A 922626-nucleotide genomic window follows, 5' to 3' on the forward strand; every position below is an offset into this window, starting at 1 on the left:
AAGTGTTCTTCTGGTCATTTCTCTGAAGACAGAAGTGCTCATTACCCAAGCTGTCACTGGAGGTGAAGGGGATGGAGAATCTGGCCTGCGTCTGAGCAATTCGTTTTGGCCTTTCTTTTCTTTTTTACCAGGAGTTTGATAACATTATTTTCTTGTGATTTGTGTCAGACCTAAATTTGAGTGATGAAAAAAAATTCTATTTACCAGGAATTGTGTTGGGTTCCAGTTAATAGAGTTTTTACTATGCTGATACTCACCAGTGGCCTGAGTCAGCCATGCAAGGAGACATGTGAGAATAAAAAGAAACTGTTTACCACATTCTTTCCCAGAACTAGACAACAGAAGGACCTGGTCCAGAGGTGGGTTTGAACTACCCGAGGACTCAAGATTAGGGGCTCAATTTGGCTGACAGTAAGAAGGCCAGTGATGGATTCCTTGCCCCCGTCCAAAGTTCTGCAGTCCTTTTGTAGGTAAAGACCTTGTTCTGAATGTTCACAAGGGCTTCCCTGGTGGCTCAGATGGTGCAGAGCCCACCTGCAATGCAGGAGATCTGGGTTTGATCCCTGGGTCGGGAAGATTCCCTGGAGAAGGGAATGGCTACCCACACCACTCCAGTATTCTTGCCTGGGAAATCCCATGGACAGGGGTGCCTGGTGGGCTGCAGTCCATAGGGTCACAAAGAGTTGGACACTACTGAGAGACTAACACACACTCCCTGCCAGCTCTGACTCTTCAACAAGGCCATAAACTCCTTGAGACAGGGACTGGGACTGTTGGTACAGTTACCCATATCCACTTCAATACCCTACACACAGGAGATGCTTGAAGATGGTCATGGAATCAAATAATAATAACAATACAATTAAGAGATAGGCCCTTGCTGTGGAAAACTCATTATCCCACAGTGAACTTGTTGGATGGTAGCAGGTCTCTTTTCTGCTTTTAACAGAAGGATGCGCTGTAACAGGGATCAGAGCGAGCATCGGCGGTTGTTTGTCCAGGAGAACGGGCCAGGTGGAGAAGGAGAGAGGACGGATGGGAGAAAGAACACGTGGGTTCTGCAGAAACCTCTAAACAATCAAAGCCACAAATGCCTCCTCTTATAAACACACGGTGCGAGGCAGATGTTTACCCGGACAATCTGGAAAGAAAAAGCCAGCCAAAGCCAGAGAGATTCACGCTCCACAAACAAGGGATTTCCTGGGAGACGGAGCGGCAGGTAATGGGTTCTTCAAATTTCTCCTCCTGATAACTAATACATCACAGACCACGTCCGAGGAGACTTGTCTTCCTATTGAAACCTTATTTAAATCCGGCCGTCTGTTTCAGGTGGGATCGCTGCTGTATTGGCTGGTGGAGGCTATTCTCTCAAACCTTTATGAGATGCGGGAAGGAGCAGGCTGCCCGTGTCTCTGTGGAACCAGGGACCGTCATGTGGGGAATTGTCTTCCTGAATGGCTTCAGGAATCAGCCTTTCCAGATCCTGACTAGTGGCCGTCATATGAGCAAAACTGTAGAGAAAGCAACAGCCATGCCTGCTTCAAAACAGCAAAATGTCTTACCTTTGTACAGTGTGGATATTTTCCCAATCATCCGCCACTGAATTATTTTAGAAAGCAATCATCTCAGCACCCTGATGCTCTTTGCAATGAAGCTGCTGTGCATAGCCCTCCCTCACTGTGTTCTCTCCCCAGGTTCTTAGCAGGCAGAGCAAAGGTCCTGGGGCTAGAAGTTGAGGCTCTCAAGTGCTGGCCCCCACCTGGCCAAAATTTCCTATGTGTTGTGGAAAAACTAACTCCCCTTTTCTGGGCCTTGATGTCCCCATCTCTCAGGAGGAGATGGAATTAGACGAAGTGATCTCTGACACCTGGCAGCCCTGGAAGGCTGAATGTGGGCTCTGGTCCAGGAGGGGGCCTGGGCCTGTGTCTGGCTCTTTATTCTGGGTCACTCTCTGATCAATACCATTGTTTCTTCGGGAGGCAGTACTGTGAGACCCTGAAACCAAGCCAAGTCTGCTGGCTCATTTTCCTCAACCGATGGAGTTAGGTATTCCCAAGTCCGTACGGCTGTATGGAACTGGCAAACCCCACCCAGTTTTTGCCTCCAGGCAGGAGCTGCCAACTGGGACCAGAGCACTCCTCGGAAAGCTGAGGCCGGTTCTAGCCCAGACGTGGTGTCCAGGCTGCTCTTTGCATCCGCTCCACAGGCCTGCACGTTCTCATCCTGGATTTATTGAGCAGTTATTACGTGCCAGCGCTGAGCTCAGCGAGGGTAATAGAGCATCGGGTCTGGTCTCAGGCTTCACTGAGCTTACCGTCTCGTGGGGAAACAAGACTCCAAACCAGAGAGTCATCCCAGTAAAGGGATGACACCATGTGATACAGAGTTGAGAGCCCAGGGAAGCTATTTTAAGAAAATCCCAAGAAAAGTTGCAAGTCCTTACCTCTCACCAGCTTTCTCTGAGGGCTTCCCTGGTGGCTCAGACAGTAAAGAAACCGCCTGCCATGCGGGATACCTGGGTTCGATCCCTGGGTTGGGAAGATCCCCTGGAGGAGGGCATGGCAACTCACTCCGGTATTCTTGCCTGGAGAAATCCAAGGACAGAGGAGCCTGGTGGGCTACAGTCCATGGGGTCACAAGGAGTTGGACACAACTGAGTGACTAAGCACAGCACAGCTTTCTCTGAAGGAGAGGCTGGTGGAAATGGCTAGGAGCTCAACAGGAGTCTTTCCCAGAATCCACCAGACTTTCCTTCATCACTTCCTGGGGTCTTTCCCACTTTCTTACCAGATCTGGAAGCATCCAAGACCCTGCCATGAGGGAGGTAAAGGCCTAGAGGAAACAGCAGTGGTCTCAATATTTCTGGTGTTTTCCGTGTGGTTAGAGGCCAAGTGTGGTGTATGGTTGGAGTGGGAGGACTGGGGACCATGCGCAGTGCTTGGACCCTGGTGGCTGTCTGGGGAAGACGGGAGGATGGCTTTGCTCTGGGTGGGAACTGGCCCCAGGACAGAGCCTAATTTATTCACTGTCTGGGCTTGGTCCCAGTCGGTCACTTGCTCAAGCTTGGTAAATCCTCCAGTCTTGTAGTCATTTTTATTAGCAATTGCCTTTTTTTTTTTCACCCTTTGAAAATGTGTTTCGACGAAAAATGAAATTTCAGATGTGTGTGTCTCAGCATTGATTTTTCTATTTGTAATAACACACCCCGGCATATCTCCTTTGATATCAAGAGGATAAAATGTCCCTAACACCATGCTCTCCATTCTGGGGTAATGGATAAAGCCTGTTTATGAGATGTCATTTATTCCACAATAGACAGTAAATAAAAGCCATTTCAAGCTTGGGTTAAATCAAAGCTTGTTCAGGATTTCAGCAGATTTGCAAATCACCTCGGGGACCTTCATCCGCTGCACTTGCTGTTTTCCTTCTCACTATTGACTCTCTCCCGCTCTCGGCCGAGCCTCCCACTCTCCCCCGCTGCCCTGAGCCCCGGACTGATTTGGAAAGACAACTGGCCTGGCTAAGGACCAGACATGACACTAAAAGCTCCTCCCTTCCACTTGGGGAATGAAAGCTTTGAAAGGCAGTGAGAAATGGAGGTTACACCCACAAAAACCGGAGTGGCGAAGGGAAGGAAAAAAACATTCGCAGGAAAATAAGATGCAAACCTGAAACGAGGAAAGGATATGAAAGGTGGCAGCGGCTCCTTTCAGTCTTATGCACGTTGTGGTTCTTTTACTACCGAGAGGCCCTTGTGCTGGAGGGAAGGGGGAGATAAGGAAGGGAGTGCGGGGCCTCCAGCACCCCTGCCCTGCAACCTACCTCTCTGAACCCCAACTCTTATATACCATCCTGGTCTTTTGCATCCTTTGAGATCCAGTTGGGGTCTCAACATCTTCAGGGAGCCCTCATCCTGTGTCCTCCTGAAGCTCACAACACGTATTTTAGAATCTTTAACAAATTGTGTCTTATCTTATTCCTGCTTATTTTGGAATGTGAGTACTGGGGCCATAGTGTTAGTCATTCAGTCGTGTTTGACTCTTTGTGGTCTCATGGACTGTAGTCCGCCAGTCTTCTCTCTGTCCGTGGAATTCTCCAGGGAAGAATACTGGAGTGGGTAGCCATTGCCTTCTCCAGGGGATCTTTCTGACCCAGAGATCAGACCCAGATCTCCTGCATTGAAGGCAGTTTCTTTAACATCTGAGCCTTGTAACTGACATGGATATCCTTTTGAGGTTTGTGACAGGTGTTTAAAGCTGGAAGAATCAGTCCTGAGTCTCTAGTCCAACTTTCTATCCATTGCAGAAATCCCCTTTCCAGCCTCCCCAAAGACAGTCCACTTCTGCTTTCATATCACTGGCAGGGACCACAGCCTCATCCTAGTGATGGAGACTCTAGGTCTGGGGGTGTTTTCTTCTCTGAAGGCAAGTCTATATCCTAGAATTCCCACCCCTTCTTTGGATCCTAGCCCTGCCTTCCAGAGTGACTGTGAATACCTATAATCCAACTTCTCCACAGGAGCATTTCTACAACTGAACTATAGGACCTCTTCTAGTTTGGTTCCACCATATTCAAGCTAGGGACTTGAGTTGGTTTAAGTTTCTTACTGACTATAAGACTCAGTACCTCAGCTTTTAGTTAGCTGGTTTAGATTTAACAACCATGCCAAAATGATATGTTCAAATACTTGTCTAATGATATTTGGCTCATCATCCCTATTAAATATTTACTGAGTAGCAACAGCTTTGTAGAAAATACTATTCTAGGTCTGTGATCAATTGTATTGTTCAAAATATTTGGTGTCCCTCCCTGAGAGCCCTGACTTAATTTTGGAGGACTCTATATTGTGCCCTGAGGACCACGTGACCTGCTCTGGCCAGTAAAACGTAAGCAAAAATGGTATGGAGCAGATGATAACCGACCATCCAGGGATTGAATGTTTTATGAGAAAGTCGCCAGATCATCACAATTAGACTAAACTGATAAAGGAAGATCTAGGAAATTTTAAGAAGTTGTGCATATGCTCTGTGCTCATAGGAAGCAGATAGTCTATTTCAGGAGATTGCTGTCTCTGTCTAATGCTAAGTAAGCAGTTCAGTTCAGTTCAGTTCAGTAGTTCAGTCGTGTCCAACTCTGCGACCCCATGAACTGCAGCACACCAGGCCTCCCTGTCCATCACCAACTCCTGGAGTCCACCCAAACCCATGTCCATTGAGTGGGTGATGCCATCCAACCATCTCATCCTCTGTCGTCCCCTTCTTCTCCTGCCCTCAAGTAAGCAGTAAAATTAGCAAAATCTCCAGGAACGTTAAGGAGGGAGAAAGGAGTATCCACTGGGGGATTCAGGGAAGGATGGGATTTTATTTCCATTGAGTCAGTGGTTTGGGGATTGACTCACTAGACAAGGTTTCGCAACTTCATCTGCCTGTTGAAGGACAAAACTGCTGTCATCTTACAAGGAGGAATTAGGAACATGGGGCATTTCTCTCCTTGGGTGATCAAGTGAGTCTATGCTCCATCCACTAGGCATCACACCAAGCTGTGGATGACTTTTAATCAGGTAACTTACGGGGAAATGAATGGTGATGACTTAGTCAAAGTCAGTTAAAAATCAAAATGGAGCAACTATGGTCCAGGCAGCCAAAATGGAGCCAGCTAGCTGCTGTGGATGTGGTTTCAGATACATTCCTGTATCACTGAGTACTTAAATTTTCAGAATTGTATCAAACACAAGAATACTACTTGCCATTTGCAAACCAATGTCTGCTAGCGGCTGCTAGCTGCCACCTTGTAGTTGCAAATTTCCCCTCCTTTGCAACTACAAAATCATTTCAAATCCCAACCAATCTTTGTTTAATAAGCACCCTCACTTCTTGCCAGCTTCAGCGCTTATTCCTGAACAAACAACTTGTCTAACCTTGTGGTTTGGGACCTTATAGGCCTCCCTCATTTTGAGGTCCAGCAGAACACAGTTCAAGTGTTTCTTATATTTTTGTCTCCAGACCTCAGATCTAATAATCCCTAAAATAAATGATTATTTATCTCAGTCAGGCCTCAGTTTCTGAAAGTTTAGTTCTCAATGGCATCAAAGGTAAAGATACTGGGGATATGTATGCCCTTTGTAGTATCTCTTATAGCAAAGCTTGGGAGTAACTATCTATGGAGATTTCCATGCTGTGGCTGTTTAGTTGCTAAGTGGTGTCTGACTCTTTTACGACCCCACAGATTGTAACCTGACAGGCTCCTCTGTCCATGGGATTTCCCAGGCAAGAACGCTGGATTGGGTTGCCATTTCCTTCTCCAGGGGGTCTTCCTGACCCAGGGATCGAATCCAGGTCTCCTGTGCTGGCAGGCGGTCTTCTGCATTGCAGGTGGATTCTTTACTGACTGAGCCACCAGGGATAAAACCAGAGCTCATGGGAGTGCTGGGCCATGGGGGTCACCAGAAAGGTTCTCAACAACTTGAGCTTCTGCTGGCCCTTTGCTTCCTTCACTCCTGGGGCAGCACTGTTCACCCAGCATCCATCTCATTCAGTCCCCTTAACAGCCTCTCAAAAGAGGGCTTCCCTAGTACCTCAGATGGCAAAGAATCTTCCTGCGATGCAGGAGACTCGGGTTTGATCCCTGGGTCAGGAAGATCACCTGGAGAAGGGAATGGCTACCCACTCCAGTATTCTTGCCTGGAGAATTCCATGGACAGAGGAGCCTGGCGGGCTACAGTCCATGGGTTAGCGAAGTCGGGCACAACTGAGCGACTAATACTTTCACTTTCAAGAGAGGTGTGGTTATCTCCATTGTACAGATACAAGCACTGAGCCTCAGAGAGGTTAAGACCTCACCTAGGTCATGTAGTCATGAAGCAGCCAACCCAGGACTGGAACAGTGCCCCGGGAGAACCCAGGGCTTTGCCTTCACCATCCTCTGCTACCTGGAGCAGTGCAGTTCTGTGCCAGTGCTCTGAGAGGTGGCCTGCAGAGAGCCAGTCAGGGGGTCTTCCTGGGTGGCTGGGTGGCAGGGGCTGCAGCTTAGCCATGAGGCTATTCCTGAAGAAGCTGCAGAATGGGGCAGTAGTGAAAGATTTCTGTAGAAATTAGAAAAGAAAAGGGGAGCAAGGGTGCAAGAGAGGAGGAGAGAAAGAAAGAGGTGGAGAGAGGAAGGGGAGGGGGGAGGCCAGGCAGAGAGGCAGCCCCCAGGTGCCTGGTCCCTTGAATGCGGGCTCTGTGCCTCTAATTTCTCATAAGTGGTGCCTGGGTGCACACTGTTACAGTTAAAGGGTGTCAGCAGTTTCATTAGAACCCAGGCTTTGATTTATAACCCTCCCTGCAAAATTGTGCTCCTGGCTGAAAACTGGCATCAAGGTCTTGGCCAACAGAGCCATTTCTCTAGAAACCTCACAAGGCAGCATCCCGGAGGGAGAGCCCTCTCCAGGGTCCGGCTTTCCAGTCCGAGAAAAAGAGAAGGGACTTTTTGTAATCTTAAAGAATCAGCTTCGATTTCAGAACAGGTGCTCCAAGGGGCAGTTTTTTTCTTCATCATAGGCACATGTAGATTTTTGTGAAAGGATATGAAAACTGTTCATGGACACGGAGTTTTGGAGTCATTCCATGTTGCAAACACCATTATGAATAATAATTAATAATAATGAAGTAGATAATTATTGTGGTGCTAATATTCCCTTGTGCAATGATGCTTTAATCTCCTCACACAGCTTCCACATACATGGTCTCACTGAGTTGTCAGCTTTGAGAGTCAGGAAGCATAATTACCCCTATTTTGTAAATGACAAAACTGAGACCCCCAAAGACCTCAAAGGCTAAGTGCTATGCTTAGAGAGGGCAAGCACAGTTCCATGCCCCACCTCCACCCCCAACCCAGCCAGCAAGTCATCTGAACCAAGACCTTAGTGAACAAAAAAAGCAAAGTCAGTCTGTGTCAATTGTTTATTTTGATTTTTTTCCCACTTTTGTTTTAGAAGAATATGCATCATTGGAAGCAGGTCCCATTTTGAGCCACATGAGGCTTGAGAAAAATAAACGTGAAAATAAAAGTGCTATTTAATACACGCATCATTATTACTATTATTATTGCAAAGAGCCTATTTGGAACTGCCTAAAACCCTAAAAACTGATTAATATTTTAGAAAATCAGAAGGTATATTTTCTTCAAATATAAATTGTTCTCTCCCAAATGGTTGAATAATCATAATCATTATGCCATCATTAATTTATTGTTTTGAACACAATTTCCCATGAATGAGCACATTTGCTGTTCAATGTCCCCATTCAACGGCTGAAGAAACGGAGGCTCAAACTCAGATCCCTCTTCCTCACCGCTCCACCCCTCTGCCTCCGCAGCGCTTGGCTGGATGAATGCTTTGAAGCCCTAGATCGCACTCCATCCGAGATGAGAAAATAGTTCTCCAAGAGGGATGGCGTGAATGCGGTGGAGCCGTCTGGACAGACGTGTTGGTGACAGGTCCCCGCGCGTCTCAGCAGCACTTCACTGTGCAGGGGTCCGAGGCCCTCCTGCTGGAGCCCCGTCCCATAAAGGGCTTGCCCCAGGGGCCGGGAGGCGGCCGGAGCTCCGTCCCTCCCACTGAGCAAGACTCCGGCTGTCACTGCGCTGTTATTTATGAGTCCCCCTTGCCCAATGAGTGGCTTTGAAGGGGCCCAGCCTGGGCCTGCTGTCTGGCCGCACTTGTCACACGTCATTAGATGTTTGGTTGCTGCTGACCCTTCTGCCATCTGGCTGAGTGGCCTCGGGGCGAGGGGGAGGTGGCTGCTCCCTTTGCAGCCCCTGCATCTCTGCGCTGTTCAGGAAATGGAGGCTTTCTGAGCTCTGGTGCTGAAGACACTGAGGGGAAGACAGAGCCCTGGAAAACCCTAGAGAGTGCTTAGAGAGGGGGGCTTTCCTGACTTGGTACTGCTGCCTTTTGGAGCTAAACAGCTCTTTGTTGTGGGGACTGTCCTGTGTGTCTTAGGACGTCCAGCAGCATCCCTGACCTCCCCCCAACACCACCGCCCCCATGTCAGTAGCACCTGCCCCACCACTGTGACAACCCAAAATGACTCCAGGCTTTACTGAATTGTTACCTGGAGGAGAAGGAAAATCCCCCTGTCCCCCACTGAAAGCTGCTGTAACTGTGAGATAAACTGGGCGGTGGGCAACTTCAGCTACGACTATGGCACATCTGCCAATCCCCCAAATGATAACCACTTACTGAACATCATACATAGATGGCAGATGTTTTATGAACAACATTTTGCTTAATCTTCAAGACCATCCATGGTGTGGCTGGAATTCCCGACCCCACTTTGTAGATGAAGAAACTGCAGCTCAGAGAGGGGAAGTGATTTGCTCAAGGTCACTCAGCTAGGAAGTAGCAGAGCTGGGTTTGCAATCAGCTTGTCTGATGTCCGATCTGGGGTCTTAACCCCATGGCTTTCTGTTTCCCATGGAAGGGCTTCGCAAATCCAGTGTGATGGCCCCTGAATGCCTCTAGGACTGCACACCCTTGGCCAGGGCAAAGGAGGCTCATAACACCCCCTGCCCCTATTTCCACTGCCCTACGCAGGCTGCCTTGTCTCCATAGACCACCTTCCCCAGGTTCCCCGTTTGGTGTCCTGGAGCCCGATCCCCGTACAGACACACAGGACCCAGGGTGTGTGTGGGGGGGGCTACTTAGGACCCCTCCCAGGGATGGAGATGCTGTACAAGGACCTTGAAGGAGATAAATGCATCTCAGTCACATTACCAGGTGGTGCAGAACTCTCAGGGTACTGCATTATATTTATTTATTTATCTGTCATGCCGCACAGCTTGCAGGATCTTAAGTTCCCCGACCAGAGATTGAACCCAGGCTCACAGTAGTGAAAGCACCGAATCCTAACCACTGGATCGCCAGAGAATTCCCATCAGACAGGGTATTTTACAACCTCTTAAATCACAGTGAACACGCTTGTGAATTCACAGTAAAAAGTAAAATCAAACCAGTCAATCCTAAAGGAAATCAATCCTGAATATTCATTGGAAGGACTAATGCTGAAGCTGAAACTTCAATACTTTGGCCACCTCATGAGAAGAACTGACTCATTTGAAAAGATCCTGATGCTGGGAAAGATTGAAGGCGGGAGGAGAAAGGGACGAGAGAGGATGAGATGGTTGGATGGCATCACCGCCTCTGTGGACATGAGTTTGAGCAAGTTCCGGGAGATGGTGAAGGACAGGGAAGCCTGGCGTGCTGCAGTCCATGAAGTTGCAAAGAGTCAGACACAACTGAGTGACTGAACAACAACAAAAAGTAAAATATTTATATTAAAAAACAAGAACTTGATCAAGTGATTGCCATTTTTAACAGGTATATGTTAAGTTTTTAATTATAAATTACCTCAAACTCTCTAAGTAAGTGGCAGATTTATGAACACCTTTTGCATTTGTTATGCAAAACAACCTGTCTCCCGAGTGCTTGTTCCCAGAAGTGTGTCATGGATTCCAGAGTAAGCAATAGGTTACACACAAGCCAGTGAAACAGTGCCACCTCCCATACAAACTGCAAGACCGACCCTGAACTCTTCTCAACCCTTCTCTCAACTGTGTGTTCTACTTACTGTCTCTCAGGCTGGGGGTGCAGGTCGTGGCTAAAAGCCCGGTTCATGGACTCATCCAGGTCCTTGGTCTTCTTCCCTTTAACCCCCGTGGCTGGCTGGGTTTCAGGAGACCCCAGGAACTCTTGTCTCTCTGATTTTTGTTGAAGAGATAACCTCCTTTGTCAAATAGCCGACTCCTACTTAGCCTCCCTTCAGGACACGCAGACTTCATTTCATGACCACCTCTCTCTGCTGCAGAAACACAGGCCATGATCCTCATAAAAATTGGAGAGCCAGGACTGGACAGGCTTTTGCTGGAGGGATGCAAAGAAATGCAGGAAGCTGGCAGCCTTCACAGCTTTCCCCACACCAGACTATTCAAGAAAAGGTTTTTTTTTTTATTTCAAATTTGAGGTGAAAATTGAATAATAAAATTAAAATATTAAAAATTTTATAAATAGATTAAAAAAAAAAGTGCTGAATGCACCTTCCAAAGCCAAATAGAAAGAACTAGTCAGGTAATCCTGGGGTCCTGTGGGCTGGAGGATCAGGGCTGGAGGGAAGGAGGACGTGATATGTCACAGGTTGGGGGCGTGGGAGAGGTTGCCCACAGGTACCAATGGGGAATAGAAGGGCCAGCCAGGTTTCAGGGATGGTATTTGGCTGTTAGACTTGAACCCTGACCACCAGACAAGGTGGTGTGGATTCCACCTGTCTTTCATCTGTAAAAAGCAAAAGGTAGACTTCTAAGAATCAGAAAGTTCTTTCAGTCCCTTCCCCTCCCATGCCTCTGCTTGCCATCAAGCCCCAGGTTGATGCAACAATCTAAGGGGCTTTGGGGTCAACAAGTAAACACACAATGTAACTCAGTGGAATTTTGTGATTAGAAAATTGTACTACTTTGAAAACATGGATATTGTAGTATACTATGTTGTATACAAAACACATCTGTCTCCACTGCCCGATTTATTTGGATGTGAAATGGGAAAGGATGTGTGAGTGCATATGGATGGGGCAGGAAGTGGGGGTGGGGGGTAACTGAGGTCCAGAGAGGTGACACCACCTGCCTGAGACCGCAAGGAGACTCACCAGGGGGTCTCTGGGTCCTGTAATAGTTGTCTGTTACCAGAATACTGGGCTTAGGAGGACAGCCCCAGGCTTTACTGGAAAACAGAATCCAGGAAGGGTCGGGCCCTGGCAACTGCCACCACCCACAGCCTTCAGCCCAGCTTCCCTGCAAGATAAAAACTGTGGGCACCCCCAGCACCCCAGAGTGGGGTGGGGCAGGGTGCGGGAACAGAAAGTGGTCACTAGGTCACCAGGGCTGAAACCCCATCCACAGAAGCAGGCCACATAAAAAGAGCCAGGGCTGCCAATTTCCATTTTCACTGGAGTGCCTGGCGCTTAGTAATCCAGGAGCTTTATTTAAGGGCTGACCTCCGACCGGGCCTGTCACTCCAGTGGTGGGCGCCTGATAGCCACTGGAAATCAATAGCCGGCATGAAGGTCACTTCCTAGAAAAACTGAGGCTATCAACGTGTCAGTTTCAATGAAAGATTATAACCAACCAGCAGAGAAGTTTATCTGTGGCTGAGAGCTCATCTGAGTGGGGCTTGTGGGCTCTACATGGGCGTGTATGAGGATCCATATGTGAGTGGGCCTGTGTGCGTGCATATGTAAATACGTGCTTTTATGAGACAAAGCACATGCATGCACGAGAGAGTGTATGTGTATGTGCTTTTGTGTGTCTATAAGAATAGGCATCTGCATTTGTGTGTGCATGGGTGTGTGCTTGAATAGACATGTGACAGTATGCCGTCAGGGAGTTGTGCAGATGTGCTTTGGGTATATGTGAATGTGTATATGTGTAAGGGTATATATGTTCATGTATATGTGTAAGTGGTGTGTGGACATGTTAAGCACGTGTGTGCATGTATGTGCATGAATAAGGCACAGTTATGTGTGTGTGTGAACGGCCACATGTTTGAGTATATGTGAGCAAAGTGCATTTGATTGCATTCAGGCATCTTACCCCAGCCTGGAAGGCCTGGAATAAGCTGGGCCCTGTCTCACCTTTAGTCCCTTCTCTTTCCACACTGGACCCTCACTGGCCTTCGTTCACTTCTGTGAGGATGCCCACCACTTGCCTCTTCAGGGCACTTGCTCTGCCCTCAGGAGCTTCCTCCCATCACTCTTCCCGTACCTGGCTCTTTCCCACCCTTTGGTTCTCATTTTAAACGCCAGCTCCTTAGAGATTCCTCTATGGCAGCTCTAACTTCATGTGCGAGTTTCAACACCTTGTTCAGTTAACTGTTTGCCATCTGCCTCCTCCCAGGCCCTGCCTCCAGCTCTGTGTAGCTGAGTCCTCACTGTCTCTAGGGTGTTCAGCAAATGTCTGACACATGCCAGGTGCTTACTCCTCGACCTCTCTTCTGAGAAGGCAAATTCCACCTGCTGAGCAATTCCACATAGCCCTGTGATCTTCACCTTCTGGGCCTCAGTTTCCCCAGCTATACATGGCAATCCCTGCCCTATCTACTGGGCAGGATCAGATGAAACAAATGAGTAGAAACCTCTTGAAAAGCACAAGCTGCCAGAAATATGTAACATATTATTGTTTGATTAAGGGCTTTTACCGGAGGCTTCCCTCATAGCTCAGTTGGTAAAGAATCTGCCTGCAATGCAGGAGACCTGGGTTCGATTCCTAGGTTGGGAAGATCCCCTGGAGAAGGAAATGGCAACCCACTCCAGCATTCTTGCCTGGAGAATCCCAAGGACAGAGGAGCCTGGCAGGCTATACAGTCCCTGGGGTCACAGAGTCAGACACAACTTAGCGACTAAACCACCACCATTACACCCAAAGAGATATACAGAGAAGGGTAGCAAAGAGAAGCCAAAGAATTCCAAACCAAGATTCCAGATGGTTTTCTCCAAGTCATTAATCCGTTTTAGATACACTCCCAAATCTAGAGGTCTCCCCAGCCCTTCATCAGGCAGCATCTCCATTTCCTGCCTGGATACCTATTTTCTGAAAGGTGTCTTACTCTCCTTTCATGAACAGGTCCATTTGGGAAGAGTGAAAGTATGCAAATGTATTTTCCCTTAAAGAAAAAAAAAATGTATATAAAGAATGAGTCAGTCTTACCCAAAGAGGATGGTTTGTTCTGCATGGTTACCATGGGAACCTGGAGCAGGGTAACAGGGCTGCTTGAGCTCCAGGACTGTTATGTAGCTCTGGAATCTGATTTGGGAGCTTCATTCTTGATTCTGCCCCACCACTGTTGAGCTGTGGGACCTTACACCATCATCATCACCCTCCTTGGGTAGCAATTTCCTCTTCTATAACATTAAGGAATCTAAAATATGACAGGGGACAGCTGATCTCCTCCTGCTTTGCATATGTAAAATTTTAACTCACAACTCTTCTCTGGGTCTCAGTTTTTCCATCTGTTAAGTGGGAGTTGTCTCTTGTAAATGGTTGAAGGGAAGGGGTGGGAAATGAGAGACAGATTAGATGTCAGTTCCAAGTCTTTCAGATCCCAGAATGGCATCTCCTTGCTCTTAAGAGAGAACCTTATAGCATTCATCCTGAGAAGTGCAAATTTTAGGAATTTTTGTTCATTCATTCCACAAACCTGTAATCAGCAACGACAGCATGACCGGGCCGGGCATGATGGAAGGAGCTGAAGGTTTGGAGGTGACGAAAACTCAGCCTCTGATTTCAGAAAATTTCCTCTCTCCTGCAAGAGACAGACAGGGAGGGAGCTGATTTCAGAGCAGGGAGGGACTGGCTCTGAGGTCAGTACTGAGTGAGTGACAGCATTTCTGAATCTCTCCTTTGGTGTCATCCCTAGTGAGGGATGAAGAGGTGGCCTGCTCTCCCACCCCCAGTGCCATTCTCACTGTGTCTGAGAGTCTTTTGAAGGCCCTGCGAAGACCCTTACCTGTGAGATGAGCACAATACTAGTGCTAATACATGGAATCATAGGGTTACTGCTGAAGGAACCCGTTGACTTCATTCGAGAGGACACTGGGGTCCAGCGTGGGGGAAAGATCTGCCCCAAAGTCACTGCCCAGAACTCCTGGCTACTGAGCCATGGCTCTTCCCTCTGATCCACATTGTGAATTTGGTCCACAAATTCCCCATTCCTAGTTCCACTGGGTGGGGAGCCAATGCCCCTGACTCTCTCTCTGACCTGGGATCGTGGGCAGAAGTCCCCTCACAGTCACAGAGAGAGGTTAGCGGAAGTGTGCTTTGCTCCTGGTCGTGACCGTCTCGCTCTCCGGGATGCAGCCTCTCCATGCCCTCAGGACCCGGCATGGCCTGTCTTCGTCCCAGCGTTGTCCCCCAGTCCAGTATTATGCCTCCTGTCTCTCACCCTCATTAACCAAAATCCCCTTCTCTAAGTACGTGGATGCTGAACAATTGTCAGGGAGGAAATTTTTTTTATTCACAGTAAGATGTAAGTAAGTGACAACCCACTCTCCAGTTCTACTAATATTGTCAAAGAGCATGCCTCAAGGTACAAAACACATGCAATACCTTTATTTCTTTGATCATTCTAGTTTTAAACGTTTTACTCAAACCTAGGTTTAGTCACTTAGCAGCTTTGACTTTATTAAAGTTGCTTAACCTCTCTGAGCCTCATTTACCTCCCTGTGAAAATGAAGATCATAATTAGACCCCAAAATATCAGGGGAGAATTAACTGGGCTCACAGCATTGTCTTCAACTGATTGCGTGCTACTAAATTGCTTCAGTCATGTCTGACTCTTTGCCACCCCATGGACCACAGCCTGCCAGGCTCCTCTGTCCATGGGATTCTCCAGGCAAGAATACTACAGTGGGATGCTATTCCCACCTCCAGGAGATCTTCCCAACCCAGGGATTGAACCTGTGTCTCTTACATCTCCTTCATTGGCAGGTGGGTTCTTTGCCAGTAGCACCACCTGGGAAGCCCCCAACTGATAAAAGGTGCTAAAAATAAATGCTAGTTCCTTCTGAAAGAAGGAAATTGCCACCCATGGAGATTTCAGAACTGCTCAAGAGCACTGCCCAGTGGGAGGCAGGTGGGAACCAGGAGCTCATCCTGTGCTAGTGGAGCTGAAAAGCCCCTCCTCACAGGGCAATGGCTTAGACCTCATCCAATGGCCTATGTGTGCAGCAAGTGGTACTGGGATTTCAGGCAGGAAGAAGAGACAGGGTGGCCACTCGGACATGGTCACAGAAAATCACTGCTCTGCAGGGCTTCGGGAGTAGCAGCCTCTGTCACTGTGGCCAGGCTGGGAAGACCAGAGTGGCCCAAAGGAGCCCTTGGTGTGGGTCACCTCTATGGAGCGGGGAGAGGTGTGGAGATGCTGATGTGTCAGATCAGCTTGGCAGGGTCTCTTGGCCCTCATCTCTCCTGGGGGCTCTGAGGGTCGGGCTTATGGAATGAGCTGGACCATCAGGATGTGTTCCTGCAGGTGGTGAGAGGTAGCCAAGGGCCCCAGCATCTTCTGCCAGGCTCCATACCTGAAGAGGCTGAAGGAGAAGGCCGACTCACTCTTGAGGAGGAATCATCTCCTTCTAAGCCACGAAGGGAGTCTTGACACCACCTCGCACCAGCCACAGGGGTCTCTTTATTATGGCTGGCCGTTGAAGGCAGTACTGCTGGGAACCTTCTGTAAAACCAAGGCTCCTTTCATGGACTCAAAGTTTGTCTCTGCTTTTAAGTACTAGACTTTTTAGTACTCTGCTGAAAATGACACCTGTTGTTTCTTTAACAGAAATCTGGGGTGAGGACTCACAGCAGAAAAAGAAATTTTCTTCATTTTAAAAGTAAAATGCATCTATTGCAAAGGATACAGAAAATATAGGAAGGTAGAAATGTTAAAACCATTCATACTGCCACTGTCTCCAAACTGTGCTATGTAGGAGATTCCGTGTATCTCCTACTATTTTCCATACCCATTTTTGCAGCTGTAATCACAGTTCGTTATCTGCTCTTTTCCTCCACATGCATTAATGTCTCCATATTATAATCTGTTTATACTCTTCCCTCAGCTATTCTTTTTTGCACCAACATTTTACTATGAACATTTTCAAACAGGCAGCAAAGATGAGAAATTCTACCGGCAACACTGTACATCATCATCTAGACTTGGCCATTATCATCTCTTCTTTCTGTGGATATTCATCAAGGGCCCAGCAGAAGGTAATCCCTTGTTAAGTGTAGGATTCAGGGAGTGGATAACACGAGAGTCCCCACCCTCAGTAATCAGATTACCTAGTGAGGAGGCTAACAGAGAGCCTTTGTTAAAATGGAACAATGCATGGGTGGGTGAGGCCTGGGAGAAGGGCCATCTTAGACTGACAGGTGTTCACAGTGAGGCTTGGACACCTTTTTGCTGGCAGGTAAGCTTTCTTTCTCCTCCTATTAAAAGGATGCTGTGAAGAGCGTCTTCCTACTATGTGGTCTTGATTTTCACTGTTTTGCTCCATGGTGTATGATTCTTTGAGACCCCATGGACTGCAGCACGCCAGGCTTCCCTGTCCTTCACCATCTCTTGGAGTTGCTCAAACTCATGTCCATTGAGTTGATGATGCCATCTAACCATCTCGTCCTGTGTCGTCCCATTCTCCTTCTGCCTTCAGTTTTTCCTAGCAGTTTCTTTAAGATAGAGTCCCAAAATCATGTCAAAGGAAATGAACTCTTAAAAAACCATCATTCATACTCTTTGCCAGGATATCTTCCAAAAGAGATTGGGCCAAAGTGGTGTGTTCTATTCAAAAGGTGACTGAAGGAAGCTGCAGCCTTGCTTTTCTTTAGGCTTCCAACAACCAGGTCCTCTGTGCTAGAGCCAGACTGCCTGGGCTAGAATCCAGCTTCCCCTGCCTATTACCTGGGTGACCTTGGGGAAGTGACAAAAGCCCTGAGGGTCTCTTTTCTAATCTATAAAATGGGGCTAAATAGCACCCACCTTCTCAGAGTTCTGGTGAGGGTGAGATGAGTTGATTTACAGTAAGAGCTTAGAGCAGAGCTCAGGGCAAAGGCACACTCTCTCAGGACTGGCCATTGTTGTCCTGCAGAGGACAGGGCATTGCGTTCATCAGTTCTTCGCGTTCATCAGTTCTTCTTCCATGGCCATGGAACCTGCTTAGATGATAATCACCTCAAAAGAGGACCCAGCTGCCTCCCTGACCTGGGAGAACTGCTTCCTATGAAACAGAAGTGGAACTCATATTATTGAAAGTGAAGTCACTTCCCCCAGCCATGTGCAGAGGCATCTCTAGGAGGACATGGGACACACATGTAACTGGGCCATGACTGCAGAAGGCAGCATTGCAGCAACCCAAGGCCCCACACTCACATTAATCCTCCATCCCTACTCCTGCCCCCATCCCAGCTATGGCGGGAACTGAGGGAAGGAAGGAGGAAAGAAAGGCAAGAGAGAGGGTTTACTGAATGTTTCCTTCCTGCCAGACCCTGTAACATGTTTTCTGTTCCTGAATTCTCTCCAAGAGCCTCTGAGGATGCTAATAACAGATGAGGAAACTGAGACTCAGGAGGGCAACACAATAGTAAACCGGAGGATGCTCAGAAGGTGCTCCCCAGTGCCAATAGGAGAGAAGGGGAAAAAGAAAGTGGCTTGTCCTGCCCTGCAAGAAGCCGTATCACAGCAGGACACCCAGAAACACAAGGGAGAGATGGGGAATCTGCTGTAGGAGACCCCACAGAGAAGAGAAGCCAAAACCTGGGATCCTTAAACATTCAAAAGAGGATTGGCTGCTCCAAATCCCCAAGACACCCAAGGCTTGGGCAAGTGCTAGGGCAAGAAGCTACTCTTGGGAAACTTTGGTGCTGAAAGCTCTGGATCCCCTGGGAATGTAGGGGGTGGGGTGGGGGCTGCAGAGACAATGCCCCGACCAACCCAGACTTTCCTGCAAGGAAAGAATCAGTGAGATGAGATAGCACCGTGTTTCCTATCCTAGACAAATTTGTACCAATGCAACACTCAAGCAGGGCTTTACAAACCTTTCTAAACTGAGGCTCAGGTTAAGACACATATTTCACATTGTGATCCAACACACACACACACCACACACACATTTCCTACAACCATACTTCACTTCGCTTTGCATGATGTCTTAGCATTTTCTACCCTGTTTGCTTCTCTTCCTCTCCCCCTCCCCTCCCCTGCCTTCCCGGTCGAAGCCCACTAAATTGTTTTCGCAACCTGCAGCTTGATGGAGAAAACAGGTGCAGTTGGGGGAGACTTGAGTGCTCTGTGATGCGTTGCAGATTGTGTGAGCTATGCGGAGAGGACACAGATTAGAGGGGCTGCAGCAACCCAGGAAGGCAACCTGCTGAGGAAGCATCTAGAGTTGACTTGGAAGGGTGGCTGATTATGTTCCATTTAACAAACTTTTATGGATCTGCTATGTGCCAGGCTCAGCACTTGGCCCCGGGATACCAGCTGGGGAGGCATGAATTGGACATCCAAGCCTGGGGCGGATGAGTCAAATTGTGGGGGCGGAGGTGCTGTGGGGTCTGGGGGCCAGTAGTTATGCGCATCGTGTGGGAGGCGGGTAGCAAAGCTGCTTTCTAACAATAACTCCTGTTGTTCACACAGACCCAGGGACTTTTAGACCCAGACACATAATAGCAGCATTTCTCTGCCACTCCCAGAAAAACAGTGAGGTGTCTCAAGTTGTTATGTCTACTATTCAGTGTGACCTGGGGACTTGGCACAACACCACTGATATAATGCAGAACCAGGCCCGAATGTTACATCTTCCAGCTCCAAATTCTAAACTCTTTCTAGACTTGAGATCCAGCCAGCCTGGTTTGAATCTTGGTAAGCTGTTTCACTCCCCGGGCCTCCATTTCCTCATTTGTGAAATAATAATAATAGAACCAGCCACGGAAAGTTCTTGTGAGATTTGGTGAGTAACATTTGTAAACCACTTAGGCTGGTGTCTGCCGCTGAACAGTGCTGTATAAATGTGAGCCACTGTTACCGAGGAAGGATCTATTCAGGACAGGGCAGGTGTGGGGGTAGAGAAGGAGGGACACTGAACATAAAATTATGCAAATAATTGTAATTGTGGTAAATAGCGAAGAGGAAAAGTACAAGATGTTATGAAACAGAAGAACAAGGGTCCCTAAGGTAACCTCAGAGATCAGAGGAGACTTTCCAGAGGAAGCAGCATTTAAGCTTCCTAAGGATGAGTAGGAGTGAGCCAGACTCGGAAGGCAGGCACGAGCTTTCTGGGCAGAGGGGCCAGAGTCTTCAGGCGCCGGTTTCAGGAGATTCTCAGCATTCGGAGGAGTGTTTACTCCCTTCTGCTCCAGCAGCCAAATCAAATGCCAGAAAGTTTCATCTCCCTATCCTATGTCTCTATTACCTAGACGGGGCTCAGGCAATGCGTGTTGAATGCATCACTTTCAGGGCATGGGGAGAGAGTCCCTGTAGCTCACATACATCAGTGGGATGCCCAGCACAGCAACAGCAAATGTTTGTAAACACAGAGGTGGATCCAGCTGGCGAGATGCCTTAAGTATTGTCATCAGGCTAGTCGGGTCTGAAGGCAGGTCTTCAGCAAAGCATTCAATGTTCTCCTTTACCTGGATAGGGGGAGCACCCCGCCTCGTTTGCTCTGGACAGTCCCGGGTTACTCCTGTGGCACCAGCGGGATTATTCAGCGTGACTCCATTCCATTCCCAAAGCGTCCCAGTTTGGACGATACATTCTGTGTGTGTCTTAACTCTGGGGCACATAGAAATACAGCAGTAGCCTGACTGATGTATCCAGCGATGACATTTTGTAATCTGATACTCCGTTTAAAGAGGTCTCAGTTCCTTGGGGGTGTTCAGTCTCTCAGTTACTACCGTAGTGTCCCTCCCTTCCCAGAGTCATTCCAGTTCTTTCAAGGGCAACTCACACTTACTTCCCCCTCAGTACCCTTCAGCCAAGCTACAGGACTCTTCTTCTCCAGTACTCTACTCTTGGGCGGCAGGGTAGAGGAGGAAGAGGACAGAGGGGGTCCACTCCTCTCAGAGTGGAGATCTGAGTAACTTAGCCACGGTTCTGCTGTGCCTGGGTCACTGGCTTTAGGCAGGTCACTCTGTCCTGACTTGGGGCTTCCCTTTGTTAAGGGGACAGTTAACACCCTGCCCTGTTCCCCTGTGTTATGAGGTTGAGATGCTCCATACACAGGCAGGGGTGAAATGCTCCTCGGAGAGTGAAACCCTTGGCTAGAGTTTGGGATAACTAGCCCACTAATCAGGATGATAATAATGTTTTAAAATACCAGGACTGCCTCCCTGGGTGCTGTTCTCTGAGCTGGAGCCTGCACCTTCCCACTCGCCCCCATGACCACCAGAGCCAGGATGAAGCCAAACCGTCAGCAAAGAAGAGGCAACCCCGTGTGCCCATAGAGCTGGGCTGTGTGGGCAGCCAAGAGAAGGTTACTCCAGCCGCCGCAGAAGGCATCAAAGATTCAGATTCCTGGTTGCCTCTGACATTTTATTTTTTCTTCTTGGAAGCTGGAGATCCCCGTGCCAAGCCCTCCAAGCAGCCCCGACTTTCCGTGCAATAAAGCAGCAGTGAGAAAGGCTCAGAGTAATTAAGTGGCTGACGCACAGAAGAAGCCGTTACAAAGAATTGACTAAATTGCCCATTCATTAGCAGCTCGGCATGGAAGGAGAATTACAAATAGACGGCGGAGCCCGCAGTAATTCAATCTAACCTTGTACTTACAGAAAACAATGAGATAATGAACAGAAAAATTACCAGGCACATATTGTATTTTGTTAAAGGAGCGGGAGGGGGGCCGGGGGAGGTGGGGGGCGGGGGGAGCGCAGGGACGGACTGGCACATGCAATGCTAATGGCCTCGCTCAAGCTGAGCAAACGTTTCTCCAACACAATCATAGTTCTCAGTCTAAGGGCCTCTGGGGAGCTGAGATGAGGCAAGATCGCGAACAAAAAAATGTAATTTATAAGGCGTCTGTGGACTGGAATTTATCATCGGATCCGCTCGCCGCCGCTCAATTGATATGTAGTTGATTTCAAACAACACCCCCCGGGCGCCCAGAGGGAACATTTTTTAGATTTTACGCTTGGATATATCTGTTTAACTCGCCATTTACCAAAACAACGGCTGATGACAGCACAAACCAGTCACTCTGGAGAAAACACGCGCACGCTCTCATACACACGCGGGCGCGCGCGCGCGCACAAACACACACACACACACACACACACAGAGGCATTCAAGAGCAGCGGCAGCCATAATAACAGCAGACAGACCTGCTCAGCCCAGAGAAGACTGCCTTGGATCTGCGAAGGGAGAGGGAAGAAAACAATAAATCCAGAAGATCAAGCATGTCTCTCTGGCTTCGCAGGACTGGGCGCATACAGTTGGTGTTTATAGCTCATGCATTGGTTTTCACGCCTGATACCTCCCAGGCTTTGGGGTTGAGAAGCTTGGAAAGACTCGATAATGTTCCACCTCAGCTGTTTCAGGGTCTTGGGCACTTGCCAGTCCCTGTGGAGACAAGATCTGGCCTCACTTGGGACTCATGAGACCCTGGACCCAGTAGGTGGAAAAGAGTGGGGTTCCTATAGAGGGGTGTGGGGAGGGGAAAAAGAGGTTTCAGGCTGAAGCACAGCTGGCCTCTTCCTGGGGCTCCGGGAACCTCCAGATGTAGTGTTGGCAAAGGATGGATTAGAAGGATGTGAATCAGTGACTCATCACTCCAAGATGTGATTCACAGGTTGGGTCAACAAGTCATCCAGTTCTGAGGACAACAATATGACTGTCCCTTTGTGCTCAAATTCAGTACAGAAGGTAGAGCATCAGGTACATTTCTGGTGTTAAAGAAAAATAACTCAGAATCACTTGTCAAAAACTAGAAGAAAATTTTTGTTCGAGACTGTTGCAATAGGCAAGAGAGACTAAGAGAGTGAAGTTGCCCAATCGTGTCCGACTTTTTGCGACCCCATGGACTGTAGCCTGCCAGGCTCCTCTATCCTTGGGATTTTCCAGGCAAGATTACTGGAGCGGGTTACCATTTCCTTTTCCAGGGGATCTTCCTGACCCAGGGATTGAACCCGGATCTCCCGCATTGCAGGCAGGCTCTTTACCATCCTAGCCACCACAACAACTCCAAAAAGCACAGGGGCCAGTGAAGATTTCCAACTAGGGGAAGGGTGAGGATGGAGAGAGAACCTGACCGAAGAGTAACCTGGTCAGGGATCAAGGGCGGAGGGGAGGTCCAGACAGATTGGCTCAGCAGGATTCTTTGCTAAAACTGGGCTCTGCAGACCCAGGACAAGAGCTAGAGGAGAAGAGGGCTCAAAGGACCCTGACTGAAGTTTGGCCGAGGAGGGCTTGTTGCTGGCCCAGGGAAGCTGTGCAGGTGACAGGTTAGCTACAGGCTGAGGCCTCTTTTCCCAAAGAGCGCCTGCAGCTTAGACCAAGCACCTAGCACAGCACTTAGTGAGAGAGGAGGGGCAGGTGGGGCAGTTCCCACCAACAGAACCTGATAAACGTCACAGCTGCCAGAGTGGGAACCTGCTCCCAGACTACACACCTTCCGCCGAAACCAGTGGATGCCCCGCAGCACTGGCTGCCAAAGGATGCTTGTGACACTGAGCTATGTGGGTAGCTTTGCAACTTGTTACCAGCCCAAGCTGGGGTGAGGGTGGGGTGGGGTGGGGGGTGGTGCTCTACTGGCCGTGACTGACTGGCCAGTAGGGGGCAGTCCAGCCCAATGGAAACAACACTGAAATGGACACCCCCCCCCCCAAATCTTGATTTTATTTCCATTTGACCCCTGATTCACTGTGAGTCCCTCAGTTCATCATGACTTCCAGTCTCTGGGCCCTCTTCTGTGCATTTATAAAATAATCCCAGTACCGCCTGATCTTACGTCCACAGGGATGTTGTGAAATATCCAGGAAGTACTCAAGCTAAGAGAAGTCTACCTAAATATGAACTGTATCAGGGATTACACCAGGAGACTCAGACCAGTGGGCTTTCCAGGTAGCTCAGTGGTAAAGAGTCCGCCTGCAATGCAGGAGACACAGTTTCGATTTCTGGGTCTGGAAGATCCCCTGGAGAAGGAAATGGCAGCCCACTCCAGTATGCTTGCCTGGAAAATCCCATAGGCAGAGGAGCCTGTTGGTCTACTGTCCATGGGGTTGCAAAAGAGTCAGACATGATTTAGCAACTAAAACAATGACAAGTTGGACCAGTAGTTCTCAAAGTGTAGTCTAGCACCAGTAGCATCACCTGGGAACTTAGAAATGCAAACTCTCAGGACCCACCACCACCTAACCTACTGAAGGAAACTCTGAGCTTAGCAGGGACAATCTATTTTAACAAGCTCTCCAGATTCTAATGCACGATCAAGTTTTAGAACCACTGACCTAGGGAATACAAACTGTATAACGTGATGAGAGGACAAAGGACAGCTAAGAAAAATGATTTGGGGACTGGCAAATCTTTGTAGTCAATCAAAAACTACTCCAGAGATTATCATTCACCTTATTAATAAAATATTAATGTTTTCATTTGAATAGTGTTGTGGACATTTAAAAGCACTTTCAAGTACCCAGCTTCACTTGAGTCTCTAATTCATTCTTCTGGGTAGGCAGGGCACATCATATTGTCCCAAGAAACACAATGATTCAACAAAGGGTACTCAGTAACAGTTGTGGGTGTGGCAATGACGCGGCAAATAAACTCAGGACTTTGCATTAACCCACACTGCCTTTTCATCACAGCATCATGGACCTTTAAATCAAGAAAGAACTTTCTAATTGATCCATCTTTACAGAGACCCTGAAGGATGGGATGGGGAGGGAGGTGGGAGGGAGGTTCTGGATGGGGAACACATGTATACCCATGGCTGATTCATGTCAATGTATGGCAAAACCCAGTACAATATTGTAAAGTAATTAGCCTCCAATTAAAATAAATAAATTTAAAAAATAAATAAATAAAAGAAAAATGGTATTGAGGTATCTGAGGTTGTTTATCCCTGCATTGTTAACATTTTGGTGTTTTTGGATATGAACTTAGTGATTCTTTCTTTACTTGCTGTCAGACTTTCACCTGTTACTTTTTACTGTTATGAAGAGATACAGTGAAGCAAAAAGGGTGTTTACCTAGTGCCTACTTTAGTGCTTGGGACACAGTAGGTGATCAGTAATTAGCTAAAGAATAAGTGACTTACTTTCTAATACCTGGCTTTACTGCTTCCTAGTTGCATCACTTTGGGCCTGAGCCTCAGTTTCCAAGTCTGCAAAATGGAAATAATATTTACATCTTATTTTTCAGGACTCTTGCAAGGATCAAATTTATTAAATAAAGCATTGATATGAGAGTGTTTGTGGACAGTAACTTTGGCTTCCCCAATGGCTCAGCAGGTAAAGAATCTGTCTGAAATGCAGGAGACACAGGAGATGCAGATTCCATCTCTGGGTTGGGAAGATCCCCTGGAAAAGGAAATGGCTACCCACTCCAGTATTCTTGCCTGGGAAATCCAATGGACAGAGGAGCCTGGCAGGCTACAGTCCATGGGGTCACAAAGAGTTGGACACACCTGAAGCTACTGAGCACGCACTGAGCATATGGACAGTAAAGTGCTAAACAGAGCCCCTGTTTCATACCTAACAAAATTGTGATTGCATTATGTAGCACAGGTTTCTGGGGAGTGAGCTGCTCCTCTGGGAGCTGGTCTGGTATCAGCCCTCATTGATCTAGGTTGAGATTAAGGTCCAGCTGGCTTCATTATGGATGTAATGTGTGTTGTGTGGTCCAGCTCTCTCTCAAGCAGCTCACCTTGGCTGGTGACATGTGTCCCCAACAACTCCTCCCCTTCCCCTGAGGTCTGATCTCACTTCACCACTGGTTTCTCTTTCCAGGTCCCCCACGTGTTCCATCCTTTCAATTTCACTGGATGCAAAGAACCCATCCAGGGCAAGGTGGGTGGGACTTCGTCTACAGTCTCTGGAGATCTGGAGTAGGATTGCTAAAACTAGAGGTGTTTAGACCTCCTTCCTAATCAGCATTGACATGAATTTTAATCATGGACAGAGCACTTACTAGAAGCTCCTCAGTACCATCAATTCCCCTAAAGAATGTTCAAGAGTAGGGAATGTACATTTTAAATAGGGAAAATGAAATGCTTCACCACCTTAAGTGAGTAGCTAACAGCGGAATTTCCAGGAAGCATCAGGAGATAGAGAATATAGGCCAATGGATGGGCCAGACTCAGGAGCCAGGGATCTTGCACATCACTTCTCGAATCCCTCAGTGAAAGGGGCCACTTATCTGGCCAGACCTTATGCACAAAGGTCTAGGAGCCCTGAGTTCCTACAGAATCACATATCAAATGCCCAGCCTATCTAGTTCACCTGGATCTCAGAGCAAGCTCAGATTCTTCCAGTTCAGTTCAGGGTGAGTTCCCTGCTCACCCTAAGAAGCCAGTGCAAGAGGCTAATGCTAGTAGACTGGGCACCTTACAACTAACTACGTCAAAGCCCTTATTGACATTGTCTTCCAGGGGTCTTCAGGAAGATTCAGATGTTAGCTACAACCACTGTCAGCATGAACATCACCACCAAAACCACCATGACCAACTACTCAACCAACACCAACACCACAGTTGTCAACACTGACACAATTATCATTCACACTGCCAACACAATCATCAATGATCCCAATATGGCTAACACAGTCATGGGTACAAACACCAATACCACAGTCATCACCAGCACCACCACCAACACAGCACACAATCACTGACACCATCATCACTACCACCACAAGCTCCAGGACTGGGTTTGAATTGGAGCCCAGGCAGTTCTTAGACTTGTGACCTTCTGAAATTTATTTAAACTGTCTCAGTGTCCTGGTGACAGTAACTTCTGGAGTCATGAGAATTTGAAGCAACCCATGCCCAGTAGCACAGGCAGCCACCACAGATGTGGTCATTACTGTTAGGAGGGTTGCATGTATCAAGAGAAGATGGCATTGTTTAACAGTTAATTATTTCAGAGGAAAAAGGGAAGTTCTCACCACAGAGCTTAGAGGCTTTTGGCCAATTTGAGCAAAGAATATATGTCTGGTAGGGTCTGGCCCTTGGTCCTGCCCTGTCCTGCCAGAGTGCTGACTCTATTGTTCCCTCTGTTGGTTCTGATCCTCCAGCCCTGGGGGACACACTGTTAGGGAAATAGTGAATTTGCTGGAGGAGATACCTCAATTCTTCTTGCATCGCTTGTTATAACGAATATGTACAAGATGACAGCCAGATCTACCCTGCCAAATTCCTGGAGCTCCGGGGCATTTTGAACAGAGAGATGCCAAAAGTGAGAGTCCTGTCCAGCTTCCTCGAACTCTTGTACCATCTTGGGAACTTGCTGGACAGCACTGGCCTGAGAGTGATGAGGCACAGTCAAGCACTCTTGCTGAGTAGCTTTCTGCCCACCCTCTCCCTCCTTACCCCCCTCTTCTCCCTCCTCCTCCTCCTCTCTTCCTTCCTGCCTTGTCATTAGTCCACAGTGGCCTGTCCATACGCTCCCTCTCCACCCTTACGATGGCACCTCTGCCCCTCAGCCCACCCCTGCCCTCTGGGAGGGCACAGCTCTCTGCAGATGACCCGTTGCGACCTGCCGGAGGCGCCACCCCGCATCTGTGCCAAACACCCTCTCCTCCCCCTCCCGGCGTGCCAGGCTCCTCTGACAAGGAAGGGTAAAGACCCTCCAGGGTTCTCAGGAACATCAATATGTTTTGTATTTAATGCGCTGGCTCTGTTACAGCAAATTAAAGCGAGGGGGCCTGGAAGAAGGAAACGCGCGCAGCCCGCCGCTCCTCCGTCCCTCGTTGGGCGGGGGGCTCTGGAAACGGCCCTCCAGTGCGGGAAGGGGTGCCCATTACATCGCCCCCCCTGCAGGAACAGAGCAGACATTAGACAAAGCCCTGAGCCTTAATGGGACGCATCCGGCAAACATCTGAGCTTGGGCCTTCAATCACAAACGCTGCAGGATTTAAAAATGAATAAACTTCACATTGTGTTTCTCTTATTTATCCTTTATGCAAATTGTCCCTGGGAGGACCCATTATGCGCTCTGCGTAGGGACAGCAGAGGCCGGCTCCAGGCTTGGAGGACCACTTGCAAGCAATTCCTGGAACACCAGGCCCGCCCTAGTGCTGTACAGAGGGAGAGAGAGTGATCATAAAAAGGAAATAAACAGATTCGGAGTGGTTGGCTCAGGCAGAAAGCACAGGCGAGCGCACACACAGTAACACGCCACGCACACGAGCATGCATGGACCACGTTCAAACCACACTGCTGACATGAGCAAGGCCTCTGTGTGGACGGCGGCCATCATCTCCCCAGTTATTTGCTTTTCCTGCAGATGGGGGATGAGGGGCCTTTTGTGAGGCTGAGTGAAGAGGTGAGGGACAGTGAGCCGCTTCCACAGGGTGAAGTGCTGGTGACGTGCAGTGAGCTGGGCACTGCCCAAGAGCCACCCCAGCCCCTATGATGGCCCATGGGGCCGGTGGGGAGCTTCTTCGTTGAGGGGGAGCCAAGGCTCAGGAATTTGGGTCTATGAGCCTGGACCAGGGAAGCCAAGAGTAACTGAAGTCAGGCCAGGACAGCCCTGGTCCAAAAGGTAGAGGGCCAAGTTCATGGACACTATGGGGCTCTTGGAAGCAGGTCAGAAGGAAGTGAAGAAAACAGACCACAGCGGAAGATACCCTTCACTCCCTGTTCTAATGGGAGCCTGCTCAGTCCGGGCCCCATTTTCAGGCATCTGTAAGTTCGAGAACTCATCCCACTGGCATCTCGTGATCCAGGAAAGGCAGTGGCCAGTGTTTGCCCAGGGTCAGTTCTGTGGCCTCTGGGTCTAGACGGCCCAGTACTGTTGTCTGATGGATGCTTGTCCACTGAGTGAACGTCAGGTGAGCCCCGGGCTCTCTAACGGTCAAGCCAGCCAAGGAAGCTGACTGTGGAAACAGTCTGCTGGTCTGGCGAAAGGGACTCCAAGCACTCAAGACAGCTCTGGAAACAGACAGCGTGAGCTGAGATGGGTCACCTGGTACCCAGGACCTCGCCTGGGCGGCGCGCCTCACATCTGCTGGGATCACGTGGCTCTCAGGGGTCCTGCTCCTCCTTGTGCCTCTTCGGTCTGCTTCGAGCCTGGGGGGTGTTTTCTCCTCTTTAAAGAGCATTGTGTACAGATGGTGGAATGCGCCTCGCCCCTCCGCCATTCCCAGCTTCACCCTCTTCCACAAGCCATTGCTCTTCTCTGTCCTGGGGTCAGAAGAGCCATCACACTTTCAGGGTCCAAGATCAGGAAGCCACAAACTACGTTTCCCATTTCTCCTGCTCTCCCACCCCACCCCCATGCCCCCGCACCCCGTTCTAAGCAGTTGCCAAATTCACCAATGCTTTTTCCACAGGGTCCCTGGGCTCACACTTTATCTTCCCATCCTCACTTCCACTGCCACTGCCAGCCCCTTGTCACCCACCCACCTCCACTCAGCCTGGCTCTGGTGCCGCCTGCAGCCTGCCCCCAGCAGAGCTTCCTCACTGAGACCCTGCTTTGTCTGTAAGTCCCCTTCCCAGGGTCCACCTGCCTCCCTGGGCTTATCGTGTCCAGCCAGCGCCCCTGCCTGCTTCTTGAGAGTCTTCGTAATTCCCTGTCACTATCTACACAGACCAGATCCCAAACCAACCGCCTACCCAATAAATTAAATTCCTCTCTTCAGTCACTCAAGAAACATTTATTGAGGGATGCCCTGGGTGGCTCCGATGGTAAAGAATCTGCCTGCAGTGCAGGAGACTCAGGTTCTATCCCTGGGTTGGGAAGATCCCATGGAGAAGGGAATGACAACACACTCTAGTATTCTTGCCTGGAGAATTCCAGGACAGAAGAGCCTGGTGGGCTACAGTCCATGGGGTCGCAAAGAGTTGGACATGACTGAGCAACTAACACTCTCACTTTCACACTGCTTGCCAAGCTGTGTTCATCTGAAGAAATCCATAGATGAAAAAAGCCCAATACGTCCTGAAAATGAGCACAAAAGGAACTTCCTTGGTGGCCCAGTGGTGAAAATTCCACGCTTCTGCTGCAGGGGCCACAGGTCCAGACCCTGGTTGGGGAAACCAAAATTCCACATGCCACGTGGGATGGCCAAGAAGTGAATCAACTCTAATGAGATCAACTCTAATGAGATAACATGAGCCTTTAAATTCTCAAGATGGTGGGAGGAGAGTTGAGAGAGGAAAAAAAGGCAAAGGAGATGGAGGGAAAAAATGGCTCCCAGGTTACTACACTTTGAGGATAATGTTTTTTAAATATATATATATATATATATGTATAATTTCTTTTAAAGGCACAGTATGATTTCCTATGACAGGGTGAATGTACATTAAGACTAAAGTAAGCACAGATGAGAAGAAAAGGAAGGCAGAAATTTAAATTCTTTTGACTTACCTGCCTTGTCACAGACACCACACGGAGAACTTTATGAACTGATTTCATTGGTATAGAATTCCAGGAAGTTGGTGCTGAAAGGATTTGATAGTAGTAATAGTAGTACTCCTGGGTGATTATACAGGACAGGGCAGCATCACGATTAAGATCTTGAGTTCTGGCACCAGACTGCTAGATTCAAGTCCTATTCTGTCCCTTGCTGGCATCGCTTCTCAGGCTTTTGGCTAAGATCAAGTGTCTCTTATTGGCTATGGGACTGGTGGAGAATGACTTAACTTCTGATCTACCATTCCCTGTCGGTTCAATAAGGATGTCAGCTGCACCTGAATCAGGGCTGTTGTGAGGTTCACCTGAGATATTATAAGTAAAGCACAGTGCCTGGCACAGAGCTAGTGATAGTGTTCTAAGTGCTTTCAATGTCTGAATTCACTTAATCTTTACAATAATATTTTGAAGTATATATATGCCTATTTCACAGGTGGGGAAACTAAGGGGCAGAGAGCTTAATCACCCTTTCCAAGCTTATACAGTCGATAAATGGAGAATGTTCAACTACAACTTGAACCCAGGCAGTCTGCCTTCAAAGGCCACCACTAAGTTCTCACATAGGCAGGGGGCACCCATAGAAGTACCAAAGGCTCTGGACATGGGCACCACTATCTAAGAAAAGGTCTGATTTAATATTAGTCATTTATTGGCTTTCTTTGTTTATTTTTTTTAAAAGCATTTATTGAAATAATTATGAAAACGATACTAACAAAGATTTGGAAATCACTGATCACAGTCTAGCTCACATTTCAGGCATGGATAGAGGTTGAGTGATGGGGAGCAGTTCACACCAGATGGCAGACTTGGTACAGGACCGTGATCACACAGTCACCTCTGGTCTTTCCTCTGGGCCATCTCCACACCAATAGCTTCAAGAGCTCTTAGGCAGGTTAAAAATCTCCCTAAGTGTATAAAAAAATCCCCCAAAGAATGTTCAAACTACCATACAATTTCACTCATTTCACATGCTAGCCAGGTAATGCTCAAAATCCTTCAAATTAGGCTTCAGCAGTAAGTAAAACAAGAACTTCCAGATATAAAGCTGGATTTGTAAAAGTCAGAGGAAGTAGAGATCAAATTGCCAACATTCACTGGACCATAGAGAAAGCAAGGGAATTCCAGAAAAACATCTACTTCTGCTTCACTAACTACACTAAAGCCTTTGACTGTGTGGATCACAAAAGAATGTGGAAAATTCTTAAAGAGATGGGAATAGCAGACCACATTACCTGCCTCCTGAGAAACCTGTATGCAGGTCAAGAAGCAACAGTTAAAACTGGACATGGAACAACAGACTGGTTCAGAATTGGGAAAGGAGTACATCAAGGCTCTATATTGTCACCCTGCTTATTTAACTTGTATGCAGACTACATCATGCAAAATGTTGGACTGGATGAATCACAAGCTGGAATCAAGGTTGCTGGGAGAAATATTAACAATCTCAGATATGCAGGTGATAACACTCTAATGGCAGAAACTAAAGAAGAACTAAAGAGCCTCTTGATAAGAGTGAAAGAGGAGAGTGAAAAAGCTCAGAAAAACTAAGATCATGGCATCCAGTCCCATTACTTCACAGCAAACAGATGGGGAAGAAACGGAAACAGTGACAGATTTGATTTTCTTGGGCTCCAAAATCACTGCAGACAGTGACTGCAGCCATGAAATTAAAAGATACTTGCTCCTTGTAAGGAAAGCTATTACAAATCTAGACAGCATATTAAAAAGCAGAAATATTGTTTTGCCAACAAACGTCCATACAGTCAAACCTATGGTTTTTCCAGTAGTTGTGTATGGATGTGAGAGTTAGAAGAAGGCTGAGTGCCAAAGAATTGATGCTTTCGAATGCTGGTACTGAAGAAGACTCTTAAGAGTCCCTTGGACAACAAGGAAGTCAAATCAGTCGATCCTAAAGGAAATCAACCCAGAATACTCATTGGAAGGACTGATGCTGAAGTTCTAACACTTTGGCCACCTGATGTGAAGAGCTGAGTCATTGTAAAAGACTGATGCTGGGAAAGATTGAGGGCAGGAGGAGAAGGAGGCATCAGAGGATGAGATGTTTGGATGGCATCACTGACGCAATGAACATAAGTTTGAGCAAACTCCAGGAGATAATGAAGGACAGCGAAGACTGTGGTGCTGCAGTCCACGTGGTTGCAAAGAGTTGGACACAACTTAGTGGCTGAGCAACAAAGTGTACAAGTCCACCACAGATGTTAGGGCCACATTGGGCTGGGCAGCTGTTGCTGCTACTTGGAAACCAGACCTCCCCCAAAGGAGTCAAGAGGAAGGCCAATGGAATTGGACTCGGACTTGGAGTGAGCCTGCAGAGGCTGCCAAGGTGGCTGGGCCGCTACTGACTTGACTATGCAAATTCAGGGGAGCAATTTGCATAGGGAAAATGTAATTACCCAAATTGGAAAAGGGCCAGGACCTCAAGGCCTGGACTGGGTAAATGGTGGAGGATTCTTCAGAATATAAAAGCTGCCTCCTTCTTCTCTCCCCACTCCCAATCCCTCCTGGGACAGGTCAGAGCAGCCTCTGAAATGAGAATATTCTGAGTGAGACCCTGTGGACTGGTCCCCACCTCCCCCTGCTGATAGCCTCAGGGCTGGGACAGCAGGAGCCTGGAGTCTCTCTATAGAGACAGGAAAGCTAGATTTCTCTGTCCTTACACTCCTGCCTCTATTACTTTACAGTGACAGTATTTGAGCTCTCAACATGTTTGTTTTGTTTTGCTTTATAAGTTGTCATTATACTGAAGACTCTCTGCTGCCTTCACTGGCAAGAGCTTTAAACAACTGACTTTGACCAAAAGAAAGAGTCAACAAACCCCAGTCCTGGAAGGCAGGCAATAATCACCAGAGAAATAAGTCTCTGGGAGAGGAACCTCAAACTGCCCTGGACACATCCCTTCATCTTGATGGTTCCATTCACAAATTGTTCACAAATTGAGGGAGTTGAACATCATTACCCCCCTGCTAGCATTCTACTCTTCCTGAGTGAAGAACACCTCCTGAGCATTCCCCAGCAGACTCATGAATGAATGACCTACACAAACACCTGTATGCCACATGATGAAGACCATCTCAGTCACACCTCCACCAGCAGAAGATGAATTGGACATCCCAAGAAGCTGTAACCCAATCACTCTGTGCCAAAAGACACAGAAGTGCATTCATCTAACTTCTCGTCCATCCCTCCACTCAGTCATTCCATCCCTGGAGTCAGAAATTCAGTGAGCACACACTTGACTTCTTGGGTATGGGTGAGGAGATACTGGCCAAGAAACTGCAAATACAAATGTAATTAAGACCTACCTCTCCTGGAGGGTTCACCTTGAGTGGGGCGGATGAGGTTTCCTACGGCTGCCATTAGCATAACATTCTTGCAGGTGTTGTCCTGGGGTAAGCCAGCCCATAGCTATTCCTTTGCTGGTGGGAGAGTATTTTGTTTAAGTATTTTATTTAATCCTGTTTGATTTCCAAAGCCAGCACAGGCTCTTACCAGGAAACAGTGGGGGACTACTCCATGCATGGAGAAGTGCTTTTGCTCAGGGCAAAATATGCTATTTGGTGAACTCTGCCTTGCCTTCCTGTCAGTATGATTTGAGGGAACCACTAAGCTTTAACAATGCAGAAAATAAATCCCCATTAAAATATATGCACCTTAAAGGAGCCAAATTCTCAACCCAACCTGTCCTCTCCATCTCTGCCTGTCACTAGCCTGACTACCCTTCAAGGCCAAGTTAGAAGACCTCATATTCCAAGAAGCCACCCCCTGATTCTTCCCAGCTGGGAACGATCTCTCAACCACTCAAAGACATTTATTTATCAAACACCTATGTAGAATTTAATCTGAATCTTAACCAGATTGGATGGCAATATGGGCTACACAGGATTGCTATCTGTGGCCTTCAGCTTTGTGTTCCTGTTTTATATTACCGTGCCCCATTCCTGGACATAGTAGGATCTCCCTAAATGCTCATTGACTGAATAAATGAATTTCTTTGTTTGCAGAATCAGATACCTTCTTTCTTTCCTGGTCCTGCCTTGAAATCCATAGCACTCAAAATCTCTACAATGGCAACCTCCACTGAGCCCCCAGGAAAACTTGGCCAGCCCCAGCTTCGGTCTGCTATACTACTCAAGGATCCCAGCCCTCAGAAGGCCCTGCCTGGAATCCTATCAAGGTGCCTTAGACTCCCATTTGACCCCTACCTATATCTTTTTGACCTCCAAGGTCATTTACCTCCTACTCTGTCACGTATTTGTCATCAGGTTATCATCTGTCTTTCTAGCTGGGGAATAAAGTCACTAAGAAATTTTATCTCACTGTCCTTTGTGGACAAAGAATGTTGCTTGCCATATCAGTAAACAAAGGATGTTGCAGCCATCAAGCCACTGAGGGGATACAGGATGGAAAAAAAAGGTTGCTGACCCTAGATAGTTAGATGACTATTAAATGAATGATTTCAATGAGTCCAGACTCTTGCATCTTCCTATACACAGAAAGGTGCTAAATTCATTAACTTGGGATATCTGATTTTTCTTTAATTAACAGTAACATTTTGATGTTCCAACTACCTGGTTTTTGTTGCAAAAACTCCTACATATCCTGGCTCCTCTCTTAGCTCTTTGGCATAGTCCCTCATATCTATCTGAGAGGCTGTCTTGCAGGGTGAAGTCTTCAGTGTGTCCACTGAATAAAATATAGTTCTCAAATTTTAGGTTGTATATTTTTTTCAGTCCATACCCTTTTAGAGACTAGAACTGTGCCAAATACAGATGAGTGCTTAACACACTATTGTCAATGAATTGACCACCTCAGCTCACGATTTGGTCTAAACATCTTCACAACAAGTAGGCAGAGACTAACATTTTAGAGCTGAGACATTTCTTCAGTTATCCAAAGAGAAAAAGATATGGGATGAGGAAGGCATTGGGAGACATGCAGGAAGACCTGGCCACAAAGGTGTTTACAGAGGATTCCATTTCTCTTGAGTCAATCTATGGTGACAAGACCTGACCATGCCTCTGATCCTAGCAACCTCTAACCAGCTGTGGCTCCTTGGGCAAGTCATAACCTCACTTGGCCTATTTTCTCTTACGTCATTCCTCCTTTTCACATTAAATACCGGGTTCTGTCTTAGTTCCTGGAAAAACAAAAACAAACCAGAGACAATCCAACCCTAATAAACAAGTTTCTAGTTAATGGCAGAGATATATATCGAACCAGAAAAATTACAGTGCAGTATGGTGCTGCATAAGGCAATATATGGATACTCTTTTGAGGTCACAGTCGCTCACTCTGCCTGTGGTGGGAATTTAAGAAGTGTTTCAGAATAGGTGGCATTGAACTTGAGGCAACCGAGGAAGGGCCTTCCAAGCAGACAGTATGACAAGTATATGGGCATACCTGAGAGATATTGCAGGTTTAGTTCCAGACCATTTTTGTTATTCAGTCACTAAGATGTGTCCAACTCTTTGCCACCCCATGGACTGCAGCACACCAGGCTTCCCTGTCCTTCACTGTCTCCCAAAATTTCCTCAAACTCATGTCCTTGACTTGGTGATGCCATCCAACCTGACTCTTTGTGACCTCGTGGACTGTAGCCCACCAGGCTCCTCTGTCCATGGAATTCTCTAGGCAAAAGTACTGGAGTAGGTAGCCATTCCCTTCTCCAGGGGATCTTCCTAACCCAGGGATGGAACCTGAGTCTCCTGCATTGCAAACAGATTCTTTACTGTCTGAGCCACCAGGCAAACCCGCTTGCAAGAAAGCAAATACTGCAATAAAGAGAGTCAGGTTGAGTTTTTTTGGTTTCTCAGTGCATATAAAAACAATGTTTGCACTGTACTGTAGTCTGTTAAATGTGTGATAGCGTTATGTGTGAAAAATGTACATACTTTAAATAAAAAATGCTTTATTGCTAGAAGTGCTAACCATCATCTGAGCCTTCAGTGAGTCCAGGTAGTGACATCAAAAATCACTGATCATACATCACCACAACAAATATAATAATAAAGAAAAAGTTTGAAATACTATGGGAATAAACAAAATGTCACACAGGAACTTGAAATGAGCAAATGGTGTTGGAAAAAATGGTGCCATTAGACTTCCTTGATGCTGGATTGTCACAAACCTTCAATTTGTAAAAAACACAATATCTGCAAAGTGCAATATACAAGGTATACACCTGTATTAGTTTTCTATTGCTGCTGTAATAAGTGGCTATACATTCAGTGGTTTAAAACAATAGCAGACATTGTTTTACAGTTCTGTAAGTCAGAAGTCTGACGTGGGTCTCACTGGGCTAAAGTCAAGGTGTCTTCAGGGCTACATTCCTTTCTGGAGGCTCTAAGGGAGTATATCTGGAAGTTGTCTGAATTACTTGACTTGTAGTCCCTTCCTCCATCCTCAAAGCCAGCAGCAGTGGGTTGAATTTCTCACAAACTGCATCCCTCTGGCCTCCTAGTCTGCCTGCCTCTTCCAAATTCAAGGACACTTGTGATTATATTGGACCTACCCAGATAATCCAGTTGATTTCCCTGTTGCATGGTCAACTGATTGGTAACCTTAATTCCATTTTGTCATGTAGAGTAACATATTCACAGATCCCAGGAATTAGAACATGAACATCATTAGGGGGTTATTATTCTACCTGTCACAGAAGAAGCAAACGCACAAAGATGTGCGAGGACCTGTTCTGTCTGGGGAGAGAGAAGGGTTCAGAAGTTAGTTTGGAGTTGTTGATGGGGAAGGAACCAGATTATAAAGGTTCCCACATACTGAGCACAGTATTTATTTATTATTTTATCCACTGTGATTTGGAAGCAGGAAATGACCTTGTGTCATGTTTTCTGATTAGCAATGGGGTGGCAAAACACTAGAGAGAAGCAGGCAGGGAGATTGGTTAAGAAGGTCCTGGAGCAGTTCCCTTGGGAGATAAAGTCTGAACTAAGGCAGCGGCAGGAGGATGAATAGAAGGGGATGAGTTTGAAGCTATTTGAGGAATAACTGCCAGGATTTGAAGAATGCTAGGAGAAGGCAATGGCACCCCACTCCAGTACTCTTGCCTGGGAAACCCCATGGATGGAGGAGCCTGGTAGGCTGCAGTCCATGAGGTCGCGAAGTGTCGGACACGACTGAGCGACTTCACTTTCACTTTTCACTTTCATGCACTGGAGGAGGAAATGGCAACCCACTCCAGTGTTCTCGCCTAGAGAATCCCAGGGACGGAGGAGCCTGGTGGGCTGCCGTCTATGGGGTCGCACAGAGTTGGACACGACTGACGCGACTTAGCAGCAGCAGCAGCTGTGGAATATAACAGAGAAGGTGGGTCCAGGGATGGCTGAGGTGTCTAGCTCCTGGCCCCAGGTGGATGGTGGATCAGGTAACTATAAAGAAAGTATACACTGGGCACAGGTGATAAAGTAGACTTCTAGATTCTATGGGACATTCAGGTGAGGATATCCCGTAGGCAGGTCATAACCTTAGGGAAGAGAGAACCTCCCGCCCAGGTCACAAGAACATCGTAAAGACTGACTGAGAAAGCATTCCCACCAGCACAAAAACATGGGTAAACCTATCGTCAGTCATCAGTTCATCACAGGCAAGGGCACACATGGTCTCCTCCTCTGAAGACACCGTTGTGAGGCTCATCAACCAATGTTTTACTGGCCTCTTCCCTGTGTGTGCACCAGTCTAGGTTCTACATAGAACCAAAGGTGTTCCTGCCCTTGAGAGGAACTGAGTATCACTGGGAAGACAGGACACATAAGTCAGTAAGTCAAGAGAAATGTAATAACAGAAACACCCAGGGAGCTGTCAGTTTGGCCCAAGCCTGGCTATGGTGTAGACGCCTCCTTATCTCTTATGATGCCTCCTCGACTCTTATCCTTCATGTCCAAAGATCATCAAGCTCTTTTATCTTCTAAACACTTCTTGAGTCTGCTCCCCCTTCTGCTTTAAGCCCAAGCCTTTTTCATCCCTCATTTGAATTAGTAAAAATCCTCTGAAGTAGACCCCTTGCCTCTAGCCTTGTTCCCCTCCCATTTTTTCTCTAAATAACAGTCGAGAATGATTTTTCTAACTTCAATCTTAACAAGACTCAACTTGAAATAATTCGATTGAACATAGGGAGAAAAATTAAAATATACAAATAGGTTAGGTCTTTCTAAATAGGACACAAAATAGGCAATCCATAAAAGAAAAGAATGACAAATTTGAATACTCAAAATTAAAATTTTCTGCTTGGAAAAAAGACATAAAGTTAAAAGACAAACAACAAATTAAGGAAAAAATATTCGCAATATAAATGACAAGGCACTGATGGCCTGACTATATAAATGATGTCTACAAATCAATAAAAGTAAAACCTAACTATTCAATAAAAAATTGGCAAGAGAATGTGAACAAAAATAAAATATAGATGGATTTCAAATATATGAAAAGTAGCTCAAATTCACCAAAAGAAAAACACCAATTTCCCTAAAATTAGATACTATCAGGTTTGCCATGTTAAAAATTCAATAATACACTGCATTGATGAGTTTGAGGAAAGAGCCACTTCAAGCACTATTGGTGGGAAACTACTATCATTCAGAAACCTTAAATATCTGTCAATTATTCAAATGCATACGTTCTTTGAAATAATACATCTACAAAATTATTCTATAAGCTCTGACAAAGTTTTGTTGTTGTTCAGTCACTGTCATGTCCAACTCTTTGCAACTTCATGGACTGCAGCACGTCAGGCTCCTGTCCTCCCCCATCTCCCAGAGTTTGCTCAAATTCATGTTCACTGAGTCAGTGATGCCATCCAACCATCTCATCCTCTGTCGCCCCCTTCTCCTCCTGCCCTCAATCTTTCCCAGCATCAGGGTTTTTTCCAATGAGTTGGCTCTTCATATCAGGTAGCCAAAGGGTTGGAGCTTCAGCTTCAACAACAGACCATCCAATGAATATTCAGGGTTGATTTCCTTTAGAATTGAGTGGTTTGAGCTCCTTGCAATTAAATGGACTCTCAAGAGTCTTCTCCAGGACCACAATTCAAAAGCATCAGTGCTTCAGTGCTCAGCCTTCTTTATGATCCAACTCTCTATGGGATTTTCCAGGGAAGAACACTGGAGTAGGTTGCCATTTCCTTCTCCAGGGATCTTCCTGACTCAGGAATCAAACCCAGTTCTCCTGCACTGCAGGCAGATTTCTTACTGTCTGAGCCATCATTATATATATATATATATATATTTCTGTGCCTTTTTCTTTGTGTTTTAATGTGAATATTTACATCTACTATATTTTCCAGTTTCTTAATTTTTCTCTTCAGTCAGTAAATATGATTTATTGAGTTCTTAATTTTAATTAATGTGAGTTTTTCCCCAGTTTGAGAATTTCCATTTCTTTAATTCTCTATTAAAACTGTTGATCTTTTCTTTTAACTCTTTGAACCCATTAATCACAGTGATTTTAATGTCCAAGTGATATTGTACTTCCTGGGTCTATTTCTAGTGTCTGTTGTTCACCTTGGTTTTTCAGTTACGTCTGTCATCTTCTATACATGCTTATGTTTGATAAGCATAAGACTATACATGAAATATATGAAATATATGAAAATTATGGCGATACATGGGTCCTCTAGATGATCTTGCTTTCTTCTAGAGAAGATTTACTTTTTCAGGGCCGCTAGGCAAGAAGCATAGCAATCTCAAATAAACTTTTTTCCAATCAGATATTGAGATAAATCAAGTCGTTCCTCAGTTTTTGTTAGAACTGGTCTATTTGTGATTCATTCCTCCTCCTGAGGTTTAGCCCTTTGGAGTCCTTACTCAAAGCCTGGGTATACCTTAGGATCCTCTTTCTTAACGAGATCTGAACTTTCTTTTTTTTTTCATAGTTTTATGAGTCTAATGAAAGCTCTGTTCAGCCTCTTGGACTCTGAGTCACTTCCTTAGAAACATTCATTAGCCTTGAGGTAGAAACTGGCTTCATCTACTGGACTTACAGTCTTATCTCTCTGGTGTTCCCTTCTCCCCTAACTCTTGGCCTTGGAATTTCTCAGAACCTTGAAAACACTCCAGTACCTTCAAAGAGGTTTTTTGCTTTTGTTATTTTTAATCTTTGATTTTTGTTATTTAAAATACATATACTTCCTTTGACTTTTCTGGTTGTTCTCAGAGAAAGGGTTGGTTGAAAACAACTCAGCAGTCAACCATTAGATACATTTTTAAGTGGGGGATAAAAAGAACAAAATAGAATTCAGTCAGGAAACCTTCCCAACCCAGACAGTTCAATAGAGGAAATAGAGGAAAGTCGTTTTAAATGAGTTGAATGTGCTGGAAGAGCAAATAGATGACCTGGAGATGAAAGATATGCGCTGGAGGAGCAGAAGGACGTGAAATTATTGAGGCTCAGGAACCACACCACCTGTCCAGAGTTGGGACAATGGCCTGCCCAGTGGAAGCTGGTACCACAGAGGCATAGAGGGCCAGGGACCCTGCTCAGTGGTGAGGAGGTAGAGAGGAACCAGTCCCCTGAATATCTCCTCTTCCTGCCTTTGAATTGCTTGCCAGTGACTCTTTTTTGTGTGTGAGTATGTGAAAAAATTGTAATCTGAAAGAGAGTTGGTGCCAAATAAACTCCTCTAGATATTCTGGATCAACATGTGTCTAGAAACAAACAGCTTGGTAGAGAGAAAGCAAGTTTCTTGGCAGAAGGGCATAGGGTTGGAGTGTTTGACAGTTGGATGATAAAGTAAAGTGACTAGCTCTAAAAAAATCAAGGGTTACAGGATGGAGAAGTTACCTGACTTTTATTTAATACAAGAGAAGTCTCTAGCTAAAGAGACCCAGTCCTTCATTTTGAGAGGACCCAGACTAAAACTTTTAAGGGTGACATAGTTTTCTCTATGGTGATGAAAGGCAATACGTAAACTACTATGTATGAAATAGACAACTAGGAGAATCCAGTGCCTCTTACTGACCAAACTTCACAAAAGGCAGTGGCCAGAGCAGCTTGGGAAAAACAGAGGAAGACAGGGTGTGAATCTGAAACCAAGTAGGCAAATGACAGGCCACCATGCCCTCCTGGAAAGACTCTTAAGAAACTAGTAACGGTGGTTGCTTCTGGGGTGGGGGAGGAGGGAGAATTGGTGGGCAGGGGAAACGGGGTTGAGAGACACTTACCACACGCATGTATTGCATATTAAAGGTAAACACATAACCGTGAAAAGTCAGATCAAACCCTTCGGTGGCTCCCATCCGCCACAGCAGCATGTCTCAAACTTCGGGGTGCACTAAAATTACCCATTGTCCTGGAGAGAATGCAGATCCTGTGAACCAGTGGCTCTGGATCTGGGTCTCAGAAAACTGCATTTAAACAACCCTCTCAGGGGGTGTGATTCTGATGTGGTTGGTCCACATCAGAGAAATGAGAAACAGTGGCCAGCAGGACAGAATTCGGGCTCCTTCAGAATGACCATGAGTCCTTCATGACATGCATGACCGCTCCCTCTTTGAACCTTTCCCTATCTGCCAGGGCAGAGGCTGGCCGCCTCTTGTCTCCTGCCTCCTGCCCTTGGTCATCCAAGTCCTCCCTGCATTTGGTTCTGATAATGAGTTTGTGTGTCTGCTTTCTTCATTAGCAACCAAGGGCAGAGGACTTTTCTTATTTATATTAAATCCTAGAAATGAGTGCATTGTACTTGGCACATAGGGCGTTCCCAATGTGTGTAGGTTACACGGACTGACTGACAGTTCTCGGAGAAAGGCGGAATCTGGGTCTGCTGAGGTGCCCAGAAATGGTTTCCTCAGAGGACAGGTTGCCTTAGACAACAGAGTGGAAGGGAAAATGCATTCCAGGCTGGGGAAAGGGAATACACGCAGGCACCAAAGGCGCGCAGGCTCATTTCTATTAGTGAGCAACCCTGGCGATGAATATCAAGTGCTTTGGTATGTTTCTTTTTTTTTAGACAAATTCCCTAAAACCACACTCGGTAGGTCGCGTATCCCCCCTATCTGGGGCTATAACTTCCCCAGATGTTAATGAGTACTTCCAGCATTGATCAAGGGGAGAGAGACCCCTACGGGTTTATAAAACATGCAGATGACTGGTTTTTAACGAATGCAAAATGTCAAACAAAAGCAGCAGCACAAGCCAGTTACTCATGCATAGTGAAGTTCCCAGGGAAAAAGGAGCAAATAAATACGAAAAAAATACCTTGGCTGGAACCGTTCCTAATAGGCAATGGACAATTGGGAACAGCAGGGGGATGCAGGGACACAGGAGCAAATAGCAAATACAGTTGGAAGATATCTGCGCACGTGAGATCAAGGCAGCACCAAATGGCCCTCCGGCTTTTGTTTCTCCGAGGAGATGGGGCTGTGTTCAGCACGCCCTGATATAAATGTATAGGGCGAAGCTTCTGTCTATTGGGGGGAGGGTGGGGGAGGTGATGAAACAAGAAGACTTGGGCGAACCTATAACAAGAAGACAGCAATTCTAGACCTGGGGGTGTTCCAATGGGACTTTCACGTGTCCCGTTTGGAGCTAGAAGTCCGTTTGGACCTGGACTTTGCCTTCCTTTTATGTGGATAGGACTTGGCCTGATCCAGATCTTGTATTTTCACATAAACCAAATGTAAGCTTTTTGCAATATTTCCAAATGTGATCCTACGTATACAGTTACGGTATTTGTGTATGTAGGAGTGTGTATTCAAGGGGATAATCTGTAACGTGTAAACAGTTTTGTAACCTTGTTTTAGCATGCCTTCATTTTTTTAATATACCCAGAGTTTCAAACCGAATGTAGCCTGGGCCTCTTTCAACACTTCTCTGTCTGCTGGAGCAGTTTTCTGCTCGGGTGGTGCAGATGGCATGATCTCAGAAGCACTGGGAGGGCGCCTGACCCCCTCCAGCCCCTACAACCCTCACACACCTGCTTAATGATGCTTGGAATCCCTTTGTCAGGGCGCACTGTCTCTTTCCAAACTAGGAAATGAGCCTGAAGTTGCAAACTCCCCAGGGAGAGAAGCCCCAAGGCCTTAGGTTCGCTTGGAGGTGTCCGTGGTGTCTCCGACCCTGCTCTGGGGAGCAGGTTTCCTTGGGGCAGCTCTCCTCACACACTTCACCAAAGCGTCCCTCGAGGTAGTGACAGGGAAGGTAGAGCCTGTCTGCAGGCTTCTGCAGGGAGGACACAATAGGTGAGAAATGTCTGTGAAGTCTCATGTTTTATCTTAAAATTTCCTGCACAGGTTGAACTCATCCTCATAAACTCATGTTTCTTTGAATATGAACCGGTGTCTGTAGGGCACACGTTGATGCTTCCCCTAAATCCTCTAGTGAAGACAGACGTATTCACTGTCCAGCTGTCAGCAGCATCAGCTGTTGACAGTTCACAGCTGTGTGGCTTGCTGGGCATTGAACTAGGCTGCAGCGACCTGCCATGCTCACGGTTATCCCCCTCTCAAGGGGTGGTCCATTGCTAATGGCTGGCTGATTGGAAATACAAAAGCCCAGCCCTCTGGCCTCAACTTGGGACAACTCTGAAGGGCCATTCTAGAGGATCAGCTGACACTTTCCTTCTTTGCCACCACTTTGAGCACCAGCTGCTCCCTTTAGGTGATCCTGCCTTCCTCACTTCTCCTGAGAGCATTCCCCAATCAGATACCAGCATGCCACTCCCCATCTCAGTCTGGTTCCAGGGAACCCATCCTACAACAAGCGCACCAGCTGCAATCCTCAAAATCAGACTCCAAGATAGGGATTTGGAGGTGATTGGCTGGCAATGAGAACCCCCACCCCTGCTGGTCAGTGGAGTACAGATATCCCCAGGCATGCTGTTGGCTTAGTTGCTCTGTCATGTCTGACTCTTTGCCACACCATGAACTGTAGCTCACCAGGCTCCTTTGTCCATGGGGATTCTCCAGGCAAAGATACTGAAGTGGGTTTCCATGCCCTCCTCCAGGGGATCTTCCCAACCTAGGGGTCGAACCCAGGTCTCCCACTTTGCAGGCGGGTTCTTTGCCATCTGAGCCACCAGGGAAGCAGGGCAACAGCTGAGACATGTAACAGTGGTGAACTGGTACAGGATCCCGATGGTAGAGGAAAGATGGACCAGTGTAAAAGCTGATGCTAGAGAAGGATAAGTAAAAGTAACCACAAGGACTACGGAAGAGGGTGGCTGTTGCTAAGAACCATTAGCCTATCGATGAGGCTCGGGGTGATTGATCACCTATCCTAAGTGAAGTGTGAAGACCACAGGGCCTTGGCAGCATTAAGGAATCCACGAACTCCTGCAGCCAGAGCAGAGGTTACAGCACAGCCCTGAATTGTAAGAGTAAGAGAGCTTCAGAGAAGGTGGAACGCTCAGCCCGACAAGCCTACATCCTGGTCAGGGTCCCAAATCGTAAGGAGTGGGACCCTGAGACTTGGAACAGGGACATCTAGGCTGATGTCACTAAGAACCTTGAATTTGCAGACTCCGCTGAACTGCAGGCCCTGCCGCAGTTTCTTACTCCTCTCCTTTTACAAAATCTAGGAGATAGTGGTTTTCCGCACCTGCTCAGGCTGAAGTTTCAAATGACACAGGTGTCCCATGAAACGTTTGTCCTCATTAGGTCTAACCTCCTCTGTTCCTGTAACCAGACCAGTCACAAGGGCCACATCCTGACCCAGCTAGACTGGGTATACACTGGACCTATGACAGCAGGAGGTAGGCAATCACGCTAATAAATACCATCAGAAACAGGGAAAATGCTGGGCCCTGGGGTGATGGGCAGTGGGCCACAGAGTTGGATGAAGGAGAGTTTATCAACAGGGGAATACTCTCTTATTTGTTATCCAGGAGTTAACACCCTAGCAAGAACCCAGGAGACAATGCTCACAGGCAGCCAGGATGGTTCTTGAAGCGTAGAAAAAGTGATGGCCCACAGCTGGCTCTGCCAGAACTCCCACGTCAGATGGTAGAGGAAGGGGTCAAAATACTCAAATGAATGAGCATGTGTATTCATCTGCTAGGGCTGCCATAGCAAAATATCAGACACCGGGTGACTTACAACAGAAATGTATTGTCTCACAGTTTAGAAGGTCATAGTCTGAAATCAGCATCTTGGCAGGGCCATGCTCCCTCTGAAAGCTCCAGGGAGGGTCTGCCCCAGCCTCTCTCATGCTTCTGTCAGTTCGCTAACTTGTGGCAGCATAACTCCAGCCTTCACATGACTTTCTCCCTCTGTCTTCACGTCATCCTCTCTCTGTTCGTGTCTGTCTCTAGATCCAGATTTCTTGTCTTTATAAAGATACCAGTTGTATTGCATTAGGGTCCATCATAATGACCTCAACTCAATCTCATCATCTTCAAAAACCCTGTTTGAAGGGTCTCCTTATGTCTTCTGCATTGGCAGGTGGGTTTGGGAAGGTAGCAAAAGGAAAAAGCTAATACTTCCCTTGTGGCTCAGTATAAAGAATCCACCTGCCAATGCAGGGGGCATGAATTCGATCCCTGAGTTGGAAAGATCCCTTAGAGAAGGAAGTGGCTATCCACTCTAGTATTCTTGCCTGGGTAATCCCATGGACAGAGGAGCCTGGTAGGCTACAGTCCATGGAGTTGCAAAAGAATCAGACATGACTTAGCAACAAAACACCACAAACAACAATACCAACAAACTGCAGGAAGATGTATACCACTTTTATCAGTGACATCACAGGCTCCATATGGGTCTACTGCCCCACATCTCCAATGTTATACAGAGAAGGACCCTGGGCATCTTCAGGTTATGTGTATATCAGGGGACAGCCATGTGGCTTAGACATTGCTTAACAAGTGTTGATGAAAAAAACTGATGTCAATCTAAGAAAGAAATGGAAAATTTTATTCGAGCCAAATTGAGGATTATAACCTGGGGAGCAGTCTTTCAGAAAGCTCTAAGGATTACTCTGCCTGTTAGAAGTCAAAGCACGGGTACCTGTTTTTGAGACAGATGGTTGTACATTAAATGACGTTTTATTGACAGTTTACATGATCCAGGTTTACACAAACAACACAGATGGTGGGTCATCGTGGTCCCCGACAAGATTAAGAAAGAAAGTTGTCTCCTAAGGAGGTCTGGTTAAAGCAGAAGCACAACTCACATGAATGAGGAGGATGGAGGCCCAAAGAGGCAAAGAAAAATGTTGTTTCAGTTTTTCTCATCTTGCCATAAAATATGACTTTCATTTCGTTTAGAGGAAGGAGTTGAATGGAGTGACTTGGACCCTAGCTGACAAAAGAACATTTTCCTGAGAAAACGCTGCTGCACATATGTCTTCGTGGCTTTCTTCCCTCTTTTGTTAGGTTGACATGGATGTGAAGGCCACAGGGCTGGGGCGGACAAGATGCCCGGGAGGAAAGCAGTGCAGGGCATGAGGACGCTTATCTGGGAGCAGCTGGATTAACAAGAAGAGACAAAGTGAGGTCAGTGCTCAGATAGTTAGAGAAAGCACCGCATTATAAAGGCTGTTGAAGTCAAAATGGGAGTGAAGAAGCACACTAAAGTGGCTTTTTTTGTTTTCACTCGAAATTGTTACAACCTGGTCCAGGCTTATAGAGCAGTTTCTGGTTTGGGCCTCACCACTTAGTGATTGCTTCCCTTGTAGCTCAGTCAGTAAAGAATCTGCCTGCAATGCAGGAGACCTGGGTTCAATTCCTGGGTCAGGAAGATCCCCTGGAAAAGGAAATGGCAACCCACTCCAGTATTCTTGCCTGGAAAATCTCATGGACACAGGAGCCTGGAAGATTACAGTCTATGGGGTCGCAAGAGTTGGACACGACTGAGCGACTAAGCACATATACACACTTAGTGATTATAAGCTCAAAGTTCCTAATGGCAAACAATCCATAGGTGTTTTTCAAGCCCTGCACTCAAGGCGCTAAGCACTTCATTGCCCTTATAGATGTCCCTGCCTTTCCTGAGCCCTCTGCTTTGCTTCACACAGGAGGGCATCTCTCCTCTGGGATCGTCCTTCTGCACTGGGGAATTGGTCAGAGCAAGCTCAAGATGAGACAGGAGGAAATAGGCTCAAGGGTTCAGCACCTGCAACCTGCCTGGTGTTGCCAAGGCTGGGGTCTGCCCCAGGCCTGCTCTCCCTGTCACGTTTCACTCTGCTGCCTTGAGGGGTCTGTTCCATCTGTGTCACTCAACCATGTACACTTCTTAGCAGCAGAGAAACTCCAGATGCAATTGGCAGACAGTGGCTGTGCAGCCTACCTGAGGGAGCTGCAGGAAGTGGGCGAGGCCTGGCACACAGCAATGTTCATCTTCTCCTGGTCATCCTTGACTGGGCCACAGGTTCTAGTCTCCAGGGCAGTTAAGAGTGGTGGCCAGGTGATTGGTCCCAACCAATGGAATGTGGCAGAAGTTGTAAGGCGCCACTTCTGTGATCGGCCCATTAGAACACCCTACCCACACCCTCATCCCCACCTCCATCCCTGCTCCAAGATACTTGTTCTATTTCCTGTTTAGTAGCCTGGAGCCAGGTGGTGGATGACCTGGTGGAGATTCTTATCCACAAGATGAAGGGAATAGAGTCCCTGAAGGACCCCTCTGCAGAGTAAAGAAATGTCCCCTCCCAACATCCCCCCCACCTGCTGACACCCTCTGACCAGAACAAATGAACTTATTATCTTAAGCCATCGACTTTTGTGCTTGTGAGACCTGTGAGCCAGTCTTGACTAGAGTCGAAGCTAGAGGGAGAGAGGGCAGGGCCGGTGTGCTTAGGGGGCTGAAATAGGTGATTAAGGAATTTGATGTTTTCCTATGAGAAAAATGGATCTTGAAGGCTTTCAAGCAAAGGAGAAACCTATGTGCCATCAAATCTCCACCCTGGCCTGAAGGAGGGATGAGAAGGAGCCAGGCTGGAGGCAAGAGGTGCTAAAATAGTGGGACGCTAGAGTGGTCCTGCAGGGGAAGATGAGCCCTGTTCCAAAGCTGAGGCAGGAGAAATGGGCTTGGAAGCAAGAAAACCAAGAGGCGAAGCAGGAAGGATCTGCAGGACCCGGGATCTGATGCATGTAGCATCAAGGGAAGTTTGGGGGGCCTTGAGGAGAACTGAGCATCTCAGGAGAAGCCAGCTTGGGAGAAAGAGGATGACTTTATGTTTGAACAGATGGACTTGAGTGGGTCAACACCATGGGAGGAGATGTCCAGCTCCTATAAGGAATGTCACTGTGAAGCTGAGGACAGGGTCAGAAGTGACACTGTCTGAAATGGAGGCATCTCTAAGACCCCTTAGGAGGAAACAAACTGAATATTCTGACTCCAGGCCCTGGCCTGCACTCCAGTGTAAATCCAACTTCATTGTTCAACATTCTCAGAGGTAGAAATGTGCCAAAAGACAATCAATGTCGCCATGAAGATGTTTGATTGTGATCGTGGAGGTGGCTCTCATCCAACACTGAACAAAACCTGGGCTCGGTGCTCACGTTTCCCACAGGAACGAGGGACTGGAGGGGAGAGGCTGGAGGGTAGACCCGTCCCAGCACGTAGTTACTGCAGGGTGGTGGTGATTCACCAATAGAGGGGAGTGTGATCCTGGCCCTGAGAAGAACAGCGAAAATTTCTCGATTCTGGACGAAGCAAGACATGAAAACGAAGCCCTGTGTAAATGCCATTAGTGCTTTCACAGTGATAAAATAAAATACAACTTTTAAAATAAATGGTGCTACTAAATAAACAAATCACTTGAAAATGTACATGTGGGATAGCTAAGATAAATTAAAAACCAGATTAACGTAACATCTGTATATTAACATCATCATAAAATGGAATAGTAATGGCGGGAGTGTGCGAGGTAGTATAAAACAATAATCAGAAACATTATGTCAATTATTGAAAACCCCATCACTGGCTGCGAGGTATTACTTAGTCTGCAGCACTTTTATTCCCCCAACTGGTTCTGCAGGAAAGGCCTATTCAATGCCTGATGAACGTGAAAGTGTGAAAGTGAAGTCGCTCAGTCGTGTCTGACTCTTTGCGACCCCATGGACTGTAGCCTACCAGGCTCCTCAGTCCATGGAATTTTCCAGGCAAGAGTACTGGAGTGGGTTGTCATTTCCTTCTCCAGGGATCTTCCTGACCCAGGGATCGAACCTGGGTCTCCCGCATTGCGGGCAGATGCTTTACCGTCTGAGCCGCCAGGGAAGCCCAGTGCCTGATAAACACTTTCAAATGCCATCACAGTATAATCCAACCTCAGGTATACCACGGGTTTAATTGATTCTTACTGCCATCAGTAATAACGGATCACATGATCTGACAGCCATATAACAGTTAAATACACGTGTTCAACATGGCCAAAACCATTACGAGACAGTATCCACTTTCTTGCAATATAAATTTCAAAATTAGCACTTATCAATTTCACATCTTACAGACCAATGTTTTGAAAGATCTTTGAACCCACTTTCCCATCTGAACCTCATGGGAGACCTGGGAAGTTGGAGAAAACAAGCATACAGGGACAGAAAAGATCAGTGGTTGCCAGGTGGGGAGGGGTTGACTCCAAAGGGAATTTTTGGAGGTGTGAGGGACCTGGTCTGTATGTTGATTGTGGTTACCCAAGCTCTAGGCATTTGTGAAAACTCAGAACTGTATATCAACAGAACGAATTTTACTTTAGGCAAAGCAAAAACAAATAAAATTTTAATAGCGCATGGAAATAAACTAACTTCTATTATTGAAATGTACCAAATTAAAAAGCAAAAACAAACAAAAAAATTGACCACATAGAAAGTCAGTGTTTATTAATAGTTGCTTGGGAGAGCTATATATTATCTTATTTAACAACATTAATTCCTTAGTTGACAACTCGTTAATCATATGACTAAAAAGATGAGCAGGTCCTTAAGGGACGGGGACAGTGGATAGATGAGGTTCAGTGAGGCAGAGTAAAGGTGAGGCAGTCGGAACAAACAGCACTTCTATTTAGGAAAGACCTGGATATTTTCAACTCTCCTGAGGATCTAACATTTCATCTACTATTCCCTTCCAGATCCTGGGTTCCTTTCTTTCTTTTTAAGCATTTGTCAAAAACAAAAGGACCCCAATGACACATTCACTGTTGTAGGTATTATTATTACCATTTCACAGATAGGAAAACTAAAGCCAGAAAGACTGACAAGAATCAATGCCTTGAAGCTCATAAGGGCTAATCTTTGCTAAGAACCTAGTCCACTAACACCAAAGTCCATGCAGCTGGAACAAGGCAGGAGGCGTTCCAAGAGTCCAGAAGAGCTCTTTCACTTTCCAGTTTGCCTGTTAATCGGGATAGCTGTGTGAACAGAACTGAACTTCTGAATTCAACAAGAAGCTGGGCATAGACTGTAAGAGAGGACATTGGAGACAAAGACCATCTTGGCTTTCTTTGAGTTGTTGTAGAGAATCATTCAGCCTTGGGCAGGCAGAGGTGGGAAATGTAGAATTAGACAAAATACAAGGTACAGCGCACTCCTATCATTATATTGTTTCTATTTCCTCCTTCCCAGAGCCCTGCCTGCCTACTCAAGCGAAGATGAGAATTAATGAAATGGCAAGAATTTAAGCCTCTGTGATTGACTAGTGGAGGTGTCATATGGCATCTCTAAAATAAATCATACAAATTAGAAACATCCAGAACACAGGTATTCAGTCTCTGAAGACCCCTAAGTGGGCGGCATCTGACAAGCCTCTTAGGCCTCTCACTCATTTAGTTAGTCAGCCAGTGTTTTAGTTGATCCACCAGCAAACTTATTAAGTGCCTAATACTTGCCACTCTTAGCCCAGAGAACCACAGAAACCAGGCTCCACTATTAATATTGGAGGGGATACACTGGCAGTGACTGTGGGCAGGATAAGCCAGTGACAACAGTTTATCACCTACCTCCTTGATTATTAATAAACTAGGTATTTCTTGAAAAGGAATTCTAATTCTTACATACCTCACAGACATGTCAGGAGGATCAATTAGCTGATGTTCATTTGAGACTGAACAAAGAAATGGAAAAATGAGACGCTCTATAAATGAGCCTCTTCTCTGTTATTAACAATGTTATCAAATGCTATCATCATCATCACCATCATCATTATTTCTGCTGAGTTACTGCTTCATAAAACTATTCTTACATTTTCAATCAGGGGAGAATCAGCCTGAGTAGAGCCTGTAAATTAAGGAATTAGGAGATACTCATCTAAGTGTGGGGAGTTTCTTGGTTAACCATCAAATCACCCCTAAAACTTCACATTTCTGTCACTGAGTCTATTTGACCCTGAGAGCGGCCTAACATGAAAGTGAAATTTGAGATAAATTTTTGCGATCTATCCCCCTTCCTGTAATCCACCTCCAAATCTTCAAACAGATACACTGATGCTATCTTTTCTCCTTCTATGTCTTTAAATTCTCTACTCATTCATGAAATTTTCCACCAAAGCCCCATCATCAGAGACTGCAGCTGAAATGGTCAAGGATTAAGTGAAAGTACCTATGCCCTCTGCCCTGTTGGCACAAATGTCAAAAGGTACCAAAAGTCTGCACCAGGAAGATGTTGAAGGAAAAGGATGACCCAGAGTGTGATGATGGCAATGAGGTTGAATGACACTTGGGAGAGCTGTCCAAGGTACCACACAGTGGCTCAGCTGGGAAAGTGTGCTAGGTGATGAAGCTTGGGAGAAGGCTGTAGGATGGGGGCCCTCAGGAGGAAAGATCTCATTGTCTCTTTGCTCTGGGACAGTGACATCCTATAATCGTCACAGCCACAATGTGTCAAGAGGAGACCTGAGAGGGCACAAAGTCCAATCCTGGTGTTAAAGGGTCAGGTGAAAGAGTGATTGCCCAAGGACACAGAAGATAGGACTCTGAAAGTGTCCCCAAGCCCTTCCTCTTCCAAGAAGCCTCTCCTGACTGGATTACTCCCTCTTCTTCACACCTGGAGTTACTTATTCAGAGACTATCTTCCATTAAAGTTGGTAAGCTCCGTAGGGCAGGTATGGTGTCTATTGGTTTAGCATATATTCCCAGTGCCTAAAGCAGGGAGTGCCTCTGTGTGTATGTGTGTGTGTTTTGTGTGTCTCTGAATGGGTGCAAAGGTGGTGCATGTACCATCAACTTTCATGTGTTCGTGCCTTGTCTCTTTTCTTGGAAAACACAGCAGCCTTCCCCCCTCCCTCCCTTTGTCCTCAGTACAGCATTTTGTTCAGAGTGATCATTTGCTCTACACGTGATGACAATTTGTTGATTTCAAAAGAATTTGTTGATTTCAAAAGAATTTACAACAAAGCAGTGATAATCATACCTACATCAGTCTAGTACTATTTAATTTTAAATGCCTTTGCATGAGTGAAAATTAATTGTGCATTTTTACCACATTACACATTTCAAAGCTCTCTTAAATGCACATTAGTTAGCACATAAATTAAGTTGGCAGGCATTTTTGTCTCTTATAGGAAAACAGGAAGACAATGCACTTAGTGGAGAAGGCCTTTTCATCGGGCTCAATCTGAGGAGGTCCATCACGCCTCCTTCTAACAGGGTACAAGAGAAAGACAGAGTTGAGATAGAATTTAAGAATTGTCGCCTACTCACTGGCTCCCTGAAGAAGCTTCATAAATTCTCTCTATCTCAGATTCCTTATCCAGCAAAGTAGCATAATAATACCACTTTCCTACAGCTGGTGGTGAAAATTAGGGAGACAACCTGGGCTGGTCTAGCACACAGAAGCCATTCAGCAAACGTCCGTTCTCTTCTTGGCTGGGAAAAGCTTCTTGGAAGAGCCAAGGCTTAAAACTCTTCTGAGTGCTGAGACCAGATCGAGACATTGGCCTAGTGCTTACCCACTGGATGTAGATCCCCTTTGCCTGACTTCCTACTCTTGGGAAGGTTAAACAACACCAAGGCCAGCTTTGTACCAACTTTGTGCAGCACACTGGCTTGTTCCCCCTCTGCCTTCCCATTTCCCCCATTTTAAACTCTTGAAAAAAATAATCCCTCCATCTGTCTCTATTTACGTCTGTTTTTCTAAAATACCTCTTGTGAGATGCAAAGTTTTCATAACAGGAAAATGATCATTTGGTGGCTTACAGAGCAGTAAAATCTAGGTGGGAAGTTGCACAGACACCAAAATACTGGGCTCATTTTACTCTTACAGTGGAGAAATGAAATATTTAATAAACAAAAACTTCAGGAAATGTAAATTAGGTTTTCCCTTCCCTTCCTTCTCCGACAGAAATTAAACCACTTTTACGCACCGTGTAGTCTTCAGTCGAGGAAGCTAATGATGTCCCCGATGCCCTCTTCATCTGATCAAACTTTATTGTCTGTGTCAGGTTGCCAATTAAGGCATGGCTCTCTTATCGCACAAACTACCCAAGCCACCCTAAAGGTTAATTGAATCACGTACAGGCGACGCTCTGGTGGACAGAAGGTTTTAGAATCCCCTTCAGTAACTGGACCAGTTGGAAAAACAAATGAGAAAATACTGTGATTGCTGTGCAGCCAAAGAGGAAGCTCCTGGTAGAGAAGAAAGTGACAGAATCTGTCTTCCCGCCTCAGCCCTTGTGCCTCTCCTGTTCAGCTTTTTCCTGCCACTTCTTTCAAGATCTCAGGAGCCTCTTCCGTTTCTACTCCTCTCTATGTAATGTTGTTTGCTGAGAAAGAAATTGTTTGAGGCAGCTCCATCCCGGGGGTTGGTTCTGACCCAGAGGGCCACCTGTAGCCTGGCTTCCAGAGCAAGCCTTCACCAAAAACTTGCCATTTCCAATGCACTTTCTTAAAATGAACATCATACCGCATGGAGGATCATCTCTAAGATAATATATTTATGTGTTTGTGGACCTCCTTTAGGCTAGAAATTATGATCTGGACACAGAACAAACTGCAGTTTTCAGGATTTGCTGAATAAGTAACTAGATCATAGAATCATGGTCTCTTGGAGCTGGGAAGGTCCCTAGAGATCTTTCACTCTGTCCTCAGACCACAGATGAGGACCCTGGGGTCAGAGAGGAAGCATAGCTCTCCTAAGTGCATAAGGACATGAAGGAAAATAAACTGTTGTAGAAGCCTGGTCTCCTGAATGAGGTAAATTCTACTGACAGGACTAGATTATTCAAGCCTTCTTGTGAGTATGCTTTAAGCTCAGTCACCTCGGGGACATCTATCTGTATACAAACACTGAATGTACTATGGAGAACTTTATGAATACATTAAATCAGATCCCTAAGAGCCTCCCCTCAATGGCATCTTTAGTCCCCAGTAACGTCTTATAAAACAATTTGCTCTTTTGGATTTTGTTCAGACTGCTGTTTCCCACAATTCATCTAAATGGATAATGTCCAGTGGTTAACAAGACTGACAATTTAGATGAGGCTTAAATAATGGCTGCTCTCAAGAAGACAGCTTTCTGGAGGGTATGCTGAGAAGACTGTGGTAAGGAGATTCAAAATGGAGACTACATTATAGGCTCAGAGTCAGCGATCTCAGCAATGAATGGTCCTTAAAGGCTGGAGTGGGTTGTCGTTTTCTTCTCAGGGGATCTTCCTGACCCAAGGATCAAACTCTGGTCTCCCTCATTGCAGGCAGACTCTTAACTGTCTGAGCCACCAGGGAAGGCCCCTCAAAGTCCACCTCATCCAACTAACACTCAGCAGAGTTCCTGGGCCTCAATGGATAACTGGTGAAAACAAACAAAAATGGATGGCCAACCTGGTCTCTTTGACAGAAATCACTGGCTGTTGATCAACAACCACTGTCCCTGTTTTCTATTCAGGTTCATGGCTGACTCTGTTTCCCAACCTTTTTCTGCAGTTAGATATGGCCACATGGAAGTTTTATCCAATGAAATATGATAGGATGTTGATATATTTCACTTCTAAGTTTTTAAGAGAGGAGATATCATTTCTCTCCTCCATGCCTTCTGCTATCAGCTGTTACAGATGATGACCTAAGTTCTTAGGATTTGACAGGCTCTCAAGAGGTAAGATGCCTGAATCCCTGAGTCACCATGGGGAGCAGAGCTGCCCAGTGGCCAGTAACATCAAACTTGCACTGTTACTTATCCAAGAATAAACTTCCATTGTGGTTAATGCCTTGATGTAGGTGCGGTCATCTTAAAACCCTAAAAGTATGGCATTGTCTTAAGGGTCTGGGGATGAACACTAGAGAAGCAAACACTGGAGGCAGGAAAGAAGAAGATCTATGCTAAGCAGTTGCAAAATATATGATAGAACTGTCACATTCAGTAACTTGGAAGTCAGATAAAGTACTCATAAGACCTGCAGCAAGAAGGAAAGAACTTGAAAAAGAGCTTGAAGGATGGGCTTCGTATATCTAAATAATAAAATAAAGGCATGAGTTCTGGCATTTAAGATCAGGGATGGAAGGGAATATAAAGAGCTCAGAAATCTGAGAGTTCACATCATTTGAAAAATCAACTGCTCCTGAATCAGAAACTGCAAGAGATAGGCTTCTGCCTTCCACTGAAGCCTGTTGTTGAGATGTCTTTGATATAGCCCCCATTAATCTGGGAAAAAGAAGCACAGAAACAGGTCTAAGAACTCTGTCCAGTGTAGAAGTTTGGTTGTGATTCCAAAGTTGGTTGGTCTGCAAAGTTGAATGGAAGTAAGCAGACCAGAAGTTTTAAAGGAAACAGTACTGTCCCAAAAGCCACTGACTGCATGAATTCCATAACAGGATCTCCAAACTGGCATTATCAGAAAGAGGGCTATGAAAGTTGGGTAGCATCAGAGGGATGCATTCATACCACGTCCAATTCATAAGTGGTCATGGGGCATAATGGACAAGAAGGAAAACCTTAGAAAGCACAGTCAGGGACCACAGAAAACACTGGACAAAGAGGAAAAATCAACCCAGTCAGGGAAATTCCTCTAGGACAAAGGCCCTTCTCCAGGCCCACCTCGTAGGGCGCCCCCCCACCATTGCCACAGATGAGGCACTGCCTGAGAAGCAGAATGCTGCCAATTTTCCTCTTACCAAATGGAAGTTTCTATCGTACTCTGCTCTTTATTGTATATTGTGAGTTTGTAAGTGAGGAGTAGAGGTGACTTGTTATCAGCCTAAAACAATCACATCCAGACATGTGGCAGGGACTATCCATTACAAAAAGGTGCTAGTCTTCAGTCTGGATTCAATAATTGGACAGGATTTGGGGTTGTCTCACCAGGAGAGGGTGGTGCTTATATGTGGGAAAAGGAATATCCAAAGATAACTGGTGGCCAGAAAGGCAGACCGCTATGTAGCCTGGCCTCCACTGGGCCATACGAGGTCATTCTCCTTTGAACCTGTGCACGTCTGTAAATCTTCCTGGACAAAGATGCAACACTTTCCATGTGGTCTGACCAAGGCCCTGAACTTGCTATTTCCACTCTTGTGGAAGCTCAATGAAACTGCTCACAGGCCTCCCTTCCTCTATTTGGAGATGATTTCCAGCCACAGAAATGACCAAGCCCACCTATTTCCATGTCCCACCTAAGGCACCTGGGACATAGCTATGTCCACACCAGTTTAGGTCCCTTTCCCTTCCAGTGGATATGGAGGTCCAGTGGCTGTACATCCTCATCAATACTTGGTACTGTCAGTCTTTTTAATTTAGCCATCTATAGGTTCACAGTGGTATTTTACACTTTTAATTTGAATTTCTAAGCGACTTTTGATTCTTTTGGAAAAATCACAGCCACCTTAAAAGATAAGAAAACTGAAGATATTTGGTGACTTTGCCCCAGTCTGATAGGAATTCCCAAAGCAGATTCTAGTCACACAGAGCCAAGTCCACACAGTGGGAACATGCATAAAGCCTTCCAATGGGCCACTTCGAAGAGCAACATCCATTTGAACTACAGTATTTTGGATTAATTGTTTTAAAAATTTGACTCTGTTATTATTACTTCATAGCAGAATCTCTGGCCATAGAACATGGTGATTCATAGCAGACTCTAGGGTCAGATGGCCAGAGTTCATGCCAGACTTTGACCTCAGCTTCCTCATCTGTAAGAATTACAGAATTAGTAAATGTAAAAACATATAAAGTGCCTGGCATACATTAAGTATTGGGTTTAGACAAGACAGAAGCACCAGAGATCAAATTGCCAGCATCCATTGGATCATAGAGAAGGCAAGGGAATTTCAGAAAAACATCTACTTCTGCTTCATTGACTACACTAAAGCCTTTGACTGTGTGGATCACAAAAGAATGTGGAAAATTCTTAAAGAGATGGGAATAGCAGACCAAATTACCTGCATCCTGAAAAAACTGTATGCAGGACAAGAAGCAACAGTTAAAACTGGACATGGAACAACGAATTGGTTCAAAATTGGTAAAGGAGTACATCAAGGCTGAATACTGTCACCCTGCTTGCTTAACTTCTATGCAGAGTACATCATGTGAAATGCAAGGCTGGATGTGAAGAGGGAATTCACAGGGCCTGGACTCCATCTTAGGCCTGTTTATGCTGATCATGCTTGGCCACCTCTCTAATGGGCTCTAAACTCTGTGCTTAGTGCCTATGGAAACAACAATATAAGGATAAGACCCCCTCTGGACAGGGGAACCTTGAAGGTCGTATCCAGGTTACTCATCGCCTAAGAGAAAACATACACTAATCACCCCTGTCTCCGGACAAGCCATAAATTTTTCCGTACCTATCAGAGTGTAACCTTGGGCTTATTGATTATTGGCCAATTGTTTAACTGTTTGAACACATAACACATGAATGATGGGATTATTGTGATTGTATTTACCCTTCCTTTGTTTATGTAAGTCTCAAGGAATTTGGGGTGGTGACTTTGTACACGTACACATGGGGTATAAAAGATTTTCACAAATGCTGGTCGGGGTCCTTGGCTAAGAGAAGACTCGGCCTTGGGCCCGCCAGTGTAATAAACTGTACTCCACTACCTGCATTGTCCTTCTGAGTGAGTTTGTTTCCCAGAACGCGTGGCTACAACAGATGAAGTACAAGCTGGAATCAGCCAAGCCAGGAGAAATATCAACAACTTTAGATATGCAGATGATACCACTCTAATGGCAGAAACTGAAGAGAAACTAAAGAGCCTCTTGATGAGGCTGAAAGAGGAGAGTGAAAAAGCTGGCTTAAAACACAGCATTCAAAAAACTAAGATCACCGCATTTGGTTCCATCACTTCATGGCAAATAGATGGGGAACAAGTGGAAACAGTGGCAGGTTTTATTTTCTTGGGCTCCAACATCACTGTGGACAGTGACTGCAGCACAAAATTAAAACATGCTTGCTCCTTGGAAGAAAAGCTATAACAAACCTAGACAACATATTAAAAAGCAGAGGTGTCAACAAAGGCATGTATAGTCAAAGCTATGTTTTTTCCGGTAGTCATATATGGATGTAAGAGTCGGACCATAAAGAAAGTTGAGTGCCAAAGAATTGATGCTTTCGAACTATGGTGTTGGAGAAGACTCTTGAGAGTTCCTTGGACAGCAAGGAGATCAAACCAGTCAACCCTAAAGGAAATCAACTCTGAATATTCATTGGAAGGACTGATGCTAAAGCTGAAGCTCCAATAGTTTGGCCAACTGCTTTGAAGAGCCAACTCATTTGCAAAGACCCTGATGCTGGGAAAGATTGAAGGCAGGAGGAGAAGGGGGTGACAGAGGATGAGATGGTTAGATGGCATCATTGACATAATGGGAATGAGCCTAAGCAAAGTCCAGGAGATAGTGAAGGACAGGGAGGTCTAGTGTGCTGTAGTCCATGGGGTCGCAAAGAGTCAGACACAACTTAGTGACTGAACAGCAACTTCAACAACAACAATGGTGACAGCATCATTTATCCTCCAAAACAGGATACTTTTGAGGTTAAAAGAAAGCCTTTTAATTAAGGCAGCAGGTGTAAACCAATTGTCCCAGATAAACCAGAATGTATAATCTCCCGTAAAAATGTGCCAGAATTTTAAGAATAAAATTCTTAAATATTTTATTTAATTAATGAATTGACCATATCCATATAAGAGTAATGTCATTATTCTTATTTCACATCTGGGAAAATCAGATTCATGAGAGGTTAATTAATTTGCCCCTCAAATCACATCCCAGTTGGTAAGCAGGAGAGCTGGGATTAAGACACAGGTTTCTGATTGCGAGGCATCTGCCCTCACCGTTGACCTTTCTGCTGTCAAACCCTCAAGACATCTCCCCATATGAATATCTTTTGCTTCTTTGCTTCTCTTTCTTTTTAAAAAAAGTATTAATAAAAATTTTCAGGCCTCAAAAAGTTATAGAGGTCATGAAGGCTCATACACCACCATCCAACTTGGAAATAAAACATGGCAAAACGATTTGCAATTCCCTATATGTTGCTCTTAAACCTCATTTCCCTCTGTCCTCCAGAGAAGCAGGACTTATCCTAAACTAGGCTTTATAATTCCCATGCGAATCTTTATACTATTAATGCATGTGCCCACAAGGGCATACAGTTCAGTTTTGCAGGTTTTGAACTCGTATAAATGGCGATATGTTGTTCCGATCTCCTGCAACTCTTTTCCCTAACTCAACAGTGGTAAAGCACTGATTCATCTGTGTTTGGTGTCTTGTAGGATTTCACTAAGTGAATACACAACAGTTTATTCCCTCTTGATGAATTAGATTTCTGGTCTTTCACTATTATAATCAGTGCTCCCAAGAAGCTTCTTGTACATTTGACCTCATGTACAATCTGCAATATGTTCTGTAGAGAGTAGACCTGGGAATGGGGTTACTGGGTATAAGTATTTGCATATCTTCAACTTTACTGAGTATTTCCAGATTGTTCTCCAGAGTGGTGCTGGCAATTTACCCTCTCACTGTTGCAGAGAAGGAGCCAATTCTGACTCTATGTTGGAAACTGTTTCTTTGACTTGTTTTTAATTACTTCTGTTAGTATAATCATACATAATGGCTTGCTTAAAAGGACTTTGACCCTCTGCCCGACTGTTAAACTGAAGTGCCTTTGTTCAGAACCCTGTCCACCTGTAGATGGCAGGAAGGAAGAAATTAACACATCCCTTGCCTGAGGCTTGCCATTCTAGGAGATGTTTGCAAGATTGATGTCCTTTTTATTTGCTTCCTCACCTCCCCCCACCTCTCATCTATAAAAGAACCTGGCATCCAGACCCCTATAAGCTGGTTATTTTGAGGCACTAGCGTGCCATCTTCTCTATCAGCTGCTTTCCGAATAAAGTCGTTTTCCTTGCCTCAACACCTCGTCTCTCAGATTCATTGGCCTATCATGGGGCGAGCCGAGCGAGCTTGGACTCATTAACACCACTAGCCATGTATTAATGAGCTAGTATTGCTTCACAGTCTCATCAAACACTGTGATGAGACTTCTCTCTTTCTGAAATAATATATTCTGAAAAATAATATTCTGAAATAGTGTCAAAATAGTTTTAATTTTAATTCCCAGCATTTCTCTGATTACTAAAAAGATCAATTTTTTTTTTTTCACAGGTTTCCTCCTCTATATAGTAGCAACTTTCCCTTTTCATCTCACAGGACCTCTATCCCCCTGAGCTTGTCTTCTCTTAAGAAGGCTGCCTTTGCAGAAGAAAGCCATTATTCCTTCTCCCCACCCCACTGCAAGAGCCATGTCCTCTTTCAGCTTAAGAGTTGTATGTCATTGCTCTGGAGAAAGTAGCAAGAGATGATATAAGTAACAGAGGGATTGTGAATTTCCCATAATCTTACAAAATTCTTACTTTCAAAATCTTTACCTCTGGAAAAGATTTCCCATCCTGAGGTCTTTAGACTAGGACTGTGGACATACACACAAAAACTCCTAAACTTCTCTAGGAGAAAAATGGAAATTCGTGTCTTCATTTTGTTCATAGTCTTAAAATTGCATTAACATAAGAATTTTCTGGGCCAGTTTTTTGATACTGGTATGTGATTAGAGTGCCTGCCTTTCTGATTTTATAAATATCTTGGTGCCAAGTGAGACAACTGAACAGATGTAGACCTACAGTTAAGATAATAAGGCTCACAAACTATGATTCTGTTATAGATACATAACAATGGCTTAAAAAAAAAAAGACATTTACTCTCTTATGTCAAACTGGAAATAGGTGGTTTCAGGGATGGCTCAGAGATTCAAGGATATTGTCAAGGTTCCATGTTCTTCCTCTCTTTCTGCTCTGCTGTCTGGTGCGTAGGGGCTTTCCAACCCCATTTTATTGCCTTATAGTCTCAAGAGACGGAGAAGGCAATGGCACCCCACTCAAGTACTCTTGCCTGGAAAATCCCATGGATGGAGGAGCCCTGTAGGCTGCAGCCCATGGGGTCGCTAAGAGTCGGACACGACTGAGCAACTTCACTTTCACTTTACACTTTCATGCATTGGAGAAGGAAATGGCAGCCCACTCCAGCGTTCTTGCCTGGAGAATCCCAGGGATGAGGGAGCCTGGTGGGCTCCCGTCTATGGGGTCGCACAGAGTCGGACATGACTGAAGCGACTTAGCAGCAGCAGCAGCAGCCGGAGTCTCAAGAGGATTGCTCCAAGCCCCAGGCATCTCATCTTCATATACCAAGCCAAAGGGCAAAAGTCAACATGGTGTTCATCAGGAGGAAAAGAGAAAACTGTTTCCCTCAAAGTCTTCCAAAAGTCTTTTCTTTATATTCAAACTGATTGCAAGACCACTCCTCACTGCAAGGGAAGCTAGAAAAGCAAATATCTAACATCCTAGCCTCTGTCAGGGATTCCGTTGTGACTCAGCTGGTAAAGAATCTGCTTGCAATGTGGGAGACCTGGGTTCGATCCCTGGGTTAGGAAGATCCACTAGAGAAGGGACAGGTTACCCACTCCAGTATTCTGGCCTAGAGAATTCCATGGACTGTATAGTCCATGGGGTTGCAAAGAGTCGGACACGACTGAGCAACTTTCACTTTCATTTCAGCCTCTGTCAATCTTATAGAAAGAGAGGAGGATGGCTCTGGGTAAGTAAACTTGTACCAAGTTAAAGCTACATTCTGTCAACACACACTGTGAAAACAAGTTTTGCAGTGAAACAAGTAGAGAAAACTATGAACAGAATTCAGTCATCACTCAGGAATTGCTGCCACAGACAGTTCAGTACAGTTCAGTTGCTCAGTTGTGTTCGACTTTTTGCAATCCCATGGACTGAAGCACGCCAGGCTTCCCTGTCCATCACCAACTTCTGGAGCTTGCTCAAACTCATGTCCATCGAGTCGTGATGCCATCCAACGATCTCATCCTTTGTCGTCCCCTTCTCCTCCTGCCTTCAATCTTTCACAGCGTCAGGGTCTTTTTCTCAGTCAGTTCTTCCCATCAAGTGGCTTCAGCATCAATTCAAAACACTGTGCATACATTCAATTAAGCAGCATTTTCTCTTGTTTCTCAGTTCTCCCACCTGTACACACATTTACCCTTTGTAGCATATAAAATCTGGTATGCTTATGCAGTCCAAGTTTGTGCCTTGAATACTTTAAAAAAATATATTGTTACTGCCTCTTTCCTCCTATCTTTCCTGAGGCCCCTCGGCTTAATTCCCTGAACTCTTCATCCCTGGTTTGTTACTGAACACAAACATGAACTTTCTTCCAGCAAACCTGGCTTTCACCTGGCTTTCAATTGCTTTTAAGGTATTTCTTCCTGAGGATTTCATAAATGAAAGTCCCAGGAAGACTAAATTTCGTTACAAGAATAGGATTGCACAGGAGAAAGAGCATAAACTTTGGAGTCAAATAGAACCGTGTTAAAATTCTGGCTCCGCTATTATAGACATCAATAGAATAATAGGAAGATGTTAAGAGTAGCTTGGTGCCAATAAATTCAACAGCTTAGATAGAATAGACAAATTATTTGAAAGACATAAATGATTAAAACTTACTGAAAAATGATAAAAATGAACTTACACACAGAACAGAAATAGGCCCACTGACATAGAAAACAAACTATGATCAGCAAAAGGGAAAGGTAGGGGAGGGATAAGTTAGGAGTTTGAGATTAACATATACACACTACTATATATAAAATAGGTAACCAACAAGGACCTACTGTAAAGCACAGGGAACTATATTCAATATTTTGTAATAACCTATGAGGGAAAAGAGACTGAGAAAAATAAATATGTATATCTGTATGTGTGACCGAATCACTTTGGTGTATACCTGAAACTAACACAACACTGTAAATCAACTATATGTCAATAAAAAATTAAAAGTTAAATTTTAAAAAGCTTACTGTAGAAGAAATAGAAAATCTAAAAATTCTTATATCTATTAAAGAGATCGAATTACTAATATAAAAATAATAACTTTCTTACAAAGAAAATAGCAGGAAGAAATAATACCAATCCTCCATAAACTCTTTCAGAAAATAAGGAGGAAAAAATACTTTTCAAATCATTTTATGAAGAGAGAATTATTCTGACACCAAAACTAAAGACATTACAAAAAAAGAGAATACAACAGGCTATAACTCATGAACATAGTCATAAAAACCCTTAGCACACTGTTAGTACATTCCATACAACAGCATAACACAAAAAACCTTTTAAAAAAAGGATAGTACATAAAGACCAAGTGGGATTTTTACCAGAAAGTATGGCCATTTTAACATCCAAAAACAAATCAATATAATTCATCATATTAACAGAATAAAGACAGAATACCATATGTTTATCTAAGCAGATGTAGAAAATACATATGATAAAATTCAATTCACCCATTCATGATTTGAAAAAAAAACTCTTAGCAAACTATAAATGAAAGGGAGATCCTTAATCTGATAAAGGATATCTATGAAAAATTTATAGTTAACATTATACTTAACCCTAAAATATTGAATAGTTTTCTCCTAATATTGTAAACATTGCAAACAACCATTCACATCATCCCTATTCAACACTATATGGGAGGTCTTGGATAGTGCAATAAAGCAAGAAAAAAAAATAAAAGGAAGAGGGATCAAGAGAGCAGAGTAGGAAGACCCTGAACTCACTTCCTCCAACAAGCACACCAAATTACAAGAACACACAGAAAAACTGTTTATGAAAATGACCTGAAGGCAAGTGGAAAACATTTTCTCAACTGAAAGATATAAAGAAGGAGCCACAGGTAGGAGGAGAGGAGATGCAATAGAGTTAGGACCCACATTCCCAAGTGAGACTCATGAACAGGAGGGATATCATAACTGCAGAGGTCCTTACTGAGGAGTGAGGTGTGAGGAGTGAGATTTTGCAAAGTGAGAGAAACCATCAACATAAAAAAAAAAAAAAAAGGCAGCCTAATGAATGGGAGAGGATATTTGCAAATGACATATCCAAAAGATGTTAATATCCAAAATATAAGAAGAACACCTCAGTATAAAAAAATATTAATGTACAGAGGATATAACTAGATCTTTTCCAAAGAAGGCACACAAATGGTTAACAAATATATGAAAAGGTGCTCAAAGTCATTAATCATGAGGGAAATGCAAATGAAAACCGCAATGAGATGTCACCTCTCAGCTGTCAGAATGAGTACCATCAAAAAGACAAGTAACAAGTGTTGCCAAAGGTGTGAAGAAAAAGAGAACTCTCATGTACTGTTTAGTGGGATCGTAAATTGGTACGAACACTATGGAAAACAATATGGAGTTTCCTTAGAAATTAAAAATAGAACCACCATATGATTCAGCAATTTCATTTCTGAGTATTTACCCAAAGAAATCAAAAACACTAATTCAAAAAGATATATGCACCCCCACATTTACTGCAGAATTATTTACAACAGCCAAGATAGTGAATCAACCCAAGTGTCCATTCCATGGATAGATAAATGGATAAAGAAGATGGAATATCACTCAGACATAAAAAAGAATGAAATCTTTTCATCTGTGACAACACAGATGGATATAGAGGGTATTATGTTAAGTGAATGGAGAAGGAAACGGCAACCCACTCCAGTACTCTTGCCTGGAAAATCCCATGGACAGAGGAGGCTGGTAGGCTACAGTCCATGGGGTGGCAAAAAGTCGGACACGACTGAGCGATTTCACTTTCACTTTCACCTGAGAGATAGGCTACAGGTCTGTCTCACATTTCCACAGTCTGAGTTAACAGTCTGATGTTAAGTGAAATAACTCAGACAGGGAAAAACAGATATACACCATATGATTTCACTTATATGTGGAACCTCAAAAAACAAACAAACAAGCAAAGCAAAGTGTTAAGAGACTCATAGATACAGAGAACAAATGAGTGGCTGCCAGAGTGGAAAAGGTGGGGGAATGGGTAAAATCGGCGAAGGGAATTAAGATGTACACGCTTCCAGTTATAAAATAAATTAGTCACAAGAATGGAATATACATTGATAATACTCTAATAACTTTGTACGGAGGCAGACAGTTACTAGACTTATCACGGTGATCATTTTGCAATGTTTAAATGTTGAATCACTATGTTGTACACCTGAAACTAACATAATATTATATATCAACTACATTTCAAATTTAAAAAAGAAATAAAAGTTTGTTATGATTATGTAAGTGTGATGGTGATCAATCTAAGTATGCTATTTGGGACAGAGTGAGTGAATGCTTGGTAAGCACTAACTTATCAATAAGTGATATCTGAAGACTCAGAGAAATAAATCTCTAATGGTGGAATTTCAGATATGACATGAAGTGTGGCAGATACTTTAAGACAGGAACTCTTGGTCAGTGCTCCTCACAGTAGCCATTTTTTTTCCCTAATTTCTCCCAGATCTGGAATTTAAATGATATGATCTTATATTTTAAAGCAACTTGATTTCATTTGACTCCCGAAACCATCTTTGGAAGTAGATCATGAACCACAAGACTCTAGAGTGTGGAGAAGTGAAGGGACTTGCCCAAGGTCACCCAGCTCACCCAAACCTAAAGCCCAGTGACTGAAAGTAGCCCAACAGATCATCCAGGGAAGGCCAAGGAGAAGGATGAGGAGGGGAGGTCTATTTTTGCAGAACCCCAGAGGAATCACTCTGTTTAAAACACTTGACTTCAGAGATGAAGTGGCATGCCCAGGGTCATAAAGAAAATTAGCAGCAGATTAGACATTCCCTGAATCTCAGCCTGGGGTTTTCTTCCTGGATCCCCTGGCTCGCCCTCTCCCTTGGAAACAGCGATAGACCTGGTCTTTTCTCTTGATCAAACAAGGCTGAGCTGCGCAAGATGCTCTCCTCCCACGTATTTGTACCCTTGCCTTTTCTGGCAGTGTGGTCTTGTCTCCTCTATATACTTTTGCCAGGACAAATAGCTAGAAACGATGAAGGTCAGTGTCCTGTCGGCCCAGCTCTTCTGGCCTAGGACCATGCCCCACTTCTGGCTGCCAGGGAGCAGGAGGGATGGAGTAATTAATTTCTATGCATATCATTGCCAGGATCACTTACTGATCCGAGGAGGGAGATTAGAGATGTCACTCTGTAAATTGAGTCAGAGCCTTCACCTCGGTGCTTGGCTGGCAATTTTACACAGTGCTTGACATGGTAACAAACACAGGGTACTAAAAGGCAGCAACTCCCCTGGGTGATGGACGGGGGGAATTGGCCCAATAAATTGTTCCCTGTAAAAAGCCATGTTTCCCTCATTAAAAGGCAGTGAATTCTCTATTGCTTTTCATTAGCTCTGGCCTTGCTAGACATGAGGTGTAATTGACAGTGTGGTTACAGGAGGTGGGCCCCGAGGTGAGGAAGACAAAGAAGCTGAAAAGAGATTCTTATTTATTAAGGTAGAGGTGACAGGCGGCTGCTTAATAAGTTTTTGGCGAGGGGGGCAGGAGGTAGGAGAGTGGTAGGAACCTCTGAGGGTTGCTCCAAGGGCATTGCACCCAGGAGAGTCAAGAGCTGGCCAGACTCGGGAGAGAAGAAGGGGCTGCCCTGCCAGGGCAGAGGCATACCAAGGAGTGGGTGGGTGAAGGCCCCTTGTGGTCTTCCGCCCAGCCTGGGGAGTCCTGAGCACTGGCCCGGGGCCTGGTCCTGGGTGAGTCAGGAACTAGACCCAGTCAGCCTCTTAGGAAAGTCACTCCATCTTTCCAGTCTCAGTGTCGTCATCTGACAAATGGGCAGAATGGGATCAAGTGAGAGATCCTGTCTGTGAAAGCAGTCGAGGGAAAAGTTGAAAATATTACAGACTTATCTCTGATTTCTGCAGCTGCCTCTCTTCTTAGTTAGTATAACCATGGATGCAACGATTCTTTTTTCCTTCCATGGATTTTAATTTGTCCCTTTCACTACTCATTGTGATGTGCACATGAAAGCCCCGGGAGCCTTCACCCTGTCTCCTGTGTCTTCTCATGTGTGGCTTTCATTCTTAGAGACTTTCCCCATCTTCTGGCACAGCCTGAGGCTCCAGACTCATCTTAACAGTATTCGCCTTCCCATACCCTTGGTCACTCAGTCATGTCCGACTCTGTGCGACCCCATGGGCTGTAGCCCACCAGGCTGCTCTGTCCATAGGGATTCTCCAGGCAAGAATACTGGAGTGGGTTGCCATGCCCTCCTCCAGGGGATCCTCCCAACACAGGGATCAAACCCAGGTCTCCTGCATTGTAGGCAGATTCTTTACCATCTGAAACACCAGGGAAGCCCCAAGCCCCTTTTAGTGGGAAAAAAAAAAAACAAAACAAACTGAACGGGAGCTATTCTTCCATACTGAAAAGTGAGGTGCAGACTAACCATGTGGTATTTAGCCTAACACACTTCAAGTGTTTTAAAGGGCTGAAGGCAAAGTCACGAAGCATTTTTGGCAAAGAGGGCTGTGGCTGGGAAAGGCAGGAGGTAGCCTTCCCTTCACCACTGGTCCATTGGGAGGGGACTTGGGAAAGACGCCAGAGAACATGCTGGGTGCCTAGGAGCTGGAGGCAATCTTGGCTGGGTGTGACAGGGCCTGAGGAACCACAAAGCCAGCGCCTCTGGCTCCTGGCCTGAGGGAACAGAGGTGAGGAGGCCGTCTTGCCGCACTGGTGCCCCTTTGAGGCAAAGCAAGCCCAAAGAAGAGCGGACCCTGGAGACCTAGTGCCACCCAGAAGGTATTCACGGCTCACCTCACCACCTTCACCACCTCAGCAAATGCGCTACCCTTTGCAGGAAGTGCCGTCAAGAGTTCCCTGTAGAAACCTTCAGGGAAGTGTCCCTGAGGAGAATAATCAGTTCAGAACTTCAGCCAACTCAGAGAAAGTCAGTATGAATTATCAGTTTCCAGATGGGAGAAAATCAAAGTCAGGCTGTGTAAGACCCTCCCTTCTCTCTCCATTCTTATAAGGGATCGGTCCCTGCCTCTGGGGCCAGGGGCAGAGGCAGGGAGGAGAAATGGAGAAAAAGCTGATTTTAACCCACTCGGCCCCCAGCCCCGCCGATCCAGGCTGCCAGAGAATCCTGGGCTATGGGAGGGGCAAAGATTTACAGTATTTAGACATTATTTTATCAGACATTTAATTACTAATGTGAGGTTATTCTTCTGGCTGGATGGGACTTGAAGACCATTCATTATCTGAGGGCCAAATAGATAGGCTATGAGTTTCCTCCCATATGGGCAGCTGAGGCTCAAGTCCCAAGGAGTGGGTTTGTGCCTGCGAGGGGGTGAAGGTGGGATGGAGAATTGTTTCCTAATTGAAACCTAGTGAATTTGTTTCCTTGGACTGCTTTGAAAAGTACCACAGGTTGGGTGGCTTAAACAAGAAAAATGTATTCTCTCACAATTTTAGAGGCTGGAAGTTCAAAATCAAGGTGCTGGCAGAGCTGTGTTCTCTGAGAAGTTGCCAGCAAAGATCTTTTCAGGCTTCTCTCCTAGCTTCTGGTGGTTGTCGTATTCAGCCACTGAGTCGTGTCTGACTCTTTGCGACCCCATGGACTGCAGCACACCAGGCTTCCCTGTCCTTCACCAGCTCTTGGAGCTTGCTCAAACTCCTGTCCAATGGGTCAGTGATGCCATCCAACCATCTCATCCTCTCAGTTCAAAAGCATCAATTCTTCTATTGGTTTCTTCTTTCTTTGCATTGTTCACTTAGGAAGGCTTTCTTATCTCTCCTTGCTATTCTTTGGAACTTTGCATTCAGATGGGTATATCTTCCTTTTCTCCTCTGCCTTTCATGTCTCTTCTTTTATCAGTCATCTGTATGGCCTCCTGAGACAACCATTTTGCCTTTTTTCATTTCTTTTTCTTGGGGATGGTTTTGATCACCCGCTCCCATACAATGTTATGAACCTCCGTCCATAGTTCTTCACGCACTCTGCCTATCAGATCTAATCCCTGGAATCTAGCTTCCGGTAGCCTTAGGTGTTCCTAGATGGCCACTTCTCTCAATGTCTCTTCACATCACCTTTGTTCTGTGCATCTCTGTATCCAGATTTCTCCCTTTTTATAAGGATTCCAGTTGTTTTGGATGAGGGTCCACCCTAATGACCTCATTTCAACTGGATCATCGGCAGAGACCTTATCTCCAGATAAGGTCACATTCACAAGTTAGGACTTCAACATCTTTTGGGGGGCATAACCCAACTCATAACACCTAGGATCCCTGCTTGTTTGATGGATCCTTCTTTCCGGAGTGCCCCCGTGTGTCCAACGCTGTGCTGAGCACTGAGGATGTTTAGCGCATCACCTGAAGAGAACCACAGTTGGGGGAGCACAGGACAGTAGTGTCCACCCTGGCAGAGGGGACCTCTCCTGCACCCAGGAGGGGATGTCTCTCTAGAGGAAGTCTTGAACTTCAAGTTAACAGCAGCTTGGCAGACTTGGGATGGGTGAGCCAGGCTAGGGGATGGGTTAGGGTGACCTGGTTTGCCCAGGACCAAGACAGTTTCTGAGATTTGGGATTTTCAGTGCCAAAGTCAGGAGCAACTCAGGCGAAACGGAAAGAGTTGGCCACCCTAGAAGGGGAGACACCTGACTGCACAACAGAGACAGGCAATCAGACAGAATGAAATCAAAGGTGAGACGCAGTAAAGCTTGTGTGAAGGCTCTCTGTGCACTTCTGGCTGGAATGTCTTGGGAAGACTGTGAAGGGAAAGTGGAGTTGAAGTTGAGCTCTAGAGGATGGAAGGTTTGGACATGGGGTATAGCACCTCTTCAAGTGGAAGAATCAGAGGAGCAAGGTACACGGGAGGTGGGAGTTGTACCTGTAAGGACTTCAGATGAAAGAGGAAGTACAGTTCCTGCCCCGGGAGCTTCGAAGCTTGTGGAAGGAAGACAGAATCATGTCCATGTGTAGAGGCACTGTGAGGAAGGCCAGTGGTCAAGCCAGACCAGCCAGCAGGGACCCCAGGAAGCCAGACTTTCACAGGGAAATGCTGGAAATGACAGGCCACCAAAGGAGCAGTCCTCACTCTCCCAGACTCCTCCTGGGGGAAACTCTGCTCATTCCAGGATTCTGACGAGGGTGGGTCTCAAGGGCTAAAAACACTTCGGCAAATGAGAAAGGCCCTTTTCTTCCCTTCCTTTCTATTGACTTCATTCATTTTTCCTTCCATCCATCCAATAAATACTAAGTGCCCATTCCATTCCTTCCATGTCCTGGAGGCTAGGTGGGTGACCTTCACAACAGTGAGTGAAAAGAGAAATGGCCTCTATGCTCATGGAAACTACAGTTCAGAGGGAGGAGACAGACATTTATTAAATAGACAGGAAATCGCAACTAGGATCAGTGCAATGAAGATGAGAACCGAGCATCCTCTGAGTGTCGTGACAGGGCTGAGAAGACCTGGAAAGCCAGGCAGCAGAGAGAGGTCTGACCATTCACCAGAACTCCCCAGGATGGCACAGAGGAGGAGCTCAATCAATGAAAAAAATTAAGCAGTGAATCTGAGATCTGGTGAGGAGTTGGGAGAAGGTGCAGGATGGTAAGAGCCCAGGTCTTGCCTGTTCAGGAAAAGAATTTTAGCAGGTAAAGCCTGAGGACTCTTGAGACAGAATAACTTGTAATTCATCAGATTTTTTTCCTTATCTATTTGACCTGCTCCCACTTTGCTACCCAGATAACTGGGTATCTGAATAAACTGAAGAAATTGTATCAAAGTTCTTTTCCCCATAGTAAAGAGCATGGTTCTCTCTACTTACATTCTTCCTTGAGTTTTTAATTCTCCTCCTTTCCTTCCTCATTCTCCCTCTCAGGGATACTCAAGGAGGACCAGCCTAGATGCCTGGCACTGCACGCCTTGTTGTCCTCAGAAGAAATACTGGCAAAATGGGAGCCTTAAAATTAAATAGCATGGAGTGTCCAATAATTAATTTGATTTTATACCCATTGTTTATTTAATACAACTTTAAGACTACATTAAGAAGGCAGAACTGCGCAGCGTAGCATGAAAACGAGCTGGAAGCTTTCCAAGTGGAGGCCAGGAATTAGCAAACTGGTCAGACGTGCAGGATGGCTCCATATAAGATGTAATCAAGAAGCCACACTTCTGATGTTTCTTCAGCAAGCAATACTATCCAAAAGCACTCAAAGTCCTGATCCCCCGGCTGTAGAATGGCCTGGGGCTGCCTAACCAGACCAAGTGGAGTCAGTATCAGCTATAAGTCTCCAAGGAGACTGTGCTGAGCTTCTCCAAACCCTAGGATCTGTGCTGCTCCCCCGTGAGATGGTCCATTTTAAGTGTCAACTTGAGTGGATGGGGGGTGCCCGGGTATTGATTAAATGGTATTCTGGATGTGTCTGTGAGGGTGTTTCCAGGAGAGATTAGTGTTTGAATCAGAGGACTGAATGAAGTAGAGTGTCCTCCCTAATATGGGTGGTCCCCATCGAATCCACTGAGGGGCTGAATGGAATAAAAATGTAGCAGAAGGAAGGACTTGCTCCAGCTCTGTCTGACTGAGCTAGGACATCAGCTTCCTGCTCTTGTTCCTCCTGGTTCTCAGAGCTTCGGACTTCAATAGGAATCTGTACCATTGGCTGTTCACTTGCAGGCCTTCAAACGATATCCCTGGCCTTCCTGGGTCTCCAGCTTGAGAAGGCGGATCATGAGACAGCTCAGCCTCCAAAATCAAGTAAGCCAGTTTCTTAGAGTAAATCTTTTTCTACTGGTTGTTTCTCTGGAGAAGCCTGACTAATACAGCTCCCATCCAGATGCCGTTTGCTTCAGGTTGCTTCCTGCTATCTGAAAGAAGGACCTTAAAAAGCCTCCCTTGGCTTGGTTTCTGCCACCTTGAAAGGGAAATTGGATAAATTGGATAAATGAGAAGCACAGCCATCTCAGTTAGCACAGGCTATCTGGACCTTGGCACCTATTCCTGGCCCATTTTCTGACACTCTCTTACCTGCTTGGTTTTTGAGGCTTCCTTGGGTTTGACCATCCACTAAGCTTACTGATCACTCTCTCACTTGAACCATAAATAGAGCCTTTGCTTGCCTCCAGGACTTTAGGGAGCCTGACTACAAACCCAGGTCTTAGTTCCATCCTACCCAGTCTTCTTCAGATGTCCAATCACCATCTATGGTTCCTTGACCTTCGACTCTCACTCTACCATTTTTGCCTACCGTGGGTGTTAGCACCTGGCTTGGCTGCATGGAATCTGACTCACTGCCCACCCATCCAATTCAAAGCCCTCAGCTCCACCTCTGCCCCCAGCCTCCAGCCTCTCCCAGCCCCATCTTGAGCTCATGTTCTGGCCTTTCACCTTCCCCCATCTCCTTTCTGATGGTTTCTCCTCTGTTTTCACAACTCAAGGCCCCTTGGACCTGCTGCGGTCAGCATCTGCCCAGAGCGGTCACACCTTTCTCCATCCTCTAACTGGGTCATTTGATGACGTGCCTCCTTTCTTGCCACATGCAACCTCGAGCCAGGCTGTCTTTAGTCCAAAATGCATTAACCCAGGAGTCCAGATGACCTGGCCCAGGTTAGCCCAGCTGTTGGTGTCTGGAAGACCTTGGGGGTAATGGAACACACTTTATTCCTGAAGCTCAGTCTCATTTTGTGCCCCAGTTTGGGTAACTGGGCCCTTTTTTTATTCTCCTGACTCAGTCCCAATAACTGACCAGAACCTTAGTTTTTCTAGTTCTGCCTTGGTCCTACCAGCCCCACTCTGGGACCTAGATCCAGCTGAATGCTTGCTCAGGGCCCCACCATTTGCCAACAGGGCTTCTTGCAGCTGCATCTTCTGTTGCTCAGCAACCAGGTAAGACACCTCCAATATCCCATCCACTCCTGGACTTCTCTGACACAGACTAGCCTATGACTCTTCCATACGCACTTTTGATGCTGCCTTCTTCACACTGGCTGCAATTGGTGCCATTCCTAAATCAGAGTCCCTCTCCAGGGTGGGGGGTGGTGATATGCCTCAATGTTCACAGGCTTGATTCACTCTTGACCACCAACCTGGCCACCAAAGTCAAATAGCCTTTTCTAACAATGAATTTCTACCCCATCAACTAATAAGGCCCTAGTGTTGACCTAAACCAATGGAAAATATCATCGCAAACACTCGGTCAATTGATTTTTCTATCTGTGTTACAGAAAGCTATAGAAACTCACATAGTGCCCAAGGCTAGATGGTGTGTTAAGGGCTCTGACTGCAAAAGAGTTAAAGGAAGGAAGGGAGACACCAGCGCAGGCTGGATGAGACAGAGGCCGTTTAAGAGATCTTTGGAGCTTTCACTTGCTGTGCAATTAGAGGCAGGAGACCTAGTCTATATTTTTTCACACCTAAAATAAGACTAACAATATTGACTCACACAAGGATATGAAACTAAGGAAATTTCATTCAAGTTTATTTATCAGTTCATCAATCATTTAAACATTTATTGAATGCTCTCTAGGTCTCAGGCAGGGTATTGAGCACTGGGGATATAAGATGAGTAAGACACAGTAGCTCAAAGAACTCACCATCTAGAGAGGAAGAGAGCTACTTGAACAAACATTATTTGTATTCAGTGTTGTGATACAGACATACCAGCGAGTAGTTGTGAGTGAGAGAGTAGGGAACAGAGATGAGACAGGAGGGCTTCCTGGAGGTGACAATGATGAGTCAAAAGAAGTGTGGGCACTTCCTGGGCTGTCCAGTGGTTAAGACTCCACACTTCCAATGCCTGAGGTGTGGGTTCAATCCCTAGTCAGGGAACTGAGATCTCACATGCTGTGTGGTACAGCAAAAATAAATAAATACTGATTAAAAAATAATACATTGAAAATATTAAAAAAAAAAAAAAAAAGGATAAGTGTGGCTCCATCAGACAGAGGGGATAGAAGAGCTTTCCAGACAGAAAGAGCAGCATAAACAAAGATATGTGGTAGAAGATCAACTTGGGGAGCGTGTGTGTGTGTGTGTGTGTGTGTGTTGAGGGACATGGGAGAACCAGAAACTGATCAAGGTTCTTAGAGCACAAGGCAGAACTGTAGAGGCTTAAATCCCATGTTAGGAAGCTGGAATATATCTACCTATAGGAAACAGGAAATCACTCAATATTTTAAACAGAGGGGAGGGAGAGTCAGATTTGGCACCTGAAGGCTCATGAGGCTAGAGAATGGAGGAATGGATTAGAGAAGAGCGAGCCTTGGAGCAGGAAGACTAGCACAAGGGCTTAGTTAGCAGGGATGCACATGAGGGGTCATGAAGGCCTGGGGGCCTGGTTATAGGTTAGACACTAGCTTGGGAAGGTGAAAGGATGAGAAATACAGGGAGGAGCCCAGGAGCCATTTGGCACAGGGAGACAAAATTGCCTTCACTGGAGCTGGTGTACCAGAGCTGAGAAAATCTATAAAGCAGCAGGAGGAAAAAGAAGTATTACCTTCAAAGAGCAAGAGTAAGACTTATAGCCAACGTAGAGCCAACTTCTCAACAGAAATCATGGAAGCCAGAAGACAGGGACCAATATATTCAAAGTCCTAAAGAAAACAACTGCCCACATAAAATTCCTACAACAAATATATCCTTCAAAAGCAAAGATGGAAAGAATGTCTGCTTCCTGGTGGGATACAGTAGCTTAAGGCAGACCAGCACTCCTGCCAAGAACAAGTAGAAGAGCCAGATAAATAGAGAAATCATTCATTTGAAGTCACTGGAGGTCCATGAGGAAATGTGAACTGGAGGGACTGAGACTCTGGCAAGGAAGCAAACAGAGAGGTGAGCTGACTTCTGCAGCCATAAGGAGTCTGAGGATGGGGCTTTGCACCAATGAAAGGCTGTTGATGGGGACCAGAGAAACCAGCAGAGCTTTTGGTGAAAATGTGAGGATGCTGGATCTCATGGCTTAGTTTTCTTTCAAGTAAATCCCTTTAACCAATCACTGACTTGGCTTCCTTATTCTTATCATGATGCCAGATGTCATGGCCCAGGTAAGAATGGGGCTGGATTCTGTCCTCTGTCCTGGCCACTTTCCATGGAGCTCAAGTGGGTAGCATTAGTCCTGGAAAGCCTTCGAGGTAGCAGAGCTATTCTGTTGAATGAGAAAGTAAGGGTCAGAGTCAAGACTGGGAGGCCAAGAGGATAGTTCAGTGCAGAAATGGGCACCTGGGCCAGGTATTGGATGCCTTGATTAAGAAAAATCTAGGACTGCGTTCCTCTTGACTTCCCTCATAGGCATGAGAGTTTCCATTCTGTTTCTTCCTGCCCGGACTATCCTCCAAATGGCTCTACCCTTCTCTGGTTACCCATCATTTCTCCCATGGGCCCTACTTCCAACCTGAGGCCATCCGCATCCTATCCAGGGCCCTCCCCGCTCAACACCCTCAGATCACTTAACACTGGCCACAGTCCCCCTCATATGGTGGCTATTCAAACATTCCATGGACAGCTCCCAGCTACTCTCTAGCCTTAGGTTCTTTGTTGCCCAGGAACTGGTAGAACCACCTCACTCTTGCTACCAAGTGTCTAGGCTGAATAATGCCCCTCAAAGATATCCAGGCCCTAATTTCTAGAACCTGCTCATGTTACCCTATATGACAAAACGTACTTTGTAGGTGTGATTAAGGGTCTTTACTCTAAAGATGTTTAAGATGTGATTATCACAAATTTAGGGGCTTCAAACAACACAAATACATCACTTTGCCGTGCTGTAGGTCAGAAAGTCAACATGGGTCTCCCTGGGTAAGATTCAGGTGTTTTCAGGTCCAAGTTCCTTCTGGAGGTTCTGAGAGAATCTGTTTCCTTGCCTTTTCCAGCTTCTAAAGGCCGCCTGCTTTCCTTGACTGGTGGCCCTAGCATTCAACCAGCACTGTTGGCCCAAGTCCTTCTCGAGCTGCCATTTCTCTAATTCTCCTTCTGATTCCCTCTTCCACTTTTAAGGATCTTTGTGATTACCCTGGGTTCAAAGAGATATCGCAGGATATTCTCCCTGTCTTAAGGTCAGCTTTAGCAACCTTAATTCCCCTTTGCTACCTAATCTAACTTTCATAGGTTCTGGGGATTAGAACAGAGACATCTTGGGTCAGGGGGTGGGGATTATTCTGCCTACAACAGAAGGAGATGACAAGAAGAAACTTCCAGGTGGGATGGAAAAGTATAAGCTAATGTCTGGAAGAAGGAATGTGTAATGTAGGTTTGAGGGACAATGAGGGACTCGTGGGCAAAGAAACTAGGGTTCCAGAGGTAATTTGTGAGAATAAGACTAAAGAGCTAGTTTGAAGCTAGATGGTGGGTGAAAGCGTTTGAATGCCAGGGTGGTGAAGAGCTTTGCTGTGCAAACAAGAGGGAGCAGGGGATATCTTGATGGAAGTGTGGTTTACTAGTTATTATCAGGATGTGGTAAGAGGTAAGACCACAGAGAGGTTTAGGCATTCATTTCCTTAACCTTATTTCCATCATGATCCTGAGAATTGAGGAGAAGGGGTGATCCTGGGCACAACATGGCCTAGAGGTAAGAGTAATACAACCAAAACAGTAGGACACGAAAACAGAGAGAAAGTGGGAAGAGAGAAGGAAAAGACAGGGTGGAGAACAGGGTAGAGTTTAACCCATTCATAACCTGCCCCCACATTTTAATTCCCATTGAATAGGCCTGATTCTGTTTTGATAGAAAACCCACCCAGCGCATGGTTCAGAAGGCTACAGAATTGAGAGCTATTAAATACTAAAAAGACAAGGTGAGAAACAATTTGCAAAATCTCCTCTTTTTATAGACTGCAGCGATTGAGAAAAATTGAGTAAATTCCCCAGCTGCCTCAACTGCAGTCTGTTTCAAGATTCCATCAATTTTTTACGGTACAATCAATATTTATGAATCCCCAAAGAAATGTCTCAAAGAGAAACCCAGCGCAACATTTTCTCAGTGGTTTGCAGAGACGTAACAGGGGGACCTAAATAACTTTTAAAATAATCTCAATGACAATCAAAGACTCTTCCATAGCCAATATGGTTTAATGTCGGTGTTTATATTAGCGCTGTTCTGCCCAGGGTGGGGGTGGGGGAGGGAGAGCACTTGGAGTTTAATCTGTCCAAAAGATGACACGTGGCAATAATAAGTCCACCGTAATATGGTACTTAAAAATTCAAAGGAAGTGCTATATTAAAATGTCCCTGGGTTTTTTTTTTAAAATGCATTAAAATATCCTCCATTGGTTAAGCAATGGATTTTTTCAGTCAGCTGGAAAAAAAAGATTTCTGGGGGAAAAAAAAAACAGACAAACAAATCCACACTGCTTTAATGGCTACTTTAGGTTTAATATCTAAACTTATTTAAATAACTCTGAGCCCTCCTGCTGAGAAATATTGAAACTAATGGATTCCTTTGTGCGTAATCTCCATTTAAATGTAGAGTTTAATTTCCCTTTCGGCTAAACCTGTGTGAAACTAGTCTAGAAATGTCCCTCTAAAAAAAGAGAAAGCCCCATATAGAATATTTAGGGGGATTCCTTTATTTTATTTAAAATTGGTTTTGGGCATTAAAAGTAAATAGCCAGCCAACAGTGAGCCCACAGACCGCCTGAGTTTATACCTGGGGCTCCAGAAGGTGGGGGCGGGGGCGGGGCTGCAGAGGCCTGGGGCCCAGATGTCCACGTGAGCAATGGAACACCTCGGCCTGGCACCGACCAAGCACCACCACCCATGTGATATGCTTTCAGGGCCACCTGGCAGACGTTGGCACAGGGCCATCTGTGCCAACAGCACGCTGTCCGCCTCCTTCCCATATTGAGAAAGCCAGAAATTCCCCTACCGGAGCTTCATCTCTGTGGCTTATGGCTTCGATTTCTGTTCCATGCAAATCGCCTCAGCCAGGGTCGCACTTCCCGTGTGGCTGAGGGCCATTTTGTGTGCATGAATATTCATAGCGTCCTGTGAGGTCAGAGTACAAACCGGGACCGAGAAATTGATCTATGGTGCCCTTTTATCCAACAGGTAGCGAAACCATGGCCTAGAGAGAGTAAGGTCTCCCTGGTCAGTGCCAGAGGCGGAACGAGAGCCCAGGTGTCCTGATTTTCAAGTCACCAGCCTCCCTCTGGAGGGGTACACTCTACATGGACAGACTCTGGGGGCCCATGTCTTCTACATCCTGGTGTTAATCCACGTGCTTTTTCATCCTTGCCACATAACTGAGAACTTAAACAGCACGTGTGAATGGGTCTAAAATTGAGTGTAGGGGTTTAAGTCCAGTGTGTTTCCTATAACCACTCCAAACTGTATGGCATGAGAATATTAGAGTTCTCACCAAAGGATTCCTTTAGCCATCTTCTCTTAGCTGTATAAGCAAAACCAGGTTATAAAGATACAATTTATATATAACTCTTTTCATGACACCCACTGTGTAAAACAAGCTACACTGGCCAGGACAACTCATAGGCAAGGGCAGGTACTAATGGTTTAAATCTGAGAGTGAGAATGAGATGCAAGTCTTTAACACAATATCTCTGTGACAGAGAAGAGTCCTGCCACAGAAGCAAGGTTCTGGATTCTGGTCCTAATGTCTTCTCTTAAGAGCTGTGAGAATGAGGCAGTCCTGCATGCCTGCTGAGCACCACTTGCCCCATCTTTCTAATGGGGATGATGAGAACAATAACTTAGCAGCCCAAAGGCAGGACCCTGGACCATATGATTTTGGGGGATTCTTCAAGCTATGGGATTTGATTATATTGCATTACAACACTGCCAGCAAGTATAAGACAAAGAATGTTGAGGTACATACACACACACACACACACACACACCAGCTCTGACGTCAAAATCCGCTTCACAGACTTGCATCTTATAAGATGACTTAGAAAATATGAGGGTCAACCGTGAAACACAGCCTAAGGTGGTTGTGCTGGTATAAAGCTGTGTGTCTGTCCTATCTCTTGGCCTCTCCAAGACCGCTTGCAGAACATCCTTGTATGTCAAATGGCTAGGCAGTGTGATTTGAGGGACACCAAGCTATGACAAATCCAGACAGCATATTAAAAAGCAGAGACATCACTTTGCCGACAAAGGTCTACTGTCCATATAGTTAAAGCTTTGGTTTTTCCAGTAGTCATGTATGAATGTGAGAGGTGGACCATAAAGAAAGCTGAGCGCTCAAGAAATGATGCTTTTTAACTGTGGTGCTGGAGAAGACTCTTGAGAGTCCCTTGGACAGCAAGGAGATCAAACCAGTCAATTCCAAAAGAAATCAACCCTGAATGTTCATTGGAAGGACTGATGCTGAAACTGAGGGTACAACACTTTGGCCACCTGATGCGAAGAACTGACTGATTGGAAAAAAACACTGATACTAGGAAAGATTGAGGGCAGAGGGAGAAAGGGGAGACAAAGATTGGACGGCATCATTGACTCAATGGACATGAGTTTCAGCAAACTCTGGGAGATAGTGAAGGACAGGGAAGCCTGGCGTGCTGCAGTCCGTGGGGTTGCAAAGAATCAGACACGACTGAGGGACTGAACAACAATGAAGTCCATGCTCTAAAAATAGTATACCCAGCAGCCTGTGTCAGGGATCACCATGCCTCGTCACTCCTGTGGATGAGAACATTGAAAACTTTGGTTCAAATGCAGAATTAGACCAGGGGGAGACATTGCTGTTATTAGCCATTAACATGTTAGCTAGAGATCAATTCTTCTGTCACCTAATAGGGCTGTGAAGATTGCAGAAATTTACATCAGAAGAGAGGAAAGCATAGGACAGATCTCAGCTACCATCTAGGAAAGCAAGCCTGGTCCAGATGACAGCTGGGGTCAGTAGAAGACAGGGCAGTGGGCAGGGTGCTCAACAGTGTGGAAAGAAAGCCTGAAGGTGAGCTGCTCACGTCAGAGTGTCTGCGGGCAGCCCTAGTACCACGACTGCCTGGGCACCATGCCCAGCTTCTGTGCTGACGCCTGAGCAACAGAAGAAACAGCTCCTGCTCTTAAGGAACTTCTAGTCCAGCTGGGGAGGCAAAACATTATAGAATCCAGCACACAACTAGAAGCAGATGGAGACTCAGAGCACTGTGCAGAATTATAGGAGAGACTTGGCTGCTTGGGCAGGTGGGGAAGTCTTCAGAGAGAAGAGGACAGCAAGAAAAAAAGCCATCAAGGATTGGTCAGACAGAGGTGGGCAGGAGGAAAAGCCAGGGGGACAATGGAGAAGATGTTGAGCTCATGAGCGTAGCTCCAGAAAGTGGCACCAGTCACAGGGCCTCACTTTGCGCTGTAGGGCTATGTGGGTCATAGGTCAAGACTCAGACTCCACCCACAGGAGGAGTCCAAACCGTAGGCCAGGAGATGGGAAGCTTATCTATCTGACCCAGCCCTCAGGGCCCATGACTGCATCTAATGCCAAGTGGTGGGACTCACTTGCCTGATGAGAGTGTGCTACAGGGTATATGGAAAACGAGGTGGCTGCAGGAAAAGGGGAAGAACTGGAAGAATCATTGCAACCTACCACTCATGGCTTATCTCCCTCAAAGCTATTACCTGCTACCCAGGGCTGTATCCCATTCATCTCTGTAACCTAATCCTTACCATGGTGCCTGGTATAGAGGAAGTGGCCGAATTGGTTGACGTGCATGCTCAGTAGAAATGCCCAATCTCACTAAACTGCAAGGCAGAGTCAGGCTGAGTTCCTGTGTTTCAGCCCTGCCAGGGAACCAACTGATCATGGGCAATGATTCATCAAGGGGGGCAGAACTGACTCAAATAAATTTCCAGATGCTACGCTTTCCTATGGCACCTTCCTTCAGTGTGCCTCTAGCCTTCTGATGGTGCCGCTGGACCCCTCCTACAGGGTGGTCCTGCTGTGCCTGAACTGTGAACATTTCCCTCCATCCACGTGCTGCTCTAGCCCATTCCCACCTAGTTCTGTCAGACCCAAAACGACCCGTGTCTTTACTACAGAACTGCTGGTTCGCTCGGCACAAAATGTTAGGGGAGCAATCTAATTAACCTGTTTGTGTATACTTGAACATTATTTTCTTATCTTGGCAGCTCTGTGTTTACCCTCACCCCCATCCACCTACCAGGCTGTGCCCACATCCATGCACACCCTTCCCTGTTTCTGTTCCCCTGCTCCAGTCATTTCTGACCTCCTGGGGTGGACTTTTCTATTTCTACTTAGCCCTTCAGAGAGGAATGCTACTTCTTTAAAAAAATAAATTGAGGGTTAATTTATAATATTGTGTTAGTTTCAAGTATATAGCAAAGTGATTCAGATATATATACATTTTCCATTATATTTTATTGTAAGATATTGAATATAATTCCCTATGCTATACACTGGGCTTCCCAGATGGTGCCATGGTAAAGAATCCACCTGCCAATGCAGGAGACACAAGAGACTCTGGTTCAATCCCTGGATCAGGGAGATCCTCTACAGTAGAAAATGGCAACCCACTCCAATATTCTTGCCTGGAAAATTCCAGGGACAGAGGATCCTGGTGGGCTATCATCCAGGGGGTTGCAAAGAATTGGACGCTACTGAGCAAGTGATCACATCCACTATTCAGTAGGACCTTGTTGTCTATGTTGTATCCAATAACTCGTAACTGCTAATTCCAAACTCCTAATTTATCCCTCTGCATCCTTTCCCCTTTGGTAGTGATAAGTTTGGAGATTCCTTAAAAAACTAAAAATGGAGTTATCATATGATCCAGCAATCCCACTCTTGGGCATATATCTGAAGGAAATTCTAATTCAAAAAAGCACATGCATCCCTATGTTCATAGCAGCACTATTCACAACAGCAAAGACATGGAAGCAACCTAAGTGTCCATTGACTGATGAATGGATAAATAAAATGTGGTATATATATATCTCATTGACCCAACAGCTTCCCCCAGGGAATGGGGCTGGAAATTATCAAGGACAAATTAAAGGAGGGGCTTTAGCTCATACATACACGGTTACCTTCAAGGAAGGTGGCCATCCACTCTCTTTGTCGCAAAACAAGATATTAGGAGAACTCCTACAGCTCAACAATGGGTAAACCGCCCTTACTACTCTAATCATAGCTAAGCTGATTCAGGTCCAGGGCACTGCCTGGAGCAGCCACGTAAGATGAGGCATTCGGTAACCCTAGGGTAGACTGACTTATATTCTGCCATGTAGAATGCTGCAAATCAACCCACCCAAATCCTATTTGGGGGAAGAGTGAATATTGACTGAACAAAGAAAAGACAGATGGCAGAATGTGTGATTGCCTTCCTGAGGGATATTGAACTTTTTCATTTCTCCATAAAGCATGATGCACAACATCTACGTCTTAGAAGAGCTACTGAGTCTTGGGAGACTAAGCATGGCTACTAAGGATGTATCTGGAGAAATTCCACATTCCAGGATATCCTGCAACACACGGCTCCAAAACACACATCTGTTCCCTAGTAGCACTAAGGAATCTGATGGTAGAGAAAGGGAAGGGTCACAAAATGTTGTTTCTACCCTAGATCTATGTCCACCCACAGGTAATTTCATAAATCTGATATTGACTACATTAAAAAAACAAAAGTTAATTCATTTTATTGATGTCACTGATTAGCTTACCATTGGTTCTTAATTATTGCAGTTCAGTAACAGTACCTTCAGGTTAACTCAGTTTGTGTTTTATGTAATTGTAACATCAAACTCCTCTCTTGAGTCTTCTGCTTTTCCAGCTGGTTGGCCAGAACCAACCATAACACGGTCGTCGCCCATAACACAGAGCACTCAGAGGGCACTCAAAATGAGGGTAAGTGGCTCATCTCATTATCCTTGTTGATCTGTCCCAGAGTTAGAATCCCTGCTGGTGATATTACTTTTCAATATATGGGGCCTGGGTTCATGCTGTTGGAATATCTCTTAATTAAGAATCTTTTTTTGTCTTATGCATAAATTAATCAAGGTAATTATTGCAGCATTATTATTATTACATTGTACTTATAGAGCACTTACCTCCAAGGTGCTCAAAGCAGTTTATAGATTTTTTTTAATCTAATGAACTCCAGCAGCCTCTAGGCAAGATGGAGAGCAGAGCAGGGATTATTAGAGCCACATTCTAGTTGGAGAAAATGGGTCAGGCCAGAAGTAGGGGTGGTTGCTGGTTGCTGCAAAAATAACTCCCTTAGATTCGCTTATATGCTTGTGTCCATGTTCCCCCTGTCGATGGAGGTATGGGGTGGGGGGATGCCTGCTGTGGGCTGTGGTAGGTGTTTCTTCTTTATCTGCAGAAGCTATATTCAGACAGCACCTCTGGATCCCAGAGAGCCCCTCAAGTAGGGCTTGGCTTAGAAAGCAAACCAGAAATATTAGTTTCCCCTCCCCCTCTTCCCCTTTTTTGTGGAGCTGGAAGCAAAGGGTGCAAGGAGAGAGGAGGAAACTTCTTCAGTGCCTGGCATCAGCACACCTCCATTTACCGTGACCCTGACTTCAACTATCATGATTTCTTATCTTCCTCTGAGGATCCTAGCTCCTTGGGAATGGCAAAGAACTGGGATGGCACAGAGCAGAGCCCGAAGGGGTCTGGGGGAGATCCAAGTGCTGATGTAGATAGGGGGGCGGTATTTCCAGTCCACTTGTCCCTGTCTAGGGGGCAGCATCGTGTAAGAACTCTGAGCTCTAAGTTCCTATATTCAGTACTGTAGATAATAGTAACAACAAATAATATCAAGGAGGCAACCATGCAGATGTATTTCCAGGTACAGATAATAGGTTTTTCTCCTCTCTCACAAGATTACTGGGCCATACTTGGCTGTCAGCATCCACTTTGTTTTAACCCAGCAGAATATAGTGGCTACTCATCAGAATGTAAGGAAATCATGGCGCCCACAGGGTAAACAATCGGTAACTGACAATGAGCAAAGAACATCTAGTGACGTATTCAGTAACTGTGGAGTCTCTGCCTCCAGGAGACCCTCATTCATTTCATTAAGCAGATGTAATTCACAGCAATCCACGTGTTCCCTCAACAGAGAAAATTTCTTCCCTTTCTTCTCCTCTGTCTGGCTTAGTCAAGACTCAAATCAGATAGCACTTGTTCATTTCACAATTATTTTTGACAGTAATCCATTTAGCTTAAGGATCAGGCACTGTTCTGGGCACTGGGATAGAGAAGTGATAAAACAGATTTTTAAAAAATCCTTGTTCTCACAGGGCAGGGAAGTAGGGAGGACAGAAAATAAAGAAATAACAAATTACCCAACAAGTTAGAAAGCTGTAAGTGCCATGTATAAACATTAAAGCAGAGAAAAGTTAATAGGGCATTCTGATATATGTTGTTCGGTCGCTCAGTTGTGTCCAACTCTTTGCGGTCCCATGAACTGCAGCACGCCAGGCTTCCCTGTCCTTCACCATCTCCCAGAGCTTGCTCAAACTCAGGTCCATTGAGTCAGTGATGCCATCCAACCATTTCGTCCTCTGTTGTCCCCTTCTCCTCCTGCTTTCAATCTTCCCCAGCATCAAGGTCTTTTCTAATAAGTTGGTTCTTCACATCAGGTGGCCAAAGTATTGGAGCTTCAGCTTCAGCATCAATCCTTCCAATGAATATTCAGGGTTGATTTCCTTTAGGATTGACTGGTTTGATCTCCTTGCAGTCCAAAGGACTCTCAAAAGTCTTCTCCAACACCACAGTTGAACAATTTTAATAGAATATTTATTGAAGAATTTTGAGAAAAAATTTGAAGGAGATGGAAAAGTGAACCTTGCAGATGTAAGAAAATATTGCAACTAAAGGGAACGGGAGGCGCAAGGCACCATGACCAGAGGATGACTGACTCCTCCAAGGAAAAACAAGAAGTGGAGTGACTGTCAAAAATAAATATTTAACAAGTGTTGGCAAGGATGTGGAGAAATTGGAATCCTTGTTTGTAGTTGGTGGGAATGCAAAATGGTACTGTTGCTATGGAAAACATTTTGATAATTCCTCAAAAGTTAAACATAAACTTAACATATGAACCATCAATTCCACTCTTAGGGACATACCCAAAGGAACTGAAAGCAGTAACTTGAACAGATACCTGTATGCCAATGTTTATTGGTGGAAACAACCCAAATGCCCATCAATAGATGAATTTTACAACAAATGTGGTCTATCCATATGGTGGAATATTATGCAACAGATCTCTATAAGGACTTTGGCTTGGACTCTAGGATGGTAGTCATGTGGGAGAAGGGGGAAGAACTGAGGAGTAACCTGATTAGACCATTTTAGTAGGTTTCTATGTTAAGAGTCAATAAAAGAGGAACAAAGATGGAAGCAGAAATACAAATGAAGAGGAGGCCATTGCCATACTCTGGGTAAGAGTTGGTATGGTTTGGTGGTGGCAGTGGAGGTGATAGGAAGAGACGACATTCTAGATGTAATTTTCAGGTGAGCATAAATATAGTAGCTGATGAATATTGGATATGAGAGAAAGAGAAGAGCTACGATAGTCCAAAAGCTTTTTGACCTGAGCAACTGGAAGGATGGTGTTAGTTACCATTAACTGAATAAAAAGGATATCGTCCAGCTATGTGGGTTGGGGGATTAGGAGATCAATAACTCATACAGGACGTGGAAAGTTTGAAATGGAAACTTTCCGAGTAGAGATATCTAGAAGGTAGATGAATATATAAACCTTGAATTGGGAGAGAAGTTCAGACTAGACTTAAAATTTTTAGAGACCTCAGCATATAGTTAAGTCCACCAAAGGAGGGAGTGTAGATAGAGAATGAGAGCTCCAAGAACTGAGCCCCAGAGGGCCCAAGGTCAAGTGGTCAATGCGATGAGAAGGCTGAGAAGCAGCAGCCGGTACAAAGGGAGAAAAACAGAAGCATGGGGTCCCCTGGCAACCGAGAGTAGAAAGTGTTTTTTGGAGAAAGAGTCATCAACTGTGTTCAATACTGCTGAGTGTTTGAATAAATGAAGGCTGAGAACTGGCTATTAGATCCAGAAATATTACAGCTTGACAAGAATACTTTCAGGGGAGAGGAGGAGGTAAAGGCTTAAGTGGGGCAAGTTCAAGTGAGAATGGAAGGAGAGGAATTGGAGACAGCGAGTAGAGAGAAGACTTTTGAAGAGTTTTGCTAAAAAGAGGGCCAGAGAAATGGGGCAGTAGATGGAGGGAGACGTGGAGGGGCCTCATTCTTTCTAGTTCGTCCAATACCCCTCTTTGAGTTCACACTCCTACCTCCCCAAATAGACTGTGAGCTCCTCGAGGGCAGGAAGTGTATCTCATTCCTCTCTGCATCCCTATCAGCAAATGTTTGCTAAATTGAAATACAGACTTGAGTATAGTCAGCTTGGTTTACCGAGGAGTAAAATTTGGCAGGGAAACAAGGAATGTATAGCAGGTTGTCTGTTCTGTGCCATGTTCTGTACTAAAACCTTCACCATGTATTAACTCATTTAACCCTCTCAATACCTTTATGAAATGTATTCTGTGGCTGACCCCATTTTCCAGATGAGAAAAATTAAAGGACTTAGAATTTAGGTTAATTGGTAAGACTATGGAGCATATGAGGAGCCATGGGGCTCTGAACCCCATGCTGACACTGCTTCCTCCTCCTCTAAAAGAGTCTCGGGATTTTAGGAAAAGGCAACAAAACTTGCTTTTACTCCCGTTTGATGTGCTGGTGTTCTCTGCGTAAGGATCCACTCAGCAGGAAGGAAAGAACCAGTTCTTGGTTCCACCTATGAAACTAAAGAACTATTCTTCAGGAGGTTAAACAGCCATCACATGTGTGTCCTTTGACGAGTCGTTAACACAACAATGTACACTTTGGTTGCAGTGCATGCACTCTCTAGTTGTAGCATACAGGCTCCAGAGCGGGCTCAGTAGTTGGTGCGTGGGCTCAGTTGTCCCACTGTTGTGGGATCCTAGTTCCCCAACCAGGGATCAAGCCTGAGTCCCCTGCATTGGAAGGTGGATTCTTAACCACTGGAGCACCAGGGAACTCCCACAACTGCCCAAGGGCTTGCTTTGTGACCATGTCATCCTGGGAGATTCTCACTTATCTGTCCAGGAGGCTCCACCAAACTGCCCAAGGGCTTGCTTTGTGACCATGTCATCCTGGGAGATTCTCACTTATCTGTCCAGGAGGCTCCCACTATGACCTGTACTCTAATCCCAGGGTAGGAAGTAGCTTACTCAGCCTTTACTCTTTCATGTGCCCATAGACATATACAGTCATGCTTCATTTCCTGCCTCTCTGGAAGGTGAGGGTCCCAGACAGGCACCAACATCTCTTTGGTTATAGCCATCAAATGAAATCGACCCAAAACAGTTTAGGCCTCCCTGCCTTCTTTAGAGAGTGAACTGAATGTGAGCTGGGCTTTTAATTCTGCGGTACCTGCAAATAGACTTGAGAATGTAGAGTGCCCAGTGTGGACATTCCATGTGATCTTCCATGCTCAATCAATACTGATGCAACAATAAAGCCAGAACACCATAGATTGTTCCTAACTTAGTGTCCCATTTTCTCACAGTAGGCTTATTTGGTACTTAAACGTTCTTTGAATGAAAGAATAAAGAGATGAATCTGTCCTGAGCTGCAGTGCACTAATTCCCTCAAAAGCCAAGAAAGTACTTAGGGTTCCTTGCCTATCTCTTCATACACATGAGCACCCTTCACTCTCAGTTCATGTCTGCTTTCTGAAGTCTCCAGTCCCTTCCCTCCTTCAGGGGTTTCACTGTCATGTTTCACCACGGTCTGTGCCTACCTCTGGCAGCAGCTTCCCATCTCACTTCAGCAGTTCTGATCTATTAATCATCCAAAAACCAGACAATTGATCTCCCTTCAGCAGTATCCAGCTAAAGGAAAGGTGCCTGGACTCTGAGATGGAGCCTCAGAAGCTCTCCCACTGATAAAAGGCTTGAGTCTCTGTGTATCAATAGGTGAAACCTACTTTGGCTAGGACTTACCATTTACTTATTCATTAATTCAAAACATATTTGGTTCCAAACATTTGGGACCACTGGATAGCCAAGTTTCAAAAAAAAAAAAAAAAAAGAAATGTCACCCTAAAAGTGATGTAGGTGCTGTACTAGTCTAAAAACACCAGTACCGACATCCTTGCTGTGATATGAATGGATTTTAAGAGGCACTCTTAATTCAAGCCTTTTCTATTGTCAGTTCTAATGTCCAAACGGGGAGGTGGGGAAGATGATCATTTTTCAGCTCCAGAATTATAATTTTGAGTTTTCAGTCCTTGGAATTTCTTTAATGCTAATAGCTTCTGAGGAGTAAATCGAACCTGCCCTTGGATTTTCCTCATCTGGTACATCAAGGAAGGACTGAGGCTTAATTAACATTTCTTGGTATCGATACTTCTAATCAAGGCACAGCACATGACTCAAGCCAACAGCATGTGTTCTCCACACACCAATTGTTAACAAGGCCTAGGTTGGAGGATTTTCTTCCCCAGGTCTTTCAACCTGAGCTTCTGATGGCATGTGTCCCCAAGTTACCGAGGAAGCCACTCTCATCACTTAGAGTCAGTTGTCCTCTGCTTTGGGGTCTGCTGGCCCTCTGTGACACCCTGATGTCTAAATATATAAATGTGCAAAGACAGTTAACTAGGACTTATTTGCGCCTTGGGAATTAAAAAAAAGTAATTAACTGGTATTTTTAACGCATTTTCTCTTTACAGGGTGATCTAGTTAAATGGTTCAGTTATAAGATCAGGGAATTTGGTACCTTTTGAAATAGCCCATCCAAAGTTACCTTAATGGGCTGGTAGCTTGTGCTTCGTCTCCTGGAGAAGCTAAAGGGGAGAGCAGACCTGATCTGAGGAGCAAGCGGAGGCAGATCCAAGTGCACCCGGTACGGGAGGGTCACAGTCAACATCCCCGTGGCCAAGCTAAAGGAAGCAACTCACTCCCTGAACTCAAGAAGATATTTATAATATTATTGCAGACTGAGAAAATGCTTTCTTCCTATCACCAAAGTATTTAAAACACTCACTGCCATATTTAAGAAACAGAATTCTCTCTAATCTCTTTAGACATCAAGCTCCAAATTCTACATTTGGATCTATTGGTCAGAACACATTGTTGGCTTAGAGGGCAGAAAAATTGAGTTGTGGCTAAAGTGTGCTGCCCACCACTTATAGAAAAATGTGCCTGTTAGCACCACTCTGGCAAAAAATAGAAAGCACTACGTGGTAGAGACTGGCTACCAAAGGTGGTCCCCAGTGACCCTGCTTCCCATATTCACTCTCATGTAGTCAATCCCCGCCTTTATTATACCAGGGGTTGGTCCTTATCATCAATAGAATATGGCAGAAGTGATGATATGGAGCTCCTCCAGATTCGTTTACAAAAAACTCTATAACTTGTCTTGTGCTCTCTCTCTCTTCATCTCTGTCTCTCTCCCTGTCTCTCTTTCTCTCTGTGTCTCTTCCTGCCAACAACCATGTGAGTGAACTTAGATGTGGATCTTCTGGGGATTTCCCTGGTGGTCCAGGGATTAAGACTTTGCCTTCTAGGGGGATGAGGGTTCAAACTCTAGTCGGGAAGCTAAGATGCCACATGCCTCAGGGCCAAAAAACCAAAACATAAAGCAGAAGCAATACTGTATCAAGTTCAATAAAAACTTTTTAAAATGGTCCACATGAAAAAACAAACAAAAAAAGTGAATCTTCCATCCGTGCCAAGCCTTCAGATGAGGGGGGCACCTCCACCAGCATCCTGACTGCACCCACCCTGATCCAAAACCACCCAGGGAACCTGCTTCCAGATTTTCTGACCCTCAGAAACTGTGTGCTATTATAAATGCCTGTTATATTAAGCCAGTACATCTGGGATATTGACTTACACAACAATATGTAAATAATTCAAATATGAAAATATGTCAAACTCTGAATTAGAACACAATTGCGTAGACATGGTATTAAGTGTCATGGTCTCTGTGGGTCATTTCTGCCCTCTTATAGCCTACAGTGATAATACCCTTAAGGCCTCTACTTCCTTCCCCTCCCTGAAAATTTTGCTTAGGGCATGGCCTTCCACAAAGCTTATCACAGCGCTTTGCTTTCCAGTGGCTTTTTTTATGGGGTCCAGTGTTTGGCAGTTTTGGATATCAGTTCTCTGGACAGAGGAAACCCTGGGGCTTAAAGGACCTCTCATTTTCTAGCACATGGTGGTTGCTGGGCCTTTGACTTTGTGCACATGTGTATGAAGAATTATAATTGTTTGGGACAATATGGGACAGAAACTGTTTACTAAAGAAGCAACCGTAACCAGGATCCCAACCCCACCCACTGCCCTCTCCTGCTGCTGTTTTGGGATCATATGTTGGTTCTGACACATGTGAGCTGTCACAAAGAGTGAAGCAACACCCCATAGATGGGAGAGGCAGTGCTCTGAAGATGACAAACATTTCCTGGGCTGGATACAGGAGACAAGGGATCTAAGACAGGGAAGTAGGTTTTAGGCAAGGACACAGGAGCATCAGCTGAAGTTCACATGGGAAACAAAAGTCATTCCTTTTGTATTAAGCAGCAAATGATTTAACACGAGAAACTGGTCCTTACAAAGTGAGTGGGAAGGCTGAAGGAGTATGCTGCAGCCTGGCCCTCTAAGAATGACACTCTAGGCATGCACAACCAAGCCAAACTGACCAGACCGAAGAAGGTGAGAATCGTGAGCCCCCCAGGGACCTATTGAATTGAAGAGGCTCCTCCCACAGTGTGATCCGGAGACGAGGAGGCCATTGCTGCTCTCATCACAGCTGCCCCTCAGCACCCTCAGAAATAGTGTTTGTACCCAAAACTCTGCTGCAGAAACCCAAGGTGTTTACACCAAGCTTCTCTGCTGCTGCTGCTAAGTCGCTTCAGTCGTGTCCAACTCTGTGCGACCCCATAGTCGGCAGCCCACCAGGCTCCTCCGTCCCTGGGATTCTCCAGGCAAGAACGCTGGAGTAGGTTGCCATTTCCTTCTCCAATGCATGACAGTGAAAAGTGAAAGTGAAGCTGCTCAGTCATGTCCAACTCTTCACGACCCCATCGACTGCAGCCAACCAGGCTCCTCCTGCAGCACTAGCCAAATTCTCATGAAAATTGCCCTGGCCTCATCTCTCCCATTCAAATCTTACACAAAGTATCTAGTATATCCAGTGGAAATAATTTAATTCTCTGCCAGAGCTTTAGCTGCAAGGAAGTTTTAAAAGTATGGGTTTTATTAAAAATAGAGTTGCCATATGATCCAGTAATCCCACTCCTGGGTACATATGCAGACAAAACTGTAATTCAAAAAAGATATGTGCACCCCAATATTCATAGCAGCACTGGTCATGATAGCCAAGACATGGAAACAACTAAATGTCCATCAACAGATGAACAGACAAAGAAGATGTTGTGTATTTATTCAATGGAATATTAGTCAGCCATTAAAAAGAATGAATAATGCCATTTGCAGCAACATAGTTAGATCTAGAGATGATCATACTAAGTGAAGTAAGTCAGAAAGAGAAAGACAAATACAATATGATATTACTTATATGCAGAATCTAAAATACGACACAAATGAACATATCTATGAAACAAAACCAGACTCACAGACATAGAGAACAGACTTGTGGTTGTCAAGGGGGAGGGGGAGGTGGGAAGGGAAGGGCTGGAAGTTTGGGATTAGCAGACACAAACTATTATATACAGGATGGGTAAACAGCAAGATCCTACTGTATAGCACAGGAAACTACATTCAGTATCCTGTGATAAACCACAATAAAAATATGAAAAAGAATATATATACGTATAACTGAGTCACTTTGCTCTACAGAAGAAATTAAATCCAACATTGCAAATCAACTATACTCAAATAAAAACGATTTTTAAGTGTAGATTTTAGCTTTCCAAGACTCCAAAATTCCAATTGGCCCATTACAAGGGGATCCCGAGTGAAGATGAATGAGCTGAGCCTTTGTATCTACAAGATTTTATTTTTGTTTTCTTCTTTCCGTTTTGTTACCCACATGCCTTTAGTAAAGTTTCATCTAAATATTCCAACTGGACTCACCTGGAATTTAGAAAAGATTTGTGTGACTGAACTAGGAGCAAAGCCTAAAAAGACAAACAGAGTGGTGGCAACAGTGACTATAGTGACAGCTTCTCAAAGGGAAGTGAGCGTTGCTGAACAAGGGCGGCCACATCCATCTTATAGAGACCCTTCCTCTATGCCAGTGGGGCTCCTGACAGCAGGAGACCACAGCTGGAACTCTGCCCCTCGCCCTTATTCTGGTGTAGGAAGTTAAGTGAGTTTCTTAATATGGCTGAGCCCCAGCTGCCCTGTCCCCAGAGGTCCTGGATTGGACCAGAGTTGCTCTTGTGTTCTTCTCGCCTCTACCACCCATGAGTCCAGGCTCTATGCTCTTATTTGTGGAATAACCAGCTTAAGGCTGGCGGGCACTGATGCCTCTACCACCTCCCTTGGTGCTGAATGGCCACGGCCAGGATTAGGGTGACTGAGTAAGGAGCCTAGGGCACAAGTTGAAGGTGGAGCTCACTCTCAGGGTCCTGCAAAGGCTGACCTGGGACTTTCTTCAGTTTGGCACCCCCAGTACCTCACTCTCCTCACACCAGACCCAGCTGATACAGGGGTAATTGGAGACGTAGGGCTGCCATTTTGAATAAATAAAATAGGATCACAGAGAATGGGGTGTGAATTGAAGGGTGAAGGCCCACTTGTCCAAACATTACTCCCACCTCCCCGACTGCCACACTACAGCGGAGGAGCTGGCCACCCACTTGGGCTTGATGTGTTTGGCTAGTGCCAGCTCTTGAATCTTCAGCTCCCTGTGAACACTGGCAGCCACCAGCCAGCACTTAGTGGAGAGTAGTTATCTGAGTGCTGAGCAGTAGGGCATCCTTGAGCTCCTTAGGGGAGTCCTGTGGGGTAAGAGAGATTCTGAAAGGGATCAAAGACCAAACATGATGCTCCACAGTTAGGGCCATGTCAATGGTCACCTCCCCTCAGTACGGGTTGCCCAGTGGGTATGTCCCGATCTAGGACGAGAGAGCAGAAGGCGGCAGATCTCACACAGTCACTGGGAGGACTTCTGACCCTGCATCGCAGGGCAAGGCCAGTGGGCCCAGCAACAGACACTTTTCAGAGTTAAGTTCACCCCTGCCACTCCCAGTGGAGGAGAAGCCCTCTGGGGACAGGGCCTTACTCGGCTCTTTTTGAGCTCTGTCTCCAAGGACAAAGTCAGTGCTCCACACTCAGAGCATGAAAGAGAAAATCCCAGACTGCCTCCAACCCTCTCTGCAAAGACATCCACTGGTGTATAACATCAGTTTAAATAGGGAAAGGGAGAAGGGGAGAAAAGTTAATTTAAGGGGAAAATTATTTCTCTTCTCTGTTAATGGAACCTGTAAATTAGGGCATTTAATTACCTAAGACAATTTGTTCATTTCGGATGCTAATATTTACATTAGCAACTGCTTTGAAAGCATGAAATCTGATGAATTGGCAAAACACTTTTACTTTCTCCCCAAATTAATCAAATAAGCTGTGATCAGGCTATTTATAAGTCTAGTTAAGTATATCTCCCTAGTGAGGGCTTTTTTTTTTCTTCCCACCTCCTTCACATTTTTGAGCCTCTCACAGATATTCAGCTTTTCACCTAGATACTTGGTACCAGAGGATCTCAGTGGGAAGGTGTTTGATCTATTTCTATATTTAATGACACATTTCATCATAGCAGAACAGAGCATTGTGCCACCTTTGTTGAAATTATATTTCAATGATGATCCCTTCCATTTGTATAACCCTGAGTGACTTCCAAGGGGCTCTTACGGAGATGAGCTCACCTCGAATACCCACTGATGAAAGACCCCCTTCAGATTCTGATATTGATGGCTGGTATATTTAATGGGCCATCCCCCTAAAAGAAAAGAAGTAGGTAAGAAAGGGAGAGGAAGAGGCAGATGGATGGATCCAGGATGGACACCTGACACCATCTCCTCTGATGCTGGTCATTTTGGTCTTAGAAGAGCCTCTCACCCCAGCTATTGACTTTGATGCCAGCCTACATTATTCTGACCACTACTCTGGCTCATTCAATCCTCAAAAGAGCCCCCTCCTCAGTCCAGTAGCACCAAGGGGGATGGCAGAGACATTAGCCCCATTGTCCTCTCATCTGACTAGTTATTCTGCTACTATAAACACTGAGCTTGAAATGAATCTTCCAGCTGGGAGGAAACTGGGGTGATCATCTGGTTCAGCCCCTTGATGTTTGAAGACAAGGCAGCCAGAGCCAAAGATGTTAAGTCTAGAGGGGTATCATGAAGGAGCATGGAGGGAATTCGATCTGGGCTTGGTGATAGAGCTCTTTGACCTTTACAACCCTTCCTCCAGCCCTAAGAAGACCCACCTCGAGGCAAGACTGTTCATTGTTCTCCCTGGTCCCCAGCACATGGATATAGGGAAAGACTACAGAGGTTGGCTTTGAGAGGAGACTGAATGTTAAGAGCGGTGATGAGGGATGGAAGCAGGGTCACTAGAGTCCCTGACCTGGCCACATGGGATCTCAGTAAAATGTCCTCATTGATTAAAAACAAAAACAAACTGAAACCCCCCCTCCCAATGATCAAAAACTCAAGAGATATACATGTACTGAGAACCTACCATGTATGTAGACTGTTCTAGGTGTGAGTAAGGTGAAGGAAGCAGACACATGGCTTGTCCTTAAAACATGACAGTCCCCTCAGGGAGAAGAGAGAAGTGTGACAAGTTAGCTAACCAAGTGGGCCCAGACATGGCAAGAGGTAAAGAGGGTACATTCTGGGCCAGGGGCCTGGGATGGATTGAGATTCCTTGGGGAAGCAGGTGTATCAGTCAGGATAGGCTGAGTTCTGCTAAGGTCACAAATGACCCTGAACTGTTTATGTCTCACAATAGCAACAGTTTCTGACTTGTTTCTCTCTCCACATTGCCAGCTGCACTGCTCCATGGCATCTTCATTCTGAAACCCAGGCTGGGGCAGCAGTCTCTGTCTAGGACATTTCTGTTCATGATGGCAGCTAGAAAGGAGGGAACTAGCTGATAAAGATTCTGCTTGGATGTGATACTTGTCATTTCCATTCACATATCATAAAGTTCTACACTGAACATCATTCCGTTCACATTATGACCAAAGCCAACCACATGGCCATCAGTTCAGTTCAGTTCAGTTGGTCAGTCATGTCTGACTCTTTGCGACCCCATGGACTGCAGCACGCCAGGACTCCCTGTCCATCACCAACCCCCGGAGTTTATTCAAACTCATATCCACTGAGTTGGTGAGGCCATCCAACCATCTCATCCTCTGTTGTCTCCTTCTCCTCCCGCCTTCGATCTTTCCCAGCATCAGGGTCTTTTCCAATGAGTCAGTTCTTCGCATCAGGTGGACAAAGTATTGGAGTTTCAGCTTCAGCATCAGTCCTTCCAATGAATATTCAGGACTGATCTCTTTAAGATGGACTGGTTGGATCTCCTTGCAGTCCAAGGGACTCTCAAGAGTCTTCTCCAACACCACAGTTCAAAAGCATCAATTCTTCGGCGCTCAGCTTTCTTTATAGTCCAACTCTCACATCCATACATGACTACTGGAAAAACCATAGCTTTGACTAGATGGACCTTTGTTGGCAAAGTAATGTCTCTGCTTTTTAATATGCTGTCTAGGTTGGTCATAACTTTTCTTCCAAGGAGGAAGCATCTTTTAATTTCATAGCTGCAGTCACCATCTGCAATGATCTTGGAGCCCCCAAAAATAAAGTCTCTCACTGTTTCCACTGTTTCCCCATCTATTTGCCATGAAGTGATGGGGCCGGATGCCATGATCTTAGTTTTCTGAATGTTGAATTTTAAGCCAACTTTTTCACTCTCCTCTTTCACACATGGTCATGGCCCCCAACAAATGAGACAGAGTGATACAACCCTGCCCAGGGAGACAGAAGGTATTTATGAATAATAATATGATCTCCTACAGCAGAGAAATCTTCCTGGCAAAGAGACAATGGATGTGGGTCTTGAAAGACAAATATAATTTAAAGAAGAAGGAAAAGAAAACATTAATTCAGAAAGGCAGTGTATTCTAAGTAAGAGTAGGCTCAGGAGGCAGACTTCCCTGTATTAAGCTGCCTTTGCCTCAATTTCTTCATCAGTGATATTAGGACAGACTTGAAGCTAAATTGCTGTGAAGCTAAATGAATTCAAACAAATAAATTGAGGGGAAGGACCTAGAACATAGTAAATGCAGCTGCTGCTGCTGCTAAGTCGCTTCAGTCGTGTCCGACTCTGTGCGACCCCATAGACGGCAGCCCACCAGGCTCCCCCGTCCCTGGGATTCTCCAGGCAAGCGTACTGGAGTGGGTTGCCATTGCCTTCTCCAAGAACATAGTAAATAAATACCATTAAATATATACTAAATAACTATTATTCTTATTATTTCAGATTTTATATTAGCCCAAAGGAATGAAGATTCAAGATGTGTTTGGAGAACAATGCAGTGGAAAAATATATTTATAGATGTAAAGGAGTTATGGTAAGATGACACTAGCAGACAAGCCTAAAAAGAGGGTACAGTGGAGCCCAATTGTGGAGAACCATGGATGCCAAGTTGGGAGGCTTGGACTTGATTCTGATCTATGAATGTATGCATCGAAGAGCCCTTCTCAGTGGTTACTTGGAAAAAATATGGTGGCTCCCATTAAAGTCAGACCAACCCTTCTGTTGCCACAAGAAAATGGCAATCTCAAGTCGCAGTGGCATGGTGCCATACTGTGTCCCAACTCATTCTCAGTCTGACTGGCTGACCCTGGACAAGTTCCTTCACATCTCTGAGTCCTAAATCTCCTCTCCACTGAAGGGAGAGGTGGACTCGAGGGTCTGCAGGGACACTTCTGGTTCCCTATCAGCTATCCCATCAGTCATCTGACCTTAATGCTCCACTCTTCCTCCCAATCCACACTGGGCCTGGGGTTTTCAAATGCTCCCTAACATCTCAACCTTTCCCCACTCCCTCCCAACCCCTCAGACAACCCAGTCTCCTTGTTTCCCAGGAAACCTCACTTTGCCAATGGCGCCCAGAGCTCAAAAATGCAACCCAAGCAGTCCAAGTGAGCCGCATCCCCCGTCTCCACCCAGCAGAGCACAGAGGAGCCGGCCAGTATTTAATTAGTTTGCAATATTACATATCTTTTAAATCTTTTAATCCATTTAATAAAAAAAGTTAAAACACACACACACGACTAACCAACTAACAATGGCCTCAATTTGTGTTTTGTCTGACGGGGAGTAATATTCATGTCTACATGAGGATGGCATGTAATTAACATGTCATAATCAAAATGACTAAGTTTGACACATTATAATCACTGCATGGAGATTATAGCATAGCCAGGGGCGATCTACACAGCCTATCTTAATATCATTTGCATAATGAAAGCATGGTGGCAGTAATAGCTTTTTTCTCTTGTTATCATAATTTCACCCAGGGCTGCAAGGGGCTCCCGCACTGTCAGATGTTGCCTGTTTAAAGTCACTGTGACTTGGAGGAAGGCAGCAAAAGTGACCCAGAGGCTTCCTCTTGGAACAATAACTCAATGGCTTGCTCCTGATGAGCAGAGTGGGGTAATACAGGGGATGCGCCCCCAGAAAAGTTTCATGTGAACCCACACCCAGCAGACATCTGGACAATCTGCTCTCCCCAGGCGCCTTGCTTGCAGTGGATTTGAGATAACCTTCTGATGGACGGCAAGCGTGAGATAACCTTCTGATGGACGGCAAGCACTGAAATCCTTAGACTCCAGGCAAATGTGACCAGATGTGCATGTCACCCAAAACAGATCCGTTGCAGATTGACAGTTGCCTAAATGGGGTGCCTGGCCACTGGGGCCATGATGTTGACCATGGGGTCAAAGTCATGGATTGAAGAGTCACATAAGCCAACCAACCAGCCTCCCTTTCATGGCCACAGACTGCACCCCCAACCTGGGTGAATGTCTCATGGAACCAGGTGGCAGGAGAGAGTAAGGGGATGTTCATTCACATGGTATCCTCTCTTCCCTTAATTTGCACAGGTCCCAGTTAAACCTACTATCCTTAACTTCCCAAAGTACTTTGAACAATGATTATAGTTTAATCTCAGAGACTCATATTCCATAGGACAGGAAGAATTTTTTTGACTAGAATCTAGATTTGGAAATCATAAACCCCCAAAAAGTTACAGCATAAAAAGGAAAGCACACTCACCTCTAACAAACAAAAGGTGGAAAATAGTAACTTTCCAGTGGACAAACCTGGCAGATATCACCCCATCTGAGTGATGAAGGTTATCATCATCAGTGATAACGCATGTTGATATTATATACCCCCGATGTCATATTATGAAAAAGGTGTTTCACCTCTGTGATACTTTTTCCCAAACCCAAACCCCAGGCTGATTATGAGAAAACATCAGAAAAATCCACATTGAGGGGCATTCCTCAAATTATATGACCAGAACCATTCAAAAGCATCAAAGTCATGGAAGAAAAAAAGACAGGAATTGTCATAGACCAGTGTGGATCACAATAAACTGTGGAAAATTCTGAAAGAGATGGGAATACCAGACCATCTGACCTGTCTCTTGAGAAACCTGTATGCAAGTCAGGAAGCAACAGTTAGAACTGGACATGGAACAACAGACTGGTTCCAAAGAGGAAAAGGAGTCCGTCAAGGCTGTATATTGTCACCCTGCTTATTTAACTTATATGCAGAATACATTGTGAGAAACGCTGGGCTGGAAGAAACACAAGCTGGAATCAAGATTGCCGGGAGAAATATCAATAACCTCAGATATGTGGATGACACCACCCTTATGGCAGAAAGTGAAGAAGAACTAAAGAGCCTCTTGATGAAGGTGAAAGAGGAGAATGAAAAAGTTGGCTTAAAGCTCAACATTCAGAAAACTAAGATTATGGCATCTGGTCCCATCATTCCATGGGAAATAGATGGGGAAACAGTGTCAGACTTTATTTTTTGGGGCTCCAAAATCACTGCTGATGGTGATTGCAGCCATGAAATTAAAAGATGCTTACTCCTTGGAAGGAAGGTTATGGCCAACCTAGATAGCATATTTAAAAGCAGAGACATTACTTTGCCAACAAAAGTTCGTCTAGTCAAGGCTATGGTTTTTCCAGTGGTCATGTATGGATGTGAGAGTTGGACGGTGAAGAAAGCTGAGCGCCGCAGAATTGATGCTTTTGAACTGTGGTGTTGGAGAAGACTCTTGAGAGTCCCTTGGACTGCAAGGAGATCCAATCAATCCATCCTAAAAGAGATCAATCCTGGGTGTTCATTGGAAGGTCTGATGTTGAAATTGAAACTCCAATACTTTGGCCACCTCATGAGAAGGGTTGACTCATTGGAAAAGACCCTAATGCTGGGTAGGATTCGGGGCAGGAGGAGAAGGGGACAACAGAGGATGAGATGGTTGGATGGCATAACCGACTCGATGGACATGGGTTTGGGTGGACTCTGGGAGTTGGTGATGGACAGAGAGGCCTGGCGTGCTGCAATTCATGGGGTCGCAAAGAGTCAGACATGACTGAGTTACTGAACTGAACTGAGAGGACACCAAGAGGACAGAATGATTACATATACCATAGTATCCTGGTTGAGTCCTATATTCAAGAAAGACTGTACAAAAACTAGGGAAATTCAGATGAAACCTATAGTTTATAATATCAGACAAATGTTAATTTCTCAGTTTCGATAAGTGTACCATAGTTACATAAAATGTCAACATTAGGTCACACTTGGATGAAGGGTATCAGGGAGCTCTATGTACTCTCTTGCCAACATTTTAAATTATTTAGACTTTATTAAAATAAAAGGTTTTAAAAACACATTTGCAAAATTTCACAAAAACTTCTGAAACCACAGAATTCTCACAAGCTTTTGGCAAATAGCCACAGAATCCCATCATTCTTCCCTAACTCAGTTGCCCATGATTTGGCAAATTCTGCCCTCTGGGCTGAAAAGATGCTTGTGATGCCAATTCCAAGTACATCTTGGGCTGTATATGAGATTGTGAGAAAAAATCTGAATGTGTTGTTGTCAACCACCCCAAAATATGGAGGTTTCTCTTTCCGTGGAAGCCTGTTAACCAAACAGCAAACGATCTTGTTTCCCACCTGTCTTGCTGATCCAGTTCACAGCCCCAATTGTCTGACTGTATCTCACCGCACACTGTTCGCTGGACCCACGGTAGGAGAGGTGCCAGCTAGGAGTCTGGAAGAAAGTGTGAGGAGCCATAGGAACTGCAGTTGTGCTTATTCTGTGCTGGCTAGCACAGGAGCTGTAGCAGCTGACATAACATAACAACCCGCACACAACCCACAGGGCTTTTCCTGGTGGGGCTTATATATAGTTACGGAAGGAAAGTAGCCCGTTGCCAAGCAAGTACCTTGTGATGCGTGTGTGCAGAGCTATAAGTGATCTCAACTGTTACATGACCATGCAACGTCATTGTTTACAGGAACATGGGGCGAGAGAGCCTGACTGGTGCCATCTTGTTAATTTCCCCACACCATCTCATCTGTTATGTCATAAAGCCACGATGAAGAAACTCTTTAACAAGATATCACAACAGAGCAGGAAGGCACTCTGGAGCTCATAGAGCTAAATCTCCAGTTTTGGATAAGGATACTGGGGTTTAGAGAGCTCGGGCATTGCCTGGTGTCCCACAGCATGTCAGCACAGAGTTGGGACCAGGATACATCTTTTCAAATTCCCAGCCTAGGTGTCAGAGTAAAAACTCATGTCCACTCATAGGGACTGCAGGGTGGTGTCCTGGCCATCCCTCTGGCTCCTGAGAGGCAGGGGCCAACAGCCCAGCTAGGAAGCCATCAGGACACCCATGCCAGTCTCGTTCTTTCTTGTGCCCCTTGTGAGCTCCTCTGCACACTAACAGCCTCTTCCACTGACTCCATTTTCCCTGGGATCTGCAAGTGGATCCCCTGCACCTGCCCAGAGATGTGCTTTCTGGATGTGGCTAGATGCTATTCACATGGCCCCAGAGCTAAGAGCTTTGTTGCCAAGTCAGGGCTGTTTGTGCCCTGCCAACCCCCTTCTCTTATTTTCAGAGCTTGTCATTCACAGCTGCCTGCCAGTCATCCGGGTCCTGGGAAGGAAATGAGGCTGAGGAACTCAGGCGCAGAGCCCCCCACTGCGAGGGAAATGTTGACTCACAGCCAATGCATTTTAACACAGGGAAACTCCCAGGAAAGCCAGGGGGCTATGTCTGGGCTCCTGAGAGCGCTGTTTTCCATTCTTCTGCAGGCCTGGAATTAATGCCTTGGTTCCCTCCTGGGCCAGGAGACTGCAGGAACCTCCCCACTACACTGGGCAGCCCTTCCACCAACCACCAACCACAGGACCACTGCTCCCTGGTTAAATTTCACAAGTATCTTCTAAATCAGGAAGTCCTTAGAGTTGGCAATATTATTTGAAAATCATTAAAAAGGCCCCTCCCCTCAAAAATATCTCCCACCACCCTTTTTCCCGGTGCCTGAGATTCCTTCATTTGATGTGGATTTCTCTGAGTTCAGAAGAGGTTTTGTTTTTTGATCGTCTCTCTAGCATTGGTTGCCAGGGTCAGAATCCTCTCAAATTTCCCTAAGTAAGACGGAAATGGAGCGCTAACTTCTGAAGGAGGCAGACACCAAGAGCTGCATGGCCCCATAAAGACCAACACTTTCTCTCCAAGCTTTGCCAAACCCTAGACTAAACTGGTGCATCCTTTATTCATTCCCAACTCTATTTAACTTCTCCTCGCCTACCTTCATTGGTAAAGAATCAGCCTACAATGTAGGAGACCCCAGTTCTATTCCTGGGCGAGGAAGATCCGCTGGAGAAGGGATAGGCTACACACTCCAGTAGCCTGTGGCTCAGCTGGTAAAGAATCCTCCTGCCATGCAGGAGACCTGGGTTGGAAACATCCCCTGGAGAAGGGAAAGGCTACCCACTCCAGTATTCTGGCCTGGAGAATTCCACGGACTATATAGTCCATGGGATCACAAAAAGTCAGACACGACGGAGTAACTTTCACACATATCTTAGCGCAACTAATAATTACGGAGTAACTTTCACACATACCTTAGGGCAGCTAATAATTACTATACACTGATTCTTGGGAATATTTGCTTCTTTTCTCTCTTCCCATGAGAATGTGGCCTCCCAAAGGTCAGGGGCGGATGAGCTTTGGCTCATCAGCGTGTTCTTGAAACTAGCCAGTAAGAAGCCCAACGAATGTTGCAGAAAGAAGGAATGAATGAACAAGAGTTGGCGGGCTTTGCAGAGACAATAACAGATAGAGGAAGAACAGGAGTGGCCAGGATCAACCATCTCCTGCCGGGATACACATAGCTAACAAGAGATCGAGCTATGCAGCCCAGTGTAGCCACGTGGCCTGTTCTCTAGAAGCAGCTCCAGTGGGTCACTCGATTCTCAGCATTGTGAGATGAAAAGCAATGTACCTAAAATCAAACTGAATTCTTCTATATTAGAATTGTTTTCAACTTTGATTATCATAAAAGTCAACTTCCCCACAAGGAAATTCTTCCTCTGATTAACGTTTGCAAAGGCATGCTAAACAAATGATCAGTAAGTAGAGCCACCTTGGGAGAGAGAGCCCATGTGCCCTGAACTGCTATGGTGGTGATTTAGTCCCTCAGTCGTGTCCCACTCTTGCGACCCCATGGACTGTCGCCTGCCAGGCTCCTCTGTCCATGGGATTCTTCAGGCAAGAATACTGGAGTGGGTTGCCATTTCCTTCTCCAGGGGATCCTCCTGACCCAGGGATCAAACCCAGGTCTCCTGCATTGCAGGCAGATTGTTTATATCGTCTGAGCTACAAACTGCTCTGGGATCCACCCAAATGAAATCAAAGATTTGGTGGCGTGGAGTCTGTCAATGGGTTTTACTTTTGTACTGCTTTTCCCCAAGATCTCTATCTAACACCACCACCTCTATCTAAGAACACCTTTCTCTATGAAAACAAGAAACATGGGCTTGAGTTAATCTGCAAGTAACAGAAAACCTGTTTAATGAGGCTTACACATCTATATGTTTATCTCACAAGAAGTCAAACGCAACTGCCTACCTAGCACATGTGACAACTGCAATGAATCATTTTCTAAGTCTCCTCTTTACAACAAAATTGTCTTCAAATTAGCATATTTTGTTATGTATTTTTGATGAACATCATACTCAGCATAGAAGTTAATTCAGGGAAACCCTGATAAGTTGGTAACAGAATCATCTTGTTTTGCTTTGAGTGTGCTCTGTGTCTCCTAGCCTTGTACTTATCTGTGTTTAAACAGCAGATTCCAAGTAAAAAATGGCAGCACGATGACTGTAAAAGTAGAGAATCTGAGCTTGAGTTACTTTAGTTCTGTCATTCTATATTCAATTCAGTTACTGATTGTAACTTACATATACGTTATTAAAATGCCACAGTAACTGGAGCAATTGTCCAGAACTTAAATTAATAAAAGACTTATTTGGGAGGGGAGGAGTATTTTGTCCATGGCATTGTTTACAACTGCTGACAGGAAAATCAGACTGACTTCCAGTTGGTTTTATTATTGTTTTAAATTTTCTACAGATGATGCAGCCCCTTATTGCCTGCATGCTGTGTGGATACCTTCCACCCTTGGTGAGTCACTAGTCAGGAGGAATATTGCCCCAGGTTCAGCAATGCATTAAAAGACCAAGATTCTGTCTGAAGCTCTCCATCAGCCCTGAATTTTTGGCATGTATCTTCAAGTTTCTCCCTTTAGTCACCAAAAGGCAGCTGAACCTCCAGCCATTAACTCCACAGTCCAGTCAGGACAAAGTAGGAAGCCATGGGGGGGTGCTGAGGTAAAAGAGAGTAAAAGACAAATTGGCCCCTTTTGGTAATTTTTTTTTAATTACAAAGAGTAAAATGCACTTTTTAGTAGTGGCACAATTTTGTGAGTTTTGACAAATGCGCTAAATTGTGCAATCACCACCACAATTAGGATACAGAACTGTTCACGCCCCCAAATTCCCTGCTGCTGCCCCTTCATAGTCACACCTCTGCCCCAGTCCTTTGCTGTCATGCAGTCGCTGACTCGTGTCTGACTCTTCAAGCCCATGAACTGCCTCCCGGAGTTTGCTCAAACTCATGTCCAATGTGTCAATGATGCCATCCAACCATTGCATCCTCTGTCACCCACTTCTCCTCCTGCCCTCAATCTTTCCCATCATCAGGGTCTTTTACAATGAGTCAGCTCTTAACATCATGTGGTCAAAGTATTGGAGCTTCAGCTTCGGCATCAGTCCTTCTAGTGAATGTTCAGGGTTGATTTCCTTTAGGGTTGACAGGTTTGATCTCCTTGCAGTCCAAAAGATGCTCAAGAGTCTTCTCCAGCACCACAATTCAAAAGCATGAATTCTTCGGGACTCAGCCTTCTTTATCACCCAGCTCTCACATCCTTACATGACTACTGGAAAAACCATAGCTTTGACTATACAGACCATTGTTGGTAAAGTGATGCCTCTGCTTTTTAATACACTGCCTAGGTTTGTCATAGCTTTTCTTCCAAGGAACAAGTGTCTTTTAATTTCATGGTTGCAGTCACCATCCATAGTGATTTTGGAGCCCAAGAAAAAATCTGCCACTGTTTCCTTTTCCCCATCTATTTGCCATGAAGTGATGGGCCTGGGTGCCACCATCTTAGTTTTTTGAATGTTGAGTTTTAATGCCAGCTTTTTCACTCTCCTCCTTCACCTTCATCAATAGGCTCTTTAGTTCCTTTTCACTTTCTGCCATTAGGGTGGTATCATCTGTATATCTGAGGTTGTTGATATCTCTCCTGGCCCCAGCCATAAACCCAGACAAATAAAGATCTGTTCTCCTTCATGGTAATTTTGCTGTTTCTTGAGTGTCATATGAATGCAGTCAAACAGTGGGAAACATTTTGAGTCTGGTTCCTCTCACTCAGTAGAATGCATTCAAGTTGCTGTACATAATAGTTCATTCCTACATGTATTTAATATTATTCCATTGTATGGATGAGCCATAGCTTGTTTATTCAAGCACCTGTTGAAAGGCATTTGGGCCATTTCCAGTTTTTGGCAATCATTAAGTCTGCTGTATACATTCACATGCAGACTTTTGTGTGAACAAACGTTTTCATTTCTCTAGGATAAATACGAGTAGGATAGCTGAGTCATATGATTAGAGTATGTTTAATTTGATAAACTATCAAATTGTTTTCCAGAAAGACTGTGCCATTTTATATTCCCACCAACAATGTGTGTGAATCCCAAATGCTCTGTATACTCACCAGCATTTGGTATATTGTCAGTATTTTGGTTTTATTTTTTTAATACTTTAGTCATTCTAACAGATTCATAGTGTTATTTCATTGTGGCTTTAATTTGCATTTTGTTAATAACAAATGATGTTTAAGCATATTTTCACTGTATATCTTCTTTGGTGAAGGATCCATTCAAAACTTTTCTTATTTTTAATTAGGTTTTTTGTCTTATTATTGAATTTTGAGGTACTTCATATATTCTCTCAGATAAGTGATTTGCAAATATCTTCTCTCAGTCTGTAACTTAAATTTTATTCTCTTTTACAGAGCAAACTTTTCATTATTGTAAATCCAATTTACCAACTCCTCTTTTATGGATCATACTTTTGGTGTTTAGCTGCCTAACCCAAAGTCACAAAGATTTTCTCCTATGTTTTCCCCTTAAAGTTTTATAGTTTTACATTTTACTTTTAGATCTATGATCTGTTTTGAGCTAATTTTTGTATAAGATCTGAGAGATAGGTCAAAGTTCAATTTTTTTTGCATATGGATGTCCAATGTTCCACCATCATTCATTGAAAAGTCTATTTTCAATCGAGTTACTTGTGGATCTGTGTCAAAAATCAATTGTTCTTATTTGTGTGGATTTATTTCTACGCTTTCTTCTGTGTTCCATTCATCTATGTGTTTACCTTGACACCAGCACTACATTGATGTGGTTACTGTACGTCTACAGTGTGTCTTACATTGAGATACTGTGAGTCTTCCAGCTTTCCTATTTTTCAAAAATTGTTTTGGCTACTGTAGTTCCTTTGAATTTCCATGAAAACTTCACAATCAGCTGGGGAATAGCCACAAAACATTCTGCTAGTGTTTTTATTGGCATTGTGTTATAACTACTTACTGAATTTGTAGAGAATTGATATTATAAACAATATTGAGTCTTCTAAGCCATGAACTAGGATATCTCTCCAAATATTTGACCTTTAATTTCTTTTATCAGAGTTTTCTCTTTTTGAGCACATGTTTTGTTGGATTCCCATCTATTTTCTAAGTTATTGTAAATTGTGCTCTAAAATTAGGGGATAAGGGGGGCATGGTTTCCAAGTGTTCGTTGCTATTATATAAAAATATGCTTGGATTTTTTTGAATATTGACTTTGTACTCTGTGACCTTGCTAAAGTCACCAATTCCAGAAACTTTTTGTGCATTCCTTGAGATTTTCTGTAGAGACAATCACATCATCTGAAAATAGTGCCAATCCTCTTTCTTCTTTGCCAGGCTATATGCATTTTATTTCTTTTTCTTGCCTTATTACACATGATAAAAATTCCAGTACAATATTGCAGAAGGAGGACTGGTGAGAGTGAATATCACTGTCCTGTTCTTGATCTTAGTGGAAAACCATTCATCTTCCATCATTAAGTGTAATGTTAGCTCTAGTTTTGTTTGGGTGAAAGAGGTCCCCTTCTATCACTAGTTTGCTGAAAGTCTTTGTCATGAAGAAATGTTGAAGTTTGTCAAATGCTTTTTTTGCACCCGTTGATATAATAATGCAGTTTTTCATACTTAGTCTGTTCATATTATGGGTTATTTTGAGTGACTTTCTAATGTTAAACCAGCCTTGCATTCCCTAAATAAACCCCACCTGTTTATGATGTAACATTCTTTTACTATATTACCAGATTCAGTTAGCTGATATTTTGATTTTTATGTTTTTGTTCATAGGAACATTCGTTTCTAGTTTTCTTCTACTATTCTGAGTTTATCCAGCTCATGTTTACTAATTCTTTCCTCTGTCATATCCATTCTCTTATTAAGCCTCTCCAATGAATTTTCAAATATTAAAATTGTCATTTCTAAAATTTTCATTTGTCTCTTTTTTACATGCTCTATTTCTTTGCTGACAAATTTTCTTCTTCTCATTCTTTTCAATAGTGTTTGATCAGTTTCCGATCTAACTTCAAGGAGCACGGTTATAATAGTTGTTTTAAGTCTTTGTCTGATAATTCTACATCTGTATCATCTCAGGTTTGGTGTTTCTCTGTTATGCTTTCCCTTGAGAACTGTTCAGATTTTCCTCGTCTTTTGTATATCAAGTAATTGTGTCCTAGATATCTTGAGTATTATGAGACTTTTGGTCCCATTAATATGCTTTGAAGAATGTTGGTGGTAATTTAACAGAAAATTAACCCAGCTAGGTTCAGAATGAAAGTCCTGACCTTCCTTCTTTGGGGTGCGTATCCAATGTTAGTCTTCTTTTCCAGCCTTTGTGGTGCTTAACTGGTCCATCTACCATAATCACTTAAAACCTTTGTTTTTTTGCTTTGTGTCAGTTTCATACATGAACAACTCAAAGATGATGCCAAGGCTTTGTACACATATTTAAAAGATCCCTTTTTAAAGTTTCTTCTCTTTATGATTTCCCTCTACTTTCAGGCTCTAGAGGTCCCTTTTCCCGAGCACTGTGGCTAGAAAGCCAGAGATTTAGCTAATCACATACTTACCATGACTAAATCCACCTTGGGATGAAGCAGCAAGAGGAAAGAAAGGGAAGAAATGGGCATTGCTTCTCATGTGCAGTCTTCAGACTTTGGGAGTCCTTTTTCCAGTTTCTCTGATTAGAAAGAAAGATTTTCTCTCAGAGTTTTAGATGCATGTGAGGTTAGTCCTGTCATCATTTCTGATGCTACTATGACAGGGGTGCATTTTGTGACATGTTTGTCTTAGGGCAGGACCAGAAGATTAATGAGAGAAAGAAAAATAAATGGAAACAACCACTGTCACCCTACTTTCTATCTTGCAGGATCATCCTTCCTAGCCCATTAGCTAGAAAGAAAGAGTTTTTCTTGGAACGTTTTGTGTCTGTGCCACTTTGGGATTAGGGTTGTGCCAGAATATATGCCAAGATCCTATGAGAGAATAAAGGGTGGGGGGATTCAACATGGTATGAATCATTCTTTGAGTTTTTATTTCTCTCTTCAGTTCACCTACTCTTATTATATTATTTACTTTTCAGAGTCTTCAGACAGTTTTGTGTATTCTGTCCAGAGACTTTTTTGTTATATTATGTGAGAGAGTGGAGTATGCTTACCCCATCTTAGTTGGATCCAGAAGTGCCCAATCCGTCTCTTTGGAAAGGAGATGCAAGATGTTTCTTTTCTAGAAACTCAAGAGAATGAACAAAATCTCTTTAACATGATTATGTCCCATGCCCCTGGTCACCCTTGGCTAGCAGGAGGCTAGAGAAGGGGAAGTTGAAGTTGGATCAGCCAGCAACAGAGCCAGTTCCACCCAGTAACGCCTGGTCCGAGTTGTTGTTGTTGTCATGTCAGACTCTGAGATCCCCGTGAACAGCAGCACTCCAGGCTTCCCTGTCCTTCATCATCTTCCTGAGTTTGCTCAAACTTATGTCCATCATGAGTCCATCAAACTCATGTCCAAATACCAAATTGGTGTTTCCAGTTCTCCACTGGAGTGGGTTGCCATTTCCTCCTCCAGGGGATCTTCCTGACCCAGGGATTGAACCCGGGTCTCCTGCAGTGCAGGCAGATTCTTTACCATCTGAGCCACCAGGGACTGTTTCATCATTTTCTAGTTTGTGGTTTGATTTGTCCATCCCTCCCCAAAATGATATGCTATTAGAGATAAGGACTAACTGCAATCTGGTTACTTGAAGGCTCTGTTTAGTGAAGTTTTATTGGTAAAATAATATTCAATATTGCAGACACTTGTTAGATATTTTGGTTGGTTGGTTATAGGTATTTCATGGAATAAAGATTTTTGTGCTTAGACAATTGAGGAGTTCCTCTACTGAAAGTATTCAGAATTTCCTTACTTGAAGTGTAGAGTGGGGCTGGAGGAAGGAGGAAGATTTTTAGTTATGGATATTTGAGACTAAATAAACTTCCACCTGTCCATGGCCTTGTGCAGCCTTGAGTGGCAGCGAGCAGAGAGCTTGGGGCTTCAGCTCATGAGAGCAGGGGAACTTGGCAACCCTCTACTCTATCCCCAGCTGACAGCCAGGGAGGAAGTCTACCTTCAGATATATTAGAGGTGGCCAATATTGAAACCCATTTCTGACACAATCCCAATTGCTGGTGTGTGTGTCTTTTACACCATTGTTATGTTGTCAAAGTTGAGAGGACAGGAGCAGACAGTGTGTGTGTGTGCATATGTACACACACACACACACACACACACAGTTGGTGCTGATTAAAGGTTTATGAGAAGCAAGAAAATCTGATAGGATTTGGGCAGAATCCTACCAGTTTTAAGTTTTCCATCCTTAAGCTGTTAAGTCCTCACAAGCCATTATTTTTGTCCTTGATGTAGAAGGGAGACTAAGTTGCAGAATGTAAATGGAAAGGCCCGGAGTTTTGTGAGACGATTATCAGATTTGTATAAGATTTACTCTGCTCTTTAATAAAGATTATACTCACACACATACACATGTACACTGGTGTTCTACAACTGCAACGCATAGATTACATTACCAAATTCTACTTTCAAATGCGAACTGTGAGCAGGAATGCTGAAGATCTCCACACTCGGACAGATGAACTGAATGGTCAGAGAAGAAACTTCCAGGGGTCTTCTGGACCTCTCAGGGGCAGCCCTGCTCACAGAAAGTCAAACAGCTCTGTCTCTCCAAAGAGAAACTTTCCAGTTTGCCTAAAATTTCACTCTTAAGTGACGTTTCATTCGTGTCTGGGACCTTTGGATCCTTCAGTTCGGTTCAGTTCAGTAGTTCCGACTCTTTGAGACCCCATGGACTGCAGCACACCAGGCTTCCCTGTCCATTACCAATTCCTAGAGCTTGCTCAAACTCATGTCCATTGAGTCGATGATGCCATCCAACCATCTCATCCTCTTTTATCCCTTCTCCTATGGTCTTCAGTCTTTCTCAGCATCAGGGTCTTTCCCAATGAGTCAGTTCTTCACATTCAGTGGCCAAAGTATTGGAGCTTCAGCTTCAACATCAGTCCTTCCAATGAATATTCAGGACTAATTTCCTTTAGGATTAACTTGTTTGATCTCCTTGCAGTCCAAGGGACTCTCAAGAGTCTTCTTCACAGTTCAAAAACATCAATTCTTCAGAGCTCAGCTTTCTTTATGGTGCAGCTCTCACATCCATACATGACTACTGAAAAAACCATAGCTTTGACTAGACGGATCTTTGTTGGCAAAGTAATGTCTCTGCTTTTTAATATGCTGTCTAGGTTGGTCATAGCTTTTCTTCCAAGGAGCAAGTGTCTTTTAATTTCATGACTGGGTCCTTCAGAGCTACCTAAAAGGCAAAGCCCCATGCATAGTGTATTTCTGAGGACCAGCCTGAAAGCCAGCTGGTGGTCATAGTTACCGTATTTTAGCACTGGGTGTAGGTAAATTGCTAAGTGCTGTCTCCTATCATCCAGCCCCTCCAGCTATAGCCCCAATTTGCCAGTTCCCTTTCCCAGCAAACTTGTGGGCAAGCTAACTTGTCATCACTGTCACCACATGCTCACCTCAGGCTATGTCAGCAATCCACTTTGCTAGAGAGCCAGCAGCGCATCGCCAAAACCAAAACTTCTCAGCGTCACCAAAAGCTTCCCTGTTGCAGTATACAAGGGTCAATTGTTCTGTCTCCTGTGCTTAACCTCCCTCCTGGAAATATTGCAGGAGGGAGATTTGGTTTTGGCTTCCACGGTGACACCAGTCCAGGATCTCCCCCTTCCTTGCTGGCTGGTCCTGCTCACAAGCTCACCCACTCCCTTTCCCTTTGATCTCACTGCTAAGTGTTGCTGTAACCCAGTGTTCAGACTTGGGTTTCATTATTTTCTCCATCTATATATCCTCCCCTGGTAAAATTACATAGTCCCGTGGTTTCCATACCATCCACTTATTGATGCCCTCATCTATTTCTCCCATTCTAACTTCCCTCCTGAGCTCAGTCCAGCTGACTGCCTGACAGCCACATGTGGATTTATTACAGGCTTAAGGGACTTGCCCCAGGTCATACAGCCAGTAAGTGGTAGGGGCAGAATCTAAACTCAGGTAGATCTGGTCTCAGTGCCTGCATTCTTAACCATTCCTGGACTAGTACCCAAGCATATGGCTGTAAATCCTCAGAAAGAAGAGCATCTCCATTCCAAAGATCTCCCAATGGCCTAGGGGATAATTAGTTCATCATTTCTCACTCCAGGGACCATGTCCCCTAAGTCTAACTCTGCAATTTCAAACAGGGAAGATGGGTCAGAGGAAACATGGAGCCACCATAGAGATTCGGGTACGTCTTCCTGGAGCATGAAATCCACTCAAAGATTAACACAGAATGGTGAGCAGCAAGAGTGGAAGGAGAAATCATTTTCCTAGAAAAGAAGACGGTTACATCTCGAGGAGCAAACAAGATCCATCATTTTATAAGTTGAAAATGAGACTTCAAGGAGACTTCGGACCTAAAACGGGCAGCTTTGTCCTGCCCCTCCATCTGAAGGGTAAGTCTCAGGAGAACCAGTCACAGACCACTGGGAAGTGGAAGAGAAGGCACGCCCATGAGACACACAATCTTGACCTCCGCAGAGCTCAAGTCCCACTTCCAAGAAGCTTGTTTCTGATACCTCCTTTTGTCAGCCTTCTTTTAAAGCAGCTGGGCAGTACAAACATCCAAACAAACAAATGTACTTTGGAAAGGAGCTGATAAGCACAGAGACTCCTGCCAGGTCTCTGATGTCTTCACCTGAACAGAATAAATCTAGAAAGAAAAACAGAATATTCCCCCAAAACTTTATACAGGAAGAAAATAGAAAGCCTTTCAGAGGTTCCCAGAGAAACAAAATTATTTTCAAAACAGAGTTTGATTAGAAACTTTAGGAAGCTAAAGATAACTTTGAAAACCAGTGGAGGTGGTCTTCGGCTTAGCAAATCAGTGATAGAAACACAAATCTGAGATTAACTTGGCCAGCAGAATAAAACCTAGAGGTGGAATCCATTTTTTCCCTCAGATGAAAACAGCAGCTTCTCTAGGTTGAATGCAGAGACATAAAGTCAAAGGCTTCAGAAAGTTTTGGAAAATGACAAGTCAAAATCTCATTAAATAATCCAGAGGCAACTCCAGATGCTCATTTCTGCCCCTACCTCTCTAAGTCTGAGGACTTTAACAAGCACTTTCTAATCTTGCCTTGCTAACTCCAACCTGCCAAGGCTTTCGGTGGATAAGCACTTATTAAACCTACAGACTCCACTCCTCTGTCATCTCCCTCATCCTGAGTTTCCAAAGCAACTGGAAGGTGAACACACTTAGCCCTCCTGTAGTCCACATCCTGTGGACGGTTTCTGATAATATCAGCTACCCTCCTCAAAGGGTTATGCTATGTTAGGAGTGGGCTTCTGCTATCAGTCATTCTGAGTCTTCATTCCACTACTTACTATTTAGGTTGTTACAAAAGTAATTGCAGTTTTGGACCATGAACTTCAAATCATTATAACTAGGCTCAAACACATTTTTATTAATCAAAATAGGAACCATTACAAGCAACACATTTTTGCCAACGAGAAATAAGTTTGTTTATTCCTGTAGTGTAAAAATCCATGCTTGGGGATTTGACAAACTCTTGGAAAATATTTTCTGCTTCCTGTGGAAGCATTTTGGCTGCAAAAAGTTGTTGAGATGCTTGAAGAGGTGGTAGTCAGTTGGCGAGAGATCTGGTGAATATGGCAAATGGGGCAAAATTTCGTAGCCCAATTCGCTCAACTTTTGAAGCGTTGGTTGTGTGACGTGGAGCTAGGCATTGTCATAGAGAAGAATTGGGCTTTTTCTGTTGACCAATGCTGGTTGCAGGCTTTGCAGTTTTTGGTGTATCTCATCGATTTGCTGAGAATACTTCTTAGCTGTAATAATTTCACTGAGATTCAAAAAGCTGTCACAGATCAGACGGGCAGCAGACCACCAAACAGTGGCCATGACCTTTTTCTGATGCAAGTTTGGCTTTGGGAAGTGCTTTGGAGCTTCTTCTCAGTCCAACCACCAAGCTGGTCATCTCAGTCCAACCACTGAGCTGGTCAGTTGTCATATAAAATACACTTTTCATTGCATGTCATAATCTGATCAAGAAATGGTTCATTGTTTTTGTGTAGAATAAGAGAAAGCATTTTAAAACGACAATTTTTTTGATTTGCGGTCAGTTCATAAAGCACCCACATATTTAGTTTTTTCACTTTTTCAATTTGCTTCAAATGCAGAATGACCACACAGTGGTCAACATTGAGTTCTTCAGCAACTTCTCGTGTAGTTGTAAGAGGATCGGCTTCGATGACTGCTCTCCATTTATCGTTGTCAACTTCCAATGGCTGGCTACTATGCTCCTCAACGTCAAGGTGCTCGTCCCCTTTGCAAAACTTCCTGAACCACCCCTGCACTGTACGTTCATTAGCAGTTCCTGAGCCAAATGCTTTGCTGATGTTGCAAGTTGTCTCTGCTATTTTATGACCCATTTTGAACTCGAACAAAAGAACCATTGGAATTTGGTTTTTGTCTAACATTATTTCTATAGTCTAAAATAAATATAAAATAAACAGCAAGTAATAAGTCACTTGCAAAAAAAATAAACCAAGAAATGTCCATTAAAATGATGTATAGCATAACCACATTTATTTAAGAATGTATTCCATACCAAACAGCAAATTTTAACAATGCAAAACCACAATTACTTTTGCACCAACCTATCACTGGAAAAGTTATTTATTTGCTGTGAGCCTCAATTTTCTCATCTGTAAAGTGATAATAATGCTTCCTACCTGATAAGGTTGCTGAGAGGATGACCTAAGAGCAGGAAGTTACTAGCACAGTGTCTGGGGCACAGAAAGTATTCAATAAACAGACATCAGTATTGTTACTAGGGGTTTCTGACCCAGTCGTAGCAATCCTTTAATCCATGAGGTTTCATTCATGCCTTATATGTACAAACTGCTGGCCAGGAACACTGAGTGACGTCTATACACTTCGGACCTCACCTGTACCCTCGTAGGTTGTTGGCATCCCTTCCCCCCTCAAATTCCTGCTCACAGAGAAGACTAGGCCCTTCTTCCAGAGACATGGGAATTGTGACACTTTCAAAGAACCCACAGCTAGAAACTGGGGTGTCAGATTCCAGACCAGGTGGCAAATTATGGCCCAGGGGACAAATCCCTCTAGCCAGCCACTTCTATAAGTAAAGTTTCACTGGAACGTTCACATCCGGTTGGCTATAGCTGCTTTCATGCCATGAGGGCAGAACTGAATAGTTGCCTCACAGGCTATATGACCTGCAAAGCCTAAAATGTTCAGTCTCTGGCCCTTTATGGACAAAGCTTGTCAACCCTGGCGTTAGACCCTCCTTCTCAGCTGTAGCATCACGTTACTTGTGGAAGGCCCCTTCCTATGTCTTCTGGTGTAGAAGTGGTTGCTGAGAAAGGCTTCTTACCTTCTGTGTAAAGAGATGACTGGTGTATGATGACAGGGACAGTTTGATCTGTTCCTCCACCATCTACCCCTGTTTCTTGTCTAGACAGTTGATCTCAAGTTAGCCTTATAGGACTGACTGACTGTGACCTCTTAGCTGCCTTTCTTAATGTGCTGTCTGGAACTTCCTTCACCAGAATCACCTGGGATGCTTATTACACGTGCTGATTCCGAGTCCTGTCCCAGACTTTCAGAATCTAAACCCCGAAAGTGGGGCCCAGGAAACTCTGTTACAATGAAAACAATAATAATACTCCCCAAAAGTGTTAGTCACTCAGTTGTGTCCGACTCTTTGCAACCCCATGGACTGTAGCCCACCAGGTTCCTCTGTTCATGGGATTTTCCAGGCAAGAATACTGTAGTGGGTAGCCATTCTGCTCTCCAGGGAATCTTACCTGACCCAGGGATTGAACCCAGATCTCCCACATTGCAGGCAGATTCTTTACCATCTGAGCCACCTGGTGGGTCTTAAATCCATTTAAGTTTGAAAATCTCTGTTCTTGAATTCTGAGGTTATATATTATTCCAGTATAAATCTTTGTACACAATGTCAGACACCCAATAGGTATTCAAGAAATATCTGCTTGTTAAATTTTGAAAAAGCTGATTACTGAGTATGTGCTTTTGCAGTGGGTTGTGCAACCAGAGCTGGTAAATGGAGCCCACTTTGCCCCTTGACTTACATTATTATATCAGAGACGCTTTGTTTTTGTTTTCATTGATTTACATGGTCAGTAGCTCCTAATCTTTCAGTTTTAGGTTTTCTGCCTCCAAGACCTTAGTCAATTGCTGCTTATCTATAAGAATGCTCATCTGAAAGGTTCTTCTGTACAATGAACAGTTCCCTTCCAACCTGTCACTTGAATTAAAGAAGTTTTTTTCTATGTGGGGTGTCTAAAGGCACAAACTCCTTAAGACAATGACCCTTGATGATGAGGCTCTAAAAGGAGACCTTCAGCCACATTTGAGTCCTCATTCAGCACCCAGCCCCACTTTGCTCAGGATCACCTCCCTCTTAGATCTGGAGACCCAGAAAGGGGATGTGATTCAGCCTAGGTCACCTGAAGAATTTCAAAGTCAGAACAAGAATAGAAGTCTAGGTAGGCACTTCTGGAGCCTGGTCCTCTTTAGACACCCATACCACGACTTCCTGAAAAGACTGTGTTCTCCAGAAAACCTAGTTAGTTTGCTTGTACCATCAGACCACATGGCCCAATGTCTTACTTGTAACTAATGGTCACATGGTTCTGGGCAAAGAAAGTCCGAAATTTTTCTCTCTCTCTCTAACACACACACACACACACACACACCTGCATTCACACTCAGCTTTACCTAAGAAAGAAAGAAAAGTGTTAGTCACTCAGTCCTGTCTGACTCTTTACAACCCTACGGACTCTAGTCTGTCGGACTCCTCTGTCCATAGAATTACCTAAGACTCACCTCTTAGAAAGAAGAACCCATTTTTCTCCCAAGACCCTTCCATCCATTTGAGTTCTGGACACCTGTAAGAACCATGTCTTATATTTTCCATACTATGATGGCCTTTATATCTTGTTTGGGGCTCTGCTGACTGCCCTCCTCCTTCCCAGACAGGGTGAGCTAATTCCTAGAGATAATAAACAACTCGCTCATGAGCACCTTTTCAAATACAAACAAGTCAGTCCAGAGTCTATACCCACGACCAGGCCACCAGCCTCCTTGTCCTAACCACTCTAGGGCCATGTTCCAGACAAACAGGGAGAGTCCTCTACCCAGAATCACCTGAAATTATTCAAAGTAGTCAATCCAGAGCTTACTACTGGCCTCATTGGTTCCTTTCCACAAAAACTACCATAAAGGTCCACATCTTCCCCTCACTCCTGCCTCCTGATTGAAACTGGTGTTTCCCTGTGTGCCCCCTACCTGGCCAAGGCCCTGTGTGACCCTCCTCTCAGGAACTGTGCAAAACTATATAGCTTTGTTACATCCACATTTGTTAAGTGGAACAGGATGATGAGTCCCTCAGTTCAACAATAGACCACATGATAAATCAAAATAAGAAGCTTATTATTCACAGGTCCTGGCACACTTCACACCCTTCAAGGAACCACATGGGGAAGTCAAGGCAGGGTGCAGGCAGAGAGAAAGGCAGACCCTGGAGTTCGTATCTTTATTAGGGTCTGTGGATGGAGTGCCCAGGGGGTTCCTGGGTGAGGTCCAGCTTGGCCGTTTCAAACCAAAAGAGTGGGGTTTGGTGAGCCCCACAGGGTCTTATCTAAGGGGTGCCTAAGGCATACAAGCGCCAGAGGCAAGGGAGAGTATTGGGAAAGTCATACCAGGAACTCCCGTGTACTTGTGACTCTGGGGCTGCTACCTCAGGCTGTGCTTATGTGAGTGGGCTGGTTTCAGGTTAGGATCCCTACAGGCAATTTGGCCAAATTGGATGTCAAGGCAGCAGTATTAGCTAAATTCTTGAATATAAAAAATTATATTTTCAAGGACAATCGTCTCCTGAACTGTTGGCTTTACAGTACCTCAAATTCCTATGAATGTACTGCATGAATATTTTAAAACAATGACATCTCTCCTCATCTACCAGACATCTTCATCCATGAAGCATCTTCTCTCAGTGTGTACCATCCTCTCTTCTTGTATTGGTTCTTTCTCCTCAGGAATCAAACATGCTCAAGTTACTCCTGCACGTTCAGGATGTGAAAGCTCCTCCTCTCTCCTCCACTGCTTTCCAATCAAGTTTCTCACAGGTCTGTGTGTGTTCTCCTTCTTTCTCCCTCCATTCAATCTCCCCGCCCCTCCAAAGGCCACCCTTCTGGAACGAGTCTGGCAAAAGTCACCTGTCCTTTATGACTAAACCACGGGGGCTGGTTTCCACTTGCTGGACCAGCCTGCTGCACTGGTTATCACCGGTCTCTTGGTGCTCCAACCCCACCCTCTCACCCGTTCCCTCCTCCCCACTCCCATAGCCATCTGCGGGGCCTCCACCTCTTCCTTAGAAATGTCACTGCTCCCAGGACTCTGTTCAACCTTCTTTCCTCTCAAATGTCCATAGACCATTTGGAAAACCCAAGGAGAGCTGAGGACCCTCTTCCCAGAAAAATACACTAAACACATTCAAGCAAATGTTTGCATAAATTCTGAGGGATTCATCGACTCCCTCAGGTTCATCCTTTGGCCTTTAGGGAATCAACAACATCTTGTCTCTACATATACCAGCCCTAATTCCTCTCTTAGTCTCTAGATGTCCATACCCTACAGTTTACTGGACAGCATCTCCCAGTTACCCCACAGGCACCTAAATTTACAATGTCCAAGGTTGACGCTATCAGCCTCCCCGCAAAACCTGCTTTTCTTCTAGGATCTTTTCTTGTAATGGCAGCATTACCTACTTGTCCTCCAAGACAAACACCTGGAAATTGTTCTCCATTTCTCCTTCTCCCTCAGCCCTTACGTTTGGTGGGTCCCCAACTCTTATCCACCTTGCCTCCTCAACACCTCTCAGTCTGACCCTCTTTTCCCATCCCCACTCCACTGCCTAGGTCTACACACTTATCATCACTCACTGGATTAGTGCTCATTCTTATCTCTTAATTAACCACCCAGTAGAGCAATCATTCCAGCATACAAAGATTTGTTATCAGTAGACTAATAGATGAGTAGACACTGGGTGGCAAGAACAAAAGCAGAAATGTATTACAGAAAGATTTTTGGCAGATTGTTTGACTTTGTTGTTAGATTTGTAATTAAAGACAAACCGTCAAACAAGCCCACAATGTTGTGGCAATGGGGAGAGAGGGGGTGGGGACATACTGCAAACAGGAAGCACAGTAAGAGGCCCCTGAAGTGACAAAATGAGAAGGCAGCGTAAGTAGAATGGAGACAAGTGATACTCAGAGGTAGAACTAATAGGACACAGACACCTACTCGTGGAGGCTTAAAGGAGTAGTGTCAGTCAAGGGGAGGAGAGATGAATTCTGTTTAGGTAATACGGAGTTTGAGAGGCGCAAGGAAACTGCCTGTGGGAAGATCCAGAATTGGTTGTATAAACTGGATCTGGGGCTCAGGAGAGTAACATGAGCTGGAGATACAGATTTGGGTCATGAGGACACAAAGTTAAAGATGTATGTAGGCTCTTCCAGGCAGAAAGAAACAGAGAAAAGTGCTGACTCATGGTAAAGACCAACACCCGAGCAGAGGAAGAGGAGTCAGAGGAGAGGGGAGGCAGAGTGACAAGAAATGAAGAGAAATGAAGTCATGGCTTCGCCAGGGAAGAGAGGGCTGCAGGAAGGTGTCAGGGTCAGCAGGACCAGATGCTGCCAAGAGGTCAAACAAGATGTACTGAAAATGGGGCCATTGGATGTATTTGTAAGGAGGTCACCTTACTCTTGGGAAAACCAGTTCCAATGAAGTGAAAGGTGAACTGAAGAGTGAGTGGAAAATGAGGTTTCTTTTCTTAGAAGTTGAATTCTGAAGAGAAGAGAAACACAGCAAAGACTGGTGAGGGAAGTTGGGGGCACCGTGTTCAAGACAGGAGGCTGGACACATCTGAGCCTTCTCCCTTGTACAGCTGGGAAGTGCTAGAGGTTGGACACCCCGCCTCTAGCTTATCTTCAGAAGCATATCCTTCATCTCCCTTTATTCTTATGGGGGAAAAAAAACTAAAGCAGAAAAAAAATGTTTAGAAGTCATTCTAATCCAATGCTTTGTTTCTACAGATGAGAAAACTGGGTCTAGAGTGATTAAACAACTTGTTCAAGGTTTTGTAGCAAATTAGCTGTAGAACCCAGGACTTCTGACTTCCGGGTAGACATTCTCTCTTCTTCTCCCTGTGTGTCTGAGACCCCCTTGCACAGGACTCCACAAGACCCGCCCCAGCCTGTCCAGCTGGGCCTTTGGCTTGGATGGCTATGTTCTAGCTGAATTCTTCCAGATGCTTATTCTGCATCTTGACCCCTCAAGGTCCTGTTCACTACAAAATTCATGAATTTTGTATCAGTGGATCCCAGGGTCTGCTGCATTGTAACTGCAATGTCCATGATTTCACCATTAACCTGATGGCAGTTTCTAAGGGCTGGGTGAAATAGACATTTAGGGAAAAGTAAGGCACTTTAGTCTTTCTTAATCCTGCTGGGAGGGGTGTGTGTGTGTGCGTGTGTGTGTGCGCATGTGCACACACAAGCATTATGTACTGTGCTTGAGGAGAACAAGGGTGTTCAAAGCCACACCCCAAACAAGAGTGTATATTTTGTCACTCAAAGAGCTTTCCTACCTGTGGCATGCTCAAGCGCTTGCCACACCAGGTTTCAAAGCAGATGGGTATTTACTGTGTGCAAATGTTACATTGACTTTGGAATGTTCTCACATGAGCTCTTGTAGATTAATGAGCTCCTAATATTGTGAATAATCATTTTCCATAAATATGCATAGTCAGCTTTTAAAAGTGTCATGTGGGATAATTATTATTTGTCTGGGTGCTAATCGCTTGGGGAAAATATTTACTTGCATGTGAAACAGAACCTGTGTTTGTTTTGTTAAGTGCACTGCCTAGCAGCAAGCCCAGAGCAATTACCAGCCTGATTTAAAGGGACTTGGATGCCAAGGAGCCGGGATTGAGAGATGGGTCTCTGCCAGTTATCTGGAGCCTGATCTAGCTTCAACACTTCATTCATGAGGACTTGTAAAGTGTTTGGCTGGATATCATTTAATAAAAATATGCTGAGAACTTGCTATGTGTAAGGTCTTTTAGAAAGAGCACCAACTTTGAAGCTAGAAAGTGAGCTTAAATACCAGCACTTCATGACTTTAGGTAAGTTATTCAACTTCTGTGTACCTCAGTTTGGTCACCTGAAGAAAGGGGTAATATTTACCTCCTAAAGTTGTTGGGAAGGATTGAATAACATACATAAAGCATCTAACACGAAGTCTAACATATGTCAGACCTTTATCAAATGTTAGATCTCTCTCCCTTCTCACAACACACACCATGGAAGACACGAGGATAATGAACACACAGCCCCCCACCCCTTTCCTGGATCTTTCCAAGTCAAGTGCCTTTAGGACTGAATCCAAAGAGAGCTTGATGAAAGAGTCTCTACTGATTGGTAGAGGATATCATTACTTAGGGGAAAATCAAGGATGGGTTCCAGTCTCCCAGGGGACCTAGCATTGCACACAGACAGAGGGCATGGCATGACCTGGGGAGGCACCTGCACCCACATTACCCTCCCTCACTGGTGCTTGAGAATCTTCCCTTTATACACTCATTTCTGTAAGATGGTGCACTCTCCTTGCATACCTTCCAGGGGGTGAGATAGTAAGACCCCAACACTTCAAGGTAAATCAGTGCCTTCCGGTTATAAAAGATAAAGGGGGCTGGGATTCATGAAAGGAAGCTTTAGAAGGCATTGAAGGAAGGAGGTGAGGGGAAGAAAGACCATCTCTCTACGTTGGCTAGCTCTACTTTTCCTTCTCCTCCTTCCTGGCCTGGAGTGGGAAGTCTCTGTCCTACAGACCACAGCAAACCCACCTTCTTCTTGCCTTGCTAACTTTAGGAAGCCCTAAACAGGCAAAACAACACATTTTGTTGCCTGTTAACAAACAGGCAAAAATAACACATGTCCACACTCATCCTTTGGAAGTCTGTGACCAATAGCTTGTGTTCAGCCATGCTCAGGAAATGGAATAAGTAAGATTGCATGGGGTAGGCTTACCTGACCCAAGAAAATGAAGTACTTTGAAAGACATTAAAAGCCTTCATTTACCTGTAAAAAAAAAATGCATAGTTGCTCATTCCAAACTATTCTGGATTTTAGAAGTTTACTTTACGGAAACCCCCCAAAGAATCTGAACACTTAATTATTTGAACTAACGTGTACTTGAAAATAGTCCTACTGTATTTTCTTCCAACTTGCTTTCTAATTTAAATTTTCCCTTATCCAGACCATTTTCTCCATTTGCCATGAACCCTAGCCCCAAGAGATGAGAATTCCAGATAGAAAGCAGAGGTGTGACCCCAACAATTCAATCCCTTGGCCTCCATTTTCTCTCCTTTAAAGCAAGGAGTTTGGTGATTACTCAGGCTCTTTTGGTTACAAGAAAAGACCCCCTGTGTTACCTCACATAAGAAAATGTTTTACTTCTGATTGAAGATGGCAGCCTGAGCAAATATATTCATTCTTCTGCCCTTTTGGAATTTCACAAAATTAAAGTACAGAAAGATAAAAAGAAACAAACCATAACAGTGAAGAAACTGGTAGAGAGCTACTGACAGAATGACAAATGAATGAGATAGACTTCTAGAAGACAGAAGGTAGATGTAAGCTTGCTGCTGGCACCCCACCTCTACATATTCCACATCCACATCCATTTACCTCCTCAGTGTGGATGCCCAGCAAGTATCTCTATGCTAAAAAATGTACGGGCTCAGTTGATAAAGAAATGTAAATCAAAACCACAATGAGGTATCATCGCTCAAGAGTCAGAATGGCTATCATCAAAAAGCATACAAATAATAAATTCTGCAGAAAGTGTAAAGAAAAGGGGAACCTTCCTATGTTGTTAATAGGAACGTAAATTGGTATAGCTATTATGGAAAACAGTATATAGTTTCCTTAAAAAACTAAAAATATAGCTACCATATGATCCTGCAATCTCATTCCTAGGCATATAGCCAAAACAGATGAAAACTCTATTTTGAAAAGGTACATGCACTCCAATGTTAGTAACAGGACTATTAATAAAAGCAAAGACACAGAAATAACCTAAATGCTCATCAACAGACAGTTGGTTTAAGAGGATGTGGTATGTGTGTGTGTGTATATATATATATATGTATATATATATATATACGTGTATATATATATATACATATATATATATATATATATATAGAGAGAGAGAGAGAGAGAGAGGAATATTATTCAGCCATAAACTTAAAAAAATGAAATTTTGTCATTTGTATGTCCATTTGGAGCACTTCTCTGGTGGCTCAGATGGTAAAAAATACCTGCAATGAGGGAGATCTGGGTTTGAACCCTGGGTCAGGAAGTTCCCCTGGAGAAGGGAATGACTATGCACTCCAGTATTCTTGCCTAGAGAATCCCATGGACAGAGAAGCCTGGCAGGCATGGTCCATAGAGTCACAAAGAGTCAGACACAACTGAAGCAACTAAAAATAAAAATATATTAAAATATCACTTATATCTAGAATCTTTAAAAAAAAAAAAAAAAAAAGATACAAATGAATGTATTTAGAAAACAGAAACAGTCACCCAGACAGAGAAAGCAAACTTAAGGTCACCGAAGAAGAAAGGGGTGGCGTATAATTAGACATATTTAACAAATTAGCAGATACAAACTACTACACATCTAAGAGATAAACAACAAGGGTTTACTGTATAGCACAGGGAATGAGGTTAAATTTCTTTAATAACATATATAATAATCTGAATATATATATAACTGAATCACTTTGCTGTACACCTGCAAATAACTCAATATTGTAAATCAACTGTACTTCAAACTTTTTTTTAATGTAGCAGTTCTTTTCTATGGGAATTGAATTAACTGATAGGAAGCAACCAAGATTCTAGGCAGGCCTGTGGGGACCATAGAGTAAGATCATTCTGCCACTATGTATGTGGTATCACCACCATACCACTGTGTGGTATCGAGGACTGGGTGCCCTGACTAACGTGCTCCAGCTCATGCCTTTTAAATTAAAATGTGTTAGCCAAGCAGCCACACTGAGGAGCTTCAAGTCACATGTCTCTTTCAAGGGAGATGTTTTGAGCACAAGAGGAAAAGCCTTGCTCCCATGAAAAGATACTCAGACCAGTCTTTCTTCCATATGGACAACTGCCCACAGTCACCCAGCCCATGGGAACAATCACGAGTGCAGAGGAAGAGACAAGCAGAAACAGTGACTCCCCAGGAAAACTGCAAACATTCAGAAAATTCTTAACTTTTTCAAATTAAAAAATTATAACAGAGATTTCAGAGCACATTTTATCAACTTAAAAAGAACAGAGTGCTATTAAAAGGAGGGTTTTTTTAAATCATAAAGAAACAAGCTCTTAGAAATGTAAATTGTATCATTTCTTTTTAAAAAAATAGAAAGACACACAAAAATAAAGTTACGGAAATTTCTCAGAGTATAGACTACCCCTAACCAAACTAGAGAAAGAGGAAATATGAGTGAAATGGTAAGAAATTTAGAGCACTAAGCCAGGAGCGACAAGATTTGATTAGTAGGTTCCCAGAAAGACAGAATGGAGAATATGGAGGAGAAGAAATTATCAGAGACATAATACAAGACAACTTTCAGAGCAGAAGCAGGAGACTGGTTTTCAGACCACAGGCTCCACACAATGAATGAAAAGAATCCCACCTAGATACACCTTCTTGGAATTCCAGAACACCAAAGACAAGAGAAGATCCTGAAAGCTGACAAAAAAAAGAACAAATGAAGGAAGAAAGCTCAAGCACCTCTGTGCACTGAGAGACAATAGAGCAATGCTGCAAAGTCTGAAAGAAAATCAGTCAGAATCTAAAGATCTGACTTTAAAGTTCTAAACATCTATCAATCCATAGTTAACAATAGAATAAAAACATTTTCAGCAAGTAAGGACTGAGAAAGCCTACCTCCCAAATACTCTTTCTAAAGAGCTTATGCAAAAAAACAAAAAACAAAAAAAACTGTAACTTGAAGACGTATCCAACAAAAGAGTGAAACAAAACTAGAAAGAGAAAAAGGTAGGGTCCAGGAAAGACTGATTGGAACTCCCTAGATGATGGCTGAATATCAGCCAAGAGGACACGTCTCAGAGCAGGGGATGGTCCTGGGAGGGGAAACTGTGAAGTGGAGTTAAGGACTAGATTGCAACAGATTATGGAAATAAGAATATTTTTGAAAAGCTGAGACTATGATAAAGCTATATTTTACAAGAAAAATTAGACAGCAATTAGAAACTTCAAGGGATCAGAGGGGAGCTCTACAAGAAAGTAATGCTCCAAATGAGAAGTAAGCTAACCTGTAGCACAGTTTTCATGCATTGTTGGAGAATCCATGTGAGTTCAACGCCAGCCAGGAGGGATGTAATCATGGTCTTTGTTTGACTCAGCAGAGTACATGGTCATAAAGTGGTAAAAGCTGTTTCTCACTTCAGTGCCAGCTTTCAGTTACGTGAAAGACTCTGTTGGGTCTGCAGGGCAGGATGGAAACGTAAACACCCTTGATTCTGTGTTATTCAGGACAGTCTAATCATTTCATTAAACAACCTTTAAATCTCAGTGACTTACCACCATAAATGTTGATTTCTTGCTCATGTCGCAGTGAATGAGGTGAATGGTAATGAAAAAGTAGAGGTGACTTTCTGCTCTATGAAGTGACCCAAGGATCTAGGGTCCTTCCATCTAATAACGATACTTTGATTTTAAGATCTCCAAGTCCTCCACCAAATTGTCCACACCATCCTGCAGACTAGAAAAGAGAATGTGTGGAGGCCCACATATGAATTTTCAGAGGCCAGACTCAGAAGTGGCATACATATGCCATTGGTCAGACTCAGACACTTGGCTTCAGCCAACTGCAGGGAGGCTGGAAAATGCAATGTAGTTGTGTATCCAGGAGGAAAAAGAAGTGGGGTTTGGTCTCACTTTGCCACATGATACAAAAAGTACAAATACCAGGAGAAGAGAATTGGAGGGACGAGTAAAGGTCTAATTCCAGATCTGACAAAGACTGGAAGAGTCTTCATCAAGACTCTGATGAACATCAGGGAAACAAGAAACAGGTGTTTAACTATATTATTTAAAGTTATGACGGGTGCTAACACTAGAACAAAGAGTATCCTGTAATTTCAGATATCTGTCAACAAAAGGTCTTGTTCTAGGTTACAGTGAACCCTCCAGAAAGACATGTTGATATCTTAACCCCTGGTATCTGTGAATATGACCTCATTAGGAGGTAGGGTTTTTGCACATATAAAGTTAATATGAGATATAGAGTAGGACCCAGTTCAACATGACTGGTGTGTGCTTATAAGAGGAGAAGACAAAGACATATGGGAAAGTGATGGCCATGTGACAATGGAAGCAGAGATTGGAGTGCTGGGTCTAAAAGCCAGAAGATGCCAGGGATTGCCAGCCCACACCAAAGAAAGGATTCTCCCCTACAGATTTTAGAGGGAGAATGGCCCTGCTGACACCTTGATTTTGAACTGCTGGCATACAGAACTGGGAGACAATATATTTCTGTTGTGTTAAGCTGCCCAGTTTGTGCAACTTTCTCAAGACAGCCTCAGGATGCTACTCAGGCCCATTCTCACCTGCCCAGAGTTGAGGTGAGTTGGCAGGAATGGAGTCCAGGAAAGCTCCTGGACCAGGTGGAGCAGAATGGGGTCTTGGTTGGAGTATTTAGAAGAAGACATTTAATGGGGAAGAGGGAGCTAGCCAAGGAGAGATTTGAACTTGATCTTGCCCAGAGTGTAGAATCACCAGGAGGCTCTTCCCAAGGCAGACCTAGTATCTACCACAGCCCACACCTCTCCTGCCTGTTTCCGTATGACCTGGGGAGCTCCCTTACCTTAAAGGGGGTACTGACATTAAAGACTTAAAAAGATGAAAGTTGACTCTTTCTTCTCTGGCATTCAACAGCCAGAATTGCTAACTTCTAGAAAATAGAGGAGCCCCAGGGAAATCTAATAACAGCCCTACTTAAGAGCACACGACAATTATTACCTCCAACTGTGAGGGAGGCTGAGTAATTAAAAAGGGTTCTTTATTTTGATTAAAAAGATTCCTTTTAGTGTTTCTGAATCTTTAGTGAAAGCCCAGAACTCTATTTTTAGACACAAAACAAGCTACGTGGCCGGGGGCAGGGGTGTAATTTAAAACATGGGATGAGCGTCTGTAACCTGAAAAATGAGCACGCGCCCCCAGTGGCCCCCAGATCAAGCCCATCCCCACCCAACGGCTTTTAGAAGGCACAGCATCATCGCAGCCCCAACCCCGCTGCCTGGATTAATAGGAGACCCAAATTAATTGGTTTTAATCACTATAAATTTCCTTCCCAATAAAATTTCAAGAATTTCCAATCATGCTGATTTATATGTGTAATTAGAAATCCATTCACAGATGTCACACTGCTAGGTGGTGGGAAATATAAGCCCCGGCTTCACTCCAGCATGAGGCCTGAGCCGTGAAAAATGGTGGAGCACTTGGCAGGAAACTGGGAGAAGAAAGCATGCCCCTACCCCTGCGAGCTCCACCCCCAAGGTCACATGGGGGCTATTGACCACCAAGCACAGAGTTTTGCCTTCTCAGGCCCCCGTCCCTTTCTGCTCTGTAAACCCCAAGCGTAAGCTGGAGCAGACCGAGGGGCTTGGCAGGCACCAAACATAGGCAGTCACTGAAACTACACCACGGCACCCAGGCCTCCTTCTGTCCACAGCAGCAAGGAGCATAATAACTGTGGGACGACAGAGTCACAGGAAGAGGGGACTCAGCCTGCCAACTTCCCGCATCCATCAGGCAGATCATTGCCCTTGCAAACTGTCTACATTTCGGATGATCCAAAGGCAGGCTTGTCTGTACAAGAGGCCAAGGCACTGGCAGCCCAATGTCATAGCAGGAAATAACAGAAAAGAAAGGACAGCAAAGGCCACATTTCAGGGCCTGAGCAGATTGCAGTTCAGCCACCAAAGGAGTTGCAATCCTTTCTGAACAGTGACTAGAAGGAACAGGAAAGTCTACGGATGCAGAAAGATGCCCAAAGAGTTTTAGGTCTGAACTTTAACAATATCAATACCCGGCAGGGAGAAGAAAGGAAAGGAAGACAGAAACTGAGACTCAGGGTGGCCATGAGACTTTTCAAGGTCACTCAGCAAAGAAAAGGGCAGGGAAGGAAATTAACATTTATGGCAGGGCTTCCCTTGTGGCTCAGACAGTAATGAATCTATCTGCAATGCAGGAGACCTGGTTTGATCCCTGGGTCAGGAAGACCCCCTGGAGAAGTGAAAGACAACTCACTCCAGTATTCTTGTCTGGAGAATTCCATGGACAGAGGAGCCTGGCAGGCTACAGTCCATGGGGTCGCAAAGAGTCAGGCACAACTGAGCGACTAACACTTACTTATCTATGATATGCCAGGTGTTCTCTGTGGATTATCTTCACTAGAATTCTAGTGAATCCAAGAATCAGAAAGCGACCAAAAAATGAGGCTCAGATAAATTATGTATTAAATCTTTTGCTTGCTGTTGTTCAGTCACCCAGTTGTGTCCAACTCTTCGTGACCTACTCTTCATGACCCTATGGATTGCAGCACACCAGGCCTCCCTGTCCTTTTGCTTACAGCCTTTTGCATAACTGGGAAAGATTGAAGGCAGGAGGAGAAGGGGATGACAGAGGAAGAGATGGTTGGATGGCATCACCGACTCAAATGGACATGAGTTTGAGTAAACTCTGGGAGTTGGTGATGGACAGGGAGGCCTGGCATGCTGCAGTCCATGGGGTCGCAAAGAGTCGGACATGACTGAGCAACTGAACTGAACTGAACATAACCGGTTGAAGGTAGAGCCATGGGGTCCCTCCTCTGAGAATAAGAGTACCGGCTCAGGTCCCAGCTTCTGTCTCCCTAGCACCCACCTGCGTGAGCTGAGTGGTGAAGGTGGTCAGTATGCTGGTGATAAATGTGGAGGCAATGGAAGGATAAACACAGGACTGAACCTGGAGATACTGCATCAGCTTAGCTCTGAGTTTAGGGTCCAGGGGAAGGAGTGAGAAAGCATTGGGTGTTTTGAGTGTGTCAGAAGACTCAAGGCTCTAAGCGGAAAGATGCAAAAGGCCATTCAGTGGGAGCTGGACCATTAGACCCTAGGAAGGTATGGCAAGATCAAGGGGTTAAATAGAAACCCCTTCCTCTTCCATGCCATTTCTGCGTCAACTGAGAGATAAGTTAGGCAGAGGGCATCCAAAACCATAGCATCTTTGGTGAAGCAGATTTGGAAATATGATCTGAACCACCAGCTCCCTGATTCTTGACTTCTGAATTAGACAAGTATCCTCTCATCCCAGGGAAAGCGATGGGACTTTCCCCACTCCGGGCTGGACCTGCCTCTAAAAACTGACCATGCAGGGCAAAGGGTGAGACCACACACATCAACTGAGCCTGCCCCTCCCCCGGCCCCCCGTGGAGGCCACTCTCTCCAACATTCCAAACGCTGGGGGCGCCTGTCCTCTGGGCCCAGGTGGAAACTCCAGAATGGCTCCCTTACATCACCTTGCTGACGAAGGTCCATATAGTCAAAGCTATGATTTTTCTAGTAGTCATGTATGGACATGAGAGTTGGACCATAAAGAAGGCCGAGTGCCGAAGAATTGATGCTTTTGAACTGTGGTGCTGGGGAAGCCTCTTGAGAGTCCCTTGGACAGCAAGGAGATCAAACCAGTCAATTGTAAAGGAAATCAACCCTGAATATTCATTAGGAGGACTGAAGCTGAAGCTCCAATACTTTGGCCACCTGGTGTGAAGGGCCGATTCATTAGAAAAGACTCCAATGCTGGGAAAGACTGAGTCCGGCAGGAAGAGAAGAGGGCAACAGAGGATGAGATGGTTGAATGGCATTGCGGACTCAATGGACAGGAGTCTGAGCAAACTCCGGGACAGAGTGAAGGACAGGGAAGCCTGGCGTGCTGCCGCTCATGGGGTCACAAAGAGTTGGACACAAATGAGCTACTGAACAACAACAACTCAGTGCACAGCACGCTGACAAAAGGGAGGAGGGCAATGGTGACACTAAGGTCAGACCTTGCCTCCTGCCTGGACTCAACCCTGCCTGCTGTCCATGGAGAGCCCCCAGGCCCTTCAGAGGCCACAGAGCAGCTTCCTGGGTGTCAGCATGCTAGCTCTGTACTATTCCCCACCCCACCCTACCCTAGACAAGAGCAACACACAAATTTATGGTCAACGCTGCTCTGTCCTCAAAAGTGATTGGTCAGCTTGCCTGCTCAGCCTGCCTCCCCGGGAAGAGAGAAGAAGATCATCTTTGCTCAGCCTGATCCTTTAATGCGCTTGAAAGCTGCTGCCCTGGTGTAAAGCAGACCCCCAGCCTCAAGCCGGGAATAGGTGGAGAGGTCTTAATGGGGAGATTAGTGTCTGCCTGGGCCATACCGGAGTGGGGTCCTAAGAGGAGATTTTAGAGGTTGGGCAATTTTTAAGGGCTTAAATGTTTGATAATGCAGGCTCAGTTGAGTTTATGCATGTTGGGCTTCAGCAGCAATGTACCATTCAGGGCATAATGGATGTTGCAAGATTTGATTTTAGTAGTTTAAAAATATCCAAGTAGTCTGCAGCCTAATGGCCATTGGACAGACTCATTAGTATATCAATAATCATTCAGCATTCTAAAATCCTTTTAATGCTCTGGGACAACAAGGAGCAGGGCTGAGGTGGGGGAAGAAGATCCTGGGGGACTTGGGGGCCAGGTAAAGAAGTAAAGATGATGAATGACCTGGGGCATATTCTCTGCTACCAGCCACAGCCTGGTTTAAACAGTGCATCCAATGGGGCCTCGTTGTAACAGAAGGGGGAAGGGAGGTTTCTGGAAAAGCTTAAACAAAGTCTCCTGAAGCCCCTGACAGACCACAGTTGAATCAGATTCTGCCTAAACCTTGCTCCAGCTAACCCATTCTCCACAACCTCATGGCTTATACATTCTCTCGCTTATACATTCTCTTCGCCTTGGCTCGGACCTTGCCTAGTGAAGTCATGGCCTCCCAGCAGCTGACTTCCCATCCATTCTTCAAGCCCCCATCTCTGGCCAAGCCTTCCCCTGCTCCCCGAGCCACAGGCCGTGTGTTCTCTTGGAGGCATCACCCCCACTGAACCGTGAGCTCCTGGAGAGGAGAGGTAACTGCCACGTGGTAGATACTCTGTTAGGCTTGAGATGACAGTTCTCAATCTCTGTTGTTGCTTTGGCCGCTGAAGCCCTTTGGTGTTGGGCACAGCTCCAGACCACTGCACGTGTGCACAGAAGCCCACAGACAGGCAAAGGAGCACAGGGGTTCAGACGGTAGGCCCATCCACGGTCCCTTCTCAGAGCCCCAGGGGTCAATTTCTGAAGGGAGGAGGAGGGCTTTGCAGCCTTCAGGGTTAGTCATGAAGCTCTGCCATTTGAACTGGAGCTAGCGAATTCCTGGAGCCAATGAGTTACACCCCAGGGAGCAGAGCATGTGGTCAGTTTCTGATTTTGCACTTTAGTGGCCACAGAATAGACCTCAGAAGGAAGGAGCTTTGAATAGCCTTGCAGAGAGAATACCCAATGGTCAAAGATGCTCTCAAATTCCTTTTGGAGGAAGGCCCTCTCTCCATGGAGCACTGAGGGGTAGGAACCAGCAAGGTCTAGCTGTGGCCAGAAGGGACCCATTTGTTCCCCCTGACATCCTGCTCACTGCCACCAGGAGTGGCAGCCCAGCTGGGGTCAAAGCCCTCAGAGGAGCTGGGTAGGCCATGGAGGAGAGGAGAGAGGCTGGGAGAGAGTGGGGAAGTGCTCTGGACAGAGTCCCTGGCCTAGTGGCCCTGCTGAGGAGATGCTTTCGGAAGCCTCAGAGCACTAGGAAGGAGCTTTGTCCATTTGGCCCCCACCATGGTGCTGCCTGGTTCACCGCTGGGTGGAAGGACGACCTCGAGACCTGCCTCTGCATCGCATCACCCATTCTGACAGCTGGCCCTGCTCTATACTCCAGTGCACGGCAATCCCACTGGGCTTGCCTGTCTGAGAGCTTGCCTTCTGTGGGTTAGGAAACTGAGGCACTGACTGAGGACAGAGAGCGGTCAGGAGGCAAACCTGCAGCCCCAATATTGCTCTGGGGGAAATGGTGCGTTAGCTGGATGGCTTGATTTCCCCTCTTGTAAGTCTTGCCCCATTCCTCCCTTAAAACCTGACTGAAACTTCCTCCAAGAAAACCATTCCTGGAGGTTTTACCTGGCCCTCACTGATCCGTCAATTCACCTGCTCATTCAATCCTTCTTGGGCACCTTCTGCATCCTGCTCAGCCCCTGTCTTCACTGTATACCTGTGAGCACTACTGCATTTCCGCCCGAGTTCTGGTCCCCAGGTTTCTGGGGGTGCCCTGGCCCCTCTTAGATTGTAGAATTCCTGAGGAGGCAGTCTCAACTTCAGGCACTGACTTGGACACTAAGTCGTGTCTGACTCTTTGCAACCCCATGGACTGTAGCCTGCCAGGCTCCTCTGTCCATGGGATTCTCCAGGCAAGAGTACTGGAGTGGGTTGCCATGCCCTCCTCCAGGGGATCTTCCCAACCCAGGGACCAAACTCGGGTCTCCTGCACTGCAGGCAGATTCTTTACCAATTGAGCCACCAGTGAAGCCCTGATTGCATCTAAATTTCACTTGATTAACTTTGAATACCTGCTATGTTGCAAAGATAAAGCACAAGGCCCTCCCATAAGGAACACAGAGGCTGGTGGGGTAATGGAGACATGGAGTTACCCAGGAGGGGACTTCGGGGGCGGGAGAGGGTGGCCACCAAGACAGGGGCTCTCAGGGAGGCTCTCTGGAGGAGGGGACACCTGAGCTGAGTCTTCAAGGATGGATTGTGATTCCCCAGGCATAAGGGCTGGGCATGGGGGGAGTGGCAGAGTATTTCCAGGCAGTGGAAGCAGTACAGGAGCAAAGGCAGGAAGATGGAAACACACTGGGCTCTTGGAGTCCACTGACTGGGGTCTTCTAGGCAGAGAGTGATGAGGGCTGAAATGAAGGTAGAAAGCAGGGTCAGGTCTTTTCTCCACTGAGTTTGTCAATTAATCTACAAATATATACCGAGCCAGGAATCACTCTAGGTGCCAAGTACACAGCAGTGCCCAAAACAGATAGCGCCTGCTCTCCTGGAACCTTCATTCTAGTGGATGGAGGAAGTCTGCTAAAACACACACACACACACACACACACACAAATAAATAACATTTGTCAGGGGGCAGTACATTTAAGAGTCATCAGTGCAGGAGTCTTATAGACGAGCATTTTCAATGCATCAGTCTGGGGTTCAGCCTGCTGTCCTCACCATACTGGTGAGACGGGGACACAGCCAGCCCTCTCCAACCAGAAGGTGCTCCTTGCTTTTGGGAAGGGGGAAAGGATTGCTACCTCCTTGTTTCCAACTGACACTGCACCTCTCTCTGAGCAGCTCCCACTGCAGTTCAGTTCAGTTCAGTCACTCAGTCGTGTCCGACTCTTTGCAACCCCATGGACTGCAGCACTCCAGGCTTCCCTGTCCATCACCAAGGAAAACTAATAAGGCCAGCCCTTTATGATTCCCCGACCTCCGATGACAAGAGGCAATTTGAAGTCAATAAAAGGTGTGCTGCACAAGGGTGTTTTACGGCTCATCAAACGGTAAAACCCTGTGGCCATGTGACCACAGCACCAGAAAGGGGCCATGGCATGGATTCATCAGCGCTCCGTGTAGCAGGGCTTCCAAATTAAGACAGCAATCGATCAATTACAAGAGGCGGGGAGCTCTGTGAAGGAGGCCCCCTGAGCATGCTGGCTGCTGGGCCCAAGCTTTGAGGGCCCCCCCAACAGACAGAACACTCCAGATACTATTATCAGAGCCCTTGGGAACTTCTCCCCACATACCCTTGCCCCTAAAGCACCCTTCATCCTATCCTGCGGATGTTTAAAATCTCTTTCCCATGGGCCCAGCTTTCCAACCACACTAAGGCCTGTGGCCTAGGGCAGTAGCTGCTTTTAGGTCGAAAACATTCCCAACACCCACTGCCCCTGTGACCTTTGGCAAACTCTTCCTCTTGTTGGATCTTGGTTTTCTCGTTTTTAAAGCAGGGATAATGATGTCTACATGACTGGCTTGTTTAGAGGCTGAGAAAATGCTCAAGACTGAAAATCTGTTAGGAGAGAGGAACAACTTCTCCTAAAAGAGAGAATTCAAGCCCTCACCTCCATACCTGTGGTGCCAACAGCCCTTGGGACATTTTCTAAACCATCCACCCACCCATCCACCCATCCATCCACCCACCCATCCACTCAGCCACCCGTCCATTCAGCCACCCATCCATCCACTCACCCATCCACCCATCCATCCACTCATCCACCCACCCACCCATCTATCCACCCACCCATCCATTCAGCCACCCACCCATCCACCCATCCACCCACCCACCCACCACCCATCCACCCACCCATCCACTCACCCACCCACCCATCCATCCATCCACCCACCCAGCCAGCCAGCCAGCTACCCAGCCACCCAGCCTCCCACCCACCCACCCATCCACTCAGCCACCCATCCACCCACCCACCCATCCACCCACCCATCCACCCATCCACCCATCCACCCATCCACCCACCCACCCATCCATTCACCCACCCATCCACCCATTCACCAATATACATCATGGCCCCCTCTGTGCCAGGCACTGTGCAGGAGCACAGAACTGAGCTCTTGCTTGATGGAGCTGAAAGAGGACAAGTGCTGTGAAGAAAGATAGAGCAGAGTCAGTACAGCATAATGAGAACATCCTGCTTTCAGGGGACTTGCATGCTAATGACAAGAAATAGATAATAAACCACGAGAAGATCAAATGTGTGTGTTGGGGGGTGTAAATAAGGTGTCTTGACAGAAAATAGAATGGGAATGACAGAGGGCAGTGACATTTAGGGCGAAGACCAGCGTTTAAGAACGAGCCAGATACACAAACAGTCAAGGGACTGTTGCCCCAGGCAGCGTCAGTCCCCTGCAGTGGGGAGAGTTCACGGGTCAGAGGCACTGAGGAGGGTCCCGGATGTTTGGAGAGGACTGTGCGGCGGTGGGAGGGAACCTGTCTGGGAGAATGACTGTTTGTGCCCAAACAGCACGCAGCTCCCACCTGAGCTTTGTGTTGTGGCAGTTTCCTGTTGTTGCTGTAATGAATACCATGAACTTAGTGGTTTAAAACCTCACGAGTTTATTCTCTAGTAGTTCTGGAGGTCCGAAGCCCAAAACGAGTCTTACAAGGTTAAAATCAAAGTATTGGCATGGCTAGTTCCTTCTGGAAATGCTAGGGGAGAACTTCTTCCAGCCTCTAGAGGCTGCTAGCGTTCCTTGGCTCCTGGTCACATCCCTCCAATCCATGCTTCCACCATGACATTCTGCTCTGATTCTGGCCCTCTGCCTGCCTCTGATTGGGGCCCTTGTGATGGCCCTGGGCCCACCCAGATAATTCAGAATAATATCCCATTTAAAGAGCCTTAACTTCATCCTGTTGCAAAACCCCTTCTGCCATGTAAGGTGACATATTCACAGGTTCTAGAAATGGAGACATGGACATCTTTGGAAGCCAATCTTCTTTCTACCAAGGTGGCCGGCAGGGGCTGACAAGGGTCTGCTGGTTCCAGGGCTCTCTGGGGAAAATTAGAGGGCTAATACTCCAAGTCAGATTTCCCTTATTTACTGGGGGGTGTTGTTCCCACCTTGACTGAAGTCCCCTGCTCAGCTGTGGAGCAAAGAATTCTCAGGCTTGGACCTGCCATCCCCTCAACCTCCACACCATCCACCTTCACAGGCCCGGCTGTCTCCTCCCTCAAGATCCCTCCTAGCTCACAACAGAGGGAGACCCCCGCAGACCGTCTGACCCCAGTATTGTCTGGCACAGGCCTATAGGAGATTCCCCCAAATCCCCAGGGAACACATCTGGCTCTGGCTCAGGGGCAGCCCTCTCACAGCCGTGCACCAAACACAGCTCAGGGCACTACCGAGCCACCTCACCCTCCACTCCTTACCCAGGTCTCACCTCCGGGCACCCTTCCTCACCATTTGCTTGTTTAATTCACAAAGGATGTTCAGCAGCAGGATGCAGGGACCGAGGCTCACAAAGGAGGACCTTCTCCCACAGTGGGAGGAGGATGTCAGGCAATTTTTCAGGAAAGGATGAGGGGGTGGCTATGGGAGTTCACAGGAAGTTCACGCAGCTGGACCAGGGACTGGGAGCATTTCAGGGCAAGGGGCAGCTGGGATGAGGATGATTCCAGCCCCCAGTGACCCTCTCTGCTGACCATCCAGGTGGACCCTTTGAAGGAGGAGTCCTGGCATCACTTCTACTGCACAGGGCACGGTGCAGAGCAGGTGTCTGCCCAACCTCAGTACCTGTCTGCTCGGAGCCAGAATGGTCTGGAAAGACAGATATAAAGAGGCAGAGGGGGTGGGCAAGGAGCCAGTCAGCTTCCTCCCTTGGCTAAATTTGACTCCCCGTCCTGCCCCATCCAGTCCTCATTGATTTTGTAATCAGCACTGTCCCTGGCTTCTTCTCATCCTAGCTATGTAAGCTGGGGCCAGGAGGCCTTGGCAGCTGCTCCATCAGGCATTAGGTACAGGCATTAGCTGCCTGGTGACTCTACGGGGAACGTTAATGCACCTGTTCTTTCTGAAGCCAGTTCCCCTGGCCCTCCTCTACCACCTCCCTGACCCTACCCCCACACTGGGCCCCTGATGCTGAATGAGTTCCTGAAATGATGGACCAGTCCATCTCTCTTGCTTCCCACCTTGCAAAGGCTAGGACACATGTCCATTCAGCTGCCCCAGCCTTTCCCATTGGTGAATCGGAATCAGTGGTGAGCTGGGAGGGAAAGCTCTGGTTTATAGTGTTTGCCAGTTTCCATGGTGTTACTCCCCCTGCACCTTGGCTGACTGCAGGTTACCAGCTGACTAAATGCAGAGTTGGGAGGAGATGTCATATGAACCAGCTCTAGCACAGCCCTGACCACACAGCCTCAAAGTGACCCAGCTGCCCCTACAGCCTGGCACAGTGCTCTCCATCGGGGTCACTCCTGTCCAGGAAGGTGGGGCCCTCTCCCAAACTCAGGTGAGGGGGTTAGGGGTATGGCCTTTGAGTCAACCTGATCTCAGGTTATCCCCTCCAACTCAACTATTTAATAAGGTGGATAGATTTGGCCAAGTTTCTAAACCTCGTCAGGCCTCAGTTTCCTTATCAGTAAAATAAGGTTAAAATCATTTGTATCAGACACATGTGGGGGTTAGATGAGTACACAGTGCCTGCATAGTAAGCACTCGATAAACGCAGCCAGTATTGAGGCAGTGAGATCCACGAGCAGGCGGCTGTTTGAGGATTCAACCAGCAAGGCCAGTGCCTGGCATAGACCCTGGTGGATTGTCCCTGTCCATATAACTCTTGAGATTATACCAGGGTGGTTTCTGTTTTACCATCAGAAAGATGTTGCTGCTAGATGTCTACTGCTAGATGTCTAGAGTCTAATCTTAAATATGAAATATCAGCCCCCCCCATAAAGATTGTGTCTCCTGTTCTTTGTGATTTCAAGAGCACCAAGATCTCCTGCCCCAAACAATAACTTTTATACTGGCCCAATGACACCGAAAATCCCACTATGGCAGCTTCATTCTAATGCTGATCTGTTCTCGTACAACTAATTCCCTCGGCGTAGGTGAGCATCAGGATGAAAGCATTCGATCGGAGATCCTGGGGTCACCTAAGATGTGTGGGCCAGGGGAGAGCAGTGGGTGTAGGGGACAGCGTGCAGAAAAAAGTGAGGCCAGGGAGGGGGGCCTCTAGACCCATATGACAATGCCCCCTTTTGCTCACAAAAGCAGCTTCCAGCATCTCTGTTAATTTGGGGGAGATACTCAGTCCGGGGCGATAGAGGGCAGGGGATCTGAAAACAGGGAGACCCACATAGCTGGGAGCCAGGCCAAGGCCCGCAGGGGCTGTGTGGGCATGGAGGTTTGGTGTGATCCCCGAGGTGCAGAGAGGCTGAGAATTTGCTAAGAATAAACAAGGTTAGTTTGAATTTCTTAGACTTACTCCATCACTTCCAAGATCTTTTCAGTGACTTCTATGGGGCTGAGGAGAGGTAAGAGAGGGGGAAGTGAAAACTGAGAATAAAAGCATCGCTGAAGTAGTTTGGTTTGAAATAAAAAATCTTCCCCACATAACACTTGAGTGGGGGAGTGACAAGGAGAAGGGGCCCTGAATTACAGAAAACACTGGATGGAAGGAGGGGCGTAGGAGGAAGAGGAAGGAAGGGCGGGAATAGAGGAAAGAAGAGAAAGACAAAGGAAGCTACCCGAACAAGCGAATAAAGGAGAGAAGAGGGAAGAAAAGAGGCAGGAGAAGGGGCACAACGGGGGGGAAGGAGGAAAGCGGGGGATGAAGGCAGAGGGAGGAAGGGGCGCCCGGGAGGGGTGAGGGCAGCAGGGGGGAGGGGAGGAGGAGAGCGAAGATGGAAGACCTTGAGAGTCTTACATCTTGATCAAGGCATGACTGATAACATTCCAGCAGACCATCCTTCAGCCCCCTTGTTTGATGACAAAGCTCATCCCCCATCCACCATCCATTATCGGCTCTCCCTCCCCGAGGCGAGAGCATCAATAATGCTTGCTCCCTCTTCAAGATGCTGTGTCTCCTGCACGCGGCTCGTAAGCCGGGCCATCGCTGGTGGGCATTCCTGGGCAGCACATCATTACTGCCCTCCCATCCTTCCCCCACCTGCCGGGCAGCTGACCACCTCCCCCATTGCCCCACTCCCCTCTTGCGGGGTGGGGGTCCCTCTTCGGAGGGCTGGGCCCCGACACCCCGACAGGCGGTCACAGTCTCTACCGTTGCCGGTGGGTGACCCCTGACATCTTGGCACCAGGGCCTGATTTTTAAAAATGATTGTTTAGCCTTGTTTGGTTTTAATTAAGAGAGAGAGCGAACTTCCCCATTCTGGTTGGCTCTTCCAAGAGACCTAACAGTTTGAATTTGAATGCAAACATCTTCAAACATCTGTTGCCGTAATTTGGTTGGATTAACTGTCTAGTTTGTTGGGCCATCTGCCGTTCTCCCCAGACCCCCTCACTGCCTCTTCCCTGCCTTGGCCAGCTGCCTCACCTGGTGGAAGAGAGTCCCAGAAGGTCATCCCAGGTCAAAGCCATGGGTCTTCTCCCAGAAAATCCTGAAGACAGGTGGGTTGCAGGAGCCCATGTCAGCTTAGGGCCTGAGAACATCTCCAGGGCAGAGTGGGTGTATGGAGGCAGGAGCTGGGAGAGCCTCTCTTGGGTGGAGGCCCTTGTCACGTTGGCTTGACCCCGGGACAGAAGAAAACCCCGGTTTTCCTTGGCTCACCTGCCTTTGTCCTGTAGGAGAGTGAGCAGAAAAGGGAGGGCAGGTTGTCAGGGACGAGAGCAGGGCAGCCTCCTACAGCCTCACGGGTGTCCACTGCCCAACTGCAGGGAGGACTTGCACGTAGAACATATCTTCGTGGGTGGGGTGGCAGCCTGGCATTCTTGCACGGCCTGGGGCAGACCTTGCCGGCCTGGGAGAGGAGGGCTCGGGTAGTCCCGGAGGAAAGGCCTCTTTGAGGGCATACAGCTCCAAGGAGCAGCCTCACCAGCTGCCCAGACATGCCCTCTCTTCTTGCTCAGGTTCCTCTTGTTGGCATTTGAAATCTGGGGGCCCGCCTGTCTCCAGGTTTTTCTAGGAGAAGACCCCATGGCTTTGACCTGGGATAACCTTCTGGGACCCTCTTCCACCAGATGAGGCAGGGAAGAGGGAGTGAGGGGGTTGGGGAGAGGGGGCACACCCTAGAGCTCCCAGCCACCTGTAGAGAGAACTGCCTTCCAAACAGGATTCCAAATTATGGAGAGCCCTGGGTCCTGCTTTAGAGGCTCAGCTCGTGGACCCGGGTGTTCCCCAGGGTGACGGCAGAGAATCCATCACTCAGCAGTGTTCAGGTAGGGCGGAGCAGCAGAATAAGCAGAAGAGAACAGGTATTCGGAGCTTTGGACTGGCTCCGCCTCCCCAGCCTCCTCACCAAACCTGTCTTCCTCTCCCTCCTCCACGTGTCCCTTCACCCAGGTCACTATACGTTTACTGTCCCCTTGGCTGGACTGCCCCCCATCCCTCCTCACTCAGTCCATCTCTGCCCATCTTCCAACGTGCAGCTCAAAGGCTTCCTCTCCCAAGGAGGCCCCAAAACAATCCTCCTGTTTCAGACTCCCACGACATTTGTCAGTGACACAGGAGTGACAGTCTTATCTACTTCCTTATATTAATGAATTACCTGTTTTCATCTGCCCACACACATGCTCATGCAGCCTGGTGGCTCTACTGGTAAAGAATCTGTATGCCGATGCAGAAGACATAGAGATGCATGTTCAGTCCCTGAGTCAGGAAGATCCCCTGCAGGAGGGCATGGCAACCCACTCCAGTATTCTTGCTGGGAGAATCTCGTGGACAGAGGAGCCTGGTGGGCTACAGTCCATGGGGTTGCAGAGAGTCCGATACGACTGCAGCAACTTAGCACGCAGCACATAGTTGAATGAATGAATGAATGAAACCACCTGCTGCCAGCATTATAACTAAGGCCCAGTACCCTTGCAAAAACCACGTGGAGGTTCAACATACAGATGTCAGACCTACAACCCCTTAACACCTGGCACTGACTGTGGGGTGTGCAGGGGTTGGCAGATACCACTGAGAAAGTGGTCCACTTCACTAGTAGCTGCGAACAAAGTCAGCCAGTTAATAGAAACCAATTTCTAATTGCTGCCATATAATAGATACACCTCCAACCAGCTGAGACCGCCGGATCCCATTCAAAGCCCTGCTTTCCAACTTACACCTAAGCCTTTCATGTTTTATTAGAGCTCTACACATTTCATTTCCTTTTATGTGGGGAAGAAAATGGACCCTTGGTTCTAGGAGGGGACGTTCACAGGCGTCTTTTACTTGTCGAAGGGCAGCTTTGTAGAAAACAAACCCCGGGCCTCAGATTTGTGAATCCAGGTTTAGTGAAAGTAGCCAAGACAGTGGTCACTCTCTGTCCCCCAGTATCATCCAGCCCAATCACAATGGCACAGGGTCAGGCCCTGTGGACCCCTGCTCCCCAAGAGCACAACAACACACTGCAACATCTCAGCGGGGTAGGGAAATCAGCAAATAAGTCACACACCAGCTCTCCAGGAGGCCCCTGCTTCACCCAACCCCTCCCAGCCTGGACACTGAGCCCACACACAGCTACAGCAGCAAACCACCAGCTCTGTGACCCTCCAGCCTGCAGAGGCCTGGAATCATCATCCTGCTAAAGCCGGTGCACTTGTGAAGAGGCCTCAGCTCCTGAGGGTCCTGGGGGTGGCAGGACCCCAACCTTCACCTGTTCTGCTCCAGGCAGAGCAGCAGGAGGGGCGTGTGTCCCCCATTCCCCACCATGTCCCCCACTCCCCACCATGTCCCCCCATCCCTGTGGGACAAGAACCTGGCAGGGTACCCCAGGCCCAACTCCTCTCCTGCCTCCCCAAACCACAACCCTAGTCACAACCACTATCCAGGTTCCTGCCACTAATAGCTCACTCCTCAAATCCTGGCTTAAGAATCGCCTCCAACAAGAACCTTCTCCTACACCCCAGCCTCCATAAGCCGAAGGACACCAGCAAGCAGTTCCACGTGGCTGGTATCACCTATGATCAGTTTCAAGAGCCTCTGAAATTCACCCTTGACTCTCCCGTATGGTCCATAACCTGTCCCAATCACACAGTCACCACATGGCCAAGATGAGTTTTGACCCCAGTGTCAAAAGTCTGGCCTCTTTCCACCTTGCCCCGAATACAAGGAGGGGGATGTCATAGGACTCTGTGATCAGCCCCACTGACCTCCCCGTGGGCCCCCCAGGCCTCACTGCTCCACATCGGTGCTTCTGGAAGCTCTGAGAGTGGACAAAGCAGTGACCTTCCCCATCCAATAGGGTCGTGTTCCCATCAAGGGTTAATGAAGACCAGGACTTGCTTGAGAGAGCCTCCAAAACTAGCAGCTGTAGCTAAAACATTTTAGAGACAGGGGACAAGGATAAGTGTAGTACTGGACCCAGATCAAGGGCAGCAGCACCACTGGTTCTAGGGAGAAGCCAGAGAAGCCGTGAGCTCTGGCCCCTCACTTCAGGCTGCACGAGCTTGCAGGAAGCAAAGTGAGTCCCATCGTCTGCCTGCTCAAAACCCTTCCAGGGGTCCCGGGGCTCTTACAATAAAGACCTAAACCCTGGATGGCCTGGCTCTGCCCCTTCAGCCTCCTCAGAGCATGAAATCTGACTCAGTGCACCCCAGCCCCGCCCAGCACTCTCCAGCTCCTCCCACCCCAGCTCTGATCAGTCCCCAGATGCCCCGCTCTCTGCTCCTGGGCATCTCCTAAGCTTTCACACTGCTCATTGCAGCTCTGGTCCGCATCCCTGGGGGAAGCCTTCTCTGAGCCCCAGAATAGACCTGGCCATTCCTTCTGCATCATTGGACTCTTGGGACCTCCTCCTTCTCCCCTGTAACCATCACAACCACTCTAATCTGGCTTTGGTTGTTTTTTTTTTTTTTTTGGTTTTTTGGTTCAGTCTGCCCTCCTATGGACAGTAAACCCCACGAGGGCAAGGACTGTGTACTTCCCTCCTCATGTTACCTTCTGCATCTAGCGTAGTGCCTGACACATGATAGATGCTCAAACTCGGTTTTTTTTTCCCAAGTGAATGAATCTGAGGAGCCTTATTTAAAAAGGAAGGTTCTGGAACTGGTGAAAGATGGAGTGGGATAGACCTGCCTGGCAAACTGGAGGGGTGGAGAGAACATGACTTTGGAAATGTGCCTGTCCCTTCCCATCCCCCACTACTCAAAATCTCTGACCTATTCCAGCCCTGCCCTACCTCTGCACACTACTGTAGTTTACAGCCCTCATATCTGACAAAGCACCCTCATGTACAACACCCCAGTCCCACGGAGGCAGAGCTTATCAAATAGTCTCATTTTTCAGATTAGAAAATGCAGGATTGGAGAGACTGACTGACAAACACAGTGAACCTGGAGTTAAGCGGCTAAGTCAGGACCTCCCTGGAGGTCCAGCGGCTAAGGCTCCCAGTACAGGGGGTACAAGTTTGATCCCTGGTAGGGGAAGATCCTAAATGCTGCAAGGTCAAAAACAAACAGAAAAAAGAGGCAAAATCAGATGCAGGCCGAGGGTTTTTCCCCACCCATCTGGGCTGTTTCCATGAGCACCCAACATGGATGTGACTCAGACAAGTGTGGGTATGAGGGGAGAAGCTGGGGCTTGGTACCAGGTCTTTCACAGAATCTCCCTGCATTTAGCTAAATGGTTTACACACCCTCGAATGGCCTGGTGTCAAGTATAGAGGCTCTTTGTCCAGAAAATAAAACACAAAGGAGGTGAAGAGGACAGAAGGGGAGGTCTGCTTGCACAGGCAAGGGAGGCATCCTAGAGATTCCCACTGTTTTTAAACAGACTTTCCACCAATCCCCTATCTGCAGCCTCATTCCTCATTCTCACTTTCTGGGGTATCCTGGGTCTCTGCATGAGCCCCTCTGAGGTCCTTCGGGGCACATTCACTTCTCCTAGACTTCTTCTCTGCAGACTTCTAGGCTGTAATACCATCTACTCCTACATCTAAGGCAGGTGCCTTTGTCTGCTTAGCAACCCCCTACATATCATTAAAACCCTCTGTGCGCTGTCATCCCGTCTCCTGTTTTATGTGTAATTGTGTGACTTAATACCTTTCTATATTTCCCTACTAACATTTAGTGAATATTTTAAGGCAGAGAAGATAAGTGTAATTTATTGGAATAAATATTTATTGAATAAAGCCCAAAATGCGGATTCTAAGAGATTCCACTCTAATCAATAACTAGTTGGTAACTGTCAAGCTATTGTCACCATCAGTTCTATCCCATCATAACTCCAGCTTCTGGATGAATATTTCCATTGGAAACATGACAAAAAGCAGAGGTTCCTGTAATATTGCCTTTCTTGGTCTACAGCTCCATCATTTTCCAAGATTTTCCACCTTAAAACATGTGAAGTCCTTTTATCCATCTCTCCATTATCCTGTTAGTGATCATATTGGGTAGAACAGTGGCAAGCCCTAAACCAGTGACTTGTGTTCTTACAAGAGCAAGAATTTGAACACAGAGAAAAGGCTTGTGATGATGGAGACAGAGATTGGAGGACTGCCAAGAGTTGCCAGGAACCACCAGAAACTGAAAGAAGCAAGGAAAGACCCTGTTCCAGAGCCTTCAGAGAGGGCACAGCCCTCCCAACACCTTGATTTTGGACTTCCAGCCTCAGAATTGTAAAGGATAAATTCCTATTGTTTTAAGGTACTTTGTTACCACAACCCTGGGAAATTCATACAGTGACCACGTGCATCTTTTTCTGTTTTATCCCATTTTTTTCATAAGCATTATTGAACTCCTACTATATGCAAAACATCGGGCCAGGCCCTAGGGAGGAAAAGACGACCAAGGTCAGTAAGTACAAATCAACACCCCCAAGAGGTTTAGGATTCAACCTAACTAGAAGATACATAGGAAATTGGCCCAGTACAAAGCAGTGTGTAATAAGGCCCTCCAAGGGACAAAACATTTGCTAGGAGAGTTCAGAGGATAGGGGAGTACATCTAAGAAGAGGGTGATATCCTCAGACAAAGGGAGATTGAAGGGAAATCTTTAAGGATAGTATTGATTTTGCTGAGTAAAGCTGAGAAGGACAATCTGCAGCTGCAGAAGCATCACATTTGGGGAATATCTGGGGAATGGCCAGACTGGCTGAGGTGGTGAGTAGTGTCAGAGAAGGATGGACAGATGGACTAAGCCTGGATCGTTGGCTAAGGGTCAGGGCTGGCCCCTGTAGGCTGAGAGGGAGAAGGATGCTGAAAGGTTTCCCTGGTGGGATGACATCATGCAAACTGTGTTTTAGGATGCTGACCCAGCAGCAGCCGTTACGGATGTTTTAAAGTCTTGTTGAAGAAACCAATAGAAATGGCTGTAGTTATGCACTAGAGCCACGCACCTCCATTCTACTGTTGGAGTAACCGGGCACACAGTCCACTGAACTGCTCCTTTCCAGACAGTTCTCACCCTGACTCTTAGCTGGGGACAGGCTGGGCAGGAAGAAGGACTCTGAGAGTCCCTGGGGTCTGGGGCCCTACTGGAGATCAATCAAAACCAGGAGAAAAGAGCCCCGTGTCACTGTGAAAATGGGATTCCAGCGACCAAAATGCAATGTGCACCTCACTTGTACCTAGCAGGCGGCTCCAGGGGAGCTGAAAGGATGGACTTGAGAGAACACGGTACACGGTTCTTCCAGGCACCAAGACAAACCTTAGGCAGCCCAGGAGCCCTCTCATTTGGCTTTTGCACAAGTTCAGCACTGGTGTTTAACTTTTTTCCTTTTTTTTTTTTCTTGCTCCCTGTTATTTAAATGGTTTTAAACATGAAACTAGGCCAGAAAAAGGGGGTAGCATTGTTTTAATAATTAGCAATTATGATCGCTGCAATATTAATTGCATATTTCCATAGCAAACACTTCCCCAGAGGGCGGAAGGGAGTGGTGGTTAGAGACTGCCAGAGCCTAAAACTGGAATTCCTAAGAACAGAAAAAGGAGAGAAAATCAACTTCTTCCATTTAAGCAAATTACCACGGGGACCACAGGCCCCTCTAATTAGCCCAGCTCGCAGTAGCTGGTGAGCGGGCGGGGGCAGAGGCTCTCTCTCGGTACCACCGGGCCTGCTGGCACAGACCCTTTCCCCGTGATTTCTTTTTGTCATTTGGGCAAGACAGCAGCTTTTTTCCAGAGGGCTGTGGGCTGGCCTGGAAGTCGACACTCCAGATCTCGGTACCCCAGACCCCCAGGCTGGGGCCAGGAGTTCAACTGTGCAAATCTTGACCCCAGAAGGGCAAAATGGGACAGGACCGTAGGCAATTCCTTGTGGTGGCGCTTGGGAAAGGCCACCGGCAGGAAAGGACACCGAGCTGCCTTCTCAACACTGTGACACAGATTAAGGGGTTCATGGTGGAATTGGGGGAATGAAAAAGCAGGAGTGGGAGAAGAACAGGAAGGAAGGAGGAGGAGGAAGGGAGGGAAACCCAAGAGAAAGTACTGGAATAGAAGGAAGAAGCAAATAGAGGACAGAAAGAAGGAAATGAACCAGCAAGCAGAGGAAAGAGATCAGAGGGAAGAGTGTGGGGATTAAAAAGAAAAGGCCATGGCACCCTCAGGGCAGAGGAGAGACCAATCAGAGAGGACTTCTTGGAAGTGGAGTCCTTCACAACTGCTTTGCACTCAGCCCAGGAAGGACTTTTATGAGAATAAGGTGCTCCCACTGTAGCCCCAGCTTCAAGGATGCTAACAGATGAGTCTGGAAAAGCAGGACATTGGCAAAACCAATCACTTGGCAAAACCAATTCCCTGGGCGCTGTCAAGGAAGAGAAGAGATAATAAGACAGTGACCTCAGAGTCCCAACAGTATCTTGTGTTTGCAGATCTCATGCCTGACACAACATCTCATTTCTTCTTCATAGCAACAAGTAAGACAGGAATTGTTGTACCCATTTTACAGGTGGGAAGACTGAGGAAACCTGTTCAAGATCACATAGAGACAAGTTGAACTCTTTCAGACACATCACCTTATCTCCCCAGCATCACCTTGCATTAGCCCCTGAGTTCTTGAAAACAAATTTCCCAACAGAAGCAAGCCTGCCTGGCTGCATCCATGCTGGGACCTTCTCACTGCATTTGGAAAAATCTCATCCACCCAGCTCCTGGTCAGCTTTCCAGGACACACTGGCTCCATTTTAAAGTAATTTGCTGAGCAAAACTTCTAAATTCCTGAATAGAGACATTACAGGGCAATAATTCTCATTGTAAAAAGAGTTCCCCCTAAGGTGCCTTTAAATGGGGGCGCTCCCCTGTGCATGGAAGCGTTTGTTTACAGATCATCGACTCCTCGATGGAGAAGCTGGGAGGCTTGACAGAGAAAACTTGCAAAATGTCTCTAGCTGCTTTCAGTGGAAAAAGATAAACAATGAAAATAAAGGGAATGTCGTTCGGAGAGAAGGGAATCCAATTGTGCAAGGATAATGAGGGGATCATACTTCACACACACAAGCACCCATCATCTCCCACGCTCTCCACCCCTCCCGCCCCTGCCCCCAACCCCTGGTCGGGACAACCTAGGTGCTGCTATCATCTGATACAGGAGCAACCCCATAAGGAAGGGCAGGTGAGGAAAATGAGGTCCCAGTGCCCGTCTGAGATCCCTAGCTTGTGCGTGACTCCAAACCGCTCCCCACCTTTGATGTTTCTACAACTATTTTAGCCCCCCTGCCCCCCTGGTGATGAGGGAGGGATTCCTGCCCTAGGGTTGGGGGGATGGTCTGGTACACAACATCCAACACTGAACAGGTAAGATAGGCAGCAGTTTCTTAGTCTCAGATGCTCAAAGCCCAGGGGAGGAACCCAGGGTGCACCCCACAGAGCCTTGAATGACCAGGGCTGGTGGGCGCCGGGCTGCAGGAACAAGAGGGTCAGGTGGCCTCTGGTTCCCACTGGAAGGTGTGACTGGCTTGGTTGAATAATTCTGAGGCTGACAGGGGAACTGAAATCCACTTACAGGAAAAGCAGAAACTGTGCAGAACTCCCCCCCCCAACCTCGATGAGGGTTGTCTGGGTGGGGAACCCTATCCGTGGGAGCAGAGTGGGGGAAAGGAACACGCACCAGGGCATTTGGGGGCCTCCAAGATCACAGCTGTCCAGGCAGCACATGGTTCAGTTCAGTTGCTCAGTCATGTCTGACTCTGCACCCCCATGAACCGCAGCAAGCCAGGCCTCCCTGTCCATCACCAACTCCCAGAGTCCACCCAAACCCATGGCCATCGAGTCGATGATGTCATCCAGCCATCTCAACCTCCATCATCCCCTTCTCCTCCTGCCCTCAATCTTTCCCAGCATCAGGGTCTTTTCCAATGAGTCAGCTCTTTGCATCAGGTGGCCAAAGTATTGGAGTTTCAGCTTCAACATCAGTCCTTCCAATGAACACCCAGGACTGATCTCCTTCTGGATGGACTGGTTGGATCTCCTTGCAGTCCAAGGGACTCTCAAGAGTCTTCAACACCACAGTTCAAAAGCATCAATTCTTCGGCGCTCAGCTTTCTTTATAGTCCAACTCTCACATCCATTCATGACCACTGGAAAAACCATAGCCTTGACTAGATGGACCTTTGTTGGCAAAGTAATATCTCTGCTTTTTAATATGCTTTCTAGGTTGGTCGTAACTTTCCTTCCAAGGAGTAAGCATCTTTTAATTTCATTGCTGCAATCACCATCTTCAGTGATTTTGGAGCCTAGAAAAATAAAATTAGCCACTGTTTCCACTGTTTCCCCATCTATTTCCCATGAAGTGATGGGACCAGATGCCATGATCCTAGTTTTCTGAATGTTGAGCTTTAAGCCAACTTTTTCACTCTCCTGTTTCACTTTGATCAAGAGGCTCTTTAGTTCTTCTTCACTTTCTGCCATAAGGGTGGTGCCATCTGCATATCTGAGGTTATTGATATTTCTCCCAGCAATTTTGATTCCAGTTTGTGCTTTCTCTAGCCCAGCGTTTCTCATGATATATTCTGCATAGAAGTTAAATAAGCAGGGTGACAATATACAGCTTTGACGTACTCCTTTTCCTATTTGGAACCAGTCTGTTGTTCCATGTCCAGTTCTAACTGTTGCTTCCTGACCTGCATACAGGTTTCTCAAGAGGCAGATCAGGTTGTCTGGTATGCCCATCTCTTTCAGAATTTTCCACAGTTTATTGTGATCCATACAGTCAAAGGCTTTGGCATAGTCAATAAAGCAGAAATAGATGTTTTTCTGGAACTCTCTTGCTTTTTCGATGATCCAGCGGATGTTGGCAATTTGATCTCTGGTTCCTCTGCCTTTTCTAAAACCAGCTTGAACATCTGGAACTTCATGGTTCACATATTGCTGAAGCCTGGCTTGGTGAATTTTGAGCATTACTTTACTAGCGTGTGAGATGAGTGCAATTGTGCGGTAGTTCAAGCATTCTTTGGCATTGCCTTTCTTTGGGATTGGAATGAAAACTGACCTTTTCCAGTCCTGTAGCCACTGCTGAGTTTCCCAGATTTGCTGGCATATGGAGTGCAGCACTGTCACAGCGTAATCTTTCAGGATTTGAAACAGCTCAACTGAAATTCCATCATCTCCACTAGCTTTGTTCGTAGTGATGCTTCCTAAGGCCCACTTGACTTCACATTCCAGGATGTCTGGCTCTAGATGAGTGATCACACCATTGTGATTATCTGGGTCGTGAAGATCTTTTTTGTACAATTCTTCTGTGTATTCTTGCCACCTCTTCTTAATATCTTCTGTTTCTGTTAGGTCCCTACCATTTCTGTCCTTTATTGAGCCCATCTTTGCATGAAATGTTCCCTTGGTATCTCTAATTTTCTTGAAGAGATCTCTAGGTCTTTCCCAGTCTATTGTTTTCCTCTATTTCTTTGCATTGATCGCTGAGGAAAGCTTTCTTATCTCTCCTTGCTATTCTTTGGAACTCTGCATTCAAATGGGTATATCTTTCCTTTTCTCCTTTGCTTTTCACTTCTCTTCTTTTCACCGCTATTTGTAAGGCCTCCTCAGACAGCCATTTTGCTTTTTTGCATTTCTTTTTCTTGGGGATGGTCTTGATTCCTGTCTCCTATACAATGTCACGAACCTCCATCCATAGTTCATCAGGCATTCTATCAGATCTAGTCCTTTAAATCTATTTCTCACTTCCACTGTATAGTCATAAGGGATTTGATTTAGGTCATATCTGAATGGTCTAGTGGTTTTCTCCACTTTCTTTAATTTCAGTCTGAATTTGGCAATAAGCACATGGTATCAGACCCTAATCTTAGGCCTTACACCACAGAGGTCCTCTTGCTGGTGAGGCCCAGCTTCCCCAGAGTCCATTTCCAGTAACACAGCCACAGGCTCCTAAGAAACAATGCTAGCCAACAACCAAACCAGGTCAGGAAGGGCCGTGTCCTGAAGGAGGCCCCAGGGCCAGCATCTCCCCCCTACCCAGAGCAGCTTCCCCCTTTCTGGGCTAGGGTAGAGACTGGCTGGGCTTCCCTCGTGGCTCAGCTGGTAAAGAATCCGCCTGAAATGTGGGAGACCTGGGTTCAATCCCTGCATTGGGAAGATCCCCTGGAGAAGGGAAAGGCTACCCACTCCAGTATTCTGGCCTGGAGAAGTCCATAGACTGTATAGTCCATGGGGTTGCAAAGAGTAGGACATGACTGAGCGACTTTCACTTCACTAGAGACTGGCTGATCCAACTCCAGTTGAGAAAATGCACTTCCCCCACCCTCCCCATTAACAAGTCTACAAGGCTTTGTTCACTCTGTGTGCGTACAAATATTACCTGCTGTATTTTTTTTTTTATCTTACTTACTTACTTATCCCTGGGAATCTATCTCAAAGCTGCCTTTGGAAACTCCTAAGTAGGATATAATGCGTGGATTTCAGCATCTGCTGGATAGTTTGCCATGTAGTTATTCCCCAGTCTTTAGAATGCGGGAAGAAAGAGCCAAAGCAGAAACATGTTTAACCCAGCAGCAGCCTATGGAGGGGGGTGGGGAACGCGGGGATGGGGAGGAGGGAAGGGACAGAGGGAGACACAGAGTAGGGGGACCCAGGGCAGTCTTCGTGCCCGCTTCTTTCAAATATTTGCTGAATGAGCTCTGTCCACATATCCCCAACAACTTTATTTACCGTGGCCAGGAATGCCAGGCACTGTGGGCGGGGTAGGGGGGAGTGTGGAGTGGGGGTCCCCAATCTCCGAGATCGATTGTCAGATGATTGATCTGAAGTGAAACTGATATAATAATAATAGAAATAAAATGCACAATAAACATATTGCTCTTGAATCATCCCAAAACCATCCCCCAGCCACTGGTCCGTGGAAAAACTGTCTTCCATGAAAACAGTCCCTGGTACCAAAAATGTTGGGGACAGCTGATATCGAGGGAAGTCCAGAGGTAACTATTTTGTGCATGTGTGCTAAATCACTTCAGTCATGTCTGACTCTTTGTGACTCTACGGACCATAACCTGCCAGGTTTCTCTGCCCATGGGATTCTCCAGACAAGAATCCAGGAGTGGATGTCCATTTCCTCCTCCAGGGGATCTTCCCCACCCAGGGATCAAACCTGTGCTTCTTAATTCTGCTGCACTGGGAGATGGGTTCTTTACCACTAGTGCCACATGATGTCAAAAATGTTCTCAATACAATGTTTAAAGAGTATTTCAAAGAGAAGAACATAAAACTTATTTTATAATTCTAACTATGAGTAAGGGTAAAAATTAAATGATAACCTAGAAAACTGGAAGCCCTTAGTAATAACTCTGTAGTGGGTGGGACTGTTTGATTTTTCCTTTTGAAAGCAAACAAGTTATAATAATAGTGTTTGGATAACTGTAAAATTTTGGTATAACTATAGTTTGGGGGTAACTGGTAAGAATCAGAAACGATAAAACATGTGTTCTCACCCTCTGAATACTAATGGTTCAGTTAAGATATAGCTTGAATCCATCACCAAAATACCTCTTCACTGAAGGAAGATGAAGGGAGTGCTGGCTTAGCTTGAAATTCAGGACTTTTCTGGAACCTGAGATGGCTGCCGGACGGAGGAAGTGCTGGAAATAGACACAGATCCTCCTCCAACTCACCTTCTGATCAGGCCAGGTCTCCAGAGGTGATGGGCTTGTCCCTACTATCTTTTCTTCCTTCATGGAAGACCACCCGCACCCCCATCATTAAAGAGCCAGAAATTGCATCACTGGACCCAAAGCACCCCAGGCAGGACCCTGCAGGAGGACCAACCAGCTGCAACCAGGGGCCTCCCAAGTGGCTCTGGGAACCTTTGGGGAACGGAATGAGGTTCAAAATGTTCTCCTGAGCTCTGCTGAGCTCTGCCCTCTTGGCACATTTTTTTCAAAACACACCCACACCTTGTCACCATGCAGCGAGGTTTCTTGAGAACCCAGGATCGGGGAGAAGTGGCAGGAAGCTCAGGGTTGTATCATCTCTGTTCTCACGCCTCTGGTAATGCCACAGAGAGGGTTACCAACTGTAACTGGGAGGAAGCAAGTGCATGAGGACACGGCCCTGGGGTCTGCAGAGCATTGTGGCTCAACAGTCGAGCACAGATGCGGGGCCAGGCCGGCCCCACAGCTCTAAGCCCTGAGGTCTCCTCCGGTTTCCCCTAAGCCTCCAGCCCAGCTTCCATGACCCGAGTCAACACCACTTCCCTGCCCGGCTCCCTTCCCCAAAGCCCACCACTTCCTGCCCCGGGATTAGTAGGTACTAGCACACACTGGGGCTTCCCAAGAGGAGACCCTCCACGATGCATCTGGGCAGAGTATTTTATCCTACATTATGTTATGTTATAGTCTCCAATAATATATTCCACAGTACTATTATTAGCACCAATGTTATCTCTATTAGCTTTACTGTGGCTAGCACTATTATTATTTCTAATAGTATTATCCTCTCTAATATTACAATGCTCTCCATCATTATTTTTATTATCTCCAATATTATTATCATCTTCAATATTACAGTTCTCTCCAATATTATTATCTACAATGAGTGGGGTAGTGGCTGTAATAAAAGATTTCTGGGTGTATATGGCTGCAAAGGTCAACCAAGGACAAGTCTACGCTTGAGGGGGCAAGTACATTTGGATGGACAGGTCAGAGGTCAGGGAAGTTCAGGGTTGAGTGTGGACTGTGAAGCTGTGAGCCATGGGCAGGAATCAGCAGTGTGGCTTGACAAGTACAGGGACTCTGGGCAGGAGGCCATTGCAGGGACATGAGCGGGCCTGGATGAGGGGACAGCTGAGGTCCATGGCTGTCATTACCACTTCTGCCCAATGCCAGTTCCCCTGTGATCCTGGGAGACACTGTGTGCCATGGAGGAAAAGTGTTGGAGATGGGCAACTGCCTCAAACTGTTCTGGGAATGAGAAAGAGTAGAAATAAGTAATGAACAGGCAAAATACAAGATAAATTTTAGAAGACAGAAATGTTAGAGCTAGGAAGGAATATTGTGTGATTCCAGTTAAGGCTTGAGTCCACAGATAGAGATACCAAGTCTCATGAAACTGCAGGATTTCCTAAACTTCGTAATGGATCCAGGATTCAAAACCAAGATCTGTGAATCCCCAGACCGTGTCTGTCCATGCCCCTTGCTGCCCCTGGTGTGGTCCCAGGTCCAAGGCATGCTGCTGATTGCCATCCGTCTCCTCCACAGGAATATGAGCCCCGTAAGAGCAGACATTGTGTCAGTTTGTCTCTCCAGCACCTAGAACACTGCCTGGCACATAGCAGATGCTCCTCTAATGGAACAGAATCCAGTGGGTGGAACGGAATGGAAAAGAAGAGGTGAAATGGATGGACTGGAGGGAATGGAATGGAATAGAGTTAGTAAAGCTGGAATTAGAATTCTGGAGTCCTGACCCCCACATAATGGTACAGGCAACAAAGAAGCCCAAACCTCCTCTCTCCCACCCTCCCACCTGAGGGATATACCACTTCTGTCTCCAGCCAACCAATCTCTACCCCCAAGCAAGTAAGGACAGGGTCTCTGACACCGGTTGGGGTGCAAGGAAGAAGGAGCCAGTCTCTTGCCTCGGGGCTGGAGGACAGAGAATGAAGTCTGTGTCCTCTGCAAGACCAGCTTTGGGACGTGAAGCGCAGTTGGTTAACCACAGGTGGAGAGACAGACCCTGATCCAAGTTGAATCTTTCGCCATAGTAGCCCAGAGAGCAGAAGGAAGGCTCAGGAAGTGGAACTGAGGGCTATCCCCTGAGCCTGTAGTACAAAAGTTGTCATGGGTTTCCAGCCATACTAGGAGACACCTGCAGAGAGGCCTGCAGCAGGTTTAGGTGAGAGCTCTCCAGTTCACTAAACTCTATTTCAATCCAGCAATCCCACAATATCTACTAGACAGCCTGGAGGAAATCGGATCCTCGGGTTTGCACGTAATTCAGATGAAGAGCAGAGACATTCACCGCAACCACAGTACAAGCCCTGGGCCTCCCTTGCGCTGGGAGCACACCTTCGCAGCACCCACATATTGGACCACTGTATTCTCCTGACACGGGATCTCTGACCGCTGCTGCTCCTGCCCCCGTTGTGATCTGCCCCAATTCCGTCACCATTCACAAGCTGTTAAGTCTTTATTACCTTAAACCTGTTCCCACTTGAAGACCCCAAGCTAGACATGCCATTGATGTGAGTCTTGTCAGCAACAGAATTCCATCAGAGCCTTTGAGGTTGAGATAGACAAGGGCTCACTGTCTAGTCTTCACAGCCCTGATCTTTTAGGGCGGTAGTGGGGACTGCCTGCCCTGACTCTAGGAGTCTGTGTGCTCTCTACTATTTACCACGGGCCTTGTCTCACGTGTCCATTCATCTCTCCCTTACAACCAGCTGCACCAGCACGCACCACCATCACACTGCTCCCAAGCAATCCTGTGATCTCTCACTGCTGTGTGCCCACTGGTCCCATCGGCCCTCCTTGGCCTCAGAGCATCTATCTGCCCATGACTTGGCTATTGGCTTTCAGGTCCTTGTCCCTCCAGCCTTGCTCCCAACTACACCAGCTCTGACTCCCCAGCCAGTTGCCCACAGCCCACCATCCAATATGGTACCCCTCTCCATGTACCATGGAGAAACTAGCCCATCAACCTCCACTTGCTCTGGCAGGAGGGGTTTGGGGTGAGAGAAAAAGAGCCAGCAGGACAACGGGATCTTGACTACGAATTCCATTTCTCCTCCCAGCTCTGGCTATTTAAACAGTTAGAAGACAGGCTTTGTTGACTATGTGTGTGTACACATATTAGCACACTGTCATCTAGCCTACTTATCCTCGGGAATTTGTTTCAAAGCCGCCTTTTGGAAACTCCTAAGTAGGATGTAATTAGGAGGATTTTATGTTCTGCTCACTGTCTGGTAAAGTAGTTTATTCCACAAACCCCTGGCAGATCAGAGAAAAAGAAGATGCATGAAAAACAAGGCTGCTCTCTGCTCACTGTCCCAGCCTCGGCTGAGGAAGCCGCCTTGCCTAGGCAGCGTCTGTGTGAAGTTTCTTAATGTCTAAAGTTTATGTTCTCAACTCGGGTTGTTAGTATGAAAGAAACAGTCTGTAAATGGCATTTAAAAGCAAATTGGATTTTCTTCCCCCAGCTGATACAGCCCTCGGTTCTGCTTGCCAGAGGACGCAGTTTACTTCTCATCTGAAACAGCCATTTGTCATGTGTCAAAGGATCTGAAATAAAATTCCTTTGTGTACGACTGTCTAATAAAGAGGTTCTTAACGTTAATAATTTACTCTAAATGCTGTTCACACATTGTCTCCCTCATACCTTCAATCTGAGTCATGGAAGCTGGAGGGTGTACGAGGATTTCTGAAGATCCCGAATATGTGTTCTGGAATAACATTCACACCAAACACCCACCTTCTTGCTATGCGAGACCAGTGACTCCATTTGCAGATGTTAATCTGGGTCAGGAAAGCTTCTCCCTTGGAGGGCAGGAAGCCTAAACCCTTGGAATGCAGGAAGGGAGAGAGCAGGAGCCTGGTCTGGAACAGCAGACGGAAGGGCAGGAAAGAGGCGCCTGGACACTGGACACTCAGCAGTGTTGACTGGGGGATGTCATGTGCTAGGCACTCTGCTTACCAGTGGAGCCACAAGCACAAACCCAAAAGATGCTTCACCTTCCAAGCCTTTCTGGAATGAGATGGGGAACAAATCAATGGATTAATTGACAAATGTAGTCAGACCTGTTCAACTTTGTAAACACAGTGTATACATCACCTGTCTGGCCCTCCTCACCCCCATGGATCCCTTTCCCCGGGCTGCTGTTGCTCCTTGGGCACATTCCCTTTAGTGGGTGTCCTGGTCTGGAGGGCTATAAAAGATTAGACCACGAACAGTTCCAGAGCCTGGGAAGTCCAAGACCAAGGTGCCAGCAGATCCAGTGTCTGGTGAGAGCCTGCTTCCTGGCTTAAGGGTATTCTCTCATCACATCCTCACAGGGCAAGAGCAGAGAGATGGAGAGCAAGTGCTCATGTGTCTCCTTAGGAGGGCACTAATCCCATTCACAAGGACTCCATCCTCATGACCTTGGTGGTGGTTTAGTCGCTAAGTCGTGTCCAACTCCTGGGACCCCATGGACTATAGCTCACCAGGCTCCTCTGTCCATGGGATTTCCCAGGCAAGAATACTGGAGTGAGTTGCCATTTCCTCCTCCAGGGGATCTTCCTGACCCAGGGATTGAACCTGTGTCTTCTGCATTATAGATGGTCTCCTGCATTGTAGGCGGATGCTTTACCGCTGAGCCACCAGGGAAGCCCTCTCATGAACTTACCATCTCCAAAAGGTCCACCCCTTAATACTAATACTTAATACTATCACAATGAATTTTGGGGACCCAGGCATTCTGGACGTAACAGACTGAACAATTCAAAGTTAAGAACTTACCTTTCTGTCTCTGCATCCCCAAGGTCTAGCACAGTGCTTATCAACTAGTCTTTGAGCAGACGGAAGGCCCAGCACCTGCTCTCAAGTCTAGTGCAGGATGCAGAAACCAATGGGAGATCACAGAGCAGGAGCTCAGGCTAAGGAGATTGCAGGGATAAGTCATCTCAAACCTCAGGCTTCCAGCAGCAAAGATTTACCCCTTACCCATAGTCATGAGCATTGCAGATTGGCTGTGACCTTCACATCAGCACCAAGGAGGAAGGAGCAGCCGCCATCCCAGACAAGGAGGCCCCATGTCAGGGGGAAGAGAAATAGCAGAGTAACAAGAGGGTTTGGGAAGCCTCTGCTCTGAAGTGACCCATGTCACTCCTACCCACATTTCATTGTCCCAGGTCTCACCCAGCCTGACATCAGATGACCAGGAATGTCCTTCTCCCTAGGATGGCCTGGGAGGTAGAGGGCAAACATCCAACCACAGTATGAACCACCTTAGACACTGTGACAGCAAGACACCATGGGCCTTAGTGATCCGTCAGGGCCACAGCACTTCAGCTAAGTGGAGTATAAGGAGTCACTTGCTTCAGAGCCCAGAAGAGTGTCCTTGGGTGACGACTGCCTGTGCTGGGTCCTCACCACAGGGAAGTGTCCCCAAGAGGCTGAGTGGAGACCTATGCGAGTTCCATGTTTCCAAGGATGGAAGAAGCAGCATCTTCTGGACCCAGTCAGATGCTGGAGAGTCACTGGGTTCATTCCAGCCTAAGTGTGCCCAGTCTCAGAAGACGGCAGGCCATTGTCACACGGCACTCACATTCTGAGAGGCTCAGTGCTCACGTCCCTCTCCCAGAGGTTGGGAGGGGACAGCCAAGGCTGGAGCCCAGCAGGGAGGCAGAGACACAGACCCTCTGCATGACCTGCTGGGAGACCATGGTTGTGCTCCTCCCAGGCAAGTGTATCGGTCACACCAGACACCTCCGTGCCCCCTTCCAAGGAGAACTGGCCAACGCAGAGCCCCCGCTGACCACGCTGCCTGCTCTGTGCTGTGGGACTTCTGTTCCTGCCTGACGGGACCAGTGGTGGGCACCCTGCCTGAGGGCAGACCTGTCTTTGCAGGGACAGTGACCTGTGAAGAGCTGGTGTGAGATGAGAGGGACTCTCTCTTAGGGTTTTGAACCAGAGACTAGTGAGAAGTGGCCCGTGAGGGAGGTGGAGCAAGGCAGACTCGCATTAAGCTGGCAGCATGAGGGAGCACTGCGACAAGAAAGGCTGTTGGTGGAGAGCGAAGACTGGAGAGGGTTCAGAGATGCAGAGAGAGAGACTGAAGACCACCCCTGGCCAGGCCGTGACAGATTTCAGTTCTCAATCCGGTTCAAACGTGACTCGACAAAGACCTTTTGCTCCTGGGTCAGGCTCTGCCTCTTACAACCAAAAGAGTCTAGCGTGGACACACCGACCACATATCCAGGGTGTGAATCAGTTGGGAGTGGCACCGAGCAGCATAAGAAGTGCCAGTTGACATACGACCTTTCCCAAATAGATGAATCCACAGGGGGAGGGGACCTTTAAAAGAAGAAAAATGAAAACTTTGACATACATGCAAAATACAATGGCACCCTTTATAAATCTAAAGATACATAAGTAAGGAACATTAAAGTGGACCATTAAATTTTACTAACAAAGTAACCACTTTATTTAGGTATTTATAACCTACTGTAGACATGAAAAAGCTGAGGGTGGCAGTGGGACTATTAATGTGAATACTTTTTCCCAAATCATAATTTATTTTTCTATCTTCCTTTTGTTGTAATTAGATCCATTTTTAGTTCCTACTCTTACTTATTTGTATCAGTCTTCATTTTTCATCAATCTTGAAAAAGGATTGTCTATTATAATGGCCTTCAAAAAAGAAAATAAGCTTTTGGTTTTATGAATTAACTGTTTTTTGTTTTCTATTCAATTCATTTGAGCTTTCATGTTTATTAATTCCTTCTGTTTATTGTCTTTGGTTTTCTATTGTTACTCTCTATTGAATTTCTTGAGTTGAAATCTCAAGTTATTTATTTTCAGACTTGGTGTTTTCTAATTAATGGATCTAAGGCTTTAAATTATCTTCTGAATACCCACACTCTGTGTGTTTTGATATATTATGTTCTTGTATTTATTCTAATAATGTGTGATTCTCCTTGTGATCAACTCTTTAACAGGGCAATTATTTAGAGGGCTCCATTATTTAAATGTCAGATGCACAGATTTTATTTTTGCTATCATTTTGCTGATGATTTCTCATTTTATTGCATTATGATTAGTGAATATGACCTTTAGGTATCGTAGTCCTATTTTAAAATGTATTGATATTTTACTTGTGACCTAACACATGGCCAATTCTGTGACTGTTTCATGTTTGGAAGGGGTTTGCATCCTCTATTTGTTCAGTTCACAGCATACATTTTATATTTCATCAGCTTTGTTAATCATGTTATTTGTATCCTCTACACCTTTACTTAGTTGTCTTATTGCTCTAGTTTATTGATCTGTCAAGAAGCAAGTTAGTCTCTATGATACTGTATTTATCTATTTCTCCTAGTGGTGGTGGTGGTGGTCTAGTCGCTAAGTCATGTCCAACTCTTGCGATCCCATGGACTGTAACCCACCAGGATCCTCTGTCCATGGGATTCTCCAGGCAAGAATATCGGAGTGGGTTGCCATTCCCCTTTCCAGGGAATCTTCTCAACACAGGGATCAAACCTGAGTCTCCTTCATTGCAGGCAGATGATTTACCAACTGAGCTATGAGGGAAGCCCATTTCTCCTAGTAGTAGTATCAATTTTTGCTTTATTTATTTTCAATCTTTTCTGTAATGTGCATGATGGTTCATGATTGTTTGATATCATCTTAATAGGGAGTTCCTTTCAACAATATGAAACATATCTCTTTATTTTGTTTGCTGTTAATATTGCTTTTCCTGTTTCCATTCTATGAGACTTCCTTGATACACATCTTCACATCTTTCCTTTTGTTTTTAATGTTTCCATTAGCTTTATATGTGTATCTTTCTGTAAAAATTCATGAAACTAGATTTTTAAACAATCAGTTTGAGAGTTTAACTCATTCACAAGTGTTATGATTGCTGATATATTTAGAGCTATTTATATAATGCCTCTATGAATATTCTATTTATCATGTTTCTCATTTGGTTTGTACCTATTTTTCTGCCTTTTGGTAATTTGAGCAATCTTCATTTAATTCTATTTTTTCTAATATGTTTAAAGTTATACTGTTTCTAATTTCCTAGTGCTTATCCTTAACATTCTGTCAGTAATACCCTGTATTTACATAATACTTACAAATGTTCGTATCTATATTCACCCCTAACGCAAACTAAGAACAAATTAGCTGCCTCCCCCTCTGTTCTTCCCTCATCATCTCCACCCTATATTCCACTTTTGATAGTACGTGAAATGTTTGTTCTGTTTTTTTCTTTTTAAGCATTTTTTAGAATAAGCCACAAGTTTTATTAACTTCTTTTCACTTTTTCGTGTCTTCCCTATAGATTCATTATTTGGTATTTGGTTGCATGTGTGATATTCAGTAATGGGGACCCATCTCAATTTTATTCAGATATATTTTGAGGAAAAATAATTACATGCTCTCATCCTACACACATTGACAGTTATTTGAAAGAGTTTAGAAAGTGATTCCATGAAGGAAAATATATTATTTTGTCCACTTTATCATCTAGGAAAGTTTGGCTTTGTTTCACAAAAAGTTCACTAAACCATTAAAATGTATTTTTCTCTCAGGTAAAAGAAAGCCCAAGGAGAATCAGTCCAGGTCTAGCATGGCTACTGCATGGTGTCAGGAACTTAGCCTTTTTCTATCTTGTTGCTTCACAGAACATGGCCTCTGTTCCCAAAACTACCTCCTGGTTTAATATGGCTGCTAGGACTTCAACCATTACCTCTCCATCAAGGCAGCAGGAAAGAAGGCAGATAATGAAGCGTACCCCATTCTTTCAAGGAGACTTCCCAGAATATACTAAATCTATTTATGTCTATAAATTATGCCTAGCTGCCAAGGAGGTTAAGAAATGAGGTGCTTTGTTTTTTTCTTTTTAAGTGGATGACTATGTGCCTACATTAGGGCATATCATAGTGAAATTTAAGAATATTAGGAATCAATAGAAGGTCCTAAAATGTTGTAGAGAATAGAATAAGATCACATTAAAAATAAAGGGTCACATTCAAGTGACTTGGAATTAAATATCTACAGCAATACTGGAAGTTAAAAGAAACAGAAGTAATACCTTTAAAAGCCTGTGGGGATGAGTACCTATCATACAACATTGAGAACTATATTTAATGTCTTCTACAGAGTCGGACATGACTTAGCAATTTAGCAATAACCTATAATGGAAAAGACTCTGAGAAGAATATATATACATATCATATGCGTGCTAAGTCATTTAAATCGTGTACAACTCTTTGCACCCTATGGACTGTAGCCCACCAGTCTCCTCTGTCCATGGGATTCTCCAGGCGAGAATGCTGGGTGGGCTGCCATGCCCTATATATATATATATATATATATATATATGTTTATATATATTTATATTTATATATATATATTTATATATATATATCTGAATCTCTTTGCTGAAACTAACAGAACATTGTATATCAATTATAATTTTTAAAAAAATCTGTGAGAAAATGCTCTTCGAATGAGAATTCTTTATCCAATCATACCCTCCGGTGAGAGGTTTTTGTTGTTATCGTTTTTTTTTCATCTTTCATAGGAGGCTACTGAATGATGTAGTTCACCAAAATGAAGAAGTAAACCAAGGAAAAGAGAGACATGGGACCCAGGAAACAGGAACCCGACCAAGGAAAGAAGTGAAAAAAGCTTTCAGGGTAATAGCTGATACAATAGTTAGCACATTTGAACATACTGAGAAGAGATTTTCATGCTTGTAGGAGAATTTGAATATGGGCTAACAATTTTGTGCTAACAGGTATACAAAACTAAGGAAATAGAAATGAAAACCAGCATGAATCCAGAGGGAAGAAAAAAGAATTATAATCATAACACACTACATGTCTTAGCTGTGAATAATATTATATAGTCATACTAACATAAGCACCCAATAGTGATTTTCACCAGAATTTGTGATAGAACTATATTGGAGGATGGGGGAAGGATAAGTGTATGTTTGTGAGGGAGGAAATATGCAGAGAGACCTAAAAGCTAATTTTCCATAGTCGAAAGTCAGTAGATAATTCCTAAAACTGAGAAATCAAGAAATAGCTGCATATACAAGAAACTGAGAAATATAGACATAAATAGCAGAAGAAATAGCCAGAACCATTGAGAGTTTTGTCATTTTGGGGAGTAAGAATTTAGAATGGAGAGAGACAGAGTAAGCAAACTGGCCTTTTATTTCTAGTAATACTTTTTGTCTATATAAATATAACAATATAAATCAAATATATTTAGATAAATATATTAACACCAGGCAATTTGGGGTTACTTTTCCTTTGTTGGCAGGGGAGGTAATGGGGAAAGGAAGGCATCTTACACACTAGCCAAATACAATAATTCTTCTGAAGAAGAATTGGAAGGCTGGTAAATGTTCTGAGTCCGTACTTGTCTAATATGGCTTCATTTTACCTCACACTTGAATGATAATTTATGTTCAAAGCCATTTCCCCTCAGAGCTTGGAAAATATTGCTTCATTATTTTCTTGTATCCAATTTTGCTGATGAGGAGTATGGTGTCAATCCAGTTCTTATTTCTACATGTAGTGAGTTGAATAGCGTCCCCCCCACCCCACAAAAAAAAATATGTCCATGTCGTAACCCCCGGCACCTGTGAATGTGATCTTCTTTGGAAAAAGAATGTGTGCAGATACAATTAAGAATCTTGAGATCTTTCGGGATGGACCTACCCAGAGACTAGCATCCTTACAAGAAAGAGAGAGAACACAGAGAAGAAAGCCATGTGAAGATGGGAGCCGAGGCTGGAGGGAGGCAGCCGCAAGCCGAGAATGCCAAGGGTCTCTGGGAGCCGTGAGAGCCAGGAGACAGGCATGGACGGGATTCTCCCACAGAAAACCCAAAAGGAACCAAGGCTGCCAACACCTTGCTTCCCGACTTCTGATTTCCAGAACTGTGATCATTACACTTCTGCTGTCCTAAGACATCCAGGGTGTCACACTTTGTTATAGCAACCCTTAGAAACTCATACACATCGTATGTCATTCTTTTCCTCTCTGTAGGTTTTTAGGACTTCCCCCGCATCTTCAGTGTTCTAAAATCTCATTGTAACATGGCTATGTTTGTGGCGTTTAAAATTATGCTGGCCATGCAACAGCCCTTTAAATCTTAGGACCTATGTCTTTCTTTGATTCTGGAAAATATTCCTTCTATAGAATTTCCTCTCCCTCATTACATCTACTTTTTCCTTTTGGTACTCCTCACTTATATGTTATCTGTGTTGATGAGCTTTTCTTTCATACTTTCTACCTCCTTACCTTTTATACTGCATCCCTAGAGAAACACTTGCCTTGATGTTTCAGCAGTTTTTCTTCCTTCATTTGTGCTCATTTTGCAATTCTGTCCAACAATTTTGAGATTTTTAAAATTTCAACTAACAAAATTTTAATGTCCATGATCTCTAGTTTTCTGATTATATAAATCCAGAAGCCCTTCACGTTTTAGATAATATTTTTGGTGGGAAGAAAGTTACATGTGTCCTCAAAATGTCTTCATCTGGTACCTTCTTTGCATGCATGCTAAGTTGCTTCAGTCGTGTCCGACTCTGTGATCCTACGGACTGTAGACCTCCAGGCTCCTCTGTCCATAGGATTCTCCAGGCAAGAATACTGAAGTGGATTGCCATCCGCTCCTCCAGGGGATCTTCCCAATCCAGGGATTGAACCCACATCTCTTCCAACTCTTGGATTGGTGGGTGAGTTCTTTATCACTAGCGCCACCTGGGAAGCCCAGTACCTTCTTTAGACCTTCATATTTCTAATCAGGAGAAGAGTCCAGAACTTATCTTCTGATTCTGATATTTGTTGCTAACTGCACCCTTGCAAGGATCCAGGGAATTTGCTGAGCACTTAATTATCTTATTGAATATCCACAGCAACCCATAGGATGTAAATATTAATAACCCCATTTAATAGATGTGCAAGCTAAGGCAGGTAAGAGTTACTTGCCTCTGATCTTAACAGCGCTAGCCAGCAGTCAGATGGAATTTGAATCCAGGTATGGCTGACTCCAGAATCCAAGCCCTCTTAAGTCATGTTTCAGATCCCATTTCTAGATATCAGTTTGGCATTTGTTAAAGGAGTAGTGCAGAGCAGGAGTTCCAACTGGGCTTCTCACAGGTGCCCACAGAAGCCTGGAGAGGACACGCTGGAGGCATGGTCCTGGGGCCCTGGGACTGGGGGAGGGGTCAAGAGGCGGGTGGGAGTACCCACCACGCTCAGGGTCAGAGGCAGTAGCTGGAGTACCCCTCTACCCTGTCTGAACCACTCGCCAGGCAGGCACAGGAAAAGCACGAAAAGGCAGAGCAGGAAGACTGAGAGCAGAGTGGGGAGGGGGCGGTAGCCCCCCGAGGCCTGGGCAACCCCAGAGCTGGAGCCCTGGGGGTAGGCCTGTTCTTCACCCTCTGGCATCTGGAGACTTGTTTAAAACTACTGGCCTGCCCCCTCTTTCAGCCCCACCAGAGAATCTTGATCTTATTCAAATGAATGAAGCACAGGCAGAGGGTGGGAAGCAGAGAAGGCCCTTCGGAGCGCGTCCACAGCCCTGTTCAACCAGACAGTAGTGGGGAGGTGAGCCAGGCCGAATATCTCCTCCACCCCCCCTTACTAGTGAGGAGCCAAGGCCAGAAGGAAGGCCACCAAGGCTCACCAGGTCCCCTTCGGGCTCCACCCCTGAATCAAATCCCTAGGAGGGTGCCTTCGCTCTAGTGGGTATCGCTCTGTGCAGAGACAAATGGGGGAGTGAAATCTCAGCTTATCAGACCCTGTTTTTCAAACTCAAGTCCCATTTCCCTATTGACCCACAGGAACATCTTGGAGATTGTTAATCTTCATTTCTGATTGATTTTCTGTCAATATTTCCCTGACTCCTCCCCACCCCAGCCTTTCCATCAAGTGGTTAATGAGCTGTAAACAAACACTTGGATGTGGGAGGCGGGTGGTTTTCCAAGAAGTCTTTTGAATAGTGGCTCAACCTCCACGACTCCAACACACAAGCGGTACCCTCTGGTTCTGCTATAGGTGGGTGGGCGTGTTTAGTTTTTCTCACTGGGGGTCCCCAAGACTAATGAAGTGAGGACAGTCCCTCCTCTTCCTGGGGAGGGAGGTAAGTGGCAACTACCCAAGTTGAAGGCAGTGCATTGAACAAGCCGAAATCGCTCGTCTAGGCCTCTAACCTCCCCATAGCTGCTTCTCCCAGTTAGGGGTTCCAGAAGAATTAACTATACAGGATGTGGCTGAATCCAGGATCACAGGATAGGCAAGTTTGCCTCCTGGCACCCAGGTTTAGCTGGGATTGAGCCCAGAAGTAGGAGGAGGGCAGGACAGAAGATGAGATGGTTGGATGGCATCACCAACTGGATGGACATGAGTTTGAGTAAGCTCCAGGAGTTGGTGATGGACAGGGAAGCCTGGTGTGCTGCAGTCCATGGGGTCGCAAAGAGTCAGACACGACTGTGCAACAGAACTAAACTGAACTGACTGAGCCCAGAAAGTTTCAACCTGCTCTTTCCCAGGGGTGGGGAGGCCTGGGTGGGGCATCTCGGGGGTGTCCCAGGTACCAGAGGTTTTGGAGGTCCCCAAAGATGACAGTGGACTGGGGAAGACGAGCCTGACTCCACAGTCTGGCCTCAGGTCACCCTGAGGATGTCACTCAAGATCGCTCACCTGGGGAGGGGGTCTCAGATTTCTCACCCATCAGATGGGGTGAATCATTCCTTCCCTGCTTACCTCCGAGGTGTGTTCTGGGCACCCTGGAACACAAGGTTTGGGAGAAGTCTAGAGGAGTTACAGATGTCACAGAGGTGACCGTCCTTCCCTCGGCCCCGGGGGTCCCCATCTGTCCACCCCACCCGCCAAAGCCCAGGAGTTTTTCCGCAGCCCGCCTGAACGTTAACACGCAGGGAAAACTTCAAGGAAAACATACAGCTGATAAAAATTTAATGCTATATGTAACAAAGCAGAATGAATATTTAATTCGTGCTTTTATGCGAAACCACATAACCAACCGGCCCCACGCGGCGGCGAGGGCGGTGCGGCCCCTCCCAGCTCGCGGCTCCCCGCGCCGGCAGCGAAGCAGTTAAGCTGCTGGCAACAAGCAGCTCCTAATAAACACTCGGCTAATTCTGTAGGAAAAGCACTAATTAGAAAAGCAATAATAATCGGTGTAATTGCTCTAAATTACCCTCCTAACAGAGAAACTGCGCTCGGAGCCGGGAACGCAGCTGCCGCCGCCCAGCCCAACCCGGCGCCCGGCACCGGCACTCACGGCCCCGCGCCGTGCTGCCCTCTGGTGGCCGCCGCGCGCCGCGCCAGCCGGGCCGGGAGGCACCGCCCCCGCCAACCCCGGCGCTCGGGCGCCCCCTGGTGTCCGCGTCGCCGCGCGGCCCTGCGTGTACGCGGCTGGAGGCCCGGGAACCGGAAGAGCGCTTCTCTCTCAACTTTCTCCGCTCTCAGCTCTCGCGTGAGACGGCTGACAGGGAGCAGCGTCACACGGGCCTCGCTCGAGGAAGAAGAGAATGAAGTCAAACTGATACCGGAATGAGGAGGCCTCTGAAGAGGCCTCAGGATGCTGTAGATTTGGGGGGAATGGGGTTGGAACAGACAAGTTCGAAGAATGGGCACGTTCCTCAAAGTGCGAGCGTAGGATTCCAGGGAGAGACGGAAGGACGGCCTCTGAGAGCCCAGCCTCCCTGGAGCCTTCAGCGAACCCTGGATGGGCGGGCCGGCTTTTTGATCTGGCCTGAAATGAACAAGGGTGCGGCAGGGGCCTTCTGCTGGGTTTGTGGAGCCCTGACAGGGTTGCCTCAGAAATCACGCCGCTCCTGAGGAAAGCGCTCCCGGGTCGGCCATAGTGTTCCGGAGTGAGGCGGGGCTCGGCCTGTGCGTCTCCCAGCCCTCCTCAGGCCAAAGCCCGCGCCCTGTCCTGTGGTCAGGCTCTCTGCTCGGTCCCCTCTTCGCCCCACTCCCCACACACGGGGCTGCCAGACGGCGGGCTTACCTCAGCGACGCTCCATGAACATGCCAGAAGCCAGCATGGAGGGGAACAGAGCACCCTCTGGGTGTAACCCCGTAACCGAAGGTGCCCGCAAGAAGCAGGGGCCTCCAAAGCTTAGGGGACGAGGACGCTGCTGGCTGGGGGTCAGGGAAGACGTCGGGAGGAGGCCCCAGTGTGGATGGATTCTGGTAGCGGCTTCCCCCTCAGCACGGGCACAGGAGGGGTGTGCACCAAAGAAACCCAAAACACCGCTCCCCTGGCCCAGCCCTCACTCACCACCGGAGCCCATCCCACTGTCTTCGGTTTTTAAAGCGAGCCACGGGGGGACGAGTGAAGGCGGGAGGAGAAGGGGACGACGGAGGATGAGATGGTTGGATGGCACCGACTCAATGGACATGAGTTTGAGTCAACTCGGGGACTGGTGATGGACAGGGAGGCCTGGCTGCTGCAGTCCATGGGGTCACCGAGAGTCGGACACGACTGAGCGACTGAACTGGACTGAAGGGGGAGGCAGTGTGAAGGGGGCCGTCCCTCCCTCCCGCCTCACAGCTGACCCCACCCAGCTGCTTTGGCTCTGACCTCTAGTCCCTGAGGGTCTTGCCGCTCCTGCCTCCTCCCCTCCAGCTTGGCACGAGCAGTACTTCCGTCTCAAAGGAAACTTGAGGGCCGAGGAGAGAGGGGGCCCGCCTGCCGACCTTCACGCACCGTCTCACCTCCAGGCCTCGCATCTGAAGTTCTCCCCCGACACCCTCTCCGCTCCTCTGTCCAGCAAACTCCTCCTCGTCCTTGGTCTCACTGGGACAGTTCCCACTCCAGGAAGCTTCCTTTCCCTCCTGCAGGCAGAGGCGGTCTGACACCCCCTCCCCACAGGCTCCCAGCTGAGTTCATAACGCTCTCTTCCCGTGGTCATCTGTCTGCTTGTCTCTCCTGCAGGAGCCGCGGGCACCAGGAGAGCATGGGGCTCTCTCTCACTTCCCCAGCACGTGGCCTCATTATGTCGATGTGCTGATTTTACAGATGAGCAAACTGAGGCTCCAAGCCAATGGCTAGAAACAGCCAGTGAGTCAGAGCCAGAGGAGAAATCTGGGCTCCCCGGCTGGCTCTGTGGCTTTCTCTCTCAAAGGGCCTCACCACCTCCAGTCCAGGGCAGGCTGGGGGGCAGCCAGGTGGCCACATCTCCACTGAAGATTGCTGAGAAGGGCCCCCGATGAGGGACCCCTGTATACACATGTACACACTCACATACAGAGGTACACAGAAACACACAGATACACTGACACACACACAGGCACACATACACAGATACAACAGATAGACACACAGACACAGATAGACACTAAGATACACAGACACACACACACAGATACACAGACACCCACACAGAGACACACATACACACAGACACACTCACAGGCACACATACACAGATACACATAGACACACACACAGAGAGATACACATACACACAGATACACACAGGCACACATACACAGATACACACAGAGACACAGACACACAGACACACACAGATACACAGACACCCACACAGAGACACACATACACACAGATACACACACAGAGGCACACATACACAGATACACAAAGAGATAGACACATACACAGAGACACAGACACACACAGATACATACATACACACAGATACACACATGCACACAGAGATACACAGACACACACAGGCAGTGACGTTTCCAAGGAGGTCTGTGGGCACAGCTCACCTCTGGACCATTGCAGGAGCTTCCAATTGGCCTGCCTGCCCCCATCTGAGCCCTCTCTCCTAGCACACCCTCCACAGAGCAGTCAGTGTCCTGGTAAAGCGGGAGTCACATCATGTCATTCCTCACTCAAAATCCCGATGGCCCTTCTCATTCAGAGTTAAAGCCAAGTCCTTCCTTCCAATGACCCCAAAGGCACTGCATGCTAGGACCTCAACCTCTTCCTCGCACCTTTGTTCCTGCAAAGAGTGCAGAAAGTTGGCCCGCTTGATATTCACAGACACCAAGCACAGTCCTACCTGGGCCCTCCCCTCTGCCCTCAGTGCCCTTTCCCCCGATAGCCACGTGGCTGACTCCATCCCAGCTTTTCGATGGCATTTGCCCCTCCTTAGAGGGGCCTGTCCTGACCACTGTATCTAAAATAACATCCTCATCACGCCTCATTCACTTACCCATCTTAGTTTTCCTTCATAGGACTTTGTCATTTGACATGAAAAAAAGAGGGAAAATGAAAGTTGCTCAGCTGTCAGACTCTTTGCAACCCCATGAACCGTAGCCCGCCAGGTTCCTCTGTCCATGGAATTCTCTAGGCAAGAACACTGGAGTGGGTAGCCATTCCCTTCTCCAGGGCATCTTCCCGACCCAGGGATCAAACCCAGATCTGCATTGCAGGCAGATTCTTCACCGTCTGAGCCACCAATACAAATCTATTTATTTTTATCTCCCTCACTGGACTGCAGGAACCATAAAAGCAGGCATTTTGCCTTTTGTTCACTCACGTATCCTCACATCTGAAATAGTCCCAGGCATAAAAGGTGAGTTCAGTTAATGCTTAATAAATGCTCAGTAAATTAAACAGTCGTAAAATCACAATGAAATGAATTTCTAATAGTGGAATTTCAGACAGCACATGAATTGCTATTGGACACAACACATTATGGGGCACATAGGAGGTACTAGAAACAATTTGCAGAATAATGGGCCTTCTTGATGTTCCTGTAAGTGCCCTTTGTGTCCATTTTAAGGCAAGTGGTTGGCTTATCCCTTCATCATTAGAAAAGTATTCAATGTATTGCACGATTACCATTTTTTGTTATTAGATGATTCGTTTGGTTGTTTGTCTGACTGGTCCTGACAGTGAGTACCTATGGGGCACTTCTCTGTTTTGTTTCCCATGTGAGGTTCAAGGAAGCACACACGGTTGGCATCACCCCTCCCCCAGTGGTCTCTCCTGACTTTAGGGGCCCACCCCGATTGTTCCTGGACCAGTCAAATGGAAAATTTAATTTCCAGCTAATTAACCCTGAATCTGGTGACCCTCCTCAAGTTATGGGACTGCCTCACTCCCAAGAGAGGCAGGCTCCCCACCCACACGTGGCCAACATTTGACACTGCCTCTGCAGGGAGGGAGACAAAGGCCGCCAGCCCCTCCATTGTCCGTGCTCGGGGTTCACAGGCAGGCAGACACAAAAGCCTGATGAATTCTTCATGATCCTCTGAAAGGGCAGTTCCCCCAAGCCCTTCCTATCACTGGCCACAGGTAAGCCCCTGAATGGAGGAGAAGGACATTATCTCCTGAACCAACCAGTTTCCTTTCTTGAGTGTGAACAGGGCTCCCTGAATCTCTTCTCCTTGGTGATGCCAACCCTGCAGTTTGACTGAAACCAGAGTCCCCACCATCAGGTCAAGGCAAGGTCACCTCAGCTTCCAAAGGAACTCCCCTTCCTTCCACACCAGCGCACCAGAGGGTGACTGAAGCTTCTGGGGTTCGTGGGGTGAGACCCTGGTTCTTGGCAAGGCTGTTCCCTCCCCCGCTCCAGAAAGAGTCTCTAGAAAGAGATCTGCCTCTCCTTCCACAGGAAGAGTCCTGAGGATGAGGCATCCACTCCCAGGCTTCCTCTCCACCCCTAGGAGTCCTGCAGGACCGGGCCTGAACTGAACAGGCAGCCCTCTGACTTGGCGCCCTCTGCTGGTGGATCCCAGGCCTTGCGAGGACTGCAGGTTTCATGCCCTGTCCTGACTCTTGTGTCCTAACCACACTGTCTTCTGCCCTCATGTTTCTCCCCCGCCTAAGAAGATCCTTGAAGGAAAGAGGCAGAGGTTCTCTGGCCAAGTCCCTTCTCCAGAAATAAGTGATGGGAGGAAGGATGATGGGCGGGGCTGGATTTGAATTAATGAGCTATATACTTTCCTTACCCTCCAACCCACAGCATTTGATGCCGCAGCCAATTTAACTTAGCCGTGGGATAATTTGTCATGAGGTTGTTAGGATGGCAAAGCTGGGGTGGGGAGAGGAAGGCAGAGCAAGGCAGGGCCAGAGAGAACAGAAGACTTTCCTAAGTCCCCCCTAGAAATCCTCTGAGGGGAGTCCATTCCACATACCAAGAGCCTGAGGGAGAGAGTGTGGACAGGGCAGTGCTCCTGCTGTGCAGAGCTAGCATAGGATCAGAGAGTGGGGGCCAAGGCTCCATGCATCAGAGCACCCCGGCCAGGCAGAGGGAGCCTCGCCTCTCCTCTGAGGACAGGAGTCTGTGTGTTACTCTCCAAGGACTGGGGCCCAAATGGAGTTATTGGATCTGTATAATCCAGGGATTGATGATGGGATGAACTGATTGATTGGATTCAGGGATCGATAAGTGAGCTCCACCCAAAGCTTCTGTGCATCTCACAGTGAGAGAACCTGGGCATCTGGCCTCATTTCTGTCCCAGCCTCGTGCTTCCCTCAGAGGGAAACTCGTCTTCAGATAGCTGGATGATCACAGGTCCTGCTCTGCCCAGGGAGCTGCCCCAGTTTCCCCTGTTGTCCCAGGGAAATTGTTAATAATACTCCCTTTTACATAGAAGACTGTCCTGGTATGGACAGTACACCGCATGGTCACCAACAGAAGAGGAGGTAGGAGAGATGCAGTCGGCGCCCACAGCTCATCCATGGTCATGATCCGGTCTCTGGAAGTCCTAGGTTCTTCACTAAACTGAAGCATCTAAGCACCAAGGCCTGGCACTCAGCATCACAGAATCAGACCTTACCTACCCTCTGAGACCTTCCTCCTCCAGGAAGCCCTCCCTGACCAGGGCAGCCTGCAGGGACCTGCCCACATCTGAGCTTCGCCATCCCAACCCTGGACACTGACTGTGTTTCTCCACCAAAACATGACTGGACCAGAGCAGAGATTTTGCTCTGAAGGAGGGGTGTAGGAGAGGAGCTGAGAAGGGCAGCAGGGGCCAGACGGCCAGGATCTAGGATCAACCACTGCACATTTCTCTCCTGGGACCTGACACTCAACAGTATCCTGAAAGCCCAGCTGGAAAGACAAGTATTCACACATCTGTGGGTGCAATGCTAAGTCACTTCAGTTGTGTCCAACTCTGTACAACCCCATGGGCTCTAGTCCGACAAGCTCCTCTGTCCATGGGATTCTCCAGGCAAGAATACTGGAGTGGGTTGCCATGCCCTCCTCCAAGAGATCTTCCCAACCCAGGGATCGAACCAGCATCTCTTATGTCTCCTGCATTGGCAGGCGAGTTCTTTACCACTAGCACCACCTGGGATGGTACTGGAATTCACAGGATGATTGGGCCTTTTGCATTCCGTAGTCCTGGGGGTGGAGGGTGGGTGGGGAAGGCAGAGGGGGTAGGGAGTGGCAGGTCCTCTCTTAAGAGTGCTATACATCGCTTTTCTGATAACATGTGGTCCTGACTTGTTTCCCCCACTCTCTGGTCATCCCCTTCTGACTACCTCCTTTCTGGTGGGCAGCATCAAACACAAGCTAGGGTGGTGAATTTTTTCTCCTCCCCTCTCTTATCAGAAGGTTTGGAGTCCCCCTCCTCACCTGCCCCAGCCTTTCCACTTCTTTCCCACTGCCATGAGTTGCAGGAAGCCTGCTTCTTGCAAGCTGAACTGGCCTCTGCCGCCCTGCCGTCCACTCTCTGGAATGTAGCACCACCTAGTGGCAGCCTGTGGCCTGACAATGCTAAGGTGAAAATTCCAAGTCAATAAGTCTTTATGGAAAGTCAACCATATAAAGGCATTATGCCAGGCCATCAGGGGTGGGCAAAGGATCAAAAAGAAAAGCAAAGACACACAAACAAAACAAACACCTAAGCTGTTCTCCCTGTACATGAAGGGGCCTGCCTCACAGTGAGGAACTGAGCCTAATACATGGTGCAGGAGAAGCAGTACAACATGATGGTTCTGAGTGCAAGCTTCTGAACCAGGCATCTGGGGCTCAGAGCATGGCTCCGGCACTCACTGCTTAGCCCCTGTGCCCTGGCTTCCTCTTTTGTAGCACGAGAATAATAAAAATCTCTCTCTCAAAGGGACATTGTAAAGATGAACCAAGTGGAAGGATGAGAGCACTTAGCACAGTGCTTGGCAGACAGCACATGATTTTTTAAGTGGATGCTATTATTATTGAGATGATAAAATGATTAATTCAGGCTAAGTGTTGTAAGAATTCAGGGAAAGGTCAACCCAATTAAGAACTGGAATTATGACAAAATTAATGGACAAGATAGAGCATTGCATTTGCCTGCAGGAAATGCAGGGCCTGGGGCCATGGGCGAGTTGGTTAACCTCTTTCGGCCTCATCTTTAAGAGGGGATAAGACAAATACCTGGAGGTAGAGAATGCAGACAATCCTTGGGGTAACATCCTTCAGCCGTTAACACATATGGCACAGCTAGTGTGTGCCAGGCTTTGGGAGTTCAGAAGTGAAAAGACAGTCGCTGGCTTCACAATCACAGTCTGGTTCGTGTCACAGAGAGAAGAGGTGGTGGGCTTCCTTGCGCCATGCTCTTACCCCAACCCAAGACCTACACCAAACTCCGAAGACCAGGGTGAGGCCCCTTTGTCAGCGCTATGCCCTCAGCAGGCAACACCTCCAGGGTCCCAGCCCCGAGAAGGGGCCAGGTGTTGGTGGAAATCAGATGGCAACTCATCACCAGGTCGCAGACCTGGCTCCTCCCTCTCAGGCTGCTCCCCTGCAGGGCCTCCCCAGCCTGGCACCCTCCTCCTCCCCACTCTGGTCCATAAACTGCCTGAAATGTAAAGTTCCAACTTGTTCACCAGTGGGCCAGGCACATCATTCAGTGCCTGGGATATTCAAAACAATGTGTCAAGTGGATGAATGAATGAATTATGCTTTAAGAAAATAACTCATTGTAGGACCCCTTCTTCCACAGCCATTCCAGCCCTTAGAGTCTTCATCTAGAAAGCCAAGTCCACTCAGAACCTGTGTTTCATCACTAGCCTCCAACTGCATACTTTTAATATGATCTGCTAATCACTTCCTTTGGGTTCTTTTGTCCCCCAAGTTAGATAATAAGTTTTCCTTGATAGGGAGGAGCTTTTTCTTATATGCTGAATTTACAGTTCATGGATTTTCCACCATGGCTGCCCCATTCCTAGATTCCATGCTAAATTTATTTTTCAGAGTTTGTGACAGAAGAGAATAAAGTTGACAGTTGGTTGAGTCAGGGTTCTTTTTCCAGATCTCCTGACCTCCTTATACAATGACAGGTCAAGTGATGATTGCAAAAGACCTGAAAATTTTAGAATGATGAGCAAAAACTAACTAAATAAAATACTAAATATATGTTTGATATGCTTTATATTCAGAATATTAATAGCATAAGGACAGTGTGGTAGAGAACACAGTTTCCAGTAATTCAAGGGGAAGACAAGAATGCTTTTATTGTTCAGTAAGGTAGATACAAGATTTAGGACTTCATAAAAAAATAACAAAAATATTTTAAAATTTTAAAATAAAAAATTCTAGAAATGAAAAGTAAAATAACCCAAATTAAGAATTTAATGGATGAGTTTAACAACTGACTGATAAAGGTAAAAGAAGAATTAGTTAAAAGAAACAAAGTTCAAAAAAATTAACCAGAAGAAATCATAGAGAGACAAAAAGGATGGAATACACTTAAGAGTGTAAGAGAAATAAGGAATACAATGAGAAAGTCAACCACACACGCGAGTAGAATCCCTGAGAAAAGAGAACAGAAGAGAAGCAATATTTGAAATCTCAGATGATTGAGATTTTTCAAAAACCAGTGAAAGATTTAAAGCCACATAGTAAAACTGATTAAAAAAAAAAAAAACTAAGGATAAAATCTTTAAAAGGTGCCAGAAAGAAGAGGAAGATTATCTTTGAAGGATCTCTTGATAGAAAGATGGCAGCCAGGAGACAATAGGAAGATATTTACTAAGTGTTGAAAGAAAGGGCTGCAAGTCTAAAATTCTGTACCCAGAAAAATATCCTTCAGGGACTAAAGTGAAATATTATTTTTTATTTCATATATTCTGAAATTTAAATGGAAAGGCAAATGACCTAGAATTGCTAAATCAATTTTTTTAAAAAGAATAAAATGGAAGTAATTACTTTAGCTAATGTAAAGTTTACTATATTTCTATAGTAATCAAGAAAGGGTAGTATTAGTGAAGGGATAGATGCACGGATCAATGGAACACAATAGGGAACCCAGAAATTGACCCATGCGTGTATGCCCAACTGACTTCTAACAAATATGTCAAATGGAGAAAGGATGGTCTTTTTAACACATGGTGCTTAAACAATCGGATATCCATAGGCCACACACATACAAACAAAAGAGAATCTCAAACTAAACCTCATACTTCATATAAAAATTAATTTTAAATGAATGGTGGACTTAGATGTAAGATATAAAACTCTTATGGGAAAACATAGGAGAAGATCTTCAGAACCTTGGATTAGGAGAAGAGTTCCTAGACATGACATCAAAGCAGGCTTCATAATAGAAAAAAAGTTGATAAACTGGACTTCATCAAAATTTAAACTTTTGCTATGTGAAAGACTCAGTTAAGAGGCTGAAAGACGTGTCAAGCTGGGAGAAAATATTTGCAAACCACATATCTGACAAAAGATGTGCAAAAACTCTCAAAATTCAACATTAGGATGGGCAAAATGAGTGGAGGGAATCAAAGGGTACAAACTTCTAGTTATAAAATAAATAATCCATGGAGATGTAATATACAGCATGGTGCCCATAGTTAATGATATTGTATTGCATATTGGAAAGTTGCTAAGAGAGCAGATCTTAAACTTTCTCATCACAAGAGAAAAACTGACTAGACTTACTTGAGTGGTCATTTCCTGGTTCCAGGAACTCTATTCATGGTTAGATACTCAAGAAAAGTAGAAACACATATCTACGAAAAGACCTGTAAAAGAATTTTCATTTTTCTATTCATTTTCTGTGCATAATAGCTAAAGACTGGAAATAACCTAAATTTTCATCAGTGGGAAATGGATAGAAAAACTGGCATGTTCATACAATGAAATATTACTTAGCAAAACAAAGGGAAGAAATACATAATAGCATGGATGAATCTCAAAACAGACACGTTGTGTGAAAAAGACAGATGCAGAACAATGTGCACTAGGCGACATCATTTATATAAAATTATAGAACAGACAAAATTCAGTGTTGGTGATAGATACTGAAACAGCAGCTGCCCTGAGCAGAGAGGGAGAGGGATGGAGGTGGATTGACTGGAAAGGAACATGAAGATTAAATTGAGATGGTGGAAATGTTCTGTATCTTAATTGCATTCCTAGTCTTATGGGGGTATGCTTCTGCCCAAACTGATCAAACTACACTGAAAGTCTGTACAATTTATTGTATGTAAATTATAACTCAATTTTAAAAAGAAAACCAAATTATGCTGGGTATGTTTCTAACCACAATTAAATTAAGCTAGGAATTAATAACAAAAAATATAACTGAGAAGTCCCCATGTGAATGGAAATTAAAGAAATACATTTCTAAAACACCCATGAGTTAAAGAAAATAATTACAATGGAAACTTGGTAATATTTTGAACTGCGTGATAATAAAATGCTTAACACCAGAACTTGTTGGGTACTACTAAAACACCAGAGGGAGATTTAATAGGCTTAAATATAACCACCAAAAAAAGAAAAAAGCTAAAGGAAAATCTGAGCTTCCCAGGTGGCTCAGATGGTAAAGTGTCTGCCTGCAATACGGGAGACCTGGGTTCGATCCCTGGGTCAGGAAGATCCCCTGGAGAAGGAAATGGCAACCCACTCCAGTATTCTTGCCTGGAAAATTCCATGGACGGAGGAGCCTGGTAGGCTACAGTCCATAGGGTCACAAAGAGTCAGACATGACTGAAGGACTTCACTTTCACTTTCTTTCACTTTCAATGGAAAATCCATCTCAAAAATTTAGAAAAGCAATAACAAAGAAAATCCAAAAACAAGAATTAGAGTTTAATAATAAAAAAGCAGAAATCAATTTAATAAAAATCATATTCAGTATAAATGATACAACTAAAAATTGGTTCTTTAGAAAGAAAAATTAAATTGATAACCCTCTGGTGAGATAATTAAGAAAAAAAGAGAGAAAGGACCAAATAACCAATATAAAGAATGAATACATTACTACACATGTTGTTGTTGTTGTTCAGTCACCCAGTTGTGTCTGATTTTTTGCGAATCCATGGACTGCAACACGGCAGGCCTGCCTGTCCCTCACCATCTCCCAGAGTTTGTCCAAGTTCATGTCCATTGCATTAGTGATGCCATACAGCCATCTCATCCTCTGACGCCCCCTTCTCCTGCCCTCAATCTTTCCTAGCACCAGGGTCTTTTCCAGTGAGTCAGCTGTTCACATCAGGTGACCAAAATACTGTACCTCAGCTTCAGCATCAGTCCTTCCAATGAGTATTCAGGGTTGATTTCCTTTAAGATTGACTGGTTTGATCCCCTTGCTGTCCAAGGGACTTTCATAAGTCTTCCCAGCACCACATTTCGAAGGCATCAATTCTTTGACATCCTGCCTTCTTTACGGTCCAGCTCTCAGAAATGTACATGACCGTTGGCAAACCATAGCCTTGACTCCACGGACCTCTGTCGAAAGAGTAATACCTCTGCTTTTCAACACACTGTCTAGGTTTGTCATAGCTTTCCTGCCAAGAAGCAGTCGTTTACACATCCTACCCATATAAATAAAAAAGGTGAAAAGAGTATACTGAAAAACTTTGTGTCAATATATTTTAAAGTTTACAGGTACTAAATTTCCAGTAACTCCTACTAAATTTCCATACAACTACTAAAACTGACTCAGGAAGAAATAGGAAATCTGAGTAGTCCTATCACTTTTTAAAAAATTGATTTATTTTAATTAGAGGCTAATTACTTTACAATATTGTGGTGGTTTTTGCCATACATCGACATCAATCAGCCATGGGCGTACCTGTGTGCCCCCATCCTGACCTCCTCCCACCTCCTTCCCACCCCATCCGTCTGGGTTGTCCCAGAGCACCGGCTTTGCGTTCCCTGCTTCATGCATCGAACTTGCACTGATCATTTATTTTACATATGGTAATACACATGTTTCTGTGCTTTCTCTCCAATCATTCCACCCTCGCCTTCTCCCACAGAGTCCAAAAGTCTGTTCTTTACATCTGTGTCTCTTTTGCTGTCTTGCACATAGGGTTGTCGTTACCATCTTTCTAAATTCCGTATATATGCATTAATATACTGTATTGGTGTTTCTCTTTCTGACGTACTTCACTTTATATAATAGGCTCCAGTTTCATCCATCTCATTAGAACTGATTCCTATCACTTTTATAATAGCTAAATCTATAATTTAAAACTTTCACACAAAGAAAATATCAGGTTCAAGTAGCTTTACCAGCAAATGTAGATAAAACATTAGAAAAATTATACAAATATATACATGTACTAGTTTTCTATTACTGTATAACAAATTACCACAAACATATCAACTTAACACCCATTCATCATCTCACAATTTCCATGGGTCAGGCGTCCAGGCACATAACTGTGTCCTGTCATCAAGGTCTCACAAGCCTGCAGTCTAGGTATCGGGAAATGCAGCCTCATCAGATGCTTGACTGGGGATAATGGGCTTCTGGGTTCCTTCAGGTTGTCAACGGAATTTACCCCCTCAAAGCTGTAGAACTGAGATCCCATTGTTCTGCTGTCTGTCAGCATTTAGAGGTTCCCACTGTGCCCTGCCACACAGCCCTATTTGTAGAGTGAACGCGATTCTTTGCCTCTTCAAGGCTGGCAGGAAGCTCTTTCTCTTGAGTCTGCTAGGACAGAGTCCTACGTTATGAAACATACTCATGGGAGTGACATGCCTTCATCGTTGCCATATTCTTTGGATTAGAAGCAAATCACAAGTTCCACTCATACTCTGAGAGGATTATACAAGAATATGGGTCACTGGGATGTGTCTGCCACAGTAAGTCAGACGGGAAGTAATTGGGATTAAATCTATGGACCTTGAACAGGAGAGTAAATATACTGATTAGCTTTTACTTCTTTTTAGATTAAGGATGCTTATCAAGGTTTCTAGGGTAACCACTAGATGGTTAGGACTAAGATATATATCTCCAAACTAATGGGGTGTGGGGGATGGTAGCCCTTAGTACACAAGAAAACAAGAAAGAGGAAAAAAGAAATGAAGAAAATTGGGGAAATAGCAAATGCAAAATAAGGTAATATAAATAAATCCACATTTATCAGTAATTATAATAAATGTTAATTAATTAGCTTACCCATTAAAAACATTCATAAAACTGAATTTTTAAATAATCTAGCTATAAGCTATCTATGGGCTTCCCAGGTGGCCCAGTGGTAGAGAATCTGCCTGCTGATGTAGGAGACCAGAGTTCAATCCCTGGGTCAGGAATATCCCCTGGAGAAGGAAGTGGCAACCCATTCCAGTATTCTTGCTTGGGAAATCCCATGGACAGAGGAGCCCGGGATCACAAAAATGTCAGACATACTTAGCAACTAAACAGCAAAGCTATCTATAAGAGACATTCCTAAAACATAAAGACAGAGGAAGTCTGAAACTAAAAGGATGAGAAATATATGAACATATATACCATCAAACTATTATTCAGAAGAAAAGAGAATGGATAAATATATTGTGATTTGGTCATAAAGTGGAATACCATTCAACACTGCAAATGAGTAAACCACGGCTGCATTTGCCAACGTGGACAAAGGCTCCAAAAATGTTGAGAAAAAAAAACAAAAGTCAAGTCACATAAAATGTGTGCAATATGATTCCACTTAAATAAACTTTTAAATATTCAAAACTAAATTGTATATTATTTCTGATATATATATGTGTGTGTGATAAATTATAAAAGAAAAAAGGAAACTATAAACCTAAAGTTTTCCCTGGAGATGAGAAAGGAATTTTGAAGGCATACACAGGAAGTTTCAAAGATATTACAATGGAAAATTGGTGATATTTTGAATAAAATAATAAGTGCAATGTGTAAAAACAATTTCTTAACCTTGCTGCACAGTAGATATATATTCATTTTACTTTTATTTTGTATATCTTTTATATGTTCATATGTATATTCCTTGAAATGAATTTAAAATCCAATAGCTATTTAAAATTTACCAAAAATCTAATAGCTAACTGTTTTCTTGACCTAAAGAAAAGGTCCAGCAATGGCACCGTGAGAAGAGAGGATTTCCCCTGGAATTGCCATGAACTTAATGAGCATTAACTTGTAGCATCCAACAGGGTCATGTCTCCACTGACACAGCCCAGCAAAGGTACAGAACTGCTCACGACCAGTAACCTACATTGCAGCCAGGAGACCTACTCTTGTCAGGGACTTAAGGCAAGACCAAGGGATCCTTGCTCCTTGTTGTCATTTCAGTGACCCTGACAGATGTCAGCTCCACTCTGGTCACCTCAAAATTCTTGTCCAGGTAGGAAACTTCCCCATAATCCTATATGATACTGTATGATCGAGTCACTTTCTCATATAATGGGCTTCCCAGGTGGCTCAGATGGTAAAGAATCCGTCTGCAATACAGGAAACCCAGGTTCGATCTCTGGGTCAGGAAGATCGCCTGGAAAAGGTAATGGTTACCCATTCCAGTATTCTTATCTGGAGAATTCCATGGACAGAGGAGCCTGGCGGGCTACAGTCTATGGGGTCACAAAGAGTCGGACATGACTGAGCAAATAACACTACTACTCATTTAATACATTTTTTTGTAACACCTCCTGTGTGCCACACTATGAACTAACTGCTAGGGATACCAACACATTATCACAGTATCATGAAACCAACATGGTCCCACCCTCAGACACTCAGAGCCTAAGAGGGCTGCAGACAAGCAAATGGGCACATGCAATAGAGAAGGTCAAGTGCAAAGAGGAAGTGAACTCTGTGCATGAGAAGAGAAGATGGAAGATTTCCAGACTCAGTGGGCAAAGGAAATGGCCTCTGAGCCGAGAAGGCAGAGGACTCTGTGATGCCTTCCTCCCAACTCCGACCTGACTCAGCTTCAGTAACATTTCACAGGATTCAGCCTTTCCTGGCTCCTATTGTATTCTTATAATATATTCAAGCTGGGATGATAAACCCTGTTGCTGTAGGATTGTCCTACAACAGGTAGGATTATTCCTTGCTTTGGATTGTCCTAAAGCAGCCACCTTCCAGCTTCAGAAAGGACCACAGTTTCCTGCTCTGCTCTGGCCAAGGCCCCTAGCAGTGGGTCTGGTCCTACCGGCTAGCTGCCTGGCAAAAAGAACTGAAGAAAGTAGAACACAGAACTCTTGCCTTTCCAACCTGAACATCCTTCATCAGAAACATGCAAAGCCAGTCCAGGCTCTTGACCTCAGTCAACCCAAGCTGCGGGTACCAAGAGAGGAGTCAGGAAGACGGAGTATACACCTCCACTGGGGAGACTGGCTCCACAGTTGTCTGTGTGGTCTTCGTGTGGTCTCTGGCAAATCATGTCACCTCTCGGGGCCTCAATTTCTGCATCTTCGAATTGGGTATAAACAGTGCCTGCCTCTCAGGATAGAAGTGGAGTGAAACAATTAGTTCAAGGGAAGTCCCCTGAAAGATGCAGAGCTCAGCCTTTATTCTGAAGTCAGGGTCAGGGTTCCTCAGCCCTCCCATCCCCACATAAGCCTGGAACTCTTCCCCTCCCATCCACGGCCTCTCTTGGCACACTCTCCCACTCGACCTGACCCAGGCTCACTTGGTTCCCGAGTCTGGGCTCCCAAGATGCCTCCCAAGTGGGCGCAGGGGAAGCTGAGTGCAGAGCAGGTGGGTGGGGAGGAGGTAATCCAATCACCCAGGCCTTTCCTTCCAGCTTTGGACCAGCACTGTTCTCAGCTCTCTGAAGGGGAAGGCGGATGCACTCAGATTCCAAAACCTCCTTTCTGGACCCTCTCCTAGGACTTGTCCAGCCGGAAGTCAGCCCAGGGATTTTCCCATTGCCCAAAGGATGCTATGCACCCCAGCACCACCAGGTGGCCTCAGGGAATCAGACCCTGCCTGTATCTCCACTCCTGGGTCTCTTGAGACAGCTTACTGTTTCAAAAGTGCACAAGCCTCAAGCAGAAGGGACCTCAGGAGTGAGAATTCAGGCCAGGCTGCTCAACTGCTTAAAGAAGCTGATGAAAACCACTGACCAATCCCTAGGAAAATGCCCTAGCATGCATACTCAGTATTGTCATACAACTTCAGAACAACCTCAGACACCCGTTCCCCTGCCCCTCCCACCAAACACCACCATGGAACCCATAGAATTTCTCCCAGCTCATCCTAGGAGTCCCTGCCCCGATCTCGGCCACCTCCCTCATTGTCTGGATGATAAGTGAGTCCCACTACCTCCTCTCCCCGAGATCAAACCCCATGCCCATGCTCATCCTGGTGAAATATGGGTAAACTGCTCCACTGTGGAAACTGAAAAGAAAGTCACCAATGCTTAGCCTATTGGAAAGGAGGAGTTTATAAAAATGAGGAGGGATTTTAGTGGTTTGGGGAATTATGGACTAATTGACTGTCCAGGAGCCCCAGGCATGAAAAATTTTTTAATCAGCAGCAGACACTCCTTTTCCCAAGAGAAACCATGGTTTCACTACCACCTGCATACTAGAGCACAGAGATGGGGGGTTGATTGGAGAGGGAGGAGGAGAAGGACATGGGGGAGACTCCCCCTTCCTGAGACCCTGGGGTCCCAGGGAACAAGTGCACTTAGGAGACCAGGCCCTAACCGCGTCAGGTCCCCGCAGACACACCACCATCCCAGGTTGGCTGGTTTAGCCCTGATAAAACCGTAAACTGACTAAGAGTCTAGGAGAAGGAAAAAAGCAAAACAAAAACTTAAAACATTGGGAAGAAGGTGGATGACAGAAGTGAAGGAAGGCCAGTAGAAACAGTTCCCAGTCACCTCCCCTCCTTCTCCTTGGCACCTTCCACAGCAGGTAACCTCGTCCAGGAGTCAGCTCGTGAGCAAGCAGGCCCTCGGGGCTGCTGTGTGTCAGGGACCCGGTCCCTGTCCTTCCAGAGCTCCCAGCAGAGTGGGGAAGTCAGACACTAACGAAGAAAGAGTGTGAGTGGTGAGGCAGTGGCCGTGTGAGTCACACCAAAGGAAGGATGCCTTCCACTTGGGGTGTTGGTGAGCCCTCCAGTGGGGTGGGACTGGAAGAAAGAAGGTCCGTAGAGGGTGGAAGGTGAGACTGCTAATGGTGGCGCAGAGGCTGGAAGACAGGAGGGGCAAGTGAGGGCTGAGGGCGCCAGGAAGCTAAAAGACAGGACATAGAACACTTGCCATGTTACCAGCCACCTTTGGCATCTTTCTGCCATAGAATCTTGACTGTACTCCGGTCCACATCTTCCATTCTCCCCATCCCCCAGCCACCAATACCCCTCACAACACGTGTGTTTGGAACTCACTGGAGGAGACGGAAGCCCGCCCACTTCACGTTCACTCTGTAAGCATCTCACATGCGTTCACCACGTGCCAGGCACCACTGGGGGCGCTGTTCCAGCACAAGCCACACCGCAGGCCAAAGAGAAACAACGTTGTGCCTCTTCTGCTCCTGGCAAAGAGCTTCTTAGAGTTAGATCTTTGTTCCCAGCTCCCTCTCAGGTTCCCACCCTCCTTGGCTTGTCATCAGCTGAAGGAAGGAACCGTTGGGTCCAACCTGAGTCAAAGTGCTCACCGCTGGGCCTGTCAGAAGCTGAGATCAGGATGAGACCACAAGTCCTAACACAACTTCATGGATGGAGTTGAGAGAAGTAGTTCAGAGCAGCCGGGGGGGATCCAAAAGAAAGGGGAGGAAGAAAGGTTTTTTTGAGGAAGTGATGTTTAAGCTGAGATCAGAGGGGGAGAGTAGGAGGAAGCAGATGGAGAAAAGGGGAAGGACACAGCTTTTGGGGAGAGGGAGCAGCAGGGTGAGGCTGGCTGGAGCAGCGGCCCCATAAACAGTGGTCATCAGTCTGCACCGTTTCAGAGGTGCCCTCCAGGCTACTGAAGACATTAGGGACCAGGCGGAACCACTACCACCTTGGAAAAGGTGGGCAGATACCTGCCCTGCCAAACCCAGAGAGACATCCACTATTCATGGAGTCCCCAGTGTGGGTAGCAGGTGACAGAATGTGCACCGGTTAAGAGAACCATATTCTGTCAGGTTTATGCTATTCAGAACTGCCAAAAACCACAGAATAATAGTTGTGAAGAGCAGTTCTAGGGCAGGAGTTGCTATCCTGGCTGTACAACTGAATCACCTGAGACACCCGGAAAAACACTTGTTTTTCCAGATCAAGCAAATCAAGATAGCTGAGCACAGGACTTCATCATGGGGACTTTGAAAAGTTCCTGCGTGCGTGCGTGCTCAGTCATATCCGACACCTTGCGACCCCATGGACTATAGCCCTCCAGGCTCCTCTGTCCATGGAATTTCCCAGGCAAGAATACTGGAATGGGTTGCTATTTTCTTCTCCAGGGAATCTTCCTGACCCAGCAATCAAACTTGCATTTCTTGCATCTCCTGCATTGGCAGGCAGATTCTTTACCACTGCACCACGTGAGAAGCCCTTGAAAAGCTCCTAAAAGATTTTGATTTCTAACGAGCAGCCAGGGTTGAGAATCACTATCCTAGTGCAATCCTTTTTTAAAAAACAAATGGAATAGCTAAGACCCTTCTACACAATTATTTATCTTAGAAATGTACCCACATTTCTAAGTTCACATTTCACACATGTAGAGAGTGAAAAAGAGGCAGTGGTCATAGAAATCTCATGTTTAAAATAGGGTTGAACTTCAGGGAAAGTGGATCCTACTTTCTCTTGCTTAGTCCAGGAAAGCAGTATATTAAAGTTTGATTTATAAGGTTTATCATTTAAAAGAAAATAGTGTTATGGATTATCACGAGCAAAAGAATGAAGTTAAATCCCTTCTTTACATAAACACAAAAATTCACTCAAAATGGATCAAAGACTTAAACGTAAGAGCAAAAACAATAAAACGCTTAAAGACAAAAAACATAGGAGTAAATCTTCATGGCCTTGGGGTCTTGGTCTGAACAAAACTTTCTTAGCTATGACACCAAAAGCACAAGTAACGAAAGAAAATATTGATTAAATAGATTCTTCATCAAAATTACTAACTTTGTGATGCAGACAATACCATTGAAAAAATGCAAAAAACATTCACAGAATAGGAGAGAATATTTGTAAATTGCATATATGATAAGGGACTTGTATCTAGAATATATAGAGAACTCTTACAACTCAACTATTAAAAGATAAATAACCCAAATAAAAAGTGAGCAAGGGATGTGACTAGACATTTCTTCAAAGACTTATAATAGCCAATAAGAACATGAAAAGATGCTCAACATCACCAGCCATCAGGAAGATGCAAATAAAAGCCAAAATGAAATACCACTTCACACCCACAAGTATGGCTAGAATTGTAACGACAGAGGATGTAGCATAGATGTGAAGAAATTGGAACCTTCATACATTGCTAGTTGGAATGTAAAATGGTGCAGCTGCTCTGGGAAACAATTTATCAGCTTCTCAAAATGCTAAACACAGCGTTACTTACTATATGACCCAGCCATTCCACTCATATAGATCCAAGAGAAATGAAAGCATATGACCACATAAAAACCCGTAGGTGAAAGTTTATATCAGCATATTTGTAATAGCCAAAAAATACGAACAACCTAAAAGAGCATCAGCTGATGAACGGTTAAGTAAAATGAGGTAAATCAAGGCAATGAAACATTATCCAGCCATTGAAAGGAAGGAAGAATTGATACACTCTCCAACATGAATGAATCATGAAATCATTATGCTAAGTGAAAGAAGCCAATTACAAAAAACCACATATTGTATGATTTCACTTATATGAAATGCCTAGAACAGGCAAATCTGCTTGAGATAGGAAGTACAGGGGTGGCAACCTGGGGCTGAGGTTGGAGGGAGATGGAGAGTGACAGCCAGTGGATACAAGATTTCTTTCGGAGGTAATGACAGTGTCCTACAATTGACTATGGTACAGTCGGACAACTCTGCGAATATACTAAAAAAGATTGAGTTGCACGATTTAAGCAAGTGGATTGTGTGGTAGGTAAATTATATCTCGATAAATGTTTTTTAAAAAAGCAGCATTAATCCTCACTTCCTTATTCTGGGTGGGACTGGGTCACTGCTTTCTCACACTTCGTGTTTTCCATCCCTTTACTCTTCCTGGATTCTTATCCCGCTCGTCTGTCTGGATTTACGCCTCTTATCTCAGGTCTGCTCTCTCTCTCTTTTTCTGTCCTCCTCCCTCTCTTATCCCCCACCCCTACTTTATTTCTCACTCCCCGAGAATTGCAGAAAACTCTCAGTAGCGCTGCTTTTGCAGGTTTGCCCATGCAGAGAGTCAATAAGTCAGCAAGCTGGTGGCTTTCCAGTGAGTCAACCAGCTTCACAGTTTTCCCCTTGTCACAATTATGAGTGACCCCAGTACACTTTGCACATCACATGGATTGTGTGTCTTTAAAGGAAAAACAAAGCAGGGGACCAAGTCCAGGGAGCTTCCTATGTCAGATAGAGCCTCTGGCCACATTGATTCCCTGGGAAGTGGAGCAGTTCAGGAAACAGACTTTTCTGAAATCTCTTAGCCAGCTACCCCATCCTCTAAAGGGGACCAAGTAGAGTAAGGCAAATCATGACAGAAGGGACACCTGGCAAAAACAGGAAGGCTGAGTGCCCGAAGCGTGAAGATCGTGTTTTCAAAAAATGACTACGGCGATAGTAGTTCTGATCCTGCCAGCACATCCAAATTCTTGGTCAATCCTCTTACAGAAGATAGGGTCTAATTTTCCTCCTTTTGAATATTGCTTCACTTTAGAATCTTTCTTCTAACGAATGGAATCCAGAGGAAGTGATGCTGTTTGATTCCTGAGGCTGGGTTAGAAAATGTGATGTCTTCCGCCTCTCTCTCTCTCTCTCTCTCTCACTCTCTTGGAAGTCCAGGCCTCATAGGAAGGCCACACATGTGTTTCAGTCAACAACCAGCTAGAGTCTCAACCCAGAGCCAGCATCAAGGAGGGAGGGAGGCAGGGAGGGTGGGAGGCTGGGAGGCAGGGAGGGTGGGAGGGAGGGAGGGAGGCAGGGAGGGTGGGAGGATGGGAGGCAGGGAGGCAGGGAGGGTGGGAGGGTGGGAGGGAGGGAGGAAGGGAGGCAGGGAGGGTGGGAGGGAGGGAGGCAGGGAGGGTGGGAGGGAGGGAGGCAGGGAGGGTGGGAGGGTGGGAGGGAGGGAGGGAGGCAGGGAGGGTGGGAGGGAGGGAGGCAGGGAGGGTGGGAGGGAGGCAGGGAGGGTGGGAGGGAGGGAGGGAGGAAGGAGCCTTCACATGTGTTTGGTTCCCAGCGTCCACACCCAACCAGCTCACAAGTCGAAGAGGGATGAGCTATCCCCAAGTCCTCTCCATACTGCAGATTCCTGAGATATTAGTGAGCTATTACTGCACAACAAATTACCCCATAACTTTATGGCTTGAAACACTTATTTTCCCACAGCATCTGTAGATGGGGGTTTGGGCATGGCTTAGCTGAGTTCTCTGCGTCAGAGTCTTTCAAGGGCTGTGATCAAGACGTCGGCTGGGACTTCAGTCATCACGAGGTGCCACTGGGAAGGCTACACCTCCAAGCTTGTTCACGGGGTTGCTGGCAAGACTCGGTTCCTTGAAGCCTGCGGAATTATTGCCTTCAGTTCCTGGACAGGTGGGCTTCACGTCACATGGTGGCTTACCTCATGCAAGCCAGGAAGGCAACAGAGTAAAAATGGAGCAAGCAGCATCACAAGTAACCTCCCATCATTCTTGCCATATTCTGGTCATTAGATGCAAGTCAGAGCAGAAAAGGCTTTCACACTAAGTAAAATTAACGTCTTGTTATTTTAATCCACCGGGCCTTGGGATGGTTTGTTACACAGCGTTAGGTAACTAGAAAACACCAAAACACAGGGACAGGGGAGAACTGAGTAGGAAAATTGTATTTATTGAATATTTGCCATGTATCGGGATCACTTGGCAAAACCGAGGCTTAGAGAGGTTCAGGGTGTTGCCAAAGCTATTAATGGCATAAGAAGGATGAAACCAATTCTTTTAGATTCCACAATCTTTTCACTTTTCCACTCCATTTCCTATCCTTTGAAGAGAAACTACCTCAAACCATTTGAATATCAAATAGTGTTTTACTGATGGCTTTTGTGTTTTCCAAATTCCTAAACTTAACCAGCAGAGACTATTTCTAGGTATACTTCCCCTCTCCCACCCCTTCAACTCTAAATTATGAAGAACTTTTCCTGTTAATCTGTATTTTCCTCAAATTCTGTATTTTATAAAGCTGGCAGGACCAGCCCTCCAACCTTAGCTAGATTTTCCTCCATAAAAGCAAGCTTTCTGGAATACTATTGCTTGCCCATGGTGAGGACATAGATTCCAGGAAGTTGCTTTTAATGCTAAAAAAAGAACATGAGGCAGACATCTGCTTGAACAGAGAAGAATATAAAATCCAACTGCTCCCACTGCTGGTGTCTCTGTCAGCACCCACAACCCCCTCCAGTCCTGCAATAGGGGCTTCAGGCTGAACACATAAAAACTGCATGCTCACTGATAAAGGGACCCAGGATCAGAAGGAGGCAGACTTTTCACTGTAAACCTTTTTGCATAGTATTTGAAATATATAGTGTGCATGTAAATTACCTTTTTTAAAAAATCTGTTTAAAAATTAATCTCAGATGAGAGATGTCTGTTAAGAGAAGTGGAGGTATTTGTCAGGATGGATTTAGTGATCACTGTACCCTCTCCCAGGGGCTGCTTCTGGGCCACCCTACATGTGGTTAGGACCGTGTTCTAAGCTTCCAAGGGAAGATCAGGCCTGGGAACTCAGCAGAGATGGAAAGAGCATAGAGATGTTCTCGTTAGGGCCTCCTGCCTGTTGGGGAGACAAGGAAGCTTTCTCCAAAAGCAGTGTTGTAGGAAGGGGGACCTCTTCCAGGGCCCAAGAGTGGACTCTTGTCTAACACTCGGAAATGAATTATCCAAGGAGACACTCGAGTTAATAAAGCACAAGACTTTATTGGGAAGTGGTGCCTGGGCAGAGAGCTGGAGGGTAAGGGAACCCAGGAGGACTGCTTTGCCGTGGGGCTCGCAGGCTCAGGTTTTATGATGGTAGGGATAGTTTCTGGGTTGTCTTTGGCCAGTTATTCTGACTCAGGGTCCTTCCTGGTGGTGCGCACATTGCTCAGCCAAGATGGATGCCAGCGAGAAGGATTCTGGGAGGCGGTAGGACATGTGGCGTCTCCTTTTGACCTTTCCCAAATTCTTTTAGCTGATGGTGGCTTGTTAGGTCCATGTTCTTTATTAAGACCTCCTGTCATAAAACAACACATGTAAATGGTTACTATGGTGCCTGGCCACGTATGTGCTTTCAATCAGTATGTTTCTCCTAAGAGTAGCAGATAATTCACAGCCACACCCTAGAGGCTCAGGGGTTGAATGATAATCTAAAAGATGAGTCAAATCAAAGGATGGTCCCTTTCTTTTGCAGTCTAAGTCATAATGACATTAATGATAATGAGAATTACTATTGTGAGTGTTTAGTCCGTTAACATTTAATTAAATTAATGATATGATTGGAATTAGATCTACCATTTATTATTTGTTATTTGTTTCTTGGTTTTTCTGTTCCTCTCTTCCCCTCTCCCTCCTGGTTTGCTGCTGCTGCTGCTGCTGCTAAGTCGCATCAATCGTGTCCGACTCTGTGCGACCCCACAGACGGCAGCCCACCAGGCTCCCCCGTCCCTGGGATTCTCCAGGCAAGAGTACTGGAGTGGGTTGCCATTTCCTTCTCCAGGGCATGAAAGTGAAAAGTGAAAGTGGAGTCGCTCAGTCGTGTCCGACTCAGTGACCCCATGGACTGCAGCCTGCCAGGCTCCTCCGTTCATGGGATTTTCCAGGCAAGAGTACTGGAGTGGGGTGCCGTTGCCCTCCTGATTTAGACTATTTAAAATATATTTTAGAATTATTTTATGTACATATTGGCCTTTTAACTAGAACTATTTACATCATTTTTAAAGGTTACACTAGGGATTACACTATACACCCTTGATTTTTCACACTGTTAATATTGTACCATTTCATATAAAAATGTAGAAAATTTGCAGTTGTATTGTTCCATTTATCCCTCATACTATTCCACCCACAGCACTCTTTACACTGTTACTGCCATGTGTATTATTACATATACTGTAATCTGTAAGAAATATTATAAATTCTTTTTAAAGGGTCATAGGTATTTCAAAGAAATGGAGAGAAAAAAGAGTTTTGTATATTACCCAGATATTTACCATTGCTAATGTTCTTTAATCCTTCCAGGCAGTTCAGGTTTCCCTCTGGTATAGTTTCCGTTCAGCCTGAAAAAATTGCTTTGTCTTTCTTCCAATGAAGCTCTGTAGGCAATGTAAAAGAACATCCACCTTGCATTCTATTTTACAGGATATATTTACTGGATATAGAATTTTGAGCTGACAGTTCTTTCTCTTGACACCTTAAAGATGTTTTCCCACTATTTTCTAGCCTCCATGTTTTCTCTTAAAAACTTGGTGGATGTTAAAATTATCGTTGTCCAGCCTGCCACGTGTTGTTCTCTGGCTGCTTAAGAATATTCTCTTTATGTCCAGTTTTAACTATAACAAACCTAGATGTGATATTCTTTGCCTTTGTCCTGCGTGGGCTACTCTACACCAAATCTACAAATTTGTGTCTTTTACTAAATATAGAAAAATTTCACTCATTATTTCTTCAAATATTTTTTTGAAATATTCTTTCTTTCTTCTTCCTCTGAGACATTTATATGAGATTTTTTTATATTGCCTAGAGGTCCTAGAGACTTTGTCCATGTTTTAAAATCTTTTTTTTTTTTCTCTTTCTTCTTCAGATTGTATAATTTCTATTGGTATACCTTTACATTCACTGACTTTTTTCTGTCATCTCCATTTATATTAGTCCTGAGAGTTAGATTTCTCATTATTGGAAAATGAAATTACAAATAAGCAAGAGAGGAAGGCTAAAATGAACAGGTTGATTCCTGTCACACTGAATTAGTGTTGGACATCAGTAGAAACTCATTTATTAGGATGATGGGAAAGAGAGAGAAATAGATGTGTTCACATAAGTTAGTGTACATACATACATTCCCAAATCTATTCACTGACTTAGAAACAATGACACCCTCGCAACAATGAGTGCACCTCGTGTCCGGATCTTGGTTTGAAAGGAACAGGACCCCTTGGAGAAATGGTTCATTCCAGGGCTCGGGCAGAGGAAATAAAAGATGAACTTTTGAGCATCTTGTGAAGTAAGGGAGTGCTCAAAAAAAAAAAAAATTATGGGGGCTTCCCAAAAGACACAAGACCCTGGAAGGGCTCCTAATACATTAGTTTTGAATTACATCCCAAATAACAAAATAAATGTGTTTTGTCCCATAGTAATATAAATCAATTGTTGACTAAATAAGTGGGTGGAGGGTGAGACAATTTCTCCCTCCTAAGAATTCCAGCTAATCAATGTAGAACAAAAGAAGAAAACAGAAAACCACCATGAGACATTACAGTAACAATGGTTGCAGGCAAGATTCAGCAATGAATGCAGAGAAAGAAATGGGTGAAGGTTTAAGAAAACACAGGGTGTGGCTTCAAAATATCTTCTTCAAATATTTATTAATTCCCATAGTGGAATATGTTCACAAATTCTTAAAACACTTCTTCCTCCAGGAAGGGGACTTTATAGTTTTTCTCTCTCTGAGTGTGGGCTAGATGTAGCCTCTCATTTAACAAACAGAGTTTAAAATGAGAAAAATACTAACAATATAGCAGAGAAACCAGCAGGCACCCCTAGAACAAATTGCTCAAAGTCAACATCACCAGTAATAAGACACATTGACACCATGTACCCTCTGAAATGACACAGGGAGGACATGTCACCTCGGTGGTAGTCCTCCCCAAGTTGTTGTTCAGTTGCTGTCACGTCTGACTCTTTTGTGACCCCATGGACTATAGCCCACCAGGCTCCTCTGTCCATGGGATTTCCCAGGTAAGAATACTGGAGTGGGTTGCCATTTCCTTCTCCAAGGGATCTTCCCAACCCAAGGATCGAACTTGTATCGCTACATTGGCAGGCAGATTTTTTACCACTGAGCCACCAGGGAAGCCCCAGGCCTCCCCAGGATCTAATCCTGAGAAAGCTTTAGACTAATTCAAATTGCAGGAAATTCTGCAAAATATCAGACCAGTACTCCTACAAAGTGTCAAGGTCATGAAAGACAAGGAAAGAGTAGGAGTCTATCACAGATTGGGGGTAACTAAGATAAATGTGAAGATTAATGCAATGAGGTGTCTTGAATTGGATCCTAGAACAGAAAAGGAACTTTAGTAGAAAAATTGAGATAAACCTTCCCTTTAAAATGTATAACTTCTTGAGCATCAGGACAGAGTTGTTCAACTCCCAAGGCCTTAATGTAAAGCTTTCAACACTGACTTCTTAATGTGTTCAAGTCAGACATAACAACAATAATAACAGTGCCATTTATTGCATCTTAATGGAAGCCAGATACCCAGCTCAGGACTTTACATACAGTGTGCCATTTAGTCCTCCAAACAACATCATCAACAACATCATCAACTCTGTTTTACAGGTGAGATGTTGAGCACAAAGCAGTATAGTAATTCGCCCAAGGTAACACAGCTAGTAATTGCAGGAACCAAGACGTGAACTCAAGGAGTTTGGCTTCAGCCCTCAGACGCTTTAACTACTATGCTTGGTCTTTGGGAGTGTTTACTAAATTATTGCCTTGAGGAATTAGGAAACTCCATTACAGGAATACTTTGAATCATCCAAAATAAGAACCATAAAATACTGGAGGAAGAGATGTTTATGTGATTCTTTCTGAAGCAGCAAAATCTGTATCCCTGTTTTCCAAGCTTTAGGCTTCCTCTAGCCAGCTCCCCAACTTCTGCCGTGGCTGACATAACCTGTGGTCTTAGTCACTTAATATCTTTTAAATCAACTCAATTGTTTTTGCTTAAGTAAATTATTCAAAAAGGAAAGTGACCTCATGTCACTATTGTAAATGGAAAAGCAGTATCATTTACCTTAAGTAAATGGTAACCTAAAAATAAATACCATAGAAACAAAACAATGTCAATAGATTACAGTTAGATACTGGCGCTTGCCAAGGGCCCGAGCCTGAATGAGTTGTGTTCTCTCTTGGCTAAAACAAGGAAGATTTAACGAATGTTGGAGACCTGTCCATGGCAGACCAGCACCAAAAGGTAAGCAGAATCACCAAAAAAACTGAAGTCTTCTTTGTCATTTTGGAATTCAGTGACAGAAACCCCACAGCAACTTAAACAAAGTAGAAACTATTTCTGTCTCACACAAAAGCCCACAGGTAGGAGGACTGGCTAGTATGACACCTGACTGTGCTGAGAAGAGGCACACTCCATCTCGTGGTCCTATCAGGGCAGCCTACACGATCACTTCAGGGACCAAGACTGCTGTTCCAATACCAGCCATCACTTCTGCTCTCCAGGGAACAACAAGAAGAAAAAAGAAGGAAAAGGGAATACCTCTTCTCTTTGAGACTACGTCTCCACTTTTGCTTGCATCTCATTGGCTAGAACTTATTTACATAGACTGGGAGACAGGGAAATGTAGTTTTTATTTTGTGCAGCCAAGTATCTAACTTAAAAAAAGGAAGGGGGAATTCTATTATTAGAAGAAAAGGGGAAAATGGACAGACAGTAGCAACCTCTGTGATTTTATGATTCTCCATGCCCCACCCATCTTCTTCCAGGACCCGTCTTAGGAGAATCACCTAAGTGATTCCAAGCCCAAGCCTTCAGCTGACCCTTCCACTTGCTTCTGAGGTTGGCCTTGACCCTGGTGCTCCTTTGCCCATCTTCTGATCTAAGGAAAGTACTTCTCTCCCCCTACTAAGGTTACATTTTGTCATTAGGCCCCTTAAACCTGCCCTGCCTCTGAGACCATCTCTTACAGGGCTCCCTGTGCTAAGCGGGCTGTGAGATGCACACTGCTCAGGGAGTCATCAGACCTGGGTGCTTTCTGACTGCCCCTCTCTGGCCATGCTACCATCCCTGATGCACTCCCAGAAACTCTTCATTGCTGAACGTGACACTGTAGAGCCAGAGGCAGAGGTCCTGGCCATGGGCTGGAAGAATCCATGGCCCCAGACTGAGTTTGTGGGCTCTGATAACTCTGCCCTGAAACTTGAAGAGTTTCACACCTTATAGGAAAGTTACACCACATCCAACATAAAGACATACACAAAAGGCCTTCTCAACATGAAGACAGAGACAAAACTTGCCAAGGATGGTGTTGGCAACCATTAGCAAGCTGGAGATGGAAATCCTCTTATATCAAATGACCTTGAATTATAGTCTGAAGAGGAAAGATGTGACTTACCAGGGAAAGGAGGGAAGTTATGGGCACTGCCATTGACAGCCTCAGAGATGAGTCACAGATGCTGGGGTTACCGCCCACCTGGACCACTGAGACCGAGACCATCACTCCAGGGCAGAGTTGAGATCATAGGATTTTAGAGCAGGAGGCCATCTGAAGACCCCCTGGCCCTATAAGTCTCCACATTTTCAAAATCAAAGACTTTTTTAAAAAGCATCAACCCAACAGACTTTTGTTTTAATAGTTCCCTGACAATTAAGTTGTACAAATTAAGGATTAAATCATGTTTCCTGTATTCTGTACCTAAGACACATATCTGCTGGTCAGAGGGCCTGGTGAGCCTGGGCAAAATGATAAGACCAAGCTGAGCTTCCAGATGCTGGACATTTGCCTCCCACACAGGCTCAGTCTGGAGAAAAACCCATCGTTTTAGGTGGGAGGTTGAAAAACACCAGGAAAAAAATGGTAAGCCAACCCCACTCTTGGCATCATTGCTGGTCTCCAGGCTGCTACCAAGTTGGAAAGAGCTACACTTCACAGTCGATCTCCTCAATTTACTGGTGGGAAAACTGAGCCCAGGAGGGGAAATGGCTCAGCCAAAGTCACACAGTTACGCATGGTGAGCCATGCCGCACGCCTCCTGACTCATGACCACTGTCCTGCCCACTTCTACACCCTCCCAATTGCTCAATCTCAAAACTCCAACCAACAGTCTCAGAGCACAGTGTGGGAACCAGCTTAGCAGAGTCACGGGGAAGAGAGGGGCTGCTCCCAAAGAAAGGTGAATCATCCACACCCAAGTGTACAAAGTAGCAGGGACGCCTGGATCAGAAAGCCAAGCCTGGGCCAGAATGCCATGGGTGCCATAAACAAAGCAGCCAAACATGCCAGACTCGTTGTGATTACCCAGCAGGCTGATGGTGTGTCTGAAGGCTGCAGTCTATGACAGGTCCCAGGACATTCACCTGGCTTCTTAGATGATCTTGTGCTAGTGATAAGTGAAAGCATTGTTTTCCTCAAACACTATCAAGATCTAACTCAGAAACAGACCACCCAGAAAGTAGTTGTAACCTGTCATGCTCAATAGAAGAATAAATTGCAATATGTTTTTATTCCCAGGGCCTGATGAAGTCACTGAGTCTCTCAGATAAAGTGTCAAACCAGCCTGTGATACCATCTGAGAAACCAAGCGTTAGCTCAGTTTTCTTAGTAGCTGTGTGACCTTGAGCTGGCTCTCAGGGGTCCACAGTCGTAAGTGGGAAGATTAGTCCCTGTAGTGGTTTGCTAGGACTGCCGAGACAAAGTAACCACAGATGGGGATTTAAACAACAGAAATGTATTCTCTCTTTGTTCTGGAGGCTGAAAGTCCAAAGTCAAGGTATCGACAGAGTCAGTTCATTTTAAGGGCTGTGAGACAGTTTCTGTTCCCTGCCTCTCCCCTAGCTTCTGGAGGTTTGCTGGCAAATGTTGATGTTTCTGGCCTTGTAAATGCATCACTCTGATCTCTCCCTTCATCTTCACATGGCGTTCTTGGTGGTGTGTGTGTGTGTGTGTGTGTGAATCTGTCTCCAGTTTTCCTTTTTTTGTAAGAGCATCAGTCATATTGGATGAGGAGTCCACCATCGTGACCTCAACCTAATTCATTACATCTGCAATGACCCCATTTCCAAAAGAGGTCATATTCTGTGGTGCTGGGGAGTCGGACTTCAATATATGAATAAGAGGAGGACCCAACCCAACCCAGAACCGCTCTCAGCCCTCCATCTTGGCACCAACTGTAAGGGTCACAGAAGGCCTCGCATGTGAAAGTACCTAGAGGCCAACAGGATGGCAAAAGCTGTGTGGTTCCTTCGGGCTGTGGGGGCCACTGAGATGGGGCTGTAACTCTGAGAAGTAGAAACCTGGAAGCGCAAGGGTTTCGTGGCTCCTCTGGACAACTCAGCAGACAGGCTGGTGGGCATGTTTCCATAAATGCTTGGTATAAAAAGGCAAACCCAGGCAAGGGTTTTCACAGAGGCAGAGTCTCTTGGTTGGTCTGTGACTGAGGAACCTTTGGTTTCTTTTCTGCTCCATCCGAGGGTCTGCTACCATCAACAGCAAATTTTCTTTAAGTGGGACTGATTTGATGCCCCATCTCTCCTCCATCCCACTCATGTTAGAACTGAAACATAAAGAACTGAGGCTAAAGTAACTCAGTCCCCCACGTGGTTTGGGGTGAGTGGACAGAGGGTTGCCATTTCCTATTGCCATGTATAAATAAGCACTGATCACTCTGTAGGAAGCAGCCGATTTCCACACAAGACGAGGGTCGCCAGCCCCGCGGAGCTGCCCCTGCTCACCTTGCCGGCTGCCTGGCCTCCCTCTCCTCCACCCGTGCTCCCTCCATCCTATGGCACAAAGAATTGGAGTAATTCATCCAAGGCCCCTCAGGTAAGTGGCAGAAACAGCATTCAGACCCAGCCAGTCTGGCTCCAAAACACCATAATTCATTCCATCAGACTGAAGCTGGACCACTACCCACATCAAAGGCTCAGATGCACGATGTGGTATTGACTCTGGAGACAAGCTTGGCCCGGGGGCGGGTAGAATTTTCCACATTGTGCTTTAGAGTTTTTCACCTGTGTCTTGAAGAAGGGAGGCCAGTGGTGGGTGCAAAGGCTGGACTATCTGGAGCGAGAGGGAGCCTTCATGTCCCCTTCCCTTGGGGAGGCCTAAGTATTTTTTTTCATTAATTGATTGAACCTATGGGAAATCATATCAAGCATACAGACAAGGGTAGGGTATTAAAATGTACATACTATTTGGCTTTATCAAATTTAACACTATGCCATTTTTGCTTCAGATGTTTTACTTTTAAGAAATAAAACAAGAGATGAGTTGAATTTTCCTGCACATCGTTCCCCTTTCCTCAGAAGAAACCACCAACATAAGGTTGTGTTATTATTTTGTGTTATTATTCCCATGAGCACTGTATACTCTTAATACCCATGTATGCACCCATACGTATCTTGCAGTACTGATGTGCAGGTCCTAAAACTTTGTCCCAGTGGAATTATACTGGACATTCCTCAGTCACTTCTTTCCACTCAACATTTGCCTTTGCTTGAATTGTGTTGATCCCTGTGGCTGCAGTTCATTCATTTTAACTTCTATAAAAATAGGCCACAATTTAAAAAATTTATTTTCTGGTTACTATGCATTTTTTTAATGTTAGAAATGACCTTGTAAGAAGATTCTTGTACCAACGAGGCTCTCATGCTCTTCTGAAGCATAATCCTAGAAGTAAGATTCCTGAGTCATGGGGCAGGAGCATCTTCAAGTCTTCAGTCACTAGACTTCCCTCCAGAGTGGTTCTACCAATGTATCCTCCCACCTGTAGAACTTTGAACTCTCCACATAGTTGCCTACACTTGGGTGTCATCAGCCTTTAAATTTTTTGCCAAGCAAAATGAAATGGTCTCTCCCTGAGATTTTAATTTGAATTTTCTTTTACTAGCAGTGAGATGCAGCATCTTTTCATGGCTTTATTTTATGGGCATGAGTCTTTGGATGTCTCCCCTAGTGAACTTCAAGGGGAAGTGCAGAGTAGCCAGAACTTAGATCTTGGGCCTGGTGTTCGTTAACTCTAGAAGCTCTCCTAACTCCTGGGTAAGAAATACACTGTTGCCTGAATAGCCTGGAGGACCTTGTGAAGGATGAAAGGAGAGGGTAACAGGGGAGAAGAGGCCTGTTTTACCCTATCCGTCTACTAAACAACTGGAGTCCAGCACAGCACCCCGCGTGGTGACCTATTGCATGACCGCCACAAGGCCAGTCCAGGATGGCAGGTGCCCTCTTCTCTACAGAAGCCTTCTGGGGAGGATGTGAGCAAGGGAAAAGGTAAGATCAAGAGACAACTGCCCTCATAAACCACAAGGTCATAGTGTACAGCACGGGGAACTGTACTGAATATTCTGTGACAAACCATAATGAAAAAGGACTCAGAGGGCGAGGCTGAAATGAATGAAAGTCGCTCAGTCATGTCTGACCCTTTGCAACCTCATGGACTGTAGCCCGCCAGGCTCCTCGGTCCATGGAATTCTCCAGGCCAGAATGCTGGAGTGGGTAGCTGATCCCAAGGCTGATGGATGTTTAATTTTGTCCCATAGATTTGGCAACACACAGGTCTTGGAGAGCTCCACAAGGCAGTGCCAAGAGAGTGTGTTCAGGCTCAGGGTCAGAAACCCACCCGGAGTGAGATGAAGGAGCCGAAGGGTATGCAGACGCCTCTCTTGACAAGCTCAACTGCAAATGAGAGCAGAAGGGCAAGGAGTTGAGGGAAGGTTTTCTTTCACAAAGAGAGAAACAAAGCATTTAGATCCGAGAGAAAGAGATGCAAGGACGGGGCTGTGAACCACTGGAGTGAGGCTTTGGGTGACCCACCATCCACTGTCACAGGAGGTGGGGAAGTCGTGCAGATGAGGCTGGCAGGCTTGGAGGCCAGTGCCCATCTGATGGCTGTTCTGCCGTCTTCTTCGGGCAGGATGCTTGGTCATCAGATGCTCAGGTAGGGGGTCACATAGGAAAGTTGAGACTGAAGCCAGCTTGAAACAGTCCTGGAGAACGGGAGGGTGAGCTTATTAAAGACTGCCACCTCCTTGTCGCCACTCTGTGAACACCTGTTCTAATTCTGCTGTCCTGACTGTGCTTGGATGCTCAGGAGGGCAACAGATGAGGAAGCCGTGAAGTAAGGCAACCCTGCGCTCAAGTTGGAAGTCCCTGAGACACTGAAGAAAGGGAAGCATCTCCCTTGGAGCTGCAGGCCACCTCTGAATAAGAGGCAGGGTCAGGACTCGAAGCAAGGACCCAGGAGTGGCCAGTGTCTCTGTGTGAAGATGCCTTCATGCCATAGGGAAGACATGGAAGGGTCAGAGACCAATGATGACAGGCTTGACTCAATAGTTCAGTGGTTTGCTTTCTCTTGATCTCACAAGTAAATATTTTTACTGTATTCTTTTTCCATCAACTGAGTATATAGTATGGCAGAAGAAAAAAAAGGTGGCTGATATTTTTTGGTTGATTACTAACACTTATCTTCTGATTTCTCTTTATTGCTTAAAAAATTAATGTTGACTTAAATATTTTTCACTACCCCTCCTTTTAAAGGTTTGTCATCCCCTTATTGACTGGCAAGACAGAGCAATGGTTTTTAAATTTTTTTCTTTTTCATCCCCATTTAACAGACAAAGAAGCTGGGGACCCTGGAGGAGATGTGATTTGCAAAGACTACCCAGCTTGTGAAAGGCAGGGTTTCAACTAAAGGCTATCATCTCTGGCTGGCAGGGTTGGGGTCCAAGTGATGAGGGGCTGAGAGTTCTAGCATTGGCAGACAGGACCAGGATGAGAGCAGACTCCAGGGCACCCCGGGGACTCCTTGGGCGCCCTCTCCTGGTGGTCGGTGTATGAGCAGGATATCTTTTCCAAAGAGGGCGGCCCTCTCAGGGCAGAAAGCTGTGGAAAGCACCTCTGATGCCAGAGAAAACCAGAGGCCTGCCAAGCTCGGCCTCTGCTTAGTCGGCACCAGGCCAGAACAGAACTTGGCTTTCACTGAGCCATGAGCAAAGAGCCAAAGAAAACAATGAGGGGACCCACAGCCCCTAGAAGCCAGCCCCCTGCCCCCAGCCCCTCTGCAGACAGCTCTAGTGACTCACTCCTCCCCAGGGAGCGGCCTGGGAGGAAACAGTGCAGGAGTGGAGGGCATGGGAGAAACTGTATGGACGGACGTCAAGCAGGTCCTGGTCTCCAGGAAGGAAAAACACCACTGAAATCACCACGGTTGGCAACAGTGCTTCTCTCCAGGCTCCCGGGGTGTCTGATGAGTGGCGTGCAGGAAGGACAACAACAGGGGCGCGGGCTCAGCCACACCCAGGAGCCAGCTTCCCGGCCACGGCTGGACAAAGGGTCTGCTGCGACAAGCCCGGGATCGTGGACCTTCAACCACCACAGGGACAGGAGTGATTAAGATGCTATGGAGGCAGTCATTTAGATTTCGCCTGCCCCAGGCTAACATTTTTAAGGACCGTCATTTTGAACTTCTTACCAAAAGGCAAGTCTGAGGCCTGATTCTCCTCTGTCTGAAATGCCATCTTTGCAGCAAATAACAACAACAAAAAAAGATGATGAATCAAACAAGGAAACAATGAGGATATTCAAACTCATGCTCTCTTATTGCCAGAGCCCACCGAGCTTCAACCCCTGATGCTCAGAATGTTACCTAAACACACGCTTTTGCTTCTCAGTGTTGGCACAGTTAGAAAAGGAGAATGACCATGCTGGCAGGCCAGGCTCCCTAGAAACTCCTAGGTAGTCAGCTTCCAGCTTGAGAGAGGGGAGTCCAGGGATGGAGTTCTTGGGATGCAGGGCACTTGGCTGAAACTAAAGGCTCTGCTTTTACTGGGGCACCTGGGGACCGACTCTCTACAGTGTCCAGCACAGGTCCAGAAATTGACTCATCACTCCCTTGGTCCATGCATTCATTCACCTGCCGTCCTACAGGCATGTGTCAATGGCCCTCTTGTGCCTGATACAGAGTTGGGCTCCTGGGTGGATTCAGAGAGCAAAGAGATGGTAATTGCAACGTGATGCAAAACAGGCCACAGAGCTGTGCCGTGGGGACACGCGCATCTCGGGCTCCTGGCCTCCGGCCCCTCTGCTAGGACATCGGCTCCCTCACTTCCTTTGGGTCTCTGCTCACACTCCTCTGTCCCGGAGGTCTTCTCCCATCACACACCATCACTCCCTGTCTCCTGACCTGGCCTTATCATGGCACTTACTCCTCCTGATCTCACATGTATTGATGGTCTTGCCCAGAGTGTCAGCTTCATGGAGGCAGAGACTTTGTCCTGCTCTCTTTTGAGTTCTCAGCTCCTATACAGGGCTTCTCACCAACACTGAAAAGTAAATGTTGTGAGAAGAAAGAGCGGGAGGGATGGACACTGCTGTGACTCACCAACCGTGGCACATGTGAGAGGGCTTCCAGGTGGAGGTGTCCTAAGGCTGGCACTTATGGTAGGATTTGCCTGGGGTGGAAAAGAGAGGACCAGATAGCCAAACAAAGGAAGTGGTACCTACAGGATCAAGGAGTTTGGAAGGAGGTGAGGCTGGGGGCAGGTGGTAATATGGCTGAAGGCCCTTGAGGCCAAAAAGAGGTCATGGCCTCGTCCCTGAGCTGTCGGGAATGATCCAGAGTGATTAAGCAGAGGACAAGAAAGGGATGGGTGTGCAGGGGTGGGGAGAGATGGAAGGAAGCCTGTTGGCCAGGAAGCACTTGATTTCACAGTTTTCAGATGGCGCCAGCAGGGAGGCAAGTTCTGGGGAAGGGGCAGGACGTCCCCAGGTGCAGCCCAGGTAGGGCCTGGAGGGCTTCACGGAGGAGGTAAGCCCGGTGCAGGGCTCTGGAGGCCACACCAGATGGTAGGGTGGCCGGAAAGGGGAAGAGAATGGGGCAGGGCGCCAGCCCAGCTCCCCGCGGCTGACATGCCCACTCCTCCCATCTCTGCCTCCCCGTGATCACCAGCATGTTCACCCCAAACAGTCGGCATGGACTGAGGCTAATTATCCAGCCAGGAAATGCCTGCGTGGACAAGGCCACGTCTCCCGACAGCCCCAGCCCCGCCCGGGCGGCCTTGAGTGTTCCCTGCCCGCTCTCCTCGTCTGGTGCCAGCCCAAGGCCGGGGACTCGCCCCAGACACAACTCGGCCCTCACCCTGCTCTGGACCTTCTTAGCTCCACCCTGACCCTCCACAACCCCGGCCCCCTCCCTATTACTGACCCTCCCCACCCTCAGAGAAGGTTTGGGGTTTCAGTCTCTCTGGGACCAGCAGGGCCTGATTGAGAAGGGATGCAGGGCTGGGCTCCTCCTGCTTCTGCCCTTCAAAGGCCCCCCTTGGCTCCATTGCCCTCTCTGCCCTTCCTTCCACCTGTACACAGGGGAGGAGGGCAAAGTGCACCCACACGGGGCCCCCTGGCGACCCACCAACAAGCCCACGCCAGGCCTTGAGGAGGGAGATGAAGTCTGAAAGTTAGCACGTCCAGAGATGCCACCCACCTTGCTCGGGGCGGGTGGAGACACATCATACTTACACAGCACTGCTCCTTATAGCTCCAAAGTCACTTTTTGGTGCAAAAACATAAAAAATGTATTATGTATGACTTGGTATCACATTTGATATATTTAGATAATTTTTCAGAAATGAAAACTAGCAAAACCTCTCTGGGAAAAAAAATCCCCATTCCCCCACCACCACCACCACCACCAAACTTTCAGGTTATTTTTGTGCCTTCCTGGCTCTGCTCTGGGGAGGGGAGGAGTTGGAGACACCACCACCCCCCCACAACCCGGGAGCCCACCCCTGGGAGAGGGGAGCGTGCAACTAGCTCTTCCCGGGTGTGTGGCCCCACCAGGGATGTCAAATTGATTAACTTCATCATGGTAGTGAGCTCCCTAATGTTTTTCTTTGCAGTATCTCGGCTCTAAACGATCGTGACCCAAGGCAATTTACAGTTACTTCCATTTTTTTTAATGAAGTCTGATTTAATAGTCGGAATGGTTAATGGCCTCGTCTGTCACACATAATAAAACAGAGCCTAATTGTATTTTAAAAAGGCCCTTTTGGTATGAACAGAAGCAACAACTTGATTGCCTTGTGAGAGAGGGCTTTGCTGTGCGCTAAGATGGCTTCCCAAGGGCGCCACTTTCTCCCTTGGTCACCATTTCACCCTCCCCTACAGTTCTTTCTTATAAAAAGGAATTCCTAATTCCCCAGCCAGGTAAAACCCTTGGCCATCCTGCCAGCTTCCTCAGGCCGCCCCATCCTCGGGCTCCCAGGGTTTTACACACCCCTGCATAATTACAGCCCTTCAGGCACTCCCCTTAGAAGCAAATGGCCCAACACCCATTTTACAGCTGGGAAAAATGAGACTGGCTCACCCTCCTATCCCAGAGCCCCAGGGCGGTGAGTCAGGGCCTCTCTGGTCTGGCTCTGTCACCAGCTCCCACCACTGACCCTTCCCACCCAGACAGATAGCCCATGCCGGCTCCTCCCCTGTGACGGAACAGGGCCCTGTGCACAGGCCAGAGCCCTCGCCTCTCAGAGTCACCGTGCCCCGTAGGGAAACTGGGGCAAGGAGGAGTGATTCACCCAAGAGCCCAAGGCTTGTTCAAAGGGAGTTGAGATCAAATTTCAGTCCTTGAGCAAATAACACACTTGCCTCCTATAAAATAAGAAAGTTTGCGAAGTCCTACAGAAACTTGGCCATGGCCACTCCCCAACCCCCACCCCTCGAGTCTCCTGGTCTTCTGTCCTCAGCAGCCTGCGTTCAGGGCCCTGCCTCCCCCAGTCTCAGCGCTCCCTGAGCGAGCCCTCTCCAGAGCCTTTGGTGAGGTTTACCAGTTGGCCAAGCAGGTGTCCCAGGAAAGCCAGGTGGCTTAGCTGACACCCCTTTGAATGCATAGTAGCCCCCCAGGAGTGAGGGAGATCTCAGACAGGGCCATGGACTTGGTGCTGTGAGCCATGTGACCTTGAACGTGAACTCCCTCTGTGAAACACAGTCACGCCTGTCTCACCCTCCCCTCAACAACCTCTGCCTGTGGGGGCATCTCCACAGCCCTGCCTTCAGTGGGCTCTTTGCTGAGGGGGGTTGGGAGTGCCAGGAAGGCCCACAGAGCCCTGTGGGCTGGAGAGAGGCCAGAGTCCTATAGATGAAGTGTCTGGCGAGGGGGGTGGCTTGAACCAGTCACGGTGTGCACCCAGCACGCTTGGGAAATGAGGCCTATCTGGATGCTCCTGCCCTTCATCCTGTAGCTTCTTTCAAGTGCCTGAGCCTGAGCAGAGGCTGAGGAGCAAAGAGCATGTGGGCTCTTGTCCAGTGTCTTGGGCTGGAGGTGGGATGGGTAAGCTGGGAGATGTAACTGCCGCTGCCTCTTCGAGCTGGGCGCGGGCTGGGGCCCATCTGGCTTCTCCGAGAAGGGGAAGGAGGTTGTGGGAATGGGGACCCTTCTGGCCCCTCGCAGTAAAGCACAGGGAGAGGGGGGCTTAGAGTCAAAGGACTGGGCTCCAGCCTGCCCAGCCTCCAAACTGTGTGGTTTGAACCCTGTTCCTGTCCAGGATGGACAGGCGGTGATCATCAGGACCTGGAGGCTGTGGGCAGACCACACGGGACCGTCCTCACCCACGCACATGGAGAGTCTGCGGGAGGCAGAAGCCCCCCCCCTCCAAAGGGCGAGATGGGAAAGGGACCTGTGTTCTCACTCACTCGCTCTCTCCCTCCTGTCAGCTTCAACCTGAAAAGGACAAAACGAAAGTCGGTACATAGAATAGCTGTGGCAGAGGCCCTGCTGGAATGAAAAATTAAAATAAGCCCTCGTGGAAAGAAAGCCCTCACTCTTGCCAGAGCTGCACCTGGACACGGGGGCACCTTCTCCACAGGGATGTGAGGAGAAGCGCTTCGTCCTGACTGGCGCTGGCCACCGTCTCACAAATATCAGGGAGGAGCCTTGGGGTGAACCTAGCATCTCTCTTATCTCCCTCGTCATCCAGCTCAGGCTTCATTAAACACACCCTCAACGTCCTCCCTTCCTCCCTCTGTCAGGCCTCCCTAGCAAAACCCCAAGGCTGGTTAAACCAAGAGTGTGTCCTCCCTGGACCTGCACTCAGGTAAGATAATATAGTTGGAAAAAAGCAAGCTGTATCAGTCAGCATAGGTCGTCTGTTGTTCAGTTGCCAAGTCATGTCTGACTCTTGGCGATCCCATGAACTGCAGCACACCAGGCTTCCCTCTCCTCCACCATCTCCCAGAGCTGGCTCAAACTCATGTCCACTGAGTCAGTAATGCCATCCAATCATCTCATCCTCTGTCACCCCCTTCTCCTCTTGCCCTCAGCATAAATTGTGCGGCAATAACAAACAATCTCACCTCTCAGGGCCGACAGAGAGCAGCTTCACTGCAAGTCGATGTGGCTCTGATCGCCAGCAGCATGTGACACCATCGTTCCATGCTTCCTGAAATTTATTCTCAAGGACAACACCTTTCCTTTGTTTTCCTCCTACTTCACTGGCCATTTCCTATTAATCTCCTTGTGCTGTGCTGTGTTAAGTTGCTTCAGTTGTGTCCGACTCTATGCAACCCTATGGACTGTAGCCCACAAGACTCCTCTGCCCCTGGGATTCTCCAAGCAAGTATACTGGAGTGGGTTGTCATGCCCTCCTCCAGGGGATCTCCCCGACCCAGGGATCAAACCCATGTCTCTTACATCTCCTGCACTGACAGGTGGGTTCTTTACCATTAACCAGAAGTTTGAGATGAGTTGAATCTCCTTACTAGGAGATTTGCTGTGGGTGTCTTGAACTTATCTTTCCAACCCTTAAACTTTGGAGAATCCAAGGATTAATCCTCATACACCTTGCTGCTCACACCCACTTCCTCAGTGGGCTCGTCAGGCACAAGCATTGAGCATCACCTTTGCCAATATCTCCACTTACATCTTTGCCCAGTCATCACCATTAAATTTCAGATTTGTACATCCAGCTGCCAAATCAGCAGATCCACTTGGACAAGTGAAAGATGTTCAAAACTAACTCTTGATTTTAACCCCCAAACCTACTACCCCTGACCCCCTAGTCTCCCATCCTAGTTATTGGGAGTTCCATTCTTCAAGTCATTCAAGTCAAAAACCTCCAGGATATCTTGACTCCACATCCAACTCATCAGCAAACTTTGTTTGCCTTGTCTTCAAAATACACACGGAATCTGAAATTTTCTCATCACTTCTGCTACCACCCTGATTCAAAACAACCAACCGCTCTCTCCTGGACTATTATTGCAAGAGCCCTTTAACTTAGTTCTCTGCCCCTGCCCTTGCCCTTCTTCAGGACAGAGTGATTCTTTAAGTTAAATCAAGGCACTCCTCTTCTCAAAATCCTCCAAGGGCTTCCATTGCAGAGTAAAATCCAGTGTGCTCATCACAACCTACGAAGACCTATGTGACGTGACCCGGCCCATTGCAGCTACCTCCATGTCCTCACTTCACACCATGCCTGTGTCCCCAGACTCACCAAGCAACGTCCACATCACTCTGTACTGGCTCTTCTCTCCTCCTGGAATTTTCTTCTCCCAGAGACCCACATGGCTTGCTTCCAGGGGTCTCTGCTCAAATGTCACTTTATTAGGGAGGTCTTCCCTAACCTTCTATATAAAATAGGATCCTCACAATTTCAGACACTTCATATTCCCCTGTACAGCTTGATTGATTTTCATATTATTTGTCATCATGGCCCTTTTCTGTCTCTCTCCCCAAAATAGAACGTAAATACCAAAGAGAAGTGATTTTATTTGTTTTGTTCATTGGTGTAGCTCCAGCCCCTACAGCAGTGCCTGGCATGAAGCAGGCACCCAATAAATATTGGTATTTGTTAAATGAATGAATGTGTGAATGAATTAACGGGGGAGAGAGGAGAGTACAGTGGCAGGAAGTAACTTACTCCATTGCAACACAGGGCAAACGTTATTTTAGGCGTCTATTTTGTGAGACATTGAGCTTCTTCACTATTTAGTCTAGTTTCAATTGAGTTTCTGTTCTTTTCAGCCAAAGACATCCTAGATGAATCACTGCCATTTAGGCCAGTTGGCAGGGAGCAAGCGTGCACGGGCCCCAGCAGGAGACTCCTGCCAGCCGTCCTTCTGCGGCAGCGTGGGGTCAAGGAGCTGCCTCTTCTAATACGCTTCCTGGGCCTCTCCCCTAGCTTCTCATCTAATGTGGTGGGACAGCGTCTCAGAACACGCCACCAAGCTGGCTGTGCACCACAAAACCTATAGCCACCCAAGGCTCTGGGTCCCTGGTAAGAAGCTTGCAGATAGGGGAAAGGTTATAATAGGACTCTGGTACTTTCCCCTGCACACCTAAGAACAGCCTCCTCAGCCCTTGCCCATTCTATTACAGGGACCAGGTCAGTGCCAGCCTCCCCTGGAGAAAGATGGAAGAACCAGGCAGTAGCAGGCCACTGCTATGAGCCTAGCATGCTACGTGCATTTTACCTAGAAAGGAGTCTGCCATAGCGTGCTGGTTATCTCCTAACACCTATCCCTCTTTTTTTCTACTGTTAAACTTCTCTTCAACTCACCCTGATTAGGCTTTCACTCTCATCACTTAATCAATTAGCTCCTATCACCATCACCAGTGACCTCCATGATGCAAACCTGAGGATGACTTCTTGGTCCTCGTTCAACTTAACCTCTCAGCATCGGCAGTGCGTGATGGTCTGACCCTTCCTCAAAGCACCACTCTCTCCTGGTTTTCTTTCTTCCTCTGGCTGTTCACCCTCCATCTGGCTGTTGGCTCTTCCTCACTTTTCTAATCTCTTGATACAGGAGTATTTAGAAGTACTTCTGTCTCTTCATAACCACTTCTTTGAAGCTCTCATCCCATGACTTCGTATTAACTCACTGCTATGGATTGAATGTATATGTTTTCCCCAAATTCACATGTTGAAACCCCCAATGTGATGGTATCTGGAGGCAGGGCCTTTGGGAGGTGATTAGGTCATAGAGGTGGAGCCCTTATGATGGGATTAGTGCCTTATAAGGTGATGAAGAGACCAGAGCCCTCTTTCACTCTGCGGACAGGACAAGAAGGTAGCCATCTGCAAGCCAGGAAGAGAGCCCTCACTAGATCCTAACCCTGCTGGCACCTTGACCTTGGAGTTTCCAGCCTCTGAAACTGTGCAAAATAAAATTCTATTGTTTAAGCCACCCCCACTATGGCATTTTGTTATTGCAGCCCAAGCTGACTAAGACACTCTCATACTTACCACTTCCAATATTCTTCATCCTTTTCGACTGATATCATTTCCCTTCAGCCTGAAGAGCTTCCTTGCACATCTTTTCTGGTACAGGTCTGCAGAAACAAATTCTCTAGGCTTTTGTTTTTCTGAAAATATCTTTATTTCACTTTCATTTGTTTTTGAGATATATTTTTGTAGGATATAGAATTCCATGTTGACACATCTTTTATCTTTCAACACTTCAAAGATTTATTCATTGTCTTTTAACTTTTATTTTTCCGATGAGTCAGCCATCATTCTCACTGTTTTGCCCCTATATGTAACATGTCTTTTTCCTCTTGCTGTTTTTAATATTTTTTTAATTTTTGATATATTATTTTAACAGTTAAACTATGTATAATTAGTATTGGTTTTCTTTGTATCCATCTGGCTTAGGATTCACTGATGTTCCTAGATCTGTGAGTTGCTGTTTTTGAAACTTGGAAAGTTTTGGCTAATATTCCTTCAAATATTTTTTCTGTCCTATTCTTTCTCTTTTCCTTCTAGAATTCCAGTTGCATGCAGCCCACACTTTTTTATACAAGTCACTGAGGCTCTATCCTTTTTTTCCCCAATATCTTTTCTTCTGGGTGTTTTTGTTTAGATGATGACTTGTCTTCAAGTTCACTGATAACAGTCTTTGGTTGTAACCAACCCTCTGAATTTTTTATCATTATATTGTACAATCCAGTTCTCTGGTTCCAACTTAATTCTTTTTTAGTGTTTTAATATTTCTCCTGAAATTTCTTTTCTCTTTATCAGTTAATCCATTATTTCTATTGATTCTTCAAAAGACTTATCAAATTTATTTTAGAGTTCCTGTCTGCTGATGGCAACATCTCTGTTATCTGTGTCTGCTTCTGTTGACTGATTTCTCTTTGACTATGGGCTACATCTTCTTGTTTATTTGATTTTTTTGTAATTTTGGCCTATATATAGGCTATTGTAGGTGATTTCTTACAGGGCCCCTAGATTCTGTTAACTTCCTCTGAAGAGTATTGTATGTTGTCCTGTTAAATAACTAATATATCATCTTTATCCTGAGATAGTTTAATTTTAGGTTCTGTTATGGTGAGTCTCTTTCAGTTTTGCCCTTAATCGTAGAGTGAATCCCTTCATCTTGGGATGTATCTTAACTACTGGAGTCTGGGCTTTCTGGAATTTCAAAGGGAACCCTGAGACCAAGCCCCTCTACATTCAGTGGGAAGTTGCAACCTCTGCTGAGTTCTACCAGTTTTCCAGTCATTGTTTTCCTCTGGGCACCTTGGAGTTTTGACCCCCGCATGCTTACCTAAGGAGTCAGGCAGGGATTTGAGAAGAGCTCGTACACAGATTATGGGATTTCCTGCCCTGTGACTTCTTTCCACCTCAATCGCCAGCTTCTCTAGAAACTTCAGCCCAATATGACTGCTAATTTCTGCTTTAGTTCTGTTCACTATATAGTGCATGGGCCAGTGAATACCCTCAGGAAAATGACCTGTATAAACATGGCTCTCATGCAGCGTGGTTCCCTTCTCTCAAGGGCTGAATCTCCTCTGGTATCTGTCTGTTGTAGGTCACTCTCCCATGCCTCCAGAGTTTATAATTATTGTCAGCAAAAGGGTTAGTCTGATGCAAGCTACTTTGTGGTTACCAGAGGCTGAAGCTTTATTCTTTTGGTTTTAGATAGTCTATCATCATACAACTCCTGAATTTATATCTATAGACTCAGTCTCTCCCTGGTATTCAGACTTGTATATCCAATATCTTCTGAACTGTCAAGTAGGCATTTCAAACTATACATAAGCAGAAGTAATCCCTTGATAATTTCCCCCGCAAGATTTCGCCCCCTGCAGTCACCCCCATCTCAGTAAATGGTACCTCTGTCCTTCACGCAAACTTTGAACACATCCTTGGCTCTCCTTTTCCCTTACATCTCACATCTAATCCATCAGCAAATTCTTATGCATATCCAGAATGAAGTAATACCTCTGATATTTGCATAAAAATAAAATGATAGGAGTGTAATGAAACAAGATCAGCCATGAGATGATAATTGTAGCAGCTGGGTGACAGGTAATGATTATTTGTTACCCTGTCCTCTCTATTTTTATAAATATTTGAAAAGAATACACACAGACACAGAATCAAACCACTTCTCACCACTTCCATTATCATCATCCTGTTCCAAGTCATGACCACTACCTGGATTATTGCACATGGTTTCTATCTGTTACCTCTGTACAGGCATACTACTCAAATATGCTCACCTCAAAACCTATTAACCCATTAATTGCTTTCCAGTATATTCACCGAAGACCAGCTTAAAACCCTAAGACCTCATGATTGTCAACAAGGCTCATTGTTATATCGCTGTCTTCATCTTACTCAATTCTCTACCATTTGATCATAATTACTTTGTAGAATGTCCTCAATTTTGCTTTTTCTGATGCTTCATCATGATTTGATTCAGGCTATATATTTGACAGAAAATCCACTCAAACCACTGATCACTTAAAAAAAATTTTTTTTTATTTTTTTTTTTATTTTTTTTTTATTTTAATAATTTATTTATTTTAGTTGGGGGCTAATTACTTTACAATATTGTAATAGTTTTTGCCATACATTGACATGAATCAGCCATGGGTTTACATGTGTTCCCCTTCCTGGACCCCCCACCCACCTCCCTCCCCATCCCATCCCTCTGGGTCATCCCATTGCCCCGGCCCTGAGCCCTTGTCACATGCATCGAACATGGAATGGTGTTCTGTTTCACATACGATAATATACATGTTTCAATGCTATTCTCCCAGAACGTCCCACCCTCACCTTCTCCCTCAGAGTCCATAAAATTGTTCCATGCATCTGTGTCTCTTATTCTGACTCGCATATAGGGTTATCGTTACCATCTTTCAAATTCCATATATATGCATTAGTATACTGTATTGGTGTTTTTCTTTTAATGTTTTTTGGCTGTGCTGGGTATTTTTCATCATGGCTAGCAGGCTTCTCTTGTTATGGTATTCAAGCTAGTCGCCCTGCAGCTTGTGGGATCTTAGTTCCCCTTCCAGGTTCGAACCTGGGTCCCCTCTATTGGAAGGTGAATTCTTAACTGCTAGACCGCAAGGGAAGTCCCCACTGATCATTTTTTAAAGAAAGGTTCCAGCAAGACTCCACCATAAAGATACCATTTTCCTTCTTGTAACTGATAAATAATCTGTGCAAATATGCCAACCCCTGATTAACTTTCACTCAACGGTTTTAGTGCCCATTGATGGTCCTTATGATTTAGTCACTCCTCTGATGGTTACATAATGGTGATTTTCTGCATTTACTGGCTGGTATTCTCTGTAAGTAAGTGCTCTCCCCTCTCAGGGTGGGTACTTTTCTAGTTGCTGAGGTTAGTGCTGGGTTCCATGAAGTCTGAGGTGGTAAGTTTTGGTCAGAGACTGAAACAATGTAAGAAAAGTGAACTAGCAACTCTAAGGATAAGAACATGGTCAGCAAAGGAATAGACAAAAGTAAACCCCTGGAGGTGGACCAAGCCTGGTGCACCTGAGAAAGAGTGAGAGGGTCTGGAAGACTAGAGCAGAGTGGATGGGAGGAGAGAGGTGGGAGATAGAGTCAGAGCAGTAGCGGGGCCAAATCTCGAGCACCTACTGGGCCGTGCTCCAGGAGCTGGGATTCTAAGAGCAAAGAATAAACAGTGATGATCTTGAGCATAGGAGGGCCATAATCTGGTTGACTTTTTTAGAAGATCAAGTCCTCTTATCATTTTTTTCACCTTTCAGAAGGAAAAGGTTGAACAAGTTTGATTAATACATTGGGCTGATTAGGGCATGTGGCAAAAGAAATATTCTCATTCATAACCTGTGGTAGTACACACTGATAAAAATTTTATGGAAGGTAAGTGCAATAACTCAAAATTATAAATGGAATTTGATTCAGCAAGTCTACCACTGAGAATGTGTCCTACAGATATACTTGTGGGTGTGTAAAATGACATAGGTCCAATGTTACTCCTTGTAACATAGTATATAATAGTAAAACACTGGCAACAATCTAGGAATCACCAGCAGCCATTAAATATGGTACAGTATCCATAATAGTGGATGCAGAAACAGAAATGAGAGTGTACTTTGCTGATTAACATGGAATATTTCCAAGAAATTATAAATGACAAGATTAAGTTATAAAACATTTAAAATGTAAACTCTAGATGGTCATGAACTATATCTTGGAAGGATATAAAAGAAGCTGATAACATTGATTACCTCTTAGGAAGAAGAAAGTAACTTTGACGTGCACCCTGTTAGGCTTTTTCAATTTTATACTTAATCAGTTCCGTTTCCTGTTCAAAAAGAAGATCAGGATGGGGAACACATGTAAACCCATGGCTGATTCAATTCAATGTATGGCAAAAACCACTACAATATTGTAAAGTAATTAGCCCCCAACTAAAATAAATAAATTTATTAAAAAAAAAAAACTTAGAAGACCACTCTGTCTTCTATGTGGAAAAGAGCAGAAACTGAGAGACCAGCTGGGGCTGGGGGCCGTGTGGTCCTTCACAGAGAACTGATGGTGCCTGAGCCCAGCTGGTTGTGGGTGAACTGGTGTATCTTTCACAGCCATTAGAGCCTCTTCTTCTCTAGAAACTCCGGGTGTTACTGTCTCTCAGAGACTGTTTCTGAAAAAGGAATAATCCCGATAGAATCTCCTTGTTGGGCCCAGAGAAGAGAAGGGCCTTGCCCAGACCACAGAGCTAGTTGATGATGAGTAGATATGAGATCTTAGGTCTTTTGAGTCCCAACCCAGTGCTGACTCATTTCTAATTACTAGAGTCTTGAAACCAAAGCCCACTTGCCTCCTGTCCCACTTTCCAAGCCTCCGCCTTTTCCACACCCTCCCTGCAAACCCACAGGCATCACAGCTCCTATGGCTTCTGCAGTCTTTTCTCTCTCTAGCCTTCCTTCTTGCCTGCTGCCCACCCCTGCCTCGGATCTCAGTTACCCTCCGCTCCTCCTCTCCCTGAGGCCCTCCACTACACACACACATGTGCACCTGCACACAGGGCTGAACTCTTTCAAGACCACCACTGAAGTTTCTCCACCCAAGTGACCTCCCGGGATGAGCCATCAGACCCCTGGCTTCTCACGCATGTACCCACCAGCATCCTCTTCCTCCCCTCAGGCTCCAAACTTGCGCATCCTATATTCCCACCTCTTTGAGTCCTTTTGGCTAACCAATGTAAATAATTTCAATTCTACCTGCCACTCTCAATAGAGTGTTTCTCCTATCAGTGCCCTGAGTCAGAGGCATAAGGGGCAGACATTTCAGGCGACTTGCATTCACCAAGCACAGAGCTGGGGCACTCCCTACCATACCACCATGCCACCCCCCCACCACCACACACACACACACATGCCAGAATGGGACCCGGGCCCCTAAACCCTGTGCAGGCTTTATATTCCTCATTCTACTCATTTAGTCTAATACTTAGAGTAAGAAGTCAATGTATTAATCCTACCATGGTTCATAAATATCTGCATGTGAATTAGAGACTCTGGGAGCCACTAAGGAGAATAACTAATTCTTCAGTTAGGGAATGACAGTCACTTGGCAGCAGACTGGGGTGTTTTTCTGGGATAGGCTTTCACCTAATTCCAAAGGTATTAAACACAACGTCTCTCCATTCTTTTCCTGGAATGTGGCTGGGCTTGAGGGGTCTATGGCTTGGGTACAGTTTTTACTCCAGAAGCCTTCCTCTACAGATTCTGTCTTGCTCATGCATGGCGACAGTTTGGCCCCGTGACACCACATGCAACCACGAAGAAAATGGAGCGGACAGGCCTCAGTGTAGGCAAGTAAAAAGCAAGCAAAAGCCACAAACCTCAAGGTGGAAATAAGTTTCCCACGTGCTCAGAGGGACCCTGCCCTGGGCGCTAATGCCATCCGCTCTTGTCCAGCGTTTTTACTTAGCGAGGCCACAGAGTGACATACGAATGCTTTACTGACAGTTCAACACACACTGTGCTCAGTGCCATTCCCTGATCTGTTTGACGCACTGTCCTTCATTAGCAATGTGTGGTCAGTGCGCTGTGCAAAATCACAATCAGCTCAGGGCACTAACGTAATATTTCCATCCAGCCATCACCATGCAGCTGGCGTAAGCTGGCCCACACAGTTTGTCTTTCTGGTTTTCACCGAGTCAGGATGTGCCTACAGCACATGCAGAAGAGGTAATCTCAAGAGGGCTCAATCAGGAAAAGTAAATAAATGAATGAATGAATGAATTTATCTACATTTTAAAACTTTACAGCCCCTCCCTAGTTTGCCAAGCACTTTTGCAGTTTGTTACCCCTGGCAATCCTCTCCTGTCAGTTACAGCCCGGCAAGAGGACCTAAGATTCACACAGACAGGGCCCTGAAGACCTCGAAGAGCCTCAGGGATCCCAAAGGGCTCTTCTTCTTATTTATTTATTTATTTGGCTGTGCTGGGTCTTAGCTGTGGCATAAGGGATCTAGTTCCCTGACCAGGGATTGAACCCAAGCCCCTTGCATTGGGAGTGCAGAGTCTTAGCCACTGGATCATCACAGAAGTCCCCTAAAGGGCTCTTCTGTCCGAAAAGACTAGAAACCATGAGGGTATGTGCTACAGTCCCCTTTTACATTTGAGGGCACAGCTCTATAGAGACACAAATTAGAAGACAGTATCCCTGCCCTCATGGAGCACTGAGAATGTGACTATAAAAGATAGTAGCTCATCCTTATCCATGGGGGATTCTTTCCAAGAATCCTACTGGATGCCTGGAACAATGAATAGTGCCGAATCCTACATACAAATATACCCATGATGAAGTTTGATTTATGAATTAGGTAGAGTAAGAGAATTGCTAGCATCACTACTCTTGCGCCTTGGGGCCATTAAGTAAAATAAGTGTTACTTGAACTGCTATATAGCCCTTCTATATTGAAACAGTTCACCTGATAACCTAACTGGCCATTAAGTCAATAAACAATGGGGTATACTGGACAAAAACTAAACTAAACTAAAGAGCCTTTAGATGAAAGTGAAAGAAGAGAGTGAAAAAGCTGGCTTAAAATTCAACATTCAAAAAAATCAGATCATGGCATCTGGTCCCATCACTTCATGGCAAATTGATGGGGAAACAATGGAAAGTGACAGACTGTATATTCTTGGGCTCCAAAATCACTGCAGATGGTGACTGCTGCCATGAAATTAAAAGATGCTTGATCCTTGGAAGAAAAGCTATGACAAACCTAGACGGCATATTAAAAAGCAGAGACATTACTTTACCAACAAGGGTCCATATAGTCAAAGCTATGGTTTTTCCAGTAGTCATGTATGTATGTGAGAGTTGGACCATAAAGAAAGCTGAGCACTGAAGAATTGATGCTTTTGAATTGTGGTGTTGGAGAAGACTCTTGAGAGTCCCTTGGACTGCAAGGAGAGCAGCAAACCAGTCAATCCCAAAGGAAATCAGTCCTGAATATTCATTGGAAGGACTGATGCTGAAGCTGAAGCTCCAATATTTTGGCCACCTGATGCAAAGAACTGACTCATTGGAAAAGACCCTGATGCTGGGAAAGATTGAAGGCAGGAGGAGAAGGGGATGACGGAGGATGAGATGGTTGGATGGCATCACCGACTAGATGGACATGAGTTTGACCAAGCTCCAGGAGTTGGTGATGGACAGGGAAGCCTATTGTACTGCAGTCCATGGGTCGCAAAGAGTCGGACACGACTGAGCAACTGAACTGAATATTAGACAAAGGAGTAGTTTCATATCCCAGGTAGGATGGAGCTGGACAGTGCGAGATTTCATCAAGCTACACAGAACAGGTGCAATTTAAAACTTCTGAATTGCTTATTTCCAGATTTTCCATTTAATATTTTTGGGCCACGGTTGATATGGTTAGCTGAAATCATAGTAAGTGGAACTGCAGAAAAGAGAGGATGACTCTACCACAAGTATTCTTAAATCAGTGGCTCTGTTATGTTCTGATGAGAGATGCCCTTCAAAGTCAAGAGGGGCAAGGCAGTGTCAGGGCTTAGAATTCAAGCTCTGCTCCCTGAGCCCTGGACTCAAATCCCACCCCACTGCTCACCGGTCAAGGGGGCTGGGCAAGATCCCAACCTGTGTGGTTTTCAGTTTCCCCATTGTGAAGTGAGGATGTTGCCAGGTGTGCCACAAGGCTTCAGGGGGATAAGGTACATAGAGCCCTTAGCACAGTTCCTGGCGCACTGGCTACACACCTAAGACAATGTGCCTCTGTGAGCCTTGCTTTGCTGGAAATACTTCTGGACTTTAAGAATTTATATCCGGGCTTCCCTGGTGGCTCCGTGGTGAAGAATCCACCTGCCAATGCAGGAGACATGGCTTTGATTCCTGGTCCAGGAGGATCCCACATGCCGCAGAGCAACAAAGCCCGTGGACCGTAACTACTGAGTCTGTGCTCTAGGGCCCACGTTCCACAACGAGAGAAGCCGCTGTAATGAGAAGCCTGCACAGCACAACCAGAGAGTAACCCTCTGCTCACCACAACTGGAGAAAAGCCTGCTTGGCGGCGAAGATCCAGCTCAGACAAAAATAAATAAATTTAAAAAATTATTGATACCAGGGGAAACTTACAAATGACAGAGAAAAGAAGTCCCACGGCTTTAGTCCTACCTTTATTGCTAATGACGAACAGCCCCTTACATGGTCATCAAGTGGGTCATTTGGGCTGTTTCCGACGATGTGCCCTCTCCTAGTCAAGAACTACCAAATGTGTCACAGGCAGAGCTCAGGGGAGGATTCTCAGTCAAGTCTTCAACAACAGCATCACAGGAGTCAGTCTGTCCTCTGCATCTTTGTCGTTGTTCGTGGCTAGGGGGAGAGAGAAGCTCTGTGTTGCCATGGAAACAGGCAGTCTCTACACTGCAGGTCAGGCCTGCAGATCCTCTAGTCACCCTCACTCCCTTCCTTTTATTCATTTTCCTAAAGCACGTGGTGGATGTCAGCGGGTGTTAAAGGGAAGTCAGTTATCCAGGCTAGCAGTCAGGGTCAAGGGATAGGGGTAGGGGGACTACATCCTTCAATCTGGAAACTGAACCAGGGAGGAGGTTCAAGAAACCCGCTGAGGGTTTCAAAGCAGGCGACTCAGTCTAGATATGTGCTGTCATGAAGAACAGCCCACCCCTTGCCCCCCTTCCTGGGGTCTAAAGAGGAGCCAGAACCAGAAAGACAATTAAGCACTCTTTTGACTGTGTGCCAGGTCTCCCAGACCTCCAGGTCCAGGTCAGAGCTCAAAAATGGGGCAGTGACTCCAGTCTTTTAAGAGCTTTGTTGGATGACATCCAAGGTTCAGCCTTGTCTGTCTGCAACTCTCTTTAAATCTTCTGAGGTTTCCCCACACAGAGCACTCCTCCGCCCCCTCCTCACCTGATGACTAAGCAGTGAGGGAGATGTCATGTGTTCCTACCACATACCTGTTATTTGGGTGGAGATTTCTTCTTAATTCTCAACCCCGAAGAACAAGCTACCTACTTCCTTTCGCTTCCTGGTCTGAGACATACTTGGATATGGAGTGCAGTAGACTTGCTACAGAAAACATTTTAAGAGGAGACTAGGTACAATTTTTTTGTTCGTTTTTTTTAGGTATAATGTTTTTAATTAATTCTTTTTTTATCGAAGGATAGTTGATTTACAGTGTTGTGTTAATTTCTGCAGTACAGCAGAGTGACTCAGTTATACACATATATACATTCTTTGTCATTCTCTTCCATTATCATTTATCCCAGGATACTGAATATAATTCCCCGTGCTATACAGTAGGACCTTGTTGCTTATCCATTCTATATGTAATCGTTTGCATCTACTAACCCCAAACTCTCAGTCCACTCTCTCCCTACTCCTCCCTCTTGGCAACCACAAGTCTGTTCTCTATGTCTGTGAGTCTAATGATTTAAATGCATGATAGATTTCTACCCCATTTGCCAAAAGCCATGCTAAAGAGGGCTGATAAAAGTCTGCTAAATGCTGGTAATTATATAGTGGAAACACATACCCTTGCAGACATGAAGTCAGAGGGCTCCTACCATCCTGGCTGCCTAGACCAGTTCATCAGAGCACAGTCACTGAGGAGCCACTGCCAAACACCACAGCCAGATATTGCAGGGCCTTGGAATGGCTTCTCATCCTAGGGAGAAGTAACCTGATGCCGGAATTCTAGGAGCCAAGCAAATTCCAAATTGTTCACATATGAAAAGAAATTAAATGGCCACCGCTCAAGTCATTTCCCAGTTCTGGAACCTCCTGGGTTTTCTCTTTGCCCACTCCTGCTCTCTACCTACCACCTGCCCCTGCACCGCCTTCCTCCAAGCTCGCCGTCCCCACTGCGCCTCTGCCCAGGCTTTGTTCTCAAAGTCAGTGCTGCACACCCTCCTCTCCTCACCTCGGTCCGCCCTCAGTGCCCCTTCTCGGATCCTGAGCCATTTTGTGCCTCAGACTGTGCTTCTGATCTGTTTCCACAATGCCTTATGATCGGAACTGGCTTCATCCATGACAGCATCTCAAGTTCTCTCAAACATGTAGAGTCTGTCTCCTACAGTATCCACAGTAACAAGTGTTTCAAAAGACTAGTTGATCAACCACCATATTTGATGTAGAAATGTAAATAAAAGTAGCCCCAGGCATCCTCAGGTGCAACTAACTGTGGCTGAACCCTCCCTCTTGCACCATCTTCTAGATTCAGCATCCTCCTCCTTCCCTTGATTTGAGGGGTGCCTCTCCTGGTTTTCTCACGTCAAAACAACTTCTATGTTCTCCAAAGACATAATTATCGACCTGGAGGTTTTTCTATGGGAGTGAGCACCACTGTCCCCCAAAGTTTGGAGTGCCATGGGATATTCCTTAGGACCACACTGCAGCATCTGCAGCTTCCACTGAGACCAATCTAACTCCTATCCCCAAGCCCTGAATAGGAGGTAAGGACTAAGCCAAGTTCACTTGGTTTCCAGGGGAAGGATGAGAATCACGTGGCTCATGGCCCCTGTTGCTTTGTAAAAGGTTGCCCTGGAATCCAGAGAAATGCCTTAGCACCTGCAGGTACCATTCACGTCCATGAACTGAGTTGGACTGATCCTCAACCCCACCCCTCCCCCTGCTCCTACCCCAAATTCACTCTCGTTTCAGGGCTTGCCAGAATCTGTGGTCACCAAGGAGAAAATGAGAGCAGCTGATCAAGAGGGAACCCTGTGGAAGGCGAAAAAAAAAAAAAAGTGGTGGAAGGAAGAAAGAAGCATACTAAGCATTTTGAGGAAAACAACTTAAAAATTAATGAGCTCTCAAGAAAGAAAGGCCTCACAAGAGGATAAATCAGGAGAGTTTTTCTGAGCCCCTGTCAGTTGATCAAGAAACATTTATTGCATGCCCACTAGGCATAAAGGCACTGCTGGAAATGTTGAAGTGGACACAATGATATAGGATAGATTTTTTAAAAATGTTTGGGAAAAATTGATTTTATCTCTGACCTCAAGGAGCTTATGATCTAAGTGGTGCTAATCAAATCTAAACCATTCTTCCCAAAGGCCCTGATCCTGTTAAACTGACTGTGGAGGTTCCTTTCACGTGCGCCCATGTCACCCCACGTGCTCCCATGTGAGTTCTCATGTATCTACATTCTCATGAAGTTCCAAGCGCTGCTGCCAGTTGTTGCCATGGTGGGAGGGAATTTTCAATAGCGGTGGTTAGGGAAGACTTCACATAGGAGAGTGAATTTAAACTGGGTCAAGAAGAATGGATAAATTTGGAAGTGCAGAGCGAAGGCTGGAGAGCTTTCCAAGGCAGAAAGGAGCTCACGATTTAGCAAGGAAGTTAAGTGTACCTAGGCCTAATTATAACATGATAAATGCTCTCCTACCAGTAGAGACAAATGACAAAGGGAATGCTTAGAAGGACAAGGAAGTTTGGAGCAAATAAAGAGAGGTCCATGGTGAAGGTGAGATGTGAACTAGACTTTGAGGGATGACTAGTATTATATCAGATTGAAAAGGGAAGGACATTCAAGGTCCTAGGACCAGAACAGGCAAACACGGAAGCCAGAAAGAGCAAGTCTGGGGTGAGAATGTCTACATAGAGCCAACACTTTGCTGATATTAAAGAATCCATCTTCCTCCTACAGTCTTCCTCCTGTGGGCTTCCACTAAAGCTAGGCCCTGATGCTTAATAATGGCAGGACAGAAAAGGATATATACTAGATTAGTAGCATAACTGTGACATTTAGAGTCTTTTTTATTATTTTACTATTCTCTGGCATCTCTAGGATAAAGATAAGGAGTCTTGAATGTCAGGTTTTATTGAGAAAGAAAAAGGAGATCTTAATTCCTAGAGTTCCATTCACATACCAAAGGCAAAGCTTGGACAACTGAATGCAGAGTTTTCTCTAGAACAGAGATAGAGGGAACCTGGGATATGAAGCAAGGAGAGTCATTTCATCAGGGAGAAAGTGGAATGACTCCTAGGGCAGGGACAGAGGAGGACTCAGAAAGGAAGAGTAGGTTGTAAAGAAATAAGAATGCCCAGAACTTCATCTTCTTTCCTCTCAGAGTCAAAACTTGTGTGTGTGTGGAGGAGGCAGGATGAGGATGGAGAGTGAGAAAGAAATAGCATGATGGGTAATAGGACCACTTTCCTAGGCATAACCTGGTGAGCCACTCAGAGAAGTCCTTCTTATGACTCAGAGGCATATGCAACACAGCACAGCTTGGAGGCACTAGCTCGGGACTGGTCGAGGGAACTGACCACAGATGGTCTGATAATAGCCTGTTGGCTCCCCAAACTTGAGCAAGATGCTCAGGACATCCCAAAGTTCCAATCTCCTCCTTTCCCAAGAGTCAACCACATGAATAGTCCTAAAGCTGGAAAATGAAGGCTGTTGAACAATGGAGACCTTGAAACCAAAGGCAATGGCAGACTGTGGTCATCAACGGGATATACCAACGTGTGAACAAAAGCCATGAAGTCACTCACTTGCACCAGCAGATTCAATAAGGGCAATAGCCACTGAACAGAGACAACAGGATGGATCACCGGCAGCAAGACTGCCCAAGGAACTGAGCGCACACACTGGGGAACCGCTTCCCCTGTCACCCAGAGATGACTTCTACTCCCCCACCTGCTAAAGCCATCTCAAGGAGGAAAACTGGAAGATGCCTCGAAAAACTGTGCATTTATTCCAAAGAGGCAATTAGACGCTCGAGAATAAGAGAATGAGTTATCTTTGATTGGCAAGTGTAAGGTCATTTCCCACTTCCCACACCCTCCTAAATAAAGCTAGATGGGGCTCACGAGGAATTTTAAATTAATGATATGAAATGAAGAAAGTGCGACTTTCTTTTGCACGGTCTGAGATGCAATGTGTGGGAGGTGGGAAAAGAGAATGGCATGGACAGGGCAAGTCTGAAAGCCCCCAGGGAACGCAGTCTAAAGCCGGGGTTTGCTCACTGACCATCACTTTGGGCCTTCTAAAATGCAGCTCCCATGCTTCTTTTGAGACCTGCTAAGTCAAGATTCCTCAGGGGAGGCCAGGGAAGCTGCATTTTATAAGCTCTCCTTGTGACTCCATTTGGGAAACTGGTCATCGAAACCCTGGTATTAATTCAAGAATTAGCCTTGGACAGGACATGGCTTCCTCCCAGTCAAAGGGGAAAGACAAGGGCAGCATCCAGGGGCAAGCGGAACAGAAAGGTGACGTCAGTGAGAGGGGAGGATGGACAGTCAAGGATGGCTGGTACACGGTGGGACAAACGGGTTGCAAGGATGTCTGTCTGCATTTTCCTGTTGTCTTTTAGGGTGGGAGTTTCTGAATATGTACAGGCTGTAGCAAGGGGCAAATGGTGGCTGAGAATTGAAAATCTCAGAAGGAATAACTGATTGGAAGCCCTCTAGGGAAGCCACACAGAACCAGCTGGGCTCGGAGCCCATGGCTTAGTCTTGACATAAGACAAGTATTCCTCTGCCATTGGACCGAGGAGGGGAGGGGAAGGAACTGGTGGTGAGAAGGAAAATTATGGAGCATCACGTGGTACTAGCAGGGGGGACACCCAAGGGACAGTAAAGACACCTCTCAGCGCAGGGCCTCTCAGAACCTAGAGATAAGATCAACTTTCCTGGCAAATTTTAGCTCCTAGTCCATGTTTAGCAAAGACAAAAATACCAAAGGCTTTTTTCAGGGTGGGCTGTGGAAGTGGATTGGAATGGAAGGAAATTCTTTTTTTTTTTTTTTTAACCATATCTACGTATTGTTCATAAGTTTTTTTTTTATGAAAAAAAATCCTTATATAAGCGTGTAGCTTTTTTAAAAAAAAATACCAAAGCATATTATGACATTTTGGGATTGTATGTAAAATATATACTTTTGGATAATACATTTTTAAGTTGGAAAATAAGAAAAGACAGAACTTCACCTGATAAATGCCTAAATGATTTACCAAAACATGAACAAGAAAGTAATCACAAATGGTTTAATGTAATATTACTAATAGGTTAGTGTGGCATGTTTAATATTAAGTCCAATACATTTTCTATGTTCATTATATCTGAACACAATGCTAGTTGATCAATAAAATTCCTTGGTTCCACTGCACACTTTTATTTTATGACGCTTGCAACAGACATGACAAAGAAATGTTTGGTTCCAAAAACACTAACCAAAGTAAACAGTCAAGGTGAGGCACATAAAAAAATCATGCATGAAATGTCTAGAATCTGTCAAACAGCAAATTTTTGTGTTGCTCAAAGCAAGTTAAAAAAACACATGTCAATTATGACTTGCTTAATGCATTTTAGAGATTTTTCTTATGATTTGTAATAGCTTCCTTTAACTAAATGTGTTGCTGGAGATGCTTCAAACATTTCCTGTTAAAAATACATATATCCAAAGTAAGGAGAAGGAGAAAAAAATGACACCATGCAGTGGTTTTCTCTGGTTATCTGGGTGGGTGATTTTTTGTTTTTGGCTGGTGTTTTTGTATTTTACAAAAATAATGGGTATTTTATAAAGTTAAATAAAAGGATTTCCATCTCTATGCTTCCAATAAAAGTCCACAAAATGTATTCGTGTATTTACATGAACGTGATCATCAATAGTAGTAGTGACCATTAAAGGGGAGTGTGGGGAGCTCATTCAAACTTATGCTCGAGGAGAAATACCCAGTCTTCTGAGATACATGGTAAGGAAACACTGGGCACACCAAGTTGAAGGCTAAAAAGTCAACTCCACTTTCAGGGACTACCAAGCTGGGCCATATCACAAAGAAATGCTCACTTCCCAACCTCCTGAACAGCAGAGACTAAGACTCTCCAGACAATTGCAACACTTGTAATCAAGAGGACACAGATAATTGTGGTGTTTCCTTTTTTTAAAATGTGTGTCAGAGTTACGACATACTGTGGGCCATAGTTCTTACTGGTGAAGCTTCCCTAAAGCATGCCAGGTCACCACAAAGGGCCAGCGTGAGGTACAAGAGGCAAACGGCTCCTTTGCACATAAGAAGTCCCAGAAGGTTTTGAAAGTGGCGTGAATCATGTAACATTCTGTCATGTGATGATGGCCAGGGACAACCGCAATTAAGAACCTAGAGTAGACAGAAAACGCGTGGCTTTGGTTTTAACTCACCTTCACCGTGTGTGTTAGGTTTCTACTGAATGCTCCATGGATGAAAACATTTGAGCTGAACAGATCCCAGCGTGGGACCTTCATCTCCTACTCCTCACTGGCAAGTAAGTACAAAGCCTAGGCATGCTGCATGGATGGCCTCCGGGCCCCGATTCGCACCCTCCTGGTACCCTCCTCCTCCGCTTTTTCACTGTGGCGCCTTTCCATGCTGAGCTGAGCCGGGGGCTCCCTTCTGGGGAAGTGGCAGGGAGGGAGGAGGCCGGAAAGTGGCTTGTGGGGCTGAGGCCCCCCTGCCGTTCCCCCCTGCCCCCTCATGAAAACATGCCTGGGGCGGCTGCAGGAGGATGACACGCGGAGAAGGGCTGAGTCAAGTCCACCTCCCTAGTGAGCCAGGCAAACCTGGAACTACCCAGAGACGCCCCGTCTAAATCGCTGACCTAATTTGTAGACTGCATGTTTATAATTGCATGCCACTGGGCTTTTATGGATGTTGTGCATTACTTCTGCGGCAACAGAGAATTGCTCCCATGACTCGACATATCTCAGTACGGGATCTCGCGCAGCTTTTCTGAGACAGGTTTGGTGGCAAAGACCTTCTTCCCTGCTACCACCTCCTGAGGCTTCATCGACTGTGGATGCAGTCTTCCAGCACCGAGCTCCTCTTCTGGGTGATCCTCCTAACCACCCTGAACAGCAACTTCCTCATTTGGGGGGATTGCAGGAAAGGAGGAACTTGAAGTAGACTGATGAAATTATCTAAAGTTACCACAAATTGGCAGAATCAAGGCCCAAACCCAAGACCTCTTATTCTGAGTTCAGTTGTATTTTCCATTACATCAGAAATGATAACCAAGGCTTACAACGAGCAGAATGTTATTCTGTCCAAAGTCATTCAAGACAGAAAAAATTTGTTTAAAAAGGCAACTGAGTTTTATTTCATTATTCAAGATAACTGAAGTAGTTGATCATTACAGGGCTGTTTTCTTCAAGCATTCCACCCTTAGCACCTTGTTGCTTAAATGTCTTTTAAAACATTGCTATTCACAGTTGAGAAACAGCCAGACAACCAAGAGACTAAATTATACAAATCTCCCACCATTTCTCCATTATATCTTAGATTTTATCTTCAATACTCCTCTTCGGCCAATCACTAATTATATAAATTGTAAATGTGAAGATTAGTTGTTCCTTGGTGGCAATAGAGTGAAATACCAGTGAAAATATAAATTAAAAGAGTATATATGAAATATGTACCCATTTTAAAGGTGATATCCTGAAGGATGTAATAACAAACCAGACTCTCAGACATCTCTCCCTTTTGTGATTTTGGCTCTTAAAAAACTTAGAAACAAATCAATGAAATATTCTAAGATAAGGCAGTTTTCTAGGGTTACTTTAATTGCAGAAGTTTATAAAGGTGGGCTAGAAATAGGGGGAAGCGGAACAAAGAATTAAGTAACATTTTGGTGAATGAAAGTCACACCCTATATAGACATTACTAGAAATTTTACTTCAAATTTAGTTTAGCTTGATTTTACTAATATATTTGATTTTATACTTAGGTTAAATTTAAGCACCTAGATACTGGGATGATAAAAGACATGAAAACAGCTGCTTAGTTAAAAAGTAGTTAAACTTTTAGAGGACAACATTTTGTCAGTGTTTGTTGCTTTAGAATTTAAAAATTGAATTTTACTTTGCATTGTACTTCCTTTATGCATATAACTTGGAGCAGAAAATTCCCCCTTTAACAACTTCATAACAAAGCAAGAAACCACAGTGGTTTGCAGGCCACTAATTCTGTTACAGATGAAAGCATTCAATTATCTCTATAAAATTCAATTCCTTAGAAAATGTGTTTGTGATTGACTAAGTACATTTTTAAAATGTGGTGATACCACATGCTATTATTCAAGATCTTGATTTAAAAGCTGGAATGAAGTAGCTTGTGGTTCTTGCGTAAAACAAAGACTCTATTTTTTTCAATGTAAAAATATTTTGAATACATTTTCTTACAGAAAAACCTGAATGAACTTTTGGGCCAACCCAATAAAAAGGCAACCTAGAATACTTTTATTCCAGATGTCAAGCTGGGCGTGTGAAAATTATTTTTTTCCACTGCAGCCCAAACATACTTCAAAAATGAAAACTATTTCAAAGTGAGTCATCGATTATATTAAAATCTTCTTTACATAGCATTTATATTTAAAATACTGTGATCAAATACTGCCAAGAAGCAATTAATATCACTTACAGAGTCAAGATCTCTCATGAAAAAACCCTTAAACAAGATTTAAAATCAGAGTTAACTCTAAGCTCAAGATGGGTGGTCTCAATGGAATCGCTGTTGGGCAGTGGGTAAGGCCTCTCTGATGAGTGCCACTTCGCACCATCAAAGTCTGCATAAAACGTATACACAAAAATCTGCATAAAATCTCAGAGGGCTCTCTATAATCCTCTCCAGCTGTGAGCAAAATGTTAAATTCCACTTAACACACACGTATATGTCCATGTTTAAGCTCCCCGTGCCGCAAGCACTCCACCCTGGGCTGGGGCTATGGCTCGTGCTCTCATGTCCTCCAGCCAGCCAGCTCAGTAGCACAATCTCTATACAGATTGAGACCCAAGGTGCAGCGCTAGCTATGGCTTCTCTTGGCTATCTTGGGTTCTATTATTAGGTGCGGGCTTTGCAGTAGCGCCTACCCAGCTTGTGGTTGTCAGCTTCCTGCTCACCACACATTGGAGCTCGGTAGTTGTCCAGCTTTCATGCACATTCAGATTCACAAGTTCTGTTCCAAGATCTCATTTTGACTGGCCCCAACAGTCCCCTCCATCTCTGTGATATTCTCTCTTTCCTAAACTACTTTTTAAGCAACCTTATTAGGTATTAATAGGTGCAAAGGCAGCCAACAAAACAGTTGAAAAATTGTAAAATCTATGGCAGATACGTATCCCAAACTCCATTTATTCTGTAACAAACAATAGGTCACGTAGCTTGGACTGGGACACAGTAATTTATTCTGTATTCTCTTGCACCTTCCCAAAGATCGTGTGGTCTTATCACAAACTTGCTACCCTAAGTCTTGCCCTCAGTTAATGCGGTTGACTTTAAGGATGCAAACTAGCATCTCAGTATTTATCCACTGCAGCAACAAATAGCTTTTATGTATGCTGTTTTCTTTTGGATTCCGACATTGGCAAACTTCTAATTTTTAGGTTGGGCTTATCTTGTATTACTTTGATGAAAAGGATGAGAGTGTGTTAAAAAGAAGTTGGACAACTGCATGGTACAAATATATTCTTGAGCAGTAGATGAATGTGGTCTTCACTCTAGTTCTTGGGCACACCTGGTGCCAAGGAGTGCACCGAAATACATTTGTTTGATATTAATAGGCATGCTTCCCACACTGGGACTTTCGATCTATTTTGAAGCAAGTGGGATAAAAGCATTTGCCAAATGCGGAGAAAGCCCAAACATGCAAACAATACTTTTCTCCTACTCTTCGGCCCACTGAATATGTGCAATTATGGACACGGGGGTTTGTCCTAAAAATCTCATGGTGCACATAACCAGCATCACTATCAGTAGGTTAACACGCAGGAATGTTCCCAGGGTGAAGTGACGATGGGAAAAGGATCTGTTCTAGTCATCTGTCAACTGAAGTCATGCTGAAAATCAATGGCTCCTTTTAGATTAATAGAGCTGTATGGTGTAGCAATTTAGGCAGGATTTAAGTAGGTTTCCTACCAATAAAAAATTGTCAACAAAATCAAGCTAGTCTCTGGGCTGTTCAGTACCAAGTAGCATAGCGCATTTTAGCTTTTGAAGTCCTTTTTGATGCATCCTAAAGTAAGTGTCTTAAATGGTCTGAAGTAAACAGCCTGCTAGGGACAGAAGTATTGATTCATCCTAAGAACTGAGCTCTTGCAAGGCACAAAGAAAGTCTGGTTGATGTAAAAAGTTTGTTTCTCAATTATTTCATAACAATGATACAATTTAGTTATGAGTATGTATTATGTATTATTTTTCAATGAAGTCTTTTAAAAATGCCAATTGCTTTTTTTGCTAAGAACACATTTTGAGAGTTAATGTGAATTTCACCTTCTAGTCTGTTGTTCACTGAATCATCATGTGTATCAGGTCGTTAATTTGGCACAGGAAAGCTCTGAAATAAACTGAAATGCCTAATCAGCTAGCTCTGTGAGCTATGTGCTGTGTGCGTGTATACCAAGAAGTGTGTATCTGTCTGCCAGGGGAGTGGGATAAAGTTTTCATATAACACCAAACTTAAAAAATAAAAAGAGGCACTCAATAGCATAATTCCATTATGTGAAATACAACAAAACTTTTTGTTTCCATATAATTTAGAGTGAGGTCAGAAAAATATAATCCCTCTTAAAAAAATCAGTTTAAATCAAGATCAATGAAAACAATAAAATTAGTCCCATAATAACATGGTAAACAACTCAAATGGCTTTTTTTTTAATGCTAGGAAAAATGTTCACCTTTCAATGGTGACAGTACTGTTAACACAGATAGAGAGCCAACAAGGTAAAAAGTGAAAGCACATACAGACACACACAAATATATAAAATTTGACCAGAAATCACAGGACATTTAAGCAATGTTTTCTTAAGTAGAACTTTTTTTTTTTTTGTACTTTAAATAGACTAAAGTATTTGGTGTGGGTGGAGGGAAGGAAATCAGTATTTCACAACTTTAACTTGAAAACCAGCTGAAATAAAGCCTCAGCTCATTGTTTAATTTTTAAAAAATGGAACCACATCATACTTCTGACAATCATAGGATTAAAGCTTACAAAGAACACATCTACCGTCTACATCACAGTGCACAGAGAGGATGCAGTCTGTGGACTACCACAGGGGAACAAGGACAGACTCTGCACCCTTCATATTGCATTACAATATCAATGCCATCTTAGAGGAATCTCACCACCCATGGTCGGTGTCACAGCTGGTGAGCACCCGAGGGGTAGGAGGCTATCAGAACTGAGGGTGCTGCTCAGTGGGGATCAGGACACCAGTTCCTTGATCTGCCATTGGCTGATGTATTTAGTAATCGCAATACGACATTCACTGAGAATAAACATAATAATGCCACATTCTGGCTTCTTGAGCAGGAGAGTCTGGGGAATGCAGTAGAAGATAGAGCATCAAAGGCTGTATCTTTCCTCAAGAGAAGAAATCCACGTTCCTCAGTTTTCTTTTACCATGAGAATTTAAATTTCAGATATAATAATTTAACCCCATAAAGACATGATCTGTACTTACATATACACACAGGTTCTGAAGAACTTCACTGTCTAGTTGCCTCTTGTTTCATTCAACCACCGGGTATCTTCCCTGGATTACTGTTAGTCTCACTACCAAGAGCACGTTGGTGCCATTAGCTATATTTGTCATAAATCTCACATTCCATCCACAGTAATAAGTGACTGGAGGACATGTGCCATAAGGCAGTTGAACTTAATCGAAACTAGTACAATGTTTAAGGTGAGTTAAGTCACAAGAACAGCCAGGGCTATCAGCTCCTCCTTGCTGTGTTGTGTGTGCCTGGGCTTTCCTGGGTTTAGCACTCAAAAAAAGTTTTGCATCCAAGGGGACCACCTCAGTCCCAGGCATGCCAGGGCAGCTTGCCACCCTAAGAGCACTACCCTTAGGATCGCTAGAGGAAGGGTAAGAATCTTCAAGAGCATATAGGGCTACTTATGAGGGAATCAGCTCAAAAATCTTTTTAGGACACCTGCTCATCGCTAGTTCCTAGAAGTCCACAAATATCTTACTTTAAGAACAGGTTGATCGAACTTAAGCAAACTGGTGAGCATGTAACAGTTCATCTTTGAAGCCTGTTTTCACATAAATCCTCTATAGGTTCTTCAGTTCTTGTCCAGTTATATAGTATTTTACTGTATCTTTTTGAGATTTTTCAGAGCTAAATGAATAATCCAGTTTTATATCTTTTCATATTCTTTTTTTTATGTGAAAATACTCTTTGCCAACTATTTCCCACATTCGGGCTTCATATGTTAACAAGAAGACTGCCAACTGGAGCCATTTCCCTCAGATTATAAAGGCCCAGAATTATGTTACTTTTAACTGTGCTCTACCAGAAGGTCTGGCCTTGGGGAGAGACGGCAAAAAAAATATTCTCAGATATGCACATTTTTATTTTGCCTACAACGCTGTGATCTAGCTCAACAACTGCACAACTGCTTTCATCTTAATCTTTATAGTTTTTCTTGTTTTGCCGTCTTGTATTACAGAAATGGTTAGTGTCACAGTTTCACTATCAGTAATAAAAAGATATAAATATTTATGCCTTAAAGGCCCAGGGTCAAAACAGCAAAAATGAAGCCTGAGGTAAAGCTGGTCTAAGAAATGACCATTTTGGGTTCTACATTTTGCCAAAAAAATAGGGTATTTTTAAAAAATGTAAAATCCATGCATGTTACCTACATGCTATGTATGAGATAATTCTTTCTCCTGATTTAAACTGTGTATATACTAATTACATAAAACCGACAAATGACTACATTCTTAACGCAGGTACATACATTCATCAGAAAAGGACCCTAATCTTTTTCACCAACATTTGTTTGAACAATCCAAGAATGTGAATAAAGAAAGTGACAAACAAGTATCATCTTAGGAATTATTGAGAAAGGAAAATCTCTTTGGAAGAAAAAGACTTTAGGAAGACTTCTATGCTGAGAACCAACTTTATGCCACAGCACTGTAAACGGCAGGACTTAATACAGAACCAGAAATACAGCAAGTTACCTAGAGACTAACACTGAAAAACAGCCAAAAGCTTTAAAGCCACAGGGAGAAAAAAAACAGTCAAATGTGAAATGAAAAATATATAATAGTTAAGTATTTTTACAATTCTAAAACTTCACTTCTGTCCTTAAATCAATATATTATGAATTTCACAGTTCAATAAATAAGCATCTTTAATCAGAAGAGAAAGTAAAACCCTTCCCAGCACCCCACCCACCCACCCCCGACCTTGCAAAAGAGCAGACTGGAAATTCTGGAGAGAGTAAGAGGTTTTTTGATTTGTTTTTTTAAAAGAGGGTAGAAGAATATAATTAGGGGTGGGGGGAGAAAAATCTAAAAGTCCTTTGTGTGGAGTTAATGAATACTCACTTTCTTCATCAGCGGCATTATTCTTTCAAAGGGCCCTTACATCTCAACCAATGGTGAAAATCTGGGTCTACTATGGATCTCATGGCAGCGAACCAACTAACAATGAAGTTAACTCAGGCTAATAATACACTCTGGTCAGATCCTCTGTAAATCAGAAATGACCCAAAGAATTTTGGAAAATTCATTTCTGTTGAGCACAGCTAAGAAAGTCATCTTTAGGCTATCCTTAATTACAGGAAAACTTGACTTGGTAGTGGTACTTCCCAGGTTATCTAAAGCAGCAGTCTTATGCCAGGGGGAAAAAAGAGTAGGGGTGGGGGGCACACAACCTAACATTATTATTAAAAAATTTTTTTTAATGTAATCTTAAGTCAGTACCTTCCACAAAGACCACTCAGAGCTTTTTTTTGATGTCAGTTTCAGTTCTGATTCTTAACTGTCAAGCTGCTTAAAAATGGCATACTAACAGAACCACCAAATTAGGACCCTGGCAGAATAAAAAATTTACCCTGATGGTCTGTCCATGAAAGGAAGATGTCTGCAAGCAACTTAGGAATTTTTTACTGAGATCTAAACAATAAAATCATTGAGTACTGTTAAAATGTGTGCAAACAACCCCTACTGTTAAGATTTTTATGAGTGTATATGTATATATAAATCCATACATACACATTATATAATTTATTTCCTACTAAAAAGACTTAAGGCAGTTATGCTATATATAAAGTTAGCTATAATATCCAAGAGAAAACAGTTCCTACCCAAAAAATTATGTGAACACATCAGACAACTTATCATAAAAGCGATCATGAGGCTATCTGTATCCAGTATAGCTCACATTTCCTGGTCAAAGTTCCCAACACAGGAATTCCACTCCCAAAGAAAATCTGTCCCTCGATCCCACACACAAAAGGTAGTCTGAACAGACAAAATATTGATAACAACTCTGAAATGGAAGATATTAAAAAGAACTCAACAGAATTCTGACAATCTCTGGACACCACACTCTATCGTTATTACTCTTGACTGTACTAAATACAACAACCCAATAGGCTCCAAGGTGGAAACTGGGCTGGTATTATGGGGAAATTACTGGCTGCAACTGCTGGAAAAGTTCATAATCCTAAACACAATTTAAACAGAATGTGATGATTCATGCTATTTGATTGTCAAACACACACATTTAACTGGACAGAATTTCTGAACCATTTATAAGTGACTTAACTAATCTGAACATCAACCTTCGTGGTGAAAAAAGTTAGGACCCTGGGTGTGAACAGCACCATCCTTTTTGGTCTTTAGTCAAGTTCAAAGGACAGAAACACTCTGATGTATGCAGATAAAACATGGTTGGAAAGGAAGGGGGCAATCAGCAAAACCACTAGGGATACGTGCTGTTAAGAGAAGAAGAAAGAAATTCAGTTGATGACTATAAAGGGCTCACTAAAACAGAGTTCATGAAGGAAAGAAAACAGGCAGTAATTTGTTATGTCTAAACCTCAATGTGTTGCACCAGAGTAAGAGACAAGATCATGGGTTGCTTATCTCCACAGACTACTTAATTATCTAAAGAGATACTGGGGAATGGTGGAGGGGCAGCAATCTGTGAATCAGAACCGTTCAGCTATGAAAGTCAAGACTGTACATAAAGACAGATGTTAAGAACAGTGAGGATTGTCTTGCATTATATTTCATTCCACCATCAACCAGACCAGGAAGGTGCTGGATTATTGAATAAACGCTCCAAGTATTTAATTATTTTTTTTAAAAAAGATGTTAAAAATATATTTGGACAGTTTTTGGAAGAGGTAGAGAAACCAACTGGGTACATATACTCTTTGATTTGATTTGAACTAGCAAGAGACTAGACTGATTGTTTTTCACCTTCAAAATCTTAGTCTTGATGAAACTGACAATAAAGGCACAAATAAAGTGAAATTAAAATCATTTTAACAAAGGAGAAAATCTGGCAATGTCTAAAGAACAGATGAAGTAAGCGAAAACCTTAAATATGATTAAAGGTTTAAAAAAAACCTTTAGATATTAACAACTTGCAAGTATATACTCAGAATACAGAGTAAGAGTACAGAAAAAGAATATTTAGCTTTCAAGAAAAATTAGGCAGGTTTTCTTCTGACAAAGTGACAGGTCCTGTGGGAGAAAGTAACCCCCACAAGAAGAAGACTCAGTACCAAACCCCAGTCATCTCACCGCTCAACATCCATCACACTGACTGGGTAAAGTACAGGCATCAGTAAGTGTCCACTGAATGAAGTATATCATAATGTACAATTACAATTAGTTAGTATGGTTTAGTTCAGACCCAGTCAGGAAAGTCAAACTTTTTTTAAGCAGTGAAACTTCTTAAAAAAGAAATTTATGTAGAACTCCAATACAGAATAAAAATGAATCTGCCACTGGCCAGCCAGGCCAAAGTCAGTGTGATCCCAGCCTCCAATTCCCTAAATCAGCCCTAAGGTGTATGTAATCCAGTGTGAAAACCCATTTATTTTGGAAATGTGATAGAAAGCATGATCCTTCAGTTCTCATGCTGTTAAACTGAGGACATTATCAGCACTGTGTAGAAGAAATTCTAAACGATGTTGCTAATTTAAATCTACAGAGAGATCTTATCACTTAGAAGAACCCTATAAAGGAAAAAAACAATCAGTGAACATTAGGCCACACTGGACAAAACAAAATGCAAAACCAGTATCTCATTAAAAAGCAAATGAAGACCATCGAACATATTCATACAAATGTAACCACCACCACCACCATCAAGTCAACTGCTTGCCTGGTCTAACTGCTGAATACAACAGGTGCTTCCAAAGGGCTGAGTCCCAGCTTCAGACCGCACAGAAGAATCCCACCGTAACTGTAGAGATGTGATCCATTACTGAAATGCTACAGATGGTACTGTTGTGCTTAACATATTAATGCAAGAGTAACAGCCAGGACTTTCTACCATTTTGAGTTGTTCTTTGACCCCAGACAAAGAACAGTATTCCCTAACATCACACAACTTCTCAAGTGCCAAGGGCAGAGCCCCCACACTTTCAACAGGTCTGATGGTGGTGATACCTGGGACATTTATACCATCCACAAGACAGGCTGTACAAGTGGTAATCAGTGGGCAGCAGGACGTCTGGAAGCCAGTTGCTACCAATGGTGAAAATTTGCCCAAGGCAGGATTAGAGAAAGGGTTGTTCCATTAAAGGTAGTGACCTGGTGCAAACTTTTTATAGTAAGGACTTGAGGAAGAGGAAATACTAACAAGAATGACACATGAAGCAGTCCATTACAAAATAAGGCCACCTTCAACTATTATAAATTGTAGAACCAATCTGATCCTTAAGTTTGGATCTGTGAAGAGGTTTTTGTATAAAGCATAAACACCTAATAAATGATGAGTTTCCTTTAAAATACGCCTTTGTATTTGATGCCATTTTCTTTGCCAAGAATGCCTATTTTTCCCTAGCTCTCCACATGGCTTGCTCCTTTCTCACGTGTTAGCTCAAGCATCACTACTTTATAGAAGCTTTCCCTCTGCTTTGCTCTATCACAGTACCCTGTTTATTTCCTTCATAGAGAAATATGCTAATTAAGTGTTAGAGTAACTGCTATCTCAGCAAAGGCAAGGGCCATAGCTGTCTTGTTCACCTTTACCCAAAGGCTAAGAAAGTTCCTGGCACACGTAACAGGTGAACAATAAATATATGTAGAACAAAAAATCACTCTACCAAGTTTACATGAACATATACATGCATACACAAACATAGGAAAACAGGGAATATCTGACAGAAAACAATCAAATGCTGAAAGTATTGAAAATAACACCTGTACATACAGGTGAATATGGTTTTAAAACACAAGTACCAACCAAAGATAATCTGTCTTTAAAAATATGAAAACTTACTAGAAGGGGACCAGGAGTGGTTACTGGCTGTTTCTACTGAGATGCAAACAAGAAAAGTTTGAACTGCAATGAGTTAACAATAAACTAAATAAAATAAGGATTATCTGCTGTAGAATGACTTCCAACAGAGCTTTTGACACCTCTGGTCACGCCTGTCCCTGTAGAGCAAGAAGTACAGTGGCTTCTAACAGTCACCACATATTCAGGATTAGTTAAGAACAGCTCAAACCATAGGTATTCATACAATAAAAAACTCGCTAAACGGCTTCCCCAAATTTTACAATTCAGAATTCATAATTATGTAAACTAACATATTTTATAAATTTAATACAACATACCTTAAAAACAGATGGCCCCTATCTGCTGATCAGACCTCAGCATTTTCTAGGTATTCTGCCGAAGCAATTACATTTACAAAAGGTCTATTTCATAATACAATCTGGTAATTAAATCCAATGAAATTCAACTCAAAAGAGCACTAGGTTTGCTACTGAAATATTTGCAAGTTTCTTTTAAAAAAGAGTGTTTATATCTATAGATTGAATTTTCAGAAAGGATAAATATATCGAAATAATTGCAGCATATCCCTGAAAATAATTATACTGCCACCTGTGCATTTTTTATGCGGTGTAAAGATAAATCAAAAGACTGACAGATTACACAAGTCTATTATTACCTGTTGAAACTGAAATTTGGTGTAAGACAAAGGGACTTACTCCATATGAATTCTCACTGTACCCAGAATTAACTGGTGCTGGCAGTATCAGTGCAACCACTGATGGTGATGGATGTCATGCTACACTGTTTTGGTGGAAAAGTGGAAATGGAGGAGAGGTTTAGAAAGATTTCCATAAAGTTTCCTTATAATGAGATTTAGCAGTAAGTAAACAAACACAGAAAGAATGAATATTTAAGACCCACTGAACACATTAAGGTCAAGGATTTCAAAAGTTAATCCACTTTTCTTCCCCCAAGAGTTTATTTTTGGTAAAAGGCAGAAAAATTAGTTTTTCTACAAGGGAAATCTGCTTCTAAATGGTAATTTGAAAATCTTGATATATATTATATATTAAAAAAGACACACAAAAATAACAAAGAAGTGGGAATAACAGATTAGGTACTGTAACTTTATAAAGGCTTGCCTAAATCAAGAAGCAGCACACACACACCTAATTTATGCAAACTAAAAATGTATATAAACAGCACATACTGTGATACTGGATCATGATACATTACCTGTACACATAACTACTACTGTTATTCATAAACCTTTGGGACACTCAGTTTTATGCCCAACAAGACATCAGTTAAGTCTTTAAAATCTTCTCTTCCTCCTTTACGGGAGAGTACTTCTAGACATTAATTTTCCCATCTAATATTCGAACATAGGAAACCAATTCCACAAGGTGCTTTAATTGATGAGACCTCAAGTGCTGTTTTCTCTTGAATTTTTGGATAGTAAACAGTCCACGGGGACCACACACAAATACTATGACAGAAGAGTTGGTACATTAAGTCTTTTGATGGGACTTGATTGGTGATGAAGCTTTATGACATGCTTGAGCAACGCACTGAAGGGGATCCCATCTGAGTTAATACTTTGTCCAACCACTGTAGAGGTCCATTCAGATGAAGTTCAATCCAACAAGGAGTGCTTGTTACCGTCTGCCTTCTGTTTAAAAGAATGAAAGAAAATAATTACGAAATCAAAAGAGTAACAGGGATATGGAAGAACCAAGATAAATCAACAGGTTGTATATACTAAAACCTAGATTCTTTTTTGAACGAGTGTTAAGTTTGGACATCTATTATTTTGAACTGTTTAATCCTTAAAGTCTAACAAAGTACTTATAATGCTATAAATAATCACTGCCAGGGCAAGAGACATAAACCAGCACTGTCCAAGCAAACCAGAATATATAAAGTCACTTTACTTATTAATCTTCCGAAGAACAGAAAATACTCAAATAGAAAATGAAGTCCAAATGGAACAGAGTTCAAACTTAAAGTATATCAAAACAAAAATTCTGACCCAAGCTTACCACAGAATGTTCAAAGCTGGGGTCCAATGTCCCCCGACAAAACCAACAACCGACATCCCTTTTAGCAAAATCATGCAGGCTTTTAATAAGAAACACCTCTAGTACGTCAACTAATCGAGCTATCCTCTGAAAATCGCAAACTGTTCAAGGACATCCTGTCACTTCCACATACTGATTTTAGTTCTTATTTACTATATACAGTAAATCAGTAAGTCTGTTTCCTTCAACATGACAACCCTGCAAACATGAGAAAAGGCCATTATCAACTCTTCACCTCCAAGTGACATATGCTCAGTATAACTGAGAACTACTACTATATTTCAGAGGATGTGGTTTTCCGTAGCAGGGGGCGCTGGTGCCCTGCTATTCCCTTCAGATTCTCAGTGTTCTCCAGCCCACTTCCAACTGTAGGCATCTGCATTTCTGTGCCTGAGAACCTCTGTTCTGTCCATATATGGAACAGACCAGAATTAATATCTCCAGGAACAGACCTCAACCAATGACACAGGAATTGGCATTTAAATGCCCAGTTTCCTTTCCCTCCAAGTGGGGTAATTCTGAGTGTTCTTTCCTCTTTCCCCAAAGTTTTCCTAAGGGGACAGCTCTAGTGACCCACCCACTAGAGGAGGTGGCTTAAGAACGGTGTTAGCAGTGTTCCCTCCCCCACCTCTCCTCCCTACTTCCTCCTTCCTTGGCAGCGTTCCCTCTATTTCCTGAGTAAACTTCTAGCAGGCAAACCCTTGTCTCAGGGTCTGAGCCTCACATCATCTGTGCCCCTGCCTGTTAGTATTCACTTCAGTACTAACTCACTTAACTGAGACATGAATTCTTCACACATCTGTATTTCCTCTTACTATGTCTCCTGATTTTTATGCTGGGAATCAAGTTGGCACTCAAAGAAACTGAAAAATAGTTTAGAAATCCAAACATCAAATCTATCTCCTCAGCACCTGTATCATTAAGAATAAAAGGTTCCATAGTTCACAGATATATGGGTATCTAAGTTATTTTGATCTGTAAATGTTAAAGGAAACTACTTTATTATCCAAAGTAGATGAACCTGACCTCCACTATCCATGAATACATACTGTGTATTATTGCTTCTTGTATAGATTTTATATTAACTCTGGGTTAAAGAACAGCAGAGACCACAGTGAATGAAAGACGGTATCTCTTTCCACCAATCAAAACTGGTCTTAAAAGGAGACCCACAGATATACATGGAATTCTCCGACATATGTGATTCATGTTTAATGCCACTCCGTTTCTACCATGTTCCACAACATTATGATCTTTCGAAGGAGAAAAAAAATGTCTGACCTAATAAACTGATATCAGATAGTACTATCTGAATCTAATTTTAATATCAACTCAATCCAAGTTCAAAGGAAAAAAGAACCTCAGCATTGTTTAAAGTCATCACATCTCAAAGGGGAAATGATTAAAACAAAAGAGAGCTACAGCAAAGTCAAAAAATGAATTCTTGCACTAACATAACTTGGACAAAATAGTGACAGGTCTCACTTTAGATACAAATATATAACACATTGTGTATTTTTACAGAAGTTGTCAAACCAGTAGATCTCAAATCTCATCATCACAAAAGTCATACACCTCAAAATTTAAGACAGAGAATCAAGTTCAAATGAAACAAATTCTAAGAAGGGCCCAAACTGCTGAATGAAACAGGAGTATTACTACTATACCATATGAATATCTTCTTAAGCAGACATTCAGACAGTTCAGTTCAGTTCAGTCGCTCAGTCGTGTCCGACTCTTTGCGACCCCATGAACTGCAGCACGCCAGGCCTCTCTGTCCATCACCAACTCCCAGAGTCTACCCAAACCCATGTCCATCGAGTCGGTGATGCAATCCAACCATCTCATCCTCTGTCGTCCCCTTCTCCTCCCGCCCCCAATCCTACCCAGCATTAGGGTCTTTTCCAATGAGTCAACTCTTCGCATGAGGTGGCCAAAGTATTGGAGTTTCAGCTTCAACATCAGACATTCCAATGAACACCTAGGATTGATCTCTTTTAGGATGGATTGATTGGATCTCCTTGCAGTCCAAGGGACTCTCAAGAGTCTTCTCCAACACCACAGTTCAAAAGCATCAATTCTTCGGCACTCAACTTTCTTCACCGTCCAACTTTCACATCCATACATGACTACTGGAAAAACCATAGCCTTGACTAGACGGACTTTTGTTGGCAAAGTAATGTCTCTGCTTTTAAATATGCTATCTAGGTTGGCCATAACCTTCCTTCCAAGGAGTAAGCATCTTTTAATTTCATGGCTGCAATCACCATCAGCAGTGATTTTGGAGCCCCCAAAAAAAGTCTGACACTGTTTCCACCGTTTCCCCATCTATTTCCCATGAAGTGATGGGACCAGATGCCATGATCTTAGTTTTCTGAACGTTGAGCTTTAAGCCAACTTTTTCACTCTCCTCTTTCACCTTCATCAAGAGGCTCTTTAGTTCTTCTTCACTTTCTGCCATAAGGGTGGTGTCATCCGCATATCTGAGGTTATTGATATTTCTCCCGGCAATCTTGATTCCAGCTTGTGTTTCTTCCAGCCCAGCGTTTCTCATGATGTACTCTGCATAGAAGTTAAATAAGCAGGGTGACAATATACAGCCTTGACGGACTCCTTTTCCTATTTGGAACCAGTCTGTTGTTCCATGTCCAGTTCTAACTGTTGCTTCCTGACCTGCATACAGGTTTCTCAAGAGACAGGTCAGATGGTCTGGTATTCCCATCTCTTTCAGAATTTTCCACAGTTTATCGTGATCCACACAGTCAAAGGCTTTGGCATAGTCAATAAAGCAGAAATAGATGTTTTTCTGGTACTCTCTTGCTTTTTCGATGATCCAGCGGATATTGGCAATTTGATCTCTGGTTCCTCTGCCTTTTATAAAACCAGCTTGACCATCTGGAAGTTCACGGTTCACGTATTGCTGAAGCCTGGCTTGGAGAATTTTGAGCATTACTTTACTAGCATGTGAGATGAGTTCAATTGTGCGGTAGTCTATTCAGACAGTAAGTAATGTGAACTGGAGAAAGACTAAGTATTTTATTTATAGTTTTATTGATTATTACGCTGATGAACTATTCCCTTTCTTTGATGTGGAATCCAATCAGCTGTTTAATCTAGCCAACAGCCTAACTGATCTTACTCCCTGCTGACAGATTGGTTCTGATAAAACTCAATTATGTAACTGCTACTACTATCCTTAGAGAAGAGTCAAGGAGAGCTTTCCTCAGGTCCCACCTCTACCACTGAGAACGTGTCCTTGGGCAAACTATTAAATCTCACCTAAGCCTATTTCCAAATAAATATTTAGTTTGAACCTTTTTTTTCTTTTAAACTTTACAAAGATTGCAACCTTATAAAGAAAGAATAAAAACAGCAACAGTAATTCTTAGCCATGATGAGAGGCGTGAGATACTGCATTTAAAACACAGCACAGTGCCTGGTACCCAAATACCCTCTTCTATTACTGAATAATGTTCCACCTTTTAACCTTGTATTGAAGTTATCTCAACTTTTTGTCCAGTCCTATTCTTCTTTACTTTCTATACTCCAGTCAAACTGAACTGTACTCTACTGCCAGGATCATCACTTTCCACCCCTGTACATCTATGACTACTGAAATCCTAGACACCTTTTAGAACCCAGACTCTGGGCCATCTCTACCTCTGCCGGCCCCAGCAAAACAGTTCTCCTTCCATGAACTGATAACCCTTCCAATATGCCATTTACGGTATTTAACACTCTGCATTCTGTTACAGTGCCTGTCCACACTCGTTTTAATTCTATATTCTACAGTGCCAGCACAGGAATTTGCAATAGTTTTGAATCTAGAGGCCTCCAACTTTCTTTTGTTATTTTACATAAAGATTTGCTCTCTATAAACTTCAATGAAAATACGGATAAACTTTAGAAGATTCAAAGAGTGGAAGAAAAAGAATTACACTCTAGAAATTTAAGAACTGAATATGTGTTTCATACCGGTATTCCGCTCCCCACCCTTTCACAAAACTCATTCTTATGGTGCACATCCTAGTTAGCTGATACACGGCTTCAAAACCCTGATTAACGGACTGAGCCAGCAGAGCAGCAAACTCCTGGTTGTTGAAGATCTTCAGATTACAGCCTATGATTGAAAAATATACAGAAACGTTATGCACCAAGAAGAGAGTGTAAGAGAATCATCTTAGAAGAGCTACAGATACTAGAATGGTGGTGGTGGTACAGTTGCTAAGTCGCAAAACCCCTTGGACCCTAGCCAGCCAGGCTCTTCCGTCCATGGGATTTTCCAGGCAAGAATACTGGAGTGGGTTGCCATTTCCTTCTCCAACAGATATTTGAATATGAGCATGCAAATCATCTCCTGATTCTGAAAATTAATAGCAAACAAAAACTCAGCAAGTTGACATGATAGGCTTATTTATATTGTTGCATCCATACCTGGTGGAATTTTACACACGGTTGCAGGGTGCCAGCCATATCTCTGATTACAGTTGGGGCTCTGCACAAAGATTGCACTATCACTTAGGCACTCGGCAAAAACTTCCCCACCTATGTAATATAAGCGCACTCCTCTTCCTAAAACAAAATATATATGGAATTAGTTTTACAAAATTTACTACTTCAACATCACTTCTGAAGGATTCTTCTCAGAGGAAAAGTAAAATGGTATAAAGTATCTTGATGATCTGTCCCATAGCTATGCTTTTCTGAAATCTATTGAAACATACTATTGTATATTTTCCAAGTATTTTTTCAACAATGATTCTATTGATTCGTAAAGATAATATGTGCTCATTCAAAGCACTTACGGTAGAAAAGTGGATAAGCAACATAAAGAATATCAAACAAATCATATTTTTGAATACAGCAACTTAATTCATTTGAAGGAATTAACTAAGTCTAGATTGATATGCCTTCATTATGATACACAGTTTTTCTTTGAAGAATCCACTATGCTTAAGAAAAAAAATAATAAAAATTATCACCAGCCCCTTTTAAAACTATATATTATTGTGGTAACCAGATCTCTATTTACAAAAGCAGAATGAGGTAAGAAAAAATTATATCGGGAGATTTTAATATACCTCTTTCAGAATTTGACAGATCAAATATACATAAAATACAAGAAATACAAGGATAAAAAAAAAACTGTGAAAAGCAGAATTCTAAGATAGTACTTAACATTCTCATCCCTGGTGTGTTTATCTTCTCAATTATTCAGTCAAACACTAAGTAGTGCTTAAAGGAATTTTTCAGATATATAGTTCTTAAATCAACTGACCCCACAAAACGAAGACTATCTTTGGTGGGCCTGACTTAATCAGGTGACAAACCTTAAATGGACCGGGCTGGTCCTGGCGAGAGTGACTCAAAGTGTGAGGGAGAACTTAACAGAGTCTTCACTGCTGACTGTGAAGATGGAGCAGGGCATGCAGGTGGCCTCTAGTGGACAGTATTCAGGAAATGAGGATCTCAGTGCTACAACTTCAAGGAAGTAAATTCTGTAGTAATCACCTGTGAGCTTGGAAGGGGACCTCAAGCTTCAGATGAGGTAGGGTAAAGAAGCAGGGTAAATCTACTTATTTAGAAGTAAATATGGTAGGGTTAACCTCCTGTTAAACTTCTATGCAGAGCCCTAATGAGAACATAGAAAAATCAGAACTATTTTAGTTAAAGAAGGGTGGGTATTCAGAGGTCTTCATCACCTACAAGACATCTGAGTATCTCAGTCAGATTATGCAAAATTTATATATCAAGCAAAATTTGAGAAATTTCACATGAAGCCAACTAGCATCTCCGAAGTCACTAGCACTTTGAAATATCACACTGACTCTTTAGTGATCAGCATTACTTCTCATAGGAGGTAATGGTTAATTAAATGAAAACAGAAGCACACTATTATTAAAAGAAGTTTCTTTAAGTTGATGAGAATTATGTTCAGTTATTTTATTAACATTCAAACTATTTTTTCCCTCATTGTCCAAAAACAAAAACCCGATGTCCCAAAATGTTGCTGTTCATATGTCTTAAATAAATGCAAACTTAACATATTATGTGTTTAAACTAAAGATTCAAAAAAATTTATTAATTCATTTGAAAATCAAAATAGTAAACTTACTACATATTAACATAAACAAGTTTATGAAAAGTAACTATTTCCCAAAGTAAGGAAAAAATTAGTGAGAAGAGTTTTATATCTTTGCAAATCTCCTTAATGTCTGGCTTAAGACAGCAGAATTCTCATCAGAGTCTATGTTTAACTTCTTGCAAAATCGCAAGCCTTGTAGGCTCTGGAATACTTCACTGTCGAGTCACAAGAGAATGAGAGTGAAAATGGCAAACGGCATCTTAGTAAAATTATGAAAATAGCTTTCACCTCATAAACTTCCTGAGAGGGTACCTGGGACCACCACATTCTGAGAGCCTCTGAATGATTTCTGAACAAGTTAATGGTGGTTTTTGTTTTAGATATCTTGCTTCAGATTAATAGTGTGCAGATCTGATATATGAATTCACTGAAGCGGAGAAAAAACTAGCAGATGTAAACAAATTGAAAAAAAATTCATGATTTGCTAAAATTACAACCCTAAAATCTGAACATTCATGACAATTTCATGACTGGTAGAGGCTCAGCAAAGGAATTTTAACACATATTTACTGACAGTCTTCCCAGTGTCGGGGGTGCCAAATAAAGAGAAACTCAAGATAAAAGTTTGCAGATGGAAGGATCACCAGGATCACTATTCAAGGTGGTGAAGCTGTGCAACGTGACTGCACTGGAGCTGACAGGGAGAAGGCAGGCTTTCCTGCACACAATCTCTTGATGTGGTAAACCACATAATGCTCACGTTATGAGTATATGGCATTGGTTTTTCACACAAGAAAAATAAACATACCTATATGTCTTCTTGTCATTTCTACCGTAGCATTTCTGTTTACATTGGAGAGTAAACCTAGGCAGAACCTCTCAGAATTGGATGGATCTGTGAAGCCGTCTACGGTGAGTGAGGGCTGTGAGGCATGGAAGGTCTCTCCAACCCTCTGGTTTAATTCATAATATGCTATTGAACACCAAAATGCAGGCTCTGAGTAAGTAACTGGCTGCAAGTCTGGCAGAGGGGAAAAACAAACCCGTAAAAGAAATGTTGTGTGAACAATTCAAGCCATGTCAAACCAAGAATAGATTGAATATCATCATCTTTACGTGTTCTATGCCAGCCTACACTGGCAATAGCCCAGGAAACAGACTTAACATCTACATCACGAACCCCAGATTCCAAAGATCATAGCAGATTTTCAATTTCTCAAATTTCCCCTATCTCCTTAAGTCATCCAAATCTTCAAACATCTTTTTTAGACTTTATGGTGGATTACTTGTTCTATCAGTAATTTTACCCCAGTTGTACCACATGTAAAATAAGTCAATTTGCATTCTATAGTTTTGGGCAGGATCAAGTAGAACAAAGCTAAAGCAAAGAGTAATGCATCAACAGCCAAAGATTAAAAATAAAACAAAAAAATCTGTCATGACAGGATACAAAACATGACATATTTTTGACATTTGTCTATTTTAACATGAGATTCTCACTGAGTTACCCTAATTACAAAAATAGATAGCCTGCATATACACAAGAAACAAAAAGTAATACAACACAAAGAATGCAAGTGGAAACACAATATAAATCAAAACAATCTACATATTTCATGGGAAAACAAGGACCATATATATTTAAGTGCTGTAATTTTGATTAAAATGCATAAGGAATATCACAGAAAAAAATGACAATTTTGTAGAATAAATTCTAATGTGTAGAAACTAAAGAGAAATTGTGAAACAGTGTATAAAAATGAAGACCAAGGTGTATATACACACACAAACACACATATGCACATGTATCAATACAAATACATACACATTAGCAATCACACATATGTATCTCCCATACCACATGTATAAGTGAGCAATGTCTCTATATATTTATTACAGTCTCATATTAATAATTGCTATTATAAAATATAATAGAAACTAAATACACCCATAAAACCTAGCCATATAGGAGATAAAATTCCTCATGAATAATGCATATGACTTCCATGAATAAAAAATTAACTTCTTATATTCATTATGTGCCAGGAGAAAGGTGTTTTTGTATTATTGAGGCGCATTATCAGTATCATTTTTAAAAAAGCACTAATTTGAACAATCATCTGTTATTCACTGAGATCTCTTTCTCCTATATATGGAATATAATTACGAACGAGAAAGGACATTTAATAAAAAGGTGGAACAGTATAAAAACAGTAGTGGGAAAGTATTTGCAACTTACCCAAACTATGATTAACAGGGGAAAGAGTAGTAGGAGATAATTCTGCTGGAGATCCTGAAACAAAAGGATTCAATTTTAAAACAGCTTATAAAAGAATTTTCAAAACCTATGACCAAATAATAAAATTTATAGTATCTAGCTGTATTAATTATCATAACAACACAGATAATTTGCCAAGAATTCAAATGCTTAATGGGATGTTTAATTTCAGGAGCTTCAATATATAAAAGATAGAAACAAGTCCTGGTTTCAAGTTACCCTCTTCCAAAGGCATCCAATGTTGCCAGTTCTTGGTATACCTTTCTAGAAATATTCTACAAACCATAGGAGCAAATATATTTCTGTGCCTCCTGCTTTTTATGTACAAATGATAAATACAATTCTGAACTTTGCTTTTGTATTACATATTCTATATCAACATCTAGAGATGCTGGTACATTTCTTTACTATTTATTTACACGTCTATCCATCTATCTATAACATTACATTATGGTATATTATGATCCCATGTTGATGGGTATTCAGGTTATTTTCAATCTTTTGCTTTTAAGAGTCAAGATTCCAATGAGTAACTCTTGCACATTTTGCATACTCTGAATTGTATCTGAAGGACAGACTCTAAAAGGGAAACTGCCAAATCAAAGGACTCTCCATTTGTAACTTGGATAAATTTTGCCAAAATTGTCATCTACAAAGGTTGTATCAGTTTACACTCCCAGTCACAAAATAGTGAGGGGAGGTTCCTGTGTTATTGCTGATAAGTGAGAACAAGGTCTTAAACAAGTATAGTTTTAATTTGCATTTCCCTTATAAATGACACTGAGCAGCTTGATATTTGTTTATATTTTATTTCCTTCCTGTAAATAGTCTGTTCTTTTCTTTTGCTCAATTTTCTATTGTGGTGTTGATCACTTTTCTCATTGATTTACAGAAGGCTCTTTATGTTTTAGCAATATTAGTCCTTTCATGGTACGGGATGCAAATACTTATTCATTTGTCTTATTTTTCAGCCCAATTTTGATTAAACAGTAGTAAAAAATTTCTATGTGACATAATTAATCAATAATTTTGGGGTATGTCACATTTTGATAAAAAGTGGTGATGGGGAAATTCTTTTCTTACTCTTGAGAGTCCCTTGGACTGCAAGGAGATCCAACCATTCCATCCTAAAGGAAATCAGTCCTGAATATTCATTGGAAGGACTGATGCTGAAGCTGAAACTCCAATACTTTGGCCACCTGATGCAAAGAGCTGACTCATTGGAAAAGACCCTGATGCTGGGAAAGATTGAGGGCAGGAGAAGGGGACGCAGAGGATGAGATGGTTAGATGACATCACCGACTCAATGGACATGGGTTCGGGTGGACTCCGGGAGTTGGTGATGGACAAAGGAGGCCTGGCGTGCTGCGGATCATGGGGCCGCAAAGAGTCGGACACGACTGAGCGACTGAACTGACTGTTAACTTTAAAGAAATACTTCTAGTATTTGCCCGTTAAGTATGATGCTGGCTTTGAGGATGAGAGATAAAATTATTTAGAAATTTTACATAAATAATCATAAGCAGTAAAGATCTATAGATTTATGTTATAAGCACAAATGTTATGCTGCCTCATAAAGGCCAGTTAGAAGCTTTATGTCTTTTCTATGCTCTGTACCAAGTTTAAATAGCATTGGCATAACACATGCTTTAATAGTTTGGTAGAATTCCTGTTGAAACCATTTACAGTTAATAATTTTCTAGGGTTTATTCTAAGATATTCCTCTATTTCTTCAACGAAAGATGACTGTCAAAACAGTGCTACTTTCTAGAGTCAGTTTCGGTAAATTATATTTTCTTAGAAAAGTATTTGTTTCTTCCAGTTTGAGGTAAACTGGTTAAATCTAATCAAGAAAATAAGGAAGGAAGGGGGCACAAACACAGAAAGTTAAGAAAAAGAAGGAACACCACAGACAGAAGAAAAAGAGAGAGACGTTACTTCACTCAGTTTCAGGCAAATTTTGAAACGTGTTTGCTGTAAACTGTTGCTAAATAATCATAATTGTAGGATATTCTTTGTTTTGTCATCATTATCCTCTACATATTCTGAGAATGTTACCCAAAGAAGCAAGACCTACAGCTCCCAAGCTTTAAAATTACAGCAATGGCATAGATGGAGATGAAGGTCAGAAGCCCCTGGTGTACCTCTTACTCTCCACACCATGGCAACCATGACCTAAAATGCCACGCAACACAGGTAAAATGGCAACCCCCGGTAAACAGACGAATCAAAAAATAAAGAACAGGTGATGATTTTTGAGAAGCCAGAGCAGCCTTCTATAACAAAGTTCTTATGTTTTTTTTTTTGTTCCTCAGTTTGAAAAATCTGCTGGCAAGTCATAACAGGTACAGCTACGAAAGGTCAAAATATATTTAGAACAATGAACTTAAAACCCACTGCTGTTTCCTGAAGCTTAGATAAAATAAACAGAGCCACTATTAGAAATGGAGGAAACGGCCCAATTTTTCATATGTTTTAACTGCTTACTCTCTCTATTAAATACTTATTAGAAGTGACCAGTAGAGTTATGGTTTATTAACTTTGACTGAGTCCAGTCGTATGTGATAAAAGTTAGAACTGAAGATTATGAAAAGATGATTATAATCACATACAAAATTTTTAGAAGTTAAATTAAGATAAAAATGTATTAGGTAGCAGAAGTTTTTAGAAACTTCAAAAAAAAAAACAGAGCTAGGTTAAATGATGATTAATCTGTTGGTTATTCATATATACACGCTTCTACTGAGGTCTGGGACTCGCCGTTATGAGAAGTAATAATCTCACTATTTAAAGCTAGTTTCTATTACTTGAAGCTAAAACATCTAGAGAAATCCTTGTGCACACAACCCTGTACACAAGTTTGCATGTATTTGTAGGATTCATTTTTCAATGAGGAAATGTTGAGCAAAAGGAATGTGAGGTTAAATTTTTACAAGTATCAAAGTACCCTCCCAGGATGTTTAGTCCCACCAACAATTTATGAGCATTTCTTGATGCTATGTCACTACCTTTTGACATATGACAATTTGAAAGATTTAAATGGGGCAACTCCGACATTTAAAGTTTTTATTTATTTTTATTGTGTTATAAATAGTGCATTCATGTTCTTTATGTCCATTTATCTATTAAGCACTGTCTTTAATCTCTTGATTTGTCGGATGTTTTAAATCTAGAAATCAATTATGAGACTTCTTGTACATTTAAAAATATTTCCCCCAAGTTTTTTGGTTTATCTTTCAAAATAAAAAAAATTTTTAATAACATTATTTTTTAGAGCAGTTTTAGCTTCACAGTAAACTTGAGCATAGTCATGCACAAGAGTTCCCATTTACCCACAAACGGACAGCGTCCCCGCCGTCAGTGCCTCGCACCACAATGTATTATTTACTATAACTGAGGAACCTACACAGACATAATTTAAAGCCCATAATTTCTATTAGGGTTCCTCTTTGGTTGCTGTGCAGTCTATAAATTTTGACAAATGTACGATGACATGTATTCACCATTACAGTAGCATACTGAATACTTATACTGTCCTAAAAATCTTCTGTGCTTATTAATCCCTCCCTCCCCTTGAACCCCTAGCAATCACTGATCTTTTTACTGTTTCTATAGCTGTCTGTGTATTTTCCAGAACGTCAGTTAGAATCATACAGGTATGTCACCTTTTCAGATAGGGTTCCTTTGTAATGTGCATTTAAGGTTCCATGTATTTTCAAGCCTTTATTTGGCAGATTTCTTTTTAGCGCTGAATACCATCCCATTGTCCGGATATGCCATTATTCATTTACTCATTCACTTACTGAAGGACACCTTAGTTGCTTCCAAATTTTGGCAATTAATGAATAAAGCCACTATAAACATCCAAGTGTTAGTTTCTGTGCGTACGTAACGTAAATTTTCAACTTTAGGTGAATACCGACGGGCATGACTGCTGATTTAAGTATGTGCAGCTTTGTAAGAAGCTGCCAATCTGTCTTCCAAAGTGGCCACAGCATTCATTTTGCATTCCTATCAGCAATGAATCAGAGTTCCTACTGCTCCACTTCCTTGCCAGAATTCAGATTCTGGTCATTCTAAAGGTATGGAATGGTAATGTTTTAAATGTCATTTACTTAAGTTTATCAACCCTTCCTTCTGTGGTTTTATATCTTGCATAATTCTTGCTCAGATTATTTTAAAACTTCAAGTTCTCTCCAAATGGGATTCATTTTGATATGACTTACATATTTAGTATCTATTTTATAACTTTTTGAGATACATTAAAATTAGTTTGAATTTCTTGAGCAAAATTATCGTCAAATAAATGTATATTTTACTTTTTTTAAGTTTCAGTATATAAACTAACCACAAATTATCAACATTCAAATAAAAAAATAGACTTATTCTTTCAAAAGGCATATATGGGAGGACAGAAACGTTAAGGGTCTTAAAATAATTTCATTTTATCATCTTTAAATTAAAATTACAAAAAACAGTCCCAAAGAACTAAAATTATCTACGATTTTTATACCAAAAAAGGCTTAAACGTATGCTTTAAAAAAAAACCTCATTTACTGAATATAGAGACCAATCACATTCACAAACTTTTCAAAACACTGATCATCATGCTGGTTTATTCCTTCCACCATATCCCTACCTGATCACCAAGTCCTACCTCAGCAAATACTGCAGAAACAGGCATTTCTCTCCATCTCTTCTGAAACAAGCCAGAGGAAGCCTAGTGCAATAGTGCAGTAGTCAGGAACAGAATTTCCACAATCTGAGAGCCTAGGTGCAAATTCCTCTGTTTCTTTCTACCTATCCTTCTATGACATTCATTGTGGTACTGCTTTTTATGAATTACATATCTGCTTTTAATTTATAATGAACATCCACTTGTTGAATCATTCAAAATGCTGCATCATAATTTTAATCTGTAAAATACTGTAGAACTTTTGAAACAGAATGGTAAAAATTTGAGATTCAGCAAAAATAAGATATAGGAACTATGTCAAATTCAGTTCCTTCATGTTTCTTTATTATGTTCTATGTATTTCCAAGTTTTCTACAGGCATGAATTTTGTTCAAAATGAGAATACAGTTGCTCTTCTTTTGTTTTTATTAGTAACTTGTACAGGGTTCCCCTCATGGTTAGAATATAGAAGACTGTTGGAAAAACCCTTACTCCTACAATAAGAAAGTATCAGAAATACTAAAAAATTATATTTTTACCAAAAGTGACCCCAAAACTATAGATTCATTTAAGTTGTAAGTCATTTACAGAAAGGGATGAGCTCTTCCTATATTAAGTAGGAAGTGGTAATCATTTTCACTGCTGGGAGTATCTGTCAAGTTAGCACACAAAGGACTGTTCTTGCCAAAGGAGAAACCAGCTAAAAATTTAATGGCCACACACAGGCAACTGGAATCTGAGAAGCTCAAGCACAGATACAGTCCTCTTCATTAGCCAGTTCTAACTCCCATATCTGACTTGCTGAAGACAAGTGAAAATTCCAAGTAAACCTCACCTCCTGTCAGACTAGAAATGAGGGAAGTCGTTCACAGTCTATGAGGTCGGAATGTGCACGTCCCGTCTGGGTCCCTGATACACGCAACAGAGATATGAAGACAAGCGAGATCTCTGAACCAATGACAGCCTGGGTTCATCATTTACACATGATGTTGATGTTTATATGAGACACATATTATAACAAAAGTCACTTCATCAGAAGGATGTAATTCGAAATGTGTACCATTTAATAATGGAGACTCAAAATACATGAAGCAAAAACTGACAAGACTAAAAGGAAAAAGAGATAAACCCAAAGTCGCATTTAGAAATAAGTCAGAATTAAGAAGATTTAAACAATATCAGCAACGACCACAACCAAAAATGACACCTAGAGTAACACTGCTACTGCTGCTGCTAAGTCGCTTCAGTCGTGTCCGACTCTTGTGCGACCCCATAGACAGCAGCCCACCAGGCTCCGCCGTCCCTGGGATTCTCCAGGCAAGAATACTGGAGTGGGTTGCCATTTCCTTCTCCAGTGCATGAAAGGGAAAAGTGAAAGTGAAGTCGCTCAGTCATGTCCGACTCTTAGCGACCCCATGGACTGTAGCCTACCAGGCTCCTCCGTTCATGGGATTTTCCAGGCAAGAGTACTGGAGTGGGGTGCCATTGCCTTCTCCGAGCACTACAACTGCACAAAATTCTTTTCAACTATAAATCAAATATACCACGCTGTGGCATAAAATAATTCTTAGTAAATTTCAGAGGGCTGAAATCATACACAATATATATGAAACATAATGGAATTAAGTTAGAAATCAATAAACTATCTAGAAAGCCCCTACACTTCTAAAACATCATGGATCAAAGAAATCAAAGAGGAATTAGAAAATATTTAAATGATAATAACAAATAATAATGAAAAATAACTTATTAAAATTTGTGGTATGAGGCTGAAATAAGGGTTGGAGGGAAATTTTCAGTTTTAAAAGCTTACACTATAAAAGAATCAATGGGAAAAAAATAGAAAAGAATCAACGATCTAAATTTAAACTACAATGCTCTAAAAAGACCAAATTAAATGCAAAGTTAAGTAGAAAAAAATAATGAAGAATAGAAACAAATCAAGTAGTAAAAAGAGAAATACAATAGAAAAATTTAACAAGCCAAAAACTGGGTATTTAAAAATATTAACTGATAAAGCCCCTGCAAGACTTATCAAGAAGAAAAAAATTAAATTATCAGTATTATAAGTAAAATATGGGACATTAAGATTTGCTTGATCTTGCAGACATCAAGGGGATAACAAAATATTAGAAATGACTTCATAGCAATAAAATTTACCACTCAGATGAAATGAACAAATATCTTTTAAGACACAAGCTACCAAACCTACATAAAAAATAGAAAATAGAGAATCTAAACAACTCTCAATTTTAAAAACCCTTCCCTTTAAGAGATGGTTTCTCTGGCAGGAGCTATCAAGTAGTTAAGGAAGAAATAATTAACAATCTTATGCAAAATTTTTCAGAAAATAGAAAATCTCATCCAATATAGAGTACATTACTGATACTGAAGCTACAGAAAAACATTATATGAAAACTAAGGAACAAAACCTCTTATAAATAAACATAGATTTTAAAATCCTTTAAAAACTTAGCAAATCAAACCCATATAGATTTTTATTAAAGTGCAATTTATCATAACTAAATAAGGTCAAAAATGGTTTGTTATCAGAAAAATCACTTTGTGAAATTCACTTCAAAAAGGAATAAAGCTGTATGATCCTCTCAAGAGATACAGAAAAAGTATGGACAAAATTCCACAGCCATTCATTACAAACACTGAAAGCACTAGGAACAGAAAGAAACATCCCCAGTCTGATAATCTATTAAAAATCCATAATTAACATCTCACTTATTTGGGAATTAAATAAGTGTATTAAATGTATTTGCCCTATGATCAAGAACAATGCAAAAATATCCATTCTTAGTATTTTTATTCAACAGTTTGCTGTAGGTCTTAGCCAGGACAGAAAAAGAAGCAAGCATAAAAGTGAGAAAGCAAGAAGTAAAACTGTTTTCAGAAAATCTTAGGAATCTACAGAATACTAGATACAAAAAGTGACTTCAGCAAAGTTCAGGAAAAAAGACCAACAGACAATAATCAAATTTTACTCTATATTCTAGGAACAAACAATTAAAAAATAAAATTGAAAAATAAATTTATAATAGCACTAAAAGGTTAGAACAGTGAAGCATGCATCTCGTAACAGCTATGCTATACATCTATGCTAAAAACTATAAAACACTGCAGAGATGGCACATCTAGTAAGACCATTACTCTAAAGTTCACAAACCTGACCCTCTTTTCCTGGCAAATTACTTTCCTATTTTGAGAAGAGCCTAAACATGACAATGAACTGCTCCTGCTTCAAGATCTCAATTCCCTCAATTTACTTCTAATCTTCATGCAGTCAACTTTCTTCTTTTTCTTAATGGTTAATTCATCTTTTTTTTTATTTTCTCTAAATCAGTTCAGTTCAGTCACTCAGTCGTGTCCGACTCTTTGCGACCCCATGAATTGCAGCACACCAGGCCTCTCTGTCCATCACCAACTCCCGGAGTCTACCCAAATCCATGTCCATCGAGTTGGTGATGCCATCTAACCATCTCATCCTCTGTCGTCCCCTTCTCCTCCCGCCCCCAATCCTACCCAGCATTAGGGTCTTTTCCAATGAGTCAACCCTTCGCATGAGGTGGCCAAAGTATTGGAGTTTCAGCTGCAACATCAGACCTTCCAATGAACACCCAGGATTGATCTCTTTTAGGATGGATTGATTGGATCTCCTTGCAGTCCAAGGGACTCTCAAGAGTCTTCGTTCCAATCCCAAAGAAAGGCAATGCCAAAGAATGCTCAAACTACTGCACAATTGCACTCATCTCACATGCTAGTAAAGTAATGCTTAAAATTCTCCAAGCCAGGCTTCAGCAATACGTGAACCATGAACCTCCAGATGTTCAAGCTGGTTTTATAAAAGGCAGAGGAACCAGAGATCAAGTTGCCAATATCTGCTGAATCATCAAAAAAGCAAGAGAGTTTCAGAAAAACATCTATTTCTGCTTTATTGACTATGCCAAAGCCTTTGACTGTGTGGATCACAATAAACTGTGGAAAATTCTGAAAGAGATGGGAATACCAGACCATCTGACCTGTCTCTTGAGAAACCTGTATGCAGGTCAGGAAGCAACAGTTAGAACTGGACATGGAACAACAGACTGGTTCCAATTAGGAAAAGGAGTCCGTCAAGGCTGTATATTGTCACCCTGCTTATTTAACTTCTATGCAGAGTACATCATGAGAAACGCTGGGCTGGAAGAAACACAAGCTGGAATCAAGATTGCCGGGAGAAATATCAATAACCTCAGATATGCGGATGACACCACCCTTATGGCAGAAAGTGAAGAAGAACTAAAGAGCCTCTTGATGAAGGTGAAAGAGGAGAGTGAAAAAGTTGGCTTAAAGCTCAACGTTCAGAAAACTAAGATCATGGCATCTGGTCCCATCACTTCATGGGAAATAGATGGGGAAACGGTGGAAACAGTGTCAGACTTTTTTTGGGGGCTCCAAAATCACTGCTGATGGTGATTGCAGCCATGAAATTAAAAGATGCTTACTCCTTGGAAGGAAGGTTATGGCCAACCTAGATAGCATATTTAAAAGCAGAGACATTACTTTGCCCACAAAAGTCCATCTAGTCAAGGCTATGGTTTTTCCAGTGGTCATGTACGAATATGAGAGTTGGACGGTGAAGAAAGCTGAGCGCCGAAGAACTGATGCTTTTGAACTGTGGTGTTGGAGAAGACTCTTGAGAGTCCCTTGGACTGCAAGGAGATCCAATATTCTCTAAATACATTCATACAATATTTACTATGAGTCAGGTACATGTAGCTACAAAAATTAACTGTTAACAACCCTATGAGTTAGGTACTATAATGATCCCTAGTTTATAGATAAGGAAACTGCATGCCTACATCATCAAGCTAGTATACAGTAGAGGGACAATTCAAGTCCAGGTAGTCTAGTTCAGAGGCCCATCATGCTATCCAGCAGCCATGCATCTGGTTAGAGACGCTGTCTCCTGAGTACAGCATGTGAACCTTATCTAGAGGTACACAAAATGACCAGATTGCAAGAAGAAAAGGTTAGAACTACACCAAACCTGTATTTCTTGTGATATTCCTTCAGCCTGACCCCTGATGTCCACAGGCTTTAAAGAATGAAGGCTTGACCAGAGAAATTAAAAACACACAAAGCAAAGCAAAAAGTAACATGTACTTGCTCATACAGTTCTGTATTCTACTTTATTTGTCCTCTGGCTTTTTTTAAATTTTATTTATTTATTTTGGCCCCGAGGCTTGCGGGATCTTAGTTCTCTCAACAAAGATTAAACCCGTGCCCTCTGAAGTGCAAGCAGAGTCCTATCCACTGGACCACCAGGGAATGCCCCCTATGGTTACCCTTTTAAAAGCTATTAACTCCTTCTATCCCAGAAGGGTTTCAAAGAATAATTTAATCATGTCTTCCCTCTAGAAAAATATGGACCCGAGTTTAAAGAGAGGTTAATTTTGTTCTAAATTGGGATCCTGCAGCAGTCAGAAAATTCTTGCCATTGCACTAACAGAACAATAAATAGCAGGTAGAAAACTAGTATTAAAGCAAATTTTTAGCATCTCATGAATCAAACATTCACAATGTCACTGTCATTACAGTAAACACTTTTAAACGTGTCATTTTGAAAAAGATAGTAACATTTCCTCCATCGAAACAGAATTAGAAATATCAGGTTACATTCAAAGCTAGCCCCAAAACAATGAATTCATTTTATTTGATTCAGCTTATTCCCTCCTATTGGATTTTGATCCATTACCATAACAAGTGACTACTGTTGTTGTTCAGTTGCTAAGTCACGTCCGACTCTGTGATCCCACGGATTGCAGAATGCCAGGCTTCCCTGTCCTTCACTATTACCCAGAGTTTGCTCAAAGGCATGTCCATTGAGTCAGTGGTGACATCTAACCATCCCATCCCTCTGCCACCCCCTTCTTCCTTTGCCTTCAATTTTTCTCAGCATTAGGGTCTTTTCCAATGAGTTGGCTCTTCCCATCAGGTGGCCAAAGTACTGGAGCTTCAGCAGCAGTCCTTCCAACGAATATTCAGGCTTGACGGCCTTTAAGACTGAATGGCTTCATCTCCTTGCTGTCCAAGAAACTCTCAAGTGTCTTCTCCAGCACCACAGTTTGAAAGTATCAGCTCTTTGGCTCAGCCCTCTTTACAGTCCAACTCTCACATCTGTACATGACTACTAGAAAAATCATAGCTTTGACTATACAGACCTTTGTCGTATAGTTATGTCTATATGACACGACTACAGATGTCTCTACTAACTCTGCATACACTGTCTAGGTTTGTCACAGCTTTCCTTCCAAGGCAATCATCTTTTAATTTCATGGCTGCAGTCACCGTCCACAGTGATTTTGGAGTTCGAGAAAATAACGTTTGTCACTGTTTACATTGTTTCCCCATCTATTTGCCATGAAGTGATGGGACTGCATGCCATGATCTGAGTTTTCTGAATGCTGAGTTTTAACCGAGCTTTTTCACTCTTCTCTTGCACCTTTATCAAGAGGCTCTTTAGTTCTTCCTCACTTTCTGCCATTAGAGTGGTATCACCTGCATATCTGAGGCTGTTGATATTTCTCCTGGCAATCTTGGATTCCAGCCTATGATTCATCCAGCCCGGCTTTTCACATGATGTATGTAAGTTAAATAAACAGAGTGACAATATACAGCCTTGACACAGTCCTTTCCCAATTTTGAACTGGTTTGTTTCTAACTGTTGCTTCTTGATTTGGATACAGGTTTCTCAGGACACAGGTAAGGTGGTCTGGTATTCCAATCTCTTTAAGAGATCACAGTCTGTTGTGATCCACACAGTCAAAGGCTTTCTTACAGTCTTGTAGTTAGGGATGTCCTTGGCATAGAGCAGCTTGTTGGAGGGCAAGTCCTTGCCCAACTTGTGCTTGGATTTGGAGAAGTTCATGAAGGTCTGGGCCACCACCAACAGGCAGTGGCTATCACCATCACAATGGCTATCCATGACCTTGGTCTTGTGGATGTCAAACACGAAGTGTGTGTTCTTGATCACATTCATTCAGAAGCACAGGGGCAGCTGCGGGCAGGTGGGTGCACGGTTAGCCAGGCATCGGCAGCCCTTGGGACATGGGGAGAGGGGCTGGCCTGCGGCCTCCCCATCCTCCCAGCTCTGGCCTACATGGTGACTATGGATTTCCATGCAGCCGGGGAGACAGGTCCAGAGAGTCAGGCAGTGAGTGAGGGCTGCTCCTGCTGCACCCTCTCCCCACAATCCCAGGATGACGTGTGCACACCCAGAGGTGCTCTCACGTGGGGTCACCCATGGGCATGGCCATGGTGCTGTAAGCCTGAGCACTTGCTCAGGACTGGGTTGGCTCCGGGAGATGCAGCCCTGCAGACAGCTGATCTCTCACCCCAAACACCATCTGTACGACAGCCATCAGCTGGGTTACCAACAGCCTCTAGCTACATGTCACTGTTTAAATCAAATAAAGATAAAAATTCAGGTTCTTGGCTGCACCAATTACGTCAAGTACTCCTAGTAGCATGTGGCCACGTGGACAGCACACACCTAGAACCTTCCACCATTCCAAAGAGGTCCTGGACTGTGGCCCACCAGGCTCCTCTGTCAACGGGATTCAATGGGATTTTCCAGACAAGAAAATTAGTATGGGGTGCCATTTCCTTCTCTTAAGGGATCTTCTAGATCCAGGGATGGAACCCAGGTCTCCTGCACTGCAGGTGGACTCATTACTGACTCAGCCACAGGGAAGCGCCTAACCAGTGATTATATTCATCTTATTGCTCCTCTCATGTTTCAACTATATTATCCAACGGGCACTAACTGGAATCCTTATGGCCTTTTGTGCCTGGCTTCTTTCACCTAATATAATGCTTTCAAAGTTCATCCATGCTGTAGCATGCACCAGTATTTCATTCCTTTATGTGGTTGGATAATATTCCCAAGTATGGATATAACTCATTTAATTTATCCATTCATCATCTGAAAGACAATCTGGGTCATTTCTACTTTCAGACTACTATGAATAATGCTTACATTTGTGTTCAAGTTTAGTTTGGACATGTTTTCAATTTCCTCGGGTGAAACTGCTGGGTCTTATTGTTATTCTATATTTAACTTTGAAGAACAGCAAATCTTTCCAAGGTAACTGAACCATTTTACATTCCCACTAGCAACATATGAAGACTCCTAACTTCTCCCATCTTCATCAAGACTTCTTATTTTTCTTTTTTGAAGAAGTGGCTCAGTGGTAAAGAATCTGCCTGCAATGCAGCAGACCTGGGTTCGATCCCTGGGTCAGGAAGATTCCCTGGAGAAGGAAATGCAACCCACTCCAGGATTCTTGCCTGGGAAATTCTGTGGACACAGGAGCCTGGCAGCTACAGTCCATGGGTTCATAAAGAATCAGACTTTTTGATTACAGCCATTCTAGAGGGTATGAAGTGATATGTCATGATTTTATTTGCATTTTCCCTGATGACTAATGATGTCATCAGAGTATATTTTTATGGTATTTATGTCTAAGTGTCACAGAAGCAACTGTCCATCATAGGGCAAAAAGGAACATGCTGATTTAGGGATCCAATTCTGCGAGGTCCAGTCGTTAGGACTCTGTGCTGAGAGTAGGGAATGAAGAACCCCACAAGTCATTCAGCCAAAATTAAAAAAGAAAGAAAAAATTCACAACATGCTATATCCAATGATTATCATCTACTTTTCTTGGTTATTTACTATTCTGAAAAGCTATAAAGTATGATTAGCTATAGCAGAAGCTTCTTTACTTGGGAATCGAAATAATGAAAGAATTTAAGCAACAGAATTATTGTAAAGCCAACCACCCAAGCCCCTGCCATTTAGAAAATCACTTAGATTATCATAAATATAGAATGCTTTAGTATAAACTGTGTAGAAAAGCTATGCTGTAACTTGGCAGGTTGTGATATTAAGGTGTCCAATACTTAAGATACAACCAGGATGGACTAGATCAAGATATACAATTACAAGGACATCACAGCTACTTCACTGGTAACCTATTAGTTATGATGAGTTATATACATTCTATTATATAACAACTTTTCTGAAGTTTTGTGTGTGTAATATTTATTACACGTCAAAATTAGTTGATAGCTAAGTATTAGAAATTGAAGTAGGTCAAGTACAATATACAAGGTACTTTATGTAAACAATCTACTATAATTCAGAACTATTAAGTTAAAAGAGCACTAAAAAGCTGATCCCCATATCTTACTTTCAAGTTCCTCTGAAAACCTATTATTGGGTTAATTAATTAGAGTCTTTCATCATAAAGACATTTAGTCATAAAGTCCCTAAAACTTTAAACAGAAGCACAAAACACTTGAAAAATATCTTGAGTGTTTCCCGATTTTTATTTAACTCTAATAAGAGAAAATCCTAACAATTATTCTGCAGAGTAATATGTGTTAATCTTTCACTGACAAAGAAGGAGGGTCCTCTCTCTGACCGCTCAAATATAATTAAATCAAGATAAAAGATTCCATTTTTTTTGATAGGTGATCCAACTTTTCTAAATTTAGGGTTAGTAATAATTTTAGTGAATTTCAAACATGACAAAATTCTGTATTTAATTACTGAGTAATTTTGAGAATATTTTTTACCTGTATCCATACTTTGGTTCAACTGTTGATCACTTGTTTCTCCATCTTCACTGATATATCCAGGAGGTGGCGTTTCTACAAAAGTTTAGAACAAATCAAGTAGAGCTGCAATTTAATCTCAAAGCCTTTTCTCCTAGCTACCAAAGATAACCAACAAATCACTCCAAATAACATATGAATGTTACATAACATCACTATAAAAAGCAGTATTGGATACTGAGGGCTTATGATTCAGGTTCCGATCCAAACCTTGTAGGTGAATCCTTAAAAACCACTTGTAATACAATTGAGCTCTCTCTGCATATTTTTTTAGCTATTATTTACATATCTGGCTCATTCTCATTTGTATATTTTCTGGGGCAAGAGCCAAAAATATAACTTCCAAGATGCCTCAGTTCTTAATCAGTATGTTTAAAAGAAATTAATAACCAAAAAAAATTTTTTTAACTAATGGTCATCGTAAATGGGTACTTAAAGATGATTAGAGGACACAGAACATAGGCACACAAGACTCAGGATTACAAAGTAATACAGGCTGACATACTACACTAGGTTCTCTAGGGCAAAATATGGTAATATAGTTCAGGAATGGTCTAGCCTGAATTCTATCTAAAAAGTGGATTGCTTGAGTGATTTCTAAACAGTAAGTCCTGAATGCTTGAGGCAGAAAATTAAATTCAAATAAGACTGCTACACAAAACCGAGGTCAGTTACTTTCTGAAAATACATAAGATTCTAATGTGTCATTTCCAAAATGGTTTATGAACAAAATGTTCACATTCAGAAAGTACTTGAATATCTGAATAAACTTTATGTAAAATAAAAAATTTATACAATTTTACAAATCATAATTCCAAGCAGGAAAAAGAAGTTTAGGTGATGCAAGTTAAAGGTCTCCTTCATGAACTCTTGACAATCTCTCTTCAGTAAGTTAATTTTAAGTTTTAAGTATCAAACTTTTCATTTTAAATGCCAGTGCCCCCCAAATTTTAATATAAGAATAAAATAAATTCCTTCATAGTAATACTTGAACAACAAAGAATATAAAAATAAGAATATATACAGTTATGTGCTATTTTAAAAGTTAAATCAAATAAAATTAAAAAGAGCTAAGCTTTGCCAGTTTAACCACCCATGTCTCAAAGGTGTAAATACGAAAAAAATATTGAACTGATAAATATGCTATTCTTTTTCATTTTTTCCCATTATTATTTATATATAAAATAGTAAACAACAAAGGTATAATACTAGTGTCTTGGAGGAAATGTTATAATTTCTTTCGCAGTGGAATAAAAAGTGAACACCAAGGTTTTGCTGTCAGTTGGAGCTGGGTAAAGACCCACTGTCCAGAAAAGGAGGTTAAGTATAATCCACATGTGATTTTCCACTTTGTAAAAGATCCAAATCTAAACAAAGACGATGGAAAATCAGCCCAAATATCTCCACAGGTAAAAGTCAAACATTTTGATTAACATCCTTCTACATAATCACTGGGTAGGTGTCTTACAAGAGCGAATGCTTACACCTCAGTTTCCTAAGTATTGTTGAATTATACTAATTTCCACATCAGATTTAAGGACTCCCTCAATCCAACACGCTACTCACATGTAACTACTTCCAGCCAAATTCCTCTCCCTACAAAATGCCTTGTGTTCACCCTGCTTCCCCTTGTCCTATAGCCCCTATTTTCCACAACAAACTCTTTGCCCTACTAACTCCTCAAAATGTTTATGTTTCCCAATAAAAGCAGCTTTAAATCTTCTTTTGGAATAAATCGTAATAAAAGAAAAAAGCATTAAGATAGTCAGAAAACACTTTTTAACCTTAAAATTAGCTGTTTTAAAAAAGTCTTCTTTTACCTTATGTTTTCAAAATTACCTCCAATGAACAAGCATTATTTCCATGATGAGACACATTAAGGCAATTTTTTTTTTTTACTATAGCTGAAACTCGAAGTTCCTTACACATTTTCAGTCCAATAAATAAAACATAAAAGTGGAATGAATAGATAAATACTGCACACGAGAAAAAAATTAAAACACCAAAAAATCCAATGTACAGCTAAATGCTCATGCTTATACCTTTAGTTTGTACTGGACACATAATGTTCTAGAGCAGAATTTGAGAATCATGTAGTTCATTTATTTTTCAGAATTACTGAGTCCCAGATGAAAAAGAACTAAAATAGAAGTTTCCTGATTTTTCAGTACAACATACATGTTCCTATGTCTGTAGAACTAAAATTTTTAAAAAACCAAAGCATAACTTATTAATTTATTAATAGATGAATGTTTATGAACAAAATTTGTATCTATCTCACAGTTTAGGAGACTCAGAAGGCAAAAATACCTGGGATATAATTACTCTGTGGCTCAATTCCTGCTGGGAAGTTAGTGTTTTCTGGAATGGAGTGGGTATAGTCATCCAGAGGGGGCAGTTCTGTTAAGATCTCAGTGTGCCGGGGCACCAACACCGGGGGCAAAACTGAAAGAGCGGAAGAAATCCAAGTTAATGGCAAAGCAGATGAGAGCGGACCCTTTTACTCAAAGTTTTCACACACAAAAAAGAATCAGCCTGATTAATTTCTGAAGTTTAGGATCGACTCATTTGATATTATTCGGCTATTGAGAAACTGACAAACCTGATTATGATTTTAATTTACCATGGAGTCCACAATCTAAATCTCCAAGTTCTGATTTATCTTGTACTTTTGGGGAAAGAGTGATCCTGATCATATTATATGACCACAGAAGTTCATAAATCCTCATTGGAAAGGTTGCAGAAAGATTTGTAAAATCAAGCTTTTTTTCCCTAAATATAGCAGCATTCTAGTAAGTTTCAAGTACTAAGTAAACTGGGTAAGTAAACTGAAAGTCCTGCTATGAGTTTTACTAAACTGCTTAGTTACAAATGATATCACTAAAGTACATCAAAAAACCAAAGAGTGAAATGACTTAAAACAGTTAATGCAGCAAACAGGTAACGATACTTATTCAGTTCTAAGCAGACTGTGTATCTATAGGATTAGAATTTCCTAGATATGTACTTTGATGTGAAATGTTATTTCAAGAAACTAACATACCTTTCCCTTTAAAATATATTTTTCCATAACATATATCAACATTTTTTTAGTATTTTTATTTTTTTTTATTTTTATTTTTTTTAAATATTTATTTATTTGGTGGCAATAGGTCTTAGTTGCAGCATGTGGGATTGACCAGGGATCGAACCCAGGCCCCCTGCATTGGAAACAAGGCATCTTAGCCACTGGACCAGCAGGGAAGTCCCAGTACCACCAAAAAATACACTGAATTCAAGGCAAATTATTATAGTTTTATGCTCCCCTGGTGGCTCAGATGGTAAAGAATCTGCCTGCAATGCGGGGGACCTGGGTTTGATCCCTGGGTCAGGAAGAAAAGGGAATGGCAACCCACTCCAGTATTCTTGCCTGGAGAATTCCACCGAGAGAGGAGCTTGGTGGGCTACAGTTCATGGGGAAGCAAAGAGTCAGACATAGCTGAGCAACTAACACTTTAACTTTTCACTATTAGAGTTTTATAACAAAGTTTCCCTGGGTCAATTAGGTGTAAGAGTACCTAATATACTTAAATTCAAGCATTTCACTAAAACGAGGGGAAAAAAAATCTGATTTTCCTACCTGGTGTCTCAACTCTCTGGTAGTGGTAAGGGTTTACACATACTTCATCCTTTTTAAGATTAAAAGCATATTCGCAGTTTTCAATTGCTTTGAGTTCATGATGACTGTGAAGATCAGGCCAGCGCCATAATCGGCAATATATTACGTGAGGCAGTCCTTTTCGATGGGACACCTGAAGACGACCATCTAGAGACCTGTTGGGAAGCAAGTGGAAAAGAAAGATGGGAACTTTTAAAAAAATAAACATACTCAATTGGGCTAAACTAGTATATTAAGAGCATAAAGAAAGGAATGACAGACATTTAGTTAGTTTTAGTGAGTACAAGGAAGAAAAATGTACTATCTAATGGATCTGATATAAAGGTAAGCAGCAGCGCTAGGGTATTTTTCTTATAAACATACTACATAAATGACTCAAATGTCAATGAACAGGTAGCCACTTGGGAAAAAATGGTTGTTTTTTTTTTTTAAGTCTCATACAGTTACACTTGAAAAATGTTATCAACTTCTATCTTTAGTGACTCAAACTCTTACTTAGGGAGGCTTAAGGGCATTACTTCTGTAGGTGACTGAATTATCAAAAAAAGGAACTAGTGTGAAGAATGACAAATACCAACAATGATGTAAAAGTAACTTACTAAAACTAACGGAACTCATTATCCAGTTGTGACTGTTTTGAGTACTGAGGTATATTTTCTATAGCTCACACATAAATGCAGATGGTGATGAAAATGATGAGATGAAATGGACAAATACCAATATGCTCAAAAAGAGAATAAGGTGATTTAAAAAAAAATAAATAACCAAAACGAGTCAGCCTAGCATTAATTGTGACATAAGGGGTTCAGTAAATAACCATGTACTTATTAGTATAAAGATGAGATTTAGATGACAGCAAGAAATTTAGCAAAAACTGGTTATGTATCTACTGAAAAATTAGGCCAACAACAGATTATAATCTACCCTCACACTAAAATGAGAATATAGTCATCGAAGCTTCTATTCTTTAGGGGATGCAGTAATTTAAAGAAGATTCAAAACTAGAATTTCATTGATCAACACGTCAGCGGAAACATTTAATATATTTTTAATACTGGCAAGCAGTTATTTTAAATGCCATGCCTTATTTTACATTAAGGAAACATCCTAGGCAAAATTATACTAAGCAACCCACTTTAGGTCTTCCAAAACACCCTCCCTCCCACAAGATCTCTAGGATTCCACAGAGGGCAGAATATTCACCTGGTTTGTTCAGAGAAGCTGTAAAGGCCTGTTGTATCCCACTGATCTATCGTATTTGGTGTACTCAGTCCCCAAATTTCAGAGCAAGTGCTGTGCATAAATTGAAAAACAAAAAATTGATGTGAACATGGAAGCATGGTTATTCAAATTACCATGATGTAAAACATGGAAAATGTACAGAATACTTCCTTCACCCAGAAAATATACACTGCTTCACTTTTCACGGGCATTTAGTGCTGATTTCTATATTTTCTATATGAAGGAAGCCAATAAAATGGAACATGTGACTCCAGATAAGTTATGGTTATGTTTTTAAAATGTGAACACCAGTGCTCTCTAGCTTAATGAAATCATACCTGTGCCTTTTCCAATTTCCTCTACTCACAACAAAAGATCCTATGCCATTAAGTCTTACTAACAGTGCTTCATTTTATAATCCAGTTTAAAAAAAAAAATCTAAAAATGGATGTCAACTGGTATTTTTAACATAGATAAAATTTCAATTAAAACATATATCCAGTTAAAATTTCCAGCTTATTTAAGATACATACATATTCAGTTTTACTGAAAATTATTATTGCTCTTATTACTACAAAGGACAAGGAAATGGATTTTGAAGTCATCCTAGCATAGCACACTACCTGAAAATTTTTAAGAAACTGCTACAAGGATTAAACATATGTGAAAGCACAAAATTTGTAAAAGATACTGTGACTATGACAAAGTTGCTGTATCTAGTTTTTTTCATCAATTCATCTGAAAGACATACACCAGAAAGATTTTTTTGAAAAATCTGATTTGAAATTTCAAAAATCAAAATTTTTCTTCCACATTTCTTTCCAGAACAAGGACAGCCCAGATACAAGTCTGCCTATTTTCCCTGCCACCACTTCATCTGTGTGAGAAGAGGAGAAAAGAAGAGCTTAATAAACAGCCTGGAATTGAACTACTGACTGCCAAAGGGGTCTCAGGTAGCAAGTCGTACTTTTTTAAAAATGAGAGTCAAAAGACAATTTCTGAAACTCCATTCCAACTTCTTACATGTTACAAAATCATCAAAACTTGAAGAGAAAGAAACATCTCAAAACAACTTTTGAGCATCCTTTGCTAACGAGCTCACTCAGCATTTCAAAGGGCACCGGTGAAAAGCGCCGCCTTCCCGAGGCTGGGCAACTCGTCCCATTGGTGGGGCTGCTCAGGGCCTCCGGCAGGATCACTGAGCCGCACTCGAGGCTAGCCTAAGTGTAAGGCGGGGTGGCTTTGCAAAATGCGTTTTCAGACACTTTGGAGCAGCTTGTTGAGACATTCTACAGATTCTCTTGGTTTTTTAGGCTTCAGAAGTCTAACTTCCACTTCTCAGACTACAAAAGGCAGAAAAGGCCAAACTGGAGACTAATTCAGACCTTTTCTTTTCTCCCAAAGGTGCAATGACTAAAAAAACCATGACATAAATGGTTCTCTTATTTAAGATATTTATCAAATATCTACTGGAAACATATAGCACCAAGTGGTTTAAAACACAATAAAACCAACCCAATTCTGGAGTTTCATAAATCTAAATTCAAACCTCTGAAGGAACAGTATACACCTTCCTCTTCTCTCTTTAAAAACAGCCAAAGGAAAATGACTGAGGCGAGTACATATTGTGGCTATTCTGCTCTTATGAGACTAAAATAAATATTTCATTCAAGAAACTCCAGAACTGACAAGAGAAGCAGAAATGCAACAGGGCATGAAGAGCTTAAGTTGTGCTTTATTCAAGCCCTGAAATATATCAGAGAACAATAAACAGTAGCTGTTAAAAGCATGCAATCAAATCTAGAGTCAGACAAAACTACATCCCAACTCTTAACTCAGCTATTTTTCCACTGCCATCACAGGGTATTTCAGCCTCAGTTCTATTGACCATTGCAATCTCTCTCACGCAAATTGGAAGGTTTATTTAAAAAAAATAAATTTGCTTCTATCAGGTAAAATTTTTCCTCATTTATATATGAAAACTTTCTTAAAGAATCAACTTATATCAAAATATACAAAATACCTAGGATAAATGTAATTATAAATGTGTCAAAACTACAAAAATAAACGTTTTAGTTATTACTAAAGAATACAAAAATCAACTAAAGAGAAAAACATTCATCTTCCTAAATAGGAAGCTAACATCATAGCAATACCAGTTCTGCCAAATTTACATATTTGATGGACTCTCAACAAAAATTTAAAAAAAAAAATTTAAGACTCAAACAAAATTACCTAACATATAACATATCAAAAAAAATACAAGAATGACCAAGAAAACTCCCATGAAGAAGCAACTGGCTCTACTAGATCCTGAAACACATTATAATCTTCAATAGTGGAAACTGTATGAAATTAATAAAGGAATACACAAACAAAACAGAATAGAGGTTCTGCCAGTAGGGCAGCCTCAATCAGGCAAACCTTTCTTTGGATAAAAATGATAGCCTTTAAACAAAATATAATAAAATTAACTATCTGAAAACAAAATAAAATCAACTATTTGATAACAGTGGAGAGACACAAAAATCAGACACAAATTGAAGAAAAGGCAACCCCTGTAAGGGGGCACTGCACCAAGGGAGACATGCACTTGCGTGGCTCTGCATCCAAAGGCGCCCCACAGTGGAAGCTACCCAGGGGAACTAGACCTTAAGCAAAAAAACTGCAGCTTTAACGACCTGCAGAATCAGAGGGTGGATTTGGGGCTACTGGAAAGGCTGGAAAAAGAAGAGGGAAATCCCATAATGAAGGAAAGAAGCCACAAAGGGGGAGAAAAAAAAAAAAACCAACATCAAAACAGGAGTGTGAATTCTGGCCAGACCCTAAACTGTCCCTGTGGGAGAGGCTGTGGAGGCCTGTTCAAAACCAGCACTTGAAAGTCTGAGACAACTAAGTTCAGATTTCAGCTACTCCTTTCCTCAGAAGCAGTTTGCACTTTAAGGTCACCCAAAACTATTTTTAAGAACAAAAATCAACACTCTTCAAAGAAAGATGAGAGAATTTAGTCTCTATGATATTTTGTCCCAAATATCCAGTACAAAAATCACAAAATACTAAGCATGTGAAGAAATAAGAAACTGTTACCCCCTGGTTAAAAGAAAAAACAGACATCAGAAACAGACCACTAAGATGAATTAACAGACAAGAATCTTAAAGTAACTATTACAAGCATGTTCATGGACTTAACAAACCAATAGGAATCTCAGGGAAACTATAAAAACAAATGAAAACTCTAGAACTCAAAACTACAAAATCAGAAATTAAAAATTAACCTGATAGTGGGAGAAGACAGAAGAGTCAGTGAGTTTAAAGATGGATCAATAGACATTATCTAATTAGAACTGATATAAAAGACTGAATAACAAAATAAAAGTCTCATTAGCATGTGCAGTCCCCAAAAGAGGGCAATTAAGAACAAAAATATTTGCAATAATAATAGCTGAAACTCTTCAACTTCAGTGAAAAACTAAACTTATACTTCCCAGAAACTCAGTGAATAATAAGCAGTTTAAAAATAACACCCATGAAACAACCAAAAACACACTAGGGCATATCACTGTCAAACTGCTAACAACAAACGTTGAAAATAAAATGTTGAAGCTGGTGAGGAGTATGAAAACTCTTTCTACAAAGGACTCCATTCAAACCTTTGCAGTAGAAGACTTGACCAAACTCTAACATGGCTTCTAGAAACCTAAGGCCTCGTCCATGGTGTGACACAGACCCTTTGGAGTTCCTGTCTGGAAATGCTCAAGACTGCCAAAAGAAATTACCATTTGTCCCACCCAATACTGATACATAGGCTTCTGACCTCCTTTTCCGGAGGAGCATCTATTTAAAAAAGCTTACAATTGTAAATCCTTCCTGTCTCTTTGAAATGTATATATGACTCCTACAACTCAGGAGGGGAGGATCTGAAAACCATTCCTTTGAAATGTAACTGATCATCAGGAAAAAAGGGCCTCTGTCTGCCTCCCAGTCTGCCCTCTAAGGAAAGGCAGAAGCCTAACTTCTGATAAATGCCTTTCGGCAAACACAGATGGCCTAAATCAGTGACACTGACCAAATCTCTCACCCACTTGCTGTATATAATTTTTCACTTCCCTGACTCTGTTGCAGACCCCACTCTTGACCCCTGTGCTACTCATTATTCCAGTCACCTCTGTGCAAATTGGAATTGGGCTCACATCTTACCACCCCGATGGCATAGTTACTGAATAAAATTTGCTTTTTATCACCTTTAAGCAACAACACACAGCTTTAACTTTGACAGCAGCCAAACCACAACAATTCATACATGGAGAGGCATAATAACAATTTCTCATTAGAAACAAAGGAAGCCTGCAGGTAATGGAATAGCAGCTTTAAAGAGCACCCAGGGGGAAAAAACCCTCAACCTAAAATCCATGATCAACAAAATTAAGGACAAAGAGAAATGACAACAGATCTAAGTTAAATCATGGGGGAAATTTTCAAAAAACTAGAAAGTATAGGTATGTAAGTAAATATAAAAGACAGTATTCATTTCAGCTCTTCATTTCTACAGAAAGATGATGACCAACTACAGAAAAAAACCTATAAAAGTATGCGGGTGTAATTTAAATGACAAGGGCAGCAGAAGAAAGAGGAGGCGTTTTAGAATCACTACACTACTGCAAAGCTAAAATTACTACTATCACTGGGAAAGCAACCCCCTCCTCAAACAGCCAAGAGATATAACTAAAGAGCATATAGAAAACTATTAATAAAATGAAATACTAAAAAATAAGTCCAAAGAAAAGAAAGAACAAATAACAGATGATAACTGAAAACAAAGTAAAGTGTAAACAGTAAAACAAAGAGTAGGTCCAACCCGATCAGCGATAACATTATACATAAATACACCATATACTCCAATTAAGAAAGACTTGTCAGAATGATTCCAGTATGCAAAATGTCTACCAAAACGGGTGTACTTTAAATATAATATATAGATGGGCTGAAAATACAAGAGTGGAAATATAGTTCATATAAGCAGTGAGTTTAATAAAGCATAGTACCAGAAATAGTAAGACTCATGTCTAAAAATATTACCAGAGATAAACAGACATATTTCATTGAGAGGGCCAATTCATCAGAAGACCTGTATGCATTTAAAAATAAAGTTCCAAAACACATGAAGTAAAAACCGACAGATCTAAAGAAAGAAATGAACAAATCAGTCATCAAAGTTATCTCACTAACTCTTAGGACAGTCAGACTATAAAAAAAAAAAAACCTATATATCATAAAAAGAGCTGTACAATACTATCAACTACCATCTAACTGACATTTATAGAATCTGCTTCAAGTACACATGGAATATTTAACAAAGAGAGCAAAATAGTGCCTGACAATCAGCGGGTGGGTGGGTAAGTGCCTGGTTGTTTAGAAGAGGTTAGAAAATTGCCTAAATTTTTCTAGAAATGCTAATTTCTTCCCAGAAATGGCTTTCAATTTACATCACTAAAAAAAAGCCAGACCAAACTTAGGACAATTTTTTCTTTCCTTCTAGTCTTTGTGTATGCGGACATGTAGTTCAAGACCTCCCAAGAGGACTCAGCAGTTTTCATCATCACGTATTTTAAAAAGAATGGCATGTAATGAGAAGTTATCCACAGATCCTATGGTATGTTGTTGTTTAGTCACTAAATCGTGTCTGACTCTTTTGTGACCCCATGGACTGCAGCCTGCCAGGCTCCTCTGTCCGTGGGATTTTCCAGGCAAGAATACTGGAGTGGATTGCCATGCCCTCCTCCAGGAAATCTTCCCAACCCAGGGGAACTCTCTTAAGTCTCCTGCATTGGCAAGCGTGTTCTTTACCACTGGAGCCCCATGGGAAGCCCGAGGCAAAAGATCTTCAAAAGCAAAACATCTGGAAAAAGAAGAATTACTGATACAACATGGATGCATCTCAGAAATATTTGACTCAGGGAAGCTGAACATGAAAGACTAGATTCTGAATGATTCCATTTACATAAAGTTCTAGAAGGGACAAAACAAACTGAAAGTGCAAAAAATCCCAACAGTAGTTGCCTCTAGAGGGAAAGAGAACAAAAGAACTTCCTGAGTGACTGAATGAAACCTTCTTTATCTTGATATACTATAGTGATGGACAGGGAGGCCTGGTGTGCTGCAGTCCATGGGGTCGCAAAGTCAGACACGACTGAACAACTGAACTGACTGACTGTATCTGCATTTGTCAAATCAAAATCTACTGAGCACCATGATTCGTGCACTTTATGATTTGAAAATTTTATTGAAAAATACAAAGGGGGAAAAAATTCAGACAAAGAAATAATAAAAATGGAAAGTAGCAAAAGAAAATTATATATTAATTTAGTATATAATAAAGTTCCCTATGAATTGACAAGAAAAGATCTCTCAAATAAAATATTAAGTGGAAAAAATGTACAGTATTTTAGTAAGCTACTCTGTGTTAAAAAAAAAAGGACAGTAAAAATACCTTCCAATATCGTGCAAGCGTACAGGAAAGAGACACACACACACACACACACAGTGAACTGGAGTTACTTGAGGTGGGGAGAGGGAGGGAAGAGAAAATTTTTCAATGTTTGTTCGTTCTGTTTTTACGTATGCATGCATTTATATGTGTACACATAAAACATATACAGATTTTTAAACTATGTCAATGTATTGCCTTTTACCAAAATTAAGCAAATCAAACAAAAGAATACTGCCACAGAATTAAACGTAAGTCATCTTGACATTTCTATTAAAAGATATGCTTCTAACCTTAGATAACTAAGAATAAGAAGTACAGACTGTTAGTTTCTATTCTGCGCCGTTTCAGCTCACTTAGGGCATTGGTATATGAGATGACAAAATGCCAGTCTGAGGCCCGTTTATTCTTCTAGCAAAATGTCCTATCTAACCTGAGCCTTTGGTACCCATTGTCTTCCACATGGATTTGTATCAATGGCCTGCACCTAGCCCCCTTTTAAGTTGACTACTAATTCTTTAAGTATGCCTAGCTGCTGCTGCTAAGTCGCTTCAGTCGTGTCCAACTCTGTGCGACCCCATAGACGGCAGCCCACCAGGCTCCCCCGTCCCTGGGATTCTCCGAGCAAGAATACTGGAGTGGGTTAAGTATGCCTAGCAAACCAGGACAATTTTTAAGACCTAGTAGTCTGGGGGATTTAAATCAGGCAGTTTTAATTACTCTCTCTTTTTTAAAGAGTCCTTCTACCCAAAGTTTTTATTTATGAACAAAATAAACCCCATAAGACCTTGAGCTTCCAAAGGTCTCTGTATACCTACCAAGCAAGCAAGGTAGCTGGTGACTAAATTAGTATTTTTATAGCGTAACAACTGAATCAGAGTGTTCCTGGGCACACTACATCATAGTACTTTAATTAACAGCGAGGAGAATGGCTCTCTCAGGCTTTCAGTTTGTTAACAAGGAGGGCAAGTTATAACTGCAAATATGGACAGTTCCTAAAAGATGTTAAAAGAAGTAAATGCAGGAAAAACGTTAGAAAAACAGCACTGATTACAACTACTTTATAAAACTCTTCTGTACATTCTCTATTTCAATAAATCCAAAATGCAACATTATCTTGTATTAAATAAGGAAAAACTTCCAATTTTATTTATATGATGTGTCTCAAAGTGAAGAAATGTACCAGTGAAATAAGTAATAACAATTACCTTTATAAGTTAGCCAGGCCATATGCCAGGCATAATTAAGACTTAAAATATATTATGGACTATGCTCATAAGAACCTGCAAGCTACTTAAATTTAAATTTAAGCAAACCGAGCCTCAGAGGGACAGTAAAACAATCTCCTAACAAGTGGCAGGGCCAAGATTCCAGCCCACTCTTGTCCAACAACACTTTCCACTTCACCAAGAGCTTTCTGAGCGTTTGTTTTCACAGCACCTCCATCAGCATTTCTGTGACTAAAACCTGGGGATCCCCAGGCACCTCAAATATAGTACTGTCGAGGATCTGCAATAATTTTTTTAAGTTGTATTTTCATCCCAAGTAAATAGTAACATAAACCTTCTAGACCCATGTTTTGGGTAACCTGGTAAACACCAGTCTCACTCTGCTGCATCATCTCAGTGTCCCAGTTTGGATCAGGGTTTGACAATCACCTCAGCACCAAAGGTAAGTAGAGAGACTGACTTAACATGTGAGTGATGAGACCACACCAAAAAGGCCAAATGGTATTAGGATGTGCTAAATTAACTATGTTTTCTAATAGTCTTAGAGAAAAGAGGTACAGAATTTAGCAATACAGGGCAGATGATAATATGCTGACCTTAAAAGAACCTTAGTCATTCAGCATCACAATCATAATGGAAACAAAAAATCAGTATTAACGAATCATTAACTTGATGCTAGAATTTTCTCAATTACAGAACTCAGTATAAATTAGCCTTTTGATAATCATAAACCTTCACTACATTATGTTTCTACACATTTAAACAACATTAAGAAGTCCAAAAGAAATGTCTACATATCACTTGAAAGTGAAACATATCAACGTTTCACTGTTAATAAGTAGTAAGAAAGAGAAAAGATGGGTCTGAAAACATTAAACGGATAAAAATACTTGGTAGAAGAAATTCATATGTTCCAAAGAAAGTATTACACTTTATTAATTACAAAATAAACTGTAGTAATAGCACTGTCCCATACACATTAGCTCAACAACTCCTAAATTTGACTATCTGACTTCAGGATAGTCTAAATACACAAAAGTTTAAAAAAATTTGCATGCTAATTGGTTAAAAACAAGAACTGGTCTCAGATAAATTCAGCCTGGTCAAAATTTGACATAGTTCACCAACGCAATTAACATACAATAATATGCTGAAATAAGATATAATAGACCAAGCATAGTCATCCACATAGCTGTCCTTGCAACAATTCAGTCAGATGAGCAAGCATGTCCATATTAGAATCTCGTGCAAAGTCCTGCAGACCTTGTACTGGAGATTTCTCCACAATAAACCTCATTATGTTTTACTAATTCATTATTTTTCATGACTTTCTTGCCTAAAGAGTATATTTCTTCAAATCAAAAGGAGTAAGGATCTAGACCGTCATGGGGAAAACCATATATACAACGCTGAACACTGAGTAAAATGAACAGAATGGCATCAAGAAAAGAAACTTTACTGGAGGCTCCAGTTTGATTACTGATGTACTCACCTCCAGATAGTTTTTAACCTTCCCTCTATCAGCAAGAAAAGAGCTTTAGGAACAACCTTGTTCTTAACAAATTAGCAAAGGATATAAAGGAACAATTAAGAAATTTTCACTGGCTACAGAAAACTTAAGAAAAAACTGCCAACATTTATTCTAAGCATTTGCTGTGTACCTGGAACTATTCTTCATATGTATTACATAAATTATACTTGTATCAACCCTATAAAGTGAATTAACATGAACATTATTTTCATATAAAAAAGTAAATGTGAGCAGTTAAATAACTCAAAAGGTCACAAAGCTACCTAGGTACCAGCCAGGATTTGTATCTACTTCTGGCTGGCTTAAGAGCCTAAATTTTTCAAGGTATACCTTTGCAGAATGATGGTTTAAAATCTGTAGTTTTAAGCTTTTATATGAACATGTATTAACTATATTTTCTCATTTTCTGTATCCTTGACACGCCGGCATCTGGAGCTTTGATTTCAGAGACTACCCCGCTCCCAGGTCTAGAGACAGCAAGGGACTCCCTTGAGAGCTCATCTTTCAAACACAAACCAACAGATTCAGAGCTCACACCTCTGCTGCTGCTGCTAAGTCGCTTCAGTCGTGTCCGTCCAACTCTGTGCAACACCATAGATGACAGCCCACCAGGCTCCCCTGTCCCTGGGATTCTCCAGGCAAGAACACTGGAGTGGGTTGCCATTTCCTTCTCCAATGCATGAAAGTGAAAAGTGAAAGGGAAATCGCTCAGTTGTGTCCAACTCCTAGCGGCACCATGGACTACAGCCTACCAGGCTCCTCCGTTCATGGGATTTTCCAGGCAAGAGTACTGGAGTGGGGTGCCATTGCCGTACACCTCTACTATTAGTCAAACTCTGACACACCAAGCTAATATTCTTCCTGCCCTAAATCAACCTAGAGGTATGTACTAGACAACTAGGAACCACCTCTATAGCCCAGAGACTGACCAAAATTACTAAAACTACCTAATCCTAAATTTAACTCAGCATATCCATCCAGCACTGTCGTTCCTTCCTTGGAAAACGCCAATGAAAGCTCGGAGCCATGCTGTCCTTGCCCCAGTATCTATTTATCAATCTATCTTATTTTTGATGTATTCACAATTAAGTTGTAGATACTTTAAGTCTAGACACTGAAAGCATACGTATATCGTTAACTAGAGTTCACTGTTCACCCTTTCTTAGAGGTAACATTTACACAGAGTCAAACAGATCTTAACGGTACCATTTTGTTAAGTTTAACTTTTATCAAATACATAAATTGGGTAACGCTGTATCCTGAAAAGAAGTCCCTCCTACCCCTTTCTCAGTCAATCCCTGTCATCCCCTCCCCACCCCCAAAGGCAATCTTTTTTCCCCTGTGATGGTGGCTGTGCAGTGGTACTTCATTGTGGTTTCACAATGTGCGTTTTCCCAATGACTAACTACACCACACACTTTCTATTTGCTCAGCGGTCCTTTCCATATCTTCTGTGATGCATCCAAATCCTTTGTACATTTTTAATATCAGGCAATTTCCTTCTCACTGCTGAGTTAAGAAATACTTTATAAAGTGCGGATACAATCCTCTTGTCAGAAATATGTTCTGCAAATATTTTTTTCCATTCTATGACTTGTTTATTCATTTAATGGTTTTTGATGAAATGCTTTTTAATATTGATGGAAGTCTAACTGAATGTCCTCTTATTGCTTTCCATATCCTTTAAAAAAAAAACAACAAAACACTTTGCCTACGTCCAGGTCACAAACAGCTGAGAAAAGAAGAGAAGAGAAAGGCAAAGGAGAAAGGGAAAGATATACCAACTGAATCAGAGCTCCAGAGAACAGCCAGGAGAGAGAAAAAAGCCTTCCTATGTGAACAATGCAAAGAAACAGAGGAAAACAACAGAATGGGAAAGACTATAGAGATCTCGTCAAGAAAATTGGAGTTATCAAGGAAACATTTCATGCAAGGATAGATACAATAAAGGACAGAAATGGCAAGCACATAACAAAAGCAGAAGATATTAAAAGAGGTGGCAAGAATACACAGAACTATACAAAAAAGGTCTTAACGACCTCGATAACCACGATGGTGTGGGTCACTCACTAGAGCCAGACATCCTGGAGTGTGAAGCCACTGGGTTTTAGGAAGCATTACTAGAAACAAAGCTAGTGGAGGTGAGGGAATTCCAGGTGAGCTATTTCAAATCCTAAACGATGATGCTGTTAAAATGCTGCATTCAGTATGTAAGCAAATATGGAAAACTCAGCAGTGGCCACAGGACTGGAAAAGGTCAGCTTTCATTCCAATCCCAAAGAAGGGCAATGCCAAACACTGTTCAAACTACCAATACGATCATGTTCATTTCACATGCTAGCAGAGTAATGCTCAAAGTTCTTCAAGCTAGGCTTCAACAGTACGTTAACCAAGAACTTCCAACATGCACAAGCTGGGTTTAGAAAATGCAGAGGAACTAGAGATCAAACTGCCAATATCCACTGGATCACAGAAAAAGCAAGGGAATTCCAGAAAAGTATCTACTTCTGCTTCACTGACTAAGTTAAAACCTTTGTGTGGATCACAACAAACTGTGGAAAATTCTTAAAGAGATGGGAATACCAGACCACCTTACCTTTCTCCTGAGAAACCTATATCCAAATCAAGAAGCAACAGCTAGAACTGGACATGGAACAACTGGTTCAAAATTGAGAAAGGAATTTGTCAGTATTGTCACTCTGCTTATTTAACTTATGCAGAGTACACCATGCAAAATGCTGGGCTGGATGAATCACAAGCTGGAATCAAGATTGTGAGGAGAGAAATACCAACAGCTTCAGACATGCAGATGATAACCATTCTATTGGCAGAAAGTGAAGAGGAACTAAAGAGCCTCTTGATGAAGGTGCAAGAACAGAGTGAAAAAGTGGGCTTAAAACTCAACATTCAAAATACTAAGATCATGGAATCCGGTCCCATCACTTCATGGCAAATAGATGGGGAGAAAGGGAAACGGTGACCTTTTATTTTCTTGGGCTCCAAAATCACTGTAGATGGTGACCGCCTGCAGCAATGAAATTTAAAAGATGCTTGCTCCTTGGAAGGAAAGCTGTAACAAACCCTTGTGTGTTTAGTCACTTCAGTTGTGTCCAACTCTTTGCAACCCTATAGACTGCAGCCCACCAAGCTCCTCAGCCCATGGGATTCTCCAGGCAAGAATACTGGAGTGGGCTGCCATTTCCTCCTCCAGGGGATCTTCCTGACCCAGGAACTGAACCCACCTCTCTTATGTCTCTTGCACTGGCAGGCGGGTTCTTTACCACCAGAAAGGTTCTGAGAAGCCCTAGACAAACCTAGACAGTGTACTAAGAAGCACAGATATCACTTTGCTGACAAAGATCCGGATAGTCAAAGCTATGGTTTTTCCAGCAGTCATGTATGGATGTGAGAGATGGATCATAAAGAAGGCTGACAGCCGAAAAATTGATGCTTTTGAACTGTGGTGCTGGAGAAGACTCTTCGGAGTTCGTTGGACGGCAAGGAGATCAAACCAGTCAATCCTAAAGGAAATCAACCCTGAATATTCATTGTAAGGACTGTTACTGAAGCTGGCTTGGCCACTTGATGGAAGAGCTGACTCACTAGAAAAGACCCTGATGCTGGGAAAGATTGAAGGCAGGAGGAGAAGGGGATGACAAAGGACGAGATGGTTGGATGGCATCATCGACACAATGGACATGAGTTTGAGCAAGCTCCAGGCGATAGTGAAGGACAGGGAAGGCTGGTGTGCTGCATTCCATGAGGTCACAAAGAGTCAGACATGACTTAACAACTGAACAAATGTAATTCAATTTGTTCACAACAAATTGGTCACAACAAGGTCACAAATGTATTTTCCTATACAAGCTTGAAGTTTTAGCTTTTGGATGAGAACTCTGATTCATTTAGAATTAATTTTTTTGAATGGTGTAAGATGGGACCAAGCTTCCTTCATCCACATGGACAGTCCAGTTCTCCCAAAATTATTTGCTGAAAAAAGACATTCCTGTCTCTATTGGATCAAATAACCATTTGTTGGTTGTTCAGTCACTAAGTTCTGGCTGACTCCTTGTGACCCCACCGACTGCAACACGCCAGGTCCCTCTGTCCTCCACTATCTCCTGGAGTTTGCTCAAATTCATGTCCATTGAGTCAGTGATGCTCTCTAATCATCTCATTCTCTGCTGCCCCCTTCTCCTTTTGCCTTCAATCTTCCAGAGCATCAGGGTCTGGCTCTTCCCATCAGGTGTCCCCAATAACCAAGAACCCACATCTTATGGCTTTATAGAACCATCTATTTTAAGGTTCTCTATTTTATCCTATTTATCTGTTTTTATGACAGAATCACAATGTATTATTATTACTGTAGCTTCACACAAATTCAGATAATTCACAAATTTAGATAATTTAAGTCCTCGAACACTGCTGATCTTTTTCAAAATTGCTTTGGACATTCTAAGTCCTATGTATTTCCATGTAAATTTAGGATAAGTGTGTACAGTCTATGAAAAACAAATACATACATTTTTAGGGTTTGATGGAGATTGATTTGATTCAGATTAAACTGGGAGAGAACTTAATACTACTGAGTGTTTCAATTCGCAAATATATGTCAGTTTACTGCATGACAGTTACAACAGGAAGGTTGTCTCAGGTGTCTCCATTGGTCTCCTGAGAAAAGGTCCCATTTTCTTTGTTTCTCAGAGGTTGAGGAACTTAAAAGACTGTATGCTGGACACTGAACATTACATGATGGGGATGCTAGATTCCTCCAAGTGTTAACTGGTTTTGTTTTGGCAGGTAATTAACTAGTTTGTACTCAAACTGCAAACTCTTAGTCTTCAAGCAATTTCAATCAGTTTTTGCCTTCAGCCATACTGCACTAACTCTACCCCACATACATATGGGTTTAGGGGTCAGCCTAGTGATTTTGGCTGAGTTTTAAAGGAAAATCTGGGACTCCCCTTCAGTGGCTTTCTCCATGCTAGAACTCTCCCGTCACTCATCAGCAACTCTGGTTGTCCTCAACCCTGATCTCTGGTTTTTCAGGCCAGAAAAGGTGAAATTCATATTGAAATTTTAGCTACTCTATCCATTCTGCATGGATAAAAGCAATCAAAACAGAAAATTAGCCTGTCACTTCCTTCCAAGGGTCAAATCTCCTTCAAAATGTCTATTTTGTTTACTCTGTAGTGCCTTATTTTTCTTTTTATTCTGTGCAAAGTTGATAATGTTTATCTGAGGGAGTGTGAGTCTTATAAAAAGAATTATCTGACTATGTGAGAAGAATTCTCTATTTATTTAGTCCTTAATTTTTAAGATTTTGAAATTTTAATATACAGATCTTGTCTTTAAAAAATGTATTCTTAGTTTAATTGTATTGATGTTACTATTTATAGAATTGTTTTCTTAATATTAATTCCACTTGTTTGCTGTATTTAATGAAAATACAACTCATCTTGTAAAATGCAGCTTTGCTAAATTTACTCATTTGCTTTAGTGACTGTTTTTGTAGATCCCTTGTTTCTTACATAATCATGCCATCCACAAAATATAAGCGCTTTGACCCATTCTCTGAGCTCTTTATGCCTCTTACATTTCATTTTCCTGCCCCACTGCACAGCTTAGGTCCTCAACTATTGACAAAATAATGAACTGAAGAAGACATAAGAATGGATATCCTTGTCCTACTTCTGCTCTCAGGGAAAACATGTTATTTTGTAAGTATAATCTTAAGCTGTCAGTTTTTCTTAAATGTGCTTTATCAGAGTGAGGAAATGTCTTCACATTTCTCATTAGCTGGGAGTGTTTGTTATGAATGGATGACGAATTTTTATCAAATGCTTCTAACCAAGTACAGTGATCACATTGCTTTTCCTCTTTATTATTGCTCTGAATTACACTGATTAATTTTTGAATATTATAAACTACCCTCTCACTGTTGAGCTAAATCTCATTCGGTCATGATGTGCTCTTTGTATATTGCTGGAGGATATGCATTTTGTTAGTTTTTTATACCTTTGCTCATGACTAATATTAATCTGTAGATTTTCTCCTTTTTGTGCCATCTTTATCAGGTTTTGGTATCGGGGTTACAATGACATCATAAAATAACTGTTTTTCTGAATTTCTCTGAGATTGATGTTATTTCTTGCACAAATGTTTTGAATTTACCAGTAAAACCATCTGGACCTGGAGTTTTCTTTGTGAGAGAGATTTTGATTATGAGTTCAATTTCTTTCATTGATATAGGGCTATCCAAATTTTCCATTTCTTCCTGCACCAGCCATAGTAACATGTTCTTAAATTTGACCACTACAAATTACTGGCACAAAGTTGTTGAAAATATATTCATAGTATGCTTTTAATGTGTGTAGGATCTAGCATGATAATATCTCTATCATTTCATACATAGCTAATTCATGGTTATGGGCTCTTTCACTCTTATGTCCATCAGTGTTACAGGAGAATTTACCAATTCTACTGATCTTTCTAAAGAATCAGTTTTTTGGATTTATTATCTCTATTGTCTCTTTTCTAATCACTGATTTTCTGCTATTTTTTATTTTATCTTCCTTCTACTTACTTTCCATTTTCTTTGACCTTTCCTCATTTCCTAGATAACTTTTCTAGTATAATTATCTAAAGCTATAAATTTCCCTGTAAGCACTGTTTTAGCTACATCCCATTTATTTTACATGGGTGTAATCTGATTATCATTTAGTTTTGATATATATTCTAATTTTGTTCACAGTTTTCTTCTAAATAACGCATGGGTCAAAGAATTATGGTAATTTCCATTTTTTAATACATGTCTTATTGGTATTGATTTCTAATTTTGTTCTGTTCTTGGCAGAGAACATACTCTGTTGACTTTAAATCTTTTAAAATTTACTGAACCCTGAAAATAGTCTTTCCTGGTGAGGGTACCATGAGTGTTTGAAAAGACTTATTACATTGATTTTAGATCTACTGTTCTATAAATATCAAAATAGTAGTGTAATTTAGATCCTCCATGTCTTTACTCACTTTTTTGGTCTTATTTAACCACAAATTTGTGATTCTGATACATTAATTCTATCAAATTTTACTCATATATTTTGAAACCTTTATTAACTAGATACACATTTATGGTTATGGCTTCTCAGAGATGTCAATTTTATCATCTTCTGGCCCCACTGCTTCTACAAAAGGTCACATGTCCCACTGTTCAGTGGCTGCTTTCAAGATTTTCTCTTCCATGGGTTTGACTATGATGCACTTAGTGTAGTTTACTTTCACTTACCCCTATTGAGTTTAATAAGGAATCTGACTCCATTTTGATATTCAACTGCTGAGTTTCAAGTTCCACCATGTCTTCAACCCTCTGCCTCAAATGTGAGCAAGCTGGTAAGGAAATCCTTGTGGCTGGTGGGAATTTTAAACCAGGCAAGTTTGCGTACACACAGGAACGCAGGAATTACCAACCCAGCCCCATGACTCCCATTACTTCTTTCTCAAGTAATTTCTGGACCAGTATGGAAGCCTGTCCTGCTTTTCCCGAAAGCTTTATCATATGAGCAATAATCTTTTTCATTCCCTTTTAGTTTATGTTTGGCTTCATCAGTCTCATGTCAAAATCAAATTTGGGGAGGGATCCATCCCACGTACAGTTCACACAGATCAAGCACTTACTATATATCGGGCACAGCACTAAGTTGTTACACACACTAGATCAGTTAATCTCCCAACAACCCACAAATAAGGCAGTTAACCCACTTGACAAATGAGATCATCAAAGCACAGAGATAAAGTGACATGTATAAGGTTGTACAGCTAGAAAGTGGTGGGGACAGAGGCTGCATTCTTAATTACCAACTCTATTCTACCTCTTATATAGTTTACTAAAAATAAAAACATGGCAAGATAAAATTAAACCAGTAACTTTGGTATAGCATTTTAGATAAGTAAAGCATTATAGAATGTGCTTAACTGTAAAAACTAGAGCGGTCACTACGAGAGTTAATTTCTCAGGAAAAAAACATTTTTTGGACAAGGAAATTAGTAGAGTCATTCCCAAATTAAAACAGGAGGAGACAACAGAATTTCCATAGAGTCCAACAAGATAAAAGGGATACTTTTATTCTTGGTTTGGAGCAGCTCTTCTTAGAAGCAGAAGAAAGGACCAAGTAATGACTGAAAAAGTTACTGACCTTTCTCTTTAAATGTTATGTTGAAAATACTACTTTGAAATCTTGCTAGGTGCTTCTAATGCCTTTGAAAAATAGCAAAATATCCTCCACACAAATAAAATAGTCCCTATCATTGAAAAGATTTAAATATCAATTCTAAAAATAGTTGCTCAAAATATTTCAAGTTCTTCCAAAAAAACAGAAACTTTTACTTAAAAAAAAAAAAAGCCAAAAATAGGCTCAGGGACATTTATTTTAATAATACAGCTGATGGATTTTTTAAATTTATTTTAATACATATTGTTTTTAACAATTAAAAAAACAGTATCCTAAAAGACAGGAAATCCTAACAAAATACAACTACATGGTCGTTTCAATCTATTAAATGCATAAAACTTAAAACAAGAATTGTACAACAGAATAGAGTTCTGTAAAAAACTCAACTTACTAATCACACATTTTTGTGATGCTGTATTTGGCTGTAAAGAAATGATTTTTTAATTTGACAATTTTAATATTAGCATCCTACAAAATAAAAATTAACTCACATTTGTATAGCACTTTGAAGTTGACAATGGGATTTTACATGTAGAGGTTAAAATGTTTTACATAGTTAATGTAAATTATATAAGCAATCACATAAAAATTATGGGGAAAATTACTCTAAGTTAATTACTTTTCATTTTAAATTTCTGTTCACTATCTAACTCTGAACTTTTACATCATCCTTAATAAAAATACAGCCTCCCTTAACTTCCTCTCCCCCACTGGCCTAGCAAACTTGGGGTAAACCAAGTTACAGAAAAATTATATCCTCTTAATACATAAAAAGCCATAAACATAAGGTTCATAAAAGAAAAAAGTCTTGGATGAGGGAGATAATCAAGAATCTTACATACTTTAGTTCTAATTTAAGCATTATTCATGATAAGTCTCACTTTTCCCTTTCATGCACTGGAGAAGGAAATGGCAACCCACTACAGTGTTCTTGCCTGGAGAATCCCAGGGACGGCGGAGCCTGGTGGGCTGCCGTCTATGGGGTCGCACAGAGTCGGACACGACTGAAGCGACTTAGCAGCAGCAGCAGCATGCTAAGTTTCATATGAGTCTCAAGACAACCAATCCACATTGTTTATAATAACCCAAAAGCAGAGCTAAAATAATACTGGATTTTGAGAACAGAGATTGAACAGTTCAGGGGGGGAAAAATGTGATGGTAATAAAAGAAAACTCTAGTTGTAATAAAATTGTCCCTGGGAAAAAAGCATCATTGGATAATTTAACAGGTATACAGTCAGATTTTTTTGTTAGAAAAAAAAAAATTTTTTTGTTAAAAGGCTAGCACTTCATGTAGATGTATGTAACATTCCTCCATTCTCCCCATTGTTTGCTTGTCCCCAGTATCACTAAATCTGGATTCCCCTGTTTTCAACAGGAGAATATAGACAGTTTTTTTGAAAAGCTGTTGAGTATTCCCATATCATTACCCTCAAACAAGCTCCTTTTCAAACTGTTTTCCTCATTTCTGCATAAAATCTCAAAAAGGTCACATGGGTGTTCTAGTACACAATATATATAAATATATAAAGTATACATATATATAATTAACAAAAACCTCTTTGAAAAAAATTATATTTTACTACTCTGATCTAAATCAAAACTTTTATTCTCTCATTCAATTTTGCTAACTTCAACTCTTCCAGAACTCTCTAGCTGTTACTTTTAAGGGCCCTGTAGGTTCTGAAACAGCAAGAAGAGAAGATTTTAGAGGAGGAAGAAAGAGCCCTATAAGGTCAGAAGCCCAAATGCTACCTTTTTCCTGCAGTTAGTTCCTGCTGCAAGAGTTTCTCTGGCTGTTCGGCTTGGGTCACTTTGACTCTCCAAGTTGAGCCCCTTGATCTTTTCAAGATAAGTCAACTTCAACTACCTTAGTGGGAAACTTCCACTGATACAGGAACAGATCAGCTGCTGTCTTACTTTTTTTTTTTTAGGCTTTTTCAGGTGACAGTCAAGTACCAGTCTATTTATCTCCCATACCTCAACTCAAACTGAGGAGTTCCCTGACGCCCTTCAATCTGGATAAAAGGAGAAGGGAAATGCCACAGCAAAAACCTACTCTCTCCAAGTTTTCATATGGGATCCCTCTCACGAACTCTTTATCATGGCGAGGAGGTCAGTGATAGGTTAAACCTAACAATACTTGTCTTAGCTAATCTTTCCTGCAATTCCTGCATGAATGGTATAGCACCTTAATTCTGATTGTAGGTTACTTGTAACCAGTTCTCAGATTTGGGGGTCTCTGAATAAATATCATAAGAGTTTCACTTTAACCAGCTGTTACAATTTTACTTCCAGGTAAGATATAAGCAGGTCAAACACAGCCAGCTCATGTTCCCTGTTACAAAAACTAGAGGGAAAAAGGCAACCAAAAAGTATTTATTCAAAGACAACAGTGAGCACGGCGAGCAATTAAAGCAACGTGGTCCAAGTGAACAAAGACTGCAAGAAGAGAAGACACATCTTGGTGAACAGAAAGCTGTCTGTGCCATTTCCTTCCCTGGAGTCACTTGTACTTTCCAGGTACAAGCTGAGCACCAGGTTCAGTCTGGGAAAAGAACTCTAATGAAGAAAATAAAACACAGTCAAACTTCTGACAATCACAAGATTCTCCTCCCTCAAAGACGTCTGCCTGATTTTAAAAATGCAACCATCAGGAGGATCGAGCACCAAACTCAAATTATCGAAGAAGAGTTGATATGAATCTCCCACAATGCTTGAGGGACTGGGTGACAGAGACCTGCCTGGATTTCAATCAAAATCCCAGGGGAATCTTATTTGCAGAAAAAGGAATGTGTCATATATGGCTGAGTGTCTTTGCTGTCCACCTGAAACTATCACAACACTGTTAATCAGCTATATTCCAATATGAAATAAAAAGTTAAATAAATAAATGAAGATACTTTTCTTTCTGGCTAACGATGGAAATAAATAAATAAAAGGTATGTGCCAGTGCAGACTAAAACAAATTAAAATGGCAACCAAGCCTCAGCCCAGATCAGCTACTGAGATTAAAGTGATCAGCCTGTCTACCTGACATAAGAAAAAGTTAATGACTCTGGGAAAGCATCATTTGTAGCACCTATAAACATGGCTACGATCTTTTAAATGCTTATTATTTTAGCTAGGTTGATTCTAGGCTGTTAAGTGAATTCTTCAAAGCAAACACATTACATGAATGGGACAAGAGAAGTGGGGACGATGTTTACTGCAATGAGTGTTAAATTTAAAATTAAATAGATAATAAATCTGGGTAATAATTCTGTAATTTTATAAAGGAACCTAGATTCTAGGGCAGGTATGTTTTCTCTGATAAGGTAAATGATAAAAATGCCCCATGGAAGAATGTTATATACACAAAAGGACTTTGAATACCAGGATCCTACAGCATGAGCTACCTCAGAAAAAATCAAAATGTAAATGTAGGCATCAGATAAAGGTTAAGGGTCTTAGCAATGTGTCTTTCAAACTGTGTTTCACAGGAGCCTAATGAAGTGTTCATCAGAAGTGCTTTCACACCTTATACACAGATCATACAGACAGAAAATGACAAGTTGGATGCTGAGGCTGATAGTCTCAAAGTTCTAGTTTGCATTTATACACTGTTTCATTGTTTTGACTAATTGATTTTATAAATAATAGTTATACTAAATCATGATAGTTATGTGGCAGAAGAATTTACTAAGCAAAGATAGACAATTATAATTTGGTATGAGTTCTCTTAGAAAACCTGGAAGGAAAATGAAGACATGGAATACCTGGGAACATTTCAAATAAATCATATTCATAACTATAGTGCTTTATAGCTTATAAACCAACGGTTATAGTATTTCAAAAGACCCCAAAAGAGTACTGTGAAAAAACTCAAGGTAGTACCGACCCTTTTCACAGATGAAGAAATAGTCAAAAATACAGTTACATGCTTCAGGATTCACATTCATCAGTACTGAAGAAGCTTACAAGTCATCAAACTTCAAATTCAGAGTTCTTTCTGTCATAGTACACCATATATATTACCTCATACACACACACACACACACACACATTTATGTATGAGGGAGAAAGAATCATTCTTATTTTCTTCTGAAATAAAAAAGCACTAATTTAAGAAGAACTGAAGAATACTATAGTTTGGTTTTTAAAGATTTTTCTTTAATTTTTCCTGGGTTATCCAGAGAAGCAGAAGAGTAGGAATACGAAACTAAAAATAAAAGCTGACAATCTGCATAAAGTTTACTTCAATTATTCTGATGTTTAAAAATTTGGAAGATGGAAAACAAAATCCAAATGTCAGTGACAGCATTAATAAGATACTCAGGAAATGGCAACCCACTCCAGTGTTCTTGCCTGGAGAATCCCAGGGACGGCAGGGCCTGGTGGGCTGCCGTCTATGGGGTCACACAGAGTCGGACACGACTGAAGCGACTTAGCAGCAGCAGCAGCAGTATCCTGGAAGGATATATAAGACACTAGTAATACAACTGGGTGAGGAGATGGGTGATGACAGGAGGGGGAGGGAGGAATTTTCCCGCTGTATAATTTGTGTTCGAATTTGGAATCATGTACAACACATACTACCTTATCTTTTTAAGGGACATACTTTTTAAAAGAAAAAATATAAACACATGTATTAGAATGTTAAGAAAATGAAAATATTGTTTCCCTGTAGCAGTAAAGTTGACTTAGCGGGTTTTAAAAAATATATAAGAATAGTCTAAGTATTGCCAAAAAAGTTCTTTTTAAACATTTAATTGTGCTGACTACAAAAGTAAAACATACTTTCATAGATAAATATTAGGGAAAAATTAAAGGACATTTCTCTTTTTAGATAATCCAGAAGTAATCACTATTAACAATTTGGCATTATTTCTTCTAAAGTTTCAAGATTAAGTGCTAACATTTTTATGCTTTATCAACTTAAGAAAATCCCTATTCCTAATTTAACATGAGCACTGGATTTTATAAAAAGCTCTTTCTAGATCCATTAAGATCAGAGCTTTCATAAATGAATATGCAGTGTCTCATATTAACGGACCTCCTACAGGAGAATCATACTAGCATGTCTGCAGTAAACCTTACCTACTCATGATTTGGTGGTTTTGTTTTTATAATTTGAACTTATTTATAATTTTTGCAACTATTTTTACAAGTAAAATTGGTATAAACTTTACTTTTGCTATTCAATTTTATCTTACCATTCAATTCTGGTATAAAATGAGTTATGTAAGTTTCCTTTATAGTTAAGGAACTTTATATAACTATGGGTTATGATTGGATTTATCTAATTCTTTGCTATTAAAAACAATGCTGAAATGAACACCAGAAATCTTTGACCATATTCCTGTTTCTTTAGGATGAACCATCAAAATGTCATAGATAGTCAAACACAAAGTACCACCTTAGGAAAGTCCTTATAATTTATGTTTACGAAAAAAAATTCTGCATTCCTGCTTATTTACGTACAACGAACATTATCAAATTAGCATTCAGACCTCACAGCCTCTTGTTTTTAACTTTACAAGCTCTCCATCTCCACTGCGATTTGGATTTTGTTTTTCTGTAGATAATATGCACTGAAAGCCAATTTTTCTTCTTTTGATTGATTCGTTACCTAAACGTCAATTGATTTCTGACTGAGTTGTCTTGAGATGGAAAAGCTTCATGAAACTTTATTTATACTATTGAGCTCACTGTAGCTTAGCAGGTTAAGTTTTACCCATAAATCACTTTGGGTCACCACATACAACAGCAGGAAGGAAGCAGTGACATGTATGTGCAGCTACAGCTGCCCCTTTCTTCAGAGACAAAGTGATGAAGGCAGAGCTAATTATATGAGGGGGTGCGAGGACATCTGAAGTCAGGCCTACGTTTCTACCCACAATCTAGTCCCACTCTAACGTTAGCGGATGGAAGTGGAAGGGAAAGAAACTGTTGAGAGTCAGTGAGACACTGACCATTTAAGAATATTTGCCATTTTAAAAATTAAGTAATTTATGCTTCATGTTCATCAATACATGATGAAAACATCAAGACATCAATACCCAAAGGTATTTTATTAACAACTCACTTGCAATTTTAAGCTAACAGACTTACAGTAAATCCATTTTGCATTACATCTTAAATAATTTTGCTTAAGCTGTGGTTTGGATTCCTCCACAATGGGCACCCACTCTCCCTGTTTTACAGTCGACATCATGACGAGTTGACCAAATGTTTAAGGATATTTAGTAGTTAAGAAATGACTAACAATCTGATACAATTTTCAACTACTAACAAGAAAGCAAACTTCAAAAAATATATGATTCCAAACAGTACAAGAAACTTAAATTTTTCGATAGATAACAGCCAATATCAAATCTACATTTCTTGCAATATTAAAAAAAAACCCCATCAAATTAGACAAGCAAGTTTCTAAGCTTCAAGGAACTTTTATTAAAGAGTGAAAAACAAGATACTGGACAAGCAACACTTCACTTTCATTATTCAGGTAAAAGTGTTGGGGAAAAAAAATCTTTAAATGAAGAAAAAGCCCTAGAATGTAAAAAAAAAAAAAAAAAAATCTCTAAAACTAGAGTGTAAAATGAAAAATGGACAAGAAGGAAAAGAAATCTGACTAAGGGGACTTCCATAGTTTAAATACAAAGTCTATACATGTTAATCCAGAGGCTGCTACCTACTGTATCTCCTTAAGAGACAGGACTGCACGACTCGCCTCACAGCTCCGCTCTGTCAACACTTCACTGCACTGGCAGCAGAGCCTTAAATGAAGCTGTGCAAAACCATGGCCCATGTCCTCTGGACCGCACCGCTCCCTTGGATGAGGAGGAAACATACCAACCAGTCTCCCACCTCCACCCCTGACAGTGTCACAGCCCTTTTCCTCACTTCTTTACCGAAGACTCTCTGATGTCCCCCCTCCTCACCCAATCACACTCAGGTTCAGTGTGAACCCCCAGCACGGGATGCAGTGCTTCCTCACTACCACGCAGCCTCTGAGGCTCGCCATCTCCCATCTCCTACCCCACACTCCCAGGACCTGGTTCAAGGCCTCCCCACCACCACACTGTCCACACTACAACGCCACTCTGGGTGAATCAAGCTTCTCCTAACTAAATTCCTCCTTGACATCCATCCAACTTGGCCACCAATCTTTCTTCAGGAGGAAACTTTTCACAAGCTGCAGAATAGGGAAGGCTTCCCACTTTGGACACAACTCTCTGAGCATACATCTTTCAGAACGCCTACTGTATGTTATAAAACTATCTTTCTTATTTTTTCAAGTTTACCTCCCTTACTAGGAAGTAAGCAACTCAACAGCAAAGACTATATGTTGATATTAACAACTGTTTACTGAACTGAAATGCCAGGCATTTATAAACATGTCTAAAATGAAAGAATAAACCAGGAAAAGTGACTCTTACTTAAGAAATACATGAAACAAGCAAGGTAAAAGAAATGGATAATTAATCTACCAAACAAGGCAGGAAACATTCTGTTAGTATTTGCAAGTAGATAGGTTGGTGTTACTAGGCTCTATTATCAACAAGCATCCACAGTGTATTTCCCAAAACTCATTAGAAACATGTCAAGTAGAATGGTTTCACATGCCATATGCTAGCCTATGTGTATGACACGACAAACAATCATTTTAGAAAATGCAATAAACTGACACTCCCTCAAACTCTATAATGTGCACAATTATAGCAGTACAAATTAAAACCACTTGCTACTTTATTTTAAAAAATAGTATTTCTGAGAGTGGTACTACTCTGAAAATGATTAAACTTACACTAATAAAAGGTCAACCTCATAGGTAACACAACCTCCTAATACAAGAGACAAGTCTTCAAGATGGGTTCTGACCAGCTATGACACACAGGAAGCTGTCTTACGTGCAGTTCTTTGTTAGAAGTAATGTTGTAACTAAAAAAAAAACTATACAAAATTCATCACAATGTGAGCTGTCTGTTAACTCCTTGCTGAAGTTTTGACTAAATGAGGAGAAAACGGTCAGTCACTACTGAGCTAGTGATAGAAAATCTTTGACTATTCAAATTCGATCACAGAAATTACAAAAGCATACAATGAAGCATTTAGGCAATGAAGTTAAATGAAGACAGTGAAGATAAAAATATAATCTTAAGTATTTTATTTTGCTTGATTAAATCTTCTCACTGTTCAAGAAAATGATTTACAAAATAAGTCTTAATGAGTCAAACAAAATTAATGTGACAGGTTAAAAACAGCTATCTTATTTTAATAATCACTACTGATGGGTGACTTGAAAGTAACAAAATTTCAGTAACATTCCCTTAGATTCCTTTAAGCAACTTTCAACAGTAAGGCCCTCAAATTTCTCATCTAACAACACTTACCTTGGTATGGTAACACATTTAGTATTACAATTCTGAGTGGTGATGGCTTTCTCAAGCTCATCTAATCGTCCTGTTTTCTTCAGCTTCTTCACCAAACTCTTAACTGCTTTCTCACACCACTTTTCTTCCTGTCCATTCTGCTCTCCTCCACCTGCTCCTCCAGATCCACCAGCTGACTTCTTCCATCCCAACAGTCTCTTCACAACTGGTGGAGTGAATGGCAAGATGGACGACATGGTCTTACCAAAAGCAGTGGTCCACTCTAAGACAATATCCTCCTTAATCTAACCTAGGAGAGACACCGAAAGAAGAGTTTAGAGGCTAACTTTACGATCAACCACTAGTTTCAGCACAGTACCAAAAGCCAATTACAAGATGAAACAGAAATTCAAATTATTACTTTCACAACAGACGTTCAGAAGTTATCTTTTTCACTCTTGAAAATATCTTCACTAATTTAAATGAACTGTGAAAAAAACAAATTCTTCTAAAAACAAGACAATGTTGTAAGTGGATAAATATAATACTTTTGTAAGTAAAAGCTCTTATCTTTATCAACACTGGACAAGTTTCTCATTACCCATATTACTTTATTTTTAACTTTTAACAGTATTGATAAAATATTTTCACCAAAAGAAAGTTTTCCTCACTTTTTGGCATTCCAATCTATTCTCAAAACATGTTAACAAAAGATACTTTTTAATTTACAAGCCCAACAACCCCAAAGTTTTAAACTTTCACAGCTAAGTATCATAAAGGAAAATCTAAAGTTATAACAAAGAAAAAGGCATCAAGTGTGAAGTAAACAAGAAGAAAGAAATAAAAGTAGAGTCTGTGAAGAAAAGACGTGGTTCACTTTTACCATCCCTTGAGAAGACTTTTAATTAAGCTTCTTTTTAAAAATATGTTCATTTTTATTTAAGTAACAACATGGATAGGAATAAAGTCAAATACAGCTCCTCTTCTTACACAAAGGTACAAATTCCTTAAAATCTTTTAAATTTATTCTTGCTATTTACACCTCAGTAATGATAACCCTTGAAATATCAACTTTAGATATACTTATCGACTTTTCTACAGGAAAATCCGGATTTATACCACGGCCACTTGCTTTCTTCCAACTTTAAAAATAACTATCTCCCAACTGTCGTTTTTACCTGATGACATTAGTAGTAAACTGCTATATAATCATGTGCTCCTTTTTGTACAACTCTTTTCCTTTCCCTACAGCTAACTATGTTAGTTTTTCATTTGCCCAGTTTTCTAAGCACCTGCCGCAAATTCTTCCCACACTCTCCACAAGCCCCTCAATTACAATTTAATGTCAATGGCTTTAACCTCAAAGTAAGAGATAAAATAATTTGCCACTTGAGGACAGAACTGGAGAGTTCAGATTTAAGAATGGAAAATATTTCAAAATCTAGCTCTGAGAAATTCCATGGAAAATCCAACTACAGCAAAGTGAAATAACAAACTTTATCAGGTATTTGCTAGATTATATACCAGAAAGTATTCCATAAAGGAGTTCCACTTCTAATCAGGATGTAAAAGGTCACAACAGATCATCACTTTCACCTTAACAATCAAAACAAGACAGAAAAGATATAAAATCATGGTTTTTCCGAACCCATCAGGAAGTTTAAGATGCAAAGTAACCTGAGTGGAACTAAATTCCAAAAAGTGTTGAGTTTTTATAGAAAAAGGAACCCACAGATGGTCTCTTTCCTGCTGGAGTGGCTATGGAGGAATAATTCCACCACAGTGAGAATAAGGAGAAATCAACCTAAATTTTAATACATTTTAACAGCAATATGTAAGCTGACAAGATATATTAGAATTTCAAGGATTCCACAGAACAAGTCTGCACTACTCAACCACTCAATCCCACAGACTTGCTACAAGTGTTGGCCAAAATGTGCCAAAGGGTAGAAGCCAAGGCTGGCAAGCTGAGATAACCCAAGAAGCTAAAGGTCTTTCTCAAATGCCCTGCAGGAGAGGTAAGAGAAATTAATCCAAGAGACTCCAGGCACTGAGCTGCCTAGCTGAGGTGGGACAGGAGAGCTGAGACAACAACTTCCACGGAGATACTCTGTAAATTGAACTACCAAGGCTAGGGTAGGAAAGGATTGCTGAGAGAAAGCACTGGGAGATACAAGAGTCTGGGGCAGCACTCCAGAATCACAGGGACCCAGAGAAAAGCAGAGAAATCACCCACAGTTCAGAAAGCTGATGGCTCAGGTACAAAGCACAGGGAGATAACTAAAATTACAATAAAACAACAAATCTTGTAGAATGTGAAGTCTTAACCCTACTCTCAAAACACTTGAGCTAATCAAGCTAAAGCTGCAAACAACCCGAGAAGTAGGTCGACCACACACACATCACTTAGCCTCACAAGAAATGATGGGCCATTATTGCATTGATTTTACACAAACATTCAGCATTCAATCAAAAATTACAAGACAGAGAGAGTAGCAAACCATAGTCAAAAGAGAAAAAGTATTAACATAATCAGACCAGAGGGCCTAAGATGTGGAGATTATCAGACATACTTTAAACTATGATGAAAACTGATGGAAGAGATAGACAGCATGAATAACGAAACAGATATTTTCATCACAGACACTGAAGCTATAAAAAAAGATCACAGGGAAATGTGAGAAATGAAAAATACAATATCAGAAATTAAAGATCTCTTTAGTTGGATTTAGAAACAGACAGAAATAAGCAGTGAATTTGAAGACAGGCCAAATTAAAGTGCTCAGATTTAAACACGAAGAGGAAAAAAAGTGTGGAAAGAAATCCCAGAACATCCAACATCAAATGTGAACTTGGGTTTAAGTGTAGTATAACTGGGGTCCCAGGAGATGAATGGGGCAGAAAAAGCATGGGGCAGAAAAAGCATAAGAGGAGATAATGGCCAAGAACATTGCAAAAATGGTATCAGGCATCAACCCACAGATGCAAAGGAAACAGCTAACAGTCAATCTGCTGAATATTTCAACCTACTGAATATTAAAGATAAAAGTAAAGACAACGGAGAGCTCCTCCCCGTTAAGTGGCATCTCACATGAAATAAAGCCTTCAGCCAGGAGAGGAGATGCAGGAAAGCCTCCCACACCCCAGGCCCAAGGGAAGATCCCCTGACTCAGAGGGAGGAGCAGAGCCCCATCTGGGAGGGTGGGGGTAGCAAAATCTACTTGTGCACCTGCCACAGGACAAGCTGATCACGTGTAACATCACCACGGTCTAGAGGAAGGCAGGAAACAGCGCCACCACCAGCAGCAGACAAATGTGCCCCGATGCTGAGGAATGAGCACAAAGAAAAGCTATCTGAAATCGCTTCCTAAGGCCTACTTGACTTCACACTCGGCATGCCTGGCTCTAGGTAAGTGACCGCATCATTGTGGTTATCCAGGTCATTAAGACTTTTTAAATATAGTTTTTCTGTGTATCCTTGCCACCTCTTTTGCTTCTGCTAGGTCCTTACCATTTCTATCCTTTATCATGCCCACCCTTGTGTGAAATGTTCCCTTGATATCTCCAATTTTCTTTAAGAGATTTCTAGTGCTTCCCATTCTATTGCTTTCCTGTATTTCTTCACATTGTTCACTTAAGAAGGCTTTCTTATCTCTCCTTACTATTCTCTGGAACTCTGCATTCAATTAGTATATCTTTCCCTTTCTCCCTTGCCTTTTGCTTCTCTTCTTTCCTAAGCTATTTAGAAAGCCTCCTCAGACATCACTTCATGGCAAATACATGGGAAAACAACGTATAGAGTGACAGACTTCATCTTCTTGGGCTCCAAAAATCACTGCAGATGGTGACTAGAACCATGAAATTAAGACACTTGCTCCTTGGAATAAAAGCTATGACAAACCTAGGCAGTGTATTAAAAAGCAGATACATCACTTTGCCGACAAAGGTCCAGAAAGTCAAAGTTATGGTTTTTCCAGTAGTCATGTATGGATGTGAGAGTTGCACCATAAAGAAGGTTGAGCACCAATGAATTGATGCTTTTGAACTGTGGTGTTGGAGAAGACTCGAGAGTTACTTGGACTGCAAGGAGATCAAACCAGTCAATCCTAAAGAAAATCAACCCTGAATATTCACTGAAGGACTGATGCTGAAGATGAAGCTCCAATACTTTGACCCAGCTGATGCGAAGAGTCAACTCATTAGAAAAGACCCTGATGCTGGGAAAGATCGAAGGCAGGAGGAGAAGGGGACGACAGAGGATGAGATGGTTGGATGGCATCACCGACTCAATGGACGTGACTCTGAGCAAGCTCTGGGAGGTGGTGAAGAACAGGGAAGCCAGGCGTGCTGCAGTCCATGGGATTGTAGAGAGTCGGACACAACTGAGCGACCAAACAACAACTTCAGACAACCACTTTGCCTTCTTGCAGTGCTTTTCCTTTGGAATGGTTTTGGTCACCACTTCCTGTACAATGTTACAAACCTCTGTTAACACTGTAGTTCTTCAGTCACTCTGTCTACCAGATCTAATCCCTTGTCACCTCCACGGTATAACCGTTAAGGAATCTGATGCAGCTCATACCCGAATGATGCTGTGGTCACTCACCTAGAGCCAGACATCCTGGAGGGTAAAATCATTGGGCCTTAGGAAGCATTACTACAAACAAAGCTAGTGGAAGTGATGTAATTCCAGCTGAGCTATTTAAAATCTTAAAAGATGATGCTGTTAGAGTGCTGCACTCGTTATGTCAGCAAATTTAGAAAACTCAGCAGTGGCCACAGGACTGGAAAAGGTCAGTTTTCATTCCAATCCCAACAAAGGGCAATGCCAAACAATGTTCAAACTACCGCACCATTGTGCTCATTTCACATGCTAGCAGAGTAATGCTCAAAATCCTTCAAAGCCAGGCTTCAACAGTATGTGAACCGAGAACTTCCAAGATGTACAAGCTGGATTTAGAAAAGGCAGAGAAGCCAGAGATCAAATTGCCAACATACACTGGATCATAGAGAAATCAAGGAAATTTCAGGAAAACATATACTTCTGCTTCATTGACACTAAAGCCTTTGATTGTGTTCAGTTCAGTTGCTCAGTCATTTCCGACTCTTTGTGACCCCATGAATTGCAGCACGCCAGGCCTCTATGTCCATCACCAACTCCCAGAGTCTACCCAAACCCATGTCCACCCAAACCCATGTCCATCGAGTAGGTGATGCCATCCAACCATCTCATCCTCTGTCGTCCCCTTCTCCTCCTGCCCACAATCCTACCCAGCATTAGGGTCTTTGATTGTGTGGATCACAACAAACTGTGGAAAATTCTTAAAAAAGATGGGAATATCAGACCACCTTACCTGTCTCCTGAGAAACCTAAACACACGTCAAGAAGCAATGGTTAGAAGTGGACAAGGAACAGACTGGTTCAAAATTCGAAAAGGAGTTTGACAAGGCTGTCTATTGTTACCTGCTTATTTAAGTTCTATACAGAGTACATCATGTGAAATGCTGGGCTGGAAGAATCACAAGCTGGAATCAAGACTGCTGGGAGAAATACCAACAACCTCAGATATGTAGATGATACCACTCTAATGGCATAAAGTGAACAGGAACTAAAGAGCCTCTTGATGAAGGTGAAAGAAGAGAGTGAAAAAGCTGGCTTAAAACTCAACATTCAGAAAACTAGATCACGGGATCTGGTCCCATCACTTCATGGCGAATAAATGGGGAAAAAGTGCCAACAGTGGCAGATTTTATTTTCTTTGCTCCAAAATCACTAGAGATGGTGACTGCAGCCATGAAATTAAAAGACACTTGATCCTTGGAAGGAAAGCTATGACAAACCTAGACAGTGTATTAAAAAGCAGAGACATCACTTTGCCGACAAAGGTCCGGATAGTCGAAGCTATGGTTTTTCCAGCAGTCATGTATGGATGTGAGAGTTGAACAATAAAGAAGGCTGAGCGGCAAAAGAATTGATGTTTTTGAATTGTGGTGCTGCAGAAGACTCTTAAGAGTCCTTTGGACTTACAGGAGATCAAACCAGTCATCCCTAAAGGAAATCAACCCTGAATATTCACTGAAAGGACTAATGCTGAAGCTAAAACTCTACCCTGATCACATGATGTGAAGAACAGACTCACTGGAAAAGTCCCTGATGCTGGCAAAGACTGAGGGCAGGAGAAGGGGGCGGCAGAGAATGAGATGGTTAGACAACATCACTGACTCAATGGATATGAGTTTGAGCAAACTCCGGGAGAGAGTAAAGAACAGGGAAGCCTAGCATGCTGCAGTCTACGAGGTCGCAAAAGCCAGACAGGACTTAGTAATGGAACAATACAATAATCTGAAAATGGGCCAGAAGCAAGCAACTGCCTTTGGCCAAATTCTGCACTAATACAAAGCAAAGGTCTGCTACTACTAGAAGGAAAAATTCTTAACAAAATATTAGCAAATCATTCCCAGTACCATATATAGAAAATGTAATACATCCTCTCCAAGTGGGGTTTATCCCAAGAAGCAAAACTGGTTTACCAGTTTAAAAAAATAAAATAAAATAAAGCACCTCATTTACAGTATACAAGAAAAATCCTTATGATTCTCTTAACTGATGCAGGAAAAGAAAAGCATATGACAATGCTTGCTAATTTAACATCTACTGTTGTTTAGTCACTAAGTCGTGTGTGACTCTTTTGCGAACCCATGGACTACAGCCCCCCAGGCTCCTCCATCCATGGGGTTTCCCAGGAGAGAATACTGGAGTGGGTGGCCATTTCATTCTCAGCCATCTTCCTGATTCAGGGATCGAACCTGAATCTCTCACACTGGCAGGCCAGTTCTTTACCGCTGAGCCACCACAGAAGCAATTTAATATTTATCCACGATTAAAAACTCTTTAAGAGAACTCGAAACAGAGACGAGGAAGAAGTTCTTCATTCTGGAAAAGGATAACTAGGAAAAACTGCAGCTGGCAACATATCTAATGAGGAAACATTAAGTCCCTTTCCCTTACGACTGAGGATAAGACAAGGATGACCACTGTCACTATTTCTATTCAACAATGCACTGGATGTTCCAGCCACTGCAATAAGGCAAGAAAGAAGTAAAACACATAAAGACTGGAAAGAAAGAAGTATATTCTCTGGTGATATGACTGTCTCTACTGGAAACGGCATAAAAATCTATAAAAATAATAGTAAAATTAGTAAGTGAACCAGTAAGGTTTTATGATAGAAGGTCAACATATAAAACTAACTGTATCTCTACATACAAGCAAAGAACAAATGGAAAAGGAAATTTAAAGAAATACAATACATAACCGGAACAACAAAAAACCTATAGGTCAATCTAAATAAAGATACTCAGGACCTTTATACTAAGAAATGCGAAATACTGCTAAGGTAAATGAAAGAAGACTGAAATGAGTAGAGACCATGTTTATAGGCTGGAAGACTCAGTATTATTTAAATGTCTATTCTTCCCAGTTTGATATATAAATACAAGCCCTGTTGAAATTTCAGCAGGATTTTTTTAAGAAATTGATATGCTGATGCTAAAATTCCCATGGAAACAGGAGATCTAGAACAGTAAAACCAATCTTGAAAAAAGAATTATGTTGGAGGACTTATACCACCTTATTTCAAGACTTAGTAATCAAGATCATAGAGTAGGCATAAGAAAAATAAAGAGAGTGAAATAAAAGAGTTCAGAAATAGGCACACACATATATAGTCAACTCATTTGCTACCAAGTGAAGTGAAAGCCACTCAGTTGTGTCTGACTCTTTGCCACCCCGTGGACTATACAGTCCATGGAATTCTCCAGGCCAGAATACTGCAGTGGATAACCTCTGCCTTCTCCAGGGGATCTTCCCAACTCAGGGACTGAACCTAGGTCTTCAGCATTGCAAGCAGATTCTTCACCAGCTGAGCCACAAAGGAAGCCCAATACTGGAGTGGGTAGCCAATCCCTTCTCCAGCAGTTCTTCCCAATCCAGGAATCGAACCAGGGTCTCCTGAATTGCAGGTGGATTCGACTTCCCTGGTGGCTCAGAGGTTAAAGCATCTGCCTCCAATGCAGGAGACCCGGGTTCGATCCCTGGGTTGGGAAGATCCCCTGGAGAAGGAAATGGCAACCCACTCCAGTATTCTTGCCTGGAGAATCCCATGGACGGAGGAGCCTGGTAGGCTACAATCCATGGGGTCGCAAAGAGTCGGACACGACTGAGCGACTTCACTTTCACTTTCACTTTCTTTACCAACTGAGCTATCAGGGAAGCCCCTGCTACCAAGGTTATCAAGGCACCAAGTCAATCTATTGTCAACATTTTTTCAACAACACAGAAAATAGTAAGCCTCAATCACTATCTTATACCAGACTCAATGGGAAAGGAAAATCTTATCTCTAGAGGGAAACAACAAATACTTTTATGTCCTTAAGATATGAAGAGCACTAACCATAAAAGAACTGTAAGTAACACAAACCTCATAAAAACTTAAAATGCCTGCTTACCTAAAGACACCTTTAAAAAACAAGTCACAGATTAGAGAAAAAATGTTATAAATATATATGGCAAAGGACTATTATTCAGAATATATAAAGAACTGCAAGTCAAAGAAAAATGTGAACTCTGTTTTTAAAAAAACAGGCAAAAGACAAATTACAGATATTTCATGAAGAGGATACAGGAGTGCAATAAGCACATTAGGAGATGTTTAATATCAACAATCTTCAGAAAAATTCAAGTTAAAACCACAATACATTTCACATCTAAAATGGTTTAAAAATATTCTAACACCACCAAATGCTGGTGAAGACATAGAATGTATTAGCTTGCTATTGCTGCTATAGCAAATTATCACAAACTCAGTGCCTTAAAACAATACAGATTTACCAAAGTGAGTTTCAATAAATTAAAGAAGGTCAAAGTATCGTCAGGATTGCTTCCTCCCCTCCTCAGCTCCTGCTGGCCGCCTGCGTTCCTTGGCTTTGCCCCGCTCCTCCACCTGCGAAGCACATCACTGCAATCTCTGCTTCCACTGTCATACTGCCTTCTCTTTCTGTAAACACATCTCCTTCTACCCTCCTAGAAAACACTTGTGATTACATCTAGGGCTCATTCAGATATTTCACAAAAACCTCCACATCTCAAGATCCTGAACTATACCTAGCAAGTCCCTTTTGCCGTATTAAGGAATATTCACTGGTTCTGGGGATTAAAACCTGGATGTCTTTGGGGACCATTACTCAGCCTGACGTGTAGCAACCAGAATGCTCATACCCTATTGATGTGAGTGTAAAATGGTTCTGTTCCTTTGGAAGACTGGCTGCTGCTAAGTCACTTCAGTAGTGTCTGACTCTGTGCGACCCCACAGAAGGCAGCCCACCAGGCTCCACCATCCCTGGGATTCTCCAGGCAAGAACACTGGAGTGGGCTGCCATTTCCTTCTCCAATGCATAAAAGTGAAAAGTGAAAGTGAAGTCGCTCAGTCACTCTTCGCGGCCCCATGGACTGCAGCCTACCAGGCTCCTCCGTCCATGGGATTTTCCAGGCAAGAGTACTGGAGTGGGTTGCCATTGCTTTCTCTGTTGGAAGACTGGCAAGCTCCTAAAAAGTTCAACATACATCTACCCTGTATCAAAATAATTCCACTCCTAGACATATATTCAAAAAAAATGAAAACTTAGGTTCACAAAAAGAGACTTGTACAAGAATGTTCACAGCTCCCATATTCACAATGGCCCAAAACTGGAAATGGCCCAAATATCAAAACTGGAAAAAAAAAAATTAAATTGCCGTATATTTGCACAGTGGAATACTGCTCAGGAACAAAAATGAGTCAACTACTTATCTACTTCACAACACAGATGAATCTCAAAACTATCATGCTGGGAAAAAAATAATAAAGTTATTATTTAAGAACAAAATATACAAAATATATACTGATTCCATTTATGACTTCTAACAAGTGGGGAAACTAATGTAGTCACAAAAGTCAAAATAACTGTCTCAGGAAAAGGGAGGAACACACAGGGGAATGGTTGGCCAGAGGCACAAATACCTTTCTGGGGTGATAAAATTGTTTTCTATCTTATTTTGAGAAGTAATTACATGTGAGTACACAATTTGCAAAACTCATAGAACTGAAAATTTAAGGTCTGGGCATTTATCACATGTAAATTACAACTCAACTGAAAATTAAAGGTTTGGGCATTTATCACATGTAAATCACAACTCAAAAAAATTAAAAAGCACCTGAACAAATACACTAAGAAGTTCCAAATAGGCAAAGTTAAAAGGATTTCTTAACTAAAAAACTTATCAAACCTTCAATATGCTAACTCACACTGTAAGTTTCAGAAGGGAGGAGGTGGCAGCTGATCAACGATGTAAGTAAGCCTCCATGTGTCTGCCCACAACCTGGAGGGGAGCCTCTACAAGCACATCTAGGTGTATATTGGGGGACAAGGACAGGTGTGGTGGGGGGAGGGGGCTATTATTTAAGAACAAAAACTGAGAGCCCAAATGACATCCAATCACAAAGTTAATTGGGGCAGTGGTGGCAAGGCTGCTGTACAAGAGCAATACGTTTACTACAAAAAATAAGTAAGTATAACTCTCAAAAAAGGACTCAATTATCAAAAGGTCATTCTCAAAAATGATCTTCCAGCTAAAGATACTGAGGCCTTGGTATACTTTGCTAGAAAATAATGGTCACAATCTAATTATTAATAATCATATTCATTCCCACAAAAGGAAAAAACAATTAACAGGTCCCCAACCTAATTCAGGAGACTGTCCCAAGGGTCCCAAATTTCATAAATTTACTTGGCCATAGTAACTTTTTTATAGGGATGTCTCCGGAATTTCACATAACAACACTGCTCTGACATCCTTGATAGCCCAACTGTGATTTAGATGCTAAAAATTTGAAAGGAGTCAAAAAATAAGATTATGTGACTTCCTTTAAAGTTTTCCCACTGTGAGGTAAGTAAAGAACAATAAGAACTAGACAGTAGATAGCACCATTAAGCTGTCTAGAGTGGGAGATGCTGTAAAAGGGCACATAAATAAGCGTACATAAAAATGCTCTATATTATAGTATACTAAATATTATAATTGAAAAACACTACAGTATATAAAACTACAACCTGACAAAATAAAGCAGACACATAAAACTTCACCAAACACATGTAGACATGTGCAAACCAAAGCAGACATTTGCAACTAACAGGCAGCAAAAAGCGTATTTGACTACGTTTTAAACTCTACGTAGAGTTCCTACTGTGTGTCACAAAGCACGCTCGAGTGGAGCCAGCTGCATGAGCCTCAAGACCATGTGACAGTCTTATCCGAGCGCCGAGAACATGCTTATTAATTCAATCTCTGGAAGGGAGACGTATCACAAAAGCAACAACAAAGCAGAAGTGTGAGGAGAGAGAGAAAACGAACAGCAGGCAGAAAGTTCAGTATGTTTGAGAGACAGGAAACATTTTAGGAGTTACAAAAAAAGAAGAAAAAATGCAGGTATTGCTAGAACACAGAGTACAAGGAAGCAACATAGTAGAAGAGAGGAAAAAGCAAGGTCGGTCCAATTTAAAAAACTGAAGACAGAAGTTACCGCTAATATTACGAGCACTACTTTAGTGATTGCAGAAACAGTTCACATGTGTTATTGGCCAACTGGATATAGACAGTTTAGGGAAAAGGAGGATTTGAAGATAATGGTCACTAACCAGTGTAACTAAGCAGCACAGAATGGTGCATTAATCACTATTCAGAACACAGAAACAGAAGCCAATCTGAAAACTAAGGTTCCAGGGTCAGCATTACTACATCACTTTACTCGCGTTCATCACATGACCCGGGGGCAGCAGAAAACACAGCAGAGGCTCAGCACAGGGTAGTCAGCGGAGAGCAACATGCTCCCAAGCAAGGCAGAGCAAGCAGTCCTGTGAATGCTTGGGTTCAGAGAACCCTCCAGGCACCGTAGAAGCTCCACACCTATTTTACCCTTAGAACAAAACTCTTATTCCTAAGTTACAGGAAAGAGCGCTGTTCCTTGCGAAAAACTGCCAGAACAAGCAAATACAACAAGATGCTATCTAAAAGTGCCTATACCTTTAGTTCAATTAATTCAGCCATGAAAATTATAGCTAGGAAAATGAATAAAAGTTAAACTTCTATATTACTAGCAAAATGAAAGGGATTCCCAGTGTCAGGAAGAACCTGAGTAAACAAGGTCTCTGTTTCACTTTTGTTAGGAAAAATGTTTCTTGCGAGTTAAGATGTATTTTTAGGGATCTGAAAACTTTCTATAAAATCTTTTATAAAATCTTTTTTCTTCATGGAAATGAAAACATGAAAAGTTTAAGCCTATTCTGGGTCATCTGAATGACCTCATGACCTAGTACTGTCATGATTTCAATGTCCCATGTCTTAGAAAGAGCAGTTATGATCATTTTGTGATCACTTAAAGTTACCAATCTTAACTTGTCATGTCTTAGTAATCATGGCTGGTTAACTCCTGGCTAATTATCCCTGGAGAATTTTTCAATTATGCAATAAAATAATTTTTTCAGTAATGCTAATACACTTTAATTAGTTGGGCATTTTAAATAGCTAAGGTATCATATATTTAGCCACAAGTTTTGAAATGTAAACAGATTGAGTTTAGGTTTTTATAAGGTATCTATTTCTGCATGTTTCAACTTGAGGACAAAATAGAGTAAGAAAATAAGAAAATAGATTTATGATCAAGTTATCAAAATAGGAATGAATCTTTTACATAATACAGATTTCCTTCAATAGTGTGGAAGCAAGCTCTGTACTAAAGTCAGAAATGTTTTTCTCAGCATCTGCAAGAATTGAAAAGTTCAGATACTAACCCTGCTCCTAATTCCAGCTGTGATACTTACATAGTGCAAATTTCAACAGAATAGGAAAACTTCACTTCATAGCCAAAGAAGAAAGCTTATCAAGTGATATTTTGGTAAAATTGGGGTTCCAAGATTACTCACTGGAAAGTTTCAGTTAAGTAAGAGGTCTGATTATCCCAAACTAGCAAATAAAGCCCTCAAGTTATTAATAACTGTAAAACAGTTTTGCAAATGGCATTCCCTACATTTCTTCAGTCTTCAATTTGCTATACTTCGTATACTGTTCTTTATTCTGATAAAAAACCCTATCCACTCACTATTACAAAAAAAAAAACCCTCCAAATCCTCAGAATGTTTCTTCATTTTCTTACACTGTCTTTTAGCATACAAATTTATACTTTAATCAAAATATTTTATGATACAATTTGTTAATTTCTAAAGAAATCTCTTTCTGCATTTAAATATAGTAGCAAACATTTACTAAGTGCTTACTCAATGACACATTAGTCTAACAGTCAGGTAAGAATTCAGTTGGGTGGGTATTATTATTTACAAATGAGGACTCTGAGACACAAACAGATACCTTGATTTTATAAAGATATTGCTCCTTCTAGATATTCTTGTAGATAGTTTATGTTTGCTTTTCACATTTAGGTTGCAACTCATCAGGAACTTCCATTTAAGGGGTGAGATGACAATCTAAGTGTCTCCTTTAAGGATGCCTATCTTACCAGCATGTGTGTGCATGCTCAGTCTCGCAGTCATGTCCATCTCTTTTCGACCCCCTGGACTGTTAGCCCGCCAGGCTCCTCTGTCCAAGGGATTTCCCAGGTAAGAACTGGAGTGGGTTGCCGTTTCCTCCTCCAGGGGATCTTACTGACCCAGGGATGGAAACTGCATCTCCTGTACTGCAAGCGGATTCATCACCACTGAGCCACCTGGGAAGCCCATTTTATAAGCACCATTTATTAAATAGTTTATCTGTTCTTTACTAATTCAAAATGTCACTCCTGTCACATAGCAAATCCCTGTAAATAAATGTCTCATTCAGTTCAGTTACTCAGTCATATCCGACTCTTTGCGACCCCATGAACCGCAGCACACCAGGCCTCCCTGTCCATCACCAACTCCCGGAGTCCACCCAAACTCATGTCCATGAGTCAGTGATGCCATCCAACTATCTCATCCTCTCTCGTCCCCTTCTCCTCCTGCCCTCAATGTTTCCCAGCATCAGGGTCTTTTCAAATGAGTCAGCTCTTCACATCAGGTAGCCAAAGTATTGGAGTTTCAGCTTCAGCATCAGTCCTACAAATGAATCTTCAGGACTGATTTCCTTTAGGATGGACTGGTTGGATCTTCTTGCAGTTGGGGACTTCATATTCTGCTCATTGATGTGCTTATTCATACCTACACTACTACTACTGCATTCAAGCAAGTTCTGATATTTGAAAAACGAGTCCTCCCTCGCTTTTTTTTAATTTGGATGTTACTTTTAATTTGATGGACTTCCCTGGTGGCTCAGTGGTAAAGAATTGGCCTGCCAATGAAGGACACTCGGGTTCGATCCCTGGGTTGGGAAGGTCTCCTGGAGAAGAAAATGGCTACCCGTTGCAGTATTCTTCCCTGGGAAATCCCATGGACAGAGGAGCCTTGTGGGCTACAGCCCATGAGGCTGCAAAAGAGTTGGATGCAACTTAGTGACTGGGCCTCCCTAGTGGCTCAGCTGGTAAAGAATCTGCCTGTAATGTGGGAGACCTGGGTTTGATCCCTGGGTTGGGAGGATCCCCTGGAGGAGGGAACAGCTACCCACTCCAGTATTCTGGCCTGGAGAATTCCATGGACTGTATATAGTCCACGGGGTCGCAAAGAGTCAGACACGACTGAGTGACTTTCAATTTCACTTTAGTGGCTAAACAATGACTTTTAATTTGATGTTGTCAGATTCCACCAAAACCCTACAGAACTTTGGAAGTGCAATGAATTTGTACTAATTTATGACACTATGTATTTTTATTTACGAAAATGAGATATTTCCATTTATTTTGGACTTACTACCCATCAGTAAGTTGTCTAATTTTCTCCATAAAGGTGTTCCACATCTCATTAAATTTACTTTTTCCTCCAGTTATCTTGAATTTTATTGTGGCTAAAGTGTTTATTTTTTAAAAAATAAGTATTTCAGTCATACAAAAATATATATTCAAATACCCTTGGATCTCCCATCCAGCTGTCAACTCTTAGCATTCTGCAGTGTATGATTAGATATAAGACATGACAGATGGATTTAGCTAAAGTCCTCTATGAACACCTTTATTATACCACTGTCCTTCCTCTTGCTTCTCAAGAGATAGCCACGATTTTCACTTTCCCCAATGGTCATTAAAAGGTTTTCATACACATGGCATCCCCAACAATAAAGTTTTGCACACTTCTATAAATTTGTGTCAAACTTTGACACTGCTCATGTTGCTTCATTTTTTTCACTCATTATCAGAACTATTCATGCCGATACATAAATGATCTTCAACCCTAGGACATTCATTTTAGCTGTCATACAGCATTCCACTGTATGACTCCAACACAGTTCAGTGTCTAGTCTCCTTCTAAAGAGTAGGTTGTTTCCAATTATCCACTCTTACAAGCTTCCAGCAGTAGTTTGGTATATAACTTCTCATTCATATATGAGAGCTCTTTAAGGACAGAAACTTCTGAACTTCTTGATCAAAAAAGAAACCCCACAGCGAGAAAAATGATTTTTCACTGCAGCCTCACACCCACCAGGGAAAAATGAGTTCCTATTTTACCCACTATCATCAACACATTATTTGGTCCCTCAAACGTTTGTCAAAAGCATGGGTGCCAACAGAGAGGAGGGCTGTCAACACTTAGCACTTCCCCAATTACTAAGAAATTTGAAAATATTTTCATGTTTACTGATTTTTCAGGATTCTGTTCCTTTGAATCATTTGTTCACATTCACCATCTTTTTCTTGTCCCTGTGCTTCGTCACTCAGTCGTGTCCAACCCTTTGTGACTCCATGGACTGTAGCTCACCAGACTCCTCTGTTCATGGAATTCTCCAGGCAAGAATCCTCGAGTGGGTTGTCATTTCCTTCTCCAGGGGAACTTCTTTCTAACCCAGCAATCAAATCAGGGTCTCCTGCATTGCAGGCGGATTCTTTACCAGCTGAGCTACCTGGGAATTCTTTATATAATCATCTTTTGTTAATTACACAAGCCACATATATCTTCACCTAGCAAGTGACTTTTAATGGCCATTTTTAAATAAAGTATTTCACTTTAAAGTGCTCAAATTTATCAGTATTTTAAATTATGTATACACTTACACCTTCTTAAAGATCCTTCCAGATGCTGTCACCTTTTAAAAGTCAAATTGCAAAGTTTTGCTGTTCACCGTTGCAATCTATTTTGGTGTGTGATGTAGGGTAGGTATCTTCTCCTCCCCAACAGAAATAATCAAGTACACTAGTACCATATATTGAATCATCTCCCTAGTGATTACAAATGCTACCTGTGTTTCTAGGCTTTTTTTCCCTTTCCTTCCATTAGTCTATATGTGAAACAAATACCATCACGTCTTAACCATTAAAGCTACTGAATTACGTCTTGATATCAGACAAAATGAATTCTTTCACCTTTCTGCGATTTTACTTGGAATGACACTGAGTTTATAAATAAGTAGAGGAAAATTGATATTTATGATACTGTCTCTATTCATAAACACCAGTATATCTTCTAATAATTTAATATTATATGGGTCTTACAATTTTTTCCATTAAGGTCCCACATGTTTTTATTTTTTCCTAGGTATTTTGTAGTTTGTGTTGCCATTTTAAAGGGTATCTTTTTTAAATTCAGATTTTGCTTATTGCTGGCATAAAGTAATGCACTGGTTTTTATATACAATTGAGCCTCAAACGAGAAGATTCGAGATGCTGACCCTCCACACAGTTGAAAATTCGCATATAACTTTACAGTTAGCCCTCTGTATCACAGTTCTACATGTGAAGATTCAATCGTGAATGGGGTAGTACATAGTTACTGAAAAAAAAAACACACACAGAAGTGGACAGGCAGAGTTCAAGTGTCAACTGTATTAACTTAAAAAAAAAAAAATCAACTTTATTGAGGCATAGCTTACATACAATAAAATGCACAAGATGTTAAATATGTAATTCAGTGAGTCCTGATAAATACATACCTCCATATAACCACCACCCCTGTCAAGATACAGAATATTTTCACCGTCTCAGAAAGTTTCCTTGGATCCCTTCTGAGTCAATATACCCTTCATATACTTAATTTATATCAAAGTAACTTTTACCTGTTACAGAAATTCACAAAGTTGTAATCATGCTGCAAGTACACTTCTATTTTTTTTAACAAAGACCACTTACTGAAATTAATCAAGTTCCCTTATATTCCTAATTTTCTAAGAAGTTTTGTCAAGAAAAAGTACTGAATTTTATCATATGCTTTTCTTCACCCACTGAGATTATCATAGAGCTTTCCTCTTTTGATGTGTTAATGTGAATTTCATTTACAGGTTTTCTAATGTTTAATCATTTTTACTTTTGAGACAAACCCTAATTAATCACAGTAGCTTTTTTGTTATGAGAGAATACTAACATTTTATCTAAAATTTCATTGCCATGCTTATTATTGAGGTGTAGCCTGTATGTTTCCCTTCTGATACTACATCTGTCCTGGCAGTTGGTGGTACTAAGATCACAGTAGCCCAGCAACATGATTTTTTCTCATGTATTCATTCACTGCATCTCTTCTCCTAACAGGACCCAGACCACATAACATTTTACATGACACTGGAATTACTGGTTCTTCATAAGTTGTATAGAACTTGCCCATCTGGGATTTTCACTTGGGGTTTGGATTTTTTGAAATTTTTATTTAATTTCATTTCTTTGTATTTTCTAACTATGAATTAAGATTTTAAAACTACAATCTAATCAAGTTTCATATCCTTAAGCCACTTCTGGTAATTTATTTTGCTAGAGATTTCTATTCAACCTGTTTTCCAATCTAAAGGCAAAAAGCTGTTCAGTGTTCTCCGTTTTGAAATCTCAGTTTGTCCACAGTCCTATCCCTTTTTCATTTCTAATATATTTGTGCCTTCTTTTTCTCCTCTATCCATCTTGGCTAATTTCGTCTTTTCAACTTAGCACCTTAGGTTTAATTATTTCAATTATATTTTCCCCCATTAATATTTCTCAACTTTATTTCCTTCCTTTTTCTAACTCATTACATTGTATAGTTAATGCATTTATTTTTCTTTACTAAACATTCTTAATTTTTTAATAAACATTTAAATTTCCCAGGTAGGCAAATGAGCTTCTGTTGCACCCCAGTTTTGATAAGTAGCATTTTCATCATCCTGAACATTTCTCATTTTTATGCTTCGTTCTTAAATTTAGAAATGTGTTCCAGCACACCACTATGGACTGGGAGTTGGTGCTGTCCTCCTGTCACGTTTCTGACTTAATGGTACTAGGGTCCCAGAACATGCCTTTCAGGGGACAAATACATTTGCTCTGAGGTTTGATACATAACCAAGTTTTATAAAATTCCACAGGTATCAGAAAAGAATATATCGTCTGTAATTGTTGCATGCTTGCTAACTGCACATTTCCAATTCTGTATAACCTTATTTTTTATCTATCTTTTCTTAAATTACTGTGATGTATATTAGAATCTCCTAGTACGATTATTACATATTTGTTGATTTATCCTTGTAATTCTGTCAATGTTACTGTACAGATCACTACAGACTGTCCCTATTACACCCACCTTGCCCTGCACCCAAATTCTTATGCAGAAATCTAACTCCCAATGTGATGTTATCTGGGGATGGGGCCTTTGGGAAGTGATTAGATCATGAGAGTGGAGCCCTCCTGAATGAGATTAATGCCCTTTTAAGAGAGACCCTAGGGAATTCCCTTGCCCCCTTCTGCTGTATGAGGTTACAGCAAAAAGACAGCTGTCTACGAAGTACGAAGCGAGCCCATACCAGACGCCAAATCTGATGGCACCTTGAACTTGGAATTCCCAGGCTCCAGAATTATAATAGATTTCCACTGTTTAATAACATACCCAGTCTACAGAATTTTGTTACAGCAGCCCGAATGGGGATTATGCCTAGCACAACTTTTTGCACTTCTTTACTTTAAAACTACATCATCCTAGTTTTAAGTGTATCTACTAATAAGAGGCATTTAATTAAATTTTTTTTAAGTTTTCATTCTCCTTTAACCAGTAAGCTTAATCTGAAATTATGTACTGGTTTATGGAGCTATTGAAGCTAACTTTCTATCATCTTATTTTGTTTTCTAATTCCTAAGCAATTAATTCGATTCTTTTTTCTCCTTTCCTGGCTTCTGCTTGAATGATCACATATTCATCATTTCAACCCTTTCATCCCCACTGATTTGTAGTTACATATTCTATTCCAATTCTTTCAGGAGGCACTCCTTAAATTTTTAATGGAAAACTTTAATCAGCGATTGTAGGTGAAGACAGCAAACAAAAACCAAAATAACACATAAATAAAGGAATTTAAAAAGAAAAGACAATCTCATGAGGATAGGGTGAAGAGTACGAAGAAAAGCAAAATTTTGATAACTGGAAAATGGATGGATGAGTAATAACTGAATAGATTTCAGAAACTACTACTAACTCGAAGCTACCTGTAGAGAACCATTCTATTTACACAGCAGAACTCTCAAAAGGTTAAGTCGTGGACACCACCAGGCATAGCAGGAGCTGAGGATGGGGAGGGGGAAGGAGATAAAACAGACAGGATTGAGAGAGAGAGATCTGAGAAGCAATCACCTACTTAGATCTGCTCCCCCACTGGGTAACTGCCCCTTTCCCTCTCCAGAAGACTAAACCTTTATTCTTGGCAGAGAGGAGATCAGTCTACCTGGACTGGGAAATGGGCTGGGTCCTGTTAGGAGAAGAGATGGAGTAAATGAACACAAGGCATGCTAAATGCAGACACTCCCCAGCCCTCTCCTTCATTGAGTTCTGGCTCCCAATATACTAGAAGCCAGACCTTTACCTATTTAGTCAGAACAAGACTCCTCTCTGGGGTACCTGGCCAACCTAGGAGGAAAAACATACAGACACTGAAATCAAGACTTTACCAACCAACAGTCCACTCAGATCACTCTTCAGTGAAACTGAAAGGAGACATGCCTCACCCATATGCTTAGTTTCCAATCAGCTTTTCAGACCCCTACTTTCTTAATTAAGGATTACTTGGATTATCTGAGGAAAAATGAAGCAAAAACAGAAAAACGCAGCTTTAATAAGTTTATATAGAGAAAGAAAATTATTACTGTCAAACCCACTGTCAAAATCATCACTACACCCAGAGAAATGAGAGAATATAGCAACCCTGACCAAGAGTAGCATGTTTTACAGAGGAAACAAGCTTTACAAAGGGACCCATTCAAATAGTAAAAGAAGAGCTGTCGGATTGCCCAACGTTCAAACGTCAGAGATGACAACGGAGGGAGGGGGAGTTATCAAAGAAATCAAGAAATATCCCCTGAACTGAAAGATAGGAGCTTCCTGATTAGAAAGGTCCATCAAGACCCCAGGCCAATGGATCAAACATGCCCACATAAAGGCTGGTGGCTGTAAAACTTCTGAATGCTGAGGACACAAAGGAAGAGCCAAAAGTTCCCAGATACAAATTTTTTAAAAGGTCATATAGAAAAGAATCAGAATGGATTTGATTTTGGGAACAGTAACACTGCATGAAGCCAACAGAGCAATGCTCTTGTAATTCTGAAACACAATCACTTTCAACCAAGAATTCTATTAGCCACCCAGGACTGAATAAGGGTATTTTCAGAGATACAACATCTCCAAATATCTTCCACATACACTCTCTCTCAAAGAAAGTCCTCAAGGGAAGGATATGTTTTATAAAAAGAAAGGAGAGCAAAAGAATAAGAGATCTAACAAAGGAGAAAGGCTAAGGAACCCCATGAGAGTGGAGGGCGATCCTAGGACAACTGCTGTGTACCAGTGTCGGCAACCAGTGCAGATTGGAACGGGTTCAAACAACATGCAACAAGAATGATACCAGGCTTCTCTCCAAAGTGGACAAACATCGTAAAAGTCATGGAAGCATGACTGTCACTGATGAGACCCACTAAACATTGAGAATGAATGTGGCAATAAATAACCACCTGGTCTGTTTTAACCAACATCCAGATTTCTGATCCTATAGATTAGAATGCAAAGGAAAAAAACCTACCTGTTAAGAGGAACTCTCGTTAAGTCCAGACATGTTTATATACATATGGAATTTCAGACCCAGGGCCATTCAACAAAAATAGGATGCAAACCACACATGAAATTGTAAACTTTCTATTAGCTACATTTAAAAAAAAAGTAAAAATAGTTGAATGTAATCATAGTTAAAAGTAATCCGCCAACAGTCAGACACGACTGAGCGACTGAACTTAATCATTTTAATAATGCAATCAGTTCAGTTCAGTCACTCATTCGTGTCCGACTCTTTGCGACGCCATGGACTGCAGCACGTACTAATTTATCCTACCATGTCTAAAAAGGGTTTTCCCAGGCGGTTCAGTGGTAAAGGACCCGCCTGCCAATGCCTGAAACACAGAGACAAGGGTTCAACCCCTGGGTTGGGAAGATCCCTTGTAGTAGGAAATGGCAACCCACTCCAATATGCTTGCCTGGAGAATTCCATGGAGAGACAGGCCAGGCGGGCTGCAATCCACCAGGTCACAGTTGGACACGACTCAGCACACACACAAACATCTAAAATATTATTTCAGTGTGTAATCAGTATTAAAGATGAAAATAATTTACAGTAATTTTTTTTTTTACTTGAGTATTATAAATCCAGTGTGTTTTATACATGCAGCCTATCTCAGTTTGGACTAGCTACACTTCAGGTGTTCAAGGGCCACAAACAGCTAGTGGCTATCTACTGAACAGAGCAGCTCTAGAAGGATACAGAACTGGATAGCAGGAGGTAAGAGATCTGAGGGCGAGTTACTTTTCATCATTTACTATTTTGTTCCTTTTGAATCTGGCATCATGTGCTCTTATTATTCAAAAAATGAATAAAGTACATTTCCTAAAATATATTATAAATGTAGATATCCTCTGACCTACTTCTAGAAATCTCTTCTATGGATGTATATAATGATGCAGAAACAAAGTTATTTGTTGCAGCACTATTTTTAACACAAGACTGGAAATAAACGTCCATCAACAGAGGACTGATGAAATTTATTATAGACACACATACAAAAAATACTGTGCAACCAAAAGAAAGCTAAAAAGTACTTATTATATAATGACAAGGAATAACCTACAGGATGCATTATTAAGCAAAATACAGGATTACTTTTGTACTAAAAGGTAATGCATGCACAAAGTTGCTCATATATGCATAACAATTTCAGAACAATACAAGAAAACCTCGGAATGCTACTTGCCTTTGGAAAGGCAACAGAGTGGCAAGGGACAGGCGTAGCAAAGAGGCTTTTCAATGTGTATCTTTTGAATTTCAAGTTTGAATAATGTATTACGTACTTGAAAAACCCACTATTCAAAAAAAAGCCCAAAAACCCACTATTCTACATCTAACTAGTGTCTGCTTTTTATTTACCATGCTTGGCATTCATGGGATACTTAAGCCCATCTACAAAGACTAGTGTTTTTCTAGTTTTTCCATAGAGAAGCTTGAAGTTTGTTTTTCTCAGAGTCCACAGAAGTTTCAATGATACTGGAACAGATGTATATGTATGTGTGCATTTTAGTATACAGTTTCCAGAATTTTATCTCCTTTTCCCAAATGGCCATAGAACCCCAGCCCCAGCTACTGGATTATTTATCTAATAAATTCCCCAAGGCTTTTCCTTGACACTAACTGATTTTCTAAGCTTCTGATACCTGGAGACTTTTTTCTCCCTTGCCTCCCTCTCTAGATCAGCTATATATAAGAGAAAAAAAGCTGTGCGTTTTATTCAATATTTGAAGGAGGAGGAAAGGGCCTAATCTATGTCTCTTTGTATGATTTTAAGAAATCTAGATAAAGGGAGTAGTCAATGATGGCAAACACTGAAGTAGTATGATAATGGATAAAGACTGCTAAACTTGGCAGTTCAGAATTCAGTGATGACTTCTGCAAGGGCAGCAGGAAGGCGAATATGGAAATGGGTGACAAAAAACACGAAGTTCAAGTCTAGAACAAAGAAAGTCATTCAGTGGTGAAAAGTAAATGTAGATGTCACACATCTTCAAATTGCAAATATGAAATATTCCCCAAATATCTATATATTTATTTCAATTGAAAATCAAGTTAGACATTTCAACATAAAATACGTGAAATGTGATGGTGCTGCCTCAAAAGGAACAACAAAGTTCCTGCTGAAATAATATAAAATCACTATTAGATTTTTGGCAATCCACATTCAAATATGTATCACACGAGATAGGGGAAAAAGCAAGAGGTATTAATGACCTGGATTTTTACAACTGTTTTAGTCAAAGAAACCAGGACAATAGAAAGAATTAATGAGCACACACACACATAAAAGCCAGTTTAAAAAAACACATTTCTCAATTCTCACTGTAACTGTCTTATTCCCAAAGCTGTACATTAGTAAGGAAAGGCACTGCCAACTGGAAACCCAAGTTGGCCCCATGGAAAGCAATGGGTAATGTGCCTTTTAAACAAAAGCAAAGAGAAACATCCATGTGTTCAATTTTATGGACTGTTAAAACCTAATGTCAGAGCTTGAATTTAACCCTAAAAAGCAGGTTATCAGTTCAGAGAAAGTCCACATTAAAGGAGGACTGCTGTGCAAAGAAAGAGTCTATCTGTTCTTCAGTTCAGCTATATTCCTTTCACTTTTAATGAGTTGTGTGCAATCCATAGGTCTATATTCAGCTTATGAAGATAAAATTACATACTCATTTATCATCCTCAGATTGTAAAAAAGGATGCAATTATTAAGAGACTACACAAGCCCAGACTCAAATCCGCACAAATATTCAGTACTCCAACTTACGCCCCCACCAATCGGGTTCAAGTCCTCAGGGTGTAAAAGTCCAGTTGAAACAAAGACTAGAGAATGCCCAACAAAACTTTCAACTAAAATTAAATATCCATTTCCTCAGTTACAGTAGCCATATTTCAAGTGCTAAATGGTCACATGTAGCTGGTGTCTATTATATTGAAAGGTGTGGGTCTACAGCAAAGATTCTTCTCTACAACGTATTATTCCTCCAGAGCTTCAAAGGCTTCCTGGGGGTAAAAGAATGACAGGAAAACTGTACAGGCAGGACCTTAGTAACTGCCACTTCGCTTACATTCCGAGATTCTGCATAATGTTGCTGTTGCTGGCAGGAGCCTTCCTTCTGGTTGCTGTTGTGTGCACATAGGTCTGTGTGAGGTTTAAAAACTGGTTTAGAGCAAAAATAACCAATGCACAAACCTCAGGCCAAAGCGGGACCCTCCTGATACTTAAAACATTACACAAAAAGTTTAACTGGCCAGCTTACCTGAACTACAGCCTAACCACCTGTCTATAAAGTAAAAACATGGTCTAAACAAGGAAGATTTGCATTCACTGCCATAGATAGAGCATCTCTAGTCAACAAAAAAGTTTCCATAGTTCATTCAAATCAAGGGAGAAAGCCCATGTGCCCAGCTTCTACTGCACCATTTATCAGGAGTTTATTCTGTGAACTTTGAACACCAGATTCACCACCCCACATTTTGTAATGAAGTGTGTGATTAAAACGGAGCATTTCTTTAATATTTACAAATCCTTAACCATTATCTCTTTATAGACTTTTTGGAAAAAGCTGAAGTAACATATGCAAATGTACTTTACCTTAAACAGGCAAACTACAAGATCACAGATTTACTACACTACGTCCTCAGATGGAGTTTTTGAATTGAAAGACTCAAGGTAATAAATGTGATGAACTTGCAGTGGCTCCTCCCAGTTATTCTTCCTTACTAGCTGAATACTTGAAACCTGAAGCTATGCCTACCTCCTCCAAGAGAAGGGAGGTGGTGGGAAAGGGCACTACAGATTGTTTAAGGAAATGTAGGTTTTCAGATGCAAACTGGACATGGGTACTGAACAGATCAAAACTAAAGTCTGCACTCACATTCCATTGTTCCAAAATAATCCCAAGATTTTGAAAAATTACAGAACTACCTGGAAGAGTGACAATTTCATAGTAAAATTTTAATGAGAATCAATCGCTTTAGGATTTGTTTTCTTAAAAGCACAAACCTAAAGACAGATCTAAATGACCACGTATCTGCTCTCTCTCAGTGTGGCTCACTTATTAGCTAAAAGAAACTCATACACTCTAGAATGTATGGCAAGTGTGTAAGCCACAATTACCCTAACTACCTTAATATTTTTGGCTAACTAGCCAAACCAGAGGCAGGGTCCAAACCTACCTGACTTGGCAAAATTACATCCTTCCTACATGAAACTACTGAAATTGAAACTCAGAGCTATCCTTGAGATGTCTACCTATAATCAATATTGAAGTATGTCCTAACTGAACAGATCACAATTATACGAATCTGGAGAAATGATCAAAATTAAATCAGAGATAAGCAATAAGCCTCAAACTGTGCATTTTTAAGCAAAAAGGGCTGGATTACTTTTGTACTACTAGGTTTTTAAAAAGTTCTTTTTTCTTTCTCCCCAAATAGCTAAGGCTATAATTACAAGGTCACCAATTAATATTATATTTGATGGAGTAGATGGTTTAGAAAGTATAATCCACAGATAGGAGAGAGGAAGATCCAAAAAAGTTATTAAGGCTCATATTGAACAGAAGTCACATAAGAGGCGTGAAGCCCTCAATAGACAGACTAGCCAACTGTCCACACTGGTTCTAGAAATCACTAGCATACTTACTTTATCTTAAAACACAAGTGAACAACTGTACATGACACCCCTGCAGACTGACAAATAGAATGACTTTCTCTGAAGAACAGGTGTGGGTGCTATACCATTCAGATCACCTTTCTTTACTACTGGCCTAGCATGAAAGATTTTTCAGTCTGGAATCAAGGCCCCCAGAATGGTAAAACAAAAGAAAAGCAGCTTGGTCACAGTAGGTACTGTGGATCTTTCATCATGAAACAAACCATTAGAATTATGTTCTACTCCTTTAAGAACATGTGTTAATCATCCTGAATGACGATCTAAAGTATATTATGTCGATTACCACACTCTTTAAATAGATTTTCCCAAATATGATTTAAGCTAATTGATGAACATTCATTACTATGCTTTCAGGTCTGGTCCTGCACTGAATGGTTCCAGACATGCTAGTTAGGCTCTGAGTATTTGTTTCTGTGTCTTGTAGATTATCTCCATTATCCTCACCAAGCTGCTATCTGTTTTATCTTACAATGGACAGTAGGCTAACAATTCCCCATCCTCCTAGTCCACTCCCCACTAGACTGGTCTCAACCGCCCACGTTACCCACCATCTATTTGTCTCTAATCTACTGTGGGTTAGAAGTAAGATAACCTTGCTTGTTAGAAACATATGAAATAAATGCCAATAGGATCTAATTAAGGGTGGCAATGACTCTCCCATGACTAGGGCTATAAGGTATGGACTTGGGACAATTTGGCTACCCTTGGCCTTTCTGCTTAGTGTCTGTTTCTCATATGTATGTTATAATAGGTCAAGGAGAAGAGGATAGGAGAGTTGTCCGAATTAGAGAGAAAACAAGTGAAAACTACAACCAGAAGAGAAGAAAAGAGATCATCTGAGAAGACCCTTATGTCTTCTCAGGCAGTTTTAGATACCTTCATCACAATCATTTACTCTTTCTAAAAACCTTAAGAAGTAGGTGCTATCAGCTACCTACTGTTTTCAGTCAGAAAACCAAGGCTCAGGAGTTAAAGTAATTTGTCCAAAAAACTGAGAAACTGACTGTAAGCCTTGGTCTCTCTGACTCCAAAATCAAGAGCCTTTCCACTACACACGATTACAGCCTAATCCTTATTCTTGGTTTAGCTAACTGTTTTTATACTTTATTTCTGGTTCTTTCATTGGAACCTGACCAGTTCAAGTTTGCTTTCTTTTCCTAACCATTTTCTTTAAAGTGAAGCACAAGTCACTCAGCTGTGTCCGACTCTTTGCGACCCCATGGAATACAGTCCATGGAATTCTCCAGGTCAGAACGCTGGAGTGGGAGCCTTTCCTTCTCCAGGGGATCTTCCTGACCCAGGAATCAAACCGAGGACTCCAGCATTGCAGGCGGATTCTTTACCAACTGTGGTATCAGGGAAGGTATTTCCTATAAAAGGCAATGGATAATCAAACCAAGGCCAAAGTAGGCTTCGCTCTTCAAGTGCTCACCTGCTCAGCAACAGATACTAATTTCTGAAGACTGGTCATACCTTCAATTTGTAGAGATTGTGCAAAGATGTTCCGTCTTTCCAAAAAAAAAATACATGAACTGTTCCCAGAGACGATGAGAGTGAACACGTGACCCCTTCCCCTGTGCTGTGCTCTATGCTCAAAAGAAAGCGGTGCAACCATACTTCAGGAAGTGGCTTAGTCCAGTATTACAATCTCCCTCAATTTGTATCAATACATTAACATGATTTTCTAAACACCGGAGGACAGGGCAAGGAGACATGAAGACGGCCCACTGTTCGAATTCCATGAAGAACGCGGTATACTTGTTCCCTGTTACTTCATTGCCTAGTTCAGGGCCTGACACACAGCAGAACAGTCACTTTACTGTTTAATAAGTGAGTAACTGTTACCTGTTCAATAAATACAAGTTACTTGTTGAATAAATGCATAACCCTACCTGGACTGGTTTTGAAATCTTTTTATTTCACATTTTCTGACATATCTTTGTGCTACTTGGTGGAAAACATCTTTCTTTCTACAGATAAAAATGGCTCCTCTACTCCCATCAAAAGACATGCCCCTCTCCAGCCTCTAAAAATGACTCTTGTCCCAAGAATATGAATAAGGCTCCATCTGCCAGACTGCACTAAATACAGATTTTATATGCATTACAGAAACACCTGTATATAAAAAAGCTGCTACAAAAAACGAGGCCTTAGAAGTCCTAAAGTACAAAACCAAACAAGAATAAGGAGTGCTTTTGGACCTTTTATAAAAGCCGAAGTTGAAAATATCTGCAAAATAACTATTCAATAGGTCTTTGATCAGCAGGTTATGCAGCTGACTTATTCTGTCACTCAGATTTTCCCTCAATGTGAAGTAACAAGATTTTAGCAGCACGTTTGAGGTATTTACAATATGAAAATGAAAAGGGGACCTTTTGCCATCTTGAAGTAGAAACAACCTTTGTTCTTCCTAAAGAGAATTTCTGCTGAAATGTACAAAACTATCCCCAAATTCCTACTTAAGAGTTAAAGCACATACCAAACCTGACAAGCCACAAACAACAGGAAATTACTCTGCACAGTTTCTTGCAAACTATTATTTCATGAACGTTACAGATGTGTGTGTAGAAGATTTGACCATTTCTGACTAGGTACAGGTTAAGTCACAACTTTAAAAAGTCGAACTTTGCTGAACACTTCCAATGTGAAATCACTTTAGAAGGTATAGCTACAAAGTATAAAAACCAAGTTCTAACAGTAATTTCATACTAAAAAAAAAAAGCCCAGAATGGATGTTTCCAAACACCTTACATTAATTAAAATAGATCAATGAACTATTTCAAACTGAACTTTAACATTAAGGGTTTAAGTGGGCACTCACCTTAGAAATACCCATAAATTTGAACTATTTTTATATACCACAACAACTAATTTCACAGCAAAAAAAAAAAAAAACTTAAGAAACTTCACAAATAAAATCAGTGTTGGTCTCTGACTTTGATATAAATGTTTGCTAAATGAACTTTTGGTGGAGAAAATTCTATCAATACCCTGTACAGTATGATTTTTTTTTAAGGCAAATGAAAAAACATTCTCAAACTATGACACATTTATGAAGCCCATTTTACATTATTTCTTTCATCTCTGTGAATATTTGCTTCATTTACTTGTTCACACTTCCCAAATTTAACTATTTACCTTACACATCCCCTAATCCTAACTTTTTTAAGGGATCAAAACTAGAAAAACAGCTAATGTATTATCAAAATAATAGAAAGTGTATTATCTATTAGTCTCAAGGAACGCACCCTTAACAATCAGCGGTGAAGGTTCAATTCATATGAAATCAGAAGAAAAGAGTATAAAACCATTCAGAACTCTGGAAATTAATTCAAATTTGAAGAACCATTTTTGAAAAGATGGAATTACTCCAAGCAAGTTTGCGAGATCACGTATTTATTAACAAATTAAGCTGTGTCGTGTTAAAAGTTTAAAACACCACAATTTAGGATACTTCTAACTGTAACAAACATGACAAGACTTTGATGGAAAAATGTTACCTCATTTTCGTTTTACCTGGAAATGTTTCTTTTTAAATAAAGGGTTGACAACAAACCGGTAGTATTTAGCTTTTTCAAGGGTCAAGAGGAAGGAATAACAAAACCAACCTAACTACTGTTTTTTCTTTTGTTCAGGATCAAAAGGAAACCATTAACCACGAAAGGATTAAGTAAGTAGAAGACAAAAGTACTCAATCCAAGGGCAATATTCCCCAGGAGAAAAGAAAACAATTAAAGCTGCAGGATTTGAAAACCAAGTTTGAAATACGTGAAATCAATTAGCGTGCTCTCTAAAGGCGTGTGATTAAAAAAAAAAAAAAAAAAACTAATAGGCTCCGCTCACAAGAGCAACTTTCACAAGCAAGTGGAGAAGTTAGGTGGACGGAGTACCAGCCGTGTGCGTGTTTGTGTGAGAGCACACGCTCGCGATTCTGAACCCCGAGACCAGAATGGTTAACAAAGATTACAGCACCAGAGGAGGAAGAAAAAAAAAGTGGAAGCAAAGTCTCGCATGCTCCTAACTCGGGCTTCCCAACAAGTCTCCGAAACCAGAGCTCCGTCCCTGCGGGATTTGAAAATCACCACCACAAACTACCGAGGGTGTCCGCCACGGAGGAGGAGGGGACGGGCCGGGCCACACAGCCGGCCCCCGCCCCGAGCCGCGCGCAGGCGGGCGGGCGAGCGGGCGGGTGGCTCCCGGCGCCGACCCCGTCCCCCCGGCTGCCCCGCTCCCGCACCCCCCGAGCGGCCCGGCGCCTCGCCACACCCCGGCCCCCCGGCCGGGCCAGGCGACGCGGCCGGCCCGCTTCACCGACCCCAAGCCCCACAGAGACACACCCCGGCCCCGAGGCCCCGCCGGGCGCCGCGGCGTTACCTGGACCGAGGCTCCGGGTCCCGCCCCGTGAAGAGCTCGGGGCGGGGGGGGCTCCGGGACCTTTGTTCCTTCCTCTTCCGAAGGGGATGGAGGGGCCGGGAGGGGAGAGGGGAATGGGCCGACTGGAGGCGGAACTGAAAACACTCTGGCGGCCGCCCCGCCCCCCCAGCCGGAGCCCGGCCGGCGGCCCCGGCGCGCGGGGAGGGGACGGGAGAGGGGGCGGCGCGGGCCCGACCGCCGCCCGCGGGGAGGAGGGAGTGGGGACGCGCGTCCCGCCGCCGCCGCCGCCGCCCCTCCTCCCCTCGGGCGCGCGCGCCCGCCCGCCTCGCCCCCACCCCGGGCGGCCCCCGACGGCCGAGCCGTCCTCCCCCGCCGCGCCCGCCGGCCCCACCTCCGCTTCCGCCCTGCGCCCTCCGCCGCCGGCCGCAGCGGCGCGGCGCGGCGCACCCACCTCCGGGCGGCTCGCTCGGCGCTCGCTGGCTGGTGGCTGGGAGCTGCTCCTCCGCCGCCGCCGCCGCCGCCGCCGCGGCCGCGCGGTAGCCCCGCCTCCCACCCCGGGCCGCGAGCCCCGCCGATTCGCCGGCGCAGCCCCGGGGGGCTGGCACCCTGCCGCCCGCTGATTGGCGCCCCCGGACGCCCGTTAGGGGAGTGAGGCACGCTGGCCGAGCGCGCGGCTTTGGGCGCGCGCGCGGGAGACCGGGGCAGCGAAGAAAGGGAAGGGGTTAGGCCCGAGCGCCCGGGTTAGGGCCAGGGCGAGAGCTGTGGGCTGTGAGAGGCGCGGGCCGCTACCTCTCCCCACCTCCTTTCCCTCCGGCCGCCCCGCCCTCCCGGCCGGACCGGCGGCGCACGCAGCCAATCAGCGCGCTGGGTGCTCGGGGTGTGAGCCGCGCGTCGGGGGCCTCGAATCGGAAGGGAGACGTCGCTCGCTGATTGGTCCCGCCTCCCCCGTAGAGCGTGAGGCGAGGCGCGGCCGGGCGGGCGGCGGAGGACTTAGGCGGGGTCGGACGCCCGCGGTTTCGGTTGGCTTCGTCTCTCGCGCGCTCGCACGGGAAACTCTAGGAAAGGGAGTGAGGGGCGGGGAGGAGAGGCGCGTAATCTGCCGTGAGGGCGACCACCCGTCCGTCCTGACCTCGGCCCTGGTCCCCATCCCCGTCTCTGGCCGGCACCACTGGGTGGGGCCTGTCGGAGGCCGCCGCCCGGCCCACCTTCTCTGTAGTCAAGTCGGGAGTGGAGGCGTGCTCATCCTCGGGGTGGGAGCCCCCGACGGTGGGCGAGCTAAGGGGCGAAGAGGGGTGTGCCGAAGCCTGCGTCCCGGACCCACGCGGGGCGCGCCCTGTGCGAATGAGTGGGCGCGGCCCTCGTGGTGGTAAACGGGGGCGGGGTCCGAGATGTAAATAAGCCCGGGGCCGAGCTCTTTGCTTGGGCTGTAGGGTCTGGGCAGGGGGCGGGGGGTGACGGGTATTTTTCTTGAACGGAAACTTGGTCCTGTCTTCGTTAAAAACTGGTGCTCATCATGCGTGCTCTGAATGCTCCTTGTGAAGGCTAGAACACAAGTACCTGGCACGATGTCCCTCAGTTGCTGAGTTATCTGCTCCCCTCTTCATTTCTGCACTGCTCAGGCGTTGTTCTTAGGCCGCAACCTCGCATGTCTGCACTACAAAGCCTCTAAGCTGCTAGAAACTTTGGTCGCCTTTTCCTTGCAGACCCCGAGCCTCTACCCGAAATCTTGAACCCAACCAATCACATCAAGCGTTTACCAAGCATGTAGGTTAGGCAGAGAACACCATAGAACTTCAAGTTGAAAAGAAACTCGGGTCTCACATAGGTCGTTGGTGGCAGAGACCTGACCTGTAACATGGTTTTCTTGGTTCCTGTCTGGCACTCACTCTCATGTACTCTGCTTCGTGAACTTAACAGAGGACTCGAGGCAGAGCAGCACTGGCAATACAAATCAGCAAGCAGGAAGTACCAAATGACCATTTCAGATAGTAAGACTTTCTGAAATACATTCTTTCTTTTCAGAAATGAAGGCTTCTCTTAGGAGGATACCTACTGTTGAACCTGGAGAGAGATTTGGTCATCCTCCGAGTGTTACAGATTTTACAACTATCCATTAAAAAAAAAAATTCTCCGTTTCTACTCTCTCTCTCCTTGAATACGGAAGTACTTTACTCATCAAAAGTTTGTGATGAAGAGCAGGAACCCTGGAGTTGGGCAAATTGTAGTTTTGAATGCAGCAGTGCTCCAAATCTGTGACCTTTGGCAAGTAGAATTCTCCTGCAATGATAGCTGCTTAAGTATAGTTGTGTGATGATTAAAGTATAAATATGAAAGTGAATAGCACAGGGTTTTGAAGTTCCAAGAAAACCAATAATTGTTATCATTTGTTCCCCTCTGTTGCCTGCAGGCACATAGGCCAAGATGAACCCACTCAGTAGAAATCTTACCTTCAAAAGTTAACCTCCAGGGTGGCGTCATCTCTTGTAAATTTAGAGGCAGTTCTACTCACCTCTTTCTACAAACAGCTTGTGAAGGAGAGCTAGGAAGCCAATTGGTGGAGCTGTTCCACCTCTTAAGACTTCCCTTTCCACTTCCCAGAGCCACCAAGGAGAATGTTCTAGGGCAAAGGCTGTTTGATGTAGAAGTAGGAAAGCTGTTTATGGTTTGTGGTCCTTCTTCCTACTAACACAGACCGCCAGTTTTTATATGAAATAGCCTATAAAAGCTACCTGGGCCACACAAGTATTTTCTCCTATATGACCAAGGTGTGCACTTGGGTGTCCATGTGAGTGAGGACAAGTAGAAACAGAAGCAGATCTGACTGGAATTCCAGAAGAATCTGCTCCCATTGTGAGAGTTAGGTGCTTTGAGAGGCACATTAATTCAGTGGATAATATACTTGAGGTCTAAGACCAACTCTCCAAAGTGTCAGACTTGGGATCCCTAACTCTTCCATTTAGGAAGCCTTCCAGGATTTGTATGATCAAGGAAAGGGGAGGAGGAGCAATCTGGCTACCAATGCAGTCCCCAAAAGGCTTAGGAAAGGAGCATGCCTTCTGCCCCTGAGCTAGAAATGCATCTGAGCCGAAGTGGGTCAAGATAGAACCTGAAGGCAGGTGGAGCAGGGATTGCTGTGGCAACAATCAACTTAGAAATTCATTAGGGCACCTCAAGATCTGTCAGTAGGTCCCAATTATATAAATTATATTTAAAATCTTATGTTTATATGAATAGACACCTTGTTTATTATGCATGATACTGAAAAATCAAGAATCTGAAAGTAAAATATTCTAGAAAGACACATAAGGAAAATGGTAATAGTGTTTGCTTCTAGAACAAGAGCCTTGAAGTCATGAGTGGAAAACTTTTATCATTAATTCTTCTGTAGTTTGAGTTTTAAAGAATATGTGTGTGTGTGTGTGTGTGTGTGTGTATAATCTTCATGTACTGATTTTTCAAAGGCTAGAACTCACATTCCTTCTCCTTTCAGCTAAATCTGTTAAGCTCTTCCTTGTTACTCCAGCCCAAAGGATATCACTCACCTATGAATTTTCTCTCATGGTCAGAAAGATTTACATACCATGACTTTGCTTTGATTAATGTCTTGATCTATTAGTTTAGTCTTGAGTAGTTTTTTAACTTCTCATATGTATGTTTTGTCTAGCCATTTAGATTGTAAATTCCTGAAGGACAAGGACAGTAAGCATCTTGTTCTCAGTTGTTTCCCCACAATCTGAGATAAAATACCACATAATTGAAGAAATATGAAGTACAGCATTTGTATAGTAGAAAAAGGCTGTATGTGTGTCAGAGGTCTGCAACCATTCTCCACAGCTTTGCCCCTTCCAGTCTGTATTTTCCCTCAATAAAACTTTTGAGTATCTTGTCAACATCCAATCTCTATATTTGCTCATCTTCATGGAACAAAGTTGTGGTATTACATCTTAAAGATTCAGTTATTTGTGACTGAAAGGATACTGATTAATGAGATAACCTAAGTAAAAGTTGTAAAGAACAAATGTGTGGGGTTATTTATGTTGTAAATGAAGAAAATCAACACCAACTGCATTTTTGTCTCAATACAATGAAATTTCATGTTTTAAATGAAGTTATGTTGAAGATGTGTACACCTGCCTCTACAAACACACATACATTCACATGCTCATTTTTACTAAAAATAAAAAATATGTAATATCTGACAGGACATGCTGGAGGTAAGAATAAAGCATATACAAGAAAAAAGAATTTCAGCAAGTATTTATCTGATATTTCTTATATGCCTATCATAAAAGCATCGGTTCTTCATGGTAGAGAATTCTCATTCCATGGCAAAAATCAGTCAATAAAATAAAACATGCAAGTGGTTTTTTGATTTAAAGAAAATGAGATTGGAAGAGAAATGGCTGTGGTTGAAAGAAATACATCTGGAGAAAACAAGTTATATTTCTCATCATTATCCAGGCATCTGATAATTAATATTTCTATCTGTACATTTGAAAGCATAAAGAATCACTGGACAATTTATTGTGAGATAGCTAATCCAATGATTGTTCAAATATTACTTGGAAAATTACAATTCCAGTGAAATGAGCACTCCCATAAAGGCATTTAAATGTTATCTGAGATCTCTGTGTCTGAAATAAACTAAACAGGGGCCACTATCTAAATCCTAGAAGGACAATGGACAAATTATTTAAAGTTCTATTGTGAGAGGGATAATTTGGTAGTCAGATGTCAACAATAGGGCCTTATGCCTTGATTATAATTGTCTGTGTGTGACAATATTGACTGAGCCAGGCTGCTGCTAGGCAGGATAAGTGTATGAAGGTATAATACTCTTAGAAAATTTCAAGCTTATTAGCATAATTGTTCTGATGAAGACTGAAGAGCTTATTTAACTGACTGGAGTAGACAATAGATGCATAATCAGCATCCTAATGATTGAATTAATGAGCCCCAATTGTTTGTCCTTACTGTAAGCAGTCCTCAGCTATGAAAAAGACATTTTGCTAAAGGAGTCTGACAATTGTGTTAGCTGATGAGTGGCCAGAATGTAATTAATGATGGAAGAGAGCTGATTACTATTGGGTCCTAAGGACTTCAACGGTGGATTTCAAGGGATGAATTACATAGCTACGGCTAAGTTTCCTATCAGCTCTCCCTTGCCTTCATACAATAATGGAACCTGATCAAAGCTCTTATTTGCAGCTAAGGAAACTGAAACCCAGGCTTTTCCAAAGTCCTATGACTGCTTTAGGGTTATACACACAGTGCCTCTGCTGCTCTGACACTGCCTGCCAACTCTGACCTGTCCCTCACCTATGCCTTTGCCACTCTCTTCAGTCTCCCTTTTACCTTCTGTGCACATGTCCTAACCAAATTTCACAGTGAAAATGGGGCAGATTTCTCCTCCACACCTGAACTCCAAAACTAGACAAATATATCTGTCTCCAAATCTATTCTCCAGACATTTCCTATGGAAAACCTGCTCCTCTGTCTGTGGAAAAAGTTTCTAGCTATTCTCTGTTCTAGATTAGAATCAACCCTTCTACACACACACACACACACACCAGTCACACTCTCATATCACCTTTAAACTTTTTTCTTCAGAACTCTTTATCATTATCTGGAATTATATCTGTTTATTTCTTTACTGATTTATCATTTGTCACTTCTCCCTGCTGAATGTAAGCTCTGTAAGAGCAGGAAACTTGTGGGCTTTATTCACCAGAGTATCCCCTACTCAAGCATGCCTACTCCGTTCACCATATTATCCCTAGTTCAAACATACCTGGAGGTACTCAATACATATTTTTGAATGGATGGATAATTTTCCCTCAAACTCAAAGCATGTGAACAGTGAACTCATCATCTTCCGTTTTCCTCTGTGGGTGTATTCTATCCCAGTTCCCTAGAAAGCGGAGCCTGAATTAAGGATGCTGATGCTTTCTTTAGGAGATATTATCCCAGGTCAAGGACAGGGAAAAAGCAAGAAAGAACGGAGAGCAACGCATAGCGATGCATGACTGTGCTCAACACTGCTGCATAGCAAGCCTTGACAAGTGCAACCGCTTGGCCAGACAGATGATATGGAGCACTCATGCCTTGGAACATCTGAAGAAGGAAGGAATTTTATCTTCTGTTTCTTGTCGCCCACTGGTCACAGCTTGCCCCACAGGGGGCTAACTTTCCCATACTTCCCAGGTGTGTGATCTATATCCTTTGATAGCCACTCAGAAAGCAGGTCCCTGCCCTGGAGGCCAGAAGTGGTAGGAAAATACTTGGTATGTGGCTGGTCTGCCTCAGGCTGTCAAATCATGAGGGACTTAACTAAGTCACTCATGGTAGCAGCTAAGACAGAGCAAGAGGCCCAGAAAATCCGAGAAGGCACATGAGTGGGGCCTGCTGTAGAGCAGTTGTTAACACAGCAAACATAGTCTCAGGTCTGCTTCCTTCACTGCAGTATAGCGGTGCCCACCCACAATAAGTGATAAATGTTTGTCGAAGGAATACGTGTGCAAATGGCATCACCATCTCTGACTAATGTATGCCAGAACCTTGGAATCGTCTGTGATCTTCCTTCTTCTTGCCTGCATATCTAATTGACACAAATTCCTCTATCTCCTTAATGCATCTCCGATCCAATACCTCTTGTCCAAGGTCACTGCCTTGATTCAGACCTTCAGCATCTTTCATTGGAATTCTTGCTATAACTCCTTAACTGGTCTTCACATCTTTAGTCTTCCTCTCCAGTCTCCTTCCTGCTGCCAGAATTTTTTTTTATAGCGTATTTTCTGAATGCAAATTTGATGATGTTACTATCCTGATTAAATTGATAGTTTTTTTTTTTTAAGATAGATTCAAGTCTCTTTAGCATAACCCAAAAGATCCTTCATGAACTGTCCTAGGCTTTAGCTGTCTCTCTTTAGCTTTACACCTCACCCCTCCCCACCCTGCCCTTGTACCCTAGCCAGGCAGAATTCCTGGTGTTTTTCCCCACACACCGTACTCTTCCATGCCTCGGTGCCTACATTATGCTCTTTGTTCTGCCTGCAGTGCATTTGTGCTTGATGAACCTCTTGTTGTTGTTGTTGTTTAGTCGCTAGTCACTAAGCTGTGTCTGACTCTTTGTGACCCCATGGACCGTAGCCCGCCAGGCTCCTCTGTCCATGGGATTTCCCAGGCAAGAGTACTGGAGTGGGTTGTTATTTCCTTCTACAGGGTGTCTACCCAACCCAGGGATTGAACCCACATCTCCTGCATTGGCAGGTGGATTCTTGACCACTGAGTCACCTGGGAGCCCTGATGAACCTCTACTCATACTTCAAAACACTGTTTCCATGTAATCCCAGTTCATCCATTGATGATCCATCCACCCACCCATTCATCCATCCAGGGTTCATTGTAACAGGTTTCTTAGTTGCAAGCTGCAGAAGAAGCTGATGTTTGCTGAATTAAGAGAAAGGGAGTTCATGAAAGGATACTGGCTGACTGACAATTGCTAGGAAGTCTGCAGAAACAGACTCAGACAGTAAGCAAGAACAGAGAAGTCTGGGCAGCAGCTAGGATCACAACCAGTATCGTGGTACAATGCTTCGAAGGAGGTGACCACCACCCTTCAAAACAGGATAGCTCTGCTTGTACTTGCAGTTCAACAGCGCTGGACACAGGTACCATCCACCACTGGCACTACCAGCACTCTTGGTCCTGGAAGGCAGATGTCACTGCAGTGCCTGTTATTGCCATGAGAATGGATTCTCCACCCAACCTACTTTGTATTACTAGGGCTCTCTCTTTGAAGTCTGTGGCAGACCCATTAGTTTTACTAAGCTTAACACATATTCCTTGCTCTAATTGCAGGCAGTCTGTGAATGTTAATAGGTGACATTTTTGGACATCTATGTTGTAAATGGGATCTGCTTCTCTCCAGTAATCTTTAGATTACCGCCCCCCCAAAAGGAAAGGGGATCAGATTTTGGGAAACCCCAAATGACAGATGCTCTCAAATTCTCTCAACATGTAAATTGACATCTATCTGTATTAGGTTCTCTTGGAGGCACTAGGGATACAAAATTGACTGAGGTGACTACACCCACTGGACTGTATGGTCAAAAAGAAAATAGCAAGTGTTAGCAAGGATATAGAGAAATCAATGGGAGGAATGTAAAATGGTGGACTTTGGAAAACTCTGGCAGTTCCTCAAAAGATCATGCAGAGTAGCTGTGTGCTTAGTCATTCAGTCGTGTCCAACTCTTTGAGACCCCATGGACTGTAGCTCACCAGGCTCCTCTGTCCATGGGGATTCTCCAGGGAAGAACACTTCAGTAGTTTGCTGTGCCCTCCTCCATGGGATCTTCCGATTCCAGGGACTGAACCCAGGTCTCCTGCATTGCAGGCAGACTCTTTACCATCTGAGCCACCCAACAATTCTACTCCTAGGTATATATCCAAGAGAAATGGCAACATATGCTCACTTAAAAGCACACACACATGTTCATAGCAGCATATTTATAAGTGCCAAAAAGTGGAAACAAACACCCATCAACTGATGAGTGGACAAAGTGTGGAGTATCCATACAATGTACTATTATTTGGCAGTGAAAAGGAATGAAGTCTGAAGCATGCTACCACATGGATGAACCTTGAAAACACTATGCTAAGAGAAAGAAGCTAGTCACAGAGGACCACATACTGTATGATTCCATTTATATGAAACATCCAGCATAGGCAATTCTATAAGGATAGAAAACAGATTTGTGCTTGGCTATGTCTGGGAGCAAAGAGAGATGAGATAAGGAGTAACTGCTAGTTACATTTTTATCCCCAGCTAGAGTTTCTTGCTGGGGATAAAAATGTTCTGCAATAGATTGTGGTGTTGATTGTACAAATCTGTGAATATATATACTAAAAATTATGGAATTGTATACTCTTAACTGGGCTTCCCGGGTGGCACTAGTGGTAAAGAACCCATCTGCCAATGCAGCCGTGGGTTTGATCCCTTGATCGGAAAGATCCCCTGGAGGAGGGCATGGCAGCCCACTCCAGTATTCTTGCCTGGAGAATCCCAAGGGCAGAGGAGCCTGGCAGGCTACAGTACATCGGGTCGCAGAGTCAAACACAACTGAAAGGACTTAGCACGCATGCATACTTTAAGCTGGTGAATGTGTGGTCTGTGGCTATTTTTTTTTTAAATGAATAAAATAGAAAGCTCTCTCCTCAAGGAGCTGACATGCTTGTGGGACAGCAAACAAGCAGGTAACATACAACTTCAACTAACTGGTCAGCCTCTTCCTCACTCCTACCTCTTCTTTCTTTACTCCTCAAAAGGGAATAGATCCCTCCCTCTCCCTGTCACAACGCTTATTATACTTTTTAAAATCATCTTTCTCCGAAAAATAAGATCTTTGAGGTAGGGTGTGTACCTTTGAACTGTGAGTCAACAGAACTAGATGCAGTGCCTGGCATGTAGTAGGCTTATAATAATTGTCTGTTCAGTTCAGTTTAGTTCAGTCTCTCAGTCGTGTCCGACTCTTTGTGACCCCATGAAACGCAGCACGCCAGGCCTCCCTGTCCATCAGCAACTCCCTGAGTCCACCCAAACCCATGTCCATCAAGTCGGTGATGCCATCTAACCATCTCATCCTCTGTCGTCCCCTTCTCCTCCTGCCCTCAATCTTTCCCAGCATCAGGGTCTTTTCACATGAGTCAGCTCTTCGCATCAGGTGGCCAAAGTTTTGGAGTTTCAGCTTCAACATCAGTCCTTCCAATGAACACCCAGGGCTGATCTCCTTTAGGATGGACTGGTTGGATCTCCTTGCAGTCCAAGGGACTCTCAAGTCTTCTCCAACACCACAGTTCAAAAGCATCAATTCTTCAGCACTCAGCTTTCTTTATAATCCAACTCTCACATCCATACATGACCACTGGAAAAACCATAGCCTTGACTAGACGGACCTTTGTTGGCAAAGTAATGTCTCTGCTTTTTAATATGCTGTCTAGGTTGGTCATAACTTTCCTTCCAAGGAGTAAGCATCTTTTAATTTCATGGCTGCAGTCACCATCTGCAGTGATTTTAGAGCCCAGAAAAATAAAGTCAGCCACTGTTTCCACTGTTTCCCCATCTATCTGCCATGAAGTGATGGGACCGGATGCCATGATCTTAGTTTTCTGAATGTTGAGCTTTAAGCCAACTTTTTCACTCTCCTCTTTCACTTTCATCAAGAGGCTCTTTAGTTCTTCTGTTCACTGGAGAATAAATGACATAGCCAGGACTAGAATGTGGGTGTCCTAAGTCCCAGGTCAGCACTCCTTCCAGTCACAGTGGTGTCTGAAATGAAGACTCCCCAAATTGGACAGCTAGCCGAGAGAGGTCTACACAGAAGCAATGGTGCTTTTACGAGCTGTCCGTTTCCAGGTACATGTTTACATTTTACGCTCTAAGCGTAATTGTGCTGTTTCCTCCCTCATTCCGCATGTCCTTTGAATAATCTTTCTACTCACCTCATTTACAGCCTTCTCCCTAGTGTTCATCACACTAGAGCAGCTTGGCTGGCATCTTTAGCGTCTTGTACTCCTGAATCCTCAACTGTGAGTGGGGCTCCCTGGACTATGCACGCAGGAGTTCAAAAGCCCAGATTTGGTTTTTTAATTATTATGTATTTAGTTTTGGCTGCAGTGGGTCTTCGTTGCCGCCTGTGAGCTTTCTCAAGTTACAGCGCACAGGCTTCTCATTGTGGTGGCTTCTCTTGTTGTAGAGCACAGGCTCCGAAGTCATGACACACAGGCTTAGGTGCCCCATGGCACGTGAGATCTTCCTGGGCCAGGAATCGAACCCGTGTCCCCTGCATTGGCAGGCAGATTCCTAACCACTGGACCACCAGGGAAGCCCTGAGGCCCAGATTTTAGAGATTTGGTTTTTCACTTATCAAGAAGCACCAAGTAGAACACTTAAAAGTAAGGATTATCTTAAAAAAATTATTTTTTTCACAGCTTACTGAGATATGATTTTGCAATGAATGTTCTCTACTACTTTTCAAAAACAGCTTTTTTTTTTAGATATAATTCACATAATATGCAACTTGCCCATTTAAACTATACATTTCAATGGTTTTTAGTATGTTCACAGAACTATGCGGTGATCATCACAACAGAAGTTTAGAACATTTTGTCACCCCCAAAATAAACCTCATACCATTGCATTCACTTCCCTTTCTCTTTGCCTTGCCCCAGCCCTAGCCAGCCACTAATATAGTTTTTTGCTTTTGTAGATTTGCCTGTTATGGATGTCTCGTGTAAACGGACTGGCTTCTTTCACTTAGCACAATGTTTTCAAAGTCCATCCATGTGGTAGCATGTCTCAGAACTTCATTCCTTTTTATGGCCAGATGATATCCCATTGTATGCATATGCCACACTTGTTTATTTGTTCATCAGTTGATGGGCATTTGAATTGTTTCTGCATTTGCACTGTCATGAATAATGCTGCTTTGAGCATTCTTATACAATTTTTTATACTACTGTGTAGATCCTAACTTTATTCTCAAATTTCCTCTCCCTTTCTGATCAGCTCTAAATATGCTGTCCATCAGTCTACAAGATTCTGCCAGGCTTTTTATAAAGGATCATTCATGGATATTGAAAGCTTGGCAAACAGACAGCCTTGCTGCTATTGGAGTTGGCTGCCAATATATAAAGTATTTCATTGAACTAATGAAACAATTATCTCTCAAATGACATTTTGTGACTTCTGTTTGGAGATGCCAAGGAGCCAAGTTTTCCTTTCATTCAACAGAGCTGTGTGTTCCTGGAGAATCTCCCCTGTATTAGGGATTGTGCACTGTGCTGGGAAGAGAAAGAACAGGGCACAGTCCTTGCCCTACAAGATCCTTTATTCTGTTAGAGGAGGCAGCTTGCTGGGTTTGATCAGGGTAGGCTTCCCAGAAGAAGAAGCAACTATAGCCAAGATGGTATACCACTAGAAGTTAACTGGACAAAGAGTCAAGACAGCAAAGGAAAGCAGGTGTGCAGAGGTCCAGATGTGAGAGGAACATGTCTGGATAGGAAGGAGGAAGGAAAAGAAGGAGAGAGAGGAGGGGGCATGAGGAGGTGGGAAAAGAGATGAAAGTGAACAAGAATGCCAAGTAAAGAGAAGATCACTGCCTGAAGGGGAAGGGTTAAAAATTCAGCAGAAATGAGCAGTCACAGAATGGTTGACTCTCATAAAACAAACAAACAAACAAACATGAGAGCTTGTTGAAAAACATACAGTATGAAAAATAAATCATGATTTGTTATTTTTCTATCCTCTTATTGGAGCAAATATATTTCCTTTTAATCAAAAGTTTCAAATTTGGTGTCAACTTGTAATACTAGTAATGTTCTAAATTATTGTATTTCATCGTTTAATAAATATGAATTTAGACCCTCCTATATACAAGAGATTACTCTCATCTCTGAGGCTATAAAATGTTTCCTAATGCTTGGATTTTCACTTCCAGGCATTAAATGGTAAATCAAGTAAGACATGAAGAAAATGAAAGAATGCAAAAATATTTTATATATTTATTGAATGAATTATTTAGAAGAACAGCACTACAAAATAATTCAGAGTCTGGGCACTAATCTCTCTCCTTAGCACAATTATAACTAATGCAATTAAAAAAAAAAAAGGAGCCCTACACCAAGAGGCCTTCAACTAAGAGTCTTTTAAATATTTTTGCTTTGGAAATCTTTCTATTCTCTAGGTCAATTCAGGGTAGAACAATGGGAGTGTAATAAATACACATTTATTAGACATTACAAGCAAAGCACTATTCTGTGGGCTATGAGGATAAGATGAGTACAAAGGATACAAAGGGTACAAAGCATGGCAGGGGTGGTTCCTTCTCCCAGTGAACTTCAACCGAGAACAAGGGAGCTCAGGACAAGGGAGACAGCAAATGTTTATTGCTAGTCCTATTACTGCATGGCTCCTAAAGCTCACTTTATCTCCATTAATTTCCAAATGACCCCAGAAATGCGGAATTTTTCTTCTAAACAACAAAGTTTCCAAAGAGGTAAAATAAATTGCCTAAGATCAATAAGCTACAATGGACATTTTCAGTTGAGCTAAAACCCAGGAAATGTGCACCAAATGCAGACATCTGGGCAACCTCCTAATTCTGCTGAGCCAGAATGAGGCTGGGTTCTCTCGTAACTGACCTTCAGGGGTCTTGTTTGCATATCTACTCTTTGTGGAAGGCAATGAAAGGAACTTCTGAGACCTGGGGATTGGACCTGGGCAGCCAGCAGGGAAATGTGGGTGTGTTCTATTTACAGACCTAGGAGGAAGCACAGGGGCAGGCATGTTGCTGCTTAGGTCCAGATCACCCCAAAACATTCCACCTAAATCTCCTTGGACCCCCAAGATGGGACTGTATCCTGGAGTGTAGGGAACTCAGGGAGTGGGGCCAGGGAGCCCAGAGAGGTCAAGAGTTGCAGCTGGGAGCAGGATGCTTTCACCTGGATACACCAGGAATGCAGCCCAAAGGCACCAAAGCCACAGGGCTATGTGGCCAGTGGGCTGCATTTCAGAAGGGCTAGAGATGGAAATGTTCCCAGCAAGAAGACTGGGGGACAGTCAGGCTTACTGATGCAAGGAGTTTCTGCTACAGTGTTTTAACATGGCCTTGCCTGGAATGGACTTCCCTTGTGGCTCAGTTGGTAAAGAATCTGCCCACAATGCGGGAAACCTGGGTTGGATCCCTGGGTTGAGAACATCCCCTGGAGAAGGGAAAGGCTACCTACTCCAGTATTCTGACCTAGAGAGTTCCATGGACAGTATAGTCCATGGGGTCGCAAAGAGTCGGACACGACTGAGCGACTTTTACTTTCCTGGAATGGAGGAGCTCTTCCATAGAATAGAGAGCATCTTGTCCTAACATATCTACTAAGCATATGCTGTGTGTCAGACACTGTTCTAGACACTGTGCTAAGTCGCTTCAGTCATGTCTGACTCCTTGCAACCCTATGGACTATAGCCTGCCAGGCTCTTCTGTCCATGGGATTCTCCAGGCAAGAAGACTGGAGTGGGTTGCCATGCCCTCCTCCAGGGGATCTTCCCAACCCAGGGATTGAACCCACATCTCCTGTGGCTCCTACATTGGAGGTGGATTTTTTTTTACCACTGAGCCACCGGAGAAGCCCATTCTAGACCCTAGAACACAGCAAATAGTATTAAACAACAAAAAAATCTCTATCCTCTTGGGGTACTGTATTCTAACTGTGGGGGCAGGGGGTAGAACATAAGAAAAATGGGTAGTAAATATCAGGCAGTTAACTTTGGAGGAGAGAGATAAAGCAGCGAAGGAGAATAGGACATGCTGGGGTAGGGGGAGAGGGCAGCTTGCAATTCTCAGTAACACAGAAGCTGAGACATGCTGGAGGTAAAGGAGCCAGCCAAGTAGACATGTGGGGAGGGAGGTTCTCAGGCAGCAGGGAGTGGGGGCAGTGGTCCCGGGGCAGGAGCAGGCCAGGCAGGCCAGTTAACGCACAAAGAGGGGCAGAGTGAGCAAGGGAGAGAGTGGGGAAGGGGCAGGGTGTGGGTGTGGGTAGGGGCCATTTTAGGGACTGTGCCTCTAAATCTGAATAAGATGAAGATTCCGGGCATATTCAGCTTTGAGGTTGCAGGGGTGGAATAAAGAGATAGCTGGATTGGCCAGGGTTGGGCTTTTGGCACCCCAAAATAAATAATTGGGAGCAGGCAAAGGAATGAGGGGGCTTCTCAGGTGCTAGCGCTAAAGAACCCACCTGCCCAAGCGGGAGACATAACGGATGTGAATTCAATCTCTGGGTCGGGAAGATACCCTGGAGGAGGGCATGGCAACTCACTCTAGTATCCTTACCTGGAGAATCCCACGGACAGAGGAGCCTGACGGGCTACAGTTCATAGGATGGCAAAGAGTCAGACACGACTGAAGTGACTCAGCACTCATGCAGGCAAAGGAATGAGGAGTAATTACAATGATGGATTATTCCACTTATCATTGTTGTGTAACCAGCTACCTTAAAATACAGAAACAACCACAGATTCTTGGGGTAGGACACAGTGGGGATGGCTTTTCTGTATTTGATGATGTCTGGGGTCTCACCTGGGAAACCTGAAGGTGGGAGGGAGGGCCAACACTGTTCATGCTGCCACAGGATGGACACAACTTCACTTCCATGTCTGGCAGCTCACGCTGGTGGCTGGCCAGCACGTCTACATGCAGTCTCTTCCTGCAGCCCAGCTTCCTCACAGCCCAGAGGCCTTGGCAGCCTAAATGGCCACTCAAGGCTCCCAAGGCGAGTGTCCTGAGAGAAAGTGGAAGCTGCCAGTGTCTTAATGGTTACAATGTCACTTCACCAAGGAGACGGGACATAGGTTCCATCTCTTGATGGGAGAAGTGGCGAAGAAGAATCATGTTTAAAGTACAGGACAAGCTGAACTCATTTAAAGAGAGAGCGTGGTTAAAGGGCAAGAAAAGGCCACAGCAACTTTCTTAGAGGGAACTCTATCATTTGGAAGTAAGAAACATGAGGAGAATCTGGCCAAGGAGAATATAATGGTAGTGGGAAAACCGAGAGAATGTGATGATTGTTTCAAGAAAAGGGAAATGATCCACGGTGCATGGTGTTGCTATTAATAACAGGTCAGAAGGATAAGCCTGAGAAATGACCTTGGACATGGCAAAGTGGAGAATGTTGATATCATGACAATGACAGGCTTAGTGAACCCATGGGGATGAAAGTACAATTGGAATGGGTTAAAGATAGAATGGGGAGAGAAAGTAAGGATAGCAAAGATAAGACATGTCTTTTGAGTTATTTTGTAAAGAGTAATAGAAAATGGGACAGACTAATAAAGGGAGTTGCAGATTAAAGGAAAATAAGATGGAACATAAAAGATTTTATAGGCTGAAATGAATGATCTGGTAGAAAGAGGGATTTCATGGTACAGGATAGAGAGGATAGTGGTGGGAATGATGTCCTTAAGTTGGCAAGAGTGGATGGGACCTGGTGTACAGTGGATGGTTTCATGCACAATGGCAGCATGGATGGTCCACCTGATGCATACATTCTCCATGGGGGTGAACGCTGATTCTTACTCTTTTTATGTATAGACTTCAGACATACATATAGTATAGAAACAGATATACAGAGTATCTACAGGAGTAATATTTCATGGGGGGGCATAGTTAGGGAAGAATATATCTAAAAAGACTTTTTAAGGAGTGTGGTAATGAAAAGAAAGGTTGAGAAATACTAGTCTATTATAATTGTAAAGAAGGCAGGACATATGCACAGACAGTAGGTATTTGAGTGCCATGGTAGGGAAGGTGGAAGCTCACTTCTGATAACATCTATTTCCTTAGTGAAAAAGGAACAAGAATAATCAAATGTTAGGAGACAAAAGGGAGTTCTGCAGGCTTGACAGGAGATGAAAAAGTTTGAAATTGATGTTTTGGAGGTTAGGAGCAGGAGTTAACTACAGACTCACTTGATGTTGATGAACATTTTAATGTGAGACCCATTGGCACATTTGTATGCATTTCTCCATCCACATTTAGCTGCTCAGTTTAATCAGAGGTTGGGGCGGGACATATCCAAAAGAAGGACTCTACCTGTCATCGTTGTCCCACCCACTCTCAGTGGTCCCCATCACAGTGAATGTTGCTGGGTTTCACACCAAGCACCTGCAACTCTCCACCTGAGAACTTCCTGTTGGCCTGTGTTCCAGGCAGGCCAGGAGTGCTGGGAAGCCAGTGCCCTCAGGAGTAATCTTCAGCCAGTGATGAATGGGATGCCCCCGTTTCCTTGCCCCTGGGTATGTCAGGGAGGAAATAACCTGATGAGTGTTTCGAAAAACTGCTCAAAAAACGCCCTTTATTCACTTTCTTCCCTTTCATGTCTGACTTTCATATATCCCTACCAATGCTTTCTGGGATCACTTCCCAAATATACTGCTTGCACTCAAATGCTTATCTGAGGGTCATCTTCTGAGGGAACCAAACAGGACAATGATGAATCATAGCTTTTAAGCCAGGAAATGAGATAATTAAGTACATGATGGAAGGCGTGTGGGATAAAAGGGTTGAAAGACAGTAAAAGGTGATAGGACCAGCGGGTCTGAGGATCCAGTGAGATTAAAGATTTGGAGTCAGGGTTCCAGACATAGTGATTAGAGAGTAGGACACTTGAAACTGAGATTATGAAGTTATCGGTGAAGTCAAAGTTTAAGGTATGACCTGGGGAATGTGTGATTTGGTGAGGTGGAGAGTAAGATTGTTGCAGGTAAAGGATCAAGGAACTGAGACGCCAAAGACTAGACAAAAACATGTAGGGAAGAATGATTATCTTTTATTTGATTTCTGCCTCTCCCATAGAGTTATTCTGAAGATTAAATAATATAATCCACCTAAAGGTGTTAGTATAGGGTTTGGCACATAGTTAGTGCTTAATAAATGTCTGTAGAGACCCACAGATGAGCACGTGATGTAAATCCACACCAGTCAGTCCTTCCCAAGGAGTGTTACAACTCAATCCATTGAAGAAGCCTTGTCTTTCCTCTTTGGTTGTGAGGCTGGAAGTTTGCAGCTGCCTAAGGTAAAGAATCTGCCTGCAATGCAGGAGACCCAGGTTCAATCCCTGGGTCAGGAAGATCTCCTGCAGAAGGAAATGGCAACCCACTCCAGTATTCTTGTCCGGGAAACCCTATGGACAGAGAAGCCTGGTGGGCTTTGGTCCATAAGATCAGAAAGACTTGGACATGACTGAAGTGACTTAGCATGCACACAATCTTAATATTCAATTCTAGTCTATATTTTTCTTAAAGCTTATTTATATTTTACTATTTTATATGTGTTATATAAAAACTCCTCAAATTATTTATGGAATAAAGCATAAATGAATAAGTGCACACACTAGTATTCAATCTGAGGACTGTCCCTTCCCCCTTTACTGTAAAATGATGGAGTTAAAATTTTCAGCGGAGATGGCAAATTCTCAAGCCTCCATTTTACTCCAAATTATAGCAGTCATAGATGGCTATAAAACATGAAATGAAAATAACACAACCAGGTTCATAAACAAGATAAAAATCTCCATGACCCAAAAACCAAATAGAAACATCAAGAAATTAAAAGGGCGGAAGCCACAGCTTGCTGGGCTTTGGGTCTAGAGGCAGCAGCCATGGCTAGGAGTTCCGCTTCTGCAAAAGAGTGAGGACCAAATGTGCCGCACATGCAATGGAGAATTGCAGCCAGCAGCACTTACCTGACCAGGAAGGAAGGCTGAAAAAGAAAACTGGTGTTGACCAATGTGTGAGCTTACAGCTTTTATAAAGGCAGGAGGGAAGTCTAGGGAGGTAGGCGACAGACACACAGGCCCACAACCAGGAACAAAAACAGGCAGCTCATTGGCCTGGTGACTGGATCTGAAGCATCCTCAGTAATGTTATAGGGCAGGATCCCCAACTGCATATATATATATATGGTGCTCAGTCACTCAGTCGTGTCTGACTCTTCACAACCCTGTGGACTGGAGCCCACCAGGCTCCTCTGTCCATGAGGTTTTGGGATTTTACAAGCAAGAATCCCGGAGTGGATTTCCACTTCCTCCTCTAGGAGATCTTACCAACCCAGGGATCAAACCCATGCCTCCTGTGTCTCCAGCATTGGTAGGTGGATTCTTTATCGTTGAGCTGCCTCGGAAGCCCCTACATATACAGAAGACCAACATTTCTAAGACCTAGATTGAGACACTGGGGTGAGGGTGGGGGAAAACATAAGAAACAACCACAAACCTGCTAAATAGGGAGGAGAGAAAGAAAAACAAATATCCCTCTCAAAATCAATTTCCAAACTAAAATTACTGCAAGGCATTCAAAGACATTTAAGGTTAAGAAGACTATAATCATAATCAGTAATGAAAATACAAATTTGCTTTATTAGAAATGCGTTTTAGAGGCTGTTCTAAAGAAGACTTAAACATAAGTATTTCAGCATGCTAAAATCACATCCATAATAAGAAAGATAGGAAAACAAACAAGCAAAAGTAAGAACAGTTATATGTGGCAAAAAATTGATTCAAAATTTGAAATAAAAATACAGATTTTGAAATTAAAAACCTCATAAGCAACTGAGTGCTTTAAAAGAACAAATTAGTAAATTTGATGACAGTGTCACAAAAGTTCTCAGAATGTAGCACAGAACACATAAAAAGTTTTAAAGAAGAGTTAAGAAATGTGGAGAATAAATTGAGAAACTATAGAATACATCTAATAAAAGTTCCAGAAGAGAAGAATGCAGGGAATGAAGGAGAAACAATAAGAAGTGGTAACTGAAAATTTACCAAAATTAAGGCATGATACAAGTTCTTGTTTTACAAGTATGGAACACCAAGGAAGAGAAAGAAAATTAAATCCACACTTAGATACTTTAAAGTAAAATTGCAAACTATTAACATGAAAAAAATTTTAATTGCTTGAGATAAAGCTAGATCACCTAAAAATAAATGACTACTAGAGGTTTCTTATTGGCAACAATACAGGACAAAAGGCAATGGAGTAATGTCCTCAAAATGCAAAAAACTATATTTGGTGAGCCCGAATTTTATACCTAGACAAATTGTCATTCAAGATGCAGCAAAATATAGACACACCCAGGTAATCTAAGAGACTTTACTACCTACAAATCCTCACTGAAGGAGAATATTTAAACTTTTTAATTTAATGAAGTAAAAAATTGAAGAAAAGAAAAAAAAAGGAAGAGAATATTGAAAGAAAGTGAAGCAAAGCCTTGAAATACAGGCATACCTCAAATGGCATGTGATGGGTTCAGTTCCAAACCATTACAAAAAAAGGGAGATCACAATTGAGCCACATAAATTTTTTTGTTTCCCAGTGCATATAAAATTTATGTTTGTACTATACTGTAGTCTGTTATTTGTGCAATAGCATTACATCTAAAAATAACAATATACATACCTTAGTTTAAACATCCATTACTGCTAAAAAAAAAAAAAGAAATGCCAAACTTCATCTGAGCCTTTAATGAGTGTTAGTAGTAACATCAAAATCACTGATCACAGATCACCGTAGCAAATATAATAATAACAAAAACATTTGAAATATTGCGAGAATTACTAAAATGTGACACAGACATGAAGTGAGCAAATGTGGGTGGAAAAATGGCACTGAAAGACTTGCTAATAGAATTGCTCTGTGAGGGTTGCCACAAAACTTAAATTTGTGAAAAATGCAATATCTGCACAGCACAATAAAATGACATGCCATAGAATGAAGTATGCCTGTACAAGGAAAAATGGTGAGTAAAGAATGAGAATGTATGTTTCCATAAATTTCGCTAGTACTGACTGTAACAAGAATAAAAAATGATTATACATATACAAAGGGAGGGTAAATTAATTAGAAGATTATGGGCACAGTGTGCAATAGCTAAAGTGTATTCATGTTATCATTTTTAAAGAAGGATAGAAATATTAAAAAATTAGTTAAATATGTACAAATTAAATATTTAGAATGATCACTTTAAAGACTAAAAATAGCATCTCTAGCTTCTCATAAAGGGGATTTAAGAATAGAACTATGGAAAATTTTATCTATATACAGAAGTGTAGAATGGAGATGAAGAAGCAAAGAAGAAGATAGTAAACAGAAAACAAATTAAGATGGTAGAAACGAATATGTTAACAATTTTAATATATAGAAAAGAATTAAATTCACATAATAAAAGACAGATTGTCAGATTGGATTTTTAAAATTCATCTATATGTTGCTTATAAGACACACCTAAACAAAACCATATAAAAAATGTTAATAAAAGAATGGAAAAAATTTATACCATGCTAATACTATCCAAAAGAAAATAAGGACAATAGCAATAGCACCAAACAAAATTTACAGCGTGAACTCCACATAGGGATAAGGAGTATAAAGTTAGTTATTCAGTCATATTTAACTCTTTGTGACCCCATGGACTGTAGCCTGCCAAGCTTCTTTGTCCATAGAATTCTCAAGGCAAAGAATATCGAAGTAGGTATCCATTCCCTTCTCCAGGGGATCTTCCCGACCCAGGGATCGAACCTGGGTCCTTGCATTGCAGGCAGATTCTTTACCATCTGAGCCACCAGGGAAGCCATATAACAATAAAAGTAATGATCTTAAAAGGATACACACTATTCATAAACATATGTTTACTAATCTTGTAGCTTTTAACTACACAAAATAAAAAGTGATACATTTATAGGAAGAAATTGACAAATCTGCCACCCCAATGTAGAACATTAACCTGCCTCTTTTAGAAATTCCTATATCAAGCAGACAGAAGTTAGGTTATGGAAAGTTTGAATAACAATAGTAAGAAGTAAGACCAATGGATTGTTTAGAAAACCCTGCTGGTTGGAGGATGCTTAACAGGCTCACTGGGAGAAGATTAGAGCAAAAACTCACAGGCTTGAGCCCTTTGTCAAGACAGCATCTGCAACCAGCAAGCGCAGGCCTACATATTTTGATTTCAAGGGCAGGGTCCCCAGAGGAGCACATTGTAGGATAGGGACTTGGGGTGTGGGGTGGGGGGTTGGAGGGGTGCAGGGAAGGTCAAGACACAGCCTCTACCTTGACTGGGCCACTTTGGGCAAATCACTTTGATTTATCTGCTTCAGTTCTACAAAACAGAGATAATAATTAAGACATATATCTCTGGGTTTTGTAATGAGAATCAAGTCAATGGCTATAAAGAAATTAAAGTGGCTGGCACGTATTGAGTGCCTGCTATATGCAAAACATGATAATAGTTGTAAAAATTATAAAGGCAATGACATAGACCCTGCCTTTAAAACTGTAAGATGATGTTGTCCAGCAACTATTTACCAGGGATTTTGCTTCATCACTTAGCCAGACAAACACATGCTTTGGTATCAGACACACACAGCTCCACAATTTTCTGTCCATGTGCCTTTTTTCCTGCTCTGTCAAATGGAGATGATGACAGTGCTTATCAGATTGGATTTTTTGAGAATTAATTGGAATAACACAGTAAGCATATTTTTGGACACATCAAAATAATCAGTAAATAGCTATTAATATTACCTGTAGGATTCAGTAAATAACTATTGCCATTAATAATGTTAATAAGATTAAAAAGTGGAAAATGACTCAATTCGGATAAACGAAGTTGAAGAAACAAAAAGAATTTAGTTGGAAAATATATTTCGTCCATGTACCCAAGTCCAGAATGACAAAAGAAACAATATAAGTTGGAACTAGAGAAGTATTTACCTCCCCTTAGTCTAACATTTTTTATGTGATATAGGATTATGAAATTTAACCAGTCATTGTTTTTAATTCCCCCATAACAATGGCCACATCACAGTTATCTTCTAAGAGCCAACTGATAGAAGTATAAAAGCCTATAATTAGGGATCTTACTTGGATTGCAAAATCAGTGAGAAGAACCTGTCATTTTCTGATGAGGGAAGTGATGTTACCAAATAATGCCTGAAGATTAATCTTAATTTTCTAGCACATATTATTGCATTTCCTGTGTTACACTTTCACATTGTTAATTTTGCTCTTGTGGCTTTACAACACCTTTCTGAAGGAGGTCTGAGCACATAGAATTTTCCCTGTGTGAAGAAGAGATGGAGGTAGAGAGTCAAAGTACCATCCTAAGGAAGCTACCTAGTTAGAATTTTATATGATAGTTTAAAACCAAAGAAAATAAGTCAGTCAATCCAATGAAGATGTTGCCTGCTTAGACTAACCGTCTAAAAAATGAACTGATGTATATATTCTTTTAACAAATAGTATTTTCCCTGGGTCTGGGAACATATGGAGCCTCAGTCATTGTCCTATCAGAGAAAAGGACCTAGAAATACTTTCAAAGGAGAGAGAAAAGGTACAATAGACTCACAACACTGCTCTCGTGGTATGGTGAACAATAAATATCAGTATTTGCCTGCCCATAACATTCCTTTCCAAACTGCTCCTCTTCCACTTAAGAGGATCCCACAAGGGCTGCCATGTTCTTAGATGACCTCAATCCTATGGTCACAGTTGATTGGCCTGGGGGTGAAGAGTATCTGACTTCATCTGTGGCAATCAGAACCCTACCTAGGACCACTACCAGCCCATATGGCAACTTTGTGAGAATTAGAAAAGATGTCCCTTCCTCAGGACTCTTTTTATGGCCATCTGTAAGGAAACTGGGAGAAGGAAATGGCGACCCATTCCAGTATTCTTGCCTAGACTATCCCATGCACAGAGGAGCCTGGTGGGCTGCTGTTCATGGGGTCGCACAGAGTCGGACACGACTGAAGCGACTTAGCATGCATGCATGTGAGGAAATTATTGAAATCTACAATGCTTATGGTATGAACGGTGCCTCTGAGTTTGTGCAGTGACTTCCTCCAGCAGGATTTTTGAACTTCAAACTAAAAACAATATGACAGGCAATGTCTTTGATGATAACATTCAGGAGCCAAGGACAGTCATCCACTCTGACACATGGAGAAGGCTGGTCTGCAGTGAGACAGAATGAAGTCAGTTGGTGGAAAGAAGCCAAATACAGAATGGAGGGAGGTGGCTTTGATCATTTTGGGGCCACGATTCCAATTGTTCCTGGAGGCTCCACTGCCTCCCTGCCCCTCCCATTGTTTGGATGTTCAACTCTTTCTATTTTTCCACAACCAAAACATTCCTCTTTTCTGCTTACACAAGATCAAATGGAATTTTTTGTTACTTGCAACTAATGCAGCTGTGAATTTAATTCCACTAATTTCCACATCCCTCAATTTTAAAAGCTAATGCGGGAGGACACATTAGCTTTAATCTCAACTTGATCAAGTATGATTTTTACACAAAGGGAAATGGCTCTGTCTCTATCTATTCTAACCCAGTAAGTAGTTTCTCATTCTATGTCCATGCCTAAAGAGAAAATTACACGTTGGCTGCCCACTTTAATTGTTTGTAATCACTGAAATTTGCAATCCTATCCTGTGATGTGTTCTGAGACCTCTCCTCATGGGGCAGTCTTTCAGTGTGTTCTGTTGGCAGCATCTGTAGCAATTAGAAAATTGGGAAATGTATAAAATCCAGAGGGATATCAATTTTGGCATTTCTTTTCTTCAAACAACATTGTTGTTAGACATGTGCAGAGTCCTAAAAAAAAATTAAATGGAACCATGGGTCTTACTACTGATGTATAGAGCTCATCTTGTTCCACGAATCCTTCGTTGTCCCACTGGTAAATTCAAATCTTTTAGGTTGGTGCAAAAGGAATTGCAGTCTTGCATTGTTGAACTTTGCCATTTGATTAATATTTGAATACATTCTTAAATACAAGTGGTTGTGTTATACATCATTTTAATGCTCATTTCTTGCTTTATTGTTTTTTGCTAATGATTTATTACTTGCCGTGTATTTTATATTTATTTTAGACTATGGAAATAATGTTAGACAAAAAGCAAATTCAAGAGATTTTCTTATTTGTGTTCCAAATGGGTCGTAAAGCAGCAGAGACAACTCACAACATCAATAACGCAGTTAGCCCAGGACCTGCTAATGAACGTATGGTGCAGTGGTCATTCAAGAATTTTTGCAAAAGAAACAAGAGCCTCGAAGATGAGGAGCAAAGTGGCCGGCCATCAGAAATTGACAATGACAAGGTGAGAGGATCATTGAAGCTGATCTTACAACTACATGCTGAGGAACTCAACATCAACCATTCTATAGTCGTTCAGCATTTGAACCAAATGGAAATGTGAAAAAGCACAGTAAGTGAGTGCTTCATGAGCTGACAGAAAAAAAAAAACTGTCGTTTTGAAGTGTCATCTCTTATTCTACGCAATAGCAACAAACAATTTCTCTATTGGATTGTGACGTGCGACAAAAAGTGGGTTTTATACAACAACTGGTGTTGACCAGCTCAGTGATTGGTCTGAGAAGCGCCAAAGCACTTCCTAAGCCAAAGTTGCACCAAAAAAATGTCATGGTCACTGTTGGTAGTTGGACAATCAATGCTTCAAAAGTTGAGTGAATCAGACTATGAAGCTTTTCCTCATCCACCATATTCACCTGTTGTTGTTATTCAGTCACGTCTGACTCTTGGACCACAGAACTCTAGGCTTCCCTGTCCTTCACTATCTCCCAGAGTTTGCTCAAACTCATGTCCATTGAGTCAATGATGCCATTCAACTATCTCATCCTTGACTTTGTTTAGAGGTCAGTATCTTTATTAGACCATCTTTCCCCTAAGGGTACATGACTCTTTCTTATGCTTCTCTTTGTCAGATTGGATTTTAATTTATAGTTACAGCCAACAATGCAAGGCAGGAAGACTGAATCTTTTTCGTGTGCATGCATAAACACATCTGGGCTTCACTGGTGGCTCAGCAGTAGAAAATATGCCTGCCAATGCAAGAGACCCAGGTTTGATCCCTGGGTTGGGAAGATCCCCTGGAGAAGGGAATGGCTCCCCACTGCAGTTTTCTTGCCAGGGAAATCCCATGGGCAGAGGAGCCTGGCGGGCTATACAGTCCATGGGGTTGCAAAAGAGTCAGACACAATTTGCTGACTAAACAACAACAACAAATACACATATCTATTAAATGCAACTATCAGTCATAAGACTAATTTTAAAACAAACATAGAAGAACTGAAGTCCATCATTCTGCCCATCTTCAATGTGCTTCAAATGTGTGTTTCCTCTCTGAAATAGGAAGGAGTTATTTGGAACCACTTTATCTGGCAAATCAAGCCACAGTATGCAATTTCAGGTTTGAGGAAAGCATTATTAAGTTATAAGACTGATTTTCTATGTGGCTCAAAAGCTGCTTCCCCAAAAAATTTCCAAAGGAAATCAGTAGAAAAAACTTTCCGGCAGTGGAAGCATCCTTAAAATAGTTATGTAATCTTCTAAAGAGATTACTCAGAGGGGAACCACTCATTTGGATAGAAGAGGATGTATATGCTTGCCATTTAAAAGAAGTTAAGAGATAAAAAAAAAAAGCATAAACAAATGCATCTGCAGCAAATACAGCAACATATATATTCACCAAAGGATTCTGGAAAAATTGGCTATCTATAGATAATCAAATTAGACCTTCACCTTATGCTATAGCCTGAAATAAATTCCCAATATATCAAAGTGAAAAAAATAAAGTCATATGAGTTTTAGTGATTAAAAATGTGAATGAAATATAAGTGAATATTTTAAATGGTCTCGGGACGGATTTTTTTAAGCATAAAATTATGAAAGATATGCAAATGCAAGAATGATATATCTGTTTACATAAAACATAAGACCAAAAAAATAGAAACGTTGTACATTACAGAATGAAGTCAGTCAGAAAGAGAAACAAATATCGTATATTAACACATATAAGTGGAATCTAGAAAAATGTACAGATGAACCTATTTGCAGAGCAGGAATAGAGATACAGGCATAGAGAATGGACACGTAGGCACAAGAAGGGGGTCAAGAGGGATGAATTGGGGGATTGGGACTGACAGATGTGCCCTGCCATGTGTAAAACAGACAGCTAGTGGAAACCTGCTATACAGCACAGGAAACTCAGCTATGTATTCTGTGGTGACCTAGATGAGTGGGATGGGGAGTGGGGTGGGAGAGAAGTCCAAGAGGGCGGGGACATTTGTGCACATATTGCTGATTCACTTGTACAACACTGTAAAGCAACTATACTCCAAATTTTGAAAAAGAGAGAGAAACATTGTGCAAAAAATAAAGCAAAGATTCAATACCCTTAATACTATATAGAGCAAAAAAAATTTTTTTTGATTTATATAAACATGAGATTTTTAAAAAATGTTCAGTCTTACTAGGCACCAAAAACATTGCACATTTAAAGTTTTGTAACTGGAGTAATATTTCTAAGTATCTGACTAATGTGGGGTTTGTGGGGCTTTGGATGGGTTTTTTGCTTGTTTTGCTTTGCTCAATGGTTCTTAATTTTGCTTAATAAACACTTGACGTTCCCCAGCCTATGAAATCCATCTGTGTTGAGTTAAGGGGAAGGAGAAGAACTGCGAGAGTGGGGGGCAGGTAGCGTTCTTACCATAAGAAAAAGGAAGAGTTAATGATTTGCTTTTGAGATCCAAAATAGGTTTGTACAGCATGTCTTGAGAGACAGACTTTGCCAGGAGAAACAGAATTTGTAAATTCCTGTAGCTCCTATTTAATCAGACTAGGGACTAACCCAGGAGGGCTCAGAGCATGCAGTCTGCTCTCCTATGGAAGGAAGAAACTTCTGTCTCTGCGCATGATGGCTAAACGCCGAGATGGGTTGACTCTGGGACAAGAAGGATATAATATTGAGGCAGCAGGGAGTACAAAGACAGACCTTTCCTGCTCAAATGAAGAGAACATCGGAGAAAGACTGATTTTTTTTTCCCCTTACCACTTATGCCAGGCAGATACTTAAAAACATCCAAATAAATTTTAGGGAGCCCAAGGCCACTGGGGCTAGCAGTTTACTTGCCCAGATGCGACACAGGAAAAACCCTACCTATAGCTGTTTAAAGCCCACAGAGAAGCTGAGCAGGGGTTGTGCAGTTAGACAAACTGCACACTCCTCGTTCTCCATGGCCAGCTTGCAGCAAGCAAAGGATTCACATGAACCCACGTGTCTTGATAGAGAGTGCAACAAGGCTGACAGGGTCAGAGGACCACAGAAGCAAGCTCAAAAAACCCAGCAGTGGATGCTAGAACCTCATCCCAGAGGCCGGGTGGGGGCAGGTGTCCTTCAGCAGTAGCAGGTTCAAGTAACGGATCATTCCAGTGTCCGAGAAGCTGTTGCCTTATGGGGAACTGGTTTCTGAAAAGTCTGAATTCGTACATCAAAAATAGTGTAACCAGAGGACTGGGGAATGCTGTTCACTGGCAAGTGTAAGGGCTCCCACCATCCAGAGGGGAGGCGCTCACAAGGAATACCAGAGCGTTTTCAGAGCACAGTGAAACTACGCTTCTAACATGCGCAAATGTACCTTGAGTAATTGACTCCCCTGCTAACATGATATCTTTTTTTTTTCTTTTCTTGAGTTTTTTTTTTTGTTGTTGTTGTACGTTTTGGTATTGTCTTTTTTCTTTTTTTTCTGAAAATTCCATGGGCAGAGGAGTCTGGCAGGCTACAGTCCATGGGGTCACAAAGAGTCAGATGTGACTGAGCGACTGAGTACATGAACATTGTTTCCCTTTTTTTTTTAAAACCATGCATTGCCTTTGAAATAAATGAACACAATAAACATTTTAAAGATATGCTTTTATTTTAAACAAGAAGAGGACTCTAACAGAATGAAAGAGAATTAAGCAGAAGAAAATCTAAGCTGATGTTTTAGCTAAATTAATTTCTCTAAAGTTTCATGCAAAGATAGGCTCGATAAAGGACAGAAATGGTATGGACCTAACAGAAGCAGAAGATATTAAGAAGAGGTGGAAAGAATACACAGAAGAATTGTACAAAAAAGATCTTCACAACCCAGATGATCACGATGGTGTGATCACTCACCTAGAGCCAGACATCCTGGAATGTGAAGTCAAGTGGGCCTTAGAAAGCATCACTACAAACAAAGCTAGTGGAGGTGATGGAATTCCAGTTGAGCTATTTCAAATCCTCAAAGGTGATGCTGTGAAAGTGCTGCACTCGATATGCCAGCAAATTTGGAAAACTCAGCAGTGGCCACAGGACTGGAAAAGGTCAGTTTTCGTTCCAGTCCCAAAGAAAGGCAATGCCAAAGAACGCTCAAACTACCGCACAATTGCACTCATCTCACATGCTAGTAAAGTAATGCTCAAAATTCTCCAAGCCAGGCTTCAGCAATACGTGAACCATGAACTTCCAGATGTTCAAGCTGGTTTTAGAAAAGGCAGAGGAACCAGAGATCAAATTGCCAATATCCGCTGGATCATCAAAAAAGCAAGAGAGTTCTAGAAAAACATCTATTTCTGCTTTATTGACTATGCCAAAGCCTTTGACTGTGTGGATCATGATAAACTGTGGAAAATTCTGAAAGAGTTGGGAACACCAGACCATCTGACCTGTCTCTTGAGAAACCTGTATGCAGGTCAGGAAGCAACAGTTAGAACTGGACATGGAACAACAGACTGGTTCCAAATAGGAAAAGGAGTCTGTCAAGGCTGTATATTGTCACCCTGCTTATTTAACTTATATGCAGAGTACCTCATGAGAAATGCTGCGCTGGAAGAAACACAAGCTGGAATCAAGATTGCGGGGAGAAATATCAGTAACCTCAGATACGCGGATGACACCACCCTTATGGCGGAAAGTGAAGAGGAACTAAAGAGCCTCTTGATGAAGGTGAAGGAGGAGAGTGAAAAAGTTGGCTTAAAGCTCAACGTTCAGAAAACTCAGATCATGGCATCTGGTCCCATCACTCCATGGGAAATAGATGGGGAAACAGTGGAAACAGTGTCAGACTTTATTTTTTTGGGCTCCAGAATCACTGCTGATGGTGACTGCAGCCATGAAATTAAAAGACGCTTACTCCTTGGAAGGAAGGTTATGGCCAACCTAGATAGCATATTTAAAAGCAGAGACATTACTTTGCCAACAAAAGTTCGTCTAGTCAAGGCTATGGTTTTTCCAGTGGTCATGTATGGATGTGAGAGTTGGACGGTGAAGAAAGCTGAGTGCTGCAGAATTGATGCTTTTGAACTGTGGTGTTGGAGAAGACTCTTGAGAGTCCCTTGGACTGCAAAGAGATCCAATCAATCCATCCTAAAAGAGATCAATCCTGGGTGTTCATTGGAAGGACTGATGTTGAAGCTGAAACTCCAATACTTTGGCCACCTCATGCGAAGAGTTGACTCATCGGAAAAGACCCTGATGCTGGGTAGGATTGGGGGCAGGAGGAGAAGGGGATGACAGAGGATGAGATGGTTGAATGGCATCACCGACTCGATGGACATGGGTTTGGGTAGACTCTGGGAGTTGGTGGTGGACAGAGAGGCCTGGTGTGCTGCAATTCATGGAGTCGCAGAGTCGGACACGACTGAGCGACTGAACTGAACTGAAAGTTATGTACAATTGGCTCTCGGTATCTGCGCGTCCCACAGTCACAGTGGGTTGAATCCACCAATGTGGAACCCGCAGATACGGAAGTCCCACTGTCCGCACACCTTATGTTAATGTATAAGGGACTCGAACAGGTGTGGATTTGGTTATCTGGAACCAGTCCCCCACGGATACCGAAGGGTGATTGTATATAACAAAAATTCAAAGGTTAACAAAATGGCTTTCCTTAATTTAGACACATCTTACTTCATACATATCTCTTTTAAAAAATTTTAAGATGAAAATGAGCCATCTCCTGCACTGACTTTCATTATCTGTATGGGAGAAGTCCGGTATATCCCTGCCTAATTAAGTGTATGCTTACTGGGATTAGCGCTGGAGAAGAGATTTACCACTTAGCGAGGCTCGTGAGGCTCCCAGCACCATCTGTGCAGTGAGCGGTGCCTGGAGGAAAGAGCGGGACAGAGATCTGGTGACTCACTGGACCTGGTAAAGATGCTGTCGAGACTCACAGAAAACAGGATATGGTAATTCTCTCGAGGCTTAGCCCAGCTCTGCTGTGGTTTCCTTGATATGCTCTCTGATTTCCCAAGACCAGACTTTGGTTTTTATTGCTCTTGCAGTGGTTTTTCCACACACACCCTGGTTCAGAGCGAATGACGTAATGAACTCGGGAGCTCCTTGCTTCTCCAGGAGGCTGAGAGGAACACGTGCCCAAGGTCATGTGTTTGCCGGTGGCAGAGTGAGGACGCCTCCTGGTTGTCCTGACTGCTCATCCGGGAGTACCAGAGTTTGAGGAGAATGCTCACGATCAAGGCTAGCCCACTTGTTTACTTATCAACACTCATGAAACCCTTTACATTTTTATGATCCACTTGAGGGTGGCTTAAATTCAGACTCATCTGGCTCTCGGAGAAGGCAATGGCACCCCACTCCAGGACTCTTGCTTGGAAAATCCCATGGACAGAGGAGCCTGGTGGGCTGCAGTCAATGGGGTCACCAAGAGTCGGACGCGACTGAGCGACTTCACTTTCACTTTTCACTTTGCTGCATTAGAGAAGGAAATGGCAACCCACTCCGGTGTTCTTGCCTGGAGAATCCCAGGGAAGGGGGAGCCTGGTAAGCTGCCGTCTAGGGGGTCGCACAGAGTCGGACACGACTGAAGCGACTTAGCAGCAGCAGCAGCATCTAGCTCTCACTTGGAATTCTCCACAGATGATTTCTAAACTTGGGCAGGGATGAATTATATTTAAATATAAACCATTCACCTCCCTGGGACCCTCAAAGTTTGCCTTTTCAGAGCCCCCTGCACCTGCCACTAACTGGGGTTTCTCGGTAAAGCAGCTAAAGGTTATCATTATTATTATCATTTTGATAGGTAATACCAGCATCCTGTGCGTGCTGTCTCTTCAATCAAGTCCGATTCTTTGCAACTGTAGCCCTCCTGGCTCCTCTGTCCATAGGATTCTCCAGGCAAGAATACTGGAGTGGGTTGCCAAGCCCTCCCCCAGGGGATCTTCCCAACTCAGGGATCAAACTCACCTCTCTTATGTCTCCTACATTGGCAAGCAGGTTCTTTACCACTAGAGCCACCTGGGAAGCCCGATACAACCACATTGAACAGAAGTAACACCCCTCCACCTCAATTCCAGTGAAAAGTAATTCTCTTTCACACACTCAACCACTCAGTTTTCCTGAGACACAACTGCTGTTACAAGATTTTTGGGTATCTTCACAGAGCTGTTCCATGAATATACAAGTGTATATATACATATATATATACTGTTGTGTGTGTGTATATATATATATATATATATATACAAGTGTTTACAAGTGTATATATATATAGATATATATAGTTGCCGCTTGCTTTTTTTTATACTTAATATTTCTTGACTGGTGTTCCATGTTAGCACATATGTAGCAAGGCTGCTCTGTATTTTTAATGCCAAATATACCTAGCACTTAAAGATCTACCTCTAAAACTGTGATATTCTGTGTTCACTTACATTCAACCCAAACTTTTCTTTCTATTCCTTTCAAGATTACCATTGGGAAGATTTTTAAACAGTGAATGGTCAGAAGATATAAGGTAAATTTCTAGAGTACCGAGCCGTAGAATCTAGTACCTCAGTGTTGGAAGGGACCTCAAAAGTCCTATGGTCTGATGTTTTGCCAGTACAAGACTTCCTTCCATGCTCCTCTTGACAGTGTCATACAACTTCTCTCTGGGGTAACCTCCACGGGCAGCCCATTTCCTCCCCAAATAAGCCGTTCTACCTCCAGAGAGTCTAAGGGCTTCTTACATCAAGGTGAAACTTGACTTCCTAGTGGTCCTTTCAGGAATGGGATGACTGCTGCCCTGGCACCTCCAAACTTACCTTCAGACTGCCCTTCTCTGGGGCCTTCCACTCCTCAGGACCACCCTCCTCCTTGGCAGGCACCTTGATCCTCTTTGTCTGAAAAGGAGGCGCTTAGACTAGGGCAGGGCTGCAAAGCAGAGGCCAACACAGACCTAAAGGCACAGAGTTGTGCCTGGGGACAAAAGGATATCACTTGTGATCTTGATCATCTTTTCTGAATATTTCTCTACTTTCCCTGAAAACATTCTGAACAAATGATATCCCGTCGGTTGAGTAGCCATATTTTCTAGTACATGCATCAGCCACCAGCCAAATGTTTGCCTGCTCTGCAGGCAAGACCATCCCATGTGCAGCAGGCTCAGAAAGGAGCAGGCATAAGCATAGGCAGGCTGGTACTCAGCCCAAGGGCTCCCTCTGGTTCTTGGAAGTTTAGGGAGCAGTGTAGCCACCATTTGGAGTTGTGCTGTTCTTTGAAGATTATGAAGTCAACTTGGGAAGAGCTAAAGTGATGATTATCTACATTCATCTTTGGTTCGTAGGGGTATCAGTAATACAATCCCTGATTTGGTGGACTTACCTGGTTAACAGCTATTGCTTGAAAGTGAAATGGTACTAATCATGATAGATGAGAATAACCAACTACAGAAGTCTCTCCACCTAGCCATAGCTGTCTATATTTAATTGTATGATATTCCATATAATACATTATATAAATACATAAATATATAATTATATGGGCTTCCCAGGTGGCTCAGTGGTAAAGAATCCACCTGCCAATGCAGGAGACGCAGGAGATGTAAGTTTGATCCCTCAGTTGGGAAGATCTCCTGGAGTAGGAAATGGCAACCCACTCCAGTATTAGTGCCTGAGAGATTCCATGGACGGAGGATCCTGGTGGGCTACAGTCCGTGAGCTCGCAAATGCGTGTTTGTGCGTGCTAAGTCATTTCAGTTGTGTCCGGCTGTGCAACCCCATGGACTGTAGTCTGCCAGGATCCTCTGTCCATGGGATTCTCAAGGCAAAGAATAAATATTGTAATATATTTATAGCTAAATAATTACTGAGATGACAAGGGACACACCTACATCAGATCTGCCCAGTGGATAGCCTTATGCTCAGATCACAGCATGAGGAAGGCCATAGCCTGGGCAGCCTTGAGGGGCTCTGTATGAAGAAAGACTAGAGGACCAGAGTTAAGAGATGTGCACATGGCCAGACAAAAAGAGGCAGGAGGGGACCCATCTAAACCACCACTCTGGAAAAAGCACACTAATCTAAGCAAGAGTGCTCTCATTTTAGTGCTGGGCTCATTAAACAATCTTCTGTCTGTGGGTTTGATTTCCCAGTTACCTGGATACGAGGTAAAGGGGGCCAAGAAGAACAGATATAATTCCGAGTGTGCTGATCCAAGAAAAGGCATATTTCCCACTAAGTCAATAGGCACATGGGTTTCTCGGTCTAACTTTATTAATCAGGGGAGCAGTGTTATTCCTGAGCACCTGGCCAACTATGGATACAGTGGAAACAAACTGTGATACCACCAGGACAAGACTGACTGGTGAGACCCTCTCTGGGGGCCAGCTATTACTCTCTTTAAAGGCAACATTCGTCCTCCTCTATGGGACCCATTTCTCAGCTCCTAGATAACTCTGGCATCTGATTCTCATTCTTTCTTTCCACACAGCCATCATCCCAGTAGCTTTCAACATTCATGTCAACAACATGATGAACGTGTTGACTTCTGCCTCCTCGACTCCACAAAGAGCTGCCTTGACACCCTCACCATTTCACTCAGGGTTTGGCTTTGCTGAACTTGTCCTTAGAAGGTCCTCTCTGCATTTGGCTCATTCTACAACCGTCAGCAAATGACCCTCTTTGGTGCAAACCCCTGGCCTCTGAGATGCTACACTTTTTTGATTTTCGGCCATCTGACTTTTCCTTTTCTCCCTCTGGTTTTCTTTCTGTCTTTTTCCTTTTGATTTAGGCTGCACTGCTTCTTCATTGTGCCACGTGGGCTTCTCTAGCTGCTGTACAAGGGCTTAGTCGCCCTGCAGCATGGTGGGATCGTAGCCCTCCGACCGGGGATTAAGCCCATGTCTCCTGCATTGGAAGATGGATTCTTAACCATTGTACCACCAGGGAAATCCCTCTCCTTGGTTTTCTAATCTACTATATCAGCTAGCAGCGACATGTTGCCTCACATGAGAGTAACTTATTACAGCGACATTAAGGAAAGGATTATTTTTCTTGTATCACAACAAATACAGAGGTAAATAGTCCAGGACGGATGCAGTGGCCCTATAGGGTCCCCACTCTCCCAAGTGACTTCTTTCTGTTCTCCCATCCTTAGCACGTAGCTTTCATCTTCTTGATTAGCCATGGGTACCTGATGGCTGTTGTCTCTTGCCTCTTGTCCTCTGTCCAGGCAGAATAAAGAGAAAGGAAGGCTGGCTCACACTGCAGCCGAGGCTGGAAGATGCCAGAACGACTGCAGCGCTGCTGAACCCAGAGCTCTCCTCCTTCTTCCTCGGCAGTCTCACTGACACACAGACTGCAGGGTCCCGCTGTCCTTAGTCTCCTCCTCCAGATCTAGGGAGCCCTGGATGCCAGCAGCACAACCTCGTCAAGGGATTATGAGGGTAAAACTGGGTATCACGTGTTTAAAGAGCTCAGCGTGGAGTCTGTCATGGTGAGCACCCTATTCACACCCCCAGCCAGGACTTCTGCCTCTGCCTCGCCGTTCCCTCCTTAGCTCTGTCCGCTCCTCATCCGGTTCTCTGGACCCTCGTCCTCCCTGGGTTCCTGGGAGGACTTGTGCAAGGCGATGGGTGTGGAGTGCAAAGGCAGCGGCAATCAGAGGGGCAGATGGGGTGACTTGGGTCAGGAGGTCCCTGCAGCACTCTCCGAGTGCCTCTCTGCTGATCCCGGCCCGACTCACCCATGAAGGCCTCTCTCTCAAGGGCTCTCTCACGTTCCCAGGCCCCTGCCTTCTCTTCTGTCCTGAGGAAGAATTCTAAGACTCTCAAGAAGACAAGAGATTTCAGAGATCATCTTACCCAACATCCTCCAGGGCAGGCTTGGATTTCCCAGCAGCTCGTGTGCACACAGGATGCGGCGCTTGCTATCTCTGGAGGCCTCTGTGGGGGACAGTGCTGGGAATGTGAGGGTGTTGAGTTGAATCTGTAGCTTCTGTCCTCTGGTTCCACCTGTGGACTCTCCCTGGAGCCTCTTTGGGTCCCTGCAGAGAGGTATACTAGCCCCTGCTACCACCCTCTCCACTTCGAGGGCCCTACAGCCTCCCTCCCTCTGGCCTTTGGCCCTCCTCTTGCAGTTCCCAGTCCAGGTTCCTGGGGGAACCACAGTGGAGCGAGAGCTTTGCCATGGCCCCAGGTCCCAGGGTGACCCTTGAACTTCTCTTATTTTCATATAAAAGTTGTAACTGGCTTAGACTTTCAAGTTGAATAAAAGGCATCAAATACTGAAAAAAAGAAAGAAAAAGGAAGCCGTGAAGAAGAAAGCCTGTCACCTAGATGAAGGGGAAATAAAACCATTCAGAAATCCCCAACACACTGCCACGTAGGTCTCAGAGCTAGAAACTGTCACATGCTTGCCCCTGTGAGGGAGCAGGGAATGCATTCTGCGGGCAGACACAGTGTTGCTCAGGGTAAGGCCTTAAAGAAAATCAGGTGGATCCTGGGTAGGCAGCTATCACATTTTGTTCATCTGTTCACTAGCTGGTGGGCCTTTAAGTTGTTTCCATGTTGGGGCTCTTAGGAATAATGCTCACTGCTGTGAACGTTCATGTGCAGGTTTTTGTGTGAACATATGTTTTCATTTCTCTTGGGTCCTCCATGACTTTCTTCTAAAATAGGGGTTAGCAAATTTTTCCAGCAAAGGATCAGATAGTAAATATTTTAGGCTTTGTGGGATAATCTCTATAGAAGTGATTCAAATTTGCCATTGCAGTGAAAAAACACACAGATAATGTGCAAACTGATAGGAATGGCTGTGTTCCAATAAGACTTTATTTATGGACACCAAAATTTGAATTTCCCATAATTTTCACATCATGAAAGAGTATTCATAATTTGATATTTTCCCCCCAACCATTTAAAGCATAAGAACCGTTCTTAACTCATAAACTATACAGAAAAAGAGGCAGGCTGGATTTGGTCCATGGGTCATATTTTACCAGCTCTTGCTATGAAATATCATCATGTTTATTTCCTTTGAAGCATTTATCCCAAACCTTGTATGGCTGTTTACTTGTTTGCTAATGTAGTTCTTCCCACAAGAATGCAAGCTTCATCAGATGGCAGAGGATCAACATTTTGTTGAATTAATAAATGTACTCCAATTTGTGTGATTGATCCCATATAAACAGATGTTTGAATTGTTTTCAACTTTGTGAAGCTACAAATGATACTGCCAGGAATGATTCTGCCAATAGGTATAAATATTTTAAGTTTTACTAGACTTGACAAATTTTCCTCCTAAAAAGTTATATTATCAGACATATGATTATACCCATTTTTCTCTACCCTAGCCAACACAGGGCAAACAAAGAAATCCCATTCTTCTTTTATTTGCATTTGTGTAAAAGTTGTTCATGATGTGGTAAACTTCTTCCTAATTATTGGGTCTTAATTTGTAAGAGCTTTCATCGATTTTTATGTAAAGGAAGTTAGCCCCTTAGTTGTCAAATGTATTTTTAAATAAGTTTTAGCAGTGTTTTTATGTTTTGATTTTTTTTGACTTTTGACTTTATGAGAATGTCCTTTTTCTTCCCATACAAGATATTCAAGTTTTCAAAATGGTCAAATTTATCAAATGTTTCCTTTACTGCTTGCGGTTTCCTTTCTCACTCCAAGATTATAAAAATAATTCATTGCTGTTTTCTTCTAGTAATCTTATGGCCTCTCTCTTTTTAATGTTTTAATCTTTGAATTATTGTTAATGATTGATGAATTAATGAATTAATGTTAATTATTGTTTGCACTCCACCCGGCCATGCTGTGCTTAGTCACTCAGTTGTGTCCGACTCTTTGCGACCCCATGGACTGTAGCCCGCCAGGCTCCTCTGTCCATGGGGATTCTCCAGGCAAGAATACTGGAGTGGGTTGCCATGCCCTCCTCCAGGGGATCTTCCCAAGCCAGGGATTGAACCCAGGTCTTCTGCATTGCAGCTAGATTCTTTACCATCTGAGCCACCAGGGAAGCCCCCAAAATATGGAACACTTCATGAATGAGAACGAGCCTTTTCTTCTAAATAATGAAGTAGATATCTATATATGCCATATTTCCCCCTGTTGATTTGAAATATTAATTTTAGAGGATACTAAATTTCCAAAAATCTTTGATATATTCAAATGTGCTCAGATGCTCAGAAGTGTCCGACTCTTTGCAACCCCATGGATTGTAGCCCACTAGGCCTTTCTGTCTGTGGGACTCTCCAGGCAAGAACACTGGAGTGGGTTGCCATTTCTTCCTCCAGGGGACCTTCCTGACCCAGAGATCAAACCCGTGTCTCTTACGTCTCCTGCATTTGCAGACAGGTTCTTTACCGCTAGTGCCACGCTATTAGGAGGCGATATTCAAAATATTTAAAAACAGATACAACACAGATCTCCCATTCGTTTAGAACAGGGCACCAACACGTTAGCACCCGAGCGGGCAGGGTACACAGTACAGTCTAGCCCACGCAGGTCACCTGAAGTTGTCTCTGGATCACTGATTCACCTTCACCTGTCAAGCTCCACCTCTGAGGCCAGCACCCCTGGGGCTGTAGTCTCTAAGGGCCTCATTAAATGTCTGACCCAATAACCAAAATTGGTTACCCCTGGAATTTGGTTAGGTTTCATAATAAATGTCTTGCCATTTAAGCCACTTTTACTCTAGGCTTCTATTACTTGTAGCTCAAAGCGTCTCATTCTATACACAGGTTGTCTGTGTACAAAGGTAAACATGTGCACCTGCCGCATCTATCAGCTTTTAACATCACTGTAATCCTGTATTTGTGTGTGTGGGGGGGGAACAGAAAATATTCCTTGGTTGCTGACGCTTGGAAATCTTCGAATAGTGTTAAAATTAATCTGTTCCTTGAAGTGCTCACCCATGAAACTCTCCAGCCTGACACTTTGAGAGCTTCCTTCTTCAATGTATCCCCTTGTGTTTGTTCTTGTTGTTGCTCATTTGAATTTAACTTCTTTTTATTAATTCATTTTGAATCATTTATATTTCCTTAGGAGATTGTCCATTTCCGCCAGATTTTAAAATTTATTACCATAGAGTAGTGAAAATGATTCTCTAAGAATTACTGACTCATACTATTTCATTGCGGTCAGTCAGTGGAACCAATAGAGCTTCTTCCTTTTGGAATTTATGTAGATTGTCACTGAGGTCTATTTGATTAAAAGATTTCAAATGTTTCAGGTAGTGTAACATAGAGGCAAAGAGTAGGCTCTCTGAGCTAAAGCCCAGTTCGCCCACAAACCAGTGAACTTGGGACAGTGGTTTATGTTCTTGTATGTAATATGGGGATAATAGTAGTATTGTTGTGAGTTTTAAATGACTAAATGTAAAACACTAAGAACACTGTCTGGCACATAATAAATATTTCATAGATGTTAGATTTTATTATTATCATCCTGTAGTATTATCTCTCCTTGAGAACGTTTTCATAAACTTCTTGGTTTTAATGTTACAGAGAAGTTTTATTTTAAAATGTGTTGTTTACTGGAGTGATTCTTCTCTTATTCTTTATCTGATTTGTACCTGATATATTCCTTCCAATGTCTTCCTCTTTTCTCTTCATAGTATCAGTGAGATGGGGGAGAAGACGGGAGGGGGGCAGACAGGCACGTTATTCATCTTCGGATAGAACATTCTATCCCAGCTCATCACTTGCCCGAGAATCCTACACATGGTTTATCCTTAATTTTCTCCCCTTTTTTTCTGAAGTGGTGTTGTAAGAGTACTTAGGATTTGAGTGGGAGGTGGGCCACCGGCCGCCTCTGAGGGGGATCTCTGCCTGTGGGGAAGGTTGGGGAGTGAGCGACATAGAAAGGAGCCCAGTGGACTGTGACTGTCTCCCCTTCATTGGCAGGTAGTGCATCCCATGAAATAGGAGCTTTCTTTCGGTTTGGGGTGTTCCCTCACTTTGGGACCAGCCAGTCATCCTGAAGGGTGTTCTCAGTTAGGAAACTAGATGAGATGACAGGCCTTGGAATTCTTCTTTAGCCCCATCTACCTGGCCTTTCTTTCTCATGGAAATGGGCCCCAAGCAACACATTCCCTTTTCCCTCTGGGTCCTGCTCTCTGCCCCCTTATTCTGTATCCACAGTAACGGATTCTGTAGCATAATGGAGCGGGAGCCCACAGGACTGCCCTCACTTCAACAACTGCAACACCCACTTCAAGTCTGGGGGTCCTACAGACCGCTTCTGGGTTCAGTAATTCATTAGAAGGCCTCTTGGAACTCACTGAGAGCTGCTAGAATGATGGTTTATTACCGCAAAAGAATACAGATGAAGGTCAGCAAAGGGAAGAGATGCAGAAGGCGGTGTTCAGGAGAGTTCCAAGCGCGGAGGTTCCAGCTGTCCTCTCCCAGTGGCAGTGGGGACAGGGCTGCCCTTCCAAGTCATGTGTGACAGACACACAGAGCGCTGCCAACCAGGGCAGTACACCCAAGCCTCAGGGTCCAGAGTTTTATTAGGATGCTGTCACATGGGCATCGTTGACTCCTGTGTGACTGATCTCAGCCTCCAGTCCCTCTGGAGGTTAAGCCTATACCATGTGACCCAAACCCTCCACCTTCAATCACATCGTTAGACTATCTGAAGTGACCCAAGGCCCCCAGACAAACAAAAACATTCCGATCAGGCATGACATTCCAACAGCTTTAGAGATTACCTCCCAGGAGCTGAGGGCAAAGACTGGACTTCTCTTTAAGGGGCAAGATTAAATTTTTTACTTACATAGCCCCTATGAACACTCTTAATTACATTTCTTAATCTGTACATGTTTCGAATTAGAGGGAAAAGGTGTCAAGACTTTGGTATTCTCCTTTCTTTGGGATCAGTTTTCTTTATATCTGTCTCTTAGGGCTCTTGACATCTCAAACAGTGCTGGCACATCAGAGGCACTCGTAACGGTGTGCTGAATGGATGAAGAATGAATGAATGACTGTTTTTTGAATCTGTGTTGTGAGATTGTGGTCGTTACCTAGTATTTATCACAGTTGAAGTTTTTTTTCTTTGTTTTGACCTTTGTTCATTCTGAGTTTCACAGAGAGTGGTGATGCAAATATGTGTTTTGCCATCTCTCTGGAAAGGAGCCCTCTCATTTTACAGAGGAGGAAGCTAATATCCAGAAAGGCTGAGTCACATGTCCCCTGCTGAGGGACAGAGATGGGCATCAGCACATAGGTTTCACAACTTTTAAAACTTTTCTTAGCCAAGTGCTTTAGTTCCTTTTTTCCTTGCAAAACTGACAACATAACTCCTTCTTTCTAGTAAACTTGTTACTACACAGCGAAATTCTCTAATTTGGGGTAGACTTCAGTTGCCCAGCCTGCCCTGCGGTAATGGCATTAATAAGTCAGAAATTCATCAGTTCCAGGGCTGGAATAGAATAAAACCACTAAGGACCTGGACACCAATTTCACCTTGAACAACTGGGAATTCACTGTTTGTATTTACTTTGAGGATTGATTATCCAGTCGAATCCTTCCAATGTTCTATGTGCGTGCTGTGGGCTTAACCACTAAGTCGTGCCCTATTCTTTGCGACCCCATGGACTATAGTCCACTAGGCTTCTCTGTCCATGAGATTTCCCAGGCAAGAATACTGGGGTAGGTTGCCATTTCCTCCTCCAGGGGATCTTCCCACCCCAGGGTCGAACCCGTGTTTCCTGTCTCCTGCCTTGGCAGACTAATTCTTCACCACTGAGCCCCATGGGAAGCCTCACATGTTCTATATCATAGTTTAAAAAGAAAAGTTCCCTCTCAGGGACGCTTGGGGCCTGGGCCAGTAGCCAGACTGTTGGGGAGTTGTACATGCTTCAAAAATACTTTTTAAAGATGATGTTCGATCTGACAGTTAAGACTAATGGAGAGATAGTAACAGCAAGGTCAGAAGCCCAAAAGAGAAGGCCCTAGAACGATATTTCTTATATGGAGTTGCTTCCTTGGAACCGTCAGTATTGTCTGAGCTTCCTGCCACATTTTTGACCCAAGTGTAATTGCAAGATGGTCATTTACTGTGCACTTAGTATGTGTCATGCATTCTTCACCATGAACTATGAGGTATTGTTATTAACATCCTCCCCGATGGGGAAACTGAGGCACAGAGAGGTTAAGTATCTTGCCCATACTCACCCAGCTTGTAAGTGGTTCTAGGATTCAAATACCAGCAGTTTAGCTTGAGTCTGATATATAGCCTCTCTCTTCCCTACCATGCCCACACTCATGATCATAATACCAGTTAACTTAAATAAAAGTGAGCTTTTAGGATATATTAGTTTTCTATCACTACATGACAAGTGACCACACATTCAGTAGCTTAACATCATACAGATTTATTATTTCTTAGTTTCCACTGAGCAGGGGTCTTGGTATGGTTTAGCCAGGCCCTTTTCTCAAGGTGCCACTAGGTTCAAATTGCCCGGGCTGTGAACTTGGCCAAAGCCTGGGGTTCTCTTCCAAGCTTGCCAGTTGTTGGCAGGATCCAGCTCCTTGTAGTTGTCAGACTAAGACCCTACAGGTTAGAGACCAGCTGCCATTCTGTCCTGTGGGCCTCTCCGGACCATGGCAGCTGCTTCTTCAAGCCCATCAGAAGAGCGTCTCTGCTGTTTTGAATCTCTCTGATACTTCAATATCCTCTTTTGAAGGGCTCATCTGATTAGGTCAGGCCCACCCAGAATAGTCTCTTTTTTAAAAAAAATTTCTTTTATTGAAGTCTCATTGATTTATAATGTTGTTAATTTCTACTGTACAACAAACTGATTCAACTACACACATATATGTACATCCATATCTATACATTCTGATAATCCCTTTTTTTTTATTAACTTAAAGCCACCTGATTAGCAGACTTCATTACACTTAGCAAATGTCAATCCTAACAACCCATAGGCAAAGGGAAGAGATTAGTCAGGGCATATAAACCGGGGGGCAGGGATCTGGAGGGCCAGTGTAGAATTCTGCCTCCTACAAAGGATAATATTTAAGAGGAAAATGTCAGAAAAGGGTCGGAGTGGAGAGAGGGAGAGAAAGGCAGAAAAGGAATCCCTACATATAGGTCTCTTTAAGCAGCAGCTGGTAGAGGTAGTTTTTTTCCTCACCCTTACCATTGCAAGGTGACTACTAACCAGTTACCATCAACATGCCCAGATGTGCCACATACTGGCTTGTCTTAGAAAACCTTTGCCATCCACTCCACCAATTCCTTCTTCTCTGCCTCAGTTCCACCAGGAGTGGCTCCATCCCGAGTTGTATAGCCTCCCGCATTTACACCATCAGTGCTGCGTGCCCCATGGGGAATAAACTATCCTTGTCATCTCGGAGGTCCCTTGGAGGTATAGTGTTATTGAGAGCTGGCTAAAAGCAGTAAGATATCAGCTGTGATAGCATCAAGAGGAAGCTAAGAAAAAATGAGGAGGAAATGTCACGGTTATGTTCTTCCTGCCCATTCTGAGGCACTCTCGGGTCTCCAACAGGAGCCTGGGCCTCTCAGAATGATATTCTTAGATGGTCAAATTCCTATCATAGAAGCCCTTAAATCGAACTGTTCTCTTACTAATTCTTTTGACTCCTCCCCACTACTTCTCGCACGCCCTTTCCAGTGTTTGCCAGAACGCATTCCTGCAGGTCTGGAGGCAGGGAATAGTGTTTTGGGGCCGAGGCTGTAAGACAGCCCTCCCACGTCGTGGGACCAAATCCCCGCTAAGTGCTCTTAGGAGATAAATCCTTGCAGTCATGGATGTTTGCTCAGCGATCGTGGAGTCAGGGTCTGTGGAAGAGCTGTTTGTTTGTTCTTTAAGAGACAGAGGGTCCCCTCTGTCATTTGATAAGGCCAGAGAGGTAAAAATAAAACCTGGGAGAGATACCATAAGAGTAGTCAGAGCTCTCCTTTGTTCAAAAATATCCACTGCCATTGAAGCATCCTGATTGAGAGTGGAGAGTTTGCAAATGACTCATACACAGGTGTCATTGACTCCTGTTCTACACCTAGGATCCAGTCCAACATCATCCCTGTGAAATCTCCATAAACAGTTCATTCCCATCCAGAGCTTCCATGGCCCTATGCTCTGGAGAGGAATTTTAGCCACTGGAGAGCAGGGGAGCTTACCAATGCCCTTTATTCATTCATTCTTTTATTCACTTAACCAATATTTATTTATATTGGAAAAAGAATTATTTATGTTTTGGGACTCTAACAATTGACTAGTTTCTACCTTTATCATGGTGAATAAAACAGAAAGCAAACATATAATTATATACTGTCATGAAATATAATATATGGAGCTTCCTTGGTGGCTCAGTGGTAAAGAATCTACCTGCAATGCAGAAGACATGGGTTTGATCCCTGGGTCAGGAAGATCCCCTGAGAAAGTAATGGTAACCCACTTCAGTATTTTTGCCTGGGACATCCCATGGACAGAGGAGCCTGACAGAATACAGCCCATAGGGTCACAAAGAGTTAGACACGACTTAGCAACTAAACTAAACAAAACAGAAAACAAACAACCAATTATATAATGTCATGAAATACAGTATTATAATGCAGGGTAGCCAAAAGTTTCCTCGTAAGAATATGACAAAAGCTATGGTTCTTAAAAAAAGTCAGATTTCACGTTGCCCATAATTTCCAGAAGTTCATGGACCCTCGGAGCCCCTCCATGGGGCTGCTTCCCAGCAGTGGTTACCAGGCCCTCAGCTAGTCTTGATTTAGGAGTGCTCAGATGAGGTCTGAGAGTCTTTTTCAAAGTTCCGCTGGTGACTCTGCTGCACAGGGTTCAGAGCCACTGTTTTAGAGGAACTGACTTTAATCTACATTATATCAAGGAAGAAATGTATTAATGACAAAAGGCCTGCAAAGAAAGATAAGCAAAGATACATGACCCCTGGCTGAGGCCTGCACTGGGAGGGGGAGAGCTCCAGCATTTGTGTTCCCGTGGTCTATCCTGAAAGGTCTCCAGCCTGGGAAGCTACAGGTCAGAGTGCCGACATCTTTATTTGCACAGTGCTTAGGCCAACTCTTTAATCTGGCATCTACCCCTGCCTTTTTTTTTCTTTTTTTGGGTACTTAGTTCCCTGATCAGAGATCAAATTTGCTCCCTTTGCAGTGCAAATCTTAATCACTGGACCGCCAAGGAAAGCCACTCCTGCCAACTCTTTTTTTAAACTCATACCCCTTTTGGATCCAAATGAAAATTTCATCTTTCCCTGAAAATTCTAAAATAAAGTCCTAGTGGAGGATAATCCTTAAGGAAGAATTGTATTTTCATAAACCAAGACATTGTTCAGCCCTGTTTTCTAAAATGTGTATTACAAAAGCATCAAGATTAAGATGACATGTTTATGTTCAACGTTCTTTTCTAATACATACACATAGATCATGTCCTTCCCCGTCCCTCCTCACTCCTTTTTAGATCCTCCCACTGAATGTGATGCTTTACAGCTTACGACAAAGGTTAGGCATTTCTGTTTCCACTGTTGAGATTTCTAGGTAGGAGAATAGACAGATGGGAGAAGGAAGGGAGAAGTTGAAAGGCAAGGAGTTTTGTGTAAAAACGCACATGCTTTATTTCATTCCCTACTGAAATCCCATTAAAATGCTAGTAAAGAGATATTTTTTTAAGGCACAGACCTATGTGAACGGGGGAAATGAGAGAGTAGGAGGCAGCAGCAAAATTTGAAACCAGAAAAGCAGCTAGATAAGGGGTAATTTACTTAGAAAGTTGAATCCTAAGCCAACAGTACAGCATGTGGAAAACCAGCTTGGTTTGTAAGATAGAATTCCCCAAAGTTCCTGGCAGTACTGTGTACTTCTGGAAGTAGAAGTGGGGTTGAGGGCTGATAAAATTAGGAGAACTGTTGCAAGGTCTGTTTATGAAGCGGTCACACCTCCAGATTCCTTCTCCAAGTCTGCACAGCCAGGCAGTAGCCTCTTCCCCGTTCTGGAAAAAGATAGAAGATGGCACTGCCAAGGGTCTCTGGCCCCAGAGAGGCAGGCACAAGCGATCCTGGAGTCCCCAGCCACCATCTTCCCCCCTGGCTCCCAGAAGTCAGGCAGCCAGACCTTCACCCTTTAGACAGAAGCTTGGTAGAGTCTCCTCTGATAACGTGACCAGCCCCAAAGGAAGGACTTAAATATACTAGTAGGGCAGTTCTGCAAGGAAAAGGCTCAAAGTCACCAAGGTGAAGGTTACTGTTGACAATCTCACCGATAGCCCAGAGTTTCCCATAAGATTTTTTGTCCCCTGGCCCTAAATATGAATGACTCTCCATAAAATGGGGACAACAATATCCCCACCTCATAAGGATGAGATGAGAGTGTTGTCGTCCAGTTGCTCAGTCGTGTCCAACTCTTTGGAATCCCATGGACTGCCGCACACTAGGCTTCCCTGTCCTTCACTCTCTGCCAGAGTTTGCTCAGACTCAAGTCCACCGAGTCAATGATGCCATCTCACAATCTTATCCTCTGTTGCCCCCTTTCCCTCCTGCCCTCAGTCTTGCCCAACATCAGGGTCTTTTCCAATGAGTAGGCTCTTTGACTAAGGTGGCCAAAGTTTTGGAGATTCAGCTTTAGCACCAGTCCCTCCAATGAATATTCAGGGTTGACTTCCTTTAGGATTGACTGGTTTGATCTCCTTGCTGTCTAAGGGACCCTTAAGAGTCTTCTATAGCACCACAATTTGAAGGCATCGATTCTTCGATGCTCAACCTTCTTTATGGTTCAGCTCTCACATCCTACATGTGCGTCATCTACACAGTACATGACTACTGAGATGACTACAGGAGATGAGATGGAACTTGTGAAATCCTTAGAGCAGTGTCTGGCACATAGTGGAGTATATACATTATCATTATAGAGAGATATACAAACAGATAAACAAAGGATTATCAGAGCTCTAAAAAAATCATCTAAATATGAACAACAGAGATGTAACAAATTGAAAGTAAAGTCGCTTGGAGATTCTATCACTTAGAACAAGAACCAAAACCCACCCATCCCTAACCCATCGTTTATTTAATATAGCTATAAAAATTACATTTATGTGGGCATATGTATATAGAGATAATACAACAGATTACATCTATTTTATATATATACACAAAGAGTTCTTGGAAATTGGAAATAGAAGAAGTTAAAATTGATGAAATCTCCCACAAAGAAAAGTAAAAGAGATGAAAACTTGTACAGAAAAGAGAAGACAATTAAATCAGTTCAGGACTTCTGACAGTTGAGTATAGAAATTCTAGAGAGAGAGGGAGAGAGAAAGGAGATAAGGAGAGAAAAAAACCAAAGAAATAATTCAATAAAATTTCCCAGACCTGAGATATTTTTTGGATTAGAAAGGTCATGAGTGCCCAGATGAGCCAACATAAAGGTACATGATTGGAAATTTTCAAACACTGGATTAAAGCAACTCTACCATTTTTAAGGAGAAGAAAAATCAGGTATAAAGTAGTTAAGAATCAGGTGGTGGGGGGTTTACCAACAGCAACACTGAAAGCAAGAAGGGAATCAACTCAAACAACCAATCAAGCCTTTCTCTGCATTAACTATCCTTCTGGTAATAAGGTTTCACAATGTATGTGTATACTAAATCTTCATATTGTATACTTTAAAGTTGCACAGTGTTATAATACATCTCAATAAAGACGTAGAGGGGACATGGAAACTAAAAGAAGAAATAAAATGAAATAACAGAAACGTTCAGTAATTGGATAACAGGATAAAAGATATTTTGTTGAATATGTATTTTCCCAAATACATATTTGGAGAAACATGGGCTTATCTAGGAAATATTAGCCATGGATATTAAAAAATAAAACATTAAATGTGAAAGAAAAGAACTCACAAAGACAAAGTCTGAAGAATTTCTTTCCTATGCACTATGTTTTCTGAAAGCTGCTAGAGGATGTGCTCCACCAAAATGAGGGAGTAAGCCTATAGGGAGGCAGAAGATGCTGGAACTCTGAAGGCCAACTTGGGATGGAGAAGGGAAGCCTCAGATGATGGGGAAGGGAGATGCGGGAGGAGAGATGGGCACCAGTGGTAGAAAGCAGGTGTCAAGGCTGAAGTAGGTTGGAAGGCTCTGGGAGAGGTGCTTTGTAATAATCACTAGAAAAACAGATGTGTCTGATCCTCTTGAGAGAAGACATGGATGACCTGCTGCAGAATTTGGGGTTGAATTATGAAACTAACAATTGCCCAAATGAAAAAATCAAATAACCCTTCTAGTGAAAACAAAAAGCAGAGAGATATAATTAAAGTGTAGTACCTGGTTCAGCTTAGGTAGCTTTCATAGCCATGGTAAAGAATAAACATTGATCTGACCCAATTACAGTGTTATTAGACTGGGAGTTTAGGGGCTGGGAGGAAAGTATGTGTGCAGTAGGGGTGGTGACCAGGAGAGTGAGCAGAGTCTTTAAGCATCCGCAATAGGAAGTCATTAGATAATGCCTAAAACTGAAAAAGAAAAAAGTACAATACAGGTATAGGCTTCCCAGGTGGTTCAGTGGGTGAAGAATCCACCTGCAATGCAGGAGACACAGGTTCCATCTTTGGGTCAGAAAGATTCCCCTGGAATAAGAAATGACAACCCACTCCAGTATTCTTGCCTGGGAAACCCTATGGACAGAGGAGCCTGGCGGGCTACAGTCCATGGCGTCGCAAAGAGTCGGGCGTGACTGAAGCAATTGAGGACACACACAGGGATATTATCTAGAGACATAAATGTAAATACCAAAATAATCTCAGTTAAGAGAATAAAACTGGTTGCTTCTGGAGAGGGAGAAGTTAGGGCTGACAAGCAATGGACTGCTTTTAGTTTTTAATAACAGAACTAAAAGTATTTGGTTTTATTAAGAAACATGCTATATGTGTACAACTTCAAATAAGATGGGGAGCTTAAAAAAAGTTTAACACGTGCTAATTCAGTAAGAATTCTATCTCTTCCTTTCACACCTAGGTGGAGTGGAACAGTCTTGGAAACATTCAGATTAGCTTTGTTGTAGCTGTTGTTATTGTCATTATTTTTTCTTGCATATACTAAAGGCCAAACTCCTTTGTGTGACCTTTCAGGCCTGAGCAGTTAAGGCTTTAGAAAACTGGCCTTCCCAAAGCAGGCTTGGAACATGGTCTAAAAGAACTGGCAGTCAAGTATTGTGGCCCTGTGGAATGGGTGGCCCCCAAATGGTCACCCTTCTTTTAAATTTCTGAGATGGTTTCAGTGCTCTGCTTCTTGTCTTATCTTTAGCCCCCGATTGACTTTGGCCCTGAAGAAATCCAGTCTCAGACAAAGGCATGCCCCTGGCACAAGCAAGGGTGTTCATCCTAGCTCTTTCCCTCTCCTTGGGCTCTCAGCATCTGCATGCAGAAGGTACTGGACAAGAGACTGTCCAGAGCCCTTGATGCATCCGGAAAGTTATTAATAAGTACAGCACCTTTCCTGAATTCCTGCAGCACTGGCCTCCCTTGTCCCTGACAATTCAGCATGCTGGTACATCCTCTTCCCAAAGAGTAGTGGTGTGTGTGGGGGGGGAAGGGGGTGGGGGGTGTGTGTTTGTTGTTTGCTTGTTTTGTTTTGTTTGGGTGGTTTGGGCTTATATCCTCCAAGTAGATGGCAGGTTCCCAGAGGTCAAAGGCCCACCCTGTACTTCGGGGTCCCTCGCGCATAGTGCAGAGCTGGGCATCCGCTTTAGGATCGGTGAAAGTTCCCTAAAGCAATAATGACACAGGGACTTCCTAAGGGATGGGACAAGAGTGGATGCTGACCCTTGGTTTTGTTCCCTGCCGTGTCCCCAGCACCTAGAACAGTGCCTGGCACATAGTAGGGGCTCAGAAAAATTCATAGGTTTGATGCATGAATGCACCTAAGAGAAAAGCTGGAGTGGAATTAATTGGTTAGAAATATTGATGTATCTGGAGGTCCCTGGAAAATGTCCCCCACTAAGTGACTGGAGTGAAAAGCAGGAAGGGGAATGTAGCCCCCACTTTCTTCTCACCAAGATTCTCCAGGACAGAGTGTTAATGGTCAGACTCACTGGAGAATGGTTGGCTAAATATTTAAAGCCTTACAAATATGCATGACCAACTGTTCCTGTCTAAGAACACTTTTGCTCAAGAAATAGAGCAGAGATAGGTAGGCCCAAGGTGGATGAACAAGGGCTTTTACTGAAGCATTATTCGTAACAGAGAAAATGGGAAACAACCTAAATGCTTAACAATAAGGGAGTGATTAAGGAAAATATTTATTTTGTATTGTTTAATGAAGAAAGTAAGACAAAATTATACATGCCTTTCTTTTGTGATAAAATGATATACATGTGTGTATATATGTATGTGAGTATATACATGAATATAAATAGAAAAATATTGGACAGATGCATATGAAATGATTACACTATGAGAGAATTAGTTTGAGTTTTGTCATTTGTCCCTAAGCTTGCATTGCTTTCATATTTGGGGAAAATACATTTTATTTCTTTAAATGACTATTTGTAACTAAGATTTTATGAGTGTGTATGCTCAGTTGCTTTGGTTGTAACCAACTCTTTGATACCCTATGGACTGTAGTCCGCCAGGCTCCTCTGTCCCTGGGATTTACCAGGCAAGAATGCTGGAGTGGGTTCCCATGCCCTCCTCCAAGGGATCTTCCCAACCCAGGAATTGAACCCATGTCTCCTGAGGCTCCTGCATTGCAGGTGGATTCTTTACCGCTGAGCCAACTGGGAAGTCCATGTATATACACAGTTATGCAAAATTTCATTAAGAATTTAAATAGGTCAAAAATAAGCAAGGGTTGAACATTAGAGTAAGGTTATAAATTTTGGTGTTTACATCATTTTATATGTAACCCTTTGGTATGGATATCTTAGGTGGCAAAGTTGCTTAAGCACTTAAGTTTGTCAGGTGAGCAGACAGTGGTGCTGGGGGCCCTCTCTCCCAGGAAAGTCTTGATGGACAGAAGAGATGTATAAAGTCTAAGGACTCAGGGTGCAGAAGCTCTTAATGGATTTAGTGGGAAGGGAGGAAAGGAACATAGCATTTTAAGGAGACTGGATGTGACAGTAATGGGTACATGAAAGTAAGGACATACGACAGGAAGATGTTGCAAATTCTGGGGGCCTTGGACCCTGATAGGCGTGCTAGCAGGGAGTCCGTGCTGCTTAGTATCCCAGTGACCCTACTCTGTCCATTTCCTAGGGCTGATCCAGCAATAAAACCACCATTTGCTCAGAAATTAGAAAGTGTAGAATTAGGATTTTTTTTTCCCCTCTGATGCCAAAGTAATACCTGTTCATGAGATAATTTAGCCAATAGAGAAAGAGTCCAAAGAGGAAATCAGAATCACCTTTAAGCCCCCTATATAGGGTTCCCAGATTTAGCAAAGAAAATGGAAATGCAATATTCGAGACATACATGTACTGAAAGTTATTTGTTGTTTATCTGTAATTCAAATTTAACTGGGTGCCCTGTATGTTATCTGGCAACCTTACTATCAAAGGAGACCAGGATGGCAAGCTTCACCCACCACCCAGCCCTCTCCCACCCCACTTCTGACACCCCTTTAGCCTTGGAGCTCTTCCTTTATTTACCACACTGGATTCCATGCCTTAAAACCAAACCTACTCTGTGGCAGGGCCACTGAGAAATATGAAAGAAGCAAAAAACAGGTTTATAGAAAGACAAAGACTAGACTGAGTTGTTTACAACTAGTGCTAAACAGTGAATTTGATGAGTGCTTTGAGAATGGTCTAGATTTTAAATATTTTAAGATGCTTTTGATATGCATATATATAGTCAAGCAGAATTTCATTAAGAATTTAAATAGGCTAAAAATAACCAAGGACTGAACATTGGGATATGATTACCAAGAACGAAAACTCTGGGCTTTCCAATGCTGCCGCTCCTCTCAGAAGACGTTACACATCACCACCAGCCTCCTCAAGTTAGCAGCAGGGTCTCCCATCTAGAAGGGCTGGATTTGTCCTGGGCATTGCGCCTCTACAGACTTACAGGAAAGCAGGCTTGGGGGGCCTGCAAAGCTCCATGAAAGTCCTTGCTTCCAGGCACCATCCCACGGCACTGATGCCCGCCAGGTCAATTCCATCTTCCTGGGAGGAAGCTAGAGACCTGACCCAGTACACCCCCACTGGGCAGAACAGCCTCCAACTTGGGCTTAGCCTGGCACCCGATCCAGCAACTTTCAACATTACCAGCCCCCGCACTGCCAAAGCCAGAGAACACAAAAAGGAATGAGACCCACCCTGAGCCTGCCCTTGGTCCCCCATGCTCTGCAGCCGATCCCCCGTCAGGGTTCCTGAGCCCGGGGCTCCTGCTCTTCTATCCCGCTAGGAGCACCTGATGCAAAGAACTGACTGTGGAAAAGACCCTGATGCTGAGAAAGATTGAAGGCAGGAGGAGAAGGGGACAACAGAGGATGAGATGGTTGGATGGCATCACCAACGTGATGGACATGAATTTGAGCAAGCTCTGGGAGTCGGTGATGGACAGGGAAGCCTGTTGTGCTGCAATCCATGGGGTCACAAAGAGTCAGACATGACTGAGGGACTGAACTGAACAGTGTTTTGTGTCTCCCATACTTATATTTGAACAATATGTTTTGGTTTTCCTTTCTTTTTCTTTCTTTCTTCTCTAATGAATGGCTGTGCTCGAGGGAAATATATTACAGAATATCATTTCCTGTTTCCAACTTTAGAAAAGACAGGAAAACACTGCTGAAAATCAAGGTAATCAATAAGGTTAGGAAAAAAACCAAACCCACCCAAGGCCTTTACTAAAGCCAGCTCTGTCAATTTCACATTCAAGATATTGACACATACAAGTGCTTAGTAAACCTGAAACCAGTTTCCCATTGAATTAAGTGGGTTCTAACTAAAATAATTACCCGATTTCACAGGAACATGCGATTAACCCCAATCCCAAATTCAATTCTGTTAAGTATTCCAAAATGTAATCCTTTAATCCACCTTAATCTCCACCCCCACCCACTTCATTTGGCTGCTAAAATGGAAAAGTCCATCAGGGCTACAGCTCAGGGCCAGTCCTAATAGGCACTTCCTAGGGAGGTTAATTGGCAGAGAAGAAGGTTTCAAGCATCCCCAGTATTAAATTCATTTGCTCCTGACGCATTCAGAGTTTAGCACCACTGACAGAAACAGAACTAAAATAAGCAAAAGGACGAACATTTTGATACACATAATAATTTCTCTGTACAAATCATTTCTTTTGTTTATTTTTCTTGTGTTTTAAAACCTTAAAATGATGTACCTACTCTTTGTCTTTTAAAAAAAAAAAAAAAACCTCAATCATACAAAAACAATTGTGAGTAAAGAGTAACCATAGTTTTTCAATTGAAAATTAAAAACAAAAAAAAAACCCCAAAAAAACCCAGCCACTTTGTACAGCGTTGTGCAGGTATCTTGAGACCTCTAGTTTTCCAACTGCAAGAGACTCCCACTGGCGCCCAGACATAGGGATTGGAAATTAAGAAAGGGGGCTTTGAGCCTCATGGAAGACGCTGAGTGGCATCTGCGACATTCCTTCATCCATTTGTTGCTGTTTCCAAACAGAAATAAACATCAGGGTTTTTGAAGACGTCCGAAGGAGGAAAGGTGAGGAGAGCTGCAGCTGCTACTCAAGGCCAAGGCCAAGGAATTCCCTGATAAATACAGACTGTGAGGAGTTCTGCTCACTCAAGCCCCCCAACCCCTCCCTGTCCACCGCCCCAGCTGTGGGACCCTCCCTATGAGCATCTGGACAATACCTTTCTTGTCTTGCCTCCAAACCCTCACCTTCTGGTTGGAGATTGGGCACCGGGTATCTCACTTTTTAGGCCTCAGCTTTGCTGCGCCGAGTAGCAAGGATAAATATTTTATATTCCTGCAGGCAGGGGATTTATAGTAAGAATGCATGCAGGGCGCCCAGCCTTAAGCTGGCCCTTGAAAGAGAAGAGAAGGCAACAGGCATCAGAATGCAGAGGAATTTCAAGACCTACTCTTAGAGGAATCGGATGACAGTGCTCCTTGCTATGAAATGCCGCACTGCCCCCTGTTGCTGCAGGATGGAGTCCTAGACCCTTTACAATCCCATTCCCCACTGCCAGCCCAGACAAATCACCCCTGGATACCCAGGCAATATGTGAGCTTTATAGCTCCTCTTCCAGGACCTGCTGTTTGTACCTCCATTTAGTTCTGGAGCTTTCCTTGAGAAATTGGCCAGCCGGTGGCAGCTGGCTACATTTCCAGGCACTAACCACAAGCTGGAGCCTGATGGTTGCTGTATGGTCTAGATGGGGCCGCATCTCCAGTTCATGCAATCCCCAGAAGATAATGTCTGCTCTGGCGTTTCCACCCAGCCGGTGCTCTTTTTAACATTATCTGTTCGAACCCTCAAGACTTTTAGGTTTTTGCTCACTGATCACCCTACCCCATGCCAGGCACGTGGGCCAAACTCAACACCCACACCTGTTGAAATGAGACAGGCCTCTCACCATGGGCCACATCAAGCCATTCACCCCTGACTCCAGCCTCAGAAGCCAGAAGAGCAATGTCCCCATTGAACAATGATGATGGTCTTCTGAAAACTCCAGCAGTTTCTCTCCCCATCTCCCCTCCTGTCCTCCTTGGCCCATTTCCAGAAGAATCCAGACAGCACCTTACAGTGACTCTCCAAACTGACCTTCTATCAAATGTGGCTGAAGCTGGGGACAGGCTTCATTCCCATGAGGGCCTCCTCTCCACTGTGGTCCTGCCTGATAGGAGCTGAGAGCCTGCTACTTCAGAGCTGTCACAGATCAGCTGAAGTTTTGGCCCTTTTAAGCACCCTGGTGATTGCAGCCATGAAATTAAAAGATGCTTGCTCCTTGGAAGGTAAGCCATGAAAAACCTAGACGGCATATTCAAAAGTAGGGGACATCACTTTGTTGACAAAGGTCCAGATAGTCAAAGCTACGGTTTTTCCAGTAGTCATGTAAAGATGTGAGAGTTGGACCATAAAGAAGGCTGAGCACCAAAAAATTGATACTTTCGAATTGCGGTGCTGGAGAAGACTTTTGAGAGTCCCCTGGACAGCAAGGAGGTCAAATCAGTCAATCCTAAAGGAAATCAACCCTGAACATTCAGTGGTAGAACTGATGCTGAACTTTGGCCTGATGTGTTGGACTGATTGAAAAAGACTCTGATGCTGGGAAAGATTGAGGGCAAAAGGAGAAGGGGGCAGAAGAGGATGAGATGGTTAGATAGCACCACCAACTCAATGGACATGAATTTGAGCAAACTCCAGGAAATAGTGAGGGACAGGGAAGCCTGGCATGCTACCGTCCATGGGATTGCAAAGAGTCAGACATGACAAAGTAACTGAACAAAAACAACAACTTTCCCTAGGTTGCCTTTTTTCTTCCTCTAGGCTGTTTCTGACATCTCTTCTTGCTTCCCCAATTCCTACATTTAATTGAAGGCTAGAGAGGTATCATTCCAGTGACTCTAAAGCTCTCGAGACCACCCACTTCCCTCCTCATGGAAGGCAGCAGCCGTGGCTGTGACTGAGAGTGGTTTACTGCGCTGGAGCCCTCTCGGCTCTGCTAGCAGGAGGATCCAGCACTGTAGCCTCAGGAGTGTGGTCCTCAAAGTTGAGTGTGCACACCTGGAGGGTTTGTTAAAACGCAGATGCCTGGGTCCCACCTGCAGAGCTTTTTGGCCAGGGGGTCTGGGGTGGAACCCGAGAACCTGCATTTCTAACAAGTTTCCAAGTCATGCTGATGCTCCTGGTCCGGGGACAGCACTCTGAGGTCCAGCACTCTCACCAGAGAAACTGGAGGCTAGGGGGGTCTTCTTCAGGGACCACCCACCCTGTGAAGGAGAGGACTTCTCCACAGGAAGGCTAGAGTCCTTGGCACCTGCTGGCTAATCCATGAGGAAAAACCTGGGCTCCCCTATCTCCTGTCTCTTCCCCCCGATTTCTCTATTTTGCCCCCCTCTTTTTCTATCTCTCCTCACTATGGCTTTGTGTCTTCCTCTCTGGGCCTGTGTGCATGCACGTACACACACACTTGTGTCTCCCTCTCTGGGCCTGTGTACGTGTGTGTACATGCACACATTTGTGTCTCCCTCCCTGGGCCTGTGTGCATGCGTGTGCACACTTGTGTCTCCCTCTCTGGGCCTGTGTACATGCGCATGCACACTTGTGTCTCCCTCTCTGGGCCTATGTGCATGCGCGCGCACACACACACACACATGCTTCCCCAGTGATGAGTTGGCATCAGATTTGTAGAGTGAGCTGGCAGCCATCTGGAGTCGCTGGGCCGCCCTGACTGACATATGCTAAAATACAGGCGGTGGAAAGACTCTGGGCAGAGAGACCAATTTGTTAATTTAATTGAGTTGCAAACAACCAGGAAGCCAACAGGGTTTGTCTGAAACCTATTAGGTGTTCTCAGATCAGTGCAAGCCAGCTCTGGAGGGCAGCCGGCTCTGTGGGGGCCCCAGGGCTGTCTCCCATAGTACAGTGCAGGGCGGGGAGATGCGAAAGGGGCTTGTCTCGGGTGGGATGCCCTTAGCGAGCCCCCTTCCCCGGGCTGGTGTACTATCCCCCTTCTCGAGAGCCTGGCCCTCGGGGTGAATGAGTGCCACCCTGCCTGGGAGCTCTGCTCTCCTGTTCCGGAGCAGCCCGGAGCTGAGGACTGACTGACTGGGAATACAAAACTGGGCTTCTTATGGTACATGTTTGCCCAGAACTGAAGGGTTTCCTGGTATGAAGGATTTTCACTGCTAAAACGGAACAGTCCCAGGCAACAGAACAGTTGGATACCCTAACTTGACCTCAGTCGGAGCTAATTTTGCTCGATATGTGCTCCAGGCCTCCACTTGGGATCAGGCCCGGACTAGACTCCACTGGAGACTCCATCCTTCCTTGCTGAGCTCCTTCCCAGCCAGCCCTGCTTCTCTCACTTCTGAGAGCACTCCCTCGATCAATCATCCATGGGCACCAAATCCTTGTCTCAGGCTCTGCTTCTAGTGAACCCCGCCTAGACATCCATCTTCCGTACTCATGGCCACTGTGAACAAACTGCAAATGAGGAGGGTGTTCTTCAGCACTGCTGATGGTTTAGGGGCTAAGGAAGGTTCATGACAGTCATAACAATAATAGGTATTATTATTATTGATTGCCAGGGGGTCTCAGCTTTACTGTGAGGCCCCCTAACTCTAAGTGTCAGAGTGCCCCCTAAGTGTCAGACTGTTCTTTGCCACTTGTCAAAGAATTTGTGCCCTAGTCATGCAGAAAGCAGAAAGTCGGAGACTAGGAACAATTCCTTTTCTATACCTTTATGTTGGGCTTCCCTGGTGGCTCAGACAGTAAAGAATCCACCTGCAATGCAGGAGACCTGGGTTCAATCCCTGGATTGGGAAGATTCCCTGGAGGAGGAAATGTCAACCCATGAAAAGAGTGAGATACTTTCATGAAAGAAATGAGTGAGATACTTTTATGTTAGGTACTTCCTGTGTGGGTTCACAGGTGGTTCAGTGGTAAAGAATCCGCTGGCCAATGCAGGAGCTACAGGAGACCCAGTTTCAATCCTTGGGTCAGGAAGATCCCCTGGAGGAGGATATGGCAACCCATTCCAATATTCTTGCCTGGAGAATCCCATGGACAGAGTTTCCTGGTTGTCTACAGTCCTTGGGGGTCACAAAGAGTTAGACACGACTGAGCGACTGAGTAAGTTCTGTGTAGTCAGCATTGCTCTGACTCTGTGAGGCAAAGAGAAATGAGTGAGATACAGGCTCTGCCCTCCTCCATAGCTGTGTTGATAAGATAGTTTCACAGGCAACATCTTGGGAGGGCACACGGGGTAGTGCTGGGGCTTGCTGAGTGCATGAGGGGGCAGGAGTGCAGAGGAGGGATTGCACAGAGCTGGGGGGTGGGGTGGGCGGGTGCCAGCTGGCTTCCCAGGGGAAGGGCTGCAGTTGGGCTCTGAACGGGCAAAGTCACAGCAGGGGTAAGGAGACAGCAGAGGTGTCCTAGGAGGCCATGGTCTGAGGCAGGGAGCCCTGTGGTGTCTTTGGAAGTCTGAGCAGGGATGTTTTTCTGGTGGGAAGGCTTGCAAAAGCAGGGAGGAGTTGGGGTCTGGGCACCTCCCTCAATGCTGAGGAGTTAGTGCCCTGTTCAGCGGGCAGATGGATGGTTCCCAGCAAACCGGGATTTCTGAGGAGAAGACAGATGGGGCCAAACCTCCTCTCATGACTGAGAACACCTCCTCTCCCTGAAGGGTGTGGGTTCCTGATCACAGGGGCCTAGGTGGGCCTGTCTCTTCCTTCCCCTCCTCTGGGGCATCCACAGACGAGATGTGAGAACACCTTCAGAGAATCAGGAGCTGGAGTTGCTCTCCCCTCCCTCAGATAACCCCCTCGTCTCCCCTCTCCTCAGCCCACGTTACCCCTACCCCAGTCCCCCGCCCTCCCCACCCTTCCAGACAGGCAGACGACTCTTTCCGAAACACGGCTTTCTGCATGCCACTCTCCACCTAGAGGATGTTAGTGTCTACCCACTGCCCACAGGATAAGATCAGCACGCCTCAAATTAGCTTTCAAATCCCTCTACAACGCCGAATGCTCCCTTTGCCCTTCCTGCCTCCAGTGAAGCTCCCTTCCCACAAGCCCCAGGGCTGGTCAGGTGGGCAGGTCCCTAGCTACATCTTGAGACCTTGCTTTGTGTCTTTGTTCAAACCTTGCTGCTTTTCTGGGCCTGTCGAATTCTACCCTTTCTCCTCAGAGCCTCCAAAATGTCCCCTCTTGTGACGTCCAGCCTCATTGGAGTTGTGCTCTCTACATTTCTCAAGACTTCGTGTGGTAGGTTGTCCGCAGAAGGAGGCCAACCAGTGTTCCATTCCTGCATCCATGTGCTGCTGCTCCCATCAGAAATGGTGGCCTAGGAGTTTTGGGGGTCTGAGCACTAGCTGCCCTGGACTTCTTGTCTGGTGCCTTACCACAAACATTGTGCTTTCCTTCGCCACAGCCCAGTGTCAGTAGATTGCCTTTACTGCCTGTGGGTAAGTTGACCCAAGTTTGGTTTGGTAACAGTTTAGTGATTTCCACCTATACCTCGTTGGCCAGAACTGTGTCATTTGCCCTCTGCTAGCTGAGTGATGCTGATAAATGCATTAAAAAACAAAAAGAAATACCTGTAGCCTGTTTGCCCTCCATTAGGAACTGAGCGGAGAAGGCAATGGCACCCCACTCCAGTACTCTTGCCTGGAAAATCCCATGGACGGAGGAGCCTGGTAGGCTACAGTCCATGGGGTCGCTGAGAGTCGGACACGACTGAGCGACTTCACTTTCACTTTTCCCTTTCATGCACTGGAGAAGGAAATGGCAACCCACTCCAGTATTCTTGCCTGGAGAATCCCAGGGATGGCGGAGCCTGGTGGGCTGCCATCAATGGGGTCGCACAGAGTCGGACACGACTAAAGCGACTTGGCAGCAGGAACTGAGCTGGGTTCGTGACTTGTTTTGACCAATAGAACCCGGTAGAAGAAATCCTGTGACAATCCAGGGTTAGTCCTTAAGAGACCTGGCACTTCTGCTTTCAGAGTCTCAGAAGAGTCACATGAAGAAGTCTGACTATTCTGCTGGAGAGAGAGACCCAGCCAATCCAGCTGCCAAGTCAACTGGATCCTCTACCCCAGTCAAGCAGCCCCAGCTGCCCTGTGTGGAGCAGGGACAAACCTGGCTGAGCCCTGTCGGCTTTGCAGAGTCATGAGCAGATGGCTGGCTACTCTTTCGGGGTGTTTGCAGTCAGCTCACTTTGGTCTAAGTCCTGGCTCTGCTGTTTAACAAGGGCTCCTTGCTTGAAAGAAGTGCTCTCTGGCAACAGAACAGGTTTTGGGCTAAGTACCTTACACATATTATCCCATGGAGAGGGATCATGACTATCCCCATCCCACGAGGGTCAAGTGATTTCTTAAGTCTACACCTGGTAGGTAGCAGATCTGGATCATCCCCCAGGCTTGGAGTCCAGAGTCCAGATTCTAACAAGAGCTTACTAGTTATACGAGTTGCATGACCACGAGCAAGCATTTTCCCCTAAGACTCCTTCTCTCAACTGTGAAATTCAGAAAAAAATATAGAATGGATTGAAGATGGTGGTTTATGAAGATTAAATGAGGTGGTTCACACATGGGCTGGACGCTGAGCAGTTGCTCATGAAATACTGTTTCCCTTTTTCCCTGGTGTGAAGTAGAAACAATCTCCCAGTCTCTTCCCCACAAACACTGTTTGAAAATCCAGAAACCTCGAATCCTAACGTATAAATATTCCTGCCAGGCTAGTCCATAAAAACCTGCTTGGAGGGACCATAATGCACCAGAAACCCTGTACACATTTATTGGAATAAAAATGTTAGTAGAAAATAATATTGATAATTAAAGTAAGAAGGGGGTTTTGATTTATCTCAGTAATAGCATAGGTTTACAGGGAGTGGGATGATGAGAAAGAGCCCTGCTGGCTTTTTTTTGGCTGCATGGAACAGCATGCTGGGATCTTTCTCTATCAGGGATCAAACCCGTGTCTTCTGCAGTGGAAGAGTTGAATCTTAACCACTAGGTCGTCAGGGAAGTCTGAGTCATGCAAGCTTTGACTTCAAGCTTGAGGAAATCTCAGGCACCGCCTACTTTGGGGCAAATGTTGCTGGCTTTTCTGAAGCAGTTGGAGAAAGAAATGGCAACTCAGTCCAGTATTCTTGCCTAGAGAATCCTGTAGACAGAGGAGGCTGGTGGGCTGCTGTCCATAGGGACGCACAGAGTCGGACACAACTGAAGCGACTTAGCATGCATGCATGCATTGGAGAAGGAAATGGCAACCCACTCCAGTATTCTCGCCTGGAGAATCCCAGGGACAGAGGAGCCTGGTGGGCTGCAGTCTATGGGGTTGCACAGAGTCGGAAGCGACTTAGCAGCAGCAACATTCTGAAGCAGGGAGGGGAACTGATCACAGATGTGAATTCCAGCCTTGAACTTCATCTCTTTATGCACCTTACAGGGTGGCTTCAGGGTTTGCTGTTAGAAGCTTCTATGGCTTCAGGTGACTATGAATGTTTCCCTTATATCTGCTTCTGCAATTCTACCTTCTCAGAGAGTCCCATAGAGTGTCTGGTGCATAAAGATGACAATGTGAAGTTGCATGCTCTATAGTACAACTGTATTGGCTGCTGAATAATGTTTGCTCACTCAAATAATGTTTGCTTCTTTACTAGAATTTATTATGCTTTTGTGTTTGTTCATTTGTGGCTCACTTCATAAAAAGCTGTCCCTTAGTTTTTCACATGTTTTCGGTTAGTTTTAAACCTGGTTCAGGTCAGTAGAAGTATTTCAGACTCAGTTGATCCATGTGTTGATAGATCAGAGTCCATCTTTTTTTGTTGGTTTTAAATCAGTATTTTCAGGTGCATATATAACCTTTCAATGGCTTCCCGATTTTTGTGTCTACTTAAAAAGTGACCGTGGCACACTACATTTTCTGAATTTAGGGATTTTTTTTCATGCTGAAAGTTTAACAGTAGAATGGAGAAATCAGATAGGGTTGATTTGTATAACAGAATAGTATACAACATGAAAAAGGAACAAACCACAGTACTTGACAATGTAGTGCATCTCACAAACGTAACACTGAGTGAAAGGAAGTCAGCATGGCAAGGATTTAGTGATGCCTTCTGTTATGCGGAAGACAGGAGAAACCTGAAGAAGAAGTTACTATGGGACAGACAAGGGTGATTCTAGGCAACTGACAGTGTCATTTCTTGACCTGAAGGTAATTATGTGTGTGTTTGCGTTAGAATATTTTGTCAAGCCATACATTTCTGTGCTTTTGACAATGTAAAGGGATCTAAATAACTGCTGCATGTACAAGTAGGAATCAGATAGGACTTCAAGCAGGAATTCAGGCTTTACGAGTTTGATCCATTTGCCAATTAAAAACTTCCTGATTTCTCATTTCATCATTTACCTGTGAGTGTGCCAATTAAGCTTAACTGAAATCCATCCAACCACCAGATAAATCTGAGGATTGGGGACTTTAAAATCTGCATGCTTCAGAGCCTTGCTAGGTATTTGCTATAGGCATTGAGCTAGGTGGGTGTATCAGGGTTCACCAGCAGAGCAGAACCAGTAGGATGTGTATATACACAGAAAGATTAATTATGAGGAGCTGGATCATGTGATTATGAAGGCTGGCAAGTCCAAAATCTAAAGGGTGGGCTGGCAAGCTGGAGACCCAGAAGAGTCGATGTTCCTATTTGAGTCCAAATGCCATTTGCTGTAGAACTAGGAAGAGCAACTGTCACAGATGATGCTCGAAGGCTGTCTGCTGGAGATTTCTCTCTGGTTTGGTGTCAGGGGAGGGCAGTCCTTTTGTTATATTTCTCTCTGGTTTAGTGGGGTGGGGAAGGGAAGTCCTTCAACTGATTGGATGAGGTCCACCCACATTCTGAAGGGCAGTCTACTTCACTCCAAGTCCACTGATTTAAATGTTAATCATATCTTTAAAAAAAAAAATGCTCACAGGAACACTCAATAATGTTTGACAAACATCTGGGCACCAAAACCCAGCCAAGTTGGCACATAAAATTAACTATCACAGTGGGTGTCTCATGCTACCTGGTTTACTCCTCAGACAGCCTCACGAGTTGGTTATTTCGAATTCCACTTTTCACAGAGCATGTAAGCATCCTATTTGAAGTTGCACAGCTGTTAAGCAGCAGAGGCAGGAGTTAAAGTCATTCTGACACCAAATACTAGTGGTGAGCAAGCTTGCATGAAAACCAACTCAAGAACAATTAAAATGTTTACAGGCTTTATATTTTCATCTTGAAGGAAGATAACTTGATTGAACCTCATGGAGAAAGTATATTTTAAAATATAATCATCCAACTGATTGATGGAAAATTGCCTCTGCTTTGTAGTCACAAAGATGTCATATCTGGGCAGACATGAGAGGGGGTAGCTTTCTAGTATGCTGTCTGTGAGGGGAGTGAAGGGGGTTGAGTGTTGTTTATTCCTGCACTCTGGTACATACCAGAAAGGTGGCTGAGGACTAGCAGGCTTAATTTTAGGTGGAAGAGGACGCGACTGAGCATATATGCTGGAGGAAACTTTCAGGTCCTGTCGGAGGAGCCCACGGCTGATGGCTCTGGCTTTTTATCATGTCTAATCTCACTTTCCCTAGAGGTAGAGTATTATTAGTAAGCACTTAGCTTTATCAACCTTGACTTGAAGGCTCTTTGGAGGTGACACATGCAATGAACTAAGAAAGACAGCAAGAAGAAGTGGAAGGGAAGGAGGCGAGGATGAGGAGAGGGTGAGGAAAGAGGGAGAGGGGAGAAGAGATGGGACAGATATTTTCTGAGAAAAATAGAAAAGAGAGTGGGGAGAGAGAAGCTGCTTAAGGAAGTCTGGTTTTTGAGAAAGGAACTGTGATGGGATTAACAAGGCCATTCTTTAATGGTGAAAGTCAGGGGACTGGATGAGAGGATTAAGACTGACACAGGGATGCATAATTCCCTTGTGGAAAGAAGGAAGATGGGGCCCACAGAGGTAGGGTTGGGCAGTTTGGGGACCGTAGGAGCATCAGAGAAGTGTGATCAGCGAGGGTGGTGGGGATTGTCTTGGAGATATTGCCAAGGCAGTGAGCAAGCCTCCTGGTGTGTATATGGTTCTTTTTCTTCTCTATAGGTTGTATGCCAGAGAAAAAAGAGCCTGGGCTTAGAGTAGGTTCCAAAAAATAATTCAAATACTACACTGTATCAATATGAATGCCCATTTGTCTTTATGTGCTATGGTATTATGTGCTGCAGGTAAAAAGTGAACAGTATTTATCCGTTCTCATAGGATTGCAAGAGACTTGAATATGAAAAAAAGAAGTTCCATGCACAAAGTTGGCCCCTCCTGCCTTCCCTCCCTTTCCCCTTTCTTTCTTGCTTTCCTCATCTTGAGTGTTTCCAGTTTGTCTCTTTTCATGGTGTTAGTCACTGTTTTGCATCTGTACTTTTCCTCCTGGGGGACTGACGCATCTGAAGGCAGGGAATGGGCACAACGGGGGGAAGAACAGAAAGAGAGGGGCCTGGGAATCAGAGTGGGAGTGGTCCTGGGACTCGCACTCACTGATGTGACCTTGGGCAAACCGCTGACCTCTCTGGGCTCCGTTTTCCTCTCACCTGTTGGCAACACTCACCCTGTAGGGTTGTCCTGGGCATCGGGAAAAATAGATGTGCAATGCCTGTCAAAGTCGGCTCTAAACAAATGATTGTCCCCAGAGCTAATCCTAGAGTAAGTGCTCAATAAATAACTGTGGAACTGAATTCTATGAAGCCCAGTCTCCAGTTGGGCTGGATTTCCAGGGTTTGCCAAGGAAAATCCCCTTTGGGTTGTGCAAATGAAAAGCCAAAAGTCTTAGCAAGAGATATCAGCCATAGAGCACACGGCCCAGGAATCCCATCCTCTGCCCCAGGGAGAGGCCTGGGCCCCTGAGTGATCAGGGGACGAGGGGCTGGTCTCGTCCCCTCGTCTCTGCACAGTCAGAGAACTTTCTCCACCTCTCTTCCTCTGACTTTGAAATGCTGAGATCTGGAAGAAAATTAAAACCCTCCAGATCTTTGTCACATTCCTCAGAGATGAAAGGGAGTCTGGAGTAGATATTTTACACTGTAATTAGCACTTATCAGGAGCTGGAGACAACTGCTCCCAGCCCAGTCCTCTGGTCTGGGGGGTTTGGGAGTCAGACTTCCCAGGGTGGCCTGGCTGGGAGAGTCCCACCTTTCCAGGAGAAAGGTTTCAGGTCCTTCCAGGTCCTGACTGGTCTGATCTTGTCCTGCTCATGGCCTCTGAGTGGACAGGACTCTTTCCTCCTGGACACGAAGGTGTCTAACTAGGGACACATTTGGCTGCCTTCAATGACACCTCACTCAAAGTCCCACTCCTCTGACTATCTGGACCCTGACCCCAGTGCACTGTCCTGTGCGATAAAGTCCTTGCCTGCATGTTGTCACTTCAGTCATGTCCAAATCTTTGTGACCCTGTGGACTGTAGCCCTCCAGGCTCCTTGGTCCATGGAATTCTCCAGGCAAGAATAGTGGAGTGGGTTTCCATGCCCTCCTCCAGGGGATTTTCCTGACCCAGGGATTGAACCCACGTCTCTTATGTTTCCTGCCTTGGCAGGTGGGTTCTTTACCACTAGTGCCACCTGGGAAGCCTGAACAAGTCCTTAGGCCAATCCAAATACTTCCCAAATCTTTGAAGGTGTTCAAGTGCCCCACCTCCATGCAGCCTTCCCTGTCCACTCCAGCTCTGGCTCACTAGTCTCTCATCTGATTCCTGACTCCTCAGAGGCACCCAGGTTAGGACGTGGTTATGTCCACACGCTGCTTGGTTCTCTTCCACCCAAGGAGCTCTGGTCTTCTGAGCTAGTGAGTAACTCCAGGGGTTTTTTTGTTGTTGTTCTCAACCCTGCCTGATTCATGCCCTTTAACCTGATCCTAGTTACCATCCTCTGGGCCCTGCACCCTTGCGGAAACCTAAATGTTTTGTTGCGTCTGCTCACAATCCATTCACCAGGCCAGAGAGCTCTCTTCGAAAAACAGCACTGACGATCTTGACTTCACCCACCCCACCCTCAGATCCGAAGCCTTCAGTGGCTTTACACAGGCCCTCCAGGATCTCACGATAGCCAAGCAAACACCGCACTGGTTACCGGGTAGCGCCAGTCTTCCCAGGTAGATTGTAAGCCCTACAAAGGCCTGATCGTGGCTGACTTGGTTTCCACTCCAAGTCCAGGGCCTCGCACATCAAAACACTTTTGGTTGAAAGAGTGAATGAATGGATGAGGGAATGCCTGTGAGCATCCCTAAGAGTTAATCAAGCAGTGTTGTATTTAGTGTCTATTCTGGGTGTGGTTTTGGAGAAGGCAATGGCAACCCACTCCAGTGTTCTTGCCTGGAGAATCCCAGGGACAGGGGAGCCTGGTGGGCTGCCATCCATGGGGTCGCACAGAGTCAGACACGACTGAAGTGACTTAGCAGCAGCAGCAGCAGCAGCTGGGTGTGGTTTTCTGGTGTTGTATCCCCGGCAAGAGGCTTTGTGTGCGCATGGCTTACTCAGGAAGGGCATCCTGGGACACTGATAGGGGAGCTGAGGGGAGTCAAGGGGGGTGAAATAATAGTGTTTTATCTTTGTCCATTCCCCCCACACACACACCAGCACCGAGTTCCTAAAACTTGGGGCACTTCCTGAGTGACTGGAGTGTCTTGTGTTATTTATAAGGACCTCCTAGCAACCATACCTGAGCTTTGGCTAATGAGGGGAGTCTCGGAGAGCCTGTAGGTACTTGGCAGGCTGGGAGCTAGTCACCAGAGGAACGAGCCACGTGATTAGAATTTTCAGCCTCATTCCCTGCCTCTACAGAAGGGAGAGAGGCCGGAGAGTGGGTTCAATCACAAATGGCCAATGATTTTCAATGAAACTTAGATAAAACCCTTTGAACAGTGAAGTTCGGGTTTGATTAATATTTAGGTGTCCTGAGATTTCCCCAGTGGTCCAGTGGTAAAGAATCCGCCTGTCAATGCAGGGCACATGGGTTCGATCCCTGGCAGGGGGAAGACTCCACATGCTGTGGAACTACTAAGCCTGAGCATCACAACCAACTACTGAATCTGTGCTCCGGAGCCCAAGAGCCACAACTACTGAAACCTACCCACTGTAGAGCCTGTGCTCCCCTAACAAGAGAAGCCACCACAATGAGAAGCCTGTTCACCGCACCTAGAGAGCAGCGCCCTGCTTGCCGCAACTAGAGAAAAGCCTGAGTGCAGCAATGAAGACTCAGTGCAGCCAAAAATAAATGAATAAAAAATTAAAAAAAACTATACAAATGTCTTGGGAGGGTGTTGTACCCTAACTCCACGTGGGGACAGAGGCTAATGCTCTCTGGCCTCATCTGGACCTTGCCTTATGTGCCTCTTTATCTAACTGTTCTTTTGGATCATTTAAAATAAACTATAATCATACTTGTGCTTCCCAGGTGGCGTTAGAAATAAAGAACCTGCCTGCCAATGCAGGCGATGTAAGAGAGATGGGTTCGATCCCTGATGAAGATCCCCTGGAGGAGGGCATGGCAACCCATTCCAGGATTCTTGCCTGGAGAATCCCCATGGACAGAGAAGCCTGGTAGGCTACAGCCCATAGGGTCGCAAAGAGTCAGACACGACTGACTGAAGCAACTTAGCACGCACACACGCATAATCATAATTACAGTTATTTGAGTTGTTCTAGTGAATTTCTGAAACTGGGTGTGTGGTGATGGTTCTGAGAAGCCCTGAATTTGCAGTCTTACAGGCAGAAGTGTGAGTAGCCTGGGGACCCACTGCTTGCAACTGGCATCTGAAGTGGGGGTAGTCTTGTGGGACTGAACCCTTAACCTGTGGGGTTTATGCTAATTCCTGGTAGCAAGTATCAGAGTTGAACTAGATTGTTGGACACCCAGTTGGTGTCAGAGAATTGGAGAATTATAGAATTATTGTTAAAATGAAACACCAAGTAATGCAAAGTCCCACCTTTCAGCCTCAACCCGATGAAGGGGTGTCTCAGGGATGTCCCCACCGAGGCCGGAAGTCTGGGGCCTTCATAGACACGGACCATCCATCATTGGTTAGAAGCTGCCACCAGGACTTTGCAGGCAGTGTCTACTCTGAGGGTGGGTAGAGCTAACTCTTATGGTAAAGGCTCAAAGAGAAAGAGACAGGGGTCAGGGCTGTTAGAGCTGAAAGGATGCCAAGGAGCGGCGGTACCCGCACAGTGAAGAGGGATGCAGGGCGCCTGCGGGAGCACCAGCCTCATCTGCCACAAGCTGCTCACTCTGGGGACATGTTGGAAGGAAGACATTCCTCCTGCCCACTGGGACTTTGGGTCCTTATCCTCCCAACATGAATCGAGCAACTCCCTTGTGCCTCGCCCAGGGCTCCAAAGACACAGGACACAGTCTCTATCCTTCTGCCATTAGTTCCCTTACCTTGGCATGCAACCCTCTCATATTTCACTGGCAGAAAGGGAGCACCTTATGAATAGTTTGCTATTCATAATAAAATTCTGAAGTGTGAAGATCATTAACTCAAAATAAGGCCTCTCGCCCTTAAGTCTGTACTGACATTTTTCCTAGATCCACGAAGACTGGCACCAATGGCTTGAAACTCCCAAGTCCCTGCCCATGACCACGTGACGTGGCTGTGAGCACCACCTGAGAACAGCTGCAGCTGTGGGGCACCGGCTGCTCATCTGTGAGCACTGGCCTCCCCTTGCACGAGGCCCAGGGGCCCAGGGATCTCTGAGAACTGTCAGGAGAAGGGTGATGCCCTGGTCCCAGGCTGCGTGTAGGGTGGCAGTTATGGGGAGGCCGCTGGGGACAGTCATGTCCTGCTTCAGCTGAGCCAGCCATTTGCAGCCATGGGGCATGGTTCCAGCTGCTGACTGCTCTCAGTTTTCTGCTGGTGACAGATCATTAAAGCCAGGCTCTGCCCTGCTCCCTGCCACCTTGTTTGAATATTAATTGCAGCCAAAGCAAATTAGAAGAGCAAATCTGCTATTCCCAAAACCTGCCATGCATAACAGAGCCAAAGGCAAGTGATTTTATTTGTGTTCAAGATGTTTCACAGGACTGCTCTCTTGTGTGAGTGTGGAGGGAAGGATGACTGCCTTCGGAATAAGAGGTGATGGGTGATGATAAAATAGCCAGGAGGTGACTGCTGGGAGACTAATAGATCCCAAGACCATCCGGCTATACGAAAGATTTGCAGGGGAGGAAGAGGAAGAAAATGCCTTCATCCTGATTGGCTAGGCCTGAGTTTGCTCTGTGGCTGCCCACCCAACCAGAGCATTGCTCACATGCATGTCCCAAAGTCCCATCCATCCCGTGACATGTCAGATCAAAGCCAGAACAATCTGTCTACTGCTTGCAGCCCCTCAACGGCTCCCCAAGGCAAATGACTGGTGTCAGAATGGAACCTTTGTCCTCACCACCTCCTTGAAATATTCAGAAAGGATGTGTCTGGGGAGCAGGAGCTGCCAAGGTTTGCTTGGGAAGCCTTGAATGAGAATTTATGTCACTTCTTGTGGCAGTTCCGTACTGGGTTGATCAGCCAAGAGGAAAACAAGGCATTTACCTAGGGAAACAGCAAAGCAGGCTGAAATAAAAGGTGGAGAATTATTAAACTTTGGGTATTTAACACTTCCCTCAATGTGGAAAAATGTGAACATTGGTAGACTTCCTTCTGTATCATTTTAGTCTAGATGTATGTGTGGGAGTAGGCTGCAGCATACTATTTTCTTAGGGCTCCAGAGCTCTGAGATGCCCTCTTCCCCACAGAAAGCTGGAGAATGGAAGAGGGTGGGACATTCATGATTTGTGTAAGAATTTTCCTCTCTGGTTGGCACAAGTAAGGTTGAGAGCTCTTTTTTGGAAAAGCCACATTTCCCTTGTAGCTCAATTAGTAAAGAATCTGCCTGCAATGCAGGAGACATGGTTAGATTCCTGGGTGGGAAAGATCCCCTGGAGAGGAAAGGGTAACCCATTCCAGTGTTCTTGCCTGGAAAATTCCATGGACAGATGGGCCTGGTGGGCTACAGTCCATGGAGTTGCAAAGAGTCGGCCACGACTGAGCACAAGAGAGAAGAGAGAGAAATAGCCCAGAATGTGGCCTACCTCCCTGGGAGTATGAATGATCTTTCCTGGGGCCTAAGCATGTCCTGCCCACTGCCCACTTGGATGTGTGTCCAAATCACCTGCACGGCTTGTTATAACACAGATCACCAGGCTCCACCCCAGAGTGTCCAGGAGAAAAGCCCTGACTGTAGCTTTTGCCAATTGCTTTGGTGTAAACATTTCCATCATGGCCAGTTTCAAGTTATCAGCATGATAGGATGAGAAGTGCATGATCAGCTCTCCCAGGACCCCAGGGAGGGTTGATTTACTGGTGGGGAACAGGTCTATAGCTGAGGATTTTGCTAGTATGACTCAGAGGTCCAGCCACTACCAGGGAGGATTCATGAGGCGTCCCAGTAGAAGAATGAGGAGCAGAAAGTGTGAGGGAAGAGGGACCAGAAGGAAATAAATGGGTGTTCCTAGAAGAAAGAAAGCTTACACCTGGCCTGCCCTTCTCTCACCTACTTACCTGGGTCACAAAGCTTTGTTACATGTGTGTGTTTTTAAGAAGTTATATGTGTATATACAAATGTCTTTTTCCTGTTTCATAAAGTTAAATTTTAAAAGGATGTAAAAAAGAAAATAAACGTCATGGATTATCTCACCATGTAGAAATAAACACTATGACATTTGGGTGTATAGTCTAGTTTTGTTTTGCTTTGTTTTGTTTTTAAATAACACTCTCACATGCATACAGATTTTATTTATACATAACATACACGTACCGTTTCGTAACCCAATTTTTTCACATAGCATTTTCATGAGCATTTTCTCGTGTCATCAAGTGTTCTTCTACAAAATGATTTGTAATGGATGTACCATAATTTATTTTTGAACCCCTGTTCTTGGAAATTTGCTTCACGTCTAACATTTTTTCCAGGACAAACATGCTCTGATGAACAGCCTAATAAATAAATATTGCCATCTATGATAATTTCTTGGAATTCAGCTTTCTAATAGGACACACGGGCTTGCTCTAATGTGTGCACATTTTAAAACATTTGGTTTGTTGTGTCAGATTGTATTCCAAAGTGATCATACCTATTTACACTCCCATCAGTGGCTTTTAATAGTGCCCATTTCATCATTCCTTCATCAACACTTGGCTTTACAAGTTTTTCAAACTCTGAAATATTTGCTTTTATTTTTTCCACCACAGTGAAAGAGTCACATCATGAGAGACTGATCAGCAGTCAATGTGGATACCATTCACTAAACTTTAAAGTTCCACTAAATCCTTCAATATTGGGCTCCCAAGGAGATGAAAAAAAGTCAGCTGCTGTAGCCAGCTAAGACTTCTACCATCTCTGTGCCTGGATGGAAGCCGGACAAGTGTGAGGAGCTAGGGTCTCCTCAGGCTAGAATCATCTCTCTGGACAAAAGAGTGACATTTGGTGACCATGATTCCTGAAAGGAACAAGAATGGACAATAGCAGGAAGCAGGGGAAAAGAGGACAAGCCAATAACAAGCAAATTAAGACCAGACGAGCGAGATGAATCAGAAGTGATCCAATAACCAGCCCTGGATTAAGTGCATCTGGCTCACGCGGGGATTTCACAGTCATTTGCTTCAAGCTGCTAATCTTTTCTGAGAGGTTCCCTTCAAGCCGTCTGGAAGGAATGAATAAATGGATGCTTAGCCAAACGGCTGCTCCTGCAATGTTTTATGCATGGGTGTGCACACACGGGGTCCTGCCTTGGTGATTTGGGATTTAAAGTGCGGCTGGCTCGCAGAATTACAGAATTTTATTTTTTAATTTTTAAAATTTTACTGAAGTATCATTGATTTGCAATGTCATGTTTAATTTCTCCTGTACAGTAAAGTGACTCAGTTATACATATATATTCTTTTTCATATTCATTTCCATGATGATTTATGACAGGATACTGAAAGTTCCCTCTGCTATTCAATAGGACCTGGTGGTTTAGCCATCCTATGTATAACAGTTTGCATCTGCTAATCCCAAACCCCTAATCTTTCCCTCCCCTAGAATTTTAGAGTCAGAAAGGAGCTACACAATATTTAGCCCACTTGTCATTTACAGATGGGGAAACGGAGGCTCAGCTAGGTCATAGGATTTCTCTAGAATTCACACATCAAAATACTCGCAGAGCTGGGACTAAAACTCAGGTCTCCAACTTTTAGTCCGATCCCATTTCTACTAGCTTGTAACCATTGTTTACTCCAGTGTTTTCTAAACTTACTTAATGGAGAGTAACAGAAAGAATTAATACAGGTGACAAGATTAGAAATGTAAAATAAATCATTTCATTAATTGTCTTCCCTGGGAGATGTATTCCAAAGGCAGTACTGGGTAAAGCATTCAAATAACTCTTTCTCAGTATGTGTCACCAGGATGAAAGATAAAGCCCCATATCCTCAGCTGTAGGATGGGGTCAATCATGATACCCACCTCACAGGCTGTGGTGAGACAGCAGAGAGCTAGGTGCATACTTGCATTTGTTTGGTGTGTGTGTGCTCAGTTGTGTCCGACTTTTTGTGACCCTATGGACGATAGCCTGCCAGCCTCCTCTGTCCATGGGATTTTTCCTGGCCAGAATACTGGAGTGGGTTGCCATTTTCTCTTCCAGGGGATCTTCCCCACCCAGGGATCGAACTTATGTCTCCCACATCTCCTGCATTATAGGTGGATTCTTTCCTGCTGAGCCACAAGGGCACGTAGCACTCAACAGATATTAGCTATTTTAAAATTATTTTTATTATTACTGAGAGAATGCCAGTTGGCTTCTTGATCTATGTTGAAGTAGAGGTCGTCTTGCAAGGGATATTCTTTTTTTTTTAACTTTTAAAATTGAAGTATAGCCAATTTACAATGCATGTTAATTTCTGCTGTACACCAAAGTAATTTAGTACATATATATATACACATATGTACATTCATTTTAATATTCTTTTCCATTATGGTCTATCTCAATATATTTCCCTGTGTTTTACAGTAGGACCTTGCTATTTATCCATTCTACATGTAACAGTTTGCATCTGCTAACCCAGAAATCCCAGTCCACTCCTTCCTTACCCACCAGGCCCCTTGACAACCACAGGTCTGTTCTCTCTGTCTGTGAGTCTGTTTCTGTTTCATAGATAGGTTCATTTGTGCCATATTTTAGATTCCACATAAAAGTGGTATCATATGGTATTTGTCTTTCTTTTTCTGACTTCACTGAGTATGATAATCTTTAGTTCCATCCATGTTGCTGCAAATCACATTATTTCATTCTTTTTCATGGCTTAGTAGTATTTCATTGCATTTCACATAGTATTTCACATCTTTATCCTGTCATTTGTCAATGCACATTTAGGATGTCTCCATGTCTTGGCTACTGTGAATAGTGTTGCAGGGGATAGTCTTCATTTGTGAATATCCAGAGTTGCAAAGGCACCAAGTGCCCTGGGAGAAAGAGTATAGTAAAGCCTTTTGTGGCTAAATCACCACTGCTCATTGTACTACTTCCTAAGGTACAATGGCTAGTTGGTGGCTAGTGAGGAGTGGCAAGATTGACAGGAGTTAAGGTTATCAAGCACGAGGAAAGGGGAGACTGCATATATACCCATCACCTGGGCCTAGAGACTGTAGGGAAGGCTGGCGCTGGAAACCCCTCCTGACCCAGCATCTCAGGCTTAGAGATTTTGCTGCAAACACAGTGCTGAGGGCAAAGGAGTGTCGACAGTGACTGGCACTCTTGGAGCAGAACCCAGGATTTGGGGTCTTAGTGCCTGAGGGCGCTGATGACTGTTAGTAATACTATTAGCATGGCTACTGTTACAATGTTGGCCAAGCATCCACAGGGCAGGGGAGGACCAACAACTCTCCCAATGGCAGTCATGGAAGCAGTGGGAATATTCACTGGAGTATTGCTGGCCCTTCTCTGTGCTGTTATTTGCAGCCTGGATGGAGTCTTTTAGAATAGGGGCACCATGGGCAATTCTGACCAAAAGAAAGGTCTCTAGAAAGATGCACTGGATTTTCTGGGCAGAAATCACACATTTAATTCTTTTTAAACATAAAAGTCTCCTTAGTTGTACTGAAAGTTGGTCATACAAATTACTAAACTATATCCCTGAAACACCTTTATAAATATATGCGGAGCAATCCCAACTGAAGTCCTCAACAGTTCTCAATTAAATACGTTTTACACAATTGAAGGAGACTTTTTGATAATTTATTGAGGTGAAACTCACATAACATAGAATTAATCATCTTAGAATGAACAATTCAGTGGCACTTAGTACATTCAAAATACTCTGCAAGCACCACCTCTAGCCCGTTCCAAAACATTTCCATCCAGAATAGAACCCATACCCTTTAGGGGCTTCCCTGGTGGCTCAGCTGTAAAGAATCCGCCTGCAATGCGGGAGACCTGGGGTTGATCCCTGGGTTGGGAAGATACCCTGGAGAAGGGAAGGGCTACCCACTCCAGTATTCTGGCCTGGAGAATTCCATGGACTGTGTAGTCCACAGGGTCGCAAAGAGTTGGACACGACTGAGTGCCTTTCACACTCATTAAGCAGTTTCTCCTACTCCTCTCCTCATTCTTCCCCGCACCTTAACAACCAGCAATCTACTTCTGTCTCTAGGGATTTTTCTCTTCTGGATAGTTCACGGAAATGGAATCGAGAAGTTTGTTTTTTCTTAGTAATGGGAAGACAGAAAGAAGGCACGAGCTGCCAGCAACAAGGGGCCATGGAACTAAACACGATGCCCATGCTCTTTCCATTCTCTGGTTTGAAGCTCAAAACTCTGCCCTTGTCAGAGTGGTTGGCGGGAAGCTCTGCAAGCTTTCTCTGTAAGAATTTTGTTTAACTGAAGACTCTTAGCTTGAGTTCACAATAATAATAGTAATAACAGAAACATGTACTGGGTACTCAATGTATTAGATTCTATAGTAAATGTTTATGTGCACTATCTCATGAATGTTCACAGAAGTTTTACCAGGTAGGTATTTTGCACAGATGAGGATACTGAGTCCGAGGAGTGATTGGCAGGAGGCTACACAGTAGGCAACGGTAGAGTTAAAATTTGAAAGATGGGACTGACTCTCAAATTCTGCCTTTTCAGAGTGTTTAAGGGCTTCCCTGGTGGTGCAGTAGATAAGAGTCTGCCTGCCAATGCAGGGGACATGGGTTTGATCCCTGGTCCGGGAGGATTCCATATGCCACAGAGCAACTAAGCCCATGTACCACAGCTACCCAGGTGCCCTAAAGCCCGTGCTCTGCTACAAGAGAAGCCACCGCAATGAGAAGCCCACGCTCTGCAACTAGAGAGTGGCCCCCGCTCGCTGCGACCAGAGAAACTCACCCGCAGCAGCAAACACTCAGCACAACCAAAAAAGACAGTGTTTAGTAATCTCAACACATACTATTAGTACATTCTTCTTGTGTTCACTGATACTCCTCAGACCGACTGCTGGGATTTTTAGCACTACTGAATGCTAACTATTATGACTTTTTTTCATATCAATTGCAAAGCCATTAATAACTGCTTGCTTTTTAATATACTCATCACATGTTTCCTCACATCTCGTCTCTTCTTGACAGAATGAAAGCCTCTCCTAGTACCTGATACAAAGTAAGAGCTTGATAAGCGTGGGAGACAAAATTGAGTAATACCTTTGGTTCACATATTGGCCCCATATGATGAGCGTTCTAGGTTTTCCAGAAAGAAGTTCCATCCCTGCTGCCGCCTCTATTCAGGAGGCCTGAGCCCAGGGAATCAGGGCTGTTGGGAGCGAGGCTGCAGGTTCGGGCTGCGCTGGTCCCTCCAGGGGACCCCTCCTCAGCACACAGCCCCTCTGCACGTGCCATTCTCTGTCTCACTTTTGGCTGCTCTCATTCTACTTTTCTTTCAAGGTGAATCCTTTGCCCTGGGGTCTTCCCCGCCCTTCCTACCTCACCACAGAGATGGGGCTCTGTTTTGGAAGATGCCCTAGCTCTTGCCATGTGTCTGATGCAGCCTGTGCAGAAGAAGGCAGGGCAGGAAGGGGCTCAGACACTCAGAACATGAGCGGCAGGCCGTTCCGGCCTCGGGGTTCCCAGGAGGTGCCTCAGGGAGGCCCTTTAGGGACGGGGAGCAAGGACAGGTCAGCTGGGCAGGGCCCTGGATCCCCTACCCTACTTAACCAAAATATCCTGCTTTGGTCTGTATTATGTGATTTCATTTGAAAACAGATATTAACTGGTCCAAAAAAAAAAAAAGCAACTAGTGTTTTCTGTTAGTATTTCCATCTCCTGTTTTTACAGATAGAAAAACCCCAAAATGATACACCTCCCAAATTTTTCTTCCTTCCTCCCATACGATAGAGTCTCAGTAAGTGGTCCCCAGACTAGAGACCCTCTTTTCGCGCTCTCCTTGCAGCTGGCTGAGTGGCCACGGGCCCGAGCTCTTACCGACAGAATGTGAGCTGAGTGATACGGGCAGATTTTGCCTCCCTCACCTAAGAAGGAAACCACTTATCGTCCTCTTCTCCTCTTTCTGTATTTCCAAGTGTGGGACCACAACCACACAGTGACTCAGGTTTGACCACAGCTATGAGAACAACTCCTCCAGACAGGGGTCCCCCACCTTTCTGTGCCACAAACTCCTCTAGTAGCCTGGTGAAGCCTGTGGATTTTACCAGGATAATTTTTTTAAATGAATAAAATACATAAGATTACACAAGATCGGCAGATGAATGGAGAAGGAAGCTATGGTACATATACACAATGGAATATTACTCAGCTATTAAAAAGAATGCATCTGAATCAGTTGTAATGAGGTGGATGAAACTGGAGCCTATTATACAGAGTGAAGTAAGCCAGAAAGAAAAACACCAATACAGTATATTAACGCATATATATGGAATTTAGAAAGATGGTAATGATGATCCTATATGCGAGACAGCAAAAGAGACATAGATGTAAAGAACAGACTTTTGGACTCTGTGGGAGAAGGCGAGGGTGGGATGATTTGAGAGAATAGCATTGAAACATGTATATTATCATATGTGAAATAGATCACCAGTCCAGGTTCGATGCATGAGACAGGGTGCTCAGGGCTGATGCACTGGGATGACCCTGAGGGATGGGATGGGGAAGGAGATGGGAGGGGGGTTCAGGGTGGGGAACACATGTACACCCATGGCTGATTCACGTGAATGTATGGCAAAAACCACCACAATATTGTAAAGTAATTAGCCTCCAATTAAAATAAATAAATTAAAAAAAAAGATTACACAAGAAACCAATTGTATTGGAAAGTGGGTGTCAAAATAACTTTTTTTTTTCAAAATAACTTAAAAAAAACCACACACATACAAATTGGTGGTAGAGTAAAAATGTGCTTCTTTATTGACATTAAGTAATAAAATCTAATGGCAAGACTGATAGCATCTGTAATTTTGAAACAATAATGAATAGGAAGTGATGGTTTGATGCATCTATAACATTGTAATATGATATGAATATCTATGTGATTTCTATCAGCAACTAATCCCCCGGTCTTATTATTACAGTGATTTATTGTCACATTCATAATTGAAGAAATGCTACATTTCATTTAGAAGTCTGTGAAAATACAGACTTTTTATCCTTTTATTTTTTTTATCCTGGTTCTCAAATCTCTTGAGTTATTTCTATTGACTCTAAGTTATTGAGTCCATATCTATTGAATTCCTGCCTTGGAAGACGGCAGAGAAAAAGATGGACAGAACTCGAATCCCCAAATGTCCACATGTAACAGAGCAGCCTGCCAGTCAGGGTCACTCATCTCTAGATGGTCATAGGAGGGACAGAAATGTACCATATTTAAGGGCTTCCCTTGCGGTCCAGTGGTTAAGAATCTGCCTTCCAATGCAGGGGAGGTGAGTTCGATCCTTGGTGAGGGAACTAAGATTCTACATGCCACAGGGCAACTAAACCCACACACCATCCCTCCTCCCCCCAGTAACTACTGGGCCTATGCGCCACAACTAGAGAGAAGCCTGTGCACTGCAACCAAGATCCCACAATTAAGACCTCACATAGCCAAAAATAAAATAAATTGAAAGAAAGAAGAAAAGAAACACATCATATTTAAGCCATTGTGAGAGTGGGTCTTGTTACAGCAACTTATACCCTAAGCTTATACCCTATTGTATCCAGGGAGAAAATGATTTGTATGGCTCCTGTTTTATACATTTATGTAAAGAGTTTTGTGTTAGTTGCTCTTCCCAACTGTCTCTTCCTCTCCTGCATGTAGAGAATACCTGAATCAGGATCAGGTAGGGAGCAGGTATCCTGAACACATGCTGAATTAATAGAAATCTGTATAACTGAGTCCAAAACACTAGAAACGTAGAGGTCAATGAGCCATGGGGCTTTGAGCAGTAAAGTACTCTGCTCTAAACTGTGACTCTGTTATCCGCAGGCTGTGTCACTCTGAGTAGCTATTTATAGTCTCTGAGCCTCAACTGGGCCATTTGTTAAAACAGGGAAAACAATATCTTGAAGTGTCCAAAGTCCAGCGGGCTAGACTGAAGGTAACTCAAATTCCATGTCACTGCCCTTTCCAACAGTCACACGTGGAATCCTTTGGTACAGGGATCCAACACTTCCTAGTCAGCCTCTGAGACGGCTAGTTTGGGCAGGACTCTCTGCTTACTGGTTTGTGGGGAAAAACTGGGGGTGGGGAGGCCTGAATATTCTCTAGCCTGTTTCCATTGCTCAGTGACAATAATAATCATCCTTTCCTGAATTTCCTCTGAGCCAGGCACTGGGTACTGCCTCATTTACTGGTTCACAAATGAAGAAGACGCCCTTCGTGGTATTCGCACTTTCCCAAGAATCCAAGGCTCGGAGAGGGCAAGCAACTTGCCCAAGGTCATTCTGTTATGCAGTGTCTGATTCAGGATTTGAACTCAACGTTAGTCATTTGTCACTCAGATGCATAAGTCATGTGTGTGGAGGGAGACGGTGGTTCTGGGAGACGGTAGTTCTGCGAGACCCTGGGCTAAGGAAGGCCCACAGAGAGGGAGCAGCAGGTGGGCCAGTCTGGGGGTTCCAAGGCGGGGGGCCACCGAGCAGCTGTTTTGGACTCTTCAAGCCCCCTGTCTTGTCTCCCCAGGGCTGAGCTCTCTCCACCTCCCTGCTTCCATTTCTGGCCTCCTGGGAGACATCCTCATCTCCTCTGTCTTCCCCTTCTCTTCTAGGCCGCCCCTCTCCCTCCGGCCCCTGCTCAGCACCCTGGCCTGTGTCTTGAGGCCTGTGGCCTGGGCAAGGGTGTGTGGGTGGCAGTGGCATTCCAAAGGGGCTAAGAACAGGCCGCACGGAGAACAGGCAGCAAGGGGAGATTGGTCTGCGTCACTTGGGGGCCTGGTTGGCAGATCATAAAAGCTGGAAATGCCTAACGAGGTCACTGCACCAGGGCCTTGAGGGCTGGACCCTGCAGGGTCCCTCGGTGGCTGAAACATCCTGCCACTTCTCTTTGGAGGGGATGAGCAGGCAGGCCCAGGCTGGGGAGACGTTGCTTCTTGCCCTAACCTCTCCTTCCCTTCACTGTGGGGCCTGCCCTGACCCCTGGGAGGGAGGACAGCACCCCATCTTCTTGCGGGGCTCTTCTGCCTCTCCAAGGCCCTGCCCGCTGCCCCAAGGCACGGCCCCATGCGGGCCCCGCCTCCCGGGGGCGTGTCCAAGCAGCTGTTCCCGATGATACAGGCAGGTATGGAAGAGTTGGGTGGGGAAAGCCATAAATCAAGTAATTACCGTCAATACAAGAAGCTGCCTGCCGTGAAGGACTGGAAGAGTCTAGAAAGGATATCGCTCATTTGAAGGGCTGGCCCTTCCTTCTCCGATGTCTCAGTTTCCGGCTGTAAAGTGAGTGTGTTGGCCCAGAACCCAGGGTCTTCACTGGGGGAGGAAGGCAGCACCCTTCGAGGCTAGGGTTGGGATGGGTGAGCACGCCAGTTCCAGGCAGATGACTGGATGCCAAAACGGGTTCCCACCTAACAACCTCTGTGTGCTTGAAGGTCTCCAGGAAATGACACAGAGGCCCCTGGAATAGTGCCCAGAGGCCCATGGAGCCTAAACCCTGAGGCTCCAGGGCCCAGCCCCAGGGCAGCGAGGCCACCAGCCTGGTTCTCAGAAATGCTAGTGAGGACAGAGTGCCTGACCCAGTCCTGGGCAAGAGGAGGAATGCAACAGAGGCCACCCACTTCTCTCCCCCCATCAGAGCCTCCCCGCGTGGCAGAAGGGAGGGCCCAGCAGGTGGTGGCTGGGTCCAGCCAGAAGTATCCAACACCGTGTGTTCACATCACAAGGTGATCTTGCTTAGCCCAGTCTTGGCTCTGGAAAGAATTTCTGCCCTGCAGCTGCAGTCAGCCCAACTGAGTCTGAAAGAGTAGAAACTGAAGTCATAGAGCAATTAAAGTGACGTGAAAGTTGCTCAGTCATGTCTGACCCTTTGCGACCCCATGGACCATAGCCCGCCAGGCTCCTCTGTCCGTGGGATTCTCCAGGCCAGAATACTGGAATGGGTAGCCATTCCCTTCTCCGGGGGATCTTCCCAACCCAGGGATCAAACCCAGGTCTGCCGCACTGCAGGTGGTTTCTTTTACTGTTTGAGTCACCAGGCAGTTAAAGAGCTGTGCAAAATCACCAGCTTGCTGACCAGCATTTCGAAAAATTCAAGAGAGCAGGTGATAATATTCCAAAGTTTTAGCATCTATGTGAACCTACCGAGACAAGCACAGACTCCCAGGCCAGTCACAGTAAGACCCTCTGACCTCCCCCTATGTTATTTGGCCCCAAGATAGAACAGACTTACAGTAGGCAATTTATATGCATAGGGCACTTCAGGGTTTATAAAAGTGCTCACGAGTGTTTAACTTTCAGGGTTAGTTTCAGCCCACATCACAGACCTCTGATAGTGGGGTGTCAGGAGTGATCTTTCTCATTCCAGTGTGGCCAGATTCCGAGGTCACCCAGCTGTGAGCTTCAGACCTGGCCTTGCCACTCAGCTCTTTCGAGGCCAAGCTGAAGTCTTTTTCACTCACTTTATCTGCTCCGTTAAGCCATGATGCCAAAATACATAACACAGGTCTAAAACAATCTATGGCCTGGGAGCCAAATCTAGCTCCCTGCTTGTTCTTGTAAATAAAGTTTTATTGGAACACTTCTGCACCTATGCATTACGTATTGTCTGTGGCTTCTTTCACTCCCATCCAACAGCTGCGTGATTGTGGCAGAGAATGTACGGGCCAGCAAAGCCTGAAATATTTACTACTTGGCCCTTTATAGAAAAATTTGCCTTGGTCTAGAAATTATAAATCAAGATGGATTTCCCCAAGAAAGCAAGTCATCAGGGAAGTTACTTCTTAACCCAAGGCCTGATGTCTGAGTCCACAGGAAGATGCAGAGCTCCACAAGCGTTGTATTTAATTAACAGATAATGACTCCATGCTTGTCCTCCATCCAAAGCTCTCAAGCAGCCTCAGCAGCCATTACCGAGAAGTGGGTGGTAATTGTGGAGGAAACCACCACCAGGGGACGAGGGTTGTGTTTGAGGTGAGAAGCTGGGGAGTAGGGGAGGGGGCAGGTTTGAAGGAAAACTGACCAGGCTCCGGGTGAACACAGACTCCTCCACTCCAGCTCGGGAAGGAAGCCCTGGGCTGGACGGGACGGTATAAAACGCACACAGTGCACACAGTGGGTGCTCCAATAGCATATGCGGTGGAAATGCTGGCCAAAGGCCACTCTGTGAGCAATAACCTGGGCTGAGGGGCATGGCTGGTGAAGATGGTACCCCCCCACCCAGGCTGAAGGCTGTGTGGAATGAGTTAGTACCCTTTCCAATTGATTGCTGGGGCACAGTTCACAGTGTGTGTGTGTGTCTGTGTGTGTGGGTGTGTGTCCATCCCCTGGGATCTAGGAGGTTCTGTGTGTGTGTGTCCACCCCCTGGGATCTAGGAGGTTCTCTGTGTGTGTGTGTGTGTGTCCATCCCCTGGGATCTAGGAGGTTCTCTGTGTGTGTCCATCCCCTGGGATCTAGGAGGTTTTTTTTGTGTGTGTGTGTGTCCATCCCCTGAGATCTAGGAGGTTCTGTGTGTGTGTGTCCACCCCCTGGGATCTAGGAGGTTCTCTGTGTGTGTGTGTGTCCATCCCCTGAGATCTAGGAGGTTCTGTGTGTGTGTGTGTGTCCACCCCCTGGGATCTAGGAGGTTCTCTGTGTGTGTGTGTGTCCACCCCCTGGGATCTAGGAGGTTCTCTGTGTGTGTATGTGTGTGTGTGTGTGTCCACCTCTTGGGATCTAGGAGGTTTTGTGTGTATGTGTGTGTGTGTGTGTCCACCTCCTGGGATCTAGGAGGTTCTCTGTGTGTGTGTGTGTGTGTGTCCATCCCCTGAGATCTAGGAGGTTCTGTGTGTGTGTGTGTGTCCACCCCCTGGGATCTAGGAGGTTCTGTGTGTGTGTGTGTGTGTGTGTGTGTCCATCCCCTGAGATCTAGGAGGTTCTGTGTGTGTGTGTGTGTCCACCCCCTGGGATCTAGGAGGTTTTGTGTGTGTGTGTGTGTCCACCGCCTGGGATCTAGGAGGTTTTGTGTGTATGTGTATGTGTGTGTGTCCACCTCCTGGGATCTAGGAGGTTCTCTGTGTGTGTATGTGTGTGTGTGTGTGTGTGTCCATCCCCTGAGATCTAGGAGGTTCTGTGTGTGTGTGTGTGTCCACCCCCTGGGATCTAGGAGGTTCTCTGTGTGTGTCCATCCCCTGGGATCTAGGAGGTTTTGTGTGTATGTGTATGTGTGTGTGTCCATCCCCTGGGATCTAGGAGGTTCTGTGTGTGTGTGTGTGTCCACCCCCTGGGATCTAGGAGGTTTTGTGTGTGTGTGTGTGTCCACCCCCTGGGATTTAGGAGGTTTTGTGTGTATGTGTATGTGTGTGTGTCCACCTCCTGGGATCTAGGAGGTTCTCTGTGTGTGTGTGTGTGTGTGTGTGTGTGTGTGTCCATCCCCTGAGATCTAGGAGGTTCTGTGTGTGTGTGTGTGTCCACCCCCTGGGATCTAGGAGGTTCTGTGTGTGTGTGTGTGTGTGTGTGTGTGTGTCTGTCTGTCTGTCTGTCCCCTGGGATCTAGGAGATTCTCTGTGTGTGTCCATCCCCTGGGATCTAGGAGGTTCTGTGTGTGTGTGTGTGTGTGTGTGTCCTTGTCCCCTGCGATCTAGGAAGTTGTGTGTGTGTGTGTGTGTGTGTGTGTGTGTGTGTGTGTGCGCGCGTCTCCATCCCCTGGGATCTAGGAGGTTCTGTGTGTGTGTGTGTGTGTGTGTGTGTCCTTGTCCCCTGCGATCTAGGAAGTTGTGTGTGTGTGTGTGTGTGTGTGTGTGTGTGTGTGTGTGTGTGTGTGTGTCCGTCCCCTGGGATCTAGGAGGTTCTCTGGATCTTTCCCTTGGAACTGGCCTTGGGTGGTGGAAGGGGCCCTGCTGTGGCCCCCACTGGGTTGTGGGTCATGGAGCAAAGACAAATCAGCCCAGGTAGCTGACCAACAAGCTACCTGTGTCCCTGAAGGCAGAGGGTCTTAGAAGGGTCGGCATCTGCTTCCCTGGTCCTTGAGGCGACCCCCGCCTGCACCCCGCCCTCCAGGTCAGGCATTAGTGGATGTTTTGTTTTGCAGGCATCTGGGTTTTGACGTGGTATTTCCTCCTCACGAGGAAGCGCTGGGCAAGGGTAGCCTCCTCTGAAGGCAGGAGATGGCAAGCACCCAGGGACGAGGAGCAGTGTGGCCGGGCGGTGAAGGGTCCCGGACTTGGGTACAAGACCGGTTCCCTGTACTCCTCTGCGTCTCCGCTAACTTAGGCAGACATCCCAGGCCTAGAGGGTCGGGGCGTCCGGGCCACGACTCGCCGCTCACCCAAAGCACGGCCCTGCCGGACCGCGCTTCAGGAACTCTTCCTTCTCTCCCCCTCCAGCTCCTACCCGAGAGCGGCCAGCCGCTCGGCGACTGGACTGGAGCTTGTGTGGGGATGGTCCTTCCCAGTGGGTGGGCAGTCACAGCGCCTCCTCCCCTTTCCGCTTGGCTCCCTCCAACTAATCTGCCACAAGCCGAGTCTAGAGTCACCATGCCTTTTATCTAGGACGCCTGTCCTCCAACGGGGTTCTCCCAGCCAGCCCTGCGGACCGGGCCGCGGAGCCGGAGCCCCAGCGCCCCACCCGCCCCCACCCGAGCCGCGGGCTTTGTTCCCCGTGCGGCGCAGCGGCTCGCGGCGGCCACACGAGGGCGCGGCGGGGCTGGCGGCGGCCGGCCTCCTCTGGAGGCCTTCGCCTTCTCTCCTCCCTTCCCCCGCCCCTGACCGCCCGCCCCGCCCCGCCCCGCCCCGCCCCGCCCCGCCCCGCCCCTGACCACCGCCCTAGCCCCGTCCCCGACCGACCGCCCCGCCTCCGATCACCGCCCTCGCCCCGCCCCGCCCCCGCCCTCGCCCCGCCCCGCCCCCGCCCTCGCCCCGCCCCGCCCCCGCCCTCGCCCCCGCCCTCGCCCCCGCCCTCGCCCCCGCCCTCGCCCCTCCCCGTCCCGCCCACCGGGGCTCCGCGCTGAGCGCCCCGGGACTTCCTCCGAGGGGTCCCGGCGGCGAGGCCGCCTAGGGGGTTCTGTGTAGTTCTGAGCCTGCCCTCCTTTGACAGGGCAGCCTCCTCCCCAGGACCCCACCTCGAGCCCAGCCTGCTGTGTCCGGGTCCCCCGGCTCCTGCCTCCGCTCCGAGGTCGGGGTCAGAGTGGGGCGGCGCCGAACCCGCGTCACTGGCCCCCACTGCGGCGACCCCCTAGCGCTGCCACCCGGTGTCTCTGACCAGCGTGGGTGGTTTTCTTCTGGGGAGACTTCTCCCAAGTGTACAGCTGAGGAAGAAATACCTCCCTGGCTCCCTCGTTTTGGTTTACCTTATAAATACAGATGTCTAGTAGGCGCTCGTACACGTCTGAGTGTGAAATATGTTAGGGGCTGGTGCATTCGTGGTCATATCTATTTTTTTAATTAATAAACTTTATTTTTTTACATATTTTTTTTAACAGCTTCCTTGTTAGCTCAGACAGTAAAGAATCTGCCTGCAATGAAGACCCAGGTTCCATCCCTGGGTTAGGAAGATTCCTTGGAGAAGGGCATGGCAACCCACTCCAGTATTCTTGTCTGGAGAATCCCATGGACAGAGGAGCCTGGCGGGCAAGAGTCCGTGGGATTGCAAAGAGTCGGACACCACTGAGCGACTAACACTACTATTTTTTACCACAGTTTTAGTTCACAGCAAAATTGAGCAGAAAGTGCAGAGGCTTCCCATATACCTCAAGGCCCCCACACCCGCTCAGCATCCCCACTCTTGTCACTCAACAGCAGAGTGGTTTACCAGTCAATGTAGATGAACCTACACCGACAGGTCATCGTAATCCAAAGTCCAGAGTTAACACCAGGCATCACTTTCAGATTGTACATTCTATACGATTTGACAAGTACATAGTGACATGTCTCCACTACCGCAGTATCATACAGAGACGATGAACTGCCCTAAAAACCCACTGAGCTCTGCCTATTCCTTCCTCTTCCCCCCACCCGGCCCCCACCCCTGGGAACCACTCATCTTTTTACTATCTCTAGTTTCCCCCAATCATATCTACTTCACAAGAGGCAGGAATTCTTCCTGTTTCACCTTTGAAAAAACTTGAGGCTCAGAGATGTTACCAGAACCTACTGGCTTCCTGGCGGGAAGAACCACTAACTTCCCAGGCTCTCTGTGTCCCTGGTCCCGGATACACTCCTGAACAATGAAGCCAGTGATGGCTTGACAGCAGAGCCTGAGGAAGCCCACCACCACAGCGAGACTCACCCCAACCAGGAAATAGGTTTCCTTCCAGGGGACCCACCATACACACACACTCAGGGGACTCCACTGTCCTACCTGGATGCTTCTGTAGCAGGAGATGGAGAAGAATTCAGGTGCAGACAGCACAGCTGTGCTGGTTGGCTGGCAGATCTACCCCTGGCATTGGTGGGCAGGCACAGAAGTACAAATGGAGGCCCCTGGCCTGTGGTCCACCCCCTTCTTTCCCCACCTCCCTGTGAGGGATGTCCTTGTGTGGATACCCAGCCTGCTGTAACGGCTCCATCTCCAGCAGGCTGGTGGGACCAGGCAGGAAGGGGAAATTGCAGAGGCCCTGGGAGTGGGTTCTGGGCCCTTCATTAGGATCCCAGGTACCCAGAGTATGCTCCAGGTGGGCACATCCCCTTGACCATTGTTGTAAGGTTACCATATTCATCAGATTAAAATATAGAATACTTGGTTAAGTTTGAATTTCAGAAAAACAATAACAATTTTTTACTATGGTATGTCCCCAATGCATGGACTTCCCACGTGGCCCTAGAGCTAAAGAACCTGCCTGCCAAAGGAGGAGACATAAGAGACATGAGTTCAATCCCTGGGTTGGGAAGATCCCCTGGAGAAAGAAATGGCAACCTGCTCTGGCATTCTTGCCTGGAAAATCCCATGGACAGAGGAGCCTGATGAGCTACAGTCCATAGGGCTGCAAAGAGTCAGACATGACTGAAGCGGCTGAACACACAAGCACACACACACATGCATGTTCCCAACACACACTTAAAAATTACTGTTTACCTAAAATTCAAATTTAATTGGGTGTATTGACCAATGAACCTGACACTGACCCTACCTGATGGACTCCTGACTCATGGAGAGAGATGCAGCAAGAGACAGGCCAGAGTGGGACCCTCTGAATCATGGGGCTCCGGGCAGGGGCCTTGGTCATCTGAGCTAAGACTGTACTGGCTGCAGGGTCCCAGGTACTGGGGATGCTGGGGACAAGGTCATTGCTGGGGCTAGTTCTGCCCAGTAGGAAGCCAGTGTGGCTTGACAATAAAATTTACCATTAAGGCCTCTGGAATGCATGTGTGTCGGATGGAGCTTGGGGAAGGGGTAGATGATGAAGGGAGGTGGACTGGGGTCAGAGAAATGAGCTTCCTGCCATGACCACCTCACTGACCCTCCAAGAAGGTGGGAGAAGGGCAGAGGGAGGAAAGTTCCAGGGAGAGTTAGGGAGGACTCTGACAGATCCCTGACCTGTGGCTGCGTGGCCTGCTTTCCCAGCTGAAATGTCCCTTTCACTGCAGTTAGTACCCAGGGCCAGGTTGTGACGGAAATCGGGCAGCACTTGTGGGAAATCGGGCAGACAACCCATGAGCAGGGCAGAGGAGAGTCTTCCTGCTGGCTTGGTGTCAGTGCCCATGACCTGGGCCTGCGTCCACCCTCTGTGTGGTCTCAGGGTGGCAAGAGGCTCAGTCATCAGAGGAGAAGATGTTGGGTGTGGTAGAGAGGCCAAGGCAAATAAATGTTCCAGAATGATTTCTGACAGTCTTTGTGAAGGGCTGACCACATCGTTTGAGAAGCTGAGTTCGGGCCTCTAGTGGCTTGGAAAGGGGCTTCCTGGAAGAGAGAAGCCATTATCCTCAGGGCAGTGTCCTGGACAAGGCTTGAGCAGGCAGGAGTTCTCTTAGCCCCTTCCCCAGCTGGCCATGACCACGTCCTCAATCTCTTTCTCTGCCTCAGCTTCCTCATCGGATGAGTGGAGGTAACTTTGTGGGTTTATTGGGAGCCTCAAACGAAATCACACATAAAAGCAGCTTGCAAGCAGAGAAGTGCTTTGCACGTCCAAGTTGGCATTTTTACTAATTCGGTGTGTATAGAGTCCTTCCTTGGGGCCAGGCCTTGTGTCAGTTTGAGAAGGAACTGGAAGGTTCTCAAGGAGCCTAGGTCTGGTGGGGAAGGCATGGGACCAGGTAAAATAAATGTGGACAGGGTACCCCAAGGGGATCTTAGGAAGGGGTGGTTCTGCTCCTGGGAGGTCCTGGGAGGTCAGGAATGGCTTTTGAAGGAGGCGTGTTGGACTGAGTCCTCACTGTGAGGCGATGTTGCCAGATGGAGCAGGGGGGAAGAAGGACATCACAGCCCAGTGGGCAGAAGCAGAAGCAGAGAGGCTGAGAGAGCCTGAGCAGGAGCTGCTAGAGGAGAGCAGAGTCCCTAGATCCCCCAAGCTGAAGGGGTGGAAGCAGGAAAAGTGACCTCACCAGTGTGCAGTTCAGAAAGACACCTCTGGTGTCCACTGAAGTCAAGATCTAGAGATGCATGATGGGTAGGAGGCAGGGTGACTGCAGCCATGAGATTAAAAGATGCTTGCTCCTTGGAAGAAAAGTTATGACCAACCTAGACAGCATATTAAAAAGCAGAGACATTACTTTGCTGACAAAGGCCCATCTAGTCAAAGCTATGGTTTTTCCAGTAGTCATGTACGGATGTGAGAGTTGGACTATAGAGAAAGCTAAGCGCCAAAGAATTGATGCTTTTGAACTGTGGTGTTGGAGAAGACTCTTGAGAGTCCCTTGGACTGCAAGGAGCTCCAACCAGTCCATCCTAAAGGAAATCAGTCCTAAATATTCATTGGAAGGACTGATGCTGAAGCTGAAACTCCAATACTTTGGCCACCTGATGTGAAGAACTGACTCATTGGAAAAGATCCTGATGCTGGGAAGGATTGAAGGCAGAAGGAGAAGGGGATGACCGAGGATGAGATGCTTGGATGACATCAATGGACATGAGTTTGAGTAAACTCTGGGAGTTGGCAATGGACAGGGAGGACTGGCGTGCTGCAGTTCATGGGGTCGCTAAGAGTCGGACACGACTCAGCGACTGAACTGAACTGAACTGAAGAGGCAGGGAGACTAGAGGGGAGTTTTTCTATGGTCCAGGCGAACAGAGAGCCTCAGTGGAGACAACAGCAGTGTGCGGGCGTGGAGAGGGGGGGATGCCCCTGTCACGCTGGAGTTGGAATTGCCTTCAGGCATCCCTCACGTCTCTGTGCCCTCCAGAGCCCCTTCCTTTTTTGTCAGAGCTGACCTCTGACCGTCTACCCACAGAAGTCTTCCCTCCTCTGGATACGAACACTACTGACTTTGGGGTCTACTGAGGAACTTCCACTTCCTTATTTCCAATTGTTTTCAAATCTCATATTGTATTTTCTAGACCAGACCTTGCCTTCGTTGTCATCCTTTCTCCTTGTCCCGCCTCCTCTCTCTCTGCCCCTCCCCTTCCCCTCCTTCGGTCTGCTTTTGCTGTATTTATCACAATCTCATCTATCCGTTCAGCCATTGCGTTCTTTCCAGTTTCCATCAACTAGGAAGAATGTTGTCTATGAATGTCCACGTATTTTGGTGAACACGTGGATGCCTTGTGCTGGGCACACAGCTGGGAGTGGAAATGCTGGGTCACAAGGTTTGCATGCCTTTGATTTTAGTTGTTATTACCAGTTTTCTAAAGTGATTGGGCCAACTTACATTCCCATCAGCAGTGTTTGAGGGCAGTTGCTCCATACCCTCATCAACACGTGAGGTTGTCAGTTTAAAAATCTTTAGCTATTCTGGTATTCGCATAGTGGTATTTCAGTGTAGCTTTAATTTGTGTTACTCTGGTGGCTCAAGAGGTTGAGCACCTTTTCCCCATATTTTGGGCAATTGTGATACTGTCTCTTGTGAGGGTGCCTGTTTATTTTTCTGAGTTGTCTGTCCTTTTTATATTCTGGATATAAGTCCTCTGTCTCTTATATGTGTAACAAATAGCTTCTACTCTGTGGCTTCTCTTCACTCTCTTAATAATGTTTTTGGATAACAGGAGTTTATTTTAATATAGTCCAATTAATTTATCTTATGGTTAGTGCGTTTAGTGGAATGTTTAAAAAAAATCTTTATCTATTTCAAGGTCATAATGATATTCTCCTATATTTATCTTGGAGAAACTTTGTTTTGTCTTTTACATGTAGAATTGAATTTTTTTAGGTAGAGTCAACTTTTTTATTTTTTATGAATATCCAGTTCACCCAACTCCATATATTAAAGAGACTATGCTTCACTGACTCCTCTGCAGTGTACCTTTGTTATCAATTAGGTATACATATATGGTTGTTTCTGGAATCTCTATTGTGTTTCATTGATCTTGTTGTTCAGTCGTTAAGTCATATCCAACTCTTTGCGACCTCATGGACTTCAGCACATCAGGCTTCCCTGTCCTTCACTGTTTCCTGGAGTTTGCTCAAACTCATGTCCATTGAGTTGGTGATGCCATCCAACCATCTCATCCTTTGTCACCCTGTAGGTCTAGTAGTCAATTTTTGCACCAATCATACATTGACAATTACTGAAGCTTTGGAAATCTTGATAGTTACCAGAGTGAGTCTTCCTAAATTTACCCACGCTGTACTTGCCACACTTTAATGCAGTCCCACGCTTATTGGACTGGCTCAATGAACATGAATCTGAGCAAACTCCAGGAGATAGTGAAGGACAGGGGAGCCTGGCATGCTGCAGTCCAAGGGGTTGAAAAGAGTCAGACACAACTTAGCAACTGAACAACAACAACAACATTTTTACTGATATGGAAGAGAATAGTCAAAATTTATAGGCCAAGATGCAAATGTGCAAAAATCTTAACTTTAAAAATTTTCTGTAACTGACTTTATTTTGCTTTAAAGCTCTCCATTTCTACTGTAAGTCTATTGTGTTTTCTAATTAGTTATTTTTTGTTATCCTATTTTCTCCCCTAGTAACTTTTTAGTTATGTAGTGTTTTATGATTTTTATTGACTTCCTTAGAGATAAAAATATGAATCCCCAAGTTTAATGTAAATGGACATTTTTCACTATCCCCAAGCAAATCAATGATCTTAGAACAACTTAATTCCAGTTATTTTCCTCTTGTTTTTCCCAAAGTGCTGTATGTCTTGTGTCATATTTAGATTTACTTACAAATCTGACCTTTCTGGTCCTCCTGTTTTTTCCTGCATGTCTATGATTCCATCTGGGATCGTTTTCTTCTCCTTGAATAGTTTCCCTTGATTCCCCTTAGTGTGGTTCTACAGATGAAAAACTTTCTCTCATTTAGTGTCTGAAAATGAATTTATCTCAGCTTCCATTTTGGAGGGTATCTTATTGAGTATAGAATTCAAGGTCGGTTGTTATGTTGAAGATACTAGTCTGTTGACTTCTGGCTACTTGGTTTCTGTTAAGAAGTCAACTGTCTGTTTTATTGCTACTTCTTTAAAGGTATGTCTTTCTCCCCACCCCGGATGTTTTTAAGATTTATCTTTGTGTTTGGTTTTCAGCATTTTTACTCTGCTGTGTCTAGATGTATGTATATGTATACTTATCCTCCTTGGGTTACCCCAAGCTCTTTGAATCTGTAGCTTCACTTCTTTAATCACTTTTGTATAATTCTCAATAATTATCTCTTAAAATTTACTTCTGACCTATTCTTTTTCTCCTCACCTGAGATGTTACTTAGATGTATGTTGGATTTTTTAAATATATGCTATTTGTCTTTTCAATATTTCCTATCCTTTTGATTCTGACCTTTAACTGGACATTTACTTCTATCTTCCAGTTCACTAACCTTTTCAACCAAACATAATATGCCATTAAACCTTTCCATCACACATATTCTTAATTTCATATATTATAGTTTTAGTTACAGATTTAACAGTTGAGTCTTTCTTCTAATTCTTGCCAAAATTATCTATCCTGTTATTTAATTCTACGGGCATATTGGTTATGTTTACTTTATAGTCTTTTTCTAGTCATCCCCAAATCTGGATATTTTGTGAGTTTATTTTTATTGTCTGTTACCCCTACCCCCCAACCCTTCAGATTTTGCCTTCTTGCAAGTCTTGTTCAACATCTTGCAAGTCTTGTTTCAACATCTTGTATGAAATAGCAGAAGTCAGTCTGAGATTCTAAGCAATGTTTTCCTTCAAAGAGAATTCAGTTTTACTTCTTTTAGATGTTAGGCTAAGAATAATTTGTCATAATCCATTTAGGGATTCAGTATTACTTTAGTCATTGTGAATGCTGGTCTATTTTTCATTTACTCAACCCGTGCGGTATAGCTTTTAGAAATTTCAACCAAAATCTGAAGTTTTTACAAGACCCTTCCTCTTAAGTGGCTTCTATACTCCCTCACATGGACATCACCAGATGATCAATGCTGAAATCAGATTGATTATGTTCTTTGCAGCCAAATGGAGACACTCTACATAGTCAGGGAAAACAAGATTGGGGCTGACTGTGGCTCAGATCATGAGCTCCTTATTGCAAAATTCAGGCTTAAATTGAAGAAAATAGGGGAAACCACTAGCCAGTCAGGTGTGACCTACATCAAATCCTTTATGATTATTCAGTGGAGGTGATGAATAGATTCAAGGGATTAGATCTAGTAGAGAGTGCCTGAAGAACTATGGACAGAGATTCGTAACACTGTACAGAAGGCCGTGACCAAAACCATTCCAAAGATAATGAAATGCAAGAAGGAAAAGTGGTTATCTGAGGTGCTTTGCAAATAGCTGAGGAAAGAAAAGGAAAGCTATATCCAACTGAATGCAGAGTCCCAGAGAATAGGAAGCAGTGATATGAAGGTCTTCTTAAATGAACAATGCAAAGAAATAGAGAAAAATCACAGAATGGAAAAGACTAAAGATCTTTTCAAGAAAATTGGAGATATCAAGGGAGCATTTTATGCAAGGGGGCATGATAAAGGACAGAAGCAGTAAGGACCTAACAGAAGCAGAAGAGATTAAGAAGAGGTGGCAATAATATACAGAAGAACTACAGGAAAGGTCTTAATTACTTAGATACCCACAACCACAGGATGATCCCCTGAAGAAGGGAATGGCTACATACTTCAGTATTCTTGCCTGGAGAAGTGAAACAGAAGAGTGAAAAACTGGCTTAAAACTCAACATTCACCTAAAGCTAAACATCCTGGAGTGTGAAGTTGAGTGGGCCTTAGGAAGCATTACTACAAACACAGCTAGTAGAAGTGATGGAATTCCAGCTGAGCTATTTAAAATCCCAAAAGATGATGTTGTTAATATGTCAGCAAATTTGGAAAACTCAGCAATGGCCACAGGACTGGAAAAAGTCAGTTTTCATTCCAGTCTCAAAGAAGTGCAATGCCGAAGAACGTTCCAGCTACAATGCTATTGTGTTCATTTCACATGCTAGCCAGGTTATCCTCAAAATCCTTCAAGTTAGGCTTCAGCAGTACGTGAACCGAGAACTTCCAGATGTACATGATAGGTTTTGAAGAGGCAGAGAAACTAGAGATCAAATTGCCAACATTCACTGGATCATGGAGAAAGCAAAGGAGTTCCAGAAAAACATCTATTTCTGCTTTATTGGCTACGCTAAAGCCTTTAACTATGTGGATCACAATAAACTGTAGAAAATTCTTCAAGAGATGGGAGTACTAGACAACCATACTTGTCTCCTGAGAAAGCTGGATGTGGTCAAGAAGCAACAGAACCAGACATGGAACAACTGACTGGTTCAAAATTTAAAAAGGAGTCGACAACACTATCTATTGTCACACTGCTTATTTAACTTACATGCAGAGTACATCATGAGAAATGCCAGGCTGGATGAGTCACAGGCTAGAATTGAGATTTCTGAGAGAAATATCAACAACCTCAGATATGCAGATGATAGACCACTCTAATGGCAGAAAGTGAAGAGGAACTAAAGAGCCTCTTGATGAGGGTGGGCTTTGCTGGGGGCTCACATGTTAAAGAATCTGCCTGCAATGCAAGATTCAATCCTTGGGTCATGAAGATCCCCTGGAAAAGGGAATGGCTACCCACTCCAGTATTCTTGCCTGGAGAATTCCATGAGAGTGAAAGAGGAGAATGAAAAAGCTGGCTTGAAGCTCAACATTCAAAAAATTAAAATCATGGCATCCAGTCTCTTCACTTCATGACAAATAGGTGGGGGAAAGTGCAAGCAGAGACAGGCTTTATTTTCTTGGGCTCCAAAATCACTGCGGACAGTGATTGCCACCACGAAATTAAAAGACGCTTGCTCCTTGGAAGAAAAGCTATGACAAACCTAGACAGCATATTCAAAAGCAGAGACATCACTTTGCTGACAAAGGTCCATATAGTCAAAGCTATGGTTTTTCCAGTAGTCACATATGGATGCGAGAGCTGAACCATAAAGAAGGCCAAGTGCTTAAGAATTGATGCTTTTCAACTGTGGTGCTGGAGAGACTTTGGAGAGTCCCTTGGACTGCAAGGAGATCAGACCAGTCAATAAAGGAAATAAAGCCTGACTATTCATTGCAGGGGGCTGATGCTGAAGATTCAACACTTTGGTCACTTGGTGCAAAGAGTCGACTCATTGGAAAAGATCATGACGCTAGGAGAGATCAAAGGCAAAAGAAAAAGTGGGTGGCAGAGGATGAGATGGTTAGATAACATCACTGACTCAATGGACATGAATTTGAGCAAACTCTGGGAATTAATGAAGGACAACAGAGTCTGGCTTGCTCTAGTCCATGGGGTTGGACACAACTTAGCTACTGAAAAACAACAGCAATAATCCTCCCCAAATTCTTTCTGCCTCTTTTGCTTTCTGATACCTTCAAGCAATTTTACTTTTTAAAAAATGTTTTCCCAGATCTTCTAAGTGATCTCAGTGGAAATGTTGGTCCAAGATATTATAGTTGACCTTTAGTGAAAGTGGAATCTTTAGCTCCATTGTATATGAGTGATCTCAAATAGGTCAAAATCTGGGGACATACAAAGGCAAAACTTCCATGACTTTCTTTAGTTAACTAATTCATTTATTTTTGTCTGTGCTGGGTCTTCATTGCTACACTTGGGCTTTCTCTAGTTATGGTGAACCCAGGCTATTCTTCTTTATGGTGCTTGGGCTTCTCATTGTGGTGGATTCTCCTGTTGGGGAACACAGACTCTAGGCACATGGGCTCAGTAGTTGTGGCTCAAGGGCTTGGTTGCTCCATGACATATGTTGTCTTTCTGGACCAGGGATAAAACCCGTGTCCCCTACATTGGCAGAGAGATTATTAACCACTGAACCACCAGGGAAATCCCCCATGAAATTCTGTGTAAGGAAAGATCCCAGCTGAATTTATGCTGGAAAGTAAGTTATGAATTTTTCCTTTCTGAGCTGTTGAAATGTACATATTATCTCAGCAAACTGACTGGTTGTCTCTGTTTCCCTTCATTTGGGAGTGACTGGATTAGATTGCTCTTCCTTATCTCTGTCCCTGGCCCCTGCCACCACACCCACTCTTTTGCTTGATCCTTCTCTTCTGGACTAACCCCCAGGTGGTCTGAAAGGGCATGAGATTGCCCTGGCGGTGTTCCAGTTGCTACGAGGACTGGTCTGAGAGCATCACAGAGATCCTCAGAAAACCATGGCTGAGGGTTGATTTTTAAAAAGTTCATAATACAGATTTTCCAATCAATAATGTGATAAAAATACTAAGGGAAATTAGTTCTGAATATTCATTGGAAGGACTGATGCTGAAGCTGAAGCTCTGATATTTTGGTCACCTGATGCGAAGAACTGACTCATTGAAAAGACGCTGATGATGGAAAGATTGAAGGTGGGAGGAGAAGGGGACGACAGAGGACGAGATGGTTGAATGGCATCACTGACTCAATGGACATGAATTTGAGCTAGCTCTGGGAGATGGTGAAGGACAGGGAAGACTGGCGTGCTGTAGTCCATGGGGTTGCAAAGAATTGGACACGACTGAGCGACTGAACTGAATTGAATGTAATAAAGATCTGTGTATTTTATACAGAATAACGTGTGTGGTTTGTGAGTGTACTTTTCATCGCTAAGAATTCTGTTTATGCACCCGAGAAAAGATGCATGCCCACCTCCCTGCCCCCTGATTGCCCTGCTACATTTCTAGGAGCACTGTCTCAACAGCACCCTTAGGGCTTCTGGAAAGTTGGCCTCCCTTCATAAATCAATGCACAGCATTGACTCTGGTCATGGAAATTTATCTGCAGACAAAACTTGAGAGTAGATAAGTATGTATGCTCAGGTTCCCTCAGGTGTCACTTCAAAGGCACTTTTCATCACACTCCATCCTACCCCGATTTCCCTTGTCCCACCTTCTGGACAGCAAAGAGTCTGGGGGTAAAGATAGAGGATGGTATCCCCAGAGAAAACCAGTTGTCTGGGGTCCAGACTTTCTTGGCCAGATTCTGTTCTGTATACAGATGTCAACTGGCCCATCTCCAGACAGGCAACCCATCCAACATAGAGAATAAAGTCAAAAATGGAGTGTGACCAGAGAGAAGCCCAAGAATTTGTTCTGTGTTTTCTATTAAAGCAATACTCATAAAACAGAAAGCCTTTTACAGAGATAACCCACATGTGCTGCTCTAAGCCGTAGTGATGATAACACGGGCATGTGTGAGTTTGTGTGTTTGTGGCTGCATGTCTCTATGCTCGCATGCATGTCTGCAAAAAGACTAATTAGAAAACTTTCCCATGCAGCAAAGACAAAGAGTGGAAGCAATGCTGCATGTTGTTTGGTAATTTGACTTAAGTGGCATCCCCAGTGGGTTATTTTGGTCCCAGAGTGGAGTCTTCCTCCATATTTATTTCACACAATCTCAGACTATATACACCTTGCATACCAGACAACTTCAAACCTGGAAAGAGACAGGGATGGCTTTGGACTGGGAAATTACCCCTTTTCCAAATGTTCCTTGGAACAGAAACAAGGAACCTTGCAGTGAAACTGGAAAGAGACCTTCGGGATCATTTCACCTACTCCCTCATTTTCATAAAATACAGATTTAGAGAGTTGAGGTAACTTTTTCAAGGTTGCACAGAGAATCAGTTGGCCGAAGAAGGCTTGGAAATCAGTCTCCTCATTTCTAGTAGCCCCACCAGGCCATCCTTGCACACGTGGGTGCTCAGCAGGATATCCTGAGCAGTGATAAAATAGGATTGAAGACAATAAATGACTAAGGAAACTTTCCAAAATCCTCTAATCATAAATAAGTGACTTTGGAATATGAAACTCTAACTCCATGGTTGGACCTGCTATTGAAATCAGAGGCCACAATGATGTTTCTTTCTCATATGAATGGATGAGAGTAGCGGAGTGTGACTGTTGCTCTGAGACCAAGCACACGACTACCAGGGACCTCTGACACTCAGTGACCATATATTCAGTCAGTCTTCCAGGGAGGGGGATGCCTCCATAAATGAATAGCAGAATGAGCAGGAGCTAAGAGGACCAGGAACATCCCTTTTGTTGGGGGCCCTGTGCTGTAGCCTGGCTACAAGATGCTCCTGCCTGGGAATTTGCATCTGGAAAGAGAGACATGCCCAGATGAGCCAGCATTCATGGAGTGGCAGCTTCTCTGGCTGCTGGTGGTCGTGCTGCTGATGGCCTGCTTCTGGCTCCTCCCCATTTTCTGGGGTTGTCTCTACAATATCCTTGAAATAAATCCCCTTTCTGCTTCACTATTAGTCTCCCTTGGCTTGTCTGCAAGCACTCTGAGTGATGCGTTGGAAAGAGAAGGAAGAGCCTACACAAGTCCTTGCATGTAGTACTTCTGTTGGCGCTCTGTTTCATATGTCTCACTTTAAAGATTAGACAGGCACTTGTCTTTGATGTTAAAATACAGTAACGTGTGGGAGGCTATAATTAAATTTTACCAGGGCCTTCAAGGAAGGGAACTTTAAAGGTCAGAATGTTTCAGTGTCCAGTTGGTCAACAAGTAAAGCCTGCAGCAACGTGCAGAAGCTTTCTGTTGTCTGCCCCATCCGTGGAGTTCCCCAATGCTGGGACTCAGGACTGCTCGTACAGTTGAAAAGACCCACCTTCAGACAGAGGAATATTTAGTGCAACTCCAAGTAGCATATGGGAGGGGTGTAAGTTGTCTTCCCCCGCGGAATTTCCATCTGGACTCAGGCTGGTTTGTGGGGTACCAGGTGGTGTCAGGGGTAAAGAACTCTCCTGCCAATGCAGGGGACAACCGAGACATGGGTTTGATTCCTGGGTTGGGAAAATCCCCTGAAGGAGGGCATGGCAACCCACTTCAGTATTCTTGCCTGGAAAATCCCATGGACAGAGGAGCCTGGCGGGCTACAGTCCATGGGGTTACACAGAATCGGACACAACTGAAGTGACTTAGCATGGATGCATTCATGCATAGGTGTTGTAGGAAATCAGCCAGAGGAGCCTCCTCTCCATCAGGGGACAATGTCAGGTTGGAGATTCCAGCTGGGGAGAGAACAAAATCCCACTCCTAGGTTCACTTGCATCGAGACCTTGCCCGGCTCCTGCATTCCTCCTCTCTGCTGCCCCCTAGAGGAGCCAGAAACAGTTGCTAGTGGGCATGAGAGGACATAGTGCAAGGAGTGGAGACAGTTAGAGCCTAAATACTTACCTTCTCTTCACCCCAACACATATGCTGAAACTCCAGTCATGTATGATGGCATTAGGAGGTGGGGCCTTTGGGAGGAGGTTAGGGTTAGACAAGGTCATGAGAATGGAAGCCCCATGAATGGGTTTAGTGCCCTTAGAAGAGTCATCGTGAGCTTGCTTCCTCTGCTTGCTGTCATGTGAGAACTCAGCAGGAAGACAGCTGTCTGCAACCCAGAAGAGAGCCTCCACCAGAACCCAACCTTCCCAGCGCCCTGAGCTTGGACTTCCAGCCTCCAAAACTGTGGGAAACACACTTTTCTCTTGTTTATGAGCCCCTTGTCTGCAGTGTTTTGTGACAGCTGCCTAAATAGGCTAAGGGAGCCCCTGTCCAGTCCCCACTGCAGGATCCTGAGCCTGTTTCAGGCCTGAACTCTGTGAAGGAATGTAGGAGAGCTGCAGTGATGGGAGAGACATGGAAGCTTTGATGCAGGGTTGGGCTGGACTGTTTAGACAACTGAAAGTGAGACTTTTCTTATACCTGACTGTAACCAGAAAACATATGGAACCTTCTGGAAATGTGGGGCGATCAGCAGAGTGGAGGTGAAGGACGTAGTGGGGAAATAAAGCCCTGCTTGCTGGCACCCCACTGCATCTAGCTTCTTCAATAAAGTACAGGTGACTTCACATGAAGTCAAAATACACAGGCAGTGTCAGGGCCCCTGCCCCCACCAGACTTTACAGCCCACGTCCTTCCTTTATGGAGCATCAGGGACCACCACAGCTAGGCCCCAACCTCAGTCTTTCCCTAACACTCGTAGGGCTTAGGTGAGAGTACAGAGGGCCATGTGTCGTGTGTCTAAAGATCGAAACACAGAAGTCAAGAGAAAAATTGTTAAATAAACTATGTTGCATCCTTCTACTCTGACAAGCATAACTTCATAAAGACCTGGGAAGCCAGGTTCCAGTTAGTCTCAGATTTCTTGGGGTTCGAGGAGGGGGCAGGGCTAGGCCTCTCATCCTACCCAGTTCCGTCTTGTATGCTGATAGGTCTGGCATGTGAACATTTAAGTCCATATGTTTAAGCTCTATCCAACCTCCCCAACAAACAGCCACCTCTGCTGTCCTCAGCTTAGGGGAGCAGCAACTTGCCCCCAGAAAGAAAGATCTGGGGAGAGGTCCATGTAGGAACTGGGAGTGGGCTTGAGGCTGTTAAGACAGAATTGAGGAGTCCCTGGTCCTCTGTGCATGAGCGATCTAGAATGGGCACATCCCCATCAGCTTCTTAGATTCCATGCCCCAGGGAGAGCCCTTTTAAAACACGGGGCCAGGGCAGCTGCCTGGCTTCGAGGCCAAAGGACAGGACTGACGACCCTTCCCACCTTTCCAAACCTAACTCTTCAGCATCCGATTCTGAAATCACGACTCCTTCTTTCCTGGCACAGTGGCCTCTGCTCACCTCTCTACCCCACACTGGTGTGTGTGTGTGTGATGAGAACACAGCTCTTTGGAGCTGTTGCTCAGGCATTTTACAGCATGACAAGCTGACTCACATCCAGAGTCTGGACATTCAGATAAGAACCTCAGTTTAAGATTCCTGCTCCAAGTTCCTGCTTTGCTTTTGCTGGGGTTGCATTTGGATTGAGAAAAGCTAGTGACCTCCAGCCCAACCACCTCTTAAGGACCAGGTGCTTGCTTCCTCCTCACCACGAAGGATCACCCTTCCCCCAGCTCATCCCCTCGCCCCATTTCTGGGATTTGTAAGCAATAAATCTTGTGACTTTGCTTTCTTTGTCTGGGTATTTTATAAATAAAACTGCACCTTCAATCAAACTGATCCCAGGGAGCTTCCTACCATCCGCATGTGGGTGGCTTTCACCTCTGAATTCAGCAGGTCACAATCTGAATATTCTTACTTCAGGACACCAACTCCAGGCAGCCCCCCAGTATAGGCTGCCAGATGCTGTTAGCCCCCAGTGGTCCCTGCTTGTGCCCTGGGAGGTGAAGCAGTTTGGGCTGTAACCGGACAGCTTCTGGAGAGGAGGCCCACCCACATGTAATCACACTGGCCAAGTTGAGTGGATCTCCCTGGGTGTCTTCAAACAGCTTTACATGCCAGGCAAATCCTGAGAAATTACCAGCTCAATCATTTTGATTTAAAAAGAGGATGTCCTTGTCACTTCCTTCTCCCAGCCTTCCCCACAGGAACTGGCAATTGATTAACCATCATCATCAGATTATCCAAAACAACAACTCGGATAATCACTGGGATAAGGAATGTGTGCAGCGTTGCTCCTTTCTCTCCTCCCCTCCCTCCTTCCTTGTTTCCTCCCTCCCTCCTTTTCCATTTGAAGAATAAACAAAAGGAAATACGTAAGGAAACATAAATAAGCACAATTATTTAAAATGCTCAGGACTTCCATGGTGGTCCAGTGGTTAAGACTTCGCCTTCCAGTGCAGGGGTTGTGGGTTTGAATCTTGGTCAGGGAGTTAAGACCTCACATACCTCATGGTCAAAAAACCAAAAACATAAAACAGAAGCAGTATTGTAACAAATTCATTAGTAGTAGTAGTAGTTTAGTAGCTAAGTTGTGTCCGACTCTTATGACCCCACAGACAGTAGTCTGCCAGGCTCCTCTGTCCATGGGATTTCCCAGGCAAGAATACTGGAGTGGGTTGCCATGCCCTCCTCCAGGGTATCTTCCCAACCCAAGGATCGAACCCAGGTCTTCTGCATTGCAGGCGGATTCTTTACCAACTGAGCTAAAATTCAATAAGGACTTTAAAAATGGTCCACATCCAAAAAAGTTTTTTAAAAATGCTATTGCTGGGTCACAGAAGAATGAAGAAAGGAAATGGGTATGGACTGAGCATTTATTAAGTGGCAGGTGGGGCTGGTGTTCCCCATGGCCCCTCTGGCCCTCTCAGAGACCAGCAAGTAGATTGTTATCACCTCCTTTGTATGAACCAAAAAAAGGAGGCAGAACAAGGATGCTTAGTATCAGGCATCCCGCCCCCGGCCCCGCCCCCCCAAGGCAGGGGGCGGGGCCTAAATGCGGACTAGAAGGGAGCCTCTTAATCCTTCCAGACACCAGGAGCGCCCTGTGGAGGAGGAAGTGAGGTAGTATCCCCTAGGGTGTCCACACTGGCACATTTTGCATGTTCTTTCTTGCTCAGCCACCCTCTCTCCCGAACTGCTACCCCACCTTCGTAGGACATCTCAGCCACCAGGAAATGAAAAGGCACTTTTGTATTTCAGGGTTAGGTTCCTACAGGAGTGATGTTGGAATGGCAAAACAGAAGACCATTTTCATTAAAACTCACTTCCAGCCTCTAATATGGGGATTAAATTAGGAAACCCATTCTGAGGAGGGAGGCTCAGCACGGAGCAGACTTCCCAGTAACAAAGAAGAGAAGTATGGGTTAAAGTGCCAGGCCCCCGGAAGGAACGAGAAAGCAGAGATGGCTGTATCCGTTGTGAGAGGGAGTGGGAACAAAAGGTCCATGCTGACCAAGCTTATTGCCTGGAAAGGCAACTTTGAGTGTTTCGTAGGCTGGGGGAGGGGAAACCATGAATGACGATTACCAGTGCTGTAGAGGGCTGAGGTGTCTGGAGGAAACTGCCAGTATCAGCTCTGGCTAAGCCAACTTCGGTTCCCAGCGGTCCTTGCCTCATTCTGGGCCTCAGCTTCTAAGGGGAGAGTGCAGTGCAGTGGCCAGGAGTCAGAAGACCGGGCCTCCAGCCCGGACTCCACTAGGGCTCACTCGGTAGCCTTGTTCTCACAGTTTTGCCGCTTGGAGCTTTGGGTCCCTCCTCTGCAAAATACTGCATGGACACGTGAGGTTCTGAGGCCACCAGGCATTACTGGAATTTCTCTTCTGTTGGGAGAATTCACACCGTGAATCCTTCCTTCTCAGGTAGAAGCCAGAAGCTTACTTCCCGGTCAGCCTGCAACTAGGCTGGGGCATGGGGCCTGAGCTCCTCCCATCAGACGCATCAGGACCAGAGCAACAGGAGGAAGTGCAAAAGTGTAGAATCCATTTTCTAAGGAGAATGGTGGTAAAGAGTGGGCCACAGGGCGAGTTCTAGTGTTCTCGGTTTGGTGTTAGTCGGGAGAGCGGTGGGGTGTGGGCCTGTCATCATCATGACACCTTGAGCAGCAGCAGCAGTAATCAAATCTCTGCTGGAGCAATTGGCCACAGTGCGGGTTAGGGTGGTTCTGGGTTCCTGGCTCGCAGGCCATGGACTTTGTGCAAATTAGACAAGGGCACCCCATCCAGACACTTTACTGCCATCTGCTGGGAAATTGCTATAATGCAGAAATCTAGTACATGGTATAACACTTATACAACCTTGTCTAGGGTGTGAACGGTGCATCTCGAAAGACGTGTTGTGCAGTATGCAACCTGTGCAACTGAGCTTGGCGGCCTCGCAAGCCTGACTGTTTGGCCTTTATGGAGATTCTGTTAAGGACTTCATTTTCTTTAATATATGCTTTTTCTACTTAAGCTATCTGGGGTGGGGTCTGGTGTTTGACTAAGAACCATGATTGATACAAATAAGGATAATGACATGTCTCCCATAGGCTAAAAGCCAGCTGACCAGTGGAGGTAAGTGTCTCCCAGGGGCATAAAGACTTATGTTACTGAGAGGGTTTGTGCTTAATTTATTCATTTTTAGAGGAACATGGGAACGGGATCTGATTCACCCTATCTTCCTTCCTTATTCCAGAAACCTATTTGTTTATTCTTTTGCCCTAGTTGTCAGGGTCAGAGTTCGTGGTTAAATAGAGGAACCAAAAGGATGGAAATGAGAGTATGCATTACAAATATTCCAGCCGGGAGACTCGTGGGGAAAACCTTTGCCGGGTCTCGTGGTGCACTGCCGGGTCTCCTATTGTTACAAGGAAGAATGACATCAGCCTGTGTATCATTAGTCTGATAACTCTGTGTGTGTGTGTGTATGTGTGTGTGTGTGTGTGAGAGAGAGAGAGAGCGGGTGTGTGTGTGTGTCTAGTGCAGATAAAGTGATCAGTTCTGAGGTTTTCCGGGGTTGTCCAGATTTGAGATGTCTTTATTTATTAGGCTATTTCTGGGCCCATTTTTTTTGGTTGGGCCCTGGGGGGCTACCCCTCAAGGTCGCAGCCATCCCTGCCCAGGGTGTGGTGAGGAGGGAGAATGAACAGGACCTCCCCCAGGGAATTCTCTCCCCATCAATTGCTGGAAATGAGTGTTTGACTCCATCCTCAGTGCTTCAAACCTGAAGGGAAGAAAGAAGCGGTTTGCTTGCCTCCCGCCCCTCCTCCCTTCCCCTCTGGTGCCCAGAGCAGGGAGGCGAGGCGAGGGGGGTGCTATGAGGCTGGGGCAGGCTGGTACCTGCCCACCGGTCTGATTTCCAGACCATCACTCCGGATCAGCCGGACTGACCTCGCTTTGCTGGGGCCTTTCTTTCCACCTTGATTGGGCGCAGGGGCTGCAGAGGCCGGAAGAGGGAGCCTGTGAGTCACGTTTGCCCCGTGGCTCCTCCGATCAGGGTTTGGACAGTCCCCGGCGGGACTGGGAGGTGGGGCCTCGGATACACACATCCTTGGTTCTAGAACGTGTCCCAGGTCCCGGGGGGCCTCGGAGCCTCTGCGTGCGCGTCGCGTTCCCCTCCTGCGGGACCTCTGCGGGCTCAGGGACAGACTCTTCCGATGAAGGGAGTTGACAGAGGAGGCCTCTCTGTTCCTCTCTCACTTTCCCTTCAGAAGCCCTCCCTCCGCCGGCTCTCAGAGGGGAAAGTGCAAGGGGAAACCCAATTGTGCCCGTTTCTGGAAACTCCATAGGCAGGAAGTGCCGGCGGTGAGGTCCTAGGAGAGGAGGAAGGGGGGTCTGTGCAGAGGTGTGCCGGGTGTGGCGGGGGCCCTCTGCTCCCCTCGGGAAGGGCGGGCCCTGGGCTCGGATGAAGGCCTGAGACAGGAGACAGTCTTAACTTCCTGTTGCTTCATTACTGTTCTCCTGTGGCACGTCAGGGATTTCACAATCAATCAGGGCCTTTTCTACACTGAGTCCTGTTTCTCCGGCCCAAGCTGCTGTAGGTCACTGGGTGCGGGGTTGGCTAGCGGGCAGCAGGCAGCCAAAAGCCCCCACACTGAGTTTTGTGAAGGTGTCTCAACTTATCTTCTTCGCTCTTCGTCCCCTGTCCCTGGTACGGTCCTTCTTCCATGAGGATATATATTCTCCTTTTCATAAATCAGACGGCGTGACCCAAGGGACAGGCCATCCAGAAAGCCCTCCTTCCACGTAGGAATCTCTGCTCCTTGGAAGCCAAGGTTAAACCTTTCCAGTGACCAAGAGCTCACTCCCTCACAAGGGGCCTCATTCCCCTTTAGGACAATTCCGTGTGGTAGAAGTCGTCTTCTTTGCTTGGGCACCTGGCTGTCTCCTGGAATCTCTCCCCTATTGGTTTGATTTGGCCAAACTTTTGGTATGATCCTTTCTCTATCTAACAGAATTTTAGAAGTTCCAAGCCATGTTCTAACATATCTTAAGCCTTCTTCTCCAGGTTAAGATGCACCTGCTTCCCTGATCTGTCTTTAGTGGTCCCTCCCTTTCTACTGAAGGTCCCTTTGCTGTCCACATCCCCACTCCCTGAGCACACGAGGGAGCCTGCGATGTCCTGCGTGGCTCCATGAAACACCTAACTGGCCAGGACTAGAGGCCACGTCACTCACATGAGCGCAGGAGCCCCCAGAAGTCAGGGTCCAGTGGGCCCACTTCCCTATCCTTTCCCCCTGTTCACCTCTGGCGCTCAGTGGACACCGACCCCCAGAAAGGGGACCAATGATGCTAGAGTACACGAGCTGAGCCAGATGCTGACAAGCAGCTGGCATCCTGTTCCTTGCACAGGGCCAGGTTTATCCTTAAGTCCTCAGTCAGCCATGCGCTTGGGCCTCTCCAAGCTGCAAGGCAGCCAAGGGGCACTGACTTTACTAGAAGATCCTGGGGGAAAGGCAAGTCATGTTCAAGACAATATTTTAAAATTAAGACAAACGCATACCTACTGTGTTGTGGTCTAGTCGCATTAGTCCTGTATGACTCTTTCCGACCCCATGGACTGTAGCCCGTCAGGCTGCTCTGTCCATGGGATTCTCCAGGCAAGGATACTGGAGTGGGTTGCCATTTCCTTCTCCAGAGGATCTTCCCGACCCAGGGATCGAACCTGGATCTCCTGCATTGTAGGTGGATTCTTCACCAACTGAGCCACGAGGGAAGCCTCTTGTGTAACAGAATGCAAAAATGTGAATTTCAAAGCCACAACAGGAGACTTCAGAGGAGTTTTGCACCATGGGGAAGGTTGCTTCAGGCTGTTTCTTTAACACTGAGTTCGCAATCCCCTAACTGGGAGGCCCCCTTGGCTGAGGGGTGTTTAAGTTGGGTAGAAAACTTGGAGAAGCTCTAAGTTTCTGAGTTTCTTGGAGAAACTCAATCTCCTTTCCTATTCGAATGAGGCAAGTGAGAACCAAGGTAGGAAAGCAATTAGCCTGAAGACACACAGCTTGGAGTCTGGATCTAAAACCCAGATCCGTTGTTTTCTCTATACTGAGAAATGCTGCATTGGGTTTAAAAGAGTGCTTACCACGGCAAGAAAGGGGATCTGAAGACAGAAAAGCAACTCTAGGTTAACCCTTGGTTATATAGAAAATACAGTTCAAAGATCAATTTTACTCCAAGAGTTGGTGCTCTGGGTTCTGAGTAGGGTTGACCCCATTATATTCCCTTACCTTCTTCAGGGTCTAATGTTCCCTGTTTGGGAGAGAGGATCAGGTGAATAAAGAAGAGAAGTCCAGTGCCAGTGCCAGGGAGTAAAAGGAGAAAGGCTGAGATGGTAGCAAGGCCAGCCACAGGTTGCTCTGGATGCCAAGCCAGGTGACTGGTAGGACTGTCATGTTAAAATGGTCACCACCCCTTTGACTCTCCTTTGCTCACACACCACAGGCTGTATCTGCACATGTGAACATACACATACACACACATACACATACTTCACACTCAGAGTCACAGATACCCACAAGCTTATGAGCCAGCAGAGCCTCACGAATCAAAATAGCAGGGGACCACTGATGACCTGAACTCTGGCCTCCCCACCAGTTCAAAGGTCCATTTTACTCCGAGTCTGTGCTCTGGGTTCTGAGTAGAGGTGACCCCATTCAAAGCTCCCACCCGACACGTGCAAGACAAGAAATGCAAAGGGGAATCAACCGGAACCAGCGAGTTGAGTACCTGGGGCTTCCTTTTACTTAAAACACTGTCCCTCACATTATTAAATAAGGGTCAAAGATTTGTAATTTTTTTATAAAGGTGTCTTAACATTTTTATAAGTTTGTGACACCCAATTGTCAAACTCTAAAGCCACAAATGTCTGCACAGTGTCTTGTGGCTGTCGCCTCTCACAGAAGTGCAACTCTCAATATCATTTCATCAAGTCAGTTAATACTGTTTAATAAATAGGCCAGAAAATTAGCTGAGAGTTTTTCTTGGCGGGATGCGGCGTGCGACCAACGTTATGGAAGATTGTCCCTTGAATCACTAAGGCAAACCTTGTTGAGTGTCATTTTACATAAAGCAATCACATAAAAAAGTTATAAATAGAAAAACTTCCAAAGTTCTCCCACAGACAGACAGGGAAATCGGAACATCCAAAAGAAGAAAAAAAAAAAAAAAAGAAAACAAAACACAAACACCCCTACGACCCATTTGCTTCAAGTTCTTGATCATACAGTACTCGACATCTTTGGATATTTTACAATGTACATCTCCAAACTGCAGCCAAGAGAAAACAAAAAGAACTAACCAGTCGTCTGAAAAATTGAGTTTATAAGAAGTCATTACCTTTACAAAATAAAAACGAAAGCCCCAACACCACTGGATTCTAATTTGTTCATCTTCCCTTGTTTTCTCTTAAAGTTTGGGTCAGGCCCACGCCCCTGACTGAGGAGGGGGGACATGGGCATGTTGACAGGTGGGTCCCAGAAGCGAAGGGCAGAAATGGAGACAGGAATCTGAGAGGCGCTGCCCAGCAGATGACATCCGAGGACCACAGGGTGTCAGCAACAGTTCCCTCTGGCTGAAAGGGCCAGAGGTGGTGTGTGGAGGCAGGGGTTTCTTCGAGGGAGTGGAGTGGGGGAGCTGGGAGAGTGACAGAGTCTGTGGTCTTCTCTGGCCTTTTTGTTTTTTTGTGTGTGTTTGCTCAGGAAGAAGCCAAGGCAATAGGAAGAGCCGAAGTCTCTGTGCCCACAGCTCCAGGGTTGGGGACACCAGCCCTTGCCCACCTGCCCAGATGAACTCGCCTCCCTTCTGGGCTACTGAGAAACAAAAGCAAACTCAGCAAGAAAAAGGGAGGGAAGGGCAGGAAAGCAGAGAGATCCGGAAGGCCCCAGCTGTCTTCCTTCTCAGGACAGCTACCCACTGGAGAGCCCGGGAGAGGGGGTGGACAGCCCTCGCTCACAGAGCCCTCCACGCCCGTCCTGGAGCCAAGGCTTGGACTCCCCACACCGGACACCCGGCTTCCTCCCTAGGAGGCCAGGGAGGGGTTGTGGGTGTTCAGACACAGCAATGCCAAAGCCCCGAGAAGCCCACAACCGAAAAGCAAACATACGCCTGGGTAACTGGGTGCTTTGTTTCTGGGAATCAGATGGAGGGAGGCAACGGCCAGGTGTTTAGAGGTGGCCCCTGTCCTTCTGTGTTGGCCCCAGGAGTCCTGAAAGACTCCTTATGACATTGCCGGGGGTATGTGGAGGTGGGGACCATGCTAGCTGGTCGTCTCCGGGTGTGCCCCTAGGGGAGGTGGGATTTGAAATTCCCCAAAGCTGCTTGGGGGCTGTGGACAAGCCCTACCCAAGCCCTCTTCCTCTGTCACACTGTCTAGCGTGGCCACATTTCTCACCTGTGCTAATGTAGGGGTGGATGTGATAAAACTAAGTCCAGTCAAATAGTGTCACCAGGGACATTAGGAGTGCAAAGCTGCTCTCTCGAGGCTTCTCTTTGGAGGGATGGGCAGATATGAGCATGTGGGTGGGTGGGAGAGGGAAGTGAAATCACCAGCCCTCTTTCACAGCAGGGAGAAACTGGGGTACAGAGGATGAACCGGTCCCAGGTCACAGGACGGGGGTGGGAAAATGGGCCTGGGTCCCAGGAGCCTCACTCCTGACTCCAGGAGGCCTCCCTGCCAATAGGGCATCTCCCCTAAGGGTCCCAGAACCACTGGAGAATGGGAAAATGAACCCATTGGAACCGAGTCAGCAGAGACTCCACCACAGAGCGATGGGGCTCACAGGGCCTGTGTCTCAGGACCCTACCCTCTTCCCTGCCCCATCTGGTCTGCCTCTGGCCAAGCCACCTCCCTCCATCTAGATCCTCACAGCTCCAAGGCGCTTTGGGCCACGTGGCCTGGGGCCCCCTGTGATATGGGCCCCTGTGAGTTTCTCTTTGAGGGCGGGGAGAGGAAGCCATGGAGAGGCCAGGCCTTTTGGGAGGAGACGCCCATCTCAGACGCCAGCAAAGGGGAGGCAGCTGCCTCAGGAGGCCTGGAAAATACCACTGCTGCTGCTATTTTTTTTTTCTTTTGAAATAAAAAGTTCACACCCATCGGATGGGGCATGTAGGCCTGGGAGGAGACGGGGAAGCAGGACCAGCCTAGTTGTTGGCTTCAGACATGGAGGCCACGTGGTTGAGGCCGGTGAGCCCGGGGAGGCCGGCCAGGCCCGCGGCCCAGGGGTCGGGCAGCGGGAAGTAGGGCCGCGCGGCGGCCACGTTCTCGGCTAGCGCGAAGGCCAGGAGGCCCCCCGCGTTCCGCTCGGCCTCGAGCTGGGCGCGCCCAAACAGCTTCATCTGCGTCTCCTCGAACTGCCGCTCCAGCTCCTGCAGGCTCAGCGCGCCCTTGGGCGCGGCCAGGAAGTGCTTGGCGGGGCTGGGGCCCGGGAGGCACACGGCGGCTCCGCCCAGGTGGCCGCCCACGTCGCCCAGCGCGGGGGGCATCACGAAGGCTGCCTTCTCCGGGGCCGGGCCGCCGGGCCCGAAGAGCAGGCTGGCGGCCCTCCAGGCCGCGGGCTTGCGGCCGCGCCGGGGCCGGGCCATGCGGCAGCTCTGGCGCTTGATGTGGCGGTGCAGGTGGTCGGAGCGCGTGAAGCTCTTGTAGCAGAACTCGCACTGGTAGGGCCTCACGCCCGTGTGGATGCGCATGTGGTTTTTGAGGTCGTAGTTATGCACGAACTTGGCGTTGCAGTGAATGCACAGATAGGGCCGCTCCCCCGTGTGCTTCCTCATGTGGATCTTCAGCTTGTCCTGCCTGCAACGCAGAGCCGGAGTCAGTCCCTGCCTGCAACCCCAGGGGCCACTCCTGGCTCTCTGCTGCCCTCCCTCCAGAACCAGCCAAGGCTCCCTACTGCCGTGGTGTCAACCCCCAGGAATGGGACCCCGGCTAGAATTTACCTTCAACTACTGTGTGCGTGCGTGTGTGTGTGTGTGTTAAGTCGTTTCAGTTGTGTCCAACTCTTTGCGACCCTATGGACTGTAGCCCGCCAGGCTCCTCTGTCCAAGGGATTCTCCAGGCAAGAATACTGGAGTGGGTTGCCATTTCCTACTCCAGGGAATCTTCCCCACCTAGGGATCAAACCCGCAGCTCTTACATCTCCTGCATTGGCAGGTGGGTTCTTTACCACTAGCACCACCTGGGAAGCCCACCTTCAACTACTGCACCATTCCTAACAGGTGTGGTTTCTCCCCTGGATTAGAGAGTGGAGTGGGAGCTGGGTTCTGAAAGGCCTCTGTCACTCTAGAACACCTTTTAGGAATAAGATCAGAAAATAAAGCACCTGCTCCATCAGGGTCTGTCTCACACACTGGAAAATAGACTTTCTGGGGCCATAGGCCCCTCGAAAGTCAGCAATTTTTCATTGTCCTCCAAGTGGGCTGCCACTTCTGATACTGGATTGCACTTTCATCTCCACTCTCTCCAGGCAACGGGGTCTTCCCTCTGGGTTCACCCTGGTCCCATCCCAGGCCCCGGGCTGTTGAGACCTGCCTGTCCTCAGCACTAATCTGAGAGTTACAGATACCAGGCACACGTTGTTCAAGTCTTCTGCACTGTGGTTTCTTAGCTGCAGCCTTGGGCTCTCCTCTTTGTCTGCAGACAATTCCAGGGTTTACAAAAGAGCCAGGTGCAACAAGAATGCAGCCTAAGCTAGGGCAAAGCTTTTCAGGGTTTAAGTGGTATTATTCAGAGGTAAGCTATGATGTGGGAAAACGCCTCCCGTAGGATGTGTGGGAGACCCTACTCCAGCTGCAGACCCACCACGAACGTGCTGAGTGACCTTAGGTGAGTAACAACCTCTCTGCTTAAGAGTTGAACCTCTCATGAGACATCAGTTCCCAGTGTCCAGAGATGATGCACAGAAATTTGGATTTGTGTTGAGCTGGATTCCACACACCTCCTGGTGGTCTTGAAAGGAGAACTGACATCTCAAGGCTGTTTTTGTAAAGATTGAATGCCGCCTAAACCAGCTAAAGGAGCCTTTCAGGCTGGCCAAGGTGGAGTCAGCGGAGCTGTGAGAACTCTCTGCAGCCTTCTGCGCCTTCCTTGACCAGGCCCCTCAGGCCAGGAAGCTGTGTCCAGTCTCCCACCTCCTCTCTGCAGGTGTGGCTTGGGTGGAGCATCTGCCTGTCATTTTTGGCTAGGGTTTGAGGTTGGAGCAGATGTGGAGCCCAGGCACCCGCCCTAAAACGGCCAGATTTAAACCACACTCAGCAGCAGCCCAGGACGCCAGCGGGAGCGGGTCCTGGCCGCCTGGCCATCCTCCTGGCCGCTAGAGGTCTCACTGGCTCTCGTTTTTTTCTGAGTAGCTCCCTAGGGGCGGAGCAGGAGAGAAAAGGACCTTCATGAGCATGCTGGGGGGCGGGGAGAAGGATCAGGAGGATGGATCCATCTCTAGAAGGCGGGCGGGCACCTGGGAGGTGAGGGTGGAGAGGGAGGCAGGCAGGGAGGAGGAAGGGAGGGTTGGTATTCTCCACACACCAGAACCCCCAACTCTCCAGGTCCCTGCCCTGCCCACAACCCACCAGCTGCCCACAATTGCACAGTGAGTACCCTGCTGTGACATCTCATGCACCCTCCCCCCACTAGCATCCTGCTCTTAGGGTCTCCGTAATCCACATTTCATCCAGGTGATTGGATTTTGGAGCAGGAAGGGGACTTAGCATCTAGGCTAGTGGGTCTCAAAGGTAATGAGCCATTATCAGGGTTTAATGAAACACACAGTGCTGGGCCCCACTCCCAGACAGCCTGAGTCAGGAGGTCTGTTGGGGAGAGAGCGGAGAATTTGCATTTTGAACAAGCTTTTAGATGCCACTGCTGCTGCTGCTGCTGTTGCTCTGAGAACCACCTGCCTAAGTTAATCCTTCACTTGGCTGGGGGGCAAACAGCACCCCAGGGAGGTGAAGTCCCTAAGGTCACCGGGAGGGTAATGACCGAGCTGGGACCAGAAGTGGCCAGGCCTCTGCCCTCAGTCCTGCGCTGTGGCCTGTGTGAACATGTAGGGGCGGGGTGCAAAGTGCTGTCTGTACCCCTGGAGTGATGCTGTACAGTGCTGGGGACTGTGACTTTGGACCCCACACACAGGCTCAGACGAGACGCTGATGCTCGGTGCTCAGCCAGGCTCACTCACTGGCTGAGAGACTCCATCCTGGAGATTCAGGGCCTGGTGGAGAGTCACCAGTGGGGCTTTAAATACATCCTCTCATTCAATCCTCACTGCAACCTTATAAGGTCGATTTAAAAAAAAAATTACTATTATATATATTTAATAGTATCGACCCTGAGGGTCACCCTCAAATGGTGGACAATGCAAGTGGTAAATCTTCAAATGTCAAGGGCCTTCTTTAAATATGCACTGCTTCTTCTGAGCTTTTCATTAGGGCATCTAAAATAAATCACACCTCAGCAGCGATTGGCCCAAGTGTGTGAGAAGTGCTGAGAAAGTGACTATAACTTTGTCTCATTGAGTGCCTGCTCAGGGCAGGCGAATACACCATCTCAATGGCCCTGGAAGGTCATTATTCACAAGCATGGTGTAGTGCAGGACTATTAGGGGTGTGGGAACCCCTCCCAGCTGCAGATCCTCCAGTGACTTGCTGGGTGACCTGTAGGCAAGTTACTTAACCTCTCTGTGCAGAGTTGAACCTAGTGCTAGACATCAGTTCCTATTGACCAGGAATCTGGGTTTGCATGAGCTTAATTCAACACACCTGGATCAATTTCCTCACTTGAATCCCAGAAGAGCTGGGGGCTCAGAGAAGTCAAAGAGCTTTCCCAAAGGTACCAGGCAGTGAGGGGCTAGAGGGCTAACTGGGCGGGATTTATTTGCAGGCTCTTTGGAGGATTTTCATACGGAGTGTTCCCAGCCTGAGGCCTGTAGGGGCTGCCTCAAAAAGTGCAGCCCAGACAGTCACAGCAGGGCATCGGCAGCCAGCCTTCTGTCTCTGGGGCCAGAAGACTGGGCCAAGCTGTGGGAGCAGCTTGGCCTAGGCAGGAGCCACTGTCCCCAGAGGAGACTTTTCCTATGAGCAGTGGGGCAGAGAGTGGACGGAGCTCATAAGTTAGTCCTGGAAAAAAATTAGGGATCATTTCCTTTACCGGGAGCATGTCTGAATCAGGGGCCTAGTAACCTGCATCGATAGCAGTATGCTTCCCAGGACCTTGAAAACACTGATCCAACCTGGCCCATTTCCAGGGAGGGAATGGCTTTCTAAGGTGGCCCAGCCTCCTTATTTCTGTGATGGCCTTTCCACATGGATGTAATGTGCAAGTGCGTTGGCAAAGTTGGGCCCTGGCTCGGCACACTCCAAGAACCAGACCAGGTCCTTAGCTGCCCTGGGCCTCAGTTTTCTGACCTCTAAAATGGGAGGCTCAGTGTGTGTGTGTTAGTTGCTCAGTTGTATCTGACTCTTTGTGACCCCATGGACTGTAGCCCATCAGGCTCCTCTGTCCATGGGATTCTCCAGACAAGAATACTGGAGTGGGGTGCCATTCCCTTCTCCAGGGGATCATCCTGACCCAGGGATCAAACCTGGGTCTCCTGCATTGCAGGCAGATTCTTTACCGCCTAAGCCACCAGGGAAGACCTTTAGTGTTGTGAGAGTGTTTGCATCTGGGTAATGGGCTAATACTGAATCTCTGGCTGGCTAGCTTCATATATCATGACTCTTCTACTCTTGATCTGCTGGCAGAGGCATCATGAGTGAAGCTGGAATGTTCCAGCCTGACTCTCAGCAGCTGAACTCTTAGTCACTTTCCTTCAGGACTAGGAATCTGGTGGTTCCCCTTAAAATCTTCCAAGCCCCCCAACCCTGTCAAATGGCCTCTGTGCTAACTCACCCCTTAGCATAGCTTTGGAGTCTCCTTACAAGCTCACCCCTTCCAGTTACAAAGGAATAAGATCTGGGGGCCCTTGGTAACTATAACGAACAACACTGTATTGTGTATTTGAAAGTTACTAAGGGGATAGATTTTACATGTTTTCACCACAAAAAAAAGGTAACTACGTTGAGGTGGTGGGTTTGTTAACTAACATGACTGTGGGTAATCATTTCACAATGTATATGCATATCAAATCATCACTGTTGTACACCTTAAATGTATACAGTGTTATGTGTCAAATATATGTCAATAAAGCTGGAAAAAAGAATCACTCTCTCTCCTCTGCCAGTCCCCTGTCCCTCCTCACAGTATTGCACCCACATACCACACGGACACACTGCTCCCCTAGTGGGCACTGCTCTGGCCAGCTTTGCATCTTGGCATCTCTGCTGGCATGAGCTGGACTGCCAGTGTCCCTGGCTCAGAGCCTGCCATATTATGGGATGGATGCTGGTAAGCCCTGGCTCCTCCCCCTTCTGTGCGTGTCTTTAGACACACCAGGCTCCATCCTCAGGTTCCCACCAGATGTCCAAGCATAGATGTGCTTCTTCCTTCCCAGCCGTGAGCCCCTCATTCCTGCTCTCCTCTTCCCTGTAGCCTCATCCTTCAGCTCTACCTTCACCCTTGCAAACTGCCCTGCCCGAAGTGTCTACCACTCCTAATCCCCCGGATCCTTCAAGGTCAAACTTATGTGCAGTCTTTCATAATACCTTCCCCTGTCCACCCAGGTCTCATTCTTTGCCCTGGCCTTCCAAAGCACCTGAAGACTGTAGCCCTGGGCAGGTCACTCGAGGAGCAAGGAGGGAGCCATAGAGGACCATGTGTCTGCACCACCTTCTCCTGCCCTCTAATGGCCACTTAGGTATGAGCATTGCCTGCCCAGCAAGTCCTGAGCTCTGGGGGCCCTGTCTCCCCGTCTGCATTCTGTGGGCCCCACTCAGCCACACGGGTGCCCCTGGCAGATGGGGACACTTGTCCAGAGGCTGCCTTTGTTTTCCAGACATGTTATTCCCAGGGCAGGGCCACCACATGTGCTATTTCCTTAGCTGCCCCTCATGCCTGCGGAGCCACCGTCCTGTCCCTGGCTCCCGGGTACCTGTCTTGTTAGGCACCTAGATAGCAAGATATGGGCAAGGAGCATTGGCCCCCAGCAGATGCAAAAAAGGGACCCAGGCTCAGGGATATTCCTGCCAGAACTAATCGTGAGCTCCGGTGGAGGCGTCACTGTGCAGGCAATTATACCTTATTTTTCACTAAAGCCCGTGAAGTCGGAGTTTCCATCATTCTTGGGAGGAAGTGGAGGCAAGGAGAAGGGCCATAATGGGTCCAGGGCTTTCCTGATCTTCGGTGATAAATGGGGTCATAAACCTGGGTGTGAACTTCGGGAGCACCTGCTTCAATCCCTTTGTGTTGGGGGAACTGACTCCAGAGAGGGGAGGAGGCTTGGCCAAAGTCACACAGCTAGTCAGAGGCAGATCCAGACCCCGAAGCTGGAGTTCCTGATCACTGTACCCTGTCCAAGGGGCCGTAGTCCCCGGGAGACGTTGGGCTCTATGTTCCCTGCCTGCCAGCCCCTGCTCTCTTCCTCCTCGTTCAGCACATGGCCCAGACGGTACCAGAACCTGCTCAGACAAGAACCCACCAGATGCTCTGGAGTTGCGCCCGGTGCTGACCACTGAATGTACAGTGGGTGGTCATGGCCATGGCCTGCTGGTGTGGGGCCGCTTCTCAGAACTCCCCAGTCCAAATCTGACACGCTCCTCTCTTGCCCTGTTCCCTGGTCTGCCATCTTGTCCCTTTACCCTGCACTGGGGAGCCAGCCCAAGTCACAGCCATGCAAGCCCCGATAGGCATTCCCCCTTCCAGCTCCGAGTGCTCCTCGCCGAGAAAGATGAGCCAGAACTTGTGGTCTCATTCCCCTGAGTGAAAGGAAAGGGTCCTGGGTCCTGGAGGCTCCCAGTGAGGAGAACGCTTTCCCAGCACCTCCCATCCAGACTTCTTGGTAACCTGATGGTCGGAGAAAAATTCTCTTCCTGCTGCCACTACTAATGACATTACATTATCTTAATAAAGTCCCCAGAGCTACCAGGAGTGGGAGAACTAAAAAGAAAATACAGGAAAAAAAAAAAAAAGCAGCAGCAGCCAGGCTCCTGGCCTTGCCTGGAGAGCCGACAGCTGTCAGGCTACACAGCAGTCAGCAGCTGGCTTGCAGTGGTTGCTGGGATTGGAGGGTAAAAGTCGCAGCCTTTATAGGGTGTCCACAGGGGATTCAGAGACTGGAGGAATCGCGGGGCATCAGAGACTGACTCCCTGGGGCACAGAGTTTTCCAGGGCCTCTGTGGGACCTCTGTTGTCATGGGGACTGGTCTCTTCTCAAGTGTTGCAGTTTCTTGACTTCACAGTCGTGGCTCCAGCCACGTGGGAGAGCCAGGCTGCGGACAGGATGCTGGGGGGCCGGGAGGGGACCCTGCCCAATTATGCTCTCTAGGGGCTCCCTGGACAGGCTGCCTGCACTCAAGGACACATGTGGCAGGACAGGAGAAACCAAGAGTCTTTCGAAGCTTTCACACAGGCTCGGGGCTAGGCCCAGTTGGTGGTGATGACTGGGGTTGGGGCAACAAGGAGGAGGAGGGCCCTGCGATGTGGGTGGGCAGGGAAAAGCCCCTCCGAGCACAGAGCACCCTAGAGGCCATGCAGAGAGGACGAATACCTTCCCACCTTCCCTGGCCCACGTGCTTCCCACTCCTCAAGGCCATCCTAGAGCGCCTCTGGTGGCCCCTGGAGTCCCGACCTTTGGCCTGGGCTTCCAGACTTTCAGATGAGGAGGGTCAGGGGCATCTTGGTCCAGACTGCCTCTGTCCTAACTCCTGGAGTTCTTCTCTCTCCCAAGTGAGAGCCACGGGACCGGTTTCATCAGGATCTGTCTCTGCAGCCAGCACAGGCCCTGGCCATCCTCAGGAAGAAAATGGTGACCTTGGACCAGGCTGGGGGAGCGGACACATAGACTCAGGCACAGAGAGAGGGCTCGGAGCCCAGGTGACCGCAGAATGGTCAGAGCTAGGAGGCGCCAGCCTGGGGCCAGAGAAACACAGTCTGTTTGAAGCCACTGAGGCCTTTCTGGGGCGCCAGGGTTGTCTCAGAGCTGAGAAAACCAGTGGTGGGACAACCGTGGGCCTGGCTGAAATCAGGAACCCAGAGGTGAGGTTCCTGATACCAGGGAATAGACAACTTGCTGGTGGGAGCCCTCAGGCCCTTCTTGGGCACCCATAGAATGAGGGCAGCAAGTGCGGCCTTAGGGGCAGAAGGGGCTCTGTTGGAAGGCCCCCCACCCAAAGCCCCTCTGCCATGTTGTGCTGCTGAAGTCACAAGGAATGATGTTCCCATGGGGCATGAACATGCTGGGAGTGGGCACTGGAGGCTGAAACTCAGAGCCTGAGCCAAAAGGCCACCTTGCAGGGAGAGGTCACTCCCAGGAGGGAGGGAAAGTGGGTCAGCATCAAGAAGAGAGGAAAGGATACCTGGCCAGAGAGCAGAAGCTCAGCTGTAATTAGGCGAAGACTCAGGCCCCAGAAAGGGAAATAGTGTCCAAGAGAAGGAGATGAGGGCAGCAGGTCCCGGGTCCCTCTGCCTCTCGGGCTCCAGTCCAGGGAGTGGCTTTGCCTTGCAATGGAAGCTGGGAATTCTGAGTCAAAGAGGCAGCAGCTGCAGCTGTAAGTGGAGCTCAAGAGTCTCCAGCTGGGGAAGGAGGGTGGGGTTACAGCTGGTGGCTGTAAGGAGTCAGCTGCAAAGGGGGTCCCCACGGAAAGGCTGCGAGGGGACTTGGCTATAGCGAGAGTCACAGGCAACCCCGACCTGGACAGCCAGGGTTGACCCCAACCAGGACGACCAGGGTTGAGGCTCTCTGACCTTTGAAAGGAATCTTACAGGGAAGCTCAGGGGAGGAGGCAGGAGGGAAGCAAGGAACCAGCGACTCTGAAGAATGTGATGGGGAGGGGTGTTGGGGGGTGTCCATCATGTCCAGCCACAGCCCACAGTGAGAAATAAGAGCCCCCAACCTCCCCCCACTCCCGGTATCTCTGCTCTGGCGGGGGTGTTCCCAGAGCTTTTCTGGTCTTTCTCAGGAGGGCCAGTGCCCAGTGGGAACAGAGTGAGGGGAGTTGCGAATAGAGGTGGGAATGGATCTGCTTCAGCTGGAAACAGGCCTGGGGACCCAGATGGCTGAGCAGGATTAATCCGAACGGAGGCCCCGGCCCGGACTGGAGGGCTACTCTGGCCTGGAGGGGTGGTGAGCCAGCCGGCAGGCACAGAGGCCACCCTCAGTGATCAGCAGGAATGTGCTGGGAGGGAGGGTCTGGAATGCGACCCTCCTATGTAACACAGCATGGAGGCCGGGCCAGGAGGCCCACGCAGAGGATGTTCTGGTGTCAAGAGGGTGAGAAGTCTGACTGTCTTGACTGACTGAGTTAAAAACTTTCCCTAGGGAAGGCAGGGATTCAGCCTCACATGGCCCTTATGGAAAGTGGACTGTGGGAAAGACCCAGAGGAAAGTGGGGGGAGGGAAGGGAGATGGGGACCTGGGGGGGCGGGGCAGGATCCCTTGCGGTACCCTGAGATGCAGCACCTCCCACTGGAGTCACAGTCCTGGGTCTCCTCTGCAGGGAGGGGTGTCCCCAGTGCCCACCATCTGCGCAGGGGACAAGCAAAGGAGGTGGAGCCTGGATGGCAGGACTCAGGGGCACAGACTGCTAGAGGCCCTGGCTCCGGATGCATGAACCGCACGTGAATTTGGACTGGGCTCTGGCTTGTCTTTCTTCTGTTATCCCTGTGCTTTTGTGAAGCCTTTCAGGTGTTCTGTGGGTCTAAGGTGAATGCAGTGTGGGAGGTGGGGGTGACACCAGAGTGGCAGGGCCGTTAGTGAGGGGCACCTGAGAGGGGGTGAATCTTAGGGACTTGGGGTCTAGCTGCTCTGCAGCAATAAGAGAAGTGAGCACTTGAGATGAGCACCGCTGGCTGGAAGGGGACACACCCCAGGTATGGGGGGCCTTGCCCTTCCACACCTGGAAATTCTTCATTTACTGTCAGCCTGGAGCAGCTGGGAGAGTGTGCTGGAGTTTCCTTCACAGAAGCAGCTGCGAGGGGACCCAAGGCCACCTTGGAAACAGTCAGAGTTGTCCTTTGAAGCAGTTACTGGAAGAGCCTGCAGAGCTGTTTCCACAACTGTCATCTATTCCCTGACCCTCGCTGGCAACCTCAAATAGAGTTTTCAAGCCATGAAAGAGAGCGAGTCTCGTGACTTAGCAGGACTCATCTTGTTTTTCCCCTCAAAGCATTGCCCCTGATTTGATAATCGACCTGATTCAAAACATAGCACTCTGTCCTCAAAACTGACGCTTTGGGTCCACCGAGGAAAATCAAAAGAATGAGCCCCTTGCAATTCCCAAAGCTAAACGGCCAAGAGGGTATGGGGGTGACAGCAGCGCCACTGGAGTACGTGTGGGTTTCTCAAGGTGGGTTCTTTGGTGGGGACAGTGGCAGTGTGGGGGACAAGACCTGGACTAGGAAGTCACCATCCCAGGGCAGATCCCACCAGGCTCTGTCCACATCAGATAGACACACTGAAATGACTAAGCCCTGATGCAGGGCACTCACCGGGACCTTCCCCACCGTGGACATGGCTGTGAAGGTCAGCCTCACATCAGTGACCACCACTGATACCAACAGACCTTATCTCCCCCAAAGAGGCCCATCGAAACCTAGCCCTGGACAAATTGGACCCCACAGGATCCCAGCAGTCAGTTTTGATCACAAAAATTGCTGTGCAGAGAAGGTATATAATACTTGAGTGCTGAATGGAACACAGTTCAGGAAAGATGAAAGGTTTATCATGTACTAATTTCAAATTTCAACTTTCATAACAGCATAAAGTTAACCCTCTTCCTAACACGGACAGTCAAGGGAGACATCATAAAAGGAGGCACATCCTGTAGGTCTGACCCCAAATAGGACTGAAAGGGCCTCCGGGGGTCTCACTGGGGTTCAAGTCCCAGCTCTGACATTTCCCAGCTAGGCTTAGGGGTGGCTGATTAGCTACTGGGAGACGGATCACCCATCCGTGGACAAAGCCCATGGCCCTCCCTGACTTCCAGGACGTGGAAGGAGGGGTAGTCTGAGGAATCCACTCAGGACAGGCCCTGACATGCTGACCACTCTCCAAATAAAAGGGGGGGGGGGCGGTGCTGCATGCCACTGGGGAGCTTCAAACTGGCTTCCCTGGGTCTACAGTGGGAGCTTCCCTACTTTCGGGTTAACCAGACAGCTCTGCTCGGATCTATTTCATATCTTGGCCTTCCACCTAGGAGGGTAATACAAGAAAATATTTGAAAATCACTGCGCCTCGTAATGCCCAGCACCTGTAATGACATTGAGCTTGCCTTGCGGCTAGGACCCCGTTGGACCTCCCCTGACCTGGATCCTTTTCCATCCCGGAGGCCCCCCGACCCTTCCCGTCCCGCCCCGCCCCTGTCCCATCTCGCCCCGCCCCCGGCCCTCCCAGCCCCGCCCCCGCCCCGCCCCGCCCCGCCCCCACAGGCAGCCCTGCGCACCTGGTGAAGCGGACCTCGCAGATGTTGCACATGTATGGCTTCTCCCCGGTGTGGGTCCTCATGTGCCGCGGCAGCTTCCCGGCCCCCATGATGACTTTGTGGCAGATGGGGCACTGCTGAGAGGCCTTGGGCTTCAGCTTGCGCTCCTCCACCAGCGGCCAGGGAGGGAAGAGGCCCCCCAAGTGGGTGGCGCTCAGGAAGTTGAGATAGGCACCGTAGTCATTCTCTGCCTTGATGGGGCCCAGTGGCCCCCCGGGAAGGTCCGGGAACATGTCCTTGAAGAAGTCGCTGGGGAAGGGCGGCGGTGGGGGTGGGGGCAGCTCCTCCTTCTCCTCCTCCTTGATCTTGCGGTTCTTGATGACCAGGTCCAGGGGCCCACTGTCCATGGGCTGCTCGGGCAGCTGGGCAAAGGCACCGAAGTCCCCTGGCCAGAGGTGTGGAAAGAAGTCCGGGGCGAATGGAGATAAGGAGGGTCTCCTGTCGGGGAGGCTGGCTTTGGGGTACAGGTTCTCCCTCAGCAGAGATTCGATGGAGAAGTCCCGGATCACGCCCAGGTGGCCCGGGCTGCCGGCCTGGAAAGAGTCGGGGAAGTCCCTGGGTGTGTCCGAATAGGCCTTCTCGGAGAGGTGGTCCGACTTGGAAGGGCTTTGGTGGCAACTGATGTCCTGGGGGTCAGGCAAGTTTTCTTGATCAGCAAAATCCTCCGTGTCATCGTCGTCGTCCTCCTCTTCCTCCTCCTCCTCCTCTTCGTCCTCATCATCGTCCTCCTCGTCGTCGTCGTCTTCTTCCTTGTCCCCCCCGGGCTCCATGATCTCCAGGCACACGTTCACGATGCACTGGATCTCCAGCATCCTGGCGGCGTTGAGGATGTGCTTGACGTTGGAGGCGGTGATGGTGAGTGTGGAGGTGTAGGCGAACTCCAGGATGGCGGCCAGCGCCTCGGGCTGGACGAAGTCGATCTCGTAGACGTAGGGCTGGCTGGCTAAGGTGCCGGCCGTGAAGAGCTTCTTGAAGTACTTGCTGCAGGCGGCCAGGACTGAGCGGTGGGTGCGGTATTCCTGCTCCTGAACCACCAGGAGCACATCGCACAGCAGCCCGTCATGCCGCTGCTCGTTCAGGCTGCAGAGGACCTCACTGCTGTGGTTGGGGAAGGGAATGCCGATCAGCTCGTCAATGCCATTGGCCATGTTCTCAGCCGGAGCCCTGAGCGGACACACACAGGGAGAGACTGAGTTAGAGGCCTTGGCCCCTGGAGGGGACACCAGCTCTGGGATCCCGGCCCAGGGAGGCCAGGCTGGTGGGTGAAGGCGGTGCTCTTCTATCCCACCCCTGCCTTTGCTTGGGCCCCCGCTCCGTCCTCCTCTGCTAGAGAGCCGGCCCCTCTTCCTCAGCTTTCCCCACTCTCACCTGTCTTTCAGAGCCCGGCTCCCAAGCATCCCTTCTCAAGGTACCACTGGGCTCTTCCCAGGACCCCGAAGGCCCTGGGAGCTGGGCTCCTCATTGGGCAGCTGGTGCCTGCCTTTTAGCAAAGGCTATGTAATCTCCTCTCAGGCACGACTTCACAGAATTCCACTTTGGGAATGTGCAAGTCCCCAGCGCGAGGCCAGCCGGCCACGTGAGACTCCATGGCTCTGTGTGCTGCGGGAATGGGGGCCACTCCTGACTCCCACCACGTCTGCCGGTCAGGGGCCAAAGGGGGAGTCTTCTCTCATGACTCAGGGCTCCCGCTGGGAGAACGTTTTGGTTTATTTCACAGATCCTCTGCCTCCTGTCACGGACTCCCATTTTGCTGCTTTTGGCTACTGATGTGGGTGTACTAACAACAGGACTGCTAACCATAGCTGAGTTTTCCCCAGGTCCAGCTCCATCATGTTGAAGTCTCAAGCCCCAGGATGTCAGAGTGTTACTGTGTATGGAGGTAAGAACTTTAAAGAGGTAATTAAGGTTAAAACGAGGTCCTATGAGTGGGTTTTCATCCAGTATGACCCCCAGAGGGGAGACCATGTGAGGACATGGGGTGGAGGGGGTGGTGGAGGGAGGTGGAGACAGTAAGCTGAAGAGAGAGGCCTCAAAGGAAATGGACTCTGCCGACACCTTGATCTTGGACTAGATCCAGCCTCTAGAACTGTACGAAAATCAGTCTGTTCTTTAAGCCCGGTCCATGGTACTTTGTCATCACAGGCCTAGCAAACTGACACAGCTACTAGAAACCTTAAGCCAATTTTGTGACCCCTTTTTGCAAGGGAATGGGGGCCTTATGGCAGGTGTTTTGCCTTCTGACCTAGACTTCTGGCTTCATCTTAGTTGATGAGTTTTCCCTTCAGTTGCCATTCTTGGCTTTTTAAAAAACAGTGACCTCCCACATACGTATATCTTGAGCCATTTGACCTATAAATATTTATATTCAGTGTTAAATTCAAGTGTACTGTTAGCTAATTTATCATGTCTGTATTCTGTTACTCTCAGGGAAACATATCCCTGTGGGGAGAAGCCTCTTCTGAGACACCTCAGGATTATCTATACATCAAACACAGTGTGGCCAGTGATAGCTGCTAGGAGGGAAGGGGGTCATAAGGAGGGGGTCCGGGCAGAGGACAGCAGGCACCCCCTCCCTTCAGGAAGCAGAACAGATTCAACTTGGACAACAAGCCATCTTAATTTTTAATGCCAGGGCATGGAGGGCCCTGCTACTCTGGGCAAAGCTTGGTAATGGCCCACAGATAAATCCTAGCCAAGGCCTAGCCCTTCCCTGGGTTCAGTTACAGTGGGGAGAAAAGAAAAAGGAAAACAAAGCCTGGAAGCCCCACGGCCCAGTGGGAAAAGCTCTGGGAATTCCCCCACACTCATCTTATGGATGTTTCTGCCCTGAGAAGGCAGATGCAGCAGAAAGGGACAAGGGAGAAGTGTCAGGCCCACAGTGTGGGCCCCGAGTGACTTGGAGGCACCAGGGACCCAGAGGGGTGTCAGGGTGCTGGGTGCTCTGCCCCCCCCCTTCCTGCTCCTCTATGGGTGATGGAGGGCCTTAGTCTTCCCTGAGCAATCCCACCTGGGCAGGTGTTCAAGCCATATCCTAAAGCAAAGACCTTGCTGTTTTTAAAAAGGACCAGAGGCCCTGCAGGCCATGCATTCATTCCCTGAATAGTCATGGGGTTTCTTCCTGAATGCGACACTGCCCTGGGGTGTGGGGACTCACAGAGAGCAGACCAAGCAGGGCCCTGCTCTAAAAGAGCTTACAGGGACATAACAATGATGAAAAAGGTGGAGCAAGATCCACCAGCGAGGAAGAAGATAGCACCACACACCTATCAGAATGGCTAAAGTAACAAGAACTGACAACACCAAATGCTGGTGAGGTAAAAAAAGACATTGCTGTGTCCGCCTGGCTCTCTCTTGGATCACTCGCTCCGGGGGATGCCAGCTGCCATGTCATCAGGACAGCTCTATGGAAGGTCCACATGGCGAGCGGCTGAGCTGTGTGAATGACCACCAGGAAAGTGGGTCATTGAGCTCCAGTCAAGCCTTCAGATGACAGCAGCCCCCTGACATCCTGACTGCAACCTCATGAAAAACACTGACTCTGAACCACTTAGCAAAGCTGCTTCTGAATTCCTGACTCATAGAAACTGGGAGATAGTAAATGTTTATTCTTGTTTTCAGTTGCTCAATTTTAGAGTAATTTGTTATACACCAATGGATAACATAATAGATAATCCAGGGAGATAACAGATGATACAACAGGCTATCCAGAGGCACTCTTCACTTCATTATAGACCTGTGAAATTTATCAGGATGTTTTCTGGCAATGGCAGTTAAATGCTATCTTCTAACAAAATCAGTATGACACTGGTTTGATAGATGGAAGTAGATGTATTGAGAAAATGATATCTTTTTCTAATTCCCACAAAGCTGCCCTAATGGTAGCAGGGTCCTGACCCTCAGAGGACCCTTTTCCTCTGAAAATGCTATTTGTGAATGAAACGCCCCCTTCAACTGTTGCCCAAATCAGTAAGACCTCAAGAAATTAGTTCTTTCAAACAAGTTTTCTTGCTTGCCAAGGGCTTATTCATTTAAAGACAAAAATGTTTTTGAAATGTTTTTCAGGAAAAATTCCCACAATTCCTTAGACTTATCCTCATGTTCTTAAATAGAGGAGTTGGGAACCCACTGGATGGGATGGGGGTGGTCAGGGTCTCACCCGAGCACTCCAAGGGATGGATCACACCATCCTGACTTGACATGCCCTGCCTCCCATGCTTTGGGAGTCAGGTCTGCTAGGGCCTGGGGGTCAGGAACCACAGCTGTGTGACTTTGAGAGGCCCCACCACCTCTCATGGACAGGGGAAATCTGATAACTGGAGTCATGACCGTGAGGAGGGGCTTCCCAGGTGGCGCTAGTGGTAAAGAACCTGCCCGCCAATGCTGGAGACATAAGAGGCTCGAGTTTAATCTCTGGGTTGGGAAGATCTCCTGGAGAAGGGCATGGCAACCCACTCCAGTATCCTTGCCTGGAGAATCCCATGGACAGAGGAGCCTGACGGGCTACAGTCCTTGGGGTCACAAAGAGTCAGACACAACTGAAGTGACTTAGCACACCTGCACACACGACCTTGAGGAGCTAGAAGCACAAAGTGAATCTGGCCATGAGGAGGGGCAATAGGCCTGGGTGACTCTGGACTTGAAGGCTGGTCTGTCCAGCAGTGACTTCTCACCATGGCATAGTTTGGAGTCTTTGTCCCATTCCTGGAGGAACGGATGTAACCATAGAGCTGGGGGGGGGGGGCTGTTTTTCCTGGCAGGAGGTAGCAGGGGAAGGGGAGCTGTGGCTTGCTGTTTTATTGAGTTTGGGGGGAAAAGCGCCCCCACCCTGCACTCTAGAAGCTTCCCTGGTGACCTTGAGATTCCTATGCCTGGAGGGTCTGCAGACAGCAGTGTTCCAGAGGGACTGCCACGTCCAGCCCCCCTTCCCACCCGGGCCCTCCCTCCCATGGCCCAAGCGAGGGTACTCTGTCTCCAAGAATAACACGCTCAGGAAAGAAAATCACACACACACGAAAAGCAAAACCAAACCTCTTAACAGTTAAGAGAGGCTTGATGCAACATACAAACCTCTGGTAGGAAGGGGCTAGAAAAAATATAGAGCCCAGAAATAGATGGGGAGGACAGAAAGGGGGAAAGAGGCGCTTGAAAATGGAGGAAGGGCACAGGTGTGGTCCCCATTCCAGAGGATGTGAAGCCCACCACAACCTCCCCTGGGTCTGTGCCCTCAGTGGAAGGTTCTAGAAGCCAAGGTGTGTCCACATAGCCTGTCTGGCAAGGGCAGCATTTCTCAGCTCTGGCCTAGATTTATTCAGTTACAACATGAGAATATCACTTGCCTCAGGTACTCTACCTGCCCCCTTCCACTACAGGGAGATTTATCATGCCCTCAACTCACCAGCGAAAGAAGGGGAGGGCCTCCTCCTACGAGAGGAATGGAGAAGAGATGGATGTGGAGCCTTTGGAGAGAAAGGGCCTTGGACTTAAAGAAATGCACTGAAAACCCGGGCTCTAGAAGTCCTCCAGAACTAATTTCTTGAGTGTGACTTGAATTTTTGTTTTTCATTTGTGTCCTATTCTAATAACCCCATCAGTCAAGCAAGCAAGCCAACATTTCTAATAACAATCAATACCAGCTATCATTAGTCAAGTGCCTGTAACATGTCTGCCATTGAACCTCTAATCCTTCTTCACCCAACACAACCCTGAAAGGTACACATTTTTATCATCACTTCCAACTTAGAGACAAAGAGCATGGAGAGGGTGAGTGACTTGCCCAATGGCAGACACAGTGTCTGAGCCAAGATTTGAACTTGGCTGCATCTGGCACCAAAGCTCATGTTCATTCCTCTTTACCATGCTGCTCCTACAAAGTCCATATGAGGGTGAGGGTTGGGACCCTACCTGTCAGAGGTTTAGAGATTTAATCAGAGACAGAGATGAGGGGTGTGCACCAGGGGCCTGAGACCCATGCAGGCCTGGGGGGCTCAGGACTGATGGCACATGAGAAATAAGGACAGGGAGACAGCAGACCCCTGTGGGCTGGGGGATCCAAGCAGGTTTGCAGGAGGAGGGGCCCTTTCTGAGGTGTGAAGGACAGAGAGGATTTCGTTGGACAGAGAGGCAGGAAGGACCAGCCTCATGGCATTTGTATCCAGAAAACTTTGGATCTCTAGAGTCCCCTTTGAAAGTGTGTTGAACCTGGGTACCAAGGAGGCTCTCACAAGAACTTGCTCTCAACCAGCATGTGCCTGAAGTTGGCTGAAGGCCATCTGACCACAGGGGGTTTCTGCTGGGAGGTGGAGAGCGAGGACCCTGCTTTCAGATGTCTTGGGTCCACTTCCTGGGCTTGGGCACTTAGTATCACCCTCCTGAGCTCAGTTTCTTTATCTGATCATGGGGATGATAATAATGTCCACTACAGAGTGGCTGGGCCAATGAAATGAGGTCAGTGCTACTGAGACAGAGGAGGTGCTCAACCACTGCTGGCAATTATAAAGTCCAGGAGGGACCAGAGTCCTAACAGGGGTCTTGGCAGAGGGAGATGGGATCATACCAGGAACTAATTTGCTTTCTGTATAGTTTTGCAGAGATCACACTATTTAATCACCTCTCCCAAAGACACTCCCAGGGCTACCCTAGCATGTGGAGGACATCGTAGTCATCCAAGGTCCTCCCATATGTCCAGTCTCATGGACTCCTAACCCAAAGAGGCAGGCAATGCAGGTAGAAACTTTATGCCTATTTTACAGATGAAGAAAATGAGGCACAGAGAGGAGCTGATGCCCAAGGTCACACAGCACATTAGTATCAGAGCTAGAACTAGAGCTAGATGCTTTGATGCCCAAGCTTGTGCCCCCAGCCAGGTGTGGGGCTGCCTGGCTGGTAGGTGCCCCATGTTCTAGGGCTGGTTTTACTAGGAACATGAAAGGCAGGGATGGGTAAATTTTGTATATACTCCTGCTGCTCTCAAGTTTGCTTATCTGGGAACTGGGGAAGTAATTGCATGGCTCTCATCTGCTCCAGGGCAGGGTTTGTCCCTTATATGTCTATATCATTCCCAGGATGCTATCAAGCAGGAACATGGGAGATGCTGAATGAATGAGGTTGGTTCAAATACATGGTGGGGAGAGGCTTGAAGTCACAAAAGGTGGTAAGAAAAGAAAGAAAGTGAAGTCACTTAGTCGTGTCCGACTCTTTGCGACCCCATGGACTGTAGCCTGCCAAGTTCCTCCGTCCATGGGATTATCCAGGCAAAAATAATGGAGTGGGTTGTCATTTCCTTCTCCAGGAGATCTTCCCAAGCCAGAGATTGAACCTGGGTCTCCCGTATTGTAGGCAGATGCTTTACCGTCTGAGCCACCAGGAAGTCCCTACAAAAGGTGGTGGGCAGTCCCAATCTTCTGCCTTAGGGACACCTGATATTTGAACAGAAACTTATCACTCATAAAGTATTTCTATCTATTCATTTCATCCTTATTACGATTCCCATTTGACGGGGATCCGAGAGGCTGAGTCACTTGCCCCAAGTCACACTGCTTGATTTCTACTCCAGTCCCATCTTTTTCCTGTCCTCCATGGCTGCCTCGATGATGTGACTTTCAGGACAATTCTATTGTTGTGATGCACAAATCCAGCGCCTCCTTGAATCACGCTCAGGTCAGCAAATCTGGGGCCCAGAGTGATGTTTCCATCAGCCAAATCCCCATGGCGGACTGGCCCCAGCTGGCAGGCTCTTTCTGCCCTGGAGTGGCCCCGCCCCCTCCCCAGCCTCTAGCCCCTCCCCATGCCCGGGCTTGGCAGAATCAGTGTCTCCAGGAGGGCGAGGGTGGGCTTCTGCAGGGGCAGAGAAGGCATGTGGATTCTTTTCCAGACTTGGGAACGAGGCTAGGTAGCAGCTAGCTGCCTCCTCTGAGCAGGTTATTAGTCTCTGTGGTCCGTATAGGCGCAGACACCTGCAAGGGGCTGGTGGGCCAGGGCAGGGGAGAGGCAGGGAGGCCTGGCCCAAGCAGCTGGCTGGCCCCACAGATCTCTGCTGGGCGCATCCTACCCTGCCCTTGGCAGTTCCCCTAAGCAGGGCAGCCACACCCCTCAGCCCTGGAATGCCCCAGAGGCTGGGGCCAGACATGTGGGCTGGAAGGCTGGGTAGGGCCTCCTCAACTTCCAGCCTGCGCCCCGCCTCCCGGAGCACCTCCGGCAGAGGGCTGCCCCACCTACTCTGCCACCCTGCCAAGACATGCCTGGAGTCCGTGGTCCCCAGCTCAGCCTTGGGCCCAGGGCTTGGAGCTGCCTGGTTTCTGTGAAATGAGCTCTGAGTCTCCCTCCTCTGCCAACAGTGACGGCCATGCCAGATGCTCTCTGACAGCTGGAATGCGGGCCCTCTCTGCCCAACATGGTCGTGCCCCCTCATTCTCTGCCCCCCACGCCCCACCTCCACCAATGCCTGACCCCTCCACTCACAGGACACCATCTGAGAGGGCAGAGGCCAGCCTGGCAGGCAGGCACTCCTGTGTTCCCACCCCACACAGAGGGGTTCTCCCCACATCCCGACTCCTGGGGGGCCTGAGCTTTTGCTCCTGAGACCAGACATTCGAGTCCCTGCCTCACTGCTGTCTGAAGCCCCTGACTTACCATGCTGCGTGTTTGTGGGGCACACCTACTTTCCTCTATACATTTTCTCAGGATCCCCGGGTACAGAAGGAATTATCTGGCCCACTTGCTAAGCTCGTGCTGGTGAACGGACTCACCCAAGGTCACAGAACAATGTCACAGAACAAGGTAAGGGAGTGACAGAGACCCCAGACCCCCTGACTTGTCACCCACGCCCTGCCCACTCTCTCTTTTCACCCCCACCCTCACCATCATTACCACCTCCACATCCTGCACAGGTTTGGTTTTATCAGAACAAGGTCTAGGGGCCCCGTGGGAGTTTGGAGGAAGGACACAGCCACATTTGTATAGGGATGAGACAGACTCGGGACAGACTTGGGCGGTGCCCCAGAGAGCGGTGGAGTGATGGGCGACAAACAGTGAGGGGCAGCTGTCCTCCTGGGCTTTGGTCCCGAGGGTGGGGCCAGGGCACCTGAGTGTCGGAGCTGTTTAATCTCCCCCTAGAGGAACCTGCTCTTCACAGCATCCCGTGAAAGTGAAAGGAGAAGAGAATGGCAATCCACTCCAGCATTCTTGCCTGGAGAATCCCAGGGACAGAGGAGCCTGGCGGGCTACAGTCCATGAGCTCGCAAGAGTCGGATACGACTGAGTGACTTTCACTACTACCACTACTACTACTTGCCAAAGTACTTTCATCTTCATGGTGGCAGGTGAAGCCTGTTAGATACCCATTTTACAGACCAAGGAACAAAAGTGAAGTGAGGTCAAGTGACAAAGTCCAGCAATAACACTGCAGAGCTCACATACTCCCTGAGGCTGTACTCTGGGGGCACCCCGGCTGTGCCCCTTGGGCTGGGTTGTCTAAGGGCAGCGTGGCCTGGAGCGAGGCTGCGGGGGCTGAGGCTGCCTGAAGCTGCTGTGGGGACGGTCCCCTGAGCTGCCTAGGTTGGCCGTGGGAGCCTGGGCCGGACAAATAAGTGGTATCCCTTCAAACGGTTGTTCTTTAATCATTTATTCATCCTTTATTTATGAGAGAGAGAGGTGGAGCAGGGAGGGGGGAAAGACTTGTTTTCTTTTAAGAAATACTGCACACCTCTTTATGTTCGGAATAAAGGATTTACTACTTGTGTTTATTACAGGCGATTTCCCGAGCCAGAAAACTCCTTGGGAGGCTTATTAAACCTTATTAAACCGCTGAAAATTTAGATAATAAAATAAATCACTTGTTTCCCATAAACAGCACTCAGCCCCGGATTACTGAGTTTCAGAATCCTAGCTGCCTCTGCTGCCTTCTCCAGGTGCCCCTGCTGGCGGGCTGGTGGGCTGCGCTCCCCACAGCCGCTCACGGGGGGTGGGGAGGAGGGGGCCACACAGGAGCCCCCAGGGAGCCCTATTCTCTTAGCATTTCTGCCCAAAGGGGCTGTCTCCTGCAGAGGAGTGGGAATGGTTTAGATTGTGTGAGCTATTTAAGGAGTTGTGCTTGGAGCAGGTTAAGAAGCCCCACTTATTTGAACCCTTTCTGGGGATACATTTTTAGTGTTTCTTTTAAAAGTCACCAAAGTGGCTGCACAGCTGGCCAGCTGGAGCTCGCCCTGCCTTCAGGCCACCTTGACCTGTGCGCCCAGGGCACCCTGCACTTTGCCCATTGCTGCCGAACCAGGGAACTTGACGGTGGGAGAAGGGAAGTCACTCCAGGTGAGAGGGCCAGAGCTGGAGCCGAGAAAGGCCTGGAGCTCTGTTCTGGGAAAGGGCCTGAAGAGGGAGTGCTGAGACATGCCCAGGTGTGCAGTTGGCAGAGGGGGTGACAATGCTTTGGGGGAGGAGGTACAATTCCAGTCCGCACTGACAATTCATCTCTGCTCTGCAGCTGAGTTCTTGGTGACCTTGGACTGGCCACATGCCCTTTCTGAGCTGCAGTTTCTTCTTTTATGTGAGACCAGGAGGCTGTGAAGGTCCCTTGCTGGTGCTATCGCATCCTCCAGCTTACCCACTTAAATCTTTTGGTTCCAGGGTGGATCTTTGGATTCTGAAGGCATGAACAGCTCAGCTTCTGCAGTCTTGGGGCTGCTGTACCCGACCGTGGACTTCCTGATTCCATCCCCCACACCCTCAACCTCATCCCAGGTGTCTCAGAGATGCTGCCAGGTTATACAGGGAAATAATTGTGCATGCGCACTGGGCTTTCAGAAGACAAGTGTTCTATCTGCAAAGTCAGGATGGGATTAGCATTTGACCACAGCAGGTGGGATGATGGACATGTGACCAGCTGATAAAAGATGTATGATACGTTCCCTCGCCACACCCTGGAAGAAGGGTGAGGAGGCTCGCTCTGGGTTATCTTCCCAGCTCTCAGACAGTGGCCAGGGACAGGCATGGAGTCTGGAAGTTGGCCAGGGCAGTGGCCAGGGCAGGGTCTGGAAGTTGCTTCCCCAGAATGTGCCCTCCTTCATTACAAACAATCCTACAGGCCCTGTGTGGGGAGTGTGGGAGACAGACAGGCACCCAGCTTGCCAGAGATGTGACATATGGAGACAGAGGGTTGCTTCTGAGATTCCTCCAGCTATCGACAGAACGCAGCTAGCCATGGAGATTAAACTAGCCGTGGAGAGGTACCATGAGTGCTGGGTGTTTTGACTGGTGTGAGTCGTTGACCTAAATATAGTACGTAGATTCTTCACTTGATAGTCACTCAGTTGTGTCCGACTCTTCGTGACCCCATGACTCTTTGTGACTCTTTGTAGCCCTCCAGGCTCCTCTGTTCGTGGGATTCTCCAGGCAAGAATACTGGAGTGGGTTACCATTTCCTTCTCCAGGGGATCCTCTGCACCCAGGGATCAAATTTGGCTCCCCTGCATTGCAGGCAGGTTCTTTTTGTCTTTACTCTGCAAAACCCACTTACAAATGGAGAAACTGAGACAGAGTTGGGACTCGAACCCAAGCTCTTGGGCCCCAGATTTCCTAAGCAGAGTTTACCCATTTGGGGCTGGAGAAGCAGGGATGAGAGGGATGGGTGGAATTCCTAAAGAACTCACAGAGAAGTGGGAGAGAAAGAAGCCGTGCTCAGAACTGGCCCAGAGGTGAGGACAGGGCCCCGAGGGGCAGGGCCGAGGGGCAGAGGCTCTGTTGGGGTTAGCGTGGGGACTCCACTGAGGAAGCGATGGCAGGGAGAGGAGGCTTCAGACGCACCCGCACCCCTGTGTAAGAGGCCGGGGGAAGGAAGTCAGGGAAGTGTCTGGATGGGGGTAGAAATCTGCTTGGCACTGTGTCTGAGGAAGGGTCAGTAACAGGCAGTCCTGGCGGGGCAGGGCAGGGTGGCTGGAAACTGGCTAGGATCGGGTATTTTCTGACCCATTGCTCAGAGCCACACCCCTGCCCGTCTGCCTGCTCCAACCACCCCCTACCCCGGGGGAGGGGGACCGGGTGGGGAGAAGTTCCAGGGGGAGGGGGCCGAGGGCAGAGGAGGGCAGGATCACTCTCCCAGGCCTTGTCCAGGTGTAAGATGTCCTAGTTATGCCTCAGCTCTTAAGAGCCACCTCGGCCTCCCTGCCCCGTCCACCTCGATTTGGAGATAAGACCCGGATGAGCGGCCCAGCCGGATGGCCTCCTGATCCCACCCCTGCCTGTGTTTTCCAAAGGAAGTGAAACCTCAGATTTGCCTCAAAACTTGCACTTTTCTTCCAAGCAGACGCCATCCGCCACGAGAACCGCCTGGCATTTGGCTGGGAGGACAAACTGGAAGCTTGCAATTTTCGGGCGTAATTGCACAGTTCCATATAATATTATTATATAGAACTTTTATTGCACTGAGAAAGTCCAAGCATTTCCTTTTCTTATTTACACTTGAGCCCAGTCCCTCCTCTGCTGTAATTTTCCCGCTTGCCCACTGCACAACTGACGGCTGTTGGGTTCCAGGAGCCATCTCCAAAGAAAGGGCAATTAGGATGTGAGTGGAAACTCTTTTGTCACAAGTGGTTTACTCATGGAATGGGAATCAATTCACAAAAACACTGACCACTCGCCACATCTTGACTGGGGCTTCATGCTGTGCGGGGCTATGAACAAGACCTTGCTTCTAATTTTGAGGGGCTTCTGGCTCTCCTGAGCAGTAAGAATAACCCACAGTCTTCCCTGGTGGCTCAGACAGTAAAGAATCCACCTGCCAATGCAGGAGAGGCAGGAGACGTAGGTTCGATCCCTGCGTTGGGAAGATCCTCTGGAGAAGGGAATGGCACCCCACTTCAGTATTCTTGCCTGGAGAATTCCATGGACAGAGGAACCTGGCAGGGTACAGTCCATGGGATTGCAAAGAGTCGGACACAACTGAGCAACTAACACACACACACACACAAGAATAACCCACAGCAAAATATTAAGGAGAAATACAGACCAAGAGGGAATTCGGTGTGGGCTGGGTCCTACAACTGGGGATGTGGGAGCCAGTAGGTGGAGGTCTGGGCAGAACCCCAGCACCAGGCGGCTGTGATGGAGGGACTCCTTGAGGGTATATAGCAAACACCCGCTTTTGAGCACAGTCCCTGGAGTCCAGCCTCCCTTATGTCTGTTTCTCCAGGGTACATCTCAGGGGACGAGAGCTGTCCTTCCCTCTGCCACACTGGCTCAGCCACAAGTGTGTCCCACAAGTCCACGAGTCCCAGCCACCACCAAGGGCAGGACTCTTTCACAGCCTCTGGGGAGGGTGTCTGACGGTCAGCACCTTAAAAGTTAACTATCCCACCCCCCATCTCCTGACCACCACCATTCATCATCCATTTGTGCTGAGAGTTTTGGTCCCCAGACTACCATAAATCACACTGAAAATATTCTCAAGGGACAAGAATCCCCCACCCCTCAGTCCCGAGCCCAAAAAAGCCAAAAAAAGCACCAGAACGGGCTCAGCAATTTCTTCGTATCTCATAAGTCTGGTCCCTCTTTGAAGTCTCAAGATCAAAAATGTTGAAGAAATACAAGGTTAAAGAGTTAGAAAAGAGTTGGTGAAAAACATCATTATTTGCAGAGGATATTATTGGATACTTTCCTATACAAACAATGGACAAGCTCAAAAACATAGAGGATCCCATTTACTTGGCAAAGAAAACAGATATAACACCTAAGAATAAGCTCATAAGAAATGTGCAAGGTCCATACAAAGAGAGTTTTAAAACATGACTGAAGCACTCTTTAAATAGAAAGTATGGTGCGTTCGGAGAGGGAGCTATAATACTGTCAACACGCCAGTTCCCCCTAAATAGTTCAATCAATGCAATATGGTCCCAATAAAAATATCAAGCAGAATTTCTATTGAAATTAGATAAGCTGACTCTAAAGTTCACATGGAAAAATAGGCACTTAAGAATAGCCAAGAGATTTCTAAAACAGATGACTAATGGGAAGTAAGGGGACCAGCCTTACCTGATACGAAAACACATTATAAAGTCATAAAAATAGAATATTTGATACTGGATCATGAACAGAGAGACAGATCAAGAAGATGTCCATAAACAGACTCACACAAATTTATATACATGTGAACTTAGCAAATAATAAAGGTGGGATTTCAATTTTATTTTAAGATGGGTTTTTCAATAAATAGGATGGGGACAACTGGCCAATCATGTAGGAAACAAAACAAAATTCAGACCCCTTCCCCACTCCTTATACCAAAGTAAATGATGGGTACAGCAACAATTTAAAAATTTTAAAAAAGAATCATGAAAAAATTTGGAAAATTGTTTTATTATCTCAAAGGGAAGTGTTCTTCTCAGTAAGAAATAAATAAGCTGGGAAAAATTTTGCAAAACATATGATGAGTGCTAATCTCCTTTATAGCAAAAGCTTATATTAAATCAGGAAAAGACCTATACCTTGCTGGAAAACTGCAGAAACTGTTTCAGCTAAAAAAAAAAAAAAGAAAAGAAAAGAAAAGAAAAAGAACAAGGAGATCACAGAAAAAGAAATACTAGTAACTTTTAAATATGTGAAAAATGTTTAGCATCACTCAGGATTAAAGATACAAAGATTACAGAGAGATTTTAACTCTGATGATCAAGAAATTTCCCTTATAAATATTGGTTTCATTATCACATGTAACTAACGTAGGTACAAAGCTAATTCCTGCAGTATTGTTCCTATAGCCAAAGACTAGAAGCATCAATATTCATCAATGGAGCGCTAGCTGGATACACCATGGAGTACTATGCAACCATTAAAAAGAATGAGACGTATCTGTATGTGGATGTATGGAGAATAGCTCTAAGATTCAACTGCAACATAGAGTGTGATTTGTTACCATGTTTGGAAAGAAAAATATGACCACAAACACATATATTTTGGTAGATGCATGGTGTATCTTTAGAAAGACACATTAAAAACTGGGTACTAGTTCTTTCTGAGGTGGTGTTGGAGAGCTGCCAGTGATGGGTAGAAGGTAATTTATTTTCCTATATGTACTCTTTGGAGGTATTTGAATATTAAAGCCATTACTATTAAAAGTGTTGAATGATTAAATGTTCTCCCTTCTTTCACAAAACTCCCAAACTCTTTGGGATTTTTTGTAATGTCTGATCACTACTGATTTGTTCTGGGGCCTTTCAGCTAATTGATCTGTTTTTCTGTCTGTAAAATGGAGTTAAAGACACTGGGCCATCTACCTCATAGGTGGTTGTGAGGATCAGATAAGAACTGAATGAGAACAGGCTTTGGCTGCCATCAAGTCCTGTAGGAGTGGCCTACAGTCTGACCAGAATCTGCCCATGACACAGCACTGTTCCTGTGGCTAGAAAGGCAGGCTATAACAGGGGGGCAGATTTTCTAATAGCAGAAGAGCCCACAGTTTCAGCCTCAGGAGATCAATGTTGGTTAGTCCAACATTTATCATATAGCAACAGAAAACACAGGGAGAAGGAGCCAGGACGTTTTGGCATCATCTGAACTTCAAGAACCTTGGGAAGGTCTGGTTGCAAATGACGATCCTCATGATAATCAAAACCTGACTGCTTTCCAGTCAACACCTATTACACAGTTATTAACGCATTCATCATTCCCATTTTACAGGTGTGACTACTGAGCTCCAAAGGATTAAAGGGACTCATTCAAGGCACCCAGACAGGAAGAGGCTGAGCCTCCAGACCTGGATCTGGTCATTTCTGCACTGCAGAACTCTTGATGACTCCCTTCATTTAAGAGATCCCACCATTCCAGTCTGCCCATCCTAGTGCTCTATTGTCTGATCTTGACTTTATTTCCCAGTGCTCTCTGACATGGAATCTCTCTTTTAAAGCTGGCTTGTGCATTGCCCTCCAAACACACCATGCTCATTCCAGCCTTGTGCCTGTTGCTTTAAGCTGCCACACCTCCAGGTCCACGTCTCTTGTCAACAGTCTCTTCAAGACTACGGTTGAGTCTCACTTCTTGCCTAATACCCTTCGTCTGTCACCTAAAGCCCTCCTGGTCCTGGTCCAGATCTGGGCTGGGACTGTGTCTCCCTCTCTCTCTCTCTTGCTCCCCTGCTCCCATTTCCATTTATTTCATTATATGTCAGGATGGTCCCCAAAGAACCTCACTTTCTGGTATTCAAACCTTGTGAATCCCCTCCCGAATTGTATCAGGGTTGGTTGGTGTGGCCAGAGAACTGATGACCTTCTCAAGGTTCCAAAACTAAGTGATAAGAGACATTGCCAATTTTGCCTTGCTTTCTCTGGGTACTCCTGCTGATGTTGGGAGATACAGAAGCAGACTATGGAGGGGTCTAAGTGAGGAGGAACTGAGACCTCATCAACAACCAGCTCCAAGTTGCTAGCTACTAAGTGAGCCATCTTGGAAGGAGGTCTTTCAATCCTAATCAAAGTTAAGATGACCCCAGTCAGTCAATATCTTGACTATAACTTCACAGGAAACCTTGAGCCAGATCTCCCCAGCTAAGCTGCTCTTGAATTTCTGACTATAAAATCATGAGAATAAGTGCTTAGTATTGTTTTAAGCTGCTGAAGTTTGGGAGCATTTTTGTTACACAGCGACAGCTGACTAATGTACATTCCTCTCACCACCACCACCCCGCCCCCAGGAGTTAGGACCTTATCCCTGGCCCTTGCCCATTTATTGTCTTTACTGGCTTTTCACATATAATCTTATTTGGACTTCCCAGGTGGCTCAGTGGTAAAGAATCTGCTTGCCGATGCATAAGACGCAGGAGACATGGGTCGATCCCTAGGTTAGCCAGATCACCTGGAAAAAGAAATGGCAACCCACTCCAGTATTCTTGCCTGGGAAATCCCATGGACAGAGGAACCTGGTGGGCTACAGTCCACAGGGCTGCCAAGAGTTGGACACTACTGAGTGATTGAGAGCACACACACACACACACAATGTTGTTTAATCTTATATAATCTTGCTTCCTCAAGAAACAAGAAACATATGTGGTTTATAATTCCTCCATATCTCCCATTATGCCTAGTGAGGTCTGGGAACAAAGGGTGAGACCAACAATCATTTTCTGACTTCCTATTTGTGAAGAGAAGGTGAGTATCTAACTGAAAGGCTACAGCACATGAATGCACAATTTTTCCTGCTTGACTAATAGCCCTATAAGCATGCAAACAACTCAACTTGCACAGGATACCTGAAAACCCACCACCTGAGATCCACAGCTCACTCTCACACTGAACATTCCCGAGCGTTCCACGGTGAGTCACGGTCATGATTCACCCCAGGGGTCTCCCAGAGGGACTGAGTGGGGAGGAGGACCTGGAAAGGGCTGTTACTGCTTACTAATGCCACTGAATGCCGGCTCCACACCCTTTCCAAAAATATTCCTTTCAAAGCTGGAGTAACAGCTCCCACTTCTGATGCTCAATTCTAAATAGATGGTACGCCTCAGCCCAAAGAACAATTTATAAGTTTGAGAATCATAAAGAGGAATACTGCCAAGGGAGTTGCTGCTACTGCTTCTAAGAAGCCCTGCTCCCACCCCCAGTCTCCCTGGAGCTGCCGCCCCAGACCCCAGAGACACATCTCCAAACCTGCCCAGGCTCTTCTCCCTACAGGAGCCAGGTGGGAGGACACGACCCTTCCTCCGCTCCCTTCCTCCTCCCATCTCTTTCCCAGGCCAGTGGGCTGAGTTTTCAAGACTAACCCAAAAGAGCTGAAGGGAGGAGGGGAGCCCTTTTGTAAAACGGTGTCTAAACAGAGGCAGCCCCACCAGTTTTTTGGCTGGGTGGGTGGAGGTGACCAAAGATACAATTATAACGGAGCCCATCCTCTCCCACAAGACCCATTTTAACCAGTGTGTAATAAAGCCCCGGCTCATCCACCCTCTGATTTGGGTCAGATGAGATGCATTTTTAGCTTTTCTGGGGAGTTCATGCCAGCGGGGGAAGCACAAGGGGGAAGAAACAAACAAATAGGCTGCAGTCATTGGAAGAGAGAAGAGTCAGGAGCTGACTGAGCAGAACCCAGGAGTCCATCCTCTGCCTGCCGCCACCACTGGCTGTCCTGGTCCAGACCTGGGCTGGGACCGTCTCTCTCTCTCTCTCGATCCCCTGCCCTCAACATCATGTGCTCTCCCTGCAGCATCTTCGTCACCTGTGCCCTCCTCTCCATTCCCGCTGCTGCTTATTCAGAAGTGAATTGATTCTTGCCACCGGCTCCAGGTACAGGTGCCAGGATCCACCATGTGGGCCCTGCCTACCTTGCCCCGCTGCCTGCTTCCAACAACCGGAGGCAGCCTACCCGGCTTCCACCACCTTGTCCCTGCTGCCGAAGCCTTGCTGCCTATCAACTTCCTCGCCAGCCCCCCACCTTTAGTGGGTTAACTCAGCTCATCCTTTTGGACCTGGCCCAGGCACCACCTCCTCCTGAGGTTAGGCGCTTGCCCTCCTTCTCTCCCAGCTCTTACCACACAGAGATGCAGCTGGAAAGTGGGTGTGACTGTGATCAACCTGGGGGAGAGGAAGGGGAAGCGACTCGGATGTGAGGTGCTGAGGGTAGGAGTCAGGATAGGTGTAGAGAGGCCACAGCGGGGTGCTGCGGGATGAGCTCTGGGTGTCAGGAATCCTCATAACCCATGAAGCGAGGGCGCTGCCAGGAGTGGAGAGAAGCGTGTCCCCAGTCCAATCCCAGGTGCCTGAAAGGTGCTGACCAAGCAGCCACAGCGTTAGGAGGGGCTGGGGTGGGACTGGACGAGGTAGGGACAGGCGTGTGACCCTGCTCTGGCCTCCACAGGTGGAGGGATCGCCCACCCAGGGAGGAGAGCAGGACAACTTGGAAATGTCTATAGGCAATTTACAAAGCTTCGGTTATCAAAATTGTAAAAGGAACAATGTGTCTCCTGATGCACAGCTCATCAGAAAGAAGGGTGGTGAAGATGGCTTCCTAAAACGGACAACAGGGGGGTTAGACAGAAGCTGGATTACTTGTATCCCCCAGGAAGTTCTGTCCCTTCCTTTTTCTCTTCGCCCCGACATTCACCATGGTCTGTAACGGAGGCCGCCGCTCGCTCTGTGCTCTCCAACCTTGGAGCCCGAGGCTTCCTCCCCTTCTTTGTCAGGGAGGCTCTCACCTTCTCCAACAGTCTGAGCCCCCAGTCTCCCTCCAACCGTCCTGAATCTTCATTAATTAAGCCCCTCAGGCTGTTGGAGATGAGGGTGGAGGGTCTTCAGACACATAAGAAGCCGCTACTCCATGAGTATGTTGAGCAAACTATTTTGCACACATACACATTTGGCCAGTTTTCAAATGTGAGCAGATGGGATTGTGGCAGATTCAACCCAAAGATACATGAAAACATTACTGGATCACGGGAGCCAGGTGGAGCCAGGCAGAGGTCCATGAAATGCTTTGAGCTTCACAAAGGGATCCTCCTCTTTAAAAAGATGAGCCCCCCACCCCCCAGGGCTGGAGTGTGAGTTCCTTGACAGGAAGAATGGTGTGCTCCTCTCTACCCAGCACAGGATGGAGTACGGAGATTCACACCAGCAGGCACTTGGCATGTTTGTTAAGTGACTCACTGAGCACCCGTGGGCCTCGTCATCTTGAAGTGGTCAGCATCGCCTTGACGTTCTTGAGGAAGAGATGACCCAGGGACAGAAATAATAAAGGATCACAAAGCTCTCAGCAAGCAGTGAATGCTGGGTATGCCTGGCCCTTCCAGCAATGTCACCCGGCCACACGCTGTGCCCCTGTGCTCACATGCAGCCAAGGAGAGCAAAATGCTAAACCAGAAAACTGCATGGATTAAATTCCCAAAGGGAAAATGAGAGAGTCTTATTTCTTCTGATTAAACGATTTATGGATGAGGATAAGAAGAATTTCCTCTAAAAACCTTCAGCACAACTGTGCTGCACAATTGCTATAACCTCAAAACATAACAAGCGCAGCTGACTGTGAGACATGCCTTTTCTTTCCGGAGTATTCACAGTTTGAAAGGTGAGGACAGTGTCTGATCGCGGCCTGTGAAGAGGTTCCATCCCTGGGAGACGTTCCCTCCCCTCCTCTCCCAGGAGGAGCTGGGTGAGCTGGGAGCATCCATCACAAAGGATTCCACTCTGGTCCATGATGTCTAAACCTCACATCCCACCTCACCCACAGATCCCCTGAGCCCTGAGCAAGTTAGGCACATGGAAGCAGTTTCAGACACATGCACCACTTCCTGAGCACCTACTATGTGCCAGGTCATGAGTGGGCTCTTGTATGTGTATTACCTCATTGAATCCTTCCAATGACTCTGTGAGCTGGGTATGTCTGCTCCCATTTTCCTATGAAGAGACTGAGCCAGGAGTGGTAAAGTCTCAAGTCCCGGGACATGCAGTGAGTCAGTGGTCTGCTCCTTTCTAAGGGCTCCATGTGAGAGCATCCAACAACCGACAGTTGGGATAATGGTGGAAGGAACTGGGAATTCGGTTTGCATACATCTTAAGATGGCTTCTAGGATGTCAGGGCTGGGTGGGATCTTCTACAGTTGAGGATGCTAAGGCCCAGAGAGGGGGAAAAGACTTCTCTTTCTAGGCAGACAATGCAGCTTTCACTCTTAGCCACACCAGGGTGCTGGTTCTGGCACTGGGAACCACAGCGGGCACAGGGCACCCTCATTTTGCCTCCTCTGCTCAGCTCTCTGCTGTGGGCAGAAGTCTGTGAATCTGTCTGCCAGGACCCCAGGAAGGGTTATAACACACCCACCTCACCTCGAAGGTTATCTTCCCTGCTTTCCACCAGCCAAAGCCCAAGGTGAGACCAATTAATCTTGGTTTTCCCAGGACTTTCCTGGTTTAAGCATTTGAAAGTCTCAGATTCTGGGAATCCCCTGGGTCTGGGCAGAGGGGGATGGTAGGTCACCTAGATGATGTCCACCTTCTAAATAAACTTCCCGCCTCCACTGCCTTTCATGACCATGTAATGCAGCTTCCCTAGACACACACTATGCGAGGCTTACAGTCCCGACCAACACCCTTGAGAGGCCCTGCCCCAGTCAACGCCGAGAAAGAATTCCTGTTTTCCCTGTGGATTGTTCAACCCTGGCAACCCTGAGAGGGGGCAGCCTCTGCCTCTGGCTCTGACGGGGCATGGAGGGGCAAAAGGGGAGGAGACAGATGTGATGGAGATGGAAAGAAGCAGGGGATTGCAAGTTAATGAAATCAAGACAAGGAGAAAAGGGAGCCAAGGGAGGTGTAGAGAGAGGAGAGAAAGAGGGAGAGGCAGCAATATAGGTCATATAAATAAGCAAATGGCCAGATGCCACGGCCAGCTGTGGTCCAGGTTTCAATGATGCCCACTGAGCAGAGATGGGTTTAGAGTTACAAGGGGCTGTGGGATTACTTGGTTTAACACCCTCATTTTGCAGATTTTGAGAAAACTATAGCCTATAGGACTGGAAGGTAAGGGTCTCCAGAGCATAATTGTGTCAAACTAATTTTTTTTCCCACACAACCCAGAACTTTCATGGTATTTTGTGAGTGACAGTTTCTTAAATGTTCATTAATAAGGATGATGACAGTAGTGATATTTATCTCTGGCAATCTAGTCCTCTTCAGCAGGTCTTTCTGAGTCACTGTCAAGACAAGGCTAGATAATTATCTTGGAAATTTGAGCAATATGGCCACGAAGGATGAGAAGGTGGCCCCGATCTCCTGGGAAGAAGAAGGACTGGCCCCACATGTGGGTAGCTGCTGTGATGGGGTGATTGGAGGGCACCTCACTAAGCTTTCAACACCCCAACATACCTCTCTCCTCCCAGCCTGAAATGATGCTACCCAGCTCACCATTCCCACCACTGGGAATTCCCACCAGGGCAGATTTTAATGAGGAGCTCTGCTGGTGGAAACCACCAGAGCCCTTTTTATCCTGCACCCAAGTTTTCAAGGATTTCTGGATTAGCTCAAGAGCAGTACATGTGAGCTCCTCAGGACAACTGCTCACCCCCATGGAGGATCCAGGGCACCTGACCTTTGGGCCTTGAGCCCACCGTCCACACTGCTGGCCATGCAAGGTATTGGGAAGGGGAAGAACAGTGATAGAAACAGGGAGAGGAAGGGGGAGTAAGGGGGGTGGTCTCTCTAGGAGGAGGGAATGAATGGGAGCAAGGGAAAGCAACTAAAGGACTAAGGAAAAGGGCAGAGGACAGTCTAATTTATAGAGAGGCAAAAGCCACAGTGGGTGGCTCATAATCCCAGCTTCCTGAGGGTATTACTATCTTCCCTTCCTCCATCCCAAAAAGGACTCCCTGGTCAAAGATGTCAACTGCCAAGATCTGACATGCCATTTTGGTTGGGGAAGGTCCCCACTGTGAAAGCCTCTGTGGGAATCAGGACCCAACGGGAGGGCTGAGGAGTCAATATTGGGTGGCATGTTGGAAAGCTCTGAAACAGAGGACAGAGCCCTCTGGGATAGGAATCTGGAGGCCTGACCTCCTGGCCCGGCTCCAACTAGAGCCAGCCTCCTCGAGGTCACAGGTGTAGCAGGGGCCTCGCCTGGGTCCCTGGGCCCCCAGCCTATGGGCCACCCTTCCTGCCCAGGGCTCTGAGAAGTGCTGTTTGTTATTCAGACTCTAGCTTTCTGTCGTCACATGAGGAGGGCAGGTGGGGACAGCCCATCTTTTCATCCATCCCTCACCCCTGGAGTTTGGAGAAGGAAATGGCAACCCACTCTGGTGTTCTTGCCTGAAGAATCCCATCGACAGAGGAGCCTGGCGGGCCATGGTCCATGGGGTCGCAGAGAGTCGGACATGACTGAAGCGACTAAGCACGCACCCCTGGAGCTAACTCAGCATCAGGACTTGCGGCTCTGTCCTCTGCCCCCTCCCTCTCCCTGAAACCAGCCCCTGTATGGAAGCTTCCTGGGTGAGGCAGCCCTGCCTTGGGGGGTCTCCTGTCTCCAGCAGGCAAAGCCTGCTCTCCCCTTCATCTGCCGGTCAGGCATCATCTCCTGGCTAGTTGAATCTTCGGTTTCCAGGCCGTGTACCTCTTGAGGCCCCATAATTATTGCAGGATGTCCCTGGGGCCTGGCCCAGCGACACCCTTGGCCCTGCCAGCCCTGGCTTTCTGCCCTGTCCCTGGAGTCCTCCGTCTGCCCACAGCCTGCTGCATCCAGACTCCGGCTGGATCACAATCTCTGGCCAATATCACATGCATATTTCAGAGGGTCTGCACACCCCATTGACGTGGGTGCTCTGAAGGCTTTAGGGCTGGGGGTGAGGGTGACATAACAAGACGAATCACCACAGCTGGGCTTTGATTGAAAGCAAACTCCACTTCACAAGCCATATTTAATGCTGAACAAGAGGTGGGCGTGCAGAGACCATCTCTGTGGATGATGCATTAAGTGTGCAAACCCGAACACAAATGAAGCTGCCACAAAATTATAGATACTAGTGGGGCCTGGGTATAAGTGCAGGGAGTCAGCAGCCACTGGGGGGGCCTCCCAACCCTCCCCCGTACTGAGAGGTGCTGTCAGTGCCCAGTGTCCCCTCCCAGTCCCCAAGATCTTGAAGAGGGATCTTCGGGCTGGGGCCTGGGGAGAGAGGTGGGGCTCGTCTATATGATGATGGAAACGTCCTTCTCTTTTGCTGTCTTACTATGTTGCCACTGGGAGGAGAGGAAGGAGCAGCTGCGGGACATTTGAAGTCTTGGGATTAAGACCTAGCTCTTCTCTCTGGCAAGATGCATGACCTGGAAAGGTGAGTGAATGAGCTGAACTAACTTCACGGTCTCTTCAAGGTTTGACAATCCCTGAGTCTATGACAAATAAAAGAGCAATGGAAGAACCAGGTATGGGGCCCCGGATAAGTTGCTCTGTTTCTCTGGGCCTTAGTTCCCTTCTTTGCAAAATGAGGTAGGTGACGGTTCAGTTGAGGTATGTCAACTTGTGTAGGCCCCAGCTTCCAGATATTTGTTCACACACCAGTCTAGATAGATAGGTCTAGACAGTACTTTTTAGATGAGATTAACATTTACATCAGTAGATTCTGAATAAAGCAGATGACCCACCATAATAAGTGTGGGCCTCATCCAATCAGTTCAAGACCCTAAGAGAAAAGAGACCGGGATCCCCAGGGGAGGAGGGAATTCTGCCTTCAGACCTCCTTCAGGCCTGAATTGCAACATCAGCTCTAACCTGGGTCTCCAGCCTGCGGGCCTGTCCTGCAGATTTTGAACTTGCCAACTCTCACAATAACATGAGCCAATTCCTTGAAATAAATCTCCTCTTCTTGCTCTCTGTACAAATACACACACACACACACACACACACACACACTGTCGGTTCTGCTTCTCTGAAGAACTCTGACTAATGTGGGGTAGTTGGATAAGTTGGTGGTCCTCAAACATGAGTTCTGTGGGTACTAACCCACGTTATGTCACTGCAGGATCTCTTAAAACCACCAGCGTCCAGACCCCAACCTCAGACCATTTGAACCAGGCTCTCCAAGGATGGGGCCTAGGCACTGGCGTTTTAAACTCCCCACGGCCTCTCCATGCGCACAAGACTGAGAACCACCGTAGAGTCACTTGGAAGCTTACTAAAAATGCGGCTCCACCTAGGACCTAAAAATCAGAGCCTCTGGGGTGGGGTCTTGGCATCTTCAGATGGAAGGAGCGCAGGGGTCAGCTGCTGTCTAAAATTTGCAATCTCTGGGCACGAATGGCCTCTCAGGGCCCTTCTGGCTTCACCAAGCGACAATCGTGAGGCCTGAGTTTCGGGGCTGGAGTTCACAGGTCATCTCAGGTGGAGGCTGAGGCCATCTCAGCGGGAGAGGCCAGCAGGGCACAGCGTTTGAGACGAAGCAGCTCTGCCTCCCGCCCTCCTCCTTCCAAGGGCACACAGCACTCACCAGGAGGTCACCCACCTCCTGGGGTGGGGGTTGGCACACACAGTGTCCTGCCCACTTTTGTATCCCCGCCCAGGGCAGGGCCAGGTGCAGACGGGCGCTCACACACACCATTGTTGCCTCACTGACTGAACAGATGGACACATTGTCTCCTTAGGGCTGGGCTCACCTGTCCCCGTGGTTCTGTGGGTGGCACACCTCTCCCCATTCCCGTCCTCCTTGCTCCAACCTGAAAAGGCCCTCCCCTTCCTCGTCCCGTCAGCTCCCCGCCATTCTCAGGGCCCTGCTGACACCCCCTCCCTTGAAAGATCCTCCTGACTCTTCTCTGCCCACCCACACTGCATCTGACGGGATAACAGGGGGCTGCAAGCGTGCCCTCTGTCATCCCCAGGCTGTGAAAAAGGGCCACCCACCAGGGTCTGCCCTGAACAGGGCAGGCAGCTATGAGAATGCACACTGAAGAAATCCCCACCTTGTGGCCAGTGGAAGGCCCACGAGAGCAGGTCGGGACACTCTGACCTCTCCCACCATATCCCACCCCCTACCCCCATCTGGGAGCCTCTGTTATCAGGAGCGAGGCTTTGAGCCTGATTTTGGACTCTGTTCCTTCCAATTCTAGGACTCTTAACCAGAAGGCCTCCCTACTGCCCTGTGAGTGGAGCCAGAAAGGTGTTCACTGTCCCCAGGAAAGGCACAAATGAGGGGTAGGATTTGAGCTCAGGTGGGAGACAAGGCAAAAAAATGTGATAAAAGGCTCATGGGGTTAGTGGTTGGGCAATCACTTCAGGGGAGTCCGGTCTGGCCCCTGGTGGAGAAAAAGAGGGAAGGGATATGTCAGGCTCCAGGTGAGGCTCCTGGGATCGCTGCCCCATTTCACAGGGGAGGCAATGGGGGTTCTCAGAGGTGACTTCACTTACCCAGGGCATCTGGCAGAGCCAGGACCCAAACCCAGGTCTGTAAGACTTCAAGGGGATGCCGAGGAGGCAGACGGGCTCACTGCTTCACTCATGTTAACACACATGTTAACTAGGCATGACGTGCCAGGCATTTGGAGGCATATAGCACTGAACCAAAGTCCACACTGAGTTTCGATTCTAGTGAGTGAGGAACAGCATACTTTTGGGCCCTGACGTCCTAGAAGAAAACAAGGTTTGGTGCTGCCTGCTCGGTTCTAGAATTATTTCCACTAGGACCTGGTACGAAAAGCCCCTGGCTGCAGACTGGTACCTGGTCTCCTGCTGTCAAAGTCACAAAGACACTGTCATTGGATGACGCCATCTGAGAAAAGAATTGGTGCTACCTTGCCAGTCAAAGCATAGAGGTGGCATGAGGAAGAGGAGGAGCAAGGCTGTCCACGATCTTAGTGGATGATGGCCAAGAGCCCAGCAACGCTGGGAAGAGGCCGCCCCGTCCCAACGTGGGGCCACACCTCTTCCCATGCAGTGTTCTCATGGAGAAGGGAAACCCCCCACCCTGAAACAGCACCAAGAGGTCAGGTCAGAGATTCCCCTTTGAGTCCTACTTTGCATCCCTCCACCTTGTCACTCTCTTAAAAGGCTGCACCCGACTTGAAGCCCAGAGCAGCTACAAAGGGGCACAGGCATCTGTGCGTGATGGAGGGAGGGATGCAAACATGCCATCATGACAGTTTCTGGATAAGAAGACAGATACCAGGGACCCTTCTCCCCATCCTTATCTTTCCTGATGTTTCTGTGCTGATTCTTTCCTTAGCTTCCTTCTGAGCCTGCATTCTCCCCTTTCCCAGTGTGTCTCATAGCCCAGTCTCGTGCACCAAAAATTCCTATTAGAGTATATACCGAGATTTCTGGTTCAGAAAATGCGCACATGCCATTTTGATTGTAACTGCTTCTTCCCAGTAGCTCCTTAAGGACAGGGATCTTGTCATACTCCTTTAATGCCTGCAGCACAGTATCTGGTACATCCTAATGTACATGCATGATAAAGGAATGAAAATTTCATGAGAACTATGGATTTTAAGATATCGCAAATGCAATAAAACACACTTTACACAAAAGCACTATACATACTGTTTAACTGATACAGAAAGCCACTGCAGCTAACCCAGGTCCTTGTTATGAACATAAATGATGATCTAAGAGTCGCTGAAAAATTCCTGATTATTTGTAATTCTGAGTAAAGATGCATGGATGACTCAATACCACCAAAATAAAACAAAAAAACCACAACAACCCAACTCAAAAATGAGCCAAAGACTTGACTAGACAGTTCTCCAAAGATATTCAAATGACCAATAAGCACATGAAAAGATGATCAACAGCACTAATCATTAGGGAAATTCAAATCAAAATCATAATGAGATACCACCTCACACTCATTTGGCTGGCTACTATCAAGAAACCAAAAGGTGCTGGTGAGAATGTGGAGAAATTGGAGTGCTTGTGCATTGCTGATTGGAATGCAAAACGTTGCAGCTGCTATGGAAAACAGTGTGGTGATTCCTCAAACAATTAGACATAGAATTGCCATATGATCAACAATCCCATTTCTGGGTATATACCCAAAAGAATTGAAAACAAGGACTCTGAGAGAGATTTTTATACCCATGTTCATAGTGGCATTATTCACAATAGCCAAGAGGTGGAAACCACCCCAAATGCATCCACAGGTGACCGGATAAGTATATCCACACAAAAACCATAAAAAGGAATGACGTTTTGAAACATGCTTCATCATGAATGAACCTTGAAAATATTATGTTAAGTGAAATAAGTCAATCACTAAAGGACAAGCATTGTATGATTTTACCTAAATGAGATACTTGAAATTGACAAATCCACAGAGATGAGAGCAAAATGGTAGCTGCCAGGGGCTGAGGGGTGGAGAATGAGGAACTATTGTTTAATGGTTAAGGAGTTGCAGTTTGGGATGATAAAAAGAGGTTCTGGAGATGAATAGCAGTAACAGCCGGACACAATCTATGTACTTGATGCACCTGAATAATATCCTTAAATGGTGAATTTCATGTTATGTAAGTTTTATAATGAATGAATGAGTGAAGCATGGATGCCCCTTGGAGATGGCCTGAGGTGTGAGGAAGGCATTTGATGTCTAGAATCAGTCACACTCTCTAGTCCCAGCTGTGTGGGATCATGTGACACTTTGCCTCTCTGAATTCCAAGTTCCTCATATGGCAACCCCGGAGAAGGCAATGGCAACCCACTCCAGTACTCTTGCCTGGAAAATCCCATGGACGGAGGAGCCTGGTAGGCTGCAGTCCATGGGGTCGCGAAGAGTCAGACACGACTGAGTGACTTCACTTTCACTTTTACGCATTGGAGAAGGAAGTGGCAACCCACTCCAGTGTTCTTGCCTGGAGAATCCCAGGGACGGGGGAGCCTGGTGGGCTGCTGTCTATGGGGTCGCACAGAGTCGGACACGACTGAAGCGACTTAGCAGCAGCAGCATATGGCAACCCACTCCAGGATTCTTGTCTGGAGAATTCCAGGGACAGAAGAGCCTGGCAGGCTATAGTCTATGGGGTCACAAAGAGTTGGACACAACTAAGTGACTAACACTTTTCATCTGTAAAATGGGTAGGAATCCCCAAACAGGGGAAAGGTACTTACGTTACAAAATGGATCCAAGGATTAAGTGAGCTGATACATGAAGCTTACAGGACAAGGAAGGAAAAGTTACCTCTCCCTCCTCCCCAGCTAGTCCCTGGACAATCACTACTGTTGACCAGGTTTGCCTTAGGTGCCCAACTCCAGCTCACCTTTCCCCAGGGACGCCCAGCCTTCCCACGTCCCACTCCTGATGGCCATCCGCTAGCTTCCCACACTCGATTCATGGAGGCAGGGGGTGAGCTGGCCAAGCCTTATTAGTGCCTCCTCAAGACGCTTGCAACAAACAAACAAGCAAAGACCGAAATGGGAAAGGTAGAATTTCACTCTCCGTGGGAAGTTTGTGGCAGAGGTATTTTTAGGATGGGAGAAGGAGGGAGGTATTTTTAGGATGGGGTACTCTTCCCATTACTCCTCAAATCCCACTTCACCAGTATCCACCTCCTCTTGGGGGTGGGGTGGGAAGGGTGGGCGGGGGGGCCCCTAACTGCCTCGTTTGGGAGCTGAGGCAGAGCCCCTTTTGCTGAGGAGCCGGTCACCCTACGGTTCGTCCTGGGGCTGGGACCCCAGGTGTGTGACCCTGGCCGGGTCCTACCAGCCTCCTCCCTTTGGCAAACGGAGCCTGGGGTTCCCTTCCCCCTGCCGGCCACATCCTCACTCTCCCTTCAGGATGACCTGAAAGGGAAGTTTATAAGAGGAAAAGGAATGAAAAGGATCCATTTAACAGCACGCAGTGGGCGGGGGAACTTCCTGACAGGAAACGCTGTGGAAACCGGGCCCCGTCTGGCCATGGAAAACTGGTTTGGCTCAGAATCGGCCAGAGTGGACAGGAGACCTCGGGCAGCCGTACATCACAATTAAACTGGACTTGTCCAAGTTCACGTTCTTTCTTGTCCCCTCTAAAGTGAACAGACACTATAATAATGTGCACACCACAGGGGGAGAAAGGTACCATTTTTTTTAATCCAGGAAAAAAAAAAACCCACCCTAAGGGGGGAAAAAAAAACAACAACCCTAATTTAGGTCGAAGAGACATTAAGGACTACTGCTTCAGAGAAGGAAATCAGCAGCAGATGTAGGCAGCTGAGCAGAGCCAGGCCGAGCAGAGCCCCTGCCACCGGGCCACCAGCCTGAGTCACCGGGGCGGGGAGGGCGGGCGGGCAGGCGGGGCGATGGGCAAGAGGTGTTTATCTTTATTCTTGGGCTGGGGTGTGGGGTGCCGGAAACAATGGGAACAGAAGAGTCCCTGGGGCTGGGACAGGCGCGGAGTTGCAGGCAGGAGCAGACAGGCTCCCAGCGGGCTGCTCTTCTGGGCCAGAGAATTCAAACAGGCCCTGAACCTGAACAGGGAGAGGGCCTCTCCTCCCCGTTCCCCACCCAACGAGACCTTGCAATTCCCTTTTCGCAGGGCTAAGTCTGGCTGTGGCTGGCCAGCTGGTCTCCGCCCCTGCTTCCCCACCCAACTGTCTCTAAGAGCCCGGCCAGGCCATCCTGCTGCTGGCGTGGGTGGCTCAGCCCTGGCCCGGCCTCCTGCTCTGCTCGGCACCTTGTCCTTGGATCGTGTTCCATCTCCTCTCCTAGCAGTTTCCTTCTTTCCCTTCGCTTGAATTCATTTCCTGCAGTTCCCAAGGGAAATGTGAGCTCCGGGGATGAAGGCTTGGCCCCAGGGTCTGAGGACCCCAGCTCAGTCTGCAGTGAGCAGCCTGGAGACACTGCCCCTGGAATATGAGCTCTCAGGGACAGGGATGGTCCCTATCTTGGTGGCCTCCAGGAGTGGGCCAGCTCAGCGAGTGTCTGTCATATGAAAGGATGAGTACCAGGGGGCGTCCAGAGAGCCGCCCAGGAGAGCACAGGGGCTTAGAACATCCCCGCACCCTGAGTGGATCAAGAGGATGGTTTGCATGATACCCTGAGGTCAAGTAAAGACAGACCTTGGTCTGGGACACAGCGACCCGATTCTCCCAGCCCCCCAAACCTCCCAGTGATAGAATGGAGAGGAGATGGAGAGCCTGCCCTTAAAGATGCTCCCCTGGCCCAATGCAGAAAACAGAATCAAAGCATCTCTTAGCAGGAGGGCCTCAGAGCTCTGCAGCCTGGGAAGTAGAGTTGGGAAATGGTACCCTCAAGGACATCTGCTTGTCAAAGGAATTGAGACCCTGGTCTCCTGCTGTTCAAAGTCCTTCCTATTCGATGAGGTTTTTGTGGTGAGTCACATAGTTATTAACATACTGGCCCCCTGTTCTTTTAATTCTCAAATTTTCCTTGACCCTTAGACCCCGCTAGTTAATTAAACTCACATCTTTGCCAGCATCAAAATAGGTCATCTCTCAAAGTGCAGAGGGAAGAGGGAGAGGAGAAAAAAGGTGTTTTGCAGTGTTCCAGCATTCAAGCCTCTGTGCTTTATCTTCTCCCACCCACAGTGCTACAGGCACCATCACTAAGAAACACATGTCCGAGCCTCGTCAGTGTGAGTGCTGCCATAGTTTACATCAGTACCCAGCCCACACAACAGACTCTTGGTTTCGATAGTCATTCTACCTACCTCTTCCCGCTCCAATGCCCACCTGGTTCTTTGAGTGACAAGGGACATAAAAGGGACCCTCCAGTTTTAGCTGCAGCTCCTTGCATTCTTGTCTGGCACTGTGGAGGGGCTTCTAGCTTGGTGCCTGAACAAGAAGACAGACGCAAGGTCAAAGTGGCAATAGCCAGCCCAAGGGGAGCAGGCACGAGCTTGAACCTCCAGGGACCTATCTGGGGTCTGGGGTTCCAGGAAACCCAGTAGCAACCTTCCTTCTTCTACTGTGGGCTGGGCCAGGATCAGTGAGCATCGTGCAGTTCTGAGTTGATTTTTCTACACCCCCAGTTCCTCACTCCCAGGATGGGATCTAGGGGCTTCACCTGTAGTTTCTGGGAGAGTGAGAATCCCAGGCCTGCTTCCAGTTCTTCTGGAGGAGGGGTGGATAAATCCCTTGGGCTTTTTTCCCCAGTGTTGGTTTTCTCCTCCCTGCATCTGAATGGGAGAGTGTTCGGGTTAAACGGAGGTGCCTAGAGCGGCCCCACCTGCTGGGCTGGCTAATCCCCCAGCACCTGCAGAAATCGGAAACACGGGACCCCAGCTGTCCTCGGCAGACTGAACACATAATCCATCTACGTGTACTTAGGACAGCGCCTGGCACTAGAACTCGGTGGGAAGGGAGGAGCTGCTCTCTGTCCTCTCCTCCTTCCTCCCCAGGGCAGGTTCAGGCAAATCCAGCAGATGCCCACTGAGCCCCTTCGACGCCACCTGCAGTCCCTGGAAACTGCTGCTACAGGAATGGAAGGCAAACGCGTGTTCCTTCGGACGGCCTAGGCATCAGGACGCCCCTGAGTGAGCTGCTTCTAAGTGTCACGGTAATTTGTGGAGGTCGTCTACTCCCATGACTTGATTTAATTTTCACAATTCTGTGATGTAAACATGTCCTAATTTCCTTATGAGAAGACTGACGTTCCAAGAGTGAATGAAGGAATTGACAATCTGATAGCAGTTTCTCTGCACTCATCCGTAGAGTTCAGTGTGGTAGGGGCCTGGGAAAGAAAAGCAGAGAGAGGCAGTGCCCTCAGAGGAGGGCAGGTACAGGTGGGCATTTCCCCCGGGCACTGGCCACCAGCAGTTTTTCTCTATCTGGGACACTAACCCCAGATGCTTCCTGCTTTCCAAGCACCTCCTGGCTGCTGAGAGCATGGCCGAGGCTCAGGAAATACTGGTTGCCCAAGTGGCTGATTTTCCAAGTGGAGCAGACAAAAGAACCCCAGGGGCAGGTGAGGGCTCTAGGCTTGGCAAGAGCCTAGTTCAAGCTGTTGATGGACTTGCATCCTCGCGGATCCACTGAGCCCTTGGGATGGCGACTCATACAATGTGATGGCTCCACGGGGCACCCCCTGGACCTGCAGGTCAGAACCAGAGGTCCCATAATGCACCGCTCCACTGAGGACTCACAGGAGCCCAGGGGCACGGGGTCCCTACAACCTCCTTGTCCCCACCCTCCAGCCCTGACCACACTCACTTTTTCCATCAGTCTAAATAAATCAAGGAAGAAAAACTGAAACGGTCGCTCAGTTGTGTCCAACTGTTTATGACCCCAAGAGCTGTAGCCTGCTAGGCTGCACTATCCATGGGATTTCCCAGGCAAGAATACCGGAGTGGGTTGCCATTTACTTCTCCGGGGGATCTTCCTGACCTAGGGATGAACCTGGGTTGCCTGCTTTGCAGGCAGATTCTTTACCTTGATTCTAAATCAAGGAGGAAGCTTCAACTAAATACTAACCTGGCTAAGTACCTTTCCTTAGCATCCTACGTGTGTGTGTGTGTGTGTGTGTGCATGCATGTGTGTGTGTGTGTGTGTGTCTGATTGCCTCTAACCAAGAAGGCACCCAAGGTCCTTCCTAGCAAAGGCAATGGGAACAGCATGGAAAGAAACTTATGTATATATTATGTAGGGGAAAAAGTGAATAAAATTTCCTCCTCTTTTGTTTTTTTTTTCTTATTTATAAAGGCTCATTCCTAAAAATATTAGAAAACACAGAAGAAGGAAAGGAAGGAAATAAAAGTCACTGTCCATCTGGCTATTTGGGGTCTGCCCCATTCACACCTTGCGATATCTACATTTCTTACACATACAGGTACTTTAAAAATGGGAATATACACTATAAACTGCCTTGTAATCTGCCTTTTTTTCACTTAACAATATTTAGACATTTTTTCCCCATACTGCCCCCATTGCTTTTACGAGAAAGGAGTTTAGCTGGTCTCTTAGTCACAGGTTGTCGCATACACCTTGAGTGTTTAAAGCCAGGTTAGTACTTAATTAGAATCTCTCCCTTGATTTAATTTGATTAGCAAAAAAAGAAATATTGGGAAGAAAAAAGAGAGAGTCTGTGGATGCATGTTGGCAGCTACTTTGAAAAATTTTGTTTCAGAACAAATGTTTGAAGAATTCTCCCTCTGTCCTCTGGGATTTGAGAACCCAGCCCCTCTGAGTGGGAAGGAACTCCTGGACACAAGAACACTCCTGCAAAGAATCGGGGAGTGGGTGGATGCAAGTCCTGGTTCCTCCAGGACTCCTTGAGGTCTGTGTCCTGCTCACCGGGGACCCACTGCTGAAGGCTGTGTTCCCAAAACTCAGAATTAAAGGAGAAACTGATAATTATCCAGTCAGTTGAGACAAAGTAGATGGTCACACTTCAGGCCCACCTGGAGGTAAATGTTTTGGCCCTGAACTATTTAGTGTGGCTGAATTAACCGGGTAACCATCAGGGCTGCCCACCTGCAGAGCGTCATCCTCCCACAGCTGAGCAGGGCACAAACAGATCCAAAGTTAAAAGTTGAAAAAGTTCCCAAAGTGCTTTGAAGCATCCCAGAGCCCTTCTGGGCCTGTGCCCAAGAGCATTTTAGCACAGGGAATCTGTTCCCAATACCCCTCTCTTAGTGGGGGTGACAATTAGGAGAAGGAGGTGGGTGGCACTTGAAAACACCCTACTTGTGACTCTGATATGGCACCGCCTAATCCACCCCAAGCCTCCTACCTCTACCGAGGGTCCCTGCGATAAACACCCCAAACTGGGGAATGAGGAAGGACGTGGGGGTCACACCCACAGACCCAGCGAACCCGAGCCTGGTATGGGGCCTGGCATGGAGCAGCTGCTTGAGACAAGTCATTGAATGAATGAATGAACAAGCAGAGAAGTGGGGTGAGAAAGTACAGTCAGGGCATATGTACAGGATGCCAGAGAGTTCAGCTGCGTCATCATCAAAGGCCTGTGTGAAGGTGGTGGGTGAAGACAGCTGAAGGTATAAGAACTGACTGTGGCAGCAATGACCCCATTTACCAAGCACCTGTGAGTGCCCAGGCCCTGGGTCACACTCTGTGTCCACCATCCTCCCTGACAGAGTTGGGTCTTACCATTGCCACCTCCCAGCAGGCAGGACCAGCACTCAGGCCCTGCCCGATGCCCTGCTACCTCCCCCGGGGTGCCCATGTGAGAGGCTGGGCAGATTCACCACAAGACGCTTTCCATCCCTGACCTTCTCCAGCTCCCACGGCAGGTCCAGCTTGAACTGAAGCTGACCCACCCAAGCTGATCCACCCAGAGTCAGAGGTCCCATCTGGGAGGGCCTGGGCACCTGGCAGCCAAGCATCTGTTGTTTGCAGGAGCAAACTGCCCACCAAACCTGGCTCTTCCTAAGATGGACGGAGCTGAAGGCCACAAGATGGACCCTCAAATGGTTCCCTCAGGCTTGGAGGTGATGGGAGATTTGGGTGCAGCTGGATTTTGTCGCTAAGACAGCCCTCTGGCTCATCTCCCAAGATTCCAATATCCCTTCTTCCATCTGTTTATTCATTCACTTAACAAATAATTATTGAGCACCTACAAAGTACCAGGTTTTGCACTAAGAAAGGAGTTCTAAAAAGAGAGTGCATGCTAGGGCCTGTGTCTCTAGCATCTCTGAGATGGGAATGCAGACCCCTGGGGGCCTATGTCACAGGTGCCTGCACAATGGCAGGAAAGTGGGTCTTTCCACCTCTGCAGAGAGCCTAGTGGGACCCCTAGCAGGGTGCCCGCGCAGGGACCCCTAGCAGGGTGTAGGCAGGACCCCCTCCACCTTGGGTCTGTCCCCTGGCCCACACTCCACAGGTGGCAGTGGGCCAGCCATGCAGGATAGTGCAGCAGGCCCCAGCGCGGGGACAGTGAGTCAGCAGGTGTACACAGGAGCAGTCATGCAACCCTCCAGGGCACGCAGAGAGCTGTGGTGAGCACAGACCCAGAGCCACTGAAAGCTCAGCCTCAAGAAACCCAGAGTGGCAGAAAGAACCGGAGAAATACTATTGCTTATTACTTCCACGGTGACCCTAGCTTCTACCCAGGGAATATGACATAAGAGACAGGCTGTACTTGCTATGGATATTAGGAATTATAGAGGGTTTTTTTTTTTTAATTGAGTTAAAAGTCAAATAACAGAAAATTAACCATTTGAAGTAAATATTCAGTGGCGTGTAGTTCATTTACAATATTATGCAACTACCACCTCTATCTATTTCTCAAACCCACTCCTCATCCTAAAAGGAAACCTCATAACCATTTAGCAATTAAGCCCTGCCTCCCCGTCCTTGCCAGCTCCTGGCAACCACCAATCTGCTTCTGTCTCTATGGACTTACTCATTCTGAATATTTCATACAACTAGACTCATATAATACGTGACCTGTTGTGTCTGGCTTCTTTTACTTGGCATAATGTGACCACGGTTTGTCTGACTTGTAGTATGTACTAGCAATTCCTTCCTTTTGATGGCTGACTGATATTCTATCATAGGGATATGGTGCAATTTGTTTATTCATTTAATTTTTGATGGATTTTTGCACTGTTTCAACTTTTTGGCTATTGTGAATAGCGCAATGTGAAATGGGTGTTCATTCAACAAGGATTTATTTGAGTCTATTTTTAATTCTTTTGGGTCTATTCTCAGGAGGGGAATTGCTAGGGGAATTAAATTTTTAGAGCTGGAATGAACTTAAAGGTCAGTTATTCCAATTTTATAGGTAGGGAAGCTGATACCTGAGTAGATTATCTGCCCTGTTGGGGGTCACACATGTGTCAGTATGAGAAGGTTGGCCGAAAGCCAACATGTCAAGGGCTCTCTAAGTTCATCACATGTAAGTCAAGACTCATCGCCTGTTGTGTGGGTTCCGTGTTGTGGGGGTTCCATGGCGTCCAGCACAGTCTTGCACATTGATAGGCACCAATATTTGTGAAGTGAACGAATGGAAGAAAACATTTCCAACCAGCTTTTTAAAGCATTACCCATTCTGAAAACGAAAGTGCCCATTATCCCTTCTTTGAGGTTCAAAGCTTCTTGGGGAACAACTCTACAAGGGTCAGAATAAATATGTCCTTGGAGGAGATAAGCTCCACCGTAGTGGGATCGGAGGGGTGCCTGTCACCTCATTTCCTAAACTTTTCCCTCCCTGACTACTTTGGCTTCTCCTCAACACCTCACGCAGTAGGGTGGATGATGCTGGCTGGGCCTTACTGAACCACAGTGGCCCAAGGAGGTGGCAGCTGGCCCACGGTGGGCCAGACTCTCAGGGCCCACAGGCGTGATGGAATGCCCTCGCTCTGGGAAGAGGTGGTACATTTGAGCCTGTCTGATCGGCCAGCAATACCACTGGGCTCTCATGGTACCAAGTGGTTCCACCTTGTGGGGCATGATGCAGCCCCAAGGACTTCTGCCTGGGGTCTGTGATTCTGCTTCCAAGGAGATAGAGCAAAGGAACCTCTGCTGGCAAGAAAGTCTGGTCTGCAGGCAGCAGAGAGTGCCCAGCAGTTGCAGGACCCGGGCAAGCTCCTCTCTCATCTTTCTTCCACCTGTAAAACCATCAAAGCCGTGGTCAGCTGCACCATGAAGCTATCCTCATGACACAACTGCTCCTCCCAAAACAGGGAGCTGTCACCACACAGATGCAGGGCCCACTGCCATTCCAGTGGTTTCTCTGGAAGCACATGGTGTGGAGGTGACATCTCAAAGTCTCCATTGGCTATAGGTGATAGCCCCGGGTCGGATCAGCCCTCCATGGAGCACAAGGGCTTCTGGGTCAGTGTGCTGTCAGCCTAAATGCTTCAGGCACCTCTGGGACCCCTGCCCTGCGTCCAGTGCCCAATAGCTCTAGTCCTAAGCACAGACGTGTGCCTCTCAGGTGCCTGAGTGTCCCTTAAGTCATCAGTGCTGCCAGTAAATGAGAGTGCAGCTGGGGATTCACCTTGTCCTTCCACAGAGGACGCCTCTTTACAGCCTTCGGTAGACCCCAGTGACAGTCCATACACTTCAGGTACTGACATGCACGAGGAAGTGGAGGGAGCCACCAACAGGGCTCAGATTAACACCGATGACAGGAAGGAGCGAGGGCTCGAAAGTTATAATTCCCAGGTCTCCTACTCCTCATTCTGTCCCTCCCTGGCCTTGGTAAGTCATTTGTGCCCGCGGGCCCCAGCTTCTGCATCTGGAAGGGGAGGAATGGCCTCGGCACCATCCCTTGAAGCTTGGCAGTAATCTCCACACACAAGCACACCTGGACATACGCTGGAGGTGTGACAGCAGGCTGTGGCTGAGGCAGCACCATGGGACATGGGCCGAGCTGTCCTGACACGCGAGTGGATATGGGCTCCGCCGGTCTCTATCTTGGTTGCACACCCAGCGACAGAGTCCACGAGGCCAGAGTAACCTCAGAGTCCATGTCCCCACCCCCAATCCTCTTTGCCTCTGCCTCTCCTGGGAGCCTGGGCATGCTCACGAGCTCCTTCCCGCCTCTTCCCCTATTGGGAATTGTGCATTCTTTAATACACTCATCCTCTGTTTAGCCTACATAATTATTTGCCATCCCCTTGTACTACCCGCTTAGAGAAGATTCTAACACGCTGAGTCTTTTAACAGGGCAACAGACAGTGAGACAGTTGGGGTAAGAGGTGGGGTGTGACCCACCATTATTCTCTGCAGGTGAGACTACAGGTAAAACTCTTTCACAATGGCCTCTGAGTGTGATCAGATTGTTAGGTTGGAATTTTCTCAGCCCATCTACATTCCTAGCAATCATGTTCATTATCTATAGGGACTCAAGATGGAAGGAGCTGTGACTCAGGCCCTAAGCAGAGGAGCAGCAAGCTCAAAGAAATGCCAGAATCTGGCCAAGAAAGAAGGAGATGTGTGCAAAGAGTCTCAGCTCTTCACCTTCCTTCTGGGCTGTTTGCTTGTGGAGAGGTATTAATTAGGGGAGTTGAGTACCATAACCAGACATGTGGAAAGAAAGAGAAAATGTAGGCAAACAGCATACTCTGTGTCCCTTCCATGGGCTAGGCATAGATTTTACGCAACCTCACTCTCCTCACCCGCTGGGTATAGACCCATTTTATAGATGAGAAAACGGAGGCTCAGAGGATTAGGTGACTTGCCCAGGTACTCGTGCAGGTTGCTTCTGACTGCCCCTGACAAAAATGATCCCCCATGAAACTGTGGGGGATTAGGCCTGGCCTAGAAATCAGGTCACATGTTCTGGATTCAAATTTTAGGAGCTGGATGATCTTAGACAAGTGGCTTTCTTTCCCTGAAATGCAATTTTCGTGGGAAAAAAAAAAGGTAGGCATTTGTGGACAAAACCACTGTTTCTTTAACTTTTTCTACTATAACTGATTATAATATTTTGTTTTCCATGACCAGGATCTAAATCTGTGTGTATGTAAAACTGAAAGAAGTTTGATCGAACCATATTTACTTTAAGTATGATGCACATTAACATTTTATAATCTGTTATATACATATATATTTAAACTGATGTATTAAGACCCACTAACTGATCAAATGACCCATAATAAGCTGCCACTTATGATCTGAAAACAGTGCTCCAAATGACTGATTTCCAAGCTTCTCTCCAGAACTAATATCCTGAGGGTCTGTTGTTGCGGCCAAACAACAAAAAGTCTGTAAGTACCTCTGAAAAGTCTGTAAGTACCTCTGGGTCTGGGATCAGCTTTCCCCCACCCTTCACGTTCTACCTGCCCCGCCCCTCCTCAGAGAACCAGACGCAGAGAACTTTATTTCTCCACTGGCCTCAGAGAGCAGAAGAGAGGAGCCTGTTATGAGAATAATGCCTCCCACCCATCAAGAGGGCCCCGTCTCTGCAGGCTGTTTGCCAGGACATGGAAATCTCTCTACTATAGCAGAATGCTTCTCTGTAATAGAATTTGTTGTAATGGGGCTTTACCATCCAGTCTAGCAGCAAAATACATTTCAGAGCCTTGGAAAAGATGAACTTGAAGAAGTCCTCCTGATTGTAAACCGTGCCAGTGAAAGGAAACCCCACTGTCCCTTTTGATGACAAGACTATAAAGAGCCTTATTTCGGCATCCCCTCTGAGGAACTCATTTTCGCTCTTAGCTTGTCCCTGAAGAAATGAAGGCCTCATCCTGGGGTGCGGGACCTGGTACACTCTAATCTCACGCGGTGGATGGGGAGTCGTGGTACTCAGACACAGCTAAGCCGGCTGCTAGGACTGTCGCAGCGAGAGCCTCTCCCCTCCCTCACTTCCTGCCAAGAGCCTGTACAAGGTCTCTCAGTTCAGTTCAGTTGCTCAGTCGTGTCTGAGTCTTTGTGACCCCATGCACTGCAGCACTCCAGGCCTCCCTGTCCATCGCCAACTCCCGGAGTTTACTTGAACTCATGTCCATCGAGTTGGTGATGCCATCCAGCCATCTCATCCTCTGTTGTCCCCTTCTCCTCCCACCGTCAATCTTTCCCAGCATCAGGGTCTTTTCCAATGAGTCAGCTCTTCACATCAGGTGGCCAAAGTATTGAAGTTTCAGCTTCAGCATCAAGTCCTTCCAAAGAATATTCAGGACTGATCTCCTTTAGGATGGATTGGCTGGATCTCCTTGCAGTCCAAGGGACTCTCAAGAATCTTCTCCAACACCACAGTTCAAAAGCATCAATTCTTCAGCGCTCAGCTTTCTTTATAGTCCAACTCTCACATCCATACATGACTACTGGAAAAACCATGGCTCTGACTAGACGGACCTTTGTTGGCAAAGTAACATCTCTGCTCCACAAGATCTCTACACCTGAGCATTCCAGACACTTCTGTGAGTATGAGGCCTCCCCTCCTCTGCGTCCAGGTTCCTTGCCTCTTACCCCTGGGTGGATGCCCCAGTGTGCTCCAGTGTGGCACTGAGAAGGCAAACAGGGGGGCCTGGGCCCCCCGCCCGAGGGCAGCTAAGGAGGGGAGTGAATGGTGCTGGGGGCAGGCCCCGCTTCCAGAAAGCAAAGGGAGGGACTGGCAGCTGGGAGCAGAGCTCAGGAGCAAACAGCGCAGGAAGTTCTGTCGCAGCGGGTCTTTAATGACCCTCCCCATGCTGGGTCTTTAATGACCCTCACAATGCCTTGAGTGGGCACATGTCTCTGTTTCACCTCACCGTTTCTTTTATTTCATTTGTCAAATTAGGAAGTGTTCTAGCTCCAGCTTTGGGGTAACACCTACAAGTGGTGGTTCTCGGGGTCCTGGCCAGCCTTCCCTCACCGCTCCTGTGCCCTCTGGGCTGACTCCACAGTGGGCCGTGAGCCATGGTCGGGTGAGTTGCTAGGTACTTCCAACTCTATCCGCAGCCCCAGGCCTCAAGGCTCATAGTTACACAGACTCTGATACAGCGCGGTTAAGACGGGCTTCCAGGACCTGGAAAGTCTACAGTCTGCAGCATCTGGCAGCAAAAGGCTAGAAGAGGGGGCTGCTTGTGCGGGGTATGGTATCTGGGGTTCAGGGAGGGCCTCTGTCACCCCCACTCCTTTTCTGCCATCCCCCTAAGTCTCCTTGGCTGGCTGATGCCCAGAATTCCACAGCCAGGTTCCCCTGGGGCAAGACAAACGTGGACTTTGTGGTTGTTGCTTAGTCGCCCAGTCGTGTCAGAGTCTTTTGTGACCCCATGGATTGAGATTTTTCAGGCAAGAATACTGAAGTGGGTTGCCATTTCCTTTCCCCAGGGGATCTTACCTACCCAGGGATGGAACCTGTGCCTCCTGCATTGCAGGTGGATTCTTTACCACTGGGTCACTGGAGAAGCCCATTAAAATGCCCGTAGCTGGGTGTCTTTACAATCTTACCAGCAGTTTCTATCTTAGAATGAATGAGTTCATTCAAATCAACTCAGCTGAACTCAAGGACGGAGAAGGCAATGGCACCCCACTCCAGTACTCTTGCCTGGAAAATCCCATGGATGGAGGAGCCTGGTAGGCTACAGTCCATGGGGTCACTAAGAGTCGGACACGACTGAGCGACTTCACTTTCACTTTTCCCTTTCATGCACTGGAGAAGGAAATGGCAACCCACTCCAGTATTCTTGCCTGGAGAATCCCAGGGACGGCAGAGCCTGGTGGGCTGCCGACTATGGGGTCGCACAGAGTCAGACACGACTGAAGCGACTTAGCAGCAGCAGCAGCAGAACTCAAGGACCTACGTGTGTCTGGGCCTTTCCTGAGCCTTATGGGGGAAGAAAAGGCAAGATGACATAGTCGAAGGGGCTGCGGTCTAGCTCACAGGCTATTTGCTGACAGCAGGCTTTGAGGGAGAGCTGGGAGTACGATGGGGAAAGGGGACAGAGAGGTGGGGAAGGGAGGGACCCAGTCTCCCACCAGGTACATTTAACCTTGTGAGGTTAGCCCGAGGGGGTGCACTACCTACCCCCCCAGTGAAATTTTCCCCACCAAAGAGGGTCATCCTGGTGAATATTAGACACAAACTGTACTTCCTGAACCAACGTGAACTGACAAAGACAGACGATGAAAAATGCAGCCTCTGGATCAGGGTTAGGATTCCTGCCCTGCAGTCTGATTGCTGTGACTCTAAGTGACTTAGCCCCTCTGTGCCTCAGTTTTCTCATCTGTCAAGGGGGGAGAATAATAATACCTACCCCCTAAGATTATTGTGAGGATGAACAGAGTTCATTAAGTGTTCAAAAGACATTACCTGTTAATAGCATCCAAAAGTACATCTCCTCAGGGGAAACTGAGTGTTGACCATGCACAACTGGACTTGGGGCTCACTGTGAGAAATGGGGGTCACAGAGAGACTCTGGGGCCATTTAGGAGTGTCTGGCATCTTTAGAGACCTCTCCCCGCCCGGCCAGCTTTGCCCGGTGGCAGTGACTCTGGCTCTGGCGGGAGGCACCTGAAGGGCTCCGGCTCCTTCTCCAGACCCCTGTTGCTGCCCTGACCGTGCCCGGCCCATCTCGGCCAGGGGTCGTCAGAGGCCAGAGAACCCCTGGTTACTCCAGGGCAGGGCGAGCAGCAGGGTCCCCACTCCGCTCTCCCTGCAGTAGTCTACTCTGAACATTGCTGGCTGGCTCCTTTTGGAGAAAAACTAGGATCGTGTCTTTTTCTTGCTCGGTCATCTTCAGTGAGTGAGCAGTACTTAGTGCTAAGTACTTGGTATTAGAACTTCACCCATGGCACGGAGGACAATTCCTCAACCCAGTATTCACATTGCCACCACCCTCTTCCTAGGCGTTTCTTTTTCTCACTGCTATTCATACGTGATAACCACAGTGAGCCCTCTTGGTTTGTGCCCTGAATGCTCCAAGGGCTCCACATGTAATATCTCATTTAATCCTCACAACAAGCTCCTGAGGCAGATACTACTTTAGCCTCATTTTCTAATAGAATACTGAAGCACAGAGAGATTAAGAAGCATACTGAAGATGATCCCGCTAGTTGATGGCGGAGTTAGGACTGAATCCCAGAAGCCGCGTGGCAGAGCCTGTCTCCCATCTATAGTCCCCGAGGGCCACCCTGGTCTCCTAGCAATCTAGGTCCCTTTCTGTTTCCCCAACACACCAGGCAGGTCCTGCTGCTCACGTCAGTTCTCCCATCGCCTGGGTGCTCTCCCACTCTCATTGCCTCCAGAGTCCTGTCTCACCCACAAAGGAGCCAATGCGAAAGGGTCCACCAGCGATGAGTCCCCTACTGCTCGGCAGGAATCATCTTTCCCTCTCTGACTCTTGGCAATGCATGTGAACATCATTTACCTGCTTTATTGGATTCTGAGGGCCCGTCTGTGGAGCTCTTCATCCTGCCTGGGCGCGACCAGAACTATCTGCTAGGTAAGTGAATATGTGATGTGCAACAGGTTTTAAACTTACAGACACTCTAACACGTCCCATCTTATTTAATACTCAAGACCCTGTGTTGGAGTGGATATTGTTATCCCAGTTGTGCAAATGATAGTAAGTACCATTTGTTAAGTACTGTGAGTGTAGAAAGTGAAAGTGCTGGTCATGTCCGACTCTTTGTGACCCCATGGACTATAGCCCTGCCAGGTTCTTCTGTCCACGGAATTCTCCACACAAGAATACTGGAGTGGGTAGCCATGCCCTTCTCCAGGGGCTCTTCCTGACTCAGGGATTGAATCCGTGTCTCCTGCATTGCAGGCAGATTCTCTATCATGTGAGCCACCAAGGGAGCCCCGTGCTAACAAATTAATATATATTTGCTCAATAACTCTTTCCAGGTGTTCTGAGAAGCAACTATAATGTTCCCCATTTTCCAGATGAGAACTCTGAGATCAGAAATGCTCAGTGACCTCCTGGGATCATGCTTGGAGCCAACCCTGAGTCTCCCAGTGCTGACTTATACCCCTTTTCAGGCTATATTTTCATTTTAAATAGGCTATGTTCTTAGTCTTGCTATACTCCCACTTCTCTGATTTGCACTCAGAACTGTGAGACGCCTCTGACAGCTTGGCTGAGGGTAGTCACCCCCTCATCCCCATCCCTGGCTCTGGGAGCTGCTCAGTGGTTAGTACCTGGTGGTGCTAACACAGGACCAGTGATTGATGGAGCTCAAAGGGCTTCAGATTTGTCTCCTTAACGAACTGCTTTTGTCCTTTTCTTCTATTTAACTTTGTTCTTTTCTTTCTATTCTTTAAAACTACCATCTTCTTCTCAAAAAGTCTGAAAGCAGTAAATTTACATAAAAATGTAAATAAATAAACATGTGTGATCGGTATGCACATTAACATCCTCCTCATCAAGGTTGTACTCTGATCATCCAACATAAATCAAATGAGACCTAGGTCATGCATCGTTACAGTGCTAAATAGGGTTAAGGAAGAGAGAAGTGGTAGATACAAAGTTAGCCCAACAGGAGAGACATATTGCTCTGAAGTTGGGCTGTCAGAGAAACTGGCCTTAAAGGATGGACAACATTTAGTGATGGATACGTTTTAGGCAGAGAAGGGGCTAGGCAGCTGGTCTGTTAAAAACAACTCCCCCCCCCCAATGGCTTCCCTGATGGCTCAGCAAGTAAATAATCTGCCTGCGATGCAGGAGACATACAAGACACGGGTTCGATCCTTGGGTTGGGAAGATCCCCTAGAGAAGGGAATGGCTACCCACTCCAGTATTCTTGCCTGAAAAATCCCTTCGACAGAGGAGCCTGGTGGGCTACATCCATGGGGTCGCGAAGAGTCAGCCACAACACAGTGAGTAAGCACAAGCACGAGCTGCCCCAAAAGACAAAGGAACAAGGAAATGAACACACATGTGTTCAGTGTATCCTGGTTTCATTTTGGTTGGTGTGATGGATGGACAGAAAAAAAAGGCAGGTGTGGACTTGGCAACGGGCAGGTGGTCAAATTAAGGAGCTTCTTCAATGCCAGCCTAAGGATTTGACCTTAACTTGATGGCAGTGGGAGCCACTGAAGGTATGCTGTGCTCAGTCATTTCCAACTCTTTGCGACCCCATGGACTGTAGCCCTCCAGGTTCCTCTGTCCATGGGGATTCTCCACACAAGAATACTGGAGTGGGTTGCCATGCCTTCCTCCAGGGGATCTTCCCAACCCAGGGATCGAACCCAGGTCTCTCGCATCACAGGTGGATTCTTTGCCAGCTGAGCCACCAAGGAAGCCTATGAATAGTGGAGTGGGTAGCCTATCCCTCCTCCAGGGAATCTACCCGACCCAGGAATCAAACCGGGGTCTCCTGCGTTGCAGGCAGAATTTTTACCAGCTGAGCTACTGGGGAAGCCCAGCAACGGGTTGAAATCATGGTTCACCTGGTCTGCCTGCAGTTTCCTTGGGTCTGCTTTTGGGAGAGACTAGTCCATTATTCCAATTAATTAGAATTATCTAGGTTGCTGGTTGAACAAGGATTCCTGTGCTTTACCCAGACTTCAGGAGTCAGGTTCGGGAAGCAGGGCCCTGGGTTTTTTAGTTTCCCCAGATCCCCTAGGTGATTCTGACATAGCAAGAAACAGCAGAAGCCTCTCATGCTGCACTGTCCACCCTGACTGCCTGGGGATTCATTAACTTGTGGATTCTGATCCAAGAAGTCTGGGGAGGGGGCCTCAGAGCTGGCTTTTCTAATCAGCTTCCAAGTTCAAGGGCCACATCTGGAGTAGCAAAGTGATAAAATTTTATCCTAAACCTAAATAGTTGTTTTCCACCCTTCAAAGCTTTGGAGAAAATACTTCCGCCTGTTCCTCCAGCCTAATTAATCAGACTCAGGGTTGGAGCCAAGCCTGGGTAGAGTTTAAAACTCCCCAAGTGTGTCTAGTGAGCAGGTAGTTAAGATTCTCCATCCCTAACTCTGAAGGTCAGCCTTCTCGTTCCAGGACTGGACCATCAAGGGTAGTTCAGTGCTCTAGAACTGGGTGCAAACGGTGGAGCACGGCCAGTAAGCGGAGGAGTGCAGCAGGCAGCCCCGTGCCCCTGACCTGGGCCAGGAAGGCTCACATGGGGTGGGACGCAGTCACAGACAGCAACAGAAAAACACCCACATCTAGAGATGGCATACAGTCTTTCCTATGCACGCCCAGTTGTGTCTGACTCTTTGCAATCCCGTGGACTAGCCGGCCAGGCTCCTCCGTCTATGGGATTCTCCAGGCAAGAATACCGGAGTGGGTTGCCATTTCCTACTCCAGGGGATCTTCTCAACCCAGGGATCGAAACCCAAGTGTCCGGCGGCATCTCCTGCATTGGCAGGCCTATTCTTTACCACTGAGCCACCTGGGAAGCCCCCAGATTTTCTCAGGTCATCAAAGGGGAAGGTGAGGCGGCAGCAGGCATGGGGCCACTCCCAGGCCCTGTCCCTGTGAGCCCCGGATGGGGTGGGGGGAGACGCAGTGAACTCTCAGCACCTGGCACTCCAACAGTCACTGGGGTGGCAACCCCGGCAGCTTGGTTTTTGGCGCTTGCCTACCTGGCTTAAAGCCCGGGCTCCAAATCTCGATCAAACGGAGTTCTTGCCCAAGGTGTTAAAAGTTGCTTGCGGTGACACCTACTATGTTCTAGGTGCAATTCCACGTGCTCCTGAACAATGTCAGTTCCTGGGTGAGGAATAGGGAAATGGCCTCAACAGATGGGCAAGGCATGAAGAAGGAACCAAGTTCTCTCTGAGCCACTACTCATCCTCAAGCATTAGCTGAGTTGAACATGCTCAATGAAGAGCATCAAAAAAAAAAAAAGAAAGAAAAGAGATGAACAAAGGAAGAGGGGCCTATGAGAGAGGCTGGGGATAGGAATGCTTCATGTGACCTAGGCCTGCCTTTAGAAATTCAGCCCTCTTTGGCCCCTCTGCAAAGCCTTAACTTCCAGAAAGGTTGGCCAAGCAGGCCTCTTGGTTGTAGAATGAGTGTTTCCTGCTCTCGACCTGAGCTTAGCCCAGGCCAGACAGACTCACACTCTCGCTTCTCTGTTACCTGAATCAGGCCCACCTTGCCCACCCCATCTGGTCTTGCTGGGAGACTCCAGCCCACCGAGCTCATTCCTATCCAAGCTCCAGCAGCCATTGCCCCAGTTGGGGGGGTGCCTTATCTCTCCACGTGGCTTCTCTCCGTAGCCAGGCTCTCCATGAGAAATGCATTGCAGCCCACACACGCAATTTACAATTGTCTGGTAGCCACATTAAAAAGTAAAGAGAAATAGGTGAAGTTAATCTCTAACGATGTATTTTAACCCAGGATGTCCAATATATGATGGTTTCAAGATATGTTAACCATGAGGCATGTGAAGTTTGTTTTTTGTACTCAACCTTTGAAATCTGGTATTTTACCTTTGTGGGCACCTCAATTTGGAGCAACCACATTTCAGGTGCTCCACAGCTATCGGCAGTTCATGGCTATCGCACAGACAGCTCTGGACTGCATGCACTCGGAGGGCAGGAATAATTTTCTAGAGCCCACTGATGGACTGGATGTGGGAGCTGGAGGCAATCTCAGGGCCACCTGGTCTAACGCCTTTGCTCTGCAGGTGCGGAAACAGCCTCAGCTCACGAAGGGAAGAACTTGCCCCAAATCACAGTGAGTAGAGGATCTAGCCAGGCCGGAGGTCTGTCTTCCAAACAAGACCATAATGATCCTCTATGTCTCAGCCTGTGTGGTCCCCTCTGGGCAGGAACACTCTGTCCCCTTGTCCACTGTGGATCCTGGAGGGAGGTGAGAGGTGGTAACTTAGGGTCCACTCGGTGGTCTCTGTTTAGCCACTGGGCAGAGTCCAGTGCTCAGTGTTTACACCCAGGCCAGAGCCTCCATTCACCCCCCATCTTCTCTAGTCCTGGGTGTCGAGCTGTGACCCATGAGAGAGAAAGACTAGGAGGAAGGAACGTTGGCACACAAGCCGGGCGTGGATGCCAATCATACAATTCTTGGCAGCAGAAGTCAATCTGGGAATCCTGAACACACTGATACTACAGTCATGAGGCAACCGTCCATCTGATCAGCCTGAGCGCTTGTTGCTCCATGCCGGGTGCACACTTCCAGCCATGGAGCCGTGCCTGAAATTACAGGAGTGTTGCCTCCGCTTCCTAGAGTCTGCATCCCATCAGTAAGCCTACTGAACCATGTCCTCCATGCTCTGAACACTGGGCTAGCAGGCCTTTTTCAGGCCAGCCCAGACACCCTGTGCCCATCAGCTGAGCTGCAGGTCTTGCAAGGGGGCAGCTGTGCTGTGCCCACACCTGCTTACGCCAGTTGTGTTTGTTATTGTTATTTTACAACTTAATTAAATAGAACAGAAATTGATGAGATAGAAATTCAAAAAGAAAGCAAACTGATATTTACAGGCAAACTAAAATGACAGAACCAAAGGTGAGTCATTAAAAAAAAATGCTGTTGGATGAGGTAAGTGTGGATGAGATAACAAAATACTGGAAAGCAAACCAGAAACCTAGAAGGATTTTGTACTCAAATATGCTTTACATGTGTCTTTAAGTTCTTTACTTCAATAAATCCATTTTAGAAACCTCCCAAGATGCCTTATTTATGGGTATGTGAAGGTTATGCAAGAAGAACAATGGGGAACGCCAACCACTAGACCCACATGCAAATAAAAGGCCTTGACCAACCTCAAGAAATTGGTGAAGAAATGTCCACATATATTGTAAATTAAAATACTTAAGATATGCATATACCTCTGGTTTCCGATGCCTGCTTTAATTGGCTTTTGGGGTTGACTAATTATGGGCTCTAGGCAAAAGCTGCCTGAGTCAAATTTTTGCTCTTTGGGCGAAGCCCATGATCTATAGCTGATCTCCACTGAACACTGTGGTCAGAGGTGTTTGAGGGCCTTGCATTTTAATATGAGGATCTTGTATTGGACAGAGACCTGTCGGGACCAGGTAACTCAGTTCTGTGAAGGAAGTCATGATTGACAACAGCAGGAAGCTGGTAGAATACCTGGAGAGGAGAGGGTATTGGTGCTGACTTGGAGCTTTCCTGTAGGTGCCAGGACCATGGTGGGGGAACTTGGGGGTGGGGGTGCAGGAGCCACAGAGAGGACACGGGCACAGTGGCGATGTCACCAGATTTAGAGAGGGGTAGGGGTACAAAGGAGACACCTGGCTTCTTTCTCCCGCCTCCCTTCCTGCCCTGAGCCAAATGTAGCCAGAAGCCCACTGGCAAGGAAGCCCAAGTAATGCAGCTTTGGGGTCAGTCCCCAGGAGGCAGAACAGAGCAGGAAAGAAATGCATCTGAGGGATGCAGGCCCAGAACTGGCCCGGATCACCTGAAATCCAAAAAGGCCCCACTCAATGACTCAGAGTGGAATTTAAGACACTTTTAAGGCTGATCATGGAAAAGTGTGTATCGGAGGCCAGAGCAGGTAGAGACCGTCCTCCTGGTACCCTACAATTGTGCTGCATAAGTGACTGCCTGTGCTGAGGCTGGTCTTAAGGGCAGCTCTGAGGATAAAACAGGGATGGGGATTCCTTCAGACGCAGACACCAGACTTCACAGAAGAGGCGGGAACAGGGTGTCCTGGGAAGGCCAAAGTCTTCAGTAGGCGGCAAGACTGGGCTGCACCCCAGCCTTTTAATTTTTAAGACTTTTAAAGTTGTTTTTTTTTTTTTTAAAGGCTTTTAAAGTTTAATAGGCTTCTTGTTGATTCTAACCAAATCTAAAAGATGGCTGATTTAAATAGCACTGCACTCTGTGTTGGCTACTGTCCAACTGCTGTCCTGAAGTCAGATGCTCTGGACCCGACGGGCAATGTGGTCAGGCTGCTTTAACAGTGGTGCTGGGCCCCTCTCATTTCCCCCTCATGTTTTCAGTTTATGTGAGTCACTGGGGGGACTATAAAGATTAGGCGGCTAATGTTGAGGATGGTGGCGGGTCACAGCTGCAGCCTCTGACTAGTGTTTAAGGGACTTAGCTGCTGGCGGCCACCAGCTGTGTGTCTTGGGGCAGGTCACTTCATCCCCTTGGGTCTCAGGGTCCTTGTCTGTAAAATAAGGGAGTTTGAACTGACGTTATACATTTCAGGGTCATCCCTCTGACATCAGTTTCCATCACGAGGGCTTTTAAATGGAAGTGAAGAAAGAAAGGGACTTTAGGAAGAAAGTGGAGTCCAGGCAGACCTTGGAAGAAGCTGAAAAAAATAAAATCTCTGAGATGAGATTCCCCACCCCCATTATATGCTTTTCCCCCTAAAAGTAGAATGTTAAAGAATAAATCCTAGTTAATTGAGAGTTCTGGTTACTTGGGGTGCACTTAATCAAAGTTTTACTGCATTTTCAATTGCAGTGAGTTACACAGTGGTTTGCATATGCAGTTACTTCTTAAGTGACTTCTGTTCCCTGACCTCATATCTGTTTCATTAAAATCGAACTCTTTGCAACAAAAAAGGGAGCACGGAGCAGAATGGTTCCACCTGGATACCGCTCTGGGGAAACAGCAGTCAAGGTGATAAAAAGCAGCATCCAACTATGCCCATACATTAGCCGCCCTGCCTGAGAGGCAGTAATTGTATTTTCAACCACACTTCACAGCGCTTTTCAACCTGGTGAGGCATTTCTAGGTTATTCTTCTCACTCTGGGGCAGGTAACTTTGGTGCAAAAATCTCCCCCACAACTCTTTTAGTACAGAGCATAACTGAACTTTGGCTGGCTAAGCAATGGAGCAGATTATCTCAATACTCCCCAAATGCTTGGGTTTGGACAAAAATAAAGAGCCCTTGAATTTCTATGATCACTTTGAAGCGGTGGTGTTGCCGTGTCCTCTAGAGGTGGAGCAGAGGTTTCTGAAAACAAAGCACTTTAGAGCCTACGTTCTCATTCTAACCAGAGGTCTGGTAGTCAAAGCAAAAGATGGCAGAGTGAGCCGGGAGGAAAGTTCTGGGGTAGGGTCAACCAGTGGGGATCCCAGTAACTGATTACTAGGCGAAGGAATGAATGAATGACTGCTTCTTGCTGAGGTGTCCTCCTGCAGCCCACAGCTGAGGGGCAGATGGCTGGCTTCTACAAGAAGGGGAAAAGCCCTGTGAGCTGACAAACAGCTGGAAACCCCTTATGCGGAACCCAGCAACCACAGAAGCCACATTTCAATCAGGCGGGTGGGCTGCAGTCAAGGCAGTCACCCAATATCTCCTCAAAGCTACCCTTTCTTCTGGAAACTTCTGTCACTGTCCGATAGCACCTGCAGCTCTGCCTTTACTGGGGACTTGGGTCCCTGGTTCCATGAATGTTCTCCTATCCCTTTATAGAAGTTCCTGAGCCGACTCATCGGGAAAGACTCTGATGCTGGGAAAGACTAAAGGAGGAGAAGGGGACGACAGAGGATGAGACGGCTGGATGGCATCACCAACTCAACGGACATGAGTTTGAGCAAGCTCTGGGAGATGGTGATGGACAGGGAAGCCTGGCGTGCTGCAGTCCATGGAGTCGCAAAGACTCGGACACAACTGAGCAACTGAACAACAACAATAAACGTGCTTACATTCTTTTTGTAGGAAAGAGCAGAAGGAGAAAGTGCCCCTTGTGAACATTTGATTGGAAAATAAACAACAAGGAGGCATTTTGATTTAAGAGAGCATAGGAGAGCAAACAAAAGAAGAGAGAGAGGAAACTGAACTGCAGGCCTGACCTCTTAAAGACAGGTCACAAGCTGAGTTGCGACTTTTTACGAGAGCTCTGAAATGCCAAGTTCTCTGATGGCAAATGCACTTCCTGGGCAGGGCACTTAGACGGAAAGGAAATGGGGCTCCTGATGACATCAGGGTGGCCACAGATTGCTTCCTGGGGTCTGGCATGACTTTATCCTTATTTTTTTCCTTTAAAATAATTATCAGGATGTGACAATGTTGGAGAGCCCCTTGCCATCCCTTTTTGCCATCTCCCTGTCCAACAGGCTGTTTGGGGACAAAGGTACTACTTCAGTTGTCGAGATGGGACAGCTGACGAGAGGCTTCCTCCTGAGGTGGAAAGGCTAAATCTCGGTATGACCACGAAGCTTGTGAATCAGTGTTGCCTACTCAGCGATGGACATTAAGACAGCTAGTCCGGCTCGCTCAGAGTGAATCCTAAGGCTTCAGCTTTAACAACCAGCAAGAGGTGTTTTCTTCTTTTCTACTTGACTTGAGCTAGAGAGGCTGTGGGGCTATCCCTACTGCTGCCATCTTGCCTCCTTGCAGACCTGAGAATGAAGCCAGTCCGTGTGGGGAGCAGAGCTAAGAGACAAAGAAACCCGTGTACTGAGGTGGTTGGACCTGGGTGCAGGGGTATTTGAATCTGACCCTACCCAGAGATCATTGCCAATACATATCCTGTTTCACTTCAGCCAGTTTGAGTTGGGTTTTTTCTCATTTGCATCTAAAAAGTCCTATTACACTCTGCCTTGGTTATTCTGCCTCATCAACAGAATGGGGTTAACAGCTATCCTTGCTATAGGACTGCTGCCAGGAATAGCTGGGTGCCTCTTAGTTATTTAGAGTGAGTGCCTCTAAAATGCTTTATTAATGACCAGGCAGATCCTAGAGGTAAGTGAAAACACCACTCTGATAAGTGGTTTGGGGAAGGGGCACTGAGCAGTCTCCAAAGAAAAATAAATGTGAAGAATGCTGTCTCATATTTCATACAATTTATCCTAGCACAATGCCTGGCCCAGAACAGATGCCTCAAAAATAATGGTCAACCGTTCACAGCTTTTGAAAGTACTCTCCTCCCATGTCTGACCACTGGCCCCCCAGGCTTTCCCCATTCAGAGTGACACCAGTCCAAGGAGGTCCCATCTTTTAGAGCATTTAAGTGGACTCCACTCTCACTCTGGCTTTAGCTTAAACTTTGTGACTGCCCAGAACCCCCTCTTCCCCTGATACATACCTACACACACCTCCAAGCCTACTTGTCCTATGAGGGGGTGGGGAGCAGGAGAGGGGGCAGGGTGACAAATTCAGCTGAGGGACTGGGGAAGTTTGGTGACTGTGATTCCTAAAAATGAACTGGCAGAGTGCAGCCCCATCAACCCTTCCAACTGGCTGGGGTTGGGGCGGGAGTCAGGTGGCCCCTCTGGTAAGGGCCCTGGTTATCTCTGCCATCCAATCTCAGGCAGCAGGCAGCCTTTCCCATGCCACCTGCACAGGTATAATGGCTCTGCTAATGGCCTCTGTCTGCAAAAATCATTCATCACCTAAAACAAGCCTAATACAAAGCTAAAGGTCTCCACTCCCATACAGACTTTTTAAAAAATTTATTTATTTTTAATTGAAGGATAATTGCTTTAAAGTATTGCATTGGTTTCTACCAAACATCAACATGAAACAGCCATAGGTTTACCCACGTCCCTTCCCACTTGAACATCCCTCCCACCTCCCTCCACATCCCACCCCTCTGGGTTGTTACTGAGCCCTGGTTTGAGTTCCATGAGTCATACAGCAAATTCCCATTGGCTGTCTTTTACATGTGGTAATGTATGTTTCCATTTTACTCTCTCCATACTTCCCACCCATTCCTTCTTCCCCCAACCCAGCTGTGTCCATAAGTCTGTTCTCAATGTTTGTGTCTCCACTGCTGCTCTGCAAATAGGCTCATCAGTTCCATTTTTCTAGATTCTGTATATATGTGTTAGTATACGAGGTAACTTGCTTTTCTCTTCCTGACTTACTTCACTTTGTATAACAGGCTCTAGCTTCATCTACCTCATTAGGACTGACTCAAAAGTGTTCCTTTCTATAGCTGAGTAATATTCTATTGCCTATATGTACCACAGCATCTTTATCCATTCATCTGTTGATGGACATCTAGGTTGCTTCCCTGTCCTACCTATTGTAAATAGAGCTGCAATAAACATTGGGTTACATGTGTCTTTTTCAATTTTGATTTCCTCAGGGTATATACCTAGTAGTGGGATTGCTGGGTCACATGGTGGTTTTATTCCTAGTTTTTCAAGGAATCTCCATACTGTTCTCCATAGTGGCTGTATCAATTTGCATTCCCACCAACAATGGAAGAGGGTTCCCTCTCCAGCATTTACTGTTTGTAGATTTTTCATACCAACTTCCAATGCAATTTCACTTTAAATTAATGTGTCTCCTTTAAGCTGCCTACTGCAGCCCTTCTCATGTTCCTCCTTCAAAGCCTGAACCCCCAGGCACTCCAGGGAGGGGACACCCCTATCCCCATTTCTTCAGCAACAGCAAACTTTTCAGTGATGCTTTCCTTCTCCCACCAACAGCAACACCCCCCACCCCCGCCCCCACATCCGGGACATTGGGTCTGGGGGAGTTGGACGCATTCTCCCAGGTTTTTCTCATCAAGCGCTCCCTTTTCTACTTTTCCTCTATAGTCAGCAGATTAGGATTGAAAATAATTTACACGGAAGTAGGTGATTCTACAATTCAGCCTGCATGCCTTTGACAATTAACTAAATAAACTGCTTGGGGTCACTTGGAGTAACAATTCACAGACTGCCTGTGACAGGCAGAAGTTAAACCCCTCTGTGCTCAGGACCTCCCCACGGGGTGAGGGGGAGGCCGGTTCTGGGGAGGGAAATTCAAGGCATCTTATTATTCACCCGCTCCCTTTCCAGCTCTGACCTTAAGAGTACTCTTAACCTTCCTCCTCCAGCTTGCTAATGGGGAAATAAATCTTGGGAGAGTATCTTAAATTCTTTTTTATCACAGACTGTATCACCGAGATAATAAGACCAGCCTTCAGAGTAACCATTAAGCCACAGAAGGTGTGGTCATCATTTATGATTTTTTTTAGCCTTAATTGCTAGACAGACACTTTAAGTGGGAAGTCTGTCTAATGAGCCCAGTCATTAAAACATCAAAAACTGTTATCTGGGGTTTCTATTTTAGTTAGACATTACATTATTTTAATAAGGGGGCTGCATTTCTTGTCACCGAGTTTGGTAATGGAGGCTGAAGCAACCCCCTGGGGACCGGGGGAGGGGGAGGCAGCCCTGCCTTTGGAAAAACAAGGTCGCAAATCAAGCCGGAGCCCTGGAAGGGGGACGCAGATGAGCAAGTCTGGGAACCTGACCAGGAGGAGGGCCCCCGCGGTTGGGGCAGTGGGGGTGGGGGAGGGGACCGCCTTCCCTGGCCCAGGATGGGGACTGGCAGGTCGCAGGGTGTTCTGGCCTCCGTGTGCACCATCTCAGAGCGCTCTGATCTGTTGCCACACCTCGATGCAGAGCGTCCTGGAAGCTCCTTTGCTCTTGGCCTCCTTGCTGTTGCATGGGATAGCAGGCCGCCTGCAGGCCCGCCCAGTCCCTGGCCTCTCTCCTCATCCGAGCCCCCTCCCCTCTCCTTGGGCCTCCTACAGCAGGCATTCTCAGAGCTGGCTGGCAGCACGGATGGACACTGGGCATTCCCAGACTGAAGGCTCTAGACGTGGATAGTCACTGTTGGCTACTCTTTATTGATCTGGACCAGCACCAGGTCAGAGGCACAGATACAGGCCACGTGTGTAATTTACAATTTTCTAGTAGCCACATTTAAACAGTAAAAATAAGCAAGGTCATTTTAAGGACGTATTTAGATACCAGCATATCCAAAATATTATCATTTCAACATCTGGTCAATTTTTTTTAAGGATTAGGATCTATTTTACATTCTTCTTTTCACACTAAGTCTTACCCTTCAAGCTCATCTCCACTTGGACTACATTTCAAGTGCTCCAGAGGTACCTGTGGTAGAGACAACTGTATTGGACAGGACAGTTTAAGCTTCGGTTTTCCAAGTAGCTAACTGTTAGCAAGCGCTTACTCTGTGCCAGGCACTGTTTTAAGCCGTTCACATGTAATGAATCATTTAACAGTCATAACAACCCCGTTGAGTGGATGCTACTATTATGCCCATTTTATGGATGAGGAAATTGAGGCAGAGTGAGGTGAAGCAATTTGTTCCAAGTCAGAGCTTGTGAGCAGTGCCACCCAAATGGGGCACATTGTAGGTGTGCTCTCAGTATATATTTGAAGCCTGACTGTCTGGCCCCTTGCTCATTCTTAAAGGAACTGAGTCCTAGATGACGCTGCAAACGTGCGACAAATTCCCCACCACACCAAGCCATCTGAGAGCAGCTGGTTCCCTCCCTCTGTGTGACTGACTCCCCTGGCCATGGAAGCTCCAGGTAACCACCAGTTGATTATCTGGGGGTGCACGTCTAATACCAGGAGATCCTCCTGAAATACGAAACTTGCAAACAAGTAACTTCTGTTTTGAAAAAAAAAAAAAAAATCAAGAGGTGAGCTTAACAAGACAGCCTTTAAAAACCAACTTACTAAAAAGAAAACTTCTGATACTGCAACTTCTGATGTTGAAGCACTGAAGAACAATCCTAAAATCCACCATCAAACCAAAGGACAGCAAAGGATGACAAGAGGAAAATGCTTCCTTGGTTATAATCACCTCATCATCAAAAAGATATGCATGATTGGTAAAGGAACAACACACTCCAGCCTAGTATTAATAGATGCTCAATGAATACTGGCTGGAAAGGTCAGCTAACCCAGTCTTCTTGGAAAAAGTAGACAGAGTTTGATAGAAAGAGTTATCATCCATGGTAACTACTCCAACACAACTGAGAATGGTTATCAAAACCAGGAAAATAGAATAGGATGACCTCAGCAGACAGAGGTTTGCATGCAAGGAGTGCGATGTCTCTCGGTGGAGGCTGAAGGCAGGCAGGGCCCAGGGCTGCACTGCATTTACATCCCACATGGTCAGCCTTCCTCACTAGACCAGTGCAAAACTCAAAAAGGGACATGTGTAGAAGGGATGGCAGCTTTTCAAAAGGCAGGCATAATTCATGGCACCATTGTGTGGTTTTATATTACAACCCAATTCAACTGATTAAATTTATAAAGAAGAGTGGCAGGAAAGGCAAGTATCAGACTATCTCCTGTATGTATATACAGGAGAAGAAAACGCTGGGGTCCTAGTGGGTCACAGACCAGACCAAAACTTCCAAAGCTCAGAAAAGCACATTCTGAACATGCCTGGTCGTCCAGTAGTTAAGAATCTGCCTGCCAACGAAGGGGACATGGGTTCTACCCCTGGTCCAGGAAGATCCCACATGCTGCAGAGCGACTAAGCCTGTGCTCTAGAGCCCGGGAGCCACAAATACTGAGCCCATGTGCTGCTCACTGAAGCCTGTGGACCCAGACCCTGTCCTCTGCAACAAGAGAAGCCCCCGCAAAGAGAAGCCCGGGAACCACAATGAAGACCCAGCACAACCAAAAATAAATAGTTAAAAAGAAAAGCACCTTCCCAGAAATAGAAATGAGAAGTCCAGTCTGGCCCCTCCAGGAAGGGAAAGATTCATAGAAAAACAACGAAGACACCCTCAACAACCAAGGCCTCTGGGAAAGAGGAAAGGATCAAGTAGTAAGCTGAGAGAAGAGACAGCTGGCAGGCTGCAGGGGTTCTAACCCAGCAGCACACAGAGAATCACCAGCCTGGGTTGAAGCCAGACAAACGACTCCCTTGCTCTGTGGTCTTGAGCAATTTCTTTACCTTTCAGAGTCCTGGCTCCTTTACCCATAAAACAAGGATAATAATAGCTGCCTTGACAAGTTGGGCAAATTGGTAAAAATATATGTAAAGTTACCATCTGACCAAGTGATTCCACTCCTCGGTATATCCACAAGAAAAATGAAAACATTTGTGCACAGAAAATCTGTATGTGAATGTTCATAAGAGCCCCAAAGTGGAAACAACCTAAATGCCCATCAACTGGTGACCGAATAACAAAATGTGGTAGATCCACAGAGGGGAATATTATTTGGCAGTACGAAAGAATGAATCACTGGCACAAGCTACAACATGGATGTGCCTTGAGAACATCACGCTGAGTGAAAGGAGCCAGTCTGAATTGGACCATATATGGTACACTTCCATTTCTGTGAAATAAACAGAATCGGCAAATCAATAGAGACAGGAAGTATATTTGTGGTTACTGGGGGCTGTCGGGGGATTCAGAAAACACTGGTCCTTTCCTCTTAACTAGGGGAGTGACTGCTGATAGGCCAAAGGTTTCTTTTTAAGGTGATGAATATACACTAAAAATGATTGTGGTGATGGTTATACAATTCTGTGAATATACTAAAACTGAATTGTAAATTTTTAGTTGGCAAATCACATGATATGTGAAATGTATTTGTATAAAATCCAGTCAGTGCATGGCATATAAAATGTCTCTGGTAATTGTTGTAACAGAAGATGCTTTTGTATTCTTATTTGTTTGCTAGGAGGATGCAAGAAGGGCAAGTTACATGGGGACCTAAGTGCCCTCACAGGCCATCTGCCACAGGAGGCAAGCTTCAGGTTTCCCTGGGTGGGCCTCTTCCCAGGTGGACGTGAAGGCGGTGATCCAGCAGGGTGTGGGCACGCCATGCACTGCCAGGGCACACCGCAGGGCTCCTGGGCCCTGGGTAGGCAAGCCCTGAAGTTCAGGGTGGTGGGGTGTGGAGGCCACACCCAGCTGTCTTGGGACAATTCAGCCTTGATGTCTGCTAACACCACCTCCCATAGAGCCTGCCAGGATGGCAACACATTGATGAGAGTCTCTATGTTCCAACCAGGTGGCCTGCTTTTACGGGGTGATATAGTGTTGAGAGTGCTCCCAAAGGTCCCATGCCCCTCTCCACTTCACTTCCGGCCTTTCCTCAGAAGACAAGTCCTTCCTTCTGGCCCCCAATTCTGCCAATGCGGGCAGAGTCTGGAATGGGATTTAGGGTATGGGCGACTTTGGTTCCCAGACCCACTGTAGACCTTCACAGAGCCAAGTGACTGCAGGCCTACGGGAAGGCAGAGCTGAGGACCGTTCACCTTTGTCACCCCACACGTGGCTCCTGACACAATCTGATGGAGCCTCCTTTACAAAGCCAGGACCTGGCAAGGCATCTGAGTGCCTCTCTGCAGCTGTTGTGTAGTCGCTCATTCATGCTCAGTCGTGTCCTACCCTTTGCGGCCCCATGGACTGTAGCCTGCCTGGCTCCTCTGTCTGGGATTTCCCAGGAAGGAATACTGCTCTCTACAGAGACACTATTGCATCTTGATACAATTTTAGGGCATGTGGGATTGAGCTAGGTCTTGTAGGACACATGGGGTTCATGGCCCTGGCCCCCTTAATACCATGGTGCCCCCCAGGGGTACAACCCCAAACAAGCTTTCTGCACACACTTTCCAAATGCCCCCTGAAGAGGTATTGCTACAGAGCATGACATGGGGCTGAGGAGGTATTGTACCTGGACCGCTAAGGTTTTTTCCAGCCCTGTGAGTGATGAGCTGAGAAGCTTTAACAATCGGCCCTCCTGAATAAAGGAGGGATTGCGGTTCCCCAACCCTAACTCTTGGAAGAAAAGCTATGACCAGCCTGGACAGCATATTAAAATGCAGAGACATTACTTTACCAACAAATGTCCGTTTAGTCAAAGCTATGGTTTTTCCAGTAGTCATGTATGGATGTGAGAGTTGGACTATAAAGAAAGCTGATTGCCGAAGAATTGATGCTTTTAAACTGGGGTGTTGGAGAAGACTCTTGAGAGTCCTTTGGACTGCAAAGAGATCCAACCAGTCTATCCTAAAGGAAATCAGTCCTGAATATTCACTGGAAGGACTGATGCTGAAGCTGAAACTCCAATACTTTGGCCACCTGATGTGAAGAACCAACTCATTGGAAAAGACCCTGATGCTGGGAAAGACTGAAGGCGGGAGGAGAAGGGAACGACAGAGGATGAGATGGTTGGATGGCATCACCAACATGATGGACATGAGTTTGAGTAGGCTCCAGGAGTTGGTGATGGACAGGGAAGCCTGTTGTGCTGCAGTCCATGAGGTTGCAAAGAGTTGGACACGACTGAGAGACTGAACTGAACTGAACTGCAGTGGGAGGCAGGGCGGGGGGAGGGGCGGGCGGTGGTGCTGGTGTGCAGACTGTGCTGATTTCCACGGTGTGCCTACCCGTACAACAGCCGATTTCAAGGATGGCTGTGTTGAACAACTGGTTACAAAATTCCTAAAACCTAACCACCGGCTCCTGCGCTCACAGGCGAGTACAGGCTGGCCCCCAGCACACCCGCCATTGTGAGTCTTCTTGTGCAGCTCTAATACTAATTTAGAAGGTGCCCTGAATTAAGAACTCAATTGGAATATTCTTTCGTAGGGTCATGTTTTAGAACCAAATTATAATACTAATCAAAATCCTGATAGCATCCTGTGACCTGAACCAGGCTTTGGGAAAATGAGAAGTGTTTCACTGAATGGCAGGGCTCCTGCTTGTGTGCCAGGTGGGCACGGAGCCAGGTGCTGGGGGCAGGAAGCTGCTTGCTCTTCTCCCCACCTGGGCTTTGGTGACAAACCCCATCCCACAGCCCGGCCCTGCATCAGGGGCTAAAGGACTCTGGCTGGGCTTCCCCCTCCTAGCATTTGCTGATCTGCAACAGAATCCTCTCCTCTGCCCAGCACCTCACCTTCAGAAAGTACTTGACAAACTCCTCTGTGCCCGGGTGGTGCAGACTTAATGTGTGCCTCCTCCCAGGGAACCTTGCATCTCTGAAAGTGGCAACAAAAGGAAGAGGGCAATACTTAAATCGAAGCATCCCAGGCGTGGTGGACACACGCGGGCAAGGCAGGCCTGCAGCTGTAATAAGAAACGAGGGGTGGAAACCCTGTTATCCTGAGCAACGGGTTATGGGAGCAGGATGACAAGAAAGTAGTCCAAGCAAGAAGCTGAAACCCCCTAGAAGAAGGCATAGATTGAGAACTAATCCCCAGGCTGGTGGTGGGGAGCCCCAGGAGAGCTGGAGGGAGGGTTGCCAAGGGGGCTGAAGTTCCTGGGAGCTAAAGACTTGGTTCACTACCCTGTTTGTGAGGATGCTTTCCCCGGCAAAACCTATCAAACTGTAAAACATACGCGGTGTATTGTGTGTCCGTAATATCTCAATAAAGCGGCCACAAAAACATCCCCCAGGCAAGCTGTGGAGATGGGTATGGGTACTGGCTTGACCCAGAGACCCACCAGCTTGGAACAAACCCTTGTGGTCTTAGGAGCGGGATCTGGGGACAGGGGTCACGGGGACAGGACCTCTCTGGTCGCCCATCTCCAGGCTGCACAGACTGCAGGGTCCCAGGGAAGGGCAGGGAGGGGGGAGTGTGTGGATGGTTATATAAATGGGCTTGGCAAGCAGTCAGACTGCCCGGAATTGACTGTTTGCGAGGATGAAGGTGATATAATTGGAATCAGAGCCTCAGCTGAACCAGGAAATGAGTGGAGATTTAAATACCAGGATGCAAAGTTTACCAAAGGGATAGGAGAGAGGCAGGGAGGAGAGGTGGAGAATGTGAGGAGGGAGCTTTGGAGAGAAAAGTGGAAAGGGTCAGGAGAGAGAGGAGGGGAGGTTGGGAGGACAGCCAAGGAGGAGGGGAGGAAAGAGGGGGGTGGAGGGGAGGAGAAGAGGGGTGGGAAGAGGTGGGGAGGCAGATAGAGGGAAGGGAGGGGAAGGGGGGGGAGGACCGGGAATCAGGGGAGAAAAGACGCTGACACAGCAAGGCCAGGAGGAGCTTGCAGAGTGGGCTCCCTGAAAAGATTCCGGGAGGTAGATTCCGGGAGGTCGCCAACACCTTTCAGGCAGTGGGAGGGAAAGATGAGCCTGCGGATACTTCTGGAAAGGAGCGCAGCTTGGGTAGAGGCCAGAGGCAGGCCCAGAGGCTAGGCTGGGCTGGGCAGCGCCTGAGGTGACTGGCTGTTTGGGTGATCCCGAGAAGAAAGTCACACGTTACCCCAACTTGGGAGCCCTCCTGCACTGCCTCCCTGTTTCCCCTGGGGAACCCCTGGGGGGTTGTTTGCAAATGAGGATGGAGTCTAGGTTCATCTCTGGAGATTAAGAATGAGTTCGGCTCAGCAAACTCTCCAGGTGCCCAGTGACGTGAAGAACAAGTTATCTAGAGAGTAGCCATAGGACTGGCTGGTTGATCTGATTTCTGTTCAGCCCCTGTCATATGTTGCTCTCAAAGGCTTCAGATGTTCCTAGGGGGGTTGATTTTATGCCCACACAGACGTTATCTCTTCTTCCTCCCCTCATAAAAACAAAACCTTTCCCTCAAATATTTGTTGTTCAGTTGCGAAATCGTGTCCAATTCTGTGCGATCCCATGGACGGCAGCACCTGGGGCTTCTCTGTCCTCCGCTATCTCCTGGAGTTTGCACTCAGCCTCACACTGCAGGCTGTAGGGATGGCCCCATTTCCCAGAATGGGAGACCAAGGCACAGAGAGGTGAAGTGGCTTAACTATTGTTGTTGTTCAGTCACTAAGTCATGTCTGACTCTTTGCGACCCCAAGGACTAGAGCACGCCAGGCTTCCCTGTCTTCCACTATCTTCTGGAGTTTGCTCAAACTCATGTCCATCGAGTTGGTGATGCCAACCATCTCATCCTCTGTCATCCCCGTCTCCTCCTGCCTTCAATCTTTCCCAGCATCAGGGTCTTTTCCAACAAGTCAATTCTTCGCATCAGGTGACCAAGGTATTGGAGTTTCAGCTTCAGCATCAATCCTTCCAACGAATATTCAGGACTGATTTCCTTTAGGATGGACTGGTTGGACCTCCTTGCAGTCCAAGGGACTCTCAAGAGTCTTCTTCAACACCACAGTTCAAAAGCATCAATTCTTCAGTGCTCAGCCTTCCTTATGGTCCCCCTCTCACATCCATACATGACTACTGGAAAAACCATAGCTTTGACTAGATGGTCCTTTGTTGGCAAAATGATATCTTGGCTGTTTAATACACTGTCTAGGTTTGTCATAGCTTTTCCTCCAAGGAGTGTGTGTCTTTTAATGTCGTGGCTGCAGTCACTGTCTACACTAAATTTGGAGCCCAAGAAAATAAAATCTGCCACTGTTTCTACTTTTTCCCCATCTATTTGCCATGAAGCGATGAGACAGGATGCCATGATCTTTGTTTTATGAATGTTGAGTTTTAAGCCAGCCTTTTCACTCTCTTCTTTCACCCTCATCAAAAGGTTCTTTAGTTCTTCACTTTCTGCCGTTAGAGTGATATCATCTGCATAACCCACTCCAGTATTCCTGCCTGAAGAATCCCATGAACAGGAGAGCCTGGTGGGCTATGGTTCATAGGATTACAAAGAGTTGGACACGTCTGAAGGGACTTAGCACAGCACATCTGCCTATCTGAGGTTGTTGATATTTCTCCTGACAATCTTGATTCCAATTTGTGAGTCTTCCAGCCTGGCATTTTGCATGATGTACTCTGCATAGAAGTTAAATAAGCAGGGTAACAATACAGAGCCTTGACCAATTTGGAACCAGTCCATTGCTCCAAGCCTGGTCACTATAAATTCATGGTAACTAGTTGGTGGGGAAAGCCATAGATCCTTAATTTCAGTTTGGTGATCTTTTCTATTATATAGTCTGCTCTACTGAATTGATCGAATATAATTACCACCATCATCATCCATGGGCACAGTAATATTGCCTCACAAGGATGAGAGCAATCAAGTTTTGTGTCTTTTGCACACAGACCTTGGGCCCGACACAGTACTACACCACACTGACCAGACAGTGGACGCCTTGTGACTCTCTTGACCTCAGCTGCACTTGCTGCCCACAGCGCGGTTGCCCCACCCTCTTTACCTGGTTAGAAGAGCAGAGCTCTAAAAGCCTCCCTGTTGCTGGCACCTCTTATCCCGCCTGCAGTGCATTTTAAGAGGCATGCTCTTTAGGGAGCTAATTACCTAATTAGTGCATCTAGAGGAAGGCTTAAGTTATGAGGCTGATAATAAGGCAAAACCCATGAAACAATTGTGCCAAGAGGCTCCTTGCTGTCAGGCTCATTGTCTGCGTCAAATTATTAATTACGATTCTTAATCACTCCTTTCCCCGTCAGAACCCCTGAGATTTAATTCACTTCATCCTTTGGCCCTCCTAGAATACACGGTTCTGAATGCCTTTCTGCTCCTGGGTGACGGGGGTGGGCAGGGGGGCGGGGTAAACCATGACAGCCAGCCAGGCAGCCTGGGAACACCTGTAGCCACCTGCCTGGCCGCCAAGCCAAGGCCAGGGTCTGCCAGTGCCCGTGGGTCCTGTCCTGGGGAAGAGGGGGCGTGTTTGGACAGGAAGGCCCAAGGAGGGCATCCTGGGGTGGGGGGGTGACGCTCGATGGGCAAGGGGAACAGCGCAGTGCGTCTGTTGTTAGCAATCTGATGGGGCTGTCGGGCAGGAGAGAAATTAGGCCTATTCCATCGCTCCATGGACAGAACTAGGATCAATGAGCACGTTGTGTGAGGTTCGATTGGAGTTTCACAGAATAACCTTCTGACTATTAGAGCTGTGAACTCTCCAGGGGGAAACCAGCCTCTGCTGGCCAGATGTGTTCTGGCAGCTCATGGACCCTCATCTTTGAGACCCAAGGATTCCTCCCTCTTCTGTGCCCCCTTCCATCCTAAACCGACTGTACTGATAGGTGTCTGGGTCTGTCTGTCTCCCCTACTCCCACCCTGAGGCCAACACTGTGCCTGACTCAGGCCTGTGTCCCCCTCCCCCAGCCCCTCTCAAGGCCCCTGGTGCTCAGTGAACATAAGTGAATTTGAGTTGAAACAGAAAACAGGCCCAGCTTCATCAAATCATAGAAGTCCTACACTGACATGACATGGAATATTTGGACTGGAGGAAACGTCAGTGGTTGCTTAACTTTACTTTTCTCCAAGGAGTGGAATAAATTTATATAATGTTTGAGAAATTAAGAGTTGTTTTAAGGATTAAAAAGCCAATATGAAACTTCAAAAGGATCCTTGGATGGCATTTTTTCCCCTTTCCTGAATATTTGGTAACCCAAGGTGAGCTACTACCCAAGACTGTTCTGATTCTGCCGTGACAGTCCAGGTGAGGAAGGCAGGGGGCAGCGCTGGGTGGGGGTCGGCAGAAAGAGGGTGTAGGAGGTGTGCCCTGTTTAACTTCAGATGTGACAGAGGTGAGGTGGCCTTCTTGTGAATGGACCTTCCATGCTTATTCATTTTTAGACCAGCCTTGTCAAAACAGAAAACAAAATATATATGTTTGTGTGTGTGTGTGTGTGTGTGTCTATACACTCACACATATATACCAATATATAACAGAAGAAACTCAAGCGTAGCCAGTAAAGAAAAAAAGAGAGTAATCACAAATATACAATTTTTCTTGGTAGGCAAGTTAGCAATTTAGGGCCCTAAGATTATTAGGTACATTCTCGTCGAGCCAGCAGTTCTACTTCTCATTGTTTATCCTAATAGTTAAGTATGTGCAACAGTTTTATTACCTAATATGAATCTTGGTATTGTTATGCCATGGGAGAAATTTTAAATGTCCAACAGAAAAAGCTTAAATAAAATATGTGATTGTACATTTATGCAATGAAATGACTTGCAGTCGTTAAAATAGTACAGATAAGTATTTTACTGACATGGTAACATGCTACGTGGTGACAGGTATAAACAGTGTTGGACAGAAAGATCCCATTTGTTTAACAAAATACATGTTCACAGAAAAATATCTGGGGTGATATAAATTCATAGCAATAACAGGAACTGGGAGGATTACAACAGTGTGATTTTCTTTCTTTTATTTTCCTTCCCTCTTTCTCCCTTTCTTCCTTCCTTCCTTCCTTTTTCTCTCTCCCTCCCTCCCTCCCCCACCCCCACTTTCTTTCAACAATGGACCTGTGTTACTTTTATAATTAAAGAGTTTAAGCTTATGCATGCTTTTCCCATGAAAAGAACATCATTATGGATGGTTGAGAAAAAATAGTTTGCAAAATGTATGTGCAAAAACCTGACGTGTGTGTGTGTTTGTATACACGGAGAGAAAAAGGAAAACAGACCATCAGAGGATTAAGTCTTCTGTTTCTTAGTAGTGGGTCTTAGAAGATTTTCCTCCTCTTTCCACTGTCTACATAAAATGTAAACAAAATTTTACACAAAATGTAAAAAGTTTTGAATGGAATGATCTCACATGCTATGTGGGTTTAGCGTTTTAGGGGAGGTGACAGGAAGTGTCCACATGGATGATACCTGGCCTTTACACGTGGAGCACATTTGAGTGTCCATCACGGGAAATCTGCACCCCCAAATCCAGGAGGCTGATAGGGTGGTATCTCTTGAGTAATCCTTGAAGGCATGCCTCCCATAGTCCTATGACTGGGCATTTTGTGGCGGACGGGACTGTGACATAAGGAGAAAGGGCCTGGACCTGCTGGCCAGTGGACCCACCTATGACACCAGCTAACTGCACTGATCCCCTCCAAGCCTCAGTTTTCTCATCTGCAAAGTAGAGATCATCCTCTCTGATCTGCCGCTCTTCCCAGGGCTGTGAACAGACATGGAAAAGCAAAACTCCCAGATGCAAGGAAGAACCATCATCGTTAGTTATTGGGAAAGCCAGAGACAGGCAAAGAAGGTAAGCTAGACAGAGGATGCTAAGTCACTTCAGTTGTGTCTGACTCTTTGCGACCCCATGGGCTATAGCTTGCCAGGCTCCTCTGTCCCTGGGATTCTCCAGGTAAGAATACTGGAGTGGGTTCCTATGCCCTCCTCCAGAGAATCTTCATGACCCAGGAATCGAACCCTGGTCTCTTACGTCTCCTGCATTGCCAAGTGTGTTCTTTACCACTAGCGCCCCTTGGACAGGAGATAATTGAGGTTCAATTGATTTCTGAACCAGCTTAGACTGGAGCACCTCCCTATAACTCGCTCTGTCGCACAGGGCTGGCAGGAGGCAAGGGGCAGGGAGCGCCTCAGCTCACCTTCATCGGAGGCTACCCCCTGACCTAGGGTGTGTCTGTCTTCACTTGGCTCAAAGTCAAGGGGAAAGCCATGCAATTCCCGAGGCCTGGTATTCTAGAAATGGAACATGTGCAAATGATGAACTCATCCTATCCTCAAACTCAACCCTCAACACAGATTCCATCTCAAGTTGCATTTTGGCCGCTGGCAGTGTAAACACAGCCCCACAATATCGGAACACCTTGCTCTGCCTGCTCCCTGAGCAAGGCGTGCCCCTGTCCTGTCATCAGGGGGCCGCACCAGGAAGCAGGCGGCTCACCAGCACAGGAGGTGGCTGTGAAAACACCATCAGGCCAAGTCTCCCTTCACTCTGGGTCCCTGTTGTTTTCGCTTAGTCACTAAGTTGTGTCCGACTCTTTTTTGACCCCATAGACCACAGTCCCCCAGGCTCCTCCGTGGAGTTTCCCAGGCAAGAACACTGGAGTGGGTTGCCATTTCCTTCTCCAGGGGATTTTTCCGACCCAGGTATCAAACCCATGTTTCCTACATTGGCAGGTGGATTCTTTACCACTGCACCACCAGGGGAGCCCAGGTCTCTCTTCACTTGTCTGTAAGGTGAGGACTGTGTTGTCCCATGAAAGGCCTTTTCTATTTTTGAGATCCTGAGGTCCATCACCTAGTGATCTAGAGGCAATAGTTCTGCCCTTGACAGAAGTCATCATAGTCCTGGGATTGATCTCATACCGGTGGGTCTGAAGCTAAATTTACAGGCGGCAGGAATATTGGGCAGGAAAAGAGCTCAAGAAAATATAACTCTATTGGGGAGGACATGGGGCAACTAGGAACGGATGGATGACTGGATGGATGACTGTTCCCTCCCATGGAACACAGACTGGCATCATTTTATGAACGTGAACGCCCCCTCTGACCCAGCCATCTCACCCCTAGTTGTAGAACACAGAGAAACTCCTGGACACAGGCTCTAGGAGACATGTGACAACATGTTCTCAGAAACATTGTTATTAATAGCAGAAAAACTCACAACCATCTCCAATGTCACTGACCTCACACTGGATAAATAGGTTATGGTGCCTTTATACCACAGAATACTATTTGGTGGTTAAAATGCATGAACTACAGCTGGCTGCACCCACGTGGGTGAATCGTGGAAACATAATATTGAGAGAAAGAAGCAATCACAGAAGAGATACAGTTTGATTTCATTTATGTAAAGTTCAAATACTGGCAAAACTACCAGTAACTTTTTCCTAAACTGTGGACAAATATATATAACATAAAATTTGCCACGTCAACCATTTTAAAGTATACAATTCAGTGGCATTAGGTACGTTCACAATGTTGTGCAACCATCACCGCTATTTCTAATACCTTTTCATCACCCCAAAAAGAAACTCTGTACCCACTAAGCAATAACTCCCCATTCCTTCTTCCACTCAGCCCTAGGGAACCCCTAATCTACTCTCTGAGTTTATGAATTTGCCTATTCTAAATATTTCATGTAAGTGGATTCATACAATATCTGTCCTTTTGTGACTGGTTTATTTCACTTAGTATAATGTCTTCAAGGTTCATCCATGTTAAGCATGTATTAGAAGTTCATTCTTTTTATGGCTTCCACTCGTTTCACATGCTAGCAAAGTAATGCTCAAAATTCTCCAAGCTAGGCTTCAACAGTAGGTGAAACCGAGAGCTTCCAGATGTTCAAGCTGGATTTAAAAAAGGCAGAGGAACCAGAAAGCAAATTGCCAACATCCGTTGGATCATAGAAAAAGCAAGAGAATTCCAGAAAAATATCTACTTCTGCTTCATTGACTACACTAAAGCCTTTGACTGTGTGGATCACAACAAACTGTGGAAAATTCTTAAAGAGATGGGAATACCAGACCACCTTAGCTGCCTCCTGAGAAACCTGTATGCAGGTCAAGCAGCAACAGCTAGAACTGGACATGGAACAACAGACAGGTTCCAAGTTGGGAAAGGAGTACGTCAAAGCTGTATGTTGTCACCCTGCTTATTTAACTTATACACAGAGTATATCATGAGAAATGCTGGGCTGGATGAAGCACAAGCTGGAATCAAGATTGCCAGGAGAAATATCAATAATCTCAGATATGCAGATGACACCACTCTTATGGCAGAAAGTGAAGAAGAACTAAACAGCCTCTTGAAGAAGGTGAAGGAGGAGAGTGAAAAGGCTGGCTTAAAACTCAACATTCAAAAAATGAAGATCATGGCATCCGGACCCATGACTCCATGGCAAACAGATGGGGAAACAATGGAAGCAGTGACAGATTTTATTTTCTTGGGCTCCCAAATCACTGCATATGGTGACTGAAGCCATGAAATTAAAAGATGCTTGCTCCTTTGGAAGAAAAGCTATGACAAACCTAGACAGCATGTTAAAAAGCAGAGAATGTCTTTGTAGTAATGTACTTTGCCGACAAAGGTCTGTATAAAAGGATTGGTTTTTCCAGTAGCCATGTATGGATGTGAGAGGGGGACCATAAGGAAGGCTGAGCACTGAAGAATTGATGCTTTTGAACTGTGGTGTTAAAGAAGACTCTTGAGAGTCCCTTGAACTGCAAGGAGGTCCAACCAGTCCATCCTAAAGGAAATCAGTCCTGAATATTCATTGGAAGGACTGATGCTGAAACTGAAGCTCCAATATTTTGGCCACCTGATGCAAAGAACTGACTCATTGGAAAAGATCCTGATGCTGGGGAAGATTGAAGGCAGGAGGAGAAGGGGACGACAGAGGATGAGATGGTTGGATGGCATCACCGACTATGGGCATGAGTTGGAGCAAACTCCAGGAGATGGTGAAGGACAGGGAAGCCTGGCGTGCTGCAGTCCTTGGGGTCGCAAAAAGTCAGACACGACAGAGCAACTGAACAACAATAACAAGAACTTCATTCTTTTTATGGGTGAAATATATATATGAAATGCATATATGTATATATACATATGTATATACACACAGAAAAATATCCAAATATATATTTGGTTTTTTTTTTTTTTGTACTTGTTCATCTGTTAATGGACACTTGTTAGTTTCCATCTTTTGGCTATTGGAAATAATGCTATCAACATTCATACACAAGCATCTGTTTGAGTCCCTGTTTTTCAAATCTTTTGGGTATCCACCAAGAAGCAGAATTGCTGGGTCATATGGTAATTTTACCTTCAATTTTTTGAGAAAATGCAAACATTTGTAGAGTCCTATATAACTGATGCTGAAACTGAATATATAACTGATACTGAAGCATCACCAACTCAATAGACATGAATTTGAGCAACTCCAGGAGATAGTGGAGGACAGACGAGCCTGGCGTGCTGCAGTCCGTGGGGTCTCAAAGAGTCAGATATGACCTAGCGACTGAACAACAACACATGTAAGTAGTAAAACCATCAGTAAAGCAAGGGAATGATGAGCCCACAGTTCAGGATAATGATTATTTCTGGAAGAAACGAAGGGGATGCCATGGAGGAAGACTAAGGAGCTTTAGTACTTTGGGTCACATTTTACGTCTGAAACTGAATGACGAGTTCGCAGGAGTTTATTTTACTCTTCTTCACAACCTGCATACACACGGCAGATATGCTTCTGCATGTATCAAATGCTACATTAAATAAAAAGAAAAATGTAAAGGAAAGAGTTCACTGCCCTGCACCTCAATAGGACAGCGGCAGAGACCCTGGCGACCCAGCTCCTGGCGGGAGGGAGTCCCCAGCGTGCTCAAGATGCAGTCTAGCTCAGAAGCCAGTATGACTACCTCTCCCATTAGACAGCCAGCTCCCTGAGGGCAGCAAAGGAGGCTAGTTTATCTTTGGATTCTGGCAAATGATGCCTGCTCTACACGGTTGTTTACTGAATACATGAAAACATCAAGATTTCTCAGTAGCCTCTTCCCAGAAGCTAACGGCTGTGGCTTTCAGAAAGCCTCCCTTTTAGCCAAGGTTTCCAGACACAATCCTGAGGATGGACACCTTCTCTCTCCAGCCCTGAGAAGACATAAAGAGAGGGCATGTCAGGCCCGAAGCCAGCTCTGTCTCGTCTCTGCTGCTTCTCTCACTGCAACTTCTCTCAGGCAACTGTCTCTCAGGCAGCTCCCCGGAGCGGGCCAGGTGCTGAACCTCTCCTGATTCCTGCCGCCTGCCAGAGGGTCTCCACCCTCAGAGGGCCCCTGCTCTGAACACTGATCTCTGCCGCTGTTCTCTGCATGTACTACCTTCGTCCTAGCCAGTACTCAGAGCCCCTTACACGTCCACGGACCTCTTACTGCCCAATGTGCAGAGGAGGGATCCTGAACAAGCATGGCTTCTGCACTGCTGTGACACAGTGAGAAGCTGACAGTGCTGGGGGATGGATGGCAGAGAGCCAGCGGGCCTCTGTGTCTCTAGGTCTGCGTTTACCTTGCCGCCGGCCCCCTCTGCTGCTGTCCGCCCCAGGCAGGGCACTCACCCTGGAACCAATTTTTCTAGCACAACCGACCAGCCTTGGCCGAGGACCCTCATACAGATAGCCCTTCCGCTTCTCCTCCCAGCCCGCGTCACTGTGCATTCCCACCCCAAGGTCCCAGGGCCCGCATACTCAGAGGCTGCCTCACAGATACGGCCCACCAAGGACTCGGAACCCAGGCGGGAGCCAGGGCCAAATCTGCTGCATAAAACCATCCCCACGGGAGCGCCACAGTCCCCGGATGAGGGCTGGGTCGGCAGGTCCCAAAGGGGCGTGGCCATCCTCCCAGAGATGCCTGCAGACGCAGCTGGATGGACACTCACCTGCCAGTGGTTTCCCACGGGCCACAGCCTCGGCCAGCCCCAGCGGGTCGCCTTCTTCTAGTCTTGGTGTCTCAAAGTTCCCTCCCAAGGAACATCACCTCACCTGTCCATCACCACCCTGCCCGGGACTCTGCTTCACATCCACAAAGCTAAGCAACACCTGAGTAATTCTACCAGAGTTTTACCTTAATCATGATACTCCCGGCTCAAACAATTCGGTGTCTTCCATCACCTCCTTGATTTGGCTATTCGTTCACTTACAAAAAATGAGCCATTCCTAGGCACAGATTGTGCTGGGAACAGGGACACAAAGACCAGGAAAACACCATCCAATCCCCTCGGCCTGTCCTCAAAGCCCTCTGCCACAGGGGCCCTTCCTACGTACCTGGGTGGGTCTTGCCTCTCCCCTCATCCAGCCAGACTGGAACGCTCACTTTCCGAGGATACCTGAACCTGCCACCACTGTTTGTTTCCTTCTGTCATTCCTCATCTGTTGCTGTTGAAATTCCTTCAAGGTCCCCTTCAAGGGACACCTCTTCCAGTAAGCCTTCCTGGTTAACCCTACCAGAAGCTCACATCTGAACAGAGAAAGCACAGGGCCTGCATCCACTTGGTCCATCTAGTTCTCCCCCAGTCATGTTGGGAAAGGTCTGAAATGCCCCAAAGGACATTCCATTCTTCAAGGGCAGCAGCTCTGCTTTCTAATCCTTAGGCATCTCCCACGACACTTAGCATACACCCGGGCACATGAGCAAAAGCTGTGACCTGGGAAAGGACTTCATTCTTATCTTTCTGAAAATTCCAGCGATGCAACTGGCCAGGAGAGGGGTTAGGGCTATGACCTAGCCAACAGTCTCTCCTCACTCCAAGAATCCACCATCCAGAGAAACTACAAGAACATTTTTCAGAGAAGTAGGCTATACCAGGACATACTAGTATCTTCACAGACAAAGCAAGTTTCCACCTCTTTATAAATCACAAGTCTTTCCTTATCATTATCTGAAATGCAGATGCTTCAGAGTGAAGAGAGAGTCTTAGAGGCAGGACTGAGCACAACCCATAGTCAAGGTCAGGAGATGACAGGTAAGAGAGAGGGAATAATGAGCGCCAAGCTAACAGACAAGAGAGGACCATCCAATCTCTCAGTTTCTGCAGAATTGAGAGTCAGTTTGCCATGGTGGGTAAGCACATAGGTGTTAGGAAGGGAGTCATGGGTTCCAGTCCTAGCTCAGCCACTTTCCAGCTGTGTAGCTGTAGGCAAGTTACTTGGCCTCTCTGGTCTCATATTTCATCTATAGAACAGTAATAATATCTAGTTGCTCACTGGATGGTTTTGAAGGTTCAACAAGCACTTGTAAGTACTTACAACAGTGGCTGCACCTCTGATCATTTGCTCTGAGTCAACTCTTACTGTAAAACAAAATATCTCACTCATTTTGCCCCACGAAATATTATCTGTAGATGGAGCCTTTATGACGTCTAATGGGCTGTCCAAGTAGAAGAATCTTTACTAAAACAGACCCAACTTCTCCTCAGAAAGGCACTACCAATTTATATTCCTTACAGAAGACATAGATGGAAATATCCATTTCACTGCACCTTTGCTTGCCAGCTCTGCCTTTTCTAATTTTTTTTTAAAAAACAAAGCTTTGTGAAATTTATGACTTAAAAAACGACATGGCATTTCAAGAGTTTTATCTTGAATTTTTTAACTAGTTTTGAGGTTCAACCTTGCCTCACATGTGAACTGGCCATTTGCCATATATAGTCCTACATTTGTGAACTGTCAGTTCCTTTTTCCCCCTTTATGCTGCTGAGAGTTATGTTTTTCTCTTAAGGTTTATGGAAGCTCTTTTTATAGGGTTAATATGTTAACTTTTTGCCATATGTTTTACAAATACATACATATGTTTTTAAACTTTCAAAACAGTAAGATGCTCACCAAGAGACCTGAAATACTTAGTCTTTGCCTAATCATTCCTCTTTTAGCATCTTATCCTAAAAAATTCAAGCTTTTTGGAACCAGGATGTTCATTCTAATGCTATTTATAATAAGAAAAGTCAGAAACTATCCAAATATATAGCTCTGAGGTTACATTAATGTGAATGAATACCATGAAGGCATCAAAATGAAATTGTCTATGAATGATTAGGAAGTGATCACAGCTCAAAAGCAAAATAATAAGAACAACATAATGTCCAGAAAAACCCAATTTGGGTAAATTAAAAAAAAACACACATACACTTTAACCAAGGTTGAAAGAAGATACACCAAAATAGAGATAGCTTTCATCAATGCTGCCTTTATCTTCTTCATCCTTTTCTGATTTTCAAAATCTTCTATGATAAATGTATTATTTTATGTATTTTTAAAATAAAGATTTACTTTTATCATGGAAGTTTTTCAAAATCCTGCTACTCAGAGGCTTGTTAAAACCTACATCACTGCATCCCACCCCCAGTGTCTGATTCAGGACGTCCAGGGTGGGGGGCTGAGACCCCGCATTTCTAACAAGTTCCCAGGTGATGCTTGATACTATTTGTTCAGGGAACACACTTGGAGAACCACGGCTTTGTACTAAAGGGTATTTTTTTTTCTCCCATTGCGTAATTTTCATCTAGCTTGAGATGATAAAGAACCCTGGCACCTGATCTTAATCTTTGAAGGTTGGTTGTTTCTACCAGGAGAGAAAGGAGCCAGAACACCACCACAAGCCCAGTGGGCAAGCCTCCTCGTTCCCACTGCCAGCTCCACATTCTTGGAAGCCCTACGTTCCATGCATTCCTTCCTTGAAACTACCAGGCACCTCCCTTTCCTTCTCATTTTCCAACCAAGTGAACTTGGGGAATGAGGGCATTTCTCATTAGTATTAGCTCCCACAGTTTGAATGAACTTTCATGTGTGACTGGGGGTGGGGGTGGGAAAACCTCCCAGCCTGTCCCTAAACTCCTGATGAGCTCAGGGCACCTTGCACAGGTCCATCAAATGTGTGTTGGTCTGAATGGGTCCTTCCTGCGCTCCGAGGACTGTTCTAGGCTGGGAGGACAGGAAGGAGAGCAGGATTGGCTGGGTCCTACCTACATGAAGCTTACGTTCTAGTGGGAAGACATACACTATCACAAAAACATGGATAATGATCTCATTGATGGGCCTGAGCACGCTGAAGGACATGAAACTGAGGGACAGAATTGTAAGTGAGAGGCAGGGTGGTGGGGGGCACTCCACTGGTTGGGGACTAAGACAGGGCCTCCTGAATCTGCAGCTGATGGTCCTAAGCAAGGTAAAAGGGGCAAGGCAGGATAGATCTCGCTGGGGACCTTAGGCTAGTGTTTCTCAAACGCTTATGCCCAGAGATTCTGACTCAGTGGGTTTAGAAGGAGATTCCAACACTTCTATCAAGTTCCTGGGGGGAGGGGTCCAAGTTGCTGGTCCAGGGACCACCCTCTGAGTAGCAAGGTCTTAGGTAATAGCTTCCCTGGTAGCTCAGCTGGTAAAGAATTCACCTGCAATGCTGGAGACCCTGGTTCGATTCCTGGTTCAGGAAGATCCCCTGAACAAGGGATAGGCTACCCACTCCAGTATTCTTGGGCTTCCCTGGTGGCTCAGATGGTAAAGAATCTGCCCACAGTGTGGGAGATCTGGGTTCAAAAGATCCCATGGAGAAGGCAACAGCTACCCACTCTAGTATTCTGGCCGCAGGTTACAGTCCCTGGGGTTGCAAACAGACATGACTGAGCAACTTTCTTTTCTAGGTCATAGTAAGGAGTTTGGAATTCAACCTAATTACAATGAGGGGCTACTGAGTGTTTGAAACTAAAGAGTAACAGATTGCATTTATGCTTTCCAAAGGTGATTTTGAGAGAGAGACTACATGGGGGAGCTTGAGAAGCAAGAGTCTGGGTGAGACCTGAGGACACTGGAGCACTGGAGGTATGGACAAGACACAGGTCCAGCATGCAGGCCGCACCCAGGGTTGGCAGGACAGTCTGTGGGCCTGGATGCTGGGGTGGAGAGTGGGGGAAGCAAAGGAGATTTAACCTGTGCTGAGCCTCGCCCTCCCATCAACCCATCAGGGATTCACTTGAGGACTTCTGGCACCAGGCACACACAATCCGGGCTTCCCAGGTGGCACAGTGGTAAAGAACCCGCTTGTCAATGCAGGAGACATAAGAGACTCAGGTTCGATCCCTGGGATGGGAAGATTCCCTAGAGTAGGAAATGGCAACCCACTCCAGTATTCTTGCCCGGGAAATTTCGTGGACAGAGGAGCCTGGAGGGCTACAGTCCATGGGGTTGCGAAGAGTCATGCACTACTGAGCACACACGCACACACACACAATCTGTGTTCCAGGCCCTCCCTGACTTGCTGCTGGGAAGGAAGGTACACAGTACGTTTTCACACTCACTTTCTGGAGCACTGGCTTGGAAAGTAAGGAATGCAGCTGCAGTGGTGGATGGGCTTGGGGGGCTCTGAGACAGTAAATGGGCATTTCAGGCATCTCTGCCAGGACTCTCGGCTGGCAGGGCCCCCCAGAACTACCCCTGGTCCTGATACTCTTCCTGCGGGGCGGCGGGGTGGGGGGTGGGGTATGCCTGAAATGCCCATTCCTGCTGCTGTATCTCCTGCAGAGTCAGGCCCAGAGGCACTGTCTTTCCCATAGGCCACTCCAGGTAAGAGAGAGTGACCCTGGGAGACAGAGATCCAGCCAATCAGCAGGGGCCATGATCCAGGAATGACGGTTAGGAGAGAAAGAGGAGGTGATCACCCAGCTGGTGGCAAAATCTTTACATACACAACTCTCGGGTACTCATATGTCTGTATCTTTACAGTCAGCCAGTACCCCGCCACTGTCGCCAGAGCCTTCTCATTCTCAGCACACAGCAGCTGCCCTGGCTGTGTATCCTGAACCTTCTAGAGCCTTCTACAACTGCTCCATCCCCCCTTCTTTCTTTTTATGGTTAGGTTAATGCTCATTTAGAAAAATAAATGTATTTACTGTATCATATATTAAAGGCCCATTTGAAAAAATGCACACACTAGACTCCTCTCCCCCCATGCTCATGCTTCAATACACCTGATTCCATTTCCTCGTTCCCTCTGAGTTGCATTCTTTGCAATCCCACTTATACAAATGGGATTCTGGACTTAGCTGTGTGTGGAACTGATGGGTGGTAATTCATATGGAAGCACTGGGTTGAATGAGAGAGCTTGGCCTGCAGGTCTGGGAACAGGCAGGAGAGACAGCAAGACTGATTGATGCTGTGAGCCTCTGCCTGGCCTAGGAGGCAGGACTGAGTCCGTGAAATCAGGGCTTATAGGAGAGGCAGTGGGGCCTTTGTGCCAAAGGGAAGCAGAGAGGAGCAGAGGGCTGTGCCAGCATGTGATGGCCCTGGTGTCCCCAGGAAGGTGGCCTTCTCAGTGCACAGTAGCAGAGAGCTGTCCTTTGCCTGGGCCGGTGCACACCATGGCTCCAGGTGACTTTCAGCAGTGAAGAAGATTCTTGCACGTCCTGCCGCAGCAGGTGGCGGGGTCCTGCAGTCGGGCAAGCTGAGTTTGGAGCCATCAGATCTGGCTTGGAAGCTGAGATCTACATGACCAACTGATGCCAGCACAGCTCAGTGGAGGAACAGTCAGGTGGGCACTGCAATTTTTGTTCTGTTTCTTTTAACGAAGCTTCATAATCCCACTTCCAAGTTGCTGTGCATTGTCTACCTTTGCTGTTTACAATATTTTCATGGTTTACAATATCCTGTGAGTAGATGGCTGACAATTGATATCACCATTCTCCTCTCTTAGGCTACACTGATTGTTAGTAGTTTTTTCTCTCTTGTGAAGATATAGCAATTGTCACATCTTTACTTTATAGGCGCATAGCTGCTGAAGTGGGGTGTGTGAGGGGTGGAGGGCAGGGACTATATGTGTTGTCCTGCCCACATGCACATTTCTCTGGACAAGAGGCCTCTAAGCAGGTGGTCTGGAGCCATGTGACTCCAGGCAATTCTACCAAGAGGGCTCAGAGCAACTAAGGGTAGTGAAGGCTGACTTAATACTTTACAACTCGCTCTGCTGAAGTATCTGAAATGGGCAGCGCTATGCAGGGGGTGGTCAGGGCAGGACATTCCAGGTGAGGGCAGAGAACCAGCCACTTCAGGCTTGTGGGGACCAGAGGCCAAATGAACACAAGCAAGATTTTCCCAGGTAGGCGGGTTCCAGGGTTCGGGGGGGGGCATCTAACAACCCTGGATTCCCATTCAGTTGTACATACAATCTACCCCACAAGGGAGAAAACTGCCCACATCTTATGTCTTGGCTTCATTGGAGATGCTCAGTAAATAAATAAATGAGTGAACAGATGAGATGGGAACAACTTTTGTAACTCACACAGTCTTAGCCCCACCCCTCGGAAATTTGAATATTCCCTCCCAGACCCTGACTCCCTACAGAAGGAAGTGGTATGCATCCAACGGCCTGGGGGAACCTGTCCCTGAGGCTCTGTCCAGAGGAGCTGACACCCTGAGCTGTAGCATCTCCTGCCTGGCAGCTGTGGCCTGGGTGATTGGTGCCGAGGCACTGAGGCCTCCAGCAAACCTAGGGTTGGACCTCAACATGGATCACTGACTGCTTTCTGAGCACCTGTCCTGTGCTCAGCTCCATGTTAGGGAGCTAAACAGGATATACATCCTGTCCACAGGGAGTTTACAAACTGTGACAGATGAGTCAGATGCAGGCTGTGGAGGGCACAGATGTGAGCCACCGGGTCCCCCTTCAAGAAGGACTGGCAGCCCAGCTGCTAGGAGAGTGGGCTGCAGTCAGTCCTCAGCCTAGAATTACCCTGCCAGGGTGGCCTGGGCTGCCAAGCCATCCAAACACATGGTCACCCAGTGACACCCACATCCCAGGACTGCCTGAGGTCCCAGGGGCTCTATAAAGGCACAGGACAAGGCTGAGGAGGCCAGGGGTGCTCCAGAGAACCCTGTGGGGATGACTGAGTCTCCAACACCAGCTTCGCCTCTGCCCTGCCCCCACCCTCCCTCAGCCTCCTGCAGAGGTGGGTCCCCAGGGCACCCTTGACTAGCATCCTCGCACTAAACTCTGATTCCTGGTCAGCTGCCCAGAGCCCTCAGCCTTGGAGAAACAGGGACTATAATGCTGAATATAACTCATAGATTAAATTCCGGGTTAATTCTGTCCTTTAGCCTCTGAGCGCTGGAAGAACAGTGGCTATATTGATAAATGCTCTAAGATACAGCCTTAACATGCAGTTCTCCGTAGGAACTGTTATGGAAGTTTTTATTAATTAACTTGTAAAACACAAACACATATATATTACAGACTTGCTTATTACTAGGAAGAGTTGTCTCTCTCATATTTTATGTATGATGTTGGGCTCTGGGGTCCTTGATGGATGGGAAGAGACCTAGCCTGGGGACAGTGAGAGAGTTCCTTCCTGCAGGGCTCAGCCAGCCAGGAAAAAAAATGCCAATTAAGGCAAAGCTGTCTGTAAGGAGTCATTCTAGTTGTCACGTTAACCCTATGACCTGGGGATCACAGGCTGGATACTGGCTCCCCAAGTCTTCAGGCAAACTGAGCTCCTTTAATTGGCATCTGCTCCTTTGGGGTGCGGTGACCTCTCCCCAGTCATGTTGAACTTTTGCAGGTTTGACGAAAAGCCAGTGAAGAGCCAAGCAAAGCCTGCAGCCTGTCTGCCTGTCTGAGCCCCTCGGGCGAGACCAGGGTGGGAGGAGGTGGGAACAGTGGCCCCCATGAGAACATGTAGGAGACAGTGGGTGGCATATACCTCATCAGAAGCCAAAAGCACCTGCTGAAATAGACTGCACCAGAGTCCCCAGAGCCAAACAAAATGCAGCCTATCACCTTGAAGAACCGTAGTGTTTGCCTGATAAGTTCCTTTTTCAGATGCTTTTACTACTAACTTGCATGTGTGTGTGCTAAGTCGCTTCAGTCATGTCTGACTCTTTGCGACTCTTCGGACTGTAGCTCGCCAGGCTCCTCTGTCCATGGGGATTCTCCAGGCAAGAATACTGGAGTAGGTTGCCATGCTCTCCTTCAGTTACTACTAACTTATTGTTTATTATTGATCACATGAATCATTACTCCAAACAGCCTGCTGGGGGATGGGAGAGTCTGTATGCTCATCCCTGCAGACCTGGCCAACAGGACCAGCTAAAGGAGTCCTGACTGTGTGAGGACCACAAGGGTCTTTGGGGCACAGGGATGCAAGGGTTTGGGGGTGTTGGCTGGCTGGCCCGGAGACCTTGGGATTAAGGCCAGGGCACCCACACTCACTAGCTGAGACAGTGGGAATCCTCACATTTTTAGTTTGGTGTCTATAACAATGCTCTCTGAGCCAGCCCAGGAGTAGCTTAACTTTGTCAAGGAGCACGGGTGACTTAGACGATGGACAAACAATGACATCTTTTGGGAAATCGACAAGAAGGGTTTTAACATTAGTTGGGGAGAAAGCCCCTTGCCAACACCCACTTTCCCAGCCCCTCTGCTCCAATAGAAACAAGTGGCCAATATAGGGACAACCAGGAGGAAATCTAGGGCCAAGACAAGGCAGGAGTGGTGGCTGCTGATGTAATCGCTTAGCTTTCCATGGTGGTAGCAGGAAAAATACCTGATCACGGGCAGAACACAGGAGCCACTGGGAAAAGCAGAGGCTCTCAGTGGGGTTGGGAAGGGGTGTCAGGGCCCAGAAACTTGCCCTATGGAAGTGCTGAGTTGAAAACTATTTTCAAAATTATGGCTACTATGGGCCAGAAATGGTGCATAATTGAGCTTTTTAATTCACTCATCAGCTCAGAAGGCAGCAGTAACTTTCCTATTGTACAGATGAATAACCCAAGGCTCAGAGATTCCATGAAGTCCACAGTGACCTGGCTGGAGAGTGGGTGAGCTGAGACTGGACCTCAGGTCTAAGTGAGTCTCACCCAGCTGGTGCCTCCTGCTGTGGAAGCCATGGAAGAGACTTTGCTCCTGAATGGGACTCTGGGTGAGACAGTGTCCCAGGGAGCAAGGTTCCCCAGCCCTGAACGGCATGTCTTCTCTTGTCTGCCTTGCGACATCCTTGAGCCACTGACCGCCAGCCACCTTGCTGGGAAGCCCCCTTGGTCATACAAGTATGGACAGCCCTCTGCGCCGGGGGCCCTCTGCACCACTCAAAGCAACTTGTTTCTCAATTTTTCCATCCTGGGACTCAGATCACAGAGGGCTGGAGAAGTGAGATGGAGGGTGCTGGCCATGATGAGCCAAGCACTGTGAGGAACAGTCAAGCACCATGGCAAGAGTGTGGCCCTGGGGGTAGTGTGTGAGTGCTCAGTCATGTCCAACTCTCTGCGACCACGTGGACTATAGCCTGCCAGCCTCCTCTGTCCATGGGGTTTTCCATGTAAGAATCCTGGAGTGGGTTGCTATTTTCTGCTGCAGGGGATTTTCCCAGCCCAGGGATCGAACCCATGTCTGCTGCAGATGTCCCTCTATCATGACGTGGCCACACTGCCTCAGCCAGCGGTGCCTTCTAAGAATGTGTGATGTGGTGAACCGGTCCCCTAGTATGTCTCGGGCAAGCGATTCCAGCAGGGCCTGCTGAGAGCTGGGCCTGGTGCGCCAGCACAGGGCCACAGCTGGAGCAGCTGGTGGTCTGGGGAACTGTGCACACGTGGCCTGGCCGTTCTTCGGTGAGAGCATCACTTTTGTAACATTTGACCTCTTCAAAGGATGGCGTTTAAAAACTTTATACACTGATGTCTTCTATTTCCTTTATTACTTCCCATATTGACCCTCCCCTATTATTACTTGCTCTGGATTTTATACCTGGTAATAATGATGGTGAATAACACATTCGATTGTAATTCTTCACTTTCATTAGTAAACTGACTTAGTCTAAGAGCAGGCCAGGATTTTGCCATAGACGGGTCTTAATAAATATACCAACATAACTGTATCTTTAATCTACCCACCCCGACACCAGGGACTTGAAGACCTCTGTCCCCCATCAGAGAAGGTCTCACAGCCCAGCCCTGCCTGCTGTGATCACTGGATTTTTACTCAAGCCACCTAAAACCAATTGTGGACCCATGCCTCCACTGCTTTCCACAGGGGGCTGCTCAGTTTATTGTTAAAATTTCAGACAGTTCCAGCCCCCACAGGAGATCTTGACCAAACGGATGCCCCCATTCAGCTTCATGTAGCCTGGGACGCCTGCTGGGAAGCGGTATTGGCACGGCATCAGAGTGTGTCCTGTCCAGCCAGTGAAGGCCAGCACTTGGGGGGCAGGCACTGAGCGGGGCCCTCATTCAGTCCTCACAGTAACCCTGTGAGGTTCCATCCCCATTTTACAAACGGGGAAGCCACAGCACAGAGATGTTATGTAACTCGTCCAATGCCACAGAGCCTGTGAAGGAGAGCCAGGACTCGAGCCAGGCCCTCCCTGACTGCAGAGCCTGGGAGGCTATGCCATGGGGCTCCACCTTCACTCCAGGCTCAGAGCCGCCCCAAGAAGCCTCCCCTGAGCCCTCTGCCCCTCATCCCTCACTCTGACTCTGAACAGACCATCTCCCCCGACCAATCAGCAAAGACTCTGACTTTTATAGGCTTGTTTCATTGTCAAGTTCTTGTCTTAACTGGGTAAACAGATGACAATCTTGGGAGGGCAGGGGTCAGAGAGCTGCATCTGCATCTTCTCTGGGGCCAGCACAGAGCCTGGCACACGGTAGGGGCCGCCACTGTCCTCACGGGTGAGGCATCACTTGCCACGGCCTCACTGGCCGCGGTCAAGGCCCCACCCAACCTCTCCTGGCTTCCCTGAGAGGAGGCTCACTGGGCCTAGCCTTTTATCCCAGCGTGGGCCCGGGGTTGGCTGACGCTCAGCCCCTCTCCTCCGCCTGGTCTGCAAAGAGTTCACCACCATGTTATTGGAAAGGCTTCCAAGAGCTGGAGGCCAGGTTCACTCAGAGGGTGCACCAGGGGAAGGAGGCTGGAAGGAGGGGGAGGACAGGGAGGGAGTGGGTAGGGAAGTGCCTCTCAGAGGGGAGCCCAAGAGAGAAGGCAGGCAGGAGGGGGCCGAGGCCCCACAGCTGGGTGTGCACCAGGCCAGCCAGGGGCCCACCTCCCAGGGCCCTGTCCCCTGGGGCAGCCCCTACGCTCCATCCTTGGGTTCACTCTGTTCCCCAACCTTCCTGGGGTCCAGTGTCACCTCAAAGAAACCCACTGGCCAGCAGGAAATTGTTCCACCCACCCAAACATTGACCTGCGGTGTGTTTAGTCTAGCCCGTCCTTTCAGAAGCCCCTGGTTCTCCCTGCCCTGCACCCCAACTGACAGTCCTCCCCAGGATCCCCTAATTTTGGTCATTCTCACCCCAAACTCCCACCACTACGGGGCCAAGCCTGTGCCCAGGCCGCACAAGCAGGTACGATGTCACTTGATTAAGGTGGTCCTATGAGGTCCCCATTCCCACATAAAGTGCCCCCACACTCTGCCCAGAGGTACTGTGCTTTATCCTCTCACTTGAAGTCCCCCCCACCAGGAGAAATGTAAGTGTCCTCTTTCTAAGACAGACACCCCACGAAGGGGATAACACAGTAGCCAGCGTCTTGTATACCTTGGTGTGAATTAGCGTCAAAGATTGGCTTTCTCCTAACAACTGGGTCAGATCATCAGAAACAGAGGACAGAGTGGAAGTCCTGAAGGGGTGCTAGGAGGCTGGGCGAGTGGAGTGATTCCGGAGCACAGAGTGACTTCTGAATGGACAGGCTCCATGTGGGGGGAGGAATCTTAACAGTGAAAGAACAGCATGACAGGACCAGGAAAAGAAGCTTTGCTGCCCTGCACAAGTATCGCTAAAAGGGAATGATGAAAAACTAGGGGCTGAACATACATTCGGGGGTCTTCATGGCTTCCCAGGGTCTCTGTCACCTGGGGAGAACCCCAAAGCGTAGGCAGTCCATACTCTTAGAGTGGGATGTTCACCAAAGATACACACAGACACACACCCCGCCTCACACACAATCCAAAAGAAGATACAGCAATGCCCAGGAAACTGCCTCAAACATATTCCCTTCTAGCTAGGCTGCCAATAGAGGAGGCCCCACAGATCAGCGGAAGGTGGATCAAGCCCGTTTCCTTTTATTGAAAGTTCTACCCTTCTAGAATTTCTCCTTCCTCTGCAGGTCCAGGCCAGGAAGACATTCATCCCCATTCAAATGAACCTTCAAAGTTCTTCCTTCATTGAGAAAAAAAAAAATTCTCTCAAGCCATTCCAGAGCAGTGGCTCGCATGTCACCCAGGCAGGGCGGGCGCGGACTCCGGGCCTCACCTGGCCTTTCTGCTCAGGAGGCAGGTCCGTGACTGTCCTTCCTGCTCCGCCGTCCACCCCGCTCCCCCACCCTTCAACAGCTTTAATAAACACTGATTACTTCAGTCCCTCTGGCACAGCTGTCCCATGAGTTGTCCAGTCGGGGGTGTTGGGGTGGGTGCCAAGGGCTGAATCTCCAAATACACCAACCCTCCCTTCCCCTCCCCCGCCGCCTCTCCGGAGCGGGTGGGTGTTGAGGAGGAGCGCACGTCTCTGGCTGAGACCAGGGGTGACAGAAGCGCTTTTCTGAGCCGCCTGCTGAGGGTGGAGCCCCAGTGGGGAGGGTGGGGAGCAGAGCTCGAAAACAGGGTGAGAGGTGAGGCCGCCCTCCCCATGTGTCACGAATCCAGGCCTCTCTAAAACCCTCCATCCAAATCAAGGAGCCCTGAAATGGCACCTCTAGGGGTTAGCCTTAGGCTGCCTCTCTGGTTAAAATGTGCTGGCACTTTATTCGAGGATAGAAACGGAGTGTTAGGCAATTGTGGGAAACGGCTAAAAGGGTGAATGAATGGACAAATGACTGACACTCTGGGCCACTATTAGAAACAGCGGTAGAAGGGGAAGAAAGCTCTGGGGGCTTCAAGGCAGGTGAGTAGGGATGCCACCAAAGGGGCTGGGAGAAGAAAGGGCTGCCAAGTCAAATTCTACCCCGTCACCATTGTGCACACAGCCAGCCAGGCAGTGCGGGCCCTCAAAGAGCATGACTCCCTTATCAAGTAACTGCCACTTGCAGCTAAATCTTCCTCCAAGAAGTTGTGATAATTGTCCTCAGAGAACGTGACACTCAGAATTGTCATAACTGAACTTCAGAAACCATACACTCAAGGGCTGTCTGCATTTTTTTTTTTCAGCAGCAGAAACCCCCTTGTACAGATAAAATTTCATGCAAAAACAGACACACCCAGAACTGTTCTGCTTGAATCTGCTCTATGAACCCCCTTGGAGATACCCGTCTAATCCAACTCTTTGTTTCAAGCAGGGAGACCAAGGCCCGGAGGGGTCAACCTGTGTTCTCAGGCTCCATCACAACCACCTCCAAGTACCTGGTCCCCTCCACTGAGCATCTACTTCAGTACCTCTTGGGTGGGGTCCTGGCTCGTGTAATCTTTAAAAGGTTCATAGGTGATGACCACCTGGCGTCAGGTTTAGGCACTGCTGGATTAAGCACTCGTTTGCAGGTGAAGAACAAATCAGTAGCAAGATCTGATCCCAACTGCATGACAATGATTTCCAAGAAGTTACTGGAATTAATTTCTGGTGCTGGAGTTTGCGTATATTGAACTTGATGACACTGACCACGATTCTAGCATGTTCTGGTAAAAGGGTAATTTTTTTTTTTAATCTTTGGCAGTTTTTCAAACTAGGTGAGGCCCACTGTACCACTTGGCTCACATTTATCTCTGTCACGAGTGTGACTCCAGTCAGTCCCACAGGTATGACAATGGGGAAAAAGACTATTTCATTGTGGAGCTGAAATACCAGTGAGAAATAGAGCACCCTACCACACCAAGCGGTTCTGGATGAATCAATGGATCCTGCTGGCAGCTGGGGCCCAAACAAGAACGGGATGAAGAGGCCTTGAGTTGCTACCTGGTTAAGATGTTAGCTTTCTAACAGTTTTATTTGTAGTCCCAAAGGGGTCATTTAATGCAATATAAAGGTCAGGATCTTAGTCGAGGCTCCACCAAAGCCCTGCACATTGGACAGCTTGTCCAATGGATGTCACACTCACTTCTGTTCAGGTCAATTTCTTCCTTTTCCTGGGACTACCTTTCCACCAGCAGCTGCATCTGGATAAAGTGGGGCTGAGGGAGTGGGCCCCACTGCCAGCTCTCTGGAGCATTCCTTCGGCAAATGGAATGAGAGCACCGACCCCTGCGTCCCCCACAGGACCCTGCACCGTCCCGTGAAACTGAGAGGGAAAACCTGGTGAGAGGTCTGCGACGTGCAGGGGAAGCACCAGGCTGGGAAGGATGATCAAAAAGTTGAGATAAGTAGATCTCACTATAGGTATGGCAAGCAAACGTGACCGTGGATTCCAGAATATTTCCTGGCTGCTGCCTCCTTGAGCATATAAGCCCCTAGAAAACAGAATGGCTACAATTAAAAAAGCAGATATTATCAATTAATGCTGTCAAAGACATCAAGAGACTGGAATCCTTACACACTGCCAATGGGAGTGTAAAATGGTACAGCCACTGTGAAAAACAGTCTAGCAGTTTCCCCAAAGAGTTACCATCTGACCCAGGAATTTCACCCCCAAGTATATATCCAAAAGAAAATGCTAACCTATGGCCACACACAAACTTGCACACAAATGTTCACAGTATTACTGACAAAAGCCAAACATGGAAACAACCCAGCTATCCATCAAGGGATGACTGAATAAAAAAATCGTGATATATCCATACAAGGAACATTACTCAGAAATAAAAGGAAATAAAATAGTGATACATGTTACAGTATGGTTGAACCTTAAAACGTTATGTGAAGCAAAAGAAGTCAATCACAAAAGGCCACATGTTCTATGATTCCACTGATATGAAATGTCCAGAACAGGCAAATATATTTAGAGACAGAAAGTAGATGATTGGTGACCTAGAACTGGGGAGTTGGGGTGAAATGGAGAGTGACTTCTACTGCTTATGGGATTCTTTCCGGTTATGATGAAACTATTCTAAAATTGACGGTGGTGAGGGTTAGCACAACTTTGTAAATATACTAAAAACCATTGACTTGTACACTCTAAATGGGTGACTTGTATGGTACATAAGTTACATCTCAATAAAGTTGCTACAAAACAGAAAAACAAACCTTAGAAAAGTCCCTGTTGTTTAGGTTTTGCTAACTAGAGGCATCCTCTGCTAGACTTCCCTAGGGCTTAAAGGAGGGCAGGTGTCAACAGGAACTGGGGTCATTGTCACCTCTTACTTTTACCAGTAGCTTCACAAAACCAACGAATCAACCCATTAGCTCCAGAAACAACAGAACTATCAGCGAGAATCCACAGCCAAAAAAGCAAGAGCCGTGAGTGTACATACGTGCACATGTGTGTGTGCAGGCAAGGCAGAATTCTCCCGAAGGCCAAGTTCAGTTCTATGACATTATTTGGGAAGGTCACATATACATTTGCTTCTGGTTTGTATCTCATTTGAAAACGCCGACACTGACCATGTACTCTATTATTAGGCAATTTATTTCCAGTTTGATGTCTCAGTGTTGCTCTACACAACTTGTTTGGAGGATAAACTCACTTTCTGAGTGATGAAGAACATCCCACCCCGGGGTTCTGGCCTAGGAAGGGCAGACTTCGGTTGTGCCAACTTTCCCATCCTGCAACTCATGTGACCCGAGCCAGGCCACCCCTGGGAAAGAGCTCTTACCCCGAGGGAAGCTTCCTTCTTTCTGGCTCCCTGGCCTCCTGCAGGTGGAGGGGAGCCGGGGGAGGAAGAGAGAGAAGGAGGCCCACTCTGGCTGGTCCCCTTCCAAGCAAAGGCCCCGGAGGAGGGGGCCTCCCAAAGGGAACAGAAGGGAGTGAGACAGGAGAGCACACATTCTGCTCTTTCTAAACACGGGCTCAAAATGGATAGAGGAAAAGTTAAATTACGCTGCAACTCTGAAAGTCATGCACTGAAGATAAACCCTCCCTTCAAAGAAATTACTCATCTTACTCCATGGTGGTATCTCAGGGTCTCTCAGTATTCAAATGTATTAAGCAACGACATGCACAATGTATAATACAAATCGCTCATGTCAAAACTCCACTTTCCAAGTTATTATCATCAATTTTTTTTTTTTTGCTAAGTCACGAGAAGTCCAGCGACTTAAAAATCAAAACAAAAACTAACAAGAACACACGCGCAAAGATGGAAAAAAATCCTCCGTGGAAGTTACTATGAAGCAAGCAGCTTCAGAAGGGAAAAAACACAGTCTCTGACTAATATGAAGGAGACTCCAAATTGCTCTTGGCAACAATCTCTCAACCCTAGATTCCCCTCCCTCTATTCATCTCCGCAGTTCCCAGCCAAAGGAAAATAAACTGAACAGCTCTCTCCCTGGCCCAACCTGTAGGGCTGCACGGCTGAGCAAGTGCTGAGCAAACAGACATCCCCATGCAATTATCCACCTGTGCAATCGTGGTAAACATGGGACAGCCAGGCAGGACTCGCCGATCTGACCGGGCTGATCATCTCAATATTGGGAGAAAAATGCCTTTATTCTGGCGCCACGACATCAAAACGAACGTAATATGATCTCGTGACCTCAAACCCAAGAGAATTTCTTTTTTTAAAAAAAGGAAGAGGAAAACTATCCTCCCCGGAAGAGTGGGTATCAGTTTCCAAGAAGGAAGGCCCCGGAGTATCCCTCAGACTGACTTAGCTTCGAGTCAAGATATATCAGTTCACCTTCCTCACAAAAGTGAGAATTAATTCTAGAGGTGGTTCTCTGACACCTATTACACCATTCAAGATGGAAGGAGAAGTTAACAGGCCAAATGTCCTGGAATATTTATGGCCGTTCTGTCTCTCAAAGATTCATCTGAGAACCATTTTTTAGGGCAGATACGTCAGGTCAGCTGAAATGGAGATGGACAGGAGCATGGGGAAATGGCATTGCGAGTGGAGATATAGTGGAGAGAGCACAAGCTTTTCAGTTGAGTCCTGAAACACCCTGGCAGGCGGGTGTGAGCCGCTCTGAGAGCTCTGGACAGTCAAGAGACCTGGGTTCTAGTGATGGCTTCACTACCAAGTGCTGCGAACACAGACAAGCTTCTCCAGTGGTAGGATATTGGGACTGGCGCTCCCACTGCAGCTCTGAGAGGATGGAAAGTGCCATCCCAGCCACTGAGGAACGAGGGTGGGGCAGCGGGATGATGCCCCGGGTGGCTCTCTGCCCGGCTGGGACGGATGCAGAGAGGTGCCAGTCCTCCTGGAGACTGCATGGGGTTCTCGTCATCTCCAGCTGGGATGTGCCAAAACTAAACTCTCATCTCAGAACCCACGATGATAAACCAATAATCTGAACAGCAGTGGCTCGATCAGCTTCATGGGCACTCTGTGCATGCCATGATGTCTCCTGGAGCCAAGGATCAGTCCTCATGACTAAAGGCTTGGGGACACTCATCATTCCAACTGCCCACCCCTCTCCTTCCCCCAGGCTTCCTGCTGCCTCTCCTTCTTCGTGGCATGCTTCTGGAGCACCTCCCCAGATACTGTCTCATTTCACTCACTCAGTACTCACCGCTCACTCTCTTCTCCCAGCGCCTGACCCTGCCATGCTCAGGTCACCGAAGGATGCACTATTACAGATACTATTCCCACTGACAGAGGCCAGAGACCAGGTCAGACTCCCCTCACTAATGTACGCCCGACACTTAGCATGGTGCTTGGGATCACACAGTAGTCAATATCAGTTCAGTTCAGTCGTTCAGTCGTATCTGGCTCTTTGTGACCCCATGGATTGCAGCACGCCAGGCTTCCCTAACAGTTGCTAAATAAATGACCGACTGATTGAATGGAAAGAAACTCAGGTTCAAGAAGGTGAACACCGGATGTTCACATACTGTTTTTGTACAATTATATCAGAGTGATGTGGAGTCCTGTCTCCTCAACTAAAACGCAACATTCTAAAAGATGGGTGGTCAAAGGGGCATCTTGGATTCCTTGCTCTGTCACTAGGTAGCTGGGTGGCTGACTTAACCCTTCTGAGCTTCAGTTTTCTCATCTGCAAAGTGGAGCCAATGTTTCCTATCTGATGGGTTGTGCAGGTTAGAGGAGACGACGTATGCCAAGCACAGGACCTGGTACATGGGAGATGGTCTCTGAATGTCCCCTCCTTCTCCTCCCTACCAGGAACCTCTCTGGCTTATCTCCCAGCCTTGACATGGCAGAATAAGCCTCGAGTTCTACGACCTGCAGGCCTGCACTCTTTCCATCTTTCTCCCTTGGGGTCCTGCCCCAGTGCCTCCTCTCAGCTGAAGCCTTTGGAGACCTCGCTGGCTGCCAAAGTGCCTCTTCTCACTTCCCACACTGGCTCTCCCTGCAGTCTCTCCAGGTCACCCTGCTTGCACCCTAGGTTTTGCTTATTCTGTGCAAGCCTTATTCATCAGTACGGGGCGACCCTCGGTGGTGGCTCAGGCCGGAGTTCCTTCCGCGTCTCCCGGCAGGCCCTGCGATGTGTTTGGGGGAACCCTAGTCCATCAGTTTTGTGAATTTCTGGAACCCACACTGGAGGCCTCCAGGCTTAGGTGGCACTAGCGCCCAGTGGTTCTGTGTAAGGCGTGCTGGACTCACCTGGCCTCTGGGGCTTCCAGTCCCTTCCCTGTGGAAAGGGGGTGATGAGGCCCATGGGGGCTCTCCTTGGGTGGTAGTTTGGGAGAACTTAGGAAACAGTCCAAACACCAGGCCCAGACGACAGAGTGCGGGCTGACTCAGTCATCTTTTAGGAGGGCAGATTTCTTTTCCCTTTCAGCCCAGGTTGGGCCTTAAGGGGAGACGGTGGCACCGGGCTCCTTTCTCTTCCTGGGGATCCAACCAGAGGAGGTTCTAATCCCCAGGACTTAAAACCGGGTGAAGGAGCGGAGCTGAAACTTGAACCTGGCAGGGCCTTCGCCCTTCCTCTCCCTCCCCTTCCACACAATCTTCTATGACTCTGGAGAAAAACTGCCTGATTGTTTCAACCACTTCCTTTACATTTTCATACTTCTGCATTTGGAGGGCTTTGGAAGGGGTACGCCCCCAGTCGGCCAATGAATGGCGGCGACGGGGCTGCCTCCTGCGCCTAGAGAGCCCAGTACCCGGGTAAAAAAAGAGGGCAGAGGCCCCCGGCCAGGACAGCAGAGGCCAGAAACCAGGACGACCGGACCCGACGACCCTCGGAGCCCTCACTACAGACACGAAGAAAACTGCACCGCGCTGGGTTGTGTAGGGGGGTGCGCGCTCTCTCCAGAGTCCCTCCCAGGCCAGCCCGTGGCCGCTGCAGGGAACCGGGCGCTTGGGAGGGCGACGGGGGTCCGACCGCCTCGCGAGCGAGCTCCGGGATGTTCCGGCTTAGCTCTACGCCCACCGACACCCACCCGCCCTGTTCTGCTTGCGATTCAGCCCAGGGACCGCGGCTGGACTCCCTCCGGCTTGCCCAGCGACTTGTGCCAATTCTCCCTTTCATTCCTGCCCCTGTCCTGACTTCTGCCAGGAGTTGCCTTGGCTTCCACACCACCCCCATCCTCAACCAAGTTTTGCGTCTGATATTGGAAGGAGGCAAGCTTTTCGGGGAGGGGAGGTAAGCAAGGTATTGAAACTAACAGTGTTCATCGGCCACTACCTTCCGGAGCGCCGCTGGCACTCCGCTGTCCCCTCTCGGCCACCCCAGAACCTGCCGCGACGGTGGCGGGCGCGGGGAGAGCGAGCAGAGTTGCTGCACCCCGAGTCCCCGGTTCTTTTCTGCGTTTCCCCCGCGCGCCCCTGCATAAGCGCGGGGGCCCCAGCACGTTCGGCTCCAGCCCCAGGGCGGCTCTGAAACTCCTCTCATTCGCCACCACCCAAGCCCCGCGAGCGCCAGTCGGAGCCGCCACCGGAGTCAGGGGTCCCCCGCGGTGGAGCGCGAACGCCCGCAGCGCCCGGAGAGGGGACGCAGCCGCCTGGCGCTCGAGGGGCCTCCCCCACCCCACCCCATCCCATCCCTCCTCACCCAGGGCCGCCTGCCCAGAGCCCCGAGTCCATCCCAAACCCGGTCCGGTCCGGTCCGGTCCCGAGGCCGCAGCAAACCCACCTGGCCGCCCCGGGGACGCAGCTCGTGCCCGGGTCGTGTCCTGAGCGCCGCCAGGGTCCCGGGCTGGGAATCCACGCGGCAGCGCAGCTCAGGGGAGCCTGCCGCAGCCGGCGGGAGGTTGTCATTGATTCGTGCAGGGCGAGTTAAGCCATTCCAGGAGTGGTTTTGAGAGAGCACTCCCACCCCTCCCTCCAACCAGAAGTATTTGGCAGGCAGCCCCTTTTCGTCCACCTGTACTGTTGAGCGCGGGACCAAGACCAATTTCACCAGTGGCGCTTTACGCCCCACTTTCTGATACGGAAAGTAAGCCCTTTGCTAAAAGGGAATGCAGAAATGAAAGGAGGGTGATGGAGGAGATCCCCCGCCCCCCACTTTCCTCCTGGGTCTCACCGTTTGTTTATTTTTTTTTCTCTAACATTTCACAAAATGCCTTGCCATTTATCTCAAATCAGGGGCGGCTTTTCATTGTTACTGTTTTTTTTTCCCCCAATTCTGCATGTCTTTTATTTTTAGTGGCAATTTGATTCCCATTTGCCTGAAACCTGAGCCCAATAAAATTACTGGAATTATATGTTTTCTCTTTAAAGGGTCGTGAGTGTAACTTAGCAAATAAAACACTGCACAGCAAGCATTCAAGTGGCAAGTGACAAAGAGGGAGGTGCAGGAAATAGGCAGAGAACCCTCCACTGGGTTGCCCAGGGGAACCTGGCCCAGAGGGAGTCCTGAGGCCTGAGTTGAGGGTGCCTATGGCGGCTCCTCCCCAACAACAAACACAGTATCACCAGACTTGCTTTAGCTTTGCTCCTTTCTAAGACTGATTCAGAAATGCCAACCAGAGACCCAACAGTCCACATTTGGGGTGGGCCAGCCACCAATCCCAGAGAGGTGTGGCGAGGCGCCCTTGCCTAAACTGTTCCTTGAAACCACACACCACGCCCTTTTCGAAAACTGCCAGCTAGGAGACGCCTGCTGCTGTGGGCCCTCTTCCCCAATAACTGTCCTTCACTTGGGGGTGGGGGGAACCTTCATGAACTCCTTGGCACCTAGGCTGGCAGTTCTCAGAAGTAGGGGAGGAGCAGAAGGTGGGGGTGGGATCCTTCTTCCCTGGTGACCAGCTCCCCGTGTGAGATGGAGAATCAGCAGGAAACAAATCAGACCAAAGAGAGGCCTGGACCTCACCACCTCTGCCACCAACACGAAAGCACCCCAAAGCCAAAGGTAAACCCCAAAGGTCCATCAATCCATGAAGGCCAAGGATGGGACAGAGGGTTTGCAGCACGCCAGGAAGAATGGTTCAGACTTAAATACCTCCTCCAGCAGGTGCCCCCTGCCTGAAATCCCAGCGTTAATGATTCATCCCGTTGTGGGGCACGCCCCAGCAGAGAGCCTGCTCCAGGCAGGCAAATTTGCTTCAGGAAGGCAGGAAGGGTCTCTCTCTGTGTAGTTCTAAAACTGTAAATACCCATGGGTTCGGAGCAAGAGCCCCTACAAGGGGCTGGAAGGAGTTTGTCAGACCTTCTCTGTATGGTAGGGGCTCACGGACAGCAGCCTGTGGTGGGCAGAGAGGTTCGGAACCAGGGAGGGATGAGGAAGGCAGGGGAGGGAAGGGGAGGGGAAGGGAGGGAAGGGTGGGTAGGGGAGGGGGTGCGAAGTCAGGGAATCCGGCACTGGAGGTCAGAAGGGAAGGTGCTTAATCAGGGCAGGTGGACAGTTTCCAAGACTGGATGACTCCATAGCTTTTTATCAAAAACTCCCGGAACACCCAGACCAAAGAATGAAAAGTCAAATCCCTTTGTCCACAGAGGCGCTAATGAAATAACCAATCAAGCGCAACTCCACACTCCACTCCCAGGCCCCGTGGGTGAAGGTGCCAACGCATGACCTGGATGGAGTCAGGATCAATCCAGAGGTGCTGGCTGTGCGCCCACAAGTTGAGGTTCGGTTCCGGCAGCCTGGGTGGAGGTGGGGTGCCGTGGGGTGCCACCCTCGGAGCCTCAGGTCTTGTGAGGAGATAAAGCACCAGGGACTCGTCAGCGTGGGGCAGGGTCCGCAGAGCACTCTTTGGGGTCCATTAAGGAACCAGGTCCTGCAGTCATGAAGATAGAGCTCCTGGAGGGGGGAGAGGGCTCCCAGAGGTGGTCCCTCGGGCCTGGAAGTTTGTGCTGCTGTGAGCAGGGGTGGGAGTGAAGGCTAGGGGTCAGGGCAGCTGGCCGGGTTTACAGGGTTCTCCCAGGGGATAAGCCATCAGGCCTACAAGGGAGACCCAGTTTATGGATAGAGCTTCCAGCTAAAAGGAGAGAGTACAGGGCAGAGCCTGCTTTGGAGGGAGGGGGGAGGATTGGAGCACCTCTTTCAAACCCAGCTGGAGCTGGATGTGGGCAGAAGGGGAGGAGGAAGGAGGCTGCAGGGAGGGGTGGCGGAGAGTTGCGTGCCCAGCCCAGCCTGCCCCTAGGCGGCTCCTCCTAGCAGGGCTCTGGCCCCTGGACCTGAAGGAGTGTCTGAGTAGGCCGGTGGGTGGTGCCGGGGCTGACTGTATTGCAGCCAAGAACCCTGGGGGAGAGCTGGCCACGGTCCAGCCCGCTGGCTGGGTACCTCGGTGGACAGTGGATGTCATTCCTCTCTCCCCCTTAATCACTGTGTGTTCATGCTAGGTTGGGACCCGCCCTTTCAGAAGGGCTGTGGGCAAAAAGTGGGGAGCCCTGCCCCAGTCCCCCTCCAGCCTCGCCTCTCCCCTGTTCTCAGCCCCCAAGCCAGCTGCCTCCTGAGAACAGGAACATAAAGGAGTCTTGGCGGGTGGGTGGGGGTTGGTGAGAGAGGCTCCCACAGCCACACAGAAGGGGCTCAGGGCGGGCCAGACTCTAGATCTGTTACTGTGCCTCTCCTCTGGGGAGGTGGTTCTCTCCCCCTCCCTCTTACTCACCCCTCCTCCCCCTCCTTCCCACCCCACCCCCTTCCTGGGTCAGGTCGGTCAGAGCACTTGGAAACAGGCTGGCGTACAGACGCCTTGCCTTCCACATCTGCCTCCAAACCCACAACACACTCTTGTTCCAGGGCGGATGAAAGCTCCTGCTCCAACCACCAAGCAATGGCCCAGAAGGCTAAACAGAAGCACAGGCAGCAGATCTGCTACCGTCAACTTGCAACTTCAGTGGTGCCCGGTCCTCAGCTGTGATGCAGGCACGCAGACAGCTTCTGTGTCAGCGTGCACACTCACCAAATGTCTGTATACACGTGTGTAGAGAGGTGGACACAGAGACAGGCCATGTCATCTGAGAACACTAATCACTGCCATCTACGGAGCATCTAGCCCCTCATTTAATCCTTGCAGCTCCACAGGAGGTAGGTCCTTTCATTCTCTCCCCTCTACTGATGAGGAAACCAGGGCTCAGAGAGGCCATATCACTTGTTCGAGGTCACATGGCTTGATAAATCATAACCACTGGACACAACACCTGGGTCTTTGGACTCTGCTGCCCAAAGGCTGACCCCAGGCTTGGGCTCTGGCTCTTTGTCTGGTTCCTACAACTGGCTCCCTAAGGAGTAGTTTGCTTTGCTGGTGTGTGTGCCTCGGTTTCCCCACCTGCTGAACAGGCAGAGTAATGGGTCTTACTGAACTGAGAGGCTGAGATGGAGGTTAGGCTTTGGTGAAGAGCTAGAGCGAGTCTTCCCTAAAGGATGCACACTGCACGGGGGTTCAGTGTTACTCGAGCTGGAAACCCAAGTCACCCTTGCTGCCTCCCTCTCCTTTCGCCGTCTGCCCCCCAACCCTGCCCCAGCCAGCCATCCACGTGCAAGACTCAGATCTCCAAAGCAGATCTCGATCTGCCTTCTTCCCGCCTCCTCCTCTCCCCTTGACTTGTTCAGGCAGGACCCCTCACTGGCCCCCCTGCCCCCACTCCCGTCCTGCTCCTTCCACCCAGCGCCGCCCAGGTAATCTTCAAACGTGCATCTGGTCACATCGCAGAGCACTTAACATGCGGTCCAGACGGCTCTCCATGGCCCACGAGGCACAGAGAAATCCCTGCCTTTCTCTCCACACCCACGCCTGCCTCCCGCCGCATCCTCCAGTCACAGGCAGACACGCCAGTTCCTCTGCCTTCCTGTTGTGGGAACTCCCTTGGCCTGCCTTGCCCTCCCCTACCTCAGGTTGTGAAGATGCGTCACCTCCTCAGAGAAGGCTTCCTTGACTACCACAGATAAATTAGAAAACCCACCCCCCCGCCATTATTTGTTTCTGACCCTTAGTCAAAGCACTCATGCAGCTTGCAAACTTATATTTGACGTCGTGTTTACATTGAACTGGTGGCTCAGAAGGTGAAGCGTCTGCCTGCAATGTGGGAGACTGGGGTTCGATCCCTGGGTCAGGAAGATCCCCTGGAGAAGGAAATGGCAACCCACTCCAGTACTCTTGCCTAGAGAATCCCATGGACAGAGGAGCCTGGTAGGCTACAGTCCATGGGGTCGCAAAGAGTCGGACACGACTGAGTGACTTCACTAAGGGGGAACTATGGGTGAGATGACGACCAGGAGCCTGACCAGGTTGACACTCAGCAGCCAGGCCGGCTTTCGTTCTGGGAGAATGAAGTGTAGGTGCCGATAAACAAGCGAGGAGACAACCCTGGTTGTCAGGCACTCGAGAGGGCTTCGGGAAGGTTTCGCTTCTGTTGTTGGCCCCGGCTGATTCTTGACGCGAATCACCTTGTGAGGACTGCGGCATTCTCACATCCCTGAGCACTCCCCCCACTGCCATGCCCCCCTCAGGCCCACCCCGCCAGCCACCTCTGCACAGGCTGCCACAGGAGCGTGGAAACAGGACCACAGGCAAGTGTGGTCCAGAGCAAGTGAACCAGCAGGAGACCCAGTCGGGGCTGATTTTATCTGGGGATTACCAGCCAACAGTCATACTCCCCCGACTCGCCACGTCTGAGGGCCCAGCCTCTGAGGAGGCCTGTGCGTGCGGTGCTTTTACACCCATCACGCTGCTTGGCTTTCACAGCAACCCTGAGTCCCACTCTGCAGATGAGGAAACTGAGGCTTAGATTAAAAAGTGAGTGAGTGGCCGAATGGAGCTCTTTGAAATCAGAGACGCAAAACTCTCGTGAGGTTAATATTCTTATAAAAACTTATGTATATGAGTATATAATTTGAAAGAGAATATTGATGTAGCTGAAAAAACAGAGGAGAGAAGGTGACCCATAATCCCACCACATGAGGCAATGTGACGGCCACAGGGCAGGACCCCTAGTCTCTCTTCAGTGCTTTAGTGGCCACGACCCACCTCCCCCCTAACTGGAGCGGACAGTCCACACCCCCCACCCCCAACTGCCTCACTAAACACAGGCTTCACCTGACATCCGACTTTGCACTTCTTAGGTGTTCAACAAATGTTTAATTAAACATTTAATTAAATTTTGAGGAAAACTCAACTGGCTGGAGCAGAAAGGGGCCGCTTCGGACGCACCCATCCTCTTCCAACACCGCCCAGCTTCCTGTCGATGACCAGCCGAGTCCTCACGCCTCTGAAGTTCCCGGTTTGTACTATGCTCACAAGGATGTCCCTGTAATCACGCAACTCTATCACTTTGATCCTCAGATCAGATTTTATTCACATGTATTAGAATGCCAACGTGAGATAACAATTTATCGCTGTTGAGCATCGAGAACAGAGAAGGAGCCATGACTGAATCTAAGCGAAGCTTATATGGTCACAAAGTTTATCCGAATCTGCCGGTTGCCAGAGCTCGCACTCACTTCTGCTCCTGGGCCTTAGGGCGGCAGACGCATCACCCAGAACCCACTGCAGTTGGCCAGACACCTTGACCTAACTCCCTGACTCCTTCAAGCACACAGAGGTGATCCAGGGAAGCCCCTGGCCTTTGGTCTCCCGGTCCAGTGGGCACTAGAGAAGAAGGTGAGGCCCAGCGAGGGTGACCGGGTACTGGGAGCCTTCCTCCCCTCCTCAGGTGGGCTGGGAGAGCAGCTGGAGCTCGTCCTGGACTCGGGCGGGAGCCTCTGAGAGGAGGCTCAGGCTGAGCACAGGGTGCCCAGGTGCCGCAACTGTTGTCTCCGGGGAAGTGAGGGGGAAGTACCCTGCCAGGCTGAGCTCAGCCCGAGGGCTCAGGGCTGGGGCCTCGCCCTCCGCCCTCCTGGAAGATTGTATTGTGCGGCACCCTCGGGAGGAGGGGAGGGGCCGCGAGCTTCAGCAGAGCAGCTGGTGCTCTGGGTGACTGGGCCTGTCACCGCCAGAGCAGGCCGGGCGGGCATCCAGGGAGGAGGGCTTGGCTGGTGGGGGCAGTGGCTGGAAAGGGGCCACACTTCCGGCCGGGGAGGCAATGTCCCTCCTCCATCCCTCTGTCCCTCCACCTCCTTCTTTTCCTTCCTTTCCCAGGTGTGTACTGACTGCCTCCCCGTGGCCCCCACGGCTTCGGACGTGGTTATAACGTGAACACATCACGTGACACCTTCGCATGTCACGTCTCCATCCTCATGGAGCTGATCTTCCAGTAGGGGAGAGACAATGAACAGATAACCATCTACCATGAAGTCAGCTGGGTGAGGCCAAGTCTTTGGCCTCGGTCTTTTCCTTCTTTGTCGCCCACGGCCTCTCACCTCATTTGATCCCCATCGCAAGGGGCCAGGAGAGCAGGATTTACAGCTCCCACAGACCGTGAGGCAATGGGGTTGGGGGTGGGGAGGTGACTTGCCCAAGGTCATACTGGGCACAGTGGTGAAGACGCTGCATGCAATCCCAGCCACCTGACTCCTTGCCTAGTGCTCGCAGTACTGTCTTCCCCAGCACAGTCACCTAGACTTAACTGCAAAGCAAGGAGAGGACTTAACTCTGTGCTTCTAGAAATGTCTTTTTTTTTAAAGGGGATATTTATGCACAGAATACTAAAAAAAGAAAGAAAGGAAGGAAGGCAGGGAGGGAGACAGAGAGAGAAAGCAAGGAAAGGAGGAAGGAAAGGAAGAGGAAAAAAGGAACTAAGAATCTCAACCTCGAGAGACAACTAACTTACCTAATATTAAATGACCCTTATGAGACAGGACCCCGTGGGTCTAGGCAGCCTAGGGAGTTGAGGTCCAAGCTACACCAGCTGCAAACTCTGGCCTCGACCCAAATTTTCTTTGGTAAATAAGGCGAAAGTTGGCCTATCCTTCCTGGGTCCCTGCAAATGTGGGAGGCCCCCTAACCCAACCAGGCTATTGATACCCTTGGGCATAGCATGGATGCCCACTTGTCCCTTAGCTGGTGTTTGACCAGGAGGAGGAAGGGTGGTGACAGGAATGGGGAAGATGAGGCAGGGTTGTGTGTATGCGGGCACGCTCGTGTGGGTGTACTGTGCACGGAGACTGGTGAGTAGAGGGGCCAGCAGCTGGGCTGGGTGACTGCTGGGGAAGGGCTGTATACCAGCCCCTTCTCTGTTGGATGAAGCAGTGAACAGGGCTCCAACACCCTCCAGAAAAGTGTCTGCCCTAAATGGTCCCAGGGTGCTCAGGCAGAGTGTGGCCTTACCCCTCCCCTTGTGCTGGTCAGCGTGCCATTGCCAGGTAAGGGGGGTGCTGAGAATGGCTAGCACAGCCCACAATCCTTCTTGAGGGTCAGACAAGCCAACCAGGCTGGAAGGTCAGCCCAGTGACCTTCACTCATTGAAGCTGGCGTTTTCATTAAGGTCAAGGGTAGGTCTGTAGGATGAATGGGAGGACAAGGCAGAACTGAATGATCACGATGGAGATCAAAACAAGGGCCTTGCCCTCCTACAAGGACCACATCAAAGAAAAGACTCACTGTTAACCCCCAAGGACAGGAAAATAATGATAATCATAATAGCTTCAAGCACTAAGGCATCATTTCTTTTAATCCTCAGCAATGATCCTATGAAGTCTATATATTATTATTCCCCTTTTAGAGAATGGCAGCTCAGAGCCAGGATTTGAACCAAGGTCACAATGACCACCATTAAAAATCACTTTTAATCCTAAAAAAGCACATGAGGTAGCTCAGAATATTTTTGGACTTTGAGTAAAGTAGGAGAAATCAGAGTGAGACAGAAGGTTAAGTCCCGTTAACCATAATGGGGGAAAACAGGGCAGACCCTTGTCTGAGGCTGTCCATGTTGTTTGGGGTATCTCAAAGCCTGGCTTAAATAGCCATCTGCCCATTAGAGTTAGCAGGCTCACCTAGCAGTGAGCTCTAGGACCAATAAAGTCCTTGGTAAAGACTTTACATTTCCATGGAATTCTCCAGGCCAGAATACTGGAGTGAGTAGCCTTTCCCTTCTCCAGGGGATCTTCCCAACCCAGGGATCAAACCCAGGCCTCTCGCATTGCAAGCAGATTCTTTACCAGCTGAGATGCAAGGGAAGCCCTCCTTGAAGAATAGAAACGTGTTAACAGTCTGCACTGTGTTCTGTGGGGGAGTATGGACTGCAGTGGTTGGAGCGTGGTGCTGCCACTCAGAAGACAGATTTCAGTGGTGACGGGTAACTGATTGGTTTGGCCTTGCTGGTGAGTAGCCCCAGGTTGAGAATCAGTGCTGTGCAAAGACATTGTCACTCACCTAGGTCCTTTGGGTGTGTGCTGAGGGTGGGGGTGCGGAGCAGAGATCGCATGTTAAGCATGATTCTTTACATCAACCATTTTTAATAGCTGCATAGAGCACCAGCAAACGGACACAATATCACATACATAAGCACTCCATCCTCTTGAACACTCGGAGCTTTTCCATATTATAGGTAATGCTAGGATGAACATTCTTATGAATGAACATCCCCCGTATTTTGGATTATTGTCTTAGATCCTCAAAGAAAGGATGGGAAGTATATGAACATATTCATGGCTCCTAACATATAGCACTAGGTTGCATTTTCCAAAAAATGTTGCACATTTAGGCTGACCTGGCAATGTTCAAGAGTGTCAGTTTCACCACAGCAGTTGTCAGTATTTCCACAATCTCACTTTAAAGATAAGGAACAGAGGCTGAACTTGTTGAAGTGACCTGTGGCCTGTCTGAAGTTACGCTCAGTCAATGCCAAACTGGGGACAAGAACCCAGGGATGTCTTATTCACCAGCCAGGGTATTTTGCTGCTGCTGGCTTTCTCCATCTCCAACCAGGCAGGAGGGAAGCCATCAAGCCTGGCGCATCGTTCCTTCTCTGTCCCCCTCTCCCTGCCAGCTCTGATGTCAGCTGCCCAAGGAGCTCACATTTCAGGGCTTTTCATTGTTCTTCTGCCTCTAAAACTAGGGCCTCTCCTCTCTCAAGCTCCCCACCTTCTGAGAACCTTCCTCCTATAGTTCAAAGGAAATTGTCACATACTTGAACTTCGGGTTAGATGTAGATAAGTGGGTGGGGAAGCAGTGGGACAAAGGCCAGGTGACAGCCAAGGGGAGAGACAAAGGCCAGCCAGACTGGCCAGAGCAGTTGGTGCCGCAAGAGGAAAGATACAGCAAGAAGGTGACTGGGGCCTGACGTGCGGAATTAGGGAGTTCAAGTCTGAGGGACTTGGGAGCATCCCTGGCCAGACACCTGCTGCTATGGCGACGGGGGTTGTTTCCAGAGGAAAGCTGTGCAGGGCCCTTAACCAGGTATCTCGGTGGGTCTTAAAGGATCCTTAAACGCCCCAGCTAGACCATAAGAAAAACTATAAGAGTACCTGAGTATGCTCTTTTTCAGGACAGACAGCCCAGTGTGTTCATCAGATTTTCAAAAAGGTTTCTAACCAATCCCACTCCCCTTCCAAATTTCAAAGCAAATTTAAAACGAAAGGTTAAAGTCAGCTAGAAATACAAACTTTGTTCCTGAGTTACACACACACACATATATGTGTATATATATATATATATATATTTTTTACCCATGGTAAAAAGAGAGGAAATAATTATAGATGGTCCTTCTCAGATAGGTAGATGGTAGATAGATACGTAAATAAGTGATAAATTGATTGATAGATGATTGTAGATGGTAGACAACTGATAGATGATTTCTAATGATAAATTATTGATAAGCAATTGATAGAACAGATCTATAGATAGCAAATAGTTCCAGTAAAGAGTTATTATTTGTGCCACCTGTTTCCTTCTTTCTTCCTGCGTGACAGGGAGCTGGTGGAGCTGGGAGGAGCTGGAAAACCTGTTGCTGAAGTAAGTGTTCAGATCACTGCCCTCCAAGAATGACCAAAGGCAAAGATAAAGCCTTTGTGAAGTGACAAAGTCAGTTAGTGGGAAAATGGGATTTGGTTTCACAACTTTTCCAGAGCCATCTCTTGCGTAAGACGTAAGACGGGACGCCCTTGGAAACAATCACAGCGAGCCCTTCTCGAGCACTTAGTGGGTGTCAGGCACTGTGCTAAGTGCTTTACAAGTATTATCTTGTTTACTTCTCAGCAGCGCTGGTGATTGTGATTCGGGCAGCACTATACCTCCTGTTTTACAAGAGAGGAAATGGAGGCCCTGGGATGTGAAGTCACCAGCCCCAAAGCAAACAGCCGCCAGTGGAACAGTCGGTACTGGAAGCCAGCCGGGCTGGGTCATGGAGCTGGGGCTTGATACAGCCTTTGAGAACAGTCATGTCACGTGGTCAGTAATTACCCCACCTCTGTCCTCCACAAAAGGGTTGGACCCTGAGTAGCTTGGCCCTGCTGTTCTCTTCTCCTTTAAAGGAATAGTTTAGTGAGTATACTTGAAATTCTCCAGGTTTATTGTCAATACTTGTGAGAAAAAAGTGATATTAGTATTAACAGTAGTTACAGTCATACCTCCCATTGACTGAGCATCTGAGTCAGACAATACACAAAAGGCTGTAGAGTCGTTTTAATTCCATCCTTACAACGAGCCTCCAAGGTGAGTATCAGGGGGATCCCTTTTACGGATACAGGTGCTGAGGTCCAAGGAGGTTTAGATAACCTGCCTGATGTCAGTGGTGAGTGGAGGAAGGCTAGATGGCACCCCTGCTCTTTTCAATTCTCTCTTTCCGGGCCACGCAGGGCACAGAGGTGCAGGGGTTGGCTGTCTTGTTGGGGCCTGATGGTTGGGGCATGGAAAAGGCCCAGGTCAAAAGGAAAGAAAGAAGAGGAGAAGAGAAGGGAAGGAAGTAGGGAAGAAGGGAGAGAGGGAGGGACGGGGGAAGAAGGAAGGGAGGGAGGGAGGGTACACGGACGGTAGCACAGGCTGTGCGTCAGGCAGCACCAAGATAGGGATGAATGGCCCAAATCTAGAGCTATAAGAGCCCCACCAGAAAGTGGCCAGAGTGAGTGACTCAGTCCCCCTGAGTCACCCACTCCAGGATACATTCAGACATGGCCCATGTCTTTTTGGAATTTGGCTACAGTCTTTGAGGCCAAAGCTCACTACCTCATAAAATGTTCCTGGGAGGGTCAGGTGAAGATAGGAGTATGCCCCTTCGATTAAAATCCATGGTCCTTTTAGTTCCTCCCCTCTCTTGGGTTTTGATCTTGATTCTGGAAGCCCTAGGGCCTGGGACACATGAAATGCAGGAGGGACAGCCAGCCCCTAGGATGGAACTAGGAGGGTGGGGGTGGACACAGTCACAGCCATGATTCAGGGTCAAGGCTGGGAAAACCTGTAACGGAGAAGCATGTAAGTCTTGTCAAGTGCAGAGGCCAAAGCTGGACATAGAGTCTGAGAGGCCTTCGGGCCAGAGACTGCAGCCAGTGTTCCAAGTAAGCAAGCAGGGGTCAGGGAGGAGTGATGCTAGCACCAGCAGGTGTAACCAGGGATGAGGAGCTCCATCTGAACAGCCAGGAGGAAACAGTCTGGGCCGGATCCCAGGCCCTGGGAGGGTGAGAGGATCCCCTCACAAATGACCCAGTGAGCCCGGGATCCCCCGGGGAAGAGGGACACTCTCTTCTGGGTGGGGCAACCCTCCGCACTCAGAGTCCTGGGGCTACTCTCTGGGGCAGGATGAGAGCTGAGCTTGACCAGTGAGAGTGGGCTCCCAGGAGGTGTGACTGGTGCCCACGTCCCAGAAGTCAGGCTCACCGTCACGGCAGCCTCCAAAATCACGCCATCCACTTTCCAGAGCCTTCGCTCCTCTGCCCCGGCCTTCAGTCATCCTGGGCCTGACATTTTCTTTCAGTTCAGAGAATAAAACTTTGTGTTTCTTGATCCTGAAAGTAACATCTGTGTATCAAGGAAACTACCGTGTGGAGGGTGATTTTATCCTATGATAAAGGCAGGGTTTCGCCCCGTTTTCCTCTCCAGCCATTTTATGGTGAGCATTTCCCCGGGTGCACTTGCCCCACCCTCCCCACCCCCCATCCCTGTACTTTTTGCCACCTCATCTCAAGTCTTACCTGCAGGTGCCTCTGGCTGGCATCCGTGTACTCAGATTAAGCAAGCCACGTTGTCACTGCTAAATGCTCAAGTCCTAGTCTTTTCATGGGAATTGCTTAAACAATCGGAAAAAGTTTGTATAACAGAAGCCAAAGAAACCCTCCCCTGGCAGTGCCAGTCATCAGCCAGCGCTGACTCCTGGAAGGAGTCAATACAGAACTCTACCCCATATTCTCATTTGTTCTATCCAGTCCCATGTAGGTTTGAAACTAGAAAACCAAGCCTGTTAGAATTGGCCATAAAACAAGAGCAAATAGGCCCTTGCGTGACTTGGGCCTCAGGGAGTGAGTATGAGAGCATGCACTCAGTGACTTCTTCTGGTGGTTCAACATGGTCTTATTTTCCTTTCAGATTCTTGGCTGTGTCCCAGAGAGAGGAGGTAGGCAAATAAATGAGGTTTCGCTGTACCTCTAACATTCTTTATGCTACACGAGCTTTGTTTCTCGGAAACGTTACATTATTTCTGTCCCAACGCTGTAACATTGGTATGGTGTAGTCATCTCAGTGCGGGAAGGGGAATGCTCCTGGATTCCAGGTTTTGCTCCTCTACCCAGACTGAGAACCACTGGTTTAGTGCAAACAGGGCTATACTAGAAAAAACCAGATTTTTAGATCCTTCTTTACCTTGAATTGAACTGTGGGACCAACAAGGCTGGAAATAGAAGCATATTCAGACCATCAGAGCTGCAAGGCTCCTCAGGGGTCCTACAGACCCACACCCTCACTTCACCCCCCAGGAAACAGGGTGTGTCCAAGGTTACAAAAGAAGCTCTTGGCTAATCCACAAATACCTCATCCATGCGAGATTTTATGAAATGATTAACAACGACATCCTGTGTAGGAATGTATACATTTACAACCCGTCTTGTTTCGAAGGATTTGAGCCAGCTTACAAGAATGCCTACAATGCAAGGTAAACACACATTAAAAGTAAGAAAGAAAAATGAGGTACAGGGCAAGTAAGAGCAAAGATGGCAGCCAGGCTTGAGATGAACCCTGGCAAGATCTGTGTGCTTGATCCAACAGAGCCCTAGATGTGGAACCAAGATGCCCAACAGTCAAGAGTAGGGGGCAATATTCCAGCCCTGTGGGGCTCCGCTTTCTTCTTCTCTGGGGCTTGCTACTTCCCTCCCCGGGCATCAGTTTTCCTGTCTGTCAAATGGGCAAATCCTGCCTTATGGGATCTTCGTGAAAATCAAGTTAAATCTTGTATGTAAAAGAAAGCACTTAAAAAGTACAGTGTACAAAAGAGCTTATCATTTTATCTCCTTGCTGTCCCCTTGTGATGAATGAACCACTATTCATTTTCCACGGGCTGATGTTGACCTCAGGTGTGAGTGGCTACAGTTGGTCAAGGTTAATTCTATATGCATTCTTAAGAACGTCAAGCACTGTCCAAACACGGGACAAGAAGCCTTATAACATTTCCTGAACTCCAATTAAGCCTATTTCCACCATCATACCTTTTTTGCTTTCCTTGTTTTGATTGGGACAAATTAAGATATTAGAAGCAACAAGGACTATAAAATTCTAACGTGAAGTTTGAATACCCCTCTATAAAATTCCTGTTTCCTGGTACAGACTGTTGTTGGATAGTGGAGAGGAGAGAACAGAGCTGGGGAAGGGGAGAGTGGGGCCTTCAGGAGCCTCCTCAGCCGTAGTTTTGCAGGCACTGTTTCAACCTGTCAATCGGTGGGTTTCCCAGCCTTATGTGTTGGGGTGGACGGAATGTGGCATTTTCTCAACACCAGCCAGAACTTTACCTGAAATTAACTAGTGGTCGGGAGTGGGCATGCTGGGGTTCCAAGAGGTGGGAGGGGGCAAAGGAGCCAGGGAGTTTGAGCAAGCAGAGCTCCAGGGGCCTCAGCGGGCTTCCCTTATATGGCTCTTGTCTGAGATAATAACTGGGGGTACTCATTGAGAAGAGTTTTTCAATAAACAAGTGCATTCATAACAGGAACCATGTAAATACTATAATAATAATAGAAATATTAAAAAAAACATGTAGACAGTATGTCTGGTTTGGGACTGAACACGGGAAGGTCGCTATGGGCAAAGATATCCAGCATTCTCCTTGAGAAATCATTGGTCTCATAATGTCATTGCTTCCAGAGTCCACTGACCTGTGGAGGACAAGTAAACGTGGGATGAATCGGCCTCAGCTGACACGTGGTCACAGAAGAACCTGCATTCCAGTCTATGTAGCCCTTCACATTTCTTATTATTTGAAGCATTAATGTAGGATTAATATCATCATCCCCATTTTATAGATGAGGAAGTGGAGAGCCGGATTGGTTGAAATTATATACTTGTTGGAATGGCAAGAATCTAGTTGTCCCGGACAGAAAGGCAGCCTGGAATCCTCACTGAGAACAGGAACTCTGGAGACAGACTCTGCATCCTGGTTCCAGCATGGCTCTGTGACCTTAGGTGAGGTCTGGACTGCAAGGAGATCCAACCAGTCCATCCTAAAGGAGATCGGTCCTGAGTGTTTATTGGAAGGACTGATGTTGAAGCTGAAACTCCAATGCTTTGGCCACCTGATGCGAAGAGCTGACTCACTGGAAAGACCCTGATGCTGGGAAAGATTGAAGGCAGGAGAAGGGGATGACAGAGGATGAGATGGTTGGATGGCATCACCGACTCAATGGACATGAGTGTAGGTAAATTGCAGGAGTTGGTGATGGACAGGGAGGCCTGGCATGCTGCGGTCCATGGGGTTGCAAAGAGTCGGACACAACTGAGCGACTGAACTGAACTAAACTGAGCCTCTCTCTGCCTCAGTTTCCTCATCTGTAAAGCTGTTGGCTGGATTCTGAGTCAACAAGTATAAAGTGCTCAGAACAGCCCCTGACACATATGAAGTGCCACACAGACATGTCAAACACATCAACTCCCAGCTCAGAGCCCACCTCTGCCATCCCCAAACCAACGCAGAGCCACGGCAGGACCCCAAGAGTGTGTGCTCCATCCTGGAGGAGAAATTCCGATGCCCCTCGAGGTCAGCAGAGAGGCGTCATGGGGCGGAGAGAGGGCCTAGAGTGGACGGGAGTGGGGAGCAGACACCTGGCAAGCTTCTCCAGCGCCCGGGGAACAGTCCTGCTTCTTCTCCCTTAGAGGACTTTGCCAAGGAGGAACTCACGGGCTCGATAAACCCGTGCCAAGCAGGAACGAGATGGTATCTGGGCCTGACAGGCTGATGAGTTCTGTGTGCCCAGCTTCCCACCAGGGGCAAACACCAGCCCAACCGTGTACCGGCCCCACTCCCCTTCTTTGCTTTGGTGGATTTGTTTTGGTTGCTGCCAAGGGCACCCGTCAGAAACAACGGGAGGTTTGCCTTTGGGGAGGGCTGTGAGAGCGTTAGGCAAACAAGTCCTGGCGAGCCGTCTCATAACTCTGGCCCTAACAGGCCACAGGTTGACCGCGGGACTGCATGGTGTGTCCCAAAAGCCACGGGTCCATGCACCGAGGGGCAGGTCTGAACTGGGAGGCAGGCATCCCGCTTCTGGCCCTGGCTCTGCTGCTATGGGGCTCTGTGTCCTTGGCCAGGTACTTCTTCCTTCCAGGTCCTCACTGTTCTCATTTGTAAAACAAGGGTCTTGGGAGGCAGAGGGGGTGATGAACACGAAGGCCCTTTTTGGCCCTTCCATCTGTGAGTCTGCAGGAAGCGCCATAGAATTTCAAAGGGCTGCAGGTAGCTCTGCCTTCTCGTGGCTCCTGGGTCCTTTTCTGGAAGACCCTCGGTTGTTACTATCGACTTGACAGCATGGAGGGGGTGTCTGTTCATTCAACAGACATGGAGAGTGAGGGTCCCCACGTCCCTCAGCCTGTCCTGGTGGGAAGAGAAGAGGATCGACTCCACTGGCAGAGGATGGCAAAGAAAGCCAAGGGAAAACTGCCAGGCACAGCCTCCGCCAACTCACCTGGCCGTCCGTGTGCTGTGTTGGGGGAGCACCAGACCGGGAAGCCCGCAGCCTTGGCCATATCCCTTCCCCTCACAGGACGGTCCCTTCATCTCAAAACACCCAGAGCAGAACTAGCTGACCTTGCTCACCCTCTTTCCTGCACTGTATTGGTTATTCCATGTCTGTTATGCACAAGCACTGGAGTGGGGCTGGGAGGAGGGCAAGATTCAAGGTCCCTTTTGCACTCAAGGAGTTGACCCCATGTCCTCACCATCACTTAATGAATTGATTCATTTATTGAGTACTTACTTTGTGCCAGAAGCATCTGGAAAGGGTAGAGGTCATGATCTATTTTTTTTTTTTTCCAATTCCCCTTGTCCTAACATACGAAATATCTGCACACATGGTGGATAAGGGTACAAACCCTAGAGCCCATCTGCCCAGGGGTGAATCCTGATGATGTTCCAATGACCAGGTTCAGTTTCCCTGTCTGTAAAATGGGAAGAATGATAATTCCTACCTCCTAGGGTTCTTATGAGAATTCCAAAAAATTAACATTTTTAGAACATTTAGCATAGGGCCCAGCATGTTGACGGTGCCCCATAACTGTCTGTAAATAAAATGTTTACCAAGATGAATAGAGCCGACCTGCTATAAATTCATCATCAAAAGAAAGTCACACACATGCACTTTCCTTCCTATTCTAAATGATGCGGCCACTGTTAACTTAGTCATCAGGCTCTGTGTTCACAGACAGTGCAAAGGTGAACTGAACTTCACCACAGCTAAGCTTAACTATCCTAAGTTCCAAATCAGTAAGGTTCAAGTTCATGAGCTTCTACTATAACCAAAACTAGTCATCATTCATTTCATCCTATTTCCTCTCCAAATACTTAGTTGAAACTTAAACTAGTAGTCTAGCTGACTTTGCTCTTCCTGGCCCCACGTGCCACGACAGGACTCACAGGTCACACTCAGCAGGCAGGACCCCAGAGGCGGGGAGAAGCACAGATCCCACTGAGCTCAGGGCAGCCTAGAGCCGAGAACAGGGGCCTCCAGTCCCAAGGCTCAGGATCTGTGGGCTGTGGTCTCCTAACATAATGTCTGGCAGGGTCCCAGGATGACAAGAGCCCCTGCAGGAACAGACATGCCTCAGTCTTTTGCAACCTGTTCCAATATTGGCTGAGGGCAGTAAATGGAAAAGTCACAGGATAAATCTCACTTGGAGTTGTCAATTTGGTTCATGCTTAGACCCACTTCCAGACTCACAGTTGCCTTGGGCACAATGACTGGGCCTGCAGTGACCAAAGCTGATGCCAGACTCCTAATGGTGGTCACCACTGGGGCAACCGCCCCAGAGAAACACCTCACCAGCACACGCAGGGAGAAGGAGCTGGAGCCCCCAGCCACAGGCCTTTGGGATGGTCTTCTCACTTCTTACCAGTGTGTTTCACCAGCTTCCTCACTGAGGGCTCACTCATTCAGCTCACCAGTACTTACTGAGCATCGACTCTCTGCCACACAGGTGTTAAGCTAGGTCCCCAACATGAAGCCACCCTACAGTGAAAGCACACCAGGCTGAAGCTGGGAGGAGAAGTCGGAGTTCCAGCTCCACCACTAAGGATACGTGTGACAGGTCACTTCCCTCTCTTGGTCTCAAGGGACTCATTCCATAAAATCCTAGAACTGGGCTGAGAATGCCCTTGGTCCACTTCTGTTAAAGATCTTTCGTTATTTAATCTGTTAGGTAACATCTTTGGTTGGCAATTTAATCTCTGGTTCCTCTGCCTTTTCTAAATCCAGCTTGAACATCTGAAAGTTCATGGTTCATGTACTGTTGGAAGCCTGGCTTGGAGAATTTTGAGCATTACTTTACTAGCGTGTGAGATGGCTGTAACTGTGCAGTAGATTGAGCGTTATCTGGCATTGCCTTTCTTTGGGATTGGAATGAAAACTGATCTTTTCCGGTCCTGTGGCCACTGCTGAGTTTTCCAAATTTGCTGACATATTGAGTGCAGCACTTTCACAGCATCATCTTTTAGGATTTGAAATAGCTCAACTGGAATTCCATCACCTCCACTAGCTTTGTTCACAGTGATGCTTACTAAGGCACACTTAACTTTACGTTCCAGGATGTCTGACTCTAGGTGAGTGGATTATCTGGGTTATGAAGATCTTTTTTGTATAGTTCTTCTGTGTATTCTTGCCACCTCTTCTTAATATCTTCTGCTTCTGTTAGGTCCATACCATTTCTGTCCTTTATTGTGCCCATCTTTCCATGAAATGTTCCCTTGGTATCTCTAATTTTCTTGAAAAGATCTCTAGTCTTTCTCATTCTATTGTTTTCCTCTATTTCTTTGCATTGATCACTGAAGAAGGCTTTCTTATCTCTCCTTGCTATTCTTTGGAACTCTGCATTCAAATGGGAATATCTTTCCTTTTCTCCTTTGCTTTTCCTTTCTCTTCTATTCACAGCTATTTGTAAGGCCTCCTCAGACAACCATTTTGCATTTTTGCATTTCTTTTCCTTGGGGATGGTCTTGATCCCTGCCTCCTGTACAATGTCACGAACCACCCTCCATAATTCTTCAGGCACTCTATCAGATCTAATCCCTTGAATCTGTTTGTAACTTCCAATGTTTGGTCGTAAGGGATGCAAAGAACCGACTCATTTGAAAAGACCCTGATGCTGGGAAAGATTGAAGGCGGGTGAAGAAGGGGACGACAGAGGATGAGATGGTTGGATGGCATCACCAACTCAATGGACATGAGTTTGAGTAAACTCCAGGAGTTAGTGATGGATAGGGAGGCCTGGCGTGCTGCAGTCCATGGGGTTGCAAAGAGTCGGACAGGACTGAACCGAACTGAACATCTCTGGTGTACAGATAGTGGCAATCTTGGTCAAAGAGCTCCAAGCTTGTGAAAAAAAAACACAACAAATAACCACCAGCCTAGCAACCCACGAAGTTCTCCATAGCCACAGGGAGGGTTCCTGGTTTGCTCCCTGGAAATAGAAGAACCAGTAGCCTTGGGGATGAATTTGAAGAACTAGCCACAGGGAACCGGTATGGCAGGGCTGGGGAGGGATGAGGAGGACTGCTGTGGCTCCCTTCCAGATGTGATCCAAGGGATCCCTGAAAGGATTCCTGTGCCCCAAACATCCCCCCTCCCCCAATATGGTGTCCTGCCTTTGGAATTTCTCCATTTGCAAGTCACTATGTGGAGTGGAGGGGTGGTGTTCCATCACAGGGATCTGTGCAAAATGCAGACGCTAGAGAAGGATGAGGTTTTTCACCCTGCTGATGCTGCCCGGGTCTTCCCTCCCTGCCAGCAGGGGCCTGGGCAGCCTGTTGGCACCAGGGCTCTGAGGCCAGAGAAAGAAGGGAACCCTCAAGGGATCCTTCGAGGGTTGGGGGCGGGTGGGGTGAGGGGAAAGAGACAAAGAGGGCATGCACAGAACCTGAATTCTGCAGGAGGGGTCGGAGTGGGAGGGTTGAGGGCCAGAGCTCGCCGCCTCCCTGCGGGTAACCGATTCCTGGGAGGAGCCCACTGGGAGAGGGGAGGGAGGGGGAGGGCGAGTCAGGAGAGAGGGTGGGGCCGCACGGGGGTGCGGATTCACAGAAAAATGCCTGAGTGTGGTGAGGGTAGAGGGTGTAGGGCAGCACCCCAGTTCGCGGAGCCCACGCCCCTCGAGTTACCCGGCCGGCTCAGACTGGTTCGCCCACCTCTCCCTCCCCACTAGCCCCTCCGGTTTGATCCCTGAGAAATCAAAATCGGAGAGTGATGCAACCACAGCCGCCCCGCCCCGGCCGCAAGCCCTCCGGACTCCGTGCCCGCCCCACCGACGCCCCCTCCCAGTCCTGCCCTTGTCCCCGCCCCTCCCCGGCGCCCCGCCCCTCCGTCCCCTCTGCGATCCTGCACCCCGGCTCCCCAAGTCCCCCGCGTCCTCACCCCCCTCTGGGACATCCCGGCTGTCTCGGCCCCTCCCCACCACCGCATCCCTCCGGGCCTCTGCGCTGTCTTCCCCGCGCCCCTCTCCGCGCCCTCTTTTCCCCGGGCCTCTCCTCCGCATTCTCACCCTGCCCTAGCCCGACCTCATCACCCGCCCTCCTCTCCTGGAGGCCGCGGCGCCTCCCCTGCCCGCGGGTAACGCTGGAGAGGCCGGCGCCTGCCCCCGGCGGGAACTACCCTGACACGAGATGGGGGCAGGGGCGCGGGCGGCTGGGGGTTGAGGAGGGGGCCCGAGGGCCGCGAGGGTAGAACTCGGAGCCGGACCCCAGCCCTCGTCGTTCCATCCCACTCCCACCCCTACCCCACTCTCCCGCCCACCCCCTTGCAAGGCTTGGTGCCAGGGTCCAACGTAGGCCAGGCAGCCAGCCAGGCTCAGCTATCAGCGGGGTGGAGGGCAGTGCCAGCTGCAGGTTTCTCTGCCACCCCCAGCAGCCCTGGGCCTCCCTCCAGCAGCACCTTCCACCTGAAACTGGAGCGGGCGGGAGGTGGGGGGTAGGGGTGGGGGGAGAGGAGTTGGTTTGTCAAAGACAGAGGACCCCAGTGCACCTGGGGATCTTGCTACAAGGGGTAGGCTAGGGGCTGATCCTGAGTCAGGGCTAGACTGAAGTCCAGCTCACTTATTTTCTGGGTGACCTTAGGCAAGTCACTTCTCTGCCTCAGTTTTTGCATTTGTAAAGTGGAGATAATAATAATACCCACCTCCTGGGTGCTGTGATTTTTGGTGCCTGGCACATAATAGTTGCCTGGAGAATCCCACAGGCAGAGGAGCCTGGTGGGCTATTGTCCTTGGGGTGGCCAAGAGTCCGACACGACTGAAGCGATTTAGCACACTCACACACTCGCACACATAAAGTAAAAGTGAAAGTCGCTCAGTCATGTCTAACTCTTTGCCACCCCATGGACTATAAGTCCGTGGAATTCTCCAGGACAGAATACTGGAGTGGGTAGCCTTTGCCTTCTCCAGGGGATCTTCTCAACCCAGGGATCGAACCCAGGTCTCTTGCATTGTGGGTAGATCCTTTACCAGCTGAGCCACTGGGGAAGCCCAAGAATACTGGAGTGGGTGGTCTATCCCTTTTCCAGCGGCTCTTGTTGACCCAGGCATCGAACTGGGGTCTCCTGCATTCATAAATAGTAATATCAGTATTAATTTCAAATAATAATTTGAATATTATTATTATCTCCCTGGGTGGGGGGTTGCCATTTAGCAAAGGGTTGCTCTTTTGCAAAGGTTGCTCTTTAGCAAAAGAGCAGAATCGGTCATTAAAGATCTATTAGGCGCCTGTTATGGGCAAGGAAGGCCACTTGGTGTAGTGCAGGAGTCTTGGGAGTGAGATGTGGGTTTGAATCCCAGCTGTCATTTAGTAGCTGTGTGATCTTGAGAAAGTTACCTCTCCTTTCTGAACCACAGTCCCCCAACAGTAAAACAGTGCCAGTAATGCCCACTTTGCAGAGTCAGTGCAGGAAATGAATGAGGTAATGTCAGGAGAGTGTCTAGGGCAGTTCTCAGAGCAAAACAGGTGCCTCTCAGTGAATAAGAGGTATGGAGAAGGTCAGGGAGGTGGAAAAGACAGACTCAGTTTCTGCCATGTGGGACCTCTGGGGAGATAAGACTTACGTGAAAAAAAAATACCACTAACTCAATGGGATCCAAGTGCAGAGTCAATTCCAAGGTCAGGAGGAAGTGTTGTGGGAGAGGGGTCATGCCCTTAGCATCCGTGAGAACAAATAAACTGCTAAGGGTGGAATCCCAGGCATGGGTGGGGGTGCTTCTGAACAGCCCCCCCCTTCCCCCCGCCCACCCAGCCGTCTCCCACCAGGATCAAGGCAGCAGTCACTGGGCTTGAGGGGTATGCAGTTGCTCCAGGATGGTGTCAGCTTTCGCTTCACTAGGGGAGGCCCTTATAGGAAAAAGAGGAATTTTAAGGGCAGTTGGAAAAGGAGGCCTGAGCACAATCTCCACCCTTTCAAATGGCTGTCAATGTGGCAGAACATCATTGCTACCCATGGCTATAGCTGTGAGACTGGAACTGGGTTCCCTCATCTGTAAAACAACAGGATGGGCTGGATGCTTTCTAGGCCTCCTCAGCTGCAACCTTCCACCCTTCTTGAAAGCAATACTTGCTCTGACCTGTAGGAACGTGGGGGAGAACCGCTCCTCCTTGGAGGTGCAGGGATTAGCCCCATCAACCATTCCATGGGCAGGCTCGGAGCCTTCCTTAGTGGAGCAGGAATGAGGTGGGACTCCACCTTGGGACAGGCTCCCTGACACAGGAAGGTCAGCAATCTAATGGAATATGACTCGTGGAGCTAGAAGGAGCCTTGCGAGCAGGCATCCAGCCCTCTCACTTACAGATCAAGAAACAAAAGCCCAGAGAAGTCAAGGGACTTGTCCAAGTTCATGTGTGTTTTTGGAGCTGAGGTTCAACCCACTGCAGTGTAGTATCTCCAATTAATTTATTAATAGTTCACAGCAACAACAACAAAAGATCCCAGTGAGCTGGTGACCAAGGTCAATCAAAACTTCTCTGAGTTTCTTTCATGAAAGCAAAATGGAAATGCTTTCGCTTCACGACCAGGTAAGAAAGTGTTTCCCGAAGAGAGGAAGTTGTCTAAATGGCCCACACAGCCCCCATCAACACTGTCCAGGGCTGGAGGTGACCAGCGGGGCAGTGGGCAGGGGCTCCTGCCAGGTTGGGGCGGGGATTTGCTTTCGTGATCAGCACTGCAGCTCCCTGAAGAGAGTCCAAGGACACTGGGCATGAGGACTAATGTGCTTTTTTATTCTACAATAATTTTCATACTGAGTTCAAGAAGCACTGGCTCCAAGTACATAAAACCAAATCAAATTACATTAATTGATTTTATTGAAACCTGCTGCAGTTGTATTCAAGCCCACAGTCAGGGGCATGACCCCTGTGAAATACCAAAGGGGCTTTTGAAATAATTAAATTAATTACACCCTGGGTTATGCACAAGGGCTTGCTCCTCATGCTCAAGGCAGGCAATGCCTGCTCACTGCCACGGGCGACATGACTGACCACAAAGTAAGATACTGCCTAGGGGAGCTGAAGGCCCACACCTTCCACTCTGGGGTGAGTCGCCTTTGTGCTTTTTAGGCAAACACAGATGCACACGGGCACACACACATATGGTCACCAGCTAGAATTGCCCTCTCTCTTTCTCTCTGCCTACTTATGGTCCAGGTCAAGCACTTGCCCCGTCCTCCTTGTCTTCCTCGCCCCTTCCTCTGCCTCCTTTCCTGACCACCCCCACCCCCAGGACCCCCCCAGCACTTACATCCATGCCCTTGGAAGATGCACTTTCAGGTTGCCTGTTCTTTCATGAGGGGCTACCTTGTATGACTAAGTAAAGGATGAGAAGCCCCTTGAATGCAGAGAATGGGCTGTGACCTTCTCTGGATCTTTCAGGAAGCTCAGCCAAGCTCTGTACATGGAAGAAACTCAGGACATTTATTAAACATCTATTACGTGCTAGGCACTAGTCCAAAACTTTACAAGGAGCGTAAAAAAACTAAGTGGAGCTCTCTTCCACAAATCCTGTTGCTAATCAGGTGATGGCATCACCATTCCAATTTGACGATTTACCTACAAACAAACCCCAGTGTCCCTGGTGGAAGGGATACTCCTCACCAACCTTCATTTCACAGAGGACATTTTGCAGATCCACAGGGGAAAGGTTCTGGTGCAAGGTCACACAGTGGTTCAGAGGATGAACACTCTGTATCCTGTTGGCTCCCAGCCCTAAACAGATTTGTCCAGGGCGAAAAGTCACCCATGATTCCAGTTACTCCTGTACTGGGGGCTCACACACCAGATTAGCCTGTCCTGCGGAGAAGACACTGGGTGTCCAAGGATGGAGTTGCCCACATTCTGTGGCCTCGTGTGTACTCAAGGAGCAAAGCAGGGCAGAGTGGGGACCTAGCCCTTCAGGGATCGAACCCTTACCCCATAGCCTCATCAAGACCTGCTCTACCCTTGCCTTAACCTGTCGGGACACCTTAGGAGACAAAGCCTGCCGCCCTACCCCTGTTGCACAACAAGCTTTCCAAACCCCCACCCCCACGGCAGCCCTCTCCCGGCTTCCGCATGCCTCTCACTACCCTCAAGACTATCCTCAAAATAGAGCCCTGAATACCAGCCAGTGCAAATCCCCTCCCTGACTGTGAACCTGAGCCGCTTAGTAATAATGATGAACACAATCCTCGTAACCGTGACAACTACTCTTCGCAGAGATTTGTACTGCTCTGTGCCAGGCGCTCATACGTCTTTCCATCTAATCCTCACAACCACGTCATCTGACAGGTGAGGAAACTTAGTTAAAGGGAGGTGAGAAGCTGGCCCAAGGACACAGAGCTTGTAGCTGGTGGGGCCTGGATTCAAAGCCAGGTCTATGGCACACCCATCTGGTACCCCCCGCAGACTACATCTTCCTCATATTGGTGGACTGATGCTCTTTCATTGCATTCTTTAGATGAGGATACTTATTTTTAAAATTGTGGTAAAATATATACATAAAATAAAAGTTGGCACTTTAACCATTTGAGGACAAGATTCAGTGGCACTGATTATATTCACGGCGTTGTGCCACCATCACCGCTATTTTGAAATTTTTTCCATCAGCCCAAACGAAATCTCTTTAACTGTTAAGTAATAACTTCCCAATCCCAGCCCTTCAATCCTCACCCCGTCTCGCTAATCCCTGCTAACCTCCAGTCTATTTTCTGTCTCTACGAATTTGCCTGGTCTAGATATTCATACAAGTGGAATCATACAACATTTGTCCTTTGCCCACAAAGCCAGTTCTCTTCAATAGTAAGCCTGACCCGTCAACTTTTTAGGCCCTCAATCTCTCACCAGCCAAAAGGACACGAGGACTCAGCCTGCCTCTGTCACCAGGAGGTTGTGATGGCTTGGGGGTGGGGATATCATCTTGAGGAGGGCCAGGCCTTGGAGGCTCAGCATCCCCAGCTACTGAAGTTCAAGAAAGGCCTCACTGGGTCCTGAGTGTTACTAAGGGTTCCAAAGAAGCAATGTTTTCAGCTGGGGTGGTGGTAGGGGGAGAAAGCGGACTCTCTAGAAGGGAAAGGTGTTAAGAGGTAGACCCTGAGACCTCTGGGGGCCTGGACAGCACTGCCTTAGCACAAGGGGGCCACGGTGGGCCTTGTACGGACTCTAAGGAGTACTGCGCCCCTGGGGAGAAAAGTGGCGGCCCAGCCAGAGTTCAATAGCCCCCTCCCACCAATTTTGGGCCCACAGACTCTTCACCTCCTCCCCACTATCTGCCCCTCCCTGTGGTACCAGCTGGGCAATCGCCTTCCTACCTGGGGCATTACTCGCGCAGCCAGCACCCCAGCTCCCCCCCAAAGCCCTCCTGCCCGCAGTGGTTCCTCTCCAGCTCCACTAGGTCCTTTTCAATCTACATCACGTGATGTACCACACTGTGGGGGGTGGCACTGTCTTTCAGGGTGCACGTACAATGGAAAGCATTCTGCACTAGAGTCCTGGGGCTGCCACTTTATAGCCAATCTAGGACCTGCAGCTCAACCACCCTGAGCCCCAGCACTCCATCTGTAAAGTGGATGTGACAATGCCCACTGCCTGCGGGCGTGTCTGTGACTTGTAACCTGGGCGAGTGGCCGAGCTACGCAGAGACGCAGGACACGACATGGCAGATCTTCCTGACACTCAATTCTACTCATCTCTTTGGGGGAAAATGTGTCTTTTTTATATTAAAAAAAAATAGATCCACTGGATCATTGAAAAAGCAAGAGAGTTCCAGAAAAACATCTATTTCTGCTTTATTGACTATGCCAAAGCCTTTGACTGTGTGGATCACAATAAACTGTGGAAAATTCTGAAAGAGATGGGAATACCAGACCACCTGACCTGCCTCTTCAGAAACCTGTATGCAGGTCAGGAAGCAACAGATAGAACTGGACATGGAACAACATACTGGTCCCAAATAGAAAAAGGAGTACGTCAAGGCTGTATATTGTCACCCTGCTTATTTAACTTATATGCGGAGTACATCATGAGAAACGCTGGGCTGGATGAAGCACAAGCTGGAATCAAGATTGCTGGGAGAAATATCAGTAACCTCAGATATGCAGATGACACCACCCTTATGGCAGAAAGTGAAGAAGAACTAAAAAGCTTCTTGATGAAAGTGAGAGAGGAGAGTGAAAAAGTTGGCTTAAAGCTCAACATTCAGAAAACTAAGATCATGGCATCTGGTCCTATCACTTCATGGCAAATAGATGGGGAAACAGTGGAAACAGTGTCAGACTTTATTTTTTTGGGCTCCAAAATCACTGCAGATGGTGATTGCAGCCATGAAATTAAAAGATGCTTACTCCTTGGAAGGAAAGTTACGACCAACCTAGATGGCATATTAAAAAGCAGAGACATTACTTTGCCAACAAAAGTCCGTCTAGTCAAGGCTATGGTTTTTCCAGTGGTCATGTATGGATGTGAGAGTTGGACCGTGAAGAAAGCTGAGCACCGAAGAATTGATGCTTTTGAACTGTGGTGTTGGAGAAGACTCTTGAGAGTCCCTTGGACTGCAAGGAGATCCAATCAATCCATCCTAAAAGAGATCAATCCTGGGTGTTCATTGGAAGGACTGATGTTGAAGCTGAAACTCCAATACTTTGGCCACCTCATGCAAAGAGTTGACTCATTGGAAAAGACCCTAATGCTGGGTAGGATTGGGGCGGGAGGAGAAGGGGATCACAGAGGATGAGATGGTTGGATGGCATCACCGACTCGATGGACATGGGTTTGGGTAGACTCCGGGAGTTGGTGATGGACAGAGAGGCCTGGCGTGCTGCGATTCATGGGGTCGCAAAGAGTCGGACATGACTGAGCGACTGAACTGAACTGATGGAGGAGAATGAAAAACTTGGATTGCTTTTAAAAGACAAAATAGGCAACTTCCAGGGCATTTCTAGCTTTCTGGGAGCCACGTTAGTGATTCTCTAAGAATCACAGCCTTGCACTGCCCCCTTTGTTGGGAGGGTGTTTCTGGGATGTGCTGGTGAGACCAACTGCCTGGCCTGTGGCAGGTGCTCAGGAAAGGGTAGCTGTGATGTTTCCCCCAGTTGTCATGGGGGGAAGAGTTTAATGCAATGGCATTGAAACCCCTCTGATTGGTATCGTCTCTTGATCTCCCTCGGGAGAGGCAAGGAACTGGTGGGGAGCATGTGGGGCTGTGGTACCAGGAGACTTTTTGTCTCTGCTTCACCATCACAGGCTGGATGCATATCCTTGGACACATCAATCAACTTCTGTGCACCTGAGTTTATTCCCCTACAAAGTGAGACAGAGTCTTAACAACTCATTACCAAAAAAAGACAAATTCAATTTAAAAAGGAGCAGAAGACCTGAAGAGACAGTTTTCCAAAGAAGACATCCAGATGGCCAACAGGCTCATGAAAAGATGCTCAACATCACTGATCATCAGGGAACTGCAAATCAAAACCACAGTGAAATAGCCTCTCACACTTGTCAGAATGGCTGTCATCAAAAAGACAAGAAATAACATCCTCATGTTGATAAGAATGTAGAGAAAGGGAATGCTCATGCACTATTGGCGGGAATGTAAATAGCTGCTGCCCCTGTGGAAAACTGTATGGAATGTCATTAAAAAAATTAAAACCAGAACTACTGTATGATTCAGCAATTCCACTTCTGGGTATATATATGAAGAAAATGAAAACACTAATTCAGAAAGATATATGCACCCAATGTTCACTGCAGCACTATTTACAAAAGCCAAAGTATGAAAGCAACCTAAGAGTCCATCAAAAAAGATGAATGGATAAACAAGATGTGGTATAGATATATATGATGGAATATTATTTAACCATAAAAGGAAAAAAAATCTTGCCGTTTGCAGCAACATCAATGGACCTAGAGGGTATTAGGCGAAAGGGAAATAAGTCAGACAAAGACAAATACCATATAATTTCACTTATATGTGGAATCTAAAAGCACACAAACCAAACAGAAACAAACTTACAGTTACAGAAGAAAACAGGTGGTTTCTAGAGGGGAGCAGGGTTGAGGAGATAAGTGAAACAGGTGAGGAAAATGTAGAGGCATAAACTTCCAGTTATAAATGCATAAGTCACAGGGATATAATGTAGTGCATAGGGAATACTGTCAATGAGACTGCAACAACTTTGTATGGTGACAGATGGCAAGACTTTCGTGATCATTTCATAGTATATAAAAATATCGAATCACTGGGTTGTACACCTGAAATTAATATAATATTATAGGTCAATTATACTTCAATTAAAAAATAAAAAAAAAAGAAAGAAGACAAATGCCCTAACAGCTCCCTTGCAGAGCTCTGTGCAGATGACATCAGAGCTCGCTGGAGGAAACAGAGTCAAGGATGAAGAAGTGTTCACATGCTTGTTTCACTTCACGCTCCCACTGCAGCCTGGGGAGGCAGGTGAGCATATTAAACTCTTTGCGAGCTCACCCAGAGCCCCGAGTGTGAGACGTTGCTACCACAGCCCTGCGAGGCAGACAGGGCAGGGGCCGTGCTGACCACTCTGGAGATGAGGACCTGGGGCCCTAGGTGGAGCTGGAGCCCGTTTCTGACTCCCAGAGGATGGCTCAGCCTCCTTCTAGCACTCAGGGCTGCCCAGAGGTGAAAGGCAGGACCTCAGTGGGCAAGGAGCTCCTTGTCACCCCCACGTTCAGTCAGAGGCAGCAAGGGTGGGAGAGTTGGATCCAAGCCCTTTGAAAAACCTCCTTGTGGTCTCGAGATTCTGGGATTCTCACTGGCTCCCAGATTGAAAAGATGCTCAGCATCACTAATCGTCAGGGAAATGCAAATCAAAACCGCAGTGCAAAAAAAAAAAAAAAAATACATAAAGAGACTAATAAATCCACCTGGACTGGAAGTTTAAAAAAGAAACAAACCCACAGTGCAAAGGCTTTGGCTTTATCTTTCCTACATTTGCTTATTACACTTCACTTGGTCGCTTCTTTTCTGAAGAGCCTTGTCCAGAGCGCAGTGCCTGGTAGGTGCTTAAAAAACACTTGGTGATGGTTCTGCTGAGTGGCCCTGGAATCTACTGTCTATGCTGGAACAAGCCCTTTGGGACTCAGGCATCGCGGTCACTGACACTGGGCACCATCTGAAAACCAAGCAGGGCAGAGGCTCCGCGGGTCTATCCTCACTGAACAGGAGGAAGCTCTTCACACTGTGTCCCCGCTGCCCAGCCCAGACAGCCTGCTCCTCCATCCCATCAGCAGGAGGATATGGTCTCGGCTCAGCCCTGGTACCACCCCCCCAGGCCCCCGCTCCCCTGCCCCCGGCCCTCCTGAACCCCATCCCACCCTTCCACCAGAGCTGTCAGTGCGGCTCCCCACACAATGGCCATCCGGAGGTAGTGCTATGTCCGGTCCGTCCTTGGCCGGAGGCAAAGTCCAGACCCTTCCTCCACCCTCCCAGGCCTCCCACCCACGCCTGAATCTCTACTTTGAAAACTTCCCATGGATCAGTGATCTCTAGGCCATGGCGGCACACCGCCCTCGCGTCCCCTCCCAGCCCAGGCCTCCCCTCCCACGGGCCCCAGCCTACCCATTTCCTCTGCCCTTTTCACCCTTTGGCGCCAGGACCAGCTATTCTGAGCCTCTGGCCCGGCTCCTTCCCCTGCCAGCTGCTCCCTTACCAGAGCCTTCATTTCTTGCCTCTTCTTTTTGGAGTGGACCCGTACTCAGTTCTGCCAACAAAGAGCGTGTGTTCCTATGATACAGGAACACCAAAGGCTGCAAAATTCAGCGTAGATCTAAATGCTTGGGTTGTGTGTGCAAGCTGAGTCACTTCAGTTGTATCCGACTCTTTGAGACTCCATGGACTGTAGCCCACCAGGCTCCTCTGTCCATGGGAGTGTCCAGGCAGGAACACTGGAGTGGGTTGCCCTGTCCTCCTGCAGGTGATCTTCTCATCCCAGGGATCGAACATACATCTCTTATGTTTCTTGCATTGCCAGGCAGGTTCTTTACCACTAGTGCCACCCGGGAAGCCCCAAATGCTTGGGTTACCTGTTTGGAAATGTTAAATACAGGCCACTGCATTGCTGGATATGTGTGTGCATGTGTGTGTGTGTATGCATGTGTGTGTGTGTGTGTGCATGTATACACACGCACCAATGGACTCTCAGTCCTCCCAAGAAGCTTTTCAAAGCAATCTTTCTCCCCCTTCGCCAGAAACAATGAATTAGTAAGGATGAGCCCCAACAGGATTAATAGTCCCTTTCTAGTTACCCAAGCTTCTTGCTTCTTTTATGACACAGCAATCACTGGATTTCAAGGTTTCTTGGAGAAGATGCTAGAACAATTACTGCAGATCTTATAAAATTACACTGAATGGTATGTTTGGAAAGATAATTTTCTGTATTCGGCTCTGTGAAAAGTTTCCCACAAAAGCAGCAACAGTCACATAAAGGTCCCCACCCACATAAAACAGTTCTGGTAGATTTTCAGATCCCTTTCAGAGTGTAGGGGAGAGACAGGGGAGAAGGACGGGGCCACAGAAAGGAAAAACAAGTCCCTAGGTCTTGATTTGGCCTTGGCGACCAGGAAAACACACTCCTGGGGTTGTCCCAGTCAATATTTGATTCACTGAGCTTATCAGCCAGACCTCAACCTGTGAGAAACAGATAGAGACTGGCACAGGAGCTAGGTGCTGGGTCAGCTGGCGTCCAAGATGATGGCTGAGTAGGTCCAGGGCCTCCTGGTCAAGGGCCTCCTACAAAGAGGCCCTTGGAAAATGTTTACTTTCTGGATTTCTGCACCAAAGCTTTCTGATCCTGAAAAGTGAAAGTGAAAGTCACTCAGTTGTGTCTGACTCTTTGCAACCCCATGGACTACACAGTCCATGGAATTCTCTAGGCAAGAATACTGGAGTGGGTAGCCCTTCCCTTCTCCAGGGGATCTTTGCAACCCAGGGATCAAACCCAGGTCTCCCGCATTGCAGGCAGATTCTTTACCAGCTGAGTTACAAGGGAGGCTCTCTGATCCTGAAGCTCCAGCCAATTTGTTTTTGACAAATACATGGTCAATGTGCAGATTTTCCTAAGCATGACACAAACCATAATGGGGAAAATCATGATAGATGTGATTAAAGCTCGAACTTTTATGATAAAGATACCACAGTACAAGTTAAAAGTCAATAATCTAAGTGAAAAGTATTTGCATTATGTATAACAGACACGGCGTGAACCCAAAATATACAAAGAATTCCTCTGAACCAATAAGGAAAACCATGAAGTATATATGTTCACTAAAATTATTTAAACTGTCCGATCTCACGATGATTTTTTAAATATAAAAACCAGCTGGTAAGTGCTTATGAAGAAAAGAGGGACAGATATTTTAGAGGAAGGGCACTGGATTGAGAGAGAAGACCTGAGGTTCAGTCATCTATCCTGTGAGACCTTGGACAAATCATTTCTCCATCTGGGAAAGTTTTCTAGTTGATATTTTAGTGGAAGTTCCATAAGGAACGGGGTCTTGTGTCTTTGGCATCAGGCAGTTGCCTAAGCAATGGTAATTCTAGGTCTTGTGTCTTTGGCATCAGGCATAAAAATAGCTTCTTAGACCTTCCTCTTTCTTCAGGCTGTTCCATTGTATTTATCATAATATTTATCGCATCCTTCTTCACCACCCTCTCTACTCGAGAAGATTTGAAACAGAGGTGTTAGTGGGTCCGCTTCCCAGCTGTGGAATTTGAGAGGACGGAAGGGAAGTGGCTGAGCTAAGACCCCCGTAGCGTGTGTGACAACTGCTCTGGGGCTCTTGCCCTGTCTCCATGGGGGCCTGTCTGTGCCACAGAGTCTGCTGGCATGAGGGCTGGGGGGGGTGCGCGGAGACAAGCAAGGGGTAGATGATAGAAAGGGGAAGCGCAAAGGAAGAGTAAGGACTTGACGGTCAGGCGGCTTTGGGTTTGAATCTCAACTCCTCCACCTCCCGCCTGTGGACTGCCGAGAGCACGAATCTGTTTCTTGGAGTCTCAGGTTCCTCTTTCACAAAATGGGCACAATGCTCTCACCTCCCAGGCTCCTTTCCTGGCCATTACCTGTACCAGTCACCAGTGAGGCCGAAAAGACAGCGTCACTCTGCTGTCACTGAACTCCTTCGGCTCCCCCAAACCAGACTGCAGGACACCGGGGGCTGGAGTGGTGTCTCTGGAGGGGGCCGGGACCCCCGAGTTCTGAGAATGCTGGACTAGTGCCGGGGCCCTGTCGTGGTCCCTTCTGAACTTCCAGCACCTGGCATTTTGCCTTGCGTGTGGAGGGCACAAGATAACATATGCAGAACGAATGAATAAAATTTATGGGTGAGGAAGCCAAGGGCCAAAAAGGTGAAGCGATATCCTCAGGGCTATACAACCCATTAATTACCCAGAGAGGGTCAGGGAGCCTTTCTTTCTTTCTTATCATGGGGAAAATGGAGGAGAGAACATATAGCCAATTATAGTGGCCCCTGAAGTCTCATGTTCCCAGGAAAGTCTCATTTTATACCTGCTTCCTCTAATAATTATAATAATGCCCACTTTCACTTTCAAACTGTCTGCTCTCCCGGTTATGAGGGAGACTGGAGGGAAGGACTCTGTTTCCCTGTCTCCGTCTACTCCCCCACCCCTCATCTCTTGTAACTTGTCAGATATGCAATTAAAATGTCATTCCATTCTCTATTCAGTGGAAGCCTCATTTAAACTCTGCTCATCCCAAAGGCAACCTTCCCCCAGAGAAACCCATGAAAGCTGAGGTCAGCCATCAAGGTGCTGTCTCTGCCGGCACATGGAGTGATGGGCTTCCTCACTCCCTAGCTGCGTCCCCTGTACCCTCTGCGAGGAGGGGAACAAGGGCACGGCCTTACCAGGTGAGCTGCAGAACAGCCCGCCTCCACCCTGACTGACTAGGATGTAGTCTTCCTATTGCCGGGGGCACCTGGGCCCATCAATGGAGAGAGGGCCTTACTGAGCACAGGTGGGCCCGGCAGCCTCTCCAGAGAAGGACAGGCAGCCTGGGATGAGAGCTGGGGCCTTGTGGTCTATCTATATGAGAAATGTGGGGCTGAGGGGAGGCAGAGAAGCTCAGGGGGAAAGAGAAACATTCTCCCGCCAGGAGAGCACACCCACCCAGCGGGCAGCCTCAGAGATGAGCATTTTCAGATGTGCTCAGGTTCCTGTGGTTTGGCTATTGGATTGAGGAAGGGAGGTTGTTCTTCCTGCTGATCCTCAGATGTTCAGAGACGGCCACCTCAGCGCAGTAAGTGAGGGCACACGTCTATGGGATCCTTGCAGATCTGACTCCATGGGTGCCTCTCCCAGAGCCTTTCCTGGGCTCACCCCAACACTCTGTGACCAGCCTCTCTACACAGACAGGTGACTGGAGACTGGCGTGCATGTGGCCTCAGAGGCCTGTTGTGGCTGATCCCAAAGCATCTCTTTTGGGAGATGGGTGTGGTGCTTTCCCACTGGAAGATCGCCCGCCTCCCATCAGGGTGGGAACTCTTCACTTTCTAATCTCTCAGGGAATGCGCACTGGGCTCTGCACACAGCCCATGCTCAACTGGGAGTGGAGTCTTAGAACCCGGGGTTGGTGGCCCAACCTTCCCGGGCTTGGGTCCTGAAGCTCCTGTGGCCGCAGTTGAAGACAGCCTGGGGTCTCACTTGCGCTCCCTCAGCCCTGCCTGTACCTGTGGACCCCCTGCCTACAGAGCTCCCAGGCCTGGTTCCTAGAGCAAGACAAAGCCAGGCTCCGGGCTCCAACCCCAGGCTGGCTGATTCCTGGTTTCCCCGAAGGAGGAACCCAGGCCTGCTTTGGCTGTCTCTCCCCCTCCTGGAGAGCACTGGGTGTTACATGGCACCAGCTCTGTGAGGTCAGGAACTCAGATCTCTTGTTTCTTTTCGAATTCCCCTCTCCCTCTCAGCCCTCACTTCTTGGGCTTCCCTGGTGGCTCAGCTGGTAAAGAATCTGACTGCAATGCAAGAGACCTGGGTTCGATCCCTGGGTTGGGAAGATTCCCCTGGAGAAGGAAAAGGCTACCCACTCCAGTATTCTGGCCTGGAGAATCCCACGGACTCACAGAGTTGGACACGACTGAGCAACGTTCATGTTCACGTTCACGTTCACGTTCTCCCTCTCAGCCCTCACTTCCTCGCCTAGGCCAGGCCCTCTTCTCTGTCAGAAATACCCAAGAAATCATCCATCGGATAGCTGATCTCAGCAACTGTTTGGTGGGAAAGGCTTGGAAAAAAAACCACTGTCCCCACAATGGGAGTGCTTCCTGGCACAGCAGCCCCAGCACAGGCTGGCCAGAGTGGACTCTCAACTTTACTTTGCACAAGTGCACTGAAGTCTTTGCTGTCGCCGTCTGGCTGCCCTGCAGTGTGGCACACAGAAGACACACGGTAAGCGCCTGTGAGTGAGGGACTGTGCACCTACTAGGACAAGGTTCTGTGCTGGGCACGCTGCCCATGCCGTCAGTGGGCACATGTGACTGTCCCATTGAATGGATGAGCAAGTAGAAGCTCAGACAGGTAAGTGGTTTCCCCAAGGCCATTCAGCAAATGTCCAGCCATATTTCAAGGTTAATTCTTCCTGTCTTTAAAGACTGTGGTCTTTTTACTCGCATTTCTGTGGTTCAGTCAACACTGATGCTCTGTGCTTAGCACTAGGAGAGATTCAAAGCTGACTGAGAAATAGCCCCAGCTCTTAGGCAGTTCATCCTGAAAGGGCCAGACCGTCCCTTCATGACCACCTCCAATAAAAGACAGACCCAAGATGCTGCCCAAGATGCTGAGACCTCCGTGTGCAGGCTGTGGGCAGAGGGGTGATGTGCGTTCTGACCAGAGTGGAGAAAGGCACCTGGGATGAGGTGGCACTGGGTTGGGCCACTAAGGACAGACAGGCTTCGGGCCAGGGACACAGGCTGAAGAATTCAAGATGGACTTGAGGCAGCCCCCTGGTGGGAAGACGAGGCTGAGGTGGGCGCATCGCTTAAGCCCCACGAGGCAGGTCAAAGGGTGGCCAATTTCCATGAGCCTGGAGGAGCAGGAGGAAGGGCTGGCTCGCTCAGGAGAGCCTGAGTGCTGACGGGGCCGGAGGGGAGAGCCCTGCCGACGGTGAATTGGGAATGGGGCTGGCATCCGCCTGCCCTCCCTCTTCAAATGCGGTCTGGGAGATTCAGCCAACCTCCTGGCCTCAATCAGCAGGAGCCCCGGGGAGAGCAGATAAGCGAGCTCTGAAGGACAAGCTCCAGCCATGGGGCTGCAGACTTATTATTTTTCCCACACACTTGATTGACAGGACACACGGGGCTGCAGGGAACAGGCTTCTCCGGGCCTCTGCTGACGCTGGGAAGAGGAGGGGAGTAGTGACAGGCCTGGGGTCCTTCGGCCAGCCCTCCCCCCAGGTATGGGGCCTGGAGGTGGAGAGGGCAGCGGAGCTGCCTGCTGTCCCCCAGCCCTGTCTTCTGTCTCCTTCTAGCTTTTCCTCCCTTCCGGTCAGCACGGTTCAGGGAGGAAACACTTGGCGAGGCTTTTGGGAGAGCCTCTGGCACACAAGCTCCTGTGCTTTCCAGGGATGGGGGAGGGTAGCCCGAGGGCAGAGGGGGAGTGAGCATCTGTGTCTGTCTTGAGGGGACGTGTGGGAATACATTCGCCCACTGTGGGCCATTAATACACTGTGAGACCTTTGCTGGGCCTCACTTACCATTTCTGTAAAATGGATGCCCTGCAGCTGCCTAAACAATCCCATCATCCTCTTCCCGAGGTAGGTGAACAGTTAATTTCCTTCAAGGTTTGTTTGTTGTAATTTTCTACCTCCACATCGAGATTTGAACAGTCCGATGGTGTCAAGGGCATTAGACTCGAAACCTGATTAAGAAAATCAGTAGATGCCCTCCAAATACAGGAAACTTGTGTTTACTGAGCTTCCACTCCATGCCAGGCCCGGTGCCAACAGCAAGTGTTTACTTTCATTGTCTTATATAATCTTCACATTGGCTCTGGGAAGAGATGATTTTTAGCCCCATTTCCCCCAATTTGGCAGAATTTCTTGAATTTCTTAAAGTCCTGCAGTGGCTTTCCAACACCAGAATGAAATCCAGACTTCTCCCACACCACCTTCCCAGCACCATGCCACTTTCTGATTTGGCCAGAATGCTTTCCTGAACACTCAGCTGATAAAGAATCTGCCTGCAATGCAGGAGATTCCTGGTTTGATTCCTGGGTCAGGAAGATCCATGTGCAATGTGGGAGATCTGGGTTCGATCCCTGGGTTGGAAAGATCCCTTGGAGGAGAGCATGGCAACCCACTCTAGTATTCTTGCCTAGAGAATCCCCATGGACAGAGGTGCCTGGCGGGCTACAGTCCATGGGGTCACAGAGTCAGACACGACCGAGCGACTAAGCACAGCACAGCATAGCTGATGGACAGAAGGCTGAGCACTGAAGAACTGATGCTTTCGAACTGTGGTGCTGGAGGACTCTTGAGAGTCTCTTGGACAGCAAGAAGATCAAACCAGCCCATCCTAAAGGAAATCAACCCTGAATATTCATTGGAAGGACTGATGCTAAAGCTGAAGCACCAATACTTTGGCCACCTGATGTGAAGAACTGACTCATTGGAAAAGACTGATGCTGGGAAAGATTAAAGGCAGGAGGAGAAGAGGACGACAAAGGATGAGATGGTTGGATGGCATCATCAACTCAATGGACATGAGTTTGAACAAATTCCAGGAGAAAGTGAAGGACAGGGAAGCCTGGCGTGCTGCAGTTCATGGGGTCCCAAAGAGCTGGATGCAGTTGAACAACAACAACAACCGATGGGCAGAGGATGGTTCTCCCACTGGCTCAGCCAAGGCTGACAGTACTTCCCTGGCCCCATTCATTTACTTCTACTTTTACTCAGGCCCAGTTCAAGTCTTGCTCCTCCCTTAAAGATGGGCAAGGACCAGGGGAGGCAGGTGAGATGCTCAGGGAACAAAATTTAAGGAGACCCTCACTCCCAGGTGCCGGCCCTGCACTTGCACAGCTCTGAGAATGAGGCCTCCTTAAATTTGCCCAATGCATTTGCCTCACCCTGTTCCCAGCCTTGTCCCAGTGTCTCTGTGTCCAGCCCAAATGACTTGTCAGTCCTCTGAAATTCCCATAGTCCTCCTTTGTGTGCCTTGACACTGGAGCGTGTCATGGGGGCCAGACATGATTCCTTGCATGAGTGCAAGGCAGGGATCACTTTTCCTCGGTCCCCATCCTGAAACCAATAGGGTGCAAGGCTTTCACACCTCCAACCTTCAAGCTACTCCCCGCTCTGCATTCTTCTGCCCTCCACCCCATCGGCTTAGGAACTCCAATTCATCTTAGAATCTATATAAAAATAATGGTTTATGTTTGTGGGTAAATATTATATAGCCATCAAAAAAGATAGTTCCACATGGATGTAGGAAAATGCTTTCCAACTATGAAAATCCAGAAGCTGTAAGAGGTTGATGAATTTTACTATATAAAAAATTTTAAATTATATGGCAAACACCATAAGTAAAATCAAAGATAAACAATAAACGGGGAGAAAATATTTGCTACACATATCGTAGATAAGATTTAATATCACTATTATGTTTTTAAAAAGCTGTTATGAATTAGGCACAAAGAACCAAAATCCCAATAGAAAAGTGGGCAATAGAAAAATGGGCAAAAGAACGTACTACTTACAAAAGGAATATAAATAATATCCTTAAATATGTAAATATTCAACTTCACACATAAAAAGATAAATGCAGATTAAAACTACACTCAGATACCATTTCATACTCATGACATTGGCAAAAGTTTCAAAACTTGACAGTACCTTCTTTAGCAAGGTTATGAGGAAACAGGTAGGAACGCAAACTGGCACAACCCCATGAAAGGGTACCTGGAAATATCTTACAAAACTCCATACACATTTACTCTTCAATTCAGTAACCCCATTCTAAGACGTTTATCCTGAAGATACACTTCCAACACACACACAAGCATTGCAGCATTATTTATAATCATTTTATGGTCATGCATACGACAGTGGTTGGATGTTATGCACACACGGAGTACTATGCAGCTATAAAAAAGAATGAGGAAGACTTCTATGAATGGTATGTAGTGTTTTCCAGGAGACTGAATACGTAAAGCAAAGTGTTTAAAAAGCATATATGATATATTATTTTTCTGTGTAAAAAATAAAGGAAAATTTCAAAACACATAAAAAGTGCTTATTTTTATAGAAAGCAAAAGAAGTGTAAATATCAAACAATTAAGATGACTTCCTACCAGGGGGAGATGGGGTAGAAGGAACACAGGAGAGAGTGTTTTCCTAGTATACCTTTTTGTGTAGTTCTGACTTTTGAAAGGATGTTAGAATTCAACCGATTTAAAAAAAAAAAAAATTAAATCAGTAAGAATGGAAAGGGGAAAATCCCTAAAATTGAATGAAAATTAAAAAAAAGTAAATAAAATCTAACAGCAGAGATGGGTTGGTGTAAGAGAACAAGATTTGTTGACTGTAGCAGTGTAGGTGAAACAATTCTGATGCTATTTTAGATTTAACACAGAATTAAGTGAGTGAGTGAATGTGTTGACGGTTTGGGGAATCTGAGTTTTCACTATGGAAGAAAAACATGCAAATATGGAATGGGGTAAGACAAAAAGCAATCCTGTGGAGGTAGATTGGATTTGGAAGTACCACTGTGGACTCATAATGTCTCACATATGAATATGTAAATGTATATGCGTGTCTATGTGCATGTGTGTATACATGTATTATGAAACTTATGGGGAGGGAGGTGGAAGGGGGGTTCTGGAAGGGGAAAACATGTACACCCATGGTGGATTCATGTCAATGTATGGCAAAACAAATACAATATTGTAAAGTTAAAAAATAGAAAATAAACTAAAAAAAAAAAGAACTCTCAAAAAAAAAAAAGAAAGTTATGTTTATGTGTTTATGCATGCTTATATTTTCTAGTTCTATCCCTTAAAAGGGCCAAGAAGCAAAGACAATCAGTAGCCGTGAGCACACTCAGAGCCCAGATCTTGGTCTCTAATACCATTCTCCACTAACAGGAAGCAAGGCTTCTCAGAGAAATGATTGATTGCAGGGCTAGCACCAGGCAGATACAAGATGAGCCTGGAACCTCTTGTTATGCTAGAGAGCAAGAAAGTGCTCCATAACAGGGCTGGTGACATATCAAAATATCATGAGAGTCAACTTAGAGGTCGACTCTGGGGCAGCTTAATCCCCAAAATAATTGAGTACAGTGGAAAATAATATTAATAAACTCTTGGAAAAGCAGAAATTCACCAGACAGACAAGTAAATACATTTTATTGCTTACAATAGTAAATGCATACTGTTTGCAGCACAAATAAATTCTACTGTTACAGTAGAACGCCAAGGGCCAACTGGCAAACATGTAGGTAATGCTGAAGCTGGAAAAGCATTGATTTGTAGCAACCATCGTGTTAACAATGGGATCAGGCATGAGTCATCAATGGATACTACATCCATGAAGAGTAGGGACTTGAATAATTGCAGTCTTCCTATAGACTGCATGCTAGTTTTAAGGGAGAAAAAACAATGATCCTCATATAGTGGAGAAATTGGCAATACCTTGACTGGCAGATCAAAATCAACATCACGAGTGGGGACCAGTGAGTGATTCCTGGTGTGACTGCCTGAGAAGAGCCCAAGGTAGTGCAGGCAGGCGTCTGCCAAGAATGTATAACCTGAGTCTAATGACAAGGAAACATCAAACAAATCCAAAATGAGGAACATTTTATGGAAAGTACGGGAGCATTTGTATCCTTTACACATCTCAAAGTCCTAAAAGACAAAGAAAGGCTGCAAAAATGTTCCAGATTAAAGGATGCCAAAGAGACATAACAAAGCAACATCCAACCCTAGACAGGATCCTCAGTGGACAGGAACGTGCCATAAAGCGCATCATGAGCTTAACTGATGAAATCAAAACACAACAGGTAGACTGGTAATTAGATAAAAGTATGCATTCATGTTACATGCATTGATCAGCCATACTATGATTATGCTAGAGAATACGCCTATCCTTAGAAAACACTGAAGTATTTAGGGGTAACACCCTCAAGTGGTTCAGACAAAATGTGTGTGTGTGTGTGTGTGTGTGTGTGTGTGAGAGAGAGAGAGAGAGAGAGAGAGAGAGATACAAGTGATACAGTTGATACAGTGAGAGAGCAAAGATTATAAAGGGAATGGGGTAAGTTTCTAACAATAGATGGGTCTAGAATACAAAGATGTAAGGGTCTTCTTTTTATTTTTTGCAGTTTCTCTTTAACTTGAAATTATTTCCTAATAAAACAATTTTAATTGGAAGTTCCAACACTTGAATGACGTTCCCTTCTCTGCAGGTGCAGACCCTCCTCTGCCAGAAGACCCTGGGCAGGCAGCCAGACCAGGGGGCAGCTCAGAAATGAAGCCATCTGGGTTCAGTGTGGCCTTGAGCAAGGGCCTCACATCTCTGTCTGTGCTTCCACCTCATGGGCTGTTGGATACCTGAGACGCTGTGCTGGCCAGGCTTCACTCTCAGATTATGCTTGCCAGCCGTGGGAAGGGCAGGATCACCCTGAGCTCTGAGGGGAGCAGAGCTGAGAGCTGCCTGTGGCTCCAACACCCATAGTTGGGGGCGGGGAGCAGAGGCTCTCGCAAGATTGTGACCCCAAACAGGCACTGTCCCAGGCGAGGCTTTGCCAGGCTGAGCCTCTGTGCCCTTTGCTCTGGCCCTGACCCCTACTTTTCTTCAGGGCCCACTCCTGGTGGCTCTCTTGCTGGAGCTCCTTCCAGTGAGGCATCAGACGGGGCATTTCAGTGTGGATTCAGCCTGGCCCCAGCGCCCCTCTCCAGCAGGACTGCAGTGACAGTATGTTCTGGTGAAAAATATGGTGGTCCCTGGAGAAGAGGCCGGGGACTTCCCTGGAGGCCCTGAAATAGAACCCCAAGACTCTAGACCCTGACAAGGATGCTGGGCCTCCCCTCTTCCCCCGGGATGTCGTGAGGGCAGAGGCGCTGTGGTGCTGTCCCCAGTTGCCCCTCTGGGCTCACTCTGCCCCTGGCACTTGGCTCTGCCCACAAGCTGTGCTGTGCCCCTACAGCCTGCAGCCATGGCCCCTTGCCCTCTGCCCCACTTCCTGTTGGTTCAGCCAGTGGAGGCCCCAGAGGAGCCTGCAGGGAGGGAGAGAGGGAGGTTGGCTGTTTAATGCCTTGTCTCTCTGTCTTCAGGGGCCCCTCAGGTCACGGCCCGGCGAGGTGGTCCCCTCCACAGCACCCTCACTGCCTCTGCTCTCAGCACCCTCACCGCCCTGGCCCCTTCAATCTCAGTGTCAATAGCCCCGGGGCACTGCACTGGGGCCTGGGAGCCCCCTATATCCTGCACAGGCCTTTGGACTCAACTCAACTTTGAGTCTGCCACCCACTTCCCGCCAGCCCCTGCCTTCAGCAGACACCTGTGGAGGGAGGCCAGGCACCCTCTGCCCCCCGCCGCCACCCCACCCAGAGACTGTTGTACATGTCTGCCCTCGAGGCCCGCGCACCCGGCTCAGTGAGGGGACCCACCACGAAGCCATTCATGCTGCAGAACAAAAGCAAGGGCTGCCGCTCGAGCCCTCTTCTGAGGCTCAGGGCCTCCTGTTCCAACTCTATTTCATCTTTTCATAAGTTACTGTTAACTGAGACGCATTACAAGAAGGGAATTAAAAGAGAGAAAAGTTGGTGGAGGAATGCCTTTTCTTTTTGGTTAAACCTTTTGTTATCCATTCTTTCGGAGCCTGATTCAACCAGAGGAACGTGTGGCAGAACTCGTTCTTCAAAATTAGTTCCAAGAGACAGGCGGGCTCTTTATTATTCATTCTATTAAAATCAAAATATTAGCTAATGCCTCTCACACCATCAGAGTGGGCCCGGCGACTCCTCTGATGCATTGTCCTGCTTGAAAGTGAAGAAGGCCTTTCATGCCAAGGCCTCTGGCAAGTCCCTCTGGTCTCCTGCTCACACCAATGACAAACCCTGACGTGCTGGGTCTGAGACACTTGTGAGCCCAGGACGAAGGTCCAGGGCCAGACAGGCAAGGCTGCCTCTTCCTCGGCCCCACCCAGCACTAGAGGGCACCCCCCCCACCTCTGACCCCCTATGCCTCCTTGGAGCCCAGGGTGGCCTCAGCAGAGCGGGAATGCCCCTCCTGGTCGCAGGGGTGTGGTTTCCCAGATCCAGAACTGGAACTGATTTTTGTATGGGAGGGAGGAAAGTGATGATTCACAGAACCCGAGGCTCAGAGATCAGAACTGCTTTGCAAGCTTCCTTGGATTCCCCACTGCAACCTTCATCTCTGGAAGACGGACCACAATGCCAAGGAATTCTTTTAATCTTGCAGGTACACACCAGTCTGGATTTCAGCACTCCAAGCTCTAGAGTCACTGAGAGGTATCATGGTGGGGTTTTTAATCGGGCCCTGAGGAAGACAGTGAGGTTCTTAGCTCAGTGGAGGCTCATTATCCTTGAGAACCATGGATGGAACCAGAGCCCCCAGCTGATAAGAGTTGGCTCAGCAGGGTCTGTGCCTGTTGACCTGGGTTGCAACATGGATGAGTATAGTTCCCTTGGGGGTCCTCCTAGCTGACTTAGGAGAGAGGGAGGCTACACAGACCCAGTGAGGGGCTGCCAAGGGACAGAGAAAGCAGAGATTCTTGGAGGCTGAGTAAACCAAACAAGGCTTCCTGGAGGAGCTGGGCTTTGACAGATGGTTATGGACTGAAAAGGAGAGAGGAGAGGGAAGGGCAAGGAAAACTGTGAGTGAAAAGCTCATAGGTGGGGGTGGGAGTGAGATGAGGTGGGAAATGGTCAGAGATAAGGCTGGAAGGATCTTGACTGCAAGTAAAAGTAGGAATTCTTTCTTTCTTCCTTTTGTTTCCTTGAGCCATCCTAAATTCATTATTAATCTCCCAAGACCTATCTTGTTGATAAATGTTGATTTCCCTTGCACACCTGTTCATATTTCTGATGGAAATATATTATAAAATCACTCCATTAAGCTGGTGATTACCATGGTAATCAGGAACGCTCACTGGCAGGCCAGCACTCCTCTTGAAAATAAGATTCTGAAGATATGGGCTTTCATTTCACTTACGATGTGCCTGGGGAGAGAGGGAGTGAAGCAGGAGTGAGGTGGGGTGTAGGGGGATGGTTCCCTCCTCTGGGGAAGTCTTGGCAAACAGCACGGCCCCCAGGGCCTGGGAGGGCTCTGCAGGAAGATGGGGGGAATGGACCAGACTGGGAAAAAGCCAATGGGGCAGGTCCCACATATGCTGGTGCCCTACTGTGTGCTTGCAGCTGGGGACAGCTTGGCTGGATCCCAAGCCAAAAGAGGATGTGAGTTACCAGGTGCCCAAGATCAGGAACCTTGGCTAGAATTCCACTGTGTTCCACTTCTGCCACAAGAACCACCTCTATGCCTCCTGGGATATCATGAAGATGTCATCATCAGCACTATTATTATTATTTCCCCCATCACGGGATTCTAGTTGTTTAACATTTGGTAAAAGCCCCACAGGTTTGAACTGTATTATTTAGTCTTATTTTAAGTTTTCAAGAGCTCCAACCAGACTGCTCGGCTTTAGATCCCTGTTCTACCACTGACTGACTGTGTGACCCTGGGCAAGTTACTGAACCTCTCTGCTTCTCCTCACCTGTAAAAGGAAGTCTCTAATGTGTAAGAGTGTTGGGAGGGTTAAGTGAGCTAATACATGTAAAATGTTAGAATACATCTGTCACAGAATAAGCCCTCAAAAATGCCCGGCAGATAGCAGAGCTGCACCTCTCGGTGGATGGGGAACAGGGACACTGAGAACAGGTAGTGCCCTGGACTTTGCACACACATCACCTTGCCTCCTTCTCCTGATACCTCCATGTAACCCTGTTGGAATGGTAGGCAGCCCAGAACCCCGAAGCCCTAACTGCATGGTGACAGCGGTGGGTCTGGGCTGGAACCCAGACCCCCTGCCTCCTTGCCCACAGGTCTTCCATTTTTCTTCCCAAAGGTGTTGGTTTGCTGTCCTCTGCTTGTTCACCCCAAGCTAAGACCCAGTCACCCCCTTACTCTGACTGCAGTCCTGGAACTCTCAGGTCAGCGAATATAGGATTCTAGAACAGTCATATCCCCAAAGTCTACATCCTAAATCATCTACAGCTTTTAGTCACTCCTACCATTGTCCATATGCGTTAGATGTTACTTAATGAAATACCACCACCATAATCATAGTAGCAGTTGCATTTATTGCTTTCCCAGTTCTAGGCACCACAGTACCTTCTCTGTTACTATAATAATAATTGTCATTAATTGCTTCACACCAGACATCAAATAATCCACATCAGTCCAGGAGATGTGGCCTCTGCCTCACAGACACCACCCCACACCCCCAGCAGTTGCTGACAGGCCATTATTCTGGGTCCTTCTAACTCTGTGCAGTGATAAGGAAACTCCACCAATTTGATGCTTTATCTGGTTGCAGGTTGAGGAAAGATATTATTTCAATCAAGATAATGATTCTATTTCTTGGACGGAAATGAGATTTTTTTTTTCATTGCCTTGTGGGTGTGTCACCAAACCTGTCTTGGGGCTTGAACAGGTCGGATACAAGTTAGTGGATTTTCTTGTGACCCACGAGAGAGTGTAAACACGACAGAGAGCGGGAAAGAGGAAAACATACATGCCAGGCCTATGAGATCACACAGTAAGTTCCATGTGGACATTTATAGGCATAAAACCTGTGGAACAAAAATTTAGAAGTTAAGTGTGCAGTATGAGCCCAATAGCCTGCATTTCACACGAGGTAAATGACCTCTAAGGGAGTAAGGATAACGAAGCCACAGAGACCAGACCCAGCTATGACAGCAACTTAAAAGTCTTCTAAACCTGCCTGTCACGGAGGATAGACTTCCTTCGTGACTTTGCTGACAGATGACCCAGCTGTTCTTTCAACACCTTCTCCAGCAGGGAGCTCACCAACAATGGAGCCTACGCCATCACTGACCCACTCCTATGTTGAGGAAAGTATCTCCAGATTACACATTAATAGTAAAGTAAATTCGTAAAAGGAAACCACAGTGAGAACTCACAAGGTGCTGACACTGCAGTAGACCTAAACACACTTTAGAAACAGTACACATTTCAGTAAGTCATCAAATGATATGCAAATAACATTAGGTGATAAATGCAACGATTTGAACGAGTGTATTTCATGAAAGTTTATATTATTTAAAATATTTGGGAATTTCAAGGGCTGTAACACAGCATCTCAAGCTCTTTATAGGTGATTTGCTTTAATGAGGAAATAACAATTTTCAATTCTTATATCAATTGTTTACATAGTAACTCTAAGGGGTTTGGAAATGTTTATAAAAGCTTTATGTCTTTTGAACATTTCACTGAGAACTGACTTGATGAAATGCTCTCTCTCCAAATAAAAGGTACATCTCAGCTCAACTGATTCTGGAATAGACCCAGTTCTGCTGATTCTTAAGGACCAAGTGGGTGGTGTCTTACTATACTGCAATTGGACTGACCAAAACTTTGAAATCTAAACTGCACCACTCTTGGTGTGTATAGACTGTCATTGTAAAGTAACCCCAAATCTGGGTAATACTGGTTGTCAGCAGAGGAGGAGCCAGGCTGCTTGGGACAGAGGTGAGAAGGAGATTTTTCACAGCATACTTTTTATACTTTTGCATTTAGGGCCATGGAACTGTATTACCTATTAAGAATAAAATTATAGTTTAAAAAAGCACATAGTTATTTCAGTGAAGACAGATTTTGACACCATCGATTTCTATTTTAATACCGATAATCTTAAAATGCAATGAAAATTACTGCCAGGTCAGGTGAAGATTTCATTTGGCTATCTTCACAGCACTGATGCTCATGGCAGAGTAGTAACTGTGACCAATGCCCCACTCAGACCCCTTTCTTTCCTCTGGGCACCCAATCAAGAAGAGACTTGCTCTGATACACCTTTGCTCAGCTCCTCCTTCCTGACCCTGCTTCCCTCCCTCCGTTATAAGCTTTCCCTAACGCTCTCTTTTGCTACATCACATGTGCCTGAATCCTTGTCTCAGGCTCTGCTTCTAGAGAATCCAACCTAAATCAGTTAAATGCAGCCTTCCTGTATCTTTCCAGAGGCTTGCCCCTGGTGGTAGAAGCACACATGAGCCTTCCTCTTTGAGAGCAGAACCAATACCAATTTCCTGCCCAGTCAAACCACCAGTCTGATACCATACGTTCCATGAAAGGCAGCACAGCAAAACGGTGACCATTCGGAACAGAGTTCCCACAGCTAGACCTGGTGAGACTGCACAGCTCTCTTCTTCCCCAGGACAAATGAGCAGGAGGTAGGAGCAGACCCAGGAGGCCTGCTCCATAATCAGACATGCAGCGGTGCACAGTGGAAAGTCAGTATGAACATCGGCTCGACCTGCTGAGTAATCTCGAACGAAATATTGAAGCTGTTCGAGCCTCGATTTCCTCATCTGCAAAATGGCACTACCTGACAGAGCCTTTGTGAGGCTCAGATGAGGTAGTACCGTCAGATCTGCTGCAAATTGGGAACACTACATAAATACCGGTTGTTCTTGACATTCAGAACAAGCAAGTATCCTCTGCTTGCTTGGAACAAATAATTAACCTGTGTTAAATAAATATACCCTAGCTGCTCCTCACCCTGGGCATAGTATCTGGAGCTCCCTGCATAAGAAGCAACTCCAGGCAAAAGCAAGTGGACATGGGGGCCACTGTCCTGGTGACTGTCCACCTGAAGCTTAGGGTGTGTCCCCATCATGGTCTCATGACCCTCAGTTGCAGTTGTCTGGAGAAGGTTGAATCTCTCTCTCTCTATCTCTCTCTCTCTCACTGAGATACAAGGAGTATCCCCAATGTGAATTTCCTGTAATCTACCCAGTGTCTATGTTAATCTCGAATACAACTTCCAACTGGTTGAAAAACCCATATAGTCTTTTCCACGTAATGAGTCATAAACTGGCAGAAACCTAATTTTACTTACATAGATTAGGGATACTTGCTATCCTGATTCTTTGTGGACTATTCATGAAGGCATTTCAAGCCCCATACCATCTGGCCCTGCCCAGTGTCACCAGCATTTCCTTCCCTCCCCATTAGACCCATGTCTACAACATCCTCCACGTAAGCCATTGGGTGTTCCCATCCTGGGGCCTCATCCTTGTTCCTTTCTCCCTGGAACAGCCTCCCTCCTCCATGAGCCCAGCTCAGCTCTCCCTTTATCCAGGACGCCTTCCCTAACCACTCCCATCATCAGCATTACTGCCTGTGCCATACAGGCCAGAGCAGGATGTATGCCCTTTCATAAAGTTCTTTCATGGTTTCATGGGCAGATGTCTTCTCTTCCCACACTGGACTGACCATTCCTCCAAAACAGAGCCTGAACCTGCAGCTTCTCTTATTTCTCAGAGCCACCAGATAGTGCCAGGCGCCTGGCGAATTAATAATATTCCCAGATTGAGTAATGGACTGGGTCATATGATTGCTCTCAGTTTAACACACTGCTAAATGGCCTGTATGACAATTTACTGTTCTAAATAAGATCACCCTAGCAGCAAACTTGGAATTGTGCAAACTGTTCGTGGCCCCAGGGCAAAAAATTTAAAAAAAAAACCATGTCATCCTCATACCAAAGGAGTCCTGCTTTCCTCACACACCAATCGACCCCAAGAGAGCTGCTCTCTACCATGAGCCAGTGGACGCATCCTCCACTCAGAGGGCAGAGCCGGGTCTGAGACCATGAGCCTTCACAGCCTTCCGTCCCTGGGTCCAATCCCACCAGCCAGAGGCACCTTGCAGAAGAACCAAAAGCCCGACTCCATCCAGGTCACGTTCCCTTCCCCAAACGGGTAAACCCATCCACTTCCCAGGAACACTGTCAAACCACAGACCGAAGAAAGCAAAATTGAGACTCACAAGCGACCACGTCTTCTTCTTAAATTTCAGGCCAGCAGTTTCTGTGCAAACCTGCTCATTTCCTGCAAAGAGAAGAAAGGGATGGAGAAGCATATTAGCATCTGCTCTGGGTATCCTTCAGCAGTTTCCTGGCCGACCTCTGGCTTCTGCACCTTCTCTGCGTTCTCACTCCCAGCAGCACTCTCCCCTCCCAGGAACACCGCGTGCTAGTTGGGTGGGCGCCCCTGGCAAGATCCCCCCTCCTCCAGCCGTGGGTTCGGCCCACGTCGCCTCCCTCCCCCTCCCCGGCGCCATGCCAGTCTGAGATTGACCACTGCCTCCAATTCCCTGAAGGCGCTGGGCTTCTTCCCACTCGGAGTGAGGCCTCCTCTTCTGTAGCATGGGGTTGCCTAGCAACCCTGCGCGCCAGCTCGGAAGGCCCTCCTAAATTGGACCTCACAGCACAGGGCATCTCCTTGTACAGCTGCCTGAATCTTAACAATCTGGTTCTGAATAATAACACAATGGTAATTGCACGCATGGGCCCCAAACTACATTTAAATAATGTTCAAGAGCTGACACAAACCAACAAAGGCCAGAAAATGCATTTCGGAGGTTGACTGGAGGGCCAGGAAGGACGTTCTGTGCGGGAGGGAGTTGACATCAAAGACTTGAGTTAATGACAATGCCAACCTGAACTGTGCGTTCTCCTGCCTCTCTGCCTGAGCATGTCACCACTTTAATGTGTTTTAGGTGAGTTTGGGATCTGTAGAGGCAATTAACGGCCAGCGGTAGTGATGCTTCAAGACAGGATGTCTTTTAGTTCTTCGGCAGCGTTCGAAGAGATTTTTGGAGGAGGTGGGGAGGACCCAGGACCAGAAGGGAGCACTATGCCTGTGTGATTTCCCGTGGCTTTAACAATAGTGGCTAAATACATTTTAGAGGGTAGGAGAAAGAACTTACCAAGCAAGAGTGCAGAGCATCTGCTACCTCAGTGAGAGACAAATTCAACATGACTGGTGCATTTCAGGATAAGAAGTGAAGGCAAAGAGGCCTTGACACTGGCTAGCATGCAGACGGAAGCTGCTTAGCATGGTGTGGGGAAAGGCCAGGTGTACTCAGAGTCCAGCCTGCAATCTGTGTCCCTGGCAGAGGATAATGAAGAGCTCTGCTCAAGGCAGAAGAGCCTTCACGCGTGGGAAACGGCAAGCTGACAATCTGTTCCTCATGGAGTGATAGCAGTGAGGGTCAGTTGATCACCCCTGATGATTTGAGAGCCCAAAGCACTTGTTTTTAAAAGCTCAAAATCATCCTGTAAGGGACTTAAACAGATATTTGCACACCTATGTTCATAGCAGCATCACTCACAATAGGCAGGAGATGGGAGAAACCCAAGAGTCCATTGGACAAATGGGTGAACAAAATGTGGTCCATGCATATGACGGAATGTTACTCAGACTTAAAAAGGAAGGGAATTCTGATATATCCTACAACATGGATGAACCAGAGAACATTATGGTAAGTGAAAATAAGACAAAAGGACAAATGTTGTATGAGTTTACTCATATGGGTATCCGGGCTTCCCTGGTGGCTCAGATGGTAAAGAATCTGCCTGCAATGCGGGAGACCTGGGTTCGATCCCTGAGTTGTGAAGATCCCCTAGAGAAGGGAACAGCTACCCACTCCAGTATTCTGGCTTGGAGAATTCCATGGACAGAGGAGCCTGGCAGGCTACAGTCCATGGGGTCACAAAGAGTCGGACATGACTGAGCCGACTTTCACACTTCACTCACAGGGTAGTCAAATTCATAGAGACAGAAAGTAGAATAGAGAGGTTAACAGGAGCTGGGAAGAGGGGGTAATGGTGAGCTAGTGTTCAATTTGGGGAAGATGAAAAAGTTCTAGAGACGTATGGTAGCAATGGTTGCACAACAATGTGAATAAAAAAAGCCACTAACCTATACACTTAAAGGTGGTTAATATGGTAAATTTTATGTATATTTTACCACAATTAAAAAAAAGATCCTCCTGTGGTAACACAGCTTTTCTCACTCAAGGACACACTGGGCTGTGTGACTCTGGGCCAGGGAAATCCATGGCTTGCAAACATGGCGTTCATGCAGCATCATCAGAGATGGAGGTGTCTGAGCATAAGAAACAGGATCTCCTTGTGGCCACTTCTTGGAGTATGAACCCCATCACCACCCAGAGTGGGGACCCCGTCCACCCAGCCAGTCCCATCCCCCATACCCGGGACCGGCTTCCTCCCCCAGGCACATGGTCTCATTCTCACTCCTTGCTCCCTGCCTAGAAAGCCCTTTCCTATGGCCTCCACCGAACCGAATCCAACTCTTTCTAGTGGATCTACGTTCTGCAAACGTCACAGGGCCACAATCGAGCACTTGTTTGGGAACGATTCTATATTCATGTTTGAAGGGTTTGTCTCTCCCCTAAATTCCCTGGAAGGACCTTTGGACCAGGATCGTCACTAACATTTTTTGTCTGCCACAGGCTCTGAGCACACCGTGTGCTGTTCCCTCAAAGCTCTGGGAGGGAAAACAGGCCGGGCCTCCTCTCCCAGGGAATCCGGGCACAGCTCCCTGCCTGAGGTGGAGAGCATACCTGCTGGCTGCAGAACCCTCGAGCTAAATACTCCAGGCGGGCGAGCGGGTCCCTCCGGCCATTTAGAGGTGTAACTCAGTGTGCGAAATAAACAATTGAACATTTACAGATTTTATTAATTTGGAAAGGTCATTAGAGCTAACAGTTTCTGGGAGTGAGAGTGAATAAATAGCATGGATAATTTTTTTTTTTTCTGTATCCTGATTTTTTTTTTTCTTGGAATGTGCTTTAAGCCTCAAAAAATAATGTTACGAGGGGGAAAAAAAAGGAGAAAACATCCAGGCTTAGGACTTCCCTGGCAGTCCAGTGGGTAAGACTTCGCCTTCCAATGCAGGGGTGCGGGTTCGACAGTGGCCAGAAAACCAAAACAGAAAGCAGAAACAATACTGTAACAAATTCAATAAAGACCTGAAAAAAATCCAGGCTTGTGAGACAAGAAGAGTCTGATGGGACCTCCTGACAAGCCTTGTTTCCTCTCTGAGCCTTGGTCTTCTCCTCTGCTAGTTAAGGGAGTGATCACGAAGGTCCCTTCCCACAATTATGGTCTGTGGTGAGAATGTGAAGCTATCAACTTTCCAAGCTAATAGTTACCCATCCCTCACCCCATCCATCCTCCCAAATGTTGGGCACCCCTTCACCTCTGGAGAAATAAGGTTCAAGTTCATGGCCCCTCAGCCAGCCAAAGGTCCTTAATGATTTCAGGTGCCTTCCTGGACACTGACCTGGGGGCTCTCAAACCCAACAATCTGGCTGCCTTGCTCTCATTAAGGAACACTCCAGACTAATGACTTGTTTCCTCGAATCTCCAGGAAGGGCTGGAAATGGGCCAAAGGACATCATCACCCAGACTCCATCTCCCCAGCCCTTGGCTCCATGACCAGTCGGTGCCATCTGTCCAGGGCCAGGCCTCTGCAGGGAGCGCACGCCTGGCTCTCCCTGAGGAGAGACGGAACCAGAGGTCAAGGTGCTGAGGGTCTGGCTCCAGCCCGCTGTCATGTGGAGAAACGCTTGGCCCTTGACCAGGCTGTGCAGTCCGACCTCCCTCCCTTTCTCCACTCTCATCCCCTCTTCTCTCCTCCCTGAGCGTACAGACACTGAGAAGGTGGGAGGCCCACATAGGTCTGCAAATGTGTGGCCACAAGCATCTAGGACCTCTTCTCTGATTGCTCCTGGCTTTCAGAAGCAATAGGAAGACTAACTGTGACTTGGAACTAGGAAACTAACAGCTTAGTGCTCGTACTAATATTAGAGACGAGGGTTCGATCCCTGGGTTGGGAAGATTCTTTGGAGAAGGGAATGGCAATTCACTCCAATTCTTTCCTGGGAAATCCCATGGAGAGGAGCCTGGTGGGCTACCATCCATGGGGTCGCAAAGAGTTGGACACGACTGAGTGACTAACTCCGATATTAATATTAACTAACACTTGTGTGCTGGGCTGGAGGAAGCACAAGCTGGAATCAAGATTGCCGGGAGAAATATCAATAACCTCAGGTATGCAGATGACACCACCCTTATGGCAGAAAGTGAAGAAGAACTAAAGGGCCTCTTGGTGAAAGTGAAAGAGGAGAGTGAAAAAGTTGGCTTAAATCTCAACATTCAGAAAACTAAGATCATGGCATCCAGTCCCATCACTTCATGGCAAATAGATGGGGAAACAGTGGAAACAGTGGCTGACTATATTTTTTTGGGTTCCAAAATCACTGCAGATGGTGATTGAAGCCATGAAATTAAAAGATGCTTACTCTTTGGAAGGAAAGTTTTGACCAACCTAGACAACATATTAAGAAGCAGAGACATTACTTTGTCCATCTAGCGAAGGCAATAGTTTTTCCAGTAGTCATGTATGGATGTGAGAGTTGGACTATAAAGAAAGCTGAGCACTGAAGAATTGACGCTTTTGAACTGTGGAGTTGGAGAAGACTCTTGAGAGTCCCTTGGACTGCAAGAAGATCCAACTAGTCCATCCTAAAGGAGATCAGTCCTGGGTGTTCATTGGAAGGACTGATGCTGAAGCTGAAACTCCAGTACTTTGGCCACCTGATGCGAAGAGCTGAAGTCTTTTCATTTGAAAAGACCCTGATGCTGGGAAAGATTGAAGGCAGGAGGAGAAGGGGATGACAGAGGATGAGATGGTTGGATGGCATCACTGACTCAATGGACATGGTGTGGGTGGACTCTGGGAGTTGGTGATGGACAGGGAGGCCTGGCGTGCTGCAGTTCATGGGGTGCAAAGAGTCGGACACGACTGAGCAACTGAACTGAACTGAACACTTGTGTGATGCTTTATAATTTAAAAAAGTGTTTTCCCACGTACCTGTCTGGCAAGTGGGATAGAGTTAATCAGTTACTGAGCATTGGCGGTATGCCAGGGTCTTGCTACCTGTGGGGATGCACACAAGAAAAGGTGTGGTCCCTGCCTGCAAACTCCCTCCACGACACTATACAGTCAGAAAGATGGAAGCACAGAGAAGCTGAGTGACCTTCTCAGAAGCATGCAGCTCACAAGCATCCTTGCTCAAACCAAGTCCTCGGGTTCAGAGCCTTTTCCAGGTGTTCCCTCAAGGCCTGCGAGTTTAGTATGAAATCTCACCTGCATGATGTCAACCAGAAGAACCCAGGCAGAGGACTGCATAGTTTGGGGACTGTGAAAGTCTAGGCCCAGAATGAAACAGTGCCTGTGGGTCAGGCTATGTTTGGCCCTGGACACCCAAGAGGAGGCAGCCCCAGACTGGGGTACAGGTCAGAGCCTGCTGTAGACGTGACCTTGGCCCCTTGTGGCCTTTCTGCTCATGGATAAACATCCTTGTTCTCACTAGCACCTTTGTAGAGATGCTGCCTTGAGCGCTGACGCAAATTCATGAAATCTTTTTCCTTGTTTTTTTAAATTGGCACTAACCTCTCTCTTCTAAGAACTGCCACAGCACTTACAATCAGCATGTGACAGAAAATTGGCGTTGTTCTTCTCAGGGTCTCTAATGGCTTTTTGAAAAACATCAAATGTCCATGCTAGAGGAACCCTATAAATTCCTCACTTGACAACCAGGATACCTGAGTCCAGAGAGGGCAAATAGCTCACCCCTGGTCACACCAAGGACAAGACCAGAAGCAGAACATGGGTCCCAGACTCCCAGCCTGCAGCCTGCACATACTCGGTGTGTGGTGGGAGGTTCCCATGCGTCCTCCGTACCCTGAACCCCACAGCACCCTCAGCAAGCACGCGGGGCTGGCAGGGGGCTGTCTGATGCAGGATGGAGGCAGCCGGACGCCAGCTTCCCCCAACCCCACTCCGGGAATGACTTGGAAGCAACTGGCTCTACCTCACAGGGAGGGGTAAAGGCTGTGAGAGGTGCCCTCAGGGGAGAGGGAGGTCATTAGTCTCTGCTGCAGGGCCTTGAAGCTCCCAGGAGGCCATAATGCTTTGAGGTTTAGAGCCAGACTGATCCTGCCATTGACCAGCTATGTGACCTTGGACAAGTGACTTAACCTCTCTCTGCTTTAGATTTTCACCAGCATAATGGGCAGAATAACGGCACTGACCTCCTACCTCCCGAGGCTGAAGCAGAGATGAAACGAGCAAGTGGCACCAGGTGCGGCATCTACATTCTCTGGTGAGGACAGTGAGACCAGCTTTTCCCTGGGAGGTCAGCCCCGTCGAGGAACGCAGACTGTGTACTCCCTGCTAAGTGCCAGCTCCTAGCTCGAGCCTAGCACTTGGATGAGAGCTGACTGCACTCCCATGGGAAGTGCTACTGGGCCGGTGGCAGCCCAGCACCTGGTGAGAAGATGTCTGGGGTGATGAGCTGTCACTAGGGTGGGTCAGCTGAGGCCTATGGTGACAGAGAGGCAGGGGTTTCTCTTCCCAGGATCCTTTGGAGGCTATGTTATGTGGGTTACAGTTTGCTTTTTCTGCTAATATTAAAATTAACCACCCTGAGGTCATAAAATGGCACAGACAGTCCATCTGGTGTTTGTCTAGTCCTTACAGAACCAGACATGCTCTTCCCATAGGATCCGGCAAGCACATACTTAAGCATTCACCCAAGGGAGCTGAAAACTTATGTCCACACAAAAAACTGCACACAGAAGTTTATGGCAGCTTTATTCATAATTGCCAAAAGAAGAGGCCATCAAGATGTCTTTCAGTGGGTGAATAGAGAAATAAACTGTGGTACATCCATGCAATGGATTATTACTCAGTGCTAAAAAGAAATGCGTTACCAAGTCATGAAGACACTGAGGAGTCTTACATGTATATTACTAAGTGAAAGAAGTCAATCTGAATGGGCTACATACTATATGATTTCAACTATATGACCTTCTGGAAAAGGCAAAACTATGGAGATAAGAAAAAGATCAGTGGCTGCCAGAGGGAAGAGAGTCCAGATGAATAGGTGAATCACAGGGGGTTTTTAGGGAAGCAAAACCATTCTGTGTGACCTTGTAATGGTAGATACATGGTTTTATACATTTGTCAAAACACATAAAACTGTACAACACAAAGAGTGAACTCTAGTGTAAACTATGGACTTTAGTTAATAATGATATATCAATAGATGCACACTATCATTTATCAAATAGACTAACAACAAGGAATTACTAATAGCACAGGGAACTATATTCAATACCTTGTAATAAACTAATGGAAAAGAATCAAAAAATATAGATATACATACATATATACATATATGTTGGAGAAGGCAATGGCACCCCACTCCAGTACTCTTGCCTGGATAATCCCATGGATGGAGGAGCCTGGTAGGCCGCAGTCCATGGGGTCGCTAAGAGTCGGACACGACTGAGTGACTTCACTTTCACTTTTCACTTTCATGCATTGGAGAAGGAAATGGCAACCCACTCCAGTGTTCTTGCCTGGAGAATCCCAGGAATGGGGGAGCCTGGTGGGCTGCCGTCTATGGGGTCGCACAGAGTCGGACACGACTGAAGCGACTTAGCAGCAGCAGCAGCATACATATACGTATGTAAAACTGAATCACTTTGCTGCATACCTGAAGCAAACACAATACACTTCAATCAAAGAATAAATACAATAATGTATCAATATTGGTTCACCAATTATAACAAATGTACCACTCTAATGCAAGATACTAATAGTAGGAGACACTTGGAGGGAGGGAAAGAAAGAGGGTATAGGGAACTTTATACCTTCTGCTCAATTTTTCTATAAACCTAAAACTGTTCTAAAAAAATAGTCTATTAGTTAAAAAAAACAACCAACCCAAAGACACAATACTCAGGGCCAGTTAGTACCCACCCCCATCACTGAGCCCCACTGGGCCACCAGGTGCCACGCTAGGGTCTTGGAGGAAGGTCCAGAGACCAACACGGTCCTTCCAACTAGAAGTAGAACCACGCCTGTCCAAAGTGCTAGAGACTATTTGGGAAAGCCAAGGGGGCAAGCCAGCAGGACTCCCCCACCCTCAGCTGGTGAGGCAAACAGAGCCACGGACCCCAGCAACCGGGACACTTCTGCCTGCCAGGCAGTGACTCAGCCTTAACTCACTCTTTCTGAGCACATGCCCTGTGCCAGGCTCACCGCCACTGCCTTCCAGAAGGGAGTCAAACAGAGACCCGGCCAGTGCCCACAAGCCAGACTCCACCCAGCCCTTTTCTGTTCCTCCACTCCCAACAGCCGATATAGTAGGTGCTTGATAAACATTCCTTGAATTCAACAGTGATTACTTGCATGCCTCTTTATTTCCCCACGAAAGGAAAGAATCCGATGGTAAGCCTCCCTTTCCTCCAGCAAACTCCTGAGTTTTGCTGAACAGAATGAACAGCAGCACCCCCCACACTTTGGGGAGACCTTGCATTTGGTCTGGAGGCCACTTTCCCAGCCCTGGGAGCACATTCAGGGGGGCTTCCCCCAGACACACCTGCACATGCAATGTTGCTCGGTGTTGAGAGCCCACTCAACAAATGGACATTTCCCTGCTTCTCCTTGGAAGGGCTGAAAAATGTGTGTGCGTGTGTGGTCATTGCCAAGCAGCCTGCAGGGCAGTAGCATGGCCCTTGGCCCCGGGGCCTGCATGCAGGCACCTCAGGGAAACCCATGAGTTGAGGTCCAGCCCGCCGGGCACCAGACCAGGTTGGTCTGCTCTGATTGAGAAAGGAAAGAGAGGTGGGGGGATGGGGATGGGAAAGTGTGAGTTTGTCACTGGAGAACGGTGTCTTCCAAGGCAACCAAGTCCTCTTCAGTCATTGCTTTGGGGGGTGATGGCCCCCTTGGAAGTCTGAACTTCTGTGACCTTGGCCTAGAACCTTAAAACAGCCTGAGGAGGAGAAAAGGGCTGAGCCCAGAGAACCAAAGCCAAAGCTGGGGCCTGGGCCTAGGATAGGGGAGGTGACAGAGTCTGTCCAAGGAACAAAGGCCTAATCTCTCTGGTCAGGCTGACCAGCCCCAGTCCGACTGCTCAGTCACACATGTTTTCTTTTTTGTCTGGCCTCAGGGAAGTGTTCCTGGGCTTGGGCAAATCTGAGCCAGGGCTGCCAGCAGATCCTGGCCCGAGTAAGCAGGGAATGGTTGTCCAGAACCCCGCCCCCAGGGCCCCCCTGCCCACACTGCCAGGGAAAGAAGGAGGAGGGCACCCACTGAGGGGGTCCTTCCCAACACTCTCTGGCTGGTGAGGCAAGATGGTGAAAGTTCAGTGGAACCTGAGTGGATGCAGGGGGATGATAGAGAATATTCAACCCTGTAACGTTGAAAAACAGTTCAAATCTGGGGAAAAACTTTTTCTTTCTGTAACACAAGGAAGAAAGCATGACAAAGCCTTCACGTCTGCAGGGCTCGTGAAGAAGGCATCTCAAGGCAGCAGAATTCCCGCAGGGGCGGAGGGACAGAAGGGAGTCTCGTGAGTTTAATAAGAAGGTTCTCTGTGCCTGACTTCATTGGCTGATGGGGTCTGGGGAGGCATGGGGTGCCCACTCTGCCTGCTGGCCTGGTTCTGCTGCCTAGTGGGGCTGGGATTTTGAGGCTGGTGTGGTCACGCATGTGGGGAGGGGAACCAGAGGGCCCTGGGAGCAAGGCTGCCTCGTCAGCCCCCGTGGGGACGGACGTAAGGCTGGCAAAGGCGGCATTCGGAGCTCCACACGGCGGAACCAGGAGGCAGGCCTGCTCTGTCTTCAGTGACCATGGGCTCCCCCTTGGTGGCTTTTCCTGCCTGTGTGGGTCTTGCTCTTGTTCTATTCCTGGTGACCTGAATCCTATCACTCATGCTGATAGAACTTTCCAGGAAGTTCTATCTCACCTGGCATCCAGTGTGATAGGAATAATTAATACCAGGCTTTGTCTAGTGGCTCAGACGGTAAAGAATCCGCCTACAATGCAGAAGGCCCAAGTCGGATCCCTGGGTCGGGAAGAACCCCTGGAGAAGGGAATGGCAGCCCACTCCAGTATTCTTGCCTGGAGAATTCCACAGAGAGAGGAGCTTGGTGGGTTACAGTCCACGAGGTCACAAAGAGTCAGACATGACTGAACAACTAGCACATACTTTCTCTTTCTGTCAGAGAAAAAGATGCTCCCAGCCCCCTTTCAGGTGGAAGAAAAAAAACTGATTCCCCCGGGGAAAGGATTTATTTGACTTTTTATTTTCAAACTCCACTGTTTACTCTGTACCCCGATGATACGCAAGACAAACCTGCAGGTGACGTACAATGGCAAGTAGGATCCACGCAGTGTGGGGAGTGTAACAGGTGTTTGGACAGGGGACGGGTGACCCCCACAGCAGAAGGGGAGCACCTGGCGAAGGCTGCCTCCAAAGCTGTCCCCTGCGGCCCCTGCTCCCCTGGGACCGCATCACTTCCCCCCAGCACGGACACTCCCTTTTCTTGTCCAAACAAGGGCACTTTGAGAAAGAAAGGGAACACTGTTAATAGCTACCGGGGGACAGTAAAGTGGCTATCTCAGGCCAACCACGACGTGTCCTTCCAGCAGTGCCAACCAACCTCTGGGGCCTGGGAAAGCTGAGTCAGAACTCTTCCCTGGAACTCCCACCGCACGACTTAGAAAAAGATGTCTCCTCAACCACCCAGCTTCCCCTCCCAGGAGGCTTCAGATCCCGACAGAGGCCCCCAGGCACACCAGGGCCGTCGGAAGCACTACATGCATTTGTGTGAAGTATGAGAACCGTCCTGGCCACCCGCCCACCTTGAAGGCCCACCCTCCGATTTCCCCTCACATCCCCCCAGCTCTCACCCCCTGTAAGAGGTCTGCCCGGACACCCCACCTCCGTTGGCGTTCTGTGCACCACCGTCCCAGTTCCTCAGGCACGCGGCCATCTTCCCCACCAGCCCAAGCGCTCTGAAGGGAGGCGCCATCATGTGTCATTCATCTCCGGGCCCTCCCATCCTTACTCTTCCCTGCCCCCACCCCAGTGCCTTGCTTACAGGAAGTCTCTGATTTAAAGGTTTTTCAAGAAACCGAGTTGAACTGAACTATAGCTTTCCCTCCAGAACTGGGGACCCAAGAACGGAACCCAGTGTCCTACAGCCCTTCGGAAGTTCGTGGTTCTCCCACATCAGTTTTTTAGGACAAATACTCCTGAATCTCCATGTCCATTGTGGGGGCTTTACTGATGAAATTTGTGCAGTCCTACAGGGTGGTGATTGTTAGGTGGGAATGTCTGAAATAAAATCCAGAAAGGGTCTCAAGAAGAACTCCAATGTTACAGCTCAGGGGAGGTGTTGGGTTGAACCTGGGTGAGAATCTCTCCTCGGCACCTAAAATTGCCCTGCGTCTTGGAAAGATGAGAAAGCAGTCAAGACTAAGTGGAGGAGGGTAGTACATGCAGTATGATCAGCGGGTAATCAGGGAGGGCTTCCGGAGGCAGCAGTCAGTAAGCAGAAGCTTTGAAGGAAGGGGAAGATATGAAGAGTCGGGGCAAAGGGCAGTCTACAAAGAGAGACTCTTAGCAAACAGGCATAGGTGGGAGTGGTCAAGCATAACCAGGGCAGTGAGTGAGCAGGTGTGGCTGGAGAAGGAGGTGTGTATAGAGAAACCGGGGTTGCAGCCATGAGGGCAGGTAAAGAACCCAAACATCAGCTGCCTCTGAGCTTGAGTCTCATGAATGGAATCACTCTGCTCCCTATTCTCTCAGGGTGGGGTGGTGGTGGTGGGGGTAGTTTGGGGAGAGTGCAATGCAGGCTGGACCTACTGCTCAGGCTGCTGGGTAACAGCTGGGAGGGAGCAGAGGGGCTGATCCAGGTTGAAGCCACCCTCAGTTTTGTTTTGTTTTTTCTACTTCTCCTTGGCTTCTCCAAATTCTGCCCGTTTTGGGAAACTCGGCCAACTAAGCATCTGTGGCTCAAAAGTGTGATCTCGCCCTGCATACCAACCTCTGATTCAGACGAGTGGGGGTGAGTGTCCAGGAGATGAAGCCCGCCACAAATAAACCCACCACAAATGCAGGAAGCCCTCTTAGCTGAGATGATTGGTCAATGAGTTGAAACATTTTAGGATCTTACATGTTTGTATATTCACTCACCGAACTTTGGATGTAAAGCCAAGACATTTCTTTACCTTCACATCTCCTGGATGTAATTGTTCTCATTGTCTTTCTGGCATAAATCACTTATGCCAGAAGTATGGTTTCTAAGTATGGTTTAAGTATGGTTTTCTTAAATGGAATGAGAAGCTAAATAGACTTGCAAAATAATCTGAGTGCAAAAGTCTCCCTCAATTTCATGAATATTTCCCCAACCTTTCCTAGTTGTTTCATCCACATCTAACTCAACAGCATTTTTTTTATTAAATAAAATGAACTAGGTTTTTTTTTTTTTTTTTTTTGAGTCTTTCCAAATTTTCAACCAGGTTTTCATTGAAACAATTTTGGTGTGTTTTTTTTTTTTTTGCAATGGTATTTAATTGGTTTGTATAATACTTAATTAAATTGCATAATTACAATAGCAAGTTCCACTGGCATAAACAGGTTTGGGAAGTAAGCCAGCTGTCTCTAGGAAAGCATTCAGCTCAGCTGGTGGGAGCAGGCATGGTGGACATTTTGGACAGCCGCCTTCCTGCCCCCAAGTGTTCCTCCAGCTGTGGACATCAGTCAGAGGGATGGAGCAAGCTGATGAGTTTGGCAAGCTGGCTAACTGAGATGTAGAGAGTGTCTAGTGCTCCCCTTATCAGGACTCAGGTTTAGGTTAGCACTCCGGGGACTAAGGACCTGGTGCTGTTCCCCCCACCCCACCCCCATCTTAGTCCTCACCTGGTTCTCTTTCTCCCACCTCCGCACCTGTGCTGAGTGGGCCCCACCCCTCTGGATACTTCTCCCCTCTTCCCCTCCCACACCCCAAATCTCCTCCTGCTGCAGCTGTCCAGGAAGGATTTGGCAAACTAAGGCCTTCTGCTTTAGCGACAGGCAATGGCCAAATGTACCGCCCTCCCAATGGTCATGGGAACTTCTTACACAGAGATGAGTTTCTAATGACGTAATTTCCGGCATCTGTGGTAGGCTGGCTGGGAAGAGAGGTGAAGTTAGGGAACTGTCTTGGAGTTGTCCTTCAATCACTCCAGGCTGAAATTTTTGATCGTGTCCAACTGAGTCACAGTAGTACACACTTACCCTAAGAATGGGGCTTTGTATTCACCTCTGCCTTTCATTTTTTCATGTTGCCACATCCCTTATATGGTGTGGGATGCCCCCTTTAACCTCCCTTATCAAGTCATTTTCTCTATGTCCAGCCTTCCCTATTTCATGAGTCACACAGAGCAAAAGTTAACATTTAACTTAAATGCCATCAAACCAACCAACCAACCAACCAACCAATCAAAAGAATTAGGAGGGACCTACATCTCACAAAGAGATATTCTCCAGAGGAACACATTTGTACTGGACACTTGCTACTTTGAGTTACCCATCATCCTTTCATCCTTCCTCTTGGCAGAAGAACACCAATTTCCTCCCATATTACCACTTGTACCTCATAGCCAATGTATTTCCGTGGTGGGTTATGGTTGGCTTATGCCAATCAGCTCAGTTCAGCTCCCTGGCTATTGTGACTCGAACAAATGCTATCACATAAGATACAGGATATGTTTCCTGGGGACCTCTTGGGGAGAAACTCCATCACCAGAGATATTGAAGGTACATGTAAGGGCTGGAGCTGCTGCAGCCATTTGGCTACTATAAAAGAGTTCAGAGGACAGCACTGAGCTGCAGAAAAATGGAGCTGGAGACCTCATCAAACTATTCCTGAAGATCACTCTGTTTTTGAACTTTATATTTACCTAAGCCAATAAACTCCATTTTTCTTGTTGTTTTACTTTAAAAATTTAACACATATACAAGACTTGAAAAAGTAAAAGTAATAAAACCCAACAATGAAAAACAGCACTCCTGGCTACAGACCTCCCCACACTGATTTCCAATTCCCAGAGATAACCACTCTCAATTATTTAGCTATTTCTTATTGCCTTTTCTGGAGTAGGAACTGTCAACCCACTCCAGTATCCTTGCTTTGAAAATTCCATGGACAGAGGAGCTTGGAGGACTACAGTCCATGGGGTCGCAACGAGTCAGACACGACTGAGCACACATCACTGATCACTGACCTATGGTCTTTAGTGACATATTTCTAAATAACATGCTGTATTAATCAGCTACGACTTTCAAAACATACCACAGAACACCATAGACCTGGGTGGTTTAAACAATACAAATGTATTTCCCATAGTCCTGGAGGCTAGGAAGTCCAAGGTCTAAGTGGCAACCAGTCTGGTTTCTGGGAGAGCCTGCTTCCTGGCTTGCAGACAACCACCTTCTAGCTGTGTCCTCACAGTCAAGAGAGAGTACTCTGGTTGTCTCTTCTTATCAGGATGCTCATCAGGGCTCCACCCTATGATGTCATTTAACCTTAGTTACTTCCTTACTCCAAATATAGGCACACTGGGTTAGGGATATGATATTTGAATTCTGGAGGGCCACAGTTCAGTTCAGAGCACACACTATATGTAACCACTTACAGAACTTCCATTTTTAGATATTATCTATTAGTGTCCCAGAAGGGAAGATGAGGTTTCCTATGCCCCCAATCCCACTTCCTCTAAACCCACATTTCTGTCCTCTCCATTTGCCCAACAGAGTGATGCCACCTTCCTGGTTAAAGCAATTGTCGATGTTCACACTATGGTGACTGGGCAGCCACTGCTCACGGATAAGCCACGTGATGTTCCCTTCTTCCATAACATTTTCTCTAGTATTAAAAATGGCTTTGTATGCACCTAATATTTATTTACAGGCTTCCCATGTGGCTCAGTGGTAAAGAATCTGTCTGTCAATGCAGAAGCTGCAGGAGATGGTGGGTTTGATCCCTGGGTTGGGAAGATCCCCTGGAGAAGGAAATGGCAACCCACTCCAGTATTCAGAGAACTCCATGGACCAAGGAACCTGGCGGGCTACAGTCCATGGGGTCTCAAAGAGTCAGACACGATTGAGCATACAATGCTTATTTACACACACATAGAACTGTTCAAATCCCTCTCCAAACAGTTCAGTGCAATCTGTCCGTTCCTTTTTGGTTTTTTCCAGGTGTAATCCCATCCAGAGTTCTCCATGCTCCAAGTCCAGTCTGGACCTGAGCCTTCTGCACATCTGTCACCTGGGACTTCTTACTCCTTGCTTCCTGAATCCCACACTGTATTCGTGTCCATTGCTGCTGTAACACATTACTGAAAACTAAGTGGCTTCAAACAACACAGATGTATTGCCTTACAGTTCTGGAGGTCAGAAGTCTGTAATGGGTCTCGCTGGACTCAATCAAGATGCTGGCAGCCTTCCTTTTGAAGGCTCTGGGGGAGAAGAGCTTCAAGAGGCTGTCTGTGTTTCCAGCTTCCAGAGGAACCCACAGTCCTTGTCTCAGAGTCCCTTCCTCCATCTCCTAGCCAAGCGACCTTGGGAGAATCCTCCCCAGACAGCATAACTCTCATCCACTCCTCTACCTCCTTCCCTTGCTACTAAGGACCCTTGTGATTACATTGGACCCAGAGGGATAACCCGGGATCATCGCCCCATCTCAGGGTCAGCTGTTAGCAATCTTCATTCCCTGTGCAAACTTAACTCCCCTTTTGCTATGGAATCTCACATTTTCACAGGTTCTGGGCATTAGGATGCAGACATCTTTGGGGATCCATTACGTTGTCTACTGTACACGCCATTCTCATTTTGATGTACTCACCTGCTTCCTTGGTAGAGGTGTGTAGAAGGTACGCCCTTTGAGAGCATGCCTATTTGAACCAACTTTATTCCCTTTCCCTCTTGATAGTCTGTTTGGCTGTGAACAGAAAGATGGAAACCACCTGCCCTTGGAAGACTGGAGGCATCGTCCCCATGTCTTCCAGTTTCCAGAGACACTGTTGGAAAGCTGAGTTCTGTACTGTTTGTATGCGATCTACTTTCTTCCTCTCTGAAAGCTGTACAAAGCCTCACTTTGTCCTTAATACTCTGGAGCTCCACCAGCACAGGCCGTGTGGTGGGTCTCTGCATCCACTGCGACCCTCCATGCAGCCCAGAAGCCTGTGTCCTTCAGTCCTGCGGACTTTCTCACACAGCTTCTCCAATAATCTCCTCCCCTTGAGTGTCTGCGCTCTCTATTTCTGGAACCCTTACTGTTGATCCTCCTGGACCGAGCTTCTAAATCTCTTAATTATTTTTTTCCTACTTCCTACATTGTTGTCTTCTTTTCCTACTTTCTAAGAAAGTCCCTCAACTCACCTTTCAAGTCTTCCACTGATTTTTAATTTCTGCTATTATATATTTAACTTCTTAGAGTCCTTCCTTATTCTTTGAGTGTTCCTTTTTTATAACCCCCATTCTCATTTTATGGATGCATTATCTCCTCTTATCTTTCTGAGGACATTAATTATAGTTTTATTGAAGTTTTCTTCTGCTCCTAGACTTGGCTTTCATCCCTTCAGCTCCTTTTTTTCCCCCTACAGTTTATTCGTTTTTTTCCCCCTCTCTCTTGATCTCACATGTTACAGACTTTTCTTTTCACAAATGCCAGGTGATCCTTGACCAGCATTAATAGTTAAGAGCAAGACACTAAAAAGTCAGTGATTTCTCTATGGGTTATTAGGTAGAAATCTGTTCATTTCTTTGGGGAAATATATACATACATAAACACACAAACAGGCAGATACATACACACAAACACATATTTGTATGTGTAGGTATGTACATGCATACAAACACACATATACATACTTACACATATATACACATATGCATGTGTGTATATGTACTCAAGTACACATGTATATCTACACACACATATATGTAAACACACATATATATGCACATATACATACCTATTCACACATACCGTATGTGTAGAATTTTTTCCTTTTGGGCCATTCAGTTTACTTGCAAAGGAACCTTCCAATCACTCTGTTTGGGAGACAGACACTGGGCTACCAGTATTCTTGGGGCTGAGAGTAGAGAGGAGCTGGAAGTCTCACCACTTGTGATGTAATCTTTAAATAAATGCTCTCATTTTGAGTCTAGTGTGCAAACTTGCTCTCAGCTGCACATAGTGTCTCAGGGTCCAGAACTTCACTGAATCATATTCTTTTAAAAAGAAACTTCTAGTCTTTGGCCAAAGCAGAGAGGGGAAGTTTACAGGAGGGGCTCTGGGTATAAGGATTCTTCATGCAAATTTTCAACCAGTTCCCAAGTTTTCAAAGCCATTCCTCATCTTACCTTCAGAAGTATGTGACTCCCATTTCTGCTCTGCTTGAGGGTTGGCAGGGGGTGGGATGACTGCTTCTCGAAATTTCTTCTCACTACCCACCCTTGGGTTTCATCTCTCTGCTCAGTGGGCAACCGTCCATCCATAGACTTTCCGCCTCCACATCTTTGCTGACATCCTTCACCTGCTCTCTGCTCCTCTCCTGCTCTCACTGTCCTTGAGGCATCAGGCTCTGTCATTTTCTTTAGTGCCATGGGTGGAGGGGTGATTAGAAAGGCTGCTGCTGCTGCTAAATCGCTTCAGTCATGTCCGACTCTGTGCGACCCCATAGACGGCAGCCCACCAGGCTCCCCCGTCCCTGGGATTCTCCAGGCAAGAACACTGGAGTGGGTTGCCATTTCCTTCTCCAATGCATGAAAGTGAAAAGTGAAAGTGAAGTCGCTCAGTTGTGTCTGACTCTTAGCGACCCCATGGTCTGCATCCTACCAGGCTCCTCCGTCCATGGGATTATCCAGGCAAGAGTACTGGAGTGGGGTGCCATTGCCTTCTCCGATTAGAAAGGGGGCTAAGATAAATAGGTATGGCCAAGGCATCGTGTTTAACCAGAGGTCTCCTTCAGGGCTGTTCTAGGTGGCATTTCCGCTCCCGTGAATCAGACGGCATCCTGCCTCACACACTGCAGTCTGTGCTCCCCTCCAGAGCCCTGGGCACACACGGCTGCCCTGCCCACCCCCATCAGGGCAGCCAGTTCCTAGTGCACTGCCCAATTCAGGGTCCACAGACCCCTGTCCTCTGCTTACACTTCCTATGATTGCAGTGCCAGGAGCTTCCAGTGAATTCTACCCACTCTTGTTAACAGTCCTCAGCTCCCACTCCCATTTAAGTTGCTTCCTCACCTGCTCAACTTGAGTATGGCACCTGGATGAATACAGCAAGCAACACCTCCGCACTGTAGACACAGTGATATTCCCAGACACTCTGCAGAGTGGCTTGGTCATGAAGAAGCAGCCAAGAACCCATCACAGGCACAGGCTACCCAAAATCATCCACATCTACCTGGTCTCTTTTGCAAACCTCCTTAAGTCCACAGGTCAGAAAATCCCACCCAGACACATTCTAGGATCAACTCTAATACGCAGTCATGGCAGATGGCCCAAAGTGGCCGATCCCAAGCGACAAGGATGGCCAATCTAACCCCTGCCACAGAGAGAGATTCTTTATCAACACCAGACTCACGGACACTCCACCACACCAACCACAAGCAGGCAGGTATGAAACACCTAATACCACAGGTACCAGGTGTAAATCTAGAGCAGAGGACACTGGCTAGCGTGTTATTACAGTTTTCTTGTCAATATGATTAAAATTCACTGAGTCATTAGGATCAAGTCTTCCAGAAGTACTGTGTCCCCATGAAGTACTGTCAGAGCTGCCATCAGCCATCTGCCCTCCTCCAGGCTCAGACTCTACGCAACAGCAATCTAATAAAGGCGCTGGGGTCCACGCAGCCTCATGGGTGGGCAAGAAGTAGGTGGACTCTCTCTCTTGGGCAGCCTTGAAAAGCTACAGACATGGTCTCATTCCTTGGGGGAAAGGCCAGTGGTGAGTGGCTCTTCTTAGCCCATGCAGGGCAGGGCCACTGCCCTAGGCACTGCCCTTTGGGCCCCACACAGATGGAGACACGCCCACAGCAAAGTAGGCCAGAGCACCTGGGCAGACGAGCTCTGCTTTCCATACAAGATTGGGTCTAAGCAGCCGAACACCTCAAATCTCATTTAAGCCCACAAAAGGCATTGTTACTTAAGCCATTTCTGTAAAGTGAATCATTCCCCCTCCACAATCCCCTCTCCTCCCACAAAGCGCATCATTTATCTGTTCTTCAGAGATTCAGAGTCTGAAACCCAGGCATGCTGTAAAGAAGACTCAGCTACTTTAAAATGATTGTTGTTTGAAAATAACAACGACAGCACCGGAAACTCCCACCCTCCCCTGACAGCTGTGCCTGAGTGCCTGGAAGCAGTTATAAGCCTTGGCTGAAAACCCAGGAGGCTGGTGGCCCACTGAAGGGATGCTTCTGTAGATCCTGGTCAACCCGATCAGATCTCATCTGCGGTCCATTCCCACCACGACACCACCCTGGCTCGACCCTGTCCACACTCTGGCAAGTTCTGGACGGAGCCCCAGTGATTCATGGCTTGGATTTTCTAAGCATCTCTTCCTCCTTCCCTGTTGTGGAGCCATGTTTCTCCATCTGCACTCACAGGTGTCCTGCCTTTCCCCAAGCCTCTTCCCTGCGTCTTTTCCAGAGCCACCTCCATTGTCTTGGCCTCAGGCATCTCTTTCTTTAAAAATCCGTGATGAAATATTCCAGACATACAAAGAAGCATAAAAAATAACATCACAAACACCTGTGTCCCCACCACCCTGCCGCATAAATAAAAGGCAGCTCTCTCTAATCCTGGGCCCACATCCCTCTTGGACACCACACCTCCCGACACCACGCCTCCCAGCAGCCTTTGTTCCATTCTTCCTTGGGAAAAGCCCAGGTTGCGGCATACTTTCCAGGTGTCACCTGGACTCTCTGTATTAATTCTCCCTCTGCCCTTCTTGGGGGTGCGTGGCACCCCCAGCCCCAGCCCCCAGCCCGCAGCCTCCCATCTCCCTTTGTGATTTGACTGCTTCCTTATCCCAGAGGACTTTCCTGGTGGCTCAGATGGTAAAGAGTCTGCCTGCAATGTGGGAGACCTGGGGTCAATTCCTGGTTCAGGAAGATCCCCAGGAGAAGGGAATGGCAACCCACTCCAGTATTCTTGCCTGGAGAATTCCATGGACAGAGGAGCCTGGCGGGCTACAGTCCATGGGGTTGCAAAGAATGACTGACACGCTTTCTTATCCTAGAGGGGACCGGCTCGCCAAGGTCCCGGTCTCCCTGGAAGTTACACAGGTGGGTCCGTGGACCTAGGACTTTCAGTGGGTCATACCACAGGCAGGACTATGTCCTTCCTTCCCACACCAGTGCACTTGTGGACATACATGACCTCTTTGTCCATCAAGTGCTGGGCTGGGAAGGAGGCTGGACAGGGGAACACTCTGCCTTCTGTGCCTTGCAGTCCCTGGGGAGCAACAGACATATGCCCAGAGGCAGCCCCAAAATCAACTGGGCAGCCTGGGATCTGGGGGATCCACCTGTGGAGCAAAAATGGGGGCTGCTGAGGCCTGGGGGGGCTGAGATGGAGATAGAGAGGGACAGGGTGGGACCTTCCAGGTGAGAGCAGGTAAGTCAGTAGGGAGAGTGGGCAAAGAAGGGACCCAACCTAGCAGCGGAGGATGGAGATGAGGTGGACAAATGGAGCCCATCTGGGTGGGGTGCAGGGTGGCACTGGGCTGAGGAGGAGGGTGTTGATGCTGAGAAAGTGTGGGTGCCCGCTTCTGCCAGGCCCACCGGGTTCTCAGATCCTGCTCTGGGGAGGGGTGCCCTTTGTCACAGCCTCCCCACCACACCCAGCCTGACCACTGACTGTGCTGTTGACATTGGCACAGCCTGGGCAGAGGTGGAGGGTAACTGCCGAACGCCCTCTCACCTGCAGCCCGCCCAGGAAACAAAGACGCCCACAGAGCTGGGAGGCTCCACAGTGCCTGGCACCCCCTGGGGCAGGGGGCGAAGTTCAGGCACGGGGGCATTCAGCGCTGCCTCCGCCCGCTCCCCTGGCCTTGTTCTCCCCAGGGCCGCCTGCCCCCGCCCCTCGCTCATGCCCACTGCCGCCCCAGCACCGACTCTAGCCCTTTGTGGAGCAGGTGTGTTAGGGCATAGGTGTCTGGCTTTGGTGCCATCTGTCAGGCTTCACCCCTTTCCTGTCCAAGGCCCTCAGTGCCACCTCCTTCTGGTCCCACCTTTCTAGCAAAGTCCATAAGCCCAAGTGGCTGAAAACAACCCAAAGCGTGTCCTCAAAGATGCTTGTAATTCAGCAGAGCCAAAGTCCTAGCTCAAGGTTCAGGCAAGAGCAGGGGAGGCAGCCGCACTGAAACACCCCCTAGCCTAGGACCACGCGCTTCCCCAAGCTCCTCTGGGAGGGCCAGGCTGCACCCACCCTACCTGGGGAAACCCGGAAGCTGCTGAGAAGAAGGCTAACCGTATGAGTCCATTTAAGGATGCTCTGAGATGTGGACAAGCAGACTCTGTCATCTCCTGATTCTAGAAACATGCTCTGATAGTGCCAGCAGCAGGGGCAGCAGCTCTATGGAGCTGCCTTCGGTTGCTTTTCTTTTTTTAATTAATTTTTATTGACATATAGTTGATTTACACTGTTGTGTTAGTTTTGATGTATAGCCAAGTGATTCACATATACAATTTTTTTTCTTTTTTTTTTTTGAGATGGGGTGTGCTCTAGTGGTAAAGAATCGCACTAGTGGTAAAGAATCTGCCTGTGATACAGGGGACATAATGAGACATGGATTCAATCTCTGGGCTGGGAAGATCCCCTGGAGAAGGACATGGCAACCCACTCCAGTAGTCTTGCCTGGGAAATCCCATGGACAGAGGAGCCTGGTGGGCTACAGTCCCTGGGGTCGCAAGAGTCAGACACAGCTTAGCGACCAAACCACCACCAGCACCTGGGCCTGAACCAGGCAGCCCAACCTGTCAGCCAGTGTGAGGCCTCCCTTGCATATCTATAGTTGGGGACCCTCACCGATGGTCCTCACCCATTTTCTTCAAGATGCCCACCACCTTTTGCATCCTTCCTATCCCTGATTTATATATACCCAGGTGACTACTCATGAGGTCATACTCTCTGGTGGGGACAGAATACCCAGAATAGGGTGCCCCCAAAATAGACACACAGAGGGGGGAGGGTATCCCCCTCCTCTCCACCTCCCCAGTCGTCCCATACCCAGTCTCACACTCAAGACCCATCTTCCCTGTAAACCTTCCCAATCCTGACCCACACTGCTCTTTCCAGCTAAACACACACTGCTCTCACTAGCTCCGTGCTTGCCGGACCATTGACTGGGAGTGTTCCCTTCTGGACTGTTTCTAAGGTAAAGCCTCAGAGTGGGATGCCACTGTAGAGAATGATTAATTCCCCTTAAAACTTTGATGGGAGGCAAGGCCCACACAGAGCAGGAAGGCATGTGTTAGAACGCTTAGAGCTTGCTGGTGATGAGCAAGAACTCGACCCCAGGTCTCCTGCTCCAGTTTAAGGACCCTTCCTCCTCTTCAGGTAGCGTGGGCATTGCTGCTTTATCCACAGCACAATCCTGGAAGATAAGGCCTGTGCAAACTGAGGACCAAGGAGAGGGTTGCACAGATTAGGACCCTGTGAACATTTGGTGAGTGGTTGTGCTGGGTGTTCCAAGGCCCAGATGACCTCCATGCACCCATTCTTTCAGGGTCAGTGCACCCTTTTGCCAAAAGAGCCCAGCCCAGGCCAGAGCCTTCTACAGAAAGCCAGGCATGGTCTCTGGAGGGAAAGAGAGGCTGTGTATATTCCATCTCCTTTGGTCCCACCGGTGATTTCTGCTTGGCCTCTGCATGTACTCTCCTAGCCACCAAGCAAAGACGTAATGGTGGCAAGGGATGGTAAACAAGAAAAAGCTGCTCAGCTTGAGGGTGGGGTGTAGAGCAAGCTTGAGTGGGTTTATACCTGCCTAGGGACCAATGACCAGGGGTCCCCAGGGCCCGGAGAACATCCCTCTTTCTGTTCCTGCTGCAGGAAGATTTTTCAGGACAGTCAGTGAGCATTTATTGAGGGGCAGCATTCTGCAGAAGGCATTGGGGGATGTCCTTTCCCAGTTAGTTTATAGTTTGGTTAAGACAAGACCTGAATTAGTAAATGAATTTTTAGCAAGGCTGCCAAATACAAAGTCCATAATCAAAAATCAGTTGTATTTTCTATAGACTAGTAATAAACAAATGCAAGATTAAAAAAGAAAATTAAATACCACTTACAATAGCATTCAAAAAATTAAATACCTAAGAAGTAAATCCAATGAAATATGGGCATAGCATCTGTACTGAGAAGTATAGAACAATGTGAGAAAAATCAAAGTAAAAATGAAAGCATCAGCTGACTCTTTGTGACCACATGGACTGTAGCCCGCCAGGCTCTTCTGTTCATGGGGATTCTCCAGGCAAGAATACTGGAGTGGGTTGCCATTCCTTTCTCCTGGGGATTTCCCAACCCAGGGATTGAACCTGGGTCTCCTGAATTATAGGTAGATTCTTTACCATCTGAGCCACCAGGGAAGCCCAAGAGAAATCAAAGACTTAAACAAATGGAGGCGAAAGGATCAATAGTTTTGAGATGTCTATTTTCTCCAGTTTGATTTACAGATTCAATGCAAGTCCAACAAAAATCCCAGCAGATTGGCCCACATGTGTTCGTGTATATGTGTGTGAAAACTGACAAGTGATTTTAAAATTATACGGAAATTCAAAGAATCTAGAATAGCCAAGGCAATATTGAAGAACAAAGTTGGAGAAGTTCCACTGTGTGATATCAAGACTACAATAGAAAGTTCCAGTACTTAAGGTGGTATGGGTGCAAGGACAGACAGTAGACCAATGAATAGAGTCCAGAAAGAGACTCATTCATACAGGACCACTTATGACAAAATCTCTGTTGAAATTCAGTGAAAAAAGAATGATTGGCACTGAGTCAACTGTATATCCAAACAAAAATTAATTTGAGATGGATCATAGATCTAAGTGTGGAAGGTAAAACAAAGCTGCTAAATGAAAACACAGGAGGTATATCTTCAAGACCTTGGGTTGACAAAGAGGGTATGTAAACAGGATAGGAAAACCACTAACAAAAAACAAAAAGACTGATAAATCAGATTGTATTAAAATGAAGAACATAGTTAAAAAAGCATTAAGAGAGTAAAATGGCAAACCATAGAGAAAAGATACACAACAGAGTACTGATATGTAGAATAGCACTGCAAATGAGCAAAAGACAGACATGCCAGTTAAAAAAATGGGAAAATATTTGAGTTGGCACTTCACAAAAAAGGATACCAAAGTAGCCAATGAATCAAATCATGCAAATGCAAAAATAACAGCACAGTGACATACCACTACATCACTCAGAATGGCTAAAATAAAATACCAAAGTGTTGGTGAGGATATGGCGCAACTTAACTGTAAAATTTCTGATAGAAATGTAAATCTATAAACTAGTACTTCAAAAAAGTGTTTGGCAATACCTACAAAAGTTAAATAGATACATACTAGAAAAGAGTTCAGCAATTGAACTCTTAGGTATATACCCAACAGAAACAATATTTATGTATACTAAAAGATATCAGTATGAATGTTCATAGAAGCTTTTTTCCAAAATATTCTTAAACCAGAAGTGACCCAAATGTCCATCAGCAGTAGAATGGGTAAGTAAATCGTGGTATGAATACCACACAGCAACAAATGGGAATGAACCTCTGGCATATTCTAAAACATGGATGAATCTCATGGATATAATGTCAAGTGAAATATAAAAGGAGTGAGTACTGCAGGATTCGATTTATATGAGTTCAAAACAGCAAACTATTGCATGATGATAGAAACCATAGCGGTGTTTATTCTTGAGAAGGTACCAACTGAAAAGAGCAAGAGGGAGCCTTCTGGAGGGTTGGAATGTCCTCTAACATGACCATGCTTTGATTGCTATAAGAGTGTTTACCCATGTAAAAATTCTTCAAGCTTCACATTTCAGATTTGGGCACTTTACCAAGAAGGTGGAGGGGGCAGGGGCAGGGGCAGGACTTCAGTGGGAAGACAGGAAGAGAGTAAAGTAGGACCAGTCAGGGTATGAGTGAGGGCTAAAGCTGGCCTTGGGCGGCTGTCCCTGTGCCCAGGGGCCGAGCTGACGGACCAGAATTCCAGTAAAGAGGTTAATGCATCGAAAGTCAGACCCAAAGGTGAGAAGGCACCTGCACCAGCACCTAGTCCCCTTTGAAAAGACAAGTAAACGAGAGTGACCTTTGGAAAGGGGTCATCAAGTGCAGCTGCCACTGTGGGGGCCGTCCACAGATGTGGCCGCTGGGGACCACAGAGGCCGGTATCTCAGGCCTTGGTTTGTTTCAAAGGCTGGTTGCTCTGGAGGAAATTAATAAATCAGTTTTCTTCTCTTCTTCTTCTTCTTCTTTTTTTTTTTTTTTAAAAAAAAACCAATCTGCAAACTCACTTCTCTCCTACTTATTTCCTGGGAGAGGAAGAGGGAGAAAACAGTTGGCTCAGAGCCTGCAGCCTTACCCAGATAAGAGAGATGGGGCTTTACTTCTGTGTAATTCCTGCAGGCTCTTTAACTGTCTCCACCTACCCAATGTAGAATTTGTTGCCTGCCCCTGGAGGGCTCTGTTAGCACTTCTTACCTGGTCTGATCTGGAAGCTCTGGGTACTCAGCCTCATCCACCCACTTACCACGGTCCCAGACTCTCGTTGGCAGAAGGATGGCTCAAGGGGCCACTTCCTTATCTGCTCCTCCTTTCCCCACGTAGTTTGTGATTTATTGATATTTGTTTGCTTTGAGCCATCCGGCAATCTGGTTTTATCCCCCCACCCCACGCCCGGCACTCATATTAGCGTGGCTCTGGAAGTCTGTTATTTGGATTTGCTCTCCATCTGTCCCATGCTCTGTGTTGCTGTTCTCCATGCTATACTGTTTAAAAATAAAGTCGAAAAAGTAACAACTAAATAGATGACAGCCTGGCAAAAACAGCAGCTGTTGCCCATAAGGCAAAATAGAAAATATTCTCCTGGACGTGTTTATACAGAGATGGATATTGCAGAGTGAGATAGACAAGGAAGAGGTCTCAGCCAGTGCAAGATCGTTTAACCCTCTGATGCTGAGAAGGGGATGGATGAACCATGCTGGCACCTGTCACTCAGTCCTTGGCTTCAAAATGCACTGCACAGAGTCTAAAGAGTCTGAAGAGGCAGTTGGTTGGTGTTTGGAAACCTCTGTGAGGTGAGTGCCTGCATTCTGACTCCAGGTACAAGCCAGATCTAAATCAAATCATCAAGCCCAGGCACTGGGACTGATACAACAATGAATTTCCCATGAATTCTGCCCCTGACAAACTTAAATTTTAGTCAAGTTAGCATGACACAAATTTACCAAAAGTTCACAAGAAAATTCATCTAAAAATTCTGTCATATGACATGCTTCAATACTTTGGCCACCTGATGCGAAGAGCCAACTCATTTGAAAAGACCCTGATACTGGGAAAGATTGAGGGCCAAGGAAAAGGAGGTGACAGAGTATGAGATGGTTGGTTGACATCATCAACTCAATGGACATGAGCTTGAGCAAACTCAGCGAGATAGTGAAGGACAGGGAAGACTGGCATGCTGCAGTCGCAAAGAGTTGGACATGACTAAGCAAATGAACAACAATGACATCAAAAGCACAAGTGACAAAAGAAAAAATAAATCAGACTTATTCAAATTTAAAACTTTTTTCCTTCAATGAATATCATCAAGAAAGTAAAAAGACAACCCACAGAATGTAAAAAAAAGAAAATTGCAAAGCACATACCTATAAAGGACTTCTGTATATAATGTATAAAGACATCTTAGAATTCAAAATTAAAAAGACAACCCAATTTTTAAAATATGGTCAAAGGGTCTGAATTAACGTTTCTCCAAAGAAGATATACCAATGGCCAATAAGCATCTTTGCTCAACATCAGGGAAACGCAATCAAAACCACAAGGAGACACTACTTCACACATGTCAGGATGACTAGAATCAAGAAGTCAGCTAATAACGAGTACTGGCAAGGATGTGGAGAAATTGGAAGCCTCATACACTGCTGGTAGGAGTGTAAAATTGTGCAGCCACTTTGGAAAACATTCTGGCAGTTCCTCAAAAGCTTAAATACAGAGTTACCATGTGATCCAGCAATTCCACTTTTAGGTATATACCCAAAAGAAATGAAAATATATGTCCACACATAAGCTTATACAGGGATATTCATATCAACATCACTCAAAATACTAACATATGGAAACAAATGCCCATTTGTTGAATGGATAAATAAAATGTGGTATATCCAAATAGTGGAATGTTTTCCAACATAGAACAGAATGAAGTTCTGATACATGCTACAATGTGGAAGAACCTTGGAAACATTATGCAAAGTTAAAGAAGCCAGTCACAAAAGACCAACGTGACATGATTACATTTACGTGAAATATCCAGAAGAGGCAAATCCATAGTGACAGAAGATAGATTAAGTGGCTGCCAGGGGTTGGAGGAGGAGAGAATGAGGAGTGACTGCTAATGGGTATAGGGTATCTCTTTGGGGTGATGAAAATGTTCAGGAGTTAGCGGTGATGGTTGCAAACTGTGTGAATATATTAAAAACTCTTGAATTATATATTTTAAATGGGTGAATTGCATAATAAATGAAGTATATATCAGTTAAGTTGTTTTTTAACAATCCATAAAGTTTATATTGAAAAAAAAAGTTTATATTGAGAGGCAAAAGAATAGCCAACTCAATATGGAAGGAAAAGAATAAAGTTCAAGGACTGACACTATCTGACTTCACGATGCATTATAAAGCTATAAGAATCAAGACAATGTGGTATCAATGAAATAATAAACAACTAGATCAATGGAACAGAATTGAGAACCCAGAAATAGACCCACATAAATATAGTCAACTGATATTTGACAAAGGAGCAAAGACAATACTGGTGGCTCAGACGGTAAAGAATCTGTCTGCAATGCGGGAGACCCAGGTTCAATGCCTGAGTCAGGAAGATCCCCTGGAGAAGGGAATGTCTACCCACTCCAGTATTCTTGACTGGAGAATTCCATGGACAGAGGCTACAGTCCATGGGGATCGCACAGGCTTGGACACGACTGAGTGACTAACACAAAGACAACACAAGGAAAAAGTATTTTCAGTGGAGTTGGAGCAACTGTATATCCACAAGCAAAAATATGAATCTAGACACAGATCTCACACCCTTCACAAAAATTAACTCAGAGTGGATCATCAACCTAAATGTGAAATGCAAAACTATAGGACTCCTAGAAGATAACATAGGAAAAAGCCTAGATGACTTTGAGCATGGTGATAACTTTTTAAATAAGAACACCAAAGATACAATCCATGATATAAATAACTGATAAGCTGGACTTTGTTAAAATTAAAAATTTCTTCTCTGTGAAAGACATTGTCAAAAGAATATGAGAGAAAATACTTACAAAAGTCACATAGGATGAAGGACTATTACACAAAATACAGAACCCTTGAAACTCAATGATAAGAAAATGAACAAACTGATTAAAACTAGGCAACAGACCTGAACAGGCACCTCACCAAAGAAGCCAAGCAAACATATGAATCTTAGCAACTGATCAACAACAACAAAGCATATGAAAATATGTTCAACATCCTATGTTGTTAGAGAATTGCAAATTTAAAAAAAATGAGATATCACAAGATTCAAAACACTGACAACAGCAAATGCTGGAGAGGATATGGGAAGTCAGGAGCTCTCACTGCTAGTGGGAATGCAAAATGGTACAGTCACTTTGGGAGACAGTTTGGCAGTTTCTTACAAAATTAAACAAAACTATTCAACTTCCCTGGTGGTTCAGTGGTTAGGAATCTGCCTGCCAATGTTGAGCACATGGATTCGATCCCTGGTCCAGGAAGATTCCACATGACAAGGGGCAACTAAGCCCATTGACTACAACTACCAAGGCCCCATGCCACAGCTGCTGAAGTCCATGTGCCTAGAGCCTGTGCTCTGCAACAACAGAAGCCACTGCAATGAGAAGCCTGTGCATAGCAACCAGAAAGTAGCCCCCACTCACCGCAACTAGAGAAAGACTGTGTGCAGCATTCAAGACCCAGGCAGCCAAAAATAAATAAATGGAAAAAAAAATTTTTTTAAGAAAGTGAAATGACATCCTAGAGAATAGGAGACAATATTTTTAAAACAAAAACCTAACAAACTCTTATCAAACAATCCAGCAATCAAGCTCCTTGGAATCTACCCAAATGAATTGAAAACTTATATTCGTACAAAATTCTGAACACAGATATTTATTGCAGTTTTATTCGTAATTACCAAAACTTGAAAGCAACCAAGAGGTCCTTCAGTAGGTAAATGGATAAATAAACTTTGGTGCATTCAGACAATGGAATACTATTCAACACTAAAAAGAAATGAGCTATCGAGTCATGAAAACACATTGAAGGTACTTTAAATGTAAACTACAAGTGAAAGAAGCCAATCTAGAAAGGCTACATGCTGTATGATCCCAACTATACCACATTCTGAAAAAGGCAAAACTTTGGAGACTAAAGTCATCTATAGTCGCCAAGGGTCTGAGGGAGGGATGGCTGAGCAGGAAGAATACAGAGGGTTCTTAGGGCAGTGAAACTATTCTGTAAGACACAGTGGTGGATACATGTTGTTGCACACTGCCATAACCCATAGGATGTGCAATACCAAGCGTGGACCCAAATGTTCACTGGGGACTTCGAGTGATTTTGTTGTGTTTATCAAATGTACCACATGCACCACTCAAGCGGGGGACATTGACAATTCGTGTGTGAAGACAGGGTGTATATGACGAGTCTCTGCACTTTCTGCTCAGTTATTCTATGAACCTAAAACTGCTCTTAAAAACCAAGTTTATTAATTAAAAAAAAAAAATTCCAAGCCAAGAGAAGAAAAGAGACAAGTTAGTTTATGATTCATTGCTGAAAGGCTCATGCGGTGGGTAACGCTGGACCAGGCCTGGGTGGCTTTATGCCCTGGTTGTGAGCCTAAATCCTAGTATCCCTTTACCTTCTCGATCTCCAGGACCTTGTTTTCAATGACACGGTGCTTTATTTTGGTTTCCCTATTCCCAAACCACCAGTGTCAGGAAGTCAGCCCTGCCAGGAGAGCGTGCTGTGGAAGAACCCTCAGCGAGGGCCCTAATCACAACTGGACCAGCGTATCCTGCACTCGTGTTGAGTGGACCCACTCTCACCCCGGGAGTCACCGTCTTCACTGGCCTCTCCCACACGCACTGGAAGACACAATGGCCCTGATTGCAAAGCCTGCTGAAGGCACTCCCATGAGAACACTCTACATTCACCAGCACCTCATCACTCTTCCTTTAAAAAATTTATTTATTTATTTGGTTGCACTGAGGCTTAGTTGTAGCATGTGGGATCTAGTTCCCTGACCAAGGATCAAACCCAGACAGCCTGCATTGGGAGTATGGAGTCTTAGCCACCAGACCTCCAGGGAAGTTCCAGCACCTCACTATTCTTGACATAAGTGAAGCAAACACCTTAACTCCATCAGATCTGAAAAGATAACTACTAAATTTTAGACAACAGTAAAGAGAACAAGACAGAGAAAGTATATGCTTGACTCACATTTATTAACCTCTCCTTTGGGCACTGGTTCTGACTGTTCTGAACTAAAAGCAGTGCATCCCATGTGCTTAAAGAACTTGCCCCAGAACTTGGGCCAGGATGAGAACTGGTGCTTAAACAATAAGGGTGCTGGCTAATGGACCATGTCGTGGGTAGGAACAGACTGAGCTTCCGAGGGTGGGTGGCTCCACAGAGCTGTCAAAATGCAGGGCTGGAATGAAAAATGGCCTCTGCAATGCACAGCTGTGACGACGTGTGGGGCAAATGCAGGACGAGGTGAGTCAGAGCTACCTGGACATGCACCAGCCCATCCCTCCACGAGAGCGGGCATCGTGTGCGGGCAGGGAATGGGTGGCAGTGCCCAAGGGGCTGTGTGCTGCCTGCTGCACAGCGCCCACCTGGAAAGGCTGGTGGCTTCTTCTTCTCTAAGTCATTTTTTTTTAATTGTAGTTAACATATAGATAACATAAAATATAGATAACATGAAATTTACCAATGTAACCATTTCAAGTGTACAGTTTGGTAGCATCGTGCCCATCCACACTGTTGTGCAACCATTACCACCCTCCACCTCCAGAACTTTCTCATCTTCCCAAATAAAACTCTACACCCATTAAATACCAACTTCCCACTCCCTCCTACCCCAGCCCCTGGCCACCACCATTCTACTTCCTGTCCCCGTGAATCTGATATATCGGACGGGCTGGTGCATGTCCAGGTAGCTATAGTTACCCTAGATAACTTTATTAGTGGAGTCATACAGTATTTGTACTTCTGTGATTGGCAAGTTTCACTTAGCATGATGTGTTCAAGGCTCATCTGAGTTGTAACATGTGTCAGAATTTCCTTCCTTTTTACGGTTGAATAACATTTCATTGTATACACAGTCTATACAGACCACATTTGGCTTACCCATTCATCCATCGACAAACATTTGAGTTGCTTCCACTTTTTGCCACAGTGAATAATGCTGCTGTGAGCATGAATGCACAAGTATCTGTTCAAGTCTCTGCTTTCTTTTAGACGTTCACCCAGAGACAGAATTGCTAGATCATATGGTCTCCACTTTCATGTTAGCTACCTTATCATACTTATGTTCTTTGAAAGCTCAGAAGGTCACCAATTTTCTTGTTTTGTTTTTGAAGTGAGCACAGCATAAAATATAAGTTGATTAATAAGTAAATTTCCCCTGAGATCTAGGTTAAAAAAAAACAAACAGCCTACCATCATTATTCCACCTTGATATTAACAGATCATGAGGGGACATCCAAGCCAACTCTCTACTCAGTGCAAGATTCCGCCACAGGACCCCCCTAGCGCATGGTCATCTATCCTGAGTGGGAGCACTCCCAGTGACCAGGCACTCACTACCTTAGCAGGCAACTGATTTCACTGCAGGCAGTTTTATCTTCAAGTTCTTTCTGGTGCTGAACAGAAATGTGTTTTCTCCGATCAGCCACTAAAAAGGAAGAGTTCTTCTGTGGATTTTCTTGGCACAGGAGAAGCCTGGGGAGGGTAGAAAATGCTGTCTTGGTCTCCAAGACTCACGGTCTTGCAGTGGAGAGAGTGTCGGCTGATGTAACTGAAGTTACATAACCAACTGAATTATTTAGGGTTAGGAGGCCAAAGGAGTAGCAACAGCTACACTGCCGATAGGAACTGAGGGAGGAAGAAATATCAGTGGCTGGTCATTGGCACTCACTCCCTTGGGGACAAAGGTGTGAGTTACAAACCCCCAAACCTAGGTCTCTAGGCCAGACTCCTCTCTCAAGCCTTGGGCTCATTTTCCAGAGTGAGTGAAGATGAAGACAGGAGTCCTTCCAAAACATCCTCTGCTTCAGTCAGTCCCACGCCAGTCTGTCCTGAGTCTGCCAAGCCCAGTTACTGGTTGCCTGTGGAATCCAACCCTCCTCTTCATCCCCTGGCTCCCTCTGTCAGTAGACCCTCCCCATCTGTTATGGGTGGAAGCGTGTCCCTCCAAATTCACAAAATTCATGTTGAACTCCTTACCCCTCATATCTGTGAATGTGACCTCATTTGGAAATAGAGTCGTTGCAGATGTAATTCTTTATGGTGAGATCATACTGGAGTAGGGTGGGCCCCAAGCCAATAAAAAAGGGGGATATTTGAAGACAGATGTGCACACAGAGACATGTGAAGATGAAGGCAGATATCAGGGTGATGCTTCTACAAGCTAAGGAACACCAAAGATTGACAGCAAAATACCTGAAGCCAGGGGAAGCAGGGGACAGAGTTTCCCCGATGGCTTCAGGAGGAACTGACCCTGCCTGTTGTGTGGCCTCAGACTTCAGGTTACCAGAACTGTGAGAGAATAACTGGTGTTGTTTGAGGCCCCCAGGCTGTGGGGCTTTCTCATGGCAGCCAGAGCAAAGCCATACACCATTCCTCCCCAGACTCCTTTTGTTGCTGTACAGCCGCTCAGTCGTGTCTGACTCTTTGCGACCCCATGGACTGCAGCACGCTAGGCTTCCCTGTCCTTCACCATCTCCCGGAGCTTGCTCAAACTCATGTCCTTTGAGTCACTGATGCATCCAACCATCTCATCCTCTGTTGTCCCCTTCTCCTCCTGCCTTCAGTCGTTCCTAGCATCAGGGTGTTTTCCAATGAGTCAGCTCTTTGCATCAAGTGGGCAAAGGATTGGAGCTACTTAGGTAGACTCTAAACTCTGTCTTCAAACCCTCCTGTCCTCCCTTCCACTGCCCTTTAGCCTGCACAGAAACATCCCTGAGACACAGAGCTGATACTGCCCCTCCTAGAATGAAAGCCGCTCCAGGGCAGAGAACTGAGCCCAGGGGGGCTGAGATGGCTGCAACACAGGCTTGTCAAGGAGCAAATGGGTGAAAGGTGAGTGAGAGCTTGGGGGCACCAGCCCTAGGTGTCTCTAACACAGGACAACCAGGAGACACAGTGGGTTCTGGTTTCACCAAGGCCTCTGCTAGTAGTATTGTTGTTACTATTGTTGTTTAAGTTAAAAGCACACTTTCCCTTTATTCCCTTAGAGCATTTTGTTAAGTCTCCTCACCTTGGATCTGCTCCCCTCTGTCTGAGAACTGCCCTTTCCACTCAGGCCTCTGCTCCCCACCTGACAGCCCCCTGCCTTGGGCCCATCGCCCATGCGCTCTACACCCTTGCCCTTGGTCCTCTAGCCATCAGGAACCCAGCCTGTACTCTGGAGGCCGCTGTCTGGGTGCTGAGAGTGGAGGCCTCTGCTCCAGGCAGCTGGGGCTCTTCTGACCGCCCCTTCAGGCCTTCAACACGCCCCAGGCAGGGCCCTTCCCATCCCTGAGGTCCACTGTAGCTTGCCAGCTCACCCCATTCTCCTTTGGCAATAACAGCACCCCTGCCCCAAGGCCCTTTCAGTCTACTACCTCACTGGACCCTTCAGCCTGGGCCCTGACTGGGGGGCTGGGTTAAGATGCCTGGGGTCTCCAGCTTATCACCACTGCAGCGAGTTCCCAGTGAACCCTCTGTGGTAGAGCTGCCCTGAGCCCCACTCCCTCCTGCTGCACTGCACACAATGCCGGCTCCTGCCCTCCCCAGATGAGGCCATGATCTCAGCCTCCTGGTGGAATCTGGCCTCGGTCAGGGGAGGAAACAATAGCGATGAGGACAATGCAAGCATCTAGTGACAACGCAAGCATCTAGCGAGAGACCGACCTGCACGCGGGTCCTCGGCCCCTGGCTCCCAAACACGGCAACTCACAGACTCCTCACCACCTCCCTGAAAGGCAGGTACTACTCTTATCTCTGTGTTCCAGGTGAGGACACTGCAGGTCACACAGCCTGCATGTGGCAGGGTGCGGATCCCGGCCCGGGCAGTGATGGTGAGCTCCGAGTGCCCATCCACACTAAGGATTGCATTGCCCACATGGACCTGCTCAGAGGCTGCATTTTAACATGTGGCGATGCCTTCATCTGTAGAAGAACCACCTGGATAGTGAAAAGGTAGGTCCAGTGGGAGGATGGGGGAAGAAAGACCTCTGAGCAGGGGTCCAGCCCACTGCACCCCCTTTTCCTCAGCCACAGTGGGAGGGATGATGGAGCAGCTGAGTGACTCAATCAGGTCCTTGTTTGGGTTAACTGGGGTCAGTACAGAGGGTGGGATGAGTGAGAGAGATGGAAAGAGATGGAGCTTGACTAAAGTGAGGCAGAGGGGGTAAAGAGGAAGCCCTTAAAATACCCATCCATGCCTGGAAGATGGCCTGGCAGCTGGGGGTGCCGGACAACACCTGCTCCACAAGCTTCTGAGGCCCATAGATGTGGTGCAGAGCCTTCAGGCCCTCTCACTGGCCTGCGGTCTGCTGCTGAGGGGCCTGGTGGACCCAACAACATTTGCTCTTGGACCAGAAAGCCGAGGCTCTGCTTCTCCCAGTTCATGTACAGGAGACTCACTCGAGAAGCTGCCAAACCAGCGCCTGCACTCAGCCACCAGCCCAGCTCCCTCTGAAATCAGCACAGTTAGGTTCACTCACAGACTGGTTTGGTCTAGAGCAAGCGCTGTTTGGATCTTATCCAAATCAGACACAGGCCAGGGCGGAGAGGAGCTGAATTAATACACATCAGCCAAGAGCCAGTGAGCCAAGGCTGCAATCCCAGAACCCACATCTGGGGTGCGGTCCTTGAATTTGCTCAGCGATGCCGGGCTCTGGCTCAGACAGTGGCAATGCCTTCTTTCCTCCCTACACATGGGGCAGAGCAAGGAGAACTCTAGGCAACAAATATTTATTGAGTACTTGAGTGCTGGACACCATGCTGAACGAGGGGGATATAGCTCACAACCCAGACTGCCAAGGGTCAACCCACAGAGATCAGATTTTCACCTCCATGCCATCCTTACATCTCAGGTACCCAGGATCCCAACTTTCAGATTCTTACCCACGATCCAGCCTTAAATCCAGATTCAGAGGGCCTCTGCCCTGCTGTGTGGGAAAATTAACCCACCAAGAGCCAACAATAGTGATGGCGAGAATTTATAAGTGTCATGTACTTTTCTAAGCGCTTTTAACACGTTTAATCCTAAAGGAAATTAGTCCTGAATATTCATTGGAAGGACTGATGTTGAAGCTGAAACTCCAATGCTTTGACCACCTGATGCAAAGAGCTGACTCATTTGAAAAGACCCTGATGATGGGAAAGATTGAAGGCAGGAGGAGAAGGAGACGACAGAGAATGAGATGGTTGGATCGTATCGCTGAGTCAATGGACATGAGTTTGAGTAAACTCCTGGAGTTGGTGATGGACAGGGAGGCCTGGCATGTTGCAGTCCATAGGGTTACAAAGAGTCAGACATGACGGAGCAACTGAACTGACTAAACTGAATGCTTGGAATAACCCAGTGAAACAAATATTACCACTGATTCCGTTTTCCAGTGGAGGACGTGGAGGGACAGAAGGCTACAGTAACTCCCCTTGCACATCAGTAACTGGCAAGGGGAGCTCTTACCTCGCCCACCTCCTCTCGCCTTCCCCACGATCCTACCCCTCCCTAGTGTCCCTACTGTATGTTTCCTCTATTCTCCCTCTGCCCTGCCAGGAGCAAGGCAGTCAAGGCTGAATCCTTGACTTGTGAAACAGGCCAGGTCTAGGGTCTGCTCCCGGCCCTCCCTGCCTGGATGACCGTGTGAGATGTGTGAGATGCTTGCCCAGCAGGGGACTACAGTCAAAGAGAGGACAACAAAAGAGTGTGCTGAGAGCAGGACCATCTTTGCACAAGATTTAGGACTGTCTTTGTACAGATTGCATGTCTGTTTCCTCTTACCCATCCTGGGATGTAGCTAAGGCAGGTGGTCATGATATCATCCCCATTTCTCAGGTGAGAAAATCCAGGGTTGGGAAAGCAGGGGCTTTACCCAAAGTGGTCCTGGATGCCCCTCCATCCCCACCCTTACCCCAGCCAGGGCAATTCTCCGAACCCCAGGTTTCTGGGGGAAGGTGAGGGCCTTCCCACGCAGACACAGGGCACAAGGGACTATTCCTGTTCCAATATGTATAAATGTGACTGACACAGAACCATTACTAGACTTTACAAGCAGCCCCCTCTACTTGAGAAGGGCATGAGAAAAAGTCTCCTTCAGCTTTCTCATCCCTCCATGGGAACTAGCCAGCAACCAGCTCTGCAAACCCTGCACCCTGGGCTCAGCACCATAAAGAACTCCAGGGGAAGCAGCTAGAAATCTGAAAAGGGGAGGGGAGGAGGCAGATGTGGAGCTAGAACATGTCAGTCCAGAGGGCCCTGCCCCTGAGAATGCCAGCCTTGAGTTGCATTCTGAGATAGCCAACCCCAAGTCCAGGCTCTGTGCCAGCACATTAAAAAAAAAAAAAAAAAAGAATTCTGAAGACTAAATTGACAGGAAGATCCCAGCCCAGTAACTGCATGTGATTACAACTGGGCTCCTAGACAAAAGAGCTTCTTGGTTTCCCAAGGGAAGAGCTGGAGGATGGTTTTACACTGGGGCTTGTGGAAGGGTTGAAGGGTCAGAGAAGCCTGGAGACCAAGTAGTGTCTAAAGGGTCAGCTCTGAGACCCAGCAGTGATGGTTTTGCCCCAGCAGAGACCCCAACAGAGGCAGCAGGATCAGGATAGGAAGTAAGGCACTTCCCCACCACACCCCTTCTAATCACCATCATTAACCTAGTCTAGAAACCCAAGGGCTTCAACCCCAGTCTCCCTGGCTCTCCCACACCACCAGTCAGCAAACTAGCAGGCAGCACTTATTTAAGAGATATCCAATTAACCAGCTTTTGCAGGAGAGAGGGCAGGGGAAGAAGGTCCTGTTTCTAGAATAGTTTTCCCACTTGAACACATTGCAATGAGTTATTTCACCAACAGACCCTTGTCACACATATGCACACATGTGGATGTGTGTGTGTAGGAATTGTGGAAACGGCATCCTGCCTTAGTTCTTCCTTGAGCTAGCCACAGAAGTGACCAGGAGTCCCAGGTTTTAGTCCCCATTCTGCTACTGTGATGTTGTCACTTAAACTTTTTTAGTTTCAACTTTTGCATCTATAAAATGGGAGAATTGCTTACTCTCTTCTTCAGTCCATGCAAACAGGGGGTTTTCAGGGAGAGGATCTGATTTAGAGACTGCTGTTTTCTGACCTAATAATCATTCTCCCCTTATGACTTAGAAACCTGGGTGACTCACCTACCTGAAAAAATTACATTTCCAGGACAACCTTACAGATGGAGGTGGCTAATAGGATATATGTAGCAATTTTCTGGGGGGGTTCACATAGTGTTAGTTGCTCAGTTGTGCCCGACTCTTTGAGACCTCATGGACTGTAGCCAGCCAGGCTCCTCTGTCCATGGAATTCTCTGGGCAAGAATACTGGAGTGGGTAGCCATTTCCTTCTCCAGGGGATCTTCTCAACCCAAGGATTGAAGCCGGGTCTCCCATATTGCAGGCAGATTCTTTACCATCTGAACCACCAGGGAAGCCCAGGGGGTTGCATAAAAGCTCATAAAGAGTCACATTAGGTGGAGCTGCAGCAGCCATCTTGGACCATGAAGATGGCATGGTAAGGATGGTGGAATGGTGTGATAAAAATCCCATATAACTGTGACTGTTTCATGCTGGCCCCGACCTGCCTACTTTTTGGCTTTCTTTACCGGAAAAAAACATTTTTTTGAAATTGTTTAAGTCAGCACTCCCCAACCTGTTTGGCACCAGAGACCAGTTTCATGGAAGACAGTTTTTCCACAGACCAGGGCAGGGGGCATGATTTTGGGATGATTCAAGCACATTACATTTACTGTGCACTTTATTTCTATGATTGTTACATCAGCCCCATCTCAAGTCATTGGGCATTAGATCCTGGAGGTTGGGGACCCGTGATTTAAGTCACTGTTGTTTATGATCTCTATTGCTAACTTAGTTTTCTAAGTGATAGAGGGCCCAGATGCATTTACACTAATAGCCTATTCATCCAGCATCCTACCATCAACTCCACGAAAGTCCATGAGAGTCACAAACCTAGAATCGATGGAGAAACCTCAAAACACTAGATCTGATAAAATAAAATTGAGGAGAACCAAATGATGGGAGAAAGGAGCTGCCATCAGCACAAGTAGAGCATAGACAGAATCAGCAAGTAGATGCTGGGGTCCCAGGGAGGGCCTCACAGAGAGGGAAGAAAGCAAAAGAGGACAGTGGACACTCTGCCGGCCTCCGCCCTGGAGCAAACGGCCACACACAGTGTCAGGTTCCCAGGGCACCTCTGTACTTCACCGGAGGCAGCCATGGTAAGAACAGTTTTCCAGAATGCTTGAGTTATGAGGGGCTCTGTCGAGTAAGTCAATTTTTAAATCACAGCAAGTCTTAGTACTAGTAAGAGCTGGTATCAAGGTCAGCACCGCTGCTGACTGGCTGAGGGCAAGTCAACTAACCTTGTCAGGTCTTTCTCCTTATTTATAAACTGGGGATAATCACAGACACTATTCAGAGCTGTTGTGGATTACAGATAATGTATATAAAACTACACACTTTGCACAACGCTTGCCACATAGTAAATGCTCAGTAAGTAACAGCTCAACAGACTAATGGGCTTCCCAGGTGGCTCTACTGGTAAAGAACCCATCTGCCAATGCGGGAGATGGAAGAGACGCAGGTTTGATCCCTGTGTCAGGAGGATCCCTGGAGGAGGGAGCGGCAAGCCACTCAGTATTCTTGCCTGGAGAATCCCATGGATAGGGCAGCCTGGTGGGCTACAGTCCATACGGTTACAAAGAGTCAGACACGACTGAAGTGACTTAGCACACAAACAGACTAATACATACTCTACACAGTAAAGGGCAATTATAATGAAATCATTAAAGGATACAATACACTTTATTAACTCAGGCAACTACTTTCATTATATATATATATATATATATATATATATATATATATATACATGAAACATTTTCAGCAGAATATAGGTTGAGCTTGTGATTGGGATTGACAATCCCAAATGGCTACCCTCTTCTCCCATCTTGGTTCCCACTTGTTCCCAATCTCTTGGTCCTTAAACAAACAGACCAATTGACATGTTCTGTTAAGGGGAAGTACATCTCAGTCAAAGGCTTTTAAACAACATAGGGCAAGAAGGGGTGGACTATGGAAGCACCTCAAGCCAACCCCTTCCTTAACACTGAGGGCCAGGGATTTTAAATTGTATGTGCGTGACCACCTCCCCACCTTCACTGGAAGTACCTGGGGGCAAAGCATGCATGTCATATACCTTCCCATCCTCCAGGTGCCATATGGGGCTTCCTCCAGAGTAGTGGCCAGTCCGTGTTCCCTGAGAGAGTGACTGTCCTAGTCCAGATCATTAGCACCCCACGCTGCACCCAAAAGCACAGAGACAGCCCCGCCCCTCTCTGTCTCCAGATCTGAGGAGAGCCACCCTCAGAAGAGCCCAAGCACAGCTGTCTAGGCTAGGAAGTTGGACAGGCATTTGGGAATTAAAAGGCCACAGTTTCTGTGTACAATCAGAGAAGAGAGAGATGCTAGCTCCACCATTTTGGGCAGGTGCCTTTACATTTCTGAGAGTTTGTGGGTGAACCAGCTCAACACTTCCCCCTTTTGACCAGTTCTCCAGTCACTAACTATGGTCTGAAAGAATTAGCCAAGAATTAGGTTTCAGGCAATAATAATAATAATAAACAATGTAAGTATTGACACTGTTAGGATAACTTGAAGTACCTGTGGCAAGGGGGAAGCTAGCAGCAAGCAGACGGATGCAATCTGAAGATAATTCATAAATCTCCAGTTCTCCAGGGCTTTCCTGGTGGCTCAGATGGTAAAGTGTCTGCCTACAATGCAGAGACCCAGATTCGATCCCTGGGTCGGGAAGATTCCCTGGAGAAGGAAACGGCAACCCACTCCAGTACTCTTGCCTGGAAAATTCCATGGACAGGGGAGCCTGGTAGGCTACAGTCCATGGGGTTGCAAAGAGCTGGACACGACTGGGCGACTTCACTTTTCTTTTTCCAGTCACTAAGGAGGAGAGGCACATTATCATGGCCTTACTTGTAATGGCCTCTTCCAAACACAATGAATTATCTTCAGACTGCATCCGTCTGCTTGCTCCTAGCTTCCCCCTTGCCACAGGTACTTCAAGCTATCCTAACAGTGTCAATACTTACATTGTTTATTATTATTATTATTGCCTGAAATCTAATTCTAGGCCAACTCGTTCAGACCATAGTTAAACAGGTGCTCCATTTTATTAAACCCTGCTTTGCCATCAGATTTTCATTAGACTGGCCTCTGCTTTCTAGTAACTAAAGGGAGAAATAGGAAAATTGGGAAAAGAAAAAAGTATAAAAAACACAGAGGTAACTTTACTGGTGGTCCAGTGGCAAAGAATCCACGTTCCCAAAGCAGGGGCCTGGGTTCAAGCCCTGGTCAGGGAACTAGATCCCACATGCCACAACTAAGAGTTCATGTGCCACAACTAAATATCCCACATGCTGAAAGTAAGACCCAGTGCAGGCAAATACATTAAATAAATACGTATGTTTTTTAGAAAGCCACAAAGAAAAGTGCTACCTGGAAGGTATTATAAAACTTGCAGACATGGTGAGTGAAAGGGTACCCCTTCCCTCTCCTCTCCCTCACTCTCCAAACGAGAGAGCAGGAGTTGAGATGAAACATTGTGACAAGGGGGGCATTTGCGGACACAGCTTCTTATTCCACAGATGAAGCCCAATTTGAACAGTTGGCTTGAGGAGGCAGGGCGAACCCGGCGAGGCGCTGTGCTGTAGCAATGGAAGGCAAGGAACATACCCCCAGGAGACAGGTGAGAGGGCTGAGGAGGTGCTAGAGGGCCCCTCAGGGAACCAGAAGATGCTCCCAGCCTCTCCATGAGTGAAGAGCTTGCCAGGAAGCAAGGGTGGATGGGTGGGCAGTGTTCTCCAACCGTGGGGCTCCTCAGCCCAGGGAGAAGGACCAGCCAGGGAAGTAGGGCCTCGGACAATAAGTAGCAGCAATAATCATACTATCCAAGGTGTTAATTGTGTCCCACCTGCGTGGGCCGTGGTTTCCTCACCTGTACCATGGGAGGAGGGGGCTAGAAGATTTCCAAGGCCACTTGCTGGTTCTGACCATGGGCGAGTTATGGGCGAGTTCGTTCTGAGCCTGAGAGGAAATCCCTCCCAGGCCTGCTTCCTGAGGAGAGGGCTCTGTGCACCCTCTGCTTGGCACAGATGACACCAGGCCCTTGTGTGCCCTCTGCCTGGCACGGACGACACCGGGCCCTTGCCTGGTTGAGGGTGTGGGGCTGCTGGCCTTCTGGTAATGGGGGGGCTGGGGGAGGCAGGCAGGGCCTCTTCCGTCCTTTGCTCACCTCCGCCTCCTCCTCCCGGGTCAGCCCCCTCCCCACCGCCCCACCCCACCCTCTGGCTTGACAGTGGTTGCCAAGGGGGGAGGCTGAGGCAGGAAGGGCAGGAGCAGCCCTGATGAGTAGTAGTGCCACACGCTGCCCACCCACAACCTGCCTCAGAGGCCAGGAGTCAGGAGACTCTGAGCAGGAGTCAAACTGAAGATGGAGGGCACTGGACACACACACACAGATGTGCACACCCACAGGTGTGCACATACACTCGCACAGCTATGCCTCCACTAATATGTGCTCATACACCCACACACTCACATCTACACACACACACACATCCACACACTCTCACATCTGCACTCTCACATACGTACTCACATCCACACCCACACACTCACATCTACACACACACCCCCACACACTCTCACATCCGCACACTCTCACATACGTACTCACATCCACACCCACACACTCACATCTACACACACACACACACGCACACTCTCACACATGTACTCACATCCACACCCACACACTCACATCTATACACACACACATCCACACACACTCACACTCTCACACACACACTCATCCACACACACTCACATCAGCACACTCTCACACATGTACTCACATCCACACCCACACACTCACATCTATACACACACACATCCACACACACTCACACTCACACACATACTCACATCCACACACTCACACACACACACATCCACACACACTCACATCAGCACACTCTCACACACGTACTCACATCCATACACACAGTCACTTCCACACACTCACACACACACATCCATACACACTCACACACACACTCACATCCACACACTCTCACACATGTACTCACATCCACACACACACATTCACTTCCACACACTCACACACACACACATCCATACACACTCACACACATACATACACACATGCACACTCACTTCCACACACACACACACACACACACATCCATACGCAATGACACACATACTCACACCCACAAACATTCACTTCTACACACTCACACACACTCTAGGCTTAACAACAAGGATACTTCTTCCCCCTCCCTTTACCCCCTCCCCCTCCCAGAAGGAATCCATCTGGCTCTGCAGGGGCAGCCACAGACTTTCAGACCATCTGGAAACAGCAGCCCGGAAGAGCTGGCCAGACTGGAGGTAGAGAGCCAGGGTCAGGGGAAGGGACGGGGGAGAACGAGGCAGCTGCCAGATTATAGTCAAAATGCCCTGTTCGTCCCCTCCAATCTGCCACCCCTCAAATGTCCCTTAAGCTCTCTTGCCTGCCTGGGCAGCTCTCCCCAACTCCGACTTCCTTCCTGCTCACCCACCCCTCCTGCCCCATTGACACCAGCGCCCACTCTGGTGACATCCAGAAACAGCCACACACAGTCTAATTTTAGCTGCCATCTTCCCTGGCCATGCTTGTGTGGTTTCTAATTATTTTATTCCCAAGATTTACTTTGATGGATAGTTATACATTTTCCAATTTACTGTACAGTGTCATGTAAAGTGCCCTTTAAAAAAAAAAAAAGTGTGGATTAGTCCATGCTGTTAATTTCCCCAGTTCTAAGGAGAAATCTGCAGATAATCACCTGCCCTCAAAGCTCTGATTCAATCCCCATTTCCTTTAATACTAATAAAATGGACAGTTCATTTATAAGAAGTTCCCTAAAAGAGGGTATTGAAAAACATTATATTTCTTTTAAAGTTGTTAAAGGGCATAAATCCATTACTCAGATAGAGATCGCTTAATAATTTAATGCCTTTGGCTTGGCATTGTTCCCGGAATATTTTCCCTTTATCTGTCTTTATTTTCAGGTTGGAACAAATTGAGGAATAATCAGCTCTGTTGGCGGGAAGTGTCCAAGAGTTCGTAGCAGGGAGTGGGGAAAACGGGGGCGGGGGTGTGGGGGGGACGCAGAGAGGGGGAGGGCGGGGGAGAGGGGAGCAGGGGGGGAGGGCGTTCAGCCCCCCCAAGACTGTCTGTCTCCTGCACAGGCCTTCAGTCTGGGGAGCAGCCCCGCCCCGCTGCGCGCCCGTGGGCCAGCCCTGCTGCACCAGCCTTCCTTTCGGGCCTCCACGTGGTGGGGCATGTGTCCTGCACCATTGCCTGCCCGGCTCTGCCTCCAGGAAGCAGGGAGCAGCCTGGGAGGCTCTCACCCCCACGGCCTCCCTCCACCCAGCCAGGCAAGCAGATGGGAGGGTCCACAGACAGACTCTTTCTGCAAAGGGGATTAGTTTGCATTTTCTAAATAAAATCATTTACATGATGTATTAACCCAACCCCGTAATTAAAATCATTAACGTTTCTTTGTGAAGATTAGCAATAAAGAGAAACTCAGGGCAGGAATCAACATTCCTTCTCACAGGCTCATCAAACAACTCCCCCCTGAAGAAGGCCTGGAAGCCTCCACCCCCGCCTCCTCACCAGGGAGCCCTGACAGTCCCCTAGTCAGGACCCTCAGCTGACTCATGGTACAAGTGCTCCGGGAATGTCTGCCCCGACCCCGCCAGAAGCCGCATGGAGCGGGAACCAAAACATTGGGAAAGCAACCCTGGACTGGATAGAAAGTTAGCTGAGCTTAAACCATGGCTCTCTGACTCTCTGGTTAAGTCTCGGTGTATTCCTTCCCCGCTCTGGTCCTCAGTTTCCCCCTTAAAATTAAACCAAATTGACTAAAGTGATGCTTCAGGACTCTTCCTAGTTTCCCAGCACCGTGGCAGGTGTGCTGCCTCTGCAGGTAGGACAGAGTCTGGCCGTGGCTGGTACTCATAACATGTTTGCTGAAGGGAATTGAAGCGAACCTGCCAGACCAGTGAGGAGATGGGCGTGGGGGGAGATGGGGACATCACCACATCCAGTGCAGGGACGTGAGCTGCCAGTGGGTCCCTGCCAGAGGCCAGCCCAAGACCCACATCATGGAGCCATCACCCCTGGCCACACTAGGGTGTGCCACCTCCATAGGCCCCACCCTCAGAGTGACTTCATCTGGACTCAGGGCAAAGAGGGGGAGTTAAGGAAGGCTGCCAGGGGACGCAGAGCCAGGGGGACCTGACACGCAGGAGCCCCAGCTGGAGGAGGCTCATTACAGTCTGTCTCTCTGCACAGGTGGGCACAGCGAGGGATGCCAACAGTCATATCAAAGAATCCTAAGAGCTGCTGGAAGAGGGGAGGGGGTGAATGTCATAGTGTTGCAGGAAAAAGTGGGGCATGAGAGGATGGTTATATCCCAGGTCTCAAGTGAGTCCCTGGGACAGGCCACCAAGTGTGGCTTCTTGGCTTCACACAGGAAAGAATCCAAGAGTGAGCCACAGTAAAGAGGATGAAGATTTATTTAGAGATAGAGATACATATTCCATAGACATACATTCCATAAGGACATTTCAAAGGTCTGTGTAGTCAAAGCTATGGTTTTCCCATTAGTCGTGTATGGATATGAGAGTTGGACCATAAAGAAGGCTGAGCACCGAAGAATTGATGCTTTTAGACTGTGGTGTTGGAGAAGACTCTTGAGAGTACCTTGGACTGCAAGGAGATCAAACCAGTCAGTCCTAAAGGAAATCAGTCCTGAATATTCATTGGAAGGACTGATGCTGAAGCTGAAACTCCAATACTTTGGCTAACTAATGCGAAGAACTGACTCATTGGAAAAGACCCTAACACTGGGAAAGGTTGAGGGCATGAGGAGAAAGGAGAGACAGAGGATGAGATGGTTGGATGGCATCACTGACTCAATGGATGTGAGTTTGAGCAAACTCCGGGAGATGGTGAAGGACAGGGAAGCCTGGCGTGCTGCAGTCCATGGGGTCACAGAGAGTCGGATGCGACTGAGCAACTAAACAACAACAACATTCCATAGATGGAATGTGATCCATCTCAGAAACTGAGAATAGCCCTGGAAGGAACACTCCACAGAGGGAGTATAAAGCATCTCAAAAGGGAAGAGGCTCCCAAATATTGGGTGGTTAGTTTTTATGGGCTAGGTAATTTCATAGGCTAATGAGTGGGATTATTATTCCAATTATCTTGAAGAAGGGGTGGGGATTTCCAGGAACTGGGCCACCACCCACTTTTTGACCTTTATGCTTAGCCTTAGAACTGTCATGGCACTGTTAAGTGTGTCATTTAGCCTGCTAATCTGTAATAAGGTGGTTTAAAGTCTAGCTGAAATCGACATATCTGCCATCTAGGACCTGGCTGGTTCTAAACAGTTTATGGTATGTCCTCAACAGCTATGCCATTTTTTTAAAGATTGTTCCTCTTCCTATCTCAGTAGCAGTCAAGCCATGCCCCTAGGGGTGGGGGAATTGAGCCTGGGGAAAATATACTGCTGCTGTGGTTACAATGCCTACAATGCAGGTGACCCAGGTTCGATCCCTGGGTCAGAAATATCCCCTGAAGGAGGGTATAGCAACCCACTCCAGTATTCTTGCCTAGAGAATCCCATGGCCAGAGAAGCCTGGCAGGCTATAGTCCATAGAGTTGAACAGAGTTGGACACGACTGAAGCAACTAAGCAGCAGCAATGGTTACAGACCCTGCCACAATGCCCATGATGGCATGAGCACAGGAGCCTCATACTCACGCCATCCCAACGCTTCTAGTACCAGCAGGAGCTAGGTCTCTTCTCTTTCCAGGGTGATGTTCTGGAAGAAGGATGCTTTAGAATGAGATAGCCATGAGTTCAAATCTCAGCTCCATAGTTCACTAGCTGTGTGACTCTGAACAAGTTACAGAGAATCTTTCGAGTGGTCTTCCTACATGAAGAGTGAGCAAAACCTAACTCAGAATGGTCAGGAGACTTAGGTGAGGTAAAAAGTGTGAAAATATCTACCATGGTACATGGGACAGTAGCTGCCATAAAGATCATACAACGTGGCAGGTTAAAATGGATACAAATTCTTTGACATTTCTTTTGTCAAGAGGAGGTCTAATCCCCTTGAATATGAACTGGCCTTATGACTCACTCTGCCAATGCAATGTGGTCAAATGACATGCTGTGACCACCAAGGATAGACCATAAGAAGCTTTGAGGCTTCCATGTGGGTCTCTTGGGACAGTCTCCTGAGCCCAGAGCCAGTACCTAGGAAGCACAGCTACCCCGAGATGCCCCACAAGGGTGGTCACATGCAGGGATGGAGCCCAACCTTCCAGCCCACCCTGATATTGAATAGTGTGCCCCCAAATTCATGTTTAGCTGAAACCTGTGAATGTGACTTTATTTGGAAATAGAGTCATTACAGATTTAATCAAATTAAGCTGAGGTCATACTGGATCAGGGTGGGCCCTAAACCCAGTATGACTGGCATCCTTATAAGAAGAGGGTACCCAGGGGAGAGAGCCATGTGAACATGGAGGCAGAGACTCAAGTGATGCATCTATAGCCAAGAAATGCCAAGTACTGCTGGCGACCACCAGAAGCCAGAAGCAAACAAGGATCCCTCCCAGGACTTCCCCAGTGGTCTAGTGGTTAAGACTCCATGTTCCCAGTGCAGGAGGCAGAGGTTCGGTCCTTGGTTGGAGAACTAAGATCCCACAATACCGCATGGTGTGGCCTAAAAGAATAAAAAATTTAAAAAGAAAGATCCTTCCTTAGGGCTTTCAGAGGGAGTAGATACCTACTGATACCTTGATTTCAAACTTCTAGATGCTGTACATATGAGTGAAACCATCTTGGACTCCATATAGACCAGCCCATCTTGCAGCCAAGTACCACTGTATGACCTCAATCAATGTCACATGGAGCAGAGAAATCAATCAGCTGAGTTCCATCCAAATTCCTGACCCACAAAATCATGAGATAAAATAAAATGGACGGTTGTTTTAAGTTAAGTTTTGGGGGTAATTAATCTGTGTGGATCACAATAAACTGTGGAAAATTCTGAAAGAGATGGGAATATCAGACCATCTGACCTGTCTCTTGAGAAACCTGTATGCAGGTCAGGAAGCAACAGTTAGAACTGGATATGGAACAACAGACTGGTTCCAAATAGGGAAAGGAGTACGTCAAGGCTGTATATTGTCACCCTGCTTATTTAACTTATATGCGGAGTACATAATGAGAAACGCTGGGCTGGAAGAAACACAAGCTGGAATCAAGATTGCTGGGAGAAATATCAATAACCTCAGATATGCGGATGACACCACCCTTATGGCAGAAAGTGAAGAAGAACTAAAGAGCCTCTTGATGAAGGTGAAAGAGGAGAGTGAAAAAGTTGGCTTAAAGCTCAACATTCAGAAAACTAAGATCATGGCATCTGGTCCCATCACTTCATGGGAAATAGATGGGGAAACAGTGGAAACAGTGTCAGACTTTATTTTTGGGGGCTCCAGAATCACTGCTGATGGTGATTGCAGCCATGAAATTAAAAGACATTTACTCCTTGGAAGGAAGGTTATGGCCAACATAGATAGCATATTTAAAAGCAGAGACATTACTTTGCCAACAAAAGTCCGTCTAGTCAAGGCTATGGTTTTTCCAGTGGTCATGTATGGATGTGAGAGTTGGACGGTGAAGAAAGCTGAGTGCCGAAGAATTGATGCTTTTGAACTGTGGTGTTGGAGAAGACTCTTGAGAGTCCCTTGGACTGCAAGGAGATCCAATCAATCCATCCTAAAAGAGATCAATCCTGGGTGTTCATTGGAAGGACTGATGTTGAAGCTGAAACTCCAATACTTTGGCCACCTCATGCAAAGGGTTGACTCATTGGAAAAGACCCTAATGCTGGGTAGGATTGGGGGCGGGAGGAGAAGGGGATGACAGAGGATGAGATGGTTGGATGGCATCACCGACTCGATGGACATGGGTTTGGGTAGACTCCGGGAGTTGGTGATGGACAGAGAGGCCTGGCGTGCTGCAATTCATGGGGTCACAAAGAGTCGGACACGACTGAGCGACTGAACTGAACTGAACTGAATTTGGTGGGAGGTTGGAAATTAATTTTGCAGCCATGATTAGAAACACACTAGGTCAGTGGCTGAACTGAAACTAAAATTCCAGTCTCCTGCCTCCTACTTAATTCAGTGGGACTTTCCAGTCTACCATCTTTCTCCCAGTGAGAGTGAGAGTAAAAGTCACTCAGCTGTGTCTGAATCTTTGCGACCCCATGGACTATACAGTCCATGGAATTCTCCAGGCCAGAATACTGCAGTGGGTAGCCTAGGCTTCTCCAGCAGATCTTCCCAACCCAGGAATTGAACTGGTGTCTCGTGTATTGCAGGTAGATTTCTTACCAACTGAACTATCAAGGAAGTCCATGCTTTCTCCCAATCATGAAGTGAAGTGAAGTGAAGTCGCTCAGTCGTGTCCGACTCTTTGCAACCCCATGAACTGTAGCCTACCAGGCTCCTCCATCCATGGGATTTTACAGGCAAGAGTACTGGAGTGGGTTGCCATTTCCTTCTCCAGAGGATCTTTCCGACTCAGGGATCGAACCCAGGTCTCCCGCATTGTAAGCAAGACGCTTTACTGTCTGAGCCACCAGGGAAGCCCTCCCAATCATGAACCAATTACAGTTCTTGTCAGTTTCACATGTGTGCATCTCTCAAGTCTTATCCCAGTACCCCAGTAAAGATGTAAAATAAATCGAGAGCAGGTAAATGCTGTTATCATTTGTACACCTCCACCACTCCCCACCCTAGCTGACTGGTTGGGTGTGGGGGGTATAAACAATGGCACAATAATAAACACAACCAAAGCATGTGGGCAAAGAGGTGAGATAGGAGTTGGGGGCAGTGGGGAATGCTCAATGGGAAACAAAAACAGATTGTGAAGGACTTTGAATGCCAAGATGGAAGCTCTAATACAGACAAGCTCTAATAAAGATAAGACCCCCTTCCTTTCCTTCCTTGACCCCCTTCCTTCCCTTCCTCGACCCCCATGGATATTCTAATAGGAAGATAACTGCACTGGAAATAGCCAGCGCTATTTCACCACCTATATTAGCAGCCCTGTCCTAGCTGGCTGGATGCCACCTGCTTTCCCCAGTACCTTTTAGTAGTTAAGGATACTTGTGAAACACTTATCTGTACTCAGAAGCCCAGGCACAACCAAATGGATAGCTTTGAACATCAACGTCTGGGTGTCATCTTCAGAAGAGTCTTCATGGTTTCTGGGAGAGGCTGATGTTCACCTGTGCTTCTTCCATAAAGGGAAATGTCAATTATCTCAATGACTGCAGAGAGAAGGAAGGATGCTTGTGGGCTCAGAAGAAACACAAGTCCATTTATTGGACTTGCCACCTTGGAGCTCCCACGTAGGGTTAGCTTTTCCTTTGAGGATCGTTGCATCAGCTTCATCCGCCTTGGTCACTGTCTCCATTCTACCGCTTCCAATAGCAATCTGTGCTGGTGAGGGTCCCTTCTATGTCTCAGTTTCCAGGGTCATTGATCACAATACATGAGTCTCAGTGGAATTGCTTCCAGAGGTTTAGAGTGTCCTACCTCTCTCTCCGAATTCGAGTGTTACACAGATCTCAAGATCCAGTAAAAAAAAATCTCTTCTTCCTGGAGTTTCCTGCAACTCCACTAAGCCACAGCAAACTGGTCTTTCCTCAAGCTTACAGCAGCTTACTTTATATGGCAGCAAATTGTTTTGTAAAAACTGACTTTTCTTAAAACTTTCTCTTACAACTACCTAAATATATTTTTAATTTATGATTCTAATAAAAAGGAAGACATACTAAAGTTAGAAAAAATTTAAAAATAAACATATACGTGATGAAAATTAGGTCTCTGTCCAATCCTAACCCATCTTCTTCCCCAGAAAAAAAAAAAAAAAAACACCTCTGTGAAGTTTTTTTGTTGAGTCTTCCAGAAATACTTTATGCCTGCTAATACATATCAGTTCAGTTCAGTCGCTCAGTCATGTCCAACTCTTTGCGACCCCATGGACTGAAGCACACCAGGCCTCCCTGTCCATCACCGACTCCCAGAGCTTGCTCAAACTCATGTCCGTCGAGTCGGTGATGTCATCCAACCATCTCATCCTCTGTCCTCCCCTTCTCCTACCGCCTTCAATCTTTCCCAGCATCAGGGTCTTTTCCAATGAGTCAGTTCTTCACCTCAGGTGGATATAGACATATACATATGTTTATTTACCTGCTAAAATAAGAGTTAGTAGTACATCATACACTTTTTCCACATCTTGCTTTTTCATGATGGACTGACCCTTGTTTTTCGACCTCATACAAGTTTCACTTGGTGAATTACTCATGTGTGCTTGAGAAATATATGTATTCTCAAGTGTTGAGCACAGGGTTCCGTACATGACCACTACATCAAGCATGCTGATTAACTTTTAAGCATGTTGGTTAACTTTTTCAAGTCTTCCATTAGGTTATTAACTTTCTAGTCTATTTTATCAACTATTGAGAGAAGTGTGCTTAAATCTTCCACTTTATAAGGGTGAACTTATTCATTTTTCCTTATACTTCTGTCTTTTTTAATGCAATTTTAAGAGATTTATTTACTTTCCCTTTCTGATATTTCATTGTTAGTGTAAAGAAATGCAAAAGATTCCTGTATGTTAACCTTGTTTCCTGCCACCTTGCTGAATTCATCCATCAGTTCTAGTAGTTTCTGTGTGGAATCTTTCGGGTTTTCTATATATAGTATCATGTCATCTGCATACAATGACAATTTTACCTCTTCTCTTCCAGTTTGGATACCTTTTATTTCTTTTTCTTGTCTGATTGCTCTGACTAGGACCTTCAACACTATGTTGAATAGATGTGGTGAGAGTGGGATCCTTGTTCTTGTTCCAGATTTCAGTGGGAAAGCTTTCAGCTTTTTATCATCGCATATTATTATGTTGGGTGTGGTTTTGTCATAAATAGGTTTTATTATGCTGAGATAAGTTCCCTCTGTACCTATTTTGATAAGAGCTTTTATAATGAATGGATATTGAATTTTATCAAATGCTTTTTCTGCATCTATTGAGGTGATCATATGGTTTTTGTTCTTTCTTTTGTTGATGTGATGTATCACACTGATTGATTGGCATATGTTGAACCATCCCTGTGATCCTGGGATGAATCCAATTTGATTGCAGCATATGATCTTTTTCACAAGTTTTTGGATTTGGTTTGCTAATATTTTGTTGAGAATTTTTGCATCTATATTCATATAATGATTCCATTTTTATTTGGTTCAAAACCAGGCAAATTTAAATGATTAGGATGAAAACATAGTTGGCAAAAGAAAACCAAGGAAATTATTACCATGAAAATAAGGCTAATAGTTACCTCTCAGGGGAGGAAAGGAGTTCCTAGGGTTTCTTGACATGGATGGTGGTTTCTTGGGTGTTTGCATTATAATTATGTGTTAAACTCCATGTACAAATTTTAAGAATTTTTTATGGGATTAATTATGTTTAAGAGTAAAAAAACTGAAATAAAAAAGGATGGAAGAAAAGAGGAAGGAAGTACCTCAAGCACCTTTTCTCATGAAGCTGCTGAAGGATGCGTTCCATTAAAACAACGGAGCATACCAAGAAGGGAGAAGATGTTAGATTCAGGATATAGGAGTTCAAACAAGAGAGGGTAAGGGACTCCTTAAAAAGATGGTACATGAGGGTCCCAGAGTTATAGCTGTGTATCAGAGAGCAACCAGACAAGAATGGAACAGGTCCGATGTTTGCAAAGAAATTTCCATAAGGAGATGAAATTGACAGTGAAAGTCACTCAGTCATGTCTGACTCTTTGGGACCCCATGGACTATACAGTCCATGGAATTCTCCAGGCCAGAATATTGGAGTGGGTAGCCTTTCCCTTCTCCAGGGGATCTTTCCAACCCAGGGATTGAACCCAGGGATCCCACATTGCAGGTGATTCTTTACCAACTGAGCCACAAGGGAAATTGATAGATTACTATTTCATTTGTTTATTTTGAAGAACTGGAAAGGTATTTATTCAACTAAGCGAACATTTTGGGCTGAATTAATGATAAATACACAGAAAACTAAGCAAACAAACACATAAACAAAACCAAAGACAATTATTAACTCCAGAGAAAACTAAAAAGTTGTGCCAAAAGGGAATCATATAATATATTACAGAGCTCAGGTGTAACCAGCATACCTCATCACAATAATATAAACAGTGTATATTGATCTAACCACAATTATTAACTAAAGATGCAGGTAAAGCAAATATGCGTTCCACTGTTGATCTAGGGTAGAGAGAGCTACATCATCATCTTCTATAGTGAAAGTCAACATATAATAACGTTTAAAATTAAACAATGAAAAAGTAGCGATATAAGCATATTACTTATTATTTTTTAGTTGCTAAGTCGTGCCCACCTCTTTGCAACCCCATGAACTGTAGCACACCAGGCTCCTCTGTCCTAACATCTCCATGGATCACAACCTTGTCATGGTGAAGGGGCTGGCATAACTCAGTGAAGCTATGAGCCATTCTGTGCAGGGCCACTCAAGACCCATGGGTCACAGTGAAGAGTTCTGACAAAACGTGGTCCACTGGAGAAGGACATGGCAAACCCCACGGACAGTGTGAAAAAGGCAGAAAGACATGATGCTGGAAGATGAGCTCCAGGTCAGAAGGCATCCAATATGCTCCTGGGGAAGAGCAGAGGGCGGTTACTAATAGCTCCAGTAAGAATGAAGCACCTGGGCCAAAGCAGGAACTTCTTTATTGACACTTGGCTATGGATGTGTCTGGTGGTGAAAGTAAAGTCCAATATTGTAAAGAACAATATTGCATAGAAACCTGGAATGTTAGGTCCATAAATCAAGGTAAGTTGGACATGGTCAAGCAGGAAATGGCAAGACTGAACATCGACATCTTAGGAATCAGTGAACTAAAATGGACAGGAATGGGAGAATTTAACTCAGATGCCTATTGTATCTACTACTGTGGGCAAGAATCCCTTAGGAGAAATGGAGTAGCCCTCATAGTCAACAAAAGAGTCCTAAATGTAGTACTTGGGTGCAATCTCAAAAATGACACACTCATCTCAGCTCATTTCCAAGGTAGACCATTCAGCATCACAGTAACCTAAGTCTATGCCTCAACCACTGATGCCTAAGAAGCTGAAGTCAAACGGTTCTATGAAAACCTACAAGACCTTCTAGAAGTAACACCTAAGGGGGAAATGAGAGCATATTACTTAGAGACAGGTAAATTAAAATTTAAAAAGAAATACAGCAAAAAAGGAAAAAGGGGGTTGTCTCTGGGAAATGAGGTAGCATGGGGAGAAGACTGCTATTTTTTGTTAAGAAGTCATTGAACTAGTTGATTCTTTTAAACTCTGGATATACATAGTTTGATAAAATTAAAATGAAGGATGGAACCATGTCTCACCTGAGGATATGCATTAAAAGCATCATTATCAGGGACCTCTACTCCCCCAGTCTCTGTCTGGTCATCTCTGCCTCAGGACTGCCCTCAACCATGGTCAGGGCCAGGACCGAGTCAGAGATTGAGGATGCCAGGCTGAGCTGATTCTGAGCATAGATAGGACAGTCTTAAAAGAATAGCAATATACTCAATATACCAAGATTACACCATGATGAGTAGGGTTATCCTAAGGCTGCAGGCCAGAATTGCTTCACACAAGGGGCTCTATCAATGTTACATCATATCAAGATGCTAAATAGGAAACACATCCTGTAATTTTCATACATAGCTCAAAGATATCTTATAGAATTCAACCATCATTTCTAATAAAACTTTTGGAATGAGAATAACACACAGCATCTATATTTAAACTAAATTATAATTAATTTCTCCAAATTTCAAACATATAAAGATGCTTACTATATCATGTTATCAAAATCATTAATAAAAATATAATTATTTAACATTGTCTTGAAAGTTGTTGTCAAAAAAAAGAGATAAAGACAGCATAAGGGAAATAACTACTAAAAAGGAAGAGACAAAAATATTGCTTGTATATGATGTGACTATATACCTAGAAAATTAAATCCGCCGAAATGATTCAAATACAAAAATACCTAATGATCCAGTTAAGCTGTAAGTCAGCTTATATCTCTACCATGTTCTCTCAACTTGAGTGGCTTCCCATCTCATTCAGATTGAATCTAGTGTCCTTACAAGAGCCCCATATCATCTGGTGACAACCTCGTTTCCCCCATTCTCCCCCATATTTCTCCACTCCAACCCAGGGCTTCCTTGTTTCTTCAATATGCTATGTATGGCCCCCACCTCAGGGCCTTTACACTTGCTGTTCCCACGGTCACTTATTCGGGTCTCTGCCCAAATGATACCTATTTGTAATGGTCAAATATCACTGTGAGTGGCCTTTCCTGAGCACTAAATCTTTCCCTTATCATTCTTCACTTACTTTTTAAGATTTATTGCTACCTGACATACCAGTTATGTATTTGCTTACTGTCTCTCTCCTCACCAGAATATAACGGCCAATAAGATGGGAATTTCATATCCTTGGAGCCTAAAAAAATATCTGGCCCATGAAAGGCACTAGATAATTCTGTGCTGAATAAATGATTAAATGAAATACATATAAAATACTCAAAAGATCCAAAGAGGAATTATTTTCCCTCCTTTGGAAAAATAAAAAGTACTCACAGATGAAGAGATTGACAATTCCCATACATTAAAGCTTCTCTATAATGAAAACTGAAGTTAAAAAAGAAGACAACAAACTGGTGGTAAATTTTGAATTGACAAGGAAAAAATAATTAATACTGATAGTCTATAAAAAGCCAATTTAAATTTATAAGAAAACACCAAAACCATAACAGATAAATGAACACATAATTCACAGATATTCAATACAACATTAACAAACACATGGAGAAATAGTAATCTTCATTAGTAAACAAAGAATGTAAATTAAAGCAAATTGGAATAACATTTTATCTGTCAAATTAGCCAAAAAAAATGCTTTTGCTAACACTATTGTAGCTGAGATGGAACTAGTAGGTGCATTCTGGAGTGATGACACTGTTGTAAATGGTATTTTTGGTAAGCGATTCAGCAACATAGAGAAAGAGCCATATAGACGTCCGTGTCCTCTACCAGTAATTCCTCTATTAGGAATTATTCCTATGGAAATTCAACAGCTGCAAAAAGGTATTTGCAAGAAGATGCTCACTGCAGTGCTATCTATAAAATCCCCAAACTGAAAATATAAATGGCCAACATTAAGGGGAATGGTTTAATAAATTACGGTATCTCAGCACAATGGAATATTATGTGACCATTAAAATGATAATTATGCAGAAACATGAAAAATGTTTATGACCCACTGGTCACTGAAAACAAGCAGAATACAAAATAGTAGGTATGTACCATGGACAAAACGCCCAGCGTGTATGTACATTTAGAAGATAATATGCAAAAATAATACAGTAGTTGGATTGAGGTTAGTGGAATTTTATAGTGAGTTATAAGTAATACTATTTTTTTAATGATCTCTTTAAATTTCCACTCAGAAGCTTCTATAATTTCTAACAAGTTAGATTCTGAAAGGCTCTTCCTGTGCCTGGGACAAACCTGCAGGAACTAGCGATTTATATTTGTGTAAAACTTTATTATCTTTACTTGTATTTACACTACAATAGTAGAATCCCTCTCATTACAACTTTCAACACTCCTTCTCTGCACAGTGGCTCAGCGGTAAAGAATCCGCCTACCATTGCAGGCGATGCAAGAGATGTGAGTTTGATCCCTGGATCAGGAAGATCCCCTGGAGTAGGAAATAACAACCCACTCTAGTACTCTTGCCTGGAAAATTCCATGGACAGAGCAGCCTGGCAGGTTACTGTCCATGGGGTCATCGCACATGACTGAGCTTGCACTTTTACCTTTCTGAAGTGGCATTTAATGGCAAAGATGCAGAAATATGTCAAATAAACAAAAAGAACACTCAGGCTAGAGTGAAAATGACCCTCATCACCACTCATGTCACCTACGGATGACCAGATGAGCTAAATTAAACTGTTTTTGCCTTGGCCAGCAGTTTTGCTTATAAGAGCTTCTAGGTGGAGGGAGGTCTCCACTCTGCCCAAATCACAACACAAGGTTTGAAAACACAGCTGGTACTTGAGTCAGCCACCTTCTAACCGCAAGGCACAAATTCAAGTGGATATCCTGCTTGTCAGGCATGGGGGGCAAGCAGACCCATGAGCTCAGACCCTCTGCACCTCTGACGACAAGCATGGCTTGATGGCACAGAATAGGGTGGAGGTCAGGTCTGCTTGGAATGCTTTCCTCCTCATCAGCCCACCTGGAGAACAGATTCCCCAAACTTCTTTACGACACCTTCTTCTTGACTTTTTAAAAAAAAATCACATCCTAGTTGTGAGAACTTGAGCAAGTTACTTAAACTCTGTGCCTCACTTTCCTTCTCTGTAATTTGGGAATAATAAGAATTAAATGAGTTAATATCTGCCAAGCAAAGGGAATAGTGCCTGGCATATAATAACCACTCACACAAGGTTAGTGATCACTGTGGTGTTGCCCCTGAATGGAATTCACCCAACCTTCATCTCCTTCACTCTACTCTGTACGCATTCCTAATAAAGAAACAAAGTCCCAAACCTGCTATGGGACAGAACCTTTTTGCATGATGTAATTCCTAGCCTCCTTCTGGGAAGAAATTAGCTTTGATAAAATGCTTAAGCAATTTTCTGATAAACTTTAATGAGATTAAGACCTCTTCTGGGAAGTCAGTTACCCACCCACTCAGCTGACTGTCAGTCAGAACTTAATGATCTGGAAACAATCCTTTTTTTCTTGTATCCAGTCTAAAGGTGATAACCTAATCATTTCATTCTCCTATAAAATTTTTCTGTGGGCCAATCTAGAATTGGCCTGCTTAAGCCTCTTTCCTTGTGACCTGCTTGAATTAAAACTGTGATACCTGTTCAAAACTAAAATGTCTGGAAAAAAAGTAACAAACCTATTAAGCAAAATAGTTTATAGCATTTATTTGTATTCTTTTCTAATTTCCCAATTATAGTTAAGAAGCTGGGAGGCAGGGACAGCCACGCTTGTTTTTACCTATATTTTTATCCAGAACTTAACGTTGTAAGTGATATGTAAAAGATAGCCAATAAATGTTTGTTCAGATAATAAATTAATGCAAGAACCAATAAACCTTTAAAAATAAATGAAAAGAACACTTAATATTCAGAAAAATGGGGGCCACTGTATAAATCACTGGGGGCCATTATAAATCACCACCAACTCTGGATTCAATTGTAGATCCAAAACTCATTTTAAGCTGAGGAGCTCGGGGAAAGTTTCTTCACTTTTCCTGAGCTACTATTTCTTCATCAGACTATGTGCTAACAATGCACCACAGAGGAGTCATAAATCGGAACAATCTGTACAGAAAGTATAATAGAATGCCAGATAGCTTGGATATCCCTGTCTTGCCACTGACTCTCTACATAATGCTCGGAAAGCCACTTTTTCTCTCCAGTCCTCGGTTTCCTCATCCCTAAAGTGAGAATAACTGCTACCTCACATGATAAGGGTAGAGTCAGGATAAAGTAAGATATATGCAAAAATGTTTTCAAAAGTAATCAAAGCCCAGGGAAGACTTCTACTTCCAGCCAACATGGAGAAGCAGGGACCAGACTGGCCTGCCTGCCTGAAACAATCAAAATACATAAAACAATAGCTTTAAGACACTGGGCGTCAAGCAATGAAGGGCAGTGACACCTGAGAGATGAGGAAAAAGTGACATGAATCATCCAATTGCCCTAATTACAACCTTGAGAGAGTATCCAGGCCACAAAGCAAGAAGGCGGAACTGAGGCAGAGCTTGGTGTTCCCCCTGAGCTGAGGAGACAGAGCTGGAATCCAAGAAGACCAAGGCAGTTAAAGTTTATAGGCTTGAGTATCGAAAGTAGAGTTGCACACAGAGAGAAAAAAAAACCCAGAGATCTGTAGACAGTTCCCATCAAGTAGTCATGAGTGCTGATCAGTACACGTATGTGAGGAAAACATTCAAAGCCAGGGGAAGAACCACCCAAAAGAATTAGAGGTAACAGTATCTGACACTCACTGGAGTAAGAATAGTGTTATTCTTATCGGCCAGGTTGGAATCATGGCACCTGGTCCCAACACTTCACGGCAAACAGATGGGTAAACAATGGAAACAGTGACAGACTTTATTTTCTTGGGCTCTAAAATCACTGCAGATGGTGACTGCAGCCATGAAATTAAAAGATGCTTGCTTCTTGAAAGAAAAGCTATGACAAGCCTGGACAGTGTATTAAAAAGCAGAGACATCACTTTGCCAATAAAGTCCGTCTAGTCAAGGCTATGGTTTTTCCAGTAGTCATGTATGGATGTGAGAGTTTGACTATAAAGAAAGCTGAGCGCCGAAAAACTGATGCTTTTGAACTGTGGTGTTGGAAAAGACTCGTGAGAGTCCCTTAGACTGCAAGGAGATCAAACCAGTCAATCCTAAAGGAAACCAATCCTGAATATTCATTGGAAGGACTGATGCTGAAGCTGAACCTCCAATACTTTGGCCACCTGGATGCAAAGATCCGACTCACTGGAAAAGACCCTGATGCTGGAAAAGATTGAAGGCAGGAGGAGAAGGGGATGACAGAGGATGAGATGGATGGATGGCATCACCGACTCAATGGACTTGAGTTGGAGCAAACTTTGGGAGATGGTGAAGGACAGGGAAGCCTGGCATGCTGCAGTCCATGGGGTTGCAAAGAGTCAGACATGACTTAGTGACTGAATAGCAACAACAGCATGGTTTACAGGCACTGGTTAGAGCACTCAGAAAGGTCACTGAATTTATAACTGTATTTTTAAAAAATAATTGAGTATTTATACAAAAAGTAGCAATGTTACAGAAAGCTATATGAATTGTTGGCCCACATGAAATGTTGGGACAACCCAACAATATGTTATAAAATGTGTATAAAAATAAAATGTATGACATTAGCATAAATACCAGGAGAAGTGGAAATGTACTGTTATAAGGTTTGTATACTATATATGAAGTGGTATAATAATATTTGAAGGTAGGGTATGATGTTAAAGATTTTTTAAATTTGAGAAGAACCATTAAAGTAACAAAGCAGAGTTATAGATAAGAAGTTAACAAAGGAGATAAAAAGGAACCATAAAAAGTAATCCAAAGGAAAGCAGGAAAAATGAAATGAAGAGATGGGAAGAGTGAAAATGAAAGTTGCTCAGTTGTGTCCGACTCTTTGCAACACTGAACTATACAGTCCATGAAATTCTCCAAGCCAGAATACTGGAGTGAGTAGCTTTTCCTTTCTCCAGGTTGGGAAGAGTAGAAAACAGATATAAGGACACAGTTAAACCTAATTATTAATAATCACATTAAACATAATTGGTCTAAACACTATAGGCAGAGATTATTAGAGGGGCTATACAAACACTATGGGCAGAGATTATTAGAGGGGCTAAAAACAGATTAAACTATATGCTGCCGATACAAACCCACTTTAAAGAAATAAAAATAAAAAGATGAAAGAAGATATATCATGCTAATACTAATTAAAAGAAAGCGGGAGTAGCTATATTAATATTAGACAAAGTACACTTTAAACTAAAGAGCCTCTTGATGAAAGTGAAAGAGGAGAGTGAAAAAGTTGGCTTAAAGCTCAACATTCAGAAAACTAAGATCATGGCATCCAGTCCCATCACTTCATGGCAAATAGATGGGAAAACAATGGAAACAGTGGCTGACTTTATTTTTGGGGGTTCCAAAATCACTGCAGATGGTGATTGCAGCCATGAAATTAAAAGATGCTTACTCTTTGGAAGGTAAGTTATGACCAACCTAGAGAGCGTATTGAAAAGCAGAGACATTACTTTGTCAACAAAAGTCCGTCTAGTCGAGGCTATAGTTTTTCCAGTAGTCATGTATGGATGTGAGAGTTGGACCATAAAGAAAGCTGAGCACTGAAGAATTGATGCTTTTGAACTGTGGTGTTGGAGAAGACTCTTGAGAGTCCCTTGGACTGCAAGGGGATCCAACTAGTCCATCCTAAAGGAGATCAGTCCTGGATGTTCATTGGAAGGACTGATGTTGAAGCTGAAACTCCAATACTTTGGCCACCTCATGCGAAGATCTGACTCATTGGAAAAGACCCTGATGCTGGGAAAGATTGAGGGCAGGAGGAGAAGGGGACAACAGAGGATGAGATGGTTGGATGGCATCACCAACTCACTGGAGATGAGTTTGAGTAAACTCCGGGAGTTGGTGATGGACAGGGAGGCCTGGTGTGTTGCGGTTCATGGGGTTGCAAAGAGTCGGACACAACTGAGCGACAGAACTGACTGACTGACACTTTAAAACCAAAATATTACTAAACAAGGTTATTTCATCAAGATAAAAAAGTCAGTTTATCGGGGGACACAGCAATCCTGGATGGTTGCACACTTAATAATAGAGCCTCAACAGTGGTTCTCAACCCGGGGTAATTGTGTCCCACCAAGAGGCATCGGTCAGTGTCAAGAAGGCAAAGAAGCTCTGCACCTCTCTCCACGTTCCTTCCCTGAGCATCTCTTCCCATCTGGCTGGTCCTGAGTTGTATCTTTTATAATAAACCAGTAATAATAAGTGAAAAAATAATAATCATAGAACCTCAAAAAACTTGAAACCGCTCTACACCTGAAACTAACAACATTGTAAATCAACTATATTTCAATTAAAAAAAAAGAAAAGAAAACGTGAAGCAAAATCTAAAGAACAAAGATGTATCCTTAATAGCCAATGTATCTATTAAGGCAATTAAATTTAAAGTTAAAAACCTCTCCATAAATAAAGTTCTAGCCCCAGATGGCTTCACTGGTGAATTTTACACAACGTTTAAAGAAGAAATTACATCAATTCTACACAAACTCTGCCAGAAAACTGAAGAGAAGGGAATAGTTCCCAACTCGTTGTATGAGGCAGCATTATCCTTATACTGAAATCAGACAGAGACACTAAAAGAAAAGTACAGACCAATGTCCCACATTAACAAGACACAGAGACTGTTAACAAAATTTCAGCAAATAGAATTCAACAGTATATTAAAAAGATAATACATCATGACCAAGCGGTATTTCTCTCAGATTCTGCCTGTGCTCAGTCATCCCGAACTATTTGCAACCTTATGGACTGTAGCCCACCAGGCTCCTCTGTCCATGGGATTCTCCAGGCAAGAATACTGGAGTGGGTTGCCATGCCCTCCTCCAGGGGATCTTCCTTATCCAGGGAATGAACCCACATCTCTTATGTCTGCATTTGCAGGGGGCTTCTTTACCACTAGCACCACCTGGGAAGCCTTTATCTCAGTTGACAAGGTTGATTTAACATTCAAAAATCAGTGTAAGTCATCACATTAACAAACTAAAAAAGAAAAACCATTTGATCATCTGAATAGACACAGAAAGAGCATTGGACAAACCCCTACCACTTGTACTTGATGAAAAAAAATTAAAATTATCAGTAAACTTGGACTGAACCTACTAAGGGCATCTACAAAACAAACAAACAAACCTATAGCTAACATTCTACTTAGTGGTGACTAACCCAATATTGTCCCCCTAAGATCAGAACCAATAAAGGGTGTCGACTTTCACCACTTCTATTCAAGACTTCTGAAGGTTATAGCCAGTGCAAAAAGAACTTAAAAACATCTCAACTGGAAAGGAATAAAGAAAACTACTTTTATTCACAGACAACATGACTGTCTATGTAGAAAATCCCATAGAATCTACAAAACAGCTACCTGAACTAGTTAAAAAGTTGAACAATTTTATAAAATGCAAGGTTGACATATAAATATGTACTGTATTTCTACATACTAATATAATTGTATTTCTACATTCTCCCTCTATACCAATTGTATTTCAAATAATTGGAAGTGAAATTAGACACTAACACTACTTATACAGCATATAAAAAAATATGACACACTTCAGAATAGATATAACAACAGATGTGTAAAATCCATACACTGAGAACTACAAAACATTGCTTACAGAAATTAAAAATCTAAATAAATGGAGAAATATACCATAGGTAGGAAGACTATTAATATATCAATCCTCACAAAATTGATATATAGATTCAATGCAATCCTACATGGTGATTAACACAGCAGGTGATTAACATGCAAATTATAAAGTTTATGTGAAAATGCAAAAGACCTAGAATAGCCAAAATAATCTTGAAAAAGAACAAAGTTAGAGAACTGACGCTATCTGATTTCAAGACTTAGAAAGATACAATAATTAAGACAGTTTCCTATTGGCACAAAGATCGATAAATTGATCATTGGAACATGGTAGAAAGTCTAAAAATAGACCTATACACATATGAACAACTGATTTTTGACAAAAGTACAAAGATGATTCAGTAGGGAAAGGATAGTCTTGTCAACAAATTATGCTGGAACAATTAGATACTCATATGCAAAAAAGAAGCACTTTGATAGACACCTTACATCATGTACAAAATTTAACTAGAAAATTAACTCAGAATGTTTCATGGTCCTAAATGTAAGACTACAAAATTTCTAGACAAAACCAGAGGAGAAAATCTTTGTAACCTTTAGTTAGGCTAAGATGCCTTAGACATGACACCAAAGACACTATCTAGAAAAGAAACAATTAACCTTGGACTTTACCAAAATTTAAAATTTCTGATATTTGTAAGACATTGTTAAGAGAATGAAAAGACAAGCTTCAGGCTAGGGAAAATGTTTTCAACTTATTTTTCTAATAAAGATCTTGTTACCTGGAATAAAAAAGTTCCCCAAACTCAGTAATAAGGACAAAAACTAGCTCCTCCAGAATAGGAAAAATTTTAAACAGACACTGCATCAGAGAAAATATACGTATGTCAAGTAAGCACATGGAAAGATGACCACCGTCATCACTTGAAGGGGAAATACAAATTAAAACCACAATAAGATGCCACACAACAATCATTAAAATGACTAAAATTTGAAAAAAGAAAAAAAAGAAAGAAACTGAGAATGTCAAGTGTTTTGGAGGATATGGGATGACTAGAACACTCAGACACTCCTGGAGGGAGTGGAAAATGGTATAACCACTTTGGAAAACAGCTTGGACAGTTTCTTTAAAAGTTAAAGATATTCTTACCTCTGTATTCCAATCATTGCATTCTTTCTCTCCATGAGAAAGTAAAGCATATGCCTGCACAAATATTCACACATGAATGTTCATAGAACTGTATTTATAATAGCCAAGAACTGGAAACAACCCAAATGTGCATCAGATAAATAAACAACTGTAATATATCCGTATAGTGTGATACTAGTGAGCAATAAAAAGGAATAAACTATAGATACATGCCACAACATGTATTAATCTCCAAATAATTGCACTGGGTGAAAGAAACCAGAAAAAAAAGAGTACATACTCTCTGACTCTATTTATATAAAATTCTAGAAAATGCAAATACTGTGTAGTGAGAGAAAGCAAATCTATCACAGAGCATCCCCTCTTCCCTGGGGACAGGAAAGGGTGGAAGGGTATGATTACAAAGGGGCCTCAGAAAACTTTTGGGGTGAAGGACAAGTTCATTATTTTCATTACAGTGCTGATGTCACAGGTGTATACATAAGCCAAAATGTATAAAACTTAAACATCTGCAGTTTATTTTGTTTCTGTTATATCTCAATAAAGCTGCTAAGGGACCTCCCTGGTGGTCCAGAGGCTAAGACTCCGTGCTCCCAATGCAGAGGTCCTAGGTTTGATCCCTGGTTGGGGAACGAGATCCCATATGCCATACAACCAAGAGTTTGTACACTGCAACTAAAAAGATCTTGCATGCTGCCACTAAAGATCCCACGTGCCACAGCTAAGACTCAGCACAGCCAAATTAATTAATTAATCTTTTAAAAAACTGATATGAACAACGCATACTGCAACAAGGAATGGCCACCATCAGCTATCACTGGATATCCAGCAGAAAAGGGTCAAGCCAGACCCTGACAGCCACCATGAAGGAGCCAGTCTGAGCTTCCTTCTGGTCTGGGAGATGCTCCACACCTCCCACTTACTATTTCTATGACTCGTCTCTGAGTGGAAGAAGGTCAATAAAGTTTTTTAGCTAGGAAAACCAAAGCGAGAAACATCAGTGAAGGCCACATTAACGCCAGACCCTTATCTGGAAGGCATTTTTGACTCACTCACCACACTCCCTGATTGTCCACTTCCTCCCAGCAGATAGCAGAGAAGTCTGTTCTAGGTCTGGAGGTCTGACCTCTCAGCCCATTCTGAGAATCTTGCCTTCTTCCCAGCTGAAAACTGTTCTCCCGAAAAACAAAATCACGATAAAAAGCAGCAGTGTGGCCTCACACCGGGCTTTAATGGGCAAATTCGTATAAGCAAGGGCAAAATGAAGGACAGCAAGTAAAACACTGAATTAAAAGCCACTTAAATTAAGAATTCAATAGCATCCACTTAACTAATAAATAGTATTCCTCTCTGCCATTGATCGACTCAGGATCGTAATGAAGAGTTCCAGGGGCAACAGCAGAATGTCTTAATTCATGGTATAAACGTCACCAACTCTTGGGTTCCTAAGATTGAATGTGTCGGAGAAGAGCAGAATGGAGAGCCCACAGGAATTAATTCTTGGAACATCCCTGCGGGGTCAGCATTATTATATCCTGCTTCTAGGTGGATTTAATATCTCAAGTGCTGGGTAGGGCGCTGTTTGCCCAGGGGAGGCTCCATAATCATTATTAAGTGATGATGGGGTAGAGAGACTGGAGTCGGAGCTCACACTAGATCAGCTGGCTTATTTATTTCCAAGTTAAGAGACTGAACCAATGTAGTGTTGTTATTATCATGGTGATGATTATTGCCATGGTGTATAATAATGGCCCGGGCTTCCCTGTTGGCTCAGTGATAAAGAATTCTCCTGCCAATGCAGGAGACACACATTCAATCCCTGGGTGGGGAAGATTCCCTGGAGAAGGAAATAGCAACCCACTCCACTATTCTTGCTGGGAAATCCCATGCGCAGAGGATCCTGGTGGGCTACAGTCCATAGGGTCACAAAGATTAGGACACAACTTAGCGACTCAACTATGACAACAATAATAATGGCCCAGAGTGGCCAGAACTACGTAGGGAAGAGCACCAAGTCACAGGCTTCAGAGATCTGTTTTCTCATAGGACAGTGTCTTGCAAAATAAGAGTTCATCTGAAAGATGTCTCCTATTCCCACCCTAGAGTCCCACCCAATCTGCCTGCAGTGCAGGAGACTTGGGTTTGATCCCTGGGTTGGGAAGATACCCTGGAGAAGGGAATGGCAACCCACTCCAGTATTCTTGCCTGAGAATCCCATGGACAGAAGAGCCTGGCAGGCTACAGTCCATGAGGTCGCAAAGGGTTGGACATGACTGAGTAACTGATACTTTCAGAGTCCCCCCCCAAAAGGTCTGCCAGGAGTCCTCTCCTTAGATCCATTCCCAGCATCACAGAGCATTGTCACGTCATGGACACAAAGCTCTCACGTGGACCCCGAGCTCTCATTGCCACTTCTTGGGAAGTGATGCCAGGCGGCTTCAGCTTGGGCTCCACGGGCCTCCCCAAGCACTCCCTTAGCAGGATGTGCAGGTCAGGAAAAGGCACTTGGGGCATAAACCCGCTCTGCCTCTGCCGAATCATCCTTGAGGTCTGTTTCCTTGGGAGCTGGTGGTCTGGACAGGATGCCCTGGACCAATGCCATCTTGGGTTCTGTGAGTGGGGTGGGGGAGCAAAGCAAGAAGGACAGAAGGGAAATGCAGAGGGAACAAATGCCATTTTCTCTGTCCTTTGGCACCGTCTGGGGGTCTGGTCACGGGGCTGGGATTCCTATCCCGGGAATGTCACACAGGCATATGGAAGAGCGTGAGCTCGGAAAGGACCCTGAGGCAGCCTTCCTCCCATCTGACAGCGACTCTCAGTTTACCGTCGAGGGAGTCGAAGCTCAGGAGGACACAGCGACCAGCTCCACGCCGCAGAGCTAGAGGAGGACAGAGCTGGGTATGGCCCTGGTGCCCTCTCATGGTCCAGACTGTCAGTCATGCGTCTAGTCCCTCAGAAGAGTGAAGGTGAAGGGTGAGAGGCCCTGAGAGGTGGCCCATAATCAAGGAATAGGTGGATTTTGCACACTGGCTAAATCTCTACCCTCTAGGCAGGCCCTGTGGGGACTCTGAGGAAAAGACTGTGAGGGACCTGCCCTTACTCGCTCACTGAGGAGGTGATGCTCACCCGCATGAAACGCTCCGACAGAAACACCAGGCAGTCCCTGGATCCTGCGGGCCATGTGAGAAAATGGCATCATTAGAGTTTTAGGGTGAGCCCTACAGAACCACTTCATACATGGGGACCCCGAATTACCAGCACACACAAAAACACTCCTCAGCCTTCCTTTTCCCCGGACATACCCAACAGACAGGGGCCTGTAAACATATAACCATGAACCTAGTACAAGCACGCACGGCAGAACTCAGGTGCCTCTCACTGGACATCGCTAGCTTTTATTTCCCGGGATATGGGACTGGATTGGGTGATTCCTAGGCTCTGTCAAGGCCAAGACCACAGAGCACATTCTGGACCACTCACAAAGCCTGACAACACCCAGCAGCCAGTATCTGCTGATGTAGAAACTACAAGCCCAGAGCCTTTGCTGGTCCCCCTTGAGAGCTGATCACCTTGATGGCGCCTTCCCAATTCTCCTACAACACATGGACCACAAAGCCTTCAGTGTCCCACTCATGGATCACCTCCGTGTGGCCAGACCCGTTCCTCTTCCCCAGCCTAGAGTTGTCCCAGCTCCCATGGGAAGCCCGTCCTCGGGCCTGACTTGATTCCTTACCACCCCACAAACACCTGTGCTTGGAGAAGCTTTCCTCCACCTAGCAAGTCCTTTTCGTGGTCTCTCCTGCTGACCAAATCTTACCTGTTCTTCAGGGCTACCCTCCACGGCCGGAAGACAGCAGTTCACACGGCCCTCCCTGCCTTCTGGGTCCCCAGCATGGGTGCAAGCAGCAACAGGCACACAGTTCCAACACGGGCAGCTGGTGGGGGCAGGTCATGTCCGTGCATCCTCCCATTACCGCCAGCACCCCGAGGGCAGCATCATACCGCCTTCACCTCTGCATCCGCCCACTGAACAGAGCCAAGGATGAGGGGACTGGAACAGACTCAGAGGAAACCTAGTCACCCCTGCATTTTTTCAGAGGAAGCAATGAAGGACCATCAGAAGTGGATTTAATGGATGTATGCAGCTGAGCGCTATGACACTCTTAAAATGCCCTCCCCATCCTCGCTGGGCGCCCCTCTGCCTTCTGCAGCAGAGCCCCGGGAGGTGAGCAGCATGGCAGTTCGACGGGGCTATCTGTGCTCTGGATGCTGGGGAACTGAGTCTGTTCAGTCCACGGGGCTCCAGGGTGACAATAAAAACTCTACCAAACAGAGCAAAGGACATAAACAGGTAATACACTGGAGGAAATACAAATAATAAACATATAGAATAAATTAGCAATCAAAGCTATGCAAATTAAACCACTCAAGCCCCCTCAAATGCCAAGTAAGGTAATAGTGTATCACTTTATTCCTATAAATTAGTACAAAAAAATGGAATTAATAAATCAAGTGCTGGTAGGACCATGGAGAAATGGGAACATTCATAAATGGCTAGCGGCATTAAGATTTGATACAATATTTGAGGGGGAAATATTTAGGCAAACACATTCAAATCCCTATAGATATCTGTGCCTGTAGCTTTAGAATCCCACTTCTGGGTTTCGGCCTCAAGAACTGAACAGAAACTGCAGCTCCGCCGTTGCTGAATCAGCACTCCAGTAGGTTGATGACTGCTAATACCTCCGGTGTGTGGGTGACATCTCTACAGTCAATTAATGAGCCAATCTTTGTAAGATATAACATTAGCCAGCCTGGCTAACATCAATTACCGTCAAAGGCTGAGCTGTAATCGTAGGGCGAATAAGGCTGAGCTGCTCATTGTTGAAAATGACCAAGAACCATACCACCTTTAAGAACAAAACTGGGATAAATCAGAGAGAAACAAAGGAAGGAGCACTCGCCGCATGTCACTTCACACAGCTGGCTCTGTGTCACTGCACAGCCTCATGGAACCAGTGAGGCTCGCCTGGGTCCCCCAGCCCGGCGAGACCAAGGACCTTCCAAGGGGCTGGGTTCCAGCTGTCAGACACAAGCCTGGCTTCACAGAGGTAGAGAAACAGCTTTTCCATGTGCTGGAAAGCAGGGCTTCGCAAAGCTTGGCTGCAGGGGTTGGGATTAGGGAAGCTGGCTGGGGAGGGCTACCACCAAGTCACCATGGCAACAGTCTCCCTGGCATCGCCCTCCCCTAACCCGGCCAGCCCCCACCAACTGGTCTGCTCACACGGGGACTGTGACTAACTGCTTCGTGTGGCAGGCGCTTCCCACAGGCTTGTGCCTGTGAGCGAGCAGAAAGGGCAACGACTTTGACTTCGTAAAGCGTTTATCCACCAGTCATCTTAATTCAACTCACCCTGACAACCACGAAGGGGGTAGAAGGGACAGCAGGGTGCAGGTGAGAAGGCGACAGACAGAAAGGGCAAACCTCTCGGAGAGCTCAGAGAGGGTGCGCGCCTGCTCTCTGGGGACGGGACCGTGGGAGGAGACACCTGCCTTCTAGACATGGCTGTGTGACCTGGGCATCCCACTTAACCTCTCCGGTGGAGCGGGGACGGGAAGACTGGATTAGGGCCGGAGACTGTACACTTTCAGATTAAACTGATGAGCCTAAAAAAATAAAAATAGGAGTGCTGACATAGGGGTGCCAGATTTGCCCTAGTTACAACCTTAAAACCCACCGAGTATCTACTCTGTCTCTGTAAACCATCCAGTAACACTATTGTTTCCTAAAAGAAAAGACACTTTAACTCCCCCAAAGTAGGAAGGACAGAATCTCCAAATAAAAAAAATAATCCTTTAACTGGACATATGAAGCATTATAAAATGGTTTTTCTCTCACTTCATTCCAACTTGAATGATAACTCATAGGAACCTGAAGGTGGTGTCTGAGGATCCCTGAGGGTCTGGAACTCCAAGGAAAGTGGTACAGTGGCTGTCACCATCCTAGAAATGGATGAATTCAGGGTGAGCTGTCTGGCGGTACCAGGACTTCCAACTCCTCGGACTATGGAACTCCCATCTGATCCAGCAATGCAAAGGTATCAGTTTTTTGTTCTCTTATGTTTTGTTTTTCCAAAGCAGGAGCAATGTTTTTCCATAAACAGATAATCTCAGTTTCACCTTTTCCTTAGCATTTCTCCAGATTAACCTCTTTTCTAAGTAGAGGAATTCCTGCCAGTCTGTCTTAGGGTGCTAAAAGGTTCTTGGTCCAAAATGCAGCCCCCACCCCAATTGCACCTCACATGGACACAAGGTCCCCCCATGACTGTGTGTCCTTCGAGGACAAAATGGCAGGGATCTCCGGAAATGGTAAAGCGGAGACAGTTCCTCCAAGGGAACGATTGGGAGAATGGAAGCCCGTCTCTGGGCTCCTGTTTAAGGCACATGGTCTCTGTTCCCTTCTCTCTAATGTGCCAGGGCTCGAACTTGAACCAGCATTGGAATAACCCGCAGTGCCTATTAAAACAAAAACACAGACTCCTGGGCCCCACTCCAGAATTTCTGATTCACTGGGACTGGGATGGAACCTAAGAATCTGCATTTCCAACAAGCTCGCAGTTGGTGCTGACGCTGCTAGTTTGGAACCATATTCTGAGACTCACAGCTACTTGCTCATCCTTCCTGGGGCTCCCCAACCTGTGACAAAGCATCTGGGATCCCGAGATGGAGCAAGGACAGGACAAGGCCATAGGCTGGAACCTAGAGAAGGCAGTGCAGCAAGGGGAAGGATGCCAATGCAAATGTGGATGTCTGCAGGAAGCCTGACAAGTTCAGAGGCTACAGAATTTCTCTGCAGGGTGCTGGTAATCCCCATTCACAGAGGGAGGTCTAATTGACTACAGGGTCCCAGAAGCACTAAGTGGAACCCTAGTGTGAGCCCCACCTCCTGCATCCTCGCAAGGCTGCCTAGAGACACTTTGGGAGGAGGAAGGGACCTCCTCTCTGCCAGCTATTCAGCACATCCAAAGCCACGCTGGGTTGAACGTGGGTGCCCCAGGCTCGTGAGGCTGGGAGCCCACGTTTTCATTCTCAATTCATCCTTTCCTTTTGCTCATCTGATCTGCTGTGCTCTGCTGTGCTCAGAATCTCAATCCCAACTGGCTAAAACCTGCCCAGTTTATTCTTGCCCAGTTTCATTGCCAAACCCAACTGAGGGATGGTCCCTGCCCTAAGAATTGAGGAGGTGTGGGCCCAGTTCAAGCCCTGCCATTGACGCACTAAAGCTTATAGCTTCTCTGAACCTGAGTCATCTGTTAAAAGGACATATTGATCATTACCTGACTTCAGCAAGTAAGAAAATGAATGTGTAGGTAAATCAAAAATATAAACATACAACACAATGCAAGTTATTCAATAAGGCCAGTGTATAGTGACAAAGACTCTTCTTGCCAGACTTCAGTCAAGGCTCCTCTGAGCACTCTTCTTGACCAGGCCTCAACCTTGGCCCTGCCCTTGATAAGCCTGCATGAGCCCATGGCAAGAATCCTACGAAGTCAGTTTAGCAAAAACCCCCCACCCTTAATGTCCTTTCTCAGTCATTTTCCATCCACTCACCTTCACCTTACTCCTTGGCGAGGCACTCCCACTTGTCCTTGTCGAATTTACAGCTGAGCTCCATTCTATAGGAAAGTCTCTTTTCCTACATAATAGCCTCTGAATAAAATCTGTCTTAACCACTTGAACTAGCATCTGGCTCTGGTTCCGGTTCTCTCTGACATTAGTCGATATATTCCTGGAAATTGAAGGCTAGAACACTTGAATTTAAGTCTTGGTTCATCTCTGATTATCACTGATCAAGTTACTGATCCTCTTGGAGCCACTGTTTGCTTGTCTCTAGAACACTGAGTGTAGTGGAACCTGCCCCACAGGAGAACTAAATGACATCCTGCAGATAAGACACTTAGCCGGGTACTGCCCATGGTGAGGCTGCAGTAAATGAATAGTGTTTGCTAAGATCTCACTTAAAGTTGGTGATGGAAAGACGTGGCATCACTTTTGCAGTGGTCCTGTCAGAGATGCACCTCTTGAATCTGAGTGTGCCAACATCAGACAAAGTCTCCATGTGGGGCATTTTTAGAGTAACCAGCGTATATTCACCCAAAGCATCCAAACCATGGAGTAAAGGAACAACCAAGAAACAGTCCCACACTGCTAGAGATGCCAAGTGTGATTACAAATTGGATCTTTCCCTAAGAGGTCATTATGGAGACAATGAGCAAAACGTGATAGGGGTCTGAAGATAATAGCCACATATCAGATTTAATTTCCTGATTTTGTGGCTAGCTTGTGGTTCTGTAGGAGAAGGTCCTTGTTTGCAGGAAATATACACTAATATATTCTGGGGGGGTGGGGCCTCAGGTGCCAGCTTACTCATGGTCTGGCATGGAGGAAGTTTTGTTCTGTATTTGTAACTCTTTATAGTTTGAGATTCCTTCAAAGTAAATAAATGATTCAAAAATAATTTAAAAAAAAATGAAACAATGCTCAGAGGGGTTTAAGTGGTCTGTCAGGACTAGGGCTCACTAACACCCAGGCCTTCTGATCCCAAGATTAGTGTTCTTCCCAAGACTAAGTCATGGCAGTGCAGAAGGCATTCAGGAGGCACGTAATACATAAGTACGATTTAAAGGGCTTAGGTTCTAGTCCCCATTCTGCTCTTAACCACAGGCAAGTCCCTTCCCCTCTCTACACACTGGTCTCTTCATTTATAGAATGAGCAAGTGACAGGTGCCCAAGGTTCCTAACAAGGGTACTGCCACACTCTAGATGTTTAGAAATATGGGTGCAGTGCACCCACAATCCTACACAGCCAAGTCTTGCCCTACATCCTAGCACTGTAGAGAAACTACTTTGTTTTCTTCATAATTTTAGCAGGAGTTATTCACCATTTTGAAAGAAATCTCATCCCAGTTGCAGTGCTGCTCTGGGTAACTGAGCCGCTCACCCTTGCATCAGGACCCTCTGTGGCTCTACACATGGGGCAAACTTCTGACCACTTCACTCTGTCTCCTAGTCTAGTCCTGCCTGATGGTGAAATACACACAACTTTATGAGAAGTTACTTTCCTTTCATTTCTTTCTTATGTTACAGTTAGGTTTATAGAATGGATTTTTTTTTTAATCCTCTGTGTAGGTATATGTACTTATATGTATCCATGAATTTCTTTCAGACTACAAGACATTTGGTATAAAAAAGGGCATTGGGTTAACTATGCTTGCAATCTACTGTTCTGTCTAATGAGCTCTGCCTCACTCTTGTAAAGGACTGCATAGTAGTCTACTGTTTAACCATTCATTTTCTGAGAGACATTTAGATTATTTGAGGTTATTTTCCATTTTTCGATGCTTCAAGTAAGGCTACAGTGAATATCCTGGTATCTGCTTCTATGGTACATAATTAATTTCTAAAGAGGTCAAATTTGATCAAGGCAAAAGGCCATTTCCTTCTGGCAAAACCCATCAGATACCTCCTCAGTACCATGGACATCACAGGATGGAAACACTTTTCCTTTTCTTATCCCTGTCTCTTCACTGTCAACAACTGACCGATCCCTGACAACATTTCATCCCGTGTGAGATAAACCACACATACACTGCTTGACCCCCTTAACATATCTATTCAACTAAAACTGATCAGCAGGAATAAAGCATGGCTTGGCACAACACCCTCAGCTGGAGTTTACACAATTCGAAACACATTTTGTTCTGACAGCAAAGTCTTTTTGCAACTAGGTCTTCTTTTTTTATCAGTATGGTAACCAAGCCTAGAGGAATGAAGGAAGACCAAATTCTCCTTCACACTCCCACTCACACTGGCTTCTCTCCAAAAGCTCCTCTGAGCCCATCATGGTGTAGTTTGCTGGTGGGAAGGTCTTTTAGATTTCTAGCTTCTAAATGTCTCTATCTCATGTATGTAAATGCAAGCACTCTCCATAGGCCTGCATGAATGCAGCCATTTCAGCAACTGCGTACAGCATTTGTATGAGATGATGTCCATAGGTGGACAAGGGCAAGTTTGAGGTGAAGTATTTGGAGAATAACAAGCCACATACTTGTTTCAGGAACTGAATTTCAAAGTCCAATAGGATACTTTTCACAACAACAAGGATTGCTCCAAGTTCACCTCATTCACTTAGTAATTTATTCACAATATGGGTATAGAAGACTAAAAGAAAAAAATCTGCACTAGACACATTAAAAATGGCAAGACAGATTTTAGTTGAGCTACTGTACTGGAGGGGAGAGACTTCAGTATAGACCTGAACTCAACTCTGAATTGAGCAAAGAGATCTGGGGATTCATAGCCAAGAAGGAGAGTGAAGGGGTCAGTGGATGGAAATTACTAAGAGAAACTTGATTCGATATCAAGTGTAGGGGAACTCTCTACCTTTGATATTAGAAGTGGGAGATGAGGAACTTGATCAACTATTAAGGATAATCAAATATCAAGTGGGTGGAGGAACTTCCCTCGTGGCCTTCCCTAGTTGAGAGCCTGCCTGCCAACTCAGGGGACAAGGGTTCGATCTCTGGTTCAGGAAGATTCCATATGCCTCGGGGCAACCAAGCCCGTGTGTCACGACACAACTACTGAAGCCCACGTGCCCTAGAGCGCACGCTTGGCAAGAAGAGAAGCCACCACGGTGAGAAGCCTGTGCACCACAACTAGAGAGTCGCCCTGGGTCAGGGCAACTAGAGAAAGCTCGCACACAGCAACAAAGACCCAGCGCAGCCAAAAATAAATAAGCACATAAAAATTTAAAAAGAAGAATGGGTGCATATACTGGCTTAAAAGTATGCTGCATATACTTGCTAAAACCGGTCTGGGCAGGCCAAAGTCAAGCCTAGTTGAGGAGAGGGCTTGGAGGAGACTGACTTAAGTTAAGTCAAGGAAGGAGTGCTTATCAAGACAGATTTAGATATAGATGATATAGGTATCGGTGTAGATATAGATGGGCTTTCCAGGTGGTGCTAGTGGTAAAGAACCCACATGCCAATGCAGGAGACACAAGAGATGTAGGTTCAATACTGGGTTGGGAAGATCCCCTGGAGAAGGGCGTGGCAACCCACTCCAGTATTCCTGCCTGGAGAATCTTAGACTTATGAACAAACTGGACCTTTGAACATACTCTTGGAAGGAAATTTGTTTGTATGGAGGGGACTTACTATAGACGTAGGGGTGGGTATAAAAAGAGAGATGAATATAGAACTACACATGAATATTAATATATAAAATTATACATATAATCAGGCACCATGCTGGAAGCTGAGAATGAAGAGGTAGATAAGAAAAAGTCCCTGTTTAGAAAGAGCTCAGCATGGACCTTCCCCACCTTGTGCACTGACAGAATGAGAGCAGACCAAAAGCACCACGATCAAAGTATGGAATCCATAATAAGGATGTTCAACTCTCAGAATACAGGGACAGCTGAGATCATGCGCACACATGAGCCAGGACCACATCCAAAGACATTCAGGAGACTCCTGGGAGCTGAGGGAAGGAAGCCCACAACTCTAAGGCAGAAGTCACTTCGAAGGGTAGATGGTTCTGGCAAAATTTTATTCCTAGGGTGATTTCCTCCTGAGCCTCTGTCCTGGAGGCCTCTGGTTTGCACTGAAGATTCATTAGGTTGGTCCAAAGCTGATGAGGAAAGAGCAACTACTGTCCTTAAATTTTATAATGGTCTCCGAAGTCAGCTTCAGGGGTCCAGAGCTTCCCCTCCCCACCCCACCATTAGTTAGGCAGCTTGGGGGAGATTCTTAAAGAGAATGCTGTGAATTTGGAGCATTTGTGATCATGGAGGCTCCCTCCTTCATGCTGGCCAGAGGATTACCTTGGTTCTCATGGGCAAGGGGCCAAACTGGACAAAAATCCTAGGTTTCATCCTACATATGAACACATTACAAAGAAGCCTACCTAGAAGCTTTAAAAATTATCTGTAAAGAAAAACTTCTTATACAAGCAGAGAACAATGAAAAGTATTTACAAAGAGTATATAATGACCTAAGGTTATGCCCATAATATAGTATAAGTAAAAAACCAAACCAGGATATATAACTTTATCTACAGTATTACCTCTCATGTATAGCAAAGACATTGGAAAATGTCTAGCAATGATTCCACTCAAGAGGATGTTGTAAGTTCATGCTTTGTGTAAAGTCACCCTGATAACACCCCCTAAAATATTTTATAGCAAAAATTAAGAGCCATATTCAAAAGCAGGGTTTAGAAGTGAAACAGAAAAGCACGTAGTGAGAAAGGCTGATGCTGTGGCCTGTTTGACATGGGGACTGGCAGCAAGAAGAAGCCACCAGAAATTCAGCCTCTATGCTATAAATTCCTTATACAAGTCAAGGGGCGAAAGTCATTGCTCAAAACCAGGAGCAGGTGCTCATCTCATGCTCACAGAGGCAGCTCTTCAGAGCCAGTTCTGATCACTCTCAGGTTCTACATTTCATACGAAGCTAAGTACTTTAGGAAATTCTAAGACTCAAACACAGCCTTACTCTAGGATCTGAGGCAGGCTCAGTGAATGATCTGCAATAAATGTCAGTTTAGGGTCTAAGACTGCACTGAAGGCTCTATAACTTAGTAGGGACAAAGACAAAGTTACTAAACAGAGAAGAGTGAGCACTGGAAAAGGAAGAAAAATAGCTTGTCAATGAAAACAGAGAAAAGAAAATGCTGAGAGAGACAACTGACAAAATCCACAACTGAGAGATAAACTGACTCAAAATGAAATAAAAATAATAGAAAGATCTGAAAAAAAATTTTTAAACAGCATGCTTTAGTAACCTCAAATAGAGAATAACAATCATAAAAAGAAAAAGAATTACCAAAAATAGCAGATAAAAATAAACTAAAACTAGCTCTATATGGAAAAGATTCAATAATTGCTGATAATTAAAACTAGGGGCATAGCAATAAAGTATAATGAATTATGAAATCTATATTGGACATAGTTACAATTAAAATTAGTAAATTAGAAGAGACCATTAGGGAATTCATATATATACATATATATATTTTAAACTTTTTATTTTATATTGGAATATAGCCAATAAACAATGTTGTGATAGTTGCAGGTGAACAGTGAAGGGACTCAGCCATACATATACACGTATCCATTCTCCCCAAAACTCCCCTCCCATCCAGGCTGCCATGTAACATTGAGCAGAGTTGCATGTGCTATACAGTAGGTCCTGTTGGTAATCCATTGTAAATACAGCTGTGTGTACATGTCCATCCCAAACTCCCTAGCTATCCCTCCCCCTCATCCTCCCCCCCAACAACCATAAGTTCATTCTCCAAGTCTGTGAATCTGTTTCTCTTCTGTGAGTAAGTTCATTTGTAACATTACTTTTTAGAAGAGATCATTAGGGAATTTACCTAGAAGGAAATATGGAGAGTGATTAATTTTTTTTAAATATAAAGACAAGTCAGTCTAATATATAGGCATTCTGAAGAGGCAAATAGAATGAACAGTTGAAAAGCAATATTCACAAAGATGATGGCTAAGAGCTTCCTATATCTGAAGCAACTAGAATTACCAGATGAAAAAAGCAGTTTTTAATATCATAGTTGTCAGATTAGAAAACACTTTTAATAAGTTATTTAAAAGTCATGAGCAGGGTATGCACATATAAATTCTCATTTAGATGTGAAGTGGCAAAAATGAGGCATAAGATAAAGAGAAAAACCTTAAAAGCTATCATATAGTTAACTTGCAAAGGAAACATAATTATGAAGGAAAGCAGACCTACTCAGGCCTGCTTTCTAATAATAAATATCTAATATTCTAATAATAGATGTCAGGAGTCAATAAGTAATATTGCCAATAAATGAGAAAAAGAGAAATTTTATTCTAACGTTCTATACCCAGCTAAATAAAAATTCAACAGAAAGAAAGAAAGCAGAAAAAAAAGAAAGAAGTAGAATTTTTTTTCAAATATACAAAGACTAAGAGAATTAGTTAATCACCCACAGACCCTCACTGAAAAAACCACTTGAGGACATATTTCAGCAGAAGAAAAGTGAGCAGAGTGCAAAACAAATAAAATGGTAATCACAGCAGTTGAAAAAAGGTGATTTGATTTATTTATTATTTGTTGTTTTAAATTACTGATTCTGTGTGTAGTTGAAAGAAAAGGGTGCTAAGTTTCTAGACAACAGTAGCAAAGTGCAGAAAGGAGAGAACGTTCCAAGTGTAGTTAAACTCAATTAAGGGCCTTTTCTTGTTCAAGAGAAATAGAAAGAAAATGAATAATTTTAGGTTTTGTTAGGAAATGCTATATAGCTAAGATTGCATGATGTAAAGGTAAAGGGTTATCTCTTAAAAATAAAAAACCTCAAATCTACTCAATCTATAGCTTTTGAACTAGAAGTGGAGGAAAACTAAATAGGAAAAGTGTGATGAGTCTAACAAGAGAAAAGAATGAGAAAAAGAGAAAAGCAAATAAAAATATATATATTAAAACACACATACATACATATGGGAAAAAAGGTAATAAAAATAAGTCCATATCCGTAAATGAAATACAAAACTGGATTAAAATCACCTATTAAAAGAAATTCTCACATTGGACAGAAAGAGAAAAAAGTCCTGCCAAATACTGTTATGTGTACTGTGCTAAGTCGCTTCAGTCGTGTCCGACTCTTTGCGACCCCATGGACTGTAGCCTGCCAGGCTCCTCTCTCCAGGGGATTCTCCAGACAAGAATCCTGGAGTGGGTTGCCATGCCCTCTTCCAGGGGATCTTTCTGGACCCAGGGATCAAATTCACATTTCTTAGGTTTCCTGCATTGGCAGGCGGGTTCTTTACCACTATTGCCATGTGAGAAACCCGATAAAGACCACTTGAAACAAAGCAAGATAAAGAAATTGACAATAAAGTGATTAAAAAAAGACATTCTAGTCAAATAAGATAACTGATATGACACTATTAATTTAGACAAAAAGGTGATAGAGAAGGAATAAATATAACTGAGTTGAAGGTTCACTTCAAAAAGTTAGTAAAGGAAATACAAATTAAACACAAAGAAACTGGAAATAATAAATATAAGAATGCATAGTAATGAAATAGGAAACAAATTACTAAAACCTAAAGCTAGTTCTTTGGAAGACAAATCTTTGGCAAGAATGAACAAAAGGAAAAGACACACACAAAAATCATAATACAGTTTAAATGAGGATTTCTTGTGAAAAACAGTAGATATTTCATAAATCAAAAGAGAAAAGATTAACTAAATTAGAAAAACACATTCTTTTCAAAAAATGATAAATAATCATAACTGATTCAAGAAGAAGGCAACCTGTAAACATACATGACCACAAAAGAACTGAACTGAGTCAGAAATCTGTGACTCTGCCCTCAAAGTCACAGGTCAAAGAAGGAAGGCATCGTAGGCAAATTTTGCCAAATCTTCATAATAGCTAATCTCCATCCAAAGCAAACGGCTTCAAAGGATGAAATAAGAGAGAGGAACTATTAAAATTATTTTATAATGCTGGTATAACCTTAATAAACTTCAGGGTAGAACATTAAAAGAAAATTACAGGTCCGTATCACTTATGAAAATAGATACAAAAATCCTAATTAACATATTCTCAAATCTAATTTAGCAGTGTATAAAAATTATATCAGGGTCAACTACATATTCTTATAAATATAAGAATGTTCACTATCTATTTATTAATATAATATGCCACATTATCAGATTAAGAGTAAAAAAGTAAGATCAGCTTAGTAAATGCTGAAACAAAAGCTTTTGATAAAATTCCATACCTATTCATGCTAATTAAGCAAAAAGGAAGAGAAAGGAACTTCTTTAATCTGATGAAAGCATTTCTTTAAAAATTACAGGGAAAAAAAAACTAATGATAAACATTATATGTAATAGTGAAAATTTACATGTACTACAGTCAGGAACCTAACAAGGCTGCCACTATCACTTGTATTATTCATCACTAAATCTGAAGTCCTATCCAGTAAAATAAGACAAGAAAAACAAAGCATACTAACTGGGAAAAAAAAGAGAGAGAGACAAAACTCTCATTATTTAAGAAGCTATTCATTGTTCCTGAGGCACCAAAAGCCAAAATTTAGCAAGATGATAGGAAAGGCATGAAAGATCTGCTCAGTTGTAGAAATACATGCCAGACTCAGTGATGAGAAGATTCAACATTGTGGTGCTAATTCTTCGCAAATCAATCTGGAAACCAATGCAGTTTCAGTCAAAATGCCATGAAGGTTACCACTTCACACCAAATAGGATGTAAAGTGGTGCAATCACTTTGGGAAGCAGTCTGGCAGCTTCTCAAAAGGTTAAACATAGAATTACCATATGACCCAGTAATTTCACTACTAGGTATATAGCCAAGAGAAATGAAAACATATGTTGACACAAAAACTTGCACACAAATGTTCATAGTAGCATTATTCATAACAAGTCAAAAGTGAAAACAACCTAAATGTCTATCAACTGATGAATGGATAAACAAAATATGGTAGGTATATCCATACAATGAGATGTTATCTGGCCATAAAAAAGAAATGAAGTATTACTTCTGCTACAACATGGATGAACCTTAAAAACATTATGCAAAGTGAAATAAGTGAGACACAGAAGGAAATGCTGTATGATTCTATTTATATGAAGTGTGGAGAACAGGCAAACCCACAGAGACAAGAGGAGATTTCCTGGCAGAGACAAAAGTGGTTTCCTGGGAGCAAGTGGTGGGGGATGGGAAGTGATTGCTAATAGGTGTGGGGTTTCTTTTGGGGTGATAAAAATGTTCTGGAATTAGATAGTAGAGATGATTTTGCAACTTTGTGAATACATTAAAAAACCACTGAATTGTACACTTTTAAAAGAGTGAAATTTAATTGTTCATAAATTATATTTCAATTTTTCAAAATTACTATGAAGGTTTTTTGTGCTATGTGACAGAGGTCACAAAACTCATACAGAAATATACAAGGCCAAGAATTGCTAAGAGAATTTTGGAAAAAAAATTGGAAAGACTTGCTCTGTTATTATATCAAGACTTGTTAGAAAACAAAGTAATAGACTTACATGTTACTTCTTCTTTAAACTTTTTATTTTACACTGGGGTATAGCCAGTTAATAATGCTGAGTTTCAAGTGGACAGCAAATGAATTCAGCCACTCTCCCCCAAACTCTCCTCCATCCAGGCTGCCACATAACACTGAGCAGAGTTTCCTATTCTATACAGTAGGACCTTGTTGACTATCTGTTTCAAATATAGCAGTATATATATGGTTGGTCCCAAACTCCCTAACTATTCTTTCCTCCCGCCCTTCCCCCTGGTAATCATAAGTTTGTCCTCTAATAGACTTATATATTATTATTACAGGAATGGACAATTAAGCCAAAAAGAAATAGCAATCCAAGAAAGAAATTCATAGATAGAGGCAAACTTGGCATACGGCAAACTTGGCAGTAGGAATCAGTAGGGAAAGGATGAAGACCCTTCAAACACTTACTTGTAAGTGAAAAAAAGTGAGATTGCTACCAGTGAAGTTTGAAACAACAATGAAATTCCATTTCACATTCAGATTAGTTAAAAGCATACAATAGCTGTTATATTTTAGGAAAAAGGGAAAAGAATTGAAAGGGAAAGGTGAAAATGTGGTGCCAATGGTTATCTACTATATATTATTTCTAAAAAGGGAAAGGATTCAAATCAAATATGGCAGAAATATTAAGATTCATTAATTATGGTTCATGGTGTATGGATAACAGTTATATAATTTCTCTGTATATTTCTACATGCTTGAAATAATGTCTAATTTTTAAAACCTCCATAAAAATATTACTTACAGGAAATATGCCAAAATATTGAATGATTTTCTCAGAGTTGTGAAAACACAGGTAATTTTCTTCTTCTATTTTCATGTATTTTCCGTTTTTAGTATGATAAGCAGGTGTTACTGTTAAGATAGGAGAACATTGAAACTATCAAAAAAGGAAACCATCCACTTTGTCACTGCAGTCCCCTGAAGAAACACACATTGAATCCTGCATAAAATGATCATTTCTGTAAATTCCATGGCATGTTGTCCTTTTCATAAAACCTCCACCCATCTGTCTCACGATCGGTGTGTGAAGCAGATGGGCAAAGCATCGCAGTAAATTGTTCTTAGTTACACGGGGTATTAGTACATGTGGATTAGGGCTGGATCAAGATCTAGTGTTTTAGGACTCAATCTGACACTTTTCTACTACACCAAACTACCTCTTAACAATCTCAGATGCTGCTGCTGCTGCTGCTAAGTCGCCTCAGTCGTGTCCGACTCTGTGCGACCCCATAGACGGCAGCCCACCAGGCTCATCCGTCCATGGGATTCTCCAGGCAAGAACACTGGAGTGGGTTGCCATTTCCTTCTCCAATCTCAGATGGCCCCTGGATAAAAACATATACAGTTACTCCCCAGCTTCCAAACAGTTATTCTCCAAGGTGTATTTGTTAAATTGGGTATTTTGAACTCGAATCTTATTTTATCACAGAAACAGTATTGTTATAGCAAGTTAGGTTCAAAGGTTCACGGACATCACCATCTCCACCTGACTGACCTCTTTTGTAAGAGTTGCAACCAGTTGCTGGTTTCACCAACTCCAGCTGTGTGATTCACCTGGCATTCTAAACCCCGCAGAGAACTGAAGAATCGATGCTTTTGAACTGCGGTGTTGGAGAAGACTCTTGAGAGTCCTTGGACTCTTAAGGAGATCAAACCAGTCAATCCTAAAGGAAATCAGTCCTGAATGTTCATCGGAAGGACTGATGCTGAAGCTGAAACTCCAATACTTTGGCCACCTGATGTGAAGAGCCAACTCATTTGAAAAGACCCTGATGCTGGGAAAGATTGAAGGCAGGAGGAGAAGGGGATGACAGAGGATGAGATGGTTGGGTTGCATCACCAACTGAATGGCCTTGAGTTTGAGCAAGCTCCGGGAGATGGTGAAGGACAGGGAAGCCTGCGTGCTGCAGTTCATGGGGTGGCAAACAGTCGGACACGACCGAGCGACTGAACAACAACAAAGATGCTGATACTTCACCCAGACCTTCCCAGTCCTTTTATAAGTATCATCATGGTCCACACAGTAGCTCAATCCAAAAACTCTGGCGTGTTATCCCTGACTCGCCCCTCTTCCTCCCCAGCCCTTGTCTACCCACCTTCACCACTGTTGACACCCAACCCATCAGTGAAGTCTGTTGAGTGTGCCTCTAAAGTAAATCCCAGTTCCTTCTGCTTGTCTCCCTTCTCCAATCACTGATGTGGTCCAGGCCACCATCTCCTCTCCCTCCAAGTCTAAGTCACAGTTACTGGACCCTTGGCAAGAAGGCAAAGAGTAGGAGCCAGCAAGTAAGGACCCTGACTCTCATCTTTGGGTGTTTAAGTCTGTAGGCATCTGCTCTTGTCCTGGTGGAGAAACTATTTGCAAAAGTGTCCTCACCATCCCCCACCTCACTACCGCCCACCACACCACGCACCCCTAGCTCTCATTACATGCTGTCTATTCACTAACCTTTCCTTTCACAGAGACTTGCTCTGGGGCCCTTGTCATCTCCAACTTGAAACCCAAGTTATCCTTCCTAATTATAAGGAGTACTTATTGCTGGAAAAGAGTCAAAAGGTAGCAAAACAGTAACTTAATTAAAAGAAAAGTCTCATCTCTAGCAATGGAAAATTAACCAATTAATTAATTGATAGCAAACCAGCCCTAGCTGAACTGGTAGAGTGCTTTCATAAACAAATCTTGCAAAAACATAGATGAATGCTAATGACCAATACCGTGATATTCTTCCTACACGGATGCTTTGCTAGAAGGCAGCAGACCCTTTCTCTGTGTAGTTTTCCCACTGTAGGACCAGGGTTATTTCTATTACTAAGTGTAGCATCAGGGCATACATTTATTTGGGAAATGCTGAGTATATCAGAGCTTCAGAGGTCTTTATGCTGAGTTCCTGCAGGCGGGACACAGCCTTGCTCAGTCTCTAAGCTTGATGCCCAGAACAATGCCTGACCCAGAGTTGGTTAAAATGAATCAACTCCAAATCACTGACTTAAAGCTCAGAAGTTGAAGACCAGAGAGGTCAAGGGACTTGCCCAAGATTACAGGGTTCCTTTTTGATGGAGCTGGGGTCACCACACTCGGGTCTCCTGATCCTCAAGCCACAGTATGTTATATATCCAAAGAGGGGGTGGGGGGAGTGTATTTAATACTTTCTTTCCTCTAAATTTGATGTGCTTTCCTAGCTTTAAATGACCTGAAAGAATGCTTGGCACCATCTTCCAAGAAGCAGGTAAACTGCACAGAGTGGCAGCACCCCTTGTGGGCCTTGGATTTCTGCCCTCGGTTCTTAAGGATACCATGTTTAAAATTAATAAAAACAGAAGTCTTTCAAATTCCAGTCATCTGTAGGCAGCATTATGGTGAGAACATTAAGCAACAGGGACAAACAGGTCTGTTTGCTCTCCACAAAGGCCAATTCAATTTCGGAAATTTGCTTCTGGAAACATCTTAGGTATGAGATCCTGGAACTGGACTCAGGATACAGAGGAAGGATGAGTGAAGGACAGATGGGATTGGAAGAGCTGGACAAGGACAGGGCGGATGATCAAAACAGCAGCAACCACAGCCAGGTACGGGATCACCAGAACAACAACAACAAAAAATCCTCGGATTTTTATAACCCGAGGTGACTTCCAGAATTCTCATGTTGGAAAAACTCTTCCTGTGCCTCATGAAAAACAGCCCATCTTATTCCTATTCTCTCTTTTTTTTTCTCCAGCTTTGTAAACGACCCTAACAGAGTTCAGGTATGTTCCCAAGCTTAAGATTTTCTGCCCCAAATCAAAGTGCAAAATAAACAGCGATTCTACTTACATCTTGAGAATTTAAAGTTTACAGCTCTTCTGAGAAAAGCTAGAACTCCTAATAAGCTGTTTAACAAATATGTGAGGTGCAAGTTTTATGGCTGCAAAACTAAGAACAACAGTGGCTGAGGTGAGGACACACCTGAATGTGGGAAAGGGGTGCTTGGGCTCCGCCCTGCTCCCTGGTAAATTTGGAGGTTGCTTCCACAATTTATAATCATGAAAATAGCACATGAGCCTTTTTTTTTTTTTTTAAATCAACCTCCTTTCTGCCAGGTGACAGCTTCTTCTCCTTCAGGACACTGGGGGTCAGGCAAAGCAGGAGTTGAATAAGAAAAGCAGGGAAAAGAATATGGGCTCACGTGTGCCGATGGCTACAGGAAGCCATCTTTAGGTGTCTCCCCATGATGGGTTATTTCCAAGGATAGCCACGACAATCTCCTGTCGAGAGGTGGGCGATATTTCCCAACCCCTTAATCTGGACTGGCCACGTGCTGTGTTTTGGCACATGGATAAAATGTGGTGGAAGTGACCTTCTGGGCTTGAAGTGGCCTGTAGCTTCTGCTTTCACAGAGGTGGGTCCCCATCATTGTGTGAAGTAGACAGAGAGAGACCCTGGAGAATGGAGACCATGAGAAGAGAAACAGGCCACGTGGAGAAGACACAAGGCTGCAACCAAGAGCCAGCACCAGGGCAGCAGACCAGGGAGGGGTGCCATCTTGGATCCTCAGCTCCAACTGAGTGGCCCAAACAGAAGAAGGAAAAGCTTTCAACATAGAGTCCTGCCCAAATTCCTGACCCATAGGGCTGTGAGCAATGCTTGCTTTAAGCCACTATATCTGGGGTTGCTTTGCCGTGTAGCAGTAGGTACCAATCAACTGTTCCCTGCTGTCAACTAGTTCTTCACAGGCAGTCCCTGAGGAACTGTAATGGGTTGTGGTTTTGAATTTGTTTATGCTTTTGGTTTTTTTTAAAAAATATATCAACTGGAGAATCTTGCTGTGGACAGCAGAAGTGATTTGAGACTGACAGAGCCCTTAAACCTGCCTAGAAAGGGGGCTGGTGGCCCACACATCATCACGTGTGCTTCACACGTGCTCAGAGGGAAGAAGTCCATGGTGTGACCCATCCCAGGGCCAGAGGGCAGCCCTTCAGAGCCAGTGCCCCCGCCCATCCCCTCTCCTCACAACACAGACTGATGACTGCTTTCTGAGTGAGCAGCTCCCACTCCACCATTAAAAAAGAATGCCCTAGAAGGAAATCCAGAACATCCAGTCCTCACAGGTCTTGGTCCCTCTCCAATCTGAAGTGACGGCTGGCAGATCGGCCTGCCTCTACGCTTCAGGCTCCCTGCCTCCTCGAAGTCATCTCATGGTCAACATGGCAAAAAAAGGAAAGAAAAAAGAGGCCACACTGATTGCACACAAAGCTTGTGACAGGGCCAGCATCCCTCACATCTGGCTGCAGGCAGATCCAGCAAGACGTGGCAGCATTTATCGCCAGTGAATCATGTCCAAGCTCCACTGGAGGAAAAAGCACCTAAACAAAGTGAAGACAGAGGACCACCTGGAGCCTGGCATGTTCTATCTTCTGATAACAGCACTGCCTGGATTTTGTAGGGGGGTGGCGGGAAGAAAAGAGGTGACTCCCCCCAAATAGCCTGCACTTGGCAGCTGCTAGAATGAAGGCAACCTCAGTCCTGAGCCTCAGGTAGCCTCCCTACTATAACTTCATGGGTGAGGGGGGTCACAAAACACAGATATTGCGAGTGCTGGGCTGTTGACCCAGGCCCATGTTCACAGAAGTAGGAAGGAAGGGAGAAATGAACTCCTGGAAGAGTTCTGCACTGATTTTACCTTGACACCCTCCCCTTGCACAGAGTCCAAGAGCCCTGAAGAAAGACAACAGAGAAATTCTTAAGGCAGTGGCTAGGTGAAAATCTGGGACTGAGAGACAAGCAGATGTGAGTAATTGGAAAGGGCCTGGAAGAGAGGGGAACACAGGTATGATACAGAGGAACGTTCCTCATTCCACAGAAGTTTATTGAGCATATATTATGTACCAGGTACTGTACTAGGTGCTGGGAGTAGAAGGGTAATCAGGGCACACATGGTCTTTGCCCCAAGAAGCTCCCATCCTGCTGGAGGACAGAGTCAGACCACTTACTAGAGGGTGATGGGGCAAGCCAGAAAAGGAGGTTTAGGCACAGCGGAAGCCAGAGAAGCTGGCAGCCCACTTCAGTGTGGCCTTGGGAAGTTCCCGGGCTCCTGTGGCTTCACTCAGAGGTGAGGACACTGTTTGCTCCCCTCGCTAAAGTCCCACAGTTCCTCTCTCAGTGCCATTGCATAGGGCATTAAATGGATTCGGGCAACCTTGCCACGTGTTTCCAAAACGTTGCTTCTGTGAAGGCGCTCACCTGCCCAAAAGCCTTCTATGACAACCCACTGCCTATTGAATAAACTCCCCAACATTTCAGCTTGGCTTCTCACACCTTACATAGTCTGCTCCAATCCATCTGAACATACTTGGAACAGAAAGTCCCCAAAAGGAACACCCCAATCTCTGTTAACATTCACCTGCACAGCTATGTGATGAGTTTCAGCCCCAGCTCTGACCACATTTACAAATATCTCCATTTCTATATATAAGCCCTCAACCCAAGCGTCTATTTATTTAGAGTTATGCATACTTGGGCCAGCAGTGTCAATGAGGCATGATAGGAGAAATCTAGGAAAAGACCTCAGGCCCAAATCACACTCAGCACCCAGATGGTCGGAAATTCTCCACTAGCTATTATTTGCTGATTTAAGCTTTATCTTTACCAGGCAGTTTTTTAAATTAAAAGTACTTAGTGTTGTGACCCAGGTGGCACTAGTGGTAAACAATCCGCCTGCCAATGCAAGAGACTTAACAGGTATGGGTTCCATCCCTGGGTTGGGAAGATCCTCTGGAGGAGGGCATGGCAACCCACTCCAGTATTCTTGTCTGGAGAATCCCAGGGACAGAAGAGCTTGGCGGGCTACAGTCTATAGGGTGGCAAAGAGTCGGACATGACTGAAGCGACTTAGCACACATACACAGTGTTGTGACCCAGTAATTCTAGTCCTAGGAATATAGTTAACAGAAATGCTTATGATCATTCGCCAGAAGACACGTTTAAGAGTGATCCTGGAAGTACTGACTGTAATAGTCTCAACCTAGAAGCTATCCAAATGCTCATCTACAGTAAGATGGATTCATGATGATACATTCACATAATAAAATACAATACAGAAACAAGAAAGAACAAACTGCAACTACACATAGGAATATGGATGAATTCCCAAACATAATGTTGAGTAAAATAAGACAGACACAAAAGAGTAATACTACACAATTCCACTTACATAAATACAAAGTTCAAGACTAAGCTATCCTGTTAAAAGGAGAGTGGTTACCCTTGGTAGCATGAAAATGACTGGAAGGTGGCTTCTGGGATCCTGATAACATGCTACATCATGATCTAGATGCTGGTTTGAGCCATAAACTATGGTGTCTGCATATTTTTCTATGTATGCAAAACTTCAATAAAAAGTTTACTTTAAAAGGAGGAAAAAGGAGAAATAATATTGATGAGGGTACACAGAAATTGATACTTTCTTACATTGGAGAATGCGAATTAGTTTAACTTTAAGGAAGGGAGTCTGAAAATATTCATCAAAAAACTTTAAAAACTTCATTTCTTTTGACTTAGTAATTTCAATGCTAGGAATTTATCTTCAGGAAATAATGAAAATGTGCAGTAGTACCTGTCACAGAATTATTTATAATCGGGAAAATTTAGGAAAAGCCTAAATGTGGAGTATGTATATACTTATTGTGCAGCCACTAAAATATATTTTATAAAATATTTAATGAAAGGATTATGGGAGATTTTAATTTCTTCTTTCTTCCTTTTCCCCCCAAATTCCCAACAATTGATTTTTATTACATGAGTTATGTGGAAATAAATAAATGCATATACCCATGTAGAAATTAATAATTTAATTCTGCATTCATTCAACAAGCAGGTACTGCAATCTTCCATCTCCAGGCACGGGTAGAGTACTGAATAGGTTTAGGGCCTGCTCTCAAGAACCTTAGTTTGGTGAGATTTGAAGTTGAATGTGAATAAACCACAGCCCATGCTGTGGTTGGGGATAGCAACCTATCTGAAGTCAGGATGCACAAATTCAGCCTCAGCTCCACAATCTGCTTTTTAAAAAAAATTTCAGTGTCTTGGTAGGTGAGCTTCTCTCTCTATTTATCTGTTCCTTCATGTGTAAAATGAGTATAATAAGAGCTCTCTTGGCTACCTCACCCTGAGATAGTCAGCTGAGCATGCCCTGAAGATGTAGGCTATAAATATCACGATCAGGTAATCCTTCATGTCATGAACAAAAGGGGCACACACATGCTGTCCAGTTCTATTAAGAAATATCATGCCCTCCAGCCTTCATCTTGCCTGTAGGTTAGCCTGCCCTCCTCTGAGCCTTGCTCATGGCGCCAGCATCCATGACAGGTGGAGGGAAGTGCTTTTTATCATTGAATTCTTGTTGCATTGTGTGGTGGTAGAGAACATGGTCTGTGTGATGCTGACTTCTTTAGTGTCCTTGTCCCTGCTCAGTTTCTATAAGTGTGTGATGCAGGGTTTTATATATAGATCCACTGGTTGAGGCCTGTTACTTGTCCTGTTTGAACCTTTCATAACCTTACAGGTTTATATCTTCCATTTCTACAAGATGTGCTAAAACTCTCCTACAGTAATTATGAATTCGTCTTTTCCTCCTTCCCATTCTTTCAATTTCTGCTTCCCTTTCTGGGGGACTGTGTTGTCTGGCACATAAGAATTCATGATTGTCCTAGTGGACTGTCCCTCTTATAATTATACAATGATCTTCTTTACCTATGCTATTCTCCTTACTTTTTACATTGTTACACAATTGCAATACCAGCTTTATTTTGTTATCTGTACTGTTTATTCTCTTCCAACTTTTGGCTCTTAATTTTTGTGTGTCACTAAATTGTATGTATGTCTTATAACTTGCAGATACCTGGATTTTGTCCTTTTTTAAAAAAAGAAAGTTCTTTTTTCAATGCAAGAGTTTCTCTTTAATGAGAGAATTTTAATTGTTTTGAGTATGATATCAGCTTGGGATTCTACTTTCTCATGGGTGGATTTTTTGTTTGTTTTTTCACTCCTGGCACTTGGAAGATGTACATGTCTTTAAGGATTCCCTGAGCTGATAAACAAGTATTCATATCTCCCATTTTACAGAAGAGACTGCCCTTTGCAACTCCTGGTTTGAAGCCCAGGCTCAAAAAGGCTGTTTTGTTGGGTTGTGGCTGTTGTTATCCTGACCATCTAGGTACAGGACATTAAGATCAAGTGCACGTTTGTTTATGTGTGTGTCAGGAGGCGGAGACGGGGCGGGGCGGGGCGGATTGCGGGGAAGAGGGGAGGATTGTGCATTACTTCTTTGTCAGCCGGGCCCACCGTGGTGGTTGTTCTCAGTCACTAAGTTGTGTCTGATTCTTTGCAATGGCATGGACTGCAGCACACAGCCCTGGTGGCTCAGACAGTAAAGAATCCACCAAGGTACCCAGATATAAAACAATGGAATAAAAATAATAGAAATCATCCTCAAAGTGCTGAAATGACTACACCGTAGAACTGTGCATCCAGAAAAAGGATCTTTTAAGAATCGAGGCGAAATGAAGACATTATCAAAAAAACTGAAAGTGAGAGCGATCACCACCAACAAATAGGTCAATGAAGGTATTTCTGAATAAAACTTTCAAATCTCAGGAAAATATGATAATAATTCTAAATTAATATTTAATAAAATATCCTCAAAATATCTGTAGAAAAAAATTTTAATGTACAAAAAGAAATGAGCCAAACACAGCATTAAAGTGGGAAATTTTAAAACTCTTCTCACAGTAATTGACAGATCAAACAGAAACAATAAGCAAGGATAGAGAAGTTCTGAACTTTTAACTTTAAATAATTAACAAGTTTTTTAAATTCAAAGTCTTCAAATTAGAGAACATCTTGGGCTCACATAGAACAATTTTAGAAACTGATGAGATATAAAGCAATTTCAAATGATTCTAAAGAACAGTCCATGTTCTTTGATCTTCATGTCATTAAATTAGATATCAGTTACAAAAGTAAACTAAAAAACAAATATTAAAAATTATATTAAAAATACAAACTTATAATAAAAGTGTTTAAATACGTAGAACTGAATGATAATAAAAACTACTTTCATCAGATTTATGAGATGCCGATAAAGCAGTATGTAGAGAGAAGTATGGGGCTTTCCAGGTGGTGCTAAGTGGTAAAGAATCCAGCTGCCAATGCAGAAGACAGAAGGGACGTGAGTTCAATTCCTGGGTGGGGAAGATCCCCTGGAGGAGGGTATGGCAACCCACTCCAGTATTCTTGTCTGGAGAATCCCATGGACAGAGGAGCCTGGTGGACTATGGTCCATAGGGTTCTAAAGAGTCAGACACAACTGAAGCAACTTAGCTCTCAGCACTAGAGAGAAGTATTGAGTCTTAAATTCTTATATTATAAAAAGAAGTTAATTAGTAAAGAAATAAATCAGAAAAATAAACAGAATAAAACCAAAGAATATATAGAGAGGAATAGAAAAATAGGAAATCAACAAAACACAAAACAAAGATACAAAAGAGAAAATTAACAAAGCAAATAGATGTCGATTTAAGAGACTAACCTTTGTGAAACAGAATAGGAAAGTGGGAAGAGAAGAATAAAATCAATTAACATCAAGAAAGAAAGAATGGGGAAGCTAACTTCAGATACTCAAAGGATTTTGAAAGATCAAAAGAAAATAATGAAGAACTTTAAGTCAATAGATTTGAAAATTTAAGTAAAATAGACAAATTCCTAGAAGACTATAACCACAAAAATGAATTTTAGAACAAAGAGAAAATCTGACATGTCTTATAATCAGTAAACATTGAATAAGTAACTTTAAATCTTCCCACAAAGAAAACAAGAGGCCCAGATGGTTTTACAGGCAAGTCCTATCTGACATGCAATGACTAAACACCATCTATATAATCTTCTTAAGTGTGAAAAAAAGCCTATTTTTAACCCATTTTGTGAGGCTAATGAAGTAAACTTCAGGCTAGGAAAATCTGAAAAAGGAAAATTACAGACCAATCCCATTCATGAATAAAGATGCAAAAAAGGATAAATAATAATAATAAATCAAATATAGAAATATATTTTTAAAATAAATATCATTATGTATATATCAAGTTAAAGTTTTGCAAGGATTTGGGAAAAGTAGTTTAACATGAGAGAAACTGCTAGTGTAATTTGCCAGAGTAATGGATTAAAAGAGACTAATCATATAATCATCTCAGAAGAGGGGAGAAATCATGTGATAAAATGCTAACAGTTATTTCTGAATAAAATCTTAGCAAGCCAAGAACTGAATGAGCTTCTCTAACCTGATAAAGGCCATTTAATGCTGCAACCATGATACTTACTGGTGACATCCTGGGAGCATTCCCTTTAATATCAGGAACAACACAAGGCTGTCTGTCACCTCTGCCTCTACTCAACTCTGTACTGGACATCCCTAGCTAAATACATTATGGCCAGAAAAAGAAATAAAGAGTGTACAAATTGGAAAGTAAGAAACAAAACTACCACCATTTGAATGACATAATCCTCTACAGAGATTGTAAAGAACTGACAGCAATGTGTTAGAATTAAAAAGATAGGGAGGTTGCCAGTTAAAAGATCAATATATACACCAATTGTTTTACTATGTACATGAAAAAAGAAATGTTTAAAAGATACATATCACTGGGTATTATAGTCAAAGCTATGGTCTTTCCAGTAGTCATGTACAGATGTGAAAGCTGGACCATAAAGAAGGCAGAGCGCTGAAGCATCGATGCTTTTGAACTGTGGTGCTGGAGAAGACACTTGAGAGTCCCTTGGACTGCAAGGAGATCTAACCAGTCACTCCTAAAGGAAATCAATGCTGAATATTCATTGGAAGGACTGATGTTGAAGCTCCAATACTTTGGCCACCTATGCGAAAAGCCTACTAATTGGAAAAGACCCTCATGCTGGGAAAGATTGAAGGCAGAAGGAGAAGAGGGCAACAGAGGATGAGATGGTTGGATGACATCACTGATTCGATGGACATGAACTTGGGCAAACTCTGGGAGATGGTGAAGGACAGGAAAGCCTGGTGTGCTGCAGTCCACAGGGCTGCAAAGAGTTAGAAACAACTTTGGCCACTGAACAATAAAAATAAAAAAGTGGAAACTGTTGATTGAACTTCACTGGCCAATCAAGGCACTGTGATGCCACTTTCCACCCATTGCATCAGTTCAGTTCAGTTCAGTTGCTCAGTCATGTCCGACTCTTTGTGATCCCATGGACTGCAGCACGCCAGGCCTCCCTGTCCATCACCAACTCCTGGAGTTTACTCAAACTCATGTCCATTGAGTCGGTGATGCCATCCAACCATCTCATCCTCTGTCGTCCCCTTCTCCTCCTGCCTTCAATCTTTCCCAGCATCAGGGTCTTTTCCAATGAGTTGGATCCTTACATCCAGGTAGCCAAAGTATTGGAGCTTCAGCTTCAGCATCAGTCCTTCCAGTGAATATTCAGGACTGATTTCCTTTAGGATGGACTGGTTGGATCTCCTTGAAGTCCAAGGGACTCTCAAGAGTCTTCTCCAACACCACAGTTCAAAAGTATCAATTCTTCGGCGCTCAGCTTTCTTCACCGTCCAACTCTCACATCCATACGTGACTACTGGAAAAACCATAGCTTTGTCTAGACAGACCTTTGTTGGCAAAGTAATATCTCTGCTTTTTAATACGCTGTCTAGGTTGGTCATAGTTTTTCCTCCAAGAAGCAAGTGTCTTTTAATTTCATGGCTGCAGTCACCAACTGCAGTGATTTTGGAGCCCCAAAATATAGTGTCTGACTGTTTCCATTGTTTCCCCATCTATTTGCCATGAAGTGATGGGACTGGATGCCATAATCTTAGTTTTCTGAATGTTGAGCTTTAAGCCAACTTTTTCACTCTCCTCTTTCACTTTCATCAAGAGGCTCTTTAGTTCTTCGCTTTCTGCCATAAGGGTGGTGTCATCTGCATATCTGAGGTTATTGATATTTCTCCCAGCAATCTTGATTCCAGCTTGTGCTTCCTCCAGCACAGTGTTTCTCATGATGTACTTGGCGTATAAGTTAAATAAGTAGGGTGACAATATACAGCCTTGACGTATTCCTTTTCCTATTTGGAACCAGTCTGTTGTTCCACGTCCAGTTCTAACTGTTGCTTCCTGACCTGCATACAGATTTCTCAAGAGGCAGGTCTGGTATTCCCATTTGTTTAAGAATTTTCCACAGTTGGTTGTGATCCATGCAGTCAAAGGCTTTGGCATAGTCAATAAAGCAGAAATAGATGCTTTTCTGGAACTCTCTTGCTTTTTTGATGATCCAACGGATGTTGGCAGTTTGACCTCTGGTTCCTCTGCCTTTTCTAAGTCCAGCTTGAACATCTAGAAGTTAACGGTTCACGTACTGTTGAAGCCTGGCTTGGAGAATTTTGAGCATTACTTTACTAGCATGTGCTGCTGCTGCTGCTGCTAAGTCGCTAGCATGCGAGATGAGTGCAACTGTGTGGTAGTTTGAGCATTCTTTGGCATTGCCTTTCTTTGGGATTGGAATGAAAACTGACCTTTTCCAGTCCTGTTTCTGGCCACTGCTGAGTTTTCTAAATTTGCTGACATATTGAGTGCAGCACTTTCACAGCATCATCTTTTAGGATTTGAAATAGCTCAACTGGAATTCCATCGCTTCCACTAGCTTTGTTCATAGTGATGCTTCCTAAGGCCCACTTGACTTTGCATTCCAGGATGCCTGGCTCTCGGTGAGTGATCACATCATCATGATTATCTGGGTCATGAAGATCTTTTTTCTATAGTTCTTCTGTGTATTCTTGCCACCTCTTCTTAATGTCTTCTGCTTCTGCTAGGTCCATATCATTTTTGTCCTTTATTGAGCCCATCTTTGCATGAAATATTCCGTTGGTATCTCTAATTTTCTTGAAGAGATCTCTAGTCTTTCCCATTCACTATTTTCCTCTATTTCTTTGCACTAATTGCTGAGGAAGGCTTTCTTATCTCTCCTTGCTATTCTTGGGAACTCTGCATTCAAGTGGGTGTATCTTTCCTTTTCTCCTATGCCTTTTGCTTCTCTTCTTTTCACAGTTATTTGTAAGGCCTCCTCAGGCAACCATTTTGCCTTTTTGCACTTCTTGTATTTGGGGATGGTCTTGACCCCTGCCTCCTGTACAATGTCATGAACCTCCGTCCATAGTTCTTCAGGCACTCTCTGTCTATCAGATCTAATCCCTTGAATCTATTTCTCACTTCCATTGTATAATCATAAGGGATTTGATTTAGGTCATACCTGAATGGTCTAGTGGTTTTCCCTACTTTCTTCAATTTAAGTCTGAATTTTGCAATAAGAAGTTCATGATCTGAGCCATGTCCAACACTGTGATGCCACTTCCCACCCATTCCATAGTACCAAGCATTGATGAGGGTAAGTAGGGATGTTCATATATTGTTACTAGGAGCATAATTAGATTTTGTTTTTTACAAAGCATTGGAACTGGGCTGCTGGATATTTTCTCAATGATGAGTCCAAGACTTCTGTTGAGACACAAGAGAGTTTCTTTGCCTAAGCCTCATAACAATTTAGGAAATTATCTATCCTAGCAGAGTGTGTGGACCAGTTCTCGCCTCCTGTGTTAAAGGTTTCTATTAACTATTGTCATATGTAATGCGACTACTTTTCTATTTCACACAGAATTATAAGAATATACTTTTCCCTAAGATCAGTAGTTTCTCCAAGGATCAACTCATTCTTTTCTATTTCTTGTTTTAGCTCATGTCACCAGGGTTTTTTGTTTTGTTTTTGTCTATTCCTTCCTTCAATTTTGTAAAAGCTTGGACATGTGATTTTTACAAAACTGTTTCAAGAAATAAATATTACCTCATATTTATTAAAAAAAAAAGCACTGAAGGGTAAATGGGTGATATACAAATAAGTAAATGAAGATATGTGTCTCCTAAGACCCAGCAAATTCACTTTCAGGTATGTTCTGCATTTCTAGTCTCTCACACTTGTATGTCAGGAGCGTTCAAGGATATCAATCACAGCATTGGAACAGCAAAAGAAATAGACGCAACTAAATGTCCTTCAACAGGAGAATAGTCTAATGATCTATGAAGTGTTATGCAACAATGGAAAAGAATGAAGCAGGTCTATATGTACTGTCATGGAAAGTTACTCAGTTAAGCAAAGAAAACCAAGCAGAAACCTACAGAAGATGGAGTATGATTTTTTTAACAGCACAAAACATAATTATGTATTTACATATGCAAATCATTCAACTACTATGTGCCTGGCAGGTTTTAAGTGCTAAAGATACAGTGAAACTGATAGTTGCTCAGCTACGTCCAACTCTTTGTGAACCCATGAACTATAGCCTGCCAGGCTCCTCTGTCCCTGGGATTTTCCAGGCAAGAATACTGGAGTGGGTTGCCATTTCCTTCTCCAGGGGATCTTCCTGACCCGAAAAGCAAACCTGGGTCTCTTGCATTGCAGACAATAACAATCAAAAAAAGCAAAAAATTCCTACCTACATGGAATTTACATTCTAGCGCATATACATATACACATAGCTATGGATCCAGCCTTACGTGGACCTATGTGTATGTTTGGGCATAGAAAAAGTCCTAGAAGTGTGTACGCTAACCATATCAGTAGTTACAGTCCAAGACAGATACAATGTGGATATCAAACAATGAAATACTATGCAGCAGTTAAAATGAATGAACCTGATGTCTATACAGCAGTATGGAGAGGTGATTTATGTGCTTCGGTCACCTAATCTCGCTAAGGCTCAGTTTCCACACTTGTGAAAATAAGGGTTACAATAGTTATGCTAGTACCTCCTTATGGGGCTGTTGTGTGCTTTCAAAGAGATCATTCGTCTAGAGAATTTAACATGTAGTGGATGCTCAATAAATGATAACTATCAATATTTTCACAAGGCGGAGGAAAGAGACCTAAACCATCCATAGGACTGTGAATGGCTTCTGGCTGGGGCTGTGTGCTCCGAGGTTCAAAGGTCAGTGCCAGGGTCCGTGGGGAATCTGTCCAACCTTGCTCCCTTTGGGCTGCCCAAGCCCCTGAGAGTAACAAGCCTCTGTCTGGGGGAGAAGGTGGGCAATGACTCCAGTGCGTAGATGGGGTTTGCAACCTCCAAGCCAGGCGGTGGCATGCTCGCGGAGAGTGGGTCCTGCTCTCTGATTCACTTGCTGCAGGGCAGACCCTAATTACCCTGGATTGCTGAGTACAACTGCTCCCCTGAGGTGTTTGTGACGGTCATTAGGAATATACAGGGGGACACTGGGGACAGTCTGTGCTTCCTTCCCTGGGCAGGTGGCAGGTCTATCGTTAAAAGAAAATGAACGTGCCCTGAGCTGAATCATAAGAGCTCCCAGGCCCGTGAGCTCTTCCCACTGAGAGAAAGCAAGGCCCCATCTTCTCATTGCAGGGAGTACTTGCAATGAGACACCCCTTCCCCATGCTCCAGGGGGCTGCAGTCAGGAGGGCAAAGGCAAACCATGCAGGGGCGCCACTGGGCTCTCACGCCCCTCCCCTGCCCTTCACCTTCCTTCCTGGGGGTGCCCTCCTCTGCCTCCATGTAGGCGTCCAGAAAGAGTGGCTGAAAAGATCAAAATCCCTGGCCCAAGCCAACATATCAAATGTTTATCACTTTCTAGAAATTGTGAAAAGAACATTCTCCAGACCCTCTAAAACGAGAGGCTCCTCAAGTAATATTTATGCATTTGGAGGGTCAAAAACTTTGGCTGCCTGGTATCATCTCCCAAGCCTGAACTCTACAGCAGTCACTACAGAACTTCCTGCTTTCAGGAAAAAGACTGGAGCCCTCAGATCAATGGTCTAGCCAGCGTTAGTAAGAGCACATCGCCACCAAGTTTAGGGGCTTTGGTTCAAAAGTATCTTGGTCCTCAAACAGGGTATTTTTAGCAGCTTTAGGCCAGAAATTAGCCAAACTTGTATAGAAATGGCCATCTCCTACACCAGCTGCTGTCAACTGCACTTCTAGGTGGCCCCACAAACTCAGGGAGGGAGGTAACAAGGGGAGCTGGGGAGTCGACTTCCAGGAATGGAAAAGCAAAGACTGTCAAATCTCCCTCTGTCTGGTTGGCCTGGATTTAGTGAACGACAACATCTATTCCCATGAAGAGGCTTCTTCTCCCAGGGGATTAAAATCTGATTGATACTCTGAAGCTACCGCAACGGCCCCAAAGAAAATGCCCAAGGAGAAAGCTGGATGCGGCCCATTCTCCTGAGACCCATGGCCTCCTCACTCATTGGGATGGTGGCTTCTGGACCTGGTTGTTGCAGAAACCATCCTAATGTCTAGGTGGCACTCCAGATGTGGAAAGGGCTCTACAATCGCTTATATTCATAGACCTAGGACTAATCAAAATATGGCCCCATTCCCTCACCACAGCCATTCTGATCACTGTGGTCAAAGTTATTTTCCAGTGCTCTTGACAAATGAGTGGTCTCCCTGTGTGGGAGGGGGCTGGAAAGGGAAAACGACAGTGAAGGGGCACTGGTCAAGGTTGCTGGAGTCTGGGGGCAGGGCTAACTCAGACCTGAGGATGCTAGGCCTCTGCTATGGCAAACTCTAGAAAAGGGATTCAGCCTCTGAAAACTGGCTACCACCTGCTACGTACACACTTACAATGTCTCCATCATTGTATATCGGTCACCAAGCACGTCCATAATGCTTCTGGGAAGCAGGCATACCATTCCATTCTAAGGACTGGAGAGTTTAAGTCACTTCCCCAAGGTCATACCTCTAGTGAGGACAGAATGAGGTTTGGGACTAGGCCTGTCTGACTCCAAAGCTTTTCACCATGAGCCACTGCATACCCCTCAAATCATGTAGAAGAGAAACAGGCTATATTCAGGCACCACTTCCCAGAGGGGCCCAGTTTTATACCAGAATCAGCTACAGAGGACTCTTATTTATCCTCCCAAACTCCCCTCCTCCTGTGCCAATCTTGGGGAGACCAGAAACAACAGCTGGCATGAAGGAAGAGGAGAGGGAAGCAGAGAGAAAAGATATCATCCGTGCAGATACCAAACCTGGGCAGGCACCTAAGGGGAGGCAGGGGTGGACAAGGAGGCTGGAACTGAACACGGAATGAGAGATGGAGGTTAGGGTTTTAAAATGGGGTGGACTTTCAATATTTGAAAAGGAAGCTCTTTTACCTGGGTGTGGCCAGAAACCCGAGGGGACCTACCCAAGATTTGATACAGGGACTGGAGAAAAGAGCCCAAGAAGCTGTATGAAAAACAGTAAAGCGGGGAAAAAGAAAGCTCTCTAATGACTTCAACCACTGCGCCTAGCTCATGGCATGAAGCATTGAAATCAACTGCTACTACCAAGCCCGCTGCTAATTACTACTCCTTCACCCAGAGGCTGGCACTGTGTTGACACTGGCACCATGCTGACACATCACCCAACTGTAACTGACTTTCCTTGTGTCTGACCTCACTAGATGGCCAACTCCCTGCAGGTGGGAAGTGTATCTGGCTCAGTACTGCAGCTTCCGTGTTAGCACAATACCTGTTGTTGTTCAGTCACTAAGTCGTGTTCACTCTTTGTGACCCCATGGACTGCAGCATTCTAGGCTTCTCTGTCCTTCACTGTCTCTGGGAGTTTCTCAAACTCATGTCCATTGAGTCAGTGATGCCATCCAACCATCTCTGTCATCCCCTTCTCCTCCTGCCCTCAATCTTTCCCAGCATCAGGGTCTTTTCCAAATGCCTGTGTGTGTGTGTGTGTGTGTGTGTGTGTGTGTGTGTGTGTGTGTGTGTGTGTGTGTGTGTGTGTGTGTGTGTGTTAAGTCACTTCAGTTGTGTTTGACTCTTTGTGATCCCATGGACTGTAGCCTACCAGGCTTCTCTGTCCATGGGGTTCTCCTGGCAAGAATACTGGAGTGGGTTGCCATGCCCTCCTCCAGGGGGTCTTCCTGACCCAGGGATCGAACCCACGTCTCTTATGTTTCCTACATTGGCAGGTGGGTTCTTTACCACTAGCACCACCTGGGAAGCCCCAAATGCCTGTAGATCCTCAATAAAGATTTGGTAAATGAACAAAAGAAGTTCTAAGCCATAAATCGTCATTTGGTATTTAGTAGTAGTCACATCACCTCCCATCTCATCTCCTTCTCTTTTTGACACTCCTTTTCAATCTGGTGGAGATATTAATAAACTTCAGAATGGCCCCAAATAAGGAGGAGGGTAATCAGGAGAAAAATAGTCGGAAGATTAAAGAGACCAAGTATGAATCATTAAAGGGGAAGAGTGTAGAACTGGAGGAAAAATTGTAGCAAAAGACCCTCTCGCCTACCGCCTAAGAGAGGCAGGCCCAACAGTGTAGCAGTATCAGTCATTCGGTCCAGAATACTACTACCGTTTATCCACATTTTTAGTTCCCCTGAGAACAATGACATGAAACAAGCTGGAGACTCAGGCCCATGGTAGCTGTGCTTTCTTGGCAAGGAGCTACAGCCACCGCAGGAGTCATTAGGAGGGATAAAGTGTCCACCTCCCTGGAGAAGGGTGGGCGTTGCTCCAGTGTTTCGCACGTACCAGCCCCTGGGACCCAGGAGAAAACCTTAGCAGAGGCTGGGGCAGGAGCTAAGCAATTTGCACGCACATGAGGTCTGCGCATCCCGGCCTGGAATTCTGAATTAATCACCTGCAGGACTCACGATGGGCAGATGGGAGGGAGTGGCAGGAAGGAGTCAAACCAGCAGCCTAGGCAGCTGCTAAATTTAGCCTGGTCCCAAAAGCAGGACTTAATTAAATTAATCCTGCACACTTCCCTCCACCCCCCAGGCCCTGTTCCCAGGTGGGTTTTTGCTTTTCCTAGGTTGGTTCACATTATAACATGGGCCTCCACACGACGATCCCCTTGACAGGAGCCCCAGGCCAGCTCCTCCAGTGTGCATGCTGGGAAGGCAGCACAATTCCCAGTTGTCCCTGCTCCTCTGAGGAGCTGGGTGCAGCCCGGAGCAAGGCCACTTGCTGCCAGTTTGTGCCAGGCAGATGGCTCTCCGCCTGCTGAGATGGACTCAGCTCCCTGCCACTGTCCACCGAGGAGGCCCTCCCATCAGGGCAAGCATTCCCCTGACCTGACTGGGTTCTGGCTTCCACAAGGCTGGCCCTTCCCTGGTCATTGTCTGTCCACACACAGAGCCTTCGACCCCCACCTTCAGCGCCCACAAGGCAGTTATTTCAGCTGACCTCAGAGCAGTTCCGTGAGTGTGGCAAGAAGGGTTACCTTTGCTCCACAGGTCCGTTGAATGAGCTACTGGTTTCCAAATTTTCAACTCGGACCCTTCCCTTCAGAGTCTGTAATGTCCTCTGCACTCACCACCCTGGCATTAACCACCATGGTTTTCACTGATACCACTTAAACCAGCTTTGAATAGGAATGCGGACTGGAGACCTGGTCTCTTTCCACCCACCACAAGCTTGTTGCAGGACAGCAGTGGGAGACATTGTGGTTCAGGCGTCCTGCTCCTCATGATGAAACCAGCAGATGAAAGGATGTTCCAGGGTTGAGTGTGAAGGTCAGCCTCACTCAGGAAACTCTCTAAACCCGACTTGGCCCTGCCCTCCTCCTCCACCGGGGAGAAGCCCAGGTCTCAGACTCCACTGGGCTTCAGGATGACCTGCAGGCTTGGCATACACAGTGCACTGGGCCCCACCCACGTTCCTTTGGGTTCAGGGTAGGTCCTGAGAATTTGCATCTAATAAGTTCTCAGGAGACCCTGACACGGCAGGTCCAGGGGCCACACTTTTAAAGTGGTTGTCCTGCGTGATGGCTATCGCCATTCTCCCCACCCCACTATGGGGGACAATTTTCAGTGTCCTGCGTGACTAAAGGTAGGACCAAACTCCTGTTTCCCAGGCTCCCTCCAGTCCACTGCTCCTTCCAGGACGCTTCCTCTGTGTAAGTGAGGAGGTTGGGGGGTGGGGATTCAGTGATGGCCGCGAATGGAAGTTTCTCCCTTCCCCGGTTCGCCTTCTGGGATCCAAGCCCAGAAGATTCAGGCTACAGTGTTTTTAGCTTGAGGGAGTCAGCTGCTCTCAGTGGTCAAGTTCATTTCAACAAATCTTCCTGGAGTTCCTTCCAGGCACTTGGCCCAGTTTGGGGTTGGAATGGTTGGAGAGGCCTAAAGCAGTCTCAAATCCACAAGGAAAGTTAAATTCTATGTGGCAGGTTTGAGACCACTCCCAAAGAAATGCCCCACCCCATCTGACCACTCCTCTGAGCCCGAACTCTGCCAGCAGGGGCAGGAGAAAGTCAAGGGCTGAAGGGGCGGGTGGGGTGAGGCGTGTGGGAAAGGGGTCCACTTCCGAATATCTGAAAATCCCAGGGAGAGGTGCTGCACTGAGCCAGTTGGGGTCACAGCCTGGGGATCAGGTGTCAGTCACATCTGCTGGGCTGCATTGATCCCTTCCCTCCACTGGCACCCAGCACGCAGTGCCCAGAAAGGAAGCCATGTCCAGGTCAGTGGGTTCCCTCCATCCAAGGACCCCGCTGGGGCTGGGACTCCTTCCCAAGAGAACCTGTCTCCTGGACCTTACCAACCCCCTCCCTCCCTCCCCTACTCCGTTCCACCTCCGTGCTCAGACCACCAGTCCAGCAGTGGCCTGTTGGGTTGCTAGGGGTGCCCAGGGCTGTTGCAGGGCAGGAGCAGGAAGAGGGCTTCCCATGTGCCCTGTGCAGCCCGGCAGACAGTCTCCTGCTCCAGGCCACCTTCCTACACCCGCAAGAAGCTGCTTCCCCAGGGACTCCTCACCGGAGAGCCTCAAGGGTCTCAGGTAAACCTCCCTGCTGAGCACACAGGCTGAGTTACAGCATCTCATGAATCACTTTCCTCTTTCTTTTTTTTCCTTTAAAATTTCTTCTATTTTTTGCCCTCTCCCCTGCATATTAATCTTTTAACTTGGGGATATAATCATATTATTTTTTAAAATTAGGCATTACAGGGCATAATACAACATCCAGGGGCCTCTCAGCTGGCTCAGTGGTTAAGAATCTGCCTACCAAGCAGGAGATTTCGATCCCTGGGTTGGGAAGATTCCCCTGGAGAAGGGAATGGCAACCCACTCCAGTCTTCTTGCCTGGAGAATCACATGGACAGAGGAGCCTGGAATGGACTAAGCAACTGAGCACACACACACCCAGAAGCATTAAAGGACACAGTGAAAAAAAAGCTTCTCTCCTGTAATGTGTGCAGAAGGGACCTCTGTTGCCCACGTCCTCTGAGGGACACCCTGCGGTCTGCCAGCATAGTCCCAAGGGAAATCTTTTCTTCACAGATGGTGGCTTACTACACAAACTACTCTGTACCTTGCTTTTTTCTTCTACATTTTTATTTAATCATAAAAATATTCCAAATAAATTGACAAGTAGTGCGTCCTATAACAAACATCCTGGAACCCACCACTAGCATCATCACAGGGCTTCCCAGGTGGCACAGTGCTAAAGAATCTGCCTACCAATGCAGACGACTCAGGTTTGATCTCTGAGTTGGGAAGATACCCCGGAGAAGGGAATGGCTACCCACCCCAGCATTCTTGTCTGGGAAATCCCATAAACAGAAGAGCCTGGCGGGGTACAGTCCGTGGGATTGCAAAGGAATTGGACATGACTTAGCGACTAAACCACAGCATCATCACAACTTATTGTCATGCTGTGTTTGCCTTTGGGTTTTGTTTTTAGAAATAAGATGTTGCGCCTGTGGTTGGAGCCCTGCAGCCATGCCCCTGGTCCTACTCCCCACACCTCCATCCTGCCCCCCAACCCCCGCCCAGAGAGAAGCTCTATCAGGCACTTGCTGTCTACAGTCTCCTACTTCCCTGCTTGTCCCTCTGCCTGGGCTCCCCCTCCTACTTAAGGAAATCCCTTCTGGGCTAGGGATGTGCTCAGTGGTTTGAGAGCCAGCCCGCAGTCCGTCTGGACATGGCAGGCATTCACAGTCACTTTCCTGTTACTCTAACAAATGAGGGGCTATTAGAGCAGCACTTGGCATTGCTGTGGGACCAGGCGATTGTGGATGTTTTAAACCTCATGGATTCCCAAATAGCATTGTCCCCTTCAGTCAGAAGCCACTGCAAGTGGCATATATCACAGCCGAAAATCAATGCCTGCTAATGTCCCTGAAGGAAGGCAGAAACATTAACTTCATGAATCCTCCTTCTGTTTACATGCTCATTACGAGGATAAAATGTTATTGGGTTGGGTCGGGATTTTTGCAGCTTCAGAGGTGGTCCTGAATGAAAATATGTGCCTTCATTTTGGTATGGCTGGTGTTGCACGTTATATACCTATGGTAAGCCACGAAATGCAAACTCCATCTCTTTTCTTTATCATCATAAAGTGTTCCACTATCAAGTGAAGAGCTGGGGGCTGATGCTGCCTTGTCTGTCTTGCTATAACCTGGAGCTAGGGACAGACCTGCCATTGTTCGTCCCTCTGAGAGCACTGGCCTTTCTTCCCTGGGGGAGATGGCTGGGGCTCGGAGGGCCACCCAGCATCCTACACCTGGTTGCTTAAGGCCCTCCTACCCTCGCAGCCGCCTCTAGACTGGGAACCCCACCTGCCGGGAATCTCCATGTTCTGCACTTGGTGATGGCCCAGACCATTGCTGCACCATCACCATGCAGAGCCGGGGCATTCTGAAGACTATCCTAGCCCCACAGTCATCATCTGCAAACAAGGCAACTGAGACCCAGAGACAGGGAGTCATGGCCCAAGGTGCCCAACAGGCTGGTTCCATCACAGCCCTTGGGGGACCAGCGTCCCTGAGCAGGGCCAGGCCGCAGCAAGGGTGGGCCAGCATGGGAGTGAGGAACTCCCAGTCGCTGGTCCTGTCTGGGCCCCTTTCCCCTGCTTGCGCCCAGGTCCTCGGGTCCTTCTTGAGCTCTGGAGATCTGTCCTCCAGCGCTTGGGCCCTTATCAGAAGCTGCACTCAGGAAGGTAGAGCAGAAGAACAAAAGCAGTCATTCTGTCCACGAGTGTATTTCTGCTCTACAGCTTGGGCCGAGTAGTTCAGAACTGCCGTGTGGTTTCTGAGGATACAGAGGCCTTCCTGGCTCCCCTACTCAGGCTCCCCCAAACCCTCTTCTAAAGGCACAGACAGAGGTGCTCAGTCCCCCAGAGGCCCTGCCCCAGAGATGGGCAGGCAGGGCAAGGAGCAGAAAATGGGGCCACTGGCGATGGGGATGAGGGCAGAGGGAACTCGGAAGACAGAAAGGTTCTCCTGGGCCTTTGCAGAGCAACCTCCATTAAGCACTTAGTGCTCAGCACTCCTGGGGACAGAAATGCGTCTCCACTGTCATGGAGCAAAGGGTTTGGGTTTTCCTCACTCATCACATTCTCACCGCTCCATGGAGCATCCATTTCCTGCCACCAACACTGATGAGAATGATTATGATTTATATAATCTGTAGATCCTTCGTACTTCAGAAAGCATCTTAGCATCCATTACCCCATTTGATCCCCACGAGGTTGACACTCGCAAAAGCATGAGGAAAACAAAGAAAGTGACAGAAGAGGTGAAGATATAAAGCGGATCCTGAAGTTGGATCTCCTCACCACCAGGCTTCATTCCCCCCACCACCACCAACCGGACCACCCCAGGGGGTGTCATTTCTGGGCTCAACAAGAGAAATAGGAAGAGAGATGGATGAGATGGGAGATCCGGGTGGAGAAGGATGTGGATCCGACAAAAAGGTCCCAGTAGGTCCAGCTGTGGATGAGGAGGAGTCAGCTGGGCAAGAAGGAGGATGGGAAACATCAGACAGAACACAGCATGTGCCAAGACCCTGGGGGCAGGGGAAGAGAGCTCAGCTCCTTTGAAAAGTGAAAATAGAGCATAGATATTGTATCTATAGATATAACACATCAATATTAACTGACATTGGATACAAATTTTTTATGCCACAACTACACCCACACCCAGAATGCATTTGTGGCCGCTTTTATTGGGTTGGCCAAAAAGTTCTTTCAGGTTTCCCATAGGCTGTTACGGAAAAACCTGAATGAACTTTTTGGCCAACCCAATACAAAAGTAACGGATATATTATAGGCAAAGTGAAAGTCGCTCAGTCGTGTCGTGTCTAACTCTTTGGGACCCCATGGCTTATACAGTCCATGGACTTCTCCAGGCCAGAATACTGGAGCGAGTTGCCTTTCCCTTCTCCAAGGGATCTTCCCAACCCAGGGATTGAACCCTGGTCTCCCACATTGCAGGTGGATTCTTTACCAGCTGAGCCACAAGGGAAGCCCATATTATAGGCAAAGGGAATCCTCAAAGACCACTTATGGGGTGAAAGCCGTGCTCCTCAAATGTTAAACAGCATAGGAGTCTCCTGGAACCTTGCTGTTATGCACCTTCTGGTTGGGAATCTAGAGTGGGGCCTGAGACTCTGCATGTCTAACAAGCCCCTGCACTGCTGGGTCCACAACCACACTTCAAGCAGCAGACCTGGCAGCAGGCACTAGAAAGGGGACTCTCAGTCTGCTAGACTTTAGGGTCACCTGAGGAGCTTTGCATACATAAAGATGAGCCCTACACAGTCCAAGGGAATCGAACTCTCTGGGGGTGGGGCCTGAGCATCGGATGTTTTAAAAGCTCCCGCGGTGATACTAACTGTGCAGGCCAGTTGCAAATCCCTGGCTAGATATTTCACAAGTTTCAGGTTTATATTTGTCCTCCTCCTGGCAGATGAGTTGTGAACTCCCGTCTCCTTCATGAAATAGGATTTTACCATCAGGGAGTGTACAGGCTCCAGCAGAGGAAACCAGATGTTTCTGCCCCGAGTAGAAACCATACTCTATCAGAGCTGGACATCTAACTCAATCTCATTTTCCAGCTGATGCTACTAAAGTCCTGAGCCCACAGAGCTGGTGAGCGGAAGGGCCAGGATGAGAACACTGGTCTCCCAGCCCCAGGGCAGGGCTCTTTCTACACTCCAGGCAGATATTAAGCAGGAAGGCTTCCTGAAAGAGACCAGGGATTGAACCTGTGGAGCCAGTGGTAAAGAACCCTCCTGCCAATGCAGAAACATAAGAGGCCCGAGGTTCCATCCCTGAGTGGGGAAGATCTTCTAGAGAAAGAAATGGCAACTGACTCCAGGATTCTTGCCTGGAGAATCCCATGGACAGAGGAGCCTGGCAGGCTATGGTCCTTGTTGTCACAAAGAGTTGGACACAACTGAAGCGACTTAGCACGCAGGCGCCCTGAGAGATGCAGGGCTGGAGGTAGGTGGGGCGGGATCAGGAACAATTCCAAGGGATGAGTGACATCCAGAAAGGAAATAGGGGGGCGAAAATGTTGGGGGGGCAGGGGAAGAGGTAGAGGAAGCCACCCCAGTTCCTTTCAAGCCACAAGATTTAAGCAGTGCCTGCTCTGTCCACTCTCTAGCCCTGGAAGGCTGTTGTGAATTAGCAGATGGGCAGAGGGAGCCAGAAGCAGCACAGTGAGGTGGGGAGAGGGGCACTGCCAGGCCAGGGACAGGTCAGGAGCCCATGGGACAGCTGTGTGTTACAAACAGTGATGTTCCTGAGCTGAGGACACACCTCAGAGAGGGTGCAGGCTGGGCACAGTCTAGCTTTTAGGAAGTTTTCAGAAAAAAAAAGAAAAATCACGTTCTTGACCATCCACTGCCAATGCCCTCCGAGGACCCGATAATGTTACTTGTCCTGAGCAAGGAGTGCTATTATCAGTCTGTTGTCGGGCACCCACACACCCATGACAGATGAGAAAGGGAGAGGGACAGGAGAGATTGAGCCAGAAAAGGACTCTAAGGACAGGACAGCCGGTCGCAGCCAGAGGGAGTGGTGTCTATGCAGAAGGCGGGTCTGAGTGCCGAGCGGTGATGAGCGGTTAGGGAGGTGCGCGGGGAGGTAGGGGGCAGGAGCTGGGTACAGAATGTGCCTGGATCTCACAAAGAACCCCTTGACAGTGAGCTGTCTGAGAGTGGGATGGTCTGCCCTCCAGCCCAGTGAGCCTGGTCCTGGGAACATCTCAGCAGAGACTGGACGGCCGGCTCTCCTGGAGACTGTGGGAAAAGAGACTGACCGGGATGATGCTGGGTGAGAAGGCTTGGCTGTTTTCTACCAGATCTCAGCTTACACTGGCTTTGTGTGGTGAGGCTCTGTTTTGATTTCTCTGTCTTTGCTGGCTTAGGAGAACTGGGGTGGTGAGGGGGGCGGCGGGAAGTAATGGGAAGTGCTCACCGTGGCTCACAGCTGAAAGGAAGGCCCCAGCGACCCTCCTGGAGACCACCCAGCAGCCTGACGGACACGCCCTAAGGGAATAAAGACCCAATGCTTCAGAACACATCTGGAAAGCAGCTCTCATCCCATCTCGCAAAGATGGGTTCCCCCTGCCATCTCTTGACCTGCGGGGATGCCCCCCTTGATTCCTCGTTATCCCCACATAGATCTATAACAGAATTCCTCCCCCTCCTCTGCCAACTGAGGATGCTCTGTCCTGTCGTCCCCACACAGGAGGCCCAGTCCCTCTCAGCACACACACTGGTCATCGAGGAGTAGACACCAACGGAGACAAAGCTGAGAGGAGGAGGGGAGGGCCATGGGCTCCCCTGGTGGCACAGAAGGTAAAGAATCTGCCTGCAATGCAGGAGAGCCAGGTTTGATCTCTGGGTCAGGAAGATCTCCTAGAGAAGGGCATGTCTCTCCACTCCAGTATTCTTGCCTGGAGAATCCCACAGACAGAGGAGCCTGGACGGCTACAGTCCAGGGGGTCGCAAAGAGTCAGACACAACTGAGGGACCAACACTGTCACTGTCACCAGGAATGTGAAACTAAAGAGCAGACGTCCTGTTCTCTGACATTCCCTTGGCCACTTCCCTGAACTCAGTCCCAGCCTCCAACCTGGACCCTCCCCGTCCCCCTCCTTTCCCACAATTTCTGCTTGTATTTATAGAGGACTTCTCTATTTTTTCTCTTTCTGCTCATGGCCTCAAGGCCTCATCTCTCACCCAAATGACCTATCAAGGTAGTTCTTAAGTGAAAGCAGTTTCTGCCCTAGGAGAGCACTAATGCCAGCAGGTAAAATAATAATTTTTCTCTTCGCTGCATGTTCAATAACAGAGAGCTGGTCAAGTCCAGCCAGATCGATGTCTGCCTTATTGCTGGTAAACTAGCAGTGGCTAGGCTGGATGGGGATGCTTGAATTTGAACTTGAACCTCTCGACATCCCTCCACAAAGGCCCTTTCCAAAAACCACACTGAAAAACTGACTTTCAGTTTGCTGAGAGTGACCCCAAGTCCCAGTAAAGCTCTGACCCTGGCCAGTGTCCGAGAAACACTATCGTTCACTGTTCTGTCTGCACATTCAACCTGTGACTGTACCCTCCACTTTGGGTGCGTCAGGATCCACTTCCCTGGGTAACCCCAGAGCCCACAAGCCAAGCATGGCGTCTTGTTTTTAGAGCTTAGTGTCCCCTTCCTGTTCACAGGTGCTGGGAATGATGCAAGAAATGGGAGAATGAAAGCAGTGTCGTGCTAGCAGGACAGCACACATAACTCAGTTCACCAAAGCTTCCACCCCTCACCTTCACCTTTCCTATCACTGGGAGGCCCTCAACCTGCACCTGGGCAACAGGACTGATCTGCAACCACTGTGGGAACCTTTCTTTGAATTTCCTGACTTCCAGGCACCCAGTGATACTGTTTGCATCTAGCTCATGACCTGCTCTCTCATTAGACTGGAGGAGGGGGAGAAGATAAGCTAGCCCTACCAGTCTACTCTCAGGCTTCCAAAACAAAAGGTAATGACCACAGACTCCCATCCTGCCTTGGACAAGGTCTCAGATGTTCTGATGATCCTTTTAATCCCAAGGATCTACAAGGCAGGGGTTGGTGGGAAGTACACATTGAACAGATAATGCCACATGGTGAGACAGCAGTGTGCTGTGCTCAGCTCAGTATGTCCGACTCTTTGCAACCCTATGGACTGTAGCCCGCCAGGCTCCTCTGTCTGTGAGATTCTCCAGGAAAGAATACTGGAGTGGGTTGCTACTCCAAGGGATCTTTCCAACCCAGGGATCGAACTCACACCTCCTGCACTGGCATGCAGATTCTTTACCACTGAGCCACTTCAGAAGCCCTGTGACAGCAGGGCCCTCCCCAAATACCTGGCTGACCCAAGAGAAGTTCCTGAAATTCTGCAAGATCATTCTTACTGCATAAGAAGTTAAAATACAAAATACAGCACAGGGTGATGTTTCCAATTTATATTGGCCATGAGACTAGAGATTGGGGCGAGAGATCTCAGCAAGACTCCTTAGAAGGTTGGAGACCAGACCCAAGAGAGACCGGGCGGAGGGGGTGATGGGGCCCCGATCCCAGACTCTCTCCACATCCACTTTGGCTTTGTGACCTAGGTTAACTCACCTCTGGGCCTCTATCTTCCTATTCCAAAGTAGAACCAAAAATAAACTTATCTTGCTCCTTGCAAAGTAAAGAGTGGCTTTACCGGTTGCTGGTTAGGGAAATGGTTCTGTGATAAGAATAGCAAGACTTTAGTCCGGGCCAGGTATTGTTTTCACACAGAGTAACTTGTGTTAATCCTTCCACAATTCCAGAGATGGGAGCTATGACTGCTCCCGTTTTGCAGATGAAGATCTTGAGGCAACCGGATTTGGTTGGGGTGGGGGTTGGAGTGCTGAGTGGCAGAGCCAGGAAGGAACCCAAGCCATCAGTCCCTGGAGCCCACACCTTGACTATCACACTCTGCGGCCTCCATGTGCAGGTCCTGCGGGCACAGAGGATACGCCAGGCTGCCTCTCCTACTGTTTTCCAGCGCACGAGAGGTTAGGGTGCCTTGCTCACAAAACAGGGGCAGCCTGGGGTCCTTATTCTACTGAGAGCTGAGGAGCTATCTAGACCCATGTTAAGGCTGCACCTCGGAAGGGGTTCTCCACTCCAGTATGGGGTAGGGACCTGTTGTTAAAAAAAGATAGTCTTGCTAGATTTGACTTCTGACACCAGGACTTCATTTGAATCTTGTTTGAGACAAGGCTGGTTTTCCTTCTGGCCCTCTGCAGTCCTGACAGCGCGGGGAGGGAGAAAGAGCCCAGAGCCTTTGTTACCTTTAATTAGGTGTGTGCTCATTGATTGATTGATTGATTTTTCTTCCCTGAGTTGCAAGAGAGGACAGCGGCCTGCTCCCCAGGTGCTCGGATCCTGCCGCTGGAATGATAACAAGTGCTAAGCAGGCCCCGCACACCATCCCAGGGCTGCAAGGCCTCCATCGGCTCCCTGTCAAACCTCAAATTGATTCTGAAATTGCTTTGAGGACGTAAAGTGGTGAACAATTTGAAACCCGTGTAATTATCTGAATGGCTGTTGCTGGGTGACCTGGCCGTCACTGCCTGAGACCATCTGAAGAGGCCAGAGCTTACGGTTCCAAAGCGAAACCGTAGAAGACCTGCTGGGGAATCTTGGATTCAAGCAGGACAGACCCGCCCCGAATGCTCCTGGCTCAGAGGATGGGAGTGGGGTGGCTCTGAGGGCCAATTAAAAAGGTTACCCTCGGAAATACCCCTCAGACCGTGGCTTTACAGACAGACTGCTCAATCAACGGAATGTCTGCAGGGCACCCGCCGTGTGCCTGGCACCATAAGAGACACGACAAGGCAGAGGAAGAGGAGGTGCCTCCTCCTGGTAATGCGGGTGAGGAGAACACTGACATGTAGGAAATGTTAAACCATACTGCGTGCTTCACTGGAAGCCGGGAGGAGCTAATACTCAAACCAGTGGTGACACACAAAGTGAGTTACAAGAGGGACCACAAACCAGGCCACGTCCCCCATCACGAGTGCTGGCAGCCTCCGAAGATAGAGAAACTGAGGCCCAGAGGTCACCGGTCCAGGCTCCCGGCGCACGGTGGCACAGGCACGAGTGGCCAATCCACAGGAAGCAATAAGAAAACCATGATGCTATGGACTCCCCACGTCAGCCACATTTTTGAAAAAGAAACTCTCAGGAACACATTCTAGAAAGAAGAAAACTAGAACCTGAGCTCCAGGGTGTCACCATGGTTGCAGCGCCAAGGTTTTCACCACTTAAAATTTCTGTGAACAACAGTAGTTCCAACAGAAAGCCAAGTTTGAGCACTGGCCCTGTGGGAACGACATCTCAAAAACACATTTTCGCAAGAAATTTGTTTAAGGACAGCATCCTCTGTTGCACAGACAGCTCCTTTTGTGGGTATGCCATTGGGTGGGTGATTCCTGCAAGATGCCCCCTCTTCACCCTGTCCCGGGCACTCTGGCCTCCCAGGGTCTCCCACTGACCCTTTCCATGGGTGGCCACTAACTCCCACTCTTTAGGCTCTAGGTCATGTCAGGGGGGAGTTTGCAGAGGACCAGCAACCTCCGGGAATCAGGGACCTTATCCTATTTCGCTCTCTCCCTCTCTTTTATCCTTATCGTGGTAAAATATACACAACATGAAATTCCCCACTCAAGTATTTAAGTGTGCTGTTCAGTGGCATTGCGTGCAGTCACACCGCTGGGCAGCCTTCACCACCATACATTGCCAGCACTTTTGGTCTCACCGGTCAGCACGACGCCTAGGAAATGATAGGTACTCAGCAAACACTTGTTGAATGAATGGGTGAATCCAGGGGCCTGATGCGGAACTCCACACAGCTGCAAGCGTTCAGCTGTGCTGATCTTCTCAGCACCCCAGGGCCCCACTCCCCTCCCCAGTCCGTGACTTCCAGCTCTGCCTCAACAACCGTCCGCGGGGCTCAGGAAGGTGCAGGAACCCCCACCCTAGAATGATGCCAACTTTCACAATTTCCTACTTGGTGTTCACTTGAAAAAAAAAAAGAAATAGAAAAGCAGGCTCCTTACAGCCCAACATTAAAAGCCAACAAGAATTAGCCCCAGAGGAAAAACTAGGTGGGGCACCTTGGGCTGATATGCACGGTGTGCCGGAATCCTCCAAGGCGCACAGTATGAAAACGTAAGCCAGCGGTTCCACGGAGCAGGCCTGGCAAGAACTGATCTGCCAACTATCTGCCACCTTCTTACCACCTTCCCTCCGCCCTCCCGCTCCACCCTCCTAAGGAATCTCAGGCCTGGCACAAGAGACAAACGAGGGGCTTTACTGTCCCTGTAATTGCTCCAAACCCCATTAATTACATGGTAAGCCTCCAACAATAGGCCCACTGCCTGCCTTAACACAGGCTCCACTCGGGGCGGATTCGGGGCCTCCAGGGCCTCAGTTTCCACCCTATAAAATGAGGGGTTGATGAATGCTAAGCCCCTTTCAGGCTCCGCACTCTATGACTCCGAGCCTGGAGAGCCAGTGGCCTCCTCAGATGCCCAAAGGCACAAGACAACTAATTACTTCTCACACTGTCACCATAAAATGTCAAACGCTATCTACAAAGAGAGCAGACGGGAATCACAAAACTTTCTCTCCTAGCTGAAAAGGACCGGCCCCAGGCTAGAGGGCTGGTGAGGGGCAGCGATGAAACAGGCTGCCAAGTCCCAGACTCAGGCCGGATCCCATCCAGCTGCAACTACTTATTATGGTGGCATTTATTGCTGTTAGAGCCTTCCAAGCAATTTACAAGACCATCTAAAGTCGTACCCACCCTTAGATTCTGCCACCTTCCTTACTTTACCCAAACGGCTGTCCTGAACTCCGTTTGGAGGCTACACTTTTTGGTACAATTTTTTATGTAGCAGAGTCTCCTATAGTTAATCTTTAAAAAAAAAAAAAAAAATTAGCCTGACCACCCTCCGCCAACCTACCCCTTTTCTACACTGAAGCTTTTGGATGCTGGTTTTGCTTGAAGCAAGAGGTACCTGTGAGGCACCAACCAATGTATCACTGCCATCCATGAAAGGCTATGCACACACGCGAACACGTAGTTACTATGTGCAAACAAAGGCACTCTGGTTGAGCCGGTTCTGACCAGTGCAGCCCCCACCCCACTCCCTGCCCCTGGGTCCACCCATCCCCAAGAGAGAGCAGGGGGTCTGGAGTGAGGCCAGCTGCTTAGCTCCACCCTCCCCATTGTTTTTCTACAGGGGTTCAACTGGCATTTAGGGCAGGACAAGTCTCCACGGTGCCCATGCCCAGCCCTCAGCCACTATATGCCAGTTTTCTCCCCCACCCCACCAGTCACCATGACAACCAACACCCTGTCCTTCCCCAGCCTCCCACCACCCCCAACATGTTGGCAAACACTTCTGGAGCTGGTCCACTGCATGCCCAGCCTGCCCAGAGCCTCAGTTTCTGGATGGGCACTCCAATTCTCCTGCCAGCCAGGGACTGCCCTAGAGTGCCTGGCCCCTCTTGGCCAGAGTTCTCAAATTGCTATCTGTGGCAAAAGACTTGCTGTTTTTTTTGTGTGTGTGTTTTTTAACTCTTAAACTATCAGGGACCAATAATTTGGGGAAGTAAAATAAAAATTAATTAATAGAAAAAAAATCATGTGCTTAGATGTTGTAGCAATATCACATTTCATAAGTTTCTAAATATTTATTCTTAATTTCTAGACAGACTGGTTAACAACCTGTTACCTGGGGACCGCATTTTGAGTCACCCTAGGCCAGTGGTGGTTAGGTCTGTGGTCTGGGAACTTAATGGAAATGCCAGTTTTCCAGCCCATCCCAGACCTTGTGAATCTGTAACCCTGGGGTGGAGCCCAGCAATGTGTATTTTAAACAAGCACTCCACATCATTCTGATGCATGCTCAAGTCTGCCAGCCAATGCTTAAAGCAGTCCCTTCCCTCACAGTCAACTGGGCTGGGACCCAAGGAACCCTATAGAAAGTAAGGTCTACCTGAGGATTCTAGAACTTTCCAGGTCAGGACCATGTTCCCTACAACATGTGCCACTGAATTAGAAGAGCCCTCTGAGGCTCGGCCACAGGCTATGAAGATGAGGGAGGGGGAAAGAGGATGAAAATTAAGATCATTGGAGCCCCACACTGCCAGGAAAATACTCGTTAATTAGGGCCAGACTCCTGGAGATCAGCAAGGGAGGCTTGCTGGAGACCACTAGTCTCCATTAGCATTTTCCCAAGGGGGACATCCAGGTTGTAAAATAGGAGGGCCGTGTGTGATTTGCATATAATTTGCATATGCCTACTTGGACCGCACTCTCTTCTCCAGCAATTTTCAACAGAATTACGATCTTTTCTTAGAAAACTACTGCTGCCCTAAGGGTTGTCACTTATCATTTTTCCTGCTTTCTCCTCCTCCTCACTCTCCCTCGCTGACAAATCCACAACCCTAAGCAAAAATCTAAGGAAGGCAGAGAAGCACAGAAGTGGGGACAGTGGCTGCTTCTCAGAGAAAATGGTAGACGGGATTGTTCCTGGCAGAGCATCACCTTCCAAATTGAACAGACTGAGGAATTTCACAAACCTGGGAAATAAAGATTTTAAGGGGAGAGTACCAAATTTTCATGTAGGCAACATTTACTGTCTCCATAGCTATGAAAGATAGTGCATGGGGAAATCCCTGGTGGTCCAGTACTTAGCACTTAGGACTGTTCTCCCTGCTGAGCGCCCAAGTTCAATCCCTGGTCGGGGAACTAAGATTCCATAAGCCATGTGGCATGGCTAAATGAATATAAGATAGTGCATCTTATTACCAAAAATACTAGAAGGATATAAATCTCAGAATAAGGGACAACCCTTTGAAGAGAGACCAATTTAATCTTAGAGTGAAAAATTCACTACATTATACTGATTTTTCTCATTTCTTCCTAGACTAGAATCTGCATCCTGGCTTCACCATGTGCCAGGTGGGCAACCTCGGACTTCCGTCTCCCAGCTCAGAGCTGGGACAGTGAGACCTGTCTTGCAAGGATCTGCAATGAGCTGCAAAGCAAAGCAACCCGGCACACAGCAGGTGCTCAAAATGCCACTGCTACTTTTCACTCCCATTGTCTTCCTTTAATCACAAATGTTGTCGTTATTACTAGGAGGCTTTTTTCAGTTCAGTTCAGTCCCTCAGTCGTGTCCGACTCTTTGCAACCCCATGGACTGCAGCATGCCAGCCTTCCCTGTCCATCACCAACTCCTGGAGCTTGCCCAAACTCATGTCCATCGAGTCAGTGATGCCATCCAACTATCTCACTCTCTGTCATTTCCCTTCTCCTCCCATTTCTTGCCACTCCCTCCAAACAAAGGAAAATCATTCCTGCCACTTTCCTTTTTCCAGACTGTTCGTGAAGGTCTGGATTTTAAAACCAGAATTATAAGAAATAGATTCAGGTTGAAAAAAGAGCTACGTCCAAGACTCCCAAAGAAAGGCTACTGTGGGGACACACAGCCTTTCTTTCTTTCTTCGTGTTTACAAAAGCAAGGGGCAGACTTTTTTCTTTTTCTTTTCTTTTTTTTCTTCAAAGGATGGCAAGCAGCCTTATTTCAGAAGGCCTAGGAAAGGTGCTGTCCGCCGAAGCCTACAAGCTTGGGCAGGCAAATTACTTTCCCGAGTTTTCTTTCAAAACAGATTTTTGGGACTCAAAGCCCATGAGTTTCTCTTCCTCTGCTTCCCACCCAGCCTGGGTCTCCAGGGAGACCGAGGTGTGGGCACATCACACTCGGCAACTCGGGCTGATAGCAGCAACTCCTTCTGTGGGGTGACCTGGTAAGCCCACCTGTCTCTACAGTACTGCTGTTTCTAGGAGACACAGCAGCAGGCCCCAGATGCCCGGCTCCAAGTGTCAACATGAAGTAACGGCCTGCCACCGGTATGATAAATCAGTGCACACCTTTTCAGTCAGTTTGGGCACTCAGTTATGTCATAAGCAACTTTTAATAGCAGTTTCCAGATTCATTCCATCAACAACAGGAAAGGGAAAAGTTCTGGCACCTGCAGGTCAAGCACAGAGATATCTCTAACCACCTCCTTGCCCTCCTGCCCCTGTTTTCCAAAGAAAAACCCAGGATTACACATGTCATCAGTGTGTTCCCACAGCAGCCACGCCCCCGCTGTGGTGGGAGCTGTTGAGGACATGTGAACTGCCTGGCTCACCACTGAACCTCCCTCCCCGTGGCCATCACATAGCAGGTGCACGGTAAATGACCATCAAATAAATGAATCAAAAAAGAGTAAATGGAATTTCACCCTTTTCTGCCTAAAATGGAGCCAGGGACTATGACAACAGTTCCAAGTTGTGGGCAGTTTTGCCTCCAGGGGACATTTAGCAATCGCTGAAGACATTTTTGGTTCTCACCAACTTAGGAGTTGGGATGGTGTTACTGCCATCTAGAAGATAGAAGTCAGGGATACTGCTAAATATCCTACAATGCTCAGGACAATCCCTGCACAACAGATGAGAAAACTGCAGTTCAGAGAGGTCAAGTAAGTTGCCCAAGAACACACAGCTATTCAGTGACTGGGATGGGACTCGAACTAACTTATGACTGACACCAAATCTGTGGTCTTAGCTGGTACCTCTCAGGGAAAGCCAAGGAGCAGAAGGGATCCAAAAGGCATGCAAGGCTTATGAATTGAAAAATTATTCATTAATATTTGCCTTTATTCTGATTTTTCTTCATTGATAAGACAAGTAGAAAAAGCAACCACCTTGGACCAAATATTTCTTCCCAAGAAGCTCGTTTTGACTCCTGAATTTCCCCAATGAGTTAGTCTTCCAGGTCAAGGCAAGAATCTCTGTACTTCTGCCTCAGTTCTCCCATTTTCTTAGGGTATTGGTAACCTCCCATCTGCTTGTCCAGCTCTGCCCGTCGCTCAAGGATGGCATCAGGACTTCCTCCTCTACAGAGCCAGGTCTGACCTCCTTATCTGACCCTTGTATGGGGCACTGAAGGAACTCTCAGGCAGCATCTGACCCACACGCCTGGGCTTTGGCCACATCCTGGAGCCCCAGTCCCTCCTAGGTCTTGCAACCAGCCGGCCCACTTCCCTGCCTGACCCTCAGGCTCATCCCAGATCCCAGACAGGACCTCCTTGAGGCCATCCAGGCAGCAGATGTCCATACCACCCTTCCCAGCACTGGCCCTGCCCCAGAACGCTTGTCTTCCTGGCCTTGCCTGGTCATCCCGCGCCACAATTAATCATGTTACCCACCGTGTCACCACTCAGTTCTGCTCCTCCAGCAGGCAGACAAGTGATGATTCTTTATATCATGGTTTTACAGATCTGTGGCTCTTTATTTATAAAGGTCAGTGTTTATCAGCCTATTTTCTGGACTCAGACTGCCTGGGTTCAAATCCCAGCTCTGCTGCTTTCTAGCCATGGAACTTTGGGCAGGCTACTTAAATGCTCTGTGCCTCATACGAATAGCAAATGTAGTAACAGCACCCACCTCACAGCAATGTTGGGAGAATTAAAAAATTAAGAGCTTACCTGAGCACCTGGCACATAATAAGTGCTCCATAATGGTCAGCTCTGGCCATGTCACTCTCCCTGTCTCTAGGAGTTCATCTGCCACAGGCTGCCAGGACAGTATCTCAGACATCATTGCTCAGCCATGTGTTAGACACAAAGCCAGTGCTGGATGAGATGCTGGGGTGACGGTGAACAGAGAAGCTCTTCCAGTGAAGCTCTTCCCCTGCCATGGGGCAGGGGTGCCTCAGTAAGTGTCAACTGACTCCATGTGAGCCTTCCTGACCACAGATGCTTGGGTTTCTTCACTCAGTTCCTACTGTCATCTCATCTGACATTCCCATGGCTATTTATCAATCCAAGAAGCTCTTGCATGCATGATTCATCTGATCTTTCCTGTGTTATAGTTAATACTCCCCTATCCCTTTATAGGTGTGGACCTGAGGCTCAGAGAGGTTAAATGACTTGCTCAAAGTCACACAGTACTCAATCTGAATTCAAAGACAGGATTTTTCTTTCCCAGACCATCTGTGGCACCATTCACAGGAACAGGACCCCCTAAAGTTGTGGGATGAATTCATCTTATACCTAGGAAAACTCAGAGAGAATCTGCCAAGAATGAGCCCAGGGAAGTGGCTCTCAAGCCTGCCTGGGAATTAGACTCACTCGGGGAGAGGATGTGGAAAAAATGGCAACCCTTCTGAATCACTGGTGTAACTGTAAAGTGGTGCAACACTATGGAAAAGAGGATGGTGATTCCTCAAATTCATTAATTTACAAGCATTCAAAATAGAACTACCATACAATTGAGCAATCTCATTTCTGAGTTATGTACCCAAAAGAGTTGAAAGCAGGGTCTCAAAGAGAAAGTTGCACATCCGTGTTCCTAGCAGCATTATTCACAATAGCGAAGAGCCAGAAGCAACCCAAATGTCCACCAATGGATGAGTGGATAAGTAAAATGTGATCCATACACACAGTGGAATATTATTCAGCTTTAAAAAGGAAGGAAATCCTCTATCACATGCTGCAACATGCATGAATCTTGAGGACATTATGCTAATTGAAATAAACCAGTCACAAAAAGACAAAGACTGTATTACTATATATGAGGCATCTAAAAGCAGTCAAATTCATAAAAACAGAAAGTGGCTACCAAGGGCTGGAGGAAAGGGGGAATGGGGTGTTGTTTAATAGGCATGAGTGTCAGATTTGCAAGATGAAAGAGTTCTAGAGAGCTGTTTCACAATAAAGTGAATGTACTTAACATTATGAACTGTATACTTACAAACGGTTAAGATGGTAAAATTTGTTACACTTTTTACCACACACACACACACACACACACACACACAAGTTAAAGTCCCATTGCTTGGGTCCTGCCCCAGATAAATTAACTCTGAATTGAGGACTAAACTCCAGCAGCAATGTTTTCAAACCCCCACCTCCCACCCCACCTCCCCTCACTTCCCCATGAACCTGTGGTTAGCCTGCAATCACTGTTCTGTTTCCTTGCTACTCGAAGTATAGTCCTTGGACCAACAGCACTGGATTGGAAGTCTGTTAGAACTGCAGAGCTTCAGCCCTCCTCCAGACTTACAGAATGGTACATGCGTGCTAAATCGCTTCCATCGTGTCTGACTCTTTGCGACCCCATGGACTGCAGTCCACCAGGCTCCTCTGTCCATGGGATTCTCCAGGCAAGAATACTGGAGTGGGTTGCCATGCCCTCCTCCAGGGGATCTTCCCGACCCAGGGATCGAATCTGTGTCTCATATGTCTCCTGCATTGGCAGGCAGGTTCTTTACCACTAGTGGCACCGGAAGCCTACATCTTGTTAAGAATACCGTCTCCAGGGCCTCGGTAAGTAGAGCTGGTCTCACAGAGGCTGGAAGGCACAGAACACATGTATCGCCCCTCTTGGACCCAGCCCCCTTGTCAGGAGATGTCTTTGTGGGTGAAGTTGCCAGATTGAGCAAACAAAAATTCAAGATTAAATCTGAATTTGAATTTCACTTCAATTTGAATTTTAGATAAATGATAAATGAGTTTTTAGTACAAGCACGTCCTCTGCAATATTTTTTTCCACTGTGTATCTGAAACTCAAATTTAGTTGGGCATCATGTATTTTACCTGGCAACCCTCTTCATGGGGCCCAGTGTTGGGGGGAGAGGAGAGACAAGTGGGTGGAAAGGTCACTGCAAATAATGGCCGAGTTTGCTGAGAGCTGCCGGAACTAGTTCAGGGGATGATGGGTGGTGGTAGGTAGGGGCAGCACTGGGTCCCCAATCAGAAAGGTGTCTCCAGTTGAGCTTCCTTAGAGACTAGGGGAAGAAGAGCCCACAGTTGCCCCCTCTTCTCCAGGCCAGCCCACCCTTCCAGAGACCCCTGATGGCTGGAAGAAGGGTTCACCCTGCAGGCAACATAAAGTGCCTTTTTAATGAGCCATTCTCCTGGGACTTCACGCGTAGGCAGGCGGGCAGGCACTATTTGCAGCCAACGGAAGAGGCCATACAGGGCTGTTAGTGGTAGGGTTCCCTCAGCTCCCCCTCCTCGCCTGGAGTCTACACAGCCGCTTGGGATGACCGATGTCCTCTCTGGAGGGCATGGTGATGGGGGGCAGGGAACCTTCTCTTGTCCTCTTTTGGGTCTGTCAACACCACCATATCATCTGCCTGGGGAATGCCTCTGAGAGCACCAATTAGAGCTGGGACAAAATGTGTGTGGTTGCAGAAGCCAGCAGAGTGGAGACACTCAGAGACACCCAGAGACTTCTTCATTAACAGGTAGTGGGGAGCTGAGAGAAACACCCACCACTGTCCACAGCTGGAAATCTGCTGGGGGGAGATCTGGACCAGCAATACTGAACGAGGCTCACAGGACTCAGGGACTTCTGACAATTAAACACCCTGTCAGGATGCAGGGAAACCACCGAAGGGTCTCTATAACCTGGTGAGGACCAGGAACGCGGCTTTACAATGCAGTGGGGGTTATCCCTACCAGGGCCCACGGTGTCCAAGGTCATGCCATTTTCTTCTCCTCCCCAACCCCCATCCCTGCCCTGCTTGGTGCAAAGATCCCCGTCTTAGTGCAGGAGCCCACTCTGTGCCCTTTACTAAGCCTTGGACCCCTAAGAAGCCACTTCCTGCTTTAGGCAAAGTGGGAAGTAAGGACGTAGACTGGAACCAGCCCCAAATCCCACACTCCCAGTGGAACAGCAACTCCTAATGGGTGTGATGGGTCAGCCTCTTGGGGTGGGTGCTGCAGAGTTTGACCCCCACTCTGCTCCATCCAGCTGTCCAAAGAGTCCAGGCTGGGTGAACTTGTGTCCAGCTCTGACACTTAAAGGGGCTCAATTAGCTTCATGACCTCCTCCTCCAGAGTGTAACACAGAATGGAAAGAAGTCGATGAACAAACCCTTGGAGACAGGTCTTGTGGATGGAGGGGTAGCTTTGAGGACAACCTAAGTGCCTAAAGCCCCCAGCCCAGCCCCTCTCAGGGAGGATCAGCCACCCCCGCTGATCCAAACCCTTTTGCCCCTGGAAGTTCACATCCCTGACTGTCCAGCCCTAAAGACCTAACAATGGACTCTCCATCCTTTCCACCCACACCCTGGCTGCCACCGCCAACCACCCAGGACACACAGTGCTGGCACTGAGACTGCAGAAACACTCCTGTACTCATTTATTCCCCTCCTCACAGGTGAAGTAGAATCAGAATCGTCCAAAGAATGACCCTTCCATGTGTGGGTTCAGAAACAGGAGTCGACTAAAGTCAGGCATGGGTGTCTAACTAGGCAGAAAGCCACAGGTTATATCTGCCAGGAGGTGGCTGTGATATGGTGAAAAGTCAAGAGACCTAGTACTCCTGTGTGACCTTGAGCAAGCTGCCAGGCCTTTCAGGGCCTCAGTTTCTCCCTCTGTAAAATGAGGATATGTGTATTTGTCACACACAGTTGCTGTGAGAATTGTGTAAAGCAATAAATATGAACACATATAGCACAAAGATAGCACAGTGGTAAAGAATCTGCCTGCCAATGCAGGAGATGCACGAGACTTGGTTTCGATCCCTGGGTCAGAAAGATCCCTTGGAGCAGGCAATGCACTCCAGTATTCTTGCCCGCAAAAGTCCATGGGCAGGGGAGCCTGTTGGGCTACAGTCCATGGGGTCACAAAGAGTCAGACACAACTGAGCTCACACACATACACAGCACATAGAAGACGCTCCATAAATGTTGCCCTGTCCAAAACCTTTGGCTAAAGTACTGTCCCTAGCTGGACATCATGACCAAGGTTAATGCCTTTAGGGAGCAGGCAACATCATCATTTCTGAACACAGGAATTGACACAAGACAGTGTCTACTGTTTTGACCCAGGCCTCTAGGCCAGCTCCACCCAGACTTCAGATTCCAGAAACACAACATCTCCCCAAAAGTCCTGTGTCCCCCGGGGACTCCCGATGAAGATGCCCCTGCAAGTCCAGCTCTGAAGATGCCAAGTCCAGAGCCCATGTGCTGTTAACTGATTGTCTAGTCTCCTGCTAGGTGACAGCCATGTGCCAAGTTTAATACACAGTGTTTCCATTCATCTTCATGGCAGCCCTGAGGTCAGCACCCTCTGTTACCATCACCATCGTACAGACGAAGTGAGTCAACATCCCAGCCCCTACAGCTACTGAAGGGAAATCTGCATTCGAAGTGCTGGCAGACTGTCTAGCCACTGTTCACCCAGTGGTTCTCAATCCTGGGTGAAGAGGAAATCATCTGGGGAGGCTTTAAAACAGACTGACCCCTTCTGAGTCCACAGGTCTGGGTGAGTGAGGGCCTCCATGTTTGAGAAGTTCTGCGGCGATGCCAGTGTGCAGCCTGGGTGGTGAGAGGGCTGAGCTCAGTCGGTCCCTCCCCTCTCTGGAAGACTGCCTCCCTCCTCACCACCCACCCCAGGTGGTCTCACCAAGGTGCACGGGCACCAGCACTAGACCCCACCCCCTCCCACAGTGCCACACACCTGCACTCAACTTCTAGGCTTCTGGGCCTACAGGTGCTTAGAGGAAACTGAGGCTGGGTGGTGACCTTACTACCAGGGGAGCCCAGCTATCTGTCTTCTGCTCTCTGCCGCCCCCTGTGGACACCAGGGAGTAGAACATGTCACAGCATTCACTTTCCTTCCTTCCCGCCTCCCTCCAGGCTGGTCTGGAATCACCTGCTTCACACATCCGCGCTGTGTGAGGCTTCCATCTTCCTCCACTTTCCTGGTTCCTGGGGAGCCCCTCTGCCTTCCCCAGGCTGATCCACGAGGCGAGGACCAGGCAGCCCTTTCCAGATCAGCTACAGGCCTGCACAAATGCTGCCATGGTGGACAGGCCATTCTTCACCTGGAAGGGTAAAATCTGGGGCGCATCCTCTTGTGGTCAAACCCGGCTTACTTGAGCCCAACACTGGGCACAGGACAGAAGCCAGTACAATGTTCATTTATTTGCCTGACCTTGACCCTGCTGTGTGTACCTCAGGGCAGGGGCAGTCGTTCTGGGGACGGCCTCTATTTGCTCAATTCTAGGCCTAGCCCTCCAGTTTCCCCATCGCTTCCATTTGCTCCTAATGTGAAAAGACCTTACCCCTGAGTGGTGCTCCTAGTGCCAAGACGAGGAGTGGATGGCTGGAGACCCCTGACAGGGTCAGCCAGCCCTTGCCCATTCAGGTCATTGTATGCCCAGCTTTGCTGAGGGAGGCACCTGCAATCCCTTGGGGTCCTGGTGTGGAAAGAGATAAACTCTGCCCTGAGAAGGCAACTTCCCCCCACGGACCAAGGGCACAGCCCCAGCCTGCTCCCCTCTCCTGGGATCCAAGCCCAAGGGCTCAGCCTGTTAATAGGTTCTGAGCCCCCCAGGTCCAGTAAGCACAAGGCCCAGTGGTGTTTTCCTTTAATACAGAAGAGTTGGATTGAAAGAGACAGAAACAGACAGATGAATCTTGGTAAGCATCAGAAGTCTATTTCTCCTCTTGAAAACTGCCTGTCAATTTACAAGCATTTATGAGCAATTCCAGAACGCGCGCGCGCACGCGCGCGTGTGTGTATGTGTGTGTGTGGAGTGTCGATTTGTAACTGAGTCATTAAATGGGGTTCCTAAAGGGCTGGCAGTGGTGATAAGTGTGACCTCACCCCCTTGTTTACTCAGAGATGACCTGGTGTAGGGGCAGGAGCGAGGCCTCTAGAGGCACACGATACAAGTTCAAATCCTGCCTCCACCCCTTAAGCCATTTGAGAGTGACCTCAGGCCAGTTGCTCAACTCTTGTGTGTCAGTTTTCCATCTGGTTAGCGGGGTTAATAAAACATTTAGCAGAGTGCCTTGTGCACACTCCAGAAAATGTTAGCTGTTATTAGGAACCTGGCACTATGCGTGTGTGTAATGTGTTAGTCACTCAGTCGTATTCAACTCTTTAGGACCCCTTGGACTGTAGCCCACCAGGCTCCTCTAGCCATGGGACTTCCCAGGCAAGAATACTAGAGTGGGTTGCCATTCCCTTCTCTAGGGGATCTTCCTGACCCAGGGATAGAACCCAGGTCTCCTGCATTGCAGGCAGATTATTTACCATCTGAGCTACCAGGGAAGCCCCATGGGGAGATATAAAGTCAAATATTCATTCCATCAATACTTTTTGTTGTCAAAAGGAATAAACCACAGCACATGCAAGAATATAAGTGCATCTTAACAATATAATATTAAATGAGAAGGACTTTGAAGATTATATACAACATAATGAGTTTTGAATAGGCTAAAAATAACTACAGTAAAATATATTTATTAGGAATATACATAGATTAGATGCAATGGAATTAGTAAAAAGAAAAGCAGAATGATAAAGATTAAGGAAGGTGATGACCTCGGGTGGGAAGGCCTGAGGCAGGATCTTACATCTGGATGTAGATTTGTCAAATACTTGCTTTGCTTTGAGTGATGAGTTCTTGGCTGCTTATTACATAAACGAAAAAAAAAAAAAACTACATAATTAAATAAAATCAGACCATGCCTGGACTAACAGAGGGAATGTTATCAGCCAAAGATTGTGATTAAACTAGTTTTAAGCATCAGTGGTCCACAAGGAAGAAAACAAATATACTGGGCATCCATGGCTGGCTAAATACTATTCCAGGTCTGGGTTTGCACCAGAAAGTGTAATAATAATAATAATAAAATCTCTGCCCTATCAGAGCTCACATTCTAGTGTAGGAAGATAGACATTAAACAAAATATATAGTGTCAGCATAGAAGAGGTATAGAGAGAAATGAAGATCCCAGAGACAGGAAGCAGGTGGTCCAGGAAGGCTTCACAGAGCAAGTGACATTCAAGCAAGGGCCTGAAGAAGGAGGAGGAAGGGGGCCTGCAGATCTCTGGGAGCTGAGCTCCAGGCCGAGGGAACATCTCAGGCAAAGGCCTTGAGGCAAGAGGACCCAGGACAGGGAGGAGGCCGGTGGCTGGAGGGCTCAGGAGGGGATATGGGGGCCCCGCAGCTCACTCCGAGGACTTGGACCTTGAGGGACGTGGGGAGACACTGAAGGTTCTGAGAAAAGGAGGAGCCCATTGACACATTTTAAAGGATCCCTCTGGCTAGACTGCTGGGGACAGAGGCTAGGACCCTAATCAGGAAACAACTGCGATTATCCAGGTCAGAGATGAGGATGCTGGGGCCTGAGAGGTCACAGGGGAGCAGGTGAGAAGTGACCAAATCATGATACAGTGATGACCCAGCCGCTGCTCTCCTGGGCCCTCCAAGGCCGGCAGCAAAGACCAGACACACATCCAAATATCCGCAATGCAACATCTACGATCAACTCTACAGCTGGTTATATAGCATTCTGCTGTCCTGCAGAGGCCCTGCTCCTCATACCCTGGCTCTGAGCAGCCACCTCCTCTGGGTCATCACATTCTTTCCCAAAACCTCTTGCAGCTGGAAATCTTGGTCATCTGTGTGGCTAGAGAGGTGACACTGGTTCTCCACCCAGAGTCTGCTGGTCCCACGATTTTCCCCCCATGACGAGGCCTTCCCCTGCACCCCAACCAGGGTTTCCATGGGCCCTCATTACAAGTCTCAGTGTGGCCAGTGTCAGAGCCCAGGGAAGCTTTGAATCCATGGCTCCCACTGAAATCACCTGAGTCCCACCCCCAGAGACTGCTGTCATCCATCCGAGGGATAGCCAGAACTTCCAGGTGATTCAAATGTGCAGCCAGGATTACAAGTCACTGCTCCAGAGGACTGGTCTGGTTCCCTGCCCTGATCCCTACAGGTGCTTCATGCCCATGAGCCTCTTTCCTGCCCCCTGCTCTCCTAGGCAAATCCCCAGCTGGTGCATCCTCCACTGAGGTGAGGCCCCTCTGCAGCCTGCTCAGCCTCGAGATGAGCAGACAGCGCTCCCCTAACTCTCAGGGTAGGCTCGGATCCAGGCTGCCCCACAGGCCTGGAGCATGGAGCGCATACCCAGGACCACCTGCTTCCAGGGGCCCTGGGGCTGCTTCTCAGGCCAGAAAAGCCCTGCAGCTCAGATTCATTTAATCAAGGCTGTGCTGGACTGGCTTCCCTCCCTTGCTCCTCCCCATCCTTCCTCCTTTAGGACTAGGACTTGGAATGCATTTTTATTAGACTTTTCCTAGGTGAAAATAGTGCTGGGCTGGGGGTGGGGAAACTAGATGGAGTGTGATTTACACTTACCCTGAGTCCTCACACCTCCCAAGGGCAGCCGGAATCGGCAGCCTGCTCACAGAGCCGCTGGCAGATGGGGAGCCCTGTAAAGTCTGGGCTCAGATCTGCCCCAGCGGGAGCCACATCTCTGCACAAGAGCCCAAAACCTCACAAAAGCCAAAGGCCCTTTGGAAAACAAACAGGGGAAGGCGGGTGTCAGTGTCTGTAGGGTTCAGGCAAAGACGCCACTCCGAGAAACAGCCTGAACCCCTTACACATCAGATCAGACTGTCCCTATTACATTTTCTCTTTGCTCCAAGCAGCACTTCTCTCTTTTTTCTTCTTTAGTCAATTGCATTTCTTGCTTTCATTCTTTATCTTGCTACATCAGGTCTTAGCTGCAGGACACGAGGTCTTCGTTGCATCACACAGAATCTTCCCTTGCGGCACAGGGACTCTCCAGCTGTGTCACACCGGCTCCCTAGTGCGCCTGCTCAGTAGTTGCAGCAAACGAGCTTAGTTGCTCCTCAGATTGTGGGATCTTAGTTTCCTGACCAGGGATCGAACCCACGTCCCCTGCATTACCAGGTAGATTCTTAACCACTGAACCACCAGAGTTCTTTTGACCCTTACCTGCCTCTAAGTTCCATCTCCAGCCTTCCGTTCCTGCTCAGCCCCAAACAAGGGACCCTCCTTCCCTGAATACAGGCTTAAAGGTACCTCCCGCCCTTTCTAGACAGGGTGCCTTTCATCAGGTCAGTTTCTGGTGGACTTACCACCCTGGGGCCCTCCTCTAAAGGCTGTCCCAGGATTCTTCAAACTCCACACTACTGACATTTTGGGTTTCTTTATTGAGGAGGAGGTCTTGTGCATCATAGGATGTGTAGCAGCGTCCTCATTCTCTACCCACTAAATGCCAGGGGTACCTACCCTCCCCACATCTGTGACAACAAAAAAATGTCTGCAGACATTACCGTCAAAATGGCTCCATTGAGAACCACTGTGCCATTGGCAATCTCACCAAGAATCTCTGGAGGGCAAGGTCTGGGCCCGCGCTTCTGACAGCTCAGTCGTGGCCAGTCCAGAAAACCAAGCTGGGTGACCTTTTCAGGACATCTAACTCAACCTCTCTGGGCTTCGGTGTCCTCTTCTGTAATAATAATAATGGACAATCCCAGGACTGGCCCTGTGCTAAGCACTTTGCACAGGTTTTCTCATTTAATTTTCACTTAATCCTCTCAATGTTCTTCTGGAAAAGGTATTATCCCTAATTTACAGATGACGAAGTTGAGGCTCAGAGTAGTTAAGCAACTTGCTCAAGAGCACACAGCAAGAAGGAAGGCAGCTTGACTCCAGAGCCCATGGTCTTCTCCACAGTCTGTACACCCTCCCTCAAAGAGGGACTTGGGCCTGAGACCACCTCTAAAGTCCCCTGCAGTTCCACGATTGTGTCCTTCTTTGGATGCTGTCACTACAAAGATAACATCCACCGGACATCCTGTATTCGTCGCATCCCCTGTCCCTGCCCTCCAGCACACAGCTTGCTCATGCCTTCCCCCAATCATTCCACTCCTTCTATGTCTGTGCACTGTGGTATTTATCCTCTAGGGAGGAGGCATATTGTAAAAGCCTGTTGGGCATTTCTTTACAACCTTGATAAGGGTTAAGGACGGGCTGACCCAGCCCAGAGGGTCAGCAAAGGGACAGCCTAGCTGCTCTCTGATGGGTGTGCAAGGGGTAAAACCGTGAAGGTGAGGGACGCCAGTGCCCAGAAAGCAGGTGTGTGCCTCGTGAGGCAGAAAAGAGCATGGCTTGTCCTAGAAACCAAGGGAAGAGGCGGGGCAGGGGGGCGCGTAGGGGGAGAAAGCAGATGAGTGGGCGGGACCTGTGGGCCCTCCTAAGAATCTGGAATTGATGTTTTCAAACTGTGGTGCTGGAGAAGACTCTTGAGAGTCCCTTGGACTGTAAGGAGCTCCAACCAGTCTATCCTAAAGGAAATCAGTCCTGAATATTCATTGGAAGGACTGATGCTGAGACTGAAGCTCCAATTCTTTGGCCACCTGATGCAAAGAGCCAAATCACTGGAAAAGACCCTGATGCTGGGAAAGACTGCAGGCAGGAGGAGAAGGGGGCGACAGAGGATGAGATGGTTGGATGGCATCACCGATTCAAGGGACATGAGTTTGAGCAAGTTCTGGGAGATAATGAAGGACAGGGAAGCCTGGCGTGCGGCACTCCACGGAGTTGCAAAGAGTTGGACACGACGTAAGAGACTGAACAACAACAACAACCTTTATGCTAAAAGCAGCAAGAGGCCCTGAGAGGGTCTAAATAGGGCACTGTCAGGTCAGATGAGCATATCTACTATACACTGTGTACAGATCAGGGTGGGGACGGGGGAGGCGAGAGAAAATGCAGAAGGACCAGTTGGGTTTCTGGGCGAGTCCGGGGAGGGTGATGGGGAATGGAGGGATTGGCAGACTCCAGATCTGACCATGGAGGTCACAGGGGCACAGGGAGGGCTGAGGCAGGAGGTTGGAGGACCATGATGCTCTTTATAGGAGGAAGGAATCCAGGGTGTGAGGCCCAGGTCAGGAGTTCCGTGTGAGCACCCTGTGTTTGAGGGGTGCTAAACACAACAACATTGGGCTGAGTGACTGACTGATCTACCAACTGATTCACTGAAAAATGATGCCCAGAACCTCTTTCCTGGGACAAGTCTCAGTGTGAGGCACCCACCCACCTAGGACTCACTCTGGACGGGAATAGACCACAGAAAAGACATTGCAGGTGGCCAAGCCCTGGGGGAAAGAGTCCATATAATGAAAATGTAAGTTATTATTACTATTACCTTATCAGATCGGACAAAATCACAGTCAAAGGTGGGGCCATGTCAGCTTGTAATATAATAGACATGGGCTCTCAGGTGGCAGTTGGCTGTTGCATTGATTCTTACTCACTCGGAAGCTAGATCACAGTACTAATGTGAACCATGTGTGAAATATCCCTTTTTCATGCACTAGCAGTGAAAAGGCTTCGTAAACCTGTAGCCCAGTGGATGTACTTCTGAGTAATGGGAATCCGCAGGTGGGCATCATTTTATTATCATGTACAAGCCGTCATCATCTAAGCTTTGATGTCACATGAAAGAAACTGCTCTAGTCACTGAGAGTGGTGAGGAATCACCAGTACAAGGCCCCTCGAGGAGAAAGTGACACTTGACTGCTATCCAGGACCTGAGGATTTTAAAACTGTACTTAATGCCATTAGGCTGCTCCTAGAACCACACCTTGTGAGGAAAGGAATGGACCTTGGGCCGTTTGCAGTGTGTGAGGGAGGGGACTTGTACAGAATCACTCGGTCCATCAGTGGCTGATCCATGACCGGAATCCATACCATCTAACTTGTCAGGATGCCTCTTCCACTGCACTCAGGACCTCAAGAAACCTTTCTAGAGATTCCCAGTCTCTCAGGCCCTAGGTTGAGTCTTCATTGAAACCACCAGAGGAAATGAGAGCAAAAATTATTTCTAACAGTCCAAGTTGGCAGGCAAAGGACACTGCATCTTGGCGGATGTTCGGGCGACTGGGGGATGCTAAGGGACTGGGGGACAGTTGCTTGGAAGACAGGGAAATGGCACAGGACTCAGGGAACAAAGTCTTATTGGCTTATCTGTTTAACAATGCATACTTTACCTACTTCTAGAAAAGATTTGGGGTGGTTTGCAATGTAAAACACACATATGCAATAAAATAGTTCAGACTGACATCAGATTGCAGAATTGTCTTTAACAGCAACAAGAAAACTGGAAATGATCCAAGTGCCCCTCTAGAAGGGGCTGGTTCAAAAAAAACCGTCCATGTATCCTGTGGAATACTACCCAGCTATTTTAAGAAATGAAGTATTTGCTCTGTGTACTAATATGGAGAAATTTCAACTACATTTAAGGGAATTCAAAAAAAAGCAAGGTGCAGAATATAGAGTAGGCTATCTTTTGTATGGTAAAGTGGTAAGCTAAGAATCTATTGAAATTTCCCCATTTTAGCATAAGGAAAACACAAAAAAATAAACCCAGAAGTTATGTAAATGGCCTATAGAGGGCGACAGGGGGAGCGTGCAATCTTGGTGCATACCTGTGGGTGTCAGTCAGTTTGATTTCTCAAATGTAGAAAATGCTTCACCTATTCAAAAATTCTAATTCAGTTAGAATTAGAATTGAAGCCCTCCAGGCCTTCCTCACTGTGTCCCCAGCATGCCCCTGGTTCCCTCCACTCTGCGGGAGACGCCTCTGCGCTGGCCCTGCTCAGCCACAGTATTTGTTGGAGAAGAATTCTGCAGAGATGAGAGGACAGCACCCTCAGTTAAGGATGGTGGCTTAGGCTGTACAAGCGAGCTCTTCCCTTCCTAGGCTCCTCTCTGACCCCTTCCAGAGTAGGAGGGGGCAGCCAGCCATCACACCCATTAAAATGTACTGCCAACCACCCAGACGTCCACTGAGGAGATGAAATTAATTCTAGCCTATTAATAAATTATATCCATATTATAGAAGACCATAGTATAAAAAACTAGAGTTATGTGTATAAGCAGTTTTTAAAAGATTATATTAACTAAAAGCACAAGCTGCAGAACATAATATATAACTTGACCCCATCTTTCTGTAATATGGATCTATTTTTCCAAATCCATGGCAACCATATAAATATAAATACAGACAGTGATATGGATGTGAAACTTCTCTGAATTGTTGATAGTGATGATCTCTGGGGTGGGGTGGGGGTCTCTCACAATTTCCCTCACTTACTCAAACACAGGTATATTGTTTTGTTTTCTTATACAAAGCAATTACTATTTTTGTAATCCAAACAGCAAGGAGATCAAATTAGTCATTCCTAAAGGAAATCAACCCTGAATATTCACTGGAAGGACTGATGCTGAAGCTCCAATACTTTGGCCACCCAATGCGAAGAGTCGGCTCATTGGAAAAGACCCTGATGTTGAGAAAGATTGAGGGCAGGAGGAGAAGGAGGAAGAAGAGGATGAGATGGTTATATAGCATCACCAACTCAATGGACATGAATTTGGGGAAACTCCAGGAAATAGTGAAGAACAGAGAAGCTTGGCATGCTGCAGTCCATGGGGTTGTGAAGAGTCAGACACGACTTGGCAACTGAACAACAACAACAATCCAAACCTGATCTCTCTCATTCATTGCATATTTCGCTGGTCTGGTGGATCTAGTCCGAGATTCAGTGGAAGAACTCCCCTCCCAGCCCTGCACCATCCCACAGATGGGATACTGAGGCCCAGAGAGGTCACGGGACTTCCTCGGCATCACACAGTGAGTTAACAGCAAAGCTCCACTGAGAGCTCTTATCTCCTGACTCAGCCCTACACTCTTCACACTATGCCTTGCAGCCTGAAAATAAAATTAGTGTGTATTTGTGGAGGGTTCTTTATGTGACTGGTAGGGGGAAACAGGGGTAATATTGGCAAAAAAAAAACAACCAACTTGGCACTCCAGGACTCATTACCTGGCTGCCAGGTCAATAACACCTCCATCGACTCATGAAAGATTCCAGGCAAGTATTCATTTAAAGAGGAACCATTAACTGTAAATCAATGCCCAGAGTGAGTGCTGAGTTACAAAGTGAGTTAGAATAAGTGGGTAAATGGAAGGCTGGTCTCAGCCCTAACGGCCACCTGACTGTTACCCACCAGAGCAGGGAGAAGATATTCCCTCTGACTCAGAAAAGCAGCAGAAGGTCAGGGTCAGGGGAGGCTTCTTCAAGGAGTATCTCTCTAACACAAAAATAATTGCCACTGCCTCCCCAAAGCAGCTGCAATGGCAAGATGCCTAGTAATCAATTAACAAGTGTTATTAAATCTATGGTGCACTGGGCTAGAAGGTTGGCACACAGGCATAAAGATGGTGGCCTCTTCCTTGGTCATCACTGCTTCACAACTTAGAAAGGCTTTAACTCAATCATTGCTTTGGAGCCTCTTGATGTCGTGTGGCTGGCAGTTTTTAATCTTTGTTTTGTGTCTGAGGAAGCAATTCCATGACTTGCTCAGAGTCCCACAGGGCACTTCCAAAGCCAAGCTGGATGCCAGGTCTGCCGGGCTTGGTCCTACACACTTCTCCCACAGCCCGCTCTGTTGGGGGCAGCAGTGTCCAGAAAACCAGATGAATGGCCTCTGGTAAAGTGGAATGGCCACAAAGCACAAGACAAACCAGTCTGGAGTCGTGTGCTACGTCTCTCCTCCCGCCCACCCCAGACCACCTGCGGTCACACTTTGCCACTCTGAGATTTTTGTTGTTTGAGGACAGTTTGCACGTGTGGGTTTGCATGTGAATACACATGAACACATTTTTCTAAATGTTTGACTCTTTATATTTCTTGCAGTGTTTTTACATTCATTGCCCATTAAACTATCTTCGGAGTTAAATGATGTCATCAGCACAGGCAATCTAACTATTTCCAGTTAATAGATGAGGAAACTGAGGCCCGGGGCAACTTGTCCCGTGTCTTATTACTTCTCAGTGTAAAAGAGGGGGAGGCCAAGCGCTCTCTCTGTGTCATTTCATTTCATCCTCCCAGCCGTCCTGGGAGGGAGGGAGGGGGCGTGGTCGCCCCATCTTACCCTTGAGGACACTGAGGCTCAGGGAGGCTAGGTCCCCTGCCCCAAGTGGCAGAGCCAGAACCCAGCGCTACAGCCTTGCAGCTGAGGTGTACAGTTGCAGGGAAGATCCACAGGGGGGCCAATTTCATGCCAGGCACTGAGTAGGTCCTTCCCCAAATACCAATAGTAACAATAGCTTTCTGAGCCTTCAAATGTGCCGGGAGTGGGCTGAGCTCTGTCCGCGCAGGACTCTGGAGGACAAGGCAGGGGGCCAGGTTGTCTCTGAATCCTCGAGTGGCACAGAGCTAGGCCCCCTCATGCTGAAGCATCCAGCACAGCCCCGTCCCTTTCTAGGACCTTTTCATTCATTTCTGCTATGCAAGTGAAAGGACAGTGTGGGCTCTTAGCTAACAAGTGCCTTTGATGGCTATTCATCCCAAGTAATGCCATGCACACCTGCCGGGAGGAGTCAGAGCCACCCCCGCAGCTCTCTGCGCCCAAGAAACTGGGCTGGCTCCCAGAGTGCCTCAAATCCCTTCAACTTTACTGGAGCAATTGCTGCCCACCTTTTGCATGATTTCACTCAGGCCGTCTTCTCTCTGTGCCCTAAGGAATGATTTGCTGATGATAATAAACATTTCCACAAGAAGGCTCGGGTATCTCCGAATCATAATTTATTGCTTTGTTTCTGTGGTTGATAATTTTTTTTTTTTTTTTTTTACTGAAAAGACAGGGCAGGAGTGAGTGAGCGCGGACGGGATGAGTAATCCCAGCTGCTCTAAGCTCTGCTGGGAAGACAGAAAAAGGGGCGGAGATGGAGCGGAGAAGAGGATGGGAGTGGGTGGAAGGCCGGACAAGGGGAGCACGATCCCAGGTCCGGACAGGGAAGACTTGGGCCCCCAAGTCAGATAAGACTGCTCAGCTGAAGCCTGTAGACATGTGGAGGTGGAAGACAGGAAAGCATTCCAATGGAATGATCCACAAACAACAAAGGGATGGCCTGTCCAAACACTCCCAGGCTTCAGACTCAAGTCAAGTGCCACCTCCTCCAGGTGGCCTTCAAAGATTACTTCAGCCAAGAGTGATGCCCCCTTTCCTCTGAACCTGAACCTTTCAACTCTCCCTATGGCTAGATGGCTTTGCCCTGTCACTGTGTATTCGCACTGCCACTCCCCCTCCCCCAGTTTCATCGTGAGCTCTCAAAGGGCAGAGAACTTGTTTTTACCTCTTCTCTACCTGTGAAGCACATGCCACCCAGGATAGTCTATACTTTTAGGTGATATTAGACCACAGCTGTACACAGAGTCATGAGCCTCCAAGCAAACATTTGTGGATCAAGTTTCAGAAAATGGCACCAAACAATAATCATACATTTTAACCTTGGGTGTTGAGCTTTCTACTGCATGAAGCCTTTTCATATTCTTGGAACACAGAGGCAGGTGATATGAAGCTCATTTTGTTAGATAAGAAAACTGAGGCTCAGAAAGTTTGAGTGATTGACCAATCACCAGTTAGTAAACAGAAACAGCTCTCGAACCCAGGTTTCTGACCTTCCTGATTTTCATTAGAGGAACTGAAAGTTTCTATCTGCTCTGAAGCATGTGACATATTATTTAAGGGAACACAGCATTGCTATAGCCTACCCCGACTCAAGACACACAGTATGTATTAACATACATTCACAGTACAATCAGGGCTTCCTTGGTGGCTCAGATGGTAAAGAATCTGCCCGCAATGCAGAAGACTTGGGTTCAGTCCCTGGGTCAGGAAGATTCCCTGGAGAAGGGAATGTCTACACACTCCAGTGGCACCTGGCAGGCTACAGTCCAAGGGGTCACAAAGAGAGACTAACACTTTCACAGTATAATCAAGGCTCTGAAGAAACCTGTTTGGCTTGTTCAATGCTACCTTCTCCAAATTTACCTTACCTGGAACCCTTTTGCATGGGATACCTACAAAATCCCAAAATGGGGAAATGTTCTATTGAACCACTGTTATTTTTCTAAAGGGTAAATCATGTTCTAGGAGAAGCTATACATTACAGAGGAAGAAAGGCTTCAGTTAGATGAATAAAGCTCTAATGGTGAAATTTCAGGGTTCAGTCAGTCAATAAAGACATTAATTATTATTTTACTTTTTATTATTGAACATTTCAAATACACACAAAATAGAAAAGCACAATAAATCCCCACATACCCATCACCAATCACCAAACCAGCTTCAACAATATTCAACAATCTGTTTTTGCTTCATTCTTTTAAATCTAAAATATTTTAGAGATAATCCCAGACATCATCTGTAAATACTTCAGTATGTAACATTGCCACAATATCACACACCCTAAAATAATTAACAGTAATTCCTGGATCTCTAACTCCCAGCCTGTCTGTCTCTAATCTCCTATTTGAGAGACTAGAATAACCTCCTATTGAGAGAATATTGATTCTTTCAGAGAGAATCAAGGTGGACTTGGGTCAGGATTCAAACTCGACCCACACAGTATGCTAGGTCAGTATGTCTATTAAACGACTTTAAATCTGTAACAATTCCCTCACATCTCCCTTTTATTTCCCCTCGACCTCTTCTCGGAGAAGTTAGGGCATTTGTCCTAAGGAGCCCTCCGGTTTGGATCTGGTGACGGCCTCTCTGTGCTGGGCTTTCCCGTATCCCTCTAGCTCCTGCATAAGCTGGTCGTTAGATTCATAGGCAGGAGCAGTTTTATGGTGGGAAAATGTGCTGGGTGGTGCTGTGTCCTTTCCATTACGTAGCAGCTGGTTGCCTACTTTTAGTAAGGCTATCATTGATCCATGGGTTTGGATGCTGGAGAACACATCTTTTTGAGCAAGTAGGTCCTCCCAGCAGCTCCAAAGTCATATCACATCCTAGAATTTGCTTCTAAATAATCTCTAACCCAAGATTTCATGGAGGACTCTCTACCATCAAACTCCAAACCTCTTATCAGCTTATCCTTCCCTAGGCTATTTCTGAGTGACCTTTGACCTTTTTTTTTTTTTAAAGAAAAGACACTTTTAAATGACCAACAAGCTGGAGACCCGATGTTCCCTTCAGGCCAGGCCCTAGCAGCAACTCCACGGACTTAGCTGGAGTCCCAGGGTCTCCACGGCCCATGGATTCCTCCGCCCATCTCTTAGAAGATGAGTCAGAGTCTCAAGGAGAACAAGAACACATAGTTGAACTTGATAAATATGCATCCAAAAATTTTAAAAACCAAATTACACAAATCAAGCTTATTCTGAGAGGTTCGTTTTGCCAGGGGTCTCTAGTGTTCCAATCAGCATAATTAAATAGCAAGATCTCTCTAGAATTGATTGTGGTTTTCACATTTTTTATCATCCAAGGACCATTTCAGTGAGATGATTTTAAGCTAATAAGAACCCCCAAATTAGAAACTAATTAAGGAGATGGAAAATACAAATGTATTTGTTTTTAGTCGGGCACTATTTTTATCAGAGGAATCATGAAAAATTAAAATTGTTAAAGTACTCATATGAAGGTTGTCAGTCAAGGACAACGTGGCTTTCCGCCTCTCCCTGCTGCAACATTTTAAGGTGATATATCAGAAGCCGTTCCCAATGGGCCCCCAGGAAGCAATAAAGAGGCTAATTTTGAAGAGAATTACACACTGCTAGGCTTGGGGAGGAAAAAGGGGGTTGCCACAATATTCTCAAATCTTTGATGATTAAGAGTCACAGTGTCTCTTCCTTTTTGAATGCATGCATGCCTGGCAACAACATTAAATCATTACAGTGCACTTCCTCATGCCCATTTAACAGATGAGAACATTAAGGCCTGGAGAAGTTGAGAGGTGTGCAGAGGGTCACGAACAAACTTAGAATCTAGACTATTTCTCTATCTAAATGTGCTTGATTTTATGACACCCCCTCCTTGCTGTCCCCTACATGTGCCATAGATTACCTTTTAAAATAGATGCTAAGTCACCGTGACACTGCTTTAGAGACTCCTTCAGGATTTGTGACAGCCTGGAGAGCTCAGGCCCCAGAAGAGAAGCAGGAAGCAGAAGCCAGCTGCCCCCGGGGGAGGAAGCGCCTGTCTAGTGAGGATGCAGCAGGGGACCCACAGATGACTGCAGTGAGCATCCAAGGACCACTGATGCAACCCCAGACAATCAGATGTTGACCCAACCTTGAAAATGCTGCTTCAGTCCCCAGGGCTGGAGAATTCCCATTCATCTGTAGACTTTGCCCCGATTCCAGCACAGATGATATCCAGTTACTCTTTGCATCACCGACCTCCACCTCCTAGTCCTGCTCCCTCCGTACCAGCCCTGAGAACAGGGGACCTGCTGGTAGACACCCTCTTCAAACCTCCTTCCCCGTTGCAGAACCCTCACCAAACCCAAGCCAGGTAGGTGAAGAGGACCCTGTGGAACTTCCTTGGTTCCAGGTCTCTCTCCCCTCAGGCCCAGGAAGGACAGAAGGTGAACTTTCCTAATAACTGGGGATAGATTCCAAACTCAGGGAGATGAGTTAAAGACCCCACACACTAGGCTGAAGGCAAATAAAGACGTCAGGGAAGACAGGAGACAATGGGTCGGTTCAGAAGCGCCTGTGCTGTGGAGAGGAGCAGACAGGGGAGCACTGAGTTGGGCCTGTGGGCAGGAGGACGGTGCGTGATGCTGACCCAGCCTGCCTCGTGATGCTGAGCGGGAGGGCACAGTTAGAACCCACCCAGCTCTCAAACAAGAAAACACCCCAAGGAGGGAATTAAGAGTCTCAATAACATTTTATAACTTTATGAAGGACTTTCACATATACATCTCATTTGTGTCTCAGAAAAACCCCAAAGGCAGGAATTATTTAACCGATTGTTCAGATGAGGCTGGGTTTAGGGAAATTTGATTTTGTGGAGTGCTGACCCTGTGCCAGTGACCTGTGTCAGGATGCTATGTTAATTCACATACAGAGCAATGACTGTTTTCAGTTGCTGCTGGAAACCAGTGACTGGAGTAGATGTCATTCACAGAGTAATAAAGAAAAATACCCTCTCCAAGCCCAGAAAGAGCCATATCTATGACACTGGCTCTCTGGCCCTAAAGGAGAATAACCTGTATTTTTACGGCTGTGGAAAGAAAGGAGGCAGGTGAGGTAGGGACAGATCTTTGTTTCAAAGGCAGAGACTGGAAGATGGGCGAGACAGGAAGAAGGACAAGCAGATTTTGGAGTAGGTGCCTGGGTCAACTTCCAAGACACTTGGGATGGCTTAGGTAATGGGTTCCAGGGTGGTCAGCAACCCTCAGCCCACTGAAACACAGCACCACAGTGGTGTCCGCACTCTAAACCTAAAAGTCTAGGGACCCCAGAATTCCCTATGACAGAGCTGACATAGGGCTGCAAGCTGCCTGCAGGGCCTGCCTCCTCCAGGTGACCACACGGCTCTGGTCAAGGAGGGCCACAGGCAGCTACCACGTCACCCTGGGACAAGGTCCAGGCTCATCCCTGTCCCTTTGTCCTGCCCTATGAAAACGCATGGTCCTCATACAACAGAAAGGTTAGGGACAGAACTACAGAAAATCCTACTAGGAAACTTTTGCCAAACTTAGCCCATAGGGGGAACTTGGTTTTCATTTAATTTCAGTTCAGTTCAGTCACTCAGTTGTGTCCGACTCTTTGTGACCCCATGGACCGCAGCGTCAGGCCTCCCTGTCCATCATCAACTCCCAGAGTTTACTCAAACTCATGTCCATTGAGTCGGTGATGCCATCCAACCACCTAATCCTCTGTCGTCCCCTTCTCCTCCACCTTCAATCTTGCCCAGCATCAGGGTCTTTTCCAGTGAGTCAGTTCTTCATATCAGGTGACGAAAGTATCAGAGTTTCAGCCTCAGCATCAGTCCTGACAATAAAAACTTTATTTCTTGGCATAGAATGTCACCAAGTAATCATCATTTTCTTTAGTCCTCACAGTTACCCAGTAAAACAGACCTTCTTAGTGCCGCTCCCAAAGCAGGTTCTCAAACTCAGAGAGCTTTGGGAACTGCCAGGGGTCAGCCCCGGACCTGGAAGTGGTGGTGTCCCGAGGCTAGCTAGGGGGCTCCACGGCCAGGCCAGGACACACGTTACCATCCAGAACAAATAATTCAAGACATCTCTGATTTTTCAAGCCAGTTTCCCTATGAATTCATTTCAGAGGTATCATGAGAAGAGGACAGAATAGTAGATCCTGTTGTTTAGCTCAGGATACACCTGGCCTCTGGTGCCCCTGAACAAGATGCTCTGAATTCTAGACCCAGGTTGTCCAATACAGTAGCCACAAGCCACAGGTGCTATTGAACACTTGCAATGTGGCTGGTCCAAACCGAGATACACTGTAAGTACCAAATGCACTCTGGACCTCAAGACTACGCTCAGAAAGAAGAACATGAACTATCTCGTTATTAATCTTTATATTCACTCCATGTTGCAATGATAATACTTTGAACACGTTGAGTTCAAGGAAACCTTATTACAAATCATTTCACTTGCTTCAAATTTAAAACCCCACATGCGACTCATGCTCAGTCTCTCCGGGCAGTCCCTCTCCAGGTCCCAAATCTTGCCTCGGTTTCTGTACCCACCTCACCCTGCCCCACTCCCAAGGACAGCACTGGAAGCCAGGGAGGCAAGACTCTCCAAGTATTCTGAGAACGTCCTCTCTTCTCAACATTTCTGTAAATTCCTGGATGCACCCCTCCCACCCTGTACCCTACTCAGAGCCCAGAAGGCATCTCCGGGCCCAGTCACTGCCAAAGCACTCACACACAGTCACCATTTCCGAGTGTCTGGATCCACCTTAAACCACATTTTCCATAGCCAGAGGAATGCTGAGAAGCAGGGTTTCGAAGCCCAGGCCTCAAGCGTGTTAGTCACTCGGTTGTGTCCGGCTTCAAACCAGTTCGGAGTTGGAAGCCCTGGGAATTCAGATGCGTTTCTCCCAGGCTTCTTTACTCCCTCCTGCCTGCAGACCGTGAGCTCCTCCAAGAGCAGAACAATGGAAGCAAACTAAGTGATTGATCACTTATTATGGTGCCAGCTGCAATGCTAAGTGCTTTGCATGTCTCGTTTTATTTAATTCTCCCAACCAGCCTATGAGTGAGGACATCTTGTCCCCATTTTGAAGACAGGAGCCTGAGGCTCCCAGAATCCGGGATCTGTCTCTACTCCCATGCTTTTCCCTCTGCCCTTTATTTCCTCCCCTGGGAGCAGACACACCTCATGCATCTTTGTTTGTCTGGCACTAGCATGGTGCCGAGTGCAAAACAGGTACTTGGTAAATATTGGGAAACTAGGTTAAGAACCTTCTGATAGAATCAATCTGCTGTTCTTTCTTGACTTAATCAGAATGTATTTTGCCCCTTACCTTCCTAAGGCTGCACACATGAGAAGTCCTCACCCACCCACCTGAAGATCCCCTGGAGCAGGGCATGGCTACCCACTCCAGTATTCTTGCCTGGAGAATCCATGGACAGAGGAGCCTGGCGGGCTGCATACAGTCCATAGGGTCACAAAGGGTTGGGCACGACCAAAGTGACTTAACACACACACACCCTTACATGCAGGGCTGGGCTTTGTCTGCCTCCTTCTGCCCCCATTACTTCCCATCACAAGTCCCCACATATTCAGCCCTGCCCACATCTCCAGTCAAGCTGAAAATGCACAGACCACCTCTTCCACTGACAGATGGGGGTCTGAGGATAGCCCAGTGCCGGACACTAGGGTCCAGGGTGCCTGGGGACACAGCTAGCCCCAGGAAACTATGAAGATGCCAGCTTCCTAGCAAAGTCCCCCCAGGCCTAGCCAGACCCCTGACTATCCTCGCTGGGACCTCTCAAATCACCATTCCCCTTCCATTTGTTCATATAGACAGAAGTCAAGTCCCAGGCCTGCCTGGTGCCTGTGGCCGATCCATTTCCTAGAATTGGGTTATTTTCTGGATTCCTTCTTCATCTTATTCTTTCTGTCTGATTTGGAACAAGGCCACCCAGAAGTCCTAATACTCTGCCCCTCCCCACCCTTTGGCTAGGCCTCATGGACCCTGACACTGGCCTGCACAGGAATGGAATTTGCCCCACCCCCTTGGGCCTCCTGCCCCAGGCCACTGGCCTTCTCCCCCTGCCCTGGTCAGTTTCCCAAGGCCCCAAGCTATTTTTGCTCCCACCCTAGCCTGTTGTTTACCCCATGGTGTAAATGGCCAGAGTAGTACCAAGTATGATACAGTGGCCAAATGGCCACTGGGAACAGGTTATCCACCAGATGGCCAATGAGAACAGGCCCTCCATCAGATCAGAACTCATCTTTGGGGTCTCCATCCCACTGGATCCTGGTCCTTTCAGCCTCAGGGCTTTGCCCTCTAGGCTCTGAGGACCTTCTCAATGTTTTCTGCCATGGCTGACCTCCTCCAATTACCTGCTAGACCCAGAGTGTCTGTCAGCCCTTTCCTGAGCTCTCCAGACCCCATCTCATGAGCTCCCCTAGCCAGCCTTGATCATCTGCTACTTGCCCCGGCATCTTTGGAGGGCTGAAGGAAGCCACAAAGTCCCTACTACCTTTTTTAACAAGAAATACCAACCCATCACCTCACCTGTCATTCAAGAAATCTGATCCAACCCAGGTCTATCCCTCAGGTATCACTGATACAGGAAAGAGCTCCTGCCTGTCTTGCTGCCTCTGTTTCCCCACCAGCATCCATGCCCTGCTGCTTCCCAAGGGAGCTATGGGAAATAATGACTCCTTGATTTGTTACTCTGAGGTCTTAAAACAGGAGGTGATACATCCATAATAGCATCAGGCCTTCGTACAAGGTATAGTAAGTGAACCTGCCTGATGCTAAATCTTCTGCTGCTAACTCCAGCAAGCGCTTGGGGCAGAAACTAATAACTATAAAGCATCCATCTATCATCTTATCAGGACTTACTCTCCTCTGTTTGCATAGTTATCTTCCCAAGAGTTGACATTGTATGTCTACTACAGGCTGATATATTCTCCTACCTGCCACATCATTCAGAAAGGATTGATGAACCTCAGGTTCATTACCTGTCATTACACCGTGTACATGTCACTGGGGGCCGAAGTATCAATTCCTCTTGAGTCTCCCCGGTGACGCAGTCCCGCCTTGGAGGCTCCAGGTCCAACGCGCTGCAGATGGTGCTCACTCTGCAGGCTCTGGAGGGCTCCACGCCATCCCTTACCTTCTCCTGGCTGGGCCTGCTCCTTGGAGGTGGTGTGGCCTTCCGAGTGCCCAGCTGCTTCAGAGTGGGGACCTGCAGGAAGAACAGAGGCCCGGTGACCTACCAGGGCCAGAGACACAGACCCAAGTTTTAGCTGTTCTAGAACTTTCCAGCCATCTTTTTTCTCTCTCTCTCTCTCTCTTTTACTATTAGGTCTTTTAACTCCAGGTGACTGTATAGACTACCTCAGCTAGGGTCTTCACTGCCAATGTCCCACCCACTAACCCTACCCCCTGCCCTCTGCATGCATGCCTCCCCCCAAATACACACTCATTTGTTCTTATCTTCTTACCTCTGCATAGATTATTTCACCTGGCTGAAATCATCCTACCCACCATTCAGAGTTCAGCTCATCCCCACCAAACCTGGGTGTCCTGCCTCCACCGATGAAACCCACAAAGAACAAGGCCATGTCTACTGGGGATGTTCTTCAACTCTTGTAGCCCAGGTCCCTGGGTGCCTTCCAGGGTGCTGTGGGTTTGGGGGCACCAGGAAGACCACCCACCTGCAGCCTCCTTTCACAGCCCTTCGCTCAGAGTAAGAGACAAGGGTACTCTGCAAACCTCGCTGTAGAGGGACACAGATACTGCCCCACTGAGTGACCACATTTCATAGCCAAGAACACAGCTCACCCTCTGGGGTAGGGGGGTGGTGGCAGGTGGTCAGGGCCTCCAGCTAGAAGCAGCCATGCCCTGGCATGCAGACCTTCTGGGCTCTGGAGACTGGGGCCACAGTGGCTGTAGCCCTGCACCTCTGACCAGGCATGGCCTCCAGCTCCTGGGGGTGCTGCCCAGATAGCTGTGACTCTGAGCTCCATGCCAACATTGGGCTCCTCTGGGCCTCAGTGGATCCACTGCAGAGGAGGGGCTGTGGCAGGTGGAGAGCATCCACCAGGGCCACCAGTGCTGCAGGTAAGAGGAAGCACCATGGACTGGGATGAGGGTAGGAAGGCAGGGCCCTGGAGTCCCGGGGATGATGTCAGCCTGAAAACAACAACGTCTTACACACATATCATAATTTATACCCTACCAGCTGCTTTTGCATCAGTGACACCCATTTGGCTTCACAGTAGTGATGTGAAGGGATATTCTCTATAGGTTACTTTAGAGTTAAGGAAACAAAAGCACAGAAAGGTTGAACACCTCACTAAAGATCACACAGGAAGAAGGCTACAGTTTTTGACTCCCAGTTATCATTCTTTCCAGCAAGCTCCTAAGTCCTGAGTTAATTCCCTACCGTGTCAGGGGGCGGGGATCAGTAGGAGTGGGGAGGGGGAGAGGAACAAAGGGGTGGGGAGAAGAGATGAACACTGGAGAAGGGTTGGGCCTGTGGTCTCTCCCCTGCGAGGAGGGTCTAGGTGAAGACAGCACAGAGAACAAAGTGATAAATAGGGAAGGAAGGAATGTGGGGGCTCCGAGCTGACAGCAGCAGCTCAGGCGAAGAGGAAGCTGCTGTGATAAATAGCCACAGCTGGGGGTGGAGGAGGGGCAGAGTGCCAACCTTAAGCCTCCAGGGGACCTGACTCTACAGCTCTGGCCCAGAGGCATTTCTGCGCAAGGCAGCACTGGGGGTAAGATCCCCCTTTGAAAGAACTAAGCAGTTATTGGTATTACCTTCAAAAAGCATATATACAGGTCAATGCTCTTTTGTTTATGTGATATATTCCTAAATAATGAAAATGGAAAAGAAAACAACAAACTACCTGAAGTTCCACCCCCTACAAAGAAAGATCTCAGATGCTCCTGGATGATGGGATTCTCGGCTTGATGCCAAAGCTGCTCTTTTTCTCCTGGAGGAAGTCACACCTAGGGAATTCTTATCCAGCAACAGAAGGCAGTTTGAGCTCCTTCTAGGATAAGCAGCACAGGTCAAAGGCCAGGAAACATAGGATAGATGGGCAAATCCATGGAATTAAACAGAAAAAATGGCCCAAACACCAATGTCAGCCACCAGCTCACTGCAGACCCACACGCCCACCTTCCTCAGCAGCGAACCAGAACTCAAGACATCAGGCTACAGGAAGAACAGAAAGTCATCTCTTGAGGGTACCACTCTGTGTCCCCGGCAGCCCGGGGCAGGGGCGGGGTCCTTGTTCTACCTAGTAAGAAGTGAACCCTGCTGTGCATGCACACCAGATGCCCTGGGGAAGGGGTGAGAAGCCCACCCTTTCGAAGCTGGTCACCAGCTCGCCCAGTGGGCTACAGGATCACCTGGCGGCTGGAGTTCCAGAAGCACACAGCCAGAGCGCATCAATTTTTGCTGGGGGTGGGAGGGTGGGGGCAGGAGCCCTCTCGAGCCCTCCTGCAAGGTGGGGCTGAAACATATTCACAGCAGATGGTGCTGTCGCCCTCGCTCTGGGATTCTCACTCCTAATTATCTGTGCTGTCAGCAAAACAATTAACCCTCAAAGAAAAATTGCGCCATCCCCTCCCAACCATATGAAAAGGCAATTTTTCCCAAGGACGAGGGACACTCAGGGCAGCAGCAGAGGGAAAGTAGGGCAGCCTTGCACTCAATTCCAGATCTCACTCACCCTGGGCGATTTCGCCATCCTCTGACCTCCGAGGTCTGCCACACAGCAGCCCCGTATTTCCTTTCCCATAAAAAAAGGAGGGAGGGGTGAGTCCAATCCCTAGGGACCCCTTCAGTCCCACAGCACTACCGTGCTACAGACAAGCATGGTTCTTCCCCCTTTGAATTCTAAGTTCCTTTGGAGCCGAGATGGAGCTTCCATTTGTTCCTCCATTCATTTGCTCACTTCTTATCCACTCATTCATTCATTCAGTTATTGTGGAGACATAAAGAAAATGTCTATTCAGCCTTCTTGACCACTGCTTGGAGCTCTCTTCCCCTGAGATGTGGGAAGAGGAAAGAAGGATGGAGCAGGTCGAGGTGGGGGATGCTAGGGGCTTCAACATTTGGCACTGACTAGGCATCAGAGACGCAGGGTTTGAACCCTGGGTTAGGAAGATCCCCTGGAGGAGAGCATGGCAACCTACTCCAATATTCTTGCCTGGAGAATCCCATGGACAGAGGAGCCTGGTGGGCTCCAGTCGATAGGTTCACAAAGAGTCGGACACGACTGAAGCAACTGAGCACACACGCATGTAAGAGGGAATCCTGCTGCTGCATTTGTGTTCTCTCTGCAGGTTCAGCTGCAGGAAGACAGGCTCCTCTCCAGAGAGCTGAATGCGGTAAGCAAGCCACCGTGGTCCGCACGGCGGGCCCACAGAGGGATGGAGAGGTGCCGTGTAAGGAGGTCTCAAAGCCCCCATCAGCCACTGGGGGGCTGCAGGTAGCACTTCACCTGTGTTCATTAAGTACCTGAGGCCTCAGTGAATGAACCAGAATGCCCCCTCTTAAAGGAACTGTTTAAAAGAAATGAGAGCTTTGACAGGGCTGAGACATGCTGATGTTACCCAAGGGGCACTATTTAAGACTGGGTCTGTTCCATACACTGTCATTCACTATCATGAGAAAGAAAGCAGGGTGAGCAAGAAATTGTAGAATGTTCGTGGTCACCCGGGGCCATGTTTTTGTAGGTGCCATCTGGAGAGGTTGAAGGGCTGGCGGCTCACGGACAGGGGGCCCACAGGCAGCCCCACATCCAGCCTCACTTTTTTAACAAGCCTCATCCATCCCCATCTCCACGGCCTCCCAGGATCGCCCCTCAGCAGACGGGGGAACTCACAAGGCAGAAAGGAAGGCCCAGATGGGGGGCACTGTCTGGCCTACTCTGCCGCCCACCCCCATGGGGCTGCAGATCCCCTACTCAGGCAATGTTCTGGGCACCTGGAAAAGGAGTGCAGAAAACAGATAGGGTCTGGGGGTGGGGGTGGGGGGTAGGGAGCTGAGACTCCTCCTCCATCACCATTTTGCCCAGTTCAAGCCTTGTGACACTTTTCTTCCATCTCCTTGTCTCCCATAGCCCTCGCCTTCACCCAGTGCCCAGGAGCACAGGCTCGGATGCCAGCTACTTGGCATAAAAGGAGTGTGTTTATATTCAGAGCAGGCCATTGCCCACTCAGAATCTGCCCACCCGAAGGCAGCACATGTGACTGTACCCCCTGCCCAGAGCCCAAGTGGGACAGATGCCAACCTCTGGCTGGAGACATTTCTAAATATGAGCTGGCACAAAGAGTCAGGTTCCCAGGCCTCCACTGCTCTGGGAGACCCAGCCAGGACTGTCAAGGTTGCCGGGAAGGAGAGGGGCTGGGGGCAGGCAGGAGCAGGAGGCGGCCAGCTGAGACAAGCCATCAGTCCCAGAAACATCACCTGAACCTCCCCCTGGCCTTCCAGCCTCATTAGGGGGAGAGATAGGATTACCCTGCACCCAGAAAGTCTAATCAATTGCCCGAAACCCTTGGCGGCAGGCACAGGAAAGCCACTGCTTGCTCAAACGCACATGGATTAAAAATACACAAATAGAATATTTTTTTTCTTTCCCTCTCCTCAACCCCCTGAAGCCTAGGATGCTTGTTAAAAATAGCCTTGCTGTGGCATGGATCCTACAAAACCCAGGGGCTGGCAGGAAAATTAAGAAGCCACTGGAGGCAGCACTAAGTGGTTTCCCTGGGGAGTGGGCTGAGGACTGGGAGGGGGTGCTTTTAAGTGTTTGCAGACACACTGCTTGGATTTTTAACAAGCAGATATTATTTTTATTAGTTAGTTAGCTTTTGGTTTTTTCTTTGCTTTTTTTTTTTTTTTTTAAATGGAGGTTCATCTATTGCATCCTCCCTCCTACCTAAGCTGAAGGCTGAACTTGCACTGACCTAGCAACACGACAGCTCAGTGCTGGCGGCCTCGGTGGCGAGTAGACCCCTCAGCACACAGGGCACCAGAGGCAAATTCAGCCCAGAGTCACAAATGGAGCGTGAGTGCGAGTCTCAGACCCATAACCTGATGGCTGTCTGACCTCAGATAAGCCACTTGAACTCTCTGGGCTACAGTTTCAGTAACTGTAAAACGAGGCAGTTGGATTAAATGCTCAGCCAGGTACCTTCTAGCTGTAAGCATTTCACAAGTTTAAGGATTGGACAAACATCTAAAACTTGCCCTGTGTTTGTTCCCATCATGAACAGGCAAGGGGAATGTGCCCCTGGCCTAGGGTGCAGTTTTAAAATCAAGGGACAAAAGAAATCCAAATTGGAAAAGGAGAAACAAAACTGTCACTGTTTGCAGATGACATGATACTATATGCAGAAATTTTAAAGATGCTACCAGAAAACTATTAGAGCTTATCAAGGAATTTGGTGAAATTGCAGGATACAAAATTAAAACACAGAAATCTCTTGCATTCCTATACACTAACAATGAAAGATCAGAAAAAGAAATTAAGGAAACAATTCTATTTACCATCACATCACAAGAATAAAATAACTAGGAATAAACCTACGTAAGGAGGCAAGAGAGCTGTACTCAGAAAACTCTAAGAAACTGATGAAAGAAATAAAAAATGACACAAAGAGATGGAGAGATAGACCATATTCTCAAATTGGAAGAATCAATATTGTCAAGATGATTATACTACCCAAAGCAATCTACAGATTCAGTGCAACCCCTATTAAATTACCAATGGCATTTTTCACAGAATTAGAACCAAAAAAATTACAAGTTGCATGGAGACACAAAAGACCCCAAATAGTCAAAGCAATCTTGAGAAATAAAAACAGAGCTGGAGGAATCAGGCTTTCTGACTTTAGACTATACCACAAAGCTACAGTAATCAAAACAGTGTGGTGCTAGCACAAAAACAGAAATACAGATCACTGGGACAGGACAGAAAACCCAAAGATAAACCCTATGGTCGCCTAATCTCTGACAAAAGAGGCAAGAATATACCATGGAGAAAAGACAGTTTCTTCAGTAAGCAGTGCTGGACAGTGACATATAAAAGACTGAAATTAGAATGCTCCCTAACACAATACACAAAAATAAACTCAAAATGGATTAAAGACCTCAATGTAAGGCTGGATATTATAAAACTCCTAGAGGAAAACACAGGCATAACATTCTCTGACATAGATCAAAGCAAGATCTTTTTTTATCCACCTCCTAAAGTAATGAAAATAAAAACAAAAATAAACAAATGGGACCTACTAAACTTAAGAGCTTTTGCACAGCAAAGGAAACCAGAAACAAAACAAACAGACAACCCACAGACTGAGAGAAAATTTTTGCAAATGAAGCAACCCATAAGGGATTAATCTCTAAAATATACAAACAACGTGTGCAGCTCAATACAAAAAAAAAAAAAAAACCTAATCAAAAAACAGGCAGATCTAAATAGACATTTCTCCAAAGAAGACATACATATGGCCAAAAAGCACATGAAAAGATGCTCAACATCATGAATTATTAGAGAAATGCAAATCAAACCTAGAATGAGGGATCACCTCACACTGGTCAGAATGCCCATCATCAAAAACGCTACCAACTGGAGAGTCTGTGGAGAAGAAGGAACCCTGCTACACTGTTGGTAGGAATGTAAATTGATAAAGCCACTATGGAGAACAGTATGAAGGGTCCTTAAAAAACTAAAAATAGAGCTATCATATGGTCCAACAACTCCACTCCTGGGTATAATATCTGGAGAAAATCATAATTTGAAAGGATATGTGTACCCCAGTGTTCACTGCAGCCCTATTTACAATAACTAGCAACACAGAACATGGAAGCAACCCAAATGTCCACCAACAGAAGAATGGGAAAAGAAGATGTGGTACACGTGCATAATGAAATATTACTCAGCCATAAAAAAGAATAAAATAATGCCATTTGCAGCAACATGGATGGACCTAGAGATTGTCATACTGAGTGAAGTAAGTCAGAGAATGACAAATATCATGACATCACTTAAATGTAGAACCTTTTAAAAATGGTACAGATGAACTTATTTACAGAACAGAAATAGAGCCACAGATGTAGAAAACAAACTTAGGTTACTGGGGGGGAAAGGGTGGGGGATAAATTGGGAGATTAGAGATTGGGAGATAGATGTATACACACTACTACATACAAAATAGATAACTAATAAGGACCTACTGTATAGCATAGGAAACTCTATTCAATCCTCTGTAATGACATATATGGGAAAACAATCTTAAGAAGAGTGGATATATGTATAAGTGATTCACTTTGCTGTACAGAAGAAACTGACATAATATTGTAAATCATCTATACTCCAATAAAATTTTTAAGTTAAGCTTTTCTCATATCTAAAAAAATAAGATCAAGAGAGAAGGGGAAGGAAAGAAGCTGTTCTGAGTGGAGAAACCAGCTTCACACCTTGTGGTTGAAGGATGCAAGTTGGAAAGAGCCTCACACTGGGACCCAAAATGTCCCAGGCTCAAATCCTGACTTCAGCTATTAGTAGCTATGTGAACTCAGGAATTGTTCATCACTGGTGCAAACAGACCTCCTCGTCTGTAACATGGGGTATGAATACCCACCTCCAAAGGCTATTGTAGTGGGACTTCCCTGGTCATCCAGTGGTTAAGAATCCACCTGCCAACATAGGGGACATGGTTTCCATCCCTGGTTTAGGAAGATTCCACATGCTGTAGGTCAACTAAGCCCATGCTCCACAACTACTGAAACGTGTGCTCTAGAGCCCAGGCTCTGCAACAAGAGAGGCCACTGCAATGAGAAGCCCACGCACTGCAACTAGTGAGCAGCCCTGCTCGCTGCAACTCGAGAAAGCCCATGCACTGCAATGAAAACCCAATGCAGCCAAAAATAAACAAATGTCTAAAAAAACAAAGGCTGTCATGATTGTTATATGTAAAGTTTAAAGTTTAGTCGCTCATTCGTGTCCAACTCTTTGCGACCCCATGGACTGTAGCCTACCAGGCTCCACCATCCGTGGGATTTTCCAGGCAAGAGTACTGGAGTGGGTTGCCATTTCCTTCTCCAGAGGATCTTCCCAACCCAGGGATCGAACCCGGGTCTTACACATTGTAGGCAGACACTTTACTGTCTGAGCCACCAGGGAAGTCCATATGTAAGGAAGTGAAAAAATACCCTGCTCACTGTGGGAGCTTAACATGATTTCATTCTTCCTCCCATTGTTTACCCTCCACAGCACTGCAGGACGGTTAAGAGTGTGGGCTCTGGAATGAGACTGGTCTTCCACCTCCACCACCTATTCACTGGTGACCGTGGGCAAGAAGCTTCATTTCTCTGTGCCTCAACTTCTTCACCTACAAAGTGGGAGTGAGTTGGGGCTGGTTATTGTGTTACTGCCCCTCCTAGCCAACTGAGCCCTCAATTTTCAATCTTGCATCTTCCATAGATTTTCCTTCACAGGCCTCCTTGCTTTCTGCTATCTCTCTAAGGTTCCTGGTGCACAGCTGCCCACCACCTGTCCTCCTGGCCCTTCCCTACTCACTCCCTGTCCCCTTTCCATCTGGCCTGCTCTCTGCAGGCTGTACACCTGGCCAGGATTTTTTCCTGGAGTTGGGGAATGTGTGTTTCCGATCAGTGCTTTCAAGCTTCAGTGTGCTTAGGAATCACCTGGGGATCTTGTCAGAATATACATGCAGGTTCAGATTTGGTGGGTCCCAGTTTAGGTCTGAGATTCTGTATTTCTAACCAGCTCCCAGGGGATGTTCATGCCACTGGTCTGGGACCACCCTTTGATTAGCTAGGGTGTTCAGTTCAGTTCAGTTCAGTTCAGTCGCATAGTCATGTCCGACTCTTTACAACCCCATGAATCGCAGGATGCCAGGCCTCCCTGTCCATCACCAACTCCCGGAGTTTACCCAAACTCATGTCCATTGAGTCGATGATGCCATCCAGCTATCTCATCCTCTGTCGTCCCCTTCTCCTTCTGAACCCAATCCTTCCCAGCATCAGGGTCTTTTCCAATGAGTCAACTCTTCCCATGAGGTGGCCAAAGTATTGGAGTTTCAGCTTCAACACCAGTCCTTCCAATGAACACCCAGGACTGATCTCCTTTAGGATGGACTGGTTGGATCTCCTTGCAGTCCAAGGGGCTCTCAAGAGTCTTCTAAAATACCACAGTTCAAAAGCATCAATTCTTCGGTGCTCAGCTTTCTTCGCCGTCCAACTCTCACATCCATACATGACCACTGGAAAAACCATAGCCTTGACTAGATGGACCTTTGTTGGCAAAGTAATGTCTCTGCTTTTTAATATGCTATCTAGGTTGGTCATAATTTTCCTTCCAATGAGTAAGTGTCTTTTAATTTCAGGGCTGCAATCACCATCTGCAGTGATTTGGGAGCCCAAAAAAATAAAGTCTGACACTGTTTCCACTGTTTCCCCATCTATTTGCCATGAAGTGATGGGACCAGATGTCATGATATTAGTTTTCTGAATGTTGAGCTTTAAGCCAACTTTTTCACTCTCCTCTCTCACTTTCATCAAGAGGCTTTTTAGTTCCTCTTCACTTTCTGCCATAAGGGTGATGTCATCTGCATATCTGAGGTTATTGATATTTCTCCCGGCAATCTTGATTCCAGCTTGTGCTTCTTCCAGCCCAGCGTTTCTCATGATGTACTCTGCATAGAAGTTAAATAAGCAGGGTGACAATATACAGCCTTGACGGACTCCTTTTCCTATTTGGAACCAGTCTGTTGTTCCATGTCCAGTTCTAACTGTTGCTTCCTGACCTGCATACAGGTCTCTCAAGAGGCAGGTCAGGTGGTCTGGTATTCCCATCTCTTTCAGAATCTTCCACAGTTTTTTGTGATCCACACAGTCAAAGACTTTGGCATAGTCAATAAAGCAGAAATAGATGTTTTTCTGGAACTCTCTTGCTATTTTGATGATCCAACAGACGTTGGCAATTTGGTCTCTGGTTCCTCTGTGTTTTCTAAAACCAGCTTAAACATCTGGAAGTTCACAGTTCACGTATTGCTGAAGCCTGGCTTGGAGAATTTTGAGCATTACTTTACTAGCGTGTGAGATGAGTGCAATTGTGCGGTAGTTTGAGCATTCTTTGGCATTGCCTTTCTTTGGGATTGGAATGAAAACTGACCTTTCCAGTCCTATGGCCAGTGCTGAGTTTTCCAAATTTGCTGGCACATTGAGTGCAGCACTTTCACAGCGTCATCTTTCAGGATTTGAAATAGTTCAACGGGAATTCCATCACCTCCACTAGCTTTGTTCATAGTGATGCTTTCTAAGGCCCACTTGACTTCACATTCCAGGATGTCTGGCTCTAGATGAGTGATCACACCATTGTGATTATCTGGGTCGTGAAGATCTTTTTTGTACAGCTCTTCTGTGTATTCTTGCCACCTCTTCTTAATATCTTCTGCTTCTCTTAGGTCCATACCATTTCTGTCCTTTATCAAGCCCATCTTTGCATGAAATGTTCCCTTGGTATCTCTAATTTTCTTGAAGAGATCTCTAGTCTTTCCCAATCTGTTGTTTTCCTCTATTTCTTTGCATTGATCGCTGAGGAAGGCTTTCTTATTTCTCCTTGCTATTCTTTGGAACTCTGCATTCAAATGGGAATATCTTTCCTTTTCTCCTTTGCTTTTCACTTCTCTTCTTTTCACAGCTATTTGTAAGCCCTCCTCAGACAGCCATTTTGCTTTTTTGCATTTCTTTTCCATGGGGGTGGTCTTGATCCCTGTCTCCTGTACAATCTCACAAACTTCCGTCCATAGTTCATCAGGCACCCTGTCTATCAGATATAGTCCCTTAAATCTATTCTCACTTCCACTGTATAATCATAAGGTATTTGATTTAGGTCATCCCTGAATGGTCTAGTGGTTTTCCCTACTTTCTTCAATTTAAGTCTGAATTTGGCAATAAGGAGTTCATGATATGAGCCACAGTTAGCTCCTGGTCTTGTTTTTGCTGACTGTATAGAGCTTCTCCATCTTTGGCTGCAAAGAATATAGTCAATCTGATTTCGGTGTTGCCCATCTGGTGATGTCCATGTGTAGAGTCTTCTCTTGTGTTGTTGGCTAGGGTGTAGAGTGGAGGAAATCCTACTGTGTTTGTGTCTGTGTGTCTGTGTGTGTATGTTAGGGGGGATGGAGACAGGGACAAGGCAGGCCAGTTATCCAAATCAGAGAAGGAGTAGAATTTTAACCGAGATGGCATGAGGGAGACCAAGAAGATGAAAAGTAGGAGAGTGTTTTACAAAATGATGCGACATTACCCAAACAATAAAAATAATGCTTATTGAGATAATGCAGCAGCACAAAAGATGCCTATGACATATTAACTGAAAAAGCAGACTGCCCATTATTCACACACACACACACACACACACACACACTCAACATCTTCAACTCTGCCAAAGGCACATTTAAGAAAACTGATGGTAGGATGACAGCTCAGGACAGTGAAGGCTGTGTCACTGTATTATAACCACATGTATTTTCATTTCTTTGTCATTTTCTAGATGTTCTTGGTGAAGTTTTATCATTTTTGTAATTTAAAATTTACCTTCTATACACTCTCAGATGCCCACTCCCCCAAATCGTCAGTTATTCTGTTACTGAGGTTTGATGTATTTTGAGCACAAACTGCCGTCACTTGGAGGGCAAGAAAATGGTGCATTAGACCTCAGTCAAACCCAAAAATAAAGCAACACAGATTCTGTTCTTTCTCTAAGCCAAGGGTCCAGCTCTTTGGAAAGCTGGCATTGCTACCTCTCACTATAGCAACAGGGAGACCCTGGTAACCCCGAGCTTACAGTTATTAAGAGTAAAAATTGAAAGTCTGTGGAGAGATGTGCAGTAAGATGCTTTCCCAGGTTTGCATTGGACAGGCCGGGTTCTGAGCCCTCTCAGCCTCTCTTACAAAAAAATAGAAAGCAAAAACCAGACTCTAGGAGCTCTTTCCCACAAGATCACAAGGTGTGCCTGGCATTTTCTTCTTTGTTTCCCACTTCAGGTCTGTAGGCTGCCTTTCAAACCAGTTTCTGACATGCCTGGAGGCAGGCCGTTCCAGAGTAGGAGTCAAACTCTCCAGCTCAGGGATGCTTGTGGCTCACTATGTTTTGGGCGCATTCACACCATTCCCAGCACCCTACCCCTAAGCTGTCTGTGTACCTCCATCCAGCTCTCCTGGCTTACCAACACCCCCACCCATTCACCCAGACCCTGTCCCATTCTATGCACTACCTCCTCAATTTGCCCTTGGGCAAGTGTTTCAGGCCCCCTAGCCTCTGATCTAAGCCTTAGCTCTAACCTCTGGGAGGCTAGAAGGGGTCCCAGCCTTGATCTGGCTGCTTCTGCCAGAGGTACAGTGTTTGAACCCAGGTCTGCTCTCCAGAACCCTGAATCTATTTTGCACTTTAGTGAACCAAGTTCAAGGCCCAGTTCTGCCACCATCTGGCTATGGGATCTTGGGTAGACCCCTTCACATCTCTGAACCTACAAACATTTTAAAATGAGTTTCTAGGGGACCTCCCTGGTAGCTCTTGGGAAAGAATCCACCTGCCAGTGCAGGAGAGACAGGTTTGATCCCTGGTCCTGGAAGATCCTACATGCTGCAGAGCAACTAAGCCGATGCACCACAACTACTGAGCCCACACGCTGCAACTACTGAAGCCTGCACACCCCAAAGCCTGTGCTCTGCAATGAAAGAAGCCACCACAATGAGAAGCCTGGGCCCCACAGCTAGAGAGTAGCCGCCGCTTGCCACAACTAAAGAAAAGCCCGCGCAGCAACAAAGAGCCAGCACAGTCAAAAATAAATAAATAAAATAAAATTTTAAAAATGGGTTTATAGAATCTCATGGTCTCTTTTGGTCCTAATATGCCATCAAACCAGAAGGAATATCTGTTTACAGTTCTTCTAGCAATATAGACAAGATATCTCACATACAAGGATTGCTAGACAACTAAACATTGTCCCTTCAAGCAACAAAATGTGTTTCATTTTAGCCCTACTGCACCAAGTTGCTTTTTTTTTTTTTCCAAAAGACGTTTATATGTTTCTCTTCATTTTGCGGCAAGGAAGAAAACCTAACATTTGTCTGTGTACACCTCTCCGCAGCTTTGTTCCACAAAGCACTCGCAGTGGCCAAGGTGCTGAAAATGACATAACCTTGTCTTCAAGGCCCTCTGGCATCTCTATGAGATGCTCTCCTATGTCAGGAGATTTGTCCCTACTGCTCCAGTTTTCTCTTCCTCTATCTGCCCCTCCCCACAGTAAGGTCCCCAGAGGTCATGCTACCTGTTAGGAATGGCGGCTGCCTTAAGAAGCTTCCTCACTTCTAATGTGCAGCCCCCTGGGCTGGGCGACATGGAGCTCTGAGCAAGGGGTCAGGTGAAGTGGTGGTCTCAGGATAAGGAGCCATGGCTTCAGCCATTTCACTGATTAGAGGCACTTGTCCCTCACTCTGCGATCCATGTTCTGGACAGCAGAGGTGCGAGAAGGCAGAGTTCCAGACAACTGAAGTATTAATATCTGTGTCTTAACTCCACACCTAAACTAGTACTTATCGCTGCTTCGTTGGCCGGTTTTCCCAGAGGGGGCATTTAGACATCATCAGAGTTGCTATCATTTCCACATGGGCCAGACTAGAAGGCAAGCTCAGGTTTAGAATTTAATCCCAACTCTGTACATCCCAGGGGTCACTCCTTTCTCCAAACTGATCCTCAAGTTTCAATATGCCCTTGTCCGGCTTCTTCCCATAAGAGATGCTATAATTTCCCCAAATGAGGCTTTCTTTTCAGAGGAAGCCATCAGTAGACCAGATGCCGGCTCATCCCTAAACCAGAAACATCTGGTACAGCCATCCCTGGCCACGCCCCCTTCTTTCCCTGGCCCGCCTCCTCTTCCTTCCCCACCCCACCCCTCTACAAGGCAGCCCCAAAAGCTGGAGGCCCTCTGCCTTTGTCCCTCGGTCCCAGGTCAGAGCAGATATGCACCAACAAGCTCTTACTGTCCCCTGTGCACACCTAGCTTCCTACCGGAGCCCGTCAACGCCATGTTTATCACCCACCTGTCACGCCCCCTGAACATGTGCACTTCCTGCTCTGAGCAAGACTGGGCGCCCACATCACTCATTCTCGGGAGGACACCAGCAGAGAGCCTGGAGGTTGTGGCTGGAAAAAGGAATTTCAGAGTTTTCAAGCCTGGAGGTGGGCAGTTCTGAAAGGGTGCCTTTATGGAAAAGCCAGGCTGTAGGAGGGGGAAGCTTCTAGGAAAAAATAAACACCAAATCCACTTTGAGACCAAGATGGGAGATGGTTTACAAAATGCTGAAGTTGGTAAGAAAAGGGCAGGAAATGGGGGCAGAGGAGCCCTGGAGGTGGATGTGGGAGGCTGCTAGGAAAGAAGGTGAGGTGATGGATAACCCAGGTAGAGATGGAGGAAGCGAGGAGGCTGAGAGGGAGTGCTAGCACCATGGCAGGTATCCAGCGCTGCCTGCCAAACAGATCGGACCCGAGATGCCACCTGGAGGGTGTCGGAGAAGGGGCTTCTGCAGACCCATAGCCCTGCTTGTTCTGACCCAGGGAGCAGCATGGCAGTAAGGAAATGAGCCAGGACAGTAAAACAGCATGAAACTTGCAAAATAATAACCACCACAAAGAGCCAGGCCTCCCCCAGGGACAAGTCAAGTCAGTCCTCACAGCGACCCCACCCCGGCACCCATTTCTGCTTTGGCATCTGGTCTTCCCAAAGGGGAGGACCGTATACTGTCGGAGCTGACGTTACCACCGGGGCCAGATCAGAAGGCAAGCGCAGGTTTAAAACTGAACCCCAACTCTGTACATCCCTGTGTCATTCCATGTCTGAGTCCAGCTCCCTCTTCTAGGAATGACCAAACTGAGGCTTCGAAAGAGTCAGCAACCAAGGAGTCTGAATTCAAATCCTCTCAACGGCCTGGCTCCCAGACGTGCCCCCTCAGCCACCACACGTGCCTGCTGCCCCTCTCAGTTCCTTATCAGCGCAAGGACGGTGGCTCCGGTGGGCTTTGCTCTAGGGAACCCTGCCGTCTCCCCACATGAAACACTGCATCTCATGCATTCCCAGCATGAACACACAGCTCTAAGTCTCCTGCAGAGACTGAGACATGCGGCAAGATCACTCCCTCAGGGAGGGCCGGTTTCCAAGAGCTACAGCGTGTACACATGTCACCTGGCTGTGCGCGTGGCCACCTCTGCTCAGACACACAGAGATGTCGGCCGGGAGAGGGAGCCTTGAAAGGTAAAGACAGATCCTGGGACACTGGACACTGGGGATGCGGAGGGGAGGGAGCAGAGGGAAGCAGGGAGAGGGCAGCTGGGTCTGGAGGGGTCTTTCGATGCAGCCTTGAGAGTGGCAGCTGGCAGGATTTGAGAAGCACCTATTAGCAGCTTGGTGGCTTCTTGGAATGGAGAAGATGAACAGCAGTCTGGCAATTCATGATAGGGGATGGAGGACTAGAGGAGGAAGTCAGTGTTTCCTTCATCTCCTGTAGAAAATGGGCGTGGACAAAAGAACCAGAAGAAGAGAACAATGATACATTTTCTCTTAATGCGTGCAACAATGCTAAGTCACTTCAGTCGTGTTCGACTCTTTATGACCCCATGGACTGTAGCCTGCCAGGCTCCTCTGTCCATGGGATTCTCCAGGCAAGAATGCTGGAGTGGGTAGCCATTTCCTCCTCCAGGGAATCTTTATGACCCAAGGATCGAACTCACATCTGCATCTCCTGCATTGCAGGTGGATTCTTTACCGCTGAGCCACCGGGCTTGGCTCAAAGACCAAGGCTCCATCCTTTTTTGTTTCTTGCTTCCTTCCTAATGCCTGCCTGGCCCCGCCCGATGCACTGCATAGCTGCTTCATCCAACAGGTTTTAGTGTGTCCCTAGAGTGTATTTGGTCTTGCCAAGATGATGAGTGAGCAACAAATTAATGCTATAACAGATGCATGAGGGCATGCATGGTCTCATGAGGGAAGGCGGAATACTCACCTCCCAAAGCAGAAACCCAGAGTCATCTGGCCCTCAAGTGATGCTGAATAAACGGTGCCCACGGTGAGTGCTTTAAGAGGAAAGTTCAGAGCACAGACAAGTTTCGAGGTGGTGGGTTCTCCCACCCTGGAGGTATTCAAGGCAGGAGGACTGGCAGGAAGCAGGGGAAGGAGGGAAAGTCCAGTCCATTGGGCCCAAGATAACAAAGCACCTAGAAATACCCTGCCCGGCAGGCCACGGGGTGGGGGAGGGCACACAGTGCACTTGTCCTGGAGGCCAGTTTTAAGGAGCAGGGGATACGGCGAAATTTTCCATGAAGCTCCCCCAGGGCAGCGACCAGGTCGTTTTCATTTTATGGTCCCTGCATGTAGCATAGTGCCTGCCATACTAGGTACTCCCACAGTCCTCCAAGAGTGATGGGTTCCACAGTATTTAGTCTGCACCACCCAGCACAGCACTGAAAGCTATGTTTCCTTTGTGCATGTCCACTCTAACTAGACTGTGGGCTTCTATCCTAAACTGTTTTATTTATTGGTTTGAGTACATATTAGTTTTCCATGAACACTGTAACAAATGATTACAAACTCTGCGACTTAACACAAGTTTATTATCTTACAGTTTGAAGGCCAGAAACCTGACATGGGTCTCATTGGGCTAAAACCAACGTGTTAGCTGGGCTGTGTTCCTTCCTGGAGGCTTTAAGGGAAGATCCATTCCCTCACCTTTTGAAGCTTTGTGAAGCTGCCTGCACTCCTTGGCTTGTGAGACCTTCCTTCATCTTCAAAGCCAGCAGTGTGGCATCTTTCTGACTGTTCTTCCATTGTCACATCTCCCTCTCTGACCGTAGTCAGGCATGGTCCCTCGCTGTTGCGGGATTCATGTGTTTTGACTGGACCCACCTGGATAATTTGGGCTCCTCTCTCTCTCGCAAGGTCATAACCTTAAACACATCTGCAGAGACCCTTAACCCACGTACAGGTTCTGGGGATTGGGAAGTGGACATCTTTGGGGGCCACCCACCTATTATTCCACCCACCACAAACAGAAATACCTTCACGTTGTTCGCAATTGAAATGACATAAAGGGCTATAGAATGCAGTTTTCCTCCCATCCTGGTCATTCACGACCTACTTCTTCCTGTTAATATTTCCCCCATAGATTCGAACCAGCTGACATGTATACATACATGGTCCACCTCCTGCCATATACTGGTGTGAGATGTAAACTCAATTTCCGCAGAAGCCATGGGTCACGTTTCCTTCTTGTCGTCCATGGGGCTCACTCCAGGTATGGACTCAGGAAGCCCTTGGGGATCACTGCTGCTCACAAGCTCTCAGACTCTTGTTGGTGATGGGGCAGGGACTGGCGAGGAGGCTAAAACCAGCAGCCAGCAAAGGAGGGACACAAGTTCCTTGGATGTAAAGGAGTGGCTTTGTGCATCTCCCACCTAACAAACTGCCCCTCCCGCACGGACATCCCACCAGGTTGGGAGCCAAAGGGCTTCCCCAGTGCAGAGAGCATCTTACTTCTGCTTAAGGAGGGACTCTCAGCAGGACTGTGATCTGAGAGGACATGACACATGGTTTGGGGTTTCTGGACTCCCAGCTGCATCCCGAGAGACACTATTTTTCTGCTCTTCATCCATTTCTGGCAGAGATGTTGCTTTAAATCAAATGGTGCAATATGTGTTGAGTCAGTTTTGATCTAAAGATAAGCTAAATGGCAACTTTGATGAAAGCGATTAAGATTTCACAGCAGCAATCGCTGGGCTTGGGAACCGTTCCTCTTCCCCCTGCCAGCCCAACCTGGCTCCACCTCTGCAGCAGGACAAGCTCAGGCTGGGGCACAGGACCCAGGATGCTACCCACTGGCAGGCCCCGAGGTCGGGGAGCTAGGGCTCAGCCCTCACCTCTATTTGACCTCTACTTGGCCTGCCAAGTCCAGCTCAAGGGTCCCCTCTGCTAGGAAGCCCCAGGCCGGGATCTGGTAGCATGTCAGGAGATAAAAACATGCTTCAGAGAGTGTCACACAATGAGCTGAACTTCAGAGAAGAGCAGAAGTGACCAAAGTTAAAGACAGAAGCGATGTGTAAACAAGTGAGCAAAGTGATGTCAAGATAGAAGGTAAGCTAAAAAGCTGTGACCTTTGTGTCTGAAGGACTGGGGTCCAGGCTTTCCTCACCCTCAGCTCTCGGGTAGGTACCTCGGACAAACCATCAGCCAGACTTGTGTGTGCTGTGTGCTAAGTCGCTTCAATTGTGTCTAACTCTTTGCAATCCTGTGGATGCAGCCTGCCAGGCTCCTCTGGCCATGGGATTCTCCAGGTAGGAATACCGGAGTGGGCTGTCATGCCCTCCTCCAGGGGATCTTTCCCGACTCAGGAATCAAACTCACATCTCTTATGCCTCCTACATTGGCAGGCAGGTTCTTTAACACTAGCGCCACCTGGGAAGCCCTCAAACAGCCTTAGACATCTGTATATGAGAGTTCTGTCATCAGCCCTGCCCACCTCACACAGCTATTGTACATTAAGTAAGAGAAAAGATGAGAAAGTTCTATGGAAGCCTAAAAGCAATACAGAAATAGAAACTGATGTAACAATCATCCTGTGCCTTTGCTGTGTCTTGCTGTCTACATAGAGCTTCCTATCCTGTACCTCCTGATTCTCAAAGCAATCCTGGGATTCAGGAAAGGACAGTCATAGCCAATGTACAGATGTGAAAATTGAGGTGCAGAGAGCTCAAGCCCACGATCACACAGATCACAAGGGGCATAGCTGACAGTGGCCTCCAGGTCTTCTAACTCCAAGTAGTGTTCTGTTTACCACAGATGCACCCAGCATTGCCTAAAAGCACAGCCTCTAGCTGTTCAGAAACCCTCTTCCTTTAATACTGCCACTTCTCCTAGCTTTGCTGACTGATAAATGCACTTCTCCAGGCTCTTTGTAACCAGCAGTGTTGGGGAGGTAGGCAGGCTACAGACTGGGCTCAGCCTCTGACCCTCTGCTGGGCTACAGAAGAGTCCCCATCCCCTAGTTTCCTCCAAATCTGTGTAACTTTGATGCTAAAACCACTTAACGACCTAATCTAGGTGCTTCCAGGAAATGCACTCAGGCCTTTCTTGAAGGACCAGGCCTTTGTGACAACACAGCAGGACAGAGCCAGGTGCACAGAAAGGGCATCCAACAAGGTCCTAGGGGCTCCGTGGACATCTTCTCAGTTCTCTCATGATAACTTCAGGTCAGCATTAGTATCAACAAGGAGCAGAATGGCTGTGTGACCTGCCCACTGCCATCACACAGTCTGGAAGTGCTTAGTCTGAAAGGGCCACGTCTGCATTTTCCTTCACAGCATGGGTGGGAGAGAGATGGAGATAGAGGCACAGTGCTGGGCCTCTTGTGTTCCCTGCCCCCACAAAAAGGGCTTTATCTGTGCTTCAAGCCACTTTCTGGGCCTTCCAAATTTTCCTTCCTTCAGTGAATTAGGTGGGAGAAAAGACAGTCTAATTTTAGAAGAAATTAGACTCCAATTGTCAGATACAGGTCTTCTATAAAAGCAGTGTCTAGGGATGGGACTGCCTGGGAATACACCTGTGTAATTCACACCTGCGAGCAAAACTCCAACTTTCTACAAACAGGTGTGTTCGGCTGACATAATCAATATCAACATGAACACAATTAATGACTTTGCTCATGACAGGTTCCTGCTGGAGCTTTATATGCACTATATACACTGTTCCCACTTACAGACCATCTGATATGGAAAAACCTGACTTTGGAATAGGAAAATAAGGAGGCAATTAATCCTCTGGCAAAAGGACTCACCTGAGATTTCCTCGACCGCTCATCATCCCCAAATACAACTAGTAGAGTTTCTCTTCCCACCCAGAGCATAGGTATCCAATGGACTTGGAAACATGACTTGAGAAACACAGCTATTTCCTCCTTCCTGACTGCAAATCTAGCACCAATTTCATCCCTTCTCACCAGTTAAGCAGGCGAGGAGAAGGCTAGTGGGTCAGGGTTAGGTCTGAAATGTAGTAATACATTCCCCTCAATGTTCCACATAAAGCAGAGGAGATAGGGGGACCAAAGAAGTTGGATAGTGCTATTGAGAGTCCAGGCTTCCCAGGTGGCTCAATGGGTAAAGAATCCACCTACAGAGCAGAAGACACAGGTTCAATCCCTGTGTCGGGAAGATCCCCTGGGAGGAGGGTATGGCCACCCACTCCAGTATTCTTGCCTGGAGAATCCCATGGACAGAGGAGCCGGGCAGGCGATGGTCCATAGGACTGTAAAGAGTTGGACGTGACTGAAGCAACTGAGCATGGGTGCATGCATTGTGAGCCTGCCAAGCACACTGATGCCTTCCTGTGCTGTTAGCAGGCAGGCCCCCCGCCTCACACCACCCAGCGAACATTCTCACTGACATTCTCTAGGGAAAGCCTCAGAGTAATTTCCCTAAACCCACTGTCTCTCCTGCTTCCTCTCTGATCACACCTGGGCTTTATACTGTATCTCTCCCTCCACACCCATCAAAGTTAACCTGTCCTGTGTCCCTTGCCACGGATTCTTGGAGAAAAGGACTGCCGTGTCAACCTCTTTAAGGGGACTTAGCATGTGGTGTTGATGGTGGCTTAGTCGCTAAGTCTTGTCTGACTTTTGCAATCCCACAGACTGTAGCCGCCAGGCCCCTCTGTCCACGGGATTCTCCAGGCAAGAATACTGGAGTGGGTTGCCATTTCCTTCTCCAGAGGATCTTCCTGACCCAGGAATCGAACACGGGTCTGCTGAATTGCAGGAAGATTCTTTACCAACTGAGCTAACACGAGCCTCTTGGAGAGAGTGATGTTTTGAACAAAAGGATGTAGTCTCTAATAGTGAAATTTCAAGGACAGTGAGGAAGAAACGGGGTGCAGGATAAGTGGGGGGAGGGAATGACAGAGAAAGCTCTGAGATTCAGCCTTGAAATCATGTCACACGGACTGGCCATGAGCTGCTACTACTACTGAAAAATCTTTTTTTCAAAAGTTCAGACTCAATTTCCAGATGTCTGCTTTGGGGAGCCAAACTACTATTGATCCGTGTCCAGTTCATCATGGAATAAAGTCTGAACTCCTCACCCGAGCCTTTCAGACCTTCCATGGCTGGCTCCCTCTTCCTGCCCCTAGTAGGAATCCACTCGGCCTTGGGCTTCTCTGCTGGCCCCAGACCTACTCTGGGCTTCCCAGGTTGTGCCTCTACACACTGGCCCAGCTCCAGGGACCCTCTCATTTGTCAGAGCAACCACACGGCACAACTCCCGGGGAGTGCTACTGCCTTTCCAGGTCACACGTGTGCAGTGCACAGCACAGTCCTCCAGGTCTGCCCGCCTTCACCACCTCTCGGCTGCAGGACGCCTCTCTCCCGCACGGCACACTCCCTCTCCACAACCTCCTTGGTGCCCCCATCACCTTGGGATCACTTCAGTGCTTTGACACTCACTATCTCCTATTCCCTTGATCTGGGTGGGTGGGACTGGGTCCCCGATCAGAGTACAGGTACCCTGGGGATGGGGGAGCGACTGCGTCCTGAGTCTGTGGAAACCACCCCCACTCCCAGGCTAGTGGGTTGAGAATTTGGCATTGGTTTTCAAAGTGTGAGCCTGGGAGCAGCAACCAGCACCTGGCAACACAAATTTAGGAACGCAAATTCTCGCCCAGCCCACACCCCTCCAATGTCAGACACTCTGGAGGTGAGCCCAGCATACTTTTTAGCAAGCCCGCCAGGCAATTCAGGACACACAGGAAGTCTGAGAACCACCCAGGAACGGGGGTCCTCTGCACACCCTGCGGGGTTTGCTGAATTGATTAGCAGCGTTTTCCAACTCAGAGAGGTTCCGGCCCACTCGGGGCTGCCTGCTTCATTGGTCCCTCGTGGGGACCCAACTCCCACATTTGGTCTAAAGGATCAGAACCAGCTGGCTCAGAAAGCCTCCCCAGCAGCCTGACACACTGGCACGTCCAGGCTAAATACAAGCAGCACCGGCAGACAGGCTGCCTCCAGCTCTCCTCCAAAGGGCAACCTGGTCAACAAACCCTCCCTGGTCCAGCTAACTAGGTGGGCAAATTATTCATCAACCGACCAGAGTTGGATGGCCTCATCTCCCCACTGAGTGATCCATCCCAGCTGCGGTAAGTACTTTTCCAACCCAGAGCTCGGCATCTCCAAGACCCCCCTCAAAGTCCCCCACACTTTTCACAGCCTTCCCCACTAAACCCCCAACATTCCAGCTCCCAGGCAGAACTGGGGTGGAGAGGGAAGGTCAGACAGGAAATAAAGAGCCAGGTTCCCAGCCCCACTCCAGACGCACAGACTCTGAATCTCTAGCAGGGGGGCCAGTGCTGAACCAGCTTTCCTGGAAAATCTTATCATCAGACAATCTAAACACAAACCCACCCTCCTTCCTGGACAGATGGGGAAACTCGGGCCCCAGGACAGTGACTTGGGGCCTCCTTGACCATCCCAGACCACGGAGCACTCTCGCCATCCCCTCGGCCCCCACTCATGGCCTGGATCTCCCCCCAGAGTTCCTAACACACACTTCTGAACCCTCCGCTGGCTCAGCCTTGCCTCCCCAGTTAAACTGCAAGGGTCTAGGGGTGGCGCCAGGCCACAGTCTTGAGTTCCCCTGCCCCTGCCCCCACCCCTTAGTACTGTGCTCCAAGCTGGGCTCAGGAAGCATCAATAACCAGTCGAGGAACGCTGTCCCGCCCAGGCAGCCCACACTCATCAGCAGCGTATGCACTGAGATGAATCCACCAGATCACCAGATTGTCACCTTGAAACACTCTAGAAGATCTGTCCAGGGAGGGGACTCTGTGGGGAAGCAGACAGCCACCTGGAGAGCTGCCCGGAGAGAAGGCCAGAGCAACGGGGGAGGAGGGTACAGAGGATGAGGTGCAGTGTCAGGAGGACAAGCTTCCCCTCCTTGTGGATTCTGCTCAGAGAAACACCGGAGAAACGCAGCTGGGAAACAGGACACAGCGCTCACACTTTCTCACGTCTGCCTCTCCAGAGCCCTGACACTGTCACACAGGAGGGGTGACAATGAGACGGAGACAAAGAAGAGCGCCAAGGATAAACCACGCCGCTCAGCCTCTGGCTCACAGGGTCCAGGGAGTCCTCACAGATGCCCCCCGAGAAACCACGCCCACTCAGCCTCTGGCTCACAGGGCCCAGTGAGTCCTCACAGATGCCCCCCAAGAAACCACGCCCACTCAGCCTCTGGCTCACAGGGCCCAGGGAGTCCTCACAGATGCCCCCCGAGAGCGCAGACATAGGAAAGGCCTCCCCCCGCCCTCTGCGGCACGGAGGTGACTGTCTACTGAGATCTGAGCTGCCGGGGCTCCGGGCAGGTCTGACGGGCACTCAAACGTTGCCCTCGCCAACCCTGTCCTGGTCCTCCCCGCCTTCCTGCCTCAGTCAGAGAGGCCGGCAGTACAGACAACCCCCAACATCTCCATGGCCTGAGACAGCAGAAGTGTGTTTTATGCTCCCGGTACATGGGTGTCTATATTTCACCCTTTTCATTTTCATATTTGTCCGAATCACATGACACACAGTTTACATTGTTGTCACAGAGCACAACTGTTCTAGGCATGGAACCAATTGCTCAGCCAGTCTGGCTAAACCAGGTCATGCTGTGGTAACAACAACCATCCACTGCAGACCGGGCTTGTGGCCGTCACTCGGGGTTCCAGGCTGCGGCAGGAGCCATGCTCTTGAACGTGGCCCACCGTCCTGTCATGCAGAGCCTTGAGCTGGTCATTAGACGCTCCAACTGGGAGGTGAAATCCAGCACACTCTGTCCACACTCTACTGGCCAGAACTCACACCCCTACCCCATAACAAGGGGGACAGGATGGACAATCCAGGGCAGAGACACAGAGCTGATGATCACCCACCTGCAGACACACATCCACGGCCCCCCAGGGCTGGTGCCTGACATTCTTACACCCGAGCTTCATGCCTTTCCCTCCCCTGCGAGAAGCCAAGCTTTCTCCTGGTCTTCGTCATTTTCACTCCAGGATAAAGGAAAGCTTTCCAAGCCAGTTTAGAAAGAGGAATCTATGAAGATGATTGAAATGTGATTTTCAAAGAAAATGACAGAGAACAGACATTATTACAATATATAATATCACAATCTCACAGTATATAACAACACTCCACTCTATAACATAACACACTTTTAGCTACAACAGGCAATTGAAATTAAAGGTTTTCTAGTGATGGCAACATGACGGGAACACCAGACAGGACTGCGAGAGTGAGTCAGGCAGAATGTACAAAGGAAAATTTCAAGAATGAGTTTAACAACAGTTCAAGGATACAAAAGGAGGCCAGAGAAGGCCTGCCCTGCAAATACGGCCCCTTGAAACCCATCAAAAGCTGACAGCGTCAGTTCTGCGAGGATGCTTTGTGACTCTAACCTGCCAACCTTTACTTCTTTTCCCCCCCAAGAGAGAAGGGTGGGAGAGACCTTGGAAAAGAAGCCATGGGTGCTACAAAACAGGAGCAAAAAAAAAAAATCTGTATTGAGGTGGGGGTGGGAGGGGCAGAGGAAAAGAGAGCTGCCCTTCTGGAGGGGCCTCATCATCGGGGGATGCAGATGCAGACAAAGAATCCAGAAAAGCACGCAGGACACGGGAGCTGCTCCCTGGCTCGGAGCTGCGGTGCTCTGGCTGCTCCCACAGGTCCAGTCATGCCATCCCAGGATGCGTGTACCATCCCAGCATGCATGTACCTGGAAATGCTCAGACCGGGGCCTTCCTGGAGGAAGCTCCCTGCTGTCTGCAGAGATCAGAACGTGGCAGAGGGTGGACAAGTCAAGACGACCCTCGAAAACTGTGAATCAATAAATCAATCCCAGGTGAGGATAACTAATTTGCACAGCATTGGAACACAGGAACAATCCCCAAGCCATTCCTTGGGTATTCCAATGTCATGATGGCTTGTCAAGATGCTTCCAGTTGTCCTTTGCATGTCAGTCAACTCGACTGTAATACAAACATTTGTCGAGTGCTAGCTCTGCCCCAGACTCAGCAAATCTGAGAGCAAGAGCTCAAAAGAGAGAGCACCAGGCACGAAGCCTTCTCTAGAGGAGCTCCCAGGGCTGAGGAGCACATGCTGTGTGCTTAACGCAGAGTGAGGAGAGGCTGAGAGCAGCAAGACTGAGCAGCGGGGAGGCTCAGAGCATAAGGTGAGGCTGAGCTCGCAAGGGGAGGGAGCAGAGGATCAGGGAAGGCTCCTTGAGGGATCTGACAGTTAAGCTGAGATTTATAAGATGAACATTTCTCCAGCATGAGGTTTGGGGTAGTGGTAGGCCAGGAAGGTTTTACGGGGATATATTACAAAATATGGAAAATCCCAGAGCCATGACACACCAGGAGAGATCTGAGGAATGAATGCAAATGTGAAAGGAAGAGTTGGAAGAGATGTAGGCCAGGGCCACAGCACAAGGGGCTTCCCAGGTGGTGCTGGTGGTAAACAAGCGAAGTCGCTCAGTCATGTCCAACTCTTTGCAGCCCCATGGACTGTAGCCTATGAGGTTCCTCCATCCATGGAATTTTCCAGGCAAGAGTACTGGAGTGGGTTGCCGTTTCCTTCTCCAGGGGATCTTCCAGACCCAGGGGTTGAACCCGGGTCTCCAGCATTGCAAGCAGACAATTTTACCATTTGAGCCACCAGGGAAACTCTCCAGTGGTAAAGAACCCACCTGCCAATGCAGGAGACACCAGAGACTCGGGGAAGATCCCCTGGAGAAGGGCATGGCAACCCACTCCAGCATTCTTGCCTGGAGAGTCCCATGGACAGAGGAGCCTGACGGGCTACAGCCCATTGGGTTGCAGAGTCAGACATGACTGAAGCGACTTAGCACAGCACAAAGGGCTTTGTATTGAATTGACTCTAGAGCACAGAGGCAGCCAGGGCGGGAGGTCAGGACACCTTAAGAGGCTGAACCAATAGCCCAGGTGAGAGACAGTCCAGGTGAGAGGAGGGCTGAACCAAGGCAGTAGTGGTGGGCACTAAGGGGAGGCTACAGAAGTGGAATCCCTAAAATTAGGTGATCGTAAGGCAAAGTTGAGTGTGAGGGTGAGGGTGAAGGGAGGATGTGAGGGAGCCAGAGGAAGGAGAATGTGTCATAAAGGACACATGCCATGCGTCCACAGGGCATCTACAGCAAGACCCCATGTAGACAAGGATGGAGAGGCCGGTGGCCATGGGAAATGTGTGGCCTCTGAGAGGAAAAGGGAGGTGCGGAGATTCCCCCATGACTTACATGTCCTAGTTGTATGGCAAAGGGGAAAGGAAAGGGGGGCCTGAGGGTCCCAGCTGTGTTTTCTTTTCACCACAGGATAGAGGAATAGTTTTCTCCCCGAAGAGGAAGAAGCCAGTGGAGGGTGATGGAATTTGAAGATGGGAGCTGGGGAGGGCAAGGGCTGGTAAACGGTGCCAGGAGAGGATGAGGTCTGGAATGCACATGATGAAGTAAACCTGTGTGGGAGACCGCAAATTTGGGACATCTGGTCTCCCCGTCAGGCAGCCCTAAGGAATGATGTCCAGAGACTCACAGGCGACAGCATACAGAACACAATGGTGTTCATGCCATATTTTCATTTCTACAGAAGTCTCAGTTTCTCAAAAAGTTTTCATAAATGATCTCACTCGTCTTGTGCAATGACTCTGTGCGATAGGTGTGAATAGTCCCAAGAGACACAAGAGGATGCTTCCTCAGACTCACAGAGTAAGAGAGTGATGGGGCCGGCATTGGTAACCTGGCTTCCTGGCTCCAGTCTGCTGCTTACCCTGGCGTCCCAGCAAATTCAGAGTCCCAGCTCTCAGATTCCCACAGGGGACTCATGCTAACTCACCTGCACAGTCTTTTGCTAAATATACAATTTCAATGTACTCATTTAATTTTATCTAACCTTGCAAAAATACATCCAGATTCAGGCTTAAAACATATGAAGTTGTTGTCATTGTTTAGTCACTAAGTCATGTCTGACTCCTTGCAACCCTATGGACTATAGCCTGCCAGGCTCCTCTGTCTATGGGATTTCCCAGGCAAGAATACCGGAGTGGGCTGCCATTTCCTCCTCCAAAACATATCATAGCATCTACTAAACATGATTTTCAAAAAATTTTACTAGGAACGTTGAGATTATGATGAACCCTGTCTCCTCTCTTGTGCCTTCATTCACGCCCTGTGCTGCGTCATGTGGAGAGCAGGTCTCAAAGCAGGGGCACGCTGGGATTTTGGAGAAGCCCTTAGGAAATACTAAACCTAGGCTGCATCTGGGATCATGGGGTCAGAACCCCTTTGGGGGTAGGGGATGGGAGGGGGCGGCAATCAAAAGCATCCAAGGGATTCAGCTGCCCAGGGAGGACTCAGAACCCTGATGTGGAGGAAAAGAGAGCCCCAGATGGTTTATGCAAGGTGCCTGGGACAGAAAGGGAGAAGCTGAAGCTAGACAGATTCAGAGTCTGGACAAACACACAGGCCCATCAGACAATATGTCAGGAGGAGAGATGCTGAGAGAAACTGTCTCCAGCCATGTACCTGCTCTACCTGCCATGAAGCTTTTGCCCCTGATGGGCATGCTCCCATTTGCCTTTTTGAATGCTGTCCCACAAGAAAGGCAGGTTTGGGTATTTCCTTCCCTTTTACAGATGAGATAACTGAGGCTAGAAGATGTGAAATGCCTGCCTGGGGTTGTCATCTTTATAGAACAAAAACAACTCAACTGGAGGACCAGACCCCACTGCCCAAGAGGAACCTCTGGGACAGAGAGCTGACACTGGTCCCTCCCCATTGCCAAGGTCTTCCCCCATAGGGGCCTTCCTCGTATTCCTAAGGGGAACCCTTGCCAGTGAGCTCACCTCTCCCCGGAGTCACAGGGTATTTATTCTGCGATGGGCACCCAACTCTCTCTAACAATCCTGCAACACACACTGTTTCATGTCCCTAGGTGGAAGTCTTGTCACCTGCATCACTGAGTTCCCTTACATCTCTAACTAAAATAAGAAGCTTGGGTAAGTTCTCAAGTAACTCCACCCACCACCCCAAATGGCTCTAAGAAAGGTACAGACAGCCCCCTGCCTCCTGCTCCGAATCAGAGCCCTTTCTCCTCTCTCATGAGTCATGGAGCTCTGACAACCCCCAAGTATTCACAATGACATCACCTCACACAGCATCTGGAAGGATGCAGCGCCCACCCCAATGGCCTGCTGTCTGGTTGGGAAGCTATAACGTGCACACAGGAAATAGGAAAACCAAGAATTCAACTGGTTGAAACTGACCTTAGGTGTGTTCCAGCTCTTGGGCAAGTCATCGAATCTCTCTTTACCTCAGTCTACCCTGGTGGCTCAGGGGTAAAGAATACACCTGCAGTGCAAGAGTTTCGATCCTTGGGTCAGGAAGATTCCCTGGAGAAGGAAATGGCAACCCAGGCCAGTATTCTTGCCTGGAAGGACAGAGGAGCCTGGCAGGCTACAGTCCATGGGGTTGCAAAGAGTTGGACATGACTGAGTGACTAAACAACAATAACTCATCAAAATAATGGAGACACTAAAACGAATAGTACCTTAGAGGGCAGTGTGGGGTCAAATGAATTAATCCATAGCAGTGCCCAGAAGGTGCACTAAATAAAAGATACTTGGGCTCCAAAATGCTGCTTGTTATTGCTGTTGTGTTTTTCGTGTTTACTTGATGCTCACCAGAGGGAAGGACTATGCAGCCTAGAGTAGTCAGGAGACAATTTCTACCTGAGGCTGGGCTTTTAAACATCGATACAGTTGAGAAGGGAGAGCACCATGCAAGAGGAGGACAGAAAATGAGATGCCCAGAGTTGGAATAGGGGCATTCACCGACTGTCAGGGAGCCATGAAGTGTGAGGTCTAGGCCTGACCCCCCTAGAATTCCTGCCACTGCTGCAAGACAGACCACATTATTAAAGAAAATACCCCACAGGAACCGAAACCAAACAACTGCAGGCAACAGGAGTTCAGGAAACCTTTGGCTCTATCTCCAAGGCAATTGAAAAGAGCTCAAAACAGATTAAAATATGAGATGAATTTTGAAGCCCAGGAATGAGAGAAAATGAATCCTGTGACTGAGGAGCCAATGTGATTATTTCATTATTTGGTTAGAAAGTTAAAATGTGCAGGAAATGTCAGATGCTTTCTCAAGATGGAGGGAGGTTAGGGAGAGTGTGGTGTGGGGGGGCATATTCTTTTTAATACTGAAAAACAGCTTTACCTAGACTTGGCTGAAATCAGAATAACCCCCTTGGGAGGGCAACTGGCCCTTCTGCCAGTCTGTGTAAGGTCTTTTTAAGACACACATCCTGCCTTTTAAAAGAACTCTCCCTTCTAATAAAGTGAATCAAATCCCATGAGCCCCCAGGTGAAGCGCACCTCACCCCACCCTTCAAGGCATTGATGATGACTTAGCTCTCAACCAAAGCTGGTAGAAAGCCCAGTCACCAGCAGCCTCTCCCTGCAGTCTCTCTCCAGCTTTGCTGCCCAGATTCATCCCTCTCCTCCCCGGACAATCCCCACGCTTAGGTCTGTTTACTATCTAGGCTACCCTGTGTCCCTGTGCCCCCATCTCCATGTCCATCATTCACTCAGTTATTCACTAAAAGTTTCTTAGGTACCAACTTGCAGGCTGTGCTGGGTGCTGAGGACACAATGACATGCGAGGCCTGGTCCCTTCCTGCAGAGAGTCACCCATCTGTTAAAGAAGACAGCGGGGTAGTGGGCAGCAGAGAGGGCTGGGGAAGCCAGAGAGAAGGGCCAGTTAATCCTGCCTGTGGGGCAGGGGTCAGGCAAACCCTCAAAGGAGGCACCATCTGGGCCTGAGCTTTGAGTTGGCTTTGATTATGCAGAGAAGAGTAAAAGGAGTTCCAGTTGGGGGGACAGAAGAAAGCAAAGGCCCATGGCCAGGAACTGTGACCCTAACCCAAGGGAGAGTGAAGAGGCAAGTTTGCCTTGTGTGAACAGGCTACGTGAGACGCGCGAGAGAAAGCTAAGGAAGTAAACTGAGGCCTGATGGATGGGACCTCTTGTATTTTAATATTTGACATAAGGACTTCCCTGGTGGCTCGGATGGTAAAGCGTCTGCCTACAATGTGGGAGACCCGGGTTCAGGCCCTGGGTCAGGAAGATCTCCTGGAGAAGGAAATGGCAACCCACTCCAGTATTCTTGCCTGGAAAATCCCATGGACGGAGAAGCCCGGCGGGCTACAGTCCAGGGGGTCGCAAAGAGCTGGACACGACTGAGTGACTTCACTTTTCTTTCAACACGTTAAATGGTTTGAATTCAAAAGGTACAAAAGGATATACAGTGAAAAGTCACTTTCCCATCCCTGCCCCCAGCTATCCTATTCCCCATCTCAAAGGCAACCAATGTTAGCAGTTTCTTATGTACCCTCACAGAGATATTTTCTGCATGTACAAGAAAACAGATATCTCTCTTGCCTTTCATGCACAAATAGTAGCACTATATATATATATATCTATATATATATACATATATATATATATATAAAATACCTTTCTACCTTTTCCATTTAATTTTATATATTATAAACCAGTAGTTCTCAAAATGGAGTGTGTATCATAATTACCCACTGGCTTGCTAAAACACAGATAGTGGGGCCTCACTTCAGGGTCTTGCATTCAGTTGGTCCAGGGTGGGACCTGAGGTCATACATTTCCATCAAGCTCCCAGGTGACACTGCTGGTCAAGGAACCATGCTCTGAGAATCGCTGGTATAGATCCCACTACCTGAATTTATAAAGAGCTGCCTCCTCATCTTGTGGCTGTATAGTATTCCACTGATTGGATGTACAGTGAAGTATTCACCCAGCCCCTCCCATTTGGGCTGTTTCCAATCTTATGTTATTTCCAACAATTCCACAGTGATTACATTTGTGTATTCATTCCTGTGCTCATGTTGGGGTAGAGATCTGGGACACAGCCTGGGTCAAAGGCTTTGCACACTGGCCATTTTGACAGATAACTGCCAGAAACTTGGAGAGAAACTTAAATGCTAATACAATAAAATCTGAATTTTAACTAATGCAGACATTTAAGCAGAAAACTAGTAAGGTCAGGGTTATGCTTTAGGAAAACTAAACTGGCTCCACAGTGAAGTGTGGATTAGAGTAGAAAACTATCCATGTGGAGGACAGATTCCAAGGGCATCCCACAAGACCTGCCTGCAGATGATCATACCTTTGAGTGTGGATGGGACCCACGATGCCCAGATTCCAAGGGCATCCCACGAGACCTGCCTGCAGATAATCATACCTTTGAGTGTGGATGGGACCCACGACTGACTTCTAACCAGTGCAATCTGGCAAAGATGATGAGGCGTCACTTTGGTGATCACAATACATTATTTTGCTCCATTTTGATAGTAGCTGGACACTAGAGACACTCTTTCTCCCTTTCTAGCTTTGTGAAACAAGCGTCCATGAATCCCACAGCTACAACAACCATACGAAAAAGGAAATGGATTCTTCCCCAACTGAGTCTCCTGATTAGAACCCAGTCCTGGGGGACACCTTGATTGCAGTTTCATGAGAGCCCTTAAGGCCAGGACTTAGCTCAGATGTGCCAGGACTTATAGTTCACAGAAATAATAAGCCTATGAGATAATAAACATGTGTTGTTTCAAGCAACTACCTCTGCACTGATTTGCTTGGTGGCAAAAGATAACTAAAACAAACATTTAGGTAGGTTCTCAAAAATTAGGCCATAAGGGTGAAGGCCTGAAGTGAACAGATGTCTAGGGCAGAAGAGGGGAATAGGGATGAGGGGTGGATGTGGCAGATATTTAACAAGGGAGCAGGACAAGTGATTCACAAGAGGAGCAGACAGAGGTGAACTCCTACCATCAGGGGGCAAGATGGTTAGAAAATGTCCCTGAAACAGGCTCAGCCCGTTTTCATGAGGCCAAATCACAGAGCAGTCCAAAGTGGGGAGAATCAGACATGCTTGTTCCTTAACCCTCTTCAGAAGTGTTTTTCTCCTTGCAGAGGGATCCAAGAGGACCTCAGCACAGCCACCCCAGACTACCAGCCGCCATCGGTAATTTGCTGACAAAGCAGATAAGCACCTACACAGAGAAGACCCACAGAAAATCAAGGTGGCATTTCAAACCCCTGGGGACATAATAGACTTTTCAAATAATTGTGTTGAAACAATTCAGGAATGATTTGGGGGGGGGGGAATGGATCCCATATATCAAGGACATAAACAAAAGATGAACCTATGAAAAGAGTTAGGAGAAAAGTATGGAAGAGTATCTGTAATAATCTTGAACTAGGAAGAACTTTAAAAACATGACCCAAATCCAAATGCCATTTTTTTAAATCTTAAAAATAAAATGCTATACCTGAGTTCAAATATTTTTTTAAATATCTAACACCACAAAATACAATAAAGTCAAAAGAAAATGGAAAAAATAAGAACAAAATATTGGCAACATAGCTGACAGGCACAGGGCAAATTTCCTTGCTACATAAATAACGTGCATGTGCAAACATGTATAAGTCTCCAAGAAGCAACCCAGTAGAGAAATGTACAATAAAGAAGAAATTAAACTGTCAGTCCACAAAGCAGGGAACACAAATACATTTTATACATCGGAAATGATGCACATCCTCACATATGGCAGGAAATGCAAACTAAAACTACAATGCAATCCAGTTTTTCATATATTAGGTTGGCAAATACGCTTAAATATACACAGTGCTACAGAACCAGAGTGTATATAACTGCTCTCATTCATGGCTAACAGAGTTTAAATTGGTGTCACTACCAAGTATAGAAAGAGAAACATACAAACTCTTTTGAAAAGGATGTACAAGCATGGTTACAGTGACTGTCTGTGGGAGAAGACCCATGTGGCCACTCCAAGACACGGGAATTGAAAGGGGAATCGTCACGCATCCATTTTGTACTGTTTAAAGCTTTCCCAAATACATAATACTGCAGTCTCAATAATTCTAAAAAGTAATAAAGGAAAGGAAGTAGAGAGGATTTCCATTTGTGGGAAGACAGAATAAACACACTTTACCCTATACATCCCCCTAAGTACAACTAAAAACCCTGAATTTTATACATAAAACAAACATAACATGAAACTGAAAGGTAAAGAAGAGCAACTGGCTGGGGACCTTGGACCCTGGAGACCTCAGGAAGACAAGAAGGTAAGGGTGCTGGATGGTGGGGTTTCTTTTGGCCTCATGTAGCCCAGATCTGAAGCTGAAGAAGCTGGCAACTTGGAAATATCAATGGGCATAGACAAAAAAAATTCCCACAAAAGCGTGCTCTTCCTAGCCAAAAGGCTAGGAAAGGGGCAGCTTAGAAAGACAAACTGGTATATAGTAGTTGCTTTAATCTAGCCAAACACTGCAGAAAAAATTGTGGTCCCACCCCAATCCATGCTTCTGGACTCCCACTCCCAGCTGGCAGCAATGACACACCCCAACCCCTCCTTGCTGGAGTAGTGTCAGAGGAGGTCTACTGGAAAGTTAAGACTGTTACTACTGTGCAGCATAAAAGACCACTCTCAACCCCTGTGGTGTCAGTGGAGGTCACAAGGGGACCAGTAACTAGGCATTCCAACCCCTCCAATCCAGAAAGGAATTTATGGAGGTCAAGTGGACTTCAGCTTCCACCTGGCAGTAATAAAGCAGTGCTCCCAAACTCCCCTCTGGAGCATGTTTTTTAAAAAAATAGCCAAAGTGAAAGTCTTAAGTAGGATCTAAGGTCTCAAAATATAGTACCCAAAATGTCCATGTTTCAATTTTTAAGATCACTTATCATAAAGAATCAGGAAAATCTTAAACTGAATAAAATACATTTAGTAGGTACCAACTTCAAAATGACAGACATGTCAGAATTATCTGGCAAAGATGTTAAAGCAGCCATTATAAAAAATGTTTCAGAGGCTTCCCTGGAAGTCAGTGGTTAAGACTCCAAGCTTCCAAAGCAGGGGCCACAGGTTTGATTCCTGGTCAGGGAACTAAGATCCCACAAGCAACTATGAACATGTTTGAAACCAATGCAAAAACCTAACAACGAAATATAAGATATAAAGAAGAACCAAAGAAAACTTTAGAACTGAAAAATACATTAACTGAAATGCCAAATTCAACTAATGGATTCAATAGCAGAATGGAGAGAACAGAGGAAAGAATCAATGAACTGCAAATTAACCAAACTGAAAAATAGAAAACAAACTGAAAAAGCAAACAAACAAAGCCTCAGGCACCTATAGTAAAACAACAAAAAGTCTAACATTCTTATAACTGAAGTCCAAAAGGAGAAAAAGAGTGGACTGAAAAAGTGCCCAATAATAAAAATCCCTCAAATTTGGAGAAAGACATAGATTGAAGAAGATGAAAGAATTTTAAATGAAATAAACTGAAATAAATCCACATCAAGACACATCACAGTCAAACTTCTGAAAACAAACACAGAAAAAAAATCTTGAAAACAGCACTAGAGAAATTACACCTAGCAATATGGGGAAACAATTAGAATGATAGCAGATTTCTCGCCAGAAACCTCAGAGACCCAAATAAGTAGAACAACATTTTTCAAGTTGAAAAGAACTATCAACTGAGAATCCTATGTCCAATGAAAATATCCTTTAGGGATGAAGGGGAAATAAATTTATTCTGAGACGAAAGAAAACTAAGATAATTTGTTGCCAAAGGACCTATCCCCTAAAAGAGTGGCTAAAGGAAGTTCTTTAGAAAAAAAAAGAAAAAAAGAAATGATTGAAGAAATCTTTGAATATTGTAAAAGAAGAACACACTTAAGCAAAAGTGTAGGTAAATACAAAACTGATTTATTCCTCCTCTTAAATTTCTAAGTTATATTTGATGGTTGAAGCAAAAATTATAACAGTGATGTGGTTTTAAATATATGTAGAGGAAGTATTTCAGACTATCACCTTATAATCAGGAGAAGGTTAAAAAGACATAAAGGAAGGTAAAGTTTCTATATTTTGCTCAAATTGCTAAAATGATGACACCAGAATGATGTGTTAAGTCATGTACACATAATGTACATATCACTAAAGAGACTATACAAACAATATAAACTGAAAAATATTATAGGTAAGTCAAAGTGGAATATTTAAAAATGCTTAGGTAGCACATGAAAAAGCAGGGGGAAAGAAAATAAAAATGAAAGAACAAAAAATATAAAATTGCATAAAATATCAATAATTACATTAAATGTGAATAATCTAAAGATACCAGTTTAAAAACATGGATCACTATTCTGTCAATAAGAAATTCACTTTGAGTAAAATGATATAGGCAGGTTGAAAATAAAAGGATGCAAATGTATATATCATATAGACATTAATCAAAAGAAAGAAAAATGGTTATATCAATAGGAGATAAATTAGACTTCAGGGGGAAAAATTACCAGAGACAAAGAAGAATATTTTTTATCTTTATTTTTATTATTGACACTATTACAGATAGAATGATCACAATCATATTAACAAAAATACAGAACACTTCACAAATTTGTGTGTCATCCTTGTTCAGGGGCATGCTTATCTTCTCTGTATTGTTCCAATTTTAGCATATGCGCTGCTGAAGTGAGTACAGAGAGGAATATAATATAATGATAAAAGGTTAATCCAACAAGAAGACATAGCAATCCTAAATTCACAAGCATCAAACAACAGAGATACAAAATATCTGAAGCAAAACCTGATAGAATTGAAAAGAATAAAAACATAAATCCACACTTACATTTTCAGATTTCAACATTCCTCTCTCAAAAATTAATAAAATAACTAGGCAATCAGCAAGGATACAGAGCAACTCAAAAACACCATCAGCCAACAAAATCTAATCAACATTTCCAGAATACTCCACCCAATAATAGCAGAATGTACATTTTTCTCAAGTGCTCAAGGAACATATGCCAAGATAGACTATATCCTAGGCCATAAAATAAATCTAAATAAGTTCAAAAGAACTGAATTTTCATACAGATTTCATTTTCTATTTCATATAGAATGTGTTCTCTGACCTCAAAGGAATCAAACTAGAAATCACAACAGCAAGATAACAGAAAAACCTCTAAACACTTGGAAACAAATAAGTGTACTTCTAAATAAACTGTGAGTCAAAGAGGAATCCAGATGTCCTTGAAATGAGTGAATTGTTAAGCTAACTGTGGTTCATCCATACCATGGATCACTACTCAGTAATAAAAAGGAACAAACTACTGGTAAATGTACCAACCTGGATGAATCTCCAGGGAATTACACTGAGTGAAAAAAGTCAGTCTCAGAAATCTGCACTTACACTATATTATTAAATTTACATAACATTCTTGAAAGGATAAAATGATGGAAATGAAGAACAGATTATTAGTTTTCAGAGGTTAAGTAGAGAATCAGGGCAGAGAAGGGAAGTGGACATGGCTATGAAAGGGGAACAGGAGAGACCCATGTGGTGATGGAAATATTCTACTTCTTGGTTGTATCAATATCCTAATTGTGATTCTATATTATAATTTTATAAGATATTGCCAATGGAGAAAACTAGGTTAAGGATACAAGGGATCCCTCTGTATTATTTTTTATAACTGCATGTGAATCTCTAATTATCTCAAAATAAAAAGCTTAATTACAAAAGAGTAGAGAATCCCTCCCAGAAGATGTGTTATCAAGGCAAGGATGCCAATATATACACATTCTCCTTTTCTCCCTCTCTCTCCCCCTCTCTCTCAAACACACACAGACACCCCACCTATCAAGTGCCTTCAACTATCACCATCACATTTGCACTGATTTTCTGCCTCCCTTTGGACCAGCCTCATCCATTCCTTTGTGAGGTCGGAGAAAACACCTCTGAGGTCTTTCCTTTGGCTCCTGAAGCTCTTCCCCAGCTTGGCCTAGGAGCAATCACTGAATTTGTAAAAGGAACCGAGAACCCACTAAGGAGATGAAGGCTGCCAGGTAGCCAAGCTGCATTTTAGGGAGGCCATGAGCCCCTGAAATTAAACATAAAAGAGGACATATGCATGGTACATGGTTCTGTGCACATCACAGGCTTTTCTGGAGAGATGGTCTGTGGCTCTCACCCACTTCTCAAAGAGGTTCATTTTCCAAAGAGACAAGAGAAGGCAGAGGCCTACACATGAGACCCACACCACCATTTTCTGCAGCCTCAGGAACAACCAGTGAGCTCTGCCAAGCCCAGACCACCTTCTGGAATCTCCCAAGAAGCCTCCTGGTATTCTTGCTCAGCCCTTAGGATATTCAGCTTCCATCCTGTAGAGCTAGAAATGTCAGAGTTTGAAAATCTTTCATTTAAAATGTCCATGCCCACCCAACAGAAGGAAAAACTGAAGCCCAGAAATACAGGATGACTTTGCAAGATCATCCAGCAAGTTAGCTGCCTAGTTTAAACCAGAACTCAGGTCTCCTCCTTGCTACCAGCTTTGGGACATCTGTTCCTTAGGTTGGCATGAGAGCCTGACATCAGACAGGGCAACCAGGAGAGCAAAGGCAGGGCAGAAGGCCTGCTGTCACCACGGTATCACCAGTGAAAGACGGCAGTGGGGACACACCCAGGCACTGGGTTAAAATGAGCACAGACATTCAGATGTTAATGAGCAAACGCTTCCTCTGAAAATACCTAGTAGTCTTTCCAAAGTGGCAGTGTGCATTACACCTCAGAGGTACAAATAGGTGGCAATGAAGCTCAGGAATACTAGAGAAATGCCATCACCTTGGAAAACAGGCCACTCAAGGCCACTCTTTCCCAGGGATGTTTCCATCCAACTCCCTTCTTTCTCCAAGCCCCTTCACTCCCACCCGTGGCTCCATTCACCACATGCTCACTCACCCCACAAATAATAAGTAAGGAGTTCCAGAGAGTTGTGAATGAGGGATTAGGAGGCAGGAGGCCCTGAACTCTGAAGACGCAAATAACACCTCCGGCCCAGTCAGGCCCAATGCGAGCCCTGCAGTCCTATGTGTGCCTAAACCTTGCATCTATCAACAGGCCCATCACTGACCTCTCATCACCCCCGAGCCGTCTGCATCCCTCATGGCTGTCTCCACTCATCTTTCTACCCAGCTGAAGGTTCAGCTGGCTGCAGTCTGCAGAGAATTGGGAGCAGGGAGAGCCTTGTCACCAGACAATTGCAAGAGCCTCCTGCTCTGTCTCCAAGCTTGCAGCCCTTTAATCTGAAGGCACAGTGAACATCCCAAATCACACCTTAGACCATAGCACTCTCCTGGCATGCCTGTGCGTCCCAGCATTTCCCAGACTCCTTTGCAGTTAGGCTGGAGCCATGTGCCTGGTTCTGGCCAAATTGAACAGGGTTCGAGTGGAACTCTACATGTCACTTCCAGGCTGGGGGTGCTAGGAGTCGGCATGCTTTCTCCACCCTTCTCTTTTCTCCCACTGTGACTCTGAAGGTCTCAGCAGACATCGCTGGAGTAGAATCACACCTTTGAGGTTGAGCCAGTAACATGTTAGGGGTTGCTTATTGGACAGTTAGCATTGATTGACTAATAAACTTTCCAATGGGGAGCCATTGCCCTCAGGATATAAGTCCAAACCCTTTAGCGTAGCCATGCTCAATGTCTTTTATGGCCTGCCCCAGACCCTGTATCTGGACTGTCTCTTGGCCCTCCCCAAACATACCCTTACAGTAATTGTGATTCAACCATATTTGCAGGTTCTGGGAGAGCTATGCCTCTTCTCCCCCAAGATGTCCCCCCTATCTGGAACGCCCTTACCTCTCTCCACTCCCACCCCTCTATCTGCTTAGCAAACTCCCACTCACTCTTCAACTCCCAGCTCAAGCAGCCCCCAACTCCAGCTTTCCATAGAAGAGCTGGGGGCAGCTTCTTCCTCACCGGAGGCACCCCCTCTCCAGCTGCCAGAGAGGCCCTTGCTCGCCCTGTGTCTCCGCTTTTGTGTTTGACTTTGGGCATTGCCCACTGGGCTGTGAACTCCACAAGGACAAGGGGACTGTTCTCCCCATCTTTGTTTTCCTAGAGCCTTCCTCAACATCCATTCTTTCAGAAGATGATTAATGAGCACACAAACAGAGCCTACGTGCAACTTCCTGGGAAAGATCGCCTCTCCTTGAGAGAGAGATTCAAACAAGTTGTAGGAGCTCTTCACGAAAAGAAGAGGCTTAGAGTGAGGAATAAAACGACCCATAATCACCCTGGGCTCGAGAAAGAGCTCTAACAGGCCAGGTCTGGCTGGCTCTGTCCCCCATTGCCTCAATGTCCCTGGCCAAGGCAGTCCCCTCTCTGTCATCTCGGGTCTCTCGCAGCACCAGGTTACGTGGTTCTGAGCATGGCGAAGCCATTTCGGCCATCCTACCTGCTCTTCCTGTAGTCCCTCTCTTTCCCAGAAGCCTCCACTCAGAGCACCCGGTCCATTTCCCCTGATGCCTTGCCCATTTAACCAGAACCTAATAAGTCATCCACCAGCAAGGTATGAAGTATTACACTTCCTCGGGCATTATACTTTAACATGAGACCACGGGACACTCAATGGAACGATGCTCACCGAGGAATTTCAGGCACAAGATAGTCAGTGGGACAGACATCCAGCCAGTGGTGAGGAATGCTCTGGAGATACGCCTTCCTTGCCCCTCCACTAATCCACCCATCACAACGCCCAGGCGAGAGTTGGGTGCTGGCCTGAAAGAGAGATAATGTCGGTGGAATATCCTGAGGGTGGGACCCGAGCTCCTCACTCCTCATTCCACGGTCTCTTTTATCTGGTATTTCTGGGCAAGACAATGAGCAGACAGACTGGAAAGTTACAGACAGGCCAGCTTTGCCGATCCCTGCCAAAAATGCAGCGAAGGAAGCTGGAGGGAGACTCGAGCCTCTTTAATTTCCTCTTCTGTTTGGCTTCGCCTGTGCTCCCCCTCCCACCCCACTCGGAGTCTTCTCTGCCCTGGGCTCTAACTCAGGAGGAGCCTGGCTTCCCATCCCAGATGTGGAAAACCCCTCCCTCACCCCAGACCCTTTGATTGGTGTGCTGGTCACACTGGTAAGGCTCTGGCCTCCCCTGAACAGCAGCGACACTTAGAAGCAGGAGCTCAACCAGATAGTCGAATTTCCAGGCCAAGCTGGAAACACGGTGGGCAAGAAAGCTGGGGGGAGGGGGATGGTCTCTCATTCTGTTGCTCCAGACTACAGTCAGGACCCAGCCAGAAACAAAGCTGGGAAGGGACTAAGTAGGAAGCACTCTCAAGAGAGGAGTGTCCTCAGAATGCCAACGGGCCCACTTAGAGTGCCCCACCCCCACCCAGCAGGATCTCCACCATCTACATGTGAGTACATGTACCCACACAACATGTGTAATTGCAGAAGAAGAAAACAAACAAAAAGATCAAGGTTGAAATCCTGTCTCTATCCTCTACTGACTTCTTCCTCTACAAACTGGGGACCGTTTTCAGGATTGCAATGAGCATAACACTCCTGCTATGAGACTTGCACAGAGAGAGCCCTCCATAAACGTTAATTCCTCCCCAGATCCTGGCAACCAACTGTCATTTGAAAATGACAGCTCTGCCATCAACTAGCTTAGTGACCCCAGGCAAGTCCCTCACCATCTGGGGCTTTCTTAAAGTTTCCTAATCTTGAAGAGCAGGGTTTCTCTGACTGAAGTATGCATCGGAGTCACCTGGAGGGTAGGTAAAACACAGATGACTGAGGCCCAACCCCAGAGTTGCTGATTCTGCACTTCTGGGCTGGGACTGGATGCTCAGCATTTCTAAAAAGTTCCCCAGTGATGCTGATGTTGCTGGTCTGGGAAGCACACTTTGAGAAGCTCTGAAGCCAAAGCAGTCTAAAATCTCTAGTTCTAGCAGTTTAATGAGTACGTTAAACTAATCCACGTTAAGTGATGGCGACTGGTTCAATGTGTTCTTAAGGCTCTTTGTATTTTAAATAGGATAATGTCTTGACCCAGAGAAATCATCTTTTATCACCCTACTTCTAAGCTGGGTATCAAAAGAGTCCTCGAGTCTATGACTAGGACAATGATGTGGAGGGAGTCATTGCGGAGAGGCTTCCAGGCCTCTCCAGTCTCACTATGCAGGTGTGACCAGAAAGGCATTTCATTCGCGAAACTCTGGTGTCCCAAGGGTCGGCTGCACTTGGCTATGTTAGGGGCGTGACATCTGAGGCCAAGGAAAGGCCCGGGGTTGCCTGAAATCAGCCCCAGGCCAGGCCCCATTGCTAGAAGCAGGGCTGTCAGTCAGCTGTGACATTCTGGGTGTCCCCCCAACCTCTGTCACAGTCGGGGAGAGCAGCCCCTGCCTGGGGAGGCCGGAAGAGCCCAGGGCCTGCAGCCCCAGAGGCTGCCATTCTGTACCTCTGCCGTGTGGGGTGTAGAACCCCTCTCAGCTTCACTCCCTGCCTTTGTGTTACTCTAAGACGTGTCCAGCAAGGGGGCCAGGCTCTGTAAATGTGGCTGTCATTCCGCTAATGCTCTGGGCCTGCCTCAGGGAAGAGAACTGCCCTGCACCATCAATTACAGGATAATGACACCTCCTCCGCGACTGTGCACCAGTCCCCCACCTAGCACGGCCCTGCCTTTGGTGCACAGGAACACTGAAAAGGGAAGAGATCATTATGGAGCGACACCTCCCAGCCCCACTGTGTTCTCAATATTTCTATTCGCAAACTCAGGCACGTGGATAAAGTCTCCAGGAAAAAGGTCAGGGCTGAGAAAAAGAAAGAATGAATCCAGGGCCTGGAAGACGGCTAAGAGGAAGCCCTCAGACACCCAGCCTGGGCTCCCACTTCAGCCCTGCATGCAGGTCACAAGGGATAGGGGTGCCTCCAGCCAAGCCCACCCCCAAAGCATCACCCCACTAATCACCTGGTTTTGCTTTTGTTCATGCACCAAACATTTGGTAAGTCTATTGGTGTCTGAGCAGTGGATCGGTGATGGAGCTCTAAAGACAAACAAGAGGTGCCCCCTCCCAGCCCCTTCAAAGCTCCTGGCCCAAGAGGGTGAAGCAGGTATACACATTATCGTCAGAAAATGCAGTGAGAGCAGTGAATGCAAAGTCTATGCGAGCTCAGGAGAAGAGAGGGCCAGGATTTCTTGGGGGTGGGGGTGGAAGGAAGAACACAATAAAGCAGGGCACAGAGGATGACATCTGAACTCACCGAAAGGATGACTAGGAGTAACCATGTCTGGACAGGGATAATATTAAAATCTGTAACAAATGCTAAGGCCTAATCCCGGCCAAATGAGAGCAGATGCTGGGCTTGAATGGCAGCCTTACCAGGTAAATATGTCTGCTTCCTCCCCAAACCCTACTTGAATGATCTTCTTTTTTTTTTTTTTAAGTTAGTATAAACAGACAAAGATGGGAAGAACCAAGGATGAGAGAAAAGTAAGAGAACTGGGTTTGTTTCTTTTAGATGTTAAACATATTTTGTAAAACATTTATTAAACATTTTGTAAAATGTAAGATATTAAACATATTTATATCAGGAATATAGTTGATTAGGCTTCCCAGGTAGCTCAAATAGTAAAGAATCTGCCTATAATATGGGAGACCTGGGTTCAATCCCTGGGTGGGGAAGATCCCCTGGAGAAGGGCATGGCAACCCACTCCAGTATTCTTGCCTAGAGAATCCCACAGACAGAAGAGCGTGGAGGGCTACAATCCATGGGGCCACAAAGAGTCAGACAGACATTACTGAGAGACTAATACACACATAGTTGATTAACAATGTTGTGGTAGTTTCAGATGTGCAGCAAAGTGATTTGGATATACATATACATATATCTAGTCTTTTCAAGTTCTTTTCCATTTACATTGTTACATAATATTGAATAGAGTTCCATGTGCTATACAGTAGGTTCTTGCTGATTATCCATTTTAAACATATCAGTGTGTACATATCAATCCAAACTCCTTAACTATCCCATCCCCCTATACTTCCTCCCTGGTAACCATAAGTTTTTTCTCTAAGTCTGTGAGTCTGTTTCTGTAACAGAATTTTGGAAGCTGGAAATCAGATGAACAAATGGTGAATGGCCTGGGAATCCCTAGAAGCTGAGTTCTAAGTCAGCTGTTGGGGAAGCTGAGAACCAACTCAATTTAAACAGCAAAAACCCCTTAACAGCTCAGAAACTGGTGGTACCAATTCTCTTGAAAGCAGGAGAAGACTTCCCTGGTAGTTCAGTAGTTAAGACTCCGCACTTTCACTGCTGGAGGCATGGATTCAATCCCTAGCTGGGGGGCAGAAAAGGAAGCAGGAGAGAAGGAGTGAGGAATAAAACAAAGAAGCCTGGCTGGCAACCTGTTTGGGGAACAGTTAGAGTCCCAGGTTCTTTCCCTGACTAGCAATGGCCCTTTGCCCAGCCCAGCAGAAAATGGAGGTCTATTCTTTGAAATAAACAAGGCTTTCTGGACGGGAAGACAGCAGGCAGAATCGAAGACATATACCTGCTTTGCTGAAAACAGAGGGATTAAAGAACATTCACGTGCATTCTGGTTACTGATGCACCTTCTCCCCTGGGAACTGAGAGCACCAACCCTCAGGATCTTCTACTCTCTAGGCAAGAGGCAAGATGAGCCTTCTGAGGATCCCAACTTGACCACACACAAAAAAAAGACATCTTGATTTAAGAAAGAGTTCATCTCATACAACTCAATATAAAATAAATAAATAAACACTATGATTAAGAAATGGGCAGAGGACCTGAAGAGACATATCTCCAAGGAAGACACACAGATGGCCAAAAGACACATGAAAAGATGCTCAACATCACTAATCATGAGGGACATGCAAATGAAAACCACACTGAGATATCACCTCACACCTGTCAGAATGGCTATCATCAAAACGACAATAAAAAACAAGAGCTGCCAAGGTTGTGGAGAAAAGAGAACCCTTGTGTACTGTTGGTGGGAATATCAACTGCTACAGCCACTACGCAAAATAGTATGGAGGTTCATCAAAAAATTAAAAATGGAACTACAATATGATCCAGCAATTCCACTTCTGAAAACTTTAACTCAAAAAGTTACATGCACCCCAAGGTTCACTGAAGCATTATTCACAATAGCCAAGATATAGGGGAACTTAAGAGTTCATCTATAGATGAATGGATAAAGAAGATATGATATATATATGATCACTGATATATGATCCATACATCAATACAATGCAATATTACCCATAAAATAGAATGGAATGTTCCCATTTGTGACAACATGAATGGTCCTAGAGGGTATCATGCTAAGTGAAATAAGTTAGACAGAGAAAGACAAATACCATATGATCTCACTTATATGTGGAATCTAAAACAAAACAGAAACAGACTCATAGATACAGAGAACAAACCGGTGGTCACCAGAAGGCAGGGGGATGAGGGCTGGGTGAAACAGGTGAAGATGATTAAGGTGTATCAACTTCCAGTTATAAAATAAATAAGTCACAGGAATGTAGTGTACTGAATAGAGAATATAGTTAATAATATCGCAATAAGTTTCTATGGTGACAATGGTTACTAGACTTAGCATGGTAATTGATCCATAATGTAGACAAATGTTGAATCACTCTGTTGCATACCTGAAATTAATATAATATTGTATGTCAACAATACTTCAGTTTAAAAAATAAATACTGCATAACACTTACACTCCACAAGAGAAAGGCCCAGCCAGATTTTTCTCCAGTGAAACGCATGGTCATCAAATCCCAGCTACACTGCAATTCTTAAATGTGTGCAGATAAGCAAGAATAGCCATATAACTGAATAAAGTGTCAAAGTTCTATCATAAGCTTCTTCAAAGAGGTAATATTGGAATCATAAAACAGGATGCTATAAAAACATTCAGAGAATAACAACAAAAAAGGAATCCGTATGAATTAAAAATATAACAAATTAAATACCAAGGAAATGGCAAACCACTCCAGTACTCTTGCCTGGAGAATCCCATGGACAGAGGAGCCTGGCAGGCTGCAGCCCATGGGGTTGCAAGAGTCAGACACGACTTAGCGACTAAACCACCAAACTACCAGAGGGTTGGAAGGTAAAGTTGAGAAAACGTCCTATAAAGTAAAGTAAAAAGACAAAGAGATAGAAAGAAGAAAAGAGAACTAGATATCCAGTTCAGAAGGTCCACTCTGCAAATCAGAGTCTTAGAAAAAAGGGAATTGAATGGGGGGCATAAAAAAAAGTAAGTCATCTACAAAAACCAGAAAATGAAGAGAAGGCACAGAGTTTACAGACCGAAAAGGCCAGCCAAGTGAGACCTTAGATAAAAATGTGAGCACACTGACAAAAACAGATCCACTGTATGGCAAAGTACATCATTATGACATCTTAGAATACTGGGTCCAAAAAAAAAAAAAAAGACAAACCAAGAACAAAACATGTTCCTGCATCAGAAGACTCAATATTAAAATGCCAGTCCTTCCCAACTTTATCTATAGACTCAACATAATCTCAGTCAAAATCCCAGAAAGCTAATTTGTAGATCTGACAAACTGATTCTAAAGTTTATACAGAAAAGCAAAAGATCTTGCATAACCAACACAGCAAAGAAGAAGAAAGTTGAAAGACTCACACTACCTAATTACCAAATTTACTATAAGGCTATAGTAATCAAAACAAGATGTGAAGTGAACAGTGAAAGAAGAGACACACAGATCAATAAAACAGAATAGACAGCCCAGGAAAAGACCCACACAAATGTAGATAACTGATCTTCGACAAAAAAGCAAAGGCAACTTAATTGAAAATGGATAGTCTTGTCAACAAATGATGCTGTAACAATTGGATTGCAACTACATACACACACACACACGCGCGCGCGCGCGTACACACACACACACACAATCCAGTTAGAAACAGACTTTACACCTCACGTGAAAAGTCAAAGTTGATCACAGACTTAAATTTAAAATGTGAAACTATAAAACTTCTTGTTGAAAACACAATAGAAAATCTCCATGACCTTGGGTTTGCTGATGAGTTTTAAAATATGATACCAATAGCAAAAGTTTTGAAAAGCACGGATATTTGAAAGGAGAACAATTGCCAAGTTGGACTTTCTTCCATTTAAAAATTTGTGATCCATGAAAGAAAACCCCTAGATTGCTTGTCTTTCTCCCAATGTCTCCTCAGACAAGGGAGAAAATATCTGCAAAACAGATTTTTGAGAAAGGACTTAAAATATCAAATAATAACTTGTAGTATCAATACTTCTTATATGTATATAATTTTTTATTTATTTTGGCTGTGCTGGGTCTTCATTTCTGTGAAGGCTTTTCTCTAGCTGCAGTGAGCGGGGGCTACTCTCTAGTGGTTCACGGCTTCTCATTGCAGTGGCTTCTCTTGTTGCAGAGCACAGGCTCTAGGTGCACGAGCTTCAGTAGTTGCAATACATGGACTCAGTAGCTGTGGTTCCTAGGGTTTAGAGCACAGGTTCAATAGCAGTGGCTCATGGGCTTAGTTGCTCCTTGTCATGTGGGATCTTCCTGGATCAGGGATTGAACCCATGTCTCCTGAATTGGCAAGCAGATTCTTTACCACTGAGCCAACAGGGAAACCCAACACCAGTACTTCTATACCAAAATATACCAAAACAACAACAACAACTCTTAAAAATTAACAATGAGAAGACAAATAAGCCAGTTTAAAAATGGGCAAACAGATACCTCACCAAAGAAAATAAGTGAAGTGAAGTCGCTCAGTCGTGTCCGACTCTTTGCGACCCCATGGACTGTAGCCTACCAGGCTTCTCCATCCATGGAATTTTCCAGGCAAGAATACTGGAGTGAGTTGCCATTTCCTTCTCCAGGGGATCTTCCCGACCCAGGGATTGAACCTAGGTCTCCCGCATTGCAGGCAGACAATTTACCCTCTGAGCCACCAGGGAAGCCAGTATATGGGTGGCAAATAAGTATATGAAAAGATCCTCAGCAGCATTTGTGATTAGTAAGTTGCAAATCGAAACAACAATGAAATATCATTACATACCTTAGAATGGTTAAAACCCCAAAACTGACCATACCAACTGTTGTCAATAAGGTGGAGCAATAAGAACTCAGTGGTTGGTGCAGAAAATACAAGATGATACAGTCACTAGGGAAGACATTTTGGCAACTATTTTACAAAGCGAAACATAAAAACCAGTATGTGAATGTTTATGGCAGCTTTATTCAAACTGCTAAAAATTGGGGACTTCCCTGGTGGTCCAGTGGCTAAGACTCTGTGCTCCCAATGCAGGAGGCCTGGGTTCGATCCCTGATCAAGGAAGTAGACCCCATTTTAGACGACACAACTAAGAGTTCAAACGCCTCAATGAAGATTCCACAGGCTTGCAACTAAGACCCCACAAAATCAAATAAGTAAATAATTTTTAAAAATTTCTTTAATTGCCAAAACTTGGAAGCGATCAAGATGTCTTTCAATAATTGAATGGATAAACAATCTATAGCACATTCATAGAATGAGCTATTACTCAGCAACAATAGGAAATGAGCTACCAAGCCTCAAGAAGATATGGATGAATGTTAAATGTATATTGCTAAATGAAAGAACCAATTTGAAAAAGCTACATACTGCATGATTTCAATTATATGACATTCTGGAAAGGCAAAACTATAGGACAGTAAACAGATCAGTGATTACGGAGGGGTCAGGGGAGACAGAGTGAAACATATGACACACAGGAGATATTTATGGTGGTGAAACTATTCTGTATAATACTGTAATGGTAAAAACAAGACATCGAGCATTTGTCAAAATCCACAGAACTTTACAGCACAAAGATGAAATTTTAATATATGAGAAAAAGGAGATATCCTAGGATGGAATTCAGAATATGACACTAGAATCTAGAAGTATTACATATAAAAACGAGTTCACTGAAGGGGGTGGGAAATAAAGTGCTGAACTAAGTCACTTTGAATATAAGTCACTTTGAACATAAAACTAAAGGAAAATCAATAATAAGTCATACTGATAGTATATAGCCTTGATTTAATGTGATGACAGTAGACACTTTACTTCTGTGATCTTCCCCAAAACATATTACTCCACTATAATCATAAGAAAAAGTTCAGATATATCCCAATTAAGGGACATTCTGCAAAACTATTTGACTATAGTTTTCAGTGCTCCTGAAAACTCTCAAGGTCAGCAAAAAATAAGTCTGAGAAACTGTCAGATATGGCAACTAAGTAGATACGACAATTCAATGCAATGTGTTATCACGTATGTGATCCTAGAAGAGGAAGTGACTTAAGAAGAAAACTAAGGAAATATGATGAAGATGGTATTTAGTAAATGACAGTATATCCATATCAGTTAATTTATGTGGACAAATGTACCACACTAATAGAAGATGTTCAAAACAAAGACAACTAAGTTTGGAGTATATGGGAACTCACTGTACTATCTTCACAGTAATTCTGTAAATATAAAACTGTTATAAAATTAAAAGTTTTTTAATTGTATAAAAAAACTTTTAAAAACCCCTAAATTTTTTAAACTTTTAAAATTTAAGTTTAAATTTTTAAACTTAAAAAAACAAAATTTAAAACCCCTACAACCTTCCAGAAAGAAAAAAAAGGGGGGCATGTAAAAGATCAGGTATCAGAATAGTTTCAGACTTCTCAATAATAACAGTGAAACCTAAAAGAAAATTGGGAAAATATCTTCAAAATTCTGAAGGAAAATGATTTTCTAACTAGAATTCTATACCCAGCCAAACTGTAATCAAGTGTGATGACAGAATAAATGTACTTGCAGTCATACAAAGTTTCAAATAATTTATATCCCTCTCTTTTTAGGGAGTTACCAGAGGATGTGATCTACCAATACAGGGTGTAAACCAAGAAACAATAAGCCATGGAATATGGGAAAACAGAAAATCCAACACAAGAGAAAGTCAAAGGGAATCTCAAGGTGATCCCAAGATGATAACTATGCACCAGGCACAGAGATCAATCAGTCCATTTTGAAGCACTTCAGAGATACAAACAGGGATTTCTGAATAGGAAAAAAAAAATCTGAACATTCTGAGAAGAGATTTAAACAACAGATAGGGGTTTGAGAATTTAATTAGTAATAAAAATATGAAATCATAAACAAATGAAAAATAATGTGATGATCAACTTCAGGGAAACAAAGAATGATTCAAGAAAGGAACAGCATCACAGAAATACTAAATACATCGCCCGGAAAGAGCACATACATAATCATAACAATGTAAACAGTCAATATTTGTGATATAAATATTTGGGGAAGATAAGGAGGTGGTGTGTCAGTCAGATTTTACTAGGGTATATTGCAGTGACAAGATCAGCCTCAAAGGTTTACAAGCATTCTAACTCATGTAACATTGCAGCACAGCTGTGGGTCAGCTATGACTATACCACGTCTCCTTCATTAGAGGATCTAGGCTAAAGAATTAGCCCCTTAATAAGACATGTCCATTTTCTAGGCAGAGGGGAGAAAGTAACTCACCCACACCATGCAATGGCTCCTAAACTTCTGATCAGAAGTGGAATACATCACTTCCACTCACATTCCATTGATCAAGCTAATCATATGGCCAAGCTCAATGTCAATTTTATCATTCATCCATAGGTAAGCTAGTCACATGACAATGTGAATAGATGCATGATTCAATTAGGAACAGTAATACAAATGACAAATCTATTTATACACCTGGAGGGCAAGTGCAGCAAAAGTGCTAAATTTTCACCTTCTAGTAGCAGGAAGTCAACAGAGAATGCCTAAAACTGAAAAAACAAAGTGGCCATTTATGCATGTTATTTAGAAATATGGAGGTAAGTGTAATAATTTAAGAGAAAGAACTGAAAGTAGTTGCCTCTAGAGAGGAGGAAATGGAAGTAAGGGAACAGGGGACTGTTCTTTTTTATAACAAATTTGTAAAACCATTTGGTAAAAATAACTAATAAAAGATGACAAATAACAAGGAGGCCAAGCAGCTCTTAATTGCTAATCTAACTGTGCCGTGGTTACTTTTCACTCTGTTTTTGATGATAAGAGAGTACATAAATCTCTTCACTTTAAACAAAGGAAGAGAAATCACTGACAGCTACTATTGTATCAACGCCCCTTCAAAACCACCACCTGGTATCATACATCCTCTGTGATGACACTCCTTCCTACCTAAGTGAAACCTAAATATCCTTTACTTTCTTTTCAACTACCTCTGCGTTATCCAAGCCACAAAAGAAGGAAAATAACACCAAAACCAATAACAGAATATAATTCAGAAATCTCATGACTGACTTGAAAACACATCCTTGTTGTTATTGCTGTGCAGGTGACTTGCCATACTAAATATTCAGTTCAGTTCAGTTCTACAAATAACATTTAAATTAAAATTTGCCCAAAATGATAAAATACACAGCTGACCAAGTGTTAACATTCTTTTCCCCCATTCTTTACTCTCAAGGTATATTCTGCATCTTGAAAGGTGCGAAAGTGGAGATGTGAAAATACTTTAATCACTGTTTAGCAGTAATTCAAATTTGACCCAATATTTTCTCCTTAAGTTAGTTAGGCCAGATGTGAACTTTGTGTAGGTATTACATCGCAATGGACTTCTGTAACATAATCAAAAGTGGATATAATTGCATTAGTCTCAAAAGACCGTGGGTCATTCATCTATCAGCCCTCACACTCAGCAGGCTCAGATCAATATAGAATTTCCTTTCATGAATAACTCCTTTTAGACCTCCAAAACAAAAACTTTAGTAAAATGCTATTTCAACTAGAATCTTCTAAAAATTGATGAGGTTTAAAGGATAGTAGAATACTTTTCATTGCATTTCTTTTTATACTCTGTTGTTTGAATTGTCTAAAAAAATTTTTTTTTAATATTTTTCTAAAGCACCAGAAAAGGGAGGAGGGTTAGAAAGGCATATAAAAGAGTTTAGCATGTGGTAGGAACAGCAAACAGCAGACTGTCACCAGAGTTGTAGTGTTTGGATGAGGCTGGAAGGAAGTTCTGGGAGCCAGGCCTGCAAAGGTCTCACGCTCTAATGAAGGGACTGGAGTTTAAGCTCAGGTATTAGAAAGATAATCCTGAGGGCTGAATAATCTTAGGGGTCAGAACTAGTGGGAAAGAAAGATCTATCTGTGGCCTCAGTCCTTTTTGCCTTACCTCATTTTAAATCACAAGGGCCTGAACCAGAACACTAAAAATGGAAGTGGAGCCGATGGGATAAAGACAGAAGGCAAAAAGATGGTGGACTCAGTAAGATTTGGGAAATACCGTGAAGAGAGAGGTAAAGGGAAGAAGGATAGAAATAGGAAACAAGGCTTGATACGTGGTTTTAGCTTCCTGCCACGCCCACCCACCCCAGGACAAGTCCTCCACCGTCATTGTCTCAGTCTGATGGCGTGTTTGACCAGCTCAGCCTTGGGACAGGTCACCTGCCCTGAATCCAGCCAGACGGTCCCTGGAGCTCCCGCATACTGGGAACTGGGGGACTGAAACCACTCTGGGTGAGTCTTTAACGAAGTGGGAAAAGGAGCATGGCCCCTGTCACCACATTGCCGGAAGAGAAGCTGCTGGAAACTGGAGGGTGTGTCCAGGAAGCTGGGAGCGGAATTGGGGAAGATGTAAAAGGCATCACAGAGGCTGCATCTGACACATCCCAGTGTCAGATGCAGCCTCATTGCAGCCGCTTGATCAAACGCACGCATGTCCTTGGCTGAGTAGGGTGGCCACCGTGACTGCACAGCTGAGGTGAGTCATGGCAGACCTCATATATGTTTTGGACATGTTTTATTTCATGCTTACTATTTTTTGGATTGCAGATCTCTTTTCAACTTGCAAACAATATTTCTTTTTAGGTCACAAACCTTTTTATAGGTCTCTGAGATATTTGTAGCCCCTGGTATACCCACAGTGCCCTGTGTCGCAATTAGGAAGCAATTGACAACCTCTTGAGGCTGATGAGGGTCACTGCATTAGAATATCATGACGAAGGGCTACGGTCAGGGTTTCAGTTCCTATCCTAGCCAACTGGTGTTGCACAGCCCAGCAATAACAGATCCCGTCCTGAGGTACAGCCAGAGGGGGTGGAAGGCCCCATTACAATTCCAAATGCATGTGCTGTTTATTGTAAAGGGTGTAAAATGTGGCCTTACACAAAGGTAGGCCTGCCCAGAAAGCACTCACCATCGAGAGTGGAAGGTAGGAGGGCAGAGATGGACGTACCGAAGCAGACAAAAAGTCCCTTTAACCTCTTCCAGCTAGCTGTTCAGAAATACACAGGAAACCCTTGATATTTGCAGAGTCGTGATTTGTGGTTTCAACCATGCACAGCATTGCTTGCTCCTTGCTCCTCGCCAGCCCACACGGTAATGCTGCAGGCAGCCAGTGCGGCAGACACACAGCCCATGTGTCTCTACAAAGCTCCCTCAGAGTGGCCTTTCAGCTGCCCTGATGCTTGAGGAGGTTCTCCCCTCCCCCCACCCCCAAGCTCCCACAAGTATGCTCTTTTTAACCCCTTACGGTTGAGTCACAGAACCATAGGATGCTTGAACTAGAAGACAAGGTTCTTAACCTCCACTCTTTTCTGACTCTCTGCCTATTATTCCTGCCATCCCAGCCCCTGCCTAATGCAATCAGAAAGAGGTGTCTCCTAAGCAGAGGCCACACCCTCTGGCTAATACATCCCAGATTGAATTGTGATGGAGAGGACTTCTACCCCAAAGACAGTCACAGCTGATCAAGAAACCTTGCCCTTACCCACCACCAACAGCAAGCATCTTCTAGGCTAGATATGAGAAGGTGGAGAGAAGAGATGGAGAGAAGGGAAGAGGGTAAAGGCTGAGTCCACAAGGGAAGAAAATGTACCTAACATCCAGGCAAAATTGGATTCAAGGTCTATTTCTCTCATCGATTCAACAAATCTTTACCCTGGCCAGTGCGGTGCTGCAAACAGAGGGGCAGAGCTGCCTGGCAAAGAGGGGAATGCAATCTAAGTTTAAAAGGCTCGGTGTACCCAGAGTCACCATATTTTCCAAACCACAAATCAGAGCTCTTCTGGAAAACCCAGGTCACAGAAGAGCAGAAAACACACAAAAGAACCTTGAGTGTAGGATGGTGAGATACAGCCTGTGTACAGATGTGCTGGGAGAATGCAACTGGTAACCTGAATAAATCCAGGGGCTCCACATCATCCAGTCTCTGCGAGGACTCATCAAAGATGCAAAATCCAGCAATCTGCAGTAACTGAATGGAGATTCCAGTCTTGTCCTGCTTCAGCTCAAAGAATGATACTGAACACTAAATGATAACCCACTGAGTCATCTTTCAAGGTGTTCTTTCTCTCCTCCCCAAATCTCCTAGAACTCTCTAGAGCCTCTCCTTGTCAAATCTTCCAAACCTTCTGGGTCCCCTGCACACGGCTTCTCTATTGTGTTTCTCCTGTTTTAGCCCACTGTGCAGTGGGAGCTGTTAGTTCCTATGGGATGATCCAGAAAGACTTTTTAGAGTGGGAGGCACATATGGTAAATTTTAAAAGATGAGTTGGATTTTAATAGAGAAGAATTGAAGAACATTTCAGGTTGAGGGGCTATAATGAGCAAAACGAGGAGGGGGCATGAAATTCCCTGTCATGTCAGGGACAGCAGAGTAGCTGAGGTCAGTGTGTGCAAAGGCAGAGAGAAAATGAGACTGGAGAGCCTAGTCAAGGATGGATTTGGAAGTCAGAAATCTGGATTTACTGGACTCTTCTGGTAGAAAGATAAGGTGTACCAAAGAGCATTCTGGGAAGAGCCATTGTTTAAATTAGAGAGGAGACCAATGTGAAATGTATTAAATCCACCCACTAAGCCAGCCCTCATTTTCATTTTACATTGGAGGATAGCCGATTAACAACGTTGTAAAGTTTCAGGTGGACAGCAAGTGACTCAGACATACATATACATGTTTCCATTCTCCCCTAGACCCCCTTCCCTTCCGGGCTGCCACACAACATTGAGCAGCTCTCTGTGCTATACAATAGGTCCTTGTTGGTTATCCGTTTTAACTATAGCAGTGTGCACATGTCTGTCCCAAACTCCCTAACTATTTCTTCTTCCCATCCTTCCCCCATGGTAACCATAAGTTCCTTCTCTAAGTCTGTGAGTATTTTACTGTTTTGCAAGTAAGCTCATTCGTATCATTTCTTTTTAGGCTCCAAATATAAGTGATGTCATACAATATTTCTCCTTCTCTGTCTGACTTACTTCACTCAGTATGACAATCTCTAGGTCTATCCATGGTAAAAAAAAATCAGCCCCCATTTTAATGGATGCCCAAAATGAATGGGTTTTTATTTCTAATAGGCAGTTGTAGCGGAAATTATGGAAAACTTGGTCACCTGAAATCCACAGATAACTCAGGGGTCTCACTGTAGTATCACTTAGGGCCAGCTGCCTCCTCCAGGAAATCAGAAAGTTGTAAAACAAACCAGCTTACAGAGTATCAATATCATGAGTACCAACTGACAAAGAGAGAAAGCAAGCATGGTTTTCACCTAAAATACTGGTCTAGTTAGTTATGCATGTTTGTTTGTTTTTGTTTTTAACTGGAAGATACTTGCTTTACAATTGTGCTGACTTCTGCCATTCAACAATGTGAATCAGCCATAAGGATACATACGTCCCCCCCCCTTAAACCTCCTCCTCAACCCCGACCCCATCCCATCCCTCTAAGTTGTCACAGAGTACCACTTTGAACTCCTTGTCTTATACAGCAACTTTCCATTAGCTCTCTATTTTACATATGATAATGTACATGTTTCAGTGCTAGTCTCTCAATTTGTCCCACCCTGTCCTTCCCCTGCTGTATCCAAAGTCTGTGTCTGTGCCTCTAATTCTGCCCTGCAAATAGGTTCATCAGTACCATTTTTCTTGATTCCATATACATGCATTAATATACAATATTTCTTTTCCTGTATAATTGGCTTTTGCACTGTTGGTGAGAATATAAATTGATACAGCCACTATGGAGAACAGTAAGGAGATTCCTTAAAAAAAAATCAGGAATAAAAGTACCATATGATCCAGCAATCCCACTACTGGGTGTATACCCTGAGAAAACCATAATTGAAAAAGACACATGTACCCCCAATGTTCACTGCAGCACTATTTACAATAGGTAGGACATGGAAACAACTTAGATGACAATCGACAAATGAATGGATAAAGAAGTTGTGGTACAAATATACAAGGGAATATTACTCGGCCATAAAAAGGATCACATTTGAGTCAGTTCTAGTGAGGTGCATGTTTGTTTTATAAGACTGCTTCTTCCTTCTAGTCAAAATCCCAGGCATGCTTCAAAACCTCAACCACAAAGCTGCCCTTATTGGCCACCCTCCCTGCTGTCCTTGTGAATACCTGTAATACCAAATAGTTTGCCAACAATTTCTGATGCTGTCCTCTATTTTCTCATATTGTTTCAATAGATGTTCATGTCTTCTCCCTACTGAGGGAAGATGTCCATAAGATCAAGTATTGTATATTATCTTATCAACACCTAGCAGTGTGTCAGGACACAGAAAGAACAAATAAACTGTTGCTGAGTAACTGATTTAAGTGTCTGTAAAATATAGCAGTGCTTGTATTACTTTCTTCTATAATGGGAAATCCTTGAGAGAAGCTGGTTTTAGCAAACTGATTTTTAAATATCTCATTTCATTTAGACTAACAGACACTAATATCATAGAAGTCGGAGCTGGAAGACAGAAACACTTGGGCACCTTAGCACATTTCACATGAAAGCAATTGGTATAACTGATCTAGAACCAGTAGGCACAAAGGGATTGTTAGACAGGCACATCAGTATTTACAAAAGATGTTCTCCGAGAGATCAAATGCCATCCCCTCTCATCTTGTTTACAGGATTCATCTGGCCTCCTCCTGCCTCCAGTCTTTATTTGGACCAAGTTACACGGCAGCCCAACCCTGTCTGAGTCATCACACTTTCTAAATAATTGCCCTGCAGTCTGATTAATGTGGAGGCTCTAGGCTGGAAGTAGCAAGTTAACTGTGCACATGGCTAAGCCACATTTTGTCCTTTACAAATTCACAGAGAGACGTTCAGCACCCCGTGTGTCCATGTTTATGTGTGTTTGTATAGTGGGCCTGCCTGTTGACCTTGTGCGCTCCTGGAGGCCGGCCGCACCTCTACAGATTAGGTCTTAAAAGAGCAGGGTGGAGACAGTGGGACTCAGAGACAGATGGGAAGATGTGGATTCAAATCCTGATCAGGCAGCTTCCCAGCATATGATCCTGAGCCAGGACCGTCACTTCCCTGATGCTTGGTTTTCTTCCCCCCAAAGGGTTGTTGTAAAGATTGAAAATATGTGTGAGTACTTAGCACACAGAAAATATTAATAAATGGTAGTGATGTCAGGACTGCCCCCCCACCAGGTATTCCGCCTGAGTGGCCTCACAGCTTCAGTCATCCAGACCACCCAGATCCAAACCCCAGTCTGAAGAGGCCAGCTGGAGCTGCATTCGCAAGCAGGGAGACCCTCTCCTGATACAAAAACAAAGAACTGGATCAATACAGAAAAGGAGAGAGCTGGGGAAAGCAAGCAGCCATGCTCCTTCATGCCTACTGACCCTGCAGAGCCCAGCACAGGGCCTGACATTCATAAAGCCTTTGACACATATTCTGAATGAGCCACTAAATGGGTGAATGGGAGCTCTCTGAATTCTCTATACACAGGTTTCTCCAGAATCCCTTCTCCACATCAGAAGAAGCCTATGCTTACTGAGCTGGAGGCAGAAGATTTTCAGCAGGAAAGTGTTGCTGGCGTATTTAAAGACCCCATCAGTTATGCCAGATGAAACTATGGGCAACCACAGGAAGGGTGGGGCTGTCCTGGGAACACTTATTAAAGGAAAATCCACCAGGTTGATCAAAGACACCGTTGCCTTTTAGTGTTTTCATTAAATCAGTCATTTTTTAATTACAAAAGTAATATATGTTCATACTAGAAAAATCAGAAAACAAGCTTAACCAAAAAGTATTAATCTTTTTAAAGATTTATGTTATATGGACTATTTTTTAAAGCTTTTATTGAATTTGTTACAATACTGCTTCTGTTTTGTTGTGCACTTTTTTGGCCACAAGACATGTGGGAATCTTAGCTCCTCGACCAGAGATCAAACCAGCAACCCTGCATTGGAAGATGAAGTCTTAACCACTAGACCACCAGGAAAGTCCCCTCAAAATGTTAATCTTAATAATATTTTAATATTCATTATTCTAGACTTTTTCTATACATAGATACATTTTTCTTGTCAAAAAATAGTCTTTTTTTTTGCTAAGCAATCTATCTCTTTCATCTTTTCCAAAGCACTAGATAGTCTCCATAAAATTTATTTTCCCTTGATCTAGAAGAGAGCTTCATTTTTTTTAATTAGTTTTTTAATGCATACACACATCATAAAAGTAAGACATGGTCAAAAAAAGTCAAAGAGTAACAAAAAGTAATGAATAAAATGAAAAGTAAAAGCCACTCCCACTATCATGCCCCATCACAGTCCAAGAGTGACACTTAAAGACCAATGTTTAGTAACTGCTGGTGACTGTTTAAAAATTATAATCACAATAGGTATAGTTATGGCTGATTCGCATTGTTGTGTGGCAGAAACCAACCCCACATTGTAAAAATCTAAAACAAAAATTAAAAATATTATAATCACCACGTATCACTTACCTGCTTAAAACCTTCCAACAACCTCACAGTCACTGCAAGTTCCAAGCCCACCCCCAGACCTGCCCATTCTGAGCCTCCACTTCTCCAGGGATAGACCTGCAGTCCAGCATCTCCAAGGTCCAGAGTTCCTGGCAGGCCATGGCTCTGCATTCATACTTTGCTCTCCATGCCGGGAAAACCAAGGCAGGAGCAGCAAGTAAGAGGGGCAACCTGAGTGAGAGCTGGCAGCCTTTGAGCTCCTTCTCCTCTGCCCAGAGGCCCTTACAGTTGACAAAAGGACCCCTTCTCTGGCCCTCACACTCACCTTCATGTGATACAAGGTCAGTGTGAGAACAAGTGGCCTGGTCAAGAAAGTCAGTAAGCTGAGCTGCAGCAGACAGGGGCTCCAGCCTTCCTTCAGCAAATAACTTGTTATGTAACTTAAAATCTCCCAGCTTCCATTGCCTCATCAATAAAATGAACCGAGTGGACTGGACCATCCAACTCTCTTCCAATGTTAGCACTCAGTGCCTGAGAAGCCAGGTCATGGTCACCTGGACGACTGCCACCACATGAAGGCAAACTGCACCTGCCCAGGGAAGGAAGTCCTCTGTGTGGCGAGGCCCTGCGCTACACTCTGCCTGCATGGTGTCTCTCAGCCTCCTTTACTCTCAAGAACTCTGTGAAGTAGGTAATTTTCCACCCTGATTTGACTCTACAAGAAAAAAAGAGACTCAGAAATCTAAAGTAACAGGTTCAACTTCCCATGACTGCTAAGTGGCAGAGCCAGGAGTTAAAGCCAGTCAATCTGTTTCTCGGGTTCTCTTTTATGCTCTTTCTGAGTGAAGCTCATTGGATTTGGGGGTTGTTTTTGAAGCACATGTAATAAAATTTTATTAGAAATGCATGGAAATATTTTCAGCTTAACGTGTTATAAGGCAAAGTATAATGTCCAATTTATTGGATTTTTGATATGCAATTCAGTCAACTCTATATTCTATAGGATAATAAAATTCTTCATTAAATTAACTGGACATGACTTAACTGATTATGACATTAACAAAACAATGCAGAACCAGTACTCTGACCCTCAGCTGTTATCCATCGATCATGGCTTAACATACCGCTCACTCTTCCTACAGCTATGGTTCTCAAACTGGAGAGTGCATTAAAACCTCCAAGAAAGCTGGTTAAACTCCAGATCACTGGGCTCATGCATAGAAAATTCTCATTCAGCTGATCTTAGTGGGGTGGGGCCTGAAAATTTGCATTTCTCACTAGCTCCCAGGAGATCTGGGGACCCCCTGTAGAGAATCCCTGCTCTTGGACACCCCTGTCCTCTCGGCTCATCTAGTTCCTCCAGGCTCAAGCATTCCACTGTCCGGCTGGAAATGCCACTGTTTAGCTGTCACGATTTTGCTCCTCTCTTCGAGTTTGCTGTCTACCTACTTCTCCCCCTCTGGCTTCAGCACAAGGGAAAGCTTGGCTTTCTGCCCCATTAGTTGGCTTTCGGCTCCACACCAGCTGGCAAAGGCTGAAAGGGAAAGCCTCTAAGTAAGCAACCTAGCAGGGTGAATTCCCTTGAATCAGAGGGAAGGACTGTTCGCCTTTCAAAGCATAAGATCTCCCCTTTCCACTACACATTGGGTATCTAATAGCTACTTGCGTCTTCATACAATTGGTTTCTTCACTCGCTTTTTTTTTGCACAGCTCTGAATTCTTTAAGATGAAATGCTCTTTTTTTTTGCCCCCCAAACATCGTTTTCTGAGAACTTTCTTTTAAAACACATACACACCCCAACAAAACGCAACCAGGATAACACAACAGTGGTTTCTACACAGAAGTCCAAGTACAAGCTATGGCCGTTTCTCTGTTTGGCCTAGTCTCTTCGTTTGGACTTGTCAGATATAATCAAAAGATTGCTGCTTCTGGAATAAAGGTTTGAGGGAGTGGGTTCTTCATTCGACCTCTGCTCCTTTCAGGATTCCTAGATGATGAGAAGTGATGAAAAAGGACAGCAGGGTGTCCTTACCGAGATGCTTTAAAGCAGCAAAAGACAGCTCTGGAGCAGGACTGGGGAGGTGGGACACGAGACGCCTATAAGGAGATAAATGAACCCTGGATGACGCCACTGTCACCCGCCCTCCTGCCCACTTGCCCTGTCCACATTAGGCCATTCCGACAGGGCAGTGCAATGAAAAGGCAGTGCCACTCTCCTGGACAGTCGCGAGCCCCGGATCTAGCCCCAGGTCTACTGCTGACCAGCAATTTTCCCTGGACCACATCCTTCAGCCCTAGGGACAGTATCTGATTGTGTGTATATAGGGGCACTGGCCTGGATGACCTCTGAAATCCGCTGCAGCAGTCTGTGAGTGAGAACAGGAAATGGTGTTAGGCAAACGTGCTAATGAATACGTTTTTGATGTGACAATACCTCGGCACTTGTGAACTGTTAATGACCAGGGAGGAACAGTTGTTGTCCAAGCAGTGAAAAGCTCCACCTGCCAGGGTGGGACCAAGAGGAATCAGGAGGGGCGCTGCCCAGAGTGTGCCCCCTGCAAGCCTGCTCTGCCCTCCACACTACCTGCCCACGTGGCTCCTTCTGCAGAAAAGATAAAGGGAGAGGACACAAGTACAAGGGCTGCGTAGGACAAAAGATTCCTTTCCTTTTCCTCCTCCTTCCACAATCTCTGCCCCACTAACAATCCTGATATCACATATACACAAATATATATACATATACATATGTATACATACATACACATACATATGTATATATGTGCATATAATATATGTATACATACATACACATACATATGTATATATATACACATATAACATTCCCTGACATACATATATATGTATGTAGAGATATATATGTGTGCTAAAAATTAATCATTGCGTGGTACACCTAAAACAAAGTAAATTTTATAGCATATAAGTTATACCTCAATAAAGCTGTTAAAATGTTTTTAAAAGAGAATTTTTATAAAGTTAAGTTTTCATTTAATACTTCTGCAATTAAACTCTGAATCAAAACTAAAGGAAGTTTCCATCAGGACAGCTTCAAGATGAACACACACAGGCGCACACACACACACACACACACACACACACACACAGACACACACAGGAATAAAGCAGACATTTCTAAGTAACAATAAGCCATAGAGGGCAGAACCCAAGAGGCTGCAAGGTGATCATAAGCACCCTGAGGTCAGCAACCTCAGCACTTGAGTTACAGATGCTGTCATTTTAGCACCTGGAAAATGATGCCCCTTGCTCAAGGAATCTGCCTGCAATGCAGGAGACCTGGGTTCAATCCCTGGGTCAGGAAGATCCCCTGGAGAAGGGAATGGAAACCCACTCAAGTATTCTTGCCTAGAGAATCACATGGACAGTGGAACCTGGTGGGCTACAGTCCATGGAGTCACAAAGAGTTGGACCCAACTGAGTGACTAAACACTTGCTTTTTGCCTCAAGGAAGCCAGAACCCTTCTAGATATTCTAAAGGGCATACAGTGCCCAGTCTTCAGGGCAGCATTTACTTTCTGACTGGACATCAAAAGGGAAAAACAGACCAGACAATGAATAAAGTCACTGGACTTCCTTCCCAGCCCCGGCCAGTTCCATGGCCCAGGTCAGTCCCATGATGGTGAACTTCTGCAGCATTTCTGTTGCAACCATGGCACTGGAAGACTCCTAAGGCTCAGCTATTTAACTCCCCCCACACTGAAATGGGGCATAATAGACTTCAACTTAGGACTTCCCTGGTGGCTCAGTGGAAAAGAATCCGCCTACAATACAGGAGACTCAGGTTCAATCCCTGGGTCGGGAAGATCCCCTGGAGAAGGAAATGGCAACCCACTCCTGTATTCCTCCCTAGGAAATCCCATGGACAGAAAGGAGCCTGGCAGGCTACAGTCTATGGGGTCACAAAAGAGTCAGACGTGACTTAGCAACTGAACAACAACAGATTTCAACTTGGCGTCCTTTTTTTTCCTGAACTTCAAAAAGAAAATCTCCACTTGACTGTTTTTAAAATTCAGGTACCTTCTACTTGTAAGATCTTAAAAACATGTAGGTTTCTTTTCTTCCTTCTCCTCTATTTTGTTTGGTCAAATCAAGGCTGCCACTGGCAGATTCTCTAATGACTGATTAGAGGGTGGGTGTGTGTGGCTGGATTTTCCGGTGATATTAGCTTGAAAGGGCAATTTGTGAAGAGCTCTCTGCCATGTCAGGAGCGCAGCTAAGCCAGACCCACGGCAGATGACTGAAGGTGCGGGGTGGGGTGACGGGTGAGCAGCAAGGGATCCAAACCAGGGGAAGACTAGATGCGGTGGCTTCATTTATTTTGACAAATCTTTTCTTTTTAATCATCTGTAATAAGACCACAGTACATTGTGCCAAGTGTACGATATATTTTGGAAAGGTAATGAAGTCTATGAAATAGGCAGCATAACTCAGCTTCCATCTATTAAATCCTTGCTGAGAAGTAAAGCCAGAGGTGTGTGTGTGTGAGGAGAGAAAGAGAGAGAAAATTATAGGGCTGGTATATTAGCAGGGGCAAAAATTAGCCCGGTTCTACTACTACATTGAGATTTAGAACATCAGAGTACAGTGACTACATTTTTCTGTAGAGATCTTTACAGCTATTTGAAATTATGAACCCATAATATGCAAATGCACGGGGCTAAGAAATACACATTCTTGGCAGAGACTGAAGATGTTATAATGTGTGCTGTAAACGGCAACGCGTATGTGTATAAAATCAGTGCGCACATACTAACTGGTCGATTATCCCCTCTAAAACCACACATAAATTCTCCTGACAGGAATTGGAATTTCACATACATCCCAAGAATGAACAGACTCTTAATGTGCTGTGTGTGTATATGAAGGATGGAATATAAAAAAATAAAAAAAAACAACAATGGAATGGGTCACCAGGCTACGAGAGCTTTCTGACTCTCGAGCGTGACCACAAAGGGACTGGGGGCTATGGTTTCCTTTTGAATATGATAATTATGATATTAGTAGTAATCGATACTATTTATTGAGTTCTGGGCTCTGTGAGAGCCAGTATGCTGGGCACTTTCCATCAGTGATTCTACTTAAGAAGGGAAGGAGGAAGGTGAACGGGAGAAGGGGGGGAGAAGGGATGGGGGGGGTGTATGTTGTTTTGAAATGCTTTACCACTGTGGCAAGTGCTACTTTCCCCAGGAATGTCACTATTTACAATGGTGAAAATGTTAGCTTGTCCACAAGCTAGGCAGGAAGAGGTACCAGGTCACTCCAGTATCCCAAGGCAGAGTCCTGATACAAAGATGTGTCCTTTTGTGGTGTGACTACCTCAGACCTGGACTCAAGACCTATGTAATAGCCATTCCTTAGTAAAGAACAGAAAACTCGGGAAGTGCACTCCAGAATCTGAAAAGAGGTAACAAATTCCCAAAATAGAATGGTGCTGAGTCAGGGCTATACAAACACAGGGTCTTGAAAATTGTTAAGGAAGGAACAGAAAAGCCTCTGGTTACACAATGGCTTCTAATGACTTCTGCAAATAAGTGATGCTTAGCAAGGTGGCTCAGTCTGGTGCATCAGAATCTGTCATGAGGAGTTTCTGGCAAAGCAATGGAGATAAAACATAGCGTGATTTAGTTTTCCATAATGTAAGCGGAAATATCAGTTTATCAAATAATTCACTTTTACAACCTTTATCCCTAGTCCCACGCCCTTAGGAAAGCATCTTAGGAAAACACGGCAGGGCTCCAGGTAAACAAAGGCAAGCACACGCTATCAGTGTCCCCATGGCTGGCCAGGAGAGAGACTGGGATCTCGCCCTCTGTTTTCTCATCTGTACCACCCAGCTTGTGAGCACAGATACCAAGTTCTCAGAAAAGAGCTGGAATCTGACTTACGAGATGATTTGCAAAATGGGCATAAGCACATCCTACATCAGAGCTAAGCCAGAAACAGGAAATGTTTTCCTCCCCTCGGGGTGCTTTCCACATTCTATAAGAGTCAGGGCAAGAAGCCTAAGAAGATCGCCATAACTTCTTCAGGTCAGATTCAAACCTACTAAGACTTCATTCATTCCCAGTGCTAAAGGCAGTCAGAAAAACAACAGGTGGGCTTTTGTGTTCAAGTGGTTTCTATTTATGTATAAGTTAGTACCAGGACAGAGAACCCTGAGATTACAAAGATGGACAGAAATCTACTGGAGGCTCTTACGAAAACTTGGGCCTTGGAATGGGGTCCTTGAAGCTTTCCAGCACATCACACAGCCTAACCATTACCCAGGATTTACCAGCCCTCACATCCTTTCCTCTGCTCCTGTCCGGTCATCCCTCAACCCCACATAGTACTAGGCCCACAGCCCAAACAGAGGGTGTAATAAAAGAGGAATTCTCATCCTTCACGGTGAGTCACAAAGTCCTTAGCAAGTCATGGGACTCTCACAGAAGTTAAAATACAGAACCACAAATCTACCAGAAGAGAAAACACAGACAAATGCACACCTCTGGGATGTCTTAAAACCTGGGCCCAGTGGCTTGATATTCCTTCGTGCTGGTAGTTGCATTTTTACAACAGTGCCGTGCATTTGCCTACGTGCTAAGTTGCTTTGGTGGTGTCTGACTCTTTGCGACTCTATGGACTGTAGCCTGCCAGGCTCCTCCATCCATGGGATTCTCCAGGCAAGAATACAGGAGTGGGTTGCCACGCCCTCCTCCAGGGGATCTTCCCAACCCAGGGATGGAACCCGCATCTCTTACATCTCCTGCATTGGCAGGTGGGTTCTTTACTACTAGAGCCACCTGCCATAACTGGCTCCAAAAACAATTTCCCAAAATGTCATAAGAAAGAGATACTGGTCAATGGATAAAAATCATCCCAGTTTGGTTCTGGACTGAAATACATGGTTTTAATACTTGGTATCAAGTGGATTGTTGTTGTTGCTGTTATTTAGTCGCTAAGTCATGTCTGACTCTTTTGTGACCTCATGGACTGTATGTACCCTGCCAGGCTCCTCTGTCCATGGGACTTTCCAGGCAAGGATACTGGAATGGGTTGTCATTTCCTTCTTCAGGGGATCTTCCCAACCCAGGGATCGAACCCACGTCTCCTGTATTGGTAGGCAGATTCTTTACCACTGAGCCACCAGGGAAGCCCATCAAATGGATTATCTCTTCCTAAATTCTTAAGGCTTAATGGGAAAATTGACATTACTGCATCCCCTGAAGCATACCAGAATTGAGTTAAACCAGTAAAAAAAAAACAGAGTGAAATGGATAGAGGGGTAAACAGCCAGGGGATTAAGATTTACTGCAATTACTCCTCCAAGCCTCACCTCCTTAACCAACTGTATTTCCTCCTGCTTCCTACATGGGCTTTTCTGCAAAGAGGCAGCTTCTTGGCAGAACATGACACAGGGTACATGGGTCCCACCACCATTCCTGTGCACAGACTGTTTCTCCCTGAATAATCTCTGGGAATCTCAGTGTCAGTTTAGGTGCAGTGGGCAGAAGATGGGCTCTGAAATCTGAGCTCTGTTAAATGGAAATAATAATGCCAAATGTACATTGCTGTGGGACTGAATGGGCATAAATGGGCATACCACACCTGGGCAGTGTCTGCCATGAGCAGTCACTAAACTGATGTTAGTGTCCATCCTCCTACCTCGCTCCCTTTCTGAGGTTCATCTCATGTCTCACATCCTGTCGACTCCAGGCAGACAACCTCTCTTTTCTGTAAAGTCTTACAGTTCTTACAAGACAGACTGCATGACTTAGCTCTTCAGCATTAAGCCTGTGTATATCTTACATACATCATCACTTTCCCAGCCAGGTTTTCAGATCCTTGAGGGAGACCATGTCTTGGGCTTCTTCTGATGTTCTGCAGAGCTTGTGCTGTGCTTAGTTGCTAGTTGTGTCCGACTCTTTGAGACCTCATGGACTGTAGCCCGCCAGGCTCCTCTGTCCACGGGGATTCTCCAGGCAAGAATACTGGAGTTGGTTGCCATGCCCTCCTCCCGGGGATCTTCCCAATCCAGGGATCGAACCCAGTTCTCTCGCATTGCAGATGAATTCTTAACTGTCTAAGCCAACAAGGAAGCCCTGAAGACACAGTGGGGGCTCCAATGCACCTTGTTTTCTCTGTGGGATCCCAGCTTCCCTCCCTCACCCCACCCCCACATCTATACCAGCAAAAATTCTTTGTGATGAGCAGTTTCTAGGGCCAGTCTGGAACTCTTCAGCAACTTTAGTTGGTTGCCTTCAAGCCTGCTGATAAAAGTTTACATTCAGGCTGCTTCCGTAAGTATTATGAGCTCCCAAGAGAACAGGCTGAAAGGACTGGGGCCAGTGTTCCTGAAAGGAGATGCCTTCAGTCCAGGAGGGGAGTACAAAGCTGCAAACACCCAGGGACAGCCCATGAGGGCTCCAGTTCAAGTGGGTCGAGGGTGCCTCCTTCAACACAGTGGGGTTGATTTCCCCCCATTAATCCCAATCCCTTCTGTCGGCAGGCTGCTCTGCCGTCTCTGCCCATTTGCTGAGAAGGGCTTGGCCTCAGGGAGAGCCTTGCTCTCCAGACTGCAGACTCTCTGTTTTCCTGGGATAAACAGGAGTTTCAAAGCTCCTCAAGGTCAGAAGAAGCACAGTGAGGACACAGTCTACCTGGCTAACCCAGGGTGCCAGACTCTGCCTTACGGAAGACCTTGCAAATAGATGGTGACCTAGAGAGGCAGGTGAGCGGGACCAAGGACATGGTGTGACAAGCTTGGGCTTCCCTGGTGGCTCAGCTGTAAAGAATCTGCCTGCAATGCAGGAGACCTGGGTTCAATCCCTGGATTGGGAAGATCCCCTGGAGAAGGGAATAGCTACCCACTCCAGTATTCTGATCTGGAGAATTCCATGGACAGGGGAGCCTGGCTACAGTCCACAAGCTTGGGCAGGAACACTCACTGCTCACAGGCAGCCAGTCAGCCCAGAGCCCCTCCTTGAAACCACGCCCCCACATCCAGTCAAAGGGCCCAACATTCCATCCATGGCTCCTATTTCCCCTCCTTCAAGGCTGCCCCCAGAGTGCTGCTTTAATTGTTCTTTCCCTCCATCAAAGTCACCCCCACTCCAACCCCAGGCCCAGAACAGGAGGGCCATCCTGTAAGCCTCCTCCTTTTGTGCTCCCCCACCCACTGCCTGGCCCAGTGCCCAGGACACAGCTCATAGTAGGAACTCAAGAAACATTAGCTTAATAATGTCGGCCACAGAATTTGTTTTCTAGGAAGCTTGATGCAAAAAAAAAGTTTATTCTGCTCTTAATCTTTAAATAATCAAGCAATTTTGTTCTTTGAAGCACCTTGTGAACAATAAATCAGCAAGCCTAGAATACTATCAATTTGTCTGTATTCAGAAAATTCAAGGTTTGCTTTCATTAAAAAAAGTCATTGGGTAAAACCCAAGATTATTAAATAAGCAAAAGCCTGGAAACAACCAAAACATCCATCTATAAGGGCCTGGTTAAATAAACCAAGGTAGAGCCATATAATGTAATTTATGCAGTCAAAATAAACAAGTAAAAAAGAACAAAAAAGTTCTTAAATAGTCAAAATTTACTATTCAGTAAATGTAAAGTGAAATAAGAATGTATATGGTATGCTTCCATTCAGATAAAAAAAATGTTAAATACATATGCACATGCATGTACACACACACATGCATGTACACACACATACACATATACATATTTTCCAGTACGTGCATTCAACATCTCTAAACCGAAGAGACCAGCAGAAGTGGTTGCCTAGGGAAAAGGGGACTAAGAGATGGGGTGAGAAAAAGACAGTTCACTTTGAATACCCTTTTGTACCTTTTGAATTTTAAACCATGTAAGTATTGACCTATTCGAAAAAATTAAATTAGAAATTCAAAGCAAACAATGGGTGGAAAAGTAATAAAAAATCTACTTTAGGAAAACATAAAAGAGAAATCCCCATTTAAAAAAGGTTCAAGGCAGCCCGGCTGAGTCATCTGTTAACTGCGGAGAAAACAAAAACCGAGGCGGCACCCTTGTGTGGCTGAAAGGACGCGTGGCAGCCGCTGGCACTGGTCTGCGCTCCTCTCCACTTTCCTGGGGGACCTCAGAGAGGGGCAGGGCCTCTCTGACCCCCTCAGTTTCCTCCTCGGAGAATGGGTTTGCTCGGACCAGCTCTTAGAGCACACAGGCCCGCTCCCCTGTGGAAAGAGGGAGTCCCCAGGTAGACCCAGCTAGTTACTCACTGACAATCTAATTTAAAAAGAAGAGACACTCCTTAAAAAGGAGAGAGAGTTTCCTTCCCCTCGCTGAAGCCTGTGGCAGGCAGATAAAAACCTCAAATCCCTCCTCACCAGAATGTGATGAAACCAGTGCCTCTGACTCCAAGAGCTTAAAATACATTTGCGGACACACCCTTCCCTCCAAACACACCTGCTGCTTTTCTCCTCTCTCTTCCCACATCCTCTCTGGACAGGCCACGTGCCCATTTATGACAGAGCTGAAATATTTCCTTTTTTGTTCTAATATTTCCTGCAGGGCCCCTCCCTTCTTTTATGGCTGCCATTCACAGCCATCTGGGACGAACAGCAACAACGCGCAGCTTCAGAATTTAAAGACAATGACAACGTGTCACTTTTTAAAAATAACACAGTGAACAGAGGTCCCCCTCCATCCTCAAAACATACTTTTAAATAAATGCAATTTGATGGCAGTGACTAGAGATTATGCACCCTGGCAGAGGCTTAGAGAGACGTGTGGGTCTCCCTAAACTGTCCAGACAGAACTTTCTGACGAGATGCTTTTAAACATGGGGCCCAGCAGTATTCTCTGTTGCCCAAACTTTCTCTCCAAGCCCCACCTTCACCCACTTCAAACTTACAAAGTGGCTAAATTTGCTTTCCATGCCTTTTCTGCAGGAATGAGGGAAACCAGAGCCAGAATGGCTCTGAGGTAATACAATCGCATTTTTGAGGATGAGAAAATTGAGGTCCACAGTGGAACAGGTCCCAGGAATACACAGTTGGCCCTTCAAGGGCTGGGGTAAAAAGTCTCATAGCCCTTCACTTCTTCCCGAATTTGCTTTCTTTTCACATGTTTCCTCCCAGAGCACAGCTTGTGACACGTGGCCTCCTCTGGCCATGCAGAGCCCCCCAGGTAGCCCCAGCTCCCCCAGACTGGCCCTCCAACCTGTTCCCCAGGCTCTCCACCCTGTCTTCAGGGGACTACAGACCCCTTGAAATGTGACTGGTGTCAGATGTTGAAATGGTAATATCTTGGATATATTGGGTTAAACAAAAGATCTTACCAAAGTTCATTTACCCATTTCTTTTTACTGTTTTAAAATGTGGGACTTCCCTGGAGGTCCCGGTGGTTAAGACTTCGTGCTTCCAGTGCAGGGGGCAATGGTTCGATCCTGGTCAGGGAACTAAGATGACGCATGGTGCAACCAAAAACAAACAAACAAAAAAAACCCTCACCCACCCTCCCCAAAAAAGAAAAAAACATTAAAATGTGACTGCTAGAAATTTTAAATTACCTGCAGAACTCACATTATATCTTCACTAGACTGTGCTGCTCCAGGTCATAAGCCATTTATCCCAGTTGGCAAAACTGACCTGTCCCAAGTCCAAGTCTCTGCACAGCCATTTCCTATTCTAAAGACCAGCCATGCCAGGCATTCCTGAGTAGATAGTGTGCCCCAGACACCACACTAACACTGAGACTCTGAATGCTCACAATGATTGCAAGGAGTGTTTCTCCCCTTCTGTAGGAGGTAGAAGAGAGAGATCCTGTCGTCCTACAAGCGACATTAATTCTATCTGAGCACTGGCTTCCCAACAGTCATCTGTCTTGGAGGATTTTTATGGCTTAAAGTATAGTGGTAGCTTGGGGAGGAAGAGGAGGTAGAGGAGAAGACAACAAAGTCTTGAATCCTCTTCAACACAAATCCTTGGTCTCCTCCCAAGTCAATAACTGTGGCTTCCATGTGGGGACTCCTCTTTTTGGTCAGGAACTGTGACGAGTGCTATATGTGCATCATCTCATCCCATTTTCTCAGCAGCCCTATGGAGTGGGTTATCTCTGTTTTCCATATGAGGAAGCTAAGACTTAAGAGAGGTTTAAGTAACATGCCCAAGGTGACCAGGGGAAAGGGCCAAGCCATACGATTCAGGGCTGACCAGCTCCACATGCATGCTCCCCACCACCCCGAACCTGTCTCGGCTTCCTCACCTGCAGGATGGGGACAATACCTGCCCGAAGGCAGGGTTGGAAGCCCCGTGGTCCCCAGGGACCCTTCCTCCCCTTGGAGTAGGTTCTGGGCTCCTGATGACGTGCTAGTTGGAAGAATCTCTGCTTCCAGTCACTCCCTGGATGGGTGCCACCCCACATCCTAGGCAAACAACCTGTTCCCACACCCTTGACCTTGGGGCTGTCTTGACCTTGAGGTTCCTGCCTCACAGAATTAAGTGTCTCTAGGCTCCTATATCAAGACTCCATCTAAACTTCATCTCTTTCAAAAATCCATCAAAACTATTAAGTCAGAAAGCTGCCCTTTCCTACTCTGCTTTCCAGAAGGTGATGCTCTTCCTCAGGGTCCTGAACTCCCTCCCCAGCAAAATTCACTCTCAAAAGCCTTGACATCAACAGACTTAACCAGGGTCTCTCTCAGGAAGTATTCTGCGTTTAACTCATTCAGCAAAATGTATCTTGAGCATCCATTGCCCACCAGGCGTTCTTTGGACCCTGAGCATAGCAGTGACAGTGACAAAGTCCCTGGGCTTCTGAAAGTTTCCCCCAAACAGTGATGCCCTAAACATGCTAATCCAACCATCCTGGTTCATATTTCTCAAGGTTCCGCTGCTGTTGTTTGTAGGTCAAGGAATGATTAGCTAACAGGCATTGGGTATGGTTTGTGTTTTGTAATGGTAAATAAAGTATGATACATTACTTGAAGGAATGCAACACAACCATAAAAATATGTTGCTAAAGAACACTGTGGCATTGGTAAAGGTAACAGAACCCTCAGTAAGGGGCAGCTTGCAACACTGTATACATGTGGCCCTTAACAAGGTATCGGAGGGAGGTACTTAATGAGAAATACCTTTCTGGCCAGGCTTGCCTGGCTTAGGGGTTAAGAATCTGCCTGCAATGCAAAACACACAGATTCAAACTCTGGGTTGGGCCTGGATTGGGAAGATCCCCTGGAGAAGTAAATGGCAGCTCACTCCAGTATTCTTGCCTGGGGAATCCCATGGACAGAGGAGTCTGGTGGGCTACAGTCCATGGGATCGCAGAGTCAGACATGACTGAGCAACTAAACCACCACCACGTCTTTCTAACCATATCCAGTGTTAGGAATGGGGCAGGAGGGTGCTGATTTCCTAATTCAAACTGTGGATGGTAAAGCCTACTGAAATGTTCTCAGCCAGTGAGGAGACCTGGGAAATACATTTTCTTCTAAGTATCAGTGATTCGGTGGGAGCGTGAATCACTCCCAAACTTCCAAGAAAAAGAAAGCTTTCTGTTTATTAAAAAAAACTATGTGGATTTTCAAAGTTGTAGAAAACAACACTCAATCCTAATTATATTTATATGTGAGTAGGTCTCCATGCGTGCTGGTGAATACAGAAAAAAGACTGGAAGGAAATATTCCAAAATCAGGGTGCTGTAAGCAGTTTTCTGTTTTAATTTTATACCTTTCCATATTTTCCAAATTTTCTATCATGACCCTATTGCTTTTATAATCAGAAAATAAGCAGCAAACTGAATGCTAATAGTTTTTTAATTTCCTCATGTATCTGTTTTTACAGGCACCATTTCAGTGGGGTTTGGAGATCAGCAGGATGTGAAACACAAATGAAATTCCCCATTCCTGCAGGGCTGTGCATACCCCCTTGGCCCTGAAGAGAAGCTCTCCCCACATCCACGCTGGCAGCCAGCTGTCCACAGCTGTTTTGAGAAGGCTGCAGATGAATGGAGCTGGTGGAAAAACACAACATTCCTGACTCTCCAAGGATGGCATTATGCTTGGAACTCTTGTTCATCAAAGAAGTAAATAAATAGAAGAGAGAGAGGGGTGGCAGTCAGCAAGTGAGAGAAACTTGAATGCTAGAGGTGGGTCAGTTGCCCGAGTTCATACCATTGGAAAGAAGACCCCTCCACCTAAGCCAACCATCCTCGTCAAATCAGGGTTAGGGCAGCTTGACCACAGGCCTCCTGGGCTGTACCTCTTGAATGCCACCTTCCCTTTCTGCCACACATCAGGGTGAGTATGAACAAGCTTTATATCTGCCTCTAAGCTAAAGGGATCCCTAGCGCAAGGACCCTGGCTGATTCATCTTCGTATACCTTCTAGCACTAACGCGCATATCACCATTCACCAACTATTTCACCAACTATTCACCAACTATTTTCTCAGCCACTGCCAGGCACTGTTCTGCCTTTGGGAATACCTGGGGAGCAAAACAGACAAACACCTTGTTTTCATGGAGCTTATATTCTAGTGGGGGAGGCAGACAGTAGACCGAAGGAGAACCAAGATTATGCCCCAGACAGATTGGGGTGCTATGAAGAATACATTACTGGGCTCTTTCAGTTGAAGTCTAATGACAAGGTTAAAGCCAGCTACAGGCAGATCTACAGAAAGGGCCTTGCAGACAAGGAGAACAGCCAAAGAGAAACACATGAGCTCCGTGTGTTGAAGGAGCAAAAAGGAGCTAGGTGGCTGGAGTACCAGGGGGTGGGGGGATGGTCAGAGAAGAAGGCAGGGGCCAGACCCCAGAGAGCCCACAGGAGGGGAGCACATGAGTGGCCCCCCTGCCCCACTATAGGAGACTCCCTCTGCAGCTCCATGAGGGTCCGTGAGGCTGGGTTGCGCCGTGAGAGCCCATAGAGAAGGACTGCATGGCCGTCAGTTGAATTGATGACTGGGTTCCCATCATCCCGGAGGCCCAATCAGCTTGACTCAGGGCTCTCAAAATGCCTATGGAACCCCCTCTCTTCTTACCCACACTCTGCTTCCACGTCCTGGTCCTCCTGATATCCCCTTCACAGCACCAAGGAGCACAGTGGATGGCAGCAAAGGAGCAAGCCTGTCCACCATGCCCAGCCCTCGGCGTGCGTTCAGCAAACATTTCTGTGCCCTGGCCTTGGGGTGGGTGCTGAGGGTGTGAAGATGAACAACACAAGCCCAGCTCCCAAAAGCTGCCCCAGGCTCGCAGGGCACCACCGTCGGCTGGAGTTGCCCGGCATCCACCTCTCCAGGTGGGCCGCCTGGTAAAACCCGCTGTGAGAGCCTGACTTGGTTCTGAAGGGTGGACTCATTCACTCCAAGGGGTTGAACAGAGAGGTGAGTTCAGTGTCCTGCCTGCTTCCTCTGCTGGCCCCCAGCCCCAGTCTTCCCTCCACTGACCCAGGGAGAAGATATGCCCAGTCTCAGGAATGAAGTTGTAATTGGTGTGGTGGCGGGTACCATGTCTTTGAAGACACAGGTTTTGGGTGTTGGCTTGAAGAGTGGGAGGGAATGGGGACCACTGGGGACTGGTCTGGGGAAGGGGTCGGGGAGGAGGGAAAACACTCAGACCCCCTCAATCAGCACTGCACAGAAATGCCACAGCGCATGGTCAGAGAGGGCCGTGTCTAATTTGTTGCTTTCAGAATCTTCTCGGCATAAAAGTTTCTCGGCATAAAACTCATTGTTGCCCTTATTTGCAGAAGCCGGTTACCCCTGACCTGAGCGGGTTCTTAAGCTCCGCCCTGCGAGGTTTCTGGAATGTGCCTCATTTTGTGCAAATAGGGGGTCAGTGCCTGAGAAAACGCGGCCACCATAGCTCTAGGAAATGCTTGTATCCCTGGTCCCCCAGAACAGCTGAAACTGCCAGAAGCCCGGCAGGGCCCCTCCACACAGGTCAGGGGTCACTCCAACACTTGGCAGGCAGTGGGCGGTAGGTTTTCTCCCAGTGGGCACAGCCATCCAGGGGAGAAGTCAGTGCCGAGCCTGGTTCCAGACCCTTGAGTCTTTTCCTCCCAGGAGGGGAGGAGGGTTATAAATAGCCTGGACTCCTTCAGCCGTCCACAGCACAGATCCCACACCCCCGCCCCAGCCTCGGCCAGCTGGTCCCTCCTCGCCCAAGTTCCCACAGCCTGCTGAAAGAGGGAGGGAATCAGCTCACCCACAGTGGGGGTGGGGAACCAAGCCCTTCAGGGCCCCTTGGGAGCAAGTGGCCACCTATGAATTGTTGCTGTAACCCTGCCACACCTCTACATCCCTTGGGAATTGCAGGGCTGGGGAGAGGCGAGGGCCTCCCTGTATGATCAGGGGGCCTCTTTCACCCTGATCTTTTACCACCAGGGGCTTCCCTGGTGGCTCAGTTGGTAAAGAGTCTGTTTGCAATGCAGGAGACCCAGGTTCAATCCCTGGGTGGGGAAGATCCCCTGGAGAAGGGAAAGGCTACCTACCCCAGTATTCTTGCCTGGAGAACCCCATGGACAGAGGATCCTGGCAGGCTATAGACCATGGAGTCACAAACAGTCGGACCTGGCTGAGTGACTAACACTTTCACTTTTCACTTTTTGTTTTCACCCAGGCCAGCCTAGAAACCCCAAGCTGTATGCTCAGTATATGTTAATGCTGTGAATGGAGTTACAGGAATAACATTCTCCCCTTTCTCTGCCTCAGTGCCCCCACTGTAAGATGAATAAAAGCTGAACTCTGAACGATGAGGCACCTACGAGGTTAGCATGCAGTAAAAGCGAAAAGGCACTGTCAAAACACTATATGATCAGGAAGACACCAGATCCTGGCTTCCTCTACAGGAGCCCCAAGCACAACTCTGGGGACACTGATTCTTTTCTGTTCATGAGAGAAGAATTATGCTCAGTGACATTGCATTAGCCTTGAATTCTTGATATTTCATGCCCTTCAAAGCATAAAACTTAGAAAATATTCTCTCTTACAAGTCATTTCTGACTAATACAGATTGACACACACCACATCCAGAATTATTTTGATTTCACATGGTTCTGCTGGGCTGTACATGACATTTTAGTCTGAAGAATAAGCATGGCCCTAGACTATTTAGGTCTGGGGAGAAAAAAGTCCTCTTAACTGTTTACCACTCAAATCCTTCCCACCCATACACACTGGTAAGAAACAAGTGGCTAAAATTTAAGTGGCCAACTCTCAGTTCTTTTTAATTAAGACACTTTGTTTTCTCAATAAAATACAGCGTAAAAAACATTTACTGAAAACCCACTCATTGATGTCTAATAGCTGTGTCAAATACTCATAACAACATTTATTCCAACACCCCCAGATAATTGCTCATCTTTCTCATTTAGTATCCACAACAGCACAGCATTTGTGTCCAAGTGTAATTGATCCAGAATTGGGCTCCCTTTCAAAAATATCTGTAAAACCTAATTACCAGGAAAACAGAGTTCTGGCATGCTAGGAAAGTGGGTTCTTCGCAGTGAGACAAGCTGCAAACTCATCTTGGCTAATCAAGCCACATTATGTTACAAAAGGAGTTTGAGGAATCTGGGGTGAGGACGGAGCAGGGAAAGTTGGGATAGTGTCAGACTGGAAATCTGCAATGACAGTTCCGATTTTTTTTTAAGCCAAGGACAGAGGGCAGGAAATTAGCTGGCAAACATGGATGTAGAAAGTACCAGATAATGAGCCCATGATGGGCTTGGGGTGTGGGGGTGGCATTTCTGATCTCAGGCTCTACAAGGCCCTGCTGAAGGAACTCTCTCCACCCTGCTCTGGGAGGTTGATGTCATTTCTAGCCTCCCCAGGCCTCTAACCACTACGGCAGGTCACTCTCCTTCCCTGAGCCTGAGTCTGCTCATCTGCAAAAATGAGCGCTCTTAATATTTCTAGGGCCTCTTTCAGCTCCAAAATTCTGTGACTTCCTTTACAGCAAAGGGTGTGCTTTCTGCTCGGGTACTTGGTGGGGCTGGGGGGAACAGGGAGTGGGAACGGGACCAGCCAGAATGAAGGACTGAGTGTTTCCAACTCTCATGCAGTTCTGTACGGACTTGCAACACCCGGGTATCAGACTGTTCGGGGATAATGATTTCTTTCAGGCCAGGAACGGACCTACCCGGGTGGCGCTAACCTCGCTGCCCTGGATTCATCAACCTGGCCAATGAGGAACAGGGCCAAACCACTGGACTTCTCGAGGAGCCTCTCTCCCAGAGCTGACCAAGGCACAGCTTCCTCTTCTGAGGGTCTTCCCTTCCCATCGTCATCCCTCTTTCTGTCCCAGAGGCCCCAGAAACCCCAGCCCAGCGAGGCTCCCTGGGCAGGCAGTACACGCCACCAACTCCTGCTTCCCCTCGGTCCTGGACCCTCCACACCTAGGTTTGGGTACCAGCCATCGCGGCTGGATTCAAAGGAAACGAGAGTGGTTGCCGCTCGGCTTTTCTTGGGTTCCTCCTGGCCCTCTTCCTAATGAAATCAGCGAAGCAGCCCCAATAACAAAGCAACACAGCGGCCGGAAGACGGTTAGCTCTCAAAGGAGCAGGAGATGAGCCAGACAAGAGCGAAGGCGTGCCGGGTTCCTTTGCGCGTCTCTAGGAAGACACTTTGGGCTGATCTCTGCGGGCAACAGATAACGGGCTGGCCCTCGCTTAACTTTTCCCAGACGCGGAGGAACCGTTGCATGCGCCCATTTCCCGCAACTTCCCAACTGGACAGCAGAATGGGTTTCAGGGTCCTGCAAAGATACCACCTCGAGCAGGCATCTCTACGAAGTCCTGGAGGCTCATCGCGGGATGCGGTGTCCCAGGTTTCCCAGTCCCTTTCCTAATCTTCAAGGTAAGAGCTCAGTGTGAGTGCCAGTGTCTCAGGAAACCGCCGCTCTCCAAAACGTTCCCGCGCCTTCCCGGCTGAAGTGCGGTAAAACTTTTGGCAGAAACCACCTGTGGCTGTCGACAGACCCGCCCCGCCCGGGCCCGAAGGCGCCGCCGAGCCCGGGACAGCATGCGCCCGCAGAAGTTCCCTTCCAGCCCCGCGCGCCACTTCGCTCCGGGCCGCGGTGCCAGCCAGGAGGCGCGGCGCCCGCTCGCTGGCTCGCTCTCCGCTGGCTCTCCCCTCCTCCCTCTCCCCTCCTCCCGCCTCCTCCCGTTGCATGGCTGCCGCACGGAGCCCCTGAATAGCCACCGCAGCCCCCCGCCTTCTGCCCGCCGCGCCCGGGGCGCCCCTGCCCCCGCCAGCGCCCCAGGGCGCGCGGACTGCTGGCCTCCTAGCAACAGCTCGGGAGATCGCTCCCCGGCGCCAGCGATGTAGAGCCACCCCTCTGGGAGCCCCGCGACCCCTCGACCCGCCTCGGCACAAACGAGGTGCGGGGAAGATCGCGACCCTCGCAGGCGATGCCCCAGCTCGGCACGCGAAGCCACTCACCTCAGCGCGCCGCCCGACCCGCGCGCCTCCCGCACTTGGCGCCGGGCCGCAGTCCTCGCGTCCTCCTTCGCCGCCGCTGCGGTCCGTCTGTCTCTGCGCGCCGAAGCAGCGCTGGCCGCGCGGCTGTCAAGAGTCTCGTGGCCGGGCTGCGCCCGCGGTGTGGAGCCGAGCGGCGGTGGCGGGCGCGCGGCAGCTCCTCCCTCCCCGCGCCGCGCCTCCGCCCTCCTGGCGCCCCGCCTCCCGCGCCTCCGCGGCTGTCAGCCCCGCGCCCCGCGCCCCGCGCCCGCGCTGCCCGCGCCACCGGCTCGGGGTGCGCACTGGGCTAAAGGGCCCGGATGTCTGCGGTAGCCCCTCGCCGGCTCCCGCCCCCTCCCCTGCGCCCCCTCCCCTCCCTGCCACACATGCACTTGCTACGTCCCAACCTCCTCCTCGGCTCCAATTAATTTCTATTTTGACAGTAACTGTGGCGGCGGGCGGGGCGCCCAGGACCCGCAGGGGCGGCGGGCGGCAGTCAGGACGCGGCGCGGGGAGCGGTGTGGGGGGGCCGGGCAGAGCCACCCTCTGCTTGGGGCTCCTCGTCTTTTCTCTTTCTTTCCTTTTTTTCTCTTTGCCTCCTCCAGGATTTAAAGGGACAGCCCCGGCCGAGGCGAGGGGCCAGGCGTCCGCCGTTTCTCCGGTCTCCAGACGCCCTCTGTGGCCCGGCCGGACCCTCCCGCACCCGGAGCACAGGCTCCAGGCCGCCGGGTATTTTTAGGTCCACACCCGGCCCGGGACAGCGGGGCGGTGGAGCTTGGCTCGGTGGCCCCGGCACACGGCTATTTTTACAGAGTCCGATTGTGGGGGTGGGGGAGGAAATAAAACAACTCAGCAGCTGCTTTTCCAACCGAAAGTCTTAGGGAGCAAGGCGTGGGGGGCTTGAAGTTTCCCTAATGCTCACCGAATTCCAGCGAGCTCAGAAAGACACCTCCCCGACAACGAGAAACCACAGGCTCACAGCCCTCCAGGGCTCCCAAATCCCTGCGGGCCTCCCCGCCCTAGAAGGTTCTCGGGCGCGGGGAGCACCCCACCACCACCCCTCGCCAGCCAGTGTACCCCTCACGCAGTACTGCGTTGGCCTGGGACCGGCATCTGGCCGCTGGTCACTCCCCTGGACTGCCTGGGGGGCGGGCCTTCCAAAGCATCCAATCAGCCGGCTTCGCAGCTAAGGGGCGGGCCCTGGGAGGACTTGGCTCCACCCCCGTCCCTCCAAGCCCCGCCTCCGCGGATAGGGTACCAGCGGGAGCGTCTGGGTGCAAAGCGCAGCCGGGCGGCGAGCGGTGATGGACAGCGCGAAGGGCCCATCCGAGGGCAGAGGAGCAGGTCTTGGTCCCGGAGCGACGGCGTGGCGACTCTCGAGCAGACCTTCTGGCCACTTGCAGGCCGGGGTACACGGACGCTCTGCCTTTTTACCACCCCGCCTTACGCACTCCCGGCTGACATAGAAACCCCTGCCCTCTTTGGCAGGCGGGACGTCTGCAACTGTACCCTCGGAGGTCAGCCGATCCTCTCCGGATCTCCTCCTTTAGGGGCGGCGAAGTTTTCGGTCCTCAAAGTCTTTGAGGAGCTGTGCTTTCCTGAGCTGTGCTTGGCGCCCAGGAGAGACGAGAAAGCATATCCCGCTCTCCTGTTCTCATCCTATCCATAGACGAATGAGCGGACCATCGGACTCCTACTGTCTGCGGAGCGTCTGACTATTTATTGAAGATACTCGATGACATCCTTCACAGAATTCACGAAAATAAATTCACGAACCTTTTGCTTGGAGCTTCTTACCAGTGTTCCTCACGAGGAATTGTTCTCGTTTCATTCATTCGTGTAATAAATGCACATTGCATGGTACCACTTTGGTGTAATGAAAACAAGGGGAAAGGCTTTGGAATGGGATGTGACAGCAGAAAGCTAGGCACAAACATGAAAGGAAGAGCTGATATGTAGGGCTGTGTACAGCCTACACTGGCCAGAGGCCTGGCTTTTCCTAATAAGAAAATGTTATTCATTCGACAGTTTGAACAACCAGCGTATCCAAACTGTTCAAAGGCAGTTTGACGAAATCTAAAGAAGTCTGTCCTGGAAACTAAGAATTTTAGATCCAGGATGTCAGACTTCCAAGTAGCTAAAGCAAAATAACATCCTCGCTTTAAGCAGCCCTGGGAGCCCTTGCCCTCCCAAATTAGGTTGTCTGTCTCCCTGCTAAATTAGGTTGTCTGCCTCACTTCCCTTCATTAAAGGGTCTTCAGCCATTTGGAAGACTACTGACCCAGCTGATATGGTCAAGCTTAAGCCAGAAGCATGCGGGTGCGTTTAGGGTGCACCTGGGTGATGTGAGCCCTGTGAGACAGCTACAGACGATAGGAATGCAGTCCAGTGGGTGAAGGCAGACATGGCAGTGAAAGGGGTGTTTTGCTTAAGAAAAAGAGAGATGTGGGTACTAAATTAGAAATGCTTGTAAATCAGAAAGGTTCTCCTCCCTTCTCTGGGTACAGCTGGCTCAGAGCAGATGTTCATATGGGGATCATTGAATGGCTTTTCATGTCATGAGCTATGGAAGAAGGGTCCATGTTCTGGACAGTGAGCTACAGGGCTTCTGAACCTAATCACCACAGGCAAACATTTTATAAATTTAAGAGCAATCAAGATGGGACTGGTCTGCATTAGTGATATTACAGAATATTTTTAAAGACAGCAGCTATTACACTGCATTCACAATTTTTATTCAGTTGTCTTTTTTCAGACAAGACTTCAAGCTCCTTACCCACCTTGGTATCCCCCATACACTTTGCACCTGATAGATGCTCATTAAAAGATTAATGAACACCAAGTCATTTCAGAATGGTGGAGTAAGCAGGATAACATGCACAGACGGAAATCGAGTACACTTTGTGAGACTCGTTTGTGATTTACCTGTCTGTACAGAAGTGCAACTGTCAATTTTGCCATACATAATAGGATTTACTGGCTCATGCCAGACTCTTCTCTTTATCAGCCATGTAACCTAGAAAAGCAACTTATTCAATTCCTCAGCACATCCATTTCCAACTATGAATAACAGAGATATGAGTAGGAACTCTTCTTCACCTTAGGGACGTTAGAATGACCAGGTGAGAAAAGGTGTGGGCAAGTGTTACCTCGTGAATGACATTCCTTAAGGGGCTACTGTGGATCAAGCACTGAGGAATACATTGTAAACTGTCAATATTATTATTGGAATAATTTTTTTCAGAAATTATCTGAGAATTGGGTTCATATATTTATCTGTGTTATCTGTGTGTTCAAATCCTAAAAGATGATGCTGTGAAAGTGCTGCACTCAATATGCCAGCAAATTTGGAAAACTCAACAGTGGCCACAGGACTGGAAAAGGTCAGTTTTCATTCCAATCCCTAAGAAAGGCAATGCCAAAGAATGTTCAAACTACCGTACAATTGCACTCATCTCATACACTAGTAAAGTAATGCTCAAAATTCTCCAAGCCAGGCTTCAACAGTATGTGAACCGTGAACTTCCAGATGTTCAAACTGGACTTAGAAAAGGCAGAGGAACCAGAGACCAAATTGCCAACATCCACTGGGTCATCAAAAAACCAAGAGAGCTCTAGAAAAACATCTATTTCTGCTTTATTGACTATGCCAAAACCTTTGACTCTGTGGACCACAACAAACTCTGGAAGATTCTGAAAGAGATGGGAATACCAGAACACCTGACCTGCCTCTTGAGAAATCTGTATACAGGTCAGGAAGCAACAGTTAGAACTGGACATGGAACAACAGACTGGTTCCAAATAGGAAAAGGAGTACATCAAGACTGTCTATTATCACCTTGCTTATTTAACTTATATGCAGAGTACATGATGAGAAACGCTGGGCTAGAAGAAGCACAAGCTGGAATCAAGATTGCTGGGAGAAATATCAATAACCTCAGATATGCAGATGACACCACCCTTATGGCAGAAAGTGAAGAACTAAGGAGCCTCTTGATGAAAGTGAGAGAGGAGAGTGAAAAAGTTGGCTTAAAGCTCAACATTCAGAAAACTAAGATTATGGCATCTGGTCACATCACTTCATGGCAAATAGATGGGGAAACAGTGGAAACACTGGCAGACTTTACTTTGTTGGGCTCCAAAATCACTGCAGATGGTGACTGCAGCCATGAAATTAAAAGACACTTACTCTTTGGAAGGAAAGTTATGACCAACCTAGACAGCATATTAAAAAGCAGAGACATTACTTTGCCAACAAAGGTCCATCTAGTCAAGGCTATGGCTTTTCCAGTAGTCATGTATGGATGTGAGAGTTGGACTATAAAGAAAGCTGAGCACCGAAGAATTGATGCTTTTGAACTGTGGTGTTGGAGAAGACTCTTGAGAGTCCCTTGGACTGCAAGGAGATCCAACCAGTCCATCCTAAAGGAGATCAGTCCTGGGTGTTCATTGGAAGGACTGATGTTGAAGCTGAAACTCCAATACTTTGTCCACCTGATGTGAAGAGCTGACTCATTTGAAAAGACCCTGATGCTGGGAAAGATTGAGGGCAGGAGGAGAAGGGGACCACAGAGGATGAGATGGTTGGATGGCATCACCAACTCGATGGACATGAGTTTGGGTAAACTCCAGGAGTTGGTGATGGACAGGAAGGCCTGGCGTGCTGCAGTCCATAAGGTCGCAAAGAGTCGGACACAACTGAGCGACTGAACTGAACTGATTTATCTGTGTCCCAAGGGTGGTTAAGAGGCTGATTCAAGAGAAAAGAAAACGCCTGAATTAACATTTATAGAGCTCCTTGCATTGTTATGTGTTCCTCAGGACAACTGTGTGTGATGCATTTTGTTATGATTTTTTGTTATGATTTTCATTTATAGATGAGAGGCTTCCCCAGTGGCTCAGTGGTAAAGAATCTGCCTGCAATGCAGGAGACACAGGAGACGTGGGTTCGATCCCTGGGTTGGGAAGATAACGTGGACAAGGAAATGGCAACCCACTCCAGTATTCTTGCCTGGAAAATCCCATGGACAGAGAAGCCTGGTGGGCTATAGTCCAAAGGGTCGCAAAGAGTCAGACATGACTGAGCACACATACCCACCATAGATGAGAAGTCTAAAATCAACAGCAATGGTAATGAGCAAGGTTTCGAAGCTAGGCAGTAGCAGAGGCAACTCTGGACCCCAGGTTTGTAAGTTCAGGAATCCAATCGGCAGCTTATATTCTGTGGTGCTGCCTCTAGAGAAGAAAGAGGAAAGATCCTGTAAAGAAATCGGGCTAAAGAGAATTGCAAGAAAACAATTGGTAAAGAATCTGCCTGCAGTGCAGGAGACCTGGGTTCGATTCCTGGGTCGGGAAGATCCCCTGGAGAAGGAAATGGCAACCCACTCCAGTATTCTTGCCTGGAGAATCCCATGGACAGAGAAGCCTGGCAAGCTAGTCCATTGAGTCACAAGTGTCAGACACAACCTAGAGACTACTTAGAGACTACAACTTAGAGACTAAACCACCAATAGTCTATTTTACCACAAGATAGGTGGGACAAGATGCAATCTTGTTTGATAGGAACTTTCTGGAGAGAGTGGCATTTGATTCAGTCCCTTTAGATTCACATACACACTCTCTTTTTAATTTTTTATTTTGAGATCACTTCAGATTTTCAGAAAAGTAACAAAAATTACATAATTACCATCGGAGAGGATGTGGAGAAAAGGGAATCCTCTTGCACTGTGGTGGGAGTGTAAGGTGAGACAGCCACTATGGAGAACAGTATGGAGATTCCTTTAAAAACTAGAAATAAAACTACTATATGGCCCAGCAATCCCACTACTGGGCATATACCCTGAGGAAACATAATTGAAAAAGACACATGTACCCCAACGTTCATTGCAGCACTGCTTACAATAGTTGGGATGTGGAAGCAATCTAGATATTGCATAGAAATAACCTAGGTTGTTGATATTTCTCCTGGAAAACTTGATTCCAGCTTGTGCTTCATCCAACCTGGCATTTTGCTTGGTGTACTCTCCATAAGTTAAATAAGCAGGGTGACAATACACAGCCTTGTCATAATCCTTGCCCAATTCCGAACCAGTCCATTGTTCCATGTCCAGTTCTAACTGTTTCTTCTTGACCTGCATATCAGTTTCTCAGGAGGCAGGTAAGGTGGTCTGGTATTCCCATCTCTTTAAGAATTTTCCACGGTTTGCTGTGATCCACACAGTCAAAAGCTTTAAGCGTCATCAACGAAGCAGAAGTAGATGTTTTTCTGGAATTCCCTTGCTTTTTCTCTGATCCAACAAATGTTGGCAATTTGACCTCTGGTTCTTCTGCCTTTTTAAAATCCAGCTTGTACATCTGGGAGTTGTTGGTTCATGTACTATTGAAGCCTAGCTTGAAGGATTTTGAGCATTACCTTGCTGGCATCTGAAATGAGCACAAATGTGCAGTAATTTGAACCTTCTTTGGCTTTGTCCTTCTTTGGGATTGGAATGAAAGCTGACTTTTTCCAGTCCTTGGCCTGTCTACATAAACAATTTTATTTTAAAAATGCATTACAAAATTCATGGCCCACATGAAGTACAGTGATTTAATGATGGAGATTTATTATAACGGATAAAGAAGAGATATTTATTTATTGTTTCATCGGTGCATATAAAGGTTCTTCATAATGTCCAACTACTACCTCTTCCTGTTCACATCCCAAAACCACTTTTTCATTTTCTTTCCTGTTCACTATTGCCAAATGCACTGTTCTCAGTTAATTTCCCATCTCCCACTTTGAGAAAATGTATTAACACAGTTACTCAGGACACCAGGCTCCTCAGAACTATTTGTATTGAAGGCCACAGCTCTTCTTGCCTCTGCAGTTCCACTACACCACTGACTCATGACGTTGCATCATTCACCCTGCGGTCTGTGAACACCGGATTCCAACTACTCTCAAAAGTTATTTCTGTGCTTTGTTGATGAGGACCTCTTACCCAGCCTATGCTGGAAAATGTGAGCCATCACTCATTTCTAGATCATGCTAAGTTTACCATTTGGGATTACATAGTATAAACATTGGAGAAGAAAATGGCAACCCACTCCAGTATTCTTGCCTAGAGAATCCCGTGGACAGAGGAGCCTGGTGGGCTGCCGTCTATGGGGCCACACAGAGTCGGACACAACTGAAGTGACTTAGCAGCAGCAGCAGCAGCAGCAGCAGTATAAACATAAAACAACACATCTTCTACCCATTGTTTTCTCTTAAAGTCTTTAGGTTATAATCACTGCATTCCTAGAATGTGACCTCTTTGAATATTGACCAGATCCCATACACTAGGTTGAATAGTGTCCCCTTATAATTCATACCACCTGGAACCTGTGAAGAAGAAAGAAAGATAGCGCTAAGTCATGTCCGACTCTTGCGATCCCATGAACTATAGGGCTCTGGGCTGACTGGCTGCCTGTGAGCAGCAAGGGTTCCTGCCCAAGCTTGTGGACTGTAGCCAGGCTCCTCTGTCCATGGGATTCTCTAGGCAAGAATACTGGAGTGGGTTGCCATTTTCTTCTCCAGGGGATCTTCCTAACCCAGGAATTGAACCCAGGCCTCCTACATTGCAGGCAGATGCTTTACTGACTGAGCTATACAGGAAGCCCCAATTCAGTGTTGTCATAAGTGGGATTCTGTGACTGTGACTTTATTTAGAAATAAGGCTTTTACAGGTGTAATCAAGTTAAGGTAAGGTCACATGGGATTAGGGTGGGCCCTAAATCTGGTAAATTGAAGTGAAGTTGCTCAGTCGTGTCCAACTTTTTTTTGATCCCATGGACTGTAGATTACCAGGCTCCTCCGTCCATGGAATTTCCCAGGCAAGAGTACTGGAGTGGATTGTCATTTCCTTCTCCAGGGGATCTTCACGACCCAGGGATCAAACCCAGGTCTCCAGCATTGCAGGCAGACTCTTTACCATCTGAGCTACCAGGGAAGCCCCCAAAATCTGGTAAAGGGTATTCTTACAAGGAAAGGGAAATTTGGAGACACAGACACACAGAGGATAATGCCATGTGAAGACGGAGGCAGAGACTGGAACAACCCATCTGTAAACCAAGGAACACCCAGAAGCTGAGAGAGAAGCATGGATCAGACTCTCACTCAATGTCTCCAAGAGGAACAAAATCTGCTGATTTTCCCCTTGATTTCAAGGCTCTGGAGTCCAGAATTGTATGGGAATAAAACACTAAGTTTATAATAATTTGTCATAACAGTCCTAGGAAATGAACATGTCCTGCTTTCTAAAGACTGATCCCAGTGGGAAGGATACATGAGGAGCCCGTGGGTGGAGCGAGAAGCGAGGAATATTTATGCAAGAAATGTTCAACCCTTGTCCAGCATGTTTTCATACCATCCTGAAAAGGCATGACATCACCACATCAGCTGGAGGTAAGAGAGGACATTGATGAGAAAAGCCCAAGGCATTGTGAAAAAGTGGTCTCAAAAGCCATCAGAGAAAATGGCCAGTGCCACTGCTGGAGGACGGGCTGACCCATGGCACAGACCCTACTGCAGGTGCAGGGTGACTGGACTGGGTACCAGGGTAGGGGCATCTGGGGTAAAGGATGCCTGCCACCAGACCTGCAACCCTTGGGTGTCATAGATCAGCAGCAGCACCATGGCCTGATTACATAAGAACGAGAGCTGTGTGCCAACTCATACACATGGCTCAAATCTAAGGGTCAGCAGTGGACCATCAGTTGCCCAGGGCCCAAAACTCCTCCTGTATCCATAAGGGTCACCCCAAATCAGCATGTTTGCACCTTTTCGGTGGCCCAGTCTGCCACGAATCCACAAAACAAATAACTACCCTGGTCAGGAGTAGCTATCCAGCATCAGGCCACCCTCCCAGAACCAGAGTCTGGGCCTAGTAGGGATGACTCCAAACATAAGTTCTGGAGCCCTTCCCATGCCTGGGACAGAAGCATCACAATGTGCTTAAAGGAGAGACACAGGGTCTGGAGCACTCACAGGTTCTGGGCTGGGCTGGGGGCAATGTGCCTAGCTGATCCCAGGCCCATGAAGGAATCGTAACAATCTCAGTGAAGACACTCCAAAGTCCAGGGCCTTCTGAAGCTCAAGGATGGAACAGGATCCCATTCCTGTGGGCCTGCAAGGACTCCCTCCTTGACCGAACTTTAGTCAGGCTCCTCTGAGCCTCTTCTCAATGAAGCCTTGACCTTGATCCACTGAGTCCAGTTTTAGCCAAAAATCCTGCTAAGCCTTGAAATTTGATCATCCTTGATATCTAATCAAGTCCTTCATTCCCCATCCTTGATATCTAAGTCCTTGGGCTGCCTTTAACACGAAGCCCATTAGGCCAGTTTAGCAAGAATGCCCTTACTCTTAATATGTAATCAAGTTACTATTAGTCATTTCCCACCCACTGACCCCATGTCTACATCCCCAGCTCTCTGCTGTACTTGGAGTTAATCTCAGTTCTGTACTGAATTCTCTGTTCCCCACTACAGTAGCTCAACTAAATGTCTTGCCTTTCTTTAGTAAGTATTAGGTGAAAAAAATGTTTTTTCTGATCGAAGGCTGGGAGTGATTTTATTCCAGATGCATTTCAGTGTTCTGTGTATGTTTGTTATGTGCTTCACACAAGTCAGTTCATATTACACATATTATTGATAAATTTCTTTTTTGTTTGGCAATATTTATTGCCTCTTTTGAAATCAACAGATATTCATTTAGTCAATACTTTCATGATTAAAAATTGTCTGTTTTAATTTGTCTGATCCACAGCTTTTACTATTACAAGCGACCCTACAGTGAACATCCTTAGAGCTCCATCTTTGTGCATGTCCTTACTTATTACTTTTTAAAAGTGAGGTATAATTGATTTACAATATTATATTAGTTTTGGACTTCTCAGGTGGCCCAGTGGTTAAGAATCTGCCTGCTAATGTAGGGGACATTGTTTCGATCCCTGGTCCAGGAAGATTCTACATGCTGCAACTAAGCCTGTGCACCACAACTGCTAAGCCTGCACTCCAGAGCCCTTGAACTGCGACTACCGAAGCCGGTGCACCCTGGAGCCCTTGCTGCCAACAAGCGATGGCAACTCAGTGAGAAGTCAACACATTGTAACTAGAGAGTAGGCCCCACTTGCTGCATCTAGAGAAAGCCGTCACACAGAAACAAAGACCCAGCACAGCCAAAGTTCAGCCGCTCAGTCATGTCCGACTCTTTGCGACCCCATGAATTGCAGCACACCAGGCCTCTCTGTCCATCACCAACTCCCGGAGTCTACCCAAACCCATGTCCATCAAGTTGGTGATGCCGTCCAACCATCTCATCCTCTGTGGTCCCCTTCTCCTCCTGCCCCCAATCCTACCCAGCATTAGGGTCTTTTCCAATGAGTCAACCCTTCGCATGAGGTGGACAAAGTATTGGACTTTCAGCTTCAACATCAGTCCTTCCAATGAACACCCAGGACTGATCTCTTCTAGGATGGATTGATTGGATCTCCTTGCAGTCCAAGGGACTCTCAAGAGTCTTCTCCAACACCACAGTTCAAAAGCATCAATTCTGCGGTGCTCAGCTTTCTTCACTGTCCAACTCTTACATCCATACATGACCACTGGAAAAACCACAGCCTTAACTAGATGGACTTTTTTGGCAAAGTAATGTCTCTGCTTTTAAATATGCTATCTAGGTTGTCCATAACCTTCCTTCCAAGGAGTAAGCGTCTTTTAATTTCATGGCTGCAGTCACCATCAGCAGTGATTTTGGAGCCCCAAAAAATAAAGTCTGACACTGTTTCCACTGTTTCCCCATCTATTGCCATGAAGTGATGGGACCAGATGCCATGATCTTAGTTTTCTGAACACTGAGCTTTAAGCCAACTTTTTCACTCTCCTCTTTCACCTTCATCAAGAGGCTCCTTAGTTCTTCTTCACTTTCTGCCATAAGGGTGGTGTCATCCACATATCTGAGGTTATTGATATTTCTCCTGGCAATCTTGATTCCAGCTTGTGTTTCTTCCAGCCCAGCGTTTCTCATGATGTACTCTGCATAGAAGTTAAATAAGCAGGGTGACAATATACAGCCTTGACGGACTCCTTTTCCTATTTGGAACCAGTCTGTTGTTCCATGTCCAGTTCCAACTGTTGCTTCCTGACCTGCATAGAGGTTTCTCAAGAGACAGGTCAGATGGTCTGGTATTCCCATCTCTTTCAGAATTTTCCACAGTTTTTTGTGATCCACACAGTCAAAGGCTTTGGCATAGTCAATAAAGCAGAAATAGATGTTTTTCTGGAACTCTCTTGCTTTTTCAATGATCCAGTGGATATTGGCAATTTGATCTCTGGTTCCTCTGCCTTTTCTAAAACCAGCTTGAACACCTGGAAGTTCACGGTTCATGTATTGCTGAAGCCTGGCTTGGAGAATTTTGAGCATTACTTTACTAGCATGTGAGATGAGTGCAATTGTGCGGTAGTTTGAGCATTCTTTGGCATTGCCTTTCTTTGGGATTGGAACGAAAATGGACCTTTTCCAGTCCTGTGGCCACTGCTGAGTTTTCCAAATTTGCTGGCATATCGAGTGCAGCACTTTCACAGCATCACCTTTGAGGATTTGAAATAGCTCAACTGGAATTCCATTAGTGGAACAAACCTCCACTAGCTTTGTTTGTAGTGATGCTTTCTAAGGCCCACCTGACTTCACATTCCAGGATGTCTGGCTCTAGGTGAGTGATCACATCATCGTGATTATCTGGGTCGTGAAGATCTTTTTTGTACAGTTCTTCTGTGTATTCTTGCCACCTCTTCTTAATATCTTCTGCTTCTGTTAGGTCCATACCATTTCTGTCCTTTATTGAGCCTATCTTTGCATGAAATGTTCCTTTGGTATCTCTAATTTTCTTGAAGTGATCTCTAGTCTTTCCCAATCTGTTGTTTTCCTCTATTTCTTTGCATTGATCGCTGAGGAAGGCTTTCTTATCTCTTCTTGCTATTCTTTGAAACTCTGCATTCAGATGGGAATATCTTTCCTTTTCTCCTTTGCTTTTCACTTCTCTTCTCTTCCCAGCTATCTGTAAGGCCTCCTCAGACAGCCATTTTGCTTTTTTGCATTTCTTTTCCATGGGGATTGTCTTGATCCCCGTCTGCTGTACAATGTCACGAACCTCTGTCCATAGTTCATCAGGCACTCTGTCTATCAGATCTAGTCCCTTAAATCTATTTGTCACTTACACTGTATACTCATAAGGGATTTGATCTAGGTCATACCTGAATGGACTAGTGGTTTTCCCTACTTTCTTCAATTTAAGTCTGAATTTGGCAATAAGCAGTTCATGATCTGAGCCACAGTCTGCTCCTGGTCTTGTTTTTGCTGACTGTATAGAGCTTCTCCATCTTTGGCTGCAAAGAATATAATCAATCTGATTTCAGTGTTGACCATCTGGTGATGTCCACATGTAGAGTCTTCTCTTGTGTTGTTGGAATAGGGTGTTTGCTATTACCAGTGCATTCTCTTGGCACAGCCAAAAAGTTTAATTAATTAATTTTTTAAAAAACACAAGAAATTTTTGAAAATATATTAAGTGTACAACTTAGTAGTTTTGTGGATGACACTCCATTTATAGCTATAACATATTGGCTATATTTCTATGTTGAATAATATATTCTTGTAGCTTATTTTTTTGTACGCAGTAGTTTGTACCTATTAAATTCCTACCCCTACCTTGCCCTTCCTCCCTTCCCTCTCTCCACTGGTAACCACTACTTTATATCTGTAATTCTCTTTCTTATTTGTTATATTTGCTAGTTTATCTCATTTTTTAGATTTCAGACATAAGTAATAACCTACAGTATTTGTCTTTCTATGACTGACTTATTTCACTAAGCATAATATCCTCCAGATCCAGTCATGTTGTTGCAAATGGCAAAATCTCATTCTTTTTTATGGTTGAGTAGTTTTGCACTGTGTGTGTGTGTGTGTGTATAAACCACATGTTCTTTATTCATTCATCTGTTGATACTTAGCTTACTTGCATATCTTGGCTGTTATAAATCAGACTGCTGTAAATTTTGATATGCATTCATCTTTTCAAATTAGTTTTTTCATTTTCTTGTGTGTATATATATATATATATATATATACACACACATATATACCCAGGAGTGGAATTGATGGCTCATATTGGTTGCACCAATTTACATTCCCAAAAACAGTATATAAGGGTTCCCTTTCACCACATCCTTGCCAACATTTGTGGTCTTTTTGAGGATGACCATTCTTACAGGTATGAGGTGATAGTTCATTGTGGTTTTGACTTGCATGTCTCTGATGATTAGCAAAGTTCAGCATATTTTCATGTGCCTGTGGGTCATCTATATGTTTTCTTCAGAAAAATGTCTGTTCAGTCCCTCTGCCCATGTTAAAGTCAGGTTCTGTGTTTTTTTTTGAGATTGAGTTGTGTGAGCTGTTTGTATTTTGGGGGCATTAACCTCTTAGCGGTCATAACATTTGCAAATTTTTCTTCCACTCAGTAGGTTGTCTTTTCATATTGTCAATAATTTCCTCTACTGTGCAAAAGGTTTTAAGTTTAACTTGGTTCCATTTGTTTATTTTCACTTTTATTTCCTTTACTTCAGGAGATAGATCCAAATAAATATTGCTACAATTTCTGTCAAATAGTGTTCTACTTATGTTTTCTTCTAGGAGTTTCATAACATCCAGTTTCATATTTAGGTCTTTAATCCATTTTGAAATTTTGTGTATATGGTATTAGATAATGTTATGATTTCATTCTTTTACATATATCTGTCTACTTTTCTTGAACCCTGGGTCAGGAAGATCTCTTGGCGGAGGATCTTCTCAGGTGGCACAGTGGTAAAGAATCTGCTTGCCAATTCAAGAGACCTAAGAGAAGTGGGTTTGATCCCTAGGTCAGAAAGATTCCCTGGTGTAGGAAATGGCAACCTACTCCAGTATTCTTGCTTAGAAAATTCCATGGACAGAGGAGCCTGGTGGGCTACAGTCCATGGGGTCACAAGGATTCAGACATGACTGGGCATACAATGCAACACAACATTTGTAGATAGTGTCAATTTTAATATTTCCTTTCCAGTGTGGATTCCTTTTATTTCTTTTTCTTATGGGATTCCTGTGGCTAGAACTTCCAACGCTACGTTAAATAAAAGTGGTGAGAGTGGGCATCCTTGTCTTGTTCTTGATCTTTGAGGAAATACTTTCGGCCTTTCACTACTGACTGTGATGTCAACTGGGCTTACCATACATGGCCTTTATTATATTGAGGTATGTTCCCTCTATGCTCACTTTCTGGAGCAGTTTTATAGTAAATAAATGCTGAATTTTGTCAAAGGCTTTCTCTACCTCTGTTGAAATAATCATATGACTTTATTCTTCAGTTTGTTAATTTGATGTATCACATTTTTGATATGTAGATATTGAACCATTCTTGCACCCCTAAGTTAAATCCCTTTTGATCATGATGTATGATCTTTTTTATGTATTATTGGATTTGGTTTCCTAATATATTTTTTGAGAATTTTTTTAAATCTATGCTCATCACTGATATTGGCCTATAGTTTTCTTTTTTGTGTGATATCTTTGTTTGGTTTTGGTACTAGGGTGATGCTTGACTCACAGAATGAGTCTGAAAGTATTCCTTCCTCTGCAATTTTTTGAAATATTATGAGAAAGATAGGTGTTAACTTTTCTCTAAATATTTAGTAGAATTCACCTGGGAAGTCATCTGGTCCTAGACTTTAGTTTCTTGGGAGTTTTTTTAGTTGCTGGTTCAATTTTTTTTTTTAACTGATAATTGATCTGTTCATATTTTGTTTCTTCCTGATTCAGTCTTGGATGATTGCACATTTCTAGGAACTTGTCCATTTCTTCTACGTTGTCCATTTTATTGGTATATAGTTGTTTGTAGTAATTTCATATGATTTTCTGCATTTGTATGATTTGAATTGTAACTTCTTTTTTTTTTTTTTCATTTCTGAGTTCAGTTTAGTCACTCAGTCACGTCCGACTCTTTGCAACCCCATGGACTGCAGCACGCCAGGCTTCCCTGTCCATTACCAACTCCCAGAGCTTGTTCAAACTAATGTCCATCGAGTTGGTCATGCCATCCAACCACTTCATCCTCTATCGTCCCCTTCTCCTCCTGCCTTCAATCTTTCCCAGCATCAAGGTCATTTCCAACGTGTCAGTTCTTCGCATCAGGTGGCCAAAGTATTGGAGCATCAGCTTCGGCATCAGTCCTTCCAATGAATATTCAGGACTGACTTCCTTTAGGATGGACTGGTTGGATCTCCTTGCAGTCCAAGGGACTCTCAAAGAGTCTTCTCCAACACCACAGTTCAAAAGCATCAATTCTTCGGCGCTCAGCTTTCTTTATAGTCCAGCTTTCACATCCATACATAACTACTGGAAAAACCATAGCTTGGACTAGACAGACCTTTTTTGGCAAAGAAATGTCTCTGCTTTTTAATATGCTGTCTAGGATGATCAATGCTTTTCTCCCAAGGAGCAAGCATCTTTTGATTTCATAGCTGCAGTCACCATCTGCAGTGATTTTGGATACCAACAAAATAAAGTCTGCCAGTGTTTCCACTGTTTCCCCATCTATTTGCCATGAAGTGATGGGACCAGATGCCATGATCTTAGTTTTCTGAATGTTGAGTTTTAAGCCAACTTTTTCACGCTCCTCTTAAGAGGCTCTTTAGTTCTTTGCTTTCTGCCATAAGGGTGGTGTCATCTGCATATCTGAGGTCATTGATATTTCTCCTGGCAATCTTGATTCCAGCTTGTGCTTCATCCAGCCTGGCATTTCACATGATGTACTCTGCATAGAAGTTAAACAAGCAGGCTGACAATATACAGCCTTGACGTACTCCTTTCCCGATTTGGAACTAGTCTGTTGTTCCATGTCCAGTTCTAATAGTTGCTTCTTGACCTGCATACAGATTTCTCAGGAGGAAGGTAAGGTGGTCAGGTATTTCCATCTCTTTAAGAATTTTCCACAGTTTGTTGTGATTTGGGCCCTTTCTCTTTATCTTTATGAGTCTGGCTAAAGATTTATCACTTTTTAAAATCTTTTCTAAGAACCAGTTCTTAGTTTCATTGATAGTTTTTTTTTTCTTTTTCTTTTTTCAGTCTGTAATTCATTTATTCTCTGATTTTTGTGATTTATGTCCTTCTACTAACTTTGGGTATTGTTTGTTCTGCTTTTTCTACTTTCTTTAGCTATAAAGTTAGGTTGTTTATTTCGTATTTTTCTTATTTCCTGAGGTAAGCTTGTGTCGCTATAAACTTCCCTCTTACACTGCTTTAGCTATGTCCCATTCCAGTGGTCATGTATGGATGTGAGAGTTGGACGGTGAAGAAAGCTGAGTGCCGAAGAATTGATGCTTTTGAACTGTGGTGTTGGAGAAGACTCTTGAGAGTCCCTCGGACTGCAAGGAGATCCAATCAATCCATCCTAAAAGAGACCAATCCTGGGTGTTCATTGGAAGGTCTGATGTTGAAGCTGAAACTCCAATACTTTGGCCACCTCATGCGAAGGGTTGACTCATTGGAAAAGACCCTAATGCTGGGTAGGATTGGGGGCAGGAGGAGAAGGGGACGACAGAGGATGAGATGGTTGGATGGCATCACCGACTCGATGGACATGGGTTTGGGTAGACTCCGGGAGTTGGTGATGGACAGAGAGGCGTGGCGTGCTGCAGTTCATGGGGTCGCAAAGAGTCGGACACGACTGAGCAACTGAACTGAACTGATAGATTCACACTATTGTGTTTTTGTTTTCACTTGTCTCCAGCTATGTTTTTATTTCCTCTTTTGACTTCTTCAGTGGTCCATCCGTTGTTTAGTAACATATTGTTTAGCCTCCATATGTTTGCATTTTTTGCAGTTTTTTTATTATAGTTGATTTCTATAAGTATTGTGGTTGGAAAAGATGCATAATATGATTTCAGTTTTCATAAATTTATTGAGGCTGGTTTTGTGGCCTAGCATATCCTTAAGAATGTTCCATATGTACTTGATAAAAATGTGTATTCTGCTGCTTTTGGCTGGAGTGTTCTATATGTATCTAGAATGTTCTTTATGTATCTATGAATCCATCTGGTATAATGTGTCATTTAAGGCCACTTTTTCCTTATTGTTTTTCTATCTGGGTGACCTGTCCATTGATTTCAGTGGAATGTTAAAGTCCTTTACTATTATTGTGTTATAGTTGGTTTCTCCTACATCCATTAATATTTGCCTTATGTACTAAGTAGTCCTATGTTGGGTCCATATATATTTAGAATTGTTGTATCTTCTTAAATTGATCCCTTGATCATTACATAGTGTCCTTCTTTGTCTCTTTTATAGTCTTTATTTTAAATTCTATTTCAGCTAATTTAAGTATTGCTACTCCAGCTTTTTTTAATTTACATTTACATGGAATACTTTTTTCTATTCCCCCATTTTCAGTCAGTTTGTGTCTCTAAATCTGAAGTGACTTTCTTTTAGGTAGTATATGTACATGTCTTGTTTTCATTCAGCCACCATATGTCTTTTGACTGGGGTATTGAGTCAATTTACATTTAAAGTAACTTTTGAGATATATATGCTTACTGACATTTTATAAATTATTTTGGAGTTGCTTCTGTAGTTCTTTTCTGTTCCTTTCTTCTTCTTTTACTTTCCTCCCTTTTGATTTGATGACTATTTTTGTGTTATGTTTGGATTCCTTTTTCTTTTCTGTGTGTGTATTATAGATTTTTGGCTTCTGATTACCATGAAGTTTATACATAGAAATCTATATATATGTGTGTATGTGTGATTGTTTTAAGCTGCTAATCGCTTAGTTTCAAATGCATTTTAACAAACCTGCAGTTTAACTCTTATCTCCTCACGGTTACTGTTTTTGACATCATGTTTTGGTCTTTTTGTTTTGTGTATTCCTCAACTGCTCATTGTAGATACAAATGGTTTTACTTTCTTCTTTTAACCTTCCTACTAGCTTTGTACATGGTTGATTTACTACCTTTACTGTATATTTGCCTTTACCTATAAGATTTTTCTTTTCATAATTTTCATGTTTCTAATGTGGCCTTTTCTCTTTCACTTAGAGAAGTTCCTTTAACATTCCTTGTAAAGCTAGCTTGGTAGTGTTGAACCTTTTAGTTTTTGCTTATCTGTAAAACTTTTGATCTCTCCAATAAATCTGAATTAAGAGCTTTGCCTGGTAAAGTATTCTTGGTTGTAGAATTTCCCCCTTAATCACCTTAAATATATCATGCCACTCCCTTCTGGCCTGCTGAGTTTCCACTGAAAAATCAACTGATAACCTTGTATGTGACTTGTTGCCTTTCCCTTGCTGCTTTTAACATTCTCTCTTTAGATTTCATTTTTGCCACTTTAATGACAATGCATTGATGTGGTCCCCTTTGGATTGCTCTTAATTATTTCTTGAGAATAAATATGGGAAATGAAATCACTGGGTCAAAATATATACACATTTGTAAGATTAGATGTGTGTATGTGCTCAGTCACTCAGTCATGTCTGACTCTCTGTGGCCCCACGGACGGTAGCCCACGAGGCTCCTGTAACCGTGGAATCTTCCAGGCAAGAATACTGGAATGGGGTGCCATTTCCTACTCCAAGGAGTCTTCCTGACCCAGGGATCAAACCCACGTCCCTTGCATCTCCTGCATTGACAGACAGATTCTTTACCACTAGCACCACCTGGGAAGCCCTAAAGATTAGACAGCTATTGTCAAATTGCCTGCCAAAATAACATACCAGTGTGCATTCCTGCAGTACCTAAGAGTGTCTAGGAGTTCACTATATAGAGAGTAAATAAATGGGAAAATATCATCCTAATTAGTAATTTCAAAATGTAGATTAAAACAGGAAGTTTGGCAAAGATCAATTATTTTTCTTTTAATGTTTCAATCTAAATGTCTTTGCCAAACTTCTTGTTTGAATTTAAATTTTTAAATTATTAATGGGGCTGATATTTTTCTGTAAGATTTTTGGCCATAATCAGTTTTCCTTTTGTTAATTGCTTATTTGTGCACTTGGCCGATTTCCTAATGAGTTGTTCATTTTCCCCTCTATTTTTGTAAGAGCTCTTCACATAGTGAGGATATTCATCCCTTGACTGTCTCATATATTACAGATATTTTTACCACTTTGCCATTAGCTTTTTTAAAAAAAATATGAAACACTTCATGAATTCATGTGTCATCCTTGCACAGGGGCCATTCTAATCTTCTCTGTATTGTTCCAATTTTAGTATATGTGCTGCTAAAGTGAGCACAGCTTTTAAATTTTGTTTGTATTGATGTCTTTAATATTCTCAATTACAAAAGAATATATCATCTCTGTACATTTCTAACGATCACAATTATACCAGGTTAAAAAAATCAATCTACCATCACATCCACAAAACAGAAGAATTTTACTTTTCTCCCCAGAAATAACCACATTTAATAATTTGTTAATGACTTTCCAGACCCTCTCTATGCATTTCTGTTATGGTTTGTTTTGATTATAGAAGTTTGGTTGGTTGGTTCTTAGTTACTTATTTTTGGCTGTGCTGGGTCTTCGTTGCTATGTGGGCTTTTCACTAGTTGTGGCAAGCAGGGGCTACTGTCTAGTTTCAGTGAGTTGGCTTCTTATTGTGATAGCTTCTCTTGTTGCCAGAGCATGGGCTCTAGGGCACACAGGCTTCAGTGGGATCAACCCCAAGTCTCCTGCATTGGCAGGCAGATTCTTTATCACTGAGCCACCAGGGAAGCCTTGTTTTGATGTATAGAAGTTTTAAACTGATTAGTTATTCACTTCCTGAAACTTGATTAAGATGTTATCTACTCTATGACTTTGTCATATTAGAAACACCTTTCTGATTACAAAGTATGCCCAAATATTCACCCATATTTTCTTCCAATGTGTTCATTTTTTCACATATATATCTTTAATGAACCTTGAACTTACTTTGCTTTTTTCCAAATACATGGATATGATGAGTACTTTTAAAAAAAAGAAAGAAAGAAAGAAAGAAAGCACATACCAGAATAAAGGGAAATGTACAAAGTTAAGAATTTGCAAAGTTGCAAATAGGAGAAATAGGAGTATGGTATAGCTGTAGTACAGAAGACTGATATGGGAAAAATAGAATATACCACTGGAAGAGTAGGTAATTTAAGATCAAGGAGGCCAGGAGGAGATCTGAAAGACCGGGGGACAGGAAGTGTCTAACGGAGCCATCCTCAGAGCAATGCAAGCAGGTGCACCGAGGCAGGGAGATGTGAGATGGCTAGCACAGTGGGTCAGGTGCCCGTAAGTAAGAGGTAAATTAGATCAGAGGTAGTGAAGACAGAGAGGAGGTGATGATTGTTACATACCCGAAAGAGTCCACAGGACTTGATAGGTGGCAGAATATAAAGAAGGGAGTCCTCTGTGTGGTCATGAGGACAAAGATTGCTCATCGTTTGGATGGAGCTGTTCTGCTCTACACAGCTCTTCTCTCTCTGTTTGCTCAGGTAGGTTGAAGAGGTTTTTCCCTTCTTCATTTCACAGATGGGAAAACCAAGGATTGGCAGGACAGGACTTGCCCCAGAGAGTCAGGGCCCTTGCGGCCCAATCTGGGTGGAAATGTAGGCAGCCGGGCTCTGGAGCTCTGTTATTTCTCTGGAGCTCTGTTATTTCTCACTGAATATGGGCAAACTCACTTCACCTGTGTGCGCAGGTCGGGGGCGGTGGTGGGTGATGAGGGTACAAGCGCCCGTGTGTCTGAATGTTCCATGGGCATGTGGTAGAGGGTGTAGCACATGCACCAGCTGGGTTTCTCTCCCAGGAGCTGGTGATGGGCCCCAGTGCTCCCTGGATGCCTTCCTCTTCCCAAATAAACATTCATATGACACAATGTCTGAAAGCTCAGAAGACTTCCTGTCTCCATCGGGCCAAAGCCCTGCCTGCTGCAAGCCTGGAGCCATTAGAACTATCTCCAGCCCTCCACTTCCCTCCACCCTCAGTCTCCAGCTCCAGGACTCATGTAACGCCATGAGCTCACTATGCCTGGCCTGCTTGGCACCAGCTACATGAAGAGGTTGGACATTCTTCTGCCAAAGAAAACCCAGTGGCTGGGCCAGCAACCTGGACTTTCTCCAACAGGCTGGTTCAGCCACACTACACCTCAAGGTTCCACCCCCTCCCAGGAGTCTGCTACTCCCATCAGGGACCCAATCTAAGGAACCCTGAATAGGCCCCACCTTTACTGAAAAGGAAGTCATGTTTCCCAGGGACTATTACCTTCTCTCCCAGTTGCAAAATAAGCCAGCAACAGTGCACAGAGTGAAAGGAGGCCTGGCAGTCTTTAACCAACAGTAATCTGTTCATTCTTTGAGGCCCAGTTGATTTGTCATTCACTCAGTGACTTCTTACCCAAATTTCACCCAAAATCACTAATTAATTGCTTCTCTGGGCCCCCATAGCAAATGTGCGCAGTGTTATTATAGCCTTCATTGCCTCGGAAGCAAATAGGTTCCATCTTTTGTGCCAATTCTGATTGATGGGTAGTGATTACCTAATGGCTGTGTCAAGAAGGATGCTGAGGCTATATGCAAACCAACAGAAAACTTACCATCACTCTTTAGGAAAGGCTGCTGCAGTGGGTAGCAGCCGGGTACCATGCAACTATGTCTGCCAACCAAGAGTGCCACACTGCATTGCCCTCCATCCCCACAATGGTCTCCAATCACCATCTGAGCAGTTTGGGGACAGGACTACATTTGCTCACCTTTGTATCTCCAGTGCTTAGCACCATGCCTGGCTCTTAATAGGTGGTCAAGAAATATTTTGCTGAGTAATAGTTGGTTCGAAATTTCCATAATCTTTCCCATAGAGTGGAGAAGAAGATGAACCCACCCTTGCTGTAGGCAAGCAGGAATTAGGTAACCTTGACCCTCCTCCCTCTGGCTCACAGAGAGGCCACTCCTTCTCTGGACACTTGAGTCTCTCCTGTAATCTTACAGGCATCTTAACGTCATCATGTCTTATAAGGCCTTGTCCCCAGCTTGTCTTCACATTAATAACTTCAACTTACTTTAACCCACAGCATGCCGAGCAGGTTGGCTCCCACAGGCATTTAGTAATTCCTGATCAAATGAATTAATGTGTCTTCTACGCTCTAGCTGCCACTTCTTCTGTTTGCAGGAAAGTGCGCCACCCACTGTTCAGTTTAACATCTGAGCAAATGAATCACCAGGTTACATAATTGTGCTTTGTTACCTCTTATCAAGCAGCGACTGTCTTAATTGAGTTTATGAATATTAACTGAATCATAGAATTTTAAATTGGAATGCACCAGTTTCAAGCTTATTTTAAAGCTGAGGAAACTTAGACCCTAATTATTGACAGAGTTGCTATCTCCTCTCATCACTTCACTTTTATATTCATTCACTCAATAATTTTTTCAGAGTGAACATTTAACAATAACCATGTATTATAGGTAGTTTTTGCAAGAACGCAGAGCAAACTGTACTTCCTAATGTTTTGATATCTCATTTGTATTTCTGTGAGCTTTTAGACAAAACCAACTTTATGTATTTTTTTGTATATAAATGTTTGTAACTCCTTTATTTGTAATAGCAAAAAAAACTAGAAAAAACTCAAATGTCCATCAACAGGTGAAAGAATAAGCAAATGTCTGTATGTCCATGCCTTGAAAACTACTCTGCAATTAAAAGGAACATATAACTGAAACATGCCACAAAACTGATGAATCTCACAAACATTCTGCTGAGTGAAAGAGGTGGGAAGCAAAAGAGTGAATGCTACATCATTCCCTTTATATACAATTTTAGAAAAACCAAACTATAGTGAAAGGAAGTAGGTCAGTGATTACCTAGAGTTAGGGGTAGTAGATAGCAAGAATTAATATAATTCTATAGTAACTAACAGCATGCTATAGGTAAAACTACAGATAAACAGATGAGTAAAATAGACAGCCAAGAAACAGTTCTACACAACCATTAACTTGCTTTATGACGAAGGCATTACTACTATTAATACTGGGTGGTGGAAAGATAATGCTAGGCCAAGTGGATTTCCGTATGTAAAAATTAACCTTGACCTCTGCCTCACAAATTATGCAAACTACCTCACATCATACACAAATATTAATTCTAGAGAAAAATATAAGAGTTTTTTCATTATTTTCAAGGAGACAAATTTTTCTTAATAAATCACAAAAAACACTAACCATAAAAGGATACATTGATAAATTTTACTTTATTGAACTAAGAATATTTTTTAATCAAAAGATAGGATAAAATAGAGTGAAAGGGTCGGCCAAATTGGGAGAAGATATGTATATATTCTGACTAATACCCAGAACATATAAAGAGCTCCATTATCAATATGAGAAAGATTAACAAGCCAATGTTTTTATAAAATGATGAACATGCAGAATAGACATACAGAAAGGTGCTCTCAACATCATTACGCATCAGAAATACATCTACACTTTGTCCCTCCCAACAGAAATGACTACAATCAAAAGTACTGATAATACTGTTAGTGAGAATGTGAAGCAACTTCAGCTCTCACACACTGCCGGCAGAAGTGTAAATCTGATGCTACCATTTTGGAATATACTTTGGCTCTGACGATGTACATCCATGTAAAATTCTGTCAAGGCGTACACTTGAAATTTGTGCATTTTCCCATCTGTAAGTTACATCTCAATAAACAAGAAAAATCATAAAAATGAAAGAAGACAAGACAATAGGAGAAATTCAAACACAAAATGTATATTTGGCCACATGAAGGAATTAGTATTAATTCTGCAGGTGTGAGAATAGCATTGTAGTCCTGCAGACAAAGCTAACTTTAAATGTAGTTAAAATTAGCAGGACCACCCACCAGGTTCATGCCAAATTCCTCCCCTAACTGTACACAGCCCTTCAGTAAGAAATTTACCAACAACCTAATGTGTCTTAACCAAGTATCATCAGTTATGCAAAAGAGGTAGAAAACACAGACCATGCCCTCCAGGTACTTTTATTTGCAACTATCTAGAGCTTTAAACAGTCTCTGTAGGTTGTCAAGGGGCTTCCCAGGTGGCTCAGTGGTAAAGAACCTGCCTGCCCATGCAGGAGATATAAGAGACCCAGGTTTGATCCCTGGGTCAGGAAGGTTCCTTGGAGGAGGGCATGGCAACCCACTCCAGTATTCTTGCCTGGAAAACCCCATGGATGGGCTACAGTCCATCAGGTCACAAAGAATTGGACACAACTGAAGTGACCATACATGCATACACATATGTGTGTGTGTGTGTATAATGAGAAATAAAACTTACGTACACATCTGTAAACAGAAAATACTCAATATAGCCCCATCCCCTCTTCAGCACTCCTGGGCTCAGGAACAAAGCCCTGAGAAACTCAGGGTTTACTGAGTTTTGTGGGGCATGACCACATTGAATGGCCTTAGGAAGCATAGATTTTGAGTACTTCCATATAATTTTGGAAGTACTCCTGCGTCCATTTTTACTGCAAACTGTTGGCTATCATTTCATTTTGCTTGTCTTCCTGCTTTTCACTGTTTTTATTTGAGGCTCTTCAAGAAAGCTGCTCTGGGTAAACCCTTGGCCACTGTTTTCCTCCAGCCTTTCTCTGTCTCTTTTCCTTTAGAACAGGTCATCTACTGGATCCTCCCCAGGACCAGCAACGTGGGCACTGGAACTGTGCAGTTCATAACAGATCTCACACTTGGTTCAGTGTTCTGCTGTAGCTGTCCTGACACTCTTAGTGACTGTCTTTGAACTTATGTGTTATAATTTGACACCCAATGGGGTGATGGAGACTGGACATGAGAGAGGAGATATGCTAAGTATGTGTCCTCTGCTCTTCGCTCCCATTTACATGTAGTGTTAGCTGGACCCACTGTGCAGCTCCATGACACTCTCAGCTCGTCCTCTCTTTGTGTCTGCCTGAACTCTCATGTATCGCGGGCCCATAGGAATTCTGTGCTCACATGCCGTGTCTGCACGGCTACAATAGCCCTGAGAGGCCACTCTTTCCATTCAAGCCAGAACTTGCTTCAAATACAGAAAGACAACAATGGCAGTTCTAAGAAACACAAATGACCAAAGAACCAATCATGTCCATTTCTTTTTTCACGTTACATCTCTGTATTAGTCAACCAATTCTGCTGAAAACAATGACATATAAAGAAAAGAAAAGACAACCCAAATTCCTTTCCCTTTAAGTCCTTCCTTAAAGGACTGACAAGTTCAGTCGTGTCCAACTCTTTCCCAACCCCATGGACTGTAGTTCACCAGGCTTCTCTGTCCATGGGGATTTTCCAGGCAAGAATACTAGAGTAGGTTGCCATGTCCTCCTCCAGGGGATCTTCCCAACCTAGGGATCGAACCCAGGTCTGCACTGCAGGCAAATTCTTTACTATCTGAGCCAACAGGGAAGCCCAAGAATACTGGAGTGCATAGTCTATCCCTTCTCCAGGGGATCTTTTTGACCCAGGAATCGAACCGGGGTCTCCTGCATTGCAGGCGGATTCTTCACAAGCTGAACTACTAGGGAAGCCCCCGAATGCTTTTATATTTATGTTTAAAACTGGCGTTGTGTATTCACAATAGCCAAAAGGTGAAGATAACCCACGTGTCTAACCCACGTTCACCCATGGATGAGCGAGGAACCCAGAGATGTTAAACTCATAGAGACAGAGGGTAGAGCGGTGTTTCCAGGGTCTGGGAGGAGAGCAGAGTCCAGAGCTAGTGTTCAGGGGTACAGAGTCTCAGCTTTGCAAGATGAAAGATGTTCACAGTGAATGGTGGTTTTGGCTGTGCAACACTGTGAATGTCCTGAAGGCCACTGAACTGTGAGCTTAGATGGTTAAAATGGTAAGTGTTACTTTATGTATATTGAACCCAATTAAAAGATGATAAATGAGCGAATGAATAAAAACTGGCACAATATAAAGATGAACACAAAAGTCATACTAATCACTTAAATGTTTAATTTCTCTTATGATGACATGAACTTGCAAATTCAAAAATAAAAATGAACTGAGAGAGAGCACAGAAGAAAGGAAAAAGCTTTGCATTTTAGTACCTTTAACTGCATTTGCATTTTGCACTGGGCCCTGCAGAGTAGGACCTGGTCCTGTCCTCAGCCTCCTGTCGACAGCTCAGTCCCCACGCCCTGGTTCCTTCCTCTGCACCCATATTGGCCACTTGAGAGAAATATTCTCTCCTTTCCCCTCTTTTTCTTAAAATTATTTAATTATTTGGCTGTGCTGGGTCTTAGTTGCAGCATGTGGGATCTAGTTCCCTGACCAGAGATGGAACCTGAGCCCCCCCGTGTTGGGAGTGCAGAGTCTTAGCCACTAGACCACCAGGGATGTTCCTCCTTTTGCCTCTTACTTCTCTTCCATTCTCATTTTCCCTCCCTCCTGCCCTTCCTTTTTTAACCAAGAGCAAGAGAGTTGCTATCACATCTCTCCACTTATTTTCCTTGACGTATTCACCTCCTTCCTCAACCCCCTCATCTCTCACTGAGCCTGGCCGACAGCATCCTTGGTCTCTGTGCATAACCCACTCCCTCCACTTGCAACAACCCCCTTCTCTTCATCCTGAAGCCAAGGCCCTTTGTCCTGGAGCCCCCCAGACCGCTTCTTCTGTCCTCCTGCCTCCTCCCAGCTTCAGTCAACCCTATGAGATCCCATCCACTTGGAGCCGACCCTTGTTCTTCTCTGGACTCCCCTAGATTCAAACGGGGTCTTCCAGAAACACTTTTCTTTAAAAAGAGCAGGTGGGCAACCCAAATGTCCATCAACAGATGAACGGATAAACACAATGTTGTCTCTACATACAAGGGAATTATTATTCAGCTGTTAAGCGGAAGGAAATTCTGACCCCCCGAAGGCCTTATACAAAGTGACGTATGTCAGACACAAAAGAACCAGTACTATATGATTCCACTGATATAAGGTTCCTAGAGCAAGCAAGTTCATCCCATCAGAAAGTGGAATTGTGGTTACCAGGGACTATGGGGAGGGAGAAATGAAGAATTATTTTTTGGTTCCAGACATGGATGTGGCAAGTACATACAACATGGTGAAGGTATTTAATGTCACTGAATTGTATACTTTAAAATGGTTAAAACAGTAAAATTTATGTTATATATATTTTAACCACAATTCTAAAAGAAAGGACAGGTAGGAATGCTAACCTGTGGCCCTGTCTCTTTACCATCTCCCTTCTCCACCTAGAGGTATGTGTGTCCTGGAGAAAAGGAAAGATGATTTATGCCCTCAGTTCAAGACTGGACAGGAGAAAAGACAAGAGCAAATGAAGGCGAGAATGTGGTGTCATTTATCAAGCTTATGGTGCCAGCTGAAGGGCTGTTTTCAGAGAATCACTTGAGGGCTCTCTGATGATGGCAGAATAGAGCTGGAGATTCAGGGAGGGGAAATGACTTACCAGGTCCTCCCAGGTCATGGGTGGCAAGGACAGCGCTGGAGTTGGGGCAGCCTGGCTCCCAGTCCAGGGCTCTTTCCTCTCCATTGAAGCCTCCATGTGGTTGCAGCCATGTGAAGACGGCGTCTGAGTCAGCAACTACAACAAAACGAAATAGGGACTCTAGGGAAAGTAGACATAGCAGAGCTGTGGGCTTGGCTTCTCAGGACTGGACCAGAGGAGACTCGGGATGAACAGCTACAAAGTGTGTAAGGCAAGGGGCCCGGAACAGGAATCCGGGGTGGATGTAACAGTGCACCAGAGGACACAGCAGCATCCTGGGCCATGTTTCTGTTGGGGGCACCACTGTCGTTTGGCTCAGGACTGTTCCAGGCATAGTGGGACATCTAGCATATCCAATCCCTGCCCTCTAAATTCCATAAGCGCCCCCTGGTCATTGTGATTACACTATGCACGTGACACATTTTCAAATGCCATCGGGGGGTGGGTACCACTCCTAGCTAACTTCTGTGGGTCTATGTTTTAGGGCATGTGTGCCAGGCAGGGGGGCTTCACTGGCAAGCGACCAGAACAGTCACTTGGGGCCCTCCACTCAAAAGGGCCCTGCATGAGGGGTTTAATGCTCCAATGGTACCATCTTGAAATTCTTGATCCTTTTGTCCTTGAATCTGTGGGACTGTCCACAAACAACCAAGAATGTGCTGAGGACTTGGGGCTTCTGTTCCTGTGCAGTCCCACCTCCTGCTGCCTCCCCAGGATGGGTTCTTCGCCACCCACCCCATGACCCTGGCATCTCAGGCTCCGCTCAGTTTCCCCCTCCACACCCTCATCACTTGACCCCATCACATTGGTGGGGGAGGAAGAGGGGTCACATTCTGTATTGCCCTCCACCCCCCAGCAGAGACCAAGTCAAGCTCAAGGTTGAATGCAGGCCCCTCAGCCTCTCCAGACAGGACAACGTAGTGACCATCACTGCCCTGGGCTGGCAGTGTCATGGCACATTGCGGGGTGGCTCAGCAGGGGGCTCTCGCTCACCCTCAACGCAGGTACCTAGCTTCTCTTTGGCTGTTCTCTTTTAGGGTTTGCCCATCTACCTGTGGGTTGGGCCAGTGGAGGCCAATAGGAAGGAAGACTGATTCCCCACTCCCAGCTGGGACCCTGCATTTTACACTGAACCCACAAGTTATAGAACACAGACAGAGGCGATGATTTCAGAAAACAGTTTGATGTAGACTCCATGGGTTCCCTCATGGTTCAGTGGTAAAGAATCTGCCTGCCAATGCAGGAGACACAAGTGTGATTCCTGGGTTGGGAAGATCCCCTGGAGAAGGAAACGGCAACCCACTCCAGTACTCTTGCCTGGGGAACCCCATGGACTGAGGAGCCTGGCAGGTCATGGGGTCGCAAAACAGTCAGCCACGACTCAGCGACTAAACAACAACAATCATGGGATTTAGTGACTGATTACATGTGGAGGGGAAGGGAGAATTTTAAGAAGAAACTATGCCCCATTTTTAGCCCAGAAATAGAGAAAGATCAGTTTGTTTGAAAGAGGTATAAAAAAGAGGGGAGAAATTACACACCTATTCTGAAACATATTTATTTTGAGATTATTGTAGAGACATCCAGAAAGCATTTGGAAGTCAAAAGAAACAGACTTGTGAGTTGTATGTGTACGGACGGTATTTGAAGTTATAGGAACAAGAGAGAAGGGCCAGGACAAGATGTGGCGGCTGGAGGAGGAGCAAAAATGCTGCAGGGACACAAAGTGAGATTCAGACAGAAACCCAGGCACTGAATTCGGTCACTAGAAATCCACCAAGTACCTTAGACTGCACTGTCCAATACAATTGCCACTAGCCATATGTAGCAATTAAAATTAAGTTATGCTTAAGCTTAAGTAAAATGTAAAATCCAGTTCCACAAGCCACATTGCATGTCCTCAGTAGCCTCATGTGCCTAGGGGTTACCATACTGGACCACTCAGAATAGAACATCCTCACAGAATGCTCATTGGACAGCACAGCCTTACAGTAGGTTCTGGGGAGTGCAGGAGCAGAGGCAAGCTCACAGTGGGCAAAAACGTGAGGAGAGGTGAGGGTAAGAGTGGTCAGTTTGGAAGGTAGGTTCCTGATCGCCAAGCCCAGATGCACTGGCTTGCCCAGATGCAGCTGTGAGGTACACTGAGAACTGAAACCTTCAAATGAGATGCTTCTATGGGAAACCTGGTGGAGAAAATTGTACTGTCCAGACTTCTTTAGGCAGAACACGGAATTTGGTAAGAATTTCCCTTGGGGTGGAAACTGAGAAGGTGAGTTGGCTCACAGGTGACGTGCCTGCCCTGCTGAAGGGGACAGAATATCTTGGGGGTGCAGGCGAGGGAGCCGTGTGGAGAGAAGCACAGTGCGGAGCAGGGGTAACAGGGGGAGATGGGCACAGCTGGACAATGTGCCGGGACAGTCCTCCCTTTAACCCTCCACATCTTCAGGAAACATCCATGAAAACCACAAAATCCCGTGTCAGTGGGGTTCTTGTGGGAAGCAGAGAAAGTACAATGCTGACCACTTAGATACCACTGGAAGACCAGAGTCAGGTTCCAGCCAAGATCATTCAGATCCCCAAGGGGCACTCGTAAAATAGTTTATTCTGATAGAGTTTAGGATGCAGCTTCTGTTGGTTTAACTTTTTCTTGATTTTTAACATGCATCTAAAGAGCAAGCGCTATGTTTTAAAAAATAATAATCAGATGCCTATAAACGTGTGAATATCTAAAGCAACAAAATAAAATATTTATTAAACCTGGCTCAGATTTGTCCATAGACATGCACGTCGGAGATAAGAGCCCTCCAGAGGTGTGAGGAATCCAGGCCCACCTGTAGACCTGGAGTGCTTATCCAGGGGGTTTTGAAAATTATACCTGGGCATTGCCACCTCTTTGAGATGGAAACTTCATGTAAATGGCACTTGCCTTCTGTCTGTGACCGCAGCCACCCTCCCCTTCCCGCGTCCCTAGGGCCCTGTACACAGTACCTACTCCGTCCCCTGCAGAGCGTCTGGGCCAAGATGATCTGGACGGTGTGATGAGGGTGGAGGGCTTCAGAGACGTCTCAACCTGGCTGAGGCCTGCAGGCTGGCCCAAGCAGTGCCAGGACTGGATACTCCAGACGTCCTGGGCTTACCAGTTTCACCCTTCCTGGCTGGCAGGGATGTCTCACCTGCCTCAGGCTTGCTTGGCTCCAAACCAGCATCCGAGGTCTACCACTCCTGGCCTCCAGGCTCGCCAGCACGCGAGATTTCCAGCACGCGAGATTTCCAGCACGCGAGATTTCCGGGGCTCTCGCGCAGGCGCACTGCCAGGCACCCAGAAGGCTCCCGATTACATGTTTGTCGAACGACCGCTACGAGATGCTGCGGCTCTTGGGAAGACTTTTTGCCATCGCAGACTTCATAAATCAGTTTGCCTCCTTTCACCTGCTTATCCTTCAGGTTCTCAGTCATTTGTCAACCTGAATAAATGCAAGTCTTGCCTCCTCAAGTCACTCGCTGCCTCGAGAGTTCATTTTCGAAGCAACTTAGCAACATTCGTGTTACAGATTCTCACAGCGGAACCAGTCGGTGGGCTGCCCTCACTCTGCGGACACTCAGAATCCCACATCCCGCCCGTGAAGTGCCCTGCGAGCACCTTGGCTTTTCACCCGAGGGCTTCTTCTCAGCCCGAGTGCCAAGGCGGTCCCGCCCAGGAGGAGTCCTGGAGGATGGAAGCTGGAGGATAAGACCTCTGGCTTCTTCATGCCTCTGGGGAACCCGGGCAAGCTGACTCTGTCTGCTACGTTTCCACGGTGACACTGAACCCTATTCCGTCTCCCGGAATCCACCTTTCTCCTGTCCTTCTTTTTTTTATTGAAGGATAATTGCTTACAGAACTTTGCTGTTTGCTGTCAAACCTCAACAGGAATCAGCCAAAGGTCTCGTGTCCTTCTTACTCCATCCCACTGCCCCACTTTCCCAGCAGGGCTTCCTGGGAACACCTCCCGATCAGACTGCTGTACCAAAATCTTGTCTCGGCCTCTGGCCTCTGCGTCCAGCAAAACCCAGACAAAGACAACTTCTTTTAGATACTGCTTTCTGAAATTGTTCCTTGTGGATTTAAAAAAAAAAAAAAATCACTTTTATGTTATGAATTGTAATACATGTAAATGCACAGATATTGCGTATATAGGTTGATAAATTATCACAAAGTGAGTACCATCCAGATGGAGAAATAAAATGTTGCCAGTGCCCCAGAGGCCCCCTCTTGCTGACTCCTCTCCCCACTCATCCTCCTTCCCTAGCCAGTCTCCTGCGTCTAACACCATAGATGACTTCACTGGCTTTTGAAGTTTATGTCAATGCACTAATTCAATATATAGGCTTCCGAGTCTAACTTCAATATATATTCAATATAGAACTTGAGTATATTCAATATATTCTTCCATTCAACATCATGGGTGTGAGATTCATCTGTCTACTGCATGGGGCCGTAGTTCATTCATTTGTGCTGCGTCACACTCTGTTGTATGGCTAGACCACAATGTGCTTATCTGTCATCTGTTGATAGTCATGCGGGGCTATTACCAAAAATTAAAAAAAAAATTGCTGCCATGAACATTCTTGCAGATGCACACAGGAGCACAGTTCTGTTGACTCTGTGCACCAGAAGAGACTTGTGGATTCGGGGGAACTTGTGATAATAAGTGGAGGAAAAGACTTTTTAAGCAGAGAAGCCTCTCTGGATGCTCATAGTGTGATACCACACAGGCAGCTGTGTTCTTACTGTTCCCATGTTATGACAGGGCTACATAAGGGAACCTGTATTCGCTTCCTGGGGCTGCTGTTGCAAATTACCACAAGCAGAAATTTATCTTTCCACAGTTCTGGGACCAGAAGTCAGGAATCAAGGTGTCAGCAGTGCCGGTTCCATCTGGAGGCTCTGACTGAGTATTCTTCCATCCTCTCTCCTAGCTTCTGGTGGCCTATGACAGTCTCTGGCTTGCAGAGGCATCACTCCAGTCTCTGACTCTGTCCTCGCATTGCCTGTTCCCTTGTGTGTCTCCTCCCCTTTTCTTCTCTCATAAGGACACTTGTCATTGAATCTAGAGCCCACGCTAGTCTCAGATGATCTCAATTACCTTAATTACACCTAAGAAGACCCTTCCCCAGATAGAGTCATATTCACAGTTCCAGAGTGGACTCATCTTTTGGGAGAACCGTTCAATGTAGTATAGAACCCAAGAAGTTGGAGACTCCCTAAGAATTAAACTTTGAAATCAGTACACAATGAAGGAGCTAAGTTTTCCAAGGAATCTTCTTGGGTAGTGGGCAGGACACCTCCCAAATCAAATCAGGACGAGCAGAGTCTGGAAGAAATTCATCGACGTCCTCTACAGTGATCTCTTCATTAGAATCTACATCATTTTTCCATTTTGTAAAAAGGCACCATAAAAACAAAAGTGCTTCTGGCTAGGGTCATGCTTAGGTTGTTATGGTCTAATGACTTGGACAGATGGTTGCAACTCCATGCATTCCAGCCAGTCCTCCCGAACTGAAATGGGCATCAAGGGAGAGTCAGGACACTAAATAAGAGAGGAAACCCTGAAGGCAGGCTTTTTCACCTTGCACTTATTCTGAGGACTCATTGGGATCACAAGTACCCCAGCTGAAGAAAAACACAAGCCACAAATAGGAAAGAGAATTTCACTTTACAAAGAATACTTTTTAAAGAAATCTTCCCTAAATCATTCTATGCAAGCTCCGTTTAGAAATGGAGGGGCCCCCCACCAGGCTCCTCTTGTCTATGGGGTTTCCCAGGCGAGAATACTGGAGTGGGTTGCCATGTCCTCCTCCAAGGGATCTTCCCAACCCAGGGATCAAACCTGCATCATGGGTCGCCTGCATTGACAAGCAGGTTCTTGACCACTCGTGCCACCTGGGAAGCCCTTGGCCCACCCCAACCTCTGGCAAACACCTCTCTGTTCTCCATCCCTATAGATTTGCCTTTTCCAGAAGGTCACATATGTAGATCATAGAGGACATAACCTCTGGAGACTGGCTTCTTTGAGGATATCTGAGGTTCGCACACGTTGCTTTCACAGCCACATGGCATCACATGGCATTCCCTTGTATGGATGTGCTATGGTTTGCTTTACATTCACCGACTGAGGGATATTTGAGTTGTTTACAGTTTGAGGCTATTTTGAATAAAACTGCTACAAATTTTAAAAAGAAATAGAGAGCCCCTTTGTACATTTAAAACAGCATTTTTTTTTCCCAATGCTGGATTTGTCCACAGTGTTTCAGGACCATCTTTACTGCCAAAAGCCAGGTTTTCTGGTACCAATGAAAATGCTCTGATGGTTCACTCCTCACCTGCCCTAGTCTCATGAGTAGTTAAAATCAACTCTAATGAATAGTCTGATCTCATTCTTGTCCTCATCTAAAGAAGAGCAGAGGTTTTCCTACATGAAACAAGCCACATCCTGTCTGATGGCTCCTGGATCCTCTCTTTCTCCTGTCTCTCCATCTTTTGAACAGAATTAACTAATTCAAAAGTAGTAGAAGGTGTTTTTTGGAAGGATTTTCTTTAAATTTAGAATGTATTCAGGAAGAAATCCTATTCTTCTTGCACAAGTATGTTGATTATTTGCTCAGTTCTGAAATTTGCTTGAAGCTGAAGCATAAGTTCTCCAGGCAGAGCGATTCACCAGCAATAATGCAATAACCAGGAATAACAGCAGGTGGAATGCTGGTGCTGAGTCCACTGGCCTCCTGGAAGCTTCCATTCACACGCAGCGGTGTTAGCACAGCCCAGAATCATTTATACCAGCAGCAGCCCTGTCCCACTTGCTTTCCCTCTCTCTTCCCCATGCTCACCTCTGCATTGGCCCCCAAGGTGTGTCCCTGCCAGCCCCCTGCCCCACTGAATGAAGCTGGTACAGAGCATGCCTACTGAAGATCACTACGCTATCTCCTGGCTGTGGTGTGGTGGGAAGGACAGAGAAGGAGATTAGACAAAGCCAACTAACTATGGGACTTAGAGCAAGTCGCTTCACCTCTCTCTCCACGTTCGAGTGCTCCCTCTATTGGGAATCACTCCTTGGAGCTGCAGGGATGAGCCCTGCAGGCAGACCACCTGACTTTCAAATTCTGATTCCCTGACTTACAAGCTCTGTGACTTTGGGCAAAAGGCTTAACATCTCTGAACTGTACTCTGGGGATAATAAAATGCCTACTTCCTAGGTTGAGGATGCACTGAATTAATACAGGTGAGGTGTGCAGAGCAGTGCCTGTCATAGAGTAAGAGCTCAGTAAATGTTGGCTGTTACATCATGTGTGAGACTCACATGAAATGCTGGAGGTGGAGAACTTTGAGAGATACAGAGTCAGAGGGATGAGAAGCAAGCACGTGGCTATTTTCCTAGTGCTCACAAGTCCTTATTTATGGTCTCTCATTTCTTAGCCTTTTTAATTCCTTTTTTTCAGAAATACCCAAAGCCATGTATGAGATGAGGGAAGTACATGCCGTTTTCTAAAGGACTGGCGTGCTGGGTCATGGACTGCCTCTTGGGCTGGGATCTGAACACCTCATTTCTGACTCATAGTTACAGCCTTTTTTGAACTATAAGATCCAAAAGTTCTTTCCTGAATCTCTGGCTAACCAGCAACATAATCTCGAATATATTGCTTGGTTTCCTCAAGGGATCTATAAAACACCCCTGTCTCCTTTGGGGAACATTATGAGGTTCAAAAGGGAAGTGCTTTGCAAACTGAAAAGCGCCCCCCTCAACTACACGAACATAGCTGATTCCTGGAGGAGAGGAAAGGTCAGGGAAGCTTTGAGGATCTTGATCATCCTTTGAGGATCGGATCTTGATCATCCTTCTATCTAACCCCTGTTCCCAGTGTCGCCTGCAAGCACCTGGCTGGGACCTTTATTGAGCTGGGACCTCGGTGCTCAATAAAAGGCTTGCTGGGATAATTTGAGTTGGGGAGGGAGAGGGAGGTATCAACAACCCTTGTGGGTTTCCAGCCCTGAGGGCCTGACATCTCTCAGCAGTGTGTGGGCCACTAGAAGCCTGCCAAACACGTCACCCGTGAAATCACAGGGCCACCAGGAAGGCGGTGCGGGGTGGGGTCAGTAGGAATGTACTAATTTTGTCAATTGCACGGTGCCATCATGCACACACCCATGGGCGGCAGTGAGGAAGCAGAGGAGGGGAAGGGAAAGTAGACAGTTTCATGTGAGTGAAATTGCAGGTCCTGCCAGATGGCTCACACGCCTGGGGCTGGCCCTGAGCAAAACTGTGCAAGAGGAAAGTTTGTTTTCACTGTTGTCACTCCCTCCATTTCATCATTTTCTCCATTCCCGCCCCCTCCCACCCCCAAATACACACACAAACATCCCACCCTGCCAACTGTCCCGTGACGTGTCCCACTCTCCATCTGGGAGCCCACCTGCCTATCCCACAGAGAAGCTGTGACCTGAGCCTCACCTTGCTCCCCTGACCTATGGTTCTCCATCTCCTACCAACCTCCCTCTGCTCCACAATCCATCTGTCCCACACTTGCTGATCTAACTTCATCCTCTCTCACATTAACACTAGTTTGAACTCCACCTTGTATTATCATGTTCCGAGCCCAGATGTGCCTCCCAATGAGAAGGCAGTTTCCATGAAGCTGGAGACCTTGTCTGATCCTCTTTGCAGTTCACTCAGAGCCTTGCAGTGTTGGGACCACACAAGGTGCTTCATGAACATTCAGGAGTGTGCTGGGCTTTTTACCAGTTCCCTGAACCTCTTGTATGGGCAGCCACAGAGTCTAAGTGTCCATGAGAGTTGAGTGGGGTCAGGAGGACCTAAAGACCCTGAGGATGGAGGGAATGAGGTCCTTAAAGGAACTAGCTAGACCCTTCTTCCCTCAGGCAGTGTCAAGGGACTGTAGTGTTCCATGAAAAATAAAAGCCTGGTTCAGATTGGATGAAAAATATATCAGAACTCTCTGTCTTATTTTACAATTTTTCCATTAGTTGAGAATGATTTCCAACTTAAAAAGGAAAAGGAAAGGAAGAAGAGACAATGACAAGCCCAGATAATTTCACATATATTTTTTCAAAACTTGGAAGATAATTCTTTTGAATACACTCAGAGCACAGAAAAAAGAAAACCAACTAATCCATCATATGAGATTAATATGACCCTCATTGCAAAAGCTAAAGTAGTACAGGTCATGAAAAGTAAAAATCAGATTCACATTGTAAGCTTGGATGAATATAGCAGTCCTAAATTAACTAATTAACAAATTGAAGAGAGCCATGTACAAAGAAAACTATATTATAATCAAGTAGGATTTAATACAGGTATATAAGGATGGTTTAAAAGCTCAGAAAATCTTTTTTATTGACGCATAATTGTTTCACAATGTTGTGCTAGTTTCTGCTGTACAATGAAGTGAATCAGCTATATGTATACATATATTCCTTCCTTCTTGGACCTCCTTCCCACCCTACTCCCATCCCACCCATCTAGGTCATCACAGAGCACTGAACTGAGCTTCTTGTGCTTTGTAGCTAGCTATAAAGCACCGAAAATCTTTTAATATATTACACTGTATTAGCTAATTATAGGAGAAAATTGATATGCTCATGTCAGTGCTGAAAAACCATTAAATAAACATTAAATATACTTCAACAGTCATTCATGATAAAGGAATATTGGCAAACTAGAAATGATAGAGAACTTTATTAACAGGACAAATAGACTCTATCAAATTATTAGGATAAGAAAGTGCAGGAAACTGTCATGTAAGAACAACATAAAATTAATGCATTTCTATAAATCAGTAATAGACAATTAGAAAATGTAGTGAAGAAAAACAGCTCATTCATTAGAGCAAAAAACTTTAGGAGGAACATAAGGCTAAATTTGACAGAAGAAAAATGGGCAAGATCTTCGCAAAGAAATTTACAAATCTCAGTGGTTATCTGTCACTGGAACCAGCCACCTTAAAATTCGATGCCTAAAACAACGATACTTTATTTGCTCTTGACTCTAGAGGTCTGCAGTCTGGTCTAGGCCTAGCTAGGGCAGTTTCTTTGCTGATCTCACCTAGGATCTCTCATGTCAGCTGGCATCTCAGTGGCTCATGATATAACTTGGCCTCACTCAAGTGTCTGGCGGGCTGGCACCAGTGTGGCCTAGGCCACCTTTCTGCAGCCACATGGCAGGGGAAGGGTCCAAGAAGGTAACAGGAGAGACTCCAAGGCATCTTGAGTGAGGTGCAGACACTGAAGACATACAATAACCTTTCCACCGTATTTCTCTGATAAATGCAAAGCTTAAAGCCAGTCCAGATTCAAGGCATAGAGGACCGACAACATTACCCTATAAAGGGCTGTGGATCCTAGGGTGGGAACAGGTAACTCCCCTGACAAGCAACCAGCCACACAAGTCTCTACTGAATGGAAAAGGTGAGGTGAATAAAGGGAAAAGTATGCCTTATTCATACAAATGGGAAGATTTAGAATTATTAAAAAAAAATCCAATTCTGCCTAAAGTAAATATAAAGTTTTAATTGCCACAAAAATTCCAAGGTTGTTTTTCATTTTGTTGTTGTTGTGTGTAGCTTGATGATGTGGCCCTAAAATGCATTGGAAAGAGTGAAAGAATAAGAAAGAGGTTTATTAAGAAAGGACTTAATAGTATATTACGTAAAAGGGAGTTGTTTTAAAATAAACATGGCGGGGGCGGGGAGAATTAAAGGTAAAGAGAGTGGATTAAACAAATGTTTCACTTTTACTTCCTCTCAAAATCCCACTCTTCAAATGACAGTAAAGTAAAAACAAAGAATGAAAGAACAGAAAAGAACTCTAGAAAAAAAAATTATGGAAGCTAAGAAGCAGGTGACAGTGGTAAGTAACTTAGCCACTCAGTAGATCCAAGCTAACTGAGTTGTAGGCCAAACATGTGGAAAAACAAGAAGCAATGGGACAGGATGATAGAGCTCTCCAAACACTCAGCAAAGGTTGGAACCAGTTATCTCTGGAAATAACGGTGAAGATGGAGCTAAAAGAAATAGTTGAAAGTCTGGGCAGGACCCAGATTCCCAGACTCCCTCCCAGCTCTGCACAGCCAGACAGTGGCCACCCATCATGGAAGCATGGAAGACTCCAAGTTTATTCTCTAGAGAGGATCCAACAGGAGGCGGTTACCCTGATTGGGCAGTGTTGAGGGCAGAATTTCCTACTAAAAACTGGAATATTAGCATGTATGTGAGCATTGGAGACAGAGCCTCAGAGTTCTATTTTGAGCCTCTCCTCCAAGAACCATGGAAGCCAGGCATTCGCCGAAGAGACCGGAAACAATTTGGTCAGCCCAAGAAGAAAAACCTAACTGATACTGAAAATCCCCAAGAGATGATCTAGATTGATCATCTCACATACCCAGAGCTTGCAATCAGGTTTTTGTCCCTATAAGAACACAAAGACATGCGAAGAAAAACCACTAGCATAAAAGACAGAGGCCTAGATGAACAAATGGGGAGGGAAACAAATTTAAGAAGCAAAGTTGATCTGAGAGGAAGGAAACTCAAAAAAATGTTACAATTAATATCCTCCAAGATATGAGAAGGTATTGCAACCATAGAACAAGGAGAGATTATTAGGAAAAGGAACAAAGAATAAAAATTAGTGCTCCTGAGAACGAAAAATATCATATTAGAAATGGAAAAAAAAGGTCAATAAAAGAATAGGAGGCAAAGTTGGGGAAAGAGGACAAAGAAAATAGGATGGAAAATTAAAAAGAGAAGAAAATTAGAAGACTAATCCAGGAGCTTTGATACATAAACAATAGGAGCTCCAGTAAAAGCAACAGAAAGCATGGAGGAGAGGATCACAGTGATAGAGGGAGAAGGGAGACGGGAAGGAAGGAAGGAAGGAAAATCTGAGAAGAGTAAAGAAGAAAACCTCCCAGAATTGAAGGACAGGAGTTCACAGATTTAACAAACCTACCAAGCACCCAGCACAATGGATGAAGTCTCACTATGAAAGTTTAGAATGTTGTCTACCAAGGAAAAAAAATTCTATAAGTTTATAAAGATCAGCAAGGCTTTGGACTTTTCAACAGTACTACAGGAAGCCTGAAGATATTGGTGAATACCTCCAAAATTCTGAAGCCAAAGTACTTCCAATCTAGAATTTCATAACCACCCAAAGTGCCAATCAATTGGAAAGGGGGAATAAAAATATTTCCAGACATTTTACAATATTAACCTCCCATCCACTTCTACGCAGGAAGCTACTAGAGGAATGTGTCCCTAGAACCAAGCAATAAACTAATAATAAGGAAGAAAGGGTACCCAGGATATCTTACACTAAAGAGAGACTGGGGTGAAGAAAAGACCCAGAATGACAGCTGCAGGGCAGTACATCAGAAATCCGGAAGAAAGATTCCTCAGAAGATTAAACAGACTAAATATCTGATGATTATGAACAGGAGAATGAGACAATTGTTGAAGACTTTGTGATTGAATTACATATGCGTAAATAGAAAGCCAAGTAAACAAAAAAAAAGCAAGATAATTATTACCTCCAGGAGAAACAAAAAGTCATGTAGGGAAGGGAAGTCATCATGGTTCACTACATGGTTTTACACAGTCAGGTTAACGTGAACCTCCAAATATCCATGTAACCAAAATTATGACCCAACATATTCAGGGGCTGGGAAGGGAACATTTAAGTGCATGGAGCAGAGAAATTCCAAGTAGACTAACTTTTAAAACTTAATGGTTAAAACTGAAAAAATTACGAGGTAGTGATACAAATTTAGAGATACTATTTAGAGCCATGGAAATAAGTACCACAATAATCAGAGCTGAGAATGACTGCTCCCAGGGAGGGAATGTAAGGGGAGGGATAAGGGACACCGTTTTTCATAGCAAAGCTTATAAAACAATTTGACTGTGCCTATGTATAACTTTGATAAAAATACAAGCTTTCAAAATAAAAACTTTTTAAGTAAAATAGTGGAAATAATACTGGCTTTCACCATTTTATCAGACTTGAAAAATTGCAAAATGCCACACAAGTGAAAGGTACTTCATGACTAATGAGCCACAGGAATAATTGCACAGGTCAGTATTTATATACTGATATAAATGGTTGATATTTTGAAATGTCACAACTCTGTCATATATGCTTAATCTTCCAAATTGTTTGCGCTTATTTAGCATAACTTGTTTCAAAATCCAGGAAACATTCATGCTACACACATACACGCACGCGCACACACACACACATACACACACACACAGAAAGAGAGAGAGAGAGAGAAACATTCGAGAAGATCTAAGAATAGCCAAGGCAATTGAATAACAAACTGGCAGGGGACTTACTTTACAAGTTATTAAGATTTTGCAGAAAACTGTAAAAATTAAGAATAGTATGGGCACAGAAGAAAGAATACACTGATAGAACCAAATAGAGGGTCCAGATGGACCCTAATACATCTATTAGGACTAATACACAGACGGAACCCTAAAATGTGACAAACATTGAGGATAACACACTCTGAAAAATGAGGTTAAATAATTGACTATCTAAATGGAAAAACTAATATAAAATGTAGTGTCTTATTTTTTTGTAGAGAAAGACAAATAGCAAGATTTAAGATTTTTTAAGCTGAATGAGAGTTAGGTGAAAACATAAAAGCAAACAGAACTTCCCCCTGGATGCTTTGTGGTTGGTTAATGAATGCAGGGCAAGAAGAAGACCACAAGGGCAGGGAGAAACCAGCCAAGAAGAAATTGGAGGCCACTGCAAGAGCAAGGAAACGAGCTGATGTGTATTTCAATAAAAAATGGTGGCTCTGGGGATAGAGACATCTATCCCATGTCACATGGATTTGGCTCATCCAGCAGACATTCCTAAGGGAGACTTGATAAGACCTAGAAAGTGATTGGATTCTGGTAATCAGAGAAAGGAAAAGTCAACGGACTCCTGGGTACCTAGCTAATAAGTCAGCCTGGATTTACAACCGCTCTGGGTAGGATATAATCATTTCCATTGCGGATATGTTTAAATCTGAGGCTGTTACAGAATTTTAGGTGGAGCTGTCTAATAAGGAGTGGTAGATACAAAGTATGCAGTTCAGGAGAGAGTTGGAGCTGGAAACAGATTCGGAGAGAGCATCCTTGCTGAATGGATTTAAGTCCCCGTTACATGCTACCATAATCCCTCCTCCCTTTCCATCACGGAGCTGTCATCATCAACTGCAACTACTTGTCTCCTCACTAGGCTGTAAATCTTGGGAAGATGAGGAGTTTGTCTTGTTCTCTGCTGTATCCGAAGTGTCTGGCACATACCAGGTCCTTTATTCAAGAAGGGGAGATGAGGAAAGGCAGAACCTTGGGGACACCAAAACCTACGGGACTCGCAGCAAGAGAAGACCGTCAAAGAGGCAGTCAGAGTAATCACCAGAATAAAAGAAGAACCACAGGGTGAGCATTCGCAAGTAGTCAAGATGCTCCTGTCCTGCACAGGTTTCCCACCTGCCCCATTCCAGCTCTTCCTTGAGAAACTTTCCCATCCACAATCCAGGGACCAGGTCACTTTCCTTCCTCGAGAGGCTGATTAGAACAAAGATGGACACTTGACAGCTGTGTCCATCCATCAGTGATGAGGTTTTGAGGGGAAGTTGAGGGAGAGCAAAGTCAGCATCATGAGGAGCTGAAGCCACAAGACATTCTGGGGGAGCAGGGCCTCAGGGCGAGCAGAGGAAGCTAATAGCAGAGGGAGAAAGGGAATGAATGAACACAGTCTCCACTCCCAGTAACTTTCCAGTTTCCAGTTCTAGCCCCTGTAAGACCTGCCCTGACCCTAGGTTTTATGAGACCCAATAAATCTCTTTTTTTCCTGAGCTAAGTTGAGTGGACTTCTGTCCTTTCTACCTACCCAGATTGAACTAGAACTGTCTTTATTATATCTATCTATCTCTCTCTCTATATATATATATATAAACTGTATACCTATAATATAGATAATGATTTTAAAGGAAATCAAATGTCCATGGACTCACAAAAATCTTTACCTTTACTGGAGATTGTTGACAACCCTCTACTTATATTAAAAATATAATCTTCACTTGCACTTGAAATGCTCCTGTTTAGAATTTAGAGCTAGCAGGAAGTTTAGAATCTGCCAGCGAGGGAGGGACTTGATTGCCTGCAGACATATGCTGCTTAGTGGCCTAGAAGGGACTTCATTCCAAAAGTGCAGACTCCCCGGGATCTTGCCACCAATGTATCCCTTCCCCCATCTCTAGTCTCAAGGAAACATGTTCCAATCACTGCACGATGGTGCTGAGTACTCAGCTCCAGCAGTGCTCCAAATCCAACTCTAAGAAGAAACCCTCGGACACAGTGGCGGGTTTCTCTGTAGCAGGACCCCTCCACCAGGAAGGTGGCCTAAATGAGGGTGAACCTGCAGAGGATGGCCTTTGATATCCACTCCATTACAGTCAAATGCCATGCAAGATTCCATTTGTTGAAATCCCGTGTTCCTTCTGTGCGTTTTGAAAATCACGTCTGGCACTCAACTCAGAACCAGGACTTTCGTGCTGGATGAAGGCAGCAGGATGGCGTGTGCTCAGGGTTGGGAACTCCTCTGAATGATGCTCCCAGCCCTTCCAAACTGGCCCAGGGGGTCCGGCTATGGTTGACTTCCTCCTACACAGCCGAGGATGCCAACTGAAACATGGCATCCTGCCAAGACTGTGGGACCTCAGATCCCAGGGTCTCAGATCCTGGCTCTGGGGGCAGAAGGCAGATCTCCTGCCAAGGTCTCCAAACCAGGCTCCTCCCGGGCTCTTGTCCTAGAAGTGTCCTGGCCTCCTCTTTGGAAAAGGGGACATCAGTCTTCAGCTGATTCCTGACGTGGGTCGGGTTGGAGCCCTGGAATCTGCAGGCCCTAGTCCAGCTTGCCTCACACTCTCCGGCCCAGAAAGGCTGGTTTGCAGCATCTGGAAAAGCATTTACTGGTTTGGTTGTGGTCTGCCCTTGTAGCCGAGCCGGCTCCAAGCGCCACATTTCCAAGCGCCACGTCCAGTACCGGCTGCTCCAGCCTGAAACACTCAGGAGAGGTGACACGGACACCCACGTGTATAGCTGCCGGGTGGCTGTCCTTCCTCCATTCTTTGAACTCAAAAATGTCTGTTTTTGTTGAATGAAGGGAGGAAAAGGCTGCCATCATTGTCTGAAATTCTTCCTCCAGAAGTCTTTGTGGCAATGCTTCACAGACTGAGGGAGAAGAGTTCAAATGAAAATTGGTCTGGCTTGGTATGCCATTTATCTTCCCAACCTTCTTAGAAAGGAGCAGGGGCATAGCCCTCCTGTCCATTCTGTGTGTGGGGAAACTGAGGCTGAAGGGAACTACAGAGACTCACAACTGCAGGGAAAGAGCCAGCTACAGCAGCAAAGCGGGGCCATCTGAGAACACGTGCGTTGAAGGGGTAGACAGACCTTTCCTGACCTGAAGGGCTCACGCAGTTGTCAGGTGCTGGGGACACTATGGGCGGGGAATTCAAAGAGCAGAGGAACGGGGTCCCTTTGCAACATTAGAGTGACCCCTCAGTTAAACCTGTACCCCAAACTCCAAGCCTGGTACTCTTGTACTGGTGCCCCCAGGACCTAGCACAAGTGACCCCACCCTGGAAGTTTTTTTCTAATTACTCAGTCCCCAGCCCTCCTGCTCATCAAAGAACTGTTCTCCCGGTCTCAGCCGGAACCACACCCTCATTTTTTACTGCTCTCAAATTTATGTTAGTCTTCTCTCAACTAGATTGCTAGCTGCTTCTCAAGGGCAGGGACTATGCCCTAGATTTTGGAAACCCCAGTCCCACTGGTTTACCTCATTGTTTGCCAAATGGCAGGGTCGTGAGCACAGCCCCGGGGCAGGATCAAGAAAGACAGTCATTTGGGACTTGGGGGAATGCTGTCTTGTTTCCATTAGAAGCAATGGGAGATGTCGGGTGGAAGCAGCCATCTGAAATGACTGTTGACAAACGTGGCTTCCTCTTCAGGCCATGGAAGGTGGCTCTGTACTTAGGTTCACACACAAGAGAGGGGATCTGGGATGAACCCCCGGACAGCTGACCCAGGCTGAGGCTACCCACAGGGAAAGTTTTTCTACATTACACCATTAGTGTTCACATGTATGTCATGTGTATATGTCATGGGGCTCCTAGACTGCAAGCTCCCTATGTGCCAGGATAATTCAAAATTCTTTTAGACATCATAATACAGTATTGGAGACATAACTGACACTCTGTTAACACTGACTGATAAACACGAGCATCTAACCAAAAAATGAGTCCCTAACCCAAGCCGGATAAATGAGAAAGGACCACCTTACAGGGGGAGAGATGAAATGGATAGCTCTTGGTAGCTCCTGCCAATTGGCTGCAGGATTGCCTCTGTGACTCTGATCACCAGGAAAAGAACCTGAGAAGCACACCTCCACATTCCAACCTCAGTCCCCTCCCTCGATGTGGCACCTCCCTAGCACCACCCATATTAAATGCTATGAGTGAGACTCAGAATCAGGGCACCATAAACCTGGTTCCATCTATGCCCATGAGCAAGTGATTTCCTTTGCAGGGTCTCAGTGCTTATACCTGTTAAAAAAAAAAAAGAAAAAGGAGTCAGCTGGCTCGTTGCTGAAGGACACTCATGCTCTGAAAATCTAGGGGTCTAGAACAGCAGGTGGGGTGTCGGTATGATTTTGTTTGGTTGGTTTTCTTGTATGTGTCTTGGCTTTGCGTGGCCATCTTTACTGGAGTAGACAACATAATTATCTACATCAAATACCCTTCCCCTACTCCAGCTGCTGCTGGGGCTGCTAAGTCGCGTCAGTTATGTCTGACTCTTAGCGACCCCACAGACTGCAGCCTACCAGGCTCCTCCGTCCATGGGGTTTTCCAGGCAAGAGTACTGGAGTGGGTCGCCATTGCCTTCTCTGACCCTACTCCAGAGAGGCCTGGATAGTGCCTAAGGCTGCCTAAAAGGAGATGTGAAATGACTTTGCAGTCTCTAATTTCCCTTATAAATTCGAGTAAAATTTGCATTGTTTTCTATATTATTACTGAGTTAAGACAGAAGCCTTCTTCCTTACATCTTAAAATAAAGAGACCCTCCAGGAAGGGGTTTATGCTAAAGTTGTTTGAGCCAAAGTACCAATCTATAGGGGTCTTCCCTGGTGGCTCAGCGGTAAAGACTCTGTCTGCAATGCAGGATTCGCAGGAGATACAGGTTCGATCCCTGGGTCAGGAAGATCCCCTGGAGGAGAGCATGGAAACCCACTCCAGTATTCTTGCCTGGAGAATCCCATGGACACAGGAGCCTGGCGGGCTACAGCCCATAGTGTCGCAAAGAGTCAGACACGACTGAAGCAACTTATCATGAACACACAATGTACAGATGTCTTCAGGAACAACAGAACTTCCAGTGCTAAATATTCATCTTTTGATCCAGCTAAAAATCCCTCATCAGATATTTTTCTTTTTCTGTAAAAATGCAAATTCTCCTGGGAATGGTCTAAAAGTTGGACCAAGCAGAGACGAGGCTGAGATTCTATCCTTCGATCCGGGAGGCCAGTTCCAGCAGGACAGTCTGGGGCTGTGGGGATTAGCAGTAGCTGGTGAGAACAGCTGAGGATTTTGATAAACTTCCATCAAGTCAACACCATGACTTGACTGTGTCCTCCAGAACAAGAAGGACACTCTGTGCGGGTCTGAGCACTGACTGGGAAGGTCCTCTGAAAATACTGCATTCGAAGGGAGCTGGAACCACACCTCTGGGGGACTTGGACTAATTGGCCAAGTTAGTCTGGACAGAGACCATGGGTGTCCATCTCATGCAGAATGGACGGAGAGACCAGAGGTGGGGCGGGGTTGGGAGAGGCTCCCCATTGTCATTGAAATTGATTCGTGTGGCCTCTGAGGGCGGAAATCAGACTGGTGCTCACCTGTTTCAGGTGTGGGCTCAGCAGAGGGAAGCCGAGAGCCCTGTGCAATGCAGGTGGGCTGCCTCCGCAGGAAGGGAGCTTGCTTATCCTGGTCCGGGGAGAGTGGAGGTGGGAGCGAGCTGACCACGGCGTGATGGGATTCCATGAAAGAGTGGGGTACACATGGAGATGCAACTCGAGAGTCCCTTCGGGGAAGCATTGTTGCCCAGCTGTGAGGAGTGGGGTCAGAGGTGAGCGGACAGCCTCCAGCATCACCTCTTCAGGGTTGGCCTCGGTTGCAGGGAGCCTTCTCCCCTGGGGCTCACGTGTGTGTGACGGGAGGCAGCAAGCATACAAAGCCTCCAGGCAGCTGCAGGACACACCTTGATGGGCGTTCAGAGCTAGGTTGGCTGAGGCTTTGTTGCAGCTGCATCACTGTTGGGTATCTCCCCCTGCCCCTGCCCTCAACCTCCACTTCTAGAAAACCCTACCCGAGACGAAAGGATACTGCATGGACTGGTCACCCAGAGATTCTAGGAGATCATACTCTCATCACTGATGTACGCTAGAGTGTGAATGAATTCACTGAAATCTTGACAGAGAACAAGTCCATACAGGTGCAACTTCAGGAAGTACCAGCGGAGAGGCCACAAGAAGAGGAGGTTAAAAGACAATAGACTGAATTGTGCACTTTAAATGGGTGGTAGGTGAGTTGGATCTCAGGGAAACTTCTTACAGTTTTGTTTTTTTTTTTTAGAGACAATAGAGTTCCTGTAAGGTGGCTGGTCACTCCCATGCTCTGCTAGACGGCTTGCACTGGAGCCCCAAACCAGGAGCTGAAAGGACCCACGCAAGACCTGTGGCCCCTCAACCTGGCTGTGTGTCCCCACAAAATAGATCAGGTGTGCCTGGGGCCTGGTTCTCAGTCTTGGACATCTCAGTGACACCCCCCACCTCAGTGTGCCCCAGAGTCCAGAGGGAGGGGCCCAGCTAGTGGCCAGATCCCAGTGCGCCATTTTGTTTGCCTGAAACCAGGGTCTGCAGACTTCTCCTGTAAAGGACACCCCCCAACTCTGGCAACTACTTAACCCTGCTGCCGTAGTGCAAAAGCACACAGACGCTACATAAATAGTCCTGGCTTTGCCCAAAGAAAACTTTATTTACAAAACAAACAATAGTAAAGATCTGGCCCAAGGAATGTAGTTTGCTGACCTCTGTTCTAGCATCATGGACCAGCCTACTTGGAACGGAAAAGTTTTCTCTCTCTGAGACCCAATCAGGCATCATGTTGCGGGTGTCTTTCTTGTCTCGTTGGGGAAATGGGATCAAATGGTCTATATATGTAACGTAGATTTCAATTCAGTTGAGAACAGAGGCTCAGAGAAATATGGTTCCTGCTCTCAAGGAACCCAACTGAGTTCTGGAGACATGTAAACAAGCAGATAAGTCTCATTTCATGTGCAGAAGAAATATTGTTGCTGTTCAGTTGCAACCCTATGGACTGCAGCACACTAGGCTTCCCTGTCCTTCACTATCTCCAGGAATTTGCTCAAACTCATGTCCATGGAGTTGGTGATGCCATCCAACCATCTCATCCTCTGTCATCCCCTTCTCCTGCCTTCAGTCTTTCCCAGCATCAAGGTCTTTTCCAATGTGTCAGCTCTTCTCATCAGGTGGCCAAAATATTGAAGCTGAAGCTGAAGCTTCAGCATCAGTCCTTCCAATGAATATTCAGGGTTGATCTCCTTTAGGATTGACTGGTTTGATCTACTTGCTGTCCAAGAGACTCTCAAGAGTCTTCTCCAACACCACAATGCAAAAGCATCAATTCTTCGGTGCTCAGCCTTCCTTATGGTTCAACTCTCACATGCATACTTGGCTACTGAAAAAACCATAGAAGAAATGTAGGTACATATACACAGGTTTGGGCTAAAACCATCACTGGCATTGTCACCAGATACAGATCGCTAGGCTGGGGGCTGGGTCCATTGGCCCTTGAAGTGGGCTATTGAAGCGGCATCTTTAGCCCCTTCCAATCTTTGTTCATCTACAGAGAGCTTGACTTTTCCAGTTCATCTTGGAAACAAGGACAAAGATAATTCCAGCTTATCACTGAGCCAGACCCTGCAGGGCTTGTCTTGGTACAGAAGCCAACAGGAAGGGAGGGTGGTCGTGGCCATTGTGGGAAAGGCCAGGGGCTGGGTGTGGCTCCAGGGGCTGGGTGTGGCTCCAGGGGCTGGGTGTGGCTCCAGATGCCACAGTCCTGCTTCCTGAACCTACTCAGTATGTTTCAGCTTGTGTGTGTGCTTTTCCCTCTGCTGTGCCATCCGGTGCCCTCTCGGGCCCTGTCTAGGGGTGCCCTCTGGTGGCTTGTAGGCTGGAAAGCTTTGGTTCCTCTTAAGGAAACAGGCTTCCCCAATGGCTCAATGGTAAAGAATCTCCTTGCCAATGCAGGAGACGCAGGTCCAATGCCTGGGTCAAGAAGATCCCCTGGAGGAGAGCATGGCAGCCCACTCCAGTATTCTTGCCTGGAGAATTCCATGGAGAGAGGAGCCTGGCGGGCTACAGTCCATGGGGTCAGACTTGACTGACCACCCATGTGCACAGAAACAGGCAGGTAGGAAGAAAGCCTAAGAATGAGTTGCAGAGATTTCCCCCAGGTTCCTTCTTCCCAACACAAACTCCAGCCTCCCCTGACTTCTTTATTTTTTATTTTTTTGTCACACCATGTAGGCTTTTAGTTCCCCAGCCAGGGATCAAACCCAGGCCCTCGGCAGTGAAACCATGGAATCCTCATTGGACTGCCTGGGAATTTCCCCCTAGGAATTTTGGGATATGCCGAGAGTTTTGAGGAGGAATCCTTTTTAACCCCATCGGCTTTCAGTTTGGGTGATTCTACCATCAAACCGCCCCCTAGAGACTTGGCATTCTGGATTGTTTATGGCAGAGACATCACCCCAAATCTTCAAAGGCACTAAGGCCCAATGGATAAAAAGGCATCTGCCAATACTTCTAATGGGGGAGGCATTTTTCCTTTGCATCTACCCCTCAACGCTGAACCACTGCCTTCCCCCCAGTCCTGTTCCTTCAATGTCTCCCATAGCTGAGACCTCAGTGGAGAAGGACAATCTCCTCCTTGGTGTTAAATGCTCTAAGGAGAGCATTTCTGGTAAATGTGATCCTATCGATGGAGCCGTTGTTCTGGCTGAAGCTTGCGTGCTCCTAACACTCAGTAGAGGCCATCCACAGGTTTTCTTCCTCAGCCAGGGGCAAGGTCTGTGGCCCATGCCTTCAGGTGATGTTGCTGATGGCTGCGACCCTAGCAGTGCTTATCCTTGGCAAAGCAGTAATGTTGGTAGAACCGTTTTTGTTCCAGGCCCCCCCAGCTTTTGTAGAATCTATTCCTTCTGTCCCCCACCCCGGGGCCCACTTTTCTACTCTAACGCATCCTCCATAATCCAAAAATCTATGTGCACTGATATTCGTGTCCCTCCCCCAAGAGGCTTGCCTTTTCCAACCTTTACTTCTTTTAGAAAAGGGCATTGTTCTAGGAAACAAAATACCTGGATTTTTCATTCCAGTCCTGCCATTGATGGCTGTGTGATCCCGGACAAACCGATTTCTCTCTATAATATGGTCCAGGCCAGGAATTCTCAACTTGGCTACACATTAGAATCACACAGGAAGCTTTTTAAAAGTATCTTTTGTTGCCTGGGGCCAACCCCAGAAATTAGGTTTCATTTGGTGTGGGGCAGGACCCAAGCATTGAGGAATGCACGGCAACTCACTCCAGTATCCCTGCCTGGAGAATCCCATGGACACAGGAGCCGGGTGGGCTACAGTCCACAGGGTTGCAAAGAGTCGGACATGATTGAAGTGACTTAGCACACACCATGCAGGACCCAGGTAATAGGGCTTTTTATTATCTTTGGATAGTTTTCCAGTGTAGTGAAGTGGAGCTGTTCAAGCAACTTCCAGTCAGTAGGAGGGTCCAGAAGTCTAGGTGGGTGGGGAAGGGGAAGTCTCCGAGAGCCCTAGCATTGTCCCCTACTATTTGCCTACATGCTAAGCCAACCCACAGCATCCCTCATAGCTATGAGGCTTCCCTCATAGCTCAGTCGGTAAAAAGACTGCCTGCAATGTAGGAGACCCAGGTTCGATTCCTGGGTAGGGAAGATCCCCTGGAGCAGAAAATGGCAACCCACTCCAGTATCCCTGCCTGGAGAATCCCATGGACAGAGGAGCCTGGCGGGCTACAGTCTGTGGGGTCGCAAGAGTCGGACACAACTGAGCGACTAGGCACATACAAGCCAACCCTGGATTCAGGAAATACATGTGGAAGGCCATCTGGAGCAAAGAGAAAAGCACAGGACAGGGCTGAGGTAATTAAGGAACACAGTCTTTTTATAAAAATTCTAAGCAGAGCCCTTTCAAGCCTCCAGAATGGCAGTGTGGTTCCATCAGATCTGGGGTGACTGAGCAGCAGCCAACATCATGTTTAGCGGTTGGATTGTCCTATAACTGATGATGGGGCTGCGGGAGAAGCACAGGGGCTTGAGACCAGACAAGGCTGGAGCTGGCTTGGCCCAGGAAACACCATGATAACTGGTCCCGGGGCTGGTGCCCCGCCCACTTCCCACTGCCTCCTGAAGACTTAGCACATCCTGCAGCCGTTGGTTGACTGCACAGACTCCTGACTGAGGCTGCTTGGGTTCGAATGCCTGCTCCACTGCTTACCAGCCATGTAACCTCAGACGCATTGCTCAACCCCTGTGCCTTGTTCCCTTCCCTGTAAGATGGAAATAATAATAATGTCTACCTCTTAGGGTTGTTCTTAAAATTAGATGGGTTTGTACTTGAGCTGTGCATGAAACTTAGAATGTGCTAAAGACTTATTTCCTTTCATTCAGGAGAAACCTCATACTATCCTGGAATGGGAATCCAAAGACCTGGCTTTCCCTCCCAGCTCCACCTTGATCTAACTGTGTGTTCTGGGGTGAAAGTGAAAGTGAAAGACGTTCGGTCAAGTCCGACTCTTTGCAACCCCATGGACTATACAGTCCATGAAATTCTCCAGGCCAGAATACTGCAGTGGGTAGCCATTCCCTTCTTCAGGGGATCTTCCTGACCCAGGGATAGAACCCAGGTCTCCCACATTGCAGGCGGATTCTTTACCAGCTGAGCCACTGGAGAAGCCCAAGAATACTGGAGTGGGTAGCCTATCCCTTCTCCAAGGGATCTTCCCAACCCAGGAATCAAACCAGGGTCTCCTCCATTGCAGGAGGATTCTTTACCAGCTGAGCTACCAGTGTTCTGGGGTAGGTGACCTCATTTCTCTATGGTAGGGTCCTCTGTTCCAAACTGAGGAGTAGGACTAACACCCTTACTCGAAAGTCCTCCATGGATCCCCACTGACCTCACAATAAAGTCCAGGTCCCTGGCTTGGCCTTCAACGCCCTTGGTGTCTCCAGCTCCTGCCCTTCCCTCCAGCCTTAATCCACAGAATGCCCGAGGTGGTCATGGCTGCCAAGTGGGCTTGTAAGGCATCATCATATCACGTCTCTGCTCCACTCAAAGGCTCCCCATGGCTTCTTGTACCACTGAGAGTAAAATCCCAAGCCGTCTGTATAGCCTGCCTGGCCCCACAACCTGACCTCAGCTCCCACCACTCTCCTTCTACACCTGACACCCAGTTCTCTGGCTTCTTGGCTGTTCCCAAGCTCTGGAGAAAGAAAGGCCAGGGTGGGCTGCAGTCCATCTGGAAGCTTTGAACCATGAGAGTGGCCTTCCCTGACCACCCATACACAATGGCACACTGCCCCCATCATCCTGTCTCATGTTTCCCAACTGTCCTGCCATCCCTAATCTATTGTATATTTGTTTACAGTCTGTCTCCTCTTCCACAATGTAAGCTCAAGAGACCAGGGGCATTGTTGGGCTCCTTGCTGTGTCCCCAGCTCTGTGGACCATGCTGGGCACATACTAGGTGTCCAGAAACTGTGCTGAAAGCTGAAGGATGCTGACTTGCCTACTAGAGGAAGTTGTGTTATTGCAAGGAACATCCAGGAAAGACATATCTCGATCAAAAAGGATAAACCTCTTTTACAGGTGATGTCACACATGGAGATGGATGGGGAGGCTATTTTAGGAGCAGTAGGAAGATTCCTTGCCGAGGTCCTCAGATCAGGACACTGGGGCAATGCCTACCACCTGTGAGCACGTGGAACAGGAAAATTTGGCAAGCCATTTAGCTCAGCCCATCTCACCAGAGGACTAAACCCTGAATTTAGACTGATGGTTTGTTCTGTCTGAAAGGCTTAAGAAAAGACAGTGCTCCAGACTCACCACGCCCACTCTGTCTGCCATTATACCTCCAGGCACCTCGGAAGCCACCAGAGGCTGGCGGCCACCTGGGCTGTCCTGCTGTGGGCAGGACACTCCTTATTATGTCTTACTTCTGTACTACATCATGTGAACCCTTGGTGGCTTCCAAAATGAAGCTACGTGGTTTGATGGGAGATCTCCAGCGGGAAATGCCACCCTTTAATTGTCCTCATGGCTTTTCTGAAAAAAATAGAGTCCTTTTTATTCAAAGCTTAATTCAGTTAATTTTCCCAATATAAATAAATAATCTAAAGTGTAAGCAGGGCTCTCCTTGGCTGACCAGTGGTTAAGACTCTGTACTCCCACTGCAGGGAGCACTGGTTCGATCCCTTGTCAGGGAAGTAAGATCCCACATGCCACGTAGTGTGGTCAAAAAAATTAAAAAGTAAAGTGTAAGCAAATTCTCTCGCAGGCTGTGCTGACTCTGTGCCTCTGCTCTATTTAAAGATCTCCCCTGGTAGAGCCTAGGTTGAGCTTTCCCTGAACCTACTCAGAAGATCCCCCCTGCCACGGTGCTTGCACTGATTTCCCGTGGGCATCATGTGTCCTGGGGAGGGCATAAAGGGGCAGCAAGGAACACCTGCCCACACACCCGGGCTCCCAGATCTGTGCCCTTTGTCCAGTCCTAACACCAACCTGGTCTGGGGGGACCCAACAGATGCTGTGGTCCTCAGAGTCTACCAGGGGTTTATGATGTTGGGGATGGGCAGGGGACACACACAAAACAGAATAAAGCAAGATGGAGAAGAATTATGTAATCATTCCATAAACAATCAAGGTAACTTTTGTGAAACCACCTGGGAGTGCTTCAGGAGAGAAAAAAGTCCAGAGTGGACTGGAGTCATTCTGGAAGTTCTAAGACCCAAATCCAAAGCTCACTCCTTCTAGGAAGTCTTCTCCAGGGCAGGATGAGCCCTCACCACTGCAAGTCTTGTTGCACTGATCCTCATGGGCATCTCACAGGTGGTACTGAGCAGTCACCACCTTCTCTTGTGATTATTTAAGTATGAAATGAATCACCCTTAGGGAGACCTGCCCTGGACTTAGAGGAAGAAGCCTGTCTGTGAGCTTCATTGCTTCCCACACTTCCCTCCACTCTGCCACTGAGCACAGCCTAGTGGGATTGGCTGCTTACACATCCATGTCCCTCACCAGGCTTAATGCCCTGGGAGGGGAGGAGCCGTGTTGGTCTAGTTCAGAGCCATGTGCCCTAAGCCTCGTGCAATACCTAGACCATGATCTATGGTCATCAGTCAATACCTGTTGAATGAAGGAATCTCCCCCACTAGAATGCAACTGGGGCCATGCTGTATACTCTCTGCATTCTTATCTATATTTATCACAGTATTGGCACCCTTGTGATTTTCTGGCTGAATGAATGAATGGAAGGAAGATTTCACAGCAGAGATATAACTTGAACTGGGCCTTCAAGGATGGGGCAGTCTACAAAGTCCCAGAGAGAGGGATGTGGTTAAGATCCCATCAGCCTTTTACTGTGGTCCAACTCCCCTGATGGAGTCTTTCATATTAGACCCAATTAACAATGAGGCATGCACCCAGAGGCATAATAGAGAAAGTATGCCAGCCGCCTCATTTCTGCATCTGGCACGAGCTGTATACACACCCAGGGGTCATCTTTATAACCTCCTAGTCCAGCACAATGCCCAGCACATGGCAGATTCCTCATTAATATGTGTTGAATGAAATCAAATATATCCAATCCATTGTTAAGTATCCCGCAGCCCATAAGTCTCTGGGCTGAAGGGAAATGTGTGCAGAAGTGGAGACTCAAGCAAAACACCCCTAATCTGCCAGGCTAGACTCTGCAGCCTTAGTTTCTGCAGAATAAAAGGACTAAGTCTGAGATAGGCAACCAAGCCTTGTCAAGTGCAAGCTGTAACCTTCGCTCTGAAGTCTGTCACACACCAGACCTAGAGGCAAGAGCCGCCCCCTTATAGTTGAGTGGGGAGGAGTCTGGCCCAGCTCCTCGGAGAGGGGGGGACGGGGGACACATGATCCATGTAAGGATGGATGGGTACAGGGGCATCTGGTGGAAGACAGGGTCCTGAGGAAGGGAGGTACCTAATTCAGAGCATGGAAGGAGGTGTTCGGAGACCTCACAAGCCTCATCCATCTTGGTGAGCAGGGGGTCACCCCAGTTCCCAGAATTGTAAAGTCTCTTTTCTCCCAGAGAGTCTGATCCATGGATAGTTTGAGCTCGAATATTTCAAAGGCAGAGCATTAAGCGCAAAGGAAAACGTAATATTACCTTTTCTTCCTGCCTGTACCTCCGCCCCCAGTAAACTGAGAAGAGAGGGAGCGAAAGGGGGTGGAAGGGAGGGCAGAGGCGGGAAGGGAGGGGAAGGAAGAAGCAAGAGAGAAAAGACGGCAGATAGATGTTTGCCCCCATGTCCCCCCGTCTGCGCCACAGGAAAGTTCCTTTGGGTTCATCACGTGGTGCACGTGCTGCTGGCGCGGCCCCTCCTGGGATCTGGTTGCCAAATTCACTGAGCCTGATGAGCAGCTGTGAGCCAACGTGGGGCAGAGCAAAGCGAGCCACTTACCTGCTGGGCTCCCGTGTATTTGTGGGGTCTCTGGACGGGACCTGGGTGGACAATTGGCGGGGGTGGGGGAAACCTACATCCAGTTCTATGACTCTGTGCCTTCCAGGAGCACTCCAGTGGCTGCCAGGATGCACTGCAAAGCTCCACCCCTGCCAGCCCTGGGACAAGACACTGCCAGCTCTCAGCTCAGGGGAGCTCTCCCCAGCCCACCAGGCCCCTCTTTCTCAGATGGGTGGCCACACGCTGCATCCCTGCCTCTTTCCTTAAGGACTTTGAGCCTCAGTTCCTTTAGGTATTCATTGTAATGGGAGCCATATCAGTGGCCAACCCCTCCCACAACAGGGGGCTGCCAGCACAATCCAGGGAGACACTGGGTGTGAGGCCAGGATGATCACAACTAGGTGTGTGGTTTAGCTGCTAAGTCATGTCTGACTCCGAGACCCCATGGACTGTAACCCACCAGGCTCCTCTGTCCACAGTATTTCCCAAGCAAGAATACTGGAGTGGGTTGCCATTTCCTTCTCCAAGGGATCTCCCCGACCCAGCGATCGAACCCAGGTCTCCTGTATTGCAGGTGGTCTCCTTCACTGCAGGCAGATTCTTTACCGACTGAGCCACCAAGGAAGCCCTTACACCAAGGGTTCCAGGTTAATTACAAAGGAACAGAGGAAAGACAGCACATGCTCAGAGTGACTGGTGGTGATGAGGGTGAGGGCCACCTGGGCTCTGCCTGTCCTCTCCCAGCAGGTCTGCAAGCAAGACCGCAGGACGCAGTCAGGGTCCCGAGCACCGAGAGCTGGCCCTGTGGCTACGACAGGCCTGAACTCAGGACCATGCCACAGGGCCGCCTGGGGCCTTTCAGGGGCTCAGGCAGGGAGGCCAAGCAGGAGGTTGTGGGGCCACAAGCCCACTTGGAGCCTCTTGGCTTGTTTCTAGATCTTACTGGGATGGAATAGCCCTAGAGGGCACCTCATAGAGCTGCCCAGGCCAAACCAGAACTTCACGAGCGCCCCTCAGGACCCCCCAATTCTCAGAGTCCTGTCACCTCTACCAGTCGGCTAGACTCCTTCCTGAAGAGCATCAGCGCCCTCTTCAGGGACCAGGAGATAACAGAACCGAAATACTCAGCGAGGCCCCCAGGGGCTGGCATGGAGCCTGGCATCACTGGGAACAAGAACGGGGGAGTGGGCCCGCCTGTCCCAGGTGAGGGCTAGGGGAAGGGGTGACAGGGCAGCCGGGGGGCAGCAAGCACCTAAGTGGCCACCACCCAGGACAGAATGTGAGGTTGAGAAGACCGAGAGAATGCTAGGAGCCAGAGAAAATGAGACCATCCGGTCTGTCTAGAGTCAGGAGGGCCTTCATAGAGGAGCTGGCATTTCAGAAGAGTCGGCACTGAGCCATGTTTAAGCCCTCAGGCTGGCTGTAGGCTTTGATTCAACCACTCTTACAAGCAAATAGTTCCAAACTCTCCAAACGTGCGTTGTCTCATCTGTAAAGTGAGGAAAAGAACATTTCTGGCCAGGAAGCAGCTATGGTAGTAGAGTGTGGTCATGTCTACAGCACTGAGCAGGCTGTCTGCTGTAAAACAGCCCCAGTCCCACTCACTGTTACTAAGGACTGCTGGGGTTTGAACTTACAAAGATGGTGGGGAAAGGGAAGGCATGGGAGGATGGTATCGATCAACTTAGCCCATCGGTTTAGGTTTCGGCTAGTCAAGTCACAATCTCATTTTAAATAACCAAGGAAGTTTCCATTTAAAGAACTCGAGTGGGGAAACATCTTATGAAATGAAAATTCCTTTTGAAAGCATGAAGAATCTCTCCCTATTTCCTAGTTTCCAGTCTGAATTTCGTAGTTATTTCAATGTGTATCGAGTGGGTCCTTTATTGAGGATGTCGTGCTGAGCATTTGGCAATTCAGAGATCAGGTGGTTTCCAACCTCAAGGAGTTTCCAAGTAACAAGTGCACAGGTCCTGGGGAGATGGGTATTTTTCAGGAAGCCTATTCCAGCCCCTCTTTCAAATATCTCTAGGGAACTGGACGGGTTCCCCTCCCCTCCCCACCCACCCCAGGCTCCTCAGTGTTGGGCAGACCAGCTTTTTCTGCTAAGATCAGGGCCAGTGGGCCACTAGTGACCCAAGTGGGTCAAGCACCCCCAGCTGGAGGTGAACACTGGAGGTCTAGTGGGAAATTCCAAGACCCAACAGGAAAACTTCCCCAACCGGCCTTCCTTTACTGAACTTAAAATTAACAGCCCAACTATAAAGAGAGTTTTTGTTCTGTGTTCACAGGGAAAGGACCGGCCCATGCAGATCTGACCTTGACTCTGACTCACCTCTCTTGCCACAGACCAGAACCACAGAAAACATTAACCCTCAGTTCACCAAACAGGTGCTCTTTGGCAAAAGACATTTAGCCTTGTGTGGGTTTGTTGGAAGGGGGTTGCAGAATATCTCCATCATTGCTTCTTGAGCTATGCCTGGTATATGAAGGGGTTCATCATGACATGAGATGGATTCTTTCATCGTCCTCATCTTGCAGATGAGAAAACTGAGACTTAGTAGCATTGAGTAACCTATCCAATGATCATACAGCTAAAATGAGGAATGAATACCATGGGTGGACACCAAAGCCTGTATTTTTCATCACAGTTCTACCAACACCCAACCTAGTGCCATGATTTAGATACTCTGCTACTTTTCTTTAAGACGCCTTCTATGTCAGAATAGCAGAAGTGTGAATTGTATACAAGGGGGCTGGAAACTCACAGCCTGGGGGCAGGGGAGAATGTATTAGTACAGGAAATAAGTTTTATTTGGCTACAATAAAGTTTCAAAAATAGAATTTTAAAATTTAAATTATTTGTCTAGCCTGCCATGTGTTTTATTACATCTGGCCCTTTGCAAGTTGTAATTACCTGCCTGGGCCCAGAAAGTATTTGAATCCATGACCCCTGGTAGAGCCCATCCCACCCTCCACTGTGACTTCGGGGCTGTGCCTTGAATCCTTTTGTTCTGAAGGCACTTCACCTTCTTTCCTACAGAAAGTACTTTGGGGCTGTCTCACCTGCAGTGAGAATTCAGACCAAAGAGCCAGTCAAGCCAATGAGACACTAACATTTTCCCCTACTCCATCCACCTTGTCTCTCCCTGCCTGCCCTGCAAAGGACTCCACAGTCCTAGACAGGCAGCCTGTGTTCCCTAGGCCGGAAGTCCACTGAGTGTGGGCAGCTCCAATGGGAGCCTGGCTGTCAGCACTAACGCCACAGTCTTCACTGGACTCAAGAATCCACAAGCCTGGCATTGACAGAGGCCTCCAGGTGCAAGGCTGGGTCACAGCTCTAGTTTCTGCAGACCCGAGGCAGCTCTCAACTCAGACCTGCCATGTTCTTGGGATGGCAGCTTAGGTGACGCCTCTGGGTCCAGGACAGAGGGTAGCTGGTCTCCCAGGTGTCCTAATGGCTCTGGACACCCCTTTGTTTATGTGTTCCAGGACAAAATCTTGGGCAACCTTGTTTCATGAAACCAGAAGTCAGCTTCCCGATGGGAAAACTGCTGTGGAATAAAAGAGTGTGTGTGTCTGTGTATGCATGCGCGCGCGTGTGTGTGTGTTGGGGTGGGGATGCAAGGGAAGAGGGAAAAAAGAAGAGAGGAAGGAAAAAACAAACTGCCCAACTCAAAAGACATGTGGTTTTCTTCTTGTGGTTTGATGCAAGGGCTTCGTGGTTTAAGTGAAGATTGAAGCCCAGATTGTGGGAGAGCTAAAGACTGGGTGGGGCTGGGCAGAGTCCTGAGAACAAAGAGTCTATTGAGGAAGCTCTGCCCAGGGAGAGGCGGGCAGCAGGAAGGCAGGCATCTCCAACTCACCTGGGAGCCTGCCTGGCACAGGCTTCTGATCTACCCGAGAAGCCACCACAGCCTGACTCATGGAGCCCTTCTGCCTCTGAGATGGCAACTGTCAGATGCAGTACTGTACAAGGGAAGTTTCCAAGCCTGTGAGCGTGGGTTTGGAGTTCCGAAAACAAAGTTCCCATGGGGAAAGACATGAGATGAACACAAAGTTTTGAACTCTGTGCAGTCACTAACAGTCACCCTGAGCTTGGACCAGACCAGACCAAGACAGCTCCAACTTCCCAAGATTCTAGACTCTTTTTGAGATGTGACATTTCTTCCTTTTCTCAAGCACAGCAACATTAAGTTTATATGACGCTTAAACTTGCCAGATGCTCTTCTAAATGCTCTCTACTAACTCATTAATCTTCACAAGTCTGTAAAATGGGTCCTATGACTATTCCCATTTTACAGATGAGGAAACTGAGGCTCAGAGAGATTGAGTGACATGCTGGATTGTGAGTCCAAGTAGTGAACTCTGTTACCAATGATGTACTGGCTCATTCTGGGAAGGTGAGAATGCCCAGGATGAGGCCAAAAATGAGATTCCCAAGGCACTGACCTCTACAGTCCATTCCCTTCCTCCAGCTCCCAACCCCCTCCCCCAATACACACAAACCAATGCAAAAGGTGATGTTCATTACCCAGAGAGGCCAGGAGGCCTGGAGAAAGGCAGGTGTCAGGTCCACCTGGCCCCCTTTCCTTCTGAGAGGTAAGAACTAGACTCTGGCAAAGGTGAAGATCTTAATAAGTCAGACTCCTACCATGCAAAGCAGCCTTTGAACAAAATCTCCACTATTATTACAGTGCCCCAGGCTTGGAATTTTTGGCACATTTTTTTTTCTAAACATTGGAAACCCCATTGACTATCACTATTGTTACTGGAAACTTCTTTGAAATGGTTATATAAGAATAATACTGGTGCTCCCATCAACCCAGTCAGGGTCGCTCCCCACCAGATCCAGAGTGAAGGCCACAGGGCTGCATATGTGCACACACACACAAACACACACACACACATACAGGCCTGCACACAACACCCACACAGGGCTACACACACACCCACACAGGGCTACACACACACACACACACACACACAGGCCTGCACACCCACATACACAGAGGTCTGCGTACACACACACACACACACACACACAGGCCTGCAAGCCCACACACATCTACTGGATTTCCTTTCAGCCAGACCAGGTGCTGTGAGAACAAATTTCACTCCCCGCTCCTGGCCGCTCACTCCCATGGCACCCCATCAGCCTCACACCTCCCTTCTTGGCAGATCACTGAGCCTTGTTAAAGCCGACAGGGTCCTGGGAGACCATCAAAGACCACACAAAGCAGTCAGTTGGTAGAGAGGGCCTTTCAGAGCCGCAGAGGCCAGTAGTTTGCAGCCCGTGACTATCAATAAAAATACTCGCCAAAGTGGTTACTGTGAAGATTAACAGGGGCTCTGCTCATAGAGTCCAGAGCACAGTGCCTGGCGCAGGGTAAGTGCCCAGTATGGTGGCTATGCCCACCTAGACCTGCACCTGAGTTCCTGACAGAGAAACTGATGCCGAGGGAGTGGTTTTGAATAATCACTTGTATCCAGAATTTCAATTAGCATTTTACATATATTTCCTTATTTATTCCATGAGGTAAAACAAAGATCACCTGAGACTTATAGTCTAGGTTAAGGGACTTTCTCGAGGTCACTCAGGCTAGTAAGTGGCCAAGCTCAGGTTTACACACTTGAAAAGACTGTAGGAGTCCAGAGACCATTTCGCTCTCAGTCTGGCCCCCGATGGCCTAAAAATTGCGATGAATCAATGAAAAAATGAATGAAAAAAATGGGCTAGGAAAGTCTGAATTCAGAAAAATCCTCAGAATCTTATTGAAATAGAATCAAGTCACCCATAGCCTCAGTACCACCAAGGAGATCTCTTCTATTTCCTGGGACTAATGTGGGTCAAAGGAGCTTCACTGCCAAAGGGTCTGTTTCTGCAAGGACCAGGCATGTTTGTAGAACAGAGATAAAGACATAATGCAATGCTCACTCAAAGCCAGTTTGTTGTGGCCGAGCTTTAAGCACCCTGCAGGCCACCCTGGAGACACAAGAAAAGAGGAGCCAGTCTTGTTCTTACCATTCATGGGAGAGCTAAGAAGTTCTGAGTGAAAGGAGACAGGACAAGACTGAGCCTGGGATCTGAGGGAGGAGAAAGCAATGCCATGCAGTGAAGAAAGAGGGAGGGAGCCAAGGCGGGGGCTGAGCGGACCCAGATGTTAGTGGGCAGGGGCGTGGATCCCAGGCCCGTATTACCCACTCTTTGTTGCCTCCCCTTTCTCGCCACAGGATCCTGGCCACAGGAACTTTCCTCATGGACTTCTCCAGTCGCAAATGTCCCTCTTTGACTTGTTTAAATCTGGGCCTCCACAAAGGAACGCCTTAGACTCTTAGGTACAGGGCATTCCTGACGCCTGAGAACTGGGGAGGCTCTGAATTTCTGTGGGACTTCCAGATCATTTTCTTTTCCTCTTTAATTTTTTAGAGCAGTTTTAGGTTCACAGTAAAGCTGAGCAGTAAGTCCAAAGTGTTCCCATATGCCTGCTGCCCACCCCCAACCTCCCCTTCTGTCAACAACCCCCACCACACTGGTACATCGGTTGCATGAAGCTATCTTAACACGTCCTTATCACCCAGAGCCCATAGTTTCCCTTAGGGTCCACTCTGGGTGTTGTGCATACCGGGAGTTTTGACGTGTGTATAATGACGTGTCTGCCATCATAGTTTCACTGCCCTAAGAATCTCCTGTGCTCTGCCTATTCATCCCTCTCTCCCCCGAAACTCCTGGCAACCACGAATCTTTTTACTGTTTCCATAGTTATTTTTAATGTTTTGTTATTGTGGTAAAAGTCACATGATATAAAACATACTATTTTAACCATATTTAACTGTACAGTTCAATGGCACTAAGTACATTCGCGTTGCTGTGCAACTCTCACCGTCACCCATCTCCCGAAGTTTTCACCTTCCTAAACTGAAACTCTGTCCCCATTAAAACACTAACTCCCTATTACTCCTCCCCTGCCCCTCACCCCGTCCCTGGCCCCTGGCATCTACCAATCTACTTTCTGACTCTACGAATTTGACTATTCTAGGTATCTCACATCCACTCCAGTATTCTTTCCTGGAGAATCCCATGGACAGAGGAGCTTGGCGGGCTGCAATCCATAGGGTCGCACAGAGTTGGACACAACTGAACCGATTTAGCACATGTGCACGCAGGTATCTCACATAAGTGGAGTCGAACAGTATTTGTCCGCACTTACTCCTTGGAAGGAAAGTTATGACCAACCTAGACAGCATATTAAAAAGCAGAGACATTGCTTTGCCAACAAAGGTCTGTCTAGTCAGGGCTATGGTTTTCCTAGTAGTCATGTATGGATGTGAGAGTTGGGCTATAAAGATAGCTGAACACCAAAGAATTGATGCTTTTGAACTGTGGTGTTAGAGAAGACTCTTGAGAGTCCCTTGGACTGCAAGGAGATCCAACCAGTCCATCCTAAAGGAGATCAGTCCTGGGTGTTCATTGGAAGGATTGATGTTGAAGCTGAAACTCCAATACTTTGGCCACCTCATGCGAAGAGCTGACTCATTGGAAAAGACCCTGATGCTGGGCAGGAGGAGAAGGGGACGACAGAGGATGAGATGGCTGGATGGCATCACCGACTCAGTGGACATAGGTTTGAGTAAACTCCGGGAGTTGGTGATGGACAGGGAGGCCTGGCATGCTGCGATTCATAGGGTCACGAGTCAGACACAACTGAGCAACTGAACTGAACTGACTGAATGTATATTGGGGGTTTCCCTGATGGCTCAGACAGTAAAGAATCTGACTTCAAAGCAGGAGACCTGGGTTCAATTCCTGGGTAGGGAAGATCCCCTGGAGAAGGGAATGGCTAACCACTCCAGTATTTTTGCTTGGAGAATCCCATGGACAGAGGAGCCTGGTGGGCTACAGACCATGGCATTGCAAAGAGTTGTACATGACTGATCATCTAACACTTTCACTACTTGCAATACATATTGGAATGCATTTTAAAGTTAACTTAAAATTAACGCCCTACAAACAGGTTGTATCTTCTTTTTTCTTCCCCCTGTGCTATATAGTAGATTCTCATTAGTTATGTGTTTTATACATAGTAGTGTATACATGTCAGTCCCAATCTCCCAGTTTATCCCACTGCTTCCTTCCCACCTTCGTGTCCATATGTTTGTTCTCTATGTCTGTGTCTGTTTCTGCTTTGCACATAGATTCATCTGTACTATTTTCCTAGATTCCACATATATGCCTTAATATACAATGCTTGTTTTTCTTTTTCTGACTTAACCTTAACTTCACTCTGTATGACGATCTCTATGTCCATCCACATTTTTGCAAATGGTACAATTTTGTTTCTTTTTATGGCTGAGTAATATTCCATTTTATTTGTATATATATATATATATATCACATATTCTTTATCCATTCTTCTATTGATAGACATTTAGGTTGCTCCCATGTCCTAGCTATTGTAAATAGTGCTGCAATGAGCATTTGGGTGCATGCATCTTTTGGTATTATGGTTTTTCTCTGGGTATATGCCCAGTAGTGGGATTGCTGGGTTATATGGTAGTTCTATTTTTAGTTTTTTAAGGAGTCTCCATACTGTTGTCCATAGTGACTGTACCAATTTACATTTCCACCAACAGTGAAGGAGGGTTCCCTTGGTTCCATACCCTCTCCAGCATTTATTGTCTGTAGATTTTTTGATGGTGGCCATTCTGACTGTTGTGAGGTGGTATTTCACTATAGTCTTGATCTGCATCTGTCTAATAATCAGTGATGTTGAGCATCTTTTCATATTCCTTTTGGCCATCTGTATGTCTTCTCTGGAGAAATGTCTCTTCAGGTCTGCTGCCCATTTTTTGATCAAGTTGTTTGTTCTTTTGGTATTGAGCTGCATGAGCTGTCTGTATATTCTGGAGATTAATTTCCTGTTAGTCACCTCATTTGCAAATATTTTCTCCCATTCTGAGGGTTGTCTTTTTGTCTTGTTCATGGTCTCCTTTGTTGTACAAAAGCTTTTAAGTCCCATTTGTTCATTTTTGTTTTTATTTTCGTTATTCTAGGAGGTGGGTCAAAAAAGACCTTGATTTATGTCAAAGAGTGTCCTGCCTGTTTTCCTCTAAGAGTTTAATAGTGTTCAGCCTTACGTTTAGGTCTTTAATCTGGTCCAACAGTGGTCCCTTCTATATATCTTTAGTTGTCGATCTTTTCTGCTAATAGTCTTCCTGTATTTCATCAATCTTTGCTCTATAAATAGCTGTAAACTTTGTGTGCCTGAAGGAAGAACAGAGCTCAGAATCTTCCTGCTCTACCATTTTGGCCACGATTAATGATGTATTTATATTTTAAGTGAGTTTCTTGTGCAAAGTATATAACTGGACCTTGCTTTTTTAATCTACTCTGACAGCATCTGTCTTTTAATTGTGTATTTAAAACACTGATGTTTAGGGACTTCATTGGTGGTCCTGTGGTAAGAACCCACCTTCCATTGCAGGGGATCATGGCCTGGGAAGGAAGATCCCACATGCCGTGGGGCAAATAAGCCTGAACGCTACAGCTACTGAGCCCGCACACCACGAATAGAGAGAAGTTCTAGATGAAGAAGTAAAGCCATAGAAGCAAGAGAAAGCATCACAGTGAAAAGTATTCTTTTTCTACTGTGGAAATGTGAACCTGTCACTACAATGATTATCTCTTCCATCAAATCCTAAAAGGTCAACCCTACTGAACTCATTTAGCTTGGGCTTCCCTGGTAGCTCAGCTGGTAAAGAACCTGCCTGCAATGCAGGAGACTCTGGCTCCTTTCCTGGGTCAGGGAGATCTGCTGGAGAAGGGATAGGCTACCCATTCCAGTATTCTTGGGCTTCCCTGGTGATTCAGCCGGTAAAGAAACCGTCTGCAATGTGGGAGACCTGGGTTTGATCCCTGGGTTGGGAAGATCCCTTGGAGAAGAGAAAGACTACCCCTTCCAGTATTCTGGCCTGGAGAATTCCATGGAATGTATAGTCCATGGGGTCGCAGAGTCAGACACGACTAAGTGATTTTTTTATTATTATTTTTTATTCTTATCTTGTATGTTCTGCTGTCAAAAGTTAGTGAAGGCTTGGGTGTGGGATGAATTGCGAGATTGGGATTGACATATATACACTATTGACACTACGTATGAAATAGATAACTAATGAGAACCGAGTGTATAGCACAGGGAGCTCTACTCAATGCTCTGAGACCTAAATGGGAAGGAAATCTAAAAAAGAGTGATTATATGTATACATATAACTTTGTTGTATAGCAGAAACTAACATAACATTGTAAAGCAACTATACTCCAATTTAAAAAAAATTTTTTTAATGTTAGTGAAAGCTTCACTCTGGTTTTCCTTCACCAGTACCTGTGGCTGTCCCAAACTATGGAGCTCCACAAAACCCAGTACAGAGTTGCAAGCCAGGAGCCATCTCAAGAGAAAAATGCATGCCCTTCAAGTTCACTTGAGGATGTACAATATCTGGAAGCCATTGGCTTTATCCCCAGGGGAAAAAAAATTCAGTCTGGCCTGAGGAAACAAAAAATTAGATTTTGGAGATCGGGATCCAACCCTGGATTATGTGGACCTTTCAGAAAACCCATTATTCTGAAACTGGACTCTTGCCACCGCTAAATTAGAGCGTGACCATTCATAGCAAAAAAAGGAATCCACATTTTACAGAAAGGGTTATCGTCGGGATTCTTGAAACATGGACCTCTCCCATGCTTTTCAGGAGCAGAGCTATTGCAAAAAACTAGGCACACCTGCATGATCTCACGGGCAATGTTCACCTTTAAGCCCTCATTTATAATATGTTGAGCCCTTGAAAGTAACAGAATCACATCTGGCTAAGTAGTCTTCAAGGAAGGAGTAACATGAACCTAATTTGTTTCTGTTATCCTGAAGCACAGTATATGCGACACTAGACTTTGTGCTTCCTTGAATGATAATCCTTGGCTTCCTTCCTGAGGCTCTGCCTCTCTCCTGATCTGTGCTGCTGCCACCTACCTGAGCAGAAGTCTAAGGTAGGTCCCAGCCACGTGGGGCAATGTGTACCACCTGCCATATTGAGGTGCCCTCCACAACTAGGTTTAGCTAAAACTCCACACTCAGGACATGACACTTGGCTCTCTGAGCATGATCTGGTCATAGTGCCAGATAACGTGACACAGTGGTATTAGTACCCCTAAGGAATGGAAGATGGAAGGGAGCTGCATAAAAATTTACCCCCACTTCTCCCTTCCATGGATTATTCTGAGGACTAGTTTCTCCTTGAAAATCTTGTGGAGAAAATCCCAAGTGCAGCCTGAGCATGCAAACCAATTGAGTTGAATGTTTTTCCACCACTTGTAACACAATGGCCATACAGTAACAACCTGGGAAGTTCCTTATTTCCTTGACTCACTTCCCGTTTTCCTTCACCCTCATCCCCCTAGTCTTGCAAAAGCAGAGGCATTACTTTGTCAACAAAGGTCCGTCTGGTCAGGACTACGGTTTTTCCAGTATTCATGTATGGATGTGAGAGTTGGACTATAAAGAAAGCTGAGTGCCGAAGAATTGATGCTTTTGAACTGTGGTGTTGGAGAAGACTCTTGAGAGTCCCTTGGACTGCAAGGAGATCCAATCAGTCCATCCTAAAGGAAATCAGTCCTAAATATTCATTGGAAGGACTGATGCTGAAGCTGAAATCCAATACTTTGGCCACCTGATGAGAAGAGCTGACTCATTTGAAAAGACCCTGATGCTGGGAAAGATTGAGAGCAGGAGGAGAAGGGGACGACAGAGGATGAGAGGGTTGGATGGCATCACCGACTCAATGGACATGGGTTTGGGTAAACTCTGGCAGTTGGTGATGGACTGGGAGGCCTGGCGTGCTGAGGTTCATGGGGTCGCGAAGAGTCGGACACGACTGAGCGACTGAACTGAACTGAACATTAACATCTTGAGCTTCGCTTAAAGTTCTGTCCTAGCCTAGAAAACATGGGCTAAAACAATTGTCCAAGAGTGATTCTAGAAAATAATCCTCTGGGTGGAATTAGGGAGGTGAATAGTCCACCTGTCTGAGAGTAACAGGTCCCTTGCTGGTACGTGGAATGGGAGTAATCCCCCTGCCTTTGGTAGATCCATTTCTTCAATTTTCAGTGTCGTTAACTGGGATAAAGTGCAAGTGGAGGGAGGTCAGGCAATGCCCGGTGGAGAGCAAGTGGTCACAGCAGTCACTAATACAGAAACAATGTGAATGACAAGGATTGTGGATTAGGGTGGATACTGATGACAGCACTAAACACATTTAAATAAAAACAGGCTCAGGGAGGTCAATTTAAGTCATGATCTAAAATTCAGATGACCTGTGTGCCAATATTGGAGAAGGAAATGGCAACCCACTCCAGTATTCTTGCCTGGATAATTCCATGGACAAAGGAGCCCGGCAGGCTGCAGTCCATGGGGTCACAAAGCGTCGGTCAGACACGACTCAAGCGACTGAGCTATGGTAATATTGAAAGAAGTCTTTTTTTCAGGCAGTATCAGGGAAGACTGGGCTGAATATCAGGACAAGGACCTGATCTTAAGCATTCCAGGGGGGACACATGTATATCTATGGGTGATTCATGTTAGTGTATAGCAAAAAACATCACGGTACTGTAAAGCAATTATCCTCCAAATAAAATAATTAATCTAAAAATAAAAAATAAGAGCTCCATACCTGCCATCAAGATAAAACGCAGAAACTTGGCAAATATTCTATGTCCAGTCAGAACCCCAATAGGGAACGCGTGGGACTCTGAGCTCTAGGATGAAGACACTTAGGTGAATGAACCGAGCATCTTGAAACTCCAAGTTCCCTTAAGCCTCCTCCTCAAGGAAGCACCTTTGCCAGAGGATACTAGACTCTGCTTGCCTAGAGAATGTTCAGTGATCTCACCCAAAGTGGTTTCTTCACAAGATAATGCTTGTTGTCCTCAAGACAAAGTTAACCTTGTTCCAGCAACCCTCCTTGTCTCCAGATTGATAGTTAAAGTCAGGTCCTAGCAAGCTCAGATGGAGACACAAAATCTCTGTTGCTAGAGGAAGTTGCCTAGATAGGAAAGAAATGATAAAACCTAGCATCAACTGAAGATCACAAATGGAAACCAATATTGAGGGTGCTAGCCCAGAGGGTGGCAAAATATAGGACTAGAGAGTGAAGAATTCACTAACATGTGGTAACTCACATATGACTCGTAATTTCATTTGTGTCAAGAATAACTGGGTAGTTTGCTGGGATGGTTACTTGGAGCCTGACTCCACAGGGGACTACAGTAAATAAAGTGGCAATGCCAAGTTGGCATAGTGCTCAAGAAGACGTCAGAAGGCTTGGGGAGGTGGGAATATTAAACAGATTTATCCCAGGTACGGTCCAAAAACCTGCCACTCAGAGAATATACCCTTTGCTAAGGCGGTAAAAACACATTGGTGAGGAAGATATCAGCATCGTAGAGAAACTCAACAGTGGCTTTCAGAGCACAAATAACAAAATGACTTAATAGGAAGCAAGTTGGAGGGCATTTGAGATTCCTTGAGCTGCAAGGATTTATGGCTGCTATGAACAGCTTTTGGTGTCCTGGAGTTAAGGTAAGTGGGTGATCAATTAGAATGCTACCACATTTATATGCACGAAAAAAATCTCAATCTGGAAAATAGTAGGCTGACATTGTCCAATGCAAAGGAAAAACTGTGGCCCTTACCCCTAAGCCAGTTCACAGACTCAGAGTCCATGGTGAAGGGAATTCCAAGACTCTAAGTCCCGATCAAAGTGGATCCCGAGGATCCAGTGCATCTGGGACACTCTGTGGTTATTCTCCAAGTTCCCAAATATATAGTTAGGATAGATAAGCTTAGCATACACCTAGCAGCTGACAGATTCCTCACAGTATTGGCCTGATTTGTGGGGTAACGGTCATTACAATTGGAAGAGTCAATTGGAAGTCCTTGAAATTTCCCCATCCCTAATACCAACCTCCAAATTAATCAGAAGCATTATCACATTTTTGGAGGAATTTCAGAGTTAGCACCACCAACAAAGATTGGAAAGATGAAAGAAGTGGCCTCTATTGTTTTCTGATTAAATTCGCCCCTGACAATGGAGTACTGCAAGATTAGACCCATATTCAGTCTATATATGTGTCTTTAATTGGGACAGATCAACACTGTGCCTAGCAATCCTTCAGTGGGTAGAGTCAAAAAAGTTGACGTTTACTTAGCAAGGACAGTGGTCCACATTCCCTGCCCTGTCCCAGGGGTATGTTAACTTTCTTGCACAGTCATGATACAGCAGAACACCATACTGGTCCACTATACTGATGACATTGTGCTAACTGGAACAGGTGACCAGTAGCTGGTGAGTACCTTAAATACACTAGTAAGACATGTCTATGGCAAGGAGTGGGAGCTGTATCTCCACAGACACAGACACACACCACATTGGTGGACATTTTTAAGTTTCAGTTGTCTGGGATATGTTGGCACGTCTCTCTTAGGTAAAAAGCAGATTGCTCCACCATGCACCTTAAAATATTGGGTTGGTCAGAAAGTTCACTTGAGTCCAAAAAACCCAATACGAAGGAAGAGGCATAATACTTCCGGCTTTCTTGGATTTTGAAAGCACAAAAGTCTAAATTTTTATTCCGTTTCTCTGATGACTCAACAAACCTCAGTTTTGAATGGGCAGCAAGTTCAAGTTGTGGTTCCAGGTACTGTGTTTCATGGGCCACGTGACCAACAGACCCAAAGGAGCCAGGGTTATCTGTCGTGGAGAAGGACAGTCCTCAGTAGAATAGTCAGCACAAAGCCCTCAGATTCTGGGGCAGATTCAAGGCCATGCTCGTAACCACCAGGTCATCACAGTTTCTCTTCAGATATATCTCATCTTCGATCTCTCTCTAGCCCCTTTCTTCCCAGTTTAAGACACCATAATCGCTCTTGTGGATAAAGCACGCAGACATAATATTTCATTGCATCCCCACCACAACCTCATGAGGTAGGGAGGTGTGAGAGAAACAGCACTCATCAATATCTATTTTCTCTTCTTCTTCCTGGGCATGGGGCTAAATTACATTTTCTAGACCCTCTTCTGGGCTTTCCTGGTAACTCAAAGGTAAAGAATCCACCTGCCAATCCAGGAGACACAGATTTGATCCCTGGGTTGGGAAGATCCCCTGGAGAAGGAAATAGCAACCCATTCCAGTATGTTTGCCTAGGAAATCCCAGGGACAGAGGAACCTGGCAGGTTACAGTCCATGGGGTCACGAAAGAGTTGGACATGACTTAATGATTAAACAACAAGAGACCCTCCTGCAGTTAGGTTAGGACCAAGTGATTTAATTCAGACCACTGGAAAATGATGTGTGTCTCTCCCAGGCCTGGCCCATCCAAATCTCCTGTGCGTGGCCTTCCATTCTTTATCTGGCTCATGGAGACCTTGGAGGCCACATCCTAAAGATGGCAGCTCCATCACATGAGAGGAGCCTGGGCCTCTGAAGGACCACGTGGAGCAGAGGCCCCTGTCTGACTTCCATTGGACATGAACATGAGCAAGAAAGGTTTTGATCTTATTAAACCACAAGCACAAACAGTCTGGGATTATTTGTTAGAACAGTTAGCCTAGCCTAAATGAAACAAGAAGAAAAGTGTGGATTTTATTATGAAAACATCAAAAGGTAAAAAATGTGCAGATAATGGGAAGTCACTTGGGTTGCAGTCAAACACAGCTAGAGATAGATTCTTGCCCCAACCACTTGCTGGCTGTATAACTCTGGGCTGTCATTCAATATCTCTGAGCCTCAATTTTCATATCTAATAAATGAAAATATACAATCTTGCAAGCTTATCATGAGAATGAGGGATACTATTGATAACATGCCAGGCACACTTACTGGCATATAGTAGGTGCTCAATGGACATCCACTCTCATTACTGTCAGTCACATGGTAAATAACATCATAGTGCACCGTTTTCTGAAGGCTAGCCCAGAACAATCTTACTGCCCACATTGTTTTCCCCAGCCTTGCTTTGTACTGGAACCAAAATGGTCACCTTTTTATTAGAAAAGAATTCCCTCAACAGAATTCACATTTCTGAAAACAAAACTGAAAACCAATTCTAAACACTCTTTGCCTGCACATATATGAAGGGACGGAATTAGGTCCAGGTGTAACCAAAATGATGACACCGTGTGTTTCGATATAACAGAATTCTATTGCATTTGAAGTGAAAGTGACGAAGAGGTCACACGTGGTGACCGAGGCTGCAGTCTTCTACTCTGCACTTAGATTCAAACGCTGCCTGTTTCCAAGACTGTGGAGTTGATTTACTTCAGGAAGAAGTTTTCGCACCCTCCTTCCGACACCCTTAATTGCTGCGCCCTCTGGTGGTCATAATATCCTAAAGGAAATCAGTCCTGAATATTCATTGGAAGGACTGATGCTGAAGCTGAAACTCCAATACTTTGGCCACCTAATGCAAAGAACTGACTCATTTGAAATGACTCTGATGCTGGAAAAGATTGAAGGCGGGAGGAGAAGGGGACGACAGAGGATGAGGGGGTTGGATGGCATCACCGACTCAATGGACATGAGTTTGAGTAAACTCCGGGAGTTAGTGATGACAGAGAGGCCTGGCGTGCTGCAGTCCATGGGGTCACAAAGAGTCAGACACAACTGAGCGACTCAACTGAACTGACTGGTGGTCATGAATTTACTCATCTCTATTTCTGATTTTAAAGGAGAGATAGATTTTAAAGGAGGGGCTAGAGCATTAAGAACCTCACCCTTGTTCAGGATCCAGATATTCACGTTCATGCACACAGTCTGAAGGGGACCAGGCTGATGTGTGTACAGTCTGATGGTAGAGACTGACATCAGGGGACTGACCCGAGGCAGATGCAGGGAGGCAATAAGACAGCTCAGCAGGAATGGAGAGGAGAAAGCATTTCAAAGGGGAAACCATTGATTTGGAGATGGATTCAAATGAGAGGAAGGAAGCAGAATTGTGCAAGAATAGGCTAGGGGATGCTCCTGCTTCCAGACCGCTGGCCACATTCAGGCTATTCCTCCCCCAGAAGGTACAAAAAATACAATATTCCACGGTGCAGTGTGAGGTCAGCACCACCCACTGCTCCCACACTGCTTTCCCCTCTTCTGTCTCCTTCATTCCTCATTCCTGCTCCAGCCAGAGAGACTGGCCAGCTAACTCCCAGGCAAGAGAAATGGTAGAGGTGTTAACATCTGAAATCCTGTACCTACTGGTATGATGCCTGAGCCTTCTGTCCACCCCACCTGCCCCCACCATCCCATAGAGATTCGTTCCTTAAGAGAAACCCTTTCTGGGCTTCAAAGCAGAAGGCAAGATCTATTCATAGGAAAAGGGAGCATCATTTTCTTAAAAAAAAAAAAAAAAAAATTTAAAGCGGATTAAGCAAAGATAAACAGCTTTCTATTATGCAGGACTTCTCAGGGCCTTAAACACATTAATGTGTTCTGGGAGTCAGCTACGGAGGATTGTAGGAGGGCATTTCCAAAATTTATTTGAGCATTGTAACCTGCTTTTCAAAGAGCATCTTGAAAGATGCTCTCTGGCATCCACTCGAGAAGCATTTCCTTAAACAGCTAGTGAGCTCATTCCTATTAAGGTCCCGGCTGCCAGTGGGCAGGTACTTGTGATTGGAAGAATTCGATCCCGTGGCCAAGACACCAGAGTTCCCCTCCAGTCTCCCATTCCTTGTGTGCTCTGATCACCTGTGTGCATGCTCATTTGCTGCAGCTGTGTCCGACTCTCTGTGACCCCATGGACTGTAGCCCACCAGGTTCCTCCGTCCATGGGATTCTCCAGGCAAGAATACTGAATATGGGTTGCCATGCCCTCCTCCAGGGGATCTTCCTGACCCAGGGATCAAACCTGCGTCACTTACGTTTCCTGCATTGGCAAGCGGGTCCTTTACCACTAGCGCTACCTGGGAGGCCTGTGCTCTGGTTAGTCCCCTCCATTTCTTTGGGTTCTACTTCCTCATCTACAAAGTGAAGAGTTTGGAGAGATCTGTGGTTTTCAAACTGTTTCGAGGAGACTTAGGGCTTCATGGAGGTACTTCATCCATTCCACACAACCATAAAATTTCCATAAATTAAGAAAAATGTGAATTCCCAAGGGAATCCATAACACTCTTTTGGACACTCGTTTTATATGGATGATTTACCAAAGATTCCAATCAGTGAAAAGAGTTTATTTGCCAAAACCAAATATTTTGCTAAAATATTTGATCTCTGAGGATGATTTCATGCATATATAGTTGTAGAGGTGTATGAACTAGGAATCCAAGAGAACAGCCTGAAATTACAAGATTTACTAGTTGCTGGCTGCATGGTGTGGCCAAGTCATGAGACCTCAGGGAAACTTTTTAGACCCAGATCATTGGGTTATTGGGAATAACGAGAGAGGGAATGAATGCAACAACACTGAAAACTGTTAACAGATACACTTTGGGTGAAGTAGGGGTTATTCCAGATCGGCAGGGCGAACTGGATGCAGGGTGGGGTGCCCTGAGGCTGAAGTTGCTGCTCCCTGGGTCTCTGCAGGAGCCTCTTCTTTTCCTGTCTCCCAGCTCCTTGCTCAAGCTCAGTCCACTGTGTTAGCAATTAATCTGTCTCAAATAACTCCTTTCTTACTACCCAGTTGCCAGTGAACCTATGAGTTGAAACCTTTGCAGAAGCTCCATGCCTGGTTCTCAGTGGTACACCAGGCAGGTGTAATCTGCACAGCTAGCCAACAGAGAAAAAAATAGACATCATGGGTTTTCAAAAAAATAAACCAAAACTGAAATTACCCAATCCTTAACAAGCAATGACACAAGAGCCTTACACAGCAAATCTGTGGGCTTCAACAAAAACAGAATTTAGAGGAAAATTCATAACTTCAAATCAGCATATTGGAAAATTGGCGGAAAATCAATGAACTAAGAACATGGAAAGGGCAATGGGTCACAGTAGCCGTTTAGGTTTTTAATCTCTCTATACTCCTCTCGACAAACAAGCAGACAAGATAAGATACTACTCGTTAAAAACAAAATAAAGCAAATAAATGAAAAATCTACATACAACCTCTTGAACCAAACTAGGCTAAGTAAGAAGAAATCTATCAAACCCTGCATGCTCAGTCCCTTCAACTGTGTCTAACTCTCTGTGACCCCATGAACTGTAGCCCACCAGGCTGCTCTGTTCATGGGATTCTCCAGGCAAGAATACTGGAGTGGGTTGCCATACCCTTCTCCAGGGAATCTTCCCAACCCAGGGATTGAACCCAGGTCTCCCGCATTGCAGGCAGAGTCTTTACCATCTGAGCCACCAGGGAAGGTTAGCCTGTAGATTTCTAGGTCTGGGGACTGGGGCTGAAACAGGATATCCCCCAAACCACACTTATATATATATAGCTCAGAGACAAAGAAGTGGCTACAGAGACAGGCCTTACTTGGTGTCATTCATATACTGACAGAGGAGGTGACTTTAGGCTTGGAGCTGGGAACACTGTCCTAGCCCATCTCCTCCCAATGTCCCCTCCCCACTCCCAGCCAGAAACTCATCCTAAAAGCCTAGCAAAGCCACCTGCTTCAGACGTGAAGGGATGGGACTTCCCTAGTGGTCCAGTGGCTAAGATTCCATCCTCCCAATGCAGGGGGCTCAGGTTCAATCCCCAGTCAGGGAGTTAAATCCAGCAAGCTGCAGCTAAGAGTTCATATGCCACACCTAAAGATCCTGCATGCTGTGACTAAGACCCAGCTCAGCCAAATAAGTAAATACCTTCTTCTTTTTTTTAATGAGGGGAAAACAAAATACAACCTGGGACCTTTTCTTGAGTCTGTGTCTTGGCAATTGGAGGTACCACTGCAGTGAATGCTGGGGTGCATGTTGCATGACGTCATTTTGAATGACGGTTTTTCATAATACAGGCCTAGGAGTGGGTATTAGAATCCTAGGTATAGCTGTCTTGAAATTTTTTGTTCTGGCCCGTGGAGGCTGTCCCTTCAAGGGGCTGTTGCCAATATCTATTCCCAGGGAACATGAAGGGGGATCCATCATCTCCTAGCTCTCATCTCCATGTACTGTTTGCAGACAGTTAGGATGGCCTTCCCTGGAGAAGGAAATCGCAACCCACTCCAATATTCTTGCCTAGAGAATCCCATGGACAGAGGAGCCTGGCGGGCTACAGTCCATGGGGTGGCAAAGAGCTGGACACGACTGAGCAATTCACAAACACACACACCACTTAGTCACGTTTCCAAAGATGAAAATGAAATAAATAACATTAGAGCCACAACAGACGTCTTTAATACTCCGCGTCATTGACCTTTGGTCGCCTCTAATTTCAGCCTCAACTGCAATTGATCTGTCTCATTTTGCTTTCTGCCCTGGGGCTTTCTCCAGTGCTTCCAGAGCATCCTCAATTCACTTATCAGAAATACACGAGAATTGTCATCTCTCAGGGTCACCCATGAATGGACCCTGGAGGAGGAAATGGCAACCCACTCCAGTATTCATGGCTGGAAAATTCCATGGATGGAGGAGCCTGGTGGGCTATAGTTCGTGGGGTCGCAGAGTCAGACAGGACTGAGCAAATTCATTTTCATGAGTGGAAGAAGAATGCACGTAGACTCACCTCTAAAGGGGGCTCAAGTTTTTTCTTCCTCATCAAGTGACCATAAGGAACTCTCCGTGAGGCCATAGTCATATGTTGAAGGAGAGGAAGCAGCGTGATAGGAATGAAGAGGGCTGAGCTCTCTGTATCTTCTGGACCTGCATGAGCCTGAGGGCTTACACACCACTTGTATTTTTTTTTTATGTTTATCTATTTATTTGGCTATGCCAGGTCTTAGTTGCAGCACATGGGATCTCCTTAGTTGCAGCATTCAAGATCTTTAGTTGCAGCCTGTGGGATCTAGTTCCCTGACCAGGATTGAACCCCGGCCCCCCTGCATTGGGAGCTTGAAGATTTAGCCACTGCACCACCCAGGCAGTCCCTACAGCATCTCCATTTGATAATAGATTGCACACACCCAATCTTCGGGGTTAATGAGTCATTACCCCCAGTACCTGATAGAAAGCTCAGGTCTTATGGACCTTCTATGTTTCATGCATAAGCCTCCATCTTCACCAAGGCCAAGTAGCAAACCAGAAGCTCTTTCTCAAATGAGAGTCTGCAGCAGTCCATAGACTAGCTCAGAAATCCTAGAGGTCTGGGCTGTGGTTCTCCTGCTGGTATTTTCCAGAAACTCCAGAGAGCATCCGTATTTGCTACAGACACTTTGAGCGGATCTGCGCTCATCAGACCCAAGCGGTGGGCAACTTGTTCTACAGAAACTTTTCTTGCCCTGGTTCCCGCTTGAAACTGCACATGATGTATTAACTGAGACTTTCTGTGTCCAGCCAAATCTTTGATCTGACAAGTTACTCTTTACCCTTGGAAAATAACACCACCATGATTTCTTTCACTGATTTTTCATTCAGGACGTATTCAGAAATGTCAACTATACAGGGCTCTATTAGCCTTTCAGTTACTGTGTGTTTTTTCTGCATCTAATGCCACATAACACTTTGTAAGATGTTTCCTTAGTTTTTTCCATGCTACTTAGAAAACTGTAACAAACAAGGTTTGGTCTTTCCAGACTCCATCATGTCTAAATTTGAAGTACTCAATTCTTTTTTCACTGTACTATGAATAGTGTGCATTGACATTGTGCCACAAATTACCTTATGTCACGGGTTTGAACATTGGTCCAGGAAGATTCCACATGTCTCAGGGCAACTAAGTCTGACTGCCGCTACTACTGAGTCTGACTCACTGATATGTTTCATTTTTTCAGCTTCCTTAAACGTAGACTGTGCAGCTGTGGGTTGAAAAGGGGAGTCTTCCAATGTCTCCTTTTAAGTTAATGACCCATCCTGAAAAATAATAAAATAAATAGTAAGTACATTTTCTTTTATTTTAGAATAAAACATATTAAATTATAAAATAATAAATGTTTTTATATAACATTTTAAAAGTTAGAAAAGTTTTCCAAAAGGGTAAAAAAATATTATTGCAAAAGAAAACAACAAAGAGTACTTACTTCTGTTTCTGTATATATGCAAAAAAGAAAACTTTGGGATTTCCAAACAACAATTTATTATTGTTGAGAAGGGGACAACAGAGGACGAGATGGTTGGATGGCATCACCGACTCAATGGACATGAGTTTGAGTAAACTCCGGGAGTTGGTGATGGACAGGGAGGCCTGGCGTGCTGCAGTCCATGGCATCGCAAAGAGTCGGACACAACTGAGCGACTGAACTGAACTGGTATTATGAAATCTTTGGATTGAACTGTTATGGATCAGTGATTCCTTCATACCTTCCATTTTTGCCCTTTCTGAACAGGAATGTCTATAACCGTTACCCTAAGCCTCTCCACCAGTGTATATTGGGTGTGTTAGGAGCAGATAACTCGTCTCTTTAGTTCCACAGGTCCACAGAAGCTGTAATGACAAGCTATACCCCAGACGGCTCATCTTGTCTGAGATTTTGGACACTGAGTTTACACTATAACAAGGCAAGACTTGGGGGGATCTTGGTAGGGAGTGAATATATTTTGCATGTGAGAAGAGCATTAATCACTGGAGACCAGAGAGCAGACTAGAGCAGATATAACTCTTAAAGCAAGTCTGGTGTTTATGCCTCTATGTAGTTCCCCGCCCTCGAGTGTGGGGCTATCTGTACCTTGATTCTAACCAATTAAAGAGAACAAGGGTGATAGGATGTCACTCCTGTGATTACTTACATAAGACTCTATCTTGATAGGAGACTCTCTCCTTGCTTACTTTGAAGAATCCAGCTGCCACCAAGAAGCAAGATATAGCAGCAAGGAACTGAATACTGCTAACAACCACATAAATGGGAAGTGGAGGCTTCCCAAGTTAAGCTTCCAGTTGAGAAGCTAGGTCCTCTGCACCTTAATTGCAGCCTTAAAAACCCTAAACAGAGAGCCCACCTAAGCTACACCTAGACTTTTGACCAAGAAATGTCCTTAAAAGCCCTCATAGCAAGCTACGCATAAAAGGAAACACCCTTGGATTTCCCTGGTAGTGGTCCAGTGGTTAGGAATCCACCTGCCAATGCAGGGACAGTGTTTAATCCCTGGTTCGGAAGATCCCACATGCTGCGGGACAACTAATTCCTGTGCCACAACTACTGAAGCCCCTGTCCCTAGAGCCCGTGCTCCACAACAAGAGAAGCACTGAGAAGTCCGCACACCAAAGCTAGAGTAGCTCCCTGATCACCGCAGCTAGAGAAAGCCAGCACACAGCAACAAAGACCCAGCGCAGCCAAAAATAAACGTAAATAAAGAAATAAAATCCTTCAAAACAAGAAGAAAAAAAAAGGGAATGTCCTTTAAGTATCCAGCAAAAACCTACATAAAAGATTTTTAATTGGAAAAGTTTAGAAGTGTTCCCTTTAGAGTCAGGATGAAAACAATGATCCTACTAGTACCAGACAAGAAAAAAAAAATTTCAGGTATAGGTATTAGAAAGGAAGAAACAAAACTGTAATTATTTTCAAGCGACATAGAAAACTCAATAGAATATACAGATTAATTATTGGATTAATGAGAGTTCATAAATTGTATGGTTATGAGACCAATATACAAAAATGATTGCTTTCTTACACTCTAATAATAAAGAGTTTTTTAAATGTAGTATAAGAAAAAACATTTTTTTAAGGGTAACTAAATAAATCTAACAAAATACATGAAAGAATTGTAGGGATTAAGCTATAAAAGTGTTTATATATTTTAAAAGAAGATATTAAAAATATTATTTTCATGGTTAGAATACCAGAGATATCAGTTCTATAAATTTAATATAATTCATTCAAATTTAAATAAATTTTTTCATGGAATATGACAAATTTAAATTATTAAGGAATTAAATTTAAAAAGGCAAAAAGCCAGAAAGAAAAACAACAATACAGTATACTAATACATATATATGGAATTTGAAAGATGGTAACGATAACCCTATATGCGAGACAGAATAAGAGACACAGATGCATAGAACAATTTTATGGACTCTGAGGGAGAAGGTGAGGGTGGGACGTTCTGGGAGAATAGCATTGAAACATGTATATTATCATATGTGAAACAGAACACCATTCCATGTTCGATGCATGAGACAAGGGCTCAGGGCCGGGGCAATGGGATGACCCAGAGGGATGGGATGGGGAGGGAGGTGGGTGGGGGGTCCAGGAAGGGGAACACATGTAAACCCATGGCTGATTCATGTCAATGTATGGCAAAAACCACTACAATATTGTAAAGTAATTAGCCCCCAACTAAAATAAATAAATTTATAAAAAAAAAATAAATAAATAAATAAAAAGGCAAAAAGCTAATAGTAATAAAGTTAATTTTGAAGATTAACATGATATAAGGCATAGATCTAGAAGCTATCAAAATATAATATAAAGCTAAAGGAATTAAAATGCTGCACAATTAACATAATAACAGAAAAATCAACCAGTGATAAGAAATAGAAAAGATCCTTACATGCACAGGACTTGTTTTTCAACCTTGATGGTATTGTAAATCAGCAGGAAAAGGATGACCTATTCTATATGTAGGGTAAAGGAGTTAGAGAAAGTGAGGTTCCGAAAAAGAACGAGACCGCATATGACAGGAACAGATCACCTTCAATGAGGCGAGAAGGGGCAGCAGTCAGATTAGTGAGCTGGCACCCCACTCCAGTGTTCTTGCCTGGAGAATCCCAGGGAGAGGGGAGCCTGGTGGGCTGCCGTCTATGGGGTCGCACAGAGTCAGACATGACTGAAGTGACTTAGCAGCAGCAGCACTAACCCAAGAAAAGAGTAAGTATATATAGGCATATATGTGGAAATCTGCTGTCTTAAGGGGGCCTGTTCTTCTCCAAGGTTGTTTGGAGTAGTTATCTCTTAAAAGGCTGGGGCAAGGAATTCTGGAGATGGCCAGAGGCTGGACCAGCTGGGAGCTGGGCGTAATCAACCTTAATATCCACTTTTTTTTCTTCCGGTGAGACAGTTCTTTGTTTTGCATAGAATGGTGGGGAGCACCCGGAGGGGAGTTTTAACTCCAGGCTATTTTGAGCTGTGTAACTTTCCTTCACTATACATGATGCTGGGTCTGTTACTTAACGGTATGAAAAAAACAAAAGTGAATTCCAAGTCACATTATGCATAAACTCTTTTCCAGGTGAATTAAAGACCTATATATTTTAACTATTTGAAAAAAAATATAAAATATCTTTATGTACTTGGGGTTGGAAAAGCCAAAAGATCAAAAGCACAAACTGTAAACAAAAATACTAAAGTGTCCTTCCTACCAACTAAAAACATTGTTTATACTCCTCTGTATAAAGAGACACCAAAATAAAGCAGTGAGACGGGCCATATAGATGTGTCCAGCTTGCAGATAAACTCATTCATATTTTGTTTGTGATAGTTAGAATTCAAAGGAAGAGAATGAAAAATTGTGGTAAATTCACACAATAAAATACTATACAGCAGTGAAAATAAACTAGGCCTACACATATCAAGGGCAGATGACACCACCCTTATGGCAGAGAGTGAAGAAGAACTAAAGAGCCTCTTGATGAAGGTGAAGGAGGAGAGTGAAAAATTTGGCTTAAAGCTCAACGTTCAGAAAACTAAGATCATGGCATCTGGTCCCATCACTTCATGGGAAATAGATGGGGAAACAGTGGAAACAGTGTCAGACTTTATTTTTTTGGGCTCCAAAATCACTGCTGATGGTGATTGCAGCCATGAAATTAAAAGACGCTTACTCCTTGGAAGGAAGGTTATGGCCAACCTAGATAGCATATTTAAAAGCAGAGACATTACTTTGCCAACAAAAGTCTGTCTAGTCAAGGCTATGGTTTTTCCAGTGGTCATGTATGGATGTGAGAGTTGGACGGTGAAAAAAGCTGAGCGCCGAAGAATTGATGCTTTTGAACTGTGGTGTTGGAGAAGACTCTTGAGAGTCCCTTGGACTGCAAGGAGATCCAATCAATCCATCCTAAAAGAGATCAATCCTGGGTGTTCATTGGAAGGTCTGATGTTGAAGCTGAAACTCCAATACTTTGGGCACCTCATGCGAAGAGTTGACTCATTGGAAAAGACCCAAATGCTGGGTAGGATTGAGGGCGGGAGGAGAAGGGGACGACAGAGGATGAGATGGTTGGATGGCATCAACGACTCGATGGACATGGGTTTGGGTAGACTCCGGGAGTTGGTGATGGACAGAGAGGCCTAGCATGCTGCAATTCATGGGGTCGCAAAGAGTCGGACACGACTGAGTGACTGAACTGAACTGAACACATATCAACAGAGACATCTCAAAAAGCTAACATTAAGTTGAAAAAAGCACAAGTTTCAGAAGGATACATACTCTATGATATATTTAGATAAAGTTTTAAAATATGCAGTTCTACCATCTGTTGTTTAGGAATACATATGCATATAGTAATAGTGTCAATGCATATGTCGAAAGGATAGACACCAAATTTAGGATGGTCGTTCCTTTTGTGGGGTAGAACGTAAGGAAAAATGTGATTGAGGAAGGGCCAGAAAGCTTAAACTAGATTTATTTTATTTCCCAAGATGAATGTTATGCTGTTTTCTAAATATTTTGGATGTTTTATATACATCATGATAATTAAAAAAAAAAAAAAAAGAGTCTGGGTCTTGGGTAAAATCTTCAAGCTGCCAGATCAAGTTTTCCAAGCTCTGTGAGCCAACAAGCGTCACAGTCATTTTTGTTCCTGTCACCAAAGGTTCCTGAGGGGTTCAGTCTCCTCCAGGAGGCCTTGCTTAACCACAGCTCGTGGCTCCGCTTTTGTCTCAGCTTCTACCGATTGTGGGGCCTTCCCCCTTGTCCAATACTGTGTAGATGTACACCCTAATTAGCTCATGTACACTCACCTGCCATAAAACGACAACAGCGACAATACCTGTTTCTTGGAGGCTCTCTGTGTGCCAATATGGTACTTAACTCTCTACATCCGTTCATTTAAACATCTTTACAGTAACCATCTTGCCAACCAGGAAACTGGAAATCAGAGACGCCCGAGCCCTCAGCCCCGCCCACTCTCCACCAACCCTTCCCCGCCTCTCTCCTCTGCCTCCCAGGGCTACCTGGGTTTACATCCTCCCGGACGCTTGCGCGGGATGATGAGTGACGGACTCCGCCCGGGAGTGCGGTTCTGACGGCACAGAGCCCTGGTGAGGAGGCCAGCCTCAGAGAGAAGGCCGCACTGACGTGGCCCCTCGGCCCTGTGGCCCTCAGTGGGCAGGCTCGCGCCACAGCTGTACGCACCGCCCCCCGGCCCCACCCACCCGCCGTCAGGCACAGGCACAGACCAGCCTGAGTATTTGCCACCGGGGCCCACTAGGGGTCTCTGTTACTTTATTTTTCTGTTGGCTGAAGGCTTCCTAAAGCCACCTTAAACCTATTCAAAACCAGAAAGTGGGTTGGCTGGAATTCTCTGGTCTTCGGAGAAACCAGACTCGTGCAGCCAAAACTGTGGGCCCGAGAGGGCGGAGAGAAGAAAACTCACATTTGCCGGAGGGCTTTGTCGGAGGACTTCCGTGTTTCAGCCAGTTCTCATACCTCAACATTAAGAAGCCAACGTTTAAGTAATGATTGGCATGTGCAAGGAAGGCAGTTGTATACTCTTCACAAGTATTAACTTTTTAAGCTTCACAACAACCCAGGAGTTAAGTAAAGAAGTTCAGTTCAGTTTAGTTCAGTCACTCAGTCGTATCCGACTCTTTGCGACCCCATGAACTGCAGCAGCCAGGCCTCCCGGTCCATCACCAACTCCCTGAGTCCACCCAAACCCATGTCCATTGAGTCGGTGATGCCATCCAGCCATCTCATCCTCTGTCGTCCCTTTCTCCTCCTGCCCTCAATCTTTCCCAGCATCAGGGTCTTTTCCAATGAGTCAGCTCTTCGCATCAGGTGGACGAAGTATTGGAGTTTCAGCTTCAACATCAGTCCTTCCAATGAACACCCAGGACTGCTCTCCTTTAGGATGGACTAGTTGGATCTCCTTGCTGTCCAAGGGACTCTCAATAGTCTTCTCCAGCACCACAGTTTAAAAGCATCAATTCTTCGGCGCTCAGCTTTCTTTGTAGTTCAATTCTCACATCCATACATGACTACTGGAAAAACCATAGTCCTGACTAGACGGACCTTTGTTGGCAAAGCAATGTCTCTGCTTTTTAATATGCTGTCTAGGTTGGTCATAACTTTCCTTCCAAGGAGTAAGCGTCTTTTAACTTCATGGCTGCAGTCACCATCTGCAGTGATTTTGGAGCCCAGAAAAATAAAGGCAGCCACTGTTTCCACTGTTTCCCCATCTATCTGCCATGAAGTGATGGGACCAGATGCCATGATCTTAGTTTTCTGAATGTTGAGCTTTAAGCCAACTTTCTCACTCTCCTCTCACTTTCATCAAGAGGCTCTTTAGTTCTTCTTTACTTTCTGCCATAAGGGTGGTGTCATCTGTATATCTGAGGTTATTGATATTTCTCTAAGGTTAAGTAATTTGCCTAAGATCACACAGCTAGTAAGTAGTACGGTCATTTAGTCATTTCACCCCTGTGACAGCTCTGTATGGTAGATATTGCCATCCCTAGTTTGCAGACAAGGAGCCCAGGCTCAGAAACATTGAGGTCAACACTATACAGCTCGACAGCAGCAGAAGCGGAATCCACATCTAAGTCTATTTGACTCAGGACAAAATATACGACAAAAGATCTTCCCAGAGAGGGAGAAAGGACCAGTTCACAGGTCCTGTGTCCTTGGCCCTGCATGGGTCACATACACAGGCTTATGGATACCATGAAGGACTGGGTGGTCCACTCTCCGCTGAAGACAAGGGGGAGCTGTTCTGAACTTGTGCAAGAACTACGTCAAAGGAAACAAGAGTGATGAGGTCTGGCATCCTGTACGTGAACCGTCATTTCCCCCTTCTTTCTCTCCCATCGGAGTGTGTGCAGAAAGGAACGAGGAAGCATTGCACTGGGGATGGGCGAGTCCTTGGTCAGGGCCAGCAGAGGTTGGTATAAGGTGGGATCTGAGAGAATCTACTGAAAGCCTCAAAATTCCTCCTTAATCCAACTTTTAACTGCTGCCTGGAAACCACCCCTCACCCCCCAACATTTAGAAATTGTATTTATTTGACTTAAGGCATTGACCTCTGCTAAAATACAAATATCACCTGTGGTGGTCTTAGGGTCATTCACCAAACATGTCTGGTTGACAATCCAGCTGCATGGTGGGGTGGGACCCCCGTCCATCCCTGTGGACTTGGGAGTGGTCACGTGAAAAAGGAAAAGATACTGTGAGTGGGTGCGGCATGAATCACTTCCAGCTGGAAGCTTGTCCATCCCACGCATGATTCTTCAAACTGTCCTTCCCTCTGCCACAGTGACCAGCAATGGTCCAGGCAGTGTCAGGTCTGGCAGCTTGGGTCCCAGAGTAAGACTTCTGTGGACACATAGTGTGAATGGCGCTCGGGGTAAAGAATCCTCCTGCCAAAGCAGGAGATGTGAGAGACACGAGTTCAATCCCTGGGTCAGGAAGATCCCCTGGAGGAGGGCATGGCAATCCACTCCAGTATTCTTGCCTGGGGAGAATCCCATGGACAGAGGAGCCTGGCAGACCGCAAACCATAGGGTTGCAAAGAGTCAGACATGACTGAATCGACGTAGCAGGCGCACACCCAGTGTGAGTGTGAAGCAGTTCTGTGGTATCAGACTCTAGATTTAGGGCTTACATGTAATAATAGTTCAACCTAGTTGATCCTGACTGATACACCAGCAGAGTGCATTCATCTAGAGTCAGCCTTTAACAACTGAGTATCAGTTTGCACACAGCATGGATTTTGGAAAAACTGGAGCTTTACTGCTGGGGAAAAAAAGAAGGAAAAAAATCTGTAATTAATCTTTAAAGATGGTCCCAAACAATTCCACTCCTCTGATACATACATGTGATTCCTCACATCAAAAGGTAGAGTCTAATTTTCCTGATCTTGAGTCTGGACTGATTTTAGTAACTTGCTTGGTTGACAGAGTGAGTTGGGAATGATATTCTGGGGTGGCCAAGGCTAGGTCCTGAGAAGTCTGGGTACCTTGCAACACTTACTCTTGCGATGTCCCTCTAAGCAGCTATCACGCTGGAGAAACCCAAACCATCAGAGGCCTATCACCAGCTCTCGCTGAGCTCCAAGCCACCTGGAAGCCATGTGAGCAAGTTGTCTTGAACATCCAGCCCTGTGAAGCCTTCAGTCCCGGGCACCATGTGTATAAACACATGAGAACCACCCAGCCAGTCAACCAAGGAAGTCGAGTAGGGGTAATAATGCTGTTGTTTCAGCTACTACAATTTGGGTGTGTGTGTTATGCTGCAATATATAAAATAAGTAGATATTGATTCCTGGAAGCAGAGTGTTGTGGGAGGGTGTTAATTTTTATTGGAGAATAGATGCTTTACAATGTTGTGTTAGTTTCTGCTGTACAGTAAAGTGAATCAGCTATATGTTTACATATATCCACTCTTTTTCAGATTTCCTTCCCATTTAGGTGAGCATTGAGTGGAGTTTCCAGTCCTATACAGTAGGTTCTCATTAGTTATCTGTTTTATACATAGTATTATCAGAGAAGGCAATGGCACCCCACTCCAGTACTCTTGCCTGGACAATCCCACGGATGGAGGAGCCTGGTAGGCTGCAGTCCATGGGGTCTCGAAGAGTCAGACATGACTGAGTGACTTCACTTTCACTTTTGACTTTCACGCATTGGAGAAGGAAATGGCAACCCACTCCAGTCTTCTTGCCTGGAGAATCCCAGGAACGGCGGAGCCTGGTGGGCTGCCGTCTATGGGGTCACACAGAGTCGGACACGACTGAAGCGACTTAGTAGTAGTAGTAGTAGTAGTATTATATGTACGTCAATCCCAATATCCAATTCATCGCCCCTTCTTTCCCTACTTGGTGTCCATACATTTGTTCTCCACGTCTGTGTCTCTATTTCTACTCTGCAAATAAGATTATCTATGCCATTCTTCTAAACTGCACATGTATGTGCTAATATACAATATTTGTTTTTCTCTTTCTGACTTCTTTCACTCCATATGACCATTCCTAGGTCCATCCATGTCTCTGCAGATAGCACCATTTCATTCCTTTTCACAGCTGAGTATTATTCCATTGTATATATGTACCACAGCTTCTTTATCCATTCCTCTGCGGAGGAACGTTTTTTGTTTGTTTTTTAATCTAAGATTTGTGGCATTGGCTTTGAGAGCAGGGAATAGACAGAAGCTGGAAAGGCTCAGCAGAGATGTTTGGTGAAAGCCTGATGGACAGGAGCATGAACACTGAGAAAAGATTCTTTCTTCTTCATGCAGTGATGGGAAGTTGAAACACTGGCAACTTCAGTGATATTACATAGAAAATATACCTAATGAACTGGTACATTTGACTATGGAGATTTCCTGGCTGAGAATTCTAAGTGTCCATGTGTTTCTTTTAGGTGCTTTGACAAGGTACCTACAGAGAGATTTAAAAAAAAAAGAGAGAGAGAGAGAAAGGAACTAAAGAGAAGCTGTTTCTCTTTTTTATTTAAAGCCCCTCCCTGACAACTTTTTTACAGCAGTTTGAGGTTCTCAGCAAAATTCAGAGGAGGGTACAGAGATTTCTCGTCCACTCCCTGCCCCTACACATGCATAGCCCACCCCACTATCAACATCCGCTACCAGAGGGGTACATTTTTTACATTGATGAACCTCCATCGACACATCATTATCACCCAAAGTCTATAGTGTACATCAGGGTCCACTCTTGATGTTGTGCATTCTATAGGTTTGTATGGAAAGTATTATATGTACCATCCATTATAGTATTACGCACAGTATTTTCACTGGCTTCCCTAAAATTTCTCTTACTTAGAGACTGTTATGAATTTGCAGTCAAATGATAGGTGGACCTGGAGTTGTATGAAGACTTGAAGGAGCTACAACCCAAGGTATCTCACTTGCATGACTGGCAGTTAATGCTGTTGGCTGGGAGCTCAGATGAGGCTGTTAACTGGAGCACCCACATGCCTCATCTGTGTGTGACTTGGACTTCTCATAGCACGGTGGTGGGGCTTCCTTGTGGAAGCACCTCAATGATGTATTTAATTACGTATGGTTAGTATTAGCATTATTATTAGGATCTGTAGAAAAATTAGGATTATTTTGCTATTATAAGGTACTCACACTACCCATGAAATGATATAGTGTTATTTGAAAGTAGATTTGGACTAGTTATAAGCGTATATTTCAACCTCTATGGAAGCCACTAAAAAAGTTTTTTTTTAAAGTATAATGATATGCTGAGAAAATGGAATCACATAAAATGTTCAGTTAAAATCATAGATGGCCAGAAAAGAATGGAAGAGAAAAGTGGGAATAAATGACAAGGACAACAAATAGAAGCAATGATGAATATGGTAGTTGTTAATCCAACTAAATCAATAATCCCTTTGAACATCAGTGGTGAAGCAAGAGTGACCTGGCTGAGCAGATGGCCCTCCTCACTGTGAATGGGCATCATCCAGTTCACTGAGCGCTTGACCTGAACAAAACGGTGGAGGAGGGGTGGATTCACTCTCTCTGCTTGAGCTGAGACATCCGTCTTCTCCCACCCTTGAACACTGGTGCTCCTGGTTTTTGGACTCAAAGACTTACACCATCAGCCCCTGGTTCTCAGACTGGATTATACCACCACTCTTGGCTCTCCAGCTTGTAGTCAACAGACAATGCACCTCCTCGGCCTCTGTAACTAAGTCGTGCCTGATGCTTGCAGCCCCATGAATTGTAGCCTACCAGACTCCTCTGTCCATGGGATTTTCCAGGCAAGAATACTGGAATGGGTTGCCATTTCCTTCTGCATGAGCCACTTCTTGTAGTAAATCTCCTGATAGAGATAGATAAATAATGGATGAATAGGTAGGTGGATGGATGAATGGATAGATGGATAGATAGATAGACAGGTCAATCAACCCTATTGGTCATTTCTCTGGAGAGCCCTAAAACAAAGGAGTCCTGGTGTCCAGTCCTGGCTCTTTCACTCATTTTAATAACCAGAGTTGTCTGCATGTGTGATGAATGCATAGTAAGATCCCTGTCACTAGAAGTATTCAAGCATGGTTCAAGAAACAGCCTCATGAGGTCTTTAGCTCAGTAAATAAATGAATAATGTAATAAACTTGATCCTGAGGGCAGTAGAGAGCCATGAAACAGTCTTGTAACAAGGCTGTTTAGACTTGGGCATGACACCAGCAAATGTTCAGTTTGTAAAGATTCCAGTGACAGTCAGATGGAAACTGGATTAGAGTGGGAAAGAACTGGAAGTTGGGAGATATTTGAAAAATATTTTGGTAATCCAGAGAGACATGAAGAAGGTCTAAACAGAGGTATTATTCCTTATGACATTTAGCATATTCATTCATTCAAGAAGTATTTATCAAGCCCCTAACATGAGTCGGGCAGTACTTTAAGCACTGGGAATTCTAACTGAGGATGAGAAGGGTATATATTGTATTGTTTTATTATTTAGTTTTTCTAATTAACTTGCTTCTGGGCCAATTGAGAGGTTTTCTTTACATTTTGCTCAATAAAAAGGACTTGAATTGAATTAAAATAATATGAGAATCGTGATATATCCCTCAGCTGTGCAGATAGACAATTAAGACTTGGGTCATGGAGATAGAGAACATATGTCACTGGGGGCAACAGGAAAATCACCCACACCCCAGTTCCTGAATTATCCACAAATGCCAGCATCCTGTCAACCCTGGAAACAAGTCACTCTGTCTGTGGGTTCTTTTTGCAGATTCTCAGGATCACGTCCAGTTTGCAGAAGCTGGAGTCAGCTGAAGGCTGGTTCCACATTGCAGAAGCCCACTCCCTGCTGAGGCTCTCCATAATATTTGGGTGTAGATAGAAACAAACACATTCCCAGAAGAGGAGAGAGGAAGGCTGGTCTAACAGCCAAGTGGGAGAAAGGAGGAAAGAACATTCTTCCCAGTGTTTCTAAAAATATCTCCAGTCAAGACACCTCATTCAAAGTTGTTCAGATATGAAAATGAAATAGAAATCTCACGCTGCCTTTATCCTAAGAGCTTATCAGAAGGCAGAATGGGTTACCAATGATCTCTTCCTAGGTATTTTGGACAGCAGGGTCTACCTTTAGTGCATGAGCAAGTTAGTTTGAGGTTTGGGGCTTGCCCGTAGGAAGAGAGGGATCTGGACAAAAACAATAAATAAAATCAAAATGGTGGTTCTTTTGTCAACTGCTTTTCACCTTCACTTTCTATCTAGACACTCTGGCACTTCAGGAGGACATGGGAACTAGTCTTACCTTCCCACTAATTGGCATACAACTATTCTGATTTGGGGAGGAACATAGAGTCCAAGACCTATTTATTCTGTGATTCACGGTTCTGACTTTGTCTGGGCTGGGGCAGGGAGACAGTCTAGACAAAGTGCCCTGTGGTGCTCAGCGGTACATGACCCAGCTGTGGGAAGAAGAATGAGAGAGTGATCGAGAAATTGTTCCTGTCGGGACCCCAGCCCTGCAGCACTGGCTAAAAGCTGAAACGAGGGTGGGGTGGCCCCTCCCTGGAATCTTACAGGCCTCTCTCGCTCTCCTGTTCTCAGGCTCATCTCCTCCCTGAGAGAACATGGGTCCAGAAACTCCGCAGGTCCAGACGTCAGGCTCTCTCCAGGTGGTGAGGGCTGGGCTCTTTTCCCTCATCTGGCCCTAACCAGGCCTCACCTGGGCTCACCTGGGTTGTGCTGCACCTCCAGACTCTATGGCTCCCATTCAAGAAGATGTGGCTTAAGAAACTTCCAGGACAGAGTGGACTCTCCATATGTGGTAGCCATTATCCTCAACTTAGCCTTCTGAGGGTCAGTCTCCTCATCTACAAAATGGGTTTAACAGCTGCTGTTGATACTTTGGAAGATGAATCACCAGGATAAGGGCTTATTGGATGCCAACAGGCACCAGGCTAAGTACTTCACGTGCATTGTTCTCAATTTTATTACCCAAACTTCATAACTACTATGATTATCCTTGTTTCACAGATGAGAAATCTGAACAGAGACAGTTTTTTAACAACTTGCCCAGGGTCACACAGCTAGTAAGTTATAGAGCCAGCACTGAAAATCAGATCAGTCTCCAAAGCTAGAGTGCTTGATGAATGTGTATAAAGTATCAGTCATAGTAAGAGTATTAGTTTATTAACTGCTGATAAACAGATCACTCCAAATCTTAGTGGATCAAGACAACCAACAATTATTTAGTCCACAGTTCTGCAGATCAGTTAACTTAAACTACGCTCCCTTGGGTGGTCCTTTCAGCCTTTGCTGGGCTCCCTTGTGCCTCTGTGGTCAGGGGCAGGTGGCAAGGTGGCTCTGCTTGCATGTCTTGGCAGGCTGCAATCTGGGGCTCTGGGACTCTCTTCCACGTGGCCCCTCGTCCTCCAGCAGACTAGCCTGGGGCTCTCCCAGGGCAGGGGCCTGGGCTTGGAATTGGCATACTGTCCCTTCTGCCCCACTCTTCGGTTCAAAGTGAGTCACAAGCCAGCCCAGATTCAAGAAAGAGGGAAAGAGGCTCCAGCTCTTGCCAGGTGGTCCTGCAAAGACACAGTCCGAGGAAGTGATGAACAGAGTAATCAATCTATCACGATAGGGGTTCACTAAACACAGGTAGTGTGACTCTCAGATATTTTTGGACAATATTCACCAAACTCAGATCATTACTCAACAGTCATTAAGTACCCTAGAGAATTCCTTGTAGCCATCCAGATTCTCTCAGCTACAAGGAGGGCAGAAACTGGATCTTCAGGAATCTTTCTCCACCTTTGGCTCTCACTTCCTCTGGGATGGCATCCTTGCCCCACATCCCCATGGGGCAGCAGAGGCGACCACCAGCAGCCACAGGCTGCTCCCTCTCTCCCCCATTTACTGAAGGAGACTGCCTCTATCCCAACACCTCTAAGAAAACCCTGGAATGAGTCCCATCAGCTCAGGTGGTGTCTCCAGGTCCATCCCTTAGGTCCTCCTGGTCACTAATTGAGGAGGTCTGAGTCTCAGCTTCATTCCTGACCGAGAAAGGAGGTGTCCCATCAAGAGGAAGATGACAGTGCTGTTCCCAGGAGACTGAAGAGAGGGCCCCAGAAGAGCCCCCCTCGGTAGATGTCAACTGCCTGACCTTTCTCATGCCCCCAGAGGAAGCCCTCTCTCATTCCCTGGAGCCCCTATATTGGTCTGCACTTCTAGGTTACAATGTACTAACTGGATCTTAAGTGTTTTTTTCACTAGTGATTACATTTTTTTCTTTTCTATCATAGTTTATTATAAGATATTGAATATAGTTCCCTGTGCTGTACAGTTGGACTTCATTGCGTATTTCATATATTGCAGTTTGTATCTGCTAATCCCAAGATTCTAATTTATCCCTCCCCTTCCAAGTATTTGTCATCTGTTATAAAGTTTAAGGGGAACATCTTTGAGCTAAAGCAAAATTGCCTTTCAATGCTAATTTTGAAATCCTAAATGAGAATATTGTGGAAGGATCAAAATAAGAACTCAGATTAGAAAGTGCAAAGAATAAAAAGCAAGACAAACAAGACAGCACTGGAAGTCGATAAGAAGAGAAGATGGCCTTCTGCATACAGAATATACTGGATAATTCCTGCTCTGTGGAACATCCTGGAATGAAGCCTGGGCAAAGGCTAGAGAGAAAGGAGAGATCTTGGCCTCTGCGCCAGAAATTCTTCTTACTTTTAACCTCACAATTTCCATGGCCCTAACTCAGAGTGAGATAGATTGCATGCTTAGTCACCCTTGCAACCAACTCTTTGCGACCCCATGGACTGTGACCCCATGAACTGTAACCTGCCAGGCTCCTCTGTCCATGGAATTTTTCAGACAAGAATACTGGAGTGAGTTACCATTTCCTACTCCAGGAGATCTTCCCGACCCAGGGATCGAAGCTGCATCTCTTTCCTGCATGACAGGCAGATTCTCTACCACTACCCATTCTGGGAAGCCCAGAGTGCCCTGTGTTCAAATCTCTGCTACCCCAACTTACTAGCTGTGTGATCTGTGTAGGGGCATGTATCATTTATTGTCCAAATCAGGACATTTTAGAAAGTGAAAGAGGATGTTATTGATGATTTTACAAGGGCAATATAATGTGTGGGCATTCCTCTCTTAAGCAAAATGATATTTTTGTTTCTAGTGGCACACAATGATGGATACAATATCTATTTAGCGTTTATTATTAATCTGCACTCAGTTCTGCCTGTACTGTCTGTAATTCTATTGTGTGTGAACTATAATATTATCCCCATCTTTTCAGATGAGAAAACTGAGGATTGAAGAAGTTAATTAATGTTACCAAGACTTAGGAGGCAACATGTTCCAGTTTTCTTATAACTATACGGTAACAGGACTGTAAAGAACCATTAGAGGGAATTCCCTGGTGGTCCAGTGGTTGGGACTCCTTGCTTTCACTGCAGTGGGGCATGGGTTCAATCCCTGGTTGGGGAACTAAGATTGGGCATGACTGAAAAAATAAAAACCATTAGAACTTGAACATCTAAATGAGTCCCCTTGCTGGGAGCACTTATCTTAAGAAACTACTCAGCTATCAGTGCTGCTCATTACTAAACACATTTGGAATTATGCCTTTGGAACATCTCACAGATATTGATGCACATATATTTTTAAATTTTTAATTTATTTTTATTGAGATATAAATGACCTATAACATTATGTTACTTTCAGATGTACAACATAACAATTTGATGTTTGTATACATTGAGAAATGACCATGACAGTAGGTCAGCTTCATCATCATCCATAGCTACAATTTTTTTTCTTGTGATGAAAACTTAAGATCTCCCTCTTAGCAACTTTCCAATACACAACACAGTATTACTACCTGTAGGCACCATGCTGTACATTACATCCCCTTGGCTCAACTTTTTTATAACTGAATGTTTGTATCTTTTGACCCTCTTCGCCAATTTTATTCCCCCCCTCCCCACACCAGTTCTTGAAAATCATTTTTATGGTAATAAATTTTCATCCATAGAGAATAAATATGATTTTTGAAAGGAACCCAAAGTAATTCACAACAAAAGTGGATCATCGAAAGATGTATTTTGACTTCTGGCTTCCACCTAGGATGTAGAACGCTGTAAAGAGGGTCCCTCCTGCTTGAAGCACAAGAAAAAGCCAGAAAATCTACAAAATCATAATTTGCTAGAGCCCATCAAAAAACGGATGTCCTGGTACAACACAACTAGAATGATATCTAAGGATAGATGGGCCCCTCCTTAGAGGAGACACAGGATGCGAGCCCTGTTTGTGCGCACCTGTAACCGGGCAAAAAAGGAAGAAAAGGCCAGCAGACAAGTCAGCAGGAAGCAACCGGACAAAACGTTTGAAGAGTCACAAAGGCCAAGGGCGGGTTAGCCTGGGACGGTAAAACCTCCGGGAGTTGCAAGGAGCTCCTGCCCCTCAGCAGTGCTCCTGCTTGTGGTACCTGAGCAGGGTTCTTGACCTCCTTCACCAGTAGAAACTGATGAGAGGCCAAACAAGAAATTCAGGCCAGGCTTTATTGACGTCTCGGTGGCAGCACAGGGGAGCAAGAAAAAAACAACAGGTTTCCTTGCTTGTTGCCTGCTCCCCGAGGGGAGCTTGCTCCTAATATTGGGCGAGGGTAGTGGTGTGTCCAGGGGTCAGGCTGGAGGCGTGGCTTGCCCGGGCCTTTAGGTGGTGGTGTGTGCAGGGGCCATGCATAGTACCCTGTTTTTGCTCCGGGTTCCTCAGAACTGGCAGTTGTATCTTTGTATCTTTTGTTCAGAATCTGCTCTAACTACTTTGCAGTTATTTTTAGTCCCATATAGTTTCTTTGTCTTTTGTTGCTTTGAGGAGAGGTGTGTCCAGACTCAGGCATTGCCACACTGCAACAAGGGGTCCCAGGTCCCAGCCTGTCTCACTTGCAGCCACCAAACTCTCATGACAAAGACAGGGGACAAGGAGGAAGTCCAGAGAAAACCTTCTTCCGTGTTCAAAACTGGAAAAGGGATGTGATAATAACTGTGGGAAAGGCATGAGACCACACCGTATCTTTTCTCCCCTTCAAAGGGCATTAAGTCACTGGGGGCAGCCTAGCAACACTTTGACCCCTAGGGCACACGCGAAGACACACTGCAGCTGGAGAAAGGGAAGAGGAGAAAGTCTGAACTCCCCGGGAAGGAGCTGGACCCACACCCGTAGGTCTCTGTTTATTGGAGAAAACCCAACTTGCAAGACACAGAGACCAACACCCACCCAAGGATGGGGCTGAAACAGAACAATAGAGAACCACACTTCCACCCTCTGCACCCGCTATAACTGCAGTCTGCCCCTGGGGAAGGGGTAAGGAGGTGGGAAGAGACTCTGAGGGGCAGGCACACAGGGAGGCACACCCCTCCCTTTGCACATGGTGATGCTACTCAACAGAATAAGTAGAAAAATCAGCAAAGACTTAGCAGGCCTGTACAATACTTCCAAACATCTTGACCCAATCGAATTTATAGAACATGCCAAAAATGACATCAGAATACATATTCTTTACAAGTGCACATGGAACATTCACCATCCCTACAACAATTAATTTAAAAGAATTGAAATCATGGAAAGTATGATCTCAGACCATACTGGAGTTAGAAATAGATTACAGAAAGATATCTGGACAATCCCCAAATCTCTGTAAACTATGTACCATACATCCAAGTAACCCATGAATCAAAAAAGACACGTGGCAATTAGAAAATATTTTGAATGGAGTGAAAATGAAACAAAGCAACAATTTGTGAAAATGCAGCTAAAGCAGCACTTAGAGGAAAATTGTAGCATTATTTGCTCGTTTTAGAAGATGAAGAAAGATCTCAATTTGAGGGAAATGGATATATTAATAATGAGCATCTCAAAACATTAATGTATATCTTCTTTATTATATCTCAGTAATGGTTTATAATTTTTAGACTAGAGATCCTGCAAGTCTTTCACCATAAGTTCTGAGTTTACGAAAAGAAGAAATGAGGACTTCCCTGGTGGTCCGGTGGCTAACACTCCGAGCTCCCAATGCAGGAGGCCCAAGGTCAATCCCTGGTCAGGGAACTAGATCCCTTAGGCCACCACTAAAAATCCTGCAAGCCACAACTAAAGATTCTGCTGGTGCAGCCAAATAAATAAATAAATAGATATTTTTTAAGAAAGAAGAAATGACCTTTGAGCATAAACTAGAGCTTTAATGTTATTAGGGGTATATTCCAAATAAGATGAAGAAATAAAGCTTCACCTACTCATTTTATCGATATTTATTCAAATAACCAGTACAAGTGAAGTATTTCTAGTTGCTCCTTGCCCAAAAGGCAGATCAGATTATTAGTTTCCTGAAGGTAAGAGAATGTCTATTTGACTGAAAATGAACAATCCTTAATGGACTTTCCTACCCAGGTGAGACTCTCTGATAAAAGCATTTTAATAGACATCACCTCTCTTAGCCAAGTTTCTTCAAGACTCGGCTCCAGTGGCACCTTGTTTGAGAAATCATTGCCAATGGCAACCGGCCAACCATGCTGAGCCAGTACCTTCCTGGGTCTCTCATGTCAACCTGTGATTAGTTAGGCTGTGAGTAACAAAGGCCTGAAACATAATGACAAACACTCATGAGTCTACTCACTCATTTAAAAACCTGTTGTGAAGGTGGGCAGTCTGAGGCCAGTGTGGCAGCTCCATGAAATCATCCACTCTTTCTTCTCCAGCGTCCTCACCGCAAGATTTCATCCTCAAGGTCACCACGTGATCCAAAATGGCAGCTGCAAATGCAGCCTCCGGTCCACATGGTAGACACTAGGAGGGGCGGCAGGTACTAAAGGTGACCCTTCCCTCTAAGCGATCTCCCCAGACATCCCGCTGGCACACCCCCTTACATCACACCAGCCAGGAGCTAGTGTAGTCATAAGTGAAGAAGCCTGGAAGATGTAGTCTTTATCCTGGGTAGCAATGTTCCCAACTAAGAGTCAGGATTCTGTGACTACAAAGAGAGAAAATGTATATGGACCAGCAACCAGTAGTTCCTGCCAACCACACTGAATACATCACATTTTAACTGCCTGGTTGTCTGTCTGTGTTACAAGAACATGTACTGTGAGTGGCCAGCAGTACCTAACCCACAATAGGCAACGGAAAAAATTTTTAACTTCTGTATTGAGATTTACCATACATACGTGAGTGCACTAACCTTAAGCGTATATCTGTCTCAATGAATTTTCACATGTGAATATACCTATGGGCTTCCCTGGTAGCTCAGCTGGTAAAGAATCCACGTGCAATGCAGGAGACCCTGGTTCAATTCCTTGGTTGGGAAGATCTCTTGGAGACGGGATAGGCTACCCACTCCGGTATTCTTGGGCTTCCCTGGGGGCTCAGTTGGTAAAGAATCTGCCTGCAGTGCGGGAGACTTGGGTTCTGAAAGGTTGCTGTTGAGCTATGAAAGATGCCAGGATTCTTGGCCTCTGGAGGAGAGGAATTCAATCTGGGGCCAGTGACAAGCCTTGATCACTCGGAGCTTTTGTGTGACAAAGCTTTATTAAAGTATAAAAGAGACAGACAAAGCTTCTGACGTAGATACCAGAAGGAGGCAGAAAGAGTGCCCCCCTGCCAGTCTTCAGCTGGATGTTTTATGTCTGTTAGAAAGCTATTAATCAGATAAGAGAGACATCTCAAGGCTGAGGGAGTTTCACCAGACCCCTCTCCCACAATATATATTTTTGCGCTAGGATGGCATGAGGTGTGTCATCCCCCAGCCATAGAACAACTGATATGAATACTGGTTTGTTGAGCTATTATCAACCCAAGGTTTGAGAAAAAAAGTTAGTCTTAGGGGGAACCGTTTAAAGAAAGGCAAATTCCAAAGCAAATACATAGTTTCATGAACATCGCTTAAGAAAAACATTTCCATAAGAAAAACGCATTGGTTAGCTCAAGGTTTGAGAAAAGTTAAGTTTAGGTGGAGCCAGGTGTCGTCATGGCAACACAGAATTTTAAGAGGAACCTCCTTTTAATCTTGTATAGAGAAGGGAAAAAAATCTGACTCTTGCAGTTTGCTTCCTCCTGCCACTTAAGGGAGAGAGAAAAAATGTCTGACACTTGCAGCCTATTTCCTCCATTTGGAGACTCCTGGCCTTCCTGCTTGTTATCCTCTCAGTTCGACCCCTAGGTTGGGAAGACCCCCTGGAGGAGAACATGGCAACCCACTCCAGTGTTCTTTCCTGGAGAATCCCCATGGACAGAGGAGTCTGGTGGGCTACAATCCATGGGGTTGAAAAGAATCAGACACGACTGAGCATCTGAGCACAGCACAGCACATGTAACCTCCGCCCAGGCCCCGGCAAAGACCATTTCCCCCACTCTAAAAGTTTCCCTCCTGCCCCTTCCTAGTCAACTCCTCCCATAGGTAACCACAATTCTGACCTCTCACCTCAATTAATTTTGCCTGTTCTTGCACTTCATATCCATGAAATCATATGGCACTTGACGTTTTAACCAACTAAGGATTTCTAGGAACTGTAAGCCATCCAATCGAGATTTTCCAAGTTAGTCTTCATTTCAAACATGCTGTTATAAAAACATTCTTACTTCTTAGAAGATTGGATTCCTAATTGACACACCCAGATGCTGTCAACAGACATTATGTAGTCCAATTCCCTTTGGCCTTAACTGTTTTCCACAATAAAGTTGTCTCATCTGTCCTCCTTTTTAAAGAGAAATGTGCCTTGAAAGGCCATCTCCATCAAGAAGCCTCCTGCCACAGCTCTGGGTGTGCCAGGACACTCACCGTGTGTTTGATGGGGAGAGGGATGACGTTGGGACGTAAACAAAAGCTGGCAGTGGAGACAGACAGAGCCAGGGCTGGCCATCTGGAACACCTGCAGCCTGCCCAGCAGGATGCTGCGTGCCAGTCCCAACTGCTCAGCTGGAGGATTCTCTGCCTCTGCCACCCCCACCGTTGGCAAGGAACCATCTCCCTCCTCGCTGGCACTCAGCTCGTTTCCTATTGGTCAGAAACAGAAGAGTGGGCCCAGATTTGTTCATCAGGCCCAGCAGGACATGGCAAAAGCTTGGCAGCAACGAAAGCAGCAGACAAAAGGCTGTCAGAGCGGGGTCTGATGGGAAGGCAGTGCAGCTTAGAGCAGAAGCACTGGCGTCTCCACCACATAAGAAAAGGACCCCATTCTTCTTTGAAACCACTGCTGAAAGTTTGTCCTGCCACGTGTCAGGCTTTGGCTAAAACCAGGAAGTTGATGGGGACAAGGGGGCAGGGGAAGGGCAGGAGGGGCAGAGGGGATTCAGCCCAGTGAAGGAAGCCATCCTTCACGTGCAGGTGGGGAGTGGGGCCCTGTGAGAAAGACCGGCGCTGGAACCAGGGTGCTGCTCCACCCCCCACCGCCACCCCGCCTTCAGCACACCTCAGAAGATCCCCAGAGAGCAGCTCTCCAGCCCCAGCCTCCAACTCTGGAAGTCCTTGAGGAGGCTGAGAGGCAGCTCAAACCACCACCCGGCAGGGAGGAGTAAATCTTCTATTCCAGGTCCTTCTCCTGGCCTGATCCTGACCCCGCCGCCATCATTTTCCCCTCCTTTTACACACGCTAGGACCATAGCTCAATTCAGCTTTGTCGAGTCAGGCTGGGATGACGTCCCCTGGAGGTGTCTCCCAAAATGCACTGGCCCCAGAATCCATTGGGACAGCCATAGGAAACATGAATAACGAGGAAAGAAAAGCATCTATTCACGGGCTCCCAGCCACCACTGGTCACTTTTGTTCCGTGGGGTGGGTGGACCTCTCCTGCACTCCCCAGCTGTGTATGCAGAGCACCAGGTGAGTTTCCACGAGTCCCGTATGTCAGTGTCAGCTTAACCTTTTAGGACAGGACGTGAGAGTATAAGCAAGGCTGTCCTTAGGTCATACGTGGCCTTGGCGGATGTTTTCTGTGGGCTCCATCTGTATAAACAATTTGATTTAAAACTCTGCTACAAATTTCACAGTCTACGTGAGATACAGTGATTTGTTGATGGGAATTTAGATAGTGGGCTAAGAGTTGGTATTTACACGTTTGTTTTTTCTCCTATCAATACATGTGAAGGTTTCTTCGGATGTATCAAGCACCATCTCTTCCTGTTCAGGGCAGGAAGTGTCTCTTCCTGTTCATTACTCTCAGGGCACCTGACTAATCACAAGCCTGAGAAAAAGGTAGCAGCACTGTCATTACAGGGTCATGACTCTTTGGAACCAGTCTATACTGAAACAAGACAGATCTTCTTGCCTCTGCAATTCCCTTCCACCATGTATTTAATGCTGGCTACCTCATTACTCATATGGCTGGCCCATCTTATGGAGCCACCTGTGAATCCTGGCTTCCAATGACTCTCTTAAAGGTTGTTGAAGTGCTTCACGATGACCACAAATTCAAATCTCACTCAGAGTATGCACGAAAAGGTGAGGGATGATTCATTTCCTGGACATGCATGTTAAAGTTACCCTTCTAAGTTTTACAATGTAAATTAAACAGCATGTCTTCCAACGTGTACTCCCATTTTGTCCTTAATCTTTGCATCCCTGAATGCGATCTCTCTCAATGTTGATTTCACCCTTGCCTTCCATACGTGGCCGTCAAAGGGGGGACTAGTGAGAAGCCTGTGAGGAGAGTAAAAAGGTGGAACAACTTCCACAGGGAAAGTCTATCCCTCATTCTACGAGTCTTCAGACTGGCCTGGGAAAACGTGATATCACAGCCACAATCAGAAGGGCCCATTGACTTTGAGAGCAAGAGGCTGGAAAGTATGCAGGAGAAGGAAGGGCCATCCCTGGAGGACTTTGGAACAAGCCAGAAATGGGCCCTGAGTGACCCCACAGGCTTGAGTCCTGGAGCTCCTTAGGATATCTATGTGACCCCTTGCATGGTGTGTGTGTGTGTGTGTGTGTGTGTGTGTGTGTATCATGGGAGAAATCAGGCCCCACGCTCATACAGGTTGCAATGCAGGTTTAGGAGAGCTTAGAAAATTCCATGGAAGGAGTGGCGAGGGATCAGCAAACCTGAGGCTCCCATCAGAGTCATGGATCTTGCCTGCCTGGATCTAAGTGTTGGTGGTCCTGAGTGATGGATTGGTCCAAGGTGGCACACTGCTAGATTGGTCCCGTGGGAAGTTGGTCAGAGCCGCTTGGGATTGATGGCTACAGTAGAGGCTAGAATACAAGACAAGAGATTTACATGATCTGTCATGGTGCATAAAATTCTGACGTCCTCTCCCACAAGGTTTTAAACTCCCTAAGGATAAGGACCATGTCCTTAAATGCCTCATATCATATAACGTAAGCCCGTGAGGATTTAACTAAATGCTCAATAAACACTTAAACTTACTCCTTCAGTTATTCAAAAGCTTTCATCAAGGTCCTGCCTCATATGTGCAAAAAAACACTAGGCTTCATGAAGAATAAAAGGAAATATGCAATATAATCCCTGCCTGTGAAACAACTGGGTAATCTGATTGTCCAATCGAAAGAAGGGAGGGACAAACCTGAAGTTCGGAGAAGAGTCCACTCCCTTCCTGAAGGGTTGGGTAGTAGTGCTGTCTTAGTTTTAGGTTGTCAAAACTAGATATAACAGGCTGGATGTCTTAAACTATAGAAATGTATTTTCTCACTGTTCTGGAGGCTGGGAAATCCGTTTGCAAGGTGCCAGAGGTAGATTTCATTCTAGGGCCTCTTCTCTTGGCTTTTGTTGCTGTTGTTCCTTTGCCTCAGTCGTGTCCAACTGTTCGCAACCCCATGGACTGTAGCATGCCAGGCTTCCTTGTCCTTCACCATCTCCTGGAGTTTGCTCAAACTCATGTGCATTGGATCAGTGACGCCATCCAACCATCTCATCCTCAGTTGTCCCCTTCTCCTCCTGCCTTCAATCTTTCCCAGCATCAGGGTCTTTTCCAATGTGTCAGCTCTTCACATCAGGTGGCCAAAGTATTGGAGCTTCACTTTTAGGGGGATACCATCTCACTGTGTGCTCATATGAGCTCTTTATGATTTTACAGAGAGAAGGAGATAGAGAACAAGCTCCCTGGTGTCTTTCCCACAAAGGCATAAATCCCATCCTGGGGGGCCCACCCTCATGACCTCTTCTAATCCTAATTACTTCCCAAAGGACCATCTCCAAATACCATTCCACTGGAGGTTAGGGCTTCAGCATATAAATGTGGTGGGAAGGGTCACAAACAGTCAGTCCATAACAAGAGCCTAACACATATTAGGGACTCAATAAATATTTGCTGAATGAATGAATTAGGAGCTTCAGATGATTCTGCCCAGAATATGGACTCCCATTGATGGCCACAGTGAAGTCAAATAAATAAGCATGTATCAAATATCACACAGTCAAAGGCTCTAGCATAGTCAATGGAGCAGAAGTAGATGTTTTTCTGGAATTCCCTTGCTTTCTCCATGATACAACGGATGTTGGCAATTTGATCTCTTGGTTGGACACGACTGAAGCGACTTAGCAGCAGCAGCAGCTGCCTTTCCTAAATTCAGCTTATATTCCCTAATGGCTCAGCTGGTAAAGAATCTGCCTGCAATGCAGGAGACTTGGGTTTGATCCCTGGGTTGGGAAGATCCTTTGGAGAAGGGAAAGGCTACCCACTCCAGTATTCTGGCCTGGAGAATTCCATGGACTGTATAGTCCATGAGGTTGCAAAGAGTCGGACATGACTGATCGACTTTCACTTCACTTTGCTTCACTTCAGCTGTATTATACATCTGGAAGTTCTCAGTTCACATACTGCTGAAGCCTAGCTTGAAGGATTTTGAGCATAACCTTGCTGGCATGAGAAATGAGCACATTCTTTGGCATTGCCCTTATTTGGGATTGGAATGAAAGCTGATTTTTTCCAGTCCTGTGGCCACTGCTGAATTTTCCAAATTTGCTGACATATTGCATACAATACATTAACAGCATCATCTTTTAGGATTTGAAATAGCTCAGCTGGAATTCCATCACCCCCACTAGCTTTATTTGTAATTATGTTTCCTAAGGCTCACTTGTCTTCACACTCCAGGATGTCTGGTTCTATGTGAGTGACCACACCATTGTGGTTCTCTGTGTCATTGAGACGTTTCTTGTACAGTTCTTCTGTCTATTCTTGCCACCTCTTCTTAATTTCTGCTTCTGGTAGGTCCTTGCCATTTCTGTCCTTTATTGTGCCTATCTTTGCATGAAATATTCCCTTGGTATCCCTAATTTTTTCAAAGATATCTCTAGTCTATTCCATTCTATTGTTTCCCTCTATTTCTTTGCATTGTTCATTTAAGAAAGACTTCTTATCTCTCCTTGCTATTCAAAATATGGAAAATTATAACAAATTGTGGAAAATTCTGAGATTGAAACTGGGCCCTTGACAGTTAAAGCATGGAGTCCTAACCACTGGACTGCCAAGGAATTCCCTAAATGTTTATTTAATGGGGAAACAAAGAAAAGACAAAAATCAGAAGTTATCTATGGGAGCTTATGATCAGAGCCAGACCTTAGGGAGACAGATAAATAGAAGGTCTCTTCCTGTTTGGTGCCATCCTAATACCCCTTCCAGAACTTTCTGCATTCTGCTGTTCCGAGGTCCTAAGACCCTCCTTCCAGCTGCTCAGAACTACTACACCATTGGTCCTGTGGCCAGCTCACCTTGTGTAAAGAATCACCCCGAACTGATTTCCCACCACTCCACACTCAACATGAAAACTTCCCTGCTTCTAACCCTTGTCGAATGGTGCAAGAATCACCTGCTAATTAACACCAGATGACTGAGGACTCCTAGGTGGGGCTTCTATTTTTCTATGCCTGGAAAACCCTGGTTCTTGGGGAACACAATGAATCCCTTTCTCCTCTCTCCTAGTGCCAACTGGGAACTTTGAAACGGATGAGGCTGATGGTACACAGAGCCGCTCTGAAGGGCTAGTCTGTGAACGGCATACTTCTTGGATGTTTGGAAACTCCTGCCCCAGAAAGGATACTACCTTTCTCCATGACTTCCAATCAAAGCACCATTTTTTTAAACTTCACTATTAGAAGATATAAAATGCTAGTGACCGATTAGGCCAAGCTAGGGATCTATAATCTAAGAATTGTCTCAAATCATGACCTAAGTCATCAAATCTGAGGTTCTTCAGCCTGGCCTTATATTAGAACCCCTTGTGGAATATAGATAAAAAATACTGCCTGCTATTCAGTAGCCAGGGCTTTCCTGGTAGCTCAGTAACAGAGTTTTCCTGGTAGCTCAGTGGGTAAAGAATCCACCTTCAATGTATTACATGCGTGAGACGTGGGTTCAATCCCTGGGTTGGGAAGATCTCCTGAATGAGGGCATGGCAACCCACTACAGTATTATTGCCTGGGAAAATCCCAGGGACAGAGGAGCCTGATGGGCTACAGTCCACAGGATCTCAAAGAGTCAGACACGACTGAGGCCACTGAGCTCACACGTGTTCAGTAAACGAAGGATGCTGGAGCCGTCGACCCAGAAGCCACTAAAGCCACCCCCAACCCTGCACCCCGAGGGGATACAGGGAGGAGCAAAACAGGACATCGGCCCTTGATAGCTAATGAGAAATGTGAACGTTAGTCACTCAGTCATGCCCCACTCTTTGCAACCCCATGGACTGTAGCTCACCAGGCTCCTCTGTTTAAGGCGCCGATCAAAGGGATGATTTCAATGAGCCCAGATGCTGGCATCTTCCCATGCATAGGAAAGCATTAAATTCATTAACTGAAGATGTCTAGTTTTCTTTAATTAACAGTAATCGCTTGATGTTTCAACTACCCGATTTTTGTTATAAAACTCCTATATATTCTGATTCGTCCCTTACCTCTTCAGAGCAGTCCCTGGCAGCTATCTGAGAGGCTGTCTTCCAGGCTTAACTCTTCAGAAAATCCACTGAATAAAACATAATTCTCAACTTCTAGGTTGTACTCCTTTTCTTTTAGTTAATAAGAACTTATGAAACACACTGATGTCTCCAAATATTCTGATTTAAATGGTCTGCATTGGATCCTGGACAATGATGTTTTTAAAAAGCAACCGCAGATGGTTCCAGTATATAACCAGGGTTGAGGTTATATACTGATCTCGCCCCTCCCTGCCCTGGCCCCATGACCTTATTCACGAGGAGGCAGAACCAGAGAAGGGGGGAACATGATTTGCCCAAGGTCACAAAGCCAGGAAGACACCAAGCCAGCACCAAAACCCCAGCCCCTAGATTCTCGGAACTCTTCTGTCCGCAGCTATAAACACTGCTCTTTCCAAGCTCAGCTTCTGAGACAGGAGGGATGGGAGCGAGGTCGAACCCGTCCTCTGTACCCCTACACTGAATTAAACCTCGGAGACAGAGTTTGGGGTGAAGTGGAAAAGAACAGCTTTATTGTCTTGCCAGGCAAAGGGGGCCACAGTGGGCTAATGTCCTCAAAACTGTGTATCCCCTCCTGGAGTGGGTAGTGAGAAGTTTTATAGTAATGGTTCAAAGAGGACATGATCAGCTTGTGGACATTCTTCTAATTGGTTGGTGGTGAGGTAAGTGTGAGTCAGCATCATCAACCTTCTTGTTCCAACCAGTCTGGGGTCTACATGTTTGTGGGGAGCTAGAAGTTAATCATTAATTTCTCCCACCTGGCGGGGGTTTCAAGTATCTGCAAAACAACTCAAAGATATTGTTGTGCGTATCCCTTGACGGGGAACCAGAACCTTGCCCCAAGGCTGCACTATTGTTTCTATTGACTGTTCCTCCCTTGTCTCGCATCCCCTCCCTTTCCTAATTAACAACTGTTTGAGGGGATTCCTTGGTGATCCAGTGGTTAGAACTCTGTGCTTCCACTGCAGGGAGCAACTAAGATCCTACAGGCTGTGCAGCGTGGCCAAAAAAACCAACTGTTTGAATCTGCCCTTGGGATCTCAGGGAAGGTCACAGAGGCTGAACAAAGCCTAGTTCCTGTAATCAAAGAAATGGGGGACACAGGAAGGATTTCGTGGCCAGGAGCCACGCAGGGTCCTGTTCGATAACAGAAGAAAGGCCAGATCCTGAAGGAAGGAGGAGAGGTAGGCAGGGGGCGGGGGGACCACAGCAAAGTTCACCCGATTGCACATGAGAAGGCAGTGCTGATGGGTAACCAGGTTAGCTCTTTGCACGGCTTCCTCCAGAGGAAGAAGAAAGTAGTTGAGTCCTAAGATTACGCTCTGTGGTCATTGTCACAGCCTCCACTGTTTCCAGCTTTGTAGCACGGTGAATGTTACCACAGTCCCCCAACCCAGGTACAATTCCCAGCTCTGAAAAGGCAGCTGACCTGTTCCTTTCACCTGCCCAGGGAAAACTGCAGTCAACACAAATCGGGCCACTCCCGGGGGACAGTCATGCTGAAAGGGCCCTGTGTCTTAGAGGCTGCTCATAATACCCAATTATCCCCTGCCTTCCCCAGGGAGAGAATGGAGAGGTGAAGGTTTTCAAAAGCCCAGCGGCCCTCAAGGTTCCATTATGGGGATACTCACATAGCCACCTTTCTGCAAACCCCATGGAAGGTCACGGGGACACGGAGCAACAGAAGCGGCTCTTTGAGCACTGGAGAACAGCCTCTCTCCAGTCCTGGCCCAACCAGAGAAACCCAGCTTCTACTCTGCGCTCTAGAAATGAAGATGGAGAGCCCTGATGCAGGAATTCACCATCACATAGGAGGCCTCCTCCAGGTAATCCCAGGTGGCTTTGGAAAAGACCCACAGACAAGCCAAGGGAAGCCCGAGCAAGGAGGTCCTCCTCTCATCCAAGTCAGCTCTGTGCTCTGTGACCCTCCTTCTAACCACCCCCCTTCCCAAGCCCCACTCTGGTCTCAGCATCCTTGACTGCAAGCCCCGCCCATCAAACTCTGCTTCAGACTCTTGTCTGGGCCATTGTGTCTCCAACCACATTAGTTAGTCTTCAAGGGCCAGAAACGTACCAACTACTCTTCCAGGTTTGCTTCCCCCCCAGCTGCTAATGCAGCGCTCACATAAATCCAATGTAATAAATATCTTTAGGATTCATCAACAGAGATTGAGAGAGAAGACTTTTTTTTTTTTGTCTTCAAATTTGAATTTCTGGGCTTGACTTCACCCCCTCTCCTTTTCCTCACCTGAAACATTGGAGTTGTGAAACATACACGTAGCTCATGAAAAACATGTATTCTTATATTCCACTAGTATTTTAAGAAGGGAGCATTCTGTAATGTTTAAGAGTACTGAGTCCCAATGCTTCGATTTTGAGTGTCAGTAATTACTACCTGGGTTACTTTAGGCAAATAATGTAACCTTTCCAAGCTTCAGTTTCCTCATCTGTAAAATGGAATTAATACTAGTGTGGCTCAGACAGTAAAGAATTTGCCTGCAATGCAGGAGACCCAAGTTTGATCCCCGAGTCAGGAAGATTCCCTGGAGAAGGGAATCGCTACCTACTCCAGTATTCTTGCCTGGAGAACTCTATGGACAGAGGAGTCTGACATGGCTGAGCAACTAACACTTTAACTTTTCACATTTTTCAGGTCCCTAAGTGTTTTGAAAATTAAATGACACAGTACAGGTCATGCTCCTTGCATGCTGCCCAGCACATGGCAAGAGCTGGATCAAAGTGAAGTATCATTATTTATTGAGCACCTACATAGCATTTGGCCAATGTGGTGTAAGGTGCTAGGCATACAAAGGAAAACAAAGTAAACACATGGTCTCAAGACTTGTAATCTAGTGGGAGAGGCAGACCCATAGAGGATCAGTATAAAGCAGGGTAACAACTGCAGCCCAGTGATATGAACAGGGTATTTTAGGAAGCCCAGAGGGAGGAACCCACCAGACTTCCTGGAGGGTGACCACTGAGGGAAAGATGAACAGAAAAGCTGGGAGTGGAGACAGCCTTCCAGCCAAAAGAAACTATATGAACCAGGGGCAAGAGACAGTTATTAAATGGGTGGAAGGGTGGGTAAAGAGGGAGAAATTGACTGATGTTATTGGATAATGAAACAGAAGACAGGAAAGAATAAGACAATGTGGGTGGGCTGGCTACCTTTGACTTCTTTCCCATCGCTTGTGTGGTTCAACATAGGTGCCTCAGATTGAGAGATGCGTGGAACAGACACCTTCTTGGTTTCTGTCACCCACTTTTCTTTTCTTTTTTTATTGCTTGAGAAATTGTTTTTTTTTCCCGATTTACTATTCTATCAAGTATAATCCTCCTTTCCACACTGCTACCTGTAGACTTACGGCCACCAAGTCAGCAGCCTTAGGAAGTACCCAGTGTGCAGGCCCATGTGCCAGTAGCACCTGGAGCAGAAGTAGTAGGTATCCCGCTGGTGTCAGGGGCCTCACTTCTTTTCACAGCAGAACAAGGGAGCCACATGGCAACAGCAGGGACCAGGGAGTCATGGCTGCAGAGAGAGGGCATCAGTTTGACCAAGGACACTCACTAGCCATACTCATACCCACAGCAGGATAAGCACTGTCCCCAGGCCTCCCTCCTGTCCAGGCTGGGACCAAAGTCTCAGGGAGTCCAGAAAAGAAACAGACGTCGCCCTGGGGGACTGAAAGCAGGGGAACTTTTGTTTACTGCTGACTTGATTTTTGACCTTCAGCAAGATGATTTATTTTGGGGGCTGGGGAGGCACCTTTTAAAAATATATAGGTGTAAAGACAACATAAGGGCTTTCCAGGTGGCACAGTGGTGAGGAATCTGCCTGCCAGTGCAAGAGACACAAGAGACTTGGGTTCAGTCCCTGGGTTGGGAAGATCCCCTGGAGAAGGAAACGGCAATCCACTCCAGTATTCTTGCCTGGAGAATCCCATGGACAGAGGAGGCTGGCAGGTTACAACCCATAGGATCGCAAAGAGTTGGGCATGACTGAGCGCGCGCACACACACACACACACACACACACACACACACACACACACAAGTATAATAAGACATGATGAAACATTAACATTTTTAAATGGATATGCATTATTACATTGCATGACAAAACTTATCAATTTGTCACCATGGATATTCTGTCTCATAATATGAATGTTTAAATTACAAAATAACTTGCCATGAATTAATATATTTTACTTAAGCACAGGAGTGGATAAGCAAGTACCCAAAGTTTGATGCTTCAGATGCCAGGGAAGTCCAAGGTACAGGATAGGGTTGACATCCTAGCTTTCTGGGTTTCCAGATCCCTGATTTGTGGGCCTGACTTCAGGACGAGTTGTAAGAGCTAAAGCTCCACTGAATCTGCCTACCCGGAGCAGGTGTGCAGAGTTCCCAACAAAGTGACTGCCCAGGTTCCTTGACTCAAGGACTATTTTATTGTACCCCCTACTTTTTTTAGGAAGCATGTACTTGAGGGATGAGGGGGAACTATCAGATTTAGTCTACCTCAGATCTGAGATCTGTAGTTAGCAGCATTGTTCCCCGGAAGGCCCGTGTGGGACCTCGGGGTGGTCCACCCCCAAATATGCCACAACGACGTCTTGATTGTTTTGAATGAAAGTTACACGGGAGGGATATTCTGACTCTCCTCTCTGTCTCCCTTAAAAGAGGAAGTAAATCTCTCATGTGAAAGATACAATAGGGAAATCAGGTTGCTGTGTGCTTAGTCGCTCAGTCGTGTCCAACTCTCTGCGACCCCATGGACTGTAGCCCACCAGGCTCCTCTGTCCATGGGGATTCTCCAGGCAAGAATACTGGAGTGGGTTGCCATGCCCTTCTCCAGTGGATCTTCCTAACAGCAATCAAACCCAGGTCTCCCACATTGCAGGTGGATTTTTTTTTTTTTTTTACCATCTGAGCCACCAGGGAAGCCCTATAAATAAACTTTGTTACTTCTTTAATGTACCATCCCAAGCCCAAACTCTGTTCAGATTCTTCATTAACTTACTTACTTTGGATTAACCCAAATCCAAGTTTCTTTGTCAATTCCTCTCAAATTTACTGTTTATTTATCTAAAAGGTAGAAAAGCTGCCTGTTTTTGCCACTTCTTAGACCCTATTTCTGTGAGACCTCAGAGTGCACATATTAAAATTTGTTCCTTTTTCTCCTGTTCATAACAATTTTATTATTAGTCAAGCCAGGAGAACTCAAGAGAGGTGGCGGGGTGGGGGACTTTCCAGGTGGTCCAGTGGCTAAGATTCTGTGCTCTCAGTGCAGGGGGCCTGGGTTTGATTCCTGGTCAGGAAACTGGGTCCCACGTGCCCCTCCTGGGAGTTCATGTGCTGAGACTAACAACAACAAAAAAAGATCCCAGGTGCCACATGAAGATGGAAGATCCTGCGTGCCTCAACTAAGACCTGGTGCAACCAGATTAATTAATTAATTTTAAAAAAGAGGAGTAGAGGGGGAAATTTCTTCTCCTGACACCTTGTATCAATGCAGAGGCCGCAGAAGTGAATGGCACAGCCCTTGACACTGCAGAGCCTGTTGCCTGGGATCATCACCTTCAACCAGGAATAAGCTGGACAAAGGACTGACAGAGGATCAAGCCTCAGGGTTTCTTCCTGCCTCCTCCCAGGTCTGCTCCTGGAGTTCAGTGCCCACCTGTCCTGGGCATCCAGACCTCTGCACGAACAACACTGAGTAAGGAATTTACGGAGCAGGAGGACCGACTGGTGCAGGATGGTCCTTTCATACCTTCAGGTAGGCGGTGGGGACACAACTGCCTGCCAGGATCCGCCCCCATCACCATAGAAGGAGATGCTCCAGCAGCAGGATCATATACTTCCTGGTTGTACTAATGCATTGCATCACAGGACCTGCCACCGCTGGCAGGAATGAGGATACACAGAGGTGGTACAGGAAGGAAGTCGCGGGCTCACATCCAGCATCAGACAGTCCTGATCTTGAACCCAGACTCCACCTCTTGGAAACCTCACAAGTTAGCATAAAGCTTTTCAAGCCTTGGCTTCCTCTTTCATAAAACGGGAGTAAGTGCACCCACCTCACGGGGATCTTGTGAAGATTAAATAAAATCAGGCATGTACTGAGGCTGGCACTCATTAAATATTCAAGACAGGTTAGCTGCTATTATCGCCAATATTATTGCCATGACAAGGATAAGTGCTATAATCTAGTTTATGAGCTTCATTTTGCACAATGTACCAGGTGTTGATGATCCCAAGGCAAATAAGACAAAGCATGTATCCTATGTCTCGTTTACAGTTCAGTGGTGGAAGGAGATAAAGAAAAATTTCTGTCGTAAATTCAGAGTATAGGTACTATAGCAGAGGTGAGCACAGGGAGGCGAGAACCTACAAGGGCATTTAACCCACTGTGGGGGTGGGGAGGAAGCAGGCTGCTAATGGCTTCTTGAAGGATGCAGCTTGTGAGTGTGGAGGCCTACAGGGTGGGGCAGTATAAGCTCCGTGAAAGGATTGAGGAGAGGGAAAAACTGAACAATGGCTCAGGGAAGAACACTCCAGGCAGTAAGGACGCGGGCATGATTGTGTCTACTGGCAAGTCTAAGCCACAGGCTATCTTGGCAATAAGAGGAGGAAAATATGATTTGGTGACCAAGGTGCCATCTGCCTTGGTGTTACCAAGGTTACAACAGAAGAACAGTTTTGGATGGCTTATTATCAGTGGACATGACAGAGCATGCTGGCTGGCTGTCAGATATCCACCTTCCCTTATTCTGCACCAACAAATTCCGTACTGTTGATTGCAACAAATGCCCAGGTAAAATTTCATTTCCCATAAACAACAAGGTCCTACAGAATAACGGGGAACTATATTCAATATCCTGTGATAAACCACAACGGAAAAGAATATAAAAAAGAATGTACTTCTCTGGTGGTCCAGTGGTTAAGAATCCATCTTCCAATGCAGGGGACGTGGGCTGCATCCCCGGTCAGAGAATTAAGATCCCACATGCCACTGGGCCAACAAAAGATCCTGCTTGCCGCAACTAAGACCTATGCAGCCAAATAAATAAAAATATTCTTTAAAAAAAGAATGTACACATTTGTATAACTGAATCACTTTGCTGTACAGCAGAAACTAACATTGTAAATTAACTGTACATCAGTTTAGAAAAAAGGTTTCTTGTTCAGTTCAGTTCAGTTGCTCAGTCGTATCCACCTCTTTGGGACCCCACGGACTGTGTAGGGTAAGAGAGTTAGAAAAGGTGAGGTTCGGAAAAAGAACAAAACTGGCACTTCACAGGAACAGATCACCTTTAATGAGGCGAGAAGGGTGAGCTGTTGCACTAACCCAAGAAAAGAGTAAGTATATATAGACATATATGTGGAAAGCTACTGTCTTAAGGGGGCCTGTTCTCCAAGGTTGTTCAGATTAGTTATCTCTTAAATGGCTGGAGTAAGGAATTCTGGAGATCGGCCAGAGGCTGGGACCCTCTGGGAGCTGGGCGTAATCAACCTTAAGGTCCATTTTTTTCCTCGGGTGAGAGAGTTATTTGTTTTGCATAGAATGGTGGGGAGGACCCGGAGGGGAGTTTTAATTCCAGGCTATTTTGAGCCGTGTAACTTTCCTTCAGACTGCAGCACGCCAGGCTTCCCTGTCCATCACCAACCCCCAGAGCTTACTCAAACTCATGTCCTTTGAGTCTGTGATGCCATCCAACCATCTCATCCTCTGTTGTCCCCTTCTCCTCCTGCCTTCAATCTTTCCCAGCATCAGGGTATTTTCAAATGAGTCAGTTTTTCACATCAGGTTGCCAAAGTATTGGAGTGTCAGCTTCAGCATCAGCCCTTTCAATGAATATTCAGGACTGATTTCCTTTAGGATTGACTTGTGCTAATTTTAAAAAATCCATTTCCCACCTTTCTTGCAAATAGAGGTTCCAATGCAATGTATGCAGAAGTTTTTCTTTTACTTAGAACAAAAAATCCAGACATACACAAACGTAAAGAAAATAGTATAAGAACTGCCACGTACACTTCATATAGTTGCATAGCTGTTGATATTTTGCCATTTTTGTTTCATCTACCCTTCCACTTGTCTTTTATTTTCTAGATTATTTTAAAGCAAAGGTCAGATGTTATGTTACTTCCACCCACAAATATTTCAGTGTGCCTATCCAAGAGATACTTTGTTAACATAACCACAATACCAGTATCACACCTGACAAAATTAACAAGGCTTCCTCAATAAAATCCAAAATACCCTGTTCTTCCTTGGGAACTTTTTTTAAGAGGACTAATTTGGTAGGGACCCATGTGTCCCTTTGCCTTTTATCACCACTGTGACTGAGACAGGCTGGGACCTGGGACCCTTTGCTGCAGGGCTGCAATGCTTGCAGCCTGGACACACCTCTCTTCCAGCAACAAAATACAAAGAAACTATATGAGACTGAAAAAAACTGCCTGCATGCCTAGTTGGGACAAATTATGGCCAAAAGATACAAATAGGCCAAAAAATCCAACTGCTACTTCTGAAGAGCATGGGGCAGAAACATGCCTCCTGAACTTAACACAGCAGGGTGGGCAAACCGCCTAAGCTACCGGGCCCTACCCTCTGAACATACCACTACCCTCACCCCATATAAGGAACAAACTTGCCCCCCCCCCGCAACCCCCGCTCAGGGAGTGAGAGAGCAAGGGAACGTGTTACCTGTTCCTACTCCCAGCTGCTACAGCAAGGGCCCCAATAAGCCTTGCTTGAATTTCTTGCCTGGCACCTAGTCAGTTTCCACTGATGGGGGAAGGCCAAGAACCCTAGGCAGTATCATGACCATGAGTCAACTTGGAGGATGGAAGCCAGGCAGTAGGGAGGACACGTCTGGGAAGACGGGAAGAGTTAGGGCTTGGATCACTTCAAGGTGAGGAGCCTAACTCTGGACTCTTTTTGTTTCTTAGTCTGGATTTTTTTTTTTTTTTTAATTAATAGATTTTGCTTTTTGAGCAATTTTTGGGTTTACAGAAAGGAAGGACAGAGAGTTCCCAGATTCCCTTGTCCCTACCCCCACAGTATCTTTTATTACTAACATCTTGCATTAATATGGTATATTTGTGACAGCTGATATTGATTCATTATTATTAACTAAAGTCCACACTTGGTGGTGTACATTGTATGGGTTTTAGAAAATATATAAGGACTTGTGGGCTTCCCTGATGGCTCAGATGGTAAGGAATCTGCCTACAATGCAGGAGACCCAGGTTTGATCCCTGGGTCAGGAAGATCCCCTGAAGAAGCGAATGGCTCCCTACTCCAGTATTCTTGCCTGTAGAATCCCATGGACAGAGGAGCCCAGTGGGCTAGAATCCATGAGGCTGCGAAGAGTTGGACAAGACTGAGTGACTAAGACACACACACACACACACACACACACACACACAAGAACTTGCATCCACCATTACAGAATTATACAGAGTAATTTTACTGCCTTAAAAAATCCTCTGTGCTTGACTTGCTTATCCCCGACCTGTTCCTTCCCTGGAACCCTTAGCAACCATGCATCTTTCAACTATCTTGCCACAGTTTTGTCTTTTCCAGAATGTCACATCGTTGAAATCATACAGCCTTTTCAGATTGGTTTCTTTCACTTAGCAATATGCATTCAAGTTACCTCCATGAATTTTCATGACTTGATAGCTCATTTCTTTTTAGCGTTGAACAATTATCCATTGCCTGGATGTACCACAGTTTGTTTACCCATTCACCTACTGAAGGGCATCTTGGAGGCTTCCAAGTTTTGGAAATTACGAATAAAGCTGCTGTAAACATCCATGGGCAGGTTTTTTGTGTGCACATAAGATTTCAATTATTTTGGGTAAATAACCAAAGAATGAGATTGCTGGATCACATGGTGAGAATATGTTTAGTTCTATAAGAAACTGCCAAACTGTCTTCCAAAGTGACTATACAAAGTTTCTTTTTAATGTTAGAGAAAATTCTGTTGTTTTTTTAAACCACTGTAACTTGGATCTCTGCAACTGAATGCAGTTCCTAAAGGATATGGTGAGAATGTGCCTGCTAAATGCTTGTAACCCAGATGAAAATCTACCAACAGCAGGTCATCTTAACCAAAAAGCCAGAAGTAACTGCTCACCTAGTCAGGCATTCTCTTCCATTGATGTTTCTTCTTTTTCAGGAGAAAGTCAGGAGGTACTGCCAAATGCACAGCAAAGCCATGGCTCTGTCCTCTTCTAGTTCGCTAGTACCACCAGTCATACAAGAAAAGATCTGTTTGGCTCAGCTTATTGTTTCTGTCTGGTTCAGGGTTTTCTAGGTGGCACCAATGGTAAAGAATCTGCTTGCCAAGGCAGGAGACGCAAGAGACGAGGGTTTGATCCCTGGGTTGGAAAGATCCCATGAAGTAGGAAATGGCAACTCACTCCATTTTGCTTGCCTGGAGAATCCTACGGACAGAGGAATCTGGCAGGTTACAATCAATGGTGTCGCAAAGAGTTGGACATAAATGAGCGATTGAACACGCACGTACGAGGAGTCTTCAAATGATTCCTTCTTCTGGTGGGTGCTTGCAAATCACTTGTTTAATAATCTGTTCCACCCATCTTTGGCATTTTCCTGGTCCTTCATAATTTCTCCAAGGTTAAGGATGTGAAGTTGCTCAGTTGTGTCTGACTCTTTGCAACCCCATGGGCTGTAGCCTACCATGTTCCTCCGTCCATGGGATTTTCCAGGCAAGAATACTGGAGTGGGTCGCCATTTCCTTCTCTAGGAACTGACCCAGGGATTGAACCCAGGTCTCCCGCATTGTAGACGCTTTACCATCTGAGCCACCAGGGAAGCCACCAGGGAAGATTAAGGATAGTGGTTTGATATCTGCAAATCCTTTTGTAGTTGGAATCCTCAAATGCTGAAGTGAATAAATATTCCCCACTGTCATTATCCAGTAATCAAAATCATTTTAGCAACTTGATTTGGCTTCATGCTGTGCAATAGATGGGTTCTGGGGGAGCTATATATACATCACATTGTTATAAATTAATTCCTGTTTTAAATGAATGGGGAAAGCTCATCACAGAAGAGGATAATTCGGTGAATCCTTCTATAAAGCAAATAATTCCATTATATGAATAATCACTCTCTAATTTAGTTCTCTGTGAATGTGAAATATTCAAATATTGAGAGTTTTTTCACATATGGAGATTATAACTGAACATTTGGTTATATTCAATCTCTTTTTTCTTCTTTAATATCAATTATTGTCTTCATTATTTTTTATTGTCATCACCCAGAAAGTCACTAAATTTTAGGAACAAAATAAAGAACTGCATTGCTAGAATCTGTTCTGTTAATCCCTAAGCAGGTCTTATTCTGTGTTGAGGAATCTTGTAGCTTCTTTCAGTGGCATATAATGATTACTTGGTTATATGACCTTGAGTGAATCAACAATTATGTAAACTTCCTGGGTCTCTTCCTTTATCTATAAAACAGGAATGATAAAGTTGGTGTAAGAATTAAGTGAGATAGCTAACATAGAGATGGTTAACTTTCTGTGTCAACTTGACTGGGCTAAGGGATGCCGAGGTAATGGTAAAACATTATATTTCTGGGTGTGTCTGTGAGGGTGTCTCCAGAAAAACTGGAATTTGAATTGGTGAATGTAATAAAGATCACCCTCATTAATTTGGGTGGGCATCATCCAATCTACTGAGAGTTTGGCTGGAACAAAAAGGCAGAAAAGGGGCAAATTCTATCTCTCTATTTGAGCTGAGAAACCCATTTTATCCAGCCTTCAGGCATCCGTGCTCCTGGTTTTCAAGTCTTTGGACTAGGACTGAATTATACCACTGTATTCTTTGGGCCTCCAGCTTGCAAATGACAGATCCTAGGACTTCTTGGCCTCAATAATTGTGTGAGTCAATTCCTATAATAAACTCCCTCTTACATATTTACATATCCAACCTATTGGTTCTGTTTCTCTGGAGAACTCTAATACAAGTGGCTACCATGTGCTATGTACTCAGTTAGTATCAGCTACTATAACTGCTATTAATAGAAGTGTTATTAAATAGTGAGATTAGACAGGCCTTCTCTTTAATAAAAAATTATTATTACCACTTCCACCCGTTATGGTGGTTACTATGGGAAAATAAAACAAGTAAAGGTTGGCAAGGATATGGAGAAATTGGAATCCTTGCACATTGTTGGTGTAAACTAAAAATGGTGCAGCTATGACGGAAGACAGTATGGTGGCTCCTCAAGAAACTGAAAAAAAGAACTATCATCTGATTCAGCAATTCTACTCCTGGGTATACGCCCCAAAGAATTGAAAGCAAGGCCTTGAGATATTTACACACACATGTTCACTGAAGTATTATTCACAACAACCAAGAGGTGAAAGCAGCCCAAATGTTCATTGACAGATGAAATGAATAAAGAAAATGTAGAAGAGAATATCATTCAGCCTTAAAAAACAGGACATTCTGACATATGCTGTAACATACATGATCCTTGAGGACATCACGCCAAGGGAAAAGCTTGCCACAAAAGAGCAAATACTGAAAGAAAAAAAAAAGAACCAATACTGTAACATTTCATTTATATGAGGCCCCTGCTAAAGCTCAGTGCCTCAGTCATGTCCAAATCTTTGCGACCCCATGGACTGTAGCTGGCCAAGCTCCTCTGTCCATGGGATTCTCCAGGCAAGAATACTGGAGTGGGCTGCCATACACTCTTCCGGGGGATCTTCTCGACAGAGGTACTGAGCCCGCGTCTCCTGTGTCTCCTGCATTGCAGATGGATTCTTTACTGCTGAGCCACTGGGGAAGCCCATATGAAGCCCCTAGAGAAGTTAAATTCAGTTCAGCTCAGTTCAGTTCAGTCTCTCAGTCATGTCCAACTCTTTGCAACCCCATGGACTGCAGCACGCTAGGCTTCCCTGTCCATCACCAACCCCCAGAGCTTGCTCAAACTCATGTCCATTGAGTTGGTGATGCCATCCGACTAGCTCATCCTCTGTCGTCCCCTTCTCTTCCTGCCTTTAATCTTTCCCAGCATCAGGGTCTTTTTCAGTGAGTCAGTTCTTTGCATAAGGTGGCCAAATGGAGACAAAAAGTAGAATGTGATTTCCTGGGGTTGTGACGAGGAGAGAAGGAAGAGCTTTTGTTTAAGGCGTACAGAGTCTCAGTTTTGCAAAAGGAAGAGTTCTGTGGATGGATGATGGTGATGGTAGCGTAACACAGTGAGTATTCTTAGTGCCACTGAATTGTGCACGTAAACATAGTTAACATGGTAAATTTGTATGTATTTCACCATGATGTTTTAAGATTTAAAAATCTGAGGAAAAGGAAATGGCAACCCATTCCCGTATTCTTGCCTGGGAAATCCCATGGACAGAGGAACCTGGCAGGCTACAGTCCATGGGGTCGCACACATTTCGGGGGTGGAGGGAGATGGGTCGGTGGCAATAAACAGGTAGAACTAAAAAAAATTTTTTGAGAAAAATTCCTATCATTCCAAGATGGGAGGTTTTCTAGGTCTAGAAAATGGTATCATACCAGGTAGCAGGAGAATGAAAGAAAAGGAGAGGTGACAGTAGGGACAACGTGTTCTTTGGTGGAAACGAACAGGCTGCCATAGCTTAGAGGTGGACCACGCAGGACGGGTCCACATGAACAAGCGCCCTGGGAGCTAACTCCACGGCTGAGTAGCTTCACGAAGCACAACTAAGGTTATGACCTGCATCTGGATAACTACAGCTTCCAGAGCCAGGACCTGCCCATGAGGCTGGTATCCAAAAATTATAACTCAATCCACAGCAAAAGAGTTCACTGGTGCTGACTTAGTAATTAAATTACAAGATGATTATTAGTCTGCTCAGGCAAAAAGATGACATCTGAATCCGAGTACTCAAAGTAGCCACGGACTAAAACTCCTCCCAGAAAAAAACAACAAAAAAACCCCCTATAACTAAATTAATACCATTTTCTACCAATTATAGATGCCCTCCAGTGGCTACAAGGTTGTCATGGCAACATGCCCACTGAAAGGATATGTTTGATAAGGCCTGAACTCAAGGATAGCAGGAACGGAGTGTTGTGAATCTTATCTCTACATCAGACCAAAACTGTTTTTGGGGATGGGGGCCAGGAAAACTGTCACCAGTCTGCTCCTGTCTCTTCTGCTGGCTTATCCAAGGTTCCAGGCTGGTGGGCTGCCTCTGCTGCTGCCCTTTAGGGAGAAGGGCAGCCCCAACCTCTCCCTACTCTTTCCCATTCTCCTGGGATGCTGTCCCATTTAGTGTCAGCCAACTGGCATCTTTCCTTATTTTTCTGAAAATCTCCCCTGCCTCTTCTTCCAGGCAGGCTTCCATAACCAGCTGGCAGCTCAGTGGTCTCTAGACCAGATTGAATTCCATTGCTTCGCTCTGCACATCTCAGACTGTACAGAAATTCATCAAAAAAAACCCACCAAAAACCAGCAGAGCCCTTATTTTGGTTTAAGATGGCACAAAATAAATTCAAGGGCTCCTTGAATTTAAGTACCCTTTATTCAAGAACCAAACCTGATCAAAACCAGTCAGTGCTGTGAATCATACATATTACATCGAAGCAGTCCAGAAAAGTTGCTGGCAGAGCAAAATATTGTCAATTGGCTCTGATGTTGAATGTACCACATGAGCTGCTATTTAAAGAACCTATGGTTACTCCTTTTGTAAAAGGGATAATTATCTCATAAAATATCTTTTGTGTAAACTCCTATTTTCATATACAAGGTGAATTTAAGAATTTAAAAAGCTGTCTCAAGTCCTTTCTGGAAAGAGTGGAGTATAAACAAATTTGATGATCAATATCATCCACATGGAAAAAGAAGAGGGATGTGGATATGTGTATCTGCCCATGGGTGGAGGAGGGACAACACATCGCCCCTAGAACCCAGTCTCTTCCTTATCCCCTAGGTTCCGCTGAACTGGCAGTGTTTGTTCAGTCACTAAGTCTTGTCCAGCTCTTTCAGACCCCATGGACTGCAGAACTAGCAGAGGTTGCACTGAAAGTGCTAATATGGGTTCCTGGGACCTCAGCTCTGGCCAGACTGGACTCACTGGGCCTAGGAGTGCAGTACTTTCTACTATGTCTGAATTATCACTCAGAAACAAAATCTAACCTCACTCTCTTGGGCCATAGAATAAAGTCCAAATTGCTAAGATTTTCACTCGAGATCCCACCCAGGGTATCCCCAGTATAACAACAAAGACAACCATCGAAAAAGAAAAGTTAGCCTCCATTGAGCCCTTACGATGTGCTGGATATATGTGAGCTCCTTTAATTCTCGTGACAACTTACCAAGGAAAGCATGATTACTTTTCCGATTTAGAGAAGACAGAGAGCTCAATGTGCTTAAGTTGCCCAAGGCTGTCACCTGGTTATAAAAGGTGACAGTGAGATTCACATTCTGGTCTGTGTACATCATGGTCTGTGTACACCAGGCTCCAACCAGCTCCACAGCACTGCCTTTCTGGACTTACTGCCTCCTTCTTCCTTTTGCTAATTCCCACTTATAAACTCTTGCCATCCACCCATGGGACAGCCATCTTCTCATCCCCTTCCGATGCAAATCATGCTTAGGCCTCAGAGGTTGTCTTGGGTCCCACTTCTCCTCTCAAACTTTCCTCCCCTCATCTCTCAAGATTCCCTTTCTCTGGACAACAACCTGCCTGTGTTGCATCTCCTGCACGTTTCGGGTTTTAGTCTTATGTTGCCATGTCTGTTTAAGGTGTGTCTGTCTTTTCTTCTGACCTAAGGTCCTGTAAGCCTAGTCGTTTGCACATTTTTGTGTGTACTTATCACTCCGCTATGTAGGAGACATAGCAGATGTGGGTTTAATCCCTGGGTCAGGAAGATCCTCTGGAGGAGGAAAGGGCAACCCATTTCAGTATTCTCGCCTGGAAAATCCCATGGACAGAGGGGCCTGGTGTGCTACAGTCCATAGGGTCGCAAAGAGTCAGACATATCTGATTGACTAAGTATGCATGTATGCTATAGAATGTCACTCATGATATCTAACTTAGAGTGAAAGCATTGTATGCACCTTAGTAAATACTAGGGTGAAAAAAAGAAAGAGGTCATTTAAATGATTTTTCCAATAGTGTCTCTACAGACATTTTAATGATACAGAAATATGTTTTTAATTTTATTAATAGGTTTAGCTGGATGAATAATGTATAAATAATGTTATCTCAGGCATTATATGTAATAAATCACTGGTTTAAAACACACAAAAAATAAAAACTACCAGGGTAAATAAAAAAGTTAGAAAAGGAATGAAACCTCATTCAGATTTAGCTGACTGCCTCTTCATTATTTCCTGAAATCACTGTATTATTAACAAATTGGGAAACATGACAAATATTCCAAATCCAGGGTTTGATATGTGGGCCCCAGGTGTGTGTCCCAAAACAAGCTACTGGGGTTCCAGAAGAAAATATTTTGATGTTTACCAGTGGTCACCTTTATGTTAAACTTATGCAGCATTCAGCAACCTGAGAGTGAAGCTCTAAGAGTGGACCTTTCTTGAGATAACTAAACCTGCTGCTGATTAGTTACTTCAGTCCTGTCCGGCTCTGTGTGACCCTATGGACTGTAGCTTGTCAGGCTCCTCTGTCCATGGGCTTATCTAGGCAAGAATACTAGAGTGAGTTGGCATGCCCTCCTCCAGGGGATCTTCCTGATTCAAGGATCGAACCCATGTCTCTTATGTCTCTTGCAGTGGCAGGCGCGTTCTTTATTGCTGAGCCACCAGGGAAGCCTATGGATAACCAAACCTACACCAAGAGAACAGGCTGGAGGGAAGCAATTCTGAGGTGTTCTCGGTCACACGTTTACGGAGTTTCTGAAGGGCAGCAGAGATTACTACCAGGCACAGCACGACCTCTATAGAGACAAGTGAACTGTAGAAATTCATTACTACTCCATCAAGAAGCCCCCATAAGAATGATTAACCTGGACACAGAAGTGCTGAATTGAAATCCACAGAGTGTTTTTTGCAAGAGGTCGGACCTGGATGGGGTAAGCCTCAGGGTACTTTCT

General features: G+C 45.6%; 2 protein-coding genes, 6 long non-coding RNA genes and 3 other non-coding genes across 43 annotated transcripts; 4 read left to right on the top strand and 7 right to left on the bottom strand.

Annotated features, from left to right (window-relative positions):
• Window positions 1-125529: 125529 nt before the first annotated feature.
• Window positions 125530-167330, bottom strand: LOC145534213 (uncharacterized). The gene is made up of 5 exons (XR_014074347.1): window positions 167121-167330; window positions 156582-158138; window positions 155556-155828; window positions 139106-139350; window positions 125530-125669 (listed from the first exon to the last, which is right to left on the bottom strand). It is a non-coding gene; the product is annotated as an uncharacterized LOC145534213 (long non-coding RNA).
• LOC145534212 (uncharacterized) lies at window positions 166246-172285 on the top strand. The gene is made up of 2 exons (XR_014074346.1): window positions 166246-170578; window positions 171419-172285. It is a non-coding gene; the product is annotated as an uncharacterized LOC145534212 (long non-coding RNA).
• Window positions 172286-199618: 27333 nt separating this feature from the next.
• LOC145534310 (uncharacterized) lies at window positions 199619-207948 on the bottom strand. The gene is made up of 2 exons (XR_014074453.1): window positions 205390-207948; window positions 199619-204757 (listed from the first exon to the last, which is right to left on the bottom strand). It is a non-coding gene; the product is annotated as an uncharacterized LOC145534310 (long non-coding RNA).
• Window positions 207949-236004: 28056 nt separating this feature from the next.
• On the bottom strand, window positions 236005-321338 carry SMAD2 (SMAD family member 2). 22 transcript variants are annotated; one of them, XM_081563297.1, is made up of 12 exons: window positions 321252-321338; window positions 293767-293863; window positions 290559-290842; window positions 264694-264783; window positions 263452-263645; window positions 262143-262277; window positions 259794-259868; window positions 245450-245503; window positions 244019-244231; window positions 241560-241697; window positions 241101-241245; window positions 236005-236716 (listed from the first exon to the last, which is right to left on the bottom strand). In XM_081563297.1, the coding sequence occupies exons 3-12, from the start codon at window positions 290792-290794 to the stop codon at window positions 236593-236595; spliced, it is 1404 nt and encodes a 467-aa protein (XP_081419423.1). In that variant the 5' UTR covers window positions 290795-290842; window positions 293767-293863; window positions 321252-321338; the 3' UTR covers window positions 236005-236592. The 22 variants fall into 22 exon arrangements, with proteins under 22 accessions (XP_081419423.1, XP_081419422.1, XP_081419421.1 ...); XM_081563296.1 differs by having other exon boundaries at window positions 290559-290847; XM_081563295.1 differs by lacking the exon at window positions 321252-321338 and adding an exon at window positions 320801-320998.
• TRNAW-CCA (transfer RNA tryptophan (anticodon CCA)) lies at window positions 298572-298643 on the top strand. Its single transcript has one exon. It is a non-coding gene; the product is annotated as a tRNA-Trp (tRNA).
• A 105601-nt stretch (window positions 321339-426939) lies between the features above and the next one.
• On the bottom strand, window positions 426940-883594 carry ZBTB7C (zinc finger and BTB domain containing 7C). Of its 12 annotated transcripts, none has more exons than XM_081563474.1 (6): window positions 831432-831699; window positions 828405-828539; window positions 723540-723793; window positions 580459-580520; window positions 440538-441740; window positions 426940-429810 (listed from the first exon to the last, which is right to left on the bottom strand). In XM_081563474.1, exons 5-6 carry the CDS (start codon window positions 441722-441724, stop codon window positions 429159-429161), a joined length of 1839 nt encoding a protein of 612 aa, XP_081419600.1. In that variant the 5' UTR covers window positions 441725-441740; window positions 580459-580520; window positions 723540-723793; window positions 828405-828539; window positions 831432-831699; the 3' UTR covers window positions 426940-429158. The 12 variants fall into 12 exon arrangements, 10 of the variants coding, with proteins under 10 accessions (XP_081419600.1, XP_081419597.1, XP_081419603.1 ...); XM_081563471.1 differs by having other exon boundaries at window positions 723540-723766; window positions 831432-831683; XM_081563477.1 differs by having other exon boundaries at window positions 723695-723766; window positions 831432-831678.
• On the top strand, window positions 649890-653179 carry LOC145534975 (uncharacterized). The gene is made up of 3 exons (XR_014075149.1): window positions 649890-650101; window positions 650575-650744; window positions 651124-653179. It is a non-coding gene; the product is annotated as an uncharacterized LOC145534975 (long non-coding RNA).
• LOC145535002 (U6 spliceosomal RNA) lies at window positions 759206-759311 on the bottom strand. The gene has a single exon (XR_014075169.1). It is a non-coding gene; the product is annotated as a U6 spliceosomal RNA (small nuclear RNA).
• On the bottom strand, window positions 785797-790452 carry LOC145534978 (uncharacterized). Its single transcript, XR_014075151.1, has 2 exons — window positions 788433-790452; window positions 785797-788083 (listed from the first exon to the last, which is right to left on the bottom strand). It is a non-coding gene; the product is annotated as an uncharacterized LOC145534978 (long non-coding RNA).
• LOC145534998 (U6 spliceosomal RNA) lies at window positions 820111-820217 on the bottom strand. Its single transcript, XR_014075165.1, has one exon. It is a non-coding gene; the product is annotated as a U6 spliceosomal RNA (small nuclear RNA).
• A 132-nt stretch (window positions 883595-883726) lies between the features above and the next one.
• LOC145534974 (uncharacterized) lies at window positions 883727-886912 on the top strand. The gene is made up of 2 exons (XR_014075148.1): window positions 883727-886491; window positions 886650-886912. It is a non-coding gene; the product is annotated as an uncharacterized LOC145534974 (long non-coding RNA).
• The last annotated feature ends 35714 nt before the right edge of the window (window positions 886913-922626 follow it).

This window comes from Giraffa tippelskirchi, chromosome 14, assembly GCF_054371585.1.
Source record: "Giraffa tippelskirchi isolate mGirTip1 chromosome 14, T2T-mGirTip1v1.2.pri, whole genome shotgun sequence".
In the NCBI taxonomy this organism is placed as follows: Eukaryota; Metazoa; Chordata; class Mammalia; order Artiodactyla; family Giraffidae; genus Giraffa; species Giraffa tippelskirchi.

Excerpts from the sequence above, each read along its gene's own strand:
- ZBTB7C (XM_081563468.1), bottom strand. The coding sequence starts at position 532,219 with ATGACAACCTCCCGCCGGCTGCGGCAGGCTCCCCTGAGCTGCGCTGCC. Across the intron at positions 441,741-532,094 it reads TGCGTCCCCGGGGCGGCCAG|GGCTCCGGCTGAGAACATGG; the intron begins GTGGGTTTGCTG and ends GTGTCCGCTCAG. Across the intron at positions 429,811-440,537 it reads TGCGAGGTCCGCTTCACCAG|GCAGGACAAGCTGAAGATCC; the intron begins GTGCGCAGGGCT and ends TCTGCGTTGCAG.
- SMAD2 (XM_081563292.1), bottom strand. The coding sequence starts at position 290,794 with ATGTCGTCCATCTTGCCATTCACTCCACCAGTTGTGAAGAGACTGTTG. Across the intron at positions 264,784-290,558 it reads AAATGTGTTACCATACCAAG|CACTTGCTCTGAAATTTGGG; the intron begins GTAAGTGTTGTT and ends ATTTATGCACAG. Across the intron at positions 244,232-245,449 it reads CCCTGTTAATCATAGTTTGG|ACTTGCAGCCAGTTACTTAC; the intron begins GTAAGTTGCAAA and ends CCCCTCTGCCAG.